The 1,153,433-nt window shown below is 42.7% G+C and overlaps 8 protein-coding genes and 4 long non-coding RNA genes across 27 annotated transcripts; 10 read left to right on the plus strand and 2 right to left on the minus strand.

Moving 5' to 3' along the window:
- Positions 1-1,565: 1,565 nt before the first annotated feature.
- Positions 1,566-32,893, plus strand: MACC1 (MET transcriptional regulator MACC1). Its single transcript, XM_081164467.1, has 6 exons — positions 1,566-1,713; positions 12,462-12,569; positions 12,896-14,946; positions 21,190-21,378; positions 28,453-31,004; positions 31,995-32,893. The coding sequence occupies exons 2-5, from the start codon at positions 12,470-12,472 to the stop codon at positions 28,663-28,665; spliced, it is 2,553 nt and encodes an 850-aa protein (XP_081020593.1). The 5' UTR covers positions 1,566-1,713; positions 12,462-12,469; the 3' UTR covers positions 28,666-31,004; positions 31,995-32,893.
- A 73,946-nt stretch (positions 32,894-106,839) lies between these two features.
- On the plus strand, positions 106,840-111,143 carry LOC308570328. Its single transcript, XR_014001129.1, has 3 exons — positions 106,840-107,021; positions 108,499-108,583; positions 110,019-111,143. It is a non-coding gene; the product is annotated as an uncharacterized lncRNA (long non-coding RNA).
- Positions 111,144-121,258: 10,115 nt separating this feature from the next.
- TMEM196 (transmembrane protein 196) lies at positions 121,259-146,791 on the plus strand. 7 transcript variants are annotated; one of them, XM_081164009.1, is made up of 6 exons: positions 121,259-122,638; positions 137,841-137,897; positions 140,648-140,842; positions 141,882-141,955; positions 144,015-144,096; positions 146,059-146,791. In XM_081164009.1, exons 1-6 carry the CDS (start codon positions 122,492-122,494, stop codon positions 146,119-146,121), a joined length of 618 nt encoding a protein of 205 aa, XP_081020135.1. In that variant the 5' UTR covers positions 121,259-122,491; the 3' UTR covers positions 146,122-146,791. The 7 variants fall into 7 exon arrangements, with proteins under 7 accessions (XP_081020135.1, XP_081020136.1, XP_081020134.1 ...); XM_081164008.1 differs by having other exon boundaries at positions 121,261-122,656; XM_081164006.1 differs by having other exon boundaries at positions 121,264-122,650; positions 140,588-140,842.
- A 15,931-nt stretch (positions 146,792-162,722) lies between these two features.
- Positions 162,723-166,900, plus strand: POLR1F (RNA polymerase I subunit F). Its single transcript, XM_081164011.1, has 4 exons — positions 162,723-163,019; positions 164,070-164,211; positions 165,216-165,424; positions 165,954-166,900. Exons 1-4 carry the CDS (start codon positions 162,781-162,783, stop codon positions 166,276-166,278), a joined length of 915 nt encoding a protein of 304 aa, XP_081020137.1. The 5' UTR covers positions 162,723-162,780; the 3' UTR covers positions 166,279-166,900.
- Positions 166,901-189,932: 23,032 nt separating this feature from the next.
- Positions 189,933-191,101, plus strand: LOC308569961. Its single transcript, XR_014000932.1, has 2 exons — positions 189,933-189,977; positions 190,854-191,101. It is a non-coding gene; the product is annotated as an uncharacterized lncRNA (long non-coding RNA).
- Positions 191,102-339,788: 148,687 nt separating this feature from the next.
- On the plus strand, positions 339,789-340,530 carry FERD3L (Fer3 like bHLH transcription factor). Its single transcript, XM_081164174.1, has one exon. It carries the CDS (start codon positions 339,833-339,835, stop codon positions 340,379-340,381), a length of 549 nt encoding a protein of 182 aa, XP_081020300.1. The 5' UTR covers positions 339,789-339,832; the 3' UTR covers positions 340,382-340,530.
- Positions 340,531-361,998: 21,468 nt separating this feature from the next.
- On the plus strand, positions 361,999-367,982 carry TWIST1 (twist family bHLH transcription factor 1). The gene is made up of 2 exons (XM_081164012.1): positions 361,999-363,148; positions 367,138-367,982. The coding sequence occupies exon 1, from the start codon at positions 362,479-362,481 to the stop codon at positions 363,112-363,114; it is 636 nt and encodes a 211-aa protein (XP_081020138.1). The 5' UTR covers positions 361,999-362,478; the 3' UTR covers positions 363,115-363,148; positions 367,138-367,982.
- An 8,373-nt stretch (positions 367,983-376,355) lies between these two features.
- On the plus strand, positions 376,356-382,417 carry LOC308570240. Of its 2 annotated transcripts, none has more exons than XR_014001025.1 (2): positions 376,356-378,734; positions 382,133-382,417. It is a non-coding gene; the product is annotated as an uncharacterized lncRNA (long non-coding RNA). The 2 variants fall into 2 exon arrangements; XR_014001026.1 differs by lacking the exon at positions 376,356-378,734 and adding an exon at positions 378,776-380,192.
- Positions 382,418-385,605: 3,188 nt separating this feature from the next.
- Positions 385,606-387,900, plus strand: LOC308569442. Its single transcript, XR_014000737.1, has 2 exons — positions 385,606-385,911; positions 386,173-387,900. It is a non-coding gene; the product is annotated as an uncharacterized lncRNA (long non-coding RNA).
- A 27,955-nt stretch (positions 387,901-415,855) lies between these two features.
- Positions 415,856-903,293, minus strand: HDAC9 (histone deacetylase 9). 7 transcript variants are annotated; one of them, XM_081164394.1, is made up of 32 exons: positions 903,165-903,293; positions 886,150-886,243; positions 867,730-867,870; positions 859,007-859,164; positions 855,421-855,557; positions 827,069-827,198; positions 730,990-731,049; positions 687,494-687,556; positions 641,053-641,294; positions 639,161-639,308; positions 637,780-637,906; positions 635,774-635,895; positions 626,546-626,677; positions 624,351-624,463; positions 616,141-616,263; positions 614,774-614,984; positions 613,254-613,471; positions 605,151-605,417; positions 560,086-560,263; positions 555,386-555,519; positions 541,602-541,722; positions 539,235-539,284; positions 531,205-531,312; positions 515,336-515,391; positions 514,976-515,063; positions 504,655-504,774; positions 504,218-504,315; positions 475,069-475,187; positions 444,774-444,907; positions 435,559-435,643; positions 431,087-431,240; positions 415,856-420,488 (listed from the first exon to the last, which is right to left on the minus strand). In XM_081164394.1, exons 6-32 carry the CDS (start codon positions 827,112-827,114, stop codon positions 420,449-420,451), a joined length of 3,357 nt encoding a protein of 1,118 aa, XP_081020520.1. In that variant the 5' UTR covers positions 827,115-827,198; positions 855,421-855,557; positions 859,007-859,164; positions 867,730-867,870; positions 886,150-886,243; positions 903,165-903,293; the 3' UTR covers positions 415,856-420,448. The 7 variants fall into 7 exon arrangements, with proteins under 7 accessions (XP_081020520.1, XP_081020521.1, XP_081020519.1 ...); XM_081164395.1 differs by lacking the exons at positions 730,990-731,049; positions 867,730-867,870; positions 886,150-886,243; positions 903,165-903,293 and having other exon boundaries at positions 859,007-859,161; XM_081164393.1 differs by lacking the exons at positions 730,990-731,049; positions 827,069-827,198; positions 855,421-855,557; ... (2 more) ...; positions 886,150-886,243; positions 903,165-903,293 and adding an exon at positions 762,447-762,594.
- Positions 903,294-903,477: 184 nt separating this feature from the next.
- On the plus strand, positions 903,478-967,967 carry SNX13 (sorting nexin 13). Of its 3 annotated transcripts, XM_081164425.1 has the most exons (26): positions 903,478-903,647; positions 925,770-925,882; positions 927,256-927,358; positions 928,533-928,622; positions 931,953-932,074; positions 934,283-934,404; positions 935,394-935,495; positions 935,942-936,030; positions 939,135-939,218; positions 940,068-940,206; positions 941,930-942,018; positions 943,060-943,159; positions 943,652-943,845; positions 944,515-944,619; positions 945,906-946,038; positions 947,417-947,454; positions 948,919-948,988; positions 951,149-951,321; positions 952,470-952,577; positions 953,943-954,053; positions 957,291-957,452; positions 959,267-959,338; positions 961,486-961,631; positions 962,790-962,858; positions 963,867-963,979; positions 964,252-967,967. In XM_081164425.1, exons 1-26 carry the CDS (start codon positions 903,636-903,638, stop codon positions 964,497-964,499), a joined length of 2,907 nt encoding a protein of 968 aa, XP_081020551.1. In that variant the 5' UTR covers positions 903,478-903,635; the 3' UTR covers positions 964,500-967,967. The 3 variants fall into 3 exon arrangements, with proteins under 3 accessions (XP_081020551.1, XP_081020552.1, XP_081020553.1); XM_081164426.1 differs by lacking the exon at positions 903,478-903,647 and having other exon boundaries at positions 951,182-951,321; XM_081164427.1 differs by lacking the exons at positions 903,478-903,647; positions 957,291-957,452.
- Positions 967,968-1,055,034: 87,067 nt separating this feature from the next.
- Positions 1,055,035-1,103,359, minus strand: AHR (aryl hydrocarbon receptor). The gene is made up of 11 exons (XM_081164463.1): positions 1,102,522-1,103,359; positions 1,090,993-1,091,180; positions 1,073,372-1,073,481; positions 1,071,427-1,071,516; positions 1,070,246-1,070,369; positions 1,069,761-1,069,891; positions 1,068,858-1,069,060; positions 1,067,867-1,067,976; positions 1,066,405-1,066,546; positions 1,063,633-1,064,899; positions 1,055,035-1,057,942 (listed from the first exon to the last, which is right to left on the minus strand). The coding sequence occupies exons 1-11, from the start codon at positions 1,102,575-1,102,577 to the stop codon at positions 1,057,790-1,057,792; spliced, it is 2,574 nt and encodes an 857-aa protein (XP_081020589.1). The 5' UTR covers positions 1,102,578-1,103,359; the 3' UTR covers positions 1,055,035-1,057,789.
- Between the last annotated feature and the right edge of the window lie 50,074 nt (positions 1,103,360-1,153,433).

The raw sequence follows: 1,153,433 nt of genomic DNA on the forward strand, positions 1-1,153,433 counted from the left end.
GTATCCTGGTTTAAGAACAGCTTAGTTTATGAACAACTTGGATTAAGAACACTGCAAACCCGGAAGTAGGTGTTTTGGTTCGTGAACTTTGCCTTAGAAGCAGAACATGTTTCGCTTCCTGTTGAGTGTGTTCCATTTGTAAATTGAGTCCCCCGATGCTATGGGAAAGCATGCCTTGGTTTAAGAACACTTTGGTTTAAGAACAGACTTCCAGAACGGATTACGTTCATAAACCAAGGTACCACTGTACTTCCCTTGATCAGAACACTATACTTCTGCTGATGCAGCCTATTAAATACATTAATATATTGCAGCTGGGGGAGTGAATGGGATAGCAGGAAATTTGGGGGGAGCATCCACTACACAGAATAAACTTTGCCACTAGGGCAGAAGTCAAGTACAGTAATCACAGCAGGCACAGTGCAAATAAAAACAAAGGTCTAAAATCAAGATAGGCTACTTCAATCAAGATTAGGATTGTTGTCTTCTCTTGAGAACCCAGCCAGAATAAAAACTGACTGGGAGACACACAGCACTCGCACCTTAATGAAACGTGCATTGTGCGGGTAGCATATCTGCCATTTTGGATGCCACACTCTCATGCTGCACTCTTGCCCTGGAAAAAGGCCCTTTTTGAGGCGACAGTGAGACGTGAATCACGTGAGTTACCCAGGAGCAGGCCTCAGAAGAGACATGCCCTGCTTTTTGGTCTCCAAAAGCTGGGATAGTATGGGGTAGTGCAAAGTTGTGGCTAAGGGGGTCAGACTAGGACCTGGGAGTTCAGAGTTCAAATCCCCACTCAGCCATACTGTATGACCTTGGGCTGCTCACAGTCTTTCAGCCTGAAGCTACCTCACAGGGTTATTGTGCAGTTAAAATAGAAAGGTGGAAAACCATGAGCACTACGTGCAGCACCTTGGAGAAAAAGAGGGATATAAATATTAGAATGAATGAATGAAATAATGATATATATTTTTTGCAACCACCAGCACCAGTCATGTCTCCAACCTCTCCTGCACCACCTCTTAAGACGTCACAGGGGATGACCTGTTCTTTTGTTTTCCTTTAGTGGCATTTCCCTATTTCTTCTATAGCCAACAACTAAAACATTCGTGCCACCCCAGCTTATCTGCCTGGCGACAGCTCAGAGTTTCTCCTATCCATAATCCGGTCTTTCAGGTTTCGAGGCTATTTTTAAAGCTCTCGCAGCTTTGAAATCTAAAAAGCAAAGAATTCGCCCCAGCATTCCTCGGCTCTGTTATTTCCTCTCTACTCTTTAATTCCCATTCGGCCACAGCAGGGCCAAGCCGAGCAAACTCCGAAGAAAACAAAATCCAGAGCCCGACTCCCCCTCTTTCTTACTCTCTCTCCCGCCCTCAGGTGAAACTTCAGTGGCCGGACCAGCTTTCCTAGTTTCAGGTGGAGGCCCAGGTGAGTCGAATGGAGTTATGGGTAATGTAGTTCATTTTTTCTTCCAGTAGGAGTTACTAGGCGGCATCGGAACTCAGAGTTCCAGAAAGCCTTGCGGCCTCCAACCCACAAACAGAAGGTGTGTCTTCTAATTAGAATTCCTAACCTGTTCACTTTTTCTTTTCTTTTTTAAATTTCAAGCCAGCATGGGATCCCCAAGAGCGCTTTAGAACACGCTTGTCTCCAAAGCAATGCCCTTAGGATAAGCAGCTGCTGCGGATTTGAAGGGAGAAAGGACCAAAGGTACGTGGGTTTTGTTTCACCTTAAAGTTTCAAAGTTCAGGTGAGGGGGAGATGGGCGGAATGGGGTTGGGGAGGCAACATGGATATGGACAGATTTGCATGCGGAGTGGATCCGCTTCCTGATCGCGCTCTGCGACCATCTCTTCTCTTCGCTTTTCTTTTACAAATCGGCAGCCTCAGCATCGGAGCCGCATTTCACCCTCAACTAAGAAGGAGCTTTCGCTGCCATCGCGCCCCTAAGTTTGGGGCAAGTTTATCGTGCTGTTTCCATGTAGAAAGCACCTGTGGGCATTGGAGCCGACTCCTAGGTGCCGAGGTCCCTTCGTCCCACCCACCCACCCACTCATAAAATATATGAGGGGACCGTTCTCCCCAAAGCTGATGGGCACTGCCACTCAAATGGTGTGCATGCTCCGCATCATGTGATCGATTACCCAGTGATGTGATCGATCATGTGATCAATAATGTGAGGTGGGGAATACCCCAATATTTTACTCAAGTTGGCTCCCCTGCCTGTGGGCATCACTCCCCATTTTATAGAACCATTACTGATGTTTGTATCAATAGGAGAACTAATTTTTAAACCTAGAGCAATTTACAAGGTTTCATACACTCCCAGGGCACTTTTGCTTTTTAGTCCATTAGCTTCTCGGCTTGAATCTTTTCTCGTTACAGGGCTCTTGGCCCATGTAAGCTGTGGAGCCATTTCAGAGATGAAGTAGTCCCTGCTGGTTTCCAGCATAAGACATTGGGTGATAACCTACAAATGTGGTTAAGAGCCCCCAGGCACGTTAAACATCGATTCTGTGGAAGGGTTGGCTTAAAAGCTGATCGAAACAATGCCCCGATAACTCCTTTTATGAGGAGTCAACACTACTCAGTCCTGGGTAAAATGCTATTCTTTGCCTCGCATCACAAAAGAAGGAAACATTCAATTATACATCTTATTCCTAATCCTAGCGATATCTTTTACTCAATCCAAATGGCATGTTACGGCTAAAATCTGGGTGCGGGGTTACTCTGCCACCCAGCTCATCGGACTAAGTCCGTGGGTCCCTGCGGAAGAAAATGAGCTCAGCCGGACACAGGAGCAAACTGCAGAAGGTCCAAGTTTATTGCGCAACAGGTTCAAGGCGAGATTGAACCCAGAGAAAGGGGTGACATGAACTTTTGAAATTTCCCTCCATATCCCAGAATACAGTGCAAAATACATCCCAGTTACATCATGAATACATTAAGAAGAGGTTGGGTTATACAGATTAACATATGGAGGAGGGAGGGGTGAATATGCAGAGAGCTGGAGATATGCGCAGATAAGCACATCCTGAGAAGGCAATGGTCCATGTTTGCATAGTCTGTCACCTGGCATCGCCTGGAGGAAGGGTTTGGCAGAGTGATTTTGACTGGATTACTTGAGAGATTATGGAGGACAGGGGAGGGGTGATGGAGTCCTAGAGAAATTGAGCAAATATATTGTAGTGAATAAGACATGCCCCCCCTTCCGTAACATGACCTATTATAGCATAAAGAACAGAAAGTGTGTGTTGCTAAAAGGTTTTACTGATGTAATGTAAGACTTTTCGACTAATGAGATAATTTGAACTGGTTGATTGATGAGCCAGAATCTGAAGCATGAGGATATAGTAGGTGTTTGTAGCAGTTGTACTTTTTGGCCCAAAGCTTTAAAATGATGAATCACTTGAAACTGGAGATACAATTATTTACATCCAGTTCAGTGTGAGTTGAGTTCCATTTGTGGGATGATTCTTTTTTTTTTTTTTTAACCACCGCTTGTGTCCTGTGAAAAACCACATTTACGTGTTGGGAAACCTATGAGAGCAGTGTGGGGTATAGAAGGATGTCACTGGGGGAGGCAGAAGAAACCGAGAGCTTCCCCTTGGTGATGGCCATAGATCAATGGTAGACTATCTGCTTTGCACGCAGAACATTCATGGCATCTGGTAGGGCTGGGAACGTCCCTTGTTTAAAACCCTGGAGAGCTGCTGTCAGCTTGCATAGTCTGAGCTGGATGAACCAGTTGGCATAAGGCAGCCTCTTCTGTTCCCTGCCCAAGCTGAAGTGCCTTCCACTTGTGATTGGGCCACTTTGGAACCAACCCACTGGAATATAATGGAATTCAACATTGTCTAGATATAAAGGATAGCTTGCAACTTGCAAGCCAGACTCTAGCTGGGCAGTCACCATTGCTTATGCTGTTTTACTGTTCACTCTGCCAGGGGTGGAGGGCAGTACATTCAGAGAATTCTGGGCTGGCTCGGTCCTGCAAACTGCCTTTGGGAGCTTTCTTTGAGTTACCACTGGCTGGGATCCTGCCAGTAGTAGGATACGTATGGTCTTATGTGGTATCCATCACTGCAACTGTTGGGGGCTTGAACTGCTGGTGGGTCTGGGCTCCCAATCTTCTTCAGCAGCTGTCAGATGCACCAGATTGGGATTATCTAGCTAAATTTGGAAGCCTCTGGACCAGATGCAGCAAGTTGGTTATAACTGTACACAGCCTTTCTCACTGTGATATACAAACTGCATTAGAGCTTGTGCACAAAATTATGTCGAACCACAGTTTACCCTGAGGCTAAATGATGACTGGCCTTGAAGTTTACCTCATAGCTATTTAAAATTGGATGGACACCGCTGCATTTGCTAAACTAACTCGACAGTATCCTGTAGCAGTTTGCTCAAAATACTAATTAGATGCTGTGTTAGTCGTCGTATTGAACATAGCTTTCTCTTCTTTATAATGATGGAGAGGCTATTAATTCACTGTAAGAAAAGCTGGTGAGGGAAGAGATGGGGAAAAATACAGTTAAGCTAGCATAGTTCTTTCTTGACAGGTTTTTGTCTTCCAAAATAAATGGTCCTATTCTCACTCATATTTGCAGGTTTTTCTGCTTAGCAATTTAGAAACCTTACTGCTTTCTACGCTTCCTGTAATCCCTTTCCTTCCGCCAGTTACTTGTAAAATATTATCTTGTAATAAATACATTAACGGGTCAAAATGGGATTATATTATCAATTTATAAACCTTAATAGACGCAAAACTTTCATATTTAAAAGCTATCCCCTCCTTTAATCGCTTCTCTGCCTGAGCTTTGCACTCAATAGACACCCTCATTAAATTGCCCATTACAGTGCTTGAGTTTTCAGAGAAGCTTTGGTTAATTCCCAGCTCTTCAGTGTCTGCCTTGCATTTGAGTTATTTCTTCCCTAAGTGCTTTATTCTGCATTTTAGCTATAGCAATTTTAATTGGCTTCTGTGTTACATTTCAGGCTTTTTAGACTTTTCTCATAATCCTATCAAACTTAAATTTATTAATGGTGTTTCTTCAGTCTTGGTTTTGACACATACCTTCTTCGGGTTAAGTCGCACAACCCTCTTAGCACAGTACTTGCTCCAGAGAAAACTTGATCATCGTGTGTGTGTGTGTGTGTGTGTGTGTGTGTGTGTGTGTGTGGAGCTCTGCATGGATAGACTGATTATTTCTAGTCTTGGTGTTATGTTAAAAAAAGGATATCTGTTTGGTAAAGTAGATGTGTGATTCATCTCTTTCACATAGGTATTTGTATGGTTTTAACAGATATTATTGTGTGTGTGTGTGTGTGTGTGTATAGAGAGAGAGAGAGAGTGTGTCTTAATTCTACCAATGTTTGATTGTTTTTTAATTATTGTTTCCCCCAATTTTTCTAGCTGTTCTTATTTTTATCTGTAAGCTGCCTTGTGCTCCTTTCAGGAAAAAGGCAGGGCAAATAATAATAATAATAATAATAATAATAATAATAATAATAATAATAATACAACCCTGGGGTGGATTATTTGAATCTCTGTGTCAGTTCTTCATAGTTTTGGGAGTTAGTGGGAAGCCTCTTGAGATTCTAATTACCTAATGAAGTTATTCTTCACTACTGAGAAACTTGTTGATAGTTTCTCTTCAGTTCCAAGGTGAAGGGTAACCTTAAGACCTTACCCTTAAGAAAAGGGTAACCTTAAGACCTTACCCTTAAGAAAATAATTGCCAATTCATACCTTGATTTTTATATGATGAAATTAATGCATGTGATGAAATTGTGAATGTTTGTCATGAACGTACCCTGTGTGGCAATAAGTGAGATTTACCAATAGTATTTATCGGTACCTTTTCTTAAGAAAAATATTGCCTACTGAAAGGAACTTGGACTAGATAACTGAGTGGCCTTTCAAAATAATAGTGTATATCATCTTTCATTAAGACATTGAGACAGAGATGGGGATCCTGTGCCTCATCCCCTCAGATGCCAGACTCCAACTCCCATCAGCCTCTGCCATCATGGCCAATCATCAGGGCTGATGGGAGCTGGAGTTCAACATTTGGAGAGCCATAAGGTCCCCATCGCTGCCTTAAGGCAACCCACCCACTGCATGCATATTTCGAATTGTTTAATATGTACAGTCAGGTCTTTCCTCATCTCAGACTTGAGTGGCACTGTCTTAGTTTCGTTACACAACCATATTCCTCCAAATTTCAGCACGGTACAGCATATTTAATGGCAGACTGTGTTTTACTCTTTCTGTATGACTGATTGTGCAGGCATGTACTGAACTTGCACTTATGATATACATTGCTATCGGCAAGGAAGATTGGTTCTCAGCCAGGGAATGTTTCTCTTAGTTTTCACTGTTGTGACAAAATATGAGCTGGTGTCCTTTTGCTCAAAGTGGAAGGCTTGTTAGGTTCCTGTGAGTTCAGAACACCCAGGATGACCAACCAGCAGCCTCAGACTTTTTCAAAAGATTCTATATATTTCTGAAATATGAAGCATTAACGGGAAATAGACTGTAAAAGGAGATCCAAATCACGCGCAACTGTCCATTTTTGTGTGAAGATAAATTTACTCTACAAAAAGCCTTGATAGAGTGCAGGCGGCTGTGGGATTGTCAGCGATTGGCTTTAAAGCTACTGAGCTGTAGCACTCCTGTTCAATTTATATTTAAGAGGCAATGATTTTCTGTTCTAATGAAAAGCAATAAAGGTTTAAAAGCAATGAAAGAACTGGTGGGTTGTGTTGCCTGAACTTCCTGAAGTAGCTAGGGGAAGAACAGTGATATGGGACAGAATTTTCCATGGAAATTTTGCCAGTGCTGTATTTTTCCAGGAGTACTTTTTGATTTCATGAGTTTGTCATTAACAACGAATGGGTGCCGATTGCAAATACCATGTTAGGCAAGCTTGGCAGTTTCAGAGTTGTTAGCTTTGTTCATTAAAGGCAAGTAAAATAAGCATGCCAAGTTAGATCCCTCCCCATGGCATACAAAAAAAAATCCAATGCAAATTAGCCCACTTGGCCTAGGGAATTTTCTAGTCAGAAAATTTTCAAGAAGATCCACGTCACTGGGGAGGAAGAGAGTCAAGAAGATGGGTGGAATGTGGGGCGGGACTATTCAGTAAGTGGGGTTGCCATATATCTTTTTGCGGTATGTTTGTTTGTGGCAGGTGAAAATTAAACAGGTATAACTCTTCATTGTATCTCCATCCCAGGAAAGACCATAATGTTCGTATTTTTTATTGAAAGGAGTCCTGCCAGCTGATATAGTTGACATCCCTAGAAGATAGTGGAGGAGGAACTTGCCATATGCCTCCCACTCCAGTCATCCCCAATTCCACAAATGGAAAAAAGTGGCCTACATTTATGAATCTGCTTAGGGCAGGGATGGGGAACCTGTGACCCTCCAGGTGTTGCTGGACTCTAAACTCTGATTAGCCTTCACAAGCATGGCCAACAGTCAGGGATGATGGGTGTTGGAGTCCTAGCAACATCTGTAGGGGCCCAGGGTTCACATCTCTGACTTGGGGACACAAGAAGGAAGATGAGGAGTAAGGACCAAATCCTCTTCTTCTCCAGCTCTTACTTTCACCCGCCTCCCTTCATCTGAGCTTTTCTAAGCTGTTAATAAATAGAGAGGAGGGAGGAGGTCAGCTGGCCTCAACACATGCAGCAGAATGAGGAAGAAAAATCCCGAGATGATAGAACAGATGAACTGGAGGTGTGGAATTGCATTACCAGCCTTTCCCAACCTTCAGACCCCAGTTGTAGTCCAACAACGTATGGGGGACCCAAGGATGGGAAAAGCACATACAGTACAAAGAAATTCATGCAAATCCAGTGCTAGCATTGTAGAGAGTGCAACTGGATAAGAACCTTTCTTCATTTTATTTTGTTTGCAGTATTTTAGGGTTTTAACACGGCACACCTCCACCTGTATGCAACTTGACACCTCAGCAGGCCATATGTCTAGACCAGGAGCCTCTTTGGAAGTCAGGGCTGGGCTGTCTTCTTGCTGCAAGGCTCCTATATTTTAAGGCTGCATTTAGTGTGCCAGCTTTGAATCCGTCAGCGTAAATGCTAACTTGTCAGTTGTAAATGCTTACTTAAGCAATGTCTTTATTAGGAACATATTGGCAGAGACACAAAATAATATCATTAGCTACCAAGTGCAACATTTGCAGTGTTCTACTCAATCTTGTACTCAATCTTATGGTGGTTTTTGAAATGATGTTGGCTTCTCTTGCCATGTCATCAGGAATTATTGGGGCGGACTGAGTTTTGTTTCTTGGTATCCTGGAGTTTTATGCACTTTGTGGTCAATACTTGCTTGCTCTTGTCCAATCAACATCCATCCATTTCTGCTTTGGGCAAAATCAGAAATCCTGATACAGGAACTCGAAGGAAATTTGCTACCTGGAGAAATTAGAACAAGCCTAACGGCTATCTAGGCTCCTAAAGCAGAACAGCTAAGAATGGAAAAGTCAATCACCAGATAAATTTAGTGTTGAAAAACAGGTGCATGTATCTGCCTCCCATGGTCTGGACACCTTAGTCAGAACAATATGTAGCAATACCTCAGGCTGCATTGTCTTCTGTTGCTGGGGAAAACAAATATTATTTTGTAATGCACTGGAGGATTTTGCTGCTGTGGTGGCAAAGTCTGGCTTCACTCGTTAGAGCTGAAATATATTTCACTATGAGACGTTTTTCTTTCCCTTGTGTTTTCTGGCAGGCTTGTCAGCCCAGTAGTACCCATCAAACAGAAAAGTTCAGTGCTTAAATCCTCTCTTTGGGTAATGCGTTCCTGAAACTATTGATGCCCATTTTTTGCCTGTCAATCCTTTCAGGAGTTTTGTTTATTAGGTCAATATGTTTATTGAATGTCAAGCAGTATAATATCAGGAACATTTGTGTAAAACATAAAGGTGATTCAATTATATATATATATATATATATATATATATATATATATATATATATATAAAAAACACCCAGGATACTGAAATAGAGCATTTAAAATTGCTGTCTATTTTAAAAGTTCACCAAGGAGCCAGAAAACAAGCTGAGCACTGTGCCCAGCTTTCTGAGGTAAACTCTTTAAATGTCATGCTAGCTAGTCTCCCAAGAAATGCCCTAAGGATGCTCTCAAGTGCTTAAATAGTGTAAAAAGCTCTCTTTTTTGGGTCTGCCACAAGCAGTTTAAATTGGCATTTATTACTTTTATAGAGCATGTAGCTCAGTCTCCTGTAAAGAGACTAGCTAATAACTGGCTGCTTTCTCACACTAAAAAAAATGAGGAGAAAACAGTTGTGACACAGAGAAATATGGGGGCACCCCCCTTCAAGCTCTTGACTTTATTTACCCCTGCCCCCAACACTACTTCCTTCAAATGCCATTTTATAGAAGTAAACAGCTGAGTAGGGAAAATCAAGGCCCAGAAAAAATGGGGAAAAACCATGTTGTGTTATAAGCCAGATTGTGTTTTAAGTCAGTAATGTGTACACTGCCTGAGTTGCTGTGAGTTGGGGGTGCAAATTGAGCAGAACTCTGATCTGAAGCTCTTTTTCTCCTCTCCCACATTCACAATGACTGCCTGCTCCTTTTTCTATTTTACAGAAATTATGCAGGTTATTTTCTTAGAGGCACTTCTATGACATTTTCATACTAAAGCCATCACCTACAAAACCACAAGGAAGGAAGCCAATCCCTTTTAATTCTCAACCCCGGTCAACTTTAAAAATGTCTAGCACAAAAAAATCCCTGCATCTATATACTTCAGAAATATTGCAGGTTTCTTACCTAGAATCATAGAATTGTGGAGTTAGAAGGGACCCTGAGGGTAATCAACCTGTAATAAATGATACCTAGTGGTGTCTCTCTAATATATGCAATTTTCATCTAAATTGCTTCACAAAACAATAGAGGGGTATTAAGTGATTAAAATAAATAAATAAATCCCAAACTGGCAAAGGCTGTTCTTGCAGAAGAAACTACTGCTAGTGTCCTTCAGAAATTTGGCTTTGTTCCTTCCCTCAGAGGGGGCTGCCATTTATGAAAGTTTTGCCCAGTTCAGCTAAAAAAGAAGAGAGTTATTGATTACAGTATTATCTAAAAGACAACAACTGCATTTTTAAGGAGCCCAGCAACAACAGCAACAAGCCATTGCATTGTTCTTCTGGAATTTCTTAGGTGTTATGCAATATAACAAACAAACAAACAAACAAACAAACAAACAAACAATTTCAGCTATTTTCATCAAATTCTATCAAAAAAGGGGGGGAATGTAGCCATTTTTTATTTCTCCATAATAGTAAATAGGGGGTCATAAATGTCTTGTTCTGCCAAACTGAGTTTCGAACCTGAGCTGGATCAGGCAACCTTCAAATGGATCTGAGGTGAATTGATCTGTTTTCCAAAGCACTTAATCAAATCCTGAGGTAAATAATGTAGTTGGTGCATACTCCCAGCTCAAATGGAAGCTGGTGTCTCCAAGTCATAAGACATGTTTCAATATATTGGGATGCTGTAGTTGGCAACGTATCTATCACAGTTACTGTATACAGGTAGGCAGAGTTCCTTCTCAACTGTAGCAACCCAAAAAGCATATTCCTGCTGCCTATATTGTTTAATCTGTAATACCCTTTTTAAAATGCTCCCTGGCTTTTAAACCACTTTTTACATATATCTAAAATACTGGTAGTGTTTTTTGGGCACTTTTAGTGCATTTCTAATTGTTTTGCTGTGTTTTATTGTAAACTATCCTGGTATACATATTATGCAGGGCAGTTAGTATATATAAATCCCTGAAATAATAATAATAATAAAAGCATACTGAAATGCCAGTATGTGGAACTAGTTTCTGTTTCATCTATGATTGTATGTTTTAAACACAAACCTATGAAAGATCACATTGTACAGTGTATGTTGCAAAATTTGTCAGATAAAACAAAGAGTGCATTTCTCCCCCTGCTTACTGACCTGCATTCGGATTAAACAAAATGCCCTTGTGCCACCCTTCTTGGCTGTGTTATAAAATACACACCTTTTCTGGCATGGATATGAAGTTCTGTGTTAAGTTCTGGAGAACTTAAATGATAAGGCTATCTGTGTTTTGGAATCTTTGAGTGCCCCTTTATAAGAGTATCACTCTTAAGAGGCTGGAATTATTTGCCTAGTCTAGTGTTTACATTTCCAGACAAAGATGTATTGAAAAATCAAAAATCAGTTCTTTTGGGGGAATAGCATTCTCTGTTTGTTTCCGTAAATTTTGCAAGCAGGCAGTATCCGAGAGAATCAATATAACTGGGCTGCCATTATACTCTCTCTCAGGGGTCAGCAAACTTTTTCAGCAGGGGGCCGGTCCACTGTCCCTCAGACCTTGGGGGGGGGCAGACTATATTTTGAAAAAAACCCACATGAATGAATTCCTATGCCCCACAAATAACCCAGAGATGCATTTTAAATAAAAGGACACATTCTACTCATGTAAAAACACACTGATTCCTGGACCACCTGCGGGCCGGATTTAGAAAGCATTGGGCCAGATCCAGCCCCCGGGCCATAGTTTACCTACCCATGCTCTACACGCAATATTTACTTTGGATGCTAAAACTGAATTGGCAAATCAGGTCCTTCTTTTTTCTCTGTGGCAGCAAGAACATGTACCCAGGGTCGTCTTTACTCGGGTGCAAGGGGTGTGGGGCACCCGGGTGCCAAATTTGGGGGGCGCAAGGCGCCCGCCGCTGAAGCCACCTAAGCTCTTAACTATCTTCCTGTTATGAAATAATAAATAATTTTGATCAAGCTAGAAAAACAAAATACATATATACCTAGGTATTACCGAAATGTATACCTACTGTTTCACTAAAGGACTTTTGACTTTGTGCGCTCATTTACCAAAGATGTGCCGCACCAGCAATGGCGCTTGTCATTCTCAATGGTGCCGTGCACATGAAATTAACTAAATTTGGGGGCGCTGGGTGGGTCTTTGCATCCTGGCGGTGCATATGCTAAAGACGCCCCTGCACGTACCTATGGGACTTTATAAGCACAGACCCTGTGCAGACATTAAGCAAGTGGGAAATTTAGCACAGGGAAGGAGAGCAAAATCTGCTTCTGTTATTGTAATTCCTCCCTCTGTGCATGGAGAAGAAATTACTTTGAAAGACTGCGCAGGGATAAACAGCCCACACAACATGACTTGCAGTCTTAACCAATATCTGCTCAGGTGTAAGTCCTGTTGAATTCAATGGGGCTTCCTCCCAGGTAAGTGAGCCTAAACTCAAATAGGCAACTATCCATTCCTCCCTATTGTGAAGTTAATGTGAGGAATTCCTAAGCCATTTCTTTCTGGACTTTGATTACGATTTATGCCTTGTGGTTCTAAAACATTTATTGGTTAGTAAAGCAACTTGTCTTAAATCTGTTAGGAAGAAAGATGTCTGCATCCTGTCATATAAAGGAGATTTCATGGAGTAAGTCAGAGGGATGTCTGGTTGACTTGGATGACGGCAGCCCTGCAAGAAATGATTGGACAGGTATGTTGCTAGCATCCTACCTTCTTAAGCAGAGTTCTGATCGGAATCTACATTTGCTTGATAAATGCTTGGTTTATTTAATTTAATTTTATTATATTTATTGAATTTATATAGTGCCCTATACCCAGAGGTCTCAGGGTGGTCCAGAGAACAAAATCAAAATATAAAACCACAAAATATATAATCAAAATAAAAACAACATATTGCAGCTGGTATTTTTAGTTAATGTAAGGGAAACTGAAGTATCTTGACAAATGCAGAATATTAGGTAGAAGACAATAAATATAAAGTCGCCATACTTAACTTCATTTTCTTCTTTTTAACAGATGACAGAGAAAATGAACTGGAGCTGAAGTCTCATTGGTCTGAGGAATTTAAGCAACGTGTCCCTGGAGCATTTAAGACCAATCCTTTTTGGAATGTACTGTCAGCATCCAATCCCTTTTTAGACGATGTAGCTCAGTCAAACAACAGAGAAAAAAGTGACAAGCGCATATCTATCTTAAAAGAAGATCCCTATTTATTTTTTAGAGATCTAAATAACAGAGACTCCACTGCTTCATCTGGAGACGAATTGAATCTTGATTATCTTTTTCTTCGCAAATCTTCCAGGAGATCGGCAAAATCTCGGAGTGTTTCAGATCTTTTGGATATTGTAGGGACTAAGACATTTGAACTCCCTAGCACGGCACCGTCCAACCATATCCTGCCTCCAAACAGTGAACCCCTTCAGAATGATCGTGAGGCCTATAAGACAGCATGGTTGAATCAAAGGCAGCTGGCCCGATCTTGCCTGGATTTGAATGCAATAAACCAGAGTCCAGGATGGGCCCAAACCCAGTCTGTAGAAACCCATATAGCTTGCAAAGTGAGTCATGAAGGCGGCTCAGTGCAGCTTCCTGACTCGGAGATTGCGGTTCATTTCCCCGAAGGCCACGTAGCCTTTGGAGAATTCCAAGAGGTTGGCTTACAGGCAATCCTTGACTCCCCACCATCGCTCAACCATGAGTTTTCAACCACTGTGAGCCCATTGATTGAACTGACATTAAGTAACCTCAATACCACAGAAGCCATTTTGCTCGAAATGAAAATTGCAGCTGAGGTGAAGAAGGACCCTTTCAGTCAGGTTATGACTGAAATTGTATGTCTCTGCGGTTTTACCAAAGAGGGTCCGTTTGAAAGAATAAACAACTGTTACATCTATAAAGATACTATCCAAGTCAAGCTGACGGACCTAAGTCACTTGATGTACATTGTGGCTGTAGCCCAAACCAATACAATTAATTCACCAGCAAGCGCTTGGGAGTATATACACAGAAAGCTCTCAGTTGGGATTTATGGACCCAAACATATCCACCCTTCTTTCACAGTTGTATTTGCCCTGTTTGGCCACAACTATGTTCCAGAGAAACTTACAGTATGTGACATTAAAAAGGGTGGAAAGAGCATGCCCCCTGTGGTTTTCCAGCTCTGGGGAAAGCATACATTTGCACTTGAGAAGCCACAAGATCTCAATATTTTTGTGGCCTCTTGTGACCCTGATTTTGAAGTGAAGGAAGAGGATCAGAGGAAAGAAATTAAAGAAGGGATACTGAAAGGGGGCGGCGAAGTTATTCACCAACACTTCCCATTTTCTATAATCAACAGAAGGAAAATACATCTATTTGTCTTCCGCGTCCAGGTGAAAGTCCCAAGCAACAACGTGGTGTGCCAGTTTTACATCACAACCCCTGAGCCAGCTCCAAAGCCATTAACTGGGGTGTTCAACAAGCCAAACCGATTAGAAAGACGCAAGGCGGTCAACTCTGCCCCACTGCTGTCGACGCCAACAATTAAATATCCAGTTTTTCAGGACAAAGCTTTACATGTTGCCAGCTATGGTGTAGCTTTGAAGACAGTATTGCGTCAAAATAAAATTGACTATTTGCTAGAATATTTTAAAGGCGACACAATAGCGCTTCTTGGCGAAGATAAGGTGAAAGCCATCGGACAGGCTAAAGTAAAAGAATGGTACGTGGGCATTCTTAGAAGAAAAGTTGGCCTCGTACACTGCAAAAATGTCAAAGTGATAGCCAAAGACCAAGCTATGGATATTGATGATAGCACAATCACAACCAAAAGCCTTCTTGAGCAAATCGCTTTGCCTTTTAGAAAGCTGACTTATATCTACGCAGCAATCTTATCCACGGTATCAGAGAAAATGAACGATTGGAAAGCTTTAGCTGATGCCCTTGGATTTTCGAACATGTCTTTGGATGCTTTCAGTGATGTACAAGCTGACAAAGAATCAGAAAAAGTAGCCTACGTTGTGAAGAAGCTCAAGGAAGTCTGCCACGATAACAGAAATACAAGGCGTTTCCTGTACGAGCTGTCTGTTGTAAGTACTGCTTGGATGTGCCCTGTTAGGCCACATTCACACCAAACATTTGACCCCTATTCTCACAGAGCTACTGTACATTTCCCAGAGTTCCCTGGGAGGGAGGATTGACAGTTAAATCACTCTGGAAATTGTAGTTCTGTAAGGAAAATGGGAGTCTCCTAGCAACTCTCACCACCCTTAACAAACGATAGTTCCCAGAATTCTTTGGGGGAAGCCATGACATGCTTTAAATGCATGGTGGGGATGTGGTCTTTGTTTATGTGAGGCCCAAATGAGCAATAATTGACTTAGCTAATTTGTTGGGATTATGGTTATCCTTCTCCACCTCAAGGCCTGTAGGCAGGTGACATGACGGTGATCCAGCAAAGCTATTTTAGTCGGAAAAATGGCTTTGTTAGCTGTGCGAGCTGCAGCTGCAATGGAAAACGTTTAAAGCAGTTCTTGGCTCTGTACGTAGTTCTCTCACATGCTCCTTTATAGGTTTGTTGGATCCTGACCAAGATGTCTGAAAAAAGCTGGTTGTGAAAATGTTCACTTAATGTTGAAATTATGTAGAAGCTGTGCGGCAAAAACACACTGTTGATCACTGGGCTCTTTAGTTTTTTTATCAACTTATAAGAGCCTGCCTAGTTCCTTATGAAAGCCTGGAAGTGTGGGAGCCAACAGAGTGTACTTCAGTTGTTGTTCTCCCATCATCCCTGACTGTAATTCCCGTCATCCCTGACCATTGGCCATGTTGTCTGGCTGGGGCTGATGAGAGTTTGAATCCAGTACACTGGGGAACCCAGCGTGGTGTAGAAGTTAGGGCAGGCATAGGCAAACTCGGCCCTCCAGATGTTTTGAGACTACAGTTCCCATCATCCCTGACCACTGGTCCTGTTAGCTAGGGATGATGGGAGTTGTAGTCCCAAAACAACTGGAGGCCCGAGTTTGCCTATGCCTGAGTTAGGGTGTTGGAATAGGATCTAGGAAACAGGGGTTCAAGTCTCCACTCAGCCATTAAGCTCACTGGGTGACCTTGGGCCAATCACCAACTTTCAGCCTGTCTCACAGGGTTGTTGTGAGAATAACATGGAGCCATGTATGCTGCCTTGAACTCCTTGATATAAATGCAATAATGGAAAACATGATGTTGGCTACCTCTGGTGCAGTCCGCCTCCCATCTCTGGAAAACATAAATGCCAGACAACTTTTCCTTTATCCCTATGGTAGAATTCCTGCCATAACCCTTCAGAATCATAGGTGGAATTATTTGGGGGACGTTAAAGATAGCTGTGCGACCTGATGATCAGCTGATGGGTGAGACACCTTGCCCCTTTGTAATGAGCCAGACCCCTTCATCCTGTGATCTCACCTCTCAGCAGCACTGGCATTGCGAACGCTTTCTAGCTGGAACTGAAGTTCTTCCTGCATCTCAGCACTTCGCTCAATGTAGAGCAGCATTTCCCAACCCGGTGCTCTCCGGACATTGTTGGGCTCAAGCTCCTCTTCATCCCAACCAGCATAGCCGGTAGTCCAGCTGCACCAGGAAGCCTGAATGCAGAGTGCTGTTCCCCCTGAAAGTTGTTTTGAAGGTGTCTCCCCTTACAGTGGTACCTTGGGTTACAGACGCTTCAGGTTAAATACGCTTCAGGTTACAGACTCCACTAACCCAGAAATAGTACCTTGGGGTTAAGAACTTTGCTTCAGGATGAGAACAGAAATCATGCTCTGGCGGCACGGCGGCAGCGGGAGGCCCCATTAGCTAAAGTGGTGCTTCAGGTTAAGAACAGTTTCAGGTTAAGAACGGACCTCCGGAACAAATTAAGTACTTAACCTGAGGTACCACTGTATCTGGGTTTCCCCTGACTTTCCTCATTGCGCAATTGTAGCTGCAAGCAATCTTCCTCCATAATGAAGATTTCTCCTTAAATTTTCAGTATCAGCCTGATAATTGCATTCAGTTAATGTATTTATTGGTAGAGAAACAAGAATCGTTACTGTAGCACTTTGGTTTGCAAGGAAGTGTACTTAAATGGTTTGCCTGGCAGCGTTGCAATGGCTTTATGGTACTTTCTTCTACTTGAAAAGTGTAATAGCTAGAGGGACTATTCTTTCTCTGTTGACTAAGGGAGCAATCCTATTTTGTTTATTTGTTTGCTTATTAAATTTGTATACATAATATGCAAGAAGCTGGCATAAAGCAAGCCAGATTGAAAACTCTGTTCAAGAGCAGGGCTACTGCTGGCTGAGCCTGACAGAGGGAAAGGAAGCCTTTAGAAAAAGATTTGAGTTATCCCATCCTTTTTGCTGGCTTAAGGGTAAAGGTAAAGGACCCCTGGATGGTTAAGTCCAGTCAAAGGTGACTATGGGGTTGTGGCGCTCATCTCGCTTTCAGGCCAGGGGAGCCAGCGTTTGTCCACAGACAGCTTTCTGGTTCATGTAGCCAGCATGACTAAACCACTTCTGGTGCAATGGAACATCGTGACAGAAACTAGAGCGCATGGAAACACTGTTTACCTTCCCACTGCAGCGGTACCTATTTATCTACTTGCACTGGCGTGCTTTCGAATTGCTACGTTGGCAGGAGCTGGGACAGAGCAATGGGAGCTCACTCCGTTGCAGGGATTCGAACCGATCGGCAAGCCCAAGAGGCTCAGTGGTTTAGACCACAGCGCAACCTACACTGGGTTGCCATGTCATGTGACCAAGCGAATAGGCTTAGGATCCAGCTCTGGTCCCGCCCCCAGAATGCCCCTTCCTTAGGCCCTAGGCTGGCAAAAGATATGTTGGGTTGGGCCCCGGCAGAGACAGGATGAGACATGCCCTTATTTAAATATACACTCTCCCCAGCTCTCACACACTAAGGTCCTTTCACAGTGGCTCGCTATCAAAGTCATAACAAAACACAACACAACACTGTCAACACACACCCTTAAAAAAAGCTTGAAAACAAAAAAACACAGCAAGCCAGACAGAAACACTGTGACACATAGGTCTGCAGTCTTCACACCCGACTAAAATTCAACAAATAGGGATACAAACCTAACTTTAGCAGGAGGGAGTTCCACAGATGAGGTGCCACAACTGAGAAGGCCTTTTCCTTGGATCACTGCCTGTGGTGGGATCCCAAGGAGCGCCTTCCCAGTAGATCTTAAAGTACAGGCTGGTGGATAATGGGACAGGCGCCCCTACAGGGATCCAAGTCATTCAGGGCACTGTAAGTTATCAACAGGACCTTGAATGGGGCCCAGTACTGTACTGTCAGTCAATGCTGAACCATTGTTACATGGTTCAGAAAAGAAGCATAGCTCCAGCATGGTCAATGGTTCCAGTATTTCATTATTGTGTGTCCCACCCCCTTGTTTTTAGCTGTTCTTATTTTACCTGTAAGCCACCTAGCATTGGGAAATGCTGGTTTTGGACATAAGCCTTTCAAATCTTAGTCCTTTTTCTGTGATGACATGTTGCTCATTAGCAAGTTGCTCAAAATAACAGAAGCCCTTTAGCTTAAAAATAGCAAGCACTGGAAGTCATGGGTTTCGTCATTGTCAGGATATATATACTACCGCTTAAGGACTTCTCACTAGTTCTCTGCAGCTGCAGTTTTAAGCATGGACTTGCAGGTAAAAGTTATGTCTCTTGCCTCCAGCTTCTTCCCCAAGGCTATATTTTCAGGCTCATTATACAGGTGTAGTTCTTGGTAAAACCTAAGTACCTTTTTGTTTTCTTTTTTACAATGGCAGCTTTCTGCCAAAGAGCTGCAGCATCTTAAAGGCCCGAGAATATAATTGATGCACATGATTGTACAGTGGTACCTCGGATTACATACACTTCAGGTTACATACGCTTCAGCTTACAGACTCCGCTAACCCAGAAATAGTACCTCAGGTTAAGAACTTTGCTTCAGGATGAGGACAGAAATCGTGCTCCCGCAGCGCGGCGGCAGCAGGAGACCCCATTAGCTAAAGTGGTGCTTCAGGTTAAGAACAGTTTCAGGTTAAGAACGGACCTCCGGAACGAATTAAGTACTTAACCTGAGGTACCACTGTACATAGGATGGAAATGGTGTGGAGATGCTGTGTAGGATCAGGCCAGCATATGATCTGTTATGGTCGGTCTGTGCAGTGCCCACATTCAACCTATGCAGACACACTTTTTGGGTGGCCTCCTTGTGAGGAAAGCAATGTTAAAATGGAGCAGCCTCTATTTCTTCCAAAGATCTTCTATGAATCCAGTGTTTCTGTGTTTCTTCCTGAAATAACCACATTAGCAGATCAAGTTTCCATCTTGGTGTGGGATATGCAGCTGTCCCATTCTGGGATCGAACCTGCAACCTTGGTGTTATCAGCACCCCGCTCTAACCAACTGAAGAAATGGGAGTTTCAACCTCTGGAGAGCCAGAGATTCCTACTTAAACCTTGCATTATTGGTTAGTTGTAAGCTGTTGTGATTTTTTTAAAAATGATAGTACAGTCATACCTTGGTTTTCAAACAACTTAGTTCTTGAATATTTTGGCTCATGAACGCTGCAAACCTGGAAGTGAGTGTTCCGGTTTGCGAACTATTTTTGGAAGCCAAACGTCCGACGGGGCTTTCCAACATTTTGGAAGTCAAACAGACTTCCAGAACGGATTCCATTTGACTTCCAAGGTACAACTGTATATAAATATTGTAAATAAAACAACATTTTAAGGGCAAAACAGAAGAGATATTTTCTTGTCTCTGACGGAATGCCATTTGTTTTGTTCAGTTTTGGGCCAGCAGAGCAAAGCGATTGCATTTACATAAACCTGAGCATTTTAAAAGGACGCTCAAGTAAAAAGGGCTGAGAGCAAGAAGTCATCAGTTCCTGGCTTTTCTTCTGTGAAAAATGATTATACAAATGGGCCACAGTACCCATATACATTTCTTTTCCTAAGCAGATTTTATCCTCCTGCAGCCTAGTTTTAAAGTAATTGCTCAGGAGAGAACTTTCAGTAATTTCAGCCGGTCTTTTCCCTGGCTAATGACTATAGGCAGGACTGTCCTAAATATCTGTAATCAGGAATAATGAGTAAACTCTATTATTGATTATGTGATCCTAAGACTGACATTTATATAAAACCATACTCTTCTTTCTGGGAACAGTATGCCATTTTTGGCAGTATAGGGAAAAATCTGGAAAAAACAACCGTAATTAGTTCAGATTTCCTTTCAAATCTGGCTCCTAGGCTAATTTTTCTAGGGAAAGAGAATTGATACAGATTCACCAGGGGTTAGTAAAATTGGTAACAATTATTCCAGTGTATCTATTGTTTTGCTGTCAGACGCAAGATTCACAAAGCCCTACTCAACTTGGAGCCAAAAGTACCTTGAAGACCACCAGATTTCTTATACAGTGGTACCTTGGGTTACATACGCTTCAGGTTACATACGCTTCAGGTTACAGACTCCGCTAACCCAGAAACAGTACCTCAGGTTAAGAACTTTGCTTCAGGATGAGAACAGAAATCGTGCTCCGGAGGCACGGCAGCAGCAGCAGGAGCAGCTAAAGTGGTGCTTCAGGTTGAGAACAGTTTCAGGTTAAGTACGGACCTCCGGAATGAATTAAGTACTTAACCTGAGGTACCACTGTACTCTGCTTTGATCACTGAAGCCTTCAGATGGGGCACATTTTGTGCCCCCGCCCCTTAGATTTAACAGCCCTTTACCAGGGACCAAGACTTCTGTGTGGGCAGACCCTGCTCTGTGGAACTCCTTGCACCATGATCTTTGTTTGACAGGAGTCACCCCTGCTTTCTTTCAAACGTCTTTTAAAAATTGTTCAATCAGGTCTTCAGAATCTTTTTTTTTTTAACCAACTAATTTTTAATGATATGTTCTTTTCGCTTTGGCTATTTGGGCGTATTTTGTTTTTAATCTCACTCCTTGCCTTGTTATAATTTCTACAGGAGTGTGGCTTATAAATATTTAAATAACTATATGTATGTGACTAAGTAAAACATACTGTAAAGGCGGATCCGTTGAAATCAATGGACTTAAGACTGCATTCAAGTAGCATTTCATTCAGTTTTCATGATGATCCCTTACCTAATCATTTCCACATTTTATGTGATCTTTCTCCACATGTAAAAAAGCCACTTCTGGAACACTAGTGGAATATTTAGCATAAGTTTAAGTGCTCATTTCCGTATTGCTTTAAACAGTTGCACAAGCTGGCTATACTTAATTGTTATTCATGGTTGCTTGAGAACATAATCATTGAACTTGTGGTTGCAGGCCCTGCTGAAGCTGGATTGCCAAGGACTACTTGCACGCATCACGCAAGACACAGTCATTTTTACGTCTGCTGTGAAGCTTGGGAAAGGCTGGAGAGAGCTGGCAGAAAAATTAGCACGACTCACAAAGCAACAAATTGAAGCTTATGAAACTCCCCACCGGGGCACGAATGGAGATGTTCCTCCCGAGGTGAAACTTCTCTCACTTTCTTTCACTGTGCTCTTTTGCCACCAAAGCTTTTTAGGCTGAATACAGACCATTGTTTTTATAAGTGACGTATAAAATGGCATTGCTTGCCAGGGGATGTATGTGTACAAATTCCTTTTGTGCTACCATTGCTTCTAGTCAAACAGGTTGCATAGGTTTTCTGAGCACAATTCAAAGTGTTGGTGCTGACCTTTAAAGCCCTAAATGGCTTCGGCCCAGTATAATCGAAGGAGCGTCTCCAACCCCATTGTTCAGCTCGGATACTGAGGTCCAGCTCAGAGGACCTTCTAGTGGTTCCCTGACTGCGAGAAGTGAAGTTACAGGGAACCAGGCAGAGGGCCTTCTTGGTAGTGGCGCCCGCCCTGTGGAACGCCCTCCCATCAGATGTCAAGGAGATAAGTAACCATACAACCTTTAGAAGACATCTAAAGGCAGCCCTGCTCAGGGAAGTTTCTAATGTTTGATGTTTTATCATGTTTTTAATATTAATATTGTAATATTTTATTATAATATTATAATATGTTGGGGAAACCCATCTGGAGGGGGGGTATAAATAATAAATTATTATTACTATTATTATTTCTTAAATGATATAATACCCATCAAACATGGTGAAAACAGAATTGGTATATACACTCTTGAAACTGTCTCTCTCCAGTCCTAAACATCATTCTCTCTCTCTCTCTCTCTCTCTCTCTCTCTCTCTCTCTCTCTCTGTCTTACTGTTATGTGTCCAAACTTTCAACTCTAATAATTCTTGTCTGTGTTATAATAGCATGACAAAAAAATTGCTCAAAGCCATTTCTTAAAGCCCACCCAAAGAGACGAGGCTCATCAAGTTGATGGAGACCAAATATTGAATTAAACATTTAAATGGCTGCTCTAGAAAATTTAAATGGAGACATCCTGAGGGTGTAAGTGTATAAAGATTCATTCTGCAATGCAAAGTACCTAAGCCTGCAGTCCTGTGCATATTTTATTTAGGATATATTATTTAGGATTATATTTTATTTAGATAAGGTACACTGAGCTCTGCTGAGTTCTGAGTAAACGTGTTTTGGATTGTTCCGCATCTGTCAATGAAGCTATATAAAAATTTCCATTAACATTGGCCTTTATCAGCAGATGATTTTGGCTTGGTATCCCAATCAAATGTTGGGATGAAAATGTGTAGATATTGTTGAAGGACAATGACAGCTAAACTAACAAATCACATGAACGTACAGCGGTACCTCGGGTTACAGGTGCTTCAGGTTACAGACTCCGCTAACCCAGAAATAGTACCCTTGGGTTAAGAACAGCGGCGGCGTGGCGGCAGCAGGAGGCCCCATTAGCTAAAGTGGTACCTCAGGTTAAGAACAGTTTCAGGTTAAGAATGAACCTCCAGAACGAATTAAGTTCTTAACCCGAGGCACCACTGTATAATGCAGTGAATAATCCAAACAGGAAGCAATGCAAAACTTTGAGCAAGTTGTTGTCCACTTTGGCTTGTTCTTTGAGTTACCAGATTTTTCATGCAGTTCTCTGATATGCGACTTGGACTTGCACATAAATAAGACAAAATAATAAATCCTATAAGCAAAGATAATCTAGGTGAAATCTTGCATAAAGTACTGTTTGTCAAAAAGGGGGGAAAAGGTACTTGATTTGGCAGTGGTCATATCCTCCTCTCTCTTTTTCTTATGGTTATGTTTTTATTTGGAATCATTCATCACGAGCAGCCTTAGAAATCTCGTATCAGCTGCCACGGTGATATTAAGCTGTCAAGTTAGAAGTTAAATGAAATATTCACAACAACCAAATGGCTGCCTCTTTGTCTGTCAGCATGCAGCGTGCAGGAATTTGATAACTCTGTGCGCAGTGTTTTCATTTTTCCTGTGTTTATTTATAGCTTGGTCTTTCCCAAAGGAGGGTCAGGTTCTGTAATAGCACTTCTTTCCTTATTCAGTTCTTACAGCAGCCTTGTGTGGCAGATCCCACTTTGCAGACGAGATACTCACTCTGACATTTTTTAATTTTTGTATTAGTTTCACCTGTAGGCTGCTTTCCCACATAAATGTGGCCAAAGCGGCTCGCAGTGCTGCAAAAAAATAAAATAAAATGCATATTATTACAATAATAGTTTGATGTGCATTGATTTCAAAACATACATAGTATGATAATCCAGCACACAGTGCTTTAAAAGAGTCTCATCCTCCATGAATACTGTCTTCTAACTCCACTGATGGAGGCCTTATAGCCCTGAATACCAGTTGCAGGGAATCACAAGTGAACAGAGTGCTGTTTCTCTTGGGTCCTCCTTGAAGGCTTCCCAGAGGCATAGGCACTGTGAGAATGAGATGCTGGACTAGATAGAATGTTGGCCTGATCTAGCAACACTATTCATTTGTTCCCAGATAATTCGTTTTTATATTACTATTAATGAATGAATTAAATTTGTATACTATAATAATAATAATAATAATTTATTATTTGTACCCCGCCCATCTGGCTGGGCTTCCCCAGCCACTCTGGGCGGCTTCCACAAAAACCAAAAAAACACTAAAATATCATACATTAAAAACTTCCCTGAACAGGGCTGCCTTAAGATGTCTTCTGAATGTCAGGTAGTTGTTTATCGTTTTGACATCTGATGGGAGGGCGTTCCACAGGGCGGGCGCCACTACCGAAAAGGCCCTCTGCCTGGTTCCCTGTAGCTTTGCTTCTCGCAATGAGGGAACCGCCAGAAGGCCCTCGGCGCTGGACCTCAGCGCCTGGGCAGAACGATGGGGGTGGAGACGCTCCTTCAGGTATACTGGGCCGAGGCCGTTTAGGGCTTTAAAGGTCAACACCAGCACTTTGAATTGTGCTCGGAAACGTACTGGGAGCCAATGTAGGTCTTTCAAGACCGGTGTTATGTGGTCTCGGCGGCCGCCCCCAGTCACCCCCCCTTCATCTGTAGAACTCAGGGCAGTTCACAACATAAATCTGCTTCACAGCAGATGATGATTCCACTTAGCTGGGGCTTCTTCTGCAGCCAATCAGGGCTGGGTGGAGTGTCCACCAATGGTCCAGTTGAGCTTAGCTTGGTCATGGCTAGAGATTAGCTGGGCATTGGAGCGGTTTGCTAGGCACAGCAGCCCCAATTATTTCCCTGAGGGCAAGGATAAAATTCTAAAATGGGCCTGAAAGTGTTTTCTTGGTTTAGGTAGGAGAACAAAAAGCCATTCTGGGAGGAATCAGCTTAATTAGAAACCGGTTTAAAGTCCAATTTTAAATAAAGTTCTTAATTACTTCTGTAAAAGGTCTTTGGCTTATCAGCTTAACCATCAAGCTTAAACCCTCATCATGTGTGTTTAAATTAAATTCCAGTTTTGTTTCCAACATGGCTCATCCTTACTTTGATCCTCTGGGTGAGGGAGAAGTGGTCACAGGTTTTCCTTTCACATTATTAAGCATCCTTGCTCCTGGATATTAGCAGTTGCTACCACATACAGAGAATCTCAGACCTCAACAGGCTGTTTTAAAGCACCCCAAACTCTGTCACGTTCCCTATCTTTATTGTGGAAGTTTACCACAACCATGCCTTCCAACACTCCAATGTCTTTACGGTTCCTGCTTGCCGGTTACACCTGGAGTAGCCAAACTGGTTCCCTCCTGTTGCTGTTGGACTCCATCTCCCATCATCCCCAGCTAGCAGGTATCATGGTTAGTGCTGATGGGACCTGTAGTCCACCTGAGGGCACAGTGCTGGCTACTACTGTGCTGCACAGCAGTACATAACACTGGCCAGGTTTGAGGCATAGCTGGGCAAATTTCCCTTCTGCCTTGGTAAGCCCCATAAGCTTAGCAGGCAGCACTGGGACAGCAGGAGTTTCTTTTGGACAGGTTTCTCATGCAAGCAAATCTGATCTTGAGCATCGTTCATGTAGTAAGCAGAAAAATACAAATTCAGGTTCTTCATTCAGGTTTTCCAAACATCGCTAGCTGTGATCACTAGCTCACAAGCATTCTGAGACTTTAAAAATAGCACTTGCTTATTCAGTCAATCTATATGAGCGGACACTCCTATTACACGACTTCTTGCCATTCTGCATCTCCTAATTGCTGTTAAGTAAAACAGTGGTAAGAATGAATTGCACTCCACCCTGTCTCAAATTCTTGACTTTCACGGGCCAGGCTGAGTTTGCAGAACTGACATCTAGGAAGTCCCCTTTGTCTCTCTTTAATTTGCAAATCGAGCTTAATTGAGAACATTTGATCCCAAAGCTGCAGGTTCAAGGTTATTTTCACAGTATCTATCTGCATTTTGAGAGCTTGACAGTAAGACTGGCGTTCTGGCTTCTTTACTGTCAGTGCTAAACTTACTCTCCATCTGTGGTTTTCAGATTTACTTTAAGGTGGTATGTTTTTAAAATAGAAGTTTCTGATGGAGCATCATTTTAAAAAATGACTTCCATAATTATCCATTGTTTTCTGATTTGCCAGTGTTTATGTTTGAAATTTTTAAACATAAATGACCCCCCTCCAAGAATAATACAGCTTTCTGTTTGCCTTTTTGCTATCTTCTGTGCTGATTTTGTTTTGTTTTTTACTTTGCTGTTGCATCTTCCAGTAGACACCTACAAAACGGGAATAAAATTAATTTCCACTAGGAATTCCTAAAAGTTTTGTCTGTGCAAAGCTGCCGTGACCCAGTGCTCATTATGAATAACTGCTAATTCCTAAAATTGTCCTTCCCTATTATCAAAGATAATTTCTGGGTTGCCAGAGCTTGTGATGTCCTATGTTTTTAGTGTTGCTAAAAAGTAGTTGCAAGCCCCCTCAACTGGTTCCTGTACTTTACGTGAGATACTTGTTGAGAAGCTTAAAGTACTCCTTTGCATGAGTCAGAATGTTGATCTTTTTAGCCCAGTAATGTCACTGCCTCCCAAGTTCTTCCTTGATGAGATCTTATCTAGAGATACTTGTGGGTGAACTTGGGACCTTATTATCACTCTCCTTTCCAGTTCAGCTTCTTTTAAATTTTCCACAAGGAGTGATGACCTACTTTGGGAAACTGCACTAGAATTTGAGCTGCTCGAGTAAAATGTTAAGATTCATTGATCAATGACCATATTTGGAGTTTAGAAAATTAGCTGCTCAGCGATCCAGGTCCAACTCAGGGGGATTTCATGATCGATTCCATTTCATTAATTTCATTATTGAGTACAATTTAATTTAAAGCATTTTTATCCCTCTTTTTCCATTAAAATGTTCAAGACAGCTTACAATTTTTTTTAAAAAAAGCAGAACAGTTAACGAGACCCGCAAAAAACCCCACACCAGATCAAATATACCATATTTTTTGCTCTATAAGACTCACTCCCCCCCCCTAAAAAGTAAGGGGAAATGTGTGTGCGTCTTATGGAGCGAATGCAGGCTGCGCATCTATCCCAGAAGCCAGAACAGCAAGAGGGATTGCTGCTTTCACTGCGCAGCGATCCCTCTTGCTGTTCTGGCTTCTGAGATTCAGAATATTTTTTTTCTTTTTTTCCTCCTCCAAAAACTAGGTGTGTCTTGTGGTCTGGTGCGTCTTATAGAGCGAAAAATACAGTAAATGCTTTACACAGCATTCAAAATTTGTCTGGTGCCAGACATATTCTGCACCTGGCTACCAGCAACTTGCGACCAAGTGAAGATGCTTGGGCGCCTGATTTCTCCACCACCTGGAGGCGCATGCCTGGGGATCCTTGGATCTTGACTGTTTTCACACACCAACAGCAAAGCCTGTAGAATTCTATCCATGATATTTCATCTGCATGATCTGAACAAATTTCAGGAACCAGAAGGTTGTATTGCAAAATACAACTTTCAAGCTGTCCAGCCTCCAAATGGCAACTAGGAATTCTGTTTTGGTGATTGTAACCTTGGTTTAAGGAGCCATTTGGTGCCTAGCTTATATATCTGAATTTATAACACTGCCTTTACATTAATCGACTTAAAATATAATGGCAAGCAGCTTAAATTATAAAAGAGGAGCCTAAAAAACAAACAAACAGACCACAAATTTAATAACTTCATAATATATGACGTTCACACAAAAAGTTTTTCAAGACAGAAGCAAGGATAAAATAGCCTCCTAGCCATAAAGCTCCTAATCTGAGGCAAAAGGCTACCAGAGAGAGGAAGAAACTAATTTTGTGATGTGTAAAAGCAAAATGATAACGAGAGAGTGGAGAATGGGATGTGGGGACTAGGTTCATCAGTTGGAGGGGATCTCAACTTAGAACAGAAATCCAACCAACCATAAATGTTATCTCCAGATATTCAGCTGCTTTCTGAATGCCCCTCAGACCCAAACGGTTCTTATAAAAAGAGGAAGAAAGAATTGTCTTGGGGCTGATGATTTCATTAGGGATTTAATGACTGGTAAAAATGAATCCATTAATTCCTTTCAACATGCTGGGTGGGTGGGTGGTGGAGATACTTTTTTTTAAAAAAGTTACCTACTTAATGATATGAGGACATGTTTGTTTAGAGTTGACTGTATGTTTAGAGTTATAGTAATACAGTGGTACCTCAGGTTACATACGCTTCAGGTTACATATGCTTCAGGTTACAGACTCCGCTAACACAGAAATAGTGCTTCAGGTTAAGAACTTTGCTTCAGGATGAGAACAGAAATTGTGCTCCGGTAGCATGGCAGCAGCAGGAGGCTCCATTAGCTAAAGTGGTTCTTCAGGTTAAGAACAGTTTCAGGTTAAGAACGGACCTCCGGAACGATTTAAGTACTTAACCAGAGGTACCACTGTATGATAATAAGTATGGGGTATGAATGAGAATAGTTAACTGGGGTATGGCTAAGTTATTACTGTTTAAAGCTGGTGACTTTAATGTTATTGTTCCTGCCTATGGATTTTAAAGGGTTATGTATTTTACCATGAATCTGTATTTCAAAATATAGTAAGCCACTTTGCTTTTTGTGGAATGCCCTCCCCAGGGAGGTTTGTTGGATGCCTCCATGATATATTTTTAAGTGCCAGGCAACAAGATGTAAATGATAATAATTGATCCCCGGTATGTTTTCAACTTCAGATGATGTGGAAACCGGCGTATGATTTCCTGTACACCTGGGGAGCTCACTATGGAGACAGTTACAGAGATATGTTGCAAGACCTGCAGTCTGCACTGGACAAAATGAAGAATCCTGTGACCAAACAGTGGCGAGAATTAACCGGAGCTCTGATTCTAGTCAACTGCATGGAGGTTCTCCAGGCAAGTGCTTTCTCTAAGATGGATGAAGACTAGAAGTCATCTAATTTAGAAAGGCGCCGTGGAAATTATCTTCCTGAAACACAAAGCAGTTAAATGAGAGCATTTGCATCAAGAACCGTTTAGCTCCTCTGCCTGTGAAAATTATGCCTATTGCTTCTGGCTTTTATGGGCTTAAGCTTTTTTAAATGAAAAGATCAAGTCATTTATTTTTCAAGCAGGACCAGTTTTCCCTTGCTTTCCTTCATACTCGTGTCCCTACAACAACATGTCTCGAAAGGTATTCGTGTACAGCAGTCGGAAGCTGAACAGCCTTGCAGTGGGCTACACATTTTGGGGGGAAGTTTAGCACAGGAGGAATTTGAGCTGGGCAGCATAGTTACATTACTTATTCAGAGCGTTTTACCTAGAAATTGCTCCCTATGCCTGCTATTGTCATTCCTGAGAGAACCAGTTAGGGAAACTTTGTGCACTCCTGTGAATACATGGTTGCTCTGAGGTAATTGGGAAAGCTGTTTCATCACATGTATAAGGTAAATATATCCTCGATTACTTTACTACAGTAGCACCTCAGCTTACGTTACCCTTGAGTAATGTAAACTTTGAGTTGCGAAAGTGGCAAACCCGGAAGTGTTTTGCCACACGCGCATGCGCAGAAGCGCTCTACCGCACCGTGTACATGCGCAGAAGCAGTCTGCCGCCACTCGCACACATATGCAGAAGCAGTTCCTCTGGTTATGGAAATCTCGGGATCCAACCAGAGCTCTGGAACGGACCCCATCCGCAACCAGAGATACTACTGTATTCATTGGGTGTTTGGATTCTAGTGGAAAAGGACTGTCTGAAGGTCTCTCTGCCAGGTATCTGTATTATTGACCCATGTTTCTTCATGAAAAAGTGGTCTGTCCCCTTTGTGGATGTCTTGTAGTATTCATTTCCCCCAGCGCACCAGCCTTATCTCTCATCCCCAGGTAATGGGAACCCCACCTCCATCTTGCTGTGACCTTGCCTTCTTATTTGGCTCTAAAGCAGATCCAGAATTGACATTCTGTGACAATGGTGACATATTCGTAGGGTCAGTTCTTTGCTCATTTCTCCACTCCTCAGGGCAAATGAAATGTACGGTCAGTGCATGATTGTTATGGAAACTTCCCACTGGCATAGGAACCACAAAGCAATCTGCTCTGCTGCTGTCATAGTTTCCGAACTTGTATCCATAACATGGTGGTTCCAACATCCACTTCCGACTATCAGGCTCTGCTTGATACCCTTACATCACGATGACAAATGAAACTGTTTTTAATGATTAAAAAAAAAGTTGTCTGCATCCACCCAGGTACGTCCAAAGATACATATTATTTTTGCACCATTGCATGTGTCAAAAGTTTAATGTACAGATACAATTTATTCACATTTTTTTAACCTGCTGTTTTTTATTTGTGTGGGCTCTTAAGTTGGGCAGTCCTAGCTTACAAGGGTCAATGGCAGCTGTTGAATCTCTGACTGCCCTGTTAGCCACTACCTCTTCTGTTTTTTGTTTTTTTAATTCAAGAGGTACACAGCAGGGCATTATGGACCAAATGTATTTGCCATTATTATTGGTTTGTGTGTTCTTTGATAAAAAACCTGTTCCACTTTTTGTTTCACTGTAGTAAGAGTATTTTTTTGGGGGGGTATGCATTGAGAACATGTGTGGATAAGAAGGCCACAGGCAGTCATTAGTTTCTCACTACCTGTGGATGTCTATAAAAAGAGACTTGAGAAAAACAAATAGGCTCTAAACCTCAGTGCCATTTGTGCCTTGACAATCTTACCACGATCTCAGCAAAAATCTTAGTAGTGTGAATTAATGTTGCAAGAAATGTGGCAGTTAATCACACCTAATAGTTCTAATATGTCACACCCAAAACTGCAAAGAGAGAAAAATTAAGAGTTCATTTTATTTAGTGGGAGGCTCTCTGCATAGGCCCTGTTCAGACATAGCAATCTCAGACCATTACACCGTGGTTTATCAGCCAATGAAAAGCCTGTGCCAGTGTGGTTGCTCTTTGAATCTCTGCTCCCCTCATGGTCCTGGCTTTGTAGCTTAAGATCATGGCTTCTTTGAACCACAGTTTCCTATTACATCTGGTCTCGGAATTGCTGATATAATCTCTGCTTGTCATGGTTATCAAATCACAGTTTCCTGGTGCAGATGTATCTGGAAACTATGGTTTAGATCAGCCAAGTATGAAGAGAAGGATAGGGAGGGAGTGTACAGGTTAATGGCTCATTCTCATACTGGTGAGCCATGGTTTGTGGGACCAAGATTGCTGGTTGAAGCTTGCCCATAAAAGTCAACAATTCAGCCACTAAGACTGTTACTCTATGGCAGTGTTTCCCAACCTTTTTTGGGCAAAGGCACACTTGTTTCATGAAAAAAATCTCGAGGCACACCACCATTAGAAAATGTTTAAAAAATTAACTCTGTGCCTATATTGACTATATATAAAGTAACTCTCTTTAATAGGAATCAATGAAGGCATATTCTACATATGTAGCTGAAATAGTCGAAAAAATTCTGAGTTGTAAGAATGGGCTTGTATCATGCCAGATGGGGAAAGGTCACTTTTTACTTATGTAAAAAAAAATAAAAAAATAGTAACAGCATAGAAGGTAATGGTTAGGCTAGCATCCCTCTTCCAAATATGCTAGGTTTTTATTTGCAGGGACTGTTCTACATGGGAAAGCATTCAGCACTGTCATTCTCCCATCTGCCATCTGAATTGGTACTATTCTGGGTCAACTTACTCTGCTGCATGTGTAGATGAAAATGGCACCAAGTGTGGGGGAGGGGGCAGAACAGGTTTCAGATACAGGATATTAAGCATACACGTACTTCAGATTGAACTGGTTGCTTGCTTTGCAAGTTTTCATTTCCCAAATGACTGCCTTGGCAAGCGCAATACCTACCAGGCTCAACGCCGGTCTCGCGCTGCCGCTTCCCGCGCTCTCAAGGACCCGGGAGGAGGAAGGCGTGAAGGGAATCCCGAAGGCGCGAAAACCTCGCGCATGCGCAGGCCTTCCGCCTGCGACAGCCCAGTAGGCCGGCCGAAGCGAGCGGCGATGGGATGTGGGAGGGAGCTCGCTCGCCGCCCCGCGTGTGCCTATGTGGGGCACGTTACAGCCCCGTGACGTCAGCGCCACGCAGGCAGCCAGGCAGGCAGACGGCGAGAGCCCCGCGCTGGGCGGCCTCTCCTCGCCGCCGCCGCCCCGCCTCTCGCTGCCCGCCTCGCCCGCCTCCCTCCCACGGCACACCAGGCAACGTCTCGCGGCACTCTAGTGTGCCGCGGAACACCGGTTGGGAAACACTGCTCTATGGTAAGGTTATAGGACATGATTATATGCTCAGTTACTGAAATCCAGTGTCTTGTGTTCATGAAGTTCCCTGAATCTAGGGAGCTGGATTCCTTGACAGTAAAATAGATGTAGCTTTGTATTGGGGCATTGTGATTGGACTCCCTCACACATTAACAGATTCCTTTGTGGAGGGTTCCACCTCCATTTAGGATGCAGGCATAAGCAGCCAACATAGGAACATGGTACTCTGTGAAGTGGCTGCAAGTGATACTTTCTTATATGATATTGGAAATAGTCCTGTCAATGCCCGAAGAAAAGACTATGGCTTGACAAAATCTTAACAGAGGTTACTGTTCCAGAACCTACTTCAGCAAGCATGCTGAAGAACAGAAGGAGGAGTTTGGTACCTAATGAAGCAAAATAGGATGAAGGGTATTCTCACCTCCTGTCTGCATTTACTATGCATTTCCATGTATGTGTACTCAGAAGTGAGTCCTGCTGTTCCCAGAGGTAGGAATGCACAAGACTGTCGCCTTCCTTTGGATAGGGGTTGGGGAGTTACCATCATTCTTAAAGGGACTGGGTTTCATTTGGTCTTCCTGCTTTTTTATATGAGCATTGCTAAATTTTATTTTGCTTGACCAAAAATACAAAGGCCTGATGTGAAGAATTCTAATGGTCTTTGTATAACAGATGAGGAAAATTGCCAACATTTTGATTATATGGAAGGGATTCCAGATATAGCTTCAGGTTTTTGACTACAAGGGCACCTTAAGCAAGGAAACGAGGGGCTGAGCCAATCCTCTACGAAGGCAGCTCGTATTCTGTTTATTTTCAAAGTGCAGTTTTTGGAACTGATGTTGTAATGTTATTTTCTGATATATTGGTTTAATACTTTATTAAAAAAATATATAAGTTTTGTGTATTTTGATTAAACTGACTGTTTTAATTCTGATTTGGGACATGCCACATCTGTCACAAGTGCAAAATCTCCACCACTGGACCTGCCATTGTATTATTGTTTTTATTTATTAAATTTGTATACCGCCCTTCATCCGAAGATGAACCAGGGTGATTCACGGCAGAAAAATACAAAAGGAGAATACAAAACACAAAACAAAACAAAAACCAATAGCAAGAAAATGTAATAGCAAGAGGGAAAACATCCAACCTGTATTAGATAAATAGCATTATTCTAAGCAGAGAGGATTTAGATTTTCAAAGGATTTAGATTTTTTTCTCCCTTGTTGAGAAATTCACTCTTTTTGTACTGAGACGCTGTTCCATGGCTAACATGGGCTTACTTTTCAGTGGAATACAAAAAGAAAAAAAGAAATGCAGGCCAGCCGTTGTCTTCAGAATAACCCACGGATATTTGGTCATGTCTACGAGACCTGTCAGTTGGCGTCTGCACCGTGAAACAGCTACCTGATCCCTGTGTCTGCGGAATTGTGGTTTCTGGAACAAAGCCTCATGCTGCTCCAGTTGACTGACAGTTTGGTGAATTTCTCTCCCTCTGGAAAACTCCAGTGTCACAGAACCAGGCTGCTCTCACCACCAAAGGATTATCTCCCCCTGAATTTGCTTATCTCTTCTTGACACAGGAGGGAAGGTTTGTTCAGAGCTCCATATACAGAGAATTCATGCTTTGCTACAGAACCTTGGTCCTCATTTTGAACATTTTTGCCAGTCCACGTGAGCCTCCAAATAATATGTGACTGTAGGGGCAGCATGAAGCAATCAATATAAATGCTCTGGGCTGACTAAAGCACAATTTTTAAGTATCAGTGTGGCTTGATTTACTTTTGCTAAAAAAGAAACAGTTGGAAAGTGAGTTCACTGCATTTCTGCCATTCTAACTTTAGTCCATCTACGAAAGGCGCAGGAGATTTCTTTCTGGGTTTGCCATATTTATTTTCATTTGTTAGAGTAATTCTAGTTGTCTTCTAAAAAATTAGATTTTGGCAGAATTGCAACCAAGACTGACCAAAGCCATTCTATTATGGGTTTAGTCTTAGATCAGGGGTAGGCAACCTAAGGCCCGGGGGCCGGACGCTGCCCAATCGCCTTCTCAATCCGGCCCATGGACGGTCCGGGAATCAACGTGTTTTTACCTGAGTAGAATGTGCCCTTTTATTTAAAATGCGTCTCTGGGTTATTTGTGGGGCCTGCCTGGTGTTTTTACATGAGTAGAATGTGTGCTTTTATTTAAAATACATCTCTGGGTTATTTGTGGGGCATAGGAATTCGTTCACCCCCCCAATATAGTCCGGCCCCCCAGAAGGTCTGAGGGACAGTGGACTGGCCCCTGCTGAAAAAGTTTGCTGACCCCTGGTCTTAGATCTTGCCACTTGCCTTTACATTGCAGATGTAAAAGGCCCGTGACTCTGAGATGGCACTTTGTATCTCAGGAGTGGGGGACAAAATTCAACCTGAAGGGCACATTGCCTTTTGGAAACTCTAGGGGCCACATGCTAGTCGTGGGTGGGGTCAGAGGCAAACGTGGGTGGAGAAATGAATAACAATGTTAGCTTTAGTACACTGGGGTGTGGCCTAGGGAGAGTCTTGAGGACCAGACAGAGCTTTGGAGGTCCACGTTGGCTTCCTACCCCTGTTGTTTTTGCCTTATTTAAATCATTGACAATACAACTTGTGTGGGATGTATCACCACCGAAGCAGTCAAATACAACATTTCCTGTTTCCTAGAGTGGACAGACAAGGGAATGTTGCTCCAGACAGGGAGGACTTCCTGTCATACCTGCTCTAGAGCATCCGCCCCCTGTATGTGACCAGGTAGATGGGCGTGACCCTAGCAGACCCTATAAAAGGGCTAGTCATGCAGCCATCTTTCTCTTTGCCTCTCTTTGCCTCTTTTCCTCTCTTCTGGCTCTTAGCAAGCAGCACATGGCTCATTCTTACTGAGGATGGAGGCCACAAGGTAAAAAGTCTGATGCCTAGCTCAGACTTCTTTTCTCTACAAATGTAACTGTAACCACAAGATAAAGCCTGCCATCAGGATGCTACTGTGAACTGAATGTAAGTAAACTTTACCATTACTTTTAAAGAAGACTGTCATGTTATTATTATTTTAAAGAGGGAAATAAAGGGAAATTTACAGGAACTATCCAATCTAGATAAGCCAGACTGGATTGCTCAGCTTAAATGATTCTAACAAATCCATCAACTTGCTTCCAGCAATGTACATGGGAATGTGCTCTGCTACAAGCTCACTAGCGTGAGCGAGGAGAGGTAATATTTAATCAATGTATCCTCTCCTACTTTCCTCAACATTCCCACAACTTGCCCATATAGTTATTGACCTCTATTCCATCATGGTCTCCAGAATCCAATGAGAAAGATCTTCTGCATTGCTTCTACCCCTTTGGTGCTGAAGTAGTTACACGTCTTATTATCATTATTCCTGTCGTCTGGTCTTTGACCGTAATAAAGAGTGGACTGAATTGAGTTGGGGGAGAAAAGTGAGCATGATGTTGCAATGTCAGGTTTTTTGTGTGAAACTGCTGCCTGTTTCTTCTATAAGGAGAGCACCGATCACAAACGTGGAACCATCACAGTGTCAACATTTCCAGAAATAGAGACCCATAACTCCCTGATGGTGACTTGTACAGGAATTCCTCATTCAGTGCTATGCGAGCAAGCTATTTTGCCTAGGAGAACTCTGTACTTGCCAAATAAGTGAGAGGCCAGAACTAAGCTGGAATTTTTTTTTATCACTATGCTATATCAGGTGAAATCTGGAGCAGTTGTTAATGGCCTTAAGTGTCTCAACATCTGGAAATGAGAGTGCCTGGGTTACAGTTAAAAAAGGAGGGCATATGCTTTACCAGATAGATGTTTCTATGTAATTTAAAATACCACATCTTTTTTGTTTTCATGCTTCCATTGAAAGAAGCATAATTATTCTGTCTTTCATAAATATCAGCCCAATCTGACGCCTTGCAGCCTGGGACAGGGGACTTGATTACAGAAGCCAGCAGGTATTCATTGCCCCATTATATATGGCTTGTTGGTTTTGCTAACTCAATTTTTGCGTGGTTAGACAGCTTTGGAACGCAGACAGCTTTGACACAGGCTAGGCTGCAAAATATATATTGTTTCAAGTCAGCAGCCGAGTGCCAACTCTGCAATTTGGCACAATGCACCAGTGGGCGCGAAGAGCAGAAAAAACTTCACCAACCTTGTGTTCAAATACTATTCTCTGAGGCATTGCTGTTCAGCTTTCATGCATCGCCAAGATGATTTGCCTTTGCAAATCATTCCCCATTTCTCTCTGTGCCAGGCACTCTTCCTCTCAAGGTGCCAGCGTTATTATTATAAGACTGTTTTCAATAATGAGAAGAGCCATTAACCAGTGTCTCGCTCACTGCTGAGGGAGTGGTGTTCACAGTGGGGCTCGTTCAGTACTCCAGTTTCCATCGCTACACTCTGTATCTCTTCCCTGGATGTTATTTAATATTCAAGGAAGATGATGAGTAAGTTTTAACACTAAGGAGAAAATGAGAGATCCTGTAGTGGAACGGACTTCATGGTGGTAATTTGCAGGTTTTCTTCCAGGTCTAGTTAGCAGTGGCAGGCTAATTCAGAATGTGGGGAGTGGGAGTGCCTTGGTAGAATGGTCCACAGTTGTAGGTGGTGGGGGTCAAAGACCCATTACTATTTCTGCAGGAGGGTCTTTGTCTCCAGCATCCTAGAGTCGCCCAATCAGCATGAGAGGGAAGCATTTTAGCCAATGTGTACTCCAAATCTAAGCATTTAGGAACACTGAGAACATAAGGAGCTTCAGTTTTATGAGAACGGCATGCAAGTTCTCTTACGTGCAATGGAACTTTGCGGAAAACACAACTTAAGTCACCCCAAGAATATTTTAGGACATGCCAAATCACTTTCCCAAATGCATGGAAAATAGGAGATCTAGCTGAAAGGCATCACCGAGATCTGCACTGATCTTATCATTATTGTATCATAAGATTGCTCAATAATCTTAGAAGGTTGCATGACCTTGGAGGGACCGTGGCTGTGACCATCATGAAAGGACCCTGCACTTCTGGAATTGACTCATGTGGGGTGTCACATGATTCAGTGCTCCCTGCAGATACAATTAAGGAAGGTGCGCTGGGCTTGTCAGCAGGGTCATGGCAGAATTGCCGAAGGTCCAGCACTCCCGCACGACCCTTTGAGGAGCCGAGTGCACGGGTACTACGTGTGTGTGTGTGTATGTGTGTGATATCACACATGCTTGATGGGCCCCCCAATGTTGAACGCAACTTGGCGCCTGTGCCTGGTGGTGTGGAGTTGCAAGAACAGTCCCTTGCTGGCAGAGTCATTGTTGTTGGCCAGGAGGTGGCAATGGCAAGGCAGTAAGAAAGATGCAGCTGTGCTGACACAATGGCAGATCCAACACAGCGCTACTGGCCGGAGGCAGAAGCAGCATCCAGTGCTCCCCTCTGGTAAATACCAGCACCTCCTCAGCCAGGAGGCTATTGCTGGAGCTCCATCCCACTGCTCTTGCTAATAAGAAGCAACAACACATACAGCTGCCAAAATATACAGGAGGGTTCAGAAGCCAGATCTAAAATGAGACGGTTTAACTGCATTTTCTAGCCAGACGGCCTAATATGTGCTTCCCAGACTTATGCATGTGTAAGAATGCAGTTATCAATCTGATTGCTCACTTTGCCACATTTAGTGATGCTATTTTGGTTCAAATGCATGCAAAAACAATATTTTATAAGGAAAACACACATAAAAATGCATAATTTAGGAGGGAATGTCTAGAAGGGCGCACAGGCATGCATAATTTAGAGAGGAAGCATTGCAAAATGCATATTTTAGGAGAAAGTTCCCCAAAACACATATATTAGGGACGATATGCATACAATATAACGGTAAGGTTTTTTTCATGTAAAAACCCCCAGACCAAATCCACAGATAATGCAGCTTACAACGGAAAATGTGACATAGAGCAGAAAAAGGCTGATGCTTCCATCTCTCTGATTCACAGCTACTATTCAGTCTACACATTTTGAGGGAACGTGTTACAGTCCATTTCAGAATGCAAGTGAATGATGGCTTGAATCGCCCCTCTCTGCAGATATTAAAGCTAGTACGTGTGAGGGAAGGTCAGGACAGTTCTCAAAACAATGTTTTAATGGCATTAGGAACTTTTCACAGTGACTGGATATACATTTGTGAGTATTTTGATTTACCACCTTTCCTGAATGTTCAGTACTTCTGGAATCCAAGTGTGCTTAATGTCTACACAAAGGAGGAAAGTGAGATTACCAGTATGATAGAGTGTTGTTTCTCAGCTTTCAAGTAATTGATTTAATATTGATGACAGTGAAGCATTATGTAAATAATATACTGTCAGGATTACTGCACATGGCAGCTTTTCAGAATGATTGCTGACATTTTCCGCAAAGTGCCAGAAGCTTCTCACTAGACTTGCCTCAATCGTAAAACAGAGAATAGGTTGTGCTTCATAGCACCAGGCAGCCAGAATAAAGGGCCCTAAGGAATATTCCCTGAACAATCTTCTGTTAAAACAATGGACATATCTGGAGAGAGAGAGAGAGAGAGAGAGAGAGAGAGAGAGAAGGTTTTTCAATTGTTTCTCAGTGTTAGTGAACTAAATCATATGCTCAGACTTTGAGACACTGTTCAATACATGTGAAGCAGTTAGAAGCCCACCTTAACCATTGAAACAAGGAACCAGGTAAAGTTGGCAGTAGCGGCATCATTATGTGTGTCATTTTATAGTTTAGTCATTAGGTGGCACTGAACTTAATTGTATTTGGGGAGAGTAAGGAGTTTTATGTTCATGATTTTTCTCCTGCTTGTTTGTTTCTCATTTTTCCAATCTTATATTCAGAGAGAAACCAAAAACGATAGATTCACCCACCCCTAAGTTGCACGCACCCATACACACACAGAACACAGGGTTCCTTAGGCCACTTGCTAACAGATATGTCAAGTGTGCTTTCCTTCAGTTCTACAGCTCTAGGACAACTGGCAGATTTCCACAAAATTTTCTGGTGTGGGATGAAGGGAGGAGCAGCAGCAAAGCAGGTTCCCCATAGCTCGGGGGTCGGCAACCTGCGGCTCCAGAGCCGCATGCGGCTCTTTAAAGCCTTTGCTGCGGCTCCGGGGCGGTGGCGAGGGGAGGAGGCGAGGGGCGGAGGCGAGGGGCGGAGGTGACCAGCCTGCCGCCCGGCGGGCGGGGCGCCGTAAAGCAGAGCGCCCCCCTCGCCAGGCAGACATCCGCAGCGTGGGAAGCCTTGCCGGAGGTCCCGGCAAGGCTCCCCACGCTGCGGATAGCAGCCTGCCGCCCGGCGGGCGGGGCGCCCTAAATCAGAGCGCCCCCCTCGCCAGGCAGACATCCGCAGCGTGGGGAGCCTTGCCGGAGGTCCCGGCAAGGCTCCCCACGCTGCGGATAGCAGTCTGCCGCCCGGCGGGCGGGGCGCCCTAAATCAGAGCGCCCCCCTCGCCAGGCAGACATCCGCAGCGTGGGGAGCCTTGCCGGAGGTCCCGGCAAGGCTTCCCACGCTGCGGATAGCAGCCTGCCGCCCGGCGGGCGGGGCGCCCTAAATCAGAGCGCCCCCCTCGCCAGGCAGACATCCACAGCATGGGGAGCCTTGCCGGACTTCCCGGCAAGGCTCCCCACGCTGCGGATAGCAGCCTGCCGCCCGGCGGGCGGGGCGCCCTAAATCAGAGCGCCCCCCTCGCCAGGCAGACATCCGCAGCGTGGGGAGCCTTGCCGGGGGTCCCGGCAAGGCTTCCCACGCTGCGGATAGCAGCCTGCCGCCCGGCGGGCGGGGCGCCCTAAATCAGAGCGCCCCCCTCGCCAGGCAGACATCCACAGCATGGGGAGCCTTGCCGGACTTCCCGGCAAGGCTCCCCACGCTGCGGATAGCAGCCTGCCGCCCGGCGGGCGCGGCGCCCTAAATCAGAGCGCCCCCCTCGCCAGGCAGACATCCGCAGCATGGGGAGCCTTGCCGGAGGTCCCGGCAAGGCTTCCCACGCTGCGGATAGCAGCCTGCCGCCCGCCGGGCGGGGCGCCCTAAATCAGTACGCCCCCCTCGCCAGGCAGACATCCACAGCGTGGGGAGCCTTGCCGGACTTCCCGGCAAGGCTCCCCACGCTGCGGATAGCAGCCTGCCGCCCCGCAGGCATCGGCCAGCCCCACAAGCTCGGGGGACAGCAGGGAGGCGCAGCGCCGCCATCACGCTGTTCCTCGACCTGGTTCGGTTTCCCCGACCTGCTTTTGGGGGGGGAAATAAAGGGAAATTTTTTCCCCTTTATTTCCCCCCCAAAAAACTAGGTGCGTCCTATGGGACGGAGCGTCCTATGGGGCGAAAAATACGGTATTTTTATAATGACGAATGCCTCATTATTAATTATTATTTACATCAGGCACTGATTATGATTTATGGTACACTGGGGCCCTGATTAATTTTCTATGGCATTTTGGGGCATTGATTATTGGGCATAGCAAGTCGCGGTCGCGTGGAATTTGTGCTTTGTGACCGTTTGAAGTGGGGTTTTTTTCTTGGGAGGCTGGGTGGCACGAAGAGAGGGATTATTTTTATAATGACGAGGATGACATTGGGCCCTCATTATTAATTATTATTTACATCAGGCACTGATTATGATTTATGGTTCACTGGGGCCCTGGTTAATTTTCTTTGGCATTTTGTAGCATTGATTATGCAGTCGCGGTCGCGTGGAATTCCACGTGGAGTTAGTTGCCTGAAGCCCCTTTTTAGTTGCTTGAAGCCCCTTTTCAAACTTAAGCAGGTGAAAGTTTGGTGAATTGCTGCCAAGGAGTGTGGTGGAGTCTCCTTCTTTGGAGGTCTTTAAGCAGAGGCTTGACAACCATATGTCAGGAGTGCTCTGATGGTGTTTCCTGCTTGGCAGGGGGTTGGACTCGATGGCCCTTGTGGTCTCTTCCACATATGTATGTGAGCAGGTCTTCTCCAACATGAACTATATTAAAAACAAGCACTGATCACGCCTCACAGATGACAGCTTGCAAGCCTGTGTGAAAATGAAGGTGACGTCTTACAGCCCTGATGTGCAGACACTGAGCACTGAGGTTCAGGAGCAAAAGTCCCATTAACCTGGTTACCTGGTTGTAAATTAAATATTTTAATTAGCTATTAATTTGTCCTTTTTTCTTGAGATTGACAGCTGACTGCACGATCCTGTATATATAGCATTAAGGCCAGAAACAATATATGTAGTGTTATATTTGTTTTAAATGTTGCAATGTTTTTGCGGCTCCCAGTTGTTGTTTTTTCGGAAACGGGTCCAAGTGGCTCTTTTTGTCTTAAAGGTTGCAGACCCCTGCCATAGCTATTCCTTCTCTGGTTGATGGATGGGGCTCTGCTGATTTCCCCCCAGTTGGGAGCTCTAGCCCCGCAGTGGCTCCCAGACGTTTGGCTCATGGATCTGGAGATATCTGAATATTCAGTGGCCTCGGTGAGTTTTAACGATAAGCAATTGCGGATATTATATTGCCCGTTGCTATTGTTGTTATGACATAATAACAGCAACCTTGAAGCCACGATTATCTCATGGTGGTTTTTCTAGTGTTCTTCGGCTTTCCCTTTATTTGTATTATGTTACTTGGTGACACAGAGAACATTATAAATCATAGGACTATGAAGATGGCACTTGGCATATGCATTTCTGTTCCATGGATGCTCCCGTTTCCTGATTTGTCATCTGTCTTACTGACTCATTGATGGCATGTGGTGGAAATTACTGTTAAGTTATTGACTGCTCAACAGGCACATCTGACACAGCAAAGATCATATATCTCAACTCTTGCTGTTTTGTGATGAGCACATAGGACGGGAGTCATGTGTGCCATTTCCTTGGGCAAGCACATGCTCTTTCTGTCGCTTCCAATATCGACCAAAGTTGATAATGGAAAGCCTTGTCCTTTCAAACTGTTCCACACCGCAGTGGAAAGATCTCAGCATACAATGTCAGGGTTGCGGCCAATTCCAGTGAGTGCACACTTCGACCTGAAACGTATCTCGGCACCATGACATCTTGAGCTACATGATTCTGGATACTATCTGTGGAGTAGAGTGATGTTTTCTGGAGGAGCCTGGGTAGCCTGATCAATCTAGGCTGTCCTTGCCCAAAGGAATGTGGTGCACTTTGACATCTTGACCACCTGATTCACCGACAAATTTTCTGAATTTCAACTTCGGGGCTACTAATAAGTTGACTCCATGAAGGTACATTCTTTCACCTTTGCTGGACGTGCCCAAGGATTAAGGCTTTCTGGGAAATGATATATAATGAACTGAAAAAGGTATTTAAATATACCTTCTTGAAGAAACCAGAGGCCTTTCTCCTGGGCATAGCCGGCCAATTGGTGTTAAAGAAGGACAGAAATTTCTTTATGTATGCTACAACAGCAGCAAGAATACTCATCGCAAAGTATTGGAAGACACAAGATTTACCCACTTTGGAAGAATGGCAGATGAAAGTGATGGACTACATGGAATTGGCGGAAATGACTGGTAGAATCCGAGACCAGGGAGAAGAGTCGGTGGAAGAAGATTGGAAGAAATTTAAAGACTATTTACAGAAGTATTGCAAAATTAATGAATGTTAGAATGATGTTTGAATGAAGTTAAGCAGTTTCTAGCTGTAATGATATAAAAGAATATGGAAAATTGGATTTTTAAATAGGCAAAAATTTAATGTTATAATATATTAAGATCAAAGATCAGGATAATAAGGAGGGAAAGAAATTGCTGAATTAATTAACTGAATTGGAATACAAAAAAGGGAGGTATGAGGAGGTCAGGGAACCATGAATGTAAGATATGGAAAGGTTGATCTTTTATTTTTATTTTTTATCTGTGTACTTATTCTGTATTTTTCTTGAATTTTTCTTTTTGTCTTTTATTCTTGTATTTTTTGCTTTTATGCAATTCCTTTGTTTGAAACTTTAATAAATATTTATAAAAAAAAAACCTAATAAGTTGACTCCAGTCTAACTATGGGATGTCCACTTCCATACCTTCTTCAGCAAATTTATGGCTTTACTCCCCTGTGCAGAAGGAGCCGCATACAACCAACCAACTGGAAGCTATCTTAAACCATTTTGTAAGCAAATGCAACAATAAGCAGAGAGCAGCTAGATGAATGAAAGCATGCTGGAATAAAAGGAGGTAGTGAAGGGGCCTGACGCCCCTCCCTATGTAGCTGTTTCATAGTCTGAGCATCACTGAGAAGGCCCATCCACCCCACCAGATATGGCAAGGGACACAGAAGAAGATCTCCGTCATGAAATAAGTTTTCAGAAAGGTTTATATACAGTAGGAGGAAGGGATCCTAAATAATAGGCCTTAGCTACTAGAAAATTAGGATATACTGGCTACTTGTATCTTTTCTGACACCTGTCTTTGCGATATGGTGTGTGTGCAAACTGTTGTCATCAGCATGGAGAAAATAACTGGGTTCGCGACACATGGCAAGCTTCTGCATGTTGAAACACAGCTGGCCATGTTGAATGACGGCATGTAGTCTTTGCACAAAGCAAGCAGTATATCTCATAGTAGCCCAGTTTGCTTGTAATGCTATGCCAAGCTATGGGTGAATTTAAATGAGCAAATGTGGTGGGTTCCCATAAAAAAGATTATGGCTGCTGTACGCCTCCACAGGTTCTTCTGTCACCACCCTACCAGACGTTAGGTTGTGGTATGGCTTAGCATTATGCCCGAATCCTGGCATCATGGTTTGTCTTGCATCAGGCAAACTATGAATGATAAACCAAGCGCATGCCTTGGTTATAGCTTAGGGTTTGTATAGAGTGAGACAAACCATGAACCTTGGTTTTGAAATGGCTCTAAGCTAAACCATGGCTTAGCCTTGGGTAGCTCAGGAGCAACAGGACTGGAGTGTAGTGACTGCAGTCTTTGCTCTGGGAAACCAAACATTTTCTTGTTCATGCTAAGTGCGCACTGGCCCCAAAAGGTTGCCGACTCCTGCTATAATTGGTTGTTTCACCTGTGAAATTGGCATCTAGACTGCAATGCCTAAATCTGCTTCAACTTTAAAAGGGAAGCCTTCTGCAATACTTTTTATAACTTGACCCTAATACAAAAATACTAACTTCCCCAGTCTTGTGGGACTGTTATACCCATAAACCTGGTTTGTAAAGGGGAGGGGCTGTGACATTTTCCCCTGAAACAGATCAAGACACGTTGAGATGCCAGAGACCCATTCTTCCAAAAAAGCTCATTTTTATTTCTTTTCCTTTGTTGGTCTAGTATTAGGGTTTAGAGTGCCAAAGCAGTCTCTGTTGATGAAGTCTAAAAACAACTCTACTGGCAGAAACAAATTTTGCCCGAGGCCATTTCCTGGGCTTGTTGCTGTTTTTCTGTTTTTGTGACAATTGTTACCACAATACCACTTATTTGGGAGTGAATCCCATTGAACGTAATGGAATTTACTTCTGGGGAGACATGCATACGACTGCTTAACTTAGATATGAAATTCCTAAAACATTTCACTATTAAAGTTAGAGATACAATCGCATCTAAAAGCAAAATGCAATTAAAACTATACTATATATCAGCCTTCCACAACCTGGTTCCCTCAAGAGGTTATCGCAACACCTCCCATCATAATGTAATACTGACAGATATTGCAGATACAAAACCCTCAAGCATATTTTTTAAATAGTTAAGAAGTACACTTCTTTCACTACTTCTTCTTGTTTAAAACAGTCGTGTGGGAAACTGCTCCGAGTGCTACTCCAATGCTTCATCCATTTTGTTTCTCGTCTCTGCTAAGTTGGCAGCTCACCAGATGGTGTCTCCATCACTTTGTAAATGTAGTTTATGAGGTGTTGAGTGAGTCCTGAGGAGAGAACAGAAGGCACAAAGCCAACTTCGAAATCGACTGAAAGAAGAAATGCCAAAGGGAAAAGACAGCAAGGAGAGAAGAATAAACTAAAATGGTAGAGTGGTAAGTCGCCAGCAGTGCTCTGTAAGAGTTGGTGGGTTGTTTCAAGTATTTGGAGAGCACACGCAGAACCAATTTCAGCTGAATGTGAGGAAAACGCTTGAAGCATCCGTTGCATTGAGGTATTTCAATTGCTTTTGTTTGATTTGCTCATTGCAAATGGCTGAAAGTCTGTGAATTTTGATAGTAAACCTGATTTGCAATGGGGGTTGAATAATTTTGATTGCAAAAGCCCATAAAAGTAATAAAAGAACCTGTATATTTGAAGCTAAATAGAAATATTATGAAACTTCAAGAAGCCTCCAGTGCCCCCCCCTGAAAGGAAACAAAACCAATGTAAACCCTGTACACTTGGAACCTCTCCCCACTCAAAAGGTAGGTGTATTCTGGATTTGAACTCAGGGGTTATGGCTGAAATCATGTCACTTCAGCCATAGACTTGCTAGATGGTTGCTGGATAGTTCCCTGTCTTGTCTCAGATTCACACCTGTAGAACAAGCAGTTGTGGGAAATGCCATCCCAGTTCCTGTGGTGACGCTGCTAACTCTGAAAGGTAAGGTGGAAGCAGATATCTTTAAAGGAGAATAACTTCTTCATTCAGCCTGCCACTGATATGCGAACGAGACACAAATTAATCTGAACATAGAGCTGTACAGGAATTAAATATTGCATCAAATGACGTTTCTAATTTTAAAATACTTGATACACTGCATGTTAATTTCATTTTGTCTGCTTCCTTTAAAAAAGAAAAAAAATCTTTTGTGTCTGGGAGAGAGAGAACCGAGGCATGGTTTGTAATGTATTGTACTGTTTTTTTAAAAACGTGTCTGGGTGCCGTTTGAGCAAACGTTATTACTGCTCACCACATCAATTAGCAATTTAATTATTCTCTAGTCCCAGGTGGCCCCTTCTGATTCCCGCTTGATTCCTTTTCCTGAATAGCGAGTAAGCATCTTTCTCATCAGTGCAATGCTTAGCTTCATCAAGGTATCTAATAATACCCAGCAGTATAATTTCACTGGAAGATCAAAGCATAGGTTATGGCAGCGAGTATAAAATGGACAAACAGGGGAACTGAAAAAGCAGTGATTTGATAGTGAGACTCCCATGAAATCCCAGCAATAAGGGGTGTATGAATATACAGTGGTACCTCGCAAGACGAACGCCTCGCAAGACGGAAAACCCGCTAGACGAAAGGGTTTTCCGTTTTGGAGGCGCTTTGCAAGACGAACTTCCCCATGGGCTTGCTTCGCAAGACGACAGCCCATAGGGAAATATCTGGGACAGCGGGGAAGCGCAGTGCGTCTTCCCCACTGTCCTCGGACCTCCTCCGAAGCCGGGCGGTGGGGCGGGAACGCCTCCTCCCGCCGCCGCCGGGCTTCGGAACGATGCTCCAAAGCCGGGCGGCGGGGAGGGAACACCTGCCCCCGCCGCCCGGCTTCGGAACGATGCTCCAAAGCCGGGCGGCAGGGAGGGAACACCTTCTGAAGGCGGGTGGGGGGTGAAAGTCTTTGTTCCCCCCTGCCTGCCTTCCCGGGAGAGCGGAGAAACACAGCGCGTTTCTCCGCTGTCCCGGAGGGCTTTTGAAGGCAGGCGGGGGGGAGCAAAGACTTTCGCCCCCCGCCCGCCTTCAGAAGAGGTCCAGGACCTCTTCTGAAGGCCGGCGGGGGGCAAAAGTCTTTGTCCCCCCTGCCTGCCTTCCCAGGGGCTTTTAAATCGCCCCGGACAGCGGAGAAGTCCTCCGCTGTCCCGGGGCGATTTTAAAATGCCGCCCGCCAGCATTTTAAGATCGCCCGGACAGCGGAGAAGTCCTCCGCTGTCCCGGGGTTTTTTAAAATGCTGGGGGTGGGAAGAAAAGCCCTTGTCCCCCCCCCCAGCCTTCAGAAGAGGTCCGGGGACGGACTGTCCCCGGACCTGGTCTGAAGGCGGTTTCCCTAGGAACGCATTAATTGATTTTCAATGCATTCCTATGGGAAACCGTGCATCGCAAGACGAAAAACTCGCAAGACGAAGAGACTTGCGGAACGAATTAATTTCGTCTTGCGAGGCACCACTGTACTAAACCCTAGAGCAGATTCAGGATCCACACTGATAATAAAGTGTTGTATACTGAAGGCTTTGTTGCACAGCTGTGCAAAATCCATAGTGCTACTATACGGAATAGGATTTTTTCCACAACAGGTGTCCGTTTCAGACAGTGCCGGTTTTACGTATAAGCTAATCAAGCTATAGCTTAGGGCCCCACTCTCTTGGGCGGCCCCAAAAAAAATTAAAGGAAAGAAAACCTGGATGTACATTTCCAAAATATAAGATAAAAAGCAAATAAAATAAAACCTACATACAGCAACAGTGTTTTGTGTTGTGTAGGCTCCTATGATGTAAGGAATGGGCCCCGCCTGCTAGCCTGCTCCCTAAAATATCGCTGGTTTTTTCATTTCTATATATAGGGTACCTACATTCTGCATGGACTAGTTGCATAGCAACATGTAGAAATGACTTTAGATACCTATTAGGTCCATAAAGTACCATATAGCATATATTCAACACGAAAAACAGCAGCAATTTGTTGTTGACAAAGGACAGCTGGACGTATAAAGGGCCCCATTACCTTCAGTAGCTTAGGGCCTCATCAAACCTAAATCCAGCCCTGGTTTTGGAATACACTACTCACCTTCTCATCCTGACAAAGTATCAGGGCCAGATTAAACCCTTTGGAGGCTCGTAGACAGTTGAAATCTCGGGGGGGGGGGGCTTGTGTGTGTGTGCTCGAATGGGATAACATTGAACTAAGAAAGCTTGATTGTACTTTTCTTTCAAGACCAAATCAACATTATTTTGATCTATTGTCACAGGCCCCCTAAAAGGCATAACATAACTACTGGTAACTGGGAACACTGGCCTGGGGGCGCTCCAATTGGAGAATAGCCTACTCTCACATGTCCCTTAGCCTCATTTCATAAGCCTTCTACACATGATAAGTGCAGACCTTTGGGAAGAGAGAACTGTCTCTTTCCCAGCAGCCCACTAAGTGGGTGTCAGAAAGAGTAAGAGAAAAGCGATGGCTGTATCTACTTTTTGATATATATATTTTTAGTCTAAAGGCCACATTCCTTTTTGGGGGCCACATGGCGGTGATGGGCAAAGCCAGAGACAAAGGTGGGTAGGACAATACATGCAAATTTTATGTTTCCATTTCTGCAGTGGACTGGTTTCTTCACACACTTGCATACCCTTCTCTATCCTCCATTCAGGGAAGCAAAAGGCATTGTCAGAATTGAGAAACACATTCCAGCCAGGCTCAAACACTCAAGGAACATGTGAAGCAGAGCTTGTGAGAGAGGCTGTGGCTCTGTGAGGGGGCGTGGTATGAAGAGGGTCCTGGAAGCTATATGGAGAGCTTTGCAGGGCCAGATTTGGCCCCTGGGCTTTGCGGTTCCCCATCCCTGCTTTGCGGTGTGAACAACAGTACTCTGCTTGTACTCTTCCAGATCTTGCCCCCCAACTCTGTGGCCCTCAGCCCCTGGAATTAAGCACCTAGGGACATGGGCAAATGGGAAAGCAGATAGGCTCCAAACATCCCCCTCTATAATATTCAAAAAATGCTACCAGATGGAGTTAGGGCCGTCAAGAGTTTAGTTTGTAAAATAAATGGCACTTTTTAATAGGTTTAGCAGTTGCACATGTAGTGTGGCTGATAAATATTTACTCATTAGAATATTTACGTTGGTTGTGTGAGACAATTTTTATCACCATATTGTGTATAATTAAGTTTACTACCACCCTAAAGCTGCTTGGCACAGACTATGAGCAGTCATTTATTTAGTACTGAGGCTACATCTTTAGGCTCTTGGGTCAGTATTCTTTATTTGTGCTATGTACTAGATTATAAAATATGCCTATTTTTGTTGTGTGCTGTATGGAGACACTGCTATAGGCATAGGGGCCCACTCGATGGGGCTGAGGACACCTCAGTCCTCCACCCCAAAGTATGTGGAGACAGGGCTGAGCCCCCTAATCTTGAGGGACTGGGCCTTGTCAAGCCTCCCTGCAGTGGTGGCAGGCCTCACTGGGCCACACAGCCTCCTCCCGATGCGTGTGACATCACACATGTGTGCACTGCATGTGTGATGTCACACGTACACGACAAACTCCCCCAGTGTTGGGCGGAGCTCAGGACCAGTGGCTCTAGAGCAGCAGCTCGGTGGTAGAGGGTCTCTTTTGCATGCAGAGGGTCTCAGGTTCAATCCCTGACATGTCCAGGTAGGACAAGAAACCCTGTGAAGTTGCTTCCAGTCAATACAGAAAATGGTGAGCTAGATGGAGCAATGGTCTGACTTGATCTAAGGCAGCTTCCTAGGTTCCTGTGCAATTTAGGCTGCAGTTCTATACTTACCTACCCATATTTCTGAATAAGCATGGGTAGGATTCCTCTGGTAGTGGAAGTGTGCTTTGCTTGCTCAACTACACCACATTATTCAGAAAATGTGATTCAACTCTAGTAAGCCCAAAGGAATTGGACCATGTAACCTCCCTTGACTCCATGGACTGTAGAAAGTAAGTGTGGCAGGATGGTTAGAGTTTTGGACTAGGTGTGGGGAGAGCTGTGTTTAAATCCTCCTGCAACTAGGAAGCTTCCTGTGTGATCCTCAGCCAGTTATTATCTCTCAAGCTAACCTGTGAATGAAAGGAGGGGGTGAAATAAATAAACAAACAAGCTGAAATGTTATGAATCTCCATGATCTTTCAAGAATCCCCCCACTATGCTGCTTCTGTCTAAAAGAGATCCACAATTAAGGAGCATATAGGACCTCTTTCATGATTGTTAAGGGTAAAGGAACCAGTTTGGTCAGATCTTGCCCTGACATGCCCTTTGTTCACTGGCAACTCAATAGCTACCTTTGTGAATGTGCAAGAAAGAAGGGAAGGTAAATTCCTCTTGCCCTTGAGATAGCCAAACCCCACACTTCTTAGGACTTCGGAGAACTATAAAAATAGGCCTGAAGACATGTCAACATGCTATCCTGAGTCTGTTGTCATTTCCAAACTGTCTACCTGCAGCAGTTCCATGTAGTGCCTATTACAACAAGAGTCTAATTTTGAGGTCATGCACAGCTCAAAGAGTCTGTGTTTTCTCTGGAAGCAAGGAAACGAGGAAAGAGCCCCCGCCACTTGTATGTTCCTCATGGTATCATTTTTATACAGTCAGATAGCACGAATCACACTGCATAGATTAGCTGCTTGTATGTGACCACACACACACGCTCACGTATCTGAAACAGATTGAGACGATGAGTCACACAGTACTTGGAAGCATTTCCCAACTAATGAACTAATTTGCTCCTACAGTTCTTTGTTGAAGCTAACATTTTCTGCTTTTATTATGAAGCTGTTAAATTGTACTCATTATGGTCTTTGTTAAGTTTCCCCCTTTTGGTTTTATATGTATTTGTACCAAGTCATTAAAGTAGCAGCTTTGTCCCACAGAGGAGACGTGTGAGGAAAACTATGTGTGTGTTTGTGTGTGGAATAAACAAAGAATGCAGCACTTATTTCCATACACCCTTCACACAGTTTTGAGAGCTGGCCTGCACCAGAGACTGATAAGGACAGTGCCGGCCCTATCATTAGGTAGAGTGAGGTGGCTGCCCCCCAGGCAGCTGATTTTGGCAGTCATGAAAGGGCAGCAACTTGTTAGTTATTTAAGTTATTTTCATGTTAGTGCACAAGTGCGCTTTCTGGGAATAAAACTATCTCCATTGTCAGAAGTAGTATGTTTCAGGATGGGAATCACAAATGGGGAGGGTTGTTCTTTCAGGTCCTGCTTGAAAACTTTCCCTAGCCACCTGGTAAGAGGTTGTTTTTTTTTTAAAAAAAGGTAAAGGACCCCTGGACGGTTAAGTCCAGTCAAAGGCGACTATGGGGTTGCGGCGCTCATCTCGCTTTCAGGCCGAGGAACCGGTGTTTGTCCATAGACAGCTTTCTGGGTCATGTGGCCAGCATGACTAAACCACTTCTGGTGCAACGGAACACTGTGACAGAAACCAGAGCACATGGAAATGCCATTTACCTTCCAGCCGCAGCAGTACCTATTTATCTACTTGCACTGGCGTGCTTTCAAACTGCTAGGTTGGCAGGAGCTGGGACAGAGCAACGAGAGCTCACCCCATTGTGGGGATTCGAACTGGTTACCTTCTGATCAGCAAGCCCAACAAGCTCAGTGGTTTAGACCACAGTGCTACCTGTGTCCACTGTAAGAACAGGAGGCTGGACCAGATAGATGGGCACATTGGCCTGATCCAGCAGGGCTCTTCTTATGTTGTTAAAAGCAATCCACAAAGGTCCACAAACCCCAATAAAATTATATTAAAAACATAAACAAAAGTCTGGCAAGACATAGCGCTCTCCTTTAAAAATGTTATCCCTAACGTTATGCAAACAAAAGGGAAACTAAATAAAATTTACAGATACCTGAATAATATTATATACAAGCATAAATTGTAACAGGGCAGTTGAGTAATTTTCGACTCCTGCCTTAACAGTCATACAGTGGACTTTTAGATTGTAATGTGTATCACCACACTTACTTTGAAATGCGATAAGGCAGCCCTGCTGGATTTTTCTTTTGAAGGAAGGGGCAGGGGCATAGGAAGCAGGTGCGGTGGGGGCAGCCCACCCCGGGTGTCATCCCAGGGTGTGTGTGTGACAAAATCGCCTCTGGGTGGATTGCTGCCGTGTTGCGATCGGCCCCCCAGGTGGATCATGCCACCACATCGATCGCCCCCATGGGCAGATCCCCCTGCCCCTGGATGCACAGCATGGGTGCCGGTTCGGGTGCCCAAGCAGCTAGCTCCGCCACTAGGGAGGGGGCTCTGGTTGCTCAACAGGCCCTGAATAGCTACTCTGAAGTACTGTCCTGATAGGCACTGAGCATTGGGGGGGGGGCACCAGGAGGTATTCAAAAAAGGAATCAGAAATGCAACACCCAGATGCCCCACCAGCATTTTCTGTAGCAGCAACAATCCCATGCCATCAAATTTCTTGTTGATTGCGCTTAAGGTTAAATGTACGTTTTGTACTAAGCAAATGGGACGATTGAGTTGACCGTTCCTTCATTAGATCACAGGATTATACATGATAATGAAGAAGTACCAAATTAAAGTGACAAATATTAATGACCGCTAGCTAGATATGTGCTATGAAAGTGGGCCGAGCAATCCAGTAGGAAGTGGGGTTGAGGGGCATTCCATGGCAGAACAAGCACAGCATCTAGTCAGCCAGATGGAATTTTTTTCCTCCAGCCTTTTCCTTCTCTTCCCCATCCTGCTTCTGCTTCCAATGGACCACAGTTGGAGAGAATAGGTTACTGCAATGCCAAGACTGGTACAGTGGTGCGCCGCAAGATGAATGCCTCGCAAGACGAAAAACTCGCTAAACGAAAGGGTTTTGCGGTTTTTGAGCTGCTTCGCAAGACGAATTTCCCTATGGGCTTGCTTCACAAGACGAAAACGTCTTGTGTTTTTTGCAAGTTTGTTTCCTTTTTCTTAACACCGTTAATACAGTTGCGACTTGACTTCGAGGAGCAACTCATAGAACGCGGTGTGGTAGCCTTTTTTGAGGTTTTTGGTGATTTTTGAAGCTTTTCCAAAACTTTTCCGACACCGTGGTTCGCAAGACGAAAAATTCGCTAGACGAAAAAACTCGCGGAACGAATTAATTTCGTCTTGTGAGGCACCACTGTATAATTTTGGGACCTGTTTGGGGACATGTCAGGGAGTGGAACACAACACATCTCTGGAACAGACTATTTCAGCCCACCCTGCTGGCAGTCCACCACTGGCCAGACAGCAATAGCACTGGAGATTTCTACCACAGTTGTGCTACTCTCTCATGTTGCACGGAGTGGGTCTGGGGCTCCAGTGGTGAATGTGCCACCTTGCTAGAAGGTCTCCTTCTCCACTAGCAGAGTAGCACTTCCACCACATCCTATCTCTGCCCAGTGTGCTTTTGGAAATCATAGCATTATGCCCCAATTTACATTACTCTAATGAAAATGCAAAAATGTAACAAGCCTGGCTACTCAGTTCTCCCCTTCTAGAGAACAAGGCACATCCTTGCTCATCATTTATTTCAGATTATGCCTTATTCAGAAAGGCTCAGCAAACTATACCACAATTTTAGGTTCTGCCAAGTCTGGTGATTTTTTATTTTTATTTTTTCCCCTGATTCCAATTATCTTTCTCATTTTAGAAAGCTCTATGCAGTTTACCACTGAGGGTGGAGGGCTTATGAAAGATATAAACGTGTGTTGTTGTAATAAAGAAATCTATTTGTTCACAAACACAAACCTGATGCACGCAGAGAAATTAAGCATCTATCAGGCCTTCTATGCCAAGCCTACCAAATTATTTTCAAGGGACATTCATCGCTAGCTGGCAGTTGGCAGCAACAAGACTGACCCAGTGATGATTTAGATGAGCCAGGAAAATAGAATGAGTTGCAGAAAAAGTGCTGAACATATCTAAATATAAAATTTGCTGTGGCCATCCGAGCTGACTCAGCAGAAAGCTTTACATTTGAACTCCCCCCCACCTGCCATTAGTTTTTTATTTTGTTATTCACATTGCTTATCTTTGCAGGTACAGAACAGAGGAATGCGACAGCTCAAGTAATCATTTCTTACTTTGGTTTAAGCCAGTTGACGAGATTTTCAAGCACAATTCACCTATAGGATAACAATATTGATTTTAGACTCCCCTCTCCCTGCAACGTTCTGCTGAGGAATTTTAGATGCTGACAGTTTTGCAGGCCCCAATGCACAGAAACAGAATAGGTTAAAGCTTCTTTCCCACTACTGTACTGCCAGGTCAGGAAGAGTTTAATTTGTTTCATAATTTCTACATGCAAGGCATTTAAAGGCACAGCATCAGCCGCAAGAAAGAGGTTCAGAGCCCTAGAGGGAATTTGAGGTGGGGGAGGAATCTGGTTCAGTTCACCTGTAAAGAAGAGCTTAGTTCATTCACAGTTCCTGAAAGGAAGAGCAGGCGGGTTTCAGGCAAGGCAGATCCACCATAGACCATTGCTTCACCCTAGCCTATTTAATTGACAAATATGCCAAAAAATCCCGTGGGGTGCTATACGCAGCCTTTATCGATCTAAAGGCTGCCTTCGATTCAATTCCACGTGCAAGACTCTGGGACAAATTGAGCGCATCAAGTATAGACAAAAGACTATTATTTCTGATCAGCTGTTTGTATAAAGACACGGTGTTGTATGTAAGAACTTCGTTAAATGGCCATCTCATAGGACCAGTTCCTGTCAGCAAGGGGGTCAAGCAAGGTTGCATCCTGGCCCCAGTTCTATTCAACTTTTACATCAATGATATGGTTAACTGTTTGTCATCTCCGGACTTCCATGCCCCCAAACTGGCTGACAAATCAATATCCGTGCTTTTGTATGCTGATGATGCGGTACTCCTATCTCGAACAAGAATAGGCTTAAATAGGCTCATAGGTGAATTTTCAGCATACTGTAGGAGAGAGCAACTGGTAATAAATTATCAGAAAACAAAAATCATGGTTTTTGGAAGGAAATGCAGACAGTACAGCTGGAGGATGGATAACCAGACAATCGAACAGGTTAAAGCCTTTAAATATCTGGGTATCGTCTTCCAGTCAACCGGGTCCTGGGACGTCCATCAAAAATATGCCAAAGAAAAAGCAGCTCAAAGTATTAAGATGCTGTTGCGCTTCTTTTACACGAAGGGGGGCAGATATATTCCAGCAGCCTTTGAAGTCTTTCAGGCAAAACCTCTGGCGCAGTTACTGTATGGGGCACAAATCTGGACGGGGAACCACTGCTCAAGTCTTGAAACTGCTCAGTCTAAATTCCTAAGGCAGATATTCGGCGTCCCCTCCTGTGTCCCAAACGCAGCTTTACGACTCGAGGCCTGTCTTCCATCTGTAGAAAATCAGACCTGGCAAAGAACACTCAACTATTGGCTTTGTCTTAATCTAAATCCACCCGGTCTACTGCCTCTAGTAATGCAAGACCCTCATAAAAGCATGTGGTTCAAAACCGTGCATCAAAAACTCCTTACATGCGGTCTGCATTCGCAATCCCTACTATCAATGGGCCTCATTAAAGCAAAGAGTCTAATAGGCCAGCGCCTGAAAGACATTGAACGGCAAAACAACCTGACTATTTTAAAGAAAATGTGCCCATGGTATACTTACTTTCCCCCTTCCCACTTTGACTTCCCAGCTTCATATCTGTTTAAACTAACCATCCCAAAATACAGACGCGCCTTTACATTGGCTAGATGGGATGTTCTTCCCTCAGCTGTACTCGAAGGTCGTTACCAAAAGACTCCATTTGAAAAACGACTCTGCCCATGTAGAGATGGTAACACGGAAACAGTGTCCCACGTCCTCCTATCCTGCCCCCTTTATAAAGACCTAAGGAATGAGATTATTACTCCACTCATTCTCCCCAACCCCGGCCGTCCACAAGATATTATGCTGTTCTTTCTCTTATCTGATACGGATAGCCAGACAACAGAGAAGGTCGCAAGGTACATCGAGAGAGCTGTGAAACTGAGGGCCACCATCTGAGTGACAGACTTGTTCATCTGACGGACCTCCTTTTGTTTGTTTCTATCCCCTTTTCATGTTTTTCCTATTTTATTTTTAATTCTTGTATAGCTGTGGTCTGTTGGCTTTGCTAATAAAGTTCTGATCTGATCTTCCTGAAACTGGAGCACCACCATTCTTCGAAATTCACTCTTCTCTGAATTTTGCAATCAGCTACAAATCTATCAACAATGGCATTGTCTGATAACAGTAACATTTTCTAACATTTTTATCAATGAGAATATCATATCAGCCTTGCAGAAATGAAGTTATACTTCATCCAGAGCATTCCTTTTATCTATCAGGCTAGTAACTTTATCCAAAAAGCAGGGTTGTTCATTTCATTGCTTTATGGAACTGAAGCCAGTATCTACTACTAAACTGGGTTAGGGGGGAAAACAAAACATGCACCCCAATTTCATATTAAAACATTTACCTCCTGGCAAATAGAAGGGGAAGAAATGGAGGCAGCGACAGATTAAAATTTCTTGACTTCAATGATTACTGCAGATGGTGACAGCAGTCACGAAAGTAAAAGACGCCTGCTTCTTGGGAGAAAAGCAATGACAAACCTAGACAGCATCTTAAAAAGCAGAGACATCACCTTGCCAACAAAGGTCCGTACAGTGGTACCCCGCAAGACGAATGCCTTGCTAAACGAAAAACCCGCAAGACGAAAGGGTTTTCCGATTTTTAGAGGCTTCACAAGACGAATTTCCCTATGGGCTTGCTTCGCAAGATGAAAGCCCATAGGGAAATCTCCCAGACCTGTCCTGAAGGCTTGTGGTGGGAGGTCCGGGAACAGAGGAGAAGGCGCGCAGCGCTTCTCCTCTGTTCCCGGGGCTTGCGGTGGGAGGAGGGTTTTTCCTCCCCACCGCCAACATTCAGAACAGCATTCTGAATGTTGGCGGTGGGGAGGAAAGCCCTCCTCCCACCGCAAGCCTTCAGGACAGGTCCGGGAACAGAGGGGAAGGCGCGCAGCGCTTCTCCTCTGTTCCCGGACCTGTTTTGAAGATTTGCGGTGGGAGGAAGGTTTTCCTCCCCACCGCCAACATTCAGAAGGCTGTTCTGAAGGCTGGCGGTGGGAAGAAAAGCCCTTCTCCCCCGCCAGCCTTCAGAACAGTTCCCGGAGGGCTGCCTAGGCTGCGGATAGCAGCATGCTGCCCCGCGCAAGGGGCGCTCTTAAGCAGAGCGCCCTTCGCGCGGGGCAGACATTCGCAGCTTGGGGAGCCCTGCAGGACTTCCCCGCAGGGCTCTCCAAGCTGCGGATAGCAGCCTGCTGCGCCTATCCGCAGCTTGCAGAGCCCTGCGGGGAAGTCCTGCAGGGCTCCCCAAGCTGTGAATGTCTGCCCCGCGCGAGGGGCGCTCTGCTAAAGAGCGCCCCTCGTGCGGGGCAGCAGGCTGCTATCCGCAGCTTGGAGAGCCCTGCGGGGAAGTCCTGCAGGGCTACCCAAGCTGCAGATGTCTGCCCCGCGCGAGGGGCACTCTGCTAAAGAGCGCCCCTCGTGCGGGGCAGCAGGCTGCTATCCGCAGCTTGGAGAGCCCTGCGGGGAAGTCCTGCAGGGCTCCCCAAGCTGCAGATGTCTGCCCCGCGCGAGGGGCACTCTGCTAAAGAGCGCCCCTCGTGCGGGGCAGCAGGCTGCTATCCGCAGCTTGGAGAGCCCTGCGGGGAAGTCCTGCAGGGCACCCCAAGCTGCAGATGTCTGCCTCGCACTGGGCAGCAGGCTGCTATCCGCAGCCTAGGCAGCCCTCCGGGAACTCTTCTGAAGGCTGGCGGCGGGACAAGGGCTTTTCTTCCCACCGCCAGCCTTCAGAAGGCTGTTCTGAAGGCTGGCGGTGGGGAGAAAAGTCCTTCTTCCCCCGCCAGTCTTCAGAAGAGGTCTGGGGACAGACTGTCCCTGGACCTGGTCTGAAGGCGGTCTCCATAGGAACGCATTAATTGATTTTCAATGCATTCCTATGGGAAACCGTGCTTCGCAAGACGAAAAACTCGCAAGAAGAAAAAACTTGCGGAACGAATTAATTTCGTCTTGCGAGGCACCACTGTATAGTTAAAGCTATGGTTTTCCCAGTAGTGATGCATGGAAGTGAGAGCTGGACCATAAAGAAGGCTGATTGCCGAAGAATTGATGCTTTTGAATTATGGTGCTGGAGGAGACTCTTGAGAGTCCCATGGACTGTAAGAAGATCAAACCTCTCCATTCTTAAGGAAATCAGCCCTGAGTGCTCACTGGAAGGGCAGATCCTGAAGCTGAGGCTCCAGTATTTTGGCCACCGCATGAGAAGAGAAGACTCCCTGGAAAAGACCCTGATGTTGGGAAAGATGGAGGGCACAAGGAGAAGGGGATGACAGAGGACGAGATGGTTGGACAGTGTTCTTGAAGCTACCAGCATGAGTTTGACCAAACTGTGGGAGGCAGTGAAAGACAGGAGTGCCTGGCTTGCTCTGATCCGCAGTATGGGGGTGTTGGGGGGCTATTTTGCAGAGTGTTCTCTGGCATGCAAAGGAAAAGAATGTAAAGGATCAGAACCAGTGCTTTTTTCTATTAAAAAAAATACGTTTAGGGGTACTCTCATTTTCCTACTCATATTGAAATATTGCCCCTCAATGAAGCCAAGCTTAGATTCACAAAATGTTTAGGGATATGTGTACCCCTGTGTCCCCCCAGAACACTGATCAGAACATAATAAGAGTTGTCCCTTATACAGTTCCTTTATACAGCCACAGAGAAAGTGATATTGGATCTTTTGAGAAAAATAGTGTGGTCTGAGTATGCTCCGCTTGAGTTATAATGAGCCAAGCCTGGGAGAAGATCTGATAGCATTTTTGTTTGTGCACTGTTATTTTCTCAGTAAATCAAACCAAACCCCAGGAAGGAGGCGAGTTACAGCTCTGAAGAGTATCAAGCATTTTCTTTTCTTTTTTGAAGAAAATAGAAAAGATTTCAGCTCACAGAGTAGTATTTTGTCTTCTGGATCTCCGAGGGCACCTTGCCGTATTTGCCTGCCTTTCTTTCAGATAGAAGATTGCCTGAGGCAATGCCAGGCTTCAGCTTCGCCTCCAGAAGTGCATAGCTGTGGCCCAGTCAATGGTTATCTAGTTTCACACTTCCCACACTACTCCAGTTGCCTTAAATAATAACAAGAGTTTCTGAAGAGTGTGTGGTTCAAGGTTGTTCTTTCCACAGGGCTCCGTCCCACTCCCAATCCAAACGTTGGAGCTTGTGATTGCACTCAGTTGCACTCATGTTCTGCTCATGGGCTTCCTGCAGGCATCTGATTGGCCACTGTGAGAACAGGATTCTGGACTTAGTGGGCCTTTGGCTGGATCCTGCAGGTCTTTCTTATGTTCTTATCCTATATACAGGCAAGGAAATTGGAAGTGTTCCAGCTGCACACAAATAAAATGCTGCTGCTGCTGCTGATGGGAGGCCAGGTGCACAGTGCATTTCCTGCTCACCAACCACTCTTGGTGCCTAGGACTGCCTAATTTGTGTATTTTATGTAGTAGACAGAAGACCCATGGGCGAGGCTCCTGGGATGTATGAGTGCAGATTTGGCTGTGCACTTATATAGGAAATTCTTCCATTGTAACCTGACTGAGAGGTGGGGAAGGAACAGGTCAAGACAAGCTCCTGGCAACAAAATGATCCACGCTTTGAAAGTACAAAGAGCAAACTTGAACACAGTTCTCCATCCTATTGATTTAAGCAACCTATGTGCATGGAGTTGTATGCTGGACTGCAGCCATCAGGTCTAGCCAAACGTTATTACTTAATTCAGATCTGCAGAGTCAGGGCTATGTTTGAAGTTCACAAAAAAATAAAAGGACGGGTATGTGAGCCAAGACCATCACAATCACAAGGCAGGCTAAAGATAGCCTGCTTAATTGAAGGGTGACAAATTGCATCCAAATGTCTGCTACCTTGGGAATGATCTTTCAAGATGGCCCTGGGCACACCTATCACACAGAGGTTTCTTACAAGTTCTGAGGATATGGGCCTGCTTGGGCAGCCCTCAGAGGGCAGACTAACATATTGAACTAGAATCAGGACTAAGGAGTAAGGGTTGACACAGGTAATTGTGTCCAGTGCAGTGGGATCCTCAGGGCAAAATCAGGAAGGCTATATAAAGAGGCAACCCAGTATCCAGCCTAACCTAGGTATATATGTACATGTCATAGGTCATATTTCTCCCTAACTCTTAAGACCCTTTTATAGGCAGGAGCAGCCTTCCATCCAGAATCCATCTCTGTAGTTCTCAGATCTGTGGTATAGTTTGGTTAAAACCAGACATTTATATCTGGCAGAGAGAGTGAGAGCAAGAGAGAATATATATATAAATTCCTGGGTAGCCTACACTTGCAAATCAGTCCTTCTAAGGTTTTGTATTATTAATGTAGAAGTAACTCACCCATAGAATAATCTTTGAATTCCATTGCCTCTGAGAGTTACCATTTCTGCTTTGCACAATATGACCCTGACGTTGACTGAATGGAGGATGTTAATAAGATAAAAAATGCAACAGCTAGGAACTGGGGCGGGGAGGGAGGGAATGCAACCTTCAAACCTTCTTTAGAATTCAGAACGATCTGATTCTTCCCACTGCCTCATCATATCAGGGGCTGAGGAGGGGTGGAGACCACCTTCCCATCCTGACCCTTCCAGGGAGGAGGAAGAGGAAGACAGTATAGATTTACAACAAGGGTTTGAGGGAGGTCACGGCTCAGAGGCAGATGAGGGGGAAAGTGATGGGAGAGGAAGAGCAGGCAGAGCCAGAGCAGCAGCTGGCTGACACATTTTTACTAGAAAGCATTCCAAACTCTCCATCTCCGAGCCTTAAAAGTAGGAGAGCAAAGAGCTCAAAGACAGAGGGCATGTAGCAGCACCTGTAGAAGTGACAAATGAGGAAGTGGGAGAAGATTCACTCAGGACCACACCATTATCCAAGTGGCTGGGTTCTATAGCTTCTCTCTGTAAAGTTTGAAATAAAAAAGGACTGTAAGAAACTTTTCCTCATCTTTATAATTTCCTGGGCAACTAGCCGGGAGCCGCTGACAGCACCCTGACACGTAACTTCTTTCCCTTTCAATTTTCTGATGCTTTTATAAACAAAGGTTAACCTTGCTCTTGGCTTTACATGAGGCTACTTTCAGAATACATGCTAACAACAACGGAGCATATGTGCCCTGCCTGTCTCCTGTACCCTTTGTGCTGTGAAACTGCTCGTTTAAAGAGAGGTATCGTTGAACAGAGCAGACAGACAATGCATTTTTGATGGCTCACAAAGCCCCAGGAAGTCAGAAAGAGAAGCAGAGTAAGTAAATTGCAGCTATAAATAAACATTGCTAACGTACCAGGTCAAAAATAGATTCTGAAATGAAGCAGGAAGAAAGACCATAAAAATATCATTTGGGTAAAGCCATAGAACGGTCCCCCTCCCACCACCATTCCCGCTCCTGATAATTGTTCTGGGGCATTGAACAAGACAACATTTTATGCTTTCCCCTCAGTAGTGGTACGTTTAGGGCAAACTTTCAGGGTCAACGTCTTTATGGGTGAGAGGGAGCATTGTTGACCCACTACACCGTTATAGTTTGCTTATTTACAGGTGTAATAAATAATTTTTATTTATTTCTTTATTTATACCCCACCCATCTAGCTGAGTTGCCCCAGACACTCTGGGCAGCTTCCAACACATATAAGAACATAATAAAACATCAAACATTGATAGCAACAATCTGAGCCAATATAAAAAGTCACAATAACTTTAAAATAAGCAACCAATTATCAAATAAAGCAATATTCAATAATCCATTAGAATCTAATCAGTGCTTTTTTTCTTTAAAAGTGTTTAGGGATACTCTCATTTTGACTCAAGAAAATCACCATTTTATAGTCCAGATCGGGGGAAATAAATACAGTAAATGGACAAAAGTACTTAGATTCACAAAATGTTTAGGGGTATGTGTACCCCTGCATCCCCCCAGGAAAAAAGCACTGAATCTAATAGTAAACAGTAAGCATCTGAGTAGATAGTACAATACACTTTATTTACAAACTAGTACAACTGTGGCAGGGTGCGGAAGGAACCACACAGTAAGCTAGTCTCAAAACAGCAGCAGCACCCACAACTCCAGGGGGCCATGAGTGCTTGGGCACCTATAGTAATATAGTAATATAGTCAGTGAGCAAAGCTGGAGAGAGGCAGGCAGGCAGCCAGCCAGCCAGCCTCTGTGGTGCTGCCTCCGAGAGAGAAGCAGTTCAGCTCTGCCCACTGCAGCCAGCTAGCAAGTCACTCTTTTCTGGGGTGTGTGTGGCTTGGATACCGAGTCTGAGCCCTTCCCTGTGGGAAATGATGCCTTGCTGGCTGCAGAGAGGAAGAGGAGCTGCTCTCAGCCGCCACAACACGTGCATGCGGCATCACATACACATGCCTGCACATAGTGTGACGTCACACACACTACATTCAGGTGTGTGCATGTGACACTGCACATCCATGTTATGGCAGCGGGCATCCACAATCCAGAGGGCAAGATGGCACCTCTGGTAGCACCCCAATGTCCTAAAACTCCCAACTCAAACTGATTTTGCATTTTCAAGCCCTGCCTTTGCAGGTCCGGCAAGATGATGGCCATATTGGGAGTCATACATTGAAATATACTCAGAGTCGAGAGTGGATTTCATGCGCTTTATTCAGCTCATAGTGGTGAGGAGGAATGAAAGTCCCCTCAAAGTACCTGCTTTATATACATTATTTATACAATGGGCTGCACGTGATTGGCTAATTCGGGAATTCTACTGTAGGCCAATCAGGTTGTGGATTCACTTCCATCTGGAGCCAGATTGGGAGGCTCCTGAAGACCAATCATACTGCTGCATTGTTCTAGGACCAATCAGACTGCTGCATTCTGAATCCTACTGTTCTAGGACCAATCAGACTGCTGCATTTTGTATCCTATTGTTCTAGGACCAATCAGACTGCTGCATTTTGGATCCTATTCAACTCAGTACATAACATACATTTAAAACACTCTTATGCTACTTTAGCTACACTAATAAACCCCAACACATCTCTACTGGTTTTTCTTCATTTCTATTTATGTGGCATATTTCTCGACCATCATTCTTTAGGGATATAGACCCCAGGTGACCCATTTAGCAACATTTGCTATTTGGCTGATAGGTAAAGAAGGATAAGGATCCGATGCACTGGCCTTTGATGCATTCTCAGGCAACTGCGCTAAAATAAGGATGCATGTGATCCCCAGCACAGAGATTTATCTCTTAGCAGGGGTGGGGAAACCTGTGGCCTTACTGATGTTGTTGGACTACAACTCCCATCATCCCTAACCATCAGCCAAAGACATCTGAACAGTTTCCCCACCAATGGCTGATAGATAGATATCAGCGAAGGGAGCTGAAATCAAGCTGGGGGAGCAATTCTAGCTACTCGTGCCAACAAGACGTGACACATACAAAAGGGAAAATGGGGGCTATGACTTGCCAGGTACCTGGGACTGTCCATTGCAGACAGGGAAAGCTGGAGTGTACAATCTCTGTGTTTGACACTGCATATCTCAATTTGCCTGTCCAACCATAGGCTCTAATCAATCAATTCCAGGGCAAACATAGACCATTTCGGAGCTTCAGCCCTCAAAGTAACTTGGGAGAACAGAACAGGATGAATGCAGCAACTTGAAGCAGCCAGGTGTTCAATGTATTCTGTTGCTTCAGCTGGAAAGGAACAAGGTTTAATTCAGTCGCAGTTGCCATAAAGTAGTTCTGGGTTCTGTCAAGAGCCATGCTAATGGCAGAAGGCTGGCGGAGAGAATTCTGGCAGTCTGGGGAGGCTAATGACATGCAGATTGAGTTTATTTGCATTCATTCGAAGGGAAGAGGAAAACAAGAGCATTGCTCTCCCCCCACAGAGGTTAGGAGACTTGCTGGTTGTCTCTGAGAATCTTGCAAAGGGATTAGAAATGCTGATGCACAAGGGAGCAAATCAACCTGAGAAAATTAATTCTTTCAGCAAGCCTTAAGCGGGTTTCTCCCCACCCCAGATATGATATTGAAATTGCCTTTGAGTCACACTCACAATAAATGTGCAAATGGCAACTGGTTGTGAATCCTATGCTCAGCAGCTGGGTTCTACTGTTCCAAATCATTCCCTGCAGGGAACTTACTGGTGAAGCAAACACCTGCATCTTTCCCATCTCAACAGCTTCAAATGGGGTTGCCTTGATTCACATTCTTGAAATCTGGTGTGCAGGCTGCATTGTAAGGCAGGTGATGATTCTGTCCAATGGGAGCTCTCCTTTCAATACAAAAAGCAGCGCTTGAGGGGATTTCCATCAGGACCATGATGGGTTGGAGGGATGTTAAACTCTCTCTCCTCATCCATTGCGCTCCCCATTCTGCTACCTGATTCATCAGAGGCTTTAAAAATTATTATTTTTTAACATGCTTCTTAAATGCGATGGCATTAGAGAAGAAAGGTGTAATCAGGTGCACGTCCCCCATTTCCTTCTCCTCTGATCTATGAGGCATCTCAAATATATTGATAAAGAAATGAGACTTTTAAAAAAGGAGAGAGAGAAGCTTCACTGAGACAATCACTGAGCAGCAGCAACTGAGCCTTGTGTGTTGTGTGGAATACAAATTAAAATGGAAACAGTTGCCCAGATGTGGAATATCATTTCGATTTCAAGGTTCCATCCAAACTTCAGGTCGTGCTGTTATAAAGAAAATGGTCCGATGGAATTTTTGCCTTGCTTCAGAAACACCCTCCTACTGATATGCTGAAAATGGATGCCATATTAATTTTAACGAAACCTGTGCCCTATTTTGCCTTGAGCTTTCCCCAGAAAATATATAACGATCTCTCTGTACTGTATAGGAATGTTGCTTTTTCTGTCACTCGAGAGAGCCGAAATAGAATTGCTGTCCTCCTTCCTGATCACGTTGTCTCCGTACGCAGTTCTGCAGCAAAGACTAGAGGGGAAAGGGGTTGGTGGAAAGCAAAGGAACCACCTTTACTTGTGCACAGAGTGTCAGCGCAATTCTCAGATGTGCATGTGGACTTTGAACGCTTGTGGGTTGATTTCTTCTGATCTAAAACGTACATGTTCATGAGGATTTTTCTGAAGAAAACTTCCAAGTGCTGAGGGATGAATCAGATGATACATCTTCCCTGATGAGGGCCATAACATTGTGGGTGTTGAGAGTGCACCAGTCTCTCTTGGCTTTGATGTCCATACAGAGAACAAAACATCTAAGGCAGCCTTTCTCAACCTGTGGGTCCCCAGATGTTGTTGAACTACAACTCCCATCACCCCTAGCTAGCAAGGCCAGAACTCAGGGATGATGGGAGTTGTAGTCCAACAACATCTGGGGACCCACAGGTTGAGAACCCCTGATCTAGGGACAGCCCTATGCACGTGAAATCTAGTGTGCCAAAGCCATATGATCAATTGCCAGATTTTACTGAGGAAGCAGACCACAAACATTAAGCCATCAACAGATTAACATGCCTGAGTCAGTATGCTGGGGCTCAGGCCATGCTATGGCAACGTACACAGTATAGCTTTAAAGCACATTTGAAGCACATTCTTTCCCTCACAGAATTCTGGGCACTGTAGTTTGTTAAACAAAGGGTAAACTACAGCCTCCAGAATTATTTGAGGGAGAGAATATGCTTTAAAGGTATATTGTGTATGTAGCCTGGAGCACACCTGTAATTTTATTCCCACCACTACAAAATTTTGATTAATAATTCTAAATTTACTTGAGCAAATTATGTTCCACTTTCTTCTTTGAATGACTATTGTGAGTACAAGATAGAAGTGAAATCAGTTGTCAGCTGATCACATCATCATCATCATCATCATCATTTAAAAATTGTATACTGTCTTTCACAACATAAAATTACAATATAAAAACCACAAAATACATAGCAAAAATAAGAATAAAATAAAATAGAAATATAGAAATAGAAATAATAATAACAACAAAGCAATAGCCCCCCCAAAAAATAATAATTAAAAGGGCATTTTGGATGCCAGTCACCCAAAGGCCTGGGTGAAGAGGAATGTTTTGCCTGGTGCCTAAAGGTGTATTATGAAGGCACCAGCTACACCTCCCTGGGGAGAGCATTCCACAAATGGGGAGCCACTGCAGAAAAGGCCCAGATAGGTTCATGTGGGGAGAGGCAGTCCTTGAGGCATTGTGGTCCAGAAGAAGAAGAAGAAGAAGAAGAAGAAGAAGAAGAAGAAGAAGAAGAAGAAGAAGAAGAGTAGTAGTAGTAGTAGTAGTAGTAGTTTGGATTTGATATCCCGCTTTATCACCACCCGAAGGAGTTTCAAAGCAGCTAACATTCTCCTTTCCCTTCCTCCCCCACAACAAACACTCTGTGAGGTGAGTGGGGCTGAGAGACTTCAAAGAAGTGTGACTGGCCCAAGGTCACCCAGCAGCTGCATGTGGAGGAGTGGAGACGCGAACCCGGTTCACCAGATTACGAGTCCACCGCTCTGAACCACTACACCACACTGGCTCTCCTGAGCCACTTCAGTGTTCCGCTTGCAGCTCCTTTGTATGTCAACATGGACTGCATGTCAACATGGACTGGCCAAAAGTGAAATGGCAGAAGGATGGTGAACCAAGGCAATGCTGTGGCTTGTACTGTGGCTACATACAAGGTAGCGGTTGGGAACACCAGAGAAAGTAGTTGGTTCAGAGGGCTGCAGGATTGAGGATCTAAGGATAGGCAGAAAGACCACAGGTACAGGGGAAGGAGCAGAGAACTTTGCACAGAGATGGCAAAGGAACAGAGAGGAAGTAGGAGAAAGCTGAAGGGATGGGACTTACACAAGGAGGACGAGTGCTGGGCAAAAATCTCAGTGTATAGCTGGGCACTAACTTGGGTGCTTATAAAAGAAATAACAAGAGGGACATTGTGATGCTTGTCAAAAGAAGATCTGCTTTCTCTGAACCAGCAGGTCTCCCTTGAGGGAGCGAGAGAGTTCCGAAGGTACAGTGGTTGTGTCATAACTGAGAAAGTTCTGCTCCAAACACCTTTAGATCGAGCTTCAAACTACATGTTATACTTGATGGAGGGAGTGAAGCTATGTCCCAGTAGGAACTTTTAAGCCAAGTCCCATAGCTGTACAGGGGGAAATCAATGGTTTGTAGTTGGGGAGGCCATGAATAAATCTCCCCTATTTCTGCAATTAATGTAAAGAAAGCAAGATATCTAATTCCACACTACACATTATGCATAATGTCTAGTTTAACCTCAAATCTCTATGGGAGATGCATTTGGGATCAAGGCCTCCCATGAGGATCTCAGATTATGTGAATGGGTGCCCATTATTATATTATTATTATTATTAGTTTTTAAAAATACATTTCAGCATATTCACAAGGTAATTAGAATCATAGAATCATAGAATCATAGAGTTGGAATAGACCACAAGGGCCATCGAGTCCAACCCCCTGCCAAGCAGGAAACACCATCAGAGCACTCCTGACATATGGTTGTCAAGCCTCTGCTTAAAGACCTCCAAAGAAGGAGACTCCACTACACTCCTTGGCAGCAAATTCCACTGTCAAACAGCTCTTACTGTCAGGAAGTTCTTCCTAATGTTTAGGTGGAATCTTCTTTCTTGTAGTTTGGATCCATTGCTCCATGTCCGCTTCTCTGGAGTAGCAGAAAACAACCTTTCTCCCTCCTCTATGTGACATCCTTTTATATATTTGAACATGGCTATCATATCACCCCTTAACCTCCTCTTCTCCAGGCTAAACATGCCCAGCTCCCTTTGATAGAATATGCTTTCAAAATCCAATTAAATCCATTTAAAACCAGTAAGAATAAACTATGCAGAAAAGCATCCATGCAATAAAATTAACGATGAAAGCAACAGTAAAGGGAATCTCCATGTACACAGAACTATAAGATTCCTGCCGAAAATATAATCTAAACCATTTGCATGAACGAGTTGTGCAGTTTGGGTGGTGGGAGAAGTGACATGCCTCCGAAAGGATGCACAGACAGGTTTCTATGTTCTTGTTCTGGATTACCTCAGCCACATGCATACTTCTGTCCTGAAGAAATCAAGAAGGGTTCAACATCCCTAACTCTCCTCTGAATTAAGATTAATGGGTTTAGAATTGTCTGGGATAGGAATGCGGTGCCAAATTGTGCTTAGGAAATGGGCATTTTCCAGTGCCTACATTTTATGGCTCATTTGCCACCACCTAAAGGTCACAGACCCTCTTTCTCATTTCCATATGCTTATTTCGCCCTTGAGATTGTCAGGACAATGAAAGGGAGACAGCTGGACTGTTTATGGAATGAGCTGGAGCTTGTAAAATTAATGTGCAGGAAGCCGGAACAACTTACCTGCAGAGCCACTCTCTGCAGCAAGGTATTTGTCAGGGTTTTCCAACTCTGACATGCAAGCCGTACAACTCCAAAGCAGTTAGGCTTGAGTGGAAGCAGTGTCCTTGTTACTGCCGGATCGCCAAAAACTTTCTGCAAGCTGGACTAAAGCCCTGCAGTCCATAGAAGTAATAGTGTTATTTTGAAGTGCGAACATGTAATCCTTTGTTTAAGGGGGGGGGAAATCCAGAGGAGATAAACAGTAGCATTGAGTAGCTCCTGAAAAGACCTGGGATTTGTATGGAGCTAGGAAGAAAAAAAAAGATAACAGAAGCTACAGCTGTATGAGTCAGTGGTCAGCACTAGTCTGCCTAAATGCACTTGGCACTTTCAATTTTGACCACGCCAAGCACCTGATGGAAAGCCTGAATCAAAGCCCAGCTTCCTGTTTTTTTCCTAATGGGGGAGAAGGCGAAGTTGCTGAATTAATTTCCAGTCTAGCAGGCAACTGATGCTATCTCATCTGACCATTCCTGCCTGTCTGGTTCCTAATCCAGTGCTGGGTTCTACAAGTTTGATCCAGAGTGCTGAATACAGATACCTAATGCTGGGAACTGTTCCTTTTGCATGCTCAGTTTCCAATCCAACAGGTTTGGGATGCTTAAGGGTAGATGAATCTGTCCATTTTGGCTTCTCATTTTTAAAAAAATCTGCCAGATTAGTGAGCAATTTCTTTTAAATGTCCTCGCAATATTTTGTCAGCAGCGTTTTTGTGTGCAATTCTGCCCAATGTACGCATTTTGCAAGCATTTTCTTCCCATTTTAGGTATTTAGCATGTTAATTTCACCAATATATGCATTTTTTAATGTACAGTTCCCCCTAACATCTTAAATATTTGGTCAGAGAGCTGAATTTCAAAGGATTCCTGGGTTTTGGTTTGCCCTATTGTTTTGGGAAGTGCAAAACAAGTGGGTTGCACAGGAATTTATCCACCATCTCTGTGTTGAGTACACGTCAACCTTGCTCTGTCAGGACAGCTGAGAGAATTGGAACAGAATGTTTTGGTATAGATGCTTTTGGCTGAGGAGGCTTTGGCTGTATACTTTTGTGCAGAACTTAATCTTAGGTATTGTTATTATTATTATATATTATTGGCTTGGAACCAGTAGAGGCCTCTGCAAACAGAAGGTTTCCTTCCTTTCCTTCCTTCTGCTGATGAGATCTCTCTTTCTCTTTGGCGATTACTCGTAGCTGGATTGTCTTCCATAAACACAGTTTATGGAATTCTGGATCCACACATCCTTCCACAGTGGGGAGATAGGTTTCTGGGGGGGAGTTGATCATGGTGAGGGTTTGCCAAGCATGCCTTCCTCTTAGCACGTTTCTCCCTTTCATCCTGAGTTCATGCTTCTTCAAAGCCCACAACACCTTTGGTAAAGGCTGTTCTCCAACTGGAGCGCTCGCAGGCCAGTGTTTCCCAGTTATCGGTGTTTATACTACATGTTTTTACATTTGCCTTGAGAGAGTCTTTAAACCTCTTTTGTTGACTACCAGCATTACACTTTCTATTTTTAAGTTCGGAATAGAGTAATTGCTTTGGAAGACGGTAATCAGGCATCCGCACAACACGACCAGTCCAATGAAGTTGATGTTGAAGAATCATCACTTTGACACTGGTGAACTTTGCTTCTTCCAGTACACTGGCATTAATTTGCCTGTCTTCCCAAGTGATGTGTAATTTTTTTCAGAGACACCGTTGATGGAATCTTTTGAGGAGTTGGAGATGGCGTTTATAAGTAGTCCTTGTTTCACAAGCATACAGTAAGGTTGGTAGTACCATAGCTTTGTAAACAAGCTTTTTGGTTTCCCTGCAAATGTCCCAGTTCTCAAACACTCTGCACTTCAATTGGGAGAAAGCTGCACTCGCAGAGCTCAGGCGATGCTGGATTTCAGCATCAGTGTTGGCCCTTGTGGATCTAGGGCTTGTTTATACTGCTGCTTGTTCCGCATTTTCCAAGTATGGGTCAGAGAGGTTTTTTTCATTTGTCCTATGCTTTCTAAGCATGGGTCTGAGTGGCTTTTCATTCACTCCACTGCTTTCCCCAGGAAAACCCACTGCTCACTGAATTTGAACAAACGTCAATCTGCAGAAAACCCAATTGACACTTGTTAATAATAATAATAATAATTTTTATTTATACCCCGCCCTCCCCGGCCAAGGCCGGGCTCAGGGCAGCTAACAAGCAATAATAAAAACAAGTTGAATGAATACAACTTAAAAACAACATTGAAAACACAACATTAAAATATTGAAACAGTAAAATATTAAAATGCAGCCTCATCACAGGAGGAGAAAGGAAAAAGAAAGAGGGGGAGGGAATCAAATTGGCTCCAAGCCAAAGGCCAGGCAGACAAAAACTGTCTTACAGGCCCTGCGGAAAGAAGTCAGATCCTGCAGGGCCCTGGTCTCATGAGGCAGAGCGTTCCACCAGGCCGGAGCCAGTGCTGGGAAGGTCCTGGCTCTGGTTGAAGCTAATCTAACTTCCTTAGGGCCTGGGACCACTAGGGTGTTGCTATTTATGGACCTTAAGGTCCTCCGTGGGGCATACTGGGAGAGGCGGTCCCAAAGGTACAAGGGTCCTAGGCCATGAAGGGCTTTAAAGGTCAAAACCAGCACCTTAAATCTGACCCTGTACTCCACCGGGAGCCAGTGCAGCTGGAAAAGCACTGGGTGAATATGCTCCCATGGCAGAGACCCCGTGAGGAGCCTCGCTGCAGCATTCTGCACCCGCTGGAGTTTCTGGGACAGCTTCAAGGGCAGCCCCGCATAGAGCGAATTACAGTAGTCAAGCTTGGAGGTGACCGTTGCATGGATCACAGTGGCCAGGTCGGGAGACAGTGGGTTTCCCCAGGGGAAAGAGGCACGACAGATGGAAGTGTGGACAAGCCCTTCGTTGAGCTTCCATGAACAGGAACAGGGGGAAATGATATCTTACTTGACCCTTGGCAGCTGTCCTAATGTGCAAATACAGGCACCAAGCCTGATGTAATTTACTGCCACTAGTTGCATTGACCTTAAACACAAGTGTTTAAAATACTATTATTAATGAATAATTGCATTTTTTTGTAATAGACAAAGAGTTTTATATACAATGCAGTAGAAAAAGATTCGAATAAAAACTCTGTGGAGGTGTGGGTGGGAAGTCACTGTGAAACAAAGATTTTATGTAATTATTTGATTTGAAGTTAATTTGTAAAATTCTGGAAATTTAATAAAAAAACTAGATATATTAAAATTACTGTTATTAATATAGTGGGCCAACAATATTCACTTTCCAAAACTGGAGGTCTCGCAATGTAGCTGAAAATCATGATTTTGTAATAAAATGTACTAAGGTTAGTCTGAGCTAGATTACTAACATTTAACTTGAAGAGATTATATTGATGATCAGAGTCATAATAGGCAGCACTACAAGATCTGTTAAGCTCCACATTACTATTTTTTTTGGAAGCCTTATCAAATATTTGTTAATATCTTCCTGGTAACACCCATAGTGCTGGATAAGATTTGAGCTGCAAACCTCTTTTAGAAAACCCTGAAGCCTGAGTAATACTAGACTTAATGCTTTGTTTATAATGTTGTTGTGGTGATGGCGGGGAGCCTAATTCATAGACAATCTTCCATCTTCTCAGTCCCCTTTATAAACACTGTTCCTTTCCTGACCTGACCTGAAATATTTGACAAAGAAAGCAAAAGCAAAGAAAGATAGTGAATTTCCTTTAATAATGCCAGACATGAGAGGGTGAAGGAAAGAGGTTAGCTGATGATAATATTCTCCTGATGTGGAAAGCAGTTGCTTGGTGATTTTATCTGGTTTGCCAGATCAGAACGCCTAAATCTTGAAGTCTTATTGCATCTCATTACAACATTAATATTATTCCCTAATGAGGATGATAGCTACAGAATGGTACTTGATAAATCTGATTGTTCTTTTTAAGAAAAAGATTGGAATTCTTCCCAGTGTGTTCATTAGTGTTCAATTACCACCATTTGGCTCATAAAAGGAAGGACTAGACTGAAATTCCTGTGTGATGAAACACCTTGCTTTACAGCATTTAAATAGCACAGATGACACTTTGCTATTGAGAAGATGCTATTTTGGGGACACAACAGAGAGAGATTGAGAACTTAAGACCGATATAAGGCATGCAGGAATGGAAGATAAAAGTTAAGTTTTTAAAATTCACTGATGTTGAATTACTACTGTAAAATAAAAAGACACCTAATATGTTCACTCAGAAGTAAGCCCTGTTGAGGTCAGTGAGACTTACTTGCTGTGAGTTGTGTTCCAATTTATCTCTAAATCAAAGTCATTTAGTGGTATACAGTACAGTCGTACCTTGGAAGTCGAACGGAATCCGTTCCGGAAGTCCTTTCGACCTCCAAAACGTTCAAAAACCAAAGCGTGGCTTCTGATTGGCTGCAGGAAGCCACAGAAGCCCCGTCGGACATTTGGCTTCCAAAAATAGTTTGCAAACCGGGACAGTCACTTCTGGGTTTGCAATGTTCGGTAGCCAAAACGTTCGGAAACTAAGCTGTTTGACTTCCAAGGTACTTGTTCCACTAGCAAAATGTTTTGCCACAATGGAATGTTGTTGGGCAAGAGAATGCACTAGCAGGTTGCTGGTAACTTTGTTGCACGATGGATTGTGTAACATGTTCCTACTAGTGCAACATTTGTGTTGCATTTCTCTGTTGCCAAACATTAAAACTCATCCCTATGCTAGCGCAATAGCCCTTGTGCTAGCAGACAAGAACACTGGATACAGCCTAGCATTTATAATATTGTGGTGTTAGTGTTGAGCTGGGGAGGTGAGTGAAGTCACATCTTTGACTCTGTGGGGTGAACACTATGGGGTACAGCTGAGGTCACCATGGGCACCATGGCAACCCTTGACATGTCCCCTTGGTACCCACCAAGGTCTTTTGCTCCTCCCATTTTTAGATGCACTGTACTTTTCCGTGTATAAGACTATGTTTGTTCTTACTCTAAAATAATGTTCAAAATCTGGGCTCATCTTATGCACGGATAGTATCTCCCCGCCTTTTCTTAAATTAGAGTCCCCAACAATAGGAGATGTCTTATACATGGGAGTGTCTTATAGATGGAAAAATACGGTATTTCAAAATAAGATGTATCTATTTATCACTTTTTTGTGGTAAGGCGACTGCCTGTTTAAAATCTGGGCCTAGGTATTTTGTCTTTTAATGGGAAGGGGAGTGTTCTGAGAATTGCCAGTTTTGTGTGTGTAAAACAGGTAGTTTGTAGTGCTCCTGACAACTTTAGGTATCTTAATTTGCCCCAGGACCCAAGCAGGTTGCAGCAGAGTGTAACACTTGGATGAAAGAAATCCCTAGCATTTATTTGTCACCTGTCTGAACATACTCCCCTCTTACTAGTTCTCAAGTACTCAGGAGAGCATCTCTACACCAGCTTCCTTCTTTTAATATTTTCTTAGCCTTCAAAGGTTTGTGGGTTGCTGAGAGAGAGAATTTTATTTAGCATTTTATGGTCACTGGATTTATAAAAGTTGACTGAACAGTAAATCAACTGGATTAATCTTTTTATATAAACAACTTTGAGAAAGCAGGACCAGAACATTGTATATGTGGTCCATGGAGCAAAGTGTTCTTCTAGCAGAAACACAAAAGCTCCAGCTAATGTCAAGAAGCTGAACTATACATTGACCTCCCAATTATTGCTCGCTATAATTTAAACACGTGCTTAATTAGCAGGCTTTAGGTGCAGCTATTATTAAACCTTAGAGATTGGCAATTATGTAGTGTTTTTCAATAACTCATCCCTTTCCTTGCTTTCAAGGCCTAGTTAGGTTGTTGAAATTCTTTGCTTAAAACACGCACACAATTAAATGGCTATCTCCCATGATTGCAAAAAGAACCCTGAAGATAAGATGCCGGTTTAGTTTAGCATGCAAAGTCTTTGTATCTGCTGCTTTTGAAACTTTTGTATTGGTGAACTGCTGGCGCATGATGCTGAGCATCTGGGGTTAACAAAATTTGGGTTCATGGTAAAACAGCATGTCAAGACAGAGTTTTTTCCTAACATGGAGATGCACTGATGGGGTCAGCTGCACCTATTGAATGTCTGCCTGCAAATTTGGCCAGCACATCAGCTGGTGAAAGGCATTCTGCAATACAAATCATTTCATTAAACCAGGCATCCCCAACCTCGGCGCTCCAGATGTTTTGGGACTACAACTCCCATCATCCCCAGCTAACAGGACCAGTGGTCAGGGATGATGGGAGTTGTAGTTTCAAAACATCTGGCCGGCCGAGGTTGGGGATGCCTGCATTAAACTAAGATTACTTTCAGCCTCTTCATGTCTGAGAGCTGAAACAAATGTTGCTGTCATTATTTAGGACTGAAAATGTTTACTCTTGCTTTGGAAATGCCATGAGTTTAATAGGTCTAGCAGCCAAGCCTAGGAAGTCTACAGTATAGTCCATTTTTATACAAACCATGCATGAGAAAGATACAGAGCACAGCAGAACATTTCCTGTAGGAACCCTGCTTCTGAACAATTTTTCTGCACCCGGGTCAGGGCCTGAGTCTGCAATAGGTCAGCAACAAAAGCAATAAATCACCCAAGGCCCATGAAGTTAAATCTTCATTCAAGGAAACTAACCACAGAGCTCAGGCTTAGGGGTCTCAGCAACTCTTCCTAGGAGGTCTTGCCCCGATGAAGCAGTTGTGAGGACTGAAAGTCCCTGTCTTCCCACCCCTCTCCAGGGTTTCCCCCACACAGTCTCCAACTGTGTGGGCCCCCAGCCTCTGCTCCCACCCTTCCTCATCCATAAGTCACACTGGTGTCAGAATTATGGCTCTGCACATTGTCTCACCACATCATTAAATACATACTCAAGCTCCCTGAGGCAGCCTCCTCTTGATACTGTTCTGGGTCTAATCTTGTCAAGCTTTCCTTCCAGAGCCTGAGCTGGCCAAATCTCCTCCTTTTCTCTGATTCTGAAAAGACAACCTTGCTCAGCCCTTTCAAATCAACCCACAGCTTGGTTACCTCATCTCTGACATCAATCACACTCCGTATGATACATTTCCGAAGCATCCTTAATTTCTTGTGTACCGGAAACACTCTCACAGAGCGATTTCTATCGTCTTTGCTGTCTAATGTATTAGGCTTCCTGGCCGCATTCGATCGCAAATTGATCTTTGCAATTTACCCTGGACAGGGAACACGACTGTTCAGCTACTCTCCATTTTTATAAAGCTGGAGAACATCTGAGGCAAAACAAAAATCATAAAATTAACTCTGCAGGAGACGTTGTTCTCCTGCGGGGCCAGCAGATTTAACAAACTTGCTTCTGCAACCATCAAATATTAAGTAGCCAAAGGGGGAGACTAGCACACAGTTTTCTTTCATGGAACAATGTAATCTTCTGTGATGTTACTTTTTGGGAATGCTCCTTAGGGAAGTGCACCAACAATGCAACATGTGGATTGCATGGCCCACCCAAAATCACTGCTCTTTCAGTGTCTGTGTGGTCATTTGCTGTTAACTATTACTGGCAAGCAGAACACCAATATTTCCATAGCCCCCACTTCTGGGGTTATTTTATTCTACATTGCATGCATTGCCTTCAACGCCCCTAATGCCAGAGGTTGTGGAAGGAGGAGGAGGAACAGACTCTAATAAGCAATGTTAGTTAGAGCAGTTCAGCAACAAATTAATGTCAGGCTTGACTTATTTGTGCCAATAAAGATTTTGGAAAGAAAACACACTCGTTTGGTTTGCCGCAAATGAAAAGTGATACATGCTTTTTCATGAAAGAAATAAGTCACCCCCAAGGGGCTCAGCAATGGGCCCATGAGAGATTTCGAAACAATGGCTTTGAAAGAGGCAGCTTTCTTTATGTTTGCCATATTTAAAGATTATGAGGCATCTGTCAGCTGGCAGTTTCATATAGAAGGGGGAAACAGCTGTGCCTTGTGAAAGATCTCCCTCTCACGCATGGTCTCCCCACCTTTAGAACTGTTTGTAGAAAGGGCTGGGATAGCTGAGTCGGTAGAGCAGGAGACTCTGGATCGCAGGGTTGTGGGTTCAAGCCCCACGTTGGGCTGGAGATTCCTGCATCGCAGGGGGTTGGACTAGATGACCCTCGTGGTCCCTTCCAATTCTACAATTCTACAATACCCCAATTACAGCACAAGTAACAAATTCAAATTAACAAGAAACCCCAGGACCCAGGTGCCCTGTTCATTCAATTTTGTATCATACTGCTGTGACGCTCACCATCCTCTTCTCCTGATTTGTATCTCCTCCACACACTGCGCTAAGAGATGATTATGGGAAAAGCACGGGGGACGTGCATTTGGTATAAGAAAGCTAAGCACATGCTATTTTGGAGAGAAATAAAAAAAACTTGTGAAACTGAAGCATGAACCAAGGGGCTGACTGTGAATCGCAGTGTGGATAATTGGGCTGGAGAGTGCTCCTAAGAATAACTGCTACCCACACTCCCATCCATCAGCCCATTTACTGGCCAGCAGGATAATGCTGCTTATACGCATCTTGAACAGCAGGACTGAATCTGCTGAAAAGTTTTCTGTGCAAGTCCCACGGAAATGGACATGAGCTCTTGAAAAACTACAGTCCTTGGGAAGGGAAGTATCCCAGTGGATTATTAGGTAAAGGTAAAGGGACCCCTGACCATTAGGTCCAGTCGTGGCCAACTTTGGGGTGGCGGCGCTCATCTCGCTTTATTGGCCAAGGGAGCCGGAGTACAGCTTCCAGGTCATTTGGCCAGCATGACTAAGCCGCTTCTGGTGGACCAGAGCAGTGCACGGAAACACCGTTTACCTTCCCGCCACAGCGGTACCTATTTATCTACTTGCACTTTGACATGCTTTTGAACTGCTAGGTTGGCAGGAGCAGGGACTGAGGAATGGGAGCTCACCGCATCGCGGGGATTCGAACCGCCCACCTTCTGATCCTAGGCTCTGTGGTTTAACCCACAGCGCCACTTAGGCGATGCATTATTAGGCTTTGTATGTATATGTATGTATATAGCCCAAAATAATATAAATAAATAATTATATGTGTAATATGTATTATTTCATCTTATATGCATATATTTTGGATGTCTATGCACACAGGAGAATGTATTGCCTAAGAATGAATTTTCAGACACAACATGGAGTCTTAAAATGACCAGAAAACGCAATGCTACTATTTCAGTGAGTTCATTTTTATTGGAGAGAATTAATACAGCTCATCATATTGACGAATAGCAGCAACAGCAACTTTCATGCTACTTTTTGTTAATGCTATTTTTCACTTTTGAAAGAAGCCTCCAGGCATTGTTCAACTTAGCTGAGCAGCTATATTAAGCTTTGTGTACAAAAACAAAAGGATCCCATCAGTATTGGACTATTAATATTAATAATTCATCTCAGAAGCATATTGACGAAACAAAATGAAGAAAAACTCATAATTATCCCTCAGCATCTCGAAAAAGTTATAGTTAGAGAGATGCCAGAACATCTTGGATTTTTTAAAAAGGCATTCGACTAGAAAGGAAATGTGTGCTTGGAATGAATAATTTGGTATAGGACGGGTGAGCCTCTCTTTGCCAACTCCACAATTAAGTTGACCTTTTTTGTGTTTCAAACATTAAAAAAAAGACCCTTGGTGTGTGTGTGTGTGTGTGTTTTTTTTAAGGGTTCAAGTTGAACACTTGAAGAGTCCAGGTCTTTCCCACTGGTTCCAATCCCCCATTTCCCTGAGGAAAATCTCATCACCTCATAGGAAGCTCTGCTTGCTCAAATGGCACCAATCTGAGGGAGCCACAGCCCCTTTTGACCTCGCCTGAACTCATAAACATTTGCAGCCAGAGACCATAAGCTTGCCAGCAGCACAGTCTCCAGCAGTTATGACTGATCGTTCTGTATGCAGCCCAGAAGCTACAGATGTGTTGGAGCCACCACCACCTCAAATAATTGCCCCATGCCTATCTGAATTTTGGATTATCGGAAACAATGGGGACAGCTTCCTACTGTTCCCAATGGTAACCAATTGCCAAGTCATTTCATCTCTGTGGAAGTCAAAAGTGGAAGCCCCATGGGTGCTGTGGCTGTTTTTCAGTTGTATAGTGTCAGACAGCAGGTGGTATAATGGACAGAGAAGGGGGTGGGGAATGTGTGGCCCTATTGGACTCCAACAACATCTGGCGGTGAGGTGGGGGGCAAAGATTCTCAACACTAGGGACGTAACATTTGACTTGGGTCAGGGAGATCCAGATTCATAGCTCCACACAAAGCGCACTGGGCAATCTTTGGTCAGTCACAATCTCACAAGATAAAGGATGTTACACTAGAATCTCCTCCGAACTCTTTCAATAGCTGTAGAAAGTATTTTATGTGGGGAGAGAATGCAAATATTTGGCTCCCCACAAGGAGTCTGAAATGGTACAGTCCAGTAACAAATATATTGTGAGGGGTTTCTCGCCATCTGTTTCAGCTCTAGATTCCAGAGTGCAGCTGCTAGACTGGTGATTGGGAGTGGCCACTGAGACCACATAACACCAGTCTTGAAAAGACCTACATTGGCTTCCAGTACATTTCCGAGCACAATTCAAAGTGTTGGTGCTGACCTTTAAAGTTCTAAACAGCCTCAGCCCAGTATACCTGAAGGAGCATCTCCACCCCCATTGTTCTGCCCAGACACTGAGGTCCAGTGCCGAGGGCCTTCTGGCGGTTCCCTCACTGTGAGATGTGAAGTTACAGAGAACCAGGCAGAGGGTCTTCTCGGTAGTGGCGCCTGCCCTGTGAAACGCCCTCCCATCAGATGTCAAGGAAATAAACAACTATCTGACATTGAGAAGACATCTGAAGGCAGCCCTGTTTAGGGAACTTTTTAATGTCTGATGTTTTAATGTATTTTTAATATTTTGTTGGAAGTCGCACAGAGTGGCTGGAGAAACCCAGCCAGATGGGCAGGGTGTGTGTGTGTGTATAAAATTATTACTGGTTCCATGCCAACTCTACTATCTCTTGATGTCGGATGTGCATTAACAGGCACAGATATCAACCTATGTGCATCTTCTTAACCTCTGGATACCTGTTGAGAAGGTGGCAGGCTCCAGGAAATGTGTAACTCTTGCACACATTTCATAGCACATTGACTTATAACAGGTCATTCCATTGGCTGACCTCACCCAATATTGTCCACTCTAACAAGAAGCAGTTCTCCAGAATCTCTGGTGGAGATCTCTCCCATCATCTGCTGCCATTCCTGTTTTTGAAATTGAGACTTAACGGTTTGAAAGCAGATGCCCTATGACCAAGTTGTGATCATATCTCAAGCCATAAGAACAAGCCAAGCATATTTGAATAGCTCATGCTAGCATAAATGATCAAAGAAGTTCTGGTCTAATCATAGATCAAGACCCACGTGTGTTAGGGTTACATGTAATGTTGCACTTTGCATGCACTGTATGGTATTGATGTCATATGTAACATCTAATGTTAATGACAACATTCCATTAACATCATTAGTCTTTTGTCCATTAATTTCAGTGGTTCTGCTCTGAGTATAACTTAGTTGTTTCTTTCTTTCAATATTGCTGATGTTCTCTTCTTTGCAACTTTGCAGGCAAATAAATAAATATTGTGCACAATAATATAATTGTGTCCATAATAATTCTCATGGGTGTAGATTTCATCAGAATTGGAAAGCTTCTGTCATGAGTAACACTTTTGAGTCTTAGTAGGTAGAAAAATTAATCACCCAAGATTTGCTCAGAGTGAATTCTTGCTAGAGTTGTGCCAGATTCCTCTCTAGGAGGAGAAATGACTAACACAGTCATTACACAGCTTTATTGAAGCATAATCTCTATTTTTCATGCTAGCACTAATTTTTGTATTCTCCGGAAACTGGAGGAGTTTGGACTTGGAAAATATGGTAGAAATGCATTTGATCGGCTTTTGAATATGTAAAAAGTTTGGCATATTTTTTTAAAGGTGGTAGTGGAGGGAAATGAATAAGTAGTACTTTTCTATTAAATATTTTGAGCAGCTGGGTCATGTATGCTTTAAAATTGTAATTCACCTTCAGATATTTTTGCAGTAAGTGACAAAAATTGATGAGGAGGATGATGATGATGATAATAATAATAATAATCTTGAGCATGGATTGCAGCTATTGAGTTATTAATGTGACTCAGGAAAGATACCCAAAGACTGAGCTCCTGTAGCTAAAGGCCATGGCTTAATGAAATGTCAGTGTCATCATCTCAGAAGACTATAAGAAGACACTCAGAATTGGCCTAAAGGTGTCAGATAGTGGGCAGGTCTTCTTAATAGCTCAGTTGCTGGAGTGAAATATATGTTCAGTGTTCCCAGACAGTTCGTGGCAAATATTAGGAACCACATCCATTCTCTGGTAACTTGTACTAGAACAGGACCATAGATGACAAATGGTTTGTGAACTTCAGGTGGTCTGTGGTGTGTACATAAAAATAAAATTGAAAATCATGCGTCATCTAGCACAGCACATTACGATTGCTACAACAACAGACAGAAAAACCCTTATGTGGTTCACCAAGACCCTCAGCAGTTATAAATGGGTTGGTGGGGGGAAATGTCTTTCAGAATAAACAAACTAACATATATAAAGAAGTTCAGGTTTGAAATAGCCTTCTCTTTCATAAATGTTTCAAGGGCGTCTTGGGAACTTTTTAGAAAAGTTCTAAAATGTGAATTTCCTTGCACATTTTAGCAGAGCAGCATGTAGGTTTCTCTGCCTGTCATCATCTCCCAGTGCAGATGGTGTGGGGGATAAAATGTGAACTGGCTTTATGATTACATTTAAAGACCCTCTTCAGCGGCCACCTACAAGATATCATATATTTCAGAGAGTGTCATGTACAACAAAATTACTTCTCCACTATGGGGTGTGAGGAACCTTTTTATACATATATAAAAATAAGAACTAGACACCGCTCGCTCTGAAGTTATCATTTTGCACAAGCACATCTCTGTCAGTCTAATTTACCCCACCTGAAATGACTCACCAGGAAAAAGAGCTTGGGGTTGCAGTGGACAGCTCAGTGAAAATGGTTCTAGAGACCAGAGGTGCAGGAAGTGGGCACCCTTTGACACTGCCACTGTCAGGAAGTTGCAGTGACGCCACTATCAGGAAGCCAGTTCTGCCCTGCTGGCGTCTTCTGACATAACTGGTTTGTGGAATTTACTGCCACAAGAAATGCTAATAACCACTAGATTAGAAACTGTTCAGCTCTCTTAAAAAGAGAGACATCACCTTGCCTGAAAAGGTCTGTATAGTTAAAGCTATGGTTTTCCCAGTAGTGATGTATGGAAGTGAGAGCTGGACCATAAAGAAGGCTGATCGCCGAAGAATTGATGCTTTTGAATAATAGTGCTGGAGGAGACTCTTGAGAGTCCCATGGACTGCAAGAAGATCAAACCTATCCATTCTGAAGGAAATCAGCCCTGAGTGCTCACTGGAAGGACAGGATCGTGAAGCTGAGGCTCCAATACTTTGGCCACCTCACGAGAAGAGAAGACTCCCTAGAAAAGACCCTGTTGTTGGGAAAGATTGAGGGCACAAGGAGAAGGGGACAACAGAGGACGAGACGGTTGGACAGTATTATCGAAGCTACCAGCATGAGTTTGACCAAACTGCAGGAGGCAGTGGAAGACAGGAGTGCCTGGCGTGCTCTGATCTGTGGAGTCACAAAGAGTTGGACACGACTAAACGACTAAGCAACAACTAGAAACTGTTAAAGGGGTTTATACATGTTCAGAGATGGTATGTAGGAGTCATAAGAGGGGACTAAGGTGCCAACTTGAAGAAAATATTTTCTTCATTTGCGCATGCACAGTCCATTTGCCTCTGAGGGCATCACTCTCAGCCCCCCAAGCATGACACCAGAGCGACAGTGGGCAGGAGAGGAAGAAGAGATGGGCAGCATGTGAGCAAGTGCTGGGAGGCAGCCGTGTTCCTCCGAGGTGGAACAGAGGTTTTTACAGATACTATTCACCCCAAATATAATGCAGACTGCTCTTGTCACATAGTAGGGTTTTGCTCCGTTTTCTCCCCATAAGTCTAAATCTGGATCTCATCTCACTTGGCTTGGTGATCAGCTGGAATAATTGGAATACTTAACATTGCCCTCAACCAATTGTTTCCAAAATTCCTGTTCATCATTTCTTTTTTGCTAATGAAAAACCAAAAGAAGAGACACCATCATAATGTTATCGCCAGTTTCATTTCCCATCTTAGCTACAGTGCTATGTAACAGGAGATGATTCCCAATTTTTAATTTTTTAAAAAAAATCAGACTTGAAAGAGTTCTTGGATCTGAGGACTCCCCACAGGAACCTGGCCTCACAAATGTATGAAAATAAATTCTAATATCAACTGCACCATAACTAAGAAAGCTTCTCTGGAAAGACTTGTTCTTCTAGGTAATGCATCCTTGAGTGAATTCTTTTTGATATGATAAAGACTGATCATCCATCAACCAAATAAAGAAGGATGAGGTCTTATTTGTGCTAACGCACCATCAATTCACCGGCATTCAATCAAGATTAACATTTGACTCGGCTCTCTCTATCAACATTTTTTTAATGCAGCAAAAAGGGTGTTTGTGTTCAAATCAAGAAAATCAACACAATGTCCCCCCATTGTCAGAGAAATGGTTGGAAAAAAATTGCCCCAGAGCTTCATCAATTATAGCAGTTAATAGAGAGGGACTCTGGAAGGTTTTGTTTTTTTTAAAAGAGCAGGAAAGTTCAAAATGGTTCGCTATTAAACTAAAAACTGAGTCCAAAATGAAGGCCAACTGTACTGAGAAGCAGGATCATTGTTAGGGGGTAGACCTTCTAGGACTTTTGTGGTGGTGAGCACCAGTTCTCCTGTCTCTTTTCCCTACTTTTCAATGCTGTGCTTATAGGCTGGCTGGATGCAATGGAAAGCACGGTGTAGTGACAAACCTTCTAAGTGTCCCTATTTTCCAGGGACAGTCCCGGATGAACAGAAGTTGCCCTGGTTTCTGATTTGATTCTGGAATGTCCCGCTTTTCCTTAAGATGTCCCTATTTTCATCTGAGAAATGTTGGAGGGTATGGTCAGTTACGTGACCCCCGAGCCAAGGCGTTATGTAGCTATAGAACCTTTAGAAGACATCTGAAAGCAACCCTATATAGAGAAGTTATTTTTAATGTTTTATGTTTTTATATATGTTAGAAGCCATCCAGAGTATCTGGGCAACTCAGTCAGATGGGTGGGGTATTAATAATAATAATAATAATAATAATAATAATAATAATAATAATAGTAACAACAACAATAACAATAACAATAACACTTTCATCATTTATACCCTACATATTATTATTATTATTATTATTATTAGTAGTAGTAGTAGTAGTAGTAGTATGGAAGTTCCTATTTTCATCAGAGAAATGTTTCAGTTCCTATTTTCATCAGAGAAATGTTGGGGGGAATGTAGTGAGATCCCAGCCATTTGAAGACATCTAGTACTTTAAAATCAGCATATGCAAATTTTATGTAAAGTTGTGTCATGGACCTGAGCCTGGGCCTTTTAAGTACCTAGCAATGCTTCTGCTGAAAAGGTACAGTTCATGAACAATTATAGAAGGGTAGTAGAAGCTTGCTCTTCAGAGCTCATACTCTCCCTTCTCAACCTCACTCTCTCTTTCTCTCTCTGTCCTCCTGTTAGCTCTCAGACCAGCTCCTCTCCCTCCAGCAAAACTCTGTCTCCCAAAGCAAAGCAAGCAACATGGTGCAGTCAGTTGCTGTGTCCTAGAACATTAGGAACCTAGAAAGCTGCCTTATATTGAGTCTGACTGGTTCATCTGAAGCAGTATTGTCTACAGTGATTGGTTGTGCCTTTCCAGGGTTTCAAGCAGGGTCCATAACTCATGTCTCCTGAAGACCAAATTTTAAAATTCAATTCACCTTGGCAAGGTGTTTCTGGCCTTATGTATACATAGAATCATAGAATTGTAGAGTTGGAAGGGACCTTGAGGATCATCTTGTCCAGTCCCCTGCAATGAAGGAATATGGAGCTGTCCCTTATGGAGATCAAACCTGCGACCTTGGCATCATCAGCACCATGCTCTAACCAAATGAGGGTGAACACCAAGAGCACAACCCTATGCATATCTGCTCAGAAAGAACCCCCGTTGATTTCAATGAGGCTTGCATCAAGGGAAACTTGTACAGAATTGCAGCCTAACTTGGTTTTCAGAACCATAAACTGCATCCTACCTGACAGGTCATTTTGAACTTGTGACTCACCAGCAGTATTTCACTGGATGGGGATGGGAGAAGCAAATTTCAGAAGATAACTTAGAAGGTACTATTGATTTGTGTTTTGTACAAACATAGCTGAAAGCAAAATTGATTCAGAACATTTTTAGCAGGGATGGGTCATGCAGTCATTGTTACCCCGGGGATAAGAGTCCGTAACAAAGATGGTAATATATCAAGACTGGCTATGAAGTCATTCATTGGACTGCCCTCTTCCTGGTCATACTATTGTAAGGTGGTCTTCTTTCTAGTGTTGGCCCCTAATCAGGAAGAGCTATAACTTAGCAGTAGAGTAGATGCTCTGCATGCAGAATATCATAAATTAAATCCCTGGCATCTCCAGGTAAAACTGGACGATAACCCAACCTGAAGCCCTGGAGAGCTGCTAACCACTTAGGCCACATTCACACCATACATTTGAAGTATTATGATACCACTTTAACAGCCACAGTTTGCCCCATAGAATTCTGGGAGCTGTGGTTTGTTAAGGGTGCTGAGAGTTGTTAGGAGGCACCTGTTCAAACTTGGGTGTCTGGCTGTTTTTGAACCACAGTTCCCATCATCCCTGAACACTAATTCTGCTAGCTAGGGATGATGGGAGTTGTAGTCCAACCACAGCAGGAGGCCCAAGTTTGGGAAACCCTGGTGTAGACAGTACTGAGCTTGATGGGTCAGTGGCCTGGCTCAGTATAAGGACTATGTCCCTATAATCATTCTGCTCAGAGCTATTTACAGCACACACCGGGGAAAATAAAAAAGACAATACAGGAACTGGTGCGCTTAACTTCCTAACTTGAGTCAAGGTAATTTTGCAACTGAGGACGGTGGCCATTTTGGTTCTTCCCACAGCACTGCCTAATGCCTCAGCATCTGCTCTCTGTATTAACTGGGATCCAAGAAGCAGCTCAGAGCATGTTGACATTCTACAGCTGCTCTCTGCTGCCAGTAGGTTTATGTGATGCTAATTTTGGAACAGAACTACATTCCAGAAAATGTAGAGCTAAAGAGAGAGAGAGAGGTAAATTTGATAAATTCAAAGATCCTTTTTGCAACTAATCTAACTTGCCAAAGTAGCCGGACATTGTCAGATGACGGAGCTGACTCTGCATTTAAATAGGTTGAAAAGTAAGCAGGTTTGACAGTTAGCAGCCATGGGATTCTCTTCTCCTTGAGAAAAATTATGTAAGCCTGTTAACTACCTTAAATTCAGCCTTAGCCTATTGTTCTGGAGCATATGGGGAATGCTCACCTCAGCTGCGTACTTGAGGCCCTCACAGCATTCGACAGCGCTTAGCTACTGAATTGAAAATGACTGTACCTCAGGATCAACAGAAGCATATGATCACATGTGAGACTATGAATTCACCCAGTGGAATGGCTCGTCCTACGCACACCAGAGCAGCCATTTTCTGTTCCCCCTGAAAGTAATAGATACAAATAATCTGTAATGAATATGACTGGGGTTAGCAGCCATACAGTTTCTAAACCACCAAACTACAGTAGCCTAGTCAAAGGATGGAACTGAACCTCTGTCATAAGAACATAACAGCCTACTGGATCAGGCCAATGGCCTATCTAGTCCGGCATCCTGTTCTCACAGTGACCAACCAGATGCCTGTGGGAAGCCCACAAGAAGCACATGAAAGCAACAGCACTCTCCAAATACAGTGGTGCCCCGCAAGACAAATGCCTCGCAAGACGGAAAACTCGCTAGACGAAAGGGTTTTCCATTTTTTGAGCTGCTTCGCAAGACGAATTTCCCTATGGGCTTGCTTCGCAAGACGAAAAACGAAAATGTCTTGCAAGTTTGTTTCCTTTTTCTTAACACCGTTAATACAGTTGCGACTTGACTTCGAGGAACAACTCATAGAACGCGGTGTGGTAGCCTTTTTTGAGGTTTTTGAAGACTTTGGTGATTTTTGAAGCTTTTCCAAAACTTCTTTAAAACTTTTAAAACTTTTTTTGGGGGGGTTTGGATTTTGGGTTGGGGTGTTTGGAATTCAAGGACTTGGTGTTGGGTAGGGGTTTGCAAGAATCTGGAAGCTTGTGTGTTTTTTTCTGCATTTTTATGATTTTCTGTGACCATTGGGCCACTCTGCTGTTTTTTTTAAAAAAAAATTCTGGATTTGAATTTCTGTGTGGTGGGTGGCTGGGGGAACAGTTGGGGAGGGGGTTCTTCAGCAAGAAGCAAAGAGTGGAAGAGGAACCTTCTTTGAGTTGTCCCCCAGAGTCTTAGAAAATGTACTGTACACTTTGTTGATTTTTAAATGTTTTTCTGTCATGTTTAGAAACTTAATTTATTGTTTCTTCAATTTTTGAAATGCTCTTTACAGTATGTGTGACTTTAAAGAGCACTTAATAAACTCTTGTTGTACCAAATTTGGCTTTGTTTGGACTTTTTTTGACCATAGGAACGCATTAATTGAATTTCAATGCATTCCTATGGGATTTTGTGCTTCGCAAGACGAAAAATTCGCTAGACGAAAAAACTCGCGGAACGAATTAATTTCGTCTTGCGAGGCACCACTGTAAGCTTACTGCCTATGACAGTAGAGATTTAACATAGGCATCATGGCTAGTAGTCATTGATAGTCATACCCTCTGTGAAGCCATCTCAACTCCTTTGAAACTACCTTCTGGACTTCACCAGTGGTCCAAATATGTCTCCCTTCACCCTCTTCCTTGAAACCCCAAATACTTCTTGCATGTCACAGCTGCTGCTGCGTTCTGAAATGGTGGGTGGTTCTTCTGCTTCTGCAAAGGGAGCAGGGAGTGGACAACAGACCAGAATTCCCTTACCTCAGCACTGTGCAAGAGAGCATCAGATCAGATAGATGGACTACTATTTCACCTCACTCTCTGTGTACATGAGCATGCTCATCTGAGAAAAATTAAACCCAGTGTTTTAAAAAGAGACTCCTTGCGGGAATTACAAATCTTTTCTTTCATTGATTTTAGACCCTTTTCATTGATTTTTAAAGCTTTAGGATGTTTCAATTATGGAACTTAAAGTACATTAGAGAAGGTCATTACAGACGTAATTCAGCAAAGTATATCTTTCAGTTAAAAATAGAGGAGGGAATGAAAAATGATTATTGTGCAATTGGTGGTAGACCAGCTCATCTTGAACACCTCTTTCTTCCTCTTATAAGTAAATAACATTTCTACTGGATTGTAAATAGTCCACTCCAGTTGTCCAAAGTAGTTGCAGTATTTCAACATCCTTGCTGTAGAACATCATCCATATTAATAAACCCTTTTTTGCATGTGGAACATGTCTGGAATGAAAGGGAAGATATTCACAGCCGTTCTGTTAGGTTAAATTTCTAAAAGTGGAAGTATGTTTTGTGCTGTCTTGCATCTTGGGCTGTAGCTCAGTGGGCAACATCTGCTTTGCATGCAGAGGACCCCGGGAAAGACCCCCTTCATGAAACCTTGCTACCAGTCAGTGTAGACAATACTGAACTAGATGAACCAATGGTCAGACTCTGGCAGCAGCGCTCACACAGCGGTTTATTCCATTTCCCTGGCATGTCCCTAACTGTTAATTTCAGCATTATATTTGAGCTTTTGCATGATGTAAAAAGCACTGCTGGAAAATGAATGGAATATAGTGCATTTGAGTGCTTATTTCCATGTTATTTGATTCCAGAAAAGAATCTGTTTGCAGTCCCCTTAACCTGGAAAATGGCAAGAGTAAAGTGATTGAATTGGGGACAGCACATCAACAAACAGCTCTTTCCTGCTGCTTTCATGAGGGAAAAGAAGCAAGCATGTTTGGAAAGGGTGGGGAGTAGTGATGTCGTCTGATGACCTTTGTTGTTGTGTCACACCACACCCACAGGTGTGGATGACATTATTTATTATTATTTGTTAAATTTATATACTGTCCTCCATCTGAAGATCTCAGTGTGGTTCACAAAATAAAAATACAGGATAGAAGCACCATACCAAAACAAGACTATAACCTCCTACTCCCACAAACACATTCAAAAGGCCTTAGAATATTAATCAGCCAAAGGGCTGGTGGAAGAGGAACATTTTCGTCTGGTACCTAAAGATATGTAATGAAGGCACCAGAAAAACTTCTCTGGGGAGTGCATTCTACCAAAGGGCCCGTTCTTGTGTTGCCACCCTCTATACATCTTATGGAGGAGGCACACCAAGAAGGGCCTCAGATGATGATTGCAGAGTCCAGGTCAGTTTATATGGGGAGAGACGGTCCTTGAGGTATTGAGGCATTGCCAGTTTAGTGGTCAAAAAGCGACAGAAAAGCCCAGGCATTATAATCAGGAAAACCATAGCAATATTCCCTATGTCTGAATGTACCCTTAGAATAAGTTGGCTCCTTATGTTCCTACACTATTCAAACGTAAATTAAGTCCTCTCAGTATCTTGTTTTTCTGCTCTTCCTAAAATGGGCATTGTTATAGGACTTCTTAGAAAAGCGAAGGACCTTCTTATGAAGGGCTACACCACAACCAAATCCAACCACCTTTTCTGCCACCGTGAGGTAACTTCCACCCCTGCCCCTCTGTCACCTCCCACCACTTATCTGCATGCATATATTTGTGGTGTGGATGACTCAATGTTGAGTTCTGAGGGCAAAAAGTCACTCCGGGGAAGGGAAAAAAATTATAATGATGTGAATTCGCAATGAGTCATCCGCCCTCACAGAAGTGTCACTGGGAATAAGGACTATTTAGCTGCTTTGCGTTGTCAAAGTTGCTGGCTGGCAGAAGCAGCTGAGCAGCCTAGGTTCCTCCAGACAAGCTGGAGAGGCCAGCCTCTGCTGCATACACGCCATTGCTGCTATCACTCCGACCTACACTAGAGTTTTGTAATGGGTTGATACAGATAGGTGACAAGCATAATAAGCCAGTGTTGATTGCTTTTGTGGCCCCCGGTCGTCTCACAGACTATTGACCCGTACACCCCTAATCCGCTGCCACCAACCAGGTCCTCCCCCGTAAATCAGTTAGTCTCAGTCAGGTTCTTAAGTTAACAATGAAGACTGTAGTTTATTACAAACACAAATAAACTTTAAATGCATTTGAAACTCTGTTACCCTTTACCCTCTTAAAGGTAAAGGGACCCCTGACCATTAGGTCCAGTCGTGGCCGACTCTGGGGTTGCGGCGCTCATCTCGCTTTATTGGCCGAGGGAGCCAGCATACAGCTTCCGGGTCATGTGGCCAGCATGACTAAGCCGCTTCTGGAGAACCAGAGCAGCACACAGAAATGCCGTCTGCCTTCCCGCTGGAGCGGTACCTATTTATCTACTTGCACTTTGAAGTGCTTTCGAACTGCTAGGTTGGCAGGAGCTGGGACCAAACGACGAGAGCTCACCCCATTGCGGGGATTCGAACTGCCGACCTTCTGATTAGCAAGCCCTAGGCTCTGTGGTTTAACCCACAGCGCCACCCACGTCCCTCTTTACCCTCTTAGTCTTATTTTAAACTGTCTCTAACTCTTCTACTTCCCCTTGCACAAGAACCAATTAAACTAACTGTCTCTCTATTTCCATCTGACTGCAACTGCTTTCCCAACTGCCTTTCCCCAACCAACCAACCAACCAACCAACCAACCAACCAACCAACCAAACCTCGGGCTAAGCCCTTTTATAAACAGGTAGGCTCCGCCTCTGGATTTTCTATTGGTCTACCTATTAACCCTTTCTCTCCCCCTGTACAGACATTTTCAAATGAACGGGCAAACACCACAGTTCTAGTCATGGGAAGGGATGTAGCTCAGTGGTAGAGCACCTGCTTTGCATCCAAAAGATCCCTGGCATCTCTGAGTCAGGCTTGGAAGGACTCCAGCCTGAAATCCTGGGCAACCACTGCCAGTCAGAGTGATACTGAGCTGCGTGGACCAATTGTCTGACTCCATATAGGTGGCTTCCTATGCACAGTGCAGCATCTTTGCAGGTCACATTTGCTTGAGAAGAGGAACATCTCTGCAGAAGAAGCAGAAGAACCCTGTTGTCATGTACTAAGCTTGGATCCTAGAACAATAGGCAAATAGGATCCTAGAATGCAACAACTGATTGGCTTGCAGGAAAAGACCAATCAGGCTCCAGGAGGAAGTTAATCAGCCCATTAGGCTGGTAGGATCATAGAATGCAGCAACTGATTGGTCTGCAGGAAAAGACCAATCAGGCTCCAGGAGGAAAGCAGAATCAGCCAATCAGACGGGACTCATTGTATATAATAATGTATATAAAATAATGTATATAATGTATATAAAATAATGTATATAAAATAATGTATATAAAATAATGTGTATAAAAGCCTGAGGTTGTTTTTTTTTGGGGGGGGGGGCAATTCAGTCACTGTTTTACAAGCTGCAATAAAGACCATGAAATCACTACAGGACTCCTGAGTATATTTCACCTGTGCTGTTTCTCACGCTCCCTTCAGAGCCTTGCTTTCAAGGCAAAATGATTCGATGTAGGGCTGCAAAATGGCCATCGGGCATTGTGAGCAAATTTAAGCACTCTCAAAAGCAAGTGCAAAAATGCCACAAATTGGAGCTGCACCGAGGGAAGGCATTGGTGCGGAAGCAGTAGACTGCTAGCTCCTTCTTCCTTGGCCCTCCTGTGTCTCTGAAGCCACAAAATGGGGCTGCATTTTCTGGTGGGCTCTGAGGTGCACAAATGGAGACCTGGAAAGGACAAGCCATTTTATTTATGTATGAGCTTAGAATATCAGTTTGGCTTTCTGGAAGGGAGAAGCTTGACACAAACCAGCCCTCTCTCTCTGTTGAAGCTCAAAAGTTTTCCCCACCTCACATTTGGATTTCAAATGGACTATATCTCATGGGGATGCTTGCTAAGGAACATATGCACTGGGGAGCAAGCCTATATTTTACTTACCACCTGATTTCAAATGTCTGTTACAGCCCAGCTGCGTTCAATAGGTTTATATAGTTTACATGCTCTCTAAGAACGGTGTTTCTCTGAGAGAGGCTCCTGACCTTCACAAATTGAATGGAAAAGATAACCGTGGTTCTGCAATTGCTTTAACAGAAAGCTAACTCCCACAAAAAATCTGACCCCCCCCCTGTGCTTTTGGCAGAACCAAATGGCTTTTTGCATGCCATTTCCCCTCAGTTACAATGACTCTCTGTTCACTGTGGAGCTTAAAACTAGAACTAATAGTGTATTCAGTAATTACAATATTCAGGTGCTATTGAAATGGAGGATTGGGGGTGCCTTACCCATAGACGTTAGTGGCGTGGGGTGCCAAGGCCACCACAGGCTGAGTGTCTGGGAAGGAGAGTCCTGCTCTGGGGCAGCCCGGTCCTCTCCTCTCAGCCGCCCATCGGAGGGCGCTGTGTCTGGCTCAGAGACACCCCTTTGCGTCCCCTCCCGCTGGGGCTGCCTTGGCACCTGGCAGGTGCAATCAGGGCCAGGCATGTCTCTCCCATCCCTCTCTGGCCACATCTCTGCCTACACACCTCCCTACAGAGTCTGTGAATGGAGCAGGGAAGTGCCCTGTGCAATCCCGGCGCCAAGCAAGGATGGGACAGCCGGTGAGCCACCTGATCTGCTTGCTGGCCCTCCTGTGGCGCGGGGCAGACGGGGGCAGGTAAGGGGTGCCGGGTGCTTAGAGGGAGGCTTTGCTGGAGGGCACAGGAGGCAGTCTGGGCTGTGATCTGGGCGCCTCTTACTTATGTGCAGCGCTGAGCGCACGTCAGACCACGCGATGTAAATGAGCCGGACCGAAGTCCCGTCCCCCCCCCGGAAACAGTTTCTGCTCTAAAACCAGCCCTTCACATTTGTTTTTATCCTCTCTTCCATTTTATTTCTTAACTCCTTTTAGTGCTTCATTTTGTTGTTTTAATTTATTGTTTTATCTCATTGTTTTATTGTTCTAACTCCCCTAAACTGTGAGGCTGCATGAAGCTGGACTGCATGAAGTTTGGCAGTGCCAAACGCAAGGTTGAGCCAAAGTCTACAAGATACAGTGGTACCTCAGGTTAACTACTTAATTTGTTCCGGAGGTCCGTTCTTAGCCTGAAACCTTTCTTAACCTGAAGCACCACTTTAGCTAATGGGGCCTCCCGCTGCTGCCGCACCGCCGGAGCATGATTTCTGTTCTCATCCTGAAGCAAAGTTCTTAACCTGAGGTACTATTTCTGGGTTAGCAGAGTCTGTAACCTGAAGCGCATGTAACCTGAAGCGTATGTAACCCGAGGTACCACTGTACTAGTTATAAATTAAGGAAGAGAAACATCTTGATTATCAGAACTGTTGACGAGCGAGCCCACGTGGCAGCTGCAGAGAGTCTCCAAAACACTCCCTTCTGCTGGATGGCACTGACTCCAGACTCGTAAACTCAAGGCCGCCACATTTGGAAATAATTGATTTCTGCAAACTGCTGATGAATAATCATAATTATTATGGTACTTACTAGAAAGAACTGCAAAGATCTGGGAATCATGCCAGATTCGTTAATGAGCTCCCTGGAACCCGAAAAGAGACAGAGCAAAATCACACATTATTTTCTCCAAAAGGAGGAGAGTAAGAGGGATCTGAATGAGTTAATTCTAGATGAGGCCATTCCTCCTCCTTCCACTGTTCCGGATTGGTCAACTCATCTTAAAGGGCTCCGACAAGATTCCGAAAATATTAACTACCCGACAAGCCTGGCTCAAGAACTGGCCTTAGCTGAGAAATCCTATAGGGCAAATATAACTGATATAATGACTCAGAGGCCACCTCCTGAGCTTGGAAAAAACTTTCAAAGTCAACAGGTTACTTCCAAATGTACTCAAACAGAGGAGAGAGACGGCTAACTTCAGGACCAGTTCCACTTGATATGCATGGACCTCTCCAGCATGAAAAATATTCTAACGATAACAAATGGGCTACTTCTGACTCTAGTGAAAATTGTACACCTCATGAAAGAGGCACAGAGCCAAACAACACTGACCGAATGAACAACCTACCCAAACCAGTAGATATGAATCACCCAGTAACCAGCAAGAAATCATAGTTGCGAAAACTATAGTGTTTTTATCAGCACAGGACAAAAAAAAATCTGACTTTTTTTTGGGTGAAGCAAAGAGATTTGTGCCTTTGCTACAAGTACCTAGTACATTGCCCCACTTATATAAATAAAGCAGCAGAAAAAAATTCTTCCATTTCACGGTGTGCATTTATATTAGAATAGTTTTATCCCACATTAAAATTTCACCCACAATCCTGATCTAATGTTCCTGAAAAGACACAGAAATGAAAACACCATTCACTCTTTGCTTTCCCCTTTTTGCTGGCTGTTTTGTTTGTTGTTTGCATCTCATTTTCTCAGCTTGGCATCTTTACAAGAATAAGAAATTAATATATATAGTTGTCGGGTGCCATCTGGGCCCAGATGGTTTTCTTTGGGAGGGCTTCAGCAGCGTAACGTGTGCTGGCATGCATAGGAGTGAGAAGAATGATGAAAGACTCATCGCTTCTCAATCTTCTGCCTCTCTGTCTCATTTAGACACAATAGGTATTCCATATTTCCGAACTCTAATGTACCTAATGGCTATTGTTAAAAATGCATCATGTTCTTTGGAAGAAAAAGTGTCCGAAATCTGGAGCTTTTCTTTTAAACACAATATGTCCAACAAACACTTGTCAATCACAATAGTAAATGACAAAGACAATGACAAAACACACACACACACGATGAGGAGAAATTGGTTCAGTTTGAATTACAATGTGAATTTACCAAAACTACACTTCCCAAGCTGATATGCAAACCAAACTTCAGCAAACACTCCAACATCCCTAAAATGAAAATGGGGACATTTATCACTCATCCCACCAACTGATCTTCCTTGACTCCCCCCTTTTTTTGTTCCTCCCACCCCGCAAAGCATTTCCTATAAGGAAGACAAGTGCCACTATAACTATACCAATAGGACACAGCACACATACCTTCCACTGTCCTGAGAAAACCCCCAAATCCCAATTTTATTTTATTTTATTTCTTTGGGCAATTTTTTTAAAAAAGAAAAACACACACCATTAAGTGGCAAGATTCAGTGGTGGAGGAAGGGGTGTGCGGGGTGTGCGGTCCGCCCTGGGTGTCATCACTGAGGGGGGAGGGTGACAAATTGAGTTTAAAATAAAAAATAAAAAATTGGGCTCACAAAACTTTTTAGGAGTGCCTTGGTGGCTTAGGCGTCTGCAGGTACCACACTGCCTAAAACAGCAGTGTGGGACTTGCTTCTGCCTACTGCCTGTCCCTCAGCCACCCTACAGAATAGCACGAGAATTCTGCTATTTATTTATTGAAAACATTTATATACTCTCCCTTATCCAACACATCTCAAGGTTGTGGCCAACAAATATATAAATATTAATTATTCATATCCTAAAACACTAAAATAAGGCCATGACACCAGCAAATAAGTTAAGGCAGAAGCTAAGGCCAGACAGCAAGCTAAAGTATGACACTAACAAGCTCAACTGAGGATGACGTTCCCTCCAGCCCCCTGCGCAATCAATGTTCACTTCCTGGAAATGAGGCATTTCCTAGGGCCAGGGCAGCATTGGAGTTGTTAAACTATGGTGTGGCAGCCTATGCCCAGGGGCATAGCTAGCTCCTCCGGTACCCGGTACGGTGGGAGCGGGGCGACCCGCCCATGGGGGCCGCCGCCACAATCCTCACACGGGGGCCATTTTGTCACCCCCTCAGGGATGACACCCGGGGCGCAACACAGCTCCCACACACCCCTTCCTACACCCCTGCCTATGCCCTTGTTTGGTTCTCCTGATTGCTGCGCAGCAAATGTGGTGCTGGGCTCAGGGGCAAAACCCAGGGTCTGGCTCAAAGACCTAGGACGTAGGTCCTTGGGGCCAGTTCCTGATGTCAGTCTTGTTTTAGGTAGAGCTATAATTGTTTCCAAATGTTCTCTTTTTCTGCAAATATTTTAGTTTTCTAAATGGAAGCGTTAACATCCAGATAGGGATGGGTGAACCTGTTAGGGGTGTGTGTGTGTGTGTGTTTGCTTTGATCCACCATCCTTCCCTCTTCCAGTTTCTTTCTCTCCATCTCAGTCTGTACCTGGTACTTCTTGCTGCAGGATTCAGACCTTTAAGCAACATCCACCGTACAGATTATGGAACCATTATATTGACAGGATAGCCTCAAGTACATCTGAGAGAAACTCAAATAACAATTCTTTCTTATAATTTTTTCTGCCTGGGTACTATATCTGTAAAGCTACTAGTATCATTTGAAAAGCTAGTCCCCCGCAACACAATCTTGTAACAGATTGCTATATAGTTAAGGAAACAGGATAAGAAACATAAGAATTAATATTAATGGTTACTATCCTCACCTCAGTAAAACAGAGTTCAAGGAAATACGTACTGTAGGTCAGCACATCAGATCAGACAGCAGCTCCAAAACAATGACAACAAACAAAGTAGCATTAATATAATGGCCTGGGTTCAAAAACATTGTTTTTAAAATCAAGATTTTTTTAAAAAAACAACAACAGTACCATTAAATATCTCCAGCACTCAAATGAAACCTGATTGGCTCACACAATTGGCAAATCAGAGAACACGGCAGAGCTTGCTTCAAAGTTCAATTACTGTGAATTTTCCCACTGCCTCTAATGATAACCAAGAGCAAGTGCAGACAGTGAATTATTTTTCTGTGTTGAAAAGGAAAGCTGCTGTCAGCACCGCCAAAGTCAGAAGGATGCTAAATGTTCCAGCACTTCCAGCATTCGCAGAAAGTAATGAGGTGAAACTATTTTTGCCGTAATGTGCTGAAGACAATGATTACCCATGGCAGTGTCCACACAAAGGCTCGAAGACTGTTCTCTAGAGGCCTGTATCTGTTAGCTGCAGGCACTATGCCGACTCTCTCCCCAAGCCCACTCGTTTCCTCCGAAACCATATGAAGAGAGCCCACACATTCAGTCTGAAATGAGCTGAAACAAGCAGATAAATATAGGTACAAGGTATTTGCTGAATAGAAGAAAAATGTGCAAGTCTACAGGACATTGTTAACCGACAGTCACTGGCAATTATCTCCCAGAAACATAAGCCTAACTCGAAAGCAGAATAAACAAGAAGATATTAAATACAGCACCTCACTTATTAGAGGCGTTCAGTCACAGCCTACTTCCAACCACAAGAGACTGGAATCTGCTCATTTTTGCCATGATATAAATACAGAATAACACCCGCTTAATTCAAGGATATTTTCTGCAGTGTTACGAAGAGAGAGAGAGAAAGATCTGGAAGGAAGCTTTACAAAGAAAACAAACCTTCCAAGGTGATGGCACAATTGAAGCTTCCTTCTAATCCAAAAAAAAAAGTCCTCCTGGATCATAATGCAATATATCTGGAGCCAATGGCGATTTTGTACATAGCTGCTTCACTTGACTGAGCTGTTCAGAAGAATCATTGTTGTTTTTGTAAGGGCTCCACAGGAACACAACAGCAACAAGCTTGTAATGCAGAGGTTCACAACCCTTGGCATCCTGATCGTCCTTAAGTCAAGGACAACCCTCGCCTCCAACTCTTTGAGCTTTTGAAGGAGCAATTAAATTAAACTTTTGGAGCTGCTTTATACCTGGCCAGGCTATGGTCACCCCCAGACTGCCAATCTTTTGCGGGCGGGATTGAAGGCCATCCTGAGAAATTCAGGTTGGCACAATTAAAGCGGATTAAAGTATTCTTTTGTCTTAGAGCTACAAATCCAACTTAAGAAATGCATGGAAAGGTGTTTAGCTGGAAGACGTAGAAACGCCATGGAAGCAAAGCTGAGTGAATACTCATTGTGATGGCCTAGGAATCTGATTCAGAGGCTGAACCTGAGGAATCCCAGCCTGCACAGGAGTCCCCGCCTCCAGGGCTGGCTGAGCTGGGGCAGGGGCTTGAACCTGAAGGGCCCTCACCTGTGCTGAATCCGCTCTGGCTCCGGAGGTGATCGAGGACCCATTGCCTGCAGGTGCTCCTCTCCCAGCCCTGTCAGGGGAAGGTGAGGTTGACTCTGGGTCCAGTAACCCTCCAGCCTCTCCGGAGCTGCAGAGGCTCAGGGCAGAGAGGTGGAAGGAACTAAGTTCTCACAGGAGGAGTGCTAACCTTAAGGCCAGGAGAGGTGAGTCACCTGTGGGCCAGGACCGCCCTATGCCTCAGAGGAGATAAAGGCCAGTCAGCCCAGTCCCAGGTTGCGGGAGCAACATCGTTGGTAACCTGTTCCTTCCAGCACCCTGTCCTGCTCTTCCAGAGTTCCTGACCACGCCCAGCTCCTCGCCTTGGACCCCGCTTCGCCCTTGATGGACAGCCTCCATACCCTCGTCCTAGGACCGGACTCAGACCATGCCACACGGTAACCCCCCCCCCCCCCGGGACCAGCACACTCATTACCTTATAACAGCCCTGCAAACAAATCAGAACAGAGGCTCAATAAAGACTGAGCATTGGCTAAACCCTTTGTCAGCTTTGTGCAAGCAAGTCAGGATGGGTGCTAAATAAACAGGTGATGTGGAGGAGCCCTGTTTGCCCAGTTAGACCAGTTTGTCAGCTCTCTGGGGTCTTGGGAGGGGTAGTGGAGGTCTTTTCAAAATGAGGCTGCCTTTGCCATCCATGGCATTTGCCATTTAGCTTCATAGAGCTAAAAGAGAAAGGTTCATGATCATAACAAAATGCCACATGTGGGCTTTCCTAATTCAGCTTCTGTGAACATTAATGTCATATTAACACAACACAGCCCAAATCCAGGACACCATTTGGGGGGTCCAAAATCCCATGTGAGTCATGAGACCCATGCAAGATCATGGACCCAGGAAAAGTGCTTTTTCAGGCACTTTCATTCAAAAATGCACATTTTTGGGTGCTGCACAAGATCGTGGACCTCAAAATGGTAGCCATACTCTCATGGGAAAAACAGTATACCCTGGTTTTTCAGGGGCAGTTGGTGGATATGTAATATATTATTATTTTCCCACCTTCCTTCCGTAGCGCTCTGGTGTAAAAACATAAGAAGAGCCCTACTGGATACAGAATGAGACTCTTGTTTGCGGGATTGTTGCTTCAAGTCCCATGTTGGATGAAAGATTCCTTCATTGGACTAGATGATCCTTGTAGTCGTTCCAACTCTACGAGTCCATGATTTCATGCTTCTAGCTCAAAGGCCCATCTTGTCCAGTGTCCTGTTCTCATGGTAGTCAACCAGATGCCTATGGGAAGATCACAAGCAAGAACCAAGGACAAAAGCACTCTCTGCACTTGCAATTTCCAGCAAGTGGGAATTCAAAGGCTTACTGCCTCCAACAGCGAAAGTAGAATATAGCTATTGTGGTACATGGAGTCCCCTGCTGGTATTGTATCCAGGAACTAACCAATGGTCTACCATGTGCCTTCAGATGACACCCTGGGAGACCCTATCCTACAACTCTATATACTCTTTACATTTTTAAAACTCCTCTTATTTAGATCCTTTGATAGATGGTTATCAGATGTCACAATATTCAAGGTCCCAGGCAATAATTAAGGAGTGCCTACCTTAACAGGCTTTGTTTAATTAACTGATTTGATTAATGCTACCAAGAAAATGTTCTGCCAACAGCTCTGAAGTACTGGCAGGTCTGGGCTTCTCTGCATTCTTCTGGCTATAACTGTTGGGCTTGTTCCACCCAAATATGTCTGTCCCCGACAAGGTTTTAGCCGTGTACTTAAAATAGAAAATTGGTATAATTCTCCAATGAGTGCTATGGGCAAAAGGCTTCAGATGTAGATCCAGCACTTGGCCTGAGAGTCCAGAAAAGGAGGAGTGGGGGATCAAAGCTGTTGAGTAAAGCCATAGACTAGGGATCAAGCCCAGTAGCATTTGATGCCTGGCTTAGCTTTGTATCAACTGCTTCTTCTCAAATGTTTTTGGATGGAAAATAATAGGGAAGCAGACAAGAAGAGGGGGAAGGAGCAATCACAAGCAAGCATGGAAAAGGACAGGAGCATCCTCTGAATTGATAAATGATAGCCAACACAAGCTATTACCCCATCTCTGTTTGGCATTATGATTATGATTGTTGATGAGATCAACATCTGGTCTGATCCAGGAGGGGGATCTTATTATGTTCTTAAAGGTAAAGGGACCCCTGACCATTAGGTCCAGTGGCGGATGACTCTGGGGTTGTGGTGCTCATCTCGCTTTATTGGCCGAGGGAGTCGGCGTACATCTTCTAGGTCATGTGGCCAGCAAGACAAAGCCGCTTTTGGTGAACCAGAGCAGCACACGGAAACACCGTTTACCTTCCTGCTGGAGTGGTACCTATTTATCTACTTGCACTTCATGTTTTCGAACTGCTAGGTGGGCAGGAGCAGGGACTGAGCAATGGGAGCTTATGTTCTTACACATTAACAAAAGGATTGCAAAAAAACAAACATTTCTTGCAAAGAAGCTGCAAGGTTAAGTGCAGCAAAGCAAGGCCATGCAGAAAAAGCAAGGTCAATTAAGATACAGGAATGCCATATGCAAAATAAAAAAGATACAACATGGATATATATGTAAGTGATTGCAAAAGAGTCACATATAGCAGTTCAGTAGGGTTGCCATATTTCAAAAAGTGAAAATCTGGAAAATGTTTTGTTTTGCTGAGTTTTTTTTTTTTTTTGCAAAATAAAAAAGTGAAAAAGATTTTGAGCTATTTTTTTAGGGAATTCACCAAAAACCCAATACTTTCAATATGGGCTGCCATACATCTGGATTTTCCTGGGCATTTTAACTGATTTCTGAAAATTCTGCACAGACGCTTTTTTCAGCAAATGATTCCTGAATATGTCCGGGAAATTCTGGATGTATGGGAGCCCTAAATTCAGCATTTCACCTTTAGTTTAGTTTTGTCTAATATTATGCAGGTTGTTAAGTATATTCCACCGCCACCCTAGTCTCTATTGTATTATTATCCAGGAGGGCAGGTCATCTTGGTTGAATTTTGCTATTCGAAACGATTTCTTCAGGAACTAGTCAGTGTTTCGTGGGAGTTACCCTGTAATTTAAAAGTGCAAGATAAGGATTGGAATCAACAGATTTCCCACTAGCCCACTGAACTGTAAGAACTGTAAGATGTTTTCTGATAGAATCCATATTTGTATGCAAAGCCATCGAGTTCATGACAATCAATATGAAAGGCATTAGCTGCCCTCACTGGTTCTGGAATCTTATAATCGACACCACTGCTTCTGAATCCTTGTGGTGTATATCAATTGAATTTATGCAAAGCAAGGGGGTCGGAACATCTCAGCGGTTATTAAGTTTCTGAACAGGGGAGGAGGAAGGCTGCGGAAGAGGTCAATTTCAGGACTGGGGGGATAATTATCCATCACCAGACTGCAAGTAATTATTTCCTGCTTGCACAAGCTGAGCCATACAGCTCACTAGGTGGAAAGCATGGAATTAGGAACTTTATTAGAAGTGCCATTGGCACCTTCCTTTGATCTGACCTGTATTTATGGCAAGCAGTGCATATCTACTGTTTATAGTTTCTTCTGTGTCAGCAGCTGTAATATACTGAGTCAATATAAAGCATCTCATACCTTGTTCTTTCATACACACACACACACCGTATTTTTTGCTCTATAAGACTCACTTTTTCCCTCCTAAAAAGTAAGGGGAAATGTGTGTGCGTCTTATGGAGCGAATGCAGGCTGCACAGCTATCCCAGAAGCCAAAACAGCAAGAGGGATCGCTGCTTTCACTGCGCAGCGATCCCTCTTGCTGTTCTGGCTTCTGGCATTCAGAATATTTTTTTTCTTGTTTTCCTCCTCCTTAAAACTAGATGCATCTTATGGTCTGGTGCGTCTTATAGAGCGAAAAATACGGTGTGTGTGTGTGTGTGTGTGTGTGTGTGTGTGTGTATGCGCTAGAACTCGCTGGAACTCAGTTCTGCTATCTCTCAGGTGGGTCTGAACCATGTGCACTTTGCTGTGGAGATTGTTGAACCCCTGCCTGCCGCTTAGACTGTAATGCATAAAGCTACTCATGAAATCCTGATAATTTTTAATCAGTGAAACCAGAAGACACCTCACCTCCCAAATGCCATAGATAACCAACCTTGAAATTCCAAAACAGCGAAGGGCTTTCATTCTATGCCATTGCCAGCTCCTCCTTTCAGCCATCCAGGAAGACCGACACCGTATGAGGAGAGGAAATACCCATGTGGCTCTGGGCAACTGGAAACAACAGAACACGCCTTTTTTCACTGCCAATACTATACAGATATGTAAGCTAGGTTCATCTTGCCTATACTACATAAATTCCCAGGTCTCACAGAACAACTTTATACCTCTCTACTTCTTCAAGATGAAAACCCAGATGTTACATACTTAGTTGCTAGATTTTGCGCTGCCATGATGGATACTCGTCAAAGGATGGCTTGCGCCACAGACTAGGCCTAAACTGAAGGACCCGTGCTCCTAAACCAAAATGCAGGACCTGTGCTCCTTTACGCTCCCTCCCTTAACAGTTTGTCCTTGTTTTTATGTTATGTGTGGTATAATCACCTTTGAATTACTAGTTCTTATCCCTTACTTGTTTTAAGTCTTATGTGTTCAGTTTATCTGTATGTTTTATCTAATGCTGGTCTGTGACTGAAATAAAGTTTGATCCTGATACTGATAATTTTGGATCCCAGAGCACAGCTTGTCAGTGAACCTTCTACACTGTTATCCATTGAGCTCCCAACTTTTTAGATCCGTATGAAGGGACATTTCATGTATTGCCAAAGGTTATATTAAGCATGCTGACCAAGATTAAAACGTGTGTTCCCTTCTTCCAAACACCACATCGCATTCCCAGGCCATGAACAACTTAAACCTAGTTGAATAATTGCCTGCATATTAGCTGAGGTGACACATGCATCGAGGATGTAGCACCGGCATTTTGCTTTTTGATGCAAAGGGCTTGCGTTTTGATGTTTTCCTGCCTTTTCAGCTTGGGCATCCCTTGTGACTTGTGTGTAATGGAGAACAGGCTACTGGTGTAGAAACAAAAGAGCTGGAAGCTGCATAGCTGTGCACAACTGCACTTGGGAGAAGAATGTCTTGTGCATTCTTTTGGTTTTGTTTGGGCTAACTAGAGCCTCGTGGTTGTTCACTCTACATAAATGGTGTGTAAATCTTTTATGAACATAGCCTTGGAAATGAAATATTCACACAGTGGCTTCTTCCCTCTAATCTCAGTTAAATTCTTCAGGGCATTCCTTTCTGATTCCTTGGAGCTGTACTTACATTAGGTCCCTTGTAAATGAGAAACGCTTTCATTCATTTTCCTCTGGCACCGACTTCTAGACGTTTAAGTGGAAACAATCATTACACAATTACCGAACTGCACATCCCGCAGGTATAAAAAGTTTTCTCATAATTAGAACGGGGGAAGGTAATGATAGAAAGGTTTTAGCATGGCTTTAGTCCTTTCTGGGTGTTCGGAAAACTTGGTAAAGCAACATACAAAGGAAGCACAGGAATGAGTGCGCTTTCTCCTCTCTGTTCCCACATCACCTTCTGCATCAGAGGGCAACTGTCCTGAACGGCTACCAACTTGAACGGCTTTCAAGGGGAGTTGAACAAATTCATGAAGGATAAGGTTATTGATGTTACTAAGCATTATAGCTGTGTACCTCCATCAGAGGTTGAAAGTCTCAGAGTACCAGCTGCTGCAAATCCCAGTTGGGGAGAGTGCAGTTGTGTTCATGACTTGCTTTTATTATGATTAACATTTATCGATCTACATAACATGTAATTGCTAAACAGGCTTCTAAGCCATTTTTCAGTATAAAACCAATGGCACTTATTTAAAATGCACACCAACGGATTGTCGTCAAAGCATTAGAACAAATATTCACAATTAAAATGTTCAATAAAACAAGCCCATTCACAGCACAACAATTAGAAGTTAAAACAGCAATCCAGTCAGGAGGTGTGTGTCTTCACAAGTGTGTGTCTGTGGGCTCCCTATAAGTCTCTGGTTGGCCACTGCCAGAACAGCATGACTGACTAGATGTCAGGATGCTCCCAGCAGCTCCCGGCTGTTGCCCAGAAAAGTATAAAGACAAGGAAAAGTTTCTTACCGTCCTCTTCTATTTCAGTATTTACAGAGAGAGGCTTTAGAATCCAGCCTCTTGGATAATGGTGTTGTCCCAAGTGAATTTCCACACCCCGTCTCTCCCACTTCCTCATTTGTCATTCTCATTCTCTCTTCTGAGTGCTGCTATGTGCCCTCTGTCTTTGAGCTCTTTGCTCTCCTACTTTTAAGGCTCACCGAGTTCTGGGAGATGGAGGGTCTGGAATGCTTTCTAATGACAACGTGTCAGCTGCATGTTGTTTCGGCTATCCCATGATTTCCCAGGTTTCCCCCTTATCTGCGTCTGAGCTGCTACCTCCCTGAAACCCCTGTTGTAAATCTATACTGTCTTCCTCTTCCTCTTCCTCTTCCCTGGAAGGGTCAGGATGGGGAGGCGGTCTCCACTATTCCTCCTTTGCCCAGTCCCTGACACTAGATGGGCCTTTGGTCTGATCCAGTGGGACTCTGGAGAGCACGCCTGCATGGGTACACCTGCAGGAACATCAGACTGGATTTGCTGGTACACCTGCCCAGCCCTGCCTTCACTGCTTTGCCTTTGTTCAGCACCATTCAGGTAAGCTGAAGGCTTACAGAAGGCTTTTCCCAGTCTTGTGTGATGGACTCAACCGTGATGAACCCAGGGCAGTCTGACATTCCGATTTGGGCCGAAGAATGGATCTGTTGCAAACATTGCACACACTATTTACGTATGATTGATGCAGTCACACAAAGACAACATTCACAGGCAGTCTGTGGACCAACATTGTAACACTTGGGTAGGGCACCGACTCCTTTCACTGTGCAACATTTCCACCAAAAAGCATGCCTGGGGGGCTTATGGATTACAGTGGAACCTCTACTTACAACCATACTACATTCTGGAGGTCCGGTCATAACTAGAAACGTACATAAGTAGAGGCACACTTTTCCATAGAAAGTAATGGAAAAATGAATCGATCCGTTCTAGACGATGAAAAACGCCCCCTAAAATAGCAATTTAACACGTATTTTATTGTCTAATGAGACCACAGATCCATAAAGAGATCTCCTCAGCTTTCCCCTTGCACCGCCCCAAATCTGAATGAATCCCTCCTCTACCTTTTTCCTCGATGGAAGGCGGGGGAGCAACATTCTCAGCGCCCCTCCCCCCACACCCTGCACTGGGCAGCTTGAGGTTCGTTTGCCGCATGGGCTTCCTCAGCAGTCCCGCTACTGCCGCGGGGTGGGCAGGAGGGAGAAGGGTGCTGTGTAGCTTTGCATGCCGCCACCGCTGCCTCCTCTCCCAGGCAGGAAGCGAGAGAGCACGGCTGGCCGTAGGAAGAGCCGCAGCCGCCATCCAGCATGCCCTCACAACTGTTCCAGGTCAGTCCCAGACTCCTGCTGCTGGGCACCCCCGATGGGCAGGCGCTGTGGTGCAGGGTGCCACTAATCCTAATGGGTTAGACGGCCCTGCTAAGACCAGTGGTAAGACTGGTACGCAGTGTACTCTATTACTTTTCAGGGTTGATGGCCTTTAATATTATTTCATTACAGTGTAGTTTGCTCTGCTCTTCACTCAAGTCTCATTGGAAACTCTGTGAGTTTAGTAGTAGATAGGTAGCCGTGTTGGTCTGCCATAGTCAAAATAAAATTTTTTTTTCTTCCAGTAGCACCTTAAAGACCAACTAAGTTAGTTCTTGGTATGAGCTTTCGTGTGCATCTGAAGAAGTGTGCATGCACACGAAAGCTCATACCAAGAACTAACTTAGTTGGTCTTTAAGGTGCTACTGGAAGAAATTTTTTTTTTATTTTGTCTGTGAGTTTAGATTTGCAAAACGCACAATAGAGAAGGCCCTTTGGCACTTGGAGCAGCTTTGCTTCTGCATCTATCATATCAACTTGAGACTGAAGCTTTGTTCCCTTTAATGCTGCCTGCTAACCGAACTGAGCAGTTTAACCAGTCATCTAAGTGAAATTGTATGTTTGTGTGGTAGTAGAAGCAGGATGCCTGCCCCTTCCGCTTGTTCTAGAAAGAAAGACAGAAAGACAGAAAGACAGAAAGACAGAAAGACAGAAAGAAAGAAAGAAAGGAAGAAAGGAAGAAAGGAAGAAAGAAAGAAAGAAAGAAAATTAGCCTTTCTGCATGGTCACCTCTCCTGAACCAGGAAGTCTGCTCTTCCTCTCCCCCCTTCTTCCCATTTGTTGTCACAGTACAAAACCTGGACTGAGTAATCTTTTAATTCCACAGTGCCGGGCTGTTTTTATCAGATGTGTTGGTTATGGCTCACATTGCAGACAATGGGTGACAGCCGATGTTAGAATCAGATACTAAGTTGAGCTGGAATAAAATAATGCAAAATGCTTCTGAATCTTATAGGAAAATGTAGTACAACTTTAATCCAAAGTAGAAGTATTAAAATGTGGTCAAAATAGCCTGCAGTTTTATCTGTGTTTGACTACTGGTCTGTGATCAGTTTTGTTATCTATTACCTCAGGCTTTGATCTGACTAGATAAATCAATCTGTTATTGTATTATCTTTGTCATTTTATCTATTTTGACCACATTTTATACTTTACACGGGATGAAAGTTGTCTGGTAATCTGCTGCTGCAACCACCACTGATTCCCAGAATGCCTTGCCACCGCTTCTGGCTGCCTTCCTCCTTCCTGAGCTCCTCCTCCTGCCAGACCGACTCCATTCTGATTGGCCAGGTGGTGGCATTGGCACAAGAAGGTCTAAGCCTTTTGAATTCTTCCATGGGCCTTTTCCTTTGCACCACCAACGTTGGGTGTGTGGGTGTGTGTAAGCAATGTGAGGACCATAAAAGTCTTTTGGCAAACTCTAAGGTGGTAGAGATTTGGGTGAGGCGCATTGGTAGGCAAGTGAAGTGAGGAGCGATGGGAGCCCCTAGTACACACAATTATTTTGGTTAAGTATAGGAATATAGGAAGCTGCTTTATACTGAGTCAGACCCATGGTCCATTCAGTTCAGTATTGTCTACACTGGCTGGCAGCAGCTATCCAGGGTTTCAGACTGAAGTCTCTCCCAGCCATACCTGGAATTGTTGGGCATTGAAGCTGCATGCAAAGCAGATGCTGAGCTATGGCTAATCTACATCAAACTTGCAGTCAAAAAACAATGTTGGAAAAGGAATAACTTACATTAGTGTAACTTGTGCCATTGTAATTTATGCAGGCTTTCTGTAGTTAGGATTGATCTGTTAATAAGTAAATGAATGAATGAATAAAAATTCCCACACTTACTCCCAGGTAAGCAGATACAAGAATACGAGTTACTGATAAAATGGGGACTATTTTCCCACCCAGTGTGTGGTGAAATGCATACTTAAAGTACATAGCGCAGATTTCTGATTTCCCTTTTACTCATTTCCTGATTTGCAGTTCCAAGACACCAAATGTTCAAATGGGCCTCTGCTACAAATTCCCTTTTTTGGCACGGCAAAATCCTCTTTTCATTTTCACGATTAAGCACAGTTTGGTATTTGTTCCGTGATCTTAATCAAAAGGCTGGGATCAGGATTCTAGAGATTAACAATTTAAGGACAAAGTGGTAGGCCGTAAAATGGGGGGTGGGGGTGGTTAAGCTTACAAAACAAAGTGATATATAGTTTGGTCACCAACTGATTTTGATTTGACAGGAGATGGAAGATTGATGAAACAGGGTGATAAATTATTATAAACTAAAAGGCGACGAGAGATTTATGGTAAACAGTCATTCCAGATTGTCAGTAGACTCACACTCACACTCTCACACACTCTTTCTGTCACTGTATAACTTTTGTTATGACAGCTACACATTTTTGGAAGAAGGGCAAAGACATAAATAATCATAGCAGACCTGAGTCGGAACCATGTAAAGAGAGGAATTTGTCTAAGCCAATGACCCTAAGAATACGGCGTGCCACTGAAGTTCTAATGAAAACAAGAGGGCCTTCTTTCACATAATTCTTATAACTCAAGAGTTATGCATTTTGGATGAAAGCAATGGATATGCCAGTGCTATTTTCCTAGAAAAAGAGGTGCCGGAACTCACCAAGGACGCCTCCCTCTTTCTCTTAGAATGGCAATGGCACACACCTGAGAGGTTCTGGAACCCACCTGAGAAGTGCCAGAACTGAGTTCCGGAAAGTTCCCCCTTAACAAAAGTCCTCTGTATAATCAGGGTTTGTGACCAGGAAGAAAGAGTTCACTCCTCAAGCTCTTTACTTCTGGGGCATTTCTGTGGAGCAGAAATCGAGGGATTCCAATCCACCTTTCTCAGGTTATTTGCCGCCACACTCTGTGGACTCAGCAGTGGCTGGTGGAGGAGGACAAACTGTTGTCATTGATCGCCCAGCCTACAGAACGAATTGTGCATTTTATTCCGCAGAATAGGCTTGTGTGCTCTTCAGAGGAAGGAAGCATAATAATGACATCTCTGGCAGCAAGAGATTTTGCAGACTTCCCTCCTGGAGTGCACCATCATGACGCTATGGATCTGAGCCAATGGATTTGTTATGAATACATACTCCTCAGTGGTGCCAGGAACATGTCCTCATGGTGTGTGCTTGATGGAAAGCTACCACAGTGAGCCTCTCTCTCCCCCTGCTGTTAGATATTCATGACTCTGTGGCTGTTTGCATTTGACAGAATTGTCATTCAACCTGAAGACAAAACTCTATGCCTTTTAATCGATGTCTTTAAACCCAGTTCTCAAGGTTCTGTCACATTTTTCCATGGCCAAGATGGGCTTCTTAGTCACTGTATTTAAGTCTCACCTTGAATTAAAAGTCGAAGGCCACTGACAATTTGCAACAAAAACAACCACATTGAAAAGTCACAATATATTAAAAAAAAATTAAAACTAAAAACAGCAAGAGTAGAACATAGATTATAATAATAAGAGAATCCTTAAAATGGTAGCCACGTGAGACACATCAGAATTTAAAACTGCAGGATTATAACACAACAGCAGAGTAAAAGGCTAAAAATAGTGTTAATAACAGCTATGGTTTCTAATAATGGTTTCTTAATTGTTTCCTTTCTAGAAATAGAAGTATTTCCTGTATGGTGGAAATCCATTAGAAAGGAACAAGGCACACTTCCTTGGAAAGAGAATTCTGAAGCTTTAGTGTGAGTAGCAAAAAGGCCCCACTTTCCGGTCCCAACCAAAGCACACACAACCTTTTCATGTCCCCACTTTTCAGGATTTTGTGATACACAAAAGAAAGTCTGGATGAACCCTCAATAATATCAAATAAACAGAGTTCAGTGATGAAAAGAGGTAACCAAACTGATGAAACCAGGTAGGTTACGTCAATATAATCATACAGCTAAAACCAGGTAAAACAGTTACTACAATTATAAAAATGAGTGAAACAATTCCAAACAAATGCAAATATTAAACAAAACATCAGAAGTGGGCCCCACAAAAAATAACTCTCAAAGCGCAGGCTAAAGAGACGTATCTTCAGCATGTGACATATTACTCTGCTGATTTTATTTTATGAAACGTGCACAGAATTGGGCTACACCACTGAATACGAGCTTTACAAGAGGCTGTCTGTCTTATCAGAATTAAGAATAAACAGTTTGCAAGTGTTTGTTAAACATGAATATAGCACTGAGTGTAGCTTGCCCTGCAGAACAAGAGGATTAAGACTGAAAGTCCAAAGGGAAGTTTGGGAGAATGGAGCATTACTTGCAAGCAGAGCACATGACATTAGATTTGAAGCTTGACTAACATCTGTTACAGCCAGTTAATTAGTGCAGAGTCCTTTATTAGCCAGGAGGGGGAAAATAATTGCAGGTTTCCATATTTGTGGTCTGGGATAACTGCTGCCAGATGAGGCCAATTCAAAGTCCATAATTCGCTGCCCTTCGTGTGCATTCAGTAGATGAGTCTTCAGATAGCTTGAACTTGAAAATCCTTGCTCAACAATTAGTTTTGCTGAGTGGTGCTTTTTCTTGTACACCCTGTAAGTGGGGGAAAGTGCTGTAAACAATGAATCACATTACTTTGCCATTCCATCACTACCAGTTTCAGGATCTGCAACTGAATCACCCAGAGCACAATAGCACCAGGGAGCTTGCAAAAAAACACGTGGAATGACTGGAGTAGCCATGAAATGGGAAGGGGGAAGGGAAAGCAGGGATATGGGGAGAAAGTCATTTCAATTTGCATTTAAATGCGAGCTTTTAATTTTGCACTTTTTGAAACAATACATGGACCGAAATTCATCCAACACAATTGGCACTTCACCACATTTTGAAATGCAGTTCTCCAGCCAAGTAACGCGTACAAAAATGCATGTACCAGAGAAAAAAATTGTATATGTGATTGACAATAAATACATTGGGGGAATTTCTTTTGCCAGGAAAAGTGTGTCTGTGTATTAGAACGAATTGCATACAGACATGTGTATATTAGGAGACATTTGCACTAAAATGCTGATGACTTTTCATGAGGTTTTGCAAACTGATGCGGAAATGTGGAGAACTGTACTAGGCACTGGAAAAATGAGAAGCTGGGAGAAACCGAAATTGACCGATTCACCCATTCCTACAGGAACTTAGATGGAAGTACTTTCCGATTCCATCTCCTACTCATGAACAGCTTTTTGAAATTCATATACACACTGCCAGCAATATCAACCATCACTGAGAGAGATACGTTGCTGAAGTCCTCCCAGCTGTGAAAACTTCAACCAGGGCCTTGAAAGGCTTTTGATGTGTTATCTTTGGAATAAGATTTCCCCAAACATTTATATCCAACTTTTCTTCCACACTGGGACTAAAGGTTGTCTTCCATCCAGACACTCACCAGACTCGCAGCTCCTTAGCTTGTTAGGTTGTTGTATTATATGTCTTCCTTAGCCATGGTTATTTCGATCATCGCAGCCTAGAAACTACATTATCATGAAGTGAGATCAGCTTGAAACAAAACAAACTTTGGAAAAACAAGCAATTGCTTCTTTTATTGTCTTTAGGACACCTCGTGGTTAGCTCATGGTTTGTTAAACAAGCCATAGCTTAAAGAAATCATGACTTGGGGTTATGTGTGAACCAGGCAATTATATTCTGAAAGCATTTTCTCCTGTTTTTCCTAATGCAGACCTTTACATTACTATAAATTATACAACAGCACCCAATTTGCACTGAATGTAGGCCCAATTTTGTGTTATAGGATACCTGTGTTCCAATGGCTGCATCCTATTGTCATGAATGAGCCAGCCCCCAGGGAAGGTTTGTAGCCAGCTCCCAGTGACGGAAGTAACCAGGAAGAGAGAGGGTTAACTGCCAGGCAAGATGAGCACAGCCCAGTGCCAATTCCCCTGCCCTTAGGAATGTCAGTTGATAAGAGAATGGTGGAGAGTGAGCCTTAGCCCTGCCAACTCTCTCAAGAAGTGCAAAATACTGGGAATAGAGAAGGAAGCAGTTCATCAGTCAGGAAAGAGCGAAGAGACAATCCCTTAGAAAATGAGGAAGAGGTGGGAGCTGACCCTCTTAGTCCCAGGTCTTGGCGAATGGGAGGGCTACAGGATAGGAGGCAGTGCAAAAGACACCAGAGGGAAAAGTTCAGTTGCTTCTGGTCTCACTGGAAGTAGGCTTCAGACGGGTCATCATGATAAATGATGGCGAGGGCCGTTCGGAGTTATCTCTTTGTTTTGACAATAAATCATCCTTTAATAAACTACGCTCACTGTGTTATCAAACCAGGAACTGGACTCCTGACACCTATGCTGCTTTGGAAATGTATGAATGTAGGAACCACGAGAAAGGAGTAGGAGGTCATGAGAAGGACCGCACAAATGTCTCTTCTCCAATCTGATCTTTCATGATCCTGTTTACATGGTTCTTCTTCCTAAGTGTTCTTGGCCCCTTCCCCCATGGGGCCATCTTATATTATTGGAGCTGCCTGGGATGGACCTTGCCATCAAAACTGGACCATGCTTTTTTGTCAATGGATGTTTGATCTATGCTCAGATGCAAGGCTATTGTTAAAAACACCACAACTAAATTGGCAGTGAGGGATATCTAGGAGAAGTGAATTACATGCAGCCAATTGGTAGCATCTTACAAAATCAACTGATGAGGTAGTTGCTCAGATGGTGTCTCCATTTGATTCTCCAGTCTGCAAAGAACTGTCACGAGTCTGAAATAAATGCAAGTTTCAAAAGCACATTTTTACAATCTAGAAATAACTGCTCCAAATCTTGACAATAGTATGCCAACTGCAGTGTGTAACAAGGTTTTGCTTTTAAATTCAAACAAGCCTTGCAAGGTGCGGGTTAAAGGTGTCTTAAAAGAAAAGGAGGGAGGGGGTAGATGGAAGGAGCAACTATAGTGATTAATGTAAAGGTCACTTGACTGTTCAACTAAAATCAATCTCCTCCTCTGTAGCTATTTGGAACTTGGAGAAATGTAGCCCCTGTGGGGATTTAATAAGAGGAAATAGCAGGAATTTAGCCTTAGTAAAGCACGTGGAGAGGCCATGGCCGCTATTGCTCCTATGGCAGAACATTATATTGTGTATTTCTGTCAATGAGTGGGAAGATACCATGGTTCTCCTCCCAGGCCAGTGGAAATATGTATTATGCACTCGAAGACTGCAAGGCTACAAAATGTACCCAGGATAAATGACTTAGCCTGGCATAGGCTTGTATCCAATGAAGTCATCCTGGAAGTATAAGGACTTCTGATTGCTCAGTAGGACCACCTCTTCTGCCATCTTCTCATGCATCTCCCCAATGGGACAACTGATTTTGCAAACAAACAAACAGCAAAAATGAGATTTTAGAAGCATCACATTTCAGGTCTACTGGAAACAAAGCATCTTCGTGAACCATTTATATCTCACTGTGTCTTGATGCGGCTTCCGTTCCATGCAGTTGGGCTGCAACAGCTGAGTTTATTGGCATCTATTCTAGCAACAGTTGCTCCCAGAGCCCATCAGGATTTGGAACGATTTTCCAGCCGTGATTATGGTTTCACAGATAGCGTGGACCTTACCTTATTTAGAACATTTATAAACAGATGAACATTACAAAATATGGTATATAAGCACAGAACAATAAAAAATGCAATCAGTATGGGCAGATTAAACAGTTGTCAAAGAAGAAATCGGATGCTGCCTGCTGGTCATCTCATCCTTCGATAGCCTGCAAACCCTGCAAAAATAGCATCTGACCAAATGTGTATGTACAAAGTTGGAACATTTAATGGGCAGCGTGTTCCGCAAGGCTGGCGCCATTGCAAAGAAGGACCCTTTTCTTCCTTCCCCGTACCTGAACATAATACTTGTGCCATCTGACACATGTTGTTGTTGTTTAGTTGTGTCTGACTCTTCGTGACCCCATGGACCAGAGCACGCCAGGCACTTCTGTTTTCCACTGCCTCCTGCAGTTTGGTCAAACTCATGCTGATAGCTTCGAGAACACTGTCCAACCATCTCTTCCTCTGTTGTCCCCTTCTCCTTGTGCCCTCCATCTTTCCCAACATCAGGGTCTTTTCCAGGGAGTCTTCTCTTCTCATGATGTGGCAAAAGTATTGGAGCCTCTGCTTCAGGATCTGTCCTTCCAGTGAGCACTCAGGGCTGATTTCCTTAAGAATGGATGCGTTTGATCTTCTTGCAGTCCATTGGACTCTCAAGAATTCAAAAGCATCAATTCTTCGGCGATCAGCCTTCTTTATGGTCCAGCTCTCACTTCCATACATCACTACTGGGAAAACCATGGCTTTAACTATACGGGCCTTTGTTGGCAGGGTGATCTCTCTGCTTTTTAAGATGCTGTCTAGGTTTGTCCTGACCTGGAGCAGGAACCGGCAAGCCACTCCAGTATCCCTGTCAAGAAAACCCCATGGACAAATACTGACACATGTTACTTCCAAGCAATTCAAATACTGGAGTCAAATGCCTACAAAAGCAGTACAGAACACATTGCTAAGAATATAAGATGAATCAGGTCAAAGGTCCATCCAGTTCAGCCTCTTGTTCATTGAGAAGCCAGCCAGACAACTGTGGGAAGCCTGCGAGTAGGATCTGAGAATAATAGCACTTTCCCAGCAGCTTGTGTTCAGAGCCATGCTGCCTTGAACAGTGGAAGTAGAACACAGCTAGCATGTTTAGGAGCCATGGACTCAAAATCAAGCCTGTAACTGGAGGGACTGCCCTTTATTTTTTATACCTAGCACGTTTCCTAGTACGTTTCAAAGTGTTGGTGCTGAAGTTTAAAGCCCTAAACGGCCTTGGTCCAGTATACCTGAAGGAGCGTCTCCACCCCCATTGTTCTGCCCGGACACTGAGATCCAGCGCTGAGGGCCTTCTGGCGGTTTCCTCGCTGCGAGAAGCCAAGTTACAGGGAACCAGGCAGAGGGCCTTCTTGGTGGTGCCACCCACCCTGTGGAACGCCCTTCTATCAAACGTCAAAGAAATAAACAACTATCTGATGTTTAGAAGGCATCTGACGGCAGCCCTCTTTAGGGAAGTTTTTAATGACTGATGTTTTAATGTATTTTTTAATCTTTGTTGGAAGCCCCCCATCTGGCTGGATTTCCCCAGCCAGATGGGCGGGGTAGAAATAAATAAATAAATAACACCCCCCCCCCATTTTTTACAAACAAATAATGAAATCAATAAGATTCCTTTGTCATTTTTTTCCCCTCCCAGATGCCAAGCAAGCCTGCAGATGTCCTACCTAACCAGGAAGAACTAAACATTCTTAATGTGACTGTTTGCATTTTCGGGTCTGAGGAACTCATGCATACCTGCATACTTCACCAGCTATTTTGTAGCAGTGTGCGTGTGAGGGATTTGTTCTTATTGCATTTTTTTAAAACCACAAGGCAGAGGACAGGGGGCACAGGTTTCCTTTGAGAAGCATGACTCAGCAGCATCTTCTCCTTTTTTCTATTTTAAAATGCTTTATTTACACTTATGCGTCATACAAATAGACAATGAATAAAACAAACATATAATACCAAACCAGAAAAATACAAAGCAGAAAACAAACACATAAATACAATAATGATAACAAAAACTGCAGACAAGAATATAGGCACTATATTCTCCTATGAAAAAGAAAAACACCACTCCAAGAAAAGAAGATTAAAAAGAAACAAACCTAGAAGAAAAAGGGAAAAAGAAAGAAGATAAAGAAAAAAGATGACTTCCAGTTAACACCATGTGGTTAATTCTTCTCATATCACTGGTTATCTGTAATGATTAAATTTTGGAGAAACATTTTGATTACCTGTGAGATTTTTATTCTTAGCTAAGCCAAGTATAATTTTCTTCTTTGCTAAGGTGGGTTGTGAGAAGAAGGGTTTGCTGACGACCTATTGTTCTCAGTTGGGGGCAGGGGAGAAAAACTTGTGATGAGGAAAGGACAAAAAGCGACTATTCACATTCTATGTCCTTTTACATGTGTGGAGGGAGGGTGGGCGTTACTGGTTTGCTTTTACTTTCATTATGTATTTTGTGGCCATATTTTGTATTTTAATATTGTGCACCGCCCTGTGACCGTTGGATGAAGGGAGATATACAAATTTAGTAAAAAATTAAATAAATAAAAATAAAAAGTGTTCTGGATGCTTCTGTTGAAATGCATGGGAAATCCATTGCAGCTAGGATTGCTAGCACTCCTGCACGCTGGGCTGTAGTCAAAGAAGTTCTATGCAGAATGACCGCTCCACGCTTAAAACGGGGGGCGCCCTTTGCGTGGACGCGCACAGCCCCTAGATCTGGAGCGGCTCCAACAGCATAGGCTTGGTTTGCCTTCCCTCAGGTGGGATACCTGGAGGTCTCCGCCTACCTCAGTCAGTTGTCCAATCCCACTTGGGGGAAGCGTTGCCAAGGAGACCAGGCCAGGTAGGGGAGGGATTACCTGCCTACACAATAGAGGGAGGATCTTACCTGGGAATAAACCCATTGAAGTTCATCGACGCAGCCACCACCAGTGTGTTCTAGTGGGTAGGAAATGATATTTAAAGTCAGAAGGGTTGTGGTTGGCAATAGAGTCTGTGCAGCGGTACCTTGGTTTGCGAACAGCCTAGTTTACGACCATTTTGGATTATGACCAATTCAAACCCGGTAGTGCGCGTCCTGGTTTGTGAACATTTTTTGAATTACGACCCGTTTCTTTTTTATTATGAACAAATTTTTTTTGTTTACGAACAATTTTGGGGGGATTACAACCCCCCCTTTTTGAGGCCCCATTGGTGGAAGCGTGCCTTGGGTTATGACCTGTTTTGGTTTACGTACGGACCTCCGGAACTGATGATGGTCATAAACCAAGGTACCACTGTATTATCATTAGCAATCAGTCTCACTCCCCAGTTTGTAAAATGGGCAATGGTGCATTCAGGGCAAGATATCCAGGGCCCATCTCAGCAGAATGAAAAGATCTCCCAAATGCAGAAGGACTCCGCTACATTAGTCAAAACACAGCATTTTGAATGCATTATATACATGCAACATAATATGGCGCTGGAGAGCAAAAATAATAATTCTATGTAATTTTCCATAGTGTTTTTCTTTTGTTATGATTTATTTTCTCACTTATTTATACTGTCGTCCCCCCCGGTGTGTCTAGATCCACCCTTACTACATTTTGAAGTCATAGAATAGGATCAATAGAATAATAGAGCTGGAGGGACTGCAAGGGTCATCTAGTTCAATGCAGGAATATTTTGCCCGACGTGGGGCTTGAACCCACAACCCTGAGATTAAGAGCCTCATGCTCTACCAACTGAGCTAAGTAACACATAAAGAGGGGGTTTCTATAGGGCCACTATGTCCTGAGTGTAAAACGGTACCTCTGGAAAGTGGACGAATGTGTGCTCTGCAGTGAACATTTGTAATGAAGATGAATGCAGTCAGAGTTATAAAATTTGCCTGCTCATCCTGTAATTGATGGATGGCTAGATCTCACCAGTTATTTCTGGATGCATATTCCACTTACATTCCTTACATGCACTGTATTTACACTTCAGGGAGAAATTATCACATGAAGAAAAAACTTAGCAAAGCTTGGCAGTTTCCCCATAGTTTATGATGGGAAAGTATAGTCACAACAGAAATGCCACCTGCCACCTACACGGGTAATTTAAAATTCCCTGCTTTTGTATCAGTTTAGCAGCCCTTACACTATTGCTTCTTTAAAAAGTGGTAATGGATGTCAGATAGAAGGTGAAACCAGCGGGATGAAAAGCAGCAAGGGGGCTATTTGTTTTTCATGCGCAATATAGTTTTCCTTTAGGAAACTCAGACAAACTGTGGACAGCAGCTGCAATACAAAATGCATGTACTCCTGCGTACATCAAACTGCTCTCAGTTCCTAGTCAGTAATGGAGCAATTGACACAATAGAGACAAGTGTGTGTGTGTGTGTGTGTGTGTGTGTGTTTAAGTTCAATTAATTTCTATGGGGAACATGTAAAAAAAAACACCACCCGTGTTTTCTCTCCCACTAAAATCAATAGGATTTAAAAGGTTTTAACATCAACTGGATGATAGCCCATTTTCTCCTTGCAGAATTATGATGATAGCTATAACACACAACAGTGTCGTCCTTTACATGCTTACTGTAGATCCTGCTGTCTTCAATTCTGCTTACTTCCTAGTAGTTAGTGTGTTCTGGGTTGCATCCCAAATTGCAGCAAAGGACAATAAGGTTCGCAATGCCTCCTGCTGTTCTAAGTACTCTTTTCTTCATTCACCCATATACACTTTGAAAACTTGTTTTTCATTCCAGGCAGTGGGTTCCTGCATGAACCCAAAGTATGGTATGCTCTAAACCAGGGTTTCCCAAGTTTGGGTCTCCAGTTGTTTTTGGACTACAACTCCCATCATCCCTAGCTAGCAGGACCGAGTGGTCTGGTCAAACTAAGTATTGCTGTGCCTTTGGTTTAAACATACACATCTAAAGTATGCAGTGGCGTAGCGTGGGGGGTGCCAGGGGTGCCGACCGCACCGGGCGCAACATCTGGGGGGGGGGGCGCGAGTCCAGAGGGAAGGGACAAGTTCCTTCCTCCGCCGGGCTCCCCGCCGCCACCGCCAGCCTTGCGCCCTAGCGCGCGCGCCCCCCGCCGTCGCTGTGGCTGCGCTCCGCTCACTGCTCGCAGGAGGAGCAGCCGCTGCAGCAGCGCCGACGCCGCCACCGACGCCTGGCCGGGCACGGGAAGCCTCTGCACCCTGCCGCCGCCGCCATCCCCTCGGCCCAGCCACAGGCGGCGGCTGCTTCTGCCTCCATCCTCCTCCGGGCAAGCAGCGTTGTTTGCGTGGCAGCGCCAGCGGCAACTCGCAGGTTAGGGGTTGGGGGGCGCAAATTACTTGCCTTGCCCCGGGTTAGGGGGCGCAAATTACTTGCGTTGCCCCGGGTGCTGACAACTCACGCTACGCCGCTGAAAGTATGTATAAATAGCACTAATGGACCAAAGTGTTATGACCCCTGAATCCAGTATTATCAATCCAGACACAGATGACACAGCAAGTTCGGAGCTCTTAGAGCAGAAGCCCAGGGATGTGCTGAATATGAGCCAGTGTGGTGTAGTGGTTAAGAGCGGTAGTCTCGTAATCTGGGGAACCGGGTTCGCTTCCCCGCTCCTCCACATGCAGCTGCTGGGTGACCTTGGGCTAGTCACACTTCTCTGAAGTCTCTCAGCCTCACTCACCTCACAGAGTGTTTGTTGTGGGGGAGGAAGGGAAAGGAGAATGTTAGCCACTTTGAGACTCCTTAGGGTAGTGATATAGCGGGATATCAAATCCAAACTCTTCTTCTTCTTCTTCTGAAGCTCGGAAGACCATCATGTCTGAGGCTGGAAGACAGGAACCCCCAGAAGAACCTCCCCAAGTGCCAGGGCCAGAGTCAGGGCCCTCCCAGGCACTTCCTCCTGAGTGTGAGGAAGAGGCTATGGAATGGAGAAGAAGGGCCTGCCTTCAGGCCAGAGGGCTGGACCTTTAAGAATCTGAAATCTCTGTGAGTGGGTGAGGCTAAGAAGAAGGGGCAGAAGCTTAAAAGGCCTTGGTTTGCTCTCAGCCTCTGTCTGAGCAAATTGCTCACTTGGAGCTATCTGTGATCCTGCAGCTTCTGGCCTGCCTTGCTGTTGTCACTTTTGGATAAGCAATTAACAAGTAGCACCACGATACCAAGGGGGGGGGGGGAGCTCATGCCTCGAGCCTGAATGTGGTTCTGTCTCTGGTCCTTGAACCCAGGACAACCCCCTCATTGGCGCTGTTTTACTTCCTGATGGTTTTGCCTGCCTGGAATGTGTTATTGATTTCTGAAATGTTACACTTATTTAAATGTTACATTAAAATGGTGTATAATTGTAACAGAAATGTATTCAGGTTACTGCAAATAATGTTTGGACGCAAGGCTGAAGCCTTGTGTTTTTCCATCGCGAAGGTGGGGTGAGCTAAGTTTTATGACTGAGTCACAGGTTTTTGGATAGAGTTTCAAAGTATTTACTTATGTTAATGAAGTAGCCCTCACCATTCAGAGTCAGGAGTTGTTTTTGCAAGCAGACACAGAATCTCCCTGGGTGTGGACCAAAATGGAGCAAGCTGGAAAGAGGGAGATAAAGTTCTTTTGTTTTTTTAGCTGAAAAAGCTGGTTTGGGGCAAATATGTTCATCTTGCGCCTTACACGAGGACCAGAAAATATAAGAATGGAAATGTATTACTGAGGCAATGTATCTTTTGTTGTTTTTGTAGCGTTTGAAACTAGGTTTCTGCAAGTAAAGCTTTAAAACTTTTTTTGTGTGTCTGCTGTGGATTTATTTCTACACAAAGAGTCAGATCATTGAGAGAACTTCCACAGGCTAAATTAACAATCTTCACAATAAAGCCTCTGGCTTCCCTGAATAGAGGCTAGAGAGGGATGTGTGAGTGTTGATAGAAACTAGCCTACTGTACAAAGGTAAAAATAAATAAATCACATTGCTCCACCCACTATAGCCTCTGACCCCACCCACTACTGACTAGAGCTGGGCAATATATGGTTTTTAACATCATGATATATCACCAACTGAACATCGCGATATATAGATATGCCACGATGTCTGAAATAAGGATGGAGCTATGTAGAGGCATTGGCTGGCTTCATGGTTTTTCCCTGTATTGTGATTTTTCCATAGCACACACACACACACATCATGATTTGTGATATATTTGCCAGGTGAAAAATTATGAAACTGATATCACAATAAGAACTTCAAATCAGTTTTGGAGGATATCTCGCCCAGCCCTACTGCTGACATGCAGCTCTTGGAAAGTTTCTAAGAAGGAAATGTGGCCCTCAGGCTGAGAAAGGGCTTTCTATCCTTGCATTAAACAATAAGCAATAATCAAAACAAACCTTTCTCAAAAGAAGGAAATCAAGAAAGCCTCTTTGCACATAGGAAACTATCATGACAGGGAGATGGCTTTGTGACAATAACTCTGCTCTTAGTTTTCCATGTAGACGGAATTCTTTTGAATGGAGGAGCATGAATTCATGTGAGCCCCTGCCTGCAGCCTGATGTTGCAGTCCAGACACAATATGATTTGCAGAGAGGTGGTGGGTATCTGAAATACTGTATTATGACATGCATATCTGCATCAGAACCATATATACACCTATGCGCATTGTGCTTTGATTTGACTCTCACTGGCTCTTGCCAGCCCTTCTTTGTTCGTCATGTGTTTTCAGTACATAAGCTATATAGAACAACAGTGGAACGATGAAGGACAAATGTACCCGTTCAATCAGCAAGCTGGAATACTTACAAGTCATTTTACTTACTGGCACGCCTTCAAATATAGGAGGCAGCAATATCCCGCACAATCCGTGAGGCACATTGCAGAAAAGTTGAATCCTCTTTCATAAGGTTCTGACTTCCTGGGGAGAACTTGGGCATGGAGTCTTAGCCAATGGCACCACTTGCAGCTATGATCAGGGATATCAAAGGCTACAAGCTATGATGACTATGCTCTGCCTCCAGTTTGAGGCAGCCGTGCTTCTGAATACCAGTTGCTGGAAACCAAGGGGGGGGGGAGAATGTACCTGTGCTCCATTCCTACCTGCAGGTTTCCCATAGGCATGCGATTGGCCACTGTGAGAAGAGGGGGTCATGCTGGCTACAGGAGGCCTGGAAGGCCACCACACGGCCTAGCAGAAGGCCACTCCATCCTTGCATCCCCGATCCTCCCGCCAGATGAAGGGGGGCAGCGCCAGCCACAGGAGACCTTGAAGGCCATCACATTGCCTAGCAGAAAGCTATGCCGTCCTCATGGCCCCGATCCTTCCGCTGGATGAAGGGAAGCTGCTCCGGCTACTGGAGGCCCGGAAGGCCACTGCACTACCTCGCGGAAGGCCTAGCCATACTCGCGGCCCCGATCCTTCCGCCAAATGTTGGGGGCAGTGCCAGCCACAGGAGACCTTGAAGGTCACCGCGTGGCCTAGCAGAAAGCCGTGCCATCCTCATGGCCCTGATCTTTCAGCTGGATGAAGGGGGGCTGCTCCGGCTACGGGAGGCCTGGAAGGCCACTGCACTGCCTCGCAGAAGGCCTCGCCATACTCACAGCCTCCCACCGGATGAAGGGGGGCCGTGCTGGCCAACTCTATCTAGAGAGGCCAAGGATTGAACCTGAGACCATCACACATGAGACCAATGCCCTACCACTGAGCCAAGGGTTACCCCCCACCCTGCTATATGCTATGTAAATCATTCCACCTGGAAGTGATCCCACTTAAATATTTCAATTGTTTTATTTTTAATAGCTTTAGAATCAGAATGGGAGAAGCAGGTTATATATGTCACTATTGATGTGTATTTATTGATAACTGTGAATGTTGAAACCAGAAGAAGAGATGTTACATAACTCCAACAATTTCCCAATATTTCATATATTTAAAAAGACCAGTCCTTTCTGGGATGGAGGTATGGGGAAAATATTGCATTATCTCACTCATTCTTGTACAATGGTACTGTCAGGGCAGGACTTTGGGGCAGAAGCCTGGGGTCCCACTCAGTGTGGGTGGGCAAAACCAGCAGGGCTTGCTTACTGCATTTGAACATAAGCAGGGGTGGGGGGAACCCACCAGATTACCATCTATAGAGGAGGAACACCAGTAAGATAGGTCTGGGGTGGGTTGGGGGGGCTGTGTCAAAAATTACCTGACTCCACCACTGCTCTTCCCTCACACAATGCACCAAAGAGACCTGCAGTTTTGCATCCCATAGATTATAAAGAATTACACCAGCGTCGTCGCCGCTGGGGTTGGTTCAAAGCGCTGGGCGTGAGCGCTTGTGTCGGGGCTGCTGTGAACTTGCCGCGTCCAGGCTCATGCATAATTCTTGCTAGGGCTGGGCTTCCCCCTTCGGCGTCTCCTCCCTCCAGCCAACTCTTAGCGAGGTCATTCCAATGAGAGCGAAGGAGGCGCTCAGACAAGGTCGCTTTCCCCCCTCTCTCTTTTCTGGAGAAGACACCAGCTGAGCGCGAGAAGAGAGGAGCGTGGTGCTGAATTTAATCTGCCTTCGCCAGCCTCAAGGATATCCAGACTCTTATTATACAGCGTCCGCAGAAAGAGAGAGCAAGGCAGAGACAGACACCCCAAAAGAGAACAAGATCGATGCCACCGCTGAGGAGAGTCGCGTGACCAGGAAGCGTCTGGAGAGCGCGCGTCGGGGAGGTTTGGAGAAGGAGGAATCAGCACCTCGGACAGCTCCCCGCTGAAGCTTCTTTCGGGCTCTGCGTGGCGGCAGCGGCGCTTTATCCGCTCCAGGCTTCATCGACGCCCAGCACCGAGCAGCGCGACCCATCAACTGGAGGCGCGCCCAGATTTAGGATCTCCGGCCCGGCTGGAGAGAGAAGCACGTCCAGACTCGAGGCCACCCGGCCTTCACCGCTGTGGCTATATGCCTGCCCGCTGCTGCTGAAGAAGAGGACAAAAGTTTGCCGCGGAGGGGAGAGCCCTTCTCCTCCCTCTTCCCTTCCCCTTGGAGAAGGCGAATGCGTCGCTTTCGGAGCTGATTTGGTAGGAACGATGACCGAGCGAGGATGTGCACCAGCAGTCAGATCATCGGAGGCCTCCTGGTGCTCTCCGTGCTGGAGATAGGGCTGGGGGTCTCCAGCGTGGCCGTGGGGGCGGTCAGCTTCAGCCTGGCTCTTTCCGAGCGTGCGCCTCAGCTGGGAGACTCTTCTCCGGTATGGAGCGGGGTGTGTGTACGTTAGCCATTTCACTCTCTCTTTAACTCTTGATGGTGATGATGTTGTGCTCAGCGGGTGCTAATTTTCCATACGGCCCTTTCTCTAGCTTGCATGCTCAGTGCACTCTTGATATCTGCATGATCCATGTGTATAGAATGCTTCCTTTCTTCCCTCCCCTGCCCAACCTATTTTAGGACAATATAACCTGAACTTTAGTTGAACCCTCTAGCATAAAATCTCACACCCCACCGCAGCCTTCATCAGATTTATACCTGCGGAACACTGGGCCATGCTTTTGGCCATGGAAAAATCTACAGTGGGGTGTAAAACTCTTCCAGCTGCCCTGCTCCATGCAAAGCCATGGAGGAAGGATCATAGCTCAGTGGCAGAGTGTTCATCATGCATGCAGCTCCCAAGTGTCTCTAGGTAGGGCTGGGAAGCCCCAGGTCAGAGCAGATAATATTGAGCTAGATGGACCAATGGTCTGACTTGGTATAAGGGGGCTGGGTGGGCAGGCAGAAGTCCAGGACCCCATACAGCAGAATAAGCAGAAGACTCCCAAATGGAACAGGGGTGGCTTAACACTTTGGAAGTAAGCAAAGTAATGCACATTGCCACCTTAAGGCAGTACCCCCCCCACCAGATGCTTATGTCTAAAATTATCTAGTTGCACCATTGTGCAAAGGACCAGGTGGTAGTCCAAAGACAGAAAAGGTATTTCCAAATGATGCCAAGGACATGCCTTAGACTGCATATTTCTGAAAGGATGAAAAGGAAGCATATTCTTGCAGAATTACATCATTTTATTGTGATCAGGATAGAGCAACTGCATCTTTTAGTCAGGATTTTACCAGGAACTGAAAATGTGGACAAAGTCAGTCAACATTCAAGCATATTCACAATTCATTTTGACATCATATGTTGTTTGGTTGAAATCACTTACCACCACCACCACTTTAAATATCAGTAAAACAAAGATTGACACCTCAGCTTCAATAGAGGGTGTCTTCTTCTTCTTCTTCTTCTTCTTCTTCTTCTTCTTCTTCTTCCATCCATTGTAACTATTTGTTGAATGAAAGTATATTGTACTGTTTTCTATTGCAATTCATGAGACTGGCATCCAATGTTCTTCAGAGCTCAGCTTTAGGCACCCTTCTCCTAAACATAATCTTTGGAAACCAGTCCTATTAATTTAAATGGAATTTGGTGCAACCCAAACAAAACTAAGCAGGTTTAATTCCCATTCAGATGAATTGAATTTTAAATCTCAGTTACATTATTAAATCCAACTGAGTGGGATAGGACTTATGTGTATGTGTAACTTTCAATGTTATGCCCAGCATGGCTAACATTGTGGTGCATGGTAATAATCATCAATGCAGCCATCATGGAGTAGCAGTGGAGTTTTCAGCTGAAATTAGTTAGGTATGCTGACCGATGATTTCACTTGCATTTGTATAAAAAGCATAGCATACAAGGTACATTTCCTCACTGGTTCTGTTTAAATCATTAGAAAGCAAAGCAAATGTGACCTCTATTAGGATTCATAATTTTAATTGAATAAGAACTTTAAAACTTAAAGAGAAATGAAGTGGGGAAAAACGATGCACAAGGTGACCATTTCTTCTGATTTTAGACAAAATAGCTGCACATTCCTGTGTTGAAATGTCTAGTTATTACATTTACCTGCATATTAGTACATGTTTCTTGGAAAGTAACAGCAGCACATTAATTTAGCTGCTGAGCCACAGAAGAAGCACTTATAGATTGTGGTAAGAGCTGGGAATCACAATTTCACACTTTCAGGTGGCCCGAGTATAATAGTGGGGATGTGTGTGGGGAGGTATAGCTTTCTGAAGAGCAGGTTGGATCCCACCCAAATTACTTGCACTTAGATCCCAATGAAATCAATGGGACTTAAGTTCCAACAAACTTGGGTTGGATTCAACCCTATGGCTTTTGTCAGACTAGGAGTAATCATTAAACCTTTGAATGGCAGTGCTCAGCTGAAGAAGCAGCTGTGGATAAAAAATACTGATACTGATAGACAATTAGATAATTAGGTGCATATTCATATTAGCCTAGTGGGTTTCCTGCCTCAGTGTGAGCCTGGAAATGTTCTACTATTACAAAGTTTTATTGGGTAAGGATCTTGCATATTTTTAATCTATTTCTGGGCTTCCTTGCTAGTTGCCTCTGTGCATACCAATATGAGTACAGCTTTAAAAAAATCATATATGAACAGCCTGATCTAGAACATGGTTAAAACTCATGATGGAGTCATCCAACCATATTAATTTGCAGCTACCTTGTTCCACGTGGATAGTACACACATAGCAGGGTACACAACATACAGGACGTATGGGACATTTCCACAAGCCTGGGTTCTGGGTGGATGCCTAACTTAAGAATGTGCCATGCTGTATGGTTTTGTGACTGCATCCTCAAGTATTTGGTTTCAAGCTTACCTTTGCTAAACTGTCATTGTTTTCCCGCAAGGGTGAGATCTCTGCCTTTTTCAAGAACTGCAAGGGGTATGAGCTGGTTGATGCAGTTAGGTGTTCCCTACTCAATGGCTTCTGAAAGAGCTAATTCATATAGTCAGCTTCCCCATATGATACTGGCCAGGTTGTAACCCTATCAATGGCGCAGCAAGCTTTCTGAGACCACTGTATCTGTTCTGTAAATGTGCTCTGTGGTTGATCTAACAATCTCATCTTAGACATATTTGCTCCGAAGAAAGCCATATTGAATTCATTGAGATTCATGTCCAAGTAAGCATGCTTGTAACTGCAGAATTAGGCTTGAAACTGAATGGTTTTGTTTTAATTGCAATAATTTCAGGTATCAGAGGGTGGGATGAATTGCTTCAAACTTCTGAAGAGCACACCCATTAGAGGAAAGCTGATTTTTATGCACTCTTCCTAAAAATAACATAACATGGAAATTTAATTAAAGGCCTTTGACCCACTTCTGTCTCCAAATAGCTGCAACTAGATGGGAGCCCAGTTTCACACATAAGTGGCTAAAGGGAAGGTTACTATGGAAACCTTAGCTCAGAATATCCTGCTTTGTGTAGATTGAAATCATGCACATCTCTATTACACATATTGTCTCACCAACCACAATATCCTATTAAGCTGCCAAATGATATATTTGCTTTTATTTGTTTACTGCCAGGCACCTTTAGCCACCTTTTCTATTTTAAAAGAACACTCAAAGTGGCTAAACATTTATAAAGCAGAGAATAGCATAAGTTGAATGCACCATCACCGCCAGTAAAGGTTTAAAAAAATTACCCCAACATTGTTACCCTGTAATTCAGATACAGTTAAAAAGTATCTCAAAAGCCAACTGTAATAAATATATTTTCACAAGGTGAGCAGAAATGGGACCAGGCAGACTTCCTTAGGGAGGGTGTTTCATAACTTTAGGATTCCATAACTTTGGTGTTTATACCTTCTCATTGCTGTAAATTTATATTGACAACAATGGTATGCAGTATAGCCATAGTTGCAATGTGTGGACTCCAGTCCACAGCAGTATTTTTTGCATACGCAAGTCCATTATTGAAATTAAGGTCACATTTGTGCAGAGTTCTGATGCACAAGATAGTTTTATTGCTGACTGCCTTCATGGATAAAAAAATTGGTTCATGGTCAGTAGCAGACCCACCAAGATCAATGGAACTGCTCATATAGTCAGTGCTAATTGCCTTCATAATGATAAGGGTCATGTATGAGTGGAAACTTGTTCAAGGCCAGTTGGAAACATACTGTGAGATGCAGACTTTGAGGTATTGGGCATATTCTTGCGGAAATTGGCTATATCTTACTTACAAGTAATATCAAAAGATGTGGTAGACAAAGCCTATTACACTTCCTGAATACCCAAGACATCTGGGTGGAGCAAGAACACTAAAAAATGTTGGCATCATTAAATTGATTTAGAAATCTTGGGGAAGAAAAGCCACATAAGAATTGTAGGGTCTTGCTTACTTTGGTACATAATCCAAAGACTCTCCGGCTGCAACCATGAAAAACATTATTTTAAAAGAAAGAAAACCAGATATTATTTGATATTTAATGGGAGCCGCTTCAGTCATACCATATAGGACTGGGGAGACCTGTGACTCTCCAGATATTGTTAGACTCCCAACCCCCATCAGCTTCAACCAGAATGTTCAATGGTGATGGGAACTGCAGACCAACAACATCTGGAGGGCCAAAGGTCCACTTAGAGGCTGTCTAGTGCTCATCTCTGTATTCATGATAGGGATATTAGACCTGGAAGATCCTTGGTACCAAGGATGGTCCAAAGATGCTAAAAATTCATGGCTTTGCTTGGATGAGAGTAGCCCACACTTAGAAAGATATGAAGCTGTCTCATACTAAATCTAGTTCAGTAAGGTCTTGACGCTAAGGACTTGGGTGAATATCTTGCCAGCTCTTCTACCAGCTGTCTTTTAAGTGAACCTGGGACTTCTGAACCCAAAGTATTTTGGAAACAAGACGAAAGAGTCATGCAAACATATGGGAGCAAGCTCCATTGACCACAGTGGGACTTACTTCTAAACAAACATGTGTGGGATTGCTCTGTTCATGTCTATTAAAAGGAATTTCTGCAGACTGTCAAAATATAGAGCTCTGCTCCAATAAGGGACCTCAGAACAGAATGGTTACACTAATTACAAATGTGAGAGCTAATGAGTTTTCCAAGCTCAAGAGCAGAAAGGTTAATATATCCGAGAAGAGAGAAATGAAAGGAAAAGAAATACATTAAAATATGTAGTAAAATATATTATGGATCTTCTGCTTCTGTCCACCTAATTTTTCTGGAGTTGCAATTTGGCATGGTTCTCACTCTATAAGAAATCAGTTTCAGTTAAGGCAACAGATATTGGAAGAAGAGTCTAGTTATATGGCAACAACCTAAAATCAATCACTCAGTTAATCTCATCTCTGTGGAGACCCTAATCTTGCTTGTGATATAGATGAAGCTATGTCTGTCCTCTCAGTTATATGAGTGGATAAAAGACTGAAATACAAAAACTCTTTGAATCCAGCCGTTGTATGCTGAATGCCTTTCCACTTGTATTACTTGTCATAGTCATACAACGTGAGGTGTAATTAGTCCTTTGAGGTGAATAGAATTGCTGCTAGATTTGACTTTTTAAAAAATCTACTACTCACACGGAATGAGCTGGTTCTCCATAGAAACGGCAGAACCAATTGCACGAGCGTGTTGAGCACACAGGCATACACTGCAAAGAGAGTGACAGCATGCATACAAATCGCCTCTACACACAGAGGAAGGCATGCAAGCATGCATCCACCAAAAAGGAAGAATAAATCTGCTTTTTAAAAAAAAAATAATCCTGAATTATGTAAGTCACATCAGTGGTAGTGCATGTGCTAGCTACTAACTTCAAAAGTGCCATATCGATTCAGTGTTTTGATTTTCAAACAAGAAGTGCCCAGGCTAAAAACTGTCTAGGATCTAGACAGGCCTTTCTTCTCATTTCAGATGTTTGAGAGGGCTGCTGGCAGTGGTTCCCTGTGGTGCTTGGAAGTCACTCTGTTCATTAACAAGAGAGACACCCACCCACTTGCTCTCTTCTTCACTTCCTCTGATTCTGGGCTGAGCCCTGACACCATGGCGTAGCAGGCCAGGGAGGAAGCACCACCATTTATCACACAGCAAGGATGATGAAGTCATTTCCTGGAGCCCCCCTCCAGGGGGTATGATTGGCCAATCCTCTTCATGCCAGCTATTTCATTAATCAATCAATTAATGAGATTTAATATCCTGCTTCATCAACAAAAAAAGCCTCTAAGCGGTTTACATAAAACAATATAAAAGGTTCATTGAACAATTCTAATCAAATCAAATGTTAAAAGCAAGGTATCCAAACAAAAATAAAATCTGAAGTTTTAAAAGAAATATATATAATGCAGGAAGCTCGCAGGCTATGCAGGATTATGTTCATACTAAATCATGACTAAAACCAAAATTGTGTATAGTCAAAATGCATTGGGTTCAGTGGTGGGCAGGATTGCCAAAGTTATTTCCCCCCAAAAGCTATCCCCTTTCCACCCCCTTTTTTAAAAAATTAAAATCCCCATGTGTGTAAAGCTCAATGTGCACAAGCTAAGTCCACATAAGTTGTGGGTTTACTGTAAAACCACATAACAAAATGATGTGCTGCCCTGGGCTCCTTTGGGAGGAAAGGCAGAATGTAACTTTAATACATAAGCAAATATTGAAAATACATGTATGGGTAGGTTTGATTTTTTAATTTTTTTTATTTTGTAGCAGGTGCTGAAAACAATACAGTGAAGGCTCTTACCTAACATTAATGGGCAGGGACTTCCAGAGAGTAGGTGCTGCCACAGTGAGGGATCAATTCCTTGTAGATGTGAAACATACATCATGTGATACTTGTAAAAGTGCCGCTTCCACAGATCAACGTAATCAAGTGGGCACATATGGGGTAAAGCTATCCTTCAAGTAAACTGGTCCCAAGCTGTTGAGAGCTTTAGATATGACCATACTGTATAATAGCTTATATGCCATAATACCAATAGCACCTTGAATTTGGCACAGTAAGAAATCAGCAGCTGTGCAGATCTCTGGGCAGGGGTGTAATATGCTGACAGGGTCTCGTTCCCATCGGAAATCATGCTGCAGTATTCTGCACTGATTGCAGTTTCTGGGCCAAACTCAAAGGAAGCTCTATATACTGGAATGCATTGCACTAACACAGTCTTGAATTAGTGTGATCAAGCTCTCCCAGTCCTGGGAAGGTCGCAACTGTTGTACCAGTTGTTAAAGAAGCTCTTCTCAAAGAGAGAAACTCACTAAGTAGGCGAAGCAGACATAGAGATGGGTCATATTAGCATGAATATGCCACTTCATTTTTTGAAAAACTCCCAAGTCACTTTTTTATGGTAACCAAAATGCTGCAAAATAGCTCGCAAGCATTTGAGTCAGAACTGTCCATCAGGCTGGATAATAAGCAAAAGTGTGTGTGTGTGTGTGTGTGTGAGAGAGAGAGAGAGAGAGAGAGAGAGAGAGAGAGAGAGGGAGAGAGAGAGAGAATTTAGTTTGATATTGAAGCTGTAGTGTCTGCACTGGTCAAAAAAATCATTTTCAGAATGAATCATTTTTTGAGAATTAATCTCAGAAGATGCGTAGCTATTGGGGTTGTCATGAAAAGCACCTGAACTTATTCCCTGTATTTATTATATATATGTCTACCTTTTCTCCAAGGAGCTCAAGGTGCCATAAATGGTTCTCTTCCTCTCCATTTTATCTGCATAACAGCTCTGTGAGGTAGGCTAGGCTGAGAGTGGTTAACTGGTCCGGTGAGCTCCATGGCTGAGTAGGGATTTGAACCCTGGTCCCGCTGGTCCTAGTCTAGCACAATAACCACTGTACCACACTGACATGGCCTCACAATTTACCACTACTGCACTTCTTGGCATCTTAAAAAATAAAGGCACTGGAACTGAGTCCCCGCAACCCTGGTTCAAAGTAAAGAAAATTGATTTAAATTTAACATATTTTTTTAAAAATGTACACAATAATATCCAACAAGTAAGAAACAAAATAACCTTGTCTCTTTCACATTGCTGCTCAGCACATGGACACCTCACCCCCCCCCTTGCTGTACAGCACATTCATGGCATGGATGTCACCTGCAGCCATCTACCCATTCATATTGCAGCTGGGCTCACCACTACTCTTATCTGCTTTCGCTTCAGTGCACCAACTACAATCCGAATCAGAGATGCGGGAGAAAATTAATCCGGTTTGCATTTGAAGATGAAGCTATCAAATGCACACGTTCTGAAACTGCCTGAGAACTGATACCCAGTGCTCTTTTGCAATGTTCTCTTCTCTGATTTTGCAGGGCAGTTCCCCAGCCAAACGATGTTTACAACATTGCGTATGCTAGGGGAAATGGTGCATAAAAACAGATACATTTGCGAAAACGGCACATAATGTGCATTGTCTTAGGATAAACTGTTTGCAAAAGTGCGTGCATGGGTCAAAACGGCACACAGAGGTGTTTATTCAGAGAAATCTGTACTAAAATGCTGGTGAATTTTCGGGATGCTTTTTTGAAAATCTCAAATTGCTGCAGAAATGTGGAGAAACCAATTTAAGAAGAGAAAACTGAGAAACTGAGCTAGAGCCATGAGCAAAGGCCTCGTATGAGCCCATTGCAGCGAAGTGGTGGAAACATCTGGTCTTGCGCTAGAGGAGAAATCCTAACTGGTGGTCAGAACAGAAGGGGGGCAAGTAGTTTGCCTGGAGAAGATATGGTGACTGGGCTTAGACTGGGCCTGAAGCCATCACCCAACAGCAGTGGGTTGGCTCAGGATCCATGGGGTCCTGGGGTGGCTCTGTCCTTCCCTATCCTTAGAATGGCCCATGTTGTGGCTGGCTATTTCCAGTGGGGGGGGTCTCACCAGTGGCACTCCCCCCTGCCTGTGCTGGCAGAAGAGGAAGGTGTCTCATGCCTCAGGCAGGAGCTGGCGGGAGGCTGTTGGGTGGGTGAATCCAACCTCCCTCCCCACAAATGAGGCAACAAGGGTTTTGGACTGCTGTATTAGTGGTTGTGTGAACTGATGCTCGGCCGCACACGCACATGGGGAGAAAGATAGCTAGAGGGAGAGGCGGGGAGGGAAAGAGAACGATGTTAATGGCATTATTATGTCATCTGATAACAGCATTCTCTGAGCAGCTTACTATAATAACGTTAAAGTACAATAGCTTTCATGAGTTATTAGGTTCTGCTAAATTAATAACCACTGCTAGACCGATCACTCTTTGTCTAGTTCTCTTGCAAAACCATCCAAGCTACCAAACAGTGCCTGAGAGAGTAAGGTAAAGGTAAAGGTACCCCTGATCATTAGGTCCAGTCGTGAACAACTCTGGGGTTGCGGCGCTCATCTCGCTTTATTGGCTGAGGGAGCCAGTGTACAGCCAAATTGCCTTCTGGATCCAGCCCACGGATGGTTCAGGAACCGCCACGTGGATCAGCGTGGGGATTCTGATCGTTTGGGCTGCACCATCCCCCCCCCCCCGGTCTCCCTCCAAAGTCAAACTTGTGTGTGTGAATATTAAGTAAGAAGCAAGCACACACACAAAGCAAACCTGCTAACTTATTGACAGTTAAGCATTTATATCACTCATACAGAAAACCCTGATGACTCACTTCTGAAATGAGTGACAAATGAGTGGAATTCAAATGCCAAAACTGATCCAATGATTATTCATTCTCTGAATCTTCTCTCTGGTTTAGTCACCTCTCGGTCTGCCTACAGTAAACCCAGTTAGGCTCCTTTACAGAGAAACTACCTGCACCTAATTTCATTGAATGAAATCAGTGGTATTTTAGGTGCTCTTCAGACAAGAGACACAGATGTGTGGTAGCCCCTTTTTTGTGTGACACAATCCCATCTGGTGATTGGGATTCTGTATAGTCACAGCCCCAGCTGCATGGAATTGCTTCAGAGAAAAGCAGTCCAAAGGCAGCGGCAGCTGTGAGTAAGGGCACCTTAGTCACAACTGATCTAAGTCACTGATTTCAATAGAACTTAGAAGTAATTAGCTCAGAAACCTCCAAGCGCCCCTCTTTTCCAGGGACAGTCCTGGATTTACAGAAACCATCCCAGTTTCTGATTTGATTCCAGAATGTCCCCCTTTTCCTTGGGACATCACTGTTTTTCACTGGAGAAATATTGGAGGGGTGGAGTTATGAGACCCCTGAGCCAAGGAGATAAGTAACTATACAACCTGAAGCCCTGTATAGGGAAGCTTTTTATTTTTTATTTTAAAATGTTTAATGTTTTATTATGTTTTTATATATGTTGGAAGCATCCCAGAGTGGCTGGGGCAACCCAGTTAGATGGGTGGGATATAAATAATTAAATTAGTATTAGTATTAGTATTATTAGTATTAGTATTATTACTCCCTATTTTCATTGGAGAAATGTTGGAGGGTATGTTACCTTCCCCTGGATAGAAACCACAGTTTTTGCATGGGGAAATCAATATCTACACTAGATGTGTCTTTTATGCCAGTTACTCGCAGGCTGATGCTATGCATTTTTCTTCCCAGTGCAAGCAAACTTCCTAGTACTACAAAAAAAGATTGAAGGAGACCATCGTCCTTTGACCCTCATAACACATTTTCTTTTTCCTCTGCCTGTCCTCACATACCTGAATCCCACAGCCAGAATCTTGCGAATCATGGGAGGTGTGGGGATTCAGGGCTGAACACCCACATTTCCATGATCTTCATGAAAATGACACCTGGCTTGAGAGCAGTACATGTGAAAAGGATCTAGGAGTCTTGGTTGACTTGACATGAGCCAACAGTGTGACGCAGCAGCTAAAAAAGCCAATGCAATTCTAGGCTGCATCAATAGGAGTATAGTATAGCATCTAGATCAAGGGAAGTAATAGTGCCACTGTATTCTGCTCTGGTCAGACCTCACCTGGAGTACTGTGTACAGTTCTGGGCACCACAGTTCAAGAAGGACACTGGCACAGTGGCGTAGCGTGGGGGATGCCAGGGGTGCCGGCCGCACCGGGCGCAACATCTGGGGGGGCGCGCTCGCTGCCTCCGGAGTCGCCGAAGAGCCTCGGGCGCAGGCTGTAGCGGAGCCGCATGTCTCGCGGAACCGACGAGCTGTGCGCGTGTCCCGGCTGAAGGCGCCCGGCAGGCAGCGGCTCTCAGCGCTCGCCGCGGAGGACGCGCCAGGCAGCCCCTCCTCACAGCCCTGCCTCCGCCGGTGCTGCTGCAGCTGCTGGGCCGTTGCATTTTCCTCGCCTCTCTGCCCCCCTCCTCCTCCGGGCAAGCGGCGTCGTTTGGCCGGCAGCGCCAGCGGCAACTCGCAGGTTAGGGGTTAGGGGGGGCGCAAATTACTTGCCTTGCCCCGGGTTAGGGGGCGCAAATTACTTGCGTTGCCCCGGGTGCTGACAACTCACGCTACGCCGCTGCACTGGCAAACTGGAACGTGTCCAGAGGAGGGCAACCAAAATGGTCAAAGGTCTGGAAACGATGCCTTATGAGGAACAGCTAAGGGAGCTGGGCATGTTTAGCCTGGAGAAGAGGAGGTTAAGGGGTGATATGATAGCCATGTTCAAATATATAAAAGGATGTCATATAGAGGAGGGAGAAAGGTTGTTTTCTGCTGCTCCAGAGAAGCGGACACGGAGCAATGGATCCAAACTACAAGAAAGAAGATTCCACCTAAACATTAGGAAGAACTTCCTGACAGTAAGAGCTGTTCGACAGTGGAATTTGCTGCCAAGGAGTGTGGTGGAGTCTCCTACTTTGGAGGTCTTTAAGCAGAGGCTTGACAACCATATGTCAGGAGTGCTCTAATGGTGTTTCCTGCTTGGCAGGGGGTTGGACTCGATGGCCCTTGTGGTCTCTTCCAACTCTATGATTCTATGATTCTATGATTCATTCATGGGTTCCCTGATTCATTTGTATATTTGGTTCTTACATGCTGCTTCACAAAATAGCTTAACTCAGTTGGTTAGAGCGCTGTGCTGATAACACCAAGGTTGCAGGTTCGATCTCCATGTGGGAAGGCTGCATATTCCTGCTTTGCAGGGGGTTGGACTAGAAGATCTTCAGGTCCCTTCCAACTCTACAATTCTAGGATTCTTAGATTCCCCCCAAATAGCCTGGTGGCCAATCTCTAAGACCTGATAGGCATAATCAGGCCTGTGGCCTGGAAGGGTCCACACCAGTGCTTTGCAGCAACCTAACCTGGATGTAACCAGAGTATGTTTTAACTGTGGCCAGAGATCATCTCCCCAAGAAGGGATATGACTGACATGCTGGGCAAAGCTTATGGAAGGCACTACAAGCAGCAGTAGTACAGGATCTAAACCAGGTGTAGGAAAGCTTTGGCCCTCCAGATGTTGCTGAACTGCAACTCCCATCAGCCCCAGCAAGCATGGTTCATAGCCAGGGATGATACACAGTTGAACAACATCTGGGCTTCCACAAACCTGATATAAATGTTTCCCCCAAGCTTTGCACCTCTTTCTTAAGGGACAGTGCAGCCCCATAACAAAGACTGACTCAACAGCATTCTCTAAATCATAGGCTGACAGCGCCTCTGTCTTATGTACAACAATCTTCAATTTTTTTAAAGCTTTCAACCAGCCTATTACTGTCTCAGGGTCTGATTCCTAAGTTATGGAGAGTGTCCTCCACAGCTTATGAAAGGAGAGACCCGGGTCTCAGCTCCTTGCCTCAATTCCTCCCCTCTCTGCTCCAGACCCATTTTTTTCTGCCACAAAGAATCTGCAGACAGCCAAATCATAGCATTCAATAGATCTTCCAAGCTCTCCCTGGGTTGCAGGCTGATAATATTTTAGTCGCTAGGAAAGAAATTGCCTGTAAGGGGATTTATGGCAGTCTTTTCGTTTTGGTTTAAGAAGCTCAAGTGGATCAGAACAAAGGCAATTCATTTCCAAACTACATCAGGAACTTATTGGATTAATGCACATTTCGGCCTGAATGGCCTCCCCAAGTAACTTTATGCAACCGTTTATTTATTTTTTTGCCTCCAGTAATATCCAATGACAGCTTATTTGTAATTAGAGTTTATGCAGATTGTGAAATGTCTTGCTAACCTGCTTTCTATGCAGAGTGAGGATGTGAGAATCATACTTGATAAAAGTAGTTGCTTCAGGCCAAACATGATGTGTGTCAGAAAATGTGCCCAGAAAAAAAAGCGAGTGAGCAATTTTCCACTTGACCCACACTTTCTACACATGGGTCCAAGTGGTTTCTCCCTTGCCCTGCTCCTTTCCCCCTAGGGAAAACCCATTTTCGCTCTAAATAGGAGCAAATGGCAAATGTCAATCCGGATAAAACCTGCTGTTTGTTCCATTTGAGCACTAAAGAGTGGTTTTCCCCGGGGGAAAGTGGCAGGACAAGAGGAAGCATGGATTAGCCTTAAGTGTGTGTGTGTGTGTGTGTGTGTGTGTGTGTGTGTGTGTGTGTGTGTTTGTGTGTGTGTGTGTGTGTGTGTGTGAGAGAGAGAGAGAGAGAGAGAGAGGGAGAGAGAATGAATGAATGAATGAATGAATGGAGAAAGAGTTTTAAAATGCACCAGGAGAGAGCTGAACATCCCCCTTTGCACCTTGTAGGGCTCTGTAATTGAAAGTAACATGGAAGAAAGCTGGCAGGTGAGAACCAAGTTTGGAGAAGAAAAGGGTGACTAGGGGAGTCTAGGACTCCATTTTCCATCCATCAGTTGCAGCCTGTATGATCAATACAGGGATGGTGTAATCCAACAAAATCTGGAGGGCCCCAGATTTTTCATCCCTGGTTCACCTACTTTTCCTTTCCTGCCTATGCTACACTTTAAGTCATTGCACAGCCCTGACCTTTTTATAGGATATTGGCAGGCTGAGTCTTGCTGCTGCTCTCCTGTATTATCGTGCCTGTAACCTCACTGCTATAGGTGGAGATTCTTCCTATGTCACAAGGTAGTCTAGGGTACAGGTGGTTCCAAATTACTGATCACCTAAGGAATCCTTCAGGCATCCTGTTTATTGAGAATTCAGCTCAATTAAGCTACACAAAGCTTACACCGAGGTTAGACTATGTCTACCGGAAAAGCTAATTGTGATGTGTCTATGTATCAATGATTGCATTCCATCAAGTGATCTACCACCAGAGAGCAGAAGTGCTTCCAAGCTTGAGGGGGACATAACAAGAGAGTCAGTGTGGTGAACCTCACTTCACTACAGAGTAATTTGCCATGTTGCAAGTACCACTGCTGCATTGTGGGTTGCTGGGCCCAGAGAACTACTCAGACGTGGTGACACCAACTAGTATTCATGCATGTGTGACATCTTACACAGTGTTGGGCTTAGGTATAACCAAGCACACTGGGTTCATCTTGGTTTTCCAACCATTAATATTTACAGACCACAGACTACTCTGACAGCCTTTAGGTCTGGTGATATTTGAAACAGAATTGAACTTTTTCAGGAGGATGAGGTGGAATGTGTTGAATTTCCCTAGATTTTAAAATAATAATAATTGAATGTTAATGTGAAACAGTGTTTTCATGTGTAAGCACTGTATGGTGGTAAACTGGAGGAGGGGTTAAATTTGGGTTTCTACGATTTCTCTGTTGAGAATAAGAAACAAGCTGGACATGCAGTGCGATTCATGTAGCTATTCTTGGAAGTCCATTGAAGTATGTTCAATGATGCTTATTCCCAGGAAAATGTGCTGAAATCTAAATTCCCAGTTTTAGACTTTGTGCTTCAGTTTCTGCACTAAATACATCAGATTCATTTATTGAAATTCACTGTTTGAAATTATCTGTGCATGAAGATGTTTGACTTGTAGCATTTGGCTGACTTTTCCACATTAAGTATAATTGGGTTCACGACCATTATTGCCACTGGTTGTCATTTCTTAAGGCTGAACTGAGAAGGACAAGCAGAATCCATAGCCCTACCATTTTGACTAGAAGTAAGAGGATGGCTGTAAAACATTTTTTGCAAAAGGAGAAACATTCAATAGCTGGTTAATAGGAAATATGAATAACTTTGCATGCACTCAAGGATAGATATGACCTGCCAAAAGGGCAGGCTGTAGCTGACCTTGCAAACAGGCCTAGAAACAGACTTTCAGAGCAATCCTAACTATAGAATATCAGTGTAACAGGTTGGCATAGTTTGACTCATTCCAAGCTCCATCTGGGAGCCTCTGGAAGGGGCTGCTGCTGGCTGAGTCTGCAGGTGAGTGTGGGCCTAAGTGTTGAGGATTGGGCCCTAAATGACAGGATGGAGCCAAACATGGTTTTGAATAAGTGTAAGACTCCCCTTTCTCTTTCCCACAACTCCTCAGAAGTTCCCCTTTTAAGATGGCTGCAATGGGATGTTGATGTGGCTCTAAGATTGCCGAATCCAAACTCTCATCCCAGTGGATTTTGGATTTGGTTTGTGCTGTTCCTAAATACAAAGAGGTTTGGCTGAAAACTGTTTTCTCGAAAGAGTAATCCTGTCATCTAGATATAGCCACAGCTTTAAAAAAAATGAATATTCTGCTACGGTTTTCATTGTTTTACAGCGTGGCGGAGTTGATGCTGCTCTTCTAGACTTTCAGTTATGACATATGTTCTTCTTGTTGTTACAGTTTCTGCTTTGTGGAGCGTGTGGAATACTGTGTGCCAAAAAAAAATCTGGACTTGTCGTAAGTTTTTGCATGACTTGTATTATGTATCAATAGATGAAATGCAAACTGTCGTGTGCCTTGAATTATTTACTGCTGCAAGACGCCATGCTCCATCTCCAAAAGGACAGTGGAAAGTGCCCTTGGGAAAGGTAGGTACTTTCCTACTCTGGGCCAGAGGCGAGCGACCGGCAAGATTCAGTTTAATTCTGTGCTGCCCTTGGCCTAATCCGATAGGAGAGGGAAGCCCTGAGGGCGAGAAGGAGTGTAAGAGGTGGAAAAATGGGTGAAGGAATGGAAGGAGGAGGTGGGAAAGCTCTTTGAAAGCTGTCAGTTCAGCTCTCTGGCAAGAATGAGGTTATCCAGTGCTATTTTTCTAGAAAAAGAGGTGCCAGAACTTGCCTCGTTCTCTCAATAATAATAATAATAATAATAATAATAATAATAATAATAATAATAATAATAATAATAACAACAACAACAATAATAATAGTAAATTTATTTATATCCCGCCCTCCCCGGCCAAAGCCGGGCTCAGAGTGGCTAACAACAATAAAAATAGCACAATTTATATAAAATCACAGTCAATTAATTAAAATACATTCTAAAATTGATTCAGAATCAAATTAATGGCAACCATTGGGCTAGAGTTCTATGAGGATTACAGAAGGAGAGAGGAGATCAGACTGTGCCTTGGCCAAAGGCCTGGCGGAACAGCTCCATCTCAGAAAAATGTCAAGTCCCGCAGGGCCCTAGTCTCTTGTGACAGAGCATTCCACCAGATCGGGGCCACAGCCGAAAAAGCCCTGGCTCTGGTTGAGGCCAGCCTAACCTCCCTGTGGCCTGGGCTCTCCAAGATGTTTTTATTTGAAGACCTTAAGATCCTCCGTGGGACATACCAGGAGAGGCAGTCCAGTAGGTACGAGGGTCCTAGGCCGTATAGGGCTTTAAAGATTAAAACCATCACCTTAAACCTGATCCTATACTCCACCGGGAACCAGTGCAGCTGGTATAGCACCGGGTGAATGTGATCCCATGGCGAGGACCCCGTAAGGAGTCTCGCCACGGCATTCTGCATCCGCTGGAGTTTCTGGGTCAGTCTCAAGGGCAGCCCCATGTAGAGTGAGTTACAATGGCAATGTAATCCCTTATAATGGCAATGGCACCCACCTGAGAGGTGTCGGGATTGAGTTCCAGCAAGTTCCAGCTGAAAAAATGCCCTGATGTCATCTAATATTATAATTTATAATGGCAAAGAGCCCACTGATGCAAAACAAAGGATAATCTTACCTAAGCACCTCTTTAGCTTGGCTTTTGATTTCTGAGGTGTACACTTTTAGGGCCTCTGTTGAAAATAAACTTGAAAGAAGCATTCTGTGGTAGCCAATATGAGAAGTTGTCCAATCTACCTGGTTGTGGCGTACGTGGTGCCCACAATTGTTTCTATGGTTTGCAGATGTGCCCACAGGCCCCAAAAGAATGGCAACCCCTGTTACACATACTGAGACAATATACACACAGGTGTCGGAAGTTCTGTAGAACTCATAGCTACTTCTTACACCTTTCATATATGTGTTCATTGACATGCTTGTTGTAACTGGGGTCCAAAGCTCCCCTCCTCCCACATGTGCCTACCTGATTTTCTTCAGAGGCCCTGCTATAGCTATGAGTGCCCCACCACGTGAAGTGCAGCAGGTGGCTATCAAGCAAAGGGCCTTTTTGGTAGTGGCACCTCAGCTGTGGAGCAGCCTAGAGAGGCTCACTGGGAGGCTGGTGAAGAGTTGTTGTATTTAATTCACCCAGCCTTTTAAAATTTATGTTTTGAATCTGGGCTGTACATCATTTTATGCTGTCTCTGGGCAAGGAAGGTTTTTTTCTTATTCTTTTTGGCCATCTTTTATCATTTATGGTTGGTTTTTGGAAAATCTATCTTCTAGATTCTTTGAATTGTAGACTTGGAATAGGCCCAGAGGGTCATCTGGTCTAACCCCCCTGTGATGCAGGCATCACAGCTGAAGAATCCCCATTGCATATACAGTGGTACCTCGGGTTAAGAACTTAATTCGTTCTGAAAGTCCATTCTTAACCTGAAACCGTTCTTAACCTGGGGTACCACTTTAGCTAATGGGGCCTCCTGCTGCACAGCCACTGCACAATTCCTGTTCTCATCCTGAAGCAAAGTTCTTAACCCGAGGTACTATTTCTGGGTTAGCGGAGTCTGTAACCTGAAGCATCTGTAACCTGAAGTGTCTGTAACCCAAAGTACTGTAACGTATTGGCCCGAATATAAGCCACACTTTCCTCCCAGATTCTGACCGTGCAGCTTATATTTACGACCTTACGGTATGCAGCTAGGAGTGTGGGACAAACAGCACAGGAGCTCCCCCCCCCCCTGAGAGTGCAGCCAGGAGCAGCAAGGAAGGGAGCGAGTTCTATTCGGGTATTTTTCTTTTCTTTTCTCCTCCCTCCCTCCAATTTTAAAGCTGCGGCTTATATTCGTGTGCGGCTTATGTTCGGGCCAATACAGTATTGTTTGCAAAATACTTTGTCATCACCTGCCCAGGGGAGGTTTATTTATTTATTTAAATATTTTGGGCCGTGCGGCTATATATCCGTCAGTCCGTCACTCTGCCTTTCAGCCCCCCTGCACCGCAATTGCCTTCTCTGGCCGAGAAGTCCATGGTAACGTGATCTTTCTTGTCTCCTCCTAGATGATACTTTTCTCAGCCTGCTGTATCTGTGGACTAATTGGAGGAATATTAAATTTTCAGTTCCTTCGGGCTCTGACAAAGAAATCCTCAGCTCTCTATCCTCTGCATGTCACCTCCATGTCTCTGGCTTGCATCGGCATTGGTGGCTGCACTCTGTCCTCGTGGCTGACTTGTCGGCTAGCCAGCTACGAGCAAAGAAGAATGTTTTCAGAAAGAGAGCACTCGCTGCATCACTCCCACGAAATGGGCGAGAAGGTAAGTTGGGCAGCCTTCCCAAACTGTTGCGTTTCTTCCCAAAAGGCTCTTCTTGTGTTCTAATATATTCATTCAGCAGTAAGGGGAAGAATTCAATTTTCGGCTTTACAAAGGACTGGGAAATGAAACACTGCCGTTTGGTGCACACTTCGTTCTGTTATAGAAAGCTATTTTTGGATACCGTATCTCCGCAGTACACCCATTTCAACAAAATGCGTCAATTATCTACATTGTTCCATTGTATAAGATAGACAAATGCTTAGCCGCTAAGTCTAGCACTCCCTAAATAACCTGCTTAATTAATGTGAATATACAGACACACCTCGTTGCATGGAAATATTGTTTCCAGTGATATTTTCCTAGAAAAAGAGGTGCCGGAACTCACCATGAACGCCTCCGTCATTCTCTTATAATGGCAATGGTGCCCACCTGAGAGGTGCAGGAACTGACTTTTGGTGACTTTTGGCTGGGGGGAAAAGCCCTGATTGTTTTCCCCTGCTTAGTACTTTGTGAAATGGAGAGAGTCCAAAGATCAAATCTATGTGGGACAGGGATGGAAAACCCATGGTCCTCCAGATGTCCTTTTGAATGACAACTCACATCATCTCTGACCATTGGGAGCTTGGAATGATGGTAGCTCGGATCCCAACAACACTGGAGGCCACAGGTGAACTCCACCCCAATGTTGGTCAAGCTGAACAATCAGCAACCCCATGCAATGGATGTGTTGTTGGTTTGGTCTGCTTCAAACTGCAGGTGGAAGAATCAGACGGCTGAATTTCCCCCACATATTCCCAGAGCATACAAAACCTGCATACCAGGGAGGTTTGAGCCAGGCTTTCTGGGGATGTACAAGGTATTCTTAGCAAGAGAATGCACTTGGGCATCTGCTCCTATACTCTAAAGAGGTACAGTCCAGCACTAGAGTATATTGCCAGAACTTGCTGATTGTGTACATCTGTACAGGAAGTACAACTTTCTATATATTGATACTGACATGCTGCCTGTTTCTCTGCCTCATTTGTGACTGTTATATTAGAGATTGAGGGGTATTGAAATAACCGACCTGCCCAGCTGCCCAGTGGTACCCCCGACACCAGAGTTACCTTCAAGGTATGCTAAATTCTAGAATGCTACAATGCTTGGTTTGGTTTTTAATAACTCTGTAGCAAGTTTAGTTTCTTACAGGAATGCATAATCAGACTTGGGGTGGATCTACACACAGGGGGGAAATGCTATGAATAAGTCAGAAATTAAATCTTTAAAACAAAAGAAAGAAAACATGGAAAATCGCAAAGTTTTTTTGGGTTTTTTTGGTCTTCAGCGCTATCTTGTGTTGTATGTTTATAACACATTCAAAGCGCTCCTTTTTGACTAATGTTGCTGAGTCCTTGGTTGGTGCTTTGAAATCACCCCCAGAAGTCTTTATTCACTTACAATACTTCTAGGAAACATGACACAGAAAACTGCACAGTAAGATGTTAGAGTTGGAAGTATGTTCTTCATTTAACTTATTGATCCTCATTGTTGTTGTTGTTTAGTCGTTTAGTCGTGTCCGACTCTTCGTGACCCCATGGACCAGAGCTTGCCAGGCACTCCTCTCTTCCTGCCTATAGGCATCCAAATAAGCATTTTGTTGAATGTACCGGTGGACTGACTTACACCTTTTCAAATCAGTATGCACTTAAAATACAGACCCTTGTCACAGACAGCCAAATCATCTTTTAAAACAAAAAAAACTTACACTTTTTTGCATTGCACTTTCCTGATTTAGATTGACACGGTTGCAGTGCTTTTTTTCTAGAAAAATAGGTGTCGGTACTCACCATGAAATTGTTACAGTAAGTGCCACACTTTTTAACAACAAAAAGAGGTGCTGGTACTGCGTACCCTTGAGTACCCCCCTGAAAAAAACACACAAGGCACTGCACAGTTGTAAGCTTAGTGTCATGAGTTAAACAATTTCTTTAAAAAACTGACCATCTATAATCATAATGACTTTCAGGAGCAAAATTCAAATAGCTAACTTTATGTAAGCATTTTTGAATGAATGTACTGAGAATTTATATCTTATAATAATTTTTATTAGTTTTCAATTACAATAATCCAATAATAGCCTCATTATAACAATGCCAAATTATAATACAATTACTAATACCAATTATTCAGATGCCAAATTATATAATTTAGGTGACCCCCCCAAGTGCTAGAATTGATGGTTTGATGATTTACTTTATTTCTGCATTCCAACGTCTTATTAATTTCAGTTACACTCCAGTCAAAATAACAATCCCTTATACAACAACTTATATTAACAACTTCCATTTGTATTGACATATTAAATGATTTATAAATTTACAGTTAAACATTCAAACTATTTCCTTGCTCTTCCTGTGTGTGGCAATTATTCTGTCTGTGATGTTTCTTCCTGTCCTTGTAAACTATTATGTCTATCTTTTCCTGGTTGTTGCTGTTCTCCATCATGGCTTGGGGTGGAGCTAATATCCTGGCAAGAGCCAGGTATTGAGATGAACTGCGACTGAAGCCCATTCCCCCCTGTCCCTGGGGCGAACTTGCAAGGATAATTACCCTCAATCATCCTTGTTTTTTCTATGGCAACGATCTCCCGCTGTCATGGGTGCTGCCTCCATTAAGGCAGACTGGAACTGGAAGCCCAAATGAACTGAGAATTTAGGACCCCCCCCCCATAGCTCACAAAGGATACAAAACCATGATGTTGCACTTCCCATGTGAGAAGTGCCTAAAACAGCCCTTTATCCATCCATCCTCACAACTCTCCTAAGTTGTTCTCCTCTTTCAACTATTTCAACAAGTTTGGATTTGTTTATACTATGAAAAGTTATATCTGAGGCAGAATCCAGTTATAATGGGTATAATCAGGGACTTTCCTCCTCCTCCTGCATTTTAATGTGATAGTACTCATAGTACTGATACACCCTCCGTTATCTCTGCTCATGTAAGCAAGCTCCATAATTTCCTTTTTATAAATGGGGAAACCTAAGCAAACGCAGCGACTTGGTTGACTGAGGAGCTCCTGAGCCCTCCTCCAATATTTGTTTTACTGGATGATACTGGCTTTCACTGGTGACATACATTGGCTGCTTAATGGCTGAAGGGATGTTAAGTTTACTCATCTCACTCTGTTTCCCAGCAGACAGGTATCTACATCACCACATCCTCACCTCAACCGACATTATCTGGCGCCCTTCCTGGAAATCCCAGCAGAGACCAAGGTATCAAATTTTGACCCAATTGTCATCTCTTCCATAATACAAACATAGGTTCCATTTCTTCCATGGGGCAGTATAAAAAACAGGACAAGACAGATTTATTGTAAGAAACTGCTTAGGGCGACCATTAGGGAAGTTTTTCAATGTTTGATGCGGTATTGTGTTTTTAATATTCAGCTGGAAGCTGCCCAGAGTGACTGGGGAAACCCAGCCAGATGAGTGGGGTATAAATAATAAATTGTTGTTGTTGTTGTTGTTGTTGTTATTTCTGCTGCTACCGCTTGTCAAAGACACTTTTTCAGTCACATGCTATCTGCTGTCTAGGGTGAAGGAAGGGCAGATGTCCTGTTGCTGTAAGGAGAGTTGAAATAACCAGGAGGCAGTTCCCAACAGCACTGGGAATGAAGGAGAAAGAAGTCAGTAGACCAGGGGTGAGGAGATAAGGAGTCTAGGGCCTTCCAGATGACTTTGGACTCCAACTCCCATCAGCCCCAGCCACCATGGCCAATAGTGAGGGATAATGGGAGTTGGAGTAAAACAGCTAGATGAGCCATATCCCTAAAGTAGGTCCACATCTCAATGTGAAATATAAGTTGTTGAGAAACAGAAACCTATCAGGACCTAACAAGAACTGGAGCTTGAGGGCCACCACGAAAAGAAAGTGAAAGCTAAGTTAAAGCGGCAGTGAGGCAGATGCTTAACACAAGAAAATACCAGACGAGTCATAAAACTTAGAGGGATGGGTGACAACCAGGCCATCAAGCTTAAGAACATAAGAGCCTGCTGGATCCAGCCAGTGGTCCGTCTAGTCCAGAATCCAGTGGCCAACTAGATGTTTATAGGAAGACCGCAAGCAGAACCTGAGGGCAACAGCACTCTTCTCCCCGTGGTTTCTTGCAACTGGTATTCAGAAATGTACTGTCTTCTGAATTCATAGCCATTTGGGGTCGTATCTAAGCTTCAAGATCAGTTGCAGGTGTACAGCGGATGTCTTCATTTTAACCTGTTGCCTGTGTGCTGGAATGGGTAAGGTTGGTGAAGAAGCTTTTGCTATGCTTCCGTGCGTAGAATCCTTCCATTTGGTGGCTGAAGAATGTCTGGAGGTTTTTTTCTAGCTCTCTCATGCAATCACTTTTCATTACATCATGTTACACAGCATTAAGCTCCCCTAACCAATGAGCCGGGGAAGCAGCCTCAGGCCTGTGGGCCGCAAACTACCAAGGCTTTTCCACACCCATGCCTAAGGGCGCTTCCAGATCCAGACTGTCACTCTTTTGGGTGGGATTCAATCATACCCCAGGAAATTCAGGCGGTGCAATTGAAGCTGATTTGGAGCCCTCACACAACAAGCCTGATTTCCAAAAGATCAGAACTTTCCCCTAATAAGCAAAGGGATGAGGAAATGCACTCGCAAGTGTTGGGATGACACTTGCTTAACACAATGTCTTCTAATCTCACAAAGAGATAAGAATGATGGCTCATTAAATGTTCATTTATTTATACTTTTCTATGCCACTTTTCCCTCCAAGGAGCTTGAGGTGGTGTACTTAGTTCTCCTTCTCCTCATTTTACTTTCACAACTACCCTGTGGGGAGGAGGTTAGGCTGAGAGGGAGCAACTAGCCTAAGGCCACCTTTAGAGCTTCATGGCCAAGTGGGGATTTGAACCCTGGTCTCCCAGGTCATGGTCCAGCACTCTAACCACTACACCATGCTGACTCCTAATAGTCAGTGTCATCCAATCTCTCATTGAAAAGATTGTCTGGCAGCTCCATACTGTCATTGTGTGGCAATGCACCCATGGGCTGATCATTCTGGGTGGAAAAATTCTAGGAAAGAAAATCTGGCACAGGCCAGATGTGAGCTTCAGTCCTTACGTTGCTTAAATCTGTACTGGCTAATTAGCAACATGCAAAGCTGACAAAAAAATTGCCTTTAATCATAACTCCCCATTTTATGCTTACAGGAAATGACAGACAACATGTGTAATGGAGGCCCACACCTAATTTATAATGGAAGAGCCTACTGAATGGTTTACAGTTTTCAAGAAGAACAACTACTTTCAGGATTTTCTTTAAGAGGCAAAGATGTAGATGGCAGCGACTTTTGAGAGAAGACACTGGAAACATGGCGGCTTTTTATTTGCAATAAGTTCACAGCTGAAAACAACAACAGCACAGTGGCATCTCCTTGCAGAGATTCGTCTTGATTTTCTCTCCTGTTATTTGAAGATATTTTACTGCATATTTTGACGATACACAGTAGTGATAACATCCTTAATGTTTTCTTCTTCTTTTGTCTGAATGATTTTTGGATGGCTGTGATCATATTTTAAAATGAATTTTTCAGACTCTTACTCGGGCTCGCCTTATGACGATTTTCTGGAATTAAAACTAAAACACAACAACCCGCAGACGTGAAAATGAAGAGCGTTTAAACAATGGATTGCACAATGGCAGGAATGGAAATGAGACTTGAAAGGCTCGCCTTTCCTACGCAGAGCCTAATGAATGAATTATGAGCATGCTGCAACAACACGGATGTCTTTGTTTTGAAAGACAGAATGCTTTAAGGTTGCCATAAGTCAAAACCTGAACAATGCCTTGCTGTAAAGAAACTGTAAATATTTTCAATTTGTGAGGTATATTTCATAATTTGTTCATACAAGATGTCAAATAAAAAGAAACCTAAAAGTGTGACAGTTCAGAGTATTTGTGAAAATGTTCCACAATCATCCTGAAAAAGATACATGGGAACAAAAAACCCTGATTTTGACTGACCTGTACCTCCTAACCACTACAAACAATCTCTCACATCCTGACAGAGTGGATCAGTCTCCTGGCATGGATGTTGGATTATTTTAAATGGAAGATGGCGACTTGACTTCCTATCCCTGTCCCTTGACCCGGAATAGTGTTGCACTGAGTACCCAAGCAGACACAGCTAGTTTAGCACAGGGCTATCCAGATTATTTGCCCAGGACTTAGTTAAACACACCAGGTTGTCCTCTGTATCCACAAACAAATTGTGGATGATAGATGCTTTATTCTGGGCAGACCTGAGATGGATCTACACTTGTTGTTTATAATGTTAAAAATGTGTTATTGAAATGTGACACTAGAGGGCACTGCAGAGCAGCGACCCACTGGCAAAGGGAAACTGCCATTAAGCATTATAGATCGTTATACTTTATAACGCTTAGAAGATCAATGCAGATCCTGCCCTGATGTTTAACACCACCACCAGACCAGGGGGTCAACTGACTAGAACACACAAATTATAACATGTAGCAGGGGAAGCAGAAGGAGCAAGGCTTTGATGCAACAACCCTCCTTTGACTACCTCCATACCAACCCCTACCTACGATCACAGGCATTACAACCAAAGTATAATTAAATTGCTTGGTCAAACATTGCTGCCAAGTTCACAGACTCATCCTTATCACAAGCAAGTGTATAACAAACTCAAGTAGTTCAGCCGGAATTCACAGTAAAGAGGCTTCCTCTGCCAAAGGTGCCGCTACAACGCAGAGCACTTGTCCTCTGCATAATTGACAGTCGGGATCATGTGTAAGCCTTGCTTCTGGGGAACGATGATCTGGCTTACACCCAGGTCATAGATTGCAATAACATAGACAATACTACTTTTCAGGGCACACAGATCTGCATTGTGTATATCTGCGGAAGTAGGATCTGGGCCAAGGACAATAAACCCAAAGTGTAATTGAATTGCTTTGTCAGACGTTGCTGCCAAGTTCATAGAGTATAGACAAGTAGGCAAAGGACTTTGTCATACATTTGTGCACAGCATGAAAGCTCTCACAAATGCAAAACATGAAGCTGCCAAGAATTGATGTTCAGGTCACCCCTTTCATTAAATCAAACAGAGAGGTATAAGCTAGATCTATTCAGTTTGATTATTACAATGTATTTGCCATACTCAAATAGAATAGCTAATCTTCCCCTTTGCTAGAACTAGAGAGAGATGATATAAGTGGGTCTTGCTGTAAATGTTTGACACATCCCTGAAGGGGACCATTCTTGCTGCCATTCACCCCAACCAGTGGCCTGCATTACCACTGTAAAGCAGTAACTTTGGCCATTAGTTATATGCACAGTCACAGGAAGCACAACTGAGTCACATTGCTAGCATTCATCATTTGTGGTCAAAGAGAGACCTCATGCATTCATCCCTCTGTTACAGGGATGGCTCGTGTATCTTGCCTTCAGAGATACAACTTTCATCTTTCTGGTCCTGTGAATAAGACCTTAGGGTCCAGCCTTAGAGACTCCTTTCACCCTTTGCTACTTCCACTTTCCACTGCAGCTCTCCAACAAACTTACTGCCTGCTGCAATGCTACAGGTATCTAAGCGACTTGAGACCACTACAGGCAGTGGCATAGTGTGGGTTGCCAGCCCCCGGGGCTGCACGGTGGGGGGGGGGGTGTATGAGGGAGGGGAACAGATGGAGTGCACAAGTGCATTCAACTGCCTGACGGCATCCACGTCACCTGTGAAATCACAGCTGCCCCAGAGATAAGAAGAGTCATTCCGTTGTCTAGAGAAGTCACTTCCTGACTCGCATGGAGAAGCCAATTTCAATGGCTGACGGAAGCACACAGCTGTACTGAGGCAGCACCAGGTGTTGAATTTTTGGGCCCTTAACCATTTTCCACTCGGGGCAACTGCCCCTGTGCCCGCACCCCACTATGCCACTGACTGCAGGGCTAACAAGCAGGATACATTTTCCTTATTTAATTATACCTTCGTCTGTTTCTGGATTTGGGGAGGTCAACTAGAACTGGCATAGACAGAGCAATGTTATTATTCTAGAAAAGCTATAATGTTAAGAACTGGAGCCTGAGATTGCTTTTTATATATATAACTTCTCCTCTCTCCCTATCTGCTTTTCCTAGTGTGTCAAATCTTTTCAGATTGTAAGCTTGAGGGCAGGGACCTTCTTACCTCTGGTATTTGGCTTAAGGGCAGGTTATCAATGTTTAAAATAAATACACTCTAGATCAGCGGTCAGCAAACTTTTTCAGCAGGGGGCCGGTCCACTGTCCCTCAGACCTTGTGAGGGGCCAGACTATATTTTTTGGGGGGAAATGAACAAATTCCTATGCCCCACAAATAACCCAGTGATGCATTTTAAATAAAAGGACACATACTACTCATGTAAAAACACCAGGCAGGCCCCACAAATAACCCAGAGATGCATTTTAAATAAAAGGACACATACTACTCATGTAAAAACATGCTGATTCCTAGACCATCCATGGGCTGGATTTAGAAGGCGATTGGGCCAGATCCAGCCCCCGAATCTTAGTTTGTCTACCCATGCTCTAGATTTTGATGGCTTGTTTAATAGTAGTAACACTTTCACCGCTCCTAGAAAGGCCTTTGTCTCTCACAAAGGGGCGGGGGAAAGAGGGTGATTGTGTGGGAAGCGCAGGCAATTGACAAGAAGAGGACCCAATCCCGTCTTGATCCCCGCTCACAATCTCTTGTGACTAATACTGATACTCAGATAGTCCACATTTCACATTGGGAGCAGTACTGAAGATCACGGGCAAGCCACCCATTTTCTCTGCAACGAAGATTTTCACTCAGTCGTGCTTTCTTACTTTGTTTTTAAGAACACTTTGTCAAGACTTTCCATGTGAAAGAAACAACAAAACCCAGAGGGTGTACACCTATATATTTAGTTGCAGTGAACAGAATCGCAAAGCAGAACGAATAAACAACATAACATCTCCTATACATATCAAATAAAGTAATCAGGGAGCCATCATAGAGCTAATCAGCTAGCCAAGCGTAAAGAGAAGGCCTATAATATCACTCAGTAAAGCTGAATGAGCTGATGGAGAAAGCTGCTCATGCTCTGTGACCGAAACATATTTGATCAGTCACTTTTAAGTATGCTGTGAATCCATGCCAATAATTAACTATTTCCACTTTGCTTTGATGTGCAAGTTCCCTTGCCATCAATGGCAGATTTTTTCCTAATGCTAACTGCTGTCTTGGGAAGGGAGAGGTGATTTCCCACCCCCACCGGCATTATAGATGCAGAGGGAAGGTTTCACCTTTGCCTTCCCAAGCATGGCGCACCTAAGAACACTGGTCATCCCCATGCCTGCTAGTTAATTTATAAAAATTTCCAGTGGGTGGACTTTGGTTTTGTAAATTTCAGCGGCGCCCTGAGCAAGACCAAAATTTGGTGGCCCCTGCTTCTTGCCTTCCACTCTGCTCAATTTACTACATCATCATTGTGACTCCCTATGACATCACCTAGGCTCAGCGCCCAGCACAGCTGATTGGATGGTTCTGAATATGTTATTGCCTGATTTTAAGCTATTCTCTGAAAGCTAAACTGTGTCAAAATGACTTGTAGGTGTGGGGAGGAATCTCCTTCTGGTGTACATTAACATTTAGACAGGCTGTAGAATATTTATGCCTGTGATTTATGGAAAATGAACTATGTGCTCCCATGAACAAAGATAGTTTGAATTTTGACAATCAAAAGGCGGGGGGGGGGGACCTCAGTGCAGATTATGAGGGAGAAATTGTTGCATGTGATATATGGCTGAAGACTTTGCACTGCTCTCTCTTGAATAAATATTTATCACATATAAAATGAATTAACAACTGCTTGAACAGTGGCAAAGTCAAGTTCAGTGCTAGGCTTACATAAAGCCATTCATTATCTCAGGCAGACCAATATTCATATCAAGAGCTCTCCTGGAGGCCAAGATTTTCCCTTGTAAAGTTATCGCTGAGCTGTCAGGCCATCAAGACTTGAGTAATATAGCTTCTTAAATCTCAGACGGGCAAGTGTTCCATTTTTAGAGTGTGAGACAGGAGGTTAACAATAGCCCTAATAGATTAACGCATGACACACGTGGGCCATGGGGACGTTACACCTGTATCACAAAATTTTAAAAATACACCAAGAATGAATGTTTCAGACTGGAAGGACAAGAGGGGCTGTGGCTCAGTGGCTTTATATTCAGAACCTTCCAGATTCAATCTGAAGCATCTCTAGGTTAGGGCTGGGGAAAGGCTGTTGTCTGAAACTCTGGAGAACCCATGGCAGTAAGATCCTGAGTTCTGTAGTTTGTTAAAAGCGCTGGGAATTGCAGCTCTGTGAGGGGTCTCCTAAAAACCCTCAGCAAATACAGTTCCTGTGATGCTTTGAGGGTGGCCACAATTGTTAGTGTGTGAAGTGTTTGTAATCTTTGTCATGGCTCATTAAAGGCCTCTTGTTAGGTTATAGGTTTGGAAAGAAATTTGTTTGGGTTTGGCTTACATGCTCTTCCTAGAGGAAAGAGAAAGGAAAGGTAGAGTTCAATAATAATAATAATAATAATAATAATAATAATAATAATAGTAATTTAATTATACCCCACCCATCTGGCTGAGTTTCCTCAGCCACTCTGGGCAGCTCCCAATCGAGTGCCAAAAACAATGCAGCATTAATTATTAAAAACTTCCCTAAACTGGGCTGCCTTCAGATGTCTTTTAAAAATAAGATAGCTGCTTATTTCCATGACATCTGATGGGAGGGCGTTCCACTGGGCGGGCAGCACTACCGAGAAGGCCCTATGTCTGGTTCCTTGTAACCTCACTTCTCGCAATGAGGGAACCGCCAGAAGGCCCTCGGCGCTGGATCTCAGTGTCCGGGCTGAACGATGGAGGTGGAGATGCTTCTTCAGGTATACAGGACAGAAGCCGTTTAGGGCTTTAAAGGTCAACACCCTCAGGGTTGAACAAAAGAGATGTGAAATGAAGCAGAACAGCTTTGTTAAAAATTGCCCTTTTTGTTGTCCCTCTCTGTCCCTAGAGTTAGGGTCAAATTCAGCAGGTTTAATAGATTAAATGTACAAGATTGATGATTATGAATATGAATTAAAATACAGTGGTACCTTGGTTTAAGAACAGCTGAGTTTATGAACAACTTGGATTAAGAACATTGCAAACCTGGAAGTAGGTGTTTTGGTTTGTGAACTTTGCTTTGGAAGCAGAGCATGTTTTTCTTCCTGTTGAGTGTGTTCCATTTGTAAATTGAGTCCCCCGCTGCTATGGGAAAGCATGCCTTGGTTTAAGAAAGCTTTGGTTCAAGAACAGACTTCTGGAACGGATTAAGTTCGGAAATCAAGGTACCACTGTAATGTGATCTATGAACGTCATGGAGTCCTATGTTGTTGGGAAGAGCTGTGCGCAGTACATAGTGAGCTTGTAGAACAACCCACCATCCAAAGCATAATTGGATTGGAAGAGAGGATGTGTTTATGTCACGTTGATATGATTTGCTCTTAACTTGCCATCCTCCCAGTTCTTAGAAAGCAGGGTAAGGCAATTTTATTATTTATACCCCACCCATCTGGATGGGTTCCCCCATCCTCTCTGGGTGGCTTATAGCATATATAAAAAATTGTAACACATCAAACACTAAAAATTTCCCGATACAGAGCTGCCTTCAGATGTCTTCTAAAAGTCAGATAGTTGGACTAGGAAGGATGGATCTTCCAGCTTTAGTTCTCTCTTTAGTTTAGTTCTTATTTTACCACTCTTCAATTCAGTGCTCCACATTTTACAGCAATTTGCAGTTTTTAAAAAATCCTCATGAAAATTCATCAGCATTCTAGTTTGAATTTCTCCTAATAAACACATTTTTTACTGAAATGTTGGCTAAGGTACATATTTGTGCAAGCAATTTCCCCTAATATAATGCACTAGTGAGGAATGCCTGATGTCGGCCCAGGTTTTTAATAAGCAAAAAAATAATGTGTTTGTCTTTTTTTTAAAAAAAAAATATATATAAATAAAATTATAGTGTATTCTGTGAGTTTGGACTCACCACACCAAAAATTGAGTAAAATAATGCCAAACTCATATTTTGGTCTGCTACTTTGGTTCAAAATGGCACTCAGCATCCAAGGAGCAATGAAGATACACACACATATACACACACACACGCACGCACACACACACCTCCAGAACCCTTGTACCACATTGGGCAACAATATTTCGAGTGGTGGTTTAACCTATGCCAAACAATGGGTAAAGTCATGCCCAAGTCACGTGTTGGTCTGCCATCTTGTTTCAAAATGGTACCCAGAATCCGAAAGGTGACAAAGTCTACCAGCCCCACCTCAGGAACTCTGGTGCCAAGTTTGGTGACAGTATTTTGAGAGGCAGTCGAACCTATGCCCCAAAATGGGCAAAGTCTCACTGAAGTCATGTTTCGGTCTGCCATCTTAATTCAAAATGGCGATTGACATCCAAATGATGACGAGCACTGCCCCCACCAAGGGAACTCTCATGCCAAGTCTGCTGCCAAGGTATTGTGAACCATCCAAACGTACAGAGAACAAACAGAAAGACAACCATTTCCCCAACATATATAGTAGATTTGTGTCTGTTATTTTCATCAATATAGGCATTTTTCTGCACCTTAATATAGGCTTCTTCGTAAGCATTGTTTGGTTGGCAAACTGCAAATTTTGGATCAGTGTGAATTTTGAATGAAAGTTGTGTTTCGGTTTGCATATTGCTTCAGAAAGTGCAAATGTGATCCATTCAGCTTCAAATGAGACCTGAATTGAATTTCTTGGCCATCTGTACTTCATAGCACTTTTAACTGAAGTTAGTGTACGCTTTAATATAATCTGTGGCTGGTTTTATTCTTCATATATTGTAAGCGATACATTGAAGTGATATTTTGCTTCATGGCAAAATATGCCAAAATGCTACATTTATCTAAAAGTAAGAGTTTTCTAAAAAAATTTCCATACTAAGCTTAGGCATTTGATTTCTAATGTTTATTAAAAAAAAATGTAAGTAGAGATTAATACAAACTTTACATCCAAATACTGTTTCATAACTTGGCAGATGCACACTGATTTTGTAAATATATGATCTCCTGAGCCTTTCCCATGGAAACGTATCTAATATTTCTTACTAAGAGCTTATAACAGCCAAGAATCTCAGTCATTCTATATCTATAAATCTAACATTGTCAGATCCTAGCGCTAATACACAAAACGAAAACAATTACATTAAATAATTGACATTAAAACCTGGCTCGCTGGCTAGACATTATTGTATGTGCAGAGTTGCCTATGGAAATACAGGACCCAGGTAACGAGAATGTGGAGGTGGATGTTTTTCCACAGAAAAAAAATGCGGAAAACACTCCACTACTATATTACACTGTGTACATTTTCCCAGTTTTAGAAATGCTTTGTTTCTTAGCATGAATTAGCAACGGGAATCCTACCTCACTTTACATAAGGCAGGGAGTTGGAGTGTGGAGAGGGAAAACACAATAAAATAAACAGAAAATAAATAGTTCCCTGCTGGATCAGGCCAAAGACCCATATAGACCAGATTTCCTCTTTTCAGAACCAGATGCCTGTGGGAAGCCTGCAAACGGAGCCTGACCACAACAGCGCTCTCCCAACCCACAATTCCCATCAACCGGTATTCAGAAGTATCCTGTGTCCAAAAGTGGAGGTAAAACATAGCCATTGTGGCTACTAGCCATTGAGAGATCGGCTTGCAGATGAACTAACATGTTAAAAATGTTAACACCAGTCCTAAAGGATCTTCACTGGCTTCCAGTATGTTTCCAAGCACAATTCAAAATGTTGGTACTGACCTTTAAAGCCCTAAACATCCTCGGACCAGTATACCCTATCATTCTGCCAGGACACCGGGGTCCAGAGCCGAGGGCCTTCTGGTGGTTCCATCACTGCAAGAAGTAAGGTTACAGAGGGCCTTCTCGGTAGTGGCGCCCGCCCTGTGGAACACCCTCCCATCAGATGTCGAGGAAATAAACAACTATCTGACTTTTAGAAGACACCTGGAGGCAGCCCTGTTTAGAGAAGTTTTTAATGTTTGATGTTTTATTGCATTTTTAATATTTTGTTGGGAGCCGTCCAGAGTGGCTAGGGCAAACCCAGGCATTATCACAGTTCAGGGACACATTTCAGCCAGGCAAAAGCACCCAGAGAAAACACAGAGCAGGGGCAGTGAGAGGTGTGGGTTGAGGAGAATGCCGAGGGCCAGAAAGAAAGGCATGGAGGGCCGCACTTACTGTGCAACACTCAGGAGATCCATTGCATTCAGTGTCACTAACTCCCAGGTAAGTGAGCACAGGATACATACAACCTTTGGCACATGTTTAGCTCTCACTCTGAAGTTAAAGGAACCTGGAAGTTTTAATTTTGCATAGATTGTGAACGACTACAAAGAGAGACAGAAAGAGTTTGAAAGAAATCAAAGTTATCTTGGCAAAATAATATTGAAATATTATATTTGTCTGAGTTTCTTTTTTAAAAATAGAAATCATTATTATATTACTCGGTACTTTGGAAGCTAAAGAAGAAATCCTATATTCACATACTTAAGGATTAAGCATCATTGAACTTAATGGGTCTTACTTCTGAGTTGACATGTAAAGAATTCTACTGTAAATCTCCCTGAAGACAGAGAAGAACTGAGAAGAAGAGAGTGCCCTTAGCAAGGCTTTGCTTCTATTTGTTTAAAGAAGTTGTTAAATCCTCTAACCAACCATTAATCCCATATTTATTGGTTAATAATGACCTCAGAAACCCACACGCCATTATTCCATTATTAGTAACAGCATACTCTGAGTAACTGCAGCCCTCAGGGAAAGCCGTTTTTTGTCTGTTTCTCATGCAAAATGTGCAAATGGTTCAACTGCGTATTTTGGCAACGTATTCCAGGAAATAATATATTATTTCAATACATTTTAATCTTTCCACCCACACAAAAACGTGCACACAAAAAACAAAACGTGCACATTATGTGTATCTAGCTATGATTATGACGAAATGTTGAGAATTCATCTAACAAAATGATTGTCAGAAGCTAGCGTAACATAGTGGCTGCAAATCTAGAAGCCCCCAGTTTGAATTTCCCCTTTGCCATGATCTCACTAGGTAGCCGTAGGCACGTCGCTCTCTCTGAGACTCAGTTCACACCCACACCATACCTTTAAAGCACATGGCTTCCCTCAAGGAATCCTGGGAACTGTAGTTTGCTAAAGGTGCTTAGAACTGTAGCCAAGTGAGGGGTAAACTATAGCTCCCAGGATTCTTTGCAGGGAGGCATGTGCTTTAAAGGTATGGTGTGGATGTCAGTTCAAACCCTGCATCTGCAATCATTTTTATTGTGTGTGCATTACCTTCTAGGGTCGTTGTAAGGATTTAAACTAATAACTGGACATGAAGGACATTGGAACTCTTGAAATTGCCGTATGCTTTCCTGCGAGCCCTATTCATGCCTTTACTCGTGTGTAATGTAACGACTTTGCAGCACACCCCTGATCTTTGCAAGTTGAGCCTGGAGATCTGAGCAGCAAACCCCAGCAATAGGGATGCAATGTGGGTACCCTGATGTCAGGGACTAGGCAGATGGGGAGGACTGGCAGAGACCTCCACCTCAAAAGCTGTCCAGGCAGGAGAAAGATGGTGATAGTATGCAGGAGTGGAGGAAGGGGTGTGTGGTGGGTGCAGGCTACCCCAGGTGTCAACACTGAGGGGGGTGACAAAATGCCGGGTGACACTCACCGCGGGGCCTGCAGTGCGCCCGAGCCTGGGAGAGACGCAGTGGCTTGGGCACGCACAGGCTCCACGCTGCCCAAACGGTCTGCTGCTGCCTCCCCCCCCCCAGCTGTAGGGCAGCTGAGTGGGAGGCAGGCAGACTCTGAGCAGTTTCCTCCGCCGCTGATAGTATGGACCCAGATTTGTGGTGGCGGCAAACAGGGCACACTCCAGAAGATGAAAGGCCACTGAGAAACATGGAAGAAGCTATTGGGAGAGGTTCAAACCTCCAACCAGCTGAAATCAACAGAACTTTAAAGTGCTTAATTTTGCCTGGAGCAGCCTGTTATTTTGCACGTACTAACTAATTTAATTCATTTTTCATTCGGATACACATGAAAGTTGTGTGTGATTGATTCCACATTGAAAACAGATTGTAGTCACAGCAACGGTGAAGCAACCATCCTCTCAAATGGTTTGAATGTTATAGCTTGCTGAAAAAGAAAGAAGAAAGAGAAATATCGAGTCTTCAGAGCATTTGCTTCAACATTCTTACAAATACGTGGGCTAACAACTAAGGCTAGATTTCTGCTACAGTTCTCAGATATTCCATGTTTCTTGTGCTTTGCTTTTCTATTTTTTTTAAAACCCATAAAAAATACATCATTGACTTTTGACATCTTGGGATTTCACTGTATTTTTCACATGTGGGTGGATGAATAGGATGGTAAATAGTCAAACCCGTTACACTGAGAACCTAAAGAGCTGCCAAGTTAAATCTTAAGCTGAGTGGGAAGGAGGGGAAGAGAAGAAGCCTTCAAAACAACACTGAGGTTAACGCAACACTGAAGCACACACCAGCGGATTCTCAGCGGGGCTTTTCCATTCCTTCAGGGCTAAAGAGGCTTCAGTTTTCCCTACAAGTCTGAAATAAAAAAAAATGGAGAAGAACTAGTGGAGGATAAATGGAGCCTGGCTGAGTTCACAAAATATTGGCTCTGGCATTGCAAATGTTTGACTCAGAAGTTCAACCCAGAGAAACTTTGCAGCATAAGCATATACAGAGCCTTGATCAGAGCTAAATCTTTAAGCAGCACCAAGAAGAAAAGGAGAGTTACCAGCAGTCAGCGGTTTTACTCAGTGCAAGGGGAGAAAAAAGAGATGCAATAAATCCTGCTTGGCCCAGATCATGCCACTTTCATTGCGGTGCATTATTCGTAGTCATCACAAGCTGATTCCAAAAGGGCTTCCACTGATATGAATATAAGGAGTTGACTGGTGTGATTTACAAGGCGCTGAAAGAAGCTTACTTGCACTTAAGCTGATTCAGTTGCCTCTGACTGAAGAGAACCGAGTTAAATGTTAATGGGCACATTCACGCTAACAACAACAACAACAACAATAACAACAACAATTTATTATTTATACCCCGCCCATCTGACTGGGTTTCCCTAGCCACTCTGGACGGCTCCCAAAAGAATATTAAAGACATGATAAAAGATCAAACTTCCCTAAACAGGGTTGCCTTCAGATGTCTTCTAAAAGTCAGGTAGTTGTTTATTTCCTTGACATCTGATGGGAGGGCCTTCCACAGGGCGGGTGCCACTGCCGAGAAGGCCCTCTGCCTGGTTCCCTGTAACCTCACTTCTCACAGTGAGGGAACCGCCAGAAGGGGCTCTCGGTGCTGGACCTCAGTGCCCAAGCTGAACAATGAGGTGGAGACGCTCCTTCAGGTATACTGGGCTGAGACCATTTAGGGCTTTAAAGGTCAGCACCAACACTTTGAATTGTGCTCGGAAACGTACTGGGAGCCAATGTAGGTCTTTCAGGACCGGTGTTATATGGTCTCGGCGGCCACTCCCAGTCACCAGTCTAGCTGCCACATTCTGGATTAATTGTAGTTTCCGGGTCACCTTCAAAGGTGGCCCCATGTAGAGCACATTACAGCAGTCCAAGTGGGATATAACTTGCATGCTCCTGTGCATGTCTGTGTAGAACTAAGCACCGTTGAGTTTAATGGGACTTACTCCCAAGTAAGCACGTGCAGCAGGGATGGGGGAGCTATGGCCTGCCGGATGTTGCTGCACATCAGCTCCCATCATCCCTGGCCATGGACTCTACTGGCTGGAGCTGATGGGAGCTGGAGTCCATCAACATATTCCCCAGGTATAGGATTGCAACCCTTAAGACGTTATTCATTTGTCTGCCTGATTTTCATCCTTAAAGTTGTCAACCAACATTGATGCCCATGAGTTGCTCAACTGAATGGATATTTCATCACTGTATATATCTTTATGTTATGCTTCAGTTTCACTTATGTAAGTTATGCAACTCTTGTTGATACCCTGAACTACCCAGAGTAATTAGTGTGAAAACCAGAGGCCTTTTCTCTGTGAAATTAAGTGGTTGAAAAGATGAACTGAATGGATCTATCCTAGTTTTCCGGTGCTGCCTTTGCAGTGCTTCTTCTCCACTGCTTGAGCAAAATGTATTCCTTGCTCTCTTATAATCTCCTCCCTTGAAGGTATTAGGAAAACTGCAATTGACAGAAAGATGTTTCCATATCTGATTTGGAATAAACTTCTCTTTGTCTTTGCATTTGTAAGGCGGATCAGGAAGTGTGAGAAATCTCAAGAGGTCTCTAGCTGGTTTAATGGAGCAATAGAATAATCTCACTTGCTCTGTATCCCAGTAACTATGTTTTGGGCTCAAAGCAAAGTCATGGATAATTGACACTGCCAAAGGAAATTTAAACAGCTAATTCAAATATTCTAAAATCATAAGTGAGAATGTTAAATGATCTGCAAGTTCACTCCAGGGATTAGTTTCAGTCCTTGGCCCTGTGACATCTGAACAGTGACTATACATGTGTATATCTCCTCAGGGTACAGTTGTTTGACAGTTTAGGAGAGCAGTAGGAAACTGCTGGTCTTCCAGATGTTGTTAGACTGCAGCTCTCATTGGCCACACTGGCTGGACTGGGGCTGATGGGAATTGGAGTCCATCAAAATTTGGAGGCCACAGGTTCCCCATCCCTGCTCCAAGAGGCAAATATACTCATCTTCTTAGCAGTACAATGCAAACTTCGCATATGTAGCTGCTGACAGCATCTGTATCCATTCCCAAATATATTCAAGCCAGATGCTGGCTAAATCAAGTTCAGCTCAACTCAGTATAGTGCAGACAAATCCTAAATCAAGAATTACTTTTAAATAAATGTGCACAGCATTTATATTGATACTGGCCAACTCCCTGCCTCTACACGTTCTCTTGCACAGCATTCAATCATCTCTAGGATTCCTGAATAATGATCATATCACAATAATTGCTGTAATTCCAATTTTAATGTGGCATTTTCCTACCATCCAACATATCAAGGGGAGAAATTGGGACACACATCTTCCAGAGCTATGCTCCTGTTTGAGTAACGTGACGTGTGCATAATTGTGCCCCTGAAATATGTGCCGGGGGGGCGCTTTTTAAGGCATCCCCCCAAGGCATCCCCTTCAGCAGGAGGAGAATCTTCTTTACTTGGGCATGCTGCCCACGCAAGGTGGAAACCTGGAAGACCAGCAGTAATCAATTGGATTTATTTTTATGTATGTGTTACAATCTGACTGCAAGTCTGAACAGTACAATTACCCTAGGACAGTTGTTGAAAGTCCTGAATCAGTTACAAACATATTGAGAAAACCAATCTTCAGGTTACAAAATACATCTTTGGGCATGTTTATGTACGCAATATTTTAGCTACGCTTGATTTCAGAAAGTGACTTAAATATAGGGGTGGACTGTATCTCCGATTTCATAGTATTTAAAGACCCTCTACCAAAAAAGATTAAAAAATGATGGTCAGAAGCAGAGACATTCCTTGAAATGTCCATAACTGCCATCACTATTCAAATGCTACCGTGAAGAACAAGAAGGAAATGCGAGATAACCACTGTTGTGTTACCTTTACCATTTCCTATGAAAGCGTTTCCATTACAGTTAAGACTGCAGCACTGAGCACTGTAAAAGCTATAGGAATAAGTTCAGGTTCAGATTTCAGCAATATTTTGCAGAATATTGTTCTTCAGCCTTTTGATGCTAAATGATGGGGAAGCTTCTATTGATTTCAAAGGGGTTAAAAACAGAATTTGCAAAAAGCAATTCGAGGCTCAATTGTGCCATCTGGTGACTCCTTCCTAAACTACATTTGTTTTATCATTGTAGATTTTTCTTTCGTAAGTACTCACCCTCTCCACAAAGACTTAGAGAAGTTGACAATATGTTTTGGGGTGGGAAAAGATTAAAAATTCAAATGTACAAATTGTGCTAACATTTACAAAAAGGGCTAGACCTAATTATTACTATTAACTGCTCCCCCCCAAGAAATGAGGCTCAAGTGACTTACACAAAAAGCAATGCGTGTGTGCACCCACTTAAACGTCTTGTAGTACAGTACTTCAAATAATGTGCAAGTTCAGATTTAGCCAAAAGAGATGGAAACTTCAGAACTGAAGAGGAGCATCTTTTATTATTCTTATATGCAGGCAATTGGTGGTATTCTACTAAGTTTTACTCAGAATAGACCCACTGAAATTGTGTATGTTTAGCCTGGAAAAGAGGAGAGTAAGAGGAGATATGATAGCCATCTTCAAATATCTCAAGCTTGTTTTCTCCTGCTCTGGAGGGTAGGACTCACAACAATGACTTCAAGTTGCAAGAAAGAGGATCCCGACAGTGAGAGCCTTCAACAGTGGAATGGTTTCCCTTGAGAGGTTGTGGACATTCCTTCCTTTGGAATTTTTTAAGCAGAGGTTGGGTGGCCATCTGTCATGGATGCTTGAGCTGAGATTCCTGCATTGCAGGGGGTTGGACTAGATGACCCTTGGGATCCCTTCCAACTCTAAAATTCTGATTCGTATCCTATCTTATCTTCTTTTACATCAGTAACAAGAGATGCTCTTGATTCTTCCCTGCAAGGATTCATTGAGTGAATAGTGTGTGATGCTTTCATCTGAATGGAAAACAAAAACATATTGGTATGACTTTCCATATGACACTGCTGAAGACAAAGGACTTTAATTTCACTTGCAAGGCCGCCTAATTCTTCTAGTCTCTAACTTAACTTTGATTTAATCCCACCATTTTTCTTAAAAGTAGGCAGTGTGGCTATGTGAGCGCCAGAAATGAACATTCCCATCAGCCATATATCATTTTTTTTTTTTTTTTTTTGCAAAACGTAGTGTCCTTCTGTGTTTGGCTGTTCCAGGGTTTTCACATTTCTGAAAACTCTGCTGTATTACATTTTGTGAGGGCAAACCAGATCTCTAGAATCCTAACCAGGATTCCGTTCTGCCACCAAGCCCCCCACTTCGACCTATATTCGTACTACATACATGCAGTCCATGCTACTGCGAAAATAGGGTGCTTTTCATTGGCGGCGTATTATTTGAGGGAAGCAATTCCCTACGTGTTAATAGGACAGAAAAAGCGGTAAGAAAACTAATCGGTGCTCCCACTCGTGAGAGACACTTAGATCCCCCCCCTTTTCTTCTTCTTGCTCAAGTTAAAGAACTGTGTGGTTGTAACTACATTTTGCTACGCAAAATAATATAGTCATAAAAACAAAGCACAATTTCAGGGCAGCCAATGCAGCTCCTAACAAATATCATAAGAAAAAAAGAGTATCAGAGAGATCACGGTCGCGCATTCAGAAAATCCAGTAAGTGAATTATGTAAACTCAAATAACAGGCGCACGTGATGCCAAAAAGCAAAGCAAAACGACCCTAGCGGCTCACGGTGAAACATAAACAACTGGGGAGCTAGGATTGGCTAATCGTTAGCATGTGGGAGGAGCTTCCAGCTAGGCTGATGACGTTATAAGCTGACGGGCTTAGCCGGCGAATCAACCATTCTCCAAGCTCTTGCCTTAAAAAAAAGAAAGCTCATTCCAAAAGACCCGGATGAGAGAGGCCACACCTGAGATGGCTGCCAAACTAGCACCGGAAACAGAAGAGGAATCATTTCCTCCCCGCCGTCTCTTCCTCTCGGCCCGCCATTCGAGGCGAGTCGCGAAGACGTCATCGCTGAGCGACAGCGAGGAGAAGACGTTGCCTCGTGTGGCGCCATGGAGGAGGCTGAAGAGAAGCCTCCGGCCGCCGTCGCGGCTCCCCCGGCGCCCGCCCTGCCGCCCTGCGTGGAGCTGCCTTCCTTCGAGGCGGCCCGGGCGCTGACTGAGAGCCGCTACTCGTGCCTGGTGGTGACTCCGCAGCGGAGGCACGTCGCTCTGCCGCCGCGCTTCCTGCACCGCAAGAGGACGGGGATCCGCGCGCAGCTGGACGCCGAGCTGCGCCGCTTCTCGGAGAGGTAGCGAGAGGCTGCGGAGCTCCGTTGGGGGGGGGGGGAGGCCGGAGGGACGCCCTGCGCAGCCTCCGCCGCTTCTTCACACGGCGCTTTGTCTGGGCTTGAAAGAGGATGGAGGAAGCAAACTCCCGGAGGATAAAGGCTGTGTTTTGCGGATCGAAAGCGGGGAGAGCACCGTGGCAGCCAAGAACATTAAGCAAAGCTTGCGCTGGATCAGGCCAGTGGCCCCTCTAGTCCCGCATCCTACCAGTTGCATGTGGGAAACCTGCACAAGGGCTTATTTTTCCCCAGGGGCAGATCTACTACGAAACTAATAAAGCTTAAGCTTCAGGGCCACTGATCCCAGGGGGGCTCCAGAAGTGATTCAGTCCACATTGGGTTGGTGTTTTTTTTAAGGGTCTAGTAGACGCAACTTCAGTCTGGCTGCTCAAACTGATTTATTTTTTGTTGTATACCAGTTATAAGGAAGAATACAATCGAAGGGGCCCTCAAAACAGTTCAGGGTTTTTTGGGTGGGCAAAATGTAGGACCTGCATTTTGGGCTCCCCCAAACTTGAACTGTTATGAGGGCCCCTTCGATTGCATTCTTCCTTATAATTGGTACAGTGGTACCTTGGGTTACAGACGCTTCAGGTTACAGACTCCGCTAACCCAGAAATAGTACTGCGGGTTAATAACTTTGCTTCAGGTCGAGAACAGTGGCAGCGGGAGGCCCCTTTAGCTAAAGTGGTACCTCATGTTAAGAACAGTTTCAGGTTAAGAACAGACCTCCAGAACAAATTAAGTTCTTAACCCGAGGTACCACTGTATAGGCATTTGTATCCTACCTTTCCACTTTTGAAATGGAAGTATATGTGGCAGCTTCCACATAAATTGTATCTCTAGAAGATTTCACTACTTCCACTTGCTTGTTCAAGGTAATACAAGGTAGATGTACTTGAACAATCTTGGTTGCAGCTGACATTGGATATATTCCAGCCTTAAAACCATTCATAGTTCTTAGTTGCTCTCCTTGATATGTGTCATTACCCAGTGGCTTCTTTTATCTTGCAGCTTTCAAGGTGTTCCTGTGGCTTATGATGATATTAAAATAACAAAGGAAGTGGGAGATATAATTGATGACATTGGAGCTGTCCATCTGGACATTGAAGCAGATTTTGTTGTGTTCCAGCCTAAAGAAGGGAAAAAACTTGTGGTATGTAAATAAATGCTTATTTACCTTTGCTTTTAATGCTTAAAACAGGACCTTTGTATCATCTTTCTGGTACATGGTACAAGTATTCTGTGGGAAATCTAAACACAAAGTACTTGAGTTGACTTGTTACAGTGCTCCAGGGTGTAATTACCTTTTACAGCCTGATTGTATGCTGTATTCTGCATGTTGGTCCCCTGAAATTAATGGTTTTAGATGTGCCTAAATGTAAAACCTGTGGTCTTCTTCTTTTTGTTGTTTTATATGTGTGTGAGAGAGAGTGTGGTGCTCTTTAATTGCTTTCTAGTAATAACTAGTATTGCAGCAGTGCCAACAACTGCAGGTGCATGGTGTGTGTGTGTTAATTATTTGTAAACAAGATATTAAAATTGCTCTTGAAGCCTTTCACAAGCATCAGATGGACATAGGGCTTCAGAAATGTCACACATCAAGCTCTTGGATGCTTTAATAAAAGTTAGATTTCTAAGACCTTGCCAATTCAGCTGTTATAGCGACAGTATTTAAGGTATCTGCAATGTATGTCAACTGAGCAGATACGGGATAAGGTTCTGAAAATCTGAAAGGATATCAGAGTTCCTAAAAATAGCAAGAATATATGTTTCTATTTGTATTTAATTTTCTTAGTGTTTTAGTATACACCAAAATTCCATACCCGCTTTTTTTAGCTGTAATACAAGGAGCTTTTCTTCAAATGTATGCAGTGCTACTAAAGATTGGGCCATATCCTGTGGTGAGCATTAAACCTAACACATATACCCCACTTTAAGTGTTCAAGTCAATCATTATAATGTGCATTGGCAGACTAAGTCTTCTGTGCACACCTGTGACACTGATCTCTGCTTTAAGATAGTGATGATGTCTCTTAATGTCTTATTGTATTGTCCATATTGAACATAGAAGAGATTAGTAAGAGAAACAACCGCTTGCATTTGTGAGAAATCAGAGGCTACATAGCATACCTTTTTAATTTGTCTGTCTATTTCCAGGGTACAATCAATAAAATGGCACCTAGTCACATAGGCTGTCTGGTACATGGCTGTTTCAATGCTTCCATCCCCAAACCTGATCACATGTCAACCGATGAATGGAAAGACCTTGGCTTCCAAATAGGCAACAGACTGATATTTAAAGTATTGTGTTTTGATTCAGATGCTGCTGGAGTGTTCTGCATCAAAGGAAAACTCTGTAGAAAGAGGTACAGTAATGTGTCTTTTTGCAAAGTACTTCAGAAGAATGTTTACTTCCAGCATATAAGGGAGCAAAGTCTTCTCAGAGTGATCACATGTCAAATTTAGTTGGATAACAGATTTGGATGAAATATCAGAAGTTGAAAGATGTGAAGATGAGGGTGGGAAATAGTTTCTCTTCCACAAGTCTCTGTGTTGTTGGAGTTTCACCTATATTTAGACTGAAGAGTAATCCCCATCTTGTTAGCAAGGATAATACTGAAAGTGAAGGTTGTAAAGTATACTCAGGTTTTTATGAGCTCCGCTGTATTTGACTGCACTTTAATTTTAGTGAGCCGGTGGGGGGGGGATTGACCTTTGCATGAAAAGTAAGAAAATGACAGACAGTATGGGAAGGAAAACCAGTCAAATTGAAAATAGAATAGAATAAGAAATAGAATAAACAGCTTTAATAATTGTAGCTTCTCTTATTCTCATATATGATATGATATCCTTTGAAAGCTCATCTACTGCCCCCCTTTCACTTTTTTCCCAAAGCGGCATTGGAGAAGAGTTCAAGGAAAAGCACAAGGGAAAACATGAAAAGCCCCATGATGTGCAGAACGGCACAGAGGAGATGGAGATGGACATAGCGACAGCTGGTGTTGAAGAGATGAGAAACAACGGCGGGGATAATGGAATATTTGATATGTCAGATCGAGGGAATGGGCAACACAGAGATCTGGGACTGCATGCAAGTGACTCAAGTGGCTACCATAGTGATCACAGCAAATCTAAGAAAAAGAAGAGAAAACTTGGCGAGGAAGAAGGTGGACTCCCTGGATTATTAAATCCCAAAGCTAAAAAGAAGAAAAAGCAATGAGAAATAGTATGGATAATACCAAGTGCCTTAACTTGAACCTAGAACTCTTCCATCAGGTGTAGTTGGAGAAGGAATGCTGTTGTAGATTATCTACATGCACAGGAAAGATGAATAAAATAATATGAAACAATATAAGAAAAGAACGTAGAGGTTTTTAGTTGCCAAAGACTGTATTTTATGAAATCCATTACCAACAAACAAACTAAAAATCCAGTCCTCCCTCTATTATTACCTACCTTTTCTTCTGCCTGCTGGCACAGACAGGGAGGAATGGGAACTGAAACCCATCAATATCTAGAGGGTTGCTTCTTGAATGCTGCAAGTATGTATGGATTATGTTTGATCCAGTCAGCACTAAGACCCACAAATACAAAAATATACTTTTAATGCACATAAATACAATGAACAATAATGGAACAGTGGTTCCATTTTCACCATTAAGTCTTTTTCACACTTGTCCCAATTAGTCCTTGGGAAAGGTTTTCTCAACAGTTTGGGGAATGTGCTCCAATAATACTTCTGAACCAGGGATTGATAACTTCTCAGTTAAAATTTTTATTTTGCTGAGATGCTGTTCTCCTGAGATGCAGATTGGATTGCCGGGGGGGGGGGGGGGGAGAGAGAGAGAGACAAAAATTGGTCATTTGCCCTGTCTTCCCAGGACAAGTTGGGAATATTGTACTATGTTTAGACTGAAGGCTGTCAGAAACCACCTTTGCCTTGACATCCCCAGAGCAGAAGAATTTTGGGGAGTCATGCTTTATCCTTCTTCTCAAAATAAAAGAACTTTGGGAGAAATTTCTGCTGAACATCCATAACTTATATTTTAATGGACTAAATCTGGCATTTAGTTACATCTAGAAATTGAAGTCTCTAAAACATGTCTCTTAATTATTTGTGATGAATAACTATTTTTATAAAATTACAAAGGTGATGTAATGCCTGGAGCCTTTTTTGGTGTGATTTGTTTTTGTTTACAGCTGGAGACCCGTCATGGTATCTGTTTTTCAGGGAATAAATGCAGTCAAAAAGCAAATAAACAGAATATTCTTTTTAAAAACTCTTGTAGCAGTTGGGATTGCAAGCTTAAAATTGGGGCAAATTTTAAATAAATTGTTTTTACAGATAGATGAGACTGACTGACAGCAGTTTTACTCAGCTAATCGAATTGGGGACAAGCTTGTCCTGTCTCTCAAGTCCTCCATTCTTGTGGTCTGTATTGATCTGGTCTACTGCTAATGCAAAGAACCAAGTGGCAGCAACTAGCTGTGCTGATGTGTCCTCTTAACTACAGACAATTGGGGGGGTCCCCCCCCGAAATCCCTGAAATTGAGTTGGGGTTTGTTGGTACTTATAGAAGGCCTGTGTGAAACCTGCAAGATGTCTGACCAAAATGTGGGCCCTTTACATTTATGAAACTGTTATCTTGTGCAGTACATTAAAAAAATACTCTTAGCATTTTAAGTATAAAATGGTTTTGTTGGGACAGCCAAGATATTGTGTGCTTGGTGGCCTTAATTGCCTAGGTAGCATGTGTTCAGGGGTGGGAATGCTCCCCAATGGTCACCATGGAATCTCAAGAAGCAGGAATTTGAAGCACCAATAAAAGTAGTGAAATCTTTAGACCTGGTGTGTATGGACAGTACAGTGGTACCTGGGTTTAAGAACAGCTTAGTCTATGAACAATTTGGGTTAAGAATACTGCAAACCCGGAAGTAGGTGTTTTGGTTTGTGAACTTTGCCTTGGAATAAGAACATGTTTCGCTTCCTGTTGAGTGTGTTCTATTTGTAAATTGAGTCCCCCACTGCTATGGGAAAGCATGCCTAGGTTTAAGAACAAACTTCCGGAACGAATTAAGTGCGTAAACCAAGGTACCACTGTATAGCAGAGGTGGGAGAGCTTCAGATATTGGGCTCAAACTCCCATCAGCTCCAATGACCATTTCTCAGTGGGGTTTTCTTTCCCCCTGCTGGATAGCCAGAGATATTCACAGGCCTTGCCCCTGATGTTTTCCAGTTGTTAAATAAGATCTAAAAATAATACAAGAAAGCACAGCAGGCAAAATTCTGGTGACTTACTGCTTTTAATAATGTGAGGGGTCAGAATCATAGAGTTGGAAGGGACCCTGACAATCATCTAGGGACGTCCAACTCCCAAGAGACTGCGATCTGCTCCTGGGGAGGAAATGGCAGTGATATATCCATTGGGGGGGCAGGTCAAAGTTGTTGAGCGTTTTTTAAAATGGTGAGTGTGCAGAACTTAAATCGCTCACCAACTATACAGCAGACAACAAAGGAACACACTAAATGCGGTCCAGGGAAAGACCAAGGGGGGAGGGACATGATTCTAAACAACGCAAACGATAAAGATCCTGCGATCGACCATGATCATCCAGGGATCGACCTGTCGATCTCGTTCAACCGGTTGGACACCCCTGTTCTAGAGTGTCCAACCCCCTGCAATGCAGGAATATGCAGCTGTCCCTTACGGGGATAGAACCTGCAACCTTGGCATTATCAGCACCATGCTCTAACCAACTGAGCTATCCAGGCCTGCTGGATCCAGATCCAAGACCCATGTAGCTCAGCATTTTTAAACAGGCCATGGAAGCTACAGCTCACCTGTCCATTTCTGTTCTCCAGATAAGCTTCCGAATCTGGAGTTCCCCATCACAAACTTGCCAGTTTGATTTCATCCTACTCCAGACTAGGGGGACTGAAGTCCCAAGCAATCAATCCTTACTTTCACAAGCTATTCATGCCCCCATTTCCTCTCTCTGGAATGACTGGTTGACTGCACTGTGTGTGATAGAAAACTTTTAAATCAGTGAAATAGGCCATACCTAAAAGGCAGCGAATTTTATATGCCAGGGGTCTGGTTAGCTATTGCCTGTAGATGGAAGACTTGAATGTAGAAATTCACATCTTTCATTGTGTATGCTTGATGGTCCTTTAGACTTTGCTATCGCGTTCTCCCATGCCCCATAACAGTCTCTTGAAACCAAGAGGATTCCAAAGCAGAGTGTGATAGGATATCAATGGATTGTTTTTACTGCTTATGCTGTACTAATAAAAGCAATTAAAAATGCAACAATAAAATTTCCTAAAAACATGACCAAAACACCACATATCCAAACAGCAGGGGATCTTGAAGTTGCCCAGTTAGTACTTGGACAGCAAACTGAGCAGCCAGCCACTTGCGCCACTCAGACAGTCTTCCGCACTACAATGTATTACACTTCTATTTAAGTTACAGGTAGGTAGCCGTGTTGGTCTGCCATAGTCAAAATAAAAAAATTCCTTCCAGTAGCACCTTAAAGACCAACTAAGTTAGTTCTTGGTATGAGCTTTTGTGTGCATGCACACTTCTTCAGATACACTCAAATGTGTATCTGAAGAAGTGTGCATGCACACGAAAGCTCATACCAAGAACTAACTTAGTTGGTCTTTAAGGTGCTACTGGAAGGAATTTTTTTTATTTTGACTTCTATTTAAATTAAAGTTATCCTTTCTAAATTGGCATTTATATATACAAATTTTATGCACATTGTAACTTCCTTTGATATTTTTAGCTACCCTAGGTTTGCAGTTCAAAGACGGTGGGATGTCACTGAAATGTCCAAAATGTTAAGGCCCATCTAAGCTGTTTGCATTCTGGTTATGTCACACCTTCTGTGAATGCAGATAAAAATGAACTTTGTGTTTGGGATAGCTAACTTAGGCTGCTGGTTTTATTTCTTTGCCATCTCACTGAATGATTATGAGAGGCTAGAAAGATGTGGGGATTGCTCCAGAGATTTGCCCAACATTTATCCACACCTGACTCTTAACCTGTAGGAGTCACTTGAAAAAATGATTATACAAAAACTGTTGTGAAGCCGTCCCACATTGAGCTTATTCTGAGCGATCCCATCTTTAGGAAGAGGTGATCTCTTGAGGGTCTTAGACTCATTTCTAAAAGCAGCTTCGATTTTTTGCTTTCCATAGGTGCTTGTGTGTGAATGCTACCTGATAGTCCTTGACTATGTGGTAGGTGAGGGAGTGGGGTGGGGAAGGTTTGGAAGTGAAGTATAGTTTTCAAAGCATACCAGAAATGGTGAGCTCAGTAGAGATACACTAAAAGTGATGGTGCTGAACTTTGTAAATACTTGGTTCCTAAAACAATATGTCCAGGTTGTGAGGCTTGGCTGCATTAAAAATGGAGCCCCAGTTAAATGCTTTTCCAGCTTGGAATGTGGAAGGAGATCCTGAAAATGAGATCGGTGGTTCAGCATCCTTGTCTCAACCAGCTGTCTGCAAGAAGCCCGCAAACAAGACCTGACTGCAACAGCACTTGCCCCTCGAGCTGTTTCCAGCAACTGGCATCCAATGGCATTTTGCTTCTTGACAGTGGAGCATGGCTATCACAACTAGTAAACACTGATAGCCTTACGTTTCCGAGCACAATTCAAAGTGTTGGTGCTGACCTTTAAAGCCCTAAATGGCCTTGGTCCAGTATATCTCAAGGAGCGTCTCCACCCCCATCGTTCTACCTGAACACTGAGGTCCAGCGCTGAGGGCCTTCTGGCGGTTCCCTCACTGCAAGAAGGCAAGTTACAGGGAACCAGGCAGAGGGCCTTCTCAGTAGTGGCGCCTTCCCTGTGGAACACCCTCCCACCAGATGTCAAAGAGAACAACAACTACCAGGCTTTTAGAAGACATCTGAAGGCAGCCCTGTTTCGGGAAGCTTTTAATGTTTGATGTATTATAGTATTTTAGTATTCTTTTGGAAGCCGCCCAGAGTGGCCGGGGAAGCCCAGCCAGATGGGCGGGGTATAAATAATAAATTATTATTATTATTATTATTATTATTATTATTATTATTATTATTATTATTATTACTGATAGCCTTAGAATTTGTCTAAGTCCCTCTCAAAACCAAGCTGGTGGCCATCACAGACTGTTGCCCTCCAACTCGCGAAGGTGAAGGGGATAGAAAGGCAGAACTAGTGTACTCTTCTCTATCGGGGGGGGGGGTACTGGTGGTGGTGGGACGCGGGTGGCGCTGTGGGTTAAACCAGAGACTAGGACTTGCCGATCAGAAGGTCGACGGTTTGAATCCCTATGACGGGGTGAGCTCCCATTGCTCAGTCCCAGCTCCTGCCAACCTAGCAGTTCGAAAGCACGTCAAAGTGCAAGTAGATAAATAGGTACCGTTCTGGCGGGAAGGTAAATGGCGTTTCCGTGCGTTGCTCTGGTTCTCCAGAAGCTGGCCACATGACCCAGAAGCTGTACGCCGGCTCCCTCGGCCAATAAAGCAAGATGAGCGCCACAACCCCAGAGTCGGCCACGACTGGACCTAATGGTCAGGGGTCCCTTTACCTTTACCTACTGGTGGTGGTAAGTAACTACCCTTTTGGGGAACTGCTTTTGATAGTTTCTTGCCAATTGTTTTGTATGGTCTAGAACACATCCTTGTTCCTGGATTATGGAGCTTCCGTGTGGCAATCCGCTATGGCTGGTGCTGGGAACTACAGTTCCCAGGGTGCTATGCAGCAAAGGATTTTTGTCCAGTGCCATCACTGCATATGCCAACATTATGAGCCATAAGAAAGCTCTGAAACAGATTTCCCTCCCTGAATGTTCACAGAGAAAGCTCATAATTACTATGCTGGTTGAATCGAGTGAAAATAAATTCACCCATCACCATTTTTAAAATCAATTTGAAGCCATGTCTATTATGTGACCGAAGGATAAAATATGGCAACATTTGTGTTCATGCTGCCAGTATTGTGCTTATGAATCATTTTAATAAAGATTTATAATGTGTTAAAAAGGCAACTTCAGAGTTTCCTAGTGACTTCAGACACTGCTTTCCATATGCCTAAAAATGCCTCATTCGCTGTCATGATTTGTGACTTATATTAAAACATTTAGCATGTATTATAGACATTTCCCTGCCAAAAGGACACAGTTAGGTGATGTCTAGAAGGAACCTGAAGCTTAGCCTATTGCATTTTCATTGTGGATTTAAAGGATAAGAATATAATGGAATTCCTTGCAGGTGTTTGAGACCTTTACAGTAAAAACCTACAGGGTCCATGGAAACACTTGCACGAAGCTTAGCAGTTCGAATCCGTTAATTCCATTACGTTTGACTGTGTAACTAGTCATGGTCCATTCTGAAATCATGATTTCTCAGTTCTAAGGTAAGCAGCGTTGGCTAAAGGGTGGCAGCATGCATTTGTTGTTCATTCTGTGCCTCTGTTTTCCAAGTGATGTCATCCAACATGCAGGATCTCCTGCCCCCATATAAACCTGCTTGGATCTTCACTGCTGCAGGTTCTCTTGCCTAATGAGGTGAGGCCAGTGGTTACTGCAAGTGGCCTTCTCAGTGGTGGCACCCCATTTATGGAATGTCCTCAGAGAGGGTCACCCAAATGCATATGGGAGGAACTTTTGGGCACCAGACAAAAACCTTTGTGTTCTTCAGGGCCTTAAAATTAGAACGATTATGTCTTTGCCCTTACTGTTCCCTCCTACCCCCCCCAAAAAAATGACTTCCCCAGAATGACAAAAGTTGCTTCATATTATATCACACCAACCTTTATCCTAGTGCAGCTATTGTTTTAATTGTATTTATGCTCTATTGATTTTAACTTGTGAACTGCTCAGTGGACATGGCTAACTTGGGCAGTATATAAATTGTTGTTGTCGTTTAGTTGTGTCCGACTCTTCGTGACCCCATGGACCAGAGCACACCAAACACTCCTGTCCTCCACAGTTTCCCGCAGTTTGGTCAAACTCATGCTGGTAGCTTCGAGAACTCTATCCAACCATCTCGTCCTCTGTCGTCCCCTTCTCCTTGTGCCCTCCATCTTTCCCAACATCAGGGTCTTTTCCTGGGAGTCTTCTCTTCTCATGAGGTTGCTAAAGTATTGGAGCCTCAGCTTCAGGATCTGTCCTTCCAGTGAGCACTCAGGGCTGATTTCCTTAAGAATGGATAGGTTTGATAGTATATAAATAGCCAAACCTAAATAAATGAGGATTCCCCCCCCCCAACAAGCTTGTGCCACAATCCCAAACAGAATTATGGAATTATGATTGAGATCCAGCTGCAACACACTCCAAGTAGGTCCACTGAAATCAATGGACTTAAGCACAGTTGGGTTTCTCAGTTTGCTTCTTTTGAACAGCAAACCCCAGGTACAGGCAGGGAGTGGAAGATAGTGGGCTTATGAAATTTGGGGCTTTCAAAAGCTTATTGCAGTGCACTGCTATTCAAATAAAAAAGTCTCACATGGCTAAAATACCTTTTTGAACTGCAGCTTTTATACATATATAAAACACACACGCACACATATCACATGAAACACATGTTACACTTCTGATTCTAAACCATTTGAACACTGCAGGATAAAACTAGCTCTTAATGGAGAAGATAGCCAAGAGATGTTAGCATGCTGCAGGAAATGAGTAAAACACGATCAAAGACGTAAAAAAAAAAAGTAGTTAAATGGATTAAAAAAAAGACTAAAAGCCGCAGAAGGTAATCTGAGATCTATGGGAATGATAGGTTTCCAAATGGAAGTGATGTCTGTTCCATTGCTTAAATCGTTTAGGCCCTTAAAAAAAAAGCTGTTAAAGGTACAGCCCACAGCTCTTGAAGTCAGTGGCAAAGTTCCCATTGATATTAATAAACTTCAAAACTGCATCCCAAGTAACCCTTTGCTACTCAGCAGAACTCTTGCATTACTGTGGAGAACACAAGAGTATATGTGCCTTTTCTAGACCCAGTCAAAATGCAGGCATCTTAGTTAAGAGCTGTAAAAGAGAAAATCCATTGCTTATTTTTAAAATTATACTTGCTTCTTAAAACTGAGGCTCATAAGTTTTCACTGAATCATAAAATTGTAGAGTTGGAAGGGACCCCAAGGGTCATCTAGCTCAACATCCTGCAATGCAGGAATCTCAGCTAAAGCATCCATGACAGATGGCCATCTAACCTCTGCTTAAAGACCCATGCCAGAGCTCCTGGAAATGCCATTTACCTTTCCGCCGCAGCAGTACCTATTTATCTACTTGCACAACTGCTAGGTTGGCAGTTGTGGTCAACCACTGAGCCTCTTGGGCTTGCCGATCATTAGATTGGCAGTTTGAATCTGCACGATGGGGTGAGCTCCTGTTGCTCCCATCCCAGCTTCTGCCTCAGAAAGTAAAAGGTCTTGAACTACCCTGATTGGAGATGACAAGATGGAAGCTGGTATCTTCTGTATGTGAAGCTTTTACTTCCATGTGGTTTGGTTAAATTTCTCTGGCTTTCTATTATTTGTTTAAACAAAACAAAATAATAAAATAAAACATAAAAAAAATTCCTTCCAGTAGCACCTTAGAGACCAAGTTAGTTAGTTATTGGTATGAGCTTTCATGTGCATGCTTAAATTGGAAATGTGATGGAGATATCAATCTATCCTCTATACATTTTTATCAGAAGATGTTTCCACAGGAAGAAAAGCTACCCTGGTCTCTAATCTAGTGTTTTTAAAGAACGTAACACTTGTGACTTCTGTTGCTGAAGCTTTCTAAAACACTGCTTTGTTTTTGCAAAATGCCACATGGCGGAGTATTGCTTTACATATAGATCGGCCATTCCATGCTAAAAGTAATCAAAAGGTTTCGGACACAAACTTTGGGGAATTTCTCCATTGAAATAAACAGGCTATGTGTGTGCATGCATGGGAGAAAAATTACTAGAGGATTTCACAAGCATTCCCATGTATTAATAAAATTTCCAAAGCAAGCAATTGCAATACTGTAGAAAGATACTATCTAGTTGTGGCCAAATAGGGGCACCCTAAATATTATACCTTATTCTTTGCATTATACCTTAGAACTCTAACAGTTGAAAGCACTGCTTGTTAATAAGTGTTTTATTTATCTGATCAAATCAATTTTCTTCTATTTACTCATATGTATGACATTTTCACCATCCCTTAAATTTCTTTTAATTGCAGCACAATCTTACGCATGCCAACTCAGAATAAGTCTGAATTCAATGGGGGTCTTACTCCCAAGTAGGTGCATATAAAAGCCTTTCCCAAAATGGTGCCCCAGCCAGCATGGTCAATGGTCAATGATGACGTGAATGTCCAAAACATGTGAAAGGCACCAGGTTGAGGTAGACAGGTATGTAGTATTGCTGTTTTTCAGTAGTTACTGGAACCTTCCTGAAGAGCAGTGAATTTTTTCTAGGAAAAAGAGGTACTGGAACTCACCACGAACACCTCCCTCTTTCTCTTAAAATGGCAAGAGATGCATTTGGGGGGCCAAAAGTGCCTTGGCCCATAGGAGCCGGAGCTGATGGTTAAAGCATTGGCCTTAGTGGCAGGAGGGAGTCAATTTGGGATCTGCTTTCAGCAACAAAATGTATTCAGCCAGCCCTGACCCTTCCTCCTCTCTCCACCATATGTACATCAACCCATTGACTTGCATTCCATCTTCTGGTGGATTTTTAATTGCAATCCGCTTAGGCATCCAATCTTGGCTGGAAGCAAGTTTCTAAATACAAATAAATAAATAAAAATGCAGGATGCATATGTAGACTGCCCTGTAAATCCATCAGTCAGCAGTTTATGAGTTTGGGCTGGAAGAACGGCAGAAGAGGAAGGGGTGTGGTGTGTGTGTGTTGCATAGACCTAATGTATTGTCCGATGAGTGCCAACCCAAATAGGAACGAACTTTGATCCCTTTCGAAAAGCTCGTGTTTTCAGCAATGCTCAGAGCAACCCAGTCCCCTTCTTTGCAGTGCTCGGGATCTGAAGCATCTTTTAACTTTGGCTGCCTGCATTTCAGCACACTGATTTGACAGCTTGGCTTTGATCAAATGCTCTTTTCTGCTCTGGTTCTTCTCATGACCTTTTGAAAATGATAGGCTCTTCCTCTCCTCCTCCTCCCCCCCCCCCGGCACATCTTTTAGAATCCCCCTATGGGAAATCAATCATCGTGTCTAGCATATTTTAAAATGATGCCTAGCTTTTTTTTCCAAGTGTGCCTTCTGTCTGTCTATCTCTCTTGCTCAGATTTATAATTTTGCATGCCACTCTGCTCTCCGCGCCTCCCCAGCATGCCTGCTCTTTCTTAGGAACGACCAAGGGTGAATTATTCTGTGTTAAATTAATTCACGCTTTCACGATACCGCCTGATGCCTCTTTCCTTGGAAGTAAGATCCGCTGCATTCATCGATGCTTACTCCCTAGGATAGAAGCCTCAGTAGCCTTTCCTTTAGTTGTATGGGGTTAGAGTTTGCAAATTCCCTTGATACATTCCGTTAAAAAGTTCCATATGATTCCTTTAGCTTAACACATTTTTTAAAGTATTCCTGCCTCCTTCGCTTGACTTTTACAAGTTTCGAGATTGATGGCAGCTAGTCTTGATTAATGACTTCCCCAAACATTTAAGCAAACATTAAGATGTTTTTTTTTTAAAAAAAAATTGGTTGCAACCATTCCTCTGAAGGCCATATATATAATTAATTCAAGGTTCTCTCCCCACCCCCACATGCCAAATGCCACCTAACAAAGCAAGGCTTGGAGACATTTGAACCATCTGGGATCTGATGCTGGAGATCGCTGCCTACTTGCAGACCCCCCCTCAATTAATTAGTCCTATTTTTATCCTTCTTTCTGTGGGTGTATAAGCTGTTGATGTGGTTAAACTTTCCTAAAGTAAATAAAAAATGGCTAGACTTTCAGCAGGTGAGAACAAACACTTGTAAAAGATTTATGCATTCAGATATAAAAAGATCTAAAAAGATCCTCATATGGAACTGGGATGTTAAGCGTTGCCTTTTGGAACCATCTTGTAGCGTGATAATTATCATAAATTTATCCCACCTTTTATCTAAGGAACATAGAATGACATTCATTGGAATCATTACAATACAATTAGGGATGAACAGCCATGAGTGGTTCTTGTTGGGTTTTTTTGCATAAAAAACCCCAAATTTTATTTTATTTGTATGCACTTCCCTTAAACTTCACATTCTGTATGCATTCTTCCCCTAAAATATGCATTTGCATACACATCTTTATGTGCATTTTTTGAACTGTATTCCAAAATCCAGAGAATGTCAGCCAACTGATAGCTGTGCTCTGATCTACGTATATGCCTGGGACTAGTAAGTCATGTTGGTTTGCCCTAAAATACAGACCATATGAATTTTTCCTCCATCACTAAATATGTTACATTTAGGCTGGATCTAGACACATCAAAGAAGAGTTTCAGTTAAACGTGTTGTAAACTTCCTAAAGGGAAATCACCTTGAGGAAAAACGAGACTCCACAGCGCCATCTGGTGTCACAGTGTTATAACACATATAAAACGGTTTTTCGTTACTAATGTAGCTGAGTCCTTATATAGTAGAACCTTGGTTGTTGAATGCTTCAGAAGCTGAACAATTCGGAACCCAAATGCCGACAACCCAGAAGTGAATGCCTCCATTTTTGAATGATTTTCGGAGGTCAAGTGGCTTCCGAGGCGCGTTTCTCCATTTTTTCAATGGATTTTACTGACCGGCAATTGTGCTTTGGTTGTCAAACGTCTTTGGTTGTCAAATGGTCTCCCAGAATGGATTACGTTCAACAACCGAGGTTCCACTGTACTCTGCACTTCAGTGCAGATTGACTCCCAAAGTGGTTTGTAATTGCAATCCATAGAATGGTGCCTTGTGAGGGACAGGGCCGGGTGTGTGGAGGTGGGGTGACAGTCTCTTCCAGGCCCTGATGTCGCAGTCCAATTTCTATGCTCTTCCTTCCAGAGAAGTTACAAAAAGCAGGCCTAGCATCAGGAAACACCATCCTTGGGTAGATGCCAGGAGTCCTTGACACTCCAGGAAGACCACTGATGATACCTGCTACAATCACTGCTGGGTGCCACTACTTAAATTTCCCACAGTCCCCCTGATCTGACACCTAAGACTGATTTAGATGGCTGCTGCCACCTCCCAGGCCCCCAAAGATAGAAGGGAGCCCATGAGAGGTCATTTTGCTGGAGGCTCCTCAGAGCCGGAGCCAGCCTTAAAGCTCCACCAAACAATATCATTTTATAATTGTAAATATGTTAAAATGATAGCCATGAACAACAGAAATGGGACTATGGAAGTGTAACAGGACGTCGGTATTTCCTATTCAGCTGCTCAACTTTTCTCCACGCCCCCAATGTGTTTTATTGATTTTCAAAGCTTTATAGAAGTCATTACCACACGAAGAACAAGAATATGTTTTTTTTTAAAGAGGTAAACAAAATACACCTCATAGTCCACCCCACCTTTCAACTGCTCGGTTGTCAATGTACCGTATTTTTCGCTCTATAACACGCACCAGACCATAACTCGCACGAAGTTTTTAGAGGAGGAAAACAAGAAAAAAATATTCTAAATGAAACAGTGGATGTATGATTTTTGTGGTTCATGCTGTGGCCACAGACATGTGATCTGACAGTGAGTTTGGAGTAGCCCAATGCAAAAATCCCGAGGATCCATGTGGATCCATGCTTTGTAACCTCGGAGGAGGGAAGGAAGGGGAACCATGGATCCTCTGCTCACGACTGCAGCAGATCCCCCCCGCCACCCATAGGCATTCCCTCCATAACACGCACAGACATTTCCCCTTACTTTCTAGGAGGAAAAAGGTGAGTGTTATGGTGCAAAAAATACGGTATATGGGATACGTATTCAACAACGCTAAGCAGGCAAAGTTGCTGCCTCGCTTCCCCTGCCACTATTTTCAGGGCTCAGACATTAGATTTGTAGGAGGGGGGCAATGGGCCAAATGGAGATTTACATGCATCTCATATTGTGATTTGTCACTTTTGATTTCACCCATTTTGTAACCCAGGCTGGATCTATACACATGAAAAAAATATTGCTACAGAAAAACACATCAGAAAAGCTTTTAATGGAAAACCCCATTGGTGATGAATCATAGCTTTACAGTGCTATCTGGTGTCGTATGTTTATACCACAATTCTAACAATATAGTTGACCAGTGTAGCTAAGTCTCCGGTCTCCTTGCTCACCACCTAGAGATCTAGTTGCTGCACCCTCAGAGGTGGCCCAGGACATTAGCTGCATGAGTTGGACCATCAGAATCATGGTCGGAGTCCCATGAAGCTGGTCAGATAATTTTGGCACCCGAGGCAGGAAATCCTGCATGCACCTTTTTCTGGCAGTAAAAATACAATGAAATAAATAATTTGTTGCTTGTTCATGATACTCAAAATTAGGTTCCTGGTGGGCAGCTACCTCACTCTGCCTAACAGAGTGTACAATACACTTGTTGAGTTTCATACGCCTTAGCTGGAAATTGACCCCAATGGACATGTATTGTTCTAGATCACAACAATAGTGGCCTGGTTTGCATGCCACCCGAAAGCAAACCATGGTTTAGCAAAATTGCATAGACTCCTGGAGAGGAGATCACGGCCACTCTGCTCTTCCTTGGCTATTTTGCTGCTATGCTGTGCTGAGCCACGGTTTGGCTTAGCACACCATCTAAACCTGGGCTTGGAGTTTGGCTGTCTCCAGAAAAGAAAAGAAAAACAACCACCATGAGCTGTAACCAAGGTTTGTGCTATGGCTTATGGCTTGTGGTTTGTCTGGGAGAGTTAAACCAGGAGCCCAGGTGTGGATGACATGCTAAGCCAAATCATGGTTCAGTAGAAAGAGCAGGGAAGAGCAAAGGAGCTCTGACCTTTTCTCTGGCAAGCCTGCCTGTTAGTGAATTCTTGTTAAGTCATGGTTTGACTTAATGTGATCTGTGAAGCAGGCCAGTGTCTGGAAACCTTAATCAAATTTTTTGAAGCACATAGTGGTAAGGAACCTTTAGACCCCCCCCCCTACATTGCTTTCATGTCCATCTGAAGTTTTCCTGCTGTGGATCAAAAGGGGGGGGGGAAGCTTTTAATGAGATCTCCTTAATAGGGAAGCAAATTCACAAAGCATCTAACCAAATAGTTATGAAATGGAATATTGCTGAGACTTCCTGAGCAAGAAGGCGGGGGGACGGGGGACAGGACACCAAGTCTCCCCCACCCCCAACCTCTGCATTGTAAATCTTTAGAAACTGGAACCAGTAATAAATGTGAAAGAATTCTATATCAATGGAATTTGGGGCTTTTGAGAATGATAAACTGTAGAAAACAACATGAAACAGCATCAAACGTGGGCAATATTTATTTGACATGATCCTGGCTCTTTCTGCTGATCACTGGATGCATCTCATTTAATTTGTTGGGGTCTGAAAGAGGCAGAAGAGACCTCTCAGTGCTGCACTTCGTAAAACTGCAGCCAGAAACTGATAAATCTCTGTTTATTTGTCTCAAAAAATGTGCCCTGGTTTTTTTTTTAAACACAGACATCTTGCATTTGTGCTGATGGCAACAACATCCCTCTCCCCACTCCTTCCAGATCACAAACTTTTTGAGACACGTTGCCAAGAATTCTTTAACACAACCTTCCCCAACCTGGTACTAACCAGATGTTTTGCACCGCAACTTCCATCCGCCCATAGCTGGCAGGTTGGGGGAAAGGCTGCTTTAAGGTGGGCCCTTTGCCTATGCAGCACCTGAAAGCTTGCAGCTAGCTTAGCTCAAAGTCTGCCTTGGCGATTTCAGTACAGCACTTGCTCTGGTAGCTAAGAATTGACCTTGAAGAATGATTGATACTGTGTGGGGGCTGATGACATAAATCTGCTAAAGTGTGCCTGATGTACAGCTTCCCAGGCCTGGAAGCTGGAGCCACGTTGCTGTTCGAACACAGTGACACTGAACAGACTGTAGCAAATAAAAAAGAAAAAGAAAAAAACCAATCTGACAAGTCCTTTAAAAAAACCAACCCTCTCTATGCAGAGGATATGAAGGTTTATTGCCTTGTAACCAGCAAACCACTCAAGTAATAGTAAACAAGAATTATGATTAAGTGATTTTTTTTTAAGGGTTTAAAATGTCTTAAAAGTGTTTTCTACAGAAATAGTTGTTGGGAAGTTTAGTCATGGGGATAACCAGTGTTAATCATACTCAAGAGTAGACTCGCCCAGTGAAATAAATATACATTAATTTTCTTGGGTCTACTCTAAGTAGGATGGATGTCACTATAACAGAGGAATCATGCTAAGTGATCCTACAGCTGTGATCTTATAAGTAACCCCATCAAGGTGGTTTATTCCTGGGGAAACAGGTATAAGACTGCAACCTTAAGGTTACTTGGGAGTAAATCTCATTGAACTGAATGAGACTTACATGTGTGAACATGAATAGGACTACTATGCAAGTCTGCAATTTTGTGCTCTCCAAGATAGCTATTTCCTAGTAAATATGAATGTAGTCAGGATCTATGCAACTAAGCACCAGTTCACATGACCAAACGGAAGTGTTTTGACTGCAGTTTGAAGGCACCATCTTGAAATGGTCTGTGATTGCTTCTTTTCCAGTTATTCTATATGTGGTGGATGTGGATGGAAGTGCCAGCTAGTTGTGCTATGAAGCAATCTGTGCTCTATCCATATTCCCAACATGCCCTCATGGTTGTGTGAACAGATGCAAAGCCTAACCTAAACCTGTACTCAACACTTTGCCCTTCTGCAATATAGATCAGACCCCCGTGGCCATGATGTAGCCACAACATTGGTGTAAACCAACTCCCCCATTGTGAAGGCATTTAGATCTCAATCTTTAAGTCCTGTTAACTAAGGTTATGTGACATGCCTTCTTCATAGTTCGGTTAGTCAGTTGATTTATACGCCACATTTTCCACAGATTTGTGCTCAAATCTTAGCATATAGTGGTACATTGCAATACTGTGTTCATGAAGTGAAGATCTTCACTGAAACTTCAGTGTGGCCAAAGTATGACCCTGCAAACTTGCTGACTGCCAGAGAGGAATTTACACCCACTTTGCTTCTCCTTGGTTTTTTTTCCGGTAAATGCAGGATGCCAGCTAAGCCAAGGTTTGGCTTGGGATGTCATCCAAACCTGGGATTGTGGTTTAAACCCGTCTTCATGAACGACAACCTGTTGGGCAAACCTTGGCTGAAGATTGTGGTTGATGTTAGAATTCCTGCTGCATGGTTGCAGTCATGGGATTGTTGTTTTTCACGTGATGGTAGATGTTTTGACTCCACAGAGTGGGAAGTGACGGAGACAGCATGGATTTAATTGTACTGCTTGCTGACCCAACTTCTTAGCCCTGGCAGTCACAGAAATTGTCCTCAGATGTTTTTTTAACACACACACACACACACACACACACACACACACACACACACCTTCCTTTTGCTCTGCCTTCCACATTTGCACCAATGGGCACATTATGTATTTGTTATAATTATTATAATTTGTATTGCACCCTTCATCTGTAGATCCCAGGGCAGTTCACAGCACAAAAATGCGAGATAAAAACCCAGGAAATACCCAATAAGAACAAGAATAAACCAATAACACACATACCCTAAGACATTTAAAAGGCTATTGGATGTTAATCAGACAAAGACCTGGTTGAAGAAAAACGTTTTTGCCTGGTGCCTAAAGGTGTATAATGAAGGCACCAGCTTAATCACCCTGGGGGGAGCATTACACAAATAGGGAGCCACTACAGAAAAAGCCAATTCTTGTATACTATAGCAAAACATCCCATGGTTGTAATTTTGGTTCATAATATAAGAACATTCCAAAAGAAGAGCCCCACTGGATCAGACTAAAGCCCTATCTTGCGCAGGATTCAGTTCCTACCATGGACAACCAGGTGTCTATGGGAAGCCCAAAGCAGGATACCATTACTGCTCTCCTGTTTATACCCTGCTTCATCTGGTATTCTGAGGCTTACTGCCTCTGGTTCTGAATACATAGACATAAGGACTAGTAACCCTTGATAACCTTATCCTCCTTGAATATGTCTAGCCCCCTCTAAAGCCATCCATCTTGATAGCATTGCTACTTCTTGGGGGAGCAAATTCCATTGTTCAACTGTGCGCTGTGGGAAGAAGTGCTTTCTTTTGTCTCTTCTAAGCATGGATCTACACACAGGGAAAAAAACAGTGCTATAAATAAGTCAGAAATTAAATTGTTATGACAAAAGAAAAAAAACCGCTATAGAAAATTGCTTAGAATTTCTTTGCTCTCTGGCGCCATGTGGTGTTGCATGTTTATAATGCATTCAAAATGGAGTTTCTTGCCTAATGAGTCACTAATCTACCTACAGTAATCAGCTTAATTGGAGTACCCTGGGTTCTAGTATTATGCAGCAGAGAATAAGGTTTCCCTGTCTATGCTTTCTGCACCATGCACAATTTTACAAACCCCTGTCATTTATGTCCACACTGGTTTCTTGCCTCTATTCCAGGCCAAAAAGTCCTCAGACTTTGCAACATTTCCTCATACTTGCAGCAATCCCAAGGAAGAACTGCTGTTTGTCTTTTATAGATGGGGAAAGGTGGCTGAGAAGTAATCTCCCACCCAAGGCATCTAACCAACCCAGGGTCAACCCTTTGTTCAGTGAACCACGGTGGTCTCCCATGTCTATAGTCTTTAGCCATACTTCCTCCGCACCTGAAAACTCTCTCTAAACGTGCAAGATTTGTGCCAGAGTCAGCTAATTTACACTCCATTAAATCAGCCAGCCAAGGAGGATCTTTGAAAATACTTCATATTTCAGAGCATATTTTAGGTGTGTGTTTCTGCTCATGCTCTTCCATCAAACGTTTGAGTAGCATTACCATCTGCAGTTAGTACAATAGCCAGATGTCAGAGAAGGTTTGTGTGTGTGTGTGCGTGCACACATGTGGGCATGCACATACCTAACATCTTGCAGAAAGCATTTACTTTTGCATGTTCAAGTTGGAGATTTATCCCCCTGTTGTTTAAAAATATTGTTTGTACTGTTGGCTTTCTCAATAGCACCCTGCTTCCAGTGAAAAGAGCTTTGCCATTCGGTCACTTACAGAAGCAAGCAGTTAAAAGGGCTAAGATAAAACGACAGTGGCAACAATTTCCGGACGAGCCCCCAGACAGAATTTTGATCCTAAGAGACACAGATGGAAAGTTCTATCAGCCAGCCACTGCTGCTTTGTATTTTGTGATAGGTGTCAAGCTGGCTACACTGTTGACAAGGAAAGGAAGAGCTACACTTATTGTTATGTACTGAGCTTGGGTCCTAGAGCAATAGGCAGGTAGGATCCTAGAAGGCTGCATCCAATTGGCCTGCAGGAGCAGCCCAATCAGGCTCCAGGAGGGGAGCAGAATCAACCAATCACATGGGACCAGTGGCATAGCGTGGGGGGTGCAGGGGGGGCCAGCCGCACTGGGCGCAACATCGGGGGGGCGTGCTCGCACTCGCAGCTCTCTGCCCCTACCTGGCTCACTCACTCTCCACGGGTTAGGGGGCGCAAATTACTTGCCTTGCCCCGGGTGCTGACAACCCACGCTACGCCACTGCATGGGACCCACTGTGTAAATAATGTATATAAAGCCAGAGGGGTTTTTTGGGGGGGGGCATTCAATCACTGGTCCTATGAGCTGAAATAAAGAGCATGAAATCACTACTTGACTCTAAGTATATTTCATTTATAGATGCAAAAGATTTGGAATATCAGCAAGTTGCCTATCATCCTCACCCCAATACTTTTATTACTTTTATACCAAAGAACATCTCACTGTGATTGTTTTTTATCTGATTAATAATTGAAAATGAAAATCCAGATTATCACAATAGCCCGAAACCAATTTGATTCCTGTGGAATTTGTCTTCATTAATCCAAAAGTTGGTAGAAATGTGTATTCAGCTCTGTGGTTCAAGAAGTCTCCTACTTCCTATCAAATCAGATTGAGCTTTGGTGCTTTAAATAGTGTGAATTGATTATGCTTTAGTTCTATTTTCTGTTCCTAATATTGAATTTTTAACAGGTTTTTTTTACTATATTCCCATGTGTTTTTATGTGAGCCGCTTTGGGAAAGTGGCAAACAAATAACTGTATAAAATAAACATACACAAATAAATACGTTCTGAATAGATACAGTGTCTTCTTAAATGGAGTTTTATATACACAAAGGAGTTTTCACACCCTGTGATCAATGAGTTAAAGACCAGATGTGGTGTTGTTCACTTTGTTAGCCTTCTAAAAATAAGGCAGGCATGGGGGGGCGGGGCGGAGATTGGGGACAGGGAAGAGGGGCCTTTACGTCTTTGTCATCGCTGCAGTCTCAGTCAGAATTGGGCCCCTATGGGTTTGTATCTGGAATAGGAGAAGGACCTTCAATGCAAATATCATGAGGAAAACACAATGCCATATCCTCCGACATTTCTCTGATGAAAATAGGGCAGTTATATCCCATCACAATCATTGTTTTGTTATTTAGGTAAAGGTAAAGGACCCCTGGATGGTTAAGTCCAGTCAAAGGTGGCTATGGGGTTGCGGCGCTCATCTTGCTTTCAGGCCGAGGGAGCTGGCGTTTGTCCACAGACAGCTTTCCAGGTCATGTAGCCAGCATGACTAAACCACTTCTTGTACAATGGGACACTGTGACGGAAACCAGAGAGTACAGAAATGCTGTTTGCCTTCCCGCCATAGTGGTACCTATTAATCTACTTGCACTGACGTGCTTTCGAACTGCTAGGTTGGCAGGAGCTGGGACAGAGCAACGGGAGCTCACCCCATCACGGGGATTCAAACTGCTGACCTTCTGATCGGCAAGCCCAAGACGCTCAGTGGTTTAGACCACCTGCCCATCTGACTGGGTTGTCCCAGCCACTCTGGGTGGCTTCTAACATATATAAAAACATAATAAAACATTAAAAATTAACAAAAACCACCCCTTCCCTATGCCTTCAGATGTGTTCTAAAGGTTGTATAGTTACTTATCTCCTTGGCTCAAGAGTTGCATAACTCTGTACCCTCCAACATTTCTCCGATGAAAATAGGGACGTCCAGCAGCGAACCGGGACAGCTTCTGTAAATCCAGAACTTTCTCTGGAAAATAGAGACACTTGAAGAGTCTGCAATACCCATTGGGACGGGACCAAAGTCAGAAAACCACCCTGCCTCCCCCATTAGGGTCCTGATCAGGATTAGGTCCCTCCATGTCTGATACATAAATTTAAAAAATCATCCAAGGGATAATGGCATGAATAATGCCATATCTAGTTTGGTGCTAGGGACGCAGGTGGCACTGTGAGTTAAACCACAGAGCCTAGGACTAGAATCCCCGCAACGGGGTGAGTTCCCATTGCTCGGTCCCTGTTCCTGCTAACCATAGCAGTTCGAAAGCACATCAAAGTGCAAGTAGATAAATAGGTACCGTTCCGGTGGGAAACGGCGTTTCTGTGCGCTGCTCTGGTTCGCCAGAAGCGACTTAGTCATGCTGGCCACATGACCCGGAAGCTGTACGCCAACTCCCTCGGCCAATAAACCGAGATGAGTGCCGCAACCCCAGAGTCGGTCGTGACTGGACCTAATGGTCAGGGGTCCCTTTACCTTTAGTTTGGTGCTGACCCATATGGGTTTAGCATTTTGATGGCGGATGCTTTTTAGAAACAGTTCACTGTCGTCCATAGACTCTGGTTTTGTTCTGGGGTGTTTTGCAACATTTCTCAAATGTGGAGGATGAAAAAAGAATTCCAATTGTTTTGAAAATAAGAAACTGCAATTTGGGGGACAATGCAAGTTTCGTAAAACCTGATTGCTAAAACATATGTACTTCTGATCAATGTCACTGACAAACAGGCTTACAAATAAGCATATAACAAAGTCATCACTTTTTAAGTTTGAATAAAGTGAGAAAAACTAATTGGTGGAAGGGTATGCTTAATAAATTGTTGGGATTCCCCCCCCCCTTTTTAGCCAATCTCCCCATAAACCAAGAAGAATGAGAATGTGATACATAATAAACCAAGTGTTACTGTTTTCTACAATCACCCAGGCCTTACAATTTGATTAATTGCAGATCCTGAATCACTGAAAATAAATGGCAGTTAATTATCCCTAACACCTCTGCAAGAACAGATTGGGGAGGACTGTGAAATTAGCACACTGTGGTCTGAGCTAAATATATCATTTTAGCTTAACGAAATGCAATAATATTGTAATTCAAACTTATGTTCAACAAAATTAATAGCTTTTAATACCGAAATACCTCCATTTGATCTATCCCATATTTTATATGCACTGACATTTATATGGATGGTTGTTCTGAAATAACCATCACTTCCAGAAACTGGTTTTGAAGTTTGGATTTCAGACTGCTATTCTTAAGCGAGAGTTTTAAATGGGAGAGGACTTTGTTTATCTTAATATTTTAGGTGACTTTTTGCCCTCCGTTTTATTTTTCCACATTTAACTATAGCCAGTTCTGTAATGTGTCCGAGGAAATAGTTTGTAACTAAACTGCCATCTACAATGGCCATAAAAGAGCTCCCCACTTTAACAGAAGTTATGATATACAGTGTTCAAAGTTTCATATCTGCCCTAGAATTTATATACGGGCATCCATCTGTCTTAGGAGAGAATGGAGGATTCCGTCTTCAGCGATGAAGTCAAAGGGTTGTGTCTGTAAAGAATAATACACTAGATACAATCAGGGAAATATCTGGGCCAGGATAATTCCACAATTAATTCCACAGATGTACCTAAGGCTTTTTCAGAGTTAGTCTTTCAAATCCCCCAAACTGCAGTGACCTGGTTCCTGTAATTCACCTTCCAGGTCCTTTTCTAGAGGTGAGTGAGTATACATTCACATGCTGTGCTCTGTGTGCATTTATGTACTTCAACCAAACAGGACACAGGTTTTCATGAAGTTTGCATATGCCAACACACACACACAGCACTTAGGCCCTCTTAAGATCATGGAGAGTTAGGTTGATCGGGTTGAACTTTTCATCCTAATTTCAATGAAATTTACATTGGATCCATTCCTATATTACTTTGCATAAGAGTGTGTTGTAGGGTTATAAGTGCATCGTCCATATAACCTGGGCTACACTACTTGGCTACATACTCTGAAACAGGTGCAATGGAATCATCTGAATGAGGCACAAGAAACATTGCGAGATGCAAAATCTAGAGTGATTTGCCAGGACAGACTAGGCACCCATCTTTACTTTGTATTTGAAGCACAATTCTCAGGGTTCAACCACTCTGAAACTTGTAGCTCTGTGAGGGAAAAGGGTTCTCCTAACAACAACAAGCTTGTTCCCTCTTCCATGTGACATCCCCTGAGAGATTTGAAGATGGCTGTCATATCTCCTCTCAGTGTCTTCTTAGTCTCCTTGGTCTGTTCAATGGGGCTTCCTCCCTAGACTGTGATTTTAGCACTGTACTATGATACCACTCCAAACAGTAATGGCTTCCTTCAAATAATTCTGGGTTCTGTAGTTGGTTCAGGGTGCTGGGAGTTGTTAGGAGATCCCCATTCTCCTCACAGAGCTACAATTCTCAGAGATCCTAGGGAAGAGACATTGATTGCAAAAAAACGAAACAAAAACAAACAAACAGACTTTGGATTGGGAATAGAGATCACCTAACAACTCTCAGCACTCTTAACAAACTACAGCTCCCAGAAATCTTTGGGGGAAGCCATGACAGTTTGAAGTGGTATCGTAGTGCTTTATACGTGTGGTGTGAATGGGGCCTTAATCTGGTAGAATTTGCATATGCTTGATGAAAATATCTGTTTGATTCAAGACTTCAGCAACAAAACGCTGGACCAGTGAAGGATATAATTTCACTTCAAGGGCTGGCAGATTATTTGCCAGACACAAAACTGCGTAGGCCTATATCTATGGAGCTATCTTGCTGTTGAAAGCTGAGGACATACATATGCTTTTGAAATTAGGCCCATATGTACAGATACCCAATTTGCGTGAGCCAATGATGAGATGTGTTTTTCCATGACTACTTCAGCTTTTCCTTATTAAAATATTTATTTGTAATGCAGTAGCAATAACAATATTTTGTGGTCAAACACAATATGATCCCTTCATTTCAAATGTAATGGAATTTTTTTCCACCAGGCATGCAGCAATGCCATGCTTAAAACAATAAACCAATAAAACAAATTTATATTTATATAAAAGTATCAGAAATCACAGATAGGGTCTATAAGGATATGGTTAAACTAGAACACCCCAGACCACAGTGTTTCTGACTTTAATCTTCCAAAATAGTTTTTCATCCAAATCTGACAAAAAAAGTGTTTAAAAAATGGCATAGCATTTTTATATGACATACTTCAAATATTGTTGCTTATGATCTCACCCTCTGACAGTAAATATTGGGTTAGCAATTTTCTGGAATTTAGAAAGAGGATTTTCTCTCTCCTCTCTTCAGCTGAGTTTCTCTGTAATAGATCTTTTGCTGACTTTGCCCTTTCCTTAGACATGAGAAGTTCCATCAATATTTGAGGAAGAGTGTAGTGGGGACAGTGGATTGAAGAAATCTATTTATTATAGACTGAAAGTATGTCTTAGGTCTGTAATGGCATCCAGTTGATTGAGGTTGGTGGGACAGTGCCCCATTTCCCCAAATGGACCACCCTCCATTGCTAGGCAGTCTAAACGTGATAGTTCCGTACCAGAACAATGCTTTCTATGCAGAAGGTTCTACATTCAATTATTGATATTTCAGTCTGAAGTTGCTGAGACCCTAGACATCTATTGTTAGCCATTACAGACAACACAGGCAGGGTACACAAGTAGGGCATTTACACATTGCCAGAAAAAAAGAAGAAGAAAAGGAAAACTACCACCAAAAAAAGATTGACATTAAATTTGTATGTGCTAATTTATAGTATCGGTTCAAACTCAGAAAGAATCACTGTAATTTGAATAGAAATACAATGCATCCCATCATAGTGAAGAGGTTGCCTGTGTGCCTCCTTAGTCTGCTGCTGAGGTCCTAACTGTGGTGGGTAATTTCAGGGCCTCTGCCTTCCCTTCTTATGGTTCATATGGGTACCCTAAACACCGGAGGAGACGGATCAATGGTCTAATTCAGTGTAAGGCAGCTTCATATGGTCACCTGAGCCCCCTCCAGGCATCCTACTAACATGCCAAGCTTTGTCCCTGTTGCCATCATCCTTCCTAATCTGGAGGGCAAACTCCAGGGAGCCTCTGATAGTTGTGAACTCTGCAGGGTTGTATTTCACATAAGTAAATACACAGGAGGCTTCCTGTGTCGGATCTTCCCCTTCCAACTCACAGAGGATGAGAGAGACAGTGAAATCGGGGAGCTTGGTGCTCATCCCCACCTTTCCCATTCACATGCTTGTTTTACCCAAGAGTAGAACTCAAGAAGCGGGGAAGGGGGTGGGGTGTTGGAAGAGATGTTTATCAACAACAAGTATTCCCCTCAAATGCCATTTGCTGAATTTTCTCTCATCAACCTTTCCTGGGCCCCCAAAACCTCAATCTCTCCCTCAGTCCAAAGGTCGGCATCCCCCTTCTTTAGACCACCTGTGAATATTCCGCATTTTTATGGTCATTATTACGAGATATACATTGTATCCATAAAAAAATGCTATTGGATACACTGAAGGGTTTTTCTCTTTTTTTGCAGCTTGCTCTTTTAGATATCACACCTCTTGCCAGCATCTGAAATCGCCCAGTCCTCTCTCAAGAGCCTTTCCCCTCTTGAGATATAACTCGCCTCCGTCTTCAGATATTACTTTCCACTGCATTCTCATTCAACACTCTGTCAGCTCCATAACTTCCTCTTCTTTCCCGCCTGACACGTGGATGCAGACACAAAACAGTAAATGGAATTAAGGGCCATTAAATTAAATCTGCAATGAGCAAATGACAACATGTGAAGCAATGCAGGCTGAAGTATTCAGTTGGTGTTGAAACTCACCTTTGAGTTTCATTTAGGGCAATGTCACCTGGGTCAAGTTATGGATCAGCCAACTGATGTCCCCTAATGCCCTAGAGTTATGCTATGTTGAGAACTAATGATCTGGGGAATTGTGAGGAATTTAAAATGGTGGTCACAAGTTTCTGGTCAAAAGAGTGCCACCATTGAGTAAGTCCACCAGATGGGGATTCCACAAACAACAAGTCCAGGATTTAGTCATTTACATATCTAGGGATGGCTGTGAAGAACTCCTACCAGAAGCACTGGAGATCCACTTCCAGTGGGTGGAATTGATACCGAGCTAGATGGACCAGCGTTCTCATTCACTTTCCATGTTTTTATGTTGCTGATATAAGCTACCTTTGTTCATTTGGCTTGCTTGCAAGGTTAATTTACAGGTATTGGCCTTCTGAAACATTTGACTTTGGGTTTGTGAGCTACAGTTCCCAGAGTGGTTTATCAATCAATTCCTCTTCACAGGGCATTCTGGGAACTGTAGTTCTGGGAGGGGAAATGGGGCCTCTTAACAACTTGCAGTAGCCTTAACAAACTATGGTTCTTTGGGTCAAACCATGGCTGTTTAAAGTGGGATCACAGTGGTTTAAATGTATGGTGGAAAGCCTGTAGTCCTGTACACATTTACCAGGGACACGGGTGGCGCTGTGGTCTAAACCACCGAGCCTCTTGGGCTTGCCGATCGGAAGGTGGGGAGTTCGAATCCCCGCAATAACGTGAGCTTCCATTGCTCTGTCCCAACTCCTGCCACCCTAGCAGTTCGAAAGCACGCCAGTGCAAGTAGATAAATAGGTACAACTGTGGCAGGAAGGTAAACAGCATTTCTGTGTGCTCTGGTTTCTGTCAGGGCCATTGTGCCAGCAGCAGTTTAGTCATGCTGGGCACATGACCCAGAAAGCTGTCTGTGGACAAACACTGGCTCCCTCGGCCTGAAAGCGAGATGAGCGTGGCAACCCCATAGTTGACTTTGACTGGATTTAACCATCCAGGGATCCTTTACCTTTACCTTTTTTTATCTCACAATAAGTCCCATCTAGTTTTTCTTCTCTCTTCCTTGCCTCTCCCCCTGGCCCCTGGTCTTGTTCCTGGCACTTTTATTTTATATTTAATTGGGCATTCTTCTTTAATTTGCTGCTGTGCTGGAGGTGAGCATGAAGAAGTGGGACTGAGAAACGGGTGGCTGTGAAAAGTGTTCCTTTCCCCGGGTCTACAAAAACAAGCCAAATGAGCAGTTGGTAAAGCCATCAGCTTCTCTCCCTGAAACATACAGCAAACATGTGCTGTGACCTTCGCCTCTCCCCTTTGATTTACAGCTGCATTGGAAAGCAACTTAATGAGGTGGCATGGAGCTTCAAGAGCCGCTGAAGTCAATTTATTGTCTAAGTGTTATGGATGTTAATTAGATTAGGAATATGCTGAGGCTGTTACACTTCCTGTATGGAGAGAAGGGTGGAGGGCACTTGTTTGAAACTCCGCTTTCTGTGGCATGGAAATGCAGGAAAAGGAGAAACCCTACACCCGGGGAAATTGTAGGGTTCCACTGGATTCCACAGAATTGTAAAATGTCCAATAATAATAGCATTTATGAAAGAGCCAAGAAAGTACCAGACACGGGCTTTTAGAAATAATAAAAATAAAATAAAATAGCCCTGTTATTCTTGCATTGTTTTCACTATGATAGTGACAACCAAGAATGGGTTAGTGAGAAAATGCAAGTAGCATTCTAAGACATAAATGTGAATTAAATTGTGGGGAAAAGCAAAGTAGTTGAAGACAAGGGGTAGCTTTTCAAATGGTTCTCTGGGGTTTCTATCTGCAAATCTAAAATAAAACCATTCTAAAACAAAGTAGAGCTGTGCTGGTGATTTTTTTTAAAAAAAAGATAATTAAAAAATCAAATATATGTAATATTGCTGATACTTTGGGGACTGTGGGGTGTTATTCCCAGCTACTTTGCTTGAAGATGTGCCTGCCTTTCAGGTATGGAGACAAATAATCCAGATGAAGGGAAGAATTTTTAAGTATTCAATATCTGAGGCTCTTTTAGGGTATCATGCCTTAAGGAAAAGGAATTAAGAAATGGTTAGTAATTTGTTAACAGCTGCTAAAATAGAGATTGCTAAGAAATGGAAAACTTCTGTTACACTTTCGATGACACACTGTAGAGTTTGCTGTCTGTTGGGTGACAGAGATTCCCCAGAAACAGGGGTGCCAACTTGAATAAAATATGGGGGGCAGGTAAGCCCCACCCTGCATAGTCAATCACAAGATGTGGTGCAAGCACAGCATTTGAATGACAATGCCTTCAACTTTTTGGGGGGGGGGTGCAGTCCCCTCGAGCATTTTATTTGGGGACCCAAAGGGACCTCAGCCCCTAGGAGGTTGCTCCTATGCCCAGAAAAGAACCATCTGTATCATTTTTGGCAGAATTGGATGAAATTTGTAGGCTTCTTAGTTCATTCTTTTCAAAAAAAGAAAAATATCAAAAAGCATATTTCAGTTACCCTTATGGCTAAGATGAGTAATTGTTTTTGCCCTTACCTTACTTTTGAGGTCACCAAGGGGTGTGTGAGAGTGTCTTTTCTTTCATTCTACAAATCACCTTTCAGCCTCCTCAGATTGTTGAGTAATCATTGTGCAATAGAACAGGACACTTGTTCACACACCCCTCAGCCACCTTGTAAGTAGAGTAAGTGCGAATGCTATTAAAATTAAAATCTAAAGGAATTTATCAAGCTCTGGGAAAGAGAAACGGGGCGGGGGTACACCTCCTTTTGCACAAGGCAAATATTACAGCTCCCTTGACCAACTATATTCTTTCTGTGGTACCTGTGTGGGGCTCAGGAGCCCAGTTATATCACCCCTTGCCTGCAGAGCTGGCAGATTCTCACCCTTTGAGGAGTGTTCCCTCAGCCTCCTCCCCTTTCCCCTTTCCTTGAGAGTCCTCTGGGCAGCCACAGCTGCTGCCTCTGGTCTCTGAGCTGCTCCCCCGTGCCCCAAAGAGAGGTGCCTCCTCACACAGCCCCATAGGGGCCTGGGAAGCACCCCATGGCCAGCCCCAGAGGAACCATTCACCTGGAGAGTTTGTAGCCAGGGCTGCCGCAACAAACAGCTGTGCAAGACTTTGGGAGGCAGAGATGCAAGGGGGCATCAGAGGAGGGAGGGAATTACAGAGGGACTGAGGCAGGTGTTGCCTGTGGCACCCCGACCATCTTTTAAGGCACCCCAGGGTGCTACGGCACACTGGTTATAATAATAATAATAATAATAATAATAATAATAATAATAATAATAATAATAATAATAACAACAACAACAACAATAATAATATCCTTGTTTATACCCCGCCCATCTGGCTGGTTTCCCCAGCAACTCTGGGCAGCTTCCAGCAAAATATAAAAAATAATAACATGTTAGACATTAAAAACTTCCCTGAACAGGGCTGCTTTCAGACGTTTTCTAAAAGTGTACTGTAATTCTTTATCTCCTTGACATCTGATGGGAGGACGTTCCACAGAGCGGGTGCCACTGCCAAGAAAACCCTCTGCCTGGTTCCCTGTAACTTTACTTTCCGCATTGAGGGAACCACCAGAAGACCCTCAGAAGTGCACCTCAGTGTCTGGGCTGAACAATGGGGGTGGAGATGCTCTTTCAGGTATACTGGGCCGAGGCCATTTAGGGCTTTAAAGGTCAGCACCAACACTTTGAATTGTGCTTGGAAACTTACCGGGAGCCAGTGAAGATCCTTTAGGGCTGGTCTCAGCGGCCACTCCCAGTCACCAGTCTAGCTGCCGCATTCTGGATTAGTTGTAGTTTCCGGGTCACCTTCAAAGGTAGCCCCACGCAGAGTGCATTGCAATAATCCAAGCGGGAGATAATCAGAGCATGCACCACTCTGGCGAGACAGTCTGTGGGCAGGTAGGGTCTCAGCCTGCATACCAGATGGAGCCCTGGACACATAATTGACCTGCACCTCCATGGACAGCTGTGAGTCCAAAATGACTCCCATGCTCCGCACCTGGTCCTAGAAATTTGAGGGCAGGATTTGGTACAGCACTACCTATCACTATAAGGGACACGGGTGGCACTGTGGGTTAAACCACAGAGCCTAGGACTTGCCAATCAGAAGATTGACGGTTCGAATCCCCGCAACGGGGTGAGCTCCCATTGCTCAGTTCCTGCTCCTGCCAACCTAGCAGTTCGAAAGCATGTCAAAGTGCAAGTAGATAAATAGGTTCCACTCCAGCGGGAAGGTAAATGGCGTTTCCGTGCACTGCTCTGGTTCGCCAGAAGTGGCTTAGTCATGCTGGCCACATGACCCGGAAGCTGTATGCCGGCTCCCTTGGCCAATAAAGCGAGATGAGCGCCGCAACCCCAGAGTCGGCCACGACTGGACCTAATGATGAGGAGTCCCTTTACCTTTACCTATCACTATAAACTTGGCATGTTCAGAACTCAACTTGCAGTGACTTCTCCAATTCTTTGGGCACCCAATGTCTAACTTTCCGATATAAAGAAATCAAATCAAAGTTTTGATTATCGGTTTGCCATGGATGACATGAGTCAGCTGAAGTTGGGTGCCATCAAGGCTTCCATCTCATAAAGAAGCTTCCATTCACAAAGGAAGGAATGGAATGTGAACAGTGAATACTGTGACAGAGGCAAATAAGCCACAATACAGAACTGAAAAAGAACAGTTTGTGAACAGAATGAGTCTTCTCCTTCTATGGAAGGACACTCCTTTCATTCATGGATCAGAACCTATGAAGCATCTAGCTAAGAGACCCCTGGAACTGCTCACTAGAATAGCTCCATTTTCCGATGTTCATGCTTGTTGAACTGAAATCCACATTCACTACTTGTGTGGCATTTAAGATACAAAGGATTCTATGGTCTGAAATAATTGCAAAGCCCTTTCAGGATCTCTGTTATGGTCATTTTGTTTCATTTGTTTAGAAAAGTTAATACATTTCCTATTTCAGCGAAGTTGCTGGCTTCATGGGGGGAAAGGCTATTAATGGAACATTAAAAAAGAAAGAAAGAAAACTATGCAAGTATGATTACAGATCCTGTATATCACTTGCATCTGTGTGGTTTCCAAATGAAACTTGTGACTCCTGGGAGAAAGAGAGAAAATCAACAGGGAAGTAGTTGCCCTGTTTAAAAAATATAATTTGTTTTCAGCTTTCAGAGCCATGTGTGTGGGACCATTCTATACATTTTTTTTATTTAGAGGGTCCCATTTTCTTAAGCTTGGTTGCTTAACAACAACAAAATTTAATCAGCGAGGTTGTAGCTGTAAGTTAACCGCTCATATATCACGCAAAAGATGCAGGTATTTCATTTATGGCACACCCACATATAAATATCCAAAGTGGAAATGGTTCTTAAGCTACTGACTTCACAGGCTCCATCTGGCATTTCAAGTACTCCATCAGCAAAAGAGAATGCCCGGTTTTGACTCGACTACAAAATGTCCCATTGACTGAGCAATTTGTCATTTCCTGAGAGAGAAGGCAATGGCTAAAGGATGCGGACATGCAGGGAATGTTCAGTTAGGCATATCTGCTACGTGACAGCCCAGAGATGAAACAGTGTAGTGGTTAGTGGGTTGGACTAGGACCTGGGAGACCAGGGTTCAAATCCCGACTTAGGCACAAAGATCACTGAGTGAGCAGGGGTCAGTCACTATCTTTTGGCTTAACCTGCCTCATCGGATTGTTGTAAGGATAAAATGAGAGAACTATGCATGCCATATTGAACTCCTTGGAGGGAAGGTGGTATACAAATGGGATAATGATAATAATGATTATAATTATAAAAACCGTCACTAGTGTGGATGTCCCCTACTTGCTTTCTTGGTCAACCTGGAGCATCCAATTGTGTTCATTAAAAACAAAAGAGTCAAGGGCTCAGATAGAGAACATTTTAATTAATTTATTTTTTTACAAAATTTATATGATGCTCAATAGTAGTGTTCTCTGGGTAGTTTACAGGCAATCAAAGCATTCCGATCTCTCTCTCTCTCACACACACGAAGAATACAAATTTCAACATGAAAATCCTGCATGCACATTTCAACACCAGCAAGAAAAACAGCGTAGAAAAATACCCAGTGCTGCTAATATATATATATAGCAGATCAGTGGATTCAAAAATTTATCATTTTAAAAGCCTGTGAAAATAAAAAAAGGATCTTCACTTGTCACTGAAAAGAGCACTAAGAAGGTGCCAAGGGAATTTTTCCAGGGACATGACTGAAGATTTCCTTTCTCTTGAATCCATCCATTACAATTCAGATTAGATGAAGGAGAAGAGCCATGGCTCAGTGGAAGAGTCCTCCATGCAGATGGTCCCAGGTTCAACCCCCAACATCTCCAGGTAGGACTGGGAGAGAGCTCTGAAATCCTGGAGGTGCAGTCAGATGGCAGGTTCCTACATCCCAAGAAGTGGCAATGACCTCTGAGGACCATCTCTCTCTCTCTCTCTCTCTCTCTCTCTCTCTCTCTCTCTCTCTCTCTCTCTCTCTCATACACACACACACACACACACACATTCAATTTTGCAATAATATTTTGACATAAATACAATCCAATGTTTTCCAACAAATATATATATATATTTAATCCCCCCTTTTGCGGTTACTTATATTTTTAAATTTATAACACTGCATCTCCTTCAATACTCCAATTAATAATTACTCCGTAGTTATCTTTTAGTATTAATTTTAATTGTTTGGTTTAAGTTAATCCTGCTAATGAACTTACATGTGTACAATAACATTTCACGTAATACCCAAATTTTCCCCAGCCTTTTATTAAGCCCCGCCCCAGTTCCTTATTGCTCCCATAAGTTTTGCCATTTCGGCATAGTCCATTAATTTAGTTTGCCACTCCTCCTTGGGCAGTTCAGAATCTTCTTTCCATTTCTGAGCATAGGCTGCAATTGTAGCATACATAAACAGGTTTGTTGTTGTTGTTTTTGGTATCTCTGTACCAATTATCCCTAAAAGAAAAGCTTCTATTTTTTTTAAAGTAAATTTATTTTAAACATTTTCTTCAATTCATTATAAATTATTCCCAGAAAGCTTTTACCCTCTGACAAGACCACCACATATGGTTACAAAGTACCTTCTTTCTCTTTACATTTCCAGCACGTATTTGATTTTGATTCATACATTTTTGCTAACTTTCTTGGTGTTGAATACCATCTGTACATCATGTTCAAATAGTTTTCTTTCAATGTATAACATACTATGGATTTCATATCTGCATTCCACATAGTCCATCTCTGATTCCAGGTAGGTAAATATAGAGGATGTACATTATTTCCTCATTCTATCCCTGTCAGATTCTCAATAAAGTATGGGGGAAATCATCTCATTTGTGTTGGGAATTCCATTCCACCCTTTGCTGCAGATATGTGGGATTGTTACATGTCACATGTCTGTTTACATTCCAGCACAGATTGCTGTAGTCCCGTGAGCGGAACATCCGCTCTGTCTTGCTTTTGTTTTCTCTCTCTCCGAGAAGAATGGCAAGGAGAGAGGCCATGTTTTTCTTTGTCCTGATTTATGTGTAATAAATGCGTAGTTTAGTATAGTATCCACGCCTCGAGCCTGATCTGTTGTGTGTTTACTCTGCTGAGGAAATGTGTGCTCCTGCTAAATAGCTCAAGTCGTAGATGCACGTCAGAGGAGGATGGCTGATGGATCTCCGCAGCGGCAAGGCTGAGAAGGGAGACACTCCGGCTGGGGCCAAGCCAGCATGCTTTCCACCCCACAGTTCCGACAATTTGAAGACTGGGAGGCATACCTCTACTTAACCATAGCACAAATTAAGATAGAGGTTCTGGTATTAACCTCACAGTGGCTGTAAGTAGCTGGTTGGGTGTTGCAGATCACCAACTGCACCTCACCACAATACCTCCTTCTCTTATCAAGTGTTTTCCCCCAGGGATGTTACGGTGCTGCAAAAGCTGAAGAACCCACTTGTCAGAGAAAGGCTTCATTGTGGCTGTTACAATAGGGAAAGTTAAGCCCTGTTGCTAGAGATTTGTCAAACATTTCAGAATGTGCTTCTCAGTTTGCAATCAGTTTGGCACTGGACTCTCATAACTAAACAGAGATCTCTCTTAAGAGGGACCTCTGTAGGCCTGAACAGAAAGCATTTTGTCTTCTCTAACAGGAAACCTAAGGCACTACTTAGGCAGCCCCATATATTCAGCTGTGCCTGTCAGGACAATCAACATGTATCTTTTGATCTGTGGGGCAACAAATATATGAGTTGTCGTTTTGTGCTGGAATGGAATGAGACACAAATCTGCCAGAGGTGAGCCCATGCCCCTGGAAGACTTCTCCACATCCTAAATTTTGCCAAGCTGAGACTGGGGGATTTCCAATAAATATGTCTAACAAACCCATAAAAAAATCCAACTAGCATGATGACTTAAGTCCTAATGTCAAAATAGAGAACCACATAGGCTGTGCTGGATGATTTTTTGGCTCCTGCACTGCAAATTAAATCTCAGTAGAACCACTGCTTTTTCAAACAACAAAAATGAAGTCTACCCCCTTCCCCCCTCCTTCCGACGAGGGGAGGAAAAAAATGCAGAATAAGCTGTCCTGAGACCTTGGGGCCAAATGTAGCAAGACTGAAGGGAAAAAAAAATACTTGTTCTTATATTTAGGTAATCAAATCAGGGCAGTAGCTTCCTAGTCCTGGATAAGGCCAAGCCTTTGGACCTCGTTGTCTTATAATTTCCTCTTGCCATCCACAGAGAGAGACAGTATTTCACATAGCACTTCTGTTTACAAAGCAAAGGGCCTCACTTAAGCACCGTTTGCTGAAAAAGAGTGCTGTTCTGAGGAAATGTGAGTGGGCTGGAGCGGGGATCCCTGTTGAGCAAACTTGGCAGGACCCAAGATCCTGGCTCGGTCTGATATTAAAAGTGAGTCATCAGTTTACCCACACAGCAGGGCTTCTCTCCGGCCTTTGCGTACTGAGCAACTTGACAGAGCTCCAGAAGATCTAAGCCCGGTTTCTATAATTAATAATAACTGTCTGAAAGAAGCTCCTTGTTAAGAAACACTTGCTTTTGTATTGTGCGACTACTCTCAAGAGCATTTCTTTTTAAATCTATTAAAACATTGCAGATCAAATCTAGTACTTTGAAAGGATAGTTCAGGCCACCATCTTATACACTGTCACCAAGGTTTCATTTATTAATAAAATGTATTAAATTTGTATACCGCCCTTCATCCGTAGATCTCAGGCTAAAATACAGTATAGAAACACAAAATACATAATAAAAACAAGAACATAAATACAGCTCAATGGAACTTACTTCTGAGTAGACATGCCTAGGATTGTACTGCTTGAATGTTATTTAGGTCACATCCACACCATACATTTAAAGTTTTATCTTACTATAACAGTCATGGCTCCCCCCTCCTAAGAATCCTGCAAAATGTAGCTTATTAAGGGGACTGGGAACTGTGACTCTCTAAGAAGCCTCCTAAGAACTCTTAGCAGGCATGACAAGCTGCAGTTGTCTGGATTATTTTTGGAGGAAAGACATTGCTTTTAAAGTGGGGTAAGAGTGCTTTCAATGTATGCATATGAACTTAGTCCTTACTTGAAGGCTCTTTCCAGAAAGATGAGGGGAATTGGCAGTGCTCCAGGAGTTGTTGAACTTTGACTCCCATCATCCCTGATCCCTAGCCATGCTGGCTGGGACAATTGAGTACAGTGGTACCTCGGGTTACATACGATTCAGGTTACATACGATTCAGGTTACATACGATTCAGGTTACAGACTCAGCTAACCCAGAAATATTACCTTGGGTTAAGAACTTTGCTTCAGGATGCAAACAGAAATCATGCTCTGGTGGCGCAGCAGCAGCAGAAAGCCCCATTAGCTAAAGTGGTGCTTCAGGTTAAGAACAGTTAAGAACAGACCTCCAGAATGAATTAAGTTCTTAACCCGAGGTACCACTGTATAATAATGTCTGCATACCTTGAAAATGTCCCACAAAAACTGGGACATCCCATTCCCAGTTGGGAATGACCCAGTTGGTCATTTTGGGTGCTGTGATCTCACACGATTTTACACCAAGATCTCGCTCTGGGGGAACCCCCCCCCCACGTTTTTCAAGGGCCACAATTTTGTGTGGCGCCCCCAAACAGGCATTTTTGGGTGCTGTGCTCTCAAGCCAGGGCACAAAGAAACCTGGGAAACGTACAATTGGCGGCTGCCCAGTGCCAGTAAGAGGAACACTACCACTTCCAGGTAAGATAAGGTGGGGAATTGGCCTTGGAGGAAGCCCAGCAGTGGGTAATCTGTGAAGGGGGCCCTCAAGCTTTGTGCTGACCTGGGTCAGCAAAGATGCTGCTGCTCTCCCACCATGTGTTGGGGAGCTCCATGGCATAGTGGTCCCAGTTTCAATCACTGGCACCTCCAGGTAGGACTGGGAATGCCCCCTGTTGGAATCCTGAAGAGCTGCGTCCATGGCAATATTGAGCTAGATCAGGGGTCAGCAACCTTTTTCAGCCGTGGGCCGGTCCACTGTCCCTCAGACCATGTGGTGGGCCGAACTATATTTTGGGAGGGGGGAAATGAACGAATTCCTATGCCCCCAAAATAATCCAGAGATGCGTTTTAAATAAAAGCACACATTCTAATGTAAAGACATGCTGATTCCCAGACTGTCCGTGGGCCAGACTGAGAAGGCAATTGGGCCGCATCCGGCCCACGGACCTTAGGTTGCCTACCCCTGAGCTAGATGGACCACTGGTCTGATTCTGCATAAGTCAGTTTATGATATGAGAATGAAGGTGAGAAGGCCTTGGAGCATAAACTAAGATGTGGAAGTCCCTAGTACAGTGGTACCTCCAGTTACAAACTTAATTCATTCCGGAGGTCCATTCTTAAGCTGAAACCATTCTTAACATGAGGTGTGCTTTCGCTAATGGGGCCTCCCGCTGCTACTGCACTTCCAGCGCATGACAACTCTCTGGGTAACTGTGAGCAAGCTTTCATCTCTTGGCCTCCGAACTGTCTCCATCTGTATGCAATGTGTGGGTAATAACACTTATTTGCTATCTTTCTTTATGTATGTATCAGTCAGTCCCTGCCTTTCTACAACATACCATAAGATATTGCCTGGCATATGCCAGGTGAGATGAGTGATGCATACATTTGAACCACCAACTAAGGTCTTTCTGTAAACTGGAATCCGAGCACCATGAAGCCACTCTGAAATCCATAGGGGTCACAAAGAGTTTCATTGGATAATCATAAGCAAGGCATAGGGGAGACAAAGTAAGTGAAACAAAGCTGACAAGCAAACTCACTTAAATGCCTGGCTGTGATAGGACAAAAACCAGAGCCCTTTCCTACTTCTGAACTAGTATTTCTGTTTCTTACATGGAGGGACATAAAGTGTGTGTGTGTGTGTGTGTGTGTGTGTGTGAGAGAGAGAGAGAGAGAGAGAGAATATAAACAGATGGATAACCGCTTTAACAATCAAAATGCATGCTTTCTGAGTACGCAAGTGCATACTATAATGTTATTCCCCACACCTGTTAGTTCAAAATACTTCAGGCATTTTAGCAATGGTGAAGAAAACAAACATCAGAACAACCTGCTAGATGTATATTTAATATACACCTCTCTCCCTCTCTCATTGGCTGCTGGATAATATTTTACCTTCTTTGGGGATTTTACCCTAAGATGCTTCTCTCTCCTTCCTAGTTTTTCAGACGGAGCATCTACTTTTATGTTAGAAGGCTGGTGGTGTAAAGTTTGGAAATTGGTTCCGAAAGAGAAACTGACCTAGAAAAAGGCTTAGCAAGGGTGCAATAAAAAAGGATGAATTTGAGAAAACTTGGTGGCCTTTTCTAACCCTTTTAATCCAGCCTGGATATACTACGTAAATGTCCACCAAACGACCATGTTACTTTTGGGGCAGACTGTATTCCCAGATACAGTGGAACCTCAGTTTTCGAGCATCTCGGAAGCTGAACATTTCAGAACCTGAACGCTTAAAACCCAGAAGTACCGGTTAATTGCTTCCGTTTTCCAATACATCTTGGAAGTCAAACAGCTTCTGCGGCATGTTTTTCCATTTTCACCATTGAAATTGCCGGCAGCCCTTTGCGCCTCGGTTGTTGAACATTTCAGAAGTCGAATGGTCTTCTGGAATGGATTACATTCAACAACCAAGGTTCCACTGTATTAAGTTTTTATTATCCTCATGCACCCTGTCCTATCATTGTATTATTTTGTCCAGTGGGTGTTTCTTTCCATTTTGCTCCTGCTCTGAAATGTAATCCCTGTGTTCATGGGTATTTGTAATTTTTGTTGTCTTTTCCTTTGTTTATTTCTTTTGATTATTGTGATGTTAATGTTGAAAATTATCTATAAAAACAATGAGAATTAATGTATGCTGCAATCCTATATCAATTAATCTGGGACTTACTTTTGAGTAGACATATATAGGATTGGACTATTAATTGAAGGCATAGTTTTATAGCCAAAGGTTAAAAGTAGGTATTGTACTCTCTCTCTCCATCTTTTTTTTGTCCTCATGTGTACAACTTTACGCAACAAAAACTTGCAGATGAATTTCCTTCCTTCTACAATACCTCTGATGATTGATTAAAAACCTTGTTGGTTGGACGCCAAGATTATGAATGAATTCCCTCCTCCATTTTACTCTCTCACCTAGGTTTTCTGAGGAAAGGACAATGCCACATTATCTGGCTGCTACGTCGCAGGTTCGGCACATAGTAAAATCTTTTGTCTGTAGCCTTTGCATGGTGAAGTTATCATCTTCTGCAGGGTGTTTGAGCACATATTTCACAAGCCACGAGCTAAGATGTGTCTTAATTAATTGAATCTGGCTTGCCCTCAGTCCTCCATCAAGCTTTCCAGACCTGCAAAGCTTTGAACCTTGAACATGAAAGGAAGAGGTATTTATTGGAATCTGTAGCGGGCAATGCTTTGCTGCTCATCTGAAAGTATTGCTTGTATTTCACTTCATAAAATAATGGACGTTGGAGCTGTCTTTTGTGAACTGGGCCGGCAGTCTTGTCTAATTTTAGTGGTAAAGGCAATAAAAGTTAAGTATTCCAGCAGCGAAGCTAGCTCCATGGTTGCCTTCAAAAGCTTTGCTTCTGTCTTGGCCTGTACATTAGGATATAATAATATCAAAGGCCTAGCATGGAATGAGACCTAATTCTTACAGCATTCCCATGTCACAGAAGTCAGCTCTTTATTAAGAATTTAGGATGCCGCAACTTCTTTAGTGTGATAGGAACAATGTGTAGAAGGAACGATTTCTCAAGGAGTTATTGGGTATTTCTTTTTGTTCTTTTTTAAAGTTTCATTCTCATTCATTTCCCTCTTTTTCCTGCTTGTGGTTTCCTTTCCACAAAGTCTTTTAAGTCTTTGGGGTACCTTTATCAGGAATATAAACTCAACTTCTTTTTGAAGCATGAAAGCTTCCCAGGAAAGTTTTTTTGTTTAAACAAAATGATTTTTTTTTAAAAAAAAACCTCTACAGAAGTGGCTGTTTCCAGACCGCTTCTTGTCACTTGGGATAGGCACGTGATGGACTCGTTTGAGATTCATATTGCATTTGATTTTATTTGGTCTGGTATATATTTTTTGGCTTGTTTCAATCCCTGCTCTCTGCTTGTGTGAGATCTTGGAAACAAAAGAAGATCTAATCTTGGCACAGCATAAGATGGCTGGAAGTCCCTTTGCAAAATTGTTGAAAGCAGCATATATCATCTTAGCTTCACACGCTTGACGCAGTAGCACTAACAGAGAGTCCTTGTCAATTGGAAATTATTTCCAGTTGCTGCCATTTCTTATTTTATAATAATTTTTGTGTGCATCAGGGGCAACGTTCCCCAGATTTCTGATAGCTGATTCTCAATTCAAATTGGAGAAACACTTTATTCTTACTCCTGGGCTATTTTTTAGCGTGTGCAAAACAAGTCACGATGGAAGCTGCCTTAAATGGAGCCAGACCATTGGGCCATCTAGCTCAGTATCGCCTTCACTGATTGGCCACAGCTCTCCAGCATTTCAAGCAGAAGACATCACAAGCCCTGGCTGGAGATGCTGATGGTCGAACCAGGGACCTTCTGCATTCAGAGTAGAGGCTCTTTCACTGAACTTCATTTTGTTAGGATTGCCATACGTCTGGAATTTCCCAGACATACCCAGAATACTGCGGTCAGAAATCGGCAAAGTGTCCGGGAAATGTCCGGATACATGGTATCCCAATTTTGTGTTCTCATTTTGTATATATTTTTATTGTGAGTCACCCTGCAATCTTCAGATAAAGGGTAGTATGCCAATTTAATAAACAACGCTAGAAAAAGGCAACCTGTGCCATTGATAAAGATAGTTGATAAGGACTGCTAGGGCGAAATGGGGATAGAACGCAGGCACCCTGTGTTCTCATAACTTCATTTGCTGGTTCAGCAGCACCTCAAAGCTACGCTGAACTTACCTTTTTCTTGAATTTTCTTGAACTTATGTAAAAAACAAGAAAAAATGAAAAACTGAGTTCAGAGTGGTGCTGTGGGTTAAACCACAGAGCCTAGGACTTGCCAATCAGAAGGTCGGTGGTTCGAATCCCCGTGACGGGGTGAGCTCCTGTTGCTCGGTCCCTGCTCCTGCCAACCTAGCAGTTTGAAAGCACATCAATTACAAGTAGATAAATAGGTACCACTCTGGCAGAAAGGTAAACGGCGTTTCCATGCACTGCTCTGGTTTGCCAGAAGCGGCTTAGTCATGCTGGCCACATGACCCAGAACCTGTACGCCGGCTCCCTCGGCCAATAAAGCGAGATGAGTGCTGCAACCCCAGAGTCGGTCATGACTGGACCTAATGGTCAGGGGTCCCTTTACCTTTACCTTTAAGAATCTAGTAAAATCTGCTATTGCAAGTTCACTTTATTTTAGGTAGTTTGGAAGTTTTCATGGCACTTTGCAAGTAATTGTCTCTTTCTCACATATTTGATAAAGGATGCAAAATTACTCTTGAACAACTGTGTGAATATTTGTCGCCATCGTGCTGTGCAAATTTAATAAACAACAGCAGCAACGGCAGCAATGTCTCAGCAGAATTCTCTGATTACACCCACATCAAGAGATTAGGGGAAAATCTCAAGATTCTGGCTGGAAGGCAGTAGTGTGATGGGGGGGAGGAGCTGAGGGTCCCCACAAAATTTTAAAGGGGAGGCCAGGCCCCCTCAATATTCTGCAGCCTGCTGCAGGCTCTGGAGGACCTTTCTGCAGCTATGGCAGGCCCCACGGGGCCTACCCACAGCTGTGATGGACCCTGCCAAGCCTCCTCCCACTGCGTGACTATCCTGGAAGGAGATAAGACCAGAGCAGAGAGCCTTGTGTGTGGATACTTTGGCCTCACAAGAGCCTTCAGTTAATTAATTGAGTACACTTCTCAAGCCTGACTTCCTGCTAATGTGGAGATGTCAGTATTCCCAGGATATGAGAGTTAGAAGATAATGAGCTGTATCAAACTTAGTCAGAGTAGACCCACTGAAATCAACAGACTTCAGTTAGTCATTTCCATTCCATTCATTGGACCTCCTCGGAGTATGACTTATGGTAGTTGCAGACCCTCCAAGTGTCCCTATTTTCCAGGGACATCCCTGATTTAGAGAAGCTGTCCCAGTTTCTGATTTGATCTTGGAATGTCCCACTTTTCCTTAGGATGTCGCTATTTTCATTGGAGAAATGTTGGAGGATATGGAGTTATCTAACCCCTGAGCTGCCGGAAGGCAATCCTATTAAATGTCTAATGTTTTACTATGTTTTTATATATGCTGAAAGCTGCCCAGAGTGTTTGGGCAACCCAAAAAAATGTGTGGGGTATAAATAGTAACATTATCATTATGGAATGGGACATCCCTATTTTCATTGGGGAAATGTTGGAGGGTATGTAGTTGCTTTCTACCACTTAGTTTCCATTTGATTAGGAAGCTGACACAATGGGCATGGCTTCTTATGTGCTGAACAATGCTGTGACATCATGCACTGACTCTTGCTATGCAATAACAAGCCATCAGCTTACCATTACGTGCAAGCGAGGAATGCTCTTTGGTGTTTGTGGTGCAGAGTTCCAAGATCAGAGAGATAGTTTGGAAACCTGGGTCAAAATGCTGTAAAACAAGTTACCATTTCAAACCTAACCACTGGCACCTACTTATTTAAAGATTGTTATATATATATATATATATATATATATATATATATATATATATATATATGCTTTCGTAGATTTTCACGGGTACAGGAATGTAGGTTTTGGTGTCTTCGGGTGTCTTCCCGTGTAAGAGTTGGGGTGTCTAGGCGACGTTTCGACGAGGTCTCACTCGTCATCTTCAGGCTGGTGCTTTCGGCTTCTTGTTACTAGAACAGAGCAGGATCTCAGTGTTTGAGTTCCTATAAATACTGTTGAGGGGGTGTGGTGTATAGCCTCCAACGTTCTGGGCAGAGAGGAAGTTCCTAGGTTAATGTGCCTTTTCTTCTTTTGTTCATTAATTACTTGAGGGATATCTTGAGTGATTACTTGAGTGATATTCTGAGTACCACTTAGGAGGGTCATTAGGTGTGGATTAGTTGCTAAAGCTTTCGTGTCTTGACCTCTTGACCTTGTAAAGAGTTTTTCTGAGAAGATGGCTGTACTGCACTTAGTTGTGCTCTGGCTTGGCTTCGTGTATAGGGGCGAGCTGTGGTTTTGTGCCCTGTGCCAGCCAGATCTGTGTAGGGATTGCAGGGGGGTGCAGCATCCGGAGGTGCCACTATGGTTTGGCTACTGGATGGTGTCTGTAATTTATCTGTGGAGAGGGTCTGGGTTTGGGTCTGGTGTGGTTGATTGGAGATGGCGTTCTGTGTGCCTCTGGTTCTGGTGTCGGTTTTTGTGGGGAGGGCTAATTTCCAGATGTCTGGCAGGCGGGACGTGTCGTCACGCTTGTTCATGTTGTGAGGGTGTTTCTCTATCTCGATGGCTTCCATGATTATTCTCTTGTGGTGATGTTCCATGTTAAAGAGCAATTTGGAAACTTCCTCTCTTTACCAACACATGAAAGAAACAGGACACGAAATTAATTTTGCAGATTCCAAATTGCTCTTTAACATGGAACATCACCACAAGAGAATAATCATGGAAGCCATCGAGATAGAGAAACACCCTCACAACATGAACAAGCGTGACGACACGTCCCGCCTGCCAGACATCTGGAAATTAGCCCTCCCCACAAAAACCGACACCAGAACCAGAGGCACACAGAACGCCATCTCCAATCAACCACACCAGACCCAAACCCAGACCCTCTCCACAGATAAATTACAGACACCATCCAGTAGCCAAACCATAGTGGCACCTCCGGATGCTGCACCCCCCTGCAATCCCTACACAGATCTGGCTGGCACAGGGCACAAAACCACAGCTCGCCCCTATACACGAAGCCAAGCCAGAGCACAACTAAGTGCAGTACAGCCATCTTCTCAGAAAAACTCTTTACAAGGTCAAGAGGTCAAGACACGAAAGCTTTAGCAACTAATCCACACCTAATGACCCTCCTAAGTGGTACTCAGAATATCACTCAAGTAATCACTCAAGATATCCCTCAAGTAATTAATGAACAAAAGAAGAAAAGGCACATTAACCTAGGAACTTCCTCTCTGCCCAGAACGTTGGAGGCTATACACCACACCCCCTCAACAGTATTTATAGGAACTCAAACACTGAGATCCTGCTCTGTTCTAGTAACAAGAAGCCGAAAGCACCAGCCTGAAGATGACGAGTGAGACCTCGTCGAAACGTCGCCTAGACACCCCAACTCTTACACGGGAAGACACCCGAAGACACCAAAACCTACATATATATATATATATATATATATATTCTTTTTTGGTAAGCTTAGAATGCTTATTACCAGCAAAAAGTTTGAAGCTCAGTACACTGTGCTGAGGTCACAATTACTTTGATGGCTCAGCGACATGGCGGTTTTCTCCCTGAGCTGAGATTTCCTTGGTAGCTATTTTAAATATTGCTCCTTTGGCTTTTCTGCCAGGAGAGAGAAAAGGCACCTGCAAACTCATCCACATCAATCAGCCCACAACTCTCAAATATGTCAGGGTTACTGCACAAGGCAAGCTGGAGAAAATTGGCAGTCTGGATATGAAAGCTGTGGACTGGACACAGGGTGTGTGTGTGTGTGTGTGTGTGTGTGTGTGTGTGTAGCTTCAAGAGATGATTGACTATGAGCAGAGGTGATGAAGCCAGCATTTTCCTAAGGCAAAACTCCCAGAATCCTCTGGAGCCTCTAACCAACCCTCGTTTTTATACCTGAAGAGACTGCACTGTAATTGTGCATCCAGATGTTCGCCTTCCCCACAAAAGCCAGTAGCAAAACAGGAAGACTTGTTATCATTGAAGTTTGGAGCTACCGGTTCAGCTTTGACTTACTAGGGGTGGGGGAGAAATTTGATTCAGTTTGCTTCAGTTGGCAAGGGAGATACCTTGGTCATGAAGGAGGTTTTCCCAGGGTGAGGTCCGTCCGCTGCATTCCAAAGTGTGTTGACCCCTGAGATTTCCCCAAATGTGGGACACCTGACTGCATAATTTGTGGTACAAAACTTACCTAATTCACACTTTCTGAAACAAGAGGCAAAGCAAAACTCTCTCCCCCCACTTCTCTGAATTCAGCAAGGCATTTCTCCAGCCAAGTAATGTGCACCAAAATGCATAAATTAGTGTAAACTATGCATATATTAGTGAAAATGACTGTGTTTATTGAACAAATCCCCCACAAAATCCTATGTAAAGGGTGAGTAGAAGTAGTGCTTTTTTTTCCTGGGGGGACGCAGGGATACGCTACACCTAAACATTTTGTGAATCTAAGTTTGGCCTCATTGAGGGGCAGTATTTCAATGAGTAGGAAAATGAGAGTACCCCCTAAACATTTTTTTTAAGAAAAAAAGTACTGGGTAGAAGTAACACTGGTTATATAACACAGGTGCAAGTAAAAGGTAAAGGTAAAGGACCCCTGACAGTTAAGTTCATTCGTGAACGACTCTGGAGTTGCGGCGCTCATCTCGATTTACTGGCTGAGGGAGCTGACGTTTGTTCACAGACAGTTTTTCCGGGTCATGTGGCCAGCATGACTAAGCCGCTTCTGACGAAACCAGAGCAGCGCTTGGAAATGCTGTTTACCTTCCCGCCGGAGTGGTACCTATTTATCTATTTGCACTTTGACATGCTTTTGAACTGCTAGGTTGGCAGGAGCAGGAACTGAGCAATGGGAGCTCACCCCGTTGTGGGGATTTGAACCGCCGACCTTCCGATTGGCAAGCCCTAGGCTCAGTGGTTTAGACCACAGTGTAACACAGGTTAAATAAAACATATGAGTAAAAGAGGTCATGCAACCAAAGACAGGAAGAAAATAGCTTGCTCCATTTGTTTCCCTGGCTAAGTGAACATTGGTCTGTTTGGTTTAATGGCTGACTCTTGACTCCACTAGTTGGGGGTAGCAAAAAGACTCTTTCATGGGCAGCTTCCAAATGCTACAACTTATCATTAGCATCAGCATGCACTTGAGGGAATTAATGAATTAATCAATATATTGCAGAATGGCAAAATAGGCTATCAACCACAGATTTGCTATGATCTCCCTGGGACTCCATCATATATATTCAGTGGTACCTCGGTTGTCGAACGTAATCCGTTCTGGAAGACTGTTCAACTTCCAAAATTTTTGACAACCAAGGTGCAATGGGTGGTCGACAAATTCCATTTAATCTGTTCGACTTCTGAGGTGCGTTCGAAAATGGAAGCATTCACTTCTGGGTTTTCAGCGTTCGGAAACCGAAACGTTTGGCTTCCGAAGCGTTTGACAACCAAGGTACCACTGTATTGTGTTTTTACATCTGTTAGTACAGCTACAAACTGGTGAATCGTTTCTATATAACTTGGAATGTGTTAACTTGTTGCCTAGCATTCAAAGTAGATGTATCACCAGGATGAAAGCAATAGTAGACATTAGGTAAAGAAGGGTGACTTTAAAAAAAATGACATAAAAACTCATGTTAATGCTGTAAAATACATATAAGACAAACAACAACATTTTTTTTACGCTAGCCGTTCTTCAAAGAGCACTATAGAAAGGAAAATGGAAAACCTGATATTATGGTGTGTGCATTTTAAAATCTCCATCTTCCATCAAGGCTGCTCACTACTTATAGAACTTTTGCTTGATTAATAATCTCATTTGAACAGGCTAATAATTAATTTGGTTAATATTCTTTAATTTATTTAATCAACTACACCAATTAATCAATTAAAGGTTGATCCCTCACCATATGCTGTGTGTGCCTGTGTATCCTGGACAATTTGTTTTCCCCTTTGCTCTGAAAAATTAGAAACCCAATTACTATGCAGTAGACTTATTACTGAGGTTTCAAGTGCAGGTTTACTGCCCCATACACTTAAGTCTACATTGCAAAGGGGGAAACACTCAAATATCAGGGGGAAAGCGCTTCTGAAAGTTGGTGGCTAGATGGCGCTCTATTTCCTCTTTGAAATTCAGGGAAGTTGGTTCTTTGCTGAGAAGATCAAACGCGAAAAGGGAAGATAACAGAGGATCTCTTGTAAGATGATGTTGCACAGCTGAGAGGTTGCCAGAAAATGGCCCAAAGCTTGCATGTTTATAATGCAACAGTAGCCATGCGTGAATATGCAGCCTAACCTGCCGTTTTTCTGTGGCTCATCTGGCATTTTACTTGCACTGGGTTGTTTTGACCCCACAAAGGACTTCGTATCTGCCTATTTTCTGGATTTTCCCCAAATGCATGTTTCAAAAAGTTTGCCAGAGCAACCTAAAGTATAGGCACTTGGGGAGGTTGCCCTGCTCTGCCCACATATTTTCTTTCAACACATTTTGAAATGCATTTTGATAATATTTTGGAGCTGCAAACTCTGTCAGAACATTCGGGAAGTTCAAAAGCCAGTGGATAGCTAAGTTCTGATCCACATATATAAGTCCAGGAGCTGCAGATAACAGGCAATTGGTATTGGAATTCATGACAACAGAATTGGATTATTTTTTTCAAAAAAATATATGTTTGATGCTCCTCTAAGCGCAGCATTTTTGAGTGGCAAGTGTTGAAATGGTCTCTTGGAAGGAAGCTCACTGAGAATTGATACGAGACATGGGGATTGTTTTAAATGTCATGTATCTCTGCCTCTCCTCCATACATCAATGCCAAGGCATATTCCCCCACTCCCCAGTGAACTCCAGGTCTATATATAATCTAGAAACTTGTGCTGAAGGAAGAAGGCAGAAATTTCCATTCTGACATTTATTTCTAGGATAGCTCAGTCAGTACAGCATAAGACTCTTAATCTCAGCTGCATGGAGCCCCGCGCTGGGCAAAACTTCCCTGCTTTGCAAGGGGTTAGACTAGATTACCGCTGCGGGCTCTACAATTCTATGATTCTCTGTATTCGTCACAACCAGCACAGTTTCCATTCCGCTGCAGTTTGCTTTCCAGCAAATACTTCAATATTCATCTTGCCGTGTGCAATTAATACAAGTTACCTAACGGATGAAACTATTTACATAGCTTACTTAACTGGCATTCATTTCAATGTAAAAGAAACATCAAAACGATATTTAAAAGTCGTTAATTATGTTTGCAGACTTAACCCTACGAATCCAGAAGTTCAGATGACATGTTGTTGTTGTTGTTTAGTCATTTAGTCGTGTCTGACTCTTCGTGACCCCATGGACCAGAGCACGCCAGGCACTCCTGTCTTCCACTGCCTCCCACAGTTTGGTCAAACTCATGTTGGTAGCTTCAACAACACTGTCCAACCATCTCGTCCTCTCTCGTCCCCTTCTCCTTGTGCCCTCCATCTTTCCCAACATTAGGGTCTTTTCCAGGGAGTCTTCTCTTCTCATGAGGTGGCCAAAGTATTGGAGCCTCAGCTTCAGGATCTGTCCTTCCAGCAAGCACTCAGGGCTGATTTCCTTCAGAATGGATAGGTTTGATCTTATTGCAGTCCATGGGACTGTCAAGAGTCTCCTCCAGCACCAGAATTCAAAAGCATCAATTCTTCGGCGATCAGCTTTCTTTATGGTCCAGCTCTCACTTCCATACATCACAACTGGGAAAACCATGGCTTTAACTATACGGACCTTTGCTGGCAAGGTGATGTCTCTGCTTTTTTAAAAAGACATCAGATGACATAGACTGTGATATTCCTGCATTCTCTCACTCCACACTGAAGTTAGGACTCATCTGCAGGCAGCAGGGGGGTCTTCCCCGAACTGATGCCCCAAAGTGGTTTAGCCTGGATTCTCAGCTCAGAGACATATTGAGCAGAAAAGTTTCCATTTAGCCTGGAGGACAACTTGTCTTCATTTCATTTGTTTATTTACAATACTTAGTTTCTGGGCTACAGAAAATTCTCTGGGTGGTTTTACAGTGGTGCTTACCTGTATGTTAAAATCTTCAGCAGAGGGTTTTCTGCAGGTGAGATGAGTGGGCGCCAATGGGTGGCACCCCAATTGTGGAATGCTCCCCCGTACGGCTGTTCCCAAATGTTCAACTGTGCTCCCCTCTCCCAACCATTCTCCATTCATTTCATTTAGAAGAAAAGAGATTACGTTTGAAAAGGAAATGGAAGATAATTTTTGGCAAAATTCTTGTGGGTGGAGTGCAGTGCTTTTGGTTGTGATTACCTTACATTCAAGGCGGAAGCTGCCTTCGGCTAAGAAAACACCACACGTTTAAAGCACGTTAAATGGGGATGCAAGTGCCGCTGTGGTCTAAACCACTGAGCCTCTTGGGCTTGCTGATCTTAAGGCTGGAAGTTCAAATTTGTGTGATGGGGTGAGCTCCTGTTGCTTTGTCCCAGCTCCTGCCAACCTAGCAGTTCAAAAGCACAAGTATATAAATAGGTACCACTGTGGTGGGAAGGTAAATGGCATTTCCATGCACTCTGGCACTCGTCATGGTGTTCTGTGTGCCAAAAGCAATTTAGTCATGTTGACCACGTGACCCGGAAAGCTGTCTGTGGACAAACGCCGGCTCCCTCAGCCTGAAAGAGGAGATGAGTGCCGCACCCCATAATTGAATTTGACCGGACTTAACTGTCCAGGGGTCATTTACCGCTTTACCTTTTACCTTCAAAGACATTTAAAGCCCTTTAAATGGGAATCCTTTAGTTTGGTTAGGATGCTGGAACTTTTAGCTCAGTGAGGGGTAAACTATACTTCCTTGGATTTGGAGGAGAGAGATCAGGTGTTTTAGATTTATGGTCTGTATGCAGTCCTATACTAAGTCAGATGGTGTGAAGGTGGAGACGTTTATATTTTCCACATGCTCTCAACAAAGGGAAGATGTCAGTCTCAGGAACCTGGTCAATGCAGTGTAATGTTGGGTAGTTAAGTCAGTAAACTCAAAACACTACTGTGCCCTCTGTTTTGTTTAATCCCCATATACAACTGCCTTACGAAGCAGGACAATACAAACACAAAATTTTGGTGATGGGGGATTGAGCCCTGGTTTTTTGGGGGTTGGGTAGCTAACCATGTTCCTGCTGCTGTGTCTGTAGGCCAGAAGTTGGAGTGGCAATGGAGCAGAGTCTCTCACCAGTTTTCTTAGTGGAGTGACTTCTGACAATCTCCGAAAAGAATTACTTCCATGGATTCCCAAGCACAGGGATAGACAACCTTTCACCCTCAAGATGTTGCTGTGCTATGGTTTCCATTGCCTTTGACCACTAGCTGAGGTTGATTGGGGGTGGGGTGGGGGGAGTCTAGCAACATCTGCAGGGTCACCATTTCCTCCCTCTGGTTCTAGTACCTCAAGCCGTGCAGAACATGATCGTTGCCCGAGGATGTGAATTTCAATGCAAATGCATTTTACACAACGACAACAGCACAATTCCCCAAAGAAGAGTTGTGTGTGGAACTGTCGATTGAAAGAGACCACTGTTTTTTTCCCAGGATGCAATTGATTTTGCTACATGGAAGGCACTCAAATTTATTGCCTATTAATTTATTTATTTTATTGCAAAGTTTTGCTAACTTTGAACTGCATTTCTTCCGCAGGTATCGTTTTTAAAAAGTATTTTGTTAGTCGCCACCACTCACCACTCTCCTTGTGCCTGTGTGTTCTTTTACCCATCACTGCCAATTAATCATAGTCGCTTTTAAATTGCAACAGCTATTATTTTAAGTCGTGCTGAATCATAAAATTTAGGAAATTTAAATCCGGCTCAAATACTGGTTTTACAGAGAAGCGGGTTATTGAACCAGACAACCCGTGTTATTTAAGTACTGGGAAAGTCAGATGATATATGTGTGAACAGATCTTGATTGCAGCCAAACTACTTATAAGGACAAATTCCAATACTTTTTAAGGGGTTAGAACTGAATCAGGAAACACTCGGGGTTTATTTTTCAGTCATCAAGATGGAGGAAAATATGTTATTTAGCAAATACGCTGCATTTCACAAAGTTCTCCGTTGCATGACTAACTTCTTTTTAAATTAAATGGCAAGCATTCTTAAAGTGTAATTTACTAGCACAGCTGAATTCCCAAAGGTTGTATAAGCAAACTGTAATGCTGTGCAGTGGAATGCACAGCAACCTTCCAACTATGGATAGCATCAAGTCAACAATTTTGGACTAGTATATATTTGCAAGCTCCAAAAATATAAAACAGAGGTAGAGAACCTTTTTCTGCCTAAGGGCCACATTCCCTTCAAGGCAGCCTTCCAGGGGCCACATTGGTGGGTGGCATTAGAGGTAAATATAGATGGAGCAATAGATTTAGATTTTATACAGCAGGCAAGTTTCTACATACACTCACAACTCAGGAGGAGCATGTGAAGCAAGGCTGGAGAGGAATGGGGTCTTGGGATAGATCAGGCCGAGAGGCCTGGAGGCCCACATTCGGCCCTCAGGGCTGAAACTGCTCACTCTGGACACAGGATGTTTTCTTTAGATTCATGAACAGAAGAGCAGACCCTCCAAATGTCCCTATTTTCCAGGGACAGTCCTGGATTTACAAAAGCCATTCCGGTTTCTGATTTGACCCTGAAATGTCCCGCTCTTCCTTAGGACGTCCCTATTTTCATTGGAGAAATGTTGGGGGATATGGAGTTACAGTGGTGCCTTGCAAGACGAAAAGAATCCGTTCTGTGATTCTCTTCGTCTAGCGGTTTTTTCGTCTTGCAAAGCAAGCCCATTGAAGGATTAGCGGATTAGCGCTATTAGCGCTATTAGCGGCTTTTAGCGGCTTTTAGCAGCTTTTAGCGGCTTATCTGCTGATCAGATCAGCTGATAAGCGGCTTAGCGGCTTAGAAAAAGGGGGGGGAGGGAAAAAACCCAGCAGGAACTCGCAAGACATTGTCGTCTTGCGAAGCAAGCCCATAGGAAATTCGTTTTGTGAAGCACCTCCAAAACGGAAAACTCTTTCATCTAGCAAGTTTTCCGTCTTGCGAGGCATTCGTCTTGCGGGGCACCACTGTATGTGATCCCCGAACCAAGGAGATAAGTAACTGTTTGACCTTTAGAAGACATCTGAAGGCAACCCTGTATAGCAGACATAGGCAAACTCGGCTCTCCAGATGTTTTGGGACTACAATTCTCATCGTCCCTGACCACTGGTCCTGTTAGCTAGGGATCATGGAAGTTGTAGTCCCAAAACATTTAGTGGGCCACGTTTGCCTATGCTTGCTGTGTAGGAAGGTTTTTGAATGTTTAATGTTTTATCGTGTTTTTATATATGTTGGAAGCTGCCCAGAGTGGCTGGGGCAACCCAGTCAGATGGGCAGGGTATAATAATAATAATAAAACAATGTCTCTGTTTTCACAGGATAAATGTTGGAGGGTATGGAAGAGCACATCTCAGCTTGAATGACTTTTTAGCCTACAGTGGTACCTTGGGTTACATACACTTCAGGTTACATGCGCTTCAGGTTACAGACTCCGCTAACCCGGAAGTAGTACCTCAGGTTAAGAACTTTGCTTCATGATGAGAACAGAAATTGTGTGGCGGTGGCGCGGCAGCAGCAGGAGGCCCCATTAGCTAAAGTGGTGCTTCAGGTTAAGAACAGTTTCATATTAAGAACGAACCTCCAGAACGAATTAAGTATGTAACCAGAGGTACCACTGTATGCTTAAAATCAACAGGCATTAAGGCTGCCATCCTATGTGTACAGTTTCTTGGAGATGAGCCCCACTGAACAGAGTGGGACTTTCTTCTAAGTAAACACCCATAAGATTGGGTTGTAAAAATACTTATCTCTGGCTGGACTGTGCCCTAAATTCCTCCCCGTCTTTTCCAACCTCTGCTTGGTGAGGTCACTTGAGATTTCCACTGACCTTTTGAACACAGTATAATTTTGTTACCGGTGCTGCTGAAACAAAAATTATTTGACTTGCAGAAAGGGGAGCTGGCCTTTGTTGTCGAGCTGAGCCTCTTTTTGTGGGTTCTGCAAACTGTCCTCAGCACTGATTAGCTTAATCCCTGCCTCATAAAAAATATTTTTTAAGAGCACTTTCATTTTTGCTTTGAAATACCCTTCCTTGCATTTAATAGCAGATATTTATAAAGAGGTTTCTGCCATGTATCTGCATCTCCACAACTGGGTTCCCAGGGCTTATTTACGTTTCATTGTGCATGACCCTGGTTAGTTCCAATAAATATAATTTTTAGCTGTAAACAGCTGAGGGTGTAACACTCATCCCTTGGAACTCCCACTCCCAACCCCCCCTCTAATTCTTGATTTAAATTGAGTTCAGCTGCACCTGATAACCCAAAGTTGTATTTCAATAAAACAACAACCAAGAAGTCTCAGAACTCATTTCTTTGGAAATTATGAGCAAAATGCGACTGCATAAACCCGAAACACATTTGCCTTTGACAGACTTGCCTTTTTGAAAATGTGTGTTTAGGAACACGTAGAAACATAGAATTGTAAAGTTGGAAGAGACCCTAAGGATCATCCAGCCAGATGGGCGGGGTATTAATAATAATAATAATAATAATAATAATAATAATAATAATAATAATGATAATAATCTCAAAAATATGCAGCAATCCCATATGAGGATTGAACTTGCAACCTTGGCATTATCAACACCAAGTTCTAACCAACTGAGCTATCCAGGCTGACTGGAATTGGGGATGACCTTTGCAATTAGTGACACCATCTAACCCTAAGCAAAGGAGTCTCAGCCTTTTCACAATCTTTAAAATAAGACCTGCAAGGGAAGAGGGAGTGCAGGAGTCAGTCGAGGGGGTCAAAGCAGACAAAGTGGAAGTGCCTCGAATAAGCGCTTGTTTCCAAGCTTGATTTCATCAAGTGTTGCAAGCCCCCAAAGACCATTTGCAAATACGTCGTTTTCTTCATTGCCTCTAATTAACGTTTTCCTTGGCTCTCGTGCTCAGTGAACTTGGGAGGATTTCACTGGGAGGATTTTGAAGAAGAAGGAAAGTCTGTTTCCCCACTTCCCTCTAGCAGGTGGACTTTTCCCTGTTCGACCAGTAGTGACATTGTGTGATCCTTCCACTATATTTTATTGGAATATATATATATATATATATATATATATATATATAGTCTTCAGCTCTGACAGAAGATGGAACATTCCACAAATCCCAGCACGGAGCTTATTTGATGAACTAAGTTTGTGCAGTGTGTCCAGGAGTTATGGAGTTGTTTGCAAAGAACTTTATTGTCCAAAAATTTATGGCAGCAATATAAACTCACAACCCCCCCTCTCTCTCGCAAGAAGTTGGCTTCAGGAGCCAAATGACGGATGATGTGACAAAGTGTGATAGCAAGCACAACTGCAGGGGAAACAGCAATAAATAAATAATAATAATTAGAAAAGATAAAACGGGAGATAAAATGGTTTTCAGTCAAAGTGCTAATGAATGCCTATGCTTTATTTTTTCATAATGTAATCGCCCCCTACCAAAGTTCTCCCTTTGATCATATTTGTGGTTCTGTGAAATATACTTAAAGTTGTTTTTAAAAACGGGTTGGCAGTTACAGTATTTCAGCCTTGGAAGATTTGACAAGTCCCCCCCAATGCCTCTGAAGTAAAACATCTTTACTGTTAAGCCTTTGCTTTATTTGTTTTTCCTTTCCTTTCATTTTGAAAGATATTAAGCATCTCACACAAAACTAGGGTAATAATAATAATAATAATTAATAATAATAATAATAATAATAATAATAATAATAATAATAATATTTATACACCACCCCTTTTACTGGGTTACCCCTGCCACTCTGGGCAGCTTCCAGCAAATTAAAACTCAGTACGGCATCAAACTTTACAAACTTCCCTGAACAGGGCTGCCTTTAAATGTCTTCTAAAAGTCAGATAGTTGCTCATTTCCATGACATCTGATAGGAGGGCGTTCCACTACCGAGAAGGCCCTCTGCCTGGTTCCCTATAACTTCGCTTCTCACAGTGAGGGAACCGCCGGAAGGCCTTTGGAGCTGGACCTCAGTGTCTGGGCTGAACGATGGGGGTGGAGACGCTCCTTCAGGTATACTGGGCCAAAGCCATTTAGGGTTTAAGTAAATGACAAGGTGTAGTCTTTGCAGCAGCAATAAGTTCCCTCTTCCTCCAAAACAGGCTTCATCCTGAAGCTATGAAGAGATGAGGCCAAATGTTCCCCAGTAGGAAGAGAGTCACATGTGCAAGACATTTCCACTGGGGGAAAAAATCCCTTCTCCGACTCGCGGCATACCTAAGGGTTGGTGAAGCCAGACGCAGCCAGGGGTGCAGGCCCAACTCCCCCACACAAAAAATCACCCCGGAAATTTGTAATCCATTATCTGTATAAGGTCATGAGCTTCAACAAGAGCTGGGAGCTGGGCAGCTGGAGAAATGAAGAAAGACTGCTGGAGACTATGGAGTGTATGGTGCTTATGTGTCCGGCAATGCGCTGCCACTATTATGGTGAGATTCAACATGGGAGAAGTTTCCCATCCTTCTAGCACCACGGCAGAAAGATGTGCACTTTCTTTTCACTCTTTCTTCTCTCCTTGCCCTCACTCAGATGCTTCAAGTACATGGTTCACATAAAATGTATTAATTTCTAATGTAGCTATTGCAGTAAAGTGGGTTATTCATGGGGAGGGGTGCCGACACAGCCCCTTGCCAAGGGTGTTGAAAATTCCCCCCTAACAATTTGGCGCCCGGGGCAATCGCCCCTGTACTACTACCACTGGCACATTTGGGGGTACATTTTTTATTTAATGGATGCCCAGAAAGATAGGTTACAGTTTTGTTTTTAAATTCAAACATGAAACCACCATAACACCACAAAATAAGAATCAACGTTAAAAACCAGAAATAGTCACACTTTCCCAGCCCTGCAGATCAGCGTTCGAAACAAGCAGTCACATTTTGCGACAGGAAACATCCTTACTTAAGGTTACCAGGTGTTTTTCAATGAATCTGGGGACACTTTTCAACTTCAATGGATTTTGTGTGGGGCATGATTTGTAAATCCGGGGACTGTCCTCGGGAAACAGGGACGTCTGGTAACCTTATCCTTACTGTGATTGGTTGAGGAAGCCTTATTGCAATGACGGGACTTCAAAGAGAGGTTCCCCTCACCCCAATCCTCTCGTTCTGATTCGCCAGCTTCAGCAGCTCCTGCATTAGGGTGGATGTCCTCCATGGACGGGACCTATCTATAGTTTGGTGGTAGAGCTTTGAATACAGAAGGTCCAGGATGAACCTCAGGCATCTTTGATGGTGCCGGGAGGGACCCTTTCCAGAAGCCCAGGAGATGTTGCTCTCCCCCTGACCATGGGGATTAATTCTGAGAAACCTCTTGCAAAGGAGCACCCTACACCAGGCAGGATTGGTGCCTCCAGCTGTTCAGTGGAGACAACAATCCTAGTTAATTGCAAGTGGCTTCCCTATGAGGGACACCATGCAGCAGTCAGGATCAGTGCTTCTTCTGCAGCATGCCTGTGGGATATTGATGAAGAAGCTTTTAATGTTTGATGTATCATAGTATTTTAATATTCTTTTGGAAGCCGCCCAGAGTGGCTGGGGAAACCCAGCCAGATGGGCGGGGTATAAATAATAAATTATTATTATTATTTATTATTATTATACAGGTGGCAGTGTCGATGTCGGGGTTCTCCTGTACCACCTGAGGCCCATCATTTGATATTGTCACCTTGGAGAACTGTTGACCATTTAAGTGCCAAACTAGAGCCAGGGAAAATTTCCAAGCTGGTGCTCACCAGATTGGTAATTGTAAATCACTAGCAGCAATGCAGTGGAGGCTGATGGTACCTAGACCTGGTGGAGCACCTAGGAGGTCCCATGGGTGGAGTGGTGCCTCCTTGTGAGATACCTTTGCAACAGCAGCACAGCTGAACAAATTATTGGCACCTGAAAGTGTCCGAGCTTAGTTTAGAATGGGCCCTTGCTGTCACACTTGCTTGTCTGGAGGATCCCACTTCTCTTATCCTTGATATTATTATGACAGGAGAAATACTGGATCAGGGGTCAGCAAACTTACTGTGCCTCGGGCCGGTGTCTCCAGCGCCGGTGTCTCCAGTGCCAGAGGGTGGGGGAGTGTGTGCCCATACGCATGTGCACACGCTATTTCCAGCGTACTTCCGGGTCGGAGGAGCACTGGAAAGAGCTTGTGTGCATGTGCACGGGCCTCTTCCGACCCAGATGTGCACCGGAAATAACGCTTGCGCTTGCGCCCAAGCTATTTCTGGTGCTCCACCGACTTGGAAGTGGGCAGCCGCGCCTTAGTTTGGGGACCCCTGTACTGGATCATGGTATTTGGATGTTTTGGAGGGTTCAGAATTTTGGCAAGGTTGTGCCCCGCTTTGCCCCAAAGAGATGCCTCCCCTGCGAAGGGCCCTACAGACTGCAGTTGTTTTTCCAAGGCTCAGGTAGCTTGCCTTCCAAAATCCAGGACTCTTGACTCCCTTTCTCTCACCAAGTAGTCAACACATGCTCACAAAGAAAATACAACGGAGGTCAAAATGGGGGGTTTTCATTGGGCAAAGTGTTGATACTAGAGCAAAGTAAAACAAGAAGCTGTTTTACAAGAGCTGTCAGTAATTAGCCCCGCTTTTGAATTACATATTGGTTTCTAAATGTTGCTTCAAGCGGGTTTATTGGATTCCCTCTGAGTTCAGTCATTTAATATTGGCTTAATATAGGCATACACTATGCTGGAAAGAAACTATGCTCCTGTTTGTTTATTTAAAACTTTTATATGCCACTTCTTTCTTAAAATACCCAAAGCTGTTTGTGATATGAGAAATCGTAAATTGATAAAAACACAGCAAATGCAGTTTAAACAGCAGCAGCCAGAGGAAACGATCTAAGATCCAAGAAAACAATATGCAGTTAAGTGCAATATCCCTCTATCCAGAAGATACAAATTCAAACATGCCCACTGCACTCAGAAGAAAAGGGCCTTTAAGAGATGTCTTCCAGGCACTGGCAGTGGTAACATTTTGATCTGGTAGTTTTTAACCATGCCGTTTTCGTCACAATAGGACTTGTGCAACACTTATTTAGGAAAGTGCGCCATTGCACATGTGCAGAGTGCCGTCATCTCCTTTGTTCTCTAAAGAAAGAAAGAAATTATTCTGTGCCTATCTATGAACAGGAAAAGGCTTCCATGTAAGAGGACCAATACTTCTTATTTGGAAATTAAGCCATACCACACAAGTTTTTGAAACTCTTTGGAATGCAATGCAATTCCATAAAAAAGTAATGGTTAAATATGATCAATGAGTTTTGAAAAATAGAACATAGATATCCACATCTACCCCATAGGGTGTAATTTAAAATAAATCCAATATACCTTACCATATTGAGAACCTAGTGACCCAAATACTTGCTATTAAGACGTTTTTATTTTTATTATTATTTGTTTGCTGCCTTGGGCTCCTTTGGAGGAAAGGTGGGATATAAAGTTAATAAATAAACTAGAGGACACCTTCAAATAGAGAACTGTTGTCTGTAAAGTAGGATGCATGCACATGCCTACCATAATATCCAACTGCTGCTATTCTAGAATATCTCCCCAATACCAAAGTCAATAAATTCAGTCATGCTCAAGCCCAGCATACTAAATAATAGCAGTTACAGCTTTTAATAATGGCTCTGCTAAATGAAATTCTGGTTGCTTAGTCACGACTTTATTGATGGAAACCAAGGCTTGAGAGATATTCTGATTGACTTGTCTAAGATCTAGGACAAAGCGCTCTACTATAGGCATACTAGTCAAGCAGGCTTTTGGACACTTGATTACTTGCCCGTTCTAAATATTATCCCTTATTTCATGGGTGTTTATAAAGTTCTCCCAATTGTAGAGGAAAACTGTAGCCAGCTTTTTAGCATGCATGGAACGACAGTATTTTCCATAGACAAAGAATGGAAGCCATTAAGCTGGTGTGTGCTCTGTTGTATATATAATGTGTGTACATTTTGACCCAAGGACCCAATTATGTGAAACGTGAGAACATTATCAATGGCTTGGAAAGTCTTTTAAAAATTAATTTTCAAGGAAACACTAAAGCGTAACCTCTGTGGAAATTTTATCACATCTTCATAAAAATACTTCGCTTGGAACAGTGGTGGTTCATGATTACATTGTCAAAGTATTATTTTAAGAATTTGTTCGGTAAACCCTGAAAACATCTGGACAATTCCTAATGTTACTGACCAGGAGAGCATTCTTTATATTATGAAACTGCTGTAGAACAGGAACAGGTAAAAAATAGGGAGGGAGAAAAATAAGAGTAGAGAGACCCACCATTTTTACAATTTGTCCATAAAGGGGGTTCCTGAAAACTTATAACAGAGGTGGTGATGAACCTACAGACTTCTAGATGTTGCTAGACTACAACTCTAACCATTCCTGAGAGCATTAGCCATACTGGCTGGTGTAAATGGGAGTCGGAGCTTCTTACATTCTTAAGCTTAGGACTTAAGCATTTCTTCCTTCCCAGTTTAGCCCATTGCATTTGCCATAAGTATTAATGCATTGTGCGATACCTTTCAGTATGTATGCAATGGATAGGATCTTGGAACTTGGATTTAAGAAATGGAAGTATATGGGGATTTAGAAAAGACCAGAGCTCACCTGGAAAACATCTGAGTAGGCTTTTAAAAACATAATATTATACTACATTTCACAGCCAGTTTGTGATTGCATGAACTAGCTGTATTCTCTAGGCAAGGATTATTCATTTCATACATCATTTAGAACTGTAGAGATCCTACAAAGGAATGTTGTCTTGAACATTAAATTAGGAGAAGCAGCATGGCTTTTAAAGCCCTCTGATGTCTCTTATTTGAATTATTTTATTTTTCTTGACTGCAAGAAAGATATGCACAGTTTTCTCTTTTTTACTTGGAGCATTTAAGTGGCAAAAAATAAGGTTCTTCTCTTTGTTGGGGTACGTAAAGCCAAAACCATGATATTTGGGGCCATAACCCACATTCCTCAAAACCTCCACCACCACTAGGGAAACTAGGTAGAATATAAACCTAATCAGTAAACATCAAGACAAATTGAAAATAATCTCTCAACCTGGTGGGGGGCAGGGGGGCGGGGAGGGAGTTCATCGTCACATACTAGGAGTATTATTTCAGATTTTTGGGATGGGCCAGTGTTCTCAATAAAGGTTTAGAGACCTGTTTCCAGATAAATTCAAATTGCAGATAATAAATTAATATACAGTGGTGCCTCGCAAGACGAAATTAATCCGTTCCGCGAGTCTCTTCGTCTTGCGGTTTTTTCGTCTTGCAAAGCACGGCTATTAGTGGCTTAGCGGCTATTAGCGCCTTAGCGGCTTTAAGAAAAAGGAAACAAACTCGCAAGAACTCGCAAGATGTTTCGTCTTGCGAAGCAAGCCCATAGGGAAATTCGTCTTGCGGAACGACTCAAAAAACGGAAAACTCTTTTGTCTTGCGCGTTTTTCGTCTTGCGAGGCATTCGTCTTGCGAGGTACCACTGTATTTTAAAGAACATTTGTTTTGGCTAATTTTTAAAATCTCACCCTAAGCATTGGGTGTTAACGTTAGACAGGCATCCACATTACAGTTGTACCTCTGGTTAAGAACTTAATTCGTTCCGGAGGTCCGTTCTCAACCTGAAACTGTTCTTAACCTGAAGCACCACTTTAGCTAATGGGGCCTCCCACTGCCGCTGTGTCGTGGTAGTGTGATTTCTGTTCTCATCCTGAAGAGAACCTGATTTACTATTTCTGGGTTAGTGGAGTCTGTAACCTGAAGTGTCTGTAACCCGAGGCACCACTGTATATGTTTTAAAAGATGCCTACTCTTTTTATTTAAACAAAACTCTCCAGTTATATAAGTTAGTATTTGCTTCTAAATTTTGCTGATTTTATCCATATATTATTTATATATTTTATATTGTTGTTTATATTAACACTTATATTTTTTTTTGGGTGGGGGGGGTATGTGAAGCAGCTTATATATATTTTTCTAAATAAATAAATTTCCCTATGCAGTCTTCCCCTTTGCAAGTCAATGGTAAGCTCTCCTTTGTATACCCCCTAAAACTCCAAACAGAGGCTCACCCTTACTGATTACCCTTGGAGTAACAGGTCTCATAGCAATTAACAAGTTTTCGCTTTTAAAAATTAGTTTGGTGGCATTTCCTTTTTTAAAAAGAAAGTTCTTGACTTCCTTTTACATCAATTTATATATAATTGCCGCCTCCTCATTAGTGCAGTAGAGAAAGATTTTGTATTTCATCAGCTCCTGCTTGAACTTGTGTGATCCTGCTCTTTCCATTTAGCTCTCAACACTTTGCAGACTTAAGGAAATTTCATATCTCATTATGCTATTTGTGGAGGTTCTAGTACAATCATGCAAGATCTCATTACATTAATTTTCCATTTGTTTCTGGCATGCCCTGATCTTGTAATTGGAAATACTAACAAATGGGGAGTTCTCCAAATATGGTGCACGCATCGTATTTCATTCCTCAAAATGTTCCAATCGGGATATTTTGATACCCTTTGGTTATATCGGGGCCACTGGAAGATGATGTGGAAATTGTGAAATAACGTCAAAAATATCAGGAGACGGGCAGAATTTTGCCAGTATGATTTTGGAAGATCTTTCCATTTTCACAATTCTAAAGCTTACAGTAACCTTTCCCAATGTGAATTGAGTTCAGCCTTGGAATATAGAGCAAAACCCCTTGTTAGGAGAATGTCTCTGTGCTTGGACAAATATGAAAGTGAACAACATGGGCCAGAAATGGAGAGCCAGGTTTATGGGACTGGAGAAGCCTCCAGATGTTGCATGGCATGGCCCTGAGCACCACCCCATTTCTTAGATAATGAATCACATGGACACCTATATTTGGGGTTAATGGGATAAATAAGGCCACAACTTTATTGGTTACAGATGTGAGCGGTATTGGCTTAGGCATTGGAACTGAACCGACTATACTGATTCCTGACCGTCATGTAGGTAGTCTTCTAAGAGTCAACCACCAGTAGGGGGAGCCCTGTTGATGTACATCAGGGGTCAGCAAACTTTTTCAGCAGGGGGCCGGTCCACTGTCCCTCAGACCTTGTGGAGGGCCGGACTATATTTTTAGGGGGAGACATGAATGAATTCCTATGCCCCACAAATAACCCAGAGATGCATTTTAAATAAATGGACACATTCTACTCATGTAAAAACATGCTAATTCCCATGGGCCGTCCATGGGCCGGATTTAGAAGGCGATTGGGCCAGATTCAGCCCCCGGGCCTTAGTTTGCCTAGCCATGATATACATCAACTGCGAGCTCCCCCAGGGTCCCGGATGGGGTTGTGGCATGGTCCTAGCCCATACCCAGTCTTCAGACTGGATCCACACCCCCGGATCCCTTTAATGGAATACCCTTAAAGAGGAGGGGGAGGTGAAGGCCACAACCTCCCCTCCCATAAACTAGGTTTACCAATGCCTAACCACCAAGCCTTACAAAGTTGTGATGATTGCTAGAAGGCAGGTGAAAACCACATGGCTGGTGCCAATTTGCCGAGTGGGAAAATTCCTACTTGGGCCCCTCAACAGGCGACCAACCATAGTCCATAGCAAGGCCAAGATGATGAATGCATGAAAATAGGGCGGGAGATCCAATACAGGAGGAGAAAAAGGAGAACGGGCCCCGGCCGCGCGGAGGTTTAAATCTGGCAAGCCACGCCCCACGGTTGACCTGATTGGTCGGCCATAGGGTGTGATGCAGCCGGGACTCCCAATGATACAGATGGCATCACCACGCCTCCCGCTGTACCTGGGGAGTGCTCATGACGAGCCTGCAACTCCGCCCTCCCGGGAAGGTGAGCAGTTTACCCAGGCAAAGGATAAAGCAGAGGTTGCTGGCCATAGGAGCCAATTCTTAGGGGCCAAGGGGGCTCTGCTCCCCAATAAAATATTTAAGCCCCCCCCCAAGTTGATGGGCATTGCTATTCAATTGTACCACGTCATGTGATTTGGTTATGCAAGGCGGTGTTTACCTGGGCCCCTCCCAATATTTTATTCAAGCTGGTACCCTTGCTGCTGGCACACTAGGGTTCTCTATTTGGGCCTTGGAATTTTCCCAGGCCACGCCCCCTCTCCCCAGGCCACACCCCTCATTTGCCCTGCTTCGAATCCCGAGTATTTCTGCCTGGTTCAGATGTGGCCTTGAACTCGGATGATGCATCTTCATTGTATTTATGGAAAACTGAGAGGATGTGTAGAAAGTAGTCCACTGGGCAAATGCAGGCATTTGATGCTCTGTCTGTTTTTGCCTCTGGCCCCCACCATCACAGGTATATGGCCTATGGAAGGTTGTCCAGAAGGAAATGGGACCCTGGAGTTGAAAATGGCTCTAAATTAGTGAAATTCTGCACCATGCAGTCAGTTTCCATTCATTCCTTCAGTGTGCAAACTATCGTTCTGGATTTTGTAGTGCTTTACTGCAGCAACATGTTGGGAGAATACATCAATTAAACCCTGAATATATGTATATTGCAGCTGGGCACCAAATGCAGTTCATTTATGTCACCCGTCTAGAAAGTCACATTTGCAAAATGACATGTAAGAAAATAATTAAAATCAAGCCTGAAGTAGTTTTTTATTTTACTTTCCCTTTCCAAAATTAATGTGACCGAGGATGGGGGAGGGGGAAAATCATATTTACACTACTTAATATTGGTAGGCAATCTGCTTTCTTTTGTGTCACTTGAACTAAAACCAAACGAATGAGGCCAAGTGGATGTTTATAAGCCCAAATCAAATTAATTAGCAGTTTCATTCCCTGTCCAGTGTCAGCGGCCAACTATTGCTATACTCATGAGACTGAAAGATGAATGTCACTTATTTATATTGTAATTAAGAAGGGGTTTAATTTCCCAGTGGCAGAATTGAAGACCGTTCCACTTTCTCGGGAACCATATGATGAAAATGACCTATATTTACCCTGTTGTAATATAACACAGATTTCATCGGCTTGGAGCCCTCTGGGTTTTCTGAACTGCAACTCCCATTAGCACCCGGCACCACAGCCAATGGTCACAGATGATGAGAGTAGTAGTCAAAAATGTCTGCACCACAACAAGTGGGGGGGGGGGGAGAGAAGGCTGATATAACAATACTGCCGACATAATGCTAATATCGGGAAACTGCTGCAATATAAACACTTGTGCCATATCTTTTAAGTAGAAGCAGGTTATAATAGGCTGGTTTTGCCTTCTTTGCAAAGCAACAATGTACAGATTCCAGTTCTGCTTTTCTAGTAGTAAATATTCTTACAGGATTGTTGGGGGTGGGGGAAATCAATGTGCTTTTTTTTTTTTTTTGCTAGTTTGTTTCCTGATTAAAGAGTTTTAAAATGTGGTTTTACTCTGCTCTATTATCTTCTAACAGGTGCTGGCTTTCATTCAAATAGAAATGCACACTGAAAGCTTTTGGCCAAGACCAAAGCTTAATCAGGACCAGAACCCCTTCTGATTCTACCATTGCTAATTTATACAGTAGTACTGTAATGAATACTGCCTTGGTTAACCATAATCTTCATTTACCTCATACATCTTTCAATTGAGTTAAGTCATTAGGGGAAAAAATAGATTAAAGAATGAAATCTGCAGTGGTATAATCTCTTCCCTTGCTGAAAGCAGCAAGACATAATGATGCCAAAACACAGGGTGCAGGCTAATCCGAGGTCTGCTACTCAGTGAGGTGGTAAAGCTCTGTCTGGACTGTACCACTTCAGACTGCGGGGCGGGTGGGCAGGAATCGCACGATGGAATACCCTTCCATATCCCTCAAAAGCCCCTCTGCATAAGGCACTAGGTAAGCCTTCCCCAACCTGCTGCCCTCCTGATGTTTGGGACTGCAACTCACATCCGCCCCAACCAGCACAGCTGTATTGGTATTAGAGAGGAGCGCCTAGCCGTCTCCTTGACATGCTGACATACACTTTGTGTGGAGGCACGTTCAGTCGTGTGAGAAGTAGACCCCACAGGGAGAGATCCACTGGGATGTTTTTCTGTGCATGCCCCATTACACCGAAAAGTGGTGTTCCCATTCATTTAAATTAGGCCCCCACAGGAGAGTTTGTTGGTGGACTGTGTCAAAACAGTTCATTATGCAGGGAAAGAGATGTTTCTCCCCACCCTCTAGTCTTGTAATTGCTGTTTCTGAGACCTTTCAGCTGTCCGCATGTCAAAACCTCAGTGGCTTATTGTTACTGCTCCCTTGCACTGCCCAAAGAGAATGTGACTATTCAAGGTTTTCCTTTTTTTAATGCAACTTCTTTTCGTTGGTAATGTTGTTGTGAACAGTTGGGGGGGGGGGGAGAGAAAGTACTTCCGTGTCCCCTTTCTGCTGAAGGATCCCTTTGCCTTAGTTTTCAGTAGAGAAATCCTTAGCCCTGCCCAGATATCCATATGTGTTGAAAGGGAGGAATCCCATTCCTGACTTCCATGTGTCCTGGGGTGCCATTGGTATACAGCAGGGGTCAGCAAACTTTTTCAGCAGGGGGGCAGTCCACCGTCCCTCAGACCATGTGGTGGGCTGGACTATATTTTGAAGGAAAAAAATTAACAAATTCCTGTGCCTCACAAATAATCCAGAGATACGTTTTAAATAAAAGGACACATTCTACTCATGTAAAAACACCAGGCAGGCCCCACAAATAACCCAGAGGTGCATTTTAAATAAAAAGACACATTCATGTAAAAACACGCTGATTCCCGGGCTGTCCATGGGCCGGTTTGAGAAGGTGATTGGGCCGCATCCAGCCCCCGGACCTTAGTTTGCCTACCCCTGGTATACACCCTCCCTCCATGCATTCACTTCAATGCATATAGGTTCTTCTATGCACATCTAGTGCTGTACAGAAATGCAGGGCATGGGTCCTGCATGTGTGCTGTGCATTCAGGCATGGTTCAGATCGAACCCTGGGCAATCTGGAAGACCTGAGGCCCCTGGGACCAGCAGGCAGCACCCTTATCTACATGTGCATTTACTCACATAAATGACTGAACTATTAATATAGTTACTATGTTATTATTGCTATGCTTCGTTTCACCATTAAATGAAGATTCATTTCATGTCCTAATTAGGTGAGCTGCTTATTGGTGGGCACAATGAGGCTGGGATGAACACGGTGAACCAGGAATGACATCCCAATGAAATGCAAGGGACTTGTGAACTACACAAAGAGTTCTAGTTACAAGTAGGTAGCCATGTTGGTCTGCCATAGTTAAAACAAAATAAAAAAAATTCCTTCTAGTAGCACCTTAAAGGTAAAGGTAAAGGGACCCCTGACCATTAGTTCCAGTCCCCTGACCATTAGGACCATTAGGTCCAGTCGTGGCCGACTCTGGGGTTGCGGCACTCATCTCACTTTATTGGCTGAGGGAACCGGCGTACAGCTTCTGGGTCATGAGGCCAGCATGACAAAGCTGCTTCTGGCGAACCAGAACAGCGCACGGAAACGCTGTTTACCTTCCTGCCGGAATACCTATCTATCTACTTGCACTTTGACGTGCTTTTGAACTGCTAGGTTGGCAGGAGCAGGGACTGAGCAACGGGAGCTCACCCCATCACAGGGATTGGAACCGCCGACCTTCTGATCAGCAAGTCCTAGGCTTAACCCAAAGCTCCACCCGCGTCCAGCTAAGTTTGTTATTGGTATGAGCTTTCGTGTGCATGCACATTTCTTCAGATACACTGAAACAGAAGTCACCAGACCCTTATATATAGTGAGAGGGTGGCGAGGGGTATTACTCAGAAGTGTGGTGGGAATGGGTGATTGGCTGATAGGTGTGGTAAACCTGTTGACAACTGTTAATGACTGCAATTGGTCTTACACGAAAAAGCAAGGGGTGAGATGGCTAAAAATAGCTTTATCATGTATAATGAGATAAGAATCCAATGTCTCTATTCAGACCAGGTCTCTCCATGGTTTTAAGTTTGGTAATAAGTTGCAATTCAGCAACTTCTCTTTCCAGTCTATTTCTGAAATTCTTTTGTAATATGACAGCTATTTTGAGATCTTGTATAAAATGTCCTAGGAGAATGAAGTGTTCTCCAAATGGTTTCTCTGTCTTGTGATTCCTGATGTCAGATTTTTGTTCATTTATCCTTTCGCACAAAGAGGTTGTCTCAGTGGAGACTTCATAGAAAACAATCCTTGTGAATTAAAGAACATTGACATGCTGACATATGATTCAACCAGATCGTAGCTGGTTCTTCTCTCCACCCCACCTCCCTGTTTTTGGGGTTAGGTCTCCTCTTCTTGCTTTGAAAACACTGTAGTTGGCCACCCTCTTTTCAATCCTGTTACCTGCAGGCAACATGCTTGTGAAGCATGTTTCCATCATCCCTGTAGGTAAGGACCCCTGACCATTAGGTCCAGTCGTGACCGACTCTGGGGGTGTGGCGCTCATCTCGCTTTATTGGCCAAGGGAGCCGGTATTCAGCTTCTGGGTCATGTGGCCAGCATGACTAAGCCACTTCTGGCGAACCAGAGCAGCGCACAGAAATGCCGTTTTCCTTCCTGCCAGAGCGGTGGTACCTAATAATCTACGTGCTTTCGAACTGCTAGGTTGGCAGGAGCAGGGACCGAACAACGGGAGCTCATCCCATTGTGGGGATTTGAACTGCCGACCTTCTGATCGGCAAGTCCTAGGCTCTGTGGTTTAACCCACAGCGCCACCCACGTCCCTGTAGGTACTGCTACACTAAAGGCCTGAGTCTGACAATGTGAGGTCACTGTTGCCCTCTCCTGCAGAGTGCAGTGATTGGCTGTGTCTTTTATGCAGGTCTTTTAGGTCTCCTGTTCACTGAGGTCACATGGACCTCTAGCAACAGAGATGGATACAGGACCACTCCAGACTATGGACTGTCTTCTTCCGGGGGAATATGACCCCATCCAAAGCAGGCAAGTCACCAATTAATTGAACTCAGGAACTGCCCATCTATATCACCTCCATAATGCCCGGATCCAGACTCAGTGTTTTGGTCCTCATCCAGCCCACCACCAAGTCCAGGACTTGCATGACCTCTTGATTCAGATGTTAAAGAAAAATAGAGCTGGATGTCATCAGTGTACTGGTGGCACCACATACCAAATCTCAAAAAAAAATATCCCAAATAATCCAAAGCTCCCTTGCAGCTATCAGGATTGCACCTTCTGCTCACTAGCTGGTGAATGGAAGACTCAAGCCCGTTCAGCTTGACAGTGTGTGTGTGTGTGTGTGTGTTCCTGAGAATAGGGCCAACACAGCTATCTGTGGGAGTTGTAGTCCAACAATATCTGAAGGACCAGAGGATCCCCACCTATGCTTTGGGGTGGTAATTTATAGAAAGGGGGTACCCATTACAATTCAATCTACATAGTAAAGGATTTTAGTAGCGTGTCTTTAGCTCAGCCTTCATCAACCATCAACCTAGTGCCTTCAAATATCTGCTCCCAACAGCTTCATGTAGATGTGATACCCTGCGGCACCCCACAGCACAGCTGCTAGAGGGTTGAGAAATAATCACCTGGTGCTATTCTCTGAAACCAGCCCTGGGGGTGGGTCCAGAACCATGGAAGAACTGTGTACTTCCCCACCAATGTTCAGAGCCAATTCAGAAGGATGCCATGGTCAGCGGTATCAAACTTGTTGAGACACCAAGTAAGAATAAGAAGGTAACACTCCCGATGCATTGTGTAGAGAGCTAGATTTGTGGAAGTTCTCCATTTATTCTATGAGCCTGCTGGTTCTGTTTTGACTTTTGTCCCTTCAACCGTTAAGAGCAATGCAAAGCTTAATCATAAGACAAATTGTTCTTGTTTTGTGATGGTAGGGGAATCCCATTGACAGTGGAGGCAAGCTAGGGTTATATGCTCTGTGTGAGTATGTCTTCTGCTATTAGTATGCAAGGACACCCAGAGTAATAGTTTTCTTCCCATCTAGAAAATTCACATTGAAATGCTCCCATTTCCCCCCAAAAGTGCCTGTATTCCTTTCTGGTGAAGTCAAATGCCTGCCTTGGCATTTTATACATCTGAGCCATTTGATCTATCAATTAATAAGACTTTAACCAAACACTGTAAAGTAGGGGACCATCAGAGAGGCCTCAGCCCTTGGCTGGGATTGCTAAGACTCACTGTGAACAGCTGGCCTCTTTACAGTCCTTGTGATGCAGATTAAATGAAAATAATACATGGCAGAGAGAGAAAAAGGCAAAATCATTTGAACTTCACAAGTTATAGCCCTGAGCCATTTCACTACAGCTCATTAGGGAGTTTATGTTTATACTGTAATGCCTTTAAATATATCTGATTTTTCTAAACAGGGTTTTGTAAATTAGAACTTTCCCAAGGGGCTAACCCGGTGCAAGCTGTTCTACTTGGACTGTAGCCGGAACGAAAAGGCTACAGGGGAGCAGGAACGGATCAGAGTATGAGGGCTGGGGCTGAGATGGTACCCGACTTGGACAAGTTCAACTGTCTCTCAGCCATGAAGCTTGCTGGGTGGCCTTGAGAAGTTCCCCCTCTCTTTCTTAGCCTAGTCGGCCTCTCAGGGTCATCCCAAAGCTAGTGGAAATCCAAGTAAGAATGATAAAAATGGGTTGCTTAATAGATTCACATTTTCACATTGTGATTTATGCAAGAAGTTGTTGTTTGTCTGTCGTTAGTTGGCTCCAAAATGCACAAGTAACTGATTACGTGGGAAATAACTTGCATGAGCAGCATTACACCAGCCAGTTGTGACGTTGCTCTGGATTTATGACTTAGGACAGGCTTCCTCACTCAGCCCTCCAGATGTTTTTGGCCTACAACTCCCATGATCCCTAACTAGTAGGACCAGTGGTCAGGGATGATGGGAATTGTAGTCTCAAAACATCTGGAGGGCTGAGTTTGAGGAAGCCTGACTTAGGAAATCAAGCCAAGACCACAGTATCTGTAGGCAGCTGCATCCAACACTGTCATTGTCACCAGATGTTGATACCAAACACCACAAACATATTTGCCATGGAGTTTGTGCAGATGGGCGATGGCAAAGACAAGACAAGGGAAGCTGCATCTCTGCACCAACCCATGGGCTTTCTCGATGTCAACAACCCATCGGGAAGCTACATGCTGTAATGTAGCCATAAGCTGTTACAATCACGCGCAGCATAGTTGGGCAAGTTGGGCTCGGTTGTCTCACGTAACCATGAACACTATCATGGCTACTACACTAATCTGTGTTCTGTTCCAGCTTCACATGTCCACAGGATTAGGGTGAGCTTCAGTTGCTGTTGCTTCCCATTTATATACTGGTGGCTCCCCACTTGTGTGTGCTCAATTTACACGCAGCCGTGGATGTGCATGGTGCCAGAAAAAAAATTAATAAATTGACTAAAATTGCAAAAAGGCTAAAAACAGACTGAAAAGAGTGGGGGAAACTGCAAAAACCGCATAAAAAGAGTTAGAAAACAGATAGTAGTCCCAGGAGCCTTTACAGCTGCAATCCCAGGAGCCTTAGTTAATGACCTTTGAGGCCTGTGGATACTTTGAATTTGAGAAAGGAGGTTTGGAGGAAGGAATTGTGGTGGAGTTTGACTTATTTTTGGTGTAGTTTAGCACTTCAGGGAATTGCTCCACCTGTCTTGTTGTTGTTTTCACATCATCCTCCAGTGAAGAGGAAGACTGAGAGCCACCATTGCCACCAGTCATGCCATTCTGGTAAGTGCTGCTGGTTTTTTAAGGGGTTTTCAAGGGTTTTCCCAAAGTTTAGAGGGTGTTCATAGTCTTTTTAGATGGCGTTTGTTCCCTACTATACATGATTTCATGTATGCGGGCGGTACCCGGAAACATAACCCCCACGTAAGTGAGGAGATGCCTGTACAACATTTTCACCCATGCATAGTTTGTGGGACTAATTTTAACAGTGGGGTATGACAGTAAGGGGTGTGTCATATATCTACTTACTACTGTCCTGTGTAAAGCTATCTGGCAACAAGACACAATGAGATATGTATGATTAACTCATCCAATCTTTTTGAGGGAAGTCACTTGGTGCTCTGAAATTATATCTCCTGGCCCTGGGGAATGGTCTAAGAAGATGTGAAACTTTTCCATGGCTAAATCTCACCTGATCTCTGCTCAGTCAGTGCCAGATTGGAGCTCCATTTAAGCTGCTCTGAGCTTCAGTGTGATATGGAAGGACTTCAGCTCAGTGGCAAAGCACTTGCTTTTCATGCAAAGGGTCCCAGGCTCAATCCTTGACCTCTCCAGCTTGGACTGGGAGAGGTCCCCATCCAAAAGCCTAGATAACCAATCAGCACAGACAATACTGAGCTAGATGGACCAATGGTCTGACTCAGTATAAGGTAGCTTCCTCTGTTTGTAACTAAATAATTGACTCCTTTTTTGAGAGAGCCAGACTAGGTAGAAAGTTGGACTGAGAACAAGGAGATACTTAAATTGGAATGTTTTATTGCATATTTTAATTTTGGCTGATTCCATTTTAATGTTTTATTAGGATTTCTTTATTCCCTATTTTCTTTTTGGGCAATTTTATTTTAATGGGAATGCCTTATTCTATTGTGGATGGCTTGCGGAATTGGTTTTTATACTTGTAAACTGCTTAGAAGCTTATTTTGACATTAAGTGGTAGATAAATAAGTAATGCATCTTTTTTTAAAGAAAAAAAATCACTACTCAGCTGTAGATGGCCTTGGACTCATCACACTCTTCCCACCATTGTTTTTCAATCTAACCAGGCATGCTGTGAGGATAAAATTAGACAACCCATGCAAAGCCACCATAGACTCCTCACAGGAGATTCAAATCTGACAGCTACAAATAAGCCATGGATTGAATATATTTCATGCACATATGGTAATCAGCTACATTTCAGGCTACCAGTGGCTCACCGTTGGCTAATTTAAAGTCAAGGATTTTTATTATATTTTAAGTTCTGTATGCCTGTACAGATAATTCACAATCCACACACCCCCTTCCTCCATAAATTCCACTTCATTGGGTACATTTCTGCTTCCTTTTGTGTATTTCAACAACGATAAGAGCTAATAAAATATGGTTATTTTCCTAAAACCTAATGAGCATAGGAACTTATTCTGCATATCTCACACTGCCTTAAAGATGCTGGAGATAGGCCCCAAAACCAGGCTAAAGTTAGCACATACTATATACTATCATTCAAAATTGTTTAGACTTTTTCTTTTGATTCATGCCGTTGCTGTATTTTGCACATCCTCCTGGCCACTCTGAGCAGCTGTAACAACACTTGCGGTATTACCAGTAATTTGCAACTTATCAAACATGATTGAACCTTGTTCTTTTGTGTAAATGAAACAGAACTCTCTGGTTAGCTTTCTTTATACTTTGGAAATAGTGCAAAGGAAACCAAAGCTATATTTGCATGCCAGACAATGAAACATAACACACAGTGTATACATGCCTTTGACATTGTAATTACTAGCTGTTGTTTAGATTCCATGTATGGTCACTGGCTTTGGCTGTGTCGAAATCAGCTGTATCAACATTTAATCAAAGTCTTATAGATTTGGGGTGTATATTTTTCTAATGTCAAAATGGAAATGCTAAGACTAAAAAATAAGTTTGAGTGGGATGAAGATGCGTGCCTGATAGGCTGCAAAAATAATGAATGTTTGCGCCATAACGAGCAAGGCCCTTCTCTGAGGTTTCGCCCCCTTAATGAAACAAAACAGAGCGAGCAATTTTCTGTTGGAATGGCTTTCCTCAGAGTCTTGGCAACTTTTAATTAGTTCTGCTGGGATTCAAATGTAAAATTGGAGCGCAGTGCTCTCCCATTCAGCAGGCTGCATAGCTTACCTATCCTGCAGAACTCTTTCCAGCTAGAGATTGAGAGTTGATCCTATCGTTGCCTGAGTTAAATCATATCCAAGCCTCTGGCACATAGCATTTGGAGTGCAGTGACTTGTACCTAATGCCGTCCAATGTCAAATATGCATCACATGAAACAAAGGCTGAAGAGATTAAGACTAGAGCTTCATTCATCTAAATGCATATGGACAGATCCTGTCTATATCTTCTCTAAGCGATGGTATGTATCTCCTTGAATGCCAGTATATATATATGTATATATGTGTGTGTGTGTGTGTGTGTGTGTGTGTGTGTGTATGTATATATATATATATATATATATATATATATATATATATATATATATGTAAAGGGACCCCTGACCATTAGGTCCAGTCGTGACCGACTCTGGGGTTGCGGCACTCATCTCGCTTTATTGGCCGAGGGAGCTTCCGGGTCATGTGGCCAGCATGACTAAGCCACTTCTGGCAAACCAAAGCAGCACACAGAAACTCCATTTATCTTTCTGCTGGAGCGGTACCCATTTATCTATTTGCACTTTGATGTGCTTTCGAACTGCTAGGTTGGCAGGAGCAGGGACCAAGCAATGGGAGCTCACCCTGTCGTGGGGATTCGAACCACTGACTTTCTGATCAGCAAGTCCTAGGTTCTGTGGTTTAACCCACAGCGCCATCCGCATCCCTTGACTAGGAACAACTTAGGAACCCACATAATACTGACCCAGATCATTTGTCCACCTAGCTCAATATTGTCTACATTGACTGCTCCCCAGGGTTTCAGAGATGGGGCTCTCATGTTTTTATCTTTCAGCATCCAAAGTAAATGTTCTACCAATGCCACTTAGCTATAACACTTTGCATATAATCCTTTATACTAGTGACCAAAAATTACAAGTAATCACCTTGGCCTGAAAAAAATCAAAGAGACCTAATGCTTTAGATTCAGACAATAATTGTTCATAACATAAATTATCATTTGGCTATAATTTGGCTATAATCAACTGTATATGTGGTTTTTTTCTGTGTCAGCTGAAGCGCCACATTTTCCCTTCCACATGTAGGATCGATGTGTAGAATGTGGAGCTGCAAACTCTGTTGTGTGTTGATTTCATTAACTTAGGTAAAATATTTATACCCCATTCCTTAATCTCCAGAGCACACACAGCATCTGACAAACATAAAATTCCAATAAAACTTAAAAATCATGCAGATAAACCAATTGAGGGTGGGGGTGGGGAGATTAAACACAGCAGCAGCAAACTACTTTAAGGGGAAGGGGCGAGACACAGCAGCATCTTCAAAGTCTTTCAGAAATTTGGCAGAGAAGGAACCTGATGAATTGATGGTGGAAGATCATTCTAGATTTGAGGGGCCACAATTGAAAAGTCCATGCTGCTCTGTCGTCACCCAACTCACTTCAGAATAAAAAAGGTACTCTGAGCTGTTCTAGAGTGCATGTGGAGTCTGACATGAGAAGTGCATACATTTTGAGCCCCCATTGTTGAACTAATGAGAGAGTTTTCGGCACAGTTTTTTTTTAAAAAAATTGCAGGAATGGTTTTCACATATGGTTTCATGGAAAGGCACAGTGACTCGGTAATGTTTCCTTTCATATGAGAATTGGGTTTCCATTGCTTTCTCAATACCTGAATGGTTAGTGATGAAGACCGAATTGAAATGCATCATGCTATCTGTAAAACAATTATAGCCAACATGTGAATTTATAAGCATTTTGTAAAGTGGGTATAAATGATCAGCATTATTGTGTATATGTTATTTGATTATTTTTAGAACATTGTACAATATGTTATTATGCACTGTTACTTTTTCATCATTATTTGTGACCTTTTCAATTATATATTACAATTCCAAGTGCCCTTTCTTTGTTTTGTTTTCTGTTTTTCATCCACAAGAGGCCTTTTTTTTTGTTTTGTTATCCTAGTGAAAACCAAGAGAGAATACAATAATGCATCTTTTCTCCTTGGCCTTTGGGTTCAGCTGCCTACTGATGCTTGCTTGTTCTATGTTTTGCTAGTTTGTCGAATTTGTTTTTGTAACCAACAAGTAAGTGCTCTCAACTGAGATGTGCTGCTTTAATAAAATAATCAACCATCACAACCATCTCTGTGCTCTCTTTGACTTTGAAGCCCGAGGCATTTTAGAGAGCTAAAGGATTTCCTGAGAGCAGGGGGGAGGACATTGTGGAGATCATGAGAGATAAGAAGCACAAGGCTATCAATGACTACTAGCCCCAACTGCCACTGTTGGAGGCAAACTACTTTTGAATGCCACCAGTGGGAAGAGGGCTTCCGATAAGTATCTGTTTGGCCACTGTGAAAACAGGATGCTGGACTAGATGGTTTATTGATTTGATCCAGCGGGGTTATTCTTATATATATATAGGAAAGTACTGCTAGCGAGCTCTCTAATCTGGCCCAACCAGGGGTCTGATCCCTGCCTCTTTCTCCTTAAAGTATTATAGGACAGATGAGTGACTAGGCAAACAAGTGTGGCCATCATGAGCTAGCAAGATACTGAATGTCCTTCAGTGTTCATCTTCAAGCCTTTCTTTAAATTTTGAAATTAAGTGAACAGGGGAGAAATTTGATTTTGTTCACATTTAAAGTCAAATCTTTCATATCTGCATTTTCCAAAACAACATGAGAAATGAAGCACAGCCATCCTTCCAAATTCACGGTTATCTGAATTTTGCAATGCAGTTAGCCAACCAAATAATATTAATAAAAATGCATGTATTAGGAAAAATTGTGCATAAAAATGGATATATTAGTGGTAAAAAAAAGCATCATGTTAGATGGCATTGCTTGTGAAAAGGCGTACAGTGCTAATAACTGCATAAAATGTGTTTATTTGGATAAATTTTCACAAAAATGCTGTAGAATTTTCATGCTGTAGAATTTTCATGCAGCAGAATTTTCATGCTGTAGAATTTTCAGATTGTTGCAGAAATGTGGAGAACTGAATTTAAGATATGAAAAATATTAAGGTGAGAGAAGCGAAATTGATAGACCTTTCTATCCCTAAAAGTGAATGAGAGACAATGGGAGGTTAGTCAGAGTAGAACCACTGAAATCAATGAGACTTCCTTCCATCGTAAATGCATGAGTTATTTAATATTTTTTATTTAAATATTATACCAGCCTCCGGGCAAATCTCAAGGCAGTTTAGAACAGTCAATGGTAACTTTTAAAGAAGACATTAAATAAGCAGAGTAAGATACAACAGAAGAAGAGGCCTGCTGGATAAGGCCACAGGCCCAACATCCTCACAGTTGTGGACAAGATGTCCTTGACCAGCACATGAGCACTCCAGCACTCTCCCCTCTTGTGATTCCCAGCAATTTGTATTCAAACGCATAAACAACCACAGAGGCAACAATAACCATAACAGCCAGGCAATCTCTCAAGGCTTGGTATCAATAACCCATAAAGTCTAGAGGAATAAATATATTTTCAGGAGTTACTGCAAACTAAACCTTCATTCAGGGAGAGATGGCTCTGCAGACCCACAAAAATCTCTCCCTTGGTTACACCAGATGTCCTTCAGTGGTTTGCAATACAAAAAAGGGTCCTCATCCTGAGATCTTAATAGCTGGTCTCCTCATCATATAGGTGAAAGCTTTCTTTCAGTGAACCAGATCCCAGGTTGTTCAGACCCTTATAAGTCAATAGCATAACCTTAAATTTGGCCTGGTAGCAAACAGGCTGGACTTTCAAGAGTGGATGTTAATTGATCATGATAGACTGCTCCAGTTAGCAGTCTCACCACTACATTTTGTAGACCATTCAGGGCAGCTTACGTTGTGTTCCTAAGGCAGCAATTGTTGTGCATGTTTTGCTTATAAAACTAAACTATGTTTGGACTTTAGTTGCAGCTCAGGTGCATGACTCAACTTGATGGTCATTCCTAGGGATCTGGGTTCTGAGAACCATGTGGAGTCACTATAAATACTTGGGAAGCAGAACTGCTTAGAGAGAGAGAGGAGGAAACCAAGGCGGAGATCGATGACAAAAGAGGGCTGAGCTCAGCTGGGTGGGAAAGACCATTAAGAGGACAAAGTCAAATTGTTTTTCAAGGCCTCAAAGGCTATGCCTGCTGGAGTGTAACATTGCTGAAGCCACTGGAGAACTGTGGATGTATCACTGGCTGAGAGAGAAGAATGAGGTCCATAGAATTTTCCAAGAGGTGTGTGCAGTGGCTCTGGGCCAATGGCTGAGCACAGTGGAAAAATGTTATTGATGCCAGTGACTGGAGAGATTTCTGTCCCTCTGCAAGATTTGTGAATGATCCACACAAAGATTTGGCAGCGGATACTGAAATACCTGCATGTCACATGTGCACAGCTGTGTATATGAGCCATGCCTTATTGACCCCTGAGGTCAACCATAGGGCAATCCATAGGGATAAACACTGTACACTAATGAACCATTTATCCCTTCCTTTCTCTAACTTAATTAATTTATTCTCTCACCCATTCTTGGGGGACTTCAATTAAGACAGAGAAATCTGTCAAACCTGCAGGCTCCCTTCCTTACTAAAACATTTGCTGGTTAGGCGGCGATCCCAAAATTCACCAAGCGATGCCATAACTCTGGTCGTGTCTTCCAGCAAATCAAAACGGTTGACATGAAGGAGCAATCAATCAGACCTATTCCTTGGGATGTATAAAATATGTACACGGCGAGGTGCTTAAGCCACAGCATTAAAGCAGCTGCGAGTTAGTATTTAAACGGCAAATATGCTAAATATATTTTAAAATTTGCAGCATTTGCAATTCCCATCATCAAATGAAGTTTGCAGGTGTTCAAATGCGTTGTTAATCCTGGAGGTTTTTCAGAAAACTATTAGCAATATTAAATTGAAACTATGGAACACAGGCAAGCTATTTGGTTGGAGGAAAAAGTACAGCAATAAATAATGTCTCTTGATGACTGATACAATAATTCAAGACCTTTTAAGGTGGTCCTGCTTTCGCCCCATTTCAAGCACAGTAGAGCGACCATTTTAATATTACTATAATGCAGATAAAAACAGTTGCATTGGGGTGGGGGTGAGGAACAGTGCTCCTTTGTTTAAGACAAAAAAAGGGAGGAAAACGACCCCATAACTTTATTTAGCCCATCAGAGTAAAAGGTCAATGCCGTGATGAATGTAAATGTTCCTTACTCTGCACCAAACCAAGGAAGTATATTTGTGGCACCATATCCCCAGCCCAAGCCCGCCTTGCTCTAACCAGACCTAACAAATCAAGTATGACGGGATGTGCTGGCATTTCCTGCAGTGGGAAAGGAGAGCTGAAAAGAATGTCAATATTTCTCACATCTGGCAACCAATGCGCCCATTTGATTTCAGATAGTACATGCACGACTCTGGGGTTGCAGTGCTCATCTCGCTTTACTGGCCGAGGGAGCCGGCGTTTGTCCGCAGACAGCTTCCAGGTCATGTGGCCAGCATGACTAAGCCACTTCTGACGAACCAGAGCAGCGCACGGAAATGCCATTTACCTTCCTGCTGGAGTGGTACCTATTTATCTACTTGCACTTTGAGGTGCTTTCGAACTGCTAGGTTGGCAGGAGCTGGGACCGAGCAATGGGAGCTCACCATGTCACAGGGATTCGAACCACCGACCTTCTGATTGGCAAGCTCTAGGCTCAGTGGTTTAGACCACAGCGCCACCCGCATCCCATTACATGGGTAAATGAGTCTAAAACCCCCAAGACACAAAAATTCATGCCCCCCCCCAGCAGCTATGGTGGCTCATTTATTGATTCTGACCAAACTAAGCCTCCTGATGTATATTTTGCTCTAGGAGGCTTAGTTTGGTCATAAATGAGTACAGTGGTATCTCGGGTTACATACACTTCAGGTTACATACACTTCAGGTTACAGACTCCGCTAACCCAGAAATAGTACCTTGGGTTAAGAACTTTGCTTCAGGATGAGAACAGAAATCGTACAGCGGCAGCACAGGGGCAGCAGGAGGCCCCATTAGCTAAAGTGGTGCTTCAGATTAAGAACAGTTTCAGGTTAAGAACGGACCTCTGAAACGAATTAAGTACTTAACCCGAGGTACAACTGTATAAACTTCCAGAGTTAACACTAAATACATTAATTCTGGTAAATGAGCCACCATAGCCACTATAGGGCCATTAAAATTTGTCTCCTGGCCTTTTTAGACTCGTCTACCCATGTACTATCTAAAACCAAAGGAGTGCACTGTTTGCCAGATGTGAATTTTCTTTTTCCAGCTCTCCCACCCCACTCCCTCCTTTTCCAGGGCATGACGACTTCCCACAAGTAGCAAGTGGTATTGTCACAATTTGACTACAGAGAAAGGTTTTCTCCATATCTTATTATTCATCGCACGCAGTGCTGTGTTTCTTCTGCTGTAGTTCAACCTCCAACAAAAACAGCATCATTTAAATGTGTCATTAATTACATTAGTACAGTGGTACCTCGCAAGACGAATGCCTCGCAAGACAAAAAACTCGCTAGACGAAAGGTTTTTCCGTTTTCGATTTGCCGCGTAAGACGAATTTCCCTATGGGCTTGTTTCGCAAGACGAAAACGTCTCGCGACTTTGTTTCCTTTGTCTAAAAACAAAGACATGTTTTGTTTATAAAGTTAATTTATTTTCCCTTCAATTTTTGAACTGCTCTTTACAGTATGTGTGACTTTAAAGAGCAGTTAATAAACTGTTGCTGTACCAAATTTGGCTTTGTTTGGACTTTTTTTGACCATAGGAACGCATTAATTGATTTTCAATGCATTCCTATGGGATTTCGTGATTCGCAAGACGAAAAATTCGCTAGACGACAAAACTTGCGGAACGAATTAATTTCGTCTTGCGGGGCACCACTGTATTACATTATTCCACACCAGTCATCTCCATAGATTTGGAGAGCTGGAAAAGGTTCAGAAATGCACAACCACAATGATTGGGGTGTGTGTGTGTGGAGCAAATAAAGGTTGCAGCAATGGGAACATTTTAGTTCAGAAAAAAGGGGAGCAAGAGGTGAATCGATAGTCATTTATAAAATTATCCATGTCATGGAGAAGGTGGATAGATAGCACTTGGAGCATCTAGGGATAAGAAGAAGAAGAAGAAGAAGAAGAAGAAGAAGAAGAAGAAGAAGAAGAAGAAGAAGAAGAAGAAGAAGAAGAATTTGTAATTTATACCCCACCCATCTGGCTGGGTTTCCCCAGCCACTCTGGGCAGCAATAATAATAATAATAATAATAATAATAATAATAATAATAATAATAATAATAATGTGATAAAACATCAAACATTGAAAACTTCCCTAAACAGGGCTGCCTTCAGATATTTTCTAAAAGTCAGATCATTGTTTATTTCCTTGACATCTGATGGGAGGACATTCTACAGGGCGGGTGCCACTACCGAGAAGGCCCACTGCCTGGTTCCCTGTAGCTTAATTCTCGCATTGAGGGAACCGCCAGAAGACCCTCAGAAGTGGACCTCAGTGTCTGGGCTGAATGATGGGGGTGGAGACGCTCCTTCAGGTATACTGGGCCAAGGCTGTTTAGGGCTTTAAAGGTCAGCACCAACACTTTGAATTGTGCTTGGAAACATACTGGGAGACAGTGAAGATCCTTTAGGACTGGTCTCAGAGGCCACTCCCAGTCACCAGTCTAGCTGCCGCATTCTGGATTAGTTGCAGTTTCCGGGTCACCTTCAAAGGTAGCCCCACATGGAGCGCATTGCAGGGATGTTCTTTAATATATGCGGGGTTCACACTGTATAGTTTATAGATAAGAAGGTGAACTTGTCACGCTCTAAATGTTGGGGGACTACAGTTTCCATTCTCCCTGTCCATTGGGCATGCTAGCTGGGGCTGATGGGAGTCATAATCCAATAACATTTGGAGGACCTCGGGTTCCCCTGACCGTGACTGGCTGGAATAAACAGCAGCTGGTAGAATCCATATTACTGTTCCTTCCTTTCTATTCTTCTAGCATGAATAGCAGAACAGTACCACAGAACTGGAATTTCAAAAAGCTGTGTCTTTATTCCTGCCCCATTGCTTTAATCTTAAAATGGATACCAAATGAAAGTCGTTCGAAAACTGTATACAGCAGCTGTGACTTGTTGAGTCAATCACAATACAGGATATTTTTAAACCTGTTTTAAAATAGTATATAAAAGAGCCATCTGAAGAATATTGAGTTTCATAACAGGCAGGAATTATTCAATAACCTTCTCCCAAATAGGAGTAACAGCTTCTGGATCTTCAAAGAAGAATCCTGAGCTTAAGAAAAGAGATCTTATGCTGTTTAAAATCAGGAAACATGTAGAATAAGGAACTCTTTTTGGTCTACCTTAATAGCTTGTGGGCTAAGGAAATGACCTCCACAGCTGTCAAAGTTTAGCTTATATAGGGGTGGAGATGAATTTTTCTCCCTGTAAATATAAAAACTTTGAGAAATCTAAACTCTTGTGATCTGTATTGCTAGTGTGACTAGGTTATTCATACTTAGAGTGCAATTCAGTTAGGATCAGTTAGCCAACTTGGTGGCTTCCAGCTTTTGTGAATCTGCTTCTCTTAACTGTGACTGGCAGGGCTTGGTGGGAGTTGGAGCCCAACAACATCTAGAGGACCACATGATAGTCAAACACACACCCGCACATTCAGGTTGTGCAATGACAACTGATTAATGCTCTTTTGCAGTAACCCCCTTCCCCTAACTGCCCAGCCCAAAAGATAAAGGGATGACAAAATGCGCCAGAAAGTGCGGAATAACAATTACTTAACACAACACCATCTAATCTCTCTGCAAACTAAATCAGAACGAATGCTCGATAAATAACTGACGTTGTCTAACCTTCCTGCAAGGTTTGTGCAAGCAAATCAGGATGGATGCTCTATACAGTTCATCTGGTCCGAATAGAACTGGAGCTTCTTTTCTTCTGCCTGTGGCTGGCTTCATTACGGAGGAATAAGCCTAGCACTTAGAAATAGGAATGGTTTGCACTGCTGAACTCGGTTAGCAAAGCATTACCTAATGCTAAAAGAGCATCAGTGGTGTAGTAAAGCTACTTGGAAGAAATGGAAAACATTAAAACAAAAATATAACTCCCTTTTAAGAAATCAAGCTCCTGAGCATGTGGGGGAGCTCAGATTTCTTGCACAGCTTTCTGAAAATAAAATAAAATGAGCTGGTTTTGAATATAGCTTGCTATTCTGCTTTGCCATTGTGAATGTGTGTGTTTTTTCTTCTCCCTTTTAAAAAAATATTATTCGTCTATTAGAAGACAACAGCTTCTCTCGTCATTAGGAATGCCTTTGGGGGAAAAGCAACTCTAAAACAACCTCATTTGGAACACCCCTGGTGCATGAACTCTTTATAGAAATGACATGTTATCAGTTTGAAAGGATACTAGCACTTTGAGTAAACACTGATCTGTAAAAATAGAGATTATGCAGTTAATAACATTTAATATTTTGGTATCTCAACCTCCTCCTGTGTAGATCGGCCTGGGATAGATATGTTTGTTTACTTGCTGCATGTGAAAGTTCATTCTCAGTATCAAGTTTGTTTGGTCCACTAACTTTGTTAACCTTTGCATTCACTTGTATTATTTGGTGTCGTTCCATGAGTAGCCCGGATAGAAATGGTTACATTGGGGTTAAAGGTCATAACCATTACGGGATTTCAAGTTAAAATACACGGTGCTTTTTTGAGGATCAGAGTCTGTTTATTTTCTTTGTGAGAATTTCTATGAAGAAGATTATTATAATATATAAACCATCTGGTTGAGCTTTAATACCTACCTCATTTCTTAATGAAATAACAATCCAAAACTTTACCGAGAAGCAGCTAAATTCCAACGAGAACGGCAGGGCTTGATATTCCGCAGTCACCGCTTCTTATGGAAATTCAATTAACCAGAAGTGGGAAGAAATCAGTGCATGGTGCCAATATATTTATTAAAAGTGCTGCCACTCTTCATATTGCACCGCAAATTGAGAGTTTTACAATATTTCAAAAGGATTATTTTATGTTGCATTAACATAGCCTTCAAACACACATGACCGTGAAATTCCCTTGTGTCATACGTTGCTGTCGAATGTAATTTTTTTTCTTTTTTAGTCAAAACACCAAATAACATTTTTAAGGTCTCATAAAATGATATTTATATCTTTAAAACATTGCATTCCTAATCACCAAGCCGAGATTCATAGCGCTCAAGAGACACTGAAATCACTGCTTAGAAACAGTATTTGCTGACTTCACCAGGGTAACAGTTTAATCCTTAAAGTAATCAACTTTCACCCTCGTCTTTGGGTCTCCTTGACTTTTAAGTTCTCCCTCGCTTTTTCAGAGGGGGGAAAGAGGCCTGGTGCTAGGCGACAGCTATTATTCTCCTCCATGGGATAGTCCACTTCATTCAGACAAGTAATATCATCTTCTATTTACACTCATTTGAAGCAAGTGCACAGAGGTCAGCCGCCGGTACACTCTGAAGTTACACCAAAGCAAAAGGGAAAGCCAGGGCAGCAGGAGACAGCAGGGTTTTGAAACCAGAATAACCTGGGAAGCAGATACTGCATGCTTATTTATTTCTTTTATTTGATCCTTCAGGGGAAAAAGAAACAGACGCACACACGGAAACATCCAAATCCCAGTGCCATGTCGTCAAAGGATTTCACACAAACTTAAGCAGGGTAAATGGAAGATGCAGCCCTGGGCATTATTCCTTTCTTGCCCATCCATAATGCCTTAGGGCTAATCTTGGCAAGCATATCCCAGATAAGGAATGTTCAAAATATAATGCAAAAAAAAAAAGTATCATCCGTGTGTGGGTTGGTGGAAACTAACAAAGATAACTTGGAATGACAAGAAGCGGGGCTATCCACCCAAAAGGAGGAGTGATTTTTTAAAAAATAAAAAAAATATATGCAACATGGAAGTCTGTGTAGCAAAATTTCCACCCAAGATCACCATTGTAAGTTGCTTTATACTGGTTTTAATATTGTGACTCATCTAGAGACCTTACAGGGTGAAGAGCAGGCAATAAAATATTATCATCCTGGCTGGCCAAGGAGCATTTTTTAAGTCTTGGTAAGGTGACAATAACTTTGGATAACACATGCCTCTGTAGCAATGTGCACAATGGAAGGATTTAACACTGAGCAACAACTTTATTGCACGATCGAGTGAAATTTCATTTATATGCTGCTTTTTCTCTGAGAACAACACACATGGGATTATACCTTCTTTTCTCCTATGAACCAGAGGGATAGCTCAGTCAGTAGAGCATGAGACTCTTACCCTCAGGGTCATGGGTTGGAGCACCAATGTGGGGTGAAAGATTTCTGCATTGCAGGGGGTTGAACTAGATGACCCTTGTGGGCCCTTCCAACTCTACAAGTCTGTGATTCTGAGATAGATGGGGTCCACCCTGAGATCAGCCAGTGAACATCACAGCTGAGCAGCAACTTAAACCCAGAACTTTCTGTTTCAAAGCCACCACTCTGATCGCTACAAAACAGTGGTTAACACAAAATCTCTAGCATTGAATGATGCACTTAGTCAGCACTATGTGGAAAAAAAGTCTGACATTGTGGGCATTGTTCAGAAAACATGGCTAGCCAATTCCCATCTAATTCCCATCAGCCCAAGCCGGCATGGTCAATGATCACAGATGGTGGAAGTTGTCATCTAACAGCGCTACATTGGCTACACACCAATGACAACTCTATACAGTTCTAGATTCAGGTAGGTAGTTGTGTTGGTCAGACACAGTTGAAATAAATTAAAATAGTAAAAAAAAAAAAAAAAAAATGCCCAGTAGCACTTTAGAGACCAACTAAGTTTGTTCTGGGTATAAGATTTCGTGTGCATGCACACTTCTTCAGATACACTGAAACAGAAGTCACCAGACCCTTATATATAGTGGGAGGGTGGGATGGGGTTTTTCTCAGAAGTAGGAGACGGGTGATTGACTCATTGGGTATGGTAAACCTCTTGACGACTGTTAACGACTGCAATTAGTCCTACAGGAGAAAGCAAGTGATAGCATGCAGATGACCAAAAATAGCTTTAGCATATGTAATGAGACAAGAATGCAGTACCTCTGTACAGACCAGGTCTCTCCATAGTTTTCGGTTTAGTAATAAGTTGTAATTCAGCAACTTCTCTTTCAAGTCTATTTCTGAAATTCTTTTGTACTAAGACAGCTGCTTTGAGATCCTGTATTGAATGCCCTGGGAGATTGCAAGTGTTCTCCTACTGGCTTCTCTGCCTTGTGGTTCCTGATGTCAGATTCATGTCCATTTATCCTTTGGCGTGGGGTTTGGCCTGTTTGTCCAATATAGAGAGCTGAAGGACAGTAGGAGAACACTTGCATACTATCTCGTCATCTGCATACCATCCCTTGCTTTTTTCTGTAGGACTAATTGCCATCGTTAACAGTCGTCAACAGGTTTACCATACCCATTGAGTCAATTACCCATCTCCCATTACCCCACTCCACCCTCCCACTGTATATAAGGGTCTGGTGACTTCTGTTTCAGTGTATCTGAGAAAGTGTGCATGCACACGAAAGCTTATACCCAGAACAAACTTAGTTGGTGTCTAAGGTGCTACTGGACTTTTTTTAAAAAAAGAAAAAAAAATCTATACAGTTCTGTTCATTAACCTGATTTTACTAGCTACTCTATTCTGTTCAGTCATTGTTGAATAATATGGCCAGTATCCACAAACTGTAATGGGAGCTCTTGGTAATTTAACCACACCAGCTAAATGTGTGTATGGTTGTTTAAAGAAAAGTTGCTAATATTTATGTTTAGCATGCCAGTTTCCAAACGGCATTCACCGTTTCCAGTGGAACAGGTGTCTTTTCTTTCATTCATAAATTCATTCAGAACTGCAAGTGCATATCGGTAGCAGCTACTACTATATAGGTGAACTGCAATGGATCGGCAGCACTCACTAACCAAAGCTCCAATTCTATTCATAGTTACTTGGGAGTGTTGCATAGAAATTATTGGGACTCGCTTCTGAGCAAATATGGACCAGATCAGTGCTGTGAGCCATTTAGTGCTTTGCAATGTCAGTCGTCTGCACAAAATCCTTTCATGCAGGCTAAATATTATTTAAAAGATATCAGAAGGCAATTTCCTTTCCTAAATCATAGGCAGACAAATCTTCTGACTTATATGCTACATTGCCATATATTCAAAGCAGTCTCTATCACACACATGATAAAACATGGCCAATACCATCTGCCAATTTGCTGTATCACCAACCCTCAGATTACTCTCAGGATTGACAATCTGGATCTGCTCTGTTCAATCAGCACTGTAATGAGAATCCAACCTTATTATCTCCACTGACAACATTAGGGAATGCTGTAAGTGTGGTGCAGTAAGAGGCCATTTTCTTTCTTTCTGTCCTGCAACAGAAATTTCAGCCATAGCTCAGCGATAGAGCACATGTCTTGTATGCTCTGCAGAACGGTCCAGCTTCCGTCCTGATCAGCTTCAGCTAGAAGACCATTGGTATATCTGGAAAGGTTCCAGGAGGCCTGAAAAGCCACCACAAGTTAAAATAGACATTGCTAGCTTAGATAGACCAACAGTCTAACTCATTGTATAGGTAAGAGAATCTAAGAGCCACGTGCCACTTTAAAGACAAACATGTGTAAGCATAATCTTTAAAGGACCATGGTCCACTTTGGCAGATCAAGGAAGGCATATGCAACAATAAATAGATAGTCTTGAAGGTGTTATAAGACTTTTTGTTCTTCTTGTTGCAACAAACTAACACAGTTATTGTTCTAGAAATCAGTATAGGGCCATCATCATCATCTGCCCATCTGACTGGGTTGCTTATCAGGACAAAAACTGTGTGTGTGATAGAGAGACAGAGTAGCAGGGAGAGGGAGAGAGAGGAATTAGCTTCATATTAGTGCCAACAGGGCTGGCCCAAGACATTTTGCTGCCTGAAGCAAAGGACATGATGGTGCCTCTACTCCACTTTATGTGCGCAACACCTATTAGACTGACAGCCAGGTGTTACTTGAACTCTGTTGGTGTCCTCCACTGTATCAGAGGGCAAGAGACTAGTTTAGGTGGCACAGGGCAGGGTGTCTGGCAAACATAGACGTGTCCTCCAACATCTGAGGCAGTTACCTCACTCTGCTCAATGGCAGGGGCAGTTCTGACTACAGAAAAATGTGGAATTGACTTGAGCACCACAAGTTACTCATATTGGCCTACAGACACATAGGCTGCAAGGCTGCAATCCTATGCACACTTCTCTGGAGAAAAGTCCCATTGAACTCAGTGTGGCTTGCTTCTGATTAGAGTCATGTCTAGGATTGCACTGTAAGTTAATAATGCTCTCTCCTTGTATTGCCACACTATTCCTTTCCAAAGTTAAGGCTCAAAGTAGAGAGTACTAACTGATACATCTATGTAAATTCTGCACATGACTTCTGTGGGTTTACATAGTTGATTTTGAACACAAAACATTTCTTTTTGGGGACAGAATATGGATCTTTTACAGTTTTGGATGTATAGTGTGAAGAATTTTGCCTATTGGCTTCAGATGGGCTAGACTAGTATTAAATGGATTATTTATTGCTCCCTTGGTTAAATAATGCAGAACACAGAAGCAAGTTATACAATACCCTTCTTAGTCAGGCATGGGATGTAAAGTTATAGTATAATGGTTGTCACACAATTCTTTGGAACTCCACCCAAAAAGGAGATTCCTCTGGTGTGTTAATAAAGTTTGATTTAATGAGCCCATCATTCTCTTTCTACTTCTTGAAACCAGTAGCAACCATCGGATGCCAAATCAATAACTGAGCAGAGCGGGTTGCAAAATGGAAACTCTCGTCTATAAAGTACTACAGTGTTTTGAGATTTATTTTCATTCCTAGTTAGGGTGAAAAGTTCACCAAGCAGAGAATTTTTAGGCAGGAGAAAATTTTCAGGGAAAAATCAGTTTAGTTGTGAGTTAAAGCAAACATAACCCTAAGTGTGCTGCTTCAAGTCAACTCAGAAAAAGTGAAATGAAAAAGGCACTTCCTGATACATCATAGGTTTACTGCAGTGTCTGCAACAGAAACCAGCATGTTGAAAACCAATGAATGAAAATATATATTTTTTGGAGGGGGGGTGTCATTTACCATTATGGAATTCATTGACCTGTGGTTGTTGGAAGGTTATCAATTGCTCAAAAACAGTTAATAGAGATCATCCAGATTTTCATAGTTCTCTACAAGATGGAAGCATAAGTGGGTAATAAAATAATGTATCTTTCTTAGACATTTCTTTTAATTCTAGAATACCAAATTATAGAGTCTTGTGCTAGCTAGCTAAATGATTTTGTCCACTGAGAGTTGGATCAATGCTGACCAAAGCTGGAAACAGGCAATAGTTTTTAAGAGAGCTGAAAGCAAATTCCCCTTGTTTTATTCTTCTGTCTGGTGAAATATATTTTGCAGAGAGGAGACTACAGAAATGGATGTGACCAAAGATGATAGTGGAACAGAAATTCTGAAAAAGCCTTAGTCTTCAGAAAATTGCTGGGTGTAGTTTTCAATATAAGAAAGGGAGGAGGATGGGATAAGTATAACGTATTGATCTTATTAGATCTTTCTTTAGCATGAATTGGTGGTGCAGAGCTGTGCCTTTAAATATTTTTCGGCAGCTGCAACTGTACTTGATGAAAAGCGACAGCAGCCCTGTTCGTGCATAAGGAAAATATTGGAGAATACCTTTTTTTTACTAGATGTAGCAAGAAGCTCACCTTGTGACAAGCGTGAACTACCAAAAGCAAACAATTTTGGTGCTGAACTATTTCCATTGCCCTCTAGGCACAATGCAAAAATGGCTGGCTTTAATTTGAAACTCATTTGTGCCTTTACTTCACTGGTTTGGTCTACAGCAATACTCGCTCCATAGTAAATTACAAGAAGTACCAAAGCAGCCTTAAAAGGTGAGAAAGTGTCACAGAGCTGTTAAATTTTGTATTTTTCGACGAGGGTTCTTACCTAGGATTTGCGTAACAATATGACTTGCATGCTTAAGTGATTACAAAGGCTTGAACTCCCCGTCTCCATTTTGAGCATATTATTTTTAGGTCTACCAAGAGATTTAAGTAAACATTACTGCATTCACCTGTACAATCTGCACAGTTCTTCCAGTAAATTAATCCGTTTGCACTTCAGTCCTTGTTCGTAGAAATTGTTCCACTGATTTTAAGGGTGAATATATCCAAGTAAAGGATATATTCCAGACATTACTTTTGGCCATTTTCCTCATTCAGCGGAGAAAAGGAGACTCAAACGAACAACAAAGCAGGCGATCTGGGACCTCGTGGTTTTCAGTTATGGCAACATCTATGATTTCAAAGGAAGCTTAATGCTTAGGATTGCAATCTGTCCTTAAGCAAAAGTTTAATTCTGGAAGTATTTATTTACTTGGAGATTACACACACACACACACACACACACACACACACACACCCCTTTCATCCAGGGCTGCACCAAGACTTTTTGCTGCCTGAGACAAAGTTCCCATCCAAGTTGAGTGTCCAGGTTATTTTGGCACCCCAGGTAGAAAAACTGACAAATGCCTCTCCCCCGTCTGGCAGTCAAAATACAACCGCCATAACAAAATATCAAACCCATTCCTGTCCTTTCATAAGGGCTAGTCTAGTTCTGACCTAAAGCACAAGATTATCGGGGTTGCCAACAGTGCCCATGGATATTAGTGTGCCCGCTGGTACTTCCTGTGGCACGTGAAAATCTCAGTAAAACATTCCCTCAAAAATCCACAAGGCATGAGTGACTGTACCTGCTCAGTCCTGTTTACATTGGCTCCTCCTCTCCTACAGTTACAACATATAGAGCGCAACAGGCTGAATGGTAATGTTTGTAACAAATTTCTTTACAGTACTAGTTACTTCCTAACGTACGAATCAAGTCCAGGATGTACACCATATACAATCCTTAAACAAGGTATATAACCTATTTAATTATATCCAATGCAGATATATTTCTTCCTTTCTTAATACTTTCTTGTTTGAGTTCATATATTACACAGTCCTCAAATGTGGTTAAGGAAAGGTCCCTGGAATGTCACGGACAATACAGTCAATGAGGTCGGCTAGCATAGGTAGCAAACACAGGCAGGCTGGCTCAGTGTCTTGTAACTTGTAACTATTGCATCTGCGTAACAAGGTATTGTATTTGTTTTGACCCTCCTCTCCTACATGCTGCCATAGCAGCCATTTTGTGCTATGTTGCATCCCACCGCAGGCATTTTGTGACAGATGCACACAGCACTTTGTCAACATTCCAGGTATGCCCATTGGCCCAATCCCTGCACAAGAAGAACTTGGTGGATCTGACCATGGGTCTATCTGATCCAGAATTTTGTTGTCACTGTTGTCAAGCAGGTGCCTATGGGGAAAATACCAACAGGACACGAATGCAACAAGCCTGTCTTGCTGATTATTCCCAGCAACTGGTGTGCACTTAATATTGGAGGTAATTTAGTTATCATGACGAGTATCCATGTCTAGTAATCTATTGTCCTATCCTCTGTGAATTTGTCTAATGCTTTTGAATGAATTTCTCAGGGGAGGGTGTGTGGAGAGAAGAGGTGATTTTTTTAAATCTATATACAGTGATACCTTGGGTTAAGAACTTAATTCATTCTAGAGGTCCGTTCTTAACCTGAAACTGTTCTTAACCTGAGGTACCACTTTAGCTAATGGGGCCTCCCACTGCCGCTGCGTGATTTGGGTTCTCATCCTGAAGCAAAGTTCTTAACCCAAGGTACTATTTCTGGGTTAGCGGAGTCTGTAACCTGAAGCGTCTGTAACCTGAGGTACCACTGTATTATACTGTACCCCCGCACACACCTTTGGTGCTATGGTGGAGATCCGAAAATGCAGTTTGTGGTAGGAATTGCCAGGAAGTGAAGACCCCACTAATTTTAGCCTATAAACTTCAATGTCTTGCAAGAAGGAACTAGAAATATATCTGTCACACAAAGCAGCAGGTCCTTTCCAGCCTCTCCCCGCTCCCCTGCCTTCTATCTGAGTTCCTTCCAGTCAGTTCACTATTATCCCTCACACAAACAGCATCAAAAGTTACATTCAAAGAAAGGAAGTAGCACAAGATAAATGTCTGAAAATAAAGCTTGCTACTGGAAAATGTACTTTAAAAGTTTCCACATGGCTGTAAAAATCTTTCTCCTGGGAAAAAAGAGGCACTTGATCATGAAATAAGCAATATGAATACGTTTGTCTCAAGATAAAACTTCTATGGCTTTTGCGTCGGTGTATTACTGTTATTTAACTCACCACCCCATATGTGCCTATAAAACTCACTGCAGTTTTTATTATATTTTACTGAGCAGTGTTCAGCTTTGGGTATTGGAAGGAGTACTTTTATTTTTATTTTAAATGTCAACTTTTGTACAATATCTAGACCTGTTGTGTAAATGGTAAGTGCCGTATTCTTAGAAAACAAGCAGGTAGACCATTGGGGGCGTATTTTATCCATTTATTAAATTTGTATTCCATTTTGTAATACTGCCTCCACCTTTTGCTTTCTAACTTTGAAGGTGCCCCACTGACTTACTTTAAAAATAATAATCATGAAAGCTTAGAGTTCAGTCCTGCTTTGGGGGAAGTAATGAATGTGAAGATGAATCAGAAATCATTCACAGCTCTACCCCAAAGTGAACTTAATTCACCTTTAGTTCAGTCAGCAACTATAGGAACTCCTTTCAGGTGTAGTACAGCAATTCCCCCCACCCCTTTCAACTGGACTAGTTAATTCTAATATTGGTTTTGCCTGGGGGTGCCTGAGTTTGTTTGTTTACCTAAACTTCCTACACATGGTGAATTGGGGCTGTGGCGCAGGGTGGCTGGGTAGATTTAACCCTTTGCCCCATCACAGTTCAGATCCTGCTTCCCTTGCTGCTGCAGCAATTTTTGTTTAAAATCATGCACGTCAGGTCACACCATGTGAATAACATCACATGTAGGTTGCCCATGAATAAACATGCATTGGATTGTGCTGTAAAGTGGGGAGGAAAGGGGAGGAGGATTGCCAGGCCAAGACTGTAGAAATAAAAGGCCAAACAGATGTTACATAGCTCATCTCATTGGTCTGAAATGATAACTAAAATCAGCCCAACTTTTGTACTGAAAAGAATAATCAGGGATTGGTTCAAGCAATCTCTTCTGTCTTCAGGATACTTCCACCATTTGTAAACAGCCCCACCAACCTCTTCACTCTTTATGAAACCACACACATGGCATATGTGTCTTGTGCTATGTTATTATTTGGGCTTGATACTAGGAGGCAGGGACTGGTGAGTCATCATGGGCAATGGGATCCATTTCTGACTCTGGGAGATAAATTGATTCACTACAAGGGTCATTTGTAGTATCTTCGTAGGCTTTCTTCCTTTCACTTAGCAATCGCTGTTCCATCAGGTTGAAGAACAGAGTTGCCCCCTCTCACTGAGTGGCAACCATTCCATCAGACTGCCTGAGTCATTTCTGTTCCAGTGGGGCCTTTTATCAGCTGTAACTTGAAGAACTGTTGCCTGAGCTTGCCTTTCCCTTCTCCTTTCACATCCTTTTTTCCTTGTGTGCCATGCCTTTTAGTGCAGCGACTATCCTGCTGCCTTTTGTAAGCCACTCTGGGAGCTTTTCTGGCTCAAGAATGGGATGGAAATCTTGAAGTAAATAATAATTTATAGACAATGCGGTAGAAAATGAATTTGATGACCAATAGTCCCTTTCTTCTCCATGCTGGAATGCACATTTTTGCAAGACTTAAAGTGAACTTCCCCTCTTGTTTTCCCCTCATTTTGCCCCTTGTATTGTATAGTTTAGTTTTAAGAGAGACTGTTTACTTCCAAAAGCCTGTCCTGGCACTTTTCTCACAACGTGCTAATTACAATGTCTTTGGTACTCCTTTTGCCGGCTGCATCTGTGTTTACATATCTTCTGTGATCAGTCAGAGGCCTGCTCTGGGGCCTTTCAGCTCCTTTCAAAGCTAGTCCTCCAGGAGTTTAACCAAACTCTGCATCGCTAAGATCAGTTACTCCCAGGAGTCTTCCCTGGTCAATTTCTACCATCCACTGACATTTTGACATAAATAGGCAGGCAAGCGCTCCCTAGTCTGGAGATATGAGACTTGGGAAAGTGTGAATTCAAATGACTGTTGATAAATTGCTCTATAAGGCCTTCACTATTAATTTCTGTCAGTAGACAGTAAAATGGCAATGGCTGCTCAATATGGTTCCAAAAACAACACTTTCTGCTGCGGAGCAGAGCATACAACACTGACAGATTGGAATTAATCTCGCTCAATTGGATATTGAGTGCTATCTAAAATTACACAGCTGGTGTTGAACAGAGGTATTGTTCCCTCTCCAGTTTATGAAATATAAACACAGGCAGGATCATGCCCCTCTGATTGGCTTGCAGAGGGGACGTTGGCTTTCTCCGGACATTGCAGGGAAAGGTCATTGCACACTATGGAAACTTGCAAAGGAATGGGACCAGAGTGGCTCAGTAAGGATGTCAAGACTTTGGGAGGGGGAAATAGGTCCATTTCTCATTTGCACACGCTGACTCATTCAAATAACTCAAAATCTGAAGTTTCCCACTGACTAGCAATGAAGTAAAAACAAAGGTTGCCATAGCCTTTTTTTTAAAAAAAAACACCACCAACATGATTCATTGTATGGGTTGGGTTTTCTTCTTTAAAACACTATACAAAATTCACAAATTGTGGCATGGCCTTAAAGCCATGCTTAGAAAAACTTAGCAAGTTGCTAGCATGTTGTGCAAGCTTATGGCTGAGCTGTAATGGTAAGAAATGCCATTAACAACAGCTGGTGAGAGCAAATGATCATTTGGGACTTGAGCACACAGAGACAGGCGGACCTTACCTGGCATAATTGGGAAAGAAATATTTAACTCTGAACACAAGCTCTGGAGTTTAAGTATCTCTTTCTTCCCACCACCTTTGTCACATGTCTGTCATTAAAAAAATGGTCCTCACATACCAAAGAAGGGGAGATTATTTGAATGAAAAATCTTTTTACTCTCTCTTCTCACAACTGCCATTTTCAACATAGCTTGAAAAGAGTGCTTCTAATGTGATGGGCATTCGGTGGTTTTGTTTGCACAGCCATGGTGTTTTTTTTAACAAATCATGAGTTTTCCCACAGATGATCAAACAAAAGCATGGTTTGTTTCTTCAAAGTTTGGTAAGTCATGCAGCTGCTCTTGCCTCATGCATTTGTGCAGAGGGTGGTCGAACAAACAAAACCATGGCTAAAGACTGGTGCCAGATTTGCACATTACACCAAGGCATAGTTAAAACAAACCGAGGTTTGTAAGCAAATCGTAAGCCATGGCTTCAAATCATAGTTTGCTGTTAGTAAATAAGCCATAGCTATGCCACCGGGCACAGTTCAGATGATCAAACAAGCCATGGTTTATTAGTATTATGTGAGAACCAGGTCAATGAAATATTGAGGAGATGGCTGGAGTAACAGCATACAGTGGTACCTCGCAAGACGAATGCCTCGCAAGACAAAAAACTCGCTAGATGAAAGGTTTTTCCGTTTTCGATTTGCCTCGCAAGACGAATTTCTCTATGGGCTTGTTTCGCAAGACGAAAACGTCTCGCGACTTTGTTTCCTTTGTCTAAAAACAAAGACATGTTTTGTTTATAAAGTTAATTTATTTTCCCTTCAATTTTTGAACTGCTCTTTACAGTATGTGTGACTTTAAAGAGCAGTTAATAAACTGTTGTTGTACCAAATTTGGCTTTGTTTGGACTTTTTTTGACCATAGGAACGCATTAATTGATTTTCAATGCATTCCTATGGGATTTCGTGATTCGCAAGACGAAAAATTCGCTAGATGACAAAACTTGCGGAACGAATTAATTTCGTCTTGCGGGGCACCACTGTAGTTCCACTAGTGGTCATCTGCTTAGAATTGCCATAGACACTTGTATTCTCTCACAGATTGCAGAGATAGGCTTTATCCATAAAGGATAGCTTAGAGCCTAACTACGCTTAACTTTCCTGTGATTTCCTGTGATGTAACTGTGATTCCCTCCCCCACCCCACCCCTGAGAATTATAATAATTACAAGCTTGAAGGTAGTGATAGTTAAAGGGTGGAAATGAAGTGTGAAATCTCTATGAAATACAGATTCCTAAACATGCAAAAATATTTCTTTCCCATAATTGTGCTAATTTGGAACAATGCCTCATATTTGTGATAGTGTTAATTTGGCACAGTTAATAGAAAAGGTACAAATGGAGAGTAGGCATAAAGTTACACACAGACAAAAAATAAATCAGAAAGATCACTTTGTTCTGAACTTTTTCATCAAAGTATGGAGTCCTTTTTAATTACCTCACTTTTTGTTAACAGGCTGAACAATTATCCTGCATGTATTTGTGAAGTTCTGTCTATTACAATTAACTTATGTTGAAGAACACTTATATATGATGTTTTACTTTTTGTCCCTCTCAAACATTGCATCTTCTACCATGTACCATTTTTCTAACAGTCAAACCATTTTCTTCTAGTTATGAGGGAGGACTCTGGCAGATTTCTTCCAAACCTTGCTACAGCATTTCCAAGTGAAACTGCTTGCTTTGCAGCAGGGGAATTTATTGCCATTTCCCCAAAACTGAATTAAGCTTTCTTTGTGACAGCAGAAGAGTGTGAAATGACCATAACCAAGCCATTAACTCCATGCTTGTAAATAGATGTCACTAGAAGTTTGTACTTGTTTGAGTTTCTTTTTAACTACATGTAAGTAATAAGCAACAATAACATGAAATTTCTTATAAATAAATATGCCAGTACTTAACAGAAATACAGAAAAAATTCAATTTAGCATTACTGTAAAGAACGGTGTCTAAGTAGGATATCTGAAGAGATGCCATCTTTTTTTCCTAGTCCAGGTTATATGATGGAATCTAGCTTTGAAAACAAGATAAACGACTCAGCCTCCCTGCATCTTATCCCTCCCCTATAGCATCCTTGCACCTGCAAGAGTCCCTTGAGGCTCTTTCAACTGCCCCAGAGGTCAGCTGTAGATTCTACATCAAATCCAAAACTTTGATGGGACAGCTGAAAAGAGCTCTGTGCTCAAGAATTTCACCCAACAGTTTCTACCAAGAAATCTACAGTGCAGTCATATATATTTACTCAGAAATGAGCCCCATTGAGTTCAATGGTTATTGGAACATGGCTTACTTGCATTGTTGATGGTATCAACATGTGGAGATGAGCCTTTGGCTGCCTTGCTGACAAATCGTGTTGGTTTTTGAGGCACAGAGTAGAAAAAAAGAGAATGGGGGAGGCTTGACATGAATCTGTAATGAATGCATACATTCCACTGTTTATTTTTGCATGCTGAAGCTGTGAGAGAAGGGTACGGCTCACATTTCAATCCTACTCTCTTGTCAGGTCCCTGGGTATATTTTTCTACCCGTCAGCGTATCTGCAAAAACAGAAGAAATTTTGAGAATAGAAAAACTTTGGTATCAATTGAGGGCTCAGAAGCTGCAATGCAAACAGACTTGGTTCCAGAATTGCCACACAAGAAAAACCCAATTTCCAGGAGGAAAAGATCTGAAAATTAATGTGGCCCTAATGTTAAAGGATCACAAGTATAAATTTGCCACCACGGTCTGGATTCTGGAGCAATAAAAGCAGATGCAATAACAGAATACTGCATTTGGAAAGCACTTCATTTAAGGTGCATCCTATGTATGCTGTTGCAATTGTTTGCAACTTCCTGTAAGGCAGATCAGTATTGTTCTCCTCATATTGCAGCAGAAAGACAATTCTCATTTTCTGGCCACTCTTTAAAAGGGCAGACTTTGCACCATGTCCCATGTCCTCTTACCCTTAAAATCTTGCTGAGTACTTTGCGGTACTAACAAGAAGCATTATTGTACTGTTTGTTTGCTTGCTTGTTTCATAATATTTATACACCACTTGGTTGTGTTGTTGTTGCTTTTTTAAAAAAACAACCTCAATGCAGTTTATTTAAAAAACTCTTTAATATTAACAACAATAATTTAAGACTTTTGAAAAGTTAACATAACAATAGTCCAAAAGCAAATGAAAACTTGCACCAGTTTTCTAAACGTCATATTCTGAGTACAGTGGTGCCTCGCAAGACAAAATTAATTCGTTCCGTGAATTTTTTCATCTAGTGAATTTTTCGTCTTGCGAAGCACGGTTTCCCATAGGAATGCATTGAAAATCAATTAATGCGTTCCTATGGTCAAAAAAAGTCCAAACAAAGCCAAATTTGGTACAACAAGAGTTTATTAAGTGCTCTTATAGTCACACATACTGTAAAGAGCATTTCAAAATTCAAACCCAGAATTTTTTTAAAAAAGCAGCAGAGTGGCCCAATGGTCACAGAAAATCATAAAAATGCAGAAAAAAACCACAAGCTTCCAGATTCTTGCAAACCCCTCCCCAACTGTTCCCCCAGCCACCCAGCACACAGAAATTCAAATCCAGATTTTTTTTAAAAAAACAGCAGAGTGGCCCAATGGTCACAGAAAATCATAAAAATGCAGAAAAAAAACACACAAGCTTCCAGATTCTTGCAAACCCCTTCCCAACACCAAGTCCTTGAATTCCAAACACCCCAACCCAAAATCCAAAACCCCCCAAAAAAGTTTTAAAAGCTTAACTTACCAAATGGCTGCAAAGGAAGTTTTGGAAAAGCTTCAAAAATCACCAAAGTCTTTAAAAACCTCAAAAAAGGCTACTATGTACACTGCGTTCTATGAGTTGCTCCTCGAAGTCAAGTCGCAACTGTATTAACGATGTTAAGAAAAAGGAAACAAACTTGCAAGACGTTTTCGTCTTGCGAAGCAAGCCCATAGGGAAATTCGTCTTGCGAAGCAGCTCAAAAACGGAAAACCCTTTCGTCTAGCGAGTTTTCCGTCTTGCGAGGCATTCGTCTTGCGGGGCACCATTGTACAACAGTTCAACTTCTTCAGCTCAGGGAAATGGGATTCTAGTGCACTGAGGCTTCTGGGGATGTGGGCTTTCCCAAGGTTGCTTCTAAGGGGATTCCTCTCCCATTCCAGCACCTCCTCAGAGTTCCTGGCCTTATCCCTTGGGACCACAACACCAACATACTCCACACAGAACTTATCCCTTCTGACCATCTTGTCTCTATGCAGGGGATGTTACAAGACAGAATCCACCATTATCTTTTAGATCCCTGATTATTGGAGCCACTTCAGCTTGGGATGCTTCCGCCTACCAAAATGGTGTGTGTGTGTGTGTGTAGAGAACCGGAACTTTTGGAAGTGATTTCATCTTGCAGGATACCACATAACAACTGTGAAACAACTATAGATTCCCTACGCAATGAAATCATCTTCTAGAGCAGGGGTCAGAAATCTAAGGCCCATGGGCCACAAGCAGTCCATGGGGGTTGTTTAACCGGCCCACAAGCCGCCCCCGAACCAAGACACCCGCTCGGTGAGTCCCCATCTGCTGCGCTAAACCAGTGAAGCACAGAACGGGGACTCACTTCCGCAGCACCAAAAATTGTGTCTGTGCAGACGCAGATGCCGAAAATTGTGGGCGCGTGTGTGATCTGGCCTACAAAGGGGTCATCTCCTTCCAGCCGTCCCACTGTGAACACCCATTGGGCTCTGCTCCGATGTAAATCAGCGACCTGGGCTTCAAAGCCAGGGCACACTATATCAGCAGAGCAAACTACACACACAGAATAGGCGTGAGGCTTGTGGAAGCATACTACAACTATGGATTTATTATTCATAAATCAGGACAAAGAAACATGTTATATTTCTCTTTTTCTTCTTGTCAAGAGAGAGAAAAGCAATAGCTATACACACAATGGAAGTTCCCAGCAGACTGTGCTGGTATGTAAACAGACATGTGACATGTAACAATCCCATGTCTGCTCCTTAAGGTGGAATGGAAATTCTCAACACTCCGCTGGAGTGAACCGGCCCAGGCGAAGTAAACCTTGCCGACCCCTGTTCTAGAGTGCCCCTACAGTTGCTACCAAGCTGAGCTGGATGCAAACCATCAATCCGAGCACAAAGGCTAAATATATGAGCCATTCTGTTTCCCCAAATAATAGCTAATTTCCAAAGAAGTCTTACTTAGTGAACTCAGTTCTTAGCCTAGGAAAGATCTGAGAGAGGGAAAACTTGTAATGGGCATATTGGCACACATCTATTGCTTCTGCTGTAATCAAGCCAATTTCAATAAATAATTGTTGAGGTTTGTTTTAGACAAATCACTCAATGGGACATTTTTTTTGTTATTTTTTAGAATTTGCCATGATTAAAGAAATGAAGACTGGAAACAGACGGTTTCGGCAAAAGCCAGTCATGCTTTCAGAGTAAAAGGAAAGGAACAATGCAAGAGCCAACTGCACACCTACATAAATACTCCCATGACAAACCATCCTTGAAATATTTCACCTACTGTTTATTCTAGGGCAGTGAAAAGCGACAAAACAATTAATTTGCCCTGAAGTCTTTCGGCATCCAAAGATATTATTTTGCTGGCAACTTTTAAAAAATATATATGAGCCGCAAGGGTCACATGAAACTACGTTGCTGCGGAACGTTAATTTCCATGCATTTAAACAAAGTAATGTCAAAATCAGGATAATTGAAAGTGTGCCCATTTTTGCAAGTTGCTTCCCAGCATGTTCCCTTTGCAACAGCTGCTGGGTGAGCTGAAATAAAATAATAGTGTTGGGTCAGGTGGCATTAGTATATTCATGACACACCCAGAAGCTTCATATAGATGTTTTATGATTGCACAAAATGCTCAGTAAAGGTGGAGGCATATCCTCCATGCCTCATTGGTACTCATTTTTACCCCATTGGTCAGGAAACACAGAATCCATTCCAGGGCAAGTCCCTTAATACCTATTAGGTCCTACATACAATCTATTGGAATCAGCTGCTCAGTGGTTACATCAAGCGTCTTTGAAGTTCTGCACCAAGCAGAATACTGCACCTAGCAGAATATCTGAATACCACCCCCATTATTCAGCCAGGACACTGAGGTCCAGCGCCGAGGGTCTTGTGGCAGTTCCCTCCCTGCGAGAAGTGAGGTTACAGGGAACCAGGCAGAGGGCCTTCTCGGTAGTGGCGCCTGCGCTGTGGAACGCCCTCCCATCAGATGTCAAGGAAATAAATAACTATCTGACTTTTAGAAGACATCTGAAGGCAGCCCTATTTAGGGAAGTTTTTAAATGTCTGATGTTTTATCGTGTTTTGAATATTCTGTTGGGAGCCACCCAGAGTGGTTGAGGAAACCCAGCTAGATGGCCGGGGTATGTATGTATGTATGTATGTATGTATGTATGTATAAATAAAATTGTTTCATCATCATCATCATCATTAGACTTCCTTCCAACACTGATCAGCTGATTGATGCTGACAAGAAGACTTTGGAGGTCTTTAAGCAGAGGCTTGACAACCATATGTCAGGAGTGCTCTGATGGTGTTTCCTGCTTGGCAGGGGGTTGGACTCGATGGCCCTTGTGGTCTCTTCCAACTCTATGATTCTATGATTCTATGATTCTAAGCCCTGTTTGCAAAGGAAGAATTAGAAAGTCACCTTAGGCTTCCAATTGTTCCTTCATAGCTATCTTCATACCTGCTCCACAGCTGATGTCACACGTGACATCAAGTATAGGCCATGTGGGTGTACTTTGTGGGCAAAAGCCTTGAAGGTCAAACTGAGACCTGTGCTCTGCTTAATTAGGCTCACGGGTCGGTGAACACCACAAGAAGATTGGGTACCAGGATCTAGGATGCTGACTACCCATTCCAATAAGCCACAAGAAGATGCATGGTCTGTAATAAACAGGGACCGTGTTCGAGAGCAGAAATCAAGGATCAGAAGGAGACAGAGGAAGGGGCATGGAAAGAGACAACTAATTTTTTAGGGCTCTTTGGAAAAGCACCTACTTGGCATGCAACCAGTCCCAGGTTCAATCCTCATCATTTGCAGGTTGGTTTTGAACCCTGGGGAATTGCTGCTGCACTAGATGAATGAGTGGACTGATGCAGTGTAGTCTGTTCCAATGCAGTCTGTTCCAATGAAAATAAGCATACAGTATATAAATGAAGATGACATTAAGGAACTTAAGAAAACAGTTTTAAAATTAAAAGTAAAAGTAAAAACAAACAAACCACAAACATAAGTTGAATCAATTCAGACACTCTAAATATGAGATGGAAAACTGACAGTTAAGTCCAGTCAAATTTGACTATGGGGTGCGATGCTCATCTCTGCTTTCAGGCCAAGGGAGCTGGAATTTGTCTGCAGTCAGCTTTCCAGGTCATGGGGCCAGCATGAAATAACCACTTCTGGTGCACAGAACACTGTGATGAGTGCCAGAGCACATGGAAACTTGGTTTACCTTCCTGCTGCAGTGGTACCTATTTATCTACTCACCCTGGTATGCTTTCAAACTGCTAGGTTGGCAGGAGATGGGACAGAGCAACGGGAGCTCACCCCGTCATGTGATTCGAACTGCTAAACCTCTGATCAGCAAGCCCAAGAGGCTCAGTGGTTTGGACCACAGCGCCCCCTGAGTCCCTCTTGTCTACATATAAAACCACCTCCATAGTGAAGCATTTCCATTGGCCTCTGGTTGCCAGTCAGCACGTTTGACTGGTCCTGAAAGTAGATTTTGCAATATCAGCTTATGATTGGCCATACCTATTGCTGTAATTAGACAGTGCTCCAGACCATAGTGTCATGCTAGGGTTGGAGATATGTAACCCCATGGCAAAATATTTAGAAGCAGACAGGTATCAGCTCGAAGCACCTACAACACCCATTAAATTGAGACCTCTTCTTTCAGTAAGCTATGATATACTGTAGATTGACCACACACTCACTAGCATACTATGTTGGAAAGGAAATCACAAATTTCCTCTTAATGACATCATGATTTGGCAGGAGCTAGGGCAGAGCAATGAGAGCTCACCCCATCGTGCAGATTGGAACTGCCAACTTTATGATTGGCAAGCCCAAAAGGCTTGGTGGTTTAGACCACAGAGCTACCCACACTGAGACCACATTCATGTCACACATTTAAAGCACTATGATACTACTTTCAACAGCCATAGCTTCCCCAAATAATTCTGGGAGCAGTGGTTCATGTAGGGTGTTCAGAGTTGTTAGGGGGCCTCTTTTCCCCTCTCAGAGCTAGTTTCCAGCATGGTTTAACAGTCAATGCCTCTTCACAGGGACCTCTTGAGAATTGTAGCTCTGTGAGGGGAAACCTCCTTACAACTCTCAGCACCCTTAACAAACTACAGCTCCGAGAATTATTTGGAGCAAGCCATGACAGGGCCAGTTCCACTTGGAGGTTCTGCTTCAGATGGCTGATGGAAATCATCTCCTCCCTTTCCCTATCACAGGCTCAAAGAATTACAACTAGCTATTAAACAGTGACATTGCTGCAATGTGTATGAAAGAGCGCTACAGAGGCAAAAAAAAGATGCTATGATGTATTACCACTTCCTTCAAGCAGTTGCAGAATGATTAAGGGTTGCCCTCAGTTATGTGGTTAACTTCTGAACATCTCCAGATGCGATGTTCATGGAAAATATTAAGTGCTGACATGCCCCAATTCAGATTGCAGTGAGTTATGTGTCTGTAAAGGAAGTGTGAGATTAATTGCAATTATGATGAAGATGAAGAAGGTGAACATATATTGTGCATAGTTTTGTCTGTGAGAAGGATAAATTTATTATGAGGAAGTAGTTATCTTGGTTGCTCATTTACCCTTGTTGTCCTCAGTAGAGTGGTACCTCGGGTTACAAACGCTTCGGGTTACAAACGCTTCGGGTTACAGACTCCGCTAACCCAGTAGTAGTGCCTCGGGTTAAGAACTTTACCTCAGGATAAGAACAGAAATTGTGCGGCGGCGGTGCGGTGGCAGCAGGAGGCCCCATTAACTAAAGTGGTGCCTCAGGTTAAGAACTGTTTCAGGTTAAGAACGGACCTCTGGAACGAATTAAGTTCTTAACCAGGGGTACCACTGTACTACAAACCTTGTACCAGAATACTACATGGTAACACCTCTCTCTCTTAACTTAATTGCCTCATCAAAAGTAAACCTGTGATTTCTATCAAGACTTTGGGTTAATCTCAGGGATCCACATATTCAAACTGGCCTTATTTGTGGTCGCTCTTGACCTCTCATCTCCCTGACAAAATGTGAGACAAAATGCTTTTTTGAAACTGCATCCCTCTGAGAAAGTTGTTTTCACGATGCCCCAGAGTAAAACACATGAAAGTTCTTTGCTCCTGAAGATGGTCACCATATCATATAATTGCTCCGTTCAAATGCCTGACTCCCTTCTTTCTTTGAAAGTGAGTGAACACTTTGTCAGTCTCAAGTTATTCTTTCACTAGAGACGGCAAAGAAATTTGATTCAGTTTCCATTGAAAGGCAAACCCATCTAATTCACACTTTCTGAAAAAACGTGCAAACTGAAACACAGCCATTCTTCACAATTCATGCTTCTCTGCATTTTGCAATACATAGGTACAAAAATGCATACATTAAAGTATGCGTATATTCATGGCTACAACACACAAAAATGCATGTAAAATGTGTGTATTAAAACAAATACACACAAAAATGTTGATAAATTTTCATGAGGAATTAAAAAAATCGAAATTGCAAAACCATGTGGAAAGAGAGAGAACTGAACTTAAAATTGGAAAAATGAGAAACTGAGATTTGCATATTTGTCCATCCCTTTCTCTCACTTTGCAGTGAGATCTGCAGAGCGATCAGAACCCCATTCTCTTCTCCCAAGCACAGGGTGAAGTGAGTGGTTAAACTATATGCTGCAATTTAAAGGCATCTGAATCCTGGGGGTGGGATTCTTACCTCATTCTCCTGTCTGCAAAGTCCAGCAGAAAGTGAGAGAATTGGTTGACATCTGCCCCAAGCCCATTTGTACACTGGACACAGGGCTTGGAGGAGGGGAGGGGGCCTCCTCCTTCCCTCTACATATGTATTTGTGAAATTAAAGTACAAATAATTGGTGGGTGCATTTGTAAATATCATACTGGGATTTGGTTGGTGCTGGTCGGGAAGAAATTCATTTGGAGCACCCCCTTTGCTGATCTGTTTGGGATATAGCTATTTGAATAAATAAATGTGGCCCAGTTAACCCAACCCTTTGTGTCTTGCTTCTTTATTTCTCTGTGCGGCCGCAAATCACATACTGATGTGGTAATATAGCAAATGGAACCTAAAACTGGAGGTCGAGAAACTGAAAGCAATGGATTCGTCTACCCTTAGTGCATTGTGACTTTATGCGATCAGGATTCTGGTGTGACCAGAGGAGCCTGATTTTTAGGAAAATAATTATCATGTATTGAAAGATGGAAACAGAGGGAGCCTGGTAAATCTGCATCAGAAGGGAGTTCTACAACTGTGGCATGCAGTGGCGTAGCGTGGGTTGTCAGCGCCCGGGGCAAGGCAAGTAATTTGCGCCCTCTAACCCGTGGATTTGCGCCCCCTAACCCTAACCCCCAGATGTTGCGCCCGGTGCAACTGGCCCCCTCTGCACCCCCCACGCTACACCACTGGTGGCATGACTACCAAGAAGACCCTAACATCTTGTACTCATCCACCAGATATTATACATGGACTGGATTGAGACTTGTTCCTCTTGCTTCCTTTTTCTTTTCTCCCTGCTGCTCCACTTTCCACCTTATCAGACCAAGTCGTGCACTGTAAATAAGAGAGTTAGGACTGCAGTCAGGGACAGAAGTTTTTACAGACAGAATTAAGGGAAACAGCTACTAGGAAGTGACTCAGTATGGAGACAGAGAGCGTTAGGAGTTGAATGCAAGTTAGTTTAAATGAACTTCTTTCTTTTCTATTACTTCTGCTCAGTGATGAATTTAATTAACCCTACCTGAAACATGAAAGAATCCAAACTTCCCCCAAAGCAGAGATGGATTTAGTGCAATGCAACCGGTTCCTCCACACTGGGTGCCAAGCCTAGGGGGTGCCGCAGGGCACCAAAACTATGATGTAGTGAATTGAGCAGAATGGAAGGCAGTAGGCAGGGGGCGCTGAATTTGAGCCTCACATAGGGCGCCACTGAAATCTGAAAGACCAAGGTGTGCCACCACCGAAAGAAAGCAGGATTAATACAGTGGTACCTTGGGTTACAGACACTTCAGGTTACAGACGCTTTAGGTTACAGACTCCGCTAACCCAGAAATAGTACCTCGGGTTAAGAACTTTGCTTCAGGATGAGAACAGAAAGTGCACGGCAGTGGCGCAGCAGCAGTGGGAGGCCCCATTAGCTAAAGTGGTGCTTAAGGTTAAGAACAGTTTCAGGTTAAGAATGGACCTCCGGAACGAATTAAGTTCTTAACCCGAGATACCACTGTAATACTGAATGAGCACTTCCCTGCTTGAGAATAATTTCCGACTCTGGTGTTCAACTCGCGATGAACGCTTTTTTAAAAAACAAAAAGCTGCCCTGTTCGTTGCCTTTGTTGTTCATCCTGAAACAAACACAGAGCCCTACTTATTCGTCTTGCCTACACATTTATTGCTTCTCTCGACTGCTCCCCTCTTTCCTTTTCCGTTTGGTGACATAGATTCTTTTGCGTGATGTTGCTCGTGCGTGAAGTTTAGAATTCCATCAAAGGGCCTCTAGGTTCTGCAGTAGCAGATCTCAGAAAGTGTCTTCGCATGAGCTTTGTGAAGAATAAGGGGAGGAGGGTGTTTTGGTTTTTTTAACCTTGGGTACTTAACTTTTGTGTCTTGAACAAAGAGCCCTTTAATGTTTCTTCCCCCTCTTGCATGTTTGTTTAGTTCTGCCGGCATTTGCTCTTTCTCCCATTCCGTGCCCACTTCAAAGCCAGGCCTTTGCCATAATCTTTCCTTTTAGCGAGATTACTACTGTTCATGCAACTCAATGTGCCTGTATTGTTTTGATTAACATAGGAGGCGGCATCTTCTGTCACACCAGAGGAATTTGTATTATACCCATGTCTTATTTCAGGGCTTCAGTACGACACAAACCAAATACATGGAAAACTGAAAGGGGGGGGGAGAGAAGATTCTATTCAATATACCTACAGATCTTCTTCCAAATGTCATTTAATGTGTGGGTTGTAATAGGGCTGCCCCTCCAACTTCTACTATTCATAGCCTTTTCTTTAGGCTGTTTCATATCGGCAAATCATCATCATTCTTCCTTATCTACAATAGAAAAAAATGAAAAATAGAAAAAAAATTCTCCATACCTCCAGGAAACATTTGTAGCTTACCCTAGCTACAATTCTTTTCATATTGCTTGCATTGTTGTTTTGCTGTTGTTGATGCTTCCAGAAACACACAGTATCTATTCATTTATCTTTTTTATCTTTATATTTTTATCCTTCATCTAAAGCATTCCAACATGGTGTACAAAGGTGGTGGTGGTGGAAACTATTCATGCAACATATAAATACAATATCAAAAATCAAGAAAAAAGCAGAACAATCTGCAGCTGAAACAGGAAGCAAACTAAAAAGATTAAAGAGTAGAGCAGGGCTGAGGAACCTGTGATCCTCCAGATGTTTTCAAGCACCAATTCTTATCAGCCACAACAACCCTCTGGTCAATGATCAGGACTGATGGGAGTTGTAGTCCAGCAACATGCAGAGGTCCACAGGTTTCCCAGCCCTGAACTAGAGGAAACTTCTTCCCAATTACAACTCTCATGCTCAATAGTGACACCTATAAGTAGAATCAAGCACTACACGCCTATGAAGTCCATAGAATCATAGAGCTGGAGGGCCATCTAGTTCAAACTGATGTTTGATGCTGGAAATCCAGTACTAGAGTGTCCCCAACCGACTCTGCTTAAAGAACTCCAACAAGGGAGAGTCCACCACTCATCTAGGTCATTGTTTCCCACTGTTGTTGTTGTTTTTTAAAAAAACCCATGATTCCCCCAGTTTGGGTGCTATGATGAACTGGGGTTTGTTAAAAGTCAGAATCAAAAGTGTCTGATCTCATCCTCTGATGTGTATGGGGCAGGGGAAGAATGGAAGCCTTAGACCTGCCATAGCTCATTCTCATAACCAGAAACCATGAATGAATCAGGCTACTGAATTCTACTCATACATTTGGCATTACATGTGTCAAGCACAGCGGTGCAGTTTTAGCACAACTGGAAATCAGCACAGATGGACTGAAGTCTAATGCTGCCACACATTGATAGGATCAGAAATTTACATCAGAAATTGATAGGATCAGAAAATTACATCATAGCATCATGGACACTACTTTCAGAGAACAATTTCAGAAGTTATAAGCCATTCATATTTCTAAAAGCTCATTTGAAAATCCAAATTTCTTCCTCGGTGCAAGATACTTAGGATAAGTTACAAAACTTTATTATTCAGTGGTGAGTTTTGGGTGGCCATTTTCTGTTTTGATGATAGGCCAGGAAGAACCTCTGGCACATATTGGTGACGTGGTTTTGCCATATGCATATTGCCATTGGAATGGCTTTTCATGACAGTTCTGGAGGCATTATATAAATACCAAGGGAAATGCTCATAAATGGGGGGAAAGTCATCATTAAGTTCCCAGTCGATCAGTTTTCTAATTAGAATAGCCTGCAAACAGTTAATTAATGATACCCTTATTTGAAAACTATAACATTTCAGATCACTGTGATGAATGTTTTTCTGATTTTCCTTTTAAGAAACAGAGTTCTGCCTCTGAGGATACTGCATGAAAGGTAAATAAGACCTCTTCTGAAATCACTCACTATGCCAAATTAATTTTAATACTAATATGCCTGGCCTTTGCTAGTTTAACAGATTAATAATGTTGCGAGGGGGAGAGTTTCTTTCACCATTTGAAAAAATGGGGAGGAAAATGAACAAAAGATCGTCTGGAATTGGTGTGTGCACTTTAAAGCTGTGTGTCTTGATTCCTTCATTCCATAAAATTTCAAATGCAGTGCCTCCCCAGATGTTAAGCTTTGTAATTCATGGCAGTGATTCAAAAGGAATATGAGCTGCTATTCTGCCACTGAGTAACATGTATTTATTGGTCTTCTTGGCTTTCATATTAATTCAAAAGAACCTCTCTCCCTCTGTGTGAAGTCACAGTAGATCTACCTGCGTCGATGGCCAGTCTCTTTCCTCTCCCCACTTGTGAAATAAAAAAAAAATTCAGAAAATCCTAGAGCAAAAAACCAGAAAACCTAGATCTGAACATAAACAGCGGAGGCTCCTTGAAGTCATAGAAAAGATGCTGAAACGGATGGCTTCTTCCATTCTCATCCAGACAGTGGAATTGCAAAATCAGTAGAAAAGGTGAAAAATGCCATTTACTTACTGTAGCAGCAGGAAATCGAGGGAAGAAAATAAACAGGGTTTGGATTCTCGGGCCTTTTAACCTGCTAGTCAGGCAGCTTTTCTATAGTTTCAGATCTGTGCACGCCAGTGTGCTGGTAAGCAGCAGAGGGGAGGCAGAGGGACTGAAAGCATGCGAGATCGGTGGAACTCCCACCACTATAAGCACAGCTGTACAAACACAGGGAAGGTCTTTGTTAAAGTCGGGTGGGCAACGGAGGCTGAAGCTATTGAGCCTATCTGACCTATTAAACCCCTTGCAAAAGCCGTACCTGAGCAAAAGCCAGGAGTTATGCGCAAATGTTTTAAGCTCAGCCAATGCCCCATACGTTTCCTCCTCTTACAAAAAGAGAGAGAGAGAGAAATTAAAAGGAAAAGGAGAAAGGGAGAGGGTGTCTTATTAGCCAGATAATTTCTGAAGTTAATATATGTAGGTGCTTGCAATGACTCAGTGGCGAAGGCTTGATTACCTGCCAGTGGAAGGGGAGGAGAAGGGGAGAGGAACTAATAACTCAGTGAGTCCTTCAAATGAATTTTGGAGGTTTTAAAGGCTACACCATAAATTAAACGGACTGGGGAGGGCAGAGCTGGATTAACAATTATGGTACTTGGTAGGGATCCAGCAATATGAGGCATGGCAGGTGAAAGCAGCTCTGTGCAAAAGGGCAGATGCATATCGTAGATGGTGAGTAAGTTAATTTCTACGAAGGCAGTCCTGGGACACCTCAAGCCTGCCTTAAAACCAGTGATCTTTGCCATGGTTGCTTGTGCTCACTGTAAGAATGGGAGAGGATTTCAGTTTGCATTGAAAAGTGAACCGATGCGATTTGCACTTTCTGAAACAAACCGAGATGCAGTCATCTCTCAGTTTTGCACATCTCTGAATTTTGCAAGGCAGTCCTCTAAATGAGCATAAAAATACTTATGCTAGGGTAAAGTGTGCATATAAACACATACATAATGTACAAAACCCAAATTATTTTAGGGGACATTGCAAAAAAAAAGTGTATATTAGGCAAAATCACACACAAAAATGTGTGTATTAGGAGAAATTCTTAATCAAACGCTGACGAATTTTCACGAGGACTTGTCAGAGGGAAGCATTGCACACTGATGTGGAAAGGTGGAACACTGAACTTAAGATTGTAAAATTGAGAGAACATGAAATTGACATATTCCGTCCTTCCTAATTCACTGATTTGTTTTGTACCATATACAAAGGCAGCACTTGTTTCTGGGGACTGAAGGCAACTTACCTTTCTTTTCTCATCTACATTTTCTAGCACTTATTTATTGGAACACAGAAAAGATTCAACTCCCAACTCAGCAGTGAAGCTCATGCAATCACGGACTCTCAGCCGAACCCACCTCCCAGGCCTGGAAGGAGAAAAACATGCAGGATGCCTTGAGCTCCCTGGAGGAAAGGTGGAATATAACTGTCACCATCAAAGCTGCTTATGGTCAAAATAAAACAGTACATACCCTGGAGAGCCGCAGCCAGTCAGTGTAGGTTATACTGAGTTAGATGGACAAATGGTCTGATTCAGTATAAGACTGTTTCCTGTGTTGCTGTGTTCTGCAGATGAAGACTCAATTTGTGTGATGTATCCATGGTTTAAAAGGAGTGCGGGCAGAGAATTTTCCTGAATAGGAACTCTATTTTAGTGGGTGTTCTTGTGGAGACCCTGGTTGTGCATGCTTAGTGGGGCCATTCTTTTTTCGTGGCTGGTTTGAGTTCTGCACACCTTGTGAGTTGAGCTGCAGGCCAGTTTCCCAACAGACAACTCAGAGGGCAAGAGGGATATTCTAATAGTCTCTTGGAAGAGTGCTACTAAATATGCTGAATGTCAGGAACTGGGCAGAGGAGAAATGGTGGAGACCGCCTCCCCATCCTGACCCTTCCTGGGAGGAAGAAGAGGAAGACAGTATAGAATTACAACAGGGGTTTGAGGGAGGTGGCAGCTCAGAGGCAGATGAGGGGGGAAGTTGGGAAATCATAGGAGAGCTGGGACAACACCAAGCTGACATGTTGTCATTAGAAAGCATTCCAGACCCTCCATCTCTCAGAACCTGGCAAGTCTTAAAAGTAGGGAATCAAAGAGCTCAAAGACAGAGGGCACGTAGCAGCACCCATAGAAGTGATGAATGAGGAAGTGGAAGATGCTGGGAGTGGAGATTCACTCAGGACAACACCATTATCCAAAAGGCTGGGTTCTATAGCCTCTCTCTGTAAAGACTGAAATAAAAAAGGAAGGTAAGAAACTTTTCCTTGTTTTTATACTTTCTTGGGCAAACCAGCCGGCAGCTGCTGACAGCATCCTGACACACTGAACAGCTTGACCCAGTGAATATAAGGGCACTTCCAGAACACCTGTTTATTGAACTTTCATCCTGAATTGCCTGCAGGGAAATTAGATGGTGTTGGCTACCTAATGGGCATTTGGTCTGATTTGTTTGTGGAGAGGTTAGATGATGTCATGTCAAAGCAAGTGTTATCTCCCACTTTCCATACATTAATTTCAGTGGGTCTGCTCTAAGTACGGTTAATATTGGATGCAACCCAATGGCTGGTATTCAATTAAGTTTTACTCACAGTAGGACCATCTCACTTAATGTACCTTAGTCATACTCCTTAATTTGAATGGATCTGCTCTTTGGAGAACTTAAATACCACAAGATGTCTCTAACCCAAAATTTGCATAGGGTGCTCTACCGATAACGAACCTTAAAATAGTAAACATAACAAAATGATCAAAGATAGATTAAATCACCAGATTTTAAAAACATGATGTGGCCCAATGAAAATCACCTCCCTCCAAAAAAACTAAAAAATCACCCTGGAAGCGAAGTTGCCACTGGAACCTTCCGATCTTGTAACAACACTTTCAGACCTTAAAATGAACATGTGGAGGTGGGGCACACTCAATCATGGGGGCCCCCCATGTTCAAATAATGTCTGAAAGCAAGAGGGGTGAATTGAAAAGAGCCCAATAATTATGGAGCTCCATTAGGAAACCCATTAGCACCAGAACTACAGATTTTCCACATAAACTTAAATATCTTTTGTTTACAAAGGCTTTCATTGAGGAGGACAACGTTGGTTTTGAATGAACTGCTTTTTTTAAAGGCCAGTTTTAAGGCCTTTGATTTAGGGGTGTTTTTAAGTTGTTGGTTATTTTACTATATACTTTTTTAAAAAAGCTTTAACCTAGAACAGTTACAGTTGTTGGAAGGAGATCCTTGCAGCAGCTGATGTGGAATGTTCCTGCAGGAGACTACTAGTTTTCCATTGTACTCTAGCATTGTGGAAAGGCATCTTCATTAGTCACAGGGGAAGTATCAGAAAGGCTCAGCTGAGTGTCCTGAAAGAGCATCCTTTGAACATCAGCTATTCTGGAGATCGCAGAGCTGCCATCAGAATCCCCTTCAAAAAAGAACTTTCTCAGATTCCTCCCCTCCCCTACTTTCCACCTCTTTCCCAAACATTTCTGAACTCTGTGTGACCTCTTTTAAAACCGAATCCCAGCACCTCCAAACACACGGTGGAGTTATAGCTTAGAAAGCAGAGCAACACGGTAAAAAACAATAGAAGTGAAACAAAGTAATGGGACATGAAACATGCCGGGCTTAAAATGAAAGTCAGGTGGCTTAAGGCCCGAAGAGCACTAAAATAAAACACATGGATCGGAGCATGAAACACCAAGCGAAGCATGTCGTCTTTGTTGCCTGCGCCCTCTCTTGCACCCCGTAACAAGCCTTCCAAATACATGAGGGTAATTTCACACCTGGGATTTATGAAACAAAGTCGATGAGAGCAAAGGGAGCAACGTCACTCCCGTAAATGATCAAAACCCACCAATTACGGGGAGGTGCTAATCCCCTTCTGACCCTGCTGCTGCCGTCGCAGCTTGTGGAGAACAAGCCAGCCTAGTGGTGCTTAAAGATGATTTGTTCCAAAAGCATTTTAAGAAAGGGAGGTACCTCGTCTGAGCCAACTCCAGATCTGGTCATTGCCTGTAGCAGAGGTAGGAGTAGTTGGGGAATCTATAACAACACTGTTGCATTTCTTTCCTTTGTACAGATGTGAATCCAAAAGATGGTTAAGTCAGAATACCAAGAATATACATTCAGTGAGTAGCAGAGGTCGCTCCACAAGGCTATGCTTCATACATGCTCTGTGAGAATATTCAAGGGTTCGGAATCAGAACAAGGCTCCATTGGAAGGTATGTGAAGTTGATTCAACAGCTCTGATCAGAGCTTAAATAGATGATCTACAGATACCAGCATATGTTAAGCTTGGTGATGGCATAATTTTCTTTTGTTAGCATGTGTTACACTTATATCACACCTTTCTTTCAAGGCACTCTACATGCTTCTCCCACACACACACACACCACCCTTCTTAAACTCAATCAAGAATTTAACCTATGCCAAAACTTGTCTAGGGTGTTTGAACAATCTGTGTCATGAGTATCCAATGTGGTGCTCTCTAGATGTCATTGCACTCCAGTTCCCATCATTCCTGAACCCTTGGCCATGTTTGCTCGGCTCATAAGAGTTGATCCAGCAACATTGGCTACCATTGATCTGTTCCATTAGCTGAAGCACAATAATGTTGCTCACTTTCGTTTCCCATAATGATAGAAAGAGGTTGGCACCATTTCTAAATGCTTACCCTGTGGTCTAATGGACCAATCCATTCATAACTTTGACATGGATTTGTTTTTTAGATCTGAGTGGGGACATATCCATTCCATTTAGAAACTGAAGCCACTGGAATGCTCCATGGGAAATGTTCATGGAAATGTTTGAAGTTGCATCAATGAATATTTCACAATCCTGGTGAGAGCTTTTCATATCACCCTTCCGTAAGTTTGGATTACTTTCAATTTGACATTTTTAAAAAACCAACCCTGCTTGGGTTGATATTGTCTGTTTCAAATGAATGACAAAGCACGGCAGCTTCATTTCCTAATGACTTGACAAAAGAACAAATTTATCTCCAAGTGACTGTTCCTCATTCCACAGACATTAACAAATATTGCTTCGTCCTCGAACCAATGAACTCAAGACAGGAAGCTAGTATGTTTATAGAAATGACAAGTAAACCTCTAGAAGTGCTATAGGACAACAGAACATGAAGTGATTGTGTTAAATATATATTAACATTTTTTCCAAGGGTCAAGTTTCATAAAAGAAGCAATGTTTTTCTTGGGGAACTTTAGCTTGACTCCAAGTGTTTGAAGTTCTGCCTGAGATCTGTGTGCCTGTCTGCACTGTTAATCTCCTGTCTTCTTTGATGTTTCTGTATGGCCAGGCTACCTGAGACCATTCAGAATTCTCATAAAAAGATGAGAACCTAAAGCAGTACTTTTGATTGGAAAGGTTGGCAATATGGTGGTATAGTAAGCAGATTATCTGGATAAACAATGCTTTATTTGCACATGTGAATTCAGTTAATTCCTATGTATGTGTGTGCATTTATATATGCTGCTAGCTAATGAATAATATTTCTTAAGCATATGTTTTTACCTTCCAAGCACATCATACTGTCATTTTTTTAAAGCAAAGCAAAAGATAACAATTCATGAAATTTCTACCACAAGATATTGTGAAGGCTAATAGCACAGAGAGCCTGAAAAGAGGGATCAGAAACCTCAGACCTGGGGGCCAAAAACGGCCCTCTGGAGTCTCTCTCTCCAGCCGCACACATGCCTCCCTAGCTATACTCCTCTCCCAAGGCCACATCCCTGCTTTACACTGTCTTGGGTATCTTTGCCTGGGTGGATGTATCAAACTCTGATAACGCCTAGGAAGAGGCTATAGAGGGTGGGTGTAAAAACTAGCCTAGTACAAAGGTGAAATCTGCTTCCATTGCTCCACCCACTTTTGCTTCTAGCCAATCACTGCTGTGTGGCCCACGGAAGGTTGCTTGGAAGGGAATGTGTCCCTCAGGCTGAAAAAGGTTCCCTATCCCTGCTTTAAGAGGAGATTTCACAAATCCAAAGAGGTTAGGACTGTTCGATGGCTGTTTCTCAGGAGCACTGCATGGAATGCTTGGGTTCAGAGTGTATAGGCCTCAGTGGCTGGGAAGGAATAGCAGCAGAAGACTGTGTCCTTTTGCCTTCATGCTCAGCTAGTGAGATTCGCAGAGGCAGTTGACTGTGAAAAAGGGGGTGCTGGATTTGGTGGACTGATCCAGCAGAGTTTTTCATATCTTCCAATTTTGGAATTTCTATTGATGCTTTACAGATTTTCTTCCTCGGTGCTGAGAAATATATATTTTTAATGACTGTATAAAACAAAATATCCAGATTCATAGAGATGCAATGAAATCTGTTTTTGGATAAACTAAATCAAAGTGGTAATGGTCCCTTCTAAAGCTTCCACAGTCCGGATTATATGGACTCCCATTCAAATCAGCTGCTTTTCTGCCATAAAACTTAGTTACTCTTTGATTTTCCAGAAGAAAGTAAGATTTCTGGAACAGAATTGGCCGTTTTGTACTCTCTGAAAGCCCTAAGTACTCACTGAAAGTGGAATTAAGCTGAGAACATTAATCAGATATCACAGATAGATAATGGCTATTTTTTTCAGAAGATGGATTGTACCCATGATTCAATCTGCAGTCTTGTTCACATCCTCCCTGTGGTGGTACAGTAGATGCTAAGGTGTAATTTCCCCCTTGAGCAGTCTCCCAAAATTTATCAGTAATCACACAAGGTCAAAAAGCTCTTACACTGAAGCTTTGGTGAAAGTAACCCTGTCCTCCAGGATAGTTTTGTGAGGTTAGCTTCTCTTGCATTATGTAGTTTCAAACGGCTCATCCACATTCTTTTTTCAGTTCATAAAATGAAATTATTCTGAAATGTCTGGTTCCTGGTTCAATGCCTACTAGTGATTTTTCTATCTGGATAAATTTAGGATACGTAGTCATCTAGGGCTGAAGAACATGATGCTCCTATGCTAGATAGCATGTGTTTTGTTTGTTTTCTTGTGCCCTGGACACAGGAAATTTAAATAATTACGATATGTTTAGATTCCAGTTCCCATCAGACTCAGACAGAATGGCCAATGGTCAGGGTCAGGGATGATGGGAGTTGTAGTCCAACAACATGAAAGGCCACAGACTCATCACTTGTGCCTCCAACCTTGCCTAGAAGTTCCTTTTTCTTCTTTCAGCTTACTGCTATTTTGTAAAAGGCGATTCTGCAAAACTACTTTTGTGTGGAGATGTTTAAATAAATACTACAGAGCGACACAGTCATTTTTAGAATTTCACAAGGTATGTGGGGGGGGGGGTGAAATAAAAGTGTGCAACAACAAGATGATAGTGCTTTTTACCCAAAACCAGATAGACAGAAGTAGACGATTCCTGTGGTACCTCACATTTATGTATTACACTCTAGGCTCTGGCTCCCATCAGATGCCCTCCCAAAGATGGTTGAGTGCAATGAAAAATTTGTTTTAATTGGTTCCATGTGGAATCAATTACTGTAGATGGAGACAAATTGAGGAGGTGGTTACAGATCTGGTATTGAGAATGCTTTGGTAAGCTTTGTCAAGGAAACACAGATTAATGGCATCAGAATTAATGAGAAATAAAATCTACTTCTTTACTGATGGAATTTTGCTTGGCAGCAGTAAACTAAATATTAATTAATTTACAATGATTTAAGGAAAGCAGCCTTCAATCAATCAGTGTCCAGTACAGTTTCAATAGCTTAAAACGGTGAAATGAAGATCTGCCTTTCCTATTTCAGAATGATCTGCCATTTTTCAAAATTTGCTTGGAACTTTCAGATAAACGCTGCAGACATAACTAACGCTTCTGGCCTAATGTGGTCTGTAGCTCTGGCCTTTAGATGGTCATTGAAACAGTATGCTGCTTATGTCAGTTACACTGTTGACAGTGTACACTTCTTTTTTTAAAAACCCCCAATGTTCATCTGTAGACCCACTTCAAAAGTTGAGTATATTTCATCCCTTAGAAGCTTGACAAATCGGTGACTAATGCTTTCAGTTCTTTAGACCGCAGACTTTAGACCGCAAAGTTCTGTAGGATTCTTCCCTATAGGGTATGTATGCATCAGAAGATCCAAAACAGCTAGATAAAAGAGATGAACAATTGGAAACCCTGAGTTCATAGAAGTGCGGAAACCAGAAAGCCAATGCCTGGTTTTAACATCTGGAAAGGGCATTGCGGCAGCATTTTTCTGATGCTGACATTTGTAGAGTATACTTCACTAGCTCTGTAATCCTGTGAGTGCTGTATAAAATGTACCAATGCAAACTAATGGATGATACATGCACAATACATTTGATAGATCCCTGTCAACTGTATTTCTTCAGGGCCATTAATTGTGGGCCCAACCACAATCTGTGATCAATGCTACCAAGCAATGGTCACAGTTCTAAGTCCATATTATATTTAAAATGGCTATGTTCCTAGTCATTTCATAATTCCTAGAGAAAAACGGGTTTTTTTTGGAATATTTTTGGAGGGCACACCATTTGCAAAGTAAATAAATAGTAAGTGAGGAAAGGATTGAACCTCTTTCACTCAGCATTGCTTTGCTTTCAATTGCCTTCTGTATGGTTGCTTTTCCTTTTTAGAAAGACAAACAATTTTGAGGTTCAAGTTACATGTATCTAAGTGTAGGATTTACCCTTTCACAACCTCTGACTCTCTTCTTTTCTTCCATCTTCTAATTTTCTATGCTTATTTTATTTCTTTTTACAGTATTTATTTCCATTAATGCTTATTTTGGAGATTATTCAAAGTGGCTAACGGGAAGAACCAACATCAACAAATGCATTATTACTAAAATATAAGTATAAAAAGAATCAATATATTGATTAGCAGTCAGAATCACAAATCACAATTCCATATTTTAAGTTACATAGTTCAACAGCAAGTAATATTTCTAAACTGTGGACATAAGTAAAACAACTAAGAATCTGAAAAGCAAGTCATGTATCAATCAATCAGTCATCAATCAGTCTCCTTTATTGACATAGAAAAAGTGTATTGCATACATGGATCAGAACACAACAAAGTTAATGAAACATAGTAAGAGATACTTTAGGATAAAACTTTCCAGGTAAGTCATATATAAAACATTACCAAAATACATCAAAATACACCAAATTACAGCATCAGAATGCAACACACTTGCTGTATATATCATCATGAAAATCTCATGAAAGCAACAGATATAGTTATCCGATAATCCAAATCATTCATATACACGTTCACATTACACATAACTAATCTAAACACCCCCACCCACATACACAATCACTCGACAGTCATAATCTCCTTATACCCACCACATCTCTCCTTCCTTCAATGAAGCACTCATTTGTTCATCTAACCAATAATCATGTACAGAAAAGTATCTTTTCCAAATAAGAAAAATCAATAACATCAGAAAAAGCCAACATCTGCCACCCCCATTTCTCTCACCTGGAGCAATGCAGATACCCTCTCCCCCCTTTCCCCTAAGGAGATGGAGCCCTTCTCAACCAACAGAATCTCATCCTGTAGGCTGTTGGATGCAATTACCAGCACACCTGATGCTCACTAATTCCCAGAAGATCTCCCAGAGGTACATCAAAGCATCATGTGAACTAAAAAGCTTCAGACTGCAATGTACAATGGTCTACCATTGTCCAAATGTTTTGAAGCAGAACCCATAGTAGTGGTAATCCTGGACAAGGAAGTGGGACAATGGATTGTCCCATACACGGTGGGTAAATGTTTTAACACACTGCATGTCCCCTCAGACTCATGTCCTGAGCTACAGCCTAAAGAGTTATTCATTTGTTGGGTGGAAAAGATTTATCCCTATCACTCTTGTGCAGATGAATGCTGCTTGTTCTAATGAGATCAACCTGTTAGTTCATCGAAAACAGGATAGGGGAACCTTTTCTAAGTTGAGGGCTACATTGCTTCCTGGGCCACCTCCTGAGGGCCACAAGCTGTTGGTGGGTGGAACCAGAGGCACAGTTATAGGTACAGTTATGAAGGTAAATTGCACCCAGGTACATTAGGCTAGTTTCTACGCACTCCTCTCTGTCTTCCATCCAGATAAGCAAGAGGCATTGTGTTCAAGGACACATTTGAGTGTAGGCAATAACACTCAAGAAGGTGAAGGATCTGGGTTGGGATGAGGGGAATATAGCTTGGAGAGATTTCCAAGAGTCAGGTAGAGAAGCCTGAAGGGTTGCATTGACCTCCAGGCCTGAGGTTTCCCAACCCCTGATCTAAAATGTAGTGAAGATGACTTCTACAACCCACGACTGCCATCACTTGACCCTCCTTAGCAATACCCTTCATTCCCTTTCCCCCCAGCCTCACCACCATGGAACTGGCACACGTATTGCTATAGCAGTTTTACATTCTCCAGGAATATATTCAACTAGGAGAACTCCCAGCTTTGTGCTGATGGTGGCATATAAACTGTCTGGAGAAGAGCTGAGAATATGCCTCACAACAGTCTGGCTGTAAATATTTCCCAGCCATAATCTGACAGAACAGACACAAGTAGGAATGTAACGGCTGCACATAAAAATGCTGAATCAGGAAACAATATGAGAATTCCTTTTTTTGTCTTTAAAGCAAGTCCAACTCCCCCCACCACCACCACCACTCCACCGCTGAAATTTTAATCCGGACCATTTGGAAGGGGTGTATATAGACATATTTTTTTATCAGCTTTTTGTGTCGAGAATGAGCAACGCAGTAACTATAAAAGCAACTTTTCGATGCAGCTGAGGCCAAACTCAAGCTGCAGATGACGACGATTACATTTATGATCTACCTTTCCTACAAGGAGTTCAAGGTGAGGCACATGGTTTTCCCCATTTCCTTTTTATCTTCACAACAACCCTGTGAGTTTGGTTGGGCTGAGAGATAGTGACTACGGTAGCCCAAGGTCATCTAGGGAGCTTCGTGACTGATTGCAGATTTGAACCCTGGTCTCCCAGGTTCTAGTCCAATGCTCTAACCACTACACCACACTGGCTAATTTGGGGCAATGGGCAGACAGGTCAGTACAGCTCAAAACTGTTATTACTAATATTAACCCATAACACAGTCCAGTTTAGCATCTACATCAATGCAAGGCCCTGGGTCAATGATTTATGCAGTGCTTTTTTCTTTAAAAAAATGTTTAGGGATACTCTCATTTTCCTACTCATACTGAAATACTGCCCCTCAATGAGGCCAAACTTAGATTTACAAAATGTTTAGGGGATGTGTACCCCTGCCCCCCCCCCCAGAAAAAAGCACTGGGTTTATGTAACTGTCAATGTAATGAACTGCTATTACACTAAAGTTCACTTTTTAAAAAGACTTGATATTCATGTCTATTTGGAATTAAGATATTCTTTTTGGTAAAAAATTAAAAAGTTCAGAGGTAGTGACGATACCGTGTTCACATGACACTTATAGAAAAGAGAGCAGTGGGTTAGATCATGTAAAGCACTAATTCCCATAATGTGTTTCAAGACCACCAATGGACTGAAATGACTCGTTAGGCCAGAAGAGAATTTGAGAACATTTTGAGCAGACCTAAAACAAAAAGTTCTTATTATTAATGTGTTTCTCCTAGTATAGCATTGTTGCAAGTATTAATGGTGAATTTGAAGTCTTAGCCAAGACTAAACTAAGGTAATACTGAGACATTACAGTATACAAATGTCTTTGGCTCCCAGATCTTCATTGGCTCCCAGTACATTTCCGGGCACAATTCAAAGTGTTGGTGCTGACCTTTAAAGCCCTAAATGGCCTCGGTCCTGTATACCTGAAGGAGTGTCTCCACCCCCATCGTCCAGCTGAGGTCCAGCGTCAAGGGCCTTCTGGCAATTCCCTCCCTGCGAGAAGTGTGGTTACAGGGAACCAGGCAGAGGGCTTTCTCAGTAGTGGTACCTGCCCTGTGGAACACCCTCCCAGCAGATGTCAAGGCAATAAACAACTATTTTACTTTTAAAAGACAACTGAAGGGGGCTCTGTTTAGGGAAGTTTTTAATGTCTGGTGCTGTATTGTTTTTAATATTCAGTTGGAAGCCGCCCAGAGTGGCTGCGGAAACCCAGTCAGGTGGGCAGGGTATAAATAATAAATTGTTGTTGATGTTGTTATTTCTTTAAAAAAATCTTTGGGGAGTTTTTTGACGGAAGCATCCTCAGAAGGAGTTAACCATATTATCAAACAGAAATATCATATGAACCAGACTCTTTCCATTCAAAGAAGAGATCATAGGATAGATTTGGGTCCAACAGTATATGGGCCCAACAGTATGCTTGGCAGGGGGTTGGACTCGATGGCCCTTGTGGTCTATTCCAACTCTATGATTCTATATCCAGTTTCTGCACACATGTTCAGAGATTATCAAGACTTTAGCATAGAAGTGCTTTTCCTAGTTGCATCTGGAATTAAGCACGGCCGCAATTTGAAAGGTCACTCTCAACGTGCTGAAAGACTGAAGACTGAAGAACTCAGCAATGTTCAAGACATGCTTGATCTCAGAAGAGAGATCCAAATTTTAAATCAAAGATAAACAGGTGAGTTTGGGTATCAGTCCTCTAATCCTTTGGGGTTTCATCTCTCTCTCTTTTAAGTATGATACCTTCTTTTTCTCCCCCCCCTCCCTTTTCGGATGAAACATCCTAGTGAGCCATTACATCATTCAGCAACCCCTTTATTTTCTTCCCACATGTGTTCCTTATGTTGGCCACCCCACCCCACTCCTCACACGCATACATAAAAGGACTGTTGAAGGATGAATCAGCTCGCTAGGATTCTCCATCAAGTGAATAAAATACTACTGCTGTAACTCACAAACTAGTTAAAGCATAGAAGTCTCTAACTCAAGAAAATGACATCAGTAACCCTCCATTGATGTAAATCAGTGGGACTGGTTTACTGGATAAGGTTGTAAGCATTTGGAATGTATAGAATGCATTTTTGTTTGATGTTGACTAAAAGTTCATTAAATAGATGTCGGTGGCTAAAATACCGAAATCTGTTACCTATAACAGAGTATCATGGGACTTTTAAAAGAAATTGAACGGGGGATTATTTTTGATGGCTTAAAGATTCTAACCACAGTTTGTGTAAGCCCAGCAGTGGCCTGCATATCCACTGCTGTTTATAAATATATCCACATGTCTACTCACCAGTGCTGATCAAAACTGACAATGGAAGGTGGGCAGGAGAGAAGACTTGGGCAATGCCCTCCCTACATGAACAGATGCCAACCATCTGATTAGCACTAATTGTACAGTCCAGCCTAAATAACCAGAGCCACATGCTCAGTCTGTGTGTGACAATTCAGCCATGTGGGCTGTGCACGTGACACTCACTAATCCACGTGGCAGATGCTTCTTCATACGATCAAGGCAAATTTTTGCAACTTGTTGGTAACAGTGCTTGGCAGAGTTGATGTAGAGCAAAACACAGTCCGAATTTAATTTCCCTGATTCAGCAAATATGATATCTCTACAAGGAAACCTATTTCTCTGCATACAGATCATTTGTTGGGAGCTGATCCCACCTGCACAATCTAATACAACATGTCAACATGTCAATACTGTAGGTTCTGAAACGCTGGAACTTCCTTTTTCCTCCTTCAGTAGATGCTCAGTGGACATCTTTGCATGTAACTGATGTTTCAAATGACCTCTGGAATGAGATATAACCAGAATTCCCCCCCCCCGGTATTATATTACAGTGGTACCTCAGTTGAAAGAACAGCCCTGTTTACGAAATATTTGGTATAAGAACGCCACAAAACCGGAAGTAGTGTTCTGATTAGTGAACTTTGCCTCAGTCTATGAATGGAAGCCAACGGTGGAAAGGCATCGTCGGAGGGAGGCCTCATTAGGGAAAGCATACCTCAGTTTACGAATGGCTTTGGTTTAAGAACGGACTTCCGGAACGGATTAAGTTTGTAAACCAAGGTGCCGCTGTATAATGTTATAGCTATAAGAAACCCAGCCAATGTTCATGTACCGGGCATGATCTGAGACTGCATGATGCAGTCAGCTTGCAGAAGCTAAGAAGGGGCGTGCTTAGTCAGCGCCTAGATGGGAATCCATTTGAGTAACTCATTTACACCCCCTTGAGTTCCATAACAGAAGAAAGCAAGACAATACACTAAGGCCAAGTGAAAATTTTCCCGTCACCTTTGGTCATCTCTATCATCATCTAATGATTGTGTTGTTGATGTTGATAGTACTTTTTTATTAAACAAAATCAGTTCATGTTATTTAGCTAAGAATTATATTCTGTGAATATCTGGATGCCGAATAGTCTGCCAATTTAATATTAAATAGTCTGTCACAAGAATGTGATGACATGCCATCTCTCACTGGCCCACTCCATATTTCACTGTGAATCCAGGGAGTGAAGACTGGGACTATCACTACTTGGCTGCGATGTGTCAGAAAACCACTTGAAAATGCAAGAAGAGGTATGCGTGTAGGTGTTAAAGGGGGCATCTTCAGAGACTAGAAAAAGAAAACAAAGAAGCCTTCTTCTCAAAAAGAATGCATAAATCTAGAATTTTAAGTGTATTAGTTCATAGCCCCATGCCCAAGTATAAAAATAAAAGGGGAGGTGGAAGGGCACAACTACCAGAAAGAAAGACTGTGATGAAAAATAAATACAAAATGTAGAAGCACAAATGCACAACCACCACCTAATTATTTGAAGGTAAGTAAGAAACAAACATCTCAGGGATTATGGAGGCAAGTTTTACTTCCCACACAGAAAGCCCCAAGACCGATCTGTCTGCAATTCAGTGCTCTTCATGTCTGTTTTGCTGTTTATTGATTACATGTTTTTGCTGCTGCTTTGTTGGGCTTGGTTTATGGGTTATTGTATGGGCTTTAGTTTACTATTGTTTTAAAATTTTATGTTATGCTTCACAGTCATAAAATTTTGCAAGTTGTTCCAAGGCTCCTTATATGGCAAGTCACTAACAAGTTGAATAAATGATCATCCAACAGAAACAATCCAGCCATGGCCTTTATTTGAAGATTTTCCATAAAAGATGACTCCACCAAGTCAACAAGAAACTTACCAACACACACACACACCCCTCCAACCTGCTGCAAGAATTACATTTGCATTGGTTCTGGGCTACATCAGCGTTGCTGTGTCAAAATACTTCCCTGTTGTTTGGTCATTTGCACAAATTATTCCGTTTGGCTGGCTTGGGTTATTTTACTGCTGCTTTTGCTTGAAGGCATTCAGTTACTGGTAAAATTAGAATGAGGCTTAGTATCAGGAGATTCATAAACCTGTACAGTGGTACCTCGGGTTACAGACATTTCAAGTTACAGACGCTTCAGGTTACAGACTCCGCTAACCCAGAAATAGTACCTCGGGTTAAGAACTTTGCTTCACGATGAGAACAGAAATCGCACGGCAGCAGCGGGAGGCCCCATTAGCTAAAGTGGTACCTCAGGTTAAGAACAGTTTCAAGTTAAGAACAGACCTACAGAATGAATTAAGTACTTAACCCGAGGTACCACTGTAATTCTGTTAATTCTAAGACACTTTGAGAGAACTGTACATGTTGCAATGTAAAGGAATTCGATATGCATTGTTGCCAGAGGTGTCGCAGAACTGGGAAATACACGCATCGTGCAAATTCCTAATTTCAAAGCTCTAACCAATACCAACATGGGAGGCAGTTATATATATATATATATATATATATATATATATATATATATATATGCTTTCGTAGATTTTCACGGGTACAGGAATGTAGGTTTTGGTGTCTTCGGGTGTCTTCCCGTGTAAGAGTTGGGGTGTCTAGGCGACGTTTCGACGAGGTCTCACTCGTCATCTTCAGGCTGGTGCTTTCGGCTTCTTGTTACTAGAACAGAGCAGGATCTCAGTGTTTGAGTTCCTATAAATACTGTTGAGGGGGTGTGGTGTATAGCCTCCAACGTTCTGGGCAGAGAGGAAGTTCCTAGGTTAATGTGCCTTTTCCTCACCTCTACGGGGAGGAAACCTTCCAGCTGACAAGAACCTACGAGAAACTAGAAATCCGAAGAGCCACCATCTTATGTGATCTCTTGTTCCTACGCAACTGCCGAGACAACAACTTAATTCCCACATGCTTCCAACTTAAATTCCACTCTAAAACCCCAGCTACCGAAAGGATCCTGAAACGAACTGAACTATCCCTAATCAGAAACGAACTACATAAGAAAAGATACCTACTAAACCAAACCAACAAAGATCTGCTCACTCTTCACCTCAAACTCTGTAACAAAATCCACCCTGCACTCTGGGACAAATGCAAACAACTAGCCGTTTGGAGAGCTGAAACAGAGTCCTCACATAAGACAGACATACACACCAACAAACTCCACAAACTAGAGAAACGCCAGAAGCCCAGCCACCCTCCACAACAACCCATGAAACAAACAGTTCATAACATATCAGACAGGATCCTCACCTCAACTGAAACCAAAGTACTCTCCAAAGGTTTCAACTTTGCAGTCGCCCCGAGACGCATCCCCACGGAAAACATCATATGCGGAGTCGAAGCTAGCCTAACCAAAATCAACCCAGATGAAGCCAATAAAATCAGACTTGAAGTCACCAACATCCTCTGCTCCAGCAAACCACCCAGAAGCAATTTACACAAAGAAGAACAGAAAGCACTCACCAACCTGAGGAAAGACAACAACATAATCATTCTCCCAGCAGACAAAGGTAATGCCACTGTTGTGATGAACACATCGGACTACCAAGCAAAACTATCAAATCTACTCCAAGACCCTACCTACCAACCTATAAAAACAGATCCCACCACCTATCTGGAAAAAACCACCAAATCCAAAATAAAAGCCTCTCCTATCAGTGAAGAAATCCAGCTAAGAATCATCCCCAGAGAAAAATCATCCAGATGCCCCAAACTCTACGGTCTCCCCCAGGATACACAAAGAAGGAACACCACTCAGACCAATAGTCAGCTCCATAGGCTCACCTCTACAAAATCTCGCTAAATTTCTCGCTAAGCAACTTCAGCCCTATGCAGAATCTATCGCTTCACACGTTACAAACTCCTTCCAGTTCATAGAAACAATAAAGAAGCAAAACCTACATCCCGATGACCTACTTGTGAGCTTCGATGTTGTATCTCTCTTCACACAAGTGCCCATTAATGAAGCCTTGACAGCCATTCAAAACAAATACAATCCCCCCGAATACATCCTGGACCTGACCAACCACTGCCTAACCAACACGTACTTCATCCACAATGGACAAAGATACAAACAGATAGAAGGAGCACCTATGGGATCACCCCTCTCACCGGTCATCGCAAATCTGTACATGGAACACTTTGAAACCAATGCTTTAGACAAGTCAGAACACAAACCCAAACTTTGGCTCAGATATGTTGACGACACCTTTGTAATTTGGCCACACGGGAAGGAAAAACTAGATAGCTTCCTCACACATCTCAACAGCCTACACCCCAAAATACAATTCACTATGGAAATAGAAGCCAACAACCAACTTCCCTTCCTTGACGTCCTAATCTACAAAAAACCTGATGGCTCCCTAGGACACACTATCTACCGGAAAAAAACACACACCAACCGCTACTTACATGCACAATCACACCACCATCCTGCACAAATAAACTCCGTAGCCAAGACTCTCATCTCCAGAACCAAACGCCTGGCTGACAAAGACCACTTGACAACTGAGTTACAGAATCTCTCAAATGTGTTAATCGCCAACGGATACCAGCAAAACAGGGTTACGAAGCTAATCCAAAAAGAAACACCCCCCAAAAACCAAGACACAGAAGAAAACAATGGCATGGCCCTCCTTCCTTATATCAAGGGCACTACAGATAAAATTAGCAAAATCCTCCATAAACACAATATCAAAACAGCCTTTTGCACCAACCAAAAAATAGCCAATATCCTCAGAAACCCAAAAGATAAAATCCAGTTAGAAAACCAAGGGGTCTATGAAATACCCTGCAAAGTCTGCCCAGCCACGTACATTGGACAAACAAACAGACGAATAAATGCACGTATCGCAGAACACAAGAATGCCGTCAAAAAAGAAGAAAAAACTTCCTCTCTTTACCAACACATGAAAGAAACAGGACACGAAATTAATTTTGCAGATTCCAAATTGCTCTTTAACATGGAACATCACCACAAGAGAATAATCATGGAAGCCATCGAGATAGAGAAACACCCTCACAACATGAACAAGCGTGACGACACGTCCCGCCTGCCAGACATCTGGAAATTAGCCCTCCCCACAAAAACCGACACCAGAACCAGAGGCACACAGAACGCCATCTCCAATCAACCACACCAGACCCAAACCCAGACCCTCTCCACAGATAAATTACAGACACCATCCAGTAGCCAAACCATAGTGGCACCTCCGGATGCTGCACCCCCCTGCAATCCCTACACAGATCTGGCTGGCACAGGGCACAAAACCACAGCTCGCCCCTATACACGAAGCCAAGCCAGAGCACAACTAAGTGCAGTACAGCCATCTTCTCAGAAAAACTCTTTACAAGGTCAAGAGGTCAAGACACGAAAGCTTTAGCAACTAATCCACACCTAATGACCCTCCTAAGTGGTACTCAGAATATCACTCAAGTAATCACTCAAGATATCCCTCAAGTAATTAATGAACAAAAGAAGAAAAGGCACATTAACCTAGGAACTTCCCCCAACGTTGGAGGAGTATTTATAGGAACTCAAACACTGAGATCGCTCTGTTCTAGTAACAAGAAGGAAGCACCAGCCTGAAGATGACGAGTGAGACTCGTCGAAACGTCGCCTAGACACCCCAACTCTTACACGGAGACACCGAAGACACCAAACCCATTAATATATATATATATATATATATATATATATATATATATATATATATATAATGTGTGTGTGTGTGTGTGTGTGTGTGTGTGTTGGGGGGGGGTATAAATCCACTTTCCATCAAATTGGTAGAATGTAGAAGCAGAAAATCCACTTTCCATCAAATTGGTAGAATGTAGAAGCAGATTCAAGCACTGCCTTCAGTGGAATTGTTTAATTTAACATTCTGAAGACATGATATCATTTTTAACAAACTGTGAAGGAATGAGCTTTGAAGAAAGATTTCAAATATACTGACTCATTTCCTGATTCAGATATGAATGGGCTTTCAAAGCTGTCATTACCTATGGGCGCCATGGGTGCAAACACATTGCAAGAGCGACCCTCTGTAGAACAGATGCACTCGGAAAGTCGATACAGCCATAGTGAGGACATTTCTTTTATAGTACACTATTTTGAGCCTAGGGAGATGCAAATCATTATCCTGATCTGGTTATTTCCCCTCCCCTTTCCTGCCAAGGCGGAAGGAAGGGCCTGTTCTTCTAAACACTTCCAAGAGAACTGTCTCCCAAAGCAGAGCTGAGAGTATGCTCTCTGTGATGGCCTAAAACAAATGTGCAATCTGGACTGCTTAATGAAAAGAATTCCCCCTACTGCAGTCACTTGAATGTGCAGTGGGGATAATTAGTGCACTGCAATGTATTTGGATTAACACCAGACTTTCCCTCAATGGAGTCTTATCTCCACACTCCTGGTGGGTCAAATCTGACAAATGGGTGGAACCGGCCACCTGTCATTCACCTGACATTATTGTTTGAAAGCCATGTTGCAAACAGCCCTGCAATGCTCTTTAAGCCTCTTTAAATTGTAAACTTCTGATTCTAAAACTGAAGTGCAGCAGGGCTGTTTGCAAAAGGGCTTTCAAACAGCCCAGCACTACTGTCTGAACATCCAGTTTTCAGAGGTTTCAGGTGTTAACAGAAAGAAAACACTAGAAAGTTGTGTTGTTACCATCTCATTGTTTGAGCAAAGTATATTTCATGCAATAGTTGCTGAAGATACATAGAATCTTTTAGAAGAAATATAAGGTATTGTAGCTAAGGGTGAACAGAGACAACAAGTCTCTAGACCTCATTGTCATGAAGCAATGTGTTGCACAGCCTTTGTGCCACTTCCATGCAATGCATTTTAAACCGACTTCATTTAAAATGAAAGAGTTTGAATTAACACATTGTGGCATAATATGGATTTTATAATGTACTTACTTCCCCATCTTGTTCTTAAATGCTCTGCCACTCTGATCATAAAAATTAACACAGATATTCCTGTTAGTTTTGTAAGAGTAATGTGTTTACTGTGCTTACAGGATGATTATTCTAATATACCTTTTGGAGATCTCTCTCCCTCAAAGATCTCAGTTGCTTTTCCCCCTCCCCAACCCTGGGGTATGTAAAAAACATTTATTTCAAAGACATCAGGAAAGAATAGAATTGTGTGCTGACTTATTTCACAGGATAGCAACACCAGGAAGGACAGGAAATAGAAAACCAATTATATGCTGATTTTGGTAATGTTATTTTTCCAGATTAAATGCCACTTGGAGTTACAAAAACTAGCACTTGAAGCTGTCAGTTTTCTGAATGCCTTCACATGAAACTCTGTCATAGCAAACAGAATGTTGGATAGTTCAGCTCTATAGGGGGCCTGCAAAACGTTGACAGAGGTTTAACGGCCCTTGAAATTATATCCCCAAATCTTAGAGAGCCTGCTGATTCAATGGGAAAAGACATAAGCTAAGCAAGTTATAAATAAACTCTTTTTATCACAGGCAATACTGTCTTGGTGACTTCAAAGGCCATGCTAAGGATATACCAATTTCTCTGAAGTTCCGTAGACAGTAGGAACATTATTATGCTGGATAAGCAGGTTTCACATCAGAGTTGCAATGTGATAAAGACGTCCTCTCCTCACTACTCTTTGCCCTGCTTTCAGATTGCCATGGGCAAAAGTTTGATAAAATGAGATAATTTCAACGTAATACGCATCGCCAAATTTGGTCATGTTACTTTAACAGCTTGCATGCCCTTGCTCAAATTTGGACTGAAAAGGCGATGAATGAAAACGTCAAGGTTGTGAGCTGCCCATCTTGGTTACTGCAACCCTATCTGCTGTGAATGGGCCCAAGAGAACTAGCAGGAGCTTGACAAAAACAACAGCACTACAAACAGAGAAAACATCTATCATTCACCATAAATGCAAATTCTAGTTGCTAGTAGCTATTGCATGAGAAATCTTCCAACCCTGGGCTCCTTCTGCACTCTACATGTAAAGCTGTTTCATACTACAGTGGTACCTCAGGTTAAGAACTTAATTTGTTCCGGAGGTTCGTTCTTAACCTGAAACTGTTCTTAACCTGAGGCACCACTTTAGCTAATGGGGCGTCCCGCTGCCACCGTGCCACCACCATGCGATTTCTATTCTCATCCTGAAGCAAAGTTCTTAACCTGAGGTACTATTTCTGGGTTAGCAGAATCTGTAACCTGAAGTGTCTGTAACCTGAAGCATCTGTAACCCGAGGTACCACTGTACTTTAAACAGGCATGGCTTCCCTCAAGGAATCCTGGAAACAGTAGGTTTTTTAGCATGTTGGGAGTTGTTAGGAGACCCCTATAATTAATCCCTCTTCCCAAGGAACTATGGGAATTATAGCTCTCTGAGGAGAATAGGAACACTCCTAGCAACACTGGTAGCCATTTTGCACCCACAGGCTTATCCCGTGCTGAGTTAATGACCCCCATGTTTCCATGGTTTCCTTCTGAGCTGGGTCCCACTTTCGCACGGAGCCAACTCCACAATGTATGTGGGCAACCTTTGCCTTTTTAAAAAAGCACCGCTGGTCAGGCATGCTGAATGGACTTTTTAGTAAGCCACTGATCACCATGATGTCTGGCAACCCTTTAAAATAGAGGACTGACTTCTGAAAGCAGAACACATGGCCACCCTATAAGAAAGAGACAGAAGAAGGTTGCAGAAAGAGAAAGAGAGAGGGAGGGAGAAGAAGGGAGAGGGACAGAGGCAAGAAATTGATAGGGGGACACTTTTTGCACTGGGGTGCCCTCCTGTTCACAATCAGCATGTACCCCTGACAGATTACCCCCAAGTGGGGGGAAGGTTGCCCAACCCTGCCCCACCAGGGCGAGGTTTGTATGTATTGTCGTGTGTGGGATTGAGGCAGAAGATTGGCCTACCTGGTCCATTTACAACTGCTATTCAACATTTTTCAGCATAATCAGTGATCCCCAGATCCCTTGCCTTGTAATTTATTTTATGATTCTTGTGTAATAGGTGTAAGGTAAAAAGTAACAGTATGGGATACAAAATTATTGGCATAAAGGGAATGAAGGATAGGTTGGATACAGTATGCGGTGAATGGCCTGCACATGGCTTTTGTTAACAATTCATTAACAATTATCTTAATGGTACCATAAATGTACAGGGAATATAATCAAACTGCAGGATAGGGTAAGCGGCAGGCCACCAGGAGCTGAGAGAAGCGAGCAGATAACACTGGACCTTCCCAGCTCCTAACTCTTAACAGTTGGGATGTAGAAACTGTGGTCCTCCATGTAATAATTGGACTACAGTACCCATCACCTTTGACCATTGGGCACACTGGCTGGGACTGGTGGAAGCTGGACTCCAGAGGGCAACAGTTTTAATGCCAGTTCTCCCATTGCTATCCTTCTAGTTTTCAATACAGGGTCAAAGTATAAAATGTCCAAATCTGAAGATAGACCTAAGCAGAATGGGGAGCTTAGCCACAATGGGAGAATGAGATTTCTTTATAGTAAAAACATGTCAGTTCTGCATACCACAGGTGGGTTGCCTTCAATCTTGCATAGTCGGTTTCCTCCTTTTTCTTTCATTACCAGAATCACCACAGCCCATTCAATGTGTTTCAAATGTACAAAACAGGAAAGCATACTTGGGGTATCTTAAGGCATAACTAATCTGGGTTAAGGGGTTACAGGAATCCCAACAAAGAGATGCTCCACCAGATATTAGCCAGGGACCTCCAGTGGTCCATGACTGAGCTTCTCTTACCACTGCCACACACAATTGTTGGCAAATGCAGCATGCACAACCAATCGTTCATGATGGACAGGAAGGGATTGCTCTTATTATTGGGATTCAGGTTGTTGGAACCCCTTTGCCTCTTCAGTCCCAAGGCAAAAAATAATAATATGCCCCCCCTCTTTTATTCATAAATAGCTCAAGTTTTGACAGTGAGGAAAGTTGCTTGTGGCACAAGGACTTTTTGACACACATATGAGCCGTCCTTCATGCAACACTCTCTTTCTCATGCGACTCCTTTGATGTTCAACAATATATTTTATTCGGTGGGTCGCATTTCACCTCTAATATATTTCAGTTTTTGTACTCGGTTCAAGTATCACTATTAGGGTTGTTGCTTTTTTCAATATTTTGGTCTTAGAAGCCTAACAAATCTGCAGCCAATAAAAACTCATTCTTTTTTTCTTTTTCTTTTCTTTTTTTTTTGTTCCGTGCCCAAAATATATCATCATGTAACTAATAAATATCATATTTTGGTTTCGATATCAGATGGGCAGAACTCGTTACCTCCCAGAAGATTAACCTTTGAGGCTGTACCGATTCATTAACTATGCACATCAGTCACCAGACTGTGGGGAAATTTATTGCAATTAAGGGTTGCTACACTCTTGTGCCTGAAAAGGATTCGCCATTATCAGTGCCGTTAATGGCTTTCTGAACAGCTGCCAGTTCATTCATTCACCCCACCCAGTCTTCAATAATACAATAATTTTGACAGAGAGCCCATGTTTCAACGTTTTTAATAAAAACAAAATAAAAAAATAATATCGGTAACAGAGCAGTAAAGTCCCCCCCCCTCTCCTCCTTGCCAAAACTAACAGAAAGGAAAATGTCAGCCTGGCCCTGTTCCCAAAAGGGAGGAAATTGAACAGTCTTAGTTCTTACTCTTTGACTGGTAGCATTGTGTACACAGAAGACTTGACTCGTTTTGACGAATCTGAAGCACAGATAAGAATGTCGAGGACTAGATCCTCTAATTTATAGCCAATGATTCTGTTTAAGATCTTTCAGTACCACATAACAAATCAATGTGATTTAGAAAATAACATGGTTTCTGCCATTGACATAAGCCATATGTGAGCTGCTGGGCTACTAGGTAAGCCGCAGCTGTAAATTTGAAATTGTTAGGAAGGGATCTTTTTTATATAAAAAAAATATATGTGCTCCATACAATTATCATAATTCTGAAAATCAAGTAATGAACTTGAGGTACTCCCTTGCACTGTGGGAAGGCACAAGGCTCTTGACAAATCTGTTCCATCCGCAGCTCACTCAAAGTACAGAGTGCATCTCACCAACATCCGCTTTTCTAGAACAAAACCAGCAATATGGCTTGTTGTCCTGCAGTCATAAAATAGCAATACAATCATGGGATTAAGATGCACATGTCCCGTTAACTGGCTTGGGCGTCTTTGTATCACTTCCAGTTTTTATTTTCTAATTAGAGGTTTAAACTCAGCCTGAACTGCTTGCTGAGAAGCTCCTTAAATGCTTGTCAAAGCCTGAGAAATGTCAAATTTTGTGTTAGCTTAAAGAACAAAGCCATAACTGAAGTACCAAAAAAAAAAAAGCACAGGGCTTAAAGCATATGAAGTCAAGACATGACCAATCAGAACCTGGCATTTGTCGAGTTGTCCATTTAGCCCAGTATTGCTAACTCTGGCCATTTTCACGCCATACATTTAAAGCACTGTGATACCACTTTACACAGTTATGGCTTGCTCCAAAAAATTCTGGGAGCTGTAGTCTGTTCAGTGCTGAGAGTTGTTAGGAGACCCCTCTTCCCCTCACAGAGCTACAATTCTCAGAATTCCCTATGGAGAGGTATTGGTTGTTACATCACTCTGGGAATTGCACCTCTCTGAGGGGAATAGGGGTCTCCTGACAATTATCAGGACCCTTAACAAACTGCAGCTCCCAGAATTCTTTGGGAGAAGCCATGACTGTTTAAAGTGGTGTCATCATGCTTTGTTCTCATGGGTCACATAATGTGCCTGCCTGGGCAAGGGTATAGCATGAATGTGGCCTCTGACTGGCATGAATAATTTCTGCTACCAGATACTTATGTAACCTGGAAATTAATCCTGGGAGTTTCTGCATATGGTACTTGTAGAGATTTTTTCAGAATTCATTTAGTTTCTGATGATTACCTGATGATTCCACATATCCCAGAACAGGTTTTCTTTTGCAGTTGACGCTTGAACCCATTTTACAAGGTGGTTCAAGAGCTCCCTCTTGATGATTTATTCAAAATCCTTTTTATTTTTATTCTACAGGTAATAGCCAACCAAGTGGCCAAGCAACTGCCAGTTCTGCTGCCATGCACATTCAAAATGTGACTGCAAATACCTCTGGGAGCAATGAGATGTGATAGTGATGATGATGATGATGATAATTTTATTTATACCCCGCCCTCCCTGGCCAAGACCGGGCTCAGGGCGGCTAACACTGAATATAAATACAGTAAAAACAGTAAAAACATTTTTTAAACTGGTTGATTAAAATATAAGTTAGAATACAGTTTAAAATGCAGCTTAAAATGCAGCCTCATTTTAGTGGTAGCCTATAGATCAAAGCCGTAAGGGGAGAAAACGTCAATGTGATGACATGTTGTCCCTTCCCAAGGACATGAGAGGTGGCCTGTGTGGGCCCATTTCCTTATAATGTCCCTTGGATGGTACCATTTAGAATTCAGCTACAGTGACAGAGATTTCACAACAGAACATCTTCACACATCACCTGCATCACATATTATCTTGTACACCAGTAAGAAAACATATGCTCCCAACGCCTGTTTTCACACATGCAGAATTCCTGGACAGTTTCCCTGTGCCTATGAAGGTTATAGTTTCCAGACCACAAATACAATATTAATTCCATGGAAGAACAATCATGGCTCTTTAACGCAGCATGTTTTCATATCAAAGCTTACCCTGTGCTTTCAATGATCAAGGTAGATTTATCTGACTGATTTGAATGAGCACCAGACTTCATGTCAATATACAAACAGAACCTGTTTATGTGGAAAACTCACAGTATTTGCACTTTCATAGGAATTTGTGGTTAACGACCCTAACTTTTCTTTCAGAATTTTGTCGATTTGATCTTGATCAACATGTAATTGGCAGTTGAATGACCAGCGGACATGTGTGTTCCTTTTCTCAACCACTTCAGAGGAATAGGTGTGGGTTTGTATCCATCTAAGTTCTACTCAGATTCCCTCCTTTCACACCAATGTATCTATATTAGCCGTCCCCATTAATTTCAATGAGACTACTCTGAATATGACTAATGCTGGATGCAAGGAGAGAGGGCGTAGCAATGGACTCCAACAGTCATTCCCAACATAATAAACTATTGTTTGTGATCACCCAGTCAGGCCACTGGAAATGAATGTTCATAGAAGGCAGCTGGGCATACACCACAGTTTGGAGCAAAAGTTAGATCTGATAAGAAGCACAAAGTCAACAAACTCTATGGTTTTAATCAATGGCCATTAACAAGAGCTCTTATCCATCTGTCATCAAAGGTCTAGTGTCCAATTCAAAGCAACTAATGCATTAACAACAGAAAGCTTTCAACCAGGAGGCAAATCATTTCACTCCTAACTTAATTTTATCCATCTTAATCTATGCCACGCTATTTCTAATTGCAGTTCACTTTTTGAAATAACTTAATGATTTATTGTAGTAAGTATTTCCTGGTATACATATGAAGTAAAACCTGTCAAGGGGCATTTATTTATTTATTATTTATCTTTTTTACTTTGGTCTCAGACTTTAAAACAACTAAAAAGGGAGCCTTATTTGACTACAGCTACACCATACAACTGTTTTGGTATTTTTGGTTTTCTCTCCTGTAGTGACATTTTACAATGGTTACTCTGTTTAAGACTTTTTTTAGGATTGCTGACATTAATGCAATTATTTTTGACAAGTTAAAAATCTTCCTGTAATTGAATTCCTATTTGACTTTCATGTTTACCCCATTTAGGAGCCCTCGTTAAAAGATTTTGAGCAGTGATAATAATATTTCCTTCCTATATTATCAAAAAATCTAATCTGTTTTTCTTTTTTCAATCAGTACTGCTCTGAATGGGTAAAAGGCATTTATAAAGGTGAAAGTGCTCTTGAAAGCGGCCTGCTGTTTTTTGACAGGTAACTGACTGATATAGGCAATGGAATAAGAAAACCAGCAGCTAAATCAAGGACATCTGAAGTGCTTGAACATTTTAAGTTCTGGAAAAACACACTGTACTCTCCGGCTCAGGCTGCATACAAACCACTATCCCTCAAAGAATTCTGGGCACTGTAGTTTGTAAAGGATTGCTGGGAACTGCAACTCTTTGAGAGGTAAACTACAAGGCCCATGATTCTTGGGGGGGGGGGATGTGCTTCCAATGTGATTTAAAGGTATAGTGTGTACACACTCTCACTCTGTGCACTAAGGAAGCCTATAATGCAAGATTGGGAAACTTATGAGCCGTCTGATGTTGTTGGACTCCAGCTCGCATGAGCCCCCAGCTAGCATGGCCAACAGGATTGATGGGAGTTATAGTCCAGCAACATCTGGGGCCAAGGCTGGCCCTTGACATTTTGGCATCTGAGGTGAACCATAAAATGGTGCCCCCTCAGCCATGAATGCAGTGGTGAGTGAAGACCTACATCAGGAACGAGGAGGGGGAGGAAACCAGCGACGTCTCCTATTCACCAAGAGGCCACTGTAACTTGAGTTCAACACCTTCTGAAACGGTGTTGGGATATTGAGAGGTTATACAGTGGTACCTCGGGTTACATATGCTTCAAGTTACAGACTCCACTAACCCAAAAATAGTACCTCGGGTTAAGAACTTTGCTTCAGGATAAGAACAGAAATTGTGCGGTGGTGGTGCAGTGGCAGCAGGAGGCCCCATTAGCTAAAGTGGTGCTTCAGGTTAAGAACAGTTTCAGATTAAGAATGGACCTCCAAAACAAATTAAGTACTTAACCCGAGGTACCACTGTACTTTAAAATGGAGACCTCAGAAGCCCCAGCAGAAGCACATTTCCAGTTCTTTAGATCCCACCTCTCCGTTATTACGCACTGCTTTAAACAAGATCACTTCAAGGACATATACATCAAGGACAAAAATAGAGGCATTCTCAAGCATAATTCTAGAGCCACATCAAACACTGTGAATCTTACTTTGAAGTGTACAATTCAGAAACCCTCCATTCCACAAAAAGGGGGTGGTATCCTTGCAGGGGGTTATGAAAGAATGCATTGCTGGTACAGAATCTGATTGGAGCATTTGCCAGATTCCCAGCCAGGGGCTCAGCTAATATCTTGAGTACCAAAACTGGGACGCATGTCTTGCTGCCCGTGTTCCCGTGTGAATCCCATTACCGGCGTGAGATCACAAAGCCCCAAAGACATACTTTCTTCAGGGCAATGCTTGCACTTATTTTGGGGTGAGATTTCAGCGCAAAATTGTGGCACCCAAAATGGCTGCCATGCTCTCACACAAGAAAACGGGATGTCCTCTTTTTTTTCTAGGACACTTGTGAGATGTGCTAACTTAGGTGGCCCATTAGGGCAAATGGGCCACTGTCCCACAAACCCAGTATCCTATTCTCACAGTGGGCAGTCATAGCCCATGAGGAGCCCTCAAGAAGAACTTGAGCACAACAGCACTCTTCCCACTTGTGATTCCAGCAACTTCTTTAATCCCATTATAAAGCCATAGAAAAGTCATTATAGAGATATTCTCAGCAGGCATTTAAAGGTTGAAACAGAGGGCACCTGCTGAATCTCTGTGGGCAGAACATTCCCCAGGAGTAGGTCAATGTCACTAAAGGCTCTGTTTCTTGTTGCTTTCAGATAAACCTCACCAACTCAGGGGCAACCATTGATGCTCCTGCAGATGATGTTAGGCTGGGATATAAGGATCTAAGCAGAGCTTATATTTGCTATTAACCTAGTAATTCTGCTAGAGAAATTTGGGATTTAGCTTTATTTATTTTCTGAAGTAAAATATTTTTTAAAAAATCAGATTTAAAAAATCATCCATTGTTATCTACCCTGCTACGCAGACCAGTCCAAATCTAGCTGTTGACTGGATCATTCCATAAACAGTACTTTTCCCATACTTGGTTCACGCTATTATATTTCAGTGGGAAATATGTTTAAGACTAGGCTGGCAGTGTGATTTAAATGTTATTGAGGTTACTAGGTTTTTTTTTAATGTCAATACTTGCCCAAAGTCTGTGGGACATTGTAAATTATGCATTTAACTAAATTAGTAAATAATAATAAAAAGTATTTTCTTCCAAAAGAACTGTGTATAATTTTTAAAAGCTTTCTAAATAAGATCAGAAAAGTCCAGAGTATCCCAACTGCAAAAAGAAGTAATACTCCCAACCTGCCATCTTGAATTAAGAGAATTTAATAGGTTTTGGAAAGAAAACAGAAATTCACACCCATTATCTAAAGCACTGGCACTGGGTGGGAAGGATTGAAATATTCTATAATAATAAATCACAGAAGTTCATTGTAGACCCATTCCACTTATATACCGTGATTTCTGCAGCTGGCTCAGACTTAGACCACCCCCAAGTTCAGCTATGCTGCCCACCAGAGATGTTTCTCTACTATGAAAACCACAGTATTAAGATGGATCTTCTTTTCAAACCTGGTTCTGATTGCTTTGTAATGATTTTTCAGGGTGCACTGGTGCTGGACTTCAATCAGAAAGATTTACTAGATTATTGTAGATATGCTCTCACTGCAAGTAATTTCAAGTGATGCTGCAACAAATGATCGTAGCATTGAGTTCTACTGTTCAGGGTCCCAGCCGCTTCATTCCATTTTCTGATGCACCTTTCTCTTCACTATACAGTGGTACCTCGGGTTACATACGCTTCAGGTTACATACGCTTCAGGTTACAGACTCTGCTAACTCAGAAATAGTGCTTCAGGTTAAGAAGTTTGCTTCAGGATGAGAACAGAAATAGTGCGGCAGCGGCACACCGGCAGCGGGAGGCCCCATTAGCTAAAGTGGTGCTTCAGGTTAAGAACAGTTTCAGGTTAAGAAGGGACCTCTGGAACAAATTAAGTACTTAACCCGAGGTACCACTGTATTGCATTTTTGGAATTATAGTGTACATGATGGTTGCTTTTTAATTGCTGTTAGCCATCCTCTGAGGTGCATAAGTGGCACTAGAAAGGTAGAAGCTAAATCTTTGTATGATTAAATGAGAAATAAATGTCCTCCCATGTTGTTTATCCCCTTGGTTAGTCAGGACACAATAGTCATTAAGTACTCAGTTGCCATTGGGTATCACTGAGCTATAGCTCCTATGAGTCCCAGTGAAATAAACACCCAGGAAGCATGGCCAGGAGTGAAGGAAGTTGCAGTTCAGCAACAGACGGAGGGCCAAAAGTTCCTGGGCTACAGTATCCAAAATTTAAACATCAGAAGTGTAATTATTCTCACTTATTTGAAACAATGTTCTGGGTCACATTTTTTATTCCCCATAAGTGACCTTTTCTGGTCTTCAAGATGTGCCCATGGGGAAATGCAAGCCATTCAGGCATTTCATCACCACTGAGTGACCAATGTGTTCCTACAAAGCCCTTACCCCACAAGCGTCCCAGAAAAACCAGGACATCCCATTTTCTCGTGGAAGAGCACGGTGGCCATTTTGGGTGCCATGATCTCATGTGATTTCGAGCTGAGTTCTGCCCTGGAAAAAGTGCTTTTTAAAGGGGTTGTGAGGTGCCCCCAAAAATGCAATTTTTGGCACTGTGCTCTAGTATGAGAGCACGGCCCTCAAAAAGTGTGTCTTTAGGGCACCATGATTTTGTGCAGGTCACATGAGCACAGCCTGGAAGATACACATCCTGGTTTTGGGACTCAGAATGTTGATATGCAAAACCTAGAGGTAAACTGAGACCTTTTCTTCCTCTACCTTCTGTCTGCCTCTTAGTTGTCTCCTTTTTGAGAACTACAATCCTTAAAGGGCTTGCCATCTGGCCTGCAGCCAGGTACTTTTCCTGCACTCTCTGGACTCCCACTTTCTTAGCTGATGGAATGACAAAAGTAAGTTGGGGTACACTTGGCTCCTCCAGCCCAAGGGAGGAAACCCATGTGGGTCTCAGCAATATGGGGCCTGACACTGTGGTATCTAGCCCAGAGAGGTACTGCATTCCAGCCTTGGGATTAGTACCCCCTCCCCAACATCAGTATCAGAGTCAGGAACCCAGTTTGTTTCAGTAGCAGGTAACTCTTCAGCCTCTGACTTGGTGCCTTATTCACTGCTCAATTCTGGTGCCACAGCAATTCAACGACAAGAATCCACCAACAGCATACAAATCAATATGGCTAACCTGATCCAAAACACACCCACACACCCCACTCACACATGAAAACAAAGTTCACCACAGCCAAGCACAAACGAACAACCACACCCTAGGCCAACCCCAACCTCTCTCACCACCAAAGGAACACAAGTGAATAGCAAAGAGAACCTGCGCAAGCGACACTGACACAAAACCCCACACATACATTAAGCAAAATAGAAACATTGCCACTCCACCCCACCCCCACTCACCATTCCCCCCTCCACCTCTTTCCCCCTGTTCTTCCTAATGTAACACTAACAAATGAAACTGATCTGTAGAAAATGTAACTTGAAAAAAGAGACATTGCACATACTTTTGTAAACCAAGAAGTCTTTAATAAAAATACATTAAAGACCAAAAACGAAAGAACAGAACATGTTGCAGTCAAGATTTTAAAAATAAATACCCCTTGCTTATGTTTGCTTCAGGCAAAAGCTTTTCGATGTGATTTGAAAGTATTAATCAAAGATGCATTCACAGTGCAAGCCTATGCTCTACTGAGCCCAGTGAGATTCGTGGAAGCACATATAAGATTGCAGTTCACCAATTCCCCCAGCACTCCTTGGAAAGCTGAGGAAATTCTCTGGAACAGTGTGGAAGGTGCCATAAGAGCTGCCGCAGGTGGGAGGCAGAAATCACCTCCCCTCCCACCCACCCACCAGGGGGAGCCCCTGTCAGATCTCAGTCCCTTCCACAATTTGCAGCAGCCCTTCTGGGCATGTAAGTGACACTCTGTATATCCAGCCTATGGTCTTCTATGTATTGTTATTTTAAGTGGAAAATCATTAAAAAACAGCAACAGTGAATGAAGATGGGCACAATGAAGGATATAAATGAGAGGTTTGCTAATTTTGCCAATATGTAAACATTGTTTCCTGCTTTATGCTGGATTGGTTTAATGTTTATAGATAGAGAATAATTAATTCTTTTACACCACTTTGTCACTGCATTGTGAATCATATCCTCAATGGCTACTTCCCACGTATTGGGATATATTTTAATCTCTGTGTTTAGTCATTGCCCAACGTTATGTCTGTGTTGTAAAACCCAATGAATAAGCTGATTTATGACAACTTTGTGGTGGGGCTATATAAACTAAACTCCACAAACCATTAAAAATGCACACATTGGGTTTACTTTTTTAAAAAATGTGATCACACACAATAGTTGTTGCAGAAGCCAATTCAGGAAAGTCCTCTAGATTTTCTGTTTCATTCAACAAGGCTTCTGCAGATGAATTTTCCGGTAGGTACTGCTCTCCCAGTTTTGTTTGAAGATCACTGCTGGTCAAAAGAATATGAGGCTTAGCTAGATTATGAATATTGATGAATATTTATTGAATGGATTTTTAAACACAAACAGTTGCAGACACACAGTAACAATGTGGACAAACCCTGAAACTTAGACGCAGGTTTTGGTATTGGTAAAATATAATCTTGACCATGTTTTAAAAGGTAAAGGGACCCCTGACCATTAGGTCCAGTTGTGGATGACTCTGGGGTTGCGGTGCTCATCTTGTTTTATTGGCCGAGGGAGCCGGCGTACAGCTGGGTGGCCAGCATGACTAAGCCGTTTCTGGTGAACCAGAGCAGCATACAGAAACACCGTTTAACTTCCCGCTGGAGCAGTATCTATTTATCTACTTGCACTTTGACGTGCTTTCGAACTGCTAGGTTGGCAGGAGCAGGGACTGAGCAACAGGAGCTCACCCCGTCGCGGGGATTTGAACCGCCGACCTTCTGATCGGCAAGTCCTAGGCTCTGTGGTTTAACCCACAGCGCCACCCGCCTCTCTGACCATGTTTACTTGGAGGTAAATACCACTGAGCTCAATAGTCCCACTGAGTTGTATTCAATGTTGCAATATGATGAACTTTACATCAGTTCAAGAATTTTTCATTGCACAATAGAATATTCTCCCCCTCTCCTTCCTAAATCTGTTCTGGTGATACTCCCAACATTCCAGAACAGATTGAGGTGTGGCATGCAGTTGGAAAGAGGAAAATTGTGCTGTGCTCGCACTAGTCTTTGCTGAAGTACAAGAATTCAGTTGAATACTTCCCACTAGTTGAATACTAGTCTCCAGTCTAGTCTAGAATTCAGTCTTTGGCATACAAGCTGATCTGATCTACACCTCTCAAATAAACATGAAGATCAGGGCATTGCTATCCATCAGACTTGGCACTTCCAAAGATATTTGGACGCAGTTTTAGTAATGTGTTTATAAATGCACATTAGCTTATCAATTACATTTAGAAATGCATGTTTTAAGAGAAAACGCATTCATAAATATGCATAGTAATACATGTGAATTTTTGTCTGCTCCACCCACCCACCCACCACCCACAAAGCAAATTAATGCAGAAATGGCAGAGAAGTGGCAGAGAAAATTCATGAACAAACCAGTGCGGAAGTGACATAAACTGGAAACAGACTGATCTGTCCACCCTCATCTCTAGTACAGGGGCAGTGAATACGGTGTCATCTAGATGCTGTGAACTGCAATTCCCATCATCCCTGGCTACACTAGCTGGGGATGATGGGATCTGTAGTCCACAACTTCCCATATGAATAAAAGTATTGGAATACAGTCATACCTCAGAAGTCGAAGAGTCCGTTCGACTTCCAAAACGTTCGGAAACCAAGGCGCAGCTTCCGATTGGCTGCAGGAAGCTCCTGCAGCCAATCAGAAACCATGGAAGCCATGTCAGATGTTCAGATTCCAAAGAACGTTTGCAAACCGGAACACTCACTTCTGGATTTGCGGCGTTAGGGAGCCAAAACATTCAACTTGCAAGGCGTTCGCGAACCAAGGTATGACTGTATTGGAATACAGGTTCTTAAATTATTACACTGGGCACCCTGCTTAACTGTGGCTTGTACTGCAGCCCTAGAATAGAAAGTTGTTAGAATACTTGCCACTGGCTAAGTGCTATGGTTGCATAATGTAAATATTGTGGTATTTTTTAAATAAAAAAATCAATCAATAAAACAAGAATGTTAAAAGTGGATTGAAATGAATTCAAGTTTGCTGGATTTCTTAATTTCAGTTTTATCACTGTTAGTCTAGGCAGGGCTAAGGAGGACATATCAGTGAGTCATCAAGCAGAGAGGAGCACTTTTTTTTTTGCCATGCAGCAGAAAGAAGAACATTGTTCGTATCCCTGCGTTCCCACAGACGCCTTATGCAAGTTCAGAAATGTGTACGGATGTCTCATACCCAGTTGCTGAGGTGGTTTTCCTGTAAAACAAAGCCTGGCTAAAAAACACTGTGCAGATGCTTCCCAATCAAAGGCCTCTGTCTTTACAAGTTAACTTTACTGCCTGATTTTGAAGTTTTCATTTTCAGTGCCAGACAGGTTCAAAAAGAATGTCTGGTTTTATTTCATCAAGCCTAAATCCATACATAACATCCTTTCCCACTATTTACTAGACTGTAGCTATCAAATAAAGATATGATGTCTGTGTTTGGGTTAGTTAGTTTAAATTCTAATGAGCATGATGTAATCACTATAATCAAGCAAAGCTTGTCTATCTTTAGATTTAGCTCTCTTTGCCATCGGCCCAAGATGCAGTCACTTGCCTTGTCATTAAACTAACCACAGTTCTGCCTAATTTTCAATTAGCAGTAAGCCAGCTGTATAAAGCTGTGTGGCCCTAATTTAAAGCTCATTTCATGGCATGCTTTGTTCTTTCGTAAGTTTACTAATATTTACATAAGCATCCTCAATTTTCAGCAAATGCCTTTGTGAATTGAACTTTCCCTATTGCAAGCCATTGTCGTTGTCCCCAGATTCAATGTTACTCCTTAACTTCTTTCCCTGTTTTGAGGAGGCATTTGGACAAGAGTTTCCTGGAAATGCCTAAATTCAGACCGAGGCAGGTAAAAGACTCATTTGGTATCATGTTATCCTGTATACCTCTGTGACCACACACACACACACACACACACACACAGAGAGAGAGAGAGAGAGAGAGAGAGAGAGAGAGAGAGAGAGAGAGAATTGTGGAAGAGATTAAAGCTGAACATCAGACCTGACAGACAAAATAAACACAATTATTCCTGACTTAATAACTATGAAAACTATGGAAGCATTAAAAATTTAGGTTTGTCAGCTAAAACCCATACAATATACATATTATATAATGTCCCTAAAAGTGAAATTATGGCTATCTTTTCTACTCATTACCAATTGTCTCCTTTGGAAAGACTTGGAAAGGTAGCCATAGTTAGGTACTACTACTACTACTACTACTACTACTACTACTACTACTAATAATAATAATAATAATTTATTTATACCCCACCCTCTGGCTAGGTTTCCCCAGCCACCCTGGACGGCTTCCAACAAAAGATTAAAAATACATTAAAACATCAGTCATTAAAAACTTAGGGGAGCAAATGGCAATTGTTTAACTGACAATAATGTGAAAAAAACATATAAGACAAGTGTGAATGACTGGAAGCCAGTTGTGCAATACAGTGGTACCTCTGGTTATGAACTTAATTTGTTCCAGAGGTCTGTTCTTAACTTGAAACAGTTCTTAACCTGAGGTACTACTTTAGCTAATGGGGCCTCCCGCCACTGGTACACAATTTCTGTTCTCATCCTGAGGTAAAGTTCTTAACCCGAGGTACTACTTCCAGGTTAGCAGAGTCTGTAACCCGAAGTGTTTGCAGCCCAAAGTACCACTGTATATAAAATGTGGATTAGGGATTGTATTGTATGCTAATGTAACGTTTGTAGCATAAGGAAATATAAAATGTGGCATTTAATTATCACATTAGCTATGAATTCTTATTATGAAATATTTGGGCAGGAGCTGTTTTTTCCAATATTTGGAGGACCACATGCATGTCCATGTTTGATAGATGGATAGATAGATAGGTAGACAAATAGATACTCTTAAAACATGCTTTTATTTCATTATTGTGTACATTAATTCATGTACATTCTTGTGTACATACTGCAAAGTCATTAATTTCATTTATGAAATTCCTTAAAGCTCTTTTATGTGGGCTATATAAACTTTCTTCTTCTCTCATATAGTTTTTCAGCTCTCTTAATGCTGTGCCTTAGGAGTGAGATCTGCCTGTTGTTGCAGGTCCCATTACTTCAATGGCACTCATGTGGCAGAACATCCTGGTGGATTGTGCCACAGCCGTAGGCTTTTAGTCTCCCAAGCATAAATCAACTGATCACATGTCATTAGTCAATTTCCTATTCTCCTCAGTGCACCTGCACAGTTCACTATTCACGGAAAGATAAATAAATAATTCCGTACCTAAATGTATTTTTCCCTGGACTAAAGCAGAAAGGGGAGGAGAGCTATGCACACCCCACATTTACTTTCTTTTGCATTTTAAAATATTTTGTCGCATTTACCATAAGCTTAGCTGTTGCTTCTAGTTTCCCACCAGCTAAGATCAATTCAAGCTAACAATATTGAAATTTCAGAATAAATAGAAAGCTCTAAAATCTATTTGCATTGAAGCGAATACATTTGTCATCCCGCTCTACCCTACAAGAACGATGTAAACAAATTAAGAGGGTGGCCATAAAAAAAGTGAAATGGGTGAAATCAGTGTGAACAGTTAGTCCTGACCAGGTGGATTTAAATGGGAACTAAGTAAAACTAGTTTACACAAAAGTCTCATTGGCTATCATTTTATCCTGCAGCTGCACACACACATATGGAATTGTGGAAGAGATTAAAACTGAACATCAAACCTGAAAGACATATGCAGGACAGAATCTCCAACAAATATGGCTAGCCTGTTGTGAAGAAACAAACAGGTAAGGATCAAACAGGAAAGGATCAACTACATTTTTTAATGTGAAGCTGAGGCTCCAATACTTTGGCCACCTCATGAGAAGAGAAGACTCCCTGGGAAAGACCCTGATGTTGGGAAAGATGGAGGGCACAAGGAGAAGGGGACGACAGAGGACGAGATGGTTGGATGGTGTTCTCGAAGCTACAAACATGAGTCTGACCAAACTGCGGGAGGCAGTGGAAGACAGGAGTGCCTGGCGTGCTCTGGTCCATGGGGTCACAAAGAGTCGGACACGACTAAATGACTACACAACAACAACATTTTTTTTAAAAAATCTAGAGTACAGAGGGGGGAAAGTCCTCGATGTTAATGTCAAAGGGGTTTGTTTTATTTTTAGCTGTACAAATGCTAAAACAATAACTGTGAGGTTTATGAAGAATAGTGACTGTTGAATGAATGTAAAAATAGAAAAGGGCCATGTTTTAAAACAGTTGTTGGTGCTTATTTTAGAAGATGACTACACAAAGCAAACCTAAGGAACGGGATTGCATTTCGCATTTTATTGGCATTTGGGGGAACTTTATACGCTGTCTCTGGAAAAATCAGAAAGGGAAGTGGTTGTATGAAATCCACATAATAATGTATGGGAACGCCAAGTGGGATTTACAAGGGAGTGGACTATGCTGGCATATCAAAGTGCGGCCAGATCACATGATTCACAATTAATAATAGTGAGGTGCTCTTACTGCAAGCCATAGCTCTGCTTTTCTCTCCTTTATTACCCATTCTGTTCTCGTTTGGCATGAAATCGCTTGTGCTCAGCTACTGATGCAAAATGCATGTTGCTTTTCTGTTGCAAAACCAGGTCTTAGATATTGCTTGTTGCAGCTTTATATGGAAAGGCAAATAAATAGTATTGCCTGAAAAATCTGATTTGTTTTCTTTAGCTGGGAAATAATACTTCATAGCTGACTGTTATAAGACACCAAGTCATCGCTAAAACTTAAGAGTTTCTGTGGCTGAGTTTGGAGGCACATTTTAAGTCTATGGAATGAGCTTACTCGATGTGCTTTTGACTGCGTTCCAATTTTCCAGCTGTGACTCCCAGTAAAGGATGTTTATAGACAACCACTGACAGAAAGGATTTTGTTTGAAAGTCTTTTCTGTTGCATTCCAAAATGCCAGATATCACACGTGTCAGCATAGTGTCGGACCACGTGATTGGGCAGCCTCTGGCTGAATAATATCGCTCAGCAAAACACACATCCTTATAAAGCAAAAAAATAAATAAAAATGCCAACTTTGTCTAGGAAGTCTGAACCTCAAAACAAGCATTGGCCAAACCGAACCATTTTGGGTTGGGTTGGTTTTTTTTTAATACTCTTCCATATTTAATTGCAGCATGGTGATTTTGTACAAGAATGACAAAGAACATTTGTATTCATGTGGAGAAAAGTAGGAAAGGGAATAAAAGTTGTGTAGGAATGAGAAAGAGCACTGGGCTGCCATCACAAATATGTGTCTCCCACTATCATTGAAAAGAAGCAAAATTCTCTATTATGAAACTGGAATTTCAAAACAATCCTACTTCCTTCAATAAGTTAATGTTCCTGGAAGTGATATTCCATTTCATCCTCAGAACAAATTTATGAATAGTTTAGGCTGCAATCCTAATCCCAAACCTAATTACCTGGGAGTAAGGCCCACTGAATGCAGAGGGACTTATTCCTGATTAAGCATAGCTAGGGTTGCAACCTATGTCTTAATACTTGACTCAAAGTTAAGCTGTCAGCTTAAGAATGAAAGAACAGCCTACTGGTTCAGGCCAATGACCCATCTAGTCCAGCAGCTTGTTTCATGGTGCCCAACCAGATGCACGTGGAGAAACTGCAAGCAGACGAAGAAGAAGAAGAGTTTGGATTTGATATCCCGCTTTATCACTGCCCGAAGGAGTCTCAAAATGGCTAACATTCTCCTTTCCCTTCCTCCCCCACAACAAACACTCTGTGAGATGAGTGGGGCTGAGAGACTTCAGAGAAGTGTGACTAGGCCAAGGTCACCCAGCAGCTGCATGTGGAGGAGCGTGGACGCGAGCCCGGTTCCCCAGATTACGAGTCTTCTGCTCTTAACCACTACACCACACTGGCATAGTTGTGCAGGAGCCTAGCACAACTGCAATCTCCCTTCTTGAGGTTTCCAGCAACTGGTATTCAGAAGCACTACTGCCTCCAACCATTATGACTAGTAGCCATCATGACTAGTAACCATCAAAAGCCTTTTCCTACATGATTTTGTCTAATCCTCTTTTAAAGTCATCTCAGTTGGTGGTCACCACTGTTCCCTGTGGGAGTGAGTTCCATGGGCTACATAAGCATAATGAATAACAGTGCAATCCTATCCATTTTTGAAAGGGCTTATTCCCAGGTAAGTCTGTCCAAGTCTTTCCAGGGCAAGTCAAACATTCTATGTACCACAACACACTGATATAAATTACCATCCATTTTAAAGGCGTAGAAGATAAGGTTATCAGATTTTTTTTCAGTGAATCTGGGGACACTTTTCAACTTCAATAGGAATGATAGGATTTTGTATGGGGACTGATTTGTAAATCCGGGGACTGTCCCCAGGAAAGGGGACATCTGGTAACCTTAATAGAAGAGGAGTTTTGGAGACTATTGGATGGTGGGGGAAAGAGTTTGGATGTTTGGAACTAGCCTATGCCTTTTTATGAAATTTTTGCTGGCAGAAACACATTTAGGCTTGGAGAAGGGGAGATGGTAAATTACTATCATTTCATAATGTTATAGGCCCTGGCTTTAGGGCAGTGTTTCCCAACCGGTGTTCCGCGGCACACTAGTGTGCCGCGAGACGTTGCCTGGTGTGCCGCGGGAAAAATTAAAAAACTCGAAAGATAGCTTCATATCCGGAGAGGCGGCCTTCAGGCGAGTTTTAATTTTAATTTTCCTTCTCCCACTTAATGCCCCACGCTCGCCCGAGCAGCTTGCAGTCCTCGGTAACCACGGCGATCCGAGGGAGGGGAGGGAACAGGGAAGTCGAGGGCGGCGGCGAGCCGCGATGACGTCAGTGGGCTGCGCTGCCTCACCCTGGCACGGTGTGAGAGCCCCGGCTAGTGGCGCGAGCTTCGGAATAAGTGGGATCCGCGTGCGCGAGACCGAGATCGCGGGTAAGGAGCTCAGCCCTGGGCAGGAGGAAGCGGGGCCGCGCGTGCGGGCCACATCCCCACAGAGAGTGAGCCTCCCCCGGCCCACCACTCCGGGCAGGTCCACTCGCATGAGGGGGCGGCGATGGCGACGGCCGGCAGCTTGCCTGCAATGCCATCCCTCGAGCAGGCGAGGAGCCCGGAGGCTACCAGATGCGAGTCCTCTTTCCCACCCTGCTCGGGAGTCCAGAGCACTTGGTCGCATTCAGGATCTAGAGTGGGGAAGCGGGGCTTGTGTCTGGGCTGGACACATTGGGCTGCCTGTGCCGCTCGACCTGCGGGGAGAAATCAGGGTGGGAGTCACGACCGTGAGGCAGGGCTGCCAAGTGTGGCAGAAGAGGACACGGCCGTCGCACCTGTCCTTAGGTAGGAGCTTCTTCCGTGTCGACCTGCTGCCCTAAAGTCTTGGCTTTTTTTTGGCGGTTGGCACAGAAGGAAGGCAAGGGGGAGGGGAAAAAATTGAAACTTACACTTTCGTGCGTCCCTCCCGGCGTGACGCTGCGCGCTGACGTCACGGGGCTGTAATGGTGGTGTGCCTCGAGATTTTTTTCATGAAACAAGTGTGCCTTTGCCCAAAAAAGTTTGGGAAACACTGCTTTAGGGGACAATTCTCAATCATCAAAACTATGGAATGTGATGTGAATCAAGAACTCTGTGACATGAAGGCTGCAATCTTATACCCCCTTAGCTGAGAATGCACTCCTTTGAACTCAGTGAGACTTACTTCTTAGTAAACACATATAGGATTGCCCAGTCAGTGACTTTCCTGAGAATCCTCCAAGAACAAAGACAAATGTTAAACACAAGAAAATTGCAACCCAAAAAGGGGGGGATAGGGTTAGAAATATTCAATTCAGAGTCACCAAAATTAAAACCTCCTGCATGAGTCCAGATAGTACAATCCTAATTGTACACGCTTATACATAATTACGTGTGAGCGAGAAACCCAAAGTTTGCTACTGTGCTCTGAATGTCAGGCTTCTTTGTGAAGAAAGTTCAATCATTTGTGCTAGAAATTCAGAATGCAGTGTCAAAATGAATGTGGAGATCCCAAATATTTTAAAGAAACCAGGAAGTAAGAGAATGTGTCTTGTTTTTTTCAGAGAGCCCCAAATTTAGCACCATGGAAACCTGTGGTCCTCTAGATTATGTTGGACACCCATCATCTCTGATCATTGGCCATGGTGGAGCTGGGGCTGATGGGAATTGGAGTCCAACAACATCTGGAGAGTCTCAGGTTTCCCATCCTGGGTCTAGAGCAACTTCCAACCAACAACAAAGTATGGCTGCAGCATTAGGATCTAAGATACTGCTAAGACAGGTGACACAGGCAGTTGTCATCCACATTGGCCTGGTTTGCTCATCACACTAAGCCAAATCATAAATACATGGGTGTGCAGGCTCTGGGAGAGAGGCTTACAACATCTCTGCTCCTTCCTGGTTGCTCTTGCATAGCTCAGTCGGTAGAGCGTGAGACTCTTAATCTCTGGGTTTGGGGTTAGAGCCCCATGTTGGGCAAAAGATTCCTGCATTGCAGGGAGTTGGACTAGATGACCCTTGTGGTCCCTTCCAACTGTGCAATTCTATGATTCTGCTGCTGTGCTTGACACAGGTCCTAGTGGTGTTCTCCTTGCCCCTCTCCTTTCCCAGGGAAAACCCACTCTTTAGCTCTAAATCGGAACAAACAGCAATCCACAGAAAACCCAAATTACTGTTTGTACTGACTGAGCACTTAAGAATGGTTGTCCCCAGGGGGAAAGCAGCGGTGCAAGAGGAAGTGTGAATAAACCCTAATACATGGCTTTGCTTAATATGTTCTCCAAACCCAGCTCTCCTGTACAAGATATGAGCCATAAACCATAGGATAAACCTTGGTTATGGCTTATCGCCAGTATGAATAGAGCTAAACCATGAGTCTAGGGTTTGGATGACACACTAAGCTAGACCATGGTTTCGCTTCACTTACCATTGCAATCTTCTCTCATGGAGCCTGCATGTTTACATGTTTTCTTTAAGTCGTGGTTTGACTTAGCATGGTGTGCCAACCAAACCCTTATTTCCATACGGACAAGGTATGTCCGTATATCCACAGTGTGTTTCCATTATCTGGTAACATGATGTTTGCCCTCATTCAACAATCCCATGATTCCTTGCTGCAATGTCTAAGACACGGCATTTTAATTATTAGCACCCAGTCCTGTAACAGCAAGACACAGCAGCCACTTTGTCTTAGTTCACAGAGTTTAGAAGCACAGCAAGCACAAGCTAGCTGGCATTCTGGAGTCTTTATTTAAGGATATAGGTTTTTGTGGAATCTTCTTTGGCAGTGAAAAATGCTTTAGAGCCAGATCTTCATTGCCATGCCTTAAGAGATGTACCATTTGTGGCAACCAATTTACAGCAGAGAATCTTAAAATGCATTTTCAGCCTCATAAATAAAGCAAAGTACCTCTCATTTGTACGTCTGCTATTTCAGAAGCTGACCACCTGAATGATGATCCAGCCAGCAGTGGCTTCCTAAATAAGATGGCCAGTCCATTATTGTATAGTACGCATATAATTATGGGCAGCAAATTTGTTTTGACAACACTGACGGCTCTGGCCTGGGTAAGCCTTCTCCAGAATCTCTGTGTGCTATGCTTCTGGCAATCTCTAGAATTTACTGTCTGATAGCCTTTCTAGTGCTACACAGTGAGACTGAACAGAAATTGAATTCCTGGTAGGCTGAAGAAAGGTAACAGCTGGATCAGAGTCAAAGGAATCAATGGAGCACACCAAAGAAAATGGTTCTATTTCCCTTCCTTCAGGAAAGAAAATAATGAAAAAGAAAAGAAAAAGCTCTTACATGCAAAGGTGGATCTTAGACTCCAAGATCCAAAGTCTACCAAAATTCTGTTGGACAAATTAAGGCTGCATTCCTATACACACTTACCAGGGATTCTAAATGAAGCTTAAGTAAACTCAGTGGGGCTTCTAAGTAGACATCCATAGGACTGTGCTGCAAAAGGATTTCTTTGTTGCTCTGGACTCTCATGTACTCCTATTAATAAGTTTCCCTGTCACCCAGCCTTCCTCCTTCCAGATGTTTCAGACTACATCTTCCATCACTCCCATCCATGAGCAATGGCAGAGGACAATGGGATTTGTAGTCCAAACCATCTGAAAGCCACCAGGTTGGGGGGGGGGGTTGCAGCAACTTACAAAAATATCTGAATCTTCCACTAAAAGCACCTTGACATGGCTTGACTGGGAGGTGGGTGGCAGGGTTGGATCAGAGGAAAGTCTGTCGATTTGGCCAGCATTGTCACCAGACAGGCAAGCATGACTTCTTTGACGAAAATCAAAGAAGAGGCTTTAGAAAAGCAGCTAACCAAAGGGACTAGAGCCAAGGAGCTCCTCCAAATGTGATGAGCTGTCGACCAGCCATCAAGAAACCTCTTCCTGCTTCCTTTTATAGAAACTGCTGAGTATCTGCAGCCAAAGAAAACAGGGCAGTTCAAGCAAGCTGAAATGTCTCAGGGAAGAATTTTCCGAGAAATTTTGGGAAATTTTCTTAGTCAAGCTCCTCTTGAAATGTTGGGAGAATTTCCGTCTTCCTCTGAAGAATAGTTAGGGGAATGGCCTCTCCAGCTGATATCAGGGTGAAAGCTTGAGAACCTAATGCTGGTGGAAGAAACAAGTTTGGCCCGTTGCTAAGCATTACCTTCTTATGGGAAGATCTGGCCTTTATTGATCCTCACCTGGGAGGAGAGGAAGTCCTGAAAATGAAAGACACATATTTGGGGTTGGCAACCAGTTGCTGCAGCAGGGCTCCTGTGCTTTTGATAGTGGCTTGCCCAACTGCGATGTGGCAGGTGCATTGGTCCTGATGGCACTAGGCTGGAAAACCTCCACCGCTTCCAGAGCTAACTGCAAAAAGAGCTTGAATGGGTGCAGGAGACTGCTGAGAACAGTGAGTTGGTCATACCCCATGGAAGCTCAGCTGGGAGCATCCTAGTTACTGCTGCTTATGGGGTGAACCTCCTTTGCAGTGTATTGTGGGTCCTGTAGCAGCTGCCTTCGGGGAGCAAGTGAAGATACAGAGAGTAAAAAGAAAATCCAGAAGCGAAAACAAATATCACTGGACCTGGATGCATAGAAGGTGTTAAGCTTTTGGGTGGTTTTTGTGTATTTTTTTTCAGGAAAAATCAATCAATTGAATTACATGAGAGGGGAAATCATTGCACCAAGTTTGGGGCCCATTAATGGACGGGTGGAAGATATGGCATAGGTTTGCTCATCCCCTATGCTTGCTGCATCCCACCCATGGCTCCACCCTGTTTTAGCCATTGTGCCATCGGAGAAAGTTCCCATACACACAACTGAGGCACCTAGATTGGCAGCAGATCTTGCATTTCATCACTACTGCACCTCCCCTATCACATGAAGCCACACATCAGCCATGGACAGAAGTCATAGATCAGATTGTGTCATAAATCAACAACAACTTGTAAAGTTAAGCAGTGAAAGCTGTACAAAGAGAGAGATTGCAGCAGACTCCCTTAGATAGGTCTGTAAAAGTTTTGAAAGTGGAAACCTGGCAGAGCTTTTCGTTGTATATAATTATAAGAACACTGTGGATTGTCTTCTCTACTGTGTATCTCCTCGGTGGCACTTTTAACCAGTCCGGTTCATTCAGGTCAGTGAAGCTCAGCTGCATTTAACTGCCAGGAATTGAAAACTCCTCTGGTCCTGTGCCAAGGGAAAAATCATTAGAAGATGACTGGCATGAGCTGGAACAACCTATGACTCAGCTAGTACAGAGGATCAAGGAAACTTTGCGTAGTGCTGCATTGATTGCTTGTTTTCTAGGAGGGTTGAAGGGTATCTCAGGTGAAGTGCAACTGCCAATTTGCTGCTTCTCTGATAAGAGCTCCCAGAGCATCCTCTGCCACACTTAAAACAGGAACAGGACCTGTTAGGAAGCTGTCACAGACTGAGCCAGACCACTGGTCCATCTAGCTTGCTGTTGTGATCCCTGACAGACAGCAATTCTTTCACAAAGGCTCCTTTCCCAGCAGCTACATTCCTCTGCAGGACACATGGAGCCCAAGCAATTGCAGTGTTTGCAATGCATGTGGTATATTTTGCATAAAGAGGACAGTTTTCTTTTGAGAGACAAAAACGGCCAATTGATCACAGCTAACAATGGAGTGATGTGGTTTCGGACTGCGTGCCAAACTACAATTTCATCCCAAGCCATCTTCCAAACAAAATCCCAACCTTTATTGTGCACTACCAGCTTTTCTCTGGTACTTTTCTCTAATTAAAGAGGCCTTTACGAGCTGCTTTTCCAATAACAGAAAAGAGCCAATTTGATATCCAGCATCTCTCTCTCTCTCTCTCTCTCTCTCTCTATATATATATATATACAGAGAGGGGGGGGGAGGGAGAGAATAGGAGTGTAGGTGTGGAAGGCTGCAAGACTTTACTTTAGATTTCCTCCCAATATTTTTTTTTTAATGTCAGAGAACTAATATTAAAAAGTGCTTTTTTGAAATAAAAAAGGAGAAGTATATCATCATTGCCTTCATCATCTTCATGATTGCTATTATTACTATTAGTAATTACCCACCCTTCACCAGCAGGGCAGGTTACAACCCTTTAAAATTTAGATTTAAACATATGACATTCGAAGAATACAGTGGGTCCTTCAAACACACATACTGCAGCTGAACTCCCATCTCCTAGTTCATGTAAAAGTTTTGTCAGAAGAGTGGGGTGGAACCGTGACATTAGTTTCCACCAGGCAGGTTGCTGTTGCTTACCAGGAGGAGGAAGGCTGAAGCTCCAACAAAGCTGGCACAGTGCAAATGCACTGGCAGGAACACTGGATTGGCTCTGCTGGTACAGTCGCACCATGTCAACCTTCCCATCCCCTCCTGTAAGAGGCAATTTTCCTCTGAATACCAATTGCTGGGAATGGCAAGAGGGGAGAGTGTGCTTTGTTCTCAAACCTTGCTTGTAGGCTGGGCAAGATGGGCTATTGGCCTGATCCAGAAAGCTCTTCTTGTGTTCTTAAGAACAACACATGATTAGAGGCTACAGATGCTGAGTTGATGAGACAGAAGAACAAGTGTGGGGTGGAATGGAGTCTCTTGGAGGCGGGCATGGCTAGCTGGCTGGCTGGAGCCCTGGTGTGATGGTCTGGGAATCGGATTCGGATGCTGAACCTGAGGAATCCCAGCCTGCACAGGATTTCCCCACCTCCAGAACCAGCTGAGCCGAGGCTGGGGCATGAGCCTGAAGGGTCCTCACATGTGTTGGATCCTCAGGTGCAGGCACCAGCTGAGTCTGCTCTGGCTCCTGAGGTGATGGAGGACCCATTGCCCGCAGGTGTTCCACCCTCAGCCCCGTCAGAGGAGGCTGAGGTTGCCTTTGGGTCCGGTAACCCTCCAGCCTCTCCTGAGCTGCAGAGGCTCAGGGCAGAGAGGCGGAGGGAACTAAGTTCCCACAGGAGTGCTCACCTCCAGGCCAGGAGGGGCGAGTCACCAGAGGATCGGGGCCGCCCTATGCCTCGGGGGAGATAAAAGCCAGCCAGCCCCAGTCCCAAGTTGCGGGAGCAACATTGGTGGTTGTCAGTTCCAGCCTGATCCCTGACCTGCTTCCCTGCCAGAGCTCCTGACCTCACCCGATGCCCTGCCCTGCATCCAGCTTCAACTTCTACGGACTGCCTTCATATTGCACCATCGACCTCGGACTGGACTCGGACCTCGCCTCTCGGTTAGCCCCCGGGACCAGCACACCTGGAAAGGAGAACTCCACACTCCAGCGTTTTGTTGCAGGATCAACTTTTTAAGTCTTTTTATGACAATGCTTGGCACCTTGGGCTTCCAATATGCTGCCAGACAGAATGCAAGCAAGAGGGAAATTACAAGCAAGATGGGCTTTACAGCTGAGTCCTGAGAAAAGGATTATCATGGCTCTGCTGCCGAGAAGAAGCTTGTCGAGAGGCAGGGTGACACGCACAGCAGTTTGGGGCTTCACCAGGGTAAGAGCTTCTCAAAATTCTCAATATATCACAGTGGCACATAGTGCACTGCACTTTGGGGAGCCTGTTTCTAAAAATCTCCCCCCTCCCTTCTCCCTGGACAGGGGTGTTTCATTACAACAGTGTGGAAATTCATTAAGAAAAAGACCTGGTGGTCCAGAACCTGCACGGGAGGCTGGCTCAGAAGGAGTTACTTTTATGAGGAGCAAAAAATTTCTGTGTAATACAGTATTTCCCAGCCTTGTTATGAAAGGAGAAGATTAGGGCTGAGTGGAAAATCTAACTGCATGCTGTGTATGTGGTTGAAGTGGGGAGTGTGCCCTTGTGTGTGTGTGTGTCTGCGCGCGCGCGCGCACACACACACACACACACATGAAAGAAGGTGAAGGAAGGGTTACTGTGCAACGGCAGCAGAATTGTAAAATTCTATAACGAGGGCCACACCAAACCTGTGGGGAATTTGAGCATTTTTTAAATAGAACTTTCTTTTACTATACAACCAGTTTCAAATTAACCGTTGCAAGTACACTCTCTCTGGGTGTTCACGCTCCCGCCTCAGCATTCAATCTCACTTACATTGAAATAAACAGATTGGGGAAATGTAATGACAACATAACGTGTGTAATTTACGTAATTAATTGCATCAATTGTGCACGTTGCTGAATTTCACCGCAGCAGACAATGAGTTGAGTTATGTAGCCTTTGGTGGAAGGTGAACTGCAGTGGAATGGAAACAGCACTGCCTGTGAGGAATACAGAGCAAAATGGGAAACAATGCCTTCTTACATCCCTAGGGACATCAGCAGAAACCCACCCCCATCCCCAACAAGTCCTCTTGAGGTCCTCAAAAGTTTGAGTCAGCACCTTCAGTGATAGCAAAGCTTGCTTGTTGCTGGTTTTGATGGCTGCCTTGCATGCCCTTATGCTAGCGTGCTGCCCAGAGGTGTGGTGAATTTTGATTCAACTAGGGACGTGGGTGGAACTGTGGGTTAAACCACAGAGCCTAGGACTTGCCGATCAGAAGGTCAGCAGTTCAAATCCTCGTGATGGAGTGAGCTCCCATTGCTCAGTCCCTGCTCCTGCCAACCTAGCAGTTCGAAAGCAAGTCAAAGTGCAAGTACCTTCCGGCAGGAAGGTAAATGGCATTTCTGTGCACTGCTCTGGTTTGCCAGAAGCGGCTTAGTCATGCCAGCCATTTGACCCGGAAGCTGTACACCGGCTCCCTTGGCCAATAAATCCGGATAAGCGCCACAACTCCAGAGTTGGCCACGACTGGACCTAATGGTCAGGGGTCCCTTTACCTTTACCACTCTGTTTGCTGTCTGTACTTGGGATCTGAGTGCAGAAGGGCATCACCTTGTACTTTGCCTCAGGCAGAAAATGTTTTTGGTGGGCTCTGCATTCCACACTTTTCTCGGTGTGGTCATGATCTCTGAGCAGTAGAAATGCTGTTTGACGTAACCTTTCACCAGCAAGGTAGCAATGGTTCATTCCTGCACCTATCAGTGACAGCACATTTGGGCCAATAAAAAAGTCTGCGTTTTCTCCTATGGCTCGTTCACAGATTTCCTTGCTATACTTTTTTTTTTTTTTTTTGGCTTGGTTTTTCTTCTTCTGTTCATTGTATTTAAATCTCCCCCTCTCCCCACCAGTACTCACAGATGAAAACGTGATCAACACTCTGCAATACAGCCCCTTTGGGTCTCACCATCACAAAACTCTACCAGCTGGTCCTTTAACGGGCTTGAACAGCATAGCCCTTTAAAAGTCCCCATTCTCCCTGGCAGCCCCAGAACCCAAGATTTACAGACTCTTGCACCTAGTATTCTTAATGTTGGCAACAGTCCTGTTGCACCACCTGTTCTCTGGAACTGTAGACACCAGCAACCCATTGTTATGGTGGCTTTTTTCAGGTGGTTCTTACACTTCCCTCCCATTTTTTCTAGGATTTGCACTCATCATACATAGTGTGGATTGGGGGGTGGGATTAGATTCTGTTTGCATTTAAAGGTGGATCTATCAAATCCACACTTTCCAAAACAATATGAGAAACAGAGAACCAAAATGGGCAGATCCTTTGATCCCAATCAAGCAATCACACACACACACACACACACACACACACACACACACACATCTGAAAGCATCTCCCAAAAGAAGACATGAAAATCAGCATGGTAGTTTGCTGTAGGGCAACCAGTGTATGAGTAGTTGCTTACAAACTCCAACAAAACAGTGTGACATAGTGGTTAGAGTGTCAGACTAGGACCTGGGAGACCAGGGTTCAAATACCTACTCAGTCATTTATCTCGCCAGGTGACCTTCAGCCAGACCTCCTTGGAAATAGTTCACATTTGACGAAGGAATCATCCATTTGGTACTAGGAGGTATAATAAAAAGTGCAAAACTGCTTGAAAAGAGTGTCCCAGCCATAATTCTTTTGGCTCTGAGGAGAAATCTGAAAGATTGGACTTCCAGCAAAACCAGAGCCGAAGCCAAATATTTGAACACTGGCACACACAAAAAGGCCTGCCATCATGTCAAATTTTGAAACACCCATAAAAATTACTTAAAAGTCACAGCTAATCTCAAGATAGTATTTTTTTCCAGCCCTTAAAAAAACCTGACTCATCAATATTAAGGGAGTATATTTTTGGCTGCTCTTCTTAGCTTTCTTCAACATAGTTAATATTTACTGAGTCTCCAGGGCTCAAAATTACCTCAGTTTTTTTTTGCTTCAGGTCTACAGCTGCACTTTCTTGCTGTCACCATAGCAATGTCTGGAATGTAAGCATTGTGTTTCCCTTTCTGCTAAGAAAATAAGTAAAACCAAAGTCGCCAGCTCCACCAGGAGACGGGCTGCGGGGAATGCCTTTCTGCACTATTGCAATAAAGAGTCTAGCTTTGCATTAACATGGCTATGTTGTGTGAGAGATAAATCTACAAGTGAGAGGCACGTAAGTCACCTACAGTACCCAATCTAACCCAAATGCCATTGAGCTTTGCATATCCAGCTCTGTTTATCAAAGTTATCCTAATTAAGCAATGTTTGCCAGAACTGTATAGGAAACCGCAGAAGCCAAACCTTTGAAAAATGGCTGGAGGCCTTAGGCATAGGAGTGCAAATCAATAAACCTCCCAAGGATTCAAATTTCTGAGGGTGTGTGGTCAAATGAGCCAAAAATCTATTTATATATATGCCCCTTTTTCCAAAGGGGAAAAAATCTGGGGAGAAAGGGGGAAAGCCTATTTGTAGTTGAGTCCATAGTTGCTGCTGGCATCCATCTGTCTCAAGAGACAATGGAGTGTGGCTCTGGGGTGAAAAGAATCATAGGGCCTGCTGTGGCTGCAGAGGCCAGTAACTTGCAATTGCTGCCTCCTGTGTTGTTTTTGCTGCCTTAGCAGCACCAAAGAGACCTCTCCGAGGTGCAAGCCTAGACAGTGTGCATGGAGGTCCTGGGCTGGCCAGACAATAAAACTGTTATGTACTGAGTTGAATAGGATTCAGAATGCAGCAGTCTGATTGGTCCTAGAACAATAGGATTCAGAATGCAGCAATCTGATTGGTCCTAGAACAATAGGGTCCAGAATGCAGCAATCTGATTGGTCCTAGAACAATAGGGTCCAGAATGCAGCAGTCTGATTGGTCCACAGGAGCCACCCAATCCAGCTCTAGGTGGCAGTGAATCCGCAACTTGATTGGCCTACAGGTGAATCCCAGAATTAGCCAATCACGTGGGGCCCGTTGTGTAAATAATGTATATAAAGGAAGTTCTGGGGGAACTTCCATTCCTCCTCACCACTATGAGCTGAATAAAGAGCATGAAATCCACTCTTGACTCCGAGTATATTTCAAATACCTTCCTCTCAGCCTCACTAATATGGTCTAAAGGAAAGCAGAGCAATTCATTTGACACCAACTTGGCTGCAGGAGGGGTACAAGAGACCGTCTAACTGTCTTAGGGACGCCACTCTGAAAATGTGCAGGGCTTACTCCTTAGCCTTTTCTTCTCCTGAAGATGTTCCGCAAGGTAGTGGGTGAGAGTCTATGCTAAGCTGCTGTAGTCAGACCACTGGTCCATCAGCCCTGTCTACTCTGACTGGTAGTGGCCTTTAAGAGTTTCAGACTAGGATGTCTTCCAGCCCCACCAGAGATGCCCAGGGTTAAACCTGGAACCTTCTGTGTCTAAAACAGATATTCTGCCACTAAGCTACCACTCCCAAAATCCTCTCTTTCAGTTATGCCAGGAAACACGTAGGCCAGTAGATTGTTGGAGCAATTTGGCACTGTAATGATCTTCATTCATTTGGCGGGTTTGTTTCTCTGTTAAAAAAATATTTGTAGCCTGCTGCTTTTATATCCTTTAACTGGGGCACCCAAGGGGGATAACACCAACATGATGAAGAACAACCACGTTTTGTTGTTTTTTAAAAAGGGAAAGTAGCAACAGATTAAAAACAGCTTCTAGGAACCATGTACAAAAATCCAGAGAAATTTTAAAACATTCACAGTATTCTTTTTCCTGTAGTTTGCAGATCAGAGGAATAACCAGCTTTTTTGTTTTTACTGTCAACATTGCTCAAATGATATTCTCTTCTTTTCCTCTGGAAAGTGTTGGGAAAACAGTGAATTGTCTTTAAAAACGTGGCTTTCAGTTCTTCTGGTTGCAGACAGTAACTGGATTATACAAACGCCATTGCAACTACAAATTTCAGAGGGGGGTCCCTGTGTTTTGTGGCAGAATCTTCAAAAGACAGGCAGCTATCCTGTTTGCAGTATCCATCACCACTCTTGATGATGCAGAAGAAGAAGAAGAGTTTGGATTTGATATCCCGCCTTTCACTCCCTTTAAGGAGTCTCAAAGCGGCTAACATTCTCCTTTCCCTTCCTCCCCCACAACAAACACTCTGTGAGGTGAGTGGGGCTGAGAGACTTCAGAGAAGTGTGACTGGCCCAAGGTCACCCAGCAGCTGCATGTGGAGGAGCGGAGACGCGAACCCGGTTCCCCAGATTACGAGACTACCGCTCTTAACCACTACACCACACTGCACTACCAGTCCTCAGTGCACTGCCATCTGTGAAGGTAAGTTACATATTATTGCTTGCCCAGTGCCTGTGTGGTTGCATTTAGACAGTATGGGTGGAGCAAAAATTTCAGTAACTGTAACTGAACCTGGCACTGTGGGGCTTTAAAATTTTTCAACATTTACATTCTGAGATTGCAAAGAAATGGTATGGCAAAGAAGGTTCTGTAACCACATAGGCGCCGACTCCAAGGGGCTTGAGGGGGCCCGAGCCCCCTCAAAAATTCGTTTGGGGGGGCTCCACCCCCCCAATAATCTCCGGCACCCCTCCAGCAGAGCGCCATCGCCGCCCCTCCCCCAGCCCAAAATGCACAGGATCGGGCTGCATGCCTCCTGCCCTCCCTCCCGAGCAAAAGCTCCACCCAATTTCCGCTCCGGAGCTGATTAATAGGCGCAGCACGCTCTCCCCTATTCGCTCACGAGGAGGCGGTGCCACTTTATTTGCATATTCATGAGCTTATTTATTATTCATGAGCTTTCCCGGGCCCCCCCAATATTTTTTATAAGTTCGCGTCTGTGTGTAACCACCCTGTTAAACTGGTTTCTTTCTTATTCATGCCAACGAATAAATCTGGGAAACTCTATCAACTACTAAGTTAGGTGGATAAGAAAACTCTGGGTGAATTCTATAATAAACGTATCATGTGTTAGGCTTAACTACCTATGATCCCTATAGCTGTGCCAGAAAGATGCTAGCTCGTAACTGTGCTCTAAGCATATTTGCCAATCTAGTCTGAGAATCAAAGACGGAGCATTCACAAGGAGAGTGCTTTGCTTTCTGATTTGGCAGCACCATTTCCCACTGCCAAAAAGACAAGCAACTTTTAAAACCAAAGAGTGGCTTGCCTCTTTGTCACAATGAGAACGGCTGCAGCTATACCTCTAGTTTGGATCCTGGTGGGATATGCACTAGTTGTTTGCCAGTCAAAGGCTTAACGCAGCCAAACTGTTTCCTTTGCCTTTTGATATAACTTTACTGGATATATGTTGGGCAAAGACCAACTTTACAAATCTTCGTCAGCTAGCCTAAAACAGAGAAACCTGCTTCCTACATTAATTTCAGTACATATTTGGACAGCAAACTGTAATCTGAGAAACCCTTAGTCAGATAGTCAGATAGCGCAATCTGAACACATGTTCACAAAGGATCCAAGATAAGGATCTGGCAAATGAGATATGAAAGCAAACATCACTTATCAAAAAAAAACAGAGGGGATGAGAAGAAGCAAAAGAGAAGAAAATATCAAAAAGAGAGGAAATCTTATCACTGAATTTCCTGATATTTACTCCATTCTACTTCCTGATAACATTGTATCTCTCCCGAGAGCTACTTTTCTTTGTGTATTTCCAAGTTTTCAAAAAAGTAAGGCGTATAAACCTGTTTCACACAAAATGGTACGCTGAACTATAAATTATTGTGACCACGTGAATATGTGAGGTCCCCAAGAGGAGCTCACAAACACTTTGATCCTCCCCAGCCCTTTTTTACTGCCACACATTGCTGAGCTCTCTCCTAACTAACCACAAGTTGTAGCCAAGAAGAAACCTATACAGGTCATGGTTAGTGAGGAGAGAGATTCACCACAGGTCCTGGTTTGAGCAACCCTAAGCCAAACCTTGGTGTAGCTCAAAGTGGCATAATAACTGAAAGCTCCTCTCTGAGATTTCACATGTTTGAGTGGTCATGATAATCCATATTTGCACTTACCATGTCATGTGAACCTGGTCATAGAGCGGCTATGGTTCAGAGTGTGGGATGTAGTCCACTGGGAGCAGTCAAGTACAACACTCCTTGTAATGCTAGAGTGGACATGCGGGGGAATGTTTGGTCCAGCCAGTCAAAACTTCCTGTTCCTCCTGGCTGGAGCATCCTTCCTTTGCATGTGACTGAAGGTGGGCATGATCTTACCTGTCCAGGTAACAAAAGGACAAGTCACACAGCACACCTCTCTCTTTTTCACTTCCTTCTATGTTTGACCAGCTTTCAGCTAGGACTCCTCTGCTAGCTCTCAGCTAGCAGAAGTACTGGGATTACCCCCCCCGCATGGGGTAGATCCGCATGTACATATTTGTAACTAAGTCTGCCTTCAGGAATCCAACTGTGAACTGATGTAAGTAAACTTCTTTTATTGACTTTAAATAAGATTGTGGTGTCTTTATTCTTTTAAGAGGGATTCAAGGGAACTTACCAGGAACGTACATTTCAATCTAAGATAGATTGAGCTGTATAATTGTGAGAGGCTTACACAAGCCTGCAGCCAGCTATCTGCATGTATGTGCATGTAAAAGGGGAATGTAAACTCTGCTAAGTAAAGGAACTTGCTAGTGCAAGTTAGGAAGGATATTAATAATCAATATAGCCTCTCCTGCCACCCTTAACATTCCCATACAGAGGGCTGCTGCTACCAAGATGCAGCCTGCTTGATACAATCATTGGTGCACCCTTGTGGAGAAGAGTACTACGCACTATCTATGATGATGGCAGCATGTCTCCAGGGTTTCAGATGCACTCCCAGCCCAACCTGGAGTTGCTGGGAATTGAACCTGGGGTATTCTGAATGCAAAGCACATGCTCTTCCACCGAGCTATGGTCCACCCGAAGGGTGATAGTAACCAACATCCCTTTCTCCTCCTGAGGTCTTAGACAATTGGTTGGGCAATCAGTCAAGAAGGAGAGTCCCACAGGGGTGTGCATCACCCCAACTCTGCACAAAGATGAGCAAGATAGGGAAGTTATGTCATGTGGTATTGCAACAGCATTTCCTCTCATGCCCATTGCCTCAGATCTGATGGAGATGCCCTTCTCTGCCAGTTGCCTATGCGCAAGTGCAGTTGGTGGTGACCAGAGAGAGGTGGTTCAACTGCCCACCCCTTGCATTATTTTGCTCTGGCTAGCAAAGGCCTGCATAATCCAGCAGGCTTTTTGCCTTACCAAGTAGATAATGTTTTGATTTGGGAAGATTGTTTTGTTTTTTTATGCCATACCCAACTCTATTGTACTTTACTGGTACAGGGTACATTACAAGCCTGTAATTTTGATTGATGTCACCTGCCTTGAGTGACACAGGCAGCAGAAAGGTGGAGGTTTAAATAGCCATTTAGGAATAAAGTAAAGGAACACAACTGGAAAATTGTGGGCTTCTTCAGAAATTATCCTGATTGCATTTTTCATTCCTTGGCACTATGAAACTTAGATTGGAGATCCCCTGTATTGGAAAGGGTGTTCCCCCACGCTTGCTACCATTTACAGCACATACTGAGGCCCTATTTGGGTTTCCTAAATTCCAACTATGAGCTCATTTCTTCAGATTCATTTGTATTAAGACAGATTTACAGTCTCTTCTAATGAATATATATCTTTAATGTGTGTGCATCTCTCCATATTGTTTGTTCCAACTTATGCAAGCCAAAAAGCATGAGAGAGAAATAACCATCCTTGTCTTGTGATATCCTGAAACAGCTTAGATGTTGCTACTGCTGTAAATCCACTTTATGAGCTGTGCCATTGAAAATTGCCTCTTTGGCTGAGGGCTATGAATAGCCACACTTTACGTTCTAGTTGGAAGACTGTGTCTTTGCTGTGGTCTTCCTCCATTCGTGAGCCAGCATCGTTTTTGCCAGCATCCTTTAAAAAACCATTTTTATCTCCACATATATAATGACATAATTGTCATGGCAAACAAGCTAGTCTGAAACACCTTTAAGACCCCTGCAGTACAAGGCATGAGATTTATAGGGCCAGAGTGAGCTCACATAAACACATTTACCAGATGAACTGTCTGACAGGCTGATGGTGCTGCCTTGGACAATTGTCAAGAGGCTCTTTAAAGTCCCCCTTTTTTTTTAATCATGTCCCAAAGTGTATCACGTCTTGCAAATAATGAGACCACAGCAATCCCCACAGAGTCATTGAGACAAGCAGATAATAGAAGTGGAAAGCATTGGTAAAGCTTCGCTGTAAGTTAGAAGGTTTTCTATTTGGCACCAGTTCTACAAGTGATATAATGAAGTCTGTACTTACATGATACATGATCTAAAAGGAAAGTCCAGAAGTTAAGTGTGTGTGTCTTGCAGTGGTTAGGTTTTAATTCCCAGGACTTTCGGGAGATGAAGAGTGAGCACCCTCCCACTTGAAATCTGAAACTTATCATCATGCATATCCATCATTTGGAGGGTGATAATCTTTTTTCAAATGACAGAAATTAGGAGGAGGAGGAGTGATGGTCAGACTCTGGTATTTGCTGTACTTGCCAAAGTTGTAAAAAAAATAAAAATAAAAATCTTAAAGAGATAGTTCTGATGGGCCAGTTAATTTAATTCAGTGTTTCCCAGACTTAGGTCTCCAGCTGTTTTTGAACTACAACTCCCCTCGTCCCCACCCACTGGTCCTGCTAGCTAGGGATGATGGGAGTTGTAATCCCAAAACAGCTGCAGACCCAAGTTTGGAAAACACTAATTTAAATCATTGTTTTTTGTCAGGAATGAGGAAACTGTGGCTCTCCAGAGGTTGCTGGACTACAACTCCCATCTTCCCTGACCATTGGCCATAGTGACTGGAGCTGATGGGAGATGGAGCCCACAACATCTGGAGGGCTACATTTCCCCAACCCTGTTTCAAGTTGTCATCAATGAACTAAATTCAAAGTCTGTGTTGTTGTAAACAAAACGCATGAACTTTTCGCCAATGTTTTTTCTTTTATTATTTCTTTGTTTTATCAGGAAGGCATCTGCGACAAACTTCCTCAGTGAAGATGGGAGCAAGGTAATATGACCAAGACTGGGGAGCTATATCCTTGGTCACTCCCTGTATAGATCAAGTGTGAATTCAGAGATGAAAATGGTTCAGGGACTTCAGCTGGTGCAGAATTCAGTGGCCAGGTTGCTCGTGGGAGCATATTACACCAATCCTGACTTGACAGCACTGGCTGTCAATGAGTTACCGGGCCCGATTCAAAGTGCTGGCTTTGACCTATAAAGCCCTAAACGGCTCAGACCACATTACCTCAAGGACTGCCTCTCCCCATATGAACCGACCCAGACTCTGCAATCATCATCTGAGACCCTTATTCGTGTGCTCCCTCCATAAGAGATTTAGAGGGTGGCAACACAAGGATGGGCATTCTTTGTGGTGGCTCCCCATTTGTGGAATGCTCTCCCCAGGGAGCCTTACCTGGTGCCTTTATTGCATATCTTTAGGTGCCAGGAGAAAACGTTTCTCTATAACCAGGTCTATGGGTGATTAAACATTCCATGGCCTTTTAAATGTGCTTGTGGCTTTGTTTCTGTTTCTGTTTTATTATGTATGTTGTGTTCTCCTTTTCAATCTTTATGTTGTGAGCCATCCTGTGATCTTCAGATGAAAGGCAATACAAGAAGAAGAAGAAGAAGAAGAAGAAGAAGAAGAAGAAGAAGAAGAAGAAGAAGGAGGAGGAGGAGGCTGTATGAGTAGTAGTGTACTCCATGAATCAAGAACTCTTAGTGTTGGAGTTCCTTAGGCAACTTATTTCCAGTTCTGGGTAAAAAATTAAGCTGAGGAACTTTGGGACTGAATCTGTACTTTATTTAACAAGCGACCAATGAGAGATAAGGCATAATGGTAACAGCTCGATACTTAGGGTTAGTCATAAATGCTGTTAACTAGGCTTAAATGAGAACTTCCACAGAACTATTTCAGTATAGCTAATCCACGGTCTCAACCAGAATTCAAAAACTAGCTAGGAAACAGCATAAGAAAATAGTCAGATACATTTCCTTCTCCCCAACCATTCTTACCGAGTTGCCAGCAAACTCCTGTTCAATTGGATTTTTAGTCCAGATTTAGGAGACCCAGGCTTTGTAAACCACTTTAAGCCCAGCAATAATTAATCTGATCTGCCTGAAATAATTCTGGATCTCCTACCCCTGCACCTTTGAACCCTCTGAATTTGTTGAAGCTCTTCTGGAATGCACTAGCCTTTCTAGATATTCCACACAAAATTAATCAAGGGGTAGGGAGGCTCCAATCTACACCAGAGGAAAGCGCTTGCCCAATGATGTCTTCAGGAGCATGCTTGTGGGGCCCATTTTAGATATCTAGTGCCTAAGCATGCATGTTGGAAGGTCCAGGCTCTCTGGACCACCTGAGTTCTCCAGCAACCCTATATAATCATCCATCAGGCTCATTCACAAATAGGTGAAGCCACTCAGGTGCCACAGAAGTGAAATGAGCATCCCAGTGTTTTGGTCCAAAAAGGTTGACTGAAGTGTTATCCACTGAATTTTATCTCCTGCTCATATGTGAATATTTCCTGTGTTATACCATATCTGGATTTCCCTATATGACAATACCACTGAATCTTAGCTGTCCAGAGAAATTCAATTTAGGACCTGAGTTTTTGCAGCAGTGGGTGGGGAGGAGGTCAGGGATGACTTCCTCTCTGCCAAAAAGTCTTCTGCCCCACAAAAGAACCTTATTGCAATAAATAATAAACATACAGTACTCCTTCCTTAACTAGATTCCAAGAATTTTATATGCTGTAACTTAATCCTGAGAGAACTAGAGGATATTAAATGAACTAAACTGTCTTAGCCAGCAATCTCTGATATGGACTGCCCCTTTGATGTTTGCATCTGAAACTCTTTGATGTCTTAACATTGTTTCAGAAATTAGGGGGGAGGGATCCAGATTTGTAAATCATTTTGGGATTACCTACGATGGGACGACAATATGATGATGAATGGCACAGAGTTTTGAAAGAAATTTATATTTTTTTCTGAATATTAAATTAATCACAAACCTAAAATTGTCTAGCATTAGTTTCTGGTGACTTCAGAGATCTTTTGGCATTCCAGATGCACAATGAGTAAAAAATATTTTGACTTTATTAGGTGCACCTTTCCACATCTGCAACCCTGTTATACAATAAAGTCTTGTTCTTTTGTTGCAAGATTGCAATGGTTCTCATATATATATATATATATATATATATATATATATATATATATATAATTTAAAACATGTGGCCAAAGGGTAATCCAGTAAACCATAGGCATTTTATATCAGAGCTTTCATCCAATCACATATAACGTCAACCATCTGGATGTATGGCTAGATACGGAATTTTTGTATTGATAGATTGCAAATGATAGCGAGATGAAGAGAAAGCGGTCCTCGGGTCTATATATATATTATTCTCTTATACCAACTCACCATTATGTCATTATCATTCATTTTGAGACAATGACCTCTTTATACAATGAGTGTCCTGTTTTGTACCAAGACTGGAGTAAAGACCCAACAGAAGGATGACAACCACATCTTTGCACTCTCCCTTTTTACATACACAAACACACATATGGATGATTCTTATCTAACTTTTGGTTGCTTTGCATCATACTGGCAAGCTAAAGGGAATGAAATAGAGCCTCGTGTTTGATTATTTTTTGTTACATAATGTAAAGCAAGAATAGAAATATGCATTCAGAAGAATCACAGATGCATAAATCTTCTCAAAAGGTTATTACAAACCCTTTGAGATAAAGGTACAACAGCACTGTAAAAAATAATTTTAAAATGTGAATGTTTCTCTGCCTTAGGCTATGATCCCGAGTACATTTTCACTGAATTGTGTTTGGACTGAAATCCATTATACCTGGTTCCAAGCAAGTCATCCGAAACTTCTGAGGGAGATCAGCATACAGGTGCAATCAGGAATTGTGCAGACTTAACAACTGATGTGGCCTACATAGGTCCCATGGTGGCAAGCCTCCCCCAAATCTACTCCATGGGACTGGGCACAATTCTGGTTTCTGAACCATATCTGCAGCAATGGGCCAAGAATGAAAACAACAATAAAAACAAAGGGAGGGAAAAACCAGGAACATGAAAATGACTTCCAATAAACTCTGTATTGCAAAAGTACAGTCATAAAATCAGGCGTGCAATTTGTGTGCAAGAAGTGAAGAGTCAAGTGCCTCAATCTTAAATCCTCCTCTTAAAATCAATACTTTCCCAATATAATAGCATCCATGCGCAGGATACAATCTGTCAGCAATCAGGGCCTTGGGCGGCAGAATTCCAGGGGGTGATGCCCCCACAGAGTGGCATAGCATAGGGAAGTTGCCGGGGTGATGACCCCAGGCACATTTCTCGGGCACTACGCAGGAAAGTGATGGTTGATGTTTCATGGAGACACACTTCTGCTTGAAGCTTATGTTTACAACTTGCGTATCTTCCCAGACCCAACCTTGCTGGTTGATACCCTGGTAGGTTTCTTCCTAAATTAATATGTATTCAACTGTAACCTTAGCATCTTTGGACTGGAACCTGAGTATTATTATTGTTGTTGTTGTTGTTGTTGTTGTTGTTTTATTAAAATTTATATACCTCCCTATATCCAGAGGTCTCAGGGCAGTTCACAGAATATCAGGGCGCTTCACAGAGTAGCTTTGAAAATATAGTACAGGAACCTTTAGAATAGGTTTAGAACCTTAGCATCTTTGAAAACACAGCAGAATCTTGATTTTGTTAGGTGACTATGTCTCTGAATGCAGAAAATGAGTTTGAAAACCCTCTGCTGCTACCTAAAAATCTGTAAGAATAATATATATATATATAGCGCCAGTTTTGTTTGCAGTTTAGCTTTGGTGGTTAAATTTAGTTTAAATTTATGTGACATTAGATATGAAAATTAAATGCATTTTGCCCAGAATGTGCATCTATACATACTTAACATTTTTATTTGCTTCCTTGCTTCCAGTTTATTAATTTCACAAAACAAGTGAAATTCATAGTGTTGAATAAAGGGGAGGGAAGCATTTCTCAGCTAAATGTTCCTAAGATCTAATTGCTGCTAATAAACAGCAGCTCAGTACTTAGGCACTGAATGTGCCTGTGTGTTTCATTCTCTCTCTCTCTCTCTCTCTCTCTCTCTCTCTCTCTCTCTCTCTCTCTCTCTCTCTCTCTCTGGATTTATGACAATTAGCGCAGCCACCTAAAGATAAGGCCAAGACGGATGTAGCAGAAATTTTGGCAATAGTACACTGTCAGCTTTCCCAAACAGCATAACTCTTGTGCAGCTGAGAAAAGTTAGCTTGTCGGAGTATTTAAATGCATGTATGATTTTCCCTGTGGGACTTCACCTCTGCTTATTGCAGATTGACACTGAGCTTTGTTCCTGGGCTCTCCATCTAGTGCAACCGGCTGGGAGATGAGGCTACAGTAAGATAAAAGAGCAGCCAAAAATGTGTGACAAATGGCAATGACAAGGTCGCATCTGCAGCCTCTGAAGCAGTGAAATGAAGCCCTTAGCTCAAGACTCCAAGGTTGAGTCCGCTGAGAGTCTCAGCCGTGGACAGGCCTGCACCTGCTCACTCAAGTTTGAAAGCACCGGCTAGAGACGCAGCCTACAGCCCCAGTGTTTACAAAGGGCTAATGCAGTTATGATTGTGGCAACATGATAGACCAGAATGGATCCATGTTGCACCTTATTCATGTCGAAAAGGATGATCTATGGTGCCCTCTGCAACAGATTTCCCCATCTGTCTGCTCTGCAAGATTAATGCAACCAGAAAGACTTTATCTGCTGGACACCAGGGAAGAGGAGTGGTGTGCCAAAATCTTGGCCTACAGTTTCTCAGAAGTTTTCTTCCTCTCAGAAAGAAGCTTCCATTTATTTCATTTCATTATTTTGCCAAATTAAAGTTGCTTTGAAATTTGGGTGAGTGAGTGGCAACTTCTGAGCTTAATTTACCATTGCAAAGTGACCAAGGGGGATGTGTGTGGTCTATGTGATTTTCTTTCTAGCAGACATTTTCTTCCAGCACTCTACAGCCTCCCTGGCTGCCTGAGCTTTCTGGTTTGAAGAAGGCCCATGGAAGAAGTTGCTTCACGTCACAATTAGGGATGTTGTAGAATTCAGATCGAAACAGAAAGGGAGACAGAAATTGCTGCTGTTCACATGTTGACTCGTTGTCAGAACTGGATTAACTTCTTGCAAATGCAAGTGGAAATGGTTGACACCAAATTTCCAACCAAGCTCTGAATAGCAATCACTACTCATGATGTCTTCTGCTAGGCTTTAGTTGAACCATGGACACCCAGGAAGGCTGGGTGCCCAGGCTACTTAAGTTATTCAACAGGACTGAATAAACAAGAAGATACTCACCTGGCCTTCAAGATGGTGCCAGGTGAACCTGTCTAGGAAGCCTGTTTGATAACCAAGAATCCACTAAACTTCATTTTTTAGCCCTGTCCAAAATGGCCCCAGTATTCATTTAGCTGAAGTTAATTAACCTACTTGTGGATGCACTGCCCCACTGTTTGTTGTTCAGAATAGTTACTTCTTACTGGTATGTATTGACATTGTACTTTTACCCAAGAGGGGGGAAAGACCCTTGACTTACCTTGATTCACCTCATTATTTGGCCCACATACAAAGCCAATGCTTGGGATAAAGTGATCACCTTTTAGGGGTAGAGTCACTGCTGGTCAATGCAAACAACACAGATAGAGGGAACCAATGGTCTGTTTTAGTATCAAACAACTTTCCTAAGGAACAATGTGACTAACCCATAGTGAATGGCAGCTTCTCTGGTCTCTATTTCTTACTATAGAGGACAAATTTGGTGTAAGTCATTTGCTGAATACCAGTTGTGACTAACAGCTACGTTTTAGCCCTTAATAACTTTGTAACTGGTGCTATGGTCCTATGCAGACTTTTTTTAGAATTAAGCCCCATTGAACTCAGTGGGACTTACTTCTGATTATACTGTATGTGCATAGCATTGCACGGTTCCTCTTGAAATAAGATTTGAACAACAGTTGCTTGAGATCCCATGCACAGTTTTCTTTCTTTTTCTCTTTTAAATGCAACTAGTAAATACAACCTTATCACTTATCACTGCTTCTGTTCAAAGTGAGTTTCCAGTGAAAGTGAAACTCTTAATGCGCTCTATAACCACTCCTTTATCACAAACTGTTGCTATAGTGTTACAAAGTAAAAACATATTGAGAAATAATTGTGTATGGTCATAAATTCCGTTAGGCCAGTTTACACTTCTATGCTTTTAGGAGTAAAAAAATATTATTATTTTATTTAAAGAGTTCCAAAGCAAATACATGTGAGATAGTTTTAACAAAATATCACCAATTGCTCCACTTTTTCCTAAAATAAAGCAGTCCAGACATTTATAATTCTGTATAGTGGTACCTTGGATTAAGAACTTAATTCATTCTGGAGTTCCGTTCTTAACCTGAAACTGTTCTTAACCTGAGGTACCACTTTAGCTAATGTGGCCTCCCGCTGCCACCGCACCATTTCTGTTCTCATCCTGAAGCAAAGTTCTTAACCTGAGGTACTATTTCTGGGTTAGCGGAGTCTGTAACCTGAAGCGTCTGTTACCTGAAGCGTCTGTAACCTGAGGTAACACTGTATTGTTATTCAACAATTGTTAACAAGCCTTGGTTTTACTCTGTTGCATACCTGTCTAATCCCGCCTCAATATATGGTACTCAAAAATGTCAAAATACTGATCGCTAGAAATTAATCATACAAAATAAATGGCATTAAGGTGTATTTATTTTTGATGAAACACTTAACACTCTCACAAGCAGAATCAAGCTCGAATGCCACCTCAAACAAACAAAAGAAATCCTCTAGTAAACTGATGAAATTCTCTGATGAAATTATTCATGTTTATACCTAGCTTAACAAGATGTTGCCCAAGGACAAACTAACCGTGTCTGTGTCTATATGATTAAGGAATCGTTTGAAGAAGTGGGGAAGGAGAGCAAGATAACCCGACTGTGCGGTAGGCAAATGTTGTTTACCTGTTGCATCCGCCTTGGAAGACGCTGAGTTCCGGGAGCTGTCCAATGTACTTAGCAGGACCTTTGTATCCACAGTCTCCGTCAGAAGGATGTTCTCTCCGAGCTAAACTGTAATATCATTCTCCAGGGATTGCCTGTATCCGAGATGGACCAGATTGCTCATTTTCAAGACGTTAAGGGAAGCGAAGAAGGGCAGATCTGTTTGCCTCGCCTTGAAAAGGAGTCAAGGAGGACTAATCTTTCTCCCCTCGTTTCCCCGCTGCAAAGGCTGGTTTAATCGCGGCAGCTGCTGCCCAGCCTGCAACAAACAGGGTCGATTTTTGTGCTCGGTGGGAATGTTTACTGACCTGGAGTCAAACAAAAGCGATGCTCTTTGTTTGAGGATAGTTGAAAGAAAATCTTCCAACCTAAGGGCTGTTATTGTTATTGTTGTTGTTGTTGTTGTTGTTGTTGTTGTCGTCATCTTCATTCGTCCTGGGCTCAAGGAGAGCCAAAACATTCGTTTAAATTAAAGTACCTGTAGTAGGAGGAACAAATAATAGCCTTTGGGTGAGTTAGGCAATGACATTCCAGCTGAAGAAGGGATTGAGGAGAAAAAATCAGAAGGCCAGTTTAGACATCAGCAGCCAGGTGGTATTGGAAGGGTGAGCGCGCACCTGACTGAGAAGTAAGCTTTCGCTGGTGTAGCATTTAAGATCTAATGCCCCGTTTCATGGGAACGTACTGGGCTGTAGGAGGGCAACAAACTAGTATTTGCTTGCTAATAACCACAGCACCCCGCGGCCGCTGCTAAAAGCAATAAAGCCCAGGTTTTGTTCTGGAATAGGAAATGAAAAGCTCACAGCTCATCAGGGGTGCTATTTCAAGTATCGGGAGGGGTTGGTCGCAGAGGTCACATCCGCCCCATACATATAAAGCTCTCTTAATAGCACTTTAACCATGATGGTTCCATCCCCCCCCAAAAAAAAAGAATACTGGGAACTGTAGTTTGTTAAAGACGCTGGGAATGTAGTTCTGTGAGGAGTCACCTAACAACAGTTGGGAACAATTACTGTTCCCAAGCTTATTTGGGAAAAGCCATGACTATTATAAGTGCTATAAAGATTTTAGGTGTGGAGGGAGAGTCACGTAAGGTACTTACTGCTAGATATTTGCAAAACGAAATGAAGAAGGAGAAACTACAAAAAAAACCATCAAACCCTCCAGTGTCTTTTTAGAGCATTTCCTGCAGTCGAGTTAATATGCTGTAATGGTTAGACAGTCAGACTAAGACCTGGGAGACCAGAGTTCAGGTCTTCCCTGGGTGTCCTTCAGCTCTTCACTCCTTCTCAATCTAACCTTCCTCACAAGGTTGTTGCTCAGGATTAAATGGGGCGGGGCAGAACCATGTCCACCACCGTGAGCTCCTTGGAGGGGAAAGATGGGGTGTAAATACAATACAAACAAATAAAATGCTTCCTCACAAGTAATATGGATGTCCCTGAAGAATAGCCTCCAACAAGCGGAGGGCAGTCCCTATTATGAGTCATTATTATGTTTCAATTTCTCAGCCCAGACTTCTGCTAAGAGGCACCTAAAAAGTGTTCGGAGACCCCTGGAGACTCTCTCCGGTGTCTCCCACCCCCCGCCTCTGCCTTTATAAGCCCTGCTGAGCAGAGAGCTATTTGCACACTTATGCCAGGAGAGGGGTGGGATGTTTGAGGAACGAGTCCCAGAGTTACCACTGGGAATGCAATGGAGGGTCTCTCCCCCCCCTCTCTCCCCTCACCACCACCTCCCCAACTATGCTTACTTAGGCTAATGGAGGCCTTCCCATTCATCTGCCATTGCGCTGGGATACGGGGCAAACATTCCCCCGTGACCCTTGGCAGGCAGGTTCGCTCTTCAGGGCATCATTAAAAGCATCCCTGCGCTTGTCTGTGACATCCATTGAAAAGGCTTCTTCTCCCCACCCCCCTCCCTGGGTGTCACACACACACACACACACACAGGCCCAGTGTCCCTCCCTCCGCCACCCCTCCCCGGCTCTTTCCAGAGTGAAAATCCTTTGGTCGCGGCTGCAGATGGGGATGAAAAGGGTCTCTCCCCAGGTGGCTGAGAGGGGCTGTTGCCAAGAAGGAACTGGCGGCCTCATCTCTGGGGCAAGGGCTGCTTCGTCCCCGGCGGCAACTCGCCTCTGGCAAGGCTCCTGTGTCTCCGACAGCCTCGCCTGTCGCTTCGCATCAGCCTCGCCCCTTTGGCCAGCCTCCTCCAAGCCCTTAATCCGGTGATCCTCCGGGGTTATAAATATTAATGCCCACCACGAGCATCATCACCACCAGCAGCGCCTTCCCGTCAGGGCTATAAGCGTCAGAGGACGGCTCAAGTCACTATGACCTCCGCCACCACTAGTCCCAGCACATCCTCCACCTCCAGCGAATGGCCCCCTCACCACCACCACGAAGGAAGGCTGGGGACCCCATCCATGCTGGACCTGTTGGCCGATCTCAGCACCGAAGGGCTTCCCCGACTGGCGGCGGCCCCTTTGGATCTCTACGCATTCCCCTCCGGCGCTCCCTTTGGCCAAAGGTCTTCTACAGCCTCCGGAGGGCTGCTCCGCATGGGTGAGGAAGACCCCGAGGTGGAAGAAGAAGACGAGGGGGAGGAGGAAAGAGAACGGGGGCCAGATGGAGGGCTGAGGAGGGCCGCTTTCCTGGGCAGACCCAAGCGCAAGCGCCTTATCACGCACACCCAGCGCCAGGCGGCCAACGTGCGGGAGAGGAAGAGGATGTTCAACCTTAACGAAGCCTTCGACCAGCTGCGCAGGAAGGTGCCCACCTTCGCCTACGAGAAGCGCCTCTCCAGGATCGAGACGCTGCGCTTGGCTATCGTCTACATCTCCTTCATGACCGAGCTGCTGGAGGGCCGCGGGACCAGCTAGGGCGAGGCGGGGGCGCCGTCCATCCAAGGATGGAGAGCACTCAGAAGCCCATAGCTGCGCGCTCCCAAGGCAGGCTGGAAGGCGGGAGAGAAGACGCAGGGAGACAATTTCTTCAGGCTGAAGGCAGCTCCTGAGTCGGTCTTCTCTAGAGAAGCTAAGGAGCGGGCGCACGTCGAGGCCATATAACTGGCACTCTTCAGTTATCACGGCTGACTTGCATCGAAGGACTCCTCTGCCGCTTCTTTTGGACGGGAGAGGAGATCTGATGGGATGATGCGGCAACTGACAAGGGAAAGGGGTCGTTTGGACCCCCGGTGGGTGACCTGACACGCTTACTTCCCGAGAGTTGGGATCCCAGGGCCATTTGTTTTCAAAGGAGGGAGCCAGAAAAAAAATATTCTGAGGGGTCTGCGCAGAATGGGCAAAGTATATTTCTAGGTGGGTGAGAAAGGAAAATAGCAGCTTTTTAATTATAGAGGTGCAGAAATGGGGGACAAGTGGGGATTAGCTCCTTGTTTGTGGGGCTTCTCCCCTCTGGCGCCGCCCAGCTGGGAGTGCGGTTCCAGGCAAGGAAGGGCGCACTGGACGAAAGTTGGAAAGACACGGAATAAAATCCAGGCGATGTAGAAGAGGAGAGAGAGGGGAAATGCTACGGGATGTGTGAAATCAGCAGGTAGCTTGGAACATTAAAGGGAAGCTGAAAAGGGGTTTTGATTGAGTTTAGGGGCTGTAATGGCTGTCGGAAGAAGAGAGTGGAGATGAGCAGATGGGGGGGCAAAGACATTTCCAGTCACGGGCGTAGCGGGGGGGGCGAGGAGGGCAACTGCCCCCCTCGATCAAGTAAAACAATACAAATACTTAACTAACTGACCAAACACGTTGGTTCGGCCCCCTTAACAAAAACCCTGCCTCTCTTAACAAAGTCCTGCCCCCCAAAAAAACAGCCCTGGCTACGCCCATGCCTCCCGTGCCTCTCTCTCGCCCTCTTTCAGAATGCGGGTTGCGATGCACCTGTTCCCATCTCGGCAAGGGAAGGAAGGCAAGACAATTCTTGAGGGAAGACTTCTTGGGGGCAAAGTGAGTGTAGCAGCGGAATACAGAGGAATTTGTGGCTCCCCAGAGTGCTGGGTGGCTGTCAGTTGGCCCAGATTTGTTCACAGTTCCGTTTTCCATTTTCTAATTAACGCCCCAATCACCCACCCCTCCTCCCAGAGATGGATTTTTTACTACCACAAAGTGATCAGATGTAATCTTTGTTTTGACAAAAATGAACGCTTATGTTTCAATGATCTTCCTTCTCTCCTTCATACATAGTCATCTGTTCCATCAAGGAACTGAAATGCTGGTGGGGTGGGGAAGCTGTTGAATTTTAAGGAAGGTGGGGGCTAAGAGAGTACAGACGGCGCCCGCACATACACACACACTCTGCTCAATCCACAAGCCATATGGTTTTAAGCACTAAGCAAGGTCAAATACCTTGTAATGTATGAAGACATAGGTGGATGGCTTCTTGCTCCCACCGCCACCATCTTTGGTACATGTGCCAGGGGGCACTTTGGCATCAAATCCACACTCATGTGCCCCCCCACACACACACAAAGAAGGAAAAGATGCTTCCATCGCATGTTCCAAGGTGAACACTTTTCCCCCGACGTAGAGTTTAATTTCTGGATCATATAAGATATCATGTGAAGTGGTATTTGTGCTTCCAAGTACTTTGGCTGAACTGGATTGTCTGTAACTTTAATATATCCATCCAGGTTCAATGTAGTGCTTGTTGCTTCTCTCTTTTCTATTTGACTCCAGTGAAATGTAAAAGCAAACTGTAAGGGCATTCACAATTTGCATTAGATGCCATTGTTGCCTTTGTAAAAGTCTGGAACTGTGCCAGAAAGGCACTCCTTTGTATTTCTGACAATATATCTATCTCAGTTGAAATTTGCCTCCAAATATTCTTTTTATTGATATTATATTGTCTTAGGTGGCTTCCAGGCTCTCACTTTTTTGCAGGTGGGATTCAAGTGCATATCCGCAAATTCAGGCTATCCAATTACAGTGGATTGGGCTCTCTTGTGCAATGAAACCTGCTTGAGAAAGAACAGGATTTTTTGTGGCGATGGGGAAACTGCACTGGAAAGTGTGGGGACAACAATAGCCTGATACAACCTTGTATAACCTCCCCACAAGCATTTCAGAATGCATGTGTTATAAATAGCTGGTGTCGTATAAGCTCCCTACAAACTAATTAGGATAATGCTCAATAAACTGGAAATGATCTAGATTATGATATAGCATTTTGTGTGTTTGTTAATATGGCTCCCTAGACTTCATTATTTATCTCAGAGTTGATTGGATGTCTTTTCCTACAGAGACTGGCCTGGAGCTCATGGTATAACTGGTGGATTTCACATACCAGGATATTTGTGATCAGATTATATTTCACTCTGTCACTGTGGACAATGTCGGACACAGACAAGTTCATTAAGAGTATTCAGAAGTCCCCTGATGTTTTGGTTTCATAAAATAAATACTGTGTTCATTACACAACGCTGCTTTCCACCTAGTGTGCTTTGATAAAATTAAAATGCTATCACTATTTTAAGTGGAATTTTTCATAATTAAGCACATCTCTGCCAAATAATACAAATGTTGTTACTTTCCCCTTCTTGGCTTAATGTTAAAACACTGGAACATGACTAAATTGTGTTTTTATACAATGAAAAAAATAAAAAGCCAGAAAAAAAATTCTGTTCATGCTTCACCCCCAAATTCATGGTCCTTATAGTAGTCAAACAATTAGTTATTATGACTTTACTATATCAAAACTTTATAGTGGAGCAAGGGTGTCATGCCAGGTATCAACCAGTGGCCAGACACACAAAAAATATAAATATCTGTTAAAAGCATGTAAATAGTTTAACCATGTAGCAACTGAGCTTCTGATATCCAATATAATCTTTGGAAGACAGAATTTGATTATCTGACTAGGAGATGTTCTGGATTAAATACAGGCATTGGAGATGTATGTCATCTGTGGTCTGTGCTACACATGCATCATATGGATGTGATGATTTGCTGAATGTTCCCACAGGAATTCCAAGCCTGGAACAGAACCCATATCCACATTAGATCACCCTTCTTTGGATCCTGCTTCTGATAGGAGAGAAAATATAAATAGCTCATTCGTGAAGAGTACAAGTAATTTGTGGTTTTTCCCTTCAAAATACTCAGAAGTGGAGACTTGGTCCTTCTCGGACTGCTGCTGATCACAGGTGTAGCAAAAATGGTGTCTTCCAGATGTTCATAGACTACAGCTCCCATTATCCCTGATCACTGACTTTGCAGGCTGGGACTGATACACACTGAAGCCCAATCTCTAGAGGGCATCACATTGGTTACCTCTGACGTACAAATACAGTGGTACCTCGGGTTATATACGTTTCAGGTTACATACGCTTCAGGTTACACACTCCGCTAACCCAGAAATAGTGCTTCAGGTTAAGAACAGAAATCGGGCTCCGGCGGCGCAGCAGCAACAGGAGGCCCCATTAGCTAAAGTGGTGCTTCAGGTTAAGAACATTTTCAGGTTAAAAATGGACCTCCAGAACAAATTAAGTCCTTAACCTGAGGTACCACTGTATGATGAAGAAGAAACAACAAATTAGGTAAACACACTTTATAACTGAAGTGATTGTGCGTTGGTTGGTTGGTTTTATTTAGCTATCAGAACCAGAGTACAAAACATAGATTAAGAAACCACCCAGGAAATAATTATGACCTTATTTTCTGGTTCAGAATTTCTTGGGAATATTCAGCAGGTACATCTGATTCACCTGCCTTTTTCTTTTTTTAATCAGTTAGGGCAGTGTTTCCCAATCAGTGTGGGACATTTTTAATTTAACTTATATACCATTTTGCATTTCAACAGTAACATCTAAGTGGTTTACACATCCAAATAAAAAAAAAGAAATCGTATTAAAAATGCAATACAAATTCCACATTCCTAGCATAGATTCCTTCAAAGAAACCCGGGAATTGTCCTTTTCTGAGGGCTTTTGAATTTTTTTATTAGAGACTTTTGATTCTAAGACTATAGTCCCAGAGTTCCTTAGCTGGCAGGCTTGAGTTAAACAGATCTGGAACTGGTTTAGATTTTGAATGGAGATATGCCCAATGAGCAGCCAGAAATAAATGCTCCTAACAGATGGTTACTCAATCACTAATGTTGTGCTTAAGAACATAAGGAGAGCCCTCCTGGATCAGGCCAAGGACCCATTGAGTTTAGCCGTCTGTTCTTACAGTGGTGAACCAGATGCCTATGGGAAGCCAAAAGCAGAATCTAAGTGGGGGAGTCTTCTTCCCTCCTGTAATGCCCAGCAAATGGTCTTCAAAGGAATTCTGCCCCCAATAGTTAAATAGTCATCATGGCTAGTATCCATGGAGGGCCTTACACTCCATGAATTTTGCTAGTCCTCTTTTAAAGTCAACCAAGTTGGTGGCCATCGCTACTTCTTGTGGGAGCGATTTCCAAAGTTTAACTATGCACTCTGTAAAGACATACTTTTTTTTTTGATGTCCTGAATCTTCCATTAGTTTTTTGGATGTACTTTGGGTGTATGTGTCACATGGCAAACCTATGTCAAAGTGGAAATTGGGTGACAGATGGGTGTAATTAACCCCTATAGACTGCAATATAATTTTCTCCTTCCCCGTTCCCCACCTACCCTGAGTACATGAGAGTTGTCTTCTGCTTGGTGTTCTGGAAGGTATTTTGGCTACAGAAGACCCAATTTCACGATCTATCACAGGGTTCCCCAAACTCAAGTCTCCAGCTGTTTTTGACTACAATACCCATCATCCCTGACCACTGGTCTCACTAGTTAGGGATTCTGGGAGTTGTAGTCAAAAAACAGCTGGAGACTCGAGTTGGGGAAACCCTGATCTATCACAACAGCTGATTAACAGAGTTGTAAGTGCAAAACTGGGACGTGGGTGGCGCTGTGGGTTAAACCACAGAGCCTAGGACTTGCCGATCAGAAGGTCGGCTGTTGCGGTTCGAATCCCCGTGACGGGGTGAGCTCCCGTTGCTCAGTCCCTGTTCCTGCCAACCTAGCAGTTCGAAAGCACATCAAAGTGCAAGTAGATAAATAGGAGCTGCTCCGTCGGGAAGGTAAACGGCGTTTCCGTGCACTGCTCTGGTTCATCAGAAGTGGCTTAGTCATGCTGGCCACATGACCCGGAAGCTGTACGCCGGCTCCCTCGGCCAATAAAGCGAGATGAGCACTGCAACCCCAGAGTCGGTCACGACTAGATCTAATGGTCAGGCATCCCTTTACCTTTACCTTTAAGTGCTAAACTATACTGCTACTTTCAAGTGCAGAAAATGACCCTCTACCATCACCAGTGTTGAAGATGCAACTACAAGTCCACTTGGGTTTTGTATGTAGCTATCATCATCATCAATGATTTCATTTATTAATTTCTTCTGAGGCCACATTCACACTATACATTTAAAGCACTGTGATATCACTTTAAACAAGCATGGCTTCCATACCCGCACGCTTAATGTACATGAGAAGAGGTCCTATGTACATATCAGGCAGTGAAATGTCTTGGTCTATTCCTGAATAGCTGTATAGACATGGAGATTTCAGCAGGCATAGTATGCCTTGCAAGCTACACCTGCTGAAAACTCATTTTCTACACAGACTTTTAGAGATGTGTCTCCTTTACACCTCACTACCACAGTTAAAAGGGTTGTTGCACTGAGAGCCAGCATGGTGTAGTGGTTAAGAGCGGTGGAGTCATAATCTGGTGAACTGGGTTTGCTTCCCCGCTCCTCCACATGCAGCTGCTGGGTGAACTTGGGCTAGTCACACTTCTCAGAAGCCTCTCAGCCTCACTCACCTCACAGAGTGTTTGTTGTGGGGGAGGAAGGGAAAGGAGAATGTTAGCTGCTTTGAGACTCCTTCGGGTAGTGATAAAGCGGGATATCAAATCCAAACTACTACTACTACTACTACTACTACTATTCTTCTTCTTCTTCTTCTTCTTCTTCTTCTTCGTCTTCGTCTTCGTCTTCGTCTTCGTCTTCGTCTTCGTCTTCTTCTTCCATCATGGATCCTTTTATCTCTTGAAACTGAGCAGTATACTGAGTGTGCTCTCCCTCTCTCTTCCAACTCAATTCTATTTGGGGGGCATTGTGTCTTACATCTTAAAAAGCAGCAGATCTGATTGGATTGTTTGATTTGTTCACTTCTAAAGTCTGAGGAGAATAATCAGATCTGTAAGAAACTGAAGACTAAATGACTTTATAAGGGGGAAGGCAGAAATAATGGTTTGTTTGTTCTTGGTAAAATTCCTTTTGTATGGAATTAATTTTATTCTGCATTGGAGTTGGTGTTGAATTTCCACAAAATCTTATCAGATCTCTGGAAACTTTGCCAAATGATCATTAAGCTGATATTTTAGCTCCTCTTAAGATGGTATCTTCTTCATACACAGAACACAACTGTTAATCATGGGCGGGTGTAGAATTAAACGTTAGCCAAGCAATGTTTCCTTGGCTTCTTACAATCCTATAGGAGGGGGAGAAATTTGTGGGTGAGGTCCAACAGACAGTTCAACGTCTAACACCCTATAGCAGTACTAAGCTATTAAAACAAAATATACGCTATGCTTCCCAAGGCTACAGTGTAGCAACAAACAAGCCTGAAGTACATCACTGGTATATTTTTACACAGTGATATGTTTGACACCCCATTGACACAATGGGATTGTTCATTCAAATGTCGTGTCTTCAGCACTGTAAGTTAATACGAGAGCAAGCTCAGTTCCCATAGCCTACTGTGCTAATAACCTAAACCTCTCCCTGTATGTTGATATAGTACTTTGGTAGTCTGATAAATCTGAATCTATGGTGTTTTGCTAGGAGATCTGGATGACTAAGATATGAACATGGATGGGATCAGAGATCTCTAGCCCTCTAGGCATTGTTGGGGCACATTTCCTATTGTCCCTGGCCATTGGTCACACTGATGGGAGTTGGATTCCAATAATATTGGCACGGCCACGGGTTCCTCATCCCTGGTGGTCCAGCAAACAGCACTATATGCCATTATTCAGAACAGAGCTTTTCTCCTAAGGTGGTAACTGTCCAAAAAGAAGAATGAAACTGGTTTCATCTGCTACACGTTGTGCATACATTGAGCGGCTTTCGTTGAAGGAATCTGTGAAAAGCTAATGCTTCCCACAAAATGCACAAGACATGCTCAATGTTCAATAGGAACAGAACATCAGTGGGGAAAGGAGTCCGGGTATTGTCAGGACCTCAAGGCATGTCCCAATGGCCAAATAGGTATATAGCTATTGAAGCCACATCTTACCAGGGGAGTTCAACTGTGGGCTAACCCTGCCCACAACCACTGGTGCACCTGACAGCCACACACACTAACACTTTCCGTGTGTATGAGAAGGAGTCCTGTGCATGTGTGAACATACACACATAGAGCATCTTCATGCAAGGAGAGATCCTCATTGGCCCTGGACCCCTCCCTGTTCCCATGGAGGTGTTCTACGCATTGATATGTACATAGGGCCTCTTCCCATGTACATCATGCAGGCAGGTAGTGGGCATAGCTAGTGAGGTGGTAGAAGGGGATGCATCTGTGAACATCCCTGCTATAAAAGCCAATAACTGGAGCTGAAGTAATTCATAGGGATTCAGATCATTGGTTCTTCATGCAAAACAAAACACACACAAAAAAAACTCGGGATATAGGTTTTGAAATTAGATCTTGAATGCTGAGCAAATTTGTCATTTGGGGATTAATTCCAACTTAAGTGGAACTTAGGTGTGACAGTAAGAAATTGCTCAGATTTGAGTGAGAAATTGAGTGTTGGGGAAAGCTTATAACTAACTTCAAATCTACACAATCTGAAGCCTAAACCAATGATATTCCAGAAAGAGATATCATCGTTCTCACTTCCCTTTTGATGCATTGTCCCCTTTCAGACATGATCACACAGAAGTCATAGAATCATAGAGTTGGACGGGACCCCCAGGGTCAACCCTCTGCAATGCAGGAATCCTGCCAACAGCTGCCCTTGGGTGGGCTCGAACTTCCAAACTTCTGGTTAATAGCCAGAAAGTACATCCTGGCATGACTTACTGCACTGCCCAGGTCTAGAGAGGAACCATGACAATTGCAGAAGGTATGAAATCAGCCTTCATTTACATGAGCTTTAAATTTCCCTAGGTAGTTGCCATTCCCCAATTCATTAGCCCAAGCTGATCTGCTTGTGTGGTCCTTAGCTGGATTGGGGAGGGAGGAGGAGTTGGAACAGCTCCAGCATTGGCTTCCAATCAGTTAGGCTGGCTGGAAAATATTTCCATATACCCATAAGGGCATATACGTGCATATTGGGACAACAAGCTTCTGTTTCTTTTCACTGACACCAGCCACTGAATGCAGTCTGCTTCTAGTAAGAAAGAAGATTTACTCTGCCCTTTCCTTCTTCAGGTACACACACACCTGTTCACTGTTGTAAGGCAGATGATGGCCACTTTGGTCCTCATGGGTATGAATTCCATTCTTTTAGGGAAGAAGCTTTGTACAGCCAATATGTTCCATCACAGAAAGTTGTGATTCAAACCTGAGCTCACATGCCTATTCAGCCATTAGTTGCCTCGTATAAGTCCTGGTCTAAAGGCCTTTTCAACTCATTTCACATGATAAAGCCACCACATGAGAACAATGCTAAGCACTCACTCTCCAATATCTCATAATGTTGCGCCAAGCCAAGCTTTGACTGTGTTAATTTTCAGGAATGTACTTTAGGAACTCGGGGCACTATATGATGTTCTCACGCCCATTTTTTGTCCTCACAATTCTGTGAAGTAGATTGAGCTAAGAAATACTAGTTAAACATTTCCAAGTGAAGTTTGTGGCTGACCGGGAATACAAACCTGGATTGACTTGGTTCTAACACTCTGCTCATTAAACCACAATGACTATGAAACTCCATCTCACTTAATTTGCTCCTTACATGTCCAAGACTGATATATAGGAAGTCCTTGAAGACCTCCACCATCATTTGATACTGTCTCCAGAGTCAAACCAGCTTCTTGTATCCCGGGCTTTTTTCAGCCAGAACTCACCGGAACTCAATTCCAGCACCTCTCAGGTGGGTGCCATTGCCATTATAAGAGTACAAGAGAGGCGTTCATGGTGCAGGTGCTTTTGTGGGTGCTTGGGCACCCAGGGCCCCAGCAAGTTGGCACCTATGTCACAGTGAGCTCCAGCACCTCTTTTTCAAGGAAAAAATAGCACTGCTACCTGTACATCTGTCTGATGAGACTCTTTCTCTTGCCTTCATACATTGCTCTGTCTAAAAAATGGCTTAAGGTACTTTAAATTGTGGTGGAGAACCTCCATCCCAGGGTGCAGAGACAGTCCTTCAGGCCTCCCTGACCAGCTCTTGAGATTCTCCTCACATCACAACCCTTATCAGCTTTGCTGCACACTTTGCTTGAGTGCTGTTGCCTGGTGGGAATCTGTCCTCTTGCTGGCCTGGAGGGAGACAGAATGTGTTTGTAGATACATTCTGCAGGGATGGAATTTTGCCTACAATAGGTGAGAGTCACATTCATTGTTCTGACACTTTTGCCTCTGACTCTGCCCACTTCTGCCAGGCACACCCTGGATGGTTCCCCAGCAGGAAAGGTGACCTCAGCCTGGAAAGGGCTCTCCAGCCCTGCTTTCAATAAATAATAAAGCTTCCGTGCATTTACTTGACAGCTAATTCCACTGAATTCAGTAGGATTTCTCTTGGGGCAAACATGCATAGGATGGTGCTGCAAGCTAGAAAAGGAAAAGCTGTGATGCTGAGATGGCGCTGGTTCACAGATCCCATCTTCCTTGACCATTGACTATGCTGGCTGAGGCTAATGGGAGTCCAACAACATCTGGAGGGGTTGCTGGTTCCCCTGCCACTGCTGTAAACAGGATTTCATAACTGGCACAGGATTTCAACCAAATATTTCACCTTGTTTACATTTTAAAAGCTCATTATAGTCACCTACACCATATAGTATTTAAATATTGGCACATGACTGAGCTGTAGCAAGTGTGACAGAACTAGTATCCCCCACGGCTACTGCAAGAGCTGCAATACAAAAAATATTTACTGTTATTCTGTTGAAATTCTTCTGTCCCAAAAGCTAATGAAAATATTAATGTTAACGTGCAGGGAACAACTAATTCCACAGGGGTTTAAAGAGTGGTCCTGGATTTTCTACTGAGAACCATGTACGCAATATACTTGTTTATACCAAAGTATTACGTAGAAAATGAGAGTTGAACTGATACAGTTTACTTAGCTGATAGGCTTCTGATCTTCTTCCTGAAGCACTTTTCTTTAATTAAAACAGGGTTCTCTGGGAAATTGCATCCTCTTGTGGCCATTAGTAATACAACACACTCCCTTTCACACCTCCTGAACAAGGATCCAAAGTGCACAGAAGTTAGAATTAAAGAAGATATTGCTGTCATTTGGTTTACATAAAAATAGCATTCTCATTTGAGATTAAAATTTTATTCCCATGTTATTATATACTGATATACTTTCACCTTGCTAATCAATCTTATGATGGAATTTTTTAAAATGTACATTTTTAAAAAATGAATGGGAACAAGTAAAATGATTCTCCATCTTTTACATTTCTATTTGTGGTTCTAAGAACCAGATATGGTTCTTAGAATTTCGAAGTACCAATTTGTCAAGAGGAAGTTTGATTTTAATGTGTAAATATATACAGAATATTGTTATTTGTCTGAATGAGCAACCTTAAGGGTAACCCAGTCTGCATTGACCTGAGACTTCGTGGCATATACATAAAGTTTCTCCAAGCCTGAGCCACATATTTTCTCTGATATGCCTGTGGAGCTACATAACTTTACCATTCAAATATATGTGGAACGCCCTCCCATCAGATGTCAAAGAAATAAACAACTATCTGACATTTAGAAGACATCTGAAGGCAACCCTGTTTAGGGAAGTTTTTAATGACTGGTGTTTTAATCTATTTTTAATCTTTTGTTGGAAGCTGCCCAGAGAGCCTGGGGAAACCCAACCAGATGGACAGGGTAGAAATAATAAATTATTATTATTATTATTATTATTATTATTATTATTATTATTATTATTATTATTACAGCGGTACCTCAGGTTACAGATGCTTCTGGTTACAGACTCTGCTAACCCAGAAATAGTACCTCAGGTTAAGAACATTGCTTCAGGATGAGAACAGAAATCATGTAGTGGCGGCACCAGGAAGCTCCATTAGCTAAAGTGGTGCTTCAGGTTAAGAACAGTTTCAGGTTAAAAACAGACCTCTGGAACGAATTAAGTTCTTAACCTGTGGTACTACAGTATTATTATTATTAGAGGCAGTTAGTCCTCTCACAGAATGTTGGACTTGACTGACAGCTTTATATCCCACATTATCATCATTATTATTCATCCTGTGTGTGTAGAGGTTGGTCTCATTCTCTGAAGGGAAAAAGGATGAAGGCACCCCTTTATGTTTATACCAAAGCCTATATTTTTACAATATACTTCAACAGAAATATATTGTCCAGATCAAGGAAAGTAATAGTATCACTCTATTTTGCTTTGGTCAGGCCACATCTGGAATACTGTGTCCAGTTCTGGCCACCACAATATAAGAAGGATGTTGACAAGATGGAACATGTGCAGAGGAGGGCAACCAAGATGATCATGTAGGGTTGCCATACATCCAGAATTTGCCGGACATACCCAGAAAACTGCAGTCGAAAGCAGTATCCAGGTGGAAATCGGGCAAAAAGAAAATGTCCAGGAAAATCCGGACATATGGCAAGTCTTGTCAGCAGTGTCGTTTTTGCCAATTTTCCTTTAAAAATAGCTCAAGTACAGCAATTTTTTGTGCCCAGTTTTTCACTTTTTGAAATATGGCAACCCTGTGGTCGTGGGTCTGGAAACCAAGAATTAGGAGCAGTTGAAGGAGTTAGCCTGGAAAAGAGGAAACTGATGTGATAGCTTCAAATATCTGAAGGGCTGTCACATGGAAGATGTTTTCTCCTGCTCTGGAGGGTAGGACTCGAACCAGTGGATTCAAGTTACAAGAAACGAGATTCTGACTATCCTATTGTGAATTAGAATCCTTAATATCCAGCTTTTAGTTATCATACCAACCTCTCTTCAGAGCTCTCTCATACCAGCTCTCTCTTCAGAGTCTGGAGTTGAAATCCAATACTTGTCTACTCAGACATGCTCATTGGGACTTACTCCCAGGTAAGTGTGTATCAGATTCACCTCAAAACTGCAATTCTAGGCACTTACAAGAAACCCAATTGATCTCAGACTCTTACTTCTAAGTAAAGATGCATAGGATTTGACCACGCATATGTCAGGGATGGACAACTCCAGATGTTGTTGGACTCCAACTCCCATCAGCCCCAACCAGCAAGGTCAACTGTCACAGGTGATGGGACTTTTAGTCCAGGAATATCTAGAGAGCTATGGGTTCCCCCACCCTGAGACTATCTGTATATCTAGGAACACAACTTTCTTTTTTTTTAAAAAAGTTTGGAATCAGTTGTCTTGTCATTACAAATACTTTTGAAATCCCAGTGATAGTTAATGAAGTCAATCTAACCTACCTTCCCAAGAGCAGAGCAAAAAGGAAGAGGCACCATTTTGCCATCTGGCGAGGTTCCAGTTCCGTTGCCATATATGTGATGCTGGACCTCTGCAGATCCTTTCATTTTCAAGGGCCTCCGTCCAAGTCTTGGCTGAGCCTGGCCTTGGGAGTTAGCAAAGAGAAATTCAACCCAGGTCAAGCTGACCAAGGTCAAAGCTTGCCTCTGTTCATTACAGACAGCTGGTTATTGCCTCTTTTTATTGTCATGGCTGACCAAGCCCCTTCCTACCCACTCCCAAAACAACTCATTTTAATTTTTTTAAAGCATTTGATGTCATGGATGTTTAACTTGCTGATCTTCATTTTATGACTTTGTTAACAAAGATCCAGATAACTATCTACGGAAAGGGTCAGTGATGAGGGGATTCTATGCTGTGCAGGTCTATCTCTCACTCTGGACAAGGTCCAGGGCTCTAAAGGCCTGCCAAAATGACTTCAGTCTCCCTCTCCACTGTGAAAATGAGCCCTTTGTAGGATCAATAGTGTTCACCTGATTCCAGCATGGCTGTTGGAGGATGGAATTGCCACATCTCTAAACTGAAACAACATCCATGATACTGTACGAATACTGGAGCAGTCTCTATACTCTACTGAAAGAAACAGTGTGGTCCACTGATCCCTGATCATACATGGAAATAATTGTGGTTTGTGATTCTCTCAGCCTTGGTTTCCATGTTTTGTAGACCAAGGAGATCTAGGGATTGATGACCCAGGCGTGCTGTATAAATAGCTTCTGTTGATTTGATAGATTTCCATTGATTGGTTCCTACTTGAATTTGATTTCAATGGGACTTCTGTGTTAAGCGGGTGGCACTGTGGGTAAAACCTCAGCGCCTAGGACTTGCCGATTGTCAGGTCGGCGGTTCGAATCCCGGTGGCGGGGTGCACTCCCGTTGCTCGGTCCCAGCGCCTGCCAACCTAGCAGTTGGAAAGCACCCCCAGGTACAAGTAGATAAATAGGGACCGCTTACTAGCGGGAAGGTAAGCGGTGTTTCCGTGTGCTGCGCTGGCTCGCCAGATGCATCTTGTCACGCTGGCCACGTGACCTGGAAGTGTCTTCAGACAGCACTGGCCCCCGGCCTCTTAAGCGAGATGGGCGCGCAACCCCAGAGTCGGACATGACTGGCCTGTACGGGCAGGGGTACCTTTACCTTTACCTTACAGTGTGCCTGGTGTGAGATATATATATGGAAGGAGCCCTTATACTCCTTTTATTGTGCTGCTGATTTCAGGATGTGATCATCCAACCCATGTTTCAAGTTATTAAATAAATATTGATTTGTTTGTTCTTCACTACAATGTATTACTCATGGGTCTGCCTTTGAAGATAGTTCAGAAACTGCAGCTGATGCAGAATTCAGTGGCCATATTGTTGACTGAGACCAAGAGGTCTGAACATGAAACACTGCGCCTGGCCCAACTGAATGAACTGCTGATTAGTTTCCAGGCTCTATTTGGTTTGGAATTCAGCCTGATCAGTTGCAGAGTCCTAATAATTTGGGGAAAACTGCAGTCTTCACTATGGTCATTATATTAAAAGGGACTGTTTCGTGGTGCAGGGTGGAAATGGAAAGCAATATAGAAATCATCTAAATAAGGAAATATACTGGATATTGGGGTGGTAAAGAAGAGAGAGATGACTGTTGCCCTGCTTCAGAGAGGCATCTTGGCAGCTTCTGACAGGGGTTGCTGAACTAGGTGGAGACTAATGGGGCAGAAACGTCAGTTTCCTGGAGGTAAGCACCACTGAATTCCTTCTGGATAGACATTGTTAGGATTGCACCGGTAGAGCAATTTACATGTCCTCCTTTTTCTCACGGCAGCAAAAACCGCAACATCAAATTCATTATTTGGTTTAGGCTTCATTATGGCCCAAGCTTCCCTGGGCCTCAGCAATGAAGTGGACTCTCTGGTCCATGAAAGCTTAGAAATGTGATTGTCTTTAAGGTGCCCTAAGACGTGAGCCTATCTCAACTGCAGCAGCCTAACACATATCTTGTTATCTGTTGCTAATGTTTTTGTTTCAGGTTTGAAAGAACAGAACCCTCTTCAAATGCAGCGCGCAGTCTAGTAAACTGGGCACCATCTAGTAAGCCTAGATATTAAACTCTTATTGCTGACGGATTTAAGAAAAGAAACACACACACACACACAGCCTCCGGTGTGGAAACACCTTTCCTGTCACGTGTGAAAACGCCCCAAGGCCCGTGTAAAGTGGCCCTTCGCTTTCCGTTAACTGCCTGAGAGGATAAACCCTCACTCTTTTTAGTAATTATCCACCAAATTTAAGCTCAAAAGCAGCTGGGAGGGGGTTTAAGGCAGGCCTCGCTTTTTTAAGGTTTTAACTAGAGCCTCTCTTCCAAGACGCTGGCAATTGTATTCGCGTGCAGGAAGAAGGGGGAGAATGGGGGGGGGGTCTGTTAAGTTTCCAAGATTTCTCTCTCTCTCTCTCTCTCTCTTTCGTTGGCAGCACTTGAAGGGGTTCCGTTTATTCCTTTTTTCCAGCAACTGACTTGTGGCTTATTAAAAAAATAAAAAAAGCTCCATCTCGTGCGTTTTTGTTGGGTGGTTATATTAGACTGGAGTGGCAAGTTCCAGATAACGCAATCGCCTTGGCTGCAAAATAATAATAATAATAAAACATTATATCTGGTCTGTTAAGCAAACGGGGCATTTCGACTCGAGATGCGAGAGGGAAATAAATAAACTTGGCACAATCGGGCAACTCTCCTGCTTCGGAAGAATGGTGGGTTTCCTTGAACCCTTTTTTTTGTTTTCGCTGCCAAAGCTGCTTCGGCCGGCCGAAGGTTGCCCCGTGGGTTGCTCCAGCGGAGAAGATAGAGATTAGCCTTGATTTGAGTCAGGACGCTCTCAGGTCGATTTCATGGACCGCCCGGGAAGAAAGGGAAAGTTCGCTTCGAACAACTCTGTTTCCGCTCGATAGCAAAGCGGCCTTTCGATAGCGCCTGGCCAACATTCCTCTGGTGGGTGGGGGACGCGTGGCCTTCGGAATTTTGGTGGCCTCCAGCTCCCATTAGCCGCAGCCATTCAGGATGATGGGGGCTGTAGTCCAGCAATTTCTGGCGCGGGAGGGTCGCAGGTTCCACATCCCAGCATGCTGTAGTGGGAAGAGCTCCGAATTTCGACTATTTCATTTCACTTTTAATCTGTATACCGCCTTTCTATATTACTATACACAAGGAGGTTTACGACATTCAGAGTTCGACACAGGCAGGAAACTCACTGGCTGTTCACACACCAGCACAAGCTATTTCTCGCCAGCTTAAGCTACCTCGCAGGGTTGTTGGGAGGATAAAAAAGGAAATGGGGGTGAAATATGCTTTGTGTTCCTGGAAGAGCGACTGGGTACAAATGCAAATGATTATTGCTTTCTGTTTCAGTGGGGTTTTTTTTGCAAAATTATAAGAGATATAACATCAGCCCTGAGACAACTGAGACAACAAGCTACATTGTAGGCAACCCTTCCGAGCAAAGCATGCGGGTTCTCTTTCCAGGGCCTGCTAGTTCACACATACGTGCTAATCATATGTGCACGTGTGAAGGCCCTGTGAAAAGGACACCGCTTGCCTCTTTCCTAAGACGCAGCGCTGACCTACATTCAGTCTCTAGACATTAAATATTAACTAATCAAGTCGAGCGAAATCAGCGATGTGCCCGAACGTGTGAACCGGCTAACGCGGAAGACTTTTGTAACGCCTAAACGGGAAGAACGCTTGGAATCAGGATACCGCATCCTTATTTTCAAACTTCTTCCTCGGGTGTGCTTGCATAAGACTTCCGAAGGACTGCAGCAACTCGCCTCCAAAGGGACCTGGGTCCCAAACGGTGTGTGCTTCAGATGTCAGGTCGCCACTCCGATCCTAACCTCCTTTTCTTTGAAGCCAGCCTGGTTGAGTTCAGTGGAACGAGGTCAAGTAAGTGCTCCGTGGCCTTCAGCTACAATGGAATGTATTCCCGAACTAAATGTCAAAACCGAAGGAAACAGGCACTCGCAGCAGCGCAATGGGGAATTGGGAGAGACCTAGGGCGGAGGAACGGTGGGCGGGGTGAGGTTGAGAGACATCCTTTCATCTCCGCCCACCCTTCCCCTTCCAGCGGTTCTCAACCTGTGGGTCCTCAGATGTTGTTGGACTACAACTCCCATCATCCCTGAGCTCTGGCCTTGCTAGCTAGGGATGATGGGAGTTGCAGTTCAACAACATCTGGGGACCCACAGGTTGAGAAAGGCTGCTAGGAAAAGCAACGCTTGGGATTTTGCTACGTGTGGCCTGCAGTAAGGCGCTAGTCGGTGGCTTTACAGAATAGCACTGAATACCCAAGCCTGCGCAGCAAAGTCACCAGTGGCAGACTACAAATTATATAGCCGTACATAGAATAGACTATACGCAGAATAGGCTAACGTTTTGTGTTTCTCCCTTCCCCCTCCCACCCTTTTCACCTCACTGTAAAGACCGTACATGTTACTTTCCCCTCCATACTCTGAAAAGCAAAGCACAGAGGACCACGGAAATTCTGATCCGCCGACCTTCAAATGCTGCCCAGGAAACCTTCCAGGCCAAAAGAAACGGTTTCCAATGCAGCTGTTTCTCTTTCTATACCGCTCGCTTGAGCAGCCTGCATACCGCACAGAGTGCTTGGCTTTCGGATCCTTCAGCTCCTAAGAAGGCCACTTTGGAAGTGGCTCCATTTAGGAGATCTTTGGCCCAGGGATGTGGCTCTGCAGATGTTGCTGAACAACAGCTCCTACCAGCCCTGATCATTGACCCTTCTTGGGGTGGGAGCTGAATCCAGCAACATCCGGAGAACCACAGGTTACCCATCCTTGGGTCAAATATCTCCCCTGAATTACCCTCAAGAAAGTCCTTTTCAATGTGGCATTCTTCTTAAGAGCTGAAGGATCCCAAAATCAAGCACTTTGAGGGGTCTGGATACTGCTCACCGAGCTTTAAAGAAAGAGAATCAGCTGCATTGGAAACCATTCACTTGTGAGGTCCAAGGAACTGGACATGTAGAAGGAAAGCCTGGAAGACCAATGTTCCAATGAGACATTAATCCGAGCTGCCCCTGAGGAAAGAACCAGATCAGGATTTCCCAAAACTAGGGTATCCAGCTGTTGTTGGGCTACAACTTCCCTCATCCCTGACCACTGGGTCCTGCTAGCTAGGGTGATGGGAGTTGTAGTCCAACAACAGCTGGATACCCTAGTTTGGGAAACTCTGTAGCAGCTAGATGGAATGAACGTAAGTTACAGGAGGTTTTGGTTGGACATTGGGATTCACTTCCTGTCCTCAGGAACCAGTTTCCTAGAGAAGTGATGGGCTCTTCCTCGCTTGAGGACTTCACGCAGCCACCTAGCTCTGGCTTCCCTACATAGAACAGCGGAGTTGGCCTACAAGATCTTTTCCAGGTCTTAAGAGTCTCTTCATAGGCTTGGGTTCAGGGTGACAGACGATCGAAAAGATAGCAATGAAGGAAACGGACGCATTCTTCTTTCTTTGGCGATCACTAGTAGTCGAGTAAGATTGTCTTCCATGAACACGGTTTCAACAGTGAGTCCTTAAGTGACTGTGGAGGCCAATTCTGGATCCACACGTCCTTCCACAGTGGGGACAAATGTTTCCGGGCGGGAGTTGATTGCGGAGAGGGTTTGCCAACCGTGTCTTCCTCTTAGCACGTTTCTCCCTTTCAGCCTGAGTTCGATCGTCTTCAAAGTCTACGACACCTTTGATAAAGGCTGTTCTCCAGTTGCAGCGCTCTCATGCCAGTTTCTCCCGATTGTGGAGATGTTACTATGCCATGTCATGTGTGGAAAAGGCCAGTTGTTTACCACGGTGAGGATGATGTCTTCGTTTTGCAAGGTGCAGCTGAACCCTCTCCTCGCCTCTTCTGGGGCTCCCATCCTCGCATCCTCGCATCCTGAGATGTCCTCCAGTAATTCGCTCATTCATTATCCTAATTCAAGAAAGTGGGCCACATAAATGGGTCCACGCGCACCATTGACAGCAATGCGCTTGGCCCCTTTCAATAGTTTAGGGGTGGCTTAGGCGTGGCTTGTGCGTCCGAGGCGCCCAACAGTCTCCCCGTCTGGTGCGTCGGCTGGAGTCCCTAGACAGCATTCCTCCCCCTTCCCGCCCTTTGGGAATGACTTCGATCGATCAGCAGCCGGGAAATCAATCCTGCGGGTAACCACAAGAGTATACTGCAGAACATGCGATGCCTCTGTGGGTTTCCTTACGTCTAGGGTGGGTCTAGGCGGGTGCCTTTGAAAGGCCCACCTGTACGCTTTTTATGTTATTTGCAAAAAGGAATGCGGTGGGCGGCACATGCTTTGCATTCAGTTCTACACGCTTAACGGTGAGATTCCACACATCCGTCCTTGTAGAACAACAGGGTCCCTGTCTTGGAAAAACAAGCAGGATTTTCTCAGGGAACTCGATTCAGGTTTCTCTGCAGTGGAGACACAGTTTCTCCGCACATCCAAATATCGTAGGCCTTACCAGTTGTGCCTCCGTTAACAAAACATCCCGAATTTTAAGGAAATGAAATAAGATGAAGTCAGGCTGGATAAAAATATTTTTTAAGGGACAAGGACTGGGATATCTTTTTCAGATAGACAGCAAACTATTTTCCCTTTGTTTAAAATTAGGGGAATAGAATGCAAAGGGGAAAAAATATTGTAGATCTTGATTCTGTTTTTTATTTTTAGAGATAGACGGAGACTCAACAAACCTTTTAGAAATACTGTATGCAAACTCCTTTCGTATTGCAGTGACCTGATTTTTTTATATAATTAAAAAGAAAACCGCATTTATTGCCACTCGCTTTATGGAGGTACTACCCTACCCCCCATGGGCTGCTTACTTACTTACTTACTTTTGGGGGGAAGGGGAAACAACCAAGCAAGAAAACCACCTGTTCTGAAATGGGGGGAGAGAAGGGGAATGCTGGAATCAGGTAGGAAGATAGCCAAATGATAATATAAAATCGAATATGCTACAGAACAACAATACACCTCCCTTCAAATAAAATAATAAAATAAACGGAAACAGAAAGTCTGAATTAAGAAATCTCGTAGGTTTCAGAACGACTCCTTGCACTTGCACACACGCTGTTTTAGGAATATGTGCCTATGGAATTTCACTGGGGAGAAAAGCAGGGTATGTGTGGTGTGTTTATGACAGCCAAGCAAGCAGATACATCTGAACCGCTTTTACTTTCAGAAAATAACATATCCTCAAAATGGGCCCATCTTCCATTTCCCTCAAACACCTTGACGATTCTATTCCCCTGGATGTGGAGTCATTCAGATCCACATGGCTCCTTTTCTAAGCCAATGGCCTTCATATTCGGGTGCTCTCCTTGGGCCAATCCTCAACCCCAGGCCCTCTGGGGAATGCCCAGTTGACGCTGAGGATTGCCCCAACACGTCCAGTTCTAAATCCGGTTTGACGACGAGTCTCATACGAGGTTTGTGTTCTTCGGGGTTTCTTCTTCGCGCTAGGATGGAAGTGGGTGTGAGGTGACGGAGTCTGAATCTTTCTTCTCCTTTTTAACCTTTCCAATGATTTTTGCATCTACTGAAAATTAGCGGGCATGCCTGTCCCAAACGAGCCCTCCCGCCTTTGGAAGCCGGTCCCAGCGGGGTTCCCTTCCCAGCCAGCCAGCTCAGGACTGCTGCAACCCACGGAAGAGGATTCGCTTCAGAACCGATTCGTATTGTGGACACATCGTTTCTTTCCCCCGCGAGTGACATCACCCGGCTTGCTGACCCACTGCCCGAGAAGCAGAGAGATGTTTTGCCTGGGCGGGCTGCGCTGAGCGGGCGCAGAAGCGCTTAAGGAAAAGGGAGCCTCTCCAGGTCGCTTGTCAATTTCACCTCCTCGCCTCGAAAAGCCGCAACTAAGGAGGGGAAACCGCCGAGCGAGGCGCAAAGCGATCAAGTTCCCCGAACTGCCATAGGTGGAGGGTACAGCCGCCGTCCTCCCGGAGCGATCCCCAGAGCCCTTAAGCCGGGCTACTGGAATGCAAGGTCGCCCCTTGATGATCTGAGGGTTTCACTTCCCCGCTAAAGCGGTGGGGGGCTGGCAGCTGAGTTCACACGCTAATTGCACTGCGGAGCGAAACTGGATTAGAGGCTTAAGTAAGAAGCACTGCGGATTGGGAGCCGGTTTAAAATTTGAATCCGCCAGCTCTGCAGGACTCCGGTCCTCCTCTTAGCCATCTTCACCCGGAAGGAAGTCCCGTGGATTCTTCACGGGGATTCACTTCCAGAACTTGCGCCTACCTTTAGGATCGCAGCCCTTCCAAGGAAATGCGTTGGGAATCGGAGCGGAAAAGGAGACTGGTGGCGATTTGCTTTAGCTGGATTGTTGCGGGGATCCTTCCCCACTCCGCGGTCACAATTTGATCCCCAACCCATTGATCTGGAAGGCTCATTGCAGTTGCGAACCAATGGCTTCAGCGATCCCAGACCTGCTGAAATATACATGCGAATGAGGGTCTCGGAAGCCAATCCTATGGAAGCCAACGGGCCCTGCTTTCAAGGAAACGGGGTGGGATGCGAAGGTATTGATTTTGATCTGAGCAAAAAACAACAACCTGGCTTTGCTGAGGGAGTGTGTTTAAAAGCGCAATCTCGGAAGGAAACGGCTTGCTGAGTTTAGGAGGCCGTCAGAGGGGGAATCGGGGTTCTCTTTTGCTATATTTAACAAAAACTCTTTTTCCGAAAGGCGGAGAGCAATCTGCTCCGAGACCTACTTCAAACGAGGGGAACCCGGGGGTTTTGGAAGCGGGGGCTCCTCCACTCGATCTCTGGCTAACGGTCTGGGAACCGTTTGGGAGGGGAAGGTGCGGGGGGGAAGCGGAAACTTTCCTCTCAACCTCGGCAAAGTCCCTCCTCTCCACGTCAAGCCAATGACACCGCTGCCCCCGAACTTTCCGCCAGCAGGAGCTATAAGAGCGTCCCTGGCTGCAACTTTCGCCCAACTCCCAGCCAGCTCCAAGGAGCCATCGGGAGGGGAGCTGACACCGCCAGGGAGATTTCCACCTTCCTCGTCGTCCTCTCTCTTTCTCTTTCTCTCTCACTCTTTCTCTTCTTCCCCCCGGCTCCCGATGGCCTCCCCCCACCCACCCAACTGAGGCCCTCCCCCAAGCCCCCACCCACCCACACCCTGGTCCTCCTCCTCCTCCTCCTCCTTTTCTTCCGCAGGCCCAGGATCCAGCCAGGGGGAGCTGGCTGGCTAGGCACCCTCTCCTCCTCCCCCCTCTCCTCTCCCCTCCTCCCTCGCCCCCTAAAAAGGGCTGCTCAGCGCGCTGCGGGTTGGCCCCCGAGATGATGCAGCAGGACGAGTCGAACTCTCCAGTCTCGCCCGCCGACGACAGCCTGAGCAACAGCGAGGAGGAGCCCGACCGGCAGCAGCAGCAGCTTCAGGGCTCCGGCAAGCGAGGGGGACGCAAGAGGCGATCGAGCCGAAGGAGCGCCGCCGGGGTCGGCGGAGGAGGCGGAGGCGCAGGAGGAGGAGCCGGCGGGGGGATCGGTTCGGCGACCGAGGAGCCGTGCAGCCCGGCGCAAGGCAAGCGGGGCAAGAAATCCGGCGGAGGCGGCGGCGGGAGCAGCGGAGGCGGCGGAGGCGGGAGCAGCAGCGGAGGGGGCAGCCCGCAATCTTACGAGGAGCTCCAGACGCAGCGGGTGATGGCCAACGTGCGCGAGCGGCAGCGCACGCAGTCGCTGAACGAAGCGTTCGCGGCGCTGCGCAAGATCATCCCGACGCTGCCGTCGGACAAGCTGAGCAAGATCCAGACGCTCAAGCTGGCCGCGCGCTACATCGACTTCCTCTACCAGGTCCTGCAGAGCGACGAGCTCGACTCCAAGATGGCCAGCTGCAGCTATGTGGCCCACGAGCGCCTCAGCTACGCCTTCTCCGTCTGGCGCATGGAGGGAGCCTGGTCCATGTCTGCCTCTCACTAGCCTCCCGCGCCGACTGGCCCGGCCGGAGACCGAGGTAAGCGGGAAAGGGACGCGACGGGACGGGCAGGAGAGAGAGAGATCTGGGATCTGGGATCTGGGAAGGAGGAGAGGGCCCGCGCTCAGACTTGGCCTTCGCCGTGGGCCTGCTGGAGCAGCCTGACTCTCGAGGAATCCCTCTGAGACGGGCGGGCGCAGCTGGACTGCAGCCTCGCCTAGACTGCGAAAGGAACTCGCTTTGCGCACGATCTCGGGACCCCGGACTCACATCCGGGTGGAGCGGCCAAGTTCCCTGGAAAATCGGGGCCTTTTGCCTGCAGGCCAAGCTGGGCTAGGCTTCCTTGTGAGGAAGCACTCTTGTCTCACAACCTCTCTCCCCTCCTCTCGATCCTTTGCTTGAGAAAGAGAGAGTTATCCCCCAGTCCCTTTGAATCCTCACTTCAGTGCTAGTTAAGAATCCGTCCAAGACCGCTGGTACTTGCAAAGATCCATAGGGAGAGAGCCTCTCTCTCTCTCTCTTTCTTGGAGACGGGAGAAAGAGGGCCTCTAGGACGCTCCCTCCCGGTTTCGGAGATGCTGAGGCTCGCCCGCCACTCTGACGCCTCCTTAACTTCCCGCATCCTCCTGAGTAAGTCCCTCTGGACTCCAGAGCGGACTAACTTTTTTTTCTGGGGTGGAAAAAAAGCATTCGACTAACACGCCCTGCCTTCCCCCAGCTTTCAAAGATGGAAGGCTGCCTTTCCAAAGCAGCGCGCGTAGGCCTTAGCAGCCCGGCTTAAGCGGGATGGATTTCCGCGTGCGGGATGAAGGAAAGTCAGGCTAGACCAATAGGAGCAAGCGAAAAAGCGAGGGTAGCAAGTCGCCTTGGATGGCAGAGAGCGGGGTCCACCCCTGAAGTGTATTGTTAAGGCATCCATCTCCCTCCCCTTCTGAACACGTGTCCTACCGGGGTGCACCCCGAATCCTCTCTACCCGATCCAAATTCCTTGGTGGTGGGGCAAGGTTGAAACGGGACTGCAGACCCGCAGCCTGAGAAGGGAATTCGGCCAAAAATCAAGAAGAGGGGAAAGCCTTTATTTAAAATCCCAATTGCTAGACAGTCCTCCATGCACGCAGACACCCCGCTCGCAAACAATCAGCGAACTCGCTGGATTCGCCAACCCAAAGCAGAAAAGCTCCCACTTCGGCATTTACTGTATTCGAGTCGCCCTCCACTTCGGGGGAGATCCGGGTGATCCCATCCCAAGAAAGCTTCCTTGGAGGCCACTTCGGCTTGAAAAGGAAGAAGTAAATTCTTGAGTAGGAAGGGAATCGCATTTCCTAACGCCGACCCACACACCCACCGCTAGATCCTCGACACACGCTTTCTTGCGGAGGTCCTCTCTTGACTTCCAGGCTGGTTAACTGGCCGTGGAGCCGGCCAGAAATAACACGCAGTCCACAGAAGCGTCTCCTTTAAAGAGCATGTGCCCTGCGTTGGGCCGTGGCTGTGGCGTTAAGTTTAATGTTTTGTTTAGTTAGCCCCACCCAAAAAAATTTGCGGACTTTCCAAATGCGTTGATTCCGAGGGAGCTCCTTCCCAAGGCAAGGGCTGTTGGAAGCAGATCGCGGGTTGTGGGGAGTCTTAAAGGCGCCTTTTCCTTTTCTCGCGAAAAAAATCCTGTATGCCTGTGGCATCGGGGTCCCGAAGGTCTGATGGGACGTTGACTGATTCTCGCTGGGATTCTTAGGCAAGTTGGATCGGCCGCCCTAAAGATAATCTCTCAAATTACGCAACTAAACTGGTTTGGGCGTAGTGGTGACTTCTTATTTAAGGTTTGCAAAGCCTTCTATGTTGGGTTAGAGCCTCAGAGTCAGCGCACGCCGCTTCATTTTTTAAGAAGATCAATGAGCCCCCATAATCAAACAGGTCCTTCTTATGACTGACTGTTGCAGCCTCTTTCCATGAGTAAGTCTCACGGAACCCAGTCAGTCCTTGCTGCCAAATTAATATGCTTAGGTCAGCAGGCGGCTCCTGTGCATGTTTACTCGGAGGTAGGTCTCACGGAGTCCGGTCGAGCTGGTAGCCAAGCATTGACTTGTCCCAGCCTAGAGACCGGTGGCACCACCATGGAAGAATCTCAAGTACATTTGTTCCTCCATCCTGATGCTGCGCACAACACCTAGGGAGAAAACCTAAGGAGCAAGCATGGATAGGATCGAGCTGTTAAATCTGCTTTCTTGGAAACTAAATGGATTTGAAGCCTTAATTCGAACCTTTATCAATAGTACACATCAATACTGATCGAAATGGTGCTGGGATGGAGCCTTACTCTGCTGAGGGTTACTCAGCCATGTAAAGCTGCGGGAGAACTCAAAGAGACACTCAGCTCACAAACGTTTGTAGTTTTTAACCTCTCACAGAGCTGCAATTCCCAGCGCCCTTAAGGAACTACAGTTTCCGGGGTTCTTTGGGCGAAGTCATGAATTTGAAATGAGTGGCGTGTAGGCAACCTGAGTCTTCTAACAAAATGTGGCAGAGTATAATGAGATGTTCAAGGGGGAGCCTGGCCCGAGAGATGGTCGCAGAGTCTCCCCTATTGGGGCTGCAGCTCCATTAACTGACTTCCGAGTAAATATATAGAAGGAGGCAGTAAGTCTTCTGGCTTGCGGCCTTGCTTGCTTTGAGGAGGACAGGCACGTGGGAATGTTCTACACGTTCCTGTCCGTGGAATCTTCAGGAAACGCTTAGGGTGGCGTGGGACTTTGGGAGAAAAGGAAGCACCGCAACTCCCGATCCCATTCATGTTTACTGGGAAGTCCGACCCACCCAGGAGCGCAGCTTAAGGTCTTGTCTTGTGCAGACGGACTTAAAGACGGACCCTACTCTGAGCTGCATATGACATTCCCCAGGGAAAACACGCGCAGCACCCGGGTGATGCATAGCTGCAATCCTATACTGTACACGCTTCCCCCGGAGCAAAAAGTCCCTTCGGCTCAGCAGCGGGGATGAATTGGGGTGCAAATGAGACTATCCGGGCAGCCAGGGTTCCTCGCCACCACAGCTCCCCTTTGAAGGCGTTTGGGGGTTTGCTTCCAAGTAAACATGATCGGGATTGGAGCATTACGTGAAGCCAAGGGCCGCCCAGCATTTTCTCCTCCAGTAGCATCAGGCGACTGCTGAGCTAGGCCGGAGGTTGAGGGCCCAGACCAGAGCGCCTACCTGGTCAGGTTCAACAAAGCAGCTTAACTGTCACGGGGATCGCAGCGTGCAATCGAATCGCAATCGGCAGCCTGCCCGCCAGCCTCCTACCGCCTCTCTCCGGATGGGCACGACCAGCCTCTGCTTCCCCTCCCCCCCAAAAAAAATATTTGTTTTGTTTTAAAGTTGTGCCTCAGTCTCCTAGCAGTACTTACAGCGCACCCAGGGAAATTAGGTAGGGACAGCTCATGAACCATTATTATAACTATGATTCCTTGAAGCGACTGGGAAAGGATCCACCTCGGGTTGCTGAACAGGCTTCCTTCTGAGGGGACCTGCTTCCAAGTAGCTGAGCTTAAGAGCACCAGGGGGGAGCGGTCCCCCCCCCAATGCACTAGATTCGCCTAGATATCCGTAACACTCCCCTCTGCGCGTTTCCGAATTTCATGCCTCTCCAGCAGGGCCCTCTCCCGTCCTTCCTTTGTGCTTTAATTCCTCCTTCCCCCCAACCCCCGTGGACACACAGAAGCACATTGTGTAGAGCTGGCTAGAATCAAACATTTGGAGCGGTGTTATTTGCTGGAATTGTGACGCCGCGTATTTTTAAGCCGCCCTTCAATCGTACTCAACCAGGGCGGTGAACCAAAATATATACATATATAAACAATGGACATGTACAGAGATAGAAAGTAACAGAACCTAGAGAAGGGGGTGTTTCAATTTTAAAATTAATTTAAACATATGCCTCTTTCTTTTAATATATGTGCGCAATAGATTTCATTTACCATTTCCAGTAACCAACATTCCCTTCTTCTCTTTCTCTTTCTGTCTCTGGGTTTTTGCAGATGGCATTTGTTCCCAAAGAAGGAGAGAAAACGGACAATCTAGAGAGAGACTCTGCACTTGGACTCGGCTCCCCTCCTTTGTTTTTCTCTCCCCCCTTTGTTCCCTCTAAGACAATATATAACGCCAAGGATTTTCTTGGAAATTGAGCGGCGTTCTTGGCCCACGTTGCAAGGAGCAGGGCGTTGGGAGACCAGGAGAGGCGAGAGAGACCCGGGGGGCGGGGGGCTCGGATGGTGAGGCGGCTGATCCAGAGGCGGCCAAAGGGCCCTACCAGACATCTCTGCATTCTGATCAAAAATCTGAACCGGTTTTATTTTTATTTTTCTATTTTGACGAAGAATGTTGGAATTTAACTTTTTTTTCCTCTTTACTTCCTTTTTTTTTTTGTTCTTGCATGCATGCATTCCCAAGAGAGTTTATGAGCCACTCATGAAAGGAAATACGTTACTGTGGACTCCCCCCATTCCCCTCGCTCTCTTTTTGGAACAGATCTAATGACAGAGAAACCCGGGGGAAAAACCCGTTTAGAACGAGTGAGAAAGGAAAAAATATTTTTTAAGGAAATATGTTTAGGGTAGCTATGCATTATGGGCTCCAAAACTCTTATATCCTGCTCCTCTTTCATTTATATTTTATTTTTCCTGCAAGAAAAAAGGAGGGGAAAATGGGGTGGGGGGAGAGCGAGAGGAAAAAAATGAAACATTCTATTTATTTATTGATGACCCATGTTAAAAAAAATGCAAATAGATCCGGTGTCTAAATGCATTCCTATTTTTATGATTGTTTTGTAAATATCATTGTATATTTTTTTTCCTGCAATAAATAAATTGAAATGTTAAAAGAATTTTAAAGTTTGGTCTGTACGGAGGAAAGCGGGCTTGAAATTGAAGGTAAATAATGCTCGATCGCGTAGATCTGAAATTACCCAGGAGAGTAAGGGGCCAGGGTCAGAGGGGGGGGGGGGAGGGAATAAAAACAAACGAGAGAAAAACGCAAATAAACTAGCTACTGACAGACACATGAGTGTTAATTATTGAGACAGCTTTATGATTCTGCTTGACGGTTTTGCAGGACTTCGGATTCTCTCCCCCTTTTAATCAAAATAGCGAATTTTATAATGGTAAAGTGTAGCGTATTGTTATTATTATTATTATTATCATCATCCTCATCCTCCTTCGATCTAAATTAAGAACCACCCATTGGTCTGCATGTAATTTCTCCACCGCTGTGTTATCTCGGGCGGGCAGATAAAGGTGCCCAGCGGTCGCGTAGCTATTTGTGTTTGTTGAGGGTTTGGGGCGGAGTGGAGGTTGATTGAAGCCCATCCATAGTTTTGTTTTTGTAACGAATTAAGTCGGGAGCAGGGAGTGGGTGGTGGTTTTTCACACCTGCCTCCAGAAACGTGTGTTCGAAAGTAAGGGTGGGGGAGAGAGATCGCATTGATTTTGCTGGGACTGACTTCCTCGGATCAGGCACGGATCAGGCACGCTGGCTTTCCAATGAGAAGTGGCGAACCCTTGACGTGCGCGGCGTTGCAGATAGATGACCGAAAGTTTGAGCCTCAGACTTGAGGTCTTCAGACTGTGTGTGTGTGTGTCCCCTTACCCCCGCCCCTATTGTTTTGTTGCCATCGATCAGACAAATAGACGGTACTGCCGCAGAAGGAACTCGACGACGAATGTCCATGCAGGGGGAAAAAGCCCACGTCCAACTCAACGCCTTGCAAGCAAAGAAGCCCCCATTCATTCGGAGGGAGCTTTGCTTCCAAGCAGCGTGTCCGGCTATAGCAAGAGCCCAGCGGTGATCAAAACGGTGGCTCGGAGGCGAGCGGCTTACTCCAGGAGTAGGGAAAACCAAGGTCTCCTATTTCACTGCTTTTCTTTTTTTTAAGGATCAGTTTTTATGTTGTTGTTTCACACCAGGCGAACAAATGGCACGTCGGGCAACCCCTGGGCTCGCCTTATCCCTTCCCAAGTGACGCGCACCCCCCAGCCCCTTCATTCCACTTTATATAAGCCGAAGTAGAGGCACTCCCGATCTAACTGACACGGTTGGGTGCGACGCGATCCTCCCCGGGGTGCCCATTAGATAGAAGCCCGTTGCGAACGTCGAGTCCCGAGTTGGCGCCTCTAGCATTTCTCAAGCCAGAGGCAACTGGGCTTCCTTTCGTGTAAACGTGCAATAAGATCCGGCAGCACATCTCCCCCGCCTCCCCCGCCCCAAAACTATTCGGATCGGATCCAAAGCGCCTTCTGACGCCGACCTACGGTTCAGATCCGCGCGGGTTTACACTAGAGGAAGCGAGCTGCCTGCCATGCAAAGCGGTCCTTGAACCGCATTTGTGTTGAAATGGAAGCATCTGGGAGGTAGCAGATGCCAGTTTGCTCTGTCTTAACCATGTCTGATTACTCTGGTCGTATAAATAAGCCGGGCTGGTCCCCCTCATCCCAACCATCCCTGTTTGTTTTGCTCAGGTTCGGGTTGACGTTTCCGGATGCCTTGTTTACCTTTCCCTGGCCATCCTTAGGCCACCTCTCGCCGCCTTCCCCAGCTCCTCACGGTTCTCACCATCGGCCGTGTCGGGGGCCGGTGAGCGCTGTTGACAGAATTTTTAAAATAAATAGATAGATAAACGGCAGAGTTTATTTGTGTTTAAGGGGATTAGCCAGGACTTTGACAAAACTGGATTTGAGGCTTGCGGAGGTCCACCTCCCCACCCCACCCCCCGTCAGAAGGGTACTCTCGGCAGTGTCGCCCAGCAAGCTTTGAAATCGACCGGATTTCCCCAAATGAAGTGGCCTGAGATTGCAGAAGATCTTGGGGGGGCAGTTCCGACCTCGAGGAGAGCTAGAAAGCAGAGAGCAAGAATCAGAGCATGGTCTGTGCTGTTGAAAAAAGGTAAGCTACAAAAACCTTTGTCTAGTCTCCCTCTTGAATGGACTTGATCCTAAAAGTTGTCTCCGATTGGCATTTATCGGTGGAGATGGTGTGCGGTAGTTGCCATTGGTTTTTCTGGAAGCCTGTTTCTAAATCTATGGATCTCCATGTAAATCTGACGCTCACGCCCTACTCGTGAAATTCGAATTCATTCATCTACTCCGAGAGGAATTGGTTTCAGTTCGGTTCCTCGGACTGCAGACGCTTGCGAGGAGTAAGTCTTCCCCTTGGATTCAGTGGGGGTCAATGTGCACAGGATCACGCTGCTTAGTACTGTATCTTGGGTCCCCACACATGGGACTAACCCTTTTTGAATCCAGTGGGACGTACTTCTGAGCAAACGTTTAGGCCTACACGCCTTCCTGTTTTTTCCAGCCTAACTTTCTTCTAAGAAAGTATGTTCAGGACAGGGCTCCAAGGCTAAAATGCACTTCCTGAGGAGCTGAGCCCCTTTTAAACCAAATAAAGATGCACAGAATTATCTCAGCCTTACAGCCAGAACTGGACAATGCTTACTCGGAAGTAAGGCTTGCTGATTTCCCGCGGAACTGATTTCCAAGTACTCTCTTTTCTAAAGGCTGCCCTAGGCTCTGGCGCTGAAAGGAGATCCGATGTCATTCTTTGCATACTTCTGTGCGGAAGTGAGGGCAAACACCAGTGGGATTCGCTTCCAGGTAAAAGGCGTCCGGGTGCCTGCTTCGGTTTCATTGGGCGTGCTTGAATATACAGGCGACTTTCACTGGGATGGGAGCCTTGAGATGTTATTCGTTGTGCTGGAGGGTGGGGAGAACGTCCGTCACGCCTGAAGAGGGTTTCCAACTAGGGCAAAGAGTGGAGAACTGGTGACCTTCCAGAATATTGTTTGGACTCCAGCTCCAATCACCCCTGACCATTGGCCACGATGGCTGGGACTGATGGGAGATGAAGTCCAACAGGCCACCGTCCTCCCTCCCCTTTCTGAAAAGGGGCCAAAGGCACCTTTCTCTTCCACTCTCTTTACGCTGGCTGGCTGGTGGTATTGGTATCCTTCCTGAGTAAAGGATCATAGATTTGTAGATATCCGGTTCTTTTATTTCACCCCTTGTTCCTTTCAGAGAGGGGAGGAGCACAGGAGCCAACTTCTGGGCGCCAAGGTCTCCTCAGCCCCCCAGTAAAATATTTGAGGGGGCCATGCTCCCCTCAAAGTTTATGGCCATTGCCATTCAGATGGTGTGCATACGCCGAGTCTTGTGATTGATTATGTGGGGCAGGGTTTACCTGCCCCCCAACCTAATATTTTATTCAAGTTGGCACCCCTGGGAGGGAGGGAGAGGATGCTGCCGTCTCAGTCGAGATGGCCCTTTAGGGAAATGTTTGGGATTTAGGACATTGTGGGATTAGCTCAAGCAGGAAGGCGTTCGCTTGGTATACTAAAGAGCCATAGGGTGGATTCTCGCATTCTCCAGCTCGCCACCTGCTTTGGGTATTTTGGGGGCCGGTGCAGACTGCTGTACCTGAGAGACCTGGTTCAAGTTCGCACCCCACAGGACCCAACTCCTAGGTGCCGAGGTCCCTTCGCCCACCCCACCCCAAATAAAATATTTGAGGGCTCTGACCTCCTCAAAGTTGATGAGCAACGGTGTGTGCGCTCCCTGTCTTGTGATTATGTGAGGCGGGGCTTACCTCTCCCCTGCCCCCATTTTTTTATTCAAGCTGGCACCGCTGCCCCCCTCAATGGTGATGGCCACTGGGTGACTTAGGGCTAGCCACTGTCTCTCAGTTTCACCTACCTTGCAGGGTTATTGTGAGGATAAATTGGAGGAAAGGTGATCCATAGATGATAGATAGATAGATCTCTCTGTGTGTAACATAAAAAAACAAGGATGGCTATAGTTTTCTGAGCATTGAGAAACTCGCTGACAATTGGTGGGGAGAGTCAACGCTGCATTTGGAGCACCCAAACTTTTCTGACTTCTCTCTCCCCCCTCCCCCCTCCCCGCCCCCCCCCAAGCCTTGTACGTTCCTCACCCACTGATCTGCTTCCCCATAACGAAGCCGGCCATGTTTGGTTGCCATGGTGTTCATCCTCTTGCGAAACAGGGCTCTGATGACTGGCGAGAGGACTTGGACCACTCAGAAACCTGGAAGAAGACAAATGAATTCTGGGATACCCCCCCCCCCAGCAACCCACTTCACACACACATACCTCCCCTTTAATTTTGCAAAGGCTCCTGGGACTTTTTCTTTTCTTTTCTTTTTGCCAATCAAAGGGGGAGAGAGCGAGGGGGCTCCGGCTGCCCGTGGCCTGGTGCAGGGAATGGAGTGTGCGGCGCTGGGGCTGTTGCTACTGCCCTAGAAGCAAAGCAACCTTTTGCTGCAACTTGGCCCTCGCGCGCGCTGGAGAGAGAGAGCGCGAGAGAGAGCGCCCGCGGAGCCTTCTTGCACATTCCACGGTTTGGCAAACGCCGATCTAGTTATTTTCTCTAGTCCAGTATCAAATTCTTCTCAGGCATACGATTTCACTTGAAGTCCTGCCCAGGAATCCTTCAAAGTGAGCGTTTGTCCCCGCTCTCATGATGTCAGGCGGTTTTTCCCTGCATCTGTAATCTTTTTTTAAAAAGTTTTTTTGTTTTTGTTTTTTGAGGGGCGAGGGGAGATGAAAAACAAACTTAAATGTGCGGGGAAACAACAAATGTTAGGGAAGTCCAAGCAGATCCAATGAAAAGGCGCGTGTATTTGGGTGGCATTGGTGGTAGTGTTTGTGCCTAAGTCTTAACTTCGTCCCATGCAGTGACGGGGCTTTGGGCTGGGCGGTTTGGGTGGCGCTGTCCTGGGCATGTTTACACGCGAGTAAGCCCTTCTGGTTTCCATGGGGCTTGCTGCAAAGTAAAGGGCTGCGAGGACTGCTGTTTTAAAGGACGATCCTAGGCAGGTCTACTCAGAAGTCAGCCTCCTTGAGATCAGCAGGGCTTACTCGAATGTAGGGGTGCACAGATACTTTAAAGACACGGGGCCCCTTTTCACTACCCTTATCGTTAGTACTTATCACGGTGGTCGTGTTTTCAATACTTTTTGCTCCTGCAAACGTTTCAGGGTATGCATGCTGCGTTTCCAATTGGTGCATGTCTCGTAACTTTTTATGCCCCAAATATTCCGGGTTTGTGTTCCTCTTTTGTTGAGCTATAGCGGAAGAGCGTCCCTGCAGACCGCGCTTATGCTGTAAAGTTGGGAAGACACTGCAGAACAACGAATAAACCGGAATACTGTGTGGATGGACCAGTGGAACTCCACCAGTAATTCAGTATTATTGTGTCAACGATGGCACGTTGCAGAATACACACCCACACACAAACCAGTCTGGAGGGCCAGGTCCACTGGGATACCCTTAATTTTCATTTCCAGAGGGGTTGTATTCGTCTGTTGCAACACAAACAGTTAAGAGTCTTGTGGAGCAGTGACAAATTCATTATGGCATAATCGTGGAGTAGAGCTTACCTCGAAGTAAAGGGGTGCTGGACCGCAGCCCTGCTTGGGAACAGGTTCAGGAAATGGATGGAATATTCTGAGTAAATAAGTGGGTGGGTTTTGGTTTAGGCGGGTATCTAGGTTTAGAAATCCTAATGTTTCGAGAAGTCGCCTTTTGGATCTTAAGAATGTATTGGGGTATATGATGAGCGGCAGGAGACCCTACCTAAAACACCCAAACCGAAGCAATTACGTTATATCAAACGATGCAATCCGTTAGCATGCAAATATTAGGGCCCTGGGGGAAAAACAACCCTCATCAATTTATATTATATTATATTACATTTATTTAACCGGATTTATATACCACACAATCCTCATAACCTCTAAGCGGTTAACATGAATTATGCATTATTGAGTTAACTCAAAAGTGTCCTATTATTCACCAGGATTCATCTTAGGGTACACTTAAAAGGTAAAGGGACCCCTGACCATTAGGTCAAGTCGCAGAGGACTCTGGGATTGCGGTGCTCATCTCGCTTTACTTGCCGAGGGAGCCGGCGTACAGCTTTCGGGTCATGTGGCCAGCATGACTAAGCCACTTCTAGCGAACCAGAGCAACAGGAAACGCCATTTACCTTCCCGCCTGAACGGTACCTATTTATCTACTTGCACTACGTGCTTTCGAACTGCTAGGTTGGCAGGAGCTGGGACCAACAACGGGAGCTCACCCCGTCGACCTTCTGATCTGCAAGCCCTAGGCTCTGTGGTTTAACCCACAGGGCAACCCGCGTCCCTTGTAAGTACACTTACTGGAGAGTAAATCCCACTAAATGCCATACTTACTTTTGAGGAACTACATAGGTACGTAGAAGCCCTCTGGTAGAGCAATCGGGGTGGGGATCGCAGCTGGAGTGTCGGAAAGAAAATCCCAGGGCAGTCAAGGAAACATATTTCGAAGTAATATGTGTTCAATATTTAAGCAAGGAGACCTACTTTCCTAGTCAATATAAATATGATTACCGTGGCTGTGTAGCACACCATACATTAAAAGCACATATAAAGCGTACTTCCCAGGAATCCTGGCAACTGTAGTTTGCCCATGGCAGCACTGTAATTTGCAGCACCCTTAACAAATTCCAGTGCCCAGGATCCTTGGGGGGTGGGTGCTTTTAACACATATATATGCTTACGCCGCCCCTGTGTGCTTGACTGAGGTTGTAAACTGAGACTCAGGTTGTAAACCTGAAAGTCACCTTACCCTGAGTCAGACCAGGGAGAGGTATGATTTGGGGATAGCTCACATTTTATTTGTGGGGTGCTGCTGAGACTTGTAAATCTCAGCTCTTGACTGAGGCTGTTCCTGCGGCTTTGGGTTCAGTGAGAAACTCGTGGGAAAGAACCCTCTCATTCGAGTACTGCCTGGAAAATCGTTTCAGGGGCCACTCTCCTGGTTGCTACTGGACTCCAACTGCTATCGACTGGGGCTGATGGGAGTCGGAGTCCAGCAAAAGCTGGAGGGGCCGCAGTCTCCCTCCCCATCCATGATGCGGATCCGTGACACTTAATTCCTCCCCGCCGCGCACTTCTCTGCGAGGAGGCTCCATTGAAAGCCTTCCAAGGACTCTTGGGTGCCAGTTGGTACAACAGACCAGATTCAAGCCGAGAGGAGGAACCTCAGAGAGACCTGGGAAGAGAATCCCACAAAGCCACCCTAGACCATGAGACTGAGCACCAAAGATCAGCGATGAGCACCCCACGGGTCTTTGCACCACACAACAGCACGACCCATCGCCTCCAGATTCAGCCTTATATCGATCGTTGCGTGCATTTTGAAGGACGGGTAATAGCAATAAGTGATCGCGACTCGCCTTCTTCTTGCGGTTATTGTGATTATTGTGATTTATTATTATTATTATTATTATTATTATTATTATTATTATTATTATTATTATTATTATTATTATTATATTATTATTATTATTATTATTATTATATTATTATTATTATTATTATTATTATTCCCCTTTTATGGGCTTCGATTCCGATTCGGGATTCTGCATTTGCAGTTAGCGTAACACCTTTTGTTTCTGTAATAGAGCAAAGGGAGTCAGGTAGGGTACCTGCGCATCCCAAGCCTCGGTTTGCGCCTCAGTAGTGCTTACTCCAGAGTAACTGTGCATGGAGTTACAATCCTAATGCACGTGCTGCTCAAGGGAGCGTGCATAGAATCGCAGCTTTGGTCCATTTTCTTTAAGCAATGCCATCGGAAGAAAGAAAGAAAGAAAGAAAGAAAGAAAGAAAGAAAGAAAGAAAGAAAGAAAGCCTCTAGGTTTAGTGAAATAAATGAGGTCAGGCCCCACTCCAGAGTCTGGAAGACCCGGGAAAATTAGAAGCTTTCGGCCCCAAACCGGATTGATTCGTTCACAAAACAACATAATCTCCCCGCTTCCCCTTTCTCCAGGCAGAGAACATTGTACACGATCCCCCACCATTTTTATTTTTTTAAAAATGCGTTTTCTTTCCCCCTCTCTCCTTTGCAGTAGTGCTTTTTTCTTTTTTCTTTCAAACTTCGGCCGACTTTAAATGTTCTTGGCAAATCAAAGCACGTGTCCTTTGAAGAAGGTGTGTAATTGGCGTTTAAGGCATGTATGGAATTCCCAGATGTCTATAAAATAAGAAAGTGCATTTGGCAGGTCACTTCAAGGTGGAGCAGGTTAAAATCACTCGCACAGGCTGCCCCCCTCCACATCCCCCGCCCTCTTCTGAACAGCAGACCCTGTTTCCACTTTAGAAGCAACTGAGCACGTGATCGGCGAATCCAGAAAGGGTTGCCTTGCTTGGGAATAATCAATATTGGATTTAAAAGACGCCGAGAAAGAGGTTATTTTAAGCAGTCGCATCCTCCCCCCCCCCCACCCCAATCTGAGCTTCCACTACATAAAAATCACGTGATTTAAAGCAGACAGACAGCTAAAAAGAAGCAACATTGGAATGGGAAGATCTCAGCCCTTGAACTAATTTACTTGGGAATAAATCTCATCCAAATCAGTTGCATTTCGCTTCCCAGTAAACGTGTTTCGTATTGGGGAGTGGATTTTCTCTCTCTTTCCTAAACAGTGCTTCGACATGCCCACGTCGATTTGACCGGTTAAAGGAGTCCTTCATCAGCTAGAATCCCTGGAAGTGGTTCTGAATCATAAGATCCAACCCTCAATTTAGAAACCCAAAGAAAACCGCCCGGTTGCGCTTTCCTCCGAAAATGTCATCTCTCTAGATCACGAGGTTTTAATATAAGGGAGGGAGAGAAAAAATATCTTCATGAAATCGACCGATGTTCATGGTGTGGTGTGCCAGCTTTTGAGTGATACAGCACTCTTCCTCAAGACGCCTGTTGCGGGAGGGGGAGGAGAGGCGTTTCTCTGAATACAGAATATCTCCACCCCGTTTTCCTTTATTTTCTTAAATTGCCAGCTTTGAGGAGGGATAGTGTTCTTCAGATCAGGGACACTTAGTGTCATTTCCGGGGGGAGGGTCTTACCCAATCTGCCTGCTAAACAAGTAAGCTTTTCCCCCCAGGTAGATACTCTCGGAATAGGCTAAAGTGGTTAAATATAGGTTAGATTACAACGCAGTTAAACGGCCATTTTTCTTTTGAAGGTGGGAATACAAATTCCTCTTTTTAAACTGACCAACCAAAATGTTAGGAGAAAGTGATCAAGCTTCAGAGTCCAGGAGATATCATCGATATTAAGCCAAGCGGGAGGAGGGTGAGGTGAGAAATTTGGCTTGATATTAAACTCATGATGTCGGCGTTGATCAAAAAGTAGTTTTTTGTTGTTGAAACCTCTTAGAAGGTTGCGGAGAAGGAACTATTCCATTTCAGAATTTACTCTGTTGAAGAGTCCTGAGTTACTGGGAAGCTGGCACATTTCTGAACCTTGCGTGATCCCAATAAAGGTCTTCTTTTACTGTCTCTGTTTGAATTTTGTTCTAATGGCCAATATGACTTCCTGCTTTTGATTAGTCTCAGATGCGTCTTTTTGCCGCAGCTGTGTATGAAATGGTCTATCTTACACATACGTACATGGTAAGCTTTTTTTTTTTGCAATTCGATTTGAAAGGGTGGGAACACGCCGTTCAAGAAAGGAGTGGCATCTTAAAAGACTTAACAGTGAAATCTGGTATCTACTCAGAAGTAAGTAAAGGGACCTTTGTTGTTGTTGTTTAGTCGTTTAGTCGTGTCCGACTCTTCATGACCCCATGGACCAGAGCACGCCAGACACTCCTGTCTTCCACTGCCTCCCGCAGTTTGGTCAAACTCATGTTGGTAGCTTCGAGAACACTATCCAACCATCTCGTCCTCTGTCGTCCCCTTCTCCTTGTGCCCTCCATCTTTCCCAACATCAGGGTCTTTTCCAGGAAGTCTTCTCTTCTCATGAGGTGGCGAAAGTATTGGAGCCTCAACTTCACGATCTTACTTACTTACTGGGACCTTACTCCCAGGTAAATTGGCACAGAATCTTCTTTGGGCAGCGGACGAAATCTGATGCCCTCAGAGATCTGCGATGCTGCAAGCCTCCCTTTCTTGGGAATAAACGCCATGGAACTGAATGGGACTTGCTTCAGGGTGGGCACGTATTGCATTGCTCTGCTGCTCTCTCCAAATGCCGCAAGCCTCTTTGCGGTGACAAAACCCTAGAATAAAAACTACAAGGAAGTAGAAAAAAACTCGACCCCCTTTGAGAGCGCTCAAAATGTCTGATTTTTCATGCGCCCGATTTTTGTTGACGAAGAGGAAATCTTTTCCTGCAGAAGCTGAATGCGCGGGCGGCAGCTGGTGGCATTTTCTTTGGTCAAGGAGAGCGTCCCATTCAAGGCAATGGGACTCCCGAAGTCAGCCTGTAAAAGGCACGGATCTTGAGGGTTGTGTCCAGGCTTTCGTATTTTCTTTGGAGAGGTGTCAGTCTTTCCAAAGAGAGATGTCAGTCGCGTTTGCCGCTTTGCCTTCACAGCGGACGTCAGTCTTGTTGTAACCTAATCGGCAGTCAAATCGGGTTGACATCTGCCTGTCGTGGCCTCGAACTGTCGAGGCTGCGCCGAGAACGCGCTTGTTGTCACGTCAAAGCTTCAGAGCTGAGGAGGACAGAAGCTTGACTTCGCTTTCTCCTTCTCGGTTGTCACCCTCACGTGCCGAGAAAGGAATATGAAACAGGTAAGGGTCTCTCGATTCGAATTCGAGCGGAAACACCCACCAAACACCGACCGATCCGAATCCTCGTCCCCTAAAAGGAAGCCTTGACGATTCTGTATTTGGAACGGAAAGTTCTCTTGCAAAGGAAATAGGCTGCGGAATAGCAACAGGGTGAAGGGAGGTCAGTGCGACTTTCTTTCACTTTGCACGGCCCGATCCGATGCGTGTTTACTCGGGAGTAAGTCCGAGAGAATTCCACAGCGCTCCGCACCCTTTAACATTGAGGAGGAATTGGCCGCATCCGGTCGAATGTATGCAAACGGGCGCAACGGGTGGCAGCTTGATCTTACGCGCACGTTTACACGAAAGTATAATTCGCAATAGTGTTGGGTCCCAAACAACTGCATAGGATTGCAGCCTTAAGTGTTGCAGCTTTCGCTCGCCGCCAGCCCCCGCAGCTGCCGATTTTGTTCCAAATTATGTTTTCTGTGATTATGTGTGGACGGACACATAATTTAGAGTGGGCGGGGGGCGATCCTACTGCCAGCACTGAAAAAGGGGAGCTTCACAGCTAAGCAGGTACCTGAAGGAGCTTGATTTTGGCCAGATGTTGGAATTGAGGGTGGAGGGATTGTCACGTGAAGCGAACAGATGTGGAAATTGCCAGCCGGGCACTTCCCCCTCCTCCCCCGTCTTCTTGCCAGTGAACAGCCAGAGCCAGGCTTGGAAGAAAGGAAGTTGAAGTTTAAATCGAGGAAACAACCCTCCGCTCCCCACAATGCCCCGTTTTTTATTGCTTGTAAAGACTTTGCCTTGCAAAAAACGGAGGAACGCAGGAAGCTGCCTTATCCGGAGTTAGACTGCTCGCGCGGCTAGCTCGGTATTGACAACGCTGAGTGGCAGAAGGTGTGCAGGATTCTCTTCCAGGTCCTACCTAGAGATGCCAGGGATTGAACTCGGAATCTTCTGTATACAAGACAGATGCTTTACCGCTGAGCCAAGAGCCTTCTCCTTTCCCATTTCCGTCCCTTTGACATAGTTCACACCCCCCACCCAGAGAGAGAGAGAGATTTCCACCGCTCTTGTCCTATGGTTTTGCCCAACATGGGGCTCCAAGCCATGACCCTGAGATTAAGAGTCTCATGCTCTACCAACTGAGCTTTCCAATGTCATATTTGAGTGCTGAGCCTTAACCTTGGAACCTGGGGAGACGTCATCAAGCAGATTGCCTCTGAGCAAGTGCAGAATGTATTATTTATTTATTTATTTATTTATTTATTTCGATTAGTGGGAACACCCTGCGGGTTGCAGAACAGAGGTGGTAGGCCCCGCCCCTCCAGGTGTTATTAGGTTCCCTGACCAATGGCCATGCTGGCTGGGGCTGATGGGAAATGGAGTTCAAAGACACCCTGAGGGCCGCCCACAGGCGCCTCATTCCCCGTGGTCGAACGTGGGTGGGATACCTGGCTGAACTATTAGGTGAGTTTCTGAGTATGCGACCCAATTCTTGAGAGTCTTTAGCTGACAGAGGGTCCCGTCGGTTCCAACGAGGCTTGGAGTCCAGCCCATCCATGTACTGTAATCGACTCCTAGCCCAGAGCTAGAGCCCACACCTGGACCTGACACACCGAAGGTCCCATGTTGAAGTTCCTGGCATAACTAGTTAAAAGCAGCCCCTGATGGGGAAAAGCTTCTTCCTACTTTAAACCCTGGAGAATAGCAGCTGTCAGCCAGAGCAGGAGACACTAGGCTGGACGGGGTCTCTGACCTGAGGCAGGGCAGCTTGCTGTGCTCTTATATGCAGAGTTCCCACTGAATTTCAGTGGTCCCAAATGAGGGCAGCGCTTTAACGTGGAAGTCAAGTTTTCTTGCATTCAGTTCAGCCGGGCTTACTCTCCCTGCCTAGCCTACCTCACAGGGTTCTTGTGAAGATGACAGGGATCTTGTTCCTATGAAGAAAGGTGGTCTAAAAATAGACTAATGTAGCGGACCTTTTGTCAATTTCCAGAAGGAGAGCCAGGATAGTTGTGGCAAAGATTCGGAAAGAAGGATATACATTTGTATCCGCTTCCAAGCACTCTAGTCCTCAAAAGCTTCGTCATAGTGGAGTTGTTCTACTCTTCAAGCTTTTTGATAGAATCATAGAGTTGGAAGGGGCAATGAGAGTCATCTAACCCGCCTGCAATGCGGGAGTCTACGACTCGCTTCTATAACAGTCTTCAATCTGGGACAGGCAGCCATTGCTTCCCCCTCCAGATGTTGTTGGACCACAACTGCCATCAGTCTCAGGCAGCATAGTCCGCAAACAGGGATGGTGGGAATTTAAGCAATACTTTTCCTTGGATAACCCTTGTCACTATTTTTATCCCTCACCAACACTGTATAAGAGACACATCCCAGAGAGGGAATACGCACCTTCCCCCCCCCATGCCTTCTACAATAGACAGCGGCGGACAGGTGGTGAACCCCTCTGTACCCCCACTCCTTGTCTTCCCTTGGCTAGTCCTTAAGTGATCTACAACGGACCCAAGATGAATTAAGTGCCTGTTATAACATGGCGCTCTCCAAATACTGTTAGAATACAACGCCCATCTTCCTTGACCATTGGTAATATCGGCTGAGACCGATGGGAGTTGTAGTCCAACCATGTGTCAAGGGCACCATGCTTGGTACCCCTTTGAACAGAAATTAAAGGGAATAGAATTGATAGTGCCCTATCCTGGATGCAATACCCGTCGATATCTTTGGTTTGAGGTGTGTCAATCTGCTATCCTTAGCTGGCTCATCTGAAAGAAAGAGCTGTCGAAACCCGAGAGACCGACTTGCAAGCAATCGCAGCGATGGAGGCTGCAGAATTTCATTGGTATGGGTGCTCTTTGGAAAGTTACTTTCTGAATAAATTTTGCAGGGCAATCATCTGCTTGTGGGAAGCCCCATGGTGCAAGGTAGGTCTTACTTCCGAGTAAAAACAGATAGGCTTGCACTACAAATCACGACTAAATTATCAGGCTCCAATCCTATACACACTGACTTGGGAGCAACTCACCAGGAGTTATGTATTGACCTGCGCATATATATTTCCTCCTCACCACCACCACCCCCCAAAAAACACCGCAATTTGGATTAGGAGAATCCTCCATGCTGAAGGATGCTGAGTTGAATTTGCGTAGGACAGAGCTGACTTATACACAACCTTAACACAACGCTGGTCTCCCCATCTCCATCGGTCACGTCGGGTATGAGGTATCTTCCATCTATTTTACTATTCTGTAAAATGGAACCAAATCGAACAACTTCCCTTGTGTGTTCATGGTTTAGATGGCCACGATGAATTTAATAAAGGGTTACAGAACAAGGCAGAACGTTGTACCCCACTAAAAACAAAACCCCCACACTTCAATACCTTTTTTTTTTGGTAGGAACTGAGCGCTGAAGTACCATTAAAACTTGTGTGCCTTATTGAATACCTGGAGGAAAACGAGGGGTGTGCGCAGCGATCACACGACGTGGCCTTGGCTATGACAAAACCGGCTTCAGTGTTTCTCCAGAAATCCAGCGGCCGGTGACCTTGGAGGCAACATCTTAAGCCGACCTGCCTCACAGTGATCTGGTTGGGTGGTTGTTGGGAGTTTGAGAAAAACACACATGGAAAATACTCGATGTAAGCCGTTTTCGACCCTTTTTAGTAAATGGCTGCGCCTTTGTTTTGGAGAGTGATTCTTTTAGAACTTGAATAACACCCACAGCTTTCCCCCTCACGGTTGCAAATCACTTCCTAGAAAATGCCCAGCGCAACCTGCACGTCTAGGATTAATAGGGGTGGGGGGCAGGCGAACCCGGTCGCCACCCATAGTCCAGGAGTTCCCTGGAGGAAATGTACTTTTCATCTACAAACCAGGAATGGATCCGAAGCTGGAAGTTAAAGTCAGGCTGCAATCCTCAGGCTATTTCTTTGACAGTTAACCTCCTCGAAACAAACAGGATCCCTTCCAGAGAATATAAGGTGGGATCGTTAACGTGGCATTTCTGTTTCAGAAATCTGAATTAAAGAGGACGCTCTCTGGGCCCATATGTCTGGGGACACCGTTGCTACAATGGAGGCTGCCTTCTGTCCACTGGTCCATGTAGCTCACTGCTGTCTACATTGACCGGCAGCTGCTCTCCAAGGTTCATGACTGGAGGTATTGTAAGCCCTACCCAGGAGGTAGAGCTCAGCCAATATAGAGCATGAGACACATCATCTCAGGGCCGTGTGTTCAAGCTCCGTGATGGGCAAATATGCCTTCATTGCAAGGGGTTGGACTAAATGACCCTCGTGGTCCCTTCCAATTCTATGCTTCTATGACCTGCTAGGATTAGAAAGGGGGTTTCCAGCTCTTGTAGGGACGTTTTATACCCTGTGTGTAATTTTTTAGAGGATCTAAGGCCAGAGCCCCACTAGTTTCAGTTTCGACCAGACATCACACGACTGTGTGAAAGAATCAGCAGGAGCAGGTTTTTGTTATGGCACAGGGAATGATGTGGCAGAAGAGACTGGGCAATGGGGCTGGGCAATGGGGACGTGTCCACCTGTTTAAGCACAGACAGTGGATGGGCGGCTGGGAATCCTGAGAGAATGCCTTTGCATCTCTGGATCAAGGCCTCTGGGTGTTCCTAGCTTGGATCAACCGTTTTGTTAGGAATGATGTGTTTTTGGTTTTCATTTTTTTAATTAAGCTATATTTCTAATAACCTTTGTATCATGGGGGGAGGAAAAAACCACATATTGCCATTTGCTCCTTAACTGGCCTTGGTGGGACCCTGAATGCAGCTTTAAGGGAGACCGCAATAGATAATTTTGCCTTGGAACAAGGGCATAGCGACCAGAAAATGAAAATGCATAGCAAGCGGTGGGTCATATACAATTGCCACACTAAATTTATTTCCCCAGACAGTGTTGCCTCCTACCAGGAATGGTGGTAGATGCATTGGCTGTGGCAAAAAGCAAAATTGCTGTGATCAAATGGCAAGAAAGACATCTACAGACACGCTCTGTAAGAACCTCTCGCCACGACAGTCGGGCTTCTTCTGACTGCTTTGGGCCACGCCTTCAAGTGTGGGAGGTGGTTTTGCGAACAAAAGACTGCGCCAGGCCCCCGCCCCGAGGCGCTTACACGTTGTAATAAATTATAGAATTATAGAGTTGAAAGGGACCCAGATGGTCATCTAGTCCTTGCAGGAATCCTGCTCACAGGATTGGGCAAAGGGGTGGAAGATGGAGAAAGGCTGAGCACTGAAGCTCTGCTTAGTTGCTGCATAGTAGAGTCCTGCTTGTTCCCTTGCTCTCGACCCCATAAACGAGCATCTCGCACCCGCAGTGTATTTCAGCCATACAGAATCGGAGTCACACCGGAGTCACACCGCAAAGCCCTTAAACGCCCGAAGATGGGCGCGCATCAAACCAGCTGGAAGGTTGGTTGCGCAGGGCGCGACGGGATTGTGTGTGAGTTACCGTCGAAAGAGGCACACCCTGCCACGAACCCCATTGAACTGAACGAGAAGACGGGCAGCGCTTCTGTTCCTTTCAATGACTTCTCCGTGGATCGGGCCCTCTGTCACGATTATTATTCCAAGCGGGACTTGAATTATCGATGCCACTGCGCAGCTCGCTCGGATTCGGGGCGCACTGACTTATGCTAAAGTTAGCCGAGCACACGAGGACTTCTGACTCAACATCCTCCCCGTCCAGCTGTCGGGATTTCGGCCGCTGGTTGGAGGCAGCGGACTCTAAACGCACCTTTTCCGCACACCCGGTTTCGGGAGGGCGGCTCGCTTTTCGGGTTTACGCATTCCTGCAATGCAAGAGCCGTCGCCCAAGAGACACCGAGCGTTAGAAATTCACTGTGTTTCATCCCTTTTACAGAGTCTGAGTTAGCACGACCTTGAGACATACTCTTCTCGCCCTTCAGGAGATAGATAGATTGATAGATAAAATGCACCGAATTAAACTGGGATAACGAGCGGAACGAGGAGTCACCCCTTCGCTTTCCTCCTGGAGCGTTTTTATCATAATCGCTCTAGCATTAGATCTTATTTTTATTGCTTAAAAAAGGGGGGCTATCACCCACATACACAAACAAGTACGAGTCTCGCAGCACCAAGACTAACAAATGCAACTTCAGGCATGTCTACTCGGAAGTAAGACTCACTGAGTTCAGTAGGCCTAGGGGAAGTGTTAGGTGACTTCAGCTTTCTCCGGGCAGAAGCTTTTCTGAATTTGAGTCCATTTTTATTAAATAACAACCCGGGAAAACTTAACCAGCCTGTTAGTCTTTAAATGGCCACATGATCCGGACCGCGTGCGTGAGAGTTTATGCGCTGTAACAGACTAGGGCTAACGCAAACCCTACCTATAAATCCGATTTTCCTATCGAATTCAGCCTTTCTGAGTAAAGACGTGGTTCAGATTGTGCTGTTAAGGCTACAGTCGTGTCCCCTTTTAAACCTGGGAGTCAGCCCCATTGGATTCAATGGGACCTACTTCTGAGCAGCGACTTACAGAATAGCTGCAGTCGCTGCCCATTTAACTGACAAGAAGCCTCACCGAACTGAAAGGGACTCACGTCTGACAGAGCAGGCATAAGATTGCTCTGTGAAAAGCGCACCCCCCCCCCACTTCCAAAAGTCGTCGTGTTGCGCTTCGCCTCTGATCTTGTGAACAGGAACGAAAGAAATTCAACTGCGGGGCATGGTGGTGGAATAAAACAGCAGCTGGGCTGTCCGTCGTTAGGGTGGCACTTCCGGCCGTGACTCAGTGGGAGAGGAATCGCTGGGCAAGCAGAAGCTCCGGGTTCAATTCGTGGCATTTCTGGGGCTGGGGACACCCCCTCCCCGAAACCCATATATATAGAGACCAACTAAGTTAGTTATTGAGCTAAATGGTTTGACTCAAGTTACTGGCTAGCGACACACTTTTAGCCCCCCACTCCACCCCCGCTTCCCATTTCACACGATTTTAAGCAGCCGCCAGTTTTGCCACGGACTTTAACAGATTCAGACCCGGTCTACGGCTCCGCAGTTGGATTGACTGGAACCTTTTATGGTCCGTGCTCTACCTTGCAGGGTTGTTGTGAGAACTGAACGAGGCAGCGAGAGAACAACGTGTGGCGCGTTCCTTAGGAGGAAGGGGGAAATACAACACGGAATCACACACACACGTGTGTGTGTGTGTAATAGTATGAGGAGGAGGAGGAATTGCATCTTGCCTTCTGTCCGGATAACTTTCTGACGGTAGTAAGAGCTGTTCCAGGAGAGGTGGGGGGCTCTCCTTAAAAAAAGCACCCGTCAGGTATGCTCGAGTTGAGTTTCCTGCTTGGCAGCGGGTTGGACTAGATGACCCCGCCGATCCCTTCCAACTCTACTAATTCTAGGATTCAGACGATCAGCGGTTTTCCCCCACCAACGATCAAGCGAGAACGAGGAGTACCCGACCTGATGCTGCTGACGTGGACCTCAAGCGGCGTGAACTCGGAACCGGAGGTCTACTCAGACGTAAGCCCCATTGTAGTCAATAGGACTTACCGGTACTTCCAGGTATGCCCGTAAAGGACTGCAGCCTTCTTATCCCATGCAACTTTTAGCCACGTTTTGTCATTATTATTAATCATATCAATCATATTGTTGTTATATTAACCAATAATAATAATCATAACAACAACAACAATAATAAATGTTATTATTATTATTATTATTAACCATCATAATCATTATTAACCTATTATTGACCTATTATTAACCTATCATCATCATCAATCACCATCAATCATATTGTTGTTATATTAACCAATAACAACAAGAACAACAATAATAATATTTTTATTATTATTAACCATAATACTCATTATTAACCTATTATTGACCTATTATTAACCCATCATCATCGTCAGTTACCATTGCCTTGCGTTTTCTTTCTGACGCTGGGGAGAAGGCAAACATTGGAGCCACGTGGAAATGTAACATAATCAAATATTCCAGTTATGCCGCGGCTGCCCCCCCCCGCTCCCCCGCCAGTTTCTTCTGTTCGCGGAGCACCTTTCAACTTCAAGGGCTTTGCACCAATATAAACCAGATCCAGAGCCGGGCGGCTTTTCCTCCCCGCTCCGCCGCCGCCCCACCTCACTCTCTCCCTTCAGATCTAAACTTAAAACATATATCATAGATCAGTTTTCATCCTGCGAATTTAGGCGCAACCCCGAGACCTGTCTTTTCAAAGGCAGTCGAGGCTGGAGTCTGCTATATTTAATCCAGCCAGCTATTAAATGTCCTCCGGCTTGAATCGCGAATTTCAAACAGGAATCTGGAAATGGGGATAATGACAGGGTTTTTTCCCCCTTTTCTTTTCCCTTTTCCTTTTTAAACAGTTGAGTTAGGGAAGGAGGGAGAGGGAGGAAGACAATTCCTGGGTCTTTGATTTTGATTCCCCGCCTCCCCACCCCCACCCCCCACACAAAAGGAAAAATAAAAATGAAGAGAAATAAATGAAATATCAGCTCAGCTCTAAGACCCTGCACAATTTCTAAATAAATATCAACAATTGTCCTCTTTATCCTATTTTCTGTCATGAGATGCAGCTGGTCCTACTTGGTGTAAAACAAACACATTGTTATTTCACAGAAATTGTTGCTTTTGCCTAGGACAGGCATCATACATTTAAATCACATTTAATGACTTCCCCAAAAGAACTTTAGTTTACCCATCACAGAACTACAATTCCCAGCACCTTTAAACTACAGCTTCCAGGATTCTTGGGTGTGTGTGTGCAGCCATGTGTTTTAAGTATGCTTTAAATGAAATATGTTTGTCATTATTTACAGGATTAACAGATTAATTATTATGAAATTTCTATGGAACACAGCCCACTTCATCTCATGCATGACACACTCTCTTTCCTTACTTCCATTTGTATGACAGGAAAGATCTGTGATAATAATTGTTTTTGATGCAAAGCTCAGAATGTACAAGGTAACGTACTGAGCCATCCACAACAGCAGTAGCAGCTGGGGAGAACAAAAACCACCCTAGTTTTTATATGCTAACATTACACCTGCTGTGGGAGAGAAAACCCTGGTCTGGATTGAGTCCTAAACACATGGAATCAAAGGTTGCTGAGACTCACATGCTGGAATCTCACTTTGAAGTTCCTGTGCTGGGGGAAAAAATCATTTCACTCTATCCCTACCCATCTCCTCATTATTCATTTTGACCTGCCTCTGACCGGTTTATTGTGTCCAAAGAGCTGCTAAGTTTCCCCTTCCTGTGTTGCCACCCCTGACTTGCAACTGGCTCATCCCCTCTCTGTGATTTTTCACTCTTTTGTGGAGTTGAATTCATCTATAAAAAATTTGGTGGAGGCTCGACACACACACATCTGATCAGTGACATTGTGGATATGATTCCAGTGCACACGTACCGGTACTTACCTGTGAGTATCACATCCTTGAACTGAATAGGATATACGCATCTGCATTATTAAGTATGTTTAGGATAGGGCTGGAAACACTCTTCCTTGAATCAATGGGATGCGGGGGGAGGGGGGAGCTGATCTCACAAATTACAGTGGTACCTTGGGTTACAGACGCTTCAGGTTACAGACTCCAGTAACCCAGAAATAGTACCTCGAGTTAAGAACTTTGCTTCAGGATGAGAACAGAAATCGTGCTCCAGCAGCGCGGCAGCAGCGGGAGGCCCCATTAGCTAAAGTGGTGCTTCAGGTTAAGAACAGTTTCAGGTTAAGAACGGACCTCCAGAACAAATTAAGTTCTTAACCCGAGGTACCACTGTACCTGAAAGCAAATTCCACAGCAACCTATGTCCTCCTGAATATATGCAGATGTTTTATGCCTGAGCACCAATGTCCTTTCCCAGAACTTTCATAGGATCTGAGTCCAGCTGATTCTGTGTAAACAGAAAAAGGTCAGCAACAGTTTCTTGTTAGGAAACATCTCCAAATAATAATAACAATGTAATAAATTACAAGGTACCTGCAATTCTGTTTCACTAAAGTCAGTAGGACCTTTCTGCACATATTTCAATTAAAATATATACAATTCAGTCAAACTGGGTGACCACAGGCCAGTCAGTTTAATCTACCTCACTGGGTGGGTGCAAGGATAAGATGGGGAGGGGGAGGAAGAGGAGGTTGGGACTGCTTGGAGAAAAGTCTGGATATCCATGTACAAATTAAGAAATGAAATCTTGTTCTCATGCGGCAGTTCCCTGGTTTATGCCACAACAAATTTGTGAGGCACCACAAGATGGTTTGCTGTTTCTGATACAGCAAACCAACAAGGTGACACTTCTGGAATTTGAAATCAGTGGGACCTAAAAAACCTAAAAAGCCTTTAGGTAAGCACATTTGTTGTTGTTGTAGCTGCTGCTGCAATTTAATTAGCAGAAATAGCAAAAAGAAAACATTGAAACATTCTCAGATCACATTAACAATAAGAAATAATCCATCGATCCTGCCTTGAACATATACATTAATAAAAGCAGTCCATATGGATATCAAAACAAGATTGAAGAATGGCAAGATTGATAAGGCAAGAGGTTCAAATGCAGAAAGGAAAGTCAGTTCATCAGATTGCCAAACAGTATATTTCAAGTCTAGCTTTTAACCTGCAAAGTGCTTTACAGTCCTTTTCATAATTGGTGATGATCACCCCCATTTCACAAATTGGAGTAGCCATATGCTGTATCCCTGGCAAAGGTGAAGCATGAACCAAGCCAAATCTTGAGACAGTGGAGAGTGTTAGCTTTTTGAAGTGTGTGTGTGTGTGTGTGTGTGTGTGTGTGTGTGTGTGTGTTACTAGCCAAGGGTTCTCTGTAGGGCACATTGTGAATGAAGAGACAGTGTACTCTAATGGCTCATCAAGCAATGGGGATGGTCTAGGGCTGGGATGTTTCTAGCTCCAACTTATGATCTCCCTGACCATTGCATGTGCTGGTTGGGGCTGATGGGAGTTGGAGTCCAACTGCACTGGGAAGGTACCAGGTTGAGGAAGGCTGCTTCAGCCTCTCTTACAGGGCTCTTGTGGAGCTAAAATGTCATTAGGCACAAACATACCATATGCTGCCCTGAACACCATGGATGCAAAGTGGAATACAAGTGTGAAGATGACTGTTTCTGGCTACTCCATACACTCTTGCATATGGTTGCTGCTGTTAAAAATATTTATTTGCCACTTAATATTTTTAAAGATCTAAAGTGGTTGGTCTACAACACAGAATTATAAAACACAGCAAGGACAATGAATCAGGAAAAAGCAGTCCAAATTGACAGGTGTGTGTGTGTGTGTGTGTGTGCAGGCAACATTGTTTCTTCAGTTTATATCTAATTTTTTAGCCACGTCTCTTAAGGTGACCTACATGGTTCTCGCCAGCATGCACACATTTTATCCTCACAGCAACCCTGTGAGGTAGGTTAGTCTGAGAGAAAGTGCCTGAGTTTCATTTGAACCTTGATCTCCGCAGGCAGCACCATTTAATCTCTACACTGCCCTGGCTCTCTTGCAACAGCCTGGTCTCATTTCATGGCTGATCTGTTTGGAAGGCACACCAGCTTTTGACCATGGAGATCTCAGCCTTTGTACTTGCCATCCTATTCTGCCCTCCCCCTATGCCCGGTCTGAGAGATAAAGGAGATAAAACCTTCACCTGGAGTCTGAGGACATCTGGAGGGCCACAGCTCCCTCACATCTGTGTTGCAGAGAGAAGGGGTGGGGAGACTTTTAAGCAGGTTGATTAAAATACGGAAAAGAAAAAGGCAGTGCTTTCTGTTAATGTAATTCAAGGGGTTTGCTGTTGTTGGTTTTTGCCTGAAAGAACTGTGAGACAACCTGTTAGGGGGTGGTGGGGAGGTCTCAGAGAGGAAAACCCAGCCCCCCTTCTCCTCCCCACACTTTCCCCCTCCTGATCAAGGTGCATCCTCTTGTCAAATCACCCTTTGCCTTTCCTAGGTGTTTAAGGCTTGAGGAACAGCCTTTTGATCTCAGGACCCGGGAGGGTGAAACCTGCGAGGGGTCCCAAGGCACTGGGGGCGATGGGAGCGCCGTTTGGCTTTGATTTATGAGCAAAGGCTTCTTTCTGACATCGCCAGATGTAGAACCTCTTACCCTGCAGAAAGCAAAGAGGAAGGGGGAGGGAAGGGGCTCTGAGCTTGATTCCACACCAGCCTGGTTTTGCTTATTCCTGGAAATATACCATGCTGTGGAAGCCTATGCATGTGTACTCAGGCATATGTCCCACTGTATAGATGGGATTGCTGCCTAGTAGGTGTGCCTAAGATTGCCTCCCATTATGGGTTAAAGACCAAAGGAAGATAAGATCCAAAGATCTCCTCTTAAATCCAAAAGGATCTTAAATCCAAAGATGTCTGCTGCTTTGGGAACCTAGCTTGTACTCTGGAACGTTGACATTCCTGAACTCTAGACCACAATTAGTACCCTGTTGGAGCAAAAAATATTGTTGCCTGCATCCCAATCTCCAAGTGGTGGGGGCCTCAGATGTAAGACGACTCCCACAGATCTGGGATTAGGAAGCCGAACTTCCAGGTCAGAGGGAACAATTTGGAGGCAGACTTCTGTGCCTCAGCACCTGTTATTTTTTGAAACAAAGCAATGTCACATAGTTTCCAATGATTCGGGCTGTTTGGTTTGGATTTCCTCTTGATTACAAATAGCCTTACATTGTATGATCTCTGGTTCAGTCATTCGGTACCCGTGGTTAAGATGGCATGAAGATGGCCTCTCTAGTACCCGGATTTCTCTTTCTGCTAGATGCTGGCTTGCGTGGCAGCCGCTTTCATCCCAGCTGACACATATTTGTATACATGCACAGGGACTCCCTCCATGGAGATGCAAACCCTTCCTTCTATCTCTGTAGGCCTCCTACAGAATGGACATGGCTGGGAACCATGGTTGGATGGGGTTGCACAACAGGGTCATAGTCTGAGGTTGGTGCTATCCTTGGATGCTCAGGTGACACTGGTGACCAAGTATGCTTTTGTCCAGATGAGGCTGGGGTGCCAACAATACCTATTCCTGGATTCGGAAGATCTGAAGACATTTATTACATCATGTATGGACTACTGCAGAATGCTCTATGTGGAACTGCTCTTGAAAAGTGTCCAGAAACTTCAGCTGTCCCAGAATGTAGCAGTTGAGTGGAGCTGCCTATTGGGAGCATGTAAACTCACCTGTCGAAACAGCTGCATTCTGGGACAGACTTGATTCAAGATGCTGGTGATGATCTTGAAAGCTCTTATGGGATTGGGATCAGGTTACCCTTTCCTGCATGAACATGCTCCCTTGCTAAGTGCTCCATCAATCCTAATGGTCCATCATACTGGAACTAGCAGAGAGAGAGAGAACATAGCAACATAAGAAGAACCTGCTGCACCAGGCCAATGGCCCATCTAATCTAGCATCCTGTTCTCACAGTGACTAACCAAATTCCTTTGGGAAACTGGCAAACAGCACCTAGGCACAAGTGCCCTCTTCCATCCTGTGGCCTCCAGAAACTGGTGTTCAGCAGCACTGCTATCTCTGACTATGGAGAATCTTCTCAGATTCTCCTCCTAAAAAGTGCCTCCTAAAAAGAAGTTGGTCTCACCTTCTCCCCATATAGCAAAGACCTTTCTTTTTATAAAGGCTTCTGGATAGGTCACATACTCAGCTTGGTTTTAATCTGATTGTTAATTATCCGGAGAGTTGCTGGGCTACTTTTTGCAGCTGTTTGATGGAACTTGCTCTGCTGGGATGTCTAATTTATCTCACAGTTTTCCTGCGGTTCCAAAGTGAGCTGGTACTGTGAATTTTATTGTTTTCAGTTTATGCCGTGAGCTGCTTTGAAAAAGCAGGACAGGCATTTAAAAACTAAATAGAGATGAATACAAAGAAGGGCCCAGGCAAACCATACCAAGGAGAGCATTCCTCAAGCCAGGATGCCACCACTGAAAAAATGAGGAGTCCTAACACCTCAGAGGGTGTGGGCTCCCAAAGGATGGCCCCTGAGGAAGATTTCCATTAGGGCTGGTGACCCTGTGGTCCTCCAGAAATTGTTGGACTGCAATTCCCATAATCTCTGACTATTAGACATGCTGACTCTGAGGCTGATGGGAGTTGTAGTCCAGAAACACCTGGACAGCTACATGTTCTCCATCCCTGATATGAATGAATGGACAGGCTGATGGCTGCTGATCCTTCAGATCCCAAGCTGTACTGGACTTTGAAGCTAAATCACTTGTATAATGTTACACTGTTAGCTTCTCAATAGTTTGAGGGTTACAGATATTGGGAGACGTGAAACAATGTGAAGATTGAATCCATGCACGTGGAATCAGTAAAATTCCTGCTCCAGCTGTTCTTAACAGAGCATGGAACACAACAGATGTTTCAGATGCAGAGGGGATAGTTTACATTGGTTAAAGACCAGGGGATTTCCCATTTCACACTCTCAGCCACTGCATTACCCTGCACCAGTTCTCACTGTTCACCTGCACACTATCCATAGTTAGTTTTCCAGTCCACACAATGTTATCTATGCCCTGTGTGCAGAGGATTGAGCTGACGGAACTCTACGGTTAAGGTTAATCAAACCTCATAAACAGCTCTCTCTTTAATTGTGGGCCAAATTCACAGCCACTTCTAGGATTTTCTTTGCCATTGTACATTGGAAGTGAATCAGTGAAATGGCAGTCCATGTTTCCTATCACCCATCCAAATACTGCTTAATTGATTTAATGCAAACTTGTTTCAGGTTCCTATGTACACTTTCCTGGGAGTAAGTCCAGACAATGCTTCACAGCCATTCCCTTCCAAAACACAGTGATGGATGAAGCCTCAACAAAGGGCCACTTGGAGGGAGGCCATAGGTTGATGGCAGAGCTTGCACTTTGCATGCAAAATGTCCCAGGTTCAATCCTAGGCTCCTCAGTGTCAATTATACCTGTGTTTATCAAAGAGTTGGCTGGGACCCAGTAGTGGTTCCAGAACCACTTTCAGGGGGCATCAGTGCCACAGGCTGCCCAGTGCCTCTTCACTTGCCTACCATAGCTCTAGCCATGCCACAGCCCATTGGAGGCTATGTCTTTTGTGACTGGTGGGCCCCAATATTTTTCAGCTACCTCAAGTGGACCTTAGGGGTAGGAAGTCTAAGAACCTTTGGAGTACACAATATACCAAGCTAGAGAAAAGAAGTCTGAGAATCACAGGTCTCATCAACAGAAATGCCCATAGTCAGTTTACAGCTGTCAGATGTTGCTGTTGGCATCTGCCTATCTCGAGAGACAATGGAGTGCACCTCTGGGGGCAAAGTCAAAAGGCTAGTTTAGCAGCACCAAAGTGACCTCCCTGGGCAGTGTGAAAAGAATTAAAAAAGCTTAAAAGATTACTTGAGACCCAAGTTAAACCAGAACCACAAGTTGAGTGGTGGAATGAATGAAGCAACAGGATATGGGATGATGACACTACGTATGAATTTAGTGTTCTCCATCTTTTTGAACTTGCACTCCCCCTCGCCTTCTTAACTTTGCCTTCCTGGACCTTTCCAGCTTGGTTTTCAACCATCTGTTTGGCAGGTGAGTCTGGGAAGGGTATTTGGTGTGTGTAAAGGAGAGGAAGAAAGAGAGATCACAGCAACATGTATCCTGCCGCTACATTTGAGAATGTGAAGACTGAAGCGGAGGAAGATAAGCAGGAGAAGCACCGACCTCTTCTCCCCACAGCCCTGTCATCCTCCTTCTCCTGCCGGGCAACAGGACCCACCTGGACGCTCTAGGCCTTGACCTCAACAACAGGAAGTGACTGAAAAACTTCATCTGTTGGGTGCTGCTTCTAGGGTTTGAGGGAGATGTGCGAGCTGCTGCCTGTTTCTCTGGAGCAGTGGATCACTCCCAGGTCCCTCACATTAAAAAGCAAAAAAAATGGCTGTGAGCCCCTTACAACTTCTGCCCAGGTTCTAATATGTGGGTCAAGAGCTTCCATATGAATGATTCACACCAGTTTCTTCCTACTCTGCAGAAGGAGAGAGCCTTGAATGGGAATGACCGCACCCCACATTAAACAGGGGGCGCCCTTTGCGTAGTTGCATGCAGCAGCCTGGACCCTATGCGGCACCATTAACAAAGGCTTGGCTTCGCCTTCCCCAGGGATACCTGGAGGTCTCTGCCTACCTCAGCCAGTTGCCCAATCCTGCCTGGGGAGGCGTTGCCAAGGTGATCAGGCCAGGTAGGGGGAGGGACCGCCCTGCCCACATAATACGGGGAGGATCTTACCTGGGAATCTTCAGTTGGCTCCAGAGCTTCTCCCACCTGCCCTCCCTCAGTTAAGCCTTCCTTTGCAGGTTAACCTTTTCTCCACAGGTACGCAGGCGCTGCTACGTCAAGGTTGCTGTTGAAGGGCCAGAAAGGAATTCTCCTGCATTGGCAGGTTTGCCTTTCCCATAGCAAAACGTCACAACTTTGGCGGTTTCAGGCCTTGGGCAGAATGCTTTAGTCTGTCTTCCCTAAATTGGGGGTGGGCGTGTAGCAGTGACTCATGCCCCCCTTCTCTTTGCGGCAGTGATACCAGGGTTCCCCTTTAAAGGGGTAGTTTTGAGGGGAGGCTTTGGCCGTACACTGAGAGGTTGCCATTGTTCTCCCCTGCAATGGCAGCGTAACGGGGGCAGGCTCTGTGCTTGACCATATGTTCTCCAGCCCAATCCCCACACACTCTGGGTAATCCTGATGTTCCCCAGATCCCCAGCGGGGGACTGGGAGGGATAAATGCTCAATGCCTGAGCCAGGGTCTACCCACACCTGAAACATAATAAAGTTGTGGCCAATCTTAATCCCATAGTACTTTGTTGTTATTCCACATGGGGGCTGCCCAGGGTTTTGGGGGACTCCATCTGTTCATGCAAAGATGGTGGCAACAGCTGTAATTTTGGATGGCATGCAACGTCAAATATGATCACTTTTTCATCTTTGCACAGCCTGGGATAGGAGAAGGGAAAGGAGCAAGGATCCAAGCGGGGTTTAAAAAACAAGACTAGTAGCGGTGGTGCCGGGGGCGTGTGCGCATTTGGCCAGGATGCGGGATCCCAAGGACAAATCCATTAATCTGTGGCTACAACAATGAATTTTAAATTAGCATCTGGAATAGGATCCTTTCCAAAATGAAATCAAAAGGAATTTGGCTAATAGAGCAGACATAGTATTTGAATTAATTCTGTGGAAACTCATTTTGGCTGGAGGCTGATTAACACATTAAAAGACATGATATAGTCATAGCTGCGTTGGTCATTGGAGATGGAAGAGGAAGCCATTTCATATTGGATTTCTGCATTATTCAGACTCCTATGTTCAAGTTGCTTGTGCATTGCTGGGTTACTTTTTTAAAAAACTAAAAATTACATGCAATTACATGCAAAAATATGCACCCAAAACAATCAGATGCATAAGATAGATATAATATGTGTAAAAGAGTCAAGCCCCATGCTGTATTGTACTTCTGCAATTGCATTTCAGTAATTTTATATCAATACATAAGGAATTGTACATTTATATGCATAGTTTCATTTAGCTGTTTATGTGCTAGCGACTTTCAAAAAATTGGAGTATATATGCAGATAATATCATATGCATGACAAAGTATATAATATGCATGAATTGTCCATATTCATAGCAGGAGAGGTAGCTTCCCTTCTCATCAAGGAGAGAGAGCCTGGATAGCTCAATTGGTTACAGCATGGTGCTGATAATGCCAAGGTTGCAGGTTTGATCCCCATATGGGACAGCTGCATATCCTGCATTGCAATTTTGCAGGGGGTTGGACTAGATGATCCTCAGGGTCCCTTCCAACTCTACAATTCTATTATTCTATAAGGAGGGAACTGTGCAGATAAGCACATCGATATTTTTCAGAAAAGCCCATCTCTGTTGTCCATAGTTACAGTGACACTGGCATTCCAGGAAGTGTAATGTGGTCACCAGATGATTATTGAACTGAAAGTGAAGATGTTGAATGATTGAGGGTAGATGATTTGTTTGGATTCAGAGGGGAGCTTTATGGATTATAAAGAGATGGCACCACCCATCCCCTTGGTCCAGTGTGGGCACATTTGGAATTTCGAAAAAGTGCTGTTGATGTTGACATGCAGAGGGCCGGGAGGCCAGCTGATAAGCCCCAGCTATGCCGTCTCCTTCCATTGGCCCATGCTCTGACGTAAATCAGCGACCCAGACTTCAAAAGCCAGGACACACTATTAGCAGTGTGTACTGCGCACACAGAATAGGCCTGAGGCTTGTGAAGTCATACTTCAGCTACAGATTTATTAAACATAAATCAGAACAAAGAAACATGTCGCCTCGCATGTCATCTCAGAGAGAACAGTAAAAGCAAAAGCTATACACAAACGGAAGTTCCCAGAATACTGTGCTGGAATGTAAACAGACATGTGACATGCAACAATCTCATGCCTGTTCCTTAAGGTGGAATGGAAATGTCAACAGTTGATGCTTCTCAAATTAACTGGCATGGATGTGTGGTGCAATACAAAATGACAACCACATCTTGAAGGAAAACGAGACAGGGGGAAATTGTGTGGACATGTCCCCCATCAATGAGAAAAAAGTCACCTACATCAGCCACTATCTGGCTCACTGTTTGAGACGCTGTTTACACCTCTCCTCCGTTCAGAAGAGATGGGACAGTGGGTCTCCAATCTTGGCATCCAATGAAATGAGGGCATGTTTAAGAGGGCATGTTCAATGTAGATGAGGCTGTGGCAGTGCAAACAGGAATTGAGCAAGAAGAGCAAACAGTCTCCCATGTATTGTGGATTTTCACAACAGCCTGGGAAATCTGCAGCCCTTCAAATGTTGTTGGACTACAACTCCCATCATCCCTATCATTGGTCATGGGACTGATGGGCGTCAGAGGCCAGCAACATCTGGAGGACTACAAGTCACTCATCTTTGGTAGGGAAATGCTCCTCTTTCCTTTCTAAACACATGGAATCCTTGCAGCCCCTGAACCAAAATCAACCATATGTTCTGCAGATGATCATGAGGCGATCTCTTGCATTCATTTGAGTGCACGAGCCCATCAGATGAACACGAAGAGGGTCTGTGGGCATTGATCTAACTTTAGAAAAAGAACATAACAGGATCTTTGATACAGGAAGCCATCACTAGAACAAAGCAGTAGCTGTTTCTAAGCACCCCGCTACAGGGCAAGAGGATGGTGTGGCTGGGGTGCAGTTCTCCCTCACCTCAGAAAAACCTAGTCTGTGGATCTAGATTCCTCTTCACTCAACCTGTTGACATACTTCAGGAGTCTCTCCCTCAATGGAACTCCCTCCAGGTGTTATATGGCCCATCCCACAGTTTGTGGACAGGGGGAAGTAGACAGCTTCCAAGGATCTCTGTAAGATTTATTTTATTCTATTTAAAATACCATTTAAACCAAATTTGGTTTCAATTTCATAATAACAAATTACTACTACTACTACTACTACTACTACTACTACTACTACTATTATTATTCCCAATTATTCACCCTTCACCCAAAGGTCCCAAGATAGACCGCAACAATTGAAAACACAACTTTAAACCAATCACAAGCATAAGGTGGGTCCTATACCATAAACCAAATTTATGAAAACAACAACAATAACAATTGGGATGGCTGCCAAGAAGATTTTTAAAATGCTTCCAGTACTTGAAAAGCCTGGGAGAATAAAAATATGGGAGAAAGGAGATATGCAATTCCTGTGTGGTTCATACAGTCAGATCCTCCGTGAATAACTCTTTTGAACTTGTTCTGCTTCTCCATTGGGAATCATATTTATTTTGAAAGTGGGTTGGAAATCATCTTTTAAAAATTGCAAAAAAAAAGATTCCCAGCAAGAATCTTATAAATAAAATTATTCTGATTGCTTTTTAATTGTTGTCATTGTTACACTATTTAAATAGCTTGTTTTATTACATTTTAAAATTGTGGATTATTTTAATAGCTTTAATGAAATAGTTTTATTGTGTGTTTTATTTTTTATTTAAATTGTGCATTTGTATGCTTTTAAAAATTGACTTTATACCTTTAAACTGCTTAGAAGCCATTTTGGCATGTAGACAGTAGATGATGATACATCTTGATTTCCTGTTTGGAAGACAGGCTCCACCCACTTTTGACTCTGGCCCTGCCCACCACTGCCATGTGGCCCCCAAAACATTTCTGAGAAGGGAATGTGATGCTTAGGCTGAAAAACTGTTCCCCACATCGATATAAGGCAATATTATAAAACAACAGACACAATGTGTGTGCAGGAATATACCTTTTTAAAAAACAGTGTATCTATCTTGTATATGTATGTCTCAACAGCAATGGTTACCCCAGAGTTGAGAGGTCAAACTCATTAGCAGCCCATCCAGTATTTGAAATCATTTGCTCTTGGTTAAATAAACATTATTTCTTGTTCAGTAGACCAGGTTGGCTGGGATTGCAAGAATGCTGACGAATCCATCAAATCAGATTTTTACCGGATGGTGATGAAATGACATAATACCCAACTATGTGATCCTGTCCATGTTGGTTTCTTTGAAAATGGCAACTTTAAAAATAAAATTAAAAAACCAAAAAACAACAACACCAAAATCATTTTCTTTAACCCCTCCCTCTCCTGCTTGGCTTCCTGATGATCACCAAGCAGATCAAAAGGTTTGGGTAACTTTTGTCCTGTTTCATGAACATTTTGGAGAGAATTTTAAAAGCGATGCTTCCCCAAACTTCAAGCCTATCAAATGTTTAGCAGCTGAGAAGGATATTCGCTTTTAGGAGTGAGGCCAAAATGTCAGTTAAAAATTTAATTATTTCTGAAACATATGGGAGCACTTAGAAGGGAAGAAGAAGAAGAAGAAGAAGAAGAAGAAGAAGAAGAAGAAGAAGAAGAAGAAGAAGAAGAAGAAGAAGAAGAAGAAGAAGAAGAAGAAAATCGCAATGTTGATACTGAGAGGAAAGTGAACAATATACTTTTATATTTGCTGGTCAAAACCTTGTCCACTCTCTTCCTCTTGCAAAGCAAATGCTGGCCACTGATTCTGCAATTAATTCTGACAGGAGCTCCAAATATTGTACTTATGGGATGCCCAGTGGCACCTGCATCCATTTCCATGACAGATGTGTGTCTATAGCTTATGAGTGTAACCAGCAAGGAGAAAAATATTTGTAAGGGGAAATGGTTGTAGTCTGATATAAACTATGTCCTCTGTACCGATGAGCCTGGGGAAAGCACATGGTTTGTGGTGCCCAATCATGATCTCTTTACAAAATACTTTGAAGATAAAGACTTGGAGTCTATAGCTGGGCACCACAATTGTAGCAGGTCAGTCCAGGGTGTCCAGAGCCCTGTTTATGGTTGGATGATCTTGAAGTTGGTACAGGTCATGGATGTGGAGAAGATGTTTGGTCAGGTCTATACAATTACTTGTATGCTTGTTCCTTGCCCATTGTGGCTTATGAAATCTAGCATCTGGGCCAACAAGGTGATTAATACATAGGTTTTTTGGATCCATTTTATTCACGTTTAGGTCTGGATTTGGCACTGAGAGTGTCTTGCCCACCCTTGGAAGAGAGATGAAGAAAAATGGCCCTGTTGATTTTCCTTAATTTGTCAGCAGCTTTCAGTACCATCAAAGATAATTTGCTTCTGGAGTAACTGTCCAAATTGGGAATAGCTAGGACTGCTTTGCAATGGTTCTAGCCGCAACTGAACCATAAATCCAGAATGTGGTATGGGAGGTGGTATTGTTTGACTCCCATGGAGCTATCAGTATGGGGTTCTGGAGGATTAATTCTTATCCATTACGTAATGGATAATTCTTACATAATGGATAATTCTTATCCATTAATTCAACATCTGCATGAAACTGCTGAGTGGCTTTATTTGGAGTTTCAAAGTGATTTGTTATCTCCTTTTCATTGGCACCTGATCTGTGGCAATGGACTGGATGAAACTGAAGCTCAATCTAGACAAGACATGCTGTGTGTGGTTGGTTCCTTGGCCTAGATAAATGATAGATTATACCAGTTATAGATGGGAGCACATTTCCCTGAAGAATCAGGCTCATAGCTTTGAGGATACACTTGGATCTACTGCTGTCACTGGAAGCCCAAGTGGCCTCTGTGGCATTGAGTGCCTTCTACCAACTTCAGCTGGTAGTGAAGTTATGTCCCTTTATGGATGAGCGTAACATGGCAGGACCCAGCAAGCAGCAAGCCCCTCTCAGGAAATCCACATTTCCATTTTCATAGGGTGAAAACATTTTACTAGAAATCACAGAGGGATTCAACCAGCACCTCCATGGTACACTCTTTATTTATGTCCTGACCCTTCTACAATGACTCTCCAGCCCCAGCAGGTCCCCCTCATCATAACATTACTGGTTATGGGCTAGCTCTGTGGGAAGCCACAGTTGACTCTTGACGGCCCACAGTATGTTCTAGTGTTATAACATCTGTCTGAAACCTCCTCATCACAGGAGAATATTTCAGGAATCTACTCCTCTCTGAGCATTCTTCCGCAGATGGATTTTGGCGACTGTTGATGGGATCACTGTGAATAGTCTCCACCATAAGCTATGTTGGTGACACCTGCGAGTCAGTGAGTGGTGGGGGTGAAGAACATAAGCCGCCCCACAAGCACTACAGCTGTCCATCAAGTGACAAGTGCCATAGAGAAGTGTAGCATTTGGTCAGATTTTTGGTGCCTGTGTGCTGAAGAAGGAAGCTGAGGAGATCTGCTTGTCCTTATCTTGTTCCTCATATTTTGACAGTAATAGTTCTTAGGCTCATTAATCCGGATAGATTTGTGCTTCAGCAGTTCATTTTTATTGTGGTGGGAGGACAGCATTTGGTTTGATTAGTTGTGCTGGTGTTTGCAAAAGATGATGGATATGGCCCTGTTTATTTGCTACTTTGCTTAAGAAAGGAATTAGTCATCAGGTTCGAGCTGAACTTCCCTTCCCTTCCTCGATACATCAAAGGTGAGGTCTGAAGCCTTGTAACCTTTTCTTGTGAAAGGTTCTCTCGTGTATTTCTGTTTCTTGTTTTGTTTTGTGGTCACTAACCACAGGAGAAATTTGTCTTTAAAAAAAAAGCTAGAAATAATTTACTGCCCTTGGAAATATTAAACCACAAAAAAGACATTAAAGTAATGTGAAGGGTCTGCCTAAAACCCTCAAAGAGCCAGGAATGGAGAGTTAAAGCTAAAATTCAGGGCTGACACTCCATCCGAAATTCACCTTGGAATAGTTTGGTTGGACTTCTCAGGCTTGAAGATGAAAGGTATTTTGGGATACATGTCCTGAGCTTCTTCTCAGGACTAGTCACATGGATATTGGCCCCAAAGCTAATTTCTGGTCTCCCCCCACCCCCAGAGAAAAATGCAAAGGGTTGACTCACCGACACCTTCTTTTCATGCCATAACAATCACTTATAAGGGAAGCAAAATCTTTCCCAGCTAAATGTCCCATTAATATCCCCCACTTCTGAGTGTCAACCCCAATCTGCTGCACCATGCAGTAGGCACTTCAGACATTACAGCCAGATTGGTGTAAACTCACCGTGTTTGATTGCAGTCCTTTGCTAGTTAGTATGACATGTAAAGGTTAGAATGTTGAACTAGGACAACCAGAGACCATGGTTCAAATCCCTGCCTAGCCATGAAACTCACTGGGTGACTGTGGCGATCACACAGGGTCTCCAGACGTTTGACGGTCTATTGATCCCTGTGCCACCACTGTGCTTGCTTCCCCGCTGCCACCAACCCATTTCTCTCGGGTACACATGGAGTCCAGACAGTTGTTAACATTAAACCAAATAAACAAGTTTATTTTATAAGCCTTAATAAGTTTATGGTTTCAGATAATTTTTCTTGTCAGTTTCTTAATCTTAGTTTCTTTACCAGCCTATACCTTTATAATAACTTCTTCTTTTTTTTATAATAATTTTTTTATTGCTTTTTTTCCAAGGTCAGGATACATCGTCAGTAACACAGCAAAAGCGGTTTTACAGAAAGAAAAAAGAAGTTATAGAAGAAAATTCACTTTTTCAAATCAATTTTCATGATCAACCGGACTTCCCCACGTCCTCCATCCCCTGCTTTCTTTACAATAAAAATAAACAGCAAATTAATACCTTATTTCATATGTTTTTGTGTTTTCATTTAGTTATATAGTCTGCAATTTATACTTTTCTAGATCATAACTTGGTTTCCATCATTTACCAATCTCAATACTGAAGCTTGTTTTTTCCAAAGGCTTAGCAAATTCTCAACATTCATATAACTTATAGTGTTTTTGTAGATAGTCCTTAAATTTTTTCCAATCCTCTTCCACTTCCTCTTCTCCCAGATCTCGGATTCTGCCTGTCATTTCGGCTAGTTCCATGTAGTCCATCAGCTGCGAATGCCACTCTTCCAGCGTGGGTAACTCCTGTGCCTTCCAATGTTTAGCTATAAGGATTCTTGCTGCTGTAGTTGCATATAAAAAGAAAGTTCTATCTTTCTTTGACACTCTCTGGCCCACAATGCCCAGGAGGAAGGCCTCTGGTTTCTTGTAAAAGGTGTACCTAAACACCTTTTTCAACTCATTATAAATCATTTCCCAGAAAGCCTTCACCCTCGGGCATGTCCACCAGAGGTGAAAGAATGTTCCTTCAGCCTCCTTACATTTCCAACATTTATTGTCAGACCGATGGTATATCTTTGCAAGTTTGACTGGGGTCATGTACCACCTTTATAATAACTTCTAACTGATTATCCCAACTGTCTATCTGACTCCTATTAACAGATTCTCTCACTTTCTCACATAAAACTATCCCAACCCACAGACTTATCCTCACTCTTCCTTCTCCAACTCCCAACTGACTTCCCAACAACTCCAACTCTAACTCTAACTCTAACTCCTCCCCTTGGGTTCCCACTGGCCAATCACTTCACACTCATTTAACCCTTTCCTAATGACCCACCTAGGAAGACAAACGCCACAGTGACCTTGGGCCAGTCACAGTCTCTCAGCGTAACCTACCTCACAGGGTTGTTGTGAGGTAAAATGGGGAGGAAGAGAACCACGTATGCCACTCTGAGCTCCTTGGAGGAAAGCTGGGATATACGTGCAATGAATAAAATAAACAGCGTCTCCATACCTTTGAAATGAATGGGACTTGTACATTGAAAGTGCGCGCCAGACTTACTGATTCCAATGGAATTCCAGCACACCTCACTCTCTGTGTGCATTGTAGTCAATATGTCTAAGGCCATGGGTGTAACCAAGGGGGGCAGGGGGCAGCTGCTCCCCCCTAAATCAAGCAAAATCAATACAAATCTGAGGTTTTGCCCCCCCCCAACAACAACAGCCTTCCTTCCTAAAAAAAGCCTGTCCCCCCCAGCAAAAATCATGGCTACGCCCATGTCTAAGGCTACTTTTGATTTTGATCCTCTACAAAGCCAATCTTCACACTCCCCTCCCCTGGATAACATTGGTCCATTGGGGCAGCATGCTCCAATATGGGCTACAATAAAGGCACACTCTGGCACCCCTTTTTCCAGGTTGGAAGCTGATCTGTGCTACAGATGCACTTGCTGTCAGACGTCTGGGTTTTAACTGCTGCATCTTATAGATAACAGCCTTTGGAGATTACATCACTTTTTTTAACCCCCTCCTTTCTTTGCTTTTAATTCTCCCCCTCTCTCCAACCTCCCCTTTTGTAAAGCTTTCAAGATGGCACAATCTTAAATACCTCGCATGGAAATGATAAACGGCTTGGTGTGCCTCCACTTTGAATGGGCTTCCCCTGCAGAGTATCATATTTAAATAAATTGCCATTGAGGAGACCAGGCAGCCCAATCATGTGCCTTCGAGAGGAGCCTTTTGATCATGTTCTTCTACAAGGCAATCAAGAGCCACATGAGGATTCAAGGATGTAATGGACATTATTCCATGCTAAATAGGTAATGGTGAAGGGAAGGATAGAGTATTAATTGTGAACTTGGAGTACTTGACAGAAACATTAAAGCCCATCTCTGCCTCTCCGGATTTTTAATTTTATTTTAGAAAACTTGCTTGTGTGTAACAGCAAAATGTTCCCTGATGTAATACAAGATGATTAGCATTCACAGCCAAAGAGGGTTAATGGAGTATTAGAAATAAATATAAATCACCACTCCCCTTCGTTCTAAAGGACTTGTTTTCCCCCCTCCATCCTCAGAGGATCAGGGATCACCCAATGGGATCACCCATTAGGAATTGCTAACTGATGGATTAATTGGGAAAAACTTATGGATGCTGTTGAACTTCAGCTAATAATTTAGGGGATTAAGCAGAGGCAACAGATGTGGAGGCGAAAGCTGGCAGAGAATGAGCTGCTCGGCTTGCGGAGATGCTGTGTCCTCATTTGAGTTTCAAATGAGAAAACAAATGCAGTGAGAAAGTGATAAATGATGCTGTTTGGAAATGTTGCACACGACAAAGATGTGCTTTCTGACAAGGGTGCACACACTCTCTCTCTCTCTCCTCCCCCACCCTCACCCTATGTGTATAATATTATTTCCCTGGTGCCCTCAGTGTCTCCTCTCTAAATTAAGCTTTAGATTAGTTTCTTTTATCTTATTGTATTATATAAAAATGTTTTAATAAAATATTATGGGGAAGGAAGGAAGGAAGGAAGGAAGGAAGGAAGGAAGGAAGGAAGGAAGGAAGGAAGGAAGGAAGAAAGAAAGAAAGAAAGAAAGAAAGAAAGAAAGAAAGAAAGAAAGAAGCATTCTGTTGTAGCCAATGGATTACCGTAGGTTGTGGTGTGTGCTTGCGGTGTGCAGAGGGTGTTGTGTTTTCCAGTTTGTAAATGTGCACAATAAGGTTGGTGACCTCTGGCATGAATATCATTTGTTTACATACATACATACATACATACATACATACATACATGTTTAAGAGATATTCAACCATCATGAAGCTACTTGCTTCCAAGTCTGGACAAGAGCTCAGCTAGAAAACTGAGATCCTTGTATTTCAAAGATCAGTCCTGCAATGCCTAAATTAGCTGTATTAAAGGGGGGTGGGGAGAGTCCGGGTTTTAATTATCTCATTTGACCGAAAACCATATGACTTCTTCAGCATCCTGCTTTTGTCAACGTGGCCCACATTCCTTGAAGCTAGAAAGCTGCACGGAGAAAGAGGGAGTAGATCGCACAGAGGGGTCACTAATGACTTAAAAGTGATGGAAGGTATCCAACTGAACACATTACATATACTTTCCCCTCCGAACGTATTCCTGAATATATATATCTACAGAGGTTACAATCTGAGACAGGAACAAAAGTCTTCCACTACACTAGACTGCTCGTATCCGGATTCAAAAGGAAAGGCCAAAATTAGCCAAGCCAAGTATATAAATTCAGGGTTCTTTTCAATGGGAGGTCAAAGTCCCTTTTGAAGTGCATAATTCAAACTGAAAGCCCTGGTAGAACATGCTCTCTTTTGCACGAAACAGTCTTTCCATTTCAGTTTTCAAAACAATAAAACAGAAAGAAAGCCGTCCCTCTGATGAGTTTCCAGTGTAAGATTCCCACATTCAGACCCATACGGATGAGTAGAATGAGAGCAACCATGACCTAAATGCTAGTCATTTGTGGTGCTGTGGCACACAACATGAAACAGAGGAAGTGTTGAGGATGGAAAACAACCACCAGACTCCCCTGATGGATGTGGGAAGCCAGCCATATCACTTTTGCAACCCTGAATGGTCCCTTGCTATTCCCTCTTAGCAGCGTGGACCTCTCTCGTGGGAAGAATCCTCAGAGGTGTTGCAATAAATGGAAGCACTGGTACAGGATTCCATGGAAGGGCTGTAGCTCAGAAGGTAGAGCATTTGCTTTGCATGCAGAAGGTTCCAGGTTCAATCCCAGGCATATCCAGGGCTGGGAAAGATCCCTGTCCAAAATTATGGAGAGCCACTGCAAGTCATTGCAGACACTGCTGAGCTGCCTATGTTCTAATGTTCTATGAGCCCTAAAAGTCAAGATGCTCAAGAATCCTGATCCAGGACATCTGCTAGAGTTGGAGATCATCAGGCTTCTTCATTAATATGCTGCAAGCGTTGCAACTTGCCTGTCCCTTTAAAAATGGAAGCAATAGCTACTAGCTCTTCCCAAATAAACTGTGCAGTGGCACAATGAACTCTTGTAACCTTTCAGAAGTAAAACATCAACAACACCCCCCCAACCCCTATGCATTTTAGATACAAAATGCTGTCTGAGTGTGGATCCTTACATAGCCAGCTGGCATCATCCTTGCCCAAGGGGCTGGTATCAGCAGGCTGGGGGTAGTCCTATGTTTTACAGAACTTAAAATTTATTAATTTACAGTGGTACCTCGGGTTACATACGCTTCAGGTTACAGACGCTTCAGGTTACAGACTCCGCTAACCCAGAAATAGTGCTTCAGGTTAAGAACTTTGCTTCAGGATGAGAACAGAAATCGTACTCTGGTGGCGCGATGGCAGCGGGAGGCCCCATTAGTTAAAGTGGTGCTTCATGTTAAGAACAGTTTCAGGTTAAGAACGGACCTCCGGAACAAATTAAGTACTTAACCCGAGGTACCACTGTACTATGCTCTGAACACCTTAGGTCCAGGGTACCTCAGGCACCACTTGAACCCTTCTATCCCAGCTTGGTCACTGAGATCATCTGCAGGAATATAATTGGCTATTCCCAGTTTTGTTTTTCTACAAAAAGAGATGCCAGAACTCCCCATGAGTGACATCCTTGTTCTCTTATAATGGCAATGGTTCCCACCTGAGAGGTGCTGGAGCTGAGTTCTGGCGAGTTCTGGCTGAAAACGGCCCCTGAAAAACCCTCCCCAGGTTGGTGAGGGGTTTTTTTATGGTCATCCCCACATCTTCTGGCACAAAATTCCATAATAATAATAATTAATCATTTTATTATTTGTATCCCGCCCAGTCACTCTCGGTGGCTTCCAGCATATACAAAAACATAAAGCAGCAACATTAAAAACTTCCCTATACAGGGCTGCCTTCAGATGTCTTCTAAAAGTTGTATAGTTCTTTATCTCCTTGTCATCTGATGGGAGGGCGTTCCACAGGGCGGGTGCCACTACTGAGAAGGCCCTCTGCCTGGTTCTCTGTAATCTCACTTCTCGCAGTGAGGGGTCCACCTGAAGGCCCTCGGAGCTAAACACCTGCTGGGAACTTTTCTATTTTGTCAGGCCTATGCAGGCAAAAATGAATACAGTACACCATTCCACAATAATTAGCTGATTTCTGATTTAAACTTTTTTGTGAGGTTTTTTTACTGTATGGTTTTGTGTACTATTACTGTAAACCACTATGTTTTTCTAATGAACAGCAGTATACGCATACTTTTTAGAAACAAAACAAATAGAAAAAACAGAAAAATAATCCGAAGACGGGAAAAGCACAGGCTTAGCTCAGTGGGGACTGAGCATGCTCCGTAGATGTGGAATGCTGACTGACTGTTGGAGGGAAGAAACAGAAAGCTGCGGGTGGAATGAAGTATCCTGGAAAAGGGGCTGCGGGTGGAATGAAGTATCCTGGAAAAGGGAGCCCTCAACAAAAGTATTCCACACTTCTCTGCCATATAATATATGTCTATAATATGGACAATATCTAGGTTTCCCCTCCCCCTTTGGACTTTATCTTCGATGGATATGTGTCAAAAATCTTGCTGACTCATCTTAAGGCAATAACATTAAGTTCCCACTTGCCAAATCCAATTAGTAAAGGTTGCATCAGCAAACAAGCTCCATATGTAAAACTGTAATGCTTTTCTGGCCTGCTCTGACGGCCCTGGACTTGAATGGCAGCAACACTCCCCTCAGTTTGCACAAGAAACAGAAGGCACAGTGTGTAGGACATAGCCCAAGAGAGTTCACTCGTAGTGTTTTATAAACATGTAGGCTACGGCAAACGAAACTCCCAAACTGATCTGCTAAGGAGTTATTCAAAATGACATAAAAAGCACTTTGGGAAGGGATGCTGCTCAGCAGTCGAGCACCTGCTTTGGTCCCAGATTCAAACTCTGGCATCTCCAGGTAAGGTTGAAAAGGGCTTCTGCCTGAAAAGCTAGAGAGCTGCTGTGGCTTTGGTTGCAGAAGCGTCCTGCACTCAAACGGAAGCCACGCCATACGTTCGGCTTCCAAAAAATGTTTGAAAACCAGAACACTGACTTCCAGGTTTTCGGTATTTGGGAGCTGAAATGTTCCAAAACAGAGGCATTTGGGAACTGTGGTGTGACTGTAATGCCATATATATTTAGTTATCAAAACAGTGTTAACTTCTGTTCAATTTTCTTTCCAGAATGAAATATTTAACTGTTTTTGTGATGGCAGAGAAACCAGAGACAAGCTTGCTCAGAAATTCAGTGAGACTAATTGGCCCGTCCAGAAGGTTTCCTTACCCCATCTTACTGCTTCTGCAAAGAACTTTTAACTATTACCTGAGTAATAGTCTTCTGCTTTCTGTAGGTGCTTTTGGGTGCTGTTATTTGCCTTTTTTATGGATTCTGCTTCACTGAATGCTTTTTTAAGAACCTATTTTATAGCTGCCCCTCACTACCGAGGAAGGATGAGATATAACTCTTTTAAATAATAACCAAATTCTGCTGTTGGGCACAACAAAGACAAAGACATGGAACACTGGACAACAGGAACCCAGAACATAATATTATCACCCAGAGGTAATCTCCATCACTTACTGTAGTTCTGCAATGTGGGCTGCAACACTTCTGTCTCCAGTGCATTCCTATTAAGTTGTCCATCCTTGGAGAGTGCATTCCTCATATTGTCACTGGTCTACTCAGCAGCAACTGGACTTCTGCCAAGGTTGAGTCCATATGGGATCAGGATCTATGGTCCATCTTGGATTTAATTTCTCGTTTAACTTTCTCTTTTACCAAATAACCAAAATGATCAAAGGGCTGGAGAGACTCTTCTGTGAGGAAAGGTTGCGACTTTTGGGAATTCCTAGTTTAGAGAAAGGCAGTGGAAGACAGGAGTGCCTGGCGTGCTCTGGTCCATGGGGTCACGAAGAGTCGGACACGACTAAATGACTAAACAACACAACAACAAAGTTTAGAGAAAAGGTGAGTACAGTGGTACCACAGGTTACATACGCTTCAGGCTACATATGCTTCAGGTTACAGACTCCACTAACCCAGAAATAGTGCTTCAGGTTAAGAACTTTGCTTCAGGATGGGAACAGAAATCATGCTCCAGCGGCGTGGCAGCAGCGGGAGGCCCCATTAGCTAAAGTGGTGCTTTAGGTTAAGAACAGTTTCAGGTTAAGAATGGACCTCCGGAACGAATTAAGTACTTAACCCGAGGTACCATGGTAAAAGGTGACATGATAGAAGTTAACAAAATAATAAATGGCATGGAGAGAGTAGATAGAGGATGCCACAGTCTTCCACCTTTGAGTAACTGCTCCAGTGTTTCATTCCCAATCACATATGTTTTGAGTGCGTACTGAGCTGCAGCCCAGAAATTTGCCCATTACATTGCTATGATTCCCAAGATAATATCACACCAACACCAAATCCCATATGTTTCTACTGAAGACGAAGAAAGCTGGGGGCAAATCATCCTTATCACTCCCTGCCCCCACAGGAACAAAAATAAATAAATAATACCAGTCCACTACCCCCTAACAATAAGCAGAGCTTCCCCTCATTGCCTTCCCAGTTTTTGCCATGTAGCCCTGGTTTCAATTCTCTTTGCATAACTACTTCCTAAAAAAATATCACTTGATGTAATTTCGCAGAAGGAAGCCTCTGCACTCCCCACCCACCCCTTTCCTGGTAAACGCTAGCTTCCCATTGAAGATTTCTCACCCACTTCTGATTTTTGCATCACAATCTGAGGCCTTTTGTAACACTGAATTCTGACCTCTTAAATAACCACTTTGTAGCTTGGGCTACGGAGGATGAAATGAAGGCGCCGTGTTCTGTTCCTGCGTTTTTTTCCACGCACGTCTTCTTATGGCTTTCCATACATTTGGGAGAGGGCAGGGTGGGAAACAATAGTTCAAAGGGAGCCAATATTTGTAGTGGAAACTAAATAAAATCAGATGGGAATAAGCAATGGCAGGGTAAGGGGAAAACAAATTTCAATCAGCCAAGCTGGTTCTCACTCTTAACCTCAGTTTGAAGTTAAAGAGAATTTGATTGTTAAACGATGTCTTCCGTTGACTTCATAAGATTTTCGTGTGACCTCTTGGGACATATGGAACGTCTTTTCTCATATGGCTCTATTTTAGGCAACTTCTTTTTTTTAAAAGGAACTGAAATATTAGCGTGGCATGTGATGAACAGCCTCTTATCATATGAAATGCAGCTAATGGTTTCTTTCTTTCTTTCTTTCTTTCTTTCTTTCTTTCTTTCTTTCTTCCTTTCTTCCTTTCTTCCTTTCTTCCTTTCTTCCTTTCTTCCTTCTTTTCTCTCCCTTATCCCTTTTTCTTATCAGTGATAACAGGGCCAAATGAAATCACACCATAATGTTGTTTTAAAGATCAAGCTGACATCTTTGGGGTCCGGAATTGGTGTGCCTTTCTTTCTATTCCATTTAACACGGCATCAATGCATATTTTGACGAGGTGCTGAGTAGTCTTTCAAGCATGTGAAAACCACTGGGTGCCCATGCGTCCTCATCATCATTTAGACTAACCTGTCTCAAAGGGTTGTTTGAGGGCAGAAAGCATTGCTCTCTGAATTTCCTGTGCCATGTGACTGCACAGCCAGATCTGATTGGCTACATGATGCTATAGTTTCATTGCAGATGAGCTCTGGTTGGCTGCTCTTATACAGTCAACCAAACAATGTCAATGTTTCAAAATGACAGGGTCATAACAGCTGATGAGTGGGACAGGGAACACACACACAAAAAAATGTGGAAAGGTAAGATGTGGATAAAATGTAAAGGTAAAATGTGGAAAGGTGTTTGGGGACCCCATCTCAGCTCAATCTCCCTTTCATACCACAAATGTGCATTTGCATACACCCAGTGAAAATGTGATAAATAATAATTATTCTATTTTAAATATATTATTAATTAGTAAGCTTATTCATTACCTTATACTGATCATCTCTAGGTTATTTACAATGCAAGAAACATATATCAACTGTTGGCAGTGTTTTTTTTCTGGAGGGACACGGGGGTACACATACCCCTAAACATTTTGAGAATCTGTGGCCTCGTTAAGGCACAGACTGCTAGCATATATAGACTCAAGTCAAGTGCATGTCATGGACACAGAAACATAACACTGGGCTGAGTTAACCAGCAGTCACAGAGGTCTTCTTCCTTCCTCCTTCAATGGCCACAATTTGTTCAGAGACAGCACACTTCCTTTGTGCAGCAAACCTTTGGCCCTCCAGATGTTGTTGAACTACAACTCTCATCAGCAAGTCCCATGAATGGCCAGGAATGATGCTGTAGATCCCACCCATCTCTACACAGCAGGAGACTTAGCAAGAGGCCTGGTTTGTCTTTAATACTGCAGAGCTTCCTTAGGAAGAGCTCGGTTACTCCAATCTCAACATCAATATTTCCCAGCATTCCACAAATCAAGTCAGTGCCTTCTGATGAATGGCAAGGTGATATCCAGAGGCATGCACCTGCTAGAAGAGGAGTAGATAATGTAGTGCCTACAGATGCTTTGGACTACAACTCCCATCATCCTTGGTCATTGACCATGTTGGCTGAGGAGGGATAGAAGTTGCACTCCCAAACATCTGGAAGGCTGCATGTTGGCAGTCTCTGAGCTAGAAAGCAGAATGGTAGTATCTGAAGCCCTGGGAAACTGCCCAGCCCCACATGGATCTGATGCAAAGGGACATAATCCCTCCCATATACACTATAATGGTTTGTCATAGTTTAACTATTGATATACAAATTCCTTATTATGGGGGGCGCAAGCCACAGATTTTATAATGGTGGAGATGTGTGGTTTGACACATAATACAGAGAGAAAGGAGAAAGTGTAGGTCACTTCTGCTTCCTGTTGCTGCCCTTTGTAACAACCAAAGCAGCTTAGTACAGTGGTACCTCGGGTTAAGAACTTAATTCGTTCTGGAGGTCCGTTCTTAACCTGAAACTGTTCTTAACCTGAGGTACCACTTTAGCTAATGGGGCCTCCCACTGTAGCCACGGCGCAATTTCAGTTCTCATCCTGAAGCAAAGTTCTTAATCCGAAGTACTATTTCTGGGTTACAGGGTCCGTAACCTGAAGCATTTGTAACCTGAAGCGCCTGTAACACAAGGTACCACTGTATTGGCTTTCCATTGCTGCAGCACTGAATATACGATCCCTAGTGTTGATTCATGCTGTTCATGCCTAGAGTTTTCATATTGCCATATTCCTTTTAAAATTATGGTCTGTTACTTCACAATTCCACTGCAAATGGTGGCAATGTTTGAATAACATGCTACAGTCTCATGTTTCCTTATTTTTTTTAAGGGCTGTTTCAGCCATCCCATCCCAAATGTTTGTTTAGGAAAATAGGAGCATGCTGAGGGTATGTATGTACTATGTGTATATAGCTATGGCTATAGCCATAGTTAGATATGCTGCCCACATTACTAGACTTCTAGCTTTTTCTTCCTACATTCCATGCAACAGGATGTAATAGCTGATGATGCAGTTCTCTATTTACTGGGGATAACTAGCTAGCAACTTTTATATGGCTTCTCATAGAAGAATGCTTGTAGAGAACAAAATGTGAGTTTCTTTTTAATGAATCATATCCTGCCATGTCCTTGTTTATTAGACCTATCTCGTTTTCAGAACAACCTCCAGGAAAAACCCAGAGGAGATAGTTTTGACTGTGCACAAATGCAGGAACAAATCAACAAAACATAAGAAACCAAATAATTCAGATAATCCATTCATTAATGTGTGTGGGTTTTCTTTTAAAGATCTGGTGTTCCAGATGTCAGCCCTTGAATGGGATTTTGAAGAATGTATCTAAGTATGTATGGAGCGTTTTTCCACCAAAAGAGCCACAAGTCACCAACATCTCGCATGAGAGGGAAGTTCTGCCAGATGAAGAGGTCAAACTTTTTCAAAGTTTTGCAGTTACACACCTCAAGGTGTAGAAATCAAACACTGTGTGTAAGCAAGATGTTCTTAGCATGGGCAGTGCCGACCAAAAACTTGCTTCCCCTTCCCTTCACCTTGTTGGACTCTTGTCATTAACATGTGAGACACAACTCACCCACCTAGAAATATCCTTTGCCCCTTCTCCTTCTCCCCAAATTTTTTTCCTGCTGCCACCACTGGTTCTTGACGAGATACCATTTTTCTAATGGAGAGAAAGGAAGTCCGGTTGGGCCCTGACACAGCGGCAAAAGAAACCAAACTAAGCATAGAATCATAGCTCAAAGTTGCCGTCTTTAGATCTGCATAGTTTTCTTTTTCTTTCTGTGGTTTTTTAGGCTGACAAGTATCATTAGTTTCAGATTAATGCTCGCGGTTCTTTTTTTATGCACTCCAGCTTGATGGTGCTCAGAGACATTATATTTTAAGAGCTAAATCCCAACAATTCAACGAGGGTGGCAAGATCAGATGCTACTTCCGAAACTTCTATTTCATTCAGGTCCCCCCCTTTCAAGTGGATTCTTAATATATTTATATATTAAAAAAGGAGAGACAAACATCAAATGTTCTTATTTCAAACAGGTTTTTTTTTAATGCGCACAAGAATGAGAGTATAGCCAAATAATTATACAAAACACAAGACCAAAGGAACCACCACCCCCTCCGCTTTCAGCCTGATTGAAGACTACATCAAGCAATCCCAAAGCCTACATATTTACAACAGACAAAGATTTGGAGCACAATATGACTTTCAGTTATTCACTGGATGCTCTCAGATACAAAAACGTATCAGGAATAATAATGAGAATAATGCTCCACAGGTTCCTCCTTGTCATACCAAGATGATTCCTTTTAGTGCCTTTTATAGTACCCTAGATGAGCTTTGCTCAGTTAAAACATTCCCAGTGGCAGTGAAGCCTTTGTGCCTTATCTGATGAGGTGTTAAATGCACATATGAGTTTTGCATGGCTTTTTTTTAACTCACAAAATGATACCTGTGGTAGGGCCTGACCAAGACTGGGACTGCAGTGTGTGGGTGGGGAGCAGGGATAGAGGAGAAAATTGATTCCGTGTGCATTTCAGCTGATTTCCAAAGCAGTATGAGAACCACAAGACCACTATTCTTCCAAGTTCACACTTATCTGAATTTTGCGATGCAATTCTCCAACCAAACATTGCTTACAAAAATGGATTATTTTAAGGGTGGTGTACATAAAAATGAATTCAAAAACACATATCAGAGAGGTTGCTTGCAAAAGGGTGTGCATTAGTCAATACAGCATATAAAAATGTGTTTGTTAAGAGACATTCGCACTAAAACGCCGATGAATTTTCATGAGGATTTGTGTGTTTTTGTTTTGTTTTGTTGTTTTTTTAAAAATACAAGTTGTTGCAAAATGTGGAGAACTGAATATAAGACATGAAAAATGAGAAACAGAGAGAACCAACATTGACAATGAAGTGGTCCCAGTATCAGGCCCTTTCCTCACCCCCACAGACCAACTTGGGACACCTAAGGATTTTGTTCCTTGGGTGACCCAAGGTGGTTTGTGGAACTGGAATTCCAGAATAGAACAGCAGTGGGAGAGCACTGACAGATCCTTCCATCCCTAGTGTGGAGGGAACTTTCATCAGTGTCAATGGCAACTCCAATCTGAAGGAAAATAACCATTAGGGAAGGGGGAGATTTTAATTGGGTCTGTTGTGCAGGAAGAAACCTATGTGTTGTGTCCCTGTCCCTGATTGGGAGCCTCCATGGCTGTTATTTTTAAAGTCTCGTCTGGTTTGGCCCTTGAATAGTAGGCAAAATATACTCCTTCCCAACCTAGGTTTACCTTATAGTGGAAGTTGTGGGAGGCGGGGGTGAATTAGGGAGTCAGTATTGACTTTACTTTTCCATATAAAGTGATCTTATAGTAAGCAGATGCTTTTTTTAAAAAAAATAATGGCATCATATTTTAAAATAGCTTTGCAACAGAAAAAATAATGAGAGAGATGGATTATTCTTTTTTTAAATAGTGATTTAAAAAGTTCATCAAAGTCTATGGAAAGATTCCGGGGATAGAAAGGGCTGCTAAGTATCTAAATTGTCACTTCTGCTTTGCATCTTAAACTCAACTCTTCCAGAATTCAAACATTTAAGTTTAACTCACTCATATAAATCCTATCCACCACAGCGCAGTCAATATCACGAGACACTTGAGGACCAGACCAGATGAGATGTGGGGGATCAGTGATTGGATCTCCTGGTGTTTTAATATGAACAAAGCACAGCTGTGGGACCACCCCCAAATTGGATTGCCAGAGGGGATCTGAGGGAGAGGGGTCTTAACTCTTTCCCTGACCTTGCGCCAATCTAAACTAGGCCCCTTTCAAGCTGCCTTAAAAACTGTGCCCCACCCTCTCCAATTGGGACTCACATGTGGGGAAATATAATGCAGTACACCCAGCCCTGTGGTCCCAACTCCATTTCTAGGAGAAGCTCTGTAACTACTTCTAAGTTGAAAACTATGGGAACCCAGATCACTCTCGTCTGTTTTGATCCTGTCTTGAAAGTCTGCAATAGGTGTGTCGGAAGTGGTTTGAATAGGGATCACTGTTCATGGTCTGTGCACTCATCCTTTTTGCTCCCCCTTTTCGGGGTCCTCCCCCCAAAAAGAAAACACCTGCAAGGGCTGTTTGATCAGAAGGAAATGCACAATGAAAAAAACCTGTGGACACACTACAGTTCCTTTCAACTGCCTTTTTAAAAAAACTGTTGTCTGTCTCCAAGCTCTAGCTGGCGTCAGCTACATTTGGATCTGGCTGCGTGTCACTCGCTTACTGCAGATGCACACGCCAGCCTGGAATGTAATAAATACCATTGGGAAGACCTTGAAAAATTAAAAGCATTATCTGTGTGCTTTCCTAGGAGAATATGCTACCAAATCAAATGCACATATATTCGGAAGCAAGCCCCACTGACTTCAGTGGGGACTTGCTTCTGTGGGGACTTACTCCCTAGTAAACGTGGATAGGATTTTGCAGCCTTAATGTTGCATCAGTACGATACTTTAAGAGAGTTTTACACACACACACACACACACCACATAAGTGTATGGTGTAAGCGAAAACTTCTATACTTATTATGGGCATTTATTCTTCTTGCAATTAATGGTGCAATATTTTGCATTCTTATGTACTGCTTTTTCTTTATTGTCTGAAAGTGCTTCTCTGTTATAGCTGGCTAACAGAGAACCACATACAGTAATTTATTCAAGGGACAACAACGATATCCCTCTCTTTCCCACCTAAAGCTGATCCAGCTGAAGTTTGCCATGTCCTTGCAACTGAGTTACTTGTGACCAACATAGTTTTAAAGGGGCATAGCCTGATCCTATGCATGGAAGTCAATCCATTACTTTGAATTCTTTAATGCTTCTGCCTCCATAAAGTTTCAACATCACACAAGCATATCGACAGGCACCTGAACTACATGCATGAACTTTTCTCCTCTGAAATGTTCAGAATACAACTTGGCGGCAGCCCAAAGCATTTCTGTATGTGCAACGTTTGGGGCTTCAAAAATAATAAGAGGGCATTCGTTGGCTGGTGTTTCCTTTTGCTTGCTGTATTTAAACGGTTTCCTTATCGCAAGCACATCCTGATATCACATGGAGCTCCCAGTAACCCAGACTGATGACCATGAATCTCTGGCCCATATCAAAGTGAAGGGCAGTAGCTCAGTCTCTGCCATGCCTGCAGGAAGTCCCAGGTACATCATCACCTGGTAGGGCTGGGGAAGACCTTTGCCTAAAGACCTAGTGGGCCACTGCCAGGACATTTTATGCAATACTGAGCTAGGTGAACTAACACTGTGTTAAGAGCACAGGAAAGTGCCTGAATACAAGGCACTTTCCTGTGCTCTTAACTTGCTTAGCTGAAGCAGTGTTGCAGCAGCTAGTGTTCCTAGACTGTAGCTTTGACGTTGCTGTTCAACTTAGCTTTAGCATGGCAAAATGAGGATGCGTTACACACAGCCATGTGTGAAATCGAAAGAGGAGTCTGGCTTACAGTCAGATAATAAACGCATGTTTACTCAGAAGGAATCCCTCCTGCATTCAACAGAACTTATTCCTGCTTTGTTTTGGCACAGTTTCGCAAAGTATCTGTAATAAGCTGAGTGCTCTGCAGCTAAAACAGGCACATTTCCACACTATAAAATTAAAGCTAAATGGGCAAATCTTAATTGTTCCTATTTTATCCCATTAATTTCAGATGAGGCTTCAAAAGGAAAAGAATGGATTTTAATAACTATTAAGTGGAGAATTGCAGCACTTCCGTGTAAAATATGATGCCACAAGTTTAAACCATGAAAGTCAAATAATAAACACCATTAGGCATGGTGGTTGATTTTTGATGAAGCATTGTTTATAGGATGACTATTAGACAATTGGAGTAATTTGTCAAGTACGATCATTCAGAGAAGCAGTTAGAACATATTGCCTTACAAATGTAATCCTATTGGAATCAAAGCACTAGAGTCAGTATCCATTTCCAGATAGTTTAAAGTTCTTCAGATTACTTGCAATAGTCAGGAAAACTGGAGTTGGATGATAAAGCTTTGAGGAGGGTTTGATTTTTCAAATAATTAGTTGTAAATGCTCATCTTATCATAACACTTTCATAAAGGCATGTTCAGCCGGGCTGAATTCTCCTCCAACTTCCTATTTCAAGCACCGTCTCAAATTTCCAAGTTATATCAAACAGTTTCCATATAAGAAGGAAACAGTCTTTCAAATTAAAATGTTAATTGTAAACAAACCTAAACACATTGCGGGGGTGAAGGTGGGGAGAGAATGCAGGCCGCCTATATAACAAAAGAGAATTATATAATTCCATTTGAGTGAAATCTTTCATCTTTGATTTACAGGTTTGAGTCTGCTGTAACTCAAACCACATTTGTTCCATATCTTTCATACCACAGCTTTCCCTAAAATCTTGTTCTAATTAAGGTCCCTTTCAGATTTCTGAATAAAAAGCATGACAGTGTTCATTTATGGCTTTAATGTATCCTTTGAGCTTGGAAAATATAAAAAAGAAGAGCATCACTTGCCGTTCAAACAAAGGGAGGCTATCGGAGACTGCAAAATGGAATGATGGAAGGTAGAGAATAATGCACTGTGTTCTTTAGGGATGTGTGTGTGTGTGTGTGTGTGTGTGTGTGTGTGTGTGTGTGTGTGTGTCGGGGGGAGAGGGTACAAACAGCTACTGTAACTCCTCTATCGCTATCTGCATCCCTTAAAAATTCTCCGATTCTGAATAAGTGCTATTTCCCTTTCTGTGACAATAAGGCAACATGTGTGAGAGTTTTAAACTTTCATTATCAGCAAAAGGCACAGTTCGTCATGCATCCACAGTTACTCACTATACTGGAAGGAGAAAAATAAATAACAGGAGACACCTCTTGGGTTGTTGTTGTTGTTTTTTTAGTACTAGCATCCAACCCTTGAAAAGCCTCAAAAAGAAAAGAACATCTGATGCTCTGGTCAGGTTTAAAAAGAAGGATTCTGCGGAAGCACCCCAACCTTGAGGGAAATGCAGGAAGGTCCCTTCTGCTTGCTTGCCTTGAAGCTGGAGCCGAGCAACAGCTTAAAGCAAGGTAAAGGCAGGGGATTTTTGTGTGTGAGCTAACTGGAATATCTTGCTATCATATACTGACTAGCTGATATCAGCTCCAAACTGAGCAGCATTCTCCCGGAGTCAAACCACCGCTCTCTCTCTCTCTCTGTCTCCTTGCGGAGAACGTTTTGTTGCACGGGTTTATAAAATGCCACATGAAAAGTGAGAGAACAGAAAGCAAAATAACCCCCCCCCCCAAAAGAGAGGAATGGGGCTAACTTAAAAGAGCAAAGTTGCACATTTCATTAGGGGACAGCTGAAAAGCAGTGGAGCAGAGCTCTCTTTCGGCTGAGTCCCCCTGACTCAGCATTTCAAAAATGGCACTACAGAGGAACGGCCCACTGTTTCATTGCACCAGGAGCATTAAACCAATCCTATCAACTCTTTTGACAATGCGAAGAAAAACAAAACCCGATCCAGTAAGACATGTTCAAAATGTCAGAAGCGGTGGGATTTGTGACACTATTTTGTTCCTCCCCTTGATGTTTCTCAGGCTGCTTTCAATTTCCCTCGGCAACCATAGCTGAGAATGTAGAATTGCTTTAATGTTTCTATTCTACCATTTAGGTCGGCAAGTGGATCACACAGCACACGAAAGCAGGCTCTAGGCTCAGGCTTGCTTTGCAAGCTCTGGTTCCCTGTAACTTTAGAATGGCAGCGGTTACATGGAAGGAGTCTCGGAAGAGCCTTTTAAATCCATCCAACGAACAAGTGAAGCTGCTGTTCAGAATTCTGTGCCCAGTGTTTATGCTCCATCTGATCTCTGCCACCCAAGCAGCAGACAAGACATGTCTAAGGGTGCTTTTTGGGGGGTAAGAGGAGGGGGAAATACACAATGATGTCACACACAGGAAATATCAGAGAGAACTTGGCATTTCACAAGGCTGGCTCTTCTTCCATAGGCTCGCCGGCAGCTCTAGAAAAATAAACAGGCAATCAGAATATGGAACCAGAGTACACAATGACATTGTAGATTTTCATGCATAATCAAAGCTGATTTTTCAGCTCTCCCCCATGTTTATTTGTATTCTTCAGCTATCCATAAATAAAAATTTCTTTCCTAGGAAGTATAAACAAATGTCAAGTGGAAAAACATTTTTGTTCCAAGCAATCACTGCAAAAGGTTCCTGTTTATATTAAAATTGTCAGAATATTTTATAACTTTAGGTTCAGAAATGCACATGCTTTGTGTCAGCAAAATCAGAAAATTTAAATGGAGGGAAAGGTGCAAGCCCACCATCTCTCCTTCTTTCCCCCTAATTTATCCAATTTAACGACAGAGAATACCCTCTTCAAAACCAGGTAACACGTAAGGAATGTAGCGGAGTTTCCAAGTCATCTTGGTCGTGCTGCTTCTCTTTCAAGACCCTGTTGGCTGCTTGCCTGCCTAAAACTTCCGAGCTCCAATTCTGAATTTGATTAGCAGACTGCTGCCATAAAGCAGGTATCTAATAATAATAAATAATCTGATTATGCACATCGTCTTTATTAGGAATCACCTGGGAGACAGCCAACAGGCTGAACTAAATTGGCTGTTGGGAATGTAAAAACAGAGAAGACAAAGTATTTCTCCCCCTGCCCCCTCCTGATTGCTCTGGAGAGTAAAGAAGGAGAGATTATTTTTTAAAACTACGTTGCCGACAGAATGAGAAATCAGATAATATGGGAATCTAATCCTACAGCAATGCTTCAGAACAAGCACACACACACACACACACACAGAGAGAGAGAGAGAGAGAGAGAGAGAGAGAGAGAGAGAGAGAGAGAGACTTTGTTACTGCTGGATGCCCATTTCCAGATTACTTTCACCCGGGAAATTGCAAATACAATGGGGGAATTTATTAACATCCAAAATATTTACCATTGTAGCTTGCTTTGTGTTCCTTGAATTGCTGCAAGAAGGACACTAGGGTGTGTTTTTTCCTCATGGACAAGCGTGTGCCTGATGCAATGGTGATACTTTCATGTTGTGCATGGTGTGTCACAGTCCTCACACCAGTTTGACTAATGGCAGATAGCCCCACCTTGCTAGGAATAATATCGAGGGACTCACACAAGGGAGCCTTGTTTTTAGTTTTTATGTCTGCAAGTGATACAGAATGACTTTTTTTTTTTACATTGGTTTGATGTTTCCTTTACATGAATGTAAGATACGTTAAGGAGTGCAAATAGCTACCTAACATACGTAACTTACATTAAACAGTGGACAGCAAGGTCAATAACATATTATTTAGAGGAAACCGAACTGCAGTGGAATAGAAACAGGGCTGATTGTGACTAATTGGCTGCCAGTTTGTTCCTGGGCTCAATTCAAGGTGCTCATGTTAGTGTTTAAAGCGCTAAAATGACTTAAGCCCCAAATATCTGAGAGACCACTTCTGTCCCTACAGACGCTCACAGAATGATCCTCACAGAACAGCAGGGGCCCCCTTCTTGATAATTCCACTTCCCTTAGAAATTTTGAGTTATGTGGCCTGGGAGAGGACGTTTTCTGTGGGGTTCCCTCAGATTTCCCTTGCCACCTGATATGTGTGTTTTCAGGGCCTGTTTTCCTGTGACTGTAATCTGTTTTAACTGTACTTAATTCTGAATTTTAAATTGTTCTAACCCATCCTGGAACTTGCTGTTGAAAGGCAGGTAATCAATTAATAATACAGTAATAATAATCAATTAATAATACAGTAGTAATAATAATATCCGTTGGAATGGAAATCCCTGCCTCCTTACATCCCTAAAAACAGGTTTACGAAAAACAGTCTCAAAGCCAGCAGTGCTGTTAGGAAAAGGCGGCCTTGACTGGGTAAGTAGGTAGATGTGTTGATCCATTATTTTAGTTATAGATGTCTATTTATCATCTGTCTATACAAACAGCCCACCTCCCTCCAATGCTTTGCATAATATACAATATATTAGGTCCATCATGATAGCAGTATTATGCATAGCTACCTGAGTGTCAGGTCTGATGAGCACAGTGCTGCATCCTTCTGACTGCATAAGTTCAAATAAAACACACTGCGTTTTCAAAGGAAATACCGGTATTCAACCAGCTGAAATGCAACCTCTAGCTTTTACTCAGAAATGCAAATAGGCTTGCTGATCAGAAGGTTGGTGGTTCGAATCCCCATGACGGAGTGAGCTCCCGTTGCTCTGTCCCAGCTTCTACCAGTGCAAGTAGATAAATAGGTACTGCTGCAGCAGGAAGGTAAACGGTGTTTCTGTGCGCTCAGGTTTCCATCACGGTGCTCTGTTGTGCCAGAAGCAGTTTATTCATGCTGGCCACATGACCCGGAAAGCTGTCTGTGGACAAATGCTGGCTCCCTCGGCCTGAAGCGAGATAAGTGCCCCAACCCCATAGTCACCTTTGACTGGACTTAACTGTCCAGGGGTCCTTTACCTTTTACCTTTTGCAAATAAATAATGCAAAAAACGGAAGAAGTTCCTATTGAAACTTCAAAGAGTCAGAACCTCTTCCTCTACGCTAAACTGTTACAAACAAACTTCAAAGTCTCATTATTATCTCATTCAATTGTTGGAGCAAGGACAGTCCATCAAATTACTCTGGTGCTGTGGCAGACAATATCAGTGCTACCATTCTGTCTCCACTGCAGAATTGATATATCTAGATCTATTCTCAATGAGAGCAGAAGCTAGCAACGCCTGATGGTACCTAACTTCCCTTGAAAACCAAGTGATGTGATCAAAACCTATAGTGCCTGACTTTGCAGGCATGTGAAATATAAACACAACGGTGAAATTTCTATAACAGCTGTTAAGCATAATACAGCACAGCACTGAATGTTGTTCATTTTTTGGCACTTGTTTTGGGGAAAATGCATAGCTCATTTGCAGCATAACACTTTCTCATTATAAAGCTAAGCCTATCCTTGTATTTTTCTTGGTATCCTGGGTTCTGTAGATAAATTGTTGGACTTGGATCTTGGAAATGTCCATTCAAATTCCAGCTAAGATTCACTTGGACAAATTGCAACATCTCAAAACTGGTTCTGCATCTGTAAAATGGAAGTAAGAGCAGCTTCCCTTAACGTAGAAAGAAAAGGATTGCCTTGCTGGAGTGATCTAATCCACCATTTTGTTTCCAATAGTTGTCAACTGGGTGACTATGTAAATTCAGCTGATGGCCACACCTTCCTGTTGCCCCTAGCATAGGGTTGTTGTTGTTGTTATTATTATTGTTGTTGTTGTTGTTTAGTAGTCCAGTCACGTCCAACTCTTTGTGACCCCATGGACCAGAGCACACCAGGCACTCCTCTCTTCCACTGCCTCCCACAGTTTGGTCAGACTCATGTTGGTAGCTTCGAGAACACTGTCTAACCATCTCGTCCTCTGTCATCCTCTTCTCCTTGTGCCCTCAATCTTTCCCAACACCAGGGCCTTTTCCAGGGAGTCTTCTCTTCTCAAGAGGTGGCCAAAATACTGGAGCCTCAGCTTCAGGATCTGTCCTTCCAGCATAGGGTAGACAATGATATACTGCATGTGTACATGGAGATTTCCTTTCACTATCAGGACTGTTGCGTTCGTGTGCTCCCTTGGTATTGTGAGCAACAACAAAATGGAGATGTGGCCATCCCTACAATGTTCTGTCACTAGTGTTGAAGTAAGATTCATCTGCATGCCCACGTCTCTTCTGCACATGGAATGGGAGAGGGAATCATCCTGTCTTTTGCCACAGTCAACAAAATATATTGGAGGCAGTAAAGCCCGTAAAGCAGTTTTATTTATATATCAGGGATGAGAAACTTGGGTCCCTCTAGTTGTTTCTGGACTGTAGCTCACATCAGCCTTGGCCACTGGCCATGTTGGCTGGGACTGATGGGGGATGTAGTCTAGCAACATCTGGAGGGCCCAGGTTCTTCATCCCTGAGATATATTTATATATTTGGGTAGGATTTTTATGTTGTACCACTTCATCTGCCCCCAGAATGGCCTAAATCAGAAAGCTTGCAAAGGCAAGCTCCCATACCGTTTCCAAAGTAAGTGATTATTTGGATATAGCTCTTGGTCCAACGCAAGGCTCTGATCAGTCTGGTGTAATCTCATTTCCAAAAAGGAATGGATACTTATCAGCACATACGATGCGCAGGGCATTACAGGGCCATGGCTGCTGTTTACGGATCAATCTTTTCATTTAAATCAATCATAGCCTCATTTTCAGCCCTTTTCTTTCATCTTGAACCAGCCCCATCTCTCTTCCCTATTCCCTCCCCCCTCTCTTGACAATTTCAATTAAGTTCCGAATGTAGAGAGCTCTCACGAACGTAGAAAGCTCTGCTTTACCAAACAAAACGTTAAAACACCCAGAAAATCACAGCTTCCCCCTGAAGCCTGCTCCATTTGGCATGTCAGAACAAATCAAAATGAAATAACTGTTTACTCGATGATGTCACTTTAGCAAAAAGGAAGAACGAGAGAGAGAGAGAGAGAGAGAGAGAGAGAGAGAGAGAGAGAGAGAGAGAGAGAGGTGCTCAGCCAAACCATTCTCTCTTTTCTCTCTTTCGTCTCTTGGTGGTAAATGAGTCAGATATTAGTTGGCCAGGGAAAGAGATGCTTTGTTCAAACTCTGAGATGGAAATGAATCATGCTACTCAGAGCATCAATATAACCTCCAATATAATTGGCAAGTCTTTTGTAAGGAGAATGTTTTTCTCACCAAACACACACACACATACACAACCCAAGACCAAGCTCTGGATAACAGATGTCAACTAATCAATCAGAACACAGGGCTGGGTTTTCCAGCTATCCCTGTTTGAAGTGAGTGTTTTTTTGTGTGCTGGACGAATAACACTGAACATCATGGGATGCCTTGCTGACAGTTCTTAACTGAGAGGAACCCTGGAGGAAATGGGAGAATGCTGTTGTCTATCATTGGAATGTGTCTTATATCTAGTTGCACTATGATGGGTTCTTTGTGAAGACTGAATGATGACGTGAAGCACAGCAATTTGGGGTCCTTTCTCTTCCATCCCCCAGTGCAATGCCAATAACCCTCCCCCACGAGTCAGATCAGGCCCCCCACAAAGCCTTATGTTGCTTTGTTGCTTTTGTCTGCTGCTGTACCTTCTTCGCTCTATACTTTCCCATATCTCTGTGCTTGCCTAGGACCAGTCTTCCATTTTGCAAGAAATGAGGCTGTCCAAAAGTTCCTTGTGGAGCACTAAAGAGCGCTACATGATGTTGATGATGATGGTGATAATGATGATGCACAGCAGTGGAGGATATTTGTAAAAGTTAAGTGGGGGTTTTTTAATTAAAAAAAAAATCATATATTGCTCTGCTTTACCACGGCAACAAAAACTCACAGCTCTTCAGAACTCCACAGGCAACATTTGGACTGTAAGGCCCATTGGAAGCTTGTAAGGCTGGGGCAATGGATACAGGGCATAACATAGACCTAAACTCTGGAAGAATGATTTGGAATTTACTGCATGTTATACTTTGAAAGAGAATTATATGAAAATGATGCACAGATGGTATTTAACCCCAAGCAGGTTGGTTAAGATGGATCAGATCTGTGTTGGAAATGCAAGAAACAGAAGGAACATTTTTTCACATGTGGTGGACATGTAAAATGGTTAAAGGCTATTGGGAAATAATCTACAATGAGTTTTAAAAAATGTTTAAAACAACATTCTCCAAAAACCCGAGGCCTTTTTGTTAGGAATACTTCAGTCTGAAGTTCCTGGTTGTCAGAAAAAAATATTTACGTACACAACCACGGCAGCTTGAATTTTGCTAGCCCAAAGATGGAAAGTGAGTAAGATCCTTAGTAAGGAAGACTGGCGACTTAAGATGATAGAATTTTCAGAAGCAGCAGGTTTAACTTACAGAATAAGAAAGCAAGAAGAATCTTTATTCAAAATGGAGTGGGATTTTTTTGCTGAATATTTAGAAAATAATTGTGTACAATTGAAAACACTGGTAGCATTTAGATAAATTCAACGGTATGGTAAATATTTGAAGGATGTAAAATGCAGAAACAATTGGCCCCTCGGCCAGTAAAGCGAGATGAGCGCCGCAACCCCAGAGCCATTCGCAACTGAACTTAACCATCAGGGGTCCTTCACCTTTTTATAGTAAAATATGCAGGAATGATATAAGTAAAATGAACCATGAAAGGGCAGGAGGGAAGTCAATTGTTACATGGTATTATGTTAAATGTTTATTTTGAGGTGTATAAACTGAAAAATTAATTTAAAAAAATATAAAAAAGAAAGCTTGTAAGGCTGGAGTGACACTGAAAGTTAAAATAGCATTGAGGCATTAATACACACCACTCGATCGCCTCCAAATTATGTTAAGGTAGGAAAAAGCATGAAGCAACACACCCTCACTCCCCACCTCAAAAATATGAAACTTGTATGGATTTTGGCCACAGAAAAATATTATCTTAATTGGGATTATGGGAGAAAGTGAATCCTTTTACAGTTCAAGATTATGAATGTCTACTGATATCAGTACAGTGTTACCTCGGGTTACATACGCTTCAGGTTACATATGCTTCAGGTTACAGACTCCGCTAACCCAGAAATATTACCTCGGGTTAAGAACTTTGCTTCAGGATGAGAACAGAAATCGTGCTCCAGCGGCGCGGCAGCAGCGGGAGGCCCCATTAGCTAAAGTGGTGCTTCAGGTTAAGAACAGTTTCAGGTTAAGAACGGACCTCTGGAACGAATTAAGTACTTAACCCGAGGTACCACTGTACAGATTGATGAGATGAGATGAATCTGGAAACTGAACTACTGAATTCATGTGATGATGTGCCCTTGTATCTTTATTTCTCTCATTTTCTTCAACTCCAGTCTTCATTTCAATTTGTGTGGTTGTTTTCTTTTCTTTCTTTTTTTTAAAAAAAGGCTTGGAGGCTGAAATGACCGCATGCGATGCTCTGGTGGCTTGATATTTGCAGAAGCAAATGAATTGTTAGAAGAAGTGAAGGTGGCTTTATTTAAGCGCCTAGCAAATCAATTACTGCTAAGTGGCAGTGGTTTCAAATTAGCACACTCTCAAAATATGACAATTAGCTGCTAATTAGTTTAAACTCTGTAATTTGATATGCCAAACTAATTACGCTTATTTTCATTAGCCGAAAACTTGGCTTTATTTCACCATAAAAATTAGGTTCACTCAAACTTAAATGATGGCTTGCATTTTGTTTCAAATCTCTTCACATTGGTAAAAGATGTTTCATGTTTACATCTTTGGCTGATAAAAAGAACTCGGCAGCTCTTTTACATCTGGCTCCCAAGATAAGTCAGGCTCTGCACTAAAATCAATAAGCTAAATTCTGCCTCCCCACACCTCAAATCCCCATGAAATGAAGGCTGTAATCCTGAACTCACTGACCCAAGAAGAAGCCCCACTGAACTTCATAGGGTTTACTTCTGAGAAGACTACAGCTCCCATAATGCCCAGCCAATTTACCAAATTATCATGGATGTTGAGAGTCATAGTCCAGCAATATGCAGGGACCCAAGGTGGATGAACACTGGGCTACACCAAATGTCTCAGACTCCTTCTTTCAATGGTGTGTCCAGCTTCACTCGCAACATCCAAAGAAATTCATCTCTATGGGATTTGGTTCTCCTCTCCCTCTTTCCCCTTTCTTCCACTTAATGAATTCAGACCAGTTCCGCTACATTTGGACTCTCCTTTGCTGTGCAGAAGTGCCAAGAAGCATTTGGCATGAATAAACGCAAAGAACTCTATAACATCCTTTTTTACAGAGTCGTGTTTCTGACAATATGCTGTTCTGCGCATGGAACTATACACACATCATATTGAAATACTTCATCGGTGAAGCGCATTGGCAGTTGTTCTTTCATTTTACGGAATTGTTAAATTCAGGTCCAAGTCAGTCGTGTTAGGTCAGTGTGAAACAACAGCTGGCAGGCAGGGAAAAGGAACACTCCCATCCTTATTCATTGACTAGCTGAAAGTGCCCAGAGTTGCCCAGGAATTCAAAGAAACAAAAAACAACAACAAAATTTGTTAGTTTTAGGGCTGTTTATTACCCCATTTCCATTCTCTCTGACATAGCCATGGCATCACTTGAATCCAGTTGTGTTTTTTTGGTGGGGAATGATGTTTAATTTGTTAAATTAAAATAAAATATTGGGGTGTGGGGCGGGGCGGTGGCCAGGTAAGCCGCACACCACATAACCAATCACAGTATGCAGCACACACGCACACCATTTGAATGGCAATTCCCACCAACTTTTGGGAGCTGCTGCCCCATCAAATATTATATTGACCCCAGCCCCTAGGAGTTGGCTTCTATGCTTGTGAGAAACATGCTGGTGAAGCAGTCCTCTGCAGCCAGCGGGACTGCACCCTTGAGGCATGTTTCCTGCTGTGCTGCTTCACATGCTCAGCTGCTGTGCCAGGCATGTCTCGCCTCCTCATTCTGCCATCCCCAAGAGTTGACCACCAACGTGCCTTGGTTTGGTGTAGTTCAGGTGCCAGCTGTTCTGCTGCTGCTATCAACAACAATGCTGCCTCCTCCCACACTTAGCTGCCAGTTACCCTCCTGCAACTGCTGCTACATTGTAGGAAGTGGTCACCTGAGCTCATTTGCTGTCTCCAACTGACTCCTGCACCAGCTATTCAGCTCTGATTCCAAATGGATGCAGGAGGTGTCCAAATACCAAACTCCACTCCATCATTTCAGGAACTGTCACACCAAACTATAAACAGTCTATTCAGAGCCATCCAAACTAGCACAGTTTGGAACAGTTTGGGTCCATTATATGGACTCAAAACTGTGCCTGAAGTTATCCAAATGTAGGCCAAACCCACTTAATTTCAAGAACCATTGGCCAATGATATCTCTGGAGACAGAGATGCATTTTGGAATATTATGGCCCACTATCTTGATTCAAAATGGTATCCAAAGATGTCCAAACCCAGAGAAAAACTGGCACACCCAGCCCAGGAACTGTCATGCTAAATTGGATGACGTTCTCTCAAGAGGCACCCAAACCCATGGAGAACAGACCGATCAGGAAACAAGGTGTGGTTCACCTTGTTCATCAGAGGACAACTCCTAATTTTGGCCAAGCAGATCTATGGAAATATATTTTCGTTAGCATAACAGTTCTTTGACAACAGACGAAATCTGGGCCTATCCTTTTTATATCTAGGTGATACCAGTTTAAAATTCAAAATATACAAGTTTCTATTCAACTTAATTCTGTAGTGTGGGCACCAGTGCTTGAATCCCGTATTTGTGATGGTTCCCTCAGAAAGCTGTGGCAGAGGGCATGATTTGACTAAAATCTGGAGTCAGGGTCTGGGGATTGGGGCGTTCATTAAGGGCCCTCAACCTTTGCCTCCACCATTTAAGCCTTGTTGGGCTTGTTGATAAAAGTTTTGTTGGGCTTGCTGACAAGAGTGGTCAGAGTTTTGTAGGTGTGACAACAAAGTTCATGAAAATAACTTTCAAGCAGTACAAAACGATAGAATATTGTGGCCACTAGATTTGGGGGGCCCTCCAAACTGGTGTGTGTTTGGATTGTGTGTCTGTGTGTTGATTCTGAAACATGTCATTGATGCAATAATAGTGCATTAGTGGTGGATTCGTACTGGACCATCCACACCTCATTACAATTTATTAGTTGTTCTACAATGCTTTCCCAGTGTTGCCACATTATTGCCAACCAAAGGGGAACTCTTGAGGCTTATAGCACAACAAAACCAGGAAAAAAGAACAGCAGCAGCAGCAAACAGGATTGAAAGTGAGACTGTATATAACCATTCCAATACCATAAGTGCTGGTTTTGACCTATAAAGCCTTAAACAGCTCAGGACCACAATACCTCAAGGACCACCTCTTTCCATATGAACCCACCCAGACCCTGAGATGATCTTCTGAGGCCCTTCTTCGTGTGCCTCCTCCTCGAGATGTGTGGAGGGTGGCACCATGAGAACGGGCCTTCTCTGCAGTGGCTCCCTGTCTGTGGAATGCTCTCCCTAGGAAAGTTTGCCTGGCGCCTTCATTCCACACCTTTAGGCGCCAGGCTAAAACATTCCTTTTTAACCAGGCCTTTGGCTGATCTGTTTGACATTCTATACCCTTTTAAAATGTGGCTCTTTTCTGGGGGGGGGGAGGTGTTATTGGGTTGTTGTTTTTATTCTGATTATATATGTTGTGATCTTTTCTGTGAACTGCCCTGAGACCTCTGGGTATAGGGCGGTATATAAATGCTAATAATAATAATAATAATAATAATAATAATAATAATAATAATAAAAAATGCACAATAAAAAATGACATCTAGAGCAGCCCAGTTTCCCGAAAGCCAAACAATCCAAGGCAACTATTGAATGCCTCTCTGTCTCTGGTTGTTCCAACATTGTCAAGGAAAACAACATGAAGTTAAAGCATGCAAAAAAAGAGTCTGGATTATTAAAAAAGGACTTAAAACACGTTCTTTCAGTCACACAACAGAAGTACGCAAACACTTGTCACTTGCCGTTCTAAGATTTTGCACGTACCTGGCATGTTCATGTGAGAAAGGCTGGTCCACATCCACCGAGAGTAAGGCCATAGCTGAGACTGCCTCTGTCTCCTCTGTTTCTTGTTTCTGAGTCTCAGCCAGCTTACAACTAACTGGCACAACGTAAGGCTCCACAGACTTCCAGTACTTGCCTAAAGAAAATACACCATAATAACTGTACAGTCCCATAATTTATGGGAAATTTAGCTAGCATGGTGGTATAACCCTAGTAATTGCTTAGGTCCAACGCAGAGTGCTTATAAGTGTGTGGAGTGGTTGCAACAGGGAATTTCAAATGGCTGTGATGAAGTTATGATTCTGGATCCCACAGTGCCAAGTTGGAAAGTGCTCTCTTTTCCAAGGTCTGTGTCACAGCCCTTCCTAAGAAAGCAATAAAGTGAAAGAACAGCACACAGTTTAATGAACTCTTAGTATCTGGGAAGCTGGAGCCGTTGGTGGGCTACTTCTAACAGTGTGAGCATTTCGGCATTTGCAAAATCGGAGATTTGTGAAATGGTAGGTACATTTAATGCAACCGTAAACAGCAGGCAGTGGGAGAAAAAAATCAGAGACGACAGCAACTAGAACAGAAGTTTGGTATGCCAGAAGGCACTACGCATCTGTGTTGCCAGAACAATCAGGTTTGTTAGTCCTGGATGTTCTTTTGCCTCTAACCTCAGGGCGTGCACTAGAACAATAATTTATTTAAAATGTTAATATATGTACTGGCTGCTATGGGAGCCCTGCGACATATTATAGGGTAGCTTAGAATAAGGCAGGCAAGGGAATATTGGTACATTATATAATGTGTGGAATTAAAAAGCAAACCAACCCCAAAACCAACCCTGAGTTTTCAAACCTCCTGCTTATTGCAACATCAAAAAGTCTCTGAAGCAAATTATCTAGGCAAATGAAGAACAATCGCTCATAAATGGTACATTATCCATGACACATATTTATTTTTATTCAGCAAGGTGTATATAACATTTAATGGATATCTCCAAGCAGCTTACATAAAATGGTATAAAATATCCATTAAAAATAGCAATAAAAAAAGGCTTATAAAAAGTAGCCATGTTGAAAGTTACCAAAATTTAGATAATGCCAACGGTTTAAAAGAGCAAATGCACATAATAAGTGTCTGGATTGGCTTCCTTAAACAAAAACAGTTTAAGTAGGTGTCAAAAAAGGCACAATGAAGGCTCCTGGTTACTATTAATAGGCAGCGAGTTTCAGAAAATAGGTGCTGCAGCCTATTTATTCCAGGGTGAGCAAACACACTGCAGTAGCTGGAGCCCAGCTCCGTTCTGTCTATACACCCAGAAACTAACAGATGGCCTCAGGTTGGAGAACATCTTCCTTGGAGGAACTCCCAAAACCCATTAACTCCTTTGAAAAATTGGTACCTTTTCAAAGCTCAAGAAGCCAGCCTACAGCAATAAGAGGAGAAAGGAGCTAGAAAATGGGCACAAATATTTCCTATAGTTTAAGAATTCAAATTTGGACAAATAAATTGTCAAGCTTGGCTTTTATATTTACGAATACAATCTCATGTGGCAGAGTTGGGGTTTCCTATGTCAGGATGAGCTCAATGTTGTTGGCTGGTTGGTTTTTTAATTCCCCTGACATGCTAAATATCAGGGTTGTATTCAAATCCAATACAATCGTACCTTGGTTGACAAATGCATTGTGACTCCTGAACGCACAAACCTGGAAGTGAGTGTTCAGGTTTGCGAACGTTCTTTGATACCTGGACTTCCTGCAGCCAATTGGAAGCCGTGCCTTGGTTTCTGAGCATTTTGGAAGTCAAATGGACTTCCAGAACAGATTCCGTTCGACTTCCGAGGTACAACTATATGCGTCTCATAAAACTGATGTGGTAAAGACACCTTAGGCCTTGGTGTGAGCCTTCAGCTGTTGATCTGGGTAGCTCTATCAAGCAGTTTGCCATACCAAGAATAATCCAGAGATACCAAATCTCTGATAGTCCTGGAAAATTGCAGCATCCTATCCAGGAGACCTTGACGTAAGCTTGTCATAATAAAATAGGAGATTTATGCTAGTGTTTCAATAGCAACCAGATGACTTGATTATACTTCAATTGTAAATGTTTGTCCATCTGACTCAGTACTGTCTACACTGATTGGCAGTAGCTCTCCAGGTTGTCAGGCAGAAGCTTTTCCCAGACTACCTGGAGACATCAGAGATTGTACCTGGGACTTTCTGCATGCAAGACATATGCTCTACCATTGAGTTACAGTTCTTTCCCAATACTGAGTTGGACTTCATTGGTCTATGAAGCTTGTTACTGTCTGACTGGCATCAGCTTTCCAGGGCTTCATCCGAGCCCAAGGGTTGAACTTGAGACCTTTTGCATGCAAAAGATGTGCTGTAACCCTGAGATATGGGGTTGAAGGAGTTCCACAGGTAGTATGAGGGTTTAGAGCTGAACTGGATGGAATTCTCTTATTTATGATGTAGCAAAGCTTGAATCCTTTCAGGAGATTGTATCTCCTTCATTCACAAACAGAAGAGGGGACATCAATGGAAGCCAAGCATCAGGAAAAGGGCAACCTGTTTAATCAACCGGTAACATGATAGAAAGGTGGCTTCTTGGACATGAAGCCTCGTGACCATTTGAGTTGCTAGCAGGATCCTTACAAAACAGAAAAATTTAAGGGGATTAAAACTGCAGCATATTATGTATCTTAAAATAAAAAAGATCCAAGTGATAGAAACTTGGCTTTTCTCCAATAGTGTAAAATCCATCACTTTAAAAATGGTGTATATAAAGCGCCGAACAATCACTGGGTCTGGCAAATTCTATTTAAAAAAAGCAAGACAGAAACATTCTCTATTAATGGTGCATTTAGAGACTATAATCTCTATTCATTAAAACAAAAAAAAATTAATAAAAAAGTTATATGGGCATTCCACAATGTTCCCACAGAACATTCACGCAGCAGTTAGTTTGCAATGAACAAGCAATTCAAACTCCATTATTTATGGGTTTCAGGGTGGGGGCAGTTCTTTGCTAGAAAAACAGATGTGCAAGAAAACCAGATCTGTTGGCATGGGAATAATACCCTGCTCTGTCATAAAAGAAATGAACCCATGTTCACCACTGGAGTTTTTGCAAGGGAATGAATAAAATAAAGTAAAACCAACCTTTGACTCTCTTCTTTTTGATTGTGACCCCCACCCCACTCCAAACCCAACAGAGTTAAGCGGCTGATTAATTGCAAACTGAACTGGGTGCCAAAATTGAACCAGAGCGGGATCAGACTGCTGGCACTCACAATAAAAAAAGAAGAGAGAGTAGCTTTTCAGCTGATACCCAGCGGAAAGCCTACAGGAGCTGAGGAGCATCTGGTTTGGGATGGGTCATTCCCAAGGGATGAAGGTGAAAATGTTCATGCTTTTCCATAGGGAGGAGGGGCAGAACTTGACAACGGAAGTGGAAGGGGACAGGAAAGCAATTCAAAGAGGCCAAAACACTACAGGGGAACCCATGTGTTACAGAGACTTGAAGAAAAAAGACAGTTGCATGGCATGGGGGGACCGGGGTGTGTGTGATGGCCCCAGGTGCAGAATCTTGTGGGGCGGGGAGAGAAGGGCGCAAACCAGGCTGGACAATGTTTCTTCCAAAAGGATTCAGCTTTTATGCATCCAATTGCTTCATGCTGACAATATCAATAACTGCAATAGTAAAGGTAAAGGGACCCCTGACCATTAGGTCCAGTCGTGACCGACTCTGGGGTTGTGGCACTCATCTCGCTTTATTGGCCGAGGGAGCCGGTGTACAGCTTCCGGGTCATGTGGCCAGCATGACTAAGCCACTTCTGGTGAACCAGAGCAGCACACGGAAACGCCGTTTACCTTCCCACCAGAGCGGTACCTATTTATCTACTTGCACTTTGACATGCTTTCGAACTGCTAGGTTGGCAGCAGGGACCGAGCAATGGGAGCTCACCCCATCAGGGGGATTCGAACCGCCGACCTTCTGATCGGCAATTCCTAGGCTCTGTGGTTTAACCTACAACGCCACCCGTGTCCCTAATACCTGCAATACACTATCACAATTACGTTTTCTGGGAGCATCAAGCTCCTGAATCTTCTTAGAGTCCAGTTGGTCCCTTATGTGCCCCTTTAGGTACGGGCAGCATAGCTGTCAACTTTCCCCTTTTCTTGCAAGGAATCCTATTCGGAATAAGGGGATTTCCCTTAAAAAAAAAGGAAAACGTTGACAGCTATGATGGGCAGCTGTCTCGTGAGCGCAGCTGCACACTTATGAGAGGTCTGCCGATGGAGAGAGGGAGACAGTGTAAGGAAAGTCCTGTGTATTGATCTGAACATGGTGGGAAAGTTAAGTGTATTCATTTTGGGATGTCCATGTATCTTCCAGCACTGCTCAGTTAGTAAGAGCTAGAAACTTTTTAAAAAGAAGAATGAACAAACCTTGCAACTTACTATGAATTTTGGTGATCTTTTGCAAAGAAGCCATGGCGTTTAAGTTTGGGGTTCGGTGGAGGATGTCCTCGGACAGAGGCTCCAGCTGCAAGAAAGGAACAAATCTAGTGCAAAACAGTAAGAATCTGGAGTTAGCTGCACGGAAGTAAGGCTCGCTGAGAACGCTTAAGCCTTGTGAAAATCTCAGCCAAAGAAGTAGCTAACATGTTGTGGGGATTCCTCCCACCAAATGAACAGGGGCTCAGTTTTGCTTTCTGTTTTTCAGCCATGTAATTGAATTCCAGGGGGCCTTTCCAGTGACTGCAAGACTAATCCACGAAGCCTCTCAAGCAGGTGCATGGCTGTGCATTAGTCATTTAAAAATGCTAGTTATCTGGGCAATTTTTTTTGTAGGCTCCTCACAAATCAAATTCCAGTGTGTCTCTATGTCCAGCTGTATGCTGAAACAAAACTTTGCTGAAGTTGCCTTAGAACTTGATGGGGCATGCCATTGTTCTTCTTCTTCTTCTTATCCCCTTCTCCCCATAATTCATAAAAGGAAAACACCAGAAATTTATTTTATGCACAGAGAATTCCATACTTCAAAATAACTAATATAAAATATCTGTGCACAGACATAAAAATGTGCAAACATTTTTTGAATGTTCAAATAAATGGAATAAGAAATAATTCCATCAGTCCTTTTAATAGAAGTCTGATTTTATAGTTTTAACTGATTTTTACATTTTTTTTCAAAAAAATATAAAAATCTTGTACACCGCTTAGAGGTTATTGAAGTTAAGTGCATATAAATCTTTCAGATAAATTATATATATACATAAATTGACCACACACACAAATTTGTCCTGATGTTTTCTTCATTTCTGTATGTTATTTTCAGCTGACATCTTGGGCCAAGATCAATTTACCATCCTTTGCACGTTCTTGCCTAAGTGAAGATGTGATTTTGTGGCGCACAGCAATTCCCATTCATTCATTAAATAAGGACCATTGGCAACCCACTGGAACCTAGTTACGCAGAACAGGCCTCTATGGCTTTAGGAGCACAAATGCCGCATTTTAGTGGTGTACATGAGTTACTTACTGCATGTACACCATGTGCAAATGTTCTGATCACTTCTATAGAACCAATACACTCCATAAGATGTATATTTAGTCCCTCCCATTTCTCCTCCTGGCTTAAATGAATGGTGCGATGACTGGCTTTTGGAGGCAGGATCTGTAAACACAGCTTGCTCTGCCACGGATAGAAACACACAGTTGGTTTGGGTCCATTGTGCTTTCTTGGAAAAAAGGAGGCTGCCTTATAGCAAGTCAAACCATTTATCTGTCTAGCTCAGTATTGTTTGCAGTAACTGGCAGGGGATCTCCAGGGCTTCAGGCAGGACCCTCTCCTAGCCCTATCAGAAGATGCTGCAGATTGAATCAATGCAGATGGTTCTACCTCTGAACTTCAACCCTTCCTCAAACTTCTGAAATGATGTTTGAGAATTTCTATCTATGGCATTAGACCTACGGTGGTTATTCACACAAGTATTAGGGTTCCCAGGACAAGTCCTCTTTTTCATGGGCATGTAAAATGAGAATCGTCATAGAGATCCATAGTTAAAAGTTGAAGTCGGCAAATGTGTCCTCTTCGAAATATGGCAACCCTAAAGTTGCCACAGCATGATGAACATACACGAGGGAAACAGCACTTAATAGCAAATGGTCTATAGAGCTCAAAGAAAAAGGCTACCATGAAGGAATTGTTTGCATGAAGCATTTGGGACATTTAAAAAAAATAAAAAAATAATAGTTTTTATCAAAAAAAAATTGTACAAAACAAACAGATAAACAGGGAAAGGTACATCTATTGTCTCTACTTTTGGTTCATAGTCTTTTTTACAGTTTGTTTACATTTAGTGAGAGACACTTTTGTCATAGGCCTCTTGCATATGGGGAAAGGGTGGGGGGAGGGAGGGGAGAGAGATAGGGTATTGTTCTTTCGTTCTATTGCCTATTATTAGCATAGCAGTCTGTGTCAGCATCAGTTCTGGACCTTCCTCTTCCCTGTACCGTATATGATAATCTGGATGCTGTCTGTTGGTGTGAAAAGGGGTGAATGTAGAGCAAGGCAGAAAGGACCCCACTTTAAGATAAGGAAGCAGATCTGGAGCTCCCAGATTCTGTTTAAAAGTCCCTCCTGCAAAATAGTTAGCAGCTCATTCATGAGATGGCCTCTATTCTCTTGTCAGTTTCTGCTCCATGTCAGTAAAACCTCATCAGCCTTCGGAGGTAGGATCTCACACCCTATTTGACCCAGATAGATGCACCATTGTTACGAAAACACCACTAAAAAATAAAAGCCAGCGGATTATAGTAAGATATGTCCTTTTGAAGAAAAAAGGGAGACTGTCTGCATCAAGAATAATTTCTGATGGCAGCAATCCATTTTTAAAATAAAAATAATCATTAAACTAAGTAGACAAGAGGGTGTCCCTGGAAAATATCATGAGACCCAGCAATGAACAAAAGGAATCACTCCGCAGCTGACAGACATAGCAGTGTCACCTTCACTCCTACACTTCTTGGCATTTTATAAGCTCCGGAGCCAAAGAGTGAAGGGGTGGGGGGACTGCAAAAAGAAGTGGAAATACATCTTTATAAAAGAATTTTGCATAAACAACTGACTAAGGTCAGCGCAGGAGCAACAAAGCCATTTGATGGATCTGCTTGAAAAAGATACACTGAGGGATATTTTTTTTCAAAGGGTTTGAAGCCAGCCCAATTGGCCTGTTGCATGCTTTCTTGTACTTGCTTCCAGATAAGTCAGTATGCAGGGCGAAAGGGCTTTCAAAGAAATGGCATCCCGGTGCAAGCCAGGTGAAGTTTGCCAGCGCTTCACCACCATGTATTTACAAGCAGATGTGAGCTAAGCTGTATCACGGAGTTGTAAAATTCTTGGACCAGAAGGGAAATGGGCGAGGTGAGGTACATGGTTAGACACAGAGAAGGAAGGAGGTGCATTATACCAAATAGAATCTATAAGGCAACTTCTTCCTTCTACTTAAGGAAGACAGAGAATTCGGAGGTAGAAATTCTGCTTTCAGGACAGAAGGTAGGGACCTGGTTCAAGCCCCAGAATCTTTGGTTTAGAAAGACTCCCTGTCTGAAACCCTGATGAGCTGCTGCCAGTCAGTGCATACAATATACAGTGGTACCTCGAGTTAAGTACTTAATTCGTTCTGGAGGTCCCTTCTTAACCTGAAACTGTTCTTAACCTGAGGTACCACTTTAGCTAATGGGGCCTCCTCCTGCTGCTGCGCTGCCAGAGCACGATTTCTGTCCTCATCCTGAAGCAAAGTTCTTAACCTGAGTTACTATTTCTGGGTTAGCGAAGTGTGTAACCTGAAGCGTATGTAACCCGAGGTACCACTGTATAAGAACAGCCCTGCTGGATTTATTCATCCTGTTCTCACATTGTCCACACTTCTTCTGAAGAAGTGTGCATGCACACGAAAGCTCATACCAAGAACTAACTTAGTTGGTCTTCAAGGTGCTACTGGAAGGAATTTTTTTATATTGTCCAACCAGTTATCGATGGGAAGCCTACAAGCAGGAGTTGAGTGCAACAGCACCTGGTTCATAGAGGTACACAGCCCCTGCCATTGGAGGAGCCATATAGCTAGATGGACTAATGGTTTGACGTGGTAAAGGGCAGCTTCCTGTGAGTAAGCAGGCATTGGTCCATCAATCCAATACTGCCAATACCATTTTTATGGCACCAGTTTTCCATTGACTCAAAGGTTTCTTTCCAGTTCCCATCACTTGGGATCTGATCATGTGAGTAGCCACATATACACCAGCTGCGTCGTTTCATCCAAAGCCCATTTTCTTCTTAGAAACAGGCTGGATTGCTTCAATTAAATTAGCTTCCTTAAGGCAAATTTACTTCTTAATGATTTGATTAAAATGATTTTACCTGCATGCACATAGATGCAAAGTTTGGGGGAAGTATGTATTTATGCCATTCTACCAGCATGCTGCCAACATAAAATCATCACACACCAGTTGTATTTCTTTCTTTTTAAAAAAAGAGGTGTGTGTGTGTGTATGAATAATAAATTTTGGTTGACTAATTTAGATGCTGTGGAGGAAACCCCCCATTCTGCCAAACCAGGCTCTCAAATTGCAGTCTAAAGCTGTATAGCCCTCTGAAGAACTTGTTCCTTTGCAAGCTACCCCCCCCCCAATTAGCTGAAACCACACGTTCCTTTTGTTTTGACAGATGCCAGTATAATGGATGTGTCCTAAAAAGTGCTAACTGAAGGCTTGGGGGGTGTATTTTGCAGCAGCTTAATCTCCCCCTTCCTTTTGATACCTGAATTAAGGATTTCAGTATTTTTATTTCAGAGTTCAGGGGGATCCAATTGCTTAATCTTTTCACACCTCTCAAGAGGGTTTCCTCCTTAGAGGCAACCTATGGTGGGAAGTGGGAAAGAGACTTCTGATTAATATTTCCTTCTTCTACTTTTTAGTAGCCATTGGTTCCTGTCCACTGATACAACTCACAAACCTGGACTTTGGGTACCCTCACATTCTTAATTAATTTCCCCATTGTTTGTCTTTATAAACTGATATAGATCCCTCTGGGAGGAAGCCCATGGATTCTCAAAGGTATACTGAAACCTAAAAAAAAAATAAAATTTGCACTTAGAAGTAGGTCCCACTGGTTTCCCTGGAATGCAAGTAAGTGTGATTTGGATCCAAGTTAGGTTTCTGTGTATTTTCCAAATTTGGGCTTCGGCCCAAAGAACACATACTTGGAAAGCAAATACACTGAAATTAATGGGACTCCCTTCCAAGTCAAATGTATTTAGAGCTGAGGCATAATATTCAAGGGGAAGCAGGGTTGGTTTTGACCATCCAGGCAGTCGCCTGTGGCAGCAAAATTGAAGGGGGGCAGCCGTCAGGCCAAAGTGGCACGTGGTCTGTTGCTTCCCCCCCCCCCAAGCATGGCTGATCTTCATAAGGGAACAGGGGTGGATCACTGCATCTTCTGCAGTTCTGGGGAGCATTTTGGGATGATGTTGGGGGGTCCCTGCTAATCTTAGGCCGGTAGGAAGTTTGGGGCTGGCTCTGGAGCAGAAATGTGGCACCGAAGAGCAACTGGAGTATGTATCATGCCTTGCGCAACAAAATTTTGGGTTAGCTTTAGCTTGACAGCGCATATATGAATTTCCTGTCCCCAATAAGGTTATTTGGTCAAGCTACTTAGGGCTCGGGATGCGGGTGGCACTGTGGGTAAAACCTCAGTGTCTAGGACTTGCCAATCGCATGGTCGGCGGTTCGAATCCCCGCGGCGGGGTGAGCTCCCATCTTTCGGTCCCAGCTGCTGCCCACCTAGCAGTTCGAAAGCACCCTTAAGTGCAAGTAGATAAATAGGTACCGCTTTATAGCGGGGAAGGTATACGGCGTTTCTGTGTGTTGCACTGGTGCTGGCTCGCCAGAGCAGCTTCGTCACGCTGGCCACGTGACCCGGAAGTGTCTCCGGACAGCGCTGGCCCCCAGCCTCTTAAGTGAGATGGGCGCACAACCCTAGAGTCGGACACGACTGGCCCGTACGGGCAGGGGTACCTCTACCTTTTTACTTAGGGCTCATCACACTTACAACTTGTCCTGTGCCTAGAATGCATGGGTCCAAGCGGTTTCCCTCTTGCCATGTTCCTATCCCAGAGAAAACCCTCTCTTGAGCACTAACAACCATCTGCGGAAAAGCCATTTGCTGTTTGCTCCGATTGAATGCTAAAGAGCAGTTTTCCCTGGGGGAAAGTGGCAGGTCAAGAGGAAGTGTGGATAAGCCCTTAGTTCTTACTTGCTGTGATTTCTCCCCTACAAGCTTGTCTACTTGTTGGAATCAGCAACAGAACTCCTCTTACAGGTGTGTTGGATTAGGGCTGGGAAGAGAGCTTTTTCTGCAGCTCTGTGCCTAGGCCAGGCACCCCCAAACTCGTCCCTCCAGCTGTTTTGGGGCTACAACTCCCATCACCCCTAGCTAACAGGACCAGTGATCAGGGATGATGGGAATTGTAGTCCCAAAAGAGCTGGAGGGACGAGTTTGGGGGTGCCTGGCCTAGGCTTTGGACCTCCCCCCCTACATCTACATTCATAGATTGTTCCACAGGCATCACAGAGTAAAGGTAAAGGGACCCCTTACCATTAGGTCCAGTCGTGGCCGACTCTGGGGTTGCGGCACTCATCTTGCTTTATTGGCCGAGGGAGCCGGTGTACAGCTTCCGGGTCATGTGACCAGCATGACTAAGCCACTTCTGGCGAACCAGAGCAGCACACAGAAACGCCGTTTGCCTTCCCACTGGAGCAGTACCTATTTATCTACTTGCACTTTGACGTGCTTTCGAACTGCTAGGTGGGCAGAAGCAGGGACTGAGCAACGGGAGCTAACCCCGTCGCGGGGATTCGAACCGCCAACCTTCTGATTAGCAAGTCCTAGGCTCTGTGGTTTAACCCACAGCACCACCCGCATCCTACATCCATAGCTTGTTCCACAGGCACCACAGAGTAGGGGAATCCAATTATTATTGTTGCTCTTCTTCTTATCATCGCCATCAATATATTAATCACCTTCTGCACAGTCATCTCAAAGGGGATGTACAATAAAAACCAGCAGGAAACAGTTGAAAATGCAAAAATAGCAAATATATTTCTTAGAAAATTAAAACAATACAGAATGGACCCATTTATCCATTTGGGAAAGCTGGAAAGAAAATATCTTCAACCATTTCCAAAAAGCACAGGTTAGCAGCTGGCTGTCATATATTGACAGGAATGCTATTCCATGGAACAGGAGCAAACAAGGCCCTGCTCCAAGTTATTGCAGACCATTGGCTTTTGAGATCCAGTGGTGGAAGTACCACCCCACCGGTGGATCACCCTTTCCTCTGCATCCAATGGTCCTTCACACAGCCTCTGGCCAGCAAGAGTTGCAGCCTTAATCTGCTTGAGCCACGAGAGATGAAGGTGATTCTCCATAATCCATCAACTCCAGCCAATTCATCTTAATCCCTGTTTTATTTCTACGCTATTGTCAGAATAATTTTTCTGAACGCTTCCCCCCCCTCCCCCAATCATTTCTTCCTTCTCTAATTTTCATCCATTTCTTAAGTGGGAGACAATAACTGGTCGCATTTGTGCAAGTGACAATGCAGAAAGCAATTCTTCTCTAGCCGGTCCTCCATTTATTCATTTCTTCCACATTGTTGGGATTCAGGATGTTTTCCTTCCAGAGATTCTGAGACAAAATTAATTCCAGCAAGCCCTTCTTGCTGCTGAGTCTGGGACATTACATCTGCATGTCTGCCTGGCTCCCCATGAATGCTGGAAGGTCCCTGCTCATTTGACAGTTGCTTGTTTTGTAGATTTTTGTGTGTGTACGGGTGTGCCTGTGGGGTGTGTGTGTGTGTGTGCTGATAGTAGCGTGGACAGAGCCGCATACTGCTGCATTGACGAGTCCCAGCCAAGAACAACAAAGGCAAAGCAAAAGTATTCCAAAGCCCCCTGCATTCATGTTTATGAATTCTAATCCTCAGCACATGAATAAATACGTCTGACAAACTGCAGAGTGCCTTAAAAAGGCCTTTCCTGACCTTCCTAATTTAAGCTCAATTGCGTGCGCCGTGTTGAGAAGGCAGCATTGGCCTTGCCAGTGTTTTCTGAACTACGGCTAGTGCTCTGCTAGCACTGTTTGCAGAAGGGAATTGCTGGGAAATGAGTCCTAATTACCCAGTTAAGCACCTGCAGAGAATGGCATCTTCTAATTATGATAATGTGTGGCTCAATTTAACCACTGTTGTTGTTATTGTTGTTGTTTGAAACATACTTTTCTGCTGGCCATGAAAGTTAGTGGATGACCAGTCATATTCCTAATATACTGGGCTTTTAGCAATTAAAAAAATTAACCTGGCTTAGGGTGTGCATTGGGAGGGCTCTCAGAGGACAATCTTCTCTTGGAAGGAATCTCTGGTCCGTGTCCATTTTAAAGATTAAGAAGGGAAAGCAGAGGGGTCCTTGATGTCACCCACCAACCATTAGCCCCTGAAGAGGTCACCTGGTGACAGCCTTCCCAACTATGCTAAGATGGATTTCATTTCTGTTTCAATTATAGTAATGATTTCTAAATTTGCACATGCACATGCACATGCACGCACACACATATAAATGCATTTTTAATGTGAATCTGTGTCCTCTCTTTGTGATGTAATGTGTAAGCAGTCAGTCTAGCACTGCTCCATTTGAATACAAGGTTTCAAAGTGGTTTGTAGGATATTGATTATGGTGCCTTCTACTTACAGAAGGGCTGTTTTACATGTGTGTTTCCCTCAAAAATCCTTCATTCTCACTGCTCCATGACTATCTGGTGAAAATGGTGGAGAGATCTTTCTTTTAAAGGGGGATGATAGGGGCAAAGGTTGCCAGCCATGTGGCTACCATGATCTCACAAGTTCTGGGGCCACAATTTTGCCCTGAAAAAAAGCACATTTTGGGAACAGCAATCTTGTGTTCTGATAATAAATCCATTTATAAATGGAGTTTAGCTCCTCTTCCCACCCGCTGCTCACTTTCCACTTGCCATCCCACATCTTTACAATGGGGGTAGAGAACCTCTGGCCCACAGGCCAAATGTGGCCCTCCATGTCTCTCTATCTGGCCCACAAGAGACCCTCCTCAGAACACCGGCCCTCCTTGAGTGTTTATGCCTGCCTGGAATACACCCTCGAATTCTTCTAATGCTTCTTGCTTGTCTGCATGAAGGATAGAGAGTGGTGCATGAACATGTGTAGAAACTAGCCTATTATACAAAGGTAACATTTACATCCCTTACTCCACCCACTTTTGTCTCTGGCCACACCTACCACCAGCATGTGGTCTTCCCAAAAGGTCCTCCAAAATGGTAATGTGGCTCTCAGGCTGCAAAATGTTCACCGCCACTGTTTTACAAGCTACTCATTGCAATCCACATTTGGAGATCTGGGCTTTACTGCCACCATGTCAAGTTCTGTCCCCAAACATACCTGGATGACATTTTCATTCTACATTTTGGGCAAAACCACCCCACCATCCTGTCACCGTGATATCACATACTATTAGTCCAACATGGCGCGGCAAAATATCCAGGAAGCATGCATTGTTTGTTAGCATTTCGGCCTATTGATTACCTCATTTCCGAGTAGGGCATTTAGACAGGCTTCTGAGGCATCACAGATGGCAGTAAGGTCATGTCCTCCCTCCAAGACCAGTACCATGCGACCACCTGCGAGCGTCAACAACTGTTGGATGAGGTGACCGAAACCTAGCATGTAGAAAAACAACAACAACCATGCAAATCGTTACAGGAGAACAAGCACACATTAAGCACAAGTAGAGTATGCTTCTTGGGAGAAAAGCAATGACAAACCTAGACAGCATCTTAAAAAGCAGAGACATCACCTTGCCAACAAAGGTGCATATAGTTAAAGCTATGGTTTTCCCAGTAGTGATGTATGGAAGTGAGAGCTGGACCATAAAGAAGGCTGATCGCCAAAGAATTGATGCCTTTGAATTATGGTGCTGGAGGAGACTCTTGAGAGTCCCATGGACTGCAAGAAGATCAAACCTATCCATTCTGAAGGAAATCAGCCCTGAGTGCTCACTGGAAGGACAGATCCTGAAGCTGAGGCTCCAATAATTTGGCCACCTCATGAGAAGAGAAGACTCCCTGGAAAAGAACCTGAGGCTGGGAAAGATTGAGGGCACAAGGAGAAGGGGACGACAGAGGACGAGATAGTTGGACAGTGTTCTCAAAGCTACCAACATGAGTTTGACCAAACTGCGGGAGGCAGTGGAAGACAGGAGGGCCTGGTGTGCTCTGGTCACGGAGTCGGACACGACTAAACGACAACAACAAGAGTATATTATGCAATAACACATAGTGATCATAGGAACATTTGGCCACAAACTCAAACTGGTTGTGTGCCACCACTGACTCAACCCACATAATGACCTCTTTCTAATTCTACCACTGCCATTGTGCCCGCAGATGACTATTTGTGTGTTTTCAGGATTGGGGACTTAATAATGATCCATTCACAATGTTTGTAACACCACCTTTGTCAATCTTTATCAGAGATCTCTAGAATATGGATGGGGAATCTGTGGCCCTTCAGATGCTGACTGCATATGTTGATTACAACTCCCATCATCCATAATCATTTGCCATACTGGCCGGGCCTGATGGGAGTTGGAGTCTAACAGAGGGGCACAGCTTCCCTATCTTTGCTCTAGGGTGCGAGTTGTTGGAAAATTCATCTTTCCAGGTTTGCTCTTTTACCACGCTGTGGCCATTTTGCTGCTTTCAAATTACACACAGGTTAAAAAGCAAAACTTAATTCTGCAATTTAATCTCAATAATGCTGTATTGTTTTTAACACTCGATTGGGAGCCGCCCAGAGTAGCTGGGGAAACTCAGCCAGATAAATAATAAATTATTATTATAAATTATTATTTCCTTGGTGGAGTAAATTGGAGGAGTGGGGATACTTCTACGAAAGACTAAATTTAGACAGGATAATAAAAAGCAAGGAAGGAATGTGATGTGGATATATTTTGATGTTTTGCCAATTGTCATTTTCTGTTTTACCTTAAGGATATCTATTTCCATCTGTATGTTACACATACAATCTTCAGATGCAGAATATCAAGGCAGTGCAGGGGGCAGTGAATGGTCTTTGTTGTATTACAGGAAATTAATGACTAATGGGCAACTTACTTCCATAGACTGTTTAACTGTGCAAGAAACTTAATTCTCTCTTTTCTTAACTGCTTCTGTTAAGAATGAAAAATTCATCTTATTCCAATATCTTGTTTGCATTCTGAAACTGTATTAAATCATACATATGAGACCGGAAACATTTTTGTAGTAATGTGATTTTCTAAAACTTTGAGGGAAGGTTTCCCGCTGATTTTGTAATATCTTCTGAAATTGTTTCATTTTGACCCACCATACAAGACTCTCAAGATGAATCTGATGAGGTGGGTTCTTATTTGTAAAAGCTTATGGCAAAATAAGAGTGCATCCTTAAACATGTCTCCTCAGAAGTCCTGCATTCACTGGGGCTTCCTCACAGAGATGTGGATACAGGACTGCAACTTTAGGGCTAGCTCCAGATTGGCAAAGCAACCAAAACTCTGACCTGCCATACTGGAATGGGGTTGAATGGTGAGATGTTCCTCTGCCCAGATTTTCCTGGCTGTGTTGGGCTATGCCAGCAGGGGGCCTCTGTCACCTTTGTGCTCACTTAAACTAATGGGGGGGATGGAGGAGAATTTTGATCTTGTTTGCATTTTAATGAGCAGCTACCTAATTTGCACTTCTCAATCCAGTACATGAACTGAAATGCAATTATCCTTTGAAACTCTGCACATCTCTGAATTTTGCAAACCAGTTTTTCAATCAAAGAATGTGTACAAGAATGCATATGTAAGGGGGAAGGGTGAAAAGAAATGCATATGTTTGTGAAAATTATTATTTCAAAAATCCACTATAGCAGGAGGAAATGCATGCCAAAATATATGTCTTAGAGCTGCATGCAAAAATGTGTGTTTTACGAGAGATTCACACTCAAACGCTGAGCAATCTTCCTGAGAATTTTCGCAAGTTGCTTTGGACACGCGGATAAATGAATTTAAGACTGTGAAAAAGAGGAACTGAGAGAAATTGAAATTGATAGGTTTATTCACCCTTTGGTGGAGGCTACTGACAGCAGGAGCTAGTCCATACTCCCCAAACTGGGTGTTTCAGAAGTGGAACTAGCATCCTGTTCTCACAGTGTCAGAACAGATGCCTGTGGGAAACCCACAAGTAGGAGTTGTGCAACTAACTCGGTCTCATAGGTACATCAGGACTTCTCTCAGCTTTTCGTGTAAGTGACTAAGACTCTTACCTCTCAGGAACATGCAATCGGATAACAGAAAACTAACCTGATGAGCATAATAACCATGTTTCATTCCAGTACATAACCTATGAAAACAATGATTGCCAAAAATGAGGCAACCAACCCTTTTCAAGCTCCTCCCCACCCCATCAAGGATAATGGGAGTATTGACCAGCAACCACTGGAGGACCACAGGTTCCCCATACCTGGTAAAGCTGTTACCTTGCTCTCCTATACAACCACCAACATATATGAACTTAGTGGGCAGAAATAAAGCCTAATCTATTGGATTAATGAAGTGGGCATTCATCATCAAAGGCAGAAATGGCCAGAGGGGTGGGAATAAAAGACCATCTGCTCTGTTGTTTGAGCTATGCTGATTCATCATCATCATCATCATCATCATCATCATCATCATCATCATTATTAAATTTATTAAATATTTTCTTGGTTTACAAAAGCACGTGCATTGTCTCTTATTTCAGGTTGTAGAGTCTTTTCTACAGATCAGTTACATTTGATATGGGACATTAGTGTTGTATACAGAATAAGGTTGGTGAAGAAGCAGGAAAAGGGGGAGTGAGGGGAGAAGGGTGGGTGGGATGGTAAAACTTATATTCTTTCATTAAGGCTTTCTGGGAAATGATATATAATGAACTGAAAAAGGTATTTAAATATACCTTCCTGAAGAAACCAGAGGCCTTTCTCCTGGGCATTGTCGGTCAATTGGTGCCAAAGAAGGACAGAACTTTTTTTATGTATGCTACAACAGCAGCAAGAATACTCATTGCAAAGTATTGGAAGACACAAGATTTACCCACTCTGGAAGAATGGCAGATGAAGGTGATTGACTACATGGAATTGGCAGAAATGACTGGCAGAATCCGAGACCAGGGAGAAGAGATGGTGAAAGAAGTCTGGAAGAAATTTAAAGACTATTTACAGAAATATTGTAAAATTAATGAATGCTAGAAGGATGTTGGATAGAAGCTAAGGGGTTTCCAGCTGTAATGCTTTAGAAGATACGAAAAAAAAGGTTTACAAATGGGTAAAAGCTTAATGGTAAGGATTTGCTGAACTAACAAATTGAAGTGGAATACAAAGAAGGGAGGTATGAGGAGGTCTGGGGAAATAAGTGTAAGGAAGATATGTTATGGAAAACTATTTGTTTTTTAACTGTTTTTATGTTGTATTTTGTTTCTTTTTATTTCTCATTTTCATTGTTATATTTTAAAAAAAGCTTTAATAAATATCTTTTTTAAAAAAACTTATATTCTTTCACTTAGTGTGTGTGTGGGGGGGGGGTTATGTCAGTGTCACTTGAGTAGGTTCTCTTTCTATTCATTTGTTATATTACCTTGGTAATGAGAGAGGTTGGGAGGGCAGGGCGTGGTTGGTTGTCCTCAGTTGGCTGCAGTAAGATTTGCTTGCACGTGCAGGAGAAGGAATTGTTGGGTCAAGTTAGCCATATTGGTTCATATGCTGTTGGTGGGTTCTTGTTGTCCTGTTGGGCTGTGTATGTAATAAAGGGGAGCCATATTGGGGTGAAAGCATCTTCTTCCATTTGTCCCCGTGTCAGTTTCAGTCTGTTTTATGATGTATTTTAGCATGTACTGTTGCACATTTATGATGTGCTTTGCTGTGTTCACTGATACCCTGATCTATCTATCTATCTATCTATCTATCTATCTATCTATCTATCTCAGGGATAGGCAACCTAAGGCCCAGTGGCCGGATGCAGCCCAATCGCCTTCTCAATCTTTCCAGCAGACGGTCCGAGAATCAGTGACTTTTTACATGAGTAGCATGTGTCCTTTTATTTAAAATGCATCTCTGGGTTATTTGTGGGGCATAGGAATTCATTCATCCCCCCTCCCAAAAAAAACTAGTCCGGCCCACCACATGGTCTGAGGGACAGTGGACCGTCCTATGGCTGAAAAGGATTGCTGACCCCTGATCTATCTGATGAAGTGAATTTTAGTCCAGATAAGTTTCTGCCACAATAAATCTGTGAAAATTTTTAAGGGGCCACGAGACTACTTTTGTGTATTCTTTGCTGTAACTGACCAGCACACCTACCCTGGGGAGTCTGTTTGGTGCTGTGGAGACTTACAATGTGCTTCAGGGCTTATTTCTGCCCACTCTCTACCACAATTTTTACTGGTGACATCAATGGAAGAAGACATTGAGGAATTATGTCTCTGGCAGCTGTGGTTAAAAAATAATTATTATAATATATTCCCAGGAAGACCAGTGAAAAATATTCCCTGTAAAAGGTACCACAAATTATGAATTCCCTGGGACAAACCACAGAATGTAAGCAAACAATTTGATTTTTCTTTTCTTTTCATGTTAATGGAAGGCAATCTACTTGCTGATGCTTCCAGGAAATATCGGTGTGGAATATTTGTTGATGTCTCCGGAGACAATGCCAGATGTTTATTTTGCAAGGACAGAGGCCAGGGCTCGAGTCTTCTTGAAGCGACCATATCTGAAGGGGAAGGCCAGCCTCATAATAAGGGATGGCCTGAGCATATTCAGTGGTAAGGGAAAGACACTCTGACCATGCTCAGAGACGTCTTCTTCACATTTCTCAGTGCATTTGAAATTATTGCACTTCATTGTACGGTCTGAAAGCACATGAGGCAGCCATCTTGCTGAGACTGGGTATGTTGGGTGGATAGTTAGGAAGCACAGGTATGCTGCCTTGGGTTCTGCAATGTAATGAAGGTGTTGTATTAATGTAAAAAACTAAATAAATGAATTATTAGGGTCTGGGATAAGCATAGTGAGCCCAAGCTCAGATTAAGCCCCAGAAAACACTTATGCAAAGAAACTGCACTTTTCGTTTACAATCTCCCAGAAGAAGAAGAAAAATGCCGTTTATCAATGTTCAAAGTTACCAGAATAACAATTGGGAATTGGGGCTTTTCTTTGGCCTAATAATACATGGTAAAAACCCCCACAACCACCCAGGTGACTTTGCTGCATGGAGTGGAAATGACTTTGCCCAAGAGCCCCACGGCAGCCTGTGGAAAATCTTAAGGCAGGCTTGGATCCTGCACGTTCCAAAAACCTTCAAAAGACATTAGCTTCCTAAAGGAAATCCCCCTGCAGTGTGAGAGGAGCAAAACAGTGGAATAGAAATCCCAGACATGCCTTTTGATGGGCTTTGGTTTGTGCCAAACGATTAAGAAAAACCCCAAAGCGAAAACCAACATAGTCACAAGAACTTGGAGAAGCAAGCTGTTCTCCTCAAAACACAACCAGGACAATCAACCTTCCAAACTCCTGTCAGATGAGGAGGTAGGACAAGGGAGAGGTCAGCAAGGACATTTTGCTTTCTTCCCACATCTTCTGAGTCACAAAAACCTCAGAAACCAGGAGCAGATCCTGGCCCTGGCCTTCCAGATGAGACCACGGACACTTTGTGCCAATTTTGAAAGTGGCTTCACAAATCCCATTTCCATTTGGGCATACTGTACTAGAAAGGAGGTGGGTTTGTAAGATTTATAGTAAAATGGCCTTTTCTACAAACTGTGACAGTTTGGGGAAAACATTTAGAATGGAAATTCTTTTTCAACTGGAAAATCAGGTTTCCAGTCGAGCCTTAAATCGAAACCCCTTTCAGAACCACCAGTTTGGTGGGTGCCAATATTTGCCAGCCCAATCCATCCCAAATCATTGTTGCGTATCAGGCAGCAGCTATGTTAGAGCAGTCCCATCCATTTCAATGATCCACTCCAGAACAATGGAAGCTGAGCAGGTAAACTACACCTATGAATTCACTCTTCTAAGTCCCTCTGCTGGAGATGAGTGGTAGCTCAGTGGCATAGCACATGCTTTGCATTCAAAAGGTCCCAGGTTTAATCATTGGAGTTGCAGGTAGGTTGGAGAAACAGGTATGTCTGAAACCCTAGAGAAGACTTCCCCTCCAGATGTTGCCCTCCAGATGCTGTTGTACTACAAGTCCCACCATCCCTGATCATTTGCTGCACTGGAGAGGGCTGATGGGAGACATAGTCCAACACCAACTGGCTGCCCTAGGGATCCATTCCTAGTCAGTGCAGACAGTACCGCTCTACGTGGACCGATGATCTGACTCAGTATAAGGCAACTTTCCTAAGTCCTCAAGTGAAGACTCCAAAAAAACTAGCTTGGGGTGATAATGACCATTATTCTTTGAGCAAAGATTTCACTGTGGACAGAGGCATACCTAGGGGTTGGTGAAACTGGATCCTGCCTGGGGGCCTCAAGAAAATCACAATTTTATAGTTCAAATCAGGAAAAATAAATACAGTAAATGGACAAAAGTACAAAGATTCACAAAATGTTTACAGGTATGTGTACCCCTGTGTCCCCCCAGAAAAAAGCAATAATAATAATAATAATAATAATAATAATAATAATAATAATAATAATGCAGTAAAGTGGTTCTTTTTTGGGGAGGGATACAGCTCCTTGCCAATGGTGCAAGGGACCCTAGGTACAGCTCTGAAAATGAATTACATCATACACTGTGCCTGAAAGCTGGAGGGGGAAATGAGGCAAGGAAGGCTTTTTTGTGGGGAGTGCCCTTTAACTTTCACTACCCTTGGTTTCATCCCTGATATATATATATATATATATATATATATATATATATATATATATATATATATATATGACCAAAGCCCCCTTTAAGTGCATGAAACCACCTGACGTCTTTTTTAGATCGTGGGCAACAATTATAATTTCAGTCCATTAATTCATCAGGAAGTTGATCAATAAGCTAACACTCAGAGGGTGCCACCAGATCTACTTCCTCACGCTTGTGCAAAGAGCCTTACTCTCGTCTTCTGGAATATCTCTTTTTGTTTGTTTGTTTGTTTCATAGGCAATTTCTCTAAAACGCTTATCCTACCCACTGGGGTGGTCTGCCTTGGCCAGCTCATACCTAGCTGCCTTCTTACTTATGACCAGTCCAGGAGCTTTCTGCTGCTGCCTCGTCTTAGTGTCCTCCTTGTAGAACTCAGCAGGAAGGAAAGTGGGGACAAGACAGAATTAGTTGGCTCTGTCTGTCATTGGATCTGGCGCCACCTACTGCTTGGCTCCCAGCCTTCCACCCTACCAGTCCCAATGGACGCCAGATCCTCCTGCTTCCTACTGCACAGCCCCTACATTCCCCTCATCCTCCTTGAAATCCATGCTGAATTCCTAGGAAAGGAATTGGCAATTCAGAGGAGCACACTGAGGACACGCCACTCCTGCAACTTTGGATCTCCACTGTCCTTGTCTTTTAGTCATGCACTTAACCATTATTTACCATTTAATCATACCATTACTCTCTAATTTGCTTGAGAATGTGTTTTCCTCTCATTAAAACCTTTGTAGTGGCCGCTGCCAAGAGTCTTCCCACCCACCAATGTTCTGCACTTTATCCTTGCGGTTCTTTCATGACCGTTTGATTAATTTTCATTGATATGCTTCCAACAATAGCATCTAAAATTAACTGGGTCATGTCTTTTTTTTTTTTTTTACATAACTTCCTGAGTCATCAGGCTCTGTGTCCTAAATAAATACATCCATACAAGCATGAAATGATAGTTCACCCTTCCAGCAACGGGCTGGAGCTAGTGAGAACTAAAGAAAACAATGTGCTACAGTGGTGCCTCGCAAGACGAAATTAATTCGTTCCGCAATTCTCTTCGTCTTGCGGGTTTTTCGTCTTGCGATGCACGGTTTCCCATAGGAATGCATTGAAAATCAATTAATGCGTTCCTAGGGAAACCACCTTCAGGCCAGGTCCGGGGACAGTCTGTCCCCGGACCTCTTCTGAAGGCTGGGGGGGGGGGGACAAGGGCTTTTCTTCCCACCCCCAGCATTTTAAAAAACCCTGGGACAGCGGAGGAGATCCGCTGTCCGGGGGATCTTAAAATGCTGGCGGGCGGCATTTTAAAATCGCGCCGGACAGCGGAGGACTTCTCCGCTGTCCGGGGCGATTTAAAAGCCCCTGGGAAGGCAGGCAGGGGGGAGCAAAGACTTTCGCCCCCTGCCCGCCTTCAGAAGGTGTTCCCGCCCCCCGCCCGGCTTCGCAGCAGCGCTACGAAGCCCGGCAGCTGGGGCAGCTGTTCCCGCCCCCCTCCCCCCTTCGAAACATCGTTCCGAAGTGGGGCGGCTGGGGCAGCTGTTCCCGCCCCACCTCCCCACTTCGGAACAGCGTTCGGAAGTGGGGCGGCTGGGGCAGCTGTTCCCGCCCCACCTCCCCCCTTCGGAACAGCGTTCCGAAGTGGGGCGGCTGGGGCAGCTGTTCCCGCCCCACCTCCCCCCTTCGGAACATCGTTCCGAAGTTGGGCGGCTGGGGCAGCTGTTCCCGCCCCACCTCCCCCCTTCGGAACATCGTTCCGAAGTGGGGCGGCTGGGGCAGCTGTTCCCGCCCCCCCTCCCCCCTTCGGAACATCGTTCCGAAGTGGGGCGGCTGGGGCAGCTGTTCCCGCCCCACCTCCCCACTTCGGAACATCGTTCCGAAGTGGGGCGGCTGGGGCAGCTGTTCCCGCCCCATCTCCCCACTTCGGAACAGCGTTCCGAAGTGGGGCGGATGGGGCAGCTGTTCCCGCCCCCCTCCCCCCTTCGGAACATCGTTCCGAAGTGGGGCGGCTGGGGCAGCTGTTCCCGCCCCATCTCCCCACTTCGGAACAGCGTTCCGAAGTGGGGCGGATGGGGCAGCTGTTCCCGCCCCACCTCCCCCCTTCGGAACATCGTTCCGAAGTGGGGCGGATGGGGCAGCTGTTCCCGCCCCATCTCCCCACTTCGGAACAGCGTTCCGAAGTGGGGCGGATGGGGCAGCTGTTCCCGCCCCCCCTCCCCACTTCGGAACATCGTTCCGAAGTGGGGCGGCTGGGGCAGCTGTTCCCGCCCCATCTCCCCACTTCGGAACAGCGTTCCGAAGTGGGGCGGCTGGGGCAGCTGTTCCCGCCCCCCCTCCCCCCTTCGGAACATCGTTCCGAAGTGGGGCGGCTGGGGCAGCTGTTCCCGCCCCATCTCCCCACTTCGGAACAGCGTTCCGAAGTGGGGCGGATGGGGCAGCTGTTCCCGCCCCACCTCCCCCCTTCGGAACATCGTTCCGAAGTGGGGCGGATGGGGCAGCTGTTCCCGCCCCATCTCCCCACTTCGGAACAGCGTTCCGAAGTGGGGCGGATGGGGCAGCTGTTCCCGCCCCCCCTCCCCCCTTCGGAACATCGTTCCGAAGTGGGGCGGCTGGGGCAGATGTTCCCGCCCCCCGCTTCGGAACAGCGTTTTAAAATGCTGGGGGTCGGCAGCGAACGCTTCGCTCCCGCCCGCCAGCATTTTAAGATCGCCCGGGGCAGGTGGGGGGAAGGCAGGCGGGGGGAGCAAAGACTTTTGCCCCCCGCCGGCCTTCAGAAGAGGTCCTCTTCTGAAGGCCGGCTGTGGGCGAAAGTCTTTGCTCCCGACCGCCAGCATTTCCCTATGGGCTTTCGTCTTGCGATGCAAGCCCATAGGGAAATTCGTCTTGCGAAGCGCCTCCAAAACAGAAAACCCTTTCGTCTTGCGGGTTTTCCGTCTTGCGAGGCATTCGTCTTGCGGGGTACCACTGTAGTTTAGAGGGCTGCTGTATTTCTCTCCTAGCATAGCATCGCTAAAAAACAAAAAATAAAAAAGAAAGGAGATGCATCACCAAAAAAGAGTTTTGCATTAAAAGTTGCATATGCTAATATATAGAGAGGGATGTGGTTTTAAAAATAATTACTATTACTGAAATAGAAATACAATCTGTCCCAGCCCAGTGAGTGACCAGGTGACCCATGTGGCCGGTCAGTCTACTGTTCAGGAGTTAACTGTTGGTGTGGAACTTTACGGCCTCTCTACTTCCCTCTTAGTCTTCTTTATCTTTACACTGGCCTCGGATCAGTCAATGCTTCAAAGAGAGGACTCTTTCAAATGCAGGACTATCACCTCACAGATAGAGAATTGTCCTCTCTAACGTAAGACAGATGCATCATTCAGCTCGGACACTGAGGTCCAGCTCTGAGGGCCTTCTGGCTGTCCCCTCACTGTGAGAAATGAAGTTACAGGGAACCAGGCAGAGGGCCTTCTTGGTGGTGGCGCCTGCCCTGTGGAATGCCCTCCCATCAGCTGTCAAGGAAATAAACAACTATCTGACTTTTAGAAGACTTTTAGAAGGCAGGCCTGTTTAGGGAAGTTTTTTATGTTTGATGTTTTATCATGTTTTTAATATTCTGTTGGGAGCCTCCCAGAGTGCCTGGGGAAACCCAGCCAGATGGGCGGGGTATAAATAATAAATCATTATTATTACTATAGTATTTACTGAGCCCATTTTTATATTGCCTCTGTTCCATCGCGGAACCCAATGTGGTTCCAAGGTGGGCTCTTATTCAGGCATTCATTAGACCCAGGCCTGCTTAGCTGCAGCGATGTTGCTGGGGCATATGCCTTCAGTTCAGACACCGCCCTCTTTCTACTCTTCCAGCAACCTCACATTTTTCTATAGCAGTCATATTTTTCTATAGCAGTGGCATTGGCATTCAAACTGTGCTCCAGGGAACCCTAGAATCTATTGGAAGCTTCTCAGGGGTTCCTCAATAAAAAGAGTAGTACAGGTGTACTGAAAGACACCTTGCCCACCAGTGCTGTTAGTTCATGAGGGCCAGTGATGAGACCCAGCAGGTCTGGTCAAGGCCATACATGAGCTGAAGGTGCATCTTACATCATGAAACAGGCTCTCCCACTGGGGTTCCATGGCAGATGTTCAGTGGTCCCTTGCCAAATGGGCCAATGTATGGGGTTCTTGGAAGTAAGAAAACCATTAACTTCCAAGGAATCTGGGGAGCTGCAATTTGTTACGGGTGCTGGGAACTGCAGCTTTTCAAGGGCTAAACAACAATTTCCATGGTTCTTTGGGAGAAGCCACATGCTTTAAATGTACTGTGTAGATATGACTTACCTCAGTGCTGTCTACACAAAATTGGAGCTCCAGCTGCTTTTGGACTGCTGTTCCCATCATCCCTGACCACTGGTCCTGCTAACAAGGGCCTTCTCAGTAGTGGCACCCTCCCTGTGGAGCGCCCTCCCTTCAGATGTCCAAGAGATAAAGAATTACCCAACTTTTAGAATACATCTGAAGGCAGCCCTGGATTAGGAGGCTTGCTGTTTTTATTATATTTTTAGATATGCTGTAAGCTGCCCAGAGTGGCTGGGGAAACCCGGCCAGATGGGCAGGCGAAGAAGAAGTCCAAAAAGAGCCAGAGCCCAAGTTTGGGAAACCCTGGTTTATATGACTGACAGTGGCTCTCCAGGACTCTCCAGGATTTCCAACAGAAGTCTTTTTAGCCCTACCTGAAGATGCCAACAATTGAACCTGGGCCATTTTGAATGCAAAACACATGCTCTGCTACCAACCTTCCATAGCGGTTGGATCAATTGCTTCATGAACACAATATCCCCAATAGGATCGGTGCCATAAGAAGGCCCCATGTGTCACATGTTCCCATTAGTGTCGTATATACATAAACACATGTACACATTCCACAGCCATTAATCCTAATCCTAAAATACCTCATTATGAAAGATAGACCTTTGACCTTTGGTAGTAACTAGTGTTTCCTAATTTTTGGGAGGAGGGCAGGATGGACAGCTTTTAAGTAAAAAAGAGAGAGAGAGAGCTCAGCAAGCATTTAAATGGTTTGTTCCTTACTGGCTTTTAATTTTGATTGTGTTAGACAGTAATTGTATGTTAAACAAATATCGGCGGTTTTAAAACACACTTTGCAGGAAGACGCGATTTATATAATAGATCATTTCATTATGTGGCTGTTGGTTCTGCAGTAATTTGTTTTCAACAATTAATCTTTGATTGCTAAATAATAACTATTTTTACAAGTCCATAGAATGCGGAGCAGAGCCCTCATTTTCTAAACTTTGGTTACCTCAAACTTTTCAGTTGTATTTTGCCAACTTACTGTTTGTCATTTGCACAGCCATATTCTAGTAAGCAGCACCATAGGAACTGGACCATTAGTTTATCTGGCTTAGTATTGTACACTGACTCTCCAGGGTTCAGACAAGAGTCTTTCCTACTCCTACCATGAAATGCCAAGGACTGAACCTGAGATCTCCTTGCATGTGCTTCCAACCATACAAATAGTGAACTTTTTATGTCTTTTCACTGGCACTTGGATACATGAAAGTACACGAATCCATGTCCAGCCTTTTCATGTGTAAAGGTAAAGGTACCCCTGACCACTAGGTCCACTCGTGGACGACTCTGGAGTTGCGGCGCTCATCCCACTCTATAGGCCGAGGGAGCCGGCGTTTGTCCGCAGACAGCTTCCAGGTCATGTGGCCAGCATGACTAAGCTGCTTCTGGTGAACCAGAACAGTGCACAGAAACGCCGTTTACCTTCCTGCCAGAGCGGTACCTATTTATCTACTTGCACTTGACGTGCTTTCGAACTGCTAGGTTGGCAGGAGCTGGGACCGAGTAACGGGAGCTCACCCCGTCACGGGGATTTGAACCACCAACCTTCTGATCAGCAAGCCCTAGGCTCTGTGGTTTAGACCACCGTGCTTGCTCAGACATAAATGCCACAGATTTTCTCTTGGCCTTGCTCTCAAGTAAGCATGCATAGGATAACTATGTTAAGCATTGCACCGTCACATTGCTACTGCTAAAAAATACGTCAAACAGCAATTTACACTGGAAAAAATATGAAACTAAAATAATAAATTAAAATCCGATTATTAAAAATGCTCCCCACTTCAAATGCGCTAGGACTGTGTATAAAAGGATAGGCTATATCATAGCAACGGCCTGTATAGTCTAGTGCAGGGGTGAGGAAACTGTGACTCTTGGGATGCTGTTACACTCCAGAACTCATCAGGTCTAGAGAGTAAGGCAAATGGTCAGATAACATAGGAATCTTAGTCCACAGCAACAGCAGGAGGGTTACAGGTTTCCCACCCATGGCCAAGTACCAGCTTTCTACCATGGCTGACAGATGGCATGCTTGGAACGTAATACGAGCCTGATGGATCAAGCCAATGGCCCATGTAGTTCAGCATCCTATTTCATCAGAAACCTGAAAGCTGATGATTGCACTCTGCACACCTGTGTTTCCCAGCAATTGGTGCTATGAAGGTTCCTGCCTGGTGTTAATAGTCAAGGAGTTCCCTCGATCAATTTCTTACAAATGTAGAATGGGTATTGTATGGCACCTTTAAGAGTGCCACTTCCATTTTTTATCCCATTCTGTAGCTGATAAAGGCTCCCAGAGCAGCTTTCAAATATCAATGATGACAGTATTTGACCATTTGGGCTAAAAGAGTGCTTCTTAGGCAATCTGACTCAGCTGTGATTTCTCCTGTAGCATCCCAATGAACATTTGTGGTTGGGTGAAACACAGAACCCTGAAGTCCCCTGAACCCCAGGCAAAGGTCCTAATGAGTAGACCTCATCGAGATCCTGTGTATGAATAATCCACCCTTTCCAAAAGCCACAGTAGTACAACAGGAATGAGTTTTGTGTTAGTAAATGGCCTCGGGGGATCGGGCTAAATCTCCTGGCACTGATTAGCACCTACCCTTTCACTGAGTGTCGAAAGTGCTCAGCACCTTCTGGATGCAGGCCACTGTGTTTAATCAATTCCATTTCATCGTAGCAGAGGGACTCTGAAGCACAGTGCATTTCTAAGGGATTACTGCACATCTTGGGTAGTTAGTCACTTTCCTTTTGGCTTCCTGCCTCCTCGATCCACCTGACACATGCCATAATCAGCCAGAAATGCACCGCCTGTCATTCTTTATTGCAGAGGTAATGGATGAAATTCAGCAAAACAGAGGAAACTTGTGTTGAAATTGAGTTTTGGCCCCTCAAAGCCTCCTGATTAATTGTAATTTCCAAATAAAACATCTTGAGCAACTTTCTGCTACGTTCTATTACAAAGATGTGTCAAGCGAAACTTGGACGTTCTTGCCAACACTGTATAGCCCATTGGAGCCCGGCCAGAGGTACTGAGAAGCTGTTTCAATGCCTGGATTACTTGTTACAATTTCCCCCGAGGCACCTAAACTATGGCTGATATACAGACGGCATTGCTGGTTCTACCACATTGAATTCCCCCCTCCATTGGACAGTGTGATAGAGTCCTGTTATCAATCAGCCCGGGCTTCAGAAGACTAGAGGCAGATCCCCAAGTGGCTGGGTATTTAGGAAACACGGACAATTTAGAAGTTGCTGAAATTTTATTGTCAAAACTTTTCAGAGTAATCCTTCCTAAACCAGAACATTTTCCTGTTAAGAAATGAGTTATTGGAACTACCCTAGGAAACCTAGGAATGTGGTTTCTAAGAAGAAGCAGGCAATGTGTCTCTTCCAAGAGACAAGGAGGAATCATAGTTGTACTCTAAGCATCTCCCAGCTGATTTAATCTCTCTCTCTAACCGATTAAAAGGGCAAATTGATGTATGTCTTGTCCAGTCTGCTCTCATGGCTGCTGATCGCTGATAACTCAAAGTTGTTGGAGAGAGGGTTCTTAAGGCATGCTAGGGATGCATATTTGGGGGGGGGAGGAAGGGGAAAGGCACACTTTAATAATAATAATAATAATAATAATAATAATAATAATAATAATAATAATAATAATATTCACATCTCTCAACTCCCCAAAACAATGTGGATAATGTTGCAGCAAAAGCTGACAGACAGCATATAGCACTTTGGGAAGGTTTACATCACATCATTTATATTATATCAGCCAGCTTGAGGCCAGAATGATATTACTCCCGTGTTGCAGACTGGAGTTGAGTGGTGTTAGGAAGGTGAGAGACAGTAGCTTCTCTATGGCTACCTCATTAGTTAATTGTTAACATTTGAATACAGGACTGCCATGCTCATGATTTTAAAGGTAAGTGACATGTAATGTTGGAGGTCCATGACTGACTTCTTGACTTTTAAGCCATGGCAGGGGGTGGGGTAATAATTTGTTTGGAGTGGAGGCATACCTAGGCTCCCTTGCACCCTTGGCAAGGAGCTGTATTGGTGCCTCTGAAGCCAGGAGAGGCCACAGACCAGAAACTCAAAAGGTTTGCTTCCTTGTACGCTCCACCAGTGACTTCCTCCGTGGCCATTGGGGTTGGGTCTGCTCTGCTCCGCATCCCCCCCTCTTTCGGTCCATCCATCTATCTGCCTTCCTGCCCCCTCCCTCCACTCACTGCTTTTCCCTTCCCCTCTTTCCTTCCTTCCTTCCTTCCTTCCTTCCTTCCTTCCTTCCTTCCTTCCTTCCTTCCTTCCTTCTGCTTCCTCCTGCAACTCTCACCTGTTCTCTCCATCTTTCTTCCCTCCAAGCTCCCCTGGGCACTCCACTCACACTTCTAATAGCCAACTGGGAAGCTGGCCCCACAGGGCTGCTGCCATGGCCAATGCTAGTGACACCCAGATTCCTCTGCCAAGGCACCCAAAGGAGCCTGCATGCCTGGCCTGGCCTCCTAGAGGCCCCAGGGAGCATGTAGATGAGCATCTCTAAGCCAGAGTGAAGAGGTGTGATTTTTACTGGGGGGGGGGGAGGCCTGCACCTTTGTTGGAAACCAACCTTCCCAATCCCAAGGTACACCCCTGGTTTGGAGCAGTGTGCATGTATGTGGGGCGAGAGGAAGGATATAAGGCTGTGGAATCTATAAATTACCATAGACGTCTCTAGTCAATCATGGTGGGGGAAAAGATGCTGGACTAGAGAGGTCTTTGGTCTAAGCCAGGGCTCTTCTTACTTTCTAATGAACTCTGTTCAGGGCAATAATGTGGGGGCAGCTTTGTAGGCCAGCATTTCAAGAAGTAGAAAAACACATAGATTCCCCCATGTTACATTTTTAGATAGAAACCACTCCTGCAACTTACAAATGTAAACTGAGAAGCCACCTTGGGTAAGGTGGCAAGACGACCACCACACCCATAGTTCTCCCATTCATGGTGGCCAGGGAGAAGATTGGAGGGAGGGCAGTAAGTTCAGTGCACCAACCAGGATCTGGTGTGCTCCCCGTGCCAGTGATCCCAAGCCTGACTCAGCCCTACTCCTGCTTTCCCTTGCAATGCCCCATTTGGGGTTTTCCCACTGGTAACTGCTGGCAAAGGTCTCATCAGGAGCCAGCCCACCCACATGACTGGCACATAGAAGTGGGAGGTCAGTGTCAACAAAATGATGCTTCCATTGCTCCGGCAGCATCAGCCAGCAAGGTGCTGGCTTAACTGGGAGACCTGGGCATTCCAACTGCAACAACCCCAGCCAGGCGTAAGGAGAAGTTGGATTGTTGTGCCCAGTAACCTTATTTTGCAAAGAATATTTCACAGCAAGCTTTCAGATTTTCACTGGTGTGTGAACAGAGTTAAACTGCCCGCTTAATAGGGAGCATAACTACATACAAAAATGTTTATGGTAGCTTTATCACTCCACGCAGATGAAAAGAATCTCTCATTTTTAATGCTGGATATCTAAATATAGTTATTGCAATAAGTCACAAAATGACCCTACATTCCAAATCCAAACTCCAGAATGTGCTTAGATCCAAACTTCACAAATGAATCCTCCCTCTTATCCTGATATAGTTCCTAAGTGAGTATATATGTGGGCGGATATTGGCAATTGAAAGAAGATTTGCTCAGGGTGTGTCAGCAAGAGAATAAACGATCTGTGGTGTGTCAGTGAATGACTAAGACAGCGAATGAAACAGATTATGCACACTGGAGCCAAAGAGATATTGTGAGTGTGTGAGAGAAAAGGCTTGATATATCCAATATCCTGGTCCTACACACATTGGATATTATCCAGAAAAGGGCACAATGAGTGCATATGGCATGTTCTCAGGCTTCTTTTCCAGTTTGCAGTTCACAAATCAGCAAATTGCATTTTTTATCTTTTAAAATGTGGAGCAATTCTGGACATTATAAAGAAGTGGGAAATGCAGTTCACAGGGACTTCTGCATCTGTTTTTGTGCTTCAGAAGGAATGTCCAAGAGGCAACTCATGCATCTCTTTCATGGAGAGATACCTGGGTTATACCAGCATCCTTGACCTGGTGCCCTCTGGATGTTTTGAACTACAACTCCCATCTCCCCTGATCATTGGCTGTGCTGGCTGGGGCTGATGTCAGTTGTAGTGCAAAACACCAGCAGGTTGGGGGGAGGCTGGCAATTCCAATGCCTACTGCCCATATACATCTCATTATGGCAGAGAATTGTACATTCATTCCCCTTACTATTATTTAATGTACAAATCTGCTCTAAGCAGTGTATTTTAAAACAATTTGATAAGCCATTTGAGGACAAGTTCTGCATTTATACCAGGCTCATGCAGCAGGGCTGGTACCTTAAGCATTAATGGTTACACAACACTGCTCCTTGCAGACAATTGCAGTGCCTGGAAACAGGTTGTGCGTTCATAGCTGTGACCAAAGGGGGAACAACCAGTGGGAGGAGCTGAGATAGAAGAAATGCCACGATATATTTGCAGCAGGAAAGGCAGATGCCTTCATCTGTCCCAGCTGCAACAAAGCATATCTCTCCTGTATTAGTCTCTACTGCCACAGCAGGCGCTGTAACCATCCAGCCGCTTGACTCCACCCTCAAAGGTGCACTCCTCCATTGCATCCGAAACAGACAGATGCCAAAAACAGTGTTTCATAAAATGCTGATTGTACAGGAAGCCACACACACCCCCAACACTAAAGTGAATCCGACAGTTCTTGCTCATGCCAGAATCCTAAGTGCGCATCAGAGCCCGTCATGTGCATGTTTCAGCCATTGGCCAAAGGAGCAGAGTGAAAGGGCAAAAAGTACTGCACTCAGAAGGAGTAACCTAAGTAATGGGCACACATGTCAGATGTATGTGTAAGGGTGTAATAAGGGTCAGGAACTATGTTTGTGAAGCTATCATGAAACCTGGAAGTGAAACCATAAAGGTTTAGGAATAAATCATGCATTGGTGGGCTTTTACAACAGAAATACAACGGACCTCCAGAATGAATTAAGTTCTTAACCCGAGGTACCACTGTAAATGGAAAGAGTTTGTGTGTGTGTGTGTGTGTGTGTGTGTGTGTGTGAGAGAGAGAGAGAGAGAGAGAGAGAGAGAGATGATAGATGATAGATAGATAGATAGATAGATAGATAGATAGATAGATAGATAGATAGAAAGATAGATGATAGATGATAGATAGATAGATAGATAGATAGATAGATAGATAGATAGATAGATAGACAGACAGATAGATGATAGATAGATAGATAGATGATAGATAGATAGATAGATAGATAGATAGATAGATAGATAGATGATAGATAGATAGACAGATAGATAGATGATAGATAGATAGACAGACAGACAGACAGACCTCCAGAATGAATTAAGTTCTTAACCCGAGGTACCACTGTAAATGGAAAGAGTTTGTGTGTGTGTGTGTGTGTGTGTGTGTGTGTGAGAGAGAGAGAGAGAGAGAGAGAGAGAGATGATAGATAGATAGATAGATAGATAGATAGATAGATAGATAGATAGATAGATGATAGATGATAGATGATAGATAGATAGATAGATAGATAGATAGATAGATAGATAGATAGATGATAGATAGATGATAGATAGATATATAGATATATAGATAGATAGATAGATAGATAGATAGACAGATAGATAGATGATAGATAGATAGATAGACAGACAGACAGACAGACAGACAGACAGACAGATAATAGATAGATAGATTTGCCTCCTGCTCTTATATAATCTGTAGTAGGGGAATGCCAATTCCTCATTGGGGTATCACATAAATCCTATATCTTTGTCAAACGCCTTTAGGACTTTCTGCAAATGTGACCATAATACAGCCCTGTGGCTTTGCTGCCCAGAAATGAACCCCTGGGGTGAAAGTGCAGAGGTAACAGCCTACAAAGAACTCTACTGGATTGCAATTTGTGGAGTTTGGATGCCCTTCTACGTTGTTGAAGGATATCGGGAATATTGGAAGACAAACTTCGGAAAGCAAGATTCCAGCCAGAATGGAAAAGAACAAGCCATTCCTCATCGGGACAATTGCACTGCACTCCATCAAGTAGAATTACACTGCTTCCTGTCGCCCAACATTTTACCTAATGCAACCTGGGCTGCAACCCAGGAAATGCTAGCCCCAGAAGCAACTGAAGTCAAATATTCTGCATTGTGTTTGAGATACGTAATCCACTTGCTTAAAATCAGGATAAGTCCGTAGAAATAAAGCATTTCAGATTATTAATGAGCCAATGCATGTTTTTATTTAAGATAGGCTCAACAATTTTGGGGTCTCCCTAAAAGAAGCTCAACAACTTTCAGGGTATCCTGGTTTCTAGTTTTTTTAAATATGACAACTCTAGTATCAAATCAAATAGCAGCTGTTGGGTCTTGCTGAATGAAATGCTAGATGCTTGATTTATGGTAACACACAACCCTGGATCTTATACTTAATTATGAATAATAATAATAATGATAATATGTATACCCCGCCCCTCTTGATGGGTTTCGCCAGCCACTCTGGGTGGCTTACAGCATATAAAAAATTTGTAAAAACATCAAACATTAAAAATTTCCAGATGCAGGGCTGTTTAGCCCCCCAATGCATAGGTGCCAACTCCCTGGGGCCCTGAGCACCCACAAAATTCCCCATGAAGGGATCAGGCACCCACATATTTGGGAGCCAGGGCCATGCAAGCTGCATGGCACCCATGGCACCGGGCACCCATGGTCACGGGGACAAACTGGTGCTCCTGTATGAAACTGTATATTTGTGAATTTTACTGGTCTACCCTGCTAAAGAAGAGCAAACCTCAGGTTTGCTGCCATCACAAGGATATATAGAAAATTCTCTTGTGCTGATATACAAAGCCCTGAACAACTTGGGTCTGGGATACCTTAAGGACCGCCGGAGCCCATATTTCCCAACTCGTCACTGAGATAGTCTGGAGGACTGCTGTTAGTTGTCCCCTGTGTTACAGAGGCCTGACTGGTCTGAAGTAGACACCAGGTACAGTGGTACCTTGGGTTAAGTACTTAATTCGTTCCGGAGGTCCGTTCTTAACCTGAAACTGTTCTTAATCTGAAGCACCACTTTAGCTAATGGGGCCTCCTGCTGCTGCCACACCGCCAGAGCATGATTTCTGTTCTCATCCTGAAGCAAAGTTCTTAACCCGAAGTACTATTTCTGCGTTAGCTGAGTCTGTAACCTGAAGTGTATGTAACCTGAAGCATATGTAACCCAAGGTACCACTGTATTTAATATTGATGGTCCCCTGCTGTGGAATACCTTTCCAGCAGAGATTTAGCAGGCACCCTCCCTAAGAATTATTTTTTGAATACCTTTTAATACTGACAGACCCATGCAGCTGTTAAATTTATTTTTTGATTAGCCAGTCATTTTAATGATTATTTTGTACTGCTTTGAATGGGACTTTACTTTTTATTATATCCCATCCTGATATTTCATGAGTTGACAGTCTCTCTCTCTCTCTCTCTCTCTCTCTCTCTCTCTCTCTCTCTCTCTCTCTCTCTGTGTGTGTGTGTGTGTGCACATACACACAAAAACAAGCAAAAAGAGGAACCTACGAATAAGCCTTTGCAGGACAAGGAGAAAAGCATTTTACAGAAAATGCAATTTATTGTAACCCAGAACCCTTTGGCATGTGGTACACTTCCATGGTTGCTTTTAATATCCCCCTTGCATATTGAGGCAGGTTTGCTGTTTGGTCAAAATCATACTTGTCTGTCAAGACACACCACAGCACACTTTTGAATGTTTCATTTTATTCCATGCATGCTTGAGGAACTAAGAAGCCAGGATCCGGTGTTCAAACATATTGTGACAACTACCTATTTTATTATTGTACTTCTTGGGGGAGGAGAGTGGAGTGATCTTTTGCCACGGCACCAACATCAGAGTCAGATCAAACAAAATAAAGGAATTTAGAAAGAAGAAAGAAAGAGAACAAATCCAACAAGCAAGCAACCAAACCTCCACATCTTTAAAGGAGCTGATTTCGTAAGACGCAATTCTGGGGAAAATATGAGAGCTAAAACAGCACATTTATTTAGCTTTAATTTTTGTGCTGTCATACTTCAGTGCTGGAGCCCTGATTTAGAACACATGCCATTTTCCTTTGATGTTTTGAGCTGCTTTTTTAAACAATGGCAAGAAAGATAGAAAGGAATTAAACTGCAACCCAAATCATAAAACTGGGCTTTTGTGCTCTTAATTTACATAAGGCTATTTTGGTTTTGGAAAGGCATTTGAGTCCCCAGAGCCTCGGAAAAGAAAAAGAAACCATTTCCATCAAACCATTATTTCTGGGGGTGCAATGAGGCTGTTATGTAAGGTCAGTTCCTCCCCACCCCCCTCCAATTGGTATTTAGTTTTCTTCTGGCCTTTCTTCCCCAACTCCTGCTGCCCACCTCCCTTTGTCAGCCCAACCCATTTCTCTGTAGGGGGTGTGTAAGGGGGGAGTTCTCTCCTTATTCGCCTTTCCAATCCTACATTTTCATTATTAAAATCTTCATTTGTTTTGCAGTTCATTCTTGAGAGCCCTGATGAATCTTATGGGAGTTTTGATTGTTCCTCTCTTGAGGGTTTGAGAATATATATATATATATATATATATATATATATATATATATATATATATATATATATATGCATGCATGAATGCTAGCAAGCACTGTGGAGGGCCCTATTTCCCAGCACTAGAGGGTGTAGGTGTTGGCTGCTCACGCAGCCACTCAGTTAATTTCTGCACAGTCACAGTGATCTGGATACTACCTTGCACCAGACCCTCACAGGTGGCAAAAGGAAACCAGTTAATGGAACATTTATATTCTGTGAACACTGTACTCAGAATTCTGAGGTTTTTTAAAAAAAGCCATTTTAAAATGAGCAAAAGAAAAGGGGATCAGAGGCAGTTTTAGGGTACTGCCATAGGGGGCGCCACAGCAACGATGTAGAACAGAGTGTGAGAGGCACAGGGGCACCAATTTTTAGTGTTGCACAGGGCAGAGGCGGAGCTAGCTGCTCTGGCACCCGGAGCAGTGCACATGCTGTGCACCCGGGGGAGGCGCAAGCATCTGGGGGGCGGGGGGTGATGTCACCCCCCCAGGGATGACACCTAGGTCGGACCACATCCACCGCACCCTCCTTCCTCCGCCAGTGACTCTGAAATCCGAGAGCCCAAAGTCAGCCACTGAGGGGATTTCTTTACAATCAGCAAATTCAACTGAGGATACTTTGCTTGAGATTTATTTTCCTGAAATGTGTTCCATCTGCAAACAGCTCGCACATAGCCTCCAACATTTCTCCAACGGAAATAGGGGCATCCCAAGGAAAAGTGGGACATTCTGGGATCAAGTCAGAAACTGGGACGGCTTCTTTAAAACTGGGACTGTCCCTGGAGAATAGAGACACTTGGAAGGCCTGCATGCTAGGCACTGAGAAAAGTCGAAAATAGCTTTCTGGTGCAGTATGATCAATGGGAAGGTCGGTTCCTGCTTAAACTGGAACAGCCTCATACTGAAGCCAGTTTTAATCACGGAGTTATTGACATGTGTTCGGTACAAGACAAATTGCAAGCACAGATGAACTGGAGTTTCCTAAAGACAAAGCAAATCAACAAGCCTATGCTAATACATTAAACAAAGGCTTTTTACAGAAGGTCAAATCAGTATTCACTTAGACATTGAATAAAGAAGGAAGGTTGACATGCTAGCTTTTTGTGCTTAGGTTACACATTAGTGTGTTCCAAGGCCATACTTGAAAGTCCCTATTTATAGCACTTCATTTCCTGATTTATAGTCCAAAATATTGTCAGAAAGGCACAAAAAGCCAGAATAATTTGCCGCAAGGGGAACATTTCTTTTCCGGTCCCTCTCAACCCAGAAATAACAACAAAATCTGCCCTAGTTGGCTTTCTACGACCACACTTTTCTGTTTTGTTTCTTTGATCACTGGTGTTACCTTCAGGCCACTGGCATTATTATAAGTGTTTGGAATTGGAATGTGAAGGACTCACAGTACACCCCTCAGTTTGTGCAATGTAATTTAATTTTGCACTAGGACTAGCACTTTTAAAGCATATTTAAAGCACACTATTTCCCTCAAAGGATTCTGGGCACTGCTGTTTGCTATGAATTATTGGAAACTCTAACTCTGTGAGGGGTAAACTACAGGGCCCATAATTCTTTGAGGGAAAGACAGTGCTTCAAATATGCTGTAAAGTTACAGTGCACACACAGGCTAGGACTCCAAGCTCCTAGTTCTCATCCATGGGGATGAGAGCTGGTCTATGCATTGCACTTGTGAGGCTGTTGCCACAGCTTTGTCCTGCTGTGACACCATTCTTTGCTTCATCGGGGAGTAAGGAACCTGTGGCCCTCCATACAGGGATGGCCCAAGACATTTTGGCACCTGGGACGAACCACAAAATGGCAGCCCCACCCCGTCAGGGAAGAAAGGGTTAGTGAAGATCTACATCAGGAGCAAGGGGGTGAATACAGATCTACACTGGGAACAGGATGCGTGTGGTGCTGTGGTCTAAACCACTGAGCCTCTTGGGATTGCCGATCAGAAGGTTGGTGGTTCAAATCCCTGCGATTGGGTGAACTCCCATTGCTCTGTCCCGGCTCCTGCCAACCTAGCAGTTCGAAAATATGCTAGTGCAAGTAGATAAATAGGTACCACTGTGGTGGGAAGGTAAATGGCATTTCCGTGCACTCTGGATTCCATCACAGTGTTCCGTTGTGCCAGAAGTGGTTTAGTCATTCTGGCCACAGGACCTGGAAAGCTGTCTGTGGACAAACGCCGGCTCCCTCGGCCTGAAAGCGAGATGAGCGCTGCAACCCCATAGTTGCCTTTGACTGGACTTAACCGACTAGGGGCATTTACCTTTACCTTTACACTGGGAACAAGTAGGGAGTGAAGATCTACATTGTGAGTGGGAGCGTGGGAGTTAAATCAAAGGCCGCAACAGGGGAGGAGGAAGGGGTCTGCTCTGAATCACGCCGGGTGGCTGCAGAGCTCCACCCGTACTTTACTCATAATAGCTTGAAAAATAATTCAATACACAGAATGTGCTGTTTGCTTAAAAACAACAACAACTTGGGCATTTGCTTGAGATAAAGAGAAATGCATTGGTGGACTAATGAAGGAAGGATCCCAAATACTGAAACTAGTTTTTGTTTTTTTAAAAAAGTGTGTGTGTGTGTGTGTGTGTGTGTGTCAGTTGGGGAGTGTAGAAAAGGTGCAGACCATGAAACAAATGGCCTTTAATTGCTTGATGGGGTTAAAACACCACAGCAGACTTTTTAGAGACTCCTTAACTTGTCTGTCCCTACCAGGATGGCCTCTCTGTCAGATTAAATGTTATTGCCTCTCTGGCTTTCCCTGTGCTCAGCTTTTGAAGTCCATGGCCAAGGGGCCAGGGAGAGAATATTGCCTCAGATAAGAGGTGTTTGCTTTTTAAAATACTTGAGGTAACAATCCGTGGAGCCCTTAACAGTCCAGCAGGGGCCTATGAGCTCCAGCTAATGTCTCCTGGTTCCCTGTTGGTTTCAGGGCTACTCTCCATAAATAAATAAATACCATCGCTATTTACTTGCTGATCTCGTGTATAAAGATCCATTCAAATTATGTCACAGACTTGCTATAGTTTACTTATAAAGAATGCTTCTCCACTGCCCTGCAACTAAAGATTCCAGGGCGTTTTACCAAAGCATGGTTAAACCACTTCACGCAACTCATCTTAAATACAATTTTAAAACAGAACGAAAGGTAAACGTAACAAAATGCAAGAAAGCAAATGACCAAATAAAAACCCTAAAGCGGAAGTGCAGATCAGGTCAAAGTTCCAAAAGTAATCCCAAAAGCCTGTGCAAATAAGAAGATATTTGCCTTGTGCCAAACAACAACAACAAAACAAACTTTCTAAATATTAGGGGCATCAAACATTCCTTGTAAGTCGGACTTGGATAGCAAGGGGGTGAAATTCTGATAAATAAAGACCTAATCTGAGAAAATCTCAAAAATTCTTAGGAATAAAGTCCTGAGAATGCAGTGTGATATAGAGGTTATAGTGCTGGACTAAGACATGGCAGACAAAGTCCCACTCAGCCATGAAGTTCACTGGGTGACCTTGGACAACTCACTAACTATTAGGCAAGTCTGCTTTGCAGGCTTGTTAGGAAGATAATAAGGAGCAGTGTACACACCCACCTGAGCTCCTTAGAGGAAAATTGGGATATGATGCAATAATAATTACAGTGCTACCTCAGGTTAAGAACTTGAAAATTCATTTTATCATGCCATACTGTAAACATTAAGGACTCCGATAATTGGGCTCAGCAGCAAGTAGATATCCAATCTCACACTGACTGATGCGCCTTCTAAATAAATGCTTCAAGGGCATCTTTTGTTAAACTACTGCTAATTGTCATTCCACTTTGCCCCATGGTGCCAAATGTTTTCTTTGAGATAACAGAGAAGAAGCAAGAGTCAAGTTCTAGAAAGTCACTAAGTCCGGCCTTTCTGGGAAAGGCAGATGCTCCCCTTACCCCTCTCTCCCCATGAAAAAAGTCACCCAGCACTTTGTTTGACACTTTACTGTTTACTATCTTTGAGATAGTTCCCATTTAATGGTTCAATTACTGCACCGGGTGATAAGGCAGTATCAAGAACTTTAGGCACAACATTTTTCTCCCCAAGCATTTTATGATAAAGCAAATACAAAGGGCACAAACCAGCTAAGGTTAAGTGTTTTCTGTTTTTGTTTTCTCATCCCACCGGTTTCTGTGGGAGACACTTAAGCACATGCTTAAGCTACTCCTTTAAATCAATGGGGTTTAAAACTGCTTTGTTTGAGCTGGATCACAGTGAAAATATTTTGCATACAGTTCTTTATTCAAGACAGATAAGAAGGTATATGTTATTTTTCTATTATTATTAAAATTACAAGATGCACGCAGAGAAAAAACTTTAAAGTATAGAAATATGATGATGATGATATATTATTTATACCCCACCCATCTGGCTGGGTTTCCTCAGACATTCAGGGAGGCTCCCAACAGAATATTAATAAATATGAACTAAGGAAGAACATATCATTTTTTCATTGATGCAATGGCGAATGCACATCTGGTCTTGCACAGCAGTTAGGAGGTTGAAGTATTGGATCTCGGTCACTCACCAGCTCACAGGATTTATTATTATTTTTTAACATTAATTTTTTATTGATTTTCAACAAGAATACATTCATATACATTTGTTATACAAATAAGTCTCATATAGAACCTTAGCTCTGCCGAGCTTCAGACTTCCCTCCACCCCTTCAGTAAGTATCATATATTTTCATTATATTGCGTATTTTGTTCGTTTATCTAATTAGCCATATGCTGTTGAAGTTAATCAAACCCTGCCAGTGTCTTAAAGATTTACAATTGTCTCTTATATACACCAAATATTTACTCCAATTTTCATAAAACTTCTGATCTTCCTGATCTCGTAGTCTCCCTGATAGTCTAGCCAGTTCCGCATAGTTTATCAATTTAACCTGCCAATCCGTAATAGTTGGTATTACATCTGTCTTCCAATTCTGGGCCAACAGAGTCCTTGCTGCCGTCGTGGCATACACAAATAGATTTTTATCTTTTTTTTAACCTCCTTTCCAACTAATCCCAATAGAAAGGCTTCAGGGTTTCTTTGGAAAAGTATACTTAATTTTTTTAAAAAAGTTCATTGTAAATTAGTTCCCAAAAGCCCTTCACCTTCCCACATCTCCACCATAGCTCACAGGATTTTTTTGAGGGCAAAAATGAGGAGTTGTCATATATTCTGCCCTGAGTTTCTTGGAGTATGGCTGGGATATAAATGCAATTTATAGAGATGGTGGTTGGTTGGTTGGTTAGTTGGTTGGTTGGTTGGTTGGATGAAGGAATAGAAGGACATTTTGAGTGCAATCCTATGGTCCCTAAGAGGGCCTCCTGGGAGACATAGGATACTGTGGAGCTTTCCTTCCTCAGAGAGGAAGTGGCAGCTCCTCTGCCATGAACTCTCGCCACCTTGACCTCCATGGGATTGCTCCTCCCATTATTATTGTTTCTTATTTACAAATATGTACAATCCCCAGTCAGAAGATCCTCAAACCAGAGAACCGCAAATCAAAGCAAGAACAGTAACACAATGACATAACATGAATATAAAAACTCATCAACAGAAGTCAACATAGCACCACAGGTAACTAAATCTACTCAGGGTAAAAAAGTCTGCCTGAAAACAAACAAACAATTGTATAGCACAAGAATTTGGTTTAACTTAACGTGTAGAGATGAAACTGTAATGCAGAAATACAGAACATACCAACCATATGCTCTCTGTTGCCCATAGACCATGGGTAGGAAAACTAAGGCCCGGGGGCCGGATTCGGCCCAATCGCCTTCTAAATCCGGCCCGCGGATGGTCCGGGAATCAGTGTGTTTGTACATGAGTAGAATGTGTGCTTTTATTTAAAATGCATCTCTGAGTTATCTGTGGGGCATAGGAATTTGTTCATCCCCCCAAAAAAAATATAGTCCGGCCCCCCACAAGGTCTGAGGGACAGTGGACCCCCCTATGAAAAAGTTTGCTAACCCCCGCCATAGACCAACCCCATATGTGGAGTCCTTGCATAAGCAGACCCTTCCTTTCAGAGGATGAAGTTTCGCATGTCCAATGGAAAGCACAGGTATCATTTTTCTGTCCATTAAAGTGAATGGGTGGAGGAGCTCTATGTATGCATGAGAGCACCTACCCCCTGGCATATCCTGCTGGATGGGAAGCCACTGGGCGTTATCATGGCAATCTTTTAATATTTCACTGTTGATATGGCTCTCCTCCTCTTTTTCTCCTTTATCTTTTTATACAATGAATATTCATAATGCATTGTGAGCCATGCTGATATTACAGGTTGTCTTATTAAAAATTTAATAACATTTTAGCAGTGGAAAGGAAATGCTGAAATTATTGAGCGGGGCTATAATATGGCAAAGGGGAATATCTGGATCTTGAGCTGCACCAAACATTTCCATTGATATCAACAACTGCTGCGTATGAAGATCAAAGACAGTATATATGGTATTAATCTGGGGCCTTTGGGAGACCCTTTATGGGGTGTTGCACTAAAAGTCAATATAGGATCTGAAGCAGCAACATATGATCCAGTTTATGCACTATTCTGAAATGAGAAAAAAGTGTGTGTGTGTGTGTGTGTGTGTGTGTGTGTGATGGCCTTTCTTTCTTTCTTTCTTTCTTTCTTTCTTTCTTTCTTTCTTTCTGTATAGCAATATCCAACTGAGTCAATTATTTACTTAGTCAAGGCAGAAACACAGAGTGAGCACCCCAGAACAATTGTGCTAATGTAGTAAAGGTAAAGGGACCCCTGACCGTTAAGTCCAGTTGTGAACAACTCTGGGTTGCAGCGCTCATCTCATTTTACTGGCCAAGGGAGCCGGCATACAGCTTTCGGATAATGTGGCCAGCATGACTAAACCACTTCTGGCGAACCAGAGCAGCGCATGGAAACGCCGTTTAACTTCCTGTCAGAGTGGTACCTATTTATCTACTTGCACTTTGACATGCTTTCAAACTGCTAGGTTGGCAGGAGCAGGGACTGAACAACGGGAGCTCACCCCGTCGTGGGAATTCAAACCGCTGACCTTCTGATTGGCAAGCCCTAGGTTCTGTGGTTTAGACCACAGTGCCACCCGTGTCCATGCTAATGTTGTTGGGCCATTAACTGGACCTTTGCTTCAAACGGCCTCTGTCCTTTATACCTGAAGGAGCATCTCCACCCCCATTGTTCAGTCCGGAGACTGAGATCCAGCGCCGAGGGCCTTCTGGCGGTTCCCTCATTGCGATAAGTGAGGTTACAGGGAACCAGACAGAGGGCCTTCTCGGTAGTGGCGCCCACCCTGTGGAACACCCTCCCTTTAGATGTGAAGGAAATAGGCAGTTATCCTATCTTTAAAAGACATCTGAAGGCAGCCCTGTTTAGGGAAGTTTTTAATGTTTAATGCTGTATGTTTTTAGCATTTGATTGGGAGCCGCCCAGAGTGGCTGGGGAGACTCAGCCAGATGGGTGGGGTATAAATAATAAATTATTATTATTATAAACCCTTAGCAGTGAGTCTCCCCAAAGAGCAAAGCCTATTCCTACTATTATCTCTGACTGCCAGACTCAAAAACAAAAACAAACCAGGCCAAATGAACACCCCACCAACAAAACCTTTGTGGTGCTACAATAACCAGAATGTTGCTTATGTCCACGTCATGGGATGCAGGTAGCCATTGCGAATATCAGACACTACCGCCTGTCGACTCGTGCGTTGACTTTGCACCTTGCTAACTGCTGCAAAATGGTTACGTGAGCATATCAGGCAAAATTTTGGCACCACCTAGAATAATTTCCTTGGGGGAGAGACAGAGACTTTTAAAAATGTGTACGTACATTTAGCTGTCAGTTTGTACCCGCCTAGAGGAGGGTCGTGGCCTTCCACGGCATCAAAGCCAGCCGATACTAAGACAAAGTCGGGCTCGAACTCAGAGGCGATGGGCATAATCACAGTCCTGAAGACAAAGAATAGGCAAATGGTTATGAACAAGAGGCTTCATTTAAAACACACTGATTAGCATGATACCATAATTAGCTGCCATCTAGCTCATCTCCCTTGAAGTTTACTTCCATGTTCATTTTCTCTCTCTCTCTCTCTCTCTTTCCCTACTTTCTGCGGATTTTTAATATTATTATTATAAAAAGACCCCCATAATTTGCAGGTACATGCAAGAGCTTCTAACGTTACACCCACATCTGGGCTTGTTTTATCCTCCTGCCTATAAAGGCTGACTCTTCGAGGGAAGTGACTAATGGATTACAAAGAGAACTCTGAAGTCTCAGTGGAAACCTGCATTGCTCCAGTGAGTGAGAACTTGGTGTAAATTTGAACTATAAATTTCTTTGGGGGAAAATGTTTGCTTTTTAAACTTATCCCCATCCTCTTAACATTTTAAAATGTTTGTCAAGATGGGGGGGGGGCGGGTAACTCTTGTAGAAAGGGTGGGGTGGGGACACATACAAATTCCCTTAATCAAATTCAGGCCCCGTTGTCAGGCATTTTCTGAGGTCATGCCTGGTAGGAATTTGGCTACCACAAATCAGGAAAAGCACCCCCTGCTGGTTTCAGGAAGAAACTTCGAGGCTTTTCGATTCTCCACTTATTAACTCCTTCTTACCCAGTGTTTTATATCAGCCTCTTTGTTTTGGGCCAGCCCTACAAGGGTTAGGTGAAGCAGTTCACTTTGGGCAGTGGAATTAAGGGGAAACTGATTTCTGAATGGGGAGACAAGCCAATTTTTAAAGTGTTGGCCATAGCAAAGGTGAAGAGGTGTCCTTTGGCAGCAAAACGTCTTAGGTTGGCAAGAATTTGGAATCAGTTTGTCAGTGTCAAGGCGAAGGCCTGTCTAAACCAGAAATCTTCACCTTGGTATTACAAGAGTCTAGCCCTCAGTGACTTGAAAATGCAATGACATATTTAGTAATTCAGCAGGGTGGTCACTTACAAGTCACCCCAAAAAGAGGGATGCCTCAACAGCAACAAAAAAGGACACATATTTGCAGAAAATGTGCATATGTTGATTCATGTATAAATGCAAATTTTTACATAATTACTATTCTCCAAATAGAAATACTCTAAAAGGTGGCACTATAGTGGAAACACTGTGGCCAAGCAGCCTGTAAGACTCAGTCTGCTATAACTGTTGATGGGCTGCCTCAAGGCTCTGGTTCTCAATTCCCAGGACTTGGACCAGACAGCCCTTCAAACAGAGGACTGTCAGCAACATACTTCAATTAGAGGATTGTCCTATGCAGGGGCGTATGAAGGGGTGGTGCGGGGCTTGCGGTCCACCCCAGGTATCATCCTTCAGGGGGGTGGCAAAATAGCTCACCGCGGGGGTGGCACTTACCACGGGGCCTGGCCTGCAGTGTGCCTGAGCCACGCGTCTCTCCTGGGAGTGACACGGTGGCTCGGGGCCCAGCGTTGCCCAAAATGGCAGCGTGGGGATTGTGTCTATCAGGTGGACTCTGTGGGCAGCTTGCTGTGCCGCCCCCCTGGGCAGATTGCTGCGCTGCCCCCTGAGCGGATCGCCACACCACGCCCCCGTGGGTGGCTCGCCCCGTCCCTGTGGGTGGCTCGCCCCACCCCCGCTGCTCTGGGTCCTGGAGCAGCTAGCTATGCCCCAGGTCCTATGCAAATTAGGATATATGACAAATTCAGATTGCACCTGCATGGAATTGACTGCAGAACGCCAGCTCCGCAGCCTAAGAAGCCACATAGGACAGGACTGTCTGAATCCAAGATCTTCTGGTGGCACTAACAATGCAGGGAAGTAGCCCTTTTCACGTTGCGAACAGGATCAGTTCCGGAGGCCTGTTCGCAACGTGAAAAGCCTGCAACCTGAAGCGCGGAACCTGAACAGGTGTGTGGCATGATTTGGCACTTCTGCACATGTGCAAAGCGTGATTTAGCGCTACTGCGCATGTGGTGAAACCCGGAAGCAACCCTTTCTGCAGGACGCAACCTGAAAAAACATAACATGAAGCAAACGTAACATGATGTATAACTGTATTGTGGACAGCAGGTGCAAGGGCAATGTGATAATACTCAAGGTAGCACATCAGAAAGTCATGTCCACAAATTAAATGAGTAAAACTGATTTATGCAGTGTCATCTTTGGAATTTCCTTTTGCAAAATGTTTGTCCCCCACCCCACTCTTGTGGTTTCCAAATGGACCATGAAAACTTTAAAAATAAATAAATGATCAAGACTTAACTGCATTTTAATTTGATGATGTTGTTCTAATGAATTATTTTTATTTATTGTACTATTTTAATGCTGGTTCTTATTTCACCCTATTTTGCTTGGCCTTAAAAGAGGTGGGAGATAAAAATAAAATAATCATAAATGGAAATCATTTATGCAAATGACCATTTATGCAAATGCCAGTTTCCCTCTTCTGCTAGGCATCTTCTTTGAAACATATAAACCAAAGACTGTGGTTCATTCTTCTAACAAGCCAAGGTATTAACTTTTCCCACTCCATAAAACAGGGTTGGGGAACCTGTCGCTCTCCAAAAATTGCTCACATCAGCCCCAGCTAGCACAGCTATTGATAAAGGATTATAGGAGTTGTAGTCCAATGATGTCTGAAGGACCATAAGTTCCCCATCCCTGCCATAGAGTTGCATAGGCCTTCTGGAACAGTTTCCTCCTTTCCAAGCAAAGCAGCTCATCCTGTATTCCAAACTTCTTGCTCAACAACATGTTCTTGGGAGTCTGGAGAGATTCGCAAAAGAAACTTTCCCCTGAGTCCTAATACATTCAGTCTGGTGTATTCTGCTGCCTGTAAAGAAGTCACAGGATGGTTTCCAGCCATTGTTAAACCATCTAGCACGCGATCCTTGCTTCTAACACTATGAATGTCAGATGCAAGTCATTCAGGCAGCGAGAGAGGGTTATAAACAAAAACCCAACAACCTTGGAACTTCCCTCACCGCTCTGAATTACTCTCATTTATCTTGTATGGGTTTTACAGCACATGGAGCAGAGATGCCTGTGAACTGAAAATCGGGGTGATGCTGCCCCAATTTCAGTGAACATGCATAGAGGGGGACACAGCCATGAGGAGGAGATCCTATCCTGGCTCCCACCCCTCCCTTGGCCAGGTTCCTGGTTGCTCATCTGCTGTCTCCACCAGTCTATGAATGCTGTTGTTTAATGCCAAATCAGTATGCAATAATATTTCACTCATCCGTGATTTGATTTTGGATGAGGGTGTTGATCTGGTGTGTATTACTGAGACCTGGGTGGGCAAATTGGGAGGAAATAATCTGACCCAGCTGTGCTTGGTACAGATACTTGGTACAGGCTGCAGAGATGGAGGGGGATTTGCTGCGGTTCATCTCCTTCACCTGGAAGCCCCTCTGTTTTGAAGCTGGCTGCCAAGGCCTGCACTTGGTGCCGGGCCAAGTAAACTAGGCTTGTTGCTGGTGTACCATCCAACCTGCTTTCCAGCAGCTTCTTTGACTGAGTTGGCCGGCCTCAGGTCCAGTGTTGGGGGAAACCAGAATGAGAACGACTTCAACATCTGTGTTGAGGACTTCATTGCCTCCATGGGGCTGTCTCAAGTTGTCATTGCCCTGACACACAGGTCAAGGCTTGGTGTTTGCTCTAGATGGAGGAAGGAGTGACCTGTAAATGGGAAGGCTAGATGAGGGACAAAAAACTGGCCTTGACCCCAGCAAAACTGAGGTGGTGTGCCAAGGTGTTGTTGGTCAATTGACTGCTTTGGATGGGGTCACACTCCTCCTTAAGGAGCAGGTTCGTTGCCTGGGGGTGCTCCTGGATCCATCTTGGTCACTAGACTACCAGGTGACCTCAGTGGCTAGGAGTGCTTTTACCAGCTTCAACTATGGCTATTTCTGGATGGGGTTAACCTGACCACTGTCATCCATGTGCTGGTAGCTTTCAGATAGGATTACAGTAATGTGCTCTATGTGGGGCTGCCCCTGAGGTTGATCCTGTAACTGCAGCTAGTGCAGAATGCCAGGACTTGACTGCTCACTGGACCAGAAGATCATCATCGTATTATGGTGCTGTTGAAACATTTGTGCTGGCTATCAATTAGCTACTGAACTAAGTTCAAGGTGCTGGTACTGGTCTACAGAGCCCTGTACAGCTTGGGGCCAGGATACTTAAAGCAGCATCTTGCCCTTTATATACCCAACTGATTACTGTGCTCTGCAGGATGTCATCTCATAAAGAGGTCCCTTCTGCACAATGTTGGAAATGGGTCTTCAGTGCTCATCTCCCTTCTTGTGCTTCTCACTATTGATAATTTGGTGTCAGCTTCTTGCGAAAGAAGCATGTCTTTTGTTTACATAACTCCATAAAGCAGCATGTACATGAATAATCTACATATTAATTTCAGTAGAAGAATAATCCACAATATATGACTTCAGTTTGGAAAATGGGGGGTGGTATAATTGGGGGGGGGTACTGAATCACAGTTTATGCCTGATGGACCAAAGCAAATTAGCCAAACCTGTAATTAAAGTTTTGACAATCTGAATAATGCATATCTGTTTAAAAGGGGAAAGACAATGGGATGATCTGATCATGCATTTTAGTTTGGCATTGAGATACACATTTTTCAGAACAGAAGCAACTTAATGGTTATAGCACTGAATCCATTTCCATGGCAATAAGTTCACTTCAAAAATTATTCTCTCTTATAGTTCATGTCTTCTAACTTAATATTATTTTACTCCAACAGCACTCACAAAACTAGTATACCAGCTTGCTATATTAGACAGTCTATTCTGCAAAATTACTTCTAGCGTTAACGAAAAGAAATGTAACTTGGCTGGACAAAAACAATATTGTTTAAGCTTAAGATCTCTTCTTCTCCATACCATAGATGCTGAAATCTTGCCTTTGGGATATTTGAGTTGCCCGTACACCTTATCAGAACTCACCAATCTCAAAGACAGAGTTGAAATGAGTTTCTAAAAGTATCTTTGGTTGTTCATTTGACTGCCTGGTTTTTAATCATTCTCACTGCAGAGCCAGTCTTTCCCATTGCTCAATAATCTTTCAACTGGAAAGAATTTGAAAGTTGCGTCATGGATTGATTCCTTTTACGAATCAATGTTTTGTGTCTGTCCTTTTTCTTCTGGAAAAAGCTAAGTAGAAAAATGAAGAAGCTGAAAATAATGACATGGAATTTTCTTTCCATTTATAAAGGAATCTCTCTGATCTAAGTCAGGAAGATGTTGACATTAGAGATGGCAGCAGCATCCAGTACTGTTGGCCCTCCCGAGTCTCAGCAGAGCTGTGAACTTCTCACTGAAACAATGACACATTTTTCCCAAGACAAAAACATTAAATTGGTACATTCTTTTCAAAACATCTATTTAAAAGGGCCAGCAGGACTTTAGACACTAGTTAAGAACAGACCACAGACAATGTGAATTTCATAATACTCCAAGTGCCAGTAGAGCTGATGTGCTGAATTCGTCAGGGTATTATAAAGAGATACAGCAGTGGTTCCAAACTTCAATCCTTCAGGAACTCTGGGATAACTCTAGACATTATATGTGTCTTTTTAGTATAACTGAAACTTGCTTTCATTAAGAGCTTTGTGACAAAATTAATTAATTAATCATCAAGGTAATGCCTGAAATGAAAGTTCAAATTGTATGTGTGCAAAGATTTGTATGTACAACCAGGACCTTGCAGTATCCTAAATGAATACACAAACAAACAAATAAACATAAGAGACTCTTTTAGATCTTAGAGGGAGTTCTGGACAGAACTGCAGCCTTAGTTTCAGAAGCTGCCTACCTTCTGACTGGCCGAGCATCCTCAATATTACAAGTTAGTTATGATCTTCATTCAAAGATCACAGGGTGATTCACAACATAAAAATACAAAATGAGAACACAAAATACACAACATATAGTTGACTAAAGTGATTTGGAGGCTTGATTCAGCTTCATGTGCTCTGCTTATATTGTGTGTGTTTACTCTGGACAGCTCCTGCTTATATAGAAAATTCCCTTGTCATTGATAGGAAGCTCCGGGACATTTCACTGTTGGTAAAGGAACATTTCTCATGCTTGTGAGACATCACAGTAGGGCAAAGAGAACCACCCTAAAGAATTGCCTGGGCCAGGAACAATGTAATATGTAGGCCAGCCCTTTGTCCCAGAAGTTCCTCCAAAGCTAGAATACCTGATGTCCAAGAGACCTTTTCTATGTGGAAATATAAAACAGGGTGCTTTTGCACAAATAATACAATGTCAAGATTTTGCACAGCATCAGAGATGGTTCAAAACATTCTGGAATCCAAGGCAGAAACATCCAAAATGGTTCTTCCAATGATGATAAACCTTATCCACACAAAAAGCTCTCCCTATATAAAGGGGCAGTAGCATCCATGACAGATGGCCACCCAACCTCTGCTTAGAAACCTCCAATGAAGGACTGCCTACCACCTTCCGTGGGAGCCTGTTCCACTGTCAGAACAGCTCTTATTGTCAGAAAGTTCTTTCTCATGTTTAGTTAGAATCTTTATTGTAACTTGAAGCCATTCCATGTGACAGCCCTTTAGATATTTGAAGATGGCTGTCACAGCTCCTCTCAGTCTCCTCTTATCCAGGCTAAACATACCCAGCTCTCTCAACCGTTCCTCATAAGAGTTGGTTTCTAGATCCTTGATAATCTTGGTTGCCCTCCTCTGCGCATGTTCCAGCTTGCCCATATCCCTCTTAAATTGTTGCTCCCATGCTGTGCACCTGGTCCTTTAGGGGCACATTTACCCTATTCAGGACCAGGGAATCCCCCCCCCCACCTGTCCACCCCCTTTCCTCCAGAAAGGTGTCCTCCTGTCTTTTGGGGATTCACCCTCAATCCGCTGACCACCATCCAAAGAACGCTTTGGATAATCTGGAGAGGAGATTTCAGAACAGCCCTAACAATGTCAGTGAATGTTCCGCAGCGCTTGCGTGACTCTAGTCTTTGTATCCTTTACTTCACTCTTCTCTTGTGTGCAATCATTTAATTTATAAGGAATCTGCGGTGCCTGTTTTAATCTTGATTACAGATTGTTTTTTGGGGGGAGGTGAGTTCTTTACTAGGTGCGTATATAATATAAGAAAGGAAAAAAGAAAGGAAGAAATTATTCCTTCCCAATTGTCATATAAAGTATGCAAGCAATATCCTATTAGGTTTTATTTCATATTTGGTTCTGAATCTTACTTTCCCTAACTCCCCCTTTGATTTTCATGCTCCCCCCCACCTTCTGCTTGCTTTCATCCTTGCTCTTACTATGAAATCACATCCATATGATTTAAATTAGAACAGTTCAGTTTCACAGGAACAAAGCTGCAACTAGGAGCATGATGTGCCATAGAAGATGGCTCCCCTTAATGGTAGTTTTGACCTTGTTAACAAGTACGTGTGCGTCTTCACACGGAAAGCCAAATAAAGAAAGACGTGTGCTAGGGCCAGTTCTGCTTCTATTAGCTATTTTGCCTTTGAGCCACATTAGCTACCATTTGTTTTCTGAGAGGTTCCCCCTTATTCCCTTTTTGCTCTTTCATGCTCATTGCAATCAGGAAAGCAAAAATTATAATAAATACTTTTCTTTTATCTCCTCTGTCCCCCCCCCCCGCGCACACACCTCTAGTAATCTTTGAGAGTTCAGTCTATGAATGATTTTCTTTTTTAATCCCAATACTTCCAAATTATTGTTTTACTAGGAGATCCTATGTTCAGCTTTTCAGAAATGAAATGTTCTCTATCTGCTAACGCTGAATGAATTCCAGAATGGAAAAAGACTAATGCTACATTTACACCATACACTGAAAGCACATTTCGAGTACACACACCCCGCAAAGAATCCTGGGAACTGTTGTTTGTGGATGGTGCTGGAAATTATAGCTCTGCGAAGGGTAAACTACAGTCCTCAGGGTTCTTTGGTGGATTGAGCTTTCAATCAATGGTATATAGGCAGCCTAATTTAATCTATCTTCTTTGAGGGAACCTTGTTTCGTGGTTCCATCATTTTCTTCTTGATCTTCAACAAGATGATCCCGAGATTGGCTGCAGAAACAAAAAAATGCCAGCCGTGACCCGCAGCGAGGGAGGCATGCTAAACCCCCTTGCATACCACAGTGTTTCCAAGCCACAATATCCTGACAGCTGTCCAACAAGCTGAAGCCAAAACGTGCCACAGAAACCTCTATTGCCACAGGAGTTGCTGCTGCAGAATATTGTAGGAGAAATTATGATATCCTTGCCTAGAAAGGGGCTCTCTGGATCACAACCTAGATACCGGTCCCCATATTTATAAGTGGCTCTTTTGCCCGCACCCTATCCAGGAGATTCACTGTGGAGTTGGGGATCCAGTTCACGCAACAAGCCTCTCGGCTTGCAAGTGCTCCATTACTGCCTACTTCGGCAAAGGAAACAACTGTTCACATGCACAACACTTTAACACCCATAGAGCTTTTCCCTTGGCTGAGAAGAACAGCACACACATGCAGATGTACAGTTTGTGTACTGGAAGCCACATAGTGCCTCAGATCAACTCAAATGTATGCAATCCAATATCTTATATGTCTCCTTTTGGCAGGTGATTTCCTCCCAATAGCAGGTGATGGGAGTGTTCTATTTCCACCCATTCCAGCTGAATGGCTGGATCATGGGCAATGTGTTTAAGTTTGGTGTGGCCATGTCTTCATTTCCATAGGTTGACACAGAAGCATCTTTTATGCTGGATGCACACTACAAATAAAGATTTACTTATGCGGGTAAGTGTAAGTCCTCAGTGAGGCGAAAGAGAGGGATGAATTAACCCGAGGAGCATGGGATGGAATGACCCTGAATGGTGCAAAAGACTCAATGCAGCTGAGATTTCCTCAGCGGCAAGTGAAACGACTCCCTGAAAAGAATGGCTCGGACAGTTTCGTACCTATTTCATTTGTTGCTTGGTGAGCAAACAAGCACAAGCAGTTCCATGTCGTCATGAACCACTGAACATTTATTCTGGAAAAGCTAAGCTTTGTTCGCTCACTTTTTATGAGGCAGCCACATGATGCCATGAGAAAACCGTCCTCCTTCCCATGTGTTTCCCCCATGTGTTTCACACCCTCCCCCTAAGCTTAGAAGAAGAAAAATCTGACTTCTTAAAAACACAATGGAAAAGCTGTGCAATCTCCTCAGGTGTAGATGAGCCATCCCACACAGCTGTTCAATAGCTTTCTCAGATGATCATGGCTGGTACAGATAGCTCTAGTCCCTTCCTTATGATCTGTCCCTCCTCTCTAGATATTTTTTGATTAAACCAGGCATGGCCAAACTCGGCAACTCCCACCATCCCTACAACTACAAACTACAACTCCCACCATCCCTAGCTAACAGGACCAGAGGTCAGGGATGATGGGAATTGTAGTCCCAAAACATCTGCAGGGCGAAGTTTGGCCACACCTGGCTTAAACCTTCCCCTTTGCAAAAAAACCAACAAAACAAAACCCAGCAACATCCATTTCTCCCCTACGCACTAAGTTGCAGCCACAGGGAGAGGAGCACAATCATGACTCAAACTGCAGTGAGGGGTGAGGGCGTGTTTAACCCTATCCTGCCATGCCATGGTGCTGCCAAACACCCCAATCTCAGCCTAAGTTTGAGTCTGGGCAAAGGGGGGATGTCCTCCTTGTTAGTGAGAACCATTTGGATTCTAGAACCCTGGAAGCAGAGTTGCGGTTTTGTTTTCAGCTTGAAGCAGAATCATTAGAACAGCTAAATTGCCATGACTGGTGACACCCTCAGTGTTCGTTCCCCAAGGAAAAGTCTTATAAACTTCAGTGTTTCTTATGCACCTTTGAGATTTCCCCACTCCTTTGTTTGCAAAGGCTTATTAAAGCAACAGTGGAAGCGGAAGTAGCAGTTGGCACATTATAAAGCCAACTGGTTTCAGAACTAAAACACAGTAATGCTTGTTTGGTGGACACAGCACAATAATCCACTTTTTAGCGGTAGGGTAGATATAATCTACCTCCACTGCAGGGACTCCTCACAGGAACTCCTCCTATGTTTCCAGAACACCTTGCATTCACTTATATTTTCCTAAACTAAGATATTAAACCAGATATGGGATAACCAACGCTTTAGGGCGTTAGGCCTCACTCTAAGGGTTTCCTCTTTAATTTGCACTTCAAAGAAGCATTAAGAATCCATTCTATTTGCAACACACCTTAAACTTTGGTATCTTTCCCTTCAAAGGTGATTAAATAGCCCTTTTTTGTGAGAATCCCAACCTCAAAAAAAATGGAAAGGCTTCCTTCACAAATGAAGCACAAACAAAATGTTTTGAAAACTAATCACTTGGGGGTTTTTTGTGGGAGGGTTTTTTTAAAAAAATGTTTTTTAAAGTAGAAATCTGACTTCTGTGTTGTAAGGAATGTCCACACATAGCACAGTGAAATTCAACACTGGTAAATGATCCGACTACCTCAAAGTGAAGTTTTTGCCTTCCTACAGTGGCCTTTCACCCTGCCCTTTCCTCCAATCTGAGGAGAGCTGATGTTGATGGAACATATAATGGCTCCTTTCCTGTGTAGTAAAGTCAGCAATAAAGCTTAGTAATTAAGGTGACCGGGGAGGCCCGGCCCAGCAGGCCAGTGGTGTGGCGAACACTTTTAGAACTTCAAACAATATCAAAGTCATTGAGAAATGGGCCTAGTTCAGGACTGGTTTGAATTAAGCCTCACTTCCACACGCACTTTTCAAATCCAAGCTCAAACAAGAAAGCCAAGGCCTTCTGGATTTCATTAGAGCCAATTATCTTATCTGTTTCATCTCAGGCCTGACCCTAAGGCTGGCAAACAGCTATTCAGTGCATTTGGTTGTTTGAGAAAGCCTCCAGCCAGCCAATGGCCTAAGGTACTGATAATTAAAACATTGTTGCCCCCTGCCTCTTGTGATTAAATATTTTCAAGCTTTTGTAAATAATTTTCCCATTCTTTGCCCCAAGCCTCAAAGGTCCAATACACCCAGCAATTTACTGAGCTTGTCAAGAAAATACCACTGGAAATAAGGCTATAATAGAAAGGGAGGGGAAAGGAGAAACACACACACACACACACACACACACACACACACACACACACACCAATGTTCGGATTGTACTTCTGAAAGTGTTGTTTGACACATTATCAAAATGTGCATAGGAAGTCTGGTATAGTTTTCTTCCCCCCACGCCCCCAATAATATTTTTATTTTGAAATCAGGCCAAGGATTCCATATCTATGAGGTCACTGGAGGAAATGTGGCATGTGAATGTAACAAATAAATAAAATAATAAATTAATATGCAGGGTATCTTAACTCAACAATAGGAAAGGAGTAGATCAATAGTATTTTAAACAAACAAACAAGCAACCTACATCAGATCCATTATTTTAGGTTCTCCAGAACTGATAAATAAATAAGGGGTGTCTATTTTATTTATTTACATTCTCCAGATAAAAAGACAAAGGAGCATGGGAAAGAAAAACCAGGGAAGAAAGGGGTGGGGCAGGGAAGGAAGGAAGGAAGGAAGGAAGGAAAATATTAATCCGATTGTTCCTATCACAACATGTAACAAAACTGTGTTCTGGACCTTATCACTCCAAAAATGGACAAACAAGCTGCACTTCTGCATAAATGAGTCATTTTGCTGTGTTCCTTCTCTTACTCTTTTAATATTAGCAAGTTTAACCACATAAAACCAATCCTCAATGGCTGGCAGATTCATCAGTAAATGTGCAGCCATTTCCCTATAAACGAAGGTTTTACACTTCCACATAGCCCAGAGATCCACAGGCAGCTCATAACCAGGGATAATTTTATTTACTATCAAAACCCAATAGTTTCTTAGCTGGGGATAGAACATTATATGTAATAAGATAGCACAAGCTGCATCCCATGTATTACAGCTGACTTGCCCGTTGACGTATATCCATCTTAATCTCTGTGGTGTTAAACACCACCAGAAAATCAACTTCTTTTGGTCTCTGTAGAATGTTGGAAATGTTTCCATTTCCATCTTGTTTGTGAGATGTTGGTATTCATCTCATTTTCTCATTATCTAGATACATTATAGTATTGACTCAAGATTCCTTTAAATGGTTTACCAGTCAGTATCATCTCAAATTGTGTGCAGTCCCTCAATGAACTATGCTTAGCAATTATAGAAGACACTACGCAAATACTGGGGAAACGGCATATGGGAAATGCATGTTTCACCATCACCAATAATTTGCCTGCAGATCTTTGTTAAATCATTTCCCAATAAATTTCTGGTCTCAATTAGACCATAATCTCCCCAAATTTGTAAATTTCCTAATACCAATTTATCTGCCAGTTCCCTATTGTAATGAATATCTGGTGTCATTTTAAGTTTGAATTGATTTATTGCATAATAGTTTTCACAAACGTCTTTAATGCTGTGAATTTCCAACATAACCAAGCTCTGGAGAGTAATGAAATCATACCAGCTCTAGAATGGATTCTAAATTATATTTGCTTTAATCTTATGTCATTGAGGGATGTGGCACCATAGGAAACATGGTTTGGGAAGTACTTGTTCAAGGAGAAAAAAATTCAGGGCAGCACCAAAGAAACCAACAATTGTGTGTGAAGGTGAAAGCAAAGCCTCAAAATGAAATTATTGTTAAAAAATAGTGTGCCCAACACATTCAGTTGTTTTGTCTTCCACAGTTGCTTGAAACAACAAACCAAATGAAGTACCACAGTAATAGGACACAGCTGTACAGCTGCAAATAAAACATTTTGAATGTGTTGTAAAGTGCAATATACAATTGTGACACTAGACAGAGACTGTGAGCTATAGCAAATTCAATGCATTTTTCAAAACTATATATATATATATAGCATTTTCACAACATTTTTAACATGTATGTAGATTCCACCTAAGTGGAACAAAATCCCTTTACCACTGAAGAAGGCAAAACAACCTAATCCATAATCTGTTTTAAGCATCACATGAAGTTTTCCCTTTTTTGGTTTTGCTTCAAGAATTTGAGGAACGTCATGGGAGGGACATTTTAGGACTGAGGTGAAACTGCGAAGCTCCCTTGTTATTTTTGCTGTTGGATGCTGCATGTTGTTTAATAAATTTTGTGATATTTAAAATATGGAAATGTGGTTTATGGATATTATTCTGTCTTTGTTTTGCTGTGTTCTTATGAAATTGTTACTATCTTGTTGTTTGACTATGCCACTATGAAATCGATATTGCGTCATTGTTTTGCTACACTATTATGAAACTCTTTCCATAGTGTTTGTTTGAAATGCGTCCCTGTTTCTTTGCTGCGAGTTGCTTTGAGCATGGTTTTTGTGTGTGTGGAAAAGCCTCATGCAAATAAAATGAATGAATGAATGAATGAATAAGTTCCCAATCATATTCCATGCAGCTGTGTAAAACTGTGCCACCTATTTGGTATCACATATGGAACTCATGTTAGACGGCACAGTTTTTTGTTCCTCCTCCAAACCCCCTTAAATTTGTCATTTAAAGAAGTGCGCTGATCCCATTGGTTTGGCTTCAGACAGGGTAGCCAACGGAGTACCTTCCAGAAGTTTTTTCATTTCATTTATTAATTGCTTCCCAGAAAACATATTGAAGCAATTTAACTATTAAAGCATCAACAATGAAAACAATGTCATGAATAAAAACAATTTGAAATCCAACACAGATACAGACTGAGCTAAAACTAGAGGTCTCATCTGCCAATGATCAGCGATGGTGGAAGTTGGGATCCAGCAACTATGTTGGCTTCTCCTAATTTAGGAGTAGCCAGTTCAATGAATTCATAATTATGAATTTATTTATTTATCCATTTATATTCTACCTTTTCTTCCAAGCACTGGCGGGGAAAGAGGAGTGCAGGGGGAGCACACCGCCCCCGACAGTGTGATCCCGGTGGGGCGCTATGGCGGCTGCCCCTCCTCCCGCACTGGGCGCCACACCCCCTCAGTGGCGTGCCATGCCCCCAGGATGCGTGCCACACCCTTATGGGCTGCATGCCACGCCTTAATCCAACACAGTAGCTATAATTTGAACTAAGGTTTGAAAAGAGATTGCCTTCCCAAGGGAAGGCTGAATATTCAGAGGACGTTGGAGAAGAAGAGAGAGTTCTGAGGCAGGTAAGGAGAGAGAGTGAAAAACCAAGGTGCTGTAAGGTTAGAAACATAGGTAAAAAGGTAAAGGACCCCTGGACGGTTAAGTCCAGTCAAAGGAGACTATGGAGTTGTGGCGCTCATCTTGCTTTCAGGCGGAGGGAGCCGGCGTTTGTCCACAGACTGCTTTCCAGGTCATGTGGCCAGCATGACTTAGCTGCTTCTGGTGTGACGGAACACCGAAACCAGAGCAGTGCATGAAAACACCGTTTACCTTCCTGCCGGAGTGGTATCTAGTAATCTACTTGCACTTTTTGGCGTGCTTTTGAACTGCTAGGTTGGCAGGAGCTGGGACCGAGCAGTGGGAGCTCACCCCGTTGCGGGGATTTGAACCGCTGACCTTCTGAGGCAAGCCCAAGAGGCCCAGTGGTTTAGGCCACAGCACCACCTGCGTCCCTTTTAGAAACATAAGCAGCTGCCTTATACTGAGTCAGACCAATGGCCCTGTAGTGCCAGAAGCAATATGCACTCTGCTGCTGCTGAACATTGCAAGTAGGGTGAGTGCTATTGTGCTCATGTGCTATTGTGCTTTTGGGCTTCACGGAAGCATCTGCTTAGCTAAATGGGTGTAAAACAGCCAGGCTGTTCTTAGGATCTTATGCATCATATATGCTGACTAGCAGCAGCTATCCATCATTTCAGACAGGAGTGTTTCTGAGCCCTACCTGGACAAGTACTGAGTCACTGACCAGGCCACTTGACCCTCTTCTAGTTACTGTGTGGGATTCAAGGGAACCTGCCTGGGCACCTGAAACTTTAAGATGAGCCTTATCTCCTCCTAAACAGTTTGCAGCCACAGGCAGGCAGGCAGACCTGCTAACAGGACCTCTACTTTGTCCGGATAGGGTGTGTTTACATATTAATAGGCAGAAACACATTTATACAGCTGCATCCACACTGTGACATTTTAAAAAAATTATTTTAAGAAAACAAACAAAAAGAATAGGCAGAGGTGGTCTCATTAGCTAAGCTACATAAAACAGATATTTAAAAGAAGCATGTGGCTAACCTGGTTTCTGCTACTTTGGAAATGGCCCTTCCTTCTCATTCTGGAAAATGAGACCTTAATAAAATATCCACCAAAGGAAAGCAGTTAAACAATACATATAAAGCACCAGGGTGCAAATGCTGTAATGATGTTAACTTCTAGAAAGGTTGCATCAAAGACCCAAATGCTTACACAATTTTACATTAGAACTGGGCTGGACAACTAAAACATACTGGGCACTGGAACAGGAAAGTGTGCCAATTCTAGATATTATTTTCAGCAACCCCAGTACAGATAATCAAGAATTTCAGTCTGATTCTATACACTGACGAATTTCTCCAACTAAACTGTCCATTTCAGCTTCTCTCAACCTGTCATTTTTACAACCTTAAGTTTACTTCTCCACTTTTATTATTAATAATAATAATTTTATTATTCTTACCCTGCCCATTGAATGGGCCATCCCAGCAACTTAGGACAGCTTCCAGCATAAATAAAAGCATCAGTCTGAAATTTTGTACTATTTTTAAGCCCTCACTGAAGTGTGTCAGGACTTTACTGTGGATTTCACCAAACATGCCCATGTTTGCATGTGATTTTTGCCTAACTGACACATTTCTACAAGCAGTTCCCCATAGCAGAATGCATTTTGAACTTTATGTTCATTAATTTATGCATTTTAAGCACCGTATACCTATTCATGTACACATTTTTTTTGGTTGAGGAACTGTATCATAAATTCGGGAAAAGTGCAAATTTGAAAGGTGGCCTGCATTTCGGTTCACGTATTGTTTCAGGAAGTGATAATCAGGTGCAAAAAAATCTGAATTTGTCCCCCATTACTATTGCAAACCCATCATTCTATAAGCCTCTACTAGCCATAGTTGTGACAGGATGTTTCAGGGTCAATCCGTGAATTATATTGTTCCTTCTAACTAACCTGGAAACAGCTTTGGCTAGCTACAGCTTGCACGTATCCATACAATTCAATGTATGGGGAGAATAGTTTAAAATATTGATGAATGCACCCACAGAAACTTGGGGTTCAACCCTGAGACCTCCAGGTATAGAAAGGTATATAAATTCAATAAATAAAAATAGTAATAATTTTGTTTTCTTTTTTTCAAGGATCTTGCAGATGATTTTTCTCATCTCATTGCCAGTTTATATAGAACATTTGTATATAAAACGGGGAACATGATTTATCACCCACACACTTGTAACATTTCATTTCACCATTTTTTGTAAATATTAGAGACACTTATGATAAAGCCTGAGCCATTCTTGGAAAATATCTAGAGGCTAGGACTTTAATCAGTTTTCAACTCAAATCACATAAAAGTGGATGCATGCCTTGTTTATTATCCTCTCTCTTGCCTGCCCCCTATGCAGACGTGCCAATAAAAGGAATTGTGCATCCGTAAGAAAGTTGAGTTGCAGTAATTAATTTGTGCAATGAAAAGGTTTTGCTCTGGCTCTCCAGTGGATTAAATGAGCTTCATCTGCTGTTTTCAAAAGCTGGTTTCAGGGGGAATAGCAAAGGGAGTCAAAGGTGTTTTGGCGAGAAGAAGTTGGAGTTCCCAAATAAAAAAAGGAAAAGAAGGAAAGAAAAAAGGAGATTGCGTGTCACAAAATAAAAGCAGGGTTGCTGGTATAGCTTTATTGTAAACTTTGAAGTATAACAAGCCAGTCAGAAGACCTCTAGGTGTTGCATTTTCTCTCTCTCGTTCCCCTAACAAACATTTTTCCATTCCTTCTTCCAAACAATGTCCCTTGGACATTGACATTAAAGATGCCAAGAATTAAGGCATAGTGTGCAACAACTCACACTGTCAAGAAAATCAACTCTTGCTCAACAGAATTAAATAAACCAATGATTATTATGGAAGTGCCACATAAATCCTTGTACTTTTCTGGTGAAATTAATTTTTATCAAGGACCCCTTCTTAGGGTTTCTCACCATTTCCCTACAAAAGCAGCTGCTGCTCTTCAGACAAGCTGCAAGACTAGTCTGTTGTCGGAATTGACAATGCAAGAGGCAATTCCCTCCCCCCTTTTCAGGAGTCCACCTAACATTTATTGCTTTGTGGTGCGAGGTAAGGTCAACCCTCTCTGCAAGTTGCTTTAAAAAAATTAAAAAACGGTGACACTACCAAACTTAACTCAGGCAAACCAAACATATAACAGGAATAAAGTGCAAAGCAAGCGAGCCCACGGATAGTGGGTTTTATCTCGCCTCATCACTTTTCACCCTGATTACACCATATGAGAACAAACTTGGAAACAAGGACAAACTTGGAGGGAATGTGATGATTGTGGAGCTCTGGGAAATGTTTTCTGGCAATTCCTGAGTTCTGTTCATTTTCAAGCACAGTATGCAGCTCTCATATAGTTCTCTCTCCCCCCCCCCCCCCGTCAATGCTTTCTTTCTCGCTATTGTCACTCTAGCCATGAAGACACCAGTTAGTCTATTTCTCGCTTGTCATCCTGAAAATATTCCCATTTCACTACTGAACAGGGTGCTGTAGTGATTACCTCCACCTTCAGAAAATGTTATTTGCTTTACATTTTTTTAAAAAAAGAATTCCTTCTGAAGTTATGTCCACCTCTTTCTCAAGGATTAATGGTGGTTTAGAGCCAGTGTGGCCCACTGTATTAGACAAACTATATATTACAGACTTGCGTAGCTGTAGCCCCATTGGCCCCTGAAATGTGGAAGAGCTGGTTCCCAAGGGGGTGAACAGGAGCAGAGGAGCACTTAAGCCTTTCACAGACTGTTATTTTCCCTGAAGCTTCTCCCCCCCGCCCCCACCGCCATGAGATGTTAAATGTGGAGAGAAAACATGTGAGTCTCAGAAGGGTAAAAGCCAGAGGTCTGAATCTCCAAGAACAGGCCCTGTGAGAAACCTAGGAAGAAGTCAGTCAGTCGGTTTGACTGTGTGACCTACTTTACAGAGTACAATCCTCCAATTGATGGAGTCCTCTTCTTGAAAAGCTGTCCAGCTCAAGTCCAGTTTAAATGCAACAAACCACAAGCAGAGACAGCAGAGGTCTTGAAGTTGCCTATCAACTCGACAGCTGACTGAGCAGCCACAAACGGCACCTGGTCACAGTCTTCCCTACTATGTTTGGTCTTTCTGTTTCAATTACAAGTGTGTTGTAATGGTCCAGAGTGTTGGGCTTTGGCCTGAGAGACCAGGGTTTCGAATCCCTACTCAGCCATGAAGCTCACTGGGTGAAACTGGGCCTACCACTGTCTCTCAACCTCACAGGGTAGTTGTGAGGATAAAATGGGGAACAGAAAACCAAGTGCATCACCCTGTGATCCTTGGAGGGAAAGGCTGAATATAAATGTAATTAATAAATGCATAAATTGTTATTTATGAATATGCATCTACAGTGGTGCCTCGCAAGACGAAATTAATTCGTTCCGCAAGTCTCTTCGTCTTGCGAGTTTTTCGTCTTGCGATGCACGGTTTCCCATAGGAATGCATTGAAAATCAATTAATGCGTTCCTAGGGAAACCGCCTTCAGACCAGGTCCGGGGACAGTCTGTCCCCGGACCTCTTCTGAAAGCTGGGGGGGGGGACAAGGGCTTTTCTTCCCACCCCCAGCATTTTAAAAAACCCTGGGACAGCGGAGGACTTCTCCGCTGTCCAGGCGATCTTAAAATGCTGGCGGGCGGCATTTTAAAATCGCCCTGGACAGCGGAGGACTTCTCCGCTGTCCGGGGCGATTTAAAAGCCCCTGGGAAGGCAGGCAGGGGGGACAAAGACTTTCGCCCCCTGCCCCCCTTCAGAAGGTGTTCCCGCCCCCAGCCCCGCTTCGGAACAGCGTTCCGAAGTGGGGTGGCTGGGGCAGCTGTTCCCGCCCCCCCTCCCTGCTTCGGAACAGCGTTCCGAAGTGGGGCGGCTGGGGCAGCTGTTCCCGCCCCCCCTCCCCGCTTCGGAACAGCGTTCCGAAGTGGGGCGGCTGGGGCAGATGTTCCCGCCCCCCCTCCCCGCTTCGGAACAGCGTTCCGAAGTGGGGCGGCTGGGGCAGCTGTTCCCGCCCCCCCTCCCCGCTTCGGAACAGCGTTCCGAAGTGGGGCGGCTGGGGCAGCTGTTCCCGCCCCCTCCCCGCTTCGGAACAGCATTCCGAAGTGGGGCGGCTGGGGCAGATGTTCCCGCCCCCCCTCCCCGCTTCGGAACAGCGTTCCGAAGTGGGGCGGCTGGGGCAGATGTTCCCGCCCCCCTCCCCGCTTCGGAACAGCGTTCCGAAGTGGGGAGGCTGGGGCAGCTGTTCCCGCCCCCCCTCCCCGCTTCGGAACAGCGTTCCGAAGTGGGGCGGCTGGGGCAGCTGTTCCCGCCCCCCCTCCCCGCTTCGGAACAGCGTTCCGAAGTGGGGCGGCTGGGGCAGCTGTTCCCGCCCCCCGCTTCGGAACAGCGTTTTAAAATGCTGGGGGTCGGCAGCGAAGCGTTCGCTGCCGACCCCCAGCATTTTAAAATCTCCCCGGGACAGGGGGAGATTTTAAAATGCTGGGGGTCGGCAGCGAAGCGTTCGCTGCCGACCCCCAGCATTTTAAAATCTCCCCGGGACAGGGGGAGATTTTAAAATGCTGGGGGTCGGCAGCGAACGCTCCCGACCCCCAGCATTTTAAAATCTCCCCGGGACAGAGAAGTCTCTGCTGTCCCGGGGAGATTTTAAAATGCTGGGGGTCGGCAGCCGTCTGCTGTCCCGGGGAGATTTCTCTGCTGTCCCGGGGAGATTTTAAAATGCTGGGGGTCGGCAGCGAACGCTTCGCTCCCGACCGCCAGCATTTTAAGATCGCCCGGGGCAGGCGGGGGGAAGGCAGGCGGGGGGGAGCAAAGACTTTTGCCCCCCGCCGGCCTTCAGAAGAGGTCCTCTTCTGAAGGCCGGCGGGGGGCAAAAGTCTTTGCTCCCGACCGCCAGCATTTCCCTATGGGCTTTCGTCTTGCGATGCAAGCCCATAGGGAAATTCGTCTTGCGAAGCGCCTCCAAAACAGAAAACCCTTTCGTCTTGCGGGTTTTCCGTCTTGCGAGGCATTCGTCTTGCGGGGTACCACTGTATGTGTAGAAATAGCCCATGCATATTTTATGCAAGTTGGTGTCTTCCTCTTTTTGGGGGTGAAAGTAGTGGTGTATTTCCTCTTTTCTTGGATGCTGCAGAAGTGGCCCCCCTATAACCACTTCTGGAGGGGTGCAGTGAGCAATGGCAAGGTGTTGTCGGGGAGAGCTAGGCATCCTGCACTGCTCTTCTTAACCCAGCCTGCTCCTCTCGAGTGTGATGCACAATGCTGTCCCATCACAGATACTGAAGATTCAGCTGCCAGCCCAGTTGGTTTTGAATAGGTAGCACGATTGTGTCCTTCACCTCAGACTCTGCTGACCCCTATTTGCCCAACTGCAAAATGGGAAGAATAGTAACAGGCTTTGTAGGGTTGCTCGATGGCTGAACCAAAGAACTGAAAACAAGCTGCAGGTTCTGAAAGAGCTACATGTTCTAAAATCAGGGCTATTTTTCTAGAAAAAGAAGTTCCAGAACTCACCACAAATACTTTCCTTGTTCTCTCAGAATGGCAATGGCGCCCACCTGAGAGGTGCCAGAACTGAGTTGCGGCTGAAAAAAAGCCCTGGCTAAAATAACTAAATAAGTCAAACCTTTTTTCTTTTCTTCTTTTTTTTTAAAAAAGCATCCATGAATAGACCAACCCTACAACACAACTTTCACAACCATACCACGAGCAGCTAAAAACGGCCCATGAACGTGAAACGGCTGATAAAAGCGAGCCCGGAAGGGCTGGGCAATGGGCTCTGCGGGGTGGTGAATGCTTCCCTCTGTGAGGGAGCCTTCCCAGACCCTCTGAAAGAGGCGGTCATTAAACCGCTTCTTAAAAAAACATCTTTAGACCCGGCCAATTTGGCCAACTACCGCCCAGTCTCAAATCTGCCATTCTTGGGCAAGGTGATTGAGCGGGTGGTTGCTGAACAACTCCAAGCACGCCTGGAGGAAACGGACCATTTGGATCCCTTCCAATCGGGATTCAGGCCTCACCATGGGACTGAAACTGCCTTGGTCGCGCTGGTTGATGATCTTCGGCGGGCTAGGGACAAAGGGTTGGTGTGGGGGATTCCCTGGTCTTGAATGGGGTAACTGTGCCCCTGAAAGACCAGGTGCGCAGCCTGGGAGACATTTTGGACTCACAGCTGTCCATGGAGGCGCAGGTTAACTCTGTGTCCAGGGCAGCTGTCTACCAGCTCCACCTGGTACGCAGGCTAAGACCCTATCTGCCCGCGAACTGTCTCGCCAGAGTGGTGCATGCTCTAGTTATCTCACGCTTGGACTACTGCAACGCGCTCTACATGGGGCTACCTTTGAAGGTGACCCAGAAACTGCAATTAATCCAGAATGCGGCAGCTAGACTGGTGACTGGGGGTGGCCGCCGGGACCACATAACACCGGTTCTGAGAGATCTGCATTGGCTCCCAGTACGTTCCCGAGCACGATTCAAAGTGTTGATGCTGACCTTTAAAGCCCTAAACGGCCTCGGTCCTGTATACCTGAAGGAGCGTCTCCACCCCCATCGTTCAGCCCGGACACTGAGATCCAGCGCCGAGGGCCTTCTGGCGGTTCCCTCATTGCGAGAAGTGAGGCTACAGGGAACCAGACAGAGGGCCTTCTCGGTAGTGGCACCCGCCCCGTGGAACGCCCTCCCATCAGATGTCAAAGAGATAAATAATTACCTGACATTCAGGGAAGTTTTCAATATGTAACGCTGTACTGTTTTTAACACTGATTGGGAGCTGCCCAGAGTGGCTGCGGAAACTCAGCCAGATGGGCGAGGTATAAATAATAAATTATTATTATTATTATTATTATTATTATTATTATTATTATTATTATTATTATTATTATTATTAACATAGAAACACTGAGGTTTGAAATGTGGAATCATTGAGGTTTTGCATAATTGCTGCAAGAAACCTTAAAGGCAAGTACAAAGGTAGGGAATGAACTTGGCTCCTTTGCTTTTAAATAAATAGCCCTTGGGATACTCTTGCTGGAGCTATCACTTCGGAGCTCCCTGCTGACTCCAAACTAGCAGGCCTGGAACTTTTATCTCACACAGGAGAAGGCTGTGGTTGTAAAAGTAGCACTCAGCTTCAGTTCCCTCCACTGGCAATCTACTCAAGGGTATTCTGTTACATATCTACAAGAAAATGGGCTCTTTTGGAGGCCCATACAAGGATGAAACAATCCCTGGGAAAACTTGTTTTCCCCAGAATGAAACATGGCACAAAACACACACCCCTAATCTCTGCATCATTCTTGTGTACATAGTGAGCAAAAGAGAAGAACGTGAGCCATTCACTTAAGCATTAGAAAATGTCCCAACCCCCCTTGAGAAGCAGGGGAACATATGGGGAACACAGGCCAATCCTGGAGGAAATCGGTAGACACTGTTCACCTACACATTTTTGGAGTTATAAAAATGTTAGTCTTTGCTAAAATGATGCTAAAAGGACAGGTGTTCAACCATCCCAAGCTGCTTTTCAGATAAACCTTATGGGACAGTGCTCATGCTAGTTTTTAAAATGGCCCAGTTTAAAAGGGGAAAAGTTTTTGGCATTATCATCACTTAAGGTTGCCTGTCAGCTACTACTAAAACTTCCCAACCAGTAAGATTGCATTTTGATAGGTTTAGGATATTAGAATATGAAAAATCAGCTAACGTCAAAGCCAGGTGGGTATAGGTATAGGTATAGGTATAGATGCGCAATGCTCCCCTTAACCCCCCCCCAATTCATGTCCCAACATTCACGTAAGATTTTGTCCTGACTTTTCTTTATCTTTGAATTGCAGGATTCTGTTAGGAAGGGAGCATTCAAGAGCTGCTGTTCAAATACTTGAGTGAGATTGCTTGTGTTCACCCTGATCTTACGACCTTCCTCCATGTCTGCCACCTTCTCTCTCCCCACTCCCAAGACCAAGAACTTATTTTAGGATCCTGCAAAAGGAAAGTCATGGTAGCAGAGGGTATGGCTGGGGCTATTTGTGTCCATTTGTCCTCTCAGAGCTGTGCAAGGACTATCAGTCCTTGCAAAAACTTCATATGGTGTGCATTGACCTTTGCAGGTGCCACCAGTCCCCTCCCCCCATTTGTCTCAGCCTTCTCCCCACCCGATGCCATAGATGATACTAGGTGTAAAGCAGGTGGGTGTGGCCAAAACAGCCTCATGGGCCAAATGGGGAGGCCTGCACTGAGCACTCAGGCCAAAGCACTTCTCAGGCCAAACTATCGAAGGCCTGTGAATCTCGATTGCCTGTAATCAACTATTTTCTACTGAGCTCCTTCTCTGACCTGTCAGGTTCTCCACTGGCGCCATTTTTAATTCACCAGTTTCCATTCCGGCTCCCCTGCCTCTATTCCTATGCCCCATCTTGGGAAAGCAACTTCTAAAAATCAAATGTTTGCAGCTGTCATCATTGCCGGACCCCTAAAAAGAACCCCCGCCCCATTCATTTTCTTTTGTAAAATGAGCTTGTGGGAGGAGACGTTTCTTGCGTTCGTTTTGCTTTGTTTTCTTTGTGCATTTAAAGGGTTTAAATGAGGGGGGGGTGTGTGAAGCCCACTAAAGGAATAAATTCCATTGGTAATTCTGTTTTCCTGCCTCCCCCAGACAGATATATGCGGAAAATCCATTGCCCAAAGCAAAATTCCACTTGGGTCTCCGTCCTTCACTGCTTTTGCAATTGTTCTTTCTAATTCAGACCCACAGATATTTCGGCATGGGCATTTTTGCTCACAGCCACACTGGAAAGATTCAGACATATCTGTAAAACGCATGACAATGCATTACAAAAGCAAACAGGCTGTGTCATAGAATCTTCAAATCTTAGAACTGTAGAGCTGGAACAACGAGTGTCATCTAAGCCAACTTCCTGCAATACAGGAAACTTTTGCCCAATATGGGGCTCAAACCCACGACCGTGAGATTATAAGGATGATTTTGTTCCATACTGCATGCTCCCTGCTCTCCTTTCACCATCTATCTTCCCTTCTGCATTGGCCCCTCAAACAAGATATATTCTGATGAGCATGTTTATATATTTACGCATCTTTAAGGCTACATAATGCTAAACCATTAACCATTCTCATTAACACGTACCAAGCCTGTGGCGCTATTGCAAAGCAAAGGTTGTAGCAGCAAACCATAATTCAAGAAAACTGGGGAATAAACATTCCCAGTTTGAAAAGGATCTTGGCTCAAAGAAGTTGCCACAGACTTTGGAAATCTTAAAAAAGTGGTTTGGTATGGAAAGAGTTAGAATTCTGCAAGAAGGAAGAGATTTCAAGAATCCAACCTGAAAATAACAACCTTTCCTTGGGTATAGAGGTGGCAGATTTGAAGCAACAGCAATTCAGATTTTGATGTGTGTGTTTTTGCCAATATTTTGAAACATTTTCTATTTTGACAGAGCCACCATTTTTGTCTTGCATTGCATTTTTGTTCATTTTCAGAGTAACTCTAGTTTAAATTATCCCCCCCAAGTCTAGGCGTGCCCCCATTTTTTGCATCCCAATCACTGGGTATTTCCTCCTCTGCCCTACCTGGCCAAAACCAGTGTCTAACTCTTCCTTTAATCTATCTGGATAAACAATATTTCATATCAGTAAGAGTTTTGACCACTTACAGTCAAATCAAATTTTCTGCTTCCTTGCTTGCACAGTACCCCCTGTGTAACTACGGGGTCTCTGTCCTGTAATTTGGGAGTATAATTCCTTTGAATTCCCTTCTCTACATTTTAGGACATGGGCGGAGCAACTGTAAAAATTATGGAGAGCATATGTAACAGAAAATCCCTGACCCATAAAGAAAAATGGAAAGAAAGAGGATGTGGGAGCTAATCCATTAGAGTGAAATGAGCACTGCTCAGTCTGCCACCAGCCAGCTACCACCTGCTTGCCTTTTCACTTACAACAAGTCTGGGGTGGTCCTCCTCCTCCTTAGTCTCAGTATTGCCTCAGCGTAATCCTAGCAGGGGAAAGGATGGGGACAAAGCTAGAATAGATTGGCTCTGGCTGTCATTGGCTCTGTGCCCATCCGGTCCCTAAGGACACCAGTCACCACACCCACCACTGAGTGGGTGTGGGGAGACCATGACTACGATAGTCAAGAAAGCATAGCAGCCATGGAGTAGGATGTTCATCTTATGTCCCACACAGGGCTAGGCCTCTTATTTTACTACAAGGGCATTCAGCCCAGGCTATCCGCCTAAGTAAACTGTTCAGTTAAATGGGCTAAATTGCTCTTTCATACACGAAAGGAAGCGAAATCAAAGCATGTGGATATGGCAAGGCAGCCACTTTCCTTGACCACAAGCAAACCTCCACAGCATCAGAAGCCATTTGGAGAGCGGGAGCACGGCACAATTCGCTTCACACTGTAAGTCCCAAATGCTCCTTGATTCTGAATGAAAAAGACTGGGTTTAGTTTCAGTGACTGACACATGTGCTAAGTTACCTCAGGGTGCATTCCTCCCCGCCCCTTCAGATGAGATACCATCAGTCCAACTGTGGAAATTGTTCTGATAGCCATGCGGTTGAACTAAACACCGAATGTGCTTGGCTCAGCTTCCAGTATTCTACCCTTATTCACTAACTGGGGTTGAATGTGAACCAAGCTTTTAGGAGGTGAGAGAAGCTGAACTCCAGCACCAAACCCTTGTGCCATCTAAACACCCTATTTTTTTTTTGTCCAGCTTTTTAATTGACCTCAGCAAAGGATTAATGAAAATATAGAAGTGGGTACCATCTGAGGTTCACCAGCTTGGACGGCGTACCTTAAAAGTAATTGAATCTTTGACAAGGTGTTTTCCACGATAGGCAAATTATGTATATGAAATCAAAACCCATTTCACAGAAACAGTGCGAGGCTGTGATTTTATGTTGCTTGTGTGTTTGGGGTCGATGTCAGGTGTGTTATGTCTGAATATAAAACCACCTCAGCGCTGTGCTTTCCTGGACCACCCAAGAGTCCTGGGGGGTAGAGGAAAGGCAGGTTTTATAGATTTTGTGGTATATTTGCAGTGCAGCGAAGGTATGCAGCAGATATAACATTTGCAATTATAAGTTCTGACATTGGTCAGAGCAGAAATTAGTGGTTTCGTTGTCAGCTGGTAAAGTTCTGAACTAGCTTTTGCAAACTTGACCTGGCATTCTTGACCCAATGCCAACTGTTTGCCCAGTCCTGACATGCATTACTTCATCAAGCAATTTCACTGTAAGAGGGAGGAGAGAAAAAAAAAGAGTTGTGCAGCTGCAATAGCAGAAAACTGGACATGAAAGTACTTTTGCGTATGCGGTAGCCCCTGGGTAGAGTACACAATACACTACACATTAAACTGTCTGAAACACCTAGGCTAAAATATAAGGAGAAATCTTTAGCACTGGCTGCTACAGTCAGTGACAGGGATAAGATTAAATATCTGTTGTCTGGTTCATACAAGTTTGTAATGTTTAATATAGCTAAACTCACAGTGAAGGCTACTCAACATAGACTAGGTAGATGAAGTTTAAGATTCTGTTCTTTCATGTGTGTTTTATTTATTGCATAGATCATGGGTTTTTTAAATTTATATGTATAATTCTTAGCTACATTTTAAATTTATATGCTACTGTTTGGCAACAACCTGTATTTGGCTGCCTTATTAATACATCTGAATTTGGATGTGAAAGGCAGGTTTGATATCTTAAAGCAGCAAATCGGCGAGTGATGCCAAATTTATTTGATTAATTGGTTAAATTGTGGTGTCAACAGCCAGGAACCAAGAGGCAGTGTGGATATATCCAGTGCTTTTTTTCTGGGGGGATGCAGGGGTACGCATACCCCTAAACATTTTGTGAATCTTTGTTCTTTTGTCCATTTACTGTATTTATTTCCCCCGATTTGAACTATAAAATGGTGATTTTCCTGAGTCAAAATGAGAGTACCCCTAAACATTTTTTTAAAGGAAAAAAAGCACTGGATATATCCAAAGGCCTGCTTCAGTGTGTTGCCATCTTTGCCATCCCCGAACCTGTGAATCCAACAGCAGTAACTTCTGCCCACTCCCTCCAGAAGAAACAGAATGGAACCTGGAATATGATGACAGCAGCTGCCATAAAAGTCTGCTGAACACACTTCTAAGGGTAGGGAACTGGATGCCACAAAGAGCTGGATCCAAAATTGGCCAACATCAGCCATGAGCCACTTTGACATGTTGGGCTGGATGTGTCACATAGTGTCAGGTGGTTTTAACTTCCTTCTACCAGTACAAAGGGAAAATGGGGAGTTCACTCTAAGGCCACATCCCCACCATACATTTAGAGCACTTTGATAAGTCATGGCTTTCTCCCAAAGAATCCTGGGAGCTGTAGTTTATGCTTTACAGAGATACAATTTCCAGCACCCTTAAAAAAACCAACTACAGTTCCCAGGATTCTTTGGGGGAAGCCAGGTGCTCTAAATGTAAAGGTGTGGATGTGACCCAGGTGCGCGCCCCATTTCCCCCTTTGAATTCAAACTGAGGCTGCAAAGGGAGTTTCTTCAGGCCCAGCTCAAATTTGGTGCTTTTTCTCAAGATGAGGTGCTGTGCAGGATGATAGAAAAAGGTATCAAATTTTAAAAGCACAAAATTTGAGCTACAGGACTGGAAAGGAAGAATCAGGAGCACTCTTCCTTTTGAGTTTGGTGCTCTTTGCACCCACAAGTTAGCCTACCCCACCAGGTCTGTGTGCTTTGACTGAAATGACCGGGGGGGGGAGCTAATTAGCCCCACAGGCTGGATAGCTCAGTCCCTAGAGCATGAGACTCTTAATCTCAGGGTTCGAGTCCCATATTGGGTGAGAGATTTCTGCATTTCAGGGAGTTGGACTAGATGACTCTTGTGGTCCTTTTGACTATATTATGCCTTTTGACTATTTTAATTGTGAAGCAATGCAGGGTATGAATAATACACAGCAAACAAACAATTGACTGACTAAAAATATTGCTAAAGAATGCCACTGATGAATCTGGCAGCAGATTCTCCCTCCGTTATTTTAAATATAAAAACTCGCAAAAATTGTAGCCACTCCCCCCTTTCCCCAAACTCAGACTGAAATGTCTCTTCTAGGATGGTGACTGCAGAATCACAGTACACACATAGTATAAAAACAGAGCATACTTTTTCTCTCTGCAGAAATAATATTTAACCATATGAAAATCTGTGTACATATTATTAATTAATTGGCTGAAATGGTCAACAAATGTCACTGCCAACAGTAGGTCTTAGTTCCGTATATGTTTGGTCAGGGTGTAACAGTGAGTGTCCATATACCAGGAAGCAAGTTCCAGGGAATGAATGGGAACTGAGCGTGATCCTGGTTAGATCATGATGCCAACACTTTACTCAGGATTTTCATTATATTTCTTACCTTTGAAAAGGCTTTTAATTTTAACCAGTTTACAGGGTGGGGGCAAAAAACCAAAACAATCCAGCAATCTAGGCTACTTCACGATTGCTTCAGGCATGAAGTGGTGTGTGTGTTTCTCTTGTGGGTGGCCAGCAATATTAACATTGACTCTTTATGAAATTCAGCGAAGTCTCCAAACACTACATAATAACAGATCTTTCTTTCTTCTTTTTTTTCAAAAACTTGAAGCCAGGTTCCACCATGGGTCACGTTTATGGCTTTCAAGATTGCTTGCAATTCTAACTCTTGTATGTTTCAAGCTCGGTTACTTCTGTTTGGCACTTTCAGAAGGAAACAAGAACCAACCTGTATGCTGTGAGGTACTCTGCGTCTCCCATGGGGGGATCCAAGCCACCTGTCCAAGCAATATTTATATTATAACCTTCGCCAGGGCCACTTCCAACCTGAAAGGAGAAGTGGGAGAGGAGGGGGGAAGTGCCAGAGGAAGGGGGGTGGTGGGAGAGAGGAAAGGCCAGGAGTGAATCAAAATAAGAAAACATCCAAAAAACGTCCTTTTGAAACAAACATCAAACGGCATGTCAAATCAACCTGGCCCCCATTTGACAAGGACTGTTCTGGGTTATGCACTTGTTCTGCGCTGGTCCCTTGGCCCCAGTGGACTATTTGGTAATCTAGTGCAATTTAAAGCACCAGTTGAGGATGAGAAAATTAGGGGTAATCATGCAACGCAATTACCCGAAAAGATACAAATAAAATTGGGGCTCTAAAGAAATAAACCTAACCTCATTTGGGGCTCCGCTGCCAGGGAAGAAGTTGCCTTCATCATAGCGATGGAGAGAGACATACAGGATGCTGGGGTCAGCATAAAAAGCCTGCTGTGTACCGTTGCCATGGTGAACATCCTAAAGGGGAAAGAAAACAGATGACAAACACAATCATGTCCAAGCCAGTGTGCCGAGAGCCCTTTTGCTTTCTCTTCTCCTCCTCTTTTCTCTCTCCCTCTCTTTGTGTTTCTCTCTCTTTCTTTTTCCTTCCTTCCTCTTCTCTCTCTCTCCCTCTCTCCCCCCTTTCCACCCACCCTTCCCCACCCCAAACTTCCTGAACTTTCAGGCAAATTACTCTTTAATACACTCATTTTTTAAACCGGCTTCTAAAAATCAGGAAACCACAGTGAGCATGCCCTTGAGACTCCAGATGAGCAGTCATTGAGAAATCCCAGTCCTTTTGTACAATTAGATATTATACACCGGCTCTTTGTACTCCTTGTCTCAGTGATGGAATCTAGCATCCTGTTTTATGGAGGAATTTTATGACTTATTAACTGCCAACAGTTCATAACCCCTCAGGCTTAATTAACTAGTCTCATTGGCCTAAAAAAGAAAGAAGAAGAAAGACTAATGTTTAAAATACAAACTAGATTTCTGCAGGAGGATCTATGGGTTATGGAGCATTTTTGCAATTCTTGAAAGAGCACTAAATATTCGGGTATTCGTTGATTTGCCAAGTTCCACTATTGAGGTCAAAGGGTTTGCAACCAGCTGAGTAAATTGGCTTCCTTGAAATGTTCAGTTCAGTTAGCAGTCCCTCCGCAGCGAGATCCACATCAAAAGGGAACCCAGATGCAGAAAGGACTTCATACTTTATGTTCATAAAATCATGACGGCTGCAGTTGACGATGTAAGAATATGATCTCATTAGCTTGGAGCAGCCTGATCCTCAAAAGGCCACAAGTGCCATTCATCCTCTATGCTCTTTGCTGGCAGGCCACTTTGAAGAATGAATTGCAAATCTTCTGACAAAGGACAGCATAAAAGATCTGCATATTTCATCAATACAATGCAGCTACACACATATGAATCATTGGTAGCAATAACTTACTAGCAACAATTATTAGTAGCTATGATCACATTTTAAGCTGCAGTGCTAAACACGTATGCTTGGAAATAATTGCCACTGAAAATCCATGGAACTTTTTTCCAAGGAAATACTCTTAGGATGTTGGTGTGCAAAATAGCTTTTTGAGGCTGAATTTGTTCATAGTCACAACAGTCTTGTGAGGGCTTGTGTGTGGCTTGACATAGATTATTACTGTCCATTCCCACTGGGCAGAGGAAATTACAAGGAGAGCAGCCAAACGAATAACAGCCACCCAGATCAGATTTGCCATCCTGGTGCCCTTCAGGTGTTTTAGACCACAGTGCCCATCAGCTGAATAGAATTGTCATCCATAGCATCTGAAAGACATCAAGTTGGTGAAGTCTGAGCCAGAGGAAGTCACGTGACCCTTTTCAGAAGTGCTGAGGCCAAGCTAGGAGCACTCTTTTGGTCAGAGCAACAGAGGGAGTGAGTCACCTGCCCAGCCACCCTATGCCAAATCCTCAGAAACCCTTCACCAGTGTCTTCCATAACCTCGCATCTTGGATCATGCTATCTCATATCATCTATCACTGAATTAGCAGGTACCTGACGGTTAGCTAAAGGAGAATGCAGTCCATGCATCTGATAAGGGACTGTAAAGAAGTGAAATGTACCTATTGGGTGCATGGAGCCCAAGTGGGAAAGCCAGGAGGAGTGGGTAAAATATATCTGTGTACTAGGGCAGATGTGAGACTGGTTAGAAAAGCCTACATGCCCATTTTGGGGTTTTTTGAAGTTTGAAGTTGTCGAATGCATTAGGAGAACTGTCCAGTCTCACAGAGTTTCTGTTAAACTGCTACAAGCACCGCTGTTTGCCATTTCATACCGGTGAAAAATTTGATTGTTTAAACTGAGAATATTCCTATTTCCTGACTTGGCAGTGAGATGCAATTATAGGACTGGCAGTCATAAGGAAATACTTATGATTGCTTAGGTCAGTAGTTCTCACGCCGTGGAACAGTTCCTTTTGGGGGTATGGAAGATTTGGAGGGGGGCATGAAGTTTCAGAGAAGGTTAGGATCCTGAGGCAGATGCTGCCTTCTTCTCCAACAGAGTCTCATGGTTCAAATGCTCCTCTGATGAGGAACCTACAAAAAGTTTTGGTTTCTTTGGATTTGTGTGTATGTACCCAATCATCTCAATGTGATTTAGGATTTAGGAAGAAAGGGCCTCTGCTATCTTGTTCTTATGAGGTTTCCTTGTGCATGGTTTTAGGGAAGAGAGATCTGCTTCTGATATTGGAATTTAAAAGCCAGCCCACAGATCCTTGCAGATCAGCTTGTATCTATCCACAAGCTTTTGTACACTCTTCTGTGGAACAGATTATTGATGCTGGCTTTGACATGGAGGGGTCCAAGTTGAAACTGATAGAGGAACACAGGTTAAAGTGTTTAAATTATAATGTCACAAATAAGGAAGAACACATGCCAGACGTATTGGAACTTGGTCTCGGGGTAGATTCTACAGCTACCATACAAAAAGCAGATATGGTCTGGTTAGCCGTGGAAGGGACACTCTATGGAAATTCCATATGCACAACATGGAGCTCTATGGTGAAAGGAAGGTGGGATAAAACCACACTAAATAAACAAGTCAGTCAAATCTGTGCTCTAAATAATTTCCCAAAACTGAAGCATAGAGCTACAATTTAATTAGATTGCTGAACAACCTATTTGTGCTTCTCTTTTGCACTTGGCTCTGTGACCACTATGGATTTCACAAGGCCACACATCAAGTAAAAAAGGAGAGTGGGTGACCTACAAATCTTGGATCTGCCTCTCCATGTCATTAAATGCATTCAGCTCCAGTGGGGACACGAATCTTCCAAAATAATGAAATTTGAGCATACTGGCTATCTATTCTCTATGCAAGCTGAGGTTTAGTTTCAGTTATTTTGGGGTAATGCAGAGTTGGAGTTACACAGTAATCCTGCAGGATGTTTTATGAATCCATAATATTATTAAGCTATTATTGATACGTTCAAATTAATGCTGAAATGGGATTGTGTTATTTCATTAAGGAAAATAGCTCCTGGGGAAATGAAAACCACAAAACATAGTTTAAAAATTTTTAAAATTCATGGTGAGCTCATTAGTATGTTCAGCAAAACCTGTTCCCAAGGAGCCGTAATGGCTTATTGTGCAGGTAATCATCGCAATATATCACAGTATGCCATTCAAAGATTTCCAAGTATAATGAAGCCAAATGTAGTCTAGTTGCAGTTGCTGCTAAAGACATGTGTGTTGCCAACTCTTTAAAATGTCAATTCTAACTAAGACTCGACCAAAATTCCCTCACAGTTTCCTATTAGTTAATAATAATAATAATAATAATAATAATAATAATAATAATAATAATAATAATAATGGGCAGTGATTTTCTGCTGCTTTCTTGGGGCAGAGAAAAACTTCTCAGAAAGAAACATCTCAGAAATGGTTGAGCTTTGCAGAGTGCCTTGGGAGTGAGACAATATGACGTGATGTGGCATCAGTCCCAGTACATTCCTGGGGGAAGAGCCCTGCGCCACTGTCAATATTGCAGGGCACTTTTGAGTAGCACAAGAACTATTGCTTAAAACCAAACAAAGAGGGATGGGTGGTGGTGGTGGTGGGAACCATGACCAACTTGTAAGATTAGGTAATGCAAGCAGGAACCTCCTTCTGAAAAAATGAGAGAAATTCTTCCTTTCCCATCATCTTTCTGGAGGGTTTCATGGAAAAACATTTTATTGGCATTTTCACCTCAGCTCTAGTTATTAAAATTTAGACGCAATTTTTAAGCCACATAGGCCCTGAAAGTCTTTCGATAATGCTAGAACATCAGCCTAAAGGGAGTAAAGGGACCCCTGACCATTAGGACCAGTTGTGACCGACTCTGGGGTTGGGACGCTCATCTCACTTTATTGGCCGAGGGAGCCAGCGTACAAGCTTTCGGGTCATGTGGCCAGCATGACTAAGCTGCTTCTGGCAAACCAGAGCAGTGCACGGAAATGCTGTTTACCTTCCCGCCGGAGTGGTACCTATTTATCTTCTTGCACTTTGACGTGCTTTCGAACTGCTAGGTTGGCAGGAGCTGGGACCGAGCAGCAGGAGCTCACCCCGTCGCAGGGATTCGAACCGCCAACCTTCTGATCAGCAAGTCCTAGGCTCTGTGGTTTAACCCACAGCGCCCCCCGCGTCACAATCTTGCAGAACACAATATAATGGTGGCTCAGGGCTGCAACAGAAATGACCTAGATGCCACTTAACAGTAACACTACTCTTGAGAACTTTCCCCTGCTTCAGGCACATTCCCACTACTCTTGCTATGCTTTTCTTAGGTGTCCGCTAACGGAGATAGAGTGAGTGCTTTAACCTCCGGGGTAAGCTCGATCATCGAGAGGGTATTGGGGAAAGCACAAGAAGCCCAAAAGGGAATTTTGGGCGCAGAGCTTCGGCAGCACGATTTGCTGGCTTTGCTGCCCTCCCCACCATGTCGAAAGGTCTCTTTCTGCCAATGCGTGAGCCCAAGATATGAGCTCATGAGCCACCAGAGATAACTTCTATAATAATACATGCCATTCAAGTTCTCAGCACTGATGCTGTCTTCAGAATATGCATTCCTAATTTGATATTTCTGAGATGTACGATGACATTTATTTTCTCTCCAGAAACTAAAGGGCAGGGCAGGGAAGGCTGTGGCTCCGTTGTACATCACATTTTGCATTAAATCTTTGACATCTCCAGGCAGTGCTAGCAGAGACCATGGAGAGCCACTGCATCAATGTATAGAAAATACTGAGTTAGACCAATGGTCTAAACTTATATGATATTGTAAATATTGTTTTCACAGTATATGGATGTTACTCTTCCAGTTATCTGTCCAAATAAACTATTGCTGAGACAGCAAAACATGGGTGGTAAGCCTCTTGTGCATGCTATTTTTTCTGTATACGTTAACTTTGTGTATGCTATTTCTAATATTGCCACAAAGGCTACACTGCTACACATACTTGTCTGGAAACAAATCCTATGGAAGACAATGAGGCTTTCTTCTGAGTAGACATGTGTAAGCCAAATATATTATTTATTCCTTGAAAACAGATGCTGCCATAAAGGATGTTGGATAATTCCATCAGAAACAGAAATGGGAGTGGAAACTGTGACAATTTGCACGTTTGTCTGAGGTCAGGACCGAAAATCATGCAAGCAAATATGAGTGGCATTCTCTATCTCTGGTTTGTTTTTGTTTTTTAGATTACAAACACTGCATAAATGACATTATAGTCTGCATTGTTCTCATGGTTTTCCTTCCATTGAAACACACTGAAGTTAATTATGTGATTAATTACAATAGTTTCAGCCATATCAGATAGCGAGATGAACAATGTAGGTTTCAACAGAAGCTGAACTGTAGTGGAACAGAAATGATGCTGAATGCAGCAAACACAGGACGGAGTGGAAATTTTTGCCTTCTTGCATCTCCAGCTGCCACAATTAATTTTAACAAATTACTGTAAATACTGGTGCACTTTCTCCCCATATATTTTGTATGGGGTAAAAATGGAACACACGTTATTTTTCAACATAACATGAGTAGTAGTGCTGATAGACAAAGAAAGAGAGCAAGTAATTTTTTTGTCTGATAAATGGTCACCTCAAATAAAGGAAATAGTTCCAGTGTAGTTGCTGATAGCAGGATAAATGGGGACATTTTTGTTGCACAGTGCATAGTTGAAACACCAAACCTTTAGGTTCCATGCACAATTTTATCCAAGGGCAAAGCTAAAGAAATAATAATATTTTTGATACTTTTTCTAACATCCATTCTGCATTTTTGTGGGGTGCTTCCACAAATCATTTCCAACAAGTAGTAATGCTACTTCTCTTCCCATCAAGGAGAACCTTCTCAGATCCAACATGTGGAAGTTACTGTCTCAAACTACGAGTGCAGAAAAAATGGTTTTAAGTTCTGATTAAAAAAAAAAATCTGGAAAAATGTTTAGAGGTCTGTTGGATACTTGATTCCACTGAGAAAAGGGAGGTAGCATGAAAGAAGATGGTATCTTCAGCCCTGATGGCAAGCAGTACGTTTACTTTGATCCAGCCAAACCTTGTAGATTCAGGGTGAATACACAAAACTCTCCTGCCTTTTTTTTTTTTTAACCATTTACTGATTCACTGCAATGGAGGGAGCCCGTATTTCATATAAATGGATGGAGATGGCTTCTGCTGAATTTATAGGAACTCGGTGTGAACATGCAGTATACATAAAGCTTTGAATGGGGATGGTGGTATTATCTTCTGTTGAGTAGAGAAGATGGAGATAATATATTATACAGCCTCATGAACTTCACACAAAAGCAGGGCAGTCCCATTTAGGGCATTTGGTTTGGGAGCTGTGTGCCACACGTGGGACAGTCTCCTGCAAGAACTATTCGGTAACTATGAGAAAATTCTTCCTATGCCATTCCTATTTTTCAGCATGTAAACACTGAAAATCCTTTCAGGATTGCAGATTTAAATCTTTAAAAGGAATGGTAAAAGCTCCAAGGATCAGAAGGAGGGAAGTTAGTTGAAACAATCTGGCTTCATTATATTTTTTCAATGCACATAATCCCCAAATCCAGGAGAAAAGCAGTTTCCAGGGCTGAGTCAAATGTGTCGGCAGAAATTTCAGATAGAAAAATACTGTAGAGTGAGCGCAACATATCCACCAGCTGCAGCTTGGCACCTGCCACCTTTCTTTCAATATGTATATTGCGGGGAACTAATTGATGCAAATTACCCACTGCCATATAATTCATTATACTTTTCTGAAGTCATCCTCTGTGTCAAAAATAAGTTATCCCTTTTTTGAACTACTCTCTGTTTGTTCTGGACCTACACCTCAGTCCATGATTTACAGAATGCGGGATTCCGAACACGCACACACATACAGTGGTACCTCAATTTAGGAACTTAATCCATTCTGGAAGTCCCTTCTTAAACCGAGGCACGCTTTCCCTAATGAGGCCTCCCACTGCCGGTGCCCTCCCACCGTTTGGCTTCCGTTCTTAGACCAAGGTAAAGTTCTCAAACCGGAACACTACTTCCGGTTTTGTGGAGTTCATAAACCAAATAGTTTGTAAACAGGGCTGTTCTTAAACCGAGGTACCACTGCACTTTACTTAGTCCTGCCGAAAGAGACATCCTAAAGGGAGGCAGACTTGTGGAATTGCCAATTTATGGATGAAGTGAGAATCTTGATCTGTGTTTGATCATCTGAGCACACAAATGATCACCATTTTTCCATAGCCCCATTCACTTGAAGGAGCATCACACATAAAGAGAGGCTTCTACGCTGGCTCCAGGTGTGCTGCCCTCTATTTTAAACACAATCTTTAACATCATTGCATACAGGGTGGCTGGGCTGTTACAAAGCACGGAACAAACATGCAAGGCTTGCTGTGAAGTGAGTCTTCTCAGAACCCTGATTTAGAACTCAGATACAAATACCCATCATGTAAATCGTAGAATTGTAGGGTTGGAAGAGTCCTCTAGTCCATTTCCCTGTAATCACAGCTAAATAATCCCTGATAGATGACCATCCAACCTCTGTTTAACACCGCCCAATGAAGGAGAGTCCAAATCAGGAAGGGGAATTTCCATACCTCCAGGTAGAACACCCAAACAACATCTATCACTGCTCTTGGTGTACAGGGTATTCAAACATAGTAGCCGAAGAAAGCATCCCCCTCCTCCCTATGAAACCATCTACAGTTGTACCTTGGAAGTCGAACGGAATCAGTTCCAGAAGTCCGTTCGACTTCCAAAATATTCAAAAACCAAAGCATGGCTTCTGATTGGCTGCAGGAAGCTCCTGCAGCCAATCAGAAGCTGTGGAAGCCCCATCGGACATTCAGCTTCCAAAAATAGTTATCAGGCCAGAACAGTCACTTCTGGGTTTGCGGCGTTTGGGAGCCAAAACGTTTGGGAACCAAGCTGTTCAAAAACCAAGGTATGACTGTCTTAGCTAGGTTAAAGGCCATCCATTCCTTCACAGACTGTAGCAGTATCTCCTAAATGGTAGAATACATGGTAAGTATGCAGAAAGGGAGCTTCTATTTGCCACAAACTTCCCAATGCAAGTAAACTCTTGGTTGCAACAATGGGATGCACAGGTACTTTTGTCAATGAGCACCAAACCTGCTATTTCATTGATTCTCAATGCTTGCCAAGCATTCATATTTATATCCTAAAACAAAAACATCACTGGCATAGTGGGGAGCTGGGCCAGATATGTGGAATGAAAGAGCAGCAGAGATTCTCAACGTATGAACACCCAGTCACCGATTCCAGTTGCTCCCGTTTACCTATCACATTTGTCCCCCCCCCCCCCCGTTTCTATAAGGCAACTCTTAAAGTCAACTCTGAAACAGCTACAAAGGAAACCAGAGCTTGTTTGTGACTGCAAAAAACAAACAAACACAAAAACCCAGGCATGGTGGGTAGGGGAGAAAATCCCTAATGCACACATCTTTGAATGCAATTTTTGTCCAACACACACATTTTTGCAAAGCATTTTCTGTAATATAATGGATTTTGGTATGTTATTTTTACTCATATGTATTTTTATGAACAACTTGTCCCACCCTGTGCCTTTTTGTACACGTTAATGTAGCAGGAGACCTGCACTGCAGAATTTGAAGAGGTGCAAATTTCAAAGGATACACTTCGCACATTGTTACAGAAAGTTCGTATTAGGTGGGCCCACTCTTAAATGTGAACTGAATCAAATTTCTGGCCCATCCATAGTGACAACAAGTGCTTGTTCCGCCATGTCTATATGCTAATTGTTGCCTTTCCCTGCACAGCTAATGTGGAAGTGTTGATGGCAAGCTTCTTCCTGGTTGGTGGGCGATGGCAGGGTTACTGCTGTGGGCGCATTTTGCTGCATTGCTGCTATTCTTGTGGTGCAATATCTGCTGCTGATTTAGCATAGGACTGCAGCCGTAGAGGCTTCTGAGTAGAACAGGACTACAAACTCTTCCTGTCACTTGCCCAGAAGTATACAGAACCATCTTCATTGTTTTTCCTGCTTAATTGTGCATTTTGCATCACATGATTAAATATATTAGAAAACAATTGTTGCTCATAACTAAACCACAAGCCCCATTTTCTTTGCACCATCCTCTACTGGGGCAACGTCACAAGGAGATTTAATTATGAGCGCTGAAATGAATAAGATTTAAACTATTAATTCCGTAGCTTGGGGGGTGGGGTGGAATCTTTAACGCATTTTGTCTTTAAATCTTTTATCACCTGCAAAAATTAATTAAATGCAGATGTAACAGGTTAGGTTTGGATGCCAGGGTTCATTTCCTGTCTATGCTTTTTCAGACAACTTATTACACCTCCTCCCAAAGTGTAGGCAAAACAAAAATGGTGCTCATAAATCAACCCCCGGCTTTTCCTCCGGGCTATGCATGAAGTTGGTCCTTAAGTAGGAGGCAAAGCTCAATTCATTATTCACAAGCAGAATGGATAGAAAACTTACCCAGTGACAACCGCATTTGAACTAACCATTTGTTTGAAACTGTACTATGCAGCAAAAGATTAATCTAAGCCACAAAGGCTGGCTCTTTGTTGTTATTAAATTAGATTTCCTGCATGGAAGGCATCCCGTACTGGCACACGTGATTTGGAACCAGGCGAGGGTGGGCTGGTGAGAGACAAAGGCCTTGTTCCTTTGTTTCAATAATGTTCGCATTGCACAACTAAGCTAAGCTATTGTCAGCTTAAGGAGGAAAGCCAAACTGGTTACCAAACCAAAGCCACACAATTTAACTATTTCAAATTTATATTCTGCAGGGAAAAGTAAACGTTGGTACTTGTTGGGTCATTTTAACAGTGGAAGTATCAATTCATTTAAGGACCATAAAAGTCACCCTGATCTGCGCCTTCTTCTCATTAAAATTGCAGTTAACACCATTAAAGTGAAACATACATGTTTATGGTTTCAGTCCTGCCATCCTGGATTTAATGAGTTCCCAAATTCAGAGGAAAAACACACACCTTTATTACTCCTAAGTATTAAAGGCAGGAAAGCCTAACATATAAAAGAAAAACACAAACCCCCTTTTCCCCTCCCCCTTTCCTTCCACCCCTCCCCAAACCATTTTTATCTGGATCCACCCAAATGATGATGCTTGCCAAGAATACATACCAGATCTACAATCAATATCTTGCCTATATTTAGCTTGTCTCTCAAGTATTTGGCAGTAATTGCAACCGAATTAAAAAAGCAGAACCCCCTGTGGAATAGAGAAGAACAGAAATTTTACAAAGCACATCAGTCAGGAAAACAGTTATAAATAATGTTCAGGGCATGCGTGTGTGTATGTGTGTGTGTTTTTAAAAAAAAACCCACTATATGATCTCTAAGACCATAAATCTGCTTCTGTGAGTACCTCGAAAACCTTTTCAGTCATCTGCTAACAATTAGCGCTCCCCAGAGACATGCACAATGCAGGTGATTGCCAGTAACCCTAGCACTCCAAGATGGGCAATATTCCCTGGTACTTACATGGCTGTTGATTCTTCAGCATGATGGCCTGGGGGCCTTACAACAGCAAAACCATTCTGTAAGAACAAGATAGGTTTTCAATTACCAGATTTTAAAAGAAGAAGGGGAGTAATCTCTTCTCTTTTCTGTGGAGCAAAGAGCAGCAAGTAAACAGGTTTGGAATGTATTAAAAGCTACTAAACACATCTCCACCCCAGCACTCATTCCCCTTTCATAGAATAAGTGGGGCAAATGCAAAGGATCTCAGCTAAGTGGTTTTTTTAAAAATAGGCCGTGTGTCAAGGATTCCAGGCTAGCTAGATAGTTCACCCCAGAACCTCACAAGCAGGGCATGTTAACATACCCTCCAACATATCTCATACCAAGAGAATTTTTCTAAGCAGAGAGCAATAAAACCATGCAAGTCAGTATAAAAGTTCAAAACATTGAGAACAATTCAGCAGTTAAGTAAACTACCACAGCGGTCCCTTGTGTTACGTACCACCCTCCTTACTTATGCTGCAGGTTACGCGCTCTGCTAACCCAGAAGTAGATGCCCCTTGTTGCGACCTTTGCCCCAGCATGCGAGCGGAAGTTGCACTCTGGTGGCGCGGCAGAAGTGGGAGGCGCCATTAGAGAAAGCACGCCTCTTGTTACGAGCGGTTTCCTGTCATGAATGGACCTCCAGAACAGATTAAGTACGTAACACGAGGTACCACTGTAATGCAAAAGCTGGTCGTGCTCCAGGGGCAGCCTGGCTCAATAAGAACATTTTGAGTAAGTGCAAAGGATAAAACAGAGAGAGCTTACTTAATATGCTATTTCTGAACATGGAGGTTCCACTTTGCCTCATGACATAGACTGATTCCGCAACCTAAAATTCCGCATGATTACTATGTGGATGCAGAACTGCACCAGCAGAGGTTGCCCATTCTTTTTCATGTCACAGATATGTTTGGACTGAGACTAACCCAGCAATTCAAACTCTCTGCTGCTGGAGTTCTACTGTTGCTTCCACAGCCTGGCCACTCACAGTAGCTGCAGTAATAGAAGTAGGAGCAGGCAGATACAACCCAGTCCTTGTGCCAGCTCCAGGCTGGTGCAAAGATCAGGCCCATAGTGAGCCCAATGCCCATCTGCCCCAGTTGTGAGACTCCATTTCCAGCAGATTCTGGGCTGTCTCTGAGGATACCACCAGTGGTCCTTCTGCCTGTTTAGTGGGCAGAAGGGGGAGGTCTGCAAGGATGGACTGATGCTTGTGCCACTCTGGTAGGGGCAGAGACAGGGGGCTGGTTGAGCTGACAGAAGCCAGCAGAGGGATACTGCCTAGCATAAATGTGGCTTGGGACTGGATTGCAGCCTAAGTCATACCTGAAATCAATGGGACTTGGGCATGGCTAACCTAAGTCCCACTGATTTCAGTGGGCCTACTGCAAGCATGACTAAGCTGTATCCAACCCAATGTGCATTTGTTGCCACATTGGGTGAGAATTAGGGGCATCAGAGGCCTCAGTTGAGCTGCTGAAACTCTATTGTGTTGCTCAGCGCAGCTGATTTAATATTTTCTGCCAACCTCCAAGTGTTGTTCATACCACAAGACAACCCTTTTTTATTTTTGTGCACCTTTACTCTTAGTTGCGTACAGCTGTTTGCACTGTCTGCTTCTACTCATTGATCCCCTATAGAATAAATATTTTCTCTTTTCCTTGTGTCTAGCTTTGGTTATGCTAGAGTATAAGAGATGTCTTTTGGCAGGGCTGGAAACATTCATTTATGTTCTCCAGTTATGCACTGATCATGGAAGAGGAGAGGAAAATAAGAAACTGCATAGAAAATATGCTCAAATGGGCGGACATAACAGGAAAATGGCATACCCATCAACTGCCTCAGAAAAACCGGGACATCCTGTTTTTTCCATTGAGAGTATGGCAGCCATTTTGGGCACCTTGCTCTCTCATGATTTTGGGCTGAGATCTCCCCCCTACCCCCCAAAAACCCACTTTTTAAGGTCTGTGATCTCGTGCTGGATTTTGGACCCAGAAGATAGAGTCCCAGATTTGGGTTGTGCCGTGTAGGAGGGTATGAAATGGGGCAAGTGTCTTGGTGGCAAAGCCCCAGATATAATGCGAGATTTTGGCCAGCGTTGAGTTTCTTGTGCTAGAAGGAAAATGGTATGAGTCAACCATTGTTCAATCCACCAAGGCTATGTCAGCATGGAAGCCCTGTGGTTTCACTGATTCTTAGCTGTGCCCATGCAGAAACTGCAGGCAACATTAATGGAAGAAACACATTAAATCAAGATAAACCATGCATCGCAAGGGAGCAGCACAAACAACCTGTTATATCCAGAAGGCACATATGACAAGGAGGCTAGAAAAATCACAGAACCATATCGTGATGTGCCATAGTGATGTGCCAAAATGTGTTGTCTGATTCAATTTAAAGTTTTCTTTCTCTGAGCAAGCGGTCCACATTTGTCTCCCTTATTCTTGGGGCACTTTACAATTTCAGCAGGTGTGGGGCTGAGCTTACCTTATTGTTGCGATGTAACCAAGGGGTGTTTGCCTGGGAGCTTGCCCCACCCCACCCTCTGCCCCACAGAACATTTCTCCAGCGCTCTGCAACCTTCCTGACTGACTGCACTTCCTGATCTGGAAAGGCCCCATGATAGGAGTCACCTCATGAAGTACTGTGAAACACAGCTACACAGGGAGGCTGCAAAACACAGACCACTGTGAGAGAATTTGTAGACTGAAGAGAAGGGTACAGTGGTACCTTGGGTTAATAACTTAATTCGTTCTGGAGGTCCGTTCTTAACCTGAAACTGTTCTTAACCTGAAGCACCACTTTAGCTAATGGGGCTTCCCGCTGCAGCTGGAGCACGATTTCTGTTCCCATCCTGAAGCAAAGTTCTTAACCTGAGGCACTATTTCTGGGTTAGCGGAGTCTGCAACCTGAAGTGTCTGTAACCTGAAGCGTCTGTAACCTGAGGTACCACTGTACTTAGCAACACCTTTTGATCACCTGGAAAAGGAAGTTCAGCACATCCAAAGCCCTGCACCTCACCCATGAGAATTTCACTGAATTTCTCTCTCCCCCTTTTTCAAATGCAATTTCTTTTCATATTAATAAATTACCGTATTTTTCGCTCTATAACACGCACCCGACCATAACACGCACGTAGTTTTTAGAGGAGGAAAATCCGTAGGCATGCCACCCGTAGGCATTCCCTCCATAACACGCACAGACATTTCCCCTTACTTTTTAGGAGGAAAAAAGTGAGTGTTATGGTGCAAAAAATACGGTAATAATGGAGGATAAATTTTCCACGCAGCGCTACATTTTAAAATAAATAAATTAGGGAAATGTAGATTGCTCAACATACGAACCAATTATAAACTATGTTAACTCCTTTTCGTTTACACCGAATTGCTTCGAAAAAGCTGAATTTTCCTTTTTGTGTGACAAGGATGACGAGCCCTCACATCACAACAAAAAAGGGTTGTTGTGGATATGAGAAAAAAGATGATGGAAATTCCATATTTCAGTAGTCTATAAATCTCATCTAGAAGCCTGCCAAAGCTAGCAACTTTATTGGATTTCCTAAGTCAGTTTATAACACACATTCTGGAGATTTTATAGGAGGTTTTCATACAGAGCAGCCATCAAAAGTTTTGATTTTCTAGGAATACCTTAAGCTACTGCTTCACTGCGATGCACCACTTACAATGACCCTCCGTTCCATCCCAGAACACCATGAAGCAAAGACCTATAAATCTTTGCTAAATGATGACTGCCCCCCAAACTCAGGGTAGGTAGCAGATATGCAAACATTCTTTGCTGATAAGGAGCTTACTGTTAACCAACACCTGATTATACATCTCCAAATGAATGAGGATGAATTATTTTTTGTTTCCATGAGACAGTAACTGCAAGTGCAACTCATTTCTCTCTGTGTGTTTGACATCATAGCTCCAAACCCAGAGGCCAGAGTTCACTCTCTCAGGTTCATACAGATGCAGTGGAAGAGTCAACATTATACAAATGAAAAGAAAGTTTCAGGTTAAGTTATCTTCATTTTCTTTCTCACACTCTTAATGAATATGGGAATGGCTGAATGTATACACTCTATTCTTCACTAAGCTGCATTTTTAAAGTAATGGAACTGGGAAGTGGGGACTGGGGCATTTGGTTTCATGCTGCAGAAACCTTGGGTCTACAGATGTTGTTCAACCAGAACTCCCATCTTCTCTGACCATTAGGCTGGCCATGTTAACTGGGGAGATGGAGGTTGCAGTCCATCCACACCAGGGGATCTCACAGCACAGGGTCATAGCTCAGTAGTAAAGTATTTGTTTTGTATGCAGCAGGTCCCAGGTTCAATCCCTGGTGGTTCCAGGTAGGGCTGGGAATATCTCCTGCCTAAAACCTTGGAAAGTCACTGCAGTCAATGTAGACTGAGCTTGATAGACAAATAACCTGACTCAGAATAAGGCAGCTTCCTATGTTCCTGGGCTAGAGAAAACATCCATGAAGCTTCATTAAGATATAGACACAGACGTATAATGGTGCTTTTGGAGTTCATGGTATTCTTTCAGGAGGTAACTGAAAATAATAAGAATATAATAATAATTTATTATTTATACCTCACCCATCTAGTTGGGTTTCCCCAACCACTCTGGGTGGCTCCCAACAGGATATTAAAAACACGATAAAACATCAAACATTAAAAACTTCCCTAAACAGGGTTGCCTTCAGCTGCCTTCTAAAAGTCAGATAGTTGTTTATTTCCTAGACATCTGATGGGAGGGCCTTCCACAGGATGGGCGCCACTACCGAGAAGGCCCTCTGCCTGGTTCCCCGCAACCTTTCTTGCAGTGAGGGAATCGCCAGAAGCCCCTTGGCGCTGGACCTCAGTGTCTGGGCTGAAGGAGGGGGATGCTGATGCTTGTTTATTCTTCTCTGTTTAGGAAGGCATTGAGAGATGCTTGATATCTTCAGTTTTTGTATGTATTTATCTATACCATGTACCTGTCACCTAATAACAACCGTTCCCTTGGAAGATGTACAAAATAAAAACTAATTAGAAACCAGAACTCTTAAACAAACAACAACAAAAAACAAGCAGCAGGAAATAAGGCTGAAATAAGAAGAAAATTTCACTTTGAAACAGGGTTCAAGGGATTAAAATACTGCAGCAGTGATCAACTAGAACAGAGAGACAAAAAACAACAAACTTCTTATAGTTTTTAAAAATAAAAACACATAGTGAAGTTTAAAAGGCCTGGGAAAATAAGACAAGAAATTAAGGTAGATACCAGGTGGGTTATTGTGGGAGAGAAGACATTTTAGTTCCACAACTGAGGACGTCACAGCAGAAAAGGTCCTTTCTCTTGGACAAAATGACCCTCGTGGTTCCTTCTAGGCCTACAGTTCTATGATTCTATGATTCTCTCAGCCACCCACCACATCTCAGTTGGTAGCAGCACATGGAGAAGGGCTTTAGTATGTAAGGGAAGAATAAATCCTTTAGATATGGTCCCAAGTAACAAAAGTTGGTATAGTCAACCGGAGGAAACCAGCAAGGAAGGGTGGCCAGCAAGGACCAACCACCATGCATCTGGCCTCCCATCAGCCAAACTGCTGTACTTACTGAAAGCAAGAGAGGTAAAGCAGCAGGGAGGGTGATACGGTGAATCAGGTGTAGAAAGAAACGGGAAACCAGTGAAGATAATACAGGGCTGGCTTCATATGTTCATAATGCTCATCAGTCCCACTTAATGCTCTTCTCACCGTATTTTGCATCAACTGAACTTTCCAGACTGCTCTTTGTCTGGATTGATTGGCACTCGTCCAAGCCATCCTCCTCAGCCAAGCGCTGATTTAACACCTCCACCACCTCAGCTGGCTTTATGAAAAAGAGAAATAGAACTACATGTCACCAGCACACGGGTGGCACTAAATCCCAGGATGACCTCACTCAGTGATTTCATGCAGGAACAGCAGCACGGGGGACAGAATAGAATCCTAGAGGACCCAAAAGACCAAATGCCAAAGCAAAGATACCCCAGGAACAACGGGAAACAGTTCAGCCAGAAGAATGCCACTGTTGATGGTACAGAAACCCCATGAGAGGTCCAGAATAATCAAGAGAGTCACACTTGCCTTGTCTCTAGCAGGGCAGTAAGCTAGTTTCAGTGCCCAGCTGAAAACTCAGCTGAAAACAGATCTAGAAAGTCAGTTTCACCCATCAACCACCAGAGTTGATTGACTCTTTCTTAAGCACCTTGCCCAGGAAGGGAATCTTGGTTACTGAACTGGAGTTGTTAAGATATTCCAGATCCAGAGGAGGTGTTTCTCAGGAGTGGCCACATTCCTGACTCCTTTAAGAAGACTGGGGCCACTCCTCTTCTTAATGAGGAATTTGCTACCTTCTGAACCCAGCCAGCCATCCCATTTCTGCTAAATCTCCCATCAAATTATGGGTTGCCTCTTCATCCCACAGAGTGAATGGGAATTTGATAGGTGGCAGTTAATACAAAATAACTTTCGGAGTGGTGTGGGTTTTGCTCAGAGTCTGACTCATTGTCATTTGATTGGGGATGGGAATAGCATTTGTTTTTCTCAAGTTTTCTGTGAGTGCTTAAAGCCATTGTGACTGAAGCAAATGGGCTGGTTACTTGCTTGACTCAACCTATTACAGTTTAGGCTCTCTTGGCCTATGACAAGCTATTGTCTGTATTGTGTATGTTAATGTATGTTAATGGATGGCCAAACCTTGGATCAGAGGCTGAGCAGAGCATCTGTCACTCCTGCAATATGTCATCCACAAAAGTATGTAGAATTTCGGGAGACCCCCGTTCTTCATTCAACCCTAGTTTTTACATTACATTTCCTCCCTTTGGCTGCTTTCCAAAGGAGATCTTAGGCTATCTCAAGATCATCGTAATAGTTTTTGTGGTGGGGGGGGGGCTATAGTATGACCCTGGTACTAAATTACTTTGAGGGCATGATATTTCTCCCCACAGCAAATGACTAATCATTGTTTAGCACTTATGCCAGACTTTGCTAATCAGCAGTTCTCCATTTTCCCCAAAAGTCTTCACACGTCTGTGGCCACTAGTTCTTCACAACATTGTCCCATATTAGCAGGAGGGAATGTGAATTCATTTATTTGGGCAATACTAAATAACCAGACAGTGATCTCAGAACAGTGGGTGAAGGTCAGACAGAAACGTAAAAATATACTCCAGAGATAGACAGTCTAACATGGAGCGATATGTTGAAAATGTAGCCAACACACATAAATTCAAAGCATTTTTACACAGACACTTGTTTATACTAGGATACAGACACCATTATACGTCAACAGAAGGTTAAACTGACTGACAGAAATGCACATTAGAGGAGAGATTCATGTCTTTGTCATTATAAGCCTGATTTTTGTGTGTTTTAAACTTCAGGATATGATGGAGTAGAAATGCATCAAACTTGGTCTAAAGTCTAGAATTGCTTAAAACAGGAATGACAAATCAGCAATATATCAAAGTCTGAGTGGGGAGGAATCACTCTTTCATCTCATATCACTGGCCTATTGGAAAGGACAATGAAAGCCCAGTCTCCTCATTTATAAAGTATCACTCAGTTACGTGCTAAATATGTGGCATATTGTTTATTTTCCAAACAGAATGAATCCCATACACCATCTTCGTTTTCCTCACTGGAATGCAGTTCAGGAATTTTCAGATAATGAAAATAGAAGCCTTCAGAACACACTTCAGGGGCCTGATAGAAGCCATGATTGGTTTCTTGCAATCACTTTGGCCAACTAGTGAAGTTGAATTTTTTTTGCTAGAAACCATATTGGATCACCAAGGAAACCAAGGAGGGGAAAGAAGCAGTTGGCTCAAGCCGCAAGTCAGCTTTAGGTTGAATACCAGGACATGTCTTCTAATCACAGTTAGTCAAGGAAACAAATTGACTGTCAGTGACAGTTTTAAAGAAGAATCTGGTGCAAATTGATGTAAGACTAGAGAAATCTATTACTTTAGTGAGCTGGCCCAGATAATCCCACTACTATGTTTATATTATTTTAAGTGTAAGCTTGTTAGCCTGTGCTAGTTACTGAGCATCAATGACCATACTGCTTCGTTTAAGTGCCTTAACTTTTTAGTCACACAGTCGTTATTCTTTGTCTCTTATTATACAGATTCTCAATTTGGCATTCCTTGTTGGCATTGTTATGCATGTGGGAGAGATACTCTGAAAATCCCCCAATGAACCTGAAACAAAACAGTCATCTCAGAGAAGTATAATCATGAACTGGATTATTTTACGTTAACGAAGCAATAACATTATTACGCAAAATTTCCCTGTGCAGATCAGCTGGTGCCCCAGTTAAACACTGTCGGAAATAGCACAGAAATTGTTTGCAAGTCTTTCCACCTCACAGAGTTTATGATACGTGCTTTACAGACTGACAAGGAAGAGTGATTCACAGTATCTTAAAAACACCATCTGCCAGGTTTAAGATAAGATTCAGAGACATGGAAAATTTGTGGTCTGTGGTCCCTAGATTTTCAGCCGGCAATGCCTCAGCCCAGAGCAGCCTGTCTCTGTCATCCAGACTTACCTTTAATATGATGTTCCATTCATTCCTCAGTGGCGAGGGAAAGTTACATATCTCTGCCCCTGCCCTTATTCTGTAGCCATTCTCAGTTCTTTCCCCCCACAATGGCTAAACCAAAATGGGCTGTTCTCATCCCTTTCTCAAACATATTTTACCATGTGAAAACAAGAAAACATGAAAGGAATTCTGCCCCATATCCTGTCTCGCATGGAGGCAGGTAGCCACATCAGCCCTCTGTAAGGCATCACAGTGGAGAAGAGCTGATGACACTGAAATAAACAGGGGGGGGGGGCTAGAAAGGGCAAAGGTCAGTTTCATCCAATGTTTGGGACCAGGGAGACATCACCTGTCCAAGGTAAGCAGGGGAAGTGGAAATTCCTAGCCATCATCTTGGTAGATAGCATGTCCAAACTGAAAAAGTGGATTTTCATTTGACCAGTTGAGTGTACATCCCACTTTACTTACAAATAAAGTTGCGGCTCATAGTTAATCCCAATTCTTGTATCTATGCATTCTGGAATTGGAGTTAGGGCAATTGTTTTCAGTCAATTGTATTGACTGAGTAAGAAAAAAACACATTTTTGCCCCTTATTCTGGAAGCCTTTAACGCTGATGGATATTTTGAGACCTCTGCCCTGTGTATTTGACTTTTATGGCAAAGGCCTTGGGTAACATCAAACATATAACCTTATTTGAAATAGCAATTTTATGTTTCCTTCATGTTACCCAGAAATAGCAAACAGGCAGCAGCGTAATAGTGACTGGATACAGCAAAAATCGTTCTGATACTGATCAGTCTTGATATATCAAAAGGAACCATCCCAGGAAAGCCTACAGTTTTAGTTTCCAAGGATATTCATTTCAAACTATTTTAATTCTGTTAAATGATCCCTGACTACCAAGAGGCCAATTCCATGCACTCCATCTGAAGAGGGGTTTCAAGGGACTTGTGCTTGTTTTGCTTCAGTGCAAATGGATGTGCAAGATAATGTCAGAATGCATCATCCTGAGATGGATTACCCCTCCCCCACCAACCTATTCCAGTGGTTTTGCTCTTAGCTTGTTGAATTTTAGAAGAACATTTTGAAATTTACAGGAAAACTTATTTCAATTAAACATATTTTTAAATTAAAGCCGGGGTGCTGAGCAGTGGTTTTTTTGTGTGTGATGGTACTCACCAGTATGGAGTACAACCATCCCTTTTGGGGATGTTGGTGGCAGCCATTTTGTTTTGGCAGCCACAACACTTTTATCAAGCTATGAGTACCGGTGGGGGGGGGTGTTACAAAAATGTTAGAAGCAATCAAAATGTGACAAATAGCAAGCAAGTTTTTCAAGTTCTTCAGAATTCTTCATCAGGCTAGATATTAAGCAAGAGAGAGAGAGAGAGAGAGAGAGAGAGAGAGAGAGAGAGAGAGAGTTGGCAGTCTGATAAAGTCTACTGTAGACTTTGTATCTAAAGGAATAGTTCAGCCTTAATGTCAAGAGATCTATATGGATGTTAGGTGATCAAGAAAACATGCAAGTCACCAGATCTGGTGGAAATAGCTACTCCAAAACTCACTGGAATTGGCTATTCATTTGATAGATCCTATTACATATATATTCTGCAGTTCATGACACCACATTTAGTGGTGCGAATTTCTACAGCAACATATCTTTCTCATGAGCACCACCACTGAAAATTTTCAATATTTAACTTTAATTCTGCTAATTCAGAGCACTGCCTTGACATTTCTGGCATCATGGCCTAAATCTGTCATGCTTTTGGTTAATCCACCCTGCAGTCAGTCACATGGTAAACAATGAGGTTTTGAATACTTTCGGGCTTCTCAACTATGAGCGTTGTGCATTATAATATGGGCCTTAGTGAGCAACCTGGTAGGGCACTGCTGTTTACCTGCCCTCTGGTCGGTTGTATCACTGCTGCTTACTTGGAGGTACAGGGGTAGCGTGAGATGGCAGTGAGATGGGCACACTGGAAATACAGAAGCCACCACGATGTTTGCTCCTGCTGCATTTATAGCAAAGTCTCAGCCCATTTGTGCCAAATCACCTCTTGTGAGCAGTATGAATGATGCGCTTCAAAGAGATATACTTTTAAGATACAGATATAGTGGATCTATCATTCTTAAGCACTAAAGCCCCCAAACTGCCATGTGATCTTGATACATGAGATATGCAAGCACGTTAAAGCACACCAATCAATCTGCCAAATCCCAATGCAAGCCCAGAGAAAGTTCACTTTTAAGGTTCCAAATGGCTGGAATTCAGGGTGGGGGGCAGGTGAGTTAATGGAGTGCTAAAGCTCTCCAGGAGAAGGGAATCTGACTATCTCCTTTAGGTTTCATGTCTTAGAAGCAACCGTGTATAAAAAGTTAAGTAGATACAGGGTGAGAATTGAATGAAAGCGAGACCATTGGACATCTCATCATTTACGATAAGCTTGCACACTAGTGATTTAGGGTCCTGCTTAAAAGGTAGAGTGATATGCCAAATATCCCTGAACTACACCCACATAACAATAGAAAAAGCTTGGTTTTGATGGATGATTTCACCCACTTTTATATGTGGGAAAATATTCTTGTTCAGATTCCACAGGTAGAGGCAACATTCTCCTAACCCAAAGAAGCCATTTACTATCTCTCCTTAAAGTGGGATTCAAGTAGGCTGTATTGTTTTACAGTTTCACAGCTGGTATTCTGTCCATTAGCCAGGAACAATAAAAAAGACCAAATAGTTCACAAGGGATTTCAAATGGAATGGAGAGATGTTTATTATAGCTACGGATTCGGGGTTTCAATCAGATTCCCCTGCTTTTTGGTCAGTTATCAAGTTACGTTGCTGATCTGAGACTTACGTAAGATGGGAGGAGAGGACACAAAGGATTCATTTCGTTCAAAAAATTAAATGTATTTCCAGGTCATAGTATAGAATCTGGCATATCTGTACAAGGAGTCCAGTGGTGGGAATAGCCTAGATTTTGATAAATTGGCTCACTGTTCAGCTACACCACAGGCATGTTATGTGACCATAGGGAAGTCTCCATATTTTAGCAGTGGAATCCTACACATGCCTACTCAGAAATATGTCCCATTTAAATCAATGGGACTTACTACCAGATATGCCTAAAAATGAAGCCTAAGTGGACAAAATAGTGAAATCATAGCTGATTCCTTCCTCCTTTCATTTTAAAAATGTGTACAGGTTCATGTACACAAATCCATAATAGACTGCTGGTTAAAATCAATCAGTTGTGAACTCTTCTGTATGAATGTATAACCAAGTAAACGGGCAGAAGATTGCTACCCTAGTGTCTACTTTGACGGCAGCAATCCTATACCCAATTATCTCCAGATTTCTGCTGGGGACATTCCCAGCCCTATCTGGACTCTCCTTCACTGGTGGTCTTCAAGCAGAGGTTGGATGGCCACCTGTCACTGATGCATTAGTTGAGATTCCTGCATTGCAGAGAGTTGGACTAGATGACTGACAGGGTCCCTTCCAATTCTATGATTCCATGGTTCTATGATTTGTGAATGGTGAGGATTGATCCTGGGATCTTTTTGCATGTGAAGCAGTTCTCTACCACTGAGCTCTGGCTCTTCCGCTTCAGTGTCTACAGTCCCTCACCCCCCATGCCCATGGAGACCTTCAACCAAGGATGACACTTCATGCATATGCCATAGTAAGCCTATTTAAGGTGCCACAAGGCTCTTTGTTGTTCTGGTTGTAGGCATAGCATAAGCCCAAAGCATGAATACTGCAAGGTTACAAGAGGAGATGATAGCTGGTGAATGGAGCAAGGAGAACAGAGGAAATGAGAGGCAAGAACATTTGAACAGGCTTCATAAAAAATCTGCACTGTGCGTGCTTGTTCGCCACATAAGCTAATCCCCATTTGATTCCTGGTGTGTGTTTTTCATACACCCAAGGTATTAGGAGTGGCAACGAGATGGATGTCTGAAGGAGGACATTAGGTGTAAGCTGATGGATCTGTATTAGTGACTGTGAGGACAGGACCAGACAGGACCAGGGTGATAGTTATTCTAAATGAATATGTTAATTTGGGATAAAAGTGTGTCATCCTGTGGCTATCCTCTGCTGACCTTCCCTGGTGCCTCTGAAGGCAAATAAAAGAGTGATTTATAGTCCCCGAGTCCCATAGTATTTTAACGACACTGTGTTCTCAAATTGTAATGCAGTTGGTATTCTGCTGTAACACTGTGTGCGTGACCTTGATCTGCAGGATTCAGTTCCAGACAAACATTCCATTTGGAAATCTTTTAAATCTTCTTCTTAAAATAAACTGCAAATAAATATGGGTGAGGGGAAACTGCGAGGCCCCCCCCCCAACCCATGTAAGTATTTGTTGCTTTACTGCAGCTACTTCAGTGGCCATTGAAAAAATAGATTGATTGACAACTTTGTTTTTAAAGCTCTTCATTACACAGAGATAAACAGTGAAGAGTAAATCCACGATGTGAAAGACCCCATAAATCCTGGGAGATAAGCAATAAAGGTCCTGCAGCAAATCCTGGTTGTGTCAACTGCACATAAAGCATGTCTGATTATTCTTATCTAGGTCAGCTTTTAAATTCTGATATATTCATCATCCCAATTATACTTTCTAAGCAGGAAAAAAATGGAAGTCTAAATTATTATTTTTGAGCATGTACATCTGCATACACATCTTTCATTTAAAGCACATGACTTCCCTCAAAGAATCCTGGAAACTATAGTTTTCCCCTCATGGAGCTACATTTCCCAGCACCCTTAACACACCAGTTCCTAGGCTTCTTTGGGGGAAGTCATGTGCATAGCCCAAGTCTGTACATAGCCCAAGTCAGTTAATGCAAGGCATTTCCTATAAATTGCTGTAAAATCTGGCAGCTAGGTCATTGACTGGAACTACCCACATGAAGCCTAGTTCACCTGCCTTAAAATGGCTCCATGAGGTTCTTGTGTGTTTCCAGACAAAAATTAATATGCTGGTGTGTTTTCTTTATGGCTTTGGGCATGAATATGTAAGGGACTGATTGTACCCGTATGAATCTGTGATTCATGTTGCGAACTTCCACAAAGGCAACTGTGTGGGTGCCTTTCTTTGCAGGGTAGACAGTCTATCAGCAACATGGCCTTCTCAGTGGTGGCACCTACATAATGGAAGGCTGTTCTCATGTTAAGCTTTCATAGAATCATAGAATCATAGAATCATAGAGTTGGAAGAGACCACAAGGGCCATCGAGTCCAACCCCCTGCCAAGCAGGAAACGCCTGAACAAAACTGATTTATTTGTCCATGCTTTAAACTAAGTAATGATTTAATTTTTACTACTGCTTTTATGCTTTATCGCAGTGTTTCGTATTCTATGCTGGTTTTCAATGGGTTGTTTCAGTGCCAAACTCATAGTCAATGTCCTTTGATTTCATCCAGGTTTACTTCAGAGAGAACCCAAGCTATTTACTCTTTTGTTATTTTATTTTGATTTTATGTTTATTTTCAGCTTTGAGGGATTCATTGAAAAATTTAAACTGAACAGCAGGAAACAAGCTATCTAAATAAATAAATAAATGATACATAAAGCAAACATGTATTGGCCATGGCTTCTTTGGGAAACTTGCAGCGTGGTGGCTTGAAAAGTGTAGAAAGTAGGACATATTCAGAGCCTCTGTAGAATATTATTCCACATATCCATAGTTAAAGCTTTCAAGGTCCTGTACCCAGCGAAGGAATAGTTACCATGTATCTGCAACAACTGGGAAAACTGGAGAATAGAGGTCGCAGCGATGATGCCTATTCCTTTTAGCTGGTGGCTTCAGATGATTAGCCTTCTGCACAGCCAGAGCATCACCATGCAATATGTCCTCAAGAGGCCACCATTTTCCAAATGTTCAGATGGGTTACAATGTTAATCCCTGTACACCATATAAATAAGGTGCTTTTGATCTCTGTACTTTAGTGTCTTCATTGTTCTTCACATTTTACAGATAGGTGATTGAATCTGAGGTGTAGTGACTTCCTCAGTAAGCATGTAAATATAACCTGCTAATGGAAACATGCTTAAATCCTACTGAAATCACTGGGATTTAAGTAAGCTGTTCAATACAGTTCAGGTTTTGCGGAATGGCGTCCCAAGGCTATGGTAGCCACGGCTAGGAACAAAAGAACTTGTCCATTTCAGTTCTCGCAGTTTCTCATTCTTTCAATCCTTACCCCCCCAAGCTGTTTAGCATAGATGGGCAGGTATCAGAAAGCCCCCTTTCTCCTGGGAGGCCCCTCAAAGCACTCACCCATTCCCCCCTCTCCTTCACTTCCAATTCGCCCAACCCCACACTGCATTTGCCCCAATGGAGGAAAAACAAAAAAGCCCCAAATCACCATGAAACTGTAAGCATGTGAAAGAAAGTTACATACTTTTCATTTAATTCCATTTGCCGTCAGATTTGAACCGTAATAGTAGACTTTGGTCACTGGGTGAAATCCATTGCTATTTTACCTAATTATTGATGGTGTGTCACGTCCAAGAAAGTTTATTGGGGTATCTAACCATTCGGACTGTACAGGGCCTACCGTTAAAACCGGGTTGTTATAAGATCAAACAAAATGTCAACGTCTGTCGAGCATGCAGGTTTTATAAATTGTTTAGACTGGGGATAATTTGGGTTTTGTATCTCATTCTTTTCAGATCGTGTAGAAAGGAAGCTCAAAAACCGAGTTTGGGTTGGGGAAGTGCTTTGAATTTGCGATTGTTTGATGGAAAGGCATAGCCTGCACCATTACCCTTCCAATCAACAGTTTCCTTCTTTCTTCAAAGCCCACAGGTCCATTATTTACTTTTCTTCGCCTTGGGTGGCATTTTTGAGGCCATGCTTTCAACCCGATAATAATTTATTTAAAATTCATTTCAAAAGGGAATTTCAGAATGGCGTGCCAGATCTGTACATCCTCTGAGTCATTTCTAACTCGGACAACGGTTGTGCAATTGACTCCGGGGCGGGGAAAACAAAAAAGAGAGAGAGACTGCAATAATACTGTAGTACGCTGGCAAGCAAAACTCTCTCTAGTGAATTGGAAGGCTTCGAGTAATAAAACGATCTGCTGATTGCCAAGCGAGGCTATTTAGATTACCACACCTTAGTGACCCGCCATCTTCCCCATTCTCCGGTCTCCGCTCCCCTTCCTTCAACCCCAGAACAACATCGCTTTCAGCTCTCCCCCCGCCCCACTTTTCCCACACACAATGCAACCCAGACCTCACCTTCAGCTCTCCTGAGGCCACTTTGGAAGCCAATTCGATGACACAGCCAACAGCCATGCGTGCAGCACCGGACGAATGCAGCTCATTCCAAATGGTGTCACTGTCCACCTGAGCAAACAGTTAGCAGAGGGGGTGGGGGAGGGAAAGAAGAGAGAGAGAGTTTAAGAGAAAACAAATCAGTGAGGGAGGGCTGGCAGGGTGACAGCCAATGTACAATAACATTAGTCTTCCGACTTGGCCAGCTGAAAAGGCCTTCTGGACATGGCTTTGCTTATACTTTTTCTCTACACCAACTTCTCCAATGGAAACACATTCCTGTCATGCCTCACTGCCATTCCCTGTTTAGATTTCTCATTACAAACAGCATTACATAGGCCAGAGCTGGCCCTAGCTAACAGGCCCGTTAGACACCAGGCCGCGGTAATAGATGCAGCATACGCTCAGAGTGGCCTTACTTCTAAGAAAAGAATTTGCTTTTGCAAAAGCCAGAACAAAAGCTTCAATGAAATGGCATGTGCTTACAGGAAAGCTCTGTTATAATGAACTCAAGCTGTAGCAAACACCTTTCTTTTTTTTTTAGTGTATTGGAGGGAGGCAACTATGGTTCATATTCCTAAAATAAGAGGCATTTCAAAGTCGCTGCCAACATGAATCAGAAAAGGGTCTGCAATTTAGCACCTGTGAGCAGGCAGGGAAGGCAGGTCAAATTTGTGGGGTATGACTGTGAGAGGACCCTACCGATGTCCAGAGCAAATGGTCTCCTCTCTTTGCTCCCACTGCCAGCTAACAAAGGTGATAGCTGTGTCATCTAGATGGTCAGATGGGGGGGGGATAGTTGTACAAATAAGGGGGGGTCTCCACGGGCATCATCTTCCTCAGGGATTAACGTTTCACTCATGGGAGCAGCAGAAACAACCAAAAAGACATTTGGTACCTCAAAAACAAACCTCTTTTGTGGACTCAAGCTCATTCCGTCACATACATGAAACGAAATCTTAGCTGGCAGGCATATAAAAGAGAATATGCTAAGGAGGTTGAATGGCAATTGGATACAACCATTACAGTAAGTGATCAATAAAGCTTAAAGATGCATTAAATAGATGCACTTTTAAGGTTCTGCAATAGCAGAATTGCTGAGATGACTATTAAGAGCTGTGGTAGGGCAGGGAACCATTTTCAAGAAACTGCCATAGATAACACAGATATCCTAGCATCGATAAGGACAAGGGTGATAGTGCTAGCTGTATTCTTCCAGTGGCTACCATTGTGATTTCCCATGATTCTCCAAAGCCCTGTAACATTACTCAAAAGTAATTAAGAAGGACAGCTGCTCAGCACTTATTGGAGCAGAGCAAAAGTGGGCCCAGGCCAATCGGATCAGAGACGGGAGGCCATCAGTAATAGCTTGATGATTACTAGTCTTCTCTGTCCCTTAGAATTTATTTTATTTTATTTTTATTAAATTTATATTCCCTCTTTTTGGGGGGCAGTTTTCCAGGGCAACTTGCAGTAATATATAAATTAAACAAATTTATATATTGGTTTATATATAAATTGGTTTATACAAAAACCAAATATATTAAACAAATATAAATTCAACAGATTGATGTCACTATAAACACATCATCATTAAAACTAAAAGGAAACTATCACTACAAAATCGAACAGAGGCAGCCAGAGGTAACAATAAAACAGTGGTCAGCGCTAGAAAACCAGTGATAGCAAGATAAAACAGCAACATAATGACAGCACAACTAAAATCCTTAAGATTTTGAAAAGGTGATAGTAAACAAATATGTTTTCAGTTCAATGATGGAGATGGTTGAATCCTAAATGTGGGCTCCAAAATGTGGGGGTCCCCGTTGAAAAAGCCCTCTTCCATATGTCCACAAGCCTGAACCAACATTGCACCATCTAAATGATAATGGAACACTATAGGTAATATATATCCAAGGGAAAATGCGCGCCAACACTTAAGTTTTGAAATACAACTACACAAAAATTTAAGGCATCAACATTGTTCATATTTCAGCAACGCTTCAAACAGGCAGAATTATTCATGACAATGTTACAAGCCAGAATATGCCGCCCCACTCTGAAGTCTAAGACTCTTAAGGCACATATGGATTTACTTCATTCAGAATTTCCTGAATGAATATAGTCGTTTCGAGCTTTTCCAAATACATCCAGCGTAGCTCAATCACTGGCATGTGTAACAAAGCTAGACCATAGGAAAGCCCCAGATGATAGAAATTAAACTACCTGTCCCAGAAGTGTGTGTGTGTGTGGATTTATTCAAAAAGGCTGAATGGCTTAAATAAAAATTTATTTACATCTATCCCATGTGAAAGCTACTGGATTTTTACCTACAGCCTGCATACGTGTGCCTCCCCCCACCTGCAACTTTTGCAGAAATAATAGGCCCATGTAATATGTTTTGAAAGGAAGATGAGTTGTTCTCCTCTACACTCTCAGCAGCATTCTTGTGCTCTGGAAGTGTGGGGTGAAAGCTAGTGTTACACACACACACACACACACACACACACACACACACCCCAGTCTCCGAGTGGGAAGAGACTCCAGGGGTTCCAGGGCTTAGCCAGGGTTAGGTTTCCTTGGAATGAAGGTCATCAGAGACTATGGTGTCCCTGGGATACAGTGGTACCTCGGGTTAAGAACCTAATTCGTTCTGGAGGTCCGTTCTTAACCTGAAACTGCTCTTAACCTGAGGTACCACTTTAGCTAATGGGGTCTTCCACTGCTGCCGTGCCGCTGCCACGTGATTTCTCTTCTCATACTGAAGCAAAGTTCTTAACCCAAGGTACTATTTCTGGGTTAGCGGAGTCTGAAACCTGAAGTAACCTGAAGTGTCTGTAACCCGAGGTACCACTGTATATGGTTTCATTTGCACATGTATACAAACTGAGCATAGGACAGATGGCCTTGCTTCCTCATGGGGTTTCCAGCTTTAGTCAAGAGCCACAGCTTTAGTCAAGAGCAAATATGAGCCTCTGTGTCTCCAACTTCCAGCATCAGCCAAACTCAGCCGCCGCCGCCGCCGCTTCTTCTTCTTCCTCTTCTTCTTCTTCTTCTTCTTCTTCTTCTTCTTCTTCTTCTTCTTCTTCTTCTTCTTCTTCCATACACAGTGATCTCATGTTCAACCAGGTGAGGGAGCTTACCCCATTTGCCTCACTGGTGACAGGGTGACTTCTTTTTAAAGTACATGGAAGTACTTAACTAGTCAGCTGAGGTCAATGCCCTAACAAAGGAAATGGCTGGGCAGGTTTCCTCTTAAAGATTCTGAACTCACAGATACAGGGTTGCAGGTTTGAGAAGGGATCTGCAGGTATCATCCACAGTGAGAATGAGAAGTCATTCTGGAAGCCACAGATTTGCCATGTCATCTGGTGATTTATGCCTTCTTTACTGAATCCATGTGTCTCCGTAGGTACAAAAGCTTTTAGAGGCTCACACTTTGCCGTTTGCTTCTAGAGAAAATACATTGCCTCCAACTCCCCCACCCCACCCCAACCCCGTTGCTCTTTAGTGGCAAGCAAGTAGAAACGAAATCCATCCCTTTTCCAAAGTGTTCCTGCCTTTAAGAACTCTGTGTGCCATTAAGATCCAAGTGTCATCAAAGAACCTGCCATTCCCAGGCCTTGTTGGCAGAAGTCCATGAGTCTAGGTGAAATATACTCGGAGTCGAGCGTGAATTTCATGCTCTTTATTCAGCTCATAGTAGCAATGAATGAACTTTCCCCCAAATGTCTAGCTATATACACATTATTTACACAATGGACCCCACGTGATTGGCTAATTCCTGGTTGCTCCTGTAGGCCAATCAGGTTGCGGATTCACTTCATTCAGAAGCCTTATTGGCTGCTCCTGCAGGCCAATCAGGTCGCTGATTCACTTCCACCTGGAGCTGGACTGGGTGGCTCCTGCAGACCAATCAGACTGCTGCGTTCTGGATCCTATTGTTCTAGGATTCAGCTCAGTACATAACACTAGGAAAGGTGACGCAATCTAGCACAGAAGCAGGCTGTTCTTTCAGGGTGGGGACTCAGCTGCTGGGCAGTCAGATGAGCACCGCTGCTGCTGCTGCTGCTCCACTAATGTTGTCTGCTACTGAAATCCAGGACCCACCACAAAAGAACCAGGGCACGGGTCCCCGGATGGCCGCAATTAACAATTTCTTACTGTGAAGACATTTGTCTGAAATGGTCTTTCCAAACCTCCTAATTCTGAAGCAAGTTGCGCTGATTTCATAGAACTTAGATCGACATAAATATGCCTAGGATAGCTAGGTAAATTTCACAGGAATGAAATTGCTGCACAATCGCATGCATCATTTTGTTATAGAGCCAAAAGTTCAGCTTCTCCACTTTGTGTTTTGTTTCCACACGAGTGAAGAGGCAAAGACATATATGTCAGAACTTAAGTCACCCTTAGTGGATGGCTTGTCATGTGTTCAGGGCTGGATTTAGGTTTGATGAGGCCCTAAGCTATGAAGGTAATGGGGCCCTTTATATGTCCAGCTGTCCTTTGTCAACAACAAATTGTCACTGTTTTTTTGTGTTGAATATATACTAGATGGTAATTTATGGATCTAATAGGTATCTAAAGCCATTTGCACATAACAAAATATGTATTTTATCAAAGTAATTGTTGAACTGAAATACAATTAAGAAGAAGTATATTAACAGTGAAGTAATTATTAAGCTCTAACTTAAAATGATTTTTTTTATTCATAACAAACTTCATAATGCAAACACATTGGCATTTGGCAATAACAAAAGTTCCTCTAGAAACACAATTTACAAAGACTCATAATCTAGTCTCCAGAAACTTGCTATAACATGAAATAATAATAGGTGTAAATATATGATAATTATAAATAGCAGAATGTAGGCACCCTATATATAGAGATGAGCAAACCAGTGATATTTTAGGGAGCAGGCTAGCAGGCGGGGCCCATTACTTACATCAAAGGCGCCTACACAATACAAAACACTGTTGCTGTATGTAGGTTTATTTTATTCATTTTTTATCTTATATTTTGGACATGTACATCCAGGTTTTTGTTCTTTAATTTTTTTGGGGGCCCCCAAGAGAGTGGGGCCCTAAGCTATAGCTTGGTTAGCTTATACGTAAATCCAGCACTGCATATGTGGCTGTCAGCCTATGAAGAGGTAAAAAAAAAATGTTACTTGTCATCGGCAAGACAGTCCCCACTACCCTGCCCAAACTTCACACAGTAATATATAAGATACTTCAGAAGGAAGATGCTCTAGCACTGGGTTCTTCCGGTGCTAATATCCTATTATGAAGCAGGATTGCCAGATTGTGACTTGGGATGGAGCCCTGGTACTCAGACAACCGCAACTGAAGGAAAGTCTTCAGCTCCCATGTGCTCTCCACAAAGATGCAGTACACCCATTTGATCCTTTACCTGTCACCTGGGATATGGACCTGAAATGGAAGACCTCATTCTGTATCCCTAAGTACGTGAAAACAGATAAGTAGGGCTGTTGCCAAAGCACGGCATGAACTAATATATTTATTCGTCACTATCGCTCCTGAATGCTGAGGATCAATGGAGAAGGGCAGTGGCTTCACCTCTGCATGAGAATCATAAAAGAAATACTCAAAACCAGGTGTACTGTGAACTTGTCCTAAATCAGGAGTGGTCAAGCTATGCCTCCAGAGCATTGTGCTATCACACACCCAAACACACTTTCTCTTCCTATCCTATTTGCACTAAAACTTTCAAAAAAAATTTTTGAAAAAGGAATGGGAAGTATTTCTGGCCATTTCATGAAATGCAAGGGGAAATCTTATGCCAAAAAACAAAACCATAAATTAGTAGAAAAAGGAGGCACATAAAGAGCAAAACTTTTAATAGTGTAATTCTCGGGATTCCAATGGTGGTTCTCTCTCCCCACCCACCCCCGTTCTTACATAGCCAGTGCTTTATCAAACACTGAGGATAAGAATATCAGAAGAAAAAAATATTCTTCTCCAAGGAGTTCTAAACATGTGCCCATTGATGTTGGCATCCACCATGTTCATGGAAATCATAAGCAGCTAATGTCAATTACATGCAACTAAACCACGCAAAAGAGCCACAACTTTCTGGCTCACGATATATAATCAGTGTATCCTGCACAAAAGATGTTGCTTGGTCCTTTCCTAAAAAGATTTTTTCCCTAAATCATAAAGGTTGATGCACCTTCACTCCCCGCCCCCCCCACCCCACGAGAGGTACTTTTGCAGCACAAACATCAGATCATTCTGATCTGCTGAAAGGAGCTGGGCTGACTCCAAGAGGATACAGCGTTTGGCACATTGAAGTCTGCAGCTAAGCCTAATTTAACACTTCTGCCCTGCCTGCCTGAATTCCTGCAAGGTGTTACATTGGCACTTCCTGAGATCATTCAGCTTGGAAGTCTGACACTACACATTGACCTTTCCCTTTCTGCTTGCTCCTCCCAGCCTCCTCCTTTCTTTATTTTTTAAGCATTGTTGGATTGGGCAGCTGCCTCGTTTTATAAGATAAATGTGGAATTCTCTTTTGTCTGCAGTACAATCCCTGGGGTACCAGGACTGAAACCCAAACTTTGCCCCGGCACAGCTTGAGAGCCCATTCTTCATCTAAACAAATGCCGTAAGACCTTTTATGCTTGCTTGCTGCTTTTTTTTACAGCATGTCAAAAATCATATTGACTGCCAATAGTGATGTGATTGGTGTGGCCTCCTTGGAGTCATAAAAGAGGCAGTCTGTTATCAATTTTTCTGTGTGTATCCAGGGAATTTGGGGCAGGTTCACTTCCAAGTTATAAATGACAACAACTCAAATGCCACAGAAGTTTTGAAGCTGGAATCTGATTATGCTATCAGAGGCCCTGTTCTTCTTTCTTTATTTATTTCCTATTAATAAATCATAGATAGATGGCAGATCTACCCACAAATGTGTGCATGCACACATATATATCAATATATATTCATATAGATCTATGAATTTGATTTAGCTTGTACTGATATTTGACCATTACTCCTGCTGTTGCGTTATTTATCATTTCCATAGCATCAACACACCATACCAAAGGTACAACAGCAATAAAAACACCTTAAAGAGCACAAAGCATTTTAAAAATCTACAAATACCAGTTGGTTAAAAGAAATTCACATTTCAAAGGCCTGTTGAATTAACATCATTTTAAGACATTATCTAAAAGAAGGCAGGGGTGAATACTGCCAAACTTCCACTGGCAGGGAGTTCCACAGGGCAGGACCTGCCACACTAGGAAAGTCCCACCTTATTTTAGATTGTAGGTTTCTGGAGGCAGAGAATTGCCCATTCTTTCCCATTGAGGTGTTTATATATCAATAATATATGTTTCATTGAGTTTTGCATACACTGAGTAATAAATTCATTCTTACAATCTATCCATACAGCCACATATCAGCAGAGCAAGATAATCTTAATCTCGGGCAGTGGATTCAAGACCCATGTCAGGAAAAAGATTCCTGCATTGTAGGGGGCTGGACTAGATGGCCCTTGTGGTCCCTTCCTACTTTGCAATTCTATGATTCTGTGATTAAGGAATCCCAATGATTGAACCTGGCACTAATGCAAAGGCGACATTGATCGTATTCCAGTAGCTTGAGTTTAGATACACAAGGCAGCATGATCACATTTCCTCTGCCAAGGCTGCATTGTTTATTATTAATGTATCCGCAATGAAGTTTGCAATACCTTGAAGACAAATGTGTGCCTGTCGTGTATTCATTTGCATTTGCACACCAGGGCATTGTATGGAGTGCTAGAACTGTGACAGTTGTAACTTGGTTAGAATGATATGGCGATACCATTCACATATTGTGAAGCTTAGCATCATGATCCCGATCAATTTAGCATCTAGCTCCCAAAATGTGTGACCAGAGTATACAGTATATATACACCATTGAGTTACCCAGCAGAAAGCTTCTTTAGGCTACCTTACTACACCAAAGCGAAACCTACTTACCCCAAGGCCTCCGCAGGGCAACAACGAAAATAGTTTCTGAGGCACACTACCTATATAAAAAAAGAGGGGGAAACAGTAAGCATTAAGATAGAACTTCATGTTTTGGATGACAACTCCTATCAGCCCAGTCAGCACATTTGTAATGGGATAAAATTTTGTGCAATGCACAGATATACAGCGGCAGATTTACAAATACTCTTTGATAAGCGTCAAAAATATTGACATTTAGGAAACATCCAGAGCAGTTAAATCGCAGCAACTGGAACCCTGGTTTGTCTACCTTGGTTCCAGGAAAGCAGTATTTCGTAAAGTCTCATTATCAAATTATTTCTGTGGCTGAATTTCCAATCTTTGGAGGCTCACTTCTGTTGAAAGCTGATGGTTTGGTGGTCACGTGCCAGTGTTTGTGTATGGGAATATCTGCCATTGGTTGCAAGTTAATAGAAACCAGGAGAGGTCTGGAGGTCCTTAGTGGTTTTCATTATCATCACTTCAGGCCAGTGGTGACTCTGGTAAGAGCATGAAAAACTTGCTTCAAAGCTGTAATATATTCACACATACTGTCCAGATTCTTTAGAATGTCAGCTCTGGTTAAACTGAAGCATTAGCCATTGTGATGGCCTGACACATAATTTTGGCATTTATAAATTTGCCATAATTAGGAATAGTTGGTTTTTAGAAATGCTATGTTCGTCAGGGTGGCAGTGGGGGAGGAATGGAAACTGAAAATGGGCAATTGTTCTGGATTGTGCTTATTAAAGGAACATGGTATGGTGCCAATTTGAAAATCATGATAATTTACATCACATCAAGATGTAATGTTGTATGGCACATTGTAATGAACTATAAGTTGTCAAAGGCAGCATGTTAAAGGATTTTTTTAAGTTACATTTGGTTTAGGAAACCTCTTAAGTAGATGCTCAGTTAAATGACATCAGGATATGAACACATACTTAACCATCTTCTAATTTCTGCTGTAGTGTTTTTGAATTTACTTCTTAATATAAAGTTCATGAAAAAGCATTTATTCACATTGCTAAATCAGGCTCAAAATCTATTTTCTGTAAGTCTCTTTTTAATTCCTCTTTGAACCTTTCTTTACTGATGTCTTGTAAAACCTGGGTGTTTTGCTTTTGTGGTGGTGGCATTTTAAAAAAAACCATATAGCAGAGTCTTGTGCAATATGAATATTCTTTCACTATCTACTATAGTTCCCTTTTTTTTTGAAAAAAATAGATTTTGGGAAAAACTAAAAATAGTTCAGCAACTTTGGCAAAAAAAAAAAAAAGCTCAAAAACTTTTGTGTCTGGATTTTCACTTTTTGAAGTATGGCCTCCCTAACATCATCCAACTTTTTCAAGCCCCAAACTGGGACATGCATCTTTTAGGACGTGCTCCTGGGAAAATCATGTGACCAGCACCTCACTCTCATCCTAAAACAATTCCTCCAAGATCAGCTGCTGGAGAACACGAGTGAGAGAGGACCATTATACTCACGTCCTGCCAGTGGGATTTCCATAAGGATCCAGTTGGCTACTATGAGCACACAAGTGCTGGGCTAGATGGACCTTGGGTCTGATTTGGCTGGGCACTTAGTTTGTTCTTAGGTTCTTTGTGTCCAAATAGTCCAGCAATAGTCTTTTGAATGTTGGTTCTAGCAAGGATGTTGGACCATTTGGCCAACAAAATGTATTGGGCTGACAGAACTAAACATTACTGCGTGTTGTGTTATCAGGTGTATTCAGCATGCGCTAGTCAAAGATATTTTCGTACGTGCAGCATGCTCCTTCTCCTAGGACTAACACTTTAAAATGTCTTGTTTCGGGCCTGCAGAAATCCTGCCTTCACTTATCCCTTTGCTCCCTTCCTGTTGCATGCACTGGCGGAGGAAGAGGAGTGCAGGGGGAGCACACCGCCCCCAGCAGCGTGATCCTGGTGGGGTGCCATAATTAGGAATATGGCACCTGCTCTCCGCCCCCCCCCCCCCGGTGCTGGAGCATGAAGCTCCGCCACTGGCTGCATGGCAAGGAAGAGTCCTGTGAAATAAGTCAAACAGCCTTATCTTCAGGGTTCTATTTGCCCATGCAATTTAAATATCCTTGCCACAAAAGGGTTAATATCCAGAGGATAAGAAAGCAGAGACAGAGAGATAGAAAGAGAAAGATCTCTACTTTCCGGCAAGGACCTTTTCCTAATCTGTGTTGGCTGCTGCTGCAACATTCTCTTTCTACAATGCAATGCATTTGGAAAAAGTGATACTTTTTTTTTTTGTTATACTGCTTGCCAAGTATTTTAAACTGACACCAGCTATGACTAATGACAGTGCTGGAATGTGCTGTTCTCAGTAGAATAGAGCCCTTTACAGACCTAGGATTTTCCTGGGGTCCAGCTTCTGTCTGTTCAGGGGGCTGGTGCCATAGAGCAGTGAATGATGTTCAGAGTGAACCAGCTGTATTTCTTCCAGACTGGCTTTTCGACCTCGAATCCGCTGAAAAAAAGCAGCAGAGGTTTACAATATTCCACCGATAATATAAGGAAGACAGGGAGTGGGGGGGGGGCAAATCCAAAATAACATTAAATAGGATTAATCATGGGCAGCAATTGCATCATATGAGAATGTGAGACTGGTTTTGTTTAATATTCTTCAAGGAAAAAAAAGCTAGGATGGTTTTAACAAATGCTTTGGTCCCATGGTAAATTAAACATGTTAGAATAACACAGTACTTTGCATGCAAAAAATAAATGCCCTGCCCCCAGACAGGTTTCCCCTCCCCTTCCATGCAAAACCACAGGGACACCAGTCACATGATTACCAATGGCTTCAAGTTACAAGGAATGAGATTCTGACTAAACATCAGGAAAAGCTTTCTGACAGTAGGAGCTGCTCAACAGTGGGATGGTCTCCCTTGAGATGCTGAGGACTCTCCTTCATTGGAGGTTTTGAAGCACAAGTTGGATGGTCATCTGTCATGGATGCTTTAGCTGAGATTCCCGCATTGCAGGGGTTTTGAACTAGATGATGCTTGTGGGTACCGTACAACTTTACGATTAGCTAGCACCAAAGGCCCTGATCCAGAGTGGAATTGCAGCAAGGACCAAAGGTTTAAAGCCTTCTCCTTCCCCCACCAGGGTCTTGGTCAGAACCTCCATGTCTGCTGTTTACACTTTAGAAGCCCATCCAAACAATTGTTCATAGTGTGAATGAGGTTACATTTAGTTTTGTCCTAAGGCAGGGGTAGTCAGTATGGTGCCTTCCGGATGTTGTTGGACTACAACTCCCATTATCCCTGATCCCCGACAACAAAAGATGGGAATTGTAGTCCAATGACATGTGGAGAGCATCAGGTGGACTACTCCTGCCCTAAGTTAATCAAAAAACATGTTTCCTAATTAACTTGTCTTTAGGATATTTGCATTGGAGGGTCATTTATTCACAATATCTGATGCACAGAATTTGTCTGCAAAGAGTTTGTCCATGGAAATTTGATGGAAGCTGACATGTTTTATCATTCTTGTAGAATGGTCGATGGTCAGTCTTGTTTATCTTGTTTATCTAGGAGTGGGCAACAATTTTCAGTTTGAGGACCACATTCTCTCATGGCTGTCCTTATAGGGCCTGTATAGTTTCATGGGCAGGTCCAGAGGCAAAGATGTAGGTAGGGCAATAAAGGTGACTCTTATCATTGTGCAGCCACACAAAAGTCAGAGGATTTCTACACACACCTGTCCATTCTTCATCCAGGAAGCAAAAGTTCAAGGACACAGTTTCACTGGCAGCTCAGTGGGAAAGAGCAATGTAACAGGAAACGGGAGAGGTGAGTTTGAGTTCCATTCCTAGAAAATGTGCCTTCTTTTAAGTACAGTGGCCATAGTAGGTCATGCTTTGCAATCCCTGGAATCTCCACTGACAAGGGGATCTCAGGTACCAAGGCTGAGATGCTGGATAGCTGCTTTCAGTTGGAACAGACAATAGTGGACTAGATAAATAATATAACTCTTCATCAATCAGTTTCACATATTTGTTTAATCAGTGTAGATGTGGACAGTCAAGGGGGCACAGTAGGGGGGAAGGGAGAAGGGGATCTGATTGTGAGTGCAGTCATTCACGAAACCACATTTATGGTCACAGTAGGGACGGATTAATCTATCAATTGTGGTTCCTCTGCTTCTCATTTTTACAGTCTTCAATTTAGTGATTATTATTAACTTTGTGATTATTATTATTTAAAGCCCTCATGAAAATTCACCACCATTGTAGTGCAAACTTCTCTTTTCTCTTTGATATAATAAGAATGTAAGAGTGTCGTCATGCAGCTGTTGTTCGTGTGGCTGCCAACAGATGGTGCTGCAAACTATAGAATGATGGCAGAATTATGAGAGTGGCTCACCTTTGGGTGGTCCATCACAGCTGCACTGGAGGAGAAGATGGAGGCAGTGGTGGAGCTTCATGCTCCGGCACTGGGGGGGGGGTGGAGAGCAGGCGGGGGCGGGGCTGGTGTGCGTCCTGGGGGTGGGGGTGCCGTCCGCAAGTGTGTGGCGCACATCCTGGGGGTGGGGCACGCCGCCTGCGGGGGCCGGGCCCCCAACGGGAGCTGGGATGGCACCCTGCCAAGATTGCGCTGCAAGGGGCGGTGCACCCCCCCCCCCACTCTTCTTCCTCTGTTCATGGATGGAGGCAGGGAGGCAGACAGGAGGGAGAATGGACAAGCAGCCCAGGGAAGGCAGGCAAGCAAGGAGCCAAGAAGCCCAGATTTACCTTTAAATGTGACCTGAACTGAATTTCTCCTCCATCCCTAACATTGGCCAGTAGTGCCAGCCACATGGGAAGTTAAAGTAACTGCTTCTGGCCCCTTGCAGGTTTTGCTAAGATGAAATAGAGCAAGTCAACACAACTTGCGGTCAGAACTGATAAACTTATCAGGAAAAATGCTATTCCCAGTGTGTTTAAATCAGACTTCTTTAGAGGCAAAATGATTTTATACTGATAAACATTTGGCGTAGGTAACATAAGGAAGCTGCCTTGCTAGAATCTAGCACTGTTAAAATTCAGGGATCTATTTTTCCTTATACTGATAAAATGCAGCCAATATTTTCACATGTGTCAGAGTTGCTTCAAGATCCTAGCTCACAGAGGATCACGCTAGCCAGCGGTCATTAAGTAAAAGTCTTTATTGAGTTACAGTTTCCATTCCCAAGCTGCTGCGTGCAACTCTACGTCTACTGGCTAGATCGGCGAAGCTCCGTCTGAGTCTCCGCCCCTTGCGCACCAACTTAATATCCTAGCCCTGCTCCACCTTTTCCGCCTGACTGTTCTCCTCTGGGTCCCTCTGCCCCCCGGGGTCTCTTCCTTCCGGGATTCTTCTGACGCCGACCCCCCGGAACTCCCTGTCTCCTTGCGCCGGGCTTTAGGACCTGGCTCCCTTTCCTGGCTGCCTACTGCGTCACTTTCCTGTGCATTTGAGCTTGGCGCGCGCGCCCAACCTTCCACTTTCCGTCTGACCGTTTCTTCGCTCCCCGATGGAGGTGTGGCCACTCCTGACTCGTGCCCTCCCCCCTGTTGCGAGCTGCCAGCGCTTGATCTCTGGCGCTCTTCCTCTTCCCTGCTCTCTGGCTGTGACGCTGGTCCCGATTTCCAACTGCTCTCCTCTGAGTCCCCTCTGGCTCTATCTTCCTGGGGTGTCCCCCTAGGCTCCCCCCTTGCCCTGGCCACTGGTGCTCCTTTCTGTGAATCTTCTGATTCACTGGAAAGACTCGGAGATCTCGGGTCGTCGTCATCACTCATCTTTTCTTCTGCCTCCTCCCCCTCGCTCTCTGTTTCCTCCCTTGCCCTTGCCTCTGCTCCTAAACCCCTGACATCCATCCCCCCCTCGAAGCCCCCCGTTCCCCCTCCCCTCCTTCCAGTGCGGGAACTGGGAGCTGCTGTGTCAGAGGGACGAACGTCGGATACAGTTCGCTTCCCGTGGCGGGCCTCCATCTGAAGTCTCCCGGTTCTGCCTCCCTGCTCTCGTCGACGACGGTCACCTCCGCTTCCATCTCTGTGCCGCCGTGCTCGAAACCAGGGTCGTCCCCGAAAACGTCCATGTCCGTCTCTCCCTCACTTCCTCCTGGCGGCGTTGCTCGTCCTGGACCTTCCTGCCACTTCCTGCGCCACTGCTCCTCTGGTCTATCGTCCCACCAATACGAGGGTTCTGAGGCAGATCCCGAGGGTGACCCCTCCGGGGAACGGGTGTCTCGTATCGGGTCCTCGTCCGAGTCGAACCCCCGGAACGTGCTGGCAGAAAGCGTTGGCGTGAAAAGCCAGTCGTCGAAAAAGTCTGCTGGCATTGGTCTATGTGGGAAGAGGGCATGAAACTCGTCTTTGAGCAGAGGTTCGTCCAAGGCGTAGCCCGGCACCCAGCTGTTCGCACTGGCCGGGGTGCCCTCCTTGGCGAGAAGGTATTCTACCCCTTCTTCCCCCCATCTGGAGTCCAAAATCTCCGTGACTTCGTTGATGCGTTCCTCCAGTGCCACTCCCGCGTGCCCGGTTCCTTCTCTGAGCGGACTCGGTGCCGTTCCGGGTTCCTGAAACCTGTGCGGTGCCTTGTAGGGAGTGAGCACCGATCTGTGGAACACCGGATGCATTCTGGAACCCTCCGGAAGCGCCAGCCTGAAAGCCACCGGGTTGACCTGCTCTTCGACTTGGTAGGGCCCCAGTTGCTTATGCCCCAGCTTCTTCTTGGCCAACGACCTGGCCGGCACTGCGTGGGCTGCTAACCAGACCCAGTCTCCCACATGGATCTCTTCGCCAACCCTCCTGTGTTTGTCCGCTTGCACCTTGTATGCATGTTTGGCCAGCTCCAGGTGTCGCCGCAGCTGATCGTGGACCTCCTGCAACTCCGACGCGAACGCATCTGCTGTCTGCGGCTCCCCCTCCCCCATCCTTTCCAGTCCCGGGAAGGTTCTGGGGTGCCTCCCGTTGTTGGCGAAGAACGGCGTGACCCCCGTGGACACGTGCTTCGTGTTGTTGTAGGCAAACTCGGCGAGCGGCAGGTAATCCACCCACGTCGCAGGCTGTTGATTCGCATAACATCTCAGGTACTGCTGCATGATGGCATTGACCCGCTCCGCCTGCCCGTTGGTCTGCGGGTGTCTCGCCGACGCCAGGTTGATCTTGACGTTCAGGAAGCCCATCAGCTTCTGCCAGAAATTCGAGATGAACTGTCGCCCCCGGTCGGACAGAATAGACCGTGGCAGACCGTGAACCTTGAACACGTGGTCTATGAACAGTTTGGCGGTTTGCTCCGCCGTGGCCACCTTGGCACACGGAATGAAATGTGCCATCTTGGAGAACAAGTCCACCACCACCAGCACGGCCGTCTTGCCCCTCGAGCTGGGCAGATCCGTGACAAAGTCCAGGGCCACTCTCTCCCATGGTTCGACCGGAGTTTGCAGCGGTTCCAACAGTCCGGCCGGCGGTTTGTGCACCGGTTTGGCCCTCTGGCAGGTGTCACACCTCGCCACGTAGTCCGCGACCTCCCCTCTCATTCCGGGCCACCAGAAGTCCCTGGCGACTAATTCCACCGTCTTCTCCTTGCCAAAGTGCCCGGCAGTGGGCGCGTCGTGCAGCTGCTGCAGTACCTTGGCGCGAAGTTCGTCTCCCGGCACGTAGATGGCCCCTTTACGAATGAGCAATCCATCTCTCAGCTGGAACTCGTCGGTCGCTGCCGTGCCCCTGTGCACCTCTGCCATCTTTGCTTGCGCGAAGGAGTCATCCTGCAACGCTCGTCGCACCGCCTCCAGGTCCACTGTTGCCGCAGCGCACGCCCACACTGTTGGTGCGAAGATGTGCATTGCGGCCGCTGGCTTGGCGTCCTCCAGATATTGTGGCTTACGAAAGAGAGCGTCCGCCATGATGTTGGCGTCCCCCGGGACATATTCTATTCGGAAGTTGAAGTTCGCAAAGAACTCAGCCCAACGTATCTGCCTTTGGTTCAGGAACTGTGCCGTGCGCCAGTGCTCCAGATTCTTGTGGTCCGTGCAGACCTGCACCGTGTGCTTGGCGCCGATCAGGAAGTGCCTCCATGCTTTGAATGCTGCATGAATGGCCAGCAACTCCCTGTCCCAGATGGTGTAGTTCTGTTCGGACTTGCTGAGCTTCCTGGAGTAAAACGCTCCCGGCCGCCAAACCCCCTGCGGATCTTTCTGCAGCAGGACTGCTCCCACGGCTCTGTCCGAGGCGTCTGTCTCCACCCTCATCGGCCTGCTGGGGTCGACATGCAGCAGCTGCTCTTCCGATGCGAAGAGACGCTTGAGTGCCTGAAAGGACTGCTCCGCCTGCTCTGTCCAGATGAACTTCTTTTTCTTGGAGCTAAGCGTGTCCGTGATGGCCGCTGTCTGCATAGCGAAGCCTCTGATAAACTTGCGATAGAAGTTCGCGAAGCCGACAAACCGTTGGACCTCCTTCCGGTTGCGTGGGCTCTTCCAGTCCAACACCGCTCGAACCTTGGCGCTGTCCATGGCGAGCCCCTTGTCAGACAACTTGTAGCCCAGAAAATCCACCTCCGTCACGTCGAATTGGCACTTCTCCAGCTTGGCGTAGAGCCTATGCCGCTGTAGCCTGCGTAGCACTTCTTTGACGTGTCTGTCATGCTCCTGCTGCGATTCCGAAAAGATCAGGATGTCATCTAAGAAACAGACGCACGTCTTGTAGAGGAGCCCCGCCAACACGTGATGCATGAACGCTTGAAAAACGTGGGAGCCATTTTGCAATCCAAAAGGCATAACTCTATATTCGTAGGTGCCCAGAGGCGTGAACATGGCTGTCTTCCACTCATCTCCTTCCCGCATGCGAATGAGGTTGTACGCCCCTCGCAGGTCTAACTTGGTGAACACGCTGCCCTTCCGTACCTTTGCGAGGAGGTCGTCGATTCGGGGCATGGGGAAGTCCGATGGCTTGGTCACACTGTTTAAGATGCGATAGTCCACCACAAGTCTTTTTTGGGGCATGTCCCGCTTCTTAACAAAGAATACAGGACTGCCCCCCGCTGCCTTGGACTCCCGGATGAAACCGCGCTCCAAATTATGATCTATGAACTCTTTGAGTTCCTGCAGTTCGTCCTCAGACATGGAATACAGCTTCCCTTTAGGCAGTGCCGCCCCCGGCAGCAGGTCAATTTTGCAGTCATATGGTCTGTGGGGGGTAGCTTGTCTGCCTCCTTCTCGCAGAAAACCTCCAAAAATTCTGCGTACTTGTGGGGAATCGCTTGCAGCGTGCCTAGCAGCAGCTGTGACTCTGCCTTTCTGAGTTCCTCTATCTGCTGCTCAGCCGTCATGTTGTCTGCCGTTCGTGAGCTAGCTAGTAGGCACCTGCTTCTCTCCTCTCCTCGAGGCTGTAGATGCCCACAATTTGCTGACGGAGCTTACTGTCAGAGTTGCTTCAAGATCCTAGCTCACAGAGGATCACGCTAGCCAGCGGTCATTAAGTAAAAGTCTTTATTGAGTTACAGTTTCCATTCCCAAGCTGCTGCGTGCAACTCTACGTCTACTGGCTAGATCGGCGAAGCTCCGTCTGAGTCTCCGCCCCTTGTGCACCAACTTAATATCCTAGCCCTGCTCCACCTTTTCCGCCTGACTGTTCTCCTCTGGGTCCCTCTGCCCCCCGGGGTCTCTTCCTTCCGGGATTCTTCTGACGCCGACCCCCCGGAACTCCCTGTCTCCTTGCGCCGGGCTTTAGGACCTGGCTCCCTTTCCTGGCTGCCTACTGCGTCACTTTCCTGTGCATTTGAACTTGGCGCGCGCGCCCAACCTTCCACTTTCCGTTTGACCGTTTCTTCGCTCCCCGATGGAGGTGTGGCCACTCCTGACTCGTGCCCTCCCCCCTGTTGCGAGCTGCCAGCGCTTGATCTCTGGCGCTCTTCCTCTTCCCTGCTCTCTGGCTGTGACGCTGGTCCCGATTTCCAACTGCTCTCCTCTGAGTCCCCTCTGGCTCTATCTTCCTGGGGTGTCCCCCTAGGCTCCCCCCTTGCCCTGGCCACTGGTGCTCCTTTCTGTGAATCTTCTGATTCACTGGAAAGACTCGGAGATCTCGGGTCGTCGTCATCACTCATCTTTTCTTCTGCCTCCTCCCCCTCGCTCTCTGTTTCCTCCCTTGCCCTTGCCTCTGCTCCTGAACCCCTGACAACATGCCTTTGATCGCGTTGCATTAATCTGCTGTTCCTCGCTCTCTGTCTTGTTTCAGTTACAAAGGTGCCTCCTCTGGAGACATCATTGTCTTGCCCTGCTAATGGCATGTTTGGATTTTCTTCACAATTGCTTACCGGAGACGTAACAGGGCTTTGCCTAGTAAGAAATCAAGAGCATTTGAAAGAAATTTCTGGTAACCAAACCTTGAATGTTGTTTCTGCAGCAGGAGCCAGAAAGAAACTGCACAAAAGATTTATACTCCTTACTAGTATTCCAATGCAAACATTGCTTGTTTTCAAAGGCCAATAAACGTTTAAGGGAAGAGGGTATTTTCTGCGACTGTCAACAGGACTTGAGATAATAGACTGAATCTAGGATTTGGCCTTGCCTTTGCCTAAAAAAATGGACTATGTTCCCTAAAACTTTGAGTTAAGTCACAAAACAGTCTCCAGATGAAGTAGTGGAAGCCTCTATTTCAGCGGCGTAGCGTGAGTTGTCAGCACCCGGGGCAACGCAAGTAATTTGCGCCCCCTAACCCGGGGCAAGGCAAGTAATTTGCGCCCCCCCTAACCCCTAACCTGTGAGTTGCCGCTGGCGCTGCCGCCCAAACGACGCCGCTTGCCCGAGGAGGAGGGGGGCAGAGAGGCGAGGAAAATGCAACGGCCCAGCAGCTGCATCAGCACCGGCGGAGGCGGGGTTGTGAGGAGGGGCTGCCTGGCGCGTCCTCCGTGGCGAGCGCTGAGAGCCGCTGCCTGCCGGGCGCCTTCAGCCCGGACGCGCGCACAGCTCGTCGGTTCCGCGAGACATGCGGCTCCGCTACAGCCTGCGCCCGAGGCTCTTCGGCGACTCCGGAGGCAGCGAGCGCGCCCCCCCAGATGTTGCGCCCGGTGCGCCCGGCACCCCTGGCACCCCCCACACTACGCCACTGCTCTATTTTATTACTACAATTTGAAACTGAAACGTACCCAATAATTCAGGGGGGTTTTGCTATCCAAAGACGTCTCTGAAACACCTTTATTTAGAAGTAACTTATTTCAGTTAGGGAAGGTATAATATTTTCTCCCTTTATGTCGCTAATCTTCTTCAAACCATTTCAGCTTCCATCAAATTTCCATGGACAAATTAGTTTTCAGCACCATGACTGAAGAGTTTTTCTCTTCCCACTCCAGCACCCCTCAGTTTACTTCAAAATATGCTTTGGTTGAAAGGTTAGCATAGACTCTCATTTCAGTGAAATTTCTTTCCAACTTAATACGGTACTTTAGCTGCACAGTCTAAAGAACTTCACAATGGGGTTTTAAATAACTGATTTCTCCACCTCTCCCAGAACTCTAAGAGAACTCACAGCTGAGGAAAGATGTCTGAGGCACAGTTGCCTAAAGTCGAGAACACAATGTTACTTTGTGAAGACAATAAATGGTTCTTCTGGGGCTGCTTAAATAACAAACAAAGCTACAGTGTTCTTCATACGTCAGGTGATTGATAACGTTCTCTTGCTCTCCTAAAAGTTGTATGTATGTATTTTCTTGAAGGAAGGCAAAGGGGATGTGGTATAATATAAATGTTTTTCCTGGAATGGGCTTCAGATGACTGCATAGCAAATCAACGAAGAAACCCCAGGTGGCCAGTACTGTGGAAGACCCCTTCCATTTCCACTGAGGGTTGTGTATTCTATAAGAAAGCTAATTAAAATATTTAAGAGGCTGGGGTAATTATTAGTCATTGTAGCACTTTTGTCTATTAGTCCAGACACACTGAAGTACCATAAACCTCACTGTACTTAAGGAGATAAGAACAACAGCTAGACTGTTGTTTTAAATTTTAAAAGACCTTTTGAATGATTTGCAGTCCAATCCTCAACATGTTTACCCAGACCAAAGTCCCACTGAGTTCAGGGGGATTTGCTTCCTGCTAAATATGCTTAGGGACTGCAACCCTCATCTAATTCTTTTTTAATGCTCACAAGAGCATCATGGTTTTCACATTGTATATTTTAAGGATGGCTCACTGCAGCGCCTATCCCATTGGAAGTCCAGGCTAACCAAAAATATATCTCGTCACATCCTAATACGTAGGGATATGTGACAAGGCACAGGGAGCAAGTTGTGTGTTTGCTGCATGTGTGCTTGTGCTTCCTAGTGCATTTTGCTAAGTATAATTATTATTTGACACTGAAATGGTGAATGGCTATGTGCATTAATGAAGGCTTTAACATGGGGATTTTCCATGGGGCTATATTCAGGCCAAGGATGGGCTCTCTGAGCTTTAACTAAGTGGATAATTAACTGTTGTCATTCTCTAGTAGCTAACACTTGAGTGTTAAACTTTAGATCACATGGAAGGCTACTGAATTCAAAATCACCATCTTGGAAGGGTGTCTTTGTTCCTAGACTTTGTGGAAGAAGGATGTAAGTGAATCTCTACAGGTAAGCAGCCTGATGCAGGCTGGAATGCAGACCTTTGCTTCTAGGAACTGTTTGGAATTATTTCATATTTTGTAAGATGCTGAGCCTGTGCATTTTACTGGTGTATGTCTTATGGAACTGTTTGGATGTATCATTTGATGTTTTAATTTTGTTATGAAGAAAGTTCTGCAAGTAAAGTTTTGAATAATATTTAATTGGTCTGGGCAATGTTTCATTTCCAGAAGGAATCAGATTTTATGCATCCAGACACTTCAAACTGTGCAATATTAATATCTGCAATACATATACTGTCAGCACATATATGAACGGTTTTATGGTAAGTGATACAGCAGAGAAACACCTCTAGATGATCACAGGGCAACTCTGTGTAGGGGCTACTCTTTAGCTACATAGGACAGAAAATGGGCCCTTTCTTTCCCAGTGCATGTTTTTGTAGGCCACAGAAGTAGCAGGGAATAGGGAAACAATAAAAGTTTCATAAAGAAACAAAGGAAAGCGAGAGGCCAGGACATGAAGATGAGCATGAATAGGGAAGAAGCAGTAGCCCATTGGTCCCAGGCTCCTGTGCTGATCTAAACATCATAGCCCCTAAGTAGAGTGTCAAAAACTATCTCCATGTGGTGCATTCTCCAGAAGATGTCATTTAACCACATTCCACCTTGACATTGTGTTGGGCATTTTCCACACCTTTATCACACATCCATAGGACTGGCATGGTGATTTTAAACCACAGATCTTCAGCAAGTAGAGGTATACACCACAGCCCACAATATCAAATGGAAGCATTTGGAACAGCTTCCATGTAGAGGCCACAAGACGAAGATTGGTGTAGCTGGTGGGACCAGGTTGCTGAGGGAATTGGGGTGGTGGAGGTGGTGGATGGAACAGGCAAAAAGGCTGGGAGGATACACATAGGTAGCTATGTGTGAATGGGTTCAAGCTTCACTGGGTAGCAGAAGGCAGAGGATTACTACTTGCACTGCTAAACACAGGAGCCACCAAGATCAAATGTGTGTGTGTGTGATTGCACCAATCTCCTATTTTCACAAGGTTGCTCAAAGCCTTGTGTTTCAGGATATCAGAAAGCCAAGCCCAGCACTCATTGTTTACGAGCCCCATAAATAAAAGTGTAGTGAACCCATAGATCTAGCACCTGGAAAAACCAGCTCTCTGTCATTTTTTCCCAAGGCTTTGAAAAGTTGGATGGAAAGTTCTACCAGCTCAATCAGATGCAAATGTATGATCAAGCTTTGATCAGCACAGACGTCAAAATAATGCTCAGAATAAATGTAACTTGGATTGCATGTAAAGAATGTGGCATCATAAAGCTTGGCTTGCTTCACCCAATATCCATCATATCATTATTTTACTGCCAATACATTTCTTATGGGAACTGAGTATGACCTTTATGACAGCCTGATGATTGACTTAAGAGAGAATCAGAATATTTTCAGTTCACAGCGTTTATCCGGTGATGAGAACAACGCTCCTAGATTGTTTGAGGTTGTCCAATTTTTCGGTGGATTCTAAGTGGAAACACAATCCTTCTTCTATCTCTGTCTGAATAATCACAGTCCTCTCTTTAGCGTCTGTCAAATCTAACCTAGTCTGGTTGAATTTAGGCAGCAGCACCATGAACTGCAGTAACAGTTTACTTATAGTTATTTATCCCAAACAATAAAATGAATGACTTATACAAAATGTAACACTCCTGGAGGGAAAACATTATACAAAGGAGTTGCATTCATAGAAGCCAATGCACCACACTTTTAGATGCAATAAGACCTGTGCCAGCAGTTGGTACTTCCTGGAAGCTGGGGGAGAGACTGATCGCCACTGACCTCCTCAACATTTGCCTTTCATTGCTGCCAACCTTCTCTGGAGCCAGGATATGGGAGTCAGCTGTATGTCATCCAGTCTGGTGAGAGGACCCCTCCCCTCTGAACAATATTTAAGCCAGACTCAATAGAAGACAGAAAAACCAATACCAGACACTTGATTGTCAAACCTTCCATTTGCTTTGTATATATGCACTTAAATACTTTGTACTTATGTACTTAAATATTTATGTACTACTTTAAATATATATATATAACTGAATTTATTCTGTGCTTGTTAAATTTTTGGTTTTTGTCATTTTTGAATTTAACTGCATGCTCTGCGTTTTTCATAAATTTGTATTTTGATGTTTTGAATGTTTGCAGCACAACTCATTGTGGAAAAAAGGCACATAAACCTTAATCAATCAATCAGTTTGTTATCTGCTATGGTCTAAACCACAGAGCCTAGGGCTTGCTGATCAGAAGGTTGGAGCTTCCGTTGCTCGGTCCCAGCTCCTGCCAACCTAGCAGTTTGAAAGCACATTAAAGTGCAAGTAGATAAATAGGTACCGCTCCGGCAGGAAGGTAAACGGTGTTTCCGTGCGCTGCTCTGGTTTGCCATGCTGGCCACATGCTGTACGCCGGCTCCCTCGGCCAGTAAAGCAAGATGAGTGCCGCAATCCCAGAGTCATCCGCGAATGGACCTAACGGCCAGGGGTCCCTTTACCTTTACCTAAAGATTATTTCCTTCCTATAGTCACCCACTATAGACATTTTGCTAATCTAACTGGCTCACAGCAACTGGGTTAAGTGTTTGGGGGTTCTATAGAAGGAAACCCCAATCCAACAGCATCTCGATCTAGCAATAAATTAGAGGCCTGCTGGTTCCTCAGTCTTACATCAGGAAAGGCTCAGCTCCATCATTTAAAATGGCTGCATTTAGATGATACATCCTGGCCAAGGTATCAATGAGCCCTCATACACCCCACATGCAGCTGCTTTGCTCTTCCCTTCATGTGAACTGGGAGACAAGTCAGAAAGCACTGAAGTACAATTTCCCATTGTGATTAAACTGGTGGGGGACTATGGTTAATGGCTCCAAACAAGCCAAGGGTAGCCAGCTTTAAACCATGGGTTCATATCACATCTTGTTTTGAAACAATTCACCATAATTTTCCATTTTTGACATAACAAAAAGCTACAGTTACACAATACATGTAAAGCATGTTACTTTCCCCAAAATATTCATGGGAGTTGTAGTTCATTAAAGGGTGCTGGGAATTATAATTTTGAGGAAGATTCACATTTTAAATTTGTGGTGTGTATGCACTTGTTCACTCACTTGTGCAAAGGAAAGAGGGAAGTTGTTGTTGTTATTATTATTATTATTATTATTATTATTATTATTATTATTATTATTATTAAAACCTATGTCCCCCCAAATTATTTTATGCTGAAAATTTGTGGTGCCCCCACAAATAAGATGTGTATGCCTCAGAGTTCAAATGGAAGCTATACATCATGGATGGAGTCACAAAAGGGGGAAAATAACTTAATCTGTCATTTTTTGTATGTGGATATTATGATCCACTATGAGTCCATAGTTTATTTATTTTTTATCATATAGCACAAGGGATATTTACAGGGCTAGCTGCTTGGTGCTTACAGAAGGAATAGAAATACACGCTAATAATATTGCATCTCTTAACATCAAACCTATCTGGGTGGCCATGTTTTTGATTACCTCACACTTGTTTAGCAAGCCACTTTCTTGCAGCCTCGACCAGATGCTTTGTATTCTTCCAGCGTGCTCAGGGTGGTTGCTGTAATTTCCACACATGCACTGGTGCTTCAACATTAGCGTGTCGTATGCAACACCTTCAGCATAAAGACAATATAACAAGAAATGATAAGTACATTCTCAAGGACCGCCTCTCCCTATATGAACCGACCCAGACTCTCTGTTCCTTTTCTGAGGCCCTTCTTCATGTGCCACCTCCATGAGAGGTCCAGAGGCTGGCAATGAGAGAGCAGGCCTTTTCTGCAGTGGCTCCCAGTTTGTGGAGTGCTCTTCCGAGAGAGGTTCGTTTGGCGCCTTCATGATATCTTTTTAGGTGCCAGCGAAAACATTCCTCTTCAGCCAGGCCTTGGACTGATTAACGTTCTATAGCCTTTTAAATTTATTTGTGGGAAGGGGGTGTTATTATTTTGGTTTTAACTATTTATTTGTGCATTTACCTTGCATTTTTATCTTGTGGACTGCCCTGAGATTTTATGATGAACAGAAGTATATAAAAACACACAACAAACAAACAAACAAATGCCTAACCATTTGCCTTCTCAGTAAGCAACAGAGGGCCAACTACATGTGGCAAAGAAGTTTCACAAACCTTTCCCAGTCTCTTAGGGTGCAATTCAATCATTCTGAGGACTCTCCCGACCTAACTCTGGTTTCTCTTCAGATCGTATAAATCTTTTGCCTCAAAGGATCGTTAATTCTGTTTGAATCCAGTAAAAATAAGATAGAAAATGCTGCATTTTTTGGCCTTTGTCAGAAACGTTCAGCTCAGACTGTTTGACAGTAATATATTTGCCCTTCTAACTGCTTCGTGTCTGATGAAGAGTTTCTTGGTTTCAAAAAAATGAAATCTGAATGGGTTCCCCCCCCTTTCCTTCTTCATTCACTTCAAACATCTAAATTGATTTAGGATGTGCAAATAATTCACTTCTGCAGCTGCGGGTCACGCAGCACGTGTGCTACAGTACCACAACACAGCAACAGAGTTGCCTTCTAAAAATAGACAGTAGGATTCCCTAACACAATCCAGCCAAGGCTACAGCTCCCACCCCCAAAGTAAAGAGAGAAGAGACAAATGTTTTCAATTGCTAGCTGCTGCGGAATGTTAGTGGGAGATAATTATTCAGCCTGGAATGTTGTCTTCATTGAAGCCAGTGGCAAAATTCCCCACTGAAATCAGAAGATCCAATATTTTCACTTGCTCTTTTCCTCTTTCTGCAAAACCCTGCTCCTGCTTTGAGTCAGATGCTCATCTAATTGCAGTCCTGTAAATCACGAACTTGCCTCCGCAGATGTCAGGGTGGAAATTGACCTCCAGAGAGAGAAATACATGTATTTCAAATGCATCACTTTTTATTATCCTTAAGGCTCGCAGTGGGTGACAACCTTTATGTACGTTCACTGAACGGGGCGATGAAATATAGAGTAGGGAAGGATCCCAAACTTCTCCCTTGCCTGCCCAAGTGAAAAGCTGGGCATCAGTCTCAGAAAGCGGTCAGACTATCTGCTGTGAAATGGGTGCCATGAAGAGGCAGCAGAGGGGCTGTAGCTCATCCGGAACGTCCTGGGTTTAGTCCCCAGCATCTCGAGGTAGGGCTGGGAGAGACTTGTGGGAATGTTCAGGGAGGCAGGAGAGGATATCTTGTTTCTAAATATCCTTCCTAACTTGCGCTAGCAAGTTCTATGCCCTTAGCAGAGTTTTAACATTATCCTTTAAACGCACAGCGGGTAGCTGATTGCAAGTTTGTTTAAGCTTCTCAATATAGATTCCTGGTAAGATTCCCTCTTAAAAGAATAAACACGCCACAATCTTATTTAAGATATATAAAAGTAGTTTACTCACATCATCAGTTCACAGCTGGATCCCTGAAGGCAGACTTAGTTACAGATATATATACATGTGGATCTACCCCATATGGAGGGTTAATCCCAGTGACTGCAGACTGGCAGTCACTGCAGCTCACACGACGAAAGGAAGATAGAGAAGAAGGGCGCAGGGCTGCGGGCCTTGTGCTTTTGTTACCTGAACAGGTAAGGCCACGCCCACCTCTAGTCACATGCAAGAGGAAGTATGTCCCAGCCCAGGAGGAAACAGGAAGTTTTTGACTGGCTGGTCCCAACATCCCCTTGCATGTCCACTCTAGGAAAGCAAGGAATGTTGTACTTGACTGCTACTTATGTATCACATCCCACAATACTCCAGTCTGAAACCCTGGAGATCCACAGCCAATCAGTGTAGGCAATACTGAGCTAGATGGCCAATGGTCTGACTCAGTATAGGTCTGTTTCCTCTGCTCCTAGCTACTCAGTGTATTACTGTTGCATTTTTACTACTGAGGTATGGGAGAGGTGCTTGCAGAATTTTCTTTTTCAGTTACCAAAATAATTTGACTTGCCTTGGGTACTGCTCACCTTGACTTGTGGCATCATGGTGACCCAGAAGTGGCCAGAAAAGGGGGTGGAATGGGCTTATGTGTGCTCCATCATTCACTTGCGATGACCCGGAATGGAAATCAAGGGTTGCCTGTATATAAAGCCCTTAACAGCTTGCGACCGGTTCACGTAAGGCCTTGGCCCCATACCTGCCAATTCAATCACTTTGATCTGTGAAACTTGCACGTCTAGTACTGTCACACAAAGTTCTTTAGTGTGGCAGCATTTGTGCTTCAGAACTCCCGGTGACCCTCACTGAACTCTTTCATATGCCCACCAAAAGCCCCACTGCTTCGACAGCCCTGTCTAGAGCACACCTATCTGTTTTTAATGCGTTGTTTTTAGGTGCTTCTAACAATTTCTAATTGCTCACAATATGCTTTTGCCTCATTTTTAATTGTATTTTTTAAACAACAGACGTGTTTGCCACCCTGCCCAAAGGAACACACATAGCAGAGAGTTAACTTATCAAAGATAACACTTACACTCGTTTCTACAGCTCTGGAGACCTGCACACACCAATCTGGCGTCTAGACAGCTATTCCCAGATTTGCGCTCTGTGAAGCAATTGTAGCATCAGGGGACCATTCATCCATTTATGCACCTTCCCCTGACGGGTTGTGCACATGTAGCCTGAGACTGCACCTGAGTGGAAGTCGCCTCTGTGCTTTCCGTTTCAGTTCTTTCCTGGTTCTGGGAGACAGTGGGGCAGGGGAAGTGGGGCAGCACCCAGCCAGCACTGGCCTGGTCTGCCTCTTCTTCTTCCTTCTCTTCATCCAGCTCTGAAGCTTCCCCTGCCTCTATTCTTTCCTCCTGGTGGGTACAGGTCGGACTCCAGTCCCTGGTACACACTCATCGCTGTCCTGTTAGTCCCTGACATACCCCGGGCTCCGTTGGGAGGAAGGGTGGGGTATATATTTAATAAACAAACAAACAAACAAACAAACAAACAAATAAGCACCCCTTGGCTTTGCATGAGACTCTGTGAAAGGAAAGTCCCACAAGCCGGGCACAAGCCACACAAATTCCTCTGCCTTTGCTGTCAGTGGCTCAGTGTTGACATTTGGAGCATGGAGAGCGTGCCTGTATGGCCTTAGTTGAAAGCCTTAACGGGAGGATTAAGAGATTTCAAAAAGCTCAATATCAGGTCCATTAATGTGAACCCACAGTGGGATGTGAAGGAAGTCAAGAAAAAAATCAAACAGGCTTTAAGATGAGATCAAATCCAGTAAACGTTGCTATTTTGTAATTATAATTATTATTCGTTAAATTTATATGACGTCCTTCGTCTGAAGATCGCAGGGCAGTTCACAAGATAAAAATAAAGGATAAAAGCACAAAATGAATAGCTAAAATCAAAACAAACCCGTAACAATAATTATAGCCCAAATACATTTCCCAAATACATAACCCAAATACATTTCAAATATCATTCCTCATTATTGAAATTGTACTTTTTTTGTTTGCAAAAGTATCAACTTTCTATTATGGCTGAAATTTAGTGGACTTTAATCTCTGATACATTTGGATAAAAGGGAGAGTGTGAGATGTCGTTGGGGGGAGGGAAAACCCACCCGCAAACCCTGAAGCCCCCTTCTTATCTCTCTGTAATTCAAAGAGCACATGCGCCAGCAAGCACCTACAAATACCACAAGCACATGCTAATCAGCCTTTGCTGAAAGCAGGTATCCCTTCCCCGTAACTGATCAGGTCATTTGTGTCTCGATTGTGCATTTGCTTGTCGCAGTGAAGAACAGCACCTTCTGCATCAGCGAGTGGCATTCCTACTGGAGGCGAACGATGAGCCTCAGCGTTATATATATATCCCAGTCACGCAATTTCGTAAGGGTCTTGTTTCAACTTGGTGGTGGTCTCAACAGAGGCAAAAAAGAGGCAACATGGAGGGAGGGAGAAAGAAATGAAAGGGGGGGGGAGGAAATGACATGAGTTGGGGAGGGAACCAAAATGCACCTGTTGCTCAAGTTATGGAGCCAAGTCAACGGTATTAATTTATGAGTGTGTGAATATTATCTCTTATCAGCTGCACTCGTTGACTGGCAGCCAATAAAGCATCATAAAGTCCAGTAGGATTGAGGTTAGAAATGAATGCATTGCTACGGCTACGAGAGGCATTTGTGGCATTTAAATCAATTGATCCTACATGAAGCGTGCATTTACTCCGCCTGTTAAGCAGAGCCTTCAGGGAGTCCTACCCGTCATGAAGCTATGAGCTACAGGCTGATCCGCCGCTGGGTGAGGTAATGCAGGAGTCGCTGGGGAAGACTGTGTCCTGGCAATGGGCTGGCGTCTGTCCAATTGCGCCATGCCAACTGCAGCCATCTGAGCCCGGTACATTTGCAACTGCTGGATTCGCCGGCGCTCCAGGATCTGCTGTTGTCAGGAAAGAAGCACAGTGGAAAGAAATGTGAGGAGGGATCAAGCGGAAGACTGGAGGGAAATGTGGGCAAAGTAAACAAGGGTGGGCAAAGGCCCACCTGAGAGCTACTCAATAAATCTGTCCAATAGATGTGTTCACATTGAACCTCTCCAAGTGCCCCTATTTTCCAGAGACAGCCCTGAAGTTACAGAAGCCGCCCCAGTTTCTGATTTGATCCCAGAATGTCCTGCTTTTCCTTAGGATATCTCTATTGTCATCGGAGAAATGTTGGAGGATATGGAGATATGTGGAACCCCACACACACACACACACCGAGCCAAAGAGATAAGTAACTATAGAGCCTTTAGGAGACTTCTGAAGGTAACCCTGTACAGTGGTACCTCAGGTTAAGTATTTAATTCATTCCGGAGGTCCGTTCTTAACCTGAAACTGTTCTTAACCTTAAGCACCACTTTAGCTAATGGGGCCTCCTGCTGCCGCTGCGCCACCGGAGCACTATTTCTGTTCTTATCCTGAAGCAAAGTTCTTAACCTGAAGCACTATTTCTGGGTTAGCGGAGTCTGTAACCTGAAGCGTATGTAACCCGAGGTACCACTGTATAGGGAAGTTTTTTAATGTTTAATGTTTTATTATGTTTTTATATAGGTTGGAATAGGAGGTTCCCTATTTTCATTGAAGAAGAAGAAGAAGAAGAAGAGGAGGAGGAGGAGGAGGAGTTTGGATTTGATATCCCACTTTATCACTACCTGAAGGAGTCTCAAAGCGGCTAACATTCTCCTTTCCCTTCCTCCCCCACAACAAACACTCTGTGAGGTGAGTGAGGCTGAGAGACTTCAGAGAAGTGTGACTGGCCCAAGGTCACCCAGCAGCTGCATGTGGAGGAGCGGGGAATCGAACCCGGTTCACCAGATTACGAATCTACCGCTCTTAACCACTACACCACACTGGAGAAATGTTGAAGGGTATGTCAGAGGCTGCATCTCTTGCCAGGCCCAGAATAAGTTCTGCATCTTCTACCAGGTAGCTGCAGAAGAAAACTCCCATCAGGGGAATACAGAGACTGGAAAGAAACGGATTCAGTAACAAGATCTCAGACGAGGCCACATGATCTAAACAGAAGAGATCACCCAATACAGCTTCAGAAAGATGATCAGATAAGGTGGACGCTTCAGGAATGCTTATTGATTCAAGCAACAAATAATAAAATTCTTTTCACAGTGACTCAGCCCTTAGGTATGACTCATATCAGTTTTCCTAATGCTCCAGTACAATTCTGATGCTCCATTGCAGAACTCCACGTGAGCTTTGACACACATGTGTAGCTCTTGTGCATGCAGGGTGTCATATATATTTCAATGAAGGGAGCAGATCCTTGGAAAGAGAAAGGTTCATTGAGATCTACGTCTCCCATTGAAGTGACTGGAGTATTATTTCCACATCAGCAATGACCCCTTAGCTCCGTTCCCAGTTATTTAAGAATTCCTTCACCATGTGAAAAGGGACCCAAGCCTTACATCTAATAACTGTCACACTAATGTGGATTTAACAAAACAACTCTTCTGTGTTCAAGGACTTTACATGGGAAAGCTCTATTTCGGAATAATAGAACACATGATTTTACCCAGTAAAGTGGTCTCCTAATAAATCATATGCTATCTCAACAGGGTGTGAATAATACCATTGTGCTTAGGCCTGCTTATTCAATTCCTCGCTTGGGCTTTCCGAATTATTAGGGTGCTTACACAACAGGCAGCTGAAAGTGGGGGGATGCTTTGCTTGGGGAGGGGGAAATCCCGATGACTAGAAATACAAGACACAAAATATTCCTCATAACTCCACCCAGCACCCCTGCAAAAGCCACATCCAACCACACACACTAATAATGTGGGAATATGTCCTTCACACACAAGCCCCAATTGCACTATATATAAAAATCATAGAATTGTCCAAAGTGGGGCATGAACTCAGGACCCTGGAATTAAGAGTCTCACGCTCTACCGACAGAGCTATCTCAGGTCTTATCCTGACACTTTAAACAGTAACAGCTTCTCCCAAAGAATCCTGGGAACTGTAGTTTGTTAAGGATGCTTAGAGTCATTTGGATACCCTTATTGCCTTCGCCACAATTCCCAGAGTCCCCCAGGAAGAGGGACTGACTGTTAACCACTCTGAGAATTGCAGCGCTAATTTTGTACCTTTCTTGAGCATAGATGTGCACAAAACGTGTATAGATGCAAAATGAGAATCACTATAATTTAATAGAAATTCTGTACATCTCACCATCGTGGGGAAGACTGTGGCCGGGTGATCACTGTTGATGACCAACCTCAAGGTTCCTTTTCACCCTTCTTATTCTGCTTTGTTTTCAAAGAAATGCTTTTCCAATAGAGAACTGTCTGTAAAGGGCCACCCTAAACGCATCAGAACCTCTCTCACTGCCATCTCTGCCCAAAGCAACTCCGCTGAAGTGAACTTGGAAGCTATGGAGGTGCTCTTAATGTGTTCGCCATTTCTCAGGGAGTGGAATCTTTGGGGCATTGCTGTATTTAATGTGAGATCACTCATTGCCAGAGTGAGTTAATTTCGGGTTGGGCAGGGAGGAGTGGGGGTGTCTATACTTGCTGAGCTAGGTAGAATGAGAGGATCAAAATGTGGAAAATAAAATTAGGGCTGTGTTAGCACATACTATATTACAGGCTGCGCAGCACTGCAGAGTTTCCAGCTTCTGATGTCTCCAACTGATTTTGGACCAAGGAAAGCAGAATACATTTTAAAGTAATCATAGCAACTGAGACCAGTGGAATTATGTGGATGTACAGGAAAGCCCCAGTAAATGTTAATGGATATTCTGGCATTAGCAAGACTTGAAAGAAAAAGAAAAAGAGCGGGGAGGGAGATGAAATCCCAAGGGTGCACAAGGAAAGAGATTTTATTGGCCCAATGCACATTTTAAAAGCTCGCCGCTGTTGTCCTAACAGAATTACACCACATAATGGCATGCTTTCAAAGTACCCCCAAAGAATTTTAATTCAAAGTGCACTTTGAATAAATAAAATATTTATTTTTGTGCACCCCATGGGGTTTCATCCCCCCCTACTTATTTCCCTGTTATTGGTACTGCCTTCTCTTTCTTTGGTTTCTTTAGCTTGTGATTGGCCACAAAGGCAAATGCAAATTAGTGAGCGATCAAAGCATTAAATCAATTCTCCCATTTGGAGCATCAGGAAGATGCTATGAAATTGGCTTTTGTCCTCTCTCTCTCTCTCTCTCTCTCTCTCTCTCTCTCTCTCTGTGTGTGTGTGTGTGTGATGACTGCTGCACTATCTTAAAAAGCGTGTTCTCCAATAAATGAGAGCACGTGTTGCAGTGTGGGCCACCGGGCCAGGCCTCTGGTTGCCAGGCAGGTTAATAGTTGTTGCCTGGCATTGTGATTGGATAACCGGGTTGCTGGGGCAAATTGTATGTTGCAAATTGGGTGGGTGAGACCATAGTCTTTAAATATTGGTGCACTCCGGTTTCTCTTTCTCTTTGCAGAGTGCATCGGATCACCCGCCCGCCCGCCCTCTTTTCCGGTTGACCTTGCTTTGCCTGTCATGGGGTCGTCTGCCTTGGCACAGGGGCCTAGTAGGAATTTTGCCATTTGGTGATTGGCTGTGCCATTTGGTTTCTGCCTACTACTCAGCAATTCGTCACAACTTGTAAGGTTGTGGTTAGGCATTGGTTATAATATGCTGGTGGTGGAGGGGTCAGGATAGGCCGTGCCTACCCCTCCCATTGCGCTGAAGGGAATTCTGTTAAAGGAATCCTGGGGCTTGCCATGATTTCGTCCAATCCCTGTCATGGGACCAGGGCTGCCCAATCCCTGTCATGGGAATCCTTGTCATAGGACCTGGGCCGGCAAGCTTTCGGGGAGCTGCTGGGGTGAGTGGCGTGGGTCCGACGCTTAGCTCAAATGACCCCCAAGTTTGACTTTCCCTTCTACTGGCTACCGATCGGACCTCGGGATGTCAATTCTGTCCCAGGCGGGGGGACAGATAGTCATAACCAATGTCTAAACAACCACTCACTGATTTTGTATTTTAATAAAGTTGTGGCCAAAATAGTGCCCAAAAACCAAAACTAAATTACGTGTTATGTGTGAAGTTATTTGAGGGGTGGCCTGGGGACCTACACACGCAAATCAAACCATAAGTAGATCAAGGACGTCTGCTGGCACTTTGGCACTGGGGCCTGTTTCTGTACCCCACAAGAGCAAATCCATTGCACTGCTAAATAAACCAGTTTTCATTACATCCAGCTTTTCTAGCATTCACTCTCCCAAAATTAAAGCCGCTCCAGAATTTATTTATTTTTTCATCATTCACTGAGAGAGAATCACAAATCAATTGTTTCGTTGTGCAGTTTCGGATCACGTAACACACCACAACACAGTTTCCTAAGCACACACCACACTCTTGAGGAAAGCCACAATGTGTGACAAACATACATGCCATGTGTAAATGTGGTGGAAAGCCATGCAGGAAATAGTCATGAAATAGAGACATATGAGTCTGCCGCACATTCTGGCACACAATGTGCTCTTCCTACATAGAAGTGGCGTTTCTGTAAGAAACTGTCTTAGTTAAAGTATTCCGAAGAGGGGAGTTAAGCAACACCACCTTAGTTCTTTTCTGAGGATGTGAGAACTTAGATTGCAGGCTGTAATCCTGGAGACAGTTACTAGGGAGTAACTCCCATTTAACTCAATGGGGTTTTCTGAGAAGGCATATACAGTCGTACCTTGGAAGTCGAATGGAATCCGTTCCAGAAGTCCGTTCGACTTCCAAAACTTTCAAAAACCAAAGTGCAGCTTCTGATTGGAAGCTGCAGAAGGTTCGTCGGACATTCAGCTTCCAAAAATAGTTCGCAAACTGGAACAGTCATTTCCGGGTTTACGGCATTTGGAAGCCAAAATATTCGAGAACTATGCTGTTTGAAAACCAAGGTATGACTGTATAGGATTGTACCATTAACCTGCAATCCTCTATCCACTAACCTAGGAGTAAGTCTACTGAACTCAGCCAGACATGCTTCTGAGTAGACATTCACATGAGTATGCTGTTAAACTAGACTCCTATGAACATTTGCTTAGGAGAAAGATCAGTTGAGCTCCCTGGGGTTGACTTCTGAGCAGGCATGCATCTGATGGTGTTACTATTTTTTTTAAGCTGAAATACATACCATAACATACATACAACAATATTTACTTGTTGAGGGGATCTGTGCTGTGCTTTATCAAAACCAAATCTGGGTATGGAAGAAGATCTAATTATTACAGATGCTCTTCCATCTTGCCCATGCGTGTTCAATGGGAAAGGGATCATGCGAGTGTGATTAATTTTTCAAAATAAGTTTTAACTATACATGGTAAGAGTACGAAGACCTTAAATCCCAGATTGTGCAAAATGTTGATTCTAATTGTTATGTTTAGCTGGCCTTGGCTTGTGACAAGCTTGGTATTTTGCAGATTTCCTACCTGCCACCCTCCCTTTTAGCAAGTGAAGTTACACAGATGACTCTTCTTGAAGCTCACCTCTTTATTCCTAATTATCTTGGCCCTGTGTTCACTCAATGAAATACTGCCGTTGTCCCTGAGAGTTCTCATTTGGGATGAGTGACAAACTAAATTATCCAGCATTTCGATATGTAAAAAGAAAACCTCACTGAAAGGCAACCATGCATTTTTTTATTTTTATTTTTTGCTACCAACAGATTTTTCACTGCTGTATTGGCACTGATCCATAACTTGATGATAGAAACTGCAACAATACCCAGAGGGTCACAGGTAGTATAAAAGAACTAGATAAGAACAGGGATCTATACACCACACTAGCCATTGGTGATGATAGTGTCTTTTTAGCTATGATATGCTAATTTAGATTGTAGGTGGAGCTAAATCTGCTTTTCCAGTTAGGTCTGCCTTGCACAGAATTAAATTTGCTAAGACAGTCTAGGTCAGCAGCTTCAGCTCTCTTTACTGGAGACTTTGGGGTCAACAAGGGAGTGACGTGGGAGACTGAAATGTTTCCCCACTAGTTTCTGAATGCTGCCCTTTTTAATAATGACTCTTTTACTTGCTGTATTAAAATATTTGCACCCTGCTTTTCCAAAGAAAAATCAAAGTGATCTACAATTAAAAAGGCAAAGACACTGTAAAAACAACAGCATTAACAAAAAAAACCCCAAAAGCAACAGATGAGCCACTTATGAAACAACCAACCCAAAAAGATTTGAGTGAGGACTATGTTCAAAATAAATAAGGCAATTGTTTTTGTTCGGGCTTGAAGATGCCTCAAACAAAGATGAGGTTTAAGATGCTGTCCTATTTGATGAAAGAGCCTTGTTTGAAAATGAAACCATTTTATATTAGTGCAAACTGGCAGTTATAAGTACTCCCTCCATAGTTGAAAGAATGTTTAATGGCCATAGAATGCCTCTGAAAACCCCTCGCTGGGAGGTTTTCCTCCCCAATGGAGGAAGAAAGTTGTTGGTCTCAGGTGCTGCTTGAGGGCTTCCTATGGGCATCTGTTGGCCACTGTGAGAAGAGAATATGGTCCTTTGGTCCTCTCCATCAGGACTCTTCTTCTGGAAGGGACTACCCACTGGGACTGCTATCATATTTCATTGTTCTGTGTTATGTACCCAGAGGGTAAAACTGGGATCTGCACAGCTGATTAAACGGCTGCTGAGGAAACCGTCAAAGATGAATGCCGGATTCGTGGTTAGGCAACATAAGCCACAACTGGGATTCCTAAAGTGGTTTAACCACCAGAGAGCATTGTGTGGGGTGTGAATCAATGGTTCACCCTTTCAAGCCCCCCTCATGTTTGCTTATCATATGACAGGAAAGCGGGAGCAATTTAAAATGCCTAGAACGTCTACCACATGAGGAGTTTAATTGCTATGTATGGTACACCATAGTGGGATATTTGCAAGTGCCCTCCGAGTGATACATATCATTCAGAATAATGAGTCCAGTTCATAGACTCAAGACCTAAAATGGCTGACCACAGAGCCTCTCTGTTCCCCAGACCCTGTAATTGCTCTAGATTCTCTCCTATTGACAGCTCTGTATTTCAACAGCCTCGAGTTTTATTCCTATAGCTTTATCTATATTGCTATTGATTATCTAGCTAGATACAGGTTTAAATCTACACAGAGAGAGCTGAATTTCAACCTTCGTAATAAGAGTTCCCTTTTAAAAAGAGAAACATTGAAATTCACCCTTAGTTCTCCTGCATGTGGAAACATGGAAAGCACAAGAGCAGTGTAGGTTTGGGACAGACTTACGACATGTTGTAGCAAAAGGAAATCTTCCTGGATCTATCCATGACATGCTTTGTGCTACCAGTTACTTTCAAAAGCACACCAGAGATGTTCTCCTGGGTGATTTTCCTAAGTTGCCTCACTTGGTAGTAGTTACTCAGAAGCCTAATGCTGCCCTCAACCTGCATTGCTTTTGTATGGAACACTTTTACCTCAGTGTCCTCACTTTCTTTCCTATGTACAGCGCCTGCTGGTCCCTATGTCCTGGTAGAACGTCAATGGCTTCATTTAAATCCTCCAAGATAACAGAGACGTTCTCAGCCAGTAAGTGCTGGTGAGTCAGTTTGCTAGCTATAACCGCCGGGGAGAGTGAATTGTTATCTGAGTTAGGGGTGGTGATGGAGGCAGGGAGTATCTCAACCAGCACCATGCAAGCACTGGTACAGCCATGAGCAAGGATAGCTACAAAGTACTAGCAGAGGTGCTGTCTACTCCTCCTCAAGGGATCAAGATAGTTATCCAAAAATTGCAGAGATGTCCTTCTCCACTCAGCTGCTAACTAGCAAACTACCTCCCTGGCTATCACTAGTGCACAATAGTATTCATAATGTGATTCAGATATGCTTCTCAACATTTCCCATTCCCAAATAACATGGATCAAGTAGACCTGGGTTGTCTGAAGAGGTCCAGCAAGCAAGGAACATCTTCAGCTATATAGCACATAAAACTCCTCGGTTTCTCCACTTGACACAAATAAGGGACTTAAGATTTGTCCCATCATGAACAACTATAATTTTTGGAGAACTAGTTTGAAGCAACGGATGATTAGCTACTTTGAAAACCTTGTTCCTTTGAGATTTAAGCCGGGTTGACCTTGTAGCTAATTATGCAGTCCGGTGTCTTTGAGAATCGCCAGCATTCCTGATTGCAGTCCCCGGGCCTTTGCCTGCTCAAATTAAGGGAAGGACAGGAGATCAGGCCAATTGCCTAAGGGTCTGTTTCCAGTGTGGTTGATCAAGGCACACAATGTCGACAAAAATCCCCATGAGTGGAAAGGGTGGATTCACTGGGATTGATTATCCGTGTTGCGTGTCTGTTATGCAATTGAATCAGGGAACGGTCTGCGAGTAGTTCTTTTGTCATTCTGAAGAGGAATTGCTATTCCTTGCAATGCATCTTTCAGTGAAGACCCTTGGCATTCTGTACATTCATCATGTATGTCTCACCAACTCATTCAACCACTAACTCCCAACTGGCATGAGTGGCATGAATCTTGGCAACATGCCTTCCATTCTTTTGGCTTTTGGCACACGGGACTGATGAATACCAGCAGAAACATTCAGAGGCATCCACAGCCATTTGCAAAAGAAGAAACGGTTTATATCACAAATGTTCAAGTACACAATACGCAAGGCACCTTGAAAGAGATGAGCTTTGCAATGTTTGGGTGGTGGTGGTGAAACAGGGTTCAGAGTCTGAGTGCAGTGCATATGCCAGTTCCTCCCAGCCAAACATTTCAGAGAGTATCAGCACAATGGTCCAATTATTGACAATTTTAATAATGTTTTGACAATTTAATAATGTTTTGTGGTTGTGTTTACTGATTTTATTACGATTTTGGATGTTGTATAACATTCCTTGATATACAGGACTATAAACAAACAAACAAATAAACAAGAGGAACTGGGAGCCAGGAAGTTCTCCAGAAGATCAGAGTTGAGGGACAAAGCCAGGCCTGGAGACCAGGTTGGGCTCATCACAGGAATAAGATATGAATTATTGTACAAATGAGTGGCTGAGTGGTCTGTGGCTTTCGGGATCTTAAGGAACCCATGCACACATTTCTGCAGAGACTCAAAGCATCATCTTCACCATCATCATTAGGTGGTCAAATTCCTTCACCATAGATGATGACAGAAAGATAAATCAGCAGGAGTTTTGCCGGACAGTTTCTCCTTCCCTTCTATTCTGAGCATGGAAAAGGGAGAAGCACAGCAGTGGCCTCTGACCCAGGCAGATACAGAAGCAGGTGGTCTCTGTTGTACTAATAAAAGGGACTTTGCTGAGGAAAAGATGGATGGAGAGATGATGGAAGAATGAATAGGAAGTCCTGGGGCTGGTGAGGTCTCTGTTTGTTTTCGTGTTTATTTGTTGTAGAGAATGACTTATTCCTTTACTTTGTTTCCTAGCTAACAGTGAGAGGGCAGATTGCAAGCTGGCAAAGAAGTTGAGGAGATTTGGGGGTTGACAGCTCAGCTGCAGGACAGGAACAGCTGGTCTTCCTTGGCCTCTCCTTAAGTGCCCTTCCCAACGGTTGCTTTTCTTGACTATATGGCCAGCAGACTGCAGCTTGGAAGGACTCTTACAATAAGTCATTTGTGTGGTTGAGTCTTTGTCAAGGTGGCATTAAAAGGACTGAGGGCCCTGGTGCTGTTTCTAAAATCCCCCCTTCCCTACAAAAGGAATATACAATATGGACTAAAAAAATACTATTGAGTTAAAGTGCATTTATATTTGTCTTCCTATATAAATAAAACGGTGTGCTATCGTCACACTCTGCAGTTTGTGTGCAGCCGTGCCAATGGCAGCATGAGGAACAACAAGCAGGCCATTGAACAGAGGTGGGGTGTTTCACAGAGATTTAGCAAACCACTGTGTGGAGCACCTCCCCCTCCAATAAATGTGCCTGCAGTGAGCTGTGGGGGGAATAGGCAAGGGAGTTAGTGAGGTGTAAAGGGAGGGGGGTTGGTCAGGTGTGGGGGAAGACTAATGGAGCAGGCAGGGTTGGTCAAGTGGAGCAAGCAGGAATGGCAGCCTCTAGTCAGAAATAGTTGTACACTGCAACACATGTAGATGACGAGGCATGAAGTGGGTTAAATGACAAGGAGTGGAGGCAAACTTGCAGACATTTACAGGTTCTTAAATAGAGGTTGGAATTTTGGCCTTGGCATATTTAGGAGCCTGTAAAGGTTTTGGCCAAGAAACCAATAAAAAAATAAATGTCAGAACAATTTTTTAAAAATAATTAATTAATTAAATTCATAAATAAACCAGACCGGCAGTGATCGTTTCAGGCACACCCATCACACCAAAACTTGAAGTAACCTGAAAATGTCACAAAAATGGCAGAACAGAGCAGGAAGGGGGCAGAATGGGGTGTCTGCAGGCTTTTTCAATGGTGTTTCAAATATACCGGATTTTACTGTAATTAATTTAATTTTAATTAAGTCATAATTAAAACTGCAGTGCCTGTGATTCTGTTGGACTCAGTTGGATCAAAGAACACTAGGGAAAGAACACTTTTGGCACTGCTCTTGTTGGACTCCAACTCCCATCAGCCCCAGTCAGTGTAACCAATAGTCAGAGAGATTATGAGATTTGTAGTTCAGAGTCATCACAAGTTCTCCATTTTTGCTTTACGATGGAGATCACAAAGCCAGCACAGATGTTACTGCAGGCAATTTCCTTTCAGGCAATTACCCTTTTTTCTGTGTATAAGACTAGTCCCCCCCCCTAAAAAATAATGTCAAAAATTAGGTGGTGTCTTATACACAGGGCCATCTCCCCCCATTTTCTTAAATCTAAGTCCCCAAGAATAGGGGGTGGGGGGGTCTTATACATGGGGCCGTCTTATAGACGAAAACATACGGTAACTCTTGCTGCTAGCTAGAGATTTGCCTATTCATGGGACCGGTGTGACTTAATGAAGAATATGTCTCATCTTCTGTGATTAGAAAAAGCCACATCCTGTAGAAAGGGAAGTGTGTGGATATCAGGACACAAGGGCAGTAAAGGCAAAGGAATATAAAAGAGTGGCTTCTAGACTCTTAAAACCCAGCCGAAACGTTTTAGAAGCGGAGACGGCAATAGATGCAGACCAGATATTTCCCAGAAACCTTTTCTCTACAACACGAGGACTTACATACTTTCCCCAAATTAACTGGAAGCCTTAAGATGCCAGTCAGCTGCTGTTTGAGCATAGCTCTGCGGGAAACCACATGCTTTGTATGAAGACGAGATGTTCCTGAGCTCACTCAGTCCCTGACAACTCCAGCTAAGATGGGAAAGGCCCCTTGCTGCCTCAGATCCTGGTAGGGATGGATGGAGCACTCTCTTTCTGGGCTGCGTCAATTTCACATGTGTTTGTTCCTAAATTCCATTCCCACATTAATCTGCATATTTCTAAAGAAAAGAAAAACCATACAACATTCTTATTTAAATATGTACTTAAATGTGTGTTTTAAAATGCATACCCACATATGTACTTTTTCACAAGATACCTATTTAAATTCACATTTTATCCCAATACAGTGGTACCTCTGGTTACGTACTTAATTCGTTCCAGAGGTCAGTTCTTAACCTGAAACTGTTCTTAACCTGTAGCACCACTTTAGCTAATGGGGCCTCTTGCTGCCGCAGCGCCACCACACAATTTCTGTTCTCATCCTGAAGCAAAGTTCTTAACCTGAGGTACTATTTCTGGGTTAGCGGAGTCTGTAACCTGAAGCGTATGTAACCTGAAGTGTATGTAACCCGATTACCACTGTAAATGCAATTCCAAAACTATTTTACCCCCAAACACACCCCTTTCCATGCATTTTGGCATGCTTATAGAGCCAAGAATTGTATTGCAAAATTCAGAGAAGTGTGAATCCTGGAAGCTAATTCTCTTCTGATCTGCACATTAGTCTCAGAGGTGCACATTAGGTCAGGTTGCAATAAAATGTGGGCCAAACACAATCATCCTCCATCCCTTGAACATAGCTTTTCTAGAAAGCAGCTATATTCACCCTTCTTCTGTGAATGGGTAAGTCCTCATTCCGGACCACAATGTTTGGAGTTACAACCCTTTTGGTTGCGTTTAGATGCATGAGAGGAAGATACAAATTCTCATCAGGATGTACAGCAATGGAAGAAAGGGAGGAGATTCTAGAAAGGAAAATGGAGGCATTAAGGGGTTAATAGCTGCCACCCATGCATATTCTCCAATTGGTGTCTGAATAAGTACCAAACAAGGTTCCAGGCTCCTATAGACGGAACATGAGAAATAGCAGGCACTGAATGTGATGCTTCAGAAAGCAAACATGCACTTGGAAAGCTTAATAACAATAATTTAATAATTTAATAATAATTTTATTGCTGACAGCCTGCCCATCTGCATTATTTGATCCCATGCTCTGCAACAGCCAACCTTACTAGTTCATTCCAGAGTTCTTCCTTTCCTCAGATGGACTAGTTCCATGGGCTTTGACATACTGGCTAGACTCGGAACACATCCATCACCAGCACTACATCTAACAATTCTTTTCAAGGTCAAGACATGGATTAGCTATCTGTTAACACCAGTTTATCCTCCCTGCTGGTTTAATGGGATGGATTTATTCCAATCCCTTCAAGGAATGCTTATGGGCAGAGTGGGGATTCTAATCTGTGTTAGTAGATTAAGAGAATGATGGAGAGTGGTATTTATTCTAAATTTAATTAGCATGAAGCACAAGGATGTGGACGCAGCCGAAGGTTAAGAGCCTCTGGTCTCAAAACATATTTGAATGTAAACTTGGCAAAAGCCCTGCAGATGATTGAGCCTGTAATGTAATTACGGTCTGTTTTTATCAGACTTGGAAATTCTCCTTTTAACTTTGTATGGATGCGGAGATTTTCCGATACCCAAGCTTTATTTTTGCATATAGATCTTTTTTTAAAACCCACATATTTCAAAACATTTGGCTGCCTGAAATGGAAGACATTCAACTTCCCCCCTCCCACCCCACCAGCTAATTTGCTTGCTCCCTTCTGCTCTTGGAAAGTTATTGTGCAATTTTTAATATATTATATTTAACATTCAGTTAGACACTTTGGTTCATCAGTGCCCAGCTTTTTGGAGCTTCTGTGTATTTTATAACAAAACTCTGAAGAATGCTTCCATAGGCATCCTGCCAAAAGATCAACTTGCTACACAAATGGTGAAATCTTTCCACTGAGCTGTCTCTCTGTTGCTTTGCTGTGATGCAACTGACGGACTTAGAAGACGATGGGAGGAGGGGAGGATATTTATTCCTTCTCCAGGGCGGGAAAAACAAAGGAACTTCTATCCTGCCATCACCCCAAACACTGTGATGCCATCAAGACAACTGAAAGCCAAAAGAGAATTGCTTAAGTAAGCAAACCAGCCTCTTCCACGCTCAAAACACAGCAGCAGCGTCTATCTATTTGCTGACCACAAGAACTGTTTTGGCAAGGGCTGCCTCCATCCAACCAACAGGCCACTACAGGGCACTCGCCGCAAGGCAGCAAAAACCCTCATTGGAATAATTCTTTGCAGATGCCAGGGACCGGAAGTTTCGAGAAGGGGGGAAATGAAAGCCATTCACTCTTGCAATGACATGGACCTTTGATACCCACACAGTTATTTGGGCAGAGAGCGGCAAGGTCAGGAAGGCACATCAAGATTGGTGATTAGAGAAATACTAGATCAGCAAAGTGTGGTGAGCTATTAAAAGAAAATGCAGCTTCTATGATGGTGTGGCAAAGGCTTCCCAGAAGCTATTTGTATTAGATATTGAGTTAAGCATAACTTATTTAGCCCTGGCATTCCAGAAAACATTTTGATGTGAGCTACTGCAGGAAAGTAAACACAAAGGGAAAGAGGAAACAAGACTGATCCCAAACAGATAAATTTTTTGTAATTTAATTTTCCGAAGCCGTGCATTTTTTAAAGAGCATCGAGACGAAGGAATTTTCATAGGATACTTGCAACTTGGGGGCAAATAAGCCCCTATCTAGTTACTTTGGCTGTTCAAAAAGAAACAAAGGGAAGGCATACATGCAGTGGCATTTAAAAAATAAAAATAAAAATGTCTGTATATGTATTGTATGTGTGTGTGAACACACAAAATAACAGCTCGACTATTCAATTGGACAATCGTAATGTGGAAGTGAGTAGGTTGCTTTTTAATGGCTTATCCCTTTTGAAGCATAACTTAACAGACAGAAACACCAGTGGCGTAGCGTGGGTTGTCAGCACCCGGGGCAAGGCAAGTAATTTGCGCCCCCTAACCCGTGGATTTGCGCCCCCTAACCCGTGGATTTGCGCCCCCTAACCCTAACCCCCAGATGTTGCGCCCAGTGCGGCCGGGCCCCCCTGCACCCCCCACGCTACGCCACTGAGAAACACCCACCCACCCTGGAAGAATCTCCTTACCTTCCAATGCCCAAAGACAAAGAGCAAATGATCCCAGCCTACACTTTGAGGTTAGGTTTAGGAGATGATGACAGCAAGGCCATGTCCAGAGAGAATCAGCCAGCACCTCAAAATGCTGTTAGTTTACAGAGCCTAAATTCAGCTCTCTGCCTCTTTCTCATTTGTCTTAATCCCGTTTAAAAGCCGTCGCCTGCCCTCTTTGTTTCATTCACAGATACCTACATGATCTCATCCTTAGTTGAAAGTGAAGGTGGGCATTGTTGCTTTTGTCCCCTTCAGAAGACATAAGAAAGATGTCTAACCATGATTTCCCATGGAGACAAATCGCCTGTAAGTTTCCTAACAAAAGAGACACTTGCCAACACTGCCCAGGCTCCTGAGTTTTTTAAACCCTTCATGTCCAGACTGCCTCATTCCTGCAACAATGTGTGTGCATGCGTGAGTGTGCACATGTGTGCAAATTAACTCAGCAACTCAGAATAATAATAATAATAATAATAATAATAATAATAATAATAATAATAATAATAATTTATTTGTACCCCACCCATCTGACTGGGTTTCCCCAGCCACTCTCAGTGGCTCCCAACAGAATCTTTAAAAAAACATGATAAAACATCAAACATTAAAAACTTCCCTAAACAGGGCTGCCTTCAGATGTCTTCTAAAAGTCAGATAGTTGTTTATTTCCTTGACATTTGATAGGAGGGCGTTCCACAGGGCGGGCACCACTTCCAAGTAGCCCTTGTGTATTAGGGCCACTTGGAAATGCAACCCCACCTCTACAAAAACAAATATACCATGAAATAAGAAAGATTTTGGATCAGGGCGACAACCATGTACAAATTAGGGAGCTGGCCCTCTAGAGAGTAGGTTGTGGTTCGAGGACCCGCCCCCCGTGTGGTGAAATAAAGACACAAGGACACGTGATATATGGTTAATGGGCAAGAAAAGGCCACAACTTTATTGGTTACAGCAATGGGAAAAGGTATTGGCTTAGGCATTGGACGATGGGTTATTCAACCAGTAGGTGGAGCCTGTGGATGCTGATCCGACTCTAGGCTCACCCCTGTTGTCACCGAGGGTCGTGCCAAGGCCTCCCGCCAAGCAGGCATCGGACGGATACACGACCCCCAGATTCCTTTAACGGAATACCCCTAAAAAATTGAAGGCATAGGCGATGGCCACACCTAGCACTTCGACACACCACAACACATTATTCCAATGCCTAACCTACCCGCCAATACCGCAAAAAGTTGTGACGATTGCTACGAGGTAGGCGAAAAAACCAAATAGCCTAGTGCCAAGTGGAAAAACTCCTACCAGGCCCCCCAAGCAACCGGGGCGACCAACCTAAGGTCCATAGCAAGGCCAAAAAACCTAAGCCCTGACTAAAAGGGAGAGGAGGGTGGGTGACTTCCCGAAGAGGCGACGACGGAGAATGAGGCCGGGGAAAGGCTGTCGCTGCAGCAAAAGCTGCTGAACACGCCCCCTCAGCGGCACCTGGTTGGGTGGCCCACCGAGGGGGCGTGAGCGCCAGCCAGGTGAGCTGAAGGCAGGGGGCTACGCCCCCTGCTAGGCGGAGCTCAGGCTCCCGACCACAACCCCTCCCCTCTCTTTCAGGGAGGAGAGTCTTTCTCACAAGCAAAGGAGTTTTTGTTGGGTGATCTGGTCATATAGTTCACAGTCGCAGCACACAGCAAGAGTTTTATTATGAGTAAGGGGTTAGCTTTAAGGAAATGTCTATGTTTCTGTTGAATGGTAAATAAATAAAAGCCTCGTCATTTCACTGCAATCAGCAAGAGCTTCACCAGGAGAAAAGGACTAAGATTGAAGATGCTTGGTGCATTTGATTTTCCATTCTGAACCAGAGAAGACATTCTGGGCCAAAAATAAGGCTCAATTCATAACGCAGCCAAGCATTAGGAGCTGGGCAAATCCATGTGCCAAACCTGGTAATTACAAACCTCGGTAACATGTCTAGGGCCTTCTCTTCCTGCCTACGTATATCCATCCATCATAATCTGCACAGCAAGATATCCAGGCCCTTAACGTACCAATTTTGCAGCATTTGGACAGGCCAGTAGCCAGCAGGAAGATCATGAGCTGATGCTTTGCAAGATTCACAAAGCATGTGATTTGGAAAAAAAACTGTGTTAGAGTGCAACATTGACATTCTGTTGCAAACGGTTGTAATAGCAAATTGCTGTTTCGGAGTTCCTGCAATTCCCAGCCCCCATTTGGAAAGAGTAATCTTATAGAATGGTGTACCGTTGCTTTCTTCCCCCTCACATACTTTATTATATTTTAATCTTCATATTTTCCCCCAAATGGAAGCTCCTCTCAGTCCATGAATATTCAAAAGCTCCTTTAAGATGCCACTATGGTCCATTGTTCTAGACTAAAGGATGCATTGCATGCAACCACACAAGCAAACACACACACACACACACACACACACACACAGTGACCCATAATGGTGTTTTTTTTTAAATAAGGTATCTCCATAAAATAGTTTCAACTTGTAAAACCCACTGAGTTTTAACAAATGATTTTCAGCCAACCTTCAACTTTCAACAAGAAATTCAAACAATCTTTTGAAGAAATGCTATCATTTATACTGGCAGCACACTGGAGGAAAGGAAAGGTGTATTCTGCTTTTCCTCATTCTCTGCTTTCTGTATGCTACTGTGTCATGCAAAGAAACTTGAAAACCTCATTATCACCTCATTCACTTGCCAGAGAAAGGAAAGGCCATCCTTTGGTGCTTTTTAGGGCTTTATTGGTTGTGTTTATTGTAATTGGTCTTAGTATTTCTGTTGTTTGTAAGGCACTTCAGATCACTTTTGTGAGTAAAGCAGCTATATTTATCATCATCATCAAACCTGGCACTCCAGCAGATAACATTATCACACCTGCTCTGAATAAGAAGAAGAGGAGGAGTTTGGATTTGATATCCCGCTTTATCACTACCCGAAGGAGTCTCAAATCGGTTAACATTCTCCTTTCCCTTCCTCCCCCACAACAAACACTCTGTGAGGTGAGTGGGGCTGAGAGACTTCAGAGAAGTGTGACTAGTCCAAGGTCACCCAGCAGCTGCATGTGGAAGAGCGGGGAAGCGAACCTGGTTCACCAGATTATGAGTCCACCGCTCCTAACCACTACACCACATTGGCTCTCAGAGCTGTACTCCCCAGCATTCTCCCACTGTGATGCTGCCTGCTGTTGCTGATATGCATCCTTTGCTTTCATACCCAGGGGTGGAGGAAGGGGAGGGTGGTGGGGCGGTCCACCCCGGGTGTCACCACTGAGGGGGGTGACAAAATGCCGGGCGGCACTCACTGCGGGGCCTTAAGCGCGCCCGAGCCACACATCTCTCCTGGGAGTGACACGGTGGCTTGGGCGCCCACAGGCTCTGCGCTGCCCCAAACAGTCTGCCCACCGCTTCCCCCTCAGCTGTAGGGCGGCTGAGTGGGAGGAGGCAGGCAGACTCCTTGGAGCGTCCTGCCCCCGCTCACCTCGACCCACCCCACGGATGGCTGGCCTCGCCCCTGGGTGCAGGGCACGCACGCCACCCCAGGCGCCCAATTGGCTTGCTCCACCGCTGTTCATGCCCATTTCTCCTAGGGCTTCTGTTGAAATGATCCTGTAGGGCTGACTCAAATCATTACTTCACTGTTGCTACCTAAATGTGCCTAGATATGCAGATTCAAAATAGGAAAATTTCCATTTGCTGCAGCTATTGTAAATAGCATTCCATCTGTATTTCTGTTGGACCACAGTAAAATTTTAATCACTGGGAGTGTGAATTAGAGACTCATTTATGCTGTTGGGTTTTTTGTTTTTTGTTTTTAGAACCCCAACCTTCTTCCAAGAAAGTAGCTTTTCTTTATTCGGATGTTAAACTATCTCTTATTCCTTACGATATCTCAAAAAAAGCATCTGCATTGATGTTTCTGAAAATGCAAATATATTGAAATGTATTCAGTTTGATTGATTTAATCAACTGAAAGACAGATGATAAAGCGACTCAGAAACGCTTTCATTGCTCTACAGCCCGGCTATTTTGGATGGCAACTAAATATGCTGGCCAGGAGCCAAGGGAAATGTATAGAGATGAAATCCCTGTTGCTTTGGAAACGGCTGTCTCTAAGGGGCACTGGGATCTGCTGGTGATCTTTAAAATCAGTGCCCTGCAACATTTTCTGCCTTTTACATAGTTTTGCCTGGCTGTGGTAATTGGCAGGATGGCAAGCGATGCCCCCCTCAGGGCCCAAGTGCTAGGAATGGCATTGCGTCTATATTCAAGCCATGCTCCTCTCATTTCCGAAGCTGCTGCTCTTCTGGGGTACAGGAAGAATCTGGCAGGAACCGTTGTGGAGAGCCTAATTGCACAAAGCTTATTCCTCAGAGGTCACTTCTAGGATAAATGTTAGTCTAATTAATATGTTCAAGCTTTCCTTTGCCACAAAGTTATATACTGAAGTTATATACCTCATGATTGGATCAAACATTGCTCAAGTCTGTGGAAAGACTTCCAGAGAAGTGGGGAGGGTGTTAGTCGAGTACGGAGACCCTTGTTGCAATGGTTTGCATTATTTCCCCATCTTTCCTAAACTTCTACACATCTCATTTGCCCAGATTCTCATATACTTTTTCTCCTCCAACATTTTTGTCTCTCTTCCATAACTGTACCTCAGTACAACCCAAACCCCAGGTCTGCTGGGACAAGCACATTTGGAAGAGGTGGAACTTGGGCAGTTCCTGGCTGATTTCAGACTCTGCCCATGTAATTCCCACATCCAGGCATATACCAGCCTTAAGATCCTCAACCCAGCTCAGCTGGCGCTATGTTGGCTCAGCTGGCAGAACTCCCCCAAAAGGGGCATTGTGTGGGCACTTGGGGATACAGTACAACTCAATCCATTCCCAAAATGGATGTGGTTCATGTAAGATTTTGATAATCCATCAGTTAAAGAGGCAAGTAATGGCATTTGGAAATTAGTAACAGGGGGAGAAGATACCAGTGAAATTCTCATTGGGGAGATGGTACAGGGTTGTTTTTGTATGTGTGCTTACCTTTCTTAGAATGTGGCAGGGTTTTTGAGTGTCCTTTCCTTCATTCTACAAACCATGTATCTGGTGGTCTGCATTCTGCAGCCTTCCTGGGTGACCATGTTTCTGAACTATCCAATGGATGTCCTCGACTGAGCTTGCATCTAAGTTTTGAGAAGCTGAGAAGGCTGCCTCTTATACCCTGGACAGCTGTTAATTGTTTGTTTTTAAAATGAAGTCTTAATTTATTTATTTTTAAGAAATCAGAGCAGAAACTTTCTAAATGTAAAAGCAAGGATTTCTCCTTTTAAAGAAAACCAGTAAGTGTGTCAATCTCAGGCACTCACTAGCTAGCCTCTTTGGCTTTCTTTGATTCAGTTTAAATATGATTCAGTCACAGCCCAGGGGAAGACATCATGAGATAACTCCTCCGATGGGTGGTGTTTTTTTTCCCAGATCAGGTGCAGGCTGCTGGGGAGGCTGCAGGAAAACATACAGGAAAACCCTCAGTTGCCTCACAGCAATAAGGTAAGGTCAACTTCACACCCACCAAAATTATAAAGCAATTCTAAAGTGCCCTGCAAATGAGGCAGGAAAACAGAAGCCTCTTTCATGGGGTAAGAACAATTTCAACAGATTGAAAGAGAGTTACTAGCACAGCACTAAGCAGCCTTCGGTCTAGCAACCAATGGCAGATAATGCAGGGAAGTTTACAAAGAGAGCACAATGCCCATATTCATTCTATCTTGTCATCCCTTCCCCCCGAAAATGTTGAGCTTTATGAAAACTTCAAGCATTGGGTTATTGCCTTGTTATTTCGCTTGTAGCTTCCAGCATATATTGGTGTGGCTGGAAATTATCTGAGAGTCACAGCCTGGTTACTTGTGTAACTTGCAATTTCAGGAAGAGCTCAACCCTGAGGATATCTATATATGTACTTTCGGGATGGAGAACCCTGCAGCCACCCAGAAGCTGATGAACTACAACTCCCATCATCCCTGACCATTGACCATGCTGGCTGGGGCTGATGGGATTTGGATTCCAACATCATCTAGATGGCCCCAGGTTCCCCATACCTGGTGTACCAAATGAACAGAGGCATTGTGATGGAGCATAATTGTCCATTGTCGCTTCAAGATGCTTTGCCTTTGAAGATAACATTCTGTTTACAATAAACTCTAAGGACCTCTCTGGTGTCTCCTCCTTTATCTTATAGTTTCACCCTCTGTCTGAAAACCAAGTTAGTTGTGTCAAGATCAAGGGAGTCCATCAAAATAGAGATAGTCCAGGACAAAATCGGAATATAAATCATTGTCACCATAAAGAATGTAGATACCCTTTTTATGAAGAGGGCTGTCCTGATTTGTTCCCTAGGCTGGGGGAGGCGGCATTTCCCATTCATTCACCTCTGGAGGAACCCCTCATTCATTAGATCAAGCAGGTTGCCATGTATCAGCTCTCAAACGGGCTAATCGAAGACTGAGATAAGCCAGCTCTTGGCCACTTCTTGCCCTTTGAACACTCCAGGGCCACCTCTTGCCCTCAGACTTTTATCTCGCTATAGTTAAAGAGGGCAAATTAATCCTGGGGAGAAAATGAATGGACAGCCACTGGAGCAGACCATCTTATAGGCCTTTTAGGCTTTCATCGATTGCTACCTGAACATTTCCCTTCAGCAACCGGGTCCTCATTTCACAGCTCCGTCCACTCGGTGCCTGCATTTAACTCTTCGGTGCAAAGCAAGCAAGCAGCAGTAGTTCGGCGACTCATCTAGAAGCCGAGAAAGGCCAAAGGAAAAGGTCATCATTTTGTCTCCGCTCCTCCGAGTTTGATGTAGTGCTGTTTTCACTTGCAAAATAGGAAAGTGAAAACTGTAATTTATTACTGTACCAGCAATTCAAGATGTTTTGCTTGGATGCTGGGCTCGTAATCGGTCACCAGCATTCCAGCTGCTCTTGCTTTCATTGGCTGCTTTGCAGGGCTCTGAAATTTCATTCTGCAAATTTGCATTTTAAAACTATTTAATGACGCTTTTGATTTTGCATGGGGTGGTGGAGAAGCACAGTGGTGCATCATCCCGTTCTCTTGACCCATGCTGCATTTTTTTCTTTTTGGACCGGGGTGTGTTTTCAAAAGGCCAGGAGGATGTTAAGGAGTCCCAAACCTAAAGGCTCTTTCATGGCCATCAATTTCACTTCTTCTTTTTCTCCTCTCTCTCTCTTTTGTCTGCTGCAAGCTTTTTGGCACGGTGCGCCTGAGAAGTAGGGTCACTCCAGTAGCACAGCAGTAGCCTCTTGCATTGCCAAGTGAGATGCCTGCATTTTATAGTGGAACTGGGAGTCCCAGGCTGTGATTGAATTTGATGCTCTTGGAAGAGGCTGCAGGACTCTGCTGCTCTTACAGCAACACCTGCTGGACACTACGGGATGCTGTGCCTAGCCTTATCCTTTGGGACACCACAGAAGAAAGAAATGAGATAATCCATTCCTTGGCTGTTTTTGTTTCAAAATGCATCTCATGGTTTCAGAAGCTTCCATTCCGTGAGGAGCATTGGCCCAAGTCTCATAACCCTAACTCATAAATGTATTTTCCTTTATACCCAACAGTTCAGGGTGTATATATTTGCATTCAGTTAACCAGGACTGGGGCTGGGAGCCCATGATCATCCTCTTTGTGGTTGCTGCTCTTCTTTTTCTTTTTCTTTATTTTGTTTAGTTTTTCAGATTTTGAAATTTACGAACAATTATCAAACAACCTACATAGAAAGAGAATTCCAAAGAATCTCCTGGATTTCCCTCCTCTCCTTTGTAGGTCCTTAGGTTAACTTTTCTGCCTGCATCTTGTCTATTAATCCAAATCTATTAAATCTCCATTGTAATGGTTGCCTCTTTTCTTTCCCTCTCTCTGCTCACAACAGCTGCTTCTTGGCACAGAACTTCACCTCAGCTACCAAGAGCAGGTCTGCATGGGTTTCATCAAGAGAAAGAAAACCCAGCAAATATAATATTAGGTTCAGAGTTCAACTTCCTAAACATCTTGATGTTCGCTTTTTCTTAAAAAGCAAGTTTCTAGGCCTCTCGACAGCAAAGATGTGCTCAAGAGATGACGGGCAATGGGTATTTCAGAAAGTTGGATGAATAATTTCTGGCAGTTGGATGCAGAGCTTGCATAGGTTCCCGCCTCCATACCACTGAATTCGGCGTATGCAGAACTGTCGTTATTCTATTTGCACAATATACCACTCACAAAAGAAAGATGGTGATGGAGGAGGAGGAGGAGGAGGAAGAAGAAGAAGTTAAAGCTACCAGTGGCTAGTAGCCACGACAACTATTTTCTATCTCCACTTCCAGAAGCACATTGCCTCTCAACACCAGTTGCTGTGAATCTCAAGTAAGGACAGCACTGTTGCACTCATGTCCTGCTTGTGGGCTTCCTACAGGCATCTGGTTGGCTATTGTGACAACAGGATGTTGGGTAGCTCAGTTGGTTACAGCGTGGTGCTGATAATGCCAAGGTTGCAAGTTCAATTCCTGTGTGGGACAGCTGCGTATTCCTGCATTGCAGGGCTTTGGACTAGATCAGAGGTTTTCAACCTTTTTGGGTCCATGCCTCCCTTGACCAACTACATTCTTTCTGCGGCACCCCTGTGGGGCTCAGGGACCAGTTACATCACCCCTTGCCTGCAGAGCTGGCAGCTTCTCACCCTTTTTCAAACACCCTTGTGGAGTGTTCCCTCAGCCTCCTCTCCTCTCCCCTATCCTTGGGAGTCTTCTGGGCAGCCACTTCTGCCACCTACCCCAGTCTCTGAGCTCCCCCCCCCATGCCCCAAAGAGAGGTGCCTCATCACACTGTCCCACAGGGGCCTGGGAAGCAACCCCTGGCCAGTCCCAGAGGAGCCATTTGCCTGGGGAGCTTGTAGCCAAGGCTGCAGCAACAAACAGCTACTCAAGCCTTTGGGGCAGAGATGCAAAAGGGCTTCAGAGGAGGGAGGGAAGGAAAGAGGGACAGAGGCCAGTGTTGCCTGTGGCACCCCCTGGCCACCCTTTAAGGCGCACTGGTTGAAAGCCACCAGACTATAGGACACTATGCAGTTCTATGATTCTGTGACTAGATGAGCCATTGGCCTGATCCAGCAAAACTTTTTGTATTTTCTGATGGTGATTACTAGCCCAGTATACTGATTATCTGGATGCAGTTTAAGAAAACAAATCAGAATGCATGCAGCCAAGACTTATGAGCAGGTGTATGGCAATCTTGCTGCGTGTGCACTTAAAAAAAACCCACATGTACAATTTGCGTATGTCGCCTCCCATATACAGGTTTCATGTGGCAAACCATGTCTATAAGAAAAGGCCTTAAATTTGCAGATTCTTTGGAAATATATATTTTGTAGCTGCTTGGGCATGGGTTTGCCAAATCTGCATGATGACTAGTTTTAGGACAGCTATGTAGAGCCCTTAGAGTCAGCTCTCTTATTTATATTTCTCTTTTAACAAAATGTTTGGCACATGAGGAATGTGCGGGTCCAAGCTTTTTTCTTCTTCCTGCATAAATAGATATTCTCTCTCTACTTAAGAAGGCAGGTGTCAGATTTAATAACTGTGGCTCAGTTGCTTTGATTTTCAGAAGGATCCTTGGGTAAAGAAGTGATACTAATGGGCAATTCATAAATTTAAAAAATCCATGCATTTTCTATATCAGGACTGAATGTGCCTGTGAACAGGACATAAGAATCCTTGCCCGTCTAAGACCCACAGAGGAAAGGCTCTCTTGTGAGTTAGCAGAGAAGTTTGTGCTTTGTGATCTGCTCTATCAGGCCCAGACATCTTTGCACATTGGATAAAAAGAGGATCAGCACCATACAATCAGGGATATTGATCCAAGGGACAGTGAGAGCCAGTGTGGCTGGTACAATTTACAGGCCATATATATTTACACACACACACACACACACACACACACACACACACACACACACACATATACACACACACACACACACACTGACTCTGGTGCCCCTGCCTGCCTGAGTGTCCGCACACACACAGTGCAACTATACATTGTGATATATCAATACATTGATATATCATGACGGAGGATGGAGCTATGTAGAGGCACTGGCTGGCTTTGCGGTCCCCGTCCCCCCCCCCCCCGGCATGGTGATTTTTGCTGGCGCCTGCTCTTGTGATTCACTGCACCCTGCAGGAAGCAGGGAAGAGTTGAGCCAGCAGAGTTAACAGAGGCTGCAGGAATCGAGAGAAGCATTGGCTGGCTTCACAGTTTTCCCCACATTGTGATTTTTGCATAGCACATCCACACACACCATGATTTGCAACATATTGCCAGGTCAAAAATTATGAAACTGATATCATGATATGGACTACAAACCAGTGTTGGATGATATATCAATATATCTCCCAGCCCTATTTTGTCAACCTGTTTGCTAGGCTATGTTGGTTCCCCACCAGCTGCAAAGTAGAAACTGTGTCACTTTATTCAGAATGGGGCTGGATTCATTACAACAAGTGGGCTGATGCCCTGTCAGAAAGCTGTCCACCACACACATGTGAGCCCAGGGCGTGCTGCAGCCCATCAGAAAAACCCGGGATGGAAACGAAATGTTAAGAGGCAGAGCCCTGAGGGAACTCACTTGGTTCAGTGCCTCACCATTTATTCCTATGGTCTCGTGGACCTGCTTGGAGACAGCACCACGGCCCTTACACATTGTCAATTGTTAATATTGCACAAGCCCCAGTGTATAGGATGCTGAGCATTTAACATGTGTGTTGGAATTAATGAGGGTCTCAGGGAGCGCACTGCATGCTGCTGAAGATCTGCACACCATTTGGCTGGGAAGACATCAAAAGCTCCCTCTCTGTCAAAATGTAAGTATGGAAATAACGAATGGTAATTTATGTTAAGTAGCAGTTGGAGGTAAATATTCATATTGGAGGTGGTCTTAAGTTTTTCCCCTCATCCCTTTTACCTTGAAGCCAAATACCACAAACCAGAAACCACCAACCAGCAGAGTCCCACAGTAACAAGATATTAATAGCCCATGGAAAAAATAACATAACCGTATATTATGCTGCTTGCTGCACCTAGCCAGTATGTTTTTAATGCCTGAACCGACTGACATGCAAGAAAAAGCAATTGAATAGAGTTTCTTGGAAGTACTGAAACGAATGGGTCCTGCTCCTAAGTAAGATGTACTTAGCACGGGGCTGCTACTGACATGTGCAAACCTCGGAACACTTCCAGTAGTTCTGAAGGTACTTTCAAGTACAGTGGTACCTCAGGTTACATACGCTTCAGGTTACAAACTCTGCTAGCCCGGAAATATTGCTTCAGGTTAAGAATTTTGCTTCAGGATGAGAACAGAAATCATGCTCCGGCGGCACAGTGGCAGCAGGAGGCCCCATTAGATAAAGGGGTGCTTCAGCTTGAGAACAGTTTCATGTTAAGTACGGACCTCCGGAACAAATTAAGTACTTAACCTGAGGTACCACTGTATTTCCTTCTCTTTCAGAAAACACTTCTTGAAAGAGGAGGGCAGAGTCAGTTTAAGAGTCACCCCGTCCCAAAAATTTGTTGTACATTTGGCTGCGCCTCCTTCTCACAAGGGGGATAATAGCACTGCTTTTGTCTCACCACCCCTGGTTATACGGGCCCTATTTGCACATAAAACTCAACTCATGCGTGTGTGTAAGCATTTAAGTCAATACACGGGTGTTTTCGTTTCATGGTACAAGAGGCATTTGCAATTCACGCTGGAGTGTCTCTGAAGTGACCCACATATGCATGGGCTGGTAGGAAAGTCAGCAGTGGGTGAACTAGTAAAGCCCATTTGTAGGTTTCGTTTAAGCATGAAATGGTTGTGCAGGGAAACTGAACACATCTTGAAATTGGTGGGTTTTTTTGAAAATAAATAAATTAATAAAGCCAGGGATGGGTTTCTATCCTTTCCTGTATCTGTTTTTCAGTACATTCAATCCATTTTCAATACCACCTTCCTGCGATGTGGGAGACTGTGTAGAAGCAATTTTTGGAACGTTCTTGCTATGAACTGGGCATTATACAAAGAGAAGCTCATATATCAGTCCAGGTGTTTACCAAAATGCACGACACTTTCTTTCTATTGTTATTATGATCATCATTAAAAATTTAATCTTAGGGAATTCTGTCGCAAACAGTATAGAATGTTTTGAAACTGGAGAGAAAAACCAAGGATTTGGTTTATTCTTTCTTTCACGGCAAACACCCTGAGGCCCTCCCTTTTGCCTAAACTTCCTACCCAAAGGCCTCAGATGCCTTTGTGTGTTGTCATCATTAAAGCTTAGTATGAGTTGCTAAGATATTTGCCAGTTCTAAAGCCCCACTCCAAAGAGCCTGCTCAGGAGAATGCTACGTGAGAGAGAAGGAATACAGACATTATCGCTAAAGACTAGCATCAGCTATAAAGGGGAGTCCGAAAAGGCGAACCCATTAAGCCGATGATTTACTAGGCTAAGATGTTAAATGCATAACTTTGTTCTCCTGGGCAAACCGAGAGTCCCAGTCAAAGTTCAAAGATGCAGTTCTGGGTCATAGCAGACACATCTTTTCTTTCTAAGAATTACAAGCGCTTTCCAGCTCAAGGTACTCTCGCAGCTGTATTAAGCTGAATTGCAGCCGTATCCTGTGATCTTATGAAACGTTTTGCTTCTGTTTATATTTCTGATGCTAAAAATCAAATCCAAACCAGATTGGGAATGGGGGAGCAGTTGTGTGTGTGTGCAAAGGGAGAGTGCATTGATTTCCTCCGCAGTGATTCATGCGGGTCACCCGAACTGAGTGAGGTCTTGCTAAAAGGATTTAAAAGTAGGCAGTGATCTCAAAAGTGAAGCCAAGCTAGTAGTAAGAGGCCCCCCCCCCACAATTTTTGGTAAAAGTTCAGGGACATGTTCCAAAATCGCTGTCTCCTCTGTTTTAGGCAGCCTTCCCTCAAAGGAAAAGAACACTGCTTGCTACTTCAAATTGCCACAATTTGGGCTCGTTGGTTCTTTTTTGAAAGGTGATAAACCACATAAGTGTTCTCTGAACCGAGCCACTCCACAGCGCCATGAAATTTGGCTCCCCATCCCCTCCGTAGCCAAGTATTTCATTCCGTCCTCTCACCAAAAGCTGGACAATTTGGATCTCTCCATTTCCCCAGTTATCGTTGGCCAGGGCATCAAATACAACGATAATAATAAACCACCCTTCCTTGAGTGAATTCTAGCCACCGAACAAATACACCACCTATCAGACCAAAGGCGCCCTCTTTAAATGCCCTCTTTAAATCACAGTCCCATTTGGCAGCCAAACCTGCCCATACCGTTATGCTCAGCATATGCTATAAATCTCTCATCTTGGACATCACTCACTACCTCCAGTGCCTAAGCCCAGATATTACAATGGTTTCCGCAAAGGGGTCGGTTGCCACGAGAACATGCTGTAGGTGTAGCTCCTAGGCCCTCTTCTTTCAAAACATCTTAAATTGTATTTCATAACCTCGGCCCACCCACCTTTCACATTTCTGGCTTAGACCAGTAAAAAACAGGCTGCTTTGCTTTCGAGTCCTACAATCCTGCCCTCGGTTATGGGAGGTGTCTGCCTGGCCGCTGTTGGACCAGATGAGGCTTAGACCTGATCCATCAGGGCTCTTTTTGCACATTGAAGCCCCCTGTTATCTGCAGGATTTAAGTACACACAATATTGTATAAGACTGTGGACAAAACATAGTGCTTACACCTCCTGCTCTCATCGGCTTTTTAACCAGGTGGATCTGGAACCAAATTTTTGGCTAGAGTGTAATGGAGGAACTGAACGGCTTGGTCACTTTCAGTTTCCATTTTCTAATCTCTACTTCAGTTCATGCCATTTCCATAGCTGTTTGCTCCCCCCCTCCCCCCAAAAAAATAAGTCCACAGGAATATTAGTCTGGGCTTATGCACATATTTCTTACTCCTTTTTGCAGGCAGATTTGCTCAAGATATGCATCACTGCAAGTAATCTCCCCTAATATAATTAATTTTGCACATTATTTTATCAGTGTGCACATTTTTTGTACACTTTTGGGAGGGGAGTTTGGAGGACACTGCAGAATTCTGAGAAAGAAGATGTCAAAGAATAGCTGCATTTGTGTTGGCGTATGGGTTCAGAAAGTGCAAATTAGCTAGTTTTGCATTAAAACATGGACCGAACTAATTTCTCTCCCATCCCTAGAAAACATTAGTATCATATTCCTTAAACTAAGTGATTTATTCCAAAACAGAATTAGAGATGCAAGAAGCATTTGACACATTTGCTTCTTTCTTTCTTTCTTTCTTTCTTTCTTTCTTTCTTTCTTTCTTTCTTTCTTTCTTTCTTTCTTTCTTTCTCTCTCTCTCTCTCTCTCTCTCTCTCTGTGTGTGTGTGTTTTAAGAAGATCAGACCAACATACCTATCCTACCTTTGGGAGGTAGGATAGGCTTGGAGATGGCAACCTCCACAGGGCCACCCAAAGACCTTCCTTCCTGAGAATGGAACTGAGAATGGAACTAGGCATTCTGCTCAAAATACAGCTGTAGCAAGGAGGCACCACCTTACAGAATTCACCCCCTTTGCCAATCAAGATGTCAGCACACGAATCCATGCCATCACTTATCATTATGTGGTAATGCAAATATATTTGACATAGGAAGTTTTCTCAGCCAGCTCAGACCATAGGCCCATCTAGTCCAGCCCTGTCTATTCTAACAGTGATTTCTTCACCATTTCATGCCGTTATCTTTCCCATCATCTGAAATGTCATACTTAAGAACATAAGAAGACAAGAGTATGCTGGACTAGATGGATCACTGGCCTGGGCAAGCAGGGCAGCAGGACCTGAACACAAGAGGATTCTCCTCTCTTGAGGTTTCCAGCAACTGGTATTCAGAAACATACAGTCTCTGACCATGGAGTCAGAGCAGAGCCATTAAGGCTGGTAGCCATTGATATCCTTTACTTCAATAACTTTTAAATAACAAGCCAGGGATTGAACATGGCACCTTCAGCATGTCTTCAGTGTGGCAGCATCTCTTACCTGCATTCTCTATCACCTGTGCTAGGCAAGCATCTTTGCTATATTGTTTTTAGGCACCTGCTAAAAATGTGTTCGATAAGGAAAGCCAATCGAGTCGTACAATTTTATTATATATTTTATACTTTTCTTATACTTTGCTTAATTTTAGGTTAGCTTGCTTTCAGCCTTTGATTTTATCGGGGGTTGGGGGGATTTAATGAACATTTTACATTCTATGAAAACCCCTTGGAGGTTGTGGGTGATTAAGCAATCTATAAATCCCGTTAAATAATAGTCCCCCTTGAATAATATTTCCTGGAGGGTTGTGGTCAGAGATTTGTTTCCATTGAACATGGAATTTAACGTGGCCTTTGAACTACTGGTGACAAATGAGTGTTCCTCACCCCCTCACGAAAAGAAAAGAAAAACCACCTGGATTGATGAAAAAACCATTTGCCATTTCCAAAATATTTTGACAGCATTGCCACTGAACTCTAACAATGCTACTAGGTGGCACCTAAGATAACAGGACTACTTTTCTGCTTACATTCCACAAGGTTATGGGGTTTTGGTTTTTAGCTCTAAGGAAGTTTGACATCCAAACCTCAACTTAACACTGCTAAAATCTGTATTTGCAAGGTAAATGCACAACCTTGTCTGTCTCTTCGCCCAGACACACACATCCTTGGGATAGCTGTGTTTGCATTTGTACCTATTACGCAGACAGACCACAGAAACACGTGTGCAGCAGTTTCGCAGGAGCCAAGGCTAGGCTGAGCCCAAGCCTGTCCTATTATTTTAGTGCACTCCCACTAACCTTTCTAGAAGTTGTGGTGAACCACAAAGAAGGTAGGGAGCTGCTCCCTCCATAAATTATCTTCAAAGGAAGGTTCAATCACAGATCATTTAAAAAACGTTGGAAGCTGGAACGGCAAGAGAGCAACGTGCAGAGACCTTCTGTGTTAGCTGCAGAAAAAGATTTCTAGAAACTCCTCACAGAGTCACCAGTTTGTTAGGTATCTTCTACAACTAAAAGAGTACAAAAAGCGGCTACTGGGAACAGGGATGAGTGAGGGAAGGTTATTGTTTTCTTGGACCCAAAACCAGCAATGGCTTCCTTCCTGTAGTCCATTTGCCTGTGTTATGCTGATCACCTGTGCCCTCTTACTGCCTCCATTTATTCTGCTACAGCTGATAGCTGTGATCACATCTAAACAGGATGTGGGGCAAATTTCATTAGAGCCACATTCGCAACATAGCCTTCAAGTACTGTGATACTGCTTTCAACAGTCATGGCTCCACCCACCCCCCAAAGAATTCTGGGAACTAAGGGCATTGAGAGTTCTTAGGAGCTGCCTGTTCCCCTTAAAGAACTGCACTTCCCAGAGTTCCTTGGGAAGAGGGACTAGTTGTTAAATCCCTCTTCGTGCTACAGGCTAGTTTCTACACAAGCTCACGCCTCTCTATTCTCCGTCAGAGGCGTTGTAGGAGTTCAAGGGCACATTCCAGCCAGTCAGAAGCACTGTGGTGGGGAGGGGAGGGGGACCAAGGCCAGTGATGGAAATTCCCTCAAGGACCTGGCAGTGCTGCTTGGAGGGCTGTAGTCAGCCCCCCAGGCTTCTTCACCTCTGTCTTTATGTCATTTTCCTATATTCTTTCCAGTTCCATTTTCACTTTGTGGACTAAAGTAGTGAGGAGCAGCTCCCATCAGCCCTCACTATTAGCCATGCTGGCTGGGGTTGATGGGAATTGGAGAGTTGGATATAATAATAATAATAATAATAATAATAATAATAATAATAATAATAATAATAATTTATACCCTACCCATCTGGCTGGGTTTCCCCAGCCACCCTGGGTAGCTCCCAACAGAATATTAAAAACATGAAAAAACACCAAACATTAAAAACTTTCCTAAACAGGGTTGCCTTAAGATGTCTTCTAAAAGTCAGATAGTTGTTTATTTCCTAGGCATCTGATGGGAGGGTGTTCTACAGGGCTGGAGCCACTACCAGGAAGGCCCTCTGCCTGGTTCCCTGTAACCTCACTTCTCGCAGTGAGGGAACCTCCAGAAGGCCCTTGGAGCTGGACCTCAGTAGATGGTTAACAGAGTCCACAAGACCTCCTTTTTAGTAAACCTGCACCCCATTATCCACCCCGATTATCCATACCCTCCAACATTTCTCTGATGAAAATTGGGACATCCTATCCAGGTCATGACCGGGTATCACACACCTCTGCTGGCAAGCAGTGCTGTTTCCATCTAAGCAGCATGGTGAGTCCTGCTGGTTTAGAAACTGGGTCAAAAGAACACAGCCTTATAATGAGTGAAACCATTGAGCCATCGAAGCTCAGTACTGTGTACACTGACTGGCAGCATATCTCCTTTAAACAGGAGCCTTTCTCCAGCTGTAACCTACAGATTCTGGAGATTGAACCTGAGAGCTTCTGCATCCATAACACCTCCCACTGAGATGGCCCCTCTTGGGCTGTGTGCATAAGTAACTGAATTGTTGTTTATTTCCCATTCATATCTAACTGAATCTGCGGAAGAAAATGAGGGTGTAATCCCGAGACAGACATGCTGAAGCCCTATTAAAATCAACGGGAGTTAAACGTGGGTGTAAGAGCCATCAATTTCAACGTAACCCAGTTTTGCCACCTTTCAACGTCTCCCTGAAGTCAACAACGTGAATTTTCCTGAAAGTTCAGTTTGACAAATTTGCACTGAAAGCAATGGGGCTTCAGTCAGCCACTGCTAACTCGTTCCATTGGTTTTGGTGAGCCTGAATCACAACTAACTTTACCTGGTCTGGGCTCAAAGAGTTTATTCTAGAATCATTAATTTTAGCACTTTTGCTGCGGCCTGGTACATGGGAATCACCCGGGGAATTGGCCATGTGATAGGTTATTTGGAGTAATTGGTTTAGAGTTGGTTCCTGTTCCCACTGAGCTCCTTCTTCCTGATGGGAGATTGCATTTGCTTATATACATAAACATACAGAGTGCCTTTAATAAATTGGGGCTGAATGCGTTCTATACATTTTTTGGTTTTGGCTCAATTTGCTGTACACAGAAATTTGTTCTCAAACTATGTTTAAATCATTACTGGCCTCACGACTGTGTTTATTGAGATAAATGCCATTTCCCCCTTTTGAGTGGTAGCAGTTATCTGTGGTATTACAAGCTGGCTTCCCAACAGAAGAATAATCAGTGGTCAATTTGTCTTTCAGGCACTTTGTCAACCAGCTGGGTAAATATTAAGATGGAGATCCCACAGAAAAAAACTGCTCTTCGTTTACACACACATCTCCTAACTACAGCCAAATTCCACCTGAATTTGTAGAGCTGCTCCATTTGTGGAGGTGCTCCAGGACCGCACTGGATCCTGTACAGCTTTCTTTGATAATCTTACCATTGGTGTGGACCTCCAGCCTTGACAATCAGGACCCTGAAGACCAGCTTGCAAATAGCTATACGCCTGATCACCTGTGGCAATTCAAAATAATATCTAGGCAACCAGGCAAAACTTGATAAACTGAAGGAGAGTTTCCTTCTGCCATCTATGTACCACAAATGGAGGACAGGTATGTGTGGGCAGGTAAGGTAGTAAAAGTTTTTTTGTGAGCAAGTCACAAAGAGTGGTGGCTTGACTCTAGTGTAGTCACACCTGCATTCCTGCCCCACAAGATTCGGAGCTTTGAAGGCTACAGGTGTGATCTCTACATTGACAGCTGGTAAGATTTTTCTAATGGCCAGGCTATTCCTGCACAGATATGCAGACAAGCAGACATATTTCTGAATAACTCTGGTGTCTCTCTCCGCCCCTCACCCCCCCCCCCATTTTGCTAGTGGAGGGGCAAACACATAGGGCAGCCATTTAAGCACCACCCAAAAAGTGGGCACCGATTTGCACAATAAAACTGAACATGGTTGCATTCCTGTGTTTAGATCCACCCATGCTGATTTACAGAAATAATAAACCACAGAAAACAGAAATAACTGTTGTGATTTGCACAGAAATGCAATGCATCTCACCATGGGGGGGGGGGGAGAGAGAAAATACTGTGAGCAGGTGACCCGTGGTGGACAACTTCAAGGGCCCTGCTTGCTCTCCCTTCTTTGTCTTTAAACCAGACATGGACCAGGCAGCCCTCCAAATAGAAGACCGTCTTCTGAAGAGTAGAATGCACAGCAAATGGCCCCCGATTCAGTCCCTGGCATCTCCAGGTTGAGCTGAGAAATGGATCCTGTCTGAAACTCTGCAGAGCTACAGTCAGACTCGGTGATCTCCAACCTTTTCAGAATCAGACCCACCTTTAACTGACAAGGTTGCACCTGGGGATCCATTTATTTTATTTAAACGGCCTTGGCCCTGTATACCTGAAGGAGCGTCTCCACCCCCATCATTCTGCCCAGACACTGAGGTCCACTTCTGAGGGTCTTCTGGCAGTTCCTTCACTGCGAGAAGCCAAGTTACAGGGAACCAGGCAGAGGGCCTTCTTGGTAGTGGCACCCACCCTGTGGAATGCCCTCCTGTCAGATGACAAGGACATAAAGAACTATACAACTTTTAAAAGACATCTGAAGGCAGCTCTGTATGGGGAAGTTTTTAATGGTTGATGCTTTATTGTGTTTTTAATATTTTATTAGGAGTCACCCAGGGTGGCTGGGGAAACCCAGCCAGGTGGGCAGGGTATATATGTATGTGTAAATAATAATAATAATAATAATAATAATAATAATAATAATAATAATAATAATAACCACCATATATTTGTATGGGTGGCTGTGCTGATGTTGCAGCTCACCTCAGATCAGCCCACCCAGCAGCAGATCCCAACCTACCAACGGAAGACCTTTCAACCATAGCTGTCAACTTTTCCCTTTTCTTGCAAGGAATCCTATTCGGAATAAGGGATTTTCCCTTTAAAAAAGGGAAACGTTGACAGCTATGCTTCCAACACTTGGACTTTGTTATTTATTTAACCCATATATACCTGTACTTACTCCTATGTGCCCATTTTACAGCTTTGTTTTCCATCTGTTGTTATCTCTGTTTTATATACCTTATGGAATGAAATTTAAAAAATCTTCACACACAAAAACGGTGTGTAGACCATGAAGGGCTATAGCTCAGTGGAAGGGCATCTGCTTTGTGCAGAAGGTCTCGGGTTCTCATCCTTGGTGGGAAGTCACGCATTCAACGAAACCTCTACCTGAATCCATGAGCAGCTGTCTGCCCATGTAAGCTAGAGAGACCACTTCCTACACCCCTGCAAATTAGTTCAAAAGGAAGCAGTCATTTGGTGCTTGGTGCATTAAAAATGAAGGCAAATTAAAAACAAAGTGGTACTGCCAGACCACCAAAAGCTAAATCAAAATTAAATTCATTATAATGAAATAAACACAGCCGGGGCCTTCCTCCCCACCCCACCCCTCCCCACATTGTGCCACGCTAGCAGCAGAGTCTAAAATAAACTGTGATTCATGTCTCTTTAATTTCTGCTAACAAAGCTCATTTCTAAACCAGAAAACTTTTTCATATAGGAAACCTCAGAATGTGACAGTTCATCTTCCGATCCTTAATGTTTCTCTTTCAGCTCAACAGGGCCAAAATGTCATTCTCTCTCTCCCTCTCTCTCTTTTTTGCAAAGCAAAAAAAGAAATCAAAGCCAAATGGTAAAAAAATGCAAAGTTTGGTTAAACAAACAGTCGGCATTTCAGGTTTTTTTTTTATCTGCAGCCTGCAGAGCAACTAAACAAAGCCAAGATATTGTCCATCTCTTTGACAGACAATGAGCCTCACAGGTCCAGCATGACATGCCCGGGGCTGGCACGTGATTGGAGTAATTAAATTAAATAGCAGGAAACATGTTTTCCATATGCCACTGCCTGGCCACACACAAACTGTAACAGTAAATCTTTTATGCTAGACCAGTGATGGGAAAAGCGTAATCGTTTGAGAAATGTAAGATGCTCACAAAAAGAAAAGTTAAAGTTAAGAATAATAAAGAGCCTTCATCAACTCCCTGCCATTGTGCCCAAATGGCCTGCGTGGATATCTGTGTATTTGGAAGGCTGCAAGGTCAAATTGGCAAGATCCAACAGTTTAGGGAATCGGTAATGCTCAAGTTTCGTGTTTTCAAGAACCCTTCTGAATTGGTGTAGCCTGCCCCTGTCAAAACTGTGCAGATGCACACATTGTTAAAAGAGATTCACACAACTTTCTCCTTTGAGAAATACAAAGAGTCCTGCTGGATTAGGCAAAAGATCCATATAGCCCAACCAGCTAGATACCTCTGAAAAGGCCTTGAGCAGGGCATCAAGGCCATCATACTCTCCTGTTATTGCTCCCCCAACAAGTGGGAGGAGCACAGAGAGAAGAAATGCCATGGTGCATCTGAAGCAGCACAACTGGGTGCCCCAGATGCAACAAAACATGTCTCTCCTCCATCGGTCTCTACAACCTTCCAACAGTTGGGTAAAAGATTCCTGCACTGCAGAGGGTTGGGTTAGAGGACCCTCGTGGCCCTTTCCAACCCTACAAGTCTATGATTCTATTATTCTTTCTATGAGAGTGTCTTCCCCCAACTTCCAGCCTGGCACTGAAATGCAAAACTCAATGCAGGTTCAAGGTAGTTCCACTGCATTTTAGGTGACCTGCACATTCGGGGGCGGGTGGTGGTGGTGGAAAGTACATGGTGCAACCTCCCCAAAACTGCTACGCTCCTTCAATTACAGGTGGTTGGATGATGCCTCTTGCCTATAGGAAGTAAGCATGTCAGGTAGATACTTTGCCTTCTTCCTAACTTGCTGGTTTTCTACACACAGACATTTTTAAAGAAAGCTGGGACAGAGATGGGAGCCTGTGGTCCTTCAGATGTTGCTGGACTCCAGTTCTCAGCCAACCTGGCCAGTGGCTAGGGATGATGTGGGCCGAGTCCAACATCTGGAGGGCTACAGGTTTCCTATTCCCGACTAGGAAGATATTCCATCATTTGATGGCCCATTTGCATTGTTAAGGAGCCGAGTCCCAGGAAGGCTGTACAATATGCCTTCTTCTTGATGTGTATATTGGCTCTTAGCTACGTAGTAGATTTATCAGCACTTTCTGATGTTTCCAGTGGAATTGCCATTGGCAGGCTGAACTAATCTGTCACCATTGGCTTTGTTTGGCAGAGGATGATCACAACTAGCTCAAATGTGTGCTGGTAAAGAACTCCTAGCTCAGCTGCTCAGCAGACGCGGGTGCCAGATTAGATCACCGGTAAAGCTTAGAGGATCCATCCGCCAAGATTACGAGCCTATTTGGAAGAAGCACCTCATCAATGATTGCCATGGTGGTAGAACAGATTAATCACTACTAAAAAAAGAGATGTCTAGAAAATTTCTCATATATGATAAACCTCAGCCATCATTATAAAATGTGTTTCAACATAAAGAAGAATGTATTTTGGAAAGAAAACCTTGCTTGGCACACTAAGACTGTTGTTTGCCCAATAACCTTTTGGCAAAGCACTAAACTAAGTACTTATTTCACTTCATTTAATAAGAAATGCACGCAACTTGCACAAATGCGCCAAATATATGTCGTTTCTTTTTAAATGCGCCATACCAACGGAACACAAAACTTGTAATGAACACCCTGAAATCCAGAAGTAGTAGTCACTGTGAGACCAAGATATTGTGCTGCCTGAGGCAAAGAACAAAGTCCACAAGTCCAACTCCACGTACCAAAGCCAATCAAACCAGGTGTTGAATCTTCAAATTTGGCAATGGAACAGCATGCTCCACCATATCTGAAGTGTGCAAGCTAGCTTTAAGGCTAACAGTGGACAGGCCACAAAGCTATACCACCCCTTAAAATCTCAGTGCCGCTCCCCACTCTCCAGCATCGGTTGTCCGAGTCAGCCACCCCACTTGATTAATGGTAGGGCCTGTTCTGGGTAACAGCACTGATGTTCAATGATGCAGCCCTGTGTCCATCAACAGGACTCTCCCATTGTGAAGCCAGGTTAGGACAAAATCATCCAGCTATAGACCACCTCAAAATCAGGAATACTTAAAGAACAATATTATAGCTGTTCACATGGAAGTAGACCCATTGAAGTAAGCCCAGTGTTTTACAGGATTATACTTCTTGGAAACATCTTAAAAGAAAACAGTGAGAGAGGCAAGTCTTGGGCTTGAGCTTGAAGTTGGCTTTTTTTAATGATTACATACTGTACTGCAAAAATCTAAAGTACCTTCCTCTAGGTACTGGAGGCTGGGATCTGAATAACTGTTATGGACCCATGAGGGAGACGCTCATTGTCATAAACTGGCAGGACAATGGGAAGGAGAAAGAGGATCCCGGCAAGCGGTGTAGCTGTGACTGGGACACACCGGGGCAAGCAGGAGATGGGGAAGTACTCACAGGGTGACGGAGGGTGGGAATCAGGAACCAGAGCAGCAGGACCCATCACTAGAGCCATAGGGGCCCTTGTCTCCATAATCACAGTGGGCTTTGAACTATAGGGAGCAGCAGGAGGGACGCTCTAGGAGGTTGAGGCAAGCAAGGGCCCACAACCCAGCTCCCTAGTTGGCCAGGTGGGGCTTGCTAGCTCCAGAAGGAGGTGTGTGATTCCTCAGCTGGTGGAGGCTTGGAACAGGTGAGGGTCACTTGCCTCATCAAGCCCAGATGCTGCAATCAGCAGGCAAAGTACAAAAGGGAAGCAGAGCTGAGGTGCTGTGTCTGCTTAACTGCCCATGGCTTGGATGCTTCTGGGCCTCTATGGGACTGTGCTTGGGCTATGACTCTGGACTGTATCCTGACTGTTGGACTTGATTTAATTGGATTGACCTTGGACTTTGTTTCCTGATCTTCGGACTTTGCTTGTGTGGATTGACCCCTGGTCTTTGAACTTTGGACTTGACATACTGACTTGCTGCCAGGTAGGCCAGGGGTTCAGGACACTCAAGCACAGCTGAGACTTCATTCTTTCCATGCAGCTGTTCCCACAAACTAGATGAGCAAACTACTTTTGAATCTAAACACTGACCTCTCTTTAGCAACAGTAAAATAGTAGATGAGCACAGACAAAGCAAGAGATGACACTCTGGCTACCTACTCGTGTCATTCTCTCTCCTCACATCTAACCTTGCATGCACATCACATCTTTGGATCTTGGCCCCATGCAAAACTTGGCTATTAAAGTGACCATTTATTTTTTTTAAAAAATAAAAAAGCTAAGCAACAAGTGTGCTAGTAGGCAGGGGTGACCCCAGAAAACACTCGTTCATGGAAGTGAACGTACAGTAAAGACCTTTATTAGTGGAGTAAAAATTTAATCCATACTATAAAGTTAAAGGGACCCCTGACAGCTAAGTCCAGTCGCAAACGACTCTGGGATTGTGGCGCTCATCTCGCTTTACAGGCCGAGGGAGCCGGCGTTTGTCCGCAGACAGTTTTTCTGGGTCAAGTGGCCAGCATGACTAAGCCACTTCTGGTGAAACCAGAGCAGCGCACGGAAATGCCGTTTACCTTCCCGCCAGAGTGGTATCTATTAATCTACTTGCACTTTTTGGCGTGCTTTCAAACTGCTAGGTTGGCAGGAGCTGGGACCGAGCAATGGGAGCTCACCCCGCTGCCGGGATTCAAACCGCCAACCTTTTGATCGGCAAGCCCAAGGCTCAGTGGTTTAGACCACAGTGCCACCCACGTCCCAATCCATACTATACAGGACTTTAATACAGTCTGATAGAGAATTAGTCATCACTGTTGGTAGGGTCCATAAGTATCTCAATAAAATTGCAGGGACAAATAATTTCAAATGTTAATTTGGAGTATTAAAATTTTAAATCTAATACATAGGAGAGAGAAAAATATATCTTAGTCAGTTCCTGAGTGGAGAATGGAATCTCCTGCATCTATCTAAAAGTACCTCAGGATGCCAGTGAAGATAAAACAGGGAAAAGAGAGCTTGGAATTACAAATTTTGAACATGGCGTGTGACATCTAGTTGCAGAGAAATTGGTCAACAAAGATTTGCCCTTTCATTCACTGCAGCTAAGATTTCAGACAATGATGGAAATGGAAGATGTTGAGTGAAATTTAGTTACATTGAAATCAGTTGAGACTTTGCCATTAATTCAATGCAACTCCATCCTTTACTCAAGGATGGAAATGAAGATGGCAAGAACAGCATAGTTGCGTTGAAAAGAGACTGAATTTATTTCAGTGAGGACTTCAGTGGGAATGATTGGATTGCAGGACTGTGTTGCCAATGAATGAAATTGCATTGCTCCGCCTACATTAGTTACTGGCAGGGAACATCTTGAAGATCCAAGAATCATGGCAGCATTTGTAGCGGCATCTGCAAAAATGAGCGCCATTTATAAAACAGCTGGAAGCCACAGATGGTTTGCATATCCAGATGCAGAGTCCAGTCGGCCAGTTATGCACATTTTGCCTGTTTTTAGATCTCTCTTTCTTAAAAGTTGTATGCTAGCAATGCATTTCCACAATATGCAGACCATAACAATGTCGTGGAAGTATTCTAGTTCCATGAAGCACCTTTAAAAGCCACCTTGTCCTCAATGGGGTGATCACCCCAAGGAGGCATGGCTGGCTTCCAAAGGTAGTGCAATCTCTTCCCTGAGCTCCCTTGGCTCAGATTTTACTCTTGCTTGAACTGAAGGTGAAGTGCTCTCTGGTTCCTTCCTATCCAGTCCACCACCAGTTGTGGTACCTATTGCACACATGCAAAGATATCTGAAGAGTGGGGATCAGTGTCTAGGCAACCCATTTGCCCACAGATAATGACGTGCAGCACATCCCATACCAGACTGAATATAAAGTTTTTACAAGGGTTCTGAATGCTGCTCAGATACAGGGGCCTTATATCACTCTATATATGCCTCCAGGGCCACGTGTCCCATTGATTTTGCTGAAACTTAAATGTAACCAGTTTGTTCCAGACTGAGCCCACCAGCTTATAGGAAACCATCTTCAAAGGAAAGGTCCTTACCTGTGATGTTTTAGCATTGTTATTTTATATATAGATATAAAGACCCCAAATCTGCTAATCATCAGCATCACTTAAAACTTCTACATCTTTTCATAGGCAAATTAATCACTTTAGATTTTTTTGGGGGGGGGGGCTTTGGAGTAACAATTGTTAGCTATCAAAATTCTGGATAACCAGAAAACTGGTATTTACTTGCGTTATTGCAGTTTTTTGATGATGCAATGGTTGACCCACATGTTCAAGACAAATGTGATGGGGATAAAATGAACATGCACAGATACTTCCATTTTTGTACGATGTGTAATGGCTGAAGTGGGATCAAGTAACAGGTCAAAAACAGACTTTGTGTAATGGAATAAAAAGCATGCTCCTAAATCTGTTCCTTCCACAATAATAAGCAAATATATTTGCCTATATCAAAGAGAAAGCAGTGCCTTAGAATTATCAAGTTTACACAAAGCCAAGTATGTGAAAGGGAATCTTTTGAGAAAAAAAACTTTATTTGAGAAAGGAATATATAGACTTGTATCAGAAGGCAAAATAGGGAACATACAAACAGAATATATTTACAACACAAAACAAGAGATCACCAAAGGTGTAAATTATAATAAATACAATAGATTTAAAATGTGACAATTAGCAATTAGAAAGATGGTTGCGTAAACCCAGTTTTCCTTTTTCACTGGTTCCAGGTAACTTCTCTCTTTAAAAAAAAAAAGAGTGGCATGAAAGTCCACTGGCTATACTGGGGAAACTCTCCTGAATTCTTTATAAAAATATCTTTACAGTTACACATTTTTGAAATATTATTGTACAAAAGTTTGCTTATATCCAGGTATCCGCCCAAATAAAATGTATTTTAAAAGATGCTCTATCCTTTGTTGAGTGGGCTAAGATCAGACTGTGAAAAAGAATGTACAAGATGGGAAAATATATTTTCACAAATGTCTACTTTATGGATCTAAATATCAGATTTCTTACTTTTCTTCAAGAAGGAAGATGATCTCTCTGTTTACATTAAAGCCCTTAAATCTGGAAGTCGGTGTTCATGCATCTTCTAATAAAGCTGATGGAAACATTTTTCGCTGGCCCTCTACTGAAATTAGCATTTTGCTCCTAAACATTGGCATGACATTCTGCACTGCCACCACATACACAAGAAAATGGGCTGTGTGCATTTAAGAGCTAGTCTGAACAGTGGATTTCTATATTTATGCTTGAGCTATGTTGCACATAAGCAGGATTATGGCATAGGGGCATTTCTTCCTAGACTAATTATCACAGGTACTTTTTAAAATCAGAGGGATATAGTACCAGCTGAGCAACTGACTCAGCTGGACTCCAGGGAATACAAATGTTGGGAAAGTGTACCCAGTTCCCAAAATATGACCTGTCTGGACAACTGTGGTATAAGGCTGGGCAATATCTGATTTTCAACATTGTGATAGATCACCAGTTAAACGTCACAATATACTGATATATCATGATGTCTGAAATAAGGATGGAGCTATGTAGAAGCATTGGCGGGCTTCATGTTTTTTCCGGCATGGTGATTTTTGCCGGCGCCTGCTCTTGTGATTTGCTGCACCCTGCAGGAGACAGGGAAGAGCTGAGTTGGCAGAGTTAAGAGGGACAGCAGGAATAGAGAGAATCATCGGCTGGCTTCATGGTTTCCCCCACATTGTGATTTCTGCCTAGCACACAGACACACACACCATGATTTGCAGTATCATTGCTAGGTCACAAATGCAGCTGATATTGTGATATGGACTTCAAACCCGTTTGGGACTATATATCGCCCAACCCTACCGCTGTGTTGAAGCAATATCTTGAAACAGTCAGAATTGCTTCACACAGCACCACATTCTTCCCTTTAGAGTTTCTTCTGTGAAAGTGTGGGGGAGGAATGTACACCACCACATGTGACAAGCACTCACATGTCTGTTTTTCTGTGTGTATACATGACGGAAAGATGCAATGAGCTACTGCTGTCATAAAATGCACAGGGTGTGGAATAGGTGTATACCATAGGTAGGCAAACTAAGGCCCGGGGGACGGATCCGGCCCAAACGTCTTCTAAATCTGGCCCACGGACGGTCCGGGAATCAGTGTGTTTTTACATGAGTAGAATGTGTCCTTTTATTTAAAATGCATCTCTGGGTTAATTGTGGGGCATAGGAATTCATTCATTTCCCCCACTTAAAAAATATAGTGCCCCCCCCCCCAACAAGGTCTGAGGGACAGTGGACCAGCCCCCTGATGAAAAGGCTTGCTGACCCCTGATGTATACACCTGTCACTCAAGACAGTGTGTCTCTTGTGTACACATGTCTTTCTACACTGAAATGATATATTAATAGGAAAATGGTCAACTGTGGCACAAATCATCTTTACTGGTGCAGCAAGCATGAAGGATTTGTTAGCAAGTCTCTTTGTGATACAGCGGTTGCGAGTAGGATAATGTATCTTTGTAGCATTTTATATGGGATTCTAGAAAGTAAAAATGTAAACACCACATGCGTTTATTAGAACAATTTTTCCATTTGGCAAAACAGCGCTCTCTTTTTGAAAAAGATACTGCACCTTAAAATACCTTAGAAATATAAATATTTTAATAAGGGGGGGGACTGACAAGGATTCCAGGTCAGTTTTGGATTATCCATATTAAAGGGGGCCTTGTATTAATGCATCTTTAGCTTAACAAAAGTAAACCTCTACAACAAAGTAAACATATCAAAAGGGAATATAAAGGAAATGTTTCACTGGAAAGCTTCCTTAACAATTTCCCTACTTGCTTTGTTATTTTCTTTGTCAATAAATCATTTCATAGAGTGCCCTTTAGAAAACAGAGAATAAAACCCTATCCTCTGCTTCCCTTTGCCCCCTCTTACATTCCTCAGTGCATGAATCACTTGGACTTCCTGTTTCTATAAGGCATTTCCTGTCCACCTTCACACAATTACTTTTCTGCAGGAGAACAGCAGGAACCTGACACAGCAATGGCTTAAGTAAACGGCAGCTTTTGCTACATACTGAGCTGTTCTGATTTTAGAGCATTCAAAAAGACTATGGTTTTTCTGGAGCTGCAACTACCTGTAACTGCATGCGTGCCTTAGTAAATAATACTTACAGTATTATTGAAAAGTATTTGCCAACCTGCTCTGTTTTTAGGTATCCTTGGACAAATTTCCCAAGAGAATCAGACCTAGACATTCCCCTGTACTTGACACGCGGAGTGGCTGGCCAGGGGTCTGGGTAAACCAAGTACACTAAGGCTCAATGGCTTTCACTGGGCACTCTGGGATGAACAGCTGACATATTTTCCAACTAGGAGAGGAAGGTACTGGGAAAAGTTGGCCCCAAGATGGGTGCTGGAAACACAAATGTGTCCCCCTGCGACTGGTATAAGCATGTAAACCTCCGTGCTAGGCTGTGTGCTATTGTGATACTTAGCTTTTGCTGAATAAATAAATTGGCAATCACCGTCATAATTTGGTTCCTTGCCACCACCATCTCAACACAAATACAGGTATATCATGCATAATGTTGCGCATGAGGAATATCCTCAAAGGAAACAGGTGGAGATAGTGATAAAAAGATGGGGCATAAAATTAAGTAGCACAGATAGGGAAAACCAATTTAGTTTTTAAAAGTGCGTTCTATGCCGGTCTTCATTTGCCTTCCAACTCATTTTCTCCAGGTTACATTCTATATACAAAGCTCAGATCACTGGTATTTGGGCTGGTAGTACCAAGGAAGGGGTAAATCCCCCCCTTTTTTAACAGTGTTTAGGACTACAGTATGGTACATTATATACAAATTGACAAAAGTATACATTGAGATGTCAAAGAAGTTTAGAAATGGAGCAAAACCAAAAGAGAAGAGAAATTCCGAGGTCTGATCAGCAGTAGCCTGATCAGAAAGTTCACACAACAATGAGTTCCATTTCACTAGAACTAATGTGGTAGAATCCATTGGAGCAAATACCAATTCTACGAATTACCCAAAAGCTCACACGGCAATAAGAGTTTCCGGATCTAACAAGAACCTTCTCACTATGCTTAAGGTGTGAACATATCTGGCGTTAGATTTGCTGATTGCTAAAAACACGCAATTCAATTGAACCCTGTGGATGGGGGAAGAAAAACATGTTGTTCACCAAGGATTCAGAAATGCTTATTATAAGAGTATTCAGATAATCACTTTAATTACGAAGCCTGGAGCTAAATCTTTGCCTATTACCTGTTGCACAAAAGCAGCTTTCTCCCCAGATTCCATTTGCTGACTTTGAATATCATCATCACTGTCCCGTGGTTCCTCTTTCACCTTCACAGCCCCTAAAGGCTGCCCCAGTCTGTCGTCCGAAGAAATGCTACTGCTGTCATCCCTAATGCTGCTACCAAGAGAGGGCGCTCTTTCTTCCTGCATCAAATGTTCTCCATGAAGCTCTTCCTCGGCTTCTTCGAGGCTGCCGGGCTGTTTTAACTGTTCAATAGATTTAGAAAGTATCTGAAACAAAGAAAGAGGATTGGGTGGGGGCAGAAAACATAGAAATAAAAGATGAAATAGCTCTGATTCTTTACAGAGGCCCAAAATGTAGATATCAGAGAACTTCAACGCACTATTAGTGGAAGTCACAGTGAGCTGAAGGATTGCAAAAACAACAACTCTGAATGGTGTTATGAAGACTGTGTACATTACAAAATTTGTATGCCAAAGAGGTGGTGGGGCAGAAAGACCACAGTCTAACCATCCTCAGTTGTCTCCACTTCAGGAAAGAGCAACAGGCAGGCACAGACCACCTCAGAGGCAGCTCCAGGTAAGCTATCCTATGTGGTCCTCTACCACCAACTGTCATGCTAGGAGGACCTGATGAGATGCAGGGATACTGGAGAAGACCACCCCAGAACCTCCTGTAGCTGAACTATCCTCCCCACCCATAAAAAAACAGCATCAGAGCCTTTTACCACCAACTGCACTATGGGTATTACCAGTATCTGTGTAAATTGATTTATACATTAACGAAATGTGGCTACCTTGAAATGGAGAACCCATTGGTCAGCGATTAAATCAGTGGGCTGGATTGATCAATTAAGCCTGTTGGATGCTGTCCACATCACCAGTTATATTAATTACTTTCTTCGGTTCAACTATCACTCAAAATACGTTATCTTCATTGACATAGTTACTGATAATAGATATTTCTGCAGCTAATGATGCAAAACAGGGGATCGAGACAACACCCCCTCATTCTATAGCACACAAGCACTCTCCGGTTGCAATCAAAATGGGTGAAGATGACCAAGTGTGCAAAGATACCAGCCACTTATATTCAGAATGGGCAAGAGATACTGGCATTGGAAACATCTGTTGCTGAGCCACCAGGAGTGGCTGACTGCTGAATGGGGCTAGCAGAAAAGTACAGGCTGAAACATCTGTGTGACAGATAATCATCTACAGCTATATGAGTCACTAGTGCTGGGCCATCTGTAAAACATTCCATATGCCAGTTCCTCGGCATCAGGTGGGTTAGCCTTAAAGAGAATCTGAGAGAGAATGAGATCCAGACTGCCGCCCAGTTAGGAAGCATATTTATTCCCTCACTGTACTCCTTCTGCATGCTTTCAAGTTCAAAGTGGGGATATCTTTCTCTTTTGTGATGCATTATAGCACCATTCCTGCAGACCTGATAAGGCAGATGTTGCAACCCTCGTGTGACATATGGGGTAGTTCATGGAAAGAGCACCCTTGGAGCAACTTTACCATTAATATATTAAACGAATTCCAGGGCCTTTTGTAAAGTTGTAGAAAAGGAAATGTAGGCATACAGGTGCACTGATGTAACTTTTTTAAAAACAACAAGTGAGCATGAATGTCCCTGTTTCACAAACGTGACAGCGACATTTTTCCAAGATCATACGGCTGTGAGTCAGTGTGCTGACATTCAGGTGAGGATCCGGTTAGAGTATCCTAAGCTGAAATTTTAAGACAGCCTTTGAGCTTTCCCAACTGTAACTGAGCACTTCCTTCCCAAGCAGTTGCCACAGATCAACTCCAGATCAGAATGTCAAGGGGAGAGACACACATGGTTTAGATGGGGGCAGGGGGGAATCTGAAAACCAACCCTGTTTTCACAGGAGTGAGGCTTGGAACCAGGGATGCATTTATTTGTCTCCTAGCAGCTGTGAAGAACTGTGAATCTGGCCGCTTCAAAGCCAGCACAAAGGAGAACGCTGGAGAGATCTATCAGAGCTAGGGTTGCATTTGAACAGAGGCACACAAAAGCACCGGGGTGAAACAGCATGGAATTGTTTGTGGCCTAGCAAGTGGGAAGTCAAGTTTGGACAGGGAAGAGGAATTGGGCTTGGGGGACCTGGAGTAGCCAGAACAAGGCTGCAGTGTAGCAAGAGAAGGCTAGATGCCTCGGCACAGAGGTGTAAAAAGAGCAAGAGGGATGATTTCCGTGCTTGGCTAAAGTACTGTTAATGGCACAATATTTATTTATTAAATTTATGCACCAGCTTTATCTTCCAAGTAGCTCAAGGTGGTGCACATGGTTTTCCTCCTCCCCACTTTATCCCCACAACAACCCTGTGAGGTTAGGTTAGGCTAAGAGATGTTGACTGGACCAAGATCACCCAGGGACCTTCATGGCTGATTTGAACCCTGTTAACTTTGGCTGCATGAAGCCCACAGAATTCTAACACTCAACATGAAAGGTAATCTACCCTCATATTTTGGTGGAAATAGGACCCTTAACTGGTATTCAAAGGAGGCACTCATTAAGATGTACTGTTTTATTTATAATAAAAATAAAAAAATTCCTTCCAGTAGCACCTTAAAGACCAACTAAGTTAGTTCTTGGTATGAGCTTTCGTGTGCATGCACACGAAAGCTCATACCAAGAACTAACTTAGTTGGTCTTTAAGGTGCTACTGGAAGGAATTTTTTTATTTTGACTATGGCAGACCAACACGGCTACCCATCTGCAACTGTTTTATTTATATATATAATCTAAAATATATGAAGTGCTGCACAAAACAAACAGATCTAGAAAGACAGTACTGTACTTTAATAATGACCATTCAGCCACGTTTGGGCTAACTGTACCAAGTGCAGTTCTCAAAAGCAGTACAGTGGTACCTCAGGTTATGTACTTAATTCATTCCGGAGGTCTGTTCTTAACCTGAAACTCTTCTTAGCCTGAAGCACCACTTTAGCTAATGGGGCCTCCTGCTGCCGCCGCGCCACCAGAGCACGATTTCTGTTCTCATCCTGAAGCAAAGTTCTTAACCCGAGTTACTATTTCTGGGTTAGCAGAGTCTGTAACCTGAAGCGTATGTAACCCGAGGTACCACTGTATTGGCAATTGATCCAAACAGAGAAAGTTACTTGGTGGAACAGCTTCCAGCAAATGGAACCTGGACCTTTTCATTTCTTTTGTTTGCAGGAAATTAAACCGTCAGGAACACGTATAAGCCAAAGTAAACAGCAGCAGCACCAGAGGAAGCATTTTGAGAAATTAGTCTAACGAAGAAAGGACTTCAAAAGGCAGCTGTACCTGGTTCACTCCGCAGGAAAACATGGTAAGTAAATAACCTAGCTGCAGAACACAAGCCATATAAATATATTATATATTTTGCTTACAGCAAGTCTTTTCATGTATTCTTCCCCAAGTGTAAGCTTTCATAAAATCCATAATTTCCTGAAACCCTTTCAATGAAATCGCTGCACAGACATTCAAAGAACAAAGTGCCCTGAGTGTACCTACGAACAGGAGCAGCAGCATAAAGGACTGTGCAGAGATGAGCTGCCCCGTGTGCTGTCTGCAAACTAATCCAAAAAGCACGACACAAATGCCTAAGGGGCATCATTTATACTAGTCAGTTGAGCTAAAACCAATATTATGCACAAATCTGTCCACGCACCTAACCACTTGTGGCAGTAAGCAGAGGCTTGCATATCCAACGAAAACATACCCTCCCACTCCCATTCAGCTTCAAACCTTTGAGAGAAAATATCTCTACTAACTGAAAATTAATGCTTTTTGTAAGCATCCAGAGCAAACAAAGAAAGGATAAAATATTCAAGGTTTCCTAGTTGTGACCTGTTTCTAAGTTCTAGCAATTTTTTATCCTAAGACCAGTACAAACTGGAGTAGCCATTAATTGACTTTTTTTTTTTTTTTTTTACAATTTATTGATGTGGTTGGGGTTGTAGCCGAGCAACACCTCAGGAAAGCCCATACACCTCAAGCTGAGACATTTTTCTCTGTAGAGTGAGAATGATAAACTCATTCTACCTTACAGGTCTGTTTTTTTTGTAATGATTACTAAAATGATTTCAGGGAAACACATCAAGCACTTAAGGAAAACCACTTTTCAAAATATTTAGGATATTTATTAAAGCGTACAGTAATTGCAAATCTGAGTGTGTATTCATCACGCGATACAACGTGATCACAGGGTTCATAATATGATGCAGTAAGTTTGGATACAGTTCTGAAGACACTCTCTATTAATTGCTTTCCAGGGCTCGTGAAAATATCCACTATCTTGCTTTCCCTGCAGTTCTAATGTTTTTAGATGCGTGCCAATAACCCAGTGCCAATGGTGCGAGTAGAAATTGCATCTTTTAAGTTATTTGCAGAGACAGGAACAGGAGTCAAAACAGTAAGAGTTCTGTTGTAGAGCCAGTCTTTTGGTACCTATGACAATTAGTTTAACTGGAGCTGCCAGACATACTATCCCGTTTATTGGGCAGAATGGAGTTCTAAAAATTGTGATCAAAGGACTCTACAAGGAAACAAGCTGTCATCTAGACAGAAGTATATTAAATCTGGCAACAGCAAAGACTATCTTTAAAAGGGAAAGCCCAGTTCAGGTTTCCACACGTTCATTTTTCAAAAGCAAGGGCAAGACTCTCCACTGACTTCTGGATGAGATGTCAAAATTTGCATTTCAGCTAAAATGTTTTGAGAAGGTCAGTGTATTGCATCCCTTAGGTATAAACTTCAGACTCCAATGAAGAGGTATATTGTTTCCCACTTCAAACACATGGTCTCTGACAAATGACAGAAGAAACCATGGGGGATCTTCTCCTGCTATAAGGAAGTAAGGCAAACTTTTTGGTCCAGTTGATTGTTTTATTCTTTTTATAGCAGAAACAATTCAGGGGGGGGGGGAGCTTTACCTTTGGCCTGTGTTAGCTTTTGCTAGTTATCACCCCAGTCACCGTGCTGGCTTATAGCTGGGATTTATTAACTTTATCAAAGAAAAGAACTCGATCGATTCCTGCAACTCTGCAAGGCTAAACACTCCAAAGGTCTTCTTATAGATCAGAGCTTGTGTTGATCCAGAGGTGCTCTGTAAAACTTTAAAAGACTTCCAAAGTCTTTACATGGCATTGCAATTGTGCTAAAAATAAAAATGAGCAAAAACTACTCACGGCGCAAACAAGGACTTTTCATTCTTACCCATGGGGTGATTTGCTTTCCAAAGCAACTTGTTGTTGCTGTCATTATTATTCACTTTACAGATTGGCATCGAGGGACAAGTCACAACTTGTCACAGTGTGAAACAATTCATGTAGATGCCGGATCATCCTTAATGTTTAAGTGGTTTTCCTGATGTTGCTAAAATGTGTTGATCCAGGTGGGCATCTCTTCATACAGTATCACATGACAACTTTTCAGACCGGGAGTTTTCCCAGTTCCACTGTTACCTCCTTCAAACGTTCTTCAAATAAACTAAGGTGGGTAGCAACCAAGGAAGAGGCCTTCTTGGTGGTGGCATCCTGCTTGTGTAATTTCCTCCAAAAGAAAATCACTCAGCGCAATATTATTATTTTTGCAATCAGCAAGGAGGTTTTCATTTCCCTGAGCTATGAATACATTGTTATTTCAATTGTTTCATTTTATTATGATTGTGTAGTAAATTCATCCATGACCACTGGTCCTGCCAGCTGGGGATGATGGGAGTTGTAGTCTACCAACATCTGGTGACCCAAGGTTGAGAAAGGCTGTTCTGGAGCAGCCAACTTTTTATATTGAATGGGACAGCTCAATAGAAATAATGTGTACACTGCAGCATAGCTGGTTACTGAAATTACAGTATTGTTTGGTTTTTAAAGAACTATATTCGTTTCAAGTGAGAGAAAAATAATCTCCCCATACCATTTGCAGTCAAAATGACATCTGGACCTATTTCAGTTCATGCTAGATGTAAGGTTGGTGCCTGACATGTGAAAGGCCTTACAGTAGTTGTATTTTTGGGTGCATATGAAAAACCTATTTATTTAGCAAAACAATGTTAATACCTAGTGAAACGTTACACTTTTTTCTGCTGTGGTTTGTAATATTTATGATTTTAATGTATGATACAAACTGCCCTGGAATTTGATAATGAATGGTGGTATACAACAATTTTTAATTAAAAAAATAAGTTTGTTAAAAGTTGCAAATGAATACAGATCCATCTTATTTATTAACATTTATATTCCATTTTTTTCTGTCCAAAGTAGAATCTTCAAAGTAGCTTTTAAGGATCCAGTCATATAACACAACCCTGCACAACTTTTACCCATCAAACCTATGTATGGCAGCCCACCAGGGGCATTACTAATCTGCCTGACCTGAGTTGCAAAAATCAAGGGATGTTGTGTAGCACTTGACAGACCATAATGCATACGTGGTGGATTATGTTTGGCTTATTAGTGGGTCTGTAAAACAAACAACCCTGTGCAAGAAAGCTCAGGAAAAAATGCAAGATGAAATGGTGGTTTAATTCTTTCTGAGAGAGAAAAAAAAAAACCTAGAAGGTAGCTAATCGCTATTTATTTTGGACACCCTTGGGGGGAAAAATCACAGAGCTTCTGTCTTTCAATCAGTAATAAAAGCTTGCTTTTGTTCAGACAATTGCAGGAAGGTGAAATATTTTGAAAACCAAGATGTACCTATGGCATCTTGATTAAACATATGGAACACATAGTAAATGAAAAGCCAAGTGGAGTCCAAGTTGAGTAATCAAAACACCCAAGTTGAGAGGGGTTAACATGCAAGGATCAGCTCTGAACTTTGAAGTTCTCTAGTTTTCATTTTTCCTAATTAAGATGAGATTTAATAATCAAACCACTGTACAAACTATGTACTTAAACTCAAGGTTGTGTTTTTAATTTGGTTGGGAATTCTTAAGAGATTCCAAGAAATCAGCACCCATTGGGGGAAGTGTTCCCTAGCAAGATTGGTTCCCCTATACTTTTTATTTTTCATTATGTTTCCTTTCATGTGATTGCCAATCACATCCACTGCCATAATGAAGAGATTCTGTGTCAGAGCCCTAGAAATTTCTTAAATAACTTGCCTATGGGAATAGGCATAGCAGATGTTGAAATCGCTAAGGAGATGTATAAAATACCTGACAGAATAGTCTGTCACCACAGTAAACTATGACATAGCCAACTAAACATTGACAGTTATATACATTCTTAGTCCCAACTAATGTTTATAATTGGTTTGTCTCTACATAAAAATTTACTTCCAAAATCTCAGAACAAGATCTTATGCGACTAATTTAAAGCTGTTTGGTAGGAAATATTGAAAATTAAAATGGCTATTGTTTATGTGTGTGTTTTTAGTAAGATGAGATATGGCTTATATCTTAATAAGATGAGAGGTGAATGATCTTTCTGTCCATGCATGCATTCTCGTTCCTCTCAGCATGCTTGAATGCCACTAGAAGTCTTCAATTAAACAAAGTTTCCCATTTTCTGGTTTGGATGAAACAATAAACTATATATCATTGACAACCTCTACACTGCATTCATACAGGCAGTGGAAAAGCAGCAAAAAAGGGTTTGTGTTTTGAGGTAATAGTCTTCATGTCTCAGTTTACTAAACTGTGATTCTCAAAACTGGCCTATAACCTTGAAAGTAAAAGCTGTTAGCTCTGCTCAGTCAGTTTGCAATGAAAGCTTCATAATTTTATCTGCGATAACGGAATGAAAAGTTCAAATGTGAATGAGCAATGGCTGTTTAGAAGTCTTGGTAAATTGAGCAATTTACAAAAATCCCAACGTTTACAAAGAGGTCATTAAAAGGAACAATCTGGGTATACAAAACAATACTTATTTCAATGACATAATGAAAAATAGCATGTACTTGCAGTTTGATGCAAGAGACCTTCTCTGGGAGTTGGTTTGGCAAACATTTTTTTCATCAAACCGCTTTTAATATAAGCAAACCTTACTGTAAACTGACATGCAAGGCTTTCCCTTTTCCTTCAATGGCATGTACACTGTACAAGCACCGTATTCATTGTGTATTAGGGTTTTGAATGGCATACTTACTTTGTTCATGTGGATCTGTTGCTGATACTGTTTTTGCTTCTCCAGAAATTGCTGATGCTGTTGCTGAATAACAAGTTGTGCCAAGGTGCTCTGAGGAAGCGGAGCGGATTGGGTCCGATTTAGTGGCCTGTGTCTAGGTAACTTATGTGCAACTCTTAAGCCAGGTGAGACTCTTTCTTTTGTTGCCAGTGGAGACTGAGGATGAAGAGGCACCCCTCCTACAAGCCAACAACATTTCAGTGTTCAAATATGCCCATCAATAACATTGAGGAGTCTTCTTAAGATGCTCCATTGAAAACCAAACCAAACATGAAGGGACATGTGGGGACTGGAGAAGCTTAGGAACTCAAGTGTGAGAGCCCTTGAATTATCACACTATAAGGAATGCTCTTCCATATGTCTTTTTTTAAAACGACGACAACAACAATCACAAATTAGAGTAATAACTAATGAAGTGACAGCCATGCTTACATATTCTTAACCATCCCACTAATATATATATTTTTAATCAGCAGATACAAACTAATGGGCTTTGTAAATCATGGGGCCAGAAAATAAAAGAGCAGAACAGCTTTGACTTGAAAGCAGAATAACAATGGATAGATTTTTTTCTCTCCTTAGGGGAACTGGCAGTGAGGAAACAGGGGATGAACCAATAGCTAAGGAGGATCGGAGCCTAGGGTCCCTTACACAATACCATTGCTATGGGAGAGGGGCTAGCTAGTTTTTTTTTGCCTTGGGTGAAGTTTCCAGAGGGGAGCCGTTGAGGCTTCCAGTCTGTGTATAGGCAAATGTGGGTGGGTGGGTGGGTGTGCCAAATTGGGTCTTTGACCCAGGTGAAACAAAGCCTAGTTTTGCCCCTGCCTTACGCCCTTGGCAAGCAGCTGTACCAGCACACACACACACACCAGGAAAAAAAATCACTTTACTGCAATAGCTGAATAAGAAATTACTATGTTTTATGTGACCAAAGTACTCGAAGTGTCCGGAGGGAGGGTGAGGCGAGGCGGAAGGGCGAAAAATATATATGCACGCCTCTGTACCATGATGTGAGAAGGATGGGAAGCTTCTCCCATGTTTGATCTTGCCAGGATAGTGGTGGTGTGTTGCCACACACATATGCATAATATTAGGGCTGATATATGTTTGGGATTTGCCCGTTGGAAATAACATCTGGGCGGAATTCCAAAAATCACTAAAACGTCTGGGGAAACCTGGACGTATGGCAACCCACACATGATTTTTGTGCTCCCCGCTCCGACAGGGCTGGTTTTGCCAACCTCTAGATATGCCTTTGTGCAGAAGATTCCATCTCCAATCCCTGGTATTTCCAGTTAAAAGGACCAAGTAACCAGACCTTTGGCTAAGACCCTGAAAGGCTGTTGCGGGTCAGACTTGACAAAATTGGACTAGATGGACAAATAGTCTGGCTTTGGTCTAAAGGAGCTCCTTATATTCCTTTATAACATGTTCATTCTCAAAAAGGAAGAATCTGCCCATAAATAGTCACTGCTAATTACCTGGAGCCAGGAGTTTCTGCTGCCTCATTTGTTCCTTCAGTAATAAATGCTGGAGGAGAGCTTGGTGGCTACTGTTAGGCTTTCCTTCTAGGACAATTGGCTGAGGGGCAGAAGGTGAAGAGATGCTTCCTCTGTACTGTCCTGGCAAAACTACTCCTTGCCTGATTGTCTGGGTCTCACACTTCTGTTTTTCTTTGAATGGCGCTGATGCCTGTATCAATGAAAATGATAGTTAAACAAACAAAAAAAGTCCAGAGAATAAAGGCTGATGAACCAGTATCAAACTAGTTGAGAGTAACTCACTATTTCCACAGCACAAACTAAGGTTGGAGGTCAGTTGACACCCTGGTCTCCAGGAAACATCTAAGAAGTGATGTGCCTATGAGGCAGGGCATGATTTGGAATGCAGGTGGTTAAGTGTTGCTTAACCCTCCTTGCAAGTTGCCATTTCTCTTTTGTGTCCTTCTCTTATAACAGCCACTTATCTCTCAGGTGGACAGCCATGTCTGAAAAGCTCAGCTTAGAGAAAAGCAGTGGGAGGAGAAACATGAAGGAGAACAGGGAGACCTGTTGGTCTTTTGTGTACTTGAGGATTTAGTTTGGCGTATAACATGGGAGTAGCCAACACGGTTGCCCCCAGATGTTGTTGGGCTACAACTCCCATCATCCTTGCCCATTGGATTTGCTGGCTGGAGTTGATGGGAGCTGGAATCCAAACACATCTGGAGGGGGCATCATGTTGAATATTCCAGGTATGACAGAATGAAAACTTTGTGTGGATTTTTAAAGAATGCATGAACAGCCCACACTTAAATGACACACTTTTAATGTAAAACACACATTTATCGATTTATGAATTTGCTATTTCTAGATTGTGCATGTGTATGTGTGTGTGTGTATCATTGGTGGTATAAATAAATGTATAATCCAACTGGAAATTGCATTCCAATCCATAAGCAAGTTCGGAAGCATCAGTTTGAGTTGGTCTGCTGGGAAAAAAGTGAACTTCTCTATCCCTACTCACCACAGTGAGGACTACTTTCACCAGACAATCTGTGTGTCTGCCCAGTCTGCTGTCTAAATCTTGAGGGATCCCTGTTCTTTCTCATGCTTCTTTGTCTTTAAACTGGACTTGGACCAGACAGTCCTTCAAACAGAAGACTGACCTCTCACAGCCCTTCAAAAAGAGGGCTGCCATCAGTAAAGACAAAGGACCTCCCTATCTGGTACAAAATTTAACAGTAGCATTGCTTAGAACCAGTCCAACATTGTCTTGAAATAACTTCCTGAGAGAACATTATGCAATCTAAAAGAACTGATATACCTTGAGTGATCCAATGCAAATACCCCCTAAATCGATTACTTACACTGAGTTGTGGTTGCACGGCTGGAAGTCCCAGAGTGATGTTGGGCAAAGAAGGGGATGTGTAGAGACTCAAAAGGTTCATTGATTCTTCACTGATGCAAATGCGTTGTGGTGGAACCAAATGCTGTGGGGTGGGGTTGAAAAGAAAGAAGGTCACATGTTGACTAGCCAAGTTTATTTCCACAATTGTGCCATGGAAGCAAAAGGAAAGTATTTCTCCTTTGTGTTAGTCACATATCCTTTATAGTCATGCATAGTCAACTAACGTATCCTGCTAAAGCTCTAATAGTAGAGGAAATTGCCCAAGTTAGTGACTATCATTGCCTGCTCTTAGAGCAAGTGCCATAGTTTTGAATCTTTCAGCTTCACTGGATGTTTGTGGATTCTAGCTAGTGAGGTTTTTGCATTGGCCCTGCCCACTACTACCATGTGGCCCCCAGAAGATTAGCCACAAAGAAGAACAGCCCCTGAGCTTAAAAAGTCCCCTTTCCCTCCGCTTTAAAGTCACTGCAGGCCTCCAGGAATCATACAAATGGCTCTCCAGTTTCTCCAGTACTCTGAATGTTTCACTTATTTCAGAGGCTGCCAAGAACCAGAAAATTAACCTTTTTGTATTAAAAATGTATTTCACTGTTTATTAACCATTTCATAAAACATATGGGTATGTGTGGCATTGAGAGAGATCATATCCTTGCATTGATAGTAGTTTAAAAAGAACAGCAGGTTCACTTTTACCCTTTTCTTCTCTGATGTTCACATTCTTCAACATGTGGTCTGCTATCGTTTCTTAAATTACCTCTCTTTTTTCTTGTTGTTTAAGTCCTGCCTCCCTCCCAGACCCTTTGCACAATAAGAGCTACAAAAGGTCTTATTAGACTTCGGAACTCTGGCATGATATAGTCCTCAAGGGAACAACATCCTTGAAAAAGAATACCCTCTGTAACAGTATGACACAGTGACTGCTTTCTTCCCAAACAAAAAGCATATGGGACTCCAATAATAGACCACCTCCACGAGGGATCCTGTGCACCGAGGCTTTGACCAAAATAAATATAATAACTTGTCAAGCATGTTGTGGGGAGCTGTAGATTTTCCTCTGGACAAACCTGGGATATCAATTAACGTTGGAAAATGCCTTGGGTTAATACAATGCAACCTCAGACTGTCACTAAAGAGCTGGGCAGCGTGAAAACACAGGATGTTATTCCAAAACATAACCTTCCCCATACAGTTTGTTTGGAGACTAAACCTATCGCTGACATAATAACAGAATAGTCTATATATGTCATTCCTTTCCTGCCCCAGCATTGTAGTAAACTGAATGAGAATCACACAAAAATAAAGATTTGATATTTTTGTTACACAAAGAGCTGCTTTTTACATTTTCCTGATGTCCTGTTAACCTGGAATTGCCCTGAAAGCATCCAACAACATTAAATGTTTTCAACCATGTTTGTGCGATTTTATTTTTTAAAAAAGAAGAAGCCTACTGTGAGATAACTCGTTAAGGGCTTTGTATGGATGTGAAAACTTCCAACCTCCATTATGCCATCTACATATACTTGTTGCAACCAGTTAAGAAAAAAAATTGCTTGCTTTGGAGTTAACCTTGTGGAGAAACAAGGATGAATTAACATTGTAAAAAGGGTGGTATATAAGGATAGGCAGATCTATCAATTTCATTTTCTCTCATTTTTCTAGTCTTAAGTTCTCCAGATTTCCCCGTAAATTTATTTATATTTTTTAAAGTCTTCATGAAAATTAATAAGCATCTTAGTGTGAATTTATCCTAAAATGCACATTTTTGTACACATTTTTGGATGTTATTTCCACCATTATATGCATCTGTATGCACACTTTACCCTAGCATATGTAAATTTTTGAACATACGGTATTACTTGGCTGGAGAACTGCATTGCAATATCTGGATATGTGTGGCTTTCAAATGATGGCTGTTTCAGTTTCTGACTGTTTCGAAAGATGGAATTCTAGATGCTCACCTTTAAATGCAAGCGGAATCTATTTCTGCCCCACCCCTAGTGACAAATTCTTCTCTTATGCTTTAGAACGTTGTGCACCTCCAAATTTTAGGCATACAGAATATGTAACATCTTTGTAATGCTAACGATGAGCAACTGAATATTATGTTGCTCATTGTGAAAGTGACGCTCTGTGCAGAATGTCCCAACATTACACAACAAGAAGAACATGAGTTAGGCTGGATCATGAGGTGGGGAGGACTCAATAGCATGGTGGTGTTTTTTATTATTATAAATAAACCATTTAAACCTATTGTTAGAAATGTTTCTTCTGTGTCTGATTTGATAGCTAACCTTTGTGAGCCAGCAGCCAGCAGCCAACGTACAACTTGAACATTCTTCATTGTTTGGTTAATCTTAAATAATCAAAAGAGCCCCAGCTCAAATCAATCATACTGTCCCTTGGAAAAATGTTTCAGCCCACAGGACCACAACACTAACCATCAAGTGACTAGATAGTGGGAATGGTACATCTCAGATGCAGGGTTACCACAACAATTTCAAATGTGGTTGTGGGTAAAGAAACTGAGGACACGAGAGCACCAAAACTATTCCCACTATCATGTGCTGTCTGCTATCCTCACACACATTTGCCCTATTTCCATCTCACTGAAATTGCACTGAAGCCGATAACATCACCTGAGAGTTTCTCAGTAATAAATTATTGCTTGAGAACTGAAGTGTCTATGGTTAAAAATGCTGAGAAGTATGCTAACTATGCTGTTAACATTACTGGACCACTTTTCAAGTCATGTAGTGCAGTTTGATCTTATTTCTAGCACAACAAACTGCTGCTGCTACTGATCTAAATGTGCTGGCTGCTTTTTTAGCTATTACTCATGGCAATGTACAGCTTTGAAACAACCAAGCATGAAAATGGCACTTAAAAAACAGTACTGTGTAATACAAAGCAATGGCAAAGGAGGAGTGGTTTTGTAAGTGTCCCATGACAGCACCATTTTTAGAAGTCTATTCTAAGCCCATCATATATAGGATTTTAACAGGTTACATAAAACTTGTGCAGGGCTGGCCAATGTGATACCCTCCAGATGCTGTTGGGAGTCCAACTCGCATAAACCCCAGCTAGCATTATAGTCAATGCTCAGGGATGCTGGAAACTGTACTCCAGCAACATTGGGGGGGGTGGGCAGCATGTTGACTCCTCCTGGTCTAGTGAGAACCCTGATGAGGGAGTTCCCTAATTCTGACAGCATTGTGGAAAAGCCCTACTCCAGATGCAGCCACTGTGATACCCTCCAGATGTTGTGGATTATAACTATCACCCCTGAGCATTGACCAGGCTGATTGAAGATGATGGGAGTTGTTGTCCAGAACATCTGGAGATCACTATGGTGGCTACCCTTGCTATACTCCCCTCTTCTGCTCAAAATGCTAGATCACTGAGCAGAGTTTCCCGAAGACCTTAGTGTCCAAGTTGGTTCATATGACACCGTAGCATTATTTTATTGCCTGACGCAAACTTTGTGAGCTGACAACATCAAAGTATGGATTAGCCACCCTGTTTTGAAACTCTACACAGTCTGAACTTCCTGGAATCCTGCACAGAGGATTATGAGTCAAGCCCCCACATGTTTGCTATCAATGTAGTCTTTTAGGGAACGGGGTTGTTCTGGGCCAAAGAAAAGCTACTTATCAGTGTGAAGAGGTCACACGCCTGCCCCTTGGATCAGAGTTCACACACACAATTAATTCATTATTAGGGAAAGTCACTGTTGGAGATTGAACTGGGCTTTTCAGTCTTCAGGGGTTACTGTCCTGGCAGTGACCTGAAGAAATTATCCCATTAGCCTTATATCTGACAAATTACTTTCCCTTATGTTCTTTTTTTTAAAATCAGAAGATCCACACATAGTTTCCATGCAATTAATAGGATTAATGCAATGCAATACGGTACCACGTAATTACATGCTGATGTCATAATAAATGTGTTAAGTCTTTAAGGTGCCCAGAGTTTGATGCAAGTTTGAAGCTGCAGATGGCAATCATTTCCCGCATGTTCAGTATTATTGATTAAAGATATTATGGCCATTAAAAACATCACGTAGTTATGATATATTAATAGTGCAATCCTATAAGACTTATTTTGAAGTAAACCTGCTGAGCTTGTTAAGATTGGCTTCTGAGTAAAACTGTAAACTCTATGCACATGGATAGCTGCAAAAAAGTATTCTGAATGCTCTGTGTAAGAAGATCAAGGAAGGTATATCAGTCAAGGCAACAGGCATACTATAAATAATATACAATACACATAATAGCTGCTTTTCCTGTTAGTAATAAATTAATATTAAAAAGTAGTAGTGGTGGTAGCAGCAGCAGAAATAACCACAGAAGCTATAACATGCTATGGCATCAAGCAGGCATTTTCTAAGTGAAAACGTCAAGGTATGCCTGCCTATTATCAAGTCTGTGATGACCAATCTATGAGAGCTAGGAACCTACATTTTCTCATAATGAAATATTCCTCTTTCTAGTAATTCTCTAAGAAGTAATTCTCTAAGAATGTATGAAGCTCTGTGTATATATTTAAGACACCCACTCTTTTGTGTGGTGCTCACACCTATTAAAACCTTTTAACCAACCTCTCATGTGGGGTGATAAAAAGCATGGGACTTTGAGAAAAGTGGTGAAGAACCGGGGGGGGGGGGACTGGGGGAAAGAGCAAAACCTTCCTCTGAATTGTTTGTTTTAATGGAATTAAGCCAGTATGGTACTCAATATGGTTCTCAGAAGGTTTAAAGATTGAAGTCTGTGTACTTACTGTTTACCCCCAAACCTAGATTTGTTCCGCTATCTCACCCTTATTATTATATTATATTGTTGCCATTTTACAATAAACAAAGCTATGTATCTCTACAAAAAGATTACGGAACTGGGTACAACTGGAGGGGAAGAACAGATCTAGTAAGCAGCTGATGCTGTCAGACATGAGAACAGCAATTTAACACACTTTTCTGTTACAATTAACTAATTAATTAATATACTGATGGCATGCCAAAGTGGCTTCTAAGCAGCTGACAAGCATAAAATCAATTATAAGATAGCCACGCATAATTAAAATACACAATACAGCAGTCCCATCATAGCATTAAATACATCCAGAATTAAAACATTCAGTAAAGCAAATAATTGGTGCTAGGTTAAGACCTTGTTTGTCTGCTTAACAGGGCAATCCTAACGAGGGGACATAGAGGAACAACATGGCACATCTACTGCTATATCCCAAGTGATGCTGGCTAATGCAAGAGGTGGGGTTGCTTTGGGTTTTGTCTTTGGAGGAAAGCCACCAACATCTTATGTAGGGGTTATATTACTACCACCCACTATGATGAAGCTGGCGCATCTGTTGCAGCCCCCCACCCACTGCAGGGTGGGTGGGTGAAATTTGGGTTATCATTTATTTCATACTTGAAATAAATGAACAAAGCAAGTATTCTGAACTTATTTGAAGGCTGCAGGTATATACATAAAACAAATTGCATGCAAGAACAATTATAGTGTTTTGGGGAAAAGTATGCTTTAACTCTATTTTAAAGGGTACACATTTGAACATGTACATTCCTCTAAGTAAGTAAAAGAGAAACGTTCTCACTACCAGCTAGTGATGACTGTGATGCAAATGCCCCTCTCTTTACAGATGTACTGTAATAAGATTACTAAAGTATAGTACATTTATACTTAGAAACAGAACACTTGCTACAATAAACTTCCAGAGAGTAACCAGACAAATTATTTTACTGCTTTTCAGTATGTACTGCAGGATAACAAACAATATGTTTAATCTAGACAGGAAATTACCAACATGAACCACAACTCAGTAAAGTCAAAGTACTAAACTGGCTGAAATCCAAGTAATTTGGGCTAAATGGGTTGTATGCAGCTCTGGCTATGTGTCAGTTATTGTATATATTTTTGAGTTGCATGCTCCAAATCTAGGCTCTCTGTTGTTCTCCACACACTAAAAGCTTGTGTGCCCCCAAGGCAGCCATATTAAGAAATATTTCTATATTCTTCATTTAGTGTTCTGCTCAATTGGGGGCTCACATTTATATCAGAAATATTTTACTGCTATGCATCACAACTAAGGAAGAGCAAATATGTCAGTTTCAGATTCCAGTCTCAAGTTCAGTTCTCCATATTTCCACATCAGTCTGTGATCTTTTGTAAAGTCCCCATGAAAATTCACCAGCATTTTAGTGTGAACTGCTCCTGATATTTTTCCTAATGTATAGATTTGCAAAGAATTTTTCCTAATCTAATACAAACATTTTGTATGCTGTTTTCACTAATATATGCATTTTAATGCACATCTTACCCCAATATATGCATTTCTGTACACATTACTTGCATTGTAAAATTCATGGAAGTGCAAATTTTGAAGCATGGCTGTGTTCCAGTTGGCATACTGTTATGCAAAGTTTTGTCTTTAAAGGTGAACTGAATCTAATTTCTCCCTCATCTCTGATCATAACATCTGACTTAAGCATCCGTGGTGTTGTCTAAAACTGCCCCTACTATCTGCTACTGTGAAGCATTAGACCCCAGTATTCTTATATTTCTCATTTAAGGCCCTGTTACATATAACAAAAATCACCAAACTGACTGAGAATATGACTTGAGTGTATTCCCACCCAGCTTGACATGTACTGATTTTGTCATAGTTTTAACTTTGCACCCAACTTTTGGCCCAACTCGCAGTCAGGACAATGCCACTAGCTACCAGCAATAGTGCAGCATGCAACTTAAGTGAGGAGCTGGCCAGCCACCTGAGCACTTTGCCACATGCTAGAAACTTGTTCATTGTGGTTGTGTGAGCTGCTCTTTAGTTCCATGTGCACAGATTTATATACCATCAGACCATGCTAACACAGCATTATTTCTGGGTTTTTGAATGACCTTCTTGGACATGACAGCTATACCTAGATCAAGGAAATGGTAGAAAGAGGGAGCATGTGTGTGCATGCAGGTCAGCTGATGATTATGAGTAGTCTCCCCCCCCCCCAGTCCCTTTTGGCTATAACCGCCTTAAGTCTCTTTTATATGTAACCCCTCCCATCTACTTTTCCACTTCCAGTCCCTTTCTTCCTTTGTCATTCTTCTCATGTTTGAGCATTATGTCAGTGGCATAGCTTTTCCCAATACTGCTCTGGTGAAAACAATGGCGCATACCCAGAGACTAGAGGAATTTGATCATTTTCATCAGAGAAGGTGAAAACTCGCAACCAGGCTGGCGTAAATCCCACAAGACATATATCTTTTAGGATTGTTCACAAGCTCCTCCCACTAAGAGTCTCTTGCCCCGCCTTCCACTTTTAGAGGCACGTCATTCAAAAGGCATGTCAGCACCAGCGAATTATGCAGAAGTGTCCCTGCAGGGGACATGCGTTGTTTCACTATTCCATTTGATAATAATATTTAAGCCATTACTAAATTGGTCTAGCGCTCTTCCCTATTCTATTCCTCGTTGTCCTCTCTTCCTTTAAAGGGATAGCATGGGGAGAACTGGACCTACCCGCATGGTTCCCAGAGGTTAATGCGCTGACACAAGTTTTGTGTGCACGTGCATTTCAAATTTTATTGAATGTTAATGTGTACTTCAATTTTTGTAAGCCACTTTGAAAGATTTTGTCATGAGCAAAAAGATGGGATAAACTTCTCAAAATAACTGAAATCAGGAAAATAGAGTTCTGTTGCAGTCTCCAACCAGTGTTCCCAGGTGCCAGTTCTATTGTTATTGCCTACTGGCCCCAGAGAGCTGATCAAGGCAGCTTGAGACAGAGAGTAGGGTTGGTGGTCAGCAGACAATATCCTTAGGAAGCTGATGAGGGTCTCCTGCTGTTGCTGCCCTTCCCCTAGGCCAGCACTCAAAAGAGCTCAGGGCAGCTGCCCTAGTAATTGCCCACAGGGTAACATTACAAAGCTGGGAAATTTCAGTGGTGACCACCATTGGAGGGTTACCAACCTCCTCCCGCTCTTATCCACCGGTAAGGTTGCTTACTCATTCCTACGCTAGTTGGAAACATGTAGGAGAGGAAGGGAACAGGCTAACATGCACATCCCACTGGGTGCCCCCTACTAGGAGGGGCACCAGAGGACTCCATGCCGAGGCCCCTCCCAAAGCTGGTGAAATGATTCCCAGGGATTCTGGTCTTACCTCAGCTTGGGAATTCATTGGCAACACTGAGGTGTCATTCTCTGTATTCCCAGCAGGGGCATTACTTGGTGAACTGGGACCTGAAACTGGTGAACTGCTACTGACCGATGATTCTGGGGGGTAGAAAGAAGAAATAAAAATAAGTACACACAGTATTTTGGAAATATCAGCTACAGCAAACAGTGTATTACTACTACAACAACTACTACAACTACTTCCTGCTCTTCCTCTCAAAGGAATATAATATAAGGGTGGCATATAAGGCAACCAAGTTCTATTTGCAATGTATCTTTTTATTCACTCTCAGAATCAATTCCATGATTCTTCCAATAGACAAAGGGCACAATTTATAACTCAGGCAATTCTACCCCCTCACACTGCTGCCTCAGAGATAGCAAGTTACTCAGCAGCAGGAAAATACTGAAAGGGAGTTACTAATGAGTAAAGGAAAAGGAAGTACCTTTGGCTGCATTCTCTGCTGCCTCTGTGAGAGATCAGCATGACAGAGATACTGGACACTCAAAGGTCATAATAACATGTCATCAATTCATGAGGCCTACTGCCATTCCTAGGCTGTTTGGATAAACCCCTGGAGGACTTCAGTTGTGAACCAGCCTTTATATGAGTAACTAATAAAAAACAATACCTCATTGGCAGTGCATCTCTGTCAGTGAACTCTGGGGGAAAGCATGAAGCTTAAAACATCTTAACGTGGCGTTTTCATGGTTATATCTTATTTTGTTTTGATGCAGTACATTTCTGCATGCTTTCTAAAGAATAAAGGACAGTTTTCACTAATATATCACACAATTGTTGAAAGATGTGAGGTCCTTATTGCAGCTGAGGAAAACAACAGTTGCTGAACTTGGATCCATGTGGTCAGTCAGTAAAAATATCACCCTTACTATCAATTTTAATGCAAACATTATAATGAAAAGCAAGTAAAAAGACCAGCTCATTTTCTACTTATTTATTGTTGCCCATTTTCTCTCTCTCTCTTTCACACCTATTCCTGACACTTTAGGGGTAGTGCAGGGGGCCCCCTTAAAAAGTCCACAACATTTGTACCTTCAGTTGTAGTACATCTGTGAAATTTACACATTTTAAAATCATATTACAGTGAACCACAGCATTTCATACAAAGGAAGGATTTTTTTAAAAAAAACTGATTTGAATTTTTTCTGAACTATACAAAGGATTAAATCCTTTGATTTAAAATAGTTCATTTCCCCTCATCAAACTCAACAACCCTGACTGTGTATCTTATGGGATGTAGTGTTAATTTTTCCAGAGGAATAAAGAACAAAGATGACCACTGTTGATTTTATCCATCTGTCTGAGATGTCACACATTTCAGTTAACACTAGAAACTTTAGAAAAGAACCTTTAGAAAAGAACACAGAGCTCAAAAAACAATAACAACAATAACTGGTGATAACTACTGAAAGATTGTTGGTCATTTTTCTAATAAAAGGATGCTTTCATCTATCATTTAGTTTTGTGTAAACTCTGATTTTGGGGAAAAAAAAGATTTTCATTAATATCCGAAGAATTGAACACACAGAGTTCTCCTCAGCATTAACTTTAAGATATGTATATTTGGACTGACATTTCTAAATTATCTGCATCATCTGATTTAATTTACACAACACAGGGCAAAGAGTAAAGGTAGCCATGGCAGCCTGGAAGAAAAATCCCAAAGTCCTTATTAGGACAATATCTTTGTAGGGTCGACCAAAACATAAATAGTATGCAAGCTTTTGAGTTCCCCAGAACCCTTTACCAGCCTAGATGTTTAAACTTACCAGATGCAGACATGGCTGGTTTGACAAACACCAAAAACCATTTTTTGCCAGGAGCGGTCAGTGTGGTGGTGTGAAACTGCTCTTCCAACCACAGTGTCATTGTGGCTTCCTGGGACAGTGAGGGAACAGAAAAGGGCAGTGGCCTCACCCCAGCACCATCCCAGGAAGTAGACCCATGGCCCACCACACCAGCCGCTCCCTCTACAAGTTTCAACATATAGCCTGATGAAGAGTTCTGGTGAACTCAAAAGCTTGCACACTACTCTATGACAATTTGGTTCTCTCAGTAAAGATATTACTCTAGTATGGACTTAATAAACATGCTCATTTATAAATATGATATTTTCCCCCAAATGCGAACAGGATCTCTCCGGTCCAGTCTTTCATTACCTGTCACCTCAAACAATCTTTTCTTGAAGGAGCAGACGACAGTTCCATCCTTTCTCCTGAGTAAAGGGCTGCTTCTCCTTTCCGTCACCTTTTGTTTTAATCTGGAGCGAACTTTTAAGTTGGGCTCGGAGGCTGGGAATGGAGACAACAAAATATATCTTTATGATACAGAAAGCTAGAGGTCAGGAAGCGGGAATAAATAGTTTTTCTCCCTCTTAAATCATAAGCAAGTTGGCAAGTCAACTGCACAGTAGGATATCAGATATAAATAGTATTTATTCATAAGCATGTTTTATTCTGCAACTTTTTTTTTGTATTCACCTTCACAACACCCTGCTGGGCTTCACTAGAGGCCACGTACTCAGTTCATGGCAGAGGTCACATGTGACAAAAAAGGGGGGGGTCAAACTCCAAGATGCTAAATAATGATTTCTTTTCAAAATCCCTGATGCATTTCAAGTAATAGCCCTTCATCAGACACATATGCCAGCTAACATCATGAGAGATTCCTGTAATCTCAAAGCAGCTTCTCATCTTAAAAAATGCCAACAAGACGTTTATTATTTTAAATCATAGGTAGGCCTGCACTTGTCCTACATACTGCTCCTGGTGTTTCCATAAGCACCGTTCCAGGGTTGTATGGCAGGGATGGGAAGCCTGTGCCCCTCCAGCTGTTGTTGAACTCCCATCAGCTCTAGCCAGTATGCCCCATGGTTGGGGAAGATGGAAGTTGGAGTCCAGCAACATCTGGAGGGCCACAGGTTCTCCATCCCTGCTCTAAGGTAAAGGTAAGGGACCCCTGACCATTAGGTCCAGTCGTGGCCGACTCTGGGGTTGCGGCGCTCATCTCGCTTTATTGGCCGAGGGAGCCGGCATACAGCTTCTGGGTCATGTGGCCAGCATGACTAAGCTGCTTCAGGCGAACCAGAGCAGCGCACGGAAACGCAGTTTACCTTCCCACCGGAGTGGTACCTTTTTATCTACTTGCACTTTTTGGTGTGCTTTCGAACTGGTAGGTTGGCAGGAGCAGGGACCGAACAACGGGAGCTCACCCCGTCGCGGGGATTCGAACCGCCGACCTTCTGATCAGCAAGCCCTAGGCTCTGTGGTTTAACACACAGTGCCACCCGCGTCCCTCTAAGGGGAAAACTAATGAGTAAATAGGGGGTCTACGATAATTTCTCTTGATGTGTTTTTCTTTGGTTTAAAGCATTTGCAAGATGGAGATCTGGCTCTGATTTCTGGTCCCAGGTAACTGGAGTTTAATCCTTCCCTGACATAACCATTTCCCTGACACATTGCATATCCCTGCCCACCCCCACCCCCTGCTATTAACTGTGCAGGTGGGGGAGAAGAGGAAAAGGCAATTGGTGGTGGCAATGATGGCTACACTGTGCCTCCACAGTCAGAGGCAGTGTGGTTCTGAATACCAATTGCTGGAGACAGCAGAAGGGGAGAGGTCTCTCGGGCTTGCATCCTGCTCGCAGGCTTCCCAGAGACATCTGGTTGGCCACTGTGAAAAGGGGATCCGGGACTCAGTGGCTATTGGCCTGACCCAGTAAACTCTTCCTATGCTCTTAAATACAATGTGAGTACTTTTCTTCCACCCTCCCATGGTTAATGCTAACTTCAGGGAGGATTTCAATTGAAGAAACAGCAAGGGAGATGTTACCCAGGACAAGATCCCAATGCCAACTCTCTTCCCCACAGCTCCTTGTAAGGACAGAAGACAATATTGGCAGTCTGATCAGACATCTCCCACGTAACACCTCTAGTTCATCACCTTTCAACAGAAATGACCTGCTAAAAGTGCTTCATTTCACCAGTGACAGTAAAGCAGTTCTGTTTTTAATGTTTTCAAAACAAATACCTGCTCCCTAAGAAAACCTGCCCTATCAGCATGCAAAAGCACTGCACTATCACCAAGTTGTTTTTCTCTCTTTCAACCTATAATCCCACCTGACAATGATTACAATTTGCAGTGAAGTCATCTCTGGCTTCAACTCAATTTACTTGTAGGGTTATATTCTATTTATAGGTCTCCATGTTCCTCCAACTGCTGAAGTTTTCCATATTGGTGCCTGAATGATGGGATGTACTCTTCAGGGCCCGAAGAAAAAGCTCCTCGCCATTTCACGAGGGAGAAGTCCCACTTGCCTCTGAATGTGTTTTCATGCCCAGCTGCTTTGATTGCCTTTCTATTTTTAACCACCTCCCCATCGCACTCTGCATTTCAATCAATAGCATAAACACAAGACCGCCTTTCTGTGGAGGACTGAATTTATGCTCCAGTGGAAAAGATGAACTACTTCCATTAAAGATGAAGCATCGTAATTTAAATGAAAACTATTTCACAACAGGGGTAGAAATCAGATTCCTACCTCACCCCTTGCTGGAAGAAAGGAAAGAAATTACAAACTTTACCAAATGAGAGAAAACACCTAGAACAGGAGTAAGCAACATGGTGCCCCCACCCACAGATGTTTTTAGACTGTAATCCTCACCATTAGCCATGTTGGCTGGGGATAATGAAAGTCCAGAACATCTGGAGGACTGCGTGTTGCCTACCCCTGTCCTGAATATGTTCTCGATATACCTAGGACAACTGGACTAGAATGTAGTATGACTGTTTCAAACAGTACCTTGGTTTTTGTTTATTTATTGAATGCATATCTTGCAGGGAGGCAAACAACAAATGATTTTATCTATCTATCTATCTATCTATCTATCTATCTATCTATCATCTATCTAACCTTTAAAACAATTTCAATACAGAGGCAGACTGGGAAGAATCTCAATTTAAAATGCTTGTTAAAAAGAGGAAGGTAGATGCTGAAAAGACAACAGAAATTGCTCATGTCTAATATGCAACGGGAGGTGCCACAATGCTAAACACCAATTCCTGTGCTGTGTGGAATGGACCTCCCAATAAGATGCAATCTGCAGGTGGCCCTCACCTGCACAGTGATGGACTGGGTATAGAAGGGGTGCTTCCAATCTGTATTGGGCTTCATACATCAAAACCATCACCTTGAACCTAACCATGACCTTGATTTGGCGAGGAGGGCATTTGCAACATGGAGAAACTGACAGTAATGTAAAGGTAAAGAGACCCCTGACCGTTAGGTCCAGTCACGGACAACTCTGGAGTTGCGGTGCTCATCTCACTTTACTGGCCGAGGGAGCTGGCGTACAGTTTCCGGGTCATGTGGCCAGCATGACTAAGCTGCTTCTGGCAAAACCAGAGCAGTGCACGGAAACGCTGTTTACCTTCCCACCGGAGTGGTACCTATTTATCTACTTGCACTTTGACGTGCTTTTGAACTGCTAGGTTGGCAGGAGCCGGGTCCGAGCAATGGGAGCTCACCCTGTCGCGGGAATTCAAACCGCCGACCTTCTGATCGGCAAGCCCTAGGCTCTGTGGTTTAGACCACAGCACCACCTGCGTCCCTTTAGAAATTGACAGTAGAGGCCCACAAATATCTTTGTCACCAACTCTGTCTTCTCCATTGTCTGGTACGTGTAAAAGGCTGGGGGATTGAAGCAGAGATTTCTCTTATTTGTGCTGGGAAATGCTTTATAAAGATTGGATTCTGACAGATAACAGACTATCGTTCTCATAAGATTCCAGCAACAAAACAGTTCTTTGTATCAATATGATTTGCTTGAATTGCAGATCATTATTTAATGAACCTCATCAGGAAGCATGAGAAGGTATACTATTTAATTGGTGTACAAAAAAGAATCTTGCACACTGTAGTTTATTAAGGGTGTGGAGAATTTTATCTCTATAAGGGAGAAACTACAACTCCCTGGATTCTTTGAGGGTACAGATTCTGTTCTGAATATATCTAGTCATAGTGAGCAAGCCCTTTATCTCCAGGCCATACGCTCATATATAAAAAACTAGAGTTTTGGAAAACAACCTTTTATCATTACTTAAGATGATATTATAAATGAAACATTTAGCTTGTTGGCTGTACTTAAAAAATAGGTCCATAAATGTCCAAATTACAAAATTTGGCCATGGCGCTTTTTATTGTGACATGCCCCAATTTCTCAGTGATACCATAATTTGTGACAATATATTTAAGAAAGGTGATATGAGCACAAAACTTTGTGGTACATCCAGAAAGGGAGGGGAAAACCACAACTGGTGTACAAAATAAAAATAAAAGTTGCCTGTTGTTGTTTGTTTTGCTTGGAAAGTGCAACACTGTTATCTGCATAATGAGACCCATTATGGCATAATGACGCTAGGCTCAAATGCCCACTCAGCCATGAAGCTTCTCTGGTGACCTTGGGTCAGGGCAGCACAAGCTACCTCACAAGGTTAACAGGCTAAATTGAGGGAGGTATGTTGTCTTTGGCTCCTTTTAGATAAAGGTGGGGCATAAGTGTGTTAAATATAAGAAAGGCTGGGGGGAAGGAAAAATGCTACCTCTTCATAATACCTGAGGATTTGCCTCACTTAGAAAGTTGATTAAAATAAGCTCACATTAAGATTTGGTCCTTTCTATCTGGAGTTATAACAACAGCAAAACTTAATTAGCTTCATACACAATGTAAAACCTTCCATCTGGTAGAGTAATTTAGCAGAATTAATTGTATACCACCATAAGTCAATGAGACACTGAGGAAAACCATTGAAATGCTATTTCCTTTCCTTTGGAAGGGAATTATGTACAATTTCGGCATGATTTGCATTGCTAACAGTGAAATCCAACTGGGAGGAATCACTCTCATTTATATTACTTTCCCATGAGAAAATCAAGAGAGAACTATAAAGCTAGTGCTGTTATTCATAAATAGCTCTGAAATACTTAGAGCACTCGGCTTTAGCCAAGACATGCTACTTGGCAGCAAGAACCTCAAATCACAGGCCTGATCACATATCCAATGTTAAGTGTGCTTCTCTGTAACTTCAAATGTATCTTTGTTCAATAACCTAAATAATCTGTTTTAGAGGTCTTGACTACTACGGCCACAACTATGAAGTCCTAGGGCTTCCTGCACTCTCAGAGTGGTGGGAGTTCTTATTGTAGAGTGGCAATACTCCTTCATGGGCCAGGGTAAAATGGGACAGGGTACTCCTTCATGGGCCAGGGTACTCCTTCATGGGTACAAGTAAAATGAGATTCTCCTGATTCTCATGTAGCTTTATGGAGATTTGGGGTAGCACAGTTCACTAGTCCTGCATCTACCTTTCTTTTTGCAGATCTGTCATAGTGGTTCATCAGAACCTCAAATTATGCAGTTTCCTGAAAGGAGGAGGAAGTTGATCATTTCCGCACCTGACCCAGTGAAGAGTAATTATCAAGCTGCATGCTGGCCTCACATTGGAGGAATCACTATTGTTCACTAATGCTAGTAGTATCATGAGGAAGTAACTGGAGAACCTACAACAGCCTCTCCCAACCTGGTTCTTTCCAGAGGTTTTGGACTACAACCCCCATCAGCCTGAGCCATCATGGCCAATGGTCAGGAATTATGGGAATTGTAGTTGAAACCCTTTGGAGGGCATAAGGCTGTGGAAGGCTGCCTTGCAACATGTGGGAATATGTGCTACCAATGGTGCAGTTTGATCAGCAGAACGGGGATGGAAAAAAATGCAGAACAAGCATGTATTCCACAGGCCAAAAATATGTAAAGTTGTTTGAGCTTCCAAAAAAAAAAAGGAGACTAATTATTAGACACTGCCTGGGAAGAAGAAATCTAAGGCAAATGTATAAATCTGATTCTGAACTCTGCAATATTTCACCAGGCACTTGAGAAGAGAGCTCAATATTTTCAGAAAATGCCTTCTAATTATGACCGCCACTATTCTAACCATATAAAAATCAATCTCAAGTTACACTTTGTTTCTAAACAATCAGTACTTTCGGCATTTTATACAATGGGAATTTGTCATTTTATACAATGGCAATGCTACCTATGATGTAAGCGAGCTTTGTACTGTACAGACTGAGAGCCAGTTCTGATATAACACTTAGTACATTTTATCTGTGGGAGATGTTAGCAATACAATTACATCCTTTCTGGATTCCAGTGTCTATTTTGAACTCCAACCACATACACCAAGTGTGGAGAAGCTTTAGCCCTCCAGATTTTCATGAACTACAACTCCCATCACCCCTGGCCATTGGTCATGTTTACTGGACCTGGACCTGTAGCTGACCCCTACATCTGGTCCCCAAGTATCCTTCTTAGCCTCAAAATCATATTCAGATGGGTACCCTTGATTCACTTGATACACTCAGCCCAGCCAGAAGCACTCCTGTCTGTACTCTAGAGGAGTTCTGAAACAGGCCTAGTTAGCATAATTAGTTGCAGCAGCAGCTGGTGTGCTAGAGTGGAGCTATGGAGCTGTCCTCCTGGCACTGGCTTTGCTTGCCTGGACATGACTGGGACAGAGAGCAAGGGGTTGGTTAGGTAAGGACTGTGCACACACATCAGCAGAGCCAACTCAGTGCTCCCAACAGTGTGTCTAGCTGTCCTCCCCACTCCATCTCCATCTCCATCTAGGTAAGTGGTAGCTATGTTGGGGCTGGGAAAGCTCTGCCCCACTACGCAATCCACTAACTATTTGTCTCCCAATCTAACTCCCCTCTTCTTCTCATCAACAGAGCAATACTTTTTACTGTGATTGCAAACGCAGGCCAGATTGAGTCAAAATATTGCTAACCTAACCATCCCATCTCCTCTCACAGTTTGTGTGCTCAGATATATATATATATATATATATATATATATATATATATATATATGGAAAGCAACTGGTTGGAGTCCTTAACCAGACTTCCTAAATAATCAGCTTTTTTCAATCCAAATATACAGCTGTGAACTCAGAACCACACAGTCTGACAGTTGTGTGTTAATGTTTAATTTAACAGTTGTGATAGGTAAGAATCCCTGTTCCTGCCCCAAGCCTACAGACAAAACAAAAGCTAATGCCTATGAAGGAGCAGCCTCAAAATTAGATTAAAACATCACACGGTCAGCATCAACAAACCTGCTGGCTAAGAAGGAGTATCTCTGACCATTCATAGCCCAAGAACAGGGAAAGGAGGGAGAGGAAAGACCACTTCTTGTGACAAAGGTCAAACATTTGCGGGCAAAGAACCTGTCTATACATATGAGTGGTTCATGGGACAGCTTTGTCTGGTTTGGTCCCAGGAGGATGTCGTAGGCTCCAGAATGTCCCTTTTGCCTAAGGGATGGCCCCATAGCCATCCTGATCAGTTTAGGGTCATTTCACTCGTGTCATCCTGGTTCCTGTTGCTTTTTCCTCTAAAACTGTTAGGCAATCATTGGGAGCTTTGTGAATATGTAGCTGAGGGCAGAAATTAGGACCACTTCAATTAGGGGCCCCACGTTGCTTACTTAAACAGGATATATACAATACACGAACCAATTCTTAAGAGATGCAATAAAACAAAATGGGAATTTTCCTAACACATAGCTCACTGTACTGATGTTCTGCCTATGCTTTCTTTTTTTAGTTTGAAAACCTGTCACATAAACAGAAGAACAGAAGTGACCAAAAATGAGATCAGCTCATTATTCATCTGTGTATGTCATATGTTGTGTTTCAAAAAGAGCCTCGTAGTTGTGCATTTTCTCTGTAGCTGATGTATGGCGTGCCCAAATATTTGGAATAATGTATAGAAAACATCTGGCTTTAATTATATTGTAGCCCTCTTATGCAGACAATGAGAATTGAATTAAGGAATATTTATAAACCCCCACAGAGATGTAAAAGTATTAACAGCTGCACCAGAACAATACTGTTAAAATGTTTGAAAATGTTTGGCCTTACCAATCAACAATTTTACACCTCATAAATATCAATAATGCTTTTTTAAAAAGAGAAATACATTTTTTAAAAAGGGTGGAGGGGGCAATTTAAATGTTCAAACTGTAGTATAATCCAGGCAGGAATAATATGTTTATATATTATATCGAGACTGGTGAAAGGATAATTGAAATAGCATTCTTTGGGCTGGACCCCTTCATTTTTATATATGTAATCAGCATTTTAGTGTCAATTTCTCCTAATAAACACATTCTTTTATGTATATTGAATAATAAACACATTTTACAAACAATATTCTCAAATAAAATGCATTTTTGTATGTTTTCCCCAATATACGTGTTTGGTGCACCTCTCCCCTCCCCACAAATATGCATTTTTGTATAAATTGTTTGTTTGAAGAACTGCATTGCAAAATTCATAGAAGTGTGAATTTTGAAATAGATCTGCATTTGGGGCAGGGTAGTGACAAAATCAGGGCTGCACAGGCACACTAGTGGAATTGGCTCTGCCCTTGTGTATACACAACCCTGACCCCCTTGCTCCACCCCAACCATATCCAGGAAGCTGCAGCAGAGTGGTTCTACTCCACCACACCAGCTACCAAAATACTGGATTTGTAGGTTACGTCCAGTGCAGAACTGCTACTTTTGCCCCATTTTTCTTCATTGCTAGACCAAAGAGAAAAAGAAAAAGAAAGATGACAGATCAGAAAGTCTTGCTCAGGGGTAGGCAACCTAAGGCCCGGGGGCAGGATGCGGCCCAATCGCCTTCTCAATCCAGCCCACGGATGGTCTGGGAATCAGCATGTTTTTACATGAGTAGAATGTGTGCTTTTATGCATCTGGGTTATTTGTGGGGCATAGGAATTCGTTCATTTTTTTCTTCAAAATATATTCCGGCCCACCACATGGTCTGAGGAACGGTGGACCGGTCCACGGCTGGAAAAGGTTGCTGACCCCTGGTCTTGCTAATCTCCTCTATGCATTTGAAACACAAGCAACAACTGCCTTTGAGCATTTAGTGTGAGTAATTCATACCATGCACGCACAATATTGAAGCACATGGTTGCAATACTTAAATTTATGAACAGAAGAACATTTATGGGGCAATGGAGCTCACCTTGGGTTGCACCTGGACATTACAAGCTTTTTTGAGCTACTCATTCAAAGTTTATCAGCCCTCCTAATGCAAATATGCAACAGAATACAAACATGAAATTAGTGGTATGCAATATTCTCATTAGAAGGTGGTTTAAATTTTAGCTTTGTCAGTGAATATATCCCAGATAACTTTGATATTGGATGTTCCTTTATGTTCACATTGTATCCGGAGGTCAAATTAAGCTTCATATTGGTTTAAAAATGTTTGAGGCAGAACAGAGCTGGAATTTAAGGTAAGTTTATTATACTCACCGGTTTTCCGAAGCGGGAAATCATCCTTGGCCTCTTGTGCGCCTGGTAACGTGTATTTGTAGGAAGGGGACGTTCCACTAAGGGGAGGAGAACTTTGATCCAAAGAGGTATGGTGGGCAGCCCTACAGAAGACACAGATGGTCAATGCAATGTCTGATATTTTGTGACTTAACAATTTATACATCCAAGTTACAGAAAATGTTAAAGCTATAGATGCAGCTTGATTCTTCCAAGTGTGCAAAAAGCCTATGGGGCACACATAGTTATGGGGCACACGTAGCTAAGGGGCACACACAGTAAGTTATGGACTGCTCAGACTTCACAATCATTTTTCTCTGGGTAATTCATAAAATGCACGCAAGAGAAGTGTCATGGCAGTGCAGATAAAATTTGCCATTGGACTAGTCATTTCAGTATCATTAATAGAGACTGACTCATTTATGCTGCATGTATATATCAAGATTTTCACCTGGCACCTTAATTACATATCTTAAGGCACCGGGGGAAAACATCTCTCTCTCAGAAACATCAGCAAAAACAAGACCTTTGGCTGATTAACATTAAATGTGTTTGTTGGAGTGGGCTTAGTGGTTTGTTTTGTTCTCTTGTTGTTCTTATTATATATTTCATTTTGTGAACTGCCCTGTGATCTTCAAATGAAGGGTGGTATACAATTTTTTAAAATAATAATAATAATAATAATAATAATAAAGTATTGTTTTCCTTTAGTCTAGGGACAAAACAAATTCTTACGAAGAAAAAGAAAGTCCGGGTCCCCTATCTGGTGTGAAATATCTGCTTATGAGAAACCTCTTTTTGACAACTGAGCATCAAAAAAATAATAATACTTCTGACATTCTCTATGTACCAAACCTGATGCCCTCCTTAGTAAAAATGTCGGTTCCCTCAGCCTGAAGTGAGATGAGTTGCCTTTGACTAGACTTAACCATCCAGGGTTTTTACCTTTACCCACTTAGTATTCCACCAATCTAACTCAAACTTTTCTTTAAGTAAAAAAGGCAGTGGAGACATTTTAGAGTCAAGGAGCAGCCTAATTTATTCTGGTCTTCAGTCAAAGATTAATCAAGAAACTCATTTATAGTTAAAATGAGAACCATTTTCCCCCCAAATTCTATTCCATTTATCCTATTAAGGTGTAGAATAAAACACCCGTTTTCAATTTTCTCAAGAATCTGCACAAGAATATCAATCTGAATGCCTTGCTTGGCATTTTGAACAACAAAAAATCATCTGACTATTGTAATGAACTATTCGGAAAAATGGCAAATTCAAAGCCTCAAGATTGCTCAAGGATATCTGAGCAAAAATAGTGAATCTCATTCCTGTTGATGGGAACAAGTAGTAGATTGTGTAATTTGATCCTGAATGTGGTCATTTTGGTTAAACACAGCTGTTTACATTGGTTACAAAACTAAGAAGTGTTGGCATATGCAAAATTCAGTAGGGAAATATGTCTCCCTATTGCTTTTATCAAGCCCTATTCTATACTAAGGATACTTTCACAAATTAAATACTTCTAATAAGCTAAAAGGGGAGGGGGCCCTTTAGGCTGTCACTATTTTGTGGGAAGTACAGTATTCAATCGCAAACCAGAAATTCAGTTTTGTGCAACCCAAGTGGACTAGAGCACTCTGTTGCCCTAGTGCAACAAATCCACTTAAACAGACTTTTTGTGGTTGGGAATGTGATGGGAATATACTCTGAAAAGTGTAGGAAGAATGAACAATTGATGGGGAAGAGAGGTAACACCTTGCAAGCAAATCAGGATGAATGCTAAGTAAACAAGGCATCTGGTGGATCTACCTGTTAGGTTTTTATAAGTAAAGTCAATATCCAGCAGAGGTACATTAGCCCTTAGGAGGCAAAGATGATGATATGCAGCATCTTTCTCAGTTTGCTATCATTTTGGAATCTGGAACTTTTAAAACTTGCTTTTCCACTTTATCGGATGGGGAGGGTTTAAGATAGCAGAAGGCTAAACATACGTGTACCAGAGCTTGGGGTGCCGGCTAACGGAATGGTTCTTCCCATTGGCTGGAGAGTCTTTCGTTGCAGATTTGCTCAATAGAAACTCTTGAAGTTTCTGCTTCACTTCTGTACTGGCCACTGCTCCTAAAAGAAATAGGTTTGTTTCCCATGTTTCTAATTGTATAGAGTGTCCAGAATTCATTAAAAAAAAAAACAAAACAGATGCACATACAAAAGCAACAGTTTTGCTAGAAAAAAATGTAAATATGAGTGTCAGACAATAGTTGTATCAAATAATGCCTTTCCCCTGATTTCCTTTCTTTAGAGAAGATGTCAAATGCTGCAGTCATTAGAGAAAAATGAGAGCCTGGGTACTTAAAAAAATATTATGGATAGTTTTTGAAAGCACAGTATAAACTAGGGGGGCACACTCTGAAATGTGTGTCATTGTGTTCATTGAAGTAATACAGGTCTCTGAGAACCTTGTTTCAAAACTTTAAACATGGCATTATGCTACTGCTAAATTTATATAATTTCCCTTATAAGCTAAAAGCATATTTAAAGGATGTCACAACATTCTCTATTTTGCTAAATATTGGTACACACTTTATTATCAATGAGAAATTCCAGGGGGGATAATGAATACATTTGGTGTTTATAAATTGTTACCCCATGTAAATAATATTTTTGAAGCACTGAAACAGCTTAGTTTTAACTCCCATTCCATTTGCGAGGGGAATTATATGTATCTGCCTCCCCCTAGTGAGTATCACATTCCAGTAATGCCGTTTCTTTCTTTTTTTGAATTTATTTTCCTAGAAGCCACAGTAATAGAAGACTGTCAATTAAAATCACCGTGCCCTATCTATCTATCTACATTTCCATACAAATATTAGCACTGCAATTAATAGGGATGTTTTTGGATTTTAATGGAACACACAATGCGGGCAGTTCCAAACTGTTGCTATTTTTGGGTGGCATTCAATCAAATTGTGGCAAATTTAGGTTGTACATTTATAATTGTTTGAGAGGTCCTGCACAGCAAACCCACGAGAGATTAGACTTTTAGAATTAAGAAACACGATGGAAAAATGCACTGGGAAGTATGGAATAACACTTTCTTTGGCGTAACATCCTCTAGCCTCCCCACAAATTGGAACGAACGCTCATTAAATAGCCTGCATTGTCTAATCTCCCTGCAAACAAATCAGGATAAACGCTCAATAAACAAATCACTTGGAAGTGCCCTGGACCTGAATGGAATTATATTGCAAGACCATATTTTTATATATGTAGTCATTTACTGGAGAGGCAGTGGTGGTGGAGGAGGCAGTAGTGAGCAAGCCAATAAAAGTTAGATAGCGTTTTTCAACCGGACCTTGGCTGAACAGATCTTACTTTCGCGGCTTCTTTCTTTGCTTCTGATTGGAGGAAGCTGCTCCCTGTGGTGCCTTTCCAGTTCCTGTTCTTGCCTTTGTTGCTCCAGTTTCTGCTCTTTCTCGATGAGTTCTTGCTGTTGCTTGATGGCTAAGAGTTCCTGTTGTAACTTGCAAAGAAGACATAGTCATAAGAAAGTATAGCCTTAAGGCTGGAGGTGGTCATGCCCAGCCTCCACCCCGCTTGCAGTCCGTGGTCCTACAGCAAACAAAATCATCTGTGCATTAGTCCCTTTGAAAGCTACAGGAATTGCTTTCTCCAGGACTAACTTGTCCCACTGATTTCAAGTGAATTCATAGTTGGATTGTATCTGTGCTGACTCAGAAGCACTCAGCCAATTTCACCAGGACTTACTCCCAAGTAAATCAAGAATATACTTGATGGCAGTATATATCATTGTTAAGCGAGCACTTATAAATGTGGTGGTGGTTCCTGATTGCCAGGGTGGAAGGTGGTGGTGGTGAGCAGATTATTTATTCTTGCTGTACCAACTCTCAGGCTGGTGCAGTAGAGGGTCTTCATTGGGCCCCTTAATAGGAAATGGTCTGATGTTGAATCCTGTGGATCTGCCATCAGTCCTGCTCTGCAGCACACCCACCATATCCCATTTCAGGGCTATATGACAGCTACCATTAATGGGAGATACTGCCAGCAGTAGTGCATGCCCCACCATGCCTTCAGTGGCTTCATGAGGAGCTTCCGCAGCTGCAGAACCCACCAAACTGCAGTGGAGTCATCTCTGCTGAATCTTAACATCTGCCAGCAGCACAGATTATGGGACATTATTGCTGCACCCCTTTAGCTGGATCAGGGCCAAAAGAAAAGTAATTTCCTTCTTTGCCTTCAGATTTCTTTTGCTCTTCCAGTCTAGTGTTCTGATTTTTCTCTTTTCAAGAAAAGTGCCATAAAATGTGACACAGCTCTATAATTATTGTTATCTTAGTGTTTTAATCTCCATATAACCAGATTTTTTTTCTTTTGTATGCACATTTTTGTGCTATTTTTGCACATTTGCCATTGTGACCAAAGGCTCTGGTTGCTCTTCTCACACACCAAGCAAAGAGCAATTATTTCATGCCCAACTAATCACAGCTCTGAAGCACCGTGAGCTACAGATGGAGGCTATAAGCATGAGAGGCAAAAGCCCATCTTGGACTTTCTTGCATTGCTTAAGCAAAAGCCCTTATTTAATTTTTCATTCTCTTCAGCAGAGCTAACTTAAAAAGGTCACATTAACCGTTTCCATTTTAACAGGCACAGAGTCAGTCCAAAACTAACAAGCATTTTACAAAGAGACTCGCCAAACCTAACACAATTAGGGGCTAAACACAACTGGATGCCTTTGGTGACTCTTCTGAAGATCTCACCTTTATTTTTAGGGTTGTACCTTTTACAAATCTAGCTGAATTTCTGGATGCAGATAGCACAGTGCAAAATACAGCCATGTGGCTTAAAGAAGGTCTTCTGTGCATACCTGTCTGAATCAATCTGTGACCCCATACATAAGCAAAGAGAAGGAAACAACGCACTTCTAAAGCAGATTGATACAGCTCTCAATGTGTTCACTAATTGGCTGGAAAGTTTTCAGGACGTTCCAATTTGGAATACTATGCGTTTCTGCAAAATACATGAATTTCAGGTGGCTCCCTCTGTTGTGCACCCCTGCAAACATTTTTATAAACACATTTGGAGGAATATCCACATGCTAACAAATGTGTGCGTTCACCACATGCGCCGCTCATATAGCTGAAGCTTCATTTTGCTGTATGGCATCCCAAGAGACAGTGCCCTGAAGTCTTTGAACACTTAGCTTGCTATGGTGCAATCTGGGAAGAGAAGAAACATGTTGCTACCTTTATGTGTTCCTGGATCTGAGCTTGGTGCTGTCGCGTCAGGTTCTCGTGCTGCTTCTGAAATTCTGCTATAAGGAGCTGTTTCTGAATTTGCTGCTGCTGCTGGATCAGGAGCAGTTCCTGCTGTAGCTGCTTTTCACGTATCATTGGGTCCACCATGGGAACCATCATCCTGAGATCTGTCCGCAGGTCTAATGGTGTGATAGGTTCTAATCCCACAGGAACTTCTGACTTCACGTCCACTGGTATACAAGGGGGGTGGGGAACAGAAAGGGTAAGGGGGAGGGAGGGGAAAAACAGATAGGAGTTTTATAAAATCATGATATTTGCCATTCACCAGCTATTGTCAGTCATACAGCCTGTTGAATGTCACCTTTTGGCAGCAATAGAAACAGGACGTCAGCATTTATTTCCATGGCTTGGAGAGGGCAAGGGGTGACTCACTGAGGATTTGTGAGCATCCTTTGTAAGCACTAACAAGGCATGCTCTCAAATCACCAATGGTTTTCAGAAGAATATAGGTTGCTATTTAATATAGGAAGCTACTTATACCAAGCTGACCTTTAGTCCACCTGCCTCAATATTGTCCATTCTGACAGTGATTCTGCAGAGTTCAAGCAGGGGTCTTTCTCTGCCATGCCTGGTGATGAGAGGATAGCATGAACCTTCTGCATGCACTGGACTACTGAGCCACAGATCCTTCCTGAGATGGTTGCTGCCAGGCGAACAGACAAGTGCTCAGCCACCCCAAGCGGTGACACATGCAGAGATGCAACAGGAATGATCTCCTACTCCATTTCTGAATGTGGAATGACTGAATGATTAATGATAACAATTGCAGAGATAGGGAAGAATTACCAGTGCCAGCCAGAGACTGACTGGAAGAAGGTAAGGCCAGAAAAGTACATCATACAGAATAAATTGATAATAATAATAATTTTATTATTTGTCCCAGCCCATCTGATTGGGTTGCCCCAGCCACCCTGGGTGGCTACAGGAGACATCCTTCTCGGTGGGTGGAGACCTCTGTGGGCTCCTGGGTGCCTTGCATTACTTCGCAGCTCAGTGCTTTGCTCATGCTTTACACACAAAACATCCCAGCCTCAAGCCCTGGGAGGGCTGAAACTGCTCCTATCAGTGTTGACAAGACTCATCAATGGCCTGAGTCTAGATAAGGCAGCTTGCTATGTTGATACGAGGTGTTCTCTCTGTTTGGGATTGCTGCTGTAATACTCCTTGGCACCTCTGGAGGCAATAATGAGAAGAGAAATGAGGAAACATTTACAAGGCATAAACCCATGCTTGTCAAGATTCATTCATTTCTGGATTTCAGAATTTGGTGCTGTATTTCCAGTGGCAGAGAAGGGATTTCTTGTCAGAATGAGAATTTCAGCATGGCTTCCAAGACTAAATGAAGTTGAAATATTCGCCTTTCATTTCCTCCCACCCAACTTTTGGCATTCCTGCCGAACTTCTTCCTGCAGGTTTTCCTACAGTCCAGAGTATGCCCACAAAATTGAAAGAAGGAGGAAACAGGAAATTTAAGACTCTTTGTCAGTATCACCTTTTGTTTCTAGAAGGCAATGGGAACCATGGCTTTGGGAAGCAGGGTATTTGGTGATGGGGTATGTGTGGATGCTCCCATCTTTAGGTGTGGTTGACAGCAGGGTCCTCTCATAGGGTTATGGTGTGGGAACTGGGAGCTCTGACAACCATTATAAAACCAGTGGGAAAGCCAATATGTGGGGTATTTTGAGGTAGCCCTTAAGAGTCCCCTAAAATGCCATTTAATCTAACAGCACCGGAGTCACAGAACATAACAAATGTCCATTGTTTTACAGACTGCAGTTCTGGAATCCCCCAAAGTTTTTGACACTTTCTCCTGGCAGCTGGAAAACATATGAATTCATATCAAATATCCACTCTTTAGAATTTTATGCATTGTTTTCACAGAGATGAACTCTTCTCTTGTGAACAGAATAAGGCCCATGGTGCACAGCAGATCCAGTAGAGGGCAGGAGCAGCCAACTATACCAGACAGTGTTTTAAAAAACAAAACTATGAGTTAGTCTCTTTGCCCAGATACGTATATCAGAAGTATGCGCATGTGGGCACTGGAAGAATATCCTATCCCTTAAAATCAACATCCCCTTTCTTTGTTTCACTCACTTTTCTTTCACTGCCACAGTTCAACACAAGGAAAACGGAGCACTATATAAACATAATATTAGTGCTCTGGCTCTTCAAAAAGAAACGTGCGGCATAAATGCAAGGCTCTTTTTTAAAATAAAAATGCTTGCATACATATTTTTAGCCCCTTAAACCACTTGGGAATGTTCTAGCCTAAGGGAAGAACATATGGATGATAGAAGATGCTGACTCTCTCTTACATTTTTCTATCAACAAACAATTATCAAACATAGTTATCGGTTTTCTCTCTTTTTCAACTTTCAGAAACAGCTATCGTGAAGCTCAAGGTATAGCTTATGTACCGAGCATTTTTAAACCTGCCAGAAGGATATTGCCCAACTCCTGGCTTTTGTTCTGAGGCAAAATTGCAAAGAAGGAGAAAAGAAATCACCCTTAAGTTACAAAAACTACCCTTGATTATAAATAATTGTCCCAGACCAAGAGAAAAGCGGACAGCGAGATCCCAGCCCTTTCATCCAATTTATTCTGCAGCAACCCACATTCCATTTGTCTAGACTAAATATAGCAGCGTTTATACAAGAAATCAATAGTGCTTGGAGAGCAAGCGGAGCAAAGGCATGAATATTTCATCAAACTCACAGAGAAATGGCAATCAGCAAACTGACAGCTCAGTGGAGGCTGACTCCTCAGGCCCTCCAGATAAGTCTTTGTTATTTGGCAGTGGCTCATCCCCTTCAAGCCACTGCCTTATCACAGGCGCTTGTCTATTTTTAGCATTAATTGCATTGTAGGTGACAAAGACTTATCATGTTTAAAGTGGAGAGATGGATTTTCTTCTATCCATTGTGCCACATAATAAGCCTCACTGGGGACAATAAAAGATGCCAGAGCCGAGCAAAAACCCTGCTCCCCGGGACTGCCTGCAGTCTGCGCAGGTTGAAACGTTCCCAATATTGACAACAGGAAAAAAAATATTCAAGCCCAAAATAGAACACAGACAAACACCTGTGAGCATGGGGAACAAATCCTGCCACAAAGGCAGGCCACATATTTTCATGGAGCTACAATGGATCTTCTTAAAAACAAAACAAAATTGTCACATGACGACTGCAAAGTGTAGTACATTTATTTGGCCTTGTTCCTTCTTTTTCTATGTTTTATAGGCTTGTTTCTAACACCACAAGTCCCCAACAGCCAACCCCCTTGGTGTCTACGTACTTAGGAACATAGGAAACTGCCTTATACGGAGTCAGATGATTGGTCCATCTAGCTCAGTATTGTTTCCAGTGATTGGCAGCTGCTCTCCAGCGTTTCGGACAGGGATCTCTCCCGGCTCTACTTGGCGGGAATTGAACATGCAAGGAAGATGCTCTACCACTGACCTATGGTGATAAGCAAGTGCCCATATTTTGGGCAGAAAATCAATTACAGGATGGATAAAGAAAACACCAGAAAGGTGAGCTGGCTATACACAGAAATATAATACAGGGCAGCTTTGGGTCTGGAGAGGTCAGGAATGAGCAGTGGCGTAGCGTGGGGGGTGCCAGGGGTGCCGACCGCACCGGGCGCAACATCTGGGGGGGCGCGAGTCCAGAGGGAAGGGACAAGTTCCTTCCTCCGCTGGACTCCCCGCCGCCACCGCCAGCCTTGCGCCCTAGCGCGCACGCCCCCCGCCGTCGCTGTGGCTGCGCTCCGCTCACTCCTCGCAGGAGGAGCAGCCGCTGCAGCAGCGCCGACGCCGCCACCGACGCCTGGCCGGGCACGGGCAGCCTCCGCACCCTGCCGCCGCCATCCCCTCGGCCCAGCCACAGGCGGCGACTGCTTCTGCCTCCATCCTCCTCCGGGCAAGCAGCGTTGTTTGCGCGGCAGCGCCAGCGGCAACTCGCAGGTTAGGGGTTGGGGGGGCGCAAATTACTTGCCTTGCCCCGGGTTAGGGGGCGCAAATTACGTGCGTTGCCCCGGGTGCTGACAACTCACGCTACGCCGCTGGGAATGAGATCCTTACTTTTACAACCATCTCTGGGACACATTAAGTCAAGAGGTGCCTGCAGAATGTTAGAAAGGGTTGACTTCAATTGCCCTCTGCTGCTTCAGAGGTCTACGGATGTATCCTTCTGTGTAGATTTGTCAGTGTAGGACACATACATATGGTTCCCTCTATAATATAACTATATGCTGTGTAAAGAAATACAGTGGTACCTCAGGTTAAGAACTTAATTCGTTCTGGAGATCTGTTCTTAACCTGAAACTGTTCTTAACCTGAAGCGCCACTTTAGCTAATTAGCTAATTATCCTCCTGATAATTTTGACTGTCCCTTACTTGTCCACCTCTACCATACCTTGTTTACCATACCTCTACCTTGTCCACCTCTACCATATTCTTTTTGAGGGGTGGCAACCAGAACTGGACATAATGTTCCAAGCGCAGTCACACCATAGATTTGCATAGCAGTTTCATTTCTAATACTTTTCCTAACAATCCCAGATGTGGAATGTTTGGGTTAATAAATAAGGGAACAATACTGGGTGTTTGCCAGGGGTGCTAACTTGCATAAAATATTGGGTGTGGGTGTGTAAAGATAAGGCCTGCCTCGCACAATCAATCACATGACACAGTGCACACACACCATTTGAATGGCAATGCCCATCAACTTTAGGAGGGCCCAGATCCCTCAAATATTTGGGGGGGGGGGGCTGAAGACCTCTCAGCCCGTAGGAGTTGGCTCCTATGCTGTTTCCACAGGAGAGTTGGCTGATTTTTCACTTTTTTCTGTAGCCCCTTATTGCTCTAGAAAGGGGCCCCTGAACCCTGTGGAGGGGGCTTTGAGGGAGCTGTGAGGAGATGCCACCAGGTGGAGGGCAGGACTAAAAGCACATCTCCATGGACACCACATTGGTCCCTGTCCACTATTATTATTACTATTATGCTTTCTTTCAAATGCATGTATGCCAAAAAAAATGAGAATTAAAACAACTGTAAACAGTTACCAGAGTTTTGATATCCAAAGCTCTCCCCCTCCTCCTTCCAATAGCCTGAAAGGGAAGCACAGACAACCCAACACTAGTAAACCATCGCTGAGACGCATTGAAACTGTGGCTGTTGAAGTTAAAGGGAGCTAGCGGGCAAGCTGCTTGAAAACTAATGGCTTTATTTCACTGATTCTCTAAAATCCCTCTTGCTCTTTGGAAATATGCAAACAAACCCAAGCATAACCATGAACGGCCCCCTAATTCCAAACATGTGACAAGTTCCTAATTGTTGCATTACGGAGTTCCATCGCTTGGCGAGCACTTAGGAAGGGAGGCTGCATCTGCCTGCTGTCTTAGAGGTTCAAGCCAGCCTCTTGCTATTTGCCAGCAGGGGACCTGGGGGGCCTGATGAAACAAATTAAGGAACTCATGACAAACCGCAAAAAATATGTCAACAGGAGAATACCTGAAATATATCTCAGCTTCTCAGTATATATATATATTTCAGCAGAGCCTTTAAAGCTTCGCTGCATGCAGCTTCCTGCCAAGTAATCAAGCAACCCTCATTTTTCAAAAAAAGGCTTCTTTTTTTTCCTTACAAGGAATCTGAGCATCTTTCATACAGCCAACTTCTGCTAAGGGTGAGATAAAAATAGTCCAGAAATAAATGTGGGTTTTAACCTTTGAATTTACTCGAGTGCTTTAAAGACGAGATTGCCATGATTATGCCAGCGAGCTGGCAAGCAAAATCATGTATGCTAAGATGCCTCCGGGTGGGGGGATATATATATATATATATATATATATATATATATATATATATATATATATCTTAGTGCCACATCCTGAGTTGCTTGGTGATGCCAGTACAACACCACATGCTATGGTAATGCACTGCCAAAGCAGTCCCTGTTCCCAAGTCTACACAATTATTTGCTGGCAACGCAGTTAAGAAGATTCAGTAATGACGTCTCTGTATGGTCTTGCGAATACATTTCCCAGGTAGTGGTCCTCCTTGTAAGGTGGAGAAGTGGCCAAGTTTGCCTCCCATCCACGATGCACATAACAAAAAAAGTTCCATATGGAGGCCTCTGCTCACGGAGGCCAGATTAGTAAAGTTCTTCCTTCTCTGAGTCACATTGATTCAGCTTATGTGCACGTGAGCATCTTGAAGCGCCCGCTTTTCCACATGTCATTATATACACAGCAGATGAGACGTTGCACCCCTCCATGTAGAAGCAGATAGGTTTTCCCTGTGTTGAAATACTGCTAGTTTGCCAAATGCAAATTAAAATAATTTACTGTAAGCATTAAAAAAAAAAACCTAACAAGAAAACTTCTGAATGCACAAGATAAGTACGGGCAAATTTCTGCTTTTAGGGAAGGGCTATGGTTCTTCCTTGCACCCAGAAGGCTCCACGTTCAGTCCCCGGAATCTCTAGGCAGGGCTGGGGGAAGGCTGCTGCCTTAAACCCTGGAGAGCTGATGGCAGTCCATGTAAACAATACTGAGATAGAGGGACCAACGCCCTGACTCTGCACAAGGCAGCTTCCTGTGTTCCTAATGTTATGCTGCTCTTCCATATTCACAGTAAAATGTCCTTTTGAAAGAACCATGCGTCACTAGCTGCAACCTTGTTTAAAAATATAGAATAATGTACACCACAAGTATGCTAGAGATTTTTCTAATCCCCTGAGAAGCTACTCCCCCAAGGGTGGGGAGTACTCTGGAGCAGGTGCCGAGGGGACACACCTGGAAGGGGAAAGAAGCAACTCCCTTAGGGATGTGCTTTTCACTCCTCCATTGTGGAGGGTGCAGCAACTTATGAGGTCCAGCACCAAGGCCCTTCCTGCCGTTCCCTCACTGTGGGAAGCAAAGTTACAGGGAACCAGGCAGAAGGTCTTCTCAGTAGTGGTGCCCACCTTGTGGAATGCCCTCCCATCAGATGTCAAATAAATAAACAACCATCTGACGTTTAGAAGACATCTGAAGGCAGCCCTGTTCAGGGAAGTTGTTAATGACTGATGTTTTAATGTACTTTTAATCTTTTGTTGGAAGCTGCCCAGAGTGGCTGGGGAAACCCAGCCAGATGGGCGGGGTATAAATAATAAGTTGTTATTATTATTATCTTTTCATAGGGGGGTTATTTCAGAAGCACATTCAATCTTGTGCCTACTTTTAAAAAAGGCAACCTGTAGGGACTTTTCCATCACAAAAAAATCAGGTAATGTAGCAAATTGTACATAGGAAGTGGCATATGAACCATACATTTCAAGCATGCACACGAACACCCCTGATAATCCTGGGAACTCTAGATTACCACTCACACAGCTACAATTCCCAGTACCCTTCAGAAACTACAGTTCCCAGGCTTCTTTGGGGAGCGTGTACAACCTCAGTCAGAACATAGGCCAATCTAGCTCCCTTTTGCTTACACTGACTAGCAGCTGCTCTCCAGGAGTTCAGGCAGGAGTATTGCCATCCCCTACATGAAGATGCCAGGAACTAGACCTGGGACTTCCCGGATGCAAACTGTGCGCTCTGCACTTCTTGCAATGCGGCCATGCTAGTTTAATGCAGTCTGTTCTGTTTACAACTAAGCCCGTATGTACTGATGATGAAAACCGCCATGATGAGAATCAATCCTCGGGGGGGGGGGGGAGTCACTTGGGGTTGAAGTATGAAGCAATTAACAGTTTGAATAGCTCTGAAAAGCTTTCAGCTCCTTAAGTACATCACAACTATCATCTGCTGCAACCATCATTTGTTTTAGAGCAGTTCAAATGACATTAATAGGGGATACTCAGAGTGAATGAGTTGTGAAGTATAGCTGAGCCAAAGTTCCCACCCACCACATTTTACAAATCTATTTGCAATTTGCCAAAGTCCACAGATTTTCAACCACATACCCACAGAGAACAGATTTGTTATTTTCTTTGTCAGTTTGATTCCAGGAAGCATGTCACATAGCCACATCATTGCAAGCCAAGCATGGCATGCCATTTTGTTTATAGAACCCATCACGAACACCAGTGTGGTGCCTCGGCAGCAGGAAGGAGGAGTGCAGCTGAAAGAACCTACCCAGCATTCATTGACAGTTATGAGAGTGCAAGAACATTTGCTTTGCACACATAAAATCCCCAGTTCAATCCCAGGCATCTCCAGGTATAGCTGGGAACATCCTCTGTCTGAAACCCTGGAGACTGCTATCAGCGTGGATAATACACCACTAGATAGACCAATGATCTGGTTTGGTATAAGGCAACTTCCTAAGTTTCAGTTCATTCCTGATTCTAAGAGCTCCCTATATTTTTTTCACTTTTGCTTCACAAGGAGATGCTTTAGTAGTGCAAGCTATGGATTTAGCTACTGCCTGTGAAATACTGGACTGCTGCCAGATCAAGTAAGGAACCTCTTCCTGATCCATGGTGGGCTTGGGGATGTGTGTGCTTGCAAGTACAATCCAGATTGATTTCAAGTAGCAATTGACAGATCAGTCTACAGTGGTACCTCGGGTTACGAACTTAATTCGTTCCGGAGGTCCATTCTTATCCTGAAAGCACCACTTTAGCTAATGGGGCCTCCAGCTGTTGCTGCACCGCCGGAGCACGATTTCTGTTCTCATCCTGAAGCAAAGTTCTTAATCGGAGGTAATATTTCTGGGTTAGTGGAGTCTGTAACCTGAAGCGTCTGTAACCCGAGGTACCACTGTACTTCCAATCTCTGTCATTTGTGCATGTGTTATGTGAATTAAGGCTTTGGGAATGATCAGAGGGCAGGCATACACACACAAGAAGAGCCTGCTGGATCAAGCCAATGGCCTATCTTGTCCAGCATCCTTTTCTCACAGTGGCCAACCCGATGTCCATGGGAAGCCTGACATGGACGCAACAGCAGTACTCTGTCCATCTGTGATGTCCAGCAACTGGCATTCAGAGGAAATGGAAGACTGTCATCATGGCTAGTAGCCATTGATAGCCTTGCCCTTCGTGATTTATCTTCATATATTTTAATCAAACGACAAATTAAACAGATCCCCCACTAGATGAAGAACTTTGGAATAAACATAATTCTGAATGTGTGACAACCTTCCAAAAGGTCATTTAACTGACTAATCGGAAGCACAGACTGCTGATTTTATTATGCACAGCATTTTTGGACCCATCTGAGAAATAGAAAACATCACAAAGAAAAGGGCCTTGTATCAGTGGAAAAGAAATTAATTCCCATAATTTGTTTCTTACTTCTCAGCAAAACTAATGTTCTATTTTGGATATATTTCAATGAATTGTTCCATAATTATTACACATAAATGATTACATAGTATACATAATTATACATAAAACAACTCAACCAACAATAATTACCAGATTACAATAATTATACGAAGGATTTAAATAATTTAAAATGCCATTTGTGATATTTTCTTGGAAATGTATATTCCAACATTCAACAAATGTTCACCCTGTGTCCATAGTATGTATTGGTGAAAATAGCATACAAAACTGCATTATATAAAGTGGGAATATATGCAAAAACATCCTGCCTGTCTTACCATCTCATTTGATCTTTTGGCTCTGGGGAAGATGGCAACAGGGGGGAGATTCAGGCTCTGAGAATCAGCTAGGAGACCTGGAAACTGCTATGGGGACCTCCAGTCCCTGGGTCAGAAATTTGATTCAGTTCACATTTACATGTGAACTTACCAGATTCACGTTTTCCAAAACAATATGCAAATTGAAACACAGCTTTCCTACCCTTTGAAGTTTGAACTTCTCTGGGATCTGAAAAACAGTCCTTCAGCAAAGAAATGTGTACAAAAATTCATATGCAGTGGTCAAGTGTGCATATAAATAGATAAATCGGTGAAAGTAACATACAAAATGCATCGTATGAGGCAAACTGCTTTGCAATAATATGCTTGTAGAAGGAGAAATTGTGGTGTTTAAGATTGGAAAAGTGAGAAACTGAATCCAGGATGGACATATCCACCCATTCCTAGCAGGGACTTCCATATCAGATGGCTCCTCATGATCACTGGCAGTGTGAAGATCTCCTGTAGTGTCCAGCTCCTCTTTCTCATTTGAGGAGACGTTCAGTTTGAGGTGTCTGAGCAGGGCTGAACGACATCTCACAGGTGACCGCAGAGTTCATATATTTATTAAACACATGTGTTGCTGTTCAGTTGAAAGACAGGGGTGGCCGTTAATCTGGTATACAAAAGGGAGCAAAACCTTCCCCCTTCCCATGTTATCTTTGCCACAATATACTGCATTAGGCATTTTCTCACTGCTGGCTCCTGTACCATATTGGAGCCAAGGAAAAAGCCCTGCCCCACACAATTTGGAATATAAATTGACCCACCCTGCCTTACAGCTGCATGGGCAAGAAAGTTTGGTCCTCGGTGGAAAGGCAAAAGTCAGGTGATTGTGGGAATCGAACATACATTTACACTAGGGGCTGCCACCCCCACTCGCTCTGCTCACCAACTCCACCTCACCCCTCCACTTCTCCTGTCTCCCTCAGCTCATCCCACACCAACTTGATAGTATAGGAAGAGGAAGAACTGTTACCTAAACCTATCCCCTATCATTTTGACAAGCGTGTTCTCCTTCATAGAGAGCACATGTTGCGGTGGAGTCTATCAAGACATCCCGCTGTTGCTGGGCGGGTGAAGATAGTTGGCCACTGCTGTGACTGGGCTCATCTTGTTGTTGGGAAGAAGTTGATGTTGCCATTTTGTGATTGACAGCCAGAACTCTTAAATTCTCTGCATGCAGCATTGAGCTTCCTCTTTTCGCTGAGAGCATCGGATCACCCATCCACCCTCCCTATATTTAGGGTTGTTCACATTGACCTTGCTATGCCTGTCATGGGGTTGTCTGCTTTTGGGGCAGGGGCCCGGTAGGAATTTTGTCCATTTGGCTGATTGGCTGGTGCCATTTGGTTTTTGCCTACTGCGTAGCAAATTGTCACAACTTGTAAGGTTGTGAACTATTATTTCATCAATGACAGAATATATCCACAAGAAAACCACTGTAAAATATACTACATTAGCACCAGTGGCCACCAAAGGTAGCAACAACCTAGTTTTGCCTTGGGTAAAGATATTCATTTTCTCCCTTAACTCTTCAATTACTAGATTTTCAATTTATCTAATGTAAATGTTATGCCTGTTCTTTGTAACCCAGTGCGATGTAGTGGTTTGAGTGCTTGTCTAAGTTCAGGGAGACCCAGGCTCAAATCTTCACTCTGCCATAAAGCTTGGACCAAGTCACCATCTCTCAACATGACATACCTCTCATAGGGCTTTTGTGAGAATATTATGAGCCAGTAAGCACCATGTATGAACTGTAAAAAGAGTTTGCAGGGGGTTTGGTGCACAGACACAGCTCTATTTCAGCCTGTTGCTACGCCATCCACTTCAATTATTGGGAGTAGTATTCCAAGCTGCTGTATAATATGCAATGGAACTGCTAAATCAGGATGCATTTGGGAGACATATTGAACACAGTGCAACTTCTTATGGCCTTCAGTCTTCTAAACAGATTCTCCTACAATCCTCTTAATTATCTTCTGTAAAAGGTAGCAAGAGCCATTGGTGTCGGGGCTTTGAAACTCTCTCTTAGAATGAGATGAAAAAGTTACTAACCCAGCCAACGTCTCTGATACAGTAGTACCTCGGGTTAAGTACTTTATTCTTTCCGGAGGTCCGTTCTTAACCTGAAACTGTTCTTAACCTGAAGCACCTCTTTAGCTAATGGGGCCTCATGCTGCCGCTGCGCCGCTGGAGCATGATTTCTGTTCTCATCCTGAAGCAAAGTTCTTAACCCGAGGTACTATTTCTGGGTTAGCGGAGTCTGTAACCTGAAGCGTATGTAACCTGAGGTACCACTGTATTTGCCACTGTGACATTAAGTTTGCTAATTAGTAAACTCTGTCTCCACAAATGACTTTTTGTACTTTATTACACAGTTTTGGCCAAATCATATTCCTATTCAGTTTTTCCATAATAATCACTACTGAGAACAGTTGTAGCAATAATTAATTTTGATGTCATTGTGACCTAATAAGTAATTCCTTATGGTTCATGCTGCTCAGTCATTCTTTGTAGTTTTAGAAAACAATGTCCTCGATATATAAATACCCTCACAATTTCTCTTGTCTGAAGGGGAGAAATTGAAACACAGTGGAATGAAACAATACAAAACCACTTGTTCCATTTAAAAATTATTAAGGCAGCTGCCTCCAGTTCTACTAACCCTCCAGAACAGTTCCAGTTCCAGTCGCTGTCCAAGCTCCAATCTTTCAACGATACATTACTACACCTATGTAGCATATCTCCATCTCTTTCGCATTCATCATTTTGGGAGACATTTATCATACTTAGAAGTCAATAATAAAGTTCACCCTAATGTTACTGAATGGGACACTGGAGCTCACACATCTTGACTTTTTGAAGTGCCACTTGAAGAAGATATTCAGGGAAGAAAATAAGATACACACACACTAAAGCATGGAGGAAGAAGCAAAATGAAAGGTTACTATGCGGACTAATCTACCTCACAAGGTTACTGTGAGGATAAAAAGGAGGAGAAAATAACTATGTTCACCACCTTGAGGTCCTTGGAGGAAAGGTAGGATATATGGGGAATAAACTAAAATAAAAATTCCTCTCTTGGATCACCATAGGCTCTCTAGGTGGTCTAATGGTGAAATTGCAGTGCCACTTTTCCCACTGTGAGCAGCCCTGTGAAGTTGGTCCAGGAATGCAGAGTTGCTTAATTTTATTCCTCTGTGATTTCCCTTCTTTTCATTCTTTTTGTTGTGGGACAATGCAATGTTCGAAACATATGCTGAATACCAGCAAACAATTCCTGCTGAACTGCAGCGGCCCCAAGGCCCAACTCTGCCACGGAAACCAAAGACTCTAAGCCACAGTCTCCTGAGACACACAAGTGTCAGCACATTACTGCAACTGCTGGGTAAAATGATTAATGGGTCAAAATACCTGTATACTCCAGCATGGTATGTTCCTAATGGTTTTACTGGGCATTTTGGAGACTGCAGTTTGTGTTGCCATAAAAATGTACCCACTGAATGTTTCTTCTTGAAATGTACAATTACCTTGATTTATATTCCACAGCATCTTTTTGTGTGCCATTAAAATGCAGCCATTTACTCTTCAGAGCGACTATAATCTTTTTTTTTGGGGGGTGAAACATCCTGAAAACAGGATTCTTTAAATTTTTTATTTTATAATAAAACCTGCCACAAGCAAATAAACACAACTCTGAGTTAAAGTGGCAGAAGTGTTGAGTTTCAGTGCTACCATAAAACGATCAGACTTTGGAGTGAGAGACTGAAGAAGACAAAAGCAGCTCAGGTCAGGTAGATTAACTAGAACTCCTCTCTCACATCCTAGCCTCACAAATATTCACAACATTTGCTTTTATTCTTGCACTGGGTCCTAGTACATGTTCAATTTACACCCAAGTAAAGCCACTACATGTATTGTAACAAAAAATAAGGACTGCTTTCAGTGGCAAGGAAAGGTGTAGGCCACAATCCAATATTCACTTCCTTGAGAGTAAGCTGCATTGCATTCAATGGAACTTACTTCTGAGCAAACAGGAAGAGTGATGCACTATAAAGGGTTAGGGCAGAGCACCCCATTGTTATATTTATATATGAAGTCATCACCACTTCCAGGGCTGGCCCTGCCATGTAGCAGGATGAAGCAACTTGCTTCAGGTGGCATAATGAGAGGGAGAGCAGAGATGAATACAGAAACATAGGAAGCTGCCTTACAATGAACCACACAATTGGTCCAGCTACTTTAGTATTGTCCTTGTTAACTGGCAGCAGCTCTGCTGGGTTTCAGAAACAAGGTTGTCTCTTTGCCCTATCTGGAGATGCTGGAGATTGAACCTTGGGACCTTCCGCATGCAAAGCATACTGCTGAGCTTGAAATCCCTTTTTACAGTGCCAGCCCTAGTTGGGGATTTGGCTGCTTCAGGCAGCAAAATGTGTTGTGCCAGCACCTAAAGCAGGCACAGAGAAGCTGCAGCTCTCCAGATGTTGCTAGACTATAATGCCCACCATATCTGGCCACTGGCCATGGCTTATGGAAGTAGGAGACAAGGACTATCTGGAGGACCAAAGGTTCTCTATCCCTGACCTACAGTAGCCATTATTCTTCTCTTGTGGTATATACATCCATACAGGTCACGGCCCAGGCAGTAAGCAGAATGTGCTAGAATGCATTGACACGCTTTGGTTGATGTCGCCTCCCATCTCAGGAGTCTTTGAATCATTTGGCTGTGGTTGTACATAAGAAGGGAGAGCGCTCCTAATGTTGCCAGCTCATTCACTTCCAGCATTCCTCCTTTCTTTTCAGGTGGTAGTGATCCCTGTAATGTCAGCTGTTCATCACTCCTAATGCAGTTTTAAAGTGTTTAGGGTTCCACCATTTTCGGCTCTCGTTTTTCAATATGGTCTGACACTCTACCTCAAGCTTTCAAACTCCTCTTCACTGTGCTTGTGGTTTGCCTGAGGGAAACAAACCACAAGCTCAGGTTCGTATGTCACAGTTGGGTTTCTGGTGGCACAGCAACAGCAGGACTGGAGAGGAAACATGTCCACAGCAGGGACTGGCACACCGTGCATTCACATTCAACAGATATGTGAATTGGGCCAAACCGTGGTTAAACATAACTATGGTTTGTTAACTTACCCTACAGTATGACTAATTATTATTCTTCCCAAGGACTATGAATGCAACAACCCAAATTTGTAGTCCCCTTGTTTTAAGTTTCATTGTTATTCAATTGCCTAATTTCTATTTCCTAATTTCTTATACATTATTGAAATATACGTTTTGATTAAATAAATGGAATGAATGATTAAACTGTGCTTTGTTGAAGCATGCCACATTTCATTCCTAGTTTATGAAGCTGGCTTGCTTCAACAAACCATTGTTAAGTTTGCATTAGGATGACACACCAAAATGTTAATCCAAAATGGAAGCAGAAACAGCTATGTTAGAGGAGAGGAGAGGGACAAGAACACAAGCCCGATATTCTCTGAAGGCCTTTCCCACAATCCAAATGCACCCACTGTCTCTAACTAATGACAATCGCTGATCTACTGGGTGTTTCTGCAACATGCAGCTTTTCTGTTCAGCCTCCCTTCGTCTTTGCTCCACAGTTTGCTCATAAGTTCTGCAACCAGAAATAGAAGCAAAACATTTAATTGAAGGCTTCCCTGATGCTGAATTTAGCCAGCTACTCTGGGAGCTTGAAACAACAGCTTTATAACAAAAAAAAATGATGGCAACTTAAATTATCTCAGGTTCCACATAAGACAACAATATTCCTAGAGAATATTTTTGTGTTGTAAAACAGCAAGAAATTGCAATGGAAGCTTGTTTCACTGCAATATAATTATAAGCATCTAAGAGCCATGCTAAACACTGCCTGCCAGGGTTCCCAGAGCATATGTTACTTCCCCACATGCTATGAAGAAGACAGGTGTAACACTGGCGTCTCCCTCAGCAGGTGTAACATGTTAACACTGCACTATAAAGCATGCACCAAGCACTTTGCTCGCCTAATGAAATCAGTCTCAATTGTCCCAGTTCAGCAGCTCCTCGGCCCAAATTTCATGAAATGCGGAATGGAAAAAAAAACCTGTGGTGCAGGCGAGTGAGAGATGAATGCTTTTCTCAGCTGAAAACACAAGACACCTCCTTAGCAATACTTATCATCTTCCTCTCAGCATTCACTGCATTGTCGCAGGGTGAAGTCTGGCCCCGGGAATAGTTGCACTGGCTAATTTTGTTATAGCTTTGCTACAAACAGATACTATTAGGAGGCTGACGCTCACTCAGATTTTTCAGAAATGCAAAGTCTACCTTCACAGTCACGTGCAACGTAAGATCGCTTGACAATCAGAAGCAGAAAATAAATTTTAAAAATAAAAGAATTTACTGAGAAAGGCACCATAATGTACATAAACACTACACTCAATGCCAAGTTACCTGAAAGGTTACTGTCCCTGTATAGACCTGTAACATCACTGAGATTATCTGGGAAATTCTACTCATCATAGATAGTCGTAGAGTAGAGACCCAAAGTTGGCCTCTGTCCGCTTTTGCCTCTTTTCCCACCACTGCTCTTTCCCCACTATTTCCACTTTTGCCATATGTGAATCAGCAACTATTAGCTTGCAAAGACATCTCTTCTTGCCCACGCTTTCCTTGACCTATAAGATCAGACCTGTTCTTATCTATATGAATTCCTGCTTTTGTTTGTATATACTTTCATGCCACTGTTTTACTGGTCTTACGTTACATTTTTGTATTACTTACTCCCCCCCCCCCCCGCATTTATGTTGTACACCACTTGGAGATATTTATGAATGCTTTAAATCAGTGGCTCCCAATGGGTGGTCCGGGGACCCCAGGAGGTTCACGTAATCCACCCAGGGGATCCATGGCACCATTCACGTAACAAAAAGTACCATAGTTATATCAAAATTTGCAAAAGCAGTTTTTTAAAAAACAAAAACCACAAGGGGTCTGTGGTACTTGGCTAATTCAGAACCACTGTTTGAATAAATGATTGAATAAAAAAGAAACTATGAAGGCCCTCATCCATGGCAGTTTCTAATAATGTTACGTGAACCTCTTGAATCTTACAGAGAGAGTGCATGATAACATGGAGAACTCCTCCATCTCATCAGGCAAATAAGAACTGCCAAAACAAGTACTTCTCCTTCATAAATATGAATAGAGATTCACTCTGCTTTCTCATTCTGAACCTATTCAATGTAGAACATTAATGGGCTATGGAGCTGAATGTAGGAAAGTAGGTATTTTGGAGAGAGTGTCAGGAAAGAATGGGAAAGAGCTGGTTTAATTATAAGCTTATTTTATATAAGTAGAAAATAGAACCTATAAAGAATTCACAAATTTTAAAATATCTGAAAAAGACTACAAAGAAATGCTACAGCCCTGTTGCTTCTAAATTGGATTATAAAACTTTTTAAAAAATAAAAAAGCTAGGAGGTATGTAGAGTCCTTTACATGATTAGGCTTGATTGCAAATTAAATAACTCAATTTTAAGGTTCTGCTTTTCGCTCTGAAATGCTCGCTACAAAAATACCACAAATAACCAAAGACTTCTGTCTTCCTGGGTCTTTATTAAGAAAATGCTCAAAGTCCTTTACTTTCTATGTAATCAGAGCTATAATTTATTTGGGTTATTTTAGGATCTGGCTATAGCTAAAGCAGGAACCTCCGCTTTATTCTGAGCTCCAGATATGTCAATGCAGCAAAGCAGTGCTCCAGTTTTATAAGGTATCTCCTTACATAAAGCATAACACTACTATTAGACCCAGTTCCCTTGCAAATGTCCCATACTGGCTACCATCTATTCTTGGAGCACACTGAGAATCATGGTCACTGGTTCCTGTATCCTTACTATGCAAGTGCAATAATCATGCCACATATTTCCCTATTTTTGAATAAATAGCCACCCGTGCTTAATGGGTCATAAAATTTGCAAGGCCAACAAGTAACCCAAAGATTTTCAGATCCTACCATCTCCATGCATGCCTACTACATGACAGAGGCTGATTTCACTGACACACTGCAGTGCAACCATGAAAGGTCTCACTGGGTTATTGAACCACTGACTTTTTTAACACTAGAGAAAAAATTGGTTTTGCTGACAGCAGACTGAATTAGTATAGCCCAGTCCAGGAATTCTGCTCCATATAATTTGCATAATGTGGGGCAGGACAGCATTGGGTCTCATCATTACAATTAATGCATTTAGGAGGAGGTATGAAAAAGCTAGCCTAATCTATGTGCATAGGGCTCACCCTGTGATTTAGAATCCCATGTGATCAGGATTCTAAATGGTGGGAGGAGCATACAGGTGTAGAGCAGGTTCACCTCTTCTAACCTTGCCCTTTATATATAGATGGTGAGGTACAGGGCCAAAGGGGAGATGGCAACAGAAGCAAGACCTACTGTCACAAGCTATGTGAAGTTAACCACGTGGAACAAATATCCAGACAGGGCAAGCATCAATTTCTAATCCATATACCAGAAGGAAGAGGACATCTAGCCATGTCTCATATAGAAATCACACATCCTTAAGGTCATGCTTAACTTCTTTTACAAAACTTCTTTTATTTCACTTCTCAGTGAACTGAAATGTGATATGCCTTATGCTCCGGAATCCCGAGAATACTTTGAGCTAGATGCCCAGAGCCTTAACTAGCAGCTTGGGTGCTTGGCTAAGAATCCCACTAAGATCCAGATGTACCCTTAGAATTGTAAACCATTGTTCATCATTGCACCGATTCTTTGGAAAATCCTCCATTGGGAGGTTAGCCTGGATCCATCTTTACTGGTCTTCAGGAGGGCAATGTAGACAAGTTTGGCTCCTTCTACTGGTGAGTTTTGATCTGTTTTGCTGACTTGTTTTATATGATTTGTGGCTATTCTGTATGTATTTCAGCTAACCCTTCATTTTGCTCCAGTTTAGTGAGAAGGTCTGAGACATGGTCCCCAGTTGCAGGGAGGCTTCTAACTGTGCTCAGCTGAAGGTGCTCAGAAACCCTCTTCAGACCTTCCCACTCAACGTGGAGTGGGTGTGTACTAAGACACTGGGGCTGAGGGTGTTTCACCTGCACACCTTATGCCTTTACACATCTGAACAGGACAATTGTGTGCTTTCTGTTACCTATACTATGTCAGAAATGTTGCTCTTTAATTAATTGTAAGTGATGGCGTTAGATTGGCGTAAAGCTTTTACACTTATTCATGGTGTACATGGTAAAACATACATCATGAATCACTTCAGAGCAGGTACTATTCTCCTTGTAAGCCAAGTGCACCATGCATAAAAAGGAAACATTTCAAAGGAGTTCAAGAGAGAGGGGGGGGGGAGAACTCAAACAGCACAAAATGTAAGAACAAATTAGCTGTGACACTGCAGCTTTCAGGTTTTCTCAAGGCTGTGGAAAAAATAGAATGCAGATCGTACTTCACTACTTTGCAGCAGCTTATACTAGACCTTAAAGCAAAAGTGTCACTTCTGATTTGTTTCCCCAAATCAAGCGTATAATTTAATTAACTCTTTCCTTCTAGATCTTTTGGTATTTGGTGGGACTCCTGAGCGGGATTCCGAAAGTGTCCCACTGCTCTATTGCGTTTGAGCTGTGTCTCTCTGGGATGAATCCTAGAGTATCTCACCAGGATGCAGGTGGAATTGCCCCCAAGTTATGGCTGGCCTGACAACAGGTTGGCAAACAGTTCTGCTGGAGTAAGGGCAAGGCTTGCCAGAAATGAGTCATAGTGATGCAGTTATTTTGGAAATGAAACATTGTTGTTCATCAATGGATGTCTACAGAAGAGAAGCCAGGGTCATTGCCAAGGAGACTATCTAGAGAAGACAGTGATAGGAACTGGAAGACAAGGAAGAATGATCTAGAAATCTAAACTGGTTGTCCGCCTTCCTCAAGTGTCAACAGTGTCCAATCTGGAAAGCCATGGGTGTGGTCAGCCAGGTAGTGAGGGAGAATGACACCTGCCATTGGCACAGACTGGAATTCTCACTTTGCAATACATTTTGCCATAGTCTTGAGTTTCATAGTTTGCCATTGTTCCTGGTTTTCCAATTTAAAATCACTGTAAAATACAGATGCATACTACATGTTCCTTTGTGCATATTACAGACTTCTTAGTTTCACATTAAATGTTTGAGGATTGGTACTTTTAAACCACTATTTGCATACCAAATAGTTCAAAGAGAAGCCGACAAATAAAAAGCACTTCTGAATGAGAGAAAAAGAGAAAAGAGAAAAAGAGAGAAAGAAGAAATGAAAAAGATGAAAAGACTTCTGATTCTCTGTCTGTCAATTAAATGTACAGTAGTAGCTTGTTCAATGTATTTACTCTGAAAAAGGGATTGTTACAGCACTCCACTCAGCACCCTAAATGGCGCCGGGCTCCGGAGGGTCACGCAGAGCTGCGCAGAGCCTGGTAGGGCAGGCAGCTCTGCGCGACCCTCCGGAGGCCGACGCGGCTTGGCGCCAGGCTCCACAGGGTTGCGCAGAGCTTCCTGAAGCCTGGAGAGCAAGAGCCTCTCGCTCTCCAGGCTTCACCGAAAGCCTGTATTCGCCCCATAGGATGCACCCACATTTCCCCTTCATTTTTGGAGGGGAAAAAGTGCATCCTATAGGGCAAAAAATATGGTAAATCTCCCATAATGTTTTGGTGGAAGCCATGACTGTTTAAAGTGACATCACAGCACTTTAAATGTGTGGTGTGAATATGGCCTATATCTCATCTTCCTTCTACAAGTGCTTGTCTAATATTGACCTGCATTTAAACCCTTCCAGTGTGACCCCCCAAAGTAACAAATCTCACATCACTTTTGTTCTTAATAAGCATCACAAAGATGATTAGAAAAATAGTAATGAGTTTTTAAATCCATCTTATAGCATCTCACAGGGGGAAATATACATAAACTTAACATCATTTTCTGCAGGGAGCAATAACATTTCCACAAACTGCCACTGGCTTTCTGGAAGGCAACATTTTTAATTAAACGATTTTAATTCAAGTTAAAATGAGTATTTTATGTTTAGTTTACAGGGAGATAATGTCTTGGGGTCTGACTTCCACTGAAGTTATATCTGTTTTGTAAACCTAGTGGTTGTCTATGTTATTAATACATGGTATTCACCACATTTCCATATATATATATATATATATATATATATATATATATATATATATATCAGCTAGAAAATGAATTTCTAGATACTATTTCATATTAATAGTTTACCATTATCATACCTAGGGGGGTTCTTTCTTTCCTCCTCACTTGTTTAAAGAAAACAAAGGATGATCCCTGATTTCACATTACATCCAAATTATGGTATTTTTCACTCCAACAAACCTTTATCCTTAAGCCAAGAACTAATCTGGCCTATGAATCAAACAAGCCACAGTAAGAGTAACAGGAAGACAGAAATGATAGTTTGTTTGCCTTCAGTGCTAGCAGGAAGAAGCAAAATCGCCCTCTGATGTGCATTCACAGCAAACTGTTAACTATGGTTTACTGTCACTTGATAATTGGATAAATGTAATATATGCACACCAGCATATGGCCATGTTAATTTTAAAATATATTTCTGGTCACAGAATGTCTTAGATTCAAAGTTCATAGGCTTTGGACACCCGGGGTTCAACATGAGAAGGGAACTGCTTGTTTCCTTCTAAGTTGCGGAACATTCTACAGACGCAATACATAGAATGAAACACAGCAGAAATTTGCCATGCCTAAATGATACTAAATGGTAACGAGATGAAAGAAGAAAGTGATTAAGTAGTATCTTAATGTACCAGGTAAAAATATATATGAAAAATGGTAGAGAGAGTAGACACCCCTCCTATCTTCAAGTGTCCCTAGAAAGCAACAACCACACAGTTGTGGTCTGCAGTAATGCTATCCAAGTACTGTTATTTCACTTTGCTGGATGGCTGCAAGCATCTTGCCATAGATGGAGACTATGAATCCTTGGAGCCCTCTGATGACAGCAGTTCCAAGGATCCACTGCCTAGTTTGTCGCATGCAGAATCACAGGCACCAGAGCCTGTATCTCCTCCCCTGAACGCCAAGGATACATCTTGGCCACCAGGGTCCAATAACGGGTTCATAGATTTCTCAGAGGACAAGGAGAGCCCCAAGGAGATATTCACATAACTTGAGACCTGAACGCCTAGAGGAAACCAGCAGCTGCAGAGAAAGGCAGCAGCATAAGTGGCCAGATACAGCATTAAGAGGAAGGCCTAGTCAATGAATACTTAGTCCTGGTTATAAAGATCTGTCAGGTGGTCCAAGACCCTTGCATGTTGAGGACCCTGCTGAGACAATCATTGTCTTAAAACCCACACCTAGGTATATTGGAAAACTCACACACACACACACACACACACACACACACACACACACACACACACACACTATGCCTCTCTCCAAGGTGCTGATTGTGCCTTGCCTATCAAACATCTTCGGCTCATGGTTCTTTATATTTTGCAGGCAACAGTGAGATCATGCTGTACACACAACTTGCTAGATGGGACTTATTGTATATAATGGTAAAATGCTTCCTTTCAGTTTTACACTCCTATGCATGTCTCCTCAGATATAAGCCTCAATTCGTTCAGTGGGGCTTACTCTCTGGTTAGTGCGTATAGGGTTGAACTCTCACTCTGGAAGACACTAGTTCTAGGCATTCAGGAGTTGTCTAGACAACAATAGAATTGGTTGGCAATGCCTTAAGAATTCAAAACGCTATGGGAAGTGGAGCATTTGTCAAACCACTTAGGGGACCACATAAAAATTGATTAGCTATCATGTTGGTCAGATGCTGTTATTTTACGGTAGCTTTTATTTTATTTTATGATACTGTTATTTTTTGATAGCAGACCACAACTCACTGGCCCCATCCCTGACCTTGGTGTGTTCAGCTAAAGGTCTGAATAGTATTTACATGTGCATGTGCAGCCTCTTTCCACATGACCAGGATCCCTGCAAAAGGCAACATCCCTGACCATCTACTGCTGTGTACACACACACACACACACACACACACACTCACACTTCAGGTCTTCAGCAAAAGGCATTGAGGTAAGCAGCAGGGCCAATGCTCATGATCCCATTCCTTCGCTCTCCTCATTTATATCCACACATTTATATCCACGTCTATGTCGCATGGGATGAATTTAAAATAAAATAAAATAACTCATGCGAATAAAATCGTTCCCACAAAATAAACACAACAAAATCCAGGCATTCAAAACCTCATTATAATTGATTTTTGCAACTATAGAGAAGACTGTCAGGGAGAAAAAGAAGAAAATGTGAACTTATATAAAGACAAGGTTTCTGCCAATCACAAACATGAAATGAGTAAACAAAATGATAAAGACTTTACAGAAAATGACAGCTGCCTCTTGGTGTCAAGACAATGGGAAAACAATTCTGGATGGCTCATTCAAAATGTAATAAGCATTAGAACATCGCTATATGCCAAGCAGTATGCAAGATAACTGGATTTTCATACCCTGGCCACCTTCGTTTTGTGAAATCTGTCAGAATGAAGGTGTGTATTTGCCACTCACTCTTTAAGCAAAAATAGAAATATGGGAGAAAACAAATCTGAAAATGTTAACAGAGCAATACATCATTATGGCATAAATTCAATTGTGCAGCTAATTCTTGGGAGAGGAATTCTACAGTAAACCAACTATGAGGTGCTTTCATTACAATGGGATCAATGGTAATAATGCATTCACTTTTATGTGTGTGCAGTGTCCACACGACATTGCTGTCCTCAAAATGCTAGCCCCTCTTCAATCCAGATTGACTCCTTCCAGGAAAATCTGATGTTAAAAGTACCTGTCACCCATGACCAATTTGCAATATCTCAATGTTCATCTACAATATTAAGACCCCATCTGAAATCACCCTGAATATTTGTTTAATGTTATATCTGATTATTATGATACCAGAATACTAAAGCATATAATAGTCATGCTCTTGTTGAGTTCCTTATGTTTGAGGAAAGAGATGCTAATAACTGTATCTTTCTTTTTGCACAGTACCTTTCTTTTGCACAGCACATCCTAAAACATCTTCTAAACTTCCACAAGGTAAAAATAAATAAAATGTTCCATCCTAGAATGGGAATGCTCCTTGATTTCCAATAGTTTGTGCAAATGTTTTCCCAATACAGGAGAGAATAGGAGAGTCCCTACATAAATGTGTGGGGAAACCTTTGGCCCTCCAGATGTTCCTGAACTACAACTCCCATCAGCCCTAGCAGGCATGTTCAATGACCATGGGAGTTGCAGTTCAGCAACATCTGGAAGGCCACAGATCCCTCACACCTGCCCTACTTGCACATAACTCCTATATGGAAAGGTTCAGAGCTTTCAATTGTGTCTGTGTCTTTGAGCAGAAGACACATTGCCTTGGGTGCTTCTAAAAATTACATCCTTGTAGTGACATTTCTCCACACTTGCTATGCTGCCATGATTGGTGCAACTGGATTGGCCTCCATTTCTATACAACAACACACCAGGAGTGACTGCTAGGGCTCCAGTAACACACAGAGGGCCACTAGCTTCCCAGTCTGGGCTTCAGTTATGCTCAACCTGTGGATCTGAAAATAAGCTCAAATATTGCCAAAACACCACAAACCTCCAAGCAATCCCTCCTTCTAAAGGAAACTAAACCCAGGTGAGCACTGTGCCCCTGAAGCTTCTCACCACTCAGGGAAGTGAGGCACAGGAAACAGTCCCATAATCCTAGAAGATGGAATAGCTTTAATTAGAAAATAAGGCATCCCGTGTCAATGTACCACAGCAGAACTTGGCGAAGTAGCTCTAATCTTCCTGCTATATTGTTTCAATACCACCACAGCAGTTCCTTAGCACATACTGGCACACTGGTGTGCACAATCCATAGTTACTACCAGAGGCTTTGCACATGGTGCACAGGCAAAGAGCTGATGTCTACATAAACATTTTGCAAACAAAAATGATTGGAAACATGGCTAGATGATATAGAGATGGCAATCTATTAACAAAGGAACATGTGAGAATTTGTCTTAAATGGAAAAAAAGTATCTGGTTTGAGGGTCTGGGAGTCAGTGAATAAGGGAGAATTAACTAACATAGTGGGGACGCGGGTGGCGCTGTGGGTAAAACCTCAGCGCCTAGGACTTGCCGATCGTCAGGTCGGTGGTTCGAATCCCCGCGGTGGGGTGCGCTCCCGTTGTTCGGTCCCAGCGCCTGCCAACCTAGCAGTTTGAAAGCACCCCTAAGTGCAAATAGATAAATAGGGACCGCTTACCAGCGGGAAGGTAAATGGCGTTCCGTGTGCTGCGCTGGCTCGCCAGATGCAGCTTGTCACGCTGGCCACGTGACCCGGAAGTGTCTGCAAGGAAATATTCATCCACATACATTCTTAGGGATGTTCATAATATTCAGGAATAATTCAATGATCAAAGTAAGCCTTAGCATACTAATCATTTGTTGCTATCTGGGGAGGTGACAGTTAATTTCTTGCTCTCTTTGTTACGGTTGTTAAACCTTTTTGTATTGCTTATTGTTTAGCGTCAAAACAATAAAACATGCAACCTCTAAACCCAATATTTGGGAATTATAGCTGTACACAATCCGCTGAAAGCAACAGTGCTTATGTGATCCTTGTTGTGTTCTGCATTTAAATTGTGTGGCCTTAAGTGTGATGTGCTACACTTTTGCTAGCTGTCATTGCCATTACAAAAAAAGCCTTAACAACCAGCTTTCGGCCTGCCTTCCATCTCACACCATCTTTTGAGAGAACCAATATTTTTACCCTTCATTTATATTGTTACCTTGAAGTTATTTATAGCATATGATTGTGCTTCCTCCTCCAACCACCAGCTTTTTCATTTAGAGACTATAAATAGAGATCCCTTAATCCCCATGCACATGCTTTATCCTCCTGTCTTTTTGCAACTCTCTTCTGTATTTTCAATGATTTTTCTTCATCCTTATAAAAGTACCTGGACCTTCTGCAGAAATATTATTTTTTAGCCCCGAAACAAATATCTCTATAGCACAGGAAAATAAAACAACAACAAAAGCAGAGTGTTCTTTATATCCATGAAGGTATCATCGCAAATGATTTTTCCTGGTATTCTGGATATAAAATGAACCGTTCTCTTTCAGTTTAATGATGAACAGTTGGTTCTCTAATAGGATTGCTCCTCTTACAGAAAAAGAGGGAGAACATCCACATCACATTGACCTATACTAGTGGGTCGCATCCTGTGTCGTCCATCTGCTTGTGCAACAGAAATTCACTGGCCTATTAGTTTCTCTTCTCTACCTCCAGCCCCCTGTATCCCCCCAAATCAACTCCTAAGGGTCCACCAACCATCTGGAGATGATGGTCCTTTTGTGCAAGCGGAACATGCTAATTCCACACAGGATCTCATTTAGCAATATTAAGGTGAGCTCCAACTACGTCATACACAGAAAAGACTTGGGTCTAAGTTAGTCATACCCATTAATTTAAATGGGTCTACTCTGAGTATGACGGCTTCTGGATTCAACCCATAACTGCAATAGTAATAGAATTTACTTGTTGCTCTACAGACTACCAAACACAAAAGGGATAGATCTCTGCCCTAAGGAGTTACATTCGAAATTGAGGGCAGAAAAGGAAGAATCCTCACAAATGATATGTACAAATGTATTATACGTGTGCACATTTAAAAGTTAAAAGTTCTATCTTAAACTCTCATGGGAAACAAAGCTCTATTGGCATGAAAAAGCAACACTTTTCTAGGAAAATTTATGTGACCATTTTTGCAAGTGTTATGAATAAAGAGATACACGTCGCCCACACACTCTTCTGCATAAGTCAGCAACAGCTGAAGCAACCTCATTTACACTTGGCTTATTTTAATCTGATTGACATTTAAGAAATACTGAATGAAACTAGTCTTTGTACTTCTCATAACCAGAGAGAGAAGTTTCAATGGTTCAATAGTGGCTTTTTAAAATCTGCAATTTATCACATTTCACTCATTGATAGGACGAATTGAAGGAAAGAATGAATACAGGTGTCATTTTTATTTTATTTTTTTGCATTGCTTACTGTAAAAATGAATTGAAATGATATGGAAACTAGGGTAGTTCTTTTTTGGGGGGGTGGGGTGGGATGGAGAGTCAACCATAATGACCAGAAGCAGCTCTTCCTATAATGATATCCATTGAATTTTTTTGTAAAAATAATAATGCTTAATTGTGACTTCTATGAAGACCCATACAAAACCCCCGTCAATGGGTAATCCAAAATAGATAGGCATGCGATAACCCCGTGTCTCCATGGTCATTTATCCAAGACAAACTGCTGTCACCACCCAGTGAACTATATACTGCAGTAGGACCCTCCTTAAATATGCTAAACTGTGCCAATAAGAGGCAAAAACAAGGAGTGAGTTATATTACCCTGGAATCTGCCCAGTACAGAATAGATCAAGTATTTGGAACAACCGTTATAGTTATTTAGAAAACCCTTATTTCCTTCACAGGGGTACAATTCTCAGAGTAGTTTAACAATCAACCCCTCCTTCCAATGAACTCTGGGAACTGTAGTTCTGGGAGGAGAAGGGGGGTCTCCTAACAACTCTTAGTACCCATAATAAACTGTGGCTCCCAAGAGGAAGTCATGACTGTCTAGACTGGTATGATACAGGTTTAAATGCATAGTGCTGATGGCAGACGCGCCAACCCTCAATCTCTGTTGGAAAGGGGCCAGGGCACCTCAATGTGAAGGAGCCCGGTGTGCATCTTGCATGTTGCGGCTTCAGTGGCCTGCTCCTCCAGGGTGCACAGCCTTCTCTAGATGACATAACGTGCGCGCGTTGCTCACATGACATCACACACGCATGATGCTTGCTGCACGTGTGATGTCACATGCACACAATGCGTGCTGGGCCTCCCCAATCTTGGGGTCAACCTGCTGCCTCTTGCAGATGGGACCCTTCTGAGAGGCATTAAATACATATGATTGTAGAATTATTTTATGGGTTACCAGTCTTGAAAGCAACCTAGGTCTTGAAATACGTCTTTGCAATCTGTATCAGCATCCCCTTGATTTTGTGGCTTTATTTCTATTAAATTATGTACTGTATTGGCATCAAATTTAAATTAGTCAAAGTGTTTAAGATGTAGTTTAGTTCATATACCAAAACCTAATAAACCTCAAATTCGTATTACATTTGAAGTGGGTTTTTTTTTTTTACCAGAGTATGCTACAAATACTGTAGTTTACTGTTGAAGTCATTCACCTTGCAGTGCTTAGTACACTTTTAATAGGCTCCTGTATCTATTTTAAAACCCATTGTTTGCTAATCATTTGTGAGAAGATCCACATAGCACTTGTCTCCCAGAACTGAGAAATTCAGTGCAGCGCTGAAGAAACTGTGTGGGGTTTCACCTGTTCCTGTCATCGTGAACATATCTCTGGCTTGAGATTTTCCTGTTCCTCGTTTTACATATTTTAGCAAAATGAGTAAATGTGCCACATTTTTGGCACTCTTTCCCCAATTCTGTTGAACAGGCTTTTATGCTATGGCTGATGTCACACTAAAACAGATCTCTGCCCGTTCTGTATATCTTTGCGGCATTTGTCTCTGTCTGGGGTGTTGGTACAGTGACCATCTGTCCTCCTTTACAAAGGACAGGCCTCTTTCTGAAGAGTTGCGTGTTTCAAGTCCTGTTTAATGGTAAAGAACCATAAGGGAGAAAATTGACCTTGAAGTTGTACCTGAGCAGCAGGCTGAGAAGGTACAAAGGTAAGTAGGAACAGATTGGTGGAGAGAAGAATTAGCTTGCTAAGTCAGGTTCTGGCTAGAATGCCCTACTAGAGCAGATACTATTTCTAAGCAATATCTATGGCCATTATGTTGAAATTAAGGAATGGGGTAGAAATGTGATTGAGCTCACATTTTAAGGTGAACTTAACCTAATTTGCACCTTCCAAAACAATATGCAAACCAAACCACAGCCATTCCTAAGTCGGTTAGATAGGATTTGTTCCTTATATAGTTTTAGGTCTCGTTTTATCGCTGTTTTATATTTGGTTTTAAAGTTTATTGTTATTTTCTTCTTCTTCTGTGTGTCCCTACTGTGTAAAAAGCTACAAATAAACACAATAAGCCATCAACATCATTGCCAACATCCTTTGATACTTGCGCTTCTCTGGATTTTGCAATGCAGTTCTCCAGCCAAGTAATGCATATAACTAGAGTGAAGTGTGCATATTAGTGAAAATAATGCACTATATTGGAGAAAATCGCTCTGAAAAATGCGCGTATTGGTAAAAAAATGCATATAAAGGTAAGAGAACTTTGCACTGAAATGCTGGTGAATCTTCATGAGGGCTTTTTTTGAAATAAAAAATCCCCAAACTGTTGTGGAAGCGTGGGGAACTGAATTTAAGATGGGGGAAATGGCAAAATGGTCATATTTGCCCATCCCTAGTTGAAACTGGAGGCAGGTGAAGAATGGAAAAGCATCAGAAAGGATCCAGATATGAGTCTTCACAGCTGGACCCAGCAGGTTTATGAGCTGGCTTGGAAAGTTACATACACACCAGATTTCCCTCCCTGGGATTTGGCAGTTTTCCCTGTATTTCCTTGCTCCTTTCCTAGAATGTCCTCTTATTTTCATGTCAATTTGCCCAAATTTGAGTTACCTTAAATTAGGACTGTATATACTTGTGCTTGTCTTTATCCATGGAGTTTTCCTGGCAGGGATACTGGAATGGCTTGCCGGTTCCTCCTCCAGGTTCCTCCTCCCGTCTCACTGCGGGAGGCAGTGGAAGACAGGAGTGCCTGGCGTGCTCTGGTCCATGGGGTCACAAAGATTCGGACACGACTAAACGACTAAACAACAACAACATACTTGTGCTTGAGTGGAAGTGAATGGTATATGCTGTAGTTGAATATTTGTGTCTATTGCTGAATAGGGTGCTAGAAATTTAATCTGACTGGTTTGTTTAATTGTATGATTGATTGTTATATGATGGTTAGGAAGAGTTGATTTATTTATTTTTTGCCCAATTGTCAGTTATGTTATATAATTGATTTTCATTTGCAATATTTTACTTTCTGATGTTTAGAGGCTCTTTTGTTTAGTTTTGAATTTCCCTTGTGTTTTAGTAACTGATTGTTATGTCTAGTGTTTATTTTGTTTTATAGAATGAAGGAATTCCATGGGTTCTTTTGTTGTTGTTGTTGTATCTGTTGTTTATTTAAGATATTTTAACCAATGTTGTAAGCACTGAAGAGTTTTGATGAAATGTAAGTGGTATATAAGTTGTGCAAATAAATACTTGGACTAGATGATCCTTGTTGTCCCTTCCAACTCTACAATTCTATGATACTATCATATAAAAACAGAAAAATAAATAAAAAGTCCTTTTCCTGTTAACTTGTTGAGAATTTCTTCTACACTAGGCAGGTGAATAATGTTCTCTTATAATTTTTATTCTTAGGTCTTGGATCTACAAACATTCTTAATTTCTTATTTCTCAACTTGTCTCCCTTTATTTTCAACTTCAAGCCTCACGATAGCAAATTGCTTTCTTTTGATTTGTTATAATTTTGCATTTTGGAACCTGGTTTCTTAATCTTTCCTCTCATTTGTTTCCATCAAGAGCTGCAATTCATATGATATGATATCATTAAACACAGATATAACCCTGAGAACAAATATGCACCTATCCTCAATAGTCTTTTTTCCTTTTTTTAACAAAAAAAGTCAGTACTTTTTGTTAATCTGAAAATGCAACAGTGAGGAAATGCCTCAAAGAAAACAATGACAGCAAGTAATGAATCCATCTTTTAGGTATACGTTACCTAAATAAATATACATTACCTATAATTCTTTTTTGCTGTTTATATTCATGAAGTCTCACTGTGGTAATTTTCATTCTCTCCTCCATCACTTGTGTGCCAAGGTATGAATGTTGCCATTAAATTATTCATCACAGCACAAATTCAAGAAAGCTTGTATTTAGAGGAATCTTGTGTTTGCTACTCTTGTAATTTGAATACAATTGCATGCATTTTACGCAGCTCCCAAGTAATTTTTTTACAATTTTGTATAGGGCTGTCAAAATAGCAGTGCTCGTGTCTGTGTTCATGATTGCTTAGTAGTTCCATATTGAGCTATAAAAAGCTAAGATCAGGTTGCATAAAGTGAAAGTAAGGATGAAACAGGCTTGTAGAAAGCTGAAAGCCTGGTCCTATGATCAGCTGAACTTGGGCAAAAGGACCAATTTTGGCAACATTATTATTATTATTATTATTATTATTATTAAGCAACTATTATACTTTTAAAAGACAACTGAAGGCGGCCCTGTTTAGGGAAGTTTTTAATGTTTGATAACAAATATTAATACTTTTTAACATTTGGTTGGAAGCTGCCCAGAGTGGCTGAGGAAACCCAGCCAGATGAGTGGGGTATAAATAATAAATTATTATTATTATTATTATAGGACCTTGATCGGTTTTCCAGAAGTATCTGCATGCTCACCTGCTCCTCCCCTCTTTGAATTCAATTTGATTATATTATTTGACTAAGAAAACAGTGCAGGTAGCAATAGAAGCAACCAAGTGCCACCCATATTATTAGCAAAATGCCAGTGTTGTTGAAGTTTCATGTTGTCTTCATAGGTAGTATGCATAATATGCTCTGTATTTTGATATTTTACCATTTTAATGTACACTTTTTTAATCAGATGGTGATTTATAAATATTCTTCATCTTTATTTATTGCATTAGCCGTGTGGCCATAGCATAATATACATTGAGATAACAACATAAAATAGGGGTGGGGAGGTAAAGGTAGATATCGTCCTGGGCGATTACTTTAACAAACAAACAAACAAAAAAAAACTGTTGAGGCTGGAGGAGGACCATTAAAGGGTCCTTCAGCTCCTCAGATATGTCCTAGTTCGATTGTCCTTGTACAATAAGGCTACTTGGGATTTCGTTCGGTTGTGCGGCGTATCGACTGCAGCTGTGGTGTTAAAGAAGACGTTGGTGCCGCTTTCCTCTTCATCACACTAAGCAGGAAGTTTGCTGTCATCTCGGTAATCCAACAATCAGAATCCTGCAGAAAGAGGGACACTATCCAAGGCTGGATTGGGAGATGAATCTTATTCACTAGGGGGGTTAAAAACCGAGATCTTTCATCTGTCCAGTTGGGACAGAAGAGCATTACATGGTCCATAGTCTCCAGGGCCGTGTCATTACAAGAGCATGTTCTATTTGCAATGGGAACTCTGGAATAACGACCCGACAGAACTGCTGTAGGAAAACAGTTGAGACGGGCACAGGTAAAGGCCCTACGCTTAGCCTCCGAAGAAATTGTGAAGCAGTATAGAGGGATCCCTTCAGGGGGTGGAATAGCTAGGGCTAGACCTGAACACGGTCCTCTTGCATAGGAAGCTGTGTTAGAAAAATCAAGTTGCTGTAGTTTCTTTTTAATTAGAGGTAGGGCCGCCGGGCTGATACACTCTAAGTTAAGGACAGTTTTACAGTTCAAATTGAGAAGAGAGCGGAATTTGAGGTTAATTGTAGTTTTCCAAGGAGAATTATGAATATCTCTTAGGATCAGATTGGAAAAACCACCTCTAATTCGAGCATCCGATGTTAGTAGGTGGAAGCTGTAGGAAATGACTCGGCTCCATGCTCGTTTAACAATTGAGGACTGGGCGAACTCGAGTCGTAGGGCTGCACCTGAGACACATCTCGGGATGCCGGAAAGAAATCTCAGAAACATATGAAGTGGGCGATCCAAGTTACCTGATATTGCTGTAGTCCATACTTCGCATCCATATAATAATTTTGGGACAACTTTGGCATTAAATATTTGAATTGCTGCTGGAAGGTGTTTGCCGCCCTTCTGGTGGTAAAATCGGACAATGGCGTTAGAGGTCGTGGTTGCAGCAAGAAAAGCAGATTGTAGATGGGTGGTCCAGGAGAGATTATAAGTGAATATTACGCCTAGATATTTAAAGGCTTTTACCTTTTCTAAGTAGCCACCTGTAAATATTCTTATAAACCATTTACAACAGCTACAAATATCAAACAGACGTGTCCTTATTTTCTTTATTGGCAAAAGAAGCTCTCCTAAAATTTCCAAATGCTTCTAACAGTGTCTCAGTAACACTACAACAATCCTGCAAATTAGGGTCATATTTACAATATTCATATTACAGATGTGGCGGTGGAGGGTCAGAGATATAGCTTTGCTTAAAAGCAATGTAGCAAGCTGTTGCTATTAATAATAATATTTACACTATACCATCTGCGTTCTTGGTACTTTGCAGAATGGTATAAGGGTGGGGGGAGAGATATTTTTCTTTCCTGTGAGGTTTGCAATTAAATTATTGATGGTAGAGGGAGCAACTGAGAGAGGGATCAGAAACTGGAAAGGAAAAACAAATTTCACTTGGATGATGTGACCATTGGGAACTTTTCAGAGTTTTTCAGAATGGGTGAGACATGGATGCTGAAGAATTCTGATGGAAATTGAAAACTAAGCAGAAGTTGCTGCAGTGTACGTGTTTGTCTGTGGTCAGGAAAATAAATCAGCCAAGGAAATATAATCAGCATTGATTCACAACATTGCTTTTAAGTCTGCAAAACATATAAGTATTTAATGACTCTTTTTTGCATAGTTTTGATGTTTCCTGTACAATGAAATGAATGTAAGATATGCAAATAGTTACACATCTTATGTTAAATAGTGGGCAGCCAGATGAATTATGTAGTATTTGGCAGAAACCGAACTGCAGCAGAACAGAAACAGCATTGGTTGTGATGGGTCCAAGTTGAAATGTAAATCATCACCACCTTACCTCTGTGGTGAGACATAATACGTCACACAATTATTATTTTATATTTGTGGCAATTTTAAAATACCATTTAGGTACTGAAGGAGTATGTAAGTGCGGTAGCGGCCAGTGTGGTGGGGCACAGCTGCCCTCCTGACACTGGAGTTGCTGCTGGTTACCATGAATGGGATAAGGGCTGGGGTGGGGCATGGCAAAGATGAGGTTGGGGCTGCACAGGTGTACTGCTGGAACCAATCCATCACATTGTGCCATATTATGTCCTCCCTCTCCTTCCCTCTCACCCACTCCCAACCAGGTAAACTGCAGTGGTAACAGTGATGAGGAGGCAGCTCTAACCCATCCCACTGGCCACTGCTACGTAAGTTAAAATACAGCTCAAACTCTGTATTTTGAGAGGGGTTTTATTTTATTTTAAAATGTTTACTGATCCATTCCTAAATAATGTCACCAATAGACTGTGGGTAAGAAAGATGTTGAAGCAATGAGATGAATACAATATTACGTACAGTGCTTTTTTTCTAAAAAATGTTTAGGGGTACTCTCATTTTCCTACTTATATTGAAATACTGCCCCTCAATGACGCCAAACTTAGATTCACAAAATGTTTAGGGGTATGCTTACCTTTGCGTCCCCCCAGAAAAAAAGTAGTGATTATGTACTTAGTTTCTACTGGGAATGACATCTATGACGTAAAGTCAAACACAAGGGAAAAGGTGTGCCCCCTTGTCCCAGAAGACTTTCCCCAGAAAGGCCTACCAGGCGCCTACAGTAACATATTTTGGTGTTAAGCGAAGACCTTTTTGTTCACTCAGGCCTTTTAACACCTTAATATACATATTAAAGCCAACATTCATTATCTTTTTAGTTTCTACTCTTGGCAGTATTGAGCACTGTATTTTTACCCCCCACCCCACCCCATTGCTTGGTTGGCTAATCTATTTTGGGTCTAATGGCCACTTTATAAACATTTGAAATAAGCAAATAAATCCAATTACAGTCAGTGCTATTTTTCTAGAAAAAGAGGTGTCAGAACTCACTGTGAACACCTCCCTTGTTGTCTTAGAATGGCAATGGCGCCTACCTGAGAGGGGCCGGAACCGAGTTTCAGCTGAAAAAAAGCCCTGATTACAATGCACACCTAATGACACTGCCCCTTATAAGGCAGCAAGTTGTTTTTATTTATTTGTTAGTTTAAGGTAGCTGAATATCGCTTATTTATCTGCATTTCTAGACAGAGCACATAAAAAAGCAATCTATAGAAAACGGGACAACAACAAAAAAAACAGTAAAAAAATAAAAATTGTAAAACCGAAGACTACGTGAAATGCTAACTTTTTGCTCTTGGGGTTAGTGAATTTCCACTAGAAGGGTCTATGCTAGGAATTGGGAGGGGAGGGAGCTGTGTGTATGTGACATTGCTTAGGCTGGATGCAGAAGTCAACCAAGGTGTCCCCTAAAAATAGGCAATGGACATATCCCTAGTCATCACCGTTAGCCAGGATAATGTGTTCTTTCTGACAGCATATTTCAATTTGGTCTTCTTCCTCTACCCAAATGGGAGTTGAACAGCTGGTATATTTCAGTACACATTGTTGTTTATTTTGTGGTGTGGTTGCTTGTTTTTATTTTATTTTATGTTCTGTAGCCTGCCGTGCTATCAGTGTTGAAAAAGGGTGGGTGATAAAAATTTAAGTGCATCCCAGCATATAAAGCTGGAACCAGTTTACCCGTGAGACTGCCTTACCCAGTATGTGCCCACTCGACTGCCTCAATCAGCGGAATGGGCGCTCTTATGCATACCACATAATACCCATAATACCACATCTGTAAGAACTCAATAGTTTAATGAGACACTTTGGAACTCCCTGCCTATTGATATCAGGCAGGAGCCTTCACTGTATTCCTTTCAGTGCCTGCTGAAGACATTCTTATTTAGATGAGCCTACCTGGATGTTTAAAGGGACGCGGGTGGCGCTGTGGGTTAAACCACAGAGCCTAGGACTTGCTGATCAGAAGGTCGGCAGTTCGAATCCCCGCTACGGGGTGAGCTCTCGTTGCTCAGTCCCTGCTCCTGCCAACCTAACAGTTCGAAAGCACGTCAAAGTGCAAGTAGATAAATAGGTACCGCTCCAGTAGGTAAATGGTGCTGCTCTGGTTCACCAGAAGCGGCTTAGTCATGCTGGCCACATGACCCAGAAGCTCCCTCGGCCGATAAAGTGAGGTGAGCGCCGCAACCCCAGAGTCGGCCACAACTGGATCTAATGGTCAGGGGTCCCTTTACCTTTACCTTTATCTGGATGTTTAGAAAGTTTGCAGGGGTTTCGATTTGTTTTAGTCTATTTTATTGCAGTCGTACCCTGCTGTATGTTTTAAATTATGAATATAATTTTTTAAGTGATCATTTTATTATTTTACCTTTTTTGTAAATCTCTGAGGGTTTTTTCTGCAGTCAGGTGGTATGTAGATAAAAAAGAAATTATGCAGATAGATGAATCGATAGATATATAGATAGATACAGGCAACCGCTTTAACATATGTGTTTCTTATACTATGAAATCACTTTTAGAGGCTTCATAGGACTATATATATATATATATATATGAGAGAGACATGCTTACAAGTCCTTACACATTGTCATCATCAGCCAGGATATTGTGTTCTTTCTGACAGGACATTTCAATTTGGTCTTCTTCCTCTGCCCAAGCAGGAGTGAGCTATACCCTCGGGCGTCTCATTTTACTCTAAAGCAGTGGGGATAAAAGGGTTGTCGCATCTGCAACCAACACACGTTTTGGAACAATATCGCTGTCCCCTCAAGAAGCAGTTATCTTTGCGCTGCTCTGGCAGCAGGAAGGAATCTGTGGTTTTTCTTGACTGTTACTCTTCTCTATTTAAACTACTAGAAATAACTCAAAAATGACAGAATGCTCCCTCTATAAATAATCATTCCGGTGTAGAGTTATATTAGGAGGTAACTCAGATGGTATGATAACGCCTAACCAACTAATCTTAGACCTGTAATGCCATAAGATATAAATAAACGAAGCTAAGAATAACTGACCCAGAGGAGTCAGGCTGTTCTAGAGGACTACGCTGTAGATCAGCATCCAGTATAGAATAATTCCTGTCAACTTATTTCATCAGGGCGTCTCTCCCTCCTTCCCTCCCTCTCTCTGTTTTCCTTTAAAGAAAACAATGTGAGCATGTAAAGACATGGAGAGAAAAAATCCAGATAATAAATGCAACTATCCCTGACCAGTTTAACTGAGGTGTTTTATTATTAGGGACCAGCAAAGCAGTTGAAGAACATGCAATGTAACTGCATAACTAACACTTTCTATAATTTGGTATACCGCTTCAATGGTATTTGTACAGTAATAAATATCAATGTGTGTGCATTTGTATCCATGACATGCACAGCTACTCAATACCCATTTATAATAAGCAAGCGATTTCCCTCATTCCCCCCTTAACGTGATACAAAACAGAAGAAAAGGAAGGACTAATGGATTACAGATTATGTTCAAAGGATAGGAGTAATGCTCAGGAATAGCACTGTCGTACTTTGCTTTTCCACACATCATTCCTGTGAGATAGGCTACTGTTTTTACTGCAGTGGTACCTTGGTTCTCAAACTTAATCTGTTCCAGAGGTCTGTTCCAAAACCAAAGTGTTCCAAAACCAAGGCAAGCTTTCCCATAGCAAGTAATGCCAAGCGGATTCATCCGTTCCAGACTTTTAAAAACAACCCCTAAATCAGCAATTTAACATGAATTTTACTATCTAATGAGACTATTGAGCCATAAAATGAAAGCAATAACCAATGTACTGTACTATAAAATAAATAAGACAGTATTGTAGATGATAAAAACTAAAAAAAAAAAAAATTCTTACCTGCACTGATGATAGTCACTGTTTATCCATTTCTGCAGTCACACAAGAAATCAGTAGCTGAACTGGGTTCCACACAGTCACAAACACAAATTAACCGAAAAAGCCTCAAAAAACAAAAACGCAAAATAAATAGCAAAAACAGAAGCACCAAATCTGTTCTGGAAGTCCGTTTGACTTCCGAAATGTCTGAAAACAAAGGCGCAGCTTCTGATTGGTGCAGGCACCCTGGAAACAATAGCCGACAACCACATCGGATGTTCGGCTTCTGAGAAACATTTGAAAACCAGAACACTTACTTCCAGGTTTTCGGCGTTTGAGAACCAAGGCGTTTGAATACCAAGGCATTTGAGAACCAAGGTACCACTGTATTCCCATTTCACAGGCAAGGGAAGCAAAACAGCATTCCTGTGCTCTGCTATAGGCCCCTCAGCCCCACTTATGCCTGTGAACTGAAGTGCACAGCACTGCTGCTTAATATGCTGAGGGGTAGCATCCTGCTTAAAGTGTACATATGTGAGGAATACAGGCTTCTTGGGGTCTAACTACAGATTTTAACGAAGTTCCATGTTTGGAATTCCCAATGTAATTTTCTTCTTTGAAAAGCAAGGGTTGCAGATTTCCCTCCACACCAGTTCCATCACTTAAATATCACCAAGGTTTGGAGGAGCAGGGAATTGCTATTAGCCTTTGAAGGAAAAAACACTCAGAACCAGGGTTTTTTTTGGGGGGGGTTGATATTCTCCCCGTCCCCTTATGGCTCATCACAGCTCCAGAATGTGCTTTGGCCTTCAGCTAAAATCCAGTCACCTGTAGCAGGGATGGGAATGTTGCTGGACCAAACTTCCCATCACCCATGCCCATGGGTCGTGCTTGCTGGGCTGAAGGGATACAGGCCACATCTGGAGGGTCATAGGTTCTCCAGCCTGTGATCTATGCAGCAGTCTACAGGAAGCACATATGCTATGGCAATCAAAACACATCATTTTGCAAAGGTTTCTTCTTTTCTGTTTCATTCAGGCTTTTTCTTGCTGGGGGTGTTGGGTGTGGGAGGGTCAGGGGAAGGGAGAGTTGCTCACTAGGCCTCTGCATGAGTCCTGGCCAGCAATATACACTTAGCCAGGCTTAAGTATAGCCATCTCCCATGCCGTAGAAGGTTAGCCCAGTCCTTATCCACACACAGATGGCACGCTATTTAGCTTGTGTAGTCATTTCCAATTCTTGTATTTATTTAATTTTACATACTGTGCTATAGCTAAATAAATAAAAACTTTGAATGAATGAACAGAAAATGAACTGGAAAGGGGCTAGTCAATCCATCAAGCCGATGGCCACACGGTCCCAGGTAGACTGAGCAAGGTGAGTTGCTGCAGAGCAAAGTGGTTACAAGGGAAGAACTCTGCATGAACTCTCCTCTAGGACTTGCCATATCAAGTTGCCATCAAGTCAGTTTATCCTAGGCTGCATCCCAGATAACAGAAAGAATAGAAACAAACAAACAAAAAGCTCAGCTCCTCGACATAAAATTCGAAAATATGAGTCACAAAACCAAGCATATTCCTAGGCAACCACTATGGGAGAAAGTAGTTATCTGCTATCAGCCCTATGCCTTAACACATCTTCCACCACCCTTTTTTTCCTGGTTCCATTAATAGACAGATGACTCTCTCCAATGAGAGGCCTTGTGATATATGTCTAGCAAGCTATAGCCATGAACAAATGATCACATCTTGTTTGGGAATATTGGCCGGGGGCGGGGAGGGGAGAATAAAATGTTAAACCAAACTTTTCTTGAAATTTTCCTTTTTTCCCAATATGAGTTTTCCTGCTAATAGCGTTAACAATAAAAGAGGTTGTATTCAGTTCGGAACATTATTAAGGGATCTACCACTCCCCAGTGTTTTGTATCAGCAACATTTTCTACCATTTTTGTAACTGAGAAAAGAGAGGACACATGATGCTCATTCATAAATACTGCTGCTTAACTTGAATGGGGATATTTTCAATGGCACATGCCTGGAAATATCTATGATGGGAGCATGTGCATTTGGGACTTTCTCCGAATGGCTTGGGTTGAAAAACAACAACTCCAGATTGTCTCACAAGTGGTCTGTGTGTGCAGCCTTGCATAATGCAACATGTTTAAAAGTGCATCCTATAGGGTTTTAATGGCTCTTGGTTATGGCATCCTCACTGGGGGGCCCTAACCTGGAAGAGAAAAATACATGCAATCTGAGAACTATTTGACCTTCTTAGATATTCTGTGCAAAGTGAAAAGGGTAGCACTATTAGGCCAATGGGGCCCTTGCTGGTCTTTGCCAACCTCTGGGACCAGCCCTGATGTGCAACGTATGTGCAGTTTTGAGACCCAAGGAATAAAGCTGAATAAAGGATATGTGCTCAGCAGTTTACCAACCTGTTGAAAAAGAGACTGAAATAATAAATTGGCACAATGAAATGTGAGGAAGAGGACAAATAAGTACTTAACTTGCAAACAGCAGAAGCGAAACAGCATCTCTGGATGTCTATGTGCAGCAATACCAGGCAATAATTGTCACAGCAGAATAGTGGCAAGAAAAATACTGCACCTCACTAAGAAGCACAAAACTGTGCATCTGAAAACCAGGTGGATGGGTTTCTCATGAGCCTGGGCAAATTCAAAAAGTGCCTTCTGTTTGGTCAAATGGAGTGAAGACAATTGCAGAGGAGGACATATTTTTAATAGCTTGGCTCCTCCACTTGAGCCATTTGCTTTTCTGCAGTGTGGTGACCTGCGGTTGGATTGCTAAATCAGTCTGGTCAAGTAGCACAGCTAGGGCTGGCCCTCAGGTCTCCACTCCAGACCCCTCACCACTGCTCCTCAAGACCATCAGAAAACAGGGGCAATGGCAAACAAACCTGGTGTCAGCATGCCAGTCACCAGCCCCACCCTATGAGCTGACACTGATTGCCACAGCATCCTCTATCTATTAATTTTCTAAATGCTTTATCATCAGGGGGCAGTGGCCAGCCAGGCAAATATATGGCTACATATATGTTATCATTTTTTGCTTTTAAAAATCTATCATCATTTTCTAAAACAAAATAGGGCTTCTTCCCAGGTAGATGTGCTTAGCAGCAAGGAAGAAAAACAACATTTTACTCTTATACTCCATAAGTGGTGCTATGACTGAGATCAAAATGCAAAACTGCATATGCTCAGAGACTTTCTTTTCTGCCTCTTTTAATTCGGGTTAGCCAAATGATTTTGTTCTGACATATCAGGAAGGTAAGAATGACTGTAAAGCATGGAATGGCAGTGTGCATGGGGGAGATAAATGTTAATTGGGTGCTTTACAACAAGTAAGTGAAGAAGGCCATAAGTTGAGCATCTAAAATTACCTAGGTGCACTACTGATTTGGTGACCCAACCATCTGCACATACTCTGGTCACCCTCCAACCCTTTTGCGATTTGTTTGAATAATGTCTCAGAATAGCCCACCTCACAGGGTTGTTGTGATGATAACATGAGGAAAGGAGAACCATGTGTTTCACCTTGAGCTCCTTGGAGGATCACTGGGGTATCAATGCAGGAAATAAACAAATATCAGCCATGGACGCCAATTTCATCTTCCTACAGTGCTGCAAGCCACCCCACCCTTTTCTCTGATGTTTGGTCTTGCTAACTTACATTAAGTTATACACTGATGCAACAATCCTGAGCCTAGCTATCTATACCTAGACCCCACACATTCATGTGAGTGACAGAGAGAGCTAAGGGAGAACTGGGTGCAGCACAGCAGCTTTTTGAAATAAACATTTAAAAAAGAAACTAGTATCTCTCTCTATCTTGGTGGAAATTCATTTTCTGATCCTTGAGCTAGTGGGTGTTGGAAACTGTTACTCTCTAGCTTTTGTTTTCTTTTTACTGAAGAACTTTACCACCTGATTTTTTAAAAAACAAAATAATAATGATCGCGTCATTATTATCACACAGTAACATGCAGGTGCCTTTATTTAGCACCCTTCTAGAATGCCTTATTCATAACCTGATTTCTGATTGCTGCCTCTCTGGTTCATCCCATTCATAATAGGTGCTGCAGACAGAGAGGGAGGCAAATGGAGGAAGCAGTAATTAAGGGAATTCTAGAACTGCTGCTTCAAATGACAGCAATATTTCACGAGCCTCGTAGCCTCAGAAACTCCTGTGACAGTTTAGTTTGTGAATGTGTATCCAGTGCCAACCCATTCCGTTTTATTTTTTAAGATTGAGTCGTCTGAGCTGAGGAATGCTTGTACAATTTATTTAAGGCTTTGTGACTGAAACAGAACCCATTTAGTATGCGCTTCATTTGTGCAAATTCCTAATTGTTTTTCGTGGCTGATGGTAGGTGGTGTAAATATGCCATGTTGTGTTTCTGGCTAAAGGAACTGTTTATCCACCACAATTAATGCACAGGAGAGAACCTTGCTTATGCAATCGGAACACTAGTCAATCTAGCTCAGGACTGTCTACACTGAATAGCAGCTCTCCAGGGTTTCAGGGGTATCCCTAGCCATACCTAGAGAGGGCAGAGATGGAACCTGGGGCTTTTTACCTGCAAATCATATGCACCACCACTGTGCTGTGGTCCCTTCCCACATCCTTAGTACATGACAAACTACAGAGCAATGTAAGCAATTATATCGTCCACCAAAGAGTGCGCAGCCATTCATGTGAAAGAGAAAAACAGCTCATTTTTTTGAACACACATCCATACAGAAGCAAGGCTCACCAATTTCAACGGATCTTAGTTTTGAACCAAGTGCGCATATAATCATCGCATAAGGTAAACAAGATGAACCAAGTAAATCCTAGCATTTGATGGTTGATGGATTCACTATCAAAGCTGCCAACTTTTCACTGGCCTGGTTCGGAGGACTTAAGTTTTAAAACAGCCTGGCAGGCAGGAAGTCACCATGGAGATAAAGTGAAAGGAACTGCTGTGGGGTCCTGATATTGTTATCCAGAGACTCACACAATCAGGGTCAGGGAAAAAGGATTCGCTCCAAGGCTTTCTCATCCAGGTATCCAAACTGTACATCGTGAACATAAAGGAGCATGTGGAATTTTAAGTATGTGTTACATGAAAAAATCCATTAGATTGCTGGCACCTGTGGTCAAAAAAGCACAGGCAATATGCCAAGTCCCTTGAAATTCCTTGTGACCAGATGGGATGCACATACCCAATCCATGAGCTCTACACTGAGCAGACTGGAGCCCTCAGCGCGCCATGTCTGCCTGGGTCTCTTCCAGGACAGACAGGGAAAGCAGAAAGCATGCGGTTACCCAGAAACAGCAGGCAAGCATTTTGTCAGTTGCCAGGCAACCTTCTCTACATGCTTTCTCCTGCCCCGACCTCCCCCAGATGAGGGCTGAAGGTTCTTGATCAGCTGTGTAAGCAGAATTGATAGCAGCAGCCAATAGTCAGAATACCCTGGGACCTACTCTAGGTTCATGCTCTTCTAGCTGGTGGCCTTGTTGTTTTCACACCACTGCTTCCTTAGTGCCTCCTTGCTGTTTGGTCCCCTTTGCTTCACCAGATCTACCTTCCTGAAATCCCTGCTGTGCCAGCTCCACCACTGCTTGCCTATCAGGACCTCTCTTTCTTAGGCCCTCCTAGTCTGTTGACGTGTTTCCCCTTCAGGTCTATCTAGTGTCAACACGGACTGGCAGTAGCTCTTCAGGGGTTTTAGTCTAGCTCTAACTGGAGATGCCAGGGATTGAACCAGTTGTTCTACCACAGAGCTATGGCCCTTCCTAACTCTCCTTTCCCCTCCAAGTGACATATGTACACTTTAAAAAAGGACTATTCGAGTGGACACAAAGACCTTGAGGATAGCTCAGTCAGTAGAGCATGAGACTCTTAATCTCAGGGTTGTGGGTCTGAGCCCCACATTGGGTAAAATCTTTCTGCATTGCAGGTGGCTGGACTAGGTGATTGTCAGGGTCCCTTCCAACTCTACAATCTGACGATTCTATGATTCTAACCCCACAAGGGTCACACCCTTAAAAGATTCATTGCAAGAGGGAGAGAAGGGCTGGCTATAAAGACCTAGAAACTTTATTATCCCGTCAAGCCGTTCCAACAGATGACAATACGTAGAAGAGCACTGGTCAAACATTTAGGGATCATGCAACTTTATCTGTTGTACAGAAGAGATGATTTTGGCAGATGATGATTCTCGTGTCACAGGCCTCCAGGAGTTTGAAAAGCTACACCTGCCCAAAGTCCCTTTTCCATACATCTGTTTGGTATAGGAACCCAACAATGTAATCCTAATCATGTCTGCTCAGGAGCAAGTTCCACAGTGTTCAGTGGGACTTGCTCTCAGGTAAGTGGGTATACAGAGGCGCCAGCTTGTGAGGGCAATGGGAGACAGGGGATGTGCCATCCACAATGTTGGGAGAAGCCAGAGGCAGAGCCAAACTGAGCAGCTGCACAGCTTCAATGGCTTCTACTCCGCCTCCGCCTCCTCCTGGCACTGCCACCAGTGGGAGGCTGCTTCAACACTCCTTCCCCTCCATGGCAGGAGCAGGGGGAGCTGGCCACTATAGCCACTCTGTGCTCGGCTCTACGCTCTGCCTCTGTACTGTTTGGACACGGGGGCACTCCCCACCCCCAAAAGATTGGGGCCCCAAGGAGCTGGCGCCCCTGTGGGTATAGGAGTGCAGTCTTAATGTTGAAACTTTGCTCATCCCTAAGGGAGAACTTTCTTAGCCTATGATAAACCAAGACACACCAACAAGTCCATAAGTCCCACAGGGTCCCAAAATGCCCGTGTACCCAATTTAGTTTTCGAAATGCCAACTCGCTCCATCCCCAATTAAATATAGCAACATTGCTCCCTATACTGTCAGCGCACTGGCACATCAAGCTCAGTACTGTTTACACAGAGAGGCAGCAGGTTTTCCTGGTTCCAGGCAGGAGTCTTCCCCACCCCTACCCAGAGATGTCAGGGATTGAACCTGGCACTTCCTGCATGAAAAGCAGACACTCTGCCACTGACCAACGCCAGGCACTCCCCTCTTTTTGCTATGAATTACTATCTGCACAACAATTATCACCACAACCTTTGAAGAGGGGATGGGCAGCTGTGCACCCAGCAAACCTGCACCCTCAACAATCCAGGTGCGCCTTTAAATCTACATCATACACAGCGACAATTGTGGAGCCAGTGGAGGGCATGCACTGCATTGTGCTCACCTTCACATGGGGAAAGGTCCTGGTGCTTTAACAGAAGCCCAACAGGCAGAAATCAACAGGTATAACCATTCCCTAGCATGGGAATGCAGTGATGGATAAAGCTTCAGCTACTGGTTTCTACCTGCTATGCATTAGTTAAAGGTACAGAAAAGGGTACTTTAAAAATGCACATGGCACAAACCATAATTTGAACCTACAAAAAACAAGGTGGGAGTAATTAGGAAATAAAAGTGTAGGCTTTTCAGGGTTCTCACTACAGCATGCTTCCTACAGTTCTTGTTCAAACTGCCCAGCTGAGCATCCCCTAAAGATTCCAATGCTATGCTTAGTTTTACTTATAAAACAGGAAGGGCAACAGATTATCACATATCCTATATCATAAAATCCCATAGAGATCAACAGGTGCCCTGGGAGTATGGACATTGTAATGGGCAGGCTGTCAACCAAACATTTGTTTCCTCTCCATTAATTAGGGTTGCAGCCACTTGAAGGCTTGAATAAGATTATGCAACTGATCAGACATTTCAGATGAGCAAGCCTTGCACGATTTAGAATGAATGAAAGGAGTTATGGCATGAAAACGAAAAACTTCATTGTGATTTAAGAATCAGTACTGTACCACTGTAGCACCACACAGTGCAAAGCAAGTACTGTGTCGTGTATTCGGGAGCATTTATGTATTTCTCAATTTATTAAAATGTGTGTCCAAAAACAATAATACTTTTCCTATGGCCTCATCAGCTTCTGTGATTTTTACATACCATGCATTACAAACAGGTGGTTACAGAAGCCAGGAGAGCTTCTAAACATGGAGAGGCGGGTAGTTTCAACAATTTGGTAACTGCATCTTTAAAACACCTGTTCACTAGATACTTTCAGCGAGTCATCGCATCTAACTTTCACTTCAATGTTCCCAAATGTGTTTCAAAGCATGGAAAGGAACTACAAATCTGGTACAAACAGATGCACTTAGAACCAAGCTTACAAGGCACCACTAGGGAATCAGAAAAGCATGCTAGCAGAAATCTTTCAGTGTCTGTGATTTCAGAGATAATATTACAGAAGACAGCTTTAAGCCTATTTGCACCAGATAGGATGAGTTACATCTTCCAATTCTTAGCTGTTGTCCACTGGTAAATTCCACTCCCTGCCCCCCCCCCCAAAATGCTGAGAAAACCTGAGTAGTCCTAGCAACTGCAATAGAGGTCTGAGCCTGTACAGGAAATCAATTTTTAGGATTGCAAACAGCTACCACAACCCTAAGCCTCACTGGTTCAGATGGTATCTTACTGTGGTTAGGAGTGCAGGCTTACTTCCAAACAAAAATGCTTCATAATAAAACCACCCCTCAAGCCCACTGTAAGCAAGACAGGAAAATGCAAAAGAAAGAAAATTACTTTCTTTTGCTTAGAAACTAGCATTCCCAGAGGGGCAAGAAAACACAAGCCACGAAACAGCAACAGAGGAATATCTCGGAAGTAATACTGTGGCAGAGCTCTTAGCTGAACAAGGAGCTGGATATAAACGAAAGATGCAGACGTAGAACTCAAATTCTTGACAGGTTCTGTGTATGTGGGTATATAATACATGCATACATATATTATATATGGAGACACACACTGTCACACACACATATGCAACTATCTATCAGATCGAGAAGCTGAGTCAGCAAAGAGCTTCTTACCTGAGCTGATCATGCTGTGCATTCTTTGCTGAGCCAAGAGCTGGTCACGTCCCGAAACTCCATCTGAGGAAAAACACGATTCACTCTCGTAAATTGTCTGCAGCATATTCCAATCAGACTGCACTTCTGCTACATGAAAGATTCATCATCAACCGTTCAGAGGCGTTGGAAGCGACCCCTTCTGCTCCTGCTTCCTCCTCCCCAGGATGAGTGGGGTTTAAAAACCCCGAACCAAAAACTATACTAAATGGCACTAAATTACCAACACGTGCATATGTATACGTATAAATGAAATATTTCTATACACAGGGTTTTCGTAAGCATCAACTATGACAGCAATCCAGTTTAAAAACCATTTACTCTGCTGCAGAAGCTTAAGGCACAATGATTCACAGGTATTATTATTTTTTTAAAAAAAGAAAATAAAACTGTTGATTATTTTGCACCTCTCTAGTTGTGTTAGCTGTGCTCTGGAAGCCAAGAGCAGGTGGAGGAGGGATATATTTCTCCCTCAGGTTATTCTTGGGAGTCGAGTGAGAGAAATAAAACCACTTAAAAACAAAAACAAGCAAGCACAGTTTCTAGGGACTTGACTCCCTAGGGGTTTAAGTTTCAATTACTCCCAACCCTGGCAAGTGATTCTGTCTCTGGGTCCTCTTCCTCCTCCTCCTCCTCTTTGATTGCCTGCCTGCCTGCCTGCCTCTCTCTCTCTCTCTGTGCAAAGTTGGCCGGAGCTTGTGAGAGCTCATTTGCATACGGATCAACAACAGCCTGGCCCACAGGCAACAGAAATAGAACAATGGCTGGCCTGAGCCAAAAATAGGTCAAGCATGGCCAGATGATTGGAGCCTGCATGAATGCATTTAAAAATACCTCAGCTCACCCAGCTGGCCATTCCCTGTCTTTAAAAAAAGCAAAAAAGCTGCAGGTCTCCAGCGCGATCCCCTCCAAAGCGATTACCTTGTCCTAATGCCAAACCTGCCTCTGTCTGTATTATGTGTTTAGGTTACTGTGCCTCCCTGCGTGTTTACGTGTGATGGAGAGAGACCTGCGTTTCGATTGTATTTTTGATGCCCTCGCTCCTTTTGAGCGGACCATGTGTCATCTTTTGACAAGAGAGCAAAAGGGGAACAGGTCCGTGCTGGGTCTAAAATAATACCGTGGAAGCTTCTGCTCATAATGTGGCTTCTGCTTCTCCCACGCGTAGCAAGCCTATTTTTGTTGCCTGCCTCTCTGGCTGTGTTGCAGAGAGTTGGCTGGAGCCTTACTATCTCGCCGCTCAGTTGCAGGATGCACAGGCAACTGACAACAAAGAACCAAAAAAATAAAGACAATAAGCCAGCTGAAAGCCATCGCACCCACCCACCCTGCCGCGCCCCACTCCCCAGGGAAGGGAAAGCACATCCAACAAGGAATTGTACTTTGATTTCTGAATAGATTGTTCCCCTTAACGTCAGTTTTCAGCTGCAGCACAGCGTGTTAAGCGCTGCAAGCTACAATACCCTCCATCTGAGAGGAGGGAAGTGCTAAACAATTTATACTGCAGAGCGCTCTAAATATAAAAGGAAGTGTTGTCTTAAAATAGCTGCTTCCAGAGTCGCATAGCAATGTTTAAAGGTATACACACTGGCACGCCTCATCCTGCCTTTCAGAGCTACTCATGGTTTACACTGCAGGGAGAGGCACAGAAGCCAAGTGGGGATAGGAGACCATCTCTAAGCAAATGTGAAGCAGCAGATAACAAAAGAAAGTGTGTTGTTGTCACGTGCATCACTCCAAGTCTCATTGCCTTCATTCTGAATGATATGTGTGTGACAATATGCTTTTTTGCTTGGGCATCTACTTATACTTAGAAAGGAGCTGGTTCACTGCTTACATTTTTTGTGCACCTGCCTACACATTTGGATAAAGCTGGGTGCAGTCCAGCCTGCATTCAATGGTGCCAACTGAGCATCGAGAGGAAAGCCACGGTTCCCGTATCTCTTGCTCTCCACAGCCCTTTCCTCATGTCAAACAACTGTATTCCAGTTTGCTGCATACACACTCAAGAATGGTCACAAAGGTATCATTCAGTACTTTATTCATTTATCTGGAGTATTTCTTTCCTGCTTTATAGCTCCGAGAGCTTCTCAAAGGAGCTTACGCAAGGTCCTCAAAACAAAACCCTACTCAATTCTGGGAAAGGAATGACAACCAAAAAAATTAAAAATCACACAGGATGTCTATACGGAACCAGGATTATTCAGGCTCTTGTCTTTGTTTTTTGTGACAGCGTACCAGACAGCATCTCTCACAAAAGACTCCTCTGAGGCCAAGGAGTGGGGTGAGCTGTTGGATCCTCCTCAGCCATGATGGAAGCAGACTTCCCTTTGATGCCAGTTGCCAGTTGCCAGGCAACAGTTCCCAAACTCAGTCCAGAATAGATGGTTTCTCCATATGTTGTTGGGCTACAATTCCCTGACCACCAGGCCTCCTGGTTGGAGTGAATGAGAGCTAATTGCAATATCATCTGGAGAGTCTCCCATTCCTATTGTAGACTCAGGCCTCATCCGCACTACACATTTAAAGCAGTATCATGCCACTTTGAACAGTCATCATTCCTTAGGGAGAGGGATTGATTAAGCCACTGCAGGAATTGCAGGTCTGTGAGGGGAATTGGGGTCTGCTAAGCAATTTTCAGCACCCTTAGCAAAATACAGCTCCCAGGATGCTTTGGGGGGAAGCTATGACTGTTTATAGTGGCACAATAATGCTTTACATGAAGAGGGCCAATGGTGCCTCACTTAGCAAAGGAGCCAGCCAATGAAAGACAAATAAATTCACCATGTAGCTTTCCATATATTGGATGTAATGAGATAATGGCCTTGTATGCACAGAACGGAAGCAAACCATGGTTTACTACAAATGGGCAGCATGTGCATGCTGCTCAAATCATGTTTGCTCTGCTTCTCCCCTTTCCCATGGTGGGAAAGAACAAACTACCGTGTTGGCATAGCATTATGTGCAAATCAGTTTTCATAATTTGTTTCTTCCAAACAAATTACAAGCAATAATAATAACCATAATAATATGAAAGAGAGAGTGAGAGAGAATCAAAGAGTGAAGTAATTATGGGTGAAAACATGAGCAAAACCCAGCGCCACTGCTGAATGGACAGCAAAGTAAGAGGACTAGGGCTGAAAGACCAGGGGAAATTGTAGGTGCATGAAGGCAGCTATCCTAAGCACAATATAGGGGACTGTAGCCCTGCTTACATGGCAGGTGCCTGATTTAACAATATCCATAGTTATGCCTTTTGGTACCTGGGTGGGTTTTTCACTAGTGCGTTTTTCAATCCTACAATGTGTGCAAATAATGTAGAAAAGAATGCCTGGTCAAAATGCAAGAGACTTGTAATCACTCTCCACAAATGCATCTTAAACCAACCCTTTTTAAATATTGCCTGAAATCACCATTATTTAACAAAAATTAGTGGGGCAGACTTGAATAAATAAAGCTCTCTTGTTTACTAGTTTCTTCTCATGCGTGGTTGCTCACAAATCAATATGAAGCAAAGCAAAGTGACCAAACTGTATGGATCATTCTTTCTAGTGACGTCAAGACAATCTAAAATGTCACTGTGTCCTCTCACTGGGTGTGAGTGGCACCTAATCTCTATATTCTAATGTGGAACACAGGAAAATTACAGAGCATGGCTATCCATAGCAGGAACAATTCAGCAGGAGCTTATCTATATCCCTCACTGACAGAAATGAAAATCTAGGAGTGTCTTTGTGCTGCACCCATTAATTTAAGTGGGACCTATTGAGAAGATCTTCTCAATGGGCTGTGCATTTGGATTTGCAGGAAATGAAGGTAAACTAGCAAAGGGAAAGCTAGCTTTATTTATTTTCCTTAATTGCTGTCTCCCACCATGACAAAAGGTTCAGGTAACTAACAATCAGCTCAAAATAGAGGCAGCACTGTTTCAAAACTCATTGTTACTTCCAAAACCAGGTTATGCTACTCTGTTACCCTCTAATGTCATTAATGTGGTGCCCATGAGTGCAAGAGCACTCTTGAGGTCTTTCCCTGGGGCTCACTGGGTCTTTAAGTCCCTAGGCCATAAGTGCATACCCTCCAACATTTCTCCGGTGAAAATAGGGACGTCTCCGATGAAAATAGGGATGCTTTTGGAGGATCTGTAAGTAGTGAGGGTGCTTACCCTTTTCTCCCTTGAAAAGTACATAGACCTGAGGAAGGAAGCTGGAAAAGTGACACTCTTTCCCACTTATTTCAGCTCTATGTCATTTTCAAGCCTCGGATTAATTCTACTGGATCCCAGAACTCCTGGAAAAGAAAATGTTTATGTGTGGGTTCTCTGTGTCTCTCTCTCTGTGGCGAGGGCTGATCTGTGGGATGGGGGAGAGGGGAGAGAAGTAAATGGAAAGTGTGATGCCCATAGCACTTGCTCACAAATTTAGGTTGTGTCCATGGGCCTAAAAACATTGTTGTACCCCATGTTAGATGCTACTGTCCTTTGGCAGCCAACTTTAAACTATTAGCAAGCTAAGAAACCCTTCCCAAGAACCAGAAAAATGGGGCAGGTCTGGCATCTTGGGGTGTGAGCCTTCATATGGCAGCTCAAGTTGGTACCAATTTCTCAGCTTTACTCAGCTCTCATCCTTTTCAAGGCATAGTCAGGTAGCAGTGGCCTGCTCCAAATGAGGCATACATGCCTGCAGGTGGGAACTGAATGGTAAATTGAACCACAAATTCTAGAGCATTGAATTGGATGACTATCCTCTAAAAAAATTATTGGCCTCATGATTTGTTTTCCAGATTTGTTGCATACTTGATAAGCTAGCAAACTGTGTATCTGATCCTGAAAAGTTTTCAGTAACATTTTATACATGCTTATTCATGAACCTAACATACGGTCTCAACACTTATTTCTGCAAGATTATTTTTCACCAGACTTTGACTTTCAAATAACTTTCAAACCTCCGCTCATCCATGAAGCTTACTGGGTAGCTTTAGGCAATTCATCTCACCTTTCAGCTTATCATGGAGTTATTTTAAGGATAAACTAAGCCTAAATTGTAGCCTGCTCTGTATAAGAAATATAAGACATGTAAGCAACTGAAATTACAAATCATTCAATAACCTTGGCATGGCAGACTAGAGTAATCAAACCTGAGTTAGAGGATTGGGGAGAGAGGTGTGGGGGAAAGACAGTCTTAAACAGCTCTGAGACTAGCTGTGTCTCCTAAGGATATTTGAGCGTGTGAGATTTTCTGCATCATTTGACCTGCTAGGATAATTACTAACCTGCTGTTAATACCTCCCCTTTTCACACTGAAATACTTCAAGGTATTTTTATCTTTGGGGAATTTGTGGCTAGTTTGCATGATTCATTTGCTCTGCAAGGGAAAATAACATGGTGCAAAAATAATAGAACAGTACAGAGTTGGAGTGGCGAGCAAAGCTACCTTGCCCTTTTTTCCCCTAACAGGTGAAGTGCAGGAATGCACACAACGAGTTTGACAGCAGTGTGGGGACAGGAAAGGTCCCAGAGGACATACCTATCTCTGAACCCTCTTTGCAAGAGAAGCTACCTTATTCATAGTTTTTGTATCAACACACAAACCAAGGAAGAGCTGTCCCCATTAGCCGATGGCTTGGTGGGATTTTGCCGCTCACCTGACCTCCTTTCAGCAGCATCACTGCTACATGCTGGTACAGAAAAGGAGGAGGGAAAGGCAGTGGTGAGGTCAGCACACTGCAAACACGACAGTGGAGCCAAACTGGCATTCCTCTTGGCACATTCGCACCATTCCCCCTCTCTGTCCCAGTATGCAGCAGTAATGTAGGCAGAGGGAGGTCTGGTGAGTGCTGCAGCTCCACCACGTACTGGATATCCTTTGAAATCTGCACTTCTCTGAATTTTGTGATGCAGTTCTTCAACTAACCAACATGTACAGAAATGCATATAGTAGACAAAAATGTGCCCAAAAAGTGTGTATTTGTTTGCAAAAGTACGTACATTAGTCAAAACTGCATACCAATATGCATTAATTCAGAGAAATGTAGCCATATTTGCACGAAGGTTGTTTTTTTAAACAACAACACAGAAATTGCTGTGGAAATAGGGAAAACTGAATTTAGGATTGAGAAAAATGAGAAACTGAAAGAAACTGCCCTGAGACCGCTGGATATAGGGCGGTATATAAATTCAATAAATATAAAATAAACCAAAATGGGCAAATATGCCCCTCCCTAGTAGGAGCAGCAATCATGGATTTGTAGAGTTGGAAGGGACCCTGAGGGTCATCTAGTCCAACCCTCTGCAAAGCAGGAATCTCAACTAAAGCATCTATGACAGACGGCTATCAAAACTCTGCTTAAAAACTTCCAATGAAGGAGAGTCCGCCACCTCTCATGGGAGCCTGTTCCACCATCAGAGAGCTCTTAGAAAATTCTTCCTGATATTTAGCTGGAATCTCCTTTTTTGTAACTTGCATACATTGGTTTGGGTTGTGTGCTCCAGAGCAGGAGAAAACAAGCTTGCTCCATCTTCCATGTGATATTTGAAGATGGCCGTCATACAATACGATGCAGCTATAATTCCTCTGGTTATGGAATCCTGCTTTTCCTAGCAGGCTGATTTTCTAGCAGTGACAATTAGGTTGAGGTGGCTTTGAACACAAAGAAACTGCCTCTCCTCCTCAAAATTAGTCCCATTGAACAACTTACATGCTAGCTCAAGGATGCGGAGGAGCTGTGGCCTCCCAGATTTCGTTGGGACCTCAACTCTCATGAGCCTCTGTGTAGCCAATGGTCAAGGATGATGGGGAATTGGACTCCAGCAACATGGAAAGCGCTTCAGTTTCCTCATCCCTGAACTAACTAACTAACTGGAGCATGGTTAGTTAGTTACTCAAGTTAGTATGGCAACTCAGACACGGTTGTTCTTGCCTCCACAACTGGATGCAGTAAGCTTCTGAATATTGCAGAAGGAGAATATTACTGTCCTGCTTGCTAGTTTCCCACAAGGCCTCTGGTTGGTCACAGTGAGAAAGGGATTTTGGGCTAGATGGGCCACTGGCCTGATCCAGCAGGACCCTTCTTATGCTCCACCGAAGTGCAAACAAATAGCAAACGTAGCTACTTCCTTGGGCCTCCCACCCCACTGTGAGAAATAACAGATCAGGGTGCCATCTGAGATAAGGTTACCATATTTTTTTCAAAGAATCCGGGGACACTTTTTTTTTAAAAGAGAAAAAAAGTGTTGTTTTTTTTAAAAAGAAGTAATATCTTCTCTTTTGTGGTCTCCTCTGTTGCGTGGCCTTCCTCTGGGCTCTCTTGGCGTGCTAGCCGCCGTGGAGTAGGCTCAGGCCAGGCCTGGGCTCGACCATGTGTCCTTGCCCTCCTGGTGCTCTCCTACCTCTCCTCTTCAGTGGCACAGCAAGGTCAGGGCTCTCCTCTTTTTTCTCCTTCCTCTTTCTCTCTCTTCCTTCTCCTCCTTCTCCCTGCATTGGCTCCAGAGCGCCGCTGGGCAGTCAGCTGGGTGGCTGGGTGCTCTCACTCCTGGCTCGATTTGGGACATGGGGGGCAGCAGTTCCCCCAGTTGACGCAGCGGGCGTCCCCGGTGCTCCCTTGGCAGTGACGACGGCGGCAGCAGTCTCAGCAGCCCGGAGCCAGCCTGGTAGCACAGTTGGCTCTGGCTGGCTTTAGGAGCTGCACGCTGCTGTGGCATCCGCCATTTTGCCTTGCCAGAAGTCCCCATATGATGTGTCTTGTGCCGTTGAACCAATCACGCAACATTCATTCCCTACTAATAAATCTACAACACTTAAAATATAAATCTGGGGACATTAAATGAAATCCAGGGACATTCCGGGGACGGATTTTGTCCGGGGACAGATTTGTAAATCCGGAGACTGGCCCCGGGAAACGGGGATGTCTGGTAACTATAATCTGAGAGGCCTCTTGGCTCCTCCATTGCTTGGCCACATTGGATGCTTCCTTCCTAGCTCAGATGAGACACAGTTAATTTCTCTGGGCTTTTTAGAGTTGTGGTCAAGTTTCTGGGAACTGTTTTCTCCTTGCTTATTCATGATTTTGTGCTTGATTCCCTCATTGATTGGAGTAATGCTCTTTATGGACCAACAAAAGAGCTTGCCGTTTCCCACACGCTCCAGCAACAAGAAAACATAACAACTCTGAACTGAATCAGTCTTTGCCCAGAATTTAACAGCCTGGGTCCTATAGCTCACCCTGCATTTATAGCTAACGCAACAACAATAAACGTGTGAGGCCCACAAAGCCAGCTGGATATGCAGTGGTTAATGCTTATAGGCGCACTGTGGCCAAGCCAGTTCACTGAAGAAGAAGGAAAAAAAATATCAAGAAATTGGTAGGTTATATAAAAAGATGAGCACTGTGGCATCATGGAAGAGGTATGCACGCGACACCTAGCATATTATTGCTTTCAGCTCCAGCTACTCCCGTGCTGAGCTCTACAGGCATGCTGCTCAGGATGTGGAGAAGAACGCTGGCAAGAAGCATTACATCGCATCTCAGGAATCTCTCCAAATGTTTTCCTTTCCACATGTGATAAATAGTGCTGCAATTTCCTCCTCATCTGATTTAAAGAAAATGCCAAGGTTCCAAGGTTATAGAAAGCCCACTGCAGACTGAAACTTGAACTCTACAACTTTAGCTACCTGGGAAGGGAGTCAAGGGTTTTTTGCCACAACTGATCATACACTGTAAAATATGATGGCTAGAGGGGCACATCAGTAAATCCAAATGTTGGCACTTGCAGTTTTGAAAATCCCATTACAAAAATGGGATGTAGTATGACAACCTCACAACAGAAGGGAGGACTTTTGTGGGGTGGGGCCTCCAAAAAACTCCCTAAAATAAAATGGCATTTGCTGCACCACCAAAAGTGAGCACTGATGTAGCCAGGAAGGGAAGCCTGAGAGTCACTTCCAGATCTTGGGACACCACACCTGAAAAGGCTGTGTCTCAGCTATCTACCTACCCCATTTCTGATGGGCCCAAAGCAGGACTGCAGAAGGAAGGTTTTGGGGCAGGCTCATACGGATGAAGGTGTTTCTTTAAATTGTCTGAACCTGGTCCTAAAGTCTTTATCACTTCTCTTGTGAACGAACAGGGTGGTGACTGATATAGGTCCCTTTCTTTCCAGTGACATGACTGATGAGGGGCATAACTGCGCCATTTTGTGTTCCTGTCTCTCTATCTGCTCTTTCATATGTGGCAGCCATTTTGTACTATTGAACAAACATACCCTGAAGCTATTTTGTTAGGCCTTGCCCCTTTCTGTGCCCACAATATTTTCTCAACATTCCAGATGTGCCCATTGGCCCCCAAAGGTGGGCAACCTCTGAGTCAGTGATTGTCCTACCTGGCATAAGCTATAAAATGCAGAACGCATTTTAAGGGTGTCTCCTACTCTCCTGGAATGCTTTGTTCCATCTTACCTAAATCCACACTTTGACACAACTTCACTGCCCTCCTTCACCTGTGATAAAAGCTGGACACTACAGATAGTCCTCTAGAAATGGGAATACTGGGCACAAAGCTGCTGCTGTGCTTGCACAGGGGGTCGTATAGTAGGGAATTAATAGGCCACTGCTGCTCACTGCCCCATTCCCAAACCCAGCATTTTTATTTCTCTATTTCCCATCATTCTCTGTAGCAGGACTTATATTCTGAAAATGCAGATTGCTTCTATGTAACTCATAGGAATATATATATATATATATATATATATATATATATATATATATATATATCAACTATAAGCTAGTTTCAAAACTGCAATAAAACTCATTCCACAGGGCAAGTTAGACAGGCTGAAAATATATTTATATGTGAGGATAGAAATAAATATTAATTCTTTTGTGAAAGGGGTTATAAATAAATATCCCTGAATAGTAAAGCTACAAGATCCAAGTGTTTTATTGTGCCACCTGGAGACAAGAGCTGACAAGGTAATTGTTAGTTTCCTTCTAAATCTACCACAATAAAGAGGTCTATTATGCAGAGCTGGTGCACAGCTTATTGCTGCTTCAAGTGCTAATGAAGCCTCTGAAGGCAAATTTTATTGTAATAGTGTCACGGCAGGAATTCATTGCTCATGGAACTTTTCAGCAAAACCAATGTATTAGCAGTGTAGAATAGCTTCTTTTATTACTAGCAAACACTCACGAATGAACATCGTGGGTTCACAATGTTTTGCTTTGCTAATATTTGTCTATGCACACAATTTTAAAGGCAGGCATAGTAAACATCAAAGGGCACGATCCGACAGAATGCACTCACGTCTAACAGTGAAATTCTAACCGTGTCTACTCAGAAGTAAGTCCTATTGAATTCAGTGGGGCCTACTCCCAAGTGAGTGGGATTGAGACGGCATGCAGCCTGTCATTTCCTTGCTCCTGGGAAGATATGGCACTGTTCATGATTATTTTAGCGAAGGAACCCTCCTGTCCCAGATCTATGCAAACTATACCTCTAAGGGCTTTGTTATTGTAGTGCTCAGCAGTAAACTAAACCTGATTTAAACAGCACCTATTGGTTATTTCTATCCTTCCCTTTCCCCCCATAACCTCTGTGGAGGGTCAAGGTGTCTTCCAGAACAGCCTGTGGGGGGGGGGGGCTGATGGAGGAAGGGGAAACCCTCCAATGTCTATCAGAGACACTTTGCATGAGATGTCTCCACCTGCTTTGGTGCAAATTCCCACTCCTGCAGTTCATGAGCCCCAACCTTGTAGAGAGGGTTTGGGGGTGCGCAGGAGAGAGGAAGTGCTAGTTCCTTCTACTCATGCAATCTCATTGTGGTTTCCTTTTCATTGTTCACTTTAATGGATAAGGTACAGAAAGCCCAAAGCCATGGATTCATACTTATAGCTCTGACAACAACTTTGTTGAGATTTCTATTCCACCTTAAGGAGCAGATGTGTGGAACTGTTGCATGTCACATGTCTGTTTACATTCCAGCACAGCTTGCTGGGAACTTCCGCTGTGTGTATAGCTTTTGCTTTTTCCCGTTCTCTCTGAGAAGACAAGAGAGAGAGAGAGAGAGAGACGACTTTGTCCTGATTTATGATTAATAAATCTGTAGTTGTAGTATGCTTCCACAAGCCTCATGCCTATTCTGTGTGTGCAATTCACTCCGCTGATAGTGTGCCCTGGCTCTGAAGCCCGGGTCGCTGATTTATGTCAGAGCAAATGCTGATGGTCTTCACAGCGGGACGGCTGGAAGGAAACGGCCCAGCTGGGGCTTGCCAGCTGGCCTCCCGGCCTTCTGCATGTCAACACTTTTGGGGTGGGGGGCAGGGAGGTGCTCTGAAAGTAATTTTTTGATCCTTAAGTTTGTAGGTACCCTGAATGTGGACATTATTGCAACTACGTGTACAACATCGTATTGTCAAATTTAGATTTTGCAAACACAAGGTATGACTTTAAAACACAGCTGAGATTCCAAAAAAAAAAAAAAAAATCAAGTAGGATCCAGCTTTTTGGCCACACGTTGACATAATTAACTGATAGTAGTGTCTATGTTTAAAGAGCAATACACCTCTGGTAACCGAATTCGAGGGGCACAATGGATCCATGGCACTATCTTCTCCTGACTGTAAAAATTTCAGGGACATTATTTTTGGTCACTTGGAGGCAGAATACTCTGTTCATTCAAAAATGACAAATCTTGTGCTGATACATTGCTCAGTCCTCCTCCCTTAACTAGTCTAACAATTTTATTTGGAAAAGACTCACCTCCTGCTGACAGAAGAGCAATGCTAATCTTAGGACTTTGATAGATGGGCAGTATATGCATGCAATAAATAAAATCTTATATTTCAGGGTTTTTGTTTTGTTTTTGTTTTACAACCCTTTATTTTCCTTTTTCCTTTTCTTTACTTATTTATTAAAAACTTACTTTATTTGCAAGCACTAGAGCTTGGCATGGGGCAGCTGTTGAGTAGAAATAAGCATCCCTGTTTCAGGAGACATGTATGATGCCATGCCTCTCATAAAACTGTCCCGTTATAAATATACATATCTGAAGTGTTTCACTCTAGCTAAACCCTTTGTGGAAGAACACCTTGTAAGGCTCTTCTAAATGGCACAACCTTAAAAGCTCTGGGGGGCCATAATTCTGCAAACTGGAAGCCAGTGCAGACAGCAATTCCCTGAGCTGAACGCAAATCTAGGAAGTCTGCTACCAACAACAACAATGAAATTCTTTCTTTTATTATACTGTCTAGATTTTAAAAGGTGGGCAAAGCTAGGTAATATGAACTGGAATGACTGATAAAGATATAGAGCATTTGAAAATGCATTGCATAGGAATGGGCTGATTTCTCTAGCCAGGTATTCTGCCTTTTATAGTGTCTAGAACCAACATTTTTAGGAAATGTGTTATCAGAGCAGTCATATTTTCCCAGCCACGGCAGTTTAAATGGCAACTTCAAAGCTTTTGTGCTGCAGAAAACCTCTAGGGCCAAAGCGTGTTCTCACTAGCAGAGAGCACGTGTTGCGGTTGGGGAGCAGGCCACCATCATGACTAGGCAAATTTGGGAACCCAAGATGAAAAAGGGTTAATTGGGTCGCTGGGGAATTTTGGGTGTTGCAAAATTGGAGGAGGGGTTTAGAGTCTATAAATTGAGGAGCTAGACTAGGGGACTTCCTCTTGGCCGTTTTGCATCGGATCACATGGAGCACTTGGACAATCTTCTCATTGTCTGGTTACATTTCTTTATTTCTTTATTTCCCTTTTCCTTTTAATCCTCTCCAGTCCCTTAAATATTTTAATTCCCCCCTTTTCCTGTTCGATTTCCCACCCCACCCCTTACCCTGCCCTGTGGGAAGATTCTCCCTGTATCTGTGGCTTGCCTTTCCCAATAGGGAGAGAGCCCCCATTAGGGGCTTTCTTTCACAAAAAAGGTTTCCTCCATTTTGCTTGTTGAAATTGTGGGGCTAGTCAGGGCTGTTCCCAGCTTAGCTGGAATCACTTTCGTTTATAGTACCCCGAAGGTTGACTTTATTTTGAGTGTGTGCAGCGCTGTTGGCCAAATTTTAAGCTAGCCTTGGGTGGGAGCACTAATTTGAGTTCTTTTAACATTGCTATGAGACTAAGATTCTCAAGAGCTGAAGCAGGGAGGCCTATTCGGCCTGCACATAACTTCCAAGCCTGAGTCTGCTACAGGTAGCAGTTAATTGTTAAGTCTCTGACACGTGATTCATTATCTCTATGTATCTGCTTCCAGGCCCAGTTGCTGCTAATGTATATCTGAGGCAGACAGAGGGCCCCAGAGGCTCCCTGTCCCTCCAAGGACTATGAGCACTCTGCATATGCTCTTGAACTATGCTGTTTCTGAACAAGTTTATTTTCTTTAAGTTTGTTTTGCTGATAGTGGCGACTGCCATTGTGGCTTAGTGGCTAAGTGCAGGACTAGGACCTGGGAGACAGGGTTCATATCCCCCTCTTAGCCATTGTTATAACAAAACAAAACAAACTGCTCTTTTTGAGCTATTCTGTTGCTGGGTAGTTCGGCCCATTTGTGATAAAATAACTTTGGGTTTCTTGAAGGGGTGCTTCCCTCTAAAAGGGCAAGCAGGGGTACCCGGACAAGCTGTGGGCTACCTCAACTTTGCTATTTCCCTGGAAACATTTATGCCTGGCCTAGAAGGTGATCCTAGGGCTTTGCCCTAGAATTCGATGGCCTGGAAGCGTTTCCGGCCTGAATAGTGTCCCCATGTGGTCCATGAAGCATTGGTTTCACTGGGTCAGCGCATAGTGCCGGTAATGCCTAGGTTGCAGGATTGGTCCCTGTATGGGACAGCTGCATGCTCCCCCATTGCTCTACCTGGACACTTAGGTCCTTTTGGTGGTTACCTCACTGCGAGGGATGTAACGGGTGCCACATTTGCAATATGCAACTGGGAGAAAGCACCTTTGCGTGCCCGCATTGCAGTTTGCTCTGTGCGTTGCAGAGCACGGCGCTGCACGGGCTGCAATTGCATTGCATTGCAAGGAGATCTGCAGTTGCATTGCACGGAGGGTGTGTAGTTGCATTGCACGGAGGGTGTTGTTGCATTGCACGGAGTGTGTTGTTGCATTGCACGGAGTGTGTTGTTGCATTGCACGGAGTGTGTAGTTGCATTGCACAGAGTGTGTTTTTTGCATTGCACGGAGTGTGTGTGCATTGCATGGAGTATGTAGTTGCATTGAACGGAGGGTGTGTGCAGGGCATGGAGTGTGTAGTTGCATTGCATGGAGTGTAGTTGCATTGCATGAAGGGTGTGTGCATTGCAGGGAGTGTGTTTTGCATTGAACGGAGTGTGTAGTTGCATTGCACGGAGGGTTTGTGTGTGCATTGCACAGAGTGTGTAGTTGCATTGCACGGAGGGTTTGTGTGTGCATTGCACAGAGTGTAGTTGCACTGCACAGAGCGTGTTTTTTGCATTGCACGGAGTATGTAGTTGCATTGCATGGAGAGTGTGTGCACTGCACGGAGTGTGTTTTTGCATTGCACAGAGTGTGTGTCTGAAAAGGAAGCTGGCTCGGCGGCAGATTGGTTGGGACTCCTTCAGGGGTTCTGGCCAGCATCGGCCCTGTAAATTCACATATCATGATGGCAGCACAAGATGCCCCCTGCCCAAGCAGGGGCGGGAAGTTGGCAAGCAATAGCTCAATATCTTTTGCCCATATTCCCATTTTATTTAGGGATCCAGTTGGATATCGTTGCTAAAACATGCCACTTGCATATGGAGAAGCTGTCTGCCTTGAAGGAAGTTATTTTGTAATACTTCCTCTGTAGCAAGTGATGCTTCATCAGATCCGATCTTGCTGGGTCACTTAATTAATCTTCCCACTAGGCCAGGCGGCCTGAGGTCCCCTTACCTTTGTGTACGCCTACCAAGCGTGGTGAAGGCAGATATCAGGTGATGGTAGCAATTCCTGACCTGAATGTATGCAATAGTAGTTCGCCATGGCAGGATACCTTGAACCTGCACAGGGATTTTCAGGTTCAGGCTGGTGCTGCTGGATCTTTGCCCTTTGGTTTTTATTTCAAGGGCGGCTGGTGAGCAAAGCTATGGCCTCAAGCCCGGTGTGGTGAGGCAATCATGTGACATAACTTTTCTTGAGTTTTCCCCATTGTAGTAGCAGTTCACATGTGGCCCGAGGAGTTCAGTGACCATCGGATCTGCTTTTGGTCTGATAACCAGGTAGTGGTGAGCGTCTTGGCAAAACAGTCCTCACGCTCTAGCACAGTCTCCGCCCCTCCGCGCATGCTTTCGAGCTGCGCCACTTAAGGTTTAATATTGTGCTTTCTACTCTCCAAATTACGCTGACACTATCCGATTTTCAGATGAAGCGCTTCAGATCCTGGGCTCCAGACTCAGCTATTGCCAGATTTTTCCAGACCACCTGTGGTATTTTGACAACAATTAGTAATTACAGAGAGTGGCAGCTTCCATTTCCCCTTCTGCTTTTACCTATTAGGGGAAGGCCTGGATGGATTTCTTAGCCTTAAGCTGGCAGTTCTCCGCCATTCAGAAGAATTGGCCCCCATCCTCTGAGCAGATCCGGCAGTATTTGGTCCACCTGCTGCAGATTGGGCATGCGGTTATAACTATCAGAATTCAGTCCGCTGCAATGTCTGTTACACTGAAGCTTTATTTTTCAGAGACCCTTGTATAAGGTTTATAGTGAGCAGGCCCTTGGAAGGTTGGAATAGGCTCCAACCTCATAGGACAGTGGGCAGGAAGTCGGTCAATTTTTACCTATGCAGTTTCTGCAACAAGTTAAAACTTGTTTGCTGGTTAAGATCAAGGCGAGACTCCTTTCAGTAGTCCATTGCATTTTCGCACTGAGGGTTGGGAAAATGGTTGTTGGAGCCAGCACGGGGCTGAGAGTCCAGAGGCTTATTGCTTCAGGACTTTTCCTTACCCTTTGGAGCTTGTCATCAGAGTTGGGAACGCTAAAACAGACTTAGTGGGCAGGAGTGCCACAATCAGGCTTCCCGCCACAGGTGAGGAGGGCCCTTGCCCGGTTATAGAAGAGAATATTTGGCTTTTTATTCCCTGGGGGCTGGCCCGCTCCTAGTGCATGAAAATGGGTTCCCGTTAGCCAGACATCAATGTGCTTACGTCATGCACCAGTTATTACGGCCTGCGGCTTGCTTACCGCTGAACACGCCTCATTCCTTACGATTAGGTGCTGCTGCAAAGGCTGCACACTGGGGGCCTGTCAGTAGACAGGATTGTGAATACGGGTCATTGGAAGTCTGACACTGACAAGGGTTATATCAGGAAGTGTCACAATGATGTCTGCGCTGATGCTTGTCTGTTATTTCCTTTTCCTCCCCCCCTTCTTTCCCCCCCTCCTCTCTTTTCTTTTCTTTTTTCATAGGAGCAGCTGTGCACATTTGGGCCACAGCATTGTACACTAGGCTGGCAAGCATGTTGACAAGTTTGGACTGGGGCGCCATTTCAGTCTTCCTGCCCATGTGAACATATACTGGATCTCCAGATGGGGAATACTTTGGGAGGAGATCCTTCCTTTGGTGCGGTCGAGTGTGACCTGTGCAGGTCCTCCCGCAGTGCTGGTGGTACAGCTGGGCGAGAATGTTTGCTGTCTTCCTCCAGCATAAGTTTGCATTCCTGCATGCAAGAGGGCTTGGATTGAGTTGGTGGCAGCTCTCCCTGGACTCAAAATAATTTAAGGCATTGGTTCAAGGTGGTATGGAGGGGGGGTTGGAGCACCTGTCCCCTTCAATGCGCAAAGATGTTCCATTAAGGGAATTCAAGGATTTGTCATGCTTTTGTCGACCCCTTTCGAGGGGTAGGGCCATGCCAGAGTCCTTGGGAGCATTTGGGGTGAGCTTGAGTCTGATCCTGGTTCATTGCTCCCCCATGCTGTTTACTGGAACTGACGATATGGTGGGGCCCAGTCGTCAGTGCTGCCCTGCTGAGGTCAGGTGCAGCTAGTCTGGAACCAATGCCTAGACAAACTACCACCGAGCAGGCCAGGAATCATGTTAATAAGGTGGTGGATAATAGAATAAAATAAATAAAGTAAATAAAATAACAAATAAAATAAAATAGGTCCTTGCTTTAGGTGGTTCTGTAATATTGCACCCTGCTAATTTTCTTCAAGGCTGTTGCCCTCTTTAGGGCAGATGGGGTGCATCTTTTCCCTATGGGGAACGACACCTGGCGGGATGTGATTGTTTTGGGATTCATTCCTCCCCCACAATGTTTGCTGGTACTGACGATATGGTGGGGCCCAGTCGTCAGTGCTGCCCTGCTGAGGTCAGGTGCAGCTAGTCGGGAACCAATGCCTAGACAAACGTACCACCAAGAAGGCCGGAAAGCGTGTTAATAAGGCAGTGGAAATAAAATGCAGGTCGTTGGAAATCGAATGCATTCAAAGGTTATGTTCGTTAACATTATTGGTGTCTTACAAATTTTGCTTGTTTTATCTTAGGTTTAGCAGCTGTCCGCATCTGGATGGTGGGGCACAGCATCATCCACTGGGCTGGTGTAGCAGCACGACAGTCACAGTCGGAAAAGGGTCCAGGTCTTGGCCTTCCTCCACATATTCAGTTGTCTTGGCTGTCCAGGCGGGGAATGCGCTGGCCGGAGCTCCTGCCTCGGATCCGGAGGCAGTTGCTAAGGGAAGGACCCCCATCGGCCATTGTGGTGCAGCTGGGTGAGAACGACCTGGTTTCTACGGACTGTTTTTTCCCTGCGTGCTGCAATTTTGTCGGACTTGGAGGCGCTGCGGGCAATGGTGCCAACAGCGAAAATATTTTGGTCAAGGCTGCTACAAAGGCGTGCTTGGAGGGGCAGTCGTTGCCCAGCCGCCACGGAGAGAGCCAGTAAACACATCAACTCCGCAATGTCAAAAAAGATCTTGGAGCTGGGCGGAGATGTGATTTTTCATCCTGAGATTTCCTCTCAGAGGCCATCCTTCTTTCGAGATGATGGCGTGCACCTTTCTGCTTCGGTTAATGAGGCTTGGTTAGGTGCGGTGGTGGCCAAGCTGAGGTCTTGGCTGGGGCTGTGAGTGGTTTGGCGGTGAGCTGTGGGCTCCATGGCGGTTAGGCATTGGTTAAATTGGTGCTTGGAGGGGTAAGGTGCCTATCCCTCCAAATGATGCGAATGGGAATTCCGTTAAAGGAATCCAGGGGCTTGCCATCCTTTCGTCCTTGTCCGTGGAGCCGGACTTGGGCCGGGCAAGACCCCACCGGAACATGAGGGTGAGAGGTGTTGGACTGCATTTACCCAGCCTCATTTCTCCCCAATACTTGTTTCCCACGCTGGCTTCCGGTGGTGTCCGGAAGGGACCAGCACTGTCCTTGGGGGGGCAAGGACAGATAGTCATAACCAATGCCTAAGCAACCACTCACATTTTCTGTATTTAAATAAAGTTGTGGCCAAAATTATGCCAAAAACCTTAAACAAAAATTAACGTGTGCTGTGTGAATTTTTGGGGGGGTGGCACTGCGGAACTCAACACGCAAAGCGTGTTCTCACTAGCAGAGAGCACGTGTTGCGGTTGGGGAGCAGGCCACCATCATGACTAGGCAAATTTGGGAACCCAAGATGAAAAAGGGTTAATTGGGTCGCTGGGGAATTTTGGGTGTTGCAAAATTGGAGGAGGGGTTTAGAGTCTATAAATTGAGGAGCTAGACTAGGGGACTTCCTCTTGGCCGTTTTGCATCGGATCACCCGCCCCCCTCCCTTTTATAGGGTGGTTCTTGGGTTCATTTGACCTTGCTATGCCTGTCATGGGGTCGTTCGCCTTTGAGCGGGGGCCTGGTAGGAATTTTGCCATTTGGCTGATTGGCTCTTGCCACTTGGTTTTTGCCTACTGCGTAGCAAATCGTCACAACTTGTAAGGTTGGCGGTTAGGCATTGGTTAAATTGGTGCTTGGAGGGGTAAGGTGCCTATCCCTCCAAATGATGCGAATGGGAATTCCGTTAAAGGAATCCAGGGGCTTGCCATCCTTTCGTCCTTGTCCGTGGAGCCGGACTTGGGCCGGGCAAGACCCCACCGGAACATGAGGGTGAGAGGTGTTGGACTGCATTTACCCAGCCTCATTTCTCCCCAATACTTGTTTCCCACGCTGGCTTCCGGTGGTGTCCGGAAGGGACCAGCACTGTCCTTGGGGGGGCAAGGACAGATAGTCATAACCAATGCCTAAGCAACCACTCACATTTTCTGTATTTAAATAAAGTTGTGGCCAAAATTATGCCAAAAACCTTAAACAAAAATTAACGTGTGCTGTGTGAATTTTTGGGGGGGTGGCACTGCGGAACTCAACACGCAAATAATAATAATAACAACAATAAATACCCCTTTCTTGGCCATGTGATTGTGGGGACGTGTTTGCTAGGATAGAAAGAGTGAGGTACATACAAAAATAGTTACTTTTTAATTGACATGGAGTTTATTAATATTACTGTTTTGAAGTACAGGAAACTGCTACATCCTCTAATTCCTGGCAAAGGAGGCAATGCTTGTTGTTAGGGAAGACTCACCAGTGTAAATTTCTTTTAAAAGCAAATGAAAGAGGAAATGAATGTGCCATTATTTATTTTAACTTAAAGCTAAATGTAAAAATAAAAATGATTGTGAAAAATTGTGGGGAGGGTCATTGGTGTTAGTTTTTCACATTCATCTTTGCCCAATCTGCCTGAGGGAGGGGTGCAAAGTTTCCAAATCCCACACCATTTGGATGGAAAACACTGAAGTTGCAGCCAACAGAAGACAGGATAGGGCTCCTTTGAAATGAATGGCAAAACAAAGGTACAAAAAAAACCCCCGAAAACAAAAGATGAAATGAAATTTGCTTGATAGCACGGGTTTTAACAATTGTGTTGGGGGCAGAAATCACAGAGTTTGAAGAGCAAAAGCGTCAGCAGTTTTTGTGCTTCACATACCCCCAGCATCACTGCCTAAGTGAATTCAAGTAATTCTGGCATCAAGTCTGAGACCATTAGCACTGATACTAAAACTGCTAAAGGAGACCTGTTGACAGCCTGGCACCCTTCTGTGACACATACAATTATTTGTGATTAAGCCAAATTTCAAATTAAAGGAAATGCTACACTTAATAAACAAGGAATTAAAAAATCAATGCACAACACAACTGAGTAGGAATAAACATTTACGTCAAACTTGCTTGATCCCCAAGGAAAAATTATGTCCTTATTATATCACTGTGAAAATGAGCTCTGAAGTTATGTTCCCCTCCGAGGAATGATTATTATATTCAAATTTTAGCCTGGATTTGCAGTTGCCTAGTAGCTAAAATACCTTCACCTGGTACAAACTGACTTTAAAAGGTCCCTGTTGACAACTTTAGGGACAAAAATGAAAACAAACAAACAAAAAACATCCCTCTCAAGCTGTATAAAAATGAGTCACATGCAATTTCAAGTTCAAAAACAAGATATTTCTTTCAGATTTTTCCTATAAGCCATGTCCCTTTATAGCCATTTTCTTATCTCTTTCAGTAATAATTGTAGTCAGAGCTATAAGTAGGAACCCATGGCTTTTAGCATTATATATAAGCACTGCTTTTTTGACATATGGGAATTTTAACACAATCTAGCTTGAGTCTGCAATATTAATGATGCTGGGGAACAGTGTTTTGCTCTATGACTGATCTCATAAAAGTGAGGTACACATGTTAAGATAAATAAATGTTGTAGCTTATCATACATCAGAGTAGCCCAAAATGGTGTTGTGCATATCCAGAGCGTACACAAAGCAGTAGCTTCCATATCTTCCCTTTGAAGACATGTGGAAGTTCCACATGCAACACTTACATGTCTTAGGATGGAAGTAGGGGAGAAAGAAGGGAAAATTCTTCCTTTGGACACTACACAGGCAGTGAGAAAAGCCAATGTTTCACATAGTTTCCCCTCTTCATCATAACTATCCTGGGCTGCATCGAGACACATAAAAAAAGTGTTTCAGAAAAACACGTTGTAAACCTCAAAGTGGGAAATCACATTGGCAAAAGACAGAACTCCACAGCGCCATGTTGTGTCACAGTGTTATAATGCATATAAAACACTTTTTCTTCACTAATGTAGCTGAGTCGCTAGCAGGCCTTTCCTGTGGTGGCTCCCCACCTTGTGTTTTGAATATTTTGTTGGTAGCCACCCAGAGTGGAAACCCAGCCAGATGGGCGGGATATAAATAAATTGTTGTTGTTGTTGTTGTTGTTGAATGCACTCTCCGGGGAGGTTGCCTAGTGCCTTCATTACATATCTTTAGGTGTCGAGCGAAAACATTCCTCTTCTCCCATGCCCTTGGCTAATTAAACAATCTATAGCCTTTTAAAATATGGGGGGGGGGAGTTACTGTTTCATTTGTTATTATGTTATGTATTTTGATGTTTTTATACCAGAAACCACCCTGTGATGATCAGATAAAGGGCAGTACATAAAATAAATAAATAATAATAACCACCACCAACATCCTTTGGCTTCTATTGTCCACCCTGAACCTAAGGAAGATAAAGCACAGAGTAAAATTATTTAGAGATATATGGGGAGGGGGGGGTTAAAATGACTTAATGCAAAGGCATCCTTCTAATGTAACCTGGACATTATTTGGTGAGCCGAATAGCCACCCTTAGGCACATGCCATTCCTGGCTCCTTCGTACACTTTCTGGGTAGGTAGCAGCCACAGATCAGTAGCACAGCCCATGGTTTGCATGAAGGAGAACCTAGCTTTAATTCCTGGCATCTACAGGTAAGGCTTGGAAAGGTCTGCTGCCTGAAACCATGGAGAGCTGCTGGAGAGCATAGACTAGAGAGACCACTGCTCTGACCCCAGCTTCCCATGTTCTATTAGCACATCATTGGAAAGAAACAAGATACTCTCTCATTTCGGCCAAAGAGAGCTGTAGGATTTTGAGCTTTAGTTAATTGCTTAGAAAGCAAAAGAACATCTGCATTTACAGGTCAAAGGATAACTTTTCATGTGTATATGCAATTGTTTACTGTTACTAAATGTAGAGACGGTTCCATTGCGTATGAAAGTACTCAGAAAAGTACCCGAGGGGATTTGAAAGTAAATATTTACAAAGTTCATCACAGAGAGAAACACTGTTGTGTATACCAAGGGCTGCATTTTCAAAGGATGGATTTCAAGTGCTTAGGAAGGATTGTTAATGACAGGCTCGCCTGCGTGAGTCAAGTTATGGAGTTATTTTAATAGGTTTCTTTACATGAAAAACAAATGAAAAATGAGGATAAATGAAAAAATTCTGGTTTCTGTTGAGTGCATTTGTATGGCTGCTCAGAAAATATTTAGATGATCATATTTAGTATCATCGCTGCAAGGGCATCTGTACAGAAGCCTCTCTGCAGTTAGGGCTTTATCTTGAAATGTGGGGGTTCAAATGTAGAGAGGGTCTTTCACTAAACAATTTTCAGAGGCGTAGCCATTTTTGCCTTTTGCAACAAAAACAACAAAGTATTGTATCACCTTAAACACATTTATTATACCACAGGCTTTTGTGGATTTGAGTCCACTTAATCACATGCACCTTCAAGGTGCCACAAAACACTTTGGATGTTGTTACTCAGTAGTAAGGAAAAGACACTACTGGATGTTCTTCAGAAGAATATTAAGGCAGTAATGGACCCTTGCTCTCCTGAGTTTTTGAAATGAAAAGAGCTTGTCTCATACATACCAACACACTTTGCTCCATGTCCCACCACCACCTCAGGTCTGATGGATGACTTCATGATATATAGGGCCTCCTTGGTCACTGTGTCTCAGCAGTGAAATGTCATACATCCACGGACACCCACTCACACCCCGGAGAGTCAATTTAATACAATCTTTTCCTGTGTTCCAGCTCATGATCAAAACCCAGCTTTTTAGGAGGGCTTTGGAAAATGTGATCAAATAGTTGAGAGCAACACTGTTTGGCTTTTCAGTTGCTGTATTGATCTCTGATTGCTTTTAGCCACCTTGAAAAGCCAGATACAGTGGTACCTTGGTTTATGAACTTAATACGTTCCAGAAGTCCATTCTTAAACCAAAGCATTCTTAAACCAAGGTGTGCTTTCCCAAAGCAGCGGGGAACTCAATTTACAAATGGAACACACTCAACAGGAAGCAAAACATGTTCTGCTTCCAAGGCAAAGTTCACAAACCAAAACACCTACTTCCAGGTTTGCAGCGTTCTTAATCCAAGTTGTTCATAAACTAAGCTGTTCTTAAACCAAGGTACCACTGTATTTGACAGAACAGCGCAATATAAATCCTTTTAAAAAATAAAATAATAATTACATAAAAGTATATCTATGAAAGAATAAAAAAAGGGCACGAAGAGAAATTCAATTGCTTTTCAGTTTACTAACAAAAACTCTCAAACCATTATGAGCAAGACTCCCAATGTTTCTTTCCGTGTTGTCATGAACTCTTCTGAGACCTGACTGGAGAGATGGGAAGAGGATGAGTAGATCCTAAAGGACAGGGTGGATTTACCTTTCCAACTCCATTTTCTCCTTCTGATGCAGAATAGAGAACTTCTCTATTGTCATGTTCCTCATCTAGTGACAGGAAAAAGTGAGCAGATTCTGCCATTGTGTTTGTGTATGTTCCCCTCAGTGGTAGTAACCCTGAAGCTTCTGGTCTACACTATAGAGATCCTATATATTACAGGCAAATCTAGAGTGCATCAATGTCATAGAACTAAAAAGAACTAGAAAAATGTTTGATGAATGTTTGGCATTCAGACTGTCAGCAAACAAATAGAAGATAACAAATGGAAATCAGAACTATTTTCCTGCTAATGCATCTGCCAGAACAGAATGGAACAGAACATAGGGAGGATACCCAACCTGTCTCTCAACCAGTATCCTAACGACATCCTGTGATAGACAGATGGGCAGGACAATCCACTGTCAAAGTTGGCCTGTGAAGATGGGGGCAGGTTCAGCATTTGACCCACAAAGTCAAAAGGGCTTCCCATCTCTGTTATAGTGGATGGCACAGAAACAACTATGACAACACAGTTAAAGCACAGCAAAGCAGCTCTGAATGGGATTGGCACAGCTTGTTATGATCCCTGGCCTGCTGTTGTTTGCTTTCTTTCAATCAGAGGCAGGAGACAATGTCAGTCATTCGGGATGTTTCTGTTACGCAGGTTTTATTAAGGCAGTAATGGACCCTTGCTCTCCTGAGTTTTTGAAATGAAAAGAGCTTGTCTCATACATACCAACACACTTTGCTCCATGTCCCACCACCACCTCAGGTCTGATGGATGACTTCATGATATATAGGGCCTCCTTGGTCACTGTGTCTCAGCAGTGAAATGTCATACATCCACGGACACCCACTCACACCCCGGAGAGTCAATTTAATACAATCTTTTCCTGTGTTCCAGCTCATGATCAAAACCCAGCTTTTTAGGAGGGCTTTGGAAAATGTGATCAAATAGTTGAGAGCAACACTGTTTGGCTTTTCAGTTGCTGTATTGATCTCTGATTGCTTTTAGCCACCTTGAAAAGCCAGATACAGTGGTACCTTGGTTTATGAACTTAATACGTTCCAGAAGTCCATTCTTAAACCAAAGCATTCTTAAACCAAGGTGTGCTTTCCCAAAGCAGCGGGGAACTCAATTTACAAATGGAACACACTCAACAGGAAGCAAAACATGTTCTGCTTCCAAGGCAAAGTTCACAAACCAAAACACCTACTTCCAGGTTTGCAGCGTTCTTAATCCAAGTTGTTCATAAACTAAGCTGTTCTTAAACCAAGGTACCACTGTATTTGACAGAACAGCGCAATATAAATCCTTTTAAAAAATAAAATAATAATTACATAAAAGTATATCTATGAAAGAATAAAAAAAGGGCACGAAGAGAAATTCAATTGCTTTTCAGTTTACTAACAAAAACTCTCAAACCATTATGAGCAAGACTCCCAATGTTTCTTTCCGTGTTGTCATGAACTCTTCTGAGACCTGACTGGAGAGATGGGAAGAGGATGAGTAGATCCTAAAGGACAGGGTGGATTTACCTTTCCAACTCCATTTTCTCCTTCTGATGCAGAATAGAGAACTTCTCTATTGTCATGTTCCTCATCTAGTGACAGGAAAAAGTGAGCAGATTCTGCCATTGTGTTTGTGTATGTTCCCCTCAGTGGTAGTAACCCTGAAGCTTCTGGTCTACACTATAGAGATCCTATATATTACAGGCAAATCTAGAGTGCATCAATGTCATAGAACTAAAAAGAACTAGAAAAATGTTTGATGAATGTTTGGCATTCAGACTGTCAGCAAACAAATAGAAGATAACAAATGGAAATCAGAACTATTTTCCTGCTAATGCATCTGCCAGAACAGAATGGAACAGAACATAGGGAGGATACCCAACCTGTCTCTCAACCAGTATCCTAACGACATCCTGTGATAGACAGATGGGCAGGACAATCCACTGTCAAAGTTGGCCTGTGAAGATGGGGGCAGGTTCAGCATTTGACCCACAAAGTCAAAAGGGCTTCCCATCTCTGTTATAGTGGATGGCACAGAAACAACTATGACAACACAGTTAAAGCACAGCAAAGCAGCTCTGAATGGGATTGGCACAGCTTGTTATGATCCCTGGCCTGCTGTTGTTTGCTTTCTTTCAATCAGAGGCAGGAGACAATGTCAGTCATTCGGGATGTTTCTGTTACGCAGGTTTTGGTTATTTACAGATAAATAGACACACACAAACACACATGCTGGACACTTTTAGTTAAATTTTAAATGCTAAGTTTCTTTAAATTTTCCTATTAAAATACATATTTGATTATGTAAAAGGAAGATTAAAATGCCATTATGTATGATTTTTTTAAGTTCCCTTTTGAGTTCATCTAGTTAAAATTCCTTTTAGCAAAAGGCCCTGCTGGCACTATAATGTCCACCACTTATTATCATAATGTGAAATTGCTCTGTAGTAACAGATTGCCATACATAGCGCAACATAGCATTTAGTGCATCCTGAAGTAATTAAGAGTAGACTTGAGAAAACAGGCAACAGGTAAAAATAGGCAACAACGAAAACACAGTCACAACATTATGGTGGCGCATTATGTCATTTAGAAAATAATGGTAGGGATTGTTTTATTGCCTCCCCCCCCCCTTTTCATAGCACCTTCACTACTAGAAAAAGAACTAGGATGAGAATAAACAGAGGTAGAAAGTAAGTGGAACAACAACAGCATATTCCCATAAACCCAAGCATTGGCAACAATTCAGTGAAATGTTCTTGCAAAATGCAGACATCGGCACGTAAAACAACACTGCAAGTTTTTCTTTCTCAATAATAATTCAGTAAATCTGAGCGCGGATCAAAGAGGAAATTGGTGTTCTTTTTTTAATAGCCCTGAAACAGTATGCTCCTTTCTAATGATTAAAAACTACAGTTAAAAGCAAGAAATACAGATCTTAGTTGGCTACGGAGTGATAAAGTAACACAGTCCACCAACAAGACTGCGTTCCAGATTCCAAACTCCACATCCGGAGACCTCAACTCTACTCATGTTCTTTGGACTTCTCTTTAATGTTCTTTAGCAGAGATTTCCCAGCATGGGTTGGTTCAATGGGTGCCAAGTAACCTTTTTGACCCACACCAAGTATTAAAAATAGATTGGTAGACAGGCTGCATACACACTATACCTTTAAAGTACATTTAAAGCACAGTCTTTCCCTCAAATAATTCTGGACACTGTACTCTACCCCTTAGAGAGTTACAGTTCCCAGCAACTCTTAACAAACCACAGTGCCCAGAATTTTGTGTGTGTGTGTGCGTGTGCACACGCACACACACTTTAAAGATATAATGTGTACACAACCTTAGTGAACAAACTGCACTGGAAACTGTTCCTGGGTAAAACTAGGAACAAAACACAGGAGCACCTACAGATCCTATGCACACCTACCTGGGGAATGTGGAAGAAATCTAGAGTGTTCACACTAATTCCTTTTATTGTGCAAGCAAGTACACAACCTCCACTGGACACAGCTTGAATTGCTGTCTCAGGGTGTATTGGCAGCACTGGGCCATTCACTTTCTAACCTCCCCCAATTTTGGAATCTTTTTCCCCCCAGAGGAAAGTGTGACTAGAGGGAAGAGTAGAACAGTCCAGGTCGGGGTGGTCCAATGAGGAGCCCTTGAGGCCTTTTTTGGCGGCCCTTGGCAACATTTGATGATCCCACAGCCCTTGTGCTGCCTTCCCAAAGCCAGGCAAGTAAGCCACCAGGCTTTGGAAAGGAGGCAATAAAGCTTTCCCAGCTTTGGGAAGGACGGGGGAGGACTCTAGGACTCTGCCAGAGCCTTGCAATGCCAACCTTCAATTTGTTTAGTACAAATTCAAGCAAGGCTTTTTGCCCTACACTTGGACTATAAATCGAGCCCAGGGTTACTTTTTCACTATTTAAGCTGAAAATCTTTTGGTTCAAGAGAGACCCTCCAAAAGCTAAGCCTTCCATTTTTGCCCATTTTTACTAGGTAAGTGCATAGACATTGGCTAGACAGGATTTCTTAAGGTAAGCACAGAAGCAATTATGTTAGTTTCAGAGTCAACTATGGTTTTTGCTATATTGATTTGTTGTCTGGTTAATTTAATGGCCTCAGCTTGTGTTACCTTCGCTGTCTTTTATCCTGAAGAAGCATGGCCAGGAAGGTTGACATCCTCTCTCATGTGGACTATGGAGAACATCCCATCACTGTCTGAAAAATGGAGTTCTTAAAGTCTAGTGCTGATGAACTTTCCTAACTAGCGTAACTAACTTCCATTTTTCCCTGCCCATTGGAGAGATTCATTTCTATTTACACAAGAGGGCATGGGCATTTAAAAACAACAACAACAACCCTGTGATCTATTTATTTAATTCCTAATGAGTGCCTCACAATTAGCGAGTTTGGTGCCAGCTTACATGAACATATTTCCTGTTGTACTATAGTTTCCAATTTCCTAGACACTGCTTCATTTGAGGCAGGTCCTGACCTGAGGCAATACCCAGTTCTGCTATAAGGTTGGGGAAATCCCACAACAGATTTAGTGGGGTGTACAGTGGGATGGAGCAATGAAGAGGAAGGGCAAACTCTGTTGTGTGTCCAAAAATGCTTGCACTAGCAGGATGGTTTGGTTGGATATCAGCCCATGGCTCCCTTGTAATATTTACTCCAGGAAAACCAAACAGCCCCGATAAACTTGAATGTAATAATGGATAAATCTCATCCTATCCTTGGCTCAATTCAGATTTGGTGTCAGTAATGTATGTAAGGCCTTCTGAATTCTATTTAGAAATAAACTTGTTTCCATTATAATAATCAGTGCTTTTCTTCCAGAAAAATGGCACTGGTACTCACCATGAAGTTGTTACAATAAGTCCAGTTTTAACCAGTGCTTTTCTTTTAGGGGGGAAAATGTGCTGGTACTCCATACCCCTTAGTACCCCCAGAAAAAGCACTGATAATCATAACCATCCTCCTCATCTACAACAGCGTGTGTGTTTTGGGTGGCCAATGCCTTCTCCCCCAGGGCAATCTCGAGCCTTGACAAGCTCACAGATTGTACCTATCTAATGTCCTATTGACAGCCAGGTCTTTACAGCTGAATCAGAGCAAATGTCTATTGGGTTTTTCATGGATCAACATTTACTCCAATTTAGAGGTAAAGAGTAGGTTTTACCAGAGAAAGCAGTGGAGAAAATGGAAAACTGCTTGAAGCTATGCCTAGAAAACACAGGAGAAGTGGAAAACTTCTCAGAGCCGTGCTTCCTAGCCATGGGAGAAGCAAAGCGTGGGTGAGCCCATGTTGCCACACGGTGCTCTTCCCAGAGGCACAGTGGTGCCAGTCAGTTGAAGAAACCTTATTTCTACACTTTTCACACATTTTGAAAAGTCCTCTTTGTGCCACAAAATCTAGCCAAATGTTAGAAGAACATCCACCCTTGGGGGGGAGTGACAGTAGTTTTAATGAAAGCAAATCCAATCCAAGAATATGAATGAAAACAAATAAAAACACTCCAGACTGAAAAAGAAAAGTTAATTGTTCCTTGTTTGAAAAGGAACTGAGCAGTGTCTTCCCGTTTCCTGAGGTGATTGGTGCCGAACCATTATTTGAGAAGAAGGGGAAGGAAAGCCTCTGGAAGGTTCTGTTGGCAATCTGGAAAACTTGGACTACATCAGAGTGGGGGACCTTTTTTAGCCAGGGGGTCAGCCCCCCTCAAGCCTTCCAAGGGGTTGAGCAGGGTCCTGAAGGCCATATTTGCCCCCTCCCCATCCTCCTAGGCCTGAGATTCCTCACTCCTGTACCATATACAATCCCATGTATGCAATTGCACAGGGAACACATACAAGATTGTGCTGCTGTGGGGGGTTGGGGGGTAGGCATATTTATGTATGACCTGATTTTCAATGGAGAATTTCCACCACTCCAAAATATGTTGTGATATATTATTTATAAGGCTATTCGTTTATGCAGAAACACTGACCTTTCTGTTCTTTTCAGTGAGGGAAAATGCAAAGGCAGAAAAGAATAATTTATCCAGCTATCTATAAATAGCCCCCTAGCTCTACAGAGTCTTCTGTGAACAACAATGCAGAATTAAACGGCAGGTTTAGAATAACTTACTGTAATTAGATTGGCTGTGCTACTTAAAGAAAGTTGTGTCCTGACACTAATAACTAAATTTACCTTCCGTGATTAGTGAAAGCTGATTATGCTTGATTAAGCAGGTAATCTGTTGGCTGAGACATGATTGTTATTTTATTGGGGAGGGGTCACTGTGGTTTTTGTTGCAACTGTAAATTTCTCCCTTAAGATCTTGACTGATACTGGTCTGCTACCCAGCAACTAATGTATCTCGGCATGATGAAGCACTGTCCCATTGATTAAGCCTTTTGTTATAAGGAGAATACAATCAGAATCAGTCTGCCAGTTTTCAGAGAATATGCAAACTATTTGCCAATTTTCAAACGCCAGTGGCACTATTGTGCCATTCAACATATCCTATGGAAGGCCCAGGAAAGAAAGCACTCCTGTATTTCAGCACATATGCCTATGCAGGAAACAATACTACAGTATTATGCAATAAAAGCCCAAGAGAGGTTTACGACTGGGCAGTGTGACTCGTGGGCTGTTCAAATAGGCAAGTGTGGGTGAAAACAAACAGAAACAGAAGGAAGAGTCCTTTGGAAGCACAACAGAGATTTCCCACCTCATTGTTTCTTCCAACAACATGCTGAGAGAACTTGGAAAGTGAAGGAAGCCTCAAGATTGGAGGTTGTCAGAGCAAGGAAGATTTGCTCTCCAACTCATCACCCCTGAAGTCAATGGCTTGAGCAAAAGTGCATCAAACAAAAAAGATATGCAGCGCCAACCAAGCAAAGGCCACAAACTGGGCTCCTCATTTTATATCAGGCTTAGCCAAACAACAGGCTTCATTCTTGCAGCTAAGGCAAGAGGATAGAGCAACTGCTTATCATCCCTGGCCACTGGACATACTGGTTGGGTCAATATGAGAAATCATTTCACCATTAGACTTAAATTATTCAGGTCAAACACACAAAAGGTCTTTACAAAAGCAAGCTTCAGTGGCGATTTCTGGGAGGCTGTTCTTGAGTATTTGCAACATTCACCTCAATAATTATATAAAAGCTCAGTAGGAATTTTGCCATTGAGATTTGCAGAGAAAAAAGACATCTCTCTAACCCACAATAAATACTACTGTAGTGAACAAATGGGGATACATTTACCAGTAAACTTGTGTTACTGTTATATACCCAACCAGGGTAGATGATTATCTATCAGAAATTATATATTAGCATGTTAACGTCCCTATGATTCTATGAATATATGGAGAACAATTGCAGTACATAGCTCTCTTAAACATGCCTTAATACTAGAAAATTCTATATGGCTTTCTCAACCTAAATGCTATTCCATACAAACTGAAGGGACATTTATGAATTTTCCAAAGTATACAGAATAAAATTTTGAACAACAGCATGGAAAGGGCTTACAGTGGTACCTCGGGTTAAGTACTTAATTCGTTCTGGAGGTCTGTTCTTAACCTGAAACTGTTCTTAACCTGAAGCACCACTTTAGCTAATGGGGCCTCCTGCTGCCGCTGCTGCACGATTTCTGTTCTCATCCTGAAGCAAAGTTCTTAACCCGAGGTACTATTTCTGGGTTAGCGGAGTCTGTAACCTGAAGCGTATGTAACCTGAAGCATATGTAACCCAAGGTACCACTGTATTAGTTCACACATTCAAGTACTTTTTCAGATCAAGTATTCAGGAAGTAAATGTCATCAGGACTTCCTATTTTATTTTCTCCAGTGCACACTTTGAAGGAGAACTTGCTTCAGGCTGACCCAGCACAGGTCTATAAATGACAAAGATAATACCAAACACTGCCAAAAAGGGAGCAAGAGGATAGAAAATGGAAGAGTGCTCTGACATCACACCTATTCTCCTCTCCAGGAAAATATATTCCAAGAGTATGGTTGTTTATTCTCTTTCGGATCTCCTCAAATAAATGACATGCTCTTAAGCATTTAAGGAGAGTCTTCCAATATTATTATTATTTTACTCCAGTGAAGAATTTTCTTGTACCTCAAGAATCTCAGTATGCCATAACTTCCTGCCATCTGGTGGAGCACTGAAATATGCAAGCAATATACATGTATAAATTCTGATCAGACTCAGTACATCTTCAAATATCCAAAGGGCTGTCATATGGAGAATGGAGGAAGCTTGTTTTGTCCTTCTCTGGAGGCTAGGACCTGATTGAATAGATTCAAGTTACAAAATAATAATAATAATAATAATAATAATAATAATAATAATAATAATAATTTATTTGTACCCTGCCCATCTGGCTGAGCTTCCCCAGCCAATCTGGGCGGCTTCCAATATATATATATATATATATATATATATATATATATATATATATATATATATATATTCTAATACATCAAACATTAAAAGCTTCCCTGAACAGGGCTGCCTTCAGATGTCTTCTAAAAGTCTGGTAATTGTTGTTCTCTTTGACATCTGGTGGGAGAGAGTTTCACAGGGTGGGTGCCACTACTGAGAAGGCCCTCTTCCTGGTTCCCTGTAACTTGGCTTCTCGCAGTGAGGGAACCGCCAGAAGGCCCTTGGAACTGGACCTCAGTGTCCGGGTAGAACGATGGGGGTGGAGACACTCCTTCAGGTATACTGAAAGAAAGAAGATTCTGACTAAACATGAGGGAGAACTTTCTGACAGCAAGAACTGTTTGATTCCCACGTAAGGTGGTGGATTCTCCTTCCTTGGAGATTTTTATGCAGAGGGTGGATGGCCATCTGTCATGTATGATCAAGCTGAGATTCCTGCATTGCAGGGGGTTGGACTTCCAACTCTACAGTTCTATGATCCTACCATAGTGTCTATGACTGTATGTCATTATGGGACTTAGAAGCTGGTTTGTTTTAATGTTTGGCAAATAAAAAGCACTTAGTTGCATTAGCTTGCAAAGTTGCATTATCTTTTGGTCCTCAGAGGTCAGGAAATTATTCCTCTTGCTTTGACTGGGTACATATTTACTAACTCAAATGCCTGGCAATACTAATATAGCAAATGGCTACTCATCAAGGCCCAGTTTACGCCACTATAGAGACACAGAGTCCTCCTCTGATGGAATTCTGGTGGCTTCTTTGTGTCATCAGCATTCCAAATAGCCTGTGAAGCTTACTGGCTTGTCATCTCTTGCCTAGCAGTCTTCACCACCAACACCACAGCACAACACAACACACAAACACACAAACCCAATTATTGGCAGTTACAGCAGTCTTGCTAAAGAAGCTGCACAGAAGCCTTGAGTTCAACTGTAAGCAAAATAAATACTGACGGGCTTCTTTATAAAAATCACTGCTATTGCCAGGGATGGATTGAGGTGGGACTGACTTCTCATTTGTACTTCCTGGAGTGAAGTTTCATGACCATAAGCTTCCCTTCCCTTTCGCAGAACATTGGATAAAAAGCCCCATCCCACCTTTATGTCCCTATCTGCAGAGTGAGAAAGCGGGCATTTCAATTAGTTTTGGGGTGTATAGGAAATATGAGGGTAGACAGCATGAAACTTACCAGCTTGTCAATGCTGTCAGCTATGATGTTTAATTCCCCTAAGCCAGACAACAAAGCTATGTTATGACACAGCAACATTCCCGGTGGGGAAATAGAGGCTGCAATGCTGGAGATAATGGGCAGCCCCATCTAGTTCCACCATGAAGCGGGAAAATTTCGGAAACAGTTCCATTTGCAGCAATCATGACACATGGATGCACAGAAACTGCTGTAATCCAATTTTTCAACTATCATATATAAATATGAGCATTTTCTATTATCAGTAGGACTCTAGTGAGGTTCAATATATAGTGGAAAATAGGTGTTTCTCTCCTTATTTGTATATAATTTATGAAGATTGTTTATTTGTTTTAAAAAAGGAGAGCTGGTAGATATAAAATGCTATTGTATTACTAAATCAGTTGTTTTTTTTCTGAATGCTTATTATAGAAATGAAGGAATAAATAAAATGTGATGATGGCAAAAGCATACAGCCACATGCAAACACCCACACAAATATACATTCCACATCAGAGGCAATCAGATATATACATCCTCTTTTATAGAACAGCTTACTTACCAAAAGATTATTTTAGCCAGGAATCCAAATGAAATTGGGGCTAACATCAGCTTTAATTAAAATCAGCTCAGTACACTTGATACTGGATTTCCAGAGCTAAATGGGGGTTTACAGGGCTTTAATTAGGATATAAAGTCTCTGTTCCCAGCGGAGCGGATCCTCAGTAAAGCCCTCTACTATTCCATTATCCCCAGCCCAGCTTGCGTCATTTGGTCCTTCTGACTATTTTAACCTTATTAATGTGTTTAGGCACATCCACTAGTGAATTAGCTCAATCTAGTGTAGAATTTCAGGACTGCAGTCTGTTATTTCCGGTGCAACAACCTTACCTCTCAGCCCCCACCTGTCCAAAAAAGGACTCCTCTTGCCACTCCTAATACATAGCAGGTATCACGACAAAATATTATGTTGACTCAAACATTATTGCCGTTGCCTTTTAGAAAGTAAATACCCACATATCTAAAATCAAGATTTGCAGCCATCCAACAGCAACACCATCATTTTAGCTAAATTCAGCACGGCCGTTCATTATCAGGACAGATGGAATTTCAAAAAGCTCTCTGCTCTGGTATTATTTTCAGTGGGACCCAAATAAACAGGACCTACAAATAGAACAGTAGACTTTCAGGCTCTGTCTGCACTGACTGTGCAGCTCAAACCACTGTGAATGGAGGACCTGCATAGAACCTACTGTGGACACTCTACAATGCATCACTACATTGAGTCTTCAAGGTAATAACTAGCTACTCGAAAGCTAGTTCAAGCTAACAATTGGGTGAGCAAATACAAAATCCTCCCATTTAAAAAGCCTCATTCCATTAAAAAAAATGGAACCTAGAAATCTTTGAAATTCAGGATCAGTTTGAACTGAGCTTTGCTATCTTTCCTTGCCACTTCCTCCCAGTTGCCATCCAAAGAAACATTTTTTTTAAAAAAAAGCTTACCTTTGAGAAGAGGAAGATGGCAAGCAGCAGGGAGGGCTTGCTAGAGACAAAAGATGTCTCAGCCCTTCCCACCACCAGTTGCTTCCTCCACCAGTGGTGGGCAGATCTGTCAATTTTGGGTTCCTGTAGCTTCTCATTTCCACATCACTTTCCCTTTTTTTAAAGTCATGAAACTTCATCAGCATTTGACTGCAAACTTCTCCTAATATGCTCATTTTTATGCAATTTCCCTGAATGCTATTCATTCCTTTCACCAATATATGCATCTTTATGCAGTTTACCCTACTTAATGCATTTTTATAGGCATTATTTGGCTGAAGCATTGCAAAATTTGGAAAAGCACAGCTGTGTTTCCGTCTACATACTTTTTCAAGAAAGTGCAAATCTAGTAAGTTTGCTTTTAAATGCAAAGCACATCAAAATTCTCCCCCATATCTACCGTAGCTTGAATCCAGGTTTGCCATTCCCCACCCACTTGCTTTCTCCCACTTCCCTCCCAAGTAAATGAAAATAAAGCCTTGCGTTTGACAAAGCGTGTTCTCCTTCATGGAGAGCACGTGTTGCGGTGGGGGCCGCCAGGACACTCCAAAGTTGGGGGCGGGCTAACTGATCGTTGGCCACTGATGCGATTGGGGGCTTCCCTTGTTGTTGGGAAGAAATTAATGTTGCCATTTATTGATTGACAGCCAGAAATGCTAAAACTCCTTGCACGAGGCTAGGGCTTCCTCTTTTCGCCCGTGCAGCGGATTGCCCGTCCCCCCCTTCCTAGAATTAGGGTTTTCGCTTTGACCTTGCTATGCCTGTCATGGGGTCGTCTGCTTTGGAGCGGGGGCCTGGTAGGAATTTTGTCCATCTGGCTGATTGGCTGGGGCCATTTGGTTTTTGCCTACTGCGTAGCAAATCGTCACAACTTGTAAGGTTGCGGTTAGGCATTGGTTTATGGTTTGGTTGGTTGAGGGGCATGGATTGGCTGTGCCTGCCCCTCTAATGCTGCTGCTGCAAGGGATTCCGTTAAAGGAATTGGGGGCTAACTATTGCTTGTCCACTCTGTCAAGGGGCCTCGGGCCATAGCAATGAGCTCCTGGTTGCATTTGGGGTGAGGGCAGATTCCCTGCTCCGCGTAACCCCCAAGTGTATTCCCCCATTCTGACTTTCGCATTGTGCGGAATGTCAGTCTGTCCCCCATGGTGGGGACAGATAGCCGCAACCAATGCCTAAGCAACCACTCACAAATTTGTATTTTAATAAAGTTGTGGCCAAAATTATGCCAAAAACCTTAAACAAAATTCTGTGTGATGTGTGAGTTATTGGGGTGGACCTGGGGACCTCGACACGCAAAAGATGAGAAGCAGCAAGGAAGGTATGCTGGAGACTACCCCACTGCCTTTGCCCCTTCTGCCTATACATAGGAATGTGGGAATGGCCAGGTCAACCCATATCCTGACCAGATTTCACTAAAGAAGACTTCTGCAAGATGGCACTCTCCAGCTGTTGATGGACTACAACGCCCATCAGTCCCAGCCAACATGGTCCATGCTTGAGGATGAGAGTTGCTGCAAAGCATCAGGTTTGGGGAGGCTAACTTAAAAGATTTTACAGTAACAAGCCTTACAGAGAAACAGAGGAAGCTGTCTTATACTGAACCAAACAAGGGTCTAGATCAGTATTATCTACATTACACTGCTCTACTACTGAGAACTACAGCGATTCCCTCTTTTGATAAGAATTAGTATTTGCGTAATGGTGCAATAGGGATGCGGGTGGCACTGTGGGTTAAACCACAGAGCCTAGGACATGCCGATCAGAAGGTCGGTGGTTCGAATCCCCGCGACGGGGTGAGCTCCCGTTGCTCGGTCCCTGCTCCTGCCAACCTAGCAGTTCAAAAGCACGTCAAAGTGCAAGTAGATAAATAGGTACCGCTCCGGCAGGAAGGTAAACGGCGTTTCCGTGCGCTGCTCTGTTTTGCCAGAAGTGGCTTAGTCATGCTGGCCACATGACCCGCAAGCTGTATGCCGGCTCCCTCGGCCAATAAAGCGAGATGAGCGCCGCAACCCCAGAGTCGGCCACGACTGGACCTAATGTTCAGGGGTCCCTTTACCTTTACCTTTAATGGTGCAATTCTTACCACAACCTTTGATGAAGGGGGGGCAGATGTGCACCCAGTGAAACTGCACTCCCAAACCTACCCCAATTGCACGAATGCATATTAGCAGTGCTATTTTTCTAGAAAGAGAGGTGTTGGAACTCACCATGAACGCCTCCCTTGTTCTCTTATAATGGTGCCCACCTGAGAGGTGCCGGAAGTGAGTTCTGGCTGGGGGGGGAGCCCTGCATACTAGGAAGATTTCAGATGCAATATTTACAGAAAATAAGGAAAGGCAACTTTGTGATGCAGCGACAATCAGCTTGCTTTGGCACAATTTATTGTTATTGTGCTCCGTTCTTGGTGACTCTTTAGCTGTTGCCCAAAATGTAGAGAATCTCTCATGTTGATCTGAAGTATTTGACTGGCTCTTGAGCAAAGGTCTATTAGGATGGGGCAGCGAATATAGCAGCTGCTTGTTAGCTCTTTGGGACGGCAATAAAGCCTGGGCAACACATATAATTGTATTGGGGATCAAAGAGCTGGGCTCCTACTGAGAAGCAAGTGTATGCCCTGCCAATATTTCATCACTCAGAGCCACTTTCCCCTCTTCTACCTAATATGAAAGTCATAAAAACAAAACACAAAAGCCCCCGAAACTGTTATTGTTAAAGCCAAAAACTAATTAGTCATTGCTTCCCCAAGTGTTATGTGAAAAGTTGGTAGAAATAATAGGTTTGCATTCTCAAATTTTATAGGTTTACTGAGTCTAATGTTCTCTGGCATTTCCTGTTTCCTTTGCTAAGAAAGACTGAGCAAAGTTTACAAGTAATCTTGAATAACGCATAGCCATTTCAATAAAAGGCAATAATTTGTGGATTCATAAACCATACGTAAATAAAAGGCATAGCGGTAAATAAAAGCAACAGGAGGATTATTTTCCTTACCCCCAACATTCCACATCACAAACTTACTTAAAAACATTTTGTCTGCAACCCGTAAGCTACTTATGCCAACATAATCCCACAAACTTTAATAGGCATAACCTGGAAAATCATGTTGTGGGCTGCATACGTCATTTCCAGACTTCTACAAAATAAGATTACATAAAGGTAGGTACAATTACGCATTTAATCTGATTTTGATGTGCAGAAGGGATTTTCAAATAAAGTTGTAAGTGGCCTTCCTCAAATAAAAAATTAGATCTTTTGGGACCTCACCATGTTCGTAAGTCATAACAAACCTGGCTCAGTTGGCAGCATATCCCCCTTACCTGAGGCACATGGCAAAGAGGGCAGCTTCTGGCAGAACAGAAGCTTTAAGAACTCCCACAAATGATGTGTTTGTTTGTTTGTTTGCATAAAAATACAAAAAATATATATATTATATATTTATTAAATTTGTATACAGTGGTACCTCGGGTTACAGACGCTTCAGGTTACAAACTCCACTAACACAGAAATAGTACCTCGGGTTAAGAACTTTGCTTCAGGATGAGAACAGAAATCCTGCTCCAGCAGCGCAGCAGCAGCAGGAGGCCCCATTAGCTAAAGTGGTGCTTCAGGTTAAGAACAGTTTCAGGTTAAGAACGGACCTCCAGAACGAATTAAGTTCTTAACCCGAGGTACCACTGTACTGCCCTTCATCCGAAAAGGACAGGGCAGGTCACAATATAAAAATACAAAATGAGAACACAAAATACATAATAAAAACAAAGAACAAAAACAATCCAATAACCCCTCCCACAAACACATTTTAAAGGTCATAGAACGTTATTCAGGGCTTGTTAAAGAGAAATATTTTCTCCTGGTGCCTAAAGAGATATAATGAAGGCACAAGGCAAGCCTCCCAGAGGAGAGCATTCCCCAAATGGGGAGTCACAAGTCATTCTTGTGATGCCACCCTCCAGACCTCTCATGGAGGAGGCACACAAGAAAGAGCCTCAGATGATGATCACAGGGTCCAGGCCAGTTCATATGGGAAGAGGCAGTCATTGAGGTAAACAATAACATAAAACAATAAAATTATCTCTAATGGCTGGGCATCCTGTTTGAGACTTTGGGGGGCAATTTATCATCTTCTACATTGTTCTGCGAAGCAGTTTATAAATAAATAAAAAAGTGCCATTATTTGTTTCTTCTCTTTAATTTTATGATAGATGTTCTGTGAGTAAAAAAGTGGAATATTAATAAATGCACACAAGCGTGTATGAGAAACAAAAAGTCCCAAGCAATATCTACACTTGCATGATATGTTTCAATGCAAAACAACAATTAATATCATTTCTCACAGTGGGCCATCAAGGCCAATAGATTTCAGTGCAATAGCAGCTGTGGCTCTAATGCTAAGATGAAAGACTCTACGCAAGAAAGAAATGGATAGGGTTGCATTCGTAGAACCCATGGAAGGACGTAGTAGGCAAAAAGAAACTTTCCTGTTCCTTCATCTTCCCAGAAGCCCCAAATCTCCCACCCCCAAATTCTCTGTCCAAGGACAGGGAACCATGCTGAATGGGATTGGATAGGGCACTGGAACAGAGACGAAGGAGGAGACCATAGAAAACTGGGCCGGGACACCTTTTGTGAACAGAAGGTCCTTGTTGCAAATCATGGGTGTAGGCAATTCTAGTCAGGACCATGGCAGAGGTCAAGGATTAAAGGGATCCCTCACTACAACAGCATTCTGATCTAGCTTGGTTCCCCACCCCACCCCACCCCCATGCCAGCTATTTGCAAAAGAAAAGAAAAAACTCGGCAAGGACAAACTATGTGACAAATGTTGCATTAGTTTAGCCCACAGGAAAAGCAAGGTAATAACACAGCTATGTCCGTTTCATATACGCAGGCTTAAGAAGCTATCCCTGGTGAGCCTGGTACACCAAGACTACACACTGCCAATATAGGCTTATTTAATTCTTATGTTCCCTACCAGAGCCACCTTCATTCAGGTGTCTGGCACAGCAAGTTGACTCTTAATGTAGGACCAAAAAAACACCCCCTCATAAAGTCATAAAGTTTCTAGGTTCTGTTTTTAACACACACAGCTTTGGGGTTTTAAAAGTTCATAAAAATCTATCAAAATATTTTTAGAAATGAAATCCAAGATACCTGTTTTGAATAAACTGCTGTGTTCTGAGGTAATTGGATTGTAAAAACAAATATGAGTATTAATAAAAATGTTCCACAAGGTTAAACTTGCTGTAATTTAGAAACATACAGTCCACCAACTTGATAGTGTCTTGTTGTAAAGCTACTTTGACATAAAAATAATGAATTTGAGAGTTTCAAATTCTACTGTACATCATTTATTTGACCTATTCCCTACTGTAGTACATACTGTAAGTACTGAACAAATCTGAGGACACCAAAATAACATGACAAGACTATCATAGTGCAATCCAAACCAAGTCTTCTCTGATGGAAATCCTACTGAATTCAGTGGTGCTTTCTCCCAGGTAAATGGGGGTTAGGATTACAATCTTAGAAATCAAGGGCAAGCAAATTTTATTTATTTGTTTTATTTACCATATTTGTATAGCTGACCATTAACATATCACTTAAGCCTTTGGGAGGCTTTGATGTGGCTCAAGGTCAGGCAGACCATCGTGCTTTCACCGTTGTGAGATGGATTTTTTAACGTTTTGAGTAATGTTTATATGGTTTGATGGTACTAATTGTTGTTTTAGCTATTGCATTCTGCCCTCAGATCATGACCAATGAATGCTGATTTTAAGTGCGCAGACAAAGATATCCATAAAAGCTGTTACTTATGCATGCAGATTTATAATGGTGTATAATGGTTCATCAACTAGCAGCAGCTGTCTTGGGTTCCAGACCGAAGTCATTCCCAACCCTACCTGGGGATACCAACGATTGAATTTGGGACCTTTTGCATGCAAAACGTCTGTCCTGCCAATGAGATACTGCCCTTTTTGAGTGAAGCCCATTCAATTCATTCATTCGTTTGTTTTTAGAAACCACAGAATCAAAGAGGTCTTCAAGCTATGTTTTCAACAATTGTCATCCATCTGTCTCACCCAAAATGTATCCAAAACCTGAAACCAACATTGCTGGTGAGGGCAAGGAACTGGAGGGAGCGTAGTTTTCTTTCTAGCCTGGTAGGCACAGATCACATCTGAAACCTTTAGTGTTGGGGTCAAGTAAAACTCTGCAGCTCTGTCATCAGTTGTCTACCTCCCTATGGCTATAAGAAATGTAAATGAATTTTCACAGAAACCTTTGCTCATCCCCTTTAAATGCTTGGAGGGAGCAGAAGATCACACTGCGGTGACTCCTCCCACTATTGTGAGAGACTTCAAACTCCACTTATTCCTGTTGGGAACACAGAAGTCTGCCTTATGCAGAGTCAGACCATCAGTCCATCTAGCTGCACATTGCCTACGTTGACTGGCAGCACCTCTCCAGGATTTTTGGCAGGGGTCTCTCTCAGCCCTGCAGAGGCTGGTGACTGAACTTAAAACCTTCCTGCATGCAAAGCAGGTGCTATGACCTTTCCCAAGCAGGTCTCCATGTCCCACAGAAGACAGGAGAAAAGACTGAAGGAAGGAAGCAATAGAGAGGTGAGCTTTATAAAAAGATACAGCCACAGGGACCAAACCAAGCAGCAAACCCAGATATTCTGCCCCCATGTCTATTCTAGGAATACAGTCATAACTTGGTTGACGAACGCCTTGCGAGTCAAACGTTTTGGCTCCTGAACACCGCAAACCCAGAAGTGAGTGTTCCGGTTTTTGAACGTTCTTTGGAACCCGAACGTCTGACGTGGCTTACACAGCTTCCAGTTGGCTGCAGGAGCTTCCTGCAGCCAATCAAAAGCTGTGCCTTGGTTTTCGAACGTTTTGGAAGTTGAACAGACTTCCGAGGTACGACTGTAAAGAGTAAAGGGACCCCTGACCATTAGGTCCAGTTGCGGACGACTCTGGGGTTGCAGTGCTCATCTCGCTTTATTGGCCGAGGGAGCTGGTATACAGCTTCTGGATCATGTGGCCAGCATGACTAAGCCGCTTCTGGCGAACCAGAGCAGCACACGGAAACGCCGTTTACCTTCCCTCCACAGTGGTACCTATTTATCTACTTGCACTGCATGCTTTCGAACTGCTAGGTTGGCAGGAGCAGGGACCAAACAACGGGAGCTCACCCTGTTGTGGGGATTCGAACCTCCAACCTCCTGATCAGCAAGCCCTAGGCTCAGTGGTTTAACCTGCAGCGCCACCCTTTGGTACGACTGTACTATAATGCTATATTGTCATTCACAACCATCAGGGATTCATTCACCAGCTCATCTTCCAATGTGTTACATGCCATCATCAACAGTGGTCAACAGAGTGGCACAGGCATCACTGCCGGTTCTTGAGAGGAAAAGGTGCAAGGATCTCAGCACAGTATGTGCACAGCAACAGAGCTAACCTGCTGCTTCTGCTGCCCTTACACTTTGCCCTTCCCCTCTCCATCTCAAGAACTGGCAGCACCGCTCAGCATTGGGAAGGTGGGTGGGCAGCACCAGCCTCCCTGCGCTGTCCATTATCTGCCAGCCATGCCCTTCTACATTCTACATAGAAGTAACAGGCCAGTCACTATGCAAAACAACAGATGGGTATAAATTGGACATCAGAAATGGCAGCATCCAAAAACCAGTTAGGGAACATTTCAGCTTCCCATAGCAGTGCATAACTGACATTAAAGTCACCATATTTGAATAAGGGCAGTTTTAAGGGAGACTGCCATGTGAAACTGCTAGATTACAATTAATCAAGAGGTTGTCTTGTGAACTGAATGCTTTTACCACACTGCATTTGCTAACTGATTTACCACCGCCAGGATATCTTTCTCATCATCAACTACATTTTGTGAATGGCCACTATTAATAACATAATTACAATAAACTGCACTCTCTGCATTTCATCTTCTTCTGGATTAATGATTTACAGTCCTCATTCATGCCCCCCTAACCATATGTAGATATGTCTGTAACTCAGGATAACTCATCACTCAGTTAATGGTTGGAGTGGTTGGAGTCCACAAAAGCTTAAGCCATTAAAAAAAAAAGTCAGTTTTTCAGGCACTGGAAGACTCTTCACTGTTTTTGTTGAGAGTAACATGGCAGACCTTCTGGAAATGACTACTTCTGAACTTTTAACGTTACACTCCTGATTGGGACTCAACAACACCGAATTCAGATAAAAGTCTCATTAAAGTCATAGGGAGCAAATCAAGCAGAGTGCTAAGTTCGAATCTAGGCAATGAACAATGTCCACTACACTTCAATAAGCAATATATTGTGATTTTATGCTGTGTACAACCCTGAAACCTACAGGTATAGGGCGGTATACAAATATAATAATAATAATAATAATAATAATAATAATAATAATAATAATAATAATATAAAATAAAACAATAATATGGAAGGAGTAAAAAGACTGAATACTTCTATGAAACATATTTGTGTGAGATATCGAGTTTCTTTTAGAGTTTGATTTTAAACTGGCATAGTAACAGTGCGACTATTTCTCCTAAGGGGAAATTAGGAACACTGGTTTTTGAGACAAAAATATTGTAGAACTTGCAATATGATCGCATACGTCTGCAAAAGGAAACCCAATGGAGTATCTTAGGCTTGCACACCCATAAATTCAGAACCAGCAGGCTCGCAGAACAGAGTTTCCAACGACTTGTAAATCCTGAAATACGGGAAGCACTTACAGAGAGGCTTCCTCATGTGACAGGGCAGATGCAACAGCCTCTCATGCAGTTGGACTTGATCTGATGGCAGAAAAATCAAAAGGGAACCTTTCAAACCACAGGCAGAATTTTTTACATAGCAAACATTTGAGCTCAGGACTGAATGGTGCATTTAAATGCCCCGCTGTGTTTCTTAATTCAAAGGAGAGAATACTCCAGCTAATTATTTTTTCCTGTGTTTTTTTTCTCTCCAAAAGCAGGGCTCTTTTCAGTATTTCCAGGGGGTGGGGGATACTTTAATGAGATCAATAAAGATTCCTTAATTGACTTGCATTGTACGAGAGTATTAATGTCTCCACTTTCACAAGAGGCACATGAAATATACAGTTTTATTATATATTGCTAGCACAGGAACTTACTTCTCCCTCCCCCATGAACCACCTGCAATTTTTAATAGTCGTGTATCACCAGGGTACCAGAAACCCATAAAAGTTTAACCTGCCAATTAACAACTAGGTAAAGTTCCAGAGCATGCACTATTTAGATGGCCCACAAACTGCAGAAAATATTTCATTCAAGCCTTCCGTCATACTTTTGATGTGATTTATATGCCTGAAAACTAGGAGGGTGGGGAAGGGAACTGAAGAAAAAGAAAAAGCAGTCTCAGTGTAAAAATGGCAAACTACCATAAAAAGTAATGTCTATGTTAGAATTATTTTCATTTGCAGGTGACAAAAGCATATTGGAACCCTAATGGCAAGCATATTATCCAAATTATTTTCTTTTTATTTCTTTTTCAAAAGGGAAAAAGGGTATGTGAAGCCTCAACAAGTTAGCCAGCATGGAAGGCAAGAAAAAGGTCAACTTCCCCCTGCCCCAGTTTTTCCTGTGATTATGATGGTGATGATGATGGTAATAAATTATTATTATTATTATTATTATTATTATTATTATTATTATTATTATTATTATTATTATTATTATTATTACCCCACCCATCTGGCTGGGTTTCCCCAGCCACCCTGGGCGGCTTCCATCAGAATATTAAGATACAATGGTCTGTTAAACATTAAAACCCTAAACAGGGCTGCCTTCAGATGTCTTCTAAAGGTCTGGTAGTTGTTTTTCTCTTTGACATCTGATGGGAGGGAGTTTCACAGGGTGGGTGCCACTACCAAGAAGCCCTCTGCCTGGTTCCCTGTAACTTGATCTGATTGGCTCCCATCCACTCTGCTTAATAGTACAGAATGGTCATGCTAATGCTAAGGCGATTTGGCCAGATCCGGCCCCCGAGCCTTAATTTGCCTACCCATGCAATATACTATATTATGTTATAATTTGGTATTCACCTTTCCCCCTCCCCCTTGCATTTTTAGTAATTTGTCAGAATGCAGCATAGACATTTGAAGTCAGCCCTGTTTAGGGAAGTTTTTGATGTTTGATCTTTTGACGCTATTATTATTATTATTATTATTATTATTATTATTATTATTATTATTATTACTATTATTATTATTCTGTTGGGAGCCACCCAGAGTGGCTGGGGAAACCCAGCTAGATGGGTGGGGTATAAATAATAAATTATTGTTACTATTATAATCATGGCCCTAGTACAGTGGTACCTCGGGTTACATATGCTTCAGGTTACATACGCTTCAAGTTACAGACTCCGCTAAACCAGAAATATTACCTCGGGTTAAGAACTTTATTTCAGGATGAGAACAGAAATTGTGCAGCGGCATCACAATGGCAGCGGGAGGCCCCATTAGCTAAAGTGGTGCTTCAGGTTAAGAACAGTTTCAGGTTAAGAACAGACCTCCAGAATGAATTAAGTTATTAACCCGAGGTACCACTGTATGTTTATGTGCAATGGTATGTTTTGCAAAAGCAAGCTTAGCAGCAATTTTAAAAGATGTTGTCAAGGGAAGGAATGCTAGACCCTGAGAACAGCTGTGTGACAACCACATCAGCGGCCAATCAACCTACCAGATTTGTTTGCAAAGTAATGGAGAATCTGCCTTTAGCTTTAAGAAGGCTTGAACACTTGTTATATTTGATGGAGAGGATTTGAGTGTCTTACCATATTGCTCGACTCAATACCACATCAAGGACTGTAGAGATTGTATTTGTTGCACACTAACGAGCTACCAGGGATGCGGGTGGCGCTGTGGGGTAAACCACAGAGCCTAGGGCTTGCCAATCAGAAGGTCGGCGGTTTGAATCCCCGTTTCAGGGTGAGCTTCCGTTGCTCGGTCCCTGCTCCTACCAACCTAGCAATTCGAAAGCACGAAGTGCAAATAGATAAATAAATACCGTTTTGGTGGGAAGGTAAACGACGTTTACGTGCACTGCTCTGGTTCGCCAGAAGCGGCTTAGTCATGCTGGCCACATGACCCGCAAGCTGTACGCCGGCTCCCTCGGCCAATAAAGCGAGATGAACGCCGCAACCCCAGAGTCATCTGCGACTGGACCTAACGGTCAGGGGTCCCTTTACCTTTACCTTTAATGAGCTGCCAAACTAGCCATTTATCAGCTTCATGAACAAGTCGAAAGGAAAGGAAATAAAGAAATAAATGTTCAACATATTTTTATTTATTTATTAAAAAACTCCACACATTACCCCATAAGACCACTGGGATGAAAGGTGAGGGAAGCAAAAAGCAATACATTTACTAGTAGGCTGCTTTATTAAAATATATATGGCAACTTTTTCAGCATGTTCAAATCATTATGAAATACGTTACGTATTTATGGTAAATTAAACTGTATTATACAACTTTCTCACTATGACTGCACCCTTGAGACCAAAGGGATTGTGCTGTTACCAAAAAATGTGTTATTGTAAGGTGCTGCCCCGGTTCAGCTTAAGTTGCATGTTCCCTTATAAAAAAAAATCAAAAACCATTTCCAGAGGGTCATTATTTAGACATAAAAACTAAGCCAGACTCAAAATATTACATGAGAATCCTCAGCTCTGGGTATGCAGAATTAAAATAAGAAGGTACAAAAGAGTCCAGTTTTTTGTGGGAATTTTTTGTAATATCTTGGTGTGCATTCAGACAGCTACAAATACCTCTATGGGACACTTCAACATTTATTATTATTATTATTATTATTATTATTATTATTATTATTATTATTATTGGATAAAGGGACCCCTGACCGTTAGGTCCAGTCATGACCAGTTCTGAGATTGCGGCGCTCATCTCGCTTTATTGGCTGAGGGAGCCGGCGTACAGCTTCCAGGTCATGTGGCCAGCATGACTAAGCCACTTCTGGCGAAGCAGAGCAGTGCACGGAAATGCCGTTTACCTTCCTGCTGGAGCGGTACCTATTTATCTACTTGCACTTTGATGTGCTTTCAAACTGCTAGGTTGGCAGGAGCAGGGACCGAGCAACGGGAGCTCACCCCGTCGTGGGGATTCGAACCGCTGACCTTCTGATCGTCAAATCCTAGGCTATGTGGTTTAACCCACAGCGCCCCCCGCGTCCCTTATTATTATTATTACCCTGTTCCTAAATGTCCCAGCCTAACCTTCACTGATCTGGTTCCATCTGTTCTGGCTGGGGACAAGGAGATCAAGGGAGTTGTAGTCCAAAACAACACTGAGGGCATCAGGCTCAACAGAATTGTTCTAACATAATCTTGATTCAGAGGCAGGAACATATACAAATTCACAATAAAAGAGAAGTACTTTCACCAACCTATTTTTATTACTACAGTTGCTGATTTATATGTTTATGTGTGCCTCTGGGCAACTTAATATACCAGGTAGCTGAGGAATCACCAGCCCTGCACTTTGCAGTGCGCTCAGCTAAATAAAACTTTTTAAAAGTTTTGGGAAAGGGAAGGGAAAGGCCCGGCACAAAAGGACAGGGGCTTGTAGGGTCTGGGGGCCCCTAGGACCACCCCCTAATAACGCATTTGGAAACTGGAAGCGTGTGCATGCTTTAACCATATTCTTCTAGGTCTCCCATGACAAGGTATCTCATACCCATCCTTCACTTAGAAGGCACTATATGAGTTTCAGGGGTTCTTTCTAATATTTCAAGGCCCCTTGTGAGACGCTAAATGGAGATTTACTCAAGGACTTAAATACACAGAAACCTGACACACTCATTTTTTAATAGGCAGGCAGACTGCTGTTTATTTAGTTTTTGAGAACTAGTCTAAATTAGGCCTTCAGAAAGGGAGGAAAGAAGTCTAGGTTTCAATTAACAGATTGTCTCCCACTGTCTGTGGGATAATTTGGGTTTGAGAGAAACATGTTATAAGAAGTAAAAATATCAGCACGGCCTTAACATGCAAGTTTCAAATGAGTTATCTGCGCTTTCGTTTTCTGAAAAGGGACAGAAATTCTCATTTTTAAAAAAGTGAACATAAAGGATTACTCTAAACTGGCATTTAAAAGCATCACTATATCCTCACTTTGGCTGGCTTATAACACTCCACAAAAGAAACGAGAGCCCTCTGATGAGATTGATACAAAACGGAAGAGTTTCCATAAGGAACATGTCAGTGGAAAGTGGCAAATGGAAATATTATTGTAAGTGAAAGTGATATTGTGCTTTAATGTCAGTGTCAGCTTTGTAAAAGCTCGGGTTTCCTCTTCGCAAATTACTGGTCTTAGTCTGCCTAATTAATAAAACAGAATATTCTTTTAAAAAACAGCAGCGGAGGCATATATAATCCCAAGTGTTTAATTGTCACAAAGCAATTAGGCATTTCCAAACCCATCTTATCAGTTCTGCAGTGCATTAGGACTGAAAATTCCTTGGGACAGACTTTACTTCCCTCATTTGTGTTTTCCCTTCCTTACAGCCTAGGTGCAATCCAGCAAGAACATTTTGGTGCAAGCTGCCCCAAATGGATAAAATCAGGGAGAACAAAATTTTCCTCACAGATCTCCCTGAGCAGCTCTACTAAAGGATAATATGAAGAATTCGAACAATGTGAGCAAGGGTTTGATGTTGTATCTCTCTAAACCTCTGGAACAGGAATTATACAACGTCAACAACAACAGTGAGCAGTTCCAGTAAATTGTCGCCACAAGGAGACCCATTGCTGGTTAAGACTCCTCACCTGCTCCCACTTAAAGATGCTCAGCGTAGTCAAATTCGACAGCGGCAATCACCTGTAGGAATGTCTCAATTCAGATACTGCCTCCCACTTGCTCCCTTTATCAGGTGAGCATCACTGTCAAAGCAGGCTGCGCTAGGACACTTTTTGAAAACATCCCATTTCAATTCATTAAGAGTACAGTGGTACCTCGGGTTAAGTACTTAATTCGTTCTGGAGCTCCATTCTTAACCTGAAACTGTTCTTAACCTGAAGCACCACTTTAGCTAATGGGGCCTCCTGCTACTGCCGCGCCGCCGGAGCACGATTTCTGTTCTTATCCTGAAGCAAAATTCTTCACCTGAAGCACTATTTCTGGGTTAGCGGAGTGTGTAACCTGAAGCGTATGTAACCTGAAGTGTATGTAAACATAGGTGCCAACTCCTAGGAGCTGAGGTCCTGCCAACACCCCCATTAAGATATTTGAGGGGGTCAGGCCCCCCAAGTTGATGAGCATTGCCATTCAAATGGGGTGCGAGCAACCTGCCCTCCTATTTTATTCAAGTTAGCACCCCCATCTGGACCAGTATCCTCCTGGGGAAAACTGCAGCTGCTTCCTTTGGGAGTCACTCGCTTCACACTTCCAACATCAACCATAACCATTTATTCTGGCTAATGGAGGAAACAAATAAACCTGAATTGAAAACCAAGCACATAGTTTAAGAATGTCATAAATATCTATGCGTGCAGGTCTTAAAAGAAGAAGAAAAGAATCCGGCTATTACATTAAGGGAGTGATGAGGAAGCCACATATATCATGGGAAGGAAAGAGAGGTGGTGAGAGAGAAAGCGAGAGGGATTTGGGGGTTTTTTTATGCCAGGGTACAAAGCACCAGCCCCCTTTTTTGTTTTGTTTTTAATCAAAAAAGCACTGAGTGTAACACACTAAGCTAATTTCTTGAAACTTTCCCTGTCCTTAATTTATTTTGATTACACACAGACACACACATTTAGTCAGTACGATGCAGTATGATGCCTATAACGTCTAAAACAGAGGGCTCCAGGATGTCTGCTGCAAAAAATATAGTCATTTCCTTTATTATTATTTTAAACACTAATGCAGTTGGCAACTATGTCTTGAGATGATTTACAAGTTTGTGGGCCAGGCGAAGAAAGGCTATCTGGAAAAGACTATCTGCAAGAAACAGAAAAGGCTTCAGCTGCACTCTTTTCACCAGTTGATAAAAGTAATACAGTATTAATTATGGAAAGGTGAGTCTTCTACTACAGCTCCCTCTACAGGAATCAGAGAGGTAGTACCAAGAAAAAAATCAGCAGCTTAAAAACCTGTGCATAACTTTACTGTTTTGTCTGTTTATTATGGATACAGTTAGCAACATGTTAAGGTTACTTTTCAGGAGTCCGTCTGGACTACATGGTGGGACATTGCCTCGTTACTTTTCATAGAATAGTAACAGCCCCTCATTTTACTTTTTCTTTAATACATCTCAAATTTTTTCAGTTATCCATCCATTTCTGATCTGTCTTTGTCTCAAATGTGTTCAATCATAAATCAGTTCTATGCCAAAGGACGTGAATTTAAAAATAAAAACAGCACAAAAGTTGGCGTTCATATTGTATGCATATTGTATCCCTTAAAATATACATTACACATGTCTTTTCCATGCATTTGCCTCCAAAATATGCATTTCCAATGCATTTTTTGTATGCAACTTTCAATAAAATACACATTTAAATATATTTTTTAAAACAAGAATTGCATTGCAAAATTCAAGTATGCAAACCGAACGATAAATAGTGTTCTAACACATTTATTAGTCCGGGCAGCGTGAAATAGATTGGCTCACTTTAAAATGTAAACAAAATGAAGTTGAATAGCATCGCTACAAGCTATACATAGTAGGCTATCAGTATTTCAAATTTCCCCACAGCTGTAAGAAAATGATTTCATAGCATGACGACTGCCAACATGTTCTGAGCTGTGAAGAGCTTCAGACCCAAAAAAGGAACATTTTTACATAGCCAAACTCCAGCAGGTCCTCGCTCTTTGCTATAGACCCTTACAATCTGCATATCTAGAACCATCCCTGCTCTCATATTTTTCATCCAAAAAAGAGAGGGAATACGAATAGCAGAATCAACTTGATATTTTTTTATGCCAGAAACAGACATATTCCTGCCACCCCTGTTGCAAAAATCTACATGGGTTTGTGTGTCTGACACATAAACATAACCTACTAATCTTTGCATCATTTATAATGCAGGAGAAACATTGCATTTTCAACCTGGTTGGTTAGTCCAAACCTCTATTAACCAAACAAATTTACAGGCAAAGAAATGTTCTGAACACAACATTCTGCATGTACAGGATATGTGATTGTTTTTCCTCGACCTTTTTATCAGTACTTTTATTTTCCCTTTTTCAAGTGGATTTTTTGTTGTTGTTTAAAGCAATGTTTGAGCACTAATGGGTTGTTTCCCCCCCCCCCCATCAAATGGCTTTAGATACTAGGGATCTTGACAAAACTCATGGTTGAGCACAGTTTGATGTATAAAACATGACCCTAAGAAATTATTAGCATTTTGTTTGCCTGAATCCTGGTAAAATACCTCCTTACTGTGTAAGTTTCCCTATTATTACTTCTTTCCCTGGGGTAGACTTCCATAGGAGCACAATGGTGGCAAAGTGCCTGCCATTTCTGGATAAAAATATCAAGAGGCCAAAATACACACACACACACACACACACACACACACACACACACACACACACACAATCTATCATCTATCTATCATCTATCTATGCGGTCTAGAGCCACAGAATGAAGATCCATGAGAAACTCAAAGCTGTGTCTGAGCAAAATATTGACCAGATTATGGAGCCAGACCAGCCAACAGCTTTATGGGAACAAATGGAGCCCTACTGGCTCACTGGGTCACCTGATCCCTTCTGATTCAGATCTGCAATATCGTGCTTCACCAATCTACTGTGGTGGCACTGCAACACAGCACAAAGCAGTAAGTTAGCCGTTTCCTTTGGCACGCTTGCCATGGTTGCAAAGTGAGTAAACGACCTGGGTTCTGCCGCTAACATTCCAAGTCAAAGACGTCTGTCACTTTACTTTGTAAAAGCTATATTTAAAAGGAGAATAGTGTGTGTTGTGTATACATCTGTGAGCATGCATGCCCAAGTGAGTAGTGGCTGTGTTAACACAGAGCGGTATATAAAACACTGCTCTTCCTATTAGTCAATTTCTGCATACTCGGATGCCTAGCTTTGTAAGGACTGATTAGATAAGCTGGTCTGCTCCCCAGGGATCCACAACCATTTATACAGTCAACCTCATCCAATTGCATAGTGAAAGGTTTGTACATCTGGACAAATTGTTTCTCCAGATGGACACAACTCAAATCCAAACCTGCCCTAGTAAATTCAAAAGAAGGTCAAAAGGAAGCACAGATAGGTTTTTTGTTGTTGTTCTATAGTAAAATGGTTTCAAATAATAAAGTGAGATTTTTCTTTTCTTCCAGCAATGGTAGTGTCTCTAAAGATGTATACAACTCCATACTTCAGAACTTTTAAGAGTGACTAAAATGCAGTAAAACAGCTCTTTGCCATATTATGTTTCAACAGGTAGTAAGGAGCTGCTACCAAGTTAACAATAAAAAAATAAGTATGCTTTAGAAGCCCATTTCCCAAGCTGATCATCCAACACTGGATGAAAATGAAGGACAAAATCTGTCCTTGGCTTAGTACATAAGGTTGGCATTAACTTCAGTGGGATCTAAGTGCACAGAACTGAGAATAGAATTGGCCTAAAGGTTTGTTGCTGCTCTATTATTAGAGCAATCAAAACGCCAAACCTCAAGTCCAGAGCATCTGGGCCTTGCAAGTGTGTGTAAAATGTGTCTGTGGACTGAATACATGTGCCATGAACATATTCATCCCATTGGGAGGCTAGGAAATGTAAGTGGTAGAATTAGATGCTGGTAGAATTGGCATTAATCAGCTACTAAAGTGAGGCACTGAAATTGCCTTTGACATCGGGGCATAATCACAAGCCCTTCAAACTTCAATGGAGAAGGCTGTCTGAAGCCCAGGTTTCTCAACTGCATGGCAACTGATGTGCCATTTTATGGATTACAATGGACCAAGGAAAATCCCAACAATTTAGGTATTTAGACAACACTCTTCACACAGGGCTATGATAAGATGGTGCTTCAAAGAGAGGATGCACAATTAGTTTGAACAGGGAAGATGTTTTGTTCCACGTAACACAGATGATAGGGTTCATATTGCATAACCACCTGTAGAATTGTGGTTATGACACATGGTTGGTAGCAGCATTTATTTCTGCTGCTCCTGCCTGTATGGGAATCCTCACCCATTAAATATACCAGTGTCCCAAAGTAGCCCCTCACCAACACCCAGTCATAACTCTCCAGACCCTTGCCGTCTTGGCAGTCCCAAAGTCTACTCTGCTCCTCTTTCCCCACATCACCAAGGGCTGCATCAAACTTAGGCTACAGCTCACCATAGTTGTACTCAGCATAAGCAAGTTTCATTCAGCCACCCTGAATCCCAAGGCAGGATATAAATACATTGTACAACAACAACAACGTTGCTGTACAAACCTGGACTTCATCCTGCATCTCAAAGTCCCATCATCACAACTTATCACAACATCACCCCTGCATTATATGATAATGACTACTATGTGGAGCAATCTAAACTGCCTCCAATAAACACCAGTCACATCCACACCATACATTTAAAGCACATAGCTTCCCTCAAAATATCCCAGGAGCTGTAGTCTACCCCTGACAGAGCTACAATTCCCAGCACCCTTAACAAACTACAGTCTGCCAAATGTTCTTTAAAACTTCAGAATGACCGAAAGTGAGGTTTACACTGGGGAGATGTCTGTAGGTTTGGCATTGTTTATTTGGTGGCTGGTTCTTCACCCCACAGGAAGTGAGGGGATTTATAAATGAAACAATACAGTCAGAGACAGTTTATTTTTGATATGCCTAATATATTAAAGTAACTAGCAGGTGACTTGGAAGAAAGAATGTCCCTGAGCCTGATTGATGTATTATTATGAAAGCAAACATGATTTCCTCTTTACTAGTAGACGGCTGCTCCAAGGATAGTACGCGGCATTCCTCAGATGATTAAATAAGCATGTAGCCTCACTTTAGATGTGTGTCTGTTAACATAGGGCAAAATCCATCAAGCCCTGCTGTTGTACAGCCTCCATCCATCAATGGGGCTTGCCCAGAGATAGAGAACAGCATATTCATACGGCTGGGTTTTTTAAAAAATGTATATCCTGGAAGCAGACTCAATTCCAATAAAATAAAATAGGAGAGAGCTTAAATCTCCAAAGAGTTAAATTTCATAGAGAAGCAATGAAAGCGGCAACAAAAAGCAGGAAAATGGCAGGTTGGCTCACAGAGCAGAAACAGCAAGGGAGTAAATCTGTTAGCAATTCTTTAAAGTCCCTTACAAGAACTGTCATGATCCTAAAAGCAGAACACACATATATATCATCATAACTTTGTCCGTAGAAAACGGGGATTTCAAGGAACAGCTGAGGAATGTTAATGATCAATAAAGAGAGTTTGCCTCACAGGTTCAAAGGGAGGGAGTAGCATTAAGCGCATGACTCTTGTGTTCGCTTCAGTTACTTACATTTCGACCCCAGCAAAGTTTGATATGGTGAAAATGGTCTCGCTCCAGTGTCATGCACTGGCGGAGGAGGAGGAGACCTTGGGCTCCAGATCTAAGCTAAGATGGCCAAACTGAGGCATCTCGCCAAGAGTCAAGGCAAAACTAAGTTCAACTCAGAATAGACCCACTGAAATTCATGGAGCTAAATGAGTCACGTCTATTAATTTCAGTGGATCTACTCTGAGTATAACTTAGCTGGCTATGCAATCCATCATTTGTAGAGGCAAGCTGAGTTAAGTTATAGGTAGGTAAGGCAGACATAGAGAAAGGAAGCAGCTAGGTAGGCTGATGGGGCTGAGGAATCAGGTAAGTCTTGCGGAGTAAGGAAGTTAACACAGGATCAGAGAGATGACCAGGTTAACTGAAGGGCCACCTGCTCCTCTATAGATCCTTAGATCATCTGGGAATTTTTTTACTTGTGGCACCCTATAGAATATCACAAGGTGGTGACCTGAAAATGGACATTTTCCAGTATCACCCCTGGACTCTGGAATGTTTTTCTTTCTGCCATACATGAAACATCATTCATCAGTTGTTTCAAACATCTTGCAAAGATACCTTGTTTTGCCCAGACTTTCTCTTACCCAAAATATGAGGCCCTGTTGTTACCAAATTTATGTTATTATCTGTTGTTGTTTTTAACAGACAAGGTCTTCTGATACTCACCCACCCCAAAACCATTGTAAGGCTCTTACTTCAGGCCCAGTGGAGCCATGAGCAAGAGCACTCCTTTTACAGGTAGAAGACACACCACATATTTGTTGCAGGTCCCACTTTGGGGATGATAATAATCATAACATAAGTTACTATAGCTATTCCAAGGAACTTGAAAGGATTGTTATCATTATGGATGTGGAATGCCAAATTCCAGCACACTGAAGCTCTTGTCTGGGCATGCGCCGTCATCTGCGCATGCGCAATAACTGCCTGAAACGCACACACTTCAGCTTATCCTCGGATTCCATTTTCTAATTGGATGGAGACTGGTTTGAGGGAAAGCGCTACAAGCTGGAGTATTTCTCACTAAGCTACAGGATCCCTATGGATTGTGGCTACCGTCGCGTGTACTCGACTTCAAACACCAGCCATGGAAGAATGCTGTAGCTGGAGAAAGCAGTAATCTGTACACAGCCTCAGTTTCTGTGAATCCTGAAGCAAGCTGACCTAATCCACACACTCTGGACTAGGGTAAGCATTGAGCCATCATTAGTCATCAAATTTCACACTACTCCAATTTTTGGTGATATGGTTCTCAGCTCAAAAAAAACCCCACACCCATACCATATGTATTAAGAATGCATCTTAGGGACAGAGACTTAATTATGCATCTTATAATTGCAGCACATCTTGCTGTTGCTAGGCTCTTGAGGACGTTAAATGCAAACTTATATGGAGCTTGGTATGCTTATGTTTGGAACTTAATCTTGATGGGAAAGTTGACAGAAAGGGGACAAGAAGAAAGAAAACATAATAACAATCTACAAAACTTTTATAAAACATGGCCCACTTATTTTATTTGCAACAACGGGTGCATATAAACCACCCGAGACATATGGAACCTGTGGAATGACAGCTATTTAATTAATGTTTTATTTTATTATTACTAATACAAATGAACGTAGTTGGGGTTGTTCTGAGGGTGGGCAAAGTGGGGAACTATAATTGATTGTATGTTTGTTCCTATTTTCAAAGCTGTGTGTGTGTGTGTGTGTGTGTGTGTGTGTGTGTGTGTGTGTGTGTAAAATGCATTTAAAATGTGCATATGTAGAGAAAATATGTTCATATTTAATACACATTTGAATAGAATTCTTGTGTGGGTTTAAAAAAATAAATTTGCAGATTAATGTGTATACAGGACAGAACACACTTTTGATTGAAGACCCGCGACATTGCCATGGACTGCAAATAGACCTACTATCCATCCCCAAATTAGCTCTGAATCACTCTGGATTCAAGGCCTTCCTGCTCAACTGCTTCTTGTATGTTTGCCCCTCAAGTATCTTTTTATCCTTAACACCTTCCTTGCACATCTCTTTTTATTATGTGTTTATATAGCAACTTGATACAAGCATTTGTCCAACAGAACACAAACACAATGTACAAAAGAGCTATTCTTTCCTGCCATTCAACTGCAACAAAACCCAAGCAAATGGCTCAGCCAGCACAAAACTGGGAAATGGAGAAAATTCTAATGCTTAGTTATGATTTCTTCCTTCAACAAACCTTCTAAGGCAGGCACGTCCAACAGCTAGATCGTGATCTACCGGCAGATCACTGGGCGTCTGTGGTAGATCACTGGTAGATCACTGAACCCCAAAGAACAGGGCCTTCCTTCCTAAAAAAAAGTTCAACAACTTTGACCTGAACCCCCCAAAAGGGGGTAGATCACTGCCAGTTTTTAACTCTATGAGTAGATCACAGTCTCTTGGGAGCTGGCCACCCCTATTCTAAGGTATACACAGTTGTTTTAACTATTTTACATATCCAATTGTTTTGTATATGGTTTTTATTGTATTATAAAATTGCTCTGAGATGCTTCAGAGGAAGCAATTCATAAATGATATAACAATGATGATGGTGATACTTTTTTGTTAAGAAGGGCTTCTCACTTAGTAGTACTAAGGGGAATGCCACAAGTTATTCAGTAGGATTCATTTGCTTGGTGTCAATTTTGCCATTGATTTCGAAACCAATTCCAAAAAAATATTAACATGTCCCTTGCTTATTATTATAGTATATTATAATTATATAGTATATTATAATTATATTTTATTTATTTATTTATTTTACAGAGAAACTAGAAAGGTTTGCTTAGGAATTTCATGCCGAGGGCTCAGAAGTGTGCTCCCTAACCCTTCCTCCCCACATAATTCAAGATAAACGCGTTCCCTGTGACAGACATTTCAAGAGATCAAAGAAGGGTACAAAGACTGGGGGGCGGAGATGACATAAAGTGTGAGTTCTGGGCCATTAAGATGAATGGACGGATTAGCTGGAAAATTCACGATGACATGTTGGGATGGCTGAAGTGGTTCTGTTTATGTAATTACAGCCAGGGCCCTTAAGTGAGAAGAAGCTCTAAACAATGTTTCTGCAGCCATGCCTCCATATAAGAGCTTCTCCAGTATTTCAACAAGCCCGTTCATCAGTGCCAATCAGTGTGTTTCACCTGACATCTTATTATGACCTTGTAGCAGTTAAATGTAATTCAGCCCATACAAAGAGCTCTTTAGACAAAATGTTATGGATGAAACACAGTTTCTCAATTCATATTTGAATGCATTGGGGGGGGGGACGAAGGTGAAATGCAAACAGGATCTGGCAGAGACAATTATCACTATATACATGCTAAACAAATGATTCATGTGTGTGTGTGTTTTATTGGTCTAATCTACAGTCCTGCTTATGTTCAATTATTCTGGCTCAATCGGTTTCTGTACTGGCAGGCCTCGATGCTAAATATATCATTCAAGGAGTTGCAAAAACACAAAATTCAGAAAAGCTTTTATGGGGTGGGGTACAAGGACTTTGTCAGGGAACTGCCATCAGAGCCAGAGGGAGAGGGAGGGCTCCAGAGGGATTCCGGAGAGCGTCCCGGGAGGGAGAGAAGCAGCACATCTTCTGGGGAAGGAAATCAGCGTAACACCAGTGGAGAAGGGGGGCAGATGGGGGAATCGGCGAGGTGGCTCCAAGACTCTTTGCCGGGAACCAGTGGGGAGAGCACGGGTCCTCCGCTACCCACACCCTCCCTGCGCAGAAGGCTTCCGCGCAGGGAGGCTAGGAGGAGACTAAGCGTCAAAGAGCTTCTTTGCTGGAAGAAGTTCAAGAAACGCCCACTAACGGATTCTGCCAGCGATTGAGACAGCCACGGGCGCGTGGCTGTCAAGACAGAAAGGGTTCATTCAGGCAACCAGCCAAGAGTGGCGTTGATTTACACACAAGCAACCCCTAGAACCATTACAGACTTGTTCAGAGGTTTTCCTACACATTTGTGAATTGACTCTAGCTAACGATGCAGCCAAAATTCAGAACTGGATGGTTCACTGTATGAGCTCCCCTAGTTCAGAACTTCCAAGCTAATTACCAGCAGTGTCCAAACCTTTCTTTGAACTCAGCTCATAATCTCCTTCTGGACAACAGTGCTAGCCAAGTAGGAACCACATATTTAAACTGACAACATCAATGTCATCAATGTGAGTTCTTGAAGACAATTCAGGAGGGCAGATAGTGTTATCCTCATTCTGAATAGGCACTGCCATGGGGGGGAAACTTTTTTTTTTAGTCTTGGGAAAGCTTTCATGAAAAACATACTCCCCATCCCAATTTAAACTCAGTCCTAATTTTAACTAGCTGAACCCTCAAGACTTGCTGATATTTAGAGAACGGAAAGCTGACTATATGAGTCTGGCAACTCCTACAGTGCTGGGATACAGGGATTATGGAAATAGGAGGAGGAATATATGATTTCATTAACTTTCTTGCAGGTGTTTTGACTTGAGTTGCCTTCTCAGAAACAGCTACATATTTCCAAGGTAGAATCTCCCCTAAAGAATGCCTTTGTTACAAAGTTCTGTAATTTTATGGTGAGTATTATGGTGAGATTTTGAAACTTGTAATAAAAAGTATAAATGTCAACTTTTTCCCCTCAGAAAAGAGGCTAATCGAATGTTTGTGATAAAAGACTTCAAAAGCTGACCTGAATGAACTTGTGAAGGCTCTAATTAAAGAAACCTCTTTAAACTTTAAAAAAAAAATCTTCTCAAAGCAATATCATCATCTCCGAGTCATAACTTTGCAACTTTGTGATTAGCAATCCTAGAAAAAAACAATCCAAGTAAAATGGTTGAAACACACACATGTCTCCATGTGCTTCAATGCATTTAACATACCTGCAGTTCAGGAAAACAGAGCTTACCTACCACTCTTTACAGAGGACATCTGAACAAACATGACAGCAAAAGCTTACTGTGAAAGGCAATCATGTCATCAACTACTTTTACAGGAGGGACACTTTGAGGAGATGAAATTATGGAGAGTAGCGAATCAGGTCTCACTGATCCATCCTGGGCCCCAGTGTGGAATGACAAGTCTAACCACAGCCACCACTTCCTCCATGCAACTTTCTTCCCTCCATGTTCTTTCCTTGACCTCCCCGTGCTAAGAGGTCACGGAGAATTAACAGGGACATGTTTCCCTTCTCTTTCTCTTGACAGAGGTCATCATACAGGGCGGCCAAAGCAGTTTCTTTGTCAATACCAGGCCTAAACCTCTATTGAAATGGATCAAGAAAATCAGTTTCTTCCAAAAGTGCCTGGATCTGGTCCTGCGGTTTAACTTTACCCCTCCCCCAATGGTGCAGTCTTCCATGATCTCTTGAGACAGACAGATGCCAACAGACATCTCCCATCAGCCCCAGCCAGCACCCTTATGCTGGAGCTGGATGATTATCAGGAACAGGGAAAATCTCATTTTGGTTCATGCCAATGGCACAAGCTGCATCTTCGGTTGAAACCAGCAATGAAAGAAATCTAAACCTATTTCCAAATATATCGAGGTAACTCAGGTAACCTCCTGAGAGACTAAGGATATGTTCTGAGACTGTGCTGCTAACTGAGTAATAAAGCTTGTCGTCTCCATGGCGAGTAAGGTTCTCTAGCTATCTGATGATTACATGACAATACTTAGGGCAATTGCCATTTTTTAAAAATCACACTATTTTATAGACTCGTTTTATGCAATAGGGCTTTGCAACTGTACCTGTGCTGCTGGACACACTATCCCTTGGAGAAAGCAAAGACCTATCCCCTACCTCCATGTGGGTGATGCTGCCATGACCTTCCTAGCTGTGCTACATTTGTTGAATGAATACAACACTGGACCCAGGTTTCACTATTATAAAGAAGATATTTCGACAGGCATATACATTCCACACTGTTCCTAAACCTCTTGGTGCCTTGAGGAAAGTAAAAGAAACAAGCCAAAGAACAACTTTTTTTCTAAATGCCCCTCCGAACAGCCAGTGACTCAAGAGAGGTGTCTTGCTTGGAGGGAGGGAACCCAGCTTCCAGAAGCTCTGATTACACTGTCTGCCCTCTTCTGTAGCCACAGAGCAACCAACAAATTCCAAACGGGTAGTTAAAACAAAAGACCACACAAACAAACCCAACAGTCTTGTTGCATCTTAAAGACTAACCAGTTTATTATTGCCTAAGCTTTCATGGTCTTCACTCAGATAGTCAGATATACCATATGAAGTAGGCTGTGGCTCATGAAGGCTTATACCACAATAAATTGTTTAATCTTTCGTGCTGGGTAGCCAACATGGTGCCACCCAGATGTTAGACTAAAACTCCCTGTCAGCCTCAGCCACTGTGGCCCATGGTCAGAGGTGATCAGAGTTGTAACCCACCAACATCTGGGGGAGCACCATGTCACTTATAAGATTTCACAAACTTACAGTAATTGTGGTGTTCTTCCTAGGAGAGAGGAAGAGGGAGCTCCCAGGAACCACTGGTCCTCTAACGGAGGGCTAAAACCAGCCTGGCTGTCGCTTTGAGAGCTGCAGTCAGGTTCTCATATCTCTTTGATTCTCTGGAGAACCTAAACAATTAGTACTTACAGAATGAAGCAGATGGTGCAGCCTTCATTCTCGCTTGATGTAAACAATATCACCACAAACTAGCATTTCAGTTTCATTTGCTGCCTTGAGACTCGCAAGAGTGCTCCTTCATTTATGCCTCTGCCATGTGTGAAAAAAGCTCACATTCCCTTTGACACCACGTAGCGAAGCTTACAATATTAGATCACTCAAAACAGCCTAGCAAGTCAGGCAGTTCTCTGCAGCCAGAAGAGCTATGGAGCCTGTGGGACCTTCCCTCTAGCTTTAAAGGAGCGTTGGCCAACCTGGTGCCCTCTAGATGCTTTAGGGGCTGTAGCACAACAACAATGAGGATACCACACTGGCTACTCTTGCCAAAGGACAGCATGATGATGTTTACGTGGGCAGCTGGACTTCCAAGATATATCTTTGTTGTACATGTAATGGCCTATAACAGAACCCTACAGTAACTGCTGGCTTTTTTGGGAGGGGATGGAGTTCACAGCAGCTGACTCTGACACAGCATGAGAAGTTGCTGTTAGAAATTGGGGGAATTGGAAAGCCATCCATGCACCTAAAGGAACATTACAGACTATAGCCATCATATTTAAGGTTACTGCAAATCACTGTATTCTCAATACATCTTATTTCACTGGCGAGTCCAAAGTGTGATGCCAAGTCTCTGCTTGAACTCTCTCTTCCAAGCTGCAGTATTTTAGCAAAGTAATGAGGGGAAAGCAAGTTTACTGAACTTTCTTCTTGGCTGTGAGCAATCTAATCACTACATAATGTCCTAAATATAGTTCACCAATGGTTAGTGGGTTGTTATTTTTAAACTGGAGTCCCTGCATGACACCACTTCTGTACACCTGCAGAAATCAGCAATATTGCAATGACTTAATTGTCAGCGCACTGAAGGGATAGAGGCTTAAGGGATCACATGAATACAGATGAAGAGTCTTCTCTGTGATTGAAATCTACCTGGGAATTAAGAGAAAATCACAGAGAGGGTGAAGATCAGCAAGGGACATGGAAGTGTCAATTCTTCAAGAGCCTTGTCATAAATAAGCCAGATGCTAGGAACCGGAAGGAAAGAGTTGGGCCAGAGAGTCAGATCTGAGGAACAAAGTCAGGGGTCAAAGCTATGGGAATGAACAGGGAAAATCCCCAGAGCCAGGAAGATGTTGTGGGGAAGGATTCAGATGACTTGATTTGAGAGGTCATGGGGTCATATATACCCCAACCGTAAGTGGCATGCCCTCCCACAACAACTGAATGTTTGTCAGAATCCCAGCTGACCCAGACCATGGAGAGATATCTTCAGAGGGTTGAGAGCACCCTGCTACAGAGAAACCCAAATACATGGGGAAACCCACATTGCTCAAATGGCACCTGTTGATCTCATGCTTCACCTGGGTTTGCAAAGGACTCCTAAGTCCTGCCTTGATGGCCAGTTCTTCCACTACAATCCCCACACCCCAGCTTCAAGACCAACAGTGGTGGCAGACCAGGCTGGGAGCCCAAGTCTCAGGAGAAGCACCTGTTTGGCTGCCAGATGGTTCCAGAAGCAGGAAAAGAAGGAAGGGTCTACTTGGAAGGATAGACTCGGGAGGAGAAAACAGGGGGAAGCAGAGAACCAGGTGGAGGCAGGGACAGTGCAAGTCCCTTAGTTTCCTGTGGACCTTTGGCAGGTTAACTTTGAGAGTTGATGAATGCCAAAAGCCTCTGCACTTGGACTCCCTCCCATCAGATGTCAAAGAGATAAACAACTACCTGACATTTAGAAGACATCTGCAGCCCTGTTTAGGGAAGTTTTTAATGTGTGACATTTTAATGTATTTTTTATCTTTTTTGGAAGCCGACCAGATGGGTGGGGTAAAAATATATCATTATTATTATTATTATTATTATTATTATTATTATTATTATTATGAACAACATTCAGCCAGGGTGTGAAAGGGCTCTACACACATATTGCTATACATGCATATAGGCCCTCCACAGGACAAGGGATTCTGGCCCAATTGAGGCCCACCTCACATGGGGAAAGTTCTGCATCCATCAGGAATGTGAATAGAGACCCTTCATATGCCAAATGAACACACAGGTGGAGGGGTGTTCATGACATGTCAACTACATGTGGGTATGACAGCTACATGTGTCACAGCCTGGAAGGTGCCCTCGGAGGCTAAGGTCCCAGTTACTAAAGATATAAGCATTCACCAAATACTTAGCAACAAGGGCAATGTTGCAGCTGCAACACAGTCCAAACAAGCTAAGGTCAACCACATAGAAGCAGTCAAGGTCCAAACATAATCCAGAGACAAAGTTCAAGGTCAACATCACAAAGCATTCAAGGCAAGGTACAACGCAGCAAGGAAGGGAGACTGAACTGAAGGACTAGGAAGAAGTCAGAGTCCAGTGTTAATTCCAGAGGAAAGCATTATGTACTCTGATCTCCTAAATCACCCCCCAACTGCCACTGCTGGCATTAGGGGTATCAGGGATTGCTTACACATGAGTAGACCCATAACTCTAGATCTTGGAAGCTTCAGAGCAGACTGGACAATTCAAGTTAATTTGAGGTGAATGTAAAAGCTAGTGTTCCAATATCCCAATAAATGTAGGATTTCAATTCATGCATTTCACAGGGCAGAACCTGGTCAGTAACAAACTTGTTAGTCTTTAAGGTGTCCCAAGACTGATAGCTGTTTTTCATTCTAATGTGAAAGTGTCTCATCTTTTAGTGGTGTGAAAGTTTACAAACACTACAGCCAGAACAAGGCAAAGTCTATATTCAAAGTGTGGTTGATTGTAGTATGGAAGAATCAAATTTGAAATTATCGAATAGCCAGTTTCTACACTTGGTTTCCCCTCCTCTCTCTTGAAAACTCAAATTTGAATTTCACATCACAAATCAAATTTTGGAGCAAAATGTTCAGCATAGTGGTTGAAATTTCAATGAATCCTTTCTTTTATGATTACATTTTGAGTTTCTCATATGAACCTGAAAATTATTTGGACTATAGGTTTCAGAATGTTCCTGAAAATGGTAATAAAACAGCAATAAAACAACAATTTTCCAATTCAGAATCAGCACTTGTGTAGATGAGGCTCAATTTTACAGTGAAATCCAATGCATGTTTACTCAGAAGTAAGTTCCATTGTTTTTAATGCAGCTTACTTCCTAGTAGGCATGCTTAGGACTGCAGCCTCATACTGTGAAGTTTAAGGGCACTTCATGGTGCAGGGGAGCGGTAAATCAAAACATATGTGCTTACATTTGTTTCTAGGACATTCTGGCCACAATCCAACACAGAGTTAAGTGAGGGTAAGCGCACTAAAATGAATGGGCTTAATATATTTGACTCTGTGTCAAACTGTGGCCAACGAGGAGAATAGGATATAAACATATCATATAAATGAAAACTACGGTTTCATCCTTAATAGCTTAACGAAATATAAACATAGGTGTGTGTCTTGCGATCTTCAGCCGACTTCCTTCCAAGCCATTTTACTAACTTTTAATAGGACTGTTTTGGAAGACAGGGATTTATATGACATAGCATTTCACACTATTTTTCTGGGTGGATAGCTTAGCCACGGTTATGTATGCTCTTGATAACCTCCAAGATAGACTACTGTGATGTGTGATATATGAGGCTCTCTTTGATGGATGTTTGGAAACTGTAATTTGTTTAGAGAGTGGTCGTTAGGTGGCTGCCGACTGGGCCTGGCCAATTGAAATATATCTTCAACAGCTCCAATAGCTTGAAGCCTCTTTTCAAACACACTGTATGAGTCAAGTCCTGTACGGTTTGGCCCTGGGGTACCTGCAGCACTGAGAGCCAGTGTGGTGTAGTGGTTAAGAGCAGTGGACTCGTAATCTGGGGAACCGGGTTCGCGTCTCCGCTCCTCCACATGCAGCTGCTGGGTGACTTTGGGCTAGTCACACTTCTCTGAAGTCTCTCAGCCCCACTCACCTCACAGAGTGTTTGTTGTGGGGGAGGAAGGGAAAGGAGATTGTTGGCCGCTTTGAGACTCCTTAGGGTAGTGATAAAGCAGGATCTCAAATCCAAACTCCTTCAACATGAGCCTACCTGTGCACTGCAGCCCACTTCCAGCTACTCCTGAAATGATGGTGACTGCAGAGAAGGTCTTGTAGCCAAAGCACACCACTAATGATCAACAGGGAAGTTTCAGTAAATCTGGGGCAACTTCAAGGTATGCACACACACAAAAAGAAAAAACTAGAGGGGAAAACAGCCCCATTTAATGGCATGGGATGTTGCGTTAATGGGTCAGGGGATGAACCTGATGAGTCGGTACAAGGAGAAGTAAGACTGAGTAAGCGGGGGAAGAACAGGAGAATATTATATTATATTAGAATGGACCATCTCATTTCATTTCACATTTAATTTGGATATTGCCATTCTATTTTACTATACCCAAGGCGGTACAGTAAGAATAAGTCAGTATAAGTCGCTTCCTAGTTCATATCGAGAAGCTATTTTTTCAATGACAGAAGACAGAACTGTCCAAAAACATCAATGGAGAAATGAAATAATTTAATTTAGCTTTGACCGGACACCAGAGTGTCCACCCCAGCCTCCATTCAACCCCCATTTAGGCAGAGGGGAAACAAAGGGAGTGGTGAACCCAAAACAGACTGAGCCTGCTCAGTGGGCATGGGATGTCAACTGATGCTTATGGCAGAAGGAAAACGAGAGAGAAGGAAAGAAGAGGCTGGAACCCACAACAGAAGCACTCCACACTGCAACATTTTGTTGCAAGGCCCCACTTGTATATATTTATTTAGCCTTGGAATGAGATTACTACACAGGACGAGTCAGCGATGCGATAGGGTTTAGTATCCATCCAAAGCAGACACAATGGAGGAATTTCTGGGTTGAAACAGCTGACACGCACACATCCTAAGGAAACTATTCCTTAGAATTCTTTTTAAGCATAAGTTTACAACGTGGCAAGGAATTTCACCGCATAACATGCTGTGGAGTTTTAACAGAGAACCAGTGACAGTTCCAGCAAAGTAGATGGAAATGACATCTGGCATCCTCATGTTCGAAAGTCTGTATTTTTGGCTACCATCAGGACTTCCCTCCCACTTTGTAAAGCTATGAAGTGAAGCTTCATAAACAGAGAAGTGTGCTAATTCAGACTACATAAGACAGCAGTTCTTTCTGGGAAATAAGGTCCAGTCTACATAGTTCAGCTGTTGCATAATTGTTACCTTTTACACATAAACACTGAGGGTCAGGACAAGGTGATCAGCACTTGCAGAAACTGCAGCACTTGCAGAAACTGCAGATAGATTTATTTTTAACCAATAGTTTCATTGTAATAATTGAAAGCTTAAACATTTTTACTTACAAAGAAAACTACAGCAGTTTGTTACTATCAAAATCTCTGCATAGGCATCAAAATGTAACTAACCAAAAGAATTATCAGCAATAAGACTGTAGCAAATAAATAAAATCCTAAGCAAACTTTTAATTTTCCAATTCCTTTTTCTTTTCTTTTTTACCTCTCGCATCTTGCACAGAAACACCCCAATCTTGGGAAATATGTAACAAGTTCTGTCCTTAAAACTTCACTTTGGTGCCAACTCTAATTATCACAAAAGGGTGGAATTTGTAATAAATGTTTCCTATGCCAAGAAAAGTTCTCAGAAAATCTTGCCCTTGGTCACACACAGCCATTCTGCTTTTCCTTTATGGCAGCAGCTCCTCCTTATGTAGGCCATTTATATACGATCCCCAAAAATCAATTACAGGTGCACCTCACGAGGTTGGGCATTCTACAAAAGGGGAACTACCACTGAGAAGGCCCTGTCACAGGTCAATGTCAACAGGGAACCCCCAGTGACAGCACCAGCACCAAAGCTTCATCTGCCATTATAGGGACCAAGATGGTTAACACTGGGGAAGTGCCCTGTTAGGTATTTGGGTCCCAAGCCATTCAGGGCTTTCTTTACATGCTAACATAAACATATTGATTTGTTTCTGGTAGCTCATTGGTACACAGTTTTTAGGAATGGTAGCACACAGTCCCATTGGGCTGTCCCACTTCCCAACCTAGCTACAGCCATACAGACCATACAGTGAGTTACAGACAGGAGATACCCAGACCACAAAAAACTGAAGCCAGGCTATACTTGAAGGCATTCACTTTTCAATGTTTATTTGTTTCAAACCATTCTTGGAACTGTTGTCAAAGACAATCTCAAGGCTTGAAGAAAATGGTGCTTTATTTCCATCCCGCACATTCTACAAGAGTCGAAAACCATAACCAGCCGCTTAGACCTAATAGCTCTTAGCCATGGGGATTAATGTTTGTTCCCACACAGCATTGGCCAGAACTTATGAACTGTAGCATTCCAAAGAACATTGCTTCCTGCACAATGAACTGTTTCAAGAGCAATCCTCGTTGAAACGGAAACTTGCATGTAAAAGTGGTTTGGAAAGCTGGTTACTTTTATGCTCTGGTTTTCCCTTGCAGCCTTCTTGATACCCAAGATATACCCAATTATGTCATCAATTTCCTTCAATTACTTCACAAAGGGTTCATGGGCACCCAGGGAATAAAAGGTTGCAACAGTAGCTTTTGTATCACTCAGCAATGGAATCCAGCATTCATAACGAGGCTCAGAAGCACACGGTGGGAAGGGGAGGGGAGTCATTTGCTTAGCATTCTTTAGCTCTATGTGGTATAACAGGAGCCTGTCATGATTTATCGCTGAATAGCACATTTATTTTGCTCGCGAGAGAAGCCTTTCATAACCTGCTCGTTTCTGAAGCGCTTCTGGAGTTATGAGATCTGAGAGCCCTCATAAACGTGTTGTCGTGCTGAAAAGCTCCAAGATAGCCATCTCCCTTCAGAATGTTTCTGTACCCAGATTTTTCAAACTCTGGATTAAAAACTTACAGTTACTAGAGAATGACGCATTGGACTTGACGCATCTGTCTGTAACACCAGCAATAGCATAATCTTGTGACACTGTGCTGGCTTCTGGAGGAGAAAGTCATAGGTTGCGTTTCAAAAGAAAAACTAAAAATGCCCTGGGCGGTGGAGGTGTTCCTAATAAAACAATACGGCAGCCATCTTGTAAAATGTTCTGTCAAATGAGATCCTCTCAGGCACCAGCACTATCTTCATTTAGACATTTTGTTAAAACACAACTGAGTACTCCCTCAGCTTGTTATATTATTATTAATAATAATAATAATACCTTTATTGTCATTGTACAATCTGTGTACAATGAAATTAAACGAACCTCCCTTCCCCCACCAAACACTCAGTATTGTTGTGCTCTGTGTGCTTATCGAACAACACACCACCTCGCAAGTCAATTTTGCTATGTTATTTTCCGTCCGACGGCCTAACAGCCCACGGATAGAAGCTATTTTTTAGCCTGTTGGTACAGCTGATTATACTTCTATATCTCCTGCCTGAGGGTAGAAGATTAAAGAGGTGATGGCCGGGGTGTGAATCATCCCTGAGAATTTTTCTCGCTCTCCTAAGGCAACGATCCCTTACAACATCATCTAGCGGACTAAAGGGACAGCCCATGATATCATGTGCTGTATTCACTACCCTCTGTAGAGATTTTTTGTCCATGGCTGTCAAGCCAACATACCACACTGTAATACAGTATGAAAGGACACTTTCTATTGTGTGTGAAAAGAGTTCCTCAGTTGTTGTTTGACATTTTTCTTTCGCAAGACCCTGAGGAAATGGAGTCTCTGTTGGGCCTTTCTGACCACCTGGGTTATGGTGATTTTCTAAGTGAGGTCCTCACTAAGGTAAACTCTCAAGAATTTAAATGAGGAGACTCTCTCCACACAGCGCCCCCCCCCAAAAAATACAATGGGGCAGGTTCCCCTCTCTTCCTCCAGAAGTCCAACACCATCTCTTTTGTCTTACTAATATTTAGGTGCAAGTTATTCTCTGAGCACCATGTAGATACTTTTTGAACCTCCCCCTACATTGTTTCATCTCCGCCTGCAATTAGACCCATTATGGTAGTATCATCTGCAAACTTAATAATTACTGTGGATGGATCTGAAGATATGCAGTCATATGTGTACAATGAATACAGGTAGGGACTTAGCACACATCCCTGTAGGGGTACCATTAATGATGTTGTCTCCATGGGTGCTGTTTTATTAATTGTTGTTTTTCTCTTAGTTCATGTGTGCACTGTATGATGTTTTATTTTTTATTAAAAAACAAACCATCTCTATTTCATTTTTTGAAGAAGAAGAAAAGTGAGGCTATTTATTTTTAATAAATAAATATGTTAACTGATATCCAACTAAGATATACAAAGAAGTAGACCCATCAAAATTAATGGACTCTTGAGTATGACTAACATCAGACATCACCCACTGTGCCAAATGCTAGTCCTATTCTAAGTAGATTCACTGGAAATAATGGACATGACCAACGAAGGGCCATTGGTTTTAATGAGTCTACTCTGAATATAGCATAGTTGGATACTACCAAGAGAATACAGCAATGGAAGATTTAAAAGTTAGCCCCTAGAAATGTGGGCATACACCTTGAACAAGGGCTGGGGCAGTGGGGGAGAGAGCCAATATGTAGTTTTACCACTTTGCTATGACATTTCCCTCCAACAAAGTAATTTTGTCCTGTCTTCCTGACTCCAGTTTGTATATTTTTATGAGCTGACATATGATAAAATGTTCCAACATACAATCCACATATCCTGGAGCAGATCTCACTGAGTATAATGGGACTGATCTGGAATAAATGGGCATTTAACAGTTATATTAAAATATGCTTTTTCATGAAGGTTCCTTGAAAGACTTCAGGTGTTTTCAAACTATGGAAACAATCACCACACTTGTTGGTACAACTAAAACAAGTTTCTCATTGGTCCTTACAGTCATTAGTTAGAGCATTATGGCAAATACCACCCTAGAAGATTTTATTTGGTTATTTACCACTAAACTGAGATGTAAAACCAAGATCACAAAACAGCAATGCTACACCGCCCTCTAGAGGTGTTTCCTTTAGCAGTAAATCAGGTTTGGTCGTTGTTTTGAGAGCGAATCTGCAAAATTTTCTACCTTGCTATTTCACAACCCATAATTGAGAAATACATTTTGTGATTCATATAAATGGAAATCTCTTTGTTCCAGAAGCAGATTAAAAGCTGCAGAAAAATCAAAGCCGTGCTAGGGAGCATTAAAACCCCAGGAATGAAGAACAGTTCTTAACCAACGTGTAAAACACAGAGAATTTGATGTCAGCTGAAAGAATAAGGGCAAGGCTTTCTACAGAAGTGCTGCCAGAAGGGCCTCACAGAGGTCCAGATGGGCCCAGGCCACTTCCAACATTTGGGGCCCAAACCCACAATCAAAATTTAAAATGACAAATTAACACACGCAATCTAAATAAGGTGCATCCACACACAAACAGAGTTCAACAACCAAAAGCTGCTTCACTGCTTGCTTCAGACTCACAGCAAGAAATAAAAATGTTCCACATCAAAGCAAGTCTGAGAACTAAACAAAGAAATGGGGGGAAACTGCACAGTTGAAACGTGTCAGATTCTCAAATATTCAGGCTGTAATCCTAACCTCACTTGGGAGTAATTCCTACTGAATTCAACAGAACTTACTACTGAGTAGACATAGTTAGGATTGCATTGTAAACGACAGTGCAAATGACATTAAAAAAACACGGTTTGTGGGGAAGGACAATTTAGAACTTTCTAGCAGTATGTGATTATTATCTGCATGCAAAGGATACACCATTATACCTGTCCATTTTCTTCATGAAACCTGCTTTCTTGATTAGAGTCACATTTCATGACTTCTGGAAGCCTATAAAGAGTGGGAGAAAATCCCCGGAAGTGGGACTTTTGACAGTACTAATGCAGAGGAGCTTATAGTCAAGCTTCACATATGCATTTTTGTACACATTGGTTGGAGAACTGCATCACAAAATTCAGAGAACATTTTGAGGAATAGCTGTGTTTTGATTTATTGGTTTAAGAAGTGCAAATTAGGTAGTAGCTTCTCATTAATAACACTGACATTCTCTCCCATCTCTATGAGACAAGTGAGCCTTCCTTAATCCCAGACTCTTTGAAAAGAAATCAGATAAATCATTTTGCAACACCCGATTCCTATGATTTTCTGAAACATCTTACTTGAATTGCTATTCTGCCAACTGCAGATTTCGTACTGGTTCTAGAGTTGTTAAAGAACGTAATACGTAAATTCTGACTCAGGCTAGCAGCAAGCTAGGCACTTACGTCCCTTGGCTCTATCCATCATTAATGGGGAATGACTATTCCAGCTTGTTTGGGCTTCTGTCCAAGCTACCTCTTCACACTGGGCAATACCGAGAGCACCAAAGCAAGCTGTACAGAGTTTTAAGCAAATAGCCAATATCCTGTTACATAACAGAACCACTGAGCATTCCCTCTACTATGAGAAGGGACAAGTTACATTTATCAAGGCGGCCATTTGATCACGAGTGATAAATAGTTCATACACAATTTAATGGGAAGTGGATACAACTTAAGTCAATCTTTTAAATATAAATGAGAAGCCTTGGAGGAAACCCAATCCCTCCCAAAGCAGCTTTGAATCTACCCCCCTTCAGCTCTGAAACTGAAAACCGTGGCGCGCACACAGCTTCTGTTGAGATTAGCGACCGGTCAGGAGAGCAGGGCTGCACCTGCAAAGTTGTGTGTTATGACATTGGTTAATAACCTGCATAAATCACAGTCTTTGGGAAAACAAATAAAATAACTCTCAGGGTCCTTTGACACGGGGTGGTTGGGGAAAACATTACAGTTTATTGTGGGAGCTGAACCATTCCAGACATGGCTACCTGCCTCCTCGTGTAAGCAGAAAATGAAGGTTCCCTACATTCACAAAGCATTTCTGAAGAAATGGGAATAAAGTCTGACATTCAAAGAGAAATATGCAGGGTCTGATCCCAAGCTACTTTGGGGCAGTTGCTCTGTTCAAACCAGGCAACATATGAAAACGTGTCAGACTTCCCTGTTCTATTCAGTTTCAAAACACTGTGTTTACTATTTTCAGACCAATTTATGCTACTGTAAGAAATATGTGTACAGTCGTACCTTGGAAGTCGAACAGAATCCGTTCCAGAAGTCCATTCGACTTCTGAAATGTTTGGAAACCAAAGTGCGGCTTCAGATTGGCTGCAGGAAGCTCTTGCAGCCAATCGGAAGCCCCGTCAGACGTTCGCATTCCAAAAGAACGTTCAAAAACCGGAACACTCCCGGGTTTTGATCGTTCGGGAGCCAGAACGTTTGACTCCCAAGGCGTTCGGAAGCCGAGGTACAACTGTATAGGGTTAAACCAGACTTTCTACCTAAGGATAATATTGGAACCAGCTATGGTTGAAACTGTGGTGAAAGCTCACTGGAAGTGGGACTCTTTTTACTGTAAACTGCTGCCACGGGAAGGAGGGGTCATCAGGATTGACGCTGTGGCACCTGAAGAGGGGGTTTAATTCTTTCCTTCCATGCCATAATCCCACTGAAAAACTGACATCCCAAAGCAGCTCTGGAGGGAAGCCCAAGGAAGCATCATTCCCTAATGTAATGGACTTGCTAGATGCAGAGAAGTAACAGGAGGCACCAGATGGGGAACCAGATTTATCTGTTTATTTCTTTAACCTTATTACTTAAGAACTCCTAGCTAAAGTTGATGCTACACTATACCGTAGGTAAAACAACACACCTAAAATAAAACAACACTTGTTATTTGTTTCTGTAAGTATACTGCATGTGGGTTATGTAAAAACTATCCAGCTTTTTAGGAGAGAAAAATAGAGAAGTCTTCCCTTGAGGTCTTGCTTACAAAGTGTTTAAATTAAGGCTCTGAAGCTATCTGAACGCAAACAATAACTTCTAGGTCTCAGCACTTCTGTCAGAACTATCATTTGCTTTTGCTTTTTTTAAATCAACAAAAGAGCTCCCACAGCAAGCGCAAATACTGAAACCATTTGAATGTATAACCACACTGCAAAGTGCAATTACATTTTTGAATTTACTCTTATTGCATCTGTAATGCAAATGATTTGTCTCCGGGGGCTGCTCTTTGCACTTGCAGCGAAGCCGCTGAGCACGGGAAACGCTGAGCACAGCAACATGATTCTGGCATGGTGTGGCCGGCAGGGGGGGATGTAACACCAAAATAAAAGTGTGGCAATGGGAACCTTTGAAAGAGCAGAGAGATACAACTCTGCATTTATGAACGCAGATAGTTAACCACCCAGTTCAATTTTCTAAAACGGCAACGGAGCTTTATTTTGCAAGCTACTGTTAAATAGTGCTGAGGATGCTTTTTTTCTGGGGAAGTTTCTAAGGTTCCCTTTTCTTTTTCTCACACCTTGCTCTCCCAGGAAAAGGAATTCCACTTTGAAGAAGTTTCTCCAAATGTTCATCAATCACTCTGTAATGGTGGTCACTATCCTGCCAACCCCCTCCGCCAACTATTCCTCAGAATGACATCTGGTTCTAGACACAACCTCTTTATATGTGGCAAAGGGGCCTTCCAACCACCCTTGCCTCTCCTTTAAATTCTCCTTTGCTGACTAGAAAGTCACTACAACTGTTGCAATACAACAAAACCTTGTGCAGGTGTGATGCAGCTATGGTGACAATGGGTTGATTTCTCCATCTCCCGAAGCCACCAAGACAAATATTATTGAGTACACATGGCTTGCCCAGAGATGCAAGAAAATAAATAGACATAGAGAGTTGTATCCAATGTAGCGCTTAGCGGATCCTTCTATCAGCGCATGGATTTCTCCTTGCGCAGCAGAACAACATGCCCTTCTCCTCCCATCACCTCCCCAAATCTGTTCTAATCCCTAGCACAAAAATGAGTTGAATGCTGCCCCAGTATAACTTGTTTTTTGGGAATATGTTGTGCACAGCATTCCACCCACAGGCACAGGGGATTTTTCAATAGGGTTTTGTAGCTCCCCACTTCTGATAGCTGTCTCCTGAGCTCAGAATAGAAACTTTGGTGGCTCTTAATGCTCACCCTTTATACGAAGGGAGCCCTTAGGACCCCAGGGTTTATCTCCAGTGATCTGAATCTAAGCCCAATAAAAACTCAACTCATTCTCTCCCTCCTCACAGCTACCAGCGGGTCTCCAAATCTCCCACGTATTCTGCTTACCTGGCTACAGATGATGATGATCTACACTGTATCAGAGATATGAAGAACTGGTAAATGCTATTTTGCAATCTAAACAGCAGCGGTAAGGTACCTTGAGAAAGATACCAGTGGTACCAGTGGTGGGAGGATCAGCCCATTGTGCCCTGGACCCAATATGACTCTGATTGACTTAGAATAAGAATAGTTCTTTGCCTACTGTGCCAATTCAGGTCAAGTCCCTTCACTAACATAAGCATCAAAAGAAAAAGTCCTTCCCTAGAGGATAGTTCAATCTAAATGCCAATGGCGGAGGGTAACAATATATGGAAAGAAGTAAAGGGAGAGGCAAATGAGACAAGGGATGACTGGGAGAAATTACAGCACTTAGGTTTGGGTTCAGTTGGAGAAGGGGACACAGCGTATCAAAGGAAGGGGACCAAAATAGTATCTACATTCTCTTCCCTTTTCTCTCTGCCACTAGCTTCTCAATTTTGGTCTAATTATGTTCGAGATATTTTGTTATGGAGAAACCGGGGGGGAGGGGTTGAAAGGGAATGAGTCTCCTTGTTCCCCTTTCATAATTAGCTCAAGAGACACCCAGATGTTTGCTAAAGGCTACAGAAGCATCGTGAAATCAGTGTGACACTGCCGTGTTTCAAGATTTGCCACAGTTCACAACCAATGATAAATCTTTCCCCACCCCACCCCCTCCGCACCCATCCATGACCACATGGCTGGCATCTGGCACCATGTCTGCATCAGCAGAGGCAGCTGGAGCCCTGCCACCGAGTCTGCTCACGGCGCATACCAAAAACAACCAGCTTGTGGGCGCTGGGAAGGAGGAACAGGGAGGCAGTAGAGACTTACCAATATTGCACATTCCTGGAAAGGGTAGCCAGATGGCTGGTAGGCTGCCAAAGCAGACACGACACCGGGCACTCTGGCCATCCTGCTGAGAGAAGCTGCCATTGGTTTTCGCCATTCTTGGTCCCTGCCTGTTTTAAGAGTCAACTTAGTGGTTGTGGTGCCTGACAAGCAGCAAAGTGTGGGTGTCTGCATAACACAAGGATAGAGAACTTAGCTGGGGTGTTGCTGGGGGAAGAGAGGAACTGGCTTCGTCAGGGACTTTCCCCTTGTCAGGGAGGGAATAGCTAGAAGTGTTTCTGAAGGACGTTGCAAATATGGGGATGGAGAAAAGAAATCTGGTAGGCAAGAAGGTGTAAGCCAGGGATGGAAAACCTTTTTTTTTTTAAGCCTGAGAGCTGCATTCCTTTCCAGAAAGCCTTCCGATAACTAAGAGCCTCTGTACGCTTCAGGTTGTTTCTGCTCCCAGCTAAAGGCGCCATCCTTTCCTGCTGGCTTGCTCATATAGGTAGATTCAGCATACCCCGTTGCTGGATATAAAGCAGAGCTAAAGAACCTTTTTCAGTATTCTTTTCTAGGCAGTCTTCCAAAGGCCATGTCCCAGTAGTGGGCAGCGCAATGTTGGTGGAGGCAAAAGAGCAAATTTTACCACTGTGTAGTAGGCTAGTTTCTACACACACCTACACAGCTCTCTATCCTCCACTTAGGCAAATGAGAGAGATTACCATAATTCAAGGACATATTCCAGTTAGGTAAACACACCTGGGGTGCAAGGCGTATCCATGAGAGGGGAGTTCTGAGGATCTGAGAGAGAAGCTGGGGGTGTGTCACATTTTGTCCCTGAGCCTGAGGTTCTCCACCTCTGATTTAAGCAAAGTCGTGTTGTATATATTGCTTGCAATGCCTGGATAATCAGAGTGAGATATATGCATGCATTCTGACAGAGGGGATATATGGATGGGCAGGTGTCTATGCTCTATCTTCATGCAACTATAAGAAAAGAGCACTTGACTTTACCAGCTTGACCTCTAGAATTTTTAAAAATGTGATAGGGAGATAATGACACACATTCTAAATGTTGCACACAATTAGCAACATGCAGCCTGCTGAGCCAGGAAATATAGCAGGATGTTCAAAAATGAGGCAGTATGAGAGGGGATATTTTTGTAAACTGCCCTAGGAATATGATTGAAAGTGGGGCTAAGGGGTCTGGTGTGGGTGGGTGCAATGAATGGCAATTCAGGATTGGCTAATCCCCAAGAGTTAGCTTTTTATGCTACAGATTTCTTAAAGCCTAAAATCATTACCTTTGGGAGTTGGCAAGCTAGTTCTTTATCATTTACTTAATATAACGGTCAGCCTCTTTGATCAATGGATTAGAAGTTACAAATCTGCCAGACAATTGAAGCACTCTAGGGCTTGTTCCAGGGAAACAAATGGAACAGCTACGGGTTTCCTTGTCTTTCACTAGCATTATGTACGTGTAACTGTGCAGCTTATAGCCCAAAACAAGTCAATTGGTTTTATGAGCTCTGACATTCTGATATACTAAAGCCACGGGTCTCAGTGCCCCAACATTCCTGGGAAAGGGCCTATGTACAATTTTGTTATGTCACTGAACAACCTTGCAAGTTCCAGAAAAAAGTCAGGAGTGCAGGAAGCTGCCTTATACACAGGGCTTTTTTCAGCCAGAACTCACCTGAACTCAGTTCCAGCACCTTTCAGGTGAGCACCATTGCCATTATAAGAGAACAGGGGAGGTGTTATCATGAGTTCTGGACCTCTTTTTCTAGAAAAATAGCACTGTTTATCCCAAGTCAAACTACTTTTCCACCTAGCCCAATACTGTCTACTTGGACTGGCAGCAACCATCTAGGGTCAAGTTGCATACTGCCCAAGGTACTGCATGCTAATATAATTTCTTCCTTTAAAAAAAAAAAAATTATTAAAGGTTTTCTTTGCTTACGAAAGTACATGCATTGTCTCTTTTTTTCATGTCGTAGAGTCTTTTCTATATATCAGTTGCATTCGATGCGAGAACTTAGTGTTGTATACAGTATAATCATCTTAGCTCCCTTCTGCACCACACAGTTAAAGTGGCATTATACCCCTTTAAACAGTCACGGCTTCCGCCAAAGAATCCTGGGAGCTGCAAGTTGTTAAAAGTGCTGCGAGTTGTCAGAGATTTCCACCCCCCTCACAAAGCTGCAGTTCCCAGAGTAGTTTAATAATAAATTTGGGGGGTCGGCTCTGGGGAAGCCATAACTATTGATACTGTTTTAAGTGTATATTGCAGGATGGAGCCTTAGAGCCAGGCAGCTTTTCCAAGGCACTCAGATAGACTTTTCCCCCATTTAGGAATTCCACAGTGACACCAACTTACACCATTCATATTCAATGCATAGAACAATTAGTTTCAAATGTTCTAATTTGATGATGCTACAAGCCCAGGAGAGCCTGGTTGCTGTGTTTCAATGCGGCAAAAATGGTGCACTGCTAAGACCATAGATGTTCACAGAACAGGGAAGAAGGCATTCATTCCATCAACTGAAGTAAACTCTCACCCTCTTTTTTTTTTTAAGGGAGTATTATGCATTTTTAAAAACGAATTTGCCTGCAGTATGTACTGCACTGATCACAGTCACATTGTATGTCTCCATGTGTGTGCTTGAAATATTACAATACAAAAAGGCATCTCTTCAGGGGGGAGAAAAACCACATGAAATTGGGTTGGGAGGTAGCCTGGGAAACACGATTACCTTGGCAATAACCTAGGGGTGTACTGCTTTGAGGGAGCATATTATTTCCCAAGCCAAAAAGATATGTATCTGCTTTTTAAAAAGAGAGTGAGGAAAGCTGCCATAAGGAACTGCAGGTTTCAGCAACGTGATTGGGAAAAGGCCTCTGTGTTCATAATTTTACTTTCAATGCCACATTCATGCAGCAAGCAGTTTCAAATGTAAATATGCTTGAACAAATTCAGTGCCACAAAGGAGAGACTTTTTGAAATTATTGCTACCACATTATGACTTTATTTCGCAAAGGGATTTGAAGACATTTAAAAAGGCCTTCTAGAAAAGCTGGGTTGGTTTCACACACACATATACACACACACACACACACAGAGAGAGAGAGAGAGAGAGAGAGAGAGAGAGAGAGAGAGCTTTTTTTAAACAAAGCAATGTGGGATACAGAACCGTGCTTATCTCCACAGCAGTCATTTGGGATAGAATCAGAATTTAAATAGGATGCAAAAAAGAAAAAGCTACTTTTCAAGGGATAAATTAATGTGAAATTTCTCAGGAGGAAAAATAAGAAGAAAAGGCAGCTGTTTGGTTTACCATATCAAAAAAGAAAGGAAATACTTGATTACACTGCACCCATGGTTTAAAGTTAAGCTAAGGCAGCATGAGTCTGACTGGTAAACATCATTTAGCTCATTCTTAAGAGGCTTAGGGAATGCCACTGTTAAAATGTTTTGCAGCACATTCCTGCAACAGCCAATAGGATGGAGGGAAGTTAAGTGCATATGAAAGAAATCAGAAAAAAGAGCTTGAATCGCTTTTTGAAAAAATGAACACCCTTCTCAAAGGATTTGCTACTTCAATCCATGAAGATGTATCCCTGAACTGCATCAGTGTGAGTATCATCATGAAATAGGGAGACTTTCCTTGTTATGACTTTATTAAATCCAAAGCATATTATATGAGAGCATTAGATTTACCAGAAGCTTGTTCAGCACCTGAGGTCCTCAGAATAAATCCAGCTCCTTTATTTAAATGCAGCAGCAATTCTTTATCTTTCTCCTTGTGATTGTTAAATACGGCAAATGTCATTATTTATAAGACTAATTAATTAAAGTTGTTAGTTGCCGCAATACAAAATGATCTCTGGGCAACTCACAACAATTTTAACCCATATTAAATTTTAAAGCAACGACAACAACATTATAATATTACAAAAAGCATGATCAGCAGTTCAATAATTAAGACATATCTCTTGTAATCAAATATCTGGGAGAAGGAGGGATAAAATAAATGCAAAAAACCCAACAACCTGTCCACTACCAGTTTCCAATCAGTTTTAAAACCATGAATTAGACACACAGAGACACAGCAAAAAAATAAAAAGACACTTGGTTCCAATTAGGTTATGCAGCCTCGGCCCAGATTCAATTAAACCAGTGTGCTAGTGGAAGCCTATGCAAACCTCCTGATAGCTAGTGGCATCCCCCAGCCCCCACCTAAGCTTGTTCCTAAATGCTTTTTGCTTGTTTCCAAAAACAAACATCCTCTGTGACCACAGATGAAAAAAGGACCATTGTATTTTGCTATTAATAAAAATACAGAAGTGTTGAAAAGGGATGTATGAGACCCAGCTGGTTTCACTATACTTGTCCTCCCTTCCACCACCACACATCAGAGCACAAATTAAAGGCACTTTTGGTCATGAAAGGATGGTCCCCAATTTCCACTGACTCTCCCATCTGGCATCAGTCCCCCACACCATATTTCACACTTTGAGACCATGTGAAGGTACATCATGCACTCCCAAGTGGCACAACATGGGATGGGGAGGTGAGGGAGGCATGGAACATTGGTAGAGCAAATGCTTTGCATACAAAAGATCACAGGTTCAATCCCTAACATCTCCAGTTGTAGGAGATGCTGGGAGACTCCCCTGCACAAGACCCCCAAAGCCACTGCCAAACAAAATAGTCAATATTAGGATAGATGGACCAGCAGTCTAACTCAGTACAGGGTAGCTTCAAATATTCACTGAAGTGGCAGCCACAGACTGACTTTTATTTATTTAGAAGTGCCACCAATGGTTGACTGAGAATGGTATGCGCAGCCTGGTCCAGGATCTTAATCACCCTACCTAAGGATCCTGTTACGAACTATATATTATGATGGAGCTCAACAGTGCCAACTGGAATTTCTGGGATTTCATACACACATACACCCCAGTGAACTCTGAATAGACAACTATTCTTTACATTCTTTTTGAATGCAGGTCTTAAAGTAAAGCCTTCCTATACAATGACACAACAGGTCCAAACTGGCAAAAATGTAAACTTCTTTTGAAGTTTAAGTTCAGAGCCATTAGGAAATTGGAGCTAACCTCTATGAAACTTTCTGATTCTCTACAGATACTCAGAATGGAACAGATCTCATGAAAAGGCCCAACAACAATCTATCTCTACTACGGGACTTTTGCAAGTCTCAGATTCCCATAAATACTGAGATGTCGCTCTCAGTCTTGCCTTCCTGGAAACATCTAAACAGAATCTGAAAGATATTGTAACTCAGAACCTCTCTTCTGGAAAGAACTCTGTAACTTGTATCATAGGATCAGCAAAAGCTGGTGCCAGTTGTGACTGTTAAGAGAGAGGTCAGAGGCCCAAAATTAATAGAATCAAGTCAAGGATAGGTGGAGCCAACTAATTCTGGTTATGTTCCCATTCTCTTCCCTGCTGAATTCTACAAAGGCAGCTCTAAGGAGGAAGCTGACAGCCATTGCTACTTCTTTGACTGGTCTTAAGTAAGGGGGCAGGCAGGTAGGTGTTGCCTAAGGGCAGACTAGGGGGGCAGTACCCCACACGCTCTAATGGACCACCCTCCATCCTGCTTATTATGAGGGGCAGCAGTTATTATTACCAAAAGGAAACGAGGAGACTTCCAGCACTGCTGAAATGTGTTGCTGAATTTTCAAAGAGAAGAAGACAAACTCACCCAGCAAAGGGCAAATGGACCAAAGAGCAGAAGACAACTTTTCTTCTACCCATTCAGAAAACACAAACTCTTGCTCCTCGGATCTCATCACATTTAAAGCCAGCAGCTTCTATATGTCACTGAAGCAAACTGTGATAGATTGAAGTTCTTCACCATTCCACTAACTCCTTAATTCCACTACCGCCTTAATTGCCATGGGGGAAAAGAAATTGCCATCATACTTCAAACATCTAAGATTAATAACAAATGCAGAGGATAATTAAATGGGGAGATTTAAACTCAACTAAATTCATCCATTTATTACACACTTAGTTGCCTGACTAAAATTAGGTAACTAATCTGAATATGACTGATGATAAATAATAGTAATGAAGGAACATTTTTTTTATTTTTAAAAAAGCACAGGACAAAGATAAGTACTTGCCCTAAGTGCAATTTTCGCTCTTGTTTACAAAGACATCCCATCTTGCTTTGTATGTGGTATGTGTGATTGCAAGGCATAAATGGAGCACACTGTTAATTAGTAAACACAAGCAGGATCATTTGTTTTTGCTCATGTTTAGGCTTTGATCTAAATTTCACTTGCAATTCCTGTCAAGATTGTTTGTCACACTTTCACACAATAAGTGAGCAGTAGCGGAACTGCTAAGCCCATATCCAGCCACTTCTGCTTGACTCGTCTTGCGCTATGTGTCTTGAAGGAGAGGAAGGTAGCATTTGATGCTCTGCCTCAAGCAGCAAGGTGTCTTTCCGGAAGGCACATCTGAAATCTCCTTTCCCAGGCCACTCGGAAAAAGACAGAGGTTGCATTGCAACTGGCAGAGGGACACCAGCGAACACAAAGACGGGCTCCATTTGGGACTGTTACAACAGGAGCTATCTTCACTGCCACCAGCTGCTGGGAACTGCATGTGGGAAAGGTGCTGTTGGGCTAGATGGGCCTTTGGCCTGATCCAGCCTGGTTCTCTTTATGTTCTCAAGGGTTCCTGTTGCCCCCTCCAAGGGTCTCTTGTAGGATGGGTTTCTTAATAAGACCTGCTAATGAAAGCTGCCTTTAACCGTGGTGGTGACATTCTGAAGGATTTTCTGAAACAAAAGTGCTCCAGGCCACGTTTTGGAAACAAAAATATATCAAACTCAGCAAAAAAATATTTTAGAAAATGTTGGGAAGGAAATTGTCTTTGCCATTTTTTTTTTAATGTTCAAGGAATGTAGAATGAAAATAAGAGCTGATAGTTTCTGGAACATTTTCTATACTCAGAGATTTGCTTTTGATGTTGCCAGCTTCATATAGCTAGGAAGACATGTGTGTCTGAGCGCCATGGGAGAGTACAAAAAAAAAATTGAAAATAAGCTCCTGTGTTTAGAAAAAAAAATTACCATGGCCTGAGCAGAGGGTTTGTGACTAAACAAAGCCATTGTGAAGAAGCCATGCCCATGGAACAGAACATTCCATGCCCATGGAACAGAACATGGCTTGCTAATGCTAGTAATAGCCAAGCGTCCTAGAGAAATCATAGTCAGAGGGAAGCAGAGCAGAGGAGTGTGGAGAAACAAAGCAGAGCCAGGGAGACTCTCTTGTTCAAGGAAAGTCCCAGTCTAAACAGGAAGCCTTTTATAGCCCTTTCTGTCCTGGTGGACCCAAATCGAGCCAGGGTGGGAATTCCTAAAGCTCACCGGAGAGGGCAACCACACATCCAACCCAAGATTGGTTCTGACCCTGGTGCACACACGGAAATTCCTCTCTCAATTTCACTCTGCTAGTGCAGTTGTTACCTTCTGTTCAAGATTTAAGAAGTAGAAGGTGGAATATGAGATTCCCAATGAACGTCACTGTCAGGGAACTGCCATCAGCTCAGAGGCGAGAGATGGAAGGGCAGCTGGGTTACAGGGAGCCTCCAAAGATCGTGAGAAGCAGCACTTCCTCCGCAGAGGAGGGAAGCCACGCCTCCAGTGGGGAAGGGATGCAGGGCTCGGAGGATGCAAGGGAGAGCCACAGCACCGAGCAGGAGCAAAGCGGGGGGGAGGCAGGTCCCCCGTTGCCCACGCCCTCTCTGCGCAGTCGGTTTATGCGCAGAGAGGGGAGGCGTAGGATGGGGGTCAAGAGACTACTCTGCTGGGGAAAGTTTAAGGACCGCCCACTCCCAGATTCTGCTAGTGACTGAGCAAGACGTGGAATTGAGACGCTCTGCACTGTGAATGTTTTTGCACCGATAATAAAGCCTTTGAGAAGACCAGTGGGGGTCTTGCCTGTTCGCTCTCGAGCAACCATGCCAGCACACTTAACAGTCACCCTAGGTAGAATCATGGTGCTGAGGCAACATTTCAAAAGGTCCCGTAGAAGGGAGGTATTTCTGAGCCCTTCTACTTCTTATATATGTAAAAGGTGTGTTATTACCATGGGACTGTGGCCTGTCTCCAAATATGTGAGTTTAGTCCATGTTGTTCTGGTAGTATCAAAGGATTGAAATTTGCATCCTGGGGCAAACTAGCATTGCCAAGTTGTATTTCAAGAACGTGGGCACTGGGGTTGGCTCATATAAAGAGTTTCATGGGAATGTGGTCCTTATTTTCTATGTGGGTATTTGATACAAACAAAGCCTGCACAATATGCGAACCACTAACCCAGGGGTAGAAATCTTTTTTTCAGCTGAAGGGCTGCATTCCATTCTGGGCACTCTTTTGAGGGCCACGTGTCAATGGTGGGGCTGCTCATAAATTATTGTGTTTGTACAATTTGCTAATTTCCACACATACGCACACCACACACTGTTCTCCAACATGGTCAGAGTTCAGGGATTTATTCTAGCTAGGCATAAAACACTGAGGCTGTGAAGCAGGTCAAATGAAAGATTTCCGAGGGCCAGATGTTGAGGCCCCCAGCCAGAGTTTTCACATAACTGTAGTAAGCCATAAGCAGCACCCCATTTAGGCTCAATCAATTTCTAAGGCTAAATGAATCTACTGCCTTTCTAGGTCTGCAAAAATGGTGGAATTCTCAACCACTTCCCAGGCCCCATTGGTTGGGTGATGGGCTGCATTAGGTCATAAACAATACAGGCCTAAGAATAAGAATAGATGTTTCAAGTAATGTAAAGCCTTTGGAACTTTGCAGGCTGGTCAGAAATAGTATAAAGACAGCAAGAACCAAAGTGTTCTGTAGCTTGGTGCAAGGATAGATGCCATGCTGGGAAACCCTAGCAGAGAAGTGAAACTTCAAGCAGCAGTTATTCTGAGTTCTGCAGTACTAGGAGTGTTGGGCAAAGTTCATTTGTTCCACACTTGTCTCCTGTGATATAATTTTACAAAGGTTGCAGCAGCAAATATTACAAGCATGCACCTCATACTCTTCAGATCATACCATCATGTATAATAATAATAATAATAATAATAATAATAATAATAATAATAATAATTTATTATTTGTACCCCGCCCATCTGGCTGGGTTTCCCCAGCCACTCTGGGCGGCTTCCAACAAAGATGAAAAATACACTAAAATTTCACATATTAAAAACTTCCCTGAACTAAAAACATACCTTCAGATGTCTTCTGAATGTCAGGTCGTTGTTTATCGCTTTGACATCTGATGGGAGGGCGTTCCACAGGGCGGGCGCCACTACTGAGAAGGCCCTCTGCCTGGTTCCCTGTAACTTGGCCTCTCGCAGTGAGGGAACCGCCAGAAGGCCCTGAGAGCTGGACCTCAGTGTCCGGGCAGAACGATGGGGGTGGAGACGCTCCTTCAGATATACTGGACCGAGGCCATTTAGGGCTTTAAAGGTCAGCACCAACACTTTGAATTGTGCTCGGAAACGTACTGGGAGCCAATGTAGGTCTTTCAAGACCGGTGTTATATGGTCTTGGCAGCCACTCCCAGTCACCAGTCTAGCTGCCGCATTCTGGATTAGTTGTAGTTTCCGGGTCACCTTCAAAGGTAGCCCCACGTAGAGCGCATTGCAGTAGTCCAAGCGGGAGATAACCAGAGCATGCACCACTCTGGCGAGACAGTCTGCAGTCAGATAGGGTCTCAGCCTACGTACCAGATGGAGCTGGTAAACAGCTGCCCTGGACACAGATTTGACCTGTGCCTCCATGGACAGCTGTGAGTCCAAAATGACTCCCAGGCTGCGCACCTGGTCCTTCAGGGGCACAGTTACCCCACACCTGCCCGCCTCCTGTCCCCCAAAAACAGTACTTCTGTCTTGTCAGGATTCAACCTCAATCTGTTAGCCGCCATCCATCCTCCAACCGCCTTCAGACACTCACACAGGACCTTCACCGCCTTCACTGGTTCTGATTTAAAAGAGAGGTAGAGCTGGGTATCATCCACATACTGATGAACACCCAGCCCAAACCTCCTGATGATCTCTCCCAGTGGCTGCATGTAAATGTTGAAAAGCATGGGGGAGAGGACAGAACCCTGAGGCACCCCACAAGTGAGAGCCCAGGGGTCTGAACACTCATCCCCCACCACCACTTTCTGAACACTGCCCAGGAGGAAGGAGCGGAACCACTGTTTGACAGTGCCCCCAGCTCCCAGCCCCTCAAGACGGTCCAGAAGGATGTTATGGTCGATGGTATCAAAGGCCGCTAAGAGATCCAGCAGAACTAGGAAACAGCTCTCACCTTTGTCCCTAGCCCGCCGGAGATCATCAACCAGTGCGACCAAGGCAGTTTCAGTCCCATGATGAGGCCTGAATCACGTGCCTTGCTTTTGGTGGTACATGACATAGAAATCATTTTTGGGATCTCTGGACACCAAAAACAAAGTTTTGGGGAACAGGTTTATGCTAGGACCTAAAATGAAAGTCCCAAATAGATATGCAGGTAAGAAACTTGGGGATGAACTTTGCAATCCACAGCATCAATTCAAAGAAACAAAGCAATGCCCTCAGGAACAACACTGGGAAATGTAATGGTAAACAGAGATACATGCAATCCTGGAAACAAACATAATTGTCTTTTTATTAGAACTAGGAAGCGAAAATGAGAATAAGGGGAAATGAATGGAACTAATCAGGCAAAGCTAGATTCAGTTGGCAGCCTGAAAAGCAAATATGCACAGTGAAAGTATTTTTTTAAAAGAAAATAGTAATTCCATTATAATAATAGTTATGCACACATGCTATATGTATGGCTCTAATCCATCCAAAATGTTGTCTCAGCACTCACACCTCTGTGCCAGAATGTTTTCACTGCATTGTTTCAACTTCCTGCACACGCACACACAAAGGTGAAAAGTTACCATTAAAATAGGTTAAAATAACTCCAGAGGTTTGGAGAGAAGAAACATGAGCCACAAAGGTTCTGCTAAAACTCACTCTTTCATCAACCCACCCTATTGGGCTCACTTAATCAAGAGGGTGTGTTTTATATATATTGGCAGACTGAGGTATTAAGAAAATGAATCTCAACATGAAATGAACTTTCTGCCTTTTTCAGATTGGGCAGGATTATTACATATTTTGGATATTAAAACTGCAAAAGTGAAATAAATCTTTTCCATAGACACATTATATACAAAACATAGACACCATGAAAATACAGAGCAGGATGCTACCTCCCCAGTGTACACCTAGGGAACCGGGAGGGAGGAGAGAAGGCTGTGTAGCCACCTCACATATTCCAAGATCAAAACAGGTGAATTTAAATCTTGAAGAAAATAACATTGCTAGCTCACATTAACAATGAAAGTAATCTATCAATCCTGACATCAAGCCGTGACAGGAAAGAGTCAAGGGTCAAAAAGATCAAGGGTCAAAGGAGCTTGTGGTTGGCACTTTGGGCCTCCCCATCAAAAGCAGCACACCTTCTGGCCTAATTTTATCCTCATGAAGACTTGAGATGCATATGAGAACGTGTTATTTTCCAGATCAGTTCTTCTGACACCTCCAAATCTATATTTTATGAGAATCTGTCTAGCTGATGCAAGCTGTTGCTTTGGAAAGTTTTGTTTGAAGAATATTCCAAGTTTGAATGGGGCAGGGGGTTTCCCACAGGTTCATTCATGGGCAGTCCCATTTACCTCAGTGGGTGTTACATATGCTTTCTGGGCTGTTTGAGATATGTCTTCTGAGTGATCTGCAAATTTCCATATGCCTATAATTTCCAACTGCACTATGCAACTGGTAGTCAGAAATTACTGCGGTGCTATTACTCAGTCACTTGATTACCCTGCAATTTCTGTAAAAGCAAGCTGATAACTGTTTAAGGGCTGGGTAATTTATACATTTGTTGTTAACTACTTTAGGATTACCTAATGCTCGAGAGAAAATCATAGGCATAACATGCCTTCCCTTTTGCAGAACAGGAGGCACCAAATACCATGCACTTCAAATGGCAACTGAAGACTCATCTGCTTTGACAGGCTTTCCTTGATCTTTAAGATGTTTTTAAAGTGTGTTGCTATTTTTATTTTTGCCTTTTTAAAGATTATTTTATTATATGGTGTTGTATTTCAGTTTCATTATTTGATTTATGCACACACATACATCCCGTTATTTGCCCAGTTCACATTTTGGTTTGCAGCAAAGTGAGCACTTTCTATTCTGGTTTATGCGAGATGCAGAGAAGTTAACTCTTTATTCAAAGAAATGACACACAACTCGGCAACACTTCCCAGTAAGTCTTGTCCCCACAGAGCAGTTGCCAGGACGGATGGTCCCTGCCTTCAACCCCTTCTAAGGTTCCTTCTCTGCCAGATGTTTCCCAAGCTGTCTCAAACTGTGTATGGGCATCTCTAATCTCTGTTCCACTCTACACATCACTCTGCATGTCCTTGGAGACTTGAGAGGTCCGAGATTCTCTGTATGTGGTAGGGCAAATACTTTAATTGGTGCTAAAGGGAAACCTAGGAGCACTAACCATGGTTACTTGTTACACTGAAACCTGGCCAAACCATGGTTATTCTTAACCATGGTTTGGTGAATGAAAACACATATACTTTTACATGAAACATTTGTCTGCTGCAGCAGCAAGCCATAGGACTGGCAACATATTTTAAGTGTGCTAATCCTATCTAAACACTAAAAAACTGCAATTCTCTGACATTACCTAGAAAGAAAGACCAGGAGGCTTACTTCTGGCTAGAGCTGTATATGATTGTGCTGTTACTTAGAATTGTTGAGTTGAAAGGGATCCCCAAGAAATTTGTTCCACTGAAACTGAGAAGTCTGCTTCCAGGTAAATGTATGTAAAACTCAACTGAAAGTGAATCAAGGCTTCAGAAGCGACTAGTATTTCCCCCCTGGATATTCTAATAACTTTAAGAAAGTGAGTTAGCACTTCATTTGCATGTAGTAAATGTTTAGGGAAGCTAGCAAATGTTTAACCATTTCTCACCCATGGGGACTGTCCCCCCCTCCCCGAAACAAGGATCCTCCTATGCTTAAGAGTTGCCTTGTCCATCTACTCTTTGTCTGCTAGCTGAACAGTATTTGGGTGGAACCTGAAATGTGTTACTTGTCCTTTCAGAGAATATTGCCAAGGCAATATGACAGTCCTTACCTGGGTGCAATTATTTTTGCCTTTACTTTATAAGGAAATTGATCAAACTTACTGAGCAATCCAACCCCTGACCCACCACACTTGAAGAGATTTGGATGGGGTGGAGGCGTTCCTCTGCCCGGCTGTGCTGAGCTGTGTCAGCAGGGAGACACCCCAGCCCATCCACCAAAAGCTCAGGAGGGCTGAAGCTACTGCTGGCGGTATTACTACTGCTGGTAGCCAGCATAAAGCTCTGAAACAGGTCATTTCAGAGGGAAGGATCGTGAGTTGGCCGAGCGACCACAAGTTGTAGTAGGGGCCTGATCCAGGCCTATTAGCCACACCCGTCCAGGAGCTGGTATAGCAAAACAGCTTGCTTTTCCTAGCCAGTGTAATCAACAGGGCTGTGCATGCAGTAGTGACTTTGCCGCTCCATTGAGCCATGCTGCTGTCCAGCCACGGTGCAGCTTGTGCCTTTACTCTTTCAGTAATACCCAGAAAAGAATGGGTCAGGGATATTTACATGAAATTACATACACTGTATCGGGTCCTTTTACCACCCCTGAAAACTGGGTGTTGCATTGCTAGGAGAAATGTGAAGCCTTGCACACTTACACACACACACACACACACACACACACACACATATATATATACACACACACCAGATTCAACATTTATGTCACCGCAAGACACATATAAGCTATGCGTAGGTGGGAGAGCTGACAACAATCAATTTTTCTACATGACTGTCTGGAAAAAGAGAAAATTGCATGTAGATAATAAATAGCGTGGCAAGATGCTGCACGTATTATTAGCACAATAACGTGCACTGTTTGAAGTGTACAGGAATTGAGATAACTGAAGGTATTGTAAATGTGCCATTGACCTCTCAGTACCACAAACCAGTCATCCATGTGTACTAAATAAAAAGTGTCGCCTTGAAGACATCTAGTTTCTGCTATGAATATTTCTAGCACAGTCAACCCAATTTGAGCACAGAGAAATATTTCTGCTATTCTCAGCAACTCAGGCTTAATGTAGATGAACAAAACCCAGCTGTGTTTATTCTGCTTCATAAATCATCATCATAAGCCAGAGATAATGACAAAGGGAATAATCTAATTCTGACTTCTCGGTGTTTATTTTCATTTACAAATGGCATTAACTTAGAATTGGGGGACTTGCTTAAACCCAGAGGTACAGGAATAATCAAAATGGAACCAAAATAAAACTCTCATATGATAGTTAAGGAAAAGACTGCACTCTGAAATAACAGGAGTCGCTCTCCCCCCAGCCCTTAAAATCAGGCACCTCATTACATTTTGGTTCAGTTCTGTGGAATGCTCTGGACGCATTTTAATAGTGCTTCAATAGGTTTTGCCCATGTGGCTTGTTACCATAGTGAATTCCGATTATGACAACCTCATGTCCTGTCACTAGAAGCACCTTTTGAAAGCCACAACACCTTGATCCAAAAATAGTAATCAGCTGCAGAAGCAGAGCTTTGCCAGACACTTTCTCAGCTGTCTTAGCTTCTGCAGTTACAAAAAGACATGCACATCATCATGGCATGGTGGGCTTAGCATGCTCAGCTTTGTGAGCACTCACCACCTGTATGGGCAGGGCTCAATCCAGTCTAGCCCTTGTCAGTGTTGATTCAGCCAGCTATCTGTTTGGACAGCATGAGGAGCAAAATCAGTGTATCCTGTGGCAGTGGATTCAAACCAGTGTTCAGCAGTGGTTGGGGCAGAGGGAGCAGAGACAGTGTCCTCTCAATGATGATGGCGCTCTGCTTGTTAGGATGGGGTGGAAAGAAGCAATGGTAAGGTCAGGAGAGTTCCTGGTTGATGGTGGTCCTATATGGCTGCCTGCACCTGCATGGTTGCCAATGTTGACCTCCTCCTCTGACCTCACTCCACCCCAATCTGACTAGTGCATGCTACCATGGGAACCAAAATATGTGCCAGAAGACAAATGCAACAATTTGGTCAAGCTGCTAAATGGAGCATTTCCTTTCTTTAGAATTCAAGTGACCCAATAACCTGTAGGTGCATCAGTCTCATTCTAAAGCACTCACAGATGGTCTGGTCCAAAATATAAGGCGTTGCAGTAAGGTATCAAACTTTCACTTTAATGAGCTTTGCTTTGAATCTTAGGGACTGTACTAATATCCTGCATGAAAAATTCATCAATTGGTAAGTGGATTGATAGCGCATCCCTATGCAGCAAGTAAATCATGCTGCACGAATGGGCCTTTCTTCCCAGTGGACAAAGAAACAACAATAACTCACCTTCATGGGTTCCTTAGCGGATAAATCTGATTTAAAGCATCAATTATGTACAGCCTGCAGGCTGTAGAAAGAAGAGCAGTGAAGCAATAGCTAGACCATCCAGTTCTCAGATAAAGGATGGCTTTTCCACCTTTCGCAAGGCAAGAGGTTCACTCTCTTTCTTTCACAGCAGTTCCCCAAATAAACTAAGTCTTCTTCTCAACAGCATTTTTAAGTGTGTGCTTTGTCACAGCTGCTACCTGAGAAAAACAGATCCAACGCTAGCAAGACACACTACCATTATATTGCTCATTTACAGCTATGGCAAAAGTGAGAGTGTTGAGGGTGGAGTGCGGGATTGACTTAAAATAACAGTGTTGAACCTTGCCAGAAGAAACATTTCCATTAGTGGTCAAACATGCAAGTGATCCTCATCTTCCTTTTTCCAAATTTCACAACAAGAAATTAAAAGTCTTGAACAGCCAAGAAATATACATTCTTCTGTGTTTCTATAGGATTGCCAACAATTCCCTTCCTTTATTGAAGACAATATTGATTTTCATCCTACCTCTTAACATCAAGAAAGAATGGAAACACATATGAGGTCTGGCAGGCTCAACAAGTGGCTAATGATTGATCACCCACACAGTAGCTGCAACTCAATAGGCCTTGCATTCAGCACAGAAACATGTTTTTATGCAACCCATAAAACAGAAGCATACCTTATTTTAAAAGAAATGCAAAGCAAATTTTGAAAATATGGAACCCATGCCATATTCAAGGCTTATCCACTTTACAACATGGATAATACTTGCTATAGGGGGAGTACTTCACAGTTGGGAAATCATGTGTAAATCAAATATACTACATCACTTGTGATGGCACACAGACATCAACTATGTCATATGTGCATACACATAAAGAATGTGAATTGAAAAGCCCCAATCATACCTTCTACACAAACACAAATTAACAAACGGACGCTGATGGTATAAATGTGGTCTGTGAGATGTTTTCCTTAATGACATGATCTTTGGGTAGAAATTCATTACAGTGGTGCCCCGCAAGACGAATGCCTCGCAAGACGAAAACCCCGCTAGACGAAAGGGTTTTCCGTTTTTCGATGCGCTTCGCAATACGAATTTCCCTATGGGCTTGCTTCGCAAAACGAAAAAGTATTGCGAGTCTTGCGATTTTTTTCCCTCCCCCCCTTTTTCTAAGCCGCTAAGCCGCTAATAGCCTTTTAGCTGCTAAGCCGCTAAGACTTTAATAGCCGCTAAGCCTTTAATAGCCGCTAAACCGCTAATAGCACTAATCTGCTAAGCCGCTAATAGGGTTGCTTCGCAAGACGAAAAAACCGCTAGACGAAGAGACTCGCGGAACGGATTAATTTTGTCTTGTGAGGCACCACTGTACATATGAAGTTGCCACAAATTACTGCTTCTCGAGTTATAACAAGAAGAATTGGCTGCTTTCAAGTTTTATCTGTTTTAGCACCATTTCTTACAGGCTTGGAATCATGCCAGCTAGTACCCTGGCTGCTATTCCTAGTGGCCTCATGGAACTATTCTGCTATCTATTCCTTCCAATGGATGAATAACTTTCAGAGTTGTACAGGCTAATCTTGTGCATATTCGCTTAGAAATAAATACTGTTGTTTTCATTGGGGTTTAGACCTAAGTGTGGATAAGATTGTAGCCTAGCTACCTGTCAGGAATAGCAGTACGCAAAACTGCCCTTCAATTAGCCAAGGCTTCCTTCTCCTCTTTTGCTCCTAGTCTAATCAATAGAAGTTTTGATTTCAACAGTTAAGAAATTCACTGACCTCTTCTGTCTTGTTAATGACACAGAATACATTGCACTAATCCAGCAGTGGACTACTGGTCAGGCTGTATCTGTCAAGAAACAGCCACAGCTGTTGAACCAGACAAAGCTAGTAAAAGGCTTTGTTCCTCTAACAGCGAAAACTAGTTCAGTAAAAGATATCACTTTATGTACTTAACATATGCAGAGTAAGTGTGATATTCCACTATAATTTTTTTACAAATAAATCAGAGTGATTATCTAGGAGGGAAGTCAACCATCTGGAAAAATTGCATATTTAAGTCCAATTCTCTATATGCCATTAAGGCAGCAAGGTTTCCAGCAAATTGGCAGTTCTTCCCATAGTTATAAAACTGCAGTGCCAAAGTCCTCATTAGAAGGCTGGGGAATTCCTCCAAACACTGGTTATGAAACAGTACTTTCATTCTCTAAAAAGAAAGAAGCATTTTATCTCTAAAATAAAACAGTAGTCAAAGCCAAACCATGACAGAGAGATTGAAAGAAGATATATATAACTCATGTTCCCCTCACTTCCAGATAACTATGTTTGAGAAGCCCACAGACACAAGAAAATACTACAGTGGTGCCCCGCAAGACGAATGCCTCGCAAGACAGAAAACCCGCTAGACGAAAGGGTTTTCCATTTTGGAGGTGCTTCGCAAAACGAATTTCCTATGGGCTCGCTTCGCAAGACGAAAATGTCTTGCGAGTTCCTGCGGGTTTTTTTTCCTCCCCCCCTTTTTCCCAAGCCACTAAGCCGCATATCAGCTGATCCTAAGCCGCTAAGCCGCTTAACAGCTGATCCGCTATGCCACTTATCAGCTGATCTGCTAAGACCGCTAAGCCGCTAATAGTGCTAATCCGCTAAGCCGCTAATGGGATTGCTTCGCAAGACGAAAAAACCGCAAGATGAAGAGACTCGCGGAATGGATTCTTTTCATCTTGCGAGGCACCACTGTACTGGGAACTTAGACTAACATTGGTGATGCCGTTTTTTATTGGTCAGATATGCCAGTAAAGAAGACTCCACCTTACACACAGTAGTAGCATTACTACCAACAGTATACCACTAACTGTAATACAAAGTACTGGATACTCACCCATTCCATTTTACGGGTTAATGCCAAAGATTGAATCACTCCAGCTATTGTATATATTATGAAAATACTTTCTTTCTGGAGGTATAATCTACTTCTATTACATATTTTGGAAAGTGATTTTCTGTCTGTCTGTTCTCTATGAATCTGGGAGCCTCTTGAGATATCACCACCCAAACTGGCATGACTGTTCCCCATGTGGATAAGCCACTTTTGTAATTTTTGGACACCTTTGGATGCCATTTTGAATCAAGACAGCAGACCAAAATGTTCCAAACAATACCAGTTTAGAAGCTTCTCAAGATATCATCAATCAACTTGGCATGACAATTCCCAAGACAGAGAAGTGAGTTCTGGCTTACATTTGGATACCATCAGACACTGTTTTGAGTCCAGATGCTGGACCAAATCATTCCAAACTGTGCTGATTTGGACACCCCTGGAGATACCACTGCTCAATTTGGCATGATAGTTCTCAAGATCAAGAAGCAGGTTTTGGTCTATGTTTAGAAACAGATGGATGCCTTTTGAATCAAATGGTGGATCACACCATTCCAAACTACACCAGTTTGGATGCCTTGGAAGATATCATTGACCACTTTGGTAAGACAGACCCTGCAATTGAGGTGTGAATTTTGGTCCAAACACCAATTTGAATTACAATGGCGGGCTAAACAGCTGAACTGATTGAGTCAGTTGTGGGTGGCAAGTGAGCTTGCCAATTCCTATGAGTAGCAGGCAGCTGTGTAAGTGACAACTGGGAAGAGGAAGTGGTGGCGACGGTCATGGGGACAGCTGGGACCTGAACCAGCACATGTTGGGGCAACAATATTGGAGGGAACAGCAGAATGAGGAGGTAAAGCAGGCCTGGCCCAGAAACTGAGTCATTAGTCAGGATGCAAAACAACTACAGTGATTGATATAAGGAGTCAATGAATGCAATGATAACTTAAAAGCAAGTAAAAGAGAACACCAAGTCTTTCTTTTGGTCTTTTCTTCTCTTGGTTCATCTGTGTCTGTAGCGATACCAGAATTTTGCAAGAAGGCACACTGGAAAACACTTACAAGGACTTTGACGATAGCTTGGAAATATTTATGAATTGCAACTGGCAGAGAAAGATAGTGATAACACTTACACGTTACACTAGTAAGTGCCTTGAAGGTGTGAAGCTACTGGCATTAGTCACTACATCAGGGGTATCAAACTCAAATTCATTGGGGGCCGCATCAGCAGTTTGGTCACCCTCAAAGGGCCGGTTGTATCGGCCTAAAATATTTGAGCAGGCTGAGACCCCCGAAGTTGATGGGCTTTGACATTTAAATGGGGTGTGTGTGGCATGTGATAAATGATGTGAGGTTCGAGCTGGTCTTTGACCAGTAATAAATTATAATGATGATGGTGGTGGTGATGTGAGGTGGGGCCTACCTGCCCCCCCAATGTTTTATTCAGGCTGACACCCCTGTTATGAAAGATTACTAAAGTTCTGCCCCTGTGGTGATGTATCATAACATTGTGCAGGCCCAGTCTGAGGGCACCTTTACCGGACTGCGTCTTGTGGCTGGGGCTTGTCTGTGCCTTCTCTTCCTTCTCCGCCTGTTGCTGCCTCCTCCCTGTGCCAGGCGCTGGTGTGGGGGAGATGTGCCGGTTGCACCCCAGTTTCTGACGGGGGCCAATGCTGCTTGTTCCTCCCTCTGCTTTTCAACACTGCAATATATCGCTACCGTATCACAACATCACTATCACAATGTTGAAAAGTTGGTATCGTCTGCTTTTAGGGGCTGAGGGGCTTACTCAGTACGGACAGGGGCACTCCTAGGAATTTATTGGATTTCAAATCCCTGGATTTCAAATCCCATTGGGGGGGGCAGGGGCGGACTTTGGTAATATGGCACCCACCCTGAGTGAGGACAAAATTTGGTGCCCCCCCAATAGAATAAATGGGCATCGTTATCATTATTTTGTGCTCCCTTGGCTCAGGGCGGGTGAGGCGCCCGCGTGGCCCCAAATCTGGCGCTGGTGGAGGAAGCACATTTCCACGACGGGCCGAGCTGTCCCTGTGGATCCTGCTGCCTGAGGCAGCCGCCTCCCCTTGCCCTTCGTGGCAAGCCGAAGCTGAGGGGGGTGTTCGCTTGCCCAGGCGCCGGGCTCCCGTCCACTTGCTCCGGCGCGCCTGCTGCAGCCCTGCTTCCAGCAGCCATCGGGGAAGGCAGCCGGCCAGGCTCCGGGGCTCGGTGGGGCCGGCCGGCAGAGGGCGGCGCTGCGCATCGCCTGGGCGTGGAAGCCCTGCTGGCACGTTGTTTCCCACGGCGGGCGTCCGCACCACGCTCCCGCCTCCATCTCGGCTTGCTCCCTCCCGTCCTCTGCCTCCGCGCCTTGCCTGCCAGACTTGCATCCCTGCCCACCGGCGGCGGCGCAGCGGAGGCCAAGCATGGCGCCAGCAGCGGCTGCCGGGGCGCGGAGGAGCGTCCGGCCGGGCAGCTCCGCTCCGCTTGCTGCTGCTGCTCACGCTGGGCGCCTCCTGGGCGGCGCGCCCGCTGGACCGGAGCGGCCGCCAGAGACACGACAGCCCGCGGGACAGCCCGAAGTCTGGCGGGCCGGATTCGGGCCACGGGCCTTGTGTTTGACACCCGTGCACCATTGCAGGCAAATGCCCCAAATGGAAACAATTGATCCATGTTGACTCAGCTCATCACAGCTGATGTCAGAAGTGTCAATATGCAAATACACCTAAACACCTATTTATATTACTCGTTTCCCTCCCATTTAAAATCACTGAAGGTTTTTATTGGTTTTAAAGGATTTTCATCAGTAAATCTCAAATTTTCATCAGCACAATCTCATCCAAAATAAGCACCTTTAAGTCCCCTTCATTTCAGCAGGAGTGATTTTAAGCTTAACTCTGATAGAAATCAATTGTAATTAAAAGCACTTAACTATAATGGTTTGTACACCAGAAGCCAGCCTGGTGTAGTGGTTAAGAGCGGTGGACTCGTAAACTGGTGAACCGGGTTCGCGTCCCCACTCCTCCACATGCAGCTGCTGGGTGACCTTGGGCTAGTCACACTTCTCTGAAGTCTCTCAGCCTCACTCACCTCACAGAGTGTTTGTTGTGGGGGAGGAAGAGAAAGGCAATTGTTAGCTGTTAGCTCCTTAAGGGGAGTGAAAGGCAGGGTATCAAGTCCAAACTCTTCTTCTTCTTTCAGTGGCAATAAAGTGCAATGATAGGAACGTCAGACAAAAGAAAGTATTTCTTCAAATGGGGAACAGTTAAAATAGCAAACTCGCTCAGGCAATATGTAGATCTGCCCACTAATCTGGATGACTTTGGAAGTGAATTAGACAAATTCATGAAAGATAAGGGAATCAATGACTGTCAGTCAGAATAGCTATATTATTTCTAGCATCAGATGCATTAGGCTCATACCAGTTTGGAGATCACAAATGGGGGATTGCTATTGCACTTAGGTCTGCTTCCGAAAGGCATCTGGTTGGCTACTGTAAGAAGAGAATGCTGGGCTAGATAGGTATTTGGCCTCATTCAGCAGGGCTCATATGTTCTTGCATCAACAGTTCATATGCTCATGCGCACACACCTAACACATGAAGAGGGAAGGGGGCATGCCTCCTGACCCTGCTCCAACCACAGTGGACCACTGGGAAGGGATACCTACACATACAAGAGCTGTCCACACTAGTGGGAATCTCAATCATGCAGGGATCTTGCTGGCTTGCAAAGTCTAGACATGTACATTATAGCCACCCTTTTCTAACCCTCCACTGAATGCATGGAGGTCAGCAGCACAGCCAGGCATGTACCTATAGGGCAAGGGCCAGCAGTTTCTGTTATATGCATGGGTTGGAAGCATCTATAAAATCATAATTTCTATGCACTGCAAATATCAGTAGCTGGAGTTTTCTAAAATTTCTAAAATCTGCCTTCAGGAAAAGGCTAAGTGCAATCATCTACTTATAAGTGTTAATTATAATTTCAATTTATTAGTCATTTTAAGCAATTTACAAAACTTAAAAGCTTAAGGATGAAATCAGAAAAAGGACAACACGTTACAATAAAAAAACTATACAATAAATATAAAACAAACATGAACAAAACAGCAGAATAACCTCAGCAGAAAACCACATTGTTCGACAGTAAAATCATCATTATCCTAATCAGTCAAATGAATGGGAGAAAAGATATGTTTTTATCTGGTGTTGAATGGCACCGGGGAACGCATTCCACAGGCAGGCAGTCACACATGAAAATGCCAGCTCCCTTGTCCCAACCCTCTGAATCTGCCTTATAGGGGGCACCTGTCAAAGGCCCTCTGATTAAGATCAAGAGGTCCAAGTAGGTTTGGACTGGGAGAGGCACTCCAAAAAATATTAGGGTCCTTAGCCACATAATGTCACTAAAACCACTGGAAAAGTGAAATAGGCAGTGGGTAATGGACAAGTGAACCAGGAAGCAATGCAACAGTTTATTTTACCAACCAATTGTATGAGTTTTACCAATTGTATGAGTTCATTCATACAATTATTGGAAATGGAACTATCAGAACTATTACTGAGGGCTACGGTGGTTGTCATAGTAGTAGTATTCTACCCCAAGAGATATTCTACACAGCTAGTGAGCCTCACAAATTTCTCTGCATCAAATTTTCCACAAAATTTTGTAGTTCCAGATACCCAAACTTGTTTGCAAAGTAGCAAACATTTTCCCATTAAAAAAACCACAAAATTAATTCTAGGCATTGTTCTAATTGCCACACATGTTCAGTTTTCCTACAATTCTCCATCACATCTTATTCTTCTCTTCCTCTCTGCTAGTTACAAGTGTGCATTAGGACACAGTGATTAAAACGATCACATAATCACATCTAGATTCCTTTTTGTGCTGCAGTTTAAGCAATGCATGTTTTTTTCCTTCTGCAATCTCCCTCCATTCTCATGTACATGCCCACACATATTAACATACTATGCGTACTCACATTTTTGAGAAATACCAACAATGTCTGATGACTGGACTCTGGAGTCCATGAACATTATTTTCCTTTTAGAAAACATTTCAAGAAGTCAGTTTGTCCACTTCATTCACAAACATCTCAAGATAGGACTGACATTATTTTAAATTATATCTCAATTCCTTAATTCATATTCATGCAAGGCAGGTTCTGTTTTAGTTAAAGAGGAAGTTGGATTCGTCAGTTGTGGCATGAATGTCAAGAAACAGAGAAAGGTTATTCAAGGGCAACTAACTGTTTACATGTCTTCCAAGTTTTTCTTCAACACATCAGTGATGATGGGGTAGATGAATTTCCTCTTTAAATAAATGTTGATTTGAGACCAAAATAGCTTCACTGGTAATATGTATCACTCCTTCTGGCATTTTTAAACATTCCTTACCCACCTCATAGATTAAAAGTAACATAAAAAATTAACTATCACCAAAACTTTAAAATGCTTAAAAATTTAGTTGTTTCTTGCCTCATTCTTTTTGTTGCTGATCTTGGGGTATTTTATCAACTTCCTTCTATTTGGATCTCTCCAGGTACATGGAAGGGAATGTCTGGAGGAAATCCCTCTTTGTTACTGATGTTGATATACATGGAACTGTAGTTAACCCTTCATAGAGTTCCAAGGATACCCTTAACAAACTACAGTTCCCATGAATCTTGGGGGGGGGGGGTTGCTTTAAATACATGGAGCGTACACAGCCCTAGTTAAAAGGGGGAAGAATGAAACTGTCCTTGCATCTTCATTTTATAAGGCCAAGAGGATATATATCCCTAAAGCATAATCATTGCCTATACATAAAGGAGGAGGTTCACAAAAAAGAACTGTTCATTTAATACCCAGTAATAACAACCCTTATGACTCATAGGTTTCTTGTTAAAATACAAAGCACATAGAGGGGTGTGGATAACCCAACCACTTTTATTCCAGTTTGTTCCAAATTGTAATAATGGAACATAAGATACTTTTCTTGAAAACAGCATTTAATGTACCACTTCCCCATTATTCCACTTGTGAAGACTGAATCTAGCTACTTTCCAAATCAATCTGAAAAGGTTTCTCGTCTGTCAAAATATTTCCAAGTTGCCTAAATCTGGTGCTATGTCACAATATTTAATTGCAGAGAGCCTATATCATTAAGCAAGCAACTCCATCAAACTGTTTGAAGTGAATACACTGTCAAAGAAACAAAACAACTGCAGAGAAGTCTGTAGAAATTCATGACATCTATAATGAGAGTTTAAAAATGACTGGAAGGGTGGTGAAAGAAATGGGGAATAAGTAATTAGGTGGTGGTTACTCTGCTTCCTAGTGGCTCCAGGATAATCAGGTACTTATCAATAACGTTTTATGGATCAAAATTAAAACAAGGAAGAGGTGGCTTTGAGGAGTTGAAGTATAGTTAGAGCCTCCATATGCTCCAGTTTGTTTCTTCTACCAACTAAAGGCTTGATCCTTACTCATTGGCTTGTTTATATGGATGGACTCAGCATAACCCCGTTGTCCTTCCCAGGCTGAGTGTTTGTAGACATTTCAGAGCTGGATGTAAAGCGGGAATGGAGAACCTTTCTTCACATTCCCTTCTAGGCAAACATCCAAGGGCTGTATCCAGTGGTGGGCAAGGACGGAGGGAAAAACGGGAGGAGCAACAAATGCAAATTTTATCTTTGCACAATAGGTCTGTTTCTACACACCCCTCTCTATCCTCCATCAAGACAATCAAGAGGTATTATCAGAGTTCAGGTGCGGAGGACCAGATGGAGAGTCCCAGAGCTCCACATTTAGGCCCTGTGCCTAAGCTTCCTCAACCATAAAGGGAAAGGTATAAAAAATATGCTTTGATGTCCTTGCACATCATTTGTGGTTAATGTGCATGCTCAGTTTTCAAAACTGTAATAGCTCGGAGGTGGAAAACAATGTGTAGCCAAATGAAAACATAGGTGCACCTTGGGGGGGGGAGTTGGGGGGACTCCAAAACCCCTTTTTTTTTAAAAGAAAACACCATTATAAGAACTTGTAGTCTCAGAACTGAGGGGATTAAGTGATTGAAAGTCCAGCTCATAGAAGATGTTTGCTCACACAATATAAGCTGAATTATATTGCAACCAGAGGAACAGTGTATATGGCAAGAGTGGAATGTCCAGGGCAGAAAAAGTCAGCCACCAGTGGGTTGAGGATCTAAAGAGAAGAGAAGGAAGGGGAAAGGGGGTAAGGATTAAAAGGAAAGTGATACTGTCCAGATTAATATTTCGTTGGAGGCCTAAATTTGAACTGAATGCTCACCTAAAATAAATCTATCAGTCTCGGCACAAGCTATGAAAAGCTGTTAGTCAAAAACAGGAAACTCAATTTCATATATAGCTGGATTTCTCCACCTGAATTCTCATATGACATTTAACTTCCCTTCAAAGAATTGTGTGTTTTCTTTTTAAAACCCAGTGGTCTCCCCAAAGCCCACAATAAACACACTGCTGGAGGTAAGCTATAAAAATAGACTACAGCATGTAGCTGAAAGCAGGAACATCATTATTTTGGTTACATGCAACAGCAGAAAGATAATATTCTGAAATGCCGTTCTGTTTTCTATTTTGAAATTCCAGTTTGATGCAAGGCATTTGCCATGACATTTCCTGTCATATTTTAAAGTAATATAGCACCTGGAAAATAGTCGGATGATTCTAATTCCAGTGCAAGTACACCTGTCCATACATTTCTGTTTAAAAGCTGTTTAAAAGAGTCCTGCTGCTGCTGAAGCTACTTCAGGGCAAGCTAATTTCTCACTTATGCAAATTTAAAGGATTCAGAGACAGCCCCAGAAACAAAACACAGGAATTTCTCGCAATGTAGAGGCAGTTAAGATCCATGTATTCTTTTTCAATGGGAAAAACAACTAGACTGTATGATCAATACAAAACTAAGTTGTATGCAAAAAAAAAGTATGATCAAAACAAAACTAACTTGTATGCAAAGAATAAGTATCCCAGTTTATAAGATGGTATAATTAAACATAGGATTCTGGAGCCTGTATTAAGTATATGAACAAGGGGAGGGGGAGATCATTCTTCCTTAAAACGTGATAGGTGCATTTACATTTTTTTGATGAGATTACTTTCCTCTCCAACACGCTACCCAGAGGCATTTGAAAAGAGAAGGACAATATTATATTGGGTTAATCAGAACTTTATTTCCTAAGTAGGTCAGATTTTGAAGCAAAATCTTGAAATCTTATGCAGTGTTACAGGAGAGATGTACAGCCAAGGTGTTAATCACTTTTTAAAATACAAAAAAGACTTCTGCATAAATGTTAAATGTAGCGCTTTAAAAATGCACAGTCACACACCTGAGGCTGTTCTTTCACTGTCATCTTAATCCAGTTTTTAATAACCAACTGAATTTTAATTAACTGAATTTCTGTATTCATTTACAGTTCCTATTTACAAAAGACTGGGAGCACCTGACTCAGTATAGTGTGTCTTTAACCCTTCTTTATTTAAGTAGAGTAAGAATGGCCACAAGGAAAAACAATTACTTAAAATAATATAAAGATCTAGTGAAGCAAAATGGTATTTGCCCTTCGCCTGGAAGCTGGGGCAGGGAACGTAACCAGACATCCCAAGGAAGTTCCATCATCTTTGTGCCACCAGTTCAACAAACTAGCTTCATAGACCATTATCTGAAGTTGGCCTTGGGTTCAACTAACAAGGTCACCGATTCAAAAGAAACTACAAACAGTTAAGCAAACACTTTCAAACTTCTCCTCCTCCTGACTGCACAGGAGAAGAATGGGGGGGGGGGGTGAACTCAGGATTAGCCTAAATTAGTGGTGTCCATTAGAGGGCCAGATTGGATGAAGTGAAGGGCCGTGAGGGCCGACCAAAGTTGTTGACCCTTTTTTAGGATTGCAGTTGTTAACTTTTTAAATGATTTTTACCCCAAACCGACTGGGCCCCTGAAACGGACTTTGGGCATGCCAAACAAGGTTAGACTTGTTCGCATAGTGATAAACTATGGTTACATTTAAACGAGGCCCTGATTTATTTGGGTATGTCCGTTTCTTTCCTACCTTAAAGGAAACCATCTGGTTGCAGAAAATCTTATGGTAGAACGGCTAAGTAACATCATCACCATCATTTATTAATATTATTAGGTGGTATCCAACAAAGTAGTTCTGTTAATGCAAGGATTATTGGGAATTTCTGTTGCACAAGTGGAAGTTTTTGTGCTAGCAGAAGTACAGTCGTACCTCAGAAGCCAAACACCTAGTGAGTCGAATGTTTTGGCTCTCAAACGCCACAAACCCAGAAGTGAGTGTTCCGGTTTACAAATGTTCTTTGGAACCTGAACGTCTGACGCTGGTTCTGCAGCTTCCAATTGGCTGCAGGAGCTTCCTGCAGCCAATCGGAAGCCGTGCCTTGCTTTCCAAACATTTTGGAAGTCAAACGGACTTCCGGAACGGATTCCATTCGACTTCTGAGGTACGACTGTACTGCACTGCATACCGCCCATTATTTATTTAATTTATTATCCACCCTTGACCACAAGCTCGGTACAATATTTAAAACACTTTAAAACAAGTTCCTAAAACAGTGCAATGTGTTGAGGGAGGGCAGATGGGGTGATGCTGTGGCAGACTGGCTCTCTGAATGTCTCGTTTTCTCAATAGCTGCTGTTGCATTCCTTTCCCCTCCTCTAATTGTAGGTGCAACATGAGAGAGGCTGAAGTGAAAGCTCAAGGGAATCCAACCCAGATTCTTTCTCCCAAGCTAAGTCTTGAAGCACAGCTCCAGTGCCGTCTTTACCGCTGTGTCGTTGTTACAGGTGAGTAATTCCCCCCAACAACTTTGAGTTTGGCCCCCTCCCCAAAAAAGCTCAATAAAAGTTAATTTGGGGGCGGCTAAACTAAATTTGGGGGGAACTGGGCGTATCTTTGCACCCTGGCGGCGCATATGCTAAAAACGGCCCTGCACAGCTCTTTAAGCACAATGGCTTGAAGATAAAACTTGAATGCAGACATGGAATTTCCTATCTTTCCTGACAAAAAAACCCAAGCTGTGGCTATGGCAGATACGCCTATGGTATGTACTGTTTCACTCTGGGTCCTCTACCAGAGCTCTGCACCTGAAGGACAAGTTCCACATATCCTGGAAAGTTTAGTTGCCACTTATTCTTTCCACACTTCTTCTACCAAGGAATGTGTGTCACATAGACAATCCCTCATCTATCAGTAATATAATCCTGCTCATCAGTAAAAAGGTAAAGGGACCCCTCACTGTTAGATCCAGTCGCGGACGACTCTGGGGTTGCAGCGCTCATCTCGCTTTACTGGCTGAGGGAGCCAGCATACAACTTCCAGGTCATGTGGCCAGCATGACTAAGCTGCTTCTGGTGAACCAGAGCAGCACACAGAAACACCATTTACCTTCCCGTCGGAGCAGTACCTGTTTATCTACTTGCAATTTTTAGGGTGCTTTCGAACTGCTAGGTTGGCAGAAGCAGGGACTGAGCAACGGGAGCTCACCCCATTGTGGGGATTCAAACCGCCGACCTTCTGATCGGCAAGCCCTAGGCTCTGTGGTTTAACCCACAGCGCCACCCACGTAATAAGGAATACTTTATTATTCTACACTAAAACAACATAGCAGAACAGATGCCTATTTATTTATTTTTTAAAAAAAATCAAGAGAATAACATGTTACTTTTACTTCACCTTGCTTAATGTATTTATTTATGCATAATGTATAATGTATTTATAATTTATAAATGCATAATGTATTTATTTATTTATTTATTTATTTATTTATTTATTTATTTATGCATGCCAATATGGCTTCTATGTTCTTAGCAAAACATAATTTTTTTCCACAATATTTGTAAAATAGAGAAATAAAAAGGCACCATAATTAAAATACACAGTAAAGCATTCCCACGGAAACACTAAAATATAAATTCCATGATTCAAACAAAAAAATAAAATGAACCACTTAAAACATCACAGCAATTGAAGCAGGTGACACAGGTTGAGAGATCAAGGGATTGCATGTGTAAACAGGTGCATATTCAAAATCTGGTAGAATGCCAATACAGATGGTCTTCTCATTTTTCAGCAGGAAGGGCATTCCACAACACTGTGGCCACCAGTGAAAATGCCCACCTCCACATTATCACAAGCCAATAATCATCAGACCATGGTAAGACTACCTAGGTACCATCTGCAGAACTTAATGCCCTTACTGGGTAATGGAAGGGAAGTTGGTCTTTCAGATAAGAAGATCCAGAGCTACTTAGGGCTTTATATATAGGTAACAATACGTTAAGCCTGGCTTGGTACCTAACAGGCAACCAGTGCAGTTTCCTTGGCCCCAGTAATGGGCACCACTCACCACCCAGACTAAAACTGCAATCTCCAACCAACTGTAATGGAAGCCCCACATAGAGCACATTACCGTAGTCTAAACATGAGGTCACCAGGGCATGAGTGGCCAAGCTTCCCTTGTCAAGGAAAAACTGCAGTTGATGCAACAGTCAAAGCAAGTGGTAGACACTCTTCATCACAAACACCACTTTTCCCTTCATGTATAAAGAAGGCTTCAAGAGCTGCGACCTGTTTCTTCAGAGGGAGTGCAAGCCCATCTGGAACAGGCAAGATTCCCAATTCCAGATGTGGGAACTGCTTACCTGCAGCATCACTGCATTAATATGATTCAACTGTTGGGCTTCATCCAGCCCATCATTGCATCCATGTGCTGGTTTGGCTTGTGTGTGCTCCCTCCTGGCACAGATTTAATGGAGAAATAGAGCTGGGTGTCAATCACCATACTGATAACAGCATGCCCCCAAACTCCTGATGACTGCTCCCAGCAGCTACATGTAGATATTAAATAGCTTTGGGGATAAAATAATGCCTCGAAGCACCCCACTATTACGTTGTCAGGTGCAGAATCATAGGGCAGTATCCAGCTAAACAGATCTGCTATGACAAAGATTTGCATTTGCACAATAGAACCTTCCCTTCCCAAATATGTTCTGTTGAGGAGGGGTTTTTTGGGGGGAGAACAGGCAAATAACTGCATCCTGTATTCAGAAAACTGAAATCAGATTAGGGGTAGAATGCTTTCACTTCATGCCAAAGATCAAGAATGCCTATAATGGCTCTCTCGAGAAACTGTTCTTTAAAAAACCATTAAAAACAAAGGCAACAAAAATACCACACCAACGTTCCAAAACTCATTTTCAGTCCGATTTGTCGTCATGCATTACTGTCATTCCTTGAGGAAGTGTAACTTTTAGAAGTTTGGACGTGCTGTTTCATTTCCCCTAGCTATTTCTTTCAAATGTGTGTGCCCACAGATTTTTCTTTTCTTTCTCCCTAAAGAACAAAATCCATGGTGACAGGAAACAAATTGACATTTTCAAATGACCTTTGAAACATTCCTCAAACATTTTGATCTTGGGGCCCCTTCTAAATTTACTCTACCTTCTAATTCCTGTCCTTCTCCCTCCGCCAAAAGAAAAAAAAAATACAGTCATTTCTTCAGCAAAGGCAAGCAGAAACCTCACACATGTCTGGACATAGATAGCCCTCTGCTGTGTACACTGGGACCCTCTTAACATATCACAGACTTCTGGCTCTGCCCGCCTTGGCATCCTCTCTGTCCCTAAACCTTACCATCCCCCATTTCAGGTCTTTTGTTGCCACTTCCCAGGTCATTAACACAGAAGCTAACTTGAGGCATGTGACAGCTATTCTAAGTCCTACTGTTCTGGCTGTCACCAAGAGGAGATCCTGCCCCTGTAGTCCCAAGAGCTGAACAAGGAGATATATGGGCCCTACAGGCCCAGGATGTTCCTTTAAATTGTTGGTTTTGACCAACAGTTCACCCTCCTGTGCTCTCCAGCAACAAGCATTCAGAAGCATTCCTGCTTCCTGCCTTTGATAGCCCTCTCCTCCAATAATTTGTCCAATCTTTTAAAACCACCTAGGTTATTATGCCAATAAGGCTTAATGAATGAATGACCATCTAGGTTAGTGTGCATCACTGACTCCAGTGGGAGTAAGTTCCTGTGGGAGTGAGTGTGAAGAAGTGTTTTCTTTTAATATAGTGCATGTTGAGTGCTCATTTCTATGTTGATTAAAACACACACAACTATTTCCAACCTGGAAAATTGCAGGGGCAAATTAACATAATTTGGGGCGGTATACAGTTCTTTCCTGCTATTTTCATGGGCGAATCCTGGGGGATAGAAGCACGTATGTGCAGAAAGGCTGGGGGGGGGGGGCGACAGCGACATTGTCCAATGGCATTTGTTGTCGTGCCACACTATGCCCACTGGTGTCAATGAAATTCAGCACAATGTGCTGGTATACAAGTCAAAACTCCACAGTTCCAAAGCACTACAGGTACTGTAGTGTGAAAGGAACATCAGGAAATGGGACTGAAGCCTAACATCATTATCAGGAAAACTAATGCAATACTCCTGTGTCTGGATGCACTCTCACAGGGAAGTATGCCCCTGATTCCAGTTTTGGCCCATCCAAACGTCCTTTCGTTGCACATTCATGATGGCTTGCCTCACAATGGCATTGGGCTGGATATACACGATGCCACTATGCTGGTTGGGTCTGCAAATTTTTCAGCAAAGATATACTGCTTCATTTCCAATTAGTTCATGTCCTGTAACTTCCTGATAAAATCCCAAAACTTTCTATACACAAATGTTTCCGTTTCTTTTTTTCTTTTTTTCTTTTTTGCCCTGCTTGCATTGCACTATAGTACCCTTCCAGACAGCAATAATGCAACAACACTGGGGAAGCATTGCAGGAACAATTAATAGGGTGGAATGATGAGTTCACAGCTCAGCCTTTATGACCCGATGGCTTGGCTTTTTCAAATGCTGGATAAAAAGAAGTGCTCATAACCTATTTCTTCCTTCCATTGCCAGTAAGCAACTAAAAAGTACAGCAGCTTGTTTTAAATCTCATTTATCGCTAATTTTATTCAGCCCTGTCCATGTACTTGACACTTGGGCAAGGTTTATAAGTCCCTGCCCCGTGAAGCTTACAATCTGAAATAGACAAAGAGAGAAAAGAAGACCAATTACCATCAGAGCTTACATTGGGGAATGAGGAGTAAGAGGCTAATGTCAGAGTCCTAAGTGTTTACTAGAATGCAAAGATGTAACTTTAGCTTGTGTAACAATTCACTAGAGTTTACTCCCAGTTAAGTGTGCATAGGATTTCAGCCTAAGCCATGTATTTGATTGAACCATATATTCAATTGCAGAATCCAAGAGTTCCTTTCTGCTTGCTTGCTTGCTTGCTTGCTTGCTTGCTTGCTTGCTTGCTTTAAAAAAACAACAACACACACACACACACAATTGCAAGTGTCTCCCCCTCATGGTTGCAAGGAAAAGTTCAAAGCATACTAGCACTGTCTGTTGTGATGTTAATATTTAAAAGAGATGCTACACAGCACCATGTAAATATTGAAGTCTGAGCACTGTGCCAATTAAGGAATTTTATGCACACACAAAAAACATGATCTGCATATCTCATTTTGAGCCCAGAATCTGGGGTGTCCTTGATGCAGAGTGTGAGTCTTTGTGGGACAGAGACAAGCCACTTTTTATAACGTTATCAGCACACAACACAGTTGCCATTTCACATGGGTTTGTTCCCTGGCCTCATTTAGAAACCACAAGAAACAATATTTTGCTGGGTGCTGTCAGTAATGGGTGACAAAAAATAAGTGACAAGGAAAGAAATCTCATCCATATGCTCTTATCTCAGACGCTTTGGTGGCAGATTCTCATAAAACATATGCTGCAGGTTTGTTTTTTGTTTTCTTTAAAAGACAACTGATTTGCTCTGACTGCAAGAATCTCTCATCCCACCAACATATCATATAGGCTCAGAGCAGGCAACTTATTGTTACACACATACACCCTTTCGCCCAGAAGTGAGAAGATGTAGCTGTATTGCAACCAGATTTACAATGTATACTTATGCATATTTACTCAGAAATAAATTCCATTCCATTTAACGAGGCTTACTCTTAGGTAAGTGTGCATAGTATTGCAACCTTTGCTTTCTTTGCATGATTATTATGATGATAGTTGTTCATAATAATTGTTATTATGGTGCCATAGCCATGTTCTGGTTTGGTGTGCCACCCAAAGCCAGATTTATGGTTTGTCTCACTCAAGACAAACCTTGAGATGTAACTTTAGCTTGTTCTTGGGTTTGCAGCACAGCAGCAGGTGATTTGGCTGAACACTGCATGAAAACCAACCCAGTGGTTGTCTCAAGAGATCATCTCATAACCATTAGCTCCCATGAGGAATCATCAATTAACCACACTGGACTGTTAACTAGCAATCTGCCTCATTCAAGAAGTGGTTGTCCACAAGCTCTAAGGATGTACAGTATATGTGAACACCAAAAAGAATTGAACAAAACATTGCAAATAAAATCAGTTATTCATTCTCACAATTACTTAGTCCTGAACGGATGAGAATGTAAGCAAAATGGTCTGTGATTAGCTCCAAAACATTTTTCAGTTTACAGCTTTGGTCCCAAACCAAGAGAATAATGTTGTCTTGTGCCAAATAGGAAAGGGCTTTGATGTTGAATGCGAATTTATTCAGTACAGCATTCTAAATTAATTCTGAACCCAAAAGTGTTTGAGGCAAGGACTGTTTTGTGCAAGACAGCTTCTTGAGCCTTCTTCGTGTATTCTCAAAGTTTGCTAACCAACTTTATTATATAGTTCATTATTTAATATTTACATATTTACACTGCCGCATTGATGCTTTACTGCAAAAGCAATTTGGAGTGGGGAGGTTGCCCTCTTTAAAGTCCCCTGTGGGGTCAGGCTTGGACATAAGGGGTCTGTCTGCATCTGGAGCCTTTTTCCTCCATCTCCAGCCCTGTGGCAATGAATTTCCTTTTATTTCCTTTACATTGAAAAATAGCTTATGCCCAAAGGGAGTGACAATCAAAAATTTGACAATGACGACAAATTTATGGATGATAAGGCTATTGATTGCTATTAGCATGATGACTATGTTCTACCTCCTCTGTCAGATGCAGGATGCCCAAGTGGGGTGGTTCGGTTTTGTACCCTGGTCCTGTTTTCCTATTGGCATGATGCTAGACTTTTGGCCTGATCCAACAGGTTATTCTTAGGTTCTTGAAGCACTGTCAGTCCCCAGCCCTAAAGCGAACCCAAGAGTTTTCTATGGCAAAATTAAATTCGTGGTTATTATGGGAGTCCCTTTTAGTTCCCAAATTGTTCTATGTCATGATAATGTAATTGCTACTCTCACAGTGTTGGGTAAGTCCCAGAACTTGCTGTGCTTTTCGTAATTCCCCCATTTTTCCTTCCTTAAAGTGAAGCCTTTTTCTTTGATAATATTGTTTCTCATTAGCGTACATCTCCTTTTTTTCTCACAGCATGATCTGACCTCATACACCATGCACTTGGTGAGAACGGCAAAAGATGAGTGGAGTGCCAGGTGATAAAACTGCTACAGAAGAGCTGCACATTTCAATAAAACTTTTGAAATGAAACACAGAGTGAAGACACGAATCCTCATTCATTCTTCCTCCAATAAATTAAACCTCATAGTTGTATCCATGCGTATCAGCAACTCATGCATGAGGGTTGGAGCACTGATGGCAAGTGCTTAATAGGATCCTGCCCCTGTGTTTGATGTCTCATTTACCAAAGAGCTTAAATAACAATGAGAAAAAGAGCTGTAAGTTTTCTACCAGTATCTGAGAATGAAATAATGTGACCTTTTGCAAGGGGCTCTTTCTTGTTCATGTGCCATCTAGATTGGATCCTCAGTATCTCTCAAATTCTCAGCATGGGAGGAGAAAGGCTAATCATTGACATCTGTGGATAATTATTTTACTTTTTTAAAAAAACACAATTGCAAATGTTCTCCTATGAAAAATGATTGCAAAGAAGAGAGGAGCATTCTGGTCAACTGAAAAGAAAGAAGAGCCAAAAGTGGAAAGAGACAGAATAAAAATACCTCCACTGGCCTGCAAAGTAAGCGTTCTCCTTATTTTGCATTTCCTAGCAGAGATTTTAAATTGTGCCAAATATTATTATCAGTAGTAACAGTAATATTTATTTATTTATTTAATAGATTTCTAGCCTGCTTTTCTGAGTCAAATAAAACCCTGCACAAAGCAGATTACAACAAGCTTTAAAGTATAGTAAATAAAGTATGCTGTTATAGTAAATAATCAAACCAAAAAAGAACTATATGTAGTCAACACATTAAACTAACAAATAAGGTATCAAGCATGAGATTAAACCATAACTGAAAACACAGCACACCCAAATTAACCAACTGTGGACCGCAATAAATAGGTCTTTAAAATCCTCCAAAAAGACCAGCAAAAAGAGGGGCATACAATATACTTCTTGGTAGAAGTATACTTCAAAGATGTGGAGCCAGCATAGAAAAGAACCCATTCCTGGTACTTGCTAATTCCACAGCTCTCACGGGTAGATCAGAGAGGAAGGCTTTAAATCTTGATCTCAATGCCTGGGCAGTCTGGTACAAGTCCAATCCTTCAGCTAGTCTGGTCCCAAACCATTTAGGGCTTTAAAAACAGCACCTTAAATTGGACCTGGGAATGGATAGCAGGCAATAAAACTGGTGGACAACAGGTGAAACATGAATGCTATATTTATTTAAAAAACAAAACAGGCTTGTATGTGGATGGAGCTGACTCATGACTGGGTCTCCTTAGTAGTGGTCCTTCATTCCTGGTATGGTCTGTCTGTCTCCCTCATTACTAGCCTTCAGCTGAAATTCAAAACATTTCTGTTCATCTGGGCATTTGATGGCTGAAATATAATGTTCCTGGAAACACTGAAATGATATAGCTGTGAAGATACATGATTTTAAATACTCTTTAAAAATTGTATTGTTTATTGCTTTACTGCTGCCTGGGGCTTCTTTGGGAGTCGAGTCCCTGTGAGATACTTCTAATATTAGAAAGCCAGAGGTGTAGAGGTCCCAATTCAGCCTTTAATGAAAGGATGAATCATTATGTGATCATCCTAGTTTGGCATCACTGCTATGTCCATTTTTTATTGATTTGTCAGAGAAATACCATCCCATCTGAAAGTTATGTTTATCTATATAATTTCTTTTTTATGCATACACTTCTCATTTGCTGAAGAACATATGCTCTTCCTCAGAATCCCTTGCTATTTTTGTACCATTATTCATCTACCAAGTTGAAAGTGTTGCTGCAGTTAAATTTAAATCTATTTTCCCTAGTTTGCACATAATTTTAAACCTCTTTCACCATAAGGAGATGTTTATCTAAAATGGTTCCTTCTCCCCCTAGTACATCCATCAGTGAACTACAACAAATATACTAATAACAATCACAACAACAGCAATCACCATCTAAATTGCATGTCTATTTTACGAAAGATCTGGAGGGTTTCTGAATAACTTTCTCACATAATTATTCTAGCCAAACCAGTTATTCTAGTAAAATCTTGCTGAAACAATACTTCCTTTGTGGCCTGGGTATGAAAATAATTACCTGCTAATTTTCTTCCTTCTGTTACTGGTAGGCACCAATAAACACTGAATTGCCAACCCATACAGCGAACTACGCTGCGATGAGCTCTCTGAGCTTAGGGTAGGTTAGTCAAGCATATGTATCAAGTGGTAATGGTTTTTATTTACTTATTTATGGGGGGGCATACTCCTATTATCAACGAGTGGTACAGTGATTGTCTATGCATGCTCACTGAGTGGAGATTAACCAGCCCTATCTAGAGTAAGTTCATACATTCAAACTTGTAGCTCCATACCACTGCCAGACATTATGTTCGCAGGCAGTCTGTGTGTTTAAACATTGAGCTGCCCCAATTACGTAGAAAGAGGAGTGGGGGACAGCATCTATCTTAAGCAGCCAAAGGGTTGTGAGGATAAGGAATGCAGAGCCATCCTCTCAACACCCTACCCTACCTCTCCACAGACCTTCTCTCCAAAGGTTCTTCTGGTGGCATAGCTTAGCTGTAGAGAAAAGTGTTGGGGGGCGAACAGGCTGCTGGGGGCGTGGACAGAAAGAAAAAGGGTCCTCTAAAGTAGTAAGAACCTGCTGAATCAAGCCAAAGGCTTGTTATTATCCGGGTCTCACAGTAGTCAACTAGATGCGCATAGGAGGCCTGCAAGCATGTTGCAACAGCGCTCTCCCCACTTGTGATACCCAAGAAACTCACACCAAAGGAATACTGCCTCTGGCAGTGGAGGTAGAACCTTGCCATCATATCACTTTTGTGATGTTTGTTCCCAGTTTAAGATGTTCTGTAAGAAGCTCTAATCAACAGATGCTATCTATACAGCCACTTAGTATTAACACTCATTAATGCAGGCGGTTACACATATCCATGTTATCAAGTAATTAATACATACTGAATCACTAATATAATGTACATTGTGCATGTTTTGACAGCTCACTCTTAGGTAGCATGGGGATGCCATGAGTTTTTCAGATGGATTAAAGGTCATTATGCTCTGTACATATTAAATATCCTAGGAATAAAGACAGGAGCAATATATTTCCAGTGCTGGAGACTGAGGTGATCACTATTGTGCCTTCCCAGAGGTATTTAGTTGGTCACTTTGGACACTCCTGGAAACAGAATGATGAACTAGATCAGCCTTCTCCAACCTGATGTCTTCCTAATGTTTTGAACTACCATTAGCCCCAGCCAGCATGACCAATGGTCAGAGATGATAGGAACTATAGTCCAAAACTATAAATACAAATAAATTAGTAAGATTTTTGTCTTTCCTAGTTTCAAGCCTTGGACATAGCAGGGAAAACATATGCCCAAAAAATCCCTCTGAACAAGATGATCAAGGCACATGTTACCTCAGTGAAGATCATGCTTACTGGTTGCTAAGTATCACCTCCACACACCCACCTTGAGTAGTTGATTAACACTGAAAACAGAATTAACCCTTTAAGTTACAAAGTGAATGATCCTTGCTGCTGCACCTCCAACAGAAAGTCCTCTCCCAGAATGCCATTTTCCTGCTGTTCCGAAGTTGACAGAACTACCAAGAGCTGAATCTAGAAGTCTCCTTTCCTACCTTTGGAGTTATGTTAGAAGACAATTAATCAGGGTGATTGTTTAGAAGTAAAAGTGCAAATTAACTTTAATTAGTTGGCTGCCTAGACTTCTGAAATATCTCATATTCATTCAACTAACATATAAGTGTTCCCAAGGGCCACAAGTGCTGGTTCTCCATTTTTTTGCCTCCATTCTCACTTCATCCCATTCTGGCATGTTGCATATTTTGCCGAAGCACTGGCTTGTAAAATGAAAGCAATGTTGTTGTCGTCCTGCTGCGCTACTCAGAAACAATCCATTCCCCTTATTGAGATAAAGTATGAGGGTGCAAGCCGAGACTGTCCAGTGGGGAGCCAGATTACTGCCTCATAAAGCATTGCAACTGTGCCATTATCACATAATCATCGTCATTACTTCACTCACAGCCATACTGTTACTTCTAATCCTAAATAGTCTTTGCTCTTCTATCTTGCTGAATCTCTCATCCCACGCTGTGAAATTAGCATCTTCCATTTTCACCAGTGCTCAATGTAATCACAAGTTAAAAGCACAAGCCTCTGAGAACTGTTCATTTCTATTGTTACTCATGCAAGTCTACTCTAGCTGAGAAGAAAACTTAAAACACACACACAAACAATAAAGTGGCAAAAGATCATAAATAAAGGCAAATAATGTACAAGTAGCATACGACGTACAACAGTATTTATTTTAGTCCTGCTTTGCAGAGTGTGTGTGGTAAAATAGGGTATAGGATAAATGATAAGACATGGTGCAATAAGACCCTAGCTCAGCTCAGATGCTGTGGCCAAACAACAGGTTTCTACAACCATCAGTATTGAGCACAAACAACCCACAGGACTGACTGGATGAGGAAGAGTGGTGGAATCTGCCCAACCAAGAGCACCCCCCCCCCCGGAGAAGACACAGAGGGAGAGTATTGCAAGCCTGGGGATTGGTGGTGGGACACTGGTCATACCTCAGAGGAGGGGATGAGCTGGGGAGTGCGAGAAGCAGTGCTAGAACAGAACAGGGTAAGGAGGTTTCCAGTCTGGGCACAGGTACCAACAGTGATGACAGAGCCACTCTGACAGCCCCCACACTCCTAGAAAGAGGCACTTATTGCATGTTGCTGAGCAGCAAGCCAAGCAGACATAGAGGGAGTACCTTGGAGCTTGTCACAACAGAGGAGCACAGAGGAAGAGGCCTGACACAGAGGGCTAGGGAGTGAAGGACGGGCTACACACCAGTTCAAACAACTGCTTCATTAAGACAGGATTACCCTTTAGAAGTCTGTTGTGTTCTTTCTTTTGCTTTCCTTAATGAAGAAACTAACTGTCAAGCCTCTCTCTCTCTCTCTCTCTCTCTCTCTCTCTCTCTCTCTCTCCCGTGTGTGTGTGTGTGTGTGTGTGTGTGTGTGTGTGTGTTATGTACTGAGTTGAATAGGATCCAAACTGCAGCAGTCTGATTGGTCCTAGAACAACAGGATCCAAAATGCACCAGTCTGATTGGTCCTAGAACAATAGGATTCAGAATGCAGCAGTCTGATTGGTCCTAGAACAATGCAGCAGTATGATTGGTTGGCAGGAACCACCCAATCCTGCTCCAGATAGAAGTGAATCCACAACCTGATTGGCTTACAGTAGAATTCCGGAATTAGCCAATCATGTGCAGCCCATTGTGTAAATAATGTATATAAAGCAGATACTGTGAGGGGACTTTCATTCATTCCTCCTCACCACTATGAGCTGAATAAAGAGCATGAAATCACTTTGCGACTCTGAGTATATTTCAGTGTGTGTGTGTGTGTGTGTGTGTGTGTGTGAAAACGTGTGTGTGAACTGCTCTGCCTGTCGGCTCCCTGACAACAAGCTTTGTATTGCTTGCTGATGCTGCACACTCCTATTCCTTGTACATCTTCAAAGAAGGCTCCAAGGCCTGAGCCCACATGGTACGTGGAAGCTCACTTGACTAACTGCCCAGTACAGTCCCTGAAGTTTCTCAAATTAAACTGACAGGGAGGCATCCCAGCCACATAACAACAGAAATGTGAATGGCAATGCATGTGGCTACCATTGCAATTTGCTCCTCTAGTGAAAAAATCTACTATTATACAAATAAGAAGTGCAACAGGACACTATTGCACATGAGGGAAATATTTCTGTAACTAAAAGTTTTAAACAGGTAATCTAGCTCATCCACTTAAAAAGAACTTAGAGAGAAGTACAAAATACTGTCTACTCACAGGGATGTTCCTGAGCTGCAAAGAAGCCACTAAGCTATCCTAGGAGATGCTCCCACATTCCTCTAACAGTTCTGGAGGGTAAAACAATTAGTTAACAGATTAATTCATTCCAATTGCTTCCAATTATAATGGACACCATTTCAATGCAAAAACATCCCCATTGAGCTTAGAGTTGATTTCTCAGGCTATTCATCCAAATCTATACTTAATCCAGGTTTCCTGGTGGTATTTTTAATTAGTTCTACCATCTATTTTTCTTTGTCCTTTAACCGCACCATTAAAGGCAAGTTAATGGTAAGCGAAGAATTAGTCACATCCTAATTTTTTTCCTTTGTTCTGCACCTCTAGAACTGAAATTCTGAAAGGCATCCCATGTTATAATGAAATCCCTAAATGCTGCCTTTGGTGGGAATTAGGCCAGACCTTGCTGAAATATCGTAAGAAACGTGGAGTGCTGAAAGCAAACACTGGATTTGCTCCACCATATCCAACATAACATGCATCTCCAGCCACAAGCTAGGGCTGTGCTGAAACTGGTCCACCAGTTTCTCAAAAGTTTTCTACCCCTGCAAAGTAATTATTAAATCATTAATTATACCACTTCTATTACAGTTTGTTACCTGCCCTTCACATGAAGCTTCCTGGAGGATTACAACAATTAAAGCACAATATTAATATTAAAATGCAATGTTAAAATCAGTTTAAACAATTTAAAATTACAGAAATAAGGTGGGTCCTAAAAATATACATCTCAAGTGTCAAAAGCCAGGGTGAAGAGATGTGTATTCAGTATTCTGCCTCTCCTGGGCAGTGGTGTAGCAACCCTCGATGGTGCCTGGGGTGGACCAAAGTTGTTGAGTTAGGAAATCTGATGTGCCAACCTCAAGCTCTTCTGCTGTCCAGAATCCCACCCCCGATGCACAGCAGCCACTGTGCCACCCTACAGACCCCCGTGGTGCCCTACAGCCCCCCTTCCCAGTGTGGACCACCCCACCCCGCCCCTGGCTAGCTACTCTACTGTTCCTGGGCCACTGCACTTCAAGCTTCTGAGGGCAGAGAAACTACCTAGAGAGCAGCCAATATGAAGGAAGCAGCCTTTCAGGTATATGGACCCAAGTTGTTTACTGCTTTTAAACATAAATGTGAGTACCTTGAATTAAGCCCATAAATGAACTAGCAACCAGTGCAGCTATTTAAAAACAGGGATTATACAAGATCTGAAGGGAAACCTAGCCAACATTTTTTTCCATCCAACCGAAGTTTCCAAGTCTTCTACAAGGGCAACCCCATGTAGAGTGCATTACAATAATCCAATTGGAAGTTGCCACAGCATGAAGTACAGTCAGCGGTGTAGCGTGAGTTGTCAGCACCCGGGGCAACGCAAGTAATTTGCGCCCCCTAACCCGGGGCAAGGCAAGTAATTTGCGCCCCCCCAACCCCTAACCTGCGAGTTGCCGCTGGCGCTGCCGCGCAAACAACGCTGCTTGCCCGGAGGAGGATGGAGGCAGAAGCAGCCGCCGCCTGTGGCTGGGCCGAGGGGATGGCGGCGGCGGCAGGGTGCAGAGGCTGCCCGTGTCCGGCCAGGCGTCGGTGGCGGCGTCAGCGCTGCTGCAGCGGCTGCTCCTCCTGCGAGCAGTGAGCGGAGCGCAGCCACAGCGACGGCGGGGGGCGCGCGCGCTAGGGCGCAAGGCTGGCGGTGGCGGCGGGGAGCCCGGCGGAGGAAGGAACTTGTCCCTTCCCTCTGGACTCGCGCCCCCCCAGATGTTGCGCCCGGTGCGGTCGGCACCCCTGGCACCCCCCACGCTACGCCACTGAGTACAGTGGCCAAGTCATCTCTGCCCAAATTGGGCTGTAGCTGGAGAACCAGCCAGAGGTGGAAAAAAGGCACTGAGGCCAGTGACAGTGTTGAATCCAGGAGCATATCCAAACAGCAGGTTGCAGTTTCCAGGGGAGCAGTGGCGTAGCGTGGGTTGTCAGCACCCGGGGCAAGGCAAGTAATTTGCGCCCCCTAACCCGTGGATTTTAGCACTCCAGTGCGAGCGCCCCCCAGATGTTGCGCCCGGCCCCCCTGCACCCCCCACGCTACGCCACTGGGGCTGGGGGCGAGCGAAGGAGCCAAGGACCCCCCCCAAAGGCTCAGCAGGAATTTATTAAATTTATTATTTGTGGAGCCCCCGCGGGCCGAGGCAGCCGAAGCCCCCTCCCCTCGGGCGCCTCCCCGCCCCCTCCTCTCCTTGGGCTGTAGGTGGAGCTCCAGATCCGGGCTTGGCAAGCGCCTCTCCTCCTCCCGGCCGGGTCCGGGGGCTTCCAGCCGTGCTCCGTCCTCGCCCCCCCCCCACGGCTGAGAGCCGGAGCCAGCGGCGCCCCCTTCTGTCGGGAGACCCTCGCCCGCCTGCCGGCTTCCTCTCGGAGGGTTTTGGGGAGTGCAGGGCGCGGCGAGGCCCCTCGGAGCTCTCCTCCCTCCCAGTCAGCAGAAGCAGCCCCCACCTGTGGCTGGGCCGAGGGGATGGCGGCGGCGTCGGGGTGCGGAGGCTGCCCGTGCCCGGCCAGGCATCGGTGGTGGCGTCGGCGCTGCTGCAGCGGCTGCTCCTCCTGCGAGCAGTGAGTGGAGCGCAGCCGCAGCGGCGGCGGGGCGCGCGCGCGCTAGGGCGCAAGGCTGGCGGTGGCGGCGGGGAGCCCAGCGGAGGAAGGAACTTGTCCCTTCCCTCTGGACTCGCGCCCCCCCAGATGTTGCGCCCGGTGCGGCCGGCACCCCTGGCACCCCCCACGCTACGCCACTGCAGGGGAGTGCAATCCCATCCAGATCTAACCATTTCCCCACTTCCCAGTTATGAGAACTTAGGATACAGAACACCTCTGTCTTTTCAGGACTCAGCTTCAGTTGATTAAACTAATTCAACTCATCACTGTCTCCAAGCACTGGTTCCTCAACTGCCTCTCCTAATGCCGTTGGAACACAGAAACAGAGCTGGGTGTAACCTGCAAGTGGATCACACTTCACTCCAAACCTCCTAATGACAGCTGCCAGAGGCTTCATATAGATGTTAAATAGCATGGGGGACAAGATGGAACTCTGCGGAACACCACAGGACAACTCCTATGGCACTGAACAGGAGTGTCACATGACTATTTTCTGGAAATGGCCCTGGAGACAAGAGTGGAACTACTGAAGTACAGTTTCCCCAACCACCAATAATACTCCGGAAGGATATTGTGGTCAATACTTTCAAAAAGGAGAACATGCAAGGTCTCACTCTATCTCTCTCCTGATTAATATCACCAACAAATGTGACCAACTTTTGGTGCCATGACAACGCTTGAAGCCAAACTGTAATGGATACAAGGAATCAGCTTCCTCCAAGCATGCCTGAAGCTGGACAGCGACCATCTTCACAAACATCTTGCCAAGAAAGGGAATATTTGCCACTGGGTGGTAATTGTTTGATACTTCTGGGTCCAGGGTGCACCATCACTAGCTTTATGGTAGATGGAGGCAAAGTGGCAATGGCAGGAGCAGGAGCAGGGACATGGGTTAATGAGCATGCTAAATGTGCTACCCCAGAGGCTCTTTCACCATGTTTGCGCTCTATATCTGAGTAACACATGAAGAAGACTTTAGTCAGCAGGACAATCTCACAATCTCACAAAATAAACAAAGCACATTTCATTATTTTGTGTAAAGGTGCAGTTGGGATAATAGGCAAATGAAGTAGGTTACATGGAAGTAAATTCTATAGAATTTAGTCACAGTTGCTCACGCATAACTCTCTTTAAGACTGTAGCACCCACTTTGGCATAAAACAAGACCCAAACAACATTTTAATACTTTGGTGGTTGATTCTCCTAACAGCGTCTGCTCAGATTTAAGTCCTATTGAACTCAAGGGGATTTACTTCTAAGCAGATATGCATAGGGTCGCCCTGAAAAAATACTAAAAGTAAGATTCAGAAATTCCATGCAACGTATTTAAATAGGTAAAATAATCAGGCTGTGATTGTAGGTTTTCAAGTAGCGCAGCAGATCTGCTATTCTATTTTCAAAGAAATCAAAACACTTCAGTATTTTCTTACATACATCATTATGCAATATATAAGCGTTACTACTGTAGCTTGCTCTGACAGCAAGATCTACTGCCACTTTAAAATGTTCCCTGTTCCCGATTAAAGATAAAAGAAAGCAACAACAATCCAAAACTTGCAGCTGTGATTAGGAACATTAGTAAATTCTCAGAAATTTAATTATTAATCTTATCTCTCTGAGCACCCAGACGACTTGCTGAATGCATCTATCAAAGGTATTTGCATTTCTTTTGCATCTGAATTGTTAAACATTTTCACCAGATTAGAAAACTTGAACAGGAATTGAAAGATATGGAAACTCAATTCCTATGAAGCTGTTTCTGACAGCATTATTTTAATTTATTCAGGATGGAGATGCAAATAAGATCTTTTAAGCACATTCTGAGCACAGAAGACTGCCATGAGACTTAAAATATAATTATTGTGACACAAGGAAAAAATTGAGAAAAGTATTAGCATGAAGGCTTAAGAAAACCATTCAAAGCCTGCAGTTCATCAGATAACTACTTACACAGGGGTCATGCTGCCTCTGAATCAAAGATTACCAGCAGCAACAGTTTTAACGATTATCAAAAATGTTGAAATAATAAATAGAAGTTTTTAATGAGAAAGCTTGATAGGAAGGGGTTTTTTTTAAGGGAAGAAACAGAAACAGAAGAGGGATGGTGGGATATGGGGTGCCTTTTTAGTTGTTTGATGCTGAGAATATCTTGAACTGATACTACTTTTATTAAGTTTTATTTTTACTGTTTTTGATTCATGTGGGTGTCTTGCTGTTGTTGTTCCTTTTTATTTGGGTTGGGAGATGTATCTGGGAGGAGGGAAGATGGGGATAACAAGTGCCCCCTCCCCAATCACAGTGGTTAGTGACATACCAGTGAGATAAGATTCAGGTAGGTAGCCGTGTTGGTCTGACACAGTCAAAATAAATTAAAAAATTGTCTAGTAGCACCTTAGAGACCAACTAAGTTTGTTCTGGGTATAAGCTTTCGTGTGCTGAAACAGGACGGAGGGGTGTGGTTTTTCTCAGGAGGGTAGTAGGAGATGGGTGATTGACTCAATGAGTATGGTAAACCTGTTGATGACTGTTAATGACTGCAATTAGTCCTACAGGAAAAAGCAATGGATAGTATGCAGATGACCAAAAATAGGTGCTACTGGACCATTATTATTATTTTTCCGACCAGTGAGATAAGTTTGTGACTGCAATGTATCTGGTCTTGAGCAGCAACCAGAACTCAAATACAGTGGTACCTCGGGTTAAGTACTTAATTCGTTCCGGAGGTCTGTTCTTAACCTGAAACTGTTCTTAACCTGAAGCACCACTTTAGCTAATGGGGCCTCCTGCTGCCGCAGGAGCCCGATTTCTGTTCTTATCCTAAAGCAAAGTTCTTAACCTGAAGCACTATTTCGGGAGTAGCAGAGTGTGTAACCTGAAGCATATGTAACCTGAAGCGTATGTAACCCGAAGTACCATTGTATGGAGAAAGGGCCATGTGAGGATTGTCAAATGCAGCTGGGATGTCATCAGACCAAGCTTAATGCACCCAGTGACCTATCCATGGTCCTGCAAATCTCTTATCTCACCTTCCAGCTTATCCCAACCTATGGAATCTGCATAATCTTTCTGTATCTACTTGCATAAATCATAAAGAAATTCCTCAGTTATCACGGTTCTAACTACCACCCCTGAACTCTGACTTTCTCATCTTCTGTGAGCTCTGCTGCCTCAAAGAAGGAAAGTCACCTTGCAAGCAGAGTCTGGAAAAATGTAGAAACTACCCAAAACATTAATTTAGCCCAGCATTGCTTACTCTGCCCAACAACACCTCTCCGGGGTCTCAGAAACAAGCAATTCCTAGCCCTTCTTAGCACATGAGATATGCTCAGAACCCATCTTTGTAAGTGAGGCTATAAGACGAAAGGATAGGCTTTGGGACTGGCATCCCACCCACTTGAATAATAATGGTCTGGAGGAATAAGTGTATCTCTCTTGCTTAAAAAGCAAACAAGAAAGTTTGAGTGAAAACAGACCATATTTACTGAATTGACACCAATCATTTTAAATATATATATATTCAAAAGTTACAATACAGTTACAATACAAAACATTTTCAATCAATATATCCCATCTACAGACACCTCTGTGATGTTGGTGGCATTAAAAGACCAGGTTCTTCTTCAATAAAAGAGAAAAAGAGAAACCAGATTGTGTCAAATGTATTGGGGGGGAGATGCCTTTGATTAGTCACTGATGGTATGTGAGGCATTCTGATAGAGCAATGCTCCAGATGTTATTAACCCAAACCTCTATTTGTATTTTAGAAGTTTCCTTCCATCTTTGAGCAATAACTAGTCTAGCTGCTGTGAACAGGAAGGAAATTTATTCTTTAGATTTAAGGGTAGAATTTGGGGTCAAATCTAATGATAATAAGGCCAAATTAGGAGGGATATATTGTTTAGTGATTTTGGAGGTCAGACTAAATGCTTTTTCCCAAAAGGTAGGGACCATGGTACACTCCCACCAAACATGAAATAGGAACCTCGTTCTCCACAACCTTTCCAACATAATGGTGAGCTTAAAGGATTTATGTTGGCAAGGCGTCTGGGGGGTCCAATGCCACCAAAATAAAATTTTAAGGGAAATTTTCTGGAGGCAAGCCAAAATTGTTTTTAAGGATGAATTTTGCCATATTCCTATGCTTTTCCACTTATTGAAATTCCTGTCAATTATTGAAATTCCTGTCAGTTTCCCATCTCATCTGAATATCTTCCACATTTCCTGCAAAGCTGTCTAATATCATACCATATATCATTGAGACTGCCCCCTTTGTGTCATGCCCAGGTCTTTTACATAGTGATTCAAAAGGTGTCAAGGATCTGAAGCCACTTACCCCTTCGAACCAGATGTTTTGCAAAAGTGCATAGTTGATACAGATGTAGCAAGGACCATTTTATGCCTTTTGCATTTGCCACCAGGTCCTCTTTTGAAATTGCTCTACCTTTTACAAACAGATCTCTAATTCTATAGAAAACATTTGTTTAAAGATCTCTGAATTGGTTATATTTGTCTGCATATTTAAATGAGGGGTGATCTAGCAGAGGCATCAGTGGTGAAGGCCTAGGAGCCAATACTGAGTACCACTTCCACCACACCTTTAATGATACTTTTAAAAATGGGTTCCCCACATTTTCTCATTCCATATGAGACAGCTTCGTGAAGGGCAGAGTGCATACTGATGGTCTTGTGTGGGCACTTTCTATTTGTATCCATGGTATATCCACTTTGCCTTTAATGAGAGGTATCAATGATTTAATTCGGAAAACTGCATAGTATAGTTCAGGATTCAGGATTCCTAAACCCCCTTTATTCCTATATGTGGTATTTTTTATTTTGCATAATGAATTTGCAATCCTGCAACTTGATGAAAACTTTCTAAATGTTCTTTCAACGATTGAAGCGCAACAGTTGGATCTTGCACCATTATCAATATGTCATCCACAAACATATTAACTTTATGTACAACATTTCTTATTTTAACTCCATTCACAGAGGCATCTGCATGTAGTTGTATAGCTAAGATCTCTATTGCCACTGCAAACAGCAGTGGCGACAGAGGGCATCCTTGGCGGGTGCCCCTGCTGAGCTTTATTGCAGCAGCAGCATATCCATTTACCGTAATTATAGCTGAATATTTGAATAAATTTGTTGAATCATGTAGAATTTTCCCCCCAAATTATAATTTAGAAAGTAAGAGTTTTAAATATGGCCATTCAACTCTATCAAATGCTTTAAAAGCGTCAAGTGAAATTAATGCCCCTGGAGCATTTTGTAGCTGCAAGTCATAGATTACATTGAGAACTCTCCTTATAGAGTCTGCTATATTCCTTGAGGGTATAAATCCTGTTTTATCTGTGGTGATGTATTGACCTATGAAAAAATCTAATCTCTTAACCATCACAGCTGTGAGTAGTTCCGTGTCCACATTTATTAAATAAATTGGCCTATATGAATCATGTTTTTGTGGCGTCTTTCTTGGGCTTCAATATCAAAGTTAATTTTGACATGTGCAAAGTTAGAGAGATATGTCCTCCCTCTAGCACTGAGTTAAAGAGTTTAGTTAGCCATAGTGATAATTCTACTTTAAAGGCTTTATAATATTCTCCTGTATTCTCCAACATGACTGACATCAGTTGTATTATCTGGATTGATTTCTGTTCCAGACTTGGGACGGGGGCGGGAGGCGGGGAGTTGCGATTGCCACCTCCATTTGCAACAGAATTCTCTGACATCTCTGAACAAGACTATCCATGGCTAAAAGTGATGGTTATGTTCTTCCTCCATTGTCAGAGGCAACATGCCTCTGAATAACAGTTGCTGGGAATCACAATTTTAGAGAGTGCAGTGCACTCAGGTCCTGCTTGCAGTTTTCCCATAGGCATCTGGTTGTTCACTGTATGACCAGGAGGATACTGGGTGTTTGGCCTGATCCAGCAGGCTCTTCTTATGTTCTCATGTGCAGAGCTGGTGGATTTAAAGATGCCAGCACCATCCAGTTAAGACAAATAGTCCCAGATCAGTGCTAGTGCCAGGACACTCCACTCCCCACTGCTAAGTCTCTCCTAACCACCGCTGTGGGCAGCTGGGCAGCCCAGAGATACGAGCACCATCGAGCAGAAGCAGTGGTAAGGCTGTGTTCTTAAGCCAGTCCTGCCTCCTAGCCAAGTCTCAAGCTCTACCAATGATTTACACAGCCTTTTATTGTCTGACGTCAAGAGAAAGTGTGCGTGTTACACATTTCCTCTTAAGAATACAGGTTGTCCATGAACAAATATAGGTCCAGCTCTTACCAACACCACAGCCCAATGGAAAAACAAGTTAACTACATGTTTACATGTTGGCTTTGGGATTAGGTCGTATGCCTTCAAGAATCCCGTGCCATGCTGAAAACCTCTTTTGACTTACCCCTGAAGGGAAGGATTAAAAGAAATTAACATTTTTACTAGCTTCCTAATTAAAAGTGTCTGCTCTAAAACAAATATGTTTATCAAAACAGTTTGACTGGTAAAATACATTATTGAAGCTGCAGTCACCCAAATTACATGCTGTCTAAAGCAAAAATAAAGGAGGAGCAAAAGCCATCTGGCTCATATAACTTACATTTTCTAGACAGCTTGCAGCTGGTTCTGATTAAGCAGCATCTTAAAAAAAAAAAACTCTCACAGAAATCTATTTTTATCTTTGCAAGTTTATTTTTAGTGCTCGCACATCCAAGGCGCATGGTGTTTACATTAATAAATGAACAACCACCTACAGTTAAGAAAGGGTTTGTGTGATTCTGATGGCAGACTTGCCATCAGGCAAGAGGGACAGAGGGAAGGCTGGGGAAAATAGGTTCTGCCCTGTTTTTTTTATTTTATTTAAAAAAATGGTTTCTCCAACACACACATGCCACACACCCCACCCCTGAAACAGATGCATGAAAAGGAAGCTCCTTAGAGATCTGGACACTGCAGGAAATGAAGAAGAATAAAAATCCTCATGAAAAACTGAGCCTAGATTGCATGCTATGTAATGGCTTTTTCTGTCCCCGTCCCCGTCCCCCCCAGAATCCTCTGTTCATATAGTCAAAATAGGCTTGGTGGTCCCTTCCAAGTCTCCATAGGATGCAAAAAGACCAAGCTCACTGCCACTGTATAATTCAGAACAATTGGCAGGCAGTGCCTGTTCACAGTAACTAAGAGTTAGTTCCATACATCAGTGCACCTAAGCTTTTTTTCCCACCCGTCTCTGTACAATTTCTTCCCAGAATTCATGGGCATGAGATCACAAGGAGGAATATTTGTGGCGATTTTTAACTGATGATACCAAGAAAGGCCAGTGTTGGATTCTATTACCTGCTAATGCTGGAGGCATTATGCCTTTGAATCGCAGATGCTAGGAATCACAGGTGCGGTGTTGCTTGCAGGCTTCCCACTGTAAGAGCAGAATGCTGTTGTTTTCATTCACTGCCGGCTGTGAACATGTGCAGCCTTGTTTGTCCACACTGTGGGTGATGTGTGCCCAAAGGCACCATGTTGGTGACCCCCAGCATGGAATCCTGCAATAACACGAGTGGACTGTCCGCTACAGGCTGTTGAATGCTTTCCCCCCCCAAGTGAAAAGAAAAGAAAGGCATGTTGTAGTGAATGGTTCTATCCGTCAGGGACTGACAGGGCTCTGAGGAGTGTGCGGCAGAGGCAGGGGGACCCTCAAGACTTATCCAGAGGAAGGGGTCAGTGATTTATGGAGTTTTGTGCCACCTGTGAGGCAGGAGCCAGGGCTGGAGGAAGGGGAATAGTCGGAGCAGTCGGAGACAGGGGAGGATGTGCAGGACGTGTCAGAACTGGAGGAAGAGACTGTTCTTGAGAGGGGCAATAGAATCCCCTCCATCCCCTTCACCTCTGTCTCCCAGGACCAGGAGGGGCTTGAAGAGGCAGGCACAGTAGTGACTTCCCAGTAGATGTCACAGGTTGCTTGTGCACGCCCCTTCAGGCAAAGGTACTGAAGTTCAGGTGGAGGCAGGGGTGCACAGCTGCTCCAACAGTCCAGCTTGGAGCACAAGCCTACAGAGGGGATGCCAGCCACTTAGCTGCCAGAAGTATGGGTGTACCTTAGAAGATACTGTAACTGTGTGCTTTGTCAATAAAAATTAAACTACCGGCTGTTTGTCCTCCTTGGGCTGGGCATGCTCAGGACGCTAACCAGGTCATTTCCTAGTTGTGTTACTCTTCTGCTTGCAGTAAGTTTTTCACCTGTAAGAGCCAATTTCAAAAATATGTGCAGTCCTAAGAGCCTCATTCCCACCTCATTTTGCTGCAGGCACAACCAGGTCTTAGCTGGAGAATTGCTGATTAATCTTCAGCTGCTTGGAAGCTGACACGAAACTCCCTTGAGTTTGTAAACAGGGTTGCCAACTTTTAACTTCCTGTGTGCCTTTGTTTCTATGGTGGGGGGAAACCTTCAGCAGCAGATTTCTGCAGAGATGCTATTTTGGTCAACTGGCAAACATATTGGTAATAGAATCCAGGATTGTAATAGTCAGTGGTATGGAATTTTGGGCTGGGTGGGGGGGTGTCAAATGCAACCCTCCAAGCCTCTCTATTTGGCTCTCAGGACTCTGCACAGGCCACACCTCTCACCAGCCCTGCTCCACCTCCTTCTCAACTGGAATGGAATGTGTGCTTAAACAGTCATATTGCCTCTTGCTGGCCCAGAATGAGAGATGTTCATGTAGGAATCTCTGGTCTTTGAATGTCTGGACTGCAACCTAGTGTACAAAGATAAGAGTTGCATTGTTTGACCCACCTGCCATTGGCACGTGGGCCCTGAAAGGGTGTCCACTAGGGAATGTGGCTCTCAGACTGAAAATGGGTTGCTACCTCTGGTGTAAATACTAACCCTAGCACACCTTGGAGAGAAAGGGTAAACTAAATTTACTCCGAAGAAAATGCAACAAGAAGAGTGCAATATCAGAACCTGGATTCTTTTAAGACCAGGCCTTCTCATGCACAAGAAATATCCATGGAAAAATCTGTCTTAAGGTTTTTGTTGTTTGCTTGTTTTTAACGTAAGACACCGCCCTATAGAAGCTGACTGTGGAATTCTGTTTTGAAAAAACAAAGGTGCATATAATGCAATTAACAAACAATATGGAAATAAATCAAAACACCAGGCAAATAAACAACTTGACACACAGACTAATATACATGATGCTATTTGATCCATGCAAGTGGTTATTTTCACAGGAGGAAATTAGTTTGTAGCACTGGAGGATAAAGTATGTGATGGAAGAGTAAGCAAAGCAAATGGGCATGTGTAATTATGATTTATTCCTTTCCAGTTTGTGATAAGCAGTAAAACTGAACTTAATCATTTAGTACTTCAGGCGGCACTGGGGTGTAAATTCCAATCTGTTTTCAGTTCAAAACAAACATTCAATGGAAGTGCTTAAAAGCCCTGAGTGATGATAGCCACACCTCAAGCTCAGGGGGAAATAATCAAGAGAGAGAGAGAGATACAATTGGCTCATTTTCAGGGTTTTATGTACCCTGGAAGGCTTGGATTAACTATGCAAGACATTTATGATTTCTATGTATTAGGGACAGAAAACAACCTTTTTAATACTAATAACACACATAAGCCTGTGCTTAATACTAATAACACACATAAGGCTGTGCAACTGCATTTCCTAGTATCCACTCTTTGCCACCCTTACCTCTACCATTTCTCCTTTTCTGGTTGTTCCTTTGTTTATTTTATTTTTTTCATCATCATTGTCATTAGCATCATTGTCCACCTATGGAATGTGGTCCCTAAAGGTTGCTCAGAAAGGAAAGTGGCCCTCTGGCTGATAAAGGATCCCCACTCCTCTCCTAGTCCTTCTCATAGTCAAAAGTTTTTATGCTTCAGAGCTGCTTCCTCCTATTTGGATGTTTCCACCATTTTTTTGTCCTCAGATCTTTAAGCATTTCAGAGGTCGAGGTGGAGCTGGGCAAACAGTGAGAAAGAGGCTGTCATCAAACACTGGGCATGCAAAATGCTCCTTTGTGCAAGACAAGTTTTCAAAGGCACTCTGCACTTCTTATTCAAGTGCTTCATGGAACTTCCACCCTCTCCCTCTTTGGCGTGCTATGTCCCCGCTACTCATAAAATAACTGTCAGGAAGCTGCCATCAGTGCTGGAGGGAGAGAGCAAAAGCAAGAAGGATTCCAGAGAGCGTCCAGGGATCGGGATAAGCAGCCCATCTTCTGGGGAAGAGAATCAGCGTAGCACCAGTGGAGAAGGGGGGCAGATGGGGGAAGCGGCGAGGCGGTCCCATGACTCCTTGCCTGGGACCAGCGGGGAGAGTAGGGGTCCTCCGTTGCCCATGCCCTCCCTGCGCAGAAGGCTTTCACACAGAGAGGGTAGGCGGAGACTAGGCGTCAAAGAGCTTCTTTGATGGAAGAAGTTTAAGTAACGCCCACTCACGGATTCTGCCAGCGACTGAGTCAGCCATGGGTGAGTGGCGGTCCGGACAGATAAGGTTTACTTTGGCAGCCCAGCCAGGTGTTTGCACCCAGCCAGGGAGATAGTTGCCTGCTTGCGCATGAGCAACCCCTTAGAAACCATTACAATAACCAATCTGCAAATTACCTTTTAAATGCTTTCTCAGATTCATTGGAGGTAAGCTCTGCTGCAAAAAAAAAGCACATCTGAGCTGCTAAAGAGACAAATGAAGAAGGAGAGAGTGGGTGGGGAAAAATTAAAAGTTGTCAAACATGCTTTCTTTGGGTGTTCAAAATAATTTGTTATTTTGTTATTACTCCAATATTTAAGGCAGTGAATCCAATTAACTCAGCCACTAATGAAAAATCCAAGGTGATATAATAGTCCCTTTTATGTATTTCTAATTGTTTCTAAAAGTTGCTTTGTAAAAGAAGCATTTATTTATTTTTAGGTTTGATGCATAGGTTACAGCTGCCTCATGGAAGCAACATACCGTATTTTTTGCTCTATAAGACGCACCAGACCATAAGTCATACCTAGTTTTTGGAGGAGGAAAACAAGAAAAAAAAATATTCTGAATCTCAGAAGCCAAAACAACAAGAGGGATCGCTGCGCAGCGAAAGCAGCGATCCCTCTTGCTGTTCTGGCTTCTGGGATAGCTGCGCAGCCTGCATTCGCTCCATAAGATGCACACACATTTCCCCTTACTTTTTAGGAGGGAAAAAGTGAGTTTTATAGAGCAAAAAATATGGTAACAATCACCTAGGGCCCCTCTCCAGACAGTCAGTGTTTTGCAGAAGGGATTCAAGCCACAGAATTAAGGCTTACACAATTAAAGTGGAAGGAAGTGCTCTGTATAAATCCACTTTAAAAAGAAACTGCCTTTTTTGCAGTTAGGAAAGTGATGGAGAAATGTGTTGAAAAGTGTGAAATGAATGACTGATTAACAGGAAGATGCATAAACACCCCACAAGAAAATTGGAATGAATGCTTGTTGGTGAATAACCTTCCTGTAAACAAATCAGAGTGAATGCTCAGTAAACAGGTTGCATTATGTTTTTTTTTTCTTGATTGTACTTTTGATTTCATATTAATTAAAAAAACCTTAAAATTAAACAGAAAAGTTGTATGGAGGATCTATGTGGCTCAGGCTGCATCGAGTCTCCGTTGATATAAATAGGACATGACTTTAATCCCATCGACTTCAAAATTCACAAAGTGCTATTCACTCATTCTGGATTCAATCCATTCTCTCTATAGCACTGTACTATATAAAAAGGGGAATTGCATCAAGGTGAAGGTGGAAAGAAATTCCCAACCTGTGCATTTCTTCTTCTGGATTATGGCTCTAAATAATCCAACAGATACTATGCCATGCAAAACATATAAGAAGAGAGAGGTTAATGTAAGGGAAGCAATACTGTGAAGGACAGAAAGATGTAGTGACCATCACCTTGCAACTTACTGCTTGGGGGCGGGGAGGTTAGTAAACAAGTTTATTTTAGGGGGGGAAATACTCAGAGTTACATGTGCATTTTTCCGCCCAATGGAAAGAACATTGTGGATGTGTACATGAAGCAAGAAGTTTGGGGACTCTTGCCTAAATCAGTATTTGTGTGCAAATGTTTTGGACTACAGCCCTTAAAAAACTACTTTGTCCACATGAATACATTCAATATATTAAAAAGGACTAGCAATAAAGTTCCACATAAACCAGGTGGAAAACCTGAGACCCTCCAGACACCATTCAACTGCAATGGCCAAGGGTCAGGGATGATGTAAGATGGAGTCCAACACTAATAGGAGGGCAGCTGGTTCCTCATCACTGACACTAAATCAGCTACTATCCAGACAACCACAAAGCCCATGCTGAGCTATTCCATCAAAATAGTACCTTAAGTTCATCCCTCCTGTTGCACATATCCATGAGCATGATGTAGAATTTGAGATACAGGATCAGATTGTTTTTGCACTTCATAGCAGCCCCACTGCACAGCTGATTTGATCAAAAGAACAGCACCAGAATCCTTTACCATTTCCAACTATGCAGTGTCCTCACCCTTAATGGCTACTAGCTCCATGGAAGAAAAGACATAAATACAATATGTGAACCTGCTTTCCCCTAAACCCAACACCATCCCCACCACCAGGTGAAGCTAGTTGCCCTTTGGATAGGTGAGTCAGAGAAATGACATTGGAGGCACACTGATGAGGCCCTTCTTTCTTGGCTCATCAAGCAACAAAACTCTCTCTTTCTTTTCTTTTCTTTTCTTTTCTTTCCTCACCTGTCTACCTGCCTTGCTTCCCCTTGTCTCATCTTACCTGTTATCAGCCCTCACCTGGGTCACCTGACTTCATCTCATCTATCCAACCAACCAACCTGACATTTCACCTCCAGCCTGTGTATGACTACACTGTCTGCTCCTTGCCCTCTAGACAAAAATGTGGAGAGGTTATGCATACAATAGATAAAACTTTATGAAGTGCTTATTTTTACATTTTTCTTCTTTTTCACTAGATATAATGCATCACACAGCAGAAATTTATCTGTTGCCCTGTTCTTTTAGTTCATACATCATACCAAGGGCTTGTTGTTCTTACTGAAACTAATAATGGTCTTTATAATAACAATAAAATAATTCTTTGGGGGAAGCCATGGCTGTTTACAGTGGTATCAGTGTTTTAAAGGTGTGGTGTGAATGTGGCCTATGAGATCCGTTTAAAAAAGAAAAAAGGAATGGGACCCAAGACAATGAAGGATATGGAGAGAAATAGAAGCAAGTCTCTGTAATACTTACCCAACTGGCACTTCAACTTCAACAAGTCCAGTTCTGTGTCCAGTTCTGGGCACCACAATTCAAGAAGGACACTGACAAACTGGAACGTGTCCAGAGGAGGGCAACCAAAATGGTCAAAGGCCTGGAAACGATGCCTTATGAGGAATGGCTAAGGGAGCTGGGCATGTTTAGCCTGGAGAAGAGGAGGTTAAGGGGTGATATGATAGCCATGTTCAAATATATAAAAGGATGTCACATAGAGGAGGAAGAAAGGTTGTTTTCTGCTGCTCCAGAGAAGCGGACATGGAGCAATGGATCCAAACTACAAGAAAGAAGATTCCACCTAAACATTAGGAAGAACTTCCTGACAGTAAGATCTGTTTGACAGTGGAATTTGCTGCCAAGGAGTGTGGTGGAGTCTCCTCCTTTGGAGGTCTTTAAGCAGAGGCTTGACAACCATATGTCAGGAGTGCTCTGATGGTGTTTCCTGCTTGGCAGGGGGTTGGACTCGATGGCCCTTGGGGTCTCTTCCAACTCTATGATTCTGTGATTCTAAGTCAAAACATGTGTCTAACCACAATTTAATGCAACAAAAACTGCTGGGCATTTCCCCTAAGTTTCATGTCCCTGTCCATTGGCCATGATAGCTGGGGCTGATGGGGGTTGAGTATGGCAGACAGAGACGATGGTACTGAGTCAAAATACTGCCCATAAAAACAATCATTAGCTGCAGGAATTTTTTTTATCACAATAACCAAGTTTGTCATACCTCAGGCAAACACATAGTTCCTGTTACAAATCTGCTATTCCCACAACATTCAAACTCTATAAAACTAGGCATTCCCCCCCCCACACACACACAAAAAAGTTGTGTACATGCTTATAACTCCAAAATTCACTGGCTGGAGGAAAATGAGGATATGTAAGGGGTGTGACTACAGTCATGGAAGTTTTATCAATTTGGGAACAATCCTCCATTAGTGTGGAAAGGAAAACCTCACACAGTCTCTGTAATAACTGTGACATGTGACAGGTGCAGACAATCAACGACAAATTAGTGCCTAAAAACATTGGATCAAAAGGCAACTACACCACAGTAAAGAGCAAATGCAGAGACGCCCTCAGACTCTGCCCCCTCCCATAAATATTGAGATCATTTGCAAAACAAATTAAAATAAAAACTCTTAATATTTCCCAACATGTTTATTATCTACATCGGGGTGAGAAACCTTTTTGGTCCCATAGGTCAACTCTTTTATCAGGTTCTGCCTCACTGGCCAATTTTGAAAGTTGGGTGGCTTCAGAACCTGCTGCATAAAGAAAAGCCATTTTACTTTCTTGGTATTGTTTAGGAAGGATTAGAGAGCACTTTCCCCTACACATACCTGCTTAATGAATATGTGCACCACACACTTTCAGTATGAGTACCCTCATTATTTCTTTATGAAAAAAATATTGGTTAATTTCAATGCATGGAAGATAATTCTCTGAAGATACCTGAAGTGATCTTTTCACTATCACCAACATTTCTTCACAGCCTCTGCTGACATTCAAGGAGAAATGGTTGTGTGTGTGCCTGGTAAATTGTGGCATTGCCACAAACTGACATATTACGTATCTGCTGGTAACAAAGATGAATAAAAACTATGAATTAACTAGTGAATGCTAGATCCTGGCTGATGAATAGGCATAAGAAAAATATACCTCCAAGCATCCTTTGTTCCCAAGCATTTCCACCTATGCAAATCCACCTGAGGACTTGAACCTATTTATTCATTTTCAAAAAGGCAAATGTGAAATGCTTTCTGAAACCATTGCAAACAATGCCTGATAATCCACCCCTCCAAAAGCAAACAGAGCTTTATTTGTTGCATTTTAAAAAACAACTTATTTTGATCCTTACATCTTATGCACACCGAATGGTTAAGAACATGTAACAGAAACAGGATGTAAACATTTCCTTAATGATAGCATAGTTTAGAACAAGCAAAGCAAACAACAAAACACAAGCATTTACCTCCTCCCAGTGGGATTTGGCATTTGCTTTATAGCTGCAGGAATTAGCCATTCATTTAGACAAGGCCTAGTCCCTAAAGGCTCACAGAGCTGTGTTCAATTAAATCGGTTCTGGTGTTGTTGTAAGTAAATGTTACTACACAGGAGGCCTGTTTGTTGCATCATGCAATCGAAGGAAACACTTATTTAATGGTGCACAGAAAAAATACTCAAGCAGTGTCCTTCGAAATCATCTGAGTAGCAGACATACCTTTTGCTTCATTTGAGACTCACTCGTTCAAACTGTCAGTTTGCTAAGGTTGGTTGAAAACCACTGAAATCTATGGAAGTTTTGCTACTTCAGAAAATAAAAAAGGAAAAATAAAAGGAACCCGTCCTATTGTGCACCACTGAACGGTATGGAAGTTGCTCAAATGTAGCTGTTTGAAAGACATCAGTTCTCTCTTAAGATGTTTTTGCTTCCAATAGCTATGGATAAAAGTGTCAGTCAGGGGTGGATACGCAAGTAACTTGCTGCTTTTGATACTTTCTGTGAAAAGTCTGAAAGGGGAAAGCAGATGTGTGCATATACAGCTTGCACCTCTCAATGTGAAAGAAAAAGACATTTTAAAAGGCACAACTGAATGTTCATCTGTGTTCAAAGACGGCCACATAAAATAATTATACCTTCTATCAAGTGGGCCAGAAAGAAATACTTCCCACACTTCCCAGTTCTTTTGAAATATGAAATAGTTTCATTGAAGCAAATACCACTCTTTCCACTTAATCAACCAGTGTATATAACTTGCTTGCATTAACATCCAAGAGAGAGAGAGACTCTTTTTTATATATAAAGATACTGGAGCATTGTATGGCAATACAAATACCAAATACCTGAAAATATTATCTTTCTCTACTTCTTAATATTTATTAGCTGCCAACACTGTGTAAGCACTGATTTGCCGTCTTAACACAGGATTGCAGCCAGCTAAGTTTTGCTGAAACTGATAGACCTAAGTGAGGCTGCATTCACGCAACAGTTTATACTCCCCCCCCCCTTATGTCTCCCTAACTGTTAATATCTGCTTCACATAGGGCTGCCTTCAAAAACCATTTCAAAACCTCCAGTTGGCAGAGAGTGCGGTTGCTCAACTGTTGACAAGTTAAAAGGCGAATAGATCATTTAAAGCAATTCTGTAATAACTAAACAGGCTGCCTGTATACGTCTGAGACCAACTCAAAGTGCTGGTTTAAATCTACAAAGCAGTTTACAGCTAATGACCACAATATATTCTGGAAAGTCTCAAGCCAGGTCCCCAGAACTTTATTTGAGAACATTCTCTGGATCCCTTGCTAGAGGGAGGCTTGGAGGGGGTGACAAGGGATGGGAGCCTTTTCAGGTGTGGCTCCCCATCTGTGGAACACACTCTCCACTAAGGTCTGCTTTGTACTTTCACTGATGTATTTATAGTGCCAGGTAAATATATATATTTCCCCCAGGCTTTTGATGGATAGCAATGTTTTCACTGATATTGTGTTTCTAGAGCTTCTATACCACTCCTTTTGGGGGGTTGGGGAGTGCCTGACTGAGCTCCAAGAAATGACTGGATTAGCGCAATAAAAAAATGGGAAGACCCACATCAGAACCTCAGTCTGCTAAAGCAGAACCCTGAGTGACGTCAACAGAGTCAATTGCTTTCCCTGTGCTCTAGATCCCCAGAGTGTTTACAAAGATGATTACACCAAATATTGCAGTGAACTCAGAGGCTACAATAATGAGAGGCCTGAAAATGTGAAGAATATAAGTTCATCCGTTTCTCAGCCTCTTGGCAGTCTAAGCATGCCAACCTTTTTTTTTTATTATTACACCTGAAAGAAAGGTATTTCCCCTGAACAGTTTAATGTGTCTATTTATAGTAACTTTCCAGGATGTTCCTCGTTGCTGGAACAGACATGGAATGCTCACCGTCTATAAGCAAAGAGGTTGTTTCAATATATTCATGCTTTATTAAGAATCCGAACTGAGTGAGGTCTAATAGCCTCCATTCCTTGCTATAAAAAGCCATGTACCTGCAGGTGGAATTAACGGAAGTTAAACCACACTTAATGCAGATTGAACCTGCATCTTCTAAAAAAGATAATTTTACAGGCAACCAGCATGCACTCTTCATCAGTTTAAAATAACATGGTTATAAGCAGAAGCTCCAAGCACCAATGGTAGTACGGGTCAGGTTTCAAACCACTTCTTATTGTTTGAGTTTAAAGCAGTAGCAGCCAACGTGGTGTTCCCCCAAATTGTTGCTGGATTCCACATCACCCAACATCCCTGATGGTTGGCCATGTCAGCTAGAGCTGATGGGAGCACGAGAACTGGAGGGCACCATGACATTGGCTACCCTTGGTTTAGAACTGCCATCACTTCTTGCTGGATTAAAGGCCTGCTGGATTAAACGGAATGTCCATCCAGCGCAGCATCCTGCTTTCCATAGTGGCCAGACACAACCTTCAGGAATCCCACAAGCAGGAGAAGAAGGCCCTGGCCTTCTTCCAGCAACTGGTCGCAGCAGGCTACCATTTTAGCTGTGCATAAGCCAAAGAGTTCTATACCCACACATCCTCCATCCAAACCAACTAGAGGCATTGTCACCATTCAAGGACATATTCTAGCCAAGCAAAAGCACTCAAGGAGAGTGTCTGGAGCAGGGCCAAAGAGAAGTGTTTTCCTGGAGTGGAGGTGTGGCCTGGGGAGTGTCCCAAGGGCTGGATGGGGGTACCTGGAGGCCACATTCTACTCCAAGGCCTGAGTTCATGCATCCATGAATGCACAGTTTATTACAGACTCATCAGATTAGATACCCAAATGAAACATAAAGCTGGTTTAAACAGTTAAAAACAGATACATATAAATATACTTATTTCTCTCTCTCAAGAAGCCAGCATAGAATTTCAACTTATCTGCATTGAAGTCAGAATTAATTAACCCTCTTAGTAACATAAGAGACAACTTCCCTTAACCAACTTTTTAGGAGATCTTCCTAGAAGAGTTCTTGACACTGGGAGAACCGACCTTTCTATACATGCATTCTGCACATTGTGGTGAAGAAGAACATGATCAACAAATTATATTGCTCCAGCCCTACACAAATACAACCATTCATTAACCATGGCCTTCTTAAATCATCCACTCAGCCGTGCAGAAAGCAGCACATTAAAATGAGCAAGGATAAGTTCTCTCCTGTTCTCAGAGACAGTTAGTGTATATGGGAGTGAAGCTGAGCGGATTCCATAATTTATAGGGTTATTAAGGAGTAATGGGGACAGGACTTGTTAGCTGTAGTTCTCACATACTGTAGATCTAAATCATTAATCTTTGAACAACAAGGAGTTGAGTCCTGTTTAACTCGTAATTGTCCAAAATTTTAACCTGTAATTGCCCAAACGAACTGCCTCCTTCTCCATCTCTGTCATCAATCGACTATCTGAGGGCAATAAGGAGACATAACTGGCAGGAGCTGCAGAAAAATGCAAACTTAGCCACTGTTTCAGAGCATCAGCCCAAGCTTTATATTCAAGTGATTGAATACACACTTCCTAATGAATTCCCTACAATAGGTGGCAAGCCCAGTATCTTCCTAAGGAAAGCAGACTGAACTATTTAGTTAGTTCACATCAACAGATCACATTCAACCACTGTTTGTCACCCAGCACTCCCTTGGCATTGTGGCCCACAATTTAATTGGCCTCACTATTTCAATTTACCCTTTTCTGCAGGCCCTCCTGTCCTGAAGCCACACACAAAACAGTGTGAGTGTGGTTGTGTTGATTTATTTCTTTCACCTCCTATGCTGCTTTTCTCCATTTCTCGAAACTCCCTAGCTCTGACATCCTGCTCTCTGTAAAATCTTTGTTTGGTACATTGCAGCAGGCTGCTGTGCTACAGCTGTGGCCCACATTTCAGGAACCTCATGTGCACATCTAGCTGAAGAGACAATTTGCTTTTTTATTCACCCCACTTCCAGCCCATATGCTGCATAAAGCAGCAACATAGAGATCTTCTCAGAATTCATTTGAGTTGACAAACATGATTGCAGACATACTAAAAGCTTTCAGAAGAGTAATGTGGAATTTGTTCACGTGAAAGGTTCTATAACAGGAACAAGATGCAGTTGTCCCTTTCTTTCTTTCTTTCTTTCTTTCTTTCTTTCTTTCTTTCTTTCTTTCTTTCTTTCTCCCTCTCTCTCTCACTCACACACATACCACTCATACTCTAAAACTCTCCCTCTTTCTTTTTTCCCTCCTCAGCCCCAGGTTAAGAATATGGAAGTGAGATGGTTGTGGGCTCCTTCTCTGAAAGGACAGCCTACTCCTTAGGTTTTGGAAATGTGACTGAAATTTAACATCATGAAACTGCAGCTAATTATTGATATTTTAACAACACCTACACAAATTCATAAACCAAACAGTTTGCAAGGCTCCTCGGGAACTTAGAGGAAAATAGGTCAGCTAGACCCATAAACATTCAGGTTTCTTTTATTTCATACAGTCCCAGATCACATGAACCAGTGTGTATGCTTTTAATGCTCCCCACCTATTTTGTAACTACCACAAATTCCCTTCCTCTCCCAAGCTTACTGCAGGAGAATAATGTGGAGGTAAATATGCAAAGTTTGGAACTCCGATTATTCTTTGCTGTTCTTTTTCTAAACATAATTATATAAGCAATTGCAGCACAATGTGTTTGGCAAGAAGATTACTCTGGCAAACCTCAACTGCAGAACATTCCTAAATTAAACAAACGGAGGTGAAGCAAAAACTTCAATTACACTTCTCTTGCTATTTGTTCTTAAACTGATATTAAAATATTACACTTTCTTTGCTGACTTCTAGATTCCAACTGTTCGCTTAAATAGACAAGCCTTAAAAAAACTATTTTATCAACACCGCATTGTGAAAACATGCACACATTAAAGCAAGGATTGGGAACCACTGCCCTTCCAGATGTTGCTGGACTTCAATTTCCCCAAAGAGCATGGCCAATGGACAGGGACAAGCAGAGTTGTTGTCCAACACCTGGAGAGACACAGCTTCCCCGCTCCTGAATTGAGAGGTATAGACCATTTCTTCTAACTGGTGAGCAGGCATATTCCATTCTAGTAAAAGAAGCTTGCATTCTACAAATAAGTATGCATTTTTGGCAACTACTGGAATTCTCCACTGTCCACAATGGGGATTGCTAAAGATGTGATAGAGAAAACCCAACAGGTTTGCTTGCTTTCCCACACTTTAAAACTTGTGTTCTTTTCCCCACTCCTTCCTACATGTCCACCTGAGGATGTTTCAAGCTTGCCAAAGAGCAGAGGAACTCCAGTACACCAATGTTTCTTACGATTACTCAGTGCTAAGGTGTTAGATGCTGTTAAGAAGCAGACCTCCATGTCCTGATTTTCAAGGCAAAGCGACAAAAAAATTAATTGTTTACTAGTAGAGGGTTTTTTTGTAATGATAGTATGTACTGAATTTCAGCTTCCAGAATGTTTTGGGAGTACTTTAATTTTAATGTCATCTCAGTAAGAAAGTCAGACCTAAACATCTTTGATATTGCAGTGTTTATTTCCATAGAGAGAAGTAAATGAATTGTAACTTTCCATGAGGGTTCACACACTCAAAAAAATCAAGCAGTATATACTTCATGTTATCACAGGTGTATTGTATCCCAATTTAACATGTGGATTGGTTAATCCAATCGGACTTCTCTGCACTGACTGATAAATAGGTCACAAGAAAATGTTATAGATGAGAAAATACAGATTAACAAGATGTGAAACTTGGGTTATTCAAATACACAGAAAAATTATGTTCTGTTTGTATGTTTGTGTGCCGCTTCCTTCTTCTTTGTCAACAAGGGACAAATATTGATCCTGTACATCAGCAGGAGGTTAAACAAAGAGAGACTGACCTGGTTGTGTTGTTGAACTCATTGTTGTTGATGGAGAGATGAACATTTGACACGAAGAGCTCAAATCACAACAACTGTAGTTTGGTTTTCTATAACCTCATCCAAGTTGATGCAACTCTGTGATTTCAACCTATTAATGAAAAAAAAAATCATGTAAAACATATTATCCATACTTGTGAAAGCTATCTTTAATCATCCTGGGATCTTTGGATAAAGGGCAGTATATGAATGGAATAATAATAATAATCTTGTGGAATGAGACAATAGAGCCCTGATCCACCAACCCCACTGAACAAATTACAAGAGGTCCACATTGACTTCAGAGCTGGACAAGCTGCCATGCTAATTGTAACACCATCCTAGAGATGTGAAAAAACTATGATAGTGAAACTGAGGGGTGGAATTTGGAAAGCTCCGCATCTCTCTGATGTTAGTTGGTTGGGTTGAAGAGACTTATAAAGAACCTGTCCATATTTAATTCTTCTCTCACCTGGATGCATGGAATATATAAAAGCTGGTAACTTGCAAAAGCACAAGCCCTTGGGACAATCTGAAGGGTGAAGAAGAAGAAGAGTTTGGATTTAATATCCCGCTTTATCACTACCCTAAGGAGTCTCAAAGCGGCTAACATTCTCCTTTCCCTTCCTCCCCCACAACAAACACTCTGTGAGGTGAGTGGGGCTGAGAGACTTCAAAGAAGTGTGACTAGCCCAAGGTCACCCAGCAGCTGCATGTGGAGGAGCGGGGACGCGAACCCGGTTCACCAGATTACGAGTCTACCGCTCTTAACCACTACACCACACTGGTGCAAGCCAAAGGGCTCTCATCCAGTGCCAGATTTATGTATAAGCTAAACAAGCTATAGCTTAGGGCCCCACTCTCTTGGGGGCCCCAAAAAAATTTAAAGGAAAAACAACTGGATTTCCAAAATATAAGATAAAAAAACAAATACAGTGGTGCCTCGCAAGACGAAATTAATCCGTTCCACGAGCCTCTTCTTCTAGCGTTTTTTTCGTCTTGCGAAGCAACCCTATTAGCGGCTTAGCGGATTAGCGCTATTAGCGGTTTAGCGGCTATTAAAGGCTTAGAGGCTATTAAAGGCTTAGCGGATTAGCGGCTAAAAGGCTATTAGCGGCTATTAAAGGCTTAGCGGATTAACGGCTAAAAGGCTATTAGCGGCTTAGCGGCTTAGAAAAAGGGAGGGAAAGCGGGAAAAAATCGGAACACTTGCAAGACGTTTTCGTCTTGCAAAGCAAGCCCATAGGGAAAACCGTCTTGCGAAGCAGCTCAAAAACGGAAAACCCTTTCGTCTAGTGGGTTTTCCGTCTTGCGAGGCATTCGTCTTGCGGGGCACCACTGTAAAATAAAACCTACATATAGCAAGAGTGTTTTGTGTTGTGTAGGTTCCTGTGATGTAAATAATGGGCCCCACCTGCTTGCCTGCTTCCTAAAATATCACTGGTTTGCTCATTTCTATAAAAATACATATTTTGTTATGTGCAAATGGCTTTAGATACCTATTAGGTCCATAAATTACCATATAGCATATATTCAACACAAAAAACAGTGGCAGACTGTTGTTGACAAGGACAGCTGGACATATAAAGGACCCCATTGGCTTCAGTAGCTTAGGGCCTTATCAAACCTAAATCCGGCCCTGCTCTCATCTAAGGGTAAGCAATCAGAACACAAGATGGAGAGGACATTAACGGAGTGTCAGTTCAGGCAGGATGAGGATGGAGATGAAGGAGGTGAAGGACCAAACACCTCTAGAACCGTAGTGCTGCTCGAGTTATGGAACACCCTGAGGCATGGATGGCCAGTCTACCCCCTTCCACCAACAAGGAAGACTGAGAGCCACCATTCACGCCAGTCTGGTAAGTGGTGCTGATTTTTAAAAGAGTTTTTTAAGGGTTTCCAGAGGTTTTTTAGGGGGGGGTTAGGTACCCCTGACTCTGGGGTTGTGGCGCTCATCTCACTGGCCAAAGGAGCCAACATTTGTCCGCAGAGAGTTTTTCCGTGTCATGTGGTTGGCCTTGACTAAGCCACTTCTGGTGAAACCAGAGCAGCACACAGAAACGCCATTTACCTTCCTGCCGGAGTGGTACCTATTTATCTACTTGCACTTTGACGTGCTTTGGAACTGCTAGGAGCTGGGACCAAGCAATGGGAGCTCACCCCGTCGCAGGGATTTGAACCGCCGACCTGGCTTTTTAGATGGTTTTCCCCAGTATATGTGATTTAACATATATGGCAGTATCCGGGAACATAACCCCCACATAAATAGGGAGTCACCTGTATATACACATACTAAATTAATAATAATAATAATGTATCAAAAATTAGGCCTAGAAAACTAAAAGCAACTTAGTAGCTACTAGGATAAAATAAAATGTGAACTCTCCCAACACGAGGCAAGTTAAATGCTAGCAAAGCACATGATGATAATGGTCTACTTGAATGTCCCTAAACACATCTCACATTTTGAAAATTCTGGCCCTTACAGAATATATTATAGAGGTTATCTCTGCTTAGTATAATTCCAACGCATCCAAGAATTCAGCTGCAAGCTTTGCAGAGTACTTGCAAAAGAGTCTTTATGCTGTTACTAATACATTTTGTGAAATTACAACTAGAAATATGCCCAAAGAGAGATGATATACTCGCAATTATTCATTTCATACTGTGTGGAACTTTCTTTTTTTAATAAATCAAAGATTGAGGCATATCAAATTGCACTGAAATTGAACAAGAATAATATTTTCATGGGTATTTTGAAGACTTCATTCTGCCACATTTAGCAGATTTTATACATGCATCCGAATTGATCTCACTGTTGTAACATCTTTACTTTTTGAAAGCTTCTTAGACTTGGCATATCTTAGAAAGCAGAATATTGAAACAAAAATTTATTTAGTGGTTGTCACATCAAAATCAATCAAGAATGCACTACTTTATTGCTGCAACTTATTTACTAAAAATGTACTAGACTCTTAGACATAAAACTAGAGCCTTCATACAGACAGTGACATATGGCAGGGAGATAAATTTCTAAAAACAAAGTGTAATTCCTCCTCCTCCATTTGTTCACAATGAAAATTAAACCCCAGGGGGGAAAAGTGAATGCTTTCTGAACATAATTATATGCTAACAGTTTTTGTTGTTGTTGTTGTTTCATATTGTCATGCTTTCAAGAAAACCTTCTCTTTTTATACATTATGGTTTAAACATGACATAGAACTCAATCCAAACCATGTCTACCCAGAAATAAGCCTGACTGAATTCAATGCGGCTTACTCCCTAGTAAATGGCATTAGGATTACAGCCTTAATTAACTGGCTTGAAAAGAAGCAAAACATTTCCAATGATATTTTCTTCATATGTCTAGCAAACTTGCTTTAAGTTGCTGAGTGACTGAAACATTGCAAAAAGAATGCATGCCTCCTCTCTCCTGCAACTCCCTACTTCCCAAGTTTTCAAAACAAACCCTTACTTTTGGAAAGAGGAGGTGGTCAATCAGCAGTGGGTCAGGCATCCTAGATACAGGAGAAGAAGCCTCACATGCTTCTTATGGTCTTCTACAATGGGTAGGGTTTCTTGGCATGCCAATCAATGTGAAAAATTATCTCTGAAGGTAGGAAGTTTTCAAAACCACTGATGCACAGATGGAAAAGAGTCATGTCTGCTGGCCTTCCAGTAGACCCCAACACTCCCATTCGAATGTGTTTCACTTATAAGGTGTACACATGCTCTCTCTGCAGAGTTAGGTATCCTGAAAAGGCAGAATACCAAACCATGTAGAGAGAGCCTATGCACCTACAAGTTGTATTGGCACAGGAACATGGAGCATGGGAAGCTGCCTTATATTGACTCAGTCCATTGGACCACTGAGGTCCGTATTGTCTACACTGTCAATGGCTCTCTAGGATTTCAGGCAGGGTCTCTCCCAGCCCTACCAGGGATTGAACCTGGGATCTTCCGCAAGCAAAGCAGATGTTGCACCACTGAGCCATGACCCTGCCCTTGATCTCTGATACACTTCATCAGCTCAGACTCCCTCTAATTTGCAAAGCTGGTTATGGCCTTCTCAGGATGCAAACTCATATCTGGACTGTCCCATCTCAAACTGCACGTCCAGTGGATCACATAATTGGATTCCCCGCCATATGAAACAAAATCCTTCCACATAAAGAACTGCCATATCATGGGAAGAAGCCTAGCAAGCCAGTTTTCTCACATCCCACCACAGTATGCACCTATAGAAAATCATTGTCCATTTTGGTCTACAAGTTCTGCTGGATGCTCAGGTAGCAGCCTGGTTTGCATGTCATGTTAAGCTAAACCATAGCTTAGGGCTTGTCCACACTTCTGTTTGTCCTGTGCTTTCTAGACATGGGTACAAGTGGTTTTGCATTTGCCCTGCAACCTTCCCCTAGAAAGCATGTTCTTAACTGCTGAATTGGAACAAACAGCAATCCACAAAAAACCCAATGCCCATATGATCCGATTCAATGGTAAACCACAGATTTTCAAGGGGGGAAGCAGTGGGGCAAGCAGATGAGCCCTTTGGGGCAACACACACACTCCTGCTGATAAGATCAGTGTCACTTAGCTCTTCTCCAGGAATTCTGCTGCTGTGGTGAGCTAAACCGCACCCAGCTTAGCATGTCATCTGAAACCAGGCTCATAGTTTATCTCCCCACAGACTAACCATGAGCTTTAGCTAAGGTTTGTTCTTGGTTTATGGCTCAGAGCTTTGATTACACAGGGCAACAGGGCAACAGGGCAACAGCAGAACAACCAAGGAAAAGCAAGGCAACCACAATCGCCTCCCCAAGAGGGAGGCATGGTAATGGCCTGCATGTAATTGCAGTCTTTTATCCTCAAATATCTACATCTTGTCTACGTTGAGTAGATTGTTTTGTTTGGAGGGGATGTTCAGTGAATTGGGCCTCCACCTATTGCCTCACATGATACAGCCAAAACAGACCTATCTCAATTTATATCTAATTTCTGTTATGGTTTAGATTACTATTAGGAGGCAGGCATGATGCTGGCACTGGGGGAGGAAGAAAGGGAAACAAAACCATGCTTCAGTCTGATGAACAGCCTTCATTGTGCAGCCAAAAATAATGATGATCTCCAGAGTGTGACTTACAATGCAGTCTGATAAACTGGCAAATTAGCTTCCAAATAGAGGTTGACAAAATGAAATCCATGGTTATCCATGAAGATGAGACACACACACAAAAAATCTGATGAAGTGGATTCCAGTCTATAAAAGCTTATGCTATAATAATTTGTTATTCAAAGGTGCCGTAAGACTCTCTGTTATTTGCTGCAACAGACTTAACATGCCTACCCCTCTGGAAATAAGTGAATGGATAGAAATAATGGAAAGCATGTGAATGAATTTAAGACACAGGAGATCATGTTAAGTGACAAATGAAATGGGCCACCATTGTTGCAGAAGCTATCTGAGAAGTTATAGAAATAAAGTTATCACAATAGTCACAAGTAAAAATTATGTATTCATATCATGGTGTTTTCTTCTTCTTCGTAGTAAAGACTCAAGTGATTTCCACAAACCTTAAATTAGTATCAAAATAATGAATTATAAAATTATAACAATGGAATCAACAGCAGCACAACTGTTACAGATGCTCAAGAGCTGCATACATATATAGAGCCTGGTAGGTATTTTAATGTTAGAAACATACTGTGCCATTAACATGCATATAGTTATGTTACATGAATGTTTGTTAGAACAGCTCTGCAGGTGCACCAATTCAGTATTGTAAAAAATAATAATCTAAAAATAAGTTCATAACATATGCACAAGGATAATAAGAAAAAAAAATAAAGTAAAGAAAGTATATAATAAATATGGGGGGGCGACTAAGAAAATAGATGGATGGATAGATGAAATAAAACCCATCTATCTATAAACTTGACTTTGCGAGTTATTTTTGGTCCTTGGTTGATATATCATGTTGATTAACAATCCAATTTCCAATGTTTTTCTTATCCATTCAATTAACGATGGAGGATTTTATTTTTCCATATTAGCCAATACATAGTCTTGTACCAATTAAGAGGCTAACAACAAGTTGAATATCAACTTCTCTTATTTCTGTTTACACCTAGAAGAGTTGTTTTTAGATTTCTGAATAAAATACTCATCAATATGCATACTCTCCAGCATATATGCCTTTATTTTCCTAACTCTAGTTCAGAGGTTGGCAATCCAGCAGGCAACAATCTAATTTTATACAGCTTCTTGTGTTCCCTCCCACCAACACACCCTGAGAGTGTGCAAAATGTCAGGTTAATGTACAAAATCCTACCAATGCATTCACATTCCCCAAGACCTGTTGGGAGATTGTACACTGTGAAATGTGCGCAATTCCCTCTTCAGAGACAGATTATGTGCACTTTCTCCATGAGGTGTGGTGTATGCACACAATGGCTGGTTGTTATATACATTAACTGCTCAACTCAACAGATTATGTTATGCAGACATACACATACAGCAGAAGTAACCTCCCAAGTACTACATTTCACTTTTTCTGTTTTGCATTTTACAGAAACAACACATCTAAAATAACCTACTAAACACACAAACAAGATACAGCCGAACACAGCTAGCTGAAGCAAGAACTCTGCATTCCAAAGCACACACTCAAATCTATCACCCTTAAAGTGATTAACATATGGATTTCATTTCTCATTTTGACACCTTCCGTTGGATTTTTCCCCACTGCCTCTGTTTTTAATACTAATTAACACATAATATTTTGACCGTTTACAACATTTCATCATTAGAGGGTAGTATAATATTTTACAACATTAATCCAGGTTAACGTCCATGCCAAAAAAATGGAATATTTTGATAGAAGGCGAAGCAAGGTAGGTGGCAAATGTGGTGCCTAGGCTTAGAAGTCAGAACCCTGGTAAATTAGCTGTTAACAGCTGCGAAACATTTCAACACAATCCCCTCTATTTCAGACACCAGTTTGTGTCTTTCTACTAACAGCTACAATTGTCAAATGTGTTATTCAATTCTAGACTATAAGAAATACACTCTTATCGAAATAGCAAGTGTTTAGGTACAGAGGCAGAATATAATGTAGATAGGACTCAGAAGCATCACCAATTCTAAACTTCAAGAAATGGAAATGAGGTGCTAAATCAGGGGTCAGCAAACTTTTTCAGCAGGGGGTCAGTCCACTCAGACCTTGTGGGGGGCCGGACTATATTTTGAAGGGGGGGAAATGAGTGAATTCCTATGCCCCACAAATAACCCAGAGACGCATTTTAAACAAAAGCACACATTCTGCTCATGTAGAAACACCAGGTAGGCCCCACAAATAACCCAGAGATCTGTTTTAAATAAAAGGACACATTCTACTCATGTAAAAACACACTGATTCCCAGACCATCCATGGGTTGGATTTAGAAGGCGATTGGGCCAGATCCAGACCCTGGGCCTTAGTTTGCCTACCCATGATCTAAATCCTCACCCTGTATCCATAACCCTTATAAGCCACAAGCCCTTTGCCCATGCACTTTTCACTTGGCTGAGATGTCAAAGTTTCACAGATAAAATCTTGCAGAATAGTGGTGGAGAAGGAGGAAGCTGCAGGCAAGAATGCTCCTCAGCCCTACACCCCACCATCTGCTACAATTTGGTACCCCCCCCCATAGCCCATCTTTTTACATCGGGGTGGGCAACCAAATTTGGTCCAAGGACCAAATGCATCTAGGCCACATCCCTTACTAGCCTTGCTTCAAACTGCCCTTGGATGTTTTCCCCTTGCTGGTTCCCTTGAACTGAAACTGTAGTTTCTGGTTGTTGGTTTTTTTTTGGGGGGGGGGTTACTGTACCCTGCCCTGTGATAAAGGCATATTCAAAATACTTTAATATTTTAAATCACATACATACACATGCCATGTGGGAGCGCTGTTCTAAACGGCAGCTTATATATTTTTTTCAAAAAAAACCAACTGTAATAATCAATAATTATTTAATTTGCACAAGATTTCTCCTTGCAAAACAAAGCCTTCATTTGCAGCCGCAATATTAACGGAGCTCACGAACTCATTTCCCTTCTCAGTTAACCATTGAACACGCATATAATGTTTACAGCAATGTTAGTCCTACTCAAAGTAATCCCACTGAGAGGCTGAGTGTGAATTGCATTGGATATCACCTGTAGGCTGGAAAATCTGCTTCTTAAGAGGCACATATTAAAGAGAAGAAATTGCAGCATGCATTTTTTTCACCATGTACTGTTGGTGTTATGACAAGGTAGTATAACCTTTAACTAATCATACTTTAGCTGACAAATTCTGGAGGTATGTGTTTTTAACTAAATAATCTTGTCTACATGTGTTATTTATAGATAATTCAGCCTGTCAAGAATTATGGATGAAGAAGGGGAAAGAGCAGACTGCCTTTTTAAAAATAAAATTTTAAAAAATCCCTCAAACTTTCATCCAAGCTATGTGAAAAGCTGATATTACCCTGGCAGACATCAAAGATTTACATTACATTCCCTTCCATTCACTGTTTCATTTTTTTTTAAAGAAATTTTTACCACCTTCAGTGAGCCTGTTCTCCCGTGTGCAGTTTGCAAGATGTTTTGTCTCAGTACAGAGACCAAAAGTAAATAAATAAATCTGGATTCATCAGCAAACAATTCACAGGAGCATGTTGCTAACTTGAAGTCACATCCCACATATTTAAGGCACATCCTATGGAAGGAGACAGAAGCAGCATTGGTGAGCAGCTAGCAAAGGGGATTTCACAAGTAACAGAAAATACACTTTTCTTAACAAGACCGTAGATAGAGAGGGGGCTGACTTTACCATTAAGCAAAGTGAGGCAGCTGCTCCGGGCAGCAAATAGCATGGGGTGGAAACCAGACCCACATTCTCCATGAATCTCCTAAGCGTGTCACCTCTGTAAAAAGGTAAAGGTAAAGGGTCCCCTGACCATTAGGTCCAGTCGTGACCGACTCTGTGGTTGCGGCGCTCATCTCGCTTTATTGGCCAAGGGAGCCGGCGTACAGCTTCCGGGTCATGTGGCCAGCATGACTAAGCCACTTCTGGCGAAACAGAGCAGCACACGGAAACGCCGTTTACCTTCCCGCCGTTTACCTATTTATCTACTTGCACTTTGACATGCTTTCAAACTGCTAAGTTGGCAGGAGCAGGGACCGAGCAACGGGAGCTCACCCCGTTGCGGGGATTCGAACCGCCGACCTTCTGATCAGCAAGCCCTAGGCTCTGTGGTTTAACCCACAGCACCACCCGCGTCCCTTGTCCCTTTTCACCTCTGTACCTCCCCGCAAAGCTAGCCTGTTCCCCTCAGGAATGGTGAAGGATTTATACACATCCCTATGGAATTTTTCTCCAGGAGCAATTCAATTGACTGTTAATTTTCATGAGCGTCTCAGAGAATGTTTTATGCCAACAGGCCTGTTCAAGTTTAAATTCTGATAAGATTAGCCAAGTCATCTGAATGATTATTCCATAGCATTTTTATGGTACTTCACATTTTATTGTATTGGTATATATCTCATTGCACACAACCTTGATATTTCACATGCAATATTGGTATATAAATACTTTGATAAATAAATAAAATTGCCAGGGTCAAACCAAGATTCAGCTGTCACTCTGGTCCTATTCTGTCTGTGGGAGAGGCAGGCACCACCTTATCCTTTGCCTCAGGGAGCAAATGTTCTTGGGCTGGATCTGAAGGAACAGCGGCTTTTTGTGGCATATATATGCCTCGCTTGCACCTCTACTAAACAGGTTTTTGGCATTGTTTTTTTTAAAAAAGCCTTTAAAATCTGTTTCAGGTGAGAAGGAAAATGTTGTGTACTGTACCAGAGGGAGAAATACCTCTCCTAAATCATTTCAAACTTTATTTAAAAGCTATGTCTGTCGCCAGTCTAACACATTACTTCTTTTCGATTTGAATCCCTACCGATCAAGCAATAGCTTTGAGCAAACCAAATGTGCTGCACTGATGTACTCATGCTACTAATACAGGCCGAATGTTAAGGCTCTCCTCCTGGAAAGTCTGCCCTCTACTGCATGAAAACATGGGAGATAAGAGAGCTAAAATCTTATCATAATGCCAGTGGTTATGGTATCTCTTTTGGTGCCTCCTAGATCCTGAGGGTGTGGATTTCCCATCTCCCTTGTGGAATGAAGATGAGCTGAAATAAATGAAGTAAAAGTGCTTAGTCCACCAAGCAGAAAATAGTAGTATGTAACCCAAATTCTGACTATATATCTTTCCCACACCCTCTTTGGTTTAACACATAATCAGCAACATTTTTAAGACTGTTCAGCACCTTCTAAAATATCCTAGCGGGCTGTTCAGACACTTAAGACACTGTCATGAAAACTGTTCTTCCTGAATTTAGTTGAATGTTATTCCTTAGGCAGCAATTTGGAACTATTGTACTTTGACTAATTCTCTTCTGAGGAAAAGTCCTCTGAAAAAAAATACCTTTTCTAGGTACTGTACTTCCAGTGGCGTAGCGTGGGGGGTGCAGGGGGGGCCGGCCGCACCAGGCGCAACATCTGGGGGTTAGGGATAGGGGGCGCAAATCCACGGGTTAGGGGGCACAAATCCACGGGTTAGGGGGCGCAAATTACTTGCCTTGCCCCGGGTGCTGACAACCCACGCTACGCCACTGTGTACTTCGAATCTAATAAATAAGATATCTCTGTGAGAGGCAACCAGACATGAGGCATCATAAATTCAACAGGGAAGAGATATAAACCCATTACATTTTTTTACATCTGCTAAAGAGGTTTTGAAGGATTGTTTCAAAAACCTGCAAAATTTGTCTAACCACAGTGGACAGTGGGATAAAAGAAAGGTTTTACCTACTTTGGGAAGCAAAATTTCTCCCAAACTATTTTCAACTTCATCAGGTTCAAACTAGAAGATACATTAAATGTATACATGCTTTAATTAAATAAGTGAATTTAATGTGTCTTGCTTTTTCTTTTTTTAAAAAAAATAATCTGCAGTGGAGACTGCACCATGGAAAGAGAAAGTTAGCACTTTCCCCCTTTGCTACATTCTCAACAAAAAATTCCTTCCTGGGGCAAACTGCAGCTTAGATGTATATGAATTTCAGCTGGGACTGTAACATTAACAATCCTGCAAATCATAGTCCTAGTCCTGATCCCGTCTCCCCACGCCAAGTTGAAAGGTAAAAACAAGACACATTAAATGTGTGTCTCTTAGTTTAGCCCTTTAAAACAATTCTGTTTCGTGCTTTAACCTGAGCATTCTCCTGAAAGCCTTGCATTTATTTCACTTTTCTCTTTCTTTCCATGTTACAAGCCATTTTTTGCTTGTGCTGCAGTGTACTTTGATTCCTTCTTGCTGTGTTAGCAGCATGCTGCCTTTCCCATATGTTTGTCAAGCATTTATCTTGCCGTGTCCTGGTTTTGTCCATTCAGCCTGTTATTTGCAGATGAACGGAAGAGTACAAATCAACAGAACTGATGCTGCTGACACTGCGCGTGTTGATTAGGTTTTTGTGTGTTCAGTTACAAATACACTCCTGAATCTTTATGGCTATGCCTTCCAGGGTGGAATATTGGACTGTGCCCAGATTTAATGCTATATCCACCCAGAAAATTCCCCTTCATTTCCATCTTATCAATTAAGGACTTGCCAGACCTTCCAAAAAGCATGACTGGTTTGCCTGCGGGGAAGAAATCCTTTCCCAGCAAAAGAAAAATATTCTCCTTGGCCATTCTGTTTCACCGCACCATGTTTGACGACAACTTTGCTATCATAAGCTGTATTGACAGTATCACATTTGGCCATTTGCAACTTTAACACTGTTGATACAGTCTAATAGCAAAGTTGCTATTGGCCAAATATAATACTCTTGATACAGTCTGTGGTTGTGTATTCGGTCATTTGCAAGTCAAGAGGCAAAACACTAAGTCTGTACAACTTGTAACCTACCAAGCTATACACAACTTCCCTGTCATGTTTAGCAGTCCATTAGGAGCTCAAAAACAACAGTGATCTTTGGTCGCCCAAAAATGGGACTTTGGGGATTATTGCAGCACACGGCAAGCCACAGATAACTGCAGCAAATGATCTTCAACAAGCTGATGGCTCCCAACTCTATCTCTCCCTTCCATCCCACCTCAAAAAAGACAGTGAAATTCTGAACCAGCACCTGAAGTCACTGATGGACCTGCTATGGACTATCAAGCAGAGATTTAATGCAGAGCAAACAGAAGTGATTTAAGGAACAGAGATGAGATCTGTAGTCTTGTGGAAGTATTGCATTCTCTTTGGAGAAACAGATTCGCTTTTTGAGTGTAACCCCATGCTATGGAACTCACTGGCCCGGGAGATTAACCCTTGCCTTAATGGTGCTTTTGACATCAAGGAATTCTTTTTGGTCTACTTTTCCTAGCATGTTTATGGCATGACCAGTTTCTAGTTACTGGAGTTGGGTTGGGGGTTTTTTAATCCACTGATCTTTTGAAAGTGCTGTTTTTTTGGTACATATTTTACACTAACACACACACACACAGTATTTTTCTGTGTACAAGACTAGTTTTTCCCCCCTAAAAAATAATGTCAAGAATTAGGGGGCGTCTTATATAAGGATAGTGCCGAGGGTGGACTGGCAATTGGTTGTTTCTCCCCAAATATACATGGGGGGCATCATATAGATGGGAAAATACGGGGTGTGGGTGTGTGTAGATAGATATAGATATCTGATATACAAACATTTACAATAAATAAAAAATCCACAGCAGGTGGGCAATTGGTTTGGTGGGTCTTAAACTTCACAAACCTAGACAGCATCTTAAAAAGTAGAGACATCACCTTGCCGCCAACAAAGGTCCGTATACTAAAAGCTATGGTTTTCCCAGTAGTGATGTATGGAAGTGAGAGCTGGACCATAAAGAAGGCTGATCGCCGAAGAATTGATGCTTTTGAATTATGGTGTTGGAGGAGACTCTTGAAAGTCCCATGGACTTCAAGAAGGTAAAACCTATCCATTCTTAAGGAAATCAGCCCTGAGTGCTCACTGGAAGGACAGATCGTGAAGCTGAGGCTCCAATACTCTGGCCACCTCATGAGAAGAGAAGACTCCCTGGAAAAGACCCTGATGTTGGGAAAGATGGAGGGCACAAGGAGAAGGGGACGACAGAGGACGAGATGGTTGGATGGTGTTCTCGAAGCTACTAGCATGAGTTTGACCAAACTGCGGGAGGCAGTGGAGGACAGAAGTGCCTGGTGTGCTCTGGTCCATGGGGTCAACAACAAACAACAACAACAAACTTCACAGAGCCTCAACTAATCCTATTTATTTAACGGAAGTCACAAAACTACCTAACCTTTCAACCTCTGTTCAGTTTTGCTTTTTGATTACTACTGTGGTACCTTGAGTTACATACGCTTCAGGTTACATACGCTTCAGGTTACAGACTCTGCTAACCCAGAAATATTACCTCGGGTAAAGAACTTTGCTTCAGGATAAGAACAGAAATCGCATGCCGGCAGCGCAACAGCAGCAGGAGGCCCCATTAGCTAAAGTGGTGCTTCAGGTTAAGAACAGTTTCAGGTTAAGAACAGACATCCTGAACGAATTAAGTTCTTAACCCGAGGTACCACTGTATTGCATTGCTACCCTTTAGACCAGGTCAATGGTCTCCACTGGCCTTGAGGAACTTCTAGAGGATAAATGCTATTGAAAAGGCAGTAAACAAAAGAAGAGTCACAGTGATTACAGTATATTTCTGTTGTCATGAGCACAATTTGATACAACTCTTCTTTCACTCTTCCCAACACCCAGTCCCCTTCCAAGAGTGAAAGAAGTGCATTGCTCTCAACTCAAAGGTTAGACTTCCAGCCTCTAAAGTGAATCTAGAACATTAACTCAGACACATAAAGAATAGAACACAGGAAGCCATCTTATACAAAGTCAAGGCATTTAGCTCAGTATCACCTACACTGACTGACAGCATCTCTCCAGGATTTTTTCTACCTGGAGATGCCATAGAGTGAGCCTAGGACCTTTTGCATACAAATAATGTGGTCCATCACTAGAAGAATGTGGTCTTTCACCAAGAAATACACAGAATTTAGAAATGTTAGAATCTCCTTTGTATCTTCCCACTAAAATCTTGCTTCCTTGAGCATGCAACAGAGGAGCTGAAGGCAAACAGAAAGGTCCTGAAAACCAAACTGAGCCTGCAGGCTGCCAGCTGCATATCTCCAGCCTACATCTAAGATCTTCATTAAATGAAATAAACCATAAACCCAAAATGCAAAACTGTCACCTGAACATTAGTTGCTAAAACTACAGCTATCATTTTGATGCAGTTGTCCATTAAGCTTACAACATCTCACAAAAAAAATACAGCACTGGATTTCCTACAACTCGTAACTGAACAAGAGAAGTTACTGAAAATAACCATTTTGCCCACACGGAACACTGAGTGATTGACAGGAGAAGAGAGCTGGACAAAATGGTCCAGTGTCTCTGTGTACATTCTCACTGTTCCGAGAAAAGTTTCAGAGTCGTCACTGTGCAGTGATGTTTTCCTTTGACACTGTAGCCAGTTAAAACAGTATATACTTTTAGTCACTTTTCCAGCTATAACATTTACAGCCAATTCCAATTTTGAAAATGGCAGCATTTTGGCTGGTACTAAATGAAGCCTGTTGAATGGTAGTTTTTCCCTGGCAAAGCTGACATTCTATATTAAGTTTTTACATTCATGGAACTGAAAAGGAAATCATTTACGTTTCTCCATTTCAGCTGGTAAATGTAGTTTGGAAGATTAAAGGATAAATCACATTAGCCCCTCACAGGCAGAAGTACTGTGACATTAAAAGGGGGAAAAACACATGCAAGAACTAGTTGCACCAGTGCCCATCTATGCCCATTCAATTATGTATATAGGCTACATTGTACCATCAGCTCCATGGAGGCCAGGAGAGCCTCACTCCAACTCCATCTATTAATAAGAAAGAGTGGTCTTGCAAACTGAGTTAGCATAGAATGCCACTATGGCCCAGTTTAGACACAAACGAGCAGATAATCCATTACAAATGGGCCACAAGGCACTTTAAAACTCTGCTACTAGTTAGCAAAACAATTACAAGGTTTCATGCTGTTCTATACTCAGCAGAACAGGGTTTGTTCAAACCATGATTTGTTAAAAAAAAGCTAAGCTACCAAACCAAGATTGTTCACTGTTGCATCTGAGAAAAGGAAATAGTTGTGATGCATTTAACTGAGTTGTATTTTTTCAGAGCAGATTCTTAATTATATGTACATTATGCTAAATCTACAGTTAAACAGGACAGTTCAGAAGAAAGCAATACTGATTAGAAAATGAGGTGCTGGTATCCTGAAATGCTCGCCGTATGATTCCAGGAGAAGTAACAGTGTATAAACATAGACAGCTTGTGTCTTGGTGCACCATATAAACTATGGCCACTGTGTTGTATCTAACATTGATCATACTCAGGACAAAACCACTGAAATTAACAAACATGACTACAGTGGTACCTCAGGTTAAGTACTTAATTCGTTCTGGAGGTCCAATCTTAACCTGAAACTGTTCTTAACCTGAAGCACCACTTTAGCTAATGGGGCCTCCTGCTGCTGCCACACCTCCGGAGCCCGATTTCTGTTCTTATCCTGAAGCACTATTTCTGGTTTAGCGGAGTGTGTAACCTGAAGCGTATGTCGCTACAACTCTTTGTCTAGTTTTTTGGCCTTTTAAAAAATTAACCAGCACACACATTTTAGCATGAAATTTCATTGCAAATTAGACCACAAAATTATAGAGGCCAAACACACACTGCATTGCCTGATTCTAAACAGCAAACAACCTAATCCTAATAAATTGCATCATTTCCATACTAAATTGTATCACAGTTTTGAGGTGAAGTTTCCCCTGTGATCAGTGATGAGCTATTTAAAAAACAATTATGCCAGAATATTACACTGCCTTCACTGGCAGAAGCACTACTGGAAGCGGGAAGGAAGGAAGGCAGTCTCTCAGCATGATAAGACAATGCCCCAGGAGCCCCTGGGAAATCCTGTATTCCCGAGAGCTACTGACTTTGTTAGCAGCCCTTGGGAAAACTATTTCCCATGGGTTATTGGACCTTTCATCCTGGAACCAGATTGAAGGGGAGGAAGAAGGCAATCTCCCTCCTTTCTTCTATTTGAAGCCACTTACCGCTGCTGGCAATGCCAGTCAGGTACGTAGGGTTCAAAGGGAATCAAGAATAAGACAGGGATCAGATGATAGAAAGGGAAGGAGGGCCGAGGGCTAGGCTGGTGAGCAGAGGTTTCAATAGGAATTCTTCTTTGGTTTGGAGTAATCCAAGCCCAAGAAGAATCTGGGTCTCTCAATACTTAACATTTCTTTGAGGGAAGCATTGCAAGCCTGAAAACTCATATCCAAATCCTGGAAGAACTGGCTTCACCAGCATCTCCAGTTGCTACTGCAACACATATCCATAACAGCAAACGATTCCTCAAGTGCAATCAGTATAACCATCACACTGAAGATCAGGCAGACAATACCTCACATCATTGAGCCCATGATATATGCCAGATGGAATTTTTCACCTGAAAATCTTGATGTTTCTTATCATTGTGCAGCTTGATGGCCATAGGCACTGGACTGGAAAATTAGAAGGAAGTTGAACTGTGACTATTCTGTAAAAAAAATTAATTCAAGAAAATGGAACATCAAGTGCAATCTGTGCATTACTGCTGACTGAAATAGCACAGGGACAGACTATGTGGGGGCTGTTGTTGTTGTTGAACTCCTTTGAGGGTAATTAGATGTCAGCGTGAGACTGCTTCAAAAGAAAAACCAATCCTCTTTCAAGATTCTAAATCTATGGATACTAGATTCGTCTATAGTTCGCTTTTTTAAAAACACACACTTTTTATTATATATCTCACGGGGCACCCTTTGGCCTTCCACCTGGAGGACTGATTATACCCACCTGATTCCATTCAGTGGTGCAGTAGCAACAGGTCCTCCCAGATAGTATCTATCGCTCTATGTTTTAAGCTTTTTTCCTTTATTTTGTTTTTTGCAAAAAAAAAATAATACAGATAGGTTGGGGAATCATTAGCTTCAAAGGGACCTGTGCATATCAAGAGCTGGATCTAGAATCAAATGTTACTGGTTTCCAATAGTTACACTTTTTCGGTTTAAAAAAAGGGTGCCAGCACCCACAAAACTGTAGAGTTGGAAGGGACCATGAGGGTCATCTAGTCCAACTCTCTGCAATGCAGGAATCTTTGGTCCAACATGGGGCTCAAACTCACAAGCCTGAGATTAAGAGCCTCATACTCTCCCGACAGAGCTATCGACCCCTGCTCTTTATTTCCAAGTCCTTTGGGTGCCAGAACAAAATGGCTCCCACAGGTCAAAAAAAAAAGAGGTACACTCCATACTGGTGAGTAACATCACACACACAAAAGAATCAACCCCCATTAAGCCAATTATGAGGGAGGAAGGGATAGAGAGAGCAATGCCTTTCATTTCAATAAGACTTGGTCACTATCAACAGATGCTAAGTAACATGGAAGTGTTGTATTAGATCAACATGCCTTTCTTGACAGTGATTTTAGCTGCATGGAGGAAGAAAGCAACAGTCTGCTTTATTCAGTCTCAGCGCTGGGGCTAAGAATAATGACAGGAATAGTTTTGATTGGTAGCTGGGGGGCTGCAAGGGAAGAATTTGGGGGTTTCAGGGCTGATACTGTCTCATATTGTTGCTGTGAATTCTGGCACCATCTGCCTGTATGTGCTTGTTTCTCTGCCTGCAAAACACCTGTTCTGCCTGTAGTAAATAAAAGAGATAATTACAGGTGCCATAAGGCTTCAGCACTCTCTCCTCCAAAACAAACTGACCCTGTAAGAGATTGTCCTTAAGTTCCCTCTGCTTAGGGAAGAGAAGCCTTAGAACAGTACACTGTGCAGCTTTCCTTACACAGCATGTTAAGAAACCAACTAAAACAGTTCAATCTGTAAGGCCAAAGAGCATGTCTAACCTCAAGCACATTTCAGCATGCAACTCTGGGGAAATCCTTTGAAGTGAATTTGGGCTGTTACTGCCATTTAAAAGCCAGAGTTAGCTATGTTAGTCGGCTCCAGCAAAACAATATAAGAGTCCCGTGGCACAGACAGTCAAATGTTTTGTGGCACAAGCTTTTGTGGAGTACAGCCTGCTTTGCCAGACACTATTGTAAATTTTTTATGCCAGCATTTCACTGACCACTTTGCAGAACTGAGATACATTCCTTTGCCAGTTTCAAAAGAAAATGGAAGGAAAAGGACGGGATTTGATAAAGCAACAGAAAGATGCATTATGGAAAAACATTGACTGGTAACCAACAGCCAGGTGAAGTTTATGTTGGTCCTCCAAACATTTTGTGTTTGAATGCATTTGCTTGACTCGAAAAGGATGATGAAAGTCGTCCCAGATACAGAAGCAGCATCCAGGACCACACAAACGCAGCACCATTTGTGGGGCCTCTCAGCTGTGGGGTCCTCTCCCCTGGGAAGTACACAGGGCCCTATCAATAGCAACATTCAAACAGACTTTAAAAAACATTTGATTCAATTAATTCAGCATTTTACTGAAGATTGTCTACAGGCTAGATGTTTTAAGGAGCGATCCTAACCCAGGCTGCTGCCTGGTGGGGCTGCATTGAGCAGCAGGGCAAACACGACATCTACCACCCTGCTGCACATAGGCAGGAGAGGCAGACAGGTAGCTGCAGGGCCAGCCAGGAGATGGCACAGCAATCAGCCACAGACCAAGTCGAGCGCCATCGTCTGATGGCTACAAGGCAAGCTTTGGATCTCTTGTTATTTGACACATTCTTAGAATGGCCTGTTTTGAGGTCTTGCACTAAGCTGTCACTATCAGTGACCCCGTCAGGGCTATTCCTACAAACTTGCACATTCAGCAGCCAACAGGGGAAGATCGTCACTGGAGAAGTGATGCTTTTGTCCCTGCATCAGCGTTGGCTGGTTGGAGGCTGTCTTCTGCCCGCTGCTGCATTTTTAGAATTGTTTTTCAGGCTCGTTTTAATGGCAATACTTTAATAGATTGTTTGTTTATCCCTTTGTAAACCATCTCTCACAGACTCGTGGGAGCGGCATTTGATTAATTAATTAATTTCAATGGAAAACTTAAGCAATGGCAAGATAAAACAAGTTGTCCTTATAATTACAACCTTGAGTAGTGTGGAATAAAAGAAAAGGCATAATTGGCAAAATGCTTTTACTAAATTTCTTCAATAAATGTTAGCATTCAATTATAAAAGAGAGCTTTGTTCCATTATTAATATTTTACACCCAAATTAAAATAGCTAGAGTGCTCTTGGCTCTCATTTTATTACAATGGCAAAACAAAAAACCATTTTGCTGAATTTTCCTTTATTGACACAAACTGCTCAGTCCCTGAACTAACTTCACATAGAGGGGATTTTACAGTAAGAGACAACTTTCCCCCCACTGTCAGTTATTCAATTTAAATCCACATTCTGCTATCACTTATCCTCAACTTTCAAACCCAAGCTTGCACATCTGGATGATGTGGTCAGTGCTGACTGGAGTGGGACCAAACCGGAAAAAGACATGAATGAGAGCAACTACAGGTCACCAGATGGAATGGAAAGGACAGGCTAGAGAGAGTTTGTGACTCTACTCCTTCCCATCTCTTTTCTAAAGGATTCGTGAATATCTAGCCAATTTTAAAGGCTAAACCTATTGGTGTACCATAGCCAAACATTATACTGGAATTATTTAATAAATGCTTCCACAGTATTTATTCTTCTTCCACATCACCCAGTAAGCAGTGAATAACGTGATTTCCCCCCTGTATTCAGTGGCAACGCTTTCAATCTTACATCTTATATATGAAGTTTCTACTTTTCTGACTGCACATTTGCTCTGATGTATTTCTCTGATCAACACCAGCACATCAAATAAGCACAACTAACAGGGGCAGTCACCCTATGATGCTATGCACACTTATCTGGGAGAAACTGAACTCAGTGGAACTTACTTCTGAGTAGACATGTAAAGGAATGTGCTGCTAGCCTCCCTATCTCCCTCCAAACAAGGGAAAATATATTTTTATTACCTTTCTCACTACAATGCATTTTCTAAGAGAGCATATTTTTCATAATACACCCTTTCTTGAAATCAAAACTAGGGTGGTATAGTAATCCCAGAATAGTTTTCAAAACGTCATAAAATAAGCAACAGTTAGAAATATAACAAATATACACAAAGAAGGTGATTATCTCAGGGTGCAGGTAGGTTCACATATACAGAGGCAATCCTTGAGGTATTGAAGTCCTGAGCCGTTTAAGATCAAAACCAGCACTTCGAATTGGGCTCATGCAGTTGGGTCAGGATCGGTGTCATTGGAACCAACTCCTAGGTGCTGAGGTCCCTTCTCCACCCTCAATAAAATATTTGAGGGTGCTGGGCCTCCCCAAAGTTGATGGGCATTGTCGTTCAAATGGTGTCCATACACTGCATCTTATGCAAGACGGTGCCCTGCCAATATTTTATTCAAGGCTGCCGATTTGCCAAAGGCACCTTTCTACTGTAATTAAAGTGCTAAACATTAGTAAAACAGTTTTAAAACAGGTAAAGTGCACAGTGCATGCATAGTCGTATTCTATGATTTTATCACATAATAACTAGTTCTAACTTTAAATCTAAAGCTCACAGAATTCCAGGTAGTTGCAAGAACACAAATAATTTTATGTAAAAGGGGTCAGTCATATCAACAGTATATTAGTAGTTTATGTACTCTAGAAATTGTTAAATAATAGTTTATTTGTACAAGTAAAATACAAGTTTTGGAACCAGGTGAATACTTTTAAGAAGAAGAAAAATATTTTGAGAGGGTTTTTATTTTGGTATGAATATGCCACCAACAGTTTTCAGAGTCCAATCAAACAAATAATATGCCACTCCGAATATACTTTCTACCAAATTAATGCATGTTACACAAACCACATTCACTTAGCTTCAAACTTCACTTTTTTCATCTGGGATTTATGCCTTCTCTTTCTTGAATATCTTATACTCTTGCCTCGGGCTAATCCACCTCTTTTGAAAGCAAAGCCAGAATTTAATAGCTTTGCCTCCTAGAGACCTAATGATAGATGTCAAAAATGTATCATTAGGATTTTGTCCAATTAAAAAAAAACAAGACTTAACAGAATGTATGTGTTATACAACTTTCCCATGTTGGACTAGGTAAAAGTTTGGAATAATGAAAGAGAATTCCTGTTACACAACATCCCATATATCCTTGAGGGGAAAGGTTTACCACTTTCCCCATTGTAAAAACATATTATGCTTTCAGGTTTTATTAGAGTAGTGATCCTGATCCAGAGATCTTTGTGTACAGTGACAAGAAGCTCAACATGATTTGTCCATGAAATAGATAGGCATTATGGATAATACTTGATCAGAGAGTCAGTTTGGTATAGTAGTTAGTGTATCAGATTAGGACCTCAGAAACCAGGTTTGAACCTGGAGTTCTTCAGAGTAAAGGCAGGCCATAAATGTAGTAAATAAAGAAGGCCTTTTAGAATTGATAGCACAAAAGAGGGTAGATATGGAATTTCTTCCAACACAGCACCGTTTCCCAGATACAGAAGATTAATCCAGATGCCACATTTCCAAACAGATACAACTCTTTCTAGATCAGGTCATATATGTAGAAATATTTAAATCTGAATTTATCCATCACTATTGTCAAGGGTTGTGAATACAAAGGTTTTATAGTTTTTCAGGGTCGTGGGTGGCACTGTGGTCTAAACCAGTCATAAGGTTGGCACTTTGAATCCGTGCAACGGTGAGCTCCCGTTGCTTTGTCCCAGCTCCTGACAACCTAGCAGTTCAAAAGCATACCAGCACAAGTAGATAAATAGGTACCGCTGCAGTAGGAAGGTAAACAGTGTTTCTGTGCACTCTGGCATTTGTCACAGTGTCCTGTTGCACCAGAAGTGGTTTGGTCATGCTGGCCACATGACCCGGAAAAGCTGTCTGTGGACAAATGCTGGCTCCCTCGGCCTGAAAGTGGAGATGAATGCCGCACCCCATAGTCGAATTCGACTGGGCTTAACCATTCAGGGGTCTTTTACCTCCTTTACCTCTATAGTTTTTCACTATATCCTGTATTTTATTGTTATACTGATCCTAAATATGTGCAATGATTTCCAGACTGTGCTAGTCTGTTGCAGCAAAAACAACAGTCTTTTGGCATCTTAAAGACTAACAAACGTATTATAGCATAAGCTTTGATGCATCAGAATTCACTTCACCAGATGTTGTAAATTAAAGTTGTCATATTTCAAAAAGATTTTGCAAAATTTCCCCCCAAAATGAAGTTTTTAGGGTATCTTGTAGGGAAATCGGCAAAAAATCAATACTTCCGATATGGGCTGTCATGCCTATCTGGGCAGGTCTATTTTCTTACTGTACCAGTGAAACCTCTCTTCACTGGCCGCATATCACAGATGTAGTTAAGTCAGTTTTGTGGATATAAAACTTGCATGGATAAAACCCAAATCTCATCACTAAAAACTGTGATACAAACATAACCTCCATAAGCAATTAAAACAACAACAACAACTTAAAAGTAACTTACAACTTTATCCTGTCTACTTCTATTTGTAGGGAAGCTCCCCTAACTTTAGTAAATGTGCAAGGAGTTGCAACCTTAGTCTTTAAAGCTAAGTGCTAAACTGTGAACTTAGAAAAAGGCATTGACTGGATGGCAAATGTCCATATGTAAACTGAAAAGATGAGTTTTAAGCAAGAATTCTACATGAACATATTAAAATCTTATTTTCTCTCTTCCGATATGATTTCAGTTCCGCTAAGGAGAAGAAGCTATATTCATTTCAAGACCCTAATGACTTCTGTTTGCATAAGAACTATGTAAGAAGATTTACAATGCGGGTAACCTATTATTAAAGCATATGCTAATCACCCTCAATCCATCTAAACTAAAACATCACCAAGAAAATATGCATAATGTGATTAAACCAAACACAAAACAAAACCATTATTTCCTATTTTACATGTACAGTAGTTAATTATTTCCTAATTGGCTATAAACCTTTAATGTTAAAGTATATGGATTGTATTTTAATTTAGTTTTTAAAACTCATACCAAAATAGAAACATTTTCATAAATATTTATTGGACCTTTCAGATGAAATGTTTCTCTTGCAAACTTACAGCCTGTGCTTACTTAAAAGGAAGTTCCAATGATTTTAGTATAATTCACTTGTGATAAGAATACTTATGATCACAGTCCTAGGTTCTTACCACAGTGTTAAAACAGTTAGGGGGAAATTATCCAGTTTTAATTCCGATGAGGGGATGTGATCTCACTGCAGTCTGGCTTTCTGAATCATCACTGACAAATCAGTAAAATGAATAAACCCCTGCAAAGGTATCCTTCACAGACGCTACAAAGATTTTATTGGTAGACTGATGTGGGAATATTTTAAGGCAGCAACTGCCTACAGAATTTAAACACTATAGTTCTGTCGCTGATCTATAGCAAATTGCCTGGAATTATTTTCATACAATCATCTTAGTAATACACACTGACCAGGGACAGCAGCAAATTAGCAATGTGGCCTGTCTAAAGCATTTAGGCTGGCATCCTTCCCACTTAGCTGTAATCTTAACCCCCAATGTAGGGGAGTAAGTCCTACTGAATTCAATGGGACTTAACTTCTGAATAGACATGGTTAAGATTGTTGCCTTGGCTGCGAATAAGATCTATTGGACTTAACTGGACTTGCTTCTGAGTAGACATGTATAGGATTGTGCTATCGATCATCAAAATTTCTCCAGCCATACAGACGCCATCAAACCTCAATCCATGCAGCCAACATAATATCATGCGTACAGCAAGGGTCCTAGCCACACCACACTGTACCATCATCGTATTATTTATGTAGAAATAGAGGTGAGGCCTGAAACGTTTCAAAGACATTAACATCTAACAGTGATGCTAGCATTTTTCCAAAATTAAAAAAATAAATATATCAGCCTACTGAAAGCAATGAAAAATATTGTTACTGTATGTCCAACACAACATGGTTTAGTCTACTTCTTCACAATGCTATATGATAAAAATTATTGTTGTTTCTTTCTAAAATTGCACATATTTCACAAATTATGTACCTTAGGAATCTTAACACGTCTTTTTGTTCATAAACCTTTCAGAAATTTGAAATCATATCTCAAAATGCTCCAGTGAGGGAGGCTTGCATTCAACATTTCTAAAATAAAACTACACAAGATTTCAGAAGTTAAGCTAACTTATATAAAGTTACCCGTACGAAAAGAAAAAGGCCAGGAAATTGGTGGAAAGTCCTAAAACCTAATAAAAGTCTTGAAAAGTCCGAAACACTAATTCCAGGAATTACTCAACGTTCATCACAAGTTCATTAAAACCAGAAACCTATTTGCGGAAAAGTATAAGACAGACAACAGAAAAGCATATGCATATAAACCATTACTTGAATCTACGAAATAACATTTTTAAAAGGCACATCAATATGCATACAAGTTTACTCAAAACAACATAATCTATTTGCTATAGTTTAGCATTACAAGAATTACCCTTGTTGCATTTACCCTTAGGACAGTTGTGTGAAGAAAGTGATTGTGGTCACTGTTCATTGTATCTGATTTCAAGATACTTACATCTGAGGTCAGGATGTATTTTTTCTTTTGCTTTTAGCTTTTTAAAGAAGTGAAACTAAGGCTAACATACTTGGCCAAGGCCACACCATGATACCACAACAGAGGACAGACATAGACACCAGATGTCCATGATCCAATGTAATGTAATGGAAGTGTTAGTCAATGATGGTGGGGTTGGGCATATAGGGTCACCAGTCCCATACTATGGAACAAAAATTCAGCAGGCACCCTCCCACTTGATTTTCAGGCATCTCTTAAAGACCAATCTATGCAAACAAGCTAATGCAACTGAGTTTGGGGGGGGGGGTCATCAGAATGGTCATTTTGTCCTTTTTTTGGTGTTTTATATTTTATAGTATATATTTATTGTATATATTTATAGTTTCATTGTATATATTTATAGTTTTATTGTATATATTGCTGTACACCACCATGTACGAAATAAATGCTTAAATAAATAATTCCCCAGTGAGCCGCAAAGCTCTCCTGAACCAGCTATTCTCTCTCAATCTAACCTTCCTCACAGAGTTGTGAAAATAAACTCTTTGGAAGAGAAGGGTGGGATTAAAAGGTAATTAAAATAAATAAATTTCTGCACACTGTTCCACACTGAGGACCTCTCTCTCTCTCTCTCTCTCTCTCTCTCTCACACACACACACACACGAATTCCAGGAAAAGATACCTTAATGTGCTATTCTGAACATACTAAGGAGATAAGATACCTTAATGTGCTATTCTGAACATACTTACTTACTGCCTCACTGAGCAAAGTGGGGCATCAGAGTCAGAGCAACCTTGGGCAGTTGCATGGGCCCCAGCAGTTAACCAGGGCATGTGCAAGACTCCCCCCCCCCCCCCGGCCTGGTACTCTAAGCAGCTGTGGATGATGGGGTCCAGTCAGGGGCGTCTTACCCATAGAGACTAGTGGTGCGGGCGCCGGGGCGCCAAGTTCTGGAGGGTGCCAGGGAAGAGGCGGAGGCTGGATGCGGCACCTCCCGGCATCAGCTCCCCGCCCTCACCCACCTCTGCCATGCCGTGCCGAAGCAGCGCCATGCCCAGAGCCTCTGTCTGCCGTGGCCACTGCGGCACGAAGTGGCCAGCTGAGCCAGGGGGGGTGCCGCATCCATCCTCTGCCTCTTCACCCACTGCCCGCCTCCTCCATCCCTGCTGGCAGCACCGTCATTCCTAAAAAACTCTGGGAAAGGGGGGGCACTTGAGGGAGCTTTGCACCACGGCGCTGGATATGCTTAAGACGGCCCAGGGTCCAGTTGCTATTTTAATTTTCCACAATGCCCCAAAACGGGGAGCAATGTGAGAACTTGAAACTGTAGGTATGACCCACCAACACATGAAGAACTGTTGCCCGTCAAGAGAGAAGGCAGCCCACCAAAGAGCACTTAGGAACAAAGGAGTCAGACCATTGGTCCACATAGCTCAGCACTGTCCACACCGACTGGCATCCCAGGATTTCAGGCAGGGGACATCCCCAGCCCTACTGGGAGATGCCAAAAATTAAACCTAGGAACTTGTGCGTGCAAAGCAAATGCTCTAACACTGGCTTATGGCCCTTTGCCCAGGCCACCCTCAAAGCTGGAGCCAGTTCTGCCCTAAGTAAATGATACGTTTGCACTGTCAAGAATGCAACCTTAAAGCAAGCTGCACTGAACACACTAAAAATTACTCCCAATTAAACATATGAGAGAATTGCTAGAGTAGATGTCAGGATGATCAAGGAGGGCCTCTGTCAGCTGAATAAAGTCACTGGGTTGAGGAAAACTTTGATATATTCTTGATTTATATGGGCATATAAATGATCCATTAAAAGACAAACCCTATGCACATCAAAATGATATTCTGGGGATTTAATGCTGTTACAAGTGTAAACATAATAAACAATTGTAGCAATGCCATATTGCAGTAGGAATTCCTCCCAATCATTTCAGAAAAAAATGAGTTTCATATACCTAAAATCAATTTAAAATATAAAATATGTACAGTAATTTATTATTATTGTGTCCTTGAGAATGACACAGAAGGTATCATTTCAAAAGGTAGCTATTATGTATCTATGTCTTATGTAGCTATTATGTATCTATGTAGCTATTATGTATCTCCTTAGTTCTCCCTTCATTTTAGATTTATACACATAATTATTTTATAAATATTATTTTATTTTCCCTGTTTTCTCCATAACTTGTACATTTTAACACTACTTTAAAATTCTGGTGATCACCACATTTTCAAGGCTTACCGGAGAGCAAATCCCATTCAGCTCAATTATTCTGAGTAGACATATTTAGGATTGCACTCCACCAGAATACATTTCAGCATTTTAGAGGCAGATATATTTTCCTCCAGTAAAAATATAGCCTAGTTGCTTGTTGCAGTAAGCACACATCATGTTACTTTATTCATTTCTAAACTCATATATACATATGGATTTTAAGTATTTTATAAAATAATTGGAATATTAAAATAGCTGGGGGGTTCTCCCCCCAAAGAGTCATTTCTAACCATTGTACAGACTTTTCTCCCCTTTCAAAACAAAAAACAAAACCCACAGCAGCTATTTCCATAGTTACGGGATCCAGAGTTATTCATCGTGGAAGTTTGCTTTGTGGAAATACATGTCTGTCAGGCACAAAACCCCAGAACAGCCCCATCTCTCTACAACTATGTCCTGAAAGAGCCCAAACACATGAAACAGTTGCAACAATACTTACTCCCCCAGCTCTAAAATCCGGATATGCCTCACAAGCACACAGCACCTGCAGACCAATCCCATGCGCTCTGACTTGGAAGTAAAACCCACGCTGTTCAATGGGACTTGCCTCCAAGGAAGGGTGCAAGAAAACGTGCACAGGATGGCAGCCTTCCTTCTTTCAGAGGGGGGGGGGGGAGAGAATCAAACAAACCGATCGGCTGCAACGAACGCATTTCTAGCATTTACACCAATCCCAGTCCATACCAAGAGGCACTGAAGGCAACCCTCCCGATGGCTCCACGCGAAGATGGGAGTCCATCCCACCTGTTTGATACCCAGGAAACATTCCCTAGCGCTCATCTCGTTAAACCTCTCTCGTTACCTGGTTCAAGTGTATCCCACGGAGCACGTTCCTACCAGCGGTTTCCTCTCTCTCTCTCTCTCTCTCTCTCTTTTGCCAGCTTCCCAGCCGCCTCATTCAAATCATGGCTGGATGAGAGGAACCCCAAAGTAGGCGATATACACAGAAATGTGTATGCACAGAAAGAGAGTTTGGTGCGTGTATGTGTGTAGGATTCCCCTTCCAACCCTAAGTGCCAGCATCCCCCCCCCCAAAAAAAAAGCAATGGCAAAGTAGCAGAGCTGCAGCTTCCCTCCCAACGAAATCCCTCAGGGGGTAAAAAAAAATAAAAAAAAATTCCCAAGGCATCACGAGAGAGACCCAAATCTGAACTTCTGGTCCACACACACACACACCTTGCTCCTCCAAAGGAGCCCATTCAGTTGCATGGGAGGGATGTTCGCATCTGCCACGCCACTCACCTGTGTGCGAGATGCTGCTGTTCAGCAGCTGCTCCCTCCCTTCCCTCCTCCTCTTTATGTCTTTGCTCCGGCCGGGCGGCGACTGGCAGGCGTGCCCCCCACTGCCATCTTCTGCTGGAGGCGCCGAAGCGAAGGGACTATTGGGCGGCTGGGGGGGGGCGAGGAAAGTGGGGGGCAAAAGAAAGTTACCTGCCGCCGCTGCTAGTGCCGCTGCTGCTGCTGCTGTGGGCAAGGGGGCTTCATGTGAGCCTGGCCCCGGCAGGCGGCGGAGCAAGCCTCTCGCCGGGAGAGGAAGAGGAGGAAAGGAGGCGGAGATAAGGGAGGGAGGGAAGTAGCAGCAGCAGCAGCAGCGAAGGGCTGAGCGCCGCTCCCGCCGCCGCCGCCGCAGCCGCCGGTGGCGGTGGTGGCTCGAGGAGGATTTACTAAAAATAGCAGTCGCTAAGGGGCGGGCAAGGGGGGGGGGGAGAGGAACCGGGCGGGCGCGGGAAGCGGAGAGGCCGCCTCAGCCAACACGCCCAGAGTTGGCGACGGGCTGGGGAGGAAGCCGCGCAAGGGGGCGAAGTGGGGCAGCGGGAAGGAAAGCCGTCGAAGCGGCCTCTTGTCAGGGAGAGGGCGAGCTCATTCCCCTCAGAGATAGAAACAAGGCAATTGTGGGGGGGTTTGGGGGGATGAAGCGCCTTTCGAAGCCGCCGTGAGGTAACTTTGGGCGCTCGAGTGGACGAGGGTGCTGTTTGTTCGCCCCAAGGAGGTCTTTCCCCTTCAGGCTCGGCGGCCTCTCCCTCCCTTGGGAGACAGGGAAGGAGGCTGGCGGTGTGTGGGAACCTTCCAGGTTAGAGTTGCGCTGCGTGTTGTCGAGGGGGAATGGGGCTGCGTTTGGGAACCGCCTGGGCACGAAGCCGTTTCGCCAGGCTCCGGGTTGTTTCGTGGCACAGGACAAAGTTAAAGCCCCAAAGCAGGAGGGGGGGGCTGACCGGTGTTTTTTTTTTGGGGGGGGGGAGCTGAGGACCGCTTTCAACCGTGAGGCGGGACCGGGGAGGGGGTTGTTCCATTCACGCGCACAGGACAACTGCAGAGAACATCGCCGAGCCCTCCCCCTCCTCAGCGGGGTCTGGGAAGATTGGCATCCCTAGCAAGGCGCAGGGCGGGCTGATTTCATCCTCTCGCTACGTAGCACTGTCTACTTAAAATAAAAAAATTAAAAGCCTATTATTAATTGCTATCACTGACAAAATATTTTTTGGGGGGGGGGGGGAGATATCTTTTTGTGGGTCCAAAAAGGAGTTCGATACTTCTCCTGCAAACAGGAAGACTCGAGTTCGAGTCTCTGCTCATTTGAAGCACATTTTGACTCTTTTTTGCTCCCAGAATTGTAGCTCCGTGAGGGGTAAACTACAGTTCCCAAGAAAATGTGCTTTGCATGATTTTTTTGAGGATGAAATGAGGTTGGGGGAGAGAACTGGGTCCATTTCTGAGCTCTCCTTGGAGGAAAGGCGGGATGTCAATAAAATGAAGAAGGCACAGGCTGGGAAGATGCTTTGACACCTCTCTTCAAACTTCCAGTGTTTGTTGTTTCATGTTACATCTATTTTATAACGTGAACAGGGAGGACGTGTGAACAGTGGTCCCATCGAATCTGACTGGTTTGCCCCTCAACACTATCGCCATACTGCAACCCTTGGGTTTTGAGGAAACTGGAGTCTCATCCACACTATACATTTAAAACAGTCTCATGCCACTTTAAACAGTTGCAGTTCCCCCAAAGAATCCAGGGAAATTTAGTTTGTTAAGGGTGCTAGCCACAGAGACCCTAATTCCCTTCACAAAGCTACAGTTCTCTGAATGTCCTGGGAACCCGGACGCGATGTTAAACCACTCTGCAAGTTGTAGCTGTGCAAGGGAAGTAGGGGTCTCCTGACCCCTCTCAGCATCCTTAACAGATTACAGTTCCCAGGATTCTTTGGGGAAAGCCATGACTGTTTAAAGTGGCATGATACTGCTTTAAATGTATAGTTAATATTTATATAAGTAAATGATTATATATGTTAGTTGCTTTTCTTATAAAGGCAACTCAAAGTGACTTACATTAAATAACCCTGATGGGGCCCAAATCAGCTAAACTAGTATAGAATCAAGGTATATTTGTAGTATAGCCACATTCACGAATTTCCAGAGGGAAATTGCATCAAAAAGAGTAAATAGTTTTGTGGCACCTTAAAGGTTAATAAATCTTATTATGGCATAAGCTGTGATGGCCTGGGAATCCGATTCAGAGGGTGAACCGGAGGAATCCCAGCCTGCACAGGAGTCCCCACCTCCAGGGCCGGCTGAACTGGGGCAGGGCCTTGATTCTGAGGCGCCTGCACCTGTGCCGGATCCTCAGGAGCAGGCACCAGGTGAATCCACTCTGGCTCCAGAGGTGGTTGAGGACTCAGTGCCTACAGGTGAGTCTCCCCCTGGGCCCAGTAACCCTTCAGCCTCTCCTGAACTGCAGAGGCTCAGGGCAGAGAGGCGAAGGGAACTGGTTTCTCCCAGGAGGAGTGCTCGCCTTAAGGCCAGGAGAGGCGGGCCTCCTGGGGGCCGGGACCGCCCCTGGCCTCAGAGAAGATAAAGGCCAGTCAGCCCGGACCCAGGTTGCGGGAGCAACGTCGTCGTTGAGTACCTGTTCCTGCCCGGACCCAGACCTGACCCTCCAGTGTTCCTGTCCTTGCCCGGCTTCCTGCTTCGGACCTCGCCCCGCTCCTTGTGAACTGTTTCCAGGCTAGTGACCCAGGACCGGACTTTGACTACGCCAACGGTAACCTTCCCCCCGGGACCAGCGCATAAGCTTTTGCTAACAATCTATTTCATCAGACACGGGGAGAGTGAACCTGAGGTGCAGGTACATATAAAACCCCCATCCACCTGCAATTCAGGGTCTCACTTCATGCATCTGACCAAGTGGGTTGTACTAAATTTGTTAAGTCTTACAGCAGTGACCAGATGAGGAATGATGCTGGGAGGAGTGCAGAAATAAAAAAACATCATGGTACACCTGCATCAGCACAACCAGATGCCTTCATCTGCCCCAGCTGCAACAAAACATGTCTCTCCCATATCAGTCTCTACAGCCACAGCAGGCTCTGTAACTCTCCAATGGTTTGACTTCACCCCCAAAAGTGCACTCTTCCATTGTCTCCAGAGCAGACGGATGCCAGCCTTTAAGGTGCTAGAAGGTTCTTTGTTGCTTACACTCCTGAAGTTATACAGTAGATCACAGCCTTCATATTCAATGTTTAATTAAAATGTCTACTGAAAATGACTTACTGTTTTTATAACCTTGTCAGATGAGCCATTCTGTACTTCTGTTTCTTTAATATATTTTGCTTTGATTTTATTTTAATTGAGACTTTTTGCACCACATAGGTATATTTTCATAGATATATATTTTAATGAGTTTGAAGTATTGAAAGGTATAAAATATTACTGTACATAAAAATACAAATAACCAGGAATAACCAGCAAATTCACAATTAATCACATAAACTCAAATTTCTGCTTTACTTTCAGAAAACATGTATTGAAAGAGAAGGCAAGAAAATGTTGTTACCAGTTTTTAGTGACTGCAGCTGGTGGGAGCATTCCATGAGTTAAGTTCCATTGTTGGGATAATCCCACCCATAGAAGGAAGGAGGTGACTTTTGCCAATTCCCCCCTTGCATCGCCCTCCATTCCCGAGAGTTGGGATCCCCTGGAACTGTGGGGAAGCTGCAGGGAGAGAGAATTGGAGAAAGTTGACTCCCCATTTCCACCAATTTTACAGTGATTAGATAGCAAAATATTGTGTGTATCTATGTAAGTGAGTACAAGATTGCAGCCTAAAGTCTGTTAAATATCCTTATTGTGGTTAGTTTGTTAGTTTGCATATGTATGCTATAAAACTAGAGATAATGTAGCTTGCTTCCAAATGTTCATTCTGGATTACCACCTGTACTAGCGGGAGGCGTTTTCTGAAGAGTCCAAAACTCATTTGCATATGTTAATCCATTCAAATGTATGACAAGCGAAGAATTTCCCTTGTGCCCTTTGCACCTTTGCTGTAGGACCTGTGCATGGAGCAGATTTTACTGCCCTGTCTGAATGGTTGGCCAGGTATCCATCTGCCCTCAAATGGCTAACCACCCCCCTCTTCTTTCTTTTCTTTCTCTCTGACATCTTTATCTTTTGGCAGCAGGACTGCTTCATCAATATATTCATTCACTGTAATACTGTATTCCATCCTCTGAAATGCACTTATGCACAGTAACATGTAGCACACTAAAATAAAACTCCCTTTGCTTGCATGACAATGTTACAACAATGAAAAACTTCAAGTCTGTAGCAACATAACCGTAAGTCACACCCTTGGATCTAGCTCCCACTGTTCCTTTCCTATTACATGCCAGAAAATATGAAAGCTGCAAATCCTACATACACTACTGAAGAGTAAGACCTACTGAGCTCTGTGGAATTTACGTCTACTTTACATCCACAGGATCAACATGGACTTTTGCTTTATATTACTTTGATGTATTCTTTTCTTATATGCCATCATTTCAGCCAGAAGTGGAATATTAAATATCTTCAAGCAGACAATAGTCCACTCCATCTCTCTCTAAAGCTCTTTCAGAGCAATCACGTTTCTTTGTTCTTGGGTTGCCCAGAGAATTCTTTCCTGGGTGTTCTCAACCTAGAAAACAGTTGGTTTTATGCTTTAATTTCTCCAAGAAAAAATGATAGTATGAAAATGCAGTCTTCAGAAATTTGAACGAAAGATGACATTCTAATACCTTTATTTGACAAAGCACAGTTGCTTTCAAGACACAGACTACAGAACACAGGCAGGCTGTTAGGTTTTTTTACTTTGCTTTGCTGAGCAACAAGTTCTTCATAAGGACTGTTCTCATCTATATAAATAAGTCCCACTAAGATCGTAGAGTCGGAAGGGACCACGAGGGTCATCTGCCTGCAATGCAGGAATCCTTTTTTCTCAACGTGGGGCTCGAACCCGCGACCCTGAGATTCAGAGTCTCACGCTCTACCAACTGAGCTATCCCAGGCTCCCTATATAGATATAGGTGTGTGTTTGGAAAGTGGGGTAAAGGTAAAGGGATCCCTGACCCTTAAGTCCAGTCGTGGACGACCCTGGGGTTGTAGTGCTCATCTCGCTTTACTGGCCGAGGAAGCCGGCGTTTGTCCGCAGACAGTTTTTCCGGGTCATGTGGCCTTCATGACTAAGCCGCTTCTGGCGAACAAGAGCAGTGCACGGAAACGCCGTTTACCTTCCTGCTGGAGTGGTACCTATTTATCTACTTGCACTTTGACATACTTTTGAACTGCTAGGTGGGCAGGAGCAGGGACTGAGCAATGGGAGCTCACCCCATCACGGGGATTTGACTGCCGACCTTCTGATCGGCAATCTCTAGGCTCTGTGGTTTAACCCACAGCGCCACCCGTGTCCCGGAAAGTGGAGAATTTCTTCAAATTATACAGGGGTAGAGCTGGAAGGGTTCCATCTGTGCCATGGTTGAAGCAGGCAGGATCCTCCAGAGCCAATCCTGCAATAGTTTACCCATGCCATTCCAATAGGTAGATTGTACACACAGGCCAGGGATGCCTGTGTTAGACATTTCCTGATAGCTGACCTTAATATCCAAGGCCACTGTCTTGTTTTTGCTCCTGTGGCCCTTTTCAGGAACTTTGGTCCAATGCACACAAATCTGTTCTTGTGCAAGCATCTGTAAAATTAATTATAGGCAGGCGACATTGCATGGGCAGATGTGGATTACGCCCATACATTCATAGGGTTGCAGTTCAGTGGTAGAGTATCTTCTTTGCATGTAGATGGTCAAAAATTAATTCACCTAGATCTAAAGCAGGGGTCAGCAAACTTTTTCAGCAGGGGGCCGGTCCACTGTCCCTCAGACATTGTGGGGGGCCGTATTATATTTTGGAGGGGAAAGAACAAATTCCTATGCCCCACAAATAACTCGGAGATGCATTTTAAATAAAAGGGCACATTCTACTCATGTAAAAACACCAGACCGTCCACAGACCAAATTTAGAAGGCGACTGAGCTGGATCTGGCCCCCGGGCCTTAGTTTGCCTACCCATGATCTAAAGGTAGGTATGGGAAAGTCTCATCTGAATCCCTGGAGAGCTGCTGCAAGTCAATGGAGACAAATCTAGTTGTTGGTATTAATACCCTGTCCATCTGCTAGATGGACCAGTGGTGTGATTCCATATAAGGCAGCATCCTATGTACCTGTGAGATAGGAAGTTGCCTTTTACTAAACCAAACTATTGATCCATCTATCCTGAATAGCAACAGTTGTCTGAACCTCCAGCAGATCATCTGCTAGTTGTCCATTAAATGGAGATGCCGAGGAGTGAACTTGAGATCATCTGAATGCAATGCATGTGCTCTACCTGATGTAAAATGAGCAGTGAGCCAAGACAAGGCAGTGGTGTTTGAATGCAACCTCAACTCATTTTAGAACACCAATTCCCGCTTTTGGTGCAAATAATGGAATAAATATTGGTTTGTTTTATAAACTAATAGTCTGTGGTAGAAATAATCCTTCTGAAAGGCATCAACAACAGTGCTGGCATTTCATTATGGAAATGTAAATATTACAGCGAGGAGAAAAGATTGTAAACAATTAGCTCCTATGACCTTTTATGAAGGACACACTGAAATAGGAAAGCTTCGTAAAAGGTTAAGCAGCATGAATGTGACATGTCGGTTGAACTTGCCCTCTGAAGACTTCCAAGTTTTTTTCTGACCTGGACTGGAGTAGTCCTACTGGAAATCACGAAGCAACAAAATACAATCATTTGTTTTTCTTCCTGTCACTTTTGTAACATTTTTTTAAAAACTGAGTAAGATATTAAAATATCCTGTTTCTTTATCAGTATCAAGGTTTGTGTTTAAGGTTGCAATCCAAAACACACTAGGGAGTAAGTCCCATTGGACACATGTATCAAAATATATATGAATAGCAATGGGCAGTAAGGTGTAATCCTGTGCACGCTTAGGGGTAAAACCCATTGAATCTAGTGAGACTGGAGAGCTGTGTAGCAGCTGACCATGTAAGCTCATTTTTGTTTTATCAGATTTAAGAATTAAATTTACTCCCAATATCCAGTTCTTTCCCAAGGCCTGGCTCACCAGTCTGGCTCTGTGCCTTCCTCAAGTGTCTGCCACCCTGGTATATATTATTATTAAACAATAATAATGCCCCTTTCTTTGCTGGATGGAGAATGAAGAGAGGGGGCAGGCAGGTAGGTAGGGTGGCCAGTTATGCATTGCCAAAAAAGAGAAGTTGCACGAAGAAAAAAGGACAAAAGATAATTTCAATTTGCATAAAATTACATATCATAATTTTTGTGCACAGATGTACATTTAGAAATAACTACTGTAATTGAAGTAGAAATGCAATACATCTCACCACAGTGGGGGAAGACATCAGGTGAATTGTGTGCCTGCTCAGTCAATTTTGAGGCTTCCTGCTCTCCCTTTTGATGGTTCCTTATCTTTAAACCAGGCTTGGACTAGCCAGCCCTCCAATTAGAGCACACCTTCAAAAAGAGGATTTGTTCTCTTGTCGTCAGTGAGCAGCACCAAATTTTAGGTGGTGCGGCCTGTTCCCCGCCCCCACCCCCAGGCATCAAGCTGAGAGGAACGCAAAATAATAATAATATAAAATAGTAATAATACCTATATTTATATGCCTACTTACTCAAAGGTAGGCCTCTGGTCAGAGTTGCCACAACTATGATGTGTTGCACTTGAGAGCATGTGCAGAACGGAAGGCAAGAGTGGGAAAGAGAGGAACCAAATTTTGTCCTTGCTCAGAGTGCCATATTACCAAAATCTGCCCCTCCTGTTAGGTAAGATAAATGGCCACCCTTGGGGGAGGAGGATGGATGCATAGCAAGCTAATTTAATGGTTTTAAGCAAGACTAGTAACATTTACCTATTTCCCCTAAATAAATTTTCATTGCGGAAATTGAATTGAATATGAGCAAAGAAAGGAACTGTCATATTTGTTTTGTAGTGACAACCTCACAGGTATTTATTATTTCCTTTTTTACACACACACACACACACACACACACACACACACGCATGGCAGCAAAGTACAGCATGCATATGTTCTCTCGATATAAGTATATAGCTCTGTTTTCGCACAAAGATACTGGAAAATCAGGTTACTCATCGCACCGCAAAAGACTCGGCATATCTGCAGGTTTGCAAAATATGTGGCCAGGGTTGTATGAGGTGCTCAGCACCCATGACAGTGAAATCAAATGAGAATTAAAGGGCTGCATCAGAATTTCAGGCTTTTGCAATACCATTCTTTCAGCTTGTACAATTGCTTTCAAAGCTTCTGCTGCTCCTTCAGAGTTCTCTGGGCAGCATTAACTTTTAATGGTCAAAAATTGATCAGCCAAGAAAAACTCCTGTTAACCTGTAAACTGAGAGATAGAGAAAGTTATTTACACATATAACATGCACTGAATTCAGATGGCTGCGCTGTATTCAATGACATAGTCTGTGGCAGCAATCCTGTTCACATTCTTACTTGAAAATAAGTTCCATTGCATAAGCACGCGTAGGATCAAGGTGAATGCTTAACAAAGTCAAAACCTTAAAGGGGTTGGTGTCTTCTGATATTTACGGTAAGTGAGCAGCATATATCAAACAACTTGTAGGAACAGAAAACCCAGAAAATCTCTGCTCCTCTGCAGTGCCACCACTTGTGATGACCTGAGGAGGTACTGCAGCTCCCTTTCCAGATGGATCAGAAAAGAAGCAACTGGCCTTATTATATACTAATCAGCCCACCCTGAATCCCTTGTGCTGGCTCCTTGCCTCCTCTGATATCCAGAACAATTTTCTTGTCCTAACCTTAAAATTTCTCCATGCCTTGCCTCATATCCCAGTATTGTATCCCTGCCCACAATCATTTCTCCTCTTAGCATCTGCTCTGAGATGTCTTCTGAGGACCTTATTGGCAGGAGTGACAGACAGGACAGTCCAGTGGCAGCAGCAGAAGTGTCTGAGATCACAGGGGCAAAGCAGCTCTCTGGCAACCCGCTTGAACCTTCCCTGAATCCAGCTCCTGACCCTCCTGTTCACTGCCCCCCTCTACCAGCTCCAACCCTTCTTGAGGCACCAGTGCCACCTTTCTCATCCCACAACTCTCATCTCCCTCAGGTCGTCTACCTCCAAGGCCTTATCTCTGAACCCACTCCTTTGAGATCCTCCCACCTCCTCCATAACAGCCCCATGATATCATTGGCATGCATAATCTTACATACTTCTGTTGCCTCCTCCGTCAGCTGTTTCCCTAAGCTATGAAGCCCCAAGTGTTGCAATCTCCACTGCCTAGCAAGATGCTCCAACTTGTAGCCCTGTTGGCTCAGCACATGGCCATGCATATAGAGCCCATGGGTCCTCAGTTCCAGCCTTGACAGCTCCCAGCAATTATCCTGATGAATAGCAAAGTAGGAAGTCTAAATTGCTGCAGTGCTGCCAGTATCTATTGTGCTGGGTGAGCAGTTACTTAAGTCTTTTTTATTTCATTCCTCCCTGGGAGTAACAAGCGAGGTGGCCTTTATGGCTCACCCATAATAAATTATATCTTCCACCTGAGGCCATTTTTCCAATTCATTGAATGTTCCAGGTCACAGAGCTCCCATTCAACTTTAATCAATAGGTAGCATCTTCTTCTACAATAAAATTAACACTCATACACAGATGCTGCATATGTTAGATGGGCTGAATGCCTCCCGTTTCTGTGAGATTTTCACGAGATGCATTGGATGCTGCAGATAACATGTAGGTTCTGCTAAACTGGATCATAGAATCATAGAATCATAGAGTTGGAAGAGACCACAATGGCCATCGAGTCCAACCCCCTGCCAAGCAGGAAACACCATCAGAGCACTCCTGACATATGGTTGTCAAGCCTCTGCTTAAAGACCTCCAAAGTAGGAGACTCCACCACACTCCTTGGCAGCAAATTCCACTGTCGAACAGCTCTTACTGTCAGGAAGTTCTTCCTAATGTTTAGGTGGAATCTTCTTTTTTGTTGTTTGGATCCATTTTGGATCAAAAACTACCATTTGATTGCTGGTGTTATAGGCAGTAAAATTATCTCATTGCTTGTGCTAAAGCAAGGTTCAAATGTTATGCTACACCCTGCAGGTTAAGAACATATCTTGATGCCATTTTATACAGCAGTGTATTGCATCACTTGACTGTAATGCAACTTCATCAACAACCAAACCTAGAAAAAGAAAAAGAAAGCTATTTCTGTGTTAGATGAAGCGGGAGGGAATACAGACTGGTGATTTTTGAACCTTGAAAACTTTAAACTCCTTCCATTCCACTCAAAAGCAATAGTAAAAATATCTGAAAACATAAAGCTCTTTCTAGGTGACTATTTTCGCTGTTAGCTGTGAGCCCATTGCCTATTCTGGACTAAATGGGATGTGAAATGCAATTGGATTCTCAAGATTTTCAAGAACTATATCTCTCTTCTTCAGCCAATTCAGAAACCTGTGCTAAAAGCAGCTTTTTGTTTCCAGTGCTATGATCATATTTTCCCATTAAATAAGTTTGTGGAGCAGATTCCTCCTCCTTTTCACCTTAGCGCAAACCTTGTCGCCATATGAGCTTTCAACTATATTTCTCCTCTGATCTATACACTTACAGACACCTCAACCATCTCTGCAGATGTCTAGGGTGTCTATCTGAAGAGGTTAGCCTAAGATCCTGGCACACAATTCACCCGGCATCTGAGATGACTGTGTGTATACGAGAAACAGAAATGGCTGGGCAAAGGTAGGGGAGGGAAGCTAGACTTATTCATTGTATCCATTCCCCCATAAGCTAACAGGCAGCATCCAGAGGTTCTACCTGTGAGTCATTTCACAGATGAAGCTCACAGAGCAGCGGCGTAGCGTGAGTTGTCAGCACCCGGGGCAAGGCAAGTAATTTGCGCCCCCTAACCCGGGGCAAGGCAAGTAATTTGCGCCCCCCCAACCCCATACCTGCCGCATCAGGTGATCTGAGGCAAGTTGCCGCTGGCGCTGCCGCCCAAACGCCGCCGCTTGCCCGGAGGAGGAGGGGGGCAGAGAGGCGAGGAAAATGCAACATGGCCCAGCAGCTGCAGCAGCGGCGGCGGAGGCGGGGCTGTGAGGAGGGGCTGCCTGGCGCGTCCTCCGCGGCCCTGACGCGTGGGGACCGCGACGAGTGCTGAGAGCCGCTGCCTGCCGGACGCCTTCAGCCCGGGCGCGCGCACAGCTCGTCGGTTCCACGAGACATGCGGCTCTGCTACAGCCTGCGCCCGAGGCTCTTCAGTGACTCCGGAGGCAGCGAGCGCGCCCCCCCAGATGTTGCGCCCGGTGCGGCCGGCCCCCCTTGCACCCCCACGCTACGCCACTGTCACAGAGTGACCTACTCAGTCCCAAGATTGGGATATCCAATCTTGTGCCTTCCAGACGTTATTGGACTCTAGCTCCCATCATCCACAGCCAGTGTGGCCAATGTTGAGGGATGATCCAGAATTGCAGTGCACTGGATGGGAGGCACCACGTTGCCTTCACAAAAGCGGCTTGCAGATGAGGTGAGTCCACTGCTGCTGCAAGCCAATTTGTCCTAGGAAGTTTGCACACACTAACAATTTGGGGCAATAGGAGAAGTAACTGCTGAGAACCTGAATGAAAAGTGGCCCTTTGCACATCACAAAAAGGAAAAAAATGTTACCAATTTGCATATTCTCATTTATCTCTCTAGGCTCGCAAGCTTTCTCAACCTGTGGGTCCCCAGATGTTGTTGAACTACAACTCCCATCACCCCTAGCTAGCAAGGCCAGAGCTCAGAGATGATGGGAGTTGCAGTCCAACAACATCTGGGGACCCACAGGTTGAGAACCGCTGCTCGAGAGAAATGACACTGTCTAGATAAATAACACTTAGAAACAATTACTATCATCTAAATCAGGGGTCAGCAAACTTTTTCAGCAGAGGGCTGGTCCACTGTCTCTCAGACCTTGTGGGGGGCCGGACTATATTTTGAAGGGGGGGAGGATGAACAAATTCCTATGCCCCACAACTAACCCAGAGATGCATTTTAAATAAAAGGACACATTCTACTCATGTAAAAACACACTGATTCCCGGACTGTCCGCAGACCAGATTTAGAAGGCGATTGGGCCGTATCCAGCTCCCGGGCCTTAGTTTTCCTACCCATGATCAAAATAGAAACACAGTGCATCTCACCATAGTGCAGAAGACAGTGACCAGTGTGCCCCTGTTTGGTCTGCTCTCCAGCCACTTAACTGTTGGTGGACAAATTCTAGGCTCCTGCTTGCTTAGCGTTCTTTATCTTTTAACTGGACTTGGACCAGACACCTGACAGCCCTACAAAGAAAGTAAAGTAAAGCATATGGTCATTTCTTCATGCAGGCTGCTTGCAGGAGGATTTGTGGGAGGGAGAGAGGGGTGGCTGGCATGGTTAGAGCAAAGAGTTTGCATGCATAGCATTGTTTGTTGGGGATGGAGGGTTAGGCTGTATGCCTGAGTCCCTTCTAATTCCTGGATCCCACAAGGATTCCATTGCTGAAAGAGCCAGGCAGGTTTCTTGGTGAGTTAATAGCCCTAAGTACAGGGTTGTTCATATAAGAAAGAAAGCTGCTCTGTGCCATTGTGAACTGGTTAAAACATAACCAAAAATGCTAACTGCTCCATTCAAAATTCAGGGACTTGACAGAATTGAACCAGAACTTCATAAATATTACTGAATATTTCATGATCTTTTATGCTCAGGGGAAGTGCATCCCTTTTGCTTGTTATATAATGTGTTCTGGGCCACTCAATTAGAAAGTAACAAAAAAATGTGTGCACTGTGCCATGCAGTTCCAATTCATGTGTTTTACTTTCCCAAATGCCAAGTATTTTGAGCCTCATTGGGAAGACTCACATTTTAGAAACACAGGCTCGGTGGTTCTCCCATAAGGGCAGACTTTCCACACTCAGCTTGGTTTCATTTCTCAGAAAATAAAAAGCAGCAAGGCAGTGATCTTGTGCTTCACTTATGCGAAAAACTGAGTCAACAGAGCTATTAAGAAGTTTGGGCACTCTGTAACCCTCCTTGACATGCCTTGTTAACAGTGCAATCTAACTACGGTAAGTAACATGAAAAAAATACCCCAAATCACCCTAATTCACCCCTTGGGGCCAAAACACATCCCTAATGTATATAATCTCTTATCCTGTCCAGTCTCAAAACATTATGAGTAAAGATTACTAAAACACATACCAGTCACTTCCCTAGTTTTTGTGCGCTAAATGTCCTCTATACAGGTCAGTAACTTTATGTATATTCTATATTTAGCTATGTTCTTAGCTCAACAAACATCTGTGTAGTTATATCCCAGGGTCCTGTGTTTATGAGCTTTAGATGTCCTTGATAGCTCCTTGAAGATTGCTTTGTCCACCTGTTCCCTGCTGGTTAGAAAGCCTATGAGAAATTATTCACCTTTATTTGGTGTGTTCCCCCCCCCTTCTCCTGATTTACACATACGCTTCTGTTCTTCTCAGGAGCACCAGGTGTATGTGTATTTAGATCGTACTATCTATTATCAAGGCAGATCTGAAGGCATTAATAGAGGTATTTCTAATTATTGTTGTTGCATACTCTCACCTGTGAACACTGCTCTTCTATCGATAAGTACCCTTAGCATCTTACAAAAAATGATTTAAATGCAATTATATGATTAGGTAGGGATGCAGAACCTGAGGACCTCTCAATCAGGGATGGTGAACCTGAGGATCTCTAGATGTCATTAAGACTACAACTCCCATCATCCCTGACCACTGGCCATGCTGGCTAGGGCTGATAGGAATTGGAGTCCAACAACATCTGGAGGGTGACATGTTCCTCATCCCTGCTCTCAACTTTTTTGAACTTCAACTCCCATCAGCCCCAGGCTGGTTGGTAGGCAATTGTAGTCCAACAACATCTGGAGAAGTGTTGCATTACCATACCATACCATTCAGGAAATAAATATACAATATTGTAAAAAACAAAAACAAAAACCCAGCCGACCTTAAAAAAGCAGACCTTAAAAAAGCAGATAAAATAAATTTAAAAGTAGCAGAGCTGGACATTAAATGCCTTTTAAAAATAAAAATGCTTTCTATTTCTGTCGGGAGAGTGCCAGACAAATCTCCACAGAAAAGGCAATGTGGTATACAGGAAGATCTAGGGAACGAAGCAAGAAGGAGTAATTTGTTGGTCCTTATGCCTCCATAATAAGCCTTACACACACACACACACACACACACACACACACACATTGTGAACATTTTGTGCAGGGGGGAAAATACTCCCTGTTCATCTCCAAAGGCATTATCTGTTGAAGTTACTAATGGTTCATTAGTTGTTAACAATAAACATTAAAATAATGATGATGATAAGTATAGTTGGAGGTCTTAAAGCACCCCGAAGAACTAGTCTATTATCCCAGCTTCAGATTCCTCACAAAGCTTCTTCCCTTCTTTCATTATGATGTCAAACACATATATTTGCTTTCTTCTGATGTAACCACCCATATATAATTGGGTATTTTTTAATATAAAAAAGGGAGGGGGGATAACAAATCTAAATATTCAAAAGGAAAAGTGAAGAAAACACCCTGAAGTTTTGAAATTCCCCCACCTCTTGAGTGTACTGGAGGTTGCATTTACCTCCATCTACACTTCAGTGATTGTCATGGGGGGGGGGGAGTTAAATGGAAATGTCAAGCGCTGAGAATGCGAGGCAGCGAATGTATGATTGAACTCGCAAAGAAAACACCCTCATAATAAACAAGCAAAGATCTATAGGGAGGGAAATTTTCCCCTGCACTTGAAATTTAACAGTCAACTGTCAACATCCTACACATAACTGTCATGAAGAACCTCTAAATCTGTCCTTGTTTATGGCATGTGTTATGACAAGAGTTGAGAGTTTCTGAAAGAGCTATAATTGGCACCTAAACATCCAGCGTTTTGTCAACTGCGATCGTGTTTAGGGAAAGCTTTAATTTTGTTTCCTTCCTGAAAGAGTTGACAGAACTTTTATTTGCTCATTAGCATTTGCAACTCATTTTTTCACCTCCTTAGTAACATTTTGCCCGTCGGAGACATAGGGACCTTTCAGTGTAAGCCAGGAACACATAAGGGAAGCCAATATTAATTCAGTTGCAATAAGACCAGGATGTTTATGAATGTTTTGATTACTGCAGACACTTCTCATTATCAGGGTGGTAAGAAATGACCTCTGGATAGTGTCTAGTATTTTTGCTATGCTGTTGTAGGAGAACATGTGAGAATCTAGGAAATAACCCAGAAAATAGTCTTCCCCGCTTCAATCCTGAATATGCACGAGGCTTAGCAAGATGAACAGAGTAAATGAGCACTTAAATAAAGACAATTATTTTCAGCAGTGTGTTTTCTGCATGTGATCAAAATATCAGGCTAGGATTCAGGAATCCTAGGTTCAAACCCTCACTCAGGGATGTTGTGAGGCTCAAATGAGGAGCGGGGAACTATGCACACTTCCCTGAGTTTCTGGGACGAAAGCTGGGCTTATAAATAAAATATTAAATAACCACTCCCATTGACATCTGAGGCACAGTTCCACAGTTTCTGAGTTACTAATGAATTTGAGCACAACAGTGTCATTCAAATATACAGACTGACTGTTCCCTTAGATCCCCCACTGTGATACTATGATGTCTTGTGACCCCCTAACACCTCCCCCATAAAATGTGGCCATTAAAAAAAAACAAAAGCAATAAATAATAATTTTAAAATGTGTTTTTTATAGAAAAAATACTGTGTTCTCCAATGGATACCCCACTGATGCAAAAAGCGCCCCCCCCCCGGTATCTATCTTAATATTAAATTTTAATGGAATGTTTAAATTCCAGGAAAGCAATTCCTCAGTTTGGGATTAGGATATGGAGGGATGTCACTGTCATTCTCCCACTTTTCCTTCCAACCTGCCATTTTTCTTAAGCCACTTGGCCCTGAAGCTCCGGTCTGCCGCAGATAAAAGCCTAACAGCAGAGCTGTTGTATGTTGAAAGTTCTGAATTTTGGTTCTCGTCCTCAGAGTAATCAAATCTCAGCGATTTAAAGAAAGGCTGGATTTCTTACAATCACCCCATCTAGTTTAAATGAGGTGGGGGGGCTAGCAGGAGTTTCCTCTCTCTCTCTTGGACTTAGTGCCAAAGTGGGGGTGGGGGGGCAAGGAGTATCTCATTCAATAGTTCTAATTATAGTAGAATCATCTATCTGTGTCAGCATTACAGACTCCAAGAAACAAGTTACCCGGAGATGAAAAGCAGCAGATCAATAAAAGCTAGATGGGTTTTCAGGAGTCTCCTACTACGAGAGCACAAAAAGTAGCAAAGCAGCAATTGTCAACAGCTACAGTGCTCAGCTAAAATTTCCCCAGCCCACAATGAAATACAGCACTACTAATAACAAATGCCTATAGGGATTCCCTTTTTCTTCCTCGTCTTCTTTCCATCTACAATGCATTGTCCAACCCCACCCAACTCCTTATCCCACAGAGGCACACCAGCCTACCAAGGTGGGGCCGGCCCGTTGCACTCCCATCAGCACAGCCACAAGGACCAGAAGGGCTAAGAGAGGTGGATTCTCCAGGTAGGAGAAAACCAGAAGCAACTGCAATAGGAACAGCAGATGCCATCATTCTCCTGGCCAATCAGTTTATGGCTGAAAACGCTTTTGCAGCTCCTTCCTGGAGATAGGCAGCAACCAGACCTTCCTGTTCAATGTGGGAAGACTGGGGGATAGAGGGGCATAAGTGCCGCCACGCCCCTCACATGCATAAGAATTAAAAACAACTGCATATGGCTAAGGAGAGAGGGCAGCAAACAGGAGATGCAGACAGGGGAATATTTTTTACAGTAAGAAATGGGTACCATGCGGCAGGTTGGGATTAAATGTGGGCCCAAAGACTGAAAAGGTTGAAGGCTGTTGAATGAATATGTACAGCAGTTTGCTGGGAAGAGAAATCCAAGTTGGTTTTTGAAAACTTGGCTTGGGGACAGTGGTGGAGCTTCATGCTCTGGCACCAGGGGCGGAGAGCAGGTGGGGGGCTTGCGCGCATCCTGGGGGCGTGGCATGCCACCAACAGTGGCGTGGCATGCATCCTGGGAGCGTGGCACCCAGCGCGGGCAGGGGGGCAGCCGTGATGGCACCCCACCAGGATCGCGCTGCCAGGGGCAGTGCGCTCCCCCTGCACTCCTCTTCCTCCGCCAGTGCTTGCGGTTACGAGCTCCTGTTCTTCTCTTTCAATTCGCTTAAGCAAGAATATCAAACCGTTCCCAAAGGGTCAGGTTGGGTTCCCACGTCTCTGCGAATCTCGTCACGAATACGGGGACGCCTCAGGGGTGCGTGTTGAGCCCGCTTTTATACACGCTCTATACAGCTGACTGTGCCCCCAAATACCCCACTAATAAGATCATTAAGTTCGCAGATGATACAACGGTGGTTGGTTTAATTACGGCTGGAGAGGGGGAGACAGCCTATAGGAAGGAAGTTGAGCAGTTGGGGGATTGGTGCAGGAAAAACAACTTACTGCTTAACTTAAAGAAAACAAAAGAGATCATTGTGGACTTTAGGAAATGTAAATTGAATATTCAGCCACTTATTATTGAGGGGAAGTTTGTGGAACAGGTCTCAGTGTTTCGATTTCTGGGAATGGAGTTGAGAGACGACCTAACCTGGGGAGAGAACAGCAAAGACCTGGTGAAGAGAGCACAGCAGAGGTTATATTTTCTGAGAATCCTCCGGAAAAACAATCTCTCAAAGGACCTGTTGATGGCATTCTACCATTGCATTGTAGAGAGCGTACTAACTTATGGTCTGTGTGTGTGGTTTGGGAGCTGCATGGCCAGGGAAAAAACAATGCTATCCAGGGTTGTAAAGACTGCAGAGAGAATTATTGGGTGCACTCTTCCCACCTTAGATCAAATCTATGCTGCCAGGTGCCATAAGAAAGCGGCAGAAATAGCACATGATAGTACGCACCCTGGAAATGATCTCTTTCAGCTTCTGCCTTCTGGAAGAAGGTATAGGGTTATAAAGGCCAGGACTAGCCGCATGAAAAACAGTTTCTACGCTAATGCAATTCTGGTTCTAAACGCAGCATAAGGGGTTTCTGTAGTATAGTGTGTTTTAAAATGGGGTTTTAGAGTTTGGGGGGGGGTTGAATGTTTTATGTAGTTTTGTAGTAGTTTTATGTAGCTTTTATGTAGTTCTATGTAGTTTTGTTGTAGTTTTATGTAGTTTTTATGTAGTTTTATGTAGTTTTCAATTTCATTGTTCCGCAAGGGACAATGGCAATAATGATATTGTATCGTATCGTATCGTATCGTATCGATCGTATCGTATCGTATCGTAATATTTGGGGCTAGAAGACAAAGCAGGGTGGATTATCCACTTGGACACTCACCTCCTTTTAAACAATGCAGGTCTGCAGTTCACATATTCTGCTTCTTGGAATCAGCAAGGATGCCAAATTGAACATTTCCACCACTTGGCCCTCCCTACTTTGCAGGGGCCCATCAACAACTCAAATTTTCCATTTTGAGGATGCTTATCCCAATGCTATTAGCGATCATTGGCTAGAATGGCCATTCCTCAAAGTTCAGTTCCCTCACCAGCATCTCTAGAAATCAAGTCTTTGAGGCTGTATACACACTATAACTTTAAAGCACATTCCCCCGCCCCCAAAGAATTCTGGGGCTGTGGTTTCTTAAGGGTTGCTAGGAACTGTAACTTTGTGAAGGGTAACGTTCAGTGCCCAGAATTCTTTGAGGAAAGGAATATGTTTTGAATGTGCTTTGAAGCTACAGGGTGTACACAGCCTGAGCAAGGCAACTGCGTTTCATCTCTAATGCACAAACAAGGAAATGCACATGCATGAATGTGAAGAACCCAACATGCCCCATGGAGCGCACAATCTGCCAGGCCACATGGCGGTGATGCTTACTGTGATCTGTAGAAAACAGATTGTTGCACAAATAGCCTGTCCTGTTTTTGAAATGCTGACCGCAGGGCAGTCTGTTCCCAAGAAAATAAAAACAGTTGACAGAGTGGAATCGGGCTGAGGGAAACATTTTTCCACCCAAAGGCTTGCATTCTTTTATGGGCAACTGGATTCCAGCAGCCATATTCCAGGGGGTGGGTGGATTCTGAGGCAAAAGTTGGGTGGGGCCAAATGGGATTCTATTTATTTATTTCCATTTATGAACTGCTTCCCGTAAGATATTTTGAAGAAACTTAACTATATACATATATAAAATCAAAAATGAAAATAGTAACAGGATTTGCTGATATAAAAACAATGTTGTATACAAAAACAGAACAGCAGGGGAAACGGCCTCTGCATTTCAAGCTGCCACCGACTACATCGCCTGAGGCTAAGGAGGAGGAAGCTGACAGGCTGTCGTAAGTCAGAAGGCAGGCAGGTGGGGCAGGCTGCTGGCAGACTGGAGTTGGTGGGGCAGGGCCCCATTCACCCAAATAGACTGACACCCACTGAGCTATACTGCTTAGTTTGGAGTGTTGTTTCTTCTTTGTTCATATTCAGCCTTCTGTTTATGAGGGGTCTCTGACTCCATTCCCAACACCACTCAAAATATATATCCCATACACTCAGATCTTGGGCTTAACACTCACCTAACCCCAAGCCTCAGCAGCCAGGTGGCCTACTTTATGGAGGGCAGTCCTCTGCTGAAAAGCCTACTGGTCCAAGTACAGTTTAAAGACAAAGGAAATCAGTGATCTTGAAGTTGATTCACTAATAGTTAGCCTCTGTGCAGAAGACTCAGCAAGCATATGGGTCACCTGGTCTAAGTTCCCCCCACTATGGTGAGATGTGTTGCATTTCTTTGTAAAGTAGAACAATGATTTCACAATTTTCATCTATAGCCTAGGAATTAGCATATGCCAGTTTTATGCAAACCTCCTCTGTCCTCTTTTTTGTGTGTGATGTGTTTCCACTTAGTGCGATGGGGCACTGGACTTCAGCGGACAGTCCAGGATCCACAACTGGGTTGCAGCCTTTTCTAAAGTCGGTTATGACAGAAGCATTGCCAACATACACTGGTTTTCCTTTGGTATTCTGAATCACCTTCTAAATTCCTTGCCTTTTCTTAGCCCACTATAGTTGAGTTGTGTTTCAGAAATGTTTATCTTCTGTCTGACACAGATCCTCGAGTATTTCTCTTTATGCCTTGGTAACCTCAAGATTCCATGCAATAAGTTGTTTCCAATTTGGCAGTTCATTGCCAGAGTGGTACTTTGAAGTGGCACTGAATCTTTGAACTACTTCTCGGAAAATGAAAGACATTTTACAATGGCCAAGTTGCCCTCTGTCTTTGAATAGATAGATAGATAGATAGATAGATAGATTCTTTATTGTCATTACACTAGTGCAACATTGCACAAGTGCAACGAAATTGGATGCCATCCCTTAAAAACAACAAAAGCAAAACAACAACAACAATCAAACAAACCACCTTCCAACCACACCCACACCCACCCCCAAAAACTCCCAGATCTCACTATCGAGTTACAGCATTCAAAAAGGCCACAGCTCTTGGATAGAAACTGTTTTTCAGTCTATTTGTCCTTGACTTGATGTTTCTATACCTCCTGCCAGAAGGCAGTAGTGCAAACAGACTGTATCCCGGGTGAGATGGATCCTGCAGGATGTTGTTTGCTTTCCTAAGGCAACGGGAACCGTACAGTTCTTCCAAAGGTGGGAGAGGGTGACCAATAATCCTTTGGGCTGTGGTTATGACCTTCTGGAGCACCTTCCTCTCCCTAGCTGTACAACTGGAGAACCAAGCACAAATACAGTATGTAAGTATGCTCTCTATGGAGCCTCGGTAGAAGGACACCAGCAGTCTCTCACTCAGATTGTTCTTTTTTAAAAGTCTGAGGAAATAAATTCTCTGCTGGGCCTTCTTCACCAGAGCAGTGGTATTTGCGCTCCAAGTCATGCCCTGATCCATAGTCACTCCCAAAAACCTGAATTCCGCCACCCTCTCCACCCGTTCCCCGTTGATATACAAGGGCTGAATGTCCGCCTTTTTTTTCCTGTAATCCACCACCAATTCCTTGGTCTTAGCCGTATTAAGAGCCAGATTGTCTCTCCACACCAAACACAGAGCCGCTCCACCTCGTCCCGATAGGCGGACTCATCCCCTCCTGAAATGAGCCCCACCACCGTAGTGTCATCAGCAAACTTGATGATTTTGTTGCTGGAGTAGATGGCTGTACAGTCATACGTATAGAGAGCATAGAGCAGGGGACTCAACACGCAACCCTGTGGTGAGCCGGTGTTAAGGCTAAGGGCTGTGGACACATGTGACCCTACTCTAACCCTCTGAGAACGTTCTGACAAAAAATCCAAAACCCAGAGACAGGTGGAGTTGGGGAGTCCAATCGTCTCTAGCTTGGACACCAGTCTATGGGGGAGGATAGTGTTAAAAGCAGAGCTAAAATCCACAAACAGCAGCCTCACATAATTCCCCGGCTGCTCCAGATGGGACAGAGCAGCATGGAGAGTGGTGGTGATAGCGTCTTCTGTGGATCTATTTGCCCTGTATGCAAACTGGTAGTTGTCAAAAGTTGATGGAAGACAAGAAATAATATGACGGCGCACCAGTTTCTCAAAACACTTCATGATGATTGGAGTCAGTGCAACTGGTCTGTAGTCATTCAAACTACTGATTGTGGATTTTTTAGGCAGAGGGACAATAGTTGACGACTTCAGGCAGGGTGGGACAATAGACTGGTGTAAGGACTTGTACTACCCAATCTGTTGTTGACTTGTGATGCTATATCTAAAACTTTTTAAAAGGAAGAAAGAACTACCAATATATCTGGTAATTACACTGTTCATTCTAAGTTTTAAATTCCAGGTTTTCACATTTTGCAAAGTTTATACCTCTAAAAAGGAGAAGGCTAAACTATGCCCCATGAGCTAGATGAGGCCTGCAAAACAATTTTTAGTGGCCCGCTAGTCAGATGACAAATTTTACTGGGAGTGTTTTGTTGGTAAAGGACCCCTGGATGATTAAGTCCAGTCAAAGGTGACTATGGGGTTGCAGAATCATCTCACTTTCAGGCAGAGGGAGCCAGCGTTTGTCCACATACAGCTTTCCAGGTCATGTGGCCAACATGACTAAACTGCTTCTGGTGCAACGGAACACTGTGACGGAAACCAGAGCGCACGGAACATTCATTTACCTTCCCGCCACAACGGTACCTATTTATCTACTTGCACTGGTGTGCTTTTGAACTGCTAGGTTGGCAGGTGCTAGGACAGAGCAATGGAAGCTCACCCCATCTCAAGGATTCAAACCACCAACCTTCTGATCAGCAAGCCCAAGAGGCTCAGTAGTTTAGACCACAGCGCCACTTGTTGGTAACTTCTGTGGCACAACTTCAACAAAAGAAGAGCCTGGCTCAGGCCAGTGGCCCATCAAACCAGCAGCCTATTATCACAGTGGCCAACCAAAGGCAAGCAGGATTCGAACGCAAGAGCACTTTCCCCTCCTGTGGTTTCCAGTAACTAGTTTTCAGAAGCATTGTTGCTTCCAGCTGTGGATGCAGAGCATAGCCCTCATGGCTAGTAGCCATCAGTAGTCCTGTCCTCCATGAATTTGCCTAACCCTCTTCTAAAGTCATCTGCTGTAGGTTGGTGACCATCACTGCCTCCTGTGGGGGCACCAAATGCATGTCTAAAAGTGTGTCCTGGGTCTGGAAACATTGAAGGCTTCTGCTACAGGACAAATGGAAGGTAGCGCTGACGTGCTAAGATTCAAGGCTAGGAGCATAGGAACGTGTTCATCTAACCCTGGAACTCAAAGGTCTTACGCTTTATGGAAGAATTTAGCAATTATTTATTTACACACACTCCTCTGGGTCCCCCAATTTCTGTCCATTAAAACTGGTAGCCTAGCTTTGCTCAACAAAACACTTCCTGGCAGGAACGTGAAACAATACAAAATTGCGTTCCACCTATTCTTTCTCATTCTGATTATGAAGGTACTCTTTTTCACCTTGGAAGATAGGGAATAATACCCAGGCCGAATGAAGGGCAGTTAAGGCAGTGTGTGGTTAACAAAAATGTATGTGGGGAAAAGTGAAGGACTCCCATTGTAAAGTCACCTCGGCAAGTGTGCTGCTGCTGCTCTGAATTTGGGCAGTTTAGCAAGGTTTCATTTATCTCTCTCTGTATGTGTGGATCACGGTGCATGTGTTTTTTAATATTAAAAAAAGCCCATTTATGAACACATAATTTAGGAGGTTAATTAGTCATGCAATGCAGCACTCCCCTTCAACAATTTATTTCTATCAGCATTATTAATCACAGCAGAGCAGATGTCTTAGGGACAAGCCAAGGTTAAAAACAAATGGTACAACATAATGAACTAGTGCACAAGACGATAACCTGCAGAGTTCCTCAAGTTGCAGGAGAATGCAGAAGGGGCTTGCGCCACATCTTCCTGCAAACTTGTTTCATAATCCCTCATTACCATGATCTGTTATCGGCAACATTCATTAGTAATACCCTACTGTTATTTTTTTGCACTATCGAGAAAGACAAGGAAGTATGAAGACAAAGATGTCCCACGAGGCTTCTGTTTTTGATGGACTTGGTTGAGAACTGATAATATGCAAGGCCCAGCCACAACAGCCTATGGTCAGGGATGATGGAAGATATCCATCAACATCTGAAAAGGCCAGAGGTTCTTTATCCCTGATCTTGGCTTTACTGACATTTTAGAGCAGCCCTTGCTTCTACCCTTTGAAAAAATACTGTACCCAGCTGTCCACGGTCAGTATTACACAGGTTGCTGCTTTGATACAATTCCGCACACACAAATGCACAGTGTTCTCTCTCTCCTCATGCTAGTCCAACCTTGCCGATAGTTCCAAGGTTGCAGGTCCGATCCCCGTATGAGACAGGTGAATATTCCTGCATTGCAGGGGGTTGAACTAGATCTATGATTCTATGTAGTGAGTCTGTTGGTGTCACTGCAGGCAAGCATAACCAGTCAGAATAAGGTCACTGCTTTCTAGACTGGTGGTGACACTGGGAACCAGAGCACATTTGCTCTCCTCTAAGTATGCCCAAAAAGAAGAGAAAGAGTGAAGGGGTTTGCATTATTTTATGCATTTGGATTATTTGCACTCCTACTAACTGGAATTCCCAAGCTGGTTTACAACATGTTTAAAATACAATAAAACAGGCAAGAGTGATTTATGTGCATTTAATACAAATAGGCAAAAATTTTCAGGGCCTATTCCAAACAAAAAACCCAAGAACAACAACACCCCATCGAAATATATGGTCGGAATAGAAGACTGACTTTTTAAAGGCAGATAGAAGCAACATAGATAAAAGGCGTGTGTTGTTGTTGTGCCTTTTAAAAACTGTTGATTGCCTAATTCTAAAAATGCATTAACTTATGTTGCACACCTTGAGATCCAAACTGGATAAAGGGTGGTATATAAATGTTTTAATAAATAAAAATAATAAAACCAGAGTGGGCATTACTCATCTCTCCTCAGAAGGCAGAAACACCTGAAGGAGAAGCATCTGATCATGATCTTGCTTTTCTTGCAGTCTCTGAACAGTCTTCAAAGAATTAGAGCACTCTCATCTGAAGGCTGCAAGATTATGGAAAAGAATTGCTAGACTGTCTCTGTCTAGAGCGATTGCAGCTGGCACACCAGCTTTAGCTGGGGATAGGCATTCTATGACAGAAGCCGCTTGTACCTCCCCTAGTTCCAGAAGTGTCCTAAAACTATGAATCTGTTCCTTTAAGACTGGGGTGGTTCACTTGGGCCCTCCTGATTTTGTTCGATGCTAATGTCCATGATGGGACATGGGTGGCGCTGTGGGTTAAACCACTGAGCCTAGGACTTGCCAATCAGAAGGTTGGCGGTTCGAATCCCCGCAATGGGGTGAGCTCCTGTTGCTCGGTCCCTGCTCCTGCCAACCTAGCAGTTTGAAAGCACGTCAAAGTGCAAGTAGATAAATAGGTACCACTCCGGCGGGAAGGTAAACGGCATTTCCGTGCACTGCTCTGGTTCATCAGAAGCGGCTTAGTCATGCTGGCCACATGACCCGGAAGCTGTACGCCAGCTCCCTCAACCAATAAAGCAAGTTGAGTGCCGCGACCCCAGAGTCAGTCACAACTGGACCTGATGGTCAGGGGTCCCTTTACCTTTAATGTCCATGATACTTTGGCCACCTCATGAGAAGAGAAGACTCCCTGGAAAAGACCTTGATGTTGGGAAAGATTGAGGGCACAAGAGAAGGGGACGACAGAGGACGAGATGGTTGGACAGTGTTCTCGAAGCTACAAACATGAGTTTGACCAAACTGCGGGAGGCAGTGGAAAACAGGAGTACCTGGCGTGATCTGGTCCATGGGGTCACGAAGAGCCGGACATGACTAAATGACTAAACAACAACAAATGTCCATGAACCCCAGCCATCAAGGCTAGTGGCCAAGAATGCTGGAAGCTGGAGTCCAGCAACATCTAGAGAGCCACAGGTTCTCTACCCTTGCATTATGGATGCAATAGCGCAGCCATAAAAAGCAGGAATTGAAATAATTAAAAACAGCAGCAGAGCTGGACCTTAAAAGCCTTTTTCAAGGAAAACGTTTTCAATTTCTGTCAGCAGGGAAGGAGCCAGGCAAATCTCCACATGAAAGAGAATGCAATATACATTAATAATCAAGGTATGGGAGCCTAGTAACATTTGAAGGACTGTAGGCTCTGCATCTCTACAAACCCATCTAGAACAGGCCAGGTCAGCCAACCCATTTGTCAGACAGACAAATCAGTGATCTGAGACACTGCTTTAGCATGTTTACCTCTTTGCCTAAATCAAAGGTAATTTTTTTTTAAAAAAATTAAGATCTAGAATGACTCCGTATTTTTCTTACCGTGCTACTGCTGTTACATTTCTGCCTTTTCATTTTTTGCTTTGTTTATAAAAATGGTCTGAAAATGCATTTCCTTTTCCATATGAAACACACACATATTAAAGAAATAAATAGAGCAGGATTGTTAGCTGTTGGAGGATTCTGCTGCTGCTCTTTGCTCTCTGCCGCCTCTGCCACCCTAGGCTCCATAAAGGTAAAGGTAAAGGGACCCCTGACCATTAGGTCCAGTCGTGGCCGACTCTGGGGTTGCGGCGCTCATCTCGCTTTATTGGCCAAGGGAGCCAGCGTACAGCTTCCGGGTCATGTGGACAGCATGACTAAGCCGCCTCTGGTGAACCAGAGCAGCGCACGGAAACGCCGTTTACCTTCCCGACGGAGCAGTACCTATTTATCTACTTGCACTTTGACGTGCTTTCAAACTGGTAGGTTGGCAGGAGCAGGGACCAAGCAATGGGAGCTCACCCTGTCATGGGGATTCAAACCGCCGACCTCCTGATCGGCAAGCCCTAGGCTCTGTGGTTTAACCCACAGAACCACTCGCGTCATATCCTGCAGTAAATGGGTTTCTCAGGACTGGGCTGCCTATGAGGCAGACTGAAGCAGCTGCCTTGGGTGAAGAAATCCCGCAGGAGAACGAGAACTCTCATGAGATCTTGCAGAGCTTGCATGAGATCTCATGAGATCTCACTGGAAGTCACTCACGCTGTGCAACCCCAGTAAGTGAGGCTCTGGTAGACTCCAGACGTCACCCCAGACAGTAAAATGGGATGGGCTGTTCCTGAGGTGTCCTATTCAAGAGGGGCATGGATAAGGACTGCGATGCTTCCTCTTGGAAGCTCTCAGCTATAGCAAGCACAATGCCAGCATTCCAAATAGAGAGGGCTGCCCTTCCTCACATTTGAGTCAAGGACTGGTCTGGCTTCTGCCCTCCCTCTGGGGTTGAGATTGGTCTGCCCTTCTCCTCCCCATCAAGCCGTGTATTTAGGTGAATGTTTGTGAGCAGATGTACACCACTGACATGCAGTCCCCGAGCAGCTCTCACCATTGGATATAGTCTTTGCAGGCTAAAAGGTTGCCCACTCTATCCCCTTATACAGGACTTCTCTCCCCAGCCCAGACATTCACCAGAAGGAGACTGGCTTTTCACACCTGATGAATCTCACCTTCCCTTTGGCTCAGCTCTGAAAAGAAACCAAGTAACATTGCCTAGTAATTGAAAGCTGAGTTTCCACAAGCTACGTGATCTCTGTCCTGATTAGGTTTCACCTCCGTGACTAAAGACTGGCCAGGTGGATATGAGAGAAGATGAGACAGTATTTAACTCTTCAAGCCTTTTTTTGGCTAAGAGTAACTGGGAATAATTCTCCCTGCACAAATTTGTTTCATCTACTGAATGGAAGATGCCTTGCAGGCTGGAAAAAGGATTGCTGGAGCAAGGCAGATATGTACACTTACTATAATTACATGTAGTATGGTTTATTACAGGTCCATTGCATGTGCCTTAAACAACAACTGTGCTAAGTATTAGGTTTAACATGGCAGCCCTTAGTGGCTTGGGACTATCTTAAGGAACACTTGGTCCCAATGCAGAGCTGGATGGACTTCAAAATGGACCTACGTATGAAGCCTTTCTCTCAGTGCATGAGCAAGAGGCCTTTTCACTGGTGGCACCATGTCCTTCCAGCTAAGTTGCATCTGTTCCACTCTCTAAGCACTTTTTCATGGAAGTTGGAAATGTTTTGATAGACTTTCAATACTTGACATATGAAATTGGCTGTTGCCTCAGTTGCAGCTATGTCAAACAATTTACAGTTTTACCTTGGATCCCGAACACCTTGCAAGTCAAATGCTTTGGCTCCTGAAGACTGCAAACCCAGAAGTGAGTGTTCCAGTTTGCGAATATTCTTTGGAACCCAAATGTCCGACATGGCTTCTGATTGGCTGCAGAAGCTTCCTGCAGCCAATCGGAAGCCATGCCTTAGTTTCCAAATGTTTTGGAAATTGAACGGACTTCCGGAACGGATACCGTTTAACTTCCAAGGTACCACTGTACTCCCAGGTAAGCATGTTGCAGCCATAACGTATTTGACTAACTGCTTTTAAAATACTGCTTTTAATTGGATTTTATGTATGCCTATGTAGATTTTCTTATAAGCCCTTCCAAGTGCAACTGCAGAAGACCAGGATATAAATAATAACATATTATTGCTATAACTGCCTACTGCATTTTATCTAACACTGCTCCATGGATAAACAATACTATAATTTACTATCAGATTCCACTCAAGTCATTTTCACCCAGAAGCAATACGTTCCTAAAAGTGTACATGGAACACTTTGTGTAGGTGTTGCTTTTTATGGGCAATATCCAATCGGTTGTGGATTTGTTTGACAATTGTGTGTCCATTGCTGCAGTGTTGATAATGCTCCTGTGGGATACAGCTTAGATTGCTGTAAGTCCTTGCAAAACCAGTTTAAGTTTGTCTACCTTCAGCAATATCACCTCCATGGCTTCCAGTAATTACTGTGTGTACATAGCATGGGTGGCCTTCAATATTTAAAAAGCTGGTCCTCCTTGAATTCGAAGACACATATCCCTACCAATTAAAAATGCATTGCAACATCTGTGCATGGAGTGGACTTTAAAGACTCAAGGAAACAAGGGGAAATGATACATGAATTAAAAAGCGTAACTATCACACTGTAATAGATTATACAGAGAAATCATGTGAAAGATCCCAAAGGCTGTAAAATAATTCCATTTAAAGGACAGACAATAGTTCTTAGTTTGCTTTGTTTCTATAGCAAAGAGAACAAGTGGAACAAACTGTGTTTTGACATTGAGCAAGTTTAAACACAGTGAAAAGCCTTGTAGTAAGAAAACACTTGCAAAAGAAAATATTGAATTTTTAGTCTCCAGTTTCTTGCCTGAACTTTAAGACAACAAGATACCATGGTCAATTTTTTCAGGGTTACTGACCTAACTAAAATTATGCTAAGATAAAATCTAGAGTGGGTAGTTGCCATGAGCCTCATGAGAATGTCCTGGAGAGGCTGGTCAGATCAGGATGATGCTCCAGGAGTTGGACTTGGATGAACCCAGGGAGTAGGTTGAGCCAGACCTCGCCTGGTCCTCAGGAGGTTTCAGAGTTGTATGGGAAGGAAGATGGGGGCACAGAATCAGACCCCAGAGAGGGACTCAGAAGGCTGTTGGGAGAAGAAGGTGGGTTAGGCATCAGCCATGACCAGCTGGCTCCACAGGAACTCTCCCAACCACCTTTCCCTAACAGCGAGTCTCCACCTGCATAGGAGATGCTGAGGTGCAAGTCTGGCTCTGAGCCTGTGTTGACATGGAGATGCCACTCTGAGCAGATGGCTCAGGCCCACCACACTGGAAGAAGTGCCTGTTTGCTTGCCCAGTCCAAATATGCTTCTGCCTTGCCTCACTAAAGTGGGCTATGCTGGGCCTCTAACCTTTGCCTTGCCTATGTACTGCTCTGATTTGAACATTAAAGATTGTGTCAGAAACCACAATCCAAGTTCAAGTTTTTCATCCATTGAGAGCCAGGGCAGTAGTAAGCATGCATGCTTCTTTCCAATCAGTTCTTGCTCTTGGAGTTTCTCAAAAAGTGTCAAGTCTCAGAGTTGTTGCTTATTATCAGTTCTTGCAATTAAGCTGAATTAATTAAAGCTTAAACCACGGTAAAAAACAACAACCAGAACTGTGCACAAGGAACAAGGTGCTATGATTGTGGTCTCAGTGGGTTCTTGGACCAACTTACTGATTTGATAGCCGGCATTTATTTGAGTCTGAATTAGCAATCTTTTGTCTCAAAGAATACATTGTGTGCTGCATGTGGTTTCGGGAAAGAGCTGTATGAATGCCACATCCAAATCCATAGAAAGTTTCATAATACTCTGGAGTAAAGAGGAAACACTTGCTGAGTGACATGAGAATTATGAAATAAATGTAGCTTTTTATAGGCAACAGCCTTAGTGTTAAGTTCCAGTGTGTCACATCCACTTCCTGTTATGCTTACAAGCTTTGCCTCACTTTTTCCTTGAGATCTTTATCCTGTTTATACACCCTTTCTACGTTTGTTTTCAAACTTTTAAGCTTATTAAGCCATAATGGCTTATTTTGAATCAGAACAACATGACTAAGGGACTACTGATAATAACAGTACTTGAGTGATAAGAATGTTGCATGCTCCCTTTTTCTCTCTAGATCAATGAAATGTTCTAGGTTCTGCTACCCAGATTTGGCTTCTTTTAGAATATTGGTGGTATTATTTCATAATGTTTTCTTCATACAATTATTTTATTTATTGAAGAGTTTTTTAGACGGACTTTCAGCTGAAGATGATTAGCAAAATGAGGCAGTCCAGAACATATAAAAATCAAAGATTGCAACAAAGCAGAAGATGAAAGCAGCACAAAACCCCCACAAAAACATTGATAAAAACAACAAAAAGGAAAACTACATGAATAAAATTAATCATTAAAAGCTTAGGACATAAGAATGTATTCACTAAGTGCTTGAAAGGTAACAGCACTGATGCCAGCTGAATATTCCTGAGGATAACATTCCAGAACCAGGGCACCACCACTGCAAAGGCTGGACTGCTGGTCATAACCTACCTTGCGACCCAGAAGGTGGTACCTGGAACAGGGCATCTGATACAGGCTCATATGGGAGTAGATAGTCCTTCACTTGCTCCTAAGTCTTGTAAGCCTAAAAGTCAAAGTGAGAACCTTCAAGTTAGAAGTCAGTGAAAATATTTACTCACACAATCACACGTTCTAGGTTGTAACCAACTGAGAGTACACCCAGAGTTCACTTTGAATTACTCGAACAAAATTTGTCCTATGCATTAATCCCAGTGCATCTACTCTGAGTAAGACTCATGCTGGATATAACCTATTGTGTTCATCAAGTCCCAGGCAAGTGTGGTTGTCAGGAGCCAGCCCAGTCCACAATGTGTTAGGCTAGACTATTCTGATCCTAGCCATTGAATCCTACTAGATATTCCTGAGCAACTTTCACTGTAATATCAGTGGCACCAAATATTCACAGCTCCCATTGAATACTGTGAGAAAGGGAGCAAGCCTTCCATTAGTGGAGATGTAATCCTTTGTTTTTGACATTCCAGCTGGTAGCAATGGAAAAAAGATTAAGATATTTGAAAAGCAAGGATTATGACCTCACATAGGGAATAAGCAGTAGCAACTAATGCTATGAGCCTCGTTCCGCTCATGAAGCAACAGAAAAGAAGAAAAGTTTGGTATTTTGCAAAGTACTCTGTGAGGTATTTTCAACACTATAGCTACTAAGGTAAAGGTAAAAAGGTAAAGGATTCCTGGACAGTGAAGCCCATTCAAAAGTGACTATGGGGTTGCAGAGCTCATTTCGCTTTCAGGCCGAGGGAGCCGGTGTTTGTCTACAGTTTTCTAGGTCATGTGGCCAGCATGACTAAACTGTTTCTGGCACAATGGAACACTGTGATGGAAACCAGAGCAGTGCATGGAAACACGGTTTACCTTCCCACCACAGCAGTACCTATTTATCTACTTGCACTGGTGTGCTTTTGAACTGGTAGGTTGGCGGGAGCTGGGACAGAGCAATGGGAGCTCACTTCATCGTGGGGATTCGAACTGCCAACCTTCCGATCAGCAAGCCCAAGAGGCTCAGTGGTTTAGACCACAGCGCCATATATTTCATCAAATAGCAGGGAAGCTGAAACAGGAATTGTGATGGGCTCTATAGGGCACGTTCAGATGTGGGGAATATTGTGTTAGTTTTCCTGAACAGGGTGTGCCTGAGTGCAAGGTCCGATCAGGATTTGTTTTCAGTATATGAAATATAGAAAGCTACCTTGTACTAAGTCAGTCCATTGGTCCATCTTGCACTATATTATCTGCCATGACTCACCAGGGTTTCAGACAATGCCAGCACCACCTAGAGATGCCAAGGATTGAACCTGCAACCTTCCACCTGCAAGGCAGATGCTTTTCCACTGAGATATGGCCCCTCCCTGAGCACAGTTCACTGTCATTCTACATTGCAAATACACTCATTTTCTCCCCAGCTTTCTCCATTTTAGCAACCTGATTTGGAGGTTCAGTGCAGGCTTCCTCAAACTTGGCCCTCCAGATGCTTTGAGACTACAGTTCCCATCATCCCTGACCACTGGTTCTGCTAGCTAGGGATCATGGGAGTTGTAGGCCAAAAAACATATGGAGGGCTGAGTTTGAGGAAGCCTGGTCTAGTGGGTGGGGAATTGCTCAAAGAACTACCAACAGATCCTCATCAACCTTGTTCATACCTGATCTAAAATCTTAGGTTCACAGTAAATATATTGTGCCAAAAGCCTTGTTCTAACCCACCCTGAAGTAGCACTTATAGTGTTTGCCACCCACAATGTGTACAAATTAAACTGATGCTTGTAACTCAGACTGCCATGCCATTTCCCATAGTTTTACTTTTTCATAAACAGTCAGTAGCATAAACTATAGCATACTACTGCTTTCATACTGATGCTTTCATCTGAGAAAAAATGATGGAATAAGCTGCCACCTAGAGTTTGAGAACCAGCTTGATATTATGGCTATATTTTACTTATTGCTCAGAGATAGTACTTGTGGTTAGACAGCATTGTTTTGAAGCACAACTCGAGGGGGGTACGACGCAGATGCCAATTACAAACAAGACTGACGACATGTCACCCTAACGGATGGCATCTTTGCTGTATGGTGAGAATTATATATTCCACATCACTGCAACAGATGCAATAACAATGGTAGCTTTTAATATTTCTGCAGCACAGGAGCTGTTCATCAGGACTAGGTGTGTAATTTGTTGTGTCGGTCGTACCGCTTTAGAATATAAGGGGCAGATCACATCTCTGACTTCTCAGGGCACCACAATTTAAGAAGGATATTGACAAGCTGCAACATATGCAGAGAAGGGCGACCAAGATGAGAAAGGGTGTGGGAGCGAAGCCTTATGAGGAACGGTTGAGGGAGCTGGGTATGTTTAGCCTGGAAAAGAGGAGATTGAGAGGAAATATGATCGCCATCTTCAAATCTCTAAAGGGCTGTCACATGGAATATGGAGCAAGCTTGTTTTCTCCTGCCCTGGAGGGTAGGACCCGAACCAATAGATTTGAATTACAAGAAAGGAGATTCCGACTAAACATCAGGAAGAGCTTTCTGCCAGTAAAAGCTATTTGACAGTGAAACAGACTCCATTGAGAGGTTGTGGACTCTCCTTCCTTGGAGCTTTAAAAGCAGGATGGACATCTTTCATGGATGCTTTGTTGAGATTCCTGCATTGCAGGGAGTTGGACTAGATGACCCTTGGAGTCCCTTCCAATGCTAAAATCCTATGGTTCTATGATCTACAAAACTAGCATGTCTTTGAAAAGGACTCAGCCTAAATGTGCTACATTTCTATATGGATTTTTGCCTTCAAAGGGGACATTAAAATGTACACACACATTTAGAACCTGAAGTGGTACAATCCAAGATAAATCTTTCTAAAACTTTTGCATTAAAATGCTGATGAATTTTTAAGAGGACCTTTAAAAAAATTCTCAAGGTAATATTGAAACGTAGAGAGCTGAATTCAAGATTGGAAAAATGAAAAATGGACAGAAAGTGAAACTAACTTATTCACCAATCCCTAGCTATAAGTTCTTCATCTTCTGGGTCAGATCAAAGGTCCATCAAGTCCAACATTCTGTTTTCCCCAGTGGTCAGCCAGACACTTTTGGGAAACCTGCAAGCTGGGAATGAAGAAAAAGATCTCTCCCACTGTTGCTCGTCAAAGATACACTGCCTCTGAAATCAGATGTTGCATATGGCCATCAAAATGAATAGCTGGGAATGTCTAAACTCTTTGGAAACCACCTAAACTAGCAGCCAGCAGTGTGTAGCAACAAATCCCATGAATTCATTATGCATTATGTGAATAAGTACTTTCTAGTGAAGTGTATGGAATTCTGGGATGCTCTCTACGTTACATTTTAAAAAAAGAGAATACCAGTACAGTTTTTAACATGATATGAGCTTGAGTTTACAAAGCTGTAAATCGAAAATAAAATTCAACAAGTCTGTACAGGCACCTTTGACATACATCTATTTACTGGGAAATTGAAAAATACTCATTTTGTACCATTAAAAATATGTTTCTCCTTTACGCTATTGCCTCAGCAGCAATTGTTGAGCAATATGTGCCACCTCACAAAGTCTCTGGCAACTAGAAATGTCACTTACTTTGGCTGCATTGAATTGTTGCTGGACTTATTTAAAATCATTTATATACCTTTTCAGGTTTCAAAAATCTCTACATGCTGTGTTTCCATCTAAGTTATATTGTTAATGCTGCTGCTATTATTAGCATGATTTTATTTTGCGAACCGTCCTGAGACCCCTGGGTATAGGGCGGTATATAAATTCAATAAATAAAATAATAATATAGCAGAATGCTAGCCAAATGCAGTTTTTGAGTATCCAGAATATTGTTCAAAATGTTGCCTTGCTGAAATATCCAGTTTTTTCACCAACTCCACCAGCCCTGTTCAGCCTACAATTCCCAGTGGGTTTTTGCGTATGCAAGCAACATGCCTTTTTGAATGAAAGCATTTTCGTTCATTTAACTTTTTAAAACTTGCTGCTTGCATGGGATTAACACATGCAATGCAATAAACTGACCAGCAGAGGGATTTATAGTTCTATTGAAGCTCAAGAACTGAATAAGCTTTGAATGCTCTGTTCTATTTAACCATATAATAGCACTTGAAACAGTCATGGCTCCCCCTAAAGAATTATGGGAACAGTAGTTTGTTAAAGGTGGTGACAGTTTTTAGGAGGCCTCTATTCCCGTTCCAGAACTACATTTTCCAGAGAGTTTTCACAATCAATTCCACTTTACAGAGAACTCTGGGAATTGTAGCTCTGTAAGGGGAATAAGGGTCTTCCAGTTACAGATAGGTAGCCGTGTTGGTCTGCCATAGTCAAAATAAAAAAATTCCTTCCAGTAGCACCTTAAAGACCAACTAAGTTAGTTCTTGGTATGAGCTTTCGTGTGCATGCACACTTCTTCAGATACAGGGTCTTCTAGCAACGCTCACCACCCTTAACAAACTACACTTTCCAGGATGCTTTGGGGAAGCCATGTCTGTTTAAAGTGGTAACACAGCACTTTAAATATACAGTGGTACCTCGCAAGACGAACGCCTTGCAAGACGGAAAACCCGCTAGACGAAAGGGTTTTCCGTTTTGGAGGCGCTTCGCAAGACGAATTTCCCTATGGGCTTGCTTCGCAAGACGACAGCCCATAGGGAAATATCCGGGACAGCGGGGAAGCGCAGCGCGTCTTCCCCACTGTCCTCGGACCTCCTCCGAAGCCGGGCGGAGGGGCGGGAACGCCTCCTCCCGCCGCCGCCGGGCTTCGGAACGCTGCTCCGAAGCCGGGCAGCGGGGCGGGAACGCCTGCCCCCGCCGCCGGGCTTCGGAACGCTGCTCCGAAGCCGGGCGGCAGGGCGGGAACACCTTCTGAAGGCGGGCGGGGGGCGAAAGTCTTTGTCCCCCCCTGCCTGCCTTCCCAGGGGCTTTTAAATCGCCCCGGACAGCAGAGAAGTCCTCCGCTGTCCCGGGGCGATTTTAAAATGCCGCCCGCCAGCATTTTAAGATCGCCCGGACAGCGGAGAAGTCCTCTGCTGTCCCGGGGTTTTTTAAAATGCTGGGGGTGGGAAGAAAAGCCCTTGTCCCCCCCCCAGCCTTCAGAAGAGGTCCGGGGACAGACTGTCCCCGGACCTGGTCTGAAGGCGGTTTCCCTAGGAACGCATTAATTGATTTTCAATGCATTCCTATGGGAAACCGTGCATCGCAAGACGAAAAACTCGCAAGACGAAGAGACTTGCGGGACGAATTAATTTCGTCTTGCGAGGCACCACTGTATGATGTGCATGTGGGCCCAGCGCCCTCTAGAGCAAGTGGTAGGCAACCTAAGGCCCCGGGGGCAGGATGCAGTCCAATCACCTTCTCAATCCGGCCCGCGGACAGTCTGGGAATCAGCGTGTTTTTACATGAGTAGAATATGTGCTTTTATTTAAAATGCATCTCTGGGTGATTTGTGGGGCATAGGAATTTGTTCATTTCCCCCCAAAAAAATATAGTCCGGCCCCCCACAAGGTCTGAGGGACAGTGGACCGGCCCACGGCTGAAAAAGGTTGCTGACCCCTGCTCTAGAGCATTGTGTGGGACCCTGGTCCAACCTATGGGTCTTTTATGTCATATACACCCCCCCCATAGGTTTAACTGCTAAGGAAGCCTTACCACTCTGATATTGCAGACTTTTTGTAAGGAGGCCAACACCTCCTGACTTTCAAAGGCTGTTTCATGCGGATATCCTGGTGATAGCTGGCCTTTTTCAACATGGTCTTTTTATGTTTTTATACTAATGGGGTTTTATCCGTCAAAAATTATTTTTTCACTTACCTATACGTTAAGAAAGGTGGAGTGGTACATTTATTAAATAATGACAGAATCTCCCAGTTTATGGTGCCTGATCCCAATTTAAATAAATTTTAATAATAATAATAGGAATAATTTATTTATACCTCACCGATCTTGCTGGGTTTCCCAAGCCACTCTGGGCGGCTCCCAACAGAATATTAAAAACACAATAAAACATCAAACATTAAAAACTTCCCTAATAACAATAAATAATAATTTATCTGGGTGACCTTTTTAGGTTTTATAGGGGTCATCAATCTCCATGCCACTGCCTTTAAAAAAAAAAAAAAGCTTCCTACTCAAGTAGCTGTCTAGATATCAAGTCAGAAGCTGCCTTGTATCAAAGTTAGACTACTGCAAACAAGTGTCGTTTACTCTACTGGTGGCAGAAGCAACCTGGCCTCGATGCAGGTTAGGCTGTGCATCTATCTGGTCAGCTAAACTCACACCCAAATCCACACTTTCAACTTTGTTGATCACTACTTGGGCACAACTTGAATGGTAAACTTCTGAATGAAGGTGTAAAAAAACAATTAATAATGGGTGAATCTAATCATGGCTGCATACACACCATAAATTAACCCCCCCCCCAAAGAATCCTAGGAACTGCAGTTTATCTTTAACAAATCTACCTTTAACAAACTACGGTTCCAGTGGCGTAGCGTGGGTTGTCAGCACCCGGGGCAAGGCAAGTAATTTGCACCCCCTAGCCCGTGGATTTGCGCCCCCTAACCCGTGGATTTGCGCCCCCTAACCCTAACCCCCAGATGTTGCGTCCGGTGCGGCCGGGCCCCCCTGCACCCCCCACGCTACGCCACTGTACGGTTCCCAGAGCTCTTTTTTGAGGGGGGTGCTTTAAAAGTATAGTGTTATATAATGTATAATAAGGTAAAGGTAAAGGGACCCCTGACTATTAGGTCTAGTCGTGGCCGACTCTGGGGTTGCGGCACTCATCTCGCTTTATTGGCTGAGGGAGCTGGCGTACAGCTTCCAGGTCATGTGGCCAGCATGACTAAGCCGCTTCTGGCAAACCAGAGCAGCGCACGGAAACGCCGTTTATCTTCCCGTCGGAGCGGTACCTATTTATCTACTTGCACTTTGATGTGCTTTCGAACTGCTAGGTTGGCAGGAGCAGGGACCGAGCAACGGGAGCTCACCCCGTCACGGGGATTCGAACCGTGTTTAACCCACAGCGCCACCCACGTCCCTTATAATGTATAATATAACATGTATATTATGTATACTAATGTATGGTGTACGCTACATGAAATGGTTATGGTTGATGTGGAACTGCGAGGCTAGGTCCCCAGGCTGCAGAGAACAATGCAAGATGGAGCCCCCCCCCCCCTTCTGAGGTCTGAGCATGGTTAGATAGATGACACAAGAAAACCAAGCATGGCATGATAACAGATTCTAAGACTTGATCAGATGCTACCAAACCAACAACGGAAAAATCAAAACAGTTCTACATGCAGAAACTAGGGGGCAATATAACAAATCACATTACGCCCACCTGGAGCAAAACAAGCTGCTACCTGACAGTTTCTGTCTGAAGATGCCATTGATCAAATCAATGGCTTGCAAAGCAATGGGCTTGGATGTGGAGCAATTCTCCTGCTCTCTTTTTTTCCTGCAGCTCTTCTGTCCCATAGGTTTCAGTACAGCACTAAAAACCCGCAACAAAATTCCTACTCCATTCTTCAGGTATTCTTAAATAATGCTACTGACAATTTAATATGGGTTACAAGAGCTGAACAGCTATCAGTTTCTCTGCTAGTTGATATAACCCTTGTAAGAGAAGAAGCCCATTGGGATGAGCTTATGCATTCAGAAATGTGATCGGCTGCAAAGGGCTGATCTCTAAAAATTTATAATCTGTTCTTCCATCTCTCCACAAATAATTGAGATGGGTCTCAAAATAGCACAGAAAACAGACTTGGGGGAACTGCTAGGCACAAAAGGTTAGTGCCACATGGTATATAATGTCCCTCTTCTTGGTATCAGCCCATGCAAGGAGAAATTCTCTGAAAACCACACACCACTGGTATCATACACATGGTATCCGGGAAGGGGCCCAGGAGACTTCTGGGGAGAATGTGGCCTTGGAGGCTCCTGTTTTGTAGTGGCAATCAATGTCCTCTGGCAGATGTGTTTTGGGATGGTGCTATTATCGAGAGAAGCCTCATTAGCTGCTACGCCATGGCTAAAGACCCCAGCCTGTCCTTTTAACCCATAGTTTTTTGGGTGCTAATCTGGTAGCACCTTCTAAGGTCTAGATTAGGTTGATACTTGTGGCAGCAAGTTTGTCATACAACACAATGTTTTGGGACTGAATATCTATCATGAGCCTTGAGATGCCATCGGGCTCGGGCTGGAGTTGGCAGGCTGTGAATGATGAGGAGGAAGGAGAAGATTGAATCAGGTGGTTTGTATGGTTCCGAAAATGGAAACCCAGATAAAAAAAGACAATGGAGAAACTCCCCTACAGGAAAAGTTCCCAACATTTGGAGAGGTGGTGCCATGGGGGGGGGGGGTGCGTGGAGGTGGCAGTGGAGGTGGAGGCTAGGCACCCACAGCAAAAGTCTGGTGGGTGCCCAGGTCCCTGAAGATGGTGGCAGTGATAGGGTCTGATATGCAAACAGCAACCCTGATTGGCTGGCCTTCATGTATGCATGGAGGAACTGTACACACATAGGTCCTTTTCACATTGATGCTAATTGTGTGGTTGTCAAGAAGCATGGTGAACATGTACAATAGCCGACAGCCACATTGGATGTTCGGCTTCCGAAAAATGTTCAAAACCCGGAACACTTACTTCCGGGTTTTTGGAGTTTAAGAACCAGAGTGTTTGAGAACCAAGGCATTAGAGAACCAAGGTACCACTGTAGTGAACATAAAGGTCAGCATATAGTTTCCTTTTCACATTTTCTAATTGCCTTAAAATGGTTAGTTCTTGGATGTTTTAATGAAATGCAAGCTGACTTTGGATGGGCTATGCCCAAAAAGATGAGCTATAAATAATAATAGTATTTATTATAAATATAGGGGATTATTCTATTTTACCTAATTATTTAATTCATATGTTATGCTTGCCTGTGCCCCTGAAGACTCTCTTCACTCCATCAGTATTTATTCATTAACTATCTCATTTCCTGTTTGTTTGCTAGACCACAGCAGTTTTGTGTGATGTCTTAACTGAAAATACTGCTCCAAAGCCTAATTTGAATTCATAGTTTGCAAACCAATATTATGAAGTTAGAACTAACCATATTTTCCCAATTGGGATCTCATGGCAAACTACAGTGAGTGAGAAAACAGATAATATGTGAGCCTACATAAATGATCCCACGTGCCAGATTGTTTTTGTGTTTATATGTGAATTGAACGAATGCAGCAATATTCAGTCTCTTGTTTTTGCCAAGGAAACTTACATTCAAAGTAGGGAAAACAATGACTGAACATACTCAGCCTAAAATGTACATAGTAATTGTGTTATTTACTTATTGTTGTCTGTATGACAGATGGTAACTTCATTTGGTGTGGGTTGACTACCTTGAAATAATTTTAGAAATTCATTACCCTACCACCAGCTTCCTTATTTAGTTGTATAGGGGTTTTTTTTAAGGAAAAAAAAACCTGTAGTCACTTCTCAAACTAAAGACTGAAAGTAGGTTCAGCTCCAGAGGAAATAATAAACCAGGGGCTTACACAGGGCTTACACAGAAAGACGAGAGACAATGTGTGTAAGAAGGGAAATTCAGACAGATTATTGTACAAGTTGCAAAGAGAGAAGTGAAGAAGGAAACTGAAACAACAGCTGGTACTAGAAACCTAGAAAAAGCAAAAAAGGAACTATATCAGGAACTTAAGTAGGAATATTGTCTTGTATAGGACAAAATGACCTATGGTGATTCTGCTTTATACAGTTGCAGGAATGGAAATAATAGAATTATTATTATTATTATTATTATTATTATTATTATTATTAATTTATGAATCACTTTTCACAAATGTCTGAAGGCCATTTATTACCTTACAACAGGAACTAAAAATAGGTTTTAAAATGATAGCAAATTAACACCCAAGGACATAGGAGCCAGCTTCTAGGGGCTGAGGGATCTTCACCCCTGATAAAATATTTGAGGGGTCTGGGCCCCCCCAAAGTTGATGGGCATTGCCTTTCAAATAGTGTGTGCACACTCTATCATGTGATAAATTATGCAGGGTGAGGCTTACCTAGGTCCCCCAATATCTTATTCAAGTTGCCACCCCTGCCCAAGGGTGTATCCTATATTTATTCAACCTTGTTGAAACAAAAGTGACTTCAACATGGGCAAAATGTAGTTTCTAGTTGGTTGAACTGCAACAGGATAGCTATAGTTAAGGCATAACACTTTGGTCTCGTTCACGTGTCATGGTAAGCCAAACTACTGCTTCCTACAACCGTACATATGTTTGGGCTCCCAGAAGGAAGTTGACAGCCTCTTTGCTCCTTACTTTGCTCCCCATACCTATTTCTCTTTCCTCCCCACTTCCACCTCCAATCTGTAATTGCCACTCCAAGCAATTTGGTTAATCAATCTATTCCCAGTGACTGTGGAGCTGAAGTTTTGCAGGTGATCCCCAGCCTGCCGTGACAGCATGCTGGATTTCTGCTAGAAGCCAAACTTGGCTGATCATTCGATTTCCAATGATACAAGCTATGTACAGATTTGGAGTAAGCCCTATTGGATTAAGTGGAGCTGACTTGCTGCCAAGTAATTGCACATAGGATTTCGGTTGCAGATGTGGTAGAAGCATGTTCAGTGCAGGGAATGGAATTGCCATTGTACAGTGCATAACCATGATAGTCACAATCACACCCCTTCACAAGCGTCTAAGTTTATACAATAATCTTATAATTATAGCATCATAACAATTATGGGATGTGTTGCAGTAACCAATGCAGATCTCCATGTGTTGCCTTTCAGCTTGATCTACTATTTCCTGTGCACATACTTGGGAAATTATTTGGAGTGCTGCAATGTCTTCTTTCAGCCTGACTTAAATTATGTTTTCTGTTAAGTTCCAGTGTATCAGAATTTGCACACCGTTCTCTTGAAACTCTTGTGTTTTTTGTATTCCTAAATGTTTACCTTTGGAGCATACAGTGGGCAAAAAGCTCCCCCTTCATGCTGATTGGGCAGTGTTAGGACACTGGAGGAATTCTGCTGCATAAATAGTAATGGGCAGTGCTTTTTTCTGGGAGTATGCATACCCCTAAACATTTTGTGAATCTATGTTTGGCCTCATTGAGGGGCAGTATTTCAATATGAGTAGGAAAATGAGAGTATCCCTAAACATTTTTTTTAGAAAAAAAAGCACTGGTAATGGGTCTTCAACCCTCTGCAACCCTGGACCATGGCACCACTGTGCTTAACATAGTTACCTCCAAATCCATTCAAAGTGAGATACCATTGTCCATTGTCAAGTCTGCTTGTCAGAAAAGTACAAACCAAGTTTCAGCTTTCTCTTTTTATGAAACAAGACAATGCACGGAAGAAATTCATCTATCTCATCCAGGATTGGAAAACTGCAGGCCTGGGTCCCCACTATGGGTCTCAATACACCTCTTTCTGGCCCTTGAGACTCTCCCCAGGAAACTCCCCTCCCTGGCCCTGTTCCACATGTTCCTCAAATGTTTTGCCTGGCTGGAATGTGTCCTTCAACTGTGATCATTCCTCTTGCTTGCCTGGATTGAGGATGGAGAGAGGTGTATTTGAGTGTTTAAGAAACTTCCAAATATGTCTGGAATGCAGTCTACTGTACAAAGCTAAAAGTCACATTAGATGCTTTGCCTGCTTTTCTCTCTGGCCACGGCCACAACTGGCATGTGCCCCCTGGCCCTAATCTTTTGGATAGCATTTACCCAATGTTGCAGTTAAGGGTCAATCTACACATTAGTCACCCTAGATTTGGAGAGATGGTGTAGGAAAAAAGAAATATGTTGGTAATAGTTAGCAGCATATTCAAATTAAATGCTTAGGACCAGACACACCTCTTCTTGAGCAAAATGCAGCTGTGTTGCCCCAGCAGCCTTAACCCTTCCTCCCAGACATCATTTTCCTGCCAAAAATCAGCCCCAGAAGTTCCCCTAACAGTGCTATTTTCAGCACTGCTCAACACTTCCTCTTTCAGTTCTAGGTTGCAGCTACTGTCACTGGGAAATCACTTCAAATTCACTTATTCTGCTTCTGTTCTTTATTGCTTTCTTTCCATTAACAGGCTTGTCCTAGGCTGGTATTTAGAAAATGAACTGTAGCTATTGCATTATTATTATTTATTAAACTTATTAGTTGCTTGTAACTCAAAAAGTTCCCAAGTGACTTAGACTGAACACGCACGCACACACCCACACACAACAACAACAGAAAAAAGGGGGATCATATAACACAGCCCATCCCCATAACAGTAATAGAAAACTTTGGCAGGATGGTAACAACAAACAAATCAATATTCCCATTAACCAGAAGACAGAAATAAAAACTCAACCCTGACACCTACTCCCTATCCCTAAAACCATCACAGTGTGGGCAGGAGGTATTTTGAATCTTGTTTCTGCCCAACCTAAAGTATGTGGCTCTTCCTCTAATCTCTCTTGGTTCAGAATGGCATGTCAACATAGTTTAGTAATGCTCCTTTGATGTTGCTTCCATTCCACTAATAGTGTGAACGGCTGAGAATAATTGGCAGAAGACAATTAGTGATAATGAAAACACATTATGGAATGTTTTGAATCAAATACGTCAGCTCCAGTTTTGTTTCAATGTCACTGGTTACCAATTTGTTTGGGGGGGGGTAGCTTTTAAAGCCCTAAGTGGTCTGGGGACAGGATGCTTTAAAAAAGGGTTGGGAGACCTGTGGACCTCCAGATGTTGCTGGACTACAACTCCCACTGCACTGACAATTGGCCACTTGGCTGGGTCTGATGGGAGTTGGTGTTCAGCAACATCAAGAGGGCTGCAGTCCGCCCCCCCCCCCCACTTCAAGGACTCCTCTTCCATAATTGTCTATTCAAACTCCCATGTAAACTGTCAGAAACCCTGTTCTGTGTCTCCTCTGGTGGCAGTAAAACCTTGGATTTATCTGAAGACACCTTGGATGTCTGCTCTGAGCTTGTGACAGACAAGCAGGGTAAACGTAATTTCACCAAGACAAACAAGTGTCACTTTGGATGTGTAGGAATGCAGATATTCATGCTCAATTTGGTGGAAAGAATGCTGTCCATAAAACATCGCTTCATTGCTTGCTTGTGTGGCCTTACATTCTCTAATAAAAAACAAAAAACTCAGTGCTAACATCTTAAAGGAGCTTCTTGTTTCTTGGGTAACTGTTTTGGCTTAACATCTAATATTTTAACCCAGGTGTGAATGAAGAGAACAAAACAGCAGAAACAAACAGCCACAACCATGGCAATTCTGAAACTCTCAAGAGAGATCACAGAAAGAAGCTGATGATGAAGGCATACATTTTAAGCTGCAAAGTGGCAACACATATAATACAGGGTGGGGAGGGAGGAAGGTGAGCAGAAAGTAAGAGAAGGAAAGAATGGAAGAGAACAAAAATACCAAGATCTGTGGATTAGGCAAATGCTGATGCATCAGAAACGGCAGGTGCTGTTTCAGAAACGATGTACAACACTATTTATCCTTGAGGACATTTTGCTAGACCTCACAGTTTCATAAGAACACTGCTTCCTCCACCTGGTGCACCGGGTGGATTAATGGACTACTCAGCCAGGGAGCTTTCTTAGCAATGTAAGTGCAAGGTTACAAATAAGAGCCCAAGTGGCTACCACCAAGTACAAACATGGCAACTGAGGCATATGGTGGCCATGTATTCCACTTCACAGAGACCAGCTGTCCTATCCAAGTCCTGATTAAAAATAAAGAACCATAGGAAGGGAGAGCAAGGGCCTTTAAATTGCCCGCCAGTGGTTTAGCTCTTGGACAGCAGCATTCCCTACAATGGTATTTGCATTTTAAATTTTAGTAATTACTTATACATTTGCATCTATACATATCAGCACATGCAAATTTTATGGTAATTTGTGTTCTCTCTTTTTAGTCATGCATTTCCTCTCTTTTCTTTGGCACAGCACACATGGTGGGGATGGACAAATCAATTTCAGTTTCTTACCTTTCCAATCTAAAATGCAGCTCATGATTTATATATATTTGTTTGCAACTGTGCCAAATAAATAAAGTTTTCCCAAGGATTTTACCTAACAAAATGCATTGTTCGGTGCTATTTTTACTAATGCATGCTTCTTTTATGAACACATTACACAAATACACCTTTTATATGTATTTTATGGTTGGAGAATTGCACAGAAAATTCTAAGAAGAACAATTTCTGAAGGATGGCTGTGTTTCAGTTTTTATACTTTTTGGGGGAAGTACAGTTTAGGTTAGGTTCACATTAAAATGTAAATTAAATCAAATTTCTCCCCCATCCCTAATAAGTGGTCACCCTGTTGATAAGGCAAAGGATTCCTCACACTCTTCTTGATTCTTCCACAGAACATGTTGCACACAACATATGTATCACTCAAAGGATTTGTTGTTAAACATGACCACCATTGATGTTCACAATCCTGTTTTGCTTTAATTCAGAAACTTTGTTGCACAAACAATACAAGGCCTTTAACTTGTCTGTTTGGTATTCTGCTTGTTTGCAGTTCAATAACTCTCTTGAAAACTGATATACCAGAATGAGATTTTGTACATACATTTAAGGACAGTTCAGCATTTCAACTCTGAATATCAATTCTACTTCTCCCCTTTTTCAGTCACCTTAGATTTCTGTTCTAACAGGTATCATAATGCAACCTTTCAAATACTGGAATGAAAGTTGGCATTCATCTTCAGGACATCACATTCATATTTGATCTTCTTTTCCCTCATTACAATGTAATACATCCCTTGAAAATTGAGATATTGGAATGTTTTTTCCCCTCCATAGTTCTCTGAAGTTAGAATATACTTTCAGTTGCCATATTAATTTGTGGTAGCAGTTGGAAGATGGAAGTCAGATTGTAATGCAATATCTGAAATGAAGTATCTTGAATACTGTGCTTTACCCACTCTAGTTTTGTAACTATTTTAAGTACTATTTTAATAGCACCATGTCAGAACTGCATGATTTCTGCAAAGAGGCAAGTGCATACATGCCTATATGTCACACCATCTACAAATCCGTGTGTTATTTTATGTAAGTAATCAGACTTATGTACACCTAAAGGGGGGCTAGCTCAGTGAAAAAGCACCCTGCTTCGTGTGCAAAAGGTCTTAAACCCAAAACAGCTACATGATAACTGAGCACATTTCGGGGGGAAAGGGTGGCGGTGAACTTTGGGGTAGTGAGATGGAATGGAGTACCCTGGAAAGGGCATGGCTAGCTGATAGGGAGCCCTGAATGGGACCACTCCACACTGCAGCACTTTGTCACAGATAGTACTTGTTGAATATATCTCAATTTTCTCACAAACTCTCACCCCATCACAATAAGTGGTGTGGGAGAGACATATTTTCCTGACAGCTTCAACATATTTGGAAATGTTGCATCTTTACTCCAGCTGCGGTCAAGCCATCTCACACTTCATCATTCAATGCACAATCACTGAAAGTCCTCTCTAAACACCATCATCCTATTATCTGCCTGTTCATTCGTCTTGTTTCCAAGTTATTCCAGATGTGTCCACTGCTTTGTCTGATCATTGCGTCTGTTATCCACGTTAGCTTCTTGCTTCCACTGCTAATTGGACCACTTATCATCATTTCCCTAACCTAGAGTGCTCCGGCCTGCTTCTCTCTCTACTCCGCTCCCCTCAACTCTTTTTACCAAAATGCCGTACAAAACAAAACAAAAGCAAGTGAGCAGCAATGAACAGCAGTCACTATTTGCCTGCTACTCTGGCCTTGTGCGTTATCATATCTTAACGCTGCCCAGCTGATGGCTTCTGGACTCATCATGAACCTTGCTTGATATTCTGGTCCAAAAGCTCTCATACTCTACTCTGACATCCCTACCCCACACCAAATCAACAAGGCTACAGTCAGGTGTTCATTCATTCCCTTTCCATACATAGTCAGGGTTGTGTTTTAAAACCAACACTAGATGACACCCTGTGTATTGGAAGAAGCGGAGATCACCAGTGTCAAAGCAATGATTCTTCAACATCAACTTCGTTGGGCTGGTCATGTTGTGCGGATGCCCGATTATTGTCTTCCTAAGCAACTACTCTATTCCCAACTTAAGAATGGAAAGGGTAATGCTGGTGGTCAACAAGAGAGGTTCATAGATTCTCTCAAGGCAAATGTAAAAAAATGTAGTATAAACACCGACAACTGGGAAACACTGGCCTGCGAGCGCGCCAGTTGGAGAACAGCCTTTACGAAAGGTGTTGTGGGCTTTGAAGACGCTCAAACTCAGGACGAAAGGGAGAAATGTGCTAAGAGGAAGGCACACTTGGCAAACCCTCCCCGTGATCAACTCCCACCTGGAAACCTATGTCCCCACTGTGGAAGAACGTGTGGATCCAGAATTGGCCTCCAGTCACTTACGGACTCACTGTTAAGATCATGTTCATGGAATACAATCTTACTTGGCTACGAGTGATCACCAAAGAAGATGACAGCAACTGATGAAAAGGGCCCTGTCTGGGGGAGGCGTGATCATATGTATTTTAATTGATTGTCTGATTTTATGTTATTACGTTATACATTTGATGTTAGCCGCTCTGAGCCCGGTTTTGGCCAGAGAGGTTGGGGAATAAACAAAAATTATAATTATTAAAAATTATTATTATTATTAAGAAAGGAACAGATTCCTTTGGAATTCGGACGGGCAGCACGTTCCTAAGCAGAAGCTGGACCCCACTTCCATTCACACAGTGGGCCATACTCCATAGAAAGCGCGTCCAGAGGAGGCATGTGTCTCCAACTTGTCCCAGAGCCATTTCTCGCTCCCGCCTCCAATCATGACTGACTTTTTGCCACCAGTCCAAATTCCAAGGAACTCCTCACAACGACCTCAGCAAGCTTGTGTGAACGTGAGCCCAGCTCTCCTCAAGTCTCTCACAGCGCGCCACATACTGACTCGCCTGTCCCGCTCCGACTCCCTTTCCTCACGTTCCGCCGCTCCAGACCCGCGTTGCTTGGGGGGCGAGTCGAGAGGGAGGCAGCGAGGCCGCCCTCAGCCCGTGCCTGCGTGAGGGGAAGCGGTTGTGGGCGGAGGAGGGAGGCGGCAAGGCGGCCGGGCCAGAGAGAGGCCTGCCCAGCAGTGTCTCGCCGCCCCAATGGGCGGCCGCGCCGGCGAGAGCAGCAGCGGCAGCAGCAGCGTCGGCGGCGTCTCGCGCAGCCTCCTCAAGATGGCCGCCTCTCCTGAGCGACCTGCGGAGGCGGCGTCGGCTGCTGTGGGCTTGGCGCTACGGAGGCACCGCTGAGGAGGGTGGCAGCCGGCTGGCGCCGTTCCCCCTGCGGCGGCGGCGGCGGCCCCGGGCAGACGTTGCGAGCTGCAACACCATGCGGCGGGGCTAGAGCCGGAGGCTCCCACCGCGAGCAAGGATGTTAGCTGAGGTAAGAGAGCCGCAGGCGAGACGGACCGGGCAGCGGCGGAGGAGAAGAAAAAGGGGCCCGGAGGCTGCAGGCCGCTCGCCCTGCGCGGCGCTCCGAGAGGTCCTGCCTCCGTGACAGCGGCCAGCCGCCCGCGAGAGACTCCTCGGGGCCCGTTTCCACGGCGGCGCGGGCCGTTGGGTCCCTGGATAGTTGTTTTTTACCCCCGCGGGCCCCTGTGGGTGCTGCTGCCGCCCCTCAGCAAGCCGGCCGAGGGTGGCTTTGGGTCGTTTCATAAGGACGTCGGTGTGATGAAGCTGAATGCCCGGCTGCTCCCGGTAGGCCTCCTTCGGGAGGCGTTGGCCTCCGGATGCAGGTCCGCACCTGGATTTCCTTCTCCATCCCTTCTCGGGGTCTCCCTCCCCCCCCCCCGGGTTAACTGACGAGCACCGGGGCAGCTTTATTACCCCGAGCCGAGAGAGGCGGCCACCAGCTCGGCACTTTCCTTATCTCCCTCAGTTTCACTCATGTGACCCTGCAGCATATCTCGTAAAGGGAAAGCGAATCTAGTTGTTGATAGTATTGTTCTTGGCGGTGGTAATGTTACGGAACTTTCTCAGTGTAAAAGATCAACCCCGAATTATTTTATTTTTTTGAGGGTGGTTTGGGGTGTGTGTGATGGGACAGGAACTCAAGTCTTGTTTTCTCAGGACTGCCTGCTGTTTAGACTCAGCCAGCCTGAATGGCTTAAACTTTTTAGGGTACTGTAATTAGAATTGTGGTTTGTGAGTGTTGCCTCCTGTGTTGCTGCTCATCTTTTGGTGGAGTGGGTAGGACTTGGGGCCCTTACAAATGTGTTGCCGGAAAAGCATTTCATGTGTTTTGTCCTCTCTGTGTTTTTAAATGTTGTCTGGTTTTTATTTGTTTTTATTTTTGTCAAGCTGCTTTGAGACTTTTTATTGGGGGCGAGGAATAAAAATGACTTCCTGTACTAAGTAAATAATAGCAGCAGCAACTTGATTGAATGCTAGTGTTATGCTTTTGGTATAAAGTGTGCTAGCTGTGTTCTTCCAGGTTAAGAAGCAAACACTCTTTTACTGCAGACCTATGTACCATATAGTGACTCAGAAGTAAGCCCCATTGTGTTCAGTGGGACTATTCCCCAGGTAGGCGTGCATAGGATTGCCACCTTGTTATGTTTTCCGCAAAAGTGTCAGCAAGCTTTTAAGTTACACAGAAGTGCTCGAGGCTGCTAATTCTTTGCTGTTGTATTTTTCTGGATACTTAAGTGGTCCAGCTGCTGGTGGTTAATGGGTCAAAAGTATTGTTGAATAATACATTGAATACCTTATGATAACTCAAGTCGCTCACCAGTGCCATGACCCTAAAGGTACTGGCTTAGACCATACTGAACATATGAAGCTCCTTCTTACTATGAGACCATTAGTATTGCCTATTCCTAAGTTGGGCCAGCTTTGTGGAGTCCAGGGCAGTGGGTTTTCTCAACCCTGCTCCCCTAAATTCTTTTAATTGATAAGTGCATCTGGGGTTCCTGTTTGCAAAGCAATTGATGTGCTCTTGTCATTAAATTCTGCAAAAGAAATGATCAATAAGATACCTTGCTTTCATGTCATTTCAAACTGTAATGTATGAATCTGAGGACTATGTACAGTATATGAATTCGGTAACTATACGTGACAACCAAATAACATGGTTACTGTTGCCGGCACTAGACATTTCCATGAAATTTGGAAGCTTGCATGCTTTTTCACCAACAGAAATGATGACATAAGAAGAAACTGCTGAATCAGGTCAGTGGCCCATCTTGTCCTGCATCCTGTTCTCACATTATCAGCCAGATGCCTGTGAGAAGCCAGCAAACAGGACATGAGAGCAACAGTAGTCATTGCAGTTCCCAGCAACTGGTATTCAGAGGCATAATGCCTCTGACAGTGGAGATAGATGCAAACATATTATTCTCTGAAGTGGTGTAGGAAAAAAATATTAGCAGATAGTATTTATGTAGTGCTTTGAGTACTCTAAAGTGCTTCACATACATGCCTTGATAATGCTTACAATAGCCCTGTATGGAAATTCACTCTTACTATTTCCACATTGTATATTGGCTGAGGCTAATATATAATGATTCGCCTAAGGCTGCACCTAATCATTGTGAGGCAGATGCATACTTGTTAACTATGCAGTAAAATACGGTTTTTATTTACATTTCCTGTTCATCCTCTGATCAGCTGTTTAAAAGTTCACTTGACCTGATAGCATTTAATAATGTATTGTGACTATTGAAGAAATACTGTTTTGAGAAGTTCTTTTCTCAGGATTTATGTACATTTTTTGTACGTGTTGGACAGGAACTTTCTATTTTGATCTGTCTCTTTCATTTTGTTCAGATATGTACATTCCAGAATGAAAGGTGCAGGGTGGTGCTAGTGGATTTCTATCAGCATAAGAGCTGGAGACGGAGATGCCTTGCACAGTGAGCACTTGACTAATACTGCTATCTATGTAAAATGAAAGGAACTTAAAAGCAGCACTGGCACCCAACCTCTGTATCAGCCTTGCAACTCATTTTGATTAAAAGATATAGCTTGGGGGTAATCAGAAAAGTGTGAGCATGGAGTATTACACATATGTCATCTTTAAATTGCTTACAGCACTGCCCTATACATGTTTGTTTGAAAGTGTGTCCTGCTCTGTTCATTGAGGCTTAGTCCCTAATGTGTAGGACTACAGTCCTAAAATAGCTTCTGAGTATCAATACTTGTTTAATAAGTATTGTAACACAGTTTTACTGGTGCTTTCATTGGATAGTAGTTGTCCATGTTTGACTGAACTTATTCAATCAGTCCTATGTTTCCTTGCTGATATTTTAGTACTAATCCCCACTGTCAGGGAACTGCCATCTTCTGGGGAAGAGAATCAGCGTAGCACAAGTGGAGAAGGGGGGCAGATGGGGGAAGCGGCGAGGTGGTCCTATGACTCCTTGCCTGGGACCAGCGGGGAGAGTAGGGGTCCTCTGTTGCCCATGCCCTCCTTGTGCAGAAGGCTTCCGCGCAGAGAGAGTAGGAGGAGACTAGGCGTCAAAGAGCTTCTTTGCTGGAAGAAGTTTAAGAAACGCCCACTGACGGATTCTGCCAGCGATTGAGTCAGCCACGGGTAAGTGGCTGTCCGGACAGAAAAGGTTCACTTAGGCAACCCAGCTAGGTGTTTGCACCCAGCCGGGGAGATAAGCACCGGCTTACGCACGAGCAACCCCTAGAACCATTATACCCCCCATGCTTTTTTATAGAAATTTCCCCCTCCCTGCCATTTTTTAAAAAGTTCATAACACTGGAGAGAACCAAATAGATTGCCTAGTTCTACCTTGAATGGAATATCTCGTACCTGAAATGCCTGCAATGGAAGCCTGTGCAACTTAAAATTAAACAAATAAACACACTCAGCAAATTTCCAGGAAAAGGGGATCACCAATACCAACATTTCTTATAGTTACAAAGTTTCCTGCCCTGAACTCACCACTCTAGCTTACAAGTGGTATGCTATCCACATTGGCAAAGTTCACAACTTCTAGTCAGTTTTGATTAATGAAACACAAATATTCATCATTCTCAAATATAAGATTGATATTTGTCTACTAGGCATTTGTTTTGCTAATATTTGTAGCAGGGTCTATAGTGGGAGGGGAAGATCGCAAAGCAATGCACGTGTTCGAGAATATTCCATAGTGAAGTTAGAACCGTTTCCTATGCCTTTGCCAGCTTACGGCAGCCGGGGCAGGAGAGGGTGGACATCTTTCACCTGCTTTGGTTTTCTCCTCCCACCACCAAAAAATTTGTTCCCATTGATTGTCAGCTCCAGAATTTGTATAGCTGTGGGATCCTTATGTGGTGTGTGAGGAAAGATTGAGGGCACAAGGAGAAGGAGATGACAGAGGACAAGTTGGTTGGACAGTGTTCTCGAAGCTACTAACATGAGTTTGACCAAACTGCGGGAGGCAGTGGAAGACAGGAGTGCCTGGTGTGCTCTGGTCCATGGGGTCATGAAGAGTTGGACACGACTAAACAACTGAACAACAACAATAAGGATCTTGGAGCTCACTGCTCTCTTGTTGTAGTTTGCTCTTTTGAATCAAAAGGTTATCTATGAGATATGGGCATTCACATCTGTATTATAAGAAATACAACATTTGATGACCCAGTCTTTTCTAAGGCTGATGGGCTGGCCATTAATCATGTTATTATAACTTTGGTCCTCTAGTTTTCCAGGCCACCAGATTATTGCTAATACAGCAGCATGTGCTGGGACTGATTTGGTTGATGAAAACCATCATCAGAAGAGATCACTGTCAAACTGCATAATGATTTGGTCTAGATTGGAGAGCCAGTGTGGTGTAGTGGTTAAGAGTGGTAGTCTCCTAATCTGGTGAACCGGGTTTCGCGTTTCCGCTCCTCCGCATGCACTCCACTGCTAGGTGACCTTGGGCTAGTCCCACTTCTTTGAAGTCACTCACCTCACTGAGTGTTTGTTGTGGGGGTGGAAGGGAAAGGAGAATGTTAGCCACTTTGAGACTCCTTAGGGTAGTGATAAAGCAGGATATCAAATCCAAACTACTACTACTACTACTACTCCTCTTCTTCTTCTTCTTCTTCTTCTTCTTCTTCTTCTTCTTCATCATCATCTAGATTTTCCGAGCTTAAAAGTTGAAAGAAGCAAAAGCACAAGTCATTTAGAAACACCAGTCTGCTTATCACATGGTCCACAGCCTACACATTTTTGATGTTCAGATTAATGACATAATAGAACTAAAATTAGGACATATTATTTCTGGGAATAGGAGAATTGCTGACTGTCTACATTTCTTGAAGGGAGCCAGACTCTACTTTTGAAAATAAGCTATAAATTGTTAAAATAACTTTATTAGATAAAGCTGAATAGTTCTATCATTCTATTGCTATCATTCACGCCATATTAATAGATATGGGTACCAATAACAATGATTGTTTTATCTCTACTAGAATTTATATATGCAAACTGCATCTTTGCAGTCTTGCTTGGGGTAGGACAAACTATGATGAATAAATCAAAGCAATTACATGCACACAGTCCTGCCTATATCAGTCATAAAATTAAGTTGGTAAAAAAGTACAAAAGTCAGAAATGGATAGTTTTAAATAACTAAAGCTATTGGGTTATATTCAACATTAGTCATACTCTCAATGGCTCCATTGACGTTAGTCTGTTGACTTCAGTATGTCTACTGACTTACTAAGTATCACCCACTATAATGGGTAGGAAATTGGATTTTGCCAGCAGGCTGTGTTGTTACCTCCCTCACTATTTCTGCAATCAACTGATGCCACAATGGCACTGAAATAAAAATATGTAGATAAAGGCACAGTGAGGATACGTGAAGGCCCATGCTTGGAGTTTTGCAAGCCCTGACAATTTGCTGATAGTTGGAGTTTACAAAACCATGGTCACAGTGCTTAGCAGACCCCACAGTCAACTGATCAGAACTTTAAGCACTGCTATGTACTAGGTTTCACAACACCAGGATCCAGTTTTTTGGATAGATGTTTGGATGCTAGAAGTGCTCTAGACAGGGTGTGTAATAGTCAAAGAAAGGGTACTATATAGTTTCCAGGTGATACATACAATTTCCTCCTTACTTCCAAGTGTATACCTCACCCAGAGGCAGCTGTAGGGGAGCATGACTGGTGCAATTGCATCAGGCATGGAGCTTCTGTTCTGGGGTGCTGGAATAGTCACCACCACTTTTACTCCAATGAAAGGTGAGAGACAGGAGGGCGGGGGCAGGGCTGGCTTTTGGCATCTCACAGGGCGCCGCTGAAATTTGAGATGCTGAGGTCCACCACTGCCTTGGCTCTATGCTTATGGTTATTGGTTTCCCAGCCATCCATTCTTGATTTCCCAGCCATCCAAGCATTAATTTATGCTTACCATCTAAACTTGTGCAAATTTGAACTGGCACAATGTATTTAAATAACACATTTTTCCTAATGCAGAATATGGGAGTTTCTCAGTATTTTTTGCACCATCAGCTGTAGCTTGTTGTCACAAAATTTTATTTTATCCTGCCTAGTGCAAATATATTTTGGAGAGCATATTTTTTCCTATTTTGAGGAACTTATCTAAGTAGTAGTTCTGATGTTTATATATCCACAGAGATAGACAATTGTGTCTAACACTGACTTTAAATAAAACAATTACCGTACAATTATGCAGACTAAAGAAAATTCTAGTATATTTATAAAGTATAAGCGAAAAGTTCAAACACTATAGGCCTTTCTCATTATGTGATTTATAGCTGCATAGACAAGCACAATTGTGAAACACCATAACTGAGTCATGCATCTATTATAGATTTTAAGAGCTGACTGTGAAAACAAGCTGGGTGACACCTTGTTATTTGCTCTCCAGGCCTTTGCATTAGAACCACATTGTCATCCTGTTTGTTACCTCAAGCAGAGGATACAATATGAGATAATATGTGATCATGCACACAGAAAACTTTGCCATTTGGTATTTAGCAACCCCTTTCCAAGTGCCCACTGAGTGGTTGGCCTATAAGGGCAAAGAGGACAGTACTCTGCCACTCTTGCAACCCAGAGCCAGATGCACTCTTCTTTAACCTTTCCCCCCATGTTATGTCTACCTCCTTGGAGTCTGCATCACTACTGCCTGGGTATATATACCCCCATAACCCTCCAGAAAAAAAAGACAAACACCAAAGTCTATCCCGCATGTTGTGGGATTATTTTCATTTCATGCGGTCAGCTGATGTGGCTAAGGGGCTGGCGGCTATCACATCTGACCATGTGCCTTCAAGGCATATTCAATCTAGCGGGGAGCGGGTGTTGACTGGTTGGGTTCAGAGCGTGGTGAATGTTTCATTGCATAAGGCAGTGGTTCCTGTAATAATGCAATCACTCTTAAAGAAACTAGTCCTGGACACCTTGGACTGCAAAAACTATCAACCAGTTGCAGATACCCACTTTTGGGAGCAGATGGTGGAGAGAGTAGTGGCATGGGAACCATAAGCATTATTGGATGGCACAAGTAAACATGCATTGGATTGGACTTGGTGTGGTAAAATAAATTCGTTTCTGAAGGTAATATTTTATGACTTCTCTATATGAATGATATGGTAGCACTATATGTAATTATTTATTATAATGTGATTTCTAACACAAACATATGCATTTAATCAAAAGAAACTCCACTGTGTTCATTTAGACTTGCAGTCATTGGAGTACATGTACAAGTGCAAATTTGCAGTGCTTTGCCTACCACCAGCCCTGCCTATTGTTAGCCCTGGCTCTGCCTGCTGTTAACTGCCCTTCCCACTGTTCAACCTAACCCAGTGGACACCAGCTTACATTGGTCATGTCTGGTTGCAGTTGCACACAGAATTCCATGCACACTATGCCACTGGTGCTGCCTGTACTGTGGTAGCAGTTGCTCGCTAGCAGCATAACCCATGACTACCACACCCAGGAAGAAAAAGTTCCTGACTTCACACTTCTGCTGCTGCAAATGCTTGGCTGAAAATATCTAATCTTAGAATGCATGGGTTACTCTTGGGCTTTTGAGCACAGGGGCATTGGCCCTTCTTTGTAAAACTGATGGCTTGACACAGGAACTTGAGTGGTGAGACATAAGTTGTTAGGATTGTGTGTAGCTGCTGCTATGACCAAGTAAGCATATAATTGCAAAACATGCAGTATTGCAGGCAAATATGCAGATACTTAGAATTAGGGCATTAAGTGGTAAAAACTTCTTGATATCAATCTTAGTTGCTAGTTATAAGCCACTTATAATTTTACTATTCTCGTGTAGGCTGCCACTGGTTTTGAAGTATTGTCACGTGCATTGTTAATAGTCTTAAAGTATCATCATGTGTAATGTCATGTGCATTGTTGAAAGGTACTATACTGCAGCCTTGTAAATAAGCTTGGAATAATTGCTAGACTGCAGTCCCTTTTCTTACTGGTTTGCTAAGAAATTAGCAGCCTGCTTTTCCATGCTGGCCCTTGAGGAGGTTAAGCCTCTTAGCAAGGCAAATAAAAAGCCTTATAACAAGTGGACTAGCGGAGGAGGGCCGAGTGATCTGCGAGTCTGCTTCAGATTGTAAAAGAGTAGACTTCCATTCTTCAGGTGGTACAGAGACAAAGTGGGCTGCTGGAGGAGGGATGGGGTCCTTCCATGAAACCTTCTCACTGTCTGACATGTACCAAAAATGTACATCAATCCTGAGAAAAGAACTTCTCAAAACAGTATTTCCTCAATAGTCACAATACATTATTAAATGCTATCAGGTCAAGTGAACTTTTAAACAGCTGATCACAGGATGACCAGGTAATTCTGTACACTTGCCTTCCATGGAATCCCTGGCTTCCTATGGCTACTAGGCTAGTGCTTCTATATGTGTCTGCTGTAATGCTTACATCAATGTTTGGCTTTTAACAAAGCACTTATAAAATGTTCATTAGTGATGCAGATGGCTCGAAATATGTTGCCTATAGTATCTAGTTTTGTTTCAGGAAAAAGTGCTGGTGAAGAGTGCTAAATGGGGATCTTAGAACAGTGAAAAACTAAAAGGAGATGGACAAAGCAATATGATTATCAGTACATCTTCCCTGTTCCTTCCATGATTATTAATTCAAATGCTCTAGTTGCTTTTCTCACCCAACTTTGGTAGGTAGTCATCTCAACATGCCTTCCATATTCTAAAGTCATTGTTCTTGTTAATAATAATAAAAAATGAGTTAAGTTTTAAATCTCTTTTCAGTGTAATTCTAGTCTAGAATTTTTAATAGACTGATTCTATTTTTGTAGATTAAAATATTATGTCAACTTGAAATAATGAGGCACAAGTCTCATCTTCACAAGCTTCTATTTTTGTTTAATACAGGCATGGATAGACTTCAGGGTGGTGAGATCTATTTTGTTTTTTGAAGGAATGCTGAGGTTCACCAGTGGGACCCAGCTGGATGATGGGGTCAATTACGTACTAAACCCAATGAACTGTGAACTAGAGGAACTTGCATGTATAAGTACAAATATGCACCTGAGTTACCACAGATCAGGAAATTCTAACAGTCTCATTGACAATTATTTTGGGGGGTTTGTGTGTGTGTTGTAGTTGTTAAATAATTGGGAACCAGAAAACATGCCTCTGCAATACAAATAATCCAGAGATCAATCTGCCTTTGCTTGTCTCTTTCTTAATGAACTTTGCTTGTAGTTGTAATGGGGAAAAACCTTTATACAGTCATACCTGGGGATAAATATGCTTCAGGATAAGTATTTTCGGGTTGCGCTCCGCGGCGACCTGGAAGTAACAGAGCACGTTACTTCCAGGTTTCGGCGCTCGTTCATGTGCAGACGGTCAAAATGACGTCATGCGCGGAAGCGGCGAAACGCAACCCGCAGACGTGCTGTCACGTCTTACGTTATTCGCATCCTGAGGTTCCACTGTATATTGAACCTGTTTGTATATTACTGCAGGTACATCATGGGAGTTAGTAACCTATATTGCTGAATTTATTTCTAAATAATAGAGCATCATGATAACACTAATCACCCATGGGTGTAACACCTAGTTACCAGTTTGAGGTCCTGTATTTCTTACTTGCCTAGTAGGAGTTGTTTCAACATTAGCTTTATGTTGCTGTTTCACTTGTCCATGATAGCAACAGCACTATTTCATCTAATGGTATAGTATTAAAATAATAGAAGGTTGATGTCACAAGGTAAATGCCATAATAGACAACATAAATGGTAATGTAGTGTTTAGATGAAGGTCAGTATCATTTGGAGCAATATAATGCTTTGTTATACATAGCACTGTTCACTCATGTCTTTATGTTAATTGCTTAAATTTAGTTTGACTCAGATGTCTTTACTTGGAAGACAACAGGTTTGAAGTTTAATTAATTCTATGTTGTGGGCATAGGTGGAATTAGATCATAACTGAAAACCAGCTACATAGAAACAAAATAAGGTTTTGTAATCTTGAGCTCACCTTTATCCCAGACATCAAGGGTGAGCTTAGCTGACATGCTAAAAGTGCAGTTCTCAGTATGTGCTTTCAGAAGTAGATGTTGGTGAGTTCAGTGGTACTGCCAAATAAGTAGGACCTATGCACAGGTTTGTATTCTAAGCCTAGAATCTTAAGTACACATTTAGTTTTGGAACTTGAATCTCTTTGCTTGATGTATTTTGGAGTTGGAATGTAGAATTTCCATGACCCTTGATTTGGAAGTAACTATGGGATACAGTTGGCTGAATCCCTGTTTTTGAATTTGAGGTATGTTGCATGTGTTCGTAATTCATTGTCTCCCCTTGCTCAGATCACAGGAAGTGGAATTTATGAATTGAGCTTTAATATGTACTTTACTATGTATGCATATGATTTAAATTGCTTTCTTCCTGACAGTGTGCAGAAAATCTTAGCCACCTATAAATATCCACCCTAATTCCTAATTTGCTAATGCAAGCATATTGCAGATTATAGACTGCGTCCTACTCTCACTCTTGTTTTCTTATGGAAGAAAAAAGGTAGTATTGTGGCAGGACCACAGCTAGCACCCTCAGTTAAAACACAGCGATTCTGTAAAATCTGTAGGAAAAAACCCAAAGGAAGCAGCCTTCCTCAAGCTGGTGTCCTCCAGATGTTGTTGGACTTCAACTCCTATCAGTTGCAGCTAGCAGGCACAACAGTCAGGGAAGCAGCTTGGGAAGGCTGCCTTCAGGGATGGGGAATTCCTCAGAGCAGCCCAGGACAGATTCTGCATTCTGTCAACACTGAGCATGCTTAATCTCTATCGGGAGAAGAATTCACCCCGAGAGGAATTCATCATATTAGAGAGAGAGAGAATCAAATTGAATCGAATCATAGAGTTGGAAGGGACCACGAGGGTTTTTTGCCCAACAACTCTTATTGATCCTCCTCGCCCTTCTGGTCTAGACTGGTGTTATACCAGATAGCCAGATGGATACAGCTGGGACACAGTAGGGCAGTTCATCAATTTAGGTCTCGGTAATTTATGCCAGGTCAGTCTGCAGTCATAGGAACATAGGAAGCTGCCTTATGCTAAGTCTCACTACTGGTCCATCTAGCTTAATGTTGTCTACCCTGCGAAGCAGTGACTTTCATAGTCCTACCTGGAGATGTTTAAAAGACATTTGGGTTCAGGTATCAATAAACCTGGTTGACATACCGTATTTTTCACTCTATAGGATGCACTTTTTCCCCTTCAAAAATGAAGGGGAAATGTGTGTGCGTCCTATGGAGCGAAGACGCCATAGCCCCGCGACCCTCTCCCGGCTGGAGAGGTGACGCATGGCTATGGCAGGAGCCTCTATAGCTGCGCGTCACCTCTCCAGCCGGGAGAGCGCGCGCGGGGCTAAAGAAGCCATAGCCCCGCAACCCTCTCCCAGCTGGAGAGGTGACGCGCGACTATGGCAGCAGCCTTTCCGCTGCTCCCTGACCTGCTCTTTGGGGCTGGTGGTGGGCTTCCCCCCGCCAGCCCCAAAGAGCAGGTTGAAAGGAACCTGAAGCCTGGAGAGCAAGAGGGGTCGGTGCGCAGTTTTAATAACCAAAATAATAAATAGTGTAATAAACTTTTAAATAGTGTAATAAACTTTTAAGCTTCAAGAACACCATCCAACCATCTCGTCCTCTGTCGTCTCCTTCTTCTTGTGCCCTCCATCTTTCCCAACATCAGGGTCTTTTCCAGGGAGTCTTCTCTTCTCATGAGGTGGCCAGAGTATTGGAGCCTCAGCTTCACGATCTGTCCTTCCAGTGAGCACTCAGGGCTGATTTCCTTAAGAATGGATAGGTTTGATCTTCTTGTAGTCCATGGGACTCTCAAGAGTGTCCTCTAGCACCATAATTCAAAAGCATCCATTCTTCGGCGATCAGCCTTCTTTATGGTCCAGCTCTCACTTCCATACATCACTACTGGGAAAATCATAGCTTTTACTATACGGACCTTTGTAGGCAAGGTGATGTCTCTACTTTTTAAGATGTTGAAATACTGTCCCTCAATGAGGCCAAACTTAGATTCACAAAATGTTTAGGGGTCTGCATCGCCCCAGAAAAAAGCACTGCCTATAGCACACAACTGCAGTTTATAATTCACCTTAAATATTTTGTGAATATCTTAATTTATGTCTCACATAAGTTCAACCCTGCCACTCACCAGAAAGAACTGAAGTGTGTTCACTTGCACTATCATTGAATGAAGCACTATATAGTTCTCCGAGTCCCACTATGAACTACTCTAGTAAACCATCCACCAGCTTGTGGAGAATAGGGGGTGTGCCCTGTCCCCATGATATCCCCCAAATGACTCCGTGAAGGATTAACTCCCTTTGCTGTTTCCTCAACAGGATCAGCCCACAAGTTGCCTCCCACAGCCAGATCAGTTTTAGTGAGCTCCACCTGGAAGGTGTTTGGTTTTAGCTTCTAATCAGTCCCAGTCTGGCTGCACTTCATGTCAGTTTGCTGATGAAACAGCAGCAGTTGGTGGAAAAAGCAGGTGGGCTACATCTTATGGCAGTGTTGTTTTTTTTCTCTTGTCACTGACTCACTGATACTGTTGGAGTTCTTCTGTTCTCATCTTGGTCAGCATTGAACAAGACAGTTAAAACACATTATTTATACATTCAAAGAAACATTTTTAAATATAGTTAACATGAAGTGAAGATGTTAGACTTCATGAAGCCATTATTTTTATTTTTATAGAATATCTTGTACTTTTGCAAAACCTAACCCAGGGTACCACCTTCATGTATTGTTTCCAATAATGTAACACATGTTTACTAGAAGTAAGTTCTATTGAGTTCAAGTGTTTATACAATGATTGCAGCCTAATTAATATACATCAGACTAGGTTGTCAGTCTAAATTCTATTGTCCTCTTGTTATTTCACAAAGAGCAGAATTGGTGGAACCCCTAATCATCACACCAAAATTGAAAATATTTTTCTTTTAATTATTTATCTTTGTTTTAATGTAATTGTCAAACAGAAAATTCAATACTACAATTCAGCCTAAAGGAAAAATAATTTGAGCAAATAACTGAAAATTCATCTTTTATTTGAACACTATGCTTAATCAGAATTTCATAGAATTTTAAAATCAAGTAATTACTATGTTAAGGAAGTTTGAATGCAAAGAAATAAAACAAGACCTTTATATAATTACAGCATATGAAGTTAACCAGTAATTAAAAGCAAGAGATGGTTGTAAAAATAGATGATAATAAGTAATGAATAAATCATCACTATTTCACAGGCTGGTCCTTGATGTATGGTAATTTTTTTCAGCAACTCAACAATGAAATACATTACCATCCTTTTTTAAAACAACTATGGGGTCTTCCTCGTCCATGCCCGTTGCTTTGAACTATATCATACTACTGTAATCTGATGTGTTGTTTTCCATCCTGGTTCTAAATACAATTCTTGAAAATCCATTGTGTTCAGCAGGACTTATTCTGTAAAACTTCGATCAGGATTTTGAGTTAAAATATCTCAGCATGTACTGTGGAGGGGAATTCACAAGTAGGTTTGTACTAACAAATTTCCATTCATGGATAATCTATTGGATCCAGATAGTTTTGTTTACTTGTTCATAGAATGAGAAGAGGCACCTTAATGCAGTCCAGCATAGTCCTCTTCCCCACCTTCAAACACCATTTGTCTACTGCCCTTTCTTTTTTCTCCCTGATGTTGCTGCATGTATTGGGAGGAAACTCTTCCTTTCTCAGTCCCTCTGGTAAGTGTACAGAGGTGGAAAATCCTGCTATTCATTCTGTTCTTCAAACTGTACTTGGGAACTGCTGAAGGACTTTGCAAGAAGACCAGGGGCTTTCCCCCTTGGTGAGTGAGATTGTTTGTGGGTGCCACTTTGGATGATACAGTATTGGAAGCCAGCATTACATGAACTATTTGTCGTGGTAATATATTTACCCCTACGTGTGCACGCACACACATTCAATCAATCAATCAATCAATCAATCAATCAATCAATCAATCAATCTATGTTTTAAGATTCCTTAAAGGCTTGTCAGGTGTCCCTCAGTGGGAGAATAATGATGACAGACAAGCTTTTCTGAAGTACAGTTGCAGAAGGAGTGCTGGGTATGCAATAAAATACATTCATGTGAAGCTACAGAGAAAGCATGGCCACTACTCTAAATAAGCTGATTGCGCTATAGGGTCCTCTGCCACGTGCAATGCATCTGTCTGACATTCATGGCTTATTTGGCTGCCAGTGTTCAGTGTTCCTTAAAGGTGAAAGATTTCAAAGCCACTGTTATTTCTTCCTCTTATTTTAATAGATCATAATAGTCCTTGACCTGAACTGTTTACATTGTAACAATGAGTTTCTTACAGGAACAGAACAAGGCAATTCCAATTGTCATAATAAACAATGAACTTGTTGCCTGCCAGCCCATAATCACCAGTTCTTAGTTAGAGAAATGAAAGACTATGAAGACAGCTGAATAATGAAGTACTTTTTAATGATGCACCTGTTTAATGCTAGGAAAATGGCAATATTGTGGAATTTCTTTTTAAGGTTGTTATAAAAACGGTATGTTAGCAGTCTAATAAAAGAAATGCAGTGAACTTGGCAGATAGGACTCAATGCAACCAAAAATTAAGCACATTTGAATTCCCGTAATTCAGTGGGCGATTTTAAGCCAATTGATAGTATGTTGAAATCAATGGGAATTAAAAGTGCTTTCATTTGTTTGAATCATGCCCTTGGTTTTTAATGTCTTTCCTTATCTTGGCTATGAACAGGAGGAAGAAAAGAGAAAGATGAATATTTATCGCTAGCTCTACTGGCCTTATTTGGGAATTCTCTAGGGATTAAAGTTCTATTACAGGGCTTTATTTAAGAGCAAATACATTTGTGCAGTACTGGTGATCCTTGAAATATGCAGGCATGTGCCTTAGTGTCTGTGTTTATTATAAGTTCAAAAGTTGTTCATACTTTTAGCACATCTCTTGAGAAATATAACTCATTGTACATGTCACAAACAGTTTTGTCATATATATTTGCACCTTCAGATGTTTTAAATATCTCCTGATACTGTCCCCATGACAGCAGGAAAGAGTACAACCCAACATGCAAGTTGTTAAAATTAATCAACCATGCTGTTTTCTGTGAAAGACAGATTTAAAAATAGAATGCAAGATTAGTATTCTGGATCTCTCAATCTTGGGGGGGGGGTGGATCTATGGAGATGTTCAATTCTAACAAAAGGTTTCCCCCCCCCACCCCCAATGAACTGCTTCTGTGGGAATTTTCTAGAAGCATTCCTGTGTCGAAGAATGCTACGTTGTAAGAAGCCACCTTAAACCATTAATCTGGATATGTTTGACTCGATGACTTACAAGCACTTAAATAATTCTTGAGATGGAAGGAGAATGAGATAGAAACTTTTTCTGATAAAAAGTTTAATTGGAATGCAGATATGTGCAAAAGTCAATGGTCAACATTGTTACCATAGTTTTGGGAATAAGATGTTTGTGTTCTGTGCCTACAAGTTTAAGAAAACACTGGTTCCTTCTTCAGCCAGCTAGTAAAAAGCAATCTTATTTGGGCCCACGTCATACCTGCATAGTATACTCTGTGGGAAGGTGAGAAGAATCTACCAGGAAACAAAATTATTTTTCTGCAGTTGCAGGGCATAAAACAAAGTGACATGTTACTGAGAGGCGTACATCACTTTTAATGCCAGTTTTTGGAAATGGCCGGTGGGGAGAGTGCCTTTGTGCTCAAGTTCTGCTTGCAGGTCTCCTATGGGCATCTGGTTAGCCACTGTGAGAAGAGGGATGCTGGACTAGGAAGAGCCATTGGCCAGATCCAACAGGGCTATTCTTTTTATGTTCAGTTCTAGACCAACATTGTAAAATGTCCTGTTTTCTGAGTATTTTACTCTTGCTGGAGTCCCGGCTTCTTCAAGATCCATCTGTCATTTCCAGCCTTGGACAAAATGTGTTAGCATTTCCCCAAAACATCCCTTAGTTCCCTATAGTGTACTATCTCCCATTTATTGTTGATAAACAGATTTTACTTCCTTCTGGGAATAATCAATTTAAATGGTAAACCATACATGGATTCTAAAGTACTCCTTCACTTGTTGCCTTTTCTTTTTGAATAAAGGGAAGATAAGAAAGATAACCTATAACAAAGAATAAGATCTTAAAATTTAATAGGCTAGTTCCTCATTAAGATTTTTTGTTTTAGTACTGTTTTCAAATTACTATATGAATGATTATGAAACACAGGGTTTTAAAATATGTTTTTGGAGTTGCTTGCAATCTAGATGGAGAAAGTTGAGCACTTATAAAGTGTATATTGTAGTTTGGACTGTGGAAATGAGGTGCATTTTGTCTCCAGATGTTATTTCAGGATCTTTGGTCAAAGGGAGGAAGTGATCTCTTGCCCCCTGTCCCCAGCAGACTAAGAGGTAATGATAGCAAATATTGTTATAATATTAAGAGGAACTGATTGATTGCCACAGTTAAGTTCCCATTATCTTATGTATAAACTTGAAGAAGTTAGCGGTTTAGCAACTGATTTTACTTGATTATGTGTTTTAGTAAAGAATGAAAGATACCCCACTCTCCCAAGTGGTCTGCAGAAAGAGCCATTGTTATGACCACCCATTTCTTCTACTTCTAGTCTAGAATTATGAGGGGTCAGCTAGTGGTCATGGGCCTAGATTAGCTCTGATCTCTACAGTAGGCTATTGGTAAATATTGCTCCTACAGTAGTCTTCTCTACCAGAATGAAGAAAAGCTTGCAAGATTTAGAACAAATTGCTTCTAGAGTCAATACAAATGACTTTTACAAACAGGATTGTTAATGTCCAGGCTCCCACCCTCAGACTAAAGATGCTTGGCTAAGCAAATCCCAAAAGCTTTATTGATAACATCAGCAAACAGTATCACCACCAAGTACAGGATATACAGTGCAACAGTTCTTAAGCAAAGTTCTAAGCAAAGGCATTGTCCCAACACTTGACATGCCCCTCCTGCTCTGCTTTTAAAAAGCAAGGCCTGTCTTTTACCAGTTCAGGGCTGCAGCTAGATTAATAATAATAAAAATAATTTTTATTTATACCCCACCCTTCCCAGCCAAGGCCGGGCTCAGGGCGGCTAACAAGCAATAATAAAAATAAGTTGAATGAATACAACTTAAAAACAAAATTAAAATACAACATTAAAATATTGAAACATTAAAATATTAAAATGTAGTCTCATCGCAGGAGGAGAAAGGAAAAGAAAAAAGAAAGAGGGGAAGGGAATCAAATTGGCTCCAAACCAAAGGCCAGGCGGAACAACTCTGTCTTACAGGCCCTGCGGAAAGAAATCAGATCCTGCAGGGCCCTGGTCTCATGAGGCAGAGCGTTCCACCAGGCCGGAGCCAGAGTTGAAAAGGCCCTGGTTCTGGTTGAAGCTAATCTAACTTCCTTAGGGCCCGGGACCACTAGGGTATTGCTATTTATGGACCTTGAGGCTCTCCGTGGGGCATACTGGGAGAGGTGGTTCCGTAGGTACGAGGGTACCTAGGCCGTGAAGGGCTTTAAAGGTCAAAACCAGCATCTTAAATCTGACCCTGTACTCCACCGGGAGCCAGTGCAGCTAGAAAAGCACTAGGTGAATATGCTCCCATGGCAGATGGGGAGCCTCGCTGCATCATTCTGCACCCGCTGGAGTTTCTGGGACAGCTTCAAGGGCAGCCCCGCATAGAGCGAATAACAGTAATCAAGCCTGGAGGTGACCGTTGCATGGATCACTGTGGCCAGGTTGGGGCGGGAAAGGTAAGGGACCAGCCTATGTGATCAGAGATTGCAGGTTAGATCAATATAATGTTCTAAACCTGGGGCTACTTTTGAATACTGTTTGGAAACTACAGTTTGTTCATTAAAAAAGCTGTCACATTATTAACGGGGACTGGGGATTATGATTGCATTATGCTTTGCTATATTGAATGCACTGACTCTCACTTTATTATTCTTTTAGCACCAGGAAAAGTAATTTTCATTTTCCTGAGCTTTTAAGCGGCACTTTTAATGATGTTGCTTTTATAATGTTATGGCTTTTAGCTGATTTTAACTTTCAGGGGGTTTTATAAACTGTCCTGAGATTATAGCTGAATGGTGATATTATAGCTATATATCTATATCTATGAATGAACCATTTGTAAGCTCCAGTGATTTCAATGGGAGAGTTCAACATGTTTTTCAGTGTAGATATAAGGTACTTATCTTTGGTAGCATTGTGACGTGTGTTTTGAAACCCCACTTTTAGTAATGTGACACTAGTAAAACTCAAAATAGAAATAATCTACTTAACCAATAAACTGCACCTGAGTGATCTTTATCTCTTGGCTTGGAAATGAGAAGGATTAGTCTAAGTTCAAATGTTCTCTTCGCAAGAGTATGTACGCACTAACCTTTTCTCTTTGCTTTTTCTGTGGTCCAATTTGGTTTATGGCTATGTGGTAAGATCTGGTATAGCAGGGACAACAGATGCTGCTGTGTTTATGTTGTGCATTGAGTCTAGTGACCAGACCTTCAGGATTGTCTCAGCGCCTGAAGCTAATGTGTGCATATTGGGAGCAGAAGTACATATCGTGCTATGTTGCTTTTGTTTCACTGTACTGTTTCAGCTAAGATGGGAGATTTAGTGCTTGACTGTTTCTTTCTCATATATATCTCCTGAGAATGGGGAACAAAATCATAGTCGGAATATATCTTCTCCTTTATATGCTGTGTGCAGAGAAAATGAATTTGCCTACTGTAGCCTGAAATAACTGAATCCAGACATTGAGGCTCTATATTTGAGGGAAAGAGGCTAGGGCCTAGGCTAGGCTATGAGGTTGGGATCATCACCCTTTGATAAGCAATGCTGTCTTCCTTACATAATGTAGCAATTTAGGCAGGGGGTAGTGAGTTCCACGAGTCGACAGTGTCCCTGGAAAAATGAAAAGCAGCAGTAGCCTGGGCACCTAGTGGTTGAAATAAAGTCAATCATGATGAAGACAATTCTGCTGTAGATATCTCCCACCCCCATTTATGTGTTACTAAAACTATATAGAACATCTTTCCTCTTCATTTTCATATGTGGCAAGTTTCACATCCTACAGTAGCCCAATTAATGGTTTCTGTTGTGCTTTGCATGAAATTATTTATAGATTCGTGTGCTCTATTTTTAGTGAGCTGGCTCCATCTAAATAAGCTCTATCACTCACAGTTCAGTTATCTGTCTTGCAGAAAAAAAGACTGATTGCTCTAGCTTTCTTTCTAGGAGCAACTTGATCCTACTTTTGCTACTGGGGAAGCCAGGCACTATTCAGTGAAATAGCATGGTGAAATTTGCCCAGAAGTTCCAACAGAAGTTTGTTTCTATTTCTTTATTCTCAAACATTATGAGATTATCCCGGATCCTTTCTGCATTGCCCCCAGTCTTGGAATTTTGCTGTGTGTGCACATTTCAGTGGGTTAGACTAGATTAGTCCTAGGGCCCCTTCAAACTCTGATTCTATGATTCTGTTTAATGCAGAGCTGGGTTCTCTCTTGCTGTTAAAAGGACTATTTTTTTTAAAAAAAAGTAAGAAAAACAACCATATTGCCCACAAGCACCTTGTGTAGAGAAGGTAGTGTTGACATTTACCAGTGAACGTATGGTAATTATTTTAATTAGTAAGCATTAAAGTGTACTGAAGTCCCTAGGTGCTCATATTCCCATTTTCTTAAAAAAGAAAAAGAGAGAGAGATATGGTTTTCATGCATACCACAGTTCTGAGGAATATGTTTGCTTTGGGATATTGTAAGATGTATATCTTACAAATCCTTGCAAAATGATATTAAGGCTAAGTAAGCACACTGGCAGCATAAACATCTCTTACAGTAAAGGTTGTGCTGCTGCTGGCATCCTAACTCTTAAGTGACATAACTAACCTAGATAAACCTCTGATGTATCAAAAGACTTGCAGTTTTGCTTTCACTCCACCCCCTTCCCCTCAGGGATTGCATTTGAAAAGAGGGAAGGAGAAGGGAAGAGAAGTCTGTACAGAATTCTGTATAGCAGTCATAACTATGTTTTATATTGCAGCATTTTCTCACACACTAATGAAATAATGGTGCCAAATTAAAGGTCTTTGAGCCCAGTGATATTGGTGGAAGAATTAACTAGCATTTAATGATACTCTAACCAAGTTCAACTGACCTGACCAAGTTCAACCTTTAGCACAGAGTAGGGAACATCTGGCCAGGGGACCAAATGAGAGTATCCAGGCCTTCTGGCTCTTGGGATTTTTATATACAGGTAAAAGTCACATCCATTGTCTGTGGCCACACCCTTCATTGGTATGTGGCCCCCAGAAGGTTGTCCATGAAGGAACGGCCCCTTGGGCTGAAAAAGGTTTAACAAGCTCTACCCTGTGTGCACAACTGGTCAACTATATTCTAGAACTAGGTTTTTTGCACCAGTAATGTTATATCTCTGGCTAGTTCCTGATTCCTCAAGAATGAACAATTTAACCCCCTTCCCTAGTATATTTAATCTTTTTGAACATTCTCCTGGTCCAAGTACCTTGCTGTAAATGAGGGTCAAACTTGATGTGATATTACAGCCAAAGTGCATATACTGTGTAGTGTAAATAGCACTTGCTGAGCAGAGCCTGGGCTGGTTTGGGATTGTGGAGACTTGGAGAGTGAGGAGAGAGTGTTTAAGCCACTGCTGCCAAGTACCTAATACAAAGTGTGCACATTGATTCCTTTCACACAGTTAATGTCACATCTGGTTTGGCCCTAAGCTAAAGTATGTGCAACTGAAGTAATCACACATTCTTCCCATTTACCATGCCCTCTCTTTCCCCCTGGTTCCTCTGATGTTTCCCTTCTGTCTTTCTTCTAAGGTAGAGACCAGTCAAACCTGTCTTTATAAAGCTCTGTGTATATAGACGGTACAATATAAATAATAAAAAGAAAAATAAGGCCTACCCCTTTAGGGAAGATCACAGGAGCATCTCATGGACTTGTATTGTTCCCCCTCCCGTCTGGCCATCTGCCTGCCTGGTGTGCGCTCTCTCTCTCTCTCTCTTCCTTTTTCCTTTCTTCATCCTTCTTTCTTTCTTACAAAGGCACTTCTTTTTCACTTTCAATTTGAAAGCTAGCAATATTTATTGTTTAGGTCACTAGTGCTGGGGTTTGGGTTTTGACTTTTTTTTTTTTTGCAAACCATAACTGACTTCTAACCATGGTTGCAAATTTTGGATGTTAAGAATAGTTTAAAAGTAAGTTGTGGCCACAATAAATTTTGTTTCCCTTTAAGAAGCAACATAATTGTGCCCATGGTACCCCCCTGGCTGAAAGCTGTTGACAAATATCACGACTGTGTGATTGGCATTCTGTGGTGATTTGGTCAGCTTTTTTTCAGACCACCTCCTATGGCAGGCTTAGGGTCTGCATATCCATTTGTGGATTACCTTATTCGGCATTAATGTATCTGAGTTAATTGTTTCTCAGTGAATCTCAGTGATCATCAGTTCTTCGTCATAAAAGCAAACCATATTGTAGTTATTAAAATAAAAATACATTCTGTTCATATGAATGTGTTCTACCTTGGTCCTGAAACATAACTTGGAACTGAATTCTCAATAATTTCAAGAGAATTTTTTTCTGTGTAAAGCCACATGTTTGTCTGAGGGGTGTGTGTGCTTAAAATGTGCATTAGAATAAGTCTGGGGCCAACATGCCTCTCTGTTCCATGTGTGTCTGACTCAACTCACCCCTAAAAAAAAATGGAAGTTTAGGCTTTGGGAGGAAGCTACTGTAACATGCACCCTTCCCCTTACCCCTCATTCTCTGTACTAGCTATGTATAACTGCTGCTAGACCTTGTTAAAGTAATCCTAGCTATTCTAAATTGGCTTCCTCTTTCTGTCATCTATTTATTTCAGTAGAAAGGAAACATTGTTTTGTCAAGTAGCAAAAGTGTAAGGAGAGATTTGGCTATTACTGTTCCGATACAAAATGTAAACATTGCTTGTTTTGTGTCTTATTGTATTCCAGACCAGTCTTTCCATATGGGGATGGGGAAGCCTTGGCGTCGTGCTTTTTCTAATAACATTTGGACCATTCGCTATATTTTACTTTGCATTTTATATTCTCTGCTTCGTGGGTGGGTAAGTATGCTATTTTGTGTGTGTTTGATATATGTAAAGAAAGCATTGTACTTAAGAACGATTCAGTGTAATTAGAACTATTTTGATAAATATGTTCCCTTTAAGAAGGATCAAACAAAAATAGATTATAGTCAGCAAGACAAGTTACTTAAATAGGTCCCCAGCTTCTTGATATCTGCAAAGACGGAACATTGATAAAGAACCTTGTTATTATTATTCATCTGTTTGGCTTTTCTGCTTCTTTTCAAGATACAGTGGTGCCTCGCAATACGAAATTAATTCGTTCCGCGAGTCTTTTCGTCTTGCGATGTTTTTCGTCTTGCGAAGCACGGTCCGTTGCAACTGCGCCTCTTCAAGCGGCTTTAAGAAAAAAGCGAACAAACTCGCAAGACGTTTTCATCTTGCGAAGCAAGCCCATAGGGAAATTCGTCTAGCGAAGCAACGCAAAAACCGAAAAACCCTTTCGTCTAGCGAGTTTTTCGTTTTGCGAGGCATTCATCTTGCGGGGCACCACTGTAATCAAGCATATTTAAGTAATTATATCACTGTACCTGCGCCTTTTTTGATAGCACATTGTTATACGCATTATGAGATAAAATTCAACCAGACCTTGACTGTATGGAGCCCTCAGTTGAAGAGTTCAGTCAAGGACAAATTGACTATCATGAAAATGTACAACCCATATTCACCCAAGGCTTACTTAAGACAGGTTAAAGTGAAATCACTTTAAATGCATAAATAATTTCTCTGTTGTATTTTCATCTATTCCTATAAACCCATTTCTTTCTGTGAATGCTGCAGCTCAACTTAGGGCTTATCCACACTTCCATTCCTTCCAGGCTCAGTCTGCACTTAAAAGCTCTGTATCCAAGTGCCCTTTTTGTTGTTGCTGCTGCTCCAGAGCTTTGTCTGCAAAGTCCCATCTTTAAATTCAGTCGGAGCAAATGTCAATCTGCAGAAAACCCAAATTGATGTTTGCTCCAATTGAGCTCTAAAGAGCAGGTTTTCACAGGGAAAGCTCCAAGGGGGACAAGGACTGCTTCAGAGCTTTTAAGCACAGAGGTGTGCCTGGAAAGAGAGGAGCAAAACGTAAGTATGAATAACTTACCATAAGTTAATACCATATTGTATAAACTTTTGCTGTGGATGAATTGGTAAATTCACAAGAATGAAGTTACTTCAAAGATGTTAAGCAGGATTTGTGTTCCAGAAAATAAGTTTGTTTAATACAAATGTTTTTGCAGTATTTAATCAACATTCATGTAGCACTGAGTGGGTGGAGGCTTGGGGAACAAGTTTTAGTTTTTTTTTATTTAGAAAGTTAGTAGATTATCTCACTGTTTGAAACTTACAATATAGTCTCATTCTTCTAGGGGCTTTGTGGTAACACTCTTGTTTGGGAAAAACAACTCAGAGACGTACCTTGAACGGTGTGAACACTCCTATCTTCCTCCAACATCGTTTGGTATTACTAAGGTAAGCAAAATATACTGGCATTATTTTTCGCAATTTATTCTCCGCAAGTCAAACTTTACTGTGCTCATGCTATCTGCCACAACCAAAGAAAAGGTATTCTAGGCAATTTAAAGAACAACCCCCCCCCCAAAAAAAAACCCCTTTGTTATTAAACAACTTCTGCTGATGGTTGATATATCAATTTTGGTTATACTGAAAATGAAGTCATAAATAAAGTAAGAATTGTGAAGTACTTTATAAACAGAATAACATGAACTCCCAAATGACTTTTTTTCTCATGTGATTTCTCTCTGAAACTTCAACAAGATGATGCATAAAATGCGTGATAGCATTTCTGTCAGGGTAGATCTGGTTTCGGACTGTGGGGCATGTAGAGAGGAGTTTAGTGCTTTATTTCAATCTGGCCTAATCCAGATTGGAGAGCGGCACAGCTGCTATTTTTAAAGCAACGAACAAACCCAGATACATTAAATGCAACATTACATCTTGCATATCACTTAGTTTAGCTTTCTCTCTTTTTCTAATATTGTATTTTATGTATATTTTCTGCAAATTAGCCCCAAAGTGGTTTTTGCTGGCTGTCCTGGCAGGATCACCATTCCAGACCTTTCATCTTTTTTAAGTTGATACATCTGCTTCTTCAGCTGACTTAATTGGACTTTCATAGTCTTAGACTGAAAAGCGAAGTAAAGCTTGTGCTTGTAGTACATGCAGGAAGCTTGCTGCCTTTGGTTTAGATTCTAAGTTGCTAAGATAGACAAGGTATGAACAACGAAGCTCTCTTTAGTGGATTAACTAGAAGCTGCTGCCTAAAACTTAATCTTGAATGTCGGGTCCTCCTGCAGTTTGATTAAAATATGCTTAGATATACATCTGTTTTTGTGTCTGTCTGAATGTATTGATGAAAACTATACTACATTAATGCACCGTTTAACACTGGACCTGCTACAAGCTCTGTAATCTCAGTGGATTTTGATCATGGCTATCCTTAACAGCACTTCCATGTGGTTTTTAAATATGGTATCCTCACACAAAGGGTTGCTGATAGACAAAAGAGAAGTACAAAATCCAGTAGGTGTGTCTTTGCTGAATCCTTTTTGCATTATAAACCATAAGCATGTGTCAGAATTTAATTTTTTAATGAATTGACTTAAGTGTCCATTCTCTCCCAAAGTGCATAGAAGAAATGAAACAGGAAAGCAAGCCTATTAAGATTGATAGGAGGTTGACTGGCGCCTATATAATTGATGAACCTTTGCAACAAGTAAGTTTTGAAAAATAATTTAATTGTAAATCAGACTATAGCCATGATATTCTGTGACATTTGCTATAGTAAGATTTTTTTGTGGGATGCTGAAATAGGAGAACTTTCAAGCTAGTATATATTGAGTACACATATGTTCTTATTCCTTGTCTCCTTGGGGCTGAAATAATGAGCATACTGGGCTGTATCACATTTATTTGAATATGGTATGTCTCTGACCATTTTACACTTCACATTATTTCTGGTGATAGATCAGGTAGAAATCATGTCCTAAATGTGGTTAGCGCCTTTTGAAGCGGCTTGGACTTTCTGGCTGTTATCCCAAGGAACGGAAGGACTTATTAGTGTTTTCATTGGATCACATCTGTCTCATATATTTATTGACATATGTGTTGAAGTTGTAGATAGCCAATACAACACGTTTCCCCCATAAGTACATGAGTATAACCTGAAGGTGCCTAAAGCTATCATCTTCCTGAAGCTAAGGAGGTCTGTTTCTGGCTAGCCCCTGAATTGGTGTCTGCCAGATACCACATGGAGCCCAAGGTGGCATGCAAGATGGAAGAAAACTGGGTTTAAAATGTAAGAGAATAAACTGGCTAAATAATACCTTGTCCGGATTGTTTTTGCATTCCTTGTTGTGGGTCCACTTCAAAAGGTCTTACTAAAAGAGCTGGTTTACATGTAATGCTAAACTATGGTCTGAAACAGTTGTTAGTTGCTAAACAAGCCAACTATAAAATATGTATGGTTTATAGTCAGTCATTCTACATGCTTAGATTATGCTCTGAATTATCACCAGGTAGACTTTGGTTGTTCTGGTTGAAGTGGAGGGTAGGGGGAAGGGGCGGACGATGATTACTCTTTACTTATGGTCTTTGCCCCAGACATGGTTAATGTATGTAACCAGAAACAGATAGCACAGAACTAGCGCAGAACTGCAGAAGCATCAAGCAAGATCTAGAATTGAATTGTGGTTTCCTCAATTAAGGAATGTATATCACTACTCTTGCTTGCTCCCTGGTTTTTAGAACTTGAAAAATTAAAGTCTTTCTGACACTGTATTATATTTACATTATATTTAATGTAAATTCATACTTTGAAAGGACATGTGCTGCACCCTTGAGGAAATGCACTTGTGGATGTAAAGGAGGACATAAATATTTAATAAATGGTTCCCCACCCCCTCCAAAAAGTCAAATGCTCTATGAATTTTGAGCAGAACTCTTTATCAGGGCTAAAATATATGTTAACCATTCCAATCAATTATAAAATGCAGTGATAGGAACAGGCATGAATTTTTAATTTGCACACTCCCTACTCTGCTTATCCCTTCTCCATTTATGAGGGGAGGGGATTAGAAGCTTCCATGCCCCCCCTTTTTTGCAGCAAACCACAGTTTGCTCTTTAATCCAAACTCAACAAACTATGGTTAAAGAAAACTAAGAACCCAGACCAAGCTGTAAACTATAATTTGCTGCAAACAGATATGGAGATTTCTAATCTCCTTTATTTCCACTTTAAGTAAGAGAAGGAAAGAGGACATGTACGCAAGGCTTGCCCTGGGTCATACTCAAAATGCAAAATACCGTATTTTTTGCTCTATAAGACTCACTTTTTCCCTCCTAAAAAGTAAGGGGAAATGTGTGTGCGTCTTATGGAACGAATGCAGGCTGCGCAGCTATCCCAGAAGCCAGAACAGCAAGAGGGATTGCTGCTTTCACTGCGCAGCGATCCCTCTTGCTGTTCTGGCTTCTGAGAGTCAGAATATTTTTTTTCTTGTTTTCCTCCTCCAAAAACTAGGTGCGTCTTGTGGTCTGGTGCGTCTTATAGAGCGAAAAATACGGTAGTTTTGCTAGTTTTTCCAAAGCCTTTCAAAGCTTGCAAGCAGCATGATTACTGAGGGAAAAATACTTTTGTACTTTTTGTACTCATTAGCTAAGGGGAATCTTCTGTATAGCGTGTGTGTGTTGGGGGGGTAGTTTGTATGTTTTTGTAGGGGGGTGGTAAATTTCCCTTAGCACTGGGTGGATTTCATGACCTGGTGTCTTTGAGCCCTTGACATCATTCCTAGACAAATACTGAGATTAGTTTGGATACCTGGAGATTTAAAGCATAATTTACTGTTTGCTGTTTTGTCTTAACATTTCAAGCTTTGATTCTCTCCCCCCCCCCCCGTATTATTCTCTACTGTTGCAAAACACATAAGGCGTTTAAGCTCTCATTAACAATAGCAAGCTTTCATATATTGTTGTTGTTAATGAGAACATAACCCCTTTATGTAAGTGCTTAATTCTAAGATTTGTGGAATTAAAAATCAAAAGCAAAGTAAGCCTTGTGGTGCTATTTGTAAGATTTGGAAAACACTATTGATGGCAGTTTTACATCATAGGTACCTGTGGCCACAGTTCACTGTAGGTTTGAGGAAAGGAATTGTGAAGTTTGCCATGTTTAAAAATGCACTGACGGCTACTTTAGTCAGAAAAAGTTTTTCAGTATTCTCATGTAACAGAGATGTAGAATAAACTAGACATTTAGGGAGTGGACTTGTGAAATCATGCAACACATGTTCCTTCTCTCTCCTGCACAAACATTCCTTCTTCCTTGATGTACTCTACCAAGAGTCCCTGTATAAATGCAACTGTAACCAACCTGATTTTAAGTAAATCAAGATAAGGGCAAAAAAACCCCTCACTCTGATAAGCCTAATTAAGGTCTGAGCCTTTATTTAAGCAAGTGGCTATGATCCAGAACACGAAAGGTAAAGTACTCTTGAGCCAATGTGTTCAGTGACCAGCAGCAGGAGAGCTTTGCAGCGTGCTTGTGATCATGAGCACACCCAGAATTGCGATTCATGTTAGTGTTCCGAATTTCTCACATTCTGAATGACAATTGTGTCACACAATTATGGCTTCATTTGCATGTTATGATGAACCACAGTTGATAAGTTATTGTAATGACACCTAAGATGGGGCTTTTGGTTCTAACTGCTTGTTCATCGAGGGTTGTTTTGCTCCTAACACTCTATGGTCAGCAACCCAAGAACAAACCTTGGCTACAGATTGAGGTTTGCTAGGAGCAAAGCAAACCATTCAGATATAATGCTAAGCCAAGGATCATAGTTCTTTTTCTCCAAATGCTAGCAGGAAGGAGGGGAACACACCACAAAGTTGTGTGAACTTCGGTTTACTGTGTTGTGTGAACCAGGCCAGCATCACAACCTTAGCCCTTATAAGCATTATTTGTTTAGCACAATTTTCAGATAATGTAGAAACAATTACACACATGAATGTTTTAATACTTTGTTTATCTAATTTTATACAATTTTAGGTTATCCAGTTTTCCTTGCGTGACTATGTCCAGTATTGGTATTACACACTAAGTGACGATGAATCTTTTCTTCTTGAAATCAGGCAAGCTCTCCAAAATGCACTAATTCAGTTTTCTTCTAGGTAAGAATTACTTTTGTTTTTCAAACAAATCACAAAAGCTTTCCCTAAAATTATCCCAGTAGCTTACAAAAGTAGATTAAAAATGGTTCATAATTCTTCCTTGCAATATATTAGTAAGTTGCATGCAATAAAAACAGATGGTATCACAAAAGGTTCCACACATATATCATGTTTTGTGAGTTTGTGTTACAGCTGCTTGCTTACAAGGACAACTTGGCTTTTATGAAGAGGGGAATATTTCATAGGTTCCGACCTAGAATCATAGAATTGAGGAATAGGAGGGGAGCACAAAGGTTGTCTAGTCTTACCCTCTGCAGTGCAGGAATATTTTACCCAACATGGGGCTTGAACTCAAAACCCTGAGAGTTTCATGCTCTACCAACTGAGCTATCCCTGGATGTATACAAGTAATTGACATTTCATATGATGATCAACAACCTTTGGAAACTTGCCTATATCAAATGGTAGGAGAAACTTATTTTGTTGTTTCAGTTTACTGATAAAAGAAACCACTTTTTCATCTCATAATGAGAAAGTATTTAAGTGGCAATAAGGTGCTGTGTAACTTGTGAAATTCAGCCAAATATTATCATCTTTTTACTGTGAGATATGACCCTTCATATCCTGGAAGTTGTTAACATTACTCACTTCTGCTCACTGAAATATAATAAGTGGTTTCACTGCTTGTTCTCACAAGCAGGAAGAAGCTGGACATCTTTTTCCAGCTCATTTTTTCAGCATTTATTAAAAATGTAAAGATAGGTTGGAGCCACAGTAGGTTAGTTGTACTTAGTTCTCATTGAAATAAATGTGAATCATTTGTCATGATTTAAATCCTTTTGGGTTTCAGTAGGAGTGTAACTAGATTAATCTGCTTCTAACCCAATATCAAACTTCCTTGATCTCCCTTTAGGCATTAAATGCAAGTTTCTTTAGGTGGGAGTCTTTATTTAGATCCAGTACATCTTCAGATACTTTATTTCACATAACTGTACACATTTTATTGTGTTACACAAAACAGTTTTAACATAATAACCTTCTGTTGTTGAATGGTTAGATTGTTCACCAGGTGTTACTAATACTTACAGATCATTATGTCATACATTTGGGATTGGTTTTTGTTTTGTTTTGTCTCTCTGGAATAGGGATGGTTCAAGAAAAAAAAAATGGGCCAGTTTGTCATGGGATAGGACAAAGTTCCATTCCATGCTATTTCTGCATGGGTTTTCAAAGACAAAACTATGTTTCCTTTAAAATACAGGAGTTTATGAAATAAAAATTTAGAAAAGAACATGAAGTGGTCCAAGGGCTGCATCTCTGTCATATTTCAATGTATTTAAAAAGTAATTCCAGATGCTTATGAGTTGCTTGATTATATGTGAGATTTCTGCCATCACATGCATTCAAATTATTGCAGCAAGTCTTTCTGAGAGTGATAGGTCTGGATGACATGCTGTTGCCCTTAAAGGAATTTTAATGTACATTTTACATATTTATGAGTAATTGGACATCTCCCTAAGTTTTAGGGGCAATTGAGTGTAAAATGCATGAAATGTATGCAAGGTTTCCTTGAGAGTAACATCACACCATCAAGACCCGGTGATGTTTGCTATTTTGATTTCTACACGTGATGGCTAGAGACCAGCACACTTTGTAGTGGCTGAAATAACTTATGAAAGAAACAGATAGGCAAAGTTCAAACCACTTTACATACAAATCTGTAAGAGAATGGGAATTCAGCAAAGCACAGTTTTGGAGCAAGCCCGTGCTCTGATCTCTGCATTGATCCTCCTGGCCAATTCGATCAAAGGTGTCTACTTTAGGATCACAGCTTTCTAGATTCCTCCCTCCCTCATCCATGTGCTTGAGAGGTCTTGAACAGCATTTTTATGTAAGGTTGCCACCTACTGTTGTATTCTACTATGTGCAACTTCAGTACTGGAAAGAATTGTTATTACTTGAATTCATTTTTTGTAACCAACAACATGCTAATATTACATGCTAATCATAATTCCTCTCTCCTAAAACAGTTCACTGTAAAACAAAACAAAACAGACAAAAAACCCTCTCCAAACAAACTTTAAACTACTAGGGAGTAAAGACACTTTTGAGCACAATGTAGTTTACTGTTGAGAAAACATGTTTAGCATTGCATTGTCTGTCTGCTTTATAACGTTATGTCTATGTAGTATTTCTTTATTTTGAAAGGTCAAAAGAAGTAGATTGGCAGCCTTATTTTACCACCCGGCTCGTAGATGACTTTACCACTCATCTAAGAGTATTCAGAAAAGCTCAGCAAAGGATAACAGAGAATGAGGATCAGATTAAGGGTAATGCCTACAACTTTCATATGTTGTTTTAAAATTTGTAATTAATTGAGTTGTGTAAAAGGTAGCCTACAGCTATTTCTCAATGCATTCACCTGTTGCTATCTTACAGATAAGAGTTTAGTGTGTGCATTATCTTCTTTTACAGTGGTTTTAATTGCCATAAGTGCCTTAGTTTGGCATTAAATACGTATCTACTAGTGATAAATAAATATCAGGTTTAAACATTATGGGTTCCGTTGTTTGACACAAGAGTGCAAGTTGTCTCCACTCATATTCCTCCTGATTTCCTATTCTCCTGCTCCCCAGGAAGGGTTTTTCAGGGAGGCAAAGGGAACAGGAAATTATCTTTGTGGGGGCACAGTATTGTATGCCAGCCCTCTTCTGTCTTGACAGAAGTCATTGGGCAAGATAGATGCTCCTCCGCAGTAGAAGCTTTCTTTTCTCTGTCTAGATAAATGTATTCTGACTGGTAGCTAACATAAGTCTGCTTGAAAAGGCAGATTAGGTGATTCACTGGTTTTGGATGCGATTGATTTGGTCTTCTGGTGATTTTCCCAACTGAAAGAACTAAGTACTTAAACTGGAAACTTACGGTATCAGAAATACAAATTACAGTACAGCCTGTACTCTAATGGTTGACAGAGCAGTTGCTTCCTGTCACACAGACTTCCATTTTCAAGGAAAGCAGTTGTGATTATTCTTTGTGTATGCTACCAAACACAAGGACCAGAGTCCCTGCTGTGGCCATTTCCTGGCTTGGAACTCTTGACTTCTGTTTTGACTGTAGTGGAAGTGCACACAATGTAGTCACTGAACTGAGCTTTAAGATTTTCCTTATTGTGAAATACATGTCCTGTCACACATGAGAAAATTAAATTAAATTGCCAAGCAGAATTATATTTAAATAGTTAAGAAGTTTCTCATAGAGGTTCATTTGGAAAAAGAATCTCAGTGCAGCTGATGTGCTCAAATTTTCCAATTCTATTTAGATGGGGCAGAAGACCTTGTAAATACATTTTTTGAAGTTGAAGTTGAAACGGAAAAGAGAGTCTGTCGTGATCTCGTCTGCACATCTCCCAAAGATGAAGAAGGTTTTTTCTCTTGCTTTCTTCAGTTACGTTGTGACTAAATTAGAGCAGCAACCAGTCTCCTAGAAATAAACTGAGATTTCTAAGTGGATCATTGTTAATCCCTCATATTCAATTAAGTGTACTTCTGCTGCATAGTTTTGACATTGAATTTTGTTATTAATTAGTAGTAGGAATAATATATTTGTAACAGAAAAATAAGATGCTTTTCTATTAGTTTAGAAGTGAGACTTGTGGCTGTACATTATATAGTGCAACCTAATATTGTATTCCTAGAAAATTATTACCAAGAAGTGATTTTCTGGATTATTGCCATAGAAAATGTGGTGGTGGCATTTATTGTAGTATATAATGATTTCTATTATTGCTTAAAATATTTGAAAGGAATATGTTTAACACAATATTAGATTTTGTTATCCACTGTTTTCTTTTATATCTTGTACCTTTAGGATTCCTAAGGGATCTGTGTGAAGTTTTACTGTATTTATTGCTACCTCCTGGAGACTTCCAGAACAAGATCATGAGATATTTTGTCAGGGTAAATTTAGTTTCCTACCCTACTCCGGGAGTGTCCAATACTCCTTAGCCTAGGAACTGCATGATGTTTATATAATCAGGCACCATAAGATTTTTATATCTAGATCTGTCTGGTAATTAAAGCTTTTGCAATTCTCTGTTTAATTTCAGTCAATCTGTTTTTAAGGTATAAATTACTTAGGTTGCTATCCTGTATCTACTTAAATCATTTCTGAGACTCACTTCTGAGTAGGCCATATAGTGTTGCTCTGTGAAATATGAATGTGGAGCGTGAAACAACTAAAAATGAAATGGCGTGATTAAAAAGACCATTAAAAATGAAATGGCATGATTCAGTCCACCACTGGGTACCCAAGCAAGAAAGGTTCCCTCAACTAAAGCCCAGTTTCCTCCTTGCCACCACTACCACCAGACATGTATACTCACCACTTGTATATGCTCATGTTCACTGACAGTGTGTTTGCTGTTAAGGGATGGCCAACCTGTCATGTCCAAGAGGAGGCTAGATGAAGTTATTACTACTTATGTTGCCTTCCCATATGTATTCTAATACATATGGGAAGGGCATTTGGACATATGGGTGGAGCTGCTTCACTCATGGTGAGCTAGATCATGCCTGTTATACAAAGGGTGCATACAGTATTGTACGTTTCAGAGGAGCAGAAGAAAGAGGATATTTTAAGAGAGAAATAACTTCTAATTCCAAACAGTCAGTTAACTCTAAATATAGAAGAGTAAAAGAAGAAGAAAAGGCAAGCCTGGAAATAGTACTGAAAAGTTTTAACAGAATATTAATTTGCCCAGTAGACTGTGGAAATCTTCCTTGGGCACTGAATGAACCATCATAATTTAAACAATGTTTTTTAACAATGCAGCATGTATATGGTATTCATAGTCATTAGTCATTAAGCCTATGTTAAAAAGTAAGCAAAATAATAAAATTAATCCTTAATCTTAAAATTAATTACATGTGCATTCAGCAAACCACATAAGAACTGCTGTATGGTAATATTTTTAAATTACTATAATCATTGATCAAAATAAGTTCCATTGAATTAATGTTTCTTAACTTCTGAATAGACATGTATAGAATTGCACCATTTTAATTTATTTACGCATATAGAGCAATTTACAATTATAACATTGGCTTTGCACTGGGTAACTATAGTCTTAATGAAAAACAAGTGCATAAGAAATGGCTGATCTTAATTTGTTTTATGATTAGTACAGGTGAAGGGCTACCTTTACTAAGACACACTCTTATGTTTTATAGGTTTTAGAAATTTTAAAAATGGTCTGTCTGACTATAATACGTAATTTTATATAACATACAATATGACTATGAACAACTTTACATTCTTTGAATTATGGTTTGTCATTTTGTTTCCCCTGAGGAAGGTTGCTGCTGAAATGCATTCAGCAATTTATTATTTTATTAGAGTTCCTTACACTTTTCAGTACTATTTTCAACCTTGCCTCTTTATTCTTTTCCCGCTCCCTTGTGTTTGAATACAGATCAGAAATTAATTCCATCTTTAACTTACATATTTAATTATGTTTTGACTTGAAGATGGAGCTGGAATTGTGGTGGCAAGCCTTTCAAGACGCCTAAGCCCTAGAGTTCTTGCTTGTCAGTCACATCATAAATTGGGGGAGGAAGGAATTTATATTGGTTGGTAGGTTGCACTGGAGAATCAGTCAGAAGGCTCTGCAAATATTGGTTTATTTGAGAACCTTTCTCCCCCTGCTATAGAGGGAGGTTGCATCTTCTATTGTATCCCATTAAGTACAAAGCAGAACTTGCTAATAAGACTAGGATTCTCCAGCCCTGCGGAGTCGCCAACTATGACAATTAAACCCTTATCTCCTGTTTGAGCAGCTCAGCTGCTTCTTACCCCTGACAAGACATTTGTAAGATTACCTTGCTTAACGTGAGCCCTTTTGTGATTGCAATAAGGCAGAGAACAAGGCTGTGCCTGTTGCCCCGTCACCACCAGCAATGCTTCCCCTTCTCCCTTCCCTATCTATGTGTTGAGATGTCTGCAGTAGAAAAGCCTGCTGAACACATGTAGGCACTCCATGTGATCAGTGAGCATTCCAGATCATGATGAGCTTCTGCATGCCTTCAGCAGGATTCACCTTTCTTTACTAATATTTGGATAGTGGAGCGGGGGTGGGTGGGTTGCTGCTGGGCTGATGGAGTCGGGTTGGAACTGACACAGCCCTATTCTCTCTCTCTCTCTCTCTCTCTCTCTCTCTCTCTCTCTCTCTCTGTGTGTGTGTGTGTGTGTGTGTGTCTTTCTTTCTCTCCCCGCCCTCTGCCCCCATTATTATGATTGAATGGAGTAAAAGGAGCTTGGCCTTACTGCCATTCTCTGAATCAAGGGAAGAGGAGCCTGTTCTAGTTGGGTGCTTTTGTGTCAGTTTGAGTTTGGATATACCGTATTTTTTGCTCTATAAGAGTCACATTTTCCCTCCTAAAAAGTAAGGGGAAATGTGTGTGCGTCTTATGGACCGAATGCAGGCTGTGCAGCTATCCCAGAAGCCAGAACAGCAAGAGAGATTGCTGCTTTCACTGCATAGCAATCCCTCTTGCTGTTCTGGCTTCTGAGATTCAGAATATATTTTTTTCTTGTTTTCCTCCTCAAAAAACTAGGTGCGTCTTGTGGTCTGATGCGTCTTATAGAGCGAAAAATACAGTAAATACAGTAGAACCTCAGAAGCCAAACACCTTTGAACTCGAACATTTCGGCTCCCGGATGATTGAAAACCAGAAGTGATTGTTCCAGTTTTCAAACGATTTCCGGAAGCCGAACGTCCGGCACAGCTTCCGATTGGCCACAGACACTCCTGAAGCCAATTGGAAGCCGCACCTTGGTTTTCGAATGAATTAAATTTGAAAACCAAGGTATGACAGTATAGGTTTACGAATCTGCCTCTTTGAAGCTGACAAGGCTTCAAAAAGTGGATTTCTGCAATATCTTTTTCTAGAAAAAGTTGATAGAGAATTTTATTTCTTGTTTAATTTTCTTTTTATTTGGCTTGTTTTGCATTAGTTTTTGTTTTAGTTAAGGTCTGGCCAATTTATTGTTCCTTATTTTTCAGGAAATCCTTGCTCGAGGAATTCTTCTTCCATTAATAAATCAGCTCAGTGATCCTGATTATATTAATCAGTATTTCATATGGATGGTAAGCTTTTTACACTTGAACAGTATCTTTAGAATGTTTGTCTATGTGTATAGGGCTGGTTTACATGTCACTTCAAAGCACAGTTAAGCTAAACTAGGAATTAAAGCTGCATGCAAAACTTGATGATGATACACCCACTTTGCTTCTCCTCCATTCCTGGCACACTGCAAGGAGCTAAGCAACAGTTGGGCTTAGTGCTTACATCCGACCCCCGGCTTGTAGTCTGTCCCACTCCAAACACCCCCCCCAAACTTACAATTAGGGTTTGTTGTTAGTTTACCTCACATGGTTTGTCTGGGGAAGACAAACCACGTGCCTAGGTTTGGACGTAACGCTAATCTCAACCATGATGTAGCTATTAGCAGGGTTGCAGCAGCTGCAATCTTTGCTCAATACAGCATCATACTGTGTGTTCACCTGTAAAACATAGTTACGCATAACTGGTTAAAACTGAGATGGGACCCAAGCCATTATGTTCTCACTTTTCAATATACTTAAATAACAACAGATATATTGTAGAAGTTGGCAGTGCAATCATTTAAAAAAACACCCAGTACTGTTAATCTCTTTCAAGGTAATACTTCCTAATTTTTTGAAGCAGCATTAGTAGGAGTGGAACATATCTTGAAATTAGGAGAATTGTTTGATGTTAATAACAGGAGAGTGAAGATTGGGTTGTGAAGGTTATTGCTGAGAAGGTCCAATATGAAGATTTAACGAACACCCAGTTGAGGGGAACTTAAAAAGGAAGGTTGGACTGTAATGCATCGAACTATGTCTTGATATATCAGTCTAGCATGCTTGAGAAAAAGTAGATTAACATGTATTATCTTTTTCCATGTTTATTAGATTCGTGATTCAATTTGCAACTATGAGGCCTTTATGAACATTATTAAAGTAAGTGACAAAGTAGGGGAGTTGGAAGCAGTAAGGGATAAAGCAGCAGAAGAACTACAGTATCTTCGATCTTTAGATACAGGTGGAGATGGTTAGTATTTAAATTACATTTGCAAATTAAAGCATCAATAACATACTACTTGGTTTAAATATGTAAAGGACTGAGAATTCTTAGTTTGAGAGCTGATGCATGGAGGAAAAACCATATTTGCAAGTGTGTTTTCATAAAATGTAATCCCCCCCCCTTGAGTGGCTAGGCAAACACTGAGCTAAATAGGGTGACTTTTGATAACATTTGTTCTTTTAAGAGGTGTACTGGATTAGAAGGCACAGACAAGGAATGCAAAAGCACCTTTTTTTTGTTTGATGTAATTCTTACCATTCTAGAAATGATGAGGACACTTTGGTAGCATTTATTTACCTAAAATCATTGCCTTGTTTTCTCTGCAACAACCTATGCAGTAGGTTACTTGTATTACCATAGGGTAACTAAGGTTGCTGGTGATCTGCAGAAAGCTATGCATTAAGTTCATAGATGAACAGGTTTTTGAACCTTACTCAGTTCCAAGACTCCACTTTTAAATGGACCACAGAAGATAGATAGTGGATTTCCTAATCGGAGGGATGGGATGGAATTTCAGAATAATGGTTTTCCAAGTCTGGAACTTTTGTCTATCTAGAAGCTATATCTATTCATTCTTGCCATTTGTGGCTCTCAATAATTCTGCACAGTAGAGCTACATTTCTAGTGCGAGACTGACAGATTGTCTCATTTAAAATTTGTTACTTAAGCAGTTCAGGAAAGAGGCTTGAGAAGGGGCTATTATGAATATACAAATGACCTTTGGTTTAAATTGGATTGTGCCTGGTTCAGGCACTTAATAAGTTTATCATTCTTGTGTAAAAGGTATTATTGCAGATTGGTTTTTAGTTCTTAGTGACTTAAAAGTTTAAACAGAAAATTTGCAAATCTCACCTATATACTTTTATTATTTCAGAATAGTGGCCATTATTGGTAATGGCTCATATACTTTGTTTTCCAAAACAGTCACATATTTCTGCAATGTGTATTCTGTATATTTACTTAATTTGGCCAGCTTATTCTACTTCTACTTAGCATTGGACAGGGAAAGGGACTAGGCAAGGGACTAGCCCCCAAACCATGAATTAGAAATCCTGTTCATCCTAGACCTGGCTTGTGAGATTTCATAAGGCATAGACTGTAGGATGAAAGTGTATATTTGCATCTGTAAGCGCTATATGTAAAAATAAAACCAGGATGGAGTAATTCTGTACCTCAGTAGAAAATATTGTGCAATCATGGTTGTCACAGCATCAGATGATTCATGCAACCTTGATTGTGGGGCTGAGTACCTGAGTCAAGATATAAGTGCATACAAAGTTACAGAACTGCATTTGTATCCTAAATCCTGCATTTGTATCCTAATTTTAAAAACCAAACAAAGAGTTTTTAATGTTCATTTAATTTTTGTGCCATTTATTTTAAAATGTTTATGATATCACTTTCTAAAAATATTTCTAAAAGCTGGCAACCGGAATCCAAAGGCAAGAGTGGCTTGATGTTATATCTCTCACTTTGCATTGTTAGTATTTATTTAAGTTAGTGAAACCAATGACAATTTCCTTGACTTTAAAAATAATAATCAATATATTCCTCCATTTGTGAAATCACTGCTTCATTGTCTCTTGGTCATCTTTTTTCTGTACAGACAGCTTTAAGCAATACTTATATTGTAATACTCCAAATACTTCCCATCTTTTTGAGTCTTACTTCTTAGTGTGTTTGTTTTCAGATATCAACACTATAAAAAATCAGATAAATAGCTTATTGTTTGTGAAGAAAGTATGTGATTCAAGAATACTGAGGCTGCAGTCAGGAAAAGTAAGTGTGTTTTCTCTGCTGGAATGTGTTAAAATCAACCCAAGTATATATGCATAATCTATAACAGGGATGTCCAACAGGTTGATCGGGATTGACTGGTTGATCCCTAGTAGGTTTTCATAGGTCGCTGTCGATCTTTGGCTCCTTCCTCTGGCCCCGCCCCCTTGCCCCATCCTCTAGGTTGCTAGAACAGAAGACAGAGTTTTCTTAGCAAGACTGTCTCATTAGTGATCTCTCGATGAGCACTTCTTTTCATATTTTTGACCTGAAACCCCCCCCCCCCAAAAAAGGGGTAGATCACTACCAGATTTTAAGTGTGCAAGTAGATTGCAGTCTCTTGGACGTTGGATGTCCGTGATCTATAACATCACTGGTCCCCTCTCCTGGTCCCCTGCCTCTGCCCCACACTGACATGGTGGGAGTTCCATTCATGTGATGCTCTTGCCAGAGGAAGAGAGCAGAGGCGATGGTTGCTGATGCCGTCTGTGGGCCCTTCCAGCCCCCCCCCCCCGAAGCCTAGTTAGTATCAAAGCCCATTATATACCAGCTTGGTATTGGAAGCACTACTGAACTGTTACTGACAGTTTCATCGGCATCATCATGTTTGAATGACTTCCTCAGCCCAGTGAATCTATTCCTAATGCCTTTGACAAAGCATAGAATGTTGAAGTATATAGTAGAATGTTGCACAGTCCCTGCATTGTTTCCCAGTTGTACTTAGCTTGGGTGAAGGGAAACCTATGGCCCTCAAAATGTTGTTTGACTCCAGCTCCCATCAGCCCCAGGCAGTATGGCCAGTGACCAGGGATAATGGAAGTTGGATTGCAACAAAATGTGGAGCGCTGCAGGTTCCCCACCCCGATTAGCTGAAGGACCTTGTGGGCAGCAGACTTTCCATATTACTGGAAATGTTGCTATGGCAAAAGAGAGAGTTTTTTCTTGGGAAGAAAACATGCATGATGCTACTAAAATGGTTTTACGTTGTGATTGTATATTGATTTTAATCTAGGAACCTATTAACATGATGTGCTCTTTATACAGGAAATAGATACTGTGAAACTGGCTGCAAACTTCGGAAAACTTTGCACAGTCCCTCTGGACACCATTCTTATTAACAATGTTGCACTACAATTTTTTATGGGTAAGAGAACAGTAGTTGTGTGTTTTTAAAACTATGAAATGTCATCATAGCCTGCAGTAGGCACAAATGAATTATAAAGAGAGGAGAAATTAATTTTTGGCCACATCCACTTCAGTACCAAACCTTGCTGTCCATACTATCTAACACAAATGAGCAGAACCTTCTTTTTTTTTTTAATGTGAATGGCTCACTTAATTCCAAGGCTAAGGAGCTGCAATGTATTGTCAACTCTGCCATTTTTAAAGTAGCGTGATTTCTTCCAGAGCAGCAAGAAAGCAGTGGGTAGGACTTAGGGAGCAGCATGTAAACACCAAAGTTCAGAGCAATTTGTTAGTAAATATGCTGAGCATATAATTTTGATTATAATTATTCTCATCCAAAATCAGCATCACTTTGCTAATTTAATTTTTTTATCTACCGTAGTTCTTCAGGGCAAATTATTTGGGTAGGATATTTGTATCCTAATAGATGTGACTGAATTATTATTTGTAGATTACATGCAGCAGATGGGCGGCCAAGCACATCTCTTTTTCTGGATGACCGTAGAAGGATACAGGGTGACAGCACAGCAGCAGCTGGAAGTGCTATTGAGTCTTCAGAAAGATGGAAGGCATCAGACTACAGAAACCAAAGGCCTATTAAAGTCAGCTGCAGTTGGAATTTATGATCAATATTTGTCAGAGAAGGTAAAAATGGGTTTTAAAGGGAAATTAATCTATATGATAGCTGTATTCTAAAAGTTGCATAGGCACCTTAAGATCAAGCTGCTGAACCTCAGTCCAATATTTGAAGATGCAGAGGCTCTGATGAACTTAATAAAATTGAACTACAGAGGATCCGTCTTTACTTTTTACACAGAATAATGTCCTTCATTTTTATTCTTTATGTTTGGCTTTGAGCAAGTCAATTTGAATTTGGGGATTCAGACCGAATGTGACAAAGTCTTTAGTTGTTTGGTTCCTTTTTTTATTTCTCTTGTCTCTACAAGACTAACACACATGCATTTTAGATACATTTTAAGAAATATATTTTCTTCAGATACATTTTAAGAAGCACATTACATTAAATGCCAACTATAGGCACCATCCCCTACTCTTCCTTGCTTCACTCTTGCCATGACCAGAGATGGAAACGGTAGGTCCTGACTAGCATTTCTAGAATCTATTTATAACTCAATATCTTTCTCCCTTGACTAGTGATCTTGGTTTGATGAAAATAATTGTTGCAGTCTTTACTTGTTAGGTGTCTATCTTTACCTTTATTTTTTCTCTCTGCAATAATAATTTGAGTTTTATTTTTTTACAAATTAAAATAAGGTCAAGTGGTGCACAAATTTATTGAGTTCTCTATGGCAGGCATCACCAAGAGTCAATATTGATGATACCTTGGTTGCAAAACTGGCAGAGAAACTGAATAATGAGGATCCAACTCCTGAAATATTTGATGAGATTCAGAGAAAGGTATAGTATGCTAATTCTCCTTTTCATATGTATTGGTGGAAGTTGGTTGCTAATAACTGATTTTGTTGATTTTCAATGAAAATTCAAAGTTATCCCAGAAATATTGCAGCATTTCCATTACATGCAACTCATAGCTTGCTTTCTGTGGCTTGTGGCAGATGTAAAAGTACCAAACTTCTTAAAAATGGAGTGCTCCCACATATGAATTCTCTCTCGCTTCCTTTTTTTCAGAGTTAACTAGGGTGCCATGTTGAGTTTGCTCTGAATTTGATCATAACTGGACTAAGCTTTAATTGGGACGTGCCCAGCTTCTCAGTTCCAAAATGCACAGCAACAAATTCAGCAGCAGCTCAGCAAAATTGTTCTGGGGGCAATTTTGCGTGAATAACACTGCTTTATTAACAACATGGCAGAGAAATTGGTTGGTTGGTTTAAATATTGACCCAGTTTTTAGATCAGAGCTTTCCAAACTGTGTCATGACACGTTGGTGTGTTGCACAAGCACTCCCCACGCTCCTCCCGGGGCTGGAAAGAGGTTGGTTTAACCTCTGGTTTGCTAGTAAACCTTAATTACTGTGTCGCAAAATGATGCATGTCTAAAAAGTATGTCACCAACACGAAAAGTTTGGAAAGCTCTTCTTTAGACCTTCATTACTTAACTGCTTTAGACCTTCATTAGTTAATTAACTATGGTTTGGACCGGGGTAAGCAACCTAAGGCCAATGGGCCACAAGTGGCCCACCGTGGTCATTTAACCAGCCCCCGAGCCACTCCCGAACTGCTCTGCCCGCTCAGTGTGTCCCTGCATGCTGTGCTAAACCGGTGCAGTGCAGTGCAGGAACTCGCTTCTGCGGTGCCAGAAATTGTGTCTACACATGTGCAGATGCCGAAAATCACATCTGCGCAGACACAGATGCTGGAAATCACGGGCACGCGTGCAATCCGGCCCTCTGCTGGAGTGAACTGGCCCAGGCGAGGTAAACCTTGCCGGCCCCTGGTGGACGAAAAGGGAAATGGATTCACTACAAATTGGAAGCAAAAGCTTTACAGTGCTTATGAAGGAGAAAGGGAAGGGGAGGTGGGAAGTTTGTGAGCCGAAGGCACCTAGAGACGAGCTGTGTTCTGAATTGAGATACTCAGGTTTATAATTGGGAAAGCAATGTTGTTCAACCTGGTAAGGCCTGCCATTCTTCCTTGGGTGCTGTGCCACAATTTAGGAGACCTTTGAAAGTCTAATCTGCGTGATTCCATAATTGCGAGTAATACTGAACTTTCCATTCCATAAGGTATATGATATGATGCTCCGGGATGAACGCTTCTATCCTTCATTCAGACTGCATGTCCTCTACGTCCGAATGCTTGCAGAGCTTGATATGCTAAAGGACCCTAGCTTCAGAGGATCAGATGATGGTGAAGGGGGTAAGTTTATGTTGTGAACCACCCTGTGATCTTTGGGTGAAGGGCTATATACAGATTTAATAAATAAAATAAAAATAAAGTTTATTCCAGATTTTAATTGTGATGTTTTATGCTTATTTGTGATATCACTGCAGCATCAGATTTACTGTGTGATGTTTTTAAAATCTGTTTAAATGTTTGCCCCGTCTCATCCTGTATGCCCAGTAACAATTTAAGAACCAAGATATATGCAAGTCCAGTAAAATGAGACCAAAGTACATTAAATCCCAACCTGATTACTCAGTTCCAGTTTCCAAAAGGGAGCCCACATTGTGTGTGTGTGTGTGTGTGTTTAAGATGACAGGCACTGATATGCCTTAGCAGAAGGAAATTTCACTGTTGGGTTAATTGTGCGCCATACCCACAGGACTTTAAAAACGTGCAGTCATTCTGCATTGAGCTTGCATCGTGCATGAATAGAGAACAGTTTCCTTTGGATAAACTATACACTTTATGGTATGGAAGAGAAATACATAAACATCACAAAATATAATTATGATCTCTATCCAGTCTCTTTCATCCTGGTAATTATGACATGTTACAAGCAGCCCCTTAGTAAACTGAATATGAAACTTTCTTGCAAACTTTTCAAGTCTATAGCTTGCTCAATAAAAGAGCACTCAAGTGTCATTCTACAATTTCTTCCCCCCATGCTTTGTCATATTAAGTTCTGCTGTATGAACATGTATTGTATTGTTGTGGCCCATCCCAGATAAGGAAGACACACATCTGATAGTTAACTCTATTGGCAAGAGAAGCATTTCCAGCAGGTTCCACAGTGCTCTGATGATCACATGCTTATAGCCTCTAGGCAGCTGTCTATAGGTCTAGAACCTGCAGAACAGTTGCAATAGCTATGGGGCTCCTTCCCTCCTCCAGTTTATATGCCTTCCTCTGATGTGTTGTGTACCTGCAACCTGAGACTTCTCCTGCGTGGAAGTCATTAAATTTTTACCATAACCACTCCTGATTTTATTAATGTGCCAAATAGGGTAATATTATATGATAGTAGTAGACAAATAATAAGTGTGCTTTGCTGCCACCTAGTGGTATGGATTAGTAATACCTTTAAGTTTTAACATTAGGGCCACACTTGCATGCCTGCTAATAGTTTACCATGTTTGTTCTAATCTAATTAGGAATATTGTGATGCATGCAACTTTCAAATTAGCCTAAAATTCATCATTAAGTTAAACTATGTGGATATCAGTAATGTTTTGTAATTAGATCTTCGTTTACACTTTCTATTCTGAAAGAAATCCTGATATGTAATACTTCACATGTTAACTTGCTTAAACATTTATGTTTTGATGTACAGTTCTGTCTCTTATTTTGACAGAATCATTCAATGGTTCTCCTACTGGCAGCATTAATTTGGTAAGTGTGTTTTTTCAAGTGTGTAATGTTGGCGGCAGTGGCAGGGTAGGGTAGGGGGAACAGGACTCTTTCCTTGTGCTATCTTCCAAATAACTATCACCAGCAGCTCTTTATCTGACAGGGGAAAACACGCAGGTGCTTTCAGTCATTCAGTAACAAAAAGTAGTGAGGATATCAATAAGAGAAAGATCATTGCTATGACAACTGTATCCTATGGTATCTCCTTTTCTGACCCTGTTCCTGACACTTAACAGAAATTAGTTGAAGCTTTCCTACAACTTTGATCCTGGCCAGGAAAATTTCACCCACCTAAATTTATGTCTGGCTTCTGCCAAAGATAAGGATAGTTGCAGGAAAAAGTAGCAACATTTTTTGGTAGCATTTTCTATTGTCATTTCAAACTACAGACACGCTCCCACATCCCACACATACGTGACCATGTTTACGCAGGCCACTGCAAAATAAATAAGTAAATAAACAGGCCTTCTCTTGCTCAGGACTGCTGCCATTGATCGACCAGAAGCAGAGCAGGAGGCACCTTCTCCCTACCTCTGCTGCACATCTGTGCCCCCATCCTGGCACCAGTTCTGCTTGGCGCCCTTCTCAGTCCTCAGCCTCCACAGCCGTCCATTGCTACCACACATACTGGCTCACACAGAGGCAGGCAGGCAAGCTTGCAGGCTCAGGACATGCTGGGCAGTGGCCCCGGGTGAATCTGCCTCTCTCTCTCCCCCCTCCCTCTCCCTCATCCTCTCACTCTCATCCCCATTCACCCTCCCTATTAAAGTGGGGTGCTCCCCACTTTATGTGATTGCACCTATGCCCACGGAGACCTGGAATGTAATCCCCGTATAAGTGGGGGACACCTGTAATTGTTTAATTGGGAGATTACGTAACTAAAGCTTTACTTATTTAATTAATGAGAAGCAAATTTAATTGATGCTGGTGGGACTTAATTGGTGGGGGTTTTTAATTTTTATTTCTAGTGATATATTTTGAAGCTAGTTTATTAACATATCAAGGAGAGGGATATGGTAACCTTTCTTTCAGGCAAGCTAGTTTACTGCCTAGAGGACATTCTGTTTTTACTTAGAAAGCATCCAGAAATAAGGTTTCCCCTCTACAATCTCAAGTGATAGCATTCCAAATGAAGACCTCATTCTCAGAATTGTGTAGATACAATTTAGATACCAACCTTAAGAAGGAATTGTTCAAGGATAGGTATATTGGCTACTTGTAGCTGTGATACCTAAGTGGAACCTCCATATCCAGGGAAAATATACGGTACATCTGAATACTGGGTGCCAAGGAGTTTGACTTCCATTTTTGATCTTTGCTTGCAAAGTTGTAGAGGCATCCACTGTAGGCTTTCAGAAATAAAATGCTGCACAATATTGGCTCCTGGTCTGTCAAAGCAGTTTGTCATTCTTGCTAAAATTGTGACTCTGGCTATTCTTCTTCTAGTCATTGGATGATCTTTCAAATATGCCTGCCGATGAGTCAATACAATTACATGCATATATTTCAGATACCGGTGAGTTCAGTAGTGATGCTTTCTCTTTCAATATTTGGTCATACTATCATGGCTGTTGTGTTCCTTTTCTTCATAAACCTTGATTAACTCTGCCGTCATGTACCTCTTTTAAACCAGCTACTTTCCATCATAACCTTTTTGTCCTCATGATCTCTGCTTGCTTGGTGTGGTTATTGGTATTCACAAACCCCAAGAACAAAGAACTGCTTAAGGCTCATGAAGGGGCTTGATGTAGCCCCATAGATTTTAAAAGCTTATTTTTTCTTGAACATCTGCCACACCACTCATTCAAACCTTTTGAAACTTTCCTTAGTTTCAAAGCAGTTTTCCAGGCAAGCCTATAGGCTTCTTGGGGGTTATGGAATTATTTGGAGTTCCTTGGCTCCTAAGCCATTCTAATTTTGGATTTCCCCCCTGTATTATTAAAATGTCATTTAGTTGTGTTGAAATTCCATGAATGCCTTAGACTATTCAATATAAGACTGAGTTTGTTTCATTTTCATTTAATGTACAATAATGTCATCATTAAATTGCATGTATTTCACCATAATTTTATTTGTTCACATCTAACATTCACCTATTTACATTAAGCAAACATTTGTATTATTATAGCATACTCAGATATTTTTCTTCAACAATAAAGAGTTCTTCAGATCTATCTGATGGGGGGAAAGCTTTTTTCATTCCAGGCATGAATACTAGCAGCCAATTTTTCAGTTGTTATTTGAAACTCTTTTTAAAGTGTTGAATCTATGGGTGGTATTCCAGTAACAAGGATGTCCACTTACACAGTAGGACTCCTGCCCCCCATCCCCAGAACTGCTCCAGAAGTTTGGAGGAACCTCTCAAACAGATTTAGGGGTGCATGGAAGGACAAATTTCACAAGCAGAAATTACTGATGGAATGATTGCCTTAGCAGTAAGTTGGATTCCAATATAAAAAGAGCTGGAAATGAAAATATGCCTAAAATTGAAACTGAAACATGCCTTTAAGTTAAATGGGTTCCCTTCCTGGCTGCTGAGAGTGGGGTTTCTCCTGTTCTGCCCCCTTTTTGGCACTGAAAACAGTGGGTGTGTCAGCAGGGGTATTCGTGCTGGTCATACACAAGTGGGGAAATGCATATAGTTGCTTAATAATAATAATAATAATTTATTTATACCCCGCCCATCTGGCTGAGTTTCCCCAGCCACTCTGGGCAGCTCCCAATCGAGTGTTAAAAACAATACAGCATTAAATATTAAAAACTTCCCTAAACAGGGCTGCCTTCAGATGTCTTTTAAAAATAAGATAGCATCTATCACTTCATATTCTGTTATTGGTAATAACCACTGAATATGACAGCTTTACAGAGACAACCAACTTCTGTGATCCTGGGAGTCAGGAATTCTTCATTTGGTGTGTGTTCCCCTCGCCCCAAAAAAGTTTATTTTCTATATATGACAGTTGTTGCTCCCTAGCTTTCAAATCTCATATATTTACCACATACAGCTTCAGTTAGCTTGACATATCCAGTTCCTAAGTAGCTACAGATACAATCTAAACCAACAATGGAATAGTGGGATCAACCCCTTGTTGTTGGTACCCCCTTTCAAGTACCTGCCCAGGTACATCATAGGAGTCAGAAGACACAAATGACCTGAGACTTGTATGCAGCTGCATCATATACTGTCAGTCTGGTATACAGCATTTGGTTGTACAAATAGAGCCCTCCCACCTCCTTCCCAAAGCTGGGAAGGTGCTAATTAGACTTTGTGAAGGAGAATGGAGGACTCTAGGACCCTGTCAGAGCCACCATGCCTCCTTCTCATAGCTCAGCACCTAGCTCACCCAACTTTGGGAAGGCAGCACAAGGGTTGAAAGGGGTGTCAAATGTTGTCAAGGGCTGCCCCAAAAGGCCTTGAAGGCTGCATGCAGTCCCCAGGTTTCCGGTTGGACTGCCCTGATCTAGACAAGAACGTTTTGCTGAAGTATTGCTTGATTATAGGATGCTATAATTTCATACACAGAGCAAGGCAGTTTGTTTTCTTCCTCAGTTTGCATGCCCATTTTGTCTCCACTTCCTTGTCATTTCCAACATCTCTTCATTTCATGTCTCTTCTGCCCTTTCGCCTTCCTCTTTTGTGTTCCTTCTTCCTTCGTTTTTTGTTTTAAATTGCTAGTTTATGCTGATTATGACCCATATACTGTGGCAGGAGTTTGCAATGACCACGGCAAGACATACGCGCTATATGCTATCAGTGTTCGTCGTCGAACCCCAAATGGTGACGAAGTATGGAAAACATATCGTCGCTACAGTGACTTCCACGACTTCCACATGAGGATTACTGAGCAGGTAATATTTGCAGTTAAAATGTGTTTGTGGAAAGAGCAGGTGGCTTCCTCAATTGATTTAAATTAGTGATGAAAGAGGTTCAGTGAGCTTAGCTGGTCTGTGCTTCTGATAATCTACTAGAGTTGGGATAAACTAGCTAAGTCCAAACTTAGGAGAAGTTATGGTTTGGCTTGTAGTGACCTCAGAATAAAGTAAGTTAATATCCCAAACAATCCTGTTCCAAACTTCAGCTGCATTGCTAATTTAAATGAGCTTTTAGTTCAATGGTAATTCTGTCCCTAGTAATTCCAGGTATGGGTGGGAAAGACCCCCATCTGAAATCCTTTAGAGCAGGCATGGCCAAACTTGGCCCTCCAGCTGTTTTGGGACTACAGTTCCCATCATCCCTGACCACTGGTCCTGTTAGCTAGGGATTATGGAGTTGTAGTCCCAAAACAGCTGGAGGGCCAAGTTTGGCCATGCCTGCTTTAAAGCTGTTGCCAATTAAGATTCATGCTGCCCTCCAAAGGTTTTGAACTACAACTCCTATCAGCCTAAGTCAGCATGGCCAGTAGTCAAAGATGATATAGTACAGACATTTGGAGGGCATCACATTGGCTACCCTTGATCCAAATGGACCAGTGGTTTGACTTGGTATCAGGCAGCTTCCTAGGTTCTCATACTACTACAGAATTGATATTTAGGATCACATTACTGTGCAAAGAAGTATCTTGTATGCTCACACACATATGGAAAAAGAATGTGTCAGGGAGAAACCTAAGCTAAATCTATCCTTGACATTTTCATTTCCTGTATGTAAAGGGTATCTTGTGTACACAGATAAATGGATAAGACTAATGGTCCTTTATTCTGCATGGTTGAGCATTCAGTTGCATGAACCCACATTGTTAGCCCGAAGTGGTACAGTTTAAAACAAGTTGTTCACTTGTCCAGTTAATGTTAAACATTCCAGATGTTTCCCATCACAGTTAGTTCTGGGGGTGAGTGAGGGAGCTTCCTCCTGATTTCTGAAACAAAGTAAATAGATTGGAAGTGTTGCATGTGAAATGGACCCGAAACGTATTTATGAAATGAATGCATAGTAATTCAGTTTGGATGTAGAGGTTAGATATATATTTAAAATAAAAAAATTATGGGTTCTTTTCTAGTTTGAAAATCTAGGAAGTATGTTAAAGCTTCCTGGTAAAAAAACATTCAACAACATGGACAGAGACTTCTTAGAAAAAAGGAAGAATGATTTAAATGCATATTTGCAGGTATGTTTTTATATTCAAATTTTTCATTATGTGTGCCTTAATAATTTTTTTCCTAATTTGATCTCTTGAAAATTTGCAGCAAAGTTCAGGGCTGCCTTCAGATGTTTTCTAAAAGTCAGGTGGTTGTTTATTTCCTTGACAACTGACAGGAGGGCGTTCCACAGGGTGGGCACCACTACCAAGAAGGCCCTCTGCCTGGTTCCCTGTAACTTCACTTCTCACAGTGAAGAAACCGCCAGAAGGCCCTCGGAGCTGGACCTCAGTGTCCGGGCTGAACGATAACTTGATATGTTACCATTGAAAGTGTTTTCAGGCATAGTAGTTCTTTTTGATGGTATGAAACATGTCATAATCTTTTACTGGCGTCATGGTGTCACTGGGCTCTGAATCCACCGTGATCACAAGGCAAGAGCAAAGATTCTGGGAAAGTAGGCAGCTCCCATTCAGTTTTTTTGGTGCTGCTTGATAAAAGCCATCACATCGCCTTTAGCTCCTGTTTTTCTTACATTTCCTCAAGCTATTTTTTCCTCTTTCTACAATTCCTTCATAACTTTGTGAGACCTTTTATCTTATTTCCTTTCCATTCACTATCCTTCAAAGAAAGATTTTTTTAAAAGACAAAAAGATACTAGTAGAAGATAGTACAATTGGTACTGACCTGAAGTGTAGGTCTCTGTGACGTCATGGGGTCTGTGGGGCCACTCCCTAATATGAACTGCAATGTCCCTCTTCCTTTTCTTACATGTTCTATGCCCTGTTGTTTAAGGGGAAAGTGGGCATCTTTTATTTCCTTACTACCTGAAACTCCGATGAGTGTTTGAGCTTCGCGAGTCCATAAAACTGTTTGGGAGCCCATAAAACTGATTGGGAGCCACCCACTTCCCCAAAGAGTCTTTAGTTCTGCCTCGTGGTCAAAGTGGAGTTGCAGCCCAATCCAGTGACCCCATGACACCATAGAGGTCAGGGCCAATTTTACTTTTAGGCACAGTTTCAGTTGCTTTTATGGAAGATGCCTTTAAAATGTGAGAGTAATGGTACTCCTGTAACCTTTATATTTTTAGATGGAATTAGAATAAATGTACAGACATACTAGCTTGTTTTGAGGGCACAAAGCCCACAAAATGTCAGGCAAAACTGATAAGATTTGACAGGTACTTTCTATCGTGAGAGGGTTTGGGGTTTTTTGAATGGGGGAGGGACTGAACTGGCCAATTCTGCTTAGGAGAAGGACTACTAGTTCTTTTGGGAAGCAGGAGCTATGCAAAAGCATTTAAAACTTCTTATTTCTGCTGTGCTGTAACGTGTTTTATCATTCAGAACCAAAATGCTCACCTTCCAAAATTACCTGCCTCCTTTACTTCTTAGCTTTTGTTAACTCCTGAAGTGATGAAATGTTATCCAGCTTTAATACACTGTGTGTATGACTTCTTGGAAAACAAAGCATACAGTAAAGGAAAGGGAGAGATTGCTCGGAAGGTAAGAATATTATCTGTTGTCTAGCAGGGCTCAGTGATGGCTGTCGTCCTACAACATGGTGCACAATCAATCAACATAATCTGTTGTTCATATTGTATGCCCTTCGTTGCTTAGCTTGTATTACATGATTTATATATGAATGGACACGTGGTATAAATGCAGTATGCAAATAAGGGGTTGTTGTTGTTGTTGTTTGAAACAGAAGCATTTATTTATCGGCAAAGAAGCCAAACTTGCATAAGAGAATTGTTGTAATGCAAAAAGTTTCTGTATTGTTTATAAGTTTGCTATCAAGCCTGAGATGCACCTAGTGTTGAAAGATGTAAATATCCCTTCCCTTTTATTTACCCTAAAATCCTCTGCCCATTCCAGGCACCACATGCTTCATGACTCCAACCACCTGCTCAAAAGAGAGAATGCATGTCTCCCTCTAAAACTGGTTTTTGAGGCTGTTTCACATCAAAGAGCAAAAGGAGCTAAGCACCAAATTTTAAAATGCAGCGCTTTGTCAAAGTTGATCATTTAGTAATTGTGCTTGAAGTAGATCAACTTGCAGATTTTACATGCTTACTTAGCCCTTTTGCCCTCACAATTCCTTTCTATAAATTAGGCACAGCTTTCTGTGCTATTCTAAAAAAATTAAATTTAAGTAGAGGTTGAACTAAAATACATGTGTCTAAAATGATTCAAGCTTCTGTAACTTCCTGGAGACTGAATCCCTGTAGTTCTTAAACTTTTTCATTTGAACGGAACAGTTAAATTAGTGCATATTCATATTATGCCATGGTTTGTACAGTTCCTATCAGCTCATTTGCATGCCACTTAAAAATATGTGGTTTTCTTGTTTGGCCAAAAAGAGAGAGCCTTTGCCCAGAGGGCTAGACTGAGGACCATGTTGTCTCTTCAGGAATCGCTGTGCGTCTGCCTTAAAAAGATGGTGGGCTTTAAATTCAAATGCATAATTATATCTGAAAGAAGTTTCTGTATTTTGCATGATCCTGCATTGCAATTCCATTATAGATATTACACAAGGGCCATATGGACATGGTAAGGGAGTGAAAGTAATGTATTTTATACATTTATCCCACAAGGATTCTTAAGATAGCTAACATACAACAGGGACACAACAACATATTGACAAACCACAACAAAATGTTAATGGCAAATTTTGTTGGGTAGCAACAGCAAGCATCAAACTCTAATAAAAACTAAGGGGAAAAAAACATTCCTACCCATTTTCTGGCAGGCAAGCAAACGCAGGACATTCCACAGATTAGGGGTAATAAAAAGCCCCGCTCTCTAGCCACTGTCAACACCTCAAGAAGCAGAAACACCCAGACCAAGTCCTCAGAAAAAGGTGTTGGGGTAGATGTCATGCTTTTCAGTCCCAGACTACTTAGGGCTTTGACAGTCAGAAACAGCACTTAAAATTGTGCCTAGAAACAAATAAGTAGCCAATATAGATAGATTGGTTATTTAATTTCTATACAGCTTAATATATAAAAATATCTCTAAGTGGTGTGCAAAAAAATGAAGCAACAACAAACAACCTAAAGAAAAACACACTGTTACATATAAAAATGTTAGATAAAGACAAAATTATATATAAATCAATATCAATTCATTTGATATTGTTCTGTTCTTTAACTGTTCTCTGTTCTCTCATGTTAGAACCATTGACCATCTAGCAGTTTTATTTTTCCCCAGTTGTAGTTTCCAGGCAGTCTTCAGAGGCAGCTACAACAATTGAGGCTGTCAGTGGAGTTTCGTTGCAAGAAAAGCCATACCTGGCCAATCAGCCAAACGCTCCAGAGAATACTTGAGCATCCATCTGGAAAGGGAGGTCTAATTTCAAGCCAGGCTGTAATTGGCTGGCTTTAGAGGTGTGAATAGGCTTGATGCTACATTTTTCTAGGTTCTTAGGTGTCCCATCAATTATATTTGCTCACTTGGAAAAACTCTTGGGCACAGGCATTTGTCCTTTCCTCCTCCTTACAAACAGCTCATGACCACTTTGGAAACATACCCACTGCATTACAGGTCTTGGGTGAGGCACATTACCATATATATTTTGAGTTGTAATGGATTTTAGATATATGCAAGCAACAGAAATCAGAAAATAACATAGTTCTCATTTTTTTAAAAAAATATTGGATTATTATTATTTTTTAGATTATTGGACCAAAACAGGGACTCTAGCTTGGCAGGGAACCTACTCTAGGAGTGTGGATAATAATGCTTAGAACAACTGTATAGATTACATTATAGAAGTAAACTAGTAATATAGAATCACACATTATGATATATCAGAAACAATGTGCCCATTTCAAATTATTTCCCTGTATAATGTATACTGGAAAATAATCTATGTTTTGATGTCACAGAATTATTGCTCCCCTGCCCCTCCATATTATAGGCTGATGGGGCTGGCTGATGCGTAGTATTAAAACTTAGATTAGTTCTTTGATGCATCACAGAGGTGGAAGAAGACCACATACGGCTGCCATCTTCAGCAGCAGTGCTTTGTTAATTGGAATGTGTAGCCGTCATTTAAATTCTTAATAGATTTTTACTAACTCCACACAAATTTACTCTTTCAAAATAACAAATAAATGCACACAGGATAACATTTTTCTGCTTCAAGGGCAAGAGTCTATTCAGTAGCTGGTGTGGACACTTCAATGGATGAACACTTTAATTTAGTGTGCGCTCTCTTGCTCTTTCTCTCTCTCTCCTCTCCCTTTTATTTTCTCATCTTCTTTTGTTGCAGCTTCCCAAAAAGCTGCTCTTAAGGGTGTTGGGACTTTTTGGAACAGTATGAACTTTGGGTTGGGGGGGATACAACTGGAGGGGGAAATCTGAGACCTCCCCCTGTGTGGGTGGAGATGTCTTCTGCTTGAGCAGGGGCTCTCTAGCTTCCATTCCATTAATATTATTCAGCACCAGTAAACATGGTACTTTGCATAGTAATGCTACAAAAGTAAATCCCTTGCCCAAGAAACTTGCTGTCTGTGGATGACATTTCTCTCAGTTTTGATCGTTTTCAAAGTCAGGGCATGTATTTTACAAAATTAGCCTTACTGATGCCTGAAATTAACACAGTAATATTTTTTTCATAGTAATGGCTTTGTATTACTGCTTTCCAAAACAGTGTGATGTTTTCAACACACATTATTGGATGACTGGACTCATATCCTCATAGATTTATGCAATCGTGGTAAATGTTTTCCTCTTCAGATGGACACATTTGTAAACCCACTGCGTAACTCTATGAGAAATGTTTCAAATGCTGTCAAGTCCTTCCCTGACAGCTTCGCAGAGGGGATGACTAAAATGTCAGACAACATGGGCAAAATGTCAGAAAGATTGGGACAAGACATAAAGCAATCATTTTTCAAGGTAAGACTGCATTGAAGTAACGCACATTAGACTTGGTTCCATTTTGAGCCACCTCATTTAAACATGATCTGACTAGGCAAAGTGTGAGGTAACAGTTATGTTTAATAGTGTTGCCTTTCTTTTTATTTGGAAGAATGAAAAAAATAACTAGGAAGGAGTGCATAAGAACATAATCCTGCCAAAGTTCTTCTGGACACATGGACCCTGTGCAAGTCCAAATCTTGCTTGGGGTCATTTCACCTGATACACGTAATGCTAAACCATGGCTTAGTGAAACTTGCAAGCCAGCACTGTAAAATGTGGCAGAGTGAGTAAAACGTCTGTGGGTTCAGATACATAGATTAATACAGCTGCTATCATCAGTTGAGAAGCTTGATTGTTAAGTTGCCAAACATTCTCTTAAACAGAGCGTTTGGCAACCGTGAGCCATCTTCTTCATGAATGGTGCACCCTGTCATTTCTTTTAATCATTTTTGCCTTACCAATACACTGCTGAATATGCAGTTACATCACTGTATAGGGTAGTTTTGTTTCAAAGACATGTAAAGCTCCCTGATGTTGATGTTAGTTAATTTAGGGTGGGCCACTACTGAAAATGCACACTCCCGTTCTTAATTTCAGAACACTGTCTGTGCTCCAGCACTTTCCTCAGATACTGGCAACTTTGCAACCCTTACTAAGTTACCAGAACACCTAGGCTTATTTTAACATAGTTTCCCTCCCCACATTCCCACTTATTGGCTGCAGCCCAGAGCTTTTCAGTGCTTCACTGCTGACATGATGCTCTGCCTAAGCAGAGGCTGACCTCTGTTTCCATGCTAGGGAATGTTCTGGCTTGCATCAAGCATCATGTGTGCATCAAGAGCTCCGTGCATACACCAGAGATGCTGGAGAGGGGAGACAAATGTCTGAAGCAATTTTTCCTCCCATTTCCCCCCCCCCACAGACCTTGCTTTCCATCAGTCCCCTTCCCCACCCTTGAATAAAATATATTTATTCCATTTAGCCTTGTCATTGCTAACCCAACACTTCTGCTGTGTCACACATTAATGCATCTTTCCCAAAACGGAATATTTCAAGTGTGTAAAGTTAAAATAAAACCATGCAAGATGAGTATTTTATCTCCCTTTCCCCTTTTCTCCTTTTTGTTGTATTGCATAAATATTGCTGTAGAGCTGGGGCAGGGAAGCCTGTGGCATTCCAGAAGCTGCTGGGTTCAAATTATCATCCGTTTCAGATAGCTTGGCCAATTTCCAACAGGCCACAGGTTTCCCCACCCCTGTTTTAAGGTCAGCAATGTAGGGCCTTACTAACCTTTAACAAAATGCACCTGCATAGTAATAAACAATATTGGAACCTTTTCTTTAAAAATGGACTAAAGTAAAATTTGAAAATGCAGATTAAGAAGTAGTTTATTCCTTTAGGAATAAGGCATTTTAGAAGCATAAACTATTTATGTTATATGAGATTTAAGCAAAAGCAAGTCTTATTTTTCCATTATATTTTATAAATTGATACAAACAAATCCCAAAGAAAAAGTGTGAGAATGCAGGCTAGTTAGGCTTTTTGTCATGTGGCTGTTAGATGCTCCTAATGCTGCTTAATTTGTTCCAATACTTGTTTTGGATTTTTATTAAAGCACTTCCACAGTGCTGTGCCTTAGCAGATTTTATATCAAGCAGTTAAAAGTATTTTTTGAACTAATGTTCATAAACGTATTGGTTTTGAATTGAGTTTCAGAATTCTCTGGCTTTATAAAGGATATTTTTTTCATCACTATTTCTCGCTTTCAATAATTTCTCTTTGGGATTTAGGATCCTCCTTTAATGCAGAAGACATACGTTGATCCTAAGCACTGCCGTGTTGCAGCACAAGTTGAAGACAATGTGAGTTTGATAGTTGCTTTTAAACTAACCTCACTTTTACTTATAAATGAAATGTATACATGTGTGTCTATATGTGCATGATTGATACACACACACACACACACACGTGCATGTGTGCACACTAGAGTTTACCCATGGTATTACTATGAATCAGTGGTGCCTAAATATGTAAAGTCCTCTAGTTGAGGTCCCAAGAACAGCTATAGGCAGGTTGAAAGGTAGCATGCTTCATGGGATTCCCACCACCCTTTGACAGCAACCTTCATGCCTTATTTAAAATGAATAGGGAATCTCAGTTTTGAAGCCTGATTGCCGTTTCATGTGGGGGATTCCTGTTAAAGTAATGTGACCCTGAATCCCATCAGGCATGCAAAGCTACTTGAATAGTTCTTTGGATCCCGATAAAACTTCATTATAAAATGTGTTACATATGTATGTATGTATGTTTCCCCCCTACTCCTACAATATTCAAATGATCAACAAATTCTATGTCAGTTCTATAAAAAAAAATGGATAGATTCCTTTACTACATTTTCATAAGAGTTTGTTATAGTTCCATGACCTCAAAACATTAAAAAACTTCTTTGGTCATAGATGTAGTTGACTTTCTTATTAAGTGCTCCAAAGTGAGTGTATGTAAGAATATGAAGGTGAAGATTAAAAGGTTAGGTTCCTGATGTTCTCATAAACTAGGGAATTTCTGATTTGGTTGAAACACTGATTAAATATGTGAAGATCAGTTCAAAAAAATCTTTTATCTTTAATGAGGACAGAAGGACCATAAGATTACCACTGATTATATGCAGATTTGTCATGGTCATAAATCTGCACCTGTTCTACACTTCACATCTTTTTCTGGCCACATCAAAGCATTCCACTCTGTATATCTGAATGCTGTCTGCTGCTATGATTTTAGCAAATCTCCCCCTTCTTTAGGAGCAGTACATGTTTTATGTTTTCATTGTTTTGATCATCACAGAAAGAGCTTATATTCAGTTCTCTTTTGTTGCTGTTACTGATTTCGATTTATGGTGCATCATGCTAGTAATGGAGTGTGAAGATTCTACATATGCATGTACAAGCAAAATAATTTTTTCCAAAATGTAAAATGTGGTTGGATTTTCATCTTTCAGTGTTTTCATGTCACAGAAGAATGTGTTAGTCAGCTTGTACTATTCAGATATACAGTGGGTGTATCAGTGATCCACAAAGTTTTGTTTGAAATTAAGAGCTACCAAGACACTGTGCAGCATCCCAAGGGCCATTCAGCTGATTCCACACACTTGGTAGCACTTCAGACTTGTTTCTCTTCAAACAACAACCTCCCATGCTGAGCGGCAAAAGATTTCTGAAACTGATAATGCAAATTCAGTTTGCAACATGCTGTTCATTGGAAAAAAGTAAAAAATTACAAGGGGCCAGTAGTTCATAGAACATCTTTTACCTTTCGATTTTGATCTCTTCTGTTTGTCCTTCATAGAAAAAAGTGTTGCTAAATATGATTTAATGTTTCTAGGCTATAACTTTCAGAAACAGGAATCTGAAATGAAGCCCTATGAGCTAAATTTGCATACTTTGTTGACAAATTATTGATGAGGACTGACAGATATAAACACATTATTTCATTACTTTGTCTTCTGTGATGGCTTCCAGTCTCTCTCTGGGTCCTGTTCTAAGTATTGATATTAACCTTGAAAAATATGTCATAAAAAGTTCAATGCTAGGGTATCTATGGGGGTAGAATCTGTAGTATGTAAATACGAGATTGCTTTCGTGTTTAATGTAATTATAACATGAATTGGTTACAATGGGATCCTGAGATCTCTTGTTCTCCCAAAATCTAGTCCATTGGATTTGGGAACCCTCAAGAACAGTGCAGGAGATGGTGCAGGGAGACTCCATGAAAATTGTCCCTTTTTGTTTGTGGAAGCATCTGCTGGATCAAACCATTTTTGTGAGCAGGACTCCTTTCATTTGAAGAAGGACTGTGTTCGATCCAACCTTGTGTATTTGCTTGAGCTGAAATGTTCCAATAGTTTCATACTTTTGAACAAAGCAAGCTCTTCAGAGTTCTGATATGCATTACTGAAATGAGGAAGATTCATTCACTTGCCAAAAAGTAATAACCTTTTCACCCCATTTTATAGGTGGAGGACAATGTTCCTCTTAAAATAATGCTGCTACTCATGGATGAAATCTTTGATCTAAAGGAGAGAAATCAATGGCTACGACGAAATATCAAAAACTTGCTTCAGCAGCTTATTAGAGCAATGCATGGATATACAATAAATAAGTACTGCCTTCCTTCTTTATAATTATAAAAAACCTATTTATTCTGTAAATTACATGTGGAAAAACTTTTGTCTTTTAAGCACTCATTTTGGAGGCAAAATGTGATGTGATTTAATTTTTGTTGGGGCGCAATAAATGGTTCTCTCACTCCTCCTCCTCCTTCAGACAGTGTTTGCTGTCTGTCTTGTTTCCTTATCTAGCTGTCTTATAAAACAGATCCATTAGATTCACCTGAAGGGTGCTTCTGCATGATGGTGTACTGGACCCAGGTAGTCATGGTCAACTTTTGAGCATATCACCTGGGTCCAGTGTCCCTTTGTGGGAGATTACCAATATTTACTAAGTAAAATTATAATTCTCCTTTCCCATCCTACCCTCATGTATCTTAGATAGGGTAGGGTAATGGATTGAAGGCTGCATTTATATGGTGAACACCTTGGATCAATTTCCTGCTCAGCTGTGAAGCTTAATATTTGGCATTGAGTTAGTTGCAGCCCTGGTTGCATGACACTGTAGGTGAAATTATGTCTTAGTGCAGGCTATCTGTCAAGAGAGGAATTTGCAGTCATTGTGCTTCTGCATTGACCTTTTTATTGCTGTCCTGTGGTAGATTAAGCCATAGATTGGCTTAGCGTGTCATCCAGACCATGGCTAAGCTCTCTCCTCACCAACCATGAGCTGGAGCCAAAAACAAATCTTACTAAGTTTGGCTTACCGTGTCATGCAAAACAGCCTTAGCAGTCTCTTAGGACTATTCCTGTGAGGTTGCAATTGGTCCTGTATCCTTTGCTTTTCTATCCAGCTTTTCTTTGGATAGTAATATGTTAAATATAATTACTTTTCTGAAATATGTAGGGGGGAAATGAAGGTTCTGGAGTCTGCCCCTTAAAGCTCAGCTTGCTGTAGGCACCTTTGCATGAAGGTATAGAAGCATTTAAAACAGCAGCAAATTTGTTTAGAGAAATTGTGTGCTCTCCTTTCCTTACAGCCCCACAAATGTATTTGGCAGCTGTAAGTGTTGCAGAGATACAGGTCTTACCAACCCTTTCAGGTGCTGCTGTATCAATGAATGTTGGACATGAGATTTGTCCCTTTTATTTCTTGCATTCGATTTTAAAGAATACAATATATTAAAGCAATATGCCCGTCTTAATTTCAGAAAAATAGTAGATCATGTTGATTGGATGACATCTCCTGAACAAGTAGCAGATGCAGTTAAACGTTTCAGGTATGTCCTTTTAACACATGCTGTACCCAAAGCAATTTATGTTTCCTGCCTATATTTACTGTTCACATCTATACAATGTTAGCTGACAACTATTCTTACTTTTCACGAGAACCACTTTCTCTTCTAGGTTTAAAGAGATGATTAACCTTTTCTAGATAGTCGTTCTCTGTAGAAAGCCTCCTTTGCAAATATGTAAAGTTACTTGAAAAATAGATGTACATTCTTTGACCCAACCAAATAATAATAATAATCTGCCTAATTAATGTGCAATCTTACTATCAGCCTTCCTGCTTACAGGGGGAATCAAGGCAACATTATACAGTGAATACCTATATCCTGTATGTTTTCCAGCTTTGTTTTGTAGCAGTTTGTTTAACTTCTCTTTCCCATAGAAAGTTTAAACTGACCTCATTAGGAGTTTTCTACATTCCTCTCCTTTGCACTAGTGGCTTTTAATATATTGATTTGTTGAGATAGCTATAGCTGTCTTTGCATGTCCCATCCAGCCTAGTTGGCACTGGGCCTCCAGCATAGTGCTATTCCTCCTAATTAATTCTGCTCTGGTCAGGCTAGTAAGCACCTGAAAAGTCTACAGCAACAGTGGCTAAGCTATTGCTTTGCAGATGTTGTCGGACCATAGTTCCTATCATCTCTGTGGATTGGATTTGCTGGCTGGGGCTGGTGAGTATTGGCGGGCTTCAGTCATTTGTCTAGGCTAACTATCACTGGCTGTGATCAATCGTGCACAGCCAGGGTAGTGTGGCTCTCTAAATGTTGTTGGACTCCAGTTCTCATTAGGCACAGCCAGTGTGGTCAATGATCCAGGTTTATCATCCCTGTTGTATAACCAGGATCGGAAGAAACACACCAGCTAATCTAGAGAAGCCACTTTAATATTGAGGTCTTAATATAGTACCTAAGCTTTGCATGTGCAAGATGTGTTTTGAGTTTTCAGAGGAGAACTATAACCTGGTTTTTATTTTAACCTGTAAACTTGTCTGCTTGCAGAGATGCCTTTTGGCCCAATGGCATTTTAGCTGAGACTGTTCCCCGCAGAGACAATGCCATTAGAATGCGAACGAGAATTGCTGGAAAAACAAAATTACTGGGGATGATGCCAGGTGTGTGAAATTATTTCTCCTTGAGCCGAAGTGGAAAATGTCCTTAGATGTGTCACATAGGTTTTAAAAAAGCAGAGTCTTGTTTGCCTGCATGTGAACAGCGTTGAGAAACTATATCTCTAAGAAAGTTTACAACCTTGCATTTAGTGTGAGGGCTATTTAGGGAATGATAGTTATTTTCTTGAACATTTTAAGAATTTGTACTTTTACAGCAAATAAACATGAAGATTGAATTGTTACTGAACTGTCACATCATTTTGTGATTTGTCTAGATGAATTGAAGCATATCCTAGGTGCTGAGACAACAAGGAAAGGCATTCTCAGAGTCTTTGAAATGTTTCAGCATACTCAGCTGAATAAGAGGATGGTATACGTCTTTCTGGAGGGCTTCTTGGAAACTTTATTTCCAGCAAATGAATTCCCTGAACTCTTCAAAAAACTGCATTCACCCTCAAAGCAGATGCAGCGATATAAGCAGAGACTGCAATCTACACAAGCGCCTTCTTTACAGAAAAGGTGACACTCCAGATTTTTATGTTGGTGTCCATTTGCCCAGGACTTGGGCAGGTTCTCTGGGGCTTAAAACTCTCATGCTGTTATTTCTGCACCGGTCTTTTAGTGTCACATATTAGATTATTAATGCATCCATAAGAGATAATCGTTCCTCTCATCCTCCTTCTCTTATGCAACCACTACCATGAACTGGGTTCATGTGTCTAAATGATTTGGTGCATCTTCATGCAACATTGAGAAGAATATTAGCCCGCTCTGTAAGAATGTCTGTTCCTTCCACTCTTGACGGAATCTATGATTGCCAGCAATGAAAAGTGCTAGACTGTGTCAGTTGAGTTATAAGTAGAGCACAACTGTGGTGATAGCAATGGAGGACTTGGCTGCTTTGCTCGGAACTGGGAGATTGTGCAATGTGAAAATCAGGTGCAATTTGATTTGCATTATGACTGTTGAGGCCTTGTAGGTCTCGCTGAGCGGCTCTGAAGTGGTTGAGCTAGCATGAAAGAAGTCTTTTGAACAGATGGTTCTGAGAAATTTTATGATTTTCCCAAACTACATTTGCTAACTAAAGGTTGAAGTAATATGTGCGAAAGCCGTGTTAGCTTCACTTTCCAGAATGATAATAATAAATAACTAAGTAAATTATATTTGTTGGTTTTATTACTTAGTCAGGATGGGTGCACATAAAAAAAAACATCTTGGTTTGAATTAGCCTGCTTAGTGGTCTTGTTTTGCTCTTCAATAACAGTTCTTGTATTCTGCATATAATTTTTAAAGAAGAAAGGCTCATAATAGCACTTAGTGAAGGGAAGGACAGATGTTTAACAAAGGGGATTATCACATTTATTTATTTATTAGGAGTTTTGGGGGCTAGGAAACAGAAGCAAATTAAAATACAACGTTCTCAACATTAAGAAATTATCAGAATGGTTTTACTTTTTGCCATTAATTGTCACCCTTAGCTTTATTTAAGTGTGTTCACCTCAAGAGGAAAATTGCTGAAATGACTTGGTTTCTTACTGACATAAGTCTTCTGGACTTCATTGAACAGTCATATGCAAACAATTGCAAATTCCTGAATGCACCACAGTGTATATATGAAAATAAGAGACACAACAACAATATTTTTTTAAATAACAATCTTTTTTATTTTTTGCATAATGTAAAATTTTAATAAATAAACTTCTTCTACACAAAAAGCCCCCTGTCTATCCTCTTTACTTCCAGACATAATGTCTAACTGAGAATGAAGTAATAATTTACTACTTTTGCTGAGCCTTAATTTATCTTGGAATCTCCTTTTCTCGAATCTCCTTGATGAGCACCTCCCATGATCAAGGAATTTCAAAGCATTAGGTATAATCCCCTTAATATTTTACTATATAGTTTGTTTAAGATCCCAAGAAAATATCCCAAATAGTAGTAATTTAATGCTCTGATACTAAACACATTTATTTTTACTCAACGGGGCTGACTTAAAAACAAATGTGTTTCAGGTTTGGGCGTAAATGCAGTACCTAAAGATCTTGCAAAACAGGTCCTCCCATGTAGGAAAAAAAAATCAAGAGAAAATGGCTTTAACCTCAAAAGAGAAAAAGAAATATTCATTGGGAGGGTATCCAAGAAATACATGTGTTTTTAAGGCATGAACAAGGAAGTCTACAGCCCTTCCCCTACCTACTATCCTTATTTGGATTCCATTCTTGCTGTGAAGCCTACTCAGTAATGGCAAAGCTGTAAAAAAAAAGATATTTACATCTTCATTACAGTATGCATGTCTTCAAGTGCAATTGTTCTCCCCCATCTCTACAGATCCATACTATACGTGTGATTCCCTTTTACCAGAATCAGAACAGCTTAAGATAACATGTATGAAGTATTCTTTCTGTAGCCTCCTCAATGCTTTTAAATATAGGTGGCAATTGACATAAATCTCTCTCATATATACATACACTTAAAAAATATATCTTAAGATTTGTTCCTCAGTCTGTAGCCTAATTCTAATTGAGGTAGTAGAACTGTCTGGATGCTATTACTTTAAATTGCAGGAGAGGACTTGCATGATTAATTTAAAAAAAGAGCTCTGCAGGTAGAACATCATGTTGGGACGAAATAAGCTTGCTAATCTTTCCCTGTAAAGTTAGTTTTCAGTGTACAGGCATCACCTGCAATTTGAAGTTGAATGATCTTCACAGGTATACTACTCAATGAAAACTTAGGCCTATGCCAGCTCTTAATGACCTTTATTCCTGCCCCGTTTGACTTCTAAAACAGTAGAATGCTATAATCCATGTGAAACACTGGAGAATAGGAGAAAAGGCAGGCCTAAATACAGCCTCAATATATGACTAGAGTCTAATTTTCAACACTTCAAAGTGGAAATGAATAACGATCAATATAGTATGTGGTATCTCTTACCCCTGGGCCATCTACATTAGACTTCAGAATTATGTTCAATTGTTGCATTTTAAAATTGATTACATATCCAGGAAATGTGTGAATGAAACAAAGGTGTGTTGTTTCTTTGAATGCAATTATTGCACAATGGGTTTTTTCCATCTATATTTAATTTCAGAGCGTGCCTGTAGACAGGAGCAGTCAATTTGTACACCTCTTCCTGATTAGTTATTATGCATTGTTCCCATGTTGTCCATTCACATTATCTCGACTGTAGCCCCTGTGTTATTTAAAAGCGCCCCAGAATTGATTGTGTAAATGCAGCAGATACTTAGCCAGGTGTGACCTGGTCTGAGAATGCTGTGACCAGCCTCTGAAAATAAATGTGCCATTGTCCAGCAAAATGCACTTAATTTTAGCCTTAATTGAGAGAGAATGAACAGTAAGGTGGAATATTTCATATGGTTCACCCTCAAGCTTCTGCCTCTGGTGTTTGCTATGACTAAACAATTAATTTTAAATGCTACCAGAATGTGTAATAATTTTTAAAAGTAAAATACGAATTCCACAACCTCAGTTTTAATTTAGTGCAATATTTTCCTGTAACGCATGTGTATTTGAATAACTGTTTAAAAAAAGAGAGAAAGTTTTTAAGGTTTTGAGATCAAAGGTATACTGTCTTAACCAACAATGCATATTCTGTTATTGCTGCTGTGTTGGCTTATCTAAGGACTTGTTTTAAAAGTCTGGTTTGTCACTCCTTGTAAATCCCTACTTCTCTGTGCTCGAATGAGCATGGTTCTTACATTGCAAGGAGCAAAATCTAAAGAGCACATCTGAATATAGCTGTTAAATAAATGACTTGTGCATATCATTGTACAGTATGTGTCAACTGTGTGCCTAATGGTTCTTTCAATATCTCCCCCTTTTTCTTTAATGAAGAATGAAAACAAATTTGGAATGCCATGGTCTCTCTTTCTGACGGCTAAGAACTCTAAGTTTTTATTTGGAGTTTGCATTATGTTTGTCCAATAGAGAAGTTCAGAAAAGTACACTAATAAAAGTATTAACAAGAAAACTTTGAATTTGTCTTATTTGCTTAATTTGACTATAGCCCATGTGAAATAGCAGATTTGCTACGGTGAGATCTTTGCAATGGTGATCTCCTGTTTAGGAGAACAAAATAAAGGAGATTAAAGAAAAAAGTTATTGGACTGAATGAAGTATAAGTGTAATAGCAATTGATTTAGAATAAATGTGTCGTAAGAAAACTTAATGAACCTCAAACTTCAGTACACCTGCAAAGCAACCACATTACCTATACATAATAGCAGACCTTCCGCAAAGTATTGTGTATCTTTAGTGCAACAATTTCCGATAGGGGTTTCCCCCCTTAGGTTTTATTTTCACAACAGCTGGACCTGCATGCAAGAACTATTGTTCTACTTTATATGTAAAAAAATTCCAGCTGTTTCACATTAATCTTACCAACTCGACAGTACCAAGTTTCTAAAATGTCACTTGTTTGTGCCCTTGAAAAATGTTTACTGTAGCTCTTTTCTTACCCAGGTATCTAGTAAAATTGGTCCTGAGAAAGAAGTAAATTCATTGGGGGGGGGGGACGGGACAAGTACAGTGGTACCTTGCAAGACGAATGCCTCGCAAGACAAAAAACTTGCTAGACGAAAGGTTTTTTTGTCCGCGATTTGCCTCGCAAGACGAATTTCCCTATGGGCTTGCTTCGCAAGACGAAAACGTCTTGCGACTTTGTTAAGCCGTTTAAACCGTGCTTCGCAAGACGGAAAATTCGCTAGACGGCAAAAATTGCGGAACGAATTAATTTCGTCTTGCGGGGCACCACTGTATGGATGACATCCAACTTTACTTATACTTATACTTACTTATACTTGCTGAAATCAGTGCACCTACTTTGAGGATGGTTATCCTATGTGTTTAGATTACAGAGTACCTTGGATCATAAGCATAGCATATGTGAGAGATCAGTGATCATTAAGAAATTACTATGAATGCAAGCTGGTGAATATGAGTGATCCGGAGTTCCCTATCTTATACAGCATGACAATTAAACTTAATTTTATGAAAAACTTTGTGCTTCTTTTTCTGAATATGAGAACCAGCTTCCTCTCTGTACCATCCAGTGTTAACCTGGACACTCCATATCAGCAATGAACCTAAATAAACCATTTCTGGGAGCTCATGATTCTCTTGAAGTAATTCAAGAGCAAGTGAAAGAAGCAAGAAAATAGTTCTCTATATTCTGTGCACACCAAAAACGATCTTTTAAGAACTCCTACTAAAGTATGTAAGTGTTTTAAGCCAGTGACTGAATCTCTCCATGTGAACGCAGTGTTGCCCTTTCACTCCGGGTAGCATTTCACCAAGCCAGTTCAACAGTAGTTGGGGATTTTACTGTTTTAGCTCTTTGGAAAAACATCTACCTGCAGGTGTTTTTCCCTTTTCTTTACGGGTGCTCATGGAGGTCACGGAAGCATGAAATCTGCCCTAATTCAGCTTAGCTGCTAATCACACAGTGAGAAAAGAAAGTGTGACTGAATATGGAATAAATGTCAGTTGGCACCTGTTTTCGCCATCTCAATTTGTTTTTCTTCTCACGGCATTTTACACCTCTTAATTTAATTTGTGACTGGCCTTTTTCTCCTTCCAGCTGTCCGGGGTTATACAACACACATTCCATTTGTGTTATCAAGGGCTTAACAGGCCCCAGCCACTGAGCCAAGCAAATTAACAGGGCTGCGCCGAACCTGTAGCCCTTCTGCTTTCTCGGCATCTTATCTCGCTCCATGAGGGTAATTCAATTCTCAGCTCTGAAATAGAGTAGGCATAGTTTTAACGTGCCTCAGAATCTTTTCCCACCCCAACTATACAATTTTTCTTAAAAATAATAATAATAAAGAAAACCTTTAGGGTGCAAACCAGAGTACACTGGTTTTGCTGATGGCGACAACGCTTCTACATTACTCCTAAAAGCCAGATCCTGTGCATGCTTGCTCTGAAGGCTGAAGAACTATTTGGTTTCCATTTCATGGGTACAACACAAATAATAATCCTATTATGAGACACAGCAGATGGAGGTGTGACATCGAAGTTTTGCTTTGATCATCCAATACACCCATCTAATGGGAAGAGCAGCTCTGAAATGTGAATTCCAGCAGCTGACTCTGCCTGGTAGCACCTTTTCCCAGAGAGCACCTGCTAAAGGCCGAGCGACTTGTTTGAAGTGAACTTTTTATGTTGTCAAGTGAGAGCCGGCTGTACTATATGAGATGGTAAGCGAGAAGCAGCACCAAGATTGATCTGAAACATCGTTGAGGTCAGCAGCAAAGGACAACTGCATTTTGGCGTTGGTTGGTTGAGATGGGGGCAAGCTTTCGATTCTTTCTTCATTGGCACAAAGTTGCCCTTTACATGTTACATGCTGTCCTGCTCAGGTGTGATAATGGTTAAAAAAAAAAAATTCCTGGCAAGTTAGTGATTGGCAAGGTTTAATGATGCTAGGGGCACTCTCACTACTCTGTCCCATCACAAGCAGGGAATGAACACAGACCTCGGGACTTGTGGAAAAATGGTGTCTGTAGTCCTGATTGGTGGTCAGGAGCATGTACACTGTTGCTGGGCAAGAAGCTAGCAATCCTAGTTTGCAAAAGGAATCTTGGGTACCATAGTTCACTAGTTAATTAAAATAGTTCTAACCCGTTAGGGATTATAGGGACAGAAATAAATAATAATAATGTTAAAGTTGGATGTAACAACAGCAGCTAGGTTTCTATACGCACAGAAATGGAAGGAAGAAGTTGTTCCAACCAAAGAAGAAGGGATATGTCAGATAATGGACTACGCTGAACTGGCAAAATTAACAGCAAAACTAATGACGAGTGATTTATGGAAGAATGGATGCCTTTTTTGGACTAAAGAAATATAGTATGATGAACTTGCAAGCAGGACTTGAGCTATGAGCAACAGAAGTAATTAGATTATAATATTGTGGTTGTGATTTGATAGAAGATAGGGTGCAGCAGAACGGGAAGAACAACAACTCCATGGAAAAAGGGGTGGGAAGTCGACAAAAATAAGAGAAAAGATGAAATTGTGTTTTGACTAGATGTTTAAAATGTTGAAACACACACACACACACACACACACACACACACACACATATCCTGCCCCATATCTTGGGCACCAGGTACACATCAATTAAACCCACAATTCATAATATAATCAATAATCATCAGGCAGTTAGCAGATGATGCTAATTTGCAATCAACAACCCCCAAAATGCTTGAGTAAACAGCCGGGTCTTTACTTGGGGCCAGAGTGCCATCAATGTTGGCACCACTCAAGCCTCCAAGGGGAGAGTGCTCTGGCTTGGGCGCCATAGTGGAGAAAGCCCTCTCCCATGTCTCAACATAGCATACAACTCCCACCAGTGGGATGCAGGACAGGGTCCTCAAGCAAATCTTAATGCTCCGGTGTGTGTGTATTAAGAAGTATGTTCCGTCAAGTAAATGGGCCAATTTAAGCTATTTAAGAATAGCCTGCTGGATCAGGCCAGTGGCTCATCTCGTCCAGCATCCTGTGGCCAGCCAAATGCCTTTGGGATGCAGGACCTAAACACAACAGCAGTCTCCCAACTGCATCCAAGAGTATTAAAAGAACTGGCAGATGTGATCTCAGAACCACTGGCAGTCATCTTCGAGAAATCCTGGAGAACAGGCGAAGTCCCGGCAGACTGGAGGAGGGCAAATGTTGTCCCTATTTTCAAAAAGGGGAAAAGAGAGGACCCAAATAATTACCGCCCAGTCAGTCTGACATCAATAGCAGGGAAGATTCTGGAGCAGATCATTAAGCAAACAGTCTGTGAGCACCTAGAAAGGAATGCTGTGATCACCAATAGTCAGCATGGATTTCTGAAAAATAAGTCATGTCAGACTAACCTGATCTCATTTTTTGACAGAATTACAAGCCTGGTAGATGAAGGGAACACAGTGGATATAGCCTACCTTGATTTCAGTAAGGCATTTGACAAGGTGCCCCATGATATTCTTGTAAAGAAGCTGGTAAAATGCGGTCTTGACTCTGCTACCACTCAGTGGATTTGTAACTGGCTGACAGACCGAACCCAAAGGGTGCTCATCAATGGTTCCTCTTCATCCTGGAGAAGAGTGACTAGTGGGGTGCCACAGGGTTCTGTCTTGGGCCCGGTCTTATTTAACATCTTTATCAACGACTTGGATGATGGACTCAAGGGCATCCTGATCAAATTTGCAGATGACACCAAACTGGGAGGGGTGGCTAACACCCCAGAGGACAGGATCACACTTCAAAACGACCTTGACAGATTAGAGAACTGGGCAAAAACAAACAAAATGAATTTTAACAGGGAGAAATGTAAAGTATTGCACTTGGGCAAAAAAAATGAGAGGCACAAATACAAGATGGGTGACACCTGGCTTGAGAGCAGTACATGTGAAAAGGATCTAGGAGTCTTGGTTGACCACAAACTTGACATGAGCCAACAGTGTGACGCGGCAGCTAAAAAAGCCAATGCAATTCTGGGCTGCATCAATAGGAGTATAGCATCTAGATCAAGGGAAGTAATAGTGCCACTGTATTCTGCTCTGGTCAGACCACACCTGGAGTACTGTGTCCAGTTCTGGGCACCACAATTCAAGAAGGACACTGACAAACTGGAACGTGTCCAGAGGAGGGCAACCAAAATGGTCAAAGGCCTGGAAACGATGCCTTATGAGGAACGGCTAAGGGAGCTGGGCATGTTTAGCCTGGAGAAGAGGAGGTTAAGGGGTGATATGATAGCCATGTTCAAATATATAAAAGGATGTCACATAGAGGAGGGAGAAAGGTTGTTTTCTGCTGCTCCAGAGAAGCGGACACGGAGCAATGGATCCAAACTACAAGAAAGAAGATTCCACCTAAACATTAGGAAGAACTTCCTGACAGTAAGAGCTGTTCGACAGTGGAATTTGCTGCCAAGGAGTGTGGTGGAGTCTCCTACTTTGGAGGTCTTTAAGCAGAGGCTTGACAACCATATGTCAGGAGTGCTCTGATGGTGTTTCCTGCTTGGCAGGGGGTTGGACTCGATGGCCCTTGTGGTCTCTTCCAACTCTATGATTCTATGATTCTATGATTCTATGATTCTATTCTATGATTCTATGATTCCCCTTTGGGGGATTCCAGCAACTGGTATTCAGAAACATACTGCCTCTGGTAGTGGAGGTAGAACATGGTAATCAGGTTTAGTAGACTTTGATAAGCCTTTGTGAATTTTTCCAATCCTCCTTCAAAGCCATCCAAGTTGGTGGCCACCACTGCCTCTTGTTGAGGCCAATTCCATAGCTTGACTGCACTGCATGTAGGAAATACTTCCTTTTGCCTGGCCTGAATATCCCATCGCTCTGTTTCATTGGATGCCTCTGAGTTCTTGTGTTATGCTGTGTCTTATCTATCCCCCTTCTCTGTACTGTGTATTATTTTATACACTTGCATCACGTTTGCCTCTTACTCTCCCTTTCTCTAAAGTAAAAAGGCCCAAAATGTTGTAACCTTCCTTTGTGGGGACTTTCCCCATCCCCTTGATGATTTTCGTTGTCCTTTTCCAAACCTTTTACAACTCTACAATATCCTCCTTGAGGTGAGATGGCAAGAGCTGTGATCAGCATTTGAATTGTAGGCTTGCTGTAGATTTGTATTTGTATCTGATATCAGCCGTTTCTTTTCAATTCCTTTCCTAATGCTAGGAATCATTAGGAAAGGAATTGAAAATAAAACAGCTGATATCAGATACAAATACAATTCTTTTGGCATTTCAACTTCCCCAACATCAGGGTCTTCTCCAGGGAGTCTCCTCTTCTCATGAGGTGACCAAAGTATTGGAGCCTCAGCTTCAGGATCTGTCCTTCCAGTGAGCACTCAGGGCTGATTTCCTTCAGAATGGAGATGTTTGATCTTCTTGCAGTCCATGGGACTCTCAAGAGTCTCCTCCAGCACCATAACTCAAAAGCATCAATTCTTCGGCGATCAGCCTTCTTTATGGTGCAGCTCTCACTTCCATACATCACTACTGGAAAAACCATAGCTTTAACTATACGGACCTTTGTCGGCAAGGTGATGTTTCTGCTGTTTAAGATGCTGTCCTTGAACAATTTAGTATCACCAGCAAACTTGTCTACCTCGCTGCTCATCCCAACTCTATGTGGTGTATGAACAAGTTTAAAAGCACAGGTACCACTAACGATCCTTGAGGGATTCCCTTTTCTACATTCCTCCATTGGCAGAACTGCTCTTTTGCAGGACGGCTCCTGAGATGAAGAAGCAGGCTTTTCAGATGCAATTGGAGGCCATTTTGAATCAAGATAATGCACTGACTTTAACCACAGATTTCAAAATGACATTTATTTAGCTTTTTCCAGGGTTTTCTCTATTTCCTTCCTAGGAGCAGTTTTATTATTGGATCCTGCCTCTTTCTCTGTCTCTTTTTAGCATTATTGTTATAGCAGTTTTTACTCCTTTCATTTTCCTTTTGCAGGTGATGTGTTCAACTGCCATACAAATGATTTTCTGGAAGACTTGTTCTCTAGCTCCATCCTTTGCCCATACAGGGAAGAGAAATAAGATTTATTTTCTGCTGTTGTCTGAGATGCAAACCTGAGTCTTGAGCCAGGCTTTGATGAAGACTCCAGGCTTAGCTGAAACTTGATCAAGGCCTAGTTGTCACCAACAACTTTTGAGGGGAAATCCTGTGAGGTTTAAGCAGAGGAGACAGGGTTGGGGGGTAGATATGGGGAAAGGAGGATAAGCGCCTGATTGGAGGAGAGAGATGGAATGCTTGGCTTTAAACTTTTGATTCATATTTTTATCATTGTAAACCATGTTGTTTAATTCAAATACTTCCACCCTATCTCTCCTGGTTTTGAGACAGCTTCAATAATCAGAAATATAAATATGTGATACCTCAGGTGGCTGTAGGGGTAAATTCTGAAGTGCAGATACTCATCATGACAATTCCCTATAGCTATACCTTCATAAGCCGCGGGTGGGGTAGTTACTGTTGTTGCTGTTGGTTTCTTATATTTTTCTTATATTTTTATTTTAGATTTTGTTCAGTTTGGCTATGTATTTTTAATGCTTTACTTATTGTTTATGACTACTTCTGTTACATTGTAGTTTTGTATATTTGCCGTTTTGTAAGCCCCCTTGAGCATGTTTTGAACAGTGGAACGGCAGCACACAAATAAAATTATGTGTGTGTTTGTACGTTATTGGCATGTGAATAATTAAGCCTTCAGCAATTTCAAAAGGCAGACAGGGATTTAGCAAAGCAACATTTATTATTAGGAATAGCTAGAAAGGTCTATTAAATATTATAACAGATATGAACAATCTAACATTCAGATGAATAGTTTAGTAACGTCAGGATGTCTTGGTCCTTTTCTATGATTTGTTTGTACTTAGATTTTGATATATGTTTGAAACTATTTTTTTGTGATATTGTGTTAGCTCTTTTTATGTGCTCTTCCTTCTTTTCCACTCAGTCTTCTGATAAACAAAAACAGAGAGCGAAACCAAGTCCATTTTGGAATTAACTATTCTATTACATATCCTTTCAGGGTTTTTATACAGCTGCAAGGAGTTATTTGATAGTTTACTGCAGAAACATTTTAGGCTTATGCTGCCACCTGGTGAACGCTACAAGAATGGACAAATCTATTCTTGATTTGACAAGCACACAAATACCGTACTTTTCCATGTATAAGACTAGGTTTTTTCCCTTAAAAATCATGCTAAAAAGTGGGGGTCGTCTTATACATGGATAGTGCATAGGGTGGACGTTTGATTGATTGTTGCTGCGGCTGTCAGAGGCTATTGTGCGTGTTATTGGATGCTGTGTCAATGGGTGTTGTTGATTGGCTGGCGCTGTGGTAATTGGGTGAGCGATTGGCAGCTTCTGCCGGTGAGGGGACAGACAGCAGGCGGATTTTGTGATGCGTGCAGGTGAGCAATTTTCAGCATTCCCCCCCCCCTAAAGCTCAACAACCCCCAGTAATCCTCCCAAAAAAGCTCAACAACTCTGGGCAATCCTCCGCAATAAAGCTCAACAACTTTTTGCCATCTCACCCCATTTTCTGAAAACCCAGTCCCCCAAAATAGGGGGCGTCTTATACATGGGGGCGTCTTATAGGTGGAAAAGTACCATCTCCAAAAGCCAAGGGGCCCACAATGGAGACTAAGCATGCATAGTGGCTGCAGAATGTCAACTGACTATTGTGAGGGGAAATGGAACAGCTGGAATCCTGAACTGAAACAGTTCACACTACAATTTGGGGTGGGGGAAGAAATTCATTTCAGTTCATACTTAAAACCCAGACTCCCAAAGGTGCACTTTCTGAAAGCAGTCACAAAGGAGGGGGGGGGGTGCCACAGGCTGCAGGGCACCCTTTAGCAGGCAAGCTCAGAGCTGCCTGAGAACACAGTGTGGGGTGTGCCATGGGTGGCACAAAGCCCACAGGCAGTGCCGGATTTACATAGAAGCTAAACAAACTATATCTTAGGGCCCCAGTCTCTTGGGGGCCCCCAAAAAAATTTAAAGGAAAAAAAAGCTGGATGTACATTTCCAAACTATAAGATAAAAAACAAATAAAATAAAACCTACATACAGCAACAGTGTTTTGTGTTGTGTAGGCTCCTATTTGTTATGTGCAAATGGCTTTAGATACCTGTTAGGTCCATAAATTACCATATAGCATATATTCAACACAAAAAAACAGCGACAATTTGTTGTTGACAAAGGACAGCTGGACATATAAAGGGCCCCATTACCTTCAGTAGCTTAGGGCCTCATCAAACCTAAATCCGGCCCTGCCTGCAGGGCACCCCAGCTGCTGCCTCCCTCCCGGCCGCAGCTGCCTTCCAGGAGGCCCAGCGCTGCCTGAAAAAGTGTGGGGTGTGCTGCCAGGAGAGCACCTGGAAGGGACACCCAGGAGGGGTGCAGCTGGCATGCACTGGCCTGCAGGTTCGCCTCCTGAGTCCCAGGTGCCCTCCCAGTGGTGCACACCCCACAATGTTTTTTCCAACAGCGTTGCGCTGGTGCACGCCGGTTGCTTCTGCCCAATTGGATGCCCTGCCCCCATGGCGTAGGGGGTACATGTGCGTGTAGACCCTCCCCCACTCCTGGTGCCAGTTGGGGTTGCTACGCCAGTGTCTGAAAGAATATGAGAACTGAAATACAGCCACCCTTCAAAATTCACTTACCGGTATCTGAATTTTGGATTCTGTTCTCCAACCCAAGTTTGCAAAATGCATACATTAGGGAAAAGCATGCATAGAATATTACACACCAAAGTTCATTATATGAGAGGAAATTGCTTGCAAAAATGTGTGAGAGTGTCAAATCTGCACGAGAAAATGAGTTCATTAGGGAGAAGCTCACACCAGAATGCTAAAGAATTCTCATGAGGCTTAAACATACACACAAATTGCTGCATGCATGTGGAGAACTGAATTTAAGGTTGGAAAGATAAGAATCCGAGAGCACAAACTTGATAGATTCTCCCACTCCTGCTCCACCCTGTAATGTTTTGTTGAAGGGCCCCATTTTTGTAGATATGTTTGCCCCAGACCAGTGGTTAGCAATTGCTGGTCAGCAAACCCCAGGGGGCCTGTGTGGCCCACTCAGGGGGTCCATGGCACATACCCATTAACTGTCCGGAACATCCCATTTTGAGGAAGCCCCCAAAATGTGTCAGATTGTGCTGTGTCTTGTGCAAGATTGCGGTGCCCCCCAAAATGTGTTTTGAGGCATCATGCTCTCCCGTGGGTGACGTGACTCATGCAGAAACATGGCCTAGCTTTGCTCTGGGACATGTGGGAGGGTATAGTCACATCATTCACGTAACGAAAGCTTCCACAGAGATATAAACATTTTCAAAAGTAGGGGGTCCATGGCTTGGCTTTTAAAAAGTGGGGGGGGGGGTCTGCACTACTTAGCTAGTTGGCAACCATTGCTCTGGAGCCAAGTGTTGTTGCTTTTTTATTCTATCTCTCTCTTTCTCTCTCTCGGGACGCGGGTGGCGCTGTGGGTTAAACCACAGAGCCTAGGGCTTGCTGATCAGAAGGTCGGTGGTTCAAATCCCCGCAACGAGGTGAGTCCCTGCTCCTGCCCACCTAGCAGTTTGAAAGCACGTCAAAGTGCAAGTAGATAAATAGGTACCGCTCCGGCGGGAAGGTAAACAGCATTTCCGTGCGCTGCTCTGGTTCGCCAGAAGCAGCTTAGTCATGCTGGCCACATGACCCGGAAGCTGTACGCCGGCTCCCTCGGTCAATAAAGTGAGATGAGCGCCGCAACCCCAGAGTCGGTCACACACACAAACACACACAGCCCTCACAACTCTCAAGTGTTGTAGCAATGGTTGCCAACACGGTGCCCTCCAGATGCTGTGGACTTCAACTCCTATCCTCTCTGACCACTGGCCAAGTAGGTTGGAGCTTATGGGATGGCACCCTGTTGGCTATCCCTGTTCCAGAGCCTGAGTGTGTTGAGATTCAGGGTGGGTGGATGAAAAAACTTTACAGGCAATGGTCTAAAGATATTACTAATGGACTTTTGTTATTATGGGTGTGTGTGTGGGGAGAACATATTTAATTTATTGCCTGAATTAGAAACATAGAGATCATTTACAACACTTCTCACTTCCAAGCCAGATTTCCACTTAGGGTCACCTCTGTTTATGCGCTGAGGTTTTCAGCTTGAGGGTGTATATGTGCTATTTTTTCCCCTATGATGCAGCAGAATTCCTGAAATACTTGGGTGTGGGGATGAGCTTTAAATGTTAAAAGGAAATTATTCCTAGGTGGACTCACTGAATCCCTCATCAAGTTGACCTTGTTTAGTCTAGATGATGCCTTTATGCAAAAATGCATGTGGTTGCCAGCAACCTTTCAAATGCAATTGCTTATGTTTTAAATGCTGGAAGATGGCTTTCTCGGGAAAGGGCATAATCTTTGCATCTAAAATATCTTTAAAAGTGCCAGAAAACCACAGCCCTTATTTTATACAGTGGAATCAGTTTTGAAACCTAGCTAATATGTGTAAAAAGATAGTTAATGGGGCCAAGAATGACTAAGATTACTCTTTTTGATAGTCCATGGAAAAGCTTTCAGACACATTTCTTTTGTTAGGGAAAATACAGCTGATGCATTTCTATCGGATCTGATTATTAGGTTAAGGCTGAAAGAGGGCATGGCCACAATCCTCCTGACTAGGGATGTGTACTCTTGATGTTTGTGTGTCAGGAGAACAATCGACTACAGCACATGTTAGATACAGTGGGACCTTGGTACTCAAATGCCAAAAACCCGGAAGTAAGTGTACTGGTTTTCAAATGTTTTTCGGAAGCCAAATGTCTGATGCGGTTGTCGCCTATTGTTTCTGGGGCGCCTGCACCAATCAGAAGCTGTGCCTTGGTTTTCAAACATTTCGGAATGGACATCCGGAATGGATTAAGTTTGGCGCTTTTGTTTTTGCTATTTATTTTGCATTTTTGTTTTTGAAGCTTTTCTGGCTAATTTGTTTTTGTGACTGTGTGGAATCCAGCTACTGATTGATTGATTGATTGATTGATTGATTGATTGTGTGACTGCGGAAATGGATAAAAGCCCCCCATCCAAACAATGAATACCATTAGTGCAGGTAAGAAGAATTTTTTTTTTTAATTTTTATCATCTAGAGTACTGTCTAATTTATTTTATAGTACAGTACATTGGTTATTAGGGACGTGGGTGGCGCTGTGGGTTAAACCACAGAGCCTAGGACTTGCTGATTAGAAGGTTGGCGGTTCGAATCCCCGCAACAGGGTGAGCTCCCATTGCTTGGTCCCTGCTCCAGCCAACCTAGCAGTTCAAAAGCATGTCAAAGTGCAAGTAGATAAATAGATACCGCTCTGGCGGGAAGGTAAACGGCATTTCTGTGCACTGCTCTGGTTCACCAGAAGTAGCTTAGTCATGCTGGCCACATGACCCAGAAGCTGTACGCCGGCTCCCTTGGCTAATAAAGCGAGAGGAGTGCTGCAACCCCAGAGTCGGTCACGACTGGACCTAATGGTAATGGGTCCCTTTACCTTTACCTTTACATTGATCATTGCTTTCATTTTATGGATCAATGGTCTTGTTAAATAGTAAAATTCATGTGAAATTGCTGTTTTAGGGGTTGTTTTTAAAAGTCTGGAACAGATTAATCCATTTTGCATTACTTTCTATGGGAAAACACACCTTGGTTTTGGAACACTTTGGTTTTGGAACAGACTTCCAGAATGGATTAAGTTTGAGAACCAAGGTACTACAGTACTAAGATACACTTTTTCTGAAAACCAGGAATGGATAATTTGTGGTCCTCCACAAGTTGAACTCCAAATCCCATCAGCCCCAGCCAGTGTGAGTAATGGCAGGGATAATGGGAGCTGTAGCAGTATCTAGAGAGCACAGCATCATTAAACACCAAGAGACTTGATACAAATACCATTGTACTGTAAGTTCATTATACAGGTGAGTTCTTATTGAGCCTCCTCAACAACCTCTTTGAAAAGCTTTCACATTTTGCCTCTGGGGACAAGGAGGGATTCTTCAGCACTTGCTCTGTACACAAGGAACATCAATCACAAATACAACACTTCATCAAACCCAATGCACAGTGGATCACATTAGCAACGCATCATTGCAGGTGCCACTCAAATAACCATTCTGATTATTTTGTTTGTTTTTTTATTATTGTGTTACTTCTGCAGCCCACCTTTCATCCAGGCTGCTCAAAGTGGTGCATATGCTTCTCCCACCTCAACTTTTTATCTTCTCAATAACCCTGTGAGGTAGGTTAGGTTAAGAGACCACGGTCACCCGATGAGCTTCACGGCCAAGTGGTGATTTGAACCCTGGTCTCCCAGGTCCTCATCCAACTCTCTAACCACTACAGCACACTGCCCTGTTAACTTAATCACCATGCTCTCTTTCTCCGAAACTCCCTGCTAGTTTGGTCATTTTAAATAACTGTGTTCAACATGCCTAGTCCTCAAAGAGTTAAATAAATTGTTTTCCTACTCAGCGTGCTCCTCCGATGGATTTTATGGCTCCAGCATCAAAGGAGACGCACCACAATGAACCAAATATTTGGAAATCTAGTTATCCTCTGGGAGGGGGACATTTACGAAAATTCCAAACTCGAAAATGTCAAGTCTTACTCATCCTCGCCAGGGCTGTTTTTCTGAAGAAAGCTTTTGGATCCCTTTGGCAGCTCTGGACGTTATCTGTAACTCCCGGCTTTGCTATTTGGAACTGAATGCCGGGCATACAAAGGGATGACTAATACCATTTGCCGGAATTTGACTGTTTACATCAAGGCCACAGTTTCCATCTAATGCTTTATGGCAAGAAGCAAAAAAAGAAACTGCAGTTTGATCCCCCGTTGTTGTTGATTAGTATGGTAACAATTTGGGGACAAAAGAGGACTTTTTAATGGTTACTTCCAAAGCCAATGAAACTGTTGGAAACTGTTTCTGGCTGTGTGTGTGTGTGTGTGTGTGTGTGTGTGAGAGAGAGAGAGAGAGAGAGAGAGAGAGAGAGAGAGAGAGAGACCTACTGAATACATTAAACGTAGGCCCCAGCAATACTATGTACATTGTATATACAGTGGTACCTCGGTTTCAAAACGTCTCCGTTGACGAACTTTTTCGAACCCGAATGCTGAAAACCCAGAAGTAAATGCTTCCGTTTTCGAATGTGCCTCGGAATTCGAATGGCTTCCACTGTGTGTTTTTCAATTTTCTCAACTGAATTTGTAGACAGCCCTTTGCACCTCGGTTTTCGAACGTTTTGGAACTCGAATGGTCTTCTGGAACTGATTATGTTCAGGAACTGAGGTACCACTGTGGTCATGACAACAATCATGGCTCCCCCCCAAAAAAACCCCTGGGAACTGTAGCCCAATGGGATCAGTAGGGCAGAAACTAAGGAGCTTGGAAGTAGGTGGCAGCAGAGGCATGGCCTGATTGGTTGTAAAAGGGCAATCAGGTAGGCATTGGCTGAGGTTGGTGGGGCAGTGCCCCATTTGCCCTAAGGGACCAGCCTCCACTGAGGCCACGTGGTCTCTGAGGTGTTGTGGAATAGCATCTGAAGGGGCTTATATGCCTGCAGATGTCTTTCTTTCTTTAGACTGTGAATATCCCACCCTTAAGATGTGTTGGCAGGTAGCAACCATGTCCAGAAAACACCAAGAAAATTGGAAGAACATAAAACCCCCTAAAAGTACTGCTCTGCTCCTCTCCTTTAAAGGTAAAGGTAAAGGTACCCCTGACCATTAGGTCCAGTCGTGGCCGACTCTGGGGTTGCGGCGCTCATCTCGCTTTATTGGCCGAGGGAGCCGGCGTACAGCTTCCGGGTCATGTGGCCAGCATGACTAAGCCACTTCTGGTGAACCAGAGCAGCGCACAGAAACGCCGTTTACCTTCCCGCCAGAGCGGTACCTATTTAGCTTTCGAACTGCTAGGTTGGCTGGAGCAGGGACCGAGAAACGGGAGCTCACTCCGTCATGGCGATCCGAACCGCCGACCTTCTGGTCAGCAAGTCCTAGGCTCTGTGGTTAAACCACAGCGCCACAGCTCCTTATGGGTATAATAACTCTGGCTCAGTTAAGGGTTGTTGCTATATTTAATAATTGGCCAGACAGATGGAGAAGCATCCCTGCATCACAGCCCTAGAGCCACATTCCCTCCTGGACAACCTGCTGGGGGAACCACATGTCTGTGGCTTAGCAGGGCCAGAGGCAAATGCGGGTGGATAAATGAGTGTAAATTTGGCATTGGTACAGTAGGCTAGTTTCTTCACACTTGCAAATCCTCTCCATTCTCCATCCATACAGGCAAGAGGCATTACCAGAATTGAAGGACACATTGCAGTCATGGGGGGGGGGGACTCAAGGGGGGTGAAAACCAGCTGGCTCAGAAGGCTGTCCAGAAGCTGAGAGGGTGAAAGAGAGAGGACTGAAGGGCCACATCTGGCCCTGGGCCTGAGGTTCTCCAGCTTTGCTGTGAAACTAGCTGTACCTGCATCAAATCCCTCTTCTGTCCACTGATTAGAGTTCCCAGAGGCATGTGGTCTTGAAGCCAATGTCTTGAAGCTAAGCAGCCCTGAGTCTGGTCCACTTCTGGATGAGAGACCACCTGGCTGACTCCTGTGGAAGAAATACAGAATAGGAATAAAATAACAGAAATGGAATAAAATGATAAATGAAGGGACCTTTCTCTGTGCCTCCCCCTCTATGAGACACAGCTGGACTTCTCTACCAAGCTTTCTCTTTTTATAAACACACACACACACACACACACACACACACACACACACACACAGAGAGTTATTTAGCAACAGCTGACATACAAGGGTCTTAGTTTGCCTTGCAATGCTAGGCATTCATGCCCAGTGTTTTTGCTGTTGTTGAAGGGAAGTATGCATGTGACAAGACTTCTTTGTTTGTGTTCATAGAAGAACTAATACTGAAACCAAATGCTAACTTGGCTTTGGTCCTGGAGGAAGCGTTTCTCTTCTACGTTTTCATGCTCAAGTTGCACTTTGGACTAGATTGTCATATTTGGCAAAGATCAATAGGGAGGAAAGGTAAAGGACAGGCTAATGAGGCAAGTGGCTATATGCAGCTCACTGGCCATGTAGCTTGTGAAGTGGGATAGCTCCCTTTATAGGTGGTCCCAGATGGACTATAATTAACGTCTTATGTCAAATCCAGCAAAACCTGTGGCAATACCCAGGAAGGCCTGCCAGAGGCGAAGCCACCCCTGCAGGACCCACTGGGGTTGTTGTTTGGCGCCTCTAGAGTTTCATTGGACATTGATATTTTAGCATTTCAACTTTCACACAATGCTCGATGCCGAGCTGGAGCATTATGGGAAAATCAAAATGGCAGTTGGCTCCCCAGGCCTCTCCATTGTTCCCAGGTAAATCCGAGGCCAGGGGAATGAGCAGACAGCTAGAGAAGTGGGGCAGTAGCCGGGGCGGGGAACTTTAATAGGAGGAGCCCCACTGGACGGAACTTAGCCAGAGACTCCCTCTAACCAGTTCCTGCAGCTCTGCAACCGGCTTGTGCTGGTCTGGGCCCAAACCATTTGAACACTGCACACAAAGAGAAATTTCATTATTTTCCAGTATATCACCATTTCCTGTCCTCAGCTTTTGCTTTTCCTGCATTTCACTAACTTCCTGTTTATTTAGAGGATGCACCAATATTGGGCCGCCAGGTCCTAAAGCCAAAAATCTGGCTGGCTCTTTAAATACTTCCACTCCAGTCCCTGTGCCTTTGGGCTCTCTGCCTTGGATAGGGACAGGTGTGAGGGCTGCCACGGAACACCTTTAATTTGCAAAGTTGACCCTAGAGTGGATGCAACAGCTTTAAGTCTTCCTCTGCTTTCACGGCCCCGGGTGGTATTAAGGCTTGCCCAAAACATTTCAATGTCAGTGTTGCTGACTATTATTCCCATATAAGAAAGTGTTTCTAAATTGTAATATTTCATTACACTCCACTTCCCTTGTTCACTGACTCATAATGGCTTCTGTTTTTGTCCATCTTGCTCACTAATAGTATAGAGTCACCCTTATTCATAACTGCTACATAGTATATTCAGTATTCAGTATAGTGTACATAGTATATTCATAGTATTCAGTGGTGTGTGTTGCCTGAGCTTGAGTCTGGACTAAGGATTCTGAGCCCCTGTGTTCTGATTCGATACATGATATCCAATCACAGAACATTTCAGGATTTAGGCCTCTGCCATTGGCCCTTAAACTCTGACTTATGATTCGCAGCCTGGAAGTTTAGACAGCTAGTCACGTTGGGAGTGGGAGTGGCCCAGGCCTTCAGAAATGTATATAAGCAGTTGCTTTGTCCCTGTTGTCCAGTTCTGTTAGTTCAATAAAGGTTCTTGCTGTTATCATTATATCTTGCCTGCACTTCAGTATATTTGTTTTCTTATGTGCCATTTTCTCACTGAACAGTCCTTTCCTCAAATCCCTGCCTCCTCCACACCTCTCACCCCTCTGCTTCCTCCAGCTACCTTCTCAGTAGTGCCAATGCCTCAGTCCCTCTGCTTTCTGAGTCTTCTTTTCCTTCCTTCACTGCCTCTTATTCAGCTTCCAAGTCATCCTCCTTCTCTAGTCCCTCTTCCCACAAATGCCACTGAGGTTTTACTGTCCGTAGGCCATGAAATGTATGTTCCACCCCAAACTGACCTTTTGCTGCTCTCATATGTATGTTATTGTTTTCTCAACTGACCTTTCCTTAGCAGTTGGAATGTTTGTGACAATTCCGTGACATTACAAAAACCCAGTCAATTGCTGCTCACAGGCAACAGGTGAAAATGCTCCTTTGCCTATTAATTAAGATTTGGAACTACCGGTAAATAAAAGTAAGCCTGCTGGTCTGTTTATGACTGTGACATTTCTCAAAGCAAATACTTAAATAGATGTCCTCCAGCTAGCAGTATTAAACTGTAGTCTTGTAGAGCTACCTCCCATAAGCCCTTGGCTATTATAAGAGGTCAATTTATGTCTAAAATGCATTTTCTACTTTTTAGGGGAAACTGCTCTTGAAGCACTATCAGTTAAAATTACCAGTAAAACCACCATAAATGAAAGCTTTGTTGAATCAATATGTTATTTATCCTTCAACTACCATACTTGAGGTAGTTTTCACCATCTTCTTAAAATTCTAGTTCATGTTTTAAAAGAAATCCCACAATAAGGAGGTTCTGGTTATAAACCAGGTTTAACCATTTAACTTCAGGTCAGAGCCATCCCTGTAGCCCATCAGATTTGGTGATCTATCAGCCCTGGCCATTAACTGGAGGACTGATGGGACCTCAAATCCAGCCACATCTGGGAGCCCTGCTTTGGTTATTTTAGTATTGATATTGCTTGGAGGGGACGTTGTGGTTTTCATTCTAGTCCCATCTTCTACCAGCAAGTGTCACTATAAGGCAGTGGAAGTGATAGGAAATTAAGGACTGGAACATTCGCTTGACATTATGACCTTGCTTTGGCAATGGCTATAACCTAATGCTACGTAAGTACAGAGGAAAAAAATGGAATATGCTGGTCAAGGGAGAAGAGGAACATCTCTGGAACATCAAAGTTCCTCCATAGCTTGCATTTATTATGACTGCCTGAGAAAACTGTGTTGAAATAACAGGCAAGAATCTAGCTTCTGATTTTCCATTTGTTTAATGGACATGTACGCTAAAATAATAAACTAATAAAATTTATTAATTTATATACTGTTGAATGCCAAAATAGGTTTTTGTGCATGTGGCACAGAACAGTTTCATCACCTGCTTTTTGGATGCATGCATCCTGTCAGTGCCTAGATGTGCTTCCTTGTGCAGATAACCATGTAGCCTAAATTATAGACAGACACACACAAAAAGAGGCCTTGGCTAAAAATAAACTCTTGTGTAAAATGGTGTTGGGGGTGCGCCAGTGAGATATTTTGGTTTTCCAATTATGCTCGTGTTTGGTAAATAGATCTTCTGCCAAGTACTCATGCAACTTCTTTCTAGTTAAGTAGCGAGTCAGTGAAACAGTGCGTAGGGAGAAGCGTTTTGAAAGGCGCTTGTGTTTTAGGCCAGCTCTCAAAGTTGCAGTGTTGCTCCTACCCATCCCATTGCGGTCCTCATGTTGAGAATAATGTCTGCAGCAGGGAATATTATCTTCGCTGGCTTTTTAAACCTTCACAATGGTATTCTTCTGACCCGACTTAGTAGGATGGGTACTGGAGGCACTATTTTACAGTGGCTGCAATCCTATCTCTGGGGTCGGTTTCAGAGAAAAGTGTTGGGTGATCGTTTTTCAGGTACCGTATTTTTCGCTCTATAACACGCACCAGACCATAACAGGCACATAGTTTTTAGAGGAGGAAAACAAGAAAAAAAAATTTCTAAATGAAACAGTGGATGTATGATTTTTGTGGTTCATGCTGTGGCCACAGACATGTGATCTGACAGTGAGTTTGGAGTAGCCCAATGCAAAAATCCTGAGGATCCATGTGGATCCATGCTTTGTAACCACGTTTTAAGTGGGAAGGGAAGGAAAAGCACTCAAGGGACAAGGAGCATGCATGGGGTGTGTGCAGAAGGATGCTGCTAATAATGCTATTTAGCGAGCTGAGTGGGGAGAAGAGAGGGAGAGAGAGCCTGCTTGCTTTAAAGGAGCCAACCGGACAGGAGCCACTTACACTCGTGTAAGCGGCTCCCCTCCCCTCCCGCTTTGCTCCTTTAAAGCAAGCAGGCTCTCCGTCCCTCTCTCCTCCCCACTCAGCGGCTCTTCTCCCGCTTTGCTGTTTCAAAGCGAGCCACGGAGGAGGGAAGGAAGGGGAACCATGGATCCTCTGCTCACAACTGCAGCAGATCCCTCCCGCCACCCGTAGGCATTCCCTCCATAACACACACAGACATTTCCCCTTACTTTCTAGGAGGAAAAAAGTGAGTGTTATGGTGCGAAAAATACGGTAGTCGTTTTGTGGGGAGCTGCTGCACGGTACCACCTTGTCCCCAAGGCTGTTTAACATCTATATGAAACCATTGGGAGTGGTTGTTGGGAAATTTGGGGGTAAAGACAAAGGAGAAGGTCCTGAAGGATATGAAAGAACAACAGATAACATCATGGGCAAGGCCGTCTTTATGGGGGTGTGTGCAAGGGGTGCTGGGCACCCGGGTGCCCAATTCTTGGGGATGCCAAATGTATACCTACTGTATGCTGGTCCCTATTGATTGGCGGCAGTGAAAAGCAATAGAGCAAAAGTCCCCACCCCCCTCCTCTGTCACTCTGTTACTTTGTAGCATCAAATATTCCCGACGAGTCAGGAAACAAAAGCAGTTTTTTTCTGATGTGTTGTTGTTACAAGTGAGCACCCCCCCCAAAAAAAAAACTTTGAGTTCGCCCTCCCCCCAAAAGATCAACAACTTTGGCTTCCTCCTCCCCCAAAAAGCTCAATAAAAGTTAATTTGGGGGCAGCTAAACTAAATTTGAGGGCGCTGAGCAGATCTTTGCCCTCCGGTGGCGCGTATGCTAAAGATGGCCCTGATCATGGGAACCCCTAAAAAGAATGAAAGTAGTAGAAACAGGATTCATGAATGGAGAAAACAAGACTGCACGCTTTCCCAATAGTTCCTAGGAAGAGCAACTGATTGCAAATCCACTCAGGAAATTTTAGCTCCCTGGGATCCATGACTGTTAGAAGTGGTATAATACTGCTTTAAGTGTACAGTGTAGATGGAGGCCTTCCTTAAAGCTGCATTAAAATACCAAGCCCTTCTTCCCCCTCCCTCCCCTTTGTTGTTTTTAACTGCCGTCCTAATGGTTTCTGCTTTCAAATCCTTCTAAGTGTTTAGCTTCCTTACGACCATCTGGCTCACTTAACAATATCCACTAACTAGAAATTAAATAAAAAGAGCACTTGCAAATCCACTTTCTCTCGATAGCTATTTATTAATGTACACAATTGGATTACGGGGCTCAAAATAGAATTGGCTTGAACAAAATGAGAACTGACCTACCCCTTGGAATGCTCCAGTAAAACGGATTTCTTTCTGTCCTTTTTAGTTTATTGTCTTGAATTGTGATGCAACCTTTTGTTCTCGGAATGCCAAGGTCTAGTTTTATAGTTTTATTCTCATAGGGGCTGTGTGGGTTAAGTCACTATCATTTCCATTTCGCAGGCTGAATGCAGCTGGCATGCCCAGCCTGGAACAATCTTGCAATTTTGAAGGCTTCATAGCGTGTGTGTGTGTGTGTGTGTGTGTGTGTGTGTGTGTGTGTGTGTTTGTGTGTGGCAGAGATGGTGAGAAATGTTTTATTTAAAGGGGCAATGCACATCTTTGAAGAAATATACCTAGGAACCCTAGCCATTCTCCATTTCTGGAGTTATGAAATGCATATCTTCATTTCAAATGCTATTGTGTTCTTTGAGTGAAATGTGGTGGATGTGCTAAAAAACAAACAAACACATCTGCTGCCAGTGGTAGACTCGTAATCTGGTGAACCGGGTTCACGTCTCTGCTCCTCCACATGCAGCTGCTGGGTGACCTTGGGCCAGTCACACTTTTCTGAAGTCTCTCAGCCTCACTCACCTCACAGAGTGTTTGTTGTGGGGGAGGAAGGGAAAGGAAAATGTTAGCCGCTTTGAGACTCCTTTGGGTAGTGATAAAGCGGGATATCAAATCCAAACTCTTCTTCTTCTTCTTCATTCATACAATGAGAGGTGGTCCTTCGTTCAAGCTCCCAACCCCAACCCCCCATCATGTCTATGAGCAGTGCTGGCACCAGTTGGCATCATCATCAGAATTTTCTCGATGCTCAATGCTAATAACCACAGCAACTTGTATATCACTTTACACTAAAAAGTCTCCAAACAATTTACTCTCCCTCTCCCTCTCTCTCTCTCCCCCCCCCCCCAAGTGGTACGTCGGGTTAAGTACTTAATTCGTTCTGGAGGTTCGTTCTTAACCTGAAACTGTTCTTAACCTGAAGCACCACTTTAGCTAATGGGGCCTCCTGCTGCCGCCGCACCGCCGGAACCCAATTTCTGTTCTTATCCTGAAGCAAAGTTCTTAACCTGAGGTAATATTTCTGGGTTAGCGGAGTCTGTAACCTGAAGCGTATGTAACCTGAAGCGTATGTAACCTGAAGCGTATGTAACCCGGGTAAACTCCTGGGTTAAACTATGCTGTTTCCTGTCCATGCGGTTAAAAAGGTAAAGGACCCCTGGATGGTTAAGTCCAGTCAAAGGCGACTATGGGGTTGCGGCGCTCATCTCGCTTTTGAGGCCGAGGGAGCCAGCGTTTGTCCACAGACAGCTTTCTGGGTCATGTGGCCAGCATGACTAAACCGCTTCTGGAGCAACGGAACACCACGATGGAAGCCAGAGCACATGGAAACGCCATTTACTTTCCCACTGCAGTGGTACCCATTTATCTACTTGCACTGGCGTGCTTTCAAACTGCAAGGTTGGCAGGAGCTGGGACAGAGCAATGGGAGTTCACCCCATCGGGTGAACTCACCCCCAACCTTCTGATCAGCAAGCCCAAGAGGCTCAGTGGTTTAGACTACAGTGCCATCAGTGTCCCAGCTATATTGTGGGGATCATTTCTAAACTCACCTAAAACACATTCATTGTCCCCCATATAAATTCAGTACTGTGGTAACCCTGATTATCAACACAATTTGGGTATCCATCAAGCTAGTCGGAAAATGAGATTGTAGATCTTGAGATAAAGTTTCTGCAGATACTGACAAAATGGTACCAGGACATTGGCAAATGAGTGTCAATATCCTCTGTAACAGGAGAGTTGAGCAATCTAAATATTAGTCAGGATTTGTGCCATTGTTGATGTTCCAGTAACTCTGGAGCTTGCTTTGGAACATTTAATTTTACAATCCCTAGAAACCAACTTGAAAAGAATAGCTTGGCAACTATAGTTTTGACAATCCTTTACTGCATGGTAATTAATATCAGAAGAACACATTCTTTTGTGATATTAAGGAAATTAGTCTTGGCATTCAAATTACTTCCACCTATTCCGTACTGAATCTCTTCAAATGATTAGTTGAACTAATTCTCTTGTAATTTAAGTAAATGACTCCATATCTCTTAATCCCATTAAAAAGAGAATGGCGATTATTTTGTTAAAGAGCTCGTTGGAAAAATGAGCTAAAGCTCGCACCGAATCATTAAACAAAGCTCATAATTGAATTATGCAATACTTGGAAGGAATGCTTATTTACTAGGTCCAAGGATTTGGCAATTTGTGTTTCCAAGCTGTAGCATTAGACCACAAGCACCAGAACTGTTGCTCTGAAAGGTTTCTCATACCACCAGAAGGAAGTGTAAGGTAAAGGTGGCATTGCAGAAATAAATTCTATGGAGGGAATTAATTTGGGCTGATCACTGCATTGTGCTTTACCAAGGAATTGGGTGTGGCTTTTCCAAAAAGTCTGGTATTGGCCGGCTTCTTAAGATGATTGTTATTATTATTTATTGCATGCAGTGCAGTCCTTGCCCATTAACTCACCACAATTTCCCATATAAAACCAAGACTGCATTCCTATGTAGGCAAGTTTACCATACAACATTTAGACTGCGGCCCATACTATGTTTTCTTTATTTAAAATTCTTATGCATCGCTTTATATCGTGCAGACCTCAGAACGGTTTCCATCAAAGCACACATTAATAAAACCAAAATCAATAAAACATCATAAAATACAAAGCATGCATAATACTGTAATTCGTAAAAATATAATTTCGGTTAGCAACATTGCGAGAAAAAGCCGATGAAAAGAAAAGCACAGGCAGTCTCCAAACCATTTTGTTTTCACCAACCTGCAAAAGCCCATTAATGTTGTGGCCATTGATTCTTCCACTGGGAAAGAATTGCATAACTGGGGCACCACCACTGAGAAGGCCCTCTTCTGGGTCACTGCACAATGAGCAACACTCATTGGCAGGCACAGCAGCAGGGCTTCCTCTGCCCATCTCATGGCTTGGGACATGGGGTTGGTATGGACACGAGGTGTTCCTGTCAAGTCATATAGGGCTTTATCTGTTACAGTTAGTACCTTGAATTGGGCTTGGTAACAGGTGGGCTTGGTGCAAAATTCTGTGGTTAGACCATTGATGGGGACAGACTATTGCCAGCACATAACTCCCATGCTCAAATGTGCATTGGCTGCCCATATGCTACCAGGCCAGTTTAACGTTCTTTTTATTAATTCACAAGAACTGTAACAATTTGAGTCCAGGGTGCCTCAAGGACTGCTCAGTCCCTCACATCCCTGCCTAATCTTGGAAGTCCTGGGCAGATGTTAAATTGTTAGCAATCCCACAATGATTCAGATGTGTGGGTTGTATACGCCAGGAACCTTGTGTTAAGTAGGCCACTTCCCTACTTAAAGCCTTTCATTATCCCATCAGGCATTTTAATTGACATTCAATTTTATAGTTTCAACTGCTATGTAGGCCCAGTCCAGTGGCTCCTCCTCTCCTACAATCTGTTTCTATCCCAGCTGGTCATTAGAAGAACTTGTAACTAAGAACTAGTACCCAAGTTTGCTTATTTCCTCCTCCCTCCCGACTCTTTTTCCTTTTGTGTTGCACCTTCTAGTTCTGCACTGGAAAGATCCTTGGTTATTTTGGCATAATCTCAAACATCGTACTTGGGTAGTTTCTTTCCTCCTTTCCCAAACAGCCTGCGATCCTTGTATTGTTGACAAAAATTTATCTGCTTTTCTTCTGCGCATAATATTTGCCATTTTCACAGATTTCAGTTATTTCCTCATATTTCTTTCGTTCATCGTGATTCCATAATGATGATCTCGTGCTAATAGCATAGCATGATAGCTGAATATAGGAAGGCAGTGAATTCTTAAACAGACATTCTTTTTGGTAGAGTGAAGTCCTTTAACATCAAATAAGCCTATCAGTCAATACTTCCCAACAATGCTTCCAGTGTTTAACTGTACTTTCCCCCTCATAGGTCACTCCACATTAGTTAAGTGTGAAGTTATTTTAAAACAAACAGCCATTGAGTGATTCCCCCACCCTGACAATCTTTTGCATCTGGATTGACAAGCAAAATGGTGACATCTTTCATCTTCCTTTGGGGCTGCTCTGCCCTAAAACTGGAGAGGTGGAATGGTTGCTGCTGATTTATTCCAATGAGAGATGAGAGGACAAATGGGACCATTATGATGCCAAATCCCACTGTTTCCCAGTAATAAGCCTGCAAGTTCAACACAGCAGTGTCAGGTTCGATACATCTACTGGGTTGCCACGAGCTCACTCAACCAGCAAACTCCCAGAGCTACTGCACTGTATACTTAGTTTCTGGAGTTTGTTTTCTTTTGGAATTTGGATTGCTTTTCAATCCAATTTGACATAAGCTATTTAGTTTTGATGAACGCTTTGATCACACGGGGAAGAAGGGGAATAAAGCCTTCAGTGATCAAATTAGAGATTTGCGGGATGACTTGGCAATAAAATGTGTGTGTATGCACTCACATGCCAATGAGTGAGAGCGGTAATTCCCATTGCTACGCCTCCAAGAGGAATTGCCACTCACTGTGTTACTTACAAATATAAATTAGGCTCAGGGTGGTTTTTTATTTTATTTTAAAGAAACACTAGTTGCAACGTCACATTCAGCCGGGCTCTTCTCAGAGCGAAAACAGAAAAGCAGAAGCCCTGTGGGATGTATCTGTTGCTGAGCTTCACCATTTCAGGTCGCCTGTGGTACTGAATGTCTTTTTTATATATAAATAATTTTTATTAACCGACCAATCAAATCAAATCAAATCACATCACATAAATTCCGAATTACAAAGCCGAATTTTAAATTTTGTTGAGGGGACCCATATTTCAAGATCCGTAGGGGGATTCTGATCATCTTCTTGCTACTGCGTTAATGTCCGAATCAGTCCAAACAAAGTTCATAATTCTATCTAGTCTTATCTTGCTGTTTCCGTATCTCATCTTGTTCGTATATTTTCTCTTTTTTCTTTATGATCTCTTCTGATAATCTCCTTAAACCGATAAACACCAATAATAATCCTGTGTGAATTTTCCGTTCATCCAATCCTCAAATCGAGATGGTTTCCATATATCATCGCATTCATAGATAACATCGCTCTTTCCATCATTAATCACAGAACTGTTGTTCTTAAGTCCCTCTGAGAAGTTTCACCCACAATATAAAAACAGCTCTATTTCTCTATTTCTCCTCCCAGACTTAAGTCCTCCGACAGAACTTCCCAATATGGCGATGGTATTTTTAACTGCGTCATTCCAAAGCCCTTATACATTCCACGCTCTTCTTAAAACATGCTTTGGTTAGAAAGTTTATCTCCACACAGACATAAATCCACAGCTTAAGTCCTTCAAACGACATTTCTGACTTGTGGGGGGGGGGGGAATTCTTGTTTAATCACATAGAGGAAAGAAAGGAAAGTTTCCCCCCTCCCCCATCCAGTCCTTTTGCCATACCGAGTCTTAGTGTGTCTTCATCTGGTTAATTCTTGTTCTTCCGACTCGTCTCGTTTATCAGAGATCTCTTCTGTTAGGAGTCTTTACTCCCCCTCCTTCCTTGAAATATGTGCATTCGCTTCATCCTAATCGTTTCTATTGAAGTTCTTGCACTAGAGGCGTGGATCAGAGGCAGCGTCCAGGAGCACCGATATCCACAGAAGGGCATTCTGTCTAGTGCCCCCATCCCCTCAAATTCGGGGGTGGTATAGGGCACAGCAGGCAAGGGCAGCCCCCCCCACAATCCTGGGGGGGGGGTAGGGAGGCTATTACTCCCATCACAGCCTCCAAATTACCTCGTGTGGGTCGGAGAGATGTTATTGTCAGCCCATCTTCTGATGCGCCCCTAGTGGCCCCTCCGTGGTACTGAATGTCTTAATGTTGAAAGCGTTTTGCTTGCTCTCCAGCAGGGCAGTCCAACATGTGGCCTGAGCGCCACATGTGGCCCTTGAGACCTTTTTTGGTGGCCCTCAGCAACCTTTGATGCCTTTGCACTGCCTTCTTAATGCTGGGTAAACAAGGCTTTGGTGTTGGGACTCAGACAGGGTCCTAGAATCCTTCTTCCTCCTTCCCAAAACCTAGTTAGCACTTTCCCAGCTTTGAGAAAGAGGTGGGAGGGCTTTAGGGCCTTGACAGAGCCTCATGCCTCCTTCCCAAAGTCTGGCACCTTGCTTAGCCAGCATTGGGAAGGCAACATGAGGGCTGGGGAGAGGCACATCAAATTTTGGCCTCCCTCCCTCCCCACACAACATGGCAGTGTGTGGCCCACAGGTTCCATTTTGAAGTACTCTTGTGGCTCAGTTGGTATGAAAAGTTGGTCCACTCTGCCCTAAAGCAAATGTGGAGAACCCTCATGCCTATGTTCAACCTCCACCGTTGGAAGTATTATGCCACAATGACTATGCTATGACTTTTGCCGCGATGTGAAGCTGTTGTTTTCCAGGCAGTGCTGTGATGCTGGTACCTCCCCCCCCCTTTTATTTACGGACATTGCGGTTAATTGGTTGCCGCTTGCTGCTTTGGTTTCTACAAGAGGAAAGTGGAATCATTTTTAAACAGAATAAATGTTCTCCAGAAACGTAAACAAGTCCTTAGGATGTTGAGGAGGAAGTTCTCAGCTAGCCTTTCTTGGGAAATTCTAATTTTATACGTTTAGAAAATTATTTGAGGAAGCAGCCAAATATCTGATACTCTCTTCAAGGCTTTTGCTTGCCAGTTTTGGCTCAAACATGCTGGAAAGAAAAAAGCTTAGGGGTATGTGAAGCCCAGTCCTAGCCACCACTAGTCTCCAAGGTCTAGCATGGTAATGGTAGCCAATTTGCAAATGTTTGATGTGAAAGAAAGTGGCCTGCATTAAGGATTATGTAATTTCAAGGGTCTAGGAGAAAGAGTAACAAAGCAAAAGATTCAGAGATAAGGAGGAACCCCTGTTCTCAACCAGACCCAAAGATTTCCGAGTCCCAAGTTTTTAAGACCAGCCAATAAGCACAGCTCTGTGTGTGAAGGATGGAGTTTCAGTGTTAATTCTAAATTTCCTTTCCATGTGTATTATAGAAACCTAATCAGACGTTGAACATTATTTTCATAACATTTCAAGCTACCCAAGTATGTGCTCTACAATACGGAGCGATACAGATCTGGGATTGGTGACTCAGACACTCTCCTTGTTTTCTTATATCTTATATTACACTTGTCAACAGGATGTGGGATAGCTCTGTGCTGCCAAGATGCATTTAAATATAATAAATTCAAGAATTCCTCTTGCATTCCCCATCGTCTGAGAAATGGTCCTTTATCTGAACGTTGAATGGCAGTAAACAGAGAGCATTGTGACAAAGTTTGCTCTTTTCCCACCCTGCGGCCTGTCTACACATTTTGAACATGTTTGCTTTGGAGATTAATTCACAGCCAATGAACACCAGCAAATTTATTCCTTGGATCCCACTGTGTAGCCAAGTGCTGTAAAGATGTGAAGATCCGCTCGTTGCACAGAGTTTATGGCTATGCTTTAAGCTTGACAAGTTTAAACTTGATAACTTGGTATTATCAAAAGCAAGGCCAAAGCTAATATCACCAGGATGTCTAACTCAATGTATTTCTAAATTAAGCTTTTGGGCAAACATCACATGGGGATTGTCATTGCTTGTTCACACTTAAGTTGACCTTAACTCCCATTGATTTCAATGGGAACTAAGTTACAGTGTCACGAATGTAACCCAGTGACTTCAATGGCACCTAAGGATAACTGCATTCGTAAAGAAACAGCGATTTGAATGAGCTATAAACATGCAACATCAGATGGTGCCGGAGAGCAGGAAATTTAAAAACACAATTTTCCATAGATATTTTTTTCCTTTTCCTGTAATGATCTAATTTCTGAGTTATTTATAGCATTTCCCCCCTGTGTTTAGATCCACCCTAAGTCTAGATCTAAACCAGATTTTGATTCCTTCATGGAAAGACAGCTGTAGGCCAACCAGTCTCTGAATTTTAAATCTATCGGGTAAGAAAGTGCTTGAAAACTTTAAAAACAAACATATCAGCCAACAAATCTATCAGCTAATAAGCAAAATTCAAGCACAGCCACAAAATTATTTGGTGTTTTTTCCTGTTTATCTCCCTTCCATAAAGATCCAGGCAATCAGAAAAATAATGTGCCTATGTGAAAGTTTAAGCAATTCAGCTCTTTAAATAATAGTTTAGAAGTGCTTGAAGATTTCAGAGAAAATGATTCAAAGCTGAAGAAAATGCCAGGCCAGTCCTATGCATAGTTACACACTTTATGCTCACTGAAATCAACAGGCTTAGATTCAACTAATTGTTCACACAGTAAGCCCAGGCTTTACAGAGGATGCAGTGATTGAATCTTTGGGAGCGGAGAGACTCTCCTAAACCAAATAAATGTCAGAATCTAGCTAATATTTGGGGACAAGAAGGCAAAATGCAAGCCACTGTCCTGTGCCAGACAAGGAATCCCTGGGCTAGCTTATGCAAACCATCCTATGCAAGCTGGTTGAATGCAGGGATGGCAATATTGGGGGAAGGGTCCAGGTAAGCCCTGTCCCATATAATTAACCACAATACATGGTGCGCACACACCATTTGAATGGCAGTGCCCATCAACTGGGGGTGGGGGTGGCCTCCTCAAATATTTTATGGGGGGGCAAAGGGACCTTGCCCTCTATGGGTTAATGGAGGAGTGGCATAAGGCAAGGATCACAATTAGCACCTGAGATCCCAAGGTAAAACTGCCTTGGATGAGCTAGGTGGGAATAATATACAGTGGTACCTTGGGTTACATACACTTCAGGTTACATACGTTTCAGGTTACAGACTCCGCTAACCCAGAAATAGTACCTCGAGTTAAGAACTTTGCTTCAGGATGAGAACAGAAATCGTGCTCCGATGTCGCGGTGGCAGCAGGAGGCTCCATTAGCTAAAGTGGTGCTTCAGGTTAAGAACAGTTTCAGGTTAAGAACTTACCTCCGGAACGAATTAAGTACTTAACCCGAGGTACCACTGTATAACTATGCTTTACAATAATAATTATTGAATGGTAACTTGCTGGAAAAGGTTATTAAAACAGCAAGAATTAAAAGCACTCATTTCCAGGACAGGACTTTTAGGACAATGAGCATCTAAGCACACACACCTGAACCTCACCTGATGCCAACAAAACGTGCCCTTTACTGTGGTGTGTGGATGAGACCTAAAACTGACTGATGTGATTGAAATAGTCTCTATAGGGCCCTGTAGGCATTTCACTGCTACAGAGGGCAACATTTACCAAATCAAGCAACTCTTTCATATGTTCATTGTCCTGGAAAAAAAATTATATGCACACTGCCGGTAACTTTACCATACTCCCAACTTCCTTTTCAGAACATTTCTGTGTCAGCTTGTCAATGAGCATTAAGGTTTTTAGGCTAGTGTCATTTTATTCTCTGGCTAAGGTACATACCACTTTCTCTGTTCTGAAGTATGTTAAATGCACCCAGCCATTGGGGGGGGGGATCTCTATCTGTCATGTTGAAGAAAAACGGAAAAGTGTACAGACATCCAGAAATCATTTTGTGGGTGAGAGTTGTCTGTTGTGGGCTTCTCACCCCAGGGGTTCTTTTGGAATGTGCTTGAATTTGGTTTGTGGCTTTTTCCAGAACAAAAGATCTGGCTTATTTTTAAGTGTAACATCTTCTTGTGAGGAAGACAGAGGGGAACACTGAGGCTGAGCCAAAACATCTCTCCAAATGACATTTTAAGAGCAAATTTAAAAAGAGCACTAGAAAAGTTCCTCAAAAGTAAAAGCCAGGACACCCCAGAAGTTGTTGAGCTTTTGGGGGAAGGCCCCCAAAATGTGAGCTTTTTTAAAGGAAACCAATGAAACTGTTCAGCCTTTTTTAGGAACCCCACCAAAACACACCATATCAGGCTACACAACTTTCACTCCTCTGGTGCTTTTGCCTGACTGGACTTTGGTGCTTTTGCCTGACTGGACTTTGTCCTTGAACCACGATAAGACCTCATTGCTTGTCTGGCTGGAGAGATGTGGGCGAGTGTATTACATATAAAAGAGATGTGGGCGAGTGTATTACATATAAACCTCTGGTTTTTATATGGCTGGAAAGTATCAATTTTCTTGTCTCTTTTGCCTCTGGCCCTTCCCACCATTGTCATGCGGCCCCCAGAAGATTTCTGCACTTAAGGCAAAAAGCAGGCTTTCAAGGGATACAAAAAGCCACCCCACAAAAATATTACTATTGTGCCTTTCACATTCCCCCTCCCCCCCAAATATTCTGCCTCTCTGCTACTGGTTTGGCACCATGATAAGGCCTTTTTCTTCTTCCCTGGAGGAATCCTAGCCAATCAGGTATCACACAGAAAGCGTGACAATACTATCAAACACAGCCAGGAGATGATATCACTGAGGGCAAATGAAGACAACCCCTTACCCTCAGTTGGGGCAGGAGAGAGAGAAGGAATGTCACCATTGCTGGATTAAATCTGCTACCTTGGTAGTATGATGAGCCAGTGTGGTGTAGTGGTTAAGAGCGGTAGACTCATAATCTGGTGAACCGGGTTCGATTCCCCACTCCTCCACATGCAGCTGCTGGGTGACCTTGGGCCAGTCACACTTCTCTGAAGTCTCTCAGCCCCACTCACCTCACAGAGTGTTTGTTGTGAGGGAGGAAGGGAAAAGAGAATGTTAGCCACTTTGAGACTCCTTTGGGTAGTGATAAAGCAGGATATCAAATCCAAACTCTCCTTCTTCTTCTCTTCTTGGTGCACTAGTTTACTGTTGCTTTTTCTTTGGCAACAGGGATCCATTCTCCCCTCCCAAACACACTTTGTGGGTATTTTGCACTTTTTCACACACAGCAGGCCCTTGGGGAGAAGTGTGGAAACAGTTGGGGAACTCAGCTCCTGTTTGGTTTCAGCTCTCATTCCTACAGGAAACACAGTGTGGTGTAATCTCTGCATCAAACACCATGATAGGCAGGCAGGCACGGATATTTTGACAGAAGGCAATGGACACAGCCCATCCATCTCTCTTGCATCCTCTCTTATACCTACTTGGCTCCCAACGTAACTAATAGTGCCAGCTTCAGGACTCGCATTTTGGCATTTGGTGCCAAAGCAGAAACAGAAGCACGGCCATTTTCATGAGGAACTGTTTTTCTTCCCATCAAGAGCTCTTTCTCAAGCTCAGTGTAAGCTTTCTGGAAGCCTAGGATTGCTCAATTACATTTCTGACTTTTTTTGGCCCGGCTCAACTGCCAATACATTTCGAGTTCTTCCAGCAAGAATAAAAACACACCCAAAGATAAAAATGGAAATGGAAAGTATCCATGCTCATATTTAGTTCCACCCATCCCATGTTAAGACTCTAGACCTTTTGATATTTCTAAGCAAGGGCCCCATGGTGATTGCGCACCACGTCTTGTGATCGATTATGTGGGGCAGGGCTTACCTTCCACCCTCCCCCCAATATTTTATTCAAGTTAGCATCCCTGCTAAAACCCCATGGAGCCAGCTGTATCTTCAACAGCCCAACATATGGAAAGGAGGATGAAGTTTTGAGACTTCCTGCCCTGCTTCTCATAAGAGGTTAAGAAGAGTCTGCTGAACTGGGCCAATGGCACATCTAGTCCATTTCAGCATATTACACCGATCCTGGTCTGACTGCACTGGCTACCAATTAGTTTCTGAGTCCAATTCAAACTGCTAGTTTTGACCTATAAAGCCTTAAACGGCTCAGGAGTGCAATACCCCAAGGACCACCTCTTTCCATATGAACCTTTCTTGACCCTGAGATCATCTTCTAAAGACCTGAGTCTTCCAACTTCCAGCGTCATTGAATGTCCACAAATTCTAGTGTCTAGTCTTCTGATCCCACCACCCATCTTGTTTTGTCCCAGAACTGTTAGGGTAAAAGGTGGGTGATGGGACCAAAGGTGAAATGGGGCAGGCCAAACCATGGCCAAAGTCTTTCATGGCTGCAGGACTAACTAAATAAATAAGAGTGTTTTTAGGTTGTGACCTAATGGCATCTCTAATTATAATCTCATGGCAACCTTTGCGGCTGGCCTACTTAACATGTTTCAAATCAGGGATGAAGAACCAAGTGGGATTTCAGATGCTTTTGGACTCCAAGCTTCCATCCACCCTAGGTATCATGGTCGACAGTCAGGTATAATGGGAACTGTAGTCCAAAAATATCTGGAGGGCCACAGGTTCACAATTCACATTCTACTGGGAGGTAGGCAGCCCTTAATGTGAACCACAAATCCTATCAACTAATCCCCTGCCTTATTCTTGCTTTCCAAAAACAGTAATTTTAAGGGGTTGGATGCCACTAAATATAAGGGGGCTGGCCATTATGTAATGTGAGCGCTGATCTCATGCTACCATCCAGTTGCCAATGTGTCCAGAACCACAGACCTACAAAACTAAAACCATGAAAAATTCTTTCATGAGTCGAAGGACAACATCTGTAACTTCCAAGCTCTTTTCTTCACATGTTTGCCAGGCACTGAGTACCTGCAGCCAGAATGTTATAGATCTTTATATACTAAATCGCACATTCAAGAGTTGAACTCTCCGTAGAGGATAAACATATGTGTATTTTTAAACCAAGGATTGCAAATCAATTGCAGCTTTACTGAAGTGAGGCAAAGACCTTCCTGCTTCCCTCTCCCCAAATAATATATTTGTCTTATATCTAGAGATGCAGAATCCCTCGTGCCGGCAGGTATTTCAGTTCTCATTTGCCCATTCGCACCTCTTTCCCTGGAACACAGATAGCCAACGTGGCTTTTTCCATATGTGGCTGAAGTACAGCCACCACCGTCTTTGACAATTGGCCAGGCTGGCTGAGGTCAATGGGAGTTGGAATCCAACAGTGTTAGGAGAACACCAGATCGAGGAAAGTTGAGGTATTAATTAGTGTCTTCTTCAATGAGAAGATTTTTCAGGGAGGAAGAATAATCTATACAGTGGTCCATAATACCATAACTGGCCAGGACTGTGAGCCAGTGTGGTGTAGCTGAGCTAGGTTTAAAAATCCCACATGACCATTAATCTCTTTAGGTTGCCAAATAGGGATGCGGGGGGTGCTGTGGTCTAAACCACTGAGCCTCTTGGGCTTGTCAATCAGAAGGTCGGCGGTTCAAGTCCCTGCAACGGGGATTCAGTTGCACCAGAATTGCACCCAAATTGCTACCCTGCCTAACAATTAGCTTTATCTGTAAAAGCTTCCATGGGTGCCAATGGGAGCTTTTTGCCCCTAAGGCTCATTGCTACCAGAGGAGTGATTCCTGTTAGGATCATCACTAGGAAGGGTTAAACTTTCCCTCCCTATGTGCCGTGGTCCTACTAGACACTGCCTTACTCTGCCTAGTATTACATTAAAAATAAATCTCCCGATGTGGTTGTTAACTGTGCAATTAAAGTAACATTTAGTTTGACCCTCCACACGGTTCATCTTCACAAATTCCTAACGAGTTGGATCACTCTCTGCCTGTCCATTGTTTCCAGAAAGAGAATAGAGATAGATGGTGTCTGTCAAAACAAAACTTAACAGATCACAGTTATGGTTGAAGTACGCAGATGCAGGAATAAAAAAAACCACACCATCACCTAATTACATAATCTCTCAAAGAATGTGGAAGAGTTTAATTACAAAAGAAATGTACCACCGAGGAGAAGGTTTTCATTCTCGAATCCCAAGGCACTGTCATTATAAAATGATTCTTCTTCTTCTGTGACTCTCCTGAGTTCTGTAAGCCGTCTGGCAGCAAACTCTACAAACGCTGCCAAGTTATGCTTATCTAATATTTGGCTTTTTCCTTTGAAAGTCAGCCCAAGCCCCGGGCAAGGGGACAGGCATTTCACTTAGAAAGGCGGTTTTGTTTCTTTCCGTTGTCCCTGGAAGATATACTGCCGAACGCAAAAAATGGAGTGCTTCTTCTGCGCTTTAACAAAGATTTAATTGCTTCCTTACATTTGGGTCCTGTGTGTCTGTGATCTGTGGTTAAAGCATTTAAAATATGCATTGGCAATCGAGGAGGCGTTTTCAGCTGACGTGTTCTTTAATTTTAGATAGGTTCAATGGCAGCAGCCGAAAAAGACGATGGTTGTAATAAACACAGAGGTGGTGATTTTTTATGAACTCAGACCAATACGAACTCTGCTCTGGTAATACTTTCCTTATTTTTCAAGAAGCAGGTCCTCACTCATTGGATAGCCTGGCTGACACCTCAACCAACTATCTAGTTAAGTCAATTCATTCAGGTTTGTTCTTTCTGAACTCAATGAAAGTTGGCTTGGCTAGGATCCCCCAAACTATGAAAATAGTTCTGTGAGCCCATGACTAATGGTCAGCGGAGATTGGAAGGGACCACATTGGCTACCCCTGTTCTGTACTGATCGACAGCTGCTCTCCTGGGTTTCAGCCCTTTTGGGAGATATTGGAAATGGAACACCTGAAATCTTCTGCATGAAAAGCAGATGCTCTACCACTGAGTTATAGCCGTTCCCTAAAGGGAGAGGGAAATCAACTATCCAAATAACAAAAGGAAATAAATTCCATTTGGCTAATGTAAAACCTTTCTGTGATCCCAAGCAGCCCTTTGGATCTCAGCCTCTGATTCTGTTCCAAATAGTTTGATTTAACTACATTCTGGACTGAGCTGTAAGACTGCTTAAAACCATGATCCTCACTTGGAAGCACCTTAGATCTGTGAAATGTCTATCCCAGTCAATGTATTTATGATGGGAGTGCCAAGTGGTGATGGAATTATTTAGGAGTAACAGTTGCAATCCGGAGAGAAATAAATGTGGTTCAATCCCATTGAAATAAACTGAATTTTTTTTTTCTAATGGCATTTTAGAAATAAGTATTTATTTTTTCTAATGGCATTTTAAAATTGGCACATGACAAGATTTTTTTCCCTCCTTTTGTGAAAGACGTCCTCTCTGGAGATAAAATGGTTCATCCTATTTGCTTATAGGCATCAGTATCAAAATAGACACTTCCCTATTTTAATCAGAGAATCACATCAAACCAGAATGGAAAGTCAGTTATACTCTGAAATGAAGCTGAACCTGAATCACTACACCACAGTTCAAAGCAGAGGTAGCTGACCTGGTGCCTGTGAAATGTTGTTAGTCTCTAGCTTCCGTCAGGCCCAGCCAGCAAGGCCAGTGATCAGGAATGATGGGAATTATGGCCCAGTAAGACCTGGAGGGGACCACATGGGCTACGCTGGTCCAAAACAAAGGATGAGAACTTCAACAGGAACAGAACAACAACAAAACCATAGTCACATAAATGGTTCAGTAACCAGAAGCATTGATCAAAGGCGGATGTAGGGGGCATGGCTGGTCCTGTTGCACTGGGCACTCAGCCTTGGGGGCACCCCAACATAACCCATGACTAAGACGTCCAATGGAATGCAAGAGGTGAGAGGGGCACCAGATTTGGGTGTTGCCCAGGGCGCCACAGAAATCTGAGGTACTACGGTGTGCCACTGCATAGATTCTGTTATTTTTTAAAATTTTAATAAGGCATACTGATGAAGTTTAATACGACTATGAAAATGAATAATCTGGAGGAAGGGAGAGGGGATCAAGTTCTGTGCACTGCAAAACCTCTCTCTGTAGCTTTCCCATTTGTTTTGTTTTCCGATGGTTTGAATTGTATTGATTCCTTTTTTTCATTCATTATTACTTCATTCATTTTTAAAATTTCTGTTTCACTTATATATTTGGTGTTTTCAATTCCAGTGGCGTGGAATTTGCAGGCCTACCGCTGTGCCACACTGCTGCACAACACTATTAATCCTGCCAAGTTTTGGAAAGATTGGACAAGGAGGCTCGGTTTTAGAAGCAATTTAGAAGCCTCCCATTACTTTAAATGGGAAACCCAGTTGCCCTTCTTCTGTTTATAAAATCTGTTTGTTTGCTTTTTTTTTTACATCCAATTAGCATTAAATTTACAAGCTTTATAGTACCCCTCTAAAACATCAGATCTGACAAATTTCAGATAGATTGGACAAAGTGTCCCCATTTTATGTACAATTTAGAAAGGCACACAGATGTAACCTACTATTTGAACTAAAAATAGAGTTTCTAGTTTGTCCATTTTCCCACTCCCTCACCTCCACCCCTCACTATCACCTTGCTGTGAACTGTACATTGTGTTCCAAAGTATGTATACAATGAAAAACAGTGTCTTCAGCAATAGGAAGCAATGAAGCAAATGGGATTTTGTTTTGCTTTTTCTTCGTTTTTGTGTGAAAATGAAAACACAAAAACAAATGGGGCTTGTTTGTATTGCTTTTCATTTCCTTGCAAAAGAAATTTGCATACATTTCACATTGTATAGGTGTAAAAGGCTATTGTGCAGAAACCTTTTCGTTATAACTATTGACCCAATGAATAATTTATAGTCATTGTATACGTCACAGCGAGCTTCACTGCAGACAGGCTGTACTTAGCTAGTTAGGACTGCAGCATCCCACAATAAGAGCAAATTGGAGAAGTGTTTGGGGCTTTGGAAGTGATGGGGACCATGGATTAAACCTATTAGACTATTAACAAAAACCATCGCAAAGGCCTTTTTGCATCCCTCTGTCTTATATGATACAGGACATTCTGAGCTTGCAATGCTAACTGAAAGCTTTTTAGACAAAAGCCTTTCTTGCCATCTTCCTCCCAAGTTCTTTAAAGAATGTTTGCAATTAAGTTAATTTAGATAAACCCGAGACCTCCCATCTAGCAAAACATGGCTCCAAGTCAACTTTGAATCGAAGGTGGCAGCGACAGCAGTGGTGGTTGGAGGAAAGATACACTGAGATTCTTATCTTCATTTTTGTAAACAAAACATATTGGAAGAGAGACAGTGAAGTTTGCCCTGCCTCCAGGTCTGCAGCGTTTTTTGTCAGACTGTAATGTACATTCACGCATGTTCTTAATGGGGTACCCTTGGCACTTGGATATCAGTCTTTGGAATTAATCAGATTCTGTCTGACATTAACCCAGAAGTAACTGCAAGGGCGGCTGAGATTTTATCAATAGTATTTAGCGGGAAGAAACTCCAAGGAAAATCCTCATTATTACATATTTTACATGGCTGTTTATTTGCATATATTTTAACATTTTCTATATGGATGTTTTATGGTGACGCTGTGGTCTAAACCACCGAGCCTAGGGCTTGGCGATCAAGAAGGTTGGCAGTTCGAATCCCCGTGACGGGGTGAGCTCCTGTTGTTCTGTCCCAGCTCCTGCCAACCTAGCAGTTCGAAAGCACGTCAAAGTGCAAGTAGGTAAATAGGGAAGGTAAACGGCGTTTCCGTGCGCTGCTCTGGTTCGCCAGAAGTGGCTTAGTCATGCTGGCCACATGACCTGGAAAAACTGTCTGCGGACAAACGTTGGCTCCCTTGGCCTATAGAGCGAGATGAGAGCCGCAACCCCAGAGTTGTCCGCGTCAGGACTTAACTGTCAGGGGTCCTTTGCCTTTTATATTTGCAATGCCTAATAAAGGTTTGGCGAAGTAAATACCGTATTTTTTGCTCTATAAGACTCACTTTTTCCCTCCTAAAAAGTAAGGGGAAATGTGTGTGCGTCTTATGGAGCGAATGCAGGCTGCGCAGCTATCCCAGAAGCCAGAACACCAAGAGGGATTGCTGCTTTCACTGCACAGCGATCCCTCTTGCTGTTCTGGCTTCTGAGATTTAGAATATTTTTTTTCTTGTTTTCCTCCTCCAAAGCTAGGTGCATCTTGTGGTCTGGTGTGTCTTATAGAGCGAAAAATACGGTAAAAAGTAGGATTTAATCAGTTGATAGTGCAATCCTATACTTGCCTATAGAGAAGTCAGTCCTAATAAGTTCAATGGGGCTTAGTCCCATATAAGTGGATACAGGAACACAACAAAAAGCCACTTCCACACTAAACTTTTAAAGCACCATGGCAGTCATGTTCTGGGATCCAATCAGAAGCCGGGATGGCTTCTATAATTCTGGGATGTCCCAGTCAAATTGGGACAGTTGACGGGCATACAAATAGAGAAGACACTATTTATAAAACTGAACGTGACCCATTATCTAATTACCCAGAGGCCCAGAGAGACCCTCACCAGAAAAAAAGTGAAACTTGGTGATAATTCCACAAAAATTAGTTATCGCAAATTAGTCCAATTCTCACCTGGACAGAATGCATAACATATTCTAAATTATATTCTAGCAGGAGCAATGAGGCCAGATGATCTTATCTCCATAGAATGTTTGTACCATGATGGCTATAGGGCAAGGGTAGTGGTTACACTCAAGGATCAAGAAATATTGAGGCGGGCAGGCAGATGTGCACTTTGTTATGTGTTTCACAGCAGGCCTGAACATTCGCCATTCTGATACTGCAACCACAGGAACTGGAAAGAGGAACAGTTATTGGAGTCCATGGAACAAATACAAATATTTGCATGAAGCATTTGTTTAGTCTTCTTTATATATATAGCTCATGGCCACAATCTATAATGAGCAAAACAACCCATAGACTGTCAAAAACAAAAGCTGATTGCCAACACTTCCATTACAGTGAAGATTACGATGAGTCTCTCTTACTATAGTAGAGCAGATTCAGAAGTGTTCCTAGCGCTTTTCATTTTCTTTTTTGGGTTGTAAACAGGTTTGCCAAATGTCTCCATTTTTAATTTTAATGTCAGCCTTGCTTCTCTCTCTCAAATTGTAAACCACACAATAAGAAAAGAAAGATGGCCACTGGGGTGATTTCATTGCTTTGCAATCCCCTTTCCTCAGTTAAGTGGGGTGTTGGGGGAAAACCTAGGAGACTCCATTTCCTCTGAGGGAATATAATGTTCTTTGTATTTTATATATTTGCAAATGTACAAGATGAGCAAGTATTGCAGGGCAGAGGTGGTGGGGTCAAATCAGAAGCTGGAATGGCTTTGGTGATTCTGGGAATGTCCCAGGAAAATTGGGACATTTGAAGGGTGTGCAGGAGTGATGCAGCTGCATTGTGCAGAAATTATTTGCATTGGTCCAACATGCATCAGCATCCCAGGAATCTTTGTGAGAAGCCACCATTCTTTAAAGCAGAATCATAGTGCTATAAATGTGTGGAGTGAATGTGGCCTTAATTGCTCACAACTGGTACTGGTATGAGGTCGTTCCTCAGCCCAGAATGGAGAAAAGAGGGCATGAGACAGGGGTGAGGTTGGACTGTTTTGCCTACGTGGCAGTCTCACCAGCCTTGAGCCAGCTGTGTTGGCCCAATTTTATGTGCCTAAACGTTTGGCTGTAACTTCTAATAATGTATTGCGAACAAGTTGACAGTAAGCACATAGGACATGGATTTCCCCACTTGGCAGGAATTCACAACACATGATCAGCACAAGCTGCTTTGTGTGAGGAGCAGCTATGTTCTTGCTCACATAAAAAGTTGGGGTGCTCAGCAACGCACATCCATAAAATCCCTACAACATGGGATCGACAAGCAAAACACCAGCCATATGCCACATGCCATAACTGAAATGGCATATGGAGAAAAGCCCATCTTTTAACCATATGTCATTTTAATTATGGCAAAAAAAGAGAAATCGATAACTGCAGATGCGTACAATTCAGGTACAGTGGTACCTTGGGTTACATACACTTCAGGTTACATACGCTTCAGGTTACAGGCTCCGCTAACCCAGAAATAGTGCTTCAGGTTAAGAACTTTCCTTCAGGATGAGAACAGAAATTGTGCTCCAGCGGCGCGGCAGCAGCTGGAGGCCCCATTAGCTAAAGTGGTGCTTCAGGTTAAGAACAGTTTCAGGTTAAGAATGGACCTCCGGAACGAATTAAGTACTTAACCCGAGATACCACTGTATAGGAATCCAGGCTTGTGAACATAACAAAGCTAAGGACACATATAGAAGCATTATTTTATTTTATTTTTTGAGAAATCAGAAGAAGCAGACTGAAGCCTATGTATGCCTGCTTCCTGCCTTGAAGTCATGACATCAGTGGACTGGCCGACCCTCCATAATGGGAGGGTGTTTCCAAATGAGAATCAGTGGACAAGGTTAAGGCCAAAAGTGGCCTTTTAGTTGTTGGACCAAGATTGGGAATGCTCTCCCTAGGAAGGTTTGTCTAGTTCCAAATATCAGGTCTTTTTTCCCCTTTTCTACAACCAGGGTTTTCTTACTTGCCAGGACCTTTTAGATTCTGAAATTTAATCTATGTTATAGTCTAGATTACTAATTTTTCCACTGCTGCTATTTTCTGATGGCTTTTAATTTGTTGCTTGAATGCATCAACCATGTTAGCTGATGATCTGAAGCACAGCAAATCAATTCCTTAAACAAACAAACATTAAGCTGGCAATTAAACAAATACAAAAATTGGACTGCTTTTAAGATGTAGTACATATGCAGAAAGTGAGCAGAAATAACCTCACCATTCAAAGCCCCAATACTTTCATTAGTTTGTTTTTGTTTTTTTTGTTTTAAATTAAAATGCCAAAGGTATTTCTGGTGGTCCAGAAATTTACACAGTTGAACAGTTTTGACAGAGAAAATAATGAGAGTTTAGGTTGGCCTTTGGCAGCCTTACAGAATGTCAGCTACTTAGCGTAATCCAGTAACTGAATTTCCTTCTCTCAAGCTAATTGCTTTACCATAAGGATTAATTTTTTCCCACAAAAACGGCAATGACAATGATCTTTTTAGTTCTATAATAGATCCATGTTGTTTATAGAATTACGGAATATTATTTTGGTTTGATAATTTCTTTGGATAGAAATATCATCCAAACTATTGTGAAATGGCTTCCATTTTGGTTTGCTCTTGTGGCCTGTGGAAATGTCCTAACAGGGTTGGAAGCTAACTCACTAAGATCCAAACCACTGCTGCCTGCCTCCTTGACCAAACAGAAAGAAAATACTTTCGACCCTTCGTTTCACAGATTCTTATTTCTCTCCTCTAGTCCTCCTACCAACCAAAACAAAACAAACCCAGAAGTGGGTATGTGACAGTCTTTGCTTTCACCATCATTGTTGCCTCACAATTCTGGTTCTGTTCTATGGTAGCACTAATATTAGTTACCCAACAAATCTCCAAGTCTCACTTGGTCTTTAAACATTATCTGTGATTGGGACAGCTGGAGTAAATTTTCTATGACCTAACCATGGAGCCTGGCTATGGAAATGGTTCTCATCAAAAAGGGGAGCAGTTGGTTCCTCAGGAAAGACACAGGTGGTTGAGTCATTGAGCCCTCTCTTTTAAGGCATTTTCTATTCAAAGGACTGTCAAGTCCAAATTAAAGACAAAGAACACAGTGTGGTGAGATTCATCACAATGTTAGATAAATTATAGCCATTATTTCTAAATTATTTTCAAATTTTAGACAAATCTGTCTTCTGTCCCCTTTTTTGGTGCTGTGTAACTGGCCATCCCAGTTACTTAGCTAGAATAACATTTATTCCGCCTGCCAGCCCAACTGTATGATGGAATATGTTTTTCAAGAACCAGGGAGGTGCAACATATTCTGATGAATCCTGAATCCCAGTGAGGGAAGCGGGTTGCCTCAGAAAGATTTTTGGCTCATCAGATGAAAAGCGGGAACTGTATGAAGTGGCCCAAGTTGAAGCAGGGGGCCTTGATGTGCTTTATGGTGCCTTGGCAATCCAGACATTAAAAAATGCTGCAGGCAAGGATCCGCTAAAAGCAATGTCTCTAACCCAGAAGTGGCAAATTCCCTCATGGGCAGCCTTCCAGGAGTCTCATGCCAAGAGTGGGCAAAGTAGGACCCTTTTAAATTAAAATCATATCAAAAGCAGAAGGTAAATATGCATAATTACTTTTTTTGCATTCTGTAAACAAGATACAGACACGCACACCACTGTTTATTCACCGTCTGTTGACGTATGTCAAATTGTGGGGAGCACTGGCCCACTGCAAAATTCCACCCTTTCTTAGAGCTATAGCATTTTGAGAGGGTGCCAAATGCATCAGAGAAAGGCTGCTCTTAACTACTCCCAATAGCTATGTCAATGAAGGGTCTTCGCATGACCACCCCATGTATTTAGTGAACACATGAGGATGGAAGAGCACCATGCCCACTGGTCCCATCCCTTGGCAACTTCCCACGCCTCCCAAATGGCTGTACATTGAGCCCTAGCGAGAAATGCTGTACATGTGTGGTTCCTTTACTATCTGAGAGACCTGATTGGGCAGGAAGCTGTACTTGCAGAGGGCCCACTTTGCACTAAACACTGCATTCATGGCTGCCACGGACGCTGGTGGCGCTGTGATCTAAACCACTGAGCCTCTTGGGCTTGCCAATCGGAAGGTCAGTGGTTCAAATCCCCGCAATGGGGTGAGCTCCCGTTACACTGTCCCAGCTCCTACCAACCTAGCAGTGCAAGTAGATAACACCAGTGCAAGTAGATAAATAGGTAGTGCTGTGGCAGGAAGGTAAACGGCATTTCTGTGTGCTCTGGCTGCCATCACTGTATTCCGTTGCACCAGAAGCAGTTTAGTCCTGCTGTCCACATGACCCAGAAAGCTGTCTGTGGACAAATGCCGTCTCCCTCGGCCTGAAAGCAAGATGAGCTCCAGAACCCTATAGTCACCTTTGACTGAACTTAACTGTTCAGGGATCCTTACTATTCATGGCTGCTGGCTATGTGGGCATAGATGTGATCCTACCCTGCTCCTCTAGATGCATTCATGGAATCCATGAGTAGAGGTTGTGTGATGAGCCCTACTCATGTTTCCTTACTTGTTTGCTGACTGCACCCCACCCAATCCCATCTATGCCCCAAACTCAGTGAAGCTTTAGGAGTGATCTGTATAACTGTACAAAGAGGTGTATGTAAAAAGAAAAGAAAAAGAAAAAAGTGGGGAAGCCTCGGAACATGTACAAACACATTTGTGCACATCCAAGAGACTCTTTGAATCATAACCCAGAGTCATTTTTAGATGGATGAATGAAATTCACTGAACGGAGCAATTACATCACTGAGAAGCTGGACTGTGGACTCATGCTTTTAAAAAACTGCCATTCTAAATACATCTGATGGTCACGTGACAAGTTATACAAATGAACTGGAATGTAAGCACATAAAATAAACTTCACCTTGACCTGATTTCCACACTTCACTAAATTTGTTTTAGCAAACTGGTGACACATAGTGGATAAAGAGGAACACATGTCTGTGTTTGGAAACAGAGAACAGATGGTAAACTGACTGATAGAGGCACTGTTATACAAGAGTACTGTGTATAATTCTGAACTACAAGATCATTTGAAAGCTTATCATGGTGGATAAGAGAAAAGGAATTTTGCAGTAATGTGGAATGAACTCCAAAAATCTATTTTCTCTCTCCTTGGGGTTACAGAGCTGCACGATTCACAAAATCAATTATTTTTCCCTCTTGCCAGTTTGGGGAATCTGGTGAATCAAGGATGCCGTAATCAGTTCCTGCAGATAGTGGACTTTCCACATGATTGGCCAAAATTTTTCCCTCTTGCCTTCCTGGTTGCTGGTGTTTTACAGCTATAGTTGACCACACCAGTCGTGCCATTCAGAATTACAGGTGGGAGAATAGCATGTTTCTTGTTAGACCTAACAGCTTTGCTGAGAAAAACTAAACTTAGAATTTAGTTTCAGTTATATTTGATAGCCTGAATTCTACGGTGCTTCACAATATATGCATTGATGGTGCCAACACACAAGAAATGTCAGTTCTTGGGAACTTGCCATTAGATCCATCCATCCAAGCTAAGCACTTTTAGTCCCATCGACTTCAATGGCAAAAGAAAACACATCTCCCCAGTTGATATCAATGGACCTTCAAAACTTTGCTCAACTTTGGCTGCATCATGCCTTTTGGTGTAGACGTTTCTCCCACTGATATTTTGGACAAGTTATTGCAACACTACATAAAAGCCTAAAACTCATGTCTGCAGGAAATTAGCTATGCATTCCAAAAGACCTTTAAAGTGGAAATCTGGAATCTGCTCTTTTCTGGTCTGCCCAATAATAAAAAATATCGTCCAATGAAACAGGAAATAGAAGCTTACTGATCCTTCTTCAATATACTCAAAACCCTGTCTCCCGCAGTTTGGTCAGACTCATGTTTGTAGCTTCGAGCACACTGTCCAGCCATCTCGTCCTCTGTCGCCCCCTTCTCCTTGTGCCCTCCATCTTTCCCAACATCAGGGTCTTTTCCAGGGAGTCTTCTCTTCTCATGAGGTGGCCAAAGTATTGGAGCCTCAGCTTCACGATCTGTCCTTCCAGTGAGCACTCAGGGCTAATTTCCTTAAGAATGGAGGCGTTTGATCTTCTTGCAGTCCATGGGACTCTCAAGAGTCTCCTCCAGCACCATAATTCAAAAGCATCAATTCTTCAGCGATCAGCCTTCTTTATGGTCCAGCTCTCACTTCCATGCATCCATACATTCCATACATATATTATTGAATAGGACACCCTTATTTTCATTGGAGAAATGTTGGAGGGTATGCAAATGGGACATTTGAAAAGAAGAAAGGGCCTGAGCTAGCCCAGGATCTGTTGGATGCCAAGCTAATCTCATTCACTGCTGACATGTGAGAACACCAGGCCTGATCTGGGGCTGTTAGCCAAACTAGATCAAGGCTGATGCAGCAATCTTACCGCCCCCACACTTTTTGCTCCAGCCGCTATGTGCAAGGCTGTGGATGCAGCGCTCTGTGGAAGCCCTGCCAGCAGGAGACAGGGAAGGTTTGGCTTGCAGCCCGTGTCACCAAAACCCACCTCAAACCCCCACAAAATTTCTCAAGCGTCCCTAGTTCAGACAGCTCTCAGGATCCGGTGCTAGTCATCCCTGCTTACTTTCCTTCATGGCCAACTCTGGTAAACAAAACAAAACAAAACTTTATAGACCTGGGAAAACCAAAACTCCTTGCAGCGTAAGAACAGAAGAAGAGTCTGTTGGATCAGGTCAACCCACAGGAGGCAGTGATGGCTACCAACAGAGATGGCCACAAAAGAGGATGACAGGAGAGGGCTATTGATGGCTACTAGCCACATTGGCTATGCTCTGCTTCTACAGCAATGCTTCTGAATGCCAGTGGCATGGAAACCACGGGAGGGGAGAGGCCTCTTGTGCGCAAATCCTGCTTGCTGCTTTCCCACAGGCCTCTGGAAGGCCACTGTGAGAACAGGATGCTGGACTATTGGCTGTTCTTATGTTGTGTGGCCCATCTAATCCGGCATCCTGTTCTCAGAGTGGCCAAACAGAGGCCTGAGGGGGATGACAACCCAGAAGCAAGAGCTGAGCACAAGAACCTACGATTCTTAACAGTGGCCACTTACCCCCTTTTCTGGTTGGGCGTCCTGCAGTGGCGTAGCGTGGGTTGTCAGCACCCGGGGCAAGGCAAGTAATTTGTGCCCCCTAACCCGTGGATTTGCGCCCCCTAACCCGTGGATTTGTGCCCCCTAACCCTAACCCCCAGATGTTGCGCCCGGTGCGGCCGGCCCCCCCTGCACCCCCCACGCTACGCCACTGGTGTCCTGAACCAGCTGAGCCAAAGTTCCACCTACACTGGTAGTAAGTAAAGCTGTGGCCATTTTTAATCCAGATCATTGTCTGCTTGAGTTCATCTTATCGCCCCTGCTGGGGGGAGGGTGGCACTGGGACTAGGACCGCAGCTAGTATTCAGAGGCCTACTGCCTCTGACTGTGGAGGAGCACTAATGTGTCTGCGGTCAGGTCTCCATACCACTAAAAGGGCTCGCCCTTCTTTGCTCTTGGGGGTCCTCACCATCTGAGCCTATCAGCTGCTGTGTCAGCATCTCAGAAGAAGCCTACGACGGGCCTGTTCCACAGCATCTCGGGCAGCATATTTGAGACGCCAATTAGTGTCAGCTGACATTTCTGTGTTGGAACGCAAGCACAATAATTGTGGCCAAATGTTTCAAGGCTGTTTTGAAATCCTTCCTCAGCTCAGTGCCTTGAGTTGCAAAACACCCATGGTAGGCTCTTCATTTCATGTAAAGTGGCGTTCATATGGGAAGGGAACACTTTAAAAGAGACCGCAGTGTTTGTTGGAGCAGTTTTCGCCGCTTGAATCAGCCGAGTTCCCCATTCACGTTTCTCACCTCATCCGATGCAGTGCAAGAACTGGGCTCTCGCTGTGTATTGGGCCACTTTGGAGCTGAAGCTGCAGAACATCTGGTTTCCAGGACTGTTAAAATGTGATTCTCTCCCCCCACCCTTCCAAATTCTTTGCAAAAACTGGCAATAACCTATTGGGTGGGGGGGGGACCTGGAAGAAATAAGTAATAACAACTGGAAAGAGCTTGGTTAACCACAAGAGCAGCTGATCTGAAAATTGAGAACTGTTCTCAGAAGACATCTTTTGTTCTGAGAACACAATGGCAAAGTAGGGGGTTTCAATTTGTGTGTTATTACTTTCCATTTACCCTTATTAGATTAAAATAAGTTTCCTATAGTGTCGCTGGTTCAGAGGCAGGAACCAGGGAAGCAATGGCATAATTTGCCCCCTTAGGGCAAATCTAGATGCACTAAGATCTGGTGAAGAAGACCACTAGACCAAGTTAGTTCTGATGAGGCAGTGGACATGTGAGGCAGTGGATCTGTGCTGAGGCTGGGCCAGTTTGAACCTCATGGTCCATTATTCTTATTATTTCCTTTTTCTTTTTCTTATTCTTATTCAGTTTTATATACCATCATTCATTATAAGATCTCTGGGTGCTTTGCAGAATAAAAGCACCTGTGATTATTAATTGCTGGTCTTCCATACAGGAACCTGAAGGTCTTGCTGCTTCCTTCTCTTCAGCTTTCTTCAGGCATTACTAAATAGCTACAGTAAATATGTGAGGAGAGTTATATGCAGCTGAGCATCCTAGGTCCACTGCCTCAGTTGCCATTTCTGTCAACACGAGACCGGGCCTTCTCTGCAGTGGCTCCCCGTCTGTGGAATGCTCTCCCCAGGGAAGTTCGCCTGGCGCCTTCATTACACACCTTTAGGCACCAGGCAAAAATGTCCCTTTTTAACCAGGCCTTTGGTTGATCTGATTTACATCCTATGCCCTTTTAAAATGTGTGTGGTTTTTTTGGGGGGGGGGGCTATTGGGTTGTTGCTTTTATTTTTATTAGGTATTTTGTGGTTTTATATCTTGATTTTATTCTGTGAACCACCCTGAGACCCCTGGGTATAGGGTGGTATATAAATTCAATAAATAATTAATAATAATAATAATCTTCCAATGACGGATGGCATGGAAGGCAAGAGTTGGAAGCAGGCCACCACCTTGCTGAAACTAAACACGTCTGGGCCTAGTCAGTGCCTGGGAACCATCTGTACACTGCCTTGGGTTCCATGATGGAAGAAAGGTGGGGCTGAGGTGAAAGGAAATGAACAAATAAACTGGTCTGTCTCCAACTAAGTTCTACCCAGAGTAGAAATTAATGGACTTAAGTTAGCCATACCCATTAATTTTAACAGATCTGCTCTGAGTATTGAATGCATTTTTTGAATGTATGGGGGCATTTTGGAACCTGAATTGTGCAGGAGTCTAACATGCCCTCCCATGGCTAAAAAAGTCTCCCTGCTACATATTGTTACCTTTGATGTGGAAGGTAACAGAAACAGCAATGGAGGAGGCAGGGTTAGCATGGTCATCCCTGCCTCACTCCACCCCCCAACCATGTGTTTACTCTCACCATTCAGTTATGTCTGGAGAGGAATTATATTTTTCCAAGGATATGTGTTGAAAATGAAGGCAGCTTCACACTTTACTGCAGAAGTATGAGCTAGTGTGGTGTAGTGGTTAAGAGCAGGGGACTCGCAATCTGGTGAACCGGGTTCGCGTCTCCGCTCCTCCACATGCAGCTGCTGGGTGACCTTGGGCTAGTCACACTTCTCTGAAGTCTCTCAGCCTCACTCACCTCACAGAGTGTTTGTTGTGGGGGAGGAAGGGAAAGGAGAATGTTAGCCGCTTTGAGACTCCTTCGGGTAGTGATAAAGCCGGATATCAAATCCAAACTCTTCTTCTTCTACTACTAATTAGAACACTTGGCATCTCTTTGCTGATGGAAGTCTCTTTGATCCCTCAGAGCCATCTGCCAGTGGACAGGGACCAAGGCAATCTTTAGGGGATCTCCCTGCCCTCCACAGCACCCCACAACCCCACTAGAATCTTCTGCAGAAGGTTGGGAGACCCTTCAGAAAAGCATGAAAGGTGGCTTGTGGGTGGGATGCTACAGGGGCAATTGTCAAGATGGCCCCGATCCCAGTTCTACTGATGGAAGGATTGGAAGGGGGGCATCATTTGGCAAAAGCATGGTGCCAAACATAGCGTTCGATCCAGATACGTTTCCTCTGATCCATAGTGTTATAGCCAGTGAAGTCCTACCCAGAGTAGACCCATTGAAACTACTGGACCTAACTCAGGGCTCATCCACACTTTTCTTGTGCCTAGAAAGCACAGATCTGAGCAGTTTTGCAGTTTCCATGCAGCTTCCCCCTGGAAAGCATGCTCAGTTCAGTACCACTGAATCGGAAGAAATGGAAATCTGCAGAAAACCTGATTTCTGTTTGGTCCGATTCAGCGGTAAACTCAGAGTTTTCAAGGGGGAAAGTGGCAGGGCAAACGGAGGTATTGATGAGCCCACTGTCATGTTCATTCATTTCAGTGGGTCTCCTCTGAGTGAGATTAACATTGCATACAACCCATAAATTCTGAATACTGATTTGGAGGTAGAAAGAATCTTTGGTATTCTTCAATTTGATAAAAAACAAAAATAACTAATAATATAGATTCTGTGTTGCTGGAACTGATGTGGAAATGGCACTTTGTAATAATATTCAATGTGAAAACCAGATAGAATCTAATAAAAGTAGCCTGCAAGTTGACATTTAAATAAAATGTTGACAAATGGATGGCTAGATCCACCGTAGCTGAGAAACAAATTCTGCCATCTATATGAGTTCGGGGATCAGTAATCAGCTTTGATGACAATATACAAGAAGCATTTCAAACAAATATCCTGCAGCACTAGTTGCCCTTGGTTACAGTGTGAGTGATGTTTTGATTTGATTCAGAGAGCTAATAGAACAGATTGTGATTTGCAAATCAATGCCAATTTCTCCCTTTGGGCATAAAATTGTGTGGCCTGCGACTGGGGCAAAGGTCTAACAAACAGGAGAATTGAGTTTTCCTCTTGACTAGGAATCAGTATCCTTTGACAAATTATCCGCTTTTCAATGGATTTTGCTACTTACTAAAAACTCCATCTTCTCCCAGCCTGCAGTTATTTACAAGCTTCAAAGTCACCAAATATTATTCTGTGTGTCACATGGAGGCTGCTTTAAGAAGAGTCACTTGACCTCATGACTTTCCAGTCAGCAGAGATTATAGAAATCAATCGCACACGATGTCAATAGAAACAGTCTAAGCTATCCAACTTGGGTCTCTTTGCTTAGGTGAATATTAACTCAGAGTTTCTAAAGCTCCTGATAAAAAATAAACTTTAACGTTCTCACGCACAATAAAATCAAACATGTTACCTATTTTTAGTAGAGTCTATTCCCTTTGCCAGTTCTAAGCATATTGGTCATGATTCAAAAATCACATTGATTGTCATTAGAATGAAGATCTTTTAACTCCTTCTGGTGGCTATTCCTTGTTTTAATCAATTGCCTTTTAGTTTCCTGTCACTTGGCTCTGTTTCAGGTTAATTCTGCTTTCAAAATTCCAGGTTGTCGCCAATTGCCATTCACGTAAAATCCAGAAGATCCATTTGGCCAGCAGCCTGGCAAAGTAATCAAGACTGATTAGTTATCTGTGTTTCTGACTTCTTATCCTGTCCTTTTAGATGAGGAAGCCATTTTGTATTGTGCTGCATTTCCACAGAAGCTATTTTGTGTTATGCCACGCAACCATGTAGGTTTCTTGTGACCGGTGCCCACAGCACTTTATTTTGGCCCACTGGCCAAAAAGCTTGGCGACCCCTGTCCTACTGCGCTCTTTCTGATTCCTAATGGGATGACACAAAGTATTAAATCAAGGATGGGCAGCCTGTGGCCTTCCAAATGCTACTGGACTAGAATGCCCATCACTCCTGACAATGGGCCTTGCTGGCTGGGGATGAAGGGAACTAGAGTGCTTCACAGTCTGGAAGGATAGGTACCCCTCTGTTAAAACCACTATGGCTCATGAAACTTAAAATCAGGTTGAAAAATACACATAATTTTTTAACATCACTCTTCATTAGTTAAGAAGCCTGCAACTGCGCTTATTTAATCTTTTGCATTTATATCTTGCTTTCCCCCCATTGTGAAACTCAAAGCAACAAGCCATCGCTGATCAGACCCAGACCTGTTTGGCTTCAGCAAGGTGATGACCTCATGTGCCTTCAAACCATGAGCTCACTTTCCTAGTTACTATGTAGGGTATCTCAGAAAGGATATCCTTTCTCCTAGCTAGCAATTAGGTATGACAATTAGAAGGAAGATAGCAGGGATCACAGCCTATCAACATATAGTTGTGTAATTGGTTTAAGATGTTTCCTCACAGTCAGGGCTGGATTTAGATGAAGAGAGGCCCTAGGCCCCTCCCCAACCCTCACCCTCACAACTAGAAGAAAATGGAAGAGTGTTATAAACAAAATTAAGTGAAACCAAGGATGATGACGGGTATTTAAAATTCTGCAATTTCTCCTTTAAAGAGCATAAGATATTATTGTTAAATACCATGGTGATTTCAAAAAATGCATAAAATTAACACTGAAAAACTTTTGCGATAATTGAACTTTGTAAGCCTGGGCAGGCTGGGTCTTCCTGATATATACCTGCTGGGATTGACAAGGCATCTGACCCTCCCCTGAATCTCATAGCTCTCCTGACGAGTGCTTTGGTCTACCCACCAGATACCAGGCACTCTACTATTCAAATTAGGCCCCAGTGTTTTTGTTACAACCCCCTTTTCAATGAAGTAATCAATTTTAATCTAGATTTTAAATTCTCAAAACTTTCTTATTTGTTAATTCAAGCAAGTAAACTTCTGCTCTTACTTCATTACAAACAGTATTTCTACCTGCAACACACTTCAGCAAACCTGCTCCTCTTCCTTTCACAGATATTTTGTTGCCATTTGCAACTGTAGCTACCTCTGATTAGTCATCATTTATCTCTTCGGGGAAATAATTAGCATCACACGTCATGTGCATGGAATTTGCCGAACCAATTAACCAACTAGAAGGATTACTGTTAATAGCACCAGCTTTCCTATAACTTGATATTGCTGGATAGTTTTGATGAACTGCAAAAGCATTTTTAGTTTGCTTTCTGTTGTCACACTGGAACTTTTCTGAGAGCCAGTGTGGTGTAGCAGTTAAGAGCGATAGACTCGTAATCTGGTGAACCGGGTTCGCGTCTCCGCTCCTCCACATGGAGCTGCTGGGTGACCTTGGGCTAGTCACACTTCTCTGAAGTCTCTCAGCCTCACTCACCTCACAGAGTGTTTGTTGTGGGGGAGGAAGGGAATGGAGAATGTTAGCTGCTTTGAGACTCCTTCAGGTAGTGATAAAGCGGGATATCAAATCCAAACTCCTCCTCTTCTTCTTCTTCTTCTTCTTCTTCTTCTTCTTCTTCTTCTTCTTCTTCTTCTTCTCTTCTATTAGTGCCACTTTGTTTTGTATGATTCCTTGCACTGGGGAGCGGGCAGGCTGGCGAGGCCCCCTAGATTTAGAGGCCCAAGTTGTCCTGCCCTCGCATGAAGTATTGGGTTTACAATTTTGGGAGAGGGGAGACAGCAGCACTGGGGAGAGGGCAGGCTGGCGAAGCCCCCTATTTTTAGAGGCCCTAGGCGTCAGCCTACTTAGCCTATATATAAATCCTTCACTGCTCACAGTACAAATTGGATACAAATCTCCATAACTGGGGATTTCAGCTATTGCAGCTATCCACTACTCCTCTCTCCAACCTCCCAGAATGCTGTCTGGGGACTCAGCAATTTATATGCGTTGTATGTGTGATATAACATTGTGCCACCAGAAGGCGACGTGGAGTTCCTTTTTTCTTTACCTGATTTCCCTGTTTAAATTTACAATACTTTAAACTGAAATGCTTTTTTTGATGTGTCTAGATCCAACTTGGGAGCATGAACTTGTTGCCATTCCATTCTTCTGGCTTTCTGCCAAGACAGATTTGCTCAAATGCAAATGCAGTCTATTAAACTGCCACTTCTTCCAGCAGCTCATTGGAAATCGCCATGGAAACCAGAGAAGCGTAAGAGAGTATCAAGAACCAGGTGACTACAGTATATGGTTGTGGATGGGAACCAGCAAACATATTGAATACATGTGTGCCGACTATTACAAAGGATTCTCCTGTGCATGCCTGTCCAGATGCTCTCCTCTCTATTCATTTGCTGTCTGTGCTGTGGCAGGTAGGCATAATGGTGGCAGGTCTTCTCTGCCGTGGTGTCCAAACTGTGCAACAATCTCCACTGGCTTTTGGCAGACAATGAAGGCTATTTTATCCAGTGTGCTTTTATGCTGCCCATAGTGCACATTCAGACACACAGATACTTTCTGTGTGTGACAAGGAGTTTTCACTTAAGTGTCCACAATGGATCCATGCGTGTATCTCCATTGTACAGGAGAAAATGGCTCCTACGCTGAAGTGAATGTGGAAATCCTTCATTGCATCTTGAAAGCTTGGACCCAGCTGATCCTGTGTGACAGGTGAATGGTGAACCTGTGGCCTCGAGATGTTGCTGGACTCCTATCACCCTTGACCATTGACCATTCTAGCTGATGAGAACTGCAGCCCCACACCACAGTTACTGCACCTCATCCCTCCTGGAAGGCATGACTCCCTTCAGCTTTTGCCCCAGCCATGCCTGAATTCCAGAGAAAGCCTGTCTATATGGAAGCCTTGTTTACAGCAAGCATATTCCTTCAGCCTCATGAAGCTATTCTGGAATTTCTTCCCAATTCCTGTGTTTCAGTAGCACCCAAGAAGAAGTGGTGTTCTGTTTTGTTGTTGATAACACAATCCTGAACAGGATTTCTGTCTTTGCTTGGAATTCGTTTGTTGGTTTCGTGACGTAACCCAAAAGTCACTCTTCAAGCTTTGCATTGTCCCTTCATGTATTCACTATCCGCCAGGGAGTAATGACCCCTACACAGGAGTCAGGGCCAGTCCCTGCCACAGCCTACTCTTCCAAAATTGCCCCATTGAGCCTGCTGTTGACCACGAAAGTGTTTCTCATTCCAAATCCATTAGCAAATTGAACTCTGGCTCTGTAGAAAGCCTTTTCTTGTTGACCACACAACTCAGCTTGCATGAATGGCTTTTTGTCTCATTAATTAGGCCAATAAAGACAGTTATGTGGCACTTCTCCTGCCTTTCCAGGAGCTGCCTGCCGTAGATATTGTTCAGAAACCTATTTCACTGTCAAAAGAGGTAGTTTTCATATATACTTGATATACGCTCAGCATATTGCTAGTCTACACTTATGGTTGTTTTATGATAAACATTTAAGTAATTACATAAAATGAGATGAAGGTAAGTGGCGATTGCAGGCTGGCGTGGTAAGCTGGGCCAAAAAAGGAGCCGTAATTCTAGGCAGTTATAGGTTGATGACTGGAGATTGTATATCCCTACTGTTATGGAACTGTTATGAACAGGGCCAAGGACCACTTTAAAACTGCTACTCTTATTGCTGCTTAAAAAATACAGGCACTCTGGGGGAAAGGGTGGGGAGAAACTCACTTATATGGTTTCCCCCGTTCCATCTAAAAGAGCAGCTTCTCACAGAGCTTAGAGTGAAGTGAAGCTGAAATGTTAGCATATAAATATAATACCTTCTTTTCCACTTAGTGTAAAGAATGCCTGATTCTAATTAGTAAGGATTAGTTACAGCATGGAGGACCACTAGTCTCCTCACTAAGGCGTTCAGGTATTAATGTACACAGTCCCAAAGCCGAGAGAGCTTCCTTTTTGGAAGCGGTGGTCTAGCTAAACCCTCAGCTGCACCCTGTTTTGCGCACAGACATCAGGAGGAGTGACTACTCAGTGTTGCTCCACATGGGAGTTGCATAGACTGCTGAAGACTTCAGTAGAAGCGCAATCCTATACATGTGCGTGCAGAAGTTAAGTCCCATGGATTTCCATTCGTATTGTGTGGTATAATAAGTGGATCCAGGATCACAGCCTTCACAACTGATCCTGGCAACAATCCTATGTAGGCATACAGCCTGATCCTATTCACATTTATTAGCTTCCGTGCAGCAACGGCCAACAAATCTTGGTAGTTCCTTGGCGAAGCACCGTTGTCAACAGAAATGAGTTGTTTAGCTAATAAGTGAATGTAGCTAATTACTACTGGTGCTAAATAATCTGGAATCTAGCCTAGTTTGGGGCAGTAAATTCTTTAGTATGATAAGGATGGGAAATCTGATTTTGCAACAATAGGAAGTGTAAAGGCTCTCGTTGCTGCTTACTATGCCATAAATCAGAGTTAAATTGTTGTTGTTTCCATTTGGACAGGTATAAAATAAACTGATGAATGATGGAAATAGCAGGATTGCATTAGTCATACAAGCTCCCTTAAGCTGCTTAGAAAACGAATGCGGTGGAAGACGTCTGGGCTATGAGGAATGGCTCTATCCTGTGCTAAGAATCTTTTTGTTGGTTTGTTACTAAAGACCATGATTGAAAAGAATGGTCCCATTTAGTCATTTACAATTGACCATTTTGTTATTAGGACTCTAATGGAGCATCCTCTTAATTAGGCCTCATTGGGGTGGATTATCTGGGACCAGGCATTTTCCAGGAAATGAGAGTGGGGGGTGGTCTACAGACGCCTGCATCTTGGTTGCACTGTGAGCACAGCATATAATTTGGGGATCAGAATTTGCAAAATAAAGGACTCACTGATCTAATCGTTGAATGGAGAAATTATCCAGTATCAAGGCTGTGATCCTGTCTGTTAAAAAATAAGAGAGCATCTCCCTTTCTTATGGGTATCTTACGAGACACCCCTTCAGGCTAAACTATAGAACAATTTATGCTGAACCATTCCAGTGCCAGAAGGAGCAAACAGAGCGTCTGACTAGGACCTGGGAGAACTCGGTTCAAATCCTTACATGACACTCACTGGACGACTTTCAGACAGTCACTGCCTCTTAACCTACCTCACAAGGTAGTTGTGGAGATAAATGGGTAGCAGAACTACGTGCATCATTTTGAGCTCCTTAGAGGAAAGGAAAGATATAAATGCAATAAAGAAACAAAAAAAAATTAGAAAAAGAAATTACCTGCGCAACTTCCACAAAGCCAGTGAGATGCCAACAGTGGAAATGAAATCAATATTCAGTTCATCTGCCCTCAGTCATGTCTTTTTATTCTTAGAGAGCCATTGCAGGAAACTATAAAGCTGAACAATTATGTATGAGTGACTTCACTTTTCAAATATTTTGCTAGATTTGTCATCAGTTTTAACCCAAGTTTGGCACTTGATTATTTTTAATTGGTGCAAAATACCATTATAGATTTTAAAAATATGCATATGGGTGTCTTCTGGTTTACTTTCTTACCATTCTGGTAAAACTCTAAATTCCTTTGCTTTCATTGTGTGTAATATTTTGCCAGTTTTTCTCCCTTGAAGTGTTTCTCGCTGCAGAAGCATGTGCTTTGACAGCACCTTTTAATAATATTGCAAACCTTGCCATAGCAACACAAATATTACCCCAGGAAAGGTCACAGAACCCGCTAAGCGAAAAAGATCAAGATTGCCAGAGGGGGAAATTCCAGATGAAAACCAACTTTTCAAACTTGATAAAAGAGACACTCTTCCAACATTCTCTCTTGTTCTATTTAAGATTACAGTGGAATTTGAATGACTGAACTCCTTGTGATTTAGTTTGCTTATCGTACGAGGAGAAACAGGGAATTCTTGTTTACACTACGAATTAGGAGAAGGAAAACATATTTATAGGAACTTTCTCAAGAAGCTGCTCATTCAAAATGCCTGCATTCTCCCCTTAGCAAAACAAGTACTTTCTGTACTAGGAACCTATTATAGATGCTGGTCTCACATAAATGATTAAGTAAGTTCAGAGTGATTTAGGATTTTGCGTGTAACCCACCCGGCCCATGAAGAGTTTGATAAATATTCTGTTGCTGCTGCCAGAGTGCTGCAAAAAAAATAATAATAAAAAATAGGCTGTCAAGCGCAGCTTGCCACAATATATGGATTGCCTTCAGCATAATGGGGTCATAAGTTATGTAGCGGCTATAATAATGAAGAGGTTTTCACACAATTAAAGGGCTAGTCTGTCTATGATGGTCTGTCTATGATATGTGTTGACATCCAGCATGGGAGACCTAGGCACATATAACATTGTATCTGGTATACAAGTGTATTTCATCAGTATTGGGGGGTGAATGCGTTATGATAGCTCAGTTGGTAGAGCATGAGACTCAACGTGGTTCAAGCCCCAAGTTGGGCAAAAGATTCCTGCATTGCAGGGGGTTGGACTAGATGACCATCGGGAACCTTTCTTTCTTTTTCTTTTTTTTAAATGATATTTATTGAGAGTTTTAAAATTACAGAGAAAAAAAGGAAAAAAAACAAGAGAAAGAGGGGGGGAAAGTAGATAAAAGTAACAATTAAACAATACAAATCAGTAATAACCAAAGTCAAAAAGAAAAAACAAAACACACAATACATCAAAATCAAAAAACAGAAATAAACAAAAAATTTAAAAACAGATATTCCCAGATCCTTAACTGTCATTACCTTATTTCATCGACCTCCTCACACCTCCCTTTTTTGTATTCTAGTTGTTAATTATCTCAGCAAATCCTTTCCATCTTTCACAATATTCTGTCATTAAATTACCTTAATCTATTTTAACCTTATCTTACCATAAAAAACCCTAAAACTTAAAACTTAAATCTTATTTATACCAAATTCTCTTAACCATAACATATTCTTACATAATTCTTTTTAACATTTCTGCTAAAGCCAAATAATTTCATTCCAACATTTTTCTAATACTCATTAATTTTACGATACTTTTCTAAAAGAATTTTTAAAACTTTCTTCCAGTCTTCATCCATCGTCTCTTCTTCCTGGTCTCGGGTTTTGTCAGTCCTTTCTATCCCATCCATCTAGTCCATCAACCTGGTGACCTTATGTCCGAGGCTCTTAAGTCTCTTCCATGTCCCTTCCGCAGGTCTTCTTCATATTTATACCTGTACTTTACTTTGTCTTCTGCTCCTTTCACTCGGGGAGACTCCAGCTTGACAATATTTTTGTCCCTTCTCGACAAGTCAGCCCCTTTTCCATAGTCAACACTGAAATCCATGTGGTATTTAAAGGCATGTTTCAAGGTCCCTCCAAAGTCAAAGGCCCCCACAACTCCGAGCTCCCCCCGGCCCAAAGCCAGACTTGGGTCAAAACATCCCTGCATAGGGGGGTCTATCCAGCCCCCCATCTCCAAGCCAAACTGGACTCCATCTCTCCAAATCTGACTTTTTCCAGGTTCGTTCGTCAAATCCAACCACTCATATTCCTGCTGGGCCACAGCTCCCTCCATCTCTGCCACCCAAGGTCCAGAAACAACCTCCTCCCTCATCTGATCTGTCAAAGCACATTCCTGGATTAATTCCTGAGTGGGTTCTATATAGGTACCCACTGCCTGTCCAAAATTTCCAATCGCAACAGTCATCAAATCCATTTTCTCATGTAACTGTTCCAATAAAGCACTTGTCTTGCAAAAGGGAAGCACCAGAGCCTCCGAGTACATTCTTGTTCAAGGTCAAAGTCTGGTCCCACGATCTTAATCTATTACAGCTGCAAAGCTCCCCAGTTCGGTTTTAATAACAGTTTCACAAGCTCCCTCTAGGGGAAACAATTTCTATTTGTATCCATCTTTTTTTCCTTCTTTTAAAAGCAGATCTAGCAACAAAGTTTTCCTTTTTCAGATATTTTGTCAATATTTTGTTCCTTTTAAATGCGAAGGGGAACAATGGAATCAATATGTTTCTCTTCTTTTAACTATCTGTCAAAAATGTTTGTCCATAGTCAATGAACTTCCCCAGAACGTCTGTCCTGACACCCCGTTCCCAGGTTCAAGACGGTGGAAAATTGCCTTTCTTTACTCTCTCTTCTGCAGGTTTAAACAGTCTAAAAAAGGTTCCCCCCTCTTCTCCTGCTTCAGAACTTTTAAATGATGAAAATTTGCTCCTTTACAGATGACTTTCTAAACTCTAGCTTGCCATGTCTTTGCTTCAATCTATCTACAAAAGCAGAAGGCGGAATTCCTGTTTAGACCTTCCCGCTTCAGTGCGAAATTTAAAAAAAATTCTTAATCCAATTTTCCGTTCTACTCACGGGCAGTTGTTTAAAATCCAATTGTCCACAGGAAAATGTCAGCGCTCTCCGGCAACAGCAATGCGGCTTCACTCCATGAAAGAAGCAGTTGCTTCAAAGCACCGCGCCACTCACCCCACGTCGCTCCGGATCCCTGAAACCGGGTTTCCCCGCGAGTAGGGGGGGCGCAAAGGTGCCAGCCGAATCCCACGTCCACAGGCTTCTCCCGCCTGTGGTTTTTAATGGGTCTCCGCCTCGACGTGGCGGTTCAGACCCTGTTTTCCACGGAGCGGATTCCTCCTGATCGGAGGAAATCCTCCATTGCCAGAGGCACCAACCCGGAAGTCCCGACCATCGGGAACCTTTCTAATGCTACAATTCTATGATTCTGAGAGCTCCATCTAACAGTGGGCAAGCTGTAAAAATGAAGTCGTGGAAAGCCTCTCCTCCTTCCGGAGGGGAGGGATTGTGAGCAGGAGACGATTCCCACATCTCGCAGGGGGCGTTCCGTCCCCTGCCCCTCATTATCGCTGGCGTGCCACGCCTCCCTCTTGGCCACCCAAGCATGTGGCACCGGGGGGGGGGCATGGTTTAGCCGCTCAAATGCGGCTGCACCAGTTCTCCCTACCATTGCACTCCTGATCGTCCTGTGTGGCAGGGGGCCATGGCACGACCCTCGGTGACATCAGGGGAGAGCTTATAGTTGTATCTGCATCAACAGGCTCTCCCCATTGGTGGTTACTCCCTCAGCAGACTCACCCCTCTCCGAGTGGGTGGAGTCAAATTTCCTGTGGTCCAATGCCTAAGCAATACCTTCTCACATGCTGTAATCAATAAAGTTGTGGCCTTTTTCTTGCCCATTAACCTAATATACTGTGTCCACGTGTTTTCATTCCCCAAGTGGGGATTGGGTCCTCAAATCAAAAATTGCAGCATCCACAAAGATCATGACAATATTACCTTAAGGTCATCTGGATTCTCAACAGTGACAAGAGTAACCATCCATAGGAAGGGATACAGTTCAGTGATGGAGCAGCTGCTTTGAATGTAGAAGGTGTCAGGTTCAAACTCCAGAATCTCTAGATATGACTGAGAGAGACCCCTGTCGTAAACTGTAGAAAGCTGCTGTTAATCCATGTAGATAATAGTGAGCAAGATGGACCAGTAATCTGACTTGGCAGAAGACTGCTTCCTATATGTCTAAGTTTTTGGAGCAAAAATGGTTATCTGAACCTCTGGGTTTTGCATACAATGGAATCCCCTCTGGTTTGTTGCTTTAATTAATTAAATTAGTTTTGGAACTTCACGAGAAATGTGTCTCTGTCCAGTTGAATGGAGCCACTCAGGCAGTGTGTTTAAATATATTTGAAATGTGCATTTAAACTGGGTGAATATTCTTCAAAACCCCAGAGCTGCTTCCATAGTTTATTCACACACAGAGAGAAACCACATAAATATTTGTTCAGCAATCAGAAGATGCTACAGGTTCCATATATCTACATGTAACCAAAGGATCATTTTCATATTTTATTTTTACTGATTGCTACTGATATTTTTTTTAAGCCTTTGATCTAGCTCTGCTGTGTGCATTATATTTTCTTAGATGGCATTCAACTGCCAGGGCTGAAAAGTGACAGTATGACCCCTTAAACCTCAGTGAGGTTGTTGAACCAGAAGAACTAGCATAGCTTGTCAGAGGCAAACCTACAGGATGGCCATGGGGAAAACCAGCTCTGTTTCCCTTGGTCATGTTCATCCTTTTTTTTTGTCTGTCTCTTCATTGAAAGCTCTGGAAACAGTCTCAGAATTAAACAGGCTCCAGACAATAGAAAGGCTGAAATCCTACAGGCTCCATTTTGGAAAAGAGTTTAATGGAAGCAATTTAGTCTTAAAATGAAAAACAAAAAATCTTTAGAAACTAGAAGGGGCGAAACTGTCCATTTTGATTTCTCATTCTTCCAAATTTAAGTTTTCCCCCACATCATTCTGCAGCTTTTATTTTTTAAAAAAATTGTATGAATATTCATATGCATCCTTGTGCGTTATTTCCATTAAAACACCATTTTGTATGCATTTCACCCAATATATATGGCTGGAATGCTTACTGATCATAGGACCGGGATATTTTTCCCAGTGTAAATCCTTAATTTCACTCAGCCCTCCTATACACTGTCGGTAAGTCTTGTCTCTGACTATGGTAATAGAAGCCCTGTATCTATTTTCATGCCTACTGGATAATTATTGAACGGTACAGTTAGGGCTGATCCATACTTGCCATTGCTCCACATTGTGGGCACAGGTCTGTTCTTTCCTGGTTGGTGTCTGACGGGTTTTTGTTTTTGCCCTTTTGCTTTCCCCGCAAAAACCTGCTCTTTACTGTGGAGTCAGAGCAAAATCCATGGAAAACCCAAGCTGCCATATGATTATCCTCCAAGTTCCTGGAAAAAAATGGGACAACCCTTTTTTGTGCGAGATCTTGGTGATCATTTTGGGTGCTGTGATCTCATGCCCCCCCAAGCACTTTTTTGGGGCTGCGATCTCATGTGGTGCCCCCAAATGTGTTTAGACACCTCACAAGATTGTACCCTGATTGGTCCTCCTATTGTGGAATTTGAAATATACCACAGTTATGCTTGGCCTTGGCCTATAGGTGTCCAACTAGATCTTGGCAACACTGCCTCATTTTTATGCCCTAGGTTTTGTGGTTGCGCTCAGCTTCTTTAAAGGCAATAGGTTTTACAGCCATAAACACTGAGAAAGGTTGCTTTTTTGTCACCCTCAGCAATTTCATCAGCAAGGAAATAGTGCCTCTGTTTTTCCTGCCATAGTTCTATTCCTGGATTAAATTAATCTGACATCTGATTTTTCCTAACACCACTGTTACTATAAGGCAAGGTTATTCACTTCCTATGCCCAATGGATAGGAAAAATGAAAGTATCCACAAGAACAAGCTAAAGGGTTCAGTTTTTGCTCCAACCCACAATAATTGGAGACAGTGTTTAACCAGTTATTACAAAAGGAATACACTTATTTTCCTACTGATGAATCTTTTTCTTTATCCTGAAATGGGTAACTCATACTGCATGAAAACCTATTGCCTGGAGCCAATTGCATCCCAGATCAAATGCTTTGCTGACCCATCTGTTAGAGGAAGTCTAACAGCTTTGTATTTTTGCTATAATCATAAAACAGACAGGAAAAGGCAGCAAAGCCCTCTACGTGTTTCCCATAAAGCATTTTTGAGAAGTGCAGATAATTATAGCCTATGGCTGCAGGTGCATTTGGAGGCAGCTGAAACTTTTTCCTTTAAGAAAAAAAAGGATGTGCAAAGCTCTCAGTCAGCAGAGTCGAGGGAGCACTTTTAAGACATACAGTTCTAACTGAGGTGTAAATTGTAATTCAGGCAAGGCCAGGATCTGAACCGCACAGCACAGCAATGTCATGTGCTCATCCATCCTCAGTGACCCTCTCAAATTGCATCAAGGGTTGGTTTAAAAAACAAACAAAACAGGTTTGCATTCCTATTCATAAGGAAAATAATTTCATTGTCAAAATTTGTGACAGGTAGATGGAGCACACACTTTAATGTTCCCTGTTCTTTAGGGGCTTTGCGTTAAGTGCTCCATCCATAAACTCATACATTACATCAGCTTTCCCAACTTACTTCCTTCCAGCCTTGGCTGCGGTTGATGGGAATTGTCGTCCCAAACATCTGGAGGGCACCAAATTGGGGGAGGCTGTGTCACATAACGGAGAGAATGTTACTATTGATCCTGAAAACCAGTAAGGAGATTAGATTCTTGCCAAACACAACACATTTCCAGCCATTGAAGAATACAGAAGATGCCTGAGAATAAGTTAGAACATACACAGAGGAGAGATTTGCATAACATTTGTAAACACAAATTTATATCTATGAGCGCACATATAGGGAAGTTGTTAATGTGTAATGTTTTATTAAGTTTTTGTGTATGCTTGAAGCTGCCCAGAGTGGCTGGAGCAACCCAGTCAAAGTACAAATAATGAAGTTGTTGTTGTTGTTAAATGATGGCTATTACTTAAAGAAAAATACAATTCAACTGACCACAGTAGGGAAGAGTGTGACCAGGTGACATGGGTGCCAGCATAATTTGCTCCTCAAGGCCCTTCTTAACACTCTGTATCTTTAAACCAGACTCAAGCCAGTTAGCCCTTCAAAAATAGAAGGCCTGCCTCTACAATGTAGGACACATGAAGCACTGTCAGGGGGAAAAGTAGGGTATAAATAAATTGATTGATTGATGATGATGATGATGGCTATCCTACTAGGGATGCTACTATAAACAATCAGAAATTTCTGGTGCTTCTAGAAGTAATATAAAAAGAGGGCAGCTGGACTGGAGCGCTGTGTAACATGAATACTGAGAGATGGGCTGTGACTTCTAGGTCCATACACATGGTGATGATAGGGTCCTAGTTCAGATACAATTCAGAGTCTGGATCCAATTTCTTTGGACGTTTACACGACATCTGGATAATTAATTTAGCTACTCCAAAGCAATTTCATAATTTATTTTTTCTGGGTCCACCCTCATTACTGGACTGTGCACTGAGTTATTAAAAAGATTTGGGTTGTTATTTTAATCCTCCCTGCCTGAGGACTTCAAAAGTCGCCAGATTCAGCTACACAGACAGAAAAACTAGGCACGACACACAGAAAAACTAGGTGCCAATATATGCAGCAAGCACTAAATACCGTAGTTTTTTTCTTGGGTACCACTAGAAAAAGGAAAAGTGAATTAATGTTTACCCCAAAAGACAACTGGGCAAAAATCATGTTTCAGCTACAGGGGAAAAAATCTTCTTAAAATGATTTATTGTCTCCCAGCCACAATGTATTTTCTCTGATCAGTATAAACCGCTCAGCCGTAACACTTGAACTGCAACGAACTTGTTCTATTATCATTTGAACCTGCCAGAGCTTGTTCTGTGACTCAGAGCTTTCTTCCAGGCAAGAGTGCCTGAGGTTTTCTCTGACTGGAAAGAGGCTCGGTGGGTGTGCACATTTTTTAATTTTTTTAAAAAATAACCTTACTTGATTTCTCTCCTCTTTCAGGTAACCTTTGCGCTGATTAGAACAATTACTGTACGGAACATCGGCGCTCACACTTGCTGTACAGAGATTCATTTTTACATTGTGAAGAAGTCCAGTGCGAACTGTCGGCCTCTCGCAATGTCAAGTAACTAGAGATTCTGCCCCCCCCTCCCTTGGATTTCTAAGCTATCTACAAGAACGTGCAATTACTGCAGACACATCACATTACCTAATGAACACAGTGCATGCATTGTGTAATCAGCGAGTGCTTACATGATATTCAGAGCTCTGTAACTTAATTACCTACAAACCCTGCAGTCTGCTTTTGTTTGGTTTTCCGAACACTCTCCTGTGGAATGCCCTGCTGGCATTAAAAACACACACACACACACACAGGAAAAAGATAATCAGATATCTGTGGCCACCTATGTTCTTATTTAGCTTGGGTTGAAGAATGTCAAAATGCACTCACGGCAGCAGTAGTTCATAAGGATGTTTGTTTCCAGTGCTGGGCTGAAAAGTTCCAGTGGAAATTATGGAGCAGTCCTATGGGTTTTAGTGGTGCTCACCTTACTTTCAAAGGGGCCAATGGGTATTCATTAGTGTGCTTTTGTTCTACAAGTAACCTCTCTGGGGTCCTGTAGTCTGGAACGAACACCCACACCCACACACCCACACCCACACCAGGTGTCAGCAGTTGCTGCCATGGGCACATGATGTCCACAGCTAGTGTAGAGAGGACTGAAGCAACATACACGGGAGACTGGTATTGGGTTGAATTAGGCCACAACTTCATTGATGGAAGCTCCTAAGCTGCATGAGTTTGATGTGGTTATGTAAGCCCTATCTGTGTATAAGTCAGAGAAAGAAGATTCCACTTTTTGTCATCTACAGTAGGTTTCTGTTTAAATAATGTTTAGAGGGTCTGGAAGTCAAGTCTTATGAGGAACACTTGAGGGAGTTGGGCATGTTTAGCCTGGAGAAGAGAAGACTGAGAGGTGATATGATAGTCACCTTCAAATATAAAAAAGACTGTCACATGGAAGATGGAGCAAGCTTGTTTTCTCCTGCTCCAGAGCCTAGGACCCAGACCAATGGATTCAGGTTACAGGAGATTCCAACTAAACATCAGGAAGAACTTTCTGATGGTAAGAGCTGTTTGACAGTGGAACAGACTCCCTCAGAAGGTGGCAGACTCTACTTCATTGAAGGTTTTTTAGCAGAGGTTGGGTGGCCATCTGTCATGGATGTTTTAGCTGAGATTCCTGCATTGCAGGGGTTTGGACTACATGACTCTTGGGGCCCTTTCCAACTCTACAATTCTATGATTCCATCTCTATAATGGGCAAATGTCTAAATTATTACTTTCTTGGTCATATAATGAATATAATGTGGGATCTATTGCCTGCAAATTTGCTAATTTTCTTACGTTGCCTGCTCCACCTGCAGTCTATTTTGTGGTTTCTTCCTGTTGGCAAAGTTGTGGTCTGAAGCACACTAAAGATTAGATTGATCAGTGATAACCTGCTAGCAGTGTGTGGATGGAATTGCTTGAAGGTGGAAGACTTGTATGCTATATGCAATCTTAGATAACCAGAGCTTTGCACCTCCTAAGCACATTAAGCTCCGCCCTTAACCCACCAGGTTCTGTCTCTTGACTTGTCAGATTCTGGTGGTGGGAGTGGCTTGACAGGGTGGGTGGAGTCACAGCACTTTTGGGAGAAGCAATCATGAGGATGATGCAGGAAAAAGAGAAAGACCAATATATGTCTATCTACCCAATAGAACACGATGACCTGGGTTATGTAAACAGGCTCAGATCGTATTTACTACGAAGGGAAAGATCCAGCATTAATAAGGATTAGCTTTCCTGCTAGTGTAGATATTCTGTGAGACAGCAATGTCTCTTGTTGATACAATCCAGATAAATAAGCTATGATTTCCCATTTCAGCATCAGTTTTTGATTAATAGCCTAGCAAATTAATTCTCATGAATGGCCAGACCAGTAACAATGAAGTGACATGGATGTTGCTGTGATCCCACGTGGGTGATGCTACAATAGAAGTCGGCAAAATTAGTTAAGAAAGCATATTATTAATGGAAGCAAACCATTTTATGTTATCCTATAAGCTAGTCGATGCCAAAAAAGAAAGATAACATGGGTGTTTCAGGCTGAAATCCACATTTATTTGGAAGTGTGAGCCTCCTAGAACTCGATGGGATTTACTTTTCAGTTGTTGTGTGCTATTAAGCTACAGAAGGACCACCTCAGAATCCTATATATGTTGCTGTTAATCTGGTGATAAAAGAATGGGATATACATGTAAAACTAGACAGACATAGGGCAACATCTTAGTTTCATGTGTGAAACATATATTCTTTTTAAAAAAATATTTTTTATTGATTTTTTTATGTACACTTCTTCTAACAATATACCTTTAACAATTTTTCATATTTCCACCTTCCTCCCCTGGACTTCCCTCATACTCCCATTTTTTTATTTCCATATTGTTCACCCTGCGTATTGTTTCCCCAAAATTTCCCCAATACGTATAGTCTTATTTTTTGTTGTATACAGTTGATTGTTTACTCAAGCCCTGCCAATGAGTTCATTTCTTTATGTTGCTTCTTCGTATATGTTGTAAATAGTTCCCATTCTCTTTTAAAGTCTTTGTTGTCCTTTTCATGTAGTCTTTCTGTTAGTTTTGCCAGTTCTGCATATTCCATAAGTTTCCCTTGCTATTGTTCTTTCGTTGGTATTTCTTCTGTCTTCCAAGTGAAACATGCATTCTTAATTATTTTAAAACGTAATTTGGTTGAATTCAATCAAATAGCAGCTCTAAAATAATGACAGGAAAGAAAGTAGAACTGAATGGAATCTGATAGTGCAAGCCTGTTCTTATCTATTTAAGAGTAAGTCTCAATAATTCCCATGGGGTTACTCCTAGATAAGTAAGCATAAGAATCAACAGTATGTTTGGATGATGCCTGGCTCCATCACTGGACCGCAAAACAGAATGAAGAGGGAATGTCTTCTCAGCTTCCTCCCCCCCCCCCCCCCCGACGGCAATGGTCTGTTTCCACAGTAAGCTCAGAAAACTTGGGTTATATCCAGGGCAGATTACAGATAACGCTCTAAGAAGCAAAAGCTTCATGAAACCTCCTAAAGACAACTTTTAAAAGCGCATTCATTTTAGAGGCTATTTTTAATTTTGCTTCAGCCCAAACATATTTTTATTTTAATCCTCTTTTCAGAGGAGACCGTGCTGCTTTGTACAAGACTCTTTCACATTATGGCCTTAGTTTCGACTTTGTGTCACAGAGAGGAGAAGAGGAAGGGGAGGCCAAACAAAACAGAACTGGCTCACAGCACCTGCTTAGTTAAGGGTGGGCTAATGCTCCAGTATCATGGTCTACTGAGGCACACACCAGCTTACAAAAGTGTGTGTGTGTGTGTGTGTGATGATTTTAAATAATAAAAAAGTGCATCTAGGCCACCTAGTTTGTTGCAGCTTCACATAATTCATCCCACTTATTGATGATGAATTCACAGTTGCCTGAGGACACACCTCTTTATTCTGGCCTTTAGCTAGCTTACGATTTGTGTTGTTTTTGTGACACCACCCCTGTTGCCCATCTGCATTCTTTGGTGTGTTTTAAATTGTTCTTTGGGGGTTTTAATAGTGTATGATTATATGGCTGTAGCCTGCTCTGGGACCTTGTGGCGAAGGGTGGTTAAGTCATCTCTTTAAAAAATAAATAAATCTTGAAATGCAAGATGGAATCTCTTTTATCCATGTGGCCTTGGGGACAATTAAAATGTTTGCTAATCTAAACCCCAGGGGGGAACAGAGGCTAAAATTGACAGGAGGTTAATTTGCGCAGAGGAAACCTAGGAAATTGGTAGAACAAGCCCATATTCCAGTTATACCAACTTTGGGTAGAGGGGTGGGCAGGATATATAACATATAATATTATAAAATAACATAATATTAATAATACACATGCTTGCATTGCAACTGCCTCCCACTCCTCATGCTGGCTCAGTTCACTGAGGGTTTCCTGTCCGGGCTATTTCTCATTTTCCTGAACTACATGGGCACCACAATCAGCCGAAACTCTGTGGAACTCAATTCCGGCCCCTCTCAGGTGGGTGCCATTGCCATTTTTTAGAAAAAGAGGTGCCACTGAGGTTGAGCGCCGAGGACCTTCTGGCGGTTCCCTCACTGCGAGAAGCCAAGTTACAGGGAACCAGGCAGAGGGCCTTCTTGGTAGTGGCACCCGCCCTTTAGAACACCCTCCCACCAGATGTCAAAGAGAAAAACAACTACCAGACTTTTAGAAGACATCTGAAGGCAGCCCTGTGTAGGGAAGCTTTTAATGTTTAATAGGTTATTATATTTTAGTGTTCTGTTGGAAGCCGCCCAGAGTGGCTGGGGAAACCCAACCAGATGGGCGGGGTATAAATAATAAATTATTATTATTATTATTAACCTGAAACTGTTCTTAACCTAAGGTACCACTTTAGCTAATGGGGTCTCCCGTTGCTGCTGCGCCACCGCACGATTTCTGTTCTCATCCCGAAGCAAAGTTCTTAACCCGAGGTACTATTTCTGGGTGTGTGTGTGTGTGTGTGAGGGGGCAACATTGCATGTGTGACATTCTAACATCTTGACGTTGCAAGTGGGAGCATCCTGCCTCCCTCCCTAAACTGGGCAGAGGCTTCCTGGGCTTTGGGAAGGAGGTGCCAGGTTAACATTTTAACGTACTGGGAACATTTAGGAAACTCGCCTAGTCCCCCAAGTCCACTCACTTGGATGTTCCCCCACCATAATAGCTCTCAGTGTTCAGTTAACGTTGGCCTTCCATCAGACGACACAATATGAGATTGTAATTTGAGATTAAAGGTAAAGGGACCCCTGACCATTAGGTCCAGTCGTGGCCGAGTCTGGGGTTGCGGTGCTCATCTCGCCTTATTGGCCTAGGGAGCTGGCATACAGCTTCCGGGTCATGTGGCCAGCATGACTAAGCTGCTTCTGGTGAACCAGAGCAGCGCACGGAAACGCCGTTTACCTTCCCGCCAGAGCAGTACCTATTTATCTACTTGCACTTTGATGTGCTTTCGAACTGCTAGGTTGGCAGGAGCAGGGACTGAGCAACGGGAGCTCACCCCGTCGCGAGGATTCGAACCGCCGACCTTATGATCGGCAGCATATACAAATTCCAAAGCTTCATCTAAAACCGTACTAAAGAAGAGTACAGACTTCACTACAGAACAAGGCCATTCCTTTACACGACCACATTCTAGGAATCAGTCTGCATCAAAATGTCAGCACTGATCTGACTTCATTGTGCCTTTTTGAAAAAAGTCTCAGAGGTGGAAGTTTTTGCTGTATATATAAAAAAAAGAGTCCAGAGGAATAAAATGAATTAAGGCAAGGATTGTCATCCACTGCTGTTCATGTACCAGGCAGTCTAGCTCTCTGGCTCCATCTCTTTTTGTTATTATTTGAGAGTTAGATTTTGTCCTGCCCTTTAAGTCTTTCCAGAATATAATAGCTGCCTCTTGTATCACAACCCTCTGCTGTTCCATACTCTCCCCTTAACATTGATTAGGCAACTCTATCTCACTTAGAATACTTAAAAGGGAAAACAGACTTTTTGGTAGGTTGTGTACCTCCTGGGAATCCAAATTGCTTTCAGAAGATGAAAAATCAATAACTCTCCTTTTGCAGGGAGGAAAAAAAGATATCTGACTGCATAAGTGACTTGTGCAAGTTATTTCAGCAAGAGAAAGGCCAAAGGAAAGATAAGCCTTCGATGCTTACCTTTCCGAAACCCTAGTTAGAACTAATAGCATGTTTACAATGTAGGAAACATTAGTTTGGGGGTGGGGAGAGGAAAGAAGAAAATGCTTTCTGGCTCAGCATGACATCCTTCTTTGTAGATTTTCAGTCTCTCTCAAAACCGCAGGCAAGATCCATTTCAGTCTTCTGATTAAATATTTCTTCTCTCCGTTTACATCCTTCCACTAGAGTCGACGGATATTTCCACAACCTTATTAATGTCCCTCTTGCTAAAGAGAGAGGGAGAAATAATAAACAAGCATTGACTGTGACCTCCCCCTGACTTTTGCTTCCCTTTCAGAGAGGGGAAACATTGTGCAGGCCCCCTTTTGGGAAATCTGTTTCTCTGGGGTTGTCACCTCAAGCCCGAGGGGTTAGCTAAAGAATTCGAGTGCACTGTCTATATCCATTTGTGCATCTTGCATTGTTGTTGGAATAGCTCTGCTCTCTGCTCGGTTCTCCCCATATCTCTCAATGCAAGGCTGCCCACCAGCAGCTTGGCTAGATGACATCATGTCCCTTTCCAAATAAAAAATAAAAATGGCCACCTTTCAGACTTCATCAAAGGGCACACTGCATGCATTGCTATTGCTAGTTCAGGAAATAATAGCCAGTGTTAATTGATTTGCTGCCTCCTAATAAATTATTCCCAATAAATCGAAACTTCAGCTCGTCTGCTCAGGAAGGTGATATTCATTCAACCAGTTATGGAACAAACCACCATTCATTCATTCAGTTTATTTGCATGTTGCTTTGCCGCCGCCCCCCCCCCCCAAATATTAATGCTCAAAGCGGTGTACAACAAAGAAACAAGGAAATGTGTGTTTGAGTATCACTCTTTGCCTTTTGGGAGGTAAATTTAAAAGCTCAACAACTCTGAGGTTCACCCCCACCCCCCAAAAACCCCTCAACAACTATTTGGGCAATTTCTTGATATCATCAGACCTGTTGCGAAATTCTGTTTTATGGCAACGAGGACAAGACAGGCTGTGGTGAGAGTGATGGCCGGGGAATGAGTACTGATTTTATTCTCTGGAATACAGACGTTAACTGAAGGAGTGCTATTTTTAATGTAAATAAGTTTATGGAGAGTTTGTAATTACGTCCGCTTCTTGATGCAGATGTGGCATACGTTGCTGTTGCTAACTCTGCTGTCTGGTCTTTCATCGTAATAAAAATTGATTGATTTCCGAAAAAAGAGCTCAAGAACTTTGGTGTCTGGATTCTTATGGCGCCAACCCTCAAAACTTTCTTTTAGAAAGTGCTACTCATACAAATGCTATTCTGGCAGCAATCATGCACCTTTTCCTAGAAATAAACCATGCTGAACTCCATGGGATTTGTATAGGATTGTGCTGTAAGGGAATTGGGTCTTTGCCAAGAAGGTGGTGCAAACAACTGGGCAGAATGTGATGAAAATGCTGTGGATCCCTAATGATCTGATAAGCATGACCCGCTTTAGACTGTATTATCCTTTGAAGAATAAAACAAGATAGTGCATCACACACCTTTTTATTTAAGAATTATATCATAATGAGTTTTAAAAAAATTTTAAAAAGTAATTCAGCTTCATAAAAAACGGCTATAAGAAAATCTTACAAAATAATGGCTTCACTTACATTATAAAACATTACTTTAGCATATTCTAAACTCAGTATGTTCTCTCACTGCAGGATAAAAAAGGGGGTGGTTTTATCTGTCTATCTATCTATCTATCTATCTATCTATCTATCTATCTATCTCCAGGACACTGTATACATTTCTGAATAAAAAGTTTGCATGTTTATTCATTTTGCATATGTTCCATACTTTTGGGAACCCAAGGAAAAATTACGATCGGCCAAAATGTTTTGGCAAGATAACTGTGCACATTGTTTAATGCTTTACTATCTTGGAAAATATAAGCTGCGAGGGTATTTGGGTTTTCCAAACTGGCTACAGTCTGTGTATAGTAACTCCATAAGAATGCTTTTACATAATTCAGTAAGGATAGGTTGTATATATCTTATATATGTAAGGTAGGTAAAAGTAAAGGACCCCTGGACGGTTAAGTCCAGTCAAAGGCGACTATGGGGTACGGTGCTCATCTCGCTTTCAGGCCGAGGGAGATGGCGTTTGTCCACAGATAGCTTTCCAGATCATGTGGCCAGCATAACTAAACTGCTTCTGGCGCAACAGAACACTGTTGCATATACATGTAGTGATGTGCAGAAAGAGTCCCAATATTGCAAGAGTTTTCCCCATAGTTTCCAGCAATTGGTATTCAGAAGCATTAGTGCTTCCAACTGGTTATGTGATTTGTTATGATTCTGTCAATGGAGTCAGATGTGTTCTGTGATTTGATGGTAGCTGGGGTGAGAACCCATGGGGAGGGATGCAATTTCAAATATGTTTTACTGAATCTAAAAGGGTAAGTTCTGTGTATGCATCTTATCTCCCTCTGGACCTGTGGCACCACCTCTTCCCTTTCCCCACCCCGGCACCTCCAATCCCCTCTGCTTGGTCTCCCAGCTTGCTGTTCTTTCCCTTCTACCCTCTCAGTTGCTCCACATTCTATGCAACTGCTCAGGAGTTGGTCTGAGCTAAGAATACCACATGGAATGGAAACAGGAAGTGGGAAAGTGTGTCACTCTACACAGTTCAACTCTATGTACTTTTCAAGGGTAACAAAACGGTCCCTGCCCACCTCATAACAGAAGAAACAGTGAGGAGGGAAAGGGGGTGCTCAGAGGTTTGTGGATGCCAGGAGTAGTTCTCAAGGATAACCTTGAGTTTATGTGCTTGCTGGCCATTTACTCATTGATCACTTGCTCACATCTTGGCACTCAGCTCAGTACTACTACTACTATTACAATTATTATTATTAAAAATGTTAAATCAGGGTGTAATGTCAAGGCTGGTTTTCCAATAATGCAATCTGGTTTTTAAACAATGTTGATCACCTCTTTTATGAAATGTACGGCCTTTGAATTCCTCAGTAGCACAGCTCACTCCCCCCCATAGTGACAACAGCAGAATATTGTCTTCAACTCTTTCCTCAGCAAAAGGTCTTGAATCCATGCCAGGAAAGTTTGGGGGGTGGGGGGAAGGCTTGACAGATCAGAGTCCATAGTGTTTATTCACTCCCTTTCCAAACCAATCCCTGAAGGAATCCTACTTCCCCCCGCCTCCGCTTTATATAATGAAGTGAAACTCAAGCAGCAGGAGGTTGCCACAAGAGTTATAAAAGCATTTCTACTGGCACGACATTTACTAGTACAGACAGATGCCACTCATTCAGTCTGTTTGGTAGGAGTGGGAATTGAGTTAGGCAGAGGATTAAACTGACTGTCAGTCACAGCCATCCTTGACTAGTACACGGAGAAACCGCCGATGACAGGGAACACTCAAGACTCAGCGAACCTAACAGAAAACAATAGGTTTATTCACGACAAGCAAGGGAGTCTCCCTGCAGTGCAGCGGTTTAATATGCACCAGTTACAAGTGACATGATGATCAAACGCTTTCTGTCCCACTGACACTACTTCTGGCATGGCTCCGGGTAAGCAAGCAAGTTGTAACAGCAGCCCGATTGGAAAGGAAGAGCTTTCGACTCAAATTTCTTGAGGACGATTGGAGGATTTGTTGGCTGGGTAATGGGATATGCCTCTTTTCATCTGCACAGCTTTGGCTTGACTCTGCCAAGGATAGTGGTTACCAGAAGTTTGTAAAAGAGTAAAAAGTTTAAAAATCCATTGGATTAAAAAAGAAAGAAAATCCTTTTAATGTCAGCTAAGTGAAAACAGCATGCCCAGTTCATGGCATGCAGTAAATTCTGATTGCCATCAGCAGTCCCTCTATTGCCACCCTTAGCAAAGTCATCAATGTGGATAGGCCTTGACTGTCATTGGGCAGGGCACCTGCCCTATCATTAGGCAGAGTGAGGTGGCGAATGCTGACATGTGGAGATGGAGCCAGGCTGCATGAGCCACGTGGCCTGCCTAAGTGCCCATAGCTGCTCTTGAGTGCAGTGGTTATGGATTCAGTCTCACTGCTAGTGTTAAGGAAAAATCCGCTGCCCAACTGGCCACTGTTGGCGCCTCCGGCAATGGCGGATTTCCTCTGACTGGGAGGAATCCGCTTCGTGGAAATTAGGGTCTGGACCGCCACGGCGAGGCGGAGACCCACTAAAAACCACAGGCGGGAGAAGCCTGTGGACGTGGGATTCGGCTGGCACCTTTTGCGCCTCCCCTACTCGAGGGGAAACCCGGTTTCGGGGATCCGGAGTGACGTGGGGTGAGCGGCGCGATGCTTCGAATCGACTGCTCTTTTCACGGAGTGAAGCCGCAGTGCGGTTGCCGGAGAGCGCTGACTTTTTCCTGTGGACAATTGGACTTTAAACAACTACCCGTGAGTAGAACGGAAAATTGGACTGTGAAACATCTTAATTTGGCACCGAAGCGGGAAGGTCTAAACAGGAAGTCCGCCTTCCGCTTTTGTAAATAGATTGAAGCAAAGACATTGCAAGCTAAAGTCTGGAAAGTCGTTTGTAAAGGACTAAATTTTCATCAGCTAAAACTACCAAACCCCCCTTGGAAGCAGGAGAAGAGGGGGGAAATCTTAGATTGTTTAAACCTGCAGGAGAGAGAGAAAAGAAAGATAAATTTCCACCGTCTTGAACCTGGGAACGGGGTGTCAGAGACAGACGCTTTGGGGAAGTTCATTGACTGTGAATAAAACGTTTTTTGACAGATAGTTAAAAAAGAGAAACATATTGATTCCAATGTTTCCTTTTGCATTTAAAAGAAACAAAATATCTGAAAAACGAAAGTAATTTTGTTGCGGGATCTGCTTTCAAAAAGACGGATACAAACAGAAATTGTTTCCTCTAGAGGGAGCTTGTGAAACTGTTGCTGGAGTCGATCTGGGGAATTCTACAGCTGTAGAGATTAAAGATCATGGGAACCAGACATTGACCTTGAACAAGAATGTGCCCAGAAGAAGCCTTAGTGCTTGCTTTTTGCAAGACAAGCGCTTTACTGGGACAGCTACATGAGAAGATGGATTTGATGACTGTTGCAGTTAAATTTTGGACAAACAGTGAATACCTATATAGAAACCACTCAGGAACCAACCCAGGAACTTGCTTTGACAGGGCAAGTTGTGCAGAAGACAAAGGAGGAGGTTGTTGCTGAACCTCAAGTAATAGAAATGGAGAGAGCCGCGGCCTTGCAGGAACATAAGTTGTTGTTTCTGACGACTGAACCTGGAGAAAGTCAGATTTGGAGAGATGGAGTACTGTTTGGTTTGGAGATGGGAAGTTGGATAGATCCCCCTATGCAGGGATGTTTTGATTTTTGGGATCTGGTTTTGGGCCAGGGGGAGTTTGGAGTTGTGGGGGCCCTTAACCTTGGAGGGACTTCAAAACATGCCTTCAAATATTTTTTGGACTTCAGTGCTGACTATGGAGAATGGGCTGACCTGTCGAGAAGGGATAAAGATATTGTCAATGAGTCTCCCCGAGATCTACCCCTCAGTGAGAAAGGAAGGAAATTAAAAATAAGATCAGCAGAAGACAAAGTAAAGTGCAGGTATAAACATGAAGAAGACCTGCAGAAGGGACATGGAAAAGACTTAAGAGCCTCAGATAGAAGGTCACCAGGTTGATGGACTAGATGGAAGGGATAGAAAGGACTGACAAAACCCGAAACCAGGAAGAAGAGACGATGGATGAAGATTGGAAAAAAGTTTAAAAATTCATTTAGAGAATTATTGTAAAATTAATGAGTGTTAGAAAAAACGCTGGAATGAAACTATTTGGCTTTAGTAGAAATGCTATAAGGAATTATGTATAAATAAGTTTTAAGTTTTAAGCTTTAGGGCTTTTTATGGTAAGATAAGGTTAAAATAAATTAAGGTAATTTAATGACAGAATATAGTGAAAGATGGAAAGGATTTGCTGAGATAATTAATAACTAGAATACAAAAAAGGGAGGTGTGAGGAGGTCGATGAAACAAGTTAATGAAAGATAAAGATTTGGGAATATTGGATTTGTTTTTAAATTTTTTGTTTGCTTTTATTTTTGTTTTTGGTTTTGATGTATTGTGTGTTTTGTTTTTTCTTTTTTTTCTTTTTATTGACTTGTATTGTTTAATTCCTTTTTTTGTCTATTTTGTTTCCTTTTCCTTTTTTTCTCTCTCGGTAATTTTAAATTCTCAATAAATATCATTTAAAAACAACAACAACTGGCCACTGTTTATACACAGAACGGGAAAGGCAGCATGGTGTCCCTTCGCCACAGGCAGCAAAATATCTTGAGCAGATCTTGTTCCGTTACTTTTAAGTTTATTCAAGAGTCTTTGGGGATAAACGTTATCCTAAGTATTTCCAAAATTCCAAGCACTGGATCACATGCTTACTAACGCTCTCAAAGAATTCTTGAAATTTAGTGAGACCAGACTTACCTTTGCAGAAACCATGCTGATTCTTCAACCAGACTTGTTCTTCTTGCTGGGCCTGTTAAGAATCTGATACCTAATCCAAACTATTTGCGTTGATCTCTTAGTCTGCTGTAATATAATGCTTTGTTGAGTTGTACCAGAATAATAAATTCAATAAATAATAACAACAACGATTAAAAATGGCTCTCCTTAGTAATTCTTTGAGAGAGACGATGGTCAATAAGACGTTTGACTTTCTTCAGGGAGACTTGTGCTCAAATCCATACACAGCTATCAAAAATCAATAGGTGACTTCAGCTTTCTGAATTTTCTCCTTGAGTTTGCTGTGGAGATGAGCAAGACAAGAATGGACAACATTTTGCCATTGCTTTAGCTTCTGTAAATTAAGACCTTCATGGCTAAAAGGCAGGCCTAGATCCGATGGGCACAAAGTTACAGGAGAACAGATTTCAGGTGAACATAGAATCACAGAATTGCAGAGTTGGAAGGGACCACAAGGGTCCTCTAATCCTATTCCCTGCAATAGAGGAATCTTTTGCCCAATGTGAGGCTCAAGCCCACAACTTAAGAGTCTCCTGCTCTACTGAGCTATCATGAGGAGAAACGTATTAATGGGAAGAGCAGTTGGATAATGGAAGCAATTACCCAGAGGGATGGTGGATGCTCTCTCTGACTATCCACCTTTGAGGACTGCTCAAGCTCTGGAATTCCTCAACTGAATGGGGGCTTGGGCTGGATTGCCCACAGATCCCCCTCCCTCCAACTCTATGGTTGAATTACAATCTAATGCTTTTTGATGCCAAAATGTTATATTAAAAATGCCTACTCTGAATGAAATTCCAAGTCTGTAATATATGCCCAGTCTCAGTGTATGCTCTTTTGCTGTCTGTGACTAATGGATGTTCTACATTTGCAAAAAGCATAAATGGAAAGAAGAGCGAGCTTTCGAGTGAAGCAGGGAAAACCAAGATGGCACAGTAATGAAGAGGCTTATTTGCATCTCTCTGGGCACAAATTCTATCAGGAGCTTCGTGGGCTCTGTTTTGGCTGCGGCGTTTTGGGAGAATTCATTGGATTTCTTATGTTTGCATTGTCTGTGTGTGTAATGGTAGTCTAAGGTTACATGTTTATTAAAAGAAAAGCTATAGGGCTTAGCCAAAATATGATCATCTCAGATAAAAGCTGATTCATTTTGGCCCAAGGGCAGAATCACTGAAATAAATCCCACTAAGCGCTCAAAATCAGGGAGAATCAAAGCTACAAATCTGGCAGGCAAGAGTATTAATCTAGCAGTGCTATATATGTTGCATTATAGTGAGGATTTTAATGTGTTCATTCCTTGTGAGGAAAACCCCCCCCACACACACATCTGCTTTACATTAGGCCTGCAGAGAAGAGTTAAGTTGATTTCAACCACACTGTAGGCACAGAAAACCAATAAATGGTTTCTGGGCCTCTCTCAAAATAACTTCTGATAAGAGCACATCAGCAATTATTCTTGAGCTGCTAGTTTGAGAGCCTAAATATAACATAGGGAGCAAGCAGAAAAGCAGAGTTTTCAAAATCACAACAGAGCCAAAGCTCAAACTCCTTGGAAACTGGTGAATTCCACAATGCGTTGGGAAGTCTCCAGTAACACAGCAGCGCCACCATGGCACTAAATGCCTCTGGGCATGCACAGATTGCATTGCTGAAGACTTGGAGGCTCATGGAAGCGCTGGATTCCTACATCTTTGCCACCAGAATAGGAGCTTCCAGAATCTAAAACAGATCTTCAGGGGGTTAGGGGAAACGAGTTGAACCTACTGGGACTGGGCCCATGCATCTCTGTTAAAAGCACAGCACAATCAAAGCAGAAACCCTACATTTCCACTCAGGTATTTCATGGGCAGATGGGCATTTCTTATCATGTAAGTATACTTTTGTGTTAGTGGAGAAAATAGTATGATGTGTTAAGCTTGTAAGTAGGGATGAATGGATCCACATAGTTGTTTCTCTCTGTTTCTCATTTTTAAGCTTGGTCCTCCCCATTTCTGCATTTGTTTCTTGAAAAACTGTTTTAAAGTCTGTATGAAAATTGATATGTGTTCTTAGGCACATGTATTGCATATTTTAAACGCAATTTTGCATAGCATGTATGCCTTTTTTCCAAACAATTTCCCCTTGGACAGAATGCATTTATGTATGTTATTGCCACTAATGCATGGATTTGTGTGAACACTTTCCCCTAATATATACATTTTTGTGGCCATTCTTTGGTTGAAGCAGTGCACTGCAAAATTCGGGAAAGTGCAAATGTCGTGATGTTGAGGTTCCCCATTGGTTCAAGAAATGCAATTTTTGTAGTTTTGCAAATTACCATTTCATGAAACAATGTACAAACCAAAACACAACTCTCCTTTAAAATTCACACTTCTCCAAAGTATTTTTTGGAGAAGTATTTTTTGGGGGAGGGTTAAACTGATTTATTTGGGGCAAATCAAAAATTCAGCCTAGAATTACTAGCCTCACTTCTCTCTTTCTCAAGTGCTCTCACAACAAGGTCTTTAAAAGAAATAAGAAACAGCCTGTGTTGCATGGATAAACATAACTTACTGGAATTTTAATGGAGAGAGACAGTTGAAAATAATGATCCTTTGATTCTATACATTATGAATAACTATAGCAAACAATCTTATAACTAGTGAACCACATACCCATTAGGGTCACTTTATTACAGTTTGAATATGATGACAGTTTCTATCACTCGGTTTCGAAAATGGTTCCAATTAGAGCTCTCTTTATTCACATATAGTTCACTGAAACAACTTCCTTTGGACATGGAAGCACATTTGCTTAGTACTTAAACACTTCTGAACAATCCCCTCCCCCAAGTAAAAATAAATAAGTTAAGGCCACATGTAAATCTTATCATTAAATGTGATCTGTTTTGCTTCAGCATAACCTGTCATACAAAGGAAGGGTGAGAATGAATGTGGTGTAGTGGTTAGAGGCGTTGGGTTAGGACTAGGAAGATTTAAGTTTGAATTCTCACTCAGCCATATGATCACCAAGGCTGTAATCCTATCTCTGGGAGTAGGCCCCATTGAATTTACCACAGAAAACGCCCGTTCTTGTGTTGCCACTCTCCAGACCTCTCATGGAGGAGGCACATGAAGAAGGGCCTCAGATGATGATTGCAGGTTCCAGGCTGGTTCATATGGAGAGAGGAAGTCCTTGAAATTCAGCCCCCCCCCCACCCTGCCTTACAGCAAGTCTCAAATTGGCTTAACTTTAAAAAATCCAGTTGTCAGGCTTCGGGGAATAAGATCTCTCCCCTGGTGGCAGCAAAGAAGCAGATAAAAAAGAAAGAAAGAATGTTGTTGTTTAGTCGTTTAGTCGTGTCTGACTATTTGTGACCCCATGGACCAGAGCATGCTAGGCACTCCTGTCTTCTACTGCCTCCCGCAGTTTGGTCAAACTCATGCTGGTAGCTTCGAGAACACTGTCCAACCATCTCGTCCTCTGTCTTCCCCTTCTCCTTGTGCCCTCCATCTTTCCCAACATCAGGGTCTTTTCCAGGGCGGCTTCTCTTCTCATGAGGTGGCCAAAGTATTGGAGCCTCAGCTTCATGATCTGTCCTTCCAGTGAGCACTCAGGGCTGATTTCCTTCAGAATGGAGAGGTTTGATCTTCTTGCAGTCCATGGGACTCTCAAGAGTCTCCTCCAGCATCATAATTCAAAAGCATCAATTCTTTGGCGATCAGCCTTCTTTATGGTCCAGAATAGTTCTTACCAATTTTGTTGTTGTTTAATCGTGTCTGACTCTTCGTGACCCCGTGGACCAGAGCACGCCAAGCACTCCTGTCTTCTCTTACCAGAGACAAAGAAATGCAATCCCACTCTAGAAATAGTGTTGCTCCAAGTAAAATCCCACCCCAACCTTTGTCACCCCTATTCTATATCAGTCCTGCATCTGCTAATCTTAGCCTTCTGCCGCTGAGCTCTCTGTTCTACTACCCTCAGTGCTGGTCCTGGGAGAAGGGGTGTGTGTCCAGGAATGCTTTCCAAGGACAGAGTCTGTCAGCTGTCTGCCTGGTGTTTCTACTTCTTCCTGCTGTTCCTCTTCCAATATTTCCTAGCTTCTGCCCTCTGCAGCCTCTGAACTATGCCCTTCTGCAAACCACTGATCTAAATCTATACTGTCCTCCTGTTCTCGGGAAGGTTTGGGAGAAGGGAGGGCAGCCCTCACTATTCCTCCTCAGTCCAGCCCCTGACACCAGTACATTTCAATGGCAATTAATTAATTAATTAATTAAATACCTCTGGATGTGAACGGGATCTGTTCCGGAGGCCTGTTCACAACCTGAAGCACCGTACCTGGTGCGATTTGGTGCTTGTGTGCATGTATGAAGCGGGATTTAGCACTTGTGTGCATGTGCAAGCGATGAAACCCAGAAATAACCCTTTCCAGTAGTTCCGGGTCGCCGCAGGACACAACCTGAAAAGACGTAACCTGAAGTGTCTGTAACATGAGGTATAACTGTATACGGAATAATAAAAAAACACCACTGCAATGTCTGCTAAACCGCTAGAAAAAGAATTGTCACAATAATGAGAACCACCAGCATAAGCATTAAAATGGATCAGACTAAAAAATACCCATCGGGAACAGCAACAAAAGGCGCTAAAACCATTTGCAGTCCTGAAATAAAAGGAAGGTCTTCAGCTGGCCTGAAAACTGATGTTTATGCTGACATCTGGTGAGCTTCTTAAGGGAGAGCATTTCATAAGGCGCAGAGGGAGGGGGTGATATTTTTGGATGGAAATGCCCACCATCCTTTACAGTTGGGGCTGTTGGCGTTAGAATACATGACAAATACTGTGTTGGCTACCCCTGGAGTAAGAATTTCTCTAGGGGAAATATGGTACTGAATAGATCTTTGGCCATTACTGTAGCTATGAATGCATTCTGGAATAGTCATAAATGGCACAATGGTCCCTGATGGTATAAGCTTCATGTATGTTAAAGCTTAAATTTGTATGGGAAATTATTTAAGTGGGATGTTGCCAAAACATTTGTTTGATGCTGTATTAAGGATACACCTTTAAAGACTTTGGGGTGGGGTTGGGGGACAAGATTCAAGACAGCTGCTTCATATTATCTCACAGTACATGTTCCAAGAACAACGGAGGGCTTTTGTTTTTACAGTGTACCCTATATATGTAGGGTTTGCAGCTTCAATGTAAAGTGGAGCCTCATGGAATTGTTTGTTTTGGGGAAAGTTCACATTGTACATTGCCGTTGATTTAGTTCTGAAGCCCGGTTTCCAGTAAACTAACCCAAGAAGTTTGATGAGAGCTGTTCCTGTGAAATAAAATTTCTGAGAATGGAAGGCACAGGCCAATCTAACTGTAACTACAGATAGCAAGAAGCCACATTTTTGGAGCATAACTGATGAGGAAAAAAGTGCACTAGCATGAAGGTATCTTTTTATCTTTTCACTTTTCTCACCTGCTGAAAGTAGATGCATCATAGCCATGTAAAACCTAACATATGCTCACTTTGTCTCCAATGGAGGCATTTGTAGCAGGAAGGGACCTCTTTTAGAAGAAAAAAACTCTGATAGAAGTAGGGTGATTCTACTGTGCTCAAACAGTACAGAACGTGTACATCACTCAAGCTCCCATAATTTAAATGACTTGCTGCTGAATGTGCCAACAGATGGCACTGACAATGATTGCATTTGAAATGACATCCTGCAACATGGAAATCTTGTGATGTTAGATTGGAGAGGGCTCATTCAAACATAAAATCCACAAACCAGCTGCAACAGCGATCAAGGGACACAGGTGTGAACTGGTCCTCTTTTTAATTTCTTATTACATCCAAAGACTGCAGGAGCACTAAAATAAACAGGAGCAAGTCCTTTTGCCATGGCCTGCATCCGTTTAAAGTAGCTACTATTTTTCACGTCATTATTTGAGATTTGCAATCTATCCCTACAGAAGGGATGAGAAAGGTGTAAAACTACAACTCCCATCATCTGTGACCATTGGCTGTGCCGGCACCAACTGATGGGAACTGGAGTGTAACAATACCTGGAGAACCACTGCTTCCCTCTTTCTGCCTTAAGGGATCAGGTCCCAGGAATAAAAGACAATAAATGGATCCTGCTTTCTCGATGCAATCTTATGCATGCCTGCTTAGAACTATTTCCAGTGCAGCTTACCCACAGGTAAGTGGAAATAGGTATGGAACTGCAGTCTGCATTAAAGGGCCCTCAGGCAGGTGAGGCAATGAAATATATCTAAAAGAGGCGGATAAGAGCAAATGTTGTGTACAAGTGTGCTTGGGTTTGTTTGTCCATTGTGAAGTGTTCAGCAAACAAAGGAAATGAATTCAATTAATGTTAAATTCACCTTGATGGCATGTTTGTGGCAGTTTACAGCAATTTTATCACTTGCTTTCCAGTTCTCTCTCTTTTTATGTCTCACTTCTGATTTGTTGTGTGATAACAAGGAACGATGATGGAACACCGGGCCACAAAATGTGCAGAGGAGCTTTCCATCTTTCTAGTGCTGGGTGGGGCCGCTTCCAAGTTTTCTTCGATGCCCTGTGGGTTTCGTTCTCGTATTCTTTCCATTCTTTTATTAGTCAGCAATCACAAAGGGTATTTATAGAACTTTATTATGAGAACTTTCCGGAAGAGCCAAACAGAGTTCTCTCCGCCACAACCTGCTTTCTTTGCCACAGTGTTGAATATACAGGCTTATTTTACATAATCAGAAATAGATGTAAGGAAACACCCTGTGGTTCTCCATTGCTGGGGCAGAAAGTGGGGGTGATTTAAAGGTACAGACAAAATGAAAGAGCTTAAAGACCTAGACAAGATGTAGGCTTTTTTAAAAAATGGACCAAATAAGTTTCTACGCAGCCCATCTCTTTTGCTTAATAGCATCTTAGGAAGATGTCAATTGCCTTCAGCTTCAAAGCATCTTAAGTACTTCACCATGGACATGAGTCAGTAGGAAAGAAGGGTGAAATAGAGTGCTATAGACAGATATTTTTTTTCCTGAGGTACCAGAAAAAGGGCTTGGCCTAGTACTAAAACAAGAGGTGGGGGTGGGGGAGAGAAGCTGCCCACAGTGAAGGGGAAAGTATGTTTTCTATAAAGAATGTCTCTAGGTAGGCCATTTCTAAATTCACCTGCCACCTTTTGACAGCCAGGTTTTGTTTTGCTTGCTCTTTTATTTCTTAAAAAAACTGAAGATTGAGCTAAATGCATTGTGATTGGGCCTCTAGGGCAAGGAACCAAAGTAATGAAAAGTACAACTAGATGAAAGGACAGAAAGCCAGAGGGAAAATAAACTATATCCACACACACACACCACTTTAGAAAGAATTCCAGAGCTTTTCCTAAAAAATGCCCACAAGGGAAAAGGCAGAGACAAGGAACTTATATTTTTGTAGCTAACATTCTGTACTGTTCATGCTCTGCTGCCTGACACTTTTAAATTGCATTTGAGATAAGGGGATTTCACCCAGTCGCTGCGTTCAATTGGTACTTGCCCCAAATGCTTTTGAGCATTCAAGGGGTGTGGTTCTGAATCATAGCACTGGACTCGCCCCTTGAGGTAGCACAAGAAGCACGGTCAGTAAACGGGAGCACAAGTACAAATAAATGAAACAGTGAGTGCCATCACTTCAGACTGAAAATACTGTTCACCTGCAACACTCTAAAATGAGGTGACTGGAGGAACTTTGATTCCACAGTGCTCAACCTACACAGCACACAGTTGTAAGGAATATGTCTAGCTTTGAGTGTGAGCAAGCACTGGGCCATTAAAGCACAAAGAAAACAACGCACACAATGTCAGAAGAGAAGAGAATTTATTCTGAAATACACACAGGGAAGGGGAACCTGTGGCCTTCCAGATGTTTGCTGTGTTACAATTTATGTAGTAATCTTGCTGTTAAGCCATGCTGACTGCGGCTGAAGAGACTTGGGAGAACATCTAGAGGGCTACAGGTTCTCCATTCTTAAAGGGACCCCAGACCGTTAGGTCCAGTCGTGACCGACTCTGGGGTTGTAGCGCTCATCTCGCTTTATTGGCCAAGGGAGCCGGCGTACAGCTTCCGGGTCATGTGGCCAGCATGACTAAGTTGCTTCTGGTGAACCGGAGCAGCACACAGAAATGCCGTTTACCTTCCTGCCGGAGCGGTACCTATTTATCTACTTGCACTTTGACGTGCTTTCAAACTGCTAGGTTGGCAGGAGCAGGGACCGAGCAATGGGAGTTCACCCCGTTGTGGGGATTCGAACCGCCGACCTTCTGATTGGCAAGTCCTAGGCTCTGTGGTTTAACCCACAGCACCACCCGCATCCCTTTGTATCCATTCTTGCTATAATACAAAAAGCTAGGAGCAATAATTGCTATGTGCTTACAATGAACACACATTCTAAAAACGCACACGTGAACGAGCTGCACAAAAATGCACACATCGCCACATTCCAAAGATTTTGCAGCCGAGTGACAGTTCACACCCTTTTTTTTACACCTCTTCTCATACAGCTAATCGGAAACTCTGGGGCTATTTTCCCATGGAACACCAAACCTTTCTGGTATGCACACTCCTTGGACTGATTTCTTTTAACACCTGAAAGCAACTGCCTTTCATAAATACTGCATGGCTGCCTTGCGCATGCAGATGACTGCCTGCAAAAACAGCTCATGGAACTGGGACACTCCACTGAATGCACCATGTATTCACATATCCCTTGAAACAACAAACAGCAACAGATCAATGTGTATTTGCACACAAATCATGTTTTCAGGTTGCTAATTCCAATGAGGCTGTGTACTGGAATGGGTCTGCAAGGATATTTTCTGCAAGACTGAAGAACAAAAACCAAATTTAGTTTTCCACCATACTTCATAGCAACAGAGGGGGGGAACCTGCAGCCTTCCAGATGTTGCTGAAGATAGTAAGTGGTCCTTAAATGGAAATGACTCCCACCATCCCTGACCACTGGCCATGTTGGCTGGGACGGGTGTTCTGCCACATCTGGACCACTGCAGGTCTTCCACTTGTACCAGTAGAATTTTAAATGCTGCATTTCGTCCTGGCAGCTAAAGGTAACTGATTTTTAAGTCTAAAGGGTAGAGTTAAATTCTGTGGTCGAGAGCTATAAGTGACCTTTTCATTTTTCCTGTCTTATATACAAAAGGGAAGTCGAAGCTCACTTCAGTATGCCTGTACAACAAAATGCTTTTGTTCTAGAGCAGCCTTTCTCAACTTGTGGGTCCCCAGATGTTGTTGAACTACAACTCCCATCACCCCTAGCTAGCAAGGCCAGAGCTCAGGGATGATGGGAGTTGTAGTCCAACATCATCTGGGGACCCACAGGTTGAGAACTGCTGTATCTAGAGGCTTCAATGTGAAGAGTACCAAAACAGCTGGAACAACAGCATCCCAATCTGTGTCACACATTCACAAAGCACTCAACAGAGGTGAACCATTCTACATTAAAGTACATAAGGGTAGAGTTTCAGAAGAAAGCAGTATGTTGGACTTTGATGTCAGCTCTAAACCCAGCTAAAAGTTATCCTTTATGGAGTTGTCAGTGTTTCGAAGACAATTTCTCTGAAATCCCACAACCAAAAGAACGAAATATAATGGTTGCAATCAAAAGGTTCCCATGCGGAGTTGTGTAGCATCAACCTTGTGCCAGTCCGCTCTTCTGTGCGGTCCTAATAATGTGAGCAGAATTACATAGTGTTGAAATGGAGATCTAGCTGCTGAGATGTAGCCAAAGGAAGAGAGTACCAGCCTTGAACAAAAACATGCTTCTGTGCATGGGACCCATCTTGTTTGAATAAAAATAGTCTAATATTATCCAAGGTCAGGTCTAGCATTTGGAAATTCTAACTGGGGGATCAGTGTCAGAACAAATCCTACATTAAAAAAAAAATGCCCCCCTTTACTTCCTCCCTCGTCACATGCAGGCCTTAGATCTGGACCTTAATTATGCTTAGAGGAGACCCAGTACAACAATGGAACTTAAAATATATTTACCACTGAAGTCCCACTAGCTTTAATGGGTTTCTCCTAAGCATAACAAAGTCTAGATCAGAGCTTTCCAAACTTTTCATGTTGGTGACACACTTTTTAGACAGGCATCATTTTGTGACACAGTAATTCAGTTTTACTATCAAACTGGAGGTTAAACTAACGCCTTTCCAGCCCAGGGAGGAGCGCCGAGTGCGCTCACGCAACACACCTACACACTGCAGCTGACACACTAACATGCCGCGACACAGAGTTTGGAAAGCTCTGGTCTAGATCCACCTCAATTGTTTTAAAAGTAGCAGCAAGAACTAGGTGAAGCCTCATTTTGAATTCTATCATCCTTTCCACTCTGTTCTGTTTGGCACTTGAAGGAGGGGTTTAAAGGCACCAAAAGCATTTTGAAATTATTTCTGTTACTGGGGAGTAACACGAACTCAGCTAGTACCTTTGCCAGAGACAGACACCTGAGGGAGTATGCAACAGATGGTTAGAGAGAGGGAGGTCTAGCAATGTTGGATATTGTGTATGAAAGAGGGTTGTCCATCCCAAGCAGTCCTGGAAACCAAATTATACAATATACTTTCAAGTGTCTGTATTATCTTCTAGAACTAGGAATAAAGTATGGTGTGCTGTGGAAAAAATTACATATTAGCTCTAGTCAGGTGATATTTTATTGTCGTATATTATGCTTTACAAGTTTGACTGAAGCTCATTAAAAGCACTATAAAATTATACCCCAACACGTAAGAAATTAACTGCATGACATAAAGCATAGATAACAAAGGGTGATGGGAGACAGACGGAAAGGGGAAAAGCCAAGACAGAATCTACAAAAATGGGTAGTCTAATACTGATTAAAACTAGGAAATAATTTGCTTGGAGGCGGGAAGGTAAGTGTGGGGTTGGTGGGGCAATAAGTCAGCAATTCATCACTTTTGAGAACAGTTTGGTGTAGATCAACAGTGCACCACCAATACACAGGTTTGTTACATATAGATGCAGCTAATGCAGAAAAACAAGTTGATATTACACGTAACAGAATTAAACTAGGCTACAATAAAGCAGTACACCAGTTTGTACTGCAGCCTTGGCACTTAGTGGTGGGATCATATTTGGTTTAGCAGAAGTGATATGATACGCAGGTCTCAATTTGTTGTGGAGTTTAATTTTTTTTGGTTTTTCTTTTGGTCTTTTTCTTTAAAAAACAACAACCCTATATTATCCCTTTGAACCTTTCACATTTTACAGTACAGCTACTGATTGTCAACATTACTCTTGTAGTAATAATAATAATAAGAAGAAGATACTGTTACAAAAAATATTACAGCAATTGTTTGGAAAGAAGATAATAAGAAGCAATCAATGGCTACTAATCTAATGCATTTAGTGATGACCAAAGCAAAATTCAATTGCTTAAAGGGCATTATAGCCCAAGCTTCATAGCTATTATTGAAACATAGTATCAAGCAGTATTGCCCTTTTAAAAGCAGCGCTAGATCCTAAATTTGAAGGTCTACAAACTGCCTGGCCATCTTTTCAAGAAGGACAAATTTACATGATTTGTGTAAGCAAAATTTTACCATGACTCAGATTTAAGATGCAAACAACAACACCGCTTTCAAGTGATTAAAATGGGTAGCCACCTCCCACTATCCATACAACCTTACCCTTAAAAACATTCCTTCTTGTTATATAAACGTATATATATATAAAACTTAACTGAAACTCTTTTCTCATCAAAAATTTAAACACCACCCTGGAGGGAGTTGGTTTATTATTTTTTTCTTTTTTGAAGAGTCTACACTGTCATTTACATTATACATATGTATGCAATAGACATTTTAATAATATGGAATAACACTTTAAAATTAACTGTTTGTAAAATATTTTACAAAGACATCATTAAATGGTGCTTATTACATATTAACAGCATGTAAGGATATTCACTTGTTTGAACATGTACACATCCCTCCCTCCCTCCCCCATTTAAACTACTATGAAACACCAAACATTGGTGTATGCGATTCTAAAAATCCTCAGATAAAAATCCAATACAATGTTTTCCATTTTTAAAAACAAAGCTTAAAATATCCTTTTTTTTGTTACAAGGATCATCTCTCTCTAATTTTGAACTAAAATAAATTTTCAGTTTTTTCATCTCTTGAACTAAGACATTTAAAGTGAATTCACATACACATAGAAAGATAGCTTTTTCTTTTTAGAGTGCAATCATCAGGGATATTTAACATGAACAGACCCTCTCCCCACTGGAACAGTTGAAAAACAGCAGCCAATCAAAATTTGACCCTCAGTGTAGAAATTTTATTTTACAAAAGTAAACTTTAGTACTATTTGCTACTGAGACATTGCTTTCCACTGGTTTTTAAAATTAACCTATCTCAATAACCACTTTAAATGGAAGTATTTGCATAGAGCAGCCTTGTACATTTTTTTTAAAGAGACCATTTGACAAGTGTTGTAACACAAGATAAGGCACATGTTTTCAGTATTTGAAATTCAGAGCTAATTCCGAGGAGACAATTTTCTCCTAAAAGGTTTCTGTTTTTACCCTGTTCTACCTGAAGAATGCAGAAAAGCAACAAAACACAAAGTCAAAAATCCCAGTCTTTTAACAAAGTAAAAACTCTGCACATATAGAATAATATCAAATTCTAAGGAAAAACAATATACATTTAATAGAGAAGGAATACACTGCTTATAGGTCTCTAGCTTTTTAAAAACAAACCAAAGTAATCACTAAATAGTCACAAAGTAAATATGATTTGTTCTTACAGTGAATCTCCTTTTTCCTAACAAGCTCCTTTCTGAAATAAGGTAGCAAAGTTGTGAGGCACTTAAGGCTAACTGTAAAGGAGGAATGCAACAGATTTGGTTGTACAAAACCTAAAACTGTGTATCAAACCCTTGTATTAAACTGTCTACTAAAGTGCTAGAACCTGACATGTAAAGTAAAAGGATAAGCTGAAAAACTACTAAATAAAGTTAACTGAAGAAAAGACATAAAAAATTGAGTGCTTCACTTGCTCCTCTATTTAGAACATGGCTTTTTAAAAGGCCTAAAATAACCTAAGATTAACTATCTTATACCATTCCAAATAAGATTGTCGAAAGTGCCCATTTTATCTGCTAAACATAAAACCATTTGCCTTATCTTATGTTCTACAATGTGATGCAGTAATATTGCAATAGTGCATATTTTCACACTCACTGAAAATCACATGTGCACACTTTTAGGCCACGATTACAGCTCCAACTTCCACCTATAAATATTAGGTTTGGGATGACAAATCCTATATGCATGCGTTTTAAGTGCAACCACACATGATTTTCAATCTCTGTTCAATAATCCAGTCCTGATCTCTTTCTCTATATGACTTTGTTCTTGAACTACATAAAACCACTGGATGCCAAATCAGAGAAAGATCTGGATTCCGCTGGATGATGAAGAGGCTGAAGATGTGTTCCAGGCTGGGTGTTGACAACATCTAATTGCGGTGGATATGCATCATTCATATTTCCTCCATTAAAACTATTCTGGAACTAGAAAAAAAAGGTAAGGTCTTATTAAAGAGAAACTGCTTTCTTCTTAACACCGCTAATTTATATCCAGGTACAGAATAAATGATCCTGCATGCAGTATCCTAATTTCACTGCTTAAGCAGAAACTATTTGATCCCAGCTAAGCTAGTTGCACTCAGGTCCTTTGGGAGCCAATGTGAAAAGTTATTTCAATGAAAACTAAATGCAACTTATCCCAACACCTGTAAAATATGTAACACAGAATCTTAACGGGACACATTTAACAGGTAGTGGAAAGGACAACTGTTTTCTTTCCCAGCTTCCTGAAATGGTTCTTGCCTAGCAGGAAAGACTGGTTTCTGCTGAATGAAGAGAAAAGATTTCATTTCCCCCATTTCTTCTTCTAAGTCTCTCCATATAATACAGGGAGGTGTGTGTGTGTGTGTGTGTGTGTGTGTGTGTGTGTGTGTGTGTGAAAAACAACTTATGGCTTTCATCTTCCTAGCATAGTATCTACCTAATATCTGCTCAAGCAGGCCTGTTTCATCCACCTCACCTCAAGAGGATACCCTCAACAGTCCATAGGTGCTGGATGCTGACAGCATGGGCAAGCTCATTGGAGGTTTTATAATTTGCTTTTTAAAAGTACAAACTAATATAATTCTGCATACTTTGGCAGTCTACCAAGTATGTGCAACATACCACATAATTTTAGGGTATTCCATTCCAATGCCAAATTATTAAAAGTTATTATGGTGATGAATTTGCTCTTAAAATTTTCAGAAAATTTATGAATTCTGAATCTTTTAAAGCTATGTTTAGCTAAACAGCCTCAGAGTATTTTGCATTTGGCAGCAGCAGATATTCACTGCTATTTAGTGCACTCTGGATTTTGCTCTAATTTCACTCACCCACCTACCCATGAAAACATTATTTCACAGGCAGCAAAGATCACATTTCAGTCTTTGAATCAAATATCTAAATTTCACATTTTGTTTCAAATGCTTTAGTTTCAAGCTCTAACACAGGCAACATCAACAAAAGCAGAAGTAAAACATCTAGCCTGGTTTCCAAATATGCAACATCTTCTGATTGAAGAAGTGTTCGATCAAATAGATTATACACAAGTATCAAATACAAATAACTACATTTCTAACACTATAACTTAGATATGCAGTGTACAATCCTATACATGTCTATTCAGAAATAATCCCCAATGAGTTCAATGGGACTTATTCCCACATAAATGTGTACATGACTGCAGCCTAAAATATATACCACTATGAACTACTGCAACTTCCTGAAAGCTATTTAGACTTTTGGATACTGAGCCATTTGACAGCTCTGAAATCTTTTTGTCAGTTGTAGAGAAAAATTATAACAAAATCCAGGACTTGGAAGATAAAGCATATTTTGCATCACTTGATCTGACCATCTCAGCACCTTAACACGTCAAAAATTTAATTTATATTTCTGTCAGAATATTTTGGAGTCTGTTTTCCAGCTAACCCTAACTTTAGATCTTTCTAGTTTATATAACGGAAGTTCCACTAGCTCTTGTCTGAATCACTGCTTTCACTGAACTCTTCCTCTTAAGAGTGTTTTCAAGTTCATTTCAGGCCAAAAGGAGATGCTCCAAAAAGCCTGAAGAGATTTCTTCTTAAAATGAGTATAAAGTGCATCAAAAAATTACACATCAGCACCCTCAGAAATGGCTATAAATCATAAAGACGATCCAGTTCTATTAAATGCAACGTTCTACAATGCAATTTTTGTTGAGACATGAATAATCACATGATCCAAATAATTACACCGAGAGGATGTATAATAATAAATACAGGCATTAACAAAAAGTCTCTTTGTGGGATGCATGGTGGATGCATATGCAAAGGCTAGTGATGTTCTCTTAAAAAGTGGACTTGGATGGCCCCAGAGGAGGTTTTCCAAAAGATCAATAGCTCCAACTAAGGCCAACGAAAGTGCAGCCAAGGGCTGTGCAAGCATACACTCCAAACTGCCAGAGCATGTCCTACCCCAAGTCATTGACCTTTATAGCAAGAGATCTAAATCCTACAAGCACAAAGCTTTAATGAAGAGTTTCGTAGAATGCACAACTTATCATGTCATGGTTTGGCATTATATGCACGAGGAGAGGAGAACCAAGCTTTAGCCTTATGTGCTTCTTTCCTCCTCTTGCGTGCTGGGGTTGTTTTCTTTTTCAGAAATGCAGCGTTTCATAAAATTAACTGGTAACATATTGGATTGATACAAGTCAAATCTAAAAGCAATGTTATCAACAATTTTTTCCAGGTGACTGCTCTTAGAAAAGCACATATTCTGATGCACACAAGCATTCTAAAACTAATGTTTCAGTGCCTTTCCCCCCTTTAATATCAAAATTTTATTTGAAACCCACGTTGAAGGTCTTGACTTTGAGCAGCAAACACCTGACAAAGCTGTTATTTAATCCTGACAGTTCTAAGCCCCCCCCCCCACATTTTTTCATCAACATGATGGGTGATTGTTCATTGGTGTCTGTGCATGAGCGGAATGGACATTTGCTTGTGCAGCAAGACTTCTTCTGCCTCTCCTCCCATTTGCAGCCCCCTCCCAAATCTGCTCCAGAGGGTTAAGAGACATTCAGAGGCAGATGAGGGAGGTTCAGGGAACTCCGGGAGCGGGGAGGAGAGTAAAGTGAAAGTCCGGTCAGGAAAGAGAAAGGCCACTTACACTATACTGAATTTCATCAGGTATGAGGAAGTCAGCCTCTTTGATTTCAATGGATCAAAAGAGAGATGATATTAGGGACGCGGGTGGTGCTGTGGGTTAAACCACAGAGACTAGGACTTGCCAATCAGAAGGTCGGCGGTTCGAATCCCCATGACGGGGTGAGCTCCCGTTGCTCGGTCCCTGCTTCTGCCAACCTAGCAGTTCGAAAGCACGTCAAAATGCAAGTAGATAAATAGGTACCGCTCCGGTGGGAAGGTAAACAGCGTTTACGTGCACTGCTCTGGTTCACCAGAAGCGGCTTAGTCATGCCGGCCACATGACCCAGAAGCTATACGCCGGCTCCCTCGGCCAATAAAGCGAGATGAGCGCCGCAACCCCAGAGTTGGCTACGACTGGACCTAATGGTCAGGGGTCCCTTTACCTTTTTACACAAATAAAGAAGCTTAAATTTGATAAGATTTCACATGTCATTATTTGTAAGCATCTATTGAGACTTGGAACTGTAAAAAAAAAAAAAGTTTGTTCAATTCATGTTTACTGAAATGAATAAGAGCAGCATGATTGCTCTTATATTTATTAAGGCAATGTGCAAATTTGGCATAATCTAGTTTAATGGCCAGGGATGGTCCCTGTAGCCTTATGCCATTCCCTATCCTGCAGTTTTCCCAACTATCCAACGCTTCCTCTTGTCTAGGTACAAATTAGTTGTGGCCCATGTAGTGAGGGATAGGGAAGGAAACTTCTGGTTGTTGCTGTTGTTGTTATAGCTTATGGGAATTTCACATCCATGGCCATTACACTTGCAGTCCATAATGTTTATTACATGCCAAGTTTGTGTAAACAAGAATAATTCACTGTAGCTTCCGAACAGCACATGTTTTCAATGTGATTTTTAAAGATGAATATTTTTGCCGCAAGACATGGAGAGTATGGTCAGTGAAGTGGTCTTGGGGGAACTGTCACAAGGGACTTTATACACCAAAAGATGCTACATTTTAGAAATCGATCTAGATCGATTTCAACCTAGATCTAGGCTGCAGTTGAAGAAGACATAAACTGTTTTTAAAAATCCTAACAGGATGAATGTGAGTCTTTCTAGAAAACCTCTAGTTTGGAATTTGGATATATGCTCCAAGCTAAGCAAAGAGAATGGCAAACCGAACAAAGGGCTTATGTGAAAGTTTCTTTACATTTGTTGCCTGACACATACTATATGGCACATAAAAGTCTATTTTGGTTTTGAACATTATAGTTCTATAACACTTGTTGGGGATAATTGCCAACTAATGAAAACTACTGTGGATGAAGATTTAGCTGTGGGCTTTGTTGTAGGGTCTCAGACTCAGAATTCAAACTTACTGGAGTAAAAAAAAAAAGTTTCAATGCATACTAAAGTAAACCTTCAAGCTGGGTGAGTCAGAGAGCTACTGAATGAGTCAAATATAATAGCTTGAAGGCAGACCCAGCTGCATTTCAAACAATGATGGAAAAATGTCAACTATTACAGCTATGGAAGGATTACAGTTCTAGCCACGCAACACTGTACTAAAAGTTGAAAACATAGCTTTAAGCAGTGGCCAGCTTCTAATATCTTGTAGTGTTTTGATTTTTCCCCATGCATCTACAGCAGTACTTCACCAGCGGAGGGTCTGGGGCCATCAGTGGGCCCATGTCTACTACTAGATGGACATCAAGTGCTTGGGCATACTGTAGCCTATTGGACTGACCAATGCAAGCGCAGCAGCATCTTTAGTAAATTCTACCTAAAATGGGGATGCTGAGTCACGACACATCCAGAGCCAATGCCTATATTTAGGTTGAGAAAAGCTGAAGGATGGACATCCTTGTCACAAGGAAATTTCTGTGGCAAAGAATTTAGCAATTTTCAAAGAGAAAGTAGATGTCAATAGAAAATGCCAGTAACTGCCAGCTAGTTATGCCAAGCTCTACCTCAGTCTACTATCATTATGTGATTGATTCTGCCTTTGGCTCTGTCATTTTCTGGCTCTCGTGAATTTTCAGCCCTCTCAAGTGAAATCTGGGAGTAGAAAGTTTGAGAAATCCTGGTCTGCAGCAGCAAGTAATTGTTAAGATATACCAACGGGGTTTCATTTCCTGTGTGTTGTGTACAAATTTAACAGAACTGAGGCTAAAATGGTTTAAAGATCAGAAAGTCCAATTTTAGTCCCAAGGCAAGATCGTCTTATAGATCAGCCCATATGAGAGTTTGCCAAGAGAAGCTGCCAGCTGGGGTTGGAAGAGTCATCACTAGACCTGACCTACACCAAATAACCATCATCAGCCACATCAATTTTCTTCTCCTAATGCTGTCCTAAGGAGATATTATAAATGTGTTCTATCCCACAAACTTCTGAATGCCAGCCAAAATTTATTCACAAATAATGTGAAGCCATTAAAGATAATATTGTCCTTCTACACTTATTTCGGTTCTTAAATAATTGTTCCTTATGACTCCAAAAATAATCTGAGAGCATTTGATCCTGACCATGTGAACACACTCAAATTATGTAGATATTGTTTATTTCTTTCCCGTGCAAAAGTGCATTAATCACTACTTTAAATATCTTAAATTACCTACAGTAATGTAGCAAAATTAAGTTTCCTGACACTAATGAAGCAAATAATTCACTATTTGACATGACTAATCCTTTTTTCTTCATAGTTACAGTTAAAATAATTGCTAAGCAATAATGAGGCAGCAGAAGAAAAGGATTCTACTGGAGGGATACCAGAAAATTTATGCTGCGCAGCTAAGTCCTTAGGTCTCTTTAGGATGGCCCACTGAATAAAACTCCATGAACAAATTAAGATGCAAACCAATCAGATGGTAACAGTTCATTTGTACAATGAATTTGTATATTTAAAATTGTTAGCTAGAGAGCAACTCTCAGAACACTGACATAGCTAGCACATTTCCAAGTTTAGAAAAAGCCAAACAAATAATTTCAGAAATGCCATACCTTGCTTAGCAATGCTTGCTGTCCAGATACCACAGGATTATACTGCATTTGTTCTGTGCTGTTTGGCTGAGTTTCAGATACACACTGATACATTGACACAGCACCTGCATAGCACGTCTGTGGAGTTACTATAACTTGCTGAGAGTTTACTCCACAAGGCTGGCTTTCCGGAACCTGCTGCAAACAACTGAGAAAATCCTCCAGACCAGAAGACCCTGAATAGGGTGATCTGTCAAAGCTTCCTACTGGGAAGTCTATCTGTGTAAAATCTGAAAGCTGTGACACCATGCTGGTTGGCTGCTTGTAGGGAATGAACTCCTGCCTACAAGCGTATGTTGCTGTGTTGACTTCAGATTTGTAAGGGAACTCCTGAGTTACCTCCTGCATGCCAGAAAAGACATACGGCTGTGTCTGTTGCTGTGAAGGGTTAAGGGGCATGCTGCTGACAGAGTTCCAGTTTGCGAGCATCCCATTGACCTGCATGTGCTTCATCTTCTGACACAGCTGCTGCTGCTGCTGCTGCTGCTGCTGCTCCACCCCTGGTTGCTTCTGCTGCTGCTCCAGTTGCTGCTGCATTAAACAAGTAGAGTTCTGAACCATGGGCTGCTGTTGCTGCTGGCAACCCGAATACAAGAGGTCAGACTTGTTTAAAGACTCCTGAACATAGGTCAAGATTTCATCAGTTATATCTATGTCTCTAATATCATCTGCCCCAGAAAGTTCGTTTTTAAAAAACTCTTCATCCTGCTGAAAACATTTTATATCTTCAAAGTCAACACCCAGAGTTTTCATGATGTTGTACAGTTCACTGTTTTTGTTATCCTGAAAAAGTCCCACGCTGTCTTCAGGAAGCATCAAGTTGCTTTCCTGGGGGCACTCAGTCTGCTCCTGTTTCAGAATGCTGTTATTCCTCACTGGTAAAACATTATCCTGCCAATCACAGGCCATCATGCTACCCAGTTCATCCCAGGTGTCCGCAAAAAGGTTCCTCTCAAAGGAAATTTTATTTGGAGCAGGTGGGCAGAGATACACAGATTCATCTTGCTGCAACATTGCACCCAGAAGTGAATTGGGATCAACAGATTCTTTGCGCAGTGTAGCCTTAGAAGAAGCTCCTTTCCCAATGCTGCTTTTAACCTTTGCCTGAGAAGAATCCATTAAGCCAGGTGGCTGAAACATCACTTCATAGAGCACAGCCTCACCTGTCGCGAACACGAAGGGCAGCTTCATGTTCCGCTTCCGTAAATGCTCTGCCCCTTCTTCATCTCTGAATTGCAAAATAACAAGGAGAGCAAGTTAAGAAAGAAAGGAAAGCTATACAGTCATACCTCGGGTTACAGACGCTTCAGGTTACATTTTTCCGAGTTACGGACCGCTGAAACCCGGAAGTACCAGAACGGGTTACTTCCAGGTTTCGGCGGTCGCACATGCGCAGAAGCGCTAAATTGCACTTTGCACATGCTCAGAAGTGCCGAATTGGAACCAGCGCATGCGCAGACGCAGGTTGCAAACGCTGTGGGTTGTGAACGTGCATCCCGCATGGATCACGTTCGCAACCTTAGCATCCACTGTATTTTACTTTAATGCTGCAACCGACTCTCCCAGTACCTGAACAGATACAGAAAGCAATTATAAGTGGGGGAAAGGCACAGCACTAAAACTGTGCACCTATATAAGAAGCAGACACTAATGGTAGGCTGGGAGACAAAAAACATAATTTACATATTGACCTAGATCCAAAGGACCACATGACAGCTTCCTTATGCCTACAGGAAGTTTGAACATGTTTTTGAAAGACACCCCTAGCTTCTGCCAATTCCACATGGCAAAATGTTTTTGAAAGCACAGGGAAGGATGGGGAGAGATGACTGGCCACTCTGCATCCTAGTCATTAAGTTCAATTTTTATATCGAAACTATTTGCTAATGGAGATTAGAAATTCTATCAATCCTGTATCTATAAACAACATTCAATAATATGATGAATATTCTGCATAGCATTAATAATCAAGAACAACAACTAAAAGGACACACAGGTATTTTAAATGATTTTGTCATTCACAGAAACATGTTACAGAATATTTACTTTTCTTTACTTAGGCGAAGATCCAAAAAAGTGAAGATAGTTCTATGCACCTCAGGGGGCATCAAACCTTTTGATTAATAACAGTTCCCCTTGCTGTATGGGAATTAGCTTTTTCAAACTGAGTAGAGTTAAAAGCAGCTTGTGATACTGTAGTTATTCTTCAGAGACAATAAAAGCAAATAATTTCACACTGGGCTAATGCAAGCCTCTAGCATGTACTTGTTTTGGGTTTCAGTCTATAAGATTATTAACCCACCTTATCCCATTTTGAAGGTTACTAGTAACTCATACAGCAACACCACAACAATTAAAAAAGTTTAATATAATTGTTTCAAATACATATTGCCCTGTAAAAAGGGCCAAACTACCCACAGAGAAAAGAAGAACAAAACAACATTAAGCAAGTCCCTAAACCAAGCAAGGCATTGTTTCAGATCCCATGTAAAGGAAGCACTGATAAACTGTGGTTAAGGGGTAAGCAGGCATTGTCAAGATTCTCATAACTAACCACAGAACCAGCATTTTGCCTGCACTTGCTCCATAAGGAGATAATGCTTTTAGTGGGAGGATAGGAAGTACAGGGCTAGAATTCTCCCCACAAGACAAACTTTTATATATAAAAGTTTTGAATAAGATATCCTTAGATCATCCCAACTGCAGTGTCTCTATAAGTCAGTGGCTACTTACGTAAGAGGTCTCTGTGTAGCAATAATATAATCTGGTCTCCCATTTTTGTAAACCAGGCGTGCATTTGCTTGAACCCAGGCCCATCGATTTTCTTTGGTAAGAAGTCGAAACACAGTCATACCACTCTCTCCAGTCTTCATCACTAAAAAAATTGAGCAAGGAAAAAGAGAGAAGCATCTTTAATGATGCCCAATAAAAATTTGGCATTCCTATTTACATAGAACTTACAAACTAATCAAATCAAAACTACTTAAAAGGTTAAGTCCAGCTAATTTTCAGGATCAAATGCATATCCATTTAAATGGGCCTTTAGTTATGACTGACTCATGTCCCATTGATTTCAGTGGTTTACTCTAGATATGACGGAGTTTGGATCCAACCTACTGTTCTGTATTCTATTCTCAACAACACAATGACTGTATTTGCATGCCAGGCTAAAACATGGTTTGCTGAGAATGCACAAGCATAATTAAGTCTCAGGACTTCTCTTGTATAGCTGGAATAGCTTTTGAAACTTTTCGTTCTGCTTCTAGCAAATCACATTTCCCTACACTGTACAGTCCTGAAATTGTGGTAAATGCTAACTGCAATTAGTTTAAACAATTTGGCTTCAGAAAACCATGTTTTGAATTTGGCTTGATTTAAACTGACCATAGTTGGTGTTTAATTCTGGTTAACTAAATCTGTCAATAAAAGCTTCCAAAATTATCTTCCTAGCTGTATAGGAGAAGCAAAAGAAAGTATGCAAGCCCAAGTTCATTGCAAATTGTACATAACATGCTAAACCATGGGTCGGTATTATGTACAAATATGGCCAACATTTCATAGGTAAACAGAAATAACAGGTATAGAACCCAAGAGGTTTCAACTGCAACTTATTTAAAACTTTTCAGTATTTTGGGGGGAAGGGGTGTCTCTAAAGAGGATAAAAATATGGAATATTTTAACTGGTTTTAGAAAACAAAGTTATTTCCCATATTAATGGAAACTGTAGTTTAAAAAAAGCTTTCAGCAAGGAGAATGGAAGGCATCTCAAATAAAATGCTATATAGGACATAGAAAGAGTATACCCCTTCAGCAGAAGCTATAGAGATGGTCAAAATTTGTGACAAAGGGATTCAAATACATCAAGGTCAGAAAACGTTCTAAATTTAGACTTTGACTACTTTGAAGAGATTTTTTCCATCTGCCAGAGAAAACTGCTGAACTGGCAGCAAGAGAGGCAGAGAAGAGGAAGTGCAAAGAGCAGGATGTGACAGGAACATGGAGAATGAAGCTAAAGGAATCCACATGGGAAAATTAAACACTGCTTCTTCCAACGTAAGCTCCCATGTTTGGTCGAAGGACACGTCTAGAAAAAAGCCCTTATTAGAAAAACAATACGGTTAATTTTGGACACATTTCTGAATTTATTTTGGCACACTTTGTTCTGCTTCATGGCTCAGCAGAAGAGGGCACTTACTTCGGACATGATTCTCAGCACAATAAAGCATATCAGCTGCATGGATAAACTGGTATCCTGTTCCTCTCATGCATAGCTCTGCTTCAGTGTAACCCAGCACAATTCGGCCTCTGCAAAAGATATTTAAAACATTTTAAACATATTATGCAATCAAGAGCTTGAAGAAAAATAAATAAAACAAAACCCAAAATAAACAAAATAAAATCAGAATTTCCCACTGAAAAGCTGAACAAGCAGAAAACAACAACTACTAGGCAATTCGCAACAGCTAAATGTTGCCCAAAATAATTAATAATAATAATAATAATTAAAAAAACCAACAACTTACCACCTTTCCAGAAATATTAAAGCAACGAAACCAAAACACTACAATACAAAATTTAATCTATAAGCAGTTAGGAGATGAAGTACAGTAGGCCAGTATCACTGATCACTGGATCCTTTTTTAAAATAGTTTTTACTTTTTATCTATGTCATTTTAAATTGTTATTGATTTTAATGTTGTATTTTTTTGTTTTAGATTTTATGATTTATGTGGAAATTGTTTTCCATTTGGTTGTGTACCTTTTGATGTGCTCTGTTTATTGTTTATGACTTTTGTTACGTTGGTAATTATGTAACTCTTGTCATGCTGTAAGCCACCTTGAGCACTGTTTTGACTATGGAAAGGCGGCATACAAATAAAAATGATGATGATGATAGAAGAAAAGTGTCCCATATCTTGCTTCCTGAAAATGTGGCTTAAATTCATTATTGACCAGTAATTCTCTGAAATATGTACATTTTGGTCATTAAAGATGAAGAAGATCATGAATGAAGCTGTACTTATTTAGAGGGGATAATTAGCTGAACTTCAATGGAAAGGGTGTAAGGACTAAGGATGCAGAACAATTGCCACCGGGGCTACATAGATTTATATATTACAACTTTAACCTGTACTTCTGAATTTCAGCTATCGCGTATAATTATTCTCAGATAACCTTGCACTTACTTTGCATCACATCCTGTAGGTGTGAAGTCTAGCTTATGCTTAGTTCTGAAGATGAAGTTTTTGGTACGTATTTCAAGAATGGATGGAGGTTGAAGTGGAGTAGCCACTGCAAACAAAGCCAACTGGGGGGATATTGAAGTGCCATCCTTTCCTTTCTTGTTCTGTCCGTGGAGAAACTTTAGTCTCCCTTGAAAATTCATGGCCTTTAAAAGAAGAAAACCAGTTATAACCTCATGTCACATTTTTAGATACAATTTCATTTTTGTTAAATATAGCTGTGATAAGCTATGCCACTGGATATTTTAAACATCATCCAAAAGAGCAAGTTTACCCAATTTTACTATGGGATGACCAATCATGTGAAAGGATAGTGAATCTTAAATTAAGAGATTTGATGAACAGCCATTGCATCATGCACTATTGAGAGTGAATCCCTTTACTGTTATTTCACAAGTAGTTACTTTTATGCAAATATGCAGATTACTTTTTTATATTGTTTAAACAATTCTTTTGAAAGTACAGTCATACCTCGGGATAGGAATGAGGTGGGTTGCGTGTTTTCGAGTTGTGGACCGCGCCGAACCCGGAAGTACCAAAACGGGTTACTTCTGGGTTTCGGCACTCACGCATGCTCAGGAACACAAACCGACGTCACTGGTACTGTTAGCTAGGGATGATGGGAGTTGTAGTCCCAAAACAGGTGGAGGGCCAAGTTTGTCTATGCCTGGCTTAAGGCTATGCACTTGCTAGCTCCAAGGTCAATATAGTCCTACTCACGCGTACAGGATTCAGAAGTGGAATAGCTATGATAGCTTTTTGTTTCTTTTAAAAATCGAGTGAAAAATCTGAAATCATAGTATCCTGTTAGGTGTGAACCAGACATTAATGCAACTCTGTACTCACCAAGAACCCAGATGAATTATCCAAGAGACAGCGTAATCTACAGATGAAGTTTCGTTCCATAAAAGAGGAATTCTCTGGAGGTAGCTGCTCTGGGTTATAATATGTTGCTGACTGTGAAAAGCCATTATCACCTATATGAAAAGATCATTTAAGACTTCCTTTTAGACAAACATTTGTTCATATGATAATGGCAACTCCCTTTGTAACCAAGGTTTCAAATACTATTCTAAACAAGAATGACAGTGGGAGGTATCGCTAAGGCATAACACACTTTATAAATATCTGCCATTTGGAAAACCTCTAGATGTGTAATGCATGGCCCATTAGTATCAGTCCCCGTTACAGATAAGCACCTTTGCAAGTAGTAGGAGAGAATGCAGTGTGAAGTTTTTCCCCCAATACCTATAAACATAAACATTTCTTCATAGATATGTCTCGTAAAGACAGAAACAAATTATTTGCTACTGCTACTAACAGATACTAACCTTGCATTATCTGTCCAGAATCTGTAGAATGTACAGGGTTCAGAGCCCAGTGAAGCTGGCGCTGGAATTCTGTTCTGTCTTCCGTGTGAATTAGTTCAAATACACTCTGGTGTATAATATCAGACTATATTCAAGAGACAATGATAGCAAAGAAAATGCTAAGTAATATTGCTGTGCTTGATTGCTACAAAGAAGATTACAATTCATCACATTTTAAGTAAGACAGTCCACTATAGTTAATGGACTCCTATAGAATTATGAAAGAAGGAAAGTTAATCCAGCAAAAAACAGTTTTTAAAATCCTTCATATTTGTTTATTAAAACTATTTATACAATTGGGAGCAAAACAAAGACCACAATATCCTTGCAATACATCCAAAAGGTGCTAAGCATATAAGCGTATCTTGAACAGGGTTGAAACTGGTCTGCTTATTTCAAATCTAACTAGAGTATGCATTTAACTGACGCAGTGCCAGCCAAAGTTCCAACAACTGGATATAAGTTAGGTAGTGCATTTCTATTGCTTAATTCGGAATCAAGATACTAAAATATAGTACCTTTTTTTTTAAGGGGCTAGTCTACTAATCAAAGTCACATTTATGATGTGGACTTAAAATCAACTTTAAATCTCATAGTAAGAACATTATTTTTTGAGGGTGCTGATGATTGTTTGGAGTTCTTAATCCTTTCACAGGAGCTACAAAAACCATTTACTTATTTTCATATTTTGTGCAATACTTGGTGACCCCTCTCCTTCTGACCTTCCTGTGTTTCACACATGTGCTTGGAATTGTTCTTCAGGCCTTTGCACTGAAAGTGAGAAGGTGGAGGGCTGCTGCAAAACACCCTTGTGCCACCTACATACATTCACTGATAGCAACTAGTGACAGAGCCCAACTCTCCATATAATCTCTCCCAGTGTCTTCATGGAGCAGTTAAATTATATGAGACAGAAGTCTGGAAGTTTGAAACAGAGGTAGTTTTTTAAATAGGCCATAGTTTCATAAAGAAACTATGAGGTTTCTCTACAGCTTCCTTAAGAGCTACCATTGTTGCCCAGGGAGGTTACCATTTCTGGGATTCCTCTAGTGGCTCCATGACAAATAAATTTGCCTTTCAATACATGAAGCAGACCTGAAACTTTGAAAGTACTCTTTTATGAAAGAGGAAAAAGTGCTTACCTGCTGAAAACCCAAGTAATCCTGGATTGTAGAAGAAACATAAAATATGAGTGCATCTGACGTGACCACCAGCACAAAGCCGTTTAATGCCTGGAGATAGAACAGCAACAAGTTTAATTTGAAAAATACATTGATACTGCATGTTGAAAAAGAGGATTTAAAAATGTAATTTAATATATATTACAAGAAGCACAGGAAAAATGTTAATATAGCCACACTTATTATTCTGGCCAATACCAAACAGCAAATCAGCAGCAGAAAACCATGTTAAAGACTAAGTTTTCGATTTTCAAAGCATTTACATAAAATCTACAACAACCCCCAAGAGTGAGATTGCTAGTGCATTAGGCATGCAATACTAACATCCAAGGGTTTTATGATGTGAAAATTAAATCCAAAGTCAGATCAAAGACACTTGTGTAATAATGTTAATGTTCGATGACCATTTCATAGGAATGTTACCTTAGAAATTGCATCTAGGAAAATGTGGTCCATCATCTACTCTAACATCTACTATATCTCTTGGGAAGAGGCTTAGACCCATCTGGCTGGCTGTTTTGCCTGGGTTTTGGCAACCAATTTGTCACCCAATTTGTCATGACTGTTCCCATGAAAATGGAGTCGGTTTTTGATACCCAATTTGTCATGACTGTTCCCATGAAAATGGAGTCGGTTTTTGACACCCAATTTGTCATGACTGTTCCCATGAAAATGGAGTCGGTTTTTGTCTATGTTTGGGTGTCAGGTGCCAGCTGCCAGCAACACTGAAGGAATCATGCACCAAGGCTGTAGCCCTGCTAGCTACTGGGTCTGCTTCCTTAGTTTATTTCTTGCACGGAATGCATTCTCAAAGCAACACCCAGCAGGAGACAACTCTCCTGATCTCTGCAATGCATTCAGGAGAAGGCGGAGTCCCTCCTTCCCCTGGCCTGCTAATTAAACATTAGCCCCACCCGAAAATGGATTCAGGACCAAATCTGGTCAGATGTCCCCCAGGTCAGATCAGGGCTCTGTGTCAGGGGGTGGGGGCTGAGCACAGCCCTCAAAACTAACAACTTACACTATTCATTTAAAAATCTCAATCTGTTTTAGTTTCTTAGATTCCCAGGCAACACTGGGCACTTTCAGGTAGTGTTACTATAAAGCATCAAAGGATTCTGCACACATTTACAGATTAAGATACACCTATGATGTTATATGCTTAATGCTTTAATTATGGGATTTTGAAAATACATATGCGGTCCAGAGCTGAGGACCTAAAAACCTGTAATTCAGATCCCAACTTACTAGTTTAAGCCCAAAATACTAACATTCACTCTGGACAGTGTTTTAAAGAAGCTAGGAAATTAAATTATGTAAATAAGTAAAATGAGCAACATAGTGTGTATTTAACAACTTGCTTGGTTGTCATAGGTGACAAGTAAATCCATACAGGCCAGTGAGTGGGCTGGCAGAAGATGGACAAATTTTTCCTAGCCTGTCAGTTTAGTATTTGTGCTAAAGGTTGAAGAAGGAAAGTCTTTTCCTCTGTGACGAGGACATAAATGCACTAGACTGGTGGAAGAGGGGTGGGCCATTCCAGTTAAAGCTCCTTTGCCAGTTAAAGCCAATAATTTTATTAGCCTGTATTTCTATGAAGAAGGTTCTCCCTGTTCTGTAGCAAAAACTGAAATGCAGGCCATTAGCTGACTAGTGTATTTTTATTTTATTTTTTACTAGACTTGTAACTTTTGTAGGCTTACTTACAAGGCTTAGCTAGTAAACAATGATTTTCTGGCTCAACCCATTATACATAGTAAGGCATTATGTTCTAGATCTTAGAAAAAGATTAAAGAAAAGCCTGAAGTGGCAACTGGAATAGATGCAAAGTTTTTGCTTATGCTTCTATTGATGAATGTAGCAAGATTATTTCCCACAGAAATTCTTTCAACATAACCACAAGTACCTGTAGTAAAAGTTCTCCTTCAAGCATGGTCTCTCTAGGTTTAATAGTTCTGCCGCTTTCTTGAATGCCATTTCTGTCAGACTTTGCAGAACTGGATGATTTTAGTGCAACTGCAGAAAAATAAAAATGTAACATTTCTGTGAACAAATTATCACTTGAGTTGATTAACACGAAATACCAAAAAAGTACTATTTCTAAAACTACATATTCTGGAAATGCTTATTTAAGATAGAAAACTCCAAAAATAACAGAGTAAGTATAATTCTAAAAGCTATTATCCAATGCTGCAACATTGATAGGATTAAGCTTTCTCACAAAGGAATTGATTCTTGTATTTGCTCTAGTTCTTACTGCTACAAATTCTCATGTCTTATATATAATTTTTTTAAAAAATAAAAAACTTTGCAATTATTTGAAGAATAAAACATTTTGCATTATCAATTTCATATTTAACAGGGAAAATGAAGTGAACTGTTTTTCATTTTAGGGTTTTATAATTTTGAAAATATACGAAACCGCTTTGGCAATAATTAAGCTATAAATGAAAGGAAGAGTGAAGCTAGTAAGAACACTGATTGGAGAATATTGATCAAAAGCTCAAGAAGCTGTGACTACATAGCAGAATTTCACTGAATGGCTGGGACTGGGGGTGGGGAGACAAGGAAGCATGCATGCTACAGATATGTTCACTGCATTTTGAGGGCAAACTGCCATGAAACACATGAATTTGCTGATAGAAACACTCGCACACTCATTCTGGCTGCCTGGAACTAGTATTGTGGTTTTCTGCTCTGTGACCTGATTTTTCCTGCCTAGGAAGCTACAATTTTCAAGAATTATGTATATTTGATTTTTATTTGACTCCTATTTGCATTTTTGGCAATACATAAATTAAGACCATCTTAAAAAGAAAATACGTAGGCAGCTCCAGCCTTCGTTTAAGCACATGCTTTTTTTAATATAGAAGGGTCAGTTCTCTAGTTTTTGTCACTAGGTCATGTTGTTTTGGTGCAGTGTTTTCTCTTGTACTCCGCCCAGAATGAAGCATCAAATGCAGGTTTGCAGAACAATAAATCTATTCTCTTCAAGCCAAGCTCCGTAGAAGGAAGGTGACATGGAGGTGTGGGGTGGGGAGGAAGATCAGAAAGAAAATAAAATAAGACATAGCAGCTTCCTTGAGGAAGGCCCCAAACAATACGCTATGCAAAGTTTCAAAGTCATGGGACTCCACTTAGTGTGTAGTCTGAGTCTCAGGCTCTGGCTTCCTAGAGACCAAAATGCCAGGTCTGGGAATGCAGCTTCCCTAGCTTTGCTTCCTACTATGCAGTCCTAAAATAAAGCCAGAGATTGTGAATGAAGTAGATGTCCCTCTATGAACAGGCCATTGCCCTTCTCTCACTTCCATTAGATGAAACGTATTTGAAAGTGAGAAGAAGCATGTCACCGGTGATATGCTGCTGGACACACAGTTTTTTGAATGAAGCACCCTCTCTCCCCGCCAACTAAAATGAGAAATCAGGCAACCTGCTCTCCCTAATCAAACAGTCTCCAAATGCACCACGTTCCTTAATGTTGATACATGAAGTCATTTGTGTTCCAACGCTGCAGTTCAAATATTAGGTTTATTTCTCAACTCACAAAGAAGCAAATTTACAAGATGCAACTTACAGAAAAAGTCATAGCCTCATCGTACAACGTTCACTTGAGTTTCATGCAAACTGATAGCTGGGATAAAATAAAAATTATCACACATCTTCTTGGAATATTTGTATCACTGAATGACATGGGCAGGTTTCAGAGAACTGGGAACAGGTCTGCTTCTGCAGCAGGACTTCCCCACCTCCTCCTTCCCATTGAAGCTGTATTAGCCCACAAAACCCATTCTCATTGGGGAAACTAGCAGAAACTGGAGATACCACTCTTGCCCTTCAACCATTCAAAGGTTTTTCTGGGTCTCACCCTTGGCTTTCCAGATAAATATTTGGCTTTGAACCCAATTATAACTCAAATACATAAAAAATAATTAAGCCCATTTCACACTCCCACTAGTGGATTGAAAAAGGCCAAGAATTTTCTGCACATAGCCTGGTTTTCTCAAAAATTAAAACTCAAGCGCATTAAATCCAATCTGCCAGTTCAAGCACAAATATTTTAGATAGCTTACAGGCTTACTAAATTCTACTACACACTAATAGAATACCACCACTGTTAGTAAGAAACAATAGCAGTCTACTGCAAACAAAGGCATATTATAATCTACTGAACAGAGTTGCACTGAATTTTTCAACTGCAATTTTCTTAAAGCATTCTATCACAGGAAAAAGATGTGCCCTTAACAGTCATAAATTGTTTAGACATTCTGTGAATGACATTTTGTGCCACTTTAAATTCAAATCTGTTTCTCTGCATACAAATATCCATGGTCGAGAGGGGCAGATACAGGAGGCAGGATATCTAAGTAGGTTGAGAAATTGTACCTGAAAAAAAGTTTAAGAACACCAGTGATCTTCACTGACCCCAAGCAAAATAACTTTTTCACATTTAAAGTATCTGTTTGATTACCACTGAGGATAAGGCTACCAGCACAAGCTTCTCTATTTCCCAATCATACTGTAGTCTCAAACCATCCATCATTCCCTAGTCATTCATTAACTTGGTATGGTAATGGAGGATGGACTTAACGTAAACACAAAGCAAATGAAAACAAATAATTATTCCTCTTCACTGTAGTCTGTGTCAGTGGTCAGTGTGCATGTGTTTCTCTATTTTGCCACCTTCGTAAGGTCTCATGTGCACACATACTTGAAGATTTCAGGAGATTTTGTCACTTGTTTCTTATCAAACCTCTTGGGCATGCAGGTGATGGTTTTTATAATCTGTGGGATACCTTTTCAAACTTTGATTTTTAAACTCAGGGAAATTTGAAAAGCAACGTGACATGCTTTCAGTGTTAAGGGCACCTGAGGGCATACCTAAGTCCTTTTGTAGCTTCTAGCTTTGAAGACAAAGAAAATGATTTAAGCTTGGTCTGTATTAAAGAAAACTAAAGTACTTGTATTATACTGTGATATTGTACTGTGACTGAATGATGCAACTCCAGAAAACTTATGAAGTAAAAAAAAAAAAAAGTTAAAGTTCATATTGAAAATTACAAAAACTGTACGTAGTATGCAGCTTTAGTGAATTCTAATATAGGGTGCTTATTTAGCATTTATAATGCAATGGTGTGTTTTATTATTATTTTATTATTTTATATTTCTTTACACCCCGTCTTTTTCCTTGACAAAGAAAGTACTTGGGCTAAGGGGGCTGGAATGTGGTCCTAGAAAATGAAAGCGAAGTTCTGGGCAACACTGGCATAGAATATTTCACGTTGGTGGCTGAAACTAAACCTTGCTTATATCATTTGCCATGCTGAAGCTGACTTCTTTTGATGGAGATAAGCTTAAGAACAGTAACAAGATTAAGTACAAAGAAGCACTGGCTGAAAGAACAGAGAACAGATGAAGATTAGATACATCAAAAGCTGTAGAAATATTGTTCACAATACTAAGACCAGTGGCCATCCCAGTCAAACATACTGTACTTCAGAGGTGCCACTTACAAGCACGTTGCTTTAGGATAGAACAAAAAAACCAAGGATGAGAAATGTTGCCTAGTGCCTGACATTAAGGAAGACAGGAACTGTCTTACATAGAGCTTCAGTCTTCTCTACACTGTCTGGTAGCAGGTCTCCTGTGCTTCCCTACTTGGAAATACTGAGGATTGAACCTGGGTCCTTCTACATGTAAAGCAGACGTTCTACCACTGAACTATGGTCCATTGTATGATCACTTATTCTGCCGTTGCTGAGAATCCAGATGAAGACCTTAGGGTAAAACCTGTCATTGATATTTGTGGCTGCTACAGTTTCCACAACTTCATTTTTGCAACGTGCCCATTGTCAGATGGCATTCACCATACGTTCATCTCCAAATACTGATGATACAAAACTGTATATGGTACACAATTGGTTATGTGTGTACATATCCCCCACCAGACCTCCACACCTAATATGCGAACATCAGAAACTGACTGGTCCTTTAACTGTGTGGAACCCTGCTCACTATAACAACTAGTACAGCACAATTTATGATTCCACAATGCTGAAGGCAGTGCATCAACCAAATATTGGGGCAAACTGTGCTTTACACCACTCTGCTTATTGTAGTGCTCAGGCAGCAACAACAGAATGTTTATCAAACTCTTGAAGGACCACCATTCGTGACTCGTTGAGTGGGTTTGGCTGGTTGGGTTATACATAGAGGCCAAAACAACACTGATCTTACCTAATGTCCTACCACTCAACTACAGCCCTTGATTGTGCTACAGTTTTCTTAGAAGCTGCTGCCAGGATGGGAGCAGCCGCTGTGACCATATAACACCAATCCAAAAAGATTTACATTGGCTTCCAGTACGTTTCCAAGCACAATTCAAAGTGTTGGTGTTGACCTTTAAAGCCCTAAACAGCATTGGCCCTGTATACCTAAAGGAGTGTCTCGACACCCATCGTTCAGCCCAGACACTGAGGCTTGCAGTTCTCTCAATGCGAGAAGTGAAGCTGCAGGAAACCAGGCAGAGGGTCATGCCTGCCCTGTGGAACACGCTCTTGTCAGAGGCCAAGGAAATAAACAACTATCTGATGTTTAGAAGATATCTGAAGGCAGCCCTTTATAGAGAAGTTTTTAATGTTTTATGTTTTACTTTGGCTTTATAATTTGTTGGAAGCAGCCTAGAGTGCCTGGGGCAACCAAGTGCCATATAAATAATAAATTATTATTATTAGAAGTGAATCCCACAATGTACAGTGAAGCTTATTCTCAACTGTAGTAATAAATGTCTTATTTTATATTTTTAAAAATAAATCACAATAACAACATGGCTGTTCCAAATAATGCCAATGAAGATAATCAATTTGCAATGAACTTCCAAAAGTTAAGTAAAAAGGAGGGGTAGAAAACATTTTAGAATACCAAATATTAAGTTGTTGATGGTTGTTTACCAGCTTACGTTTATTTCAGGAGACTGACTTCTCTTTCAGATTTGGTAGCTGACAAAACAACACTGAAATGTCAGAACCACTACATGCCACGATAAAGAAGAGCTTTAAAATTATACTTTCAGGGAAAACACATATAAGATATAAGCACAGAATTGTAGTGTTGGAAAGAGTCCCAAGGATCATCTAGTCCAGCCCCTTGCAATGCAGGAATCACAATTAGATCATACATGACAGGTGGCCATCTAACCTCTGCTGAAAAACCTCCATGGAAGAAGAGTCCATCATCTTTTCTGGGAGTCAAACAGCTCTTATTGTGAGAAAGTTATTCTTGTTTATTCAGAATCTTCTTTCTTATAACTGATTCAGGTTCTAGTCTCTGGAGCAGGAGAAAACAAACTTGTTCTATCCTCCATGTGACAGCCCTTTAGATATATTTAAAGATGGCTACCATATCACCTCTCAATCTCCTCTTGCACAGGCTAAAGGTAAAGGTACCCCTGCCCGTACGGGCCAGTCGTGTCCGACTCTAGGGTTGCGTGCTCATCTCGCTTAAGAGGCCGGGAGCCGGTGCCATCCGAAGACACTTCCGGGTCACGTGGCCAGCGTGACGAAGCTGCAGCTGGCTCGCCAGCACCAGAGCAGCACACGGAAACGCCATTTACCTTCCCGCTAGAAAGCGGTACCTATTTATCTACTTGCACTTAGGGGTGCTTTCGAACTGCTAGGTGGGCAGCAGCTGGGACCGAACGATGGGAACTCACCCCGCCGCGGGGATTCGAACCGCCGACCTTACGATCAGCAAGTCCTAGGCACTGAGGTTTTACCCACAGCGCCACCCGCGTCCCTCACTTTCACAGGCTAAACATACCCAATTCTCTCAACCATTTCTCATAAGGCCTGGCTTCCAGACTAATCTGAAAATCTGCTCTTCTCCTTAGCTAATTAAACAACAATAATTTTTGTTTTATGGAAGAGAACTCTATCTGAAGTGGAACTCTATCTGAAGAATGGAAAAGGTCAAAGTTTTCTACTTGCTGCTCTTCAAGGAATAGTTTTTGAAAGCAGTTAAGGGTGAACACACTGTATATATTCCACATAAAGGCGGCATTTAACAAGACGTGACAAGCAGGCAATGCCTGCACACCTCATCCAGACATAGTATTTTTGTGGCTCTTTAAATCTAATCATTTCAACTTCAAAAAATGGTTAGAATTTCAAAAGATTAAAAAAAGTTAAAATACAAATTCTGTCTTGAAATACTTCAATTTTCTAAACAAAATAATTAAATCAGCTTCAAATTAAGAACCCGCCCCCCACTACAGAAGATATAAGATTGTTCAAATATATGCTCAGTTTAAAATAGGCGGAGGATATACTGGCTGAGAAAGCACCCTGGGAACAGAGTTTAAGACTCACCATCTAAATATTTAATAAACCACCAACAATATGAATGAGACTGTACAAGACTCATCAAGAAAGCTCATAACCTTAGCAACTGGCAACCTGAAGGGCAGGCTGAAGGGCAGCCACACCATACAAAAGATGCTTTGGGAAAACAGCTAGAGTTAATTCTGGACCCCTCCCCCATTTAATACCACCACAAGAAAAACATCTTGACTATAGCAGGCTTTGGGGAAACAAGGCACTTAGAAAAGGCTTCACACAATGCAAAACAATGATTCATTTGCAAATTATAGCAACTTCCAAATTTCAAGTCTCCTAAATAAAGCAATTCCTCATAAAGATCTTTATAAGACATATGCTCACAATAGTATCCAAAATATTATCTGTTTTTAGAGGCATTTCCAATGAGTGATTAAATGCCATTTAACAGATGACTGAAAACATTCAGCACTTAATATACAAGAAAAGGCTCTAGGTCCATCATTTCATTTCAAAAAAGGAAAAAGGAGATCTTTAATTTTTGATTGCACCTACGGTGCAGTGCATCAGATATTCCGTACAAATGTTTTAATCTGTAATAGCTTCTGTTTGGAAAGGAAAAACTAGTTTCCAGGGCATTGGTTAAACAGACACTTTTGAGCATTTTTGTGTGGATGCAGATGCCTTTTGAAAAGCTATAATTATATAGCATAGTCCAAGTTAGCAGGTGTTCCCTTAGTACAAGACAATAAATTATTAATCCATAGTTGCATGTGAGGGGGAAAGGCTTTGTCACTGTTAAGAAGGTCGTTGTTTCTCAAGCCTCACCCCCAGCATGACAGGAAAGTTATAATATCTTACAGCACAACTGCAGTGTCCCTGAAAGCTTGAAGAAGTAAAAGCTGTTTAAATCATGAACTGGCATACAAAGAAAATCAATCTCACTACTTACTTAATGGATAGGTGCAGGGAAAAGATGCAGGAAGCTGACATTTTTTAAAAAGTCACATTTCTCACTGAACCTGCCAAGAGAGGGTGTAGGCCCCTGTATTCTCACCACATGCCCCCAAACTATGCAATTCTCTTCCAAATGGGATGGGGCGGGGGAAGAGATCATCCTCACATCCTACTGTGGCCACAGGTAGCCGGCAAGACTTTGAATGAGGCAGTTGCTGCACCATGAATTCTCCATGTCTCTCCGTCACACTGGCACCCTCCACACACATGCAAGGAAAAAGGACAGCCATTGCCCAAAGGGCCCAAATACCTATGGCATCTCAGGTTTGGTTGTTCACATGTGGTGAGGGGACCTGAAGGAGGACTAATGCCTACTACTCTCTTCCTGATGAGGAGGACATAGTATCTGAGCAGATATTGTGATGGCTGGCTTTTGTCACAGTCTAGCAACAGATAAAGAAGAACAATCCAGGATCTGCAGACAGGAAGAGACTTGATGTTCAGTCCCTGCCATTAAGGTGTTCAAGAGAAAACAGACTACAAATAAGGAACACTGTTGGAGAACTTGGCTTGCTTTTCCACACTTCAGTCACCAGGATCTGGACATTTTACTAAGTAGAATTGAAAAATAATGGCTCAGTGTAAATATGAGTATGCTGAGTTGTTTCCAAAGATGAAATAAGTCATTGCGGACTCTTAAGCTATGCACTGGAGTCTTTGCAGAACTTCATATTGGTGACTAAAGGCTTTAATTTCTAGATCTATCCGCTTTGGAAATTCTGTTCTAGAAATGTAACCACACACTAAGTGGTACCATTTCCATACATGCAAGCAGATCAAAGGTTTTAAAATTGCCTTCAGAATCTACCACAAAATTATAACTGTTCAGGAAATGGGCTCTGGCTACTATTTAACACCATCTGTAGAAGTCTCTGTGGAAAAAGAAGAGATGAGGAAGGTGTTGAAGGGAATCAACCCAAGGAAGGCCACAGGGCCAGATGGGGTAGCTGGAAGGGTATTGAGAGACTGTGCAGATCAACTAGCAGGAGTTTTCACTGGGATTTTAAATCAATCCCTAGCCCAGGCTATTGTTCCATCCTGCCTAAAGTCCTCTATTATCGTTCCAATAGCAAAAAAATCTAACCCGGAAGATCTGAATGATTTTCGTCCAGTTGCACTCACACCTATAATCATGAAGTGTTTTGAAAAGCTGGTACGAAATTATGTCATTGCCTGCCTACCAGAGGGACTGGACACATTCCAATTTGCTTATAAAACAAAAAGATCGACAGAGGACGCTGTGGCGATTGCCCTCCATGCCGTCCTTGCACATTTGGAGCAGCAGGGGGGTTATGCCAGACTGCTTTTTTTAGATTTCAGCTCGGCATTTAATACCATTCTACCACAACGTCTGATGTCTAAACTGGAAGATCTGGGGCTGCCGTTATCACTTTGTGGGTGGATATTGGACTTTTTGTCAGACCGCTCCCAGAGGGTTCGGTTGGGCCCTTATACCTCTAATATGCTTAAGACTAACACAGGAACACCACAGGGATGCGTACTCAGTCCGCTCCTTTATATTCTCTACACGTACGATTGTGTCGCTACTCACCCTAGTAATAGGGTTGTCAAATTTGCAGATGACACAACTGTGATTGGGCTCATCTCTGAAAGGGAGGGTGAAACGGATTATAGAGATGAGGTGGAGCGGCTGACAGAGTGGTGCAGAGCTAACAACTTGCTCATAAATACAAGGAAGACAAAGGAGCTTGTGGTGGACTTCAGGAGACAGAAGAGCAACGTCCAGCCACTTTTGATTGATGGGGTCTGTGTGGAGAGGGTAACAACGTTCAGATTTCTGGGCATTGAATTGCAAGACGATCTGTCCTGGAGTGTCAACACAAGGGGGCTTGTGAAGAAGGCGCAGCAGAGACTGTACTTTTTGAGAATTCTAAGGAAAAACCATCTTCCGCAGAAACTGCTGCTTGCCTTCTATCACTGTGCCATTGAGAGCGTGCTCACTTATGGCTTATGTGTGTGGTACGGAAGCTGTACTGCCCAGGACAGGATGGGGTTGTGCAGGGTTGTTAAGGCAGCAGAGAGCATTGTTGGCTGCCCACTCTCCACCTTAAAGCAGATTTATGCCACAAGGTGCCATAGGAAGGCACTGGACATAGTAAAAGATCCATCGCATCCTGGTCACTGTCTCTTCGAGCTCTTGCCGTCGGGACGGAGATACAGGTCGATGAAGACAAGAACGAGTCATCTTAAGAACAGCTTCTTCTCCAGAGCGATCTTGGCCCTGAATGGGAAGCCCGGACTTTGAAAGTCATCTAATCTCCCTTGCTGTATTATATTGTATTGTTTAATTAGTGTTTTTATGGAGCAGTCAAGTAATTTCGTTGTCCCCGAAGGGGGCAATGACAATAAAGATATTCTTATTCTTATTCTTCTAAATGTAAATAGTTTCTCCATGATTATGTCCATATCTAAATAGGATCTTCAGAATAACATGTTGCATTTTGACGTGTGAGTTTTTCCTCTGATGGCAACTTTTGCAGTACTTTAACTCAAACAAAAATTAACCTTTCTCTACAGCATAATTAGAAAAGCATACAAATGGGGGAGGGATTAACATAGTTTTCACATACATTAGGCAGAAGTCAGCACTGCTTGGCCCTTATCCTTAAGACAGTAAGAACTCAGCAATTATACTTAGATTTATTTGACTTGCATTGCAAATAAAACTCTACCCATCTCGTTAAAAAGCTCAAAAATAAAAACCTTTCCATTCTGTCTTTTTTCTACATATTTTTGGCAAGTCATATAGGAAGCTGTCTCTTTTCTAGTATAACATATGTGCATTTTTGTAATGTACTACCGTCCAAGCGTGCTCAATTTTTGTTGTGCCAAAATGACATCATGAATTTTGAGAATTAGGGCAAATTCATACAACATGCTAAAATGAACAAGAAAAACAGTCGTGAAGTTCAATACAATAGACAACATCCATGTGAATTTCTAGCTCAGAAAAAAATAGTTACTTGGCAAAAAGCCTTAAAGCTTTAGGTACTTTAGATAACCAACACTTACCTCATTAGATTACGAAGTATGTATATACTATGAGTCTTTCAGATTGATTAAAATTTTCATCAAAATGCGACGTGTGCACCTTTTATTAATTTTTAGAAAGGAAATCAATTTGAACCTACAAGCCTGCAGTGTCATGCATCTCACCCCTTTAAGATGAGGTTAAACAAAAGTTGCACACAGTAGGATCCTTACAATTTGCCAGAAGAAATAACATTCACAGTGGCAAAGACTGATCTGTTTCATAATTATGCATTTTATTCATTCCAGATGCTTACAGAACTTGAGATTTGCATAAAAGTGGGAAATATACACCACAGTGCTCTCACTAGAGATCAAAGTGTTTATGCAAATCTTAAATTAGCATGTAAAATTCAGTAAGTAAGTGTACATCATTATGAATGTTGTTGATTCTCCTATTGTCCCTTTCTGATTTAGAACATAATTGTTTAAGGCATTTCTATCAGATGCTAGGGGCTCAGGAAACATTACTGTTCTTTTGTTCAAGAGAATTTCCACCAGCTAGTAACCTCTAATCCTCAGGCAGCCACAAGGTCATTATGAAATCCTAAGTGATTGATGTCAATGAGTTTTATTCTTCACTAACTGTAGATTAAGATAATCCTGGCTACTACTCTCTTCAGCAAGTGTGCACTGGGTTAGAATAATTTTGGCCTAGACATTCAGGACTTGGTGTGAACCATGGACAAGTCCTGCCACTGGAATTCTTTTTATTTTATGTTATATTTTTTATTAAATTTTCTGTTTTACAATTTCTAATAGACATTGTATATACAGTACTTTAAAATATAAAAACTGGCAGAAAGTAAAAGATGCAAGGTTCCTTATATTTCAGCAGACTGTAGCGCCACATGCAAAAAATAAATGAATTTGAAACATTTAAACGTAAATTTGTAATTGTCTGAATAACAATACCTTAATATATAATGTACCTTGTATAATTTTATGAAAAATCCAGGTTATACACAATACATTCAGCTATTTTTGTCTGGCCATTTGTTTTGAGCTTTCTAGGATTCTAATTTTATCTATGAACACATAAAGTTCTGCATATTTAGGGAGTCCAAGCATGAGGAATGCACTGTCTTATTTTTGGGTAACCCTTTTTCATATCCACACAAATCACCTTTGGTAGCTGAATGACTTATTTGAATGAATGACTGCCAGTATATGCCTACTTTAACATCTAAGATTATTTACCAAGCAACTATTCTTCAGCTTGTGCTTCATGAGAGAATTCACAAAGCAGTGTTTGTTTTTGCAAAAATGGAGCATTTGTTTATATAGGGGAAACATATTATGTTATAAATGGCTTTAACTGTAAACATCTACAAAGCTCCGGCATGTAAGAAAGCCTTACTTCCTTATCGGAATTCTGATGAAATCAAAACAAGAAAGCAGGAATTTCTGTGAGAAACAAGGTGTAGTTGCTGAGTCATGCAGAAGAATCTGATCTTAAAAATATGCTTTGCCTTGAATTCTCACTTAAGCTACACAAAGGATGTTCTAACAGTATCATTAAACTCAAATTCTTTACAAGTCTTTCATGTTTATCAAGGCATTCATTAACTCTTTGGTACCTGATGGATGTGTGGTGTCTTAAACTAAGGCAGAATATTTGGAATATGAGTAAAATAATGTTTCTTGCAGCAATTACTAAAACCATGTTTTCATTTGTATTAGAATTTGGCAGAGACATATTGGCTACTGACTAGCCCTTTAAACTCATGTCCCATGTACTTTTGAGCAATACAAACACACTTCTCAAAAACAGATTAATCTCATTAAATGTTACACCAGCCTTGGATTTAAGCACTCACATGGAAGCCATAGGTGACAAAAAATTACATGCAGGTGAGTGAGCTTGTATAAATGCCATTCTTGTTAGCATACCACATATCTAGGCTGTGTTAAGTTTGAAAAAAGACATTTTTGATGCTGTGTTTTTGCAATTTGAAGCCCAACTATCTCCCTTCTTTAAGCAAGTCTTGATGCGAGGCCAGATGACTTATAACATACTGGCATCAAGTCTTGGTTTCAAAACATGGCTTATTCTGAAACTACAGCTGTCTGAATTTGGGCATAACTGGGAACTATGGATAATTTAAAAGGAGTGAATGCCTCCATTCTCCTCCTCCTCACCATAAAAGGGGATGGATGGGAATAAAGTAAGCCCAAGACTCATGCACCAGTGGAAAAGTGTGAACAGATCCCTCAAATATATAAAGGCACTTAGCCACATAACAATGACCACATATGACGTCTACAGCCGCTGACCTGCTATCTTCTTTGAGAGAAGAATTCAACCTGCTAACTACAAAGGAAATGGACAACAGGCATTCATTAACTCTTTGCTAGTGAAAATCCCAAGCTTGCAATTATTGTACTGGACACTTGAGTAAACAGGGAACTGAAAAACTGCAGCCTCAGTGAGCACATGACATCCACTCCCTGTTATTTCTAGGAACTGCTTTCTCAGTGTATTGGAAAGAACACAAAGGTGTCACCTCAGCCCTGTGTTACCAGAAAGTGCGCAAATATATTCTTTCAGTCTTTAGGAGAATTCTTTTCTAGTTGGGAACAGACTGAGAGACTGAATTGCTCAAGGCCATCTAAAAGCACACACTGTTTGAAACCAAGACCCCCTGGAAAGACACTGCAATACTAGAATTCCATGCTATACAAAAATATAGCACACATTTGAAGCAGTGATCATAAAGGGAAATACATTGCCCAAAATATAGACTGAAAGCACAGTTACCAAACATGTACAGGCTTGAGACATTAAGAAATTATTTCAATATGGGTAGCCTTGTTACCTCCTGAGTTTGCAGCAAAAACAATCAGAGTGCTGTGACATCTTAAAGATTTGCCTCATTTTCAGAATAGCAGCATTTTAGGAAAAGGAAAACTAAAATTTTCTTTATTGGTCTCTAGATTTTAAAATGAAGGCTGCTCAGTCTCTACTGGTATACTTAAGACTACAATCCTATACCAAATCTGAGAGGGAGCACCACTGAACTCAAGGGCACTCACTTCAAAGTACACAAGCATAAGATTACAGAGATAATATTATTCAGATTTTTAGATGGGTTTTCTGTATGAATAGGTACTGTGGCTTTCTGAATTGTGTTACAAGCTATGTTGTTGTTATATAGACAAAAAAGCAAATAAACAGTTCTCTCTTGGGAGAACAAGCCATTTGAAGTTTTAAAAGCTTACAATAAATTGTATTGTAATTTTCAGTTTAAGTTTTGTATTAAAACACAATATGTGATTTCTAGCTCTCATTTAATGGTTTACAAAATCTTTAAGCCTAGAATTCAGGCTTTTGGCTGCTCATCATTTTAAGAAGAACTAATTGCTAATAAAAATCTAAAAGCTGACAGAGAAATGCTATTCATTTTGGAGTAGTCAATACGAAGACTACTGAAGAATGATGTTTTTCCCCATCTTTAGCACTGATTTTACATATCAACTGAACTAACACGACAGGACAGGTTTAACATCTATTTTTAACAAGTTTTATGTGCCTAGCCCTAGCTTTAGGAAATCTGAGATAATTAAACATGAAGTTAAAAGCTAAGCACAGGTAAAAAGAACTCCCACAAAATGTCAGCACATACCCACAGAAAGTACATATCCGATTACCTAGTATCCTTAAATACAGCCTATTTTCCAAAAGCGCAGCACAACCCTTTTAAATAAAGAATGATTTAACTCAATAATTCACTTACTGAAACACATGATAATACCTCCTAAAATTTTGTTTGCATTCATCACATTCAAATGCTGTGCCTCTAGCCCTGGAGTAAATTTTGAAACATTGACTAGAATGTAGCCCTTGGATCTAACCAAAAGAAATGCAAGACAAATGTCTTATTTTAAATGTCATATTGAAATGGAATTTTTCAGCATTCTTAACATCTGTAAAGGCAATTGTGTTGAATCCAGAGACTGCTTTTAGCTCCACCCCTGACGATGTATCACCTTCCAACAACTCTGTGTTGTGTTCAGCCAATGCACGAGCAACCAATTGCTCATTGGGGTTCTTTACAATGAAAGGGGCAAAGCTAAAAGCATGCCCCTGCTCCAGATTAAACCCAACAATCCCCTACATGCGAGAAATATATAAGTAGGACTTTATTCATAACTAAATGCCATAGTTCAGATAACATATTAAGCTAAGGTTAAAGCCACAAGCTCCAGTTTGCAACCACACTCTTGCAATACAAGAATGTTAAATCTTTATACTGTATACTGGAGGTTTCTAAAAAAACTAAATTTTAGGAAAAAATAACATGTATATACTAAAAAGAAGTTATGCACCACAAAATATAAATAACCTGCAATGTAGACATTTATGCAAATCTGCTTAATTTAACTGTTCCTCAGTAGTGACTCAATGATTTTGAGTGTTTCAGTCCTGAAAAACAACTGCTTAAACTATACATCTTACATGAACAGTAAGTAGGTGACATATTCCAAGCCACATGTGAACTGTATATAAAATAGATACCTTCAGAGTTTACACATTTTTAATAAGATCATTAGAATAATTCTTTGGTTATGTCTAACTAATCGACTTCCAAAATGGATTATTTAAACACAGAAAAATGCAAGTGTTTCTTTTGGAGAGGGAGACTATTGTTATAGCAAATTCTTGGGTTTCCTTTCAAATGCGATTATATGATTGCACGTTTATATTTTACTTTCCTCAGGAATTCACACACCCCTCATTTGTATCCTGTTATTCACTTAGCATTTCCCTTCACATCAGTTAACTGTTAACATGAGCCTAGGAGATGCAACTCCCCATCACAATATGCGTTTCTACATTTAGCAGATATGTTAAGAAACAAGTGCTTTTACTTGGTGCTGTATCTAGATGAAACCTGATCCTTTTGACAAACTTCTCTTCCTTTCACTTGTTCTTCTATGTTTACTCTCTTAGGCAACATCATGATTAGCAAGAGCAGGGGAGGAGAACAAACAAAGGAAGCAAGTACATGGCTGCCAGTGCACACTTTCTTAACCTCACGGGTTGCCTCTGAAAAAAGCTGCCACTACACTGTAGTCTAAAGAAGCAGGACATACTGGAAACAGTTGTCATTACAACTGCATGGGGTGGGGATAGGCGCAGAAGAAAGACGAGAAGCCAGAAGTACACAACACAGACATGGCTTTGTTCTGATATCCAAAGTGTGGGAAGTCAAATGATAAGCATTTCTAAAGCAGTTTGCTTGTTTAGGCACAGCAGGCTTTATACTGCAGGCATGCAAACTACATGTAGAGACTTCTGCGCATGGTGTGTGAGAAATTAAGGGAAGTAATAATTTAATAGATCAATGTCTCCAGAGATAGAGGATGTCCGCCACCCCAGGGGGAAACAATCAGGTTCTGGTTTACAGTGAAAAGTTTAGGATTTTTCTACTAGTTGCTTAGTGTCTATTGATAGATTAGAGTTACATCCCCAAACTGCTATATCGTTTGGCTGCTATGGGTGGATCTGTACATTCCTGGTGTTTTCAAAGCCCAGCCACTGCTTCCTTCTCTGCCAATTAGTAATTTGTGGTGTAACTGGATTTCTGTTCTCTTTCCTCCTGCAACTCTTGCCCACCAATTGTTTTTCTCCCAGCTCAGGTTCCAGACCCTTGCTTGTGATGAAAACTGCTAGCTGCAGGGAAAGTAACTAATTTAAAAGCTTATCTGTTAAATGACATTTCTAACTTTCTGTAATTTTGCCCTGATATGATTATGGTATACTATCAGTTATTAGTTAATTAACTACCTAAGATTGGAGAACTTGCACAAAGGCAAATATCCAGCTGTGTCTGTTAGTTAACAGAACAGGCACCAGGACTTCCCCTTCCCTTCCTCTCCTTTCCCTTACAGCCCCACCCACACTTGGGCAACATCATGATTAGAAAGAGCAGGGAAGGAGATCCTTTAGGGTTGGAGATCCTCTGGAGAAGATTTGTAGGACTGCAGGGGAAATGCTCCAATATAAAAAATCCCTCACCCTATATTTTAAAGCCAAGGCATCCCAAACACTGTTTCGCATGTTTCACAAAGTGTTTCACAAAGCAGCAATCCTTATACTGTTCAATTCTTTAATTACCATGCAATGTGGTGAACACAAGATCCATTATGCTATCATATGACTAACTTAAGTATACTTAACGGAGCACTGTAAAGCACAGAGAAATTGTAAGGGAGAAAAATATCCACTTTCGTCCCAGATACCCTTGCATTGGCCCATCAGCATAACTATAACAGAGTTTGGCCGCTGAAACACTTTTACATTCTAGAGGTTAACATGAGTCCTCTAATGGGTACTAATCAGTTTAGGTTTTGAGTGTTATAACTTGCATATTTCCTTGAGTCTAGAAGGAACTAGACAGCCAGTCCAATTCCCTTGGAATTTGATCTCATAGATCCCCATTTGTTAAAATTATAGTGGCTGCATTCTGCATTATATGCGGTTTTCCAGTTCCCTTCAGGGCCAGCCCCATATACAACAAATTACAGCAATCCAATCATAAGGTGACCAGTCCATGAAGCACATAGCCAGACTATTCCTAACCAGCAATGGTTATAGCTGCTAAACTAGACAAAGCTAACAGAAAGCACTACCAATCATATGATGGTTGGATTAATAGCAGCCAGCCCATTTCTTCATCCTGGGGGTAGAGAGATAGCTCACTTCTTTGTTAATATGAACATGTATAATGAACGGCCAAATATGCAGTATTTGACAATGCTCCACGGGTCACATTCAGTAACAGTGAAATTATGATCAACACACTTCCATGTTCAGGCAATAGTTCCTTGTAGTCAGATTAGGGCTGGTTTTTCCCATATCATGCCTCAGAAAATATTTGCATGAGGAAAAAATGTGGGGTGGGGAAAATTCTGCAGGCTGATTAAGACTATTTTAAAATTTTAGTTAAAAATAGGTCTTTCAAAAGGAGTGCAACTCTTTTTTTATTATTCTTACCTACCGGCACACTTGGTCCTTCAGTACTTTAGTTTAGTGTTTTTTTAAAAAAAGCAGCAACAGCATAAGACTAAAGTTACAGTACACACATTTCATAGTCAGTTGTGAAAATAAACTCAAATTTCTTACCATCAAAGAAACTTTTGGCTCGTAGGTAACTAACGCTGAGCCTAAGCACAGACAGTTTATCCAGCTTGGCAATAACATCCTGAGGGAATGGCAGGAGACTAGCCAGGCGATCCAACTCTGCATTCAATCGATCTCTATGCCTCTTCGATGGATTAGACTTGGCTCCTTCAGGAGGTGAAGGTTTCACTCTGCCATAGTAACAGAACATAGTATAAAGTCACATTTTAAAATAACTATACATTTAAATACATTCTCATTAATAAAGCTTTTATTGGGGCTCACACAATATTTTAATTCACACATTTCCTGAATAGTTCTGTCACTTCCATTAAGGTGATGAATCCCCAGCACATTCTTCCTTTTAAAGAAATTCTCTCCATTCAAATGGAAGCTGTGAAAAAAGACTGGGGAGCTGGGAAATGTTATTCTGACCCACTCCCCCAAGGTTTGGGGATTTAACAACTTCCAAGTATTTTATATATACTGCTCTGTGGTCATTTGAAATTGCAAGGTTGAAATCTGCAGAATTACACTGAAAGTCACTTACACAAACAGCTTATGAAATAGGGTAGTCTGTACATAGTTGCATCTTAAAGAGCCACCCACACAGCAAGGTTCATGTGTGAATTGGGTCACAGCACCAGTGGTCTGAATTGTTCCCAGTTAGTTAAGAACTTGCTTTGTTGAATGTTGAGCACATTATGTAACCATACATAGATTTTATGTATTCAATGCAGAAAGTCCAGTTAATCTACCTAATGACACTATTTTAGGACGGCCCTCTGAAGTAACCATGTTTTAACATATCTAACTCAATAAAGTCTGAGCCAAGCAAACCTCAATGATCAGGGTCTTCCGTCAAGTGGGTAATACCATAGAGAAGGATTAGGTATGTGAGTCCTAGATTATTTAAAGATCAATCCACATCCTGTCCTACAATCTTTCAGGATTTCCTTTTTATTCCAAAAAAGGAACAATACTTTTATGATTTAAATGAAAAGAAGGATCACACTGTTTCCTTCTTAGTGATTGTTCCACCCTGCTTGTTCAGCAACCCTTTTTCTTTAAAAATGCTAAATTTGCTAATTGTAAACATACAATTTTTCAGCTTTAAATTTTTATTAGCTTTTTCTTAGATGTTAGATCTATTTACTTCACATGCCAGCTCCCTTGCTGCCCAACAGCACCATTCTGTTTTTTATTTGGGTCTCTATGCTATCATCTATGCTCAAAAATCTCCATTTTGTCTGTAAAGGTGAGCTGACAAGGTCAGTAAGTAGCACAAAATGAATTTGCTGTTCCTGCTGTCATACATTGCTGAAATGGAAAAGGAAGGAAGCCAACATGTATGCACTCGCCTGGGAACTCTCAGATTTGCTAAAGGCTAATTTTTCTATGCCCCCCTTTTCTGTGCTCCTCCAAGATAACACTGTATCACCATTCAACTGGCTACTGGGAACAGAGCTCTTTGGTTACGTTAGTAAACACTCCTTTTGTAAATGGGGATAGTCATTCATCCTTCTTTTGTTCACCAGAAAATCTTACTTCCAGTGACTGCCTTAACCTTTTGTTTTTCCTAAGCCTATAACTGGTTATAGACTTCTGCACTCAGGGAGACCTGACAAGATCTCAGAAGCAGCATGATTTCAGGAGAGCTGTCTTGTTAAAATAAATTCATCCCAATTGTCTCCTAGAGCTCTTGGTTTTGTGTATCTGTCTCTGCACTCTTCATCCAATGGCCATCGACTGTTAAAGCCTTATCACAGCTAAAGAAAGGCTTTTTCTTTTTTGGATTTACCCTGATGCTAAGGACATCTGCTAATTTTGACATGTTTTCTTGCATATCACAAAGAAGGAAAAGCATAACTGTCTCTCCTGCCCCGCCTTGCCCCCAGCTTCCCAATCTCTGCTCGCTCCAAGCCTCGCTCCATCCTGCGCCCTCAAGCACTAAAGCAGCACTTAGTCCCACTTGCACCTCTCTTTCTCTATGGCAGTCTCCAAAGTTATCTTGCCTTACTTTCTCAATAGAAACCCAATTTTGGTTAGGGGGAACCTCTGATCTCATCTCTGTTGCTAAGTATCTTATGAGAGAAATTCTCTACCTGGACTGTTGCAAAACGTCTGTGGTTGAAATGCTAATTCCTGAGTCAGCTTTACTGGACCAACAGAAACCTGTCCTCCAGCAGAAAAGAGCCAGGTCCATAGACAGAAAAGTTTTCAATGGAACTAGAGTTAAATTCCCCCTACTGATTCAAGTTCCAGAAGGGCTGAATATTAGTAAGTAGGTTTCTGATGTGTAGAAAGATGAATGTCCAGAACAAGTGTGGCAACACCTCCTCACAAAAGAAAAACAAAACAAACAACAGCAGCAAGTTTGAAGATACATACAAGCATCACTATGCAGCAAATGAGTATTTGAAAACAGCCTGCCAAGAAATCCCACAAGATTAGAAAGCAAATATGCCACCAGAAATGCACCAGGATTAGTTTCAAGACAGGTGACAAAGCTAAAATTAAAGCTTGATAACTATGTCACTCTAGGTACCCTTCCTGAAATAATGGCATAACATCATTTCAATACTGTCTCTTTTACAGAACATAGCAAAAGGTTCCATCCAGTTGCCATTACCTTTAATTCAATTCTCCACAACATTTTAGACAAAGAAATAATAATAATAATAATAATAATAATAATAATAATAATAATAATAATAATAATAGTAGTAGTAGTAGTAGTAGTAGTAGTTATATTTATACTCTCCCATTTTCCTAATGGGACTCTTGGTAGCTTAGACAAGGAAATGCAGCAAAAATGCAAATATAGACCAGATCTTATGTGCAATTGTTTATTATCAAGAAACAATGCAAAAAATAAATCCACAGTTGTTCCCAGACATGGGTTAATTATTGTTATCCAAAAAATAGCTAATCCAAAAAAGGGTTAGCTATTTTGTATATACGGTAGTTTGATACCTGAATTATTAGTTCTCAACATATCTGCTAACACCTGTATCTAAAAGGCAGACACATAATGTAACATAAGTAAAAGGTAAAGGTAAAGGGACCCCTGACCATTAGGTCCAGTTGTGACCGACGGGTTGCGGTGCTCATCTCACTTTATTGGCCAAGGGAGCCGGCGTACAGCTTCCAGGTCATGTGGCCAGCATGACTAAGCCGCTTCTTTCTTTCTTTTTCCAAAATTTTTTTTATTGGTTTTCCAAATTTATAACTAAGCCGCTTCTGGCGAACCAGAGCAGCACATGGAAATGCCGTTTACCTTCCCGATGGAGTGGTACCTATTTATCTACTTGCACTTTGATGTGCTTTCGAACTGCTAAGTTAGCAGGAGCAGGGACTGAGCAACGGGAGCTCACCCCGTCGCGGGGATTCGAACCGCCAATCTTCTGATCGGCAAGTCCTAGGCTCTGTGGTTTAACCCACAGCACCACCCGTGTCCCCGTAACTTAAGTACTCTGATTTAAAGTAGTAGAGTTGCAGCTGTTTCAATGTAAGTAGTTTGGTTTAAAAACTGGTTACGACAATTTGTCTACATTATCGAATAATGCATTTGGTTTATTCATTATTACCCTTAAAACCATATTTTGGCCTTGTTCCAGATTGAAAAACACGTGGATTTTCATATAATAGTTGGAGTTGCTTGTAACAAAGAAATGTTACAAGAATAATTATCCATGTGTCTAGTGCTAGTTAAGAAAAACTATTTTATAAATTTGTTTGTAAATTTAACATCTCCTTGCTGTCTTGAAATGCTTTAGATTTACTGAAATGCTTTGGCTTCCACCACACCAATAGCATGGTCCCTTACCTTCCTTGTTTTACTGGTGTGGCTGCCTGCCTTTCCTCTCAGTCCCACCCCCTTTACTTTAAACACACAGGGTCCTAATTTCAGTGAAAGTTGACAAAGTTACTCTTCTTCCAGTTTTGCATCAGACCAAATTACATGACTAAAACATTGTGCAACTCAAAACTGTCAGTAGCCTAATACAAAGCAAGCTGCTCAAAGTTGGATTATGATAACCTAAAACAGGGTCTCTTAGTGTCTACACCAGTGTTTCCCAAACGTTTTTGGGCAACGGCACACCTGCTTACCGGAAAAAAATCTCGCGGCACACCACCATTAAAGCCCCGCCCCCGTGACGTCAGCGCGCAGCGTCACGCCGGGAGGGACGCACAAAAGTGAACGTTTTTTCCCTCCCCCTTGCCGGGGTGGGAGGAGGCAGCAGAGCGAGGGCAGCTGAGGCGGCGGCGGCAGCTGAGGCGGCGGCGGCTGCGATAGCGGGCGGAGGAGGAGCCGTCGCCGGGAGTTGCTGCTGCTGCTGTTGTTGCTGCTGCTGCCCGGACATGCCGGCCTCCTCCTCCTCCGCTGTCTCGCGCTCCTCCATTTGCACGCGCTGCCCCGCCGCTCGGCACCACCACCGCGGAGCCGCCCCGGCTCGACGCGGATCCTCGCCGCCGCCGCCTCTCGCCGCCGCCTCTCGCCCGCCTCCCTCCCACGGCACACCAGCCGGTGTCTCACGGCACACTAGTGTGCCGCGGAACACCGGTTGGGAAACACTGGTCTACACAATAGGGAGAAGACAAAAACTATAGGGAGAAAACTGATCAAGCAGAAATCATAGTAGGAACTGGCCAGAGGAAATTCATCCTAATTTCAGATGTCTTATCCTTAACAATCTTGTTCCATTCAATAGGTTAAGTGCTTGAATTTTAAATTTACACATCCCTTGTTAATGAATTAAAATAGGTTCTTTTCACTCTCTTGATATCTGCTAACAAATAGAAGGATACTCTACTGCAAAGATAACACTGTTAGTTCCCCTCTCCTTTTGAGATCCAGAATTTGCATTCCAACAGAATACCATGGTACAAAACAGTGTAGAGTAAGGAGTGTCACCTTTATATTTTTTGGGGGCTTTCAAGATTTAAAGCCAGCTTTCTTCAACAGGAAAATAAAGATTCAAGAGTTGGCCAATGATGGTGACTGGCTGTTAACGATCAGAAGGTTTACAGTGGGCTTATCTGTAATTTTAGGTTGACCGCAATACCTCAAGGGACGCCCCTCTCCATATACACCTACCCAGACCCTGAGATCATCCTCCGAGTCCCTTCTTTGTGTGCCTCCTCCATGAGAGGTCCGGAAGGTAGCAACACAAGAATAGGACTATTCTGCAGTGGCTCCCCATTTGGGGAATGCTCTCCTCAGGGAGGTTTGGTGGACACCTTCACTATACACTTTTAGATGTCAGGCGAAAACATTCCTCTTTAACCAAACCTTTGGCTGATTGACATCCAATGTCCTATTAAAATGTGTTGTAGAAGGGGGGATTATTGGGTTGTCATTGTTTATATTTGCATTATGTGTTTTATATTGTAATTTTATGTTGTGAACCACCCTGAGATATATAGGGGGTTATACAAATTTAATAAATAAATAAAATTTAAATATCTATAAAAAGAACCAAGGCCATGTTTAATCAATGGAATACATCTCTTCTCTGGAGTAAGCAATTATGTTAAACCTATTTCACTATAACACGATATTAAAATAAATGTTTTAAGAATATATACTCTTTTTTAGCCAAAACAATACTTAAAATTTATCATTCCACTGTGACATTTAATAAAAGAACACTTCTCAGATTACACAGAATTCCAGGAATATTCCCAGTTGCACACTGTTTAAAGCTCCCCAAATCTGAACTGTTTTAAGTTCTATAGGCAGTTTATAGTGGAAGTGTTTTGCTTAACTTAAGTAAATCACTCTTAGATAGGCACCAGACAATTTTCAGAAGAGCAGGAAAAAAATAAGCCAATTAAATATATTTCTCAGTTGTAAAAGGTTTACAGCTTTCCTTTAGCTAGTAGACAGGTAGTCCAATGCTATGTAGAAGTTAACCCTACTGAATTTAGTGAGACTTACTCTAAGGCAAGTGCATATAATTCTCACAGCTTAAACAAGTATTGTTATAGACTTCCTGGTATTTATGTAATATTTTATTCCATTCTGTAATATTGTATTTCAACACTTGAGGGGGTGGAAGAGGTTATACATATTCAGTTCAGATATGCAGAAGATGCTGTGCACATGTAAAACACAGCAGTTGATATAGTAAAGTAAGGAACCTGCATTTTAATGTATGGATGGACAGAATCCTAGTCTATTCTTACTGACTCAAGTGATTTCCAAAAACGTTAAAAAAATTATCCTTAAACATTCTATCACTATTGTTCGAGGCCTCAATCACCTGCTTTCAAATGCTCCAACAGATAAAAGGCAAAAAGAAAATGGCTTAATAATTTTAATGTTATGTGCCCATAAAAGTAAGCCCAGAAGGAGCCTGGGTTTCACTTTCTCCTTCTCTATTATTGGAGATCTGCTGTGGTCAATACGGTATTAAGTAGAATTACACATCAGGTCATGCGCCCAGAATAATTAGGGGGTTCTTCATACCTTTTAACCTGTGTTACGGTTTTAGACTTCTTAGAAGTTCTTGTAAGTTTATGTTAAATCTGCTGCAACTCGATTTTTTATGGGCAGTGCCAATCCTGAATGTATTGGATTTGTGACCATTATGCTCATTTGCCTTCCATAGCAGTAATGCTCTGCTGGATGAAATATTAATTGCCTCTGGTCTATTTTTGGGGAATCCTGCAACATGTTTTTACTCTGCATTGGAGTTCTGCTCTGGCTCAATATTGAGTAGAATTCCATGACAGTGTTATGGTGATCAGCAAGCGAAAGGTGTCCACTTATTTACTCATAAAATGCTTATACCAATTTATGCTGAGAATCTCTTAAGTAGTTCACAATAAAGGAGGGGTCAGCAAGGGTTACCCGCCATGGGCTGGATCTCTTCCATGGAGATCGTCCGTGGGCCGGACTGGCACAGCATGATGCCGGAAATTGCATCTGCACATGTCTGTGGCACCGGAAATTGAGTCTGCACATGCCCAGATGCCAAAAATCATGCCTGCCATGTTTTTAAGGTAGAGGAATAATATTTTATGTGCATTTGACAGTGTTGGTGGATATGTTTCACAATTTTATACTTTCCCCTGTGCACCTATGGATGAATATAGGCAGCATATGACGATGAAACTATTCCACTATTTCCCACATCAACATATGACATGGTTCTTAAACAAAAACAACTTACCACTGAAAAGTCAAATTAAATGCAAATCTTTTGAAACATTTTAGTCCAAGTCCATAAAAGTAACAATGGTTGAATCTGTCTCTTTAATTAATGTTTCATTAAAAAAACCCTTTAAGTATATATATTATGTTACCATAGAATGACATCTAAAATTAATTCTGATCCTAAATACATTCATAAACACTAGTACTGAAATGAAAAGGAGCCACATAACACTTTCAGTTCTTAGCCAAGGAAAGGTGCCAAGAATGACAGCCTGGGAAAAAACAAAAACATGTTAGGACAGGAATTCCCAGAACCATGCTGCAGGGAGGTTCATCAAGCCACAGAAGGGAAGGCAAAACAACAGGGGGGAATTATCTGACTGCCCCCTGCCAGATTCCAATAAATAACCCAATCGTATGACCCACTGAATATACACACAATAACTTGTCAGCTTTTATGCCAGAATCTTGTAACCAGCAAATCTACAAATGGCAGTTTCAAGCGAGCTATAGCCCCACTGTCCCAGTATGAGAGCAAGACTTGGGGGTGGGGGTGGGGGGCTGCCAATTCATTTTGTCCCCTGAATGATATCAGCTCCATCAGAATGTGAGGACATTCTTCATTGTATGCTAGGCCTAGGAGACTGGGAAGTCTATTTGCCCTTTTTAGATACAGAATGTTGTAACAGTTGCAGGGATAAAAGCCAGCACTTATATCCTGAACATTCTGCACTTCCAATAAAAAGTTGCACCCAGTATCATAATGGGCTTCAAAAGGCCCAAAGAAAATGTACAGAAGGGAAGCCATATGTAAACCTATATTCTTTCTATTTCATATTCCTAATGGGACAACAACAACAAAAAGGCGGGTGGAGGCATGAACCACATCAAACCAGGGCTTTCTTCAATTGGCTCCTTGTATAATGAATCAGTATTCATGAAGGAGCAAAGCACCACATACATGTCATGTTATACTACAGTGGGGGGTAGGCCACACATCAATAGAGCACTTAAATATACTGATAAAGCCTGCCATACTGATAAAGCCTGCCATTAAGCAAGCTCAAAGAAAGCCAGAATATAAATGCAATAAAATAAATAAATATTAAGAGCTCCACATACCTCTGAAAGGGGAGCAGTGAAATCTTAAGCACAGAAACAAGTTCCTCTGAATTCAGTGAAATTTATTCACAGGTGTAAGAATTAAAAAATGTTTTTCTAAGGAAGTGTTTTGTCTACTCTTCAACAACACTGGTTTGGAATGTTTTTACTTCCACAAGTAGCCCTAAAGAATATTTCTACATTGCAACCGACTACAGCACTTTTCCTTTGGAGTATGTATCTTTTGTATATACAGTATTAGTGTATGTGTACCATAATGTAGACACAGGAAGGAAGGAATTCTGTTAACTTTAATCCTATACAAAGATTAAGTGTAAGTGTTGCCTTCCTACATGAATTGGATTCGTAAATCAAGAGGAGTGCTCTATTAAGTAGAATGCCTATTAAATTAACTTTGTCGTGAGCCTGATTTGTTTCATAAGTCAACAATCACATAGCTAACAAACCCTGTTTGACATGAAACTGTGGAGAACAAGGAAGCTCAAATACAAGCTTCCAAAGATTTCACATTCCTCACATGATATGCTGGTACAGTAGTTGTATCTCACAATAGTACATTAGTGAGTCTGAGTGTTTTTCCTAGAAGCAAGGGGATCTCTTCAGCAACAACCACTTTAAGACTATTCCGTACATGCTAGACTTTTTTTCTATAGGATACAGTATTAAAAACTTACTACATTTGCACATCAGGAGCCTGCTTCTGTTTACAAGACAAACTACAATGTTACTTAACATTAAGTGTTGCATAACCGTCACCTCTAAAGTAAACTTTGGAGACATAATGGCTATCCTTTTTATGAGAGTGCTGCTTTTCTAGAATCCAGAAACTACTACATAATGTACCTAAGGCTACTTAATAAGCACAGATAACTTTCAAGTACTGTAATGTGAAGTCAGATACATAAAGTACACTGGCAACCCCCCCCCCCCAATTATTTATACTGCATGGCAGTAACACCTGCCAACCCCCTGCCCCAGCACTTTCATGCTGGTTTAGAAAAATAAACTAGGATTATTATTATTTTTTTAAAAAAATCCTGCATCTCAAGGTTAACACTAGCACCTTGAGGACAATACTAGCTTTGCCAAAGTTATAGAATTCAATTTGTATACATTATTCCAATGGATTTCCTCCTGCATTTGTTCCTATTAACAATTTTAAAAGGCTAACCAGTTAGACTCCACAATCTACATTAAACATTGGTATGCACTTTAGTAAACTTTAAAATTGCTAACACAGCACAGACCGCTCCCATACCATTCCATTTAATCTTTCTTGAAGTCCTTTGGGAAATCCCACCAAGCTCAGTACAGTTACTTTGTGCTGGGGAATAAATATTTCATCAGCAGTGCTACTTAACCAATAAACACAGATTAGTGAAAAGTGGTACTCATAAACACTACAGAAAAAGGATTATTTTTTTTACTAAATATCAATTTTAAATCAAACACCAAAGGGTAAACCTTCATACCTATGATTAACTTTTTTTTTAATTAACTATTGATTCCATATATTCCTAGGATCAGAATTTACACACCCATTAAAAATATAAATCCATTTTTTCCTACGATTGCTTATCGTTCTCTTAAAGATGAAACCAATCTATCTGAAAGTACATAGCTTTGACAGCTTGGTAAACATGTACATTGTACAATTTTACATTTGTAAAGCCTCGTTTGAAGAATTACAACCATTACAATAAATACGAAAAAGTGCACGGATTACTGACACACTTAAATTATTCCATCTGTATCACAATACTCCTGGCCTCCACAACAACAAGATGCTGCTCCGGAGACTGACACTGTACAACATTGTGGCCTACGGTGGTGAGATAGAGAGCGGCAAATCACAATACTGTACAATATAATCATCATAAAACCAAGCTGAGCAAATGAGTAAATGATCGTCTTCGAATCACAGACAAGCCCACTGCAGTGGCAGAAGCACAGTCAGCACAACGTGGCTTTCTGCACACACACCATATATTAACCAGCAATCCCTGTTAAGACAGCACAAGTCACAGCCCACAGCCAAAATAAGCCAAAAGCTACATCCATTGCCGCAAGCTTTCGATAATTATCTTAAACTTACATTACACAGACTGCCAGACTATCACCTTAAATGCCTGCTGACATCCTTGGTCAGGGAGTCCAGCCACACTGACCGACAGTGCAACCCAATGCAGGTTTACCCAGAACCAAGTCACATTATGTTCAGTGGGGCTTACTCACAGGTAAATGTGCACAGGGATGCAGCCTTACACTCAAATCATTCCTTCATCCCCTCCCACCTCCCAGTCCTTGTTCTGATTTTAATCAGCTGTTTGAATTTAACTGGGTCATCAGAGCCTGACAAAAATAGGGCCCCGAATCAAGGCTTAATTTTACTGCAACTCAGCCCAGGAATCCCTTTCCAACAGCACAACTAACTGCTGAAATATATGTAGCTCCTAAGCTGCCCCTGTGCATGCGCAGAGTGCCTTTCCCTCCCTAAATCACAGCCTGTCACCACAAATTTAGAACAAGCTCCAGAACGGTCCCCATGGCAGGCCATTCCGAATCCCAGCCCAGATTTTCCAAGATGAACAAAATAAAACAATGAGCACTGCCTTAAACTTAAGACTTAAACCTTTCAACGGAAGAACAAGAGGCTCCTTTAGACCTTTACAAATTATTTACAAACATCTAGGGGAGTCACCAAATGCGTTTCTACCAGAGCAACGTAAGGAGGGATGACACAGATTGCGCAAACGGTTAACTCGGGCCACCAAATCCCTTTGCACATGTTTAAGAGTTATTCCAGGGTACCTTATTTGGAACCAATAATAATAATAATAATAGGATAGATAGATACAATTGGGGGAGGGGGCGTGATCCACAACTGAAGGCTAATCGACAAGCTGAAGAAACTGCCGGAACGCAATAGCAAAGCATAACCTTACAAGGGGGAGAGAGAGAGAAACAAAAATACAAAAAGTTGCAATGCGGGCACTACGAGGGTTTGGAGGCGATGCGCTCGCAGCAAAGCAACGCACAAGGTTACAGGGAAAAGGGAATCGGGGTTAATTAGAGGAGGAGAGCCGTGCAGTGTGTGTGTGTGTGTGTGTGTGTGTGTGTGGAGAAAAGAGGCGACAGCTTTGCAAAGGGGAGCGGGGAGGGGAAATCCAGACCTCAGCATGGAGAAAAAAGGCACCCTTTTTTGCTCTTCAGGAACATCCACCCCACCCACCCGACCCACTTACATTTTCTGCACGGGTTTCCGCCGCTTGCGGCTGGCGTAGGTGACACTGGGGTTCATCCTGCCCCCACTGGCCGAGGCTCCAGCTCCTCTCCTCTCCTCTGGCTCCTGCGGCAGAGAGCGGCAGCCCCTCGTTACTTCTGCACCGCCGCCCGAAACAACAACCGCCACCCCTCGGCTTGAGAAGCAGAAAGCTCTCCGCAACTATGTCAGCGGCGGCTTAAGAAGGGACCTTGTGTGTGTCTGTGTGTGTGAGAGAGAGAGAATATTCCTCTCGGGGCGAAACGGCTCCGCCCGCAGCTTCCCGGCCTGCCTTGACACCGTTGTTGTTCGTCCTGCTGCTGCTGCTCGCCCTGATGCCACTCCTGCCGCCGCGGCGCGGACTCCCCTGAGAGGCGGCCGACGGAGGGAGCGAGGAAGGCGGGCGGGAGAGGAGGCGGCGGCAGGAGGAGGAGGAGCGGCTGCTGCGGCGGCGGGGGACGGGGCCAGGTGCTCGGCGCCGGCTACACCCACTACGGCCGCCCTCCTCCTCCTCCTTCCCTCCCTCGTTCTCTCTCCGTCTGGCCGGCGGGAGTGCGAGACAGGTGCGGAGGCGGCGGCTTCCCGGGCAGCTGCCCTCAGTCGCCGTCTCTCCTCCTACTCCACCTCCTCAGGAGCGAGGCGGGAAGCGAAGCCTCGCTTCACCTCAGCGAGCGCCGCTGTCGTCGTTGTCCTCCCTCAGTGTCGGCCAGAAGGCCTCGCTACTGTTTTCCCCTCCCTCCACGCACCCTCTCTCTCTCTCTCGGCTATAGCAACGGCTCTTTCCGTCTCAAAAGCCACCCCGCCAGCCAGCCAGCCAAGCCTGCGCTCTCTCCCCCGGGGCCCGCCCCGCCGCCGCCCACAGAGGAGGCCCTTGTGGGCGTCGTCGGCGTCAAGGGGGCGGCGCGGCGCCATGTTGGGAAGGTCAAGCGAGGGAAGCGAGCAGGCACGGCGGGTGGATGGGGGAGAAGCCGAAGCAGGCGGCAGGGCCTCCTCCTCCGACGGTTTTCCCGATGCCACGGGATTCTGGGCCGCAGGAGGAGTGGGGGCCTCACATCAGGACAACTTTGCCGCGCTTGCGGGGAGGACAATAGACCCCACCATAACAAACAAGCGACGCGATCAGATTGAGGGTGGAGAAAGAGAGAGAGATTCTTCTTTTTCTCTCTTCACGCAGTTTGCCGAACGCGCACGTGCTAATCAGGCTGGGAAATGGTTGGCCTGAAGTGCTGTGGGAGCGCTGGAAAGAAGTTGCTGCAGGAAAGTGGCTCCCCGCCCACATGCCTCACCTGCACTGGCAGGCAGTATTAGAAATGGATTTGGTCTGCTCTCGCTCTCTCGCTCTCTCTCACTCCCTGCCTTTTAAAAAGAGAAATTCCCCAGAGCTGCTTAGACCACAATCCAAAGAAAACACAACGTTAAATCTAGGCAGTAAGTGGAAAACTCAAAATAGGTACGAAACAGTGGTACTTCGGTGCAATATCAGAAATTGCAGTCTCTCTCATAGATTTGATTTATTTATTTTTTAGTTGGAAGGGACCCTCAGGTCATCTAGTACAAATCTGCAATGCAGGGATCCTGCCACAGACATTCCTAGGTGGGCTCGAACAACCAACCTTCTGGTTTAACAACCAGACAAGTAGATAGATATGGGGTGCAGTTGTCAACACAAAAAGCATCCCAATCTGCACAGTTGTTTGTGCCCATCTAAAAAGAACATCCATAGAGATTATTTGCTGAGTGAATGCTATTTGAAGGAACTCCATTAATTTTAAAAGATTGCTTTATCCCAGAGCTTCACACCTCCTCAAACATAGTGTATATCCTTTATTTTATGTGATTTTAGGGAAGCGCAGCTCTAATAAATCAACAAAGATTCTTGTTCTTCTTAAAGAACCCCACACACAGGGTGATGTTTCCATCAGACACTTGTAGTCTACAATTCTGATGATATATTCTGCAGAGTAAAGATGGATAGGACTGAACCGGAACTAACTGAATAAACAGAAAAATAATTGTTTCCTAGGACAGATCCTACTGTCACTGTTTTAAATGAATGCTATACAAGGGTAATGAGATATGTGTCTTGTGCTGACAGCATGTTATAGATCAAATAATACCAATGTAAACTTGAAGGAGAGGAAATGAATCAAAGGGCTCTACAATACTCTTTGGCACTTGAGAAATCAGTTATCTGCCTTCGTCCTTTTAAGGTGCATTGATGTTTTTGATGTCTTTGCTACAAAGGAGAGAAAAGCTGAGATAATGAACTACATTTGATGGACGTATGGATTAAATCCGGCCACAGATCGAGGAACTGCAAAACAGTTCGTGACCTATAGGGTTATATAACTTCTGTGGTTACAACACTCCATAATATAGTAGCTAAGTGGATTCTTTCATTATAATAATTGTTACAAATAAATTTATTAATTTATTTCATAGAATCAGAGAGTTGGAGGGGACACAAGGGTCATCTGGTCCAACCCCATGAAATGCAGCAATCTCAGCTAAATCATCCATGACAAATGGCTATCCAACCTCTGTTTAAAAACTTCCAAGGAAGGAGAGTCCACCACCTCTCGTGGGAGTCTGTTCCACTGTCAAACAGCTCTTACTGTCAGAAAGGTTTTCCGAATGTTTAGTTGAAATCTCTTTTCTTGCAACTTGAAGCCATTGGTTCGAATCCTACCCTCCAGAGCAGAAGAAAAGCATTTTTTAAAAAGATTTCTAAACTGCTTAATATTTTAAAATCTCCAAGTGGTACACAAAAATACAATATAAAAACAATAGTATGGTATCATAAAAACAAATATAGCTAGTCACTTCAGAGTTCCTGACAAATAACAGAAGATTATACAAGACACACCGTTGTGAAAGGAAACAAAATCAGAAGGGTTTAGGTTTGTAAGAGTCCATATAGAGAAGTGCCTTGGAGTCTGCATGTGCCTTATAAACTACCTGTTAAAAATCAGGAACAAGATGTAGGTAATCCTACATTGTAGGTAATATTGACAAGATAAGGGCTGCGGACTGGTAGTATGCAAAACCAGGATAGGGTTAGAAAACCAGACCACCTTACAAATACATGAAGGCTGGAGGATTCCAGGCAGGAAGTGGAAACAGGACAGAGAGCAACTACACTATTACAGGCTAGTTAGCTTTGTGTCTGTGTTGGAAAAACTAAGAACATCATTTGAGCTTGTTGGATCAGGCCTGTGGTGCATCTAGTCAAGGGTACTGTTCTCACAATGGTCAACCAGATGTCTATGAGAAGCCCAAAAGCAGAACCTGAGCACAGCAGCCCTCTCTAACTTCCTTGGACAAACTCTATAGAAACACAGTAGTACAGTAGCTCCTTTCATCCATTTATCATTGAATGGGTACTTCATATAATTAATAGGAAACAGTGTTTATCTTTAGGCCTGCACCCAAATGGGATTAGAAGTCATGATCTAATAGAAGTACACACACAAACAACTCCCATCTATATGCTTCATCAGTGCAGATATCCACACCAATGCATAGAATTCTAGCTGTGTGGAATTACTGCTACTAATTGGAGTGAAGCACTCCTTATGCAGTTAAGAGGATTCTCATGCATTACATTGAATGAGTCGCTATGGAATGTAACAGTTGTTCATTTTAACATATAAGCTATCTGCATATGCAAATAGTGGGACTGTAGAAATCAACATGTGTACATCCTTTCACACAAACATTTGTACGTGTGTGGAGACAGCTTGTACCTGTGGCCATTGTGATTTGTGAACAAGTTTAATGTGTGATGGAGACCAATAAATTGGTGGAAAAAACTAGTCCAAGGTTGCAATCCTAAACAAATTTACTTGGGAGTAAATCCCATTGAACTTAGTGGGACATACTTATGAATGAATGTGGTTCAGATCGCTCTGTGAAGCACAGTAAGTGGTCTAAGGATGTGGACTATCTTCCATTGAAACAAATGGCAAACTCCTTAAAGGAGAGAGAGAGAGCGTGCAATTTTGAGATCATTTGCAAGGTGATGATACATTTTGAGAGCTGGAATTCATTCCTTTAAGAAGAAGTGAAGGAGCATTATGTCGTTCTTAGTTCAAAGTCAACTGATATATCTCTGGTTGCAAACCAGTCCTTGAAATGTTTGATTGTCAAGCCAATTGGGGTGGAAATGGTCCAGTTAATTTCAGTACTACTATTGCAGAGTAAATGGCTTCAAGATTATAGACTTTATATCTCAGAGTGTTTTCATATGTAAGACTGAAATAGTCTTTGCCTCTCTCATATTTATGTTATGTCTGATCATTGTTAATGCAGCCTAGAGGTATTTATAATATGAATGGGTAGTCTGGTCAATGTAGGTTTTACACTTAAGCCTAATGTGTGGAAATACATTGAGAGAACACCAATACTGTTATTTTAAAAAATTCAATTCCCTAGAAGAAGCATGCCAAAATGGCTTGGTTTAGCAACATCCTCTTAAAGTGGAAAGATTCTTCCATTTCGCAGCCAAAAATCTACTTCTAAGAATACGCTGGCACTAGTCTTGACAAGCTGGAATCTGGGTTCCATCTTCTTCTGCATCCCAGCACAGCTTCTGTACAAAGGGATGAAGTAAGATAGTCTTTCAGATACACGAGGTCGTCTCTTGCTCATTTCCCGCTTTGACAATAATGATAAGGATCTTTAAAAGGACATGGTATCGAAAAGGTTGGGCAACATAGAATAGTGTGGACTAGTTGCCTTAAATAGCCATCAAAAAGCTGTGGCTTGAACCAGTTGAGTTTTCCAGCTCACCGGAATCATTTCAGACAGGCGTATGTTGCAACAACCCAGCTTGAAACAAGCATGCAAAAACAAGAGCGCCTGTGCTTTTTCGATGATACTATAATGTGATATTATTAGGCTACCTAAATTCTTATCATAGTTATTATTTAAGTCTCCATAAATAAACACAAAGCATATGAAGCCCCATATTAACAGCTTCATTTGGGGGGCCCAAGGCAAGCTAGCTCTGGGGAAAGGATTGTGTACATGTCATTGTGCTTGCATGCAGGTCTGGGGGAAAAAAATCCAAATCTCAAGGCCGTGAAGATGAAATCAGCAATTGTGGGTGTCTAGGTCTGAGCCCAAATGCAGAGATAAATCCCAAGTTCTGAGAAGACTTCTGAGTGTTATTTGTGAAAAGTTCCTACCACAAATTGCCTAAGGATATGCTTCTGATTTTCTATATGGGGCCAGAATGATGTGGCTATATGCCACTCGTCTTGATGTAATTGGTGTGTGTTTCCTGTTTGGATCATATTCCTGGGACAGTGCAGTGGCTGGTTTCAGAGTTAATCAGAATCCTGTCTTCTGTTGTGACACTCTCTCTTTCTCTCTGTGTGTGTGCTGGGGTGAAAGGAGCATTTATGTTCTCTTGGTTGACTTCACGGAATCCATTGCCAAGGTATAGGAAATGCTGCTGTTGATTGCAAAAAGAGGATTGTTGATGCCCAAGACTAGGTTCTTGTGAGAGGCACACATACAAGATGGGTGACACCTGGCTTGAGAGCAGTACATGTGAAAAGGATCTAGGAGTCTTGGTTGACCACAAACTTGACATGAGCCAACAGTGTGACGCGGCAGCTAAAAAAGCCAATGCAATTCTGGGCTGCATCAATAGGACTATAGCATCTAGATCAAGGGAAGTAATAGTGCCACTGTATTCTGCTCTGGTCAGACCTCACCTGGAGTACTGTGTCCAGTTCTGGGCACCACAGTTCAAGAAGGACACTGACAAACTGGAACGTGTCTAGAGGAGGGCAACCAAAATGGTCAAAGGTCTGGAAACGATGCCTTATGAGGAATGGCTAAGGGAGCTGGGCATGTTTAGCCTGGAGAAGAGGTTAAGGGATGATATGATGGCCATGTTCAAATATATAAAAGGATGTCATATAGAGGAGGGAGAAAGGTTGTTTTCTGCTGCTCCAGAGAAGCAGACACGGAGCAATGGATCCAAACTACAAGAAAGAAGATTCCACCTAAACATTAGGAAGAACTTCCTGACAGTAAGAGCTGTTCGACAGTGGAATTTGCTGCCAAGGAGTGTGGTGGAGTCTCCTACTTTGGAGGTCTTTAAGCAGAGGCTTGACAACCATATGTCAGGAGTGCTCTGATGGTGTTTCCTGCTTGGCAGGGGGTTGGACTCAATGGCCCTTGTGGTCTATTCCAACTCTAAGATTCTATGATTCTATGATTCATACATCAATGTCTGTCACATGAGAACTTCAGCCATCGCTTGAACATGTGACACTGCTGTCATAGATAATTGCATAGTAACATAGAATTCCTGCCATATGATAGGTAGAGCATTTGGATAATGAAGGTCCATTTTTAAATCTCAGCCCAACCATTAGGGCTGATCCACAAGGCGACAACACCTTCCCCCAGCATTTTTACAGCAATTGCCGTTTTGTTAAAGTGTGTCATCTGCTTTGGTTATGCTTCAGCAAAAGACCCAGACCTGCCCTATTTCTTAGCTTATTTTCCTAGTAAATGTATAGGAGGCTGTAATAAGAGATAGGGATATATTGCAAATCAGTCTGAGCCCTTGGGAAAAGTTAGAAAGAAATCTAAATATGTAACACATAAGCTGGAACATGATAAGCCTGTCTTAGTATTTGTTGTTATACACCAGCTGTGTGAGCCTGAGAGTCAGTTTTTCACCTCTATGGCATTTCCAAGTTTATTTCAACTTCTGCCTACAAACAACATTAACCATATTTTGCTGATTAATTTTTGCTGATATACCTATGGAAAATAAAAATAATCTGACCTCTTTTCAGTGTCAGCCTCTATTTTGTGGATGTAGAAATGATTTAAGGGAGGTATTATTAATAATAATAATAATAATAATAATAATAATAATAATAATAATAATAAACAAATATTCTGTTAAGACTGACAGCCAATATTCCTGCATACCCTGAAACCTGACCACTTTGTGGGGTCTGATACTCCTAGGTCCAGATAAGTAGACAGAAAGGTATTATTATGACAGTTATTAATTGCCTTCCAAACCACCATCTCAAGGTGATCTACACATTAAACAAATAAAAGAAAAAAGCCTTGATAAGTGGACACTCATTTATACAGCTGGGAAACAATCATAGAAAGGTACATATATACATACAGTAAACATTTATAGTCACACAGATTAGAATTCCTACTTCATTCATAAACATGCAATGAAACATGCTTGACTGAGACTACAAGGGCATTTGAAAACGTTAGCTGTGTGCAGACAAACCCTTAATTGTTCTGAGGAAATCTGTCCAAGGGCTGGGGAATACAAGATTTAGCTTGCAATAGAGTCTTGTTTGGTGCTCAAGTTTGCATTTACATTCTTTCATTGCTGCATGCAACTATCTTTTTGATGCCACTCTATTCCCAAACGTTCTTTGCCAGAAAGCTGTCACTCTTTCAAAAATGATTGATACTGTACTTGCAATATATAGCAGACAGCTCACACGCCTTCCTCTCCATGTGTTGCCTGCAGAGGGATCAAAGGCTCTATCTTATCCAAAGAACAAGATATACCTCATGTGGAGATCAACACCCCCCCCCCCGAAAAATTGTTTGGATTCTACTTCTTAGGGGGGGAATCATCTTTAGTAATAAGTAACAATAAATACATGGAAGAACAGGTGAGAGCGAAGTGACTTGCTATTATGAGAATAATTAACACAAAAATTCAGTCATGTGAAAAATTCATGTCTACCAAAGGTATCTGTTTAATTTTTCATAAAAATGTAATCAACATCACTTTAAGACTAAGAGATATTTAGTATATTAGAATGTTCTTCAAATAATTTGGTCATCTCTACTCTTGAAGTACCCTCAAGGCTAGTGCATTGTTTTGTTCTAGGAAGGACTGGGTAAGATATCTATCCATCTGCAATCCCAGAGAGCCTGTCCGTGTAGGCAGTAATGAGCAAGATGACTCAGTAAATGACAGCAATTCATTTTATCTTTGAATTTAAGATCCATCAAAACAATATTATGCAGGGATTTTAACCTGAAGGACAATCAGTTAAGGATAACACTTCAGCAATATCATGTTCAATCTCTTTGTCATGCCGGGAATTATGTTACCTGAAGCAGCTTTAGAAAGAGATACAACTATAATGCCTACATGTTTCAAACTAGTCAATGACATGACTTAATGAAATAAGCCAGGAGTTCCCATACAGGGGTCCATAGACCTTTGGTCCACAAGCTTCATTCAAGTGGTCCATGGCATGTTTGCATTAAATATTCACATCAATTTAAAACTGTATTTTTATTGCTTCTTTTACTTCATTTCATTGCATTATAATTTTAATTCCATGGAATGCAAATTGCAATACAATACAGGACACATTCACGTTGTAGCAATCTTGTCACTCACGTTTAACAGATTAATAAAGTGCAGGTTTCGTCCAAGGATCATCAAAAGGTGACAAGGTCTGGAGAGGTAGAAAAGTGGAATGTTACTTAAGTCAATATTTTCTTTTAAGTGTGCTGCAGCTAAAAACATTCCTTTTAGACTAGATTTTTTATTAGGGGTTTGTTCCATCTACTCAAATTGCCTTGGCATGAGATGTAATTCCTCTGGGCATAATGAGCTTACTGCTTAATATAGGACTAACAAATGTAACTGCTATACATAGTCCTATGGATGTGAAGATGAATGATTCTTTGTACAAGATGAGATATGTAAATATGCATGGATGATGAGTGTAGCTAATATCCATTAAGACTTTATTTAAAACAAAGAAAATTGGCATATTACAGGAAGAAGCAAGATGTGTCTTGTAATACTTTGAATCACTTCACTATGTACTTCTAAAACTCTGAAATATATTTCGATATGCATTTTGATATGATCCATTTCTAATAAAATTATGAAATCAGACATTTGTTGCAAAGACCCCGTATGTGCAAATTTGGTCCTATTTACCAAGCACGATATGCACGTCTCCTGCAATGTGTTGCTAGTAAAACGTTGCCCCTGTTTTGTCTTCTTTCGGAGGTGGGGGAGATGGGGAAAACTTCCTTTTCAAAACTGCTGTTAGTCTCTGTATGCCTCACAGCCTTCGAGCCCCACTTCAAGGACTCCAAAATTTCTAAGGGGGAAGTCTACATATGAATATTAAAATAGAAATTGTATGGCCATATTCGATGTAGTTTTGCATCAGGAGTGCATCCACAATATTTGTCTAATCCTAGACCTATGTTCCAGAATTCTTGTCTGTACACATCTCAGTTCCATACTCACATACATTTTGCGTACACGGCACCCTCCCTCTGCTTTTGGCAACAAATGCCTAAGTTCTCACCCTAAATACCCTCCCAGATTCATATATCCCATATTTTTACCATTTTGGTGCAAAATGGAAAGAGTTTTATTTGCCCAAGCATTTGACTGATGCTATGCCTTTACGGCTTACTGTCTCTTTTATTGCTTGTTGGTTTCTTTGAAGGATTTCCATGATCATTTGCTAGAGAAAATTTTGGATTGTATATTTCAGTGTTTGAATTATATAAGCAACCTTGCAGGCCACTTGCATCATGAGCATGCAAATTATATTAGCAGAATGGCAGGAGTTTGCTCACGGCTAATCTGGGTCATGGTTAGTGTGAATGTTGCCCTTTTGTGGAGGGGAAACTCTGTGTGTTTTTAATCACCTGGAAGATTCTTGAGGAGCCTTTCGAGGCAAGAAAACTGGGACTATTTGTCTTCTAAAATGGAGTGCAGATAATATACATTCACAATTTTACATGAGTCCAACTGGATGGATGAGCCAGAAATGGGATGGAGCCAGCTTGCTTTCCAAAGAGCAGTGGAAGGCTCAGGAATGTCCCACAGCTGAGTAGGGAAGGTGTACTGGAATAGCTGGGCCATGCTGGCTGTGGTGGTCTGTGGTCTTCAAGACAAAATGTGGAATATGAAAGCAAATTTTCTGCTGCAATGAAGACTGTGCAATTAAGATTAGACAAAAAGCATTGCAAATGTCTCTTTTAAGCTTTCCTGATATTCTAATACAGTGGTACCTAGGGTTACATATGCTTCAGGTTACATACACTTCAGGTTACAGACTCCGCTAACCCAGAAATAGTACCTCGGGTTAAGAACTTTGCCTCAGGATGAGAACAGAAATCGTGCAGTGGCGCGCGCGGCAGCAGCAGGAGACCCCATTAGCTAAAGTGGTGCTTCAGGTTAAGAACAGTTTCAGGTTAAGAACGGACCTCCGGAACGAATTAAGTACGTAGCCAGAGCTACCACTGTACATACATTTGTAGCACAAAATCATTGAGATTTCTTCAGCTTCTGTGGAAATGTTGGCTTGAGATCCTCCATGCATTGGTCGTGGCCTGGTTATAGAGGCACCCAACCACTTCCACTTTGTAGGGCGAAGGTTAAATTGCCCTTTTATCAACACCCCTCAGAAAATGTTGAAAGATTTCACTATGGTTAAAAAAACCACCTGTCTCTTACCTAAGGCCAGTCTTGGAGTCTGCTTATATTTTCAGCAGTCGCTAGTCGGGGTCCTGCAGTGTCAGGCTTGCAAACAGTCCGTTGAAAGAACCAGAGGCAGTGACATAGCTCAGGCGAGGTAGGAGTCAAGTCCAGAGCAGTAAGCAAAGGGGGCAGGGCAGATGCACAGACAAAGTGAGGAAGATGCTCAGGTTGCAAAAGGTAGCATTCCAAAGGAAGAAAAGCATAACACAGGAGCCCGTGTGCATTAAAACAATGGGTTCAGAATAAAACTGAAGCATGAGTTTTCATGGTATACCCAAGAATGCACAAATCATATTCATACATTTCAGTCTGACCACTTCCTTTAACACACACCAATCTTAAATACATGGATTGCGATCCAAAGTCTCACAGCCAAGTCCAGTTGTCAGTTATGGAAGAGAGCAAAACACTGCAAGCAAAAGCTGCTCCGTAGCCAGCAGAGAGGAAACCCTGGCTGGATCGTGACCGTTACTTGGGAGGAAATTCCATTAACGCCTATAGCATTTACTTCCCAAGTGTTGTGCCTAGGACTGCAGTGTAAATGGACCACGTTTGATGCAAAATGTTTGTGGTGAAGAAACTGTGTAACTGACTGTAATACATCAGATGACATTCAGACCCTAGCATACTTCTTTTTTTCCTCTTTTTAAAAAAAGGCAAATTTAAACCATGCTGGAATGTTAAAGAGGTTCTCTTTTGGAATCCTTTATTTTGGAAAAATTCTAAACAGCCCTGGTGGAGAAAGAATACAGAAATTGAAAACAGGACGATAGTTACGTTTAATAGCCGTCTGTGCTGTTCCTCTCATTACTGACAACGCAAGCACAATCCCTACAGTTTATAACAAGATGGGATGTGTGCATTTGTGTAAATAAGCATCTGATATTTAGGGGGGAGGGAGGCTCTGTGTGCACTGCTGCCAGCAGCATAATGAGATCCTCTTTTCCCTCCTCCATTCTGGGTTACTGGAAAGGGGGATTTCTTCCTTCCTCCGGTCCCTCCCACTCCTCCAAGTTCACATAGGGACAAGGCATCTATCTTTCCAGCCTTTATAATCAGCACTTGATTTGCTCAAAGCATATGGGCTTCAGAAAAGGCCCTCGCTGCAAATCAGAAGCAGGCCTTCCATGTGGGCACAGTATTAGCAACATTCCCATGACACCTCATCAAACAAACTCAAGTCCTCTGGAGGAAAAGTTGAGATTAACGTTTCAAAAGCGGCAGTACAGTAATGTGCTCATGGAAAGTAGCGTTTCATGCGAGTCCTCTTCCTCTTCCCTCCCTCTCAAGTCCAAAAAAGCAGAGGCAAAATCCCCGCAAAACTGTGGTCCGCAGAACAGACAGAGTTTCATATCCTTCGTCTCTTATTCTTTTCTTTCACTTTCATGCAGTCGGGTTATTGGGTTGTGGTTGTTGTGGTTGTTGTTGTTTTTTTGCACATTACTGTTTTATTTCCAGAGCACTTTTTTACTTTTCTCACTACAAGCCACTGTTTCAGAGACACTCTGTTTTCTGAGCAAAGGGGTTTGGTTTTGTGCCTGGCTCTGTGTGTGTGTGTGTGTGTGTGTGTGTGTATGTAAAACACTGCCCCCCCCCCCCAGATGGCACATGAATTGCTAATGTCATTGCAGTGTGCACTAAGTCTTTCGGAGGGCAAACAGATGCTTTATTTATTTCATCAATTGATATGTAATTGGCTTAATTACCGTCATCTCTAAAGGGTGTGCAATAAGCTTAGCAAGCAGCATAGAGATATAATCAATTAAATACTAACTATAAAAGTAGAAATAGCTTATGCCTGCTGAAATAAAAGGGCCACAAGATGCTGGAAGTTCAACAGCTTCTAAGCGAAGAAAAGAAGACGAGCAGATCTGATCGTGGGTGTCTCACGTCATTTCTTGTTTGGTCCACTATCGTTTGTAATGTAATTAGCAATCAGTAGAAGAACCCTCTGCCTACTCAGTCCAGGCAGAACCACTAAAACTGGCATTACTATGTCAAATTCTTTCTTCTCTAATGCTTGTAGCCTCACTGACTCCATCTTCTATCAACCTGGTGTCTAGCTAGGGTGCATGAGAGTTGTAGTCCAAAATACCCAGAGGGCACTAAGTTGGTGACGGTTGGCTTTCTACATGCTACGGCATCATCACATTGGGTGTTTCTCAGTTCTATTTCATTAGCTGTCACTGGCAGGGACAAAGAAACCTGCAGAATGATAGCCACTTTCACGCATGTGCCATGCACCGGAGGGGGTAGGACTACATTTTGCCAGGCCCATCCCCAAAATTAACCCCCACCCTGCCAAATGCTGAGGTCTTAATGAAAATGGTCTCCCTGTAGCTTCTGGTGCCAATGGAAAATTCTCTCCCACTGTGAACAGAAGCTTCTGGTACAGTTTTCATGGGACCCACGGAGAGGGCGAAGGCAGGAGTCTATCACCACCACTGCAGTGCACCAAGACGTAATTGCCTCCCCGCTCCTCCATGCCTGCTACTTAAATTAAAGAATTAGGCACATTGACTGCAATCACACAATGAATGTCACATCTAGTTTGGCTCTAAGCAAACCCTATGGAAGGCTCTATCTGGAGAGGGGCATTAGTGGAGAATACCGTGTTACATAAATTGCTGTGCAGAACCACACTTAATTTTGCTTCCCACTGATTATGCATTTGAATTGCTACAGCAGCTGTAAAGGACCCTGGGCTAACAATCAGGCTAAGAACAGCTGGATCAGAATGTCAGTACATTTCCCTAACTTCTTGGGGATAAAACATAAAGTCTATTGAATAAGCCAAACAGAAGACAGGGGTTTTTTGCATGGCTATTTGCCAGCACATCGACATCCAGTTTCTGGGAGCCAAGATGCAATGGCAAAAGTTTGCACTTTACTGATCTGCATTCATGCAAATATCCTTATTAGCATTTGGTACCTGCAAGAGACATCATAATCATCACAATCATCATCATCATGTGGCCCAACCTTTTAAGCCTGTTCCGCCATCGATATTGCAGGAAGTGGCTGTAATAACAGGAGGAATGTGCGAAAGAACAGGAGACTCCACTAAACATTCTTCATAACATTGTGACTCTGGTTGCTTGACTTCTGGGACCATTTCCAGGAAACTACAGCCTGAAGAAATAGTACAAATGGTGACTATGAAGCCCACGAAATTAGGAATGAATCTGGCACAGAAGTTAGTCATTTTAAGGGAAAAGGCCAACTGGGAACTGCTCTGTAGACCTGGCAGCTGATGAATAGCCCCTATGTGTGGGGAGGAATGATACCTTTGGCAAAGAGATGAAACAAACTGCATTAGAAACTTCTAAATTAAATGTTTTCAGGGCAGAGCATGATCATGCAGCGGGTAACAGAAATGGATCTATGGAAAATGTATAACATGTGATAGTCAAGACTAGGCTGATGTAGCCTAGTGGATCATGGTATGTCCCACAAAGGCGGCTGAAGAAAAGAAACCAGGAATGCCAGTTAGGGCCATTTAAAATGCCCAAAGACAACTCTTCAAAATCAACACAGCTGCGAGGACAAAGAATGGGCTTAAACACAGACAGGTCTCATTTTATTCTGTGGATGGAGGCATTTTGCACAGCACATGGGACACTGACCCTGCACCACAGCTGGTCTTGCAACTCAGAGGTAGCCAATGTGGGGCCCAGATGCATATCCAATCGTCAGGGATGATGGGAGTTGTAATCCAACAACATATGGAGGGCACAATATAGGCTAAATCTTTCCCTGCCCTTGATCTCAAGCAAGAGATTCAGGCCGTACACCATATTGGAAGACAGAGTAATCTGTGTGTTTATTGTACAGAACACATACCGTATTTTTATGTATATAAGATAAGACGACCCATATTTTTTTGAATCCAAAATTAAGAAATCGACTTGTTGAGCTTTTTTGGGAGGTCTCCATCGCCAGTCGCTCACCCAGCCAGTCACCACCACTTCCAATCACCCACCCCCTCTGTGTTCACAATCCATGTATAACACAACCCCCAATTTCTGCCTAATAATTGTTGGCAAGAAACATCGTCTTATACACGGAAAAAATATGGTAGGTTTTGAATGTATATTAAAGGCGCTGGAATACTTCATGAATTGTACCCCTACTTGTTTTGCACACAAAGAGGAGCAAAGGCTTAATATATCATTATAACAGTCAAATATGAATTCATGTAGCACAGTTATTTTCACCAAAACAGCACATACGGACATTTTACTACAAGACCCACATTTCAAGATGCGGACTTTATCATTATTTGACATATATACCACTGTCCAGACAAGAAGTTGCTATATTTGTCAATGTGATTAGGAAAGTGATAGGAATGTACCAAGAAAAGAAACACTTCCCTCTCTTTGTATGTCTCTTCAATATGGCTGTCAGGTGCATAGCAGAATGGGCCTGCTGCCTTTGAAGATGGCAAAATCTGCTTGAAGTTCATTTTCCTACACATCACTTGATCTTAGCCAAAAGGCCGAGAAGCGAAGTTCGTTTTCCTGTGTTAGTGTGAATATCTGCACCTTTTAACTCCTGAAGCTCCCCTACTCATACCTTGCTTGCTATTGGTTCTGCTCTGTAATAACCTTCATTTTTAACATTTCCTCAGCCCCCATGCTCAACAGTTCTTGTGGGGCTGGGGGCTGGCTGCTAGTCTAAGGGTCAAACTAGGCGAAATGCCATTTGTGCAATTAGCAACTCTGTGAATGACTTCTAAAAGCTCAATGGCCAGTAGAGGGATGCAGTCTGCATTGGCACCCTGGCGCAAAGTATGCAGCCTTAAGCCTTGGCTCTCCAGTGCAAATAGCAGGTACTTGATGTGGATTGGGGCATAAGGTTAAACCCAGGGTCCCAAACCCTCCAACATTTCTCTGATGAAAATAGGGATGTCCTATACAACAACAACAACAACAACAACAATAATAATACATTATTTATACCCCACAAATCTGACTGAGTTGCCCCAGCCACTCTGGGCAGCTTCCAACATATACTGTATAAAACATAATGAAACATTAAACATTAAAAAAAAACTTCCCTGTGCAGGGCTGCCTTCAGACGTCTTCTAAAGGTTGTAGAGTTATTTATCTTCTTGCTTTGGGGGGAACATAAGTCCATACCGTCCAACATTTTGTCCGAAGATAACAGGGACGTCCTAAGGAAAAGTGGGACATTCTGGGATCAAATCAGAAACCGGGACAGCTTCTGCAAATCTGGGGGGCTGTCCCTGGACACTTACGGGGTCTGGGGTCCTGATCCAGTTTTGTACCCACACCTACAATGCACTTGAAATAGCCACCACTCCTTGTATAAATGGTGTCTCATCAATTTTGGCCCTTAAAAGGTAAAGGGACCCCTGACCATTAGGTCCAGTCGTGACCGACTCTGGGGTTGCGTCGCTCATCTCGCTCTATGGGCCGAGGGAGCCGGCGTTTGTCTGCAGACAGCTTCCGGGTCATGTGGCCAGCATGACTAAGCCACTTCTGGCGAACCAGAGCAGCACACGGAAACGCCGTTTACCTTCCCACCGGAGTGGTTCCTATTTATCTACTTGCACTTTGACCTGCTTTCAAACTGTTAGGTTGGCAGGAGCAGGGACCAAGCAATGGGAGCTCACCCCATCACAGGGATTTGAACTGCCGACCTTCTGATCGGCAAGTCCTAGGCTCTGTGGTTTAACCCACAGTGCTACCTGCGTCCCTTAGACTGGACCAAAAGCAACAGTGCCTGTGAGACCAGCAGTTTCTAAACAGTGACTCAAGGAAGATGATACATGCACATGTAGCACTGTGGAACTCCAGGCAGAAGTAGAACCACCACCCCAAGTATTTAGCATGGCATAGTGGTTAGTGTGTCAAGTTAGGAAGAAGTGGGGAGAACCAGGTTCAAGCCTCCACTCAGCTATGAAGCTCAGTAGCTGACCTTTTACGAAAGGACAAGAGGCAGTACTGCAGCCCCCAGGCAATACTGCAAATTCTTCCTCCATCCTTAGCCAACTTAGCTGAGGACAAATCAAAGGTGACATGGATCCCCAACTGCAGCACCTGGAAAGGGATGAACTTCCTAAGCCATTTGCCTCGCAAGAAAACTACCATGAATGCACTACCAGCCAGCAAGGGGAGGGAGTGTGTGGGTGTAGGAGGAAGTTCTGGTCTTTTTGCCAGCCACAGCTGGGCAGGCACTGAGTCTGTGCTATCCATTAATCATTATTAGGAACTGAGTGAAATGTGCTATTCTTTTCAAATCTCTTTTCAAGCTAACCGCTCAAGATTGCATCATTTGTTTAATTTCTAATTAATGTTTAAGAAATAAAACAACACTATTTTTTCAATACAGTTTTATGAATGGTTTAGTATGCCATGTGGCCAAACTACACATCATTTAAAAACTTGTGGACCCATTCCACCACCACCCTTTTGAAACTAGTAGCTGGGAGTGGGGATCAGAACTGCAGCATGCAGTCAGTGGGTTAACTCTTCCCTCCCACACTTTGATCCCAACAAAATTTCTCCCCCACCCTGTTTCCATTTGCAAGTGTAGGGAAGCTGCTGTTGGTGAAAGTTACACACTGACTGTTAAGTGTAGATTGACCCACAGTATTTGATGTTGATGATGATCCTTAATGGTTTCATGTATATAGCCTTGTTTAGGCCCAGCAATAAAACATAAATCACCATAAAAATACAAATAATCATGAAAGTGTCTGGATAATAAACAGTTTCAAAGCCACAAAATGGTCATCAAGGGATGCCTGAAAGTCAGTACTGCCTGCCAAATCTCTGCTGGAAGAGTACTGCACAGCATGGAACTAGTGACCCTAAATGCACAGCATCTAATGGAAGCTACTTGGGTCTCTGTAACACAGGGGATTCTCTGGACGATCTCATGGTAAACACATTGGGGGCAGAAGTGGAATAGCACACACTAGCCCCATGCCAACATCCTCATCTTCATTAGCTGTGACCCTAGTCCTTTGGGCATTGAATGGAGCTAGCTAAATGCAGTTAGAATGTTCTATGATCGCTCATGGTTCCTAGTGATGGGAGGATTCAAAGTACACAGTCATCCAAATACACAAAGATTGCTCCTTCAGACATGTACAAAGGTCAGGGTAGAGGCAGCAGGACTGGGCATATTGGAGGTAGGGCTACCCACTCCTCCCATCGCACATTATGAGAACGCCTAAGCTGGGTTTATGCAGCCGAGTGGTCAAGCCAATAAAGTGGTCATGATTTTTCACAACAGGACATGGTAGACTACTAACATTCACCAGAATTTTGCATTTCCTGGTATTGTTAAGCATTCTAAAATCAGCAGTCTAAAACCAGTTTTCTCAAGAAGATGGTGTTGCAGCCGAATGTAAAGCAGACTGGGGTGTAGGCGTGCTTATGTCATAATTATGAAGCACATAGAATGAGACAATCATACACTGGCATAGACAGGAGATTGATGAATGGAGAGATTTTGTGATAAGAGCCAGCCTGCGTGGTTAGGTTGACTAATATTGTAAGTGTGAGAGAGAGTGCAAGCAACCAGAGAACTTATTCATCGAACAATGGAGCAATTTCATCATGCCCTGGCGCAATGAGATGTGGGATGATGTTCAACCGCACAGCCTGTTGAAAACAATATAGTAATGGCTTAGCCTCACTTCTGCTCACTCAAATGAAATACGGATGTATTTTATTCTTCCTCATATATATGTGCGTATACATAAACACACACATACATGTACATAAGTGTGTAAAATGTATTTGTTTAAGTTTATATGTCTGAAATATCTAAGATAAATTCCTGCATGCCTGTTATAATCCATATAAATATTTTAAAGAGGAATAAGTGAATGCAGAGAGGAAGTGGTTGTCTTCTGTCAGGGAACATGCTGAGGACGGCTGTACTGAGGAGGAACGGTGGGAGCCACCCCTCCCCCTGTTCCTGATTCAGATCCTGAATCTTCCCAGCAGCAGGGAAGTAGTATAGATTTGGAACAGTGGTTTGCAGTGGGACATAGTTCAGAAGACAGGAGCTGGGGAAAAATGGATGGGGAACAGCTAGGAGAACAAACACTGGGAGACAGAGGGTTAACAGATTCACTGTCTCTGGAAAGCATTCATCCACTCTCCCCAAGGTCAAGAAGATCTGAGAAAGTGGCAGAACAGAAAGCACACAAAGCACAAAGGCGACAAGCTCATATTACAAGACGGAGCAGTGATGTGGATTAATAGGGACGTAAGGGGGGGATTCTTAATTGGGAGCACCGCCATTTCTGGGAGATGTGTTCTTTGTTCTCTCGCTGTGATTATCAAAGTTTCAAACTGGTAAGAAGACCCCTTTTCCTTTGTTCTGCTTATCTACTGCCCCAGGGGGAGGAAGCCGATTCCCTGAAGCCTGCCATCTTCTAATTTATAGAATTAGAATAATATAAATTCCTCTTGGGAAAAGGATCTAAATATTTGTATAGAGGGCATGGACATCTTCTAATAATGGAATACATTGTTCTAGAGCGGGTCTGTCTAACAGGTCGATCACGATCTACTGGTCGATTGCATTGTGTCCCTGGTTGATCCTGGTCGCTCTTGTGATCCTGAACGATTTAGCGAAAAGAAGAGAAAAGAAAAGAAAAGAAAAGAAAAGAAAAGAAAAGAAAAGAAAAGAAAAGAAAACTCAACAACTTTGGCTTCCCACAAAAAGATGAACAACTTTGGGTAGATCACTGCCTTTTTTTTATAGGTGGGAGTAGATCACAGTCTCTTGGAAGTTGGACACCCCTGTTCTAGAGCATGGCAGTCTGGACCCAGGGAAGACCAAAAGGCACTTAAAAAGTGGGCAGGATTGAGGAGACAAAGGTATAGAGGGCATAGACTGGAAAGCACTTTGGAACTCAAAGTGGTAAAAATCAGCACCTGCACATGTGAGGGAATGTTCCTTAAAAAATCGAAACTGATGACATAATCTTTCTCCTATTACTTCCAATACATCACCAAACTGTTGGAGAGATTGTGGGAAGGAAGGGACTTTTGGTGGTGATGTTTTTTTTTCTAAAAATGAAATTTATCAGGAGTTGGCAAAGATGATTAAAACATATTCTAATTTCTCCTGAGTTAGCCCTACAAAATATGTGGACAGAAATACACCAAAAGGACACCAAAAGGATTTTTTTAAAAAATAAATTACATGGATGTTGCCAGCTGTCAGGATCTCTATAGCACAACAGTGGAAAAGGTTTTTAAAAATCTGCCTATATCCTTATGGTATAAAAAATATCTGGAATTGCAGAGAAAAATAACACATAGCTTACATGTTATAAGGGACATTTCTGTTCAGTATGGTGGGATTTTATGTCATATACAGTTGTTTATATTCAGATTTACAAGTCTATTTCCCCACACCCCCTAGAGAAAAGCAGAGAAAATATCTTAAAAGTATCCAGCTAGTGAACCTTCAAACTGTGTGGTCTTGGATTCCTATCTGGCCCATATCAGAACTGACTAAATTATTTCCTATGTATCATATGTCTTTGCATTAGTTTGCAGCTGTGCTTGATGTCTTTTTTATCACATCTCTCGTTTGTTGGGATTTATTTCCCTTTTTGCACCGCTTGCATGAACACAGAATTAAGGATCTGGGAGAAATTAGGTTTGGTTCACATTGCCCTGCAAATTTGCGCTTCTGGAAATAATAGGTGAACTAAAAAGCAGCTATCCTTCAAACATCACACTTCTCCTGAATATTATGCAGTTCTTAATCGAAATATATGTGTGCCAACATGCATATTAAAGGAAAGTGTGCACAATATCGCATCTTTTAGAGAACATGTGGCAAGCAAAATTTCAGAATGGAAAAAATGAGAAACTGAGATTGACAGATTTGTCCATCACTGCATAGCACACAAAGGATAACAAAGTATAATGTTCAAACAAGCTGGCAGTAGGTCCCCCATTGCCAACTTTTTCCCATTATTTATTTACTTACTCAATTTATATGCTGCCCTGACTTCTGAAGGAGCCCAGTCCTTTCACTAAAACTATCGTCCAAGTCCTCTGCTTCTCACTCAGCTTATCTCTCACACAAAAATCTAGCAATCTGGTAGAAAATGAGGACAGGAAGCTGCCAGATCAAGTTACGTAGCTCAGCATTGTCTGTTTTAACCAACCGTACCTCTCTGACATCTCAGACCAGGGCCTTTTTGGACCCACCTGGAGATGTAAAGGAATGAGCCTGGGACCATTTTGCATGCAAACCAAGTGTTTTCGCACTGTGCTATAGATTGGAGAAGAGAGAATACTTTGTTCAAATGTCTGGAATGCAGTGATCATTTAGCTGCAGGTTGTATTGATTTCGTAATCAAGCCAAGGGACCGAATGCCTCCAAAATTATGTTTGCTTACATTCTTTTGTTAAATTGATCCCCTTTATGCCATGCCCTTTATGCAATGACAAACTTAGACAGCATCTTAAAAAGCAGAGACATCACCTTGCCAACAAAGGTCCATATAGTTAAAGCTATGGTTTTCCGAGTATGGAAGTGAGAGCTGGACCATAAAGAAGGCTGATCGCCAAAGAATTGATGCTTTTGAATTATGGTGCTGGAGGAGACTCTTGAGAGTCCCATGGACTGCAAGAAGATCAAACCTATCCATTCTTAAGGAAATCAGCCCTGAGTGCTTGCTGGAAGGACAGATCCTAAGCTGAGGTTCCAATACTTTGGCCACATCTTGAGAAGACTCCCTGGAAAAGACCCTGATGCTGGGAAAGATAGAGGGCACAAGGAGAAGGGGACGACAGAGGACGAGATGGTTGGACAATGTTCTCGAAGCTACCAGCATGAGTTTGACCAAACTGCGGGAGGCAGTGGAAGACAGGAGTGCCTGGCGTGCTCTGGTCCATGGGGGTCACGAAGAGTCGGAAACGACTAAACAACAACATGCCATAATGGGCATACGGGGCTTTCATAGCTTCAATGCACAAAGTGCGCAAGCCCTGACTGCTGACCATTGGGGCTCACAAAGCTCTGTGTGTGATGTTTTGCAAGCCCCACTGATCAGCGGATCAAAGGTGTGGACTAAACTCAGGTCTCCTCATCTCATTGTGATGTCAGGTGATTGACAAGTGGGTGATACCACCCGACTGTCAAACTCAGCCCCTGGGGGTGGAGGAGATCAGGATTCTGCCCATGCCTGCCTTACAGGCAAAGACATGGGCATAAACAAGTGGTCCAAGTGTGGTGGAAGTGGTATAAATATTTGCTGCATTCTAAGACATTCCTTCTTAGGGCTAAAGACGTGTGTTCAAATGACTTTCACCTCACTGTAGAATGCCAGTCTCTTTTCATCCTATATATGCAGGGAACGGGGAAAGAAAAGGAGAATGCGCAGGCAAGGATTTCTATAGTAAAAAGCATTGCCTTCATTTCCCCCCTCCTTATCTGATATTTATCCCCTTCATTGCTTTTACATACTGCAGGGCAGAAACCAAAGCAAACAAATAAGAATGATTACAGCCGACTTTTGCTAGTAGCTAAAATCAGGATTGTTGATGCATGCAGACAGGTCAAATACTGTTGTGATTTCGCATCAGCTTCTCCTGCTTTATTTCCATATTTTGAACGCTCCCTTTAGGTTATGGCTGAAAACAAGAGGGAATCTATCTTCACTCTGGAACACAGGGAGGGCTCTCCTCACGAAACAAGAGCAGCATTCTGCCGGTGGGCTTGCCAGAGGGTACAACGTGACTGAGAGGATGAACTGCCCTCACTTGCCCTCACTATCAAGACAAAATACCTTTGTTTTGATGTACCCTTCATGAGACACAGAGGGATTGCACATCTTCAACGACCAGTTACTTCCACTCTTCTGCTCCTACTTATGATAATGTTAGCTAAGATACAGAGTGGCATCAGTCCACCAAAATTGCTGGTCATTCCTTTGCTGCGTCATCCCAGTATCGAGAGAGGACAAGCCACCATCACACAGCCTTCCCCTCTGACTGTTGCCCATGGTAAAACACAAGCAGATACCTGATGGATGAGTCTATCTTCTTCAGGATCCTGTTTCCCACAATAGATAATCAGATGCCTATTTTAGAAATTGTTTTAGGAATGAACTCACAGCTTAAAATAATCAACAAAATGTTAAAATATGTTCTGCTGCCCAGAGCGGTGCAAACGTTTTATAAAATGTTGTCTTTAGAGATGCTGAGGAAGAATACAAACAGATACACTAAGGATGAAGCCTTGGGAAGGGTAAATCATCAGACGAAGGCAACTTTCAGCTGTGCGCCTGAAGTGCGATTGCTCAGACTCCATCATGTAGAGAGTGCAGCCATGTCGATACTTGGAAGGATCTAAGCTTTCTGCAGAATGTGTCATTGCACAGTGAAATATACTCGGAGTCAAGTGTGGATTTCATGCTCTTTATTCAGCTCATAGTAGTGAGGAATGAATGTTCCCCCAAAATATCTGCTTTATATACATTATTTACACAATGGGCCATGCGTGATTGGCTAATTCTGGGATTCTCCTGTAGGCCAATCAGGTTGCGGATTCACTTCCACCTGGAGCTGGATTGGGTGGCTCCTGCAGACCAATCATACAGCTGCATTGTTCTAGGACCAATCAGACTGCTGCATTCTGAATCCTATTGTTCTAGGACCAGTCAGACTGCTGTCTTTTGGATCCTATTCAACTCAGTACATAACATACAGTTACTGCCTAGTGAATGTGAGCATGTTCTTAATCACGGACTGAGTTGATTTCATTACATCTGAATACCAACATATCATGCAAATGGGATGATTTTACTCCATCATCACCATTATGCAAAAATGTGCAAGGAGGATTCCCCATGCCAACTTGGCCTCTTGTTTCAATCATTCACACTTCCCATCATGAAGATTTCTGTTTAGAACGGCCAATATATTTGTTAACTTTATTTAGCAGAATTTGTACACCACATAGGGGTAGGTAAGGACACGTAGACATGGCCAACGAGCACGTACGTTTATCCAGTACATACTATTTCTACAGACAAAAGTTTCTCAGTATGCATTGTCTTATGCAGTGTGCGCCGGAGAAAACAGGATTATCTTATGCATGATTCTATCAGTATGTGAAACGAAAGATAGCAAGATCAAGAAGGCTCACAATACAATGTGCAGTTCCAGGAATACATCAGACTTTGTGTGAGTTTATCTTCAGGAAATGGAATCGTATTAATCTGCTTTGGTTAAGAGGTTGAGGGCTCTCTTTATCTTTTTTAATAAACCAATTACATATTAACTTCATTTGATTTAGCAGAAAAAGGGAAACAGTCTCTATATTATTGATAAAACAGAAAACATGAGCAAGCTATTCTGAGCAAATTAACCCTGTTTTTAAGATGGCACTTAGTTTGACACACGAGAACCCAACCCTGCTTTATTTTGGTGTCCTCCTGATTGTTCTGCTGCACAGAGCTTTGGATGTCTGCCCCAAAGCCCTGAAGTCCACAGTTCTATGGCACAGATGTGCAAGGATGCCAGACATGTGTCAAGCTGGTGATCCAATCAACACCAGTGCACCATGGCCAATGCACTAAAATCCATTGGATTCCAGTCGAGGTTCCATTTTCCTCAGTAGCAACCCAGAAGAGTACACGATAAAAACCACAGAATCCTGGCTGTAATTGAAACAAATGGCTCTGTTTAATAACACACAAAGTTTAATAGTATTATTAAATTATATAGAATGGAATTATGAATGATATGAAACTTGATTGGATCATCAGGATAACAACGAAAGGGCGTCAGGTGTTATATGTGGCTAGAACTAGTCACTTGAAAGCTCTCCTACTGCTTTGGATGTCCTTGGACCCAACTGAAAATTGACCTAAAAAAGAACAGCAAGGCAACTGCAGGCTTATCCACACTTATCTCCCCCCCTGCTCTGTCTAGGCACAGGAAGGCAGTGCACTTTAATAATAATAATAATAATAAATAATTTTATTATTTATACCTCGCCCATCTGGCTGGGTTTCCCCAGTCACTCAAAAGCCACTTTAAAGTGAGAGCATGTTTGTTTTGCCCCAGAGTTTCCCCCTCGAAAACCTTCTCGAAAATCAGAGCAAATGTCTATTTGGGTTTCCACAGACTGACGTTTGCTCTGATGGAGCACTGAAGAGCGGGTTTTGCAGGGGAAGCTCCAGGGTGAAAGAAACGGTGCTCAGATATGGAGCTTTGAAGTGTGGTCTGTGCCTGGAAAGAGAAGAGGAAAGATAGGTGTAGATAAGCCCTGAGTTGTCCCCAGAAGGGACAAAAGTCTCCCAGGTCTATTTCATCAACAGAGGATCTTGCTAAAACAGAAGGTTTCCTTCTAATACAGAATCTTTTTCTAGCTTACCCTAAATAATCATAATAAACTCCAGTTTATTTATATATTTATATATATTTATATACTGAATCCTCATTTTTAATTTGCCATAAAAGTACTTTAAACATCAATGTAGCTCCCAAATTGGTAGCATAGAGACATAGTGCTGGAGGAATTGCATTTAAACACCATTCACCTTAAAGTAATAAATTGCAATGAGCTACTTTTGAACGTTTTGCTGATTTTTTTGCTATTACTTTACATTGTTCATTGTAGATTATATTATAAATGGAAATAAAATATAAAAAAACAAAACTGTAAAAATATGAGTTGTAATAGCACTGGTGACATACAGGAAGCTTCTGGATATGTTTTTAACCACAGAAATGCTGCCATTCTGTTAACTCTTCCGCCTCTGAACCACTTAACAGGTGTGTCTAGGAAATCCACTTGTCGACTATGTGCAGAGTGCCTTGCCAGATTCCTGACCTTTTGCACCTTGAAGGAGGATCGTATGAGCCCACCACATTCTAAATACAGCTGCGGAAGTAAAAAAAGAAAGAAAATGGAACTGCCATGTCCTGATTTAGATGCCCTCCTAGACAAACAGAGTAACTGTCAACATTCCTTCCTGCCCCCACCCCCAGGTCAAGCTCAAATACTTGTTTGATCAAATAATTGTAAGAAATCTTCTTCTTCTGCATTATCCTATCTTCCAGTTTGGATGATACGTGTTTAATAATAACATTAAGCTGGTGACTACAGGAGCACACATTCTATAAATAATAGCTCCTCCCAAACACCCTATTTTTAGATGTCATTACATCTAAGACTGGTGTCATTCAGGAATGTTGCTTTGGAATACAATTCTGCTTCAGCATCAGATATCATGCCATCCTAACAGCCACTTGGCATTCATGCAAAAATAACGGCAGCAAGATCGCTCCTTTGATTCATTTGGGCGTGCAAAGTGCAGAGGAATTCCTCTGCAGCTTGCATTTCTTGCTTCACGCCCCAAATAACAATAATAATAAACAAATATTTATTGAATTTATATACCGCCCTATATCTGGAGGTCTCAGAGCGGTTCACAGAAAAAAATAAAAATATAAAACCACAAAATACATAATCAAAATATAAACAACAACCCAATACCCCCCCCAAACCACCACATTTTAAAAGGGCATAGGATGTCAATCAAATCAGCCAAAGGCCTGGTTAAAGAGGAACGATTTTGCCTGGTACCTAAAGGTGTATAATGAAGGTGCCAGGTGAACTTCCCTGGGGAGAGCATTCCACAGACGGGAAGCCACTGCAGAGAAGGCCCGTTCTCATGTTGCCACCCTCTAGACTTCTCGAGGAGAAGGCAAACAAAGAAGGGCCTCAGAAGATGATCTCAGGGTCCAGGTAGGTTCATATGGAAAGAGGCGGTCCTTGGGGTATTGTGGTCCTGAGTCGTTTAAGGCTTTATAGCACTTTGAATTGGGTCCAGAAGTTCATTGGTGGCCAGTGCAGTCGGACTAGGAACGGTATAATATGCTCAAACCATCCTGCTCTGGTGAATTCTGTGCTAGCTGAATTCTGTGCTAGCTAAAGTTTCCGAACCATCTTCAGAGGTAGCCCTATGTATAATGCATTGTAGTAATCAAACCTTGAGGTTACCAGAGCATAGACAACAGTAGTTAGGCTATCCCTGTCCTAGATAGGGGCATAGCTGGGCCATCAGCCAAAGACGATGGAAGGCACTCTGGGCCGCTGACGCCACCTGAGCCTTGAGCGACAGCAAAGGATCCAGGAGTACCCCCAAGCTATGAACCTGCTCCTTCAGAAAGTGTAACCCCATAAAGAGCAGGTGATCTCCCACCCATCCGGTCTAGGGAACCACCCACTAACAGTGCCTCAGTCTTAATCTGGATTGAGTTTCAGTTTGTTGGCTCTCATCTAGCCCATTACCAAGGGAAGACACTGGTCCAGCACTTCCACTGCCTCATCTGCAGATGTAAAGGAGAAACAGAGCTGAGTGTCATCAGCATACCACTGACAATGTATGTACTCCAAACCTCTGGATAACTCCACCTAGCGGTTTCAAGTAGATGTTAAACAACATAGGGGATAGGGTTGAGCGCTGCAGAACCCAACATTGAAGGTTCCATGGGGCTGAAAATCATTCCCCAAGTAACACCATCTGGAAACGACCATCCAGGTAGGACTGGAACCACCCCAAAGCGGTGCCACCCACCCCTAGTTCGGACATTCGCTGCAGAAGGATACCATGGTCGATGGTATCGAAAGCCACTAAGAGGTTGAGGAAAATTACTAGGGACATGTTTCCCTTGTCTTTCTCTCGACAGAGGTAATCATACAGGGTGACTGAAGCAGTTTCTGTGCCAAAACTGGGCCTAAATCCTGACTGAAATGAATCCAGAAAATCAGTTTTTTCCAAAAGAGTCTGGATCTGGTCTGCGACCGCTCGCTCCAGAACCTTGCTCAGGAAAGGGAGATTAATTTCTAGGGTTTATTAATTTCTAGGGTTTGAGGGTGTACCACCCCCACCCAAATTTATAAGAGAGGATTAGGACAACAGTCAGGGATAGAAACTTAGTGATACAGAGAGATGGCACAGGTTAAGGGAACAGCTACCAGGAAGTAATTCAGCACTGAAAGTTTAGAGCATAGGAGTCAACTCCTAGGGGGCCAAGTCCCTTGCCCCCCCAAAAAAAAAAAATTTTGAGGGGGCTGGACCACCCCAGAGTTAATGGGCATTGCCATTCAAATGTGTGTGTGTGTGCGCGCGCGCGCGCACTGTGTCATGTGATCAATCTTGCATGGCGGGCCTTACCTCCCCCCAATATTTTATTCATGTTGGCACCCCTGGTATAAAGAGAGCACAGGAGGGTCAGAGTTAGAAGCTAAAAAAAGGTTGCTTAAAGGAAGTTGCTTGTTTTGTAGTATTTCTGTCTGATCCTTAATGATAATTAACAGCACATGAAACAGTGCATGTGTCCCAATTGCGCAGAGCTCCTACATGTGAACAGAGGTTTGTGCAATGGATATGGAGCCCCACTTAGCTGCCAAAATGGATATGCTCTACATACAAGTTACACATGGATAGGTCTACAGTAATTCCCACCTAAACTTAATAAAACTGAGTCCATAGCATTTACTGGTTTAGAACCTGAATATCTGTAAATAACAGAGCATGCATTTCAACATGGCTCTCATCGTAACAGAACTGCTGGTTCATTTCTAGTGAATCACAATTTCCGTTTGCGGAGAAAATATTGGCTTTTCTGTTATCTCTCATTTGCAAACAAAGTTAACTTTTTTTCTGAAATCACAGCACATGATCACCATCCGTAACAACCAATGATAACTGAAGGCAAGAGCGTGCCAAGAAAAAAAGTGAAGGCCAGGGTAAAGCTGCTGGCTGAAAAGCAAAAATGTTTCCAGAATAAGAAGAGTTCTGCAGGCCTAAACATTTTTATTTGGAAGGAAGAACAGAAGTGAAGGTGATGCCAAATGTGAGTTTGCCAAAAACTGCAGTCTTTCATCCAGGTTCCCCCTCTCCTTCCCACAACATTTAGTTCCTGGAAATCATGTTGTGATGTTTCTCCTTATCTTTCTAGAACAGCCCATAATGTCTAGCGGGATGAGGGTAGTAAAGGCCAACATTGTGGATGGTGAGTTGTCACTTGTGCTGGGACCACATCTAGTTTTTGCCCCCCGCCTCATGCTTTTTAGTGCGACAGCAGCCATGAAATTAAAAGACGCCTGCTTCTTGGGAGAAAAGCAATGACACACCTAGACAGCATCTTAAAAAGTAGAGACATCACCTTGCCAATAAAGGTCCGTATAGTAAAAGCTATCATTTTCCCAGTAGTGATGTATGGAAGTGAGAGCTGGACCATAAAGAAGGCTGATCGCCGAAGAATTGATGCTTTTGAATTATGGTGCTGGAGGAGACTCTTGAGAGTCCCATGGACTGCAAGAAGATCAAACCTATCCATTCTTAAGGAAATCAGCCCTGAGTGCTCACTGGAAGGTCAGGTTGTGAAGCTGAGGCTCCAGTACTTTGGCCACCTCATGAGAAGAGAAGACTCCCTGGAAAAGACCCTGATGTTGGGAAAGATGGAGGGCACAAGGAGAAGCGGACGACAGAGGATGAGATGGTTGGATAGTGTTCTTGAAGCTACCAGCATGAGTTTGACCAAACTGCGGGAGGGAGTGGAAGACATAAGTGCCTGGCATGCTCTGGTCCATGGGCTCACGAAAAGTCGGACACGAATAAACAACAACAACTTCCAAGTCAAACTGCTTAGGACTGCATTTCTTAACATACATGACAATGTACAAAAAGAAATCCTTCAACTTTTTACAAGCAACAAAAAGCTTCCCACTAAACAACTGTTGGCAGGATTGATGCCACTATTAGGCAGGACCAGTCCAAGCAATTTTGCTGCCTGAGGCAAGGGCAAGATGGTATCCCCATTTAAGATACAGAAGCTGACTAGATTAGTAGTTGAGTTTTATTTTGACACTGGTGATTGAGTAAGAGTCAACTACCAGTCTGGTTGGCTTTATACATGGAATGAGGGAAGGCGTCATTTTGTCCTTCACCTCAGGCAGAAAAATGTCTTGGGCTGGCCCTGACTGCTTTCAATGGTGCACAATGATGCAGACGGCTAAATAAAAGCATGATGTCTTCCATCTGCTGCTGACATCTGTGAGAAAGAAGAAGTGCCTGTTCTTGAAGAAGTTTCTTTTCCCTATATAATTCCAAATCCCCAGTCCTTAAAAAAAAAAAAAAGTATTGCTTTTCTTCTTGCTCCATAGCAAAATAAGCAGAAGCACTGAAATATGTTGTGAAATACCAGGAAGGAACTTGTATGAGATAATATTTCACAAGTTGATGGAAACATCAAAAGGGGAACTTGGTATTGGTTAAATTAAAATGCAGTGGTACCTCGGGTTAAGAACTTAATTCGTTCCAGAGGTCCATTCTTAACCTGAAATGGTTCTTAACCTGAGGCGTGCTTTCGCTGATGGGGCCTTCTGCTGCCACTGTGCCACTGGCACGTGATTTCCGTTCTTATTCTGGGGCAAAGTTTTTAACCTGGAGCAACCACTTCCTGGTTAGTGGAGTTTGTAACCCGAAGCGTCTGTAACCTGAGGTACCACGGTACATTAGATCATTCTGCTATAGGGAGCTAGGCAAGTGTGGTGGCCAAGTGAAGAATTTCTCTGCAGAAAAATCAGATTTAAATCACCATTGGGCCAAAAAGCTCACTGGCTGATCTTGGACAAATCACTATGTATCAGTCCAGAGTACCTTCGAGGGTTGCTGTGAGAAATGTCCCACATGACTTTTTGTCATTTTCTTTCTTCCTATTATTCCCCTCCATATCCAGCCTTTCGGTTTGGTGTTTCAGCACACCATATAATGTCAGAAATTAGTCACAGACCCCTCAAGCAATTGCTTCTCATGAGTAAGCAGACTCTACTAACTAGGTAATGTCTGACACAATATCTCGTACCTAAACAATTGTGACAAGATCCAGCCGTTTCTTGAAAAAACAAAGAAGGAGGTTTCATCCCAGGGGGAAAAAAACCTGTGACCGTAATTGGGTTATATTAAAACAAAGGTCTCAGAGAACCTGTGGGCTTCACACTACTTCTAACTGCTATATGAAAGCAGTAATTGATGTGGGGAGGCAAAAATTGGTTTGGAGATGAAATAGCAAAACACTGTCTCTGTTGATGATTCAGAGCTCAGGTTTGCAACATGCACCACATGATGCTCTAAACAAAACCCTTGGCACACACACAGGCTCCAGCCGCTCCCATTTTTTACCAGGTATTTTTGGTTTCGTGCTACCTGCTGCTTCTTTTCCTTTTTCTTTTGGTCTGTGTTTTAATCGGCTTGGAGTTTCTGCGTTTTCACTGTTGTTTGTGGCAGTGGTGGTCTGAGGGCAACCACTATTACCCTGTGAAATCTATTGTTTTGTACTCCCCCCCCCCCACAAAAAAAGTTTCTTAAATTTCCAAATATGTTCCTGGGCCCCCAAGAGTTGTTTGGCTTAAAGCCTTAAAAACGCAAATGACTACAAACAAACCTGGAGAACTCAGAGTAGAACTCTCTTAATGACTCATGACTGATTCATACAGTGTGTCACTTCCCCTTAGCTTGTTGCCAAAAGAATGTTTCCTACCGCATCTTTACTATTATATGGCCACCCTGTTATTGACTTCAAAACTCCATTCCAGCTGGAGAGACCAAAGTAGGAGAAAGAAAACAAAGTCAGATAGCACTACACATTTGTTTAGGAAAATGTGGATGTCAGAAGCTGCTTTATACTGAGCCATATCATTGATCTATCTAGCTCAACTCCCAACTTTGTCTACATTGGCTGGCAGTGACTTTCCAGGGTTTCAAACAGGGGCTTTTCCTCATCCTCTCTGGAGATGCTGAGGACCATGCAGAGCACATGCTCTACCACTGAGCTATGAACCTTGTCCCAAACAACGGCCTTCATCCCTTGTTTTAAGTTTGGACAACTCTTTTGCAGCCATGACAATGCTATCATCTGGGCTGGGAGAAAGGGGGTCTTGTGAATTCTGCTTTTTCCTTGCCACATCTTTGGTTCATTGAGTTTTTGCTCCTCGCACTGGTGGGATTTCCCCAGCCACAACTTCCCACTGGTAAAGGCTTTTGCTATGCTGGCATAGATATTTTTTTCTGATTCTATGGCTCCATGCAGTTCTAACAAAGGAAGACTGAGAAGCAAGCTAATCAGGGTAGGCTTGCTGTGTTGCGCACTTCTAAGAGAGCGAGTTAAGCAGATGCTTAGACTTCTCTCTTTGAAATCAGCTGGACTTCAAAGTGCTCAGCTTCATCTGGACTGTGACCAATGACTCTCTTCATCAGATGGGGCTTAACTTTGGAATGTTTGCTGTCTCCATTCCATGGATTAGAGCACAGAGTATTTTTGATATTTGTGTAACTGGGTAGAAAGGCAGACGGACAGATATTACCTTGTATTAGTAAAGTTGTTGCATCCATGATGCAAACTCAGGGATAGGGAACCAGTGGCTTTCCAGTGGTTGTTGGACTCCTGTCAGCTGTAGCCTTCATGGCTGATTGTCAGGCGTGAGGGGAGTTCTGGTCCAACAACATATGCCAGGCCACAGTTTCACCACCCCTGGAAGAAACTATGTACATTAGCATGCATCAAAATCAGAGCTATGCAAAAGGTTCAAAAGGATGTTTCCTTATTTTAGTAAAAGTTCAGGCCTTGAAGTCTAATGAGAGAAATTGTATATATTTTTCATGTTCCAGTGTCTATATCTGCAGTTCTATATCCTTGAATCCCCTAGTTATTTAGGAAATATACCAGTAATTAGGTTTTTTTTAGCTTTGTAAGCCTGAATAAAGCAATTCTTTTCCTTTTAAAAAAGCCCTTGACATAAGCAAATGAAGTTTTTACTCAGCACCAAATGCTTCCTAAATTGTCAGATTGTATAGACCAGGGGTCGCCCATCTTTAGGGGACAGTAGGCACATTTGGAAGTTTGAGTACCAGTCACAAAATGGCTGCTTTGAGGGTGACATAGCACAAAATGGCAGCCACATTTATGAGCAGAAAAACAGAGGGGACCACAAAAAGTGTCGATATGCCCTCATTCACATGCACATGCATTTTTATGTAGGTTGGAGCCCTTTTTAGTCCACCTTTTTTAGTAATGCTTTTCTCTGTATGTTCTCTCTCTGTGTGTGTGTGTGTGATGTACAGATGGCATCTTCATATGTTTACCAAATCCAACCTAGTTCTCTAACCATGATTTATTTGGGATTGGCAAACCATGATCTCACACACCAGCTGGTTTGTGCACCCCAAAACTTGAAAACATAGCAAATTAAAGGTTGCCTGAAAAATATCTCAATTGCGACCTTTTACAAAAGTCTGCCCTTGATTCCTAAACAAATCACAACCCAAAATTAAAAGTGGGCCTGCTTATTTTTAAAGGCTAACCCATCAGCAAAACTATTTTCTTTCTACGTAGCCTGCATTATCACAGTCCAGATACAGGCCAAAGAGTATTTTCTTCTCAACAGCTGTTGCTGGCTGCTATGTTGCCTTGTATCTTGACATTCAGTGTCTCCACTTCCCACATGATTTGCCAGGGTTTCACATCAACACATAAGCCTCCATGCACATTTATCATGCAACACTGAATATCAATCAGTAGTACCATTCAGCTGTGAGAGATTCTATTACTATCACTCTCTGAAATATGCATTAATGCTAACTGCCATTCTGAATAGCTCGGGTAAACTTTCCACTAGGAGAGGGAGTGGGGAGTGGGAAGCCACTTTTTAAAAGGGTGACATACTGCATAAATATCTTGCATATGTTTTGCATTGCTGCACCACTTTCAGCCTTTACACAAAATAAAGCAACTGAGGGTAGCGTCATTCATTCACGCAGCATTATCTCCTCAATATTAACTATGATTCCTATAGGGAACCTTTTCAGAATAACTGGTCAAAGTTAAGTATATTGGGTTGGATGCTGACAAAGCCAGTTGCACTCAGTGCCCATTGAAATCAACAGAATGGCACCTCGTTGTGGTGTCCCAAGAGTATGGTCTGAAGGCACATAAATCCCCCACCTTGCTGAAGCTAAGTAGATCTAGATCTAATCAGTGCTTGAATAGGTAACTACCTAGGAACCCTGTGAACGTTGCATCAATAGTGGTGGTGGGGTATCCTTTCACCAGGATCAATCCTAATAGAGTTATCAGCCAGCAAATGGGTCGGCTGATTCAGGCTACATACCCAAGGCCTATGCCAAATCTGACTTACATCTGTAATCAATAGAGTTGTGGCCATTTCTATCCCAAGTTGGGTGTCATGTTTTTCCTACTGCATACACATGGTTAAGCCTCTCCCTCAGTAACCACTTGCCTGCTGTGCTTTGGCCCATTTCACCCATGTTCACTTCGCATGGCTTTCGGTCATTTCACATTAGCTCCTTTTAGTTTTCCTGCAGAACTTAGTTGATTTGAAGATAGATACTTGAGGAAGACTTCTTTCATTTTCCCAGGGCAATGAAACCCTCCAGCAAGCAGACATTACTGTAGGATTTAGGGAAGATTAAACTTTTACTAGCCTGCCAAAAAGGAATAATTAAAGTAACCAGGGTCTGCTTATGTAAACAGCTGTCACTTCACTTTAACTGGGGCTTTTGCCTTTTACCAGTGTCAAACAGAATAAGCTTTCACAAGACTCGGCTTTCAAGAGGCTCTCCTAAGCAACATTATCTCTTAAGAAACATTATCTTTTCTGAAGTGTTAATAGAACATGCTGAGCTACTGAAGAGTGGACATCATCCAGGATGTGATTCTAAAAGGGTTGGGATTGTTATAGCGCGCGCGCACACACACACACACACACACACACACCACAGCAAATGTAGGAGCTCTGTTGCCAAAAGGTTCTAACCTCAGCAAATGTCTTTGCTTCCTTCCTGCATGGATAAGTTGGGTTTCAACTTTCATAAACACACATTAAGCTGCTTTATAATGAATCAGATCATGGATGCATCTAGCCCAGAACTTCTTACTCTTACTGCCAATGGGTCTCCAGCGTCTCAGGTGAGGTGCTCTTTCACAGCTCTGGTATCTGAGATGCTTTTAACTGGAGATTCCTGTGAACCTGGGACCTTCTGTATGCAAATCAGGGGCTCCTCAGGAGAAGAAAAGGCTAAGGAGCAAACCTGACATACCTATGGAGTGGAGTCCCTATTATAGTTGGCTGGCATCTTGTATGCCTCCTTCCGGCAACTCCTGCAGCCAAGCTGGTCCCAAATGTATTACTCTGATTTCCTTTGGACCACATCCGGGAGGCTGAGAGGGAGGGTCTTGTTGTCCGCCCAAGACCTCCATACACACTGCCCAGTCTTGCACCCCAGAGAGGTCATTTCGGTGCTGCTAATGGAGCAAAATACAGTGGTGCCTCACAAGACGAAAAGAATCCATTCTGTGATTCTCTTCGTCTAGCGGTTTTTTCATCTTGTGAAGCAAGCCCATTGACAGATTAGCGGATTAGCGCTATTAGCGCTATTAGCGACTTTTAGCGGCTTATCGGATCAGCTGATAAGCGGCTTAGCAGCTTAGAAAAAGGGGGGGAGGAAAAAAACCCCGCAGGAACTCGCAAGACATTGTCGTCTTGCGAAGCAAGCCCATAGGAGATTCGTTTTGCGAAGCACCTCCAAAACGGAAAACTCTTTCGTCTAGCGAGTTTTCCGTCTTGCGAGGCATTTGTCTTGCGGGGCACCACTGTAACACAGTTTGACTTCGCCCCCACAGGCACACTCCACTGTCTCTTGAGAATGATAATACAAGCACACAGCACACACAATACTGCAAAATTCTGCTCAAGCATTTATGCTTAAGTCGCCTTCCTAAGAATTCTTGCAGACATGCATCTGGGAAGATGAAGCTTGCCATTTTGTAACAAGCAGCTGGCTTATCCAGTTCATCGCCCCGTCTGCGAATGGAATTGGTAGCAAATAGCCTAGAGGAAGCTTGATGAGTGGTTTTCTGAAAGCCAGAACTTTCTAATCTATACAAAACTAGAGGAAGGATTTTAATTTATCTAGTTCCCAGTTCTTGCTTTCTCTCAATGCTTGCAGGTAGCTAGATGAACAGCAGAACAGAAAGCAATTCTGCCACACATTTCAAAACATGTTGAGAATCAGTAGAGATGCAAAGTCTATCCCAACGGCTGGAGATGGCGACAGCACTAAAATCACAATAATGGCTGCTGATCCAGAGAGGGGGGTGGGAAGGAAAGGAAAACCATTTTTCTCAGTATTAATTTGCCTTTCCCCTAGAATTACTTGGGAATTGTTTGTCTAAACCTTGTGGGTGACATTGAGTAGAACCTAAGGAGATTTTTTATTTTCGCTCCAGGGCAAGGTCAGATGGTGGAGGAGTGTTAGCTTTCTCCTTTTCAGTTCTGCTCACAAAGTGTGTTCTGTCACTCCAGATGCTGCTCAGAGGAAATTGTGCAGACATGTCTATTGGGCTCATTCTGAGGTTACGTGTCCTGTTGTGTCGCTGCTTTTTAAATGCTCAGACAGCTGAGCTCAAAACAATAGCGTTATCTTATGACCCAGTGCTATAATAGGCTGCAAAAGCCAGTAAGTCTATATAGCACCTGCCTGTAAAACACTCTTGAGGCATTGCACTGGGAGTGCCAGCTAGCCAGTTGCACCAGCGCTGCTTTTGTTTCGCCAATAGCCTCACAGCTGCCATGCATCATGGTTTTATAAGAATGAATATCATGCTTAATGGATAGATGTGACTGGATTGTTCCAGGAGCGCAGGGCAGAATGGTTCTGTTATTATGGAGGCAGCCATTGTGGTGCCTTCCATAAACTCCAGCCAGCTTAGCTAATGGCCAGGGATGATGAGAGTTGTAGTATTTTGACTCCCATGAAGCTAACTGTAACTGGATTTTAAACAGACAGGCAGCAGCAGAAAATCACATTTCCTTACTTGTGTGGCATCTTAGATGCTACTGCAACTATTTTATCAGAAGCCATTTTACGTGCTTCTGATCAGTGGCATGCGGTCAGTGGACTAGGGTGACTAGACTAGTCTTATATTCCCCTGGTGCTTCCTTCCCAAAGCCTGGGCAGCTTCTGCTCGGCTTAGGAAGGGAGGCGCAATGCTCTGACAGGTCCAAGAACCCTCCAGCCACCTTCCCAAAGGCCGCCAAGCTTTGGGAAGGAGGCAGGAGGGTTCCAGCATCCTGTCAAAAACCTGGCACCTCTTTCCTAGAGCCTGGGAAGCTTCTGCCTGGTTTAGGAAGGGAAATGCAGTGCTCATGTATGCAACATCACTCCCCCCCATTGCCCTTGCAAGCTGGTGCCTCTGGCCTCAAGTGTTCCCCTACGAGAAATTTCACTGCATGCCGCTGCTTCTGATAAGGATGCTTGGTACCAAAATGACATCATGAATGCAGCTGTAATGCTTAGCTGTTTATATGACCCTTGTTTGCAGGCATTTGATGAATCGCCAAAATATAGTCCTTCACTGAGCACCAAACCTGGTTCCTGTGTGGTGCGGAAGGACAAAGACAAGTCTGAAGATCAGATGATTGTTTGATTGCTCAGACCAGTGAAGAATTTTGACACAGAAGCTTTTATAAGGCTCAAATGCTATCAGATGACCAACTGATATGGGTTACTTCCCTGCAGCTCTACTTTGACCAGAGTAAGGTGCTGGAACAAATATTAAATCCCCAGTTGCCACCTCTCAGACCATGGCAGGTTTCGGATCCTATTTCTCTTGATCATTCTATGACGTGGGTTTTGCAACCCAGCTCCCAGAGATGATCCCCCCTTTCTTTTTAAAGAGAAATGCCAAAGTCTATACCTGCCTGGAACTTATGCTTTCCAACATGGAAGTCTTCTTTCCGAATGTCAGATGTAAGGAATTGGCTATGGTTATTCAGTGGTGAGATAAACTTCTGCTTATGGTTGGAGGGCTTCCATGCTTCCCTTTGTTGTTACTTCGTATGTCCCAAGGCTAAGGGAGGTGCACTATACCAAGTTAGATCTTAAGTCCATTTAGCTCAATATTGTCTTTACTGGCTAATAGTAGATCTCTGGGTTTTCAGATGGGGCTCATTTTCAACCATAATGGAGGATGTAATGGGCTCATTTGCATACAAAGTGTATGCTCAACTGCTGCATCTGTTCCCCAGTAATAAAGATTCCCCAGTAATTGAGGTTATTGTATATCCCACCTTTCCAACCAAATGTTCAAAGCAACTCACAGCAAAGCAATAAAAATAACCCAAACAAGTGCAAATCTGCCAACTCCAATATTCAAATGGTTTTCCAATGGGAAGACTTCCAAATACCTGCGACTCCACTGAGGTTTCTTGTGGGTTACCGCTTTCTGCAGTGTATTTCAGAGAGGAGACTGGTCCTTGGGGAGGGAATTAGCAAAAGAGCTTCTTCACAGAAGGAAATGGATAGTGCTGAATGGCATGTGGTCAATGACATAATAGTAGTGGTTAGCTGAAAAACAAGAACGTCCTCTTCAGTCATGATCAGTGGGGATTTTTTAAAAATTGTTTTTTATTAAAGATTTCCTGGGGTTACAAAAGTACATACACCGTCTCTAAAGCAACTCAGTGTTGAATGTACTGGAGGGCTGGTGGTTGACTAGGGACAGACTGCCAATGACTCATTCTGGAGGAACAAGTAGAGAAAGCATCAATGAAAAGCAAGACTGGAGAACCTTCATCAGCCCCAGGATCATATTCATTCATGTCTAACCTTCTGGGGGCCACTTACAGGTTATGGGTGGGGCTAAAGCCAAAAAGTAGGCGGGACCAAAACAGAAGTGGGAAGGGCACTCCATACACCCACTCTCACATGCACATATCCATTCATACATATCCACCCATCCCGCTCGTGTGAATGGAAAGATTTTCCCCCAAACCTAACAGCTGAAGGGGTGGGCATCAGACAAGGGAAGACCAGGAGGAAAATGTATGGGCAATAGAAGGCCCTTTGGAATCCATGGAGACCTCTGGAGGTTCCCTATACAGTGGTACCTCAGTTTTTGAACATACAGTGGTACCTCGCAAGACGAATGCCTCGCAAGACAAAAAACTCGCTAGACGAAAGGTTTTTCCGTTTTTGATTTGCCTCGCAAGACGAAATTTCCCTATGGGCTTGTTTTGCAAGACGAAAACGTCTCGCGGCTTTGTTTCCTTTGTCTAAAAACAAAGACATGTTTTGTTTATAAAGTTAATTTATTTTCCCTTCAATTTTTGAACTGCTCTTTACAGTATGTGTGACTTTAAAGAGCAGTTAATAAACTGTTGTTGTACCAAATTTGGCTTTGTTTGGACTTTTTTTGACCATAGGAACGCATTAATTGATTTTCAATGCATTCCTATGGGATTTCGTGATTCGCAAGACGAAAAATTCGCTAGACCACAAAACTTGCGGAACGAATTAGTTTGTCTTGCGGGGCACCACTGTAATCCGTTCTGGAAGATGGTTCGAGTTCCGAAACGTTTGAAAACTGAAAACTCAATACGGAAGCCTCAAAACGTATGGAAAACTCAAACAGGAAGCCATCTCAGAAGTTCGACTTCCGAGGCGCATTAAAAAATAGAAGCATTTACTTCTGGGTTTACGGCACTTGAGTTCCGAAACGTTTGTCAATGGAGATGTTTGAAAACCGAGGTACCACTGTATCTGATGTAAAGAAATGTATATAAATTCTGGGTGTGATTCATTTCTCAGAAAATGATGGTATGTGTCAAGCACACTAATTTGGGTAGCCATCACTGTGAAAAACAAACACATTCATTTTACTAAGAACAAGAACTGTTGGAGGAAAGCGGTTATATTTAAAGAACAATCTATCAAGCTGTTCTCCTGCACATTCTCCATAGAACTGAATGGAAGCTCTACGAGAGCACTGCCCCATGCTCTCCAATATTTTTGTCCCCCCAATTGGCACTCTGGGACATGTCAGAAGAATCCGGAAGGTGTTTTGGCACAATCCTAATGATTATTGCCAGAGTGAGCGTCTTTTGGTTCAGTGATCTGGCGCGAGGATTTGCACCAGAGCACCAGTCCAGAAAATTGGATGATCCACGATGTAAACAGAAGCCAGGAATGATACTAGGCTTTCCCACTTAAAATGGGACAGTTGTGGGGTTTGCTGTCTTGGTATATACTGCCATGATCTAATGTGAAAATGAAGAACACCAGGGATTTTTTTTCCAGCTCCAGCACCTCTCAGGTGGGCACCATTGGCATTCTAAGAGAACAAGGGTGAAGTTCATGGAGAACGGCACCTCTTTTTCTAGAAGAATAGCACTGGGAGAACACCATCCTAAAAGGGGCATTTCCTGTTCTCACAAGGGATGGAACACTTTGCCTAAAATGATGTCTCCCAATACGCACACATCCATCATCTAAGGACAAAAGAAGGGTGTTTCTTTTGTTTCAGAACTATCACTTTATTCACATGCAGATTTAATAAATTGCCTGATTGTAGGGATTTACACCCCATTCTTCAATCCGACTGGCAGGGTGACTTACAAAATGCAAAAATCAATTGAATAAGTTTAAAACATAACACACAAAAAGTAACAGAATCTATGACAGGGGTGGGGAACCTGCAGCCCTCCAACCCCCATGAGCCTCAGTCAGCGTGGGCAATGGTCAGGGATGATGGGAGTTGTAGTTCAGTGATATCTGGAAGCCACCATGTTGGCTGCCCATGGTTTACATCTGAAATGACAAATAGCACATTGATAAGAACTTCATTTTCACTTGAATTTGCAATGTTTTGGAAAACCAGTACAGTGGTACCTCAGGTTAAGTACTTAATTCATTCTGGAGGTCCGTACTTAACCTGAAACTGTTCAGTCAAACAGAGGGCAAACTAGGTACAGTATATGGAGCAACTAAAGGGCCTAAGTTTAGGGAAGTTATGATTGTTTGTTTATACATGTGTCCATTCTGTTCACGCATAAAGCAAACCAGGAATTCTGACTTTTACATCAAAAAGGGCACATTAGTGGTGAATAGCAATGGGCAAATTTAGGTTTCTCTCAGTTTCAGTTTCCTTACTTTCTGCTCTCCAGATTTCAACATCACCTGTCCATTTGTGTTAAGCCATAGTTTGACTTAATGTCACATGTGAACCAGGTCACAGTGACATTAAGGTCATGGTTTGTTGTTAGCTTTTGAACCTTGGGTCTATTTTAACTACGGCTTAACATTGCAGGTGAACCCAGCACCCTTTCTTAACCATGGTTTCTTTGATTATTTCCCCTCTTTTTGCCTAGTTATGGGGCTCATGGAAAATATGCTCCTCTGCAGTCTAAGAACAAACTGGTAGCTTCTTCCATGGGTATAGGTGTGCATATTTTTGTGTGTGCACGCGCATGTCACATATAAGTAAAAAAAGGAATTGCTGTCATTTGCTTTCCAGACTAGTACCTGTATTCATCAGTTGCAACTAGAAAAATAAAATTTGACAGTAACCCCATGAAATACAGTGGGACTTATGTATGAGAAGACCTACATAGGATTCAGAATCTGAGAGTGGTTTTCAGCTAAAAAGATTCAATAGGGCAAAACTGTTGGGCTGTACAAAGGAACTTCCCCTCCTCCTCTCCCCTTGCACCTCCCATGCCCTCCTAAATTTGTTCTGGAGTTTCCTCCCAACCTTCTGGAGCAGCTGTGGCGAGGGCATAGGAAGTGCACAGGGAGAAGAGAGTGAAGGGAATTTACATGGCACAAGTGGAAATCCTGGTGCTAACAGATCTGTTTAGCTGGATACTGCTGCTAATCTGTGGTAGCTATGATGAAAACTGAAGCAGGGCAGTTAATCCAGAAAACTACAGTGGTACCTCAGGTTAAGAACTTAATTCATTCTGGAGGTCTGTTCTTAACCTGAAGCACCACTTTAGCTAATGGGGCCTCCCACTGCTGCCACGCCGCCGGAGCACGATTTCTGTTCTCATCCTGAAGCAAAGTACTTAACCCGAGGTAATATTTCTGGGTTAGCGGAGTCTGTAACCTGAAGCGTATGTAACCTGAAGCATTTGTAACCTAAGGTACCACTGTATTGTTTATTATGACTTAACGTATTTCACAAAGATTGCTGTTAACAGTCAAGGAAATACCATACCCCCCCCCCGACCAGAACCTGCTAATTCTGCCATTAACATGCATAATTTACCCTTTAAAAATATAAATGACATATTTATTCAACATCCTCAAAGTGGTTAAGGACAGGACTCTGCTAAATGGTTCCAATTAGGAACGAGCCAAATAAGCATAACTGTGGAAAAAATATATTGGGGGGGGGGGGAATAGTTACATTGACTGGATGAGTCACAGTGAATTAGAAAAAAGAATGGCAGCTGGTTGTGTATGAAAGTCTACTTTGAAACTCTTTCCTATTTCACTCAACCAGAATCCAACCAGAGGTCAAATCGGCAAGTGTGCTTTCCCATTAAACTGAAGTGCAGTCAAGTTAAGAGCTTAGAAGGTTGGATTTTAAATGTTTGCTGTGGTTAGAAAAAAGCAATCCTTTGAATGTCAGATGAATAAGAAATAAGTGTGTGTGTGTGTATAGAAGGGGCAAAAGAATTTAGCAAACTCAATAACAGGATTTGGAAATAATATTTAATAAGGAGCTATGAATAAAGTTTGAGTCTGCAAGACAGAAGAGGGAATCAGACATTTAAAGATGAAAACCTCAAGGCAATTTGAAGATGACCAGTACTGCATCTATGATGGGTGTGGTTTTGTTTTTTTAATCCATATTTTTTCAGAGATCTGTTTAAATTCTTACACCGAACTGATTGATCCACAACACATTTCAAGATGCAGATGCCCACTGAGAGAGAGCATCTCAGCTCTACACATTTATGTAATTTGTGGAAGCAAATGAAAATATCTGGAAAGGCATCAACACTGTAGGAAAACACTTGAGGCCTGGTTCTGCTATCATTTACACACATGTATTCCATTGACTTCCAGTTCCATTACATATGTATAAATGGAGAGCAGATGCTAAAGAAAGTATCATAATTTTGACAGTCATGGTATCTGGTCAACACTGGGGTACGTCTAGAGGCTTTTTGTGAGGAAGGGGGTTGTTGCTGTTACCGATATTAGTTTTGTGCATCTTTATTTTAGATCTTACTAAGATTTACGCAGAACGTGATTAATTTGGTTGTGCGCTTTTTGACATTTCAATTATAGTTTCTTATGACTACTTTTGTTGTTTGTAATCATGTAATTGTTTTTCGTGTTGTAACTCGCATTGAGCATGGTTTTAACTATGGAAAGGCGGCATGCAAATAAAATGATGTATGCAAGACAACAAGAGATTGTTCCTGTCTGCTACTTCAGACTCATTTTCCATGTACCGTATTTTCCGGTGTATAAGACGACTGGGCCTATAAGACGACCCCCCAACTTTTCCAGTTAAAATATAGAGTTTGGGATATACTCGCCATATAAGACTACCCCTCTTCCAACGTACACCAAATAAAAATTTGAAAAACCAGTCTCCAGTCTGGCTCAGAAATCCGCTCCACTTCCCAGTGGCTGGGGGCTTCTGGGGCCAATTTTCAAGCATGTTTCTGCTTCATCTAGAGAGTGTGGTGTCCTCTGATTTAATTTGCTATCTTTTTATCCTTTGGTGGGGAGTTGCTGCAGGAGCTGCTGCTGTAGCCGGCATATAAGAAAACCCCCAACTTTTGAGAAGATTTTCCTGGGTTAAAAAGTAGTCTTACACACCAGAAAATACAGTAAATTTTTTGCTCAGTTTTTGAGGCTGGAGTGGAGTTATTGAGCAGTCAGCTATGGGCTGTTGTAATACCTTAATGATGCATTGCAGAGGGTTCGACAAGTTGATTCTCAGGGTCCCTTCTAACTGTGCTAACTATGATTCTATGCCTGTAATATGATTGTTAGTGTGAGTAAGGCAGATTTTATGCTATATCACAATATGAGGGTTGTACAGAAGGATGTTCTGGGGAAGGACGTTCCATAATTGTCCACGAATGTCCACTTTTGGGAGAGATATTGGGACTTCTCTGGGGTGACACAAGTTTTTGCACACTTCCTAGAAAGAAGTGAGCTAGAGCTCTGTGCGAAAAAAATAGAAACAAAGGGGATAAAGTTTGAGAGAAGAGAGAGTTGAGCCGGGATCTGCTAGCTAAAAATATCTGGAGGTACTGGTGTGATTTGGGACAGTGGATTTCTTCCTTTGTAGGACCACTTGTATGCTGTCTGTTTCCATTAATGCTCAACTTATCCCCAATATTACGTAAAAATAAAAGAAGAGCTCCAGGCTGATGGCTCATTTAGTCCAACATCCTGTTCTTACAGTGGCCAACCTCATGCCTGTGAGGTGCCTACAAACAGGACCTGACTGTGAGGGCTGGAGGGTGTGGAAGGAGAACATAGTGTGGTCAATGGGATCATCTTAATAGATGGTCCTGGTTGCGGGCAGGCTCTCAACCTGGTTCCCCCCACCCTGGGATGGGTGGAGCTATTGCCCTCACGCTGGGGTGGCACCACAAAAACCCAGGGCTATTGCCCAATCAAGTCAAGGGTGATAGTGGGGGAAAGTATAAAAGCGGCCAGGCTCCTGCTTTGTGCTGCCAAACACCCGCCCACCCTCCTTTTAATTTAGATCCTTTGGCCTTGCTTTGGACTTTGGTTGGTTGCCCCACTTGAGTCGGGGGCCAGGTAGGTCCACTTGGTTTTTGCCTACCTCTTAGCAATCGTCACAACTTTGTAAGGTTTGGCGGTTAGGCATTGGCTTATGGTGAATGGGGGAGGGGAGGTCGGCCATCACCTGCCACTCCAGTTTCAAGGGTATTCCATTAAAGGAAGCTGGGGCCTGGTTCCTGTCCGAAGTCCGCTTGAAGGGTGAGGGCCATGCCAGGCCTCTGGGAACACCAGGGGAGATGCAGGCGGGTTCCCCCGAAGCAATTTCCCTTTGGGTGGTTTACCCTTACAGACTTCCTGCAAAGGGGGCAGGAGTCAGATATAGTCTTGCCAATGCCTAAGCCAATACTGCTCTCATTCCTGTAGTCAATAAAGTTGTGGCCAAATTTTTGCCCCAAAACCTTAAACAAAATATCCATGTCTGTGTGAATTTATTTATCCTACCATGCAAGTAGCCATTGATAGCCTTACCCTCCAAAGTGCCATTCTGTCAGCCAAAAGCCAGCCCAGGTAAGCACTGCCCTTGAAAATTCTCAGTGCTCAGGAAATTGCAGAGCATGTAAAAGCACACAGAAATGGAAATAAGAGGCTTGCTTTCTGAGACTTTTCTGAAATGAATGTCTCAGAAGTCAGTGCCATAATAATATTCATTTTCAGGGTGGCTTACTTATATTAAAAAAAACCCCACCCCCACACAATTTATTTCCTGATTTGACTTTCATCCTGACGGAAACTCCCTTTGTCAGCCACATTGCAGCCATTTCTTTGATTATCAGTTTTGATAAAGATGAACACAGATGTTCACTGAAATGCTCTTGGTTGGGCGTCATTTTATGCTGGAGAGCTTATAAAAGAGGAAAACATCTTATTAAGAAAACATGGTGGTGGTATTCTTACATTTCACAAGTATACTGGGAGGGTAAAACACATCAAACTCTATGAAACAAGAAAGACTACAGAGTATGGTGTGGTTTGGAGTGAAAATTATAAGCAACTTCATTTCGTTCAACAGAAGAAAGAATCTTGGCTTCGAAGCTCATAGCCTCATTTTCTAAATTTAAATGCCCTTTAGTTTATGGTAAATGCTAAGTACTTACATTTATAGCGGGAGGAACAGGGCAAGGTACTCATTCTTGCTATTGCTAATAATTTATTATTTATTCTTACAAAGTTTCATCCTACTAGAAGTCCTATTGTTTCCAATGGGCTTTCTCTCAGGTAAATGTTTCCTGGAAAGCAAAGTTCTGATATCATTACGGCTAGTGGTGTTTTTTTTCTTAAAAAAATATTTAGGGATACTCTCATTTTGACTCAAGAAAATCACCATTTTATAGTTCAAATCGTGGGAAATAAATACAGTAAATGGACAAAAGTACAAAGATTCACAAAATGTTTAGGGGTATGTGTACCCCTGCGTACCTCCAGAAAAAAGCACTGATTATGGCCCCATCTGCACTATTCATTTAAACCTAAATCACACTACTTTTAACAGCCCTGGCTTCTCCTGAAGACTTCCAGGTACAGTGGTACCTCAGGTTACAAACACCTCGGGTTACAGACTCTGCTAACCCAAAAGTAGTACCTCGGATTAAGAACTTTACCTCAGGATGAGAACAGAAATCGCGTGGTGGCAGTGGGAGGCCCCATTAGCTAAAGTGGTACCTCAGGTTAAGAACAGTTTCAGATTAAGAGCGGACCTCCGGAACGAATTAAGTTCGTAACCAGAGGTACCACTGTGGTGTAATTTGTTAAGGAGGCAGTTGTTAAGAGACCCGTATTCCCCACATGGAGCTACAGTTCTCAGAGTGGCTGAACAGTCAATACCTCTGTCCAGGGAACCCCCTTTTCTTTTTAAATTAAGTCTTGTGGTGAATTATCCCCTACTCAGAAGCAAAAAGCTAGCAATTCCACCACTCCTCATCCTTTCCCCTATCTCTATTTACACGCCACTGCCAGATCTCCTCAGTGTGTGGCTCCTCAGGGTTCCCCTGCAAGTCTTGCAAAGCAACATAGGGCTCAATGCATTCAAACAAACACCTGCATTTCCCATTTAAATCAGTGTTAAAAGTCAGTCATGACCTAAGTGCCATTAATTTTCAACGGGAACTAATTGCAATCAGCTTGGCCTGGCCCTCACCCACTATGACCTATGCTGAACTGCATGGATTGATGTAGAATTTCAAGATGTCAAAAATCCAGTCTTCAAGAGGTATCATTGAAATGATGCTTTCTCCCCTAAAAAAAAGAGAGAGATCCATATGGCTGCATAGAACAGAGCACATCTCTAGGGCGAGCCAGCTATAGGAAATAGGAAACAAACAAATAACACAAGAGATGAGTGATTCAGAGTCACTGACTCTTTTGTTTAAAAAAAAGAAAAAGAAAAAGCTTCATTGATCTCCCTGACATAAACCATCATCTCATGCCAAGGGGAAGTGCCAAAAACAATAACAAAATTGAGCAGGCATTTAGCGAGAAAACATAAAAGCATTTTCCAAGGGAATGTCATACAAATGTACACATTCGCATCGCTGTTCTGCCTAAGCCTCAGCGACCTTTGGAAAGTCACTTTAGGATCTTCTGAAGGGAGAGCCTCTGCCAAAGTTACGTTACTTGGGGTTATACAGTATGTTGCTAATGTTTGCCCCCTGAAGAGGAAAGCGATGTCTCCAGCAAGATGTCTCTTTGATGTGAGCGTTGCTGTTCCAAGCTGAGCTTGCCAGCTTTTGGTGCAGAAAGATGACATCTAACACTTGCTTTTCAATATGACAACCTCAGCACAATGAAGGAACTGAGAGGTCGTGCCCCCAACGGGTCTGGGACTGAGCTGAACTTTAGAGAATGACTGAATCAATGCCGTAAGACGAAACAGAAGTGCAAGTGTGTGAAAGATAAAAAAGATTTTTTTTTTAATGTGGCCATGTGCCTTACCACATGACTTGAGATGAAGAAGTTCGCAGAATCAGTTTCTTGAACAAAGGCCATTTCTATTCCTTCCTTTTTGAAAGCACTTTACATTATTTAATTAGCCAGCTTTTCATCTCATGCTTCTTTTTGTGTGCGTATTGTAATGTATGTAAATGAAAAAGTAACCACAACTGAGCCAATGGGAAATTACATGCTAGTTTTGATCAGGATGAGAGTTGGGTGCCTATTTGACCACATTCTATTTCCATTCACAGTCATCAAAAACAGAAAGAGTCTGGCCTTGGCTAGCCTTGCTCTGGTAAGCCTCCCGCTAGACTACTGCAGTGCATTGTACATAGGGCTGCCTTTGATCAGAAAAGATAGTTAATCCAAAATGCAGCTGCTAGGTTTGTAACTGGCCAATGGGTGAACAGAACATATTACTCCAGTGCTGAAAGAATTGCACTGTTGCTGGTTCAGGTTCAAGCACAATTCAAAGTGCCCCAAGCTTACCAATGAAGTTTTAAAGCATGACTTGAAACCAGGTCCCACCAGCAACGTACCAGCAGGATCTTGTGTTGTGCTATGCTCTGGAGGCATTCTTTACAGTGACCCTACCGAATGATATAGGACCTTGATAAAGAGAGAGCAGCTATTCTCTGTGGTAGGCATACCAAGGACAGAGTTTCTTTATAATGGCCAGATTGTTCTGTTGCTCTAAGTCCTTCAGACGCTGTCCAATTAGCCTTTTTGCTTTAATAAAGCCCATCGTGAGAAGCTGATGTGTTGCTATGGCTGTTGGCTAATGCGAATAAAGTTTATCTATCTATCTATCTATCATCTATCTATCTATCTATCTATCTATCTATCTATCTATCTATCTATCTATCTATCTATCATCTCTGTGGTAGGCACCCGACATCTATGGAACTCTCTTTCCTCAGATGTTTGTCTTTTCTGCACCAGGCATAGAGTTAATCTTTTGTAACATGGCGCCCTGTGCAAGGCCAAAATTTGGCACCCCTCCCCCAATGTATCTTCTCAGATATGTACCTTCTCAATTTTGTGGCCCCTCGGCTTGGCATCCTGTGTGGTGGAACCGCCGCTTGTGACCCTAAATCCAGAGCTGATTTATTTATCTTCCCAGACTTTTTAACATCCAGTGTGATCTAAACACCAGCTTGGGATTGCAGTTTGAGGCTGTTTCCGCCTGTGCCTCTCAAATTAGCTTCTCTTTGGCTTTCTGGTTTAGGAGATTAAAGTTGATATGCTGTGGATTTTGCTGTGCACTTCTCCTGTGGAAAAATGAAACTCTGATTAAAGGAAATAACGGGAACCCTAGATCGGCTCGTGTGCTGTTTTTTCCTCCTTTATTTTTTAGACAATAAAAACTTGTTCACTTTTGGCTTGCACTAACTACTGGTCATTTTCCAGTCACAAATTATTTTTCAGCACAGGGCTGATTCAGATCAAGTGGAATGTGACATTTCGGCCCATAGCTTAATTTTTTGATACTTTAATAGAATAAGAAAGCTCCAGATAGGATTTATTTGTGGTTCCCAAAGTGGAAGGCTGGTTGGCAAACTGAAGATCCTCAAATTGACTTTTGGCAAACCGAAGATCTTCAGTTCACATCAAAATGGCAGACTTCCTTGGGTTAGGACCATTCAACTAGCAGATAAATAGAGCAGAACCTCCATGATATACACTTCATTTATGCTCAGGACCTTGAGCATTGTTCTAGTGTTAGCCTAGTTCTCACAAACCACAGATGAGGTGTTAATGCTGTGTGTAGATTGTACCATTTTAGACTATGGCCCCATCTTCTCGCTATAGTTAAATTAGAATCATACCACCTTAAACAGTCATGGTTTCCCCCAAAGAATCCTGGGAACTTTAGATTATTAAATTTGCTGAGAGTTGTTAGGACACCCCTATTCCCTTCAGAGTTCCCTGGTAAGAGGGATTGGCGGTTAAATCTGCTTCTGCCTGGGGTAGATCCTGAACCCATAGGTTCCCTTCTCCAGGTCACCAGAGACCCTTCCTCTAATAGCAGGAGGTCTGAATCTTGGGCCATGACACCAGTGGAGGAATGGCTCTTGCTAATGAAGAGAATATACTCTATCTATCATCTATCTATCTATCTATCTATCTATCTATCTATCTATCTATCATCTATCTATCTATCTATCATCTATCTATCGTCTATCATCTATCTATCATCTATCTATATACCCCACTTTTCTTTTCTTTTTAAAGACACTAGAGTGGCTCAGAGTAAGAACAACACTTCCATTTTTCTTTCTTTCAAAAAGGCAAGTTCATCTCCATTTCACAATATATAATAGGGAGAATAAAGGAAGTGGACATACTAGACAGCAGAGCAGCGACATTGTCTGTCCAGGAATCTTCCCCTTCTCAAGTGATCAGAAGGCGTGATTAAAAAGAAGAAGAGAGATTTTATCCACTATTGATGATTATGTTAGAAATTCCTAGGGGTAAACAGTTACAGATAGGTAGCCGTGTTGGTCTGCCATAGTCAAAATAAAAAAATTCCTCCCAGTAGCACCTTAAAGACCAACTAAGTTAGTTCTTGGTATGAGCTTTCGTGTACATGCACACTTCTTCAGAATCTTCAGTATCTGAAGAAGTGTGCATGCACACGAAAGCTCATACCAAGAACTAACTTAGTTGGTCTTTAAGGTGCTACTGGAAGGAATTTTTTTATTTTGACTAGGGGTAAACAGTAAAAGTCATGTATAAAATATTATAACAACAACAACAACAACATCTTCTTCAAAGAAAGACAGTGGTTAGAATTTAGAGTATTCTTGTTAATATTGAAAGGAATGATACCTAATGCAAGAAAAGAGGCCTTATTTCATACCTGAGTCCTGGAAGACCAGCTCCCTGCCTTGCAGACCTTTTCCCACCTGACCTTGACTGACCCCAGCTACAAACACTGAGGATTATGGTTTTCTGTTGGTGGTGGGGTTGCTGCTGCTATCAATATTAATTTTTTGTATCTTTTCTTTAGATCTCATGCATATACTGAGGTACAGTGTGTACATAAAATGAATATGTTAGTGAAAGTAACCTATAAGAATGCATTATGTAAGGGGGGGGACTTGCTTTGCCAAAAAAGTGCACATTAGGCAAAGTTTCACACAAAAATGCCAATATTGGGAGAAATTCACTCTAACATGCTGATGTATTTCCATGATTTTTTTTCCTTCAAAGATCCACCAATGTGGAATTGATGTGGAGAACAGAAGTTAAGATTAGAAAAATGAGAAACTGTGGTAAACAGAAATGGTCAGTTATGCCCACCCCCAGTTTAGATGAGTGGTGATATGGGGAGGAGGACAAACCCTGGTGTATATATATACCCACTGCAATGAGCAATACCAATGAGGTCCACTTCCCCACCATCTTAATCTCCACCCTCTCCCTGAGACAAATTAAGGAAGGGTTAAGGAATGCTTTTGATAACGTAGATGGACACATCTACCTTTTATGTTCATAATGCGTTATTACCTTGTCTTTTTTATCGCTTAATTTTTAATCCTTTTATGCCACTGTATCAGCGAAACACTGCTCATTTGTCCCTATGTAACAGTCTACCATTTTTTCCTGCCTTCAAACTCTGCCTCCCCTCCAATGGTATTTGAGGGGCAGTGTTGAGGGAGGGAGGAAGAATTAAAATATGACACCAGAGGGTGGAGCAAAGCAGCCAGCCACCAGCAGCAGGGAAAGAAACAGCATTTTGGAAAATGGT

The sequence above is a fragment of the Podarcis bocagei genome, assembly GCF_964188305.1.
Source record: "Podarcis bocagei genome assembly, chromosome: 12".
Classification (NCBI taxonomy): domain Eukaryota; kingdom Metazoa; phylum Chordata; class Lepidosauria; order Squamata; family Lacertidae; genus Podarcis; species Podarcis bocagei.

Bases quoted from the DNA above. Each gene is read 5' to 3' on its own strand.
- AHR (XM_081164463.1), bottom strand. From the start codon at position 1,102,577: ATGAACCCCAGTGTCACCTACGCCAGCCGCAAGCGGCGGAAACCCGTG. The intron at 1,073,482-1,090,992 runs GTAAGAAATTTG...ATTTTTCTGCAG, and splicing joins AGCCAAAAGTTTCTTTGATG to TTGCACTAAAATCATCCAGT. The intron at 1,069,061-1,069,760 runs GTGAGTACAGAG...CTTCTTTTAAAG, and splicing joins ATAATTCATCTGGGTTCTTG to GCCATGAATTTTCAAGGGAG.
- HDAC9 (XM_081164393.1), bottom strand. From the start codon at position 762,561: ATGGCGAAAACCAATGGCAGCTTCTCTCAGCAGGATGGCCAGAGTGCC. The intron at 635,896-637,779 runs GTATGTTTAGCC...TGTCTTCTGTAG, and splicing joins CACCCCAAGCTCTGGTACAC to GGCTGCCCACCATACCTCTT. The intron at 616,264-624,350 runs GTAAGACCAGAA...CCCACCCCACAG, and splicing joins CAATGAATTCCCAAGCTGAG to CATTTGGTTCCACCACAACG.
- SNX13 (XM_081164425.1), top strand. The intron at 946,039-947,416 runs GTAAGTTTATGT...TTATTTTGACAG, and splicing joins ATCAGATGATGGTGAAGGGG to AATCATTCAATGGTTCTCCT. The intron at 947,455-948,918 runs GTAAGTGTGTTT...TTCTTCTTCTAG, and splicing joins CTACTGGCAGCATTAATTTG to TCATTGGATGATCTTTCAAA.
- TMEM196 (XM_081164004.1), top strand. From the start codon at position 122,492: ATGTGCACCAGCAGTCAGATCATCGGAGGCCTCCTGGTGCTCTCCGTG. The intron at 122,657-137,840 runs GTACGTTAGCCA...TTGTTGTTACAG, and splicing joins CGGTATGGAGCGGGGTGTGT to TTTCTGCTTTGTGGAGCGTG. The intron at 141,956-144,014 runs GTATGCTAAATT...TCTGTTTCCCAG, and splicing joins ACACCAGAGTTACCTTCAAG to CAGACAGGTATCTACATCAC.
- MACC1 (XM_081164467.1), top strand. From the start codon at position 12,470: ATGTCTGCATCCTGTCATATAAAGGAGATTTCATGGAGTAAGTCAGAG. The intron at 12,570-12,895 runs GTATGTTGCTAG...TCTTTTTAACAG, and splicing joins TGCAAGAAATGATTGGACAG to ATGACAGAGAAAATGAACTG. The intron at 21,379-28,452 runs GTGAAACTTCTC...TTTCAACTTCAG, and splicing joins ATGGAGATGTTCCTCCCGAG to ATGATGTGGAAACCGGCGTA.
- FERD3L (XM_081164174.1), top strand. From the start codon at position 339,833: ATGACCTCCGCCACCACTAGTCCCAGCACATCCTCCACCTCCAGCGAA.
- POLR1F (XM_081164011.1), top strand. From the start codon at position 162,781: ATGGAGGAGGCTGAAGAGAAGCCTCCGGCCGCCGTCGCGGCTCCCCCG. The intron at 163,020-164,069 runs GTAGCGAGAGGC...TTTATCTTGCAG, and splicing joins CTGCGCCGCTTCTCGGAGAG to CTTTCAAGGTGTTCCTGTGG. The intron at 165,425-165,953 runs GTACAGTAATGT...TTTTTCCCAAAG, and splicing joins GGAAAACTCTGTAGAAAGAG to CGGCATTGGAGAAGAGTTCA.
- TWIST1 (XM_081164012.1), top strand. From the start codon at position 362,479: ATGATGCAGCAGGACGAGTCGAACTCTCCAGTCTCGCCCGCCGACGAC.